The sequence below is a fragment of the Canis lupus genome, chromosome 32, assembly GCF_048164855.1.
Source record: "Canis lupus baileyi chromosome 32, mCanLup2.hap1, whole genome shotgun sequence".
Lineage (NCBI taxonomy): Eukaryota > Metazoa > Chordata > Mammalia > Carnivora > Canidae > Canis > Canis lupus.
Genome location: NC_132869.1, coordinates 4,540,674 through 5,641,171, shown reverse-complemented (window position 1 = coordinate 5,641,171; position 1,100,498 = coordinate 4,540,674). Strand labels below are relative to the sequence as shown.

General features: G+C 41.9%; 5 protein-coding genes, 2 long non-coding RNA genes and 1 pseudogene across 47 annotated transcripts; 3 read left to right on the top strand and 5 right to left on the bottom strand.

Annotated features, from left to right (window-relative positions):
• Positions 1-28,799: 28,799 nt before the first annotated feature.
• On the top strand, positions 28,800-41,063 carry GREM1 (gremlin 1, DAN family BMP antagonist). 3 transcript variants are annotated; one of them, XM_072808334.1, is made up of 3 exons: positions 28,816-28,955; positions 35,266-35,315; positions 37,145-41,063. In XM_072808334.1, the coding sequence occupies exon 3, from the start codon at positions 37,146-37,148 to the stop codon at positions 37,698-37,700; it is 555 nt and encodes a 184-aa protein (XP_072664435.1). In that variant the 5' UTR covers positions 28,816-28,955; positions 35,266-35,315; position 37,145; the 3' UTR covers positions 37,701-41,063. The 3 variants fall into 3 exon arrangements, with proteins under 3 accessions (XP_072664434.1, XP_072664435.1, XP_072664436.1); XM_072808333.1 differs by lacking the exon at positions 35,266-35,315 and having other exon boundaries at positions 28,800-28,955; XM_072808335.1 differs by lacking the exons at positions 28,816-28,955; positions 35,266-35,315 and adding an exon at positions 35,345-35,367.
• Positions 41,064-45,378: 4,315 nt separating this feature from the next.
• FMN1 (formin 1) lies at positions 45,379-479,242 on the bottom strand. Of its 35 annotated transcripts, none has more exons than XR_012022361.1 (23): positions 479,116-479,242; positions 478,506-478,628; positions 444,556-446,556; positions 369,514-369,692; positions 340,944-341,061; positions 297,048-297,109; positions 257,713-258,476; positions 252,947-253,097; positions 220,625-220,712; positions 204,944-205,005; positions 202,933-203,021; positions 196,125-196,254; positions 194,518-194,664; positions 193,361-193,420; positions 187,041-187,161; positions 158,332-158,424; positions 104,754-104,805; positions 99,614-99,763; positions 78,398-78,482; positions 66,800-67,012; positions 62,531-62,677; positions 61,353-61,454; positions 46,094-46,231 (listed from the first exon to the last, which is right to left on the bottom strand). XR_012022361.1 is itself a non-coding variant. In XM_072808312.1 (22 exons), the coding sequence occupies exons 4-22, from the start codon at positions 446,423-446,425 to the stop codon at positions 46,055-46,057; spliced, it is 4,611 nt and encodes a 1,536-aa protein (XP_072664413.1). In that variant the 5' UTR covers positions 446,426-446,556; positions 473,571-473,801; positions 478,506-478,628; positions 479,116-479,242; the 3' UTR covers positions 45,388-46,054. The 35 variants fall into 35 exon arrangements, 24 of the variants coding, with proteins under 24 accessions (XP_072664415.1, XP_072664418.1, XP_072664413.1 ...); XR_012022362.1 differs by lacking the exons at positions 46,094-46,231; positions 61,353-61,454 and adding exons at positions 64,074-64,110; positions 65,553-65,684; XR_012022363.1 differs by lacking the exons at positions 46,094-46,231; positions 61,353-61,454 and adding exons at positions 64,074-64,110; positions 65,553-65,684 and having other exon boundaries at positions 66,800-66,926.
• Positions 218,015-320,736, top strand: LOC140622677 (uncharacterized). 2 transcript variants are annotated; one of them, XR_012022373.1, is made up of 6 exons: positions 218,015-218,142; positions 218,257-218,441; positions 277,598-277,671; positions 294,125-294,239; positions 311,019-311,162; positions 315,358-320,736. It is a non-coding gene; the product is annotated as an uncharacterized lncRNA (long non-coding RNA). The 2 variants fall into 2 exon arrangements; XR_012022372.1 differs by having other exon boundaries at positions 315,286-320,736.
• Positions 219,810-219,928, bottom strand: LOC140623418 (U4 spliceosomal RNA; annotated as a pseudogene).
• Positions 479,243-486,863: 7,621 nt separating the features above from the next.
• LOC140622891 (transmembrane and coiled-coil domain-containing protein 5B-like) lies at positions 486,864-520,322 on the bottom strand. Of its 4 annotated transcripts, none has more exons than XM_072808659.1 (12): positions 520,177-520,322; positions 519,323-519,367; positions 518,462-518,611; positions 518,039-518,156; positions 517,670-517,720; positions 517,094-517,162; positions 515,715-515,771; positions 515,164-515,223; positions 514,539-514,603; positions 513,892-513,967; positions 513,612-513,655; positions 486,864-487,076 (listed from the first exon to the last, which is right to left on the bottom strand). In XM_072808659.1, the coding sequence occupies exons 2-12, from the start codon at positions 519,355-519,357 to the stop codon at positions 486,902-486,904; spliced, it is 900 nt and encodes a 299-aa protein (XP_072664760.1). In that variant the 5' UTR covers positions 519,358-519,367; positions 520,177-520,322; the 3' UTR covers positions 486,864-486,901. The 4 variants fall into 4 exon arrangements, with proteins under 4 accessions (XP_072664760.1, XP_072664759.1, XP_072664762.1 ...); XM_072808658.1 differs by lacking the exon at positions 486,864-487,076 and adding an exon at positions 511,622-512,014; XM_072808661.1 differs by lacking the exon at positions 486,864-487,076 and adding an exon at positions 511,622-512,014 and having other exon boundaries at positions 518,462-518,634; positions 520,177-520,290.
• A 48,056-nt stretch (positions 520,323-568,378) lies between these two features.
• RYR3 (ryanodine receptor 3) lies at positions 568,379-1,068,897 on the top strand. The gene is made up of 103 exons (XM_072808654.1): positions 568,379-568,524; positions 717,784-717,903; positions 758,566-758,673; positions 786,253-786,327; positions 788,824-788,902; positions 792,238-792,350; positions 793,255-793,354; positions 796,049-796,142; positions 800,943-801,017; positions 803,847-804,003; positions 813,994-814,167; positions 817,939-818,060; positions 828,501-828,669; positions 830,015-830,150; positions 832,178-832,273; positions 834,024-834,142; positions 841,469-841,602; positions 843,392-843,633; positions 851,659-851,851; positions 862,799-863,015; positions 868,073-868,177; positions 869,696-869,799; positions 870,066-870,149; positions 872,028-872,187; positions 873,540-873,687; positions 874,541-874,746; positions 875,334-875,508; positions 883,008-883,216; positions 884,781-884,956; positions 885,963-885,999; positions 887,470-887,633; positions 890,245-890,410; positions 896,982-897,068; positions 897,483-897,709; positions 899,333-900,128; positions 902,572-902,772; positions 907,749-907,851; positions 909,179-909,316; positions 925,809-926,082; positions 927,654-927,768; positions 929,402-929,531; positions 930,661-930,764; positions 934,371-934,506; positions 942,057-942,237; positions 943,422-943,527; positions 946,012-946,132; positions 957,801-957,970; positions 960,335-960,555; positions 963,290-963,380; positions 965,065-965,205; positions 966,741-966,904; positions 969,104-969,182; positions 972,841-972,930; positions 973,940-974,086; positions 974,294-974,356; positions 975,749-975,824; positions 975,953-976,076; positions 978,721-978,836; positions 979,384-979,451; positions 980,393-980,514; positions 984,045-984,094; positions 984,501-984,561; positions 986,494-986,732; positions 988,155-988,236; positions 995,972-996,102; positions 1,001,531-1,001,851; positions 1,004,192-1,004,432; positions 1,011,399-1,011,486; positions 1,011,587-1,011,679; positions 1,019,264-1,019,434; positions 1,019,687-1,019,746; positions 1,021,363-1,021,494; positions 1,022,018-1,022,130; positions 1,024,905-1,025,001; positions 1,026,633-1,026,739; positions 1,027,726-1,027,777; positions 1,028,723-1,028,779; positions 1,029,696-1,029,795; positions 1,029,955-1,030,034; positions 1,031,476-1,031,552; positions 1,034,131-1,034,204; positions 1,034,450-1,034,467; positions 1,034,903-1,034,983; positions 1,035,459-1,035,547; positions 1,036,510-1,036,638; positions 1,039,625-1,039,729; positions 1,041,401-1,041,482; positions 1,042,135-1,043,465; positions 1,045,884-1,045,942; positions 1,046,999-1,047,170; positions 1,048,208-1,048,294; positions 1,049,567-1,049,767; positions 1,053,122-1,053,252; positions 1,057,871-1,057,913; positions 1,058,375-1,058,502; positions 1,058,914-1,058,974; positions 1,059,282-1,059,428; positions 1,062,468-1,062,602; positions 1,063,452-1,063,608; positions 1,064,545-1,064,609; positions 1,064,882-1,064,982; positions 1,067,032-1,067,083; positions 1,067,947-1,068,897. The coding sequence occupies exons 1-103, from the start codon at positions 568,474-568,476 to the stop codon at positions 1,068,040-1,068,042; spliced, it is 14,595 nt and encodes a 4,864-aa protein (XP_072664755.1). The 5' UTR covers positions 568,379-568,473; the 3' UTR covers positions 1,068,043-1,068,897.
• LOC140622894 (uncharacterized) lies at positions 858,117-861,571 on the bottom strand. Its single transcript, XR_012022564.1, has 3 exons — positions 861,083-861,571; positions 860,172-860,839; positions 858,117-858,373 (listed from the first exon to the last, which is right to left on the bottom strand). It is a non-coding gene; the product is annotated as an uncharacterized lncRNA (long non-coding RNA).
• Positions 1,068,898-1,069,012: 115 nt separating the features above from the next.
• Positions 1,069,013-1,082,999, bottom strand: AVEN (apoptosis and caspase activation inhibitor). Its single transcript, XM_072808663.1, has 6 exons — positions 1,082,969-1,082,999; positions 1,075,968-1,076,038; positions 1,073,304-1,073,399; positions 1,070,690-1,070,815; positions 1,070,281-1,070,605; positions 1,069,013-1,069,479 (listed from the first exon to the last, which is right to left on the bottom strand). The coding sequence occupies exons 1-6, from the start codon at positions 1,082,997-1,082,999 to the stop codon at positions 1,069,364-1,069,366; spliced, it is 765 nt and encodes a 254-aa protein (XP_072664764.1). The 3' UTR covers positions 1,069,013-1,069,363.
• Between the last annotated feature and the right edge of the window lie 17,499 nt (positions 1,083,000-1,100,498).

Below are 1,100,498 nucleotides of genomic sequence, written 5' to 3'. Positions count from 1 at the left end.
GCTGGGCGCTGTGGGTGCATCAGTGACTCAGGTTGACACCACCAAGGTCGTAGGGCAGCAGAGCCCATAGTCTGGGTCACAGAGCATCTCCTTGTGGGCACCGAGGAGGTTGGTCAGCTCCACACTGCTTTGAAAGTGTGGAGCAGCAGATGCAGGTGCGCTCCCCTGCCTGTTTCTGAAAAGGGGTGCAGTTTTCATTCAGCCTCGTCCTTTCAAGTCAGAAAGTCAATTCAGTGGAATGCTAGCAGGATTCAGGGCACCGGTGAGATTATTTCCGTGTCCTTTACCGCTCTTCACTGTAAGGAAGTGGCCTCGATGTCCTGGTCTATGGAAGGGAGGCCGCAGTGAGAAGGCACTGAGGGAGGAAGATGGATAGTCTTGGTTTGAATTTAGTGACTGCACATGAAGTCTAAACGTCAGTGACTCATCTAATAGAAACAGACTGACCGTCTTTAGCTAACACGTGAGTCCGTTGTTATCATTTGTAAAAATCGAGAAAGGCACTGGTACCTTTTTCATAGCAGGAGACATTTTTTCTAGAGAGCTTCTGTGGGCAGTGTGCCCACATTTCACAGCATGACATCGGAAGCGCCGTGGCCACCGGATCCCCCAAGATGTTTCCCTGTGTCCTGGAGCCGTACGAGCTGGGGGGCTTCCCCGAGGAAGCTTGTGTTTTGTTGGCATCTAGTTACTTTTCATATCAGTTTTAGCTCTCAAAGAAAACCAAAAGATATCTCTTTTTCTGAGACTGGACAGAAGGAAGGCAAGGGGGCTAAAAGCAGATGTTTTGAGTCATGGAGAAGGAAGCACAGGTGATGCAGGAGGAGGTGAGGTCACTGTGCCCCTGTTGGGCTTGTCTGCCCTCAGATGCACTCTCTGCTCTGTCGTTCTAGGAATGGCAGGCTGGGTTTCCAAGGCTCTCTTGTCAGCTGAGCTCTCTGCTCACATTTCATGTGAGGTCACAGAGGAAAGTAGAAGGTGAGAGAAGGGGAAGCAGCACGGTGTTGTGCATCCTCTCCTAGTAGCTGCATCTTCTCTGAGGGCCTGTCTCCTCTAGGTGAGCATGGCCTCTGGCCTCCAGCCATGTTGCCTCCTCCCCTGGTCCCTGCAACATAAGGAGGCCATGGCTTCTGCCTTATTGTTAACCCCTGGGTTATTTAACCCACTCCTATATAGCTTCCTGGCTCTTCCACCACCTGGGCAACCAGTTTTCTATATTAAATTCCTTCTGTTTGAAATCTTTAGAGTATTTTCTGTTTTCCTGATTGGACTTTGCCTGATAGAGCCATCATCGGAAGAATCAAGAATTAAGTACTGTTAGAGTCATCATCAGAAGAATCAAGAATTAAGTACTGTGAAAAAAATTTAGAGTGACCAATACGGGGAACAGATAGGATGGTGCTTCTCAATCTTTCATGTGACTATGATTCACATATTGTTAAAAATGCACACTCTGAGAGGCCTTAGATTTTTTATTTCTTATAAGTTTCTAGGTGATGCTGATGCTGGTCCAAAAACAAAATCGGAGTAGCACAGAAATAGGGGAGTAGGAATGGAAGTGGGTGAACTGCACCAGGAGATCAACTCAACTTAGTCTGAATTTGTGAAGGCCCTGTCAGCATGGCCACTCTCAGTGACTTCCGAAGAAAAGCAGAGAGGGCAGATAAGAGAGTGAGCCCCACAGTAGAACACCAACAAGTCAAAAATCCTAAATGCCCAGAGAAGGCAACCCTGAGATGCCCCGTTATAGATGTGAGACTTTGTGATGGGTTGGGCTGAGACCAATGATTTGAGAAGTCAGAAAAATGTAGGAAATGATGTGGATGAAAATAAAGTCAAGGAGTTGGCAGTTAGGGGGGAAGCTGAGTTTGGATCCTTGACAAAGGAAAATTTTCACGTGCAATAAATGATGTCTCCATTGGGACAACTACAAAAAATAGAACTGAATGGAGCTAAAGACCAATGGACTTCAAGAAGCAGAAAAGCCATGAGGTCAGGGAACAAAAGACAGAATCATCAATGTGAGAGGTCAAGTCTTCAAGTTAGAGGGGAAGGTCAAGTACCAAGGTTCTGTACAAAATCAAAGCTGCACCATAAGTTTGTAGAGTGCAGGGTTAACCCAAGGGCCAGAATATTCTGATACTAACTGGAAATCTGAGCGCCTAAGCATAGATGTTTTTTTTCTTCTTCTTCTTCTTACAAAGTTCTAGATGCTCAAAGGGATCTGTGACCCTCAAAAGGTTAGAAATCACTGTCAAGACTATCTGTTGGCAAATTGAAATTAAATAAAATATTTTTAGAAATTAAAAAAAAAAAGATACCACTGTCAAGAGTAGCAGCATGAGCCACGTTGGCAGTCACTGAAGAATATAAAAGTTTGTCACGCAGGGCCTGTGAGAAAGAAGACAGAATAACTTCTCTCATGTAGATTTCAAAAGGAGATCCTCGTGCTCAATCATTATCAAGGGGCTCTATGACAGCGGGTGAAAAACCAAGGAGTTAATGCCTAATGGCTAGATCAGGCCCAGAGCACCAGAATTCACTGGTAAATCTGATCAAAAAGGGGTGGATATTATGTGCCTCCTTGTATGATTAATAAGAAGTAATATCAACAAAATATCCTTGACGGGAGGAGGGGCAAGACGGCGGAAGAGTAGGGTCCCCAGGTCACCTGTCCCCACCAAATTACCTAGATAACCTTCAAATCATCCTGAAAATCTACGAATTCGGCCTGAGATTTAAAGAGAGACCAACTGGAACGCTACAGTGAGAGGAGTTCACGCTTCTATCAGGTAGGAAGACGGGGAAAAAGAAATAAAGGAACAAAGGCCTCCAAGGGGGAGGGGCCCGCGAGGAGCCGGGCTGAGGCCGGGGCGAGTGTCCCCAGGACAGGAGAGCCCCGTCCCGGAGACGCAGGAGCTGCACCGACCTTCCCGGGGGAAAGGGGCTCGCGGGGAGGTGGAGCAGGACCCGGGAGGGCGGGGATGCCCTCGGGCTCCCGGGACACTAACAGACACCTGCGCCCCGGGAGATGCGCCGAGCTCCCTAAGGGCTGCAGCGCGCACGGCGGGACCCGGAGCAGCTCAGGGGGGCTCGGGGCGGCTCCACGGAGGGGGCTGCGGGGCGGGAGCGCGAATCCAACAGTGCAGGCTCCGGAGCACAGGGCGCCGGGACACAGCCCAGGATCCGGCCTCCCCCGGGACAGGCAGAGGCCGGGAGGGCCCAGGACAACGAGGACGCTCCTGCCCCGAGCTGAGCAGATCAGCGGCCCCGCCCCGGAGCCTCCAGGCCCTGCACACGGAGAGCTCCGTGGTTACTGCGGGGGCTGACTCCAGGGCTGCAGAGCTGGCCCCGCCACTGCGGTTGTTCCTCCTGGGGCCTCACTGGGTGAACAACCCCCACTGAGCCCTGCACCAGGCAGGGGCTGAGCAGCTCCCCCAAGTGCTAACACCTGAAAATCAGCACAACAGGCCCCTCCCCCAGAAGACCAGCTAGACGGACCAGTTCCACGGGAAGTCAAGGGACTTAGAGTATACAGAATCAGAAGATACTCCCCCATGGTTTTTTTTTTGTTTTTTTTTTTTTGGCTTTTTGATTTGTTTGCTTCCCCCCACCCCCTTTTTTCCCTTTCTTTCTTGTTCTTTCTCTTTTTCTTCTTTTTTCTTTTTTTCTTCCTTTGTTCTTTTTTCTTTTTCTCTTTTCTTTCCTTCTTTCTCTCCTCTCTTTTTCTCCTTTTCCCAATACAACTTCTTTTTGGCCACTCTGCACTGAGCAAAATGACTAGAAGGAAAACCTCACCTCAAAAGAGAATCAGAAACAGTCCTCTCTCCCACAGAGTTACAAAATCTGGATTACAATTCAGTGTCAGAAAGCCAATTCAGAAGCACTATTATACAGCTACTGGGGACTCTAGAAAAAAGCATAAAGGACTCGAGAGACTTCATGACTGCAGAATTTAGATCCAATCGGGAAGAAATTAAAAATCAATTGAATGAGATGCAATCCAAACTAGAAGTCATAACGAGGAGGGTTAACAAGGTGGAAGAATGAGTGAGTGACATAGAAGACAAGTTGATGGCAAAGAGGGAAACTGAGGAAAAAAGATACAAACAATTAAAAGACCATGAGGATAGATTAAGGGAAATAAGCGACGGCCTGAGGAAAAAAAACCTACGTTTAATTGGGGTTCCCGAGGGCGCCGAAAGGGCCAGAGGGCCAGAATATGCATTTGAACAAATCATAGCTGAAAACTTTCCTAATCTGGGAAGGGAAACAGGCATTCAGATCCAGGAAATAAAGAGATCCCCCCCTAAAATCAATAAAAACCGTTCAACACCTCGACATTTCATAGTGAAGCTTGCAAATTCCAAAGATAAAGAGAAGATCCTTAAAGCAGCAAGAGACAAGAAATCCCTGACTTTTATGGGGAGGAGTATTAGGGTAACAGCAGACCTCTCCACAGACACCTGGCAGGCCAGAAAGGGCTGGCAGGATATATTCAGGGTCCTAAATGACAAGAACATGCAGCCAAGAATACTTTATCCAGCAAGGCTCTCATTCAAAATGGAAGGAGAGATAAAGAGCTTCCAAGACAGGCAGGAACTGAAAGAATATGTGACCTCCAAACCAGCTCTGCAAGAAATTTTAAGGGGGACTCTTAAAATTCCCCTTTAAGAAGAAGTTCAGTGCAACAATCCACAAGAACAAGGACTGAAGAGATATCATGGTGACACTAAACTCATATCTCTCAATAGTAACTCTGAACGTGAACGGGCTTAATGACCCCATCAAAAGGCGCAGGATAAAAAAGCAGGACCCATCTACTTGCTGTCTACAACAGACTCATTTTAGACAGAAGGACACCTACAGCCTGAAAATAAAAGGTTGGAGAACCATTTACCATTCAAATGGTCCTCAAAAGAAAGCAGGGGTAGCCATCCTTATATCAGATAAACTAAAATTTACCCCGAAGACTGTAGTGAGAGATGAAGAGGGACACTATATCATACTTAAAGGATCTATCCAACAAGAGGACTTAACAATCCTCAATATTTATGCCCCAAATGTGGGAGCTCCCAAATATTTAAATCAATTAATAACCAAAGTGAAGAAGTACTTAGATAATAATACACTTATACTTGGTGACTTCAATCTAGCTCTTTCTATACTAGACAGAAAGCACAACATCTCCAAAGAAACGAAAGCTTTAAATGATACACTGGACCAGATGGATTTCACAGATATCTACAGAACTTTACGTCCAAACTCAACTGAATACACATTCTTCCAAGTGCACATGGAACTTTCTCCAGAATAGACCACATACTGGGTCACAAATAGGGTCTGAACCGATACCAAAAGATTGGGATCATCCCCTGCATATACTCAGACCATAATGCCTTGAAATTAGAACTAAATCACAACAAGACGTTTGGAAGGACCTCAAACACGTGGAGGTTAAGGACCATCCTGCTAATAGATGAAAGGGTCAACCAGGAAATTAATAAAAAGATTCATGGAAACTAATGAGAATGAAGATACAACTGTTCAAAATCTTTGGGATGCAGCAAAAGCAGTCCTGAGGGGGAAATACATCGCAATACAAGCATCCATTCAAAAACTGGAAAGAACTCAAATACAAAAGCTAACCTTACACATAAAGAGCTAGAGAAAAAACAGCAAATAGATCCTACACCCAGAAGAAGAAGAGAGTTAATTCGAGCAGAACTCAATAAAATCGAGACCAGAAGAACTGTGGAACAGATCAACAGAACCAGGAGTTGGTTCTTTGAAAGAATTAATAAGATAGATAAACCATTAGCCAACCTTATTAAAAAGAAGAGAGAGAAGACTCAAATTAATAAAATCATGAATGAGAAAGGAGAGATCACTACCAACACCAAGGAAATACAAACGATTTTAAAAACATATTATAAACAGCTATACGCCAATAAATTAGGCAATCTAGAAGAAATGGACGCATTCCTGGAAAGCCACACACTACCAAAACTGGAACAGGAAGAAATAGAAAACCTGAACAGGCCAATAACCAGGGAGGAAATTGAAGCAGTCATCAAAAACCTCCCAAGAAACAAAAGTCCAGGGCCACATGGTTTCCCAGAGGAATTCTATCAAACGTTTAAAGAAGAAACCATACCTATTCTACTAAAGCTGTTTGGAAAGATAGAAAGAGATGGAGTACTTCCAGATTCGTTCTATGAGGCCAGCATCACCTTAATTCCAAAACCAGACAAAGACCCCACCATAAAGGAGAATTACAGACCAATATCCCTGATGAACATGGATGCAAAAATTCTCAACAAGATACTGGCCAATAGGATCCAACAGTACATTAAGAAAATTATTCACCATGACCAAGTAGGATTTGTCCCCGGGACACAAGGCTGGTTCAACATTCGTAAAACAATCAATGTGATTCATCATATCAGCAAGAGAAAACCCAAGAACCATATGATCCTCTCATTAGATGCAGAGAAAGCATTTGACAAAATACAGCATCCATTCCTGATCAAAACTCTTCAGAGTGTAGGGATAGAGGGAACATTCCTCAGCATCTTAAAAGCCATCTACGAAAAGCCCACAGCAAATATCATTCTCAATGAGGAAGTACTGGGAGCCTTTCCCCTAAGATCAGCAACAAGACAGGGATGTCCACTCTCACCACTGCTATTCAACATAGTACTAGAAGTCCTAGCCTCAGTAATCAGACAACAAAAAAGACATTAAAGACATTCAAATTGGCAAAGAAGAAGTCAAACACTCCCTCTTCACTGATGACATGATACTCTACATAGAAAACCCAAAAGTCCCCACCCCAAGATTGCTAGAACTCATACAGCAATTTGGTAGTGTGGCAGGATACAAAATCAATGCCCAGAAATCAGTGGCATTTCTATACACTAACAATGAGACTGAAGAACGAGAAATTAAGGAGTCAATCCCATTTACAATTGTACCCAAAAGCATAAGATACCTAGGAATAAACCTAACCAAAGATGTAAAGGTTCTATACCCTAAAAACTACAGAACACTTCTGAAAGAAATTGAGGAAGACACAAAGAGATGGAAAAATATTCCATGCTCATGGATTGGCAGAATTAATATTGTGAAAATGTCAATGTTACTCAGGGCAATTGACACGTTTAATGCACTCCCTATCAAAATACCATGGACTTTCTTCAGAGAGTTAGAACAAATTATTTAAAGATTTGTGTGGAATCAGAAAAGACTCTGAATAGCCAGGGGAATTTTACAAAAGAAAACCATATCTGGGGGCATCACAATGCCAGATTTCAGGTTGTACTACAAAGCTGTGATCATCAAGACAGTGTGGTACTGGCACAAAAAGAGACACATAGATCCATGGAACAGAATAGTGAACCCATAAGTGGACCCTGAACATTATGGTCAACTAATATTCGATGAAGGAGGAAAGACTATCCACTGGAAGAAAGACAGTCTCTTCAATACGTGGTGCTGGGAAAATTGGACATCCACGTGCAGAAGAATGAAACTAGACCACTGTCTTGCACCATACACAAAGATAAACTCAAAATGGACGAAAGATCTAAATGTGAGACCAGATTCCACCAAAATCCTAGAGGAGAACACAGACAACACCCTTTTTGAACTCAGCCACAGTAACTTCTTGCAAGATACATCCACGAAGGCAAAAGAAACAAAAGCAAAAATGAACTATTGGGATTTCATCAAGATAAGAAGCTTTTGCACAGCAAAGGATACAGTCAACAAAACTCAAAGACAACCTACAGAATGGGAGAACATATTTGCAAATGACGTATCAGATAAAGGGCTAGTTTCCAAGATCTATAAAGAACTTATTAAACTCAACAGCAAAGAAACAAACAATCCAGTCATGAAATGGGCAAAAGACATGAAGAGAAATCTCACAGAGGAAGACATAGACATGGCCAACATGCACATGAGAAAATGCTCTGCATCACTTGCCATCAGGGAAACACAAATCCAAACCACAATGAGATCCCACCTCACACCAGTGAGAATGGGGAAAACTAACAAGGCAGGAAACCACAAATGTTGGAGATGATGTGGAGAAAAGGGAACCCTCTTACACTGTTGGTGGGAATGTGAACTGGTGCAGCCACTCTGGAAAACTGTGTGGAGGTTCCTCAAAGAGTTAAAAATAGACCTGCCCTACGACCCAGCAATTGCACTGCTGGGGATTTACCCCAAAGATTCAGATGCAATGAAACGCCGGGACACCTGCACCCCAATGTTTCTAGCAGCAATGTCCACAATAGCCAAACTGTGGAAGGAGCCTCGGTGTCCATCGACAGATGAATGGATAAAGAAGATGTGGTCTATGTATACAATGGAATATTCCTCAACCATTAGAAACGACAAATACCCACCATATGCTTCAACGTGGATGGAACTGGAGGGTATTATGCTGAGTGAAGTAAGTCAATCGGAGAAGGACAAACATTATATGTTCTCATTCATTTGGGGAATAAAATAATAGTGAAAGGGAATATAAGGGAAGGGAGAAGAAATGTGTGGGAAATATCAGAAAGGGAGACAGAACATAAAGTCTCCTAACTCTGGGAAACGAACTAGGGGTGGTGGAAGGGGAGGAGGGCGGGGGGTGAGGGTGAATGGGTGACGGGCACTGAGGGGGGCACTTGACGGGATGATCACTGGGTGTTATTCTGTATGTTGGTAAATTGAACACCAATAAAAAATAAATTTATTAAAAAAAAAAACAAAATATCCTTGACGTAACAATTTAACATGAACCTCTGGATTTAACTCCCTGCCAATAGCAAGCACAGGGTGTAGAGAAACATGTTAAATACACAACTGAGAAGCAATCACCAAAATCTAGAATGGGGAGGCTATAGGCTTTTTCAATGAATAAATGACAGAAATTGAAACAAAAAGGCAGGGGGTACTATTACAGATTTTAAAAGACTTAAGAGACACAACAAACCAAATACAGTGTATAAGTCTTATTTGTATCCTCAAATCAAATTAAAAAGATATCAAGGAGACAATTGACTAGTGATGGGCTGGATATTTGGGGTTATTTAAGGGTTACATGGTGTTATGGCTATTTTTTTTAAAGAGCTCTTACTTCTTGGGGATACATTCTGAATTATTTATTGATGAAATGCTAAGCTGTCTTGGAGTTCCTTTAAAACTGTGGGGATCCCTGGGTGGCTCAGCGGTTTAGCACCTGCCTTTGGCCCGGGGCACGGTCCTGGAGTCCCGGGATCGAGTCCCACGTCAGGCTCCCGGAGTGGAGCCTGCTTCTCCTTCCTCCTGTGTCTCTCTGCCTCTCTCTCTCTCTCTCTCTCTCTCTCTCTCTCTCTCTGTGTGTGTGTGTGTGTGTGTCTATCGTGAATAAATAAATAAATCTTTAAAAAAAATAAAATAAAATAACCCATTGGTAGTGATGGCAGAGGGCTTTTGGAGGTATAAATCTATCAAGATTGGCCATAAATTGATCACTATTGGAGCTGGTTCATGGTACATGGGGTTTCGTTGTACTTCTATCTCTATATTTGTGATCATTTTGAAAGTTTCTACAATACAATCACAATTAAGGGTTTAAAAGTAATAGTGGATTATGTACGGAAAGCCTTGACCTAGAAATAACAACATAGCACAAGGTATAAAGCTTTACTGGATAAGGCGATGCAAAAGGTGAAGAACCAAAAAGGAAGATTAATGAAGAGAATTTCCCCGGAGATTCTGTGTAGGGACATAGCAGAGGGTTCCACAGAAGAAAAGATCTGGTGTTGGTAATGGTTTAGGGGTCCGAGTCCCTAGGAGGAGAAGGGATTCTCATAGAAGGAGGAAGGTGACTTGAAACAGTCAAGAAGTGAGACCATCACCAGGCTAACAGACTCTAAGGGGCCATTTCTTTCTGGGGGAGTGTGGGTGCATGTACAGAAGAAACCAATTTTCCTGGGAGCTGGGAGGATCACTAACTCACCTCCCGGGTCTACCAGTTTTTTTGCAGAGATCCCCCCAAGGATCTTTCAAAACAGGAAGGTGGTTTATATTTCTTCCCACCAGCTACTCCCAACACACATACAGAGAGAATTAAAGAAGACTAAAGGAAGAAGAAAAAAGAACACTTAACACGGTGGCCAGAATGTAAGGCACAGGCTCCAGCAGCATCAGCCAGTAATCCTGATTGGACTCCTGGCGGTGGGCACAGCCAGGTGGAGGTCCTGGGGAGCAGAGAACATGGCATGAGGAGGACATGTAGCCTCAGCACTGGAGGAGTTCATAGAACATTCTAGAAGAGAATTGCCTCTATTTTTGCTGCTGGGAAAGAGAGAGAGGACCTTTCCTATTTACTCGGACACAAAAGGCAGCAGAACCACCCTTTCCACCTCCCCCTTCTTTTGAAACCTTTCAGAGACAGGAGGGTCACTGAGAAATGTCTCAGATAACAGCCGTAGCCAGAGGCACGCCCCCCTCCCCACCCCACCCTCCACCCCCCACCTCCGGAGGCCAGAAGTCTAGACTCCATTCTGTGTCTGCCACAGCCCAAGGGGCCACCGCCCTGCCCTGGCCCAGAGGCACAAGGGAGCCAAGAAGACAAACATTTATTTAAAATAGCAAATGTCAGATTGGTTGCTAGAGGAAGCCGGGCCTCCTGGGGGTACTATGGGCAGGTGGGGTGGCAGGGCAGGGCATGGTGAGCCCCTGTCGGTGCTGCTTGGCTGCGGGGCATGTGCGGAAAAGAAAGGGAAAGTAGCAGGGAGTGTGGGTTGAAAATGGTTGAGAAGCACTGTTCTTGGGGTTCTTCACGCAATGACTTGTAGAAAATGCTAATGTAGGTAGAACATAAGTGGGGGGTGGGGGCGGGGGCGGGAAGGAGCACTGCTGTGGGGAGATGGGAAGCCAGTGTTGGTGCAGAGCTGCACCTCTGGCCAAAGGGGGTGGTACATAAAGGCGAGGGAAGCAGGGGGTGGACAGGACATTGCAGCAGCTCCAGCTCAGAGGTTACTGGTGAAACCTGGCCTTGCCTAATGTCTAGACATTTACCTAGTGAGATGGGGGACTCAGGCCCCAGGACGGCTGCCATGGGTCTCCAGAAGTGGGCTGTGAAGTTAGAACATGCTGGATTCCCAGTCACAGATGCTTTCTGGAGTACAATGCATTTCCAGGAGCATGTGGAACTGGTATGTGCCTCGCGGCCAGCCTCTCCCTCACCCTCCCTCCAAGGACCACTCAAAATCAGGTGAGATCTAGGCATGCCCTCTCTCGGAAAGAGCATTTCTGCACATACAAGTACAGGATACCTGAGATTCTTTCTGAGGTTGTGTGATTCATTCACAAATACCTCACACGTCATGACCATGCTGGGTGGAGAGACAAAAACGACTTACCAGCCCAAGGAACCCACAACAGAGAGATCCTGTAGGGTAGCAGGAGGCATGGCAGAATCTGTATAATAGGAGGAGCCACAAAAGGGGCCGTTTACCCAGAATGGGTGAGGAAAGGAAGCCAGAAGGTCACACCCAAGCTGAGTCTTAACGGAGTTTTTCAAAGCCAGGAGGGAGAATGGAAGACGGAATTCTTCAGGCAAAGGAATGCAAGCGTGTGCAGAACTATAGACAGTAGCACATGAAGGGGGTTCAATCCGGTGGTAGCATAAGGGGAGCAGGTAGGGCAGAGCCAGGAGACACGCCTGCTGACAGAGGCAGATGCCACGTCATGAGAGCCATGTGGGCAACACTTGAAGGTGAGGACTTTATCCGGAAGGATGGGAGTCCCAAGAGGACTTGATAGGGGGTGGGGGCCTTACCACATTCATATTTTAGAAAGATCATGAGGAGCAGTGTGCGGATAAGGCCAAAGGCTGTACCCGTCTGTAATCTAGACAAAGAATACAAGGGGGAGAGCAAGGAAACTAGAAATACTGAAATTTCAGGGCACAGAGAAATTCTAGGTCTTAGGAGCCCTGGAAGCTATTTGTAGAGCTAGGCAGACCCGACATGGGGTGGGTGCGCCGTCTCTTCGTTAGCGTATTTAATCCTAGTTCGGGGAGAGTATGAACCCCAGCGTCATGAGTAGATATTGTTCCCCGTAGGTTTCACCTAGATAGAGAGTCAGGTGAGGAGGCACCGCCCGCCCCAGGTCAGGTAGTGCGGACTCTCCTATGGCTCACTCTGTGCTCCTGTGAGACCTCACACCTACTTCCAGACAGTCTCCGTATCAGGCCGTAACACGAGGACTTAATATCTACGCAGAAGGAGTTTTATATACATGGTTCACGTAATCCTCCATCCTCACATCTTCTCCATAAAGCATTTGAGGCCAAGTGGTTATGTGGCATAAGCAAGATGCTAGTCTGTATTCACTTATGTATCTGCCTCACTCTACTGGGTCTACTGGGTGATAAGCTCCTTAAGGCCGTGGATTGTGCCTCAGTTTTCTTCCTTTCCTGGTACTTTGCTTATCACCTGACAAAGGCAGTAACTGCTGAATGAATGAATTATGTGGGATGTTTTGTTTTGTTTTTTTTTTTCACATACAACACGATTTCATTTATATGAAGTGTTGAGAATAGACAAATCCATATAAGAGAAAGCAGATTGGTGGTTGTTGAGGCCTGGCACAGAATACGTAGAGAATGAAAAGTGCTTAATGAGTATGGTTTCATTAGGGGATGATGAAAATGTTTTAGCACTAGATAGAGGTGGTGCATATGCAACACTGTGAATGTATTCAATGCCACCCGATTTGATGATTTTTAAAAAAATTCTAAATTTAAATTCAATTAATTAACATATAATGTATTATTAGTTTCAGAGATAGAGTTCAGTGACTCATCCATCTTATATAATGCCCGGTGCTCATCCCATCACGCGTCCTCCTTAATGCCCATCACCAGTTACCCCATCTCCTCCAGCAGCCATCACTTTGTTTCCTATAATTAACAGTCTCTCATGCCTTGTCTCCCTCTCTGATTTTGTCTTATTTTATTTTATCCTCTTCCCCTGTTGTCCTCTGTTTGTTTCTTAAACTCCACATATGAGTGAGATCATAGGATAATTCTTTCTCTGATGGACCTATTTTACTCAGCATAATACCCTCTACTTCTATTCATGTCATTGCAAATGGCAAGATTTCATTTTTTTGATGGCTGAGTAGTAGTCCATTATAGATATATAGCTTCTTTATCCATTCATCTATTGATGGATGAACTCTGTGAGATGTTTTAAAGAAGTCGTAAAAGGTTGATTACCTGGACTACATATAAAGAAGGCAGGGTGGTATTATTACCTCTTACTTTGGTAGGGTTGACAGATTGACCAAGTTGTGTACAAGCCTCAAGTCCTTTTAAAACCAGCCAATAGAACTTCTCGCTTCTTTCCTGAGTCACAATCTCAAGGCAGCAGTTAAGAAATGTCAGGGCACAGAATTCTAGCCAAATATCTCAATTTGCTGCACTCCAAGGAATACTGTGCATGACATATTTATGAGCAAACTGGACCAGACTCTGTAGTGGTCCTGCTTACCTTGAGGGTGAATCTGTGGGCGGGCTCCGTGCTGGGTTACACCACAGGCTCTCACCTGCCAGTGAGCCTCTGACCATGGGAATATCTGGGAACCATGTAGGGAGTACACAGGGCACATGCTGCCTTGAATGATATCAAGGGCTCTGGCAGCAGCTTTGGGAATTAGAACAAGAGACTTTGGGAAATGTTGGCCAGTCGATGGGGAGCTTGCCTAGAGCCCTGAGGAGGAGTCAGTGAAGGAAGTCCGCTCCATCCCTCCTCGAAAGAAGGTCTGGGACATTCACAAGATCCCCCGAAAGCCAGACCTATTGGAGGAGGCATGTGTCTTGTAAAAGTAACATTCCCCGAAGCCTGAGTTTTACCAACAGCCTAAACATGGCAAGATTTGAGGTGCTGGCTTTTTACATACTTAACTTCCTGTTTCTAAAGGGAAAGAGAGACTCTACCAAGACTTTGTGGCTGTCAGGCTGTTCTCTACAAACAGTCTGGTGACTTCATTGTGAGTGAATCAGAAACATATGGATCAAATTTCCTTCTAAAATACACTTCGGTTTGGCAATAAAATGAAAATGTGTACAAATATAGCAGATTTTGGTGGCCACCAGCCCTGCAAGAGGGAGGTGGCCCAAATGATCATAACTGCTGAGAGAAAACTTGATGGCTAATGAGCACAGAAAAAACCATGGTGAAAACTGGCAAAGGATTTGGAGACGGCACACCTTGGTTTCCGAAGCTTGTAAGAAAGACAGACTGTTTACAAAGATTCTAGTAGAACTATGTCCTTGAATTTGGAGTCGAAATACTGACTTATAAGTTATAAAGAAAGACCCTTTTAGGAAAAGAGGTGCTACAGACTGGAACGGGACAGACCTGGGGGCTCATCTTACCAGACTGAACGTTCCATTGCTGAATGAATTTAATAATACGGCAGGAGAACTTGTTGATAAGCAGAAACCAACAGAAGCCAAAAGCATAGACACAGGCACAATAAAAATGTTTGTGGTAGCTCTTAGCAGAGGCAACTGGACCCACGAAGAGTGAGAAACATCTTAATGAGACCAAGTTGGCAATTACAGAGATTTAGCCACAAGCAGGGCATCATATGAATTTTTCATCTTTTAGCATCACTTTCCTTAGTAGGACTCATTGTAATGTCATTCATTTATTCTTTCAGCAGTAACTTAACCAAGGATCTATCCTAGGTGCCAAATACTGAGCCATGCTCTGGGATTCGGAAGTCTTGTTCAAAGATGTACAAGATACAGATTCTTCCCTCATGCAGTTTGTAGCAAAATACAGAATTAATTTTTAACTGTTTGTGTGCAAATCACAATGTCCTTGATCCTGTACCATCACAGTTTAGTAGAGTAGTTAGGCTCAAAAACTTTGCAATTGTTTCGTATTTGATCTTGGGTTCTGCAATCTACAAGGTGTGTGACTTTGAGTAAGTTATTTCATCTCACTGAATTTAATTTATTTTAAAAAATATGTTATTTATTTATTCATGACATACAGAGAGAGAAGTAGAGACACAGGCAGAGGCAGAAGCAGGCTCCCTGTGGGGAGCCCGATGTGGGACTCGATCCCAGATCATGCCCTGAGCCAAAGACAGATGCTAAAACGCTGAGCCCCCTACGAGTTCCATCTCACTGAATTTTAGTTCTTCCATTTAGCAACTGGAGAAAGGCAATCCCTCCCACATCAGACTGATGTGAGGATGAATTCCGGGCCACATAGCACCTGTATTTAACCTTGATCTGGATGCCAAATTCAGAATTAGTCAGATTTCAGTGCAAGAAACACATGCGTTGGGCAGCCCTGGTGGCTCAGCGGTTTAGCGCAGCCTACAGCCCAGGGCGTGATCCTGGAGACCCAGATCCATCCCACGTCGGGCTCCCTGCATGGAGCCTGCTTCTCCGCCTCTCTCTCTCTCTCTCTCTCTCTCTGTCTCTCTGTCTCTCTGTGTCTCTCATGAATAAATAAATAAAATCTTAAAAAAAAAAAAAAAAAGAAACACATGCGTTACTCCACATGGTCCAGTTCAAAGTGATGTAATGCAAGAAACTGGGTGCTTACAAAAGGATTTGAAGATGTGGAGGAGCAAGAGGCAGGGATCCACAGCTGGGCCTCAGTGGTCAGCAACACAGCTGGAACTCAGAGATGGGGGAGTGTTGGCTAATGTCACTGCTATGATCAATTGATATATGACAACCCCAAAGCCATGGTCTTGACACAGGAATGCTGAATTCGCCTGCAGCCACTGCCTCTCGTAGCAGATACCTCAGCAGACAAATAGTTTCTCTCGTCTTCCATCTTCAAGATCATGTGGGAGTGTGTATCTATTTGGTGTTTTATTTTCTTGGAGAATCCTAGATGCCAGGGAATCAACTAATGTCATTTTTTTAGCTCTCTAGCCCCTGTAACACAAAAAGGAACATAGTGGTTGATAGAAATACGTATTGTGTGGCAGCTGACTATATGCAACACTTAAAGTACTTTTCATAGTATTCACATATGATAAGGTCTTAAATGTTAACTATGATTATAATAGACACAAAAATCTATGCCCCAAAAGAGATCTACGCCAGCATTAAAAAACTATTATTCTGAGAAGTGAAGATAGTACATATCATATTTTCCTTCTCCCCTTTGTCTAAATTATTTAATCAGGAAATCAGTATGTTCCATAAAGGAATGACTGAAGCCCAGGTAAACTGAATGCTCGGTCAAAGGTCTAGCCCAGATGTTCTCATCTCTGTTCATTAAGTCAGCATTTCATAATAGCCCCTAGGGAGCAAGTGTGGCCAAATAGTAGACAGTAGAATTCCAGTGATTACTCTCTTTAAAAAAAAAAAAAAAGGAAACCAACCTTCTTATTTGATGCAATAAAGTATGTTATAAAGAAAATGAGTAACTGTAGCAAGGTTGTAAATAAAACTCAAGCTCTATCATTAGTATTGACATGGTAATCACTTTTCCCCCTGGTGGACAATGGCATAAAAAAAAAAAAAGGTAGAGATGGAAGTTTTTCTTTTTCATTTTTTCACTATGCTTTCTTTGGCTTTTTGTTGTTGTTACTTTTTGAATTGTATTGTTAGCTGTTGGTCTCGAACGGCTTTTGGAAGCTTTCAGATTGGATGATGCTTGAGATGAAGCTATTTCAGAGTGTCTGATGAGGACCAATGCATCATATTGAGAGGGCACCGGTTATTCAATGATGTCAAATTACTTTGCAAGTAGTCAATCATATCCCAGACATCTCAGAGAGGTTGACAAAGGAGGGGGGTGGTTATTTTCACTGTAACAGATGAACTTCGAGAGTGAAAGGGGCCAGTGGATGAGCCAGAACGACAATGGGCAGATGCCCAACAGTTTATTCCTCCCCACTCCCCACCAATAACCCATGAGAAATTTTCCAAATCACTTTTTACATATGCCTTGACTGTTGATTCATCAAAGATGTCTTCAATGGATTCACAACTCAAACCACATTGCGTTTTTTTTTTTTAAATAAAAAGGACTGAAAATGTGAATATAATATTTCTTCTATTTTTGCAAATGGATGTGTTCAATGTAAAGCACTGTCAGCAGCTAATACGGTTGTTGATGTGCTCAGATCAACTGGGTACACAAGCAGAACTGTAACATACCCACGTGAAATATGATCAAATGCTTTCACATGCAGTTTGCCTTCTTCCTCCACTTCTTAACAGAAAGAGCTTTTTTGGATACATTTTGTCAACAACGAACAGAGTAAACAGCTTTTTCAAGAGACCAGAGTGTTTTCCTTCTGATTCAGGGTGGATGCCTACATGAGTATTTCCTTTTAAGTTAAAGCATTTTACATTTTACAAATTCTTTCTATCAATTTACATACTTTTTATCACCACTCTGTTTAATAAGTAACTTTTCTTACCGAAAGTTCATTTCACTGTGTCCCAACCTTTCTGTGATGCTTGGAGAAAAGAAGGAGAGTGCATTTAAAAACACTTTCGTTTATGATGGATGAAACCACAAACTTTTTGTGATGTTAACCCGCTCACAGAAAGAGAATCTGAACTTCAGAGTATTTTGTGTTTGGAGAGAAGGCACACCAAGGAGAATGGGCTCATTTCAAGTCAATATACTATAGGAAGGAAAAGATCAAGGAAGAGCTGCTCTTAAAACTGTCAAAATATGAGAATTTGATGGGAAGAAAGAAGGAAAACAGAGCAGTTGGAAATGCAAAGATGAAAGAGTTGGATCCAGACATGTCTATGTAATTTCCCAGAAATGGAAACTGCACTGGCAATTTGGAAAGAGATACCAAGAAACAATATGCATTAAATGTTGAGCATGTCTTGTAGCAATGAACTTGGAAGGCTCATAGAACACATGGCATGATGGTCTTATGATTCATCTACATATGGCCTTATGCTTGGTGACAGACAAAGGGGAAACCAAGTTCCATAAGGAATTAAACACTGAAGAGGAAGCTAAACATGATTTCAGCAAACGACTCTGGGAAGCTTCTAAGTCACCAGTGGAGTATTAACTAGCTCAGTCTATGAAATACACATAGGGATAGATCGCATGTGTAATTTCATTTAATTCTACATCAAGTCTACTCAATACATATCATTTCTTCTTGTTTCCCTAATGGCCCAAGAGTTTACTTGTCTCAAGTTGCTTAGGTAGCTGGTGGTTGGGTTTAGGTGCAAATAGAACTCTCCCTCCCCCAGTAATCCCCCATCTGACAGAATCATCTCAAGCATTTTGTAAAAAATACAGATTCTTGGGCTCCAGCCCAGAAATTTGGATTCAGTAGTCTAGAGCAAGCTCTGAGGATCAAATATTTTTTAAGTTCTTCCAGTGACTCTGATACATCACTGTCTAGGGGAAAACAATGGCCACAGTTGCAAACAGGTAGCATGAGAACAGTTGAGGATGAGGGGTCGGGAGGAAAGGGGGTGGAATAGAGGAGCAGGGATATGCCCTGCCGTGTGGCCAGCCTGCACAACTACCCCAGCCACGGGGAGCCTCTGAAAATCCTCCTCCATCTGAAGAACTTGCTTTGGCATCACCTGCATTTATGTCTAAGACCCCAGACATTCCTAGTCAGCCCACCTCCTCCCAGATGGTTCTCAGATACTCCTGTGGTTTGAAACTGTGCCTTCAGAAGCCACAGCGACCATGATAAAATGCTGTTGCCTCACCGTGTAACCCCCAAGATGAATTATGATGAGATATTCAGGTCCCCATCGATAAATGGCAAAACAACAACGAAACAAAACAGGCATTCGAAACTATGGATGCCTTGACTATGTACTTGGCTAGTTATGTGAGCCTGTTTCAAAAAATGAAACAGTAAACAGTAAATTCAGTAGCAAAATGTGCATCAATCCTGCCCATATTGCACAAATGTTCTTTCTTTTATTCAAAATCGCCCTTATCTTTGGTGCTCTATCACATCAGGCAGAGAAAAGGAAAATATCTGCCTACAATAAGTCTTTGAGATCTCCCAGAAACACACGGGGAATAGCGTATTCTTAGTTTCGAACCAAACTTTATCATGATATTTGTTGGTTTGTTTGCTTGCTCAAATTGAAATTCAATTTGCCAGCATATCGTGTAACACCCAGCGCTCATCACGTCACATACCATGGTGTGTGTAGCAGACTGGACACAGTCACATCTGGCAAGGCCATGAAACTCATTCCCATCTCTGGGGTCTCTGGGATGTCGCCTCACCATTGGCCTTACAAGAGAAGAGACTAGGCCATGCAGCAGCAGTTCCCGGAGTGGAGGAGTCTGTGCCATTGTTGCTGGCTGTTCCTCAAGAGGGGGCACGCACAGGGCACGGGGGTGCGCTCTCTGATTTCACAGCAAAACTAAAGACAACGGTTCTGTTGGAGGACTCGGATCCAGGGCCACGCCGTACTCATTTTTCCAGTGAGTTCCAGTCAAAGGAATGGGAAGCAGAGACAAGGAAAGTGGGCGGTAGAGCAAGGCTTATGACACGAAGGAGGAGGAGAGCGACTCTGCATTTTTATCACCTCACTCAGCATGTTTGTGAGCATCTACAGTGTTCCAAGCACCCGGCCAGGGGCCCTGGGGGCCAGTGCACCGGGCCCAGGTGCTTCTTGCCCCCTGGAACTTGCAGGTGTGTGGGGAAGCCAACGGACACACCGAATAATTTCAAAGTTTTGTAAGAGCTAGAGAGAAAGGATTTTCAGGGAGGGAAGGGCATGACCTGCAGTGTGAGCTAAGGAGCTCAGTCCGGCGCCAGGTGCTCAGTCAGTTGAGCATCTGCCTTCAGCTCAGGTCATGATCTTGGGGCCCTGGGATGGAGCTCGGCCTCGGGGCCCCCTGCTCAGGGGGGATCCTGCTTCTCCTCACCTTCTGCCTGTCACTCTGCCTACTTGCGCTCTCTCTCTTTGTCAAGTAAATAAATAAAATCTTAAAAAAAGAAAACAAAAGAAAAGAAATTCGGTCCACGAGCCATGCACCGGAACAGTGAGGGGTAACCGCAGCCGCCCTGGAGAGACACGCGGGGTCCGGCCGAGGGCGGCGGGGAGGGCAGGAGGCAGCTCCACGGGCGGCGGGACGAGCAGGACCTTCGTTTTCCGCGAGATGCTTCCGGGCCGGGCGGGCGGGCGGGGAAGCGCTGGCATCGGCGCTCGCAGTGCCCTGGCCCTGAGGAGGACCCGTCTGAGACGAAGCACACGGGAGACAGAAGCAGCAGGAGGAGAGGAGGAAGCCGAGGAAGCCGACGGCCGGAGACGGCACAGGAAGTCCCAAGCGGCGGGCGCGGCGGGAGCCCAGGCCCCCCAGGCCCCCCAGGCCCCCCAGGCCCCCCGACCCCCCGGGGGGTGCGCAGCTCGGCAGGGGCAGCGGACGTCCCGTGAAAGCAGACCCTCTCTTGGCAATTCCGGGACCCGGCGGCAAGGTGCCGTCCCCTAGGCTGTGACACGGCGCTCCTGGACTACTACGCGACTCAAACAGATGCTCGGGGGATCCCGGCCGGCGCCGCGGTGCAGCGCTGCCCTCCGCCGGGGTCGTGGTCCCGGAGCGCCCGGATCGAGCCCCGCGTCGGGCTCCTTGCATGCAGCCTGCTTCTCCCTCTGCCTGCGTCTCTCTGGTGAATAAATAAATGAAGTATTTTTTTAAAAAAATAGATGCTCAGAACTACAGAGCTGGGATCCCTGGGTGGCGCAGCGGTTTGGCGCCTGCCTTTGGCCCAGGGCGCGATCCTGGAGACCCGGGATCGAATCCCACGTCGGGCTCCCGGTGCATGGAGCCTGCTTCTCCCTCTGCCTGTGTCTCTGCCTCTCTCTCTCTGTGACTATCATAAATTAAAAAAAAAAAAAAAAAAAAAAAAAAAAAAAAAAAAAAAGAACTACAGAGCTGAAGCTTAGATACCTACTAAGGGAAGCTAAGACTTCTGAAAGACTGTCTTTCTTAATTGAGAGAATTGCTGCCTTCCCTTCCCTTCTCATCCCCTGCCTTCCTCCCCTCCCTCCCTTCCTTTCCTTCCTTCCTTTCCTTTCCTTCCTTCCTTCCTTCCTTCCTTCCTTCCTTCCTTCCTTCAGGAGCTCAGGCTACTGTCCAGAAATTTTGGCCAGATGGGCTTTTTGAGGTTGCTGGTGCTGAGACGTGGCCACAGATTTGTGTAGGGGAAGTACATCCTAATCTACCTGCTGACGTTCACAGATTGCTCTGCTGAGCAGAGTAGCTGCTGCAAGAATTGTTATGACTTATTTTCAGAAAGATTTTTTTTTCCATTTGGCTCTTTGTCACTACAACTGAGAACCATGCTTTACAGTTTTTAAGAGCTGTGCTCAGCCCTGCACATCCCTACACCCAGGTAGGCCTGTGGCAGACAGGCACACACCCAGGTGACACCCTGAGATGCCCTCAGAGCTCAGACTGACGGGGTGAGCAACCCTCAGGAAAGCCCTGCTGCACCTGAGTGACCCCTGGGAAACCATCTGGAAGCCAGCCTCTGGAGGCACACTGCTATCCTGGCCGGTCCAAACCATGTCCTTCGTGTTTTTCTTTTTCTTGTCACACAGGTGCATAGAAATACGAATCACACACAAGGCTACTGAGTCTCTGGAAATGTTTCCCCCTTGCGGCTGAGGCCTTCGGTGTAGGGGGCAATGTAGCTCAACACTCATGCTGGAGACGTATTCACATCCTGGAGGGGAGTATCGGGGAGTGTCTGTTACCACTGGCTTCTTCAGCCTCTGACCCTCTTTCCAAAAGCACATCTGTCAAGAGAGCGTGTTTCAAATGCTGGATGTCTATGAAGCTCTTTACAAACATTAACAGGCGAATGGTTGGTTTAGAGGAAGTGCTGATGTATTGCTCTGACGTAAGCAGGGAGGGCCCACGGTATACATTTTTTGTCTTTCTTTTAGGGAGAAATGAGAAATTATATTCCAGATGATCCAGCCTTTTATGCTAGGATGGAGGGGTGTGACGAAGGAACCGGGATTTTTAAAAAGATTTAAATTTGGAACTTTTGTGAGGTGCATGCAAATTGGCATGTGGGCTCATGTTGATCTTTAGAAAGGAAGGCAAGTCTGGAGTTTACTTTCCACCTTCAGATTCATGCTTCTCTGCTTTGAGCAGACCCCACAGTACCAAACTTCTTTATGAGCTCCTAATTATAAAAAATAGAGTGTCCCTAATAACAATGATAGTGGAAGTAAGTCAGCGTCTGTCCAAAAAACCCAAGAAGACAGGCCGTATCTGAGTTTTCAATGGCCACGTGTTAGAAGTCTTTATAAATAAAGTCATATGGAATCCACACTCATATTTCTTCTGTATGTCCATATATTACACAAGCAAATGTATTGACAATGTCAGCTATTGAATTATTTAAATCACTTGGCATCTCATGTGCTTTTTCTGTGGGGTGATCATGGTGTTTGAATATCAGTTCTAACACAGCCTATGACATAGCTTTTAACTACATCGTGGCCATGTAGCAGGGGAGTGAAGCAGGCATCGCTGGCCATGAACCCCTCTTGTGCCTTATACAGCTGTGTGCTTTTGAGACAGTGACATGACCCCCCAGACATCAGTTTCCTCACCTTTAAAAAAGCACAAATAATAATAGTACCTTCATAGGACTGGTGTGAGGGTTAAGTTAGATAATGTAGGGAGGCAAAGCCTAGTGTTTCGTACATAGTAAGTAGTTAATAAAAGCCAACTTTAAGACACATTTGTGCATATACTTCATACGGCTGGAAGGAAATCTATATGTATATATATGGATCGTATGTGTGTCATATACGCATAAATGTGGTTATTTGGGGGTTATGGGATTATAGGAGATTTTAATTTTCTCTCTATTTTTCAAGTTTTCTAGGAGGAGTTTATCATATATTTATAATGTCATAAAATCCTTTTGAAAAAAAGATTCTATTTATTTATTCATGAGAGACCCAGAGAAAGAGGCAGAGATACACAGGCAGAGTGTATCAGGAGCCTGATGCAGGACTCCATCCCAGGACCCCGGGATCATGACGCTCAAAGCTGAGCCACCCAGGTGCCCCAACGTCATAAAATCTTTTTAAAAGACACCAGGCAGGGCAAGTGACTTATTAGTACAGTTATGGCAAGAGCAAAATCACATGTAAGCTTCTTTGCCTTAAAAAAAAGGACAAAAAAGTGAAAAGGTAAACCATACCATGTGGCTCCTACTGAATAGCACAGATCTCAAGGGAACAAAAGCTGGAAACGAGTTGAATAAAGCTAAAAGGAAAAGAAGGGGCAGGGCAGCCAAAGACAATGAGGTAAAACCTAGAGGCCTTCAGTTTACTAAGCCTTTCCAGCAGATCTTCTCCAAGGCACTGGCATTTTAAAAGTGCAGCAGAATGAGCCTTTCTTGGAAAGCGTACCTTAAAAGATTCAGAAAATGAAGAGCCACAGCCTTGTTCAAGCGCTAAGGAAAAGCAGGGAATCAACAACAGATTAAAGTCCCTTTCGATTTTTTTTTCTAGGAGCCAAGTGGCATCGAAGCGCTGAAAACAAATAGAAACTTTGCAGCCCTGCTGCCTAAGGTGGGCGCCGCTTTCAGCAGGTCCCTTATATGTGGGCACCGGGTCCGTGAATGTTTGCTGCGAAACCCGCGTTCGCCGTGCTGCGCTCGCAGGGCTCTGCCAGCGGCCTCGGGTGGGAAGCTGCACGGCCGGCTCCTCCCCGCTCCCCCCGGGGTCTGCTGCTGCCCCATCACAGGCTGCGAACGGTGACCTGCGCCAGAGCGGGTCTGGTGAGCAGGCCACGGAGCCAGGGGGGCTGCTGCTCCGCCTGTGCCCCTCTCTGGGGTGCCCACACCATCCGCGGAGAAGAGAGAAGTTGCTGGGCCCTTTACCGGAGGGGATCTCCCTCTTCCCACCCCCTTCCCTCCCTTCCTCCCTGCAGTCCTCCATCCGCTCCCCCCCTCCTCACCTCCCTCCCTCTCCATCCCTTAGGGGCCATCCAGTGCTTAACGCCCCGTGGATGTAGACTCCTAAGGCCTGACCCACGCTGATACTACATTTTCACTCTTTTTGTTTTTAGCTCCTAATTACACTCTAGTATCCACGTAGTCGCTCCTGTTTATGAAGTGTTTCTTATGTGTCTGGCATTTTCACGGAGGTTATTTTACTTAATTCCATCTTCTACCCAGAGGTAGGTATTATACAGATGATTGAGTGTAGGCTCAGAGGGTTTAAGTATCTAACCCAGGGGTGGCGCAGCGGTTTAGCGCCTGCCTTTGGCCCAGGCCGTGATCCTGGAAACCTGGGATCGAATCCCACGTTGGGCTCCCGGTGCATGGAGCCTGCTTCTCCCTCTGCCTCTCTCTCTGCGTGACTATCATAAAAAATAAAAATTAGAAAAAAAAATGTCTAACCCAGGGACACTCATTTCCTACGAAGGAGTCAGAAATTTATTTATTATTATTATTATTTTGCCTCTAAGTTCAGTGCTTTTTCTGCTGGGCCTACATATTGACTGCAAAGGACCACATCCATACTTTTATGTTTTTTGCCTTTTCCTTTTTTTTTAATTTGTAAATTTGTTTGTTTTTGTTTTTTGCCTTTTTCATACTACACTACACATATAGTGTACACTATAAATATTTGTATGGAATTAGGTCCCAATTGTATTAAAATGGTCTGCGCAATTTATTCTTTCATGTGCTTGTACTTGGCGGCATTGTTCAGAATTTTCACGTGTACACATTGTTCACATACTGGAAACTGGTCAATGTTTTACTGCTTATGTGCAGACGGCAAGGTGCATAGCCAGGAGCTGACATATAAACATCAGTAGGGATTTGTATGTATTCTGAAAGCATGCTTACTTTGCTTGGAGCTGATTACAGAGGACACACAGGAGAGAAAGATCCTCAGTGTCCAAGTAAGGATCAAGATTACTCTTGAAATCATGATAGAATGGCCAGATTTTTTTTTTTTTAGTTTTGAGAAATTAAAAAAAATTCTAAAATGCCAAAAAAAAGGTAATCTGACACATACCCATGTACCCATCACCCAGAAATGAAAATTGTCAACATCTTGTCGTACTAGTTCCAAGATTTTTAAGATGAAATTTAGAAAGCATTATAAAGTTGAAATCTCTTTTGCTTCCCTCTCCAATCCAACCTCCTCTCTCACTGCACTCTGGTAGGCACCATCAAAGTCTAGGTTGCAATCTATCTTTCGTATAGTTACGTGGACGATTCATACCATTATTTTGCGTTTACTATAAAATATGCATAGGGTGTCATACTGCTTGCACCATTTTGCAACTTGCTTTGACCCCTTGAGAACATCACTGTGTTTTTGAGCTCCGTGTTGAAATATAGAAATCTAGTCCATTCCTTTAAGTAGCTGTATAGCATTTTTTATATGAGCAAAATAATTGTTTATGCCTTCTCCCACTTCAGTTCATGGACTCTAAGATCGTTAGAAATGATACTGCAGTGGAAGTGCTCACACAATTCTAGTCCTCACACGTGTACTCAAGTCCTGTAAGGTATCTACCTAAGTAGAATGGCTGAATGGTACACGAGGGGCATGCTGAATTTTATCACAATTTGGCAAATTACTCTCTGAAGTAGTTGTACCAATACACTCTCACTACCAGTGCACTTAAGTGCCTGCTTCCCCATACCCTTTTCCATGCTGGATGCTGGCAGACTTTAATGTTTGCCAATCTGTGAGCTAAGCAAGGGCATCTTTTTATTTAGGTTTTCATTTTCCCAATTTACTAGTATAATCTAGTGCCTTTTCATGCTTATTGGCCATTCAGATTTCTTCCTTTGTGAAGTGTTCAGGCATGTGCTTTGCCAACTGCTATTGGGTGATTTGGGGAGTTTTTTTCTTATTAACATAAAAGAGAAATCTGTTCTGGATACCAATCATTTAGCTGTTATTTGGCCATTGCAAATATATTTTTCTTTGTCCATTGTCAAGTTCATCATCACATATTTTTTTTTCCTTTAGGAAGGGCATACAAGGTCATTCCAAATGGGTGAAGGGCATTTTTTTCTTCTTTAACCCAATGCAAGATGCCATACTTAGTCTCTGCAATTAGCTGAACAATTTTCTGCAGATTTGAGCAAAACTTCCCTACAAAGGCCTTCAAGGTTCTTCCCCAAATCTGAAGAGTAAACCCCTCTTAGCATTTTGGGAGTTAGATGGAGACAAACTGTTACAGCTAGGTGAGCAAAACAAGAGAAATAGATTCTCCATTAATATACCAGTAGCTGAACAGAACCCACCCTTCTCAAAATGGCCTCAAAGTAATTTGAAAGGAGTTTCTGTAAGTGAACTTATCACTTAGTGATCACTGTTTAGGCATCTCAGATTGAAAATTTTAACTTTGACTCCATGGAGTCCTTCTACTTTTCCCCCATCTTACTAAGAGCAGGTTTCAATTATGTAATTATGGTTAAAGAGGCCTGAATAGTTTTTACTCTTATGCCTTCACCCTGATTGGATAATGGTTTGCAATGACTGGTTGAGAGCTGTGGAAACACAAATATAGGCCAAAAGCTTGGCTATCTATGTAAATATTTACAAATATGCTCAACTATAATCTCTGTGAGGTGAGGGCCCATGTTTACCATATTCACAATGGTTACAGCCTCAGTGTTCAACTGGGATGCTAATCCTAGTTCGTGGGCATGTGCAGAACATTCCCAGTTCACAGCTCTTTGTTGAATCCTAAATCTGTTTTAGGCACTCTGTATTCTATGAGCTTGGTGTAATCTGAGTGACCACTTCAGACAAAGTCCCCGCCCTCATGAAGGGTCCATTGTAGTGGCAGGAGAGAGGAGTGACACTAAAGAGAAGTGAAATGGGATAGAGTTGTGGAGTGGTGGGGTAGGGGCAGGAGAGTCTCTGTTACAGAGACTGTGGTCTGCGAAGCCTCTCTAGGAGGGGTCCCAGTGAATTCAACAACATTTACTAGACAGAGAAAGAAGCAGTCACAGAGGTAGATTAAGATATAGCAAGCCACAGAGTCAGGGCTCCAGAACAGTTACTTCCAATTCAAAAAGTAAGCTCAGACTATGCATTTTCATTTGGGGCAGTTTATATGAGTTTTTTTTTTTTTTTTTTGGTGGGGGGGGGTAGTGAAACATTGATTTTAAAATAGAAGGGACTAATAATGCACTTTAAAATATGCTCTTTTCTTTGGGGGGGAATAGTTTGTACCCAGAGAGAACAACTGGCTTCTACAGATTGGTGGTGGGCTAATGGTCTAAGCATTTTGTGTATTTCTGACCAGTCTGTCTCCTACAGCTCACTCCACCAGGGTCCATCTTTAAGCCCTGCTGAGTGTTCTCATTCTGCAAGCAACTACAAACTACAGCTCGTGGGAGGATTTAACAAAAAATGATTGGAAACCAAATCTAAAGTGCAGCACAGAGTTTATGGGCAGAAACTGCAGATTGCACAAACGAAACATTCCCGTGATGAAGATTTTCTAGATACTGATTTAATGCAGACTTCCTCCTTGTTCCCTTTATTTTGAAAAAATGGTTTCAAGTTCTTAAGAGTATCTAGTAGGTGTTGAGTGTTTCTTGCGGCCTCCCCACAATGACTGTCTAAAGAGAAAAAAATCAAGCTATTCTGGGTTTTGTTTTCTTAGCCAAATGCTTCAATCAAGACTGTTTAAGAAGTACCTTTTGTTGGGTTTCATTGTTTTGTTTCTTTTGCTTTAGTCAGTACAGGCACCTTCAAATTTCCTCCTGTAACCATTCCCCCCCCCCCCCAGGTCATCATCCGACCTGGCTGGTGGGCCGGTCTGCGGGTCTCGCAGCAGGGGGGATTTTTGCTCGGGCTCTAACTTCGACACAGCATTTGCGGCTTCGTTGAGGAACCAATTTTCAAGTTAAAGAACAGATGAGAGTGTTCGCTCATCTTTCGAGAAATATTTAGGCGCTTAGTCCGTTTGTCACTGCCCTCTGGGTGCTCAGTAGTAAGCACAGAACGCGGCGCCGGTTCTTCCATCCTGGTGTTCGCCTGGTCCTCGCCCGCCGGTTTCTGTCCCCGGTGCGCGTCCCGAGCGCGCCCCGCAGGGCCCCGGCCGCACAGCCATTGTTCTCTCCCGCTTAAAGACGGCTCGCGAGGCCCCTCGTAGGGCTGTCTCCCCTCGCTCGCTCCCCTCCGTTCCCTCGAGAGACCCGGCGGCGGCCGGCGAGAGGCGGGTGTCGGGTCGGAGCCAGGCCCTGCGGCGGCCGGCGGGCCCGCGGGGGTCAGCGCCCTCGAAGCCCCCCGAGCCGCGCGGCCGCCCAGCCGGAGCATCCCGCCGCGGGCAGCGGGCAGCGGGCGGCGGGCGGCGGGCGGCGGGCGGCGGGCGGCGGGCGGCGGGCTCCGCCGGGACCCGGCCCCCTGGGTGCGGCCGCCGCGACCGAGCGCGCTGCGGGGCCGACGCAGGCCAAGCGGGGCTGCGGCGAGAGCAGCCCAGCCCGGGGCGGAGGAGGGACGAGGGGCCGGGGGCCGGGGGGATTTCCTTCCGCGCTTCCCCCTCCAACGGGAGCGGAAAATGTGATTTGCTGTGCATTCCAGGCGCGGTTCCCTGGGGTGACCTCTCCCAGCCGGCCCGGGCGGGGGAGCAGACAAAGAGGCGAGGCGAGGCGGGCGCAGAGGGGTCCCCGCGGGAGGCAGGAGGGGTGCGGGGGCGGGGGCAGTACCGGGAAAGGGGGCGGATAGCGGGTCCGGCCGCGGCGGCGGCGCCTGGCCAATGGAGAGGCGCGGCCCCGGGCGCCCAGCTCGGCCGCCGGCATTTAAACCCGAGACGGCGCGATGCCCGGCACTCGGTGCGCCCTCCGCGGACCCGGCCCCCCTCTCCGTCCGGCTGACCCCGCGCCTCGCCGGGGCGGCTCCGGCCGCGGTCGCATCAGGCCCCAGGGATCCGCCGGACTGACAGGTGAGTGCCGAGGCGCCCGTCCGAGGGAGGAAGAGCAGAGAGGGATGGGGGGGCGCAGGGGTCCCCGGGTCCCAGCCAGACTCCCACGTCCCGCTCGGTGCAGACGCGCGGTAGCGCTCCAGGCCCCTCCAGGCGCAGGGACGGCGGCCCCGCTTCCCGGGGTGATGGTGCAGGAGAACCGAGGGGCCTTCCCGCCGTCGTGGCTGCCGTGAGCTCTCCCCGCGCCGTCCGCAAGGGAAGCCTGGGGAGGAGGATGCCAGGAACGGGAGCCTCGGCCCCGCATCCCTTTCCCGCTCCCTGGGCCTTGCTAACGCGCTCTGGGTGCGCTGCCAGCCTCGGCCGCACCTCCAAGGCGCGGAGCCCCGGTGGGCGCCGCGGGAGCCGAGGGGTCGCGAGCGGGAGCGCGGGGAGCAGCCGGGACCTGCGACCCCCCGACCCCGGCGCCAGCCGCGCTGAGCGGGTGCCGGAGTCTGGAGCGGGGCGCCGGGGCTCGCGACGCGGGCGGGCTCCCGTCGGCGTCCGAGCCGTGATCCTGCGCTGCGCCGGAGGACCCCGAGTCGGCCGCGGGCCCACCGGCCGGTCCGCAAGGGGAGACGGAGCCCCTCGGGCGCCAACGGGGCCGCGGCGGCGGGGCGCGGCGGGAGCCCGAGCGGCGGGTGACGGGTGGGCCCCGGAGTCGGGCGAGCCCGCGGGGCGCCCCGCGCCCGCCCCCGCCCCGCGCCCGCCCGGCCCCCGCCCCGCGCCCTCCCGGCCGGTGCGCACCCGCGGGCGCTCGGTGCGCTCTTCCGGACGTCGGTCGCCGCACACGCGCCTCGGCCGCGCCGCCGGGCTCCGGGGCCCTCTCCCCGGGGGCTCCTTAACTTGCGTCCCAGCGCGCCCCTCGCCCGCGCGGCCCGCGCTGCTCCGCTCGGTGCTGCTGACGCCGTCGCAGGGCCGGGCCGGGCCGGGCCGGGCGGAGGGGCTGTCACCTGGGCGGCCGAGCCGTCCGTACACTTCGGGGCTGGGAAAAGGAACGCGCCACGGCTCTGGCTTGGCCTTGCCCTCGGATCCCGGCCCCCCCCCGGGGGCACCCCTGCCCGGAGCTCCCCGCAGTGGGCCCTGGGGACAGCCCCCTCCCCGGGGGGACGTGGCGGGGCACACAGGAGGTGCCAGTCGTTCCCGCGCCCAGAGCTGGCCCGGATGGGTCCCCGGGCCGATCCCGCTGCGCCTCCTCCTGCGGCGACTCTGAATCCCAGCCTTTTACACAGGCAGCCTCAACCTTAGGGGCTAAAATCTCTCCTTAAATGACACAAGGGTCGAGGGGCGACCACTGGTAGGTAATTGGATCTCCTGTTGGAAAAAGCAGATTTGAGCGCTGTGCGCGTGTGTTTATGTTCCCCTTTGAGAACTGGTGCCAGGACGCGGGATGATTAAAACGATCTATTGTGTTGAGTGGGTCACGGGGATTTAAGCGGTCCCGGGGCCCCCAGAGTGGTGGCTTCCTTTAGGCTGTACACACAACTTAAATAAATAGCAGAGAAGAGGTTGAGATATCCCCCAGCCCAGGGTGAAGAGTCTTCTTTCACCCCAAAGTGTCCCAGTCCCCAAACCTTGCTTTCCTTTTTTCTTTTCTTTCCTTTGCTCTTCTCTTCTTTCTTTTTTCTCTTTTTTGGAAGGGCGGGGGCGGGGGGCGGGGCTGGGATCTTTAAGAGATGGACATTGCAAAGCAACAAGGGAAAGATATTAAAACTACAGCCTCATCTCCTCCCTGGCACACCCAAATCAACAACAGTAGGTGATTTGATTGCTATCAATGGATAAATTGAAGTCTCCAATTGAAGTATTAACTAATTATTGAGGGGTTCTTTAGAACCGGGGTTGCTCTGTATGTGTTTAACCCTCAGGTCATTGGAATTAAAGTCTTTTATAAACTTTGTAATGTTACAGATTTCCTATTTCCTATTTTCTTTTTAAAAGTCCATTTTGACTGAGATGTTTTTGGTAACCCACAATCTATAGGAAATCCTAGTTTGCTAACAGTTTTTATGTGAATGATTACACAAAGAACAGTAGAAACCTACTACGTCCCCACATCTTTAAATAAGAGCTGCCTGCCTTCTTAACATTAAATATTACAAGTGAGGGGTCACCTGGGTGGCTCAGTGGTTGAGCGTCTGCCTTCAGCTCAGGGCATGATCCTGGGTCCTTGGATTGAGTCCCCATCTGGTTCCCCCCCCACCCCCCCCCACCCCGCATGGAGCCTGCTTCTCCCTCTGCCTGTGTCTCTGCCTCTCTCTGTGTGTCTCTCATGAACAAATAAATAAAATCTTAAAAAAATATATTACAAGTCAAAAAAGGCCAAGAAATTGTATGCCATGGACCCCTTTCTGAAGAAATACTCATCAACAGCAAAGCTGTGGAGCATGTCCTAGGATAGAGAGTTAAGGACTAATGGGAAAACCTAATGCTTTTATGTAAAGAAAAGTTGGGGGACAGACAGCGAGGTAACTGTAGCATCCAACTGAAAGGCTCTGATCAGGCAAGTGTTACCAGCCCATGTCTTACATCTGCAAGGAATTTTCTTTAGTTTTAACATATGCTCCTAGAAATGCAAAGTACAACAGTAATTCCTGGAACGACAGGAGTTTTTTCTCTTCACACGTGAACATGAAGATACAAACTAGATAATTATTTGACTTACAATATTCTTCAAATTGTATTGCATTAGAAACAAGTTCATGTGTCCCTCTGTAAGTACTGTGCCAAGTATCCACTGAACAGTGGGTAAAGACACTGTTTGGGGACTACGTAGAACTGGTCTCAAACCCTGACTCTCCAGCTGCGAAGCTGTCTGACCTCGGGCAGATTCCTCACTTTTCTTACTCTCGATTCCCTGATTGATAAGAGGAGGACAATATTATTGTTATATCGTGAAAAAGAAATTATAAAATATGGTCTGAATGTAGCACAATGCCATGCATGCTAAGGATTCAAAAATAAAGATCACTCTTAGTATTAGTGGTGGTATTGGGAGAAGGCAGTAACATTATATGGCACCAGATATATATTACAAGGTGGTTCTGAAATTAAATCCCAAATTCCACACACCTAGGGACTAGCACGCATCTTGCATTACAATCCGGAACCTACAGATTGACTCCCAGTGGTGCCACTTGGTGAATATTTACTACTTTCTAACTTGTTTCTTGTTGACCTAAAAAATTGTGTGCATTCACTTCAACAAAACAAATTTCCTGAGAGCATATTGCTCCTGAGATACTTAATTACCTGGTGGTCCCTGTATGTGAGGTGGGCAGCCAGCCTGATTTAGCTTGAATGGTCTTCTGAATAGGGAGGTTGTAACTAGGGTCTTGTGACTCATACAGGATGATACTTTATTCTTTACTAGTTTGCCAGCAAGTCATTCTTCTTATCTTCTTGATTCAGCTTGTCTGGAAAAAAAAATCGACCCAGTATATTCTTATGAAATTCTCCTTAACTTCTAAAGGCAATCTTTTTAAAAATCAAAGATCAAATTAAAAATAACCTTTCCCTTCTCAAAGATTTAGTCCCAAGAAAAAGGAAGAGATTATTCTGAAATCTGGCTTGAGTTTAAAGCATTTGCTGTCACTTTCATTATCTTCTTCTACTGGGAAAATAATTTGATGTCATGCCTGTTAAACATCTTTCTAAAACTTAATTCTTCAGGACAAGTCGATCAGAGATGTTCAGGCATAGGCCTCTGGCTCGCTGACCATTGTCAATTCACCGTAATTCCCACTCAGCACTCCGTTTAACTGATTATGAGCAGGTTGGTTAGCTAAAATGAAAAATACAGCAAGAAGAGGGCCAAGAGGAGTTGGCCTAAACTTTCCCAAGATGTTGAGGATATTGGACACAGGTCACCCAGAGCATTTTTATTTCTGATTCCTTAGAGTTAGATGATTGTGCTCTTTTGGGCCTTGTGAAGATTGGAATAAATCACCATGATCTCTATAGAACAGAGGTGGCTGATGTGGCTTAGCCGGAGTACACACGTTTTCTCTTGATCACTAAGGAAAACCCGAAGGAAAGCATCCAGTAGAGAAGAACTGCTTGAGAATATCTGTGTACTCTGGGACAAGTGGATTGGAGGGGAGGACAGTCATCAAGGGAAAAAAGGTAGGAGTGAGTGGATTTTGCTGATGGAAAACAATTGCAGAGAAAGCTCACCACAAAAATACGATCACGTTTCTTGGAGAAGCACACCTGCATTATGGTGAAGTTGAGGCAGGGTTTGAAAAGAAGATGCTGTTTGCAGTGAGTACATAGGGAGGTCTTTGTGGGTGTCTTGATGCACTCTGGTCCCACAAAATGCAGCTCAAGTTTAATGCTGTGATTGGGTCATTTTATGAATGCAAATCACCAAAAATGTTGACAGCTCTTACACGTGGGAATAATTCATAGGAACCCAAGGCTTGATTAGCATTTGGATTGGTTTTTTTATAACGAGGCATTCTGGGAGGTGTTGATAAGGAAAAGAACTGTCCTCCAGCAATTTACATCTTTGTGATTTCCTCCGTGCTTATGACATTTACAAAGTGCAAATTATTTTTCAAGAGCAAAAGCAGTCCCTTTTCCCTCCCTGAGTAATCCCCACCAGTCTGTGGTGTGTGTGGGTGGAGGTTGGGTGATTGACCGCAGTGACTTGACACAGCCCTGGTTCTAGTGCCAGTCCAGTTCCAAACCTTCTAACTTACTCACATGGAATATGCAGAGTCCTTCTGAGACCGCTGTCCTTTAACTAAGGTCTGTGTTGAGATTCCTGACATTGGTTTCTACTTTTCTCCAAATAACTAGTTGCAAGGTTTAAAAATTCGAAAGCCTCACAATAAACACTAAAGATGTTATAAAAACCTACTTTGAAAAAGTAGGTTTTTTTAAAAAAAAAAAAAGAAAAACCATTTTATAATATTTTCCCCACCTAATAAATCTTACTTTGCAAAAAGTGTGCTTTTCTTTTTTTTTTTAAATGTACTTTTCTTAAAAAAAAAAAAAAAAGAAAAAGAAAAAAAGAAAATAGCCTGTTGTTCTAGACCCCTTTGGCTTATGGCATTCACTTGCTCCCATAGGAACAAGAAGTCTGTCCAAATTAAAACTGAAAACCACAGTTGACTAATTTTGAATGTACTACATGCTTTATTGTTGGTTTCTGCCAAAGTAATTTCAGTGGCTTCAATTAGAAAATAAAGCCTGCAGCATTCTGCATGGGACCAGGTAAAAAGTAGTGGATATCTTAAGTGTTCCTAAAAAAAAAAAAGAAAGAAAGAAAAAAAAGAAAGACCAGTATCAAGGTGCTCCCTAGGTTAGGAGTTTGCTGTACTGCAAGTCAGCAATCACGAAGATTGAATTAGGCTCAGCTGTTTACTGGCACACATGAGGGATTTTAAAATGAAAACGGATTTTAAAATCAACGTTAAAATCCCTAACAAGTGTTTGTTTAACAAAAGAGCACCTACTCTGTGCCAGGCACTGAGATTAAGGTGATGAATAAGTCCTCCTGACTCTCAGACTAGGTATCTGTTTGATGATGGATGTGAAAATGCCAGGAAGGAAAAGTTGAGCATAAAAGAGTCCTGTGTTGGTCTGGAGAAAGGAAATTGCATTTTTTGGACAGATGTTTGTGGGAGGGGATGGCTTTATGACGCGAACTGTCATATGCAGACAGTGTACATTCCCAGTCAGCTTCAGATTGGCCTCTGTGATGTTGGGCTCTGAGGGTCTTGCTCTGGGAGGGCTGCATTGTCCCTGGGGCCATTTTTAGGAGGGATGAGGGAAGACTGTGGGTGTAGGCCTAGGGTTGTCTCATGTGCTCCTCTTTGAAATGGGCAGAGACTGGATTTTAGTTTAGATCTTGGTCCCCAGTTGAATAAATAGCAGAAGCTTGTAAAAGCTTCTCAAAGTCGAATACATTTGCCTAAGAGACTGAACTGTCATGGCTCAAGTTATCCTGGTCTCTGGAGAAAATCAGCACTGTTTTATAACTGGACGTTTCTCATGAGCGATTTTTTAAAAAGACAAAACAAGGAAATTAATTTTTTTTGTTGTTGAGGCAAAAAGGGCTCTGTTTAAAGAACAGGGATGTTGTAACATAAACTGACAGAAGCCAGGGAGTCCATAGTCAAAAGCACGGGAGCTAAATGTCACATTATCAGTTCCAAACTTAAACTTGCCCAAAAGGCAAGTTTAGGCTAATGTCGGAGGAATGGTGCCATTTAAGGGTATTTTAAAATTAATCTTTAATTATCTTCATTTGACATTATCCTTAGGGTTGCATGGTCTTTACTTACAGGGACTGCTGCTTAGAGAATGTAGATGCTACACTGCCTTGGTCTCTGAAAGGTAACTGCTTTAGCTAATCATGCCAACGTGTACGCTTCCTCGGGGGATCGTGGTAAGGTCACTATTAAATTGCACTTCGTGGTTATTCTATGTAATGCTGGTGTACAGAGGAGAGCAGGGGAATGGGTGCTCCCAGCTGTGCCCTTATGTTGGGAACCATGGTGGGCACGGGGGGCAAAGGGGGTGGGCTCAGAGCTCACCGGGCCTCAGGGTACAGCTGGGGAGTAGCAAGGGGAGTGGAAGCCTCAAGATTCAGGTCACATTTGGTATGATGGCCTGAGAGGGAGGCTGTGAATTTGAAGCTGCTCTCTTGGAAAAGAAAATCCTTCCACATCCGAATAACTGTCTCTGTGTTCCAAGGCTGCAAGCGCTGCAGGCCTGGCTACTCAAAGCCTGTTAGAAAAGCAGACCTACTGAATCAGAATCTGCATTTTAACAATACCCCCAGGTGATGGCCTGCTCTTTGAGGTTTGGGAGAGTTTCACTAGCAAGGTGCTTGCACTAGCCTTTTAAAAAATATCCTGGTGCTTCTCCTCTTTGTCCTCTATGTGCTGTACCTTCGCTCATCGCTCTGCCTGTAGACTAGGTCTCCTTTCTCTGATTTACAGTCCTCACTCCCATTTTTTTTTTTCTCTCCCCATCTTTGCTTTCCTGTTTGTTTGGTCACTTTTCCCTCCACCTCCCCCAGTTATCTGGGGGATTTTTTTTGCCGTTGTTCATTGCCTTTCTGATCCATGTCTAACTCCAGGCCTGTCCACAATAATTCACTATAATTCATTTACTCAATGTGTCCATAGCATTTATTAATATAAATATTTGCACATACATGTTTTCTTATGCCACTTTCTACCTTCTAGATTTTACCCATGCGCATGTGCACCCACACACATGAATGACATATGTCACCATTTAAAAGTAGAAAAATGTACCTCATGATATAATGGATGATATAATAAATATCTGTGTGATCTTTGTGGTAAGGGAATTTGTTCTGTCCGCCGTGCTGCTGCACATTTGGTCAGTTCTCAGACTGCTCCTGTTTGTACATCAGATTTGATGTGAGCAACCTGTCCGGGGAGATAAAGCATGTGTACCTGTGCTTCCAAGAAGCCATTTATTGAGACGTGAAGTGATTTTCTCCAGGTCAGGTAGCAGGTTGTCGCCCTAGGACTTGGAGTCCGTCTGGGACTTGCAATCCATCTGGGCTCTGCATCCAGTGTTGTTTCTGCTGAGTGCTCCTCCTGGGTCAGCTGCTTCCCAGTCCCCTCCTGGGGTTCCCTTGCAGCAAACAAACTTCCCCTAAGCATCCAACCAACCGAACAAGGCACCACCCAGGAAGCGCTCAGGCTTGCTGGGGAGAAAAAAAGAAAAAAGAAAAAGAGTGGAAGCCTTTTGTGGCTGATGAAGCCTGGACAGGAAAGCTGCTTGTCTTGCTGTAAAACAAAATAGAAAACTGGTTTCCCCAGGGAGGCGCAAAGGTAATTTGGCATAAAACAAGACCAAATGCAATGAAGTGACCATGCTATAGAGCCAGGCGTGATGGGTGTCAGCAGCCAGGAAGGAATTCCAGGGGGTGAACATGCTGTGGAGAGACAGGCCCCCGTTGAGCTCTTGCCTTATTCACTGGTGACCCTGGGCCAGCTACGTCATTGTGGCTTGATGGCTTGGCAGATGACAAGACTAATAATACCTGATCTCTCAAGATCTGGTGAGGAGGAAATGAAATATTTTCCAGGAAGTGTTTACCATGTGCCTGAGAAGGCGTTAGCTACTCTTACTGTTCTCACTGACTTGTCCATCCTTGTCCTCTCTGTGCTTCCCTCCACTAGCATGAGCCGCACGGCCTACACTGTGGGAGCCCTGCTTCTCCTCCTGGGGACCCTGCTGCCCACTGCCGAAGGGAAAAAGAAGGGGTCCCAAGGTGCCATCCCCCCGCCAGACAAGGCCCAGCACAATGACTCGGAGCAGACTCAGTCTCCCCAGCAGCCGGGCTCCAGGAACCGGGGGCGCGGCCAGGGGCGCGGCACGGCTATGCCTGGCGAGGAGGTGCTGGAGTCCAGCCAGGAGGCCCTGCATGTGACCGAGCGCAAGTACCTGAAGCGAGACTGGTGCAAAACCCAGCCGCTCAAGCAGACCATCCACGAGGAAGGCTGCAACAGCCGCACCATCATCAACCGCTTCTGCTATGGCCAGTGCAACTCCTTCTACATCCCCAGGCACATCCGGAAGGAGGAAGGCTCCTTTCAGTCCTGCTCCTTCTGCAAGCCCAAGAAATTCACCACCATGATGGTCACGCTCAACTGCCCTGAGCTGCAGCCGCCCACCAAGAAGAAGAGGGTCACACGCGTCAAGCAGTGTCGATGCATATCCATCGATCTGGATTAAGCCGGGCACAGCCAGCCTGTCCTAGGGATGCAGCCCCGGGTGGCCTGAGCCAGACCTAAGCGACCTGATCCCTACTCGGCTTAAACCTACAGGCAAGAAGAACAACCAGCTGCCGTGTGACCGGAGCCTGCTAGTGCATAGTTTGTGTGCATGCGTGTGCGTGGTGTTTGGGGGTTTGCAGACGCTGTGGAGGGCACTTCCTATCATGTAGACACATCCGCTTCCCTGGGACGGCAGGGAAAGCCGGGGGTGGGGGGTGGGGGGAGGAGTGGGGCCGGCGGACGGGCACCGGGGCTCCCCTGGGACCAGAGGCCCCCCCCACCCCCAAACGAATGCTGGTGGAAGAGGCTACTCTGGGGCGAGGGACCTGTCTTCAGCCGCATGACACTGGAGAAGGTCTTCGTTCCTCTCTGCCGCCCTCCCTTCCCCAGCCCACCCCTTAGGATCTCGGCGACTCTTCCAATTCCCTACCTGCCAGGGACACTAACTCCGCTCAGGGGACCATAGATGGTCACCCTTTCTGGCTTTGGGAAGGTCCTCCCACCCGGGGAGGCCGGCGCGGGGGAGGTCGAGCAGTGGGAGGCGCAGTCTTGCGGGGCCGCCCCAAAACACAGCACAGCCGGGCTTCCCCACGGCTTCCTGGTTTCCTCGATGTTTATTGGAAACCAAGCAAATGGACGAGAGATGGAGGCGCCCAACAGTCATCACCCGGCTGTCCCCGTGATCTGCTGAACTTGGCTGCCCCCAAGAGCAAACTTCGAACATAAATATTGACCACTCCTATTTCCGGAACCAAGTGAGTGAGCTAGACCAAGGAGACCCCCCAGCTCCACACCTCCCGGGGGACATAGATGAAGCTCAGAGCCCCCTGTGCCCGCTGGGGAGGGAGGAAGCGAGCACCTCATAAGGGGTCCTGGTCTCTTTCCTCTTGCCTGGATGTGATCACCGCTTTGCCAGTTATTTCCGTGTGATGCTTCTGAGAGCCACAAACCTGTCCTACAGAGACTGTGGCTCTGCCCAGTGCACCTGGCAGGGAAGAATCCGGCTAAGGTGGGAGCGCCTGGAGCCTGCTCCATGTGAGCTACCAATGTATCCTGGGCCTTTTTGTTTTAGCCACTGGTAGGAGATAGAGCTGGAGAGCCAAGGAGAATAAAGAAATAAAGGAAACTGCCTCTGATGAAGGAGTAGTTTAATGCCTGGGAAGAGTTGAAAGGGATGCATCCTCCCCTTCTTCCTTTGCCTCCTCAGGGTCTAATGGGAAACCCTAGTTAAGAAATCAGAGCATTTGGAAAAGAACCAGCCAAACAAGCATTTTTGTGCATTCGCTGTCTCTCTACTGGCAGTGGGATTCACGTTGCCAGTCAGAACCTACCGGTGGACCCCCTCCTCTAATTAAACTCCAGCTCCTGGCAACCCCTGCTTAGGATTTATCTAGAGCAGGGTCGGTGGACTTTATTGCATTTTGGATTTGGCTAATCTGTTCTCTTTAAGCTTGAGGTTTTCTGTGTGAACCCATTCCCACACCTAAAACACTTTTTTGTTTTGTTTCGTTTTGTTTTTTGCCTTGTGCCTTCTCATCCTCACTAGGCAAGTTGTGTGATATGGGAAACACTCACCATTGACTAGCATTTTAGTTGCCCATCAAGGCTCCAGCCTTGCACTATAGAGGCTATTTGTATCTCATTTTTATTCTTTTGGTGCGGCGCTCTCCCGTCTAATGACCAAGCCAGAACCATGCTTTGAGGCAGAAGTTACCTTGGACGCCCAAACTACTGGGTCAAATTTTGAAACTTCTAAACTCACTACTGATGATTCCACCCTAGGCAAACTTGTCCAAACACATGGTCTGTGTATTTCGTATACACTGTATGCCCCTGCCCTAAATTTTTCTATCATCCACATCCTCCAACAATAAAATGCAGAATGGATTTAATTAAGCACACAAATACTAAGCCAGAATTTTGAGGGTGGGGAAGAGGAAAAGAAAGGGGAAGGAGCTGAATATGTAAAGCCACACTAGAGAGGAAAAATGACATTTAGAACCAGAGACACTGAATTTCTCTTGTTGTTTTAACTCTGCCACAAGCATGCAGTTTTGTTAAAAAGAGATGACTTAAGTTGGCAGCAGTAATCTTCTTTTAGTAGCTCATACCACAGTCTTGCATGTAAGTTGGATTTGGCTTAAGTAAAGAGAATTTCCTCAAAATTAACTTCGCTGGGTTAATCAGCAGCATAACTATCCTGGAAAAGTACCCAGCGCTAGCCAGAGAGGGAAACGTCTGCTTTTCTTACTGTGCCTGTATTAAGACTAGCGAAGTGTGGTGTGTCTTACAGCATTTATTGAAAGTGCCACATCTATTACATATTGTATTGGAGTCTTCGATGAAGAAATATGTTTTTTTCATTACTACAGTAGAAATTTTTAATGGAAAGATATCGGTGATCTCAATCTTTCCTATTAAAATGATGCCAAACACCAAATATGAATTTTATGATGTACACTTTGTGCTTGGCATTAAAAGAGAAAAACACACATCCTACAAGTCTGTAACTTGTTTTTTTTTGTTGTTGTTGTTGTTAAAAATGTACATGAAAAATCTGGAGGAAAAGATAATTTCCACTGTGTGGAATGTGAATAGTTAAACAAAAAGTTATGGTTATTTAATGTAATTATTAATTCAAATCCTTTGGTCACTGTGATTTTGAGCATTTTTTTCTCCTTTATTTGACTTCCTCTGAGTTGAGCAAAGAAGAAACTGGCACAGTATATGTTGTTGGATGCTTTTTATCAGGTCAGAGGGAAACAATAAGATCTTGACACATCTGAACATGTGTTAGGGAGTCAGGACCTGAACTTTTTTTTCTTTTAATTGAATGTTCCTTAAAGGTTAACATTTCTGAAGCAATATTAAGAAAGATTTTAAATGTTATTTTGGAAGACTTTTGATGTGTGTATACAAATAGCAGAAAATAATGAATAGTTCACAAGTCCTTTTAAGGAGAAAATCTAAAATGAAAAGTGTATGTACAGAACCTATATAAATGACCAGTTAATGCTTAAGCGTGGAAGTAGTCCTATTGATTTGTCATTCTCAAGATATTTAATATCAACTGCATTATGTATTATGTGTGCTTTAATCACGTAAAAACAACAGAGGATTATATAGACTATGATTGAGTTACTTTGCTATGTATGAGGATGAGGGGGATTTAATAGCCTCATAAAAGTTGATTTGGTTTAAAGCAAAGTTTTATGAATCTGTAACTAGAATTTGATTTTAATCCCAATTATGTTCCATATAACCTTTTCCAAAGAGCAACCTTTCCCAAAGAGCAACCAATAAATTGAAACTCTTCTCTGTGCCCATGTGTGTGTTTAACTGGTAGTGTTCACAGGGTAGGGTGGAACAGGATTCACTTGTCATGGGAAGGGAGCTAGAAAAGAGATAAATAGATTTCTTGTATCACAAAGGGAATTTATTTCTTCCAACTAGACCTTTAGGATTTCAGTAGGACACCTCAGGCAATTAGAGGTGAGGGAAAGTCACTGTGTAATGGAAAGTACCAGCCTCTAACCCAGAGCTAGAAAAAAAGAGCTGGAAAGGGTTTTGTGAACCTTTCAGGCATGGAAGAGTTGTCATGCAGAAATGATGATACCTCTATTTAGAAGTGTTCAAGGGAAAAATGGAAGAAAGATTTGGGGCTCACTAGAAGGGAGATAATAATGAGAGTGATTCATCAACACAATGAGCTGGCTTTGAGATGGTGAACTCTCTGTGCTTAGAAGTATGAAAACACATGCTAGAACTCATTACATAGGGGTGTGAGGTAAAGCAAGTTACTGTCTTGGTTTTGCAGTTGAACTAGCAGATTTCTGAGGTCTCTTCCTACTTGGACGAACAATACAGGATTTCTACTAGGTATCTGTGCTCTGACAATGGTGATGAAAATACCAGCAATTATGTCTGGAGTGCTTAGGCCAGACTCTGTGCTAAAGATTTTATTTGAATTGTTTCCAACAATCTTCGTATATTGTACGTATACCATTATTATCGCTGCTAGGGGTAGTGAACTCATATGGTTTCACTGCAACACTTATGCACTTAAGCACTATGCAAAATTGTGATATTTTCAACTTATATCAGTTACTCTTTTAAGGACAGAACACAATACTCTAAAGATAGATCCAACTCTTGATTATTCACATTTAATGACTGGTTACCCTGGGGTTGTAGTTGGCATCACCAGGTGCCGTAGCTCTAAAGCATTTAAAGCCTCTTTGCCACCTCTCTTTTTGTTATGGCTTCCTTGGACTTGGAGGGGAAATATGACAGCACGTTCCAAGGAGACAGTGTCCTCAGAGAAGCCATACCTGCATCTAGGAGGCAACGTCTGAACAGGGTAGTGGGACTGGATACAGAAAGGCATTCTAGGTTTAAAAAAAAAAAAAAAAGTACATGGTAGGATATCAGCAAAACTGTTGAAGCGAGGAGCTCTGAAAATTCTCCATCAATCCAATGACAAATTGGCAAAAATAACCAGAACCAACTTTTTAGAACTCTGAAAATTAACTAAGGGCTTGCAGCAGTCTGGGGAGCATTTATTCTAGAAAAAGGCTGAATCTCTGTAGGAACAGCAAATACTGTGATATTGTAACTTGCCCTGTTCTCATCATCCTTCTTCAGTTCCATAGAAGACTGAAAAACCAACAGCCTGCAGTGGCAGTGAAAACCAGCAGTCTAGCAACCCTGGGGGGTGAGTGGGGTAGAATGGGATTGGAGTTCCTTCAAAGCCAAATACGAAGAGAACAGTCATTATTTGACTTGTCTGTCAGACCCTGGAGACACCACTTGCAAGGCTATCTTTATTTGACCTGATTGGAAGCTGCCCAATGTGAAAAGCCTTGTTGAAAACAATTGATTATTTTTTGTGGTTGCTTGAGGTAGAGGATAGCAGCTTGGCAGCAAAAGGCTGAACACAGGGGAATGAGATTTCCTTGGGGCTTTGAAAAGTTCCTACATAGTCCTGGATATCTAAAAGACCAATGCTTGCATAGGGCTGTGGACATGCCCGGGGCTCTCTACATGCTCAGGAAGAATCTGACAGGACTGTAAACTCTTACCTCAGGCTGATCATCACGGCACAAGGAGGAAGTGAAGGCTAAGGCCCAGTTGTCAATTGCCTGTCTGAGTATGGAAGGTGTGCCCCCAACATTTATCAGAACCCCCTGGCAAAGATTGAGAGACTTATTGGTTCCAAGTGTTACAGGAAATCACTGTTCAAATATTAGCTGACGACTAAACTAACCAAGCAGAGACTTCAGTGGCAACACACAACACAAAATACAAACCTCACTGAATTAATTCATAAAAGTCACTGCTAAACAAAGAGACAAACAACAACCAGCAACAACAGATCCCATGAAGTGGGAGAGAGACTTATTTCAAGACTTATCACATTATATTACTTCAAACTATTTTTATTTTCAGATGATATGATCTTGTATGTAGAAATCCTAAGGAATCCACTAAAGAAGTATTAGAGCTATCTTAGTCCATTCAGGCTACTATAATGAAATACCACAGTTTATGAAAAAAACTGGTAGCTTATTAAAAAAAAAAAAAACAATCATTCCTCATAGTTTGGAGGCTGGAAGTCTGAGATCAGGTTGCCAGCATGGTCAGGTGAAGGCAGGCTTCTGGGTCCCAGACTTCTTGTATGTATCCTGACCCAGTGAAAGGGGCTAGAGATTCTCCGGAACCTCTTTTATAAGGCACCAATCCTTTTCATGAGGGTTCCATCCTCATGACTTAAGGACATCCCAAAGGGCCCTCCTCCAATACCAATCGTGTTAGAAGTTAGGATTTCAACATGAATTTTGGGGTGGACACAATCTTTCAGACCACAGCAAGAGCTTAATAAATGAGTATATTAAGATTGCAGGAGGCAAGGTCAATATGCACAAATTAATTGTATTTTATACATTAGCAATGAGAAAACCTGAAAATGAAATGAAACCAATTCCTTTGTTTAGCATCAAAAGGAGGAATAAATATAGGAACAAATTTAACAGAGTGCAAGACTTGTATATTGGAAACAATAAGACATTGTTTAAAGCAATTAAAGAAAACCAAAATAAATGGAAAGACTTCTGTGTTCATGGATTAGAATTCTTTTTTTTTTTAAACAATTTTATTTATTCATGAGTGACACAGAGAAAGAGAGGCAGAGACATAGGCAGAGGGAGAAGCAGGCTCCATGCAGGGAGCCTGATGTAGGACTCGATCCCAGGACCCCAGGATCACACCCTGGGCCGAAGGGAGGCACCCAACCGCTGAGCCATCCAGGCATCCCCATGGATTAGAATTCTATTGTAGATTCAGTACAATCCTTATCAAAATCCCAACTGGCTTCTTTGCGGAAATGGATAAGCTGATCCTAAATTTTTTTTTAAGATTTTATTTATTCATGAGAGACACAGAGAGAGGAGAGAGGAGAGGTAGAGACAACAGGCAGAGGGAGAAGCAGGCTCCATGCAGGGAGGCTGATGTGGGACTCCATCCCGGGTCTTCAGGAGCAGTCCCTGGGCGGAAGACGGAACTAAACCTCTGAGCCGCCCAGGCTGCTCGATGATCCTAAAATTTATATGAAAATGCAAGGGACCCAAAACGGCTGAAACCATCTTGAAAAAGAAGAACAAAGTTGAAGGACTGACACCTCCTGATTTCAAAACTTACACCAAAGAATTGTTCTAGGGCAAATACCCTTATAACTACCATTAGATTAAGAAATATATATTTTTTCTAACCTTTGCAGAAGCTCTCCTATGTCCCATCTCAGTTTTAATCCTTTCTCATGCCACAGTTAATAATGACACCCTCAACTTTTATAGTAATTTCTTCCTTCCATATCTTGATAGTTTCATCACCAAAGTGTGCATCCCTAACTCTATATGGTTGCAAACTGCTTAAGAGGGAACAGATAAAGGCCTGAAGTAAGGCAGCTCTAGCCCTCCTCCTATGAGCTTGATGGGGATTACCAAGTAGAGGATTACCAGAGTCCATTTCCTCCTATGGCACCAACAAATTTAGCGGGCAGAGGTTAAAATCATTGGCTATTTCAAAGTATTTTAGATAATTATTCTTATTGTCACTGTTCCCTGTTAGCATAAAAATCAAGGCTTCGATACTGATGCTCACAAAACAATTCTACTGTCTTCTATGTTTATAGCTGAAACCACTTTCTCTATCATGTGTATTTGTCATTAAACAATGTAGCAAGAGTCCATTAGAAATGAGCTTCATGACCTTTCAGAAATTCCATTCCATTCCACAAGTGTCAATACTGACATTTTGAATGTAGAAGTTTATTATTATACCACAGTGACAGCAGAGGTTATATTTGGGATGGCTTTTAAGTAGATATCTATTATTTTTTACTTCCTACATCTCTTCTCCTTAAAACTTTTTTTTTTTTTGGACCTACCCTTCCCTCATTCCTTGTGGTGTCAATAAGGTTTCTTATCACTGTATGTTTTTATTCCCTCTGTAGGCATAGGGATGACATTTGACCATATTGGAAAATAAGAATAGTCATTCAACTTGGCCACCATGGTTGGTTTTTCAAATGGTCTTTAAACCCAAACTGAGTCTATAAGAATCTTCCTTCAGATTTGCATACAGAGGCCGGGAGAAACAAGATTTTTCCCCCTCCTCTGGGATCATAAGCCTGTAGATAAAAATCTGCTGATGGCCATCTTTCTTCCCAGGTATATGGATGAAACTGTCTGAAGAATGAGGTCTCTACACACAGAAAAACAGAGCCAAAAGATGGACCGGGTATCTTAATGAAAGAATTTTTTTACTGAATTGAAGTATGACAAAGTCAGGCCAACCTATGAATCATCTTGTATTTGCTAGAGATTGCTCTGTAACAAATTATGTCAAAGCTCAGTAGCCTAAAACAACAAATATTTATTATCTGACGTTTTCTTTATATATATTTTATTGAAGTTCGATTTGCCAACATATAGTATAACACCCAGTACTCATCCTGCCAAGTGTATCTGACTTTTTCTGGTAGGGATCTGGGAATGACTCAGCTGGGTGGTTCTCTCTCTCAGGAGTTTGCAGGCAAGGTGTCAGCGGAGGTTTCAGACCCCTAATGACTTCACAGGCTGGAGAACCTACTTCCAACATGGTTCACTCACGTGGCTGGCGGCTGGCGGTCTTAGCTCCTCACAACTGGCTTTCTCCAGAGTAAGTAAATCAAGAAAGAGCAACGAAGAAGTTGTGGTACCTTTCATGACTTAGTCTTCAAAGCCACAGACCTTTACTTTTGCTCTATCTTATTTGTCAAAAGAAGTCACTGAGTTTGCCTACATTCAAGAGAAAACTGCAGCCCAGCTGCCCAAGATCCCAATGACTCCCACCCCATGCTTGACAGACGTTATGAATTCCTATGAATGGTTGCTGGCTCAGGTTGGTTACTTCTGCAGGCAGGTCTAGTGTGATGGATCTGCTCATTGGAACCTAGGGCAAATTATAAACATTAACTTCATGAATGTTTGGGAAGTGCAACTGTTTAGCTTTCTTTTTTTTTTTTTTTTAAATTTTTATTTATTTATGATAGTCACAGAGAGAGAAAGAGAGGCAGAGACACAGGCAGAGAGAAGCAGGCTCCATGTACCGGGAGCCCGATGTGGGATTCGATCCCGGGTCTCCAGGATCGTGCCCTAGGCCAAAGGCAGGCGCCAAACCGCTGCGCCACCCAGGGATCCCTCTGTGCTCTACAGTATAGGAGACAATCCAGGAGGATACTGGAATAGGTACTGAGAGGGCAAGATGCCACATTGAAGTAACTCATGGATACAAGGGTGAAAGAAAACAGTGTTCAAAGGCTTATGATGAAAAACATCAGCTCTTGTCCCAGCTCTTCTACTTGACTCCTTCAGTCTCATTTCTGAGAGTCAACCATTGAAAATGGCTGTTTCTTCTGCCATTGCATCCATCTTTCTACTTACTTAAATTTTATTTATTTATTCATGAGAGACACAGAGAGAGAGGCAGAGATACAGGCAGAGGGAGAAGCAGCCTCTCTATGGGGAGCCTGATGTGGGACTGGATCCCGGGACCCTGGGATCATGCCCTGTGCCAAAGGCAGACACTCAACCACTGAGCCACCCAGGCGTCCCCATCTTTCTATTTCTTACTTTTAATTTTATATATTGTTTGCTAACATTGTGTTATGGTAAAGAAGACAGTGAGTTCATCCTCCGTTTCACTCATTCTATGCTATAAAATTTGTGCTGCAAATTTTGCTTACATCAATCATCATACACTGTTATGATCATCAATTACTATTGACTGCTGAATTTGGGTTTGCTTTGTTCAGTTGATCTTGGAGTTAGCCATTTGATCTTTTTTCATTCATTTGATTTTCTTAAAAAATATATTCAAATATATACATGTACACCCACACACAAACACACACACACACACACACACACACACACACACTTATCCCTATTTACATGATGTCTTAAGGAATTCCCCCAAGTATTCTATTTCCTGCGTTCATATCTTTGCATGATACCCTTCTCTGTAGTGTGGCTAGGACCTGGAAATTGCTTCTCATAAGTGGAATGTGACACAGGGGACAGGATCACATGATCATAATGTGAATGTGATCACATGAAAGCGTAGCTCCCACCTTGCCAGGGTCTGTTTTTCTCTCTCCATTGCTGGCTTTGAAGAAGCAAGCTGCCAGGAATCTATAGCTGCGAGGAAATGATTTTTGGAAACAACTTGAAGGAGCTGAGAATTGGATCTTTTTTCACTCTAGCCTCTGGTGAGAACCCAGTCCTGGGTGACACATTGATTATTGCCTTGTGGGATCATGAGTAGAGGACCCAGCTAAGCTGTGCCTGGACGCCTGACTGTGAGATAATAAATGTGTGTTGTTTTAAGCCACTAAGTTTGTGGTAGTCTGTTTTACAACATATATCTTCCCAGGAATTTTAAATTTAGGCAGTCAGGTTTGTTGTTTTTTCTAAAGAGTTTCTGTCATTCCTTCTGGTGTTTTTTTTAAATAATGTTCTGGGTGGCTGGCTCAGTTGGTGGAGCATGTGGCTCTCGATCTCGAGGTCATGAGTTTGAGCCCCACGTTGTATGCAGAGCCTATTTAAAAAAATAAAATAATATCCTGTTCTTGTTTCATGGATCCTTTTTTAAAAGATTTTATTTATTTATTCATGAGAGACACACACAGAGAGAGAGAGAGAGAGAGAGGCAGAGACATAGGCAGAGGGAGAAGCAGGCTCCATGCTGGGAGCCTGACGTGGGACTCGATCCCCAGTGTCCAGGATCACGCCCCAGGCTGAAGGCCACGCTAAACCGCTGGGCCACCGGGGCTGCCCCCCCCCCGTTTTTTTTTTGTCAGTCCTCCCCACCCCCATTCTCTATATTGTCTCTCGCTCTCGTAGGTATGGATGTGTGTATTAACGTCTGGCTTTCCTAAGATGTTGGTGATTCTTAGTGGTATATTTCATTTGAGCTCTAATAAGCCAATTGAGAAGATCTGTGTTTGGGAAAGTTATTAAGCTGGAATCCTTCACTGCAAGCTAATCTGGTGGTGAGGCAACCTTTTAATTGGGGGAATTCCCAAATGTCAATATTTGATGATCTTTTCTCTGGAGCGATTAAGTTTCCCAAGAGAAGAATCCACTATACATTTTTTGGGGGAAGCTGCTAGCCTTCTATGAGGGTGAAAAAAAAAAAAGGCTGGGTGAGCTCTTTGTTCAGTATGAAGACTTTTATTTATTAGCTCCATGTCTCATCTCTGTCTTTAGACTGGTTGTCCTGAAATTCAAAGATTTCTGGGTTTAATTAACTAATTCCTTCCTTCCTTCCTTCCTTCCTTCCTTCCTTCCTTCCTTCCTTCCTTCCTTCCTTCCTTCCTTCCTCCCTCCCTCCCTCCCTCCCTCCCTCCCTTCCTTCCTTCCTTCCTTCCTTCCTTTCTTTCTTCTTTCTCTCTAGAAATACTTTTCTTTTTAATCAGCTATTGATGGTGTGATAAACTAAATTTAAGTGGCACCTAATTTAAATTTTAAAATAGTTCATCGAAGGATAATCTACAACACAATATGTTAAGTCTAGTTTTCAAAACTTTGGGTTTAATTTTTCAAAAGAATTAATGTTTTTCAGTGGTCAAGTTAGGTTAGATAAGGTTATAGTTCCCTGGTGTAATTTGGTGTTCTAGTTGTCTATTGCATGAGAAACCATTCCAAAACTAAGTAGCTTAATCTTTTTTAAGATTTTATTTATTTATTCATGAGAGGGAGAGAGAGAGAGAGAGAGAGAGAGAGAGAGAGAGGCAGAGACACAGGCAGAGGGAGAAGCAGGCTCCATGCAGGGAGCCCGATGGGGGACTCGATCCCCGGTGTCCAGGATCACCCCCTGGGATGAAGGCGGCGCTAAACCACTGAGCCACCTGGGCTGCCCAAGTAGCTTAATTTACTATTATTATTATTATCTATCATGGTTCTGTGAGCTGACTGAACTCAGCTGAGTGGTTCTTACTTGGGTAGAGGTTTCTCATGCTGGCGCAGTCAGATAGCACCTGGAGCTGGGATCACTGGAAGCTCAACAGGGAGAAATGCCCCAAATGACTGACTCACGAGGCTGGTAATTGATGCCACAGCTGGAAGCTGAGCTTCAGTCTCTTCACGTGTCTTAAGCTTCTGAGTATGGTGGTTGGGTTTCAAAAGCAAGTGTTCCAAGAAAAAGAAGGTAAATTCTCCCAATTTCTTTGGGCTGGCCCTGGAAACCTACACAGTGTCACTTCCACCGTATTCAATTGGTCAAAGCAGTCTAGACCTGCCCAGACCAAGAAGGAGATATCCCCACCTCTTGAGAGAAATGTCAGATAATATGTGGCCATCTTTAAGCCACCACAAAGGACCTCACAGGCTGGGAGAAAGGATAGGAGTGTTCAGCTGTTCTGTGTACAAACTTGGACTCAGTCTCCTTCAGATCAGCTCTGCGGCTCCCGGTGACACCCATCTTTTCCCACACCTTACCTCTGAGCCTTAGGATTTTGAAGTCAGTTTGAAGTTACTAGCACACAGTCAAATTCACTGTCCCCTGTCTGCCTTCCATGTCCTAAAAAATTTACAGAAACCACTCAATTTCTATTGTCTCTTTTTCTTATTCTTTGTCCTCGTACGTTCATACCTTTTAAATTCTTTGCCTTTTAGTGGAGTTCTACAAGAAGGAAACAATAAATTCATGTGGTGTGTTTATCAGAGCCCAACACAAATTTATACCCATTGTTACTTGATAACAAGTTGATTTTTTAGATTGCTTTAAAATGGAAAAATGTACCCTTTTGCAGACATTGTTTTATTTGATCCTCATTAATTTTGAGAGAAAGGCAGGACATATTTAAATGATTCCCATTTTGGAGGAATGAAATCAGAAGCAAAATGATTTACATGATATTGCATGAGTAGTTTTCTTTTAAATCCTGTAGAGAAATGTGGAATTAAGTCTAAAGGTAACAAGGACAAGCCAAAGAAAACAAAACTTGCCCTACTTTTTGAGGTAGAGAATGCAGTGCATAGAGTTCAGAAAAACTAGCATTGGAGCAGCCAATTCAGAATCTGGGCTTTAAAAATACATACATACATACATACATAAAAAATAAATAAATAAATAGATAAATAAATAAATAAATAAATAAATAAATAAAGCGAGCAGTTGTGGTCAGGTGGGTCAGGAACCTGTTTAGTAACAAATGAGGAACACTGATGATCTAGCTCAGCTTCCTACTTAAGGCCACACTGCTCCTTCTGTTCACTTGATCCACATGCTAGGACGTGAGAATTTTTTCCCACATCCCTTTGCAGAAGCCCATTTTGGCTGTTCTATGGTAGTGACTCTGTTTCAAAGAGGAAGAACTTATAATGTCTGCCAGGCATTCTACAAAGGAAATATAAGTCATCAGATAGTAGGATCTGGATCTGTGCCAGGATAACTCGACTCTTCTTGTAGAAGGTGCCATGGGATGGAAGAAGTGGGTCCCCTCAGTTTTATGTCTTGTCTGAAATATGATAACCATGCTAATAAATTTAGTGCCACACTCTTTACAGTGTGCTCATCCGACCCCTAGAATAAGGCAATAAACCGTAATAAGGTCCACGATGCTTTCAATTATTAGACATTCATTTCTGCTCTACATTTTTCCTTTTCTGCCAAAGTTTGGCTTTATTGATGTGCTTTCTGGAGGCATGGGAGAGGGCAGGGGTAGAAAGAAAGGTCTACTTTTCAGAAATCTGAGAAAAGTTATATGTCTATCAAAGTAAAACCTCGGCTCCCTAATGGGGGAAGACATAACATTTTTGTCATTGTATCCACAATAAATACATAGACCTGTCATAATGAACAAAGCCTGTTTGGAGGCACTCCTGGGTCCTTTCAGAGTTGTAGGCTAGTTTATGTTCTCAACAACATAATTAAGAGAAGCATTAAGTCTTTCTTTTAGTGGGTAGTAGTTAGGATATGCATAGCCCCACCTCTCAGGTGGTTTTGACAGCCAGAAGGCATCCAGAAAAGTTTATGGGATATGCCAGTGAGCCCCAGAGAGAGGGGCTGTGTTTGTAAAGGAAAAACAAGAAAAAGAATAGACGTTGGTGTAAAAGAAGATAATGGTATTTAGTTTTCTTTTCCTGATACTTAACACTGAAAATGCACCTTTCCAGGTGTTCATAGCATGGCTGGAAGGGTTAGAAGGTTCTTCCTTGTTAGTCTCTCCCCTCTATATTTTACAAAACATTTCAATTCTTCACTTTCTTTTCAGACACGCTGTCAGAACTGGAATCTAGACTTATAGCAAAATTTCACTTCTGAGGCTCACCCAGGATTCAAAGCAAACTGGGCATTACTCGCAAAACATAATTAAGGCCAGTAATTCCACTCCTGGGTATTTACCCAAAGAAAACAAAAACACTAATTCAAAAAGATCCATGCACCCCTATGTTTATTGCGGCCTTATTTACAAATATAGTCAAAATATGAAAGCCACCCAAGGGTCCATCGATATGGTCAATGGATAAAGATGTGGTTATAATTACAATGGAATATCTCTCAGCCATAAAAAAAAAAAAAGAATAAAGTCTTGCTACTTGCAACAATATGGATGGGCCTACAGGATATTACGCTGAGTGAAATGAGAAACACAATATCATATGATTTCACTTACACGTGGAATCTAAAAAACAGAACAATGAAGAAACAAACAAAAAACAGAAACGGACTCATAAATACAGAAAACTGGTGGTTGCTGGAGGAGGGGATGAGGATAGGAGAGAAATAGGTGAAGGGGATTAAGAGGCACAGACTTCTAGTTATAAAATAAATAGGTCATGGAGATGAAAAGAACGTTGAGGGAATATAGTCAATAATATTGTAATCATGCTGCATGGTGACACATGGTGACTACGTTCATCGTGGTGAGTACTGTATAATGTTCAGAATTGCTGAGTCACTGTGTTGTACACCTGAGACTGATATAACATTTATGTCAACTAATGTGTCAGAAAAAATGGAATTGAAGAGCCATTGATGTTGATGAGATGCTACATCAAAAAATCTTAATTCCAATTCCCTCCAGAAACTGAAGACCCTCAAATATCCTTTACTCTGAGATGCTGTTATGTACAAAAATTAAAATTTCCCCACTCATTCTTACCTCTCACCAAAGATTCTTTGTATTTTGAATGAGAGTCTTTCATCAGCAACAAAATGGCATTCTTAGTGAAATACAAAGTAAGATTATGGAAGAGAATCATGTCTCTTGGAGAAGATTATCAAGCTAGGATCATGCTAAATCTCTTGGAGATTTTCTAACACTTGGTTGGCAGAGACCCTTTCTCCTGAAAGATGGGGTAGGTGAGAATGGGTGAGAAGAGAAGGCTTAGGTGATAAGACAGAAAAGTTTCGTTTGTTTTGCAAGTTTTCAGAAGGCTCTTAACGCAGGGAGGAATCTAGAGTCGGTAAAAGAAAATTGTGGTGGAACAGAAATACACGAGTGGGGCTGAGCAATGTCAAGTAATTTCTGGGGATCCCTCATTGTCCGTCATTTTGGAACCTTCCCCGTTTTATTGGAAAGCGAGTGAACCACATCAGTAATTGAAGAATGCCGCCGGGAGCTGTATGTGACGTCCCTCAACACAATTCATGCTGCCGTTTTCTGCATTCCTCTCTAGACCTTTGGGGGTGAGAACCTGCTAAGGAAAGAGAGAGGTGTGTGGAGACACCGAGTTACTGGAAGGTGTTTTTAAATGTGGAGCTTCCTTCTTTGTTCCCCTCTGAAACGCTCTGAAAACCAAAACAAGCCACACCAAAACCATATCCTGTGCTTGTGCTACTTGCTCCCGAGAACCAATGAAATCGGAGCTACACACTGACCAAAGACCTCCTGGTTTGGGCCTGTAATGGTGTATTCATGGCCCGTCAATTGCTGTACTTCCCTCATCTGGGCTACGAGGGAGATCTTATCCACATAATGTAGAACTGGCTCATGTACAGAATTTGTACAGACACTAAGTAAATTGCTAGACAAAGAGCACAATTGGGCCTTCTTTCAAAGCCATTATTATGAAAAATTTGTAGTAAGACAAGTCTACGCTTTTATAACCAAAATGGAGGAAAAGCAGCACAGAAGTTTTCGACTAACTGTCCTGTGACTCAGCTCCAAACTGTGATTTGGGCCAAACAGATTCAAATAGTCACATATGGATGAGCATCCTCGATTATGAAGCTGGGTTCGCAAATCAGAAAGTTCTGGCTTTGGAGGTGGGGGTAGAGAAGAGTGGTGACAACCTGGCTACGGCTTTGAGCTCTCCAAGGCCTCACACAGGACCAGAGGCCTGGGGTAGAGCTCCTGAGTACATGTTTATATGATCCTGTGGAGCTTGTTTTATTTCAAAAGTATGGGGAAGTCTGATGGATTCACCTACCATGTATGGTTCGCTGGGAGCTAAAAAAGCCTTATTCTCTGGACCCCAAAATTGAGAGAGTGGATGAATCTAGTGATTGCAATGTAGGTAACGTGATCTGCCTTTTGCAGCAAGCCAGAAGCCAGATGTCCCCTCCCCTTTGATCTGAATAACACTTTAGGCTGCAGACAATAAGATTGGTTTTAAATTTATTGTCTCTTTGATTTCTGCATCCTAATGCTTTTTAAATCCTTTACACAAGACAGGGCTATATATAGGCAACCGGGGAAGCTCAATGGAGGCCAAAAAAATGCCAGTAGCTTTTTGAGAAGTGCTGGGCAGAGGCTCGTGTACGTTTTTCTCCAGGAAACAAAGACAATTCAGGGGCAACAGCTTTTCCACTTCTAGTTGTTTTGCTCCAAAATGAGGTTTTCCATCCCTGGGCCTGGCCGGATTTACACGTGCACATTGAGGAAAGCGTCAAAGCAGAAAAACCCGGTTAAACGCAGGAACCGACATCAGAGTCTTCCTTGTCCACACCCTGTCTGGTCTGGCCTTCGCCCGGTCCGCCTTCTTCCCGCCCTTGACCACGGTCCTGTTACCGGTGGAGGCGCAACGTCCGAGGCCGACCTCACCCGCGGGAAGAGCGAAAGGGCCCTGGGCTGTGTCCTGCGGTTGGCGCGGAGGGAACCGGGGCTCGAATCCTGCGCAGCCGCCCCGGGACGTCGGCCGGCCTGGCAGGGAAGGGGTTCAAGTCCCCGGGTGTCTTCACTGTGCGCCCGTGACCTCGGGGGCCCTGGCCCCTTCCCGCCTCCCTCTGGATCAGGAGAACCCGGCCGGGTCACTCGGGGGGGGCGGGGGGGGCAGGGTCTTCGGAGGCAGCATCTGGCCGAGCCGGTCCCCTCCGGGGGCGGGGGGCGGGGGGCGCAGCCCTGTGGGCACTTCCCGCGGAGGCGGCGGGGCCGACGGCGAAGGCTCCCTGCGGGGAGCCTGATGTGGGACTCGATCCCAGGGACCCTGGGATCACACCCTGAGCCAAAGGCAGCCACTCAAACACTGAGCCACCCAGGGGCCCTAAAGATCTCTTTTCTTTACCATGCTTTAACATACATATACAAAAAAAAAAAAAAATACACAGTTAAGGTGATTGAATTATTGGAAAACTAAGACTGTTACATGGCCAGCACCTTGGAGGCCTTTCGTATGCCCTCCCTGGGGTGGCCTCATGGGCGTGCTTAGGATCCCATGCTTAGGAGGGCTCCACATTTGTTTTAATGTTGTTCTGTCACTGTTTTGAAGTTCTTGACAACCTGTGAAGAGGAGACCCTATATTTTAGTTTTGTACTGGGCCTATCAATTATGCAGTCGTGCCCTCCAACTTATTTTTTGATGGTCCCTTCTCTTTATTGTTTCATCACCTCAGTTTGCATATATAAACGTGATGGTTTATTTCACTCGTTTTGGAACTTTATATAAGTGGAAGCACACAGCATATTATTCTATGTGCAAGGTTTTTTCAGTCTTGTTTGTGACTTATCCACACAGTTATTTGTAGCTCTCATTCAGTCTCACTGCTACATAATATTCTAATGTGCAAATATGTGTCACGATTTACCTGTTCCACTCTTGAAGAAAATGTGAGTTGTTTCCCATCTTGATGGCTACGAATAAGGGTGCCACAGACACTGCTGGGTGTGCATCTTTGTGCAAAGGCGCATGCATTTCTACACTTGATCTTAGCCCAAAGGCCAGGACGCGATAAAAAGTGGAGGCACTTCTGTGGAGCATTTGCTTACCTAAGAGTGAAATTGCTAGGTCCTAAAGTGTGTGTTCGCTCAGCTGTAGCAGGTAACGAGAAACTTTTTCTAAAGTAGCTGTCTCAATTTACGTTATCTCCAACTGCATAAGAGAGTTTCCTTGCTTTGCATGCTGACCAACACTGGGTAGTGGCCGTCTTTTTAATTTTAGCCGTTCTGGTGGGTATATTAAATCACCGTGATATCTCATAATTTTAATTTGGACTCCCCTGACCCAGTAATGAGACTGAGCAACTTTTTAAAATGTACTGGCCACCTGAGTATCCTCTTCTGTCCTCTTCTGTCTGGTTTCTTGTTGATTTTTAAATTGTACTATTTGGGGTCTTTTCATATGAATTTATAGGGATTTTTTAATTTTTTAAGAAAATATTTTTATTTATTTGAAAGAGTTAGAGCGACAGCGAGAGAGGCGGGGGGGGGGGCATGAGCTGGGGAGGGGGCGAGGGGCAGAGGGAGCGGGAGAAGCAGACTCCCCACGAAGGAGGGAGCCCAACGCAGGGCTCCATCCCAGGACCTGCAGACCATGACTCGAGCTGCAGACAGACGCCCAGCCGACTGAGCCACCCAGGTGCCCCTGTAGGAGTTCTTTATATACACGAACAAGAATCCTTTGTCAAAAACACATATTGCATATATCTTTTATCAGACTGTGCCTTAAAGATATTTTTGTTTGATGAAGAGAAGCTCTTAGTTTTAATGTAGTAAAATCTATCAATCATTAGTTTGGTGATTCTTTGTGTATTGTTTAAAAATCTTCCCCTTTTCCAAATCACAAAGATAGTCTTATAAAAGCCTGATTCCTTAGCTTTTCATATTTAGATCTGCAAAGCACCTGGACTCATACTGGTGTATAATATCAGCAAAGAGGCGGAGTTTTATTTTTCCTGTATAAACATCCCATTATGTAAGCACCTCTTCTTGCAAACGTCCTTTCCTTACTTCTCTGGGGTGCCGCAGAGTTGTGTCCTAGATCACGTGTTCGTATAAGAGTCAGTGCTGGGGGCTCTCTTGTCTATTCATTTGTCTGCCTATCCTTGCACTAAACCACACTGCTATCATGTTGATAGTTTCAAAAAATGCTTTTGATATCCTGTAGAACACTTAAAAATTTTTTTTTACCTTATTCCCCTTTTCAAAAGTGTGTTGGCTCTTCTTGACTCTTGGCCTTTACATTCAAATACTAGAATCAGCTTGTCAGGTTTCACAGTGAGATCTGTTGGGATTTTAGATGGGATTGCACTGAATCTATTTATCAGTGAGGAGTGAATTAACACCCTGAAATACTCAGTGCATAAATATGCTTATGTATTTCTCTATTTGAGGTCTTTACCCATAATAGTGATTTATAATCTCTTGTGTGGATGTTGTGCACATATTTTGCTATATTTGTTCTTTGGTACTTGGTATTTTGCAAAATTTTAAAAAGTGTGTGTGTGTGTGTGTGTGTATCAACAAGTTTTATATAAAATATGCCTTGTGTTGTGTCCAACAGCTCTTTTATATATTTATCAATTCTAATAATTTGCCTACAGGTTATTTTAGATCACATATGTATAGAATGGTATCTGTAAATAGTAAGTTTTATATATTCCTTTCTAATTCCTACAGTTTTTACATTTTTATGAAAGATTTATCTATTTATTTGAGAAAGAGAGAAAGCAGAGTGGGGGAAGAGGCAGGGGGAGAGGAAAAGGGAAAATTAAGCAGACTTGGGACTGAGTGTGGAGCGGGGTAGGGATAGGGAGGTGAGATGGAGGTGGAGGGTGGTGCTCGATCTCACCACCTGGAGACCATGACCTGAGCTGAAACCAAGAGTCAGAAGCTTAACTAACTGTGCCATCCAGGCGCCTCAGCAATTTTTACATTTTTATGTAAAAAAATAAATTTCTTACATGAATGCACTGCTTAGCGCTTTTATCCAGTATAAACCTGATTGGTGATGGTAGTAGCATTTTTATCTTGTTCTCAATTTCAGAGGAAAAGCATTTTACTGTTTTATCATTATGTATAGTGCTTGCTTAGGTGTACACACACACACACACACACACACACACACATCTTTATCAGATTTAGGAAGTTCTATTGTATTCTAGTTAAAAGTGTTATCTTTTTTCCATTATTAATATATGCATTTCATATTTAATATGTGCATTTCAGCAAATGAGATGATCATTTTTCTCTATTCTGCTACTGTGATTGATTAAATTGCTTGATTATCCAATATTAAATAGTCAAAACATTCTTGGAATAACAAACCTAATTTCGTCATGGTATATTATCCTTTGTACATTAGTTGAATTCAGGTTGCTAATATTTTGTTTAGGGCTTTTAGATCTAGGGTTCTGACTGAGTTAACCTATACTTTTCCATTATTATATGTCTTCATTAGATCAAATTCATTTGGTCATCTACCTTTTTATTCCCTGTTAGAGCATGTAATATCAGTGTTTTCTCCTTAAATTATTGATCAATTTTGCTGCTGAAGGCAGTGGTTTAGAGTTTCAATTATGTCCAATTTCTTTAATATTTTAATAATATTCAGATATTCTGTTTCTTGTTTGTTAGTTTTGGCTACTTGGATATTTTTTCATTTTTTTAAAAAAAGATTGTATTTATTTATTCATGAGAGACACACAGAGAGAGAGGCAGGCACAGGCAGAGGGAGAAGCAGGCTCCATGCAGGGAGCCCAGTGCAGGACTCAATCCCGGAACCCCAGGATCACGCCCTGAGCCGAAGGCTCAACTGCTGAGCCACCCAGGTGCCCCTGAGTTTTTTCATTTTATCAAGGTTTTATTTTTTTTTCAAGGTTTTAAAATATATCAGTAGATAGTTTTTAAATAATAAATAATATTATCTTTTTACCTTCTCCAGCCTCTGTAGTGAGGTTCCTTCTCTTGTTTTTTATATTAATTATTTGTCTCTCTCTCTCTGTCTCTGATTTGAGTCAGCCTTGTCAAAGTTTTAAGAAGTTTGTTAGACTTTTTAAATAATCATCTTCCGGCTTTGCTAATCCAATTTTAATTTTTCTCTCCCTTTTATGTTCTTTTGGTTTTATTCATCATTATTTTTCTAATTTCTTGAGATGGATATTAACTCATTAGGACTTACTCATCTTTCCCGTTTATGAATTTAAGTTTATAGCTTTCCTTTTAAACACTGATTTTGCTACATTCCACAAGTTTCTTCATGAATATTATCATTCAGCTCAAAATATTTTCTAAATTTTATTGTGATTTCTTTTTACCCACTAGATATTTTAGAAGTGAATTTCTTAATTTCCATAAACATATACATTTTCCAGATTAAAAAAGTTTCTTTTTTTTTTTAGTTTAATTGCATTATTTTCACAGAGCATATTCAATGGATTCAATTCCTTTAAATTTGTTGAGACTTGCTTTATGGCCCAACACATGATAAAGTTTTGAAAATGCTTTGTACCTGTTTAAAGAGTTGTTGGGTGCTGTGTTCTAATATACATCAATTAGGTCTATTTCTTTTTAAAAAAGTATGTTATTTATTTATTCATGAGAGACACAGAGACACAGGCAGAGGGAGAAGCAGGCTCCCTGCAGGGAGCCCGATGTGGGACTCGATTCTGGGACTCCAGGATCACGACCTGAGCCAAAGGCAGATGTTCAACCGCTGAGCCACCCAGGTCTCCCCAATTAGGTCTATTTCTTAATCATGCCATTCAAATCTCTGTTTTCTTCTGTGTGTTCTATCAGTTATTCCCACAATGTTTGTGAATCTATTTCTCTGTATGGTACCCTTTTTCCTTGAAATATTCTGAGGCTATATCATGAGGGGAATAAGCTTTCAAATTGTTTTATTATTATTATTTTTTTTTTTTGTAGGTTATGCCTTTTCTCTTTGGGGAGTGTCCCTGTGAATCCACAGTAATGCTTTTTGCCTTAAAGTGTCTTTTAAATGATGTTAACATACTCATACCGATCTTAGGGCATGGCTTCTAGTAACAAATTCCCTTTTGTGTGTTGTTTGAATACTGAACAACCCGTGTCCTATCTCTGGGGATTCTTTGTTTCATTTGAGCAATCAGCTGTCAATTTGCTATTTTAGATGATGAAACTGTATACTTTTCCATCCTTTCCCTTTCATCCACTTTGGATCCTTATATTTTTTTTGTCAGTAGCTAAAAGACTGTTTTTCCCCCCTCAAATTCTCAGAATTTGCCTTTTATTTGGGGTTCATTTACTTGCTATGTAATGGCTGAATTACTCAGGTGAGTTTAAATTTACCATTATACTATAATGACCCTTTAATTTTAATATCTTTTTTCTCTGGATGGTTTTATTTTTGCCTTTCTTAAGTTTAGTTATGGTGTGTCTAGGAGGGAATTGCTTTTCATTTACACTGTAGCAGTTTCTTACTATTTCTTGAATCTGTTGATTCATGTCTGTCTTTAGTTTTGGAAAACTGTCATTAACTGTGCTATTGTTTTATGACCTTTGATCTCACCAGGTCATTGACTTTTCTTCCCTTCTCTTCAGTGTTTCATGTGTCTGAATTTCATTTTGGATATTTTCTTCTGATGTGTCTCTCAGTTTTCCAATTCTCTGTTAAATTATTTCTAATGTGCTGTGACACGCATCCATCCATTGCATTATTAATTGGGATTATTGTATACTTCATTTCTAGAATTTTTCTTTCTCTCAAATCTACTCTGTAATTTTTTGTGATTTTCATTTCTTTGCCGAAATTTCCAATTTTTAATTTTTACTCCTTGAACATAGTAAGCCCATAGTTCTAATATTTGGAGCCTATTTGCTTTTATTGAGCATTGCCACTACTGATTCTCATTCATGACTGTTGGCTTTTCATATGCTTGTTTGTCTTTGATTGTGTGACATTTTACTGGAAAAACTGGTTTGTTTGTTTCTACAGATCTAGAATATTATATTCCCCCAGAAATAATGTGTGTATGTTTCCAGAAATTTTTTCTGTTGTTTCTAAGAGCCCTAGCAAGGTGATACCACCTTATCTTGGCTCTACTTACATTTCAAGCTGGATAATTCTTTATTGTGGGGATGTCCTATGCCTTACAGGATGTTTAATAGTCTCTCAGACTCTTCCTACTAGATATCAAGAGTACCTCTTCCCAGTTCTGATAATTAAAAAATGTCTTCAGATATTGTCAAATGCCTGTTGGTACTTGAGAACCCGTCTTAACCTCTTATTCAGTAATTTTTACTTTGCAAGGATTTTTCCAGTCTTTCAAAGGAATTAAAAAAATGATGTTAAAAAAATGATCTTGTTTTTCTAGTTGTCTACAGTAAAAACTAGATCCAAAATCTGACAGAGAGACATATATGTATACACATTCCTGCTGTTTGTGACAGCAGGAGAACATCCTGTCATATCCTATGACTTATCTGCAACTATGGATGTAGGGATTCTATCTAAACTGCCTGCCTCTCACATGGGCCATTCTGCCACTTGGTAGAGGCTTTCTCTTTTCCTTTGCCATGCCAGGGTTATTTTTGCTATTAAGACATTCTTCAAGACAAATGTCTAGTGAACAATCTTCAACTTTAAACTTCAGTGGCCCAAGCTCAAATATTAATATGTACCGACTGCAAGTGCTCTTCCATTTTTTATTCATGGTGTGTTTCCTGCTTGGTATATTGTATGAGATTAGGGGCGATTTCTAGAATAGCTACTCACAGAGAAATCAGGGGTCCTAAAAATCATCTAGTCCAAACAGTTGTGGAAATTGAAGTGTAGTAGTTTGTATAAATAATACATTGTCACGGAATAACTGGAACTGAAAAGAAAAAAGCCACCTCTAAATGAATAAGAGCCAGAGTGAACCAACTCACATGCAAACCAGGTAATAAAGTGACAAGGCTTGGATTGAGGATATTGACAACACTTTCCCATTGTGACCAAGAGGGGATGATCCCAAGCAATACTGACTGTTCCTATATGAGAGAAAGAAATGACATTTATTGTTTTATGTTAGGAATTTCTGCATTATTTCTTTTTTACCCTTGACAACCTTATGGAATCTACTTAAGATCTTTTTTTAATCTCCATTTTTAATGAGGAATCAGTGGTTTAGTGTGCTGTAATTTGCTTCAAATCACCAGGATAATAAGTGGCCAAACTGGGATATTAGATTGGCTCTACCCTCTAAGTCTGTAACTTTTTTTTCTTATATTTTGCTATAACCTCTAAGTCTGTAACTTTTTTTCTTATATTTTGCTATTCCTACAGTTCTCTTAGGGTCATGACTTTTCTTTTTAGGGCATGTATTTAAAATGTATATTTCAGAAGCCCATATTTCTCTAAGTTACCATTGAGTCTTAGGTGGGAATCCAGTGAGAAGAAGGACTCATATCAGAAAGGTACTCTTTGGAGAGCTGTGAGGTGGCCACCAGGAGACCCTGGTGGGTCTTACCTGTCACACAAAACCAGAAGTAGAGGCTAAAGAATATAAGTGCCTAATTTTTTAGATTTGCACCCTTTCTCTTCTTCTTAGCTCCACTTTTTTCTTCTGTGGAATAAATCCCCCTAAGTGCAATAGTTTCTCAAAGATGGCCAAACCATTCTGGTATTAGGATCTAGGAAGGAAATCTTGGAAGATAAGGCAAGGTATTGGACAATTTGGTAACTCTTGATGTTTTCTAGAACTTGGAGGATGAGGGAGGGTATGTTCTTTCTTGAAGGAATTTTCTACTTCTAGTTCTGGCCAGCATGAGAACACTGAGAACTATCTAATCATTTGTGATTCCTTCACTAGCAATAAAATACTCTTCCAACAGGAGGATTTAATTTCAGCAGCAAATAACTTCAAAATGACTCTAAATGAGGTCCAAATGGGTCTCAATTTGGCCTCAAATCAAGCAATGGACATGCCACAATATTGGTAGAAGGCTCTGGGAAGTTCTAGCACTACACGAATGTTTAAACATTCTTTTTGTTGATAAGATATTGTTTTACCTTGTCAGATATATTTCCAGATTGATTATGAGGTTAGTTCAGGATAATTACTCACAGGTAGATTAGGTGGGTGCTTCTTTTCCTCTCACTGCATTCCTCATTTGGTTCTCACCAATTCCTACTCATTTTTGCATGGTGTTATACTCTACTTCATCTCATCCACAGAAAGAAGAAAATTCTGGAAGTTGCATATTAGCTGTTCCTTAAATGATACACACACACACAGCCCCATTCTGTTAGTTTCTTTGGCTTTTACAAAGTGTTGGTAGCTTCAATACTCTTGTGCTAGATATTTGATAAAAACTACACTAAGATTTGGAAAGGTAGTATTTTGTGAAAAAGAAGGATCTTGTTAGAAGGACAATGTTTTTGACATCTCAAAAGTAAGATTGTAAGACCACCAATGTGTTGAGGTCTATCTATCTATCCCCATATTCCCTGGATCAGCTAATTTTATTTCTGTGATCTTAGAAATAAAATAGTGGCTGAGAGTGTTTCTTTGGAGTATCTGAATTTTGGTTTCTCCCCTTACCAATTGCATGGGAAAGCTATCAACTTACCTAAGCATTGCATAAAAGTTTTCTTATTTGCAAAATGGGGATAGTAGTAATCTTTACCTCATATTAATTATGAGGATTGAGCAAATAATGCATATACAATGCTTCATGTAGCACCTGGCCTATAGAAAGCTCTTAATACATACATACTTTAAAAAATCATGGTAAAATATATATAGTTTATGATTTTAACCACTTTTAAGTGTACAGTTTTATACATTAAATACATTCACATTTTTTTTTATGATAGTCACACACACACACACACACACACACACACACACAGAGAGGCAGAGACATAGGCAGAGGGAGAAGCAGGCTCCATGCACCAGGAGCCCGATGTGGGATTTGATCCCGGGTCTCCAGGATCACGCCCTGAGCCAAAGGCAGGCGCCAAACCGCTGCGCCACCCAGGGATCCCCTACATTCACATTGCTATGTGACCATCATCACCATTCATCTCCAGAATGTTTCCAGCTTCCCAAACTAAAACTCCATACCCATTAAACAACTCCATTCCTTCTTCCCTCTAGCTCCTGGAAACCATCATTCTACTTTCTTCTTTCTCTCTCTCTCTCTCTCTTTTTTTTTTTTTGACAATTTATTTATTTGACAGAGAGAGAGAGAGAGAGAGAGAGAGAGAGAAACACATAGGAGGAGCAACAGAGGGAGATGGAGAAGCAGACTCTCTGCTAAGCAGAGAGCCTGATGTGGGGCTGCATCCCAGGACCCCAGGATCATGACCTAAGCTGAAGGCAGCCATGGAACCAACCCACGTGCCCTCATCATTCTGTTTTCTACCTCTATGAATTTGACTTGGATATTAATTTCTTGTAAAATGAAATCAAACAACATTTGTTCTTTTGTGACTGGGTTATTTCATTGAGTGTCATGTCTTCTAGGCTCATACAAGTTGTAGCATGGGTCAGAATTTCCTTCCTGTTTAGGCTGAATAATATTCCACTGTATTAATACCTACACAGTATTGTAATAGTCAAAGTTTTATTCCAGCCACCAAAAAATATGATTTGATTTACTTACTTCCAAGACACAGCTTCAGTGGGGATCAGCATCACTCCTAGCCATGACAAAAAAATGCAGGCTTATGACTGAGGAGTCAAATTTTAAGGTTACCTTTGAGTTCTTTTCCCCATTAGTGTTTATAAAGTCTCAGTTTGGACATATCTCACTTTCTTCAAGACAAGTATTTCTGTGCTCAGATATGCAGGTAAAGGGAAGGTTTGGGGAAAAGAGAAGGGAAGACTCTGAAAAAGAAATCTGATGTTTAGTTTTTGAACAAAAATAGGAATGAGAAAAGGAAGAGGAAGACCAGATAGAAAGAATAGGGCAAGCTACTTGGACAGATTATTCAAAGGTGGTTGTACCAATAGATATCCCATATCACATTCTCTTTTTACAATATGGTGTTCACATTCCTTTATCAAGAGGTGGAGTCTAAAAAAAGACGTGGAGTCCAATTTCCTTCCCCTGCAACCTGGGCAGAATTCTATAAATGCCTCAACCAGTAGACTATCATGAAGGTGACTGGATGTGTCTTCTGGGCTTTGGCATTATATGTTTTGCCTTAGCTCCCTCAAGCCGCCCTGTAGAGAGATGCTGAGTCTCCCAGCCTAGAGCCAGCACCAACCTGCCAGTCGAGTGAGTGTAAGTTCCAGCCCCACTCAAGCCTTCCAGTTTTCAGAGGACTGAGGACCCAACAGACATAGTCCTACAATCTTATGAGACTCTGAAGTAAGAACTGCCCAGTTGAGCTCTTTCCAAACTAACAAAAACCATGAAAAAGAAGTGATCATTCTTGATTTAATCCACTGTTTGGGAGCCTTTTTAATGCACCAGTTGATAAATAATATAGTTATCTTCTCTCACTGTTCATTATCATACAATGATTTGCATGAAGTAGATCTACTTTGAGAGGACTTAAAAGGCATCCAAAGCAACAGTGCAGGCCAACTGTCAAGTCTTTTATTTCCATGAATACATCACAGGCAGATAAAAGTGGGCAGCTAGAGTCTGATGTGGAATATTTAGCCTCAGAAATTTATGGCCTGTTAGTTGGACCATCAGCATACATGGACTACTTCAAGAATAGGCCAAAATATATATATACCTCTAAATTTATCAGTAATCCCTCAGCAAGGGAGAGTAAATTTTGATTAAACCAGAATGGAGATTCTTCCTAAGATGGACTGATATTTTTCCTAGGTTCCTTGATACTCAGGCTTCTGTCTTTTGCTAGGTGTTCTAATTCAGAACACAACTTTAAAAATTAAAAAAATATATTTTAGAGAGAGAGTGAGCAGGGGGAGGGGCAGAAGGAGAGGGGGAGAGAGAGAGAGAGCATCTCAAGCAGACTCCCTGCTGAGCATGGGCCCTTCCCTCCCGCAACATGAGGCTCCATCTCACAACCCTGAGATCATCACCTGAGCTGAGTTGGACACCTAACTGACTGAGACACTCAAGTCCCCCTGAAATGTCACTTTAATAATGGTTTCTACAAACCTGTAGGAGAATTTAGAGCCTTTCCTTCAAACAGCAGTTCTAGAATATTTCTCCATAATGGTGTATAGGTATCTCCCACTTTCTGAAAGTTCATTATTTCCCTTTAGTACTTGTTTTTGCTTCAGAAGAAATCTGAAGAAGAATTTTGCTTTTATAAAAAAAAAAAGGCAGAAAGCAAAAATGGCATGCACAATTGTTTCACAGTGAGCCTTATAGAGGCAACATGCATTCAAGCAGCAGAATGGCCCCTACGAGTTCCTTCCCCAGACCTATACTCAGCATCTCAGCATCAAGACATTACGGCTTTGAACAGTGTCTGTGAACATCTGTGCTTTATCTTGATTTATTTTGTGTATCAGTTAGTAAGATGTGTCCTGAGGTATCAGAAAAATTTAAGAGAGGTTATTTCTGGGGTCTGGGAATGCTTAAATAATTTTCCGTATAAATTAAAGGTAATTGCTTCTTCACATTATGCCATTTTGGCTATGAAAAGTTTCACAAGCACACTCTTACTGTCAGATTGCAGGGGAGGGGAGACCTGCATATTGGAGAATAGTTTAACATGATGAAAGAGTTAAGCAGTGGGAAAGGCTTTGGCCTTAGGGTCAAGAGATTTGGATTCTAGTCTTATGTGTTCACTAATACTAACTGTAGTTTTCAACAAGTCCCTTGGACTTCAGTTTGTTTTACTCTGTGAAATAGGAGATTTCATCTGATGTTTGAAGATTTTTGCAGCTCCATGACTCTATGATTTAGAAATTTCCCAGTGATGAAATGTCTCCGCAGTTAGTAGCTGTGTCTGTTCATTAAATGTATCTGCATAAATTGGGACATATTTCAGGAAACTTCTAGAACTTAACAGTGCATAGCATTCAGGAACACTGAGTAAATAAATTTTAAAAAACACAAGCACACTTTTATTTAAATGGAAGAGTGTTTTGCTGAAAGTCCGTTCTTGTTCATAAATATTTGCATGTGTCATATCATTGCTTGAAAAGAATTTTGTACCTTGTGCTTAGTGCTAGAACACAATACAGTTTCATTTCTGTTCTGTTTCCCAGTTTGAAGTCACCAATACTTATGGTTCTGCCTGTATGCCCCCACTTTGGGCAATTTATCTTCAGGCAGTATTGTTTTTGTCAGCCTAGCTGAGCCAATGCCTGGCTGGTTGGCCTCCAGCACCTAGCCAGATTGTCCGCTGTTGGTGGGATGGAAGAGGGAGAAGGAAGGAAACAGGATGGACTTACCATTACCCAGCTCTTGCAACTCAGTAATAACACTGTGCTTGAGCAGCAATGAATGTCACAGATGACTGGCATCCTCCACAGGAAAGCACTGTTGGGAGACTGTCCTGAGTGTCTCCTGAAAACAAATCTGCAGCACACACCGGCAGACATGAAACCAAGATTTATTAAAATATTCTCATCATATTTACAATTGGAAGCCATGAATGCAGTTCTCTGAAAATTGCAAAAAATAGAGTTCTCTTAAAACAAATTAACAGAGGTATCAACAGATTAGGATAAATATAATCTATCACAGAGCTAGAATTCTTTGAATAGACAATCTACATTTTCTAACCAATATATATTATATACAAAAATACACTTGATGTGGTGACCAAATAGTGTCAAGGAGGAAAAAAATATATATATAGACACACACATTTCATTATGTACAAGTCAATATTGGTTCCTTCACCTTTTTTAAAAATAAATACTTCATTTGGTTGCAAATGACATTTACAAATCCAACTAATGAGCATTTCTCAGCTTTGACAAAATTAAATATGCAAATTAGAAACATATATTTTTAAAAATTTAAAGGGAAAAAAATACCTGAATCCAATGAGCTTATATTAAAAAATGTCCAAGAGCATGTAATGTAAGGTTTCATGTCTGTAAAGTGCCTTCTCATTTCTCAAACTGTCTTCGTTATTGCTTAAAATCCTTTAATATTACAGATTGATCTAATGTTTAACAGAAAAGCCAAGATTTTTCCAGGGCCAAAAATTAACTACTTAGGAACATGCTTACACTTTTTTTTAAAGCACTTTCAAGAGTGTATCAGTTACTGTTGATCTGAAAATAACCGCAAATTGTCAACATCCTGATCCAGATTCGTGTAGATGTTTGGATCATGAGTAGTAGTAAGAATGGGGTGGCAATAAAAAGCCTGTGATTCAAACTATTTGCACAGAATTAAATCAATTTCTTCAGCAGTGCAAAAAAGTTACTTCAGATTCAAAAATTTAGTCTTATGCATCGTAGATGGTGAGAACCTGGACTGATTTCTAATTTATCAAACTCCCTAATTAGGCAGTTTTAAAGTACAATCTAAGAGAAATTGAAAAGCACTAGAACCCTCCCTTCAACCTTCTTAAAGGAGAATAAAATGAAAAAGAAATGCATTTTCCATCTCTTTTATGGATTTTTCCCTCTTTGCCTAAGTGATGAGGTGATGCTGACATTAACAGGAGGCAGTCACAGCACTGTGTCTCACTTGGTGACAGCAAAGTGCCTCGGTCCAAAGGGCTGAGGAATGGCGCTTCATGCTGCGTGGGGGGAAGAGCTAAGAAAGGCTAGGTCCTAGAGAAACTAGAAAGATAAAGTGAGCGAAAAAGCTGTGGGCTGTAAAGGAAGGGGAGGCCAAAGAGCAAGTATTAAAGCAAGAAAAGTGAAATGAAGTTAGCTGCCAAAATGACTTTGGGACAGGCACAGAGAAAACAGGAAGGCGCATGCACACTCCGCCCCATGGGAACGAATCTGAAAGGTAATGGAATAATTTCAGCAAGCACAGGCCAGTCTCACCAGGGTACCTGCTTTCCCAGCACGTTGTCAGGCATGGACCGATACCAGAAACTGAACACTCCTGTTTGCCTAATACAGATTCCTGGAGCCCATGATAGAAGACGGCAAAAACCACCAGGCCCATAACAGTGCATTATACCAGCAAAGCATTGCACCCCGGCCGTGTTCAAATTTTCCTTCTCTCCGTCTCATGCTGTACTCCCACAATCCATTGCTTACCATCTCCCAAGGCCGTAGGGAGATGTAACTGTGTGGATCAAATGCATCAAATGCTTGCTTTTAGGAAGCAGCGTCTGGGGTCCAGGGTGTCACTGAGAAAATTAAACCCTAACTGACTTGAAGTAACTTAACTTGTTAGGCCTGATTCCTATTAGGATGCTGACTGATTTCACTTAGGTTCTGGGCATACAGCTCAGGGCTGAATTTCCAGGCCAAAGTATGATCCCTTAAATCAAAATCCAGGGGCACCCTGCTTCCCACGCTAGTCTGAATTAAAACTCAATGAGAGGAAAAAACTATGATGAATCAATGACATGTTTTCTCTAAACAATTATTCAATTTCAAATTTTGTAAGTTTCTGCCATTTTAGGAGTATTTTAGATTCCTTCTCAAAAGGGAAGTCTTTTTTTTTTTTAATGCTTATTGTCTTTGAAGATTATATATTTTGCTAACAGTAGGGTCATATTATGTGTGTCTTGAGAAATTGAAGAATTATAAAATTAATGATTTGGTATAGACCTATCCTTTTGGTGGACCCCAAAATCCTATGTATGGCACTCTGGACAGACAGAAGAAGTGCACTACTTTCCTCTCATTTACAGATTTGTTTCCAAAGGAAATGGATGTCTTTGGAGGATTATACAGAATGCGGTTCTGGTGGGGCTGAAACCACCATCTTTAGGCCTTGGTGGCCAGATAGAAAAAAGTAAGACTATAGCTAGGGATAAGTTGCCAAAAACAAAGCGGGGGGGGGGGGGGGAGCTACTTAAAGTTTGCTCAAACCTACTTAAGATGTAAAGATTTTGAATCTCTTTCTAGTCTCTTATTGGAGAGTAGTACAATTTTTGTAAGCTATATACCCATTTTTATGCTTCTCATAGAAACTTAGAATTCAAAATCTGCCCCAAGAGTTCCCAGAGAGTTGATCATTCCTGTTTATTGTCCACACTGTGGGGAGGTAGAGAGTAATTTCCCTGTACACTCAGATGTCTATGGGACTAGCCTTTCATTTTGGAAGGATGGCCCAGATGAATAAACAAAAACACATTTGTTTCATGAGACAAAGAATAGAAGCAAGCTCTGGAAGAGAACAATGATGAAAGGAAGCACAATTTTGCCAAAGATGTTGACAAACCACAGTGAATACATGCCTAAGAATGAATCCATGCTAGGTATAAGATGGGGGCTCCCAAAATAGTGAGAAATATTCATTCTCTCAGAAGACCTCCTTAAAGTTTCAAAGACAGAAAGCCCCTTGGTGTCTGCACAGGTAAAATTTAGGGAAATGCTCAGCCAACAAAATAGCCTAAATATAGTAGAAGTTGTTTATTCCATGGAGAAGAACGCCAAATTCTTGGGAGGTGAATTTCTGCTGGAAACTATGGGCTCATTTGCATCTTCCTAGCCCAATGCTCTCAAATTTCACACAAACCATAAAAAAATAGCTCCCAGAAGTATTTGGATTAGCTTTTAGAAAAGGAGGCAGACTGGGGTTTCTTAGTACACTTAAGACAAGATTAAAAAACAGAAAATCATATGACCATATAGATGGAATGCAGAGGGATAAATTAATGGCTTTAGCTACCACTTTCCTATAAAAAAATGATATTAACTTGGTCTTCCCCAGATCATGGAATGCAGGCAAAGTTCATGAACAAGTACTTCATAGATGTATATACAATAAAGTCCAGAGTTCATTTGAGCTCCTGACTGAAGTGAACCATCATACCAGAGAAGAATGAAAACAAAAAGGTGTTTTTTGTGTGTGTTACTGGTTATCACTGGGCTGGGCTGGTTGAGAGTGGGGGGAAGTGAACCCAGGAAGCTCTACTTGAGGACAGCTGCACAAGGGCTTTGTGAGAGTAGTTAGCTAGCTGCCATTTTAATATCTTCACAGTTCCAATTAAATTGTCAAGTACATGAACTTCCACATCCTAGGTGCATATCACAGCGTTGATTAAGAGTCTTGGCATGAATATGGCTACCGAACTGGCTTCAACCCTGCATGTTAAAATGCTCTTGAATTCACTACTTCCCAGCAAAGAATCCATTTGGGAGAGTTTGGGAGATTGCCGACTCCTTGGAAGGGGAAATAAAGAATTGTGAAACTAGCATTCAGTACTCTAAGAAGGTGTCAACAACTGATGGGTGTGCAGAAATGCCACAAAATGGGCCTCTCGCTCACATACAGCTATGAGTAACAAGAGCCTAGCGATGCCTGGATTTAATTGCTAACGGGGTTATAAATACTGTGATGTGAGTCTGCAGCCACCACCACGCTGAGGCCAATCTCTGAAGGTGCTTTTCTTTAAGTGACTTTTGCACCAATAATAGAGAAGATTCCAAGCAGCTGGATTGTTTTTCTCTATAGCCAGAAGACGGAAACATATTCAACACATGACTTGCATTTTGGCAAGGCTAAAAACGATTCAAACTTTGCAAATGTTAAATACTATTATTTTGGCAACATAGCCTTCTCTTGTGTTGCTGATTTCTTCATGATGACAAAGTAGCTGACATGAATGAAAGTTCATTTCTTCATTCAGTCCACTTTCTTGAGCTGAATTATTCCTAAAGGTACAATAGGTGAAATGTAGTTCTGACGGCCTTCCAGATGTTCTGCACATTTATCAACTGCTCTTAAGAGAACCCAGAGTAAGGATGGCGGAATGGTCTGGCCACTTCTTCCACAATATCACACCACTTCTCCATATATGTGGCTTTTAAAAAAAAGTACACTATTCAGGGAAATCCTTGACTCTTTCAAATCCACACTCTAAAAATTTCCTGTTTGAGGCTAAAGTCTCAAATGGGCCACAGACAGCTCTTACTTTGTCCATACTCATCAGCTCTCACGGCTGTTCCAATCTTTCTGTGCTCAGGATTTCCATAACTTTGGATTTCACAGTATGTCCACATTTGGTGTGGTTTAGAAACTAATAAACTAATTTGTGAAATACCAAATCTACTGATGTTTTTTTCTTTCCCTTCTAGCTTTTGGTCACTTTTTTTTTTCCTGATTAGAACAGGCACAATGAAAGAAAATCATGCATGAATCTAACTATTTTATAAAATGATATATTTGATATTTGGATCAGATATTTTTTGGGGAAAAAAAGCTATGCATTTTGGACTTCTTTCTTCTTGACACAGAAAGCTCCAACTTGGTTTTTATCTTTATTTGGGGAGGGGAGAATACCACAAAATAAGCCTGATGTAGGAGGTCAGGGAATGAAGAAGTTTCCCTGTTAAGGTTATAGTTTGGTTACTGGAAAAGAACCCATAGGTCTGCACTACTGATTCCCCTCGATACTCAGACCAGGCACTGTCTTAGGCTCTACTGTGGCAGGCAATGTTGTGTGCAATGATCTGTGGCCATGATGTCAGGCAAGAGAGAAACAGAAACAGAAATGAGAAAATGTAACATTCAAGAAAGCAAGAATATCATTAAAATGAAAATACCCCCACTGCACACAAAAAATCTACAGAGAGATGTACAGTCCCAAGCCAACAGGCTAATCTTTACCAAAAATAACACGACTCTTCCGCTACATCCAATCTTGGTCCTTGAATGAACCATGGCAATGACTTGCACATTTTGCAGGAGGTTTCCAATCCCCCACCAGAGTTTTACTCCTTCCTTCAGTTTTTCCAGCTTCTCCACCAGCAGCATATGAAGTGTTTCTTTAGGAAATGCCTTTCTTTATGGTTCTTAGGAAAAAGAGAGGTGCCTAAAGTGGGCCCAGTAGCTTACTGGGGGGCAAGAGGGGACACAAGACTAGCACCCAGTCTGACAATTGATTCCTCAACCACACCACTAGTTTGTTTTGGCTAGGTCATTTAAAGATGTACTCACACAGCTGGGTTTCCTTATTCTACTTCCCAGGTTTCAGAAATTGTTTTTCCATTACTCCTAGATACTTGTGGGGGGGCATTTGAAGAGACATGTCAACTCAAAGATTCAAAAGGCAGCAGGACCATCATCATCATGATCATCTATTTCTGTTTGGCCACACTTTTCTCTTTCTGTGACTCCTTCCCACCCCCACTGTTAAGCTAATTTTTGTGTTAAAACCACATATCACACCATCTTCTAACCTGATCTTTGACACCTCACAGGCCTGATGCTTTTTACCTAACATGTTTATATCATGCTTTAGTGTCATGTATGATAACTTGTATGCTTGATGACGATTGCAGGTTACTCATGCAAGAATCCAAATTGCTATCCAACTAACTATGCTTCAGGAATGACTCTTGGCTAGAAGAGATGATGTTGCTTCTACGTCAAGGTTTTTCAGAGTCTGGTTAGTAAAGGTGGGTGTGAGTGTCTTGTTAAACACAGAGTAGCAATACTGGCCACTCTACCTCTAGTTTGGGGAGGGCTGTTCTTAGAAGAGCTACTCAAACCCTGCTTGGCTAACATGCTCAAGCTGCTTAAGTGGTACACTTACTTCCTCTCCATGACAAGTTTGGAGAAACCTGTTGCATTTAACATAAACTCAATTGCATTTTAGAGGGATTTTTTTCAAGGGGCCCCAGGTTGTTTTAGATGGCCCACCTTGAACAAACTCTTGTGAACTTCTACTGAGCTTGACTTGTGTTAGAAATAAAGGCTGTGCCAACACTGCAGTAAATGTATGAACTTGGGAGGCAGCACTGAGATACACATTGCAGGATCCAAGTTGGGTAAGAACAATGGAGATTCCACCCTAGTGTCTTAATACACTAATTTACTATATTTGACTAGTCGGATAAAATTACCATGTTTCCCCAATAGAGCAGGCAAAGTATAGTCTTTGGAAACAGGTATTTTACTGCCAATTTCTAGTCTGTCCATGTGGATGGAATCCTATGTGGGCTGCATTTGTCTAACTTTCACACTAAACATTTCCATTCATTCTTCAGCACTGGTTCCCTGAGAGCATGCATATTCTTGCAGGCCATAGTGACAGCCCTGTTTACTGTCAGTGATTTTCTTGGGAGTATCCTTCTTAAAGACCTGAAGTGGACCAGGGATCCCCCTGAAACCACCTGCTGCTCTCACCCATCAAGTCTGTGGGGACCAATGAGGATTTCAACACATGTTGATTTCACTGAGCTCAAAGTTGATCCCCAAGGAATAGGCAAGACAGGCACTTTTCTCCCACATGATAATACAAGAAGGAATGTCACAGAGCAAGGACTGTCACAGAGCACAGGATGGCTGTAAGTGGAATTTGTTTTAAATTGATGAATTTCTTCGGTTTTCTTCATACTTAGGTGGAAATGAAGACAAATAACATAAGAAAACAGTATGGAAAGCTTCTTGCTCCTGAGCAACTTCCTTTAGTGATGTCAGTTCTTTACCAGCTTTTTTGTTTTGCTTGTCTCATCTCTTACGTTGAATGGGAAAAGAAGAACCCAACTATGCTACCATATTCCTTTATTTTGAATTATTAGAGAAGGTGGTTAGCACCTGGACAAATATGGCTTCTGAGATTTGATTTGATCCTGATTATATTATATTAGGATACAGTTCTGCTTTAATTAGCTGACTCTATTAGGGGTTCCCTGAGGGGGCTAATAATTGGCAGGCAGTCCTGGGTGGACACTCAGGCACCTGGTGAATTGAGAGGTTCTGGGAAGAGGCTGGGGTTAGGGGCAAGGCCACACATGGAAGCCCAATCAGGAAGGGTTTTAAGGTTCTTATACACCTCTAGACTGTTGTCCACCAACTCAAGGAGAAGGTTTGGACCTCTTTCCCTTCAAGGCAAAAATGGATAGTCTTTGATTCTCTTCTCAATTCACCCCCAGTCCGCTCTCTTTTCCTTTCACAAGACAGATTTGAAGAGAGACAGCTTCAGGAAAAAAGTGTCAGGGGAAAAGTCCATGATGGTTTCCCTTGTGATTCAAGGGGCAGTGGTCATATGGGCTCCCAGGATCAGAAAAAGCTGTCTATGAGTGATATTTCACTCAAAGCTTAATATTAATGTAATAACCTTTTCATTTTGACATAAAGAACTTTTTTATGCTCTTAATTTTTTCAATGTTTAAGACTTTTGCTTCACCTTAGGTCACAGGCCTATCAGTCAAGGTCACGATGAAAGGCTACCAGTAGCATTTGCTCTCCTGTTTGGAAACTGCCTCCTGAAGGTGGTGGGAGGTGTACGGATGTGCACAGTCCCAGAACACAATGCAGGGCGTGGCTGCATGCCAACACAGCCTTACCCATTCATAAACAGTCTGAAATGTGAAATGTGCTGTTACTGGGTCACCTGCCCAAGCAGGTACTTTGACCTCCAGAACTGTGGTGGCTTGGGTATCACTGTTTCTCCAGGGGTTAGGGTGCAGAATTTTGCCAGGCAAAGAAACCACAATGAACTTGCATAAAAACAAAGAAATAGGTCTTGCTCACTGGTTGATGTCAACTTCCTGTCTAGTAATTTCTTCTTCAGGATGAATTTATGGCTATTTAGTTCCCTCTCCACCCATGTATAATTCCATCTCCATCCTTTCCATAATATGAACAACAACAAGGACAACAAAATAACTCTTTCTCTCATTTGGAAAATAAATAGTCTAGGATGGCTTAAAATATAGTTTTGGTAAGTTTCAACATTTTTGATGAGAAAGATGCTTTAGGATATCACCGCAACAGGATCAAAATTAAGATCAATAGTCACACCGCAGGGCATAAAGACCAAGGCTTGAACTCTCTCAAGGCAACTGTCATAGAAGATCCTTCTTTTCTTCTGTCAAAAGTTTATATATATCAAGCTTGTATTAGAAAGCTTCAAATCTCCACTTTTAAAACCATTTGGAAAATCTTGGTATTTCTTCTGGTCTTGTAATGGAGTGACTTTGGACCTCTATAAGAAACAATAATCAAATATTCCTGCAATGTTCTCTTAAACAGTTTCTCATTGTTCCTGTGCCTTAACAAGGGACTCCCTTAAGGCATGGGGTGCTCCCTGCAATGACCTCAGAAGAGATGAGCAAAACAAACATTTGGTGATATATCTTTCAAGAACTTTCTGCAGCACTAATGTTGCAAAGGACCATGCAAGAAAATGCATCTTGCTGCCGTCATTCTCACATAGCTCTGTGTTAGTTAGTGGTCACGCTGGCTTCTTTCTGACGCAGTCTTTCTTTCTGTTGTTTGAGGAAAAAAATAGGAGTTTATTATCATTCTTTTTTCTAAATTTTCATATTCCCAAATTTTGATAGATTTTTCAAAGTTTTGAGATGATGAATAGAGTTGTACTCAACTCTACAATGATGAATAGAGCTGTACTCAATGCCCTAGAAATGCGAGTAATTCTATCCTTTCCTGAAATCCTGTTACCTGCTCCTCTCACCCTTACTTTTCAAAAGCAAACAACGAGTAACCAGCTAATCAATCAATGATACCCATCTAAAAGAATGACCTTTAACATGCTAGGCTGGTCTGCTCTCTTCCTCTGTGACAAAGAGCCTAACTTTCCAGCATTGCTCAAAGACTCCTCCTACCCCCGTGTTGTCTTTTTTTTTTTTTTTTTTAAGTTTTATTTATTTATTCATGAGAGACACAGAGAGAGAGAGAGGCAGAGACATAGGCAGAGAGAGAAGCAGGCTCCCTACAGGGAGCCTGATGTGGGACTTGATCCTGGGATTCGATCCTGGGACTCCAGGATCATGCCCTGGGCCAAAGGCAGGCATTTAACCACTGAGCCGCCCAGGCGTCCCCCATGTTCAGTCTATTAATGGAATTAGGGAACACTTAAGAAATAGTTTCTAGGGAGACTAGATAGAAAAAAAAATCAGTTTCCCACTTGAATGCAACTGCATACAGCTAGGTTGGTGGACCTGAACAAAGGCTATGTGAAATGGAAGAGGAGCAGATTTAATTCATGCAGCGTGGAGGAAACTCCCAACTTGCCATGGATGTTCTTCTCTGCTCTCCCTGAGCTTCCTGCCCAGGGACAGCCTTCTGAAGAGGAAGGACATGAAAGTCTGCTGGCAAGATACAAATACAGACAAGAAAATGAAAAACAGAAACATGGACCCTCACTGTTGCTAGGACTTTTGAGAAATAAAATATTAAGCCTATTGTGGATGGGTGTGTCTACTCTTTGGGTGGGCAAATAGAAGTCTATGAAAGAAATGGAAGAGGTATATTCCTTTGCACAGAGAGGCCCCTTGTGAACAGATAAATCCTCAGCTGCCTAAGACATATGAGATGTGGTGCACCGAACTACTAACTGGGCCTATATATAAACTCAAGCGGGTGATTTTTAAGCACCTATCCTAAGTTTCGATGACATCTCTGACTTGGGAGGTTGAATTAGGAATCCGTTTATGAGCTCTTCCCAAATCCCCACTCAAATAAACAACAAAAGAAACAACCCTAACGAGTTGAGGATCACAACTGGGAGCTAGCTCACAGTGGAGGCCACCTATAAAAAAAAAAAAAATGCCACAGTAAAGCCACTGTTTCTCCTTTGTCTCCAGGGCTCCATTCATTCTGTGCCCCTGGAAGTAAGGTTTGGCTGTGATAGTTAGGCTAGAGGCTCAAATTAGAGGGCTGGGGACAGGGGGATGGGCTGACCAAGGAGGAAGATGAAAGTTAGGATTGAACCCACTGCCACTGAAAATGCTACAAGTAAATGTAAGAAATACACCATCAAAGAGGCACAGGGGATGTGTCCATTTGGGTAGGAGCTATGTCCACCAACTGTGGCTTTCTCTGCTCAAGCCATATGACCCTGGCTTCTCCATCTCTCACTCAACATTCATTTAGCTGCTGATGGGGCTTCTAGGATGAGAGACACCATAACCAACCAACAGAAAAAAAAACTCACTTCACAACTTAAACCTCACTTAGATGGTCAAAAAGTTTAAAAGAATCTGTCAAATGGTACTTAGAACTCAAAAGGATAAAAAGTAAGTAGCTGTGGGATACTAGAGCACAGGGGAGGTAGGGTCTGAAAATCAAAGTGAGGAGAGTGATACTCCCACTTACCACTCATTGCTATTCTCCAGGCAGGGCCAACTAATGCTGCCTAAATTCATAATAACAAGAAAAACAGCTAACATTTTTAAGCTCTTATTATATGCCAGCCACTTCATATGTCTGTTTCCTCAAAATAATCCTAAAGCAAAGGTAGTATTACTTCTCTTTTCCAAAATGAAGCAAAGTAATTTCAGTAAGGTTTTACAACTAGTAAGCAGCTGAGCTGGGATTTGAACCCCAACACCTTGGGTTCCTAACCATTTAGCTATTCCAACGATGGTCTCTAACTACCGTAGAGGTCAAGCTTCATTGGAAACCTTTCTGAATGAGACCATGGAGGACAATTCTCCCTCCCACTCCCACCTGGGAAGACAGACTAACCTCCAGGTTTCTAGCCCATGGAGAGATGTCAGGGGACCAAGAGTCTGGGCCTGGTTTCTGCTATTCACTTGTGAAATGATCCTAGGTTGGCTGTATCTTTTTGCATCTTGGTTTTCCCAATTATCTAAAGAGTATCATCTCTACCCCTTTCTTAAATGCTCAAACATGTCAGAAAAAGGCACTTTGAGAAAAGGGGATGACCTGGGGTGTGAAAGGGTGTGGCATGGCAAGTGACTACATTTGCTTGATCAGGAAATGATGTTTGTTGGGTCTGCTGGGAGAATACTGGAAGTTATGTTTTGTTCCTCACTCCCTTCTTACCTATGCTACTCTGGGATGGGAACTGAGAATCTGGATACTACTCATTCTTTTGGGTTTTATCCTTTAAATTCAGACACACTCCTAGATGCACCCCAGTTATAAGGAAAACTCTTGAGGTTATGTTGAAACATGCGTCTCACCAGACTAGCCGTGGGATTGATTTTCTTTGTCTCCACTTTCTTCTCTGATGTCAGCTTGCTCACTGATTCCTGAGCCATTTTCAATCTGAAAATCAATCGAAACAGGGAGTGGGAGGGGGAAGGAGCAGGAGAGAGGGGAAAAAAAAAGTAAGAGGTTAGGTTAAACAGGTATCCAAATGCTTTTAAATGAATCAATTGGCAGTCTGGAGATCTAAGGAATGGGTTCTCAAGTCTTTCATGATCAAATACGAACTCTAATCAGGTGCGAAGGGATGTTTCTAGGTTATCAAAACTGAATTTCCTTCACTGGCTGAGAGGCTCATTTAGGTGACTTCAGTGACCAATGCAGGAGCTTCTTCTGATCTATGGAATGCTAGGTGCACCTAACTGACTCTCAGTGAACACTTCAAGGCACTCTGGCTTGGGATCCATTCAGCAGATAATACATAGCCAATTTTGAAAACTGCAGTTTTGAGGAAACATGAAAACTACAAATTCTAAAATATACTGATTCATGCCAAGTGAAAAGGCAACCTACAAGATGGAAGAAAATATCTGTAAATCATATATCTAGTAAGGGACTTGTATTCAGAATATATGAAGAACTCTTATAATTCAAATAAAAAGACAAACTGCCCACTGAGAAAATAGGCCAAAGATGACATACAAAGGGCTGATAAGCCTATGAATAGACACTCAACATCATTAGTTACCAGGGCAATGCTGATCAAAGCCCCAAGATAACACTGCATATCTACTAGGATTCTAGAATTAAAAAGAAAGATAGTAATAAGTGTCATAGGTACAGATGTAGATAAAATTGGAATCCTCATACATTGCTGATGGGATTCTAAAATGGTGTAGTCACTTTGGCAGTTTCAAAAATGTTAAGCATAGTTATCATATGACCCAGCAATATATCTATATCTATATCTACAGGTTAGGTATGTATGTATGTATGTATGTGTGTGTGTGTGTGTATATATATATATGAATGAAAATATATGTTCATACAAAAATTTTCATATAAATGTTTATGGCAACATTATTCATAATTGCCTAGTACAAATAGCCAAAAGGATAAACAAAAAGTGGTTTACCCACAGTGGAATAGTTCTGGGCCATGAAAAAGAATGAAGTGATGGTACATGCTATAGCATGGAAGAGCCTCAAAAATCTACATATCATATGATTCCATTTGTATGAAATGTCCAGAATAGGCAAATCTACCAAGATTGAAACTAGATGAGCAACCTGGGGCTGGGCTGGGGGAGAGGAGGGAAGGGAATGCCTGCTAATGGGTAAAAGAGTTTCTCCTAGAATTAAGTAGTGATGGTGGCACATCCTGGTGAATATGCTAAAAACCACTAGACTGCACACTTTAAAAAGGTGAACTTCATAGTACATGAATTATGTCATCATATTTGCACATTCAATAGTTAGACTGAGGCTATCTCAATAGTTAGACTGAGGCTATCTCTAGTGCAGCTTCAGGTGCAGTGCAATTACCCACTTACTTCTTCACTTAGCTAATTTTACACAATTTACTTAAAACATATGCTTATTAGTAATTCAATCTCCCTGCCTACAAGCACAAGTAAGTCATGATGAATTCAACGTGCTAACTTGTGCATCAGAAAAGAAATAAGAATGAGACAAAGATGAATAATGGTTGATATAACCTAAGATATACATCTTCAGAGCTGCCAGGATACAGGTCTAAGTGTATACACCACTGACTATTTCTACACATTTCCATTTGCAGCAATAACTATGACTATGCCCACACAAGAAGAGAATCATCCAAAGGATCAAACCCTTGGGTGACCAGGTACATTGTCAATGAGCAGTCATATTTTGAAAGGAATCTTTTTTTTCTAAACAGTTCTCAACAGCAGGCTTAAAATATTGGTAAACCATGTTGTAAACAGATATGCTGTCATTCAGGCTTTGTTGTTCTATTTACAGAGCACAGGGAGAGTAGATATAGCATAGTTCTTACAGGTCCTAGGATTTTCAGAATGGTAAGTGAACATTGGCTTCAGCTTCAAGTCACCAGGGGCATTAGCCCCTAACAAAAGAGTCAGTTTCTCCTTTGAAGCCAGGCACTGACTTTTCCTCTGAAGCTATGACAGTCTTAGATAGCATGATTTTCCAACAGAAGACTGTTTTATCTACACTGAAAATTTGGCGTTTAGTTTAGCCACCTTTATTAATGATCTTAGCTGGCTCTTTTGGGTGACTTGCTATAGCTCCATATCAGCACTCACTGCTTCACCTTGTACTTCCATGTTACTCGTAGTGATTCTCAATCAACTAGAGCTGGGGTTAGCAAAGGTTTTCTGCAATGGGCCAAATAGTAAATATTCTAAATGTCTTTTTTGTAGGACAAGATATTTTTTCTTTAATATCTGAATTGCAGTGATATCACAGACAATTCCAAGATGGATCATTTGGGCTATACAAGCTATATATTTAAGATATATAAATGTCATCAAGTTGTTGATGGTAAGGGTATATTGTCTTAAAAATATAGTCCATCCAGTTTTAAAGTTGATCTATAAAAGGGAAAATAATGTAGATCAGTTAGATCTTTTTCCAATAGCTGAAAGATTGGGAATGGGATTTTTTTTTCAAAGATTTAATTTATTTATTCATGAGAGATACTCAGAGAGAGAGGCAGAGACATAAGCAGAGGGAGAAGCAGGCTCCCCACAAGGACCTGCCAGGATGTCACATCCTGAGCCTAAGGCAGACAGACACTCAACTGCTGAGCCACCCAGGCGTCCCAGGAATGGGAATTAATACTGATTTCCTATAATTTTTTCCTAAGTATTTTTTTGTTATTTATTAGATATAGTTGAAGCACAATGGTACATGAATTTCAGGTGTACAACAGTGCTTCAATATCTCTATGTATGGACACATATACTGTACAGAGTATACATCATGCTGTACTCCCAGCAAGTGTAGCTACCATCCGTCATCAGAGGATGCTATCGCAAAGCATATATATATTCCTGATGCTGTGCCTTTTATTCCGATAACCTATTCACTTCATAATTGGAAGTCTATCTCCTACACCCATTCACCCATTTTGTCCATCCCCCCATTCCTTCTCCCCTTTTGGGTATCTGATCTCTGCGGTTACTCAATTCTGCTGTTGAGGTGTGGAAGGAATTATAAAAACAAAACAAAACAAAAAAACATGAATCAAGAGCAGTGCAATGCTGTGTTCTAACAAACTTCATTTACAAAAACTGGTAGTGAGCTAAATTTGGCTCACAGGCCAAAGTTTGCTAATCCTTGAACTACTGTATAGGATTCAAAGTCCCCACACTGGCAATCAAAGGTCCCCCTGTTCTAAACTTTGCTTACTTATCTAGCTTACATTTTCTTTTCTTTTTTAAAGATTTTATTTATTTATTTATCCATGAGAGACACAGAGAACAGGCAGAAGGAGAAGCAGGCTCCCTGCGGGGAGCCTGATGCAGGACTTGATCCCAGGACCCCGGGATCACACCCTGAGCCAAAGGCAGACGCTCAACCACTGAGCCCCCCAGATACCCCTAGCTTATGTTTTTAGACATGCATCTGGTTTGATATTGTCCTTGGACAAATTACTTAACCCTTGGAGTCTCAACTGTTTGAAAGGGGGAATAATACCACACCTACTTAACACCACTGCTGTGAACAGTACAGAACATATTGTGTATGATTACTTATCAAATATCCCTTCCCTTCCCCTCACTCATGTGCTCCTGTCGCAGGCAAACAACTTGCTGCTCCTTGCACCAAGGCTTTTCTCATCTCGGCATGTTGCCCTCGATGACTTTCTCACTCATTTTCATGAGTTTAGAGTCTTCCCATTATTCAGCTCTTGGCTTAAGTGCCAAAGGCATGAAAGCTTCCTTCATCTCTCTTAGCCAGAAGTAACTGCTATTTTCTCAAGTGAAAGAGCACTTTGCATCTCTCTTCAGGCACTTAGGGCTTTTCATTTTAGGACTATCTAGATGTCTGATTTCCCTTAAGCCACGGGAACCACTTGAGGACAATGATAATGCCTTGTGCATATCTGGGTTTCCTCCCCTTCCTACATCAAGCGCTGTGCCATAAACAAGTCAGTTGTTAGCAAATACCTAACGTGACAAATGAATGATATGCATTGGTAGTGCCCCCTCTCCCACTTTCAACAAGTCTAAATGTTTAGTAAATACCCAGAATTACAGAATAATTAGCCTTTACATTTATCTTGGGGTGGGGGTGGGGGTGTAAAAATGTTGAAAAATCTAGTTCTGCTTACTGATTAGCTGATTGACTCCTGAATAAGCAAAAAGAAAGGGTGTTCAAGGCCACCCAAATGTGCTAAATATTTATACATGTCAACTTATGTATACATTCCAGGATTCCTAAAAGTATCCACGTGACATTGCCCAAAAGAAGACTAAGGCTTAGAGAGCTTAATAAAACTTTTTTTGAGTCTGGACTTTACTTCTCTCACTTAGGAGGTAAGAACTTTGCTGCCTTAGCTAAAGAGAACTGATTAGATAGTTGGTAGCCACATACCTGCTCACTCACTGTGTGTGCTCAACACCCACACCCCTGCTCTATTGTGTATGGACTTATTTTTGGTTCTAGCCTAGATGTTGGTTATTGTTGTTTCTGGTCTAAATATTTACTCTAGAAAAATCACAGTTGCTCATGATTACTCATAGGCAAATACCTAGGCTTGATTTCGAAGTTCCACGGCACCACCCCACCACCAAAATAAAAACAAAAAACAAACAAACAAACAAACAAAAAAAACAAAAAACAAACCTGAAATAAGGAGAAAATACAAGTAAGTTTAGAGAAAGAAAATAACTATTCTCAACTCATAAATGCCTCAGTAAAATGGACTATTAAAACTCCTACCTAAGTCATCAGAGAGGGAGAAAAACCATGAGACTCTTAACTAAAGGAAATAAACTCAGAGTTGCTGGAGGGGAGGGGTGTGGAGGGGATGGGATAATTGAGTGATAGGCATTAAGGAGGGCACGTGATGTGGTGAGCACTGGGTGTTATACACAAATGATAAATGATTAAACACTACATCTGAAACTAATGATGTACTCTATGTTGGCTAATTGAATTTAAATAAAATATTAAAAAAATAAAACCTCTATCTTTTCTTCTTTCTCATTACAAAGAAGCCCTTGAGAGTTATTAAAGATCCTGGTAAATTTCAAATGCTGCCAAAAAATACTTGAGGAAAAATGCAAGTATGAGATGGGACTGGGACATGTGTCTTCTGATGCTCCTGCTTAGTCCTTATGCTATAGATGTGATCTGCAACCTTGGTTTCATATTAGAACTATCTGGGGAGGGGATCTGCTTCTGCTTAGAACGTAGAAGTGTCATACAACATCATTGCCTCCTAGCACTGACAAGAGATGGATAATCTACAACATTATACTTCTAATTCTTCTTCACCTTCTTCTTCTTTTTAACCCATCAGAGATCTAGGGTCACAAGGCAGCTATGTGAACTGCAATAAAGAGTGGCATGCCTTTCCATTCACTGCCTTGGGTTCCCCACTATTGCAAACTCCTTTTCTGGGAGAGTTTAAAACTGAGATACGTGGGGGTCTCTATAGGCTGGTTTATATGCCCACAGCGAAATCAGACCAAGTCAGAACCCAGCGATCCATAAGACTGAAGGAGGACAATGTCTTTATTTTTTTGATATCTAGCATTTCATTGGTTCATAGAATACAAGGCAGAAAATATTGAAATTATCATGAAGTGTAGAATGCGAGAAGTGCTTTTATTTTGTGACCATCGGAATTGAGCACATCTGCCAATCAAGAGCCAAGTGCAATATCTTGGAGGTGGGGTAGTTAGACTGTTCAGGGTGTTTTATATTCCTGGTCACTATGGGAAAACCAATACTTCAGAGCAATGTTTTCAAATTGTCTTCCAAAGAGCCTTAGCATTCAGCAAAGGTGCCTCAGGGAGAGGAGGAAGGGTTAGGGGATCCTCTAGATCCCAACATCTGCAACTCTGCTTCAGCTAGAAAAACTTCATTTTTTTCTGTTTTGTATATTGGAGTTTCGTGTATGCCTTCAATGGGACAAAAAGAGCTCTGTCTAAAAAAGTTGGAAAATTCCAGTGTATGGGCTTCAACGGAACCCATCAAAATCTCTGGTGGGTGGCGGGGCAGGGGAAGAAAAAAAAAAACACCTTTGTCTCCAGGAGAATGAGAGCCAATAGAAGTCTTCTTCCTAAAGAACTGTCCAGGGACATCTCGGAGCTGGACAACAGAGTAAGAGGACAATGCCTCTTATAAGGATGATTCTTGTGATAGCCAGATGCCAGATACCAGATTCCAGCTTTGGGGCTCTAATAAAATATCAACTCTTTAAAAATCAAAACATGGCCAGTTCTAGCACTCTCCCCTGCTTGTTACCTTCCAGACATGTTCTAAGGTGGTGAGATCAACAGTAACTGACAAATACAGACAAGAACTGTGGAGAAAGATCCAGATGAGCTAAACTGTGGGGAAGCATAAGAGCCCACTGGGCCACCCACTCACTTCTCTCTCATACACTCAGGAGTTATCTCACATTTCATTATGGTTCTTTTTTTTTTTTTTTTTTTTTTAAGATCTTGCTTGGAATTTTGCTTGATCCTCCTGATTTCAGTTCTATTCTGCTCTCCAATTTAGATTTGTGTTCTTTTAATTTTTAATAACCCTAAAATGAAAATGAAATGGATCCATCTGATTACACTCTGCCTAATGTTCCTCCCAGTTTAATTCTGTGACTGCAATTAATGTTCTATTGTTTTGTTTGGGGTATTTGTATGTGTGTGTATGTTTTAAATCATCTGCTCTTTCCCTTTTTCTTTCTTTCCCATTCCAAATAACTGAATTGTAATAAGACTGTCAACTTATCATCTTTTGAATAAAAAGTATGAGGTTAGGAGTGTGTGTGTATATATAAATATATGTGTGTGTATGTGTATGTATATATACACATACATATATACATATATACACATACTTTTCTTTTTATTTGAAAGATGATTTTATTATCGGGATGCCTGGGTGGCTCAGCGGTTGAGCATCTGCCTTTGGCTTAGGTCATCCAGTCCCACATCGGGCTCCCTGCATAGAGCCTGCTTCTACCTCTGCCTATGTCTCTGCCTCTCTCTCTGTGTCTCTCATGAATGAATTCTTTTAAAAAAGAGATAATTTTATTATCTTATTTTTCAGTTTCAAGTGTAGAATTTAGTGATTTGTCACCTACATACAACACCCAGTGCTCATCATAAGTGCCCTCTGTAATCCCTATCACCCATTTAACCCATTTCTCCTCTCACCTCCCCTCTGGTAACCATCAGTTTGTTCTCTATAGTTAAGGGTCTGTTTCTTGATTTGCCTCTCTTTTTTCACCTCATGTTCATTTGTTTTGTTTCTTAAATTCCACATAGAAGTGAAATCATGTGGTATTTGTCTTTCTCTGGCCAACTTATTTCGCTTAGCATAATACTCTCCAGCTCGATCAACGTTGCAAATGGTAAGATTTCATTCTTTTTTTTTTTCTTTTATTTTGGCTGAGTAATAGTCCACATCTTTATCTATTCATCAGTTGTTGGACACTTGGGCTCTTTCCATGGTCTGGCTATTGTTGATAATTCTGCTATAAACATCGGGTTGAGATATACTTCAAATCAGCATTTTTGTTTCCTTTGGGTAAATACCTAGTAGTGCAATTGATGGATTGTAGGATACTTTTCTTTTTTAACTTTTTGAGGACCTTCCATACTGTTCTCCAGAGTGTCTGAACCAGTTTGCATTCCCATCAGCAATAGTGTAGAAGGGTTCCCCTTTCTCCTCACCCTCACTGATACTTGCTGTTTCCTGTGTTGTTAATTTTAGCTACTCTGATAGGTGTGAAGTGATATCTCATTATAGTTTTGATTTTTATTTCCCTGATGAGTGACATTGAGCATCTTTCCATCTGTCTATTAGCCATCTGTAGGTCTTCTTAGGGAAAATATCTATTCATATCTTCTGCCCTTTTTTTAAACTGGATTATTTGTTTTTTTGGGGTAGGTCATATTTTTAACTAAAAAAGTCATGCAAGCAATTAATTGGTATCTCAATATAATTGATCTCATAATGGTTCAGGTTGTGGTGTATACTCTAAACAATGGGGTTAATTTTCGTGTTTAAAAATGAATAAATGTTGGGGTGCCTGGGTGGCACAGTTGGTTAAGCATCCAATTCTTGATTTTAGCTCAGGTCATGATCTCAGGGTTGTGGGATTGAGCCCTGCATTGGGCTTCATGCTCATTGTGCAGTCTGCTTGAGTCTCTCTCTCCTTCCTCTGCTCCTCCCACTCATGCTCTTTCTCTCTCTCAAACAAATAAATCTTTAAAAAATGAGTAAATGTTCTGGAAAAGCAAAACTATAGAGACAGTAAAGGCTCAGTGGTTGCCAGGGGTGGGGAGGGGGAAGGATGAAGAGATGGAACATAGAAGATTTTTAGGGCAGTGAAAATACTCTGTATGATATAATGATGGATATGTCATTATACAGTTATCCAAATCCATAGAAAGTAAACCAACGGTGGACCCAATAGTAAACAATGGACTCTGGGTAATTATAATGTGTAAATGCAGATTCATCAGTTGTAAAAAATGGACCCTCTAATGAGGAACACTGATAATGGGAGAGGCTGTATATGTGTGGATGCAGGGAGATGTGCGAAATCTCTGCACTTCCACTTTTGCTGTGAACCTAAAAGTCTTCTAAAAAATAAAGGCTTTAAAAAATTGATGACTTTGCTTAAATACAGGTTAAAATTTACATGATTTGACTGTTATCACTGATTTCTTTTGGATTACAATGGGAAATCTTTAGTTAAAAAAAAACTGATTAAAAGGAAAGTGTCATTCTGATGAGTGATGTTGATTATGGGGGACTATGTATGGCTGGGGAGGAACAAAGGGCATACGGAAAATCTCTGTACATCTCTCAATTTTGCTGTAAATCTAAAACTATGCTAAAAATATAAAGTCTTTTAGAAAATGAAGACAAAAGAGTAAATAAATGGCCCCCACAAAATATCATTCTGTTTTAAATATGTATTGGTGATAGTTAGAAGTTCTCTTAAATGACAGTGACCAATTCATATCAGCAAATCAAAATATATAATCTAGTAATATCACCAGGGCATAGTCAATAAGTCACTTGCTTTTGAAGTATAGATAATAGGACCAAGCAAGTGACTTCAGGGGTATGGAAGCAGAGTTTCTGCCTATAGTGCCAGGAGCTTCAAAGAGGAAGCTCTGTTAGCTATCCTGTACTGTGGGACCCAAAACACCAATTATAACATGACCAGACCAAGCATGCACCTTCACTGAATACATTCAAAGGCAATAGCATTAGAAACATTGGTAGATAAAGGCAAAGAAAAAAAAAAAAAAAAGCATTGCAGGGAATACAGTTCATGAAATTCAAGTTGGTAAAAGCACAAAATCTGACCAGCTGTAATGTGAACCTGTTCAAGAAAGACCTAATATCACTCATCACTAGAGACAGAAGGTCAAAATAGTCCAGAAAGGTAACAAGGCATGTTCCATGCACCAATGTATATAGAAATGGGCCTCTGAATCAGCATAGCATAGGGAACACTCAAGTTGAGTTCCCAAAATGCAGGATTAATAAAAGCTGAAGGTCCAAACTATTATCTCACTAGACTTGTCTGAAAATTTAAGGCCATGTGAACCAGACTCTATCATATTTAAGAACTCTTCATTCTGGTGGCTATCCTGAAATACACGGAAGGACATGATCAATGAAGGAACGTGAGAAAAACATGCCTTTTTCAATGGCCTAGTATATTCTGGCCTAGGGCCCTCTGAATGGTGGATAAAATTTTGTGGGATGGAGAAGGTAGGTGTTGGCAACTACTGACGATCACACTTATAAGATAAATAACTTGCCAGTCTGGCTACCCAATGTGGGTTGGTTTTTCCAATCATCATTAGGAACAGCTTTTTCTATAACCAAGTGATGATATTTTTATGGTCTCTCTTCAGGAGAAAAAGTCAGGGAAAGGGTGTAAGAAGGGACAAAGATGAAATACCAACTGGCTGTATACTCCTGTGCCATGATCTCCTTGTCTTGAACAAAGCAGCATCAGGCCAAGGAACAAAGAATACTACATGGTCTTTGAGGGAGGTGTGGAAATGGCTTTGTTGCTTAAGAAAGCCAATACCACATAACTTATGGCACTTTGGATGGAGAAGGCAACATCCTGGTATTTTCCTCATAAGGATTCCCTGCAGGATAGTCAGCATTAACATCACAGGGGTTGTTTTTAATGTGCTTATAGAAGGACACAGCTATCCTATCAGGCTAGCCTTCCAGTCAGTGCCTAATAGCCTAATAGCATCAGAAGTCAGGCTCTGTGTACTCTGTGGAGTTTGTGCAAGTCTTTTGATATTCTGATATTCCTCAAGTCTCTAAAAAAGTACTGTCCTCACATGGTTTCTCAACAACCTGGGGGAAAGGGGCTAATGTCCAGCTTTGGTTCTCAATAAGTAAGTGTAATCGTGGAGACCTGCCAGGGGCTGTGGAAAGCTCGCTCTCATTTCTTGCCACTTTGACAATACTCCCTTACTAGGTATTACTGAATTCTTGGTATAATTATCACACATGGATAATATTTATGAAAGTCAATGAAATAAGTAGTCACTCTTCACTCTTGAAGTAAAAAACAAACAACACCAAGACCAAACTCATTAACTCGTCAGTGCAAAGGGAAATTTCTTCCTCACCGCAGCAGCTGATGAAAACACTATTGACTAGTGTATGTGGAATGCTTCCAAAGGGTAAGAAAATAAAACTCAGAGAAGAAAGCAATAGACGGTAGGAAATAATGGGTAACCCCAAAATCATTTATCTCAGGGAGGCCAACACACTTTTCTATGCCCATTCTTTCTTCAGAGTCTGACCTTTGACCCTGACTATCCCTTCACCCCCAGGCTCCTCAGGTCAGTCTTACCAGTGGCCGTGGTAAGACAGACCAGCCGGAAAGTAGTACAGGTCTTTGACTCAAAAGACTGAGCTCCTTACATATTAGAATTTAGTCTCTAAAAGTTATCCTATGATAAATTAGCCCATCAGTTCTCCTTCCTAAGTTTGACAATTTTTCCCTACCTCATTCCTAAGATATTTTTTACTTACAATGAAGGAAGTCCTCTTAGAGACTGCATTTCACCAGCTACAGAATCAGCCACTTCAGTGTTTGTGGGCTATCACTTGTAGTACCCAAACATACTCTGACTTCAAATGATTAATTGAAGAACAAAGGCTGCTTCCGTTTGCAGAGCTTCTCCCCCAGGCCACAGGGGAGTGGAAGTGTGTGTGTGGGGGGGTCTCTGGACTTGCCCTGGAATGCATGAGCAGTTAAAGCCCATCACTCTGCACTTGGTCGAGGAAGCACCCTGAGCCACCCCAGCAATGTAGGTGCAGAGTGAAAGGTAACAGCACTGTGTTTCCTTGTTCAGGGAGGGGCATTTGGGAGACAGCTTGCAAATCAAAGCCAACTCTGTGTCATAAATCTGCAAGTTTAATTGCAATGCACAGTTAGTCTTTGGAAGACCTTTCCAATCCTGATAATGAAGACATGCAGGTGCTTGTAGATGCCAACTCCCCTGCTTTTGGTTTTGGAACCTATACTACCAACCAAATCTCACCAAAAACTAGAACTGATTGGAGCCTGTTTGCACCAGTGGCTGAAATAAAAAGGGTGACGAAACGGGAAGATTGTGTGCAGCAGGTAGCTGTTCTGGCGCTCCTCAAATCATCCTAGCCAGGCAGGCCCCCTATTCCATCTATTCTATGCCCAAGGCAAGAGCTGTCAGGAGTCCCATGGATAAGCAATTTAGATAGATTCTAGCTGAATGAAGGAGATTTACTGTGGGTTTCCATTGCTGTCTGCCAAGCCAGGGAAAAAGAGTGCAGACAGATGCTCTCTCAGGTTCTTATTAGAGCTCCAAAAGGTTGGAGGCTTGGCACAACCATGAACCCCAAGGATCTTCACTTCCTTGTTTTTTCCAGCTTTTTTTTTTTTTTAAAGATAAATTGAAAGTAATATAGTCAAGAACAGAGAAGGTGATTGTCTTACCCCATTAACTAATCTTTCTTGTTCTGAACATATCTATCCTCTTTAACAAAGCTACTAAGATTTGAGATGCTTGGGCAAAAGCAACCCATCTGGTATATATATTTGGGGCATTCTATTACCAAAATCCAAATAAATAAGATATCTCATCTACCAATAGCAGACAGCAAATCCTGTAATCAATTTCAACATGGCAAAGAAAACACAGGGATTGCTTATTTGTTTAATGGATATTAGTTGAGCACCTACTATGTATAAGGAAATACAAGGTGCTAGAGAGAAAAAAAAGAAGCCTGAGACATTGCCCTTGTCTTCTAGGGCTCACAATTTATTTAAGGGAGAAAGTATCTATAAATGAATGAAAAAGAAGTCACTAATGCCAAAATTGAAGGGATGGTGACCCTCCCCCCCGGCCCAGAGTTGTAGAAAAAAGATAACTCAGAGATTGGGGAATACTTCATGAAGGAGGCAACATGCAATCCGTAGATCAAATCCTTTCAGAATAGGGTCTCATAACTTGCACAGCATTAAAGATGTAATAGGTATTTTAAGAGTACGTGTTTAAATGAAGCTGATTATGTGCTATGAATCTGCATTATGGGAATGCAAAGTGCACATACATGAGAGGCAGAGGTGGACTGAGTACCCAGAGGACACACAGAAAAGATGGCACTTTAGGCTGGCCCCAGAAATCATGCTATGTGATTCCTTCAAAATGGTCAATGAGACTGAAGTCCAGGCCTTTGTCATGCTCCTTCTGAGAATGTCCTTATCCCTTTCCTCTCTAAGCAGCTTAATTCATCTGCTCTGTCAAAGCCCAGCTCATTTTCTACCTAAAATCACAGGATTTCAGGCTTGGAATATACCTTCAAGATCATCTAAGTCTAGCAGTTTCTGAACTTGGCTGAACATAGTAAAAATCAACATAGAACCCAATAAGGGAGCAGTCCTTCTCTCTCCCTCTTCCAAAGCTCACTGCATATATTTATGTAAGGGATGACATTGATTGGGGCAACCAAATAGAGAATGGGTTTCTGCTCTGCTCTCATTCTGGGGAGCTCCCTAAAACTGTAGATTGCTGGGCTCCACCCCACTGGGATTCTGATGTAGTATATCTATTTGCTTTTTTACAAAGTTCTCCAGGTGATTTGAAGGACCTAGCAGATTTAGGACAGCGGATCTGCAACATTCTTCCACTGGCTTCTGAATCCCCTCTACAAATTTCTGCTCAGTGTGGTCCTGACATCTTCCTAAAGTCCTCCCTAATTTCCACATTTCTCTGGCATCACTTCCTCCCCCAAATTCTTACACCATCCCAAATCTTCAATGCTCACTTACTATCACATTGTACTATGTTGTAAAGTCCCTTCTATGTCAATAAACAATTATTAGGCTCTGTGCTGGAGAATGTACCAAAGAATACATACAAGCAATGGGTTTATGGTCTAGAAGTGGGAAAAGACACAGAAACTGCTAAAGTAACAAGTTGGAATGAATTAAATTCTAAATGATGTTAAAAAACAAAAACAAAACAAAACAGGGTAAGAGATGAGAGGAAGTGGTAGTTTTTCTACTGAGAGACATTTCAGAAGCTTTCTAGAAAGGCTGGTTTTGGAGGTAGCCCTTAACAAATGACTAAATTTTTAAACCAAGAGGAAATAACTGGGGACAATACAGTGTAAAGAAATTATCCAATGAGAACACAAGGCAAGAATGTGCACATATGAGGAACAGTCAATCATCAGGGTGGGTACGCAGGAAATGAGGTTGGAAGGTGAATTAAGAACAAGTTGCTGAAGGCTCATGCTCTAGTATTAAAGAGAATATGGCATACCTGAAAGAGCTCAAGCTTGGGGCACCCAAGTGGCTCAAAATCATACAACTCTTGATTTTGGCTCAGGTCATGATTTCAGGGTGGTGAGATTGAGCCCCATGTCAAGCTGTGCCCTTAGCAGAGAGTCTGAGATTCTCTCCCTCTGCCACTGCCCCTCCCTCCTGCTCTCTCTTTCTAAAATCAATCAATCAATCAATCTTTTTTTTTTTTTTTAAAAAGAGCACAAGCTTTAGGATCAAAGAGGACCTCCATCTTTCATCCCCATTCTGTTGCTTTCTAGTATAACTGTGATGCTGGCAATTAATTCTCTCTCTTCTGTGCTTCTGTACAGAATAGAAATACGCCCTCTTCTCAAGGTTGTTGTAAGGACACAATGAGTTTATGAATATCAATGCCTATCATGGCCAATTCTCTTACCTTTAATTTGTCAGTAATAGAAAACCATAGGATCTGTTTAAAGAAATATATATGATCTAACTTCTATTTTAGGAAGAGAATTGGACATAATATTAAGGGACATTAGGGAGGAAACAGGAAACACATAGAAGAGAAGGGTGTTCCAATAGTCTAGGTGAGACCTGAGATCCTGAACGGGGGCAGAGCCACTGTGAAAACAAGGTACAGAAGAATAACCACTGAGGAGGCAAAACCAAGAGGTCAGCAATAGGTGGAAAATGATCTCATGGAGTGAGGATGATTCAGGCTTGCAGCCTGCCTTCAGCTGCTAGGAGGATAGTGAGAGAGGCAAAGGATTGGGAACCCAAGAAGAGCAGGCCTCAGGTACGAGAAGGGACTTACTGAATTGCAGATGAAGGCTGAGCATCCTGTGGGAATGGTTAGTGTTCAGCAGGAGATTTCGGTCCAGGACAGGGAACACAGGGCTTGGTTCTGGGACAGAAGATGTAGGAGGGGTTGGCAGAGCTAGGAGAGGAAGGTATGAAACTAGTTGGGGCTAGCTGGGGAGAGGGGATCAAGCAGAAAAGAGGAACACTGACATCTGGATCTTGGGAAAGGTTTGCTCTTGAGGAAGAAAAGAAAATGAGGAGCTAATGAAAGAGATGGAGGAGGAGTGGTTGCCTTCAAAGATTTTTATGCAAAAGGAAAATAAATTTTCCTTATTCAAGCAACAGTGGTTTTGTCCTTTGCTATGGGAGCTGAGGCTTTATCCCTATTGATATAGGAAAAAGTGAACATGTGCCAACAAGTAAAAAAAAAGTAAGAAAATGAACAAAACCTTTTCCTTTAATTAGCTATAGGGGAAAAGAAAGAAATGAAATTATAGTTTTCTAGAGGGCAGAGGGTCAAAAGAGTGTTTTCATTTTTTTTCAAATCAATGCTCCCATACTTGTTACCATTTCTAAGTCTACCACCCTCCTCCTCTCCTTATTCATGGAATGTTCTGCAGAAATAGTTTTAAATTTACCACTTGGGAAATAAGCAGCTTTTATTCTTCATGGTTACGACAGTTCTGTTTATAAGTCAGCTCACTGGAACATTTACTATTTGTGTATTTGTACAGAACTATCTTCAAATATGACTTAGAAAAATTCAAAATTTTGCCAGTTTATTAGGGGGTGATTATTTGTATTATTAAAGAAGTCCTTCAAAATATGAAGCTTCTTAGCAGGTAAGTGTACATAAACCATCTGACCATACAACAGAGGGCTAGGGAAGAGAAAGTTAACTTGTTACAAGTTACTACTGTAACGACTATGCATGTCAGTAGGAAAGCATAATTCTATAAATAAAAATTTTAGGTTATGGAACTTTTTCCAGGAAAAACTATCATATAAAGAGAAGAATTTCTGCAACATCTATGCTGAGACCAATGGCTCCTTTGTGGGCTGAGGGACGGCCTCTCTAAGTTTCCAACTCCTAGGCCTAAAGTGACCTGAGCAGCAGAGCGCTGTGAGGACAGCTTTTGGGATAAGCCCACAACAGCTCTGAACCATCTGCTGTTAAGAGTATGGCAATTGCATAATTAACCATAATAGCTGCAAGTAATATACTTAGGACAGAAACCCTGTTGGTATTCAGCTGAACTAAAAATTAGAAAGTGATCACCCATTCCCTCATAGTGTAAATTATAGCTATGTGTATAATGAGATTTATTTGCATTTTTCATAAAATTCACCAAACTCCTTATTCACTCATTACTTACCGATTATGTGTTTTTTTAAACAGCACTTTTAAAGTTTGCTTTGGCTCAGAGCGAATTATTTGCCAAGAGTTTATTCCTGTAGTCATGAATCCCCCGAGGCTTCTTTACCTTTTGCAAATTCATAGCTCTTTTTGTGGGTCATAGTGGTTTGTGGCTCCTGTGTGTGCATGTGTGGGGAACAGTCTTAAGATATTCTAAGTAGTAAAACATTTCATAAGAAAGGGTCCTATATCCCAGAGTAACTAAAAAGAAAAAATAAAAAGAAAAATCAGAAAATGAGTAGAGAGTAGTCAATAAAAGTAGCAAAAATTAGGTTACCTCCTTGTAATGATGCATATACTTGGATAATCTGTTGATTTACTAGGTGGAAGAAATATGTGCTAAAAAATTCATTGAGCGTTTGGATATCAGGAGGCACAAACACAAAAGTCCATGAAAAGGTAAAATGAGGCAAAGCTGCCTCTGAGAGTAAAAATTTTGATGAACGTAATAATCCACCAAATGCAATGTTAGATACACATGAGCAGAGGAAAACATTTTTCTGTGCACACTTTTTAAAAATATGGTGTCTCCCAGACCAATATTACTATTGTAGGGGAAGAGCTCAGGGCACGAGGCAAGTTGGCTACGTACATTTGCCAACCAAGAGGGCAAGGAAAATTCTCCCTGCCCCCAAATCTCTCCCCAGCTCACCCCCACACCTTGGCTAGAAATGTCTTCCAGTACAGTCCCTAATGAGCTGAAGGGCAAGGGTGGGAGGCATTTTCTCGGAAATGGAACACATTGTTTCTCAGAATATTAGACAAGTAGTTTCTAGATTCATTAGAGATTTCTAGCTAGAAGAGAGCATCCCAATATGTATATTTAACAAATGTGACAATTGTGTCCCTCAGACAAAAAGCAACTGGCCCAAGATCACATAGCAAATTATTGGCGTAAAAATGCTGATTTTCTTTTTTTTTTTTTTTTTTTAAAGATTTTATTTATTTATTCATGATAGTCACACAGAGAGAGAGAGAGAGGCAGAGACATAGGCAGAGGGAGAAGCAGGCTCCATGCAGGGAGCCCGACGTGGGATTCGATCCCGGGTCTCCAGGATCGCGCCCTGGGCCAAAGGCAGGCGCCAAACCGCTGCGCCACCCAGGGATCCCCTGATTTTCAATGCTCTATCTAGGGCTCTTTTTTGCACTACTGAGCACTGCCTGTAATCAGAAGGGGTAAAAGAGGGGCCTGGTACACTTTACTGCAGGGATAAGTTCCAGAATTTGGGACAGCATGAGGACTGGGTGGGCCACCAACTGAAGGCCTAGGGAGTGGGGCATTCTGGATTTGTGCCTGGATGAAAAAGAAGTTGCTAATTTGCCTAATATTGGTTTAAATGACAACGACAATCTAATGACATTACTATACCATCATATAGTAGTTTGCTCTTCTATTGATCTACTTATCTGCAGATAAGTCATATCCCTAGTGAAATATTATGTCTCCTGTACTCAAAAACAGAATTGTATCCTGACACAAACTTGATGGTACCATTTATTATTTGCTTACAAGGTACAGAAACATCCAGTGTTTCTGTACAGTCATTTGTGTGTTTCGATATTATTCTGGGTTTTATGAAGGGCAATCCTGTTATGAAGCTGCATCCATTTCGATTTTGCATCAAGCTAATGTATATCGATGGAAACCACATTAAACAGAACAAGAGTAAATATTCTCCACCCCCAAGAACTGATTACAAGTTGGCCTAAAGTGGTCATCAACATTTCATTTGGAAGTGAATTTACACCTTCGAAAATATTATTATTTCTGCTTAATTCATCTCAATGATTTTTGGGATTTTAATTGGCCTTTAAATATATTTAAAAATCAAACAGGTGGTTTTCTTTTGATGGAATTCCAAACTATAGGTTTTTTTCCCCCTAATAATTGTAAGCTGTCAGGTTTTCATTTTGGTTTTGAATTTCCTTTTGAAGATGTCTTTGTATTATGTGATGTTACCTCCTGATATTTAGTCTTATTGGGATTTCTTGGAAAAGTGTAATAAAAAAATAATAATATTGACCATGATTTCAAGACAAAGCGATCATGCTGTTTCCCATGTAATTCTACTAGAAGAATTCAAGTTAATTTGCTTATTTTAGCATAATGATACATGTGATTCCAACAATTTAAAAGCTAAAATCCTTAGCAGGTAGAGATGAAAAAAAAATCCTCACATCACAAGAAAACACTGGATATGAATCCGTTTGTATAACCAGATGAACAGTCATATATATAATGTGCTAACATTTCTTAACAAATAGATTTCTGTAAACAAATTGCTTCCAAAAATATTTTATGAGCTGTCACTAACTTCAGAGATGTTTTTCTAGGTTGGCAACCTTGGTGATCCATCTTGCAAAAGGATGGCTGGAATGGAGAGACCCCTGCAATCGCTAAATGGGGAGGACTGAGAAGGGTCCTGTGAAGTCATGACCCTTGGAAGGTGTTGGTTTACAGAGTGTGAAGCAGGCAATTCACCAGCTGCACCCAGGAAGCAGTGCTGGACATGCGGTGGCCAGGAGGGAAAGGAACTTTGAGGACGGGTGGATCCCCCCTGCCACTTCAGACTCACAGTGAATTTGCTCTAACTTCTGTGATGGGGGGAAACTCCTTAATTTGGACTACAGTTCAATATTTCAACAGTTCAATATTTCAAATTTTTTTCAAAAAAAATTTTTTTTCATTCATTCAGTCCAAAAACATTTATTAAGCTTTGAGCACCAAAGCAGATATTCACCAGTTTAGGACGACTTTGTCATGGACTAGCTGGCCATGGTGCTCAGTAGCATCTGGAGGCAGGAGAGAGCCAAGTAGACAGGGGTCTCAGCTCCCTCCTCCACAGTCCTGGGGCTGTAAGGCCCACTCATGTCCATCTTCACCCACCCTGGGCAGCATGCATTAAGCAGAATCCTGTCAGCTTTCCTCTTCTCATCCAGATTATGAAAATAAAAAGCGATTAATTACTCTCTCTCTCCCTTTTTTTTTTTGACCATTTTTTTAGGGCTCCACTATAAAGACAAATTAGCTAAGGATTATGCTCAAAATCTTTTTTTTAAAAATAGATTCTATTTACTTATTTGAGAGAGAGTGAGAGAGCAGGAGCAGAAGGAGAGGAAGAAGCAGGCTCCCCGCAGAGCAGGGAGCCCATTGGCAGGACTCGATCCCAGCACCCTGGGATCATGACCTGAACTGAGGGCAGATGTTTAACCACTGAGCCCCCCATGTGTCCGAATTCCGTTCAAAATCTGAGGCACAAGATCCTAAGTACAGGCTGTCCATTCAGCACACGCTGCTGGATTGTGTGGCTGTCAGGTGTGGGTTCGGAGAGCTGCCTGGAGCGCTGCCCCCCATGACAGGGCCAGGAACTTGGTCCTGCCACTTTCCTACGGGGCTAACAGAGCAGCATCTGTTTCATAGGAGCATAGGTTAGCTGCAAAGGCCAAATAAGCAACTGTGGGGCAAGACCAAGAAGTCGGGTGCCAAGAATTTTAGGGTTTTTTTTCCCCTCCACATTAATAATCTATTTTCTCACCAATGTCACAACTATTTCTTTGCTTCCCTTTGTCTATATAATAGATATACTCACTTTAATCCCCAGGTTTTCAAAGAAGTCATGGTGGAGAGAGATGCTGATAAGCATTTTTAAAGGTCTTTGCCTCAGAAAGAAAGCAGTCTTTTGAAAAAGTTCTCTGAGAAAATATTTAGAGTCAGTAATACAGAGTCAAAAATCTCTAAACCCTGATCCCTTTAAAAATAGCTTTGTATGGCAAAACATATTAGTGATTGTACGTGTGTGTGTGTGCGTGTGTGTGTATAGATATATTATGTACATGTCTCTTCTCTGATTACAAAGAAAAAAATACTCAGTTATGGAATTCCAGGTCTCAATGTTTAAGTGAGATATGGATGCTGTAATTAGATAAACGATTTCCCTTAATTTGTAGAAATCTTTGCCTCCTCCTACTCCACTTTGTTTTTTTTTAAATATTTATTTATTTATTTATCCATTCATTCATTCATTCATTCGAGACAGAGAGAGAGTCAGAGACACAGGCAGAGGGAGAAGCAGGCTCCATTCAGGGAGCCTGATGTGGGACCTGATCCTGGGTCTCCAGGATCAAGCCCTGGGCCGAAGGCAGGCGCCAAACCACTGAGCCACCCAGGGATCCCCTCCTACTCCACTTTGAATGACACTCTCATGCATCTGTTCCGCAGCAGTAGTATATATAGCAAGACTTTCTGAAGTTTAAATGCAGGACACCGTTCGTAGCATGGTGGCAACGTGACCACAACAGTGGTCAAGTAAAAATGCTTTTTTTTTCTTTCTGATAAGCAGGGCCCAATTTAGTCTCTTTCTAAGCAGAATGAACACGCACACACACACACACACACACACACACACTCTTTCCCTCTCTCTCTTCCTATATTCAGAGTCGAGATTTTCCTTCTACCACCAGCTAATAAACTCAGGAGGCTGCAATGAGGCTGAGCGGCAAGCAGTTTGATGTCCTCAGCAGGATACGAGGAGTCAGAAGTGGCGCTGTAAATCCAGAGCGGGGCTTCAGCGCTGTGTTAAGTGTGGCCTGAGTCTCAGAGATTTCCTTTTGATGCAAGTTCAGTATATTAATGGGAAAAGCATTCACTTTTATTTGTCTGTAGTGTCTACAACACTAAGGCGGCCTCATTTAGCCTCGGCCCAAGTGAAAATACACAGTGAAGCAATCTGTTGCAAATTAGCGCTGCTCCCCTTTCATTTACTGGCTTGTAATTGGAAGGGGTGAAGAACATGTAACTTAGCAGACCACGGGAGCTATCTGCTAGTGTGGATAGCACACCTCCCTGGATCTCCCCAGATCTCCCCGGGAGCCCCCCGGCAGGAGTCTTTCCTCAATGTCCACTTGATCTGAAAGAAAATACGGCTGCGTGTGAAATATGCTCCCTTGGTGAGGCAGTTCCTTGCCTCCTGAACAGGTACTGATGCCTCTGCTGGAACCTTACCTTTCTTTAGATAGAGCTTTACTCTCCCGCTTCCAGATGGTCTTGAAGTCACTGCAGAACTCGTACCACACCATAAACACATAGTTGGGTGTGATCTCCTTCTCACCAGACTTTGGCTTCATCCCAAAATATCCTACTGTTGTTTCAAAACTGCAACAGGTAGGGGGAAAAAAACAAATCAGAGTGAGGTAGGGAGTGAGAAACTGTCCACACCCTCAGAGTGGGGATGCTGGGGGCATTTTTCCCATATTCATTCTCTAAGACAGGAGCCCAGAGTCATAGTGACTGTGGCTTATCCCAAGCCTCATAAACCTTATTTGCTTGAGCCGATTCGCCAAGAAATTCAACCTGACACTCCTGGCCACATTTTATGTGTATGAAAATGATCATGTCCAATGCCAGGGGGGTATGCCAGTAAAGCGCTGTATTTGTTCTCCACCTCAAATCCACATCATTTACCAGCTCTTCATTTTGTGTGTCATGATTGCGTGAGCATGTAAGGATGACATACTGATTCTGCAGCGGTAGCAGTGGTCAGTTAGGCGGCCCACGGGGAAGAGATTAATCTGTTGAGTGCTTCCTAGAAAAATCAAGGAGCTATTCTATCCTTATTCTGGCATCTGCTGGCTTTGTAATCTTGGGTCAATCACTCAGCACCAGACTCCATTTTCTCAAGGGTGAAGTAAGACTTAGAATATATGATCTCTAAGAAGGTTACAGCTTAAGGCTTGATATGATACAAGAATGCAAACCACCGATGTATCAAAGGAGATAGAACTGAAGGCAGGGCCAGGTTTGGATGAAAAACCGTCTTTGATCTTGGAAAGATGATCTCTAATCGGTCAGAAAAGGGTCTGGGTTTCCCAAAGCTGATTCTCAGCCATCACTCCGAATCCCCTGACCTACCCCTCAGAAGCTCATTGCACACCAGACTCATTGCACACCGGGCCTCCCAGGCAGCCCTTCTTGGAGGCACTAGCTTTGTAGCAATTTATAGCTCTGCACTTAGTCTCCCGCCCCCAACCTCCACCCACCCAAAGCCTCACAAGCTCATTTGCCATGAGCAAGAACACTTAAATAAATGGTCCCCTTCTTCTAGGGTGTTGGAAACTAATCAAAGCAGGAATGGCTGGCTAGGTTTACTACGCGGTGCTCTATCATCTGTTCAGACACAGTGTGTTTTTTGTGGCCATCCTGAATACTGAGTTTCTAATGGAGCTCTCTTCAATGGTAATTGTAAAATCCTGAAGCCCCGTTACTATTATGGAGAATACTTTCATCTCGTTCTCAGTTATTGGGCAATATGTATCTCATAAGATTTTATCACATTTCACAGATGAACTGTTAATTGATTCCATGGCTATGATTAGGTGAGATCCAAGCTGGAGCTGCAGCTCTGAGTCCCATAAATTCTTTGTGCTTCTGTAAATAATAAATCTGTTTTTAATGCAAATTAAAACTACTGGCCAGGGAATTTTGGCTCCCAGTTATTAAAAGACTGGAAGTGCATAAGTGGAGAAAGGCAATAACTGCAGTAATTTCTTAAGGGACTCTTTTATAATTCCAAACATACATAATTTGGAACAAAACCAGGAATGGAAGAAAGTCGCAATGCCCACTTCCCTGCCAGAGGTGACTCTTAACTCCGTGGCAGTCAAAACGCTGATACAACCAAATATATGCTCGATAGCATATACTTTTATTTCATTCAAAATGAAAATTATATTGACTGTGGAATGGAAATATGCAAGTAGAGAGTTAGTAGAGAGTTATGTGACCTCTAGGAACAGGACGTGAATTTCTTATAGAGTCATGGAGCTTTAGAACTGGAAGGGATGTATAGGAGAACTTTTCTGATGCTCTCAATTTAGAGATGAGAAAACAGAGAGCTGGAAAGATTAAATGACTTTATTCGTTGGCAGAGTTGGGCCTACCACCTGAGATCCCCGATTCTAAGTGAAGTGCTTTTCCCACTCCACCCTTCTGTTGCTCATGCTCACTGACACAGGCATCTAAAAAAAGACCCTCTTCTCTCTCTTTTTTTTCCATTTCTACTTTAGACACAGCTGCCCTCCTGGCATCACCCCCCAGCAAGGCATATCATCATTGTTTTTTCTCTTCTTTATGGTCACCTTTGATACAGAAGCATATTTCTTTGTGCATTAATAGAAAAGAGAAAGTCTTTCCCTCTTAGTATTCAGAGGAGAAAATTATTTTCCAGCAGAATATAGTGAAGAGTACAGAAATCCCAGTCACTGTGCCTCATGGATCATCCCAGCACCCCTGGCAGTATCTGGAGTTCAAGATGCTGCCAATACTAGTATTATTTCACAGAATGCAAGTGTTGTTTGGTGGGTTATCATGGAGCTTCTGAAAAGCATGTCATCATTCTAGAGACCTCATTTTTCCCAGCCTAAACTGGAGCTAACCATGTACCTTCATCACCTCTCACTCTGGGGGTTTGTGAGGTCTGGCTTGCTAACCCTCCAAGGGGGCAGAAACTAAAGGAAATACTGAATTTTAGCACTTTTCTCCCGCTCCCCCCCCCCCCCCGATGTGTTTTAGAAACTAAGAAAGCAAGTGAACCTCCTCAGAAGAACTGGAGCAAACAAATTCCCAGGGGATGGCCTGGCTTTGGCACTCTGCAACTTTGACAAAGAGGAAGTTGCTCTGAGGATATGCCTCTTTTGACTTCAGAGTTATCCCTTTGTTCAAGAAAAAGCTAAAGGCTCGAATATGAACCTATGACCACCTACTGGACTACTGTCCTCCTGAAACTATTGCTATTTAACAGCCAGGATAATCTTTTCCAATGGACAATGCAGTCATTCAAGATGTCTATTTGCCAGCAGACAACTCTAAAACAGCTTTCAACTGTGGAAAGACTGATTTCTAATCATACATTACATTTCGTAAACTTCTTGACTTCACTCTGTTCCTTCTTTTTCTCTCTGCTCTAATTCCTTATCTGAGTCCTATCTTTTTAATTCGGCTACATATTTTGAAAGCACAGATGACGATGATATCAAAGCGCCCATGGCAACGTGAGCTCTTTTACAGTGTTGAGACGCCAAAGCGGAACACATTTACTTACTGTTTTACATGCATGCCTGTAGAAACTGCTGAGGAAAAGCAAACATGCCTTGGCCTCAGAGCAAATGGTTTCTCTTGAGAATAAAACAGAAAAATTTACTAAATCTCACACGAATATTGCAACACTGACCACCAGCCTCCTTAAAGAGTGCAAGCAAACAACTGTGGTTACTACATTAAAGATGGGATCTAACGTATTTCATGTATGACGTGAAAGCTATACTACCTTCATCACAAAGTCACGGAAAACGCTGACAACTAAAATTTATGACTCCCCTCAGCATAGCTAATGCACAGCAGCAGCTTCGGCCCCTCTGAGGTGGGCCCCCTTTTCTTGAAGCAAGAATTTCTTTTTTTTTTTTTTTTTTAAGATTTTATTTATTTATCCCCAAGAGACACAGAGAAAGAGGCAGAGACACAGGCAGAGGGAGCAGCAGGCTCCCCAAGAGGAGCCCGATATGGGACTCAATCCCAGGACCCCAGGATCACGCCCTGAGCCAAAGGCAGACACTCAACCAGAGCCAACCAGGTGCCTCCTGAAGCAAGAATCTTGAAGAAATATTAGATATTTGACATCCACCCCGGAAACCAAATTTCTGTTTGGCCTGACACCAATGTACCCTTGTTGATGGCCTCTTCTGAACATGCTGTTTTCTGCAACACAGAGATATTCATTTTACACATGGAGGAAAGGAAAACTTAATAGAGGGTTAAGTCCAATCAAGGGGCCAGAAATCTAAAAACATAGTCATGTCATTGCTTTGGGGGTTTCAAAGATGATCATGCTTGCGTGATAGTCATGACTCAAGAACATGGCTGCGTTTAGCAAAATGCAGGATTGGCCTTCACGTCCCTTTCATCTGCATTTTAATTTGACTGGCAGTTGGAAGTGGGGCAAGATGTTGGCGCCTGTCGAGGCAGAGACGACAGCACTGTCCGTAGGCTCTCAGAACTCTTGGAAATTGTGGCTAGGCAGGAGGAAACGGTTTGTTTCTAGAGTTTGTTCATTTGCACCTAATGAACTCCTCTCTTCATGCATTTGTAAAGCTCATTTTCCTTGTAGGCTATTTCCTCTGCCTACTGCTCGTTTAATTTTCTAGTACTTTTAGAATCGGCACCAGCAAAATCTATCTTGGATCTTTGTGCTGAAAATGAGAATGGCTCAATATATTCTCACTCATCCCTTTTTAAGAGGGAGGCATAGCCAAGCTGACTAATCTGGTCAGGTGGCAAAACCAAAAATCTCTGCCAGGGACCAGAGCCACTGATTACTGGGTGAAGTGGGTGGTTCCTTTCTGCTGTCAGTTAAGAGCAAGAAGAGCAAAGAGGAGGCCTGGAGTAGGTGAAGGGTAGAACAGAAGACTTCTGAGGTCTCTCCCAATTTCTGAGGCACTTTTCATAGTTGGAGGTCAGTCCCTCCTCCCCACTTGCCCCATGTCTATAGAATCCTCTCAGATCTGAGGAAAGACGTAATAAGTTGCTTAGGTGTTTGGAATAATTGGTTTACTCTTGTTGTAAGGCTAAAAAGGATCACATTGTTCCTTACTTCCATAAAGTGGTTCAGGATCAGAGAAATGGAGGAGATGCAGACAGTGCCATGACGCAATGCACGTCAATCACTTCTGACTGCTTCTGTACTCTTTGAGGAGAAATATTTCCAAGTCTTGAGCTCCCTATGAATCTTGATTGCTCAAGGATATATAGTCTCAAAAAATGGGGCCAAAAGAATGGCTCATAAGACACCATGCTAAGTAAAATAAGCCAGTCATAAAATGAAAAATGCTATCTTGATTCCACTTACATGAGGTATTTAGTGTAGTCAAAGTCACAGAGATGGGAAGTAGAATAATGGTTTCCAGGAGCCGGGGTGGGAGAACAAGACAGGGGAGTTATGATTTAATGGGTACAGAGTTCCATTTGGAGATGAGTGAGTTCTGAAGATAGACAATGGTGATGGCTTTCTGGTATGACTGCACTTAAACATAACAATAATAAAAAGGGACAGCTAGCCCCCCAAAAAGACTAAGGCCAACTCAGAGCCACTTACCTTTTCTGTGCATTCTCCAAGTGACTTTCTTCCATTTTATGCTCTTTTTTGGCTGTGAAAGAGAAATTATTATTATTATTGTTATTTAAAGATTATTTATTTATTCATGATAGACACACACACAGAGAGAGAGAGAGAGAGAGAGAGAGAGGCAGAGACACAGGCAGAGGGAGAAGCAGGCTCCATGCCAGGAGCCCGATGCAGGACTCAATCCTGGGACTCCAGGATCGTGCCCTGGGCCAAAGGCAGGCGCTAAACCACTGAGCCACCCAGGGATCCCCCAGAAATTATTATTAAAACAGTATTCTCTTCCACCATATCTTTTGTGTAATCTTCTACTCTATTACACTCATGTATTATCAAAATAATTCTGAATTCAGGGATTGGCAGCCCCTACCACATGTCCTGGAGATAGTTCTCAAATGGTTACATCTACCACCCTTGCTTTCATGGGAATAGCTGTGGCTAATGGGGGTCATATAATTTAGTGTTCTCAGTGGGACACTTCTGAGAATGAAAGAAGGTGACAGCTAATAATACACCTGGACAATAACATAAATTGGAACAATCCTGACCAGATTGGTCACGTAGTCACCCCAGCTACAGCTGGCCTCTTTGGGAGCTTTGGTGCGTACTTGGCACTCTCCCCACTTCTCCCCAAACATCAGAAACCCAGTACCATTTATAGCAGTTCTGCTCAGATTCCAACAAATTCACTGGAACACTTGCACATACTGTCTCTACACCCAGAGGCTCCTTTGGAGGTCTGGGGAAGCCTATGGTCTCCTTTTTCAGAATACTATCTTTAAATGCTTTGAAAAAAAAATATTTAAGACTACTAAGGAAATCCATGTAACTCTGAATTTATAGATTAAGAACCAGTGTTCCTTAGGAACTATTTATTTAGGAGGTTTCGTTTTTGGGTGGTGGCTTTACATATCTCTCTAATCAGAAAATGTTTTATATATGAAAATAAAACTTATTCATTTTAAAAATGTTTAGAAAAATAGTTAAATCATTTTCTATGTAAGTCTTGAGGCTCCTTTCATTTAAGGCTACAGTGATATAAAATGAACAGGAAAAGACAATCAGTCATATCTATTAGGGGCTCTGATGTTCATGAAAGATACTTCGTGAAAGATATTAAAGGATTTTAAAATAGCACTATTTTATTAAGCTTAGCTCTGCCATGTACTACCTGTGTGACTGTGGTCAACTCATGACCAACTGCAGTTATTGACTCATCTGTCCTATAAGAATAGCCCCAGTGACTACCTCATACAGCTATTATAGAGATTGAATGATTGACAACACATCAAGTGCTTGTCATGTAATACATGATCAACCAATAAATGACATGAAAGGTATTATCAGTACCTTATCATCATTATTTTAAAATGTCAATTTTATCAAGTTACACCCTGCTCAAAACCTTCCAAATCTGGTCATCACTCTTGATATAACCTCTAACATCTTCACAATGTCCCATTAGGCCTCGCAGGTCTGCTTGCTGGCTCCTCTGTGATGTCACTTTCTCTTTTCCCAGGCTCATTCCTTTTCAGTCTCTCTGCCAGTTTGGTGATGCTTGAGCACACTGAGCATGCGCACTGGGTGAGGGGGATGGGAGGGTCCTTTGCACTTGCTGCCTCTCTGCCCTGGGACATTTTGCCCAACAGTCTTTGCATGACTGGCCCCCTTACTGTATTCAGGTCTCAGTAATACTCTCTGACTTCACTAAGTAAAAACCACCCCTTTCTGCACATCCCTGTCCCCTCCCCCAACTCTCTCAACCTCTGCACCTTACCTTTTCCCTGCCCAGCCTCTATCTGCCTGGCAGATAATTTGTTTTCTCAAGCATTCATTATATGACAATTGAATGTAAGCTCAAGGAGAGAAGCAACTTTATCTAGGTTGTTTTCTGCTGAGCCTTAAACATGGTAGGAGTGCCTATATATTAAATAGCTTATTTTAGCTGAAAACTGCATATATTGGACAAATATCCCTTAAAAAGAAAGATACTAGATTCCCTAAACATAGCACTTGATACTCAGAATACAAACATAGACTAAACAAGAATGTCAGGCTAATGTTGTATACCTTAAAGTCCAGCAAATGTTAGTGAACAAAAATGACTTTTTTAAAAAAAAGATTTTATTTATTTATTCATGAGAGAGAGAGAGAGACAGAGACAGAGACAGAGACACAGGCAGACTGAGAAGCAGGCTCCATGCAGGGAGCTCGATGTGGGACTCAATCCTGGGACTCCAAGATCACGACCTGGGCCAAAGGCAGGCACTAAACCGCTGAGCCACCGGGATCCCCGACTTTTTTAAATATTAAAATGATTCTGCTTTGATAACTATGCCATCTTTTTTTTTTTTTAATTTTTTTTTTAATTTATTTATGATAGTCACAGAGAGAGAGAGAGAGAGAGAGAGGCAGAGACACAGGCAGAGGGAGAAGCAGGCTCCATGCACCGGGAGCCCGATGTGGGATTCGATCCCGGGTCTCCAGGATCGCGCCCTGGGCCAAAGGCAGGCGCCAAACCGCTGCGCCACCCAGGGATCCCTAACTATGCCATCTTAGGTAAGATCATAGTTATGGTCATCTTTTGCAGTATGATTTCTCCCCATCCTCCTAGTAGGAGTCTCTGTGAATTAGTCTCATTCTTAGCCAGTCAGACACAGTAAGTGACTTTTGTCTCTCCTAAACTACCGAGTCCTCCAAAATGTGAGACAAACAAGTAGTTTGTTCTTAGCCAGTGGTTCTTAACTATGTGCATGGCCAAACACAAGGGAAAATTCCTTTGAGGCCTGAGTGATCTTCCTGGAGCACCTCTGCTGTTCTCTGTCACCAGGTGGTTTCTAACTGGCTACTTCCAGGCCATAAGTAGATCGTAGCCCAGCTGTCTTTGCATATAAATTCACTGACAACAGATACCCTTTCTACATGGAATAAAGCGTTCAATAAGATTTTCGAATAGCTCTCTAAATGTGGTTATTTGGAAAAAAACTAGCATGCAAAATGTAAAAAGAAGGGTTTCCAAGAGGCCCAATGCATATTGCAGAACTTCTGAGGGTCTGGGGGCAAGGAAAGAACCTTTGGGAAAATGAGAAGAACCTAGAGACCTTGATTTTTTCTAAGCAAGGAGCCTGTGTATAGACAGAAAAGGCAGCCACTTCCATGGTGTGATCTGGAAGCTCTATCAGCCTAAAAGATTTCTCCCGGCAAAATATGTGACATTTCCAACCATGTCATTATACACTTTAAGTCTTTGAAGTGCTCTAAGCATAACAAAAACACATTACTTGGAAAGAAAATGTTTAAAGACTGGAGTCACAAATTCAAATCCTAGTATCACCAGCCACTAAGGCAACTGTAGGCCAAGTATAAGAATCCTAATATTCTAAAACTCTATCCCTTGCTTCTCAACATTGGGACCAACAGTCTCAGTATAGGGAAGCTGACAGGCTGTGGTAGGAAAATGGGAAGGCCTACCCCATGTAGGGGAGGGAAAGCATTTGCCATTGTTATCAGATCTTCCTCCTTTTTCAGAGAAGCTAAGATTTTTAAATGGATGTTCTCAACTGAAAAACATTTTTTTCCAGATGTTCTATAGGACAAAGAGAACATTTCTGTTGACCATATCAGGTTCTGCAAGCTCTGACTTAAGCAATTAGTATTAACAGACATAATGACATAGGTGGGTTTGTTCTTCTGTTCCATGTACCAGACCCTATTCTGGGTGCTTGGGATACCCCAGTGGAGAAAACAAAGGTCCCCACAGAACTTTCATTCCAGTTGGGGAAGACAGACAATTAAACTGGAGAGAAAAAGATCCAGTGTAAATAATTTTTGGTAATGCATAGCAACAAAAATTTCCAGAGCACGGCTTGTTGCCTATAGGAGATTACTATGGATTACTGAATTAGGGTGCCAGGCCCCCACAGCATGCTACAGAGGTACCAGGCACCCAAAAGGGAGACAATGTCTAAACTGAAGATGACAAGTGTCACGTGTAAATTGTCTTTACCCTACAGCTTTGACTAGCAGTGGCCCTGAATGTATGATGGGATTTACTTAGTCTTCTATTCTACAAAACCCCATGGACATTAGTATTTAGGCGGTTGTTGTTGTTGTTGTTGTTCTTCTTCTTCTTCTTTAGATTTTATTTATTTGAGAGAGTGCAAGCGAACACTAGTGGGGAGAGGGGCAGAAGGAGAAGTAGACTCCCTACTGAGCAGGGAGCCTGACACAGGGCTCAATCCCAGGATCCTGGGATCATGCCTTGAGCCAAGGGCAGACACTTAACCAACTGAGCCACCCAGGTGCTCCAGGTGCTTCCTTTTTAGCTTACATTGTATATGGGTATGGTGGGGGCTGGGTAGGCTTCTTAGAAGAGTAAATTTGGATGAGTTGTCAGAGACTGACATGGCACCAAAGGAAGTAAAAGGAGAAAATAACAGGCATCCCCAGCCTTGCCCTCTTCTCTTTCTGGCACAAGAGGCTGTCTCATTGTCTGCAATGAGTTAAATACAATGGTTTTCCAAATCTGAGTTGTAAAGTAGTTGCTTAGGATGATGACCTGACAGTCTCACTTTTTCAGATAGTAAAAGCAATCAGGAAAACAAATCAGAGTACTAAAAGTGAGAAGCTTCTCTCAACATCAATTCTGTCTTCCAAACGTCTTTATTAAGACGTGGACACACTGTGTCACATAGTGTGGACACACTGTGATGATGGTGAACTTCTGGATGTCCTTGGAGAAAGGTGAGTGGCAAGTGTGCTCAGTGACCTACCTACACATACTATAATTTCTCTGTAATTGGTAGAACTGTGTTGCTTTTCTTGAGCTTCAACTTTCTCCATTAAAGAACAATGTTTATTTTTCATAATTCTATGTCGCAGGCAGAAAGCAACATGCCTTCTATGGAAGATATTTATTCGTTTAAGAGGTATTTATGTGGATTTTATTTAATGCAGCCTTTCTGAATAAAGACCATTTGCTTTTGTGTAAAGCTTTAATACCTTGGAATATTGTTTCCTAGTTCATTTGATCACCATTGTCTCATTAGTTATCAAAAAGACACCCCATAATAACCAGTGTGAAATTCCTTAGTACTGTGGCCTACCGAGTGAGGCAGAACTCAGGATGGATAATTCCAACTTTTAAGCCCATCTCTGCCACGTAAGTGTCAGGATAAGTCTCACATTTTGGTTTCCATCTCTGCAAAATGAAGATGATAATGTCTATGTGCATGGAAATATGAAGACTACATGAAGAGGGGCCAATGCTTGCTTGCATCAGAATCTCTTGAGTTGGCCTCTGGTGGCCCCATGTCATGTTGAGACTGCTGGGGGTTCAAGCTTCCAGTGGGATGGCAATTCCAACAAAATTATATGCAAGTGTAGCATAGTGGAAAGAACTTGGGCTTTGTGTTGGGCAGGCCTGAGTTGACTTTGTGCTCTGTCACTTATTAACTGAAAGACCTTGGGGAAGTCACTTAACTAACTCCTCTGAGCCTTACCATTACGTTAGAATGATAAGATCTATCCTGCAAGCTGGTTGTGACCCTTGGAGCTACTGAACATGAGAGATCAACATAGTGACTAACGTGCCCTAAGAACTCAAAATTGACAGCCATTTATTATTTGATCGGCTAGAAGCAAACTCTAGTAGTCATTATTCCACCTGTCTGATTTTGGAATGAGTAATACAAAATTTCAAATTTCCTTTCTTAAGAATGTCTACAATCACCCTCAGTATAGGATAGTTTTGCATGTGATCATTTTCGAGTCAGATCAGGTGTCCTCTGCTCTGATCCTCACTGTTCTCCCATTTCACTTCCAAAACCGATGTCTTTACCATGGCACCTAAGGCTTGTCTCTAGGAGGGTGGTTTCTATGTTGGACCTAAAGTCATTATATTTGCTGTTTAAGCCCATTTTATTTTATTTAAGCCTCAGGAAAAAGACAGAAACTGATTGATAATTTTGAAAATTTACCCGGGAGTCAAGGGGGTAGGTATGAGGAGCTTATGATTTTTTTTTCCCACTTCATCATTATTGAATTATCAATCTTTGACCTGATGAACTGAATCACCTCTCATATACTCAGGGAAAGACAATGACGTAGGGATCTACTTCAAAAAGGTAGTTTTCTGAGAGCAAAGCCTCCTGCTCTAAGCTCTCGGCTCTGTGATCTATAATGGGTTCCTTGCATGACATAGGAAACCCAGTTCTCCGCATTGCAGCTGAATTGCCAACCTAAATGGCAAACTGGATTACGCCGCTGCTGTGCTTATGTGTTCAGGAGCTTCCTCTCTATCCAGGATGAGGTACACTCACATTACACAGTAAGCCCTTAAACAGCCTGGCTCCTGTTACTTCCTGCTACATGTGCCATGCTCCTGTCAAGGGGACTCCTCACTGTTCTTGTCACCCAACCTGTTTTCTTGCACCTTTCTTCTTGGGGACCACTGTTTCTTCTGCTTTGCATTCCTCCTCCTTCTTGTCTTCTCCTCCCAAACAGCCTCACTGGAAACATCTTTTCTTCCTTCAAAAGCCAAGCTTTAACATTATATCTTTCATGAAGACCTCTACCCATGCCTTTCCTTCACTGAGTGGTGAGCTGCTCTTTCTGTACAGTTCCACGCTGTGTTCACATATGTGGGGGCACAGTATGGACATCATTTACTGGCAGTCTGCTTTTCCTACTAGACTTGGTGCTTCTTGAGGGCAGCAACCAAAATCTACTTCTTTTTTTAAACTTATTTTATAGGGTTTATTTATTTGAGAGAGAGAGAGAAAGAGAAAGAGAGCATAAAAGGAGAGGGAGAAGCTGACTCCCTGCTGAGCAGAGAGCCTGATTTGGGGCTTGATCCCAGGATCCTGAGGTCATGACCTGAATTAAAGGCAGATGCTTAACCAACTGAGTCACCCAGGTGCCCCCTAAAAATCTATTTCATAAAGGAATTTCAAAATCTGTGTGCCTCAACTTTAACAAACTAGTAAGTACTCCTCTTATTTGACAGGTGAATGAAGTGACAGGAAGGGACCCACACTAGCAGATCATAGTCCCTGCTCATTACCTCCCTACTGGGGGATCAGAGCCCATTTCCTCCCACAGCAATTTCTGATCTTTGCTTTCTTTTTTCAACAAATTAGAAGGGAGTCCAATAGAATCACACAGCAAGAGAGAATGGATTTCCATCCAGATCTTATTTAGAATCATAGATCATGGATACAAAAAACATTGATCCTTGAGTTTGTCTGTATCAGACTGCAATTTTTAAAAGTATTATGAGAAATATAATGTTTTTATAAACAAGATGACACTTCCAGAAAATATTTGGACTATGAATACTTGCCAACTAAATGTACCGAAATTTTCAAGGTTTTATCCTCAAGAGGGTGATATTCATGCACTGAAAGTGGCCAAAGAAGGACATCACTTTTCAAAGAAAGTGGAGGTTTTATGCCAAACATAATTAAGTCATATTTATGGATACCCATCTGGGAGGTAGTAAAGTGTGGAATGAGGGCAAGGGATAAAGGTTGGAATATCTTCCCAGTATTCTTTACACAGTCTATTACACTTTAATATACCATGGTTTATGGACCTGACATGGTTGGTATAAACCAACAGGACACACAGTAAAGAAGCTGTTTTTATTACAGCTCTACAAATAGAGGAGCCAGGTGATGCTAACAAGGAAACAAAAGGACTGTACTGCACTTCGCGTGCTATCCATCTGATGTGAACATGGCAGTCATTTTTCATTTCTCAGGAAATCACCCTGTCGTGCACTTTCCAGGAGAAAAAAATGCTTTCACCAATGGAGCCAACAGCACACTGACACTGGAAAGAGGGATGACTTTTTAACATTTGCAGAGGGAAAATATTTGTAGGTGGAACCACTGAGTTACAGTGAGAGGAGTATCTTATATTTACATTTTTCCTCCTGATATGCTTGCCCATGAAGGATGCTACCCTCTTATCTAAACTTCTTGTTTTATTGACTTTTCCTGGTTGTGGTTAAAGTAGAAGGATGATTATTTCTGGTCTGCCATAGATTTTACATTTGTAAATAACTAGTTGGATGGTAAAGTTGAAGAGCATAAGGGGCCATCTGTGAGAATTTCTGTGTAAATTGGTATGAGGCTGGGTGAAGATATGCTATCAAGGTTCCTAGTATATGGCTATAATTTGATTTCCAGGTCACCTAAGGCTAAAGTGAAATAGACAACTCAGGCTTTTGATGAAAGTACTAAGCAAAAGATGCTGTATCAAAAGACTTTGAAGAGGCTTTTAGAGTCATAAAATCAAAGGAACCCAGATACAAGGAGTCTTAAAAGTCATTTAGTCCAACCCTTGGGCCGATGTTTGAGCTGGGATCCTCCTATGTTCAGACTTTCCAGATCTCATCTTTTTCATCATATTTATCTGCCATTTTCAGTTGCCTTTATAATTGAACTGAACTAAATATTTTTATGGGCATCAAAGAAAAACTAAATACTAGTATCACCTAACTTGGGCACCTGGGGCTTTTCTCAGCCAAGGTTCTTCCTCTGAGCTGCAGAATATGGAAGGTGATTTGATCAACTATTCTCTCAGTCTTCTCCACCTCATATATACATAAGTAGCACCATTCTAGATATGTCAGTTCATAACACATAATGATGGCCTTCAGGCCATAGGGCTCAATTCTTTCATATATGGTTGAAAACACGAAGTTCTGATGCAATCAAGCTTACAAATAACATGATTATATGTCATTTACATTTTTATATTTCAAAACCCAGGCATAATATTCAAATGCCTCATAAAATATCTTACTGGTATAAAAATTTGAATTAGAAAAATCTCCCTGGTTCTACAATGAAAAGAATCTATGATTCTTTTATATTCTGGGATGATTGTAGTAATTACTTGTGAGATCATAATAGAATTTTTTCTTTTTTAAAGATTTTATTCATTCATGAGAGACACACACGCAGAGAGAGAGAGAGAGAGAGAGAGGTGCAGAGACACAGGCAGAGAGAGAAGCAGGTTCCATGCAGCGAGCCCGATGTGGGACTCGATCTCAGGTCCCCAGGATCAGGTCCCGGGCTGAGGGCGGCACTAAACTGCAGAGCCACCAGGGCTGTCCTAATTCTTTTTTTTAAGATTTTATTTATTTATCCATGAGAGACACACAGGGAGAGGCAGAGACACAGGCTGAGGGAGGAGCAGGCTCCATGCAGGGAGCCCAATGTGGGACTCAAACCCACGACTCCAGGATCACACCCTGAGCCAAAGGCAGACGCTCACCACTGAGCCAGCCAGGTATCCCAAGAGATCATAATACAATTCTAAGTCCTCATCAGATTAAGCATCTGGTTTGTTCTCTATAATAATTATTACAAAAGCAAATATTTTGTCCATTTGTAATTCTAGAAGGTAATCAGAGTGCAATTGGGTCTAAATGAAATAAATATATCTATAGTTTACAACTCATCCCACTGTAAAAGCTTTACAACTTCTTTTTCTCTAATATAGCTTTATCTTAGATGAGACTTTTGCCCTCACAGTTAAGTTTTTAGCCACTCACAATTTATTTATTTATTTTTTTTTTTTTTTTAAATTTTTTTTAATTTTATTTATTTATGATAGTCACATAGAGAGAGAGAGAGAGAGGCAGAGACATAGGCAGAGGGAGAAGCAGGCTCCATGCACCGGGAGCCCGACGTGGGATTCGATCCGGGGTCTCCAGGATCGCGCCCTGGGCCAAAGGCAGGCGCCAAACCGCTGCGCCACCCAGGGACCCCGCCACTCACAATTTAGACACAACACTCAGCCTTTAGACTGTATGAAGAATTCTGCTCAATCTTCTTAAAGGCAACCATTTATTTAGCTTTTAATAGTCTACGATCTTTTCCCCTCTGCTTCTGTATAGTCTAGTGAAGTCCTTCAATTCTGTACAACAACCTGTACACAGCAATTTTTTTCGGCATCAAGGTGATACGGATGCAATAACTTGAGAAAGTTTGTAAGACAATATAATCTGTAACCTAGTCCAACAATTTAATGTTATAGAAATGAGAAAGTGAACACCCAGGTTGATGAAATGACTTTCTTGTATCCAGGTCTCTTGATTCATAACCCAGTATAGTTTCCAATGCCCCCTACTGCTTCCCAACAGGCTATATTTTTCTCTAGAATTCTCAAATGTTTAGGTGATATCTTGAAGCTGCACTATACCACACATTTTTCATAGGAGTATATACATCAGAGAGAAAGTGCCAAGATGGAATTTCAGCTTTCATTCCAAATTTCCTGACTCTTGATGCTTTAAAACAGACCATGGAGGTAAAATTTTAGAATGATCCAGTGAGAGGCTCATTAGCATTAATGGGAGTCAGGTGGCTGCATTCTCGAACAGGGCCTGAAATTCTCCATATTATCTCATCTTGTAGGCCCATATATACCTTTAACTTATCAGCATTAATAGAAGTGACACCTCTTTTGAAAAAATGCTTTTATTTGAAGTTATTTTTTCACAAATACTTCTAAACAAATATAAATTATAATTTTCACTTAGAGAATACACCTAACTCCTGTTTCCTGTAGTGTCTACCCTGTCTCTCTGCCATCTCATTCCCAGGAGGGAGGCTCATCCCTACCATAATACTTTAGAATTTTTTCAAGGGTTATGTGGGATAGTGAATTCTCTGGTCTCATCATTCAAGGAAAAGACACCAAATGAAAGAAACATCATTTAGGAAATCTTAGGAATTGCAAAGAAGTTGGATTTATAAAAGGGTTGCCCCCATTTTGCTTCATCAAGAAGCTTGAGGACATTTCAATGACAATGGGGTTCAGAGTCACAAGGCTCTAAATAACCATTTGGTGATATGAAGTGCAGGTATTTTAACACTGGAAGTTCTCCTTTCCCAAACAACCTGTTGTATTTTGATATTAGCACCAGTCTAAAGGTATATAATTTCTGGAAGGCATGGGCTATGCTTTTTAAAAAGTTTGTATTCAAAATGCTTAGCACTTGAGACTATAAACCTAGTGTTTATAAATAAGTAATTTGTTGCTTCATTGATTGGTGAGAATGACTACAAAAGCAGCTGCTAGTTTGAATTTGTAAGCAAGTTCATGAGCAAAGTCGTAACAGGCTCTGTGCTCATTTTCCTCTTTGATTTAAAGTAGTGCTCTTCAAAAGCAACGGCCTCATTTTTAAAAAAAGTTTCATAGCATTTTAGCACTTGATTTTCAACAGATACTCCTTTAAGCACTGCACTAACAAATGGAAAAAAATTGGCACCAACTGGCATCTTTGGGTTTCCTATAACTGCCTCTGATGCCTATCTCTGTTACTTAGAGTCATCATTTGATTCTTCATATCTCAACCTATCTGTAAACTGGATAAAATGAAGACTTACAGCTGAGAACTAGCTAGAAGAAACCTAAGAAATTCCCAGCGTAAACCTCTCCTATAGTTTATAAGTGAGTGAAGTTAAATAATAGGGGACTGAATAAATATTGGATTTTATGATAATAGAACAGTGTACTGAACTATGATCTCTTCAGCCCACCAGTCACAGCTAATGGGATCTGAGGGGCAGTCAGTCCACTGGCTGATCAGTTGGTGAAGCAGTTTAACACACTTGACTGGAATAATCAGGCTGATGGTCGTGGTGGCAATGATGATTATGATGATGAAGAAGATGAACATTCATTGAGCACTCAGTATGTCAGATAATGTGCTCAGGGATTTACATAGATAATTTAATCATTCCAACTCATAGCAGAGGAGTTCTACATTGTGGATAATAGTGGAAGCAAAACTTCAAATTGCTCCATTACTTTCCAGCTATTGGCCGTGGGCAAGTGGTTTAACTTGGATAACAATGAGTTTTCTAATCTATAAATGGAGGTAATGATAGGACTTATATTAGACAGTTGTTATCATAATTATATGAGATGTTTGTAAGGTGCTCAGCCATCACACTTGGCACATTAACTCAGTAAACATCAATTATTGCAATCATTACCACCACTCCACAACAATTCCTAGTTGTCCAGTGACATTTGCCTGCTTGGGCACCCACCGTCTTGAGTAATTGAGCATCCTATTCTTCCTTTAATAATGTATCTATCCCTACAATAAACTCCCCAAGACCTGAAGCAAATGTACTACATCCAAATATCCCACAAATCAGGTTTTCAAAGGATATCATAGAGAAATGCTACAACAGTTATAAGTGATAAAATTCAGAATACAGTGCAGCAAATATGGTGTGAATGGAAATTATGTTAAAATATTTATCACAGAAATAAATTATATATTCATTAAAAATACCAGAAAGTAATATACCAAAATATCATAGTTGCTATTTCTGTCTCTCTGGTTGATAGGCATTTTGTTTTTCACATGCCTTTAATTGCTTTTTGAAGAATTAGTATCATTTAATATAACCAGAAAAAGAAATACTGATGGTATTTGGAAGCAGCAGTGGAGCACGCTGAAAGTCAGTGACCTGCCTAAGGTCATATAACTAGTTTGGGGGCAAAAAGGAACTTGTCCCCTTACTCGGTATAGTTTTCATTACATCACATTGTTATTCTTTACATGTTCCTGCTTAAAAACTATAAAACTGCCATATAATCATAGGCTAGAAAATTAGAGAAGTCATTAACTGGGAAAATAAGCATTCAGGTGAATAAGTTAAATTTAAAGGCTGGTCACCTACAATAAAGTCCTAAAGCTCTTTATTTATACCTTACACATACATACTCACAAATGTAAAATTTACAATTTCTATCTGGTAACCATCCCACATATTTTTATGAATTGTCTAGAAATATGTACAATATAAAAATGATTTTAATCAATTTTAAAGATGAAAACTCAGATAAAAGCCATTAATGCATGATCAGAGAGTTTAACAGATTAAGATTGATTTTAACCAATCAAAAATGAAGAGAAAAAAAAGTCATACTCATATATCAGATAAAATATTACATGGCACCTACCTATAGCTTTACAAAGGAGATTTCCTCTGCATCTAGATCTATTTATACGAAACCACTTACATCTTTGTAGCATAAGACATTTGTTAAATAATTGAAGCTCTCCCTTTGGAAAAATTAGTATTCAGATATTTAATCATGAAAAGAAATGGACCACTAGAATTTCCATAAGTAATCATAGAATGCTCATTGCTATCTTTAAACTGGTCTTCTTTTAGAGCCCTGGCAAAAGCTAAGTGCCCTTGGGAAACCAGGTTTTTAGAGTGATTGAAAAACTGAAAAAATTTGAACAATCCTGATATCTGTTATTGCTTTGACTTTCAAAATAACTACCTAATTTTCTTTCTTATGGTCAAGAATTTGTCATAGCTGGGGATTTAAATTGGTCCGCTGGAAATGGTACCAAAGAATTACCCTAACTTCAATAGCTGTGATGCTACAAAGAATCTTAGGTGCAGGGAAGGTAGTGATAGTGCATTTCTCAGGAGATATGTCCAAGAAAGAAAAGTACTGGGAGAATGAGGATTCCCAAAGAAGACACTGTAGAAGATATTTTTCCACATTGAAGCACATTTAATTTGCTCCGTTAGAAGTTATGCAGAAGGGCTATTAGCACAAGTGATCATTATCGGAGTCAGTAAAAAGAGACAAAGAAATGAGGTTTGGTTTTAAAACTGACCACACAGCTTAGAAGTCTGCTGGGGTAAATATACTGTTGGTGAGCTTAATAAAATTTGAGGTGGCACCTCTGGAGTCACCTTTCAACAATAATTGTCATCCTCCTTTTCCTCTCCTTTTAATGAATTTTTATAATTTCCCCCAGATTTTAAAATAACTCATTGTAGAACATACAGATATATGAGGGGAAAATATGAAAAAAAAACCCCATAGACATAGTGCAGAAGGCTTTCTTATGTAATGCTTTTGCTAATATTTTGATTCATTTCCATAAATGTAGGTGTATATTTATAATCACAAAGCCATTTGTGCTGTTTTAGATAGTTGAGGTCATACTGAATATATCATTCAGTTTCTTGTTTTTTTCATTTAATCTGTCAAAGCATAGGTCAATTTTTAAAGAATACTTTTTAAAAAAAGATTATTTATTTATTCATGAGAGACAGAGAGAGAGAGGCAGGGACACAGGAAGAGGGAGAAGCAGGCTCCACGCAGGGAGCCTGACGTGGGACTCAATCCCAGGTCTTCAGGACCATGCCGCAGGCTCAAGGCGGCGCTAAACCGCTGAGCCACCAGGGCTGCCCTAAATGAATACTTTTAAAGATCTTTTATCATTTAGTTGGTAATGTCCGAAAGTAATTGAAAAACAAGCCTTTCTTTCATTGAATGAAGCCTATTCAAATAAAATAATTTTCTGGAAACCCAAGAAAGCCCCATTTCAAAATAATTTTCTGACAACATTTCTTCAATAAGATCTTGTAGGAAAAAAATGGTTATGAAGGACTATTAAAATATGATCAAATATAATTAAAGCAGGGTTTTATCTTTTGATTCAACTCAGAAATAATCTGTTGCTTTACCCTTCAATCTTCTGCTTTCCGTAGCTTAGAAGAGGCATGTTTTAGATGGCCCCAAGCATTAAAATCATGTCTTATGCTGCAAAATAAGTTAAAATTTCTTTCCGCAATGCTTAAACCTAATAAGTCTGTTCTATATTTGGAAAACACAAGATAAAGAAAATATTCTTAACAGGAAAAAATACTGAGGGTCAGTATACTTTGAAGCAAGTGTGAGGTCTCTGAATATATAAGATACACACACACACACACCCTCAGTAGGAAATAGATCTCCCTTAGAATTTGAGAGAGGAGGAAACGTTCAAATATTAGGTAAATTGGAGAAGCGCCATGCCACTGTCTCCTTTAGGCAGGAACCTGAAGCTAATTGTGCAAATGGCATAAAGCTGATTTCAGAAAAAAAAAAAAAAAAGGAAAGCTCCTGAAACCAGAGGCTTGAAATGTTTTACTGGAGAAAAACCATAGCATTACCTCCTCCTGTGGGATGATAACAATGATTTATGAAGCTGAAGTCATTTCTTGTGATTGCGCTTCGGGGAGATTGGTTTCACATGATCTGCAAAGCCAGGCAATGCAAGGCGAAGAACCGGCCCACATGTTCCACTCAGGCTGGGATCTGCCCTCTTCAAGGGGATTCCAGAGCTCCACGGAGGGGGGGAAAGCTGTTGCTTTCTGCTCCATGAACCACCTTCTCCCCTCTCACAAGCTCATTAGGTGTACACACGGCTCTCTTATTCTCTCTCCTTTTAAAAGTATTGCTAGTCCTGCATTGTAAATGCACAGCAGGATAGTAGCAAAGCCGAGATTAATTCCCCATGGATTTATATGGCTCGTTCTCACCCACGATGACTTGCACCATTTCAAAGGTGCTTATGCTGCTGTTTTTATGGCTGGTCACTAACTTTATTCTGGCATATGGCTGTTGGCGCCATGACACGGAGTGAACAGTTTATACCTGAATTAAAGTGGATATTTGACAGTTTCTGTCAGAAAGTTCAGAGCAAAGAATCTGTGGGACAAGATTTATTGCATATTTTATAGGGGATACATCTGTTTCTTTGCTAGCTTTGGTCCTTCCCTTAAAAAAATTTAAAGAAGTTTCCTACAGAAGTATAATGACTGACAGGGAAAAAAAAAGAAAGCCAAAGCAGAAGAAAAATATGGCCAAAAGTTGGGTATTTAGAACTTAGTTTTAAAAAACAAACCAAAAAAAAATAAACAAAATACACTTCTCATTCTGAAGAGGAAAAATGACTCAAGAGTCACGAATAAAAGCTCAGTGAAACAATGCGGTTATCATTGGCAATTATTTTATGGCTGGCTTAATGCCACTCATATAATAAAGCTAAAAATTTAAGTGCATAACCTACCATTTTCTGCAGACCTGAAACAGGACTGGAAAGAATAATCTGCCTTTGATGTACTTTTTAAGATTTCACCATCCCAAATGGTGAGGTAAGTAAGCCCAACCACATCAGCATTAAACAGAAAAAAATTATAGATATTTAGACATTTAAAATCGATATGCCTCAAGATAAACACAGAAAATTTCCAACCCAAATCCATCAAGACAATGTGAAGGGTGCTTATAAACATCTCCATCTAAAAATTTCTTGTCCTGTAGCACATGAGCACCATCGTGGAGATTCATAATTACTTGGGCTCAACCTGGAACCTGAATGACAGATAAGACAAGCTATTTTTTTTTTTTTTTTTTTTTTTTTGGTGACAGCTATGGGAGAGCCTTTGATTCTGAATATTGCAAAACTGAAAATAAAACATTTACTCTTAAAGAGTTTTAATTACTTTAGGTTATAGGCATTCTTTTTGTAAAACTATTAAGAATTACAGGTAAAGCTCCTTTGTTGGTGGCCTTCTGCACCCCATCCTCTGCCTCCCCCAACATACATCCTCATCCTCCCCCAAGACCCAACGACTGTTACTGGTTTGAAGTATGTCCTTCCAGAACTTCTCCCAAGTGTCCCTGTGCAAATGTGCAAGGTTTTTCTAAGTCAGACATGTGGAAGTACACTTGCTTGCTCATCAAGGATGTAAAGCTTTAATTTTAGTCAAGATTATCAAGTAATCCTCCATGGTGAGAGTAACATTTTATATTCTTCACAGCCAATAACCGATAAGACCGAACTATAATTTTTGCTAATCACATAGATTTTGGTACAAATCTCTACTGCCTACAGTGCAGATATCTTTCTATGGTTTTGCTTATCTTTTGACTTAGTTTACAATATCTTTCATTCACAAATTTAATCTTCATATATAGACATATGCATACATATATATTTTTTCTCTTTTGCCTTTTGTCTTTTTATATGTAGGTCATTAATCATTTGGCATTGTGTGGGGTAGAACACTTTTTTGGGGGGAATGGATCAGCACTATTCAAATAGCATTGATGTCCTAAAAGATAATCAGAGTATGCAAATAATGGCAGTTTTACCTTGTCCTCTGTCACATTTTTTTTAAAAGATTTATTTATTTATCATGACCTGAGCGAAAGGCAAATACTCAACCACTGAGCCACCCAGGCACCCTGGCTTAGAATATTTTCAATAAACCCCTCTTTGTAGCTTAATATAGCAGGGTCAATTTCCATTGTTTACCATTAAAAAAAAAACCCGGGATCCCTGGGTGGCGCAGCGGTTTGGCGCCTGCCTTTGGCCCAGGGCGCGATCCTGGAGACCCAGGATCGAATCCCACGTCAGGCTCCCGGTGCATGGAGCCTGCTTCTCCCTCTGCCTGTGTCTCTGCCTCTCTCTCTCTCTCTCTCTGTGACTATCATAAATAAATAAAATTAAAAAAAAAAAAAAACCCAATTGATACTTTCAGGTATAACAGCAATTCCTGAATTAGAAATTAAAATTAAATTTAGTGCTTGCAAGAGGCACTACAGTATTATGGCTACACATTGTCAGTAGCAAATCTGCACATATAGGCCAGCATTCCACTGTCTTCAGCTTCTAGATTGTGTGGCTCTGTCACATTTAAAACATGTTATTTCTTTTCCCTTCATGCTGCCTTGGCTAGGGCTTTCCATCTCTCGGTAAAGTTGACCCATTCCTGCTTATTGTGAGTACAGATGTATTTGGATATATTTCCATCATATTTATTTTTTCACTTTTATTCACCAGGTTTTCTAGCTCTTTCCTGTTCCCCCTTTCCTGACTTTTGTTGGATTCACCAATTGCCTTTGGTCATTTTTCTGTACTGGTTTGAAAATGAAAATTCTAACTTTCTCAATGGTGAATACATTTAAGTTTCAACACCCATAACACAAACATCTTCAATTCTAAGAGTATCTAGAGTTAATTATAGCTCTACACTCTTAACTCTGAGCAACATAAGAATGGCTTGCTTCTCCCTTCCTCCTGGCCAAATCTCAGGACCACATTCTATGCCACATTCTGTGTTGCTATCATCTGCAGCTTTACTTCCAGATTACCAAAAAGAATTTATGACTAATATTTATGCATCATTTTATGAATGTATTTATTCATCACGCATTTTGCCACTCCACTTCCTCCTGGATTCATTTTCTCATTGAAGGAGTACAACCTCAAGAGAGGATTTATGAGTAATCAACTTCCTAGGCTCAAAAGAATTTACTTTTCCCTTTTATTTTCATGATGGTTTGGCTAAATGTAGAATTCCAGCTTGAAAAATATTTTTCTTCAGAATTTTCCATTTCATGCTCCATTGTTTTCTTACACCCAGTGTTGTTGCTGAGAAATTTGTTACATCGCTCTCAGAATTTTTCCAAATCCTTCTTTCTCAAATTTGATAATAAAGAGTTAAGAGTATGTACACATGTACATTTATCATTTGGTGCTTGAGGAGCTCTTTCAATAAAATATGCAATGTCTTTCTCTTCATTTCTAGGAAGTCATCTTATATGGTTTAAGTATTTCTTCCTCTCTTGTACTAAATAGATGTTGGATTAAATAGATTGAATTTCTAAACCACTTTTTATATCTTCTCATTTCTCCATGCTTTCCATATATTTCTCTCTTTATACTATATTCTAGAAGATTCCCTTGATCTATCTTTGAATTCACTACTTTGTCTCAGTGATGTCTATTTTACTACTCTGTGTAATTACTGATTTTTTAAAGAAAAATTTATCAACCAAAATTTTCATTTCTATGTTTTCTCCTGGATCCTTTCATATGGAGTGGTGGGTGGCCTGTGGTAATTATCTGAGATTATAAAACATATTTTCTGAAGACTTGCTCTGCCTACAAGTGTATTTTCTCAAGTGTAAGCTCTGCTTGTTGAGTTTGTCAACTTTCCTCAATTATGGATCCCAGATAGTAAGCCAGTCTTTGTAGTTGAATCTCACCATTAGGTACGCAAGTGGGATATTATTCTAGTTGTTTGGGGAAACATAGAGGAGGGTCAGAATATTTCATGAGGCAGGGTACTCCGTCATATCCCAAGACAGCATTAGCTACCCAAGAAGCTTCTGGGGCCTCTCCCACCCAGAAGCCCCTTTCATGGCCCTGTCTTAGAAACAGATACTTTTCTATTATAGTTGTAAACTCCAGGGTGTGGTCATAGGTGCTGCCTCTGCAAAATTAGACTCCCCCAAGTGTTGTAATTCTAAAGAGCTGCTTAAATTTCAAAATTCAAAGTTTTGCATTTCTCTCCCCACAGATTTATGATGATAAGATAGATCATGCAGGTTTTCCTAGATTTTAAAACCAAACACAAAACCTAAGTAGCAATCTCACTATTACTATCACAAAGTAATGATGTGGGGATATAAAAAAATTCGTATTAACCACTTGAACATGAAGATCTATTTTAAAGCAGCTATGTGGAAACAAAGCCACCCAGATGGCACACAGAAGTCTAGCCATAAAGATGGTACAGAATGTTTTACAGGTAACTTTCACATTTTCAGAGTTTTATTCACAGATCGGGCTTCTCTGAACTTACAAGAGAGAGGCACAGTGCCTGGAACATGCTACTGCAAAAATAGTGGAAGGCCATGTTAGAGCTGTGTGCCCCTGCTAGAAGCCATGTGCTATGGTTTTTATAGTTCTATAAAATGGCATCTGTGAATAAATAAGATTTTATTTAAGTGCTAGAAGCCACACACAGTTGGAGAACAAGGGCTTGGGGATGGCAACACATGCCATCACCAGCAGATACCATATTGCAGTCATGGGGAGGGCTGGGTGTAGGAGTATGAGCAGGAGTAAGGAAGAAATTTTTTATTTCCTGTGTCACTTTATTAATGATTATATTAAATAAATGTAAACATAATTTGAGAAGGGACATCTCCCATCTCCTTCATGTCATGAAAGGCAAGTCTACTTGGGCGGGACCTGGAATTCTACAGTGATTTGCAGAGGCTCAGATTCTTACGTAGTTTCATTACTTCCAATGTATCAGACACTACTGATGCATTGGTTACATGTAGGCAATGCTTTACAGTTTTTCACACATTTTCAGAAACGGTGTTTTTATTACTGTTATCATGAAAAACAAAGTACTTATCAGTGGCAAGCCAGGCAATATTGTCCATGTTTGATACTGGTTGATATCTCAAACATCCTCTCGCACTCTGAAGATATTCAGCTCCCTTAGGCTCTTCTCATTTCTGTCTTTATATAATCAGCTAGACACAGGCTACCATTCTTCTGCTGATGAATCTCATGTTTATACTGTCAAACTCCATTCTCAACAACCAGATTTCCATTTCTCTTGGTCTGTGGGACACCATGACATGAAAAACTGTCCAGCAATTCAAATTATCCCTGAGTCCCCCACCATAATACAAACATTTTCCTTCCATAGCCTTTTTTGGTTTGTTTTAAATTTTATTTAAATTCTAGTTAGTTAACATGTAGTGCAATCACGGTTTCGGGAGTAGAATTGAGTGATTCATCACTTACATACGACACTCAGTGCTCATCACAAGTGCCCTCCTTAATGCCCATCACCCATCAAGACTTTCATAATTTCCACAATGCCGCAACATCACCAGTCACTAAGATGATCAAAACCTGGAAATTATTTTTGGTGCCTCCCTTTGCTTCAACGCCAGAGTCAAAGTCATTACCGAATCCCTGTCTTTACTTCCAAAATACACCACATTTTTCTATCTCAATTTCCATCACTCTGGCCCAAAGTGCTATTGTTTTTCACCCGAGTTACTTTAATAACTTATACTTTTGCCCACTTCCATTTATTTTCTACATAGCAATCAGAATGAACTTTTAAAACATAAATGCAGTCTATTACTTCCATTTTACAAACTCTTCTAAGGCTTCCCACTGAATATTGAATGATGTAGAAATCCCTTTTCATGGCTTTTCATCAGTCCCCATGGCACTAGCCCATTCTGGTTTCTCAGTATGCCAAGCTCTCACTCACCTCAGGTCTGTCACCCATTGATATCCTTTTTGCTTGTGGTGTTTTTCTTCCTACATTTCCCACGACTAGATCCTGTCCTGGCTTAAATGTCAGCATGGAACAGTGTCCTTCCCACTCTTTTAAAGCAGTTTTCTTAAAGCTCTGCTCCATACCAAACCTAAACATCCCCTAATTTATAATACACAATAATTACAATATAATATACACTGGGCTAGTTATTTGCTTTTTTATTTTTCTTCTTAATTATAAGTTTATCTATTCTGTTTATGACTATATAAACTGCCTGGCACAGAACCTGACACACAATAGGCACTCAACATCAGTTGAATGGATTTTCTCTACTATTCTATGCATGTTAATTGACCTACTGTAGTCACATCTGTTTAGGATTGGCTCTCCAGCCTAGGCTGTGAGATCTTTAAGCCAGGGAACTGTCTCTTGCTTTTGCTTGGCACAATAGCCAACACTTGGGCCTATACATAATGAATGAATGGTTATGATTAGCCACTCAGTAATTTTTTCTCAAATTGTATTAGATCTGACACACAAAATCAACTTGGGAGATGTTATTTAGAGTAAGTAGTCTTGAGAGGTTAAAAAAAAGTAATAATCAGAGGTCAAGGAAAGCATGGATAAGGTCTGCTTGGTTAACAAAACTTGAATGATGGAAACAAGCTTGACATAGTAGTCAGAAATAACTCCAAGAGAGACCCAAGGGAGCTGATTCTCTCTTTGGATATCTAAATCTATCACTGATGTAGCAGTGTGAACTCTGGAAAAGGAGCATCTCTCAGAGTATCCTTTCCCTCATATATCAAATATGTAAAGAGGGCCTGATGTTTGCTTCTTTCACAATAATATTGGAAGAACAAATGAGGTGGTATAATGTCAAATGCCCACTGGAGAAAAGGCACTCTATGAATGGAAAACTCTCTGCAGACCCTGCTTACTGCAGTTTGAGAAGCTATATGCCAATGGCGAAGTTGTTGCACAAGACTGAAGTTGAATTCCTAGGAAAAAATGTTTCCCTGATATTAAGAAAAAGAAAAACAGACCAACAGGGAATGCTCAGAAACTGATAAAAAGAAAATCAGGTGGTAGGAAGATTTAGAGAAAAGAGAGAAAAACAGAATTGAAGGATTCTAGGGAAGGATATGCCAATTTCATAAGAAATAGGGAAGCAGTTAGAGAAACAAGGGTGGTTTCCCTTGACATCCTTCCTAATCCACTGTGGAGTCCGGTCTGAGTTTGGTCCAAGACTGGACTGCTTTGTTCCATGTCTAACTCATGCCCAACACAGGAGTTTATTTTTTTTGTAGGAACCAAGAGAGATCTACCTTATAATAGAATACTAGGTGTTATCTCATAGAATAGTTTCTCTAAAATGTTTCAGGTAGTTTTCAGATAGCAACAAAGTTGTGGAAACACTATTCTGTATGCCCTTCCCAGGTTTCCTTGTGTTGGCTCTTTCCAGAGTTAATCATTCTTATCTCTTTCAACTACCCCTCTGAATAAACAAGTTAGGAAAACACAAACGTCTCCCTATGACCAATGCCCTCACCCTGTCCTGAAACTACATAAAGCTATACGGGAATTAAAAGAGAGACTGAAGGGATGGCATTTCCCTAAGGCTTGTTGCCATATCTCCATTAAGATTCTGGGGTATGTGTTTATTTTTATGACTCTCTTTTGTGAATAGATGGCGTGAGACAGAAGTCCTAATTCCAGGGTTCATTTTACTGTGGCCTATAGTCAGACTTTCCAAGAAGAAATATGGAAAATTATGGTCCAAGCAGCGTTACTGTCCATCGAGGGGCCAAGGAGAATCCTGGACCTCATCCACCCAGCTGCTTAAAGTATCATTTATGAGCAGCAAAACAATTGTTTTGGGGTCTCAGAAGCATTATTTTGAGCTGAGTTTGTGGCATTAAGGCCCAGCTAATTATAATGATCTGATTTTACATCACTTTCACATATGAATGATTGCCACTGCATTATTTAAATGGAAGAAAAGAATGCTTGAGGAATCTTGTCCTTCTAGATGGAAAGCACAATGTGTAAGGAAGTAGAGTTGGTTATAATTCTTGCCCTACTTCATAACAAAGTCATTTCATGTTATTGTCTTGTTTAGCTTTCCAAAGTTCCAATGAAGAAGATATAAAGATTACTAGCTCTTCTTTCTAGTAGAGCTCCAGATAGATGTAACTGGCTTAATGATGGAAAGGAGAAGGCATATTGAATAAAGAAAAATATGGTCTACTCATGCAATGGAAAAATCTGCAGCAATCAAAAGAATTAGATCCATACGTATCAATATGGATAGGTTTCAAAGAGTCTTGAAGTGAAAAACTGGGATGCACAATGGTAAATCTAGTAGGATCCATGCTTTCTATTATACTTTTATTGCCTTCCTAAAGTCTGGATTTCTGATTCTTAATTTGGTAAATTTTGATCACTAAATGCCATCCAAGAGGCATTTCAATTCTCTAAATTAATAGCACTAATAAAAAAGGTGATGCCTTATATATATATTTTTTTAATCATTTAGAATTTTCTTTCCTCACTGGGTTTTTATAACAGTGAACAGAGTTAAGTCTGGCTCTAAGATCTAACAATTTGGAAACTAGCTCTGCATAAATCTACAGAATTCTGCCAAGGATGATCTGAAGAAGCTACCCATCTCTGCTGAGAATGAAAGATAAATATTCATGGTTACAATGGTGTCATGATTCTTAGCTAAAGGAGGGAGTTAGGTGTACCACTTGGTTCATGCTCCATCATCAGCGAACCACAAAATTTTAGTAGTCTAATAAAATGATTGGGGAGAGAAAGCACACTCTCTCTGCAGTCTCTCTGACTACTAGGAATATTGGAACAATAAACACTTTAATAGTTTCAGTGTCTTTTATTTAAACATTTCAGGATTCCTCCCTACGCTACTGTATGGCATTTCCAATGAATAGGGAGACAGAGAAGTAAAATATAGTATTTCTTGGGAGATGACCTAAGGCAAATCTGCTGGCACCTTTATACATGTGCTCCATGTCAAATGCATTGTCACCCCTTAGAGGAAAGGCCCTGGTAGATGACAAGCATGCTAATAATTGCTTTCTTGTAGCAAGAGCTAGCTGGTTGCAAACTCCAGATACAAACTGTAAGAACACAGAAGTAGGACAGGAAAACTCCAGGCAAATTGAAGACAACTTCCTACTCTGCTTCCTCAAGGTCTACTCTAAGTTAACATTGATGTAACTAACTAAATATCTGAGAACAAACATTTTTTATGCAATATCTAGTCTAAGATGAGGCAACAGTCAATGAGACTCATCAAGTCTTCCCACTAAGTTAAAAACAGACACCTGGGCAAAAGTCCAGTCAACCTATGGGTCTTCTGGGTGAGGGACCAAGAAGACTGGATAAGCCACTTTCTACTTTCCAGTTGCTAGTGTTTCCAGCTGGTACAGGTCCCAGGAGAGGGGAGTCTGGAAAAGATTTTCTTTTTGAGGTTTTCTAAGAATAAAAAATTTCTTCCAACTTATACTTTCATCAAAATTAAGGACTGCATACATGGCTGCTGGGGTAGAAGGGCAAGAATGAAATCATCAGCCCATGCCTTCCTTTGAGGCCAGTTTCCCAGGATTAGTTCTCTTGCACATGAGCTGAAGGCACATGGATTCCATCACTTTCTAAGATAACTTATTCAGTGTTGTTATGGGCTGGATCTATTGTTTCAGCTTACAAAAGCAGTAAGGATCTTCAGACTCCAGCCAATTCATGGAAATCACCCTTTCATCTGGGTAAAGACTAGGATCCATGAGCGATGAAAATAGTTAACACTCCTCTGGTGCCGGCATATAAAACCAGGTTCTACATCTAGATACAACTCCCCCAGGTCTGAGACCTTGGTGGTAGAAGGAAGAAGAGATTTAGGTCAATATGTCTGTAGAAATGAAGGTGGGGGGGGGGTCCCACATCTCTTTTATGAGACAAAGAAGAGTCCCACATCTCTTTTATGGGACAAAGTTAAAGGGTACTGAATCCAAATTCTGTACTTATGGAGATACCTTGTGCTGACCAAAGAGAAATAACTAGATAAGGATTACTTTTATCTGCAATTCATTTTAGTGTTTCCTTTCCAATTAGACAAGTGAAGGGAGCTTTTGCATTTTTCTAGGTGACACAGGATGCCACACTCAGATTATCCAAAATTTGGGAGAATCTGGAAGGCTGAAGACTTGGCTCCAAAGTTATTAGACACAGACCATATAATAAATGATAAGGTATACAAAAACCTCATAATCCTTGCATCTGACTCACTACTGGTCATTAGAAAAAGATAGATTAAAAAAAAAAATCACCCTGGCTTTGTGTTCATTGCTGAAAGTAGATGCTCCTGGCTCAGTATCTTCCATTCTGCTTAAGTTTGTTGTTTTCTTCTCCTGATCACATTTTTGACCTTGTTTTTCTGGTTAGATAGGTAGGAGGTATTTTTAGATCTTGTTTTCAAGATCTTCTAAAATTTCACTTTCATCTTTAAAGGCACTCCATTCCATTTATGATTCGAATGAGGAAGAACACCTCTAAATGCTCCCTTCCTTTTTTGGACAAATTCAATCTGTATTTCCTGAGCACCCACAGCATGCTAAGTGCTGGGTTCTATGATGATCAAAATAGACACTTGCTATCTTTTATTAGCTAAGTAATTTCTCAAATATTTAAAAATTTTTAAAATGCTTGAAAAGTGACAGAAGGAAACAATGACAACTGCATTAATAACAACAGAGAGAACATCATTCCCACAGGGGTGTATACGTCTAAGGAAAGTCCTTCTCCAAGGAGTGGCTTCTACCATCTAAATACTCCTCCTTTTGATCCTCTCTATGTATCCCCCCACTCCAGCCCAAGCCACCTGAATCCCACCCTGAATTCTTAACTTATCCTCATTGAAGTCTTTCTTTGACATCAGACAGAACTTGTTTGAGTTCAGTTTCCACATTTGCTAAATGGAAGTAACAAGAGGGCTTTCTCAAGGGTTTTTTTTTTTTTAAGATTTTATTTATTTATTCATGAAAGAAAGACAGAGAGAAAGGCAGAGACAAAGGCAGAGGGAGAAGCAGGCTCCTTGAGGGAAGCCTGATACAGGACTTGATCCCAGGACCCCGGTATCATGACCTGAGCCAAAGGCAGATGCTCAACCACTGAGCCACCCAGGTGCCCCTCCTCAAGGGCTTTTTAAATGAGAACTGAATGAGACTATGCTTAACCTCAGGCTCAGAGTGTTAAATAAATGCTACCTAATACTATTTTTATTATTCTTAATAATAAATCATAAATATAGAAGCTTGGGAAGTCCTATACAGGAAGTGGGACCTGAGGACAGTTTTGAGGGTGTGTGTGTTACCTTGGCTAGAAAAAGGAAAGTAGAGCTAGGACCCCAGGCTCATGCTGAAACTTCTACTTCGTCAATGTGAGCAAGAGCCTAGGCAGGGCTGGGGAGGGGGGAAGAGTGGCAGGTGATGGGATGGGGGTGTTTGCGTGTTGAGGGGTGTGGCAGGGGTCAGGGAGTCAATAATGGGACTCACTAGACTGGGGAAAAAATCATTAGTGGGAGCAGTAAGCTTGGGCAACTGGAATAAAGACCACGAATATAACCTCTCAGAGAGTGACGCATATAATCCACTCATGCAAATAATCCCCCAAGAATGTAGCATTCTTTTTAGGAACTTCTGATTCCCAGAGCGAAGAAGGCGGGGAGGTAGAGAAAGAATGCTTGTTCCTGGTGTCAGTAAATAGAATCTTCTAGCAAGGAAGTACATTGAATATAGTTGCAAGAGAAGTTCAACGCTCTTGAAATGCTCTAGTTGGGAAAAACTAAGCACCAGGGATTTCCATGGCCAATATGAATTTTTGCAACTCTTGAAAAATCATCATTCCTGAGGGAGTTAAGGCTCTGTTGAAAAGCTTTTCTGTTCCATAGGTTAGCAACAGGCTACCAATACAGAGTTCTGGAGACTACTTAGGATTTAAAACACAAACTCAGCTTTTGCATGTTTTTAAAACATCCCTTTAACTATGGGTTGTCTAAAAATAGCTATGCCCCAAAGAGTTTATTTCCAACATTTGACATGATTGCATTTTGCAGCCATTTGTTATATAAATAATGGTAGCAGACAAGAAATATGAAAAAACATTGCCCCTTCTCAAAGCCCAATGGATTTAATGCTTTTGTTAACTCTGGATTCCAAATCTGAGGGTTGTTTGTCTGCGGTGTGTAAAATAAAATACTCTATGCCTGCCTCAGCTTTTCTTCTGATGTAGCAGCAATTTGCAAAGGAACTATTGTTCTTCTAAGGCTCCCCTGACTTTTCTTCACTGACAACTATACATCGAGGTGGAGAGGAGTTTCAGTGTGGTGGCTGCTGAGATATTGTGAAGATTTTCAGAGCAAAGGGAATTGCTTTTTGAGATGATGACTCAAGCAGTGTTTCAAACTGCTGGTTTATTCAAGGCTTGACAATATGTAGGGCATTTTCTGGGGCTCTTATTTCTTCATCTCTCAGCTCTGATCCAGGATTATCTGAATAGAGTCCACTGTGTGTGTGTGTGTGTGGTGTGTGTGTGTGTGTGTGTGTGTGTGTGTGTGTGTGTGTGTAAGGCAGGAGATAGGACAATTTCTTATGCTTAGAGTGGTCAACAAGGGAAAAGCAAGGGCTGGACTGTTTTGCCTTAATTCTGTTTTTCTTCTAGAACATTATCTTCCCCTTCTCCATTTTACTATCCCTCCTCCCTCCTCTCCCCTACCCCCCATCATATATTGAATGTTTATTGTATGCTATCTTTCTAACTTCCTCATCTCTAATGGTCGTACTTTAAGATGTGGTTCTTCTAATGGCTACTGCCTCTTCTAAAGCAATCCCACTCTGTAATTCTTCACTTAGAGTCTAAGTAGGAAAGACATAGTGAAGGGAAAGAAAAGGATTTTGGTCCTGAGTTAGTGAAGCTGATGGGGAGCTAAGGCTTGGGTTATGGGAATAGCTTTTGAAACAATGGTTGTTTTGTAAGGGTCTTAACTGGAGAAGTAGGATGTATGCCATACTGGTGAGGGAGAAGACCCACAGAAAGCCAGTCTTTAAAGCCAAGGGCAGAGGAAGTGAGCCTTCTGACCAAGCTCATCCAATAGGCCCAAAATTAGCCCACAGAAGCGATGGAGCAATAGCCTAGGGAATGGTTTGCCAGCCATATCACTGACTCTAAAGTGTAATGGACTTGGCAACGTGCTGAACTGACTGCCCCAACCCCTTAAACTCCTAGCGAGTAATCTTAGATTTTAATTTTAATCTTTAATGACCTAACTCGAGTTCAAGATCAACCTCTGATATCCATAGGGATAAGGACTGTGGGCATCTCATTTAATTAAATAGTGGATTTTCTTATCCCATTCTTACTTTGTCAGACTCCTTCATAAGCTCAAATTTTATACTAAGAGGCAGATACCTTTCACTCCATTGAGGGATTTTGAGAGTGATAGCCCCCTATAATCTCTACTCTGACCTTTCTCATTTTTTCCTGGTTCTTGGAAATTCCTGAGATTTATTTCCACCCCATTTAGTTCTATTTGAGACCAGGCTCAACATGTCTGTCTTTCCAGATTCTGCTGAAAACCAAATCAAACCCTTGAATGGTAAACTGCTCTTAAAAAAAAAAAAAAAAAGAAAAAAAAAGATTTTATTTATTTATTTGGGGGGGTCACTAGGGGGTGAGGGGCAGAGAAGGAAGGAGAGGGATAAGCAGACTGCACACTGAGCACGGACCCCAATGCAGGGTTCCATTTTACAATCCTGAAATCATGAAGTGAGCTGAAATCAAGAATCGGCCACTTAACCCACTGAGCCACTCAGGTGCCCCTGAACTGCTCTTCTTAAGCTTCTTGTTCCCTCAGAAAAATTAGAAAAATTATATTTGTACCATGTCAACACGGTCTTGAGCCTAGCTCAGGATCCCTTGTTCCCTGACCAACAAGCTGATGAGACTGCCCAGCTCATTTGAGTCAATCTCCTCCTCTCACACAGCTTCTGGAATTGGGCTTTGGTAGTGGCAAACTGAGGAACTGAAACTTTAATCATAGACAGATATGTTTCTCACTCTATGTTAACTCGGTTTAAGGTCCCTTGCCCTTTCTTTTTAGGCTGCCTCAAAGAGAAAAAAAAATGGAGACACAAAACACAAACAAAGATAGAAGCCAAAGGCCCAAGAAAGACTCTTATACCCCAAACAAAGAAACCAAATGGCCATTGCCGAGGCTCCACTTGGCTGGTTGCTCCTCTACCCCAAATGTGGCTGAAACTCACCTCCCTGCTGGCCTCTCTCGTTTCCACTGTTATTACAAATTTCAGCCATTTTCTTCCCTCCAAGAAAAGACAGCATTATGAAAAGTGAGCAGATAAAGGTAATCTAGGTATTACTTTTCTCTGAACACTCTTTCATCTTTTTCTTATTCCCGTTCATCCTGAAAATGGAACCATTCTTCAAAGGGGAGCCCTTTGCCAATTCTGATGACCTTGGTTAATTCTAGAGCAGGTGCTCCACAGTCATTGCATAGAAGGCAGAGGCTTTCCTTCATCCAAGCCCTTCACAATGCTAACATCTTCATACCAAAACTTGGCACTGTGGCTTCGGGGCGTTCTCAGAGGGATGGCAATACCTTCGTTACAGTTTGTGAATTTGAATTATGTAGGGCTGGTTTGGAAGCAGAGTGCCATCTGGGAGTACAGTCCCTCTCTTCCTAAAAGTCCTTAGCTGCTGGAGAACCCAAGAGGATGGGCTGGAGGAGAGGGCAGAGGGAAGAAGGCAGGCATGTCACCCAGCCTGCCAGGGCTGCACGTCTGGTCCTGACCATATACTCACAGATATTCCCATATAAGGGATAGCAAATCAATCAGACATAATAAATGTGGACCGACTTTAAATATAAGGCATCCCCTATTTTAGTCAATTTTTTTCTAAATATTTTCCTTAAAAAATGAACCTAGAGTTATTTTCCTATTCCAAACTAGAATATCATTTGCCTTCCCAGCCCAGACCACCCACCAAGTTTCTACCACTGGAAGATGGAAAGCACTAGATATGCTGTGAGGAAGCCTGCTCTATCCTCCCAATTTCCAAACCAAAGACACTTGCAGATGCAGACATATTTTTCCCCCCATGGTCTAAGTTGCAACTTTAAACAGCTTGGCAGCTTTTTCATCCTGGACTGCGATTTCCATTATGTGAGGATTCACAAGGGTTTTGTTTTCAAGTAGAGGTCATGGGTTATTCCATGGGCGTCCTCTCTCAACCCCCTTGAATCGATAACCTTCCCTCCCTGAGTGTGACCCTGATGCTTGCATAAGCTTGGGACACAGACAAGGAGTCATCCCAGGAAATGTCTGTCTGATGCACAGGTGGAGGGGGTTTAGGGAAGATGGGATACCTTGTGAACTGATGAAGAAAAAAACCAACAGAGCTTTTCATGTGCCACCCTGCTTGCTGCTCCTCATTTTACTTTGATTTAGGAGTGTAGTAATTAGTAATGTTCACATCCCTGCTTCATTGGTTCATATTTATTGTAATTTATGGCAATGATAATTCATATTCTTTTTAAAGATTTTATTTATTTATTTATTTATTCATTCATTCATTCATTCATTCATTCATTCACGAGAGACACACAGAGAGAGGCAGAGACACAGGCAGAAGGAGAAGCAGGCTCTCTGCAGGGAGCCCAATGTGGGACTCGATCCCAGGATCCTGGGATCATGCCCTGAGCCAAAGGCAGATGCTCAACCACTGGGACACCCAGGCGTCCCATGGTAATTCATATTCACTCAACTTTACTTTAGTGACTTCTTCTCATTCCTTTGGTTTCAATATTGCATATAAATGCCCCAATGCTCTCTCCCCAGAGCCAATCCCTTCATATTTTCTACCTAAACTGGATATATTTCACAAACTCTGCACTTAATGAATGCCAAACTGTGCCCCTCACTTGGTGAAGATAACACACTCATTGTTTGAGTCTGTGTCTTGCTCAGTTTCTTCATCCTACACTTAATTGAGAAGAAAGTCTCAGGCTTTTATGCACCTCAGAAATCCTGACAATGAGGGCCAAAGGGCTTCCCTTAAGCAACATGAGGAAAATAAGAACTGTGTGGGCCCTGTTGTGACAGGGCGTTTTAGGGGCTAGGTGAGTAATGACAGGGTATAGCTGGTGTCCATGGGCTATGTTCCAGAACATTCCTTGCTTTTCCAATCCTTCTCCTAAGCCCCTCCTAATTGTGCACTCACCTAATGGAATCAAAATGGTAGCTCTGTTTTTCCAGGCTTGGTGATAGTGTAACAGTAGTCAAATGCTTTATCATTGTAAAAAGTATGTGTTGAGATGGGCAAACTTGGGTCTGAGATCCAGATACCTGGTAAATGAAGGTACAACAGGCATGGCTATGACTATTAAAGAAAGATGTGATTTGGACACCACCTCTTGGAGCCACTTGCAGTACTGCCCTGTGGCAAGTTTGTCACTCCATGGTTACTTTTGATCGCTGGATTCCATTTTCTTCATGCATGGTTTGGCTTTTGTTGCCTTTTGATACTCAGCCTCTCCAGCCTCTTTACATAAGAGTTAATATCATCTCCTTGGAACTTTCTTCCCTTAGCTGGAGTGCTGTGTACTCTCAGGGCTTCTCCTATTTCTTCCAATTATTTTTTTCCCTCTGTCTATCTCTATGGCATATTACTGCCCAACACCATCCCTGCCCCGCCCAATTCTCTCCATCACTTGCTTTTTCCTCTACGTTCTTTCCATTTTTCAATTTCTTTACAGTTTCACCAATCGCTGCTTTGTGGCAACCTCCCAGCTATGAGTGCTAGACTCAAATAGCCATCCTTCTGCTGGACACATCATTCAGGTGTACACCCTGCATGTTCTACGGTGAAGTCTAGGTCTTCAGTACATGTTCATCTTGCATGTTTACTTCCTGTAGGGGCACTCCATTCTTTTCATCACTTAAGCTGTGAGTCTCACCATCCTAAATTTTCACTCTCCCACTTCCAGTAATTCAGATTTATCCACCAACAATATTCAGTGTGCATCCATTATGTGCTGGGCCACAGGGATAGAGAAGTGAACACAACTTAAATGGTCTCTGGCTTCACAGAGCTTATATTCTATCAGCTGCTTAAATTCTGGAGACCTGGCCTAGGTAATGTCATCCATATTTAACTTGTATCTTTTCCCATAAAATGCCCCCTAGTTCAGATCCTTATCGCTTTTCCCTTTTGTTATTGCATGGCTTCGTAAATGGTCACCTCTAGTCACTGTCCCTCTGTCTCCAGTTCACTGTATATATTGCAGCCAGTATCACCTTTTTATTTCACAGCTCTTATCACATCACTTTCATGCTCAAATTCTCAACCCAGTATGAAATGGAGCACTCAGGCGGCATTTACAGGGGATAGAACTTTGGTGGATGGAAGACTCCTGATCAATCCAGGTACAGCCTATCATTTTTAAATGTTTAGTCTTTGGAAGTATATCTGTATGATTACCAATCATCTCTGCCAACTGATTCAGTCTCCACTGTCTCTTTATATCTCCATCTGGCTCATACTCTCCCCAAAGTGATTTTGTAGGATCACCTCCCACTTCTATTAGCACCCTCTCCTCTCCAACTCCCATTAGTACTTTCTTTGGGTTTAGTACTGGCTGGTCAGAAATCTAACCTACGATAAGACAGGCCTGCCTAGTCAGAGTGGTCAGGAGCATGGTTAGAATTATCTGGCCTAGTTGATCTCTCCTGGGCAACTGGGACATTATATGTATAACATTCAACCTACAATGGATATATTCACTATAACTGTATGTGCTCCATGGAGTCAATTCAATTCCTTTGGAATATTCTTCACATTCCATACATCAATGCTTAGCTCATAACCTACATTCTTTTCCTTACCCCTGAGCTACATGGTGGCTTTTATGCATATCCTTGACAGAACCTCTTCTGTTCATTAATTTAAAAAATATTGGTAGCATGCTTATCTGTAAGCAGTGAGGAGACCAGAACCTCAGACCTCAAGAAATATACTTCTTATGGGAGCAGAGAGAAAGCAATGAATATGTGAAATTTCAAATGGAGATTAAGTGCTATGAAGCTATTATAAAGCAGAGAAATGATAAGAGACAATAGCAGAGACTGAGGAGGTGTTATTTTATCAGGGTGTTCTCTTTGATATTGGAGCACGGCCAGAATGAAGTGAAGGAGCAGGCCATGCAGATATCTGCAGAAAGTGCACTGTGACCAGAGGAAGGGCCAACACACTTCCCACAGCAGAAGTATGCTGGCCCAACTCAGAGATTGGTAGGAAGGCTACAGGTGCCAGAGCTGAGAGGTGTTATTCTGTATGTTGTCAAACTGAACACCAATAAAAAATAAATTTATTATTAAAAAAAAAAGAAAAAGAAAAAGGCAAGGAGTGATAAAAATTGAGAACAGTGAGGTGGTGGGAGTCAGATCACACAGTGCCTTGTCAGTTCAGGAAAGACCTTGAGTCTCATGGTGAATGAAATGGAAAGTCTCTGGAGGGTTTTAAGAAAACGAGTGACCTAATCTTACATTAACTTCCTGCAAGGTTGGAAGAAGGAAGGCCACTTGGAATCTATTACAATAGTCCAGGTAAGAAATGATGATGGCGTAAACCATTGTAGTAGGAGGGGAAGTGGAAAGGGTTTATCAGGTTCTGGTTATATGTTGAAGGAAGAGCTGATGGCCTGGTTGTGCAGTGAGAGATAAAACAGATATAAGTTTCTACAATCTCTGGCCTGAGCATCTTGAAGCAAGGGAGTTCCATTTGCTGGAGAGAAGCACTCATGTGAGGATGATGAGGGCAAAGTGGGTAAATCGAAGTCTGGTTTTGGACCCCAAGTTCAGATCCAGCCAAGTGAAGACATTGAACCAGCAGCTGGATGTACAAATCTGGAATGCAGGGGAGAGGTAGGGGCTAGAGATATAAATCTGGGAGTCATCAGACTATATATAGATGGCTATCTAAAGCTTTGATGGGATCACACCTGGTAAGTGAACAGAGCCAGAAAGGGAGAAATCCATGGGCTGAGTTCTGAAGCCCCTCAAAGTGTAGAAATCAGGAAGGTGAGGAACCAGTATAGAAGACATCATGGGGTATCCGTGAAGCAGAAAGAGGACAAAACAGAAAGCTGGCCTAAGGCAAAGAGAAGGAATCTCCTCAAGGATGGGTTAATCAACTCCACCAAAGGCTGCTGAAAGGTGGGGTGAGATTTGTGTCAAAGCGGTGGGGTCCTTGAGGCTAGAATTCATATCTGATGCGTCATTAGTTCTCAGGGCCTCACATACACCAGATAGACCATAAACACTGAAGAAATGCCTGATAAAGAACAGTTGTGATTGGACGCAGCAAGCATGGTGTACTCCATCAGCAGATGCCTGTCCTGGGGCAAAACAAGGAAGAGATGACCGCTTTTACACATGTTCCACTGAAAGGATCCCTGAGTGCTCTTGCCTCATCTATGGGGCTCGACCTGGAGACACTCCCCATCTGTAGAACTTCAAAGGCTGTTGGAGGTGGAGCGGGAGGGCTGGGGAGGGAATGACTGCACAGAGGAACATGTTGAGGAAGAAGACAGAAACACCAGAGTGGTCGGGATGACGCTGCGTGAACACAGTGATGCAGGAATGAGAGAGAATCTGGAGATTGTGTCACGAGAAATTAAACACATGACAGGGTAGGGAAGCAGAGAGAAAAGAGAAAGCTGCAAGAGAAGGCAGAGAAAAGTGAGGTAAGCGGGAAAAGAAAATTAAAAGCAGAAGGAGACAAAGAAAAAACCTGAGTTGGTGATGCCAGGTCTGGAGAAAGAATACAAGGAACACAATGCTGAGGGATGGTGCTGGGCCTGGCCCGGGGCCCCGGAGACTGGGGTCTGATTTCCACAGGCCTCCGACAAAAGATAAATGGTCCATTCAGGGGAGCCCTCCACAAAGCCTCTGGGTGTCTGAATCCAAGATGAAACACACTGGCCAGGGTGAAAGGCTCAAGTAAACACCGACCACAAGGGCCCTGGGGTGACAAGCAACCTGTCTGTGGGTTTGCCAAGGCCATGGGCAGCCGAGCAGTCCGGGAGGCTGCAGCGTCTCCCTGGTTTGCAGCCTGTGTGTACAACACATGTGGCCATTTCAAGGGGAGAAGGGGGAGAAACCCAACTGCGTTTAACTGGGTGACCTCTCTTGTCAGCATTTGGCTAATTAAGGAAAGATATCACCTACAGATCTCTAGGTCTCGGTCCTATTTCCTGCTCGTTAAGAAATGGTTTAATGAGAAAAAAAGAAATCAAGGAAACAGAATTGAAATTATTTTCTTTTCCCCAAATGCACTGAGTGGCAGTGATTGCTTTGCCAAAAATGCTTGAACAATAGGATCCTGACACGAAGACTGAAATCTAAACAGCATGAAGAAATCTTGAAGGCCAAGCAGGCCCCATTATCTCATGCTTGCACGACTACAGTCCAAAAGATGAGTGATGATTCTCCGTTTGTGCAAGCGGGGTGGTGGGCCAAGGCCCTGACAGAGCCACTAATTGCCCATCTGCTTGTTTACACAGACCAGGGATGGTGGCCGGACAAACAGCTCATTTCCCTTGAAACTGGACCAAACCCGGGGGAGCCTGTCCTATGTGACACAGGAGGAGCTGTCACAGCTCTCCTGGGAACATGATTCCAGATCAAAGCTGGCAACCAGCGAGCTGAACAAAGACAGGTCTGCGTGGCTGGCTCTCCCTAGGTAGTGACAGGTCTGCCACCTGCCCTGTCTCCCCCCACACCGCCACGCTCCCAGGTCAGGTAGTTTTAAGATATTCAGATCCAAGAATCAACCAGAGAGTGTCACCACCAAGTGGACACCAAGGCTTTCACAGGTAGGTTTGATGCCCCCAGTGAGCCTCTCCACCTTTTCAGACCTTGAGGGGCAGGTAGCATGTGTTACGCCACGTAACTGTTTGCCATTGTGGTGTTCTTCTCGTCCCCTCAACTAGCCTGGGAGCCACTTGAGGACAGGAACCAGAAGCCCCTGGATCCCACAGCAGGACAACTTCCTTGTGAAGAGCCATTAGCCAGAAAATGCCTATGCTTGTTAATCATGATTAGCAACTCCTAACATGACATGGTGTTTGTTTTTTTACATCAGAAGACAGGTTTTCTTGAGACAAGAAAACCAAGAAAACCAGACCTCTTGGTTATACCACCAGCTAACTACACAAATTAGTAATGTCTGGCTCCTATCAGACTCCTGGAAAGAAGACGGAGAAGACTGTCTTAAGGACCTATTTCTCCTCAAAATGAGAATGGCCTTAAAAAAATCTAGGGGCACCTGGGTGGCTCAATGGTTGAGCATCTGTCTTCGGCTCAGGGCATGATCCCGGGGATCGAGTCCCACATTCGGCTCCCTGCATGGAGCCTGCTTCTCCCTCTGCCTATGGTCTCTCTGCATCTCTCATGGATAAATAAATAAAATCTTAAAAAAAATCTATCTCTGACTGCTCATACATAGTTGACTGCTAATGTGTAGCAATACGGCCATGAAGTAGGAATTGTCCAGAACTTACCATAGGTATACTGAAGACTATACTTATTAAAATTTTTTATTTATTTTTTAAAAGATTTTTTTAAAGCTAAACTGCTGAGCCACCCAGGCTGCCCACTATATATTTTTTTAAATATTTATTTATTTATTTGAGAGAGAGAGCATGAGCAGGGGGAGGGGGAGGGGACGAGGGAGAAGCAGACTCCCCACTGAGCAGGGAGTCTGCTTCTCCCATGCAGGGCTTGATCCCAGGACCCTGAGATCATGACCTGAGCCAAAGGCAGATGCCTAACCAACTGAGCCACCCAGGTACCCCTGAAGATGGCATACTTAAAAGGAGGGAGGCCTACATTAGTAAGTCAACCCAGCAATTTCAGATTTGGCCCTGTGAGCATTTAGAATACCACATATTAGAAACTTAATAAACTCATGTTGAATATACCTAAGAAGGGACCAATCCTCCCAAAGGGGAGGAGGAATCCAGCCCTGGAATCCCCATTGATGGGTCTGTGGGCCTGAGTTCTGTGAGCCAAGCTCAGCATTCCCACCTTAGTCCCACCATGCACCCATGGCCTCAGCTTTCTGCTTATCACTGCTGTGTCCCAGGCCTTAGTGAGCATCCATGTGGCTCAGACTCTACCGTTGGAGTGGTTGTGTCAGTGGCAGGGCAGAGAAAAGCCAGAAGAAGAAGAGATATCTTTTTTCTGGAAAGGGCTGTGAATAGGTCACCTTTAGGATTCTTGTATTCTCAGAAGGAGCTACGACACTATTTGAATACCTAGCTGGTGATAGCTCTATTTTTCCCAGATCAGTAGTATAAGACTGGGAACATGCGGTATCAGCACACTAAAAATACTGCTAGGGAGATAACAGCATGGTTCAAAATACTACCAAGGAGTTAATCTCCACAGACAACTGCATGCAAGTGACTAAAACCATTCCACGTGACACACAGAGCAGGTTATGTGAGAGGCATTTTAGATGCTGTGGGATCCCACTGCAGGCAGAGTACAGGGATCCCACGGATCGGTTCTATCATTAGGCAGTGCAGCAGAGGTGACTGCTTGAGGGAGACACAGTCCTCCGGGCAGTGGAGCAACCTTTGGGGTGACTAGGATAGCCACCTAAGAGGGAGGCAGAAAGTGTGAGAATGGTACAAGCACAGGGAGAAGTTGTGCTCGAGAATCTGCATGTCTCTCTCATTCATACGGAGCAGTAAGTGGACTGTGCTTTCGGACAGCTGGAGTCCTGGAAAGAGGATGCACACAACTGGTTAATTCTGCAATAGTGTGAGAAAGAGTTGTTTAAAGAAGAAAAGAGGACGTCCTCACTCCACCCTCTTACTCTCTGGAAGATACACACAGACGAGTGTCACACAGTACAAAAGGTTTGTATTACACTGAAACTGTTGCTCAAAATGGGACTTACACATAGGAACAAAATTTAAAAACAAACAAACCACCACCATTTATCACAGTTTATCCAGCCAGTGGTTTTCTTGATCCCTTTGGCTATTACTTTAGATATTTTTGCTTGGAATTTGTTTTTTTTCCTCTTTCCTGACAGCTCATTGATCTTGGTTGCGTTTGGATTATCATAGTTTGCGAGAAACAATCTAGGCTACTTTTCTAGCTTATTCTTTCTTAGATGCTTCTTGGATGGTGTCCATTTAATATTTTTGGGAAATCTGTCTGTCTCTCTGTCTTCTGTCTCTCTATAGATATACACATGGTATTTTAATCTCAGAGTATATGTAGTATGCCCCTGGAGTAGAGGTTACATAAATCCAAGGAAACAATGCCATTATTTTAAATTAAGATAGGCAGAGTTTTCAAATTGATCCATGTGGAAGATGTAATCAAAACTTCAGAACTTTAATATAAATTCCAAATTAAAAAAAATTCCAAATTTTGGGTTAAAAAATTTTTTTAAGAGCAGCCCAGGTAGCTCAGAGGTTTAGCACTGCCTTCAGCCCAGGGCATGATCCTGGAGACCCAGGATCAAGTCCCACGTCGGGCTCCCTGCATGGGGCCTGCTTCTCCCTCTGCCTGTGTTTCTGCCTCTCTTTCTCTCTCTGTGTCTCTCATGAATAAATAAATAAAATTTTTTTAAAAGTTTAAAATTTTTTAAAGATTTTATTTATTTATTTGAGAGAGAGAGAGAGAGAGTAAGCAAGCGAGATAACAAGAGCAGGGGGTGTGGCAGAGGGAGGGGGAGAAGCAGATACTCTGCTGAGCAGGGAGCCTGACACGGGGCTTAATCCCAGGACCCTGGGATCATGACCTAAGCCAAAGGCAGATGCTTAACTGACTGAGCCACCCAGGAGCCCTTCTAGTTTCTCATCTACATTTTCAGGAGCAGAAAATTTGTATATAAACTAGTAAATGAAAAAAAATATTATTTCAGTGTGATTTAGAAGTGGCTCTTATCTATACATTGTATTAGCCACTCTCTTGCTTCCCTAACAGAAAGCATTTTAAAACCAAAGACAACTGACAGAATGGGAGAAGATGTTTGCCAAATGACATATCAGATAAAGGGCTAGTATCCCAAACCTATAAAGAACTTATCAAACTCAACACCCAAAGAACAAATAATCCAATCAAGACATGGGCAGAGGACATGAACAGACATTTCTCCAAAGAAGACATCCAGATGGCCAACAGACACATGAAAAAAGTGCTCTACATCACTTGGCACCAGGGAAATACAAATCAAAACCACAATGAGATCCTACCTCACAAGGGTCAGAATGGCTACAATTAACAAGTCAGGAAACAACAGATATTGGCAAGGGTGCGGAGAAAGGGGAACCCTCTTACATTATTGGTGGGAATGCAGGTTGGGACAGCCACTTTGGAGCATGGAGTTCCTCAAAAAGTTGGAAATAGAGCTATCCTATGACCCAGCAATTATACTACTGGGTATTTACCTCAAAGATACAGATGTAGTGATCCAAAGGGGCACCTGCGCCCCAATGTTCATAGCAGCAATGTCCACAATAGCCACACTATGGAAAGAGCCCAGATGTCCATCAACTGATGAATGGATAAAGAAGATGTGGTGTAATATATATATATATATATATATATATATATATATATATATATATATATATATATATTACTCAGTATGTACTACTCAGCCATCAAAAAAAAAATTGAAATCTTGGCATGTGCAACAATGAGGATGGAACTAGAGGGTATTATGTTAAGTGAAATAAGTCAATCAGAGAAAGACAATTATTACACTACTTACGAGGCTGTTTATTTCTTCCCATGTAGCAACTCAAAGAAATAAGTTTCTTTTAGACGGTACAGAGGAGAATGACAAAACCTTATTCCCGGGAAACACCATCTATCCTGAAGAAATTACAAGGACCAGAGCAAACACACCTATAGTTTGCTATTGATCTGACCCCTAAAGACAACAGTGATGCCTTTTCCTCAGGCAAGCACTAGTGGTCAGCTTTGCACATCCTGATAGACAGACTAAGTCAAATAAAAGCCAGAATCTACTACTGAAGGGTCTAAATATCAAGGGCCATGAAACTAAAGAACAATCAATTAAACAAAGTAGTAGCTTGCCTCCAGGATGGCCAGCATCAATTCTTTCCTTCCTTGGATATAAGCATTGTTCTCCACTGAGAAGTGGAGTCTATAGCTCTACTCCTTAAAACTGGGTTGGCTTGTAACTTCTTTGACTAAAAGTGACACAACGTCTTATCCCTAGACTTTAAAAGGATTGGTAGTTTCTGCTTCTCTTCATTCAAAACATTTTCCCTGGAAAGAGCTAGCCACTATGTAAGTAAGTCTAACTACCCGGAGACCACCATGATGAAGAAGCCCAAGCCATGTGGAGAGGTTGCATGGATTCAGATGTCCAGCCAATCCTCACCTGTGCCATCCATCCCAGCCCAGGATCCAGACATGTGCATGAAAAAGTCATCAGATGATTCCAAAACCAGCCACCTTCTGATGTCAACCTCATGGAAACTCAGGACAAGAACCACTCAGTTCAGTCTAGACAACCCACAGAGTTGTGGGAGATAGTAATACATTGTCGATCTAAGCTGCCAAATTCTGAAGTGGTTGGTTGTATTGCAAGAGACAGCCAGAATACATCCACAGATTTCTAATGCCAACAGCCTATAATCTCCACTAGCAAATATAAATTCCAGGGGCAAAGTTGTGTTCATCTTGCTCACCCCATATCAATAGCAAGTAGCACAGTGCCTAGAACATAATAAGACCTGAATTAAATTGATGTTTAATGAACATTTTGAACAGCTTATATCTGTGCTAGTATGGTAAAAGAAGGACCCATGATCAACAAAGTATCTTAGATGAAACTAAATCTGACTTGGCTCAAGAAATAAAAATCACGGCAAAGCACAAGGGAATGTAAGGAGAGGGTAAAGGGAAGGCAGAGAATATTTATACATATGATTAAGCTGGATATTGTACTGGATGGCTGATGTATGGTAGGTGATTTGATTTTCATAGTAACTTTATAGTACTGGTGTTAGCATCTGTCTTTGAGATGAGAGAACTCAGCCGTGTTTGGATAAAAATAAGTTTCCTGAGAATAGTTAGAGAAGAGATGTGAACTCAGGTTTGTATAATTCTAAAGCCAGCCCTCTTTACACTACAGTCTCCCAGGAGATTATAATAGAAACAGTAAGAAAACAATTTGAAAGAGATACAAAACCCATCCCTTGAATCTTACCCAAGACTATTGAGCTCCATTAGTTGCTGGCAACAAGTTGGACCTATTTCACCACATGGAGCTCAGACCAATTACAATTAATGCCACAGCCATGAGTACAAACTGGGAGCCAATGCCAAGGGAAGCTTAAGTTTAAGAAAGCAGATGATCACACACATATATCATGTCAGCAATGAGGCCTAATCATAGAATCATGAAACCTAAGAGAAGATTTTAGGGGAAAAGTAGTGCCTTCCTGGGAAGAAGAGCAATTCAGATCTTTAAGGGATTCCTATATTATCTATTTGAATACATTCCACTTCCCTAGAATGATTACAGTTACTCCACATTTCATTTATTTCAGCAAGGAAATGGGATGGTGAGATGAGCTTAGTAGGCAGATGGTTTGTTTATTTCAATGAATAATAGAATGTCAACAAGTTGGTAGATGCTAGGGGGAGGTGGGAAATGGTAAATAACAAAGGTTCTGGTGCCAGACTCAGACATGGAGACAGGATGTGCCATTAAGGAGCAGCACTTCAGGAAGCTAAGCATTTAAGGTTTTGTTAACTTTGTGTAAGGACACGAATTGACATGGCATATTTCCTATAGTGGAAGAAACCATAGTTTATCCCCGTTGATCCACTCAAATGCACATATCTAATTTTCAGAAGAAAAACAGTAGAAACCAATCAAAAATATAAAAGCTGGTGGAGAGAGGTAGATAGCTTTCTTCTTGATTCAAAAGATTCATAAAAGGATTAAAAAAATTTAATGATCATATTCTTTAGCCTCAGTTGACAACCTTTCAAAGTCTCATAATTCTCCCCTCTGCTATAAAACAGAGTTTGAATGTTCCAGTAATTAACAGTTATCAGAGATAAGGTCGTTTACTCTGGTGGTGTTTACTGTTATCCTCAATCTTTTAGCCACTGAGACGGGCACTTGATTCTGTGGGTCTCAAGGATCGTGTGTTTGCAGTGCAACTCGGTGGCCACTAGGTGGTAATATTGTTGATTGGGGGTAGCCATGATGGGAGATCCATGAGGCAGGCCATCTTTCATGGAATTATGTAAATACTTTCCATCAATAAGATATAACTTTGGAAATCACAATTACACTTTAAAAATACTGTAATGGTGAAATGACACACTCCTGTAGAAAACCACTGTTTTTTTATTACTTTTAGAGGAGATGGACAAGATGAACATGATTTTCCTGCTAGTATTTACAACTTTTCATTGGAATTATCTATTATTTGCCATTTGAATTTGGAATGACAGCTATTCACACCACTGAGAAAGTAACATTTTGTGATTGACTTTCTGGGCTCTCCTCTTGGAACCACCTGATAAGACTGTGATAAAACAATTGAATATGTAACAGTAGCAGCAGATGCTAACAGAGTGCCTGGTTCTGTGCTAAATGCTCCCTGCAAATGATCTCATTCCATCCTGGGCTTCTACTAGTGCTGCCACAGTTCTTCTACAGCAAAACTGACTCAGCAGAAGAAACAGATCTGCATATTTTGAAGGAATGAAGAAATCTTTCCAGAGTTGTGCATTATCTGTAAAATCATGTATTATGTGATCTGTATTCTGCAAAACAACTCCCAGAAGGCAGTATAGGCGTCAAATTCTTCCAGCATAAAGAAGACAATAACTAAGTACTTTCAAAGAGAAGTCATGTGATGGCAACTGCAATCAATCACTGATTAAAACCTTGCTGATAGTTGTCAAGAATCCAGAGAGGAAGTGGTGGCGATGCCAACAATTACATGAAGCAATTTATCATGAAAACAACTATTATGCAAGAATGCAGAGCTCAATACTGATTCCATAAAATACTTAACTATTTGTCACCACAATTCTTTCTGAAGCACAGATGACAATTCTTGTTGCTGCTGGGGAAGGTAGAATGAGGGCTTCTATTAGGACTCCTGGAACAAGAGTGCCTGCGGGGAGGGGTGAGCTACTGCCAGCAAGTCTGCTCCTTAGATGGTGAGAGAAAATAGTTATTTCTAGTTACCCACACGGGCCTTGGGACACAGGGAAAAAAAGTGATTTTCCAAGTTATTAGGATGGCAGAGTACCAACATTGGGACTGAGATCACATTGACCTTGAGTAAGTTGCTGAAATCCTCATAGTTTCCTTACCTGGAAAGTTAGTAACAATAAAATTAGCTTCAAAGAACTGAATATTAAGCGAAGCACTGTGCTTCAAACTGTTGAAGTCAAGAAGCATCCTCCCAACTCCCTGTCTGAACTGAAAAATTGAGGGAAAATTTCAGACAATTGGTATTTCTCATAGAAGGCAGGTAGGATAGTAATTATGCTCTAAAAATAACATACTGTATTAATGCTCTATAGTCATATGATGTGGTCCCATTTAATTTTCATTTTTTTAAGTTCTTTTTTTTTAAAGATTTTATACATTATTCATGAGAGACAGACAGAGAGAGAGAGAGAGAGAGAGAGAGGCAGAGACACAGGCAGAGGGAGAAGCAGACTGTGCAGGAAGCTCAATGTGGGACTCGATCCCAGGACCCCAGAATCACGCCCTGAGCCAAAGGCAGATGCTCAAACATTGAGTCACCCAGGCGTCCCTATTTAATTTTCATAATGATGCTACACAATGGACATTTTATAGATAAGAAGAAAAAGGCTCAGAGAAATTTACAAAACTGTCCAAAGTCATACAGGAAAGTTAAATGGTAAAGCTGGGATTCAGAGAGAGGTCTTCTAATTTCATGCACGATGCTCTTTCTGTTATATTCAGAAAACCTAAAAAACCCTTTTTCATCAAATGGTGTACATACAGTCATGATCAGAGGATTAAATATTGTGATTATAGCTTAATAGCATGAATAAAACTTCAGAAGTTACTAAAACCCTGCTTCTAGAGAACACAACTGAGTCCACCCTTGGTTTTTCCAAAACAAGCCAATGAAATATGTAAAGGGAATTCACAAGTGGGCCTGAAGTTCTACACTTAGAAAGAGAGTGGCTCACTTGGCTTCATGACCTTCTTCTACCTGGGAATGTTTCTACTGATCAAAAAGAGGTTATTGTCATCTCAAAGGATCTTGGATTCTGTCGTGATGAAGGGATTACATCAACACCAGCAAAACCAGCAGTAGGTGGGCACTAGTAATACTTTAATACTTAGACGGTTAAAGGCCTTACTCAAAGTTAGAAAAGTCAATTTAAGGTATAGCCCCTGTTCCACTAACACAGCTTGGTCATGTAAGTTTGGAGCTGTTGCAATGGGCACATGTGTATGCATGTCTGTCTAAATACCTGCTGCTCCAGAGAAGACCCATTAAGAGTTAATAATACTTATCCTACTCTTTTCTCCAAACCAAACCACCACCACCTCTTCCACTTGCATGTAGTTCTGAGACACTGCTTAAAAACAGCAGATAAAGCCTTTCTTTCAAAAATTACAGGTAAGGCTTAAAATACATACATCCATTGGGGAGGTCAGATCCTGAAAATCCTCTTAAGATATAAACGAATGATGCTGGTGCTACCCTGTGGTTAGGTTTAAAAGCTGGCCTGTGTCAGGGTAATCTGAAATGCAAATCCCTATACTCTCACCCTGTATGTTCAAGAAACAGTTCATTGAAAGACCTAACATACTGGGGCACCTGGGTGGCTCAGTGGTTGAGCCTCTGCCTTTGGCTCAGGTCGTGATCCTGGGGTCCTGGAATCGAGTCCCACGTGGGGCTCCCCACAGGGAGCCTGCTTCTCCCTCTGCCTGTGTCTCTGCCTCTCTCTGTGTCTCTCACGAATGAATGAATGAATGAACGAATAAATAAGTAAATAAATAAATAAAATCTTTTAATAAAAAAGATTTCAAAGAGGCCTCTTCAAGGACATTTCAGTTAGAGCATCATAAGAGTGTGACTGAACCATGAGCAAAATGAGTGATGGCAGTCTAAGTCCAGAAGAAAGAACTTGAGGGACTTTAGTGTGTGTGCATGTGTCTGTGCTGGGAGGACTCCATTGTCCAGAGCTGCTGTGGGAGGATGTTGAGGAGGAGACTGTGAGGCATGTGCATATGTAACTTTATTAGATGCTGCTAAATAGACCTCATGAAGGGAAGGAAGGAAAATACAAACAGAGCCTGAAATTTCCTTCTGAGTGGTCCAGTCCAGCCCTCAGTGGAGGGAAAGAGTCACTGAATAAGACCACTTCATTTCTAATTCCTCAGAAATTGAACAGGAAGGGCTAGATTCAGCAGACTAAGGGATCTCAACGGGTACCACAATGGGAAAATCTGAAAAGGAAGCAGTCTTTTTTTTTTTTTTCAAAGACTTCATTCATGAGAGTCAGAGAGAGAGAGAGAGAGAGGCAGAGACACAGGCAGAGGGAGAAGCAGTTGCTCTGTGGGGAGCCCCATGTGGGACTTGATCTCAGGACCCCAGGATCACCCCTGAGCCAAAGGCAGACCGCTGAGCCACCCCGGTGCCCAGGGAAGCAGTCTTAAAGACAAAACGTAAGTGCAAAGTACCATAGAAAGTTGTTTGTTTTAAGAAATTAGTTGTTTGATATTTTGAAGATGTACACATTGATTAAAAGATTTATGAAAAGCCTCCATGCCACTTCTGAACCCCGTCCATCCATTTCCTATCCACTATATAATGAACTTGTCTGGGCATTTTCAGGGGTAATATTCTAACTATTTAACAACAGCCTGGATACCAGCTAAACAGGACAACTTGCATGGTTGATACTATTGCCAGATTAATTTATTATTTGTCCTTGGAGATTTTTTGTTAAGTAGCATTCATTTTTCTTTTTCTTCTTTAGATATAATGGTAATATACCTCCTCTTCTGACCCTTGTTTTCCACTTAACATATACCTTAGAGAGTTTTCCTGTCTATACATAAAGACATTTCTCATTTTTTTTAAGCAGATGCTAGGTATTCCACCGTCTGGAAGTACCATAATTTGACCATTTCATTACTCATGGTCATTGAAGATGTCACCAATCTTTTGCCATTACAAACAATGTCTCAATAGGTAGCATGGTACAGAAATCACTTTGCATGTGTAAGATCTGAGGGTTTGGGCCTAGAAGTAGAACTGACAAGTCAGAAGGCATGTGCACATGGAGCTTTATTAGATACTGCTAAATAGATCTCCACATGGATCACAACAATTTATACTTTCACAAGCAATAGAGGACAGAGGTTTACTGTACTGTGCTGCCAAGGGGAGTCTGTTATCAAACTTCTGTGACTTTGCCAGTCTTATAAATGAAAAATGGAATTCCAATGTAATTTCTTTTGGACTTCTTTTATTTTGAGGGCAATATCTTCTCATATGTTTGAAGAGCAGTTTTTGTCACTTTTCATATTATTTGCCTTTGTATTGAATGTTGGTCTCATTTCTTAACATTGTCTCATAGCTCTTATGTATTAGGTACACTGATTTTCTATGATATTCAGTTTTTCAGTTGAGAAACTGAGGCTGACACAGATTAATTTTTATTATAATAAGGAAGTATATGGTACTTAATGTTTTATTGAGCTTGAAATGAAGAATAGATTGAATTTTATCAAGTGCCTTTTTTAGCATGTAAAGAGATGATCATACGTGTTTTCTTATTAGAGTTATTAACAGTGATGATTTATGTTAATAGACTTCTCAATATCCTATCATCTTCACATTGTGGGAATAAGCTCCCTTTGGTCATGAAATGTGCTGTTATATTTAAAAATTTTAAACTGTGGTGAGATTGATCTGTAGTTTTCCTTCTTCTGGGGGTGGGTGGGTATAATCTTTTCCAGGTATTTATATCAGTATTATACACACACAGAACTAATTTAGACATTTTTCTTCTTGTGAAATTTTCATTGGAGAGAAAGGAAAAGTAAAAGAGAATTAGATTTTTTGGAAAGACAGCTTACTGGATGTTTGGCCAAAAAAGAAAAATTGAGTAAATTAAATATACAAAGGTGAGGGGTGAGTATGGAGGGAGAGAACAGAGAAAGAGAGGGAGGAAGCAGAGAGAAGCTAATGTTGGGATGAGCAGAATGGTGCTCTTTGTAGAAATTTATGGGAAGGAAAAAAAACCAAAATAAACTGATTCAAACTAACCTTTTCAGAAAACACTCTACTTAATATTTGATAAAATAGTAGCTCCACTTTCCAAAGATTATTGCTGTGTTACTTTGGTAACTCATAAATCACAACAGACTCTCTTAATTTGACCATTGATGTTATTTGGAGCCATCCCTGGTCCTTTTTTGAAAGTGAAGTGTACAAGAAGATGGTTTGTTCTACAGAGAGTGCACATTCTCCCGGTTACACCATCCAGATCATTGGTCCTTCCTGTTCTCTATAAAAAGCCTGAATATGCTAGGGGTTGAAGAGATTAGTCTATAGTTTGAGTTTCAGTTAGGGACCTTGTCAATCTAAACTAAGTATTTATTAAGAAGGGATTATATGCATATTTGTGACATAGAAGGATGTTTTGATATCCAGGAGGTTTGACCACAGATGTGTGTTGTAGACCAAAAGTGCATCTCACCAAATTCTGGCATGATTTACCAGTTCTGAAAGAATTTAAACAGAAAACTCACAGAGTAAAAATCAAACAGCTTCCAGGCCCTTTATAAGAACCAGGCTGTTTGTTCATTAATTCCACAAATAATTATTAACACCTATCATGAGCTACACTGAGCCTCCATTCTGCTGGGATGACAAAGTGAATAGGACCAGATAGTCTCAGCCATCATGGGGTATTCAGCTTTTTAGGTAATCCTTTTTGTATTCAGTGCAGGAAATCAGAGTTGTTTTGTTTGTTTTTTAGTTTTGTAAAATTTATCTATTTACTTTTTACCAGAAAAGTTTCTTGACATAAAGAATACCTCTAATCTCAGCTGGTCAAAGAACCTCGGAAGATAATTTGAGACACTAGGACTAACATGGCTCATTCAGATTCATTTTGATTTGGTTCCACTCATGGATGCCAGCTAAAACTAATGCAGAATGAGATCAGGCCAAGTGTGGGAGAGTGCTGGTATTAGCATCAGTTTAGGTTCCAGCCCTCCCTGCCAAAGCTATAAATACAAATGACCAATTTAACAGCATGCAAAGACCACCTACAAGATCTATACCCAGGATCTAATCAGTTGCTCTGCGCCTTCTTTCAATTACAGGATCCCTGCCATGTTTATGGGGACCTTTAATGTGAGCATCACATTTTTGAAGGCCATATCATTATGACTACGTTAGATCTGAGGGTGGGAAAACATGAGCTCAAGTAATGCTCTCACAGTTACTCTGCGCTGTGCTGTAAATTGGCAGCAACAGAGCCTACTGTGGAAAAGAAAAATCATGTAAGGAAAAAGGCTTAGATACCATGGATTGCAACTCTGAAGGATGGAGGCATTAAAATTACTTTCTATTCTGCATAGGAAATGAAATTAGTTAAGAACAAGTACCACAATTTTGTCAAGTAATGCTATTTAAGGGCATTTTGAGAAGGGAAGAATGATACAAAGACAAACACATCATCCCCCCTTGAGTGTGGCAACAGGATATGATTTACAAAAGAAAAATTAAATCATCATGGTTGTTAGAAGAACTGAATTGCAGCTCATATAAAAATTAGACTATGAATCAACTGAGTCACCAAACACATATGTGACTTCTCAGGAATAGAGCACTCCATTGCTTAAGACTTTATGAGTGATAAGAATTCTAATAGAAAACTGGCTTTCCTGCCAAATACTCAAATATTATGAAAGTATGGAAGTATCTTTTCTCAACTATAGTTATTATATCCTGTGATTAGAAACTCTACTACTACTGCGAGTTCTCGTTTTACACCCTTTCTTTGGGCTTTCTCATTCATTTCTGTGACTTGAACTTCTACCCTCTATGATAGTCTCATGAACCCAATATTCTCTACCAGGATGTCTCATATGTAGGTCAATTATTACATTGTTTTCCATCCCAAATCTGGTTCTCCTCATCAGTATCAAGCCAGTTATCCACACAAGAAAACTCCTGTTTCTGTACTTCGATTGGGTTATCTCGTCCTATAATTCCTAAAAGCTTTATAAATGTGTCCCTTCGTTATTTTTCTGCGATTGCTTTTGTTCTTACCATCATTTGCCTGGACCACTGTAGAATAACTCAATATACTGCCTCTCTTTTACTATTTCAACTCTTCATATTACTCTTGGTTATAATGTATTTGTCTCTTTTTTTTTTTTAAGTATTTTTTATTTTTTAGAAGGTTTTATTTATTTATTTGAGAAAGAGAAAGAAAAAGTGCAAACACAAGCGGGGGAACCAGAGAGGGAGAGGGAGAAACAGGCTCCCTACTGAGCAGGAAGCCCCATGTGGGCTGGATCCCAGGACCCTGAGATCATGACCTGAGCTGAAGGCAGATGCCTAACTGACTGAGCCTCCCAGGAGCCCCTAATGTAGTTCTTAACCACAAAAAGCAAAGGGATTCCATGCACCATAACAAAACAAATGCAATGTGACCATGTCACTCCCATACACACTACTTTTCAGAGGCTCCCAGTTGCCTATAAGACAAAGTTCAGATCGTTTAGCAAGTCATATAGTGACTCTCCTCCCCTTTTTGGTATTGTGTTCTTCCCATATGCCCTGTGATCTAGCCACACCAAGTCTCTTGCCATTCTCCAAATACTTCATGTCTTTTATCCTGAGATTTGCAGTGTTTTCCTCTGCCTGGAATGCCCCTAACCTGTCTGCTGAGAATTCCTAATCTGCAATGTCCTCGTCCACACAACAGGTTGATAATAGTGCTGATTCCAGAGGGTTGTCATGAGGACTAAACAAGAAAGATCTTCTCCCCAGAGTGTCTGGGGGTACAGCAGTACACTGCAAATGTGAGCTACCATCCACTGATCTGCTGTCACTGCCATCATTATCAGTATCTTGGCATTAATTTTTTTTTTTTTTTGTCAAAACTGAATAAAAACATCTCCTTTGTTGAAAATCTTCCCTGAGTTACCTGGAAGTGTTAGGCACTCCCCTCCTTGATTCTATATGCCTCATTATGGTAGCATATTATATCAACTTCCAATTTGATGGGATTTTCATATTTTAGCACCTGCTTTTGGGGGGTGCATCTTATGATCTATGACATATTGTGGCTTAATTGCCAGCAATTTTTCTTTCTTAGTAGTACTTGTAATAATGATGTTTCTTACAATGAATGGCATATTTAGATGAGATACTATACTTAAAACTGTATAATTGCCATAAAAATTTGATTATCCAAGGGAGATAGTGCATATTTATGGTGGAAGGAAAATCCTTTCCTCAGTAAGACATCTACATAAAAAAGATACTACTGTTTAGAGTTCCATAGCAGCCAAGAGACATTCCATTTGTATATTCTGCAAAATGGCAAACCCCCACCCATCAAACCACAGAGGAACAGCTTGATGAAGTGGTATCCACCCCTACCTGTTAGCCGAACAACAGCCAGGACCAGAGCAAAAGTGGGGAGGGCTAGCTCCAGAAATTCCATTCCAGTAACCTAGGCTTTAAGCTGAGCAAGAACATGAAGAGGGGAGTGTAGGAATGGAATGAGATGAGAATGAGTGGAGAAAAGGAATGAGATAAGAAAGGCCAAGCGACCATGTGTCTAGACTAATATTGCTAATAGAAATAAATGGTGAGCTGCCATTTTAAATTTTCTAGTAGCCATACTTAAAAACTAAAAGAAACAGGTAAATTAATAATAATACCTTATTTTATTTTATTCATTTTTTTTAAAGACTTTATTTATTTATTCATGAGAGACACAGAGAGAGAGAGAGAAAGAGAGAGGCAGAGACACAGAGGAGAAGCAGGCTCCATGCGGGAAGCCTGATGTGGAACTCCATCCCCAGTCCGCAGGATCACTCCCTGGGCCGAAGGCAGGCACCAAACTGCTGAGCCACCCAGGGATCCCCAATAATACTTTATTTTAAAACCTAATATATTCAATATATCATTTTATTGCATAATCAATATTAAAAAGTCAGAAATATTTTGTGTTTTTTCACACCTAGTCTTCAAAATCTGCTGTGTGTTTTACACTTAGAGTACATCTCATATTGGATCAGCCACATTTCAACTGCTCAATAGCATCATGTGGCTACTGCCTGCCATTTATATTGGACAGTACAATTCTAGACTGATTTTTTACCAACTCAGTTAAGTAATAAGATGATGGTAACAGGCTATTTCAATAGTGGCTCTTTCCACCACACAATATTAGGAATGTCTAAGCTTCCAATAATATTACATTTTATTTTTATATTTTAAAGTTCTGTGTAAGTGATAGCTTTCCTTTAAATTCTTTTTGTGCTTTGCTTTAGCTGTTTTTGTTTGAAGCATGAGTTGAGGTTATTTCTAACGTCCTTTCCCATCTTTCACTAGGTTGGTTCAGGGAGAACTGACTCCTTTATTCAGTTGGAGATCTTTTCCCAGTGAGACAGTCCCTGAGAAGGAAGAAGGAGTGCCTGAGATATAGCAGTCTCTTGAATAAACACCGTTCCTTTTTTTTTTTTTTTTTTTAAATTTAAGTAGGCTCCATGGAGAGCTCCAACATGGGGCTTGAACTCACAACCCTGAGAGTAAGTCGTGCTCCACTGACTGAGCCAGCCAGGCACCCCTGAATAAACATCTTTGAAGATACACTGAATGGTGACCTAAGCTGGACAACATAAGTTCTCAATCTGCACTGCATACTGGAATCACCTGGGAAGCAAATCAATAATGCTAATGCCTGGTCACACCCCTGGAGATGCTGATAGGAAGTCTGGAGTTTGGCCTGGATATCAAATGCTTAAAAAGATCTCCCCCAGTGGATTCTAGTGTACAGCAAGGATTGAGAATCACTGCTGTAGGGTATTTCTAGAAGATTTTACTGCGGCCACACCCTCGCTGACATAAGGTCCAGTTTGCCTCAACTCGGTTTCCTCTTTCAGAACAGACCAGAAGTTTCTTGAGAAACCTAACAGAGAAGCAAACACGTAACCCCAAACAGTGATTTGCAAATTCCTTTTTGCAAGGCACTGAAGATTTTCAAGGTTCTAAATCTATTTGTACTTCTTCTTTTTCCAACAACAACAACCAAAATTAAGATTCACTACATAAGTTTGAAGATGCTAGCTGGTTTATTTTTTATTTTTTATCTTTTATTTCTTGCTAGCTGGTTTAAAGAGAAAGGAGGATAAAGCCATTATAGTACACAGGCTGATAAAACCTACCTATATACAGTGCAGAACTATCCAGATATAGAACAATAACAAAAATTAAAACAGAATCTAAGCACATATGAACTTAATTTCAAGTTAATTCTACAAATGCCAAAAGCAGAAATTATTGATTGGGGGTCAGCAAAAGGAAATCCTTCCTGCTTTTTCTTCAGGCCATTTAGGTTATATTTATCTGGCATAATCCTGAAGCAAATACATCTATTTTGATAAATCACATATACAGCACACCTAATTTTAGTCACATAACACATAAAGGTAAGTAGTATCACTGCTCTTAAGATGGCATTTTATCTGATGACATTGCTTCCATCATATATGAGGTTCAGCAGTAAAGAGAGGACTCCTGACTTCTGCTTCAACACAAACAAGCCATCATTAAGGATGAGGGGGGCAGTGATCTCTGCACCAAAGGAACAGCTGGAATGGAGTTCCTCTGACTCATGGACTGAGAATTTTCCTGCCAATTCCCAAGGTGGTTTGGCCATACTTTATGGATTCCCCCTGCTGAAATGGTCTTTTGTTGATGATGAGATATTATGTGGCCTTATTAATAAGTAGAAAGAGCATGTTAATACATCTCCAAAGGTTCCTACATGTATTTCCTCTGACCTCCTAGCAAAGACAAAAGCTCCCTCTAACTACCTTATGCTTTTTTTATTGATATAATTGACATATAACATATTAGTTTCAGATGTACAACACAACCATTTATGTGTATATTGCAAAATGATCATCACAAGAAGTCTAGTTAATATCCATCACCACATATGGTTACAACATTTTTTTCTTATGATGCAAACTTTTAAGATCTACTCTCTTCTCAACTTTCAAATATACAATACAGTATTATTAACTGTAGTCACCATGCTGTACAATACATTCCCATGATTTATTTATTTTATAACTGCAAGTTCATGCCCCACACTTATTTTTGTTTTACATAGTAAGCTGGAATGGCGGATATTTCAGAGTTTCATGTATGCACACCTGATGCAGTTCCCTACCTTTCTGGAAGAACTCTTCTAGTTTGTCCTTGAAAGGCTGGAGATACTCCTTTGGTGATTCCTTGCATACTATGATCATTTGTTTCTCACTTGCTGTGAAGAAAAGTTTGGAATTAGATTTCCTTAAGAATATGTTATTTGTGGAGCTTGTGCTCTGTGCTATGTTCTTCGGTATTAATTGCGCGAAATCCTTATCAGTCACTGTCAAAATTCCGGGGGAAAAAAAAACAGAAACAACACAACAGACAAAAAAGGTTAGCTCATTCCATACCTTTCTTCAGGAACAAAGAAATATACCACCTTTGACTTTCATTTTAGAGTTGCAGAAAGACCTCTAACTTGGGAAAGGAAAAGTAGTAGGTTTTTGGGTTCTCAAAAATGAAGAGGCAAAAACTACTGAATTCCTAGCGATTTAAAGGCCCTGATCCTCTTTGGATTCATACTTCAGAAACAGAGCTTGAATAGATTTTGCAGAAATTTCTAGGCATCCCACATCCCAGCAGGAGGAGCAAGCCTAATTCAGGTAGGACTGCATCTCTCTCTTCACACTTCCCATTCACCCAGCCTTCCCACGAATACTCCCCTAACACATGTGAAATTGTTTTACATGTGATTTACCTCAGATAGAATTTCTAATATATAATATGTCACTTATAATAGATTGGTTTTATGACAACCATGCCCCCTCAAATCAGATAGTTCTGATTTGGTAATACGGAAACCATCCTAACCCAAAGTTCACCAACACAGTGGGAATGGCTGGAAGTATCATTTACTGAGATGGGGAATAGTGGAAAGTATGATCTTTTTGCTGCCTTAAGAGAGGAGATCAAGGGTGAACTCTGAGGCTTGTTACAACTTCTTTGGTCCGTGTGAATTACAAGGCAAAATCGTTCACTAAAACCAAAGTACGGAAGATACAAGACAAGATAAAACCATGAATGGGTGCTCTTTGCTAACTAAATTCAAACTCTAGGTCCTTTCCATTATGGAAAGGCCATTTAGGTTATTTCTACCTTTCAGCTCTACTTCCCACATATATTTGACCAACCAAACCAAAATTCTGCAATGTCTCCAAATTACATCAGCCAACATTCCCAGTTCTACATCTGCATGTGGTTCTCTGCCCATTCTGTTTGCCTCTCATCCATACTTACCAGCATTTGACAAAGTCCCACTCATCCTAAAAAGTCTCTTTGACATGCTTCCACCACCACAAAGCCCTTTCCAATCCAAAGTTTTTGCATTCTTCAAATATCTCTAGTACCTTCTGTATAGTATTTGTTTTATTTTTTTAAGTTTATTTATTCATGATAGACACAGAGAGAGAAAGAGGCAGAGACATAGGCAGAGGGAGAAGCAGGCTCCATGCAGGGAGCCCGACGTGGGATTCAATTCCAGGTCTCCAGGATCACGCCCCAGGCCGAAGGCAGGCGCTAAACCACTGAGCCACCTACGGATCCCCCTCTGTATAGTATTTATGTTTTACCTTTTATTATATTAATCTGTGCACTCATATTAATCCCTGTGAAGTCTTCATCCAGGTTTCATTTACTTGTCTCCAAACTTCTCCAGAGAGCTCCATGCATATCTGGCCAAACTATATGATTTCCTCATCTAAACTACATTCTTATGTGAAGGAAGGTTAAAAAAATTTAGCAGTGTTGGCCCAGACTCAGAGTGGGCTTTCTGGGAGTCTAGTGTGACCTCCACCTCTTTTCCCTCTCTCCTCCCTTTCTAGGAGAGGTCTGCTAAGGGTCCCAGTCTCTACTCTGTAAACACTGTGATTGTTCCAAGCTGATTTGAAAGGGCTCAGTCTCTTCCAAAGACTTCTCAAGACATCTATTACTTAATGGTGTAAGGCACAAGCAAAGCAGCAAAGGTGATCCTGCAGATTGGGTCGTTCTGCCTCTGCCTCTAGCAGGAGATTGATTAGAAACACTTTAAAGATGTTCTGCTTTCAAGAATTGGCATTTTTCAATGAACTTTCATGGTCACGTGAACTTTTCTGATGATATCCAGCTATGATTCTGAGAACACAGGCAGCCATATTTTTTAAAAAGCTGGAATTTCTTATAAATTGGGAAAATCTTTTAAATTCTTTCTTGAATATAGTAGCTTTTACTATATTCAAATTCCAACAATTCCATTTTTAGAGAACTGTTCTTCACAAACACAAATAATATATGGTAAAGGCATGCCCATACTTTGGTAATAGGACATAATTAAACCTAGGAAAATAATTTCTTGAAAGTCGCTTTTCCCTAGCCAAAGCAAAGCCAAAGGCAGAGGTTGTTTTCCCAAAACCAAAAGCAAAACCTCTACTTCTACCTGAATTAAAAAGATTGATCATTGTGGCTCTCTCTTCATCCTGGTTGTGGTGACAGGGCCCACAGGGTCCATCAAACAGCTGAGATTTTGTGAGGTCATGGAGTGGTGTGGTAAAGGGATTGTGGTGGAATCAAGTCCCATCCAGGCTTGGGTGGGATGTGGCTTGTTTCTCTCTGCAAAACGGGGACACTCCCCCCTTAACTGATGTGATATCAGAATCAAGTGAGATAATGCACATAAAATGGTTTGCACAATGGCTGGCACTGGCAAGAGGCCTCAAAAAGATTATTTGTTATTTTTGTGGTTTAGTAAAATTGGCCAGAAAACACGCCACAACTAGGATGGCAAGGGAGTCATGGCTGAGAATCAGTGACTACAAATGCAGCACACCATATTTAGGGAAACATCCTTCCCATGCAAATCTCCTGTTTAAAACACAGGGGTGATATTTTCTGTTCTCCTGCTGAAGTCCTACCACCCACTGTCAGGATTCACTGAAGAAACTGCCAAGAAAGATGAAGCAGGTATGAAGCAAGAGCCCTACATGTCTGAGCCTCACGGTTCTGAAATCAGAAATGAAGCCAGCGTGCATGGGAGCAGCATCTCTGCTGTGCTCAGAGGGTCTCACTGCACCCCGAGAGGCCTGGCCTCCCATGTGGCCTGTTAGAACGAAACTTCTTTACGTGATCAGAGCAGATGGCTGCCCTCTGACCGACCCTCTGACAGTCTCAGGCCAGTGGCATGTCCAGTGGCCAGGCAAGCTCACCCACTCCCACTCATTCACTTGGCTTATCCGAGGTGCTTTCTGGCAGACAAATGGGAGACCTGAAGATGAATTAATGATGACACCAGAGACTGACCATGAACAAAGAACAGAGGTCACTGACAGATCCACAAATGTCTTTTATAGTCCAGCCAGAGGGGGCGTATTCAATATCCCTAGACCACCAAGGTCGCCTGGGACACAGTCTGTGCCAGGAGTTCCAATGTTTAAAGCCAAAGTCGCCCTACATTTCTCTTGTTCGTTATCTATTACACTTTTGGCAAAAGTAAAAATATATTGATTCCTGAAGTTAGCTACTAAATGGTGATTGTGAGAAAGATTAAATATTGAAAACCAGAACATAATGGAATAACAGATACTAAATTGAGAGAGTTATTTTAACTCATTGAAAAGTTAAGTGCTTGTGAAGCATTTTAGGGAAAGATATGGACTTGAAAGTTTTAAAATTTCAGATATTAGACTGTTAAGGTCATAGGTGATTCTCTCTCTCTCTCTCTCTCTCTTTTTGTTACCTAAGAATAAGGAATAAGGTTTGATGGAGCCACTTAAAAAGCCTGGGTAGGTTACAAGAATATAGAGGCCTGGCCCAGGTACAACTAATCAAACCAAAGACATGTTTAATTGCTCAAATGTACACGGGCATCTTCTAGAACATGAAGCATGTTCCTCTGAGTTGAAGGACCTGTGGGTTTAGTGGAATCAGAATACATTTTTAGAAGAAAGGAGAGATTTATCTAGACTCTGCTTTTTTTAGTCTAGAATCCTCTCTTCTCTGCTTACCTAATTCCTACCTCACCCCCTCTAGGGCTCTGTGCCAGTTCTACATTTCCCTCAGTTTTACAAGATGCCCATGCTTTCCAAAAGCTGCAAGCTTCAAGGACCATTATGGAGGATTGTCGTAGAAACATACAGAGCTATGACTTAAGCAAATTTTTATTTATTTATTTAAAGATTTTTATTTATTGATTCATGAGAGACACAGAGAGAGAGAGAGAGAGAGAGAGAGAGAAAGAGAGAGAGAGAGAGGCAGAGGGAGAAGCAGGCTCCATGCAGCGAGCCTGATGCAGGACTCGATCCCAGGATTCTAGGATCACGCCCTAAGCTGAAGGCAGGCACTTTAACTGCTGAGCCACCCAGGTATCCCTTAAGCAAATTTTTAATTTTATCAATGGGGTTTACCTGAGAGATACAAATCAGAGTTAGATATAAAGGGCATAGAATGCCGGGTTGAGGAGTTTCTCCTCAAGGAATTCACTCAACAAATACACCAGTTCATCCAATATCCCCGTGTGTGCCAACTCTGTGCCACAATGTGTACTTGGTACCTGAGGATCTATCAGTGAAAAAACAAAACAAAACAAAACAAAACAAACAAACAAAAAAAACCAGAGTAAAATCTCTGCCCTCAAACATTGTAGCAAATAGGTCACCAACAACATCTTGTCCATGGGTAGGGCACAGGGTAATTTCTGTTTCTAGTAATTTGAACTGCATGCAAACAATGTGACTCATTATCTTCCACATTAATATCCTGTACTCTAGAGTCTCTGTTTAGTAATACCAGGGCAGTATAGTGTCCTTCCCTAGTGCTTCCCCTGTGAAACACACACACATAGAAAGACAAAGCTTTTAGTTTTCTACCTCCAAACACACTTTTATTAAAAGAAACTAAAAGCAAATTCAGAAATCAAAATCACAACATTAGCACAATAAATGTATGCAGATCTTTTTCATGATCTTGGCCTTGAACTGAATGGCTAGCGAATGACACAACATCCAATGTGTTAAAATAGTAAAATAAAACCAGCCTTTTGCCAGCTAAAATTGAGGGATTTATATGAAAGGGAAAAATTATATATAACACTGATAAAATATTGGGATGCCTGGGTGGCTCAGCGGTTAAGTGCCTGTGTTGGCCCGGGGCATGATCCTGGGGTCCCAGGATTGAGTCCCATATCGGGCTCCCTGATGGAGCCTGCTTCTCCCTCTGCCTGTCTCTCTCTCTCTCTCTCTCTCTCTCTCTCTCTCTCTCTCTCTGTGTCTCATGAATAAGTAAATAAGATCTTAAAAAAAATAAAACTGATAAAATATTAAGAATTTTAAAACTCTGGCTATTAAAGTAGGCCCAAAAGACAGTGTACTATTTTGTGGTTATTTTTTGCACTTTTTTTTTTTTTTAAGGCTACATGAAGGAAGACGAAGGCTTCAAGTTGATTTAAGTCAAACACAAATGATAAAAGCTTGAAATAAAAAATGCCTATTTCATGTTCCTGAGCTCTGATGCTAAATATGGGAGAGCATTTTAAGGCTAAGCATGGTGAGTGGTAAGTGGTATCAGAGAAAATCCTGGGGTGGGAGAAGTAGAAAATCTTTTTTTTTTTTTTTTTTTTTTTTTGAGAAGTAGAAAATCTAATCTAGAAGAGACCTAGACCTACTCCACAGGGGGCTGCTAGACACATTTTGCTAAATCTTCTCCCTACAGCCAAATTTCTGGGTTTGAATCAGACAACTGTGCATTAATGACCCCAGTGTGGACAACCTGTAGATATGTAATCAAAGGTGTTTACCTTTGATTCTTTACCCTTAGTTTGGGAATCCAGTTGATGTAACTATTATGCCTAAATCATTCCTTTTAGTGACTGTATTCATCCAAAGGAAAAAAGTCTGTATCCAGAGTGATCAAAAAATTTGGCTGAGCAACTGAGTAGTAGGAGTAAAACCATAGGCCTTATATGCATGGTACCTGGGTCAGAATGTTACTTCAGAACAATGTAGATCACAGACAGACTGACACACACCAGCACTGCTTTGTGCCTGTACATATACAGGGTGTAGGCCTTAAAAGCCGATTAGAACATTATGTTGAGTGAAGGAAGCCCATCACAAAGAACTACATATTGTATAATTCCATTTATAGGAGATGTCCACAATAAGCAAATCAGAGGAGCCACAAAGTAGATCACAGTTGCCTAGGGCCGGGAGAGGAAAGGATGGAGAGGCTGAGGGGGTGATGAGGTTTCTTTTTGGAGTAATGAAAACTTTCTAAAATTGTGGTAATGGATGCGTGACTCTGTGAATACACCCAAAAATCATTAGTTTTTACATTTTAAATGGATGAATTAGGTAGAATGTGATTACATCTCATAAAGGCAATTCTAAAAAAAAGCTAATTAGAAACTGAGTCTTAAGCTGGAACAATAATGAGCAGATAAGTGAAGAATATCCTATTTGTGCCTTTTTTTTTGCATGTAGTGATTTTTCAATTCTTAGATGTGACTATGTCTTCATTTCAACAGTTATCTTTATTAAACTGAAGTAGGAGATGAGTTTGAACTATAACCCGTATTTGAGAAATCAAACACACTAGTCTTTAAAAGGTACCAATAGGGATCCCTGGGTGGTGCAGCGGTTTAGCGCCTGCCTTTGGCCCAGGGTGCGATCCTGGAGACCTGGGATCGAATCCCACGTCGGGCTCCCGGTGCATGGAGCCTGCTTCTCCCTCTGCCTATGTCTCTCTCTCTCTCTCTCTGTGTGTGACTATCATTAAAAAAAAAATTAATTAATTAAAAAAAAAGGTACCAATAAACATTATCAAAATAAAAGACCCATTAAATAAATAGAGTCAAGACAAATCTAGCAAGATACTTAAAGAATCTGCTAACTTAAAAAAATTCAAACAAAAGCTTCAGTATTTTCTTGTGGTATAATGCTTATGTATATTAATCTATCTGTAGTATCTACACACATACCAACAAACAAAACTTCAAAAAATTGTCTTCCTTGAACTACTCTTAATCTAAAGGTACATTTATTTCTTCATTTTCCATACCCTTTATCAAGTGGGAAAGTTATTTAATACTTCTAAGTTTCTTGATGTATAAAGTTTCATAAGGACGAAACAAAATGTACACGAAAAACCCTTTGCATATTGAGCAGTAAAATGCCACCAGCAATATTCTTTACCCGTTTGAAATATTCAAACACTGCTAAGGCCAGTAAGATAACATACTGTATGCAGCTTTACCCTTTGCATTTCCAGTAACAAGGGAAAAATAACAACCACCCTACAAACTCTTTGAATTAAGTTGACATTCCTAGTATTTGTTTAGTAAATAGATATTATGTTATAAATACCCTAATCCTTTTCACAGCCAAATTATCTTTTAAAGATTGCTTAGGCTCACTTTTTCTATTTCTTATTCACTGAACACTTCCAGACCCATTGAAATTCATTTCATCCCAAGTATAACACTGAGAAAATGCTCTGAAGTCCCCAAGGAACCCATCCTACGCACAGTGCCCTCTTAATTTTCTTTTTTTTTAATATTTTATTTATTCATTAAAGACACAGAGGAGAGAGAGGCAGAGACACAAGCAGAGGGAGAAGCAGGCTCCATGCAGGGAGCCCGATGTGGGACTCGATCCCGGGACTCCAGGATCACACCCTGGGCCAAAGGCAGGCGCTAAACCACTGAGCCACTCAAGGATTCCCTTAATTTTCTTTTTAATCTCATTTTAGTTCATAGCCCAGCAGGATTCCACTTCGTTGAACAAATTTCTGCCCTTCCTAAAACACTTTTCCCCTAGCCCTGTGCCCCTGCTCCTGGATTTCCGTCTACCTCTGACCATGCTATCTTCTTTGCCATCTCATTCTTCTATATCCAACCACTAAACATAAAAGTTCTCTACCATTTCTTTTTCTCTCATGCTATGCTCTCTACCTCTGGAAAATCTCATGCAGGTGCAGGTAAACACTGCAGTAACCATCACCAGGACAACGACTCTCCCAAGGTGACAAGTCTAGACCATCATTTCAACTCCAAAAGAGCTCTTGAATCCATCACCTGCCACCAGGCTGCCTGAGTACCTTCTTACCTGGTCTTTCCACATGTACCCTTGCTTTCTTCTGATTTTTTCCCCACAGTGAAGTCAGTGCCCTTTATAAAATATACATCTGATTATACCAATCCCTTGCTTAAACCTGCCAGCGGCTTCCATTACTCCTAGAGATTGGTCTTTCCAAGGCCCTGCATGGGCTGGCTCCTGCTTACTTCCCCAGGCTCACTCTACTGTCCTGGCCACACTCTGTGCTCTAGCCACATGGCCCTCTCCCAGTTCCTCAAACATGATCACTTCCCTCGCACCATCAGTGTGTTCCTTCGCCAGTGACATTCTTCTTTACCTCTAGTGCCTCTAGTACCTCTAGTGGTTAGTTACTGTTCTGATCTCAGCTCAAAGGTCATTTCATCAGTATTTCTTTTCAACCCCTCACTCTATACTAATGAGGTGTGTTACAGTCTTAAGCACTGTATACTTCTTTGTAATTATTATTTTCATGGTTGGCCATCTCTTATTAGGGAGAGTGTATTTTGCATACTATTCTATCCCCAGCATGTATGATAATGTCTAGCCCACATGAAGAAATTCAATGAGTATTTGCTAAATAAATGAATAAACTACCAGATGAGTAAAGGGAGGTCTTATACACATGCAGTACAGATCTCAGTACCTAGATAGCACTTGGTTTCAGTATCACACGTACATTCACAGACATATATACACACAGGTACGTGAAAAATATATCTCTTTATATGTGTATGCATAATCCATGTAAATGCTTGTAGGGGTAGAGAAAGCACAAGTGGACTGGATATCATGCCATTTTCATTCACATTCATTCATTTAGATATGAGATACAGGTTTTTTTCAATCGCAAAAGTTAAATTCAGAGTTTTTAGACAGGACATAGTCATTATTGGAAACAAAAAATCTTTGATTAATTCTTGGGGTCAAGCACCCCACCATCCCCAGATGAGGGCTTCAGGGAAATGGGTGCTGTCTTCTATAACAGAATGAAAAGAGTCTGGGTCTCTTTCAGAAGGAGAGATGGAACAGAGAAAGGAGAGCAAGAGAGGAGTACATGAATGGTGATATCTGGCCCCTGGGACACCCCTATAGTTTCAATAAAGCCTCCTGAACTCACAGTGGTTGCTGTGAGCATGTGCTATGAATACTAAAGCAGGGGCTGAGCTTTATGCCGAGTTTGGACCTCACACAGAACAAAGACCCTTTACAAGGGGGTAGAGGTGCCCCCCATGCACCTCTCCAATCCTCTCGTCAAATCTTATAGATAGCTTTGTTTTTCTACAGAGATGAGATTTTGGAGTAAATTGTTCTTAGATCACAGGAGACAAGGTGGTTTCTAGCCCTACTGTGCATATACATGGGTTATGCAAATATCACGCATTCAAAATACCGAGTATCTGCAACAGGCTATTGTGTTAAATGTTGAAGGGCAAACTATTTAACCAGACCTATTGGTCATCTCTCCTCTAAAAATGGTCATAAGAATCTAGAAACAGAGACAAACAATGAAATCAACAAATTGTAATACACTGCAGTGTCATGGGACACTGCGTAGGGGCTTCCAACTCAGACTAGGGTTGGGAAGTGGTGGCCAGAGAAAGTTCTCCAAAATAGATAACTTATGAGTTCAATTGCAAAGGTCAGGAGGAGTTAGCTAGCCAGCCAAGGAGAATGAAGGAAGAGGGAAGTAGTTTCTGAAAGAGGAAATATGATGAGTAAAAGTAAAGCATGATGGGAATGCATGTCTTATGGGATAAATTAAGTGGTAATAGTACGCCTGGACCTCAGGGACATACTGCTGTTCTTTTTCCCAGCTCTTTAGTGTCCTGTGGCTAGATTTTGATTCAAAGGAACTGGACTAATGGAATTGGATTCAAAGGAGCTGGAGCCACTCAGGGAAAAGGAGGTCACAAAGTGCCATAGAAGTAAGAGGCTTGTCATTTTAAGTAAGATGGTAAGGAAAAGTCTCACTGTGAAGATATTTGGCTAGAGACTTGGCCAGAGTAAGGGAGAGAGCCATGAGCCAGTTTGAGGGCAGTCAAGGGTGTTATTTAAGACATGTTAAGTATGAGATGTCAATTAGATACTCATATTATGTATAAAAGTTTAGGCTGCATGGCTGGGATAGAAAAATGTAGCCAGAGAAGGGGCTGTAGGACAAACCCTGGGCGCACACAGGCAGTGGAGGAGAGGCCAGCAAAGGATGGAGATGAGCAGCTGGATAAAGTAGGTGTATGGAGTCACATGATCTGAGAGGAACCCGGCACTGCAAGAAAAAAAGAGCAGTCAGCTCTGTGCAATACTGTTGAAAGGTCAAGTAGAAAGAGAAATGACTACTGATTCTAGCAACATAGAGGTCTCTGGTCGTCTCAAAAGCAGTTTCAGAGTCTGGAGGATGGAAGAAGGAAGCCGAATTAGGGAAGGGGGAGGTAGGTAGAGGCAGATTTCTATAGCCACTCATTTAAGAAATTCAGCTAGAGAAAATATGGAAAAATGAAGAAAATCTTTCCATCCAAGAAGATATTATCTAGAGCTACTCTGATCAAGAATGGGTGCTCCTTTCCCCAGAGGAATGCTGTGTAAAAATAAACCCACCAGGAAGCTTGAGCCCAGGGGAATCCCATGATGCTGATTCACTTCACAGAGGGAGGCTGCCCAAGATCACATTCACCTTAATGTCCCATGATCATGAGTATTCTCCATGAAAAAATTTAAGCAGAAGTGACAGGGCCAAGTGAGGACATGCCAACATGCTTTAGGACTTTTGGAAAGACTTGCAAAACTGGGCCGCTGACCACAGCCTCTGCACGGAATTGTCTGAAGCACTATTCAAAAGTCCCTCCTGTCAAACATCACAGCTGAGTCAGAATTTGCACTGTGATGATTATGTGGTTATAGATGCAGCCTGGGTCTGAGAGACATTAGTATGAAAGATATTCATTAATCACCCACCCATGACTAGGTCTAAATATAGATGGATTGGGCATGACTTGATTTATAGGGTGTTAATCGATCCATCCATTTATTTAAAAATATCCCTCCCCAAGGTTCCCATGAACATCAGAAGCTTAGACTGAAGATACCAACTCCAGAAGATCTCTTCAGACATGCATATATGTTAGTTAAAAAAAGAAAACACCATCGAAGAAGAATTCATTAACACCTTAGTGTAAATTTATTTCTCAGACTGGATTGAAAAGGCTAGGGATTTCAAGCAATAGACAGGGAAGCTGTGTTATAATAGAAGGAAAAGGCACATCAGTGAGGCTCTGATCTCCAAGTAGACTGTATTAACAGGCAGCCTTAGGCAGGCAGTCCCAAACACAAAGTTCCTGGGCATCTCAAGGACAAGGGAATGCATCTTGAGGAGAAGGACAGCAAGTCCCTTCTAAAAAATATTATGAAGGTAACACACATGAAGAAACATGAAAAATATTTACTCTCCCGAAAAAATAGTAGTAGTATGCCTTATTCTCACAGAAATTATGTTCTCAGTCAAGCCCTCAAATCAGGGAAATGGTTTCCCCATAGAAATGCTTAAGTTAGGGATGCCTGGGTGGCTCAGCTGATTGAACATCTGCCTTTGGCTCAGGTCATGACCCCGGAGTCCTGGGATCAAGTCCTGCATCTGGCTCCCTGCAGGGAACCTGCTTCTCCCTCTGCCTTTGTCTCTGCCTCTCTGTGTCTCTCATGAATAAATAAAATCTTTGGAAAAAAATGCTTAAGTTAAAAAGAACATCTCCTGGAGCCAAAATGCTTAGTACATGGTAGTTTTTACTAAAATTAAGTGACAGATTCTTTCATACATAGACTCTTGAAGGCAACAGGACTGCCTTGTAGAATTTAAGGAAATCAGTGAGGGGAAGAGGTAACAATGCTGCTCTTAGGACTATTTCCTTCCAGCAGGTCAATAGCTGGCTACAAGGAGACTAGTGATTAAGATACATAAACCCCATTAGCAAAAAGACAACCTGTTTCCACATGGCTCCACCAGGACAGCTGGAAGCCTTCCATAAGTGTCTCTGACCCCTGGGCCCACGTTCTCTTTTCAGCTTCTACTGTTTAGTCACATTAACCGTAATTTCCTACTCTGGAGAGTGTTTACATCTAGATAAACCATGAAGAAATTAAAATAAAAAAAAAAACAGAAGAAGAAAATGGAAAGGCATAAGGAGAAGAAAGAAAAGGATGGAAAGTTATTTTAAAACACACAACCTAAACTGGTGGTTGGATTTTGGTATCTATTCTTGGCTACAGGAATCACTGGCAAGGCATGAAGCTGGCAACTACCACTAATCAGTTTGCCACTGTTTTCAGATTTAATGCGATATTTGGCTCAGGCATTTAAAAAAAAAATCCCTATTCCAGCTAAAATATTTACACAGTCCTATGTGTCTCACTTAATGCCTGTTAAGCAATCATCTTTTAAAACTCCACAGACACTTGTAAATCTGTCGGGAGAATTGTGGCCTATAAACAAGGCTTCATATAAAGAGGGCTGTGCTGTCAGTTCACTAAGAGTTGGGACTTCTCAGAATATGTCTGAAAATGAAGCTAAAATTCAGAAATAGTTTAGAGCTATTTCTTGGGTGACAAAACGGCCAACGGACTGGCTGGCGGGCTGCTGTTAGTGGCGTTCCCGGGAAGCCTGCAGACACGGCCCTCAGCTAGTTAAAGTCTCGCTCCCCTGTAAACCTGTCACTGATCCTACCTCGCTGTTGAGTGACAGTGGCCCAGGGAAAGTGACTGGTCCAGTTAGAGAAGGCAGGGTAGGGAAGGCGAGCTGGGGAGGCCCGCCAGGCCAGGGGAGGCTGTCGTTGGGTTCTGTGGGTGCGTGGGATGCGTCAGGAGGGAGGGAGGCTTTTAGAGGAGAGGAGAAATGTAGGGCAGTGCTGAAGTGGGGGGGGGAGGCGATGGCTGAAATAATGACACAGAGGCAGTAGTCCCCCCTTACCCCCCTAGCGGAGAGGCTGGGCATAGCAGACTCCGATATGCCTATGGAACTCCCTAGGGTCTTCATCAGTCCTGAGGTCATGGGAAGGCGAGGGGGACCCCTGGTAAGCTACATCCCACTGGTCCGCGGAGCCCCGGAAATCTGTCCCTGGCTTCCAGATGAGTCAGGTACTTGTGACAGGACTTGGTTCACTTGTTCAGTTACTCCCATTAGATTAGCTGCCTCTTTACTTTCACTCCGTGTCACTGACTTCAGCACATTGTTGACTGTGATTCACAATGACCTGGATCACAGCTTTAGGAAAGACAATACGGGAAATGTATATAAACCAGCTTAGAAGCTTGGCTCCAGCTTAAATCATCCAATTTGAGGGCAGGGGTCTGGTTAGGGGAAGGATGTGTCCTGGATCTAGTCCCCCAAACTTGAGGTAGCAAATACTTGTAGATTCCTCTTCATGCTCCTACGATCAGGAAGGGGCTTTGCAAATATTTGTGCATCTGTGGATGAGCCGGAGGGCAAACTTGGCTCACCTTCACCCCTGTCCTACTGACAGCAAGTTTTAATCACTGTTCTTAGGGACAGATTCCTGTCCTTGAGAGAAATCAGAAGACTAAGTAGGGATGAACTTCCCCCCTAGAAAATGAGGGTGACACTTGCTCTTAGAATGTGTTTATAAATGACTTGATATTTCAGTTAGTTTATTTAAAATTAGCAGCTAACTCAGGGCTTTGAATAAATATTTGCTAGACAAATGAACTGACTGAGAAGATCAAACAAGGCCCTCATATTTTGGAGGGTTTTTTTTTTAATACCTGAAAATTTGATAGTGTTTTTATTATTTTTTTATTTATTTATTTAATTTATTTATGATAGTCACAGAGAGAGAGAGAGAGACAGAGGCAGAGACACAGGCAGAGGGAGAAGCAGGCTCCATGCACTGGGAGCCCGATGTGGGATTCAATCCTGGGTCTCCAGGATCGCACCCTGGGCCAAAGGCAGGCGCTAAACCGTTGCGCCACCCAGGGATCCCTGATAGTGTTTTTAAAGTTCATCAAAATAGTCAAGAAAAACAGTATAAAAACAATAGTCAAATTAGCAGTTTTAGCACATTAGCCATTATGGATTTCCATGAGCTTTATTCTTTTTTTAAGTTTTGGCACAGAAGAAGTTACTGGGTTAATGGTACCTGGTCATCCACAGAGAGTTGGACATGTTGCTGTTCATCTCTGTACCTGATAATTCCTTGAAAATTATACCAAGTTCTCAACTTGTATGACTGATAACAAATGGCTCTTAATGGCCAAAGGTGTCTTAGACCTTAGTCTGCCCTATATGTTTCATTTTATTCCTCACAAGAATTCTATGAGCTCAGTCCTTATGCTTTTTGGTAGGTAAGGGTGAGTAAAATTTCACAGATCTTAAGTGGGTGAGTCAGAATCTGAACCCAAGGATGTCAGACCTGCTGGCCTTGTGCTATACAGCCTCTGACCCCAACCACCCACAGGGGTGTTGTAGGAACAATGTGGAATACCCATGAAAGTGCTCTGCAAAAGGTAAGGAACAAAGGCAACAAAAGCTGAAAATCACCCAGTGCCACCCAGTGGGACCCCTTCATTTTACACGGAGAAACAGAAGGCTGAGGAGGTTAGCTGGAGGTCATGTGATTAAGTGGCACAGAGGAGACCCAGAGCAGGGCCCAGAGCTCTCAGGCAGGTCACTGGTCTCTCCACAGGTACCTAAAGAGTAAAGTCACAGTCCACGACTTCTATCCATCCGTAGACCTGTTCTGAGGCCAAGAAATCTAGGAAGAAATCTGGAAGAGATAAGGACATTGGCAAAAACTCCAATCTCCTTTGCTAGGGCTGAAGAGGTCTCCCTCTGACCTCACTCATTTCACTGTCTGACATGAAAAGAATCCACTTGTGGACTGTGAATCTTCCAGGGTCCAAGATACACAATTTACTTAGGCAGGAAAATATTTTGATATTCACAAACCCACCCACAAATCTATTTCTGTGAAGAAATGTGTTGACCCGACACAAGTTTATGGTAACATAGCGTGAGCTCTGGCTCAGTAATTGAAAGATCCAAGTTCTCTGCTGGCCATTCGGCTTTTTATCTTGGAGACCCACATTCTCTGCTTCGTAGGCCTGCCCTAAGCATGTCAGAGGATGAAGTTACATCCACAAGTAGGGTACCACCATGACAACTGCATCACTACCTTTTTCTTTTTACAAATGGGAATGTGAAAGGCACTTCCTTCATAAAGTTGCCAAATAAATGCTACTTTCTACTTATCCTGCCCCATTCCCACAGCATGCTGAAAGCTTGCAGCTGAAAGGCCACACTCTATGACTGTGAAAAAGCATTATTTCTGTAAATTTAAGTAGAAGCAGCTAAAATATTGTTGTCAAATATAGGTGGGAGAGAACAGTAGAGGCTAGGGAGACATGGCAACTCAGGGCAACTTGGTACTCAGGTTTGGGTCCTGGAACAGAAGGAGGACATTAATGGAAAACTGGTGAAGTCCAGAGAGATACGAAACTTTAGTTAATTGAAATGTGTCAGTGCCATTTCTTAGTTTCGATGAATACATCCCAAAAACGTGAGATATTGTCAAAATAACATCAGCACTGGGGAAAATGGATAAGGGGTATATGAGTATTCTCTATACTATCCTTGCAACTTTTCTGTAAACCTAAAGTTATTCCAAACTAAACATAAAAAGTTCATTTTGAAAAAAGTGTGGGAATGATGCTATATTTAACTGGTTTTACGTTAAAGATTAAGGGACCCAAGTATGATTTTCTATGATTCTTGAATTGGGCCAACTTTTCTCATTAACTGACCACACTGGCTAAGGGGTCTACTCTATACTGATGATGTCTAGGTGGTCTCAATGCCAGAATTTTTGAGGCATGGATTAATTCCAGAGCAGATTTTTGCCATTTAGAAAGAGAATACCTGAGATCTAAACTTGGTATAATTTTGCAGTTAACTTTTATATCCTATATCCTGTACATGGCCAGAATTCCAGGGATTCTTAGATGTTCAATGAACAAAGTCTAGGGCAGAGACCAGTAACTCTCACTGAGTAAAGAGAACTGTTGAAGACACTGGAATAGCATAGTAAGGATCATCTTAGAAATTCAGAGTTGAAATTCACTTTCAAAATCATCTAGCACAACTCCCCTTCCTAATGTCATCTATCCTACGCAGCTATTGTAACACCGTTTCTGATCGGAAGTGGGTACAACACCCACTACCTCTCATGGCCATGAGTTCTCCCTTTGTACAATTTTATAATATATCTCCCTAAGGTTTCTACCTATTTGTATCCGATTGACATCTTCGCCCATAAGGAAATAATCTAATTTTCCATTAATAGCAAGGTCAGCAATTACCAGAAGTTGAGTCTTTTCTACCACTTATTAATTGGCTCACTCATCCACTTAACTCTGTGGCAGGTATTGATTGACACCGTAGATATAAACACTGAAGAGGTCATTAGATTTCTGCCCTCAAGGAGCAGGGGAGGAGGGAAGGTAGGGAGATATTTACAAATAAATAGGAAACCATAGCACTATCCAAACAGGGAGTCCTGATGCAGAGCTCACTGTTCACAGAGCTGCTATAGTCTGGGTGACTGGGGAAGCCTGGAGGTATGGGAATATCTAAAATCAGGACATTCGAGGCAGAATGAATAGCTGCTGCAAAGGTCCCAAAACATAAACAAGCTTATTGGGTTGGAACACAAAGTCCTGTGAGGCTGGAGCAGGTGGGGTGGCATGAGAAGTGACAGCAAAGGTAGCAGAGGTCCAACCATATAGAAACTTGTAAGGCATAGATGCAGGTTTTCAGGTTGGATTTTATTCCAAGAGCCACGAATATGAAACAAGGTGGCCTGACTTGTCTGATGAGCAGAGACTGAATTAAAGAGAGGGCATGCGTGGGAGCATGGGCCCTGGTGAGGGAAGGTGCTGCTTGGATGAGAAACGTGCTGGGGATGCAGAGGGCATTGAACAGACTCAAGGCTTGTCTTGGGGAAAGACTGAACCAGATTTGCTCTGGGACTGGATATCAGAAATGAGAGCATAAAGGGAGTCAGGGAAAAGTATTATTCATTTTGCTGATATTTTGTGTTGGGACTCCTTCATATGGCTCAGGGCTCTCCTTCAAACAACCCGCGAGGCAGGCATGGCAACTGCCTTTCTCCACGAGGGCACAGAGACACGAAGGGATGACAGGACATGTCAAGGGTCACAGAGCTTGCGGAGCAAGGATCCGAACTCAGGGCCCGTGACTCAGACCATTCCATGACAGTAGCTTTTCAGTGTTTTATACTTCTTGTCAGAGAAAAGTAAAACAAAATCATTTCTATTCATTGTGTTGATTTATAATAAAAGGTTGAAGTAGAGGGAGAGCTAAGAGGAGGACACTGGTGGGACATAACTCATCCTTCCCACCTAGAGATGTCACAACCTTGGCTTCAAAGGAAAACACAAGTCTCTTTTCCATTAATTAAATGAATGAATCAGGTTTCAGTTTCCGTATCCTCTCTCCTTTCTGTACGACTTGTCTTTGAAGGCATCCCATTTGGGAAATGGGTGACCTTTACCCACCACAACGCACTTAATTCAATGCTTTGCATCAAAAGTCACCACGCTGATCAACATTTTACACCCACTGCCTTTCTGAAATACTTACTACAAACCCAGTCCCTCATGTCTGTTTTGTTGAAATCACTTTACGAAAATAAATCATATCAAAGTTTTTTTTTATTGTTTCTAAAACTTTGCTTGCAAAACTAAATATTTTTAACACCATGGCAACATTGTCAGGACTCTGGCTAATGTATCCATCCCCATACCGGAGTCTGGGCTTAGCAAACTACTGCCTTGGACAAATGGGCCGCGAAGGTGGAAAGAGCTAATAAATTAGGCATGGTCAATAATCATTCAAGTCACGTCTTCTGGAGCTTCTTTCAAGGTGACGAATTAGCCACGCAGCCCTGATGGCTGATTCCCCTTGCTCCCTCCCAGGGCACACAGTGCACTTCAAGCAAACTGTGAATCCCATGGCTTCTGAATGAGTTTGGATAAAACCTCCCATGCCTCCCCTAGTACTTCCTCAGACATCTGCTCCTCTGACACCTCCAGTATCCTGGAGTTGGGTAGGAGAAGATGATCAGCTGCAGGGTTTCCATGGAGGTTCACGGAGCTTCAGGGATCCATCAGAGTTGCATGGCTGGTAAGACGCAGAACTGAATTTTTAAGATTGATTTTAAGTTAATTTCTTGAATCCCAAGCTAGGATGCCACAGAGATTTAAGTGTCACTTACAAATGCTTCAGTCTGTGGCTGTTGCCATGTTGGTATATTCATCAGAGCTATACCTGCACATAGTTAAAAGAACACATGTAGCCTTGTGTGTTGCAGGAAAAACAGGTTCCCATTTCCACCCACAATTGTCACCCCGTCCTTCCCTCCCCGGAGGCAGCCACTTGTGCGAATTTGACCTGATTACTTCAGCACTTAATTGCACGTCTCCAACAACTTCCTATCGGCACTCTTGTAGTTTTTTCTTTATGCAGCCCCGCACCCACCAAACGTGAGCCCCTCCCAGTATAGCATGACTATGGTTTGACCACACGAGCATCCCACCTTAACACCACTATGACTTTGCAAAAACCAGCTCCCAGTCCCAGCTGATTTATAAATTCTAATTTGCCTTTCCTCAACGTCCCCCTCAAGCTCCCTCACTCTCACCCTTGTAATACTTTTCTGTTTTCCTCTGTTTTCCATGTGCTTATCACTAAATGAACTCCAAATTGTCGCTAGTTGTGTAACTCTGGTCAACACATTCCAGATACATCAGATACGTGCATTGCACGTCCCTCAAGGATCTTCTCCATGATTCTGTTGACCTAATCCGATCTGAAATGTTTGCTCTCTCTGCCTGGCTGTCATCCAAGGCTGTGTATCCTGGCTTAGCTCTTCACCTGTCTTCTCCATTGGATCTGTAATTTCCTGTCTTCCTATTTCATGATAGAGCACATTCTCTAGTAGCATCCTAAGGATGGTTGCTTGGGAGATAAATTTTTTGATGACTTACATGTTTGAAAATAATTTCCATTTGCCTTCATATTTGATTGATACTTTGGTGAATATACAATTCTGGATTGGAAATAATTTTCCTTCAGAATTCTGATCCGTTTTTAGCTTCTGGTGTTGCTATTGAAAAGTCTGAAGCCATTCTGCTTCCTGATTCTGGGTGATTTCTTTCCATATCTCACTCCTCACCCCCGCCCCTTCTAAAAGCATAGAAGCTTTTCTTTTTGTCTTGAGTATTCTGAAATTTTCTAACAATGGTATGGATCTACTTTATTCCATTGTGCTGGAATCTCTTTGGGCCTTTTATTTTTTTTTAATATTTTATTTATTTGAGAGAAAGAGTAAGCATGAGTGGAGGACAGGGGTAGAGGCCAAGGGAGAAGCAGTCTCCCCCCTCAATAGGGAGCCCCATGCAGTGCTTGATCCCAGGACCCCAAGAACATGACCTGAGCCAAAGGCAGATGCTTAACCAAATGAGCCACCCAGATGCCCCTCTTTGGGCCTTTTAAAATTAGGACCTTGTGTCCATCATTTTGGGAAATTTTCTTGAATGATTTTGTTGATTTACTTATGTATGACTATGTATGAATGTTTATATATGTATACATATTAATTTACATATGAATTTGCGGTATGTATGAATCATGTGGTTAAAAATTGGGTTGTTTCTCACTTTTCTCCACTCCTGGATTAGAATTCCACTTTCTTGTTTGGCAAATTCATTTACTACTTCTTTCTTTCTTTTTCTTTCTTCTTTCTTTTCTTTTCTTTCTTTTCTTTCTTTCTTTCTTTCTTTCTTTCTTTCTTTCTTTCTTTCTTTCTTTCTTTCCTTCCTTCCTTCCTTCCTTCCTTCCTTCCTTCCTTCCTTCCTTCCTTCTTTCTTTCTTTCTTTCTTTCTTTCTTTCTTTCTTTCTTTCTTTCTTTCTTTCTTTCCATTTATTTAGGTTACCTCTACCATCTTTTTAAATTTTAATTTAAATTGAATTAACATATAGTGTATTATTAGTTTCAGAGGTAGAGTGCAGTGATTCATCAGTTGTACATAAAACCCAGTGCGCATTACATCACCCAGTTACCCCATTCCCCTACTCGTCTTCCCTCCATCAGGCCTCAGTATGTTTCCTAGGATTAAGAGTCTCTTATGGTTTGTCTCCCTCTCTGATTTTGTCTTGTTTTTGTCTATTTCTTGAGCTTCTGAAATTTTGCCGTTATGGTTTTCTCTTTCATTCTGTGCCCTTCACTTCATGCTTTCAAAGAATTCCCTTTACTATTTTTTAATACAATTTTCAAGAGGAGGGATGCCTGGGTGGCTCAGCATTGAGCATCTGCCTTTGGCTCAGGGCATGATCCTGGAGTCCTGGGATAGAGTCCTACAGCAGGCTCCCTGTAGGGAGCCTGCTTCTCCCTCTGCTTGTCTCTCTGCCTCTCTCTCATGAATAAATAAATAAAATCTTAAAAAAATTTTTTTTTCAAGAGGAACTGAAATCCTACATGAGTGTTCAATCCAAATCAAGGTTCAACTGGCCATCTTTTCCCAGAGGCTGTCCCAAAGTTTTCCAAAGTCTTTATATTTCTCCCCTCACCAAAGTCATACTGCTTATGGACCATGCTCATTGAGTAAATAAAGAAAAGACTCATGGGCACCTGGGTGGCTCAGTCAATTGGGTGTCTGGCTCTTGATTTCAGCTCAGGTCATCATCTCAGGGTCGTGACATGGATCCCCATGTCAGGATCTGTGCTGGGTGTGGATCCTGCTTAAGATTTTTTCTCTCCCTCTCCTTCTGCTCCTCCCCAGCCCCCTCTCTCTCACCCTTCCCTCTCTAAAAAAAACCAAAAACAAAACCAAAAAAGAATATTCATTCTCATGGTGAGATCTAGTTTTCTTTTCTTTCTCTCTTAAAGAATACTTACACTCTTGGGGAGAGAAAGCTACTTGATAGAAGTCATTTATCCTGCACAGTCAGGGCTGGTCCTGAGCAGAGAAGCAACAGTCTGCTCTGCTGTGTGACTTGACAAGTCCAGGAAGTTTCCTTTAATTTCTTATCTATGCCAAAACCACATTACATGTAATTTCCACAAATGAAGAGATAACAAAGGAGTCAAAACCATGCAGGTTGCCTTAAGCAGCCATGTAGTCCTCTGTGTCATCTGGCTACCCACATCAGACCAGTGGACCCTCCTTCTGAGTCATAAAGGAATATACAACATAGGCTAGGTGATTTTGAGAGAGACCAAGACAGAGACAGCATTAGAGACACCAAAAGATATGGAGCGAGGGGGAGATCCCTGGGTGGCCCAGGGCGCGATCCTGGAGACCCTGGATCGAGTCCCACGTCGGGCTCTCTGTATGATGCCTGCTTCTCCCTCTGCCTCTCTCTCTCTCTGTGTCTCTATGAATAAATAAATAAAATCCTTAAAAAAATAATAAATAAAATAAAATACTTAAAAAAAAAAAAAAAAGATATGGAGCGAGGGGATCCCTGGGTGGCTCAGCCGTTTGGCGCCTGCCTTCGGCCCAGGGCATGATCCTGGAGATCCGGGATCGAGTCTCGCATTGGGCTTTCTGCATGGAGCCTGCATCTCCCTCTGCCTGTGTCTTTGCCTCTCTCTCTCTCTCTGTCTCTCATGAATAATTAAAATCTTAAAAAAAATTTTTAAAAATGGAGGGAGAGGTGCTAGGATTACAACAGATTTGCTCGGTAGTTATCAATAGAGACCAAAAAAGCCTAAAGTCAATCCAACAGTTACCTGTAATCCCTTTAGAAGATGAATGAGGGAAATAAGTGGGGCTTACTCTTCAGGCTTTCTCATTCTTGATCATATTGTTAGTGCCTGAGGGGTGGGCCTATGAACAGTAGAAAAATAAAGAAAGCATGGTGCAGAGGGTATGAGCTTTATAATCAGATAAACCTGCCTCTGATCTCAACTTCATCATTAGTAGCAAAGTTGCTTCAGCTTCCTTACTGTCAAAATGCAGGCAGTCCTTATTTGGAAGTAGTTTTAAGAAACAGAAATGATGTAAGCAAATCCATAGGTATTTAGTTAGTGCTCATTAAATGGCAAGCACGGTCATTAGTGACGGTGGAAATGGATATGCACTGCACCCTGGAACATACTTACCATGCCTGGGTCCATGACCATCTTTGAAGGGAGAATTTTATCCCTGGGGTTGTTTAGAATTGCCAGTACGTAACAGTATATATCCAACTGGCTAAATGACTGCCCCTGTATCAGTCTCTGCCTAGGGCCATGAGAAACCAATGTAAAAACATTCCCATTGCCTGCTTTTATATGTGGAGGTATGCGGTTCCTTCCCCAACTCCTTTTCTTTTAGCTCATTATACTGGTATTGACTGTATACCTCTAAATAACATGAGTATTAATTTTGGGGTGGGCCTTCAACAGGGATTGGAGCTAAACAAATGAATTCAATCTGTCTTCTTTATCTGGAAAACACATTGACTATCATTTGGGAAATCTACAAACAACAACAAAAACACCCTACAACAAAAAGCCCCTCTCCCTCTTGAACTTTTATTTTCATGTATGTATGAATTAATATTCTCCTGTACTTTATATCTGGAGGTAGAATGTTCAGGTCCTAGTGTTATACAATACAGATGTGCAAAATCAAGATGGCCCTGAGCTAATGTGGTCCCTCCATCAGAATAAGGCCACTGGGAATGAAGATGCTTAAGGTGGTGGCAGCTGTATTTTAAAGTTAGTTTGGAAATATTACTACTATTCAAGCTTAGAATAAAGATTTTTAACAGTTGTTGAATGCCTGGACTATGCATTTTATGCAGAGTCTCATTCAGAGAAAGTTTTAAAAAGTTAACATTTTAGGATAAATATTTATAGGATAAACATTTATAGAGTGATAACAGATATCAAAAAGTCAACAGACGCTCTTTCTTAAACTGTTATATTCCTAAATATATCTAAATGGTACAGAAGAAAGGACATGTTCAAATACATATTCTTAAATACTTAGGGAGAAGGACATCATGAAAATGATCTTAAAACACACACACACGCACACACACACATACACACACACACACTTGCATCTCAGCCAACATTCTCAAACAAGTTTGAATATCTTACACTGAGAGCTAACTGCCAATTACATTTTCCCAATTTATATATAGAATAGCAAGGCTAATAATGCATCATTTTCAAGCAAGACTTAGCATACTGCCTACATTTAAGGCAGGAGATACTAAGTAACTACTGCTAGTTAATAAGAGTGATTTAATTTTGTTCCTAAACTTTTGAGAACATGCTGACTTCTCAACACCTATCTGAAGAGCTCCTGTCTCATTTTCCTTTTTTTTCTTTTTAAAAACTTATTTGAGAGAGAGAGCGATAGAGCGAGAGAGTGAGCATGAGCAGGGTGAGGGTCAGAGGGAGAAGCAGAATCCCCGCTGAGCAGGGAGCCTGATGTGGGACTTGATCCCGGGACGTCAGGATACGTCCTGCCTGTCCAAAGGGAGACGCTCAACCGACTGAGCCCCCCAGGCACCCCTGTCTCAGTTTTCAACAACCAAAAATTAATTCAGCTTTCCTACTTTCATAACCACAATGAACTTTTCATAAGAAAATACTATCATAGGATCCTATCAAATCAATAAGGATTTAAGGTTGGTGATGCCAGAGCAATTCTGAATGACACCAATGTTCCTAATTTTGGCTTTCAGGCATCAAGACACCAGAGAGGATTTGGCCCATTCTATTTGTTCCAAGGAGAACAAATTAATTGGGGACAGTGTTGCCAGGATAACTAAGGCCATACTAAAGGGTGTAGGTCATAATTGTTCATTGCAGCTCCTCCTATTGTGGTTGTCCTAGAATGACCCCATGAACCAACAATAGTGATCTTTATATTAAAAATTTGATAGTAATATTAACATCCCTTCTTTTTTTAAAAAAGATTTTATTTATTTATTCATGAGAGACAAAGAGAGGAAGAGGCAGAGACACTGACAGAGGGAGAAGCAGGCTCCATGCAGGGAGCTGATGTGGGACTTGATCCCAGGACTCTGGGATCATAGCCTGAGCCAAAGGCAGATGTTCAACCACTGAGCCACTAGGCTTCCCTAACATGCCTTCTTAAACTGTATCTCACAGACTGCGTGCTCTGCAACACATTACTAAGTATTCAGTGAAGGAATACTGAAGAAAAACCAGTTTTAGGTTGGGAAATGCTTTAAACAGAATTAAACCATTATGTTTTGTTTTTTCACCTCAGGATTTCACAGAGTCTTTGTATCAGCTCATGTGTACTGTGAATCCCTAGGACATGATTTTAGTATAGAGCATTTCTAGGCTTGTTTGATTATGGACTCTTTCTTCAGAGAGCACCAATTCACATTTTATGCAATACTGGTGAATGCCACTACTTGAGAAATTGTACATCTTATGGCCTCAGCACCGGGGTGTGTGTGCACGTGTAGGTGTGTATGTGTCTGGTTTAAGTGGCACAATCAGGAAGGATACATCGCACAGTGCATTTCTTCTTATTGCTTCTCTAACAAATTATCACAAACTTAAGTGGCTTAAAACAGTACAAACGTATCACCTTATAGCTCTCTGTGTTAGAAGTCTAATGTGTGCCTACTGGGCTGCAATCAAGGTGTGTTGACAGGGCTGTGTTCCCTTCTGGGGGCTCTTGGGAAGGATCTGCTCCTTGCCTTTTCCAGTATTGGAGGCTTCCCACATTCCTCCACCATCTTCAAAGCCTGCAATACTGCATCTCTCTGATCATTCTACTGTACTATTTCCCGCTGGCCGCAGACAAGGAAAATTCTCAGTGTTTAAAGATTCATTTTAAAGATCCACGTGATTAGATTAGGTCCACTTGGATAGTCCAAGATAATCTCCCCAACGCAACATCGGCAAAATTCCCTTTTGCCATGTAAGGTAATATATTTCAGGGATTAGGGTCTGGACATTTTCGGGAGCCATTATTCTGCCTACCACATACGGGTTGGTAAAAATACCTTGGGAGTTCTGGCCAGCAAACAAGGCCAAAGAACAAGAAAGATAGCAACCACTCCTATCATTTTTCCCCCTAATTATTACTTATCACAGTATCAGGGAAGTTAAAATTATTGTGTCGTTTGGGGATATGGAAGAGTAAAGAAAACATGGAACATGTTCCCAAGCACCAAGAATCTGGTTCTGTTTCCACAAGGTAGAAAAGAGACCACAAGTGCTCTGGAGGTCAGATGTTCCACAAACGTATCCAGCAGGCTGCTCAGTGATATGGGCATGATTCTACAAGGTGCGCATTTTCCAGGAAAAGGTACATATCCCTAATCAGTTTTACCAAAGTTTTCTTTACTAACAGACCATGCATTTGTTACCTCCTCTGACGCAGGCTCTGTAATTGTCCCATTTGGCTGGTCAGAAAATGAATCTTCTTTATGGTTCTGTTACCTGACAAGACCTTGCTTCCACTGAACCAGTAAAACGTACATAATCTGGTTCCAGAGCCAAAATTCTTAATCCAGAGCACAGTAATGTTGTCTGTTCACTTTTGTGTGTGTATGTATCTATTCATTTTTATGTCCCATCTTTCTCATACGTCTTCCCTCTCCCATCTGAACCCAAAGTAAATTCTTTCCTGTCTCCCTCTGGTCTGAGGGCCTACACATGTCTCTGAGAGCACATGTGTGCAGATGCACACACTCAGTGACCCTCCTTTTGTCACAGGTACCTTCATGAGGCTTTCTGCCTTGAATACATGACTTTCCATTTTGATCTGTGATGAGATATGGAGATCTCTGTGTCCCAGGTAGGATGCATCACAAGCACACACCTTAGAGTCCTATGTGGCTTCAAAAGGTGGCTCGGTCATCACTTGTAACTTGGCAAGTAATGTGAGCACCACGAACTTTGGGTTCCTCGTGCTGGAAGAGATTGAGAACAATATCTGCTTCCCAGGGTCATTGGAAAGATTAAGAGATGATTATGCAAAGCATCTGATATATGATAATTGCATAATAGACTGTAGCTGATACGATTATCAACTACCTATGTAAGCGTGCTCTCCAGAGCTCTTGTTTCTGTGAAAGATGCTCAATGGCAATGTCCATTTGTAGCAGTGAAATTTGCACAACCAACAACTCTAGTGTAACTCATACCCTTTTGCTAAGGTGTGCTTCAAACCTGTTTTCTTCTGAAGGACTGTGCCTGCCTGGAGAAATGGGGCCTGAGATGTCTTGAAATTTGCTAATCACATCTGGTTTAGCTTTAGACATTTTCTGGGGTTTTGCCAGCAGCCACGACATTTTAATGGCTACAATAAACCTCAAAGCCTCATCAAATCTTTGTGTATGTGTGAAAATTATGTCCTCTTCAATTAAACATTCAATCTAGGCTCACACCAAGGCCTTATGGAAAAGGACGATGAAACGGACCGCCACGACTCTGGCCATCTTGCCAGATGGCATTTAGGAGAAAAAGAAATTCATTAGAGAACCAATGGTCTGTATTTTCTTTAAATATTTACTAGGTACCTTTCATGTGTGAAAAACACTGGCATCTCTAAAGATTAGCAGGGCATTTTTGTTTAAATATCCAATGTGTATGCAGGGGCGGGTGGGGAGTTCCACTCCTCTTTGCCTTGTGGTACCTTGTGTCTTTTGGTGAAGCTCGGTACAGAGGAGAAAAACAACCAAGGCAATGTTTGGTTTTCCATCATTTTAAAGAGGGTCCTCCAGTTTCAGAACTTCTTGTGGTTCCTTAAAATGGACTAAGGAAATGTATCAGTTGAGTAGTAAGAGGTGTGCAAAGGCACCTGGGATCTCCTTGCAGAAAATAAGATCCACCAAAGGGGGGAGCCTTTGTGGGAACACCTGCCTATTCCCTGTCCTCCCAGTTTACTCTTTGCATTTATTTATTCATGAGAGACACAGAGAGAGGCAGAGACACAGGCAGAGGGAGAAGTAGGCTCCCGGCAGGGAGCCCCGTGGGGACTTGATCTCAAGACCCTGGGATCACGACCTGAGCCACCCAGGTGTCATCCAATTCACTCTTCTCATCCCTTTATTATTAATCAATCACCAAACACTTGCAGATGTCAAAGGAGGCGGCCTAGCCAGGATGCACAGAAAAGCCAGCCCTTCTAAGGAAGGCAGAAGAGGAATGATCATGTATACATCAGGTTTCTGCTCAAAAAACTACACAAGAGAGGGCCAGGAGCCAGGAGGCTAGAGGGGCTGTGTGTTCAGGGGCAGCCATGGGGTGAACAAGCAAGGCTCTTCTCAGCTATGGCTAAGCTTGTAGCCAGACGGAGGACTGGCCTGGGCCCCAGTTCTGCCACTGGAGAGCCACAGAAGAAACCATCCCAGTATGGCTTGCCCTGTTGAACTATGACAAGAACCAAGTGCCTCATCTTAGACAAGGATAAAACTGTCAGGTTTTTAGGAGAGGGAAAAGAATGACCAGAAGTTCATATATCGCATTCCGAAATGAAGCAGCCACTTGGTCAAACACACACTTTCAACCACATCAGCGGGTGGAAAAAAAAAATCCACATGTTACTTTAAAAATAATTCACAAGGTCGATATATTCTATTCCCTTGTAATCACTCCCAGTTAAGCAAGTTTTATGCCCAAAGTAAAACTAAGCGGCCCTCCCTGCCACCAGGAGCTCTGTCCCACGTCCCTTCCATCTCCAGGCAGCTCTTCATCTGAGACTTGGGTTTCTGAGCTCTCTTGCACAATAAACATTTTTAAAATGTTTATTTTATGTCTTGATGTAAAAATATTCCTGGTTCAAGCTCTTCATTTCCTCAAGCTCGCCTTTTGGCACTCTGTGCTCCATTTCCACATTAACACGCTCCCTAAATCCTCCATGGAGCTCTTCAACTGGAGTTATACAAGCTCCAATGCAAGTATTTATATACTTGGATAAAGAGATGTCTCCACAGTGAAAACACAAGACTCTAGCAATGCCAAAGGAACATTCCTGCTCAGGAGGGACATATTTTCACCTTTTAAAAAAAGCCAAAAAGGACTCTCAGCATTACACTGTGGACAATTAAAAATGTAAATTAAACTAAAACAGAATGCTAACTACGGGTCCTGCCATTTTTATTAGATTCCTATACAGAAACTGAATAAACAGAGATGTGTGCATGCACATGTGTGATGCGTATAAGGCAGTGTAGTAAGCTAGCCTAGAAACCACATGAGCTCTAATCAGATGGACCTGATCAGAGCCCAGGAAATGTGCCTCTTGCTGGCTTGCAAACATAACTTCTCTAAACCTCATTTTTCTCATCTGCAAAATGGAGTCGGTATAGTTTCTGCTTATTAGGGTCATTGTAATAATATGAGACGATAGTAAGCATTCAATAAAAAGGTTGCTGCTTTTATCATGAAGATGACATCTATTATATGTTAGAAAATGTAGATGTAAAAGCTGTAGACATAAGAAGCACAAATTAACACTAATAAAAGAAAGGGCTATGCAAACCCAGTGCCTCCAAATAGCGCCTAAAAGATGGAAAGTTTCATGAGGGCCATGGTGCACCATAACTGAACTCTGCAGCAATTCCACCCTGTGAACCAGACATCAATGATCCTCTTCAATCATTTAAAAAAATAAAATATCTTAGCTATTATCATAATAACAGAAGAGTTCCTGTTACCTTCTAGTTGTCTCTTGAGTTTTCTCAAATCTTTTATGAGGTCTTCAAACTTGACTTGGGAAGCCAGAAAGAAATCTTGTGGTTCGGGCAGAGGGAAAACACTCTTTTCTGTTCCTGCTTCCTAAAAGACAATGGTTAACAAAAGTACATTATACTTTCCGATTGTCATTTTCAATTGAAATTCCGAAACATCTTTTATTGGATGTGCAAATAAGAATCAGAGAAACACTCCTCTGCTGTTCCTAAATTTGGACTGGTTACTCAGAAATGCTTTTGTGTCTTCTACAGTATCATTTTGATCTTATTGATACTGAGGTTGGCTCTGGCTCTGGCATGGGTCTTGTTCTATTTTGTTTCATGAGTCAAAGAGAAAATTGTCAGGTATGTCCTGATCTTGGACGCCCTACTCCCATGGAAAAAGACATGGGAGGGACACATGAAAGTACTTAAATTCAAAGTCCCTATTCGAGTTTCACATGGCAGCAATTAGATAACTTATCCGTGAGGTATGGCAATGGGTGTGAACTGGAAGGTGCTGGACAAGACAGCACCGCAATGGGAGAAACAGTCACGCTGCCTTATGCTGTTCCCTACCTTTTGCTGTAGCTTAAAGCTCAGAGGTGTGTGTGTGTGTGTGTGTGTGTGTGTGTGAGATATCAAATTCTTCACATATTTATAAAGATTTGTCAAATCTTGTTTGGCTTATCTTGGATACTTGCTGAGGGCATGGTTGGCCATAGTTTTTGACAAGCTCCCCAACTCTACCTCGTAGAGGATCTAAGCTGGGAAATAAGCTTCAGACACATGGAAAGAAAGCTGGGCCTCAAATACATCTTTTCCAGTCCCATCTGCTTTCTCCCTGAGGTTGTTTAATGTAAGCTCTGAATCTTGCATATCTCAGGCAGTCTTCAGCCCTTCCTCTCTCCACACAGGCTACTCTGCCAGCTTTCCTTCACATTCCATTTCTCTTACTGCCATTAGGACTAACTCCAAACTCTGAAACTGCTTTATAAGGCACTTTATGATCTGGCCTCTGTCTATGCCCTCAGCCGTCTTCTACCTTCCCCTATCTCAACCTCCCTCCCCTTAACATCCATAAAATGACAGCACTGGCCACATTCTCTTATGTCTGGACTTTTGTCTATAAAGCCATCCCTTTCTAACTCTTCTACACAAAGTCTTCATGCCTTCTTGTTCATATCATTCTTCAAGTCTTAAGACAGATAGCACTTCCTCCAAGATCACCTCTCACCTCCCAGCATGTGGGTGTTTCCAAGAGTCCTTAGGGTGTACCATTATCACAGCACTTATCAACATCATTTTCAACATTGCCACATTAGCTTATGTGTGTCCTCTGGTAGACTATAAACACTGTGATGGCAGTAATTGTGTTTTATTCTTGGTAGTGCATACAACATCTGGCCTCTCAAACTTTGTTTGGCACCCTTACATATAGCCTGTAAAAGGTTGTTCTGAAAAGTGTGTACCCTTTAGCAGGAGACAACTAACTTACTGTCATATTTTCTTGCGGTTTCAGGAATTCTCTGGACCTGTCCCCTTCCTTTAAGATCATTAGCTTCACTTGAGATGCTAAGAAAGGTGGTTTTCCTTGTTTTACTGAAATATCTTACATGATCAGTGTACTTTGTCCCCCTATCTCCCTAAAATTATTTTGCTCCTTTCAAAATAATGGAAGCAGTACTGTAGTCTGAGTGCCAGGATGGAAATCATCTAAGATGCTTGCCACAAAACTCCATGGCAATCTACATTGGAAACTCATGTATATTATCTCTTCCTATTTTCCAAAGCTTTATCATATTCAGTCCTGGCTTCAGGGGTTTTTGTTTTGTTTTGTTTTAAGCTAGAAAATGAGAAAGTGCTGCTGAGCAAATCAGCCTGGTAGTAGCTCTTGAAAAAGCTGCTCAATTAGAGTTCAAAAGACATGGCTGGAGATGAAATTCTGTAAACTTCACAGACTTAGACTTGGACCAAAAACCAGCATGAGTGGAAGGAGGCTTGGAGCAGGATTCACCTTTATTCAGCTAATTGCTCATCACCACTAACCACAAAAATCATCACTTATGCTCCTACGGGGAGGGGATAGCTTAATAAATCACATAATTCTATACTCTTGCTGAGTGAAATGGATTTTTGCACAGTGAAAACCGGGAGAGCCGCACACAAATGTTGACTTCTGAATTTTCCCCAAACTGGGCCATCCCATATTTGAAACTACTCTTACTGTGAGATTTTGCTCTGAAGTCAATTCTACTGCATTCAGCTCTCCTCATGAATCACACTTCACTGGCAAATTTCAGCCCTCCAACATAATGCATCTGACTTGGTTGAGACAGACACTACAAAGTAATTCTACTTATGCTAGATGAGAAAGGGTACTTCTCAAGATTCTTCAGGATAATTCCTCTGTTACATTGGTACCTGCTGTCAGAACTTCATTTATTTGCATACTGCCAGAGCTTCAACATGCCTGCCCTATTCTACCAGAAAAAAAGCTCTCACCACTTTGCACCTAGTTATCTACAGATGCTACTCATTGCCCTCTTGTAGATATTTGCAGTAGATTCAACCCAGTAAGTATTTGTCAGACCCTAAATTACAAACAACAATGAGCTCTGGACCTCAAGGAGCAATGCCAAGCTAACAGGCAATTGCTCATTGGTATCTACATGCAGGGCAGAGTAAGACGTATCACAACAGAGGTTCAACCCAAGTGTTCCCAGGCTTTAAAGGGGAAAAGATGAGGAAGTAAACAAAGGGTCCATGGAAGAAGGGCCATGTAAGATTGCACTAGTTTTTATTTGATCTTCTTTCCCATTTACAAAGATGACTCATGTTCGTTATGTCTAACTGAAAGACAGAAGAAAGTAAAAATCTCTTCCAATCCTACCACACAGAGATAATCAAACATTTATATATATGGCTGATATACCAGGTTTTTCTGTGCATTTATGCATCTTTATTCTACATTATTATCAAATTATATTCTATATTAAACGTATGTTTGTATTATAAAAGCAGATCAAGAGTATTTTCTAATGCCACTACATTTTCTCCTATATACTTCTCATGGCAGTGTATTATTCCATTTTATAACTCTAGCATAATTTTTTGACCTTAGTCTCTAGCTTTGGCCATCTACCAAAAACTTTGCTATACTTTTTTATTACAAATGATTATAAGTAAAATAGTGATACATGTCCTTATTTATTTCCTTAGGATAAAAATTTCTAGGAAGATCATATGTATTTCTAGGGCTTCTGATATAGAAAGGTTAAAGTTTTGCTAACTCATACTGCACATTTGCATGAATGAGGAAAAAGTGTCCCCTATAAGTAGGCACAGCTCCCTGGGGAGACAGCTTGACAAATACATGGCAACTTTATATGGAATTTTTTAAAGGCACCCTTTATAGAATGCAATTTGGTGAGTCAAGGGCAGTCAAGATATGGGTCCCATATACCTAGAGATATTAAACAAAAAATAACTCAGCCATTCATGATAGAATTGAGAAAGGTTTGATCCATTTAGATTGCTAGCTCTATATTCCTAGTTGGCAATTTAAATCTTCTGTTTCTTTTTGTCGTTGCTGTTTGGGTAAATTGCCTGCAGTCTCTTATGGGTTTGTTTTGTTTTGTTTTGTTTTTTAAATGAAAGGAGACCAGTTGTCCTTTCCATGTTGATTCTTAAAAGTGTGTTACCTAATATGTTGCAAATATATATGTTGCTACTGGGAGCTTTTCCCAAAAGGCCTTTTGATTTATTATTTCAAGAGAGTATTAATAAGACAAAACAAAAGATCAATAGAAAGGCTAGTGACAAGGATAGTTCCAGTTAGAGATAACATCGGATTGAAAACCTAAGTGTGAGAAAACATAGAGTGTATTTGGAAAACACTGGGTCTTGAGTTGGATCACAGAGAGTGTGTAGGGGGAAAGTAATAAAAGCATGGTTGTAAAAGACTGGAGTTAAATTAGGTAGAGTTGGGAATCCCTGGGTGGCTCAGTGGTTTAGTGCCTGCCTTCGGCCCGGGGTGTGAGCCTGGAGTCCTGGGATCGAGTCCCATGTCAGGCTCCCTGCATGGAGCCTGCTTCTCCCTCTGCCTGTGTCTCTGCCTCTCTCTCTGTGTCTCTCATGAATAAAAAAATAAAATCTTAAAAAAAAATTAGGTAGAGTTTTAAGTTGCTTGCAAATGAGGAGCCCTTTCTGTTTTTGAGTAAATAAGTGATATAATATGACCAGAACTATAAAAACTGGTCAGGCCTTGGGTGTGGGATGGACTGGAGTGGGAATGAAGGCTATGGTGGGGAGACGGGCTGGAAAACAACAGGAATACTTCAAGTGAGTTACCTTAATGCCTGGATAAGTGGGTCCTTTCTCTTTTCTTTTTGATAAGTCTGGCTAGGGGTTATCTTGTTAATTCTCTCAAAGAACCCGTTCCTAGTTTTGTTGACCTGTTCTACTGTTCTTTTGGTTTCTATTTCATTGATTTCTCCTCTAATCCTTTTTATTTCTTTTCTCCTGCTGGTTTAGGCTTTATTTGCTGTTCTTCCTCCAGCTCCTTCAGGTGTAAGGTTAGGTCGTGTATTTGAGACTTTTCTTGTTTCTTGAGAAAGGCTTATATTGCTATAAACTTCCCTCTTAGGACCAACTTTGCTGCATCCCAAAGGTTCTAAACTACTGTGTTTTCATTTTCATTTGCTTCCATGAATTTTTAAAACTCTTCTTTGATTACCTGGTTGACCCATTCATTCTTTGGTAGGATGTTCTTTAACCTCCATGCATTTGTGTTCCTTCCAAATTTTCTCTTGTGAGTTCAAGTTTTAAAGCATTGTGATCTGAGAATATGCAGGGAATGATCTCAATCTTTTGATATCAGTTGAGACCTGATTTGTAACCCAGTATGTGATCTATTTTGGAGAAAATTCCATGTGCACTTGAGAAGAATGTGTGTTCTATTGCTTTAGGATTAAATGCTCTGAAAATTATCATATTTCACTCATGTGGAATTTCAGAAACAAAACAGAGGATCAGAGGGAAGGTTGGGGAAAAATAAAATAAGATGAAAATAGAGACAGAGATAAACCATAAAAGAATCTCAACTCTAGGAAACAAACTAAGGGTTGCTGTAGGGGAGGAGTTAGGGGATGGGGTAATGGGTGATGGGCATTAAAGGAAGCATGTGATGTAATGAGCACTGGGTGTTACATGCATCTGATGAATCCCTGAACTCTACCTCTGAAACTAATAATACATGATATGTTCATTAACTGAATTTAAATAAAATAAATTATTGAAAAGAAGCCTGGATAAGTGGGGCATAGGGATGGAAAATAGGGAAGAAACATGAGAAACAATTTAGTTGAAGGACAGAGAGGAACCAAAGAGGAGGACAAGTTTCATGCCTGAATGACTAAATGATAATCTCCTCAGTAGAAACAGGAGAAGTTTAAGGGGGGTGGGAGATGATTTACTATAGATACACTGAGAAGGGTTAGATGAGGAGGGGAGGAGACAAGACAGTAGATTTTATCAGTACCTAGCTTGTCTTCTGGGTGGAATTATAGGTCTTTTGAAAACAAGGCCCTGGAATCTACTTTTTTTCCCTTGGTGCCTCAGAAAAACTATGCTCATGTGGCAAGCTAAGCAGGACAACGTTTTCCTGAGACTTTCCCCCTTCATATTGATTGCTGCATTTCCCAACACCACACAACAGTGCCTCTTTCTTCTCAAAGTTAGGACTCCTTGTTCTCAATTTAATGAGAAGGAATAAAACATAGAAAACTGTGCTCAGGTGGATTCCCACTGAAAAATTTTTTTCTAATTGCAAATGTAATCTAAGCAGAGAGGATGGATTTCAAATTCCACTTCTTTAACTTGTTCACAGATGAACATTACTGATAAGGTATTGGGTATTACTGCCTTTTCATTTCCTAAATTTTGGTCTGCAGCCCAGAACTAGTTTCAGACACAACCAATTACTGAACGGATATAGATTTCACGGAGACACTCACGATGTGGTGGCACCCAGATAATCAGGGGTCTCTCTAAAACTGTGTTATATTAGCAGGTTAAGAGTCAGTGGTTTGAGAGGTACTGAATAATGCTTCTCTTTACAAGAGTCAACTAAACTTTCTTGGCTTCAGTGTTCCCATCTGTAAACCAAGGAGCCTGGATAGTTCTCAAATTCTGTGTTGGACTTGAAATTCATCCATCCATCCATCATCCAACTTCTGAATGCCAACAACGTGTAAGAGTTGGAACCCCATTAGTGTAGTTTTCCATATAATGGCATTTCTTACCTGATCATAGTAACGCAGGTAATATTTCACGACATAGTCCACCAGATTAATCCCATTATCCTAGGGTTAAAAGAGAAACTTAAATGAAAATCATTCACATGAGACTACCATGTTATGTAGTTGAGTACTGAAATCTCAGTTTGAGACCCTAATACTTTTAATTCGTGATACCTGGTCCTACTTCTGTTTGTGATTGGCAAGATTTCCCCTCTCTTCTTTTTCTCATCAATTTTTTTTAATGGCATCTATACAAAGAAATGACACTTGCTATTCTTTGTTGGGGGGGAAAACCCAAACAGATAATCCATAAGACCTCTGAGGTGATTGCTAAAATAAACAAATACACAGAATGGCTCATTATTTTCTGGCATAAAGCCAAGACAGGAGGGAGTAGGGGAGTGCCAAAGGGAACCAGGGACTAGAACAGAAAACCATCCCTCCCTTCCCACCTTTCAAAAAAAAAATGTGTGTTCTTAATGGCTTGAAAAACAATCAGGACAGCTTAAAAGGAACGCCATGCCACTTTATGACCCTAGGAGGCCGGGGGCAAGCAGGCCCTCCCACAAGGCAGCCTTTGTGTCTTGTTCACATGGGTCTAATTCTAATTTGCCTGTGTGTTGGCCCTCCCTTCACTCCCCCTGCTCCCCATGGGACGCCTAGATATGGGCTGGTTGTTTCTAAAGAGGGAGCTCTGCAGGGGTGTGGAGCCAAATGATAATCAGCCTCTGAGAGTTTGACAGTAGACCCCAGCCCGATTGTTGTGGGCAAAAGAATAATTCAAATGCTCAGCTCAACTGGTGATTCAACATTGCTCCCTACTCAGGAATGAGTAAATTACAAGTAGCTGACACTAAATTCCAACAGAATCAAGCCTTGTGCTCTGATGGATACTGTGCGCTGTTTTCTTCTCTCATTACAGTTCAACATCCAATTGTTTTCTTTTAGGTCAAACCAATATTGGAGGTTTTGTCATCTCAGTAAGATTAAACATGAAAAACCTATCTTTATTCAAACATCAAAAGGAAGCAAAGAAAAAAATGTATTGTTAGCAGGAGAAAGGAGATGAAGGGAGCAACCAAGATTTTTTTTTTTTTTAATTAACGATATAGAAGGAATATAATGGCAAGTTATGGAATCTAATTATGAAAAATAAATACCCGACTTTTGACGTCCTTGAGTTTGGGCAGAATTTCTAAGCTATATCCATCTGCTTGTCCCCGAGTCCTATTTCCTCCATTCATATAATTTCCAAAAGCCAGAATGAGAGCTAAAATATCCTTCACACTCTTCATGTGCAGCAAACCCTGTGACAGCAAACACCAATTATTACAGAGCTGAACTTCAAAGGCACCTATGTTCATTCAACAACAGAAATTTACTGAGTACTCATCAGGCTGTTTGGTGGCATGGTGCTAGCTGGATTGGCAGCTGGTGAAATGGAAAATACACTTTATTAAGACATAAGAGTCTGAAAAAAAACATATTAATCAGTCATCGTTTTCTATCCTTTTGATGAATTATGAACTGTGCATGTGTCTACGTTGCAGATTAGATATTTACATTTTTGCTTCAGCCAGTTTTATTTTTTAAATACTTAAAAATATTTGTGAATTGCAAAAAGAGAGTTGTTATAGTCAGACTTTTACAGTTGGTGATTTCTAAGCAGAGAGGATTGGTTTAATATCATTTGAGGGTTTGTTTTTGGACAATGTTTCTATATAAACAGTACAGTTATATGTAGGATAGGTTTAATAGCAACTCTATTCTTCTTTATCCCTGGGTATAATCCTCAGAGGTGAACCACAATAATAGTATTTTAAGCATATGTTTATTACTTGCGATATGTCCATTAACTTGAACAATTTCAATCTGTGTAGGGTTTTCTTCACTTCCTTGTCCCATTTATTCCTCTTCTTTTTCTTCTCAAAGTGCAATTTTTAAAAAATTGATACTCCCCCACTCCCCGCTTCTTTACAGTTTTAGTTGACTTTATATTCTTTTATTTTAGGGTAAAGAATGAAAGGCAAATGCAGCTCTAGGCCAACCTCTCTTCCTGCCCTTTAGGGTGTTATTAGAGGGTGTATATTATACCTGGGAAGTATTTATACTTTCTTTATTGAAATCTTTTATACTTTGGAAGGAAAAGAATCACGTCTTCAGGTAAAAACTAAATATTGTAGTATGTGTGGAGAGGATTATCATGTTCTTAAGGACATGGGTTATCGTGAGAAAAAACAAATATTAAAATTTACAAGGAATTACCAGTGTGGTAAAGCCCACAAAAACGTATTTGTTTGCCACTCATTATCATAATAATTTATTTCGCTTACCAAGTCTCTAGAATCTTTTTATTTCACTATGGAGACACATTTCAGATGATCAGGTGAATGGGTCTAACACAAAATCTCTGGCAATCCAGTTAGATGAGTAGCAAGCAAACTACGCTATTTAGGTTAGTTTTACATGGCCAGTATGTACCTGAGAAGGTATCTGGAATACCTAAGAAGATGGCTATAGAAGAGTCATTTTTTATTCCTTCTCCCCATCAGTCTGCATCTGACTTTCCTCCTCTCTTCCTCATTCATTCACCTGCATGCACACACATACTCACACTGGAGATAATCATCATAACTCTACTTAAAAAAAAAACACATAATCTTAAATCCAAAAGTTTTCTACAAAAGAATTCCAGTTGATTCTTCCACTCCCTATTTCCTCCTTTACTAGAGTAAAACTAGCCTCTTAAATCAGACAGCAAACATACCTTGGAAGCTCCTGTGACGATCTCTACCTTTCGGTGCAAGGAGGTGATACTCTCAGAAAAGACAGATCTGAAGATTATGCACTGAGCCCGTTCAGCAAAATTCGGGATCTGGGCTAACTCGTGTAAAAATCTGCAAAAATTAATAATGAATCACCTCGCTTCACATGCAATCACAAAGAGAGAGAGAGAAAAAAAAAAGACAGCTGAAAAAGATTCACCATGAGAGCATTCCTTACTTGATGATGTCAATTTAGCAATTCTAAAATATCTCTGACAGGCACACCTGAGGTACTCCAAGGGTCTGTGTTCTATTGTTGACAATAAAGACATTTTTTAAAAAAAATGGGTTTCTATGATGGTATATAAATGTACGGTGTATAAGGTGCTTGAGGAACAGAAAGTTAATGCAATTATACTGAACCACCATGAATCATCTCCTGCTGTGCAAACAGAAGATCAAACCCAAATAAAAAGCATTACCTTGAGCACATGAAAATAAATACATAATGAACTCCCTTTATAACGCAGCACTCTTTAAGGGTCTATTTCACACAGGCAAAGTCAAATGAAGGCTGGAGGCAGATGTCTAGAGAAATGACAAAATGTCTCTTCCTAAAGTGAGATTACTTCTATTCCTTTTCCCTGAATTAGACAATAGTCTACAGAGACCCTATTCTACAGATATTTGCTTGCTTTTCCTCATCAGCTTACCTATGAAGACAGAGTTCATAGCTCAGTGAGTGGAACAAAGCAGGCACTCATTAAGTGGACATCAATCTTAAAAATTATGGTGAGACATTTTAAAAGCTGAAGGTGAGTACTAATCTACACACAGAAGCTCACTGTCTGAGCAGCTGGGCACTGGTGCCCTTTGCAAAAATAAGTTGGAAGAGCTACGCACTCTTCAGGCCAACTACCAGAAGAGGAGGCATAAACTAAAATGGGCGGAGAGAGTTGGTCATGAATTCAGAGGAGAGAATCCACTAACACCTATTAAATTCATTTTGGGGCTGAAATGATGATTAACTGATATTTCTGAAAGTCTTGGTCAATGCCTAACATCATTACTTTGACATTTTGCGATCTCACACCAAGAATGCTTTTCCATAGGAGCAAAGCTGATTCCTTCTTTTTTCCATACCCAAGGCAGTTTCCTTAACTTATACTTGGTACCTCTTTTACTTTGCTTTTTTTTTTTTTTAATTTTTATTTATTTATGATAGTCACAGAGAGAGAGAGAGAGAGAGAGAGAGAGAGGCAGAGACACAGGCAGAGGGAGAAGCAGGCTCCATGCACCGGGAGCCCGACATGGGATTCGATCCCGGGTCTCCAGGATCGCGCCCTGGGCCAAAGGCAGGCGCCAAACCGCTGCGCCACCCAGGGATCCCTACTTTGCTTTTTTTAAGGGAGACTTGTATTTTAATAAGATTCTAATTATTAGCTTTTTAAAAAATGTATCCTACATTCAGGATCCAAGTCATAATCTTTTTTTTTTTCTTTCTTTTTCTTCTTCTTTTTTTAAGTAAGCTCTATGAGATCAAGAGTTGCCTGCCTTGACTCTGAGCCAGCCAGGTGCCCCTTTATTCAGTTTTCTTTTAATGATACTGAGATGAAGCAAGGAATGCCCATATAAATAAACATACCTTTGTTTTAAAGTTCTGTATTTCTCATTATTATGAAAGCCATGTGATGAGATGTAAAAGCAGAAACCCATAGGTACTCTGAATTGGGACAAGATGAAAAATTATACCTTATATGTAAATTGTTTCTTACAGATAAGGTTTCAACCACTGATTCACTTGTGACCCAAATCAGGGGTATCACCAGCTTTCACAAATATAAGCAGTGAAAAGCTTGTGGGACTGGTGGCATCTGGTCCTGAGGGGTACGTTGGGAAGTTTTACTTATTCAGATAATGCCAAGAGCTACCTCCAGTGTCATGCCCTGCCTTTCTCCTCTTCCTGCAGTAACCACCAGACACTCTTCCCCAAAAAGGACCCAGATCTGCAGAGTACATGAATTTTCTAGTTTAAATAAACACACAGAGAAAGTGAAGCCTTTATGGAGAGCGTGTGAGAGAAGATTCAGATCGACACCTCAGCTCATCAACAAGAACATAGGTGAAAAGGATGAAATGCTAGATGAATAATTACTTATAACTAGTCTCAAGAAAAGGAGGTTTGGGGCCAATATAAGGAGACATGCCCATTGGCTCACCGACATAATATTACCCAGAAAAGAGTGAAGAACAATCACAAGGTTCTTCAGGATAAAGCTTTATTGGGATTAGGAACTGGATGAGGAAGTTTCTCAAAGAGCCTGAAAGATCCAGAGCTCTACACATGAAGAAGGGTCTGAAATACATATCCAGAGTTAGAGGGCGAAGGGAAGTTCAAGAATACTACACTACTTTTGGATAGATCTGTAGGAATAGGTCAGTGAAAACTAATACCAGAGCGTGAGTCACCAAGAATGTTAGTCAATTTTTTAGACACGTATGAAGCATTTATGGTGTGTCAGGCACCAGGCTAAGACCTGAGAATAGAATTTAACTTACACACAGCTCCTTGTTGATAACCTGAAAAATAAATCACCAATTACCGTAGAGTGTGGGAAGTATTATCAACAATGGGGGCTTATGATAGCCATGTGCAGGGCATCCGGATCAGAGCCCTAGATGGACAATGTCAGCCACGGTTCCTTGGATCCCTCTGGTGCTTGTGCCAGATACATATGAGCAACTGTCAGGGAAGGCGCAGGCAGGATGAATGCAGGGGAAGATAACTAGAAGTCAGATGATAAAACAGGGCTTTGTATTCTAAAATAAAGGGTTTAAACTTTTCCTGAACGAATGAAGGGTTTTAAGCAGAGAAGTGATACTTTGGGCTTTTTGTCCTAAAGACGAGCATGGCAGTGGCTCAGCTGATTGGTTGGAGGGGGCAGCAGAGTAGAGGCTGGAAGACTTTCTGGATGGCAGTTGCAGAGTTCTAGGAGGGTGGGCCAGGGGTGAGTGGAGAGAGGCCAGCGCATGAGAGCTACTCCGGCGGCAGGAACCAGAGTAACTGACCAACCCCAGGGATGCTGAGAAGCATTCAGAATGACTTGCAGGTTTTTGGCTTGGACACCTGATAGAATGTGAGGATAAGAATTACTGGAGACATAAATTTGGAAAAACTATGATTTTATGTGACTTTGTGTCCCAAAATAGCCAGGCAAAGGTTTGAGTTAGAGTAGCATAGCACCTTTCTCATTTATCTGGAATAGTACCTGAGGTACAACTAACCTCAAAGGCAAACTTCTGTCTGATAAATATCTTATTCACCTCAGCTGCACTTTATACTCTATCCATGAGGGCAGGGACAAGAACTCTTCCACAAATCCCCAAGTATAGGTCTTGGATGTTGGGCCTTGGTACCTATGAATAGGTCTAGATTGATTTTTCTTTTGGACTAGTGTACCTTTATAACCTAGGGCCAGTTATAAAGAGGACTAAACAACCACAAAGAAGCCACAAACTGGGGAATCTTCTCATTCTTTCCCAGTGTAGCCTTATTTTCCCAGGAAGGGCTGCAACTCTGTCTGTAGGAGAAAAGATCTGCACGTGACGTGGTGTGGGATCCCCATCCACAGCATCGACTAAGCTGACAGGTGAAATGATGCAATTTGGCCCATTGTTTTCACATTTAGTTTATCATCCCCTTAACACCCAAATGGTCCCATATCAGGTGTGTGTGAACAAGGGCCGTGTACACAGCACAATGTATACTGTTCTTCCACAAAGGGTACACTAACAGAGTCTTGTCTCACCAAGTCAATGTGTTTTCTTTGTGAGGTCCCTGAGGCAAGTGGGGACTCCAGTGGAACATCTCGATAGGCTGCACCTGGTATCCTCAATCTAGGCCATGAAAAGCATGTGTTTGACCTAATCAAACCCAATAGAGTCTCATCTCACCTCACCACCATCCTAAAGCAGAATGCAAAGAGTTCAGGGCCATCCTTGAAGGGAATGGCTCTCAGGCAGCTTGGGCCCAAGCAGATGACTACTGTGTGGGAAATGGCATTCTAAATCTGGCACTGGGCTGCAAGAAGGCTGATAAGGTGAATGATGAGACCACCCTTTCCATGCTATGATTTATAGGACTCAGCATCACAAGGATCTTAGGAAATCGCAATGTTGAAACTACAAATGATTCATATTTTCCAGTATGTAAAACATGCTTATAGTCAACTAACTTGGAGCCAGCCGATGGCAAGTGAGTTGCCAGGAAATCAGACTCTGGCTAAAATCAAGCAAATGCTGCACTATGCAGGAGGTCAAGAGCAAAGGTGAAATTCACTCAGGCTTGAAGCCCTAACCTCTGTCCACCTTACCTACCAGCAACTGAATCTGAGCACATCACCCCACCAGGACAACATGACAGTCCTCTTGCTGTCAGTGATAGCTTAGCATCTTTGGGAAGCCTCACTGCTGTGACTATTCACAAACTTTGAAAATGCTCTCTTATCCAAATCATCAGTAGAGAAAGCAGGAATCATAAGTTACCTCTTAATGACCTGCCACCATTATTCTGTTTCCTGGCAATTAATTTTAAAACATAATGCTAGAATGACATTACCCTAAAAGGAAAAGGGGAACACTTATAGTGGCAGAAACCCACTCTTCATTTCACTGGGTCAGCCACTCCCAGAGCATGGAGCAGGAGTTGGCAAATTATAGCCCACAGGCCAAAATCAGCTTGTCACTCGGGTTTATATGGCCCACCAGCTGAGAATGGTTTTTATATTTTTAAGTGGTTGAAAAAGAATCAATGGAAAGATCATGTTTTATGACATCTACACAAATAGTATAACATTCAATTTCAGTGTCCCTAAATAAAATTCTACTGATACACAGTCGTGCCCATTTGTTTATGTATTGTCTATGGTTGCTTTTGCACTACAACAGATTTAAGTACCTCCAACAAAGCCTAAAATACTATTTGATCCCTTACATGAAAAGTGTGCAAACTCCAGGCTTAGAGATCATTGCTCAATGTAGCATAGTTGGGACTACCCAAATGCTTGATGTGTCCTTTTGTCCCTGTTAAGGACTGAATGTTTGTGCTCCCCCAAAACTTATATGTTGAAATCCTAACCCTTAATGTGATGGGTTAAGGAGGTAGGGCCTCTGGGAGGTAATTAAGTCATGAGTGTTGACCCATCATTAGTGAAATTAGTGCCCTTAGGAGAAGAGAGACGAGAGCTTGTTTCCTTCTCTTTGCTTTCTGCCACGGGAGGATACCGAGAGAAGTTGGCAGTCTGCATGCTGGAAGAGGGTTCTCACCAAAACCCAACCGTAATGGTACCCCAAACTCAGACTTCAATCTCCAGAACAATGAGATAAATTTCTGTTGTTTATAAGTCACCCAGTTTAGGATATTTTGTTATAGCAGCGCAAGCAGACTAGGATAGTCTTCAAAAACTCCCTATGGCCTTGTCAGTGTCTAAATATCCCATTATTAGGCACTTCACATTCAGTCGTTAGCATCTTAGTGGGAATTGATTTATTATTTTAGGAAACATGACTTGGGAGTGGATCACAGGACAGGGGCAGGAACTGGCAGGGAGGGTAGCTCAAATCAGTGGACCAGAAGGGCATTAGAACTTCATTTGCACTGATTCACAATATCCCTAGGCTTCATGAACTAAGTTGGGGCAGAGTTGGGGTGGAGTGGGGAGTGGTTCCTGGATTCTGCCCCATGTGAGAACAATTCATCTAAGGTTCTCAAAATTATCATGAAAGCTTGCCAATAACTGGGCAAACCTAGAAATCCCCACCCACTCATTTAGAGATATTTTCCTGGACCTAAATGCCCAGGCAATCCAAGGGGAGTGGGGTATTCTAGTGGATCCAAGGGCAAGCCATGAAAGTTTCAAAACAAGACACAGGAACTTCGATGTCTCTGGAGCCCACTTGTTACCCTAAACATAATTCTTAGTTTCTACTTTGTTTTCTATCCCCTGCCTCATCTCCACGTTGTGGGGAGTGGCCTGACCTGGACATGAATGGAAACACTTGAGGTGGTAACAGGCAAAGGATCCCTGTGTTCACTCTGGGCTCATTTCACATTCTCAGTTCTGGGCCATGAAAAGGTAGGTAGGGTCCCAGGGCTGCAGGGTTCCATACACTTATCTGTGGCTTGCAGACCCCAAGAGCCCAGCCAAGGTGAGAGTCACTCAGTTCCTCATTAGAGGGCTAGGCTTTCAAAGGCTGTGGTGCGACAGCTCAAACCATAGAGAAACAACTCTAGACCCTGAACAGAAAAACAAGCACATGTACAGAGGATGAAAAGGTCACCTGTCATTTGGACAGAGCAGGTGGAGGGATCTGGGGGAAAGCTGGCACGTTCGGGCTACGTTTTCCAGATACAACACTTAGGAAAATCCATTTGAATCCTATGACTCTAACCTCATCTTTTTAACTTCATCAGCAGAACCCTAATCAGAGCAATGACTTCTTCCTTCCTCAGTTACTCTTTTGGCCAGAATGTTTAGTCTAGGAGGAATTAACAAGCTGCTAGAACAAGAAAGGGGAATCATGAGGGGTGGGGGAAGGGGTTGAGACATATTAGATCCAGCAGCATAAATCTCCCGGCTGCTTTTCCCGGCAATCAGGTCATTCTGCTGCACGCAATAGGTCATGGGAATGGTGGTGCTAGGACTTAGCTCACTGCACAGTTTAGGTGCAATTACTCAGAGTTGGGCGGCCAGAGGACAGAGATTGCACTTGTCCTTTTGGTCTACAAGAAAAGTGTTCAAGGGTCCTTACTGCTCAGGTTTATCCAGCAACTTCAATTCTTCTTCCTTGGATGTCTCGTAATACTTCCTTATTTTAACCAGTTCGTCCTCTTGGGCTCTCTGCGTTGAAATAGATATCAAACAAAGCACACAACAAATGAACAGTGAGAACTAGCTAGAGCAACTGTGTCTCAAAGTGTGGTCTCTGGACCAGCAGCGCTGGCATCACCTGTTTCTAGTTAGAAATGCAAACAATTGGCCCTACCCCAGGCATAAGAAGCCCCAAGGGTGGGGCCCAGCAAGCCTTCTGAGTGATTCTGATGCACGCTAACATTTGAGAACCACTGACTAAAGCAAATGGTCATAACGAGCGACTGTAGGTGGATAGAGAAGTCAGGACATTTGAATCCCGTCTTTTCCCATGGAAACAAGTATCAGCCAGTTGTCCTTATCATTTATTTCCTGACCCTTAGAACAGTCCTCCTAACTTACGTAGGCTCCTGACTTTTGAATTTCTATTCTCAACCTTCTCTTTTTCTGAGTTTTGTGAACGCTCATCTGTACTGCTTATTTTGGCATTTAGTTATGTATTTTCTCAATTTATCCAACAATTTCAGTTGCATGCAGGTTTCCTCTACTGTGAGCTAACAAGTGCTGCCCATGTGCAGAGTCCTGAGCTCATGGTAACAACAAAGGCAATCTAGAAGGCACTTTGCTTTTTACAAAATCCATCAATATCAATTACTGTATCTTTGTTTTTCAGATGATTCTATCAAACTTGTACTAAGGACTGGAAAAAGGGCCTGACTCAGAACCTCTCTTTCTCCCATGATACCACGCTGTCCTCCAGGTACTCAACAAATGCACTGTCAGCTCCCAGAGGCCTGGTATTTGTGCACTTTCTTGTCTATTAACAAAAGCCTTACTGATGAAATGGGAGAAGTTACCACCGAATTGTACTAAACAGCTCCTGATATGTATAAAGGATGTGAAAATGTGTAGGGAACTGGCAATCCCAGAAGGCTGGATTATCATACTCTCGAAATTTTCATTAAGGGACTTAAGGTCCCAGGGGACATAGCACTGAAATGAATAATTTTTTTTTTTTTTTGAGCTCGGCGACCAGGGCACACTATTAGGGTTCCAGGCAACTTCTGGGGAAATACCACTGCTTCAGTAAAGAGAATCTGGTTCACTCTATTTTCAAATCCTAACAGAGTCAATGAATCAGGAATGTTAACAACCATGGAAATTCTGATTCTCCTGTGTCATCTTCTCAAGAGGGTCTGCCAATTTGCTGGTTATTCCACACATAACCCAAACTTAAAGACCTCGTATGTGTATAGTGCTGTTTATTTTCAAAATATATTGCTACTGCTACCCATATCGAATTCTGTTTTAATACAAATATCAGATAGAGACCTTTATAATCCCCATTGCACTGACAATCAAACAGGCTTAAGGAATTTGGCTCAAAGTCACTCAGAAGTCAATAGTAGAGTGGGATCTCAAATCTAAAATTGTCTGACTCTAAATCCAAAGCTCACACCCACCATCTTATACTCCTTCTCACATTCAATGTCATTAGTGCATCTAATCTAAAAGTAATCATCCAAGGTGGTATTAGTATTCTCATTCCTCAGAGGAAGACACTGCTGTACACCACAGGAAACTGGTAGTTTAACTTCACTTGCTGTGACAATAAGGTGCAGGGCTGGGTTCCATGGCATGGAAGGGGTCTCTACCTTGAACCACCCTCCCAGGCAGGTGTGCAAAGAGATCTGCTAACCCAGATACCACAGTGGGGTTGGGAACTAGTGCTTTCTTTCATATATGCTCTCATTTGAGCATACGTTTACAGAAACTGCCTTTCTCTCTCCCTTGCTATGTCAAAATCTTTACTGCAAAAGAACATGAATGACTTAGTGATGGGGGGGCAGAAGGAGTCACATATAACCATTTTTTAGATTCAACGTTTTTTAAATTAGTGAAGAAGATATGAAAACCTGAAAACTCTGCCTCTGCATGTCTTCGATACTCACATTTTCATATAAGGCTGCCAGGGTCTCCAGATCAACCACAGAGTCGTCCACGTTGAAAATGGCTGCCATGTACCCAAAAAGGAAGAGGAAGAACAAGATAAAAGGTTTGATTAGACTCCCCCACACTGGCATGCTAGCCACACTCCACGTCTAGCTTCCAGGCAATGTAACACTGCACTTTCTTATACAAGTTGCGTCTTTCCACATCTTCTTGCTGCTTTTATTTTTGTGCCAGGGGGGCTCCGATGAAAGAAACCAAAATGGCTCCTATCGCTAGCCAAGCCGTGGCCCTGCCTGGTTTAATTCCTCAAGTTCCGTGTCCTCTCTGCAGTTTAATTTAGGCTCCACAGGAGAAGTGTTTGTGCTTTAAAATGAAATCAGTTTGTAGGTTTGAAGCACAATTTTAAATCTTTCTTCCCGGCTGGTAATTGAAGAGATTTAGTACCTAATGCACCAGAACTGACTCTTGCCCATTACTAGGAAGAGAGAAAAAAAGACAATGTTGGCAAATTAAATGAATTCAGGCATGTGATTTTAGGCACCTTTCCATGGCCACTGCAAACATCTTGTTTGGATTAAAAAGACAAGAAAAAGCAATAATTGCATCAATGGCAAATTAAGATTATGGAAACCTCCCATGAGTTAGTCTTAAGGCAAGTTGTCATTCCCATGGTTTTATTAGGATTCTACTTGTTGTTCTATATCTTTAAGTCACTTAACTGCTAACATATATGCTTATGATTTCATCTAGAGAGATTCCTTCCCATATATGCTGGGTACAAACACTGAAATTGTAAAGCCTTAATGGATTTGGCAATCAAAGTGTTTGAAATAGGCAGCTCCACATCTTTAAATAATTATTCAAAACTAATAAGGTTTGTTCTCTCAACCCCACCTCCCTTCTCTGACTTTACATTGTGAAATTAACCAGCACGCTAGTAAATTTTCTCCATGGCAGGCTAATTAATTTTATTAAACCAACCAGTGATATTTAGAATGCCTTAAAATTTTGCTTTGTCAACCATTATTCCATTCATTGGCATTACACCATGATTTTTGGAGAAGGTAGGGATCAAGGTAAAGGGCAGGTTCCTTTCAAATTGTTTTGCATCTTCTGTAGCTGAATCATATATGAACCCCCTTATACAATTTTAATAAAGTTAATGAACTGAGCTAAGATCACATAACTTCACAGAACACCAAAAAACGTACTTAAAATTCCTTCGCAGGCCACCTTCTCTAACTTAGGGTTAATCAACAAGCTATTCTTAGATATGGGAGAGTGGGGAAAGAAGAGGTTAACATGTTAGTGAAAAAGTCAGCTCAGATTCCACTAAGACAAAAGAAAACCACACTTCTAAAAAGCCTAATCTGAAACCACAAAATTAAAATGTAGTTTGAGGAAAGAATGGAAGAATTTACCCTCCCAGGATGGTTATTTTGTGTGTGGAGATCATATGAATTCAGTAATTCATTAGAAAGACCATGAATTTCTGCCTGTTTGGTGCTTTAAAAAAATAACTAGGAACAAGGCCTAATTTATGTAAATTCCAACCTTCTCCTACAAAAATTGGCCAACGGGAATGCAATAAGAAAAGCTAAAATTCTACAGTCTATCAGAGAAGTTCTCTGCTAAATTAATCCTACATTGTAGGTATACTCTATGAATTGCAAGCTTAGATATAACCAAGTGATCTTAACTAATGACAAAGAGAATGACCTATGGGTTGTTTTTCTGGTGAGTAAACATTTGGTTTTTAAAAGTTAATCAGTCTAGGTCCCAGATATGCAGTTTGACAGGTTGTATCATCAGTCAATTCTTCTCCAGTGTGCTAGGCAGCAGCAAGAAAACATCTGGAGGATGGGCCTGGAGAATAAGCATGGGCTCTGGAGACATTTATTCATTCATTCACCCACCCATGAATAAATATTTGTTGAATGTGTATTAAGTTCTAGAAACTGTTCTAAAATGCTGTGATTATATAAATCAAAAGTGTGTAAGAGGTTCAAAACACTTGATCTCATGAATTTTTTTTAAAGATTTTGTTTATTTATTCACGAGAGACAAGAGAGAGGCAGAGACACAGGCAGAGGGCGAAGCAGGCTCCCTGCGGGGAGCCCAATGTGGGACTCGATCCCAAGACCCCAGGATCCCTAAGCCAAAGGCGGATGCTCCACCACTGAGCCACCCAGACATTCTGATCTCATAAAATTTATTCTCTAGCTGAAGGGATACAAAATAAATAACTTATTTCAGATAACAATACACTGTGAAGAAAGTAGAGAAATGAGCAGCATGACACAGGATGGTCAATGAAGGCTTCTTTGAGGAGGCAACATGTAAGCTAAGAGCTGAAGAGGTCAGTTCTGTAAAATGTTCGGGAGAACTTTCTAGGGAAAGGTAACTTCAAAATGAAGTTTCTTTTTCTGAGGAAGGAACAAGCTTAAGGTACAGAAAGAGACCAAGATGACTGTCATGGAAGGAGCAAAATTTATTCCCTATGTGATCCTAACAGGTTAAAGTGTCGAAGCTCAGCACATCCATCAAATGAGTCTACTATCATATGCTGAAGAGACGAAATGAGGGAATATGTATGCTTGGCATAGCACCTAGATAGAGCCTGGTATGAACTCAGAATGGTTCCAATGAACGATGATGAGTAGGATTTTAAGTACACACATGGTTAATGCGTTTTAATGCTTGTTAATGCCTTATCTCCTTTAACATCTGGAAAGAATTAGAGAAAGCAGACTACAACTATGGAGTAGTTTATGTTATAAATGAAACTTTCCAGAATTCATGAGTGTTTCAGATAGGAAACCCTGCTCGAAATTCAACTTCAGGAAGCATTATTAACAGTCAAGGTATATGCACACATAGTTGTAATTACAAAAAATAATGCCTCAGAGGTCTTCAGAGAAATCCGAGGTACTTTGGGATCTATTCAGAACATCAACCTCATTTGCATCTCCAATTTCCATCTTTCCCACCAATCTACTGTACGTCATACCACCACCATTATTTTTTTAAAACCATGTGTCTCAACATTGTACTTTGATGTTGACAATATCCCATATGTCTTTCCTTTAAGTATCAGGTAAGGTCCATCCAGGTAAGCCTGATGTTGAAGCCCATTCCTTTCCTGGACCCAAGCTATGCTTCCAATTTCATCTCCTACCACTTCCACTTTTCTCCCAGGTACCCTGTGCTCCAGCCACTGGGGGCAACATACTGTGGCTTCCTCCCTCCTTACAGCTCTTCCCCAAATGCCTAGGGGATTGGTTTCCTGCTCTGGAAGGAACCCTTTGAACTTCAGATCCTTAAGTCCTTGCTCTGTACCTCTTCCATGGCCCTAACACAAGTATTTTACACAGAGGAAGAGAGTCTCATAAAGAACTTGTGTTACTACGTGTACCAGAAGAGTTTCCCTCCTCTGCTGGGAATGCAGAAGGCCTGTAGCCAGGGGTTATTTCTATGCATTTTGTTAACCCCTGCACCCAGCATAGCACCTGGGGTGCTACAAGGATAAACGTGTGTGGATGGGATAGAGCCTGTAGGAATCTCCCAAAATGAGTCCTTCTGTTGAGTATCAGGAAAAGTTTCTTTCTTTTCTTTTCTTTCTTTCTCCTTCCTTCCTTCCTTCCTTCCTTCCTTCCTTCCTTCCTTCCTTTCTTTCTTTCTCTTTCTTTCTTTCTTTCTTTCTTTCTTTCTTTCTTTCTTTCTTCTTTCTTTCTTTCTTTCTTTCTTTCTTTCTTTCTTTCTTTCTTTCTTTCTTTCTTTCTTTCTTTCTTTCTTTCTTTCTTTCTTTCTTTCTTTCTTTCTTTCTTTCTTTCTTTCTTTCTTTCTTAATAAAGATTCATTTATCTATCCATGAGAGACACAGAGAGAGGGGCAGAGACACAGACTGAGGGAGAAGCAGGCTCCATGCAGGGAGCCCAATGTGGGACTCGATCTCAGGACCCGGGGTCATGCCCTGAGCTAAAGGCAGACCCTCAACCACTGAGTCACCCAGGTGTCCCTCAGGAAAAGTTTCTTGAAAAAGAAAACAGAAACTTTAAAAAAGGATACAATTTGGCAGATGAAAATGCTTATGGGGAATATATCTGAATTAGGGTAATTTGCTCACCCCTATTAATCCCCGGTTAAAAAAAAAAAATCAAAGTTTAATCAGCTGAGTTGCATTATCATGCTCTCATCCACATACTCAGTATAGATACACTGCGTGCCTGAATAGTCCATACCAAAAAACAATTAAGTTTCACAAGTAAATTTTCTTGTTTTCAAGGAAAGAATAATTTTTACCTCCAGAAATGTTTTAAACAGCAGTATCGCCTTATGTAAATAGGCTACAAGTAAAAATTCAACAGTTATATTGCTTCAGGCAGACACATGAAACTCTCATTTAAAGCCACATTCGTTCCAAGCAAGGACTATCTGTAAATTTATAACAAGTGCCAGTGAACACCTACTAGAAGGATGTGAGACATGTCAAGTGGAAGAAGCAGATGCAGACGGGCTCATGGTAGGCGCAGGCAATGGCAGGTAGTTCAAACCTGGCTTGAAGAGAGCATTAATTCCAATCTGGAGCACACTGGGTGCAATTCTGAATGCCACAAGGAAGGGCCTGTAATGCCCTCCACATGTAGCAGGGAGGCACTGAGCAGCTACCAGCAGTGGTGTGAGCTGAGCAGGGTTATATTCCACAGGACATGTCAACATTTGGAAAAACTGGCTTAGAACCTATTCCAATGAACAAAAGGTAGCAAATACCATGGATGGAAGGCATGGAACTGGGGGGCAGGACACATCAGAACACAATGGAGTGGCATCACTAACTTGCTACGGGACTGAGGAAACAGACATAAGACCACCCGAGGCTTTGCCACTAGATTTGGAGGAAGAGCTTTGGACAGAAGTAGGCAGAGGGGCCTACGGGCTGGATATGATCTTACCCCAGGGGCCAGGAGCAGGAATGGGAGAGAGGAAGACTACTGGAGAAGGAAGGATTAGATAGACTAATTGGGGGTCAATACCAAGTAGTCCATTAAGGCTTTCCTTTTTCCATGGAAGGATCTTAAAGACACAAGGAAAAAAGGGAAATAAAATTCAGAGGTGGAAGAAGCATTATGAAGAGACATCCTGGTTGAGTCCAGGAGCTTCAGGAAATCATTTCTATTATCTCTCTTCTACAGAGTAGCCAAGCAAGGTTAGGTGACTGGCCAAGAGTCTACAGAGTGAAAAGGCACAGGTACTGGGACTCCTGGGAGGGTGGTTCTGCATGCAGATGATTCTGCTTCCTGGTCACCAAAACCAGTCTGAGTTCCTACATAGGGCTGGAATCAACACCTGGTGATTCTGCTCCCCAAACTCTGGCATGGCGTACTAGGGAACCAGTTCTCGAAGGCATTTATTGTCAAACTCAAAAGCATTGCATGAATCCATTTAATTAGGTAACTGGTGGTTACAATACAAAAAGAGAGCAGTCATTGATTAAGTTACTTTTGGAGTGGCCCAGGATCACTTAGCTCCCTCCTTTTTATATTTTAAAAAACCTACTCTTTCTTGCTCTGACACACACGGACATCCCCTTTATCTTAAGTCCGATTAGCGAATGCCAGCCTACACGCTTCCACGGTGTGCCTCACAGGCCTGATGCAGTCGTTCCAGGCCAGTGTAGCTTTTGTTCCCATCTGTACAGGGCTCATTATACCGACACTCCTGCAGATGGTGTCAGAAAGGTGAAGTGTCAAACCCACAAAGGGGCGACCCCAACAACTCCCTGCTACCGCAATATCAATCATGCTTGGTGGTTTTTACTTTTATCTTCCTCTTCCCTTAGTTGTTCTCTGCTCGCACTGTCAGTTTGGTTAGACTATTTCACCTACACCTCACAATATGTCGAGAGGAAATAGACACACGCTGTGAAAAGCTGGTAATTTTATTGGGTTCCTTTACCTTTAAAAATCTGTTACTTGGTCAAGTCTGGTTTCTGGGCTCCTTTTTTTGCAGGGAAATTGAGGCAAACATTTTTATGTGGTCCTCTGGTGCCTGCTCTGTGCTCCAAGAATTACGTACATGCAGATCATTAGAGTAGTGCTGGGCCCATTAAGATATAATAACCGTCAGCGGGGACACAAAGCAGATCAGTGTCGCAGAGTCCAACTCCCAGGCGCACATAAAACCGCACGCCCGCGGCGGGCTTAGGCTCAGGGGCAGGGCTCACGCCATCCTAAGTTCCCGCCGCTTGGGGCAGCTTGTCAGGAGGGGATGCTCTCGGCCCCCAGCCACTAACCCTGAACGCCTGTCACTGGTCGGTCCCCAAGCACACGTACCTTTGCCAACTAGACAAAAAATGCCTGCGCTTGCCACCTGAGGGGCTTCTAATTGGTAAAAAAAAAACCAGCAGTTACTTAAAGGAGCTGTTTCTTTTTTGACTGACCTCTGGGCAGGAAACACGTGGAAGCCTGAGGCAGGAAAGGCCCACTCTGTGGGGTCTGTGAGAGGAGCCAGGGTGAACCTGGCTGCCCCAGTGTGGAAGGTGTGGGGCTGCAGTGGCCTACTGCATGGTGGCTGTTGTTGACTCGAGAAATCACCTCTCCGCAGCCTGGTGATGCCTCCTTGTATCTCCTTCAACTACTCGTTGAACATACTGCACCAAGTGGGTATTTAACAACTGCTTGCAAATGAGCTAGATTTATTCTCAGCCCGTGAAAGCAAAGATTAAGAGGGTGACTTGACTCTATTAATAGAGATTATTTTCTTAACAATGTTAACTTCCCAGTGGCCAACATAAAACGTGGCTGTTTTGCCCAAGTTACTGATATTCTTAGGGCTTGATACATATTCAACTTGTGGGGGAAAGAGAATGAGATGGGTACCATATCAAAGGCAGCTTTGGGACTTTAGAGCTCCCAGGTAACCTAACCCCTCAAAAGTCCCACAAACCTCCCATCCTGATCCCTACCAAGGAAAATGGCAAGGATGTGGGTCATGGAATGAGGCAGTGATGAATCCGAGTGCTGAGGAAAGGCACAACAGGAATATCTCCCCACCTTGTAACAAGGAGGCCATCATGTAAAGACCAAATTCATGACAAAGCTGGGTGAGAGCTGAGAAGGAAGAGGCCTGGCGAAGAGAGGTGTGGAGTAGGGGAGAACCTGCCTCCATTGAGAGCTCTGTTGCTAGGTCTCTTTGCCACCATCAAGATGCCTTACTGGTCCCTACCCGCCACTCCATCTGTCCCTCGTCTAGGGACAGACGGATATAGGGATGCACAAGGCCTAGCTCTATGCGTCTATCCTAATGAAGTGCCAAGGGCACCAACTATGAAAGCAGCTTCAAGTAATCTGTCTACTATACCAGAGGGTGAGTATAGTAGGCAGGCCTTGCTGGGGATACACACTTAATTAATAGCTGCATTTATTGGGCCCTCCCTGTGTTGTTCTAAGTGTTTCATATTTAATTGTATGATGTGGGTGCTATTGCGCTCCCTAGTTTTATAGATGATGAAACTAAGGCATAAAGTCACACAGCTTGATTTCTCAGGCTCAGTTCTATAATCAACACTTGGTCTTAGCCAAAAGGCCAAGAAGTGATTCAGTTCTATAATCAAATTTAATGAACTATGATTGTACTTTTTTTTCAAAGATTTATTTATTTATTCAGGGGGTGGGGAGGGAGAGCACAGATATGTGTGGGGAGTGGGGGCAGGGAGAAAACCTCAAGCAGCCTCCTTGCTGAGTGCAGAGCCTGATGCATGGGGCTCCATCCCAAGACCCATGAGATCATGACCTGAGCTGAAACCAAGAGTCAGGCGCTCAACCAAATGAGCCACCCAGGCGCCCGATTGCACTTCTTTATCCGTTGTGTTAGGCTATAAATAATCACCCCACCTAAAATCCTCACCATCTTAAAAAAACAAAAAAGTCAGCAAACCAACTACCCACAACAGCCTCTATTGACACTTGTTTTTAAATGGCATTACGTGCTCTTTACATTAATCAGCAGCCTCCTAGTGGGAACCATATGTAGCCCATACAACAAAAGCTTCAGTTGTGTATTATACACATCCACAACCTCACCATTATCTATCACTGATACTTAATTCTAATATGCTATCTCAATATACATAATAAAACAATCTCAATTTTAATCTTTGTCAACTATTTGCAGTCATTCAAAATAATCAGTATTGCAGTTAAAATCAAAGCAAAAAGAATTTTTTTTTTAATTTTATTCATTTATTTGGGACAGAGAGAAAGTGAGAGGTGGAGCATGAGTACAGGGGGAGTGGCAGGCATTGGGAAAAGCAGACTCCCCACTGAGCAGGGGGCCAGATGCAGGGCTTCAACCCAGGACTCTGGGATCATGACAAGGGCCGAAGACAGACACTCAACCGAATGAGCCACCCAGGTGCACTGCCAAAAGAATTTCTAAAAAATAGAAATATGGAACCTGAAAAGGCATTGTCTTAAAGGAAAATAAAAATATAAAAAAGATAAACTCTAGACTAACATAAAGTTCTTTCTTGAAAAGATATTAATAAGTATGATTTTATACGGCATGCCGGAACAGACTAAAGAGGGAGGCAAAAGCACAAAGAATGAAGAAATGCAAACAAACAAAAGTTGCCTCCGGACCCATAAAGAATAAGAACTACCTGGGGACTATATTTACAGTCTTCCCTGTGTTACCTAATGCCTGCCCGTGTGGCATGTTAGCTGGTACAGACCTTAATTTGGGCTTTGATGGAAGCACGAGGCTGGCCGGGAGGTGGGAGAAATGACAATCCCAAAGGGGACACTTAACCTATTTCATCTCTTCCGAACACTCACAATCGCTCAAACTTATAAAGCCAAACCAACTCCCAATTCTCACCCATGTTTGGGCATGCCTCGAGGTGCCCACGGTGTCATTTTATAGGTGCAATTAAAATTGTCTATGGTTCAAACCTCAAAGAAAGGCATAGGCAGGGAACTGACAAAACCTCTCCTCCTTCATCCCCTCTCTTCTCTGTAGGGCAGGGGAATGAGAAACAGTTTGGCTTAAGCCGCTTCTGTTCTTCCATTAGTTCTGGTTCTTTTAAGCCAAAATTGCATTCCGGCAGATTGGATGGTCTCAGCTAGTTGCCTTAGGGAAAGTACAAAGAACTGCCCACCCTCTACTTTCTGGACTGAGCTCTGTGAGCCAAGGAATGTACAGCGGTTTAGAAAGAGGTGGGTGGGAGCCCTGCCTCTCAGGTGTCTTAAGACTTGGCAGGAGGAGGAAAAAAAGGTGGGAAAGCGAAGGGAGGAAGTATCAAAGCTATTGTTTCCATTCACAGAGAGATGTTTTTAAAAATTAAGCTCTTTCAATATTTAATAGGTTGGCAGATCCTGGCACCTTTATCCAGTATGTCAGCAGGTCAGGAGCATATAAGCACTTTGGTGGGCAAACCCTTACATGGTATCCTCACTCCTTCTTTTACTTTCAACATACTGTGATTTTTTTTTGGGGGGGGGGGTGCAATTAAATGAAGTTTTATAATTCTAAAATCTTTTTTTTTTTTTAACTAAACTAATCTAGACAAAAGAAATAAGTTGGCTTCAAAAGATTCTGGCAGAGAAACCCCAGAAGATGATCTATCAACAATAAGAAAATGACAGAGCAGACACTTGGACTGCCAGTAAGTTCTCCACCAGCTTGGGAATGAGTTAAGAAGCAAGAACAGTTGAATCAGATTTGTCAGACACTGGCCTCCATACAATAGAATTTATCATGGGAATATGTGAAATGTGGATTTAGATACACTGCCGTTAGTAATGCGTTTCACCCTGTTTACATATTGAGCCTTGAGATTTTAGCCAGTGAGAACCCAGAGCCATCAAAATCAGAATTAGCAAGACCTTTACAAATGATATTAATCTCACTTCAATTCATATTTTGCCATGTGTTTTACAATGTGAATATTAGTTCTGTCACATGCTTACATGACATACATGTTTCAGAGAACACAGCATGAGAAGCATATCCTGAAACGTTTTACTGGCAGGGGTGCACAATACAAATTTTGGAGACCACCTGTCTTTAGTGGAGGGTCTTCCAGGCTAGAATTAGAACGCTCCTCAGGGAAATCCTAGACAATTCATGGTGGATTTCAGATGCCTGGTAAGACGTACTCTGTTTTAGACACCTGTCATAATCCTGGACAGAGATTTCTAGAAATAACGGAGCAAAGTCCAGTGAGCATTCTCAGATCTGGGTTTTAGACTCCTGGCACGTAACTAACTGGCATCCTTTTCACATTTTGACTTGAGACTCCCAAACAGAAAGATAAGTCTTTGATGCAACCAAACTCCCAAACCAAGATTCTGGGCTGGTAGGAAGTAAACTGAAAAATGTTTTATTTTGATGTTAGATTAAATATTATAAATACAAATTCTGAGTGTACGGGAAATTCCAAATGAATGCCAGGAGGTTTCTGGCACCTAGTCTGTTGCAAGGCATACAGAGGTTTATGTCAAGAACAGTCAACAGCAATTTTCCATCTCCCCTGGGAAAAGAATGAGAGGAAATCACTAACATGGAATGAAAACACTAATTTGCAATCATGTAGTCAGTCACTGTGTCCAAGGATGCCAAAATGCTTTTAAATACAAGTCATCCAGTTTAGCAGATGGAAAGCCAGCAAGAAGTAAATCACTGATTCAGAATCTCTCCTGGACCAAACACAAGTGCTGTGGGGATTATGGTGAGTCTCCTGAAACCATTCTTCCCCCACAACCACGGCCCTGTCTTTAGTCATGTGGTGCTTCACACTTTAGTCTGTTTAGGGACATGGCTTTCTCCTACATGATATCCAACACCATTTTGGGTAGAAAGAAACAGATGGGATGCTCACGTTTTTGGAGATGTTCTATCTCCAGCACAGCCTCATCTACTTCGCATCGGGCTAGACTCTTCAGATGCTCATTGAACATGTAAGTTGCAATGTCTCCAGTCATTTCAGACTCACATCATCTAAAAACAGAATTGATTTTCCTGCTTCTACCTATGCTTTTCTTCCTGTATTTCCAGTGTAAAATGTTTTGGTGCCATTCTATACATTCTTGTTGAAGCCAGAAATCCAAGGTGCATATAAGATGACCTCTCCATCACTGCTTGCCTCTGATGTGGCTAAATGGAGCAATTTTCTCTCCAAATAGCCCTTGTATGTGGTCTCCTCTATATTTCTATAGACACAGCCTTAGTTTTGGCCATCACCACTTATTATCTCAATCATCACAATCCCTAACAGGTTTATCTACTTAGTATGATTTCTGTTTTTCCATTCAACAGATACTTGAAGATCATTGCCCCAGGTGCCAGGCCCCATGCAAGTGCTAGGGACACATCACTGAACAATCTCCCTCTTGGAACTTATATTCTGGTGGTGGATGTACATGAAAACATTAGTAGAAGAACAAATGAAATATTGAATGCAGGGTGGAACATAAGAGAATTAACTTAGCTTAAGTTTGGGAGGGTCTCTGAGGCATCCTATGTGCTAAAAACCTAAGAAAGAAGAGAAGCTAGCTATAGAGGGGTGGAAAAGCCTTTCAAACAGAGGGAATGTGCAATGCTGCTCCTTCAAAAAGTGTTATGCCTTCAAAGACACAGAAAAAGAAAAGAACTTTGATTCTTAAGGAATCAAAGAGGACTGCTATGGTTAGCATGCAGTGAGATGGGAAACAAAAACCACCAAGGAAAGTAGCAGGTACCGGCTGGGGCCAGAGCACACAAGACCTTTGGAGGCCATTCTTCCATAGCCTGAGAGGTATTCCGTACTCAGACTTAGGTCACAGCACTGATACTCATAAATTCTCTCACCCTATTACTCATGGGGTAATGTCCAAATTTCATGTGATGATATTCAGGGCCCTTCCAGCCCCATCCCCGAAAACAGCCCACATTCACATGTGATCTATATATTGGGGTAGGGCCTCCTCACATGCCTTCTGTTCTCAGCTGGAAAAACTCCTCTGTGTGGGGGGACCATTGTTTCATCCTTTAAGACTTCACAGGAGAGGTCAAGATACTACTTCCTGTTATTTCAGAGACAGCTCTCTTGTCCTTGTAGGCTGCTTTATGTACCCCCTCTCCCCCACCATCCTGTGCACTCCTGAGAGTGTCAGAGAGTCTGGAGCTTACATGCGGTGGTGGTCATGGTGCCTGATACAGAACGAGCATTCAATCCATATTTACTGAGGGAGGGAAGGCAGGAAGGAAGTTTTGTCTCAATGCACTCACTAGAGAGCAATAGATGACATTCTGATTCCATCTATTCTAAGGTTTAGTCTATTTTTTTAATCAAATTAAATTTCTCAAAAAAAAAAAAAAACAAGTGGCCTTTATAAGTGATACATTACCTCAATTAGTTGTAAACAAGGCTTAATTATCAGAGAAATTCTTAGGAAAAAAACTGTAACATGACATAAAGGAACCAGCTTGCTATCTGTAAGACCTGGATGTACAGAGCTTCCAAAATTCTACTTCTTGAATATACATTATAGGCAGTGTCTAGTGGACAACAGAAAAGTGACCGCCTTTCCCAGTGAGGAAGACAAGGTTGCCTTTTAAGAGTTGAACCAGGAAAAAGCAGATTATCCAGCTCTGGGAAATGAGTATGAACCGACATACCCAAAACTATTATCAAGGTGACCACACTGTCGTCCCAGCAAGGATGAAAAAAATAAAGCATACACAAATATACACTGAGAGAAGAGACAAGTGATATGGACTCAACGATGAACAGATGTGATAAATATTTTCATCATGACAGAGGAAAAATCTTTTCCTGAAGTGAATATGCTCATTTTTTTGGTTTATACATCAGCTCCTTGTGAGTTTGGGAAATATAAGTTAGTGTGTCTGTCTTTGTGCACTGACAAAGGCAAATGTATGGCCAAAGGCTGGAGAACAGTCTCTGGACTGTGGTCATTTCACCAGGGCCGATGTGCTGTGTGACCTTGCCTGGCTGCCAGCTGGCTGGCCCCCGATCAGACCTCACTGCAGCCTCTCTCATGTTAAAACACGCTTTCTGGGCCAACATCAGCACAGGGAGTCCTTTCATCACGATGACAACACAAGGCCAAGTGCATTCCATTCACGACCAGACACAGACTCAGAACGAAATGTAACTGACACAGCTTGGGCTCCTGAGTGACCTTCAGATGCCAGTGTCAGTCAAATGATTCTAAAGAAAAATTAAGCTCGGGTTTTATTCATCTGGAATGCATTACTAAATGAAGACATGGAATAGAGGTGATTTTTTTTTTTTTTTTTTTTTTTTTAGAATGTAAGAGCCAACTCTATGATGGGGAATGGAGGTCCTTGAAACAGGAGGAAGAACTAAAATGGTGCCCACAAGTCCTACAGATCTGTGATGCTACAACTGGTATTTCCAATGCTGACACTAAGTCTGCTCCTGCTTCATGTAAGTGTGTTCTTGTCAAGAGTAGAGTCTTGGAGAAGGTACAGGTAAGCTAATCTCTTATCTAACTCACAATGAGCACTCACTCCAATGAGACTCCATGGGAAAGTTTATAGTCTAGAGTTGGAAACTGAAACACCATGTGGCTGGAATGTCTGTCATTATATAGCAACCTGATACACTACAGCACCATGCCTAAGAAGAACTGAATCGAGCCTAAGGTGCTGCTGCCATTAAGAAGACTCATTTCCATGGTGCCATACAGCATGGTGATGAAACCCAGCATGTTTGGTTTTCAACAAGCTTAGGAAGAGTACTGTTATTTAGGATAAGACTCTGCCACTAGGTCTGGAGAATTGCTTTCCAAACCCAGACTACCTCAAAAAAGCTTGTCTTTGACAAAAGATCATACATTTTCCTACTGATTTATCTGTTTATTTTTTTCCCATTTTTCCCCTTTGATGGGGCATCACAGTTTCCTGGTTTGAATTTACCAGAAACTCAATTCTTCTAGAATATCCGGCCCCTATAATCGCTAAAGAATCCTCATCTCATTTTGATGGTGGCCCTGATTCAAATCCCCTCCTGCAACATTTTCTGAGTTTATTATCCCCCCCTTATGCATTTGCTTCTACTTAATTAAGCTTAAGTATTACAAATAGCTTGTTTACATACCCTGTGACCATCATCTACTTCAGAATATTTTTAGTTTTACGTGGAACTTTTGATGTTTGCAATAAAGCAAACATTTTAAATCTTAATAATAAAGCTCCTTTGAGAGAAGTAGCGTGTGTTCCTCAAGTGTCTTTTGGTTCAGGACCTCTGGAAGTCTTCTGCTGTGTACCTGGGTAAAACAACCCAGAAGCAACACAAAGTAAACCTGAAGGGCAATGTGGTTTGAGAGTATCTCCTCTGTCAAACCCACACTAAACTCAGCTGAAACTATCTATGGGAGATCCTATGACCACTCAGAAAAGATTATTGATGACATGTCCAAATAAAGATTTACATTTAATTGATTACTGAGAAAGGGAAGTATTGTTTTCATGCAAGTCACAGATTTCAAAAAGGTACAATAGTGTTTGGTCTATTTTTTCTAGAGACTAAGAAAAACGTATATAAGTAAAATGTCTTTTTTTTTAAATGTTGTATTTCAAATTAAGCCAAAAGAGGACCAAGTTAAAATAGCATCACTTGAAAAAAAAGAAGGGATTAAGAAACAATGACATAATCAGGTAGATGAAGAAGCAAAGTGTTTCACCATAGAAGTATTCCAGCTAATGGAGAAGAAATGATAGAGTTAGTGTATCACTATTTTGCAAACTTCTAATGAAATAATGAATCTAGGCAAAGATCTTTAGTGCCCACTAACAACATAAAGAAACAAATAGATATTATGTATTTCTTGATATAATATGAAACAGCATTTATGAAACATTCTTCCCCTACTCGGATCAAGTCTGTAGTTTTCAATTAGCAATAATCATGCCATGGATAAGCCTCATTGGCTACAATAATGCCACTGCACAGAGCTGAAGGATCAAGTCTGTAGATCAATCTAACACTTTACAGGAACCACAGAGGACAGAAAAACATAATAAGTGAAAATATGGCAATGCAATCAGAAAATCTACAATGTGGGGAAACTTCATAGGATAAATGACCTGGTTTAAAAAAACAAAAACAAAAACAAAAACAAAAACAAAACAAAAACTAATTACAAAGGAAAAAAAATTATAAAGGAAAAAAGTGAGATATGGTGCAGAAACTTCTAGATTAAAAGAAAATGAGAGATACACAGGAAAGACAACGCACAAAAGTTGTTTAAACCCACATTCAAACTAATAATGAACAAATGGATGAATTAGTGAGTATACAGCTGGGGAAATTAGAACTACATATAGGATGAGAACTGAGAAATCACTGTAAATGTTTTTAAATGCATGACAACTGCACTAGAATTATGCTTGAAAAAGCATCCTTAACTTTTTATCAGTGTTCTGACATTTTAACAGGTGAATTATAAAATGTCTAGGATTTGCTTTATAACACCCTAGCTGGGGAGGGAAGGTACTTCAGATGGAACAAGAGTGAGCTGGTGGTTTTGTAGCTGGGTATTGGGTACATGGGATTTACTATGGCATTCTAATCATTTATATGCTTGAAACTTTTCACAATAAAATGTTGAAAAATTTTAAAGTTGGAAAAAAAAGCGATGGAGGAGACTTACCCTGCTGGATATCCTTCATTTCTAAATGCAAACTAGATATCAAGATTCCCACAGTTTGAGATCGTTTTCCATCCAATAACTTGATGATCTGGAATTTAAAAATAAAATTAACACAAGCTCAAATGACCATGAACTCTTTCAGAAGTATACCAAAAATATTGACTTTTAGATACTTTGATGAACTAAACTGATGCAACAGCCACTCTATTTTAACAAGACTTTAATTTGAAAGTGACTTACCTACAACTATAGACATTTTAGAAAAGAGAGGGAAAACACCAGCCCAAACTCTCTCCATCTAATCTAAGAACTAAAATCTTTATGATACTGTATTCCAATCTTTTTATTGAAACACTTATAAACTGTAACTGCAACATATGTATAATTGTATATACAATGTTTCCACTTATCATTGGATAACATTCCCACATTGTTACTTCTGAGGTCACTTCAGAGCCTCCAATCTTCTTGGCTGTGTCATCTGCCCAGTGGTTTAAGGAAAAGATCAGTGTGATCTCAACTCAGCTGTCTACCAGTGATGCGGCCTTGGAAAAGTGATTTCATGTGTAGGAAAAGTTCAACTTCTTCATCAAGGAGTAGGGCTGGCTATATTTATTTTGCACATTTATTCTAAAAATTACATGGGGTAATATATGTAGAGCACTCATATAGTATATTCTTAACATAGATTATTTAAGTAAAACTTCCCTGTCTTAGGGAGTTGACTTGCTTCATATTTGTGCTATTTTTAATATAAACAATACAATACTTTGTACATTAAACCTTAATTTTAAATTGCTTAGAATTGTTCTTTTATAATAATAATATAGGTATATTAAAACTTTACAAAAAAAATAAAATAAAACTTTACAGTCTTCTTATAAACTCCAAATGCCTTTTTGCCAATTATGGAGAGAGAGCTCTACACAGTTTTAGTCTCTCTAAACCTAGTAAGCCAAATCAGTTCCTTCTAATACATCACACAGTGGCCACTAAGGGGGGGGGGGGGGTTGGAAACAATCTTTTGTCTCATGTGACACAACTACAAAAATCGATAGGGAATGCACACAAAACCTGAAGTTTTTTTTAATGTACTTTGTGGGGTAAAATACAAATTAAACTCAATTGCTATGCTTCCCCTTCCACCTAGGTATTTATAAGCTTACATTTAAAATATAGTGAAGACACAGCCAGTAAGAAACATCTATATTTATATTGGCACTAAACTAGCTGAATCACATGCTAGTTAAACAATAAGGAATAATGAGTTTGTTCCAAGATTGTCTAATTATCAATCTATCATATCAGTCAACCCTGAATCAGTTATTGCCAGTCCTTTATCTTTCCTTTCCCTGCTCAGAATGGCTACTTTTATATAACTGTTAGACCTAAAATATAGTAAATATCAAGTTTTCATCAAAATAAAAGGAATTCTGGGTGCCTGGGTGGCTCAGTGGTTGAGCATCTACCGTTGGCTCAGGGCGTGATCCTGGGGTTCTGGGATCGAGTTCCCCATTGGGCTCCCTGCATGGAGCCTGCTTCCCCCTCCTCCTGTGTCTCTGCCTCTCTCTCTATATATCTCTCATGAATAAATAAATAAGATCCTTAAAAAAAAGATAAAAGGAGTTCTGATTTTTTAGTTCAATGTGTTTAATAATTTCAACATTAGTCTTAGAGAAAGATTCTTGGGGGATAAAGAATTTCAAGAGTTTTTAAAAGAAATAAGAAGGTAGGTACTTAGTCTTTTACTTTTTTTTTTATATGAAAGCAAAACCAAAAGAAAAAGAGATTATATATAATCAAATATTTTCTTTAAAAATGCAATTTCTGGCTTTTTCTTAGACTGAAAACACTAATTTTAAAGTGAAATGATTTTTAAAAGTCCAGTACAAAATTAAGAAAAACCACATAAGTTTTATGTAAGTATTCAGCCATGAATTCATTCATTCAACAAATACCTGCTGTGAATCTTTTACGTGCCTGGCACAGCTTTGGACTCTAAGGATACAGAGGTAATCCAGACAGATTGAGTCCTTGCTTGCCCTTGTAAAGTCTGGAGAGCTTAGTTATCTAAGACAGTCACTTTGGTTTTGTTTTGCTTTCTCAAGATTGCCTTGGCTATTTGAGGTCTTTTGTGGTTTCATATACACTTTAGGATTATTTGTTCTATTTCTTTGAAAAAAAATGACATTGGAATTTTTATAGGGATTCCACTGAACCTATAGATTGCTTTGGGCAGTATGGACATTTTGACAATATTCATTCTTCCAATCCATAAACACAGAATACCTTTCCATTTAATTGTCTTAAATTTAATTGTCAGGGTCTTAAACTTTTCAGTGTATAGGTCTGTCACCTCGTTTAAATTTATTCCTAGATACTTTATTCTTTTCAATATGATTATAAATGAGTTTATTTTCTAAATTTCTGGGATTATTCACTGCTAGTATATGGAAATGCAACAGATTTTTGTATATTTATTTTATACCTTGAAATTTTACTGAATTCGTTTATTAGTTCTACTGGTTTTGGGAATAGAGTCTTTAGTCTATATATAAATTAAGGTTATTTGCAAATAACCTTCTTCCTTCTTCCTTTCCAATCTGGATGCATTTTATTTCTTTTCTTTGCCTAAGTCCTCTGGCTAGTTCTTCCCAGTATTGTGTTGAATAAAAGCGGTAAGAGAGGGAGGACATCCTTTCCTGATCCTGATTCAGCCTTGAGTATGCTGTTAGCTGTGGGCTTGTCATATATGGCCTCTATTATGTTGAGGTATGTTCCTTCTCTACCCACTTTATTGATATTGAACTATTCTTGCAGGCCTGGAATAAATCCCACTTGATCATGATGTATGATCCTTTTGATATATCATTGAGTTTGGTTTGCTAAAATTTTGTCAAGGATTTTTGCATCTATGTTTATCAAAGATATTGATTGAGCTGTGGTTTTCTTTCTTTGGTGGTACCCATGTCTGGTTTTAGTATCAGGGTAATGCTGGATTTGTAAAATGAGTTTGGAAGCATTCCTTCCTCTAGTTTTTTGGAAGAGTTTGAGAAGGATGCAGTTTAGATCTTCTTTGAATGTTCGGTAGAATTCATAGTGGTGCCATACGGTCTTGGCTTTTGTTTGTTGGCAGGTTTTTTATTACTCATTTAATCTCCTTACTAGTAATCAGTCTGTTTAGATTTACTATGATTCAGTCATAGGAGACTGGGTTTCTAGTGATTTATCCATTTTATCTAGAATGTCCAACTTATTGGCATGTAGTCATTCAAAGTAATCTGTTATATTCCTTTGTATTTATGTCTTATCAATTGTAACTTCTTTTTCACTTCTAATTTTACTTATTTGAGCCTTTCCTCTATTTTTCTCAGTGAGTCTAGCTAAAGATTTGTCAATTTTATTTATCTTTTCAAAGAACCAGCCCTTAATTTCCTTGATCTTGTCTTTTTAATCTCTATTTCATTTATTTCTACTCTGGTCTTTGTTATTTTGTTCTTCCTACTAAATTTGGGCTACATTTGTTCTTTTTCTAGTTCCTTCAGGTATGAATTTTGATTATTTAAGATTTTTCTTGTTTCTTGCAGTAGGCCTATATCTTCATGAACTTCCCCCTTAGAACCACTTTTGCTGCATCTCATCGATTTTAGCATGTTATATTCCTATTTTCATTTGCCTCTAGGTATTCTTTTATTTCTCCCTTGATTTCTTTGCTGACCTACTGGTTATTCAGTAGCATATTGTTTAATCTTCACTTATTTGTGATTTTTTTCCACTTTTCTTCTCGTAATTGATTTCTAGCTTCATACTGTTGTAGTCACAAAAAAATGCTTGACATGATTTCAACCTTCTTAAATCTATTGAGACTTGTTTTATGGCCTAACATGGTCTGCTTTGGTAATGTTCCATATGTACTTGAAAAAATTATATATTTTTATTGTTTTTGGAAGGAATTTTCTGTGTATATCTGTTAATTCCATCTGGTTTAATGTGTCATTTAAAGCCAATGTTACCTTATTCCAGCAATTCTACTAAAAGGTATTTATCTGAAGAAAACAAATACACTAATTTGAAAAGATATATACATCCCATTTTCATTGCAGCATTATTTATAATGGCCAAGATACGGAAACAACCTAAGTGTCCATTGATGGATGTGCAAGTGAAGAAGATGTGGTATATATACAAAGGAATACTACTCCTCCATAAAAAAGAATGAAATCCTGCCATATGCAACAACATGGATGAACTTTGGGGGTATTATGCTAAGTGAAATAAGCTAGACAGAAAAAAGACAAATACCATAGAATTCACTTATATGTGGAATCTAAAAAAACAAAACAAAATTCGCAGATACAGAGAACAGAAGGGTATTCACTGGAGTGGAGGAAGGTTGGGGGCAGACAAAAATGGATGAAGGGTGTAAAGAGATATAAACTTTGAATTATAAAATAAGTAACCCATAGTAATGTAATGTCCAATACGGTGACTGTAGTCAATAATGCTACAGTACATATTTGAAAATTTTGAAGAGAGCAAATCCTGTAAGTTCTCATCACAAGAAAAAAAGTTTTGTAGGTTGTTTGTATGGTGATGGTAACTACATTTATTGTGGCAGTCATTTTGCAATGTGTACAAATACTGAATCATTATGTTGTGCATTGAAAATGAATGTTGTATATCAATTATACCTCCAAAAAAATCACTTTGTTAAAATTGCTTTAAAGAACCAAACAGGCAAATAAAACATCACTTGAACTAATTGAAAAGAAAATTCAAAAGAAGAAAGGCTTTGGGAATTGACTAGATTCATTCTTAAATGTCCAGGATAGTGACTGATTAAACCTTCATCACAGGGGATGCCTGGGTGGCTCAGCGGTTAAGTGCCCCCTTTAGGCCCAGGGCATGATTCTGGAGTCCAGGATTGGGTCCCACATCGGCCTCCCCACAGGGAGCCTGCTTCTCCCTCTGCCTGTGTCTCTACCTCTCTCCGTGTCTCTCATGAATAAATAAATAAAATCTTAAAAAACAAAAAACAAACCCTTCATCATGGCATACACACTGACATCGTGGACAGGCATAGAAATCAAATTTATGATGAGATCACAAATGGGTAGCAACAATTTCTTCAAACAAACACCCACCAAGCTACTTAGGTACAGTTCTGAAAACCATGAGTAGTAACACATTCTACCTACAGGAAAGACAAAGTTTAAATGCAAGTTCTTCTAATAGCTAATTAAAAGAAGGCAAGAGAACAATCAGAAGGGAATTGAGAGAGAGGGGAAAAGATTGAGACTAAGATTATCTGTCACTGGGAAAAACAAGCATATATATCTCTGCAGTGTTCATCCAGGCTGAATTATGGAAAGGATGTCACCACAATCAGCCATCCTCGTATTTTGTCTAATGGCTTGACATGGCAAGTGTCTGAAAAGAGTGTTATTACTCTTAAGCTGGACTAAAACCTTAAGAGTTGTATGAAATGTAGTGCTTCCTCCCCAAAGGGGAGCATTTGTCAGAGCAATTGTATTCTCCTCCCTATTTGTACCAAATTCCTTACCTCTGACTAGACCTTTAAAAATAGACCTCTAAGTTTCCATGTAATCTCTCTTCAATTGTGGAATAATACAAGGTTTCTCAAAAACAGCCCAAATGTGGTAGGAGCACAATGGACACTGAATGTATGTATGTCTTAAGACCTCTTAGTTTGCTTGTTTCTTTCCTTCCTTCCTTCCCTCCTTCCTTCCCTCCCTACCTTCTAGATTGGAAGGCTTAATGATAATAATAAAAGAACATGAAATCTACTCTATTAATGAATTTTTAAATGTTCAGTAGAGCATTATTAACTGTAACACATTGTTGTACAGCAGGTTTCAACAATTTTTTCATACTAAATGATGGAGACTCTATAGACAGCTACTGCCCATATTTCCTTCTTCCTCCAGCCCCTAGACGTTTTCTGCTTCTACTTTCTATGAGCTTCTTCTATGAGCTTCTATGAGCTTCTACTTCTATGAGCTTGACTACTTTAGATGCCTCATATAAGTGGAATCATGCAGTAGTTTTCCTTCTGAGACTGGGCTGATTTCACTTGGCATCATTTTCTCAAAGTTCATTCATATTGTAGCATGTGATATAATTTCCTTAAGGCTGGATAATATGCTTACACATACAAACACACACACACTCACACACAAATCACATTGTCTTTGTCCATTCATCTATTGATGGGCATTTAGGTTACTTCCACTTCTTGGCTATTGTGAATACTGCTTCAGTGAACATGGGAGCGCAATTATCCCCTTGACATTCTGTTTTCAATTCTTCTGGATAAATACCCAGAAGTGAGGCTGCTGGGTCATGTGGTAGTTGTATTTTTTTTTTTAAGGAACCTCCATACTGTTTTTTACAGTAGCGGTACCATTTTACATTCCCATCAATAATGCACAGGAGTTCCAATTTTTCCACATATTATCGAACACTTGTTCTTTTCTTAATTTTTCCTTTTTGAAAAATTATAGCTATTCTAACAGATGTAAGATGATACCTCACTGTGGTGTCGATTTGCATTTCCTGATTAGTGATGTTGAACATCTTTTCATACACCTTTGACCATTTGTAGGTCTTCTTTGGAGAAATGTCTCTATTTTTAAGTCCTTTGCCCATTTTCCTTTTTTTTTTTTTTGCATTTATTTATTTATTTATTTTTATAAATTTATTTTTTATTGGTGTTCAATTTGCCAACATATAGAATAACACCCAGTGCTCATCCCATCAAGTGCCCCGCTCAGTGCCCGTCACCCAATCACCCCCACCCCCCGCCCACCTCCCTTTCTACCACCCCTAGTTAGTTCGTTTCCCAGAGTTAGGAGTTTCTCATGTTCTGTCTTCCCTTCTGATATTTCCCACTCATTTTTTATCCTTTCCCCTTTATTTCCTTTCACTATTTTTTTTTTTAGGTATACAATGCAGATTTATTTAGAATGAAAAAAGGAACCATAATAAATTACAAATCTAAAGAGGTAACAAATACCCAAATATTACAGAACTCAGAAAATATTGTTTTTATTCTTATTTTTTATTTTATTTTTTTATTTTTTGCCAAATACTCTGCCAAATATTTTATTTTATTTCATTATTTTTTTTAATTTATTTTTTATTGGTGTTCAATTTACCAACATACAGAATAACCCCCAGTGCCCGTCACCCATTCACTCCCACCCCCCGCCCTCCTCCCCTTCTACCACCCCTAGTTCGTTTCCCAGAGTTAGGAGTCTTTACGTTCTGTCTCCCTTTCTGATATTTCCCACACATTTCTTCTCCCTTCCCTTATATTCCCTTTCACTATTATTTATATTCCCAAATGAATGAGAACATATAATGTTTGTCCTTCTCCGATTGACTTACTTCACTCAGCATAATACCCTCCAGTTCCATCCACGTTGAAGCAAATGGTGGGTATTTGTCGTTTCTAATGGCTGAGTAATATTCCATTGTATACATAAACCACATCTTTTTTATCCATTCATCTTTTGATGGACACCGAGGCTCCTTCCACAGTTTGCCCATTGCTGCTAGAAAACATTGGGGTGCAGGTGTCCCTGCGTTTCATTGCATTTGTATCTTTGGGGTAAATCCCCAACAGTGCAATTGCTGGGTCGTAGGGCAGGTCTGTTTTTAACTCTTTGAGGAACCTCCACACAGTTTTCCAGAGTGGCTGCACCAGTTCACATTCCCACCAACAGTGTAAGAGGGTTCCCTTTTCTCCGCATCCTCTCCAACATTTGTGGTTTCCTGCCTTGTTAATTTTCCCCCTTCTCACTGGTGTGAGGTGGGATCTCATTGTGGTTTGGATTTGTATTTCCCTGATGGCAAGTGATGCAGAGCATTTTCTCATGTGCATGTTGGCCATGTCTATGTCTTCCTCTGTGAGATTTCTGTTCATGTCTTTTGCCCATTTCATGACTGGATTGTTTGTTTCTTTGCTGTTGAGTTTAAGAAGTTCTTTACAGATCTTGGAAACTAGCCCTTTATCTGATACGTCATTTGCAAATATCTTCTCCCATTCTGTAGGTTGTCTTTTAGTTTTGTTGACTGTATCCTTTGCTGTGCAAAAGCTTTCACTATTTATATTCCTCAAATGAATGAGACCATGTAATGTTTGTCCTTCTCCGATTGACTTATTTCACTCAGCATAATACCCTCCAGTTCCATCCACGTCAAAGCAAATGGTGGGTATTTGTCATTTCTAATGGCTAATATTCCATTGTATACATAAACCACATCTTCTTTATCCATTCATCTTTCGATGGACACCGAGGCTCCTTCCACAGTTTGGCTATTGTGGACATTGCTGCTATAAACATTGGGGTACAGATGCATTTCACTGCATCTGTATCTTTGGGGTAAATCCCCAACAGTGCAATTGCTGGGTCGTAGGGCAGGTCTATTTTTAACTCTTTGAGGAACCTCCACACAGTTTTCCAGAGTGGCTGCACCAGTTCACATTCCCACCAATAGTGTAAGAGGGTTCCCCTTTCTCCACATCCTCTCCAACATTTGTGGTTTCCTGCCTTGTTAATTTTCTTAATTTTCCCCATTCTCACTGGTGTGAGGTGGTATCTCATTGTGGTTTTGATTTGTATTTCCCTGATTCTTTGCCCATTTTTCAATCAGGTTTCTCTTTTGTTGAGTTGTAGGCATTCCTTATATGCTTTGGGACATTAATGCCTCATCAGATATATGGCTTGCAAATATTTTCTCCCATTCCATAGGTTGTCCTTTCACTCTGCTGTTTCCTCTATTATGCAGAAGCTTTTCAGTTTGATGTAGTCCCACTTACCTAATTTTGCTTTTGTTGCCTGTGCTTTGGTGTCATATCCAGGAAATAATTTTAAGACCAATGTTATGAAGCTTTCTTCCCTATATTTTCTTCTAGGAATTTTATAGTTTCATATTTTTTAAAATAAAAGGTATTAATTTATTCATGAGAGACACAGAGAGAGAGGAAGACACAGGCAGAGGGAGAAGCAGGCTCCCTGTGGGGAGCCGGATTTGGGACTCAATCCCAGGACCCCGGGATCACGACCTGAGTCAAAGGCAGATGCTCAACTACTGAGCCACCTAGGTGCCCCATAGTCTCAGATCTTACATTTAAGTCTTTAATCCATTTTGAGTTGGTTTCTGTTTATGCTGTAAGACAAAGGTCAAATTTCATTCTTTTGCTTGTGGATATGCAGGTTTTATTGAGGAGGAGCCTATCCTTTCCCTGTTTTGTAGTTTTGGCACCCTCATTGAAGATCATTTGACCATAATTGTATGGGTTTATTTTTGGGCTCTCTATTCTTTTCCATTGGTCTCTATGCTTGTTTTGATAGTAATACCATACTGTTTTGAATACCATAGCTTGTAATAAGTTTGGAAGTTAGGAAGTGGGGGACAATATCAAACAAATGACAAGGAGAAAATAAAGTAAAGATAGGGCTAAGAAAAAGAACAGAATATATGTTTTAAAAAATCCTTAAGTCCAATATGTAAAATGATTAAGGGGAAGCACATGGAAGAATACATAATCAACAGACCAAGTGAGAGTTCAGGTGATTAAAAAGGCTGACCCAAGACTTCAGCATATATTCCGATCTTTCTGAAACCGGTTAAAAGATTGGGCTGTGCAAGATGTGAGGAGACGGTGTCAGCAAGAGGGAAGAAGGGGAAAAAAGAGAGGTGCTCTGTGGGTTCTCCGGTCATATTTTAGAAGCTTCTGCCCAACTCTTGGCCAATGTGGTCACAGGAACACAGATTGGGACAGGCAAAGTTTCCTTTGTTTAACACACATGTTAAATGACTCCTGTTTGCCAGGTACTGAGCTTGGGACTAAAGACTAGTATAAACTTTGGTCTTTGGAGAGTTGTCAAGTTTAGAGAAATATTTGTTATTTTTTTCTATTTTCTTTTTGTGAGTTCATTATTTTTAATTACAAAAGCAACAAATGCTTAACTGTAATGAAAACTACAAACTATAAAGAATGTAAAAAAGTAAAAGGTGAAATATTCTCTCATCTCCCAGTTCCACTGCCAAGTTACCACCCCCAGTAATGGGGGTTCGTCTCCTTCCAGATCTAAACATGTGTGCATGGCCACATATGTATAGGCATATGTGTAGGATTTTAGCTTTATAAAAATGACAAGCAATACACTTTGTTCTGCAACTTTTCCCCCTTGTTCTGTGTAATTCTTTTTCTTTTCTAAATATATTACTGATACCTTCCATGTCAGTGTAGACAGGACCAATTTAAGTATGGTACATAATTTAAGTATTCCTCTATTGATGGACATTTAGAAATTCTCCAAAATTTGTCTATTATTAACAATGCTGTAAAGAGCAGCCCTGCAGATAGCCACTTGAGCTTATATTTCTATAGAAGAGATTTACAGAAGTTGTTCAAACAATACATCCATTTTTAGTTTTGATAGATATTGCCAAATTGTTTCTAATAGATGCTATCAATTTACTCTCCTGACAAATATTGGAGAGTGACTGTTTTCCTAGTCCTTCACCCTTTTGGGTATGATCAGTTTAAAAATTTTTGGCCAATATGATAAGTAAAATGTTTTTTCACTCTTCTACATTTCTAATGATTTAATAGTAAGGTTAAACATTTGGTTATTGGTAACATGTTCTTGTGGATTGTCTTTGTATCCTTTTTACTATGTTTTCCAATTACTAGATCTATTAGGCTGGTACACAGCAAAGAAATTTAAATAAGGACATGTCTGAATAGCAAAAAGAAAGAGATTTACACAGAGATTGCCGTGGTAAGGAGGCATTTTCTAAGGGAAGAAGAGAGAGAAGAATTACCTTTTATTGTGCCCCCCAGTGATGCACTAGGTATTATGCTAGCTCTGCACACAAGGCAATCCAAATGGACAGTTGTGAATTAGAGGCAGTGAGCATCAGGATACACTAAACTTTTATTCCTTTAGTGGCTCCCTATGGATTTCTAGAGAGAATGACACTTCACATTCAAGAGGCTTATAAAGTAAGTGTAGTCTCCTCATTGCTAGGGCACTGAAGCAAGGGACACAAAAATAGAAGAATACATTGTTCTGATAACCCAATACTTTTGTTGTTCTTTTGATATTTGTGATCGAATCTCACAACTTCTTACCCAGATACACACCTGTTATCAGAGGCATTTGCCTTCATTGCAGAGTAGCTAGGAAGAAAATATCAAGGAGGGAAGAAGATGGGAGTAAAGAAAACTGATGGAGAAAATAAAGAGAAGAAAGGAGAACAAAGATTGAGAACATGATAAAAGGTTGAAAAAAAAAAAGATGATCACCTAGTTATCAACCTATAATTATTACATTGTTTTTCAAATAACTTTTTAGAATCGTGCTAAAATTTCAAATAACTAGATCAATTTGTGTAGAACCCTCTATTAACTGAAAATTCCCCTTGCTTTTCTTTCATTACATTACATGCATTCTTAGTAAGGCGACCTCTAGATAAAGTGAACTTCAAAAATTCTTCTCTGAAGAGAAAGAACACATGACAAAAATATAAACTATTATTGGATATTTATTCTCTCCCATCCACTAGCTTCTCTAAGATATCCTAGGCTTGGAAGGAATCAAACCTAATCATCTACACATTCCATATCTACATTACTGAACAGTGTGAACTGGTGATCATAGGATTATCTGGAACATTTTTAGAACCGTAATGTTCCTGAGATTGTCAGATATTTAATCGTCTGTCCTTTTTATAGTAGGAGATTTAACTGACACATTTAAAAAAATAGCCACAGGATTTAAAATACAAAAGTTCTATCAAAACATTTATTAATTAAACAATTTAATTAATCAACACCAACCCATTATTTAAGCCTACTAGTTGTTATTATTCTGTGCCATTTTAACACTTTTTGGAAGTTGGCCCAAGCCAAAGGTTCCCAACAATGTTACAATGTAAGTAGAAATAGAAATACGACTAAGAACTATAGCTATAAATACAATGGTCCTTCTCGCTTTTAACTTTAGCATGCTGAGCAGCCACAGGCTCTTGGCCAGCTATGAAAAGTCATCAGCATCAAAGTCTGGCAACTAGTTGTTAAGAGAAAAGTCAGGAGACCAGCCTTCTATTTCTAGAACTTCCCTGACTCATCCTTACACCAATACTGAAATGTAGTCAGTCAATTCAACAAAATTCACAATATGCGAACTCCTATGTTGGTATACTACCACAAAGGGTGTATATATACACACACACACATACACACACACACACATATATATGTTCAGTGGGAGTTCAAAGACTAGTGTAAAGGGGAAACTCATATAAATAAGTCTGATACAAAGGAGTTACTAATAGGGATCAGTGAATATAAAGAGATTCTAATTGTCCTTCCTCTATAATCTCCCGTATATGAGCCAGGACTCACTGAAAATGGGGGTTTTGAAGGAGATGGCTGTTTGGGACACAATCTTCCCCTGGGTAGCCTAAGAGCACTTCCCAAAGTTATATTCAGTGTCCCTTTCCTGAAACAAAAATCCAGGTCTCATGCTCAGAAAACTACCCCATGAAGGAGATTTGAAAGATGATAAGCTCAGCAGACCATGAGCCCCCAAATGCCATGATAGCTCATGTTCTGCTTAGACATATAGAAGGGGGCTCTTTCCATCTTGCATAACCAATGGGGTAAAGGTTCTTCTAGGCATTAGAACTAATAAGCAGCCAGGACTTTCAGACTGCAGAAGACCTTGAAGCCAGGCCACCATATTTGATTGTTGGACATTGGTAGGCTTCCTGATTTTATCGATCCATAGCTTCATAATGTGAATGTCAAACAAATGTTTTTCCATGTTTATGTGGAACCAGTCGGTGGAATTATCCCTTGAAGTTTCTGATGTGACTTCCTCCCCATGTAGATTCTTAGGGAAAAAAGTGGCCATGCCATGCTGTTCAAGAAAGATACTTCAGAGAATATTTATGAGATGGTATAAGTACCATAAAAGTTTGCTCATTCAGTGCATACACTAGTTGAAATGGGTTTTGGGATCGTTTACCATTAGCATTGAAGAAACTTGCAAATGTTGTAGACAATACTTTACCTTCTGCCTTTGGGTAGGCTCAGAAATTAAAGATGGACCTGACTTTACAAGGGAGAGTTCATTCTTTTAGAGATTATTAAGGTTACCTTCATACAACGTACGCATATTTATAGTCATCTTATATCATCAAATAAATAAAACACAGTGTACCTCAGCTAATTGTGAAAATGGCCTAAACTTTTCATCCTATTCCTATTCTGTGACTACTCTCAATGCCTATTTTTCATTTTTCTTTGTCCTCACGTGCATATTACTTGATTTGTCATAAAGCTCATTTTCTAGTATTAAGTAACTTTTGGCACCAAGGAGTTTCACTTAATGTCTGATTCAAATTCCTCATGCTTCCATTTCAAATAATCTTTTCCTGTGCTCAGGGAAGGCAGATAATAGCTAGTCTCATCATCCTCTACACAAAGCTCCTTCATAAACTTTATGACTGTCATTTGTTATTTTTTTAAACAAGAGATGCTTTCTACCACATCTTTAAAAATCAGGTTTTGAGAAACGTCAGCAAGCTCTCAGTTTATCTTGGTCCTATCTGGAGTCAGCTGAACTTGGCAGCACACAGCTTTCTCCGAGGTATAATTACAGTCTGGAGGAGAATGCAATTTGTGCAGCATTCCACTGACCTACAAGCTGACCTTGTGCAGGGGCAAATTCACAGGTTGCGTTAAACCCTATTAGACATGCCTAGTTTAAGGCAAAGCTTTTCCAGACCCCCGCCTCATGCTGGATTAGGGCATATCACACATGCGTACTATTACATTGCCTAAGGAGCTCTTGCAATGCCTTCCAGAGAGGGGATAGGCAGGCCGACATCCCACACTGCCTAATCCTGCACCTTGAGCTAGTGTATCCAAATGATTATTATTTCTTACATATGTGATTTTTAGAAGAACCTGCCTCTTTGAATAAGAATTAAGACAGAAACGGGCAGATTTGCTACATTGGAAAAACCACACCCTGACTACTCAGCTAGAAAAGTCTTGCCAGACAGACTGAGAAAGAACTCCTGCCAGGCCCAGCGGGATTTTTCACATCTACATAAAATCCACATATATCTTCAGCTTTCTGCCTGTGCTTGGCAGATGTGGCCAGAAGTAAAAATAAAAATAAATGGTCTGAATAGACCACAAATACTGGAAGCCTACTTGGCCAAGTGAGTTCAGCACAGCTACAAAATTAAGAGAATTATGGAAGCCTTCTTCTTCCAGGGAGCCTTCCCTGTCTGGAAATGAAGACGATGGATTTCTACACCTCTATCTTCACTAGATATTGAACACATTCAAACCTATATCAGATCAGGTAGGTACTCTGTTCTTTGGTTTAGTCCTCACATTTGAAATTTGTCAGTTTCAGTCACAGGATTTCCATCTCCAGTGAAGTTGGTTTTATCATAGAACAGGCACCACGTCTAGTTAAATACAGCCATATATGTTGTTACCAATAAATATCTCCTGGGCACTTTAGGCAAATAAAAGCATGTGAAAGTTGCTGTCTTTTCTGTCTGAATTACCCTCTCCTTCACCAAAAACAAATAAATAAAAGATCCACATATATAGGCAGATATCTACTTACATGACAGGGATATATTTCAATTATCCATGTGCAGGTCACGTTTGACTCTATAGAACCAATGAGTGAGTGGTTTGCCTCTCAAGGAAATTGAAGATAGTTTAAAATACACAGAAATGAGACCATCTGCCTCTCCAAAGCAAAATTCTAAAAAAAAAAAAATCCCATTATTTCTATTTTTGTGCCTTCAGACTGGTGATCTTTGGCTTAGGCTTCATATCAATACTCCCTGAATGCCACTACTTGGCAAAACCACAGACATTAAAAAGCTGGTTTAAAGCACATGCACTACTAATGAGAAATCAGGTTATCTCGTCAACAGTTATCCCTTGAATTTGTAAGCCACTGGCTGCCAAAGGGATCCAGGGACTTTCATAATGACTGCTGCATTTATCTTGAAGACATTCTTGTGGACTAATTTGGTAGGCGGATAGAATCCTACAGTAGAGACAGAAATTGACGAACCTATCCTACAGGCTACAATCTCTAAGAGTCAAGCTGATAACCTACACTGGATACATCGAAATCATAAATAAGTGTGGACCCCAAACTGGCTGGATTGGGGAGCAGCATCTTCTAGGGACAAGATATGGTACAACAGGGAAACCTTGGGTTTAGTGCTCTCCTACTGACCTGTCACCTGTTCGCAACCCCATCCTTGCCAAATTGCAAATTCTTATTTTATAATTAATAGAAATCTAATTTGGAAGCTAGAATGAGAATTTCCCAAGGGAATTCTAAGAGGTGATATAAGATAACACAAGGTCATGAAGCACAATAGCCTATGGATGCAGGCCTTATATACAAAATTTTTTAAATTCATGGGATGAAACAATTGACACAATTACACTTCATAGGTGTGGCTATTCTTGTGCCCTCCATGCCATTTCTAATGTGGCAGTGACTGGAGATGGGACAGGTAAGTAATTCCTCCTCCCAGTCAATGCCAGAAACGAGGGCCAGCTAGAGGGGAACGGCAAGACTAGAGTCAGCAGTCATCTTGCTGTCTCTCCTCAGGGAGAGTGAGCACTTCTTTGGAAACATGCAATTGTTTCTTGGCAGGTGCCCAGGAAAATAAATGCTGACTCAGGTTCCTTGTCCCTTTCTCCTGTGTTCCCTCCCCTGCCACTCTTTGGCATCACAGCCAGAGGAGTCAGTTGGCTGGCTCCATGGTGCCATATTATGAAGTGTCACCTGACTTGCTACAAACAAGCCCTCACTTCTGATGGGTCAGTATGGCCAGGTATGCTTCTGGGTAGTGGCCTCCATCAACTGGCCTGATGATGCCATTAAAATAAGCTTTCCACACATAGCCTGATTATCTGTCCCACTAAATGTTTCAAGGAAAACTAAGCTTCACTGTTCTGTCAGACTGCTAGGTCTGAATCTCTTCCATGGCCTTATTTTTGGGGACACATAAAATTGCTCAGATGAAGTTTACTTTAAGGATTTAGGCTCTTCACCAAGAAATGTGAAAAGGCGAATTGTCATCCTGTCTTGCATCTGAGAACATATTTGGCAACCCATGCCCTTACTGAGAGACAGAAAAGCCCTTTTATTGGTTTTCAGACCAGTGAATTCTGCTCAGAAAGCAAATGGAGAGAAGATCACAGCAGGTGAAGGCTGAGGCTGAGACAGGGGTGGGGGTGGGGTACCATGGGGCGGAGGGGGGTGGGAATATGGGCAGGAGATAATCCTGATGGTCTGGGAATTTTTGTGCCAATATGAAATCATATGCATTTTCCCACTGATCAGAGACTTAGGAGAGAAAATGACCAGGAGACATCAGTGTATTCATTTCCCCAACTTCAAGCGGGACCAAAGTACCATCACACAAAGGTAGAGGTGAGAAATGTCATCCTATTATTTCAGAGAGCTCAAAGCCTCTTCAAGAGTGCTTGGCTGTAACGGGCATGAAACAATTCTAAACTACTGACAGCTGACCTGGTGAGAAGCAGTTGGACAGAGGGCTACGTGGCAGAAAGAAAATGAAAAAGAAAACAGAAGACTATGAAAAGATCCAACCCCTAGTAAGATATAAAACAAAACCAAAACAAAACACAACACAGGCCCAACTGTCCAAGACTCTGCTTTTTAAACTGATGGTGTGAATGCTAAGCTACAGTGGTCCAAGAGTGAGAGGAAAGAGGGATTCTCTTTGGGACAAATGTTAATAACTTCAGGATAACCCACAAATATTCAATTCATGGCTTCAGGTGGCCTCCAACCATCAGGGCTCAAACTCTCCTAAGGCCAGGAGCTTATTCCACATATATAACTTAACCTTTAACGCTGTATGGAGAATTTATTTACTCTCTGTTTTAGGAGGGATGGGAGTAGAGTGGTTCACCATCCAAGATATAACAGAGGCATCAAGCTTTACATCAGGTTTTACTGTTGTTTTAAATTTCCATATTATAATTCTACTGTAAAATCCCATCCCAACAAGCAATGTACCTGGCTATCAAAATGAGTAGTGTAAATGTTCTTTCTCCTCCCCTCTCTCCTCACTGGATCCAGCACTGAGGACAACAGTGAAAGCTTTTGTTCAGTTATTCCTAAATTGGGATTCCATGGGATCGGGATCCTATATACTTCTACAAACTGTAGGAAAAGCCTGTGGTTGTCCATAGAAAGCTGTCGTATAAGGCAATTAAAAATTTGTGGGATATCCTCTAGAAGTTTAGTGTGCATGTGAATTACCAGGGACCTCATTAAAAAAAAAAAAAAAAAACAGATTCTCATTCACTAGGAATGAGATAGGACCTATTTTGGATTGAACTGCATTCCTCCTACAAAAGATATGTTGAAGTGTGAATCTCCAATAGCTCAGATTGATGTGATTTGGAAATGGGGCCAGGTGTAATTAATAAAGATGAGGTCATAGTGGAGTCAGATGGGCCCCTAATCCAATGTGGCTGGTATCCGCAAAGGAAAATGGCCATGGGAGACACAGAGACAAAGAGGGAGAATGCCAAGTAATGAGAAAGGCAGAGAATGGAATTGCACTGCTGTATGCCAAGGGATGGCAGACATGGCCAGCCAACCACCAACAGATGGGATGTGGTGAAGGAGGATTCCCCTACTGGTTCCATGGAGAGGATGGCTCTTTCCAATACCTCGATTTCAGACTCCCAGCCTCCAGAACTATGAGACAATAAATTTGTTGTTTTTAGTCACCCAGTGTGTTAAGGCAGGCCTAGGAAACTAACACAGGGGCTGAGGGCCTTCTATTTCTAGTAAGCTACCAGGTAATGCTTATGCTGCTACTTCACACGTCACACTTTGCAAAGTCAGGTGACCTCAAATAAATATCCTGTTTGGTCACTCTTACTGGCGCTTAGCACAGTGACATATACATGTACGTATATGTATATATACATAGGTTTATACATATGTATAAACGTAGGTTTATAAGATCCCTGATTCCCAGAGGTTCTTTCCTGACTGACCAGCTGGAAATGTGCCCCTGTCTCTAGCAGTCTCCAAAAGCTATATGTCCAGTCAAGGACGACTGCTTTCTTACGTAAGGGCCAACTCTGGGAATGCAGATAGCCATGCTGGTCTCCTAAGGATTCTAAAAAAACAAAGTTTGTAAGACTTTGGACTTGCTGACTTATCCGTATTTCTCATTTAATTCTAAGACATTCAGTCTCCTATATATCCTTGGTGACTCAAATAAGGCTTTTTCTCTCCAAAGCTTAGAATGTTAGGCTTTTGAAAAGAACACATGCTAATAATTACTCCAAGCTGGGTAGTGATGATGGGCAACAGAAATCTTATTATCTTCAATGTCATTTGAGGTCTTTGATATGATAATCACTGCATTCAAGATATCAGAAATGATGGATGGCCTTTGATTCAGGGTGCACTGCGATGCAAATTACCTGGCTCTTTCCCACTCCTGCTCAGATGGTGGAGAGCTAGTGAAAGTGGGCACTTCTAGTTTCAGGGCCTCAAGCCACCAGGAGGCAAAATCAGTGGCAAAACTCAAAAGAGTTTCAAAGTCCCTTCTTTAAGGGAGCCTGGGGCTACTTTAGTTTTCCCTTTTATGGACACACTTCACCTAGGACAACCCTGTGCATGGTCTTAATGTGCAGCCATTGCTGAAATGTACAGCTATTTACAACCTAAGTCCTTCTACTCTGTTAACCTTCTGGGCAACAGCAGTAGACATAAGAGCCACTGCTTCCAGTAGGCTGACTGAGTTCCTTCAATAAACATGCCATAAGGATTCCAGGAAATTCTAGCAAGGAAGGAAAGATGAAAGAGCAAGGTGTATAGGTACCTTAAAACTGCTATAACATGCTGTCAGGGCTTACAGTATGGAACCCAGCACCTCTCTCCGAGTCAGTGATTAGTCTTCATCATTGTCCTCGCACTCACAGTGCAGCCACCAGGGAAAGCGAGCACATGCTATATGCTATCCTGCAGGTCGCCACGTGGACGGAATAACACAGTGATCCAAAATATTTACTTACTGTTATCCCTGAAGAATAAGCCCCTACCTGAGTCCTGACTACAGTCATCAGTGTATGTACCCTGAGGTTCTTGTAGGAATGAATCACCTCCTGATAGCAGGCAAGTGCAAAAAGCACACAGTAGGTGATTTGCCCAGAGTCACCAGCCACCTGACTACTAGGCCTGTGCACTCACCCTTGAAATACATCTCATTCCTGCAAGGCAATAGCCTCTAAAACGTGAAAATCAAAATGCGTATGAGTTTTAGGGTAGCAAAGGAAAGGTCTTTTGCTTCCTTTTCTCCTCTAAAACCAACCCCGAATTGTGGGACTGAATATCAAAACCAAAACCTGTCTTCAGTGAAACTAGGAGGCCCCCTGCAATTATCAAAACAGAAAATGTGAAGGCAGAAGTCGTTAAAAGAGTAGCAAATTCCACAGCATGGTAGAAGGACAAACCTGGTTGTCTGCAGGGGAAGGGAGAACCTCGGACATGCACAAATTAGAGGGGGATCATGTGCTCGCGGAGGCAATGATGAGGTGGGGAGCCAAAAATAAGGGGATAATTTAAAAGTGGTATACAGTGCAAGTAGATGCCAGATGTATAATCTCACCTGTGTTCATAAAGAAATTCCATCTGAAAAAACATATCAGTCTAAAAGCAAAGACAAGGGGCTCCTGGGTGGCTACGTGGGTTAAGCACCTGCCTTCAGCTCAGGTCATGATCCAAAAGGGAGCCCACATCAGGCTCCCTGCTCAGCAGGGAGTCTGCTTCTCCCTCTGCCCGTTCCCCTACAACTCCATATTATCTCTCTCTCTCTCTCTCAAATAAATAAATAAAATATTTTAGAAATAAGATAAATAAAATAAATAAAATAAAATAAAATAAAATAAAATAAAATAAAATAAAATAAAATAAAATAAAAGACAAACTCCCAACTGAAGTGTCTGGTCTGCAACTGTTTGCTCCACCATGGGATCCACCACTGGGCAAATCTTGTCCATTTCTACTGAGCTTCCATCCAGATTTATCACACCTCAGTCTCATATGTGCAATAGCAGCCAAAGATCACCAACTATTTGAAGACTCCTTTAACATGCAATACAGATGTGAGAACCAAAAAAATATTAAAAAGGAACTTGGAAGCTGGAACAGTAGGAAAGAAGTAAGCAAAAGACATATGTAAAGAAACTATAATTTATGAACTTAAGAAGTTAATTAAAAAATGTAAAATGAACTTTGAAATACAAAAATCTTTGTCTATCAAAATAGGAAGTCCATAGTGCTAAGAAAGTGAGAACTACTAACACCTTTGGAAGCACTCTAACTTACCTAAATCTTCCCCAAAGGACCCACTCTTCTGATTTTATGTTTATTATTGCCTTGCTTTTATTTTTTATTATAAATAATTTTATCACAAATGTAGGATTCCATAAACTTTATAGACTTTCACAATTTTGACCTTCAAGTCAATGGAATTATCCATGACTTTTGTCACTGAACATCTCACTTAAAAATCATCGATGTGGATAAGCTAACTCATTTTCAAAGCTGTATAGAATTCTATTCTGTGCCCTAACCTCAGTCTACTCATCTACTCTGGTGATAGTGTCATTTTCATATTTTTGCTATTATAAACAAAGCCTTTACAAACATTCTCATAGGAATCTTCTGGTACAAATGTGTAGAAGTTTGAACAGAGGGTGTACATGTTCACATGAACCAGGTAAAGCCAATGTGCTTTCCAAGTGCATGCAACACTTGACTTCCCAATTATCACACTGAGAATTCCTACCATTCCACATCCCTCTGAAATTTCACGGTTCTACTATTAATTTTTGCCAAGCTGGTGGGTATAAAATGAGATCTCTGCATTTCCTAGTTGCTGACTTGTTGATTATCTCTTCACATGTTTATTGACCATTCCAGGACAAGCCTTTTCATGTCTTTAGCCTATTTTCCTAGTAGAAGGTGATCAACTGATTACTGATCAGTAAAAATTCTATATATATTTTGGAGAGTAATTCTTCAGTTATATATGTTATGAATGTTTTCCCTAAGCTTGCAGCTTATCTTTTCATATTTTTGGGCTATCTTTTGATGAACAGGAGTTTTTTATTTTAGTGCACATATTTCTTATTTGATTTATACTTTTTGTGTCTTTTCCATGTGAGGTTAAATCATAGGCTCCTATATTCTTTTTAAAAACTATTAACTTTTTCCTTTCATGTACTTGATGCATCTGGAATTGATTTTTATTCATGATATGAGGGAGGGATCTATTTTCTTTCCTTTGGGATATATATATATATATAATTTTTACAATATTTCTTAATAGTCAATTTTACCCACTGAACTGAGATACCACATTTATCATATATTGATTTTTGCTTCTGAACCCTCAACTCTATTAATCTTTGTTTAGTTTTCTGTGCCAATTATTACCATACCATAACTACCTTATTTTTCTTGATATGAGATAGAATAAGTATCCTGATTTTTCTTTTTCAGATTTTTTTTTTCTTTTTCTGAGTTTTATGTTTCTTATTCTCTTACTTAAGGAAAAATAGTTTTGCTACAGATACATATATGATTCTATAAAATTCCTTGGATTTTCATGTGTTTAACTTCAGGCCAGTGGAATTATTTTATTGTGACTTTTTTACTAAACATCACAATTAAGGTTGTGTTTGTCACATTATTTTTTGAACCTCTGCTCTTTGACACAAATTTTTAGAATAAGCTTGTCAAACTCCAAATAATCCTATTTAGGTTTTGATTGGAATTACTTTGAAACTAGATATCAATTTGGGGTTAACTGACATCTTTATAATACTGGTTTTCCTATTCATAAAGAGAATATCTCTGCTTTCATTTAGGTCTACTTTAATGCTTTCAATACAGTAATTTTTATTCATTGCTGGATTCAATTAGCCAATCTGCTATTTAGGATCTTCACATCTATATTAGAGAAATTAGCCTGTAACGTTTCTTTACTTCCTGTCCTTGTCTGATATTGCTAGCAAGGCTATATACCCGCTTTGAGTGTAACATCATTTTCTAGTCTCTAAAGCATTTTGTGTAAGAAGGAACTGTTTGATGTAATCAAACCATCTGGTACTCTGTGGGGAGATTTTAAATTACTGATCCAATTTCCTTAATATTTATAGGCATTCGGGCGTTCTGTTTCTTCTGGATTCTGATTTGTTAATTCATATTTTTCTAGGAAGTTGTTTATTTCATGTTCTTTAATTAGCAAAAGCTTGTTCATGGTATTCCCTTATATCTTATACATTTCTATTACATCTTGTAGTTATATTCACTTTTACTTTCCTAGTATTTTTATATATGTTTGTTCTGCTCAATCCTGCCAAAAGTGTGTCAATTTATTGTTTTCAAAGAACAAATCTTTAACTTTACTGATCTTTTGTACTGTTTTAAAAGTTTTTAAAATTCCCATTCTCATTTTTAAAAACTTGGTTGAAGCATATGAAATTGTAAATATTTGATCCCATTTGACCTAAAAAATGGCTTTTCTTGTCATTTAACCTAATATTTTTTCTAATTTCTTTGGCTTTATTTTTTAGCTATTAATTTTGAAAGCTAAATTATTTTTTACCTTTTTCTTTCCTAATATAAACACTTATAATCATACATTTCCAGGAGTCTTGATAACCAATATTTTTATTTTCTGAGTTAAATGTGTTTTTTGAGTCCCATTATAACTTCTTTCTTGATCCATAAATTATTTACAGGTATTAATGTAAAATTTAAAAGGCAAGGAGGTTTTTGTTATTAGCATATTTAAGTTCTCTTTCTATTTATTTATAATTTCAGTTTGATCAGAGGATGTGGTCTGTATGAAAAACACTTGAAATTTATTGATATTAGCAGGACATTTTCATTTTCTTAAGCCTTTTAATACTGCTTAACTCTTTTTCTTTTCTTTTCTTTTTTTTTTTTTTTTTTAAAGAGAGGGAGAAAAAGAGAAGGGAGGAGGGAAAGATGGAGGGAGGGAGGGAGGGGGAGAGAGAGAATCTTAAGCAGGCTCCATGCCTGGCATGGAGCCCAATGCGGGGCTCAGTCTCACAACCCTGAGATCACAATCTGAGCTGAAGAGTTGGCTGTTTCACTGACTAAGCCACCCAGGTGCCCCATAATACTGCTTATGTCTTAAAATTACATCCATGTATAATGCTGATGAAAATTAAAGTATAATAGCTATTCAGTCTATTTTTTTTATGGAAACCAACCTAAAATATCATACTTTAAATTCCATCATCACCTAAATCAGCCATTCTAGACATGCTTATATTTATTTGTAGCTTAACATGTTCTAAAAGGATTCATGCAGGCCACCTATGTCCCTGCCAACAGCTGGCACACTTAAAACTGTACTGCAAACATGGATTACCAAGCTAAATAAAAATAGTACTAGAAAATAGAGGCAAATTTTCTCACCTTTTTGTTCTATTACATTGTTTTCTCTTGGCACACCTTGAGGACATTCACCTCTGAGCATCCAATTTAAATTCATTAAAAAAAATCACATTGTCCTGTCCCAGTGGGACACACACAGAAAGGACAGAGTAAAAGTGACCTCCTATAGCTCTCTAGGGGCTCAGACGCCATCACTGAATGAGAAATGGCAACTCTGCTCGAGTCCCCTCTGAAGTAGGTACTATTATTATTCTCACCTTATAGAGGAGGAAATTGTACAGAGGAGCCTTAGAAGGATGAAGAGCCTTTCCCCATGGATACAGTGATGAGTCAGAAAGAAACCCATGTTGAACCACTACACTACCCCCTTCTGTCCTGACTAGTTGTGACTTTCGGTGTACTGGGTGTGCTGAAACAGCCAGTCAGAGGCCTAGAGCTCAGGCCTCCATGACAGCCTTGCCACTGGCTTCTTGGTGAGTGACTCTGGGGCAAACCCCAAGATCTCAGGTGACAGGACTCACAGACAAGCACAGGGACTTTGTACCTATCTCCTTCCACATGTACCTTCAAACTCAGAGGCTTACCCCTTCCTCTGGTGGCAAATGAATGGCTGCATCCTACAGGGCTGAGTTATGTGGATATCGGCGCACCCCAAGAGGATATGTAATACAAAACAAAGACATCACATGGTCCAGTTTCTCCAAGGTCTAACTAAATCAGGCTAAACATTGTATACTTTAGACATTTTGCTGCTACATTCTGAATCAATTCTTCTCTAAGCAACCATCTCAATGTCTCATTTTTTCCATTAGTAACATAATTATAGTACAGAATGAACTATCTATAATGAGCCCCAGCTCAAGTTATGTGGCTTTCAGTTGGCTACATTTTAAATAATTCTTTGTTAATTAATGCACCTTATCCCAGTGTTGTAAGTACCATTTATGTTCCTAAGTTGGACAGGGAAGAAGAGAACCACGCCCAGAGTGTAGCATCCAAAATCCTCAAAATCAATATAAATGCAATAACCATTTGAAAGCAAAGTTTAAAAGTTAGTTTTTGTGCTTGCTGTAAACTAAGGAAGTTGTACAAGAGTCTACAAGAAAGTAAAAAGTGATGTGATAATTAGGTCATGAATTAACCCCCTGGTTCTTGCAGCTCTAAATTATTTTTAAAGACCCCCTTCTCACCTCCTAGGATATTTTGCACATGCAAAATGCCTAATTGACTAATAAGGCACCTAGCATAAAAGGTAATTAATGAAAATGAAAACACTAAAACTCAGGTTATTTAGTAACCAGAGCCTGGAGCCAGATCCCAATTAAACCACTCCTGGGTGGAGGAAGGGATCAGAATGCCCAATAGGTTCCATCTGGCTGCTTCGGTGGGTCAATCTAGAGCCTCATGTTCTTCTCAAATTAGCCTTTCCACCCTCTCCTTTCCATCACAATGAGAAGCTAGGACAGTCCCCCTCACACTGGACTGGAGGGCTCCTGGTCTCTCCCACTCACATGTAAGGGGCTTGGCAGCTAAGCAATCCAGCTGGAAGCAAGCATGATTCACTAGCTCTTCTCAGCCCAATCCCTTTTGTCATTCATTCCACTGGAGGGGCCCCTAACCTTCCAGTCTCATTTGTACCCCACCCAGGAGATCTGATAATGGTCCTGGCAGAGCTGGGGCTTTTCTTAACTTCTGGCAGGGGCCTCGCTGACCCATAACATGGCTCTACACATGATTTCTTCTCATACTGTCTTTGTAAATTGACCATGGCTAACCTTGCTGCCCTAATCAGATCAATCAGAATAACATTTCTTTAGCTGCTGCATGCTGGCAGCCTCCTTCCCTGGCTGAGCCGTGACTCAGAGTCAGGCTCAGAAGGCGAAGGCGGGTTTTGGAGTTGCCAGTGGTCTCAGGTTTCCTTTGCTTTTATCACAGTTGGTGAGCTTTGTAAGGCCCGTGTTTACAGCCATGCAAATTAGCCTCAGCTGGAGAGAAATCAGGTCAGGCCTAACCAAAATCAAGCTCTGGGCCAAAAGGTATTTTATCAACAATTGGAAGTGTGGCCATAGTCGTGGGGTCAAGCTAGACTGTCTTGAAAAACACATGGGCAGCTCTGTCTGGTATAACCTGAACTCTGGGCTGGCCCCTGGATCCCGGACACTCTGAAAGAGGAGGGAGGGAGGATGGTGGAGGGCCAAACCAGCCTGGGGGGTGGGGGGCTGGCCAGGCTGACTAGTGGCAGATGTGGCCAAATGCATTTTCTATTGAGTGGAGACAAGTGTGAGGAGGGAACACCACATCTTTGAGGGGAAAAACCTGAAGCAGAAGGCTGGCGTGCATTATATCCCATGCTACTCACCAAGGAAGCACAGTCCAAATGTGCAGGTTCTTTCTGCTCCCACACTTGTACACACTTGGTTTCAAGATGTGTGTGTGCGTGAAGGTGTCCACACAGATATGATCTGATATTCGGCATCTGGAAAGCATCTTTAAAAACATGCACTTTGGATGCCATGACCATTACAGAGACTCGGGCCAGAAATGTGACGTGACTGGACACACACACAGCACCTGCTAACTACTTACCTCGAAGACAAGACCTCTGGTGCCTTTCCATTGCAATTTTCCCCATCAAATTCCCAGTCCTTCAACACCCCGGTACACAAAGAAACTTAGTTTATTTTAAGAGAATTCTCCAGTTCATTTATGTCTCTTAAATTGGGGGTTATTGACAACTATTCCCTGAGCTCCCACATATCTATGACTTCCACAACATGGAGTGATGGTATCAAGTGGCTTGATCTAGCAGATGGTGCCTGGGGGCTGAGTGCTAAGATGCTGGTTCACATGTAAGCCCTCATCTGTCTTCTCTCTAGTAAGTTAAAGGAAAGTTGGTGTATCTTGAGTGCCTCTATTTTCAAGGTGGAAGTAACAATGGATCGTTGTAATTCATCTAAAGTTTGTGTCTTTAAACAGATGAGAATGGAGACCTAGAGAATTTCAGGAACTTGCCCAAGATTCAACAGTTGGCTAAGGTCAGAGCCAGACATAGAAACCAGGCCTAATGACACCAAAGCCAGTGCTTCATTCACTAAACGATGACCAAGGAATACAGGTCAGCCTTCTCCAAGTGAACTTCAAGTCAGTACTTGTAGTTAAAGTGAGACCATCAAACCCAAGTAATTAAGAGACAAGCTCTGGGGTGGTTGTTAGATCCATTTCCTTACCACTAAAAAGCTGTGCGAGGCTGGAAAAGTTATATAACCCCTCTAGGCTAACAATCCCTCATCTGCGAAATGGGAATAATAGCAGTAACCCTCTTCTTGGGTTCTTGTGACAATGAGATAAGTTAATATGTGCCAAACACTCAACCAAAATCATGTACTATTATCGCTGTTGAAATCCTTGTCATCTTCACTTGAAATACATTACATAAATGCAAGGTTAATTAAGACTTATTTCTGTCCACATTAAGCATGTACCTGTGTGAGCACATGACTGTCATGTATACTGAAGATGTGTGCACTTTGCAAAGCATTTACTAGTTCAGTTGAGAAAGTACCCAGCGACCTGATTTTGTGACTTAAATGCACCTGTACGATTTTTACCTATTCTTGTTATAGCCTCACATACTTTTAGCTCAGAAGTGGAGGCCAGGGGACTCACTATATTGGCACTCATCACTGTCTAGCTCCAGTCCATGTCATAAGTCTTAGAAAAGGGCCTGAATTCAGCATAAATAAAAAAAGAGGTCCAGAAAAATATAGGCAAAAATTCAAAACTTTCTTCAACCAGGTGGAAGGATGCTTTTTAAAAATATAAATATTTGGAATGATTTTCTCTTAGCCTATCTTGTTATATCTAATCAGATTTTTTTTTTACAATTTTATTTGTTTATTCATGAGACACACACAAAGAGAGGCAGAGACACAGGCAGAGGGAGAAGCAGGCTCCCTGTCGGGAGGGAACCCAGGATCACGCCCTGAGCCAAAGGCAGACGCTCAACCACTGAGCCACCCAGGTGGCCTGATTTTTTTGTTTTTTAAAACAAAATCTATATTTGAATATATCTTCACTCTTTTTTTTAAACTCCCCTCCCTTTAGATATGGAAGATTTAAAGAGCTCTGTGTGTGTGCACGCGTGCAAGCATGTTGTGAAGGTGATTCCAGGATCAGTTACATAGGGGCTAATCCTAACAGAGCACGCATTTTTATACTGTGATCATTCATGCTAATAAGCACTGGAACTACGTCAAATAATAATTTCTATTCTACTAATACCTACAAGCCTTCTTACTACACACTTGGCTCCTGATACTTTGTGGGGATAACGTGCTCTCATGGTCCACAATGAAGAGACTTAACAAGACTTAACAAGGAGGTCACTGAGGGGCAGTTAACTCTTGTGTGGCTCCCCTTCTCCCTGCTCAAAGCAGTGCCTCTAGCCTAGTGTCTGGGCATTCTAAGGAGCCCTCTTGTGGCTGGGGACGTAATGAGCATCCTCATGACAAGGCCAGGGGCTGGAGTCCGCAGGGTTACTGCTCAACAGCCAACAGAGAAATATAGCTGGGCTCCAAAAATAATATTCAGATTTAACATTCTGAAAGAATCATTGATCTCAATAATCGACAAGCTCTAGCCACTTTTTTTTTTTAAATAAGCAAATAAAGTCAAAATACAACTTAACTTTTTGGGCCACCTTATTTCCAAATAAAACTTGCAAGGCACAACTTTTGTAAACTGGTGCCAGTCATGGAGTAGATGCTCTCATTTGCTTTCAGTAGCTCTGGCCAGTCAGGGGCCTTTAAGCTGAAGAACAGGAAAGCCCTTATCATTCCAGAATCTGGACACAGCGCTAGTGACCTCAAGGTCATATATGTTGGTGCCATCAACATATGGGCAAGTTATTTCACTCATTTCTACAGATGATAACCTCTAACCTCACTGCTCATTTTTCAAACACATGAGAAATATAAAGCAAATCATCCCCGCTTCTGGGAGAAAAAAATAAAGCACATACCTTACTAAGTCAGCCCAGAGAAATCATTTCTGTATACAAAAGCTGAAGTTATATAAACTTAGCAGGCAACAGGTATGAAAACCCTATAGATTTATGTTCAGGCTTCCAAACAACGTTCTCGTTCTACCCTTCTCCCCTCCCTGCTAAACTGAGACACCAAGTCTGGGATTTGAGAATTACAGCTGTGATCCTGGCCAAAGTGACCAAATTACAACTGAAGGCACTTGGCTCCAGGAAGTTTCAATAGACTTGTGTCTGCTGAAGCACTGCAACCCCTCCCCAGCGGTCCCTGTCCCCACCCCCACCCAGAGTGCTCAGGGAGTAGTCTTCATCTTATTAATTCTTAGGAAATATCTATTAAAAAGGCAAAGGGAGGGGAATTATTTTATGTATCTTTACAGAGGAGGGAACAAGCACAGAGATTATTTATAATTCAAAGTGAGATCTTGGCATCTCAAGAGAGGAAAAATAGTGACAGGTCATGCTGATTTTTCTGAAAGTTGTAGGGTGGGCTTGGAAAGCAAGTGGAAAGTTTATCAGAGCAGCCACTTCTTTGACAGGTACCGGGAGAAAGACTCTCAGACGATGAAGACACATTCCTAGCTCCTGTCAAGGTGACCTACCTTTCCCTAGGAACAAATGTAACCCAGAGGCTATAGAAGTATGGGCATATTGACAGTGGAAACTCTGTTTTACAGGGCAAAAGACTATATACATCAGTGTAAGATGAACTACCTACCAGATGTCTGCATGTGTCATTAAGAGAAGTTGTAGAATTCTATAAATCCTGAAAAACAGGAATGGTCTAGAGATCACCATTTGCAGATTTTTCCAGAAATGGACATACTAATATTTTAAGACTCCTCAATGACCTCGGGAAACAATGATGTTCAAGAATTTCTTCATAAAACATTCTCATTGGTTCACAGACTAAGACTATTAATACATAGTCTTAGGAAGCACTTAAAGTACTTTCATAACCATGATTTCATTTTATCCCCATAACAAACCTGTAAAGGGTTGATATTCCCCATTTCATAGAAAAGGGATCTGTGTGGGAAAGTGAAACGACGTGTTCTGAGGTTATCAGGGACCAAAAAAAATATATAGGAGACAGTACTGAGTGTTGGTGGTGCCAACAGGAGCTGATGTTTTCAGCTCTGGTTCTCAATTTGGAGACTGCTATATTTGCAGTGTCAGAATGGTTTGGTGTCACAAATGAGGATGGCACATGCCCAAGTATGGGATACAAATCTAAGTATTACAGCTGGTATTTAGAATGGTTGATACATGCAAAGGAAAACTGCTCTAAATCTAAATATCATGTTGTTGGAGTTATACCTAAAGCATCCTTTTATTCAAAGATTTAGGTTCCTACCGGAAGACTGAATCTGAAAAAAAAAATACCTCGGGATACTTTTCCTATACTTTTACAGTATAGGAAATATTTTGGATTTGCACAAGTGTAGCTGTATTTTGTTGGTGATTTTGTTAATTACCCCTCTCATTTATAAACATTGGCTCAGTTATCCCAATAAAATCTGTGACCATCATTCACATGGCAAATCCATGTTTAAATTAAGGGGAATTGAAGACACATCCTGAGGCTCTTGTACATCCTCTCCAGTGTCTGTTGTCACCAACACTTTCCTGATTACCGGTGTGCAAACCAAGAAGTCATGTCTTCTTTCTAGGTCTCAGTTTCTCACGTGCCAAATGAGGGCACTGAATTCACTGATTGGTAAGGTTCCTTCTAATCCTCAGATGATAAGATATTATAGAACAGGATCCCTGGCTCAGCCTAAGAATATATGTAACTTCTTACTGATAACCACTGCCGGTGACAGGAACTTCAAATGCAATTATAGAAGATGAAATAGAAACTAGTGTCTTGAGTCCAGCAGAAGCTTAGACAGTTCTGACAGCTGCTTCTGAAGTAGGAATGTCGAGTGGGCCGAGGAATGAAGACTAGCTCTGCTTAGGAGGTATTCCCATGTAGGTCTCAAAGTTGGCTGAGCCCCCACGACCAAGATTCAGAATGTTTGACTTCTAAATCTCTAACATACACTCCACTCCGATCATTAGAAATGAGACCCAATTGGCCAGGGTTCATCCTGGTCACCTTGTGTGGGAATCATTCTGAGGTTAGGCTGAAGAAGTTGGGCCTCTGATGCTGAAACTCCTCAGCTGTTCAAAACCTCTGCAATTTACTTTCACTTTCATTTTAAGAGAAACAACAACAACAAAAAAATCTGACTCTTGGAAGAGACCAAGGCATCCATCTCAATGTGTGAAATGTGACCAGGGGCACAGAGGGCAGGCTCAGAGTTTTCTGGCATTGGTTCAGCTCGGGTTTTTTTCTTTTTCTTTTCTTTCCTTAAAAATTTTATTTATTCGCTCATGAGTCACAGAGAGAGAGGGAGAGACACAGGCAGAGGGAAAAGCAAGCTCCCTGCAGGGAGCCTGATGTGGGACTCGATCCTAGGACCCTGGGATCATGCCCTGAGCTGAAGGCAGGTGCTCAACCGCTGAGCTACCCAGGTGCCCTGTTTTTTTCCATTTTTCCCCCTAAAACTAAAATCCCAGCTTTAGCATAGGCCATAAGCTCACTGAATACACCCACCAGGCTCAAGACCATCAAGCCTAACAGATCTACAGGTTTGCCTCCACTTGAAGAGAGATATGGAGGCATACCTCATTTAATAACTACTTAGAATAATAATATGAGTAGTCATTATCTCAGGTTATAGTGAGGGGATGGAGGCAAAAGAGGAAGGACTCTGACCTAGGTTGCACAGCCCAAGCAGTGCATGGCTCAGGCTGCCATTGAACTTCACATCTGGGTGACTGCTCTGGGAACCTTGAACTTGCTCTCTGATATATAGCTGGTGGCCTTTGACTTCAAGTCCTCATGTCTTTGCTCAGAAGTCAGCTTCTCCGTGAGGACTATTCTGAACACTCCACTTAAAACTGAAGCCCTCCTCCCGCCCCTTCACCCTGCCCCTGCCAAAATTCATCTTCCTTACCCTCTCTATCGCATAGTTTAATGTTTTGTTTCTAACATTGATTTTTAATGTAAGTATCACATGGCAAAGGTCTTTGGGGTTTCCTCATCAAACAATCCCAGATGCTCATACTATACTATTCAATAAAACTTTTTATAATGACAATCTTAAAAAAAAAATCTGTGCTATATGGTAGCTACTAGCCACAAAAACAAAACTGAAAAAGTGGCAAGTGCCACTAAAGGACTGAATTTTTAGTTTTATCTAATTGTATAAATTAAATGTAAACAGCCACGTGTGACTAATAGTTACCATCCTGAATCACATGGGCCTAAAATAAAATCAAGCATAAATACACTCCCAGTAAATATTTGTTAAATGAATGGATTTATAAATAAGTTAATGAGTAAAACATATTTTCCATATAATATACGGCCTACTTCCACTGATTGCAAGTTAAATTTTATATTTTTTCAATAGAATTATTAGCTGAAAAGAGTTTAGATTAAATTAAGAAAAGTTTGAAAATTCAGACATGACTGAAAGTACAAGCACAGATTTCTCAAATTATTGACTCCCTATTGTCATCAGTGACTTAAAACCTTCCAAAACATTTCTGGAAAACAGAATGATAGCAAACCAGCAGCGCATAATGAATTCCCACATACAACAAAAAAAGAGAATGATTACTAGAGTCACTCAATACCTTTTTGACCTTGTTCTTTTTCTCATAAGTCTCTGACAGAGGCTTTTTCTTCTGCTGAGTTGTGTCTTTGGAGAATAAATACTCAAATTCACTAGTATCCTGAATATCAGGTTCTTCTAAGGAATCCCATAAGGTTGGTGTAGCATTTTGGCTTAAAAGAGAAAAATGACAAGGTAAACATTAACCTCAGAACAGAATATCATGAAATTTCTTATTCATTTTATAACTCACTTAAGATATATATATTTATATATATATACAATATATATTTATTTGTATTTCCTTCTAGCAAAACTTGATGAAAAGCTTTTCATGTTACACTTTTTAATGTCAAAATATACTCTAGAACATCAAAGCCGACACCCATTTCCACAAATGAATGATCATCGCATACAATCAAAGAGAGAGAGAGAGATCTAGAGAGATCATATGGGACCAGAAACCCTGGGATTCACAGGATGGAGGCCATGTAAGCTGTTCCTCCCTCAGTCTGTGGTGTTTCTTTCCATCATGGGTAAAAATGAGCATCATATAAATGCTGAAAAGATAACCAATTCTGAGATATTAATGGGATAATTCTTTTAAAAAATTCTTAAAAAGAATAAAATTCTTCACCTTCGACTAAAGTAAAGATTTATTCTCTCTTTGGACTCTTTCTAGTTTTTCTAAAAATGGTTTTTAGGGATCCCTGGGTGGTGCAGCAATTTAGCATCTGTCTTTGGCCCAGGGCACGATCCTGGAGACCCGGGATTGAGTCCCACGTCGGGCTCCCGGTGCATGGAGCCTGCTTCCCCCTCTGCCTGTGTCTCTGCCTCTCTCTCTCATTCTGTGTGACTATCATAAATAAATAAAAAAAATTTAAAAAAAAGGTTTAAAAAAATGGTTTTTAGGATTAGCTCAGGTTAACTTAGGGCAGGACCCATAATTTGTGAACAGACTGAGCTCATTTAAAAATACTTGATTTAATAACTTTTCCCCACCAACAGTTATATTCAACAATGAAAATGAACCAAAAAACTTCATTGTACCAGGCCCACAGAGATTTCAACTAATGCAGCCATGGGGAGGCTGTATTTTTTGTTTCTGTTTTTTGTTTTTGTCTTAGAAAAACAAGGGCACCCTAGTTTTGAAACAAAGAAAGAGAAGATATGGAGAATCAGGTACAAAAGAACAGCCTCTGAGACCACACTTGAAAGGGTTTCCTTCAGAACACATTTTCCCCCAAGTGTCTGCTTTCTTATCTTATTTTCAAACCCATAGACAGAATACCCGTAGACAGAAAAAAATAATGTTTCATTCACACATGTATTGTTTTGTAAATATATGTATATATTATGATCCATAATGTCTATAAGTAACTACCCCTTGTTTTAATATGTATTTTCTCTGTCACTGAAAACTAAAAGAACTATTATTATATGGAGCGGCCCACAAAATTTTTTGATGCTAAAAGGTGATTTTCTTTTTTTTTTTTAAGATTTTATTTATTTATTCATGAGAGACAAACAGAGAGGCAGAGACATAGACAGAGGGAGAAGCAGGCTCCCTGTGGGAAGTCTGATGTGGGATTTGATTCCAAGACTCTAGGATCACACCCTAAGCTAAAGACAGATGCTCAACCACTGAGTCACCCAGGCATCCCTAAAAGGTAATTTTCACATTCAGCACTGTTGGGAAGATGGACTTCTCGGATTTCTGTGTTCACCTTTTGCTATATGGCTGCCTTTCCCATGAAATAGGGACATTTTGGCGTGTTCAGATTCACTTCTCTACACTTTTTAAATAATATAATAATTGAGCCATTTAAGAGTATATGTGTGACATGTATAACACAGGACAGTATAATGAATACCTATAAAATCATCACCCAAGATCTAGAAGACTTCCAATGAAGTACATGCAACCATGTGTTCCTGCCCCAGCCACCCACCTCTACCACTCATTTAACTTCCATTTGAGATGCAAACATCATTAATGTTTAAGTGCTTATCTCAGCAGCACTTAGAAAAGGGGCTCTTGATGACAGAAAAGATGGCAGGGAATTCTGAAGCATGCAGCCTGTTAAGGGTTACTGGTCTGCCCCTCATGAAGGTTCTGGAAAGCTGAGGAGAGGGTATATAGAGGGAGGTGGTGTGATGCATAAGGGAAATTCGATTGTTCAGACCCATCCATCCCCCACCCTCCAACCCTGCACCTGTACTGCTTGGCCTCAGCTCCAAGGACTCTGAGCTCACACTAGTAGGGCTAGTGCTACAACCCACTCCTATTCTAGAGTAAGTAGGCTTTGGCAGGTTGAGCCCTTCCTTCATCACCATGTATTACATCTGATAACGAATAAAAGAATTTTGGAATACTACTTCTCAGTGAGTTGGGGACAGCTAGCATTTGGTGGGTTGGTACCAAGGACTCAATCACTATCGACCATCTCATCTATTATAATGGCCAACTTCCTCTCTCACGACTGAATGTTGAAATCTAGCTCACAAGAAAAGGAAGGTAGAAGAAGGAAGGAAGAAAGACTAGAGGGGAGAAATGGTGGGAGAAGGAGGGAGAAGTGGAAGAAAGAGGAAAGATAAAGGAAAAATAGATATTAGGAAGTCAAAAAAGTAGATAGGCGAGGATTTCTTTTTCTTTAAATAATTCTTCCCTATTCTAGAAGCCAGAAAATAGAAACCAAAGAATGCAAAGGAGAAGTTAAAAATCAGCTCATGTCAGTAGTGAAAAGCCATCTAATTGGATGAGAGGCAGTGAATACATAATAGAGAAAAATCATATTTTACTCCTGGCTCCCCAGAAGACCAAGTACAAAATTTATCATGCATATATTATATACAAAGTGCTCACCTTTCTGGTTATACAAAACACTAAAAGCCCATTTCCTCTCTTTTTGATAAATACACCTCAAATAATTTTAGTTTTGTACATAAATCAATACTATACAGAATCTCTACAGCCTTTTCATGTAAAAGAAGTATCCATGCTCTGAGGGTGCAAAACAATCTTGAGGGACCCACGATAGGAGAGGCTAAATGGCTAAATGTGTGGAGCAGCAGGCAGTGGCCACGTTGCAGTCTTCACGTGGGGAAGTCAGTATATTCATCTCCTTTTCATTTCGCTCAAAGCTGAACTTATAGTGAAACTAGTAAGAGCTTGAGTATGTCATTGTTTTCTTTCTCAAAATGGCCAATGACATAAAGAGGGAAAAACATAATGATTTTCTCCAGCTTGACTCTGTCCCTTCTTGGCCAGTGGGCAAAGGGCCTGTATCTCCCAGCAGTTCTGTTCTACCACTGCTCTGGTGGAGGATGTTGGCTGCTGCTGAAGTCTTGAGGGGAATGGAGTGGGGGCAGGCTAGTAAGACATAGGTGTGGAACACTTACACGTACTGTCAGGACATACCACCCGAGGGCACACAGGTGGGACTCATCACCCTGGAATGTTGGTACATTAATTCAAGAGCACTAATAAGGGAATACAGCTCCAAATAAATATTCTGGGAAACTATTTCTTAGGAAATGTCAACTGAGTCCTGAACGGGACAAAAAGGAATACTAGTATTGCAGCTAATCATTAGGAGCTATTTCAAGATCTTTTCTCTCTCTCTCTCTTTTAAACCATTCATTTGGGAAATAACAAAGTATCAGCATTTTTTTTTTAAAGTATCAGGATTTTCCACACATAAACCCTTGGTCCTTATTTCATGGCTAGAGGAAAGAGGCCAATATGAAGCACATAATCAACGAGGTTCATCATATGCTTAGTTTGAAGGTAATCCCCACTCCTCCTATAGTGGTTTCCAGTTGCTTTATAATTGTAAATTTCATGTTATTTTTCATATCCTGTCTTCCACATACAAAATGTTATATAAATTGAAAGATTCACCACCACACGTTGATTTGAGGAATAAGCTAAAAAATTTACTTTTAAAAATGTGTTCCCTATTTGCTGTTCTTCGCAAACAAATGGACTTCAAATCTAGAGATTGTGAAAAAGCAACCCAACATCTCTCTCATTGTCCTCTTGACAGACTGAAATGAGGCAGAAGAAATTAGATTCAAATATATTTGAATGGAAGTTTCCAACCAACCTATCTTGCTGCCTTACAGACTCAGCTTAACAAGCTCTACAAATGTTAGGTGTGCTATATCAGCACTTTCACTGAAGGGCAACAAGGCATAAGATGTGAGGGCATGTAGCAGTTAGGGGAATGAGAGTTCAAGCAGAGATTTTTCTATTGTTTGACTCAATCCTGACCTAAAGAGCTAATGATTCAGCTATGCCTGGCTCTTCTAATAAAACCCGAAAAATGACACTTACCTGTTAAATGTCCAGATCATAAGGTTGAGGATCCCATCTAAAGACAAGACAGATATTCTAAAAATCTTCAGTGAACCTAAGTATAGGTTCAGGCTCAATGTCTTTATGATTACTTGCTAGCTGTAGCGATGTTGGAGAAGGCTCTAACCTAGACCACCGCTCTTCTCTAACAAGAGTCTGTAAAATGGAACCTTTATCTTACAGAAGGATCTGACATTGTAGACACTGTTTCTTCCAGCAAGAGTCTGTAATAAATACAGACAAGACCTGGTAGAGGCACACATTCTCCCCCTAAACATTCGAACCTTGTTTATCCAAGGTATTCACTGTACTGTATCTGAGAATGAATGCTACAGTACACAGATATCCAACTGGTAAGAATAAAATGTCACTTGTGCAAAATCCTGGGAATTCACAATCTGAGAAGGGGCCAGAGGACTGAGGCTTACCTTTTATCACTTATTTGTATTCTAGTCCAGTACAAAGGCTTCATGGGGCAGCTTGGCTCAATGGCTGGCTTCCGAGGACACTGGCTAGAAGGGCCAACTCCGAAGAAAAGTCCAGGAGGAGGTGGGGGTGCAAGTCCTGGAGGTGTGGGAGCAGGAGGAGGCCCCCCACTGTTGAGCAGAGTAGAGGAATTAGGAAGCGGTGGTGGAGGAGGAGGCAGAGGAGGCCCAGCACTTGGCGGCAGTGGAAGGGGTGGAGGGGGTGGCGGTCCAGCACTCACAGGTGGTGCTGGAGGTACTGGTAGCAAAGGTTCAAGTCCAGGGGGGAGGGGAGGGGGAGGAGGGGGAGGGATGACTGCTGGTAGGGGTGGTGCAGGAGGGGGAGGTGATGTCTTTTGCTGACTTGGTGAAATGCATTCCACAGCCTGAAGTGGTACATGGATGTCTTTGTTGTCATTTGGGGGAGAAAGCTGACTTAAAGAGGAGATATTCAGCTTTTTGGGTATTATCTGGTTATTTCTGATTGTCTTGCCTTCACCTTCACAGGGTTTGAGAAAAGTCTCTCTGTCTGTCTGGATGCACACATTTCTGTAGGTCTTTGGAGGATGATCATCGTCAGTGGAGATACACGCATCTCTCATCTCTTCACATCCTCCTCGCCGTCGGTGTTCTAACTCCTGTTTGAGATTTTCAATGGTTTCTTCTAGTCTTGCTGTAACCACGGCATGCTCCCCTCGGATATGAAATGCCTGAAGTTCAAACTGAGCCTGTAGAGACAGCAGTGAGGAAGAAAGTAAAAGAATTTATAAAAAAACAAATATCAGAAATAAAAACTTCAAAGCTATCCCTGGGCCACCATAGCACAGCCCACATCAACACAGGGAAAGACAGAGATATTCTTTAGAGGATTTAACAGGCTATAAATTTCACCTTATGAATTTGCTGGGGGAATAATTACCATAGATTAAGGCTTAAAGCAAAACTGCCCCCCTAAGAACTTGCACCGAGTTTTAATATCAAATGCAAAACAAAGTGTTCATAACAATATGCACATGCTTGAATATATCTTTCACTACTTTTGGCTTGGAAAAAGAAAAAAAAATGGAGATACTAGCCAGAAGGCTATCCTCATAGTCTCCTTACCTCTTCTATTGGGTTTCTGGGCCAACACAGCAGAAACAAAAGGTGTGAGAAGAAGCTATCACACGTGTAATTTCTAGAGGTTTCCACATCAAAGCTGTTTCTGATCAGTATTTGGGTCTACTTCATAATCTTTCATAATATGGTAATAAATAAGCAATACAAATGCACAGAAAATGGGAACATTAAGGTTTGCTCTTTTTCTCTTCCACATACCCAGTATTTTAAACTATATTTTATAAGACATTGACCTTTTTTCTATCTCAATTTTTTATTTGAATTCTAATTAGTTAACATATAGTGTAATATTGGTTTCTGGAGTAGAACTTCATGATTCCTCACTTACATAAAACCTCCAGCACTCATCACAACAAGTGCCCTCCTTAATACTCATCACCCATTCAGTTCATTCTCTGCCTACCTCCCTCCATCAACCCTCAGTACCCTCAGTTTGTTCTTCATAGAGTCTCTTATGGTTTGCTTTTCTTTTTTTCCCCTTCCTCTATGTTCATCTGTTTTGTTTTTTAGATTCCACATATAAGGGAAATCATATGGTATTTGTCTTTCCCTGACTGACTTATTTCACTCAGCATAACACCCTCTAGCTCCATCCATGCCATTGTAAATGGCAAGATTTCATTCTTTCTGATGGTGGAGCAATATTCTGTTATATGTGTGTGTATACACACACACACACACACACACACACACACACCACTTCTTCCTTATCCACTCATCAGTCAGTGGCCATTTGGGCTCTTTCTATAATTTGGCTATTGTTGATAATGTTTTTTTTATAAACATCAGGGCACATGTGTCCCTTCAAATCAGTATTTTTGTGTCCTTTGGGTAAATATATAGTAGTATGATTCCCGGGTCATAGGGTAGTTCTAACTTTTTGAGGAACCTCCAAATTTTCTCCAGAGTGGCTACACCAGTTTGCATTCCCACCAACCGTGTAAGAACATCCCCCTTTCTCTGCATCCTTGCCAATATGTTGTTTCCTGTGTTAATTTTAGCCATTCTGACAGGTGTGAGATGGTATCTCATTGTGGTTTTGTTTTTGTATTTGTTTTGTATTTCCCTGACGGCAAGTGATGTTGAACATGTGTCTATTGGCTATCTGGATGTCTTCTTTGGAAGAATGTCTGCATATCTTCAGCCCATTTCTTAATTGGATTATTTATTTCCTGAGTGTTTGAGAAGTTTTTTATAGATTTTGGATACTAACCCTTTATCAGATATGTCATTTGCAAATATCTTCTACCATTTCATAGGTTGTCTTTTAGTCTTATTCATGGTTTCCATTGCTGTGCAGAAGCCTTTTTTCTTGATGAAGTTCCAATAGTTCATTTTGCTTTTGTTTCCCTTGGGTCCAGAGACATGACTAGTAAGAAATTGCTATGGCTGAGGTCAAAGAGGTTACCTGCCTGTGTTTTCCTCTAGGATTTTGATGAATTTGTGTCTCACATTTAGGTCTTTCATCCATTTTGGATTTTTTTTATCTATATGGTGTAAAACAGTGGTCCAGTTTTCCCATCACCATTTGTTAAAGAGACTTTTTTTCCATTGGGTAGTCTTTCCTGCTTTGTCAAACATTAGTTGACCATAAAGTTGTGGGTCTATTTCTGGGTTTTCTATTCTGTTCCAATGATCTATGTGTCTGTTTTTTGTGCCAGTTCCATACTATCTTGATGCCTACAGCTTTGTAACAGAGCTTGAAGTCTAGAATTGTGATGCCTCCCAGCTTTGCTTTTCAAGATTGCTTTGGCTATTCAGGGCCTTTGTGGTTCCATACAAATTTTAACATTGTTTGTTCTAGCTCTGTGAAAAATGCGGGTGATATTTTGTTAGGGATTGCATTCAATGTGTAGATTACTTTGGGTAGTATAGACATTTTAACAATTTATGTTCTTGCAATCCATGAGCATGGAATGTTTCCCATGTCTTTGTGTCCTCTTCAATTTCTTTTATTAGTGTTGTGTAGTTTTCAGAGTATAGATCATTTACCTCTTTGGTTAGGTTTACTTCTAGATATCTTAAAATTTTTGGTGCAGTTGTAAATGGGAAGGACATTCACCTTTTTAAACACTTATCTTTTCAGGTATTTCAATGCCTTGAGAGTCTATGGTTTTACACTTATTAGCACAGAGCTGACATGCTCTCGATCATTAACTAGTCTGTTTCCTCGGCTTCAAAGCCTTTAGCCTACTATGATTAAATGGGAAGCAGTCAAATTTATGGTGTTATTAGGGTTTCTAGAATCCAGTTTCATGGTAATTAAAAATTCCTGATGACCTTATTTAATTTCTGCCTTTCTCGTCAGATTATACATTCCATGAGATACAATCAGGGAGGCTACCTGCCTTCACCTCTGTATCCTAGCAGCTAGCATGACAAGTACATAATACTGAAGAGATGGATAGATAAAAACCACTGCAACAGTTCTATCCAGTCATTGTCCTATGGGCCTTCCTGATGGCTAACCAAACTCTTCACTATAATTTCAGCCCCCAAATGTCTAGAACGCCAAAGTGTATACAAGAGCAGATCCTTTTTGCATAGGAAAGGTAGAGAATATTTGTAATGACCTCATCAGAGAAGGTAAAGACATGTGAAAATTCTCCACATTAAGACAAATTTTTTATACTAATTTTATACTATAGAAAGCTGTATTTATACTAGTCTTTTCCCCTTATGAACCAACTCCCAAATAACTGTGGTCAGAAGAGCCAGAGTCAAGGTTTTTCTAAAGTTGATTTTTTTTTTTCATCTGTGAACACAGATGATGTGTTCATCTGATGCAACTCTGAAAAAAACAGGAGAAATCTAGACACCATCTATTTCTTGTACAGCAAGTTAGGCACCTGAGCTCTAGATTCATACTTCCTGGTTTGCAGCCCAGCTTAGCCATTTGGTAGCTTTATAACCTTATACAGGGAACTTTGTGTCTTCAAGCCTGAGTTTCCCCAAGTGTAAAGTGAAGATGATCATGTGCCATTTCAAGGGTTTTTAGAAAGGTATATGACATCTGAATAAATGTTACTATCATTTAGTAACATTTACTAATGTTACTGTTGCTAATGCTAATAGAAGAAAAGACTAACAGATTTTCAATGATTCTTTCACATTTCCAAATAATGCCACCTTTGTGGAATGATGGGCACAAGACCAGGAAAAGCTTTGTCAAGTCTGGATAAACAAGACATTTCAAATATAAAAGTTTGCCCAGTCTTTCCAGAGTTCAACTACCAAGTGCCTGGAAGTAATTTCAAACTTCATTCAACTATGTGATCAAGATTATCTGTGTTTCAACGACCTGCCCATCGCCATCTGTTCCCCACTCCCCTGCCCACCTCTATCTACAGCCTGCCTTGATGACCACAGAATCCCTCACCAACATGACAGTTTCATTACAGTGACTGATTCTTTTCTGCCACAAACTAACTCTTGCCTGTTGTTCCCAACTAACCTTCTTCCAAGAAATTTGAGACAAATAGCAATGATAAACTAATAACTTTCTTCAATTTTCAATTTCTTAATATGAAAAAGTTGCAAAGACACGTTCCACTGAGAAACATTCCCTCAATCACATGACTGACCTGCATCTACAGCAAACACCTTGGTCCTGCCCCACCCCCTCTCAACCAATGGTCTTCTGAAGCCACTGGAGCTGATATATGGACCTACACACTGTTTTGGTGACTATAGCGCATTTGCTTAGTTCAGTGGGGTAGAGCGCAAATCAGGCAGATTATTTGACCTCTCTGGACCCCCATTAGTACCATGGGGATATTAACAGATTCCACCTCACAAGACAGCTAAGAAGTAAATGAGTCGATAAACATAAAACAGTATATAAAGGAGTATTTGGAACACAGTAGGTGCCACATCAATTTGCCATCATTATTACTGTTTCTTTGCTGCCTGACAGATCCCAGAGGCCAGTGGCCACACCATCTTGCTTTCAGCTCTCCGCAGGCTCCTCACACCATGTTCTATCCATCTAAAGCAAAAATAGGGCAGCCCCAGTGGCACAGCGGTTTAGTGGTGCCTGCAGCCCAGGGCGTGATCCTGGAGACCCGGGATCGAGTCCCACATCAGGCTCCCTGTGTGGAGCCTGCTTCTCCCTCTGCCTTGTCTCTGCCTCTCTGTGTCTCCATGAATAAATAAATAAAATCTTTTAAAAAAATAAAGCAAAAACAAAGATACCTCTTTTTTTTGAAGGGGTGATGGGGAGGGGCAGAGGGAGAGGGAGAATCATCAAGCAGACTCCCCGCTGAGCAAGAGCCCCACACGGGGCTTGATCTCAGGACCCTTAAATCATGACCTGAGCTGAAATCAAGAGTCGGATGCTTAACCGACTGAGCCACCTAGGCACCCCTAAAGATATCTTCTTTAATCCGTTCTATCTGTTGCCCTTTCTCATTGTCTCTTCTTCACAGCGGAATTTTTGGTGAAAAAAGCATACAACTCTTGCTTCATCTATTTTCTCATCCATTCCCCTTTAATCCAATTACAACTGGCTTCTGCCCCCTGTCCCTCACCCCCAACTCTTTGAAATCCTGTGATTTGAGTCTTATATTTGGTCAGCACTTTGCAGTTATCTTGTCCTCTAGGCTGTATTGTTAGAGTTGACTATTGTCCATGCCTTGAGATTTTCCCTGCTTCCCTGAACCCTATATACTTTCTCTACCCACCCCCACTTTCCTCCCATTCCTCAGCTCTCTCCAGTCAGTCTGGAGACTCCTCTCCCTCCATTCATCCCTTAAATGTTGTTCCCCAGACATCTGGCTTGCCATTTTACCCTTATCACACAATCTTTCTAGACCATCTTGCATGCTTATATGGTAAGCAATAATTACTTACTAGACAATATTACTTCCAAAGTGGTACCTTAAACTCATAATTCCAACTATTCTCTTGACAGGTCTACCTGCACCTCAAATTCAACATGTATGAACTCATCATGAACTCATCATTGCCAAACCTCAATTTGTTCCTCCTCTGAAATTCCTTCTTGCAGTTAATGGCATCATCATCTTCCCAGTCATCACATTCAGAAACCTGGATGTCCTACTGGATTTCTTGTTTTCTCTCTCTCATTCCCATCATATGGTTTATCAACCAACCTCACTGATTTCTCTGATTCATTTCCTTCCTTTCATCCCAACTGCCTCAACTTTTCACTGGGTCCTCTTTCTCTGGACAAAGGAAAGAGCCACCTAACTAATCTTCCTGACCACAGTTTAGCCATACTGGTTCCAGGAGAATTTTTTTTAATAAGTAAAGATTTCTATTCCTTAATATCTCCTTAATAATTGGCCATTGGGATGCCTGGGTGGCTCAGCGGTTGAGCATTTGCCTTCGGCCCAGGGTGTCATCCTGGAGTCCCGGGATCGAGTCCCACGTCTGGCTCCCTGCAGGGAGCCTGCATCTCCCTCTGCCTGTGTCTCTGCCTCTCTCTCTCCTCTCTCTGCATCTCTCATGAGGAAATAAATAAATTAAATATTTAAAAAAAATAATAATTGGCCATTACTTACAGACTGACACCAAAACTTCTTAGCCTGGACCTAATGAAGTCTCCTCTGATCTATTTTCTGTCAACTTTCTTCACTTTTGGCTCCTACCTCTTCCCCAGATATGCCCTGGACACCATTCTTGCATAGCATCTTGCCTCTCCCAGGACCATGTTCTTTTATGCATCTGGGCCCTTGCAAACACTGTTTTCTCTCAACTCCCCTCCTCGCCCACAGACCCAAAGTAAGGGGGACAGATCACTAAGCATAGATTTCATGAGTGGCTTCCTCACAATCTGTATCCACTGATATGAAGAATTCCCAAATAAGAAAGAATACCGAGTTCCATGTACTCCATTCCAATATGTTGGGATTATAATAAGAAAGCCTCTGACCACTTAAATTCAAATGGCCCAAACAGACAACTTATCTTTGCCCTTCCCAGTTTACAACCCCTTCTGATATTGTCTTGATTGTGGCTCAGGAGGACAGCATGGCAGAGTAATTCAAAATGATTAAAGTAGGAAGTACCTCATTCACTCTGCATCTGTCCACATCCTAGAAAAATTATTTCAAGTTGCACCTAGCTATAATAATGAAGCATCTCAAGTCCACACATACTATGTGAATTGAGGCTTTGGCAAAGCTAGTTTTTAACCCTGTTTTCCACTCGACTTCTTGTTAAGCGCCCCTTTGCACATCCACTTTGCACATGGAAACCTCTCCTTTACCTAGAGCCACAGCTAGAAGGACTGCTAGTGATTTGGTGAATCACTGAGTAGAACTTTTTGTCAGGTAATCATGTACTCCTTCCTGGACATTGTTTGCCTAAGGTCATAGGAGTACTTATGAAATGTCAAGCCTTATTTCCTTATAGCCAAAGCTACAGATGATGTTGGGTCAAGAGAACATAATCCTTTTGAATCCTGGTGACTCTCCTTTCAGTCTCCTTTACTTTCATATTGAACATGATACTCATACACAGGAGACAAGATAGTTATGAACCTTCCATTTATTCCTAGTTAAATGATCTTTGGATCATATGAAGCACTAGGAGTTTCCCTCTCCCTGCCCCCTCCCTGTTACAAATTTGTTCTTTCTACATTCATCCCAATATATCATTTGAAAGGAGACAGGTGCTAACGTTTGACACCTTTCCAGGATTCCTCAGTTTTATTTACCAGATGCCATCCATGTTTTACTCACCTTCTTCTACTCATAACTTGAATTGCTTCTACTGCCTTCATTTTTAATTGTACCCTCTTCCCACTTGCAATAGCCTAGTGATCTATATCTGTCTCCTTCTAAGAAAGATTCAAATTCACAATCCTTATGAGAACAACCCCAATTAAACCATTATGTTTTAATTTTCCTTTTCTTTACTGGCTTTACTTATATCTATTTAATGTCATGCTTCTCAGCCTGCTCCCCCTTAGAAACACCTAGAGAGCTCTGTAAAAGATACTTATGAGCAGGACCATCCTCAGAGATCTGAGATGGTATCCTTGCACTGATATCCTTAAAGCTTGCCAAGGGATTCCAAAGGGCATCCAGAGTTGAAATCAATAGCAACTGTCCTTCATCGTCACTCTGCTCCAAGCACAGCCGAGACAGCATGATGCTACAATATCAGTGCATTCTTTTTAGCAATGACTTACCTGTGGGTCATTTCAGAACTGCCAAACAAAGACGTGCTATTTGAAAAAGCCCCTTCCTGATTCTGATATGTCCCTCTAAGGGGACTACCCCTTCATTACCTATATTGAAAATAGTTATTCTTGACAGCAGGTAAGTCTACATTCTTTCCAAAATACCTCATGGCTCTTTAAAACCTGGCCTCTGCTAACTTTTCCAGATATTTCCCTATACTTTCCCTTGTGCCACGCCGTTACAGAATCAAGCATACATTCAAATCTCACATTTTTATGCTTTTGCACATGCTTTTTGCACTACTTAAAAACACCTTTTCTCTCCATTTTCACCTAGCAAAATCCCCAAAGGAAAATTCAGTCAAGTTCAGCTGAATCTTCTGGCTTAAACTTTTCTTGACTTCTCTTGACGAAAGTTTTTCTTTGACTTTGTCGCCAAAGAACTTGCTAGGTTCACATAACATTATAGCCATTTATGCTTATCTCTTTGTAAATCTAAAAGCGCCAGGCAGTTGGGGACCATGCCTTATTCATGTTTGAACATTGCACATTGCTTGGCTAGCTAGTGATCCATAAATGCTTATGGAATTGAATTATTTCCTTAGTTTTAAATATTCAGATTTCTTTGTGCCTCTGTATTACCCACACAACTAGACTTGCAGCTTCAGAAAAATTTTAAAACAGAATCACATGTAGTACTTCCTCTTTGACGGTCCCAAGCACAACATAAACTATGAGATTTCATAGTCGTATTGCCTACAAAATTCAAATAAAAGATCCAGGGTTGTTTTTTTCTTTTTTAGAGTGTGGGTATTTCTAAAAGTTGACATTCATTTTAATTTTAACAACTCAAAATACTGTAGATTAGTGTACTTTCCACAACAGTCTTAAAGGCTGATCCCAGAAGTATAATAAACTATCCAGTAGAACTGAACCACATTTGTGATTTTAATCTGATTAGGGACTGGACTCTAGGTAACTCCCCCAGCCTCCTCAGGGGCTGGTCCTTCCTTCCCCTTACCAAATCCTCACTATTTTTTAATATCCTTCACATTACCAACTACTCAGAGATATCATTGAAGGAACACACTGTACTGAAACCCAAGCAACAGAGGGAGTCTTTTGCTTCTCTGGTCCCCACAAACAAGGCTGTCAAAAAGAACGTGGAAAAGTGCCTGCTAATGAAAGACATCATGATGGTGCCAAACAATGTGGAAAAATCATCTGTTAGCATTCTGTTGTTATGAACAATCTCTCCCAGTGATGCTGCCAGGGCCAGTAAAAAATCAGGTTATCTACTATACAACTCGAGTAAGTCAGCCTTTTCCAGGGACTCTCCCAAATTCTACATTCGAGGCTGGGGAAAGTTAGAATATTCCCCGGGACTGCACAGAAGCACAACTGAAGCTTCACCACTTCGGAGAAGTAGAGTCTGAGCAGCCAGAAGGAAAGAAAACAGGGCTCAAGAGCATCAAGTGCCTCAAAGGGATGGAATTGGGGCCTTACAGAGTGCTCAGGTGAGGTGAGAAGACAGTGACTGTATGGCTTTGGATGTGCGCACCCTGGCTTTTCTATTTTGTTTTTGAAGGCTGCACAATGGCAGTTAGGGTTCCTGACAAGTGTCTCATGACACTTATTACTATAAAAACCAGTCTCTATTAACAACAACAACAAAAAAATGGCATCGGGCTTGACAAAATTCCCAAAAGCTAACAAAAGCTGGTTTTAATGAACTATTATCAATAATTTTTTTTTATTCTTATAAGAAATAAATCACATCATGTTATAACTAAGAGGCCATCTCAAGGACACTCAAAAACATGAGGCACATCTGATACATCAACGTAATTAGAACTTGCTAGGAGGAATAAATAAATAAACTGGGCAGGAAAAGGAGTAAAGAGCAATCAAAAGATAAAATGGCACTTAAGTTGACTTGGGAGTAAAACCCATTCTATGCAAAGCTGTAGAATACAAAGTTAAATTGCGCATGTAAAAATGGTGCTATCTCCAGTAATCGTCTACCATGCTGCTGCTCAGTCAAGATAGTGAGAGAAAAGAAACCAACATAAAGTAAGTGTGCTAGACGCCATGCCAGATGCCTTAATTTAATCCTTGCAACTCTGCAAGGCAGACAGTCTGGGGGATGTGTTAACTTCTGTAAGACCCCATATCTGGAAAATGGTGACAAAGAAACTTAAATCTGGTTGATAGTAAATTCACACTTCTTCCACTTTACCATTTTGAATTGACAGAAGCTAAAATAATAGTATTTCATAATAATGTTTAAAACTGAAAAACAGCTAACACACAATGTTAGTTTCAGGTATACAACCCAGTAATTCAACCACACTATATGTTCTACAGTGCTCACCACAGATGTTTAGCTACCACCTGTCACCAGACAATGCTTATTACAATACCATTGACTATATTCTCTATCCTGTTCCTTTCATCCTTCTGACTTCTTTATTCCATTACCAGAAGCCTGTACCTCCCACTCCCCTTCACCCATTTCATCCATCCCCCCCCAAACCCTTCCCATCTGGTAACCATAAGTTTGTTCTCTGTACTTATAGGTCTGTTTGGTTTTTTGTTTTTTTAGATTAGACATGTAAGTATCACTACATAGTATGGGTCTTTCTCTGACTTTTTTCACTTGGCACAATACCCTCTAGGTCCATCCATGTTGTCACAAATATCAAGGTCCAGTTATTTTTTAATGACTCAGTAATAGTTCATTGTGTACCATGTCTTCTTTTCTTTAAGATTTATTTATTTATTCATGAGAGACAGAGAGAGGGGCAGAGACGTAGGCAGAGGGAGCAGCAGGCTCTTTGCAGGAGTCCCATGCAGAACTCAATCCCAGATCCTGGGATCATGACCTGAGCCAAAGGCAGACGCTCAACCGCTGAGCCATCCAGGTGTCCCTGTACCACGTCTTCTTTATCCATTCATCTATTGATGGATACTTGGGTCGCTTCCATATCTCATTTAAATAATGTTGCAATAAACAGAGGAGCATATATATCTTTTCAAATTAGTGTTTTCTCTTATATTACTATTTTTAATTTTCTGAGGAAACTCCATGTATTTTCCTATACTGGTTGTACCAATTTACATCCCTGCCATCAATGCACAGGGTTTCTTTTTGTCCACATCCTCACCAACACTTGTTGTTTCTTGTCTTTTTGATTCTAGTCATTCTGACTGGTGTGAGGTGATAGCTCATTATTGTTTTGATTTGCATCTCCCTGATGTTGAGCAACTTTTCATCTGTCTGTTGGCTAGTTGCATGTCTTCTTTGGGAAAATGTCTATTCAGGTCCTCTGCCCATTTTTAAGTCAGATTATTTGGGGGTTTTTGGTGTTGAGTTGTATAAGTTCTTTATGTATTTTTTATATTAACCCTTATTTTATACATCATTTGGAAATATCTTCTCTCATTCAGCGTGTTGCCTTTTCTTTTTATTGACAGTTTCCTTCACCATGCAGAAGATTTTAATTTTAGAGTAGTCCCAATAATGTAGTTTTGCTTTTGTTCCCCTTGCCTGAGGAGTCATATCTAGAAAAGTGTTGCTAAAGCCAATGTCCAAGACATTATTGCCTATGTTTTCTTTAAGAAGCTTTATAGTTTCATTGTCTTACATTAGATCTTTAATTCATTTTTAGTTTTTTTTTTTTTTTTTTGTATTTGGTATAAGAAACTGGTCCATGATAATTATTGAGTAACAACATTACATACTACCTATGGCTTACAATGCATTTGTATTACATTAATGTTTATAATTATGCCAATGACCTCTGACAAGGCTGGTACTGTAACCGTTTTCCAGTTGAAAAAGGGTATAGAGACAGTAAGTAAACTGCCAATGAGATAAACTCAAATTTAGACCTTTTTGCTTTAGATTTTTTCACCTTATCCCAGATCCTCAGTTATTAATAATCCTTCCCATTTAAAATTCTCAAATTGGAATGCCAACACAAAAATAGAGATTTTTTTTTTGACAAAAGATGCTTTCTCAAAAATATTTAAAATATTTGCCCTCTATTCTTCTGGAAAAGAACTGAGTTTTTCTGTTTTTTTTCTGGAATTTCTATTCTGGAATAGATCTGAAGTTTTTTGGTTCCTAGGAAAGAGGAGAAGAAAGCACTGGCTGAGGGTCAAAAGATCTGGATTCTACTCCTGGTTATCTCAGTCATTAGCTACTTGTACTTCCAAATTTTTTTTACTTCCTGTCATCCTCATTTTATTAATATCTAAAATGAGAGATGTAAAATACTTAGTAAGTTTTCCTTTAGTTCTAAAATGCTAATAATTTTCACACCCAAGACTTTATCATATCTCTTTCCCTCAAAACTTCCTAGAATAAAGCATGAGAAAGACTTAAAGCACAATATTATCTAAGCCATATAGGGTCCCAACTCTCATTATTAATGCAAATGTACACATGAGGTCAAACAGACTCATTTAGGTGCTCTGAAAACACACTAGTGGCTCAATTTGCTGTTTCGATGAGGTCATGCTTTATTTTTGCAATCTTAGGTTACTCTGAGGATTCAGGAATATACTTCAAAAATAAACAAATATAACCATGGATCATCATCCAAGGAAATAGTGGGGAAGGAAAACAAAAAAAAGTTTTGAAATCTGGACTGAGGTTCCTACCTGGGAAACAAAACAAAACAAAACTTAATTGTACCCAGAGTGCTCTTGTGGAATAAAAGAAAAAAAAATCATTACTCACAGGGGATTCTGGTAACATTTTATTTCTAACTTATTAACATCACAAAATGTAGGGTAAGTCACAGAATGGATATACCTTGGGATATCCACGAAAATGATTTTCAGACTTCATTTTCACAAAAATTAAATCTAAATTTAATGAGCAAACCCAAGACTGCACGTTTTTGGGCAACGAGCCAAGACACTAACTCCTCTATTAAGAGAGAGGACTTGGAATTTTATGTTGTATTATTATCACCACTGGAACTACAGCCAGTCCAATAAGGTATGTACGACCCATTGAAGAGTACACGTGAGCTTAGAAGCAACAGATGGTAAATACTGATCCTCAATGTGGCGACAAACTGAGGTTCCTCAAGTAAGTATAGCAATTACTTTACTGTTTCCTTCTCAACTCATGAACTGTCTATGAAGGGACACCATTTTATGGCCAATGTCAACCTGTCCCATAGTATCATTTTGGAAACTATAAAGTGGATTCCTCAATTACGTTTGCCACACCTACTACCCAACCTTATATATTTTTTTTTTCCTTGAAGTGAGAAGTGATAGTAGGTCACTTAAATAGTGTTATCAAATGGGAGCAAGTGAGGGGGGGCTAGCTGTTGAGTTCTGTCTGGTACTAAAAGTAAAGGTGACACTTATGCATAAACTCTGGGATTAACGATTAGAAAAAAGTTTCCACATCTTTTCCAAAGCATAGTTCTCTGATAGCAAGGAAGAGATCAGGGCATGATTGTGACAAATATCTACTTATGGACTTAAACTTCATAGTGGTAATATATGAACCAGACAGACTGTATCTCACTTTTACCAAAGTCTGACTACCATCTAATATTCAAATAAGCTTTAATGAGCATCTATAATGCATCAGATCTTGTGAAAAAAGTCAGAGAAATGACATTAATTAAGAAACAATCCATGCTTTGAGACATTCTGGCTGAGAAGAAATATTTGTGAGTTATTCCCAATTTTTAAGACAGCTGAGCTGTATGGATTTTACATTATTATTATTGACACATAACATTTTCCTTGAGAACTAAAAAAAACCAAGGACCATAGTTGATTTGTCCAGCAAAGATATCCCAGGTTATTCATGTTGCTTTTACTACACAAGAACAGGCCACTCCGGGCCTAAACACTTAAAACTAACCTCTCGGAATATATTTTCAATGAGTAAGCCGGAGGATTTGGCTTCCTACCTTAACATTTTGAATAAATGACCAATGATGTGTGCCTAGGCCACAACCACCTTCTCCTTGCCACTTCGAGTCTTCCTAGGGATTAGTCACTTGATAAATCTGCCATTGAATGGATTTAAAATTATAGGCTAATCGACAAGGAAAACAAACAAGAGGGTTTACATGTTTTTCATTAAGATCTGGGCTCTGGCCTAGGACATGTCCTCTAAGGAAGCTAGGAAGGGAAAGGTCTTAAATTTCCAAAAATTGCTCACCCCAGCCAAAAGGCACACTCATTATACAAGATATAAATTGAGATGCCAGAAAAGGGCTCACAAAATTAGGGATAGTCTTCGTTCTCTAAGTAATAGACCCAAGGAGAAATATTTTCTACTATAATTGGAGAGACTGGGTCAGGTAATGGAAAAAACACTAAAATAGCGGTCAGAGTGCCTGGATTTAGTTCAGCATAAGATTGCTGTAGAACCTCAAATTCCCATCTTATCTCTGGCTATTGTCTTCATCTGTAAAATAATCAGGTTAGAAAAAGATCAGAAGGCTTACAAACCAGGTATCTTGGGATCCATGGAGGTATCTAAGCAGTTCTGCAAACACTTAGTTATAATGCTATTTTAAAAGGATATTTAACCTAAGAACAAGATTAGCCTTTAAGAAAGACATAAAGTTATATGAAAAAAAATATACCCATTTCAATACTAATGGCACATCTAGTACTAAGGTATTTGGCTTTGTTTACGTTTTTCCGGCAATCTGGAATACAAAGTTTTCCCTGACATATTTCAGGATCTGTTTGGATGTTTTGAAGACAAATTTCATTGATTAGGAAAGTTGTAACTCTACACTGGTCTCTCTTTTAAAATTCAAGCTTGCACTTATACATGCAGGTATATCGCTACAGCAGAGTTAACATATTTAATTAAGCAGAGCCAAGGCTCAGGTTCATCAGCTCTGTGCAGGCTCCTACATTGGCAAACCAGTCTGTTGTTTGATAAAAAGCAAAAGAATGAGCAGAAAAACAGGCGATTCTGGCACTTATTTTCATAATTGATGCTTTTAGACAGAGTGATGTGAATGATTAAAAATAACTGCAGCCATTTTTAATTGTCACTAATTCAACTGTAAAAATTCCCTGCAATTCATATTTCAATCTTAGGTATTGTTTTAACTGAATGCAACCTTAGGATTCTAAGGGAAATTTTTTAAATTGCTCCCATTTTTAACTATATATTTTATAAAATGTGATTTTTTTGTGATTTTATTTTAGTAAAATAAAAAAAGTAATTGGATGCTATGGTTAATATAAGACTCAAAACTTAAAACTCCTAAATTCAAGTTTGTGTTTATCAAAAAAGCATCTTCATGAAAACATGTAAGAGTACCTTTATGATCCTGGATTAGACAGAGTTTTTTTTTTTAATTGAAGTATAATTAACATGCAGTGTTATATTAGTTTCATATGTATAATACAGAAATTCAACAATTCTATACATTACTCAGTGCTCGACATAGTAAATGTACTCTTAACGAGGTCTTAAATATGCCATCAAAAGCAAAATCCACCACAAAAATTGGTAAATTGGAATTTTTCAAAAGTCCAATTTTTGCAAGGCAGTGTTAAAATAAAACATAAGCCTCAGACTGGGAGAAAATTTTCTGCAAATTACGTATCTGACAAAGACTTGTACCTAGAATGTAAAAAAACTTTCAAAACAAAAATTAAATTAAGGAGGACACATGATGAGATGGGCACTGGGTGTTATATTATATACTGGCAAATTGAATTTAAATAAAATTTAAAAAGAAATTAAAAAAAATAACCTCCTCCTTCCAGGATGGAAGGATTCAAACAGATTCAAATAGCACATGAAAGAAGATACATGAATAACATTTATGCACACAAAAAAGATGCTCAACATCCCTTATCTAAACCACAATGAGATACCACTACATATTTATTGAAAGGAAGGGAGAGAGAGGAAGGAAAACTGACGTATCTGACAATATCATGGACTAGTGAGGATATGAAGCAACTAGGACTCTCCTAGGTGACCAATGGGAACGTAAAATGGCACCCCCACTTTAGAAAACAATTTCCCTGTTCCTTATAAAGCTAAATACACACTTTTTCCATGTTATCCAACAATACCACTTCTAAGTATTTGCCCAAGCGAAATGAGACATCTTAAAATGAAAATCCATATACATATGTTTTTAGCAGCTATATTAATAGTCACTCATGATTATTCTTGTGGGTCAACTTGACTGGGCCACTGGGTGCCCAGTAATTTGGCCAAACATTTTTCAAACTGTTCTTTGAGGGTGTTTTTAAATGAGATTAACATCTGAATCAATCAGTAGACTAAAGCAGACTGAGTAAAGCAGGTTGCTTTCCCTAATGGGGATGGTACTCACCATCCATTCAAGTTTAAGGCCTGAATAGAACAAACTCCTCCTAACTTCCTTTGAACTGAGACTTTAGCCTCTTCCTGCCTTGGAATGGAATCATCAACACTGGCTCTTCCTTGGATCCCAAGCCTGTTGGTCTTCAGGCTGAAGTATGGCACCCATTCTCCGGGTCTCCAACATGTCAACTCACCTTGGAGATATTGGGACTTGTCAGGTTCCATAACTGCATGAGTCATTCCTGAAAATAAATCTTTCTCTATATACACATATACACTCAATTATTTTAGTTTAGTTTAGTTTAGTTTATTATTTTATTTATTTTCTTGTGGAGAACCCTAGCACTTTGCCAAAATTGGAAGCCACCCAAATGTTCTTCAATAGGGAAAGGATAAACAAATGGTGGTACATGCACAAAGTAAAATCTACTCAGAAATAAAAAGGAATGGAATACTCTTAGGTCCAACAATATGGATGAACCTCAAAAGTGTTAAGAAAAGAAGCTGGGGGATGCCTGGGTGGCTCAGTGGTTAAGCATCTGCCTTCAGCCCAGGGTGTGATCCTGGAGTCCCGGATGGAGTCCCGCATTGGGCTCCCTGCATGAAGCCTGCTTCTCTCTCTGCCTATGTCTCTGCCTCTCTTCTCTCTCTCTGTCTCTCATGAATAAATAAAAAAAATCTTAAAAAAAAAAAAAAGGAAAGAAGCTGGACTCAAAAGGCCACATACTATATGACTCCATTCATATCAAAATCTGGGAAAGTCAAGGCTATAGGACAGAAAAAGCAGAAATGGTTGCCAAGGGCTTGAGGTCAGGAGAGAGGATGTTTTCCAAGGCACACAGAAAAATTTTCTGTGGTGATGGAATGTTCTATGTCTTCATTGTGGTTATGGTAACATGACTGCATGGTTTTGTCAAAACTTGTACACTATAAAGGGTGATTTTTAGTGTGTTTAAAAGAATCTCAAATTTAAAAAGCATCTTACAGATTGACATTATAATAATATGTACACATTTGTATAAATTTAAAACTGTAAAATAAATACATACTAATAAAATGCCACCTATCAGTTGGGCTTCCAAGCAACTTTGTTGTGTTTGAGAAGACATTACTACAGACACAGAGTAAAATGAGTCCCAAAAACATCTAAAGAAGTCCCTAGAACAAAGGTCTAACTTCCCTAACATAAAAGTTTAACCTTTCTCATCAATGCTATAGCATTTTCACACTTGTGGCCCAGGTTCTGGAACTTTCTCTGTCTAGGTCAGGGCTCAGATGGGGTTAGTGGTGACCATCTAAGACAGTACCACTACATTCAGCATCATTCTCATATCAACTGCTATGTGACAACACATCCAGGGAGCAAGCAACGTCTATTAAGAGCTCAGAGATTGGGAAGGATGTTACATTGCCTTTAACACTGTGATGTCTCATTACTTCCCCTCTGTCAGTCTCTTTCCTATCACATTATTTATGACAAGTCTGATTTTCTCATTGTAATTGATCATGAAGTGTTTTCAAGGATACCAGTTCCTACTTCTCTGCTTCGGTAAGTAAAAAGACCTAACAACGTCTTCTATTCTTAGGTCAACATGAAGAATTTTCTCTATTAATGTTTTTTTCTAATGTTACCTCCAAGGAAGGATCAGGGCATTAGGAAAGTGTGCTTTGGGTTTGCAATAGGTTGATAGGTGGTGTCTCTGTGACTAGAGGGAAAAAACCAAAACGATAAAAATGGTCTATTCCACAGGACTATTAGAGCAGCTTCCTCTTTTATTCACAGGATCTCCAAGACATAAGGGGCCTATGATCCCATCAGTGTTATAGGCTGGCAAATTCTATTCTGTAAAACAAGGATCACATTTTCTCTCTTGCTTCCCAATATACTTTTCATGGAAGGTGAAAGAATCTCAGAATAATGTACCCAGGAGAAATCAAGAATAACTGACTGAAAAATACTCCAGAGTTTATTTAATATTGGATACAATTAATATGTATATGCCTGCTTAGATGGTGACCTTAGAGAAACAGATGAACATAACGCAGTTAAATAAAAGTCAACCTTATTTTCTAAATTAAAGGCCTTAAGTAGGATCCAAATACCCTGAGCATGAACATTCAAATGCACTAGAATTGTATCATTTAACAAAAAGCTAGGATATCGCTATGTACAAGACACAATGTTTATGTCAAAGTTCTTCTCAAGCAATATTTTGCATATTCATTGACACATATCTCTCTTGCCTTTTTACCTCTACCTAAAAAGTGCTTGAGTCCTTCTTCTCAAATGTGCCCCCTTCTCACAAATAAGAGAACATGTGCCTTAACTCTACCCCATCCTCAAGAAAAAAAATCTCCCGTTATGTTCATTGACAAGTGTTGCTCTAAAAGATTTGCAGTTGTCAGCTGTATTTGCATTTTTACCATATTCTTTGTGTACTTTCTCAAAATCCAGTCTCAGTCACCACCATTTTACTGAAAAGGCTCATGAAAAACCACTGTTAATGGCTTCCTGAATTACTCCATTTGGTGGATTTTTCCTCCATCTCTTTTGGGGCTCTGCAGCTGAACTTAAGAGTACAACACCCAGGTCCTCTTCCTACCGTGCAATCACTCTACCTACTGCTACCTTCCCTTCCTCCTTCCATCTTCCAAGTACCTCAATTACATTAAGTTAAGAGGACAAATGTTTTCATCTCCCCTTTTCACTGATGTAGTCCTAGAGCCACGAGTAGTGTCTGTCCTGCCAGGAACTACTCTCAGGGGTGCCCATGCAATACCTTTTACAAATATGATGAAAGCTCCCTGACTTGTATGATTACTGCTATTATCTCTTAACTAGGTCCTGATAAGTGCATTGCTGATGTGAGACTGTGTTCTTTCCAACAAGCCTCATGAAATTCCTAAGTCCAAAGTTTTAGGTCCATCTCCATCCAGACCTGATTAACTCTGTCTCATTCAGTGGACATCCAAACTGAGTTACTTTATAATAAGCACAGGACCTACATGGGGGTCAACAAATTGACCCCAAATTAGTCAAAATTAACATTCTACACCAAAAATGTTAATAATGCCATTGTTTTGAATACACACTTTTATTGGTATGCGTTTTTATAGTTCCAAACATCTTTACACCTTAAAATCATTAAGTGATTAAGTGAAGTCATAAATATGAGTTATCTCATGTGTATTCAAATGTTGTGACTTATTTTCCAATCTTCCTTCACCAGGATAGACACCAAAGTGATGGGGTCATAGAAATGCCTTGATTGACAAGAAGTCTTGAAACAGCACCTGTGACGATGTGAGTGACTGGTTTATTCTTCAAGGTGGCTAGGCTCTTTCTGAGTTTCTGTATACAAGCAATCAAGTTTACTAAACATCTCCAGCTACAGATCGATCTACCTAGGAAGGGGCAGAAATATTTCTAGAGCCGTGCTTGCTTCATTTGGGATCCTTGTAATTGAGGTTGACAGGAAACAAGTGACAAAGCACATCTGTAATACCTATTCTTGAAAACAGAGAGACCTAGAATAATGGTCAGGGAATTCTAAAAGTTCACAGAGAAGGTCCCCTGACTAGGGGGCATCAATACACATCATTTTTAGAAACAGTTTTGGCAAAGTATTACACTGATTAATTTGAGCTCACAAAGATCTGATGTAATATTTAAAAACAGATCTCTTCTTTGTGTAAACATGGATTAAGAAAAATGTAAATCCCCCATGTAGGTTTATTTTTTTATAAGAATATTAATTATATATTTATAAATCTAGGGTGCTGAATGCCTTTAACAGTTATGATAATAAATGGAATTTGGTAGAACATTTATTCCAATTACTAGATGTTTAACGATACTTGGAACATCAAGATGCATGTGAAATTATACTCAAGTATGAGGCACACAATAACTTGGAAAAGATCAGATCTCATTTTGACTTGTTTTCTCTTGGAATATAGACAAACCACATTCTTGTTTTCCTCCTGCACTACCCCCCTTATCCCCACCAAACTTAGATTAAACTATATTACTTTTGATTGATAGTCATCTCCATAATTTGTGCTTTTTGAAAGGATAATTGTTACAAGAATTACATTTTTCAGTTTTCCAGGAATTACACGATATGAATTTAAATCAGAATTCTTATTTCCTAAGTGATCAAACACTGAACATAATTCATGAAATGTTTTCAAAATAAATGTTTAACTGTTCTGTGCAAAGCTTAAATGTCACATCAAATTTAGTTTGACAGGGGGCTGAAATGGCTATAATTTTCTCTCCACCAATTTTTCTATTTTAGACATTACAGCTACACGTATTAATAATGTGAAAAGGTAGGGGCACTATTACTTGAACACTCATACATAATTTCTTCACAAGTCATTCAAAAGTTAATAACTAAATACACAGGTTAAGGATGACACAGGACCAGCTATATCATGTCTATCAAACCCCATGACTGCTGTAGTGTTTTATACCAACAACATGCCACTATCTCATGGAATGTGTTTGTCAGCTACAAGAGCTTGATCCTGCCAGTTTTATGCCATGCACCCTTCATGAGAACATGAACTGGCTCCATTCTAAATAACTACAAACTACTTACACTTAAATATTTAGATTACTAGGAATCTCAATGTTGGACCATCACCTTCCCCTCACCACACATTGGAGCAATAGAAAGCTTTCTGACTACATGCCGTTGAATACAGTATTAATACACATATGAAACAGATTAGAATGGTGGAGGTGTTTGGAAGAAAGGAATTTTGATTTTTATAAAGATGGACATGAAGATCATTCTTCTTGGTCCAAATTTACTACATGAAAACATTCCACAGTCTCAAATATGGTTGCCAAATATAAAAGCAAATCACTTCTCAATCACTTTCTTTTACTTTCCTTTATATGCTTTTCATATTTTCGTATCAACATAACAACAGGTAAGAATAAAAGTATAGAATTAAACCCAAATAAGATGTACCTGTGAGGAAAGCACCTAACAGTCCAGTATTCAAAGTTGGAGCTTATAAAGAAGGAAACATTTGTCTGTTTCTGGATATAATTGGTTTTATAAAAGCTACTTTTTAGGGGGTTTGCTATGCAAAATCTTCCAGCAACATTCACATCTCCTCAGTACTGGTTTTGAAAAATAATCTTTTGTTGGGCATTTGGGTGGCTCGGTCGGTTAAGCATATCTGTCTTTGACTCAGGTCATGATCCTAGGGTCCTGGGATTGAGTCCCACATTGGGCTCCCTGCTCAGCAGGGAGTTTGCTTCTCCCTCTCCTTCTGCCCCTCCCCCACTGCTCGCATTCTCTCTCATGCTCTCTCAAATAAATTTTTTAAAAATTTTTTAAAAAATTTATTTATGATAGTTACACAGAGAGAGAGAGAGAGAGAGGCAGAGACATAGGCAGAGGGAGGAGCAGGCTCCATACACCAGGAGCCCGACGTGGGATTCAATCCCGGGTCTCCAGGATTGCGCCCTGGGCCAAAGGCAGGGGCCAAAGGCAGGCGCCAAACCGCTGCGCCACCCAGGGATCCCGTAAATAAATACTTTTTAAATAAATAAAATTTGAAATAAACATTTTCTTATGGCAGAAACCTTTTCTTTGGTTGCAGGTTAGAGGGAAAAAATGTAAAATAATTCCAAGAGATACTCCTGATAGCTGGCAGCCTCTGCCTCTCCCCCTCCTTTTTTAGAAGATAATTAGGTTGCTAATGAGCAAGAAGTGAGTGATGCTGTAGGAGTCCAATGTTTGAATCTAAGTGACAACAGAGTTACTTTGGCCACTGATCCCTATCTCACAAGTCTAGAAAATCTCCTATGAAAATTATAAATGAATCTCTCAAGCTCTATTTATAAATCCTGGGTACAATTTGAAATCTGCAGAGACAAAAAGAGAGGAAAGGAGGGGGGAAAAAGTATTAGACAACCTTCTGACCTCAGAAAGGTGATGGCAGGCAAAAAGTTGAAATTGAATGAGATATTTGGAAGAGGTTGCCTTATTTTCCTCCAATTGACTTGTCCATTCTTAAAAGAATTATGTTTAATTTTGTTGGTGTGTTCAAAGATTTTGGTTTTTTTTTTTTAAGATTTTATTTATATATTCCTGAGAGACACAGAGAGAGAGGCAGAGACACAGGCAGAGGGAGAAGCAGGCTCACTGCGGGGAGCCCGATGCGGAACTCGATCCCAGGACCCCAGGATCACGCCCTGAGCCGAAGGCAGACCTCAACCACTGAGCCACCCAGGCATCCCCAAAATTTTGGTTTTAAACATGTTCTGTTACACCTTTGCATACTCTCAGTATGCAATGAGAGCCACCATCCACCACTACTAATGACCACACATTCACCGTAATTTGTTTCAACGTGCAACATCTAATAAATGTGCATCTAAGATGATGAGAAACAGAGAGTATTCTCCCAGTAGAAAACCATAAGTTGTCAAAATTATGTTTTGAAAACGTTCCAAGAACATAGTTTTCCTAGTATAATTCTCCCATGTCTCTAAATGTGAAAAATACTGCCTGCAAAATCACTTTAGTTTAAATCTAGTTCCACTATGGAGGAAGAAAAAGGGAAAACCAATCAGCGGTTAATTTATGCACTAATGCATGTATTACTGTGATAGAAGATTCATCTGTTTGCTATTTATTGAAGGTTTATGTCAATCTTATGTTCGGCACAGAAGGTAAAGGAGAGACAATATCTCTGCTTTCAAGATTGTAAGATGAGAAAAAGTCTTATTAAATGCCTGGGTCAGGTATAAAGAGCCAAGGGGTTGAGCAGGGAGCCCTGGGAAATCAAGAGATGGTTTCATATATGATGAGGAGCCCTTCCTGGGCTGCAAAGGATTGGCAAAGGTGGAATGGCAGATTGTGAATAATCCAAGTAAAAGAAGGCAGAGTGATGGGAAAGCATATGAAAATAGTGGAATAAAGGACTAGTTAGAAGTTTGAGTATGATTTTAAAAGGTCTGAAATACCACACACTAAGAACTTTGAACTCGATAAAGAATAGTGAACCACTAAAGGTGGGAAAGACAGAGAAACAACAATCTCTAAGTAATTTATAACATGTCTTGAATATAGGCAATATCTAAGGGCCTAAATTAGAAGAAGAGCCTAAACAGAAGCTGAGTGCCAAGGAACAAGTATATGTAAGAGACTATGGAGCTAAAATGATCCTAATTTAGCAATCCACAAGATACAGAAGCTAAGCGTGAAGTTGCCAAAGATGGCTGAGATTTTGTACCTGGACTCTTACTCTTAGGAGAACAGTGGAACCTTAAATATATAGGGCAGCCCCCCAAAAGACTGTTTTATGCTGTGTTTGTATTGGGTGGGGGAAAAGTCAGAAGGAGACAAGTAGACGAGTCTTTTCAATCCTGGGATTGTAAGAATTGATGCACTGGCTTCAGAAATTTTAAATTTTGAGATACTGAAACCAGTTCCCAGGGCAGATTTTCCAGCAAAAAAACGAGAACTTTTCCTGGAGCTGGAACTCAGGGAAACATTTGAATGCAAACAAATAGCTCTAAAAAAGACTTTACATACAGATAGCAGTCAATGAAATATTTTTTTTAAAAAAAATGTTATTTATTCATGAGAGACACAGAAAGAGAGGCAGAGACATAGGCAGAGGGAGTCCCCCCACCCCCCCACCTGCGATGTGGAACTTGATCCCAAGACTCCAGAATGACAACCTGAGCCAAAGGCAGATGCTCAACCATTGAGCCACCAATGTGCCCCAGCCAATAAAATCTTTAAGAGACAACTCATGGAAGGTCAGGTAACTAAAGGCTACCTTTCTCAGGGTCACATTTGGGGGATGCTGTGGAGGCAGGGCTGGGGGGAAGCAAAGAAGATGGAGAAGCATACTCAAAGGAGGAGGAAAAATGAGAATGCAGTGTCCTAGAGGTCAAGGGAGGAGATCCGAGAAGGACCTCAACACTGACACTCGATTTAGAATCCAAGCCAATGAAGACCAATAGGGGACCAACAGCAGGAGATAATTACTTCATCTGTGGTCTTAGCCATTTCTTTTCGTACGTATGGAGGCCAAAGTTTAAAACGAGGCAATGAAACAAAGGTGTGCATAGTCTAGAGATGAAGGCACACATTCTTTTTTATTTTCTGCTTGTCTTCTATGCCCTTTCCCTTTTCCCCTAAAGCTAATTCAAATTCCTGGGTTTCTGATTGCACCCTTTCCTGTGTTCTCCAGGAACGTTTCCTTAATTTGCTCCTCTCTGGCTGGCTCTCCCCTTTACCTACTCAGGTCTCCTATTGAAAATGCACAACTACTCAGGCTGGTTCTATGCATAATCTATGCCTAGTGCATATCCGTTCTTCTCATTGCATAGCAACTTCACAAACATTAGCCTAGGTAATCTGAATCCTACCTGTGGTAAGGTAGGATCCCCATTTTGTAGACTGTCCCAAACCACAATCATGGAGGTATCCACTAAGACTCAAGACTGGATCTTCTGTCAAGCCTCATGTTCTTTCTCCTATGCAGAGCTGTCTCCAGATATGTGTCAAGATGTCGGCAGTAGACTCTGTTTCTGTCTAAACATTACGAAGTACCTGGCTTGCTGTCAGAGACCAAACGTTAAATGGCTGAAATAGCTTGATAGATTGTGTGAAAATTTTATGGTCCTTCTGTCAGACACCATAATTTACTATCACATAATACACAGAAGAATCAAAAGAAACCATCCCACAAGGGCAAACAATGTGGAGGCGGTGGCCCTTTGACACTCTAAGGCCACAGGCATTATATGGATCCAATAAGAAAGCTGCTTCTACGAGTGAGAAAACAACCTCTTGATCTTGCAAAATGTTTTTGGACACCTAAAGGCTCTTTTATTACTGAGGCTGATTAAAATGAAAAGCTTAAACGACTAAAATGTTCTTTTTGATGAGTTTTTGCCATGAACCTTGGACCCTGTAGTCCAGTGGGATTGGAGTCCTTTGATCCTAGGCACTCACATAAATTCAGAGTCATAAAACAACATTGGATTTGATTTTACTAGTGTGGCTGATGTTGCCAGATTTGTAATGCAATCTTGTTTTCTCCCCTCCTCAGTTTTTGGGCCCATCCACCTTTATTTTATAGCCAAAGGAAAGGAGTTTCCATTTGTCTTTGGCAATCAAGCTCCAAGAGTGAGCCACTACTCTAGAATGCCGGAATTCCGGAGAAAAATAATGATACTGTATTATATTCATCAACATCAGAAGAAAAAAAAAAAACACATCAGAAGAATCACTGTTATTTTAGGTGCTGAAAATAAAATATCAAAAAGCCCATTTTCCGGATGAAAATACTTACAGATTTTCACTACTTAGGAGTTAGAGGATAATGTGGCTGAGAACTATATGACAAGTCTGAAGTAGGAAGAATATCAGATTTAGTGTTCATAAATTTCTAGCAAGACTAACTGAAAATTAATTTAAAAAAAATAAAAAGATCCCCAGGTTATCTATTAATGAGTGGCAGACCCCATCTTAGCTTTCAAACCTCATTTACCTAAAAAAACCCCAAACCGCCCCCGCAAAAACAAAACAAAACAAAACAAAACAAAACAAAACCTGCTATCTATGGAAGAAGTAAAAGAAATATTCAGTGAGACATTTAACAAAAGATATGCCATAAATAAAACTTATATGTTTAATTCACTTCCATTCCCAATCTTTTAATGATTTTCCATTTAATCCCCTTTTAATGATCTGTACCACAATATTCCTATAACTTCTAATTCCAGAAATGAAGGTTTTACTATAAAAGGTCTGAGGGAAGACAAGCACAAATACTTTTACAGAGACCAAGTGATCAATAGTGGGTCACAACTGTTCATTTTTTTATGGAGTAAAACAGTAGTTTGGACTCAGAAAGATCAATGACATACTTAGCCTTTTCACTAGAGCAGGGAATACTAATTTTAGGTTGGATAAACAGTTTACAGTATTTTTTTATGGCTTGCCTGAAGGCTGGGAAATTGTTCACCAGAATAATTCTGTAAAATAACATGGGGCACAAGGGTCACGATAGGTCTAATTCGAATTTGAAAAGAGTTACCAGAGAATACAGTGTCACTATCCAGTGGGCAATGCCTCATGATACTGTCAGTTATAGTTTCTCAATCCCTGCCTGAGGCTCCAGTGAACATTTCAAAGTGTTCCAGCCAGAAGAATATAATTCTGACACACATTCACCACCTTGCGTTTGTGAATATATTAGATTAAGCATAAATGAACTTGCCATTTTATAAGTCAAAATAGGCCAAATGTCAGCAATTTCATATGGTTCAACTTATAAACCTCAACCAAGTTTGAAAAAATTTTTGTGTTTTATCAATTAATACTTTAAATTATGTGCATTATATTTCTTTGCAGCAGATATGACTCATGCCATATTCTTATTAATAAACTGTATCAGATACCCACAACAGCTTCCAGAGTATAAAAAATTGTCATCTATTTGTAGAGAAGAGTGATTGCCTTGGTGTTATGCATACATACAGTAATGATGAGGGAAGGGTATGCAGATACCAAGAAACAGTGTCCTCCTTTCATGCTTGAAAGCATAGCATTATTGTCAGCACTCTCTTCCCCCTATTATTTACTTATTCAAAAAATATTTGTTGTGTACTTACAATGTTCAAGTAGGGGTCTAGGTACCCAATGGAGAATCAAGCTGTGCAAACATTCACAGGGAAGCCACAATGGCAGTGTCATCAGCTCCAGCTTTAGCAGAAGCAACCATCAGCACTGGAGAGAAGGTTCACGATTCTTGCCAGAGCACGTGAGTTCTCTCTCTCGCCCCAACCTACGCCAAGCCAGTATTACCTCCTACCTCTAGGCTAGCAACAGTTGCCAACTGTCCTCTCCACTTGCACTCTAGCTTCCCTACTATCTACCCTCTACAACAGCAGCCTAAGAGGGAGGCAGGTCTTTTGAAAATGCCAATCTTTTCATATCTCACACTTCTCTGCTCAGAATTAGATTCCCAGTGTTCTGAGGATGAAATTGGAAAACCTTAAGGACCAAGAAGGCCCTTCCAGATTATGGTTTCTTGCCCTCCTCTATGGCAGTGCTTTTCAAACCATGGCCCATGATCCATTCATGGGATGAAAATCAATTTATGCTTTCCCATCAGCATTTTTTTTTAAATATAAGAGAGTTAAATATATCAGAAGAAGTTCACCTGAAATTAGTTCTGTTTAATAGAACTCTTATTTCTCACAAATATGTAATCTAGGTTTCGATGTGAAATCCATTGCTTATTCCAAGATGCAATTTAAAAATTTTGCAAGCCACTACTCCAGACCTTCATCCTCAACCTTTATCTTCTGTCCAGTCATACTGGCCTCCTCATAGTCCTTCAAACCAGCCAAGCTCCTCCTCACCCTTCAGGCCTCTGCTTAAATGGCACTTCCTAAAGGAATACTTCCGTGACTTCAAAGCTAAATTACATCCTATCATAGCAACCTATACTGTATTTCGCTCCACTGTAATATTATACTTCCTGAGTGATTATTTTTATCAAGATCTTTCTCTTTGACTGGACTACAAGCTCCCAGAGGGCAGGAACCATGTCTATTCTGTTCCTTCTTCCAGCATCTAGCACAGCACCTGACACCCAGTAGGCACTTAATATCTAGTGAATGATAGAATTCTAATTCTCTCCTAATGTTTCCACTTGATGAAACATAGATGATCACTTTCATAAGGCACTGTTTTCTGGTGTCTCTTTTTCTTTTGTCATATAGAATGTGCATACACATGTATGGTCATCAACACATCACATATTGCTTCTTAACTACGTTGAGCCTTATGCCTATGAGTATAGACCTATACGTACATATCTGTGCATGTTGTTCTGAGAATGAAATTAAGAGCAGTTTTATTCTTCATGTGTTTAAAGCAAAGTTCTGAACTGGAAAGCTGCTTCAATACAAAGAAAATCTACTTGGAGCTTTATTAAGAGAAAAAGGGTCAAGCTGACCTCTGGTGGTAAGAATGGGGAATGGCTTCTAAAATAATTGTAAAATACCCAGATTATCTGTCACACAAACCCATATATCCATGGTATATACCCTTCTTTAAATTATGCAAATTATATGTATTTGCAACAGATAGGAGTCATACCATACAAAATACCAGAATGAAATACAGATAAGTGTATTACAGAGACACAGTAGCTTCCAGAAACAGAAAAAACGACTGCCACTTATTTATGGTAATCAGAAAATCGGAGACTTGATAATTCTCTTAGTTGAGATCTAGGATCTGAAATTCTCAAATTATGCTAAAAGTAGATAATATTTTTAAAAGTAGATGTTAACACTCATATAGTCTTTGATTAGTCTCTAGGTAATACTAGGTACTTATTTTAGGCTCTGTTGCTATTTGACTTTTATGGCATAAATTCTGTTTTTCTAACTAGATAGTAAATCCTCTGAGTAAAGAATTTATGTGAGGATTAAATAATCCAAAAGATGTGCTAAGTAGAGTGTCTGGCATATACTAATCCAGTAATATAGTAAATGTTAGCTGCTATTGTTATCATTATTGAATGATGTTTTATGTCTGGCACACCTCTTAGGTTTGAGAGGCACTCAATTGGTATTTGATCATAAAAAGCAGAATTACATATATGAAATTATATTTTAGGAAGTGCTTATCTTTATAGCAAAAACAATTTGAAATGCGACATCTTGCCTCGGTACCCCCCAAATCTATGTTGTAACTGTTGGGATGATTTTACATATTTAGAGGTTTATTTGACAAAATCACAGCAGCAACAATAGTTCCACTAATAGGAGGTAATGGAAATGAGAGCATCACACTTCTATGACAAAAATATGAAAAGCAATGCTCTTTGGACCATTAGATATAACACTAATTACAGAATGTTTTTTATTTTATATAGGTACAGAGTCTATAATGAAAGAACTTTACCACCAAAAAATAAACTTCAACAGCCACTGACTTAAACTAAACATGCTGGTCATCAGAAAAATTACAATAGTTATAATTTATGGGCTACCTACTACTACATGCCATTGTACCTCCAATCCCATACGTGACTACCACAGTACTTACCCTCAGCACACACATCAACCAAGTTATAATATCATCATCACCTCTTTCTAATGATAAAATGAAGCTCAGAAAGGCTTAAGTAATTTGTTCAAGACAACACATACAGTATATAGTAATGCTAGGATTCAAACTCAAGGAAGAATCCACATCTGGGTTTTTATACAACTGTATTGCCTGGAATTAAGTTGAATTTCATCCAACAAATGGTTAGTTGACTTCACTATACAGATTCATTCTTCAGCAAGTTCTGTTTCTAAGGCAGTGCCTGGGGAACAGGGGAAGTGCTTGGGGAACAGGGGACACTACACAGCAGGGCACCACAAGACCTCTTCTTCTTAGGGCCATTGTCCTCAAGAGCAGGAGACAAAGATGACTTTTCTAACACAGAGAAACAGGCATAGAGACTTAGATAAAATGAGAAGACAGAGAAATGTACCCCAAATGAAAGAACAGGACAAGTCCAGGGGCAGAGATCTAAGCAAAATAGGTACAAGTAACATGCCCTGCCCAATGGAGTATTTAAAGTAGTGATCATAAGGATACTCACTGGACTTGAGAAAAGAGTGGAAGACATGCATGAGATCCTTAATGACACAGAGATAAGGAATAACATAGCATAGATAAAGGGCTTAATAAACTAAATGAGAAACATACTTAATGGAATGAATAGCCGGCTGGAAGAAGCAGAGGAACAAATTAATGACCCAGAAGAAAGAGTAATGGAAAGTAATTAAGCTGAATGAAAGAAAGAAAAAGAATTATGCATAATGGGAATAGACTTAGGGAACTCAGTAGCTCCATCAAATGTAATAACATTCGAATTTCAGGAGTCCCAGGAAAAGAAGAGAGAGAAAATGGAGAAGAAATTTATTTGAAGACATATTAGCTGAAAACTTCCCTATTCTGGGGAAAGAAACAAATATCCAGATCCAGAAGTCACAGAAAACCCCCAGCAAAATCAACAAAAGCAGATCCAGACCAAGACCTATTGACCTATTGTAATTAAAATGGCAAAGTATAGTGATAAAGAAAAAAAAAAAAAACAACTAAAAAGCAGCAAGACAAAAGAAGACAGTAGCATGCAAGGGAAACCCTACAAGGCAAGTAGGAGATTTTTCAGCAGAAACTTTACAAGCCGGAAGAGAGTGACATGATCTATTCAAAGTGCTAACTGGGAAAAATCTGTAACCAGGAATACTCTATCTAACATTCAGAATAGAAGGAGAGATAAAGAGTTTCCTAGACAAACAAGCACTAACAGAGTTCATGACCACTAACCACCACTGTGAGAGATATCAAAGGGGATTCTTTGTAGAAAGGAGAGACCAAAAATGACAGTATGGAGGTAGGAAACACAAAAGCAGTTAACAATGAATGTGTCTGTAAGATATCAGTCAAGAACACTCACAAAATAAAATGATGTAAAACATGACAACATATACCTAAAACGTGAGGAGGAGAGGACTAAAGAATGGGTTCAAATTTAAAGAACAATCAACTTAATATAGACTGCTTTATGCAAAAGTGGTTATATACAAATCCAAAGGTAACCATATATCCAAAGCCGCTAATAAGTAGGCAAAGAATAAAGAGAAAGAAATCCAAATATGTCACTAAGCAAATCAGTTGAACCATGAAATAAAGACAAGAAAGGATCAGAGAAAAATCTTCAGAAACAACCACAAAACAAATAATAATATCACAATAAATACATATCAATTATTACTTCGAATGTAAATGGACTAAATGCTCCAATAAAAAGATATAGGGTGACAGAACAGATTAAAAAACAAACAAACCAAGACCCATCTATAATACTGCCTACATGAGTCTCATTTTAGACTTAAGGCACCTGTAGACTAAAAGTGAGGGGATGGAGAAACATCTATCATGCAAGTGGATGTCAAAAAAAAAAGCAAGATTAGCAATACTTATTATTGGACGAAATAGACTTTAAAATAAAGACTGTAATAAGAGACGAAGAAGGGCACTATGTAATCATACAAGGGACAATCCAATAAGAAGATCTAATGATTGTTAATATTTATGCACCCAACATAGGAACACTCAAATATATAAAACAGTTAATAACAAACATAAAGAAAATAATTGATAATAATACAATAATAAAGAGAGACTTTAATACCTCACATCAATGGACAGATCATCTAAACAGAAAAATCAACAAGAAAACAACAGCTTCAATTGACACACTGGACTAGATGGGTTTAACAGATACATTCAAAACATTCCATTCTAAAACATCAGAATACACATTTTTTTTCAATTGTATGTGGAACATTCTCGGAATAGGTCACATATTAGGCCACAAACAAGCCCCCACAAATTTAATAAGATCAAAGTCATATCATGCTTCTTTTCTGACCACAATGCTGTGAAACTAGAAGTCGACCACAAGAAAAAATCTGCAAAGAGGATTATGGAGGTTAAATAACACCCCACTAAACGATGAATGGGTCAAGCAGGAAATGAAAGAAATCAAAAAGTACATGGAAACAAATGAAAAGACAATGGTCTAAAACCTCTGTGTTGTAGCAAAAAGTGGTTCACAGGAAGTTTATAGTAATACAAGCCCACCTTAAGAAGCAAGAAAAATCTCAAGAAACGATCTAACCTTATACCTAAAGGATCTGCAAAAGAACAACAAACAAAAGCTAAAGGCAGCAGAAGGAAGGAAATAATAAAGGTTAGCACAGAAATAAATGACATAGAAACTGAAAAAACAATATAACAGATCAATGAAAACAGGAGCTGGTTCTTAAAAAAAGAAAAATCAATAAAATTGATAAACCTCTAGCCAGACTTATCAAGGAAAAAAGAGAAAGGACTCAAATAAATAAAATCACAAATGAGAGAAGAGAAATAACAAACAACACCACAGAAATACAAACAATTATAAGAGAATATTATGAAAAACTATCCTCCAACAAATTGGGACAACCTAGAAGAAACAGATAAATTCCTGGAAACATATAACCTCCCAAAACTGGAACCTGAAGAAACAGAAAAGTCGAACAGACCAATAACTAGCAAAAGAATTGAATCAGTAATCAAAAAAACTCCGAACAAACAAAACTCCAGGACCAGATGTAGCTTTGCAGGGAAAATCAACCAAACATTTAAAGAGTTAATACCTATTCTTCCCAAACCATTCCAAAAAATAGAAAAGAAAAGAAACCTTCCAAATTCATCTTACGAGGCCAGCATTACCTTGAAACCAAAACCATATAAAGACACCACTAAAAAAGAGAACCACCGGCCAATATCCCTGATGAACACAGATATGATATCTGTGGTCTTCCAGGGAGCCAACAGCCTAAGAAGCATCTCAACCCCAGTAAACCAACAAATCCACTGAATGCATAACATTGTATTCTATACCCACAATGAAACAATGAATTAAAATATTTTTCAACATTTTAAATTTTGCCTTCTCTTTAGACATCTTGGTAATTAATTATACTAACAGCAACACTTATGGGAATACTACGAGGGTTTAATGAAATCATCATTTTTCATAATTGTGAAGGTTTTGTTTATCCCTCTACAAATGACTCCCTCTTCCTCACAGTATTCTCCAGGAACTAACAGATTTAAATGTATTGTGTTGATAACCAAGAATATAACAAATGGAAAGGGCTCAGTATTTATGTTTCTTTATAAGTTTAGCTGTATCAGCTCATATGTAGCTTATAATCAATTCTGTGTCAACAGCATGTGTAAAATGAGAAAGGGATCTGTGGGGTGGATTGAAGAGAGAAAAGGAAGTCTACAAGTTTTGTTTAATGGAAGCCAACATACCATTTGGTTCTCTTGGGGACAACAAGGTACAACGTAAGTTAATTTCTAGTTTGGCATCTGTCCCTGGATCATTTCACAGTGGGAGTTACCATATTAGCAATGTGACTGCATTGCACAATGAGCAGGTGCCTGCCAGAGGCCATCAGTCAGTCAAGTTTCCCCTCACTTATGGACTATCCATGTGATGAATGGGGGAAATGAGAAAGGTTCCTGTGAGGGAAATGTCACTGCTGGCTAGTTCTTTCTTCTGTCCTACAATGCGAAAAACATTACTTAAAAAGAGATAAAACGGTGTTATTTCCATGGCACCTACTTCCAAGTTGCTCAAAGTGCTGATCAAAAACAACATTCTTAAATTATCCAGAGCTCCTCAAAAGCCAGGCGGAGGGCATGCAGCACATTCACACACTCCAACTTTCAAAAGTGAAGAAGCAGAGAGCCAAAGAAGCCGGGGCCATCCCATGCTCATGCTTCCCTCCTGTCATAAAGAACTGGCCCGCTTGTAAAAGTTTCATTTATCATTTTAAGAGCTGCATCCTTCACTGAGTCAGGCATCTAAGAAAGCACTAGGAAGCGAGCATGCAGAGCATTACTGAAACATGAACACACTGCCCCCAAAGAGATGGGCAGAACTGAGAAGAAAGCCCATGTTAGAGAGGGGAACCTCCAAAAGAGTGTAAAAGATAAAAAAGGGCATGTGTGTAAATAGCGGGGATTTACAGATTCTGAGTTAGATAACCCCAAGTCTGAAAGGGCAAGGTTATGGATAAACTGAATTTTTTTTCCCAAGTATGGTGGGACAAATAATAAAATTCAAAGGCATTGGGGGCGCCTGGGTGGCTCAGTGGTTGAGCATCTGCCTTTGGCTCATGGCATGATCCTGGGGTCCTGGGATCAAGTCCTGCCTCAGGCTCCCTGCAGGGAGCCTGCTTCTCCCTCTCCCTCTGCCTATGTCTCTGCCTCTCTCTCTGTGTCTCTCATGAATATAAAAAGTTTTAAAAAATAAGTAAATAAAATAAATAAATAAAATTTTATAAATAAATAAAATTCAAAGGCACTATTAGAGATTATATGGCCTGGTCCCTCGTTTTAGATATTAGGAAACTGAGCTGAAAGCCCTGCCAAAGTTCACATTATTCATCATCCCAAACTTAAGACCACAATCCAGACCTTCTGATTCTGGATCTAATGTTCTTTCCAGTAATGCTTCACTGATTAATGTAAAGGGTATCAGTTTCAGAGTCAGACAGGTCTAGGTAAATTCAAATTCAGGTTCCTCCACTGACTAGTCTGGGAGCCTCGTGTTTTATCAAGTGTAAAATGGTGACAAATCTATTACTTAGCTTATATTTCTACATTTATGCTTTATAATACTAATGTTAAGTACCTAGAACAAAGGTTGGTGCAAAGTAGGGATAAGATTAAATTTAGGTACTATTATTTTTCAGTTATAGGTTGTTAGATAAGATATGTTTACGTACCATCTATGTGGCCAAGCACTTTGCTAGGTACTTTCAGAGAGAGTAAAAAAAATTCATTTTTCTCTCCAAGATGCTTACCACCAGCAGATTAATAAATAGGACTTTGACAGTATAAAAAAATGTAACAAAACCATTTGAAGACTTTAACTTGAACTTAAGGAGTGGATTATACGTTGAGAAAACATTATATGAATAAACACAGAACAGTATTCAAAAAAACTTTGATCCTAGGAATCTCAAGGAAGTAACTCTTTATTTGTAGCATGGGAGATTAGTTTTACCATGTGCCTTAAAAGGGCCGGTCTGAAATACATTTCATTTCCACCCAATAGTCATGAACTTGTACAATGGTAACTCCAGGCAAACACTTCTCAGATAAGTGAGAACCTGGAAAGGGAAGGTACTGTCTTTTCAAAAATGAAGTCTGCAATACAGAACTATCCAAAAATGAAAAATGAGCCAGATGATGCTGAGTATCATAAAGGGATCATAAACCTTCAAAGTAGAGTTTGCTAAATGAAGGGCACACTTGAACAAAATTGCAAGATTTCTGTGGCTACATCATAAATGACAATGTAGTGAAGTCAAAAAATGTCTGATCTGCTACCACTCTCCTACTGGAGATCTGAGTCGGCCAAGTGCTCTCAATTTATGTAGATGGTGTGTAAATTCATTCCAAGCATAAATAAATCTTTGCTGTAGAATATAAGGAGAATATGCATGTAAGTTGCTATATATTTCAAAAAGCCAGTTCTAGGACAAAGCCTGAGGACTAAGTGCTTTAGTAGTGCACAGAGCTCCATACATCTTAACTGCAAAGCATGCATGAGATTACAAACTCCAAACACCTCCCACTTACTAGCCTTGGGACTCTGGATTAGAAAGGTCAACCTCCAATCAAATTACGTTAGGTGGTAAGGTTTCCATTTTGCTAAGGGGGAAACTGAATAATTAAGTGACTTCTCTACAAATCTATACTCAAAAACAATAGACAGCTGGAGTGCCTGGTTGGGGCAGTTGGTTGAGCGACCAACTCCTGATTTTGGCTCAAGTCCTGATGTCAGTGTTATAGGACTGAATTCCATGTCAGGCTCTGTCCTCAGCAGATAGTCTGCTGGAGACTCTCTCCCTCTCCTCTGCTCCTCCGGCTCTCCCCCACAAATAATTTTTTTTTTAAATAGCTGATTTTAGGTTCTCTGTTTATTAAATCATGCCATTTATTTAAAGTCTGTAGAAACAAACTAAAAAAACTAAAGTGATACATATCAATTCTCGTATATAGTGGTGGAATGCGTCAATTTTCCTGTATATGTTAAGTATGAAATCATTTTTATTCTAGAAAGGTATGCTGAAGAAGTCCTGAAGCACATCTGACATTCTTGACCTGTAAGTGGAGAAAGGAAACCTAATAAGGGCTGCTGACGGAAATCACGTATAAGGAAATGAACATCGAGGTACCAGCTCTGTCACTCACTGTGTTCTACTAGTCCTGTCACAACAGATGTGGTTGTTTCTTTGTGTAATAAAACAAGTGAGGATGGTGTTCAACGAACACACACAAGCACAGTCAGGCTGGGTCACTGTCTGTTTTGTGAACTACCTCTGTTCTGACTTAGTATTGCTGCCCATCTAGTTATTTTCAACTGCCAGAGAATGGGGGTTAATTAAAGCAGAAAGGAGCCAAGTAGATGAAATGGCCCAGCGTGGGGACAGTGGCAAACTGGAGAACATATACCTCAGTTGAAATAAACACCTGCTTCCTCAATCCCAGCTGGTTGAAGTCAAACAAAAATAAGCCCACTGTTGCTAGGTTTTCTCATGTTTTTTTTAGAAGCAGCTAGAAACTCCTCCATATTTTAAAATATGTATTCCTAATTCAACCTTTAAAATGCTGTGCTGGCCCAAAAACCTTTCTTCAGGTCAGGTCAGGGATAGGAGTTCTCAGGTTCCTATTGAAGGTTGTCAGTCGATGATTGCTGGAATAGTCCCAAACTACAGGCAAGTGAATAGACTGGGTACACTGCCCCCATCCTGATGGCTATAGTGTGTCATGGCCGCAGGATTTCAGCAATTTTGTATGAATTGTAAATATGGTACCTAAAGAATTTAAGTTTACTAATAGCATCCAGGGAACAGATCATTCTTTCCCAAAGAAAACTTAAGGTAAATTAGGAACATTTTTTAGCCTTTTTTATTGTCAATCATATCTCAATTTAACTCTTATTTTGAACTGGAGATCATGATCCCAATATAATCCTTCCCTTTCCATTTACTTTTCTCTTTTCCTTCTCCAACCTTCCCTTAGTTTGAGATGTAAGATAATAGGACTCTTGTGGAAATGACACAAGATAATGTATGTAGTATACATAGAACAATGCCCAGCACAAAGTAAGAACTCAAACAGTAAGAGCCTGCTGATAACTGTGAAAATTATTTAGCTATCAAAGCCCTCATAAGGCTGGTCTGAAACCTCGGGAAGCCAGTGTTAACTTACGACCTAGCTGTTCACAAACTTCTGCTCACAGAATCACTTCTGTGCCTACCCTCTTTAGCAGTCTGTTTCTTAAATTGATCCCCATTTCACTTCCTTTGAGACAGCTGAGACTCTTTTCACACCAAAACAAAGAAGAGACGTCTCTGTAGAGCATTTTGTAACAAAGGAGCTAAGAGCCACCACCTCTCTTCCCCCCCCAGGAGACAAAGGTACTTCCCCCCCCCCTTTTTTTTTTGCTTGTTTCTTTTTTTTTTTTTTTAAACATTTTTTTTATTTATTTATGATAGTCATACAGAGAGAGAGAGAGGCAGAGACACAACAGGCAGAGGGAGAAGCAGGCTCCATGCACCGGGAGCCCGACGTGGGATTCGATCCCGGGTCTCCAGGATCGCGCCCTGGGCCAAAGGCAGGCGCCAAACCGCTGCGCCACCCAGGGATCCCCTGCTTGTTTGTTTCTTTGTGAAATGGACTCATTCTTCCCTCCAAACTGCTTAAGACAAGCTGAATTTATGCACCAAATGACCTATTTAATAACCTTTCTTTGCTATTTGCAATGGCTTTATCTATAATCCAATACAGTGTCTCAGTTATTTTAAAAAGCACATTACCACTTATTGGAAACAAGAATATTCGATCTACAAATTCATTAAATTAGCAAGTAATGAGTTAGCACTGAATAAACACCAAGTTTTATTTAAATTTTGCTATTGTCCCTTAAGGCATGGGTCAATCCAACCATCAGTAAACTAGAATCAGTGCCCGATTCAATATTTAGTTATTTGAAATTAAAACCCTACAACTTCCTGTTATAGGCACTGCAAACAAAGACCAAACATTAAGGGAATGACAATTAGATAGTGGAAGGAATAAATAATCCCTCAGTCTTTCTGAGATCAAGTCAGCAATCTCCAAGCACCCCTTAGGGATAGAGAATGGATGGCTCAGCACAACTCTGGCTCCTATGACATCCTATTGCAAGGATGTCCTGAGATGGATGGATACAAAAACATGAATGGGAATAAGCCAAACAAAATAGTTTACAGTGCGCATAGGGAAAACAGATTTTTTTAATAAATTTATTTTTTGGGATCCCTGGGTGGCGCAGCGGTTTGGCGCCTGCCTTTGGCCCAGGGCGCGATCCTAGAGACCCAGGATCGAATCCCACGTCGGGCTCCCGGTGCATGGAGCCTGCTTCTCCCTCTGCCTGTGTCTCTGCCTCTCTCTCTCTCTCTCTCTCTCTCTCTGTGACTATCATAAATAAATAAAAACTAAAAAAAAAATAAAAATAAAAAATAAATTTATTTTTTTATTGGTGTTCAATTTGTCAACATACAGAATAACACCCAGTGCTCATCCCGTCAAGTGCCCACCTCAGTACCCGCCACTCAGTCACCCCCACCCCCCGCCCACCTCCCCTTCCACCACCCCTAGTTCGGGAAAACAGATTTTTAAAGACTTCCTACAAACAGTAAAAGTCTAAATATCTTGTTTCCTGCTTTACAAATAAAACCGATATTTTCTCTAAGCATATCCCTTTCCCACTCAAATGCACTTGTGGCATTTCTTAGAAATAGGAATTGAATTACATTAAAAATGGAGTTCAAGTCTTCCCTTCCCATGATAAATGCAGGCAGGGCCCACTGGCAGGTACCAGCTGCAGATGCCGTCTAGGTAAATATGGCAACAAAAGGGGAGTATTTACTTTGGCCCATGAGAAAACGAAGCATCAGTCTCATATAACCGGTTCAGTAGAATCAAAGAGATATACCTGTAGGTTTTCAATTTCTTCTTTGTGTTCCCTCTTCAAGTGTAAAATAGCAGCTTGATATTCTGTAAGATCACAAAAGAAGGCAATTACAAAGAAGCACACAAAATTATGCACAAAATGCAAGTGAGAATCTCCAAGATGCCAGAGTCCCTCCTACAAGTAAACTAAGTAAATAAACGCCACAGCTGGACATTAACCTGACAAGAGATGTTGAAAAATGGGACAAGATAGGACAAGTAGCTCAGGATAGAAGGGAAATTTCCTTCCATTTGGCAAATTCTGAATTATGAGAGGCCCCAAGTTAAGCAGATAGGACAGGGTTAAAAAAGAAAAAAAATAAAACGCCATGATGAGTGTTCCAGATAAAGACTGGGTCAGGTGTTTGTCTTTAAGGAGGAGCTGGAAGCTCAGGCGGCACTGAGAATACAGACGAGTTAAGAGCAGACACACATTGGGGGATGCCTGGGTGGCTCAGCGGTTGACTGCCTTTGGCTCAGAGCAGGATCCTGGGTCAGGGGATGGGGTCCGCATTGGGCTCCCCATGGGGAGCCTGCTTCTCCCTCTGCCTCTCTGTGTCTCATGAATACATAAATAAAAAAATTTTTTAAAAAAGCAGACACACAGGAAACAAAACTTTGTATGTAAGATCAGAGAACTCTATTTTTAACTGCTTAAAAAAAAAAAAATCTCCATTTGAATGCAAGGCTAATAAGCAAGCACCCAGGGCTGATTTTAATCTTTAGATCACTTCAGAAAGTCAAGACCATTTGTCATTTGGACGAGATAATCTAGGGTGCCTTGAAGTTGAAAGGAGGACAAAAATAAATTTTGATCCAATTTTAGCCTGAGTCTAATAACCTTGATTCCAACAAAAAAATTCCAAGTGTATACAAGAACTCCAGCCAACAACCAAAACTACCAGCCCGCTGGCTAAGCATGAAGCAGCTTGGACAACTTTATTTCCAGCAAGAGGACTAAGTATGCGGGGTCACAGAACTATACAGACTGGAGGACCACAAAGCAAAATGCTATGGAAAAACATTTTTGTAGGATAAGTTGTTTTCTTAACAATGTGTTTGGGGTTATGAGTATGAGTACTAAAGAAGTAGTTAGATGTTGTTTAAAAAATATATAAAAGGACAGACTATTTCTTCAAGTGGATTTCAGAAATCAGGCATGAAAACTCAGGTGTCAAACCAAAAATGGATGAGGGAAATCATTGGTAAAGCCATAACAGGACAGGAGTATTGCTGTTATTATAAATGGTCACACTGCTGCTCTTACAGGGAATGTGTCGTACTGAGCTGTGAATCTGTCAGCAAGTTCTGTGAATTTTACATCCAAACTACACCTTGAATCAAACCCCACACTCATCAATCACCACTATGGTCTAAGCCACCATAGTCTTCTCCTGGACCTCTGTAATATCCTAGAAAGATCAACTGCTTTGACTCTCACTACCACCACCTTAACCCATTCTCCTCACAGCAGTCTGAATGATCTAGTAAAGGCATGAACCAGATTATGTCTCATCCCCAGCTTTTCAATGCACTTAGAGTGAAATCCTAACTCCTTACTGCAGCACATAGCGTCGTCCTTCATGACCTGGCTCCCACATACCTCTCCCTGTCTTTGCCTTGTTCATTACAGACCAGGCACTCTGACTTTCTTGAACTTGTCAAGTTTTTCTACCACAAAATCTTTACAATACTGGAGATAATGATAACAGACTGTATTTACTGAGCATTTACTGTATATCAGGCATTATCTAAGTATTTCATATATATATTGACTCATTTTTCCTCCTACAATAACCCTATGATGTAGGTACATTACCCCCATTAATGATGAAGAAATCAATGCATTAAGAAATTAAGCAGCTTTCTTATTCAAAAAAGATGGATAAATTGCAGAGCTAGGAAATACACGTAATTGAAGGGTGAATGTATAAACAAATTGTGGTATATCTATAGAATGGAATACTGCTCAGCAATACTAAGGAATTACTATTGATACATACATCAACATAAATCAACCTCAAAGACATTATGCAGAGTGAAAAAGTCTCAGAGGGCTAAGTATTGTTTACGTCCATTCATATGACATTCTGGAAAAGAAAGTTATAGGGATAAAAACAGATCAGAGCATCAGTGGGCAGAGGTGGGAAGGAGGGGGGCTAGAATTTGACTAAAAAGGAATGGCACACAAAGGAATTTTGGGGGTGAAACCTTTCTTAATAACCTTTCTTAATCCTGATTACCATGCTGGCTACATGAATTCACACATGAGTTAAAATTCATAAAACTGTGTATCAAAAAGAAGAAGTTCATTCAATAATGTGTTAATTTTTTTTAAGATTTTATTTATTTATTCATGAGAAACAGAGATAGAGAGAGAGAGAGAGGCAGAGACACAGGCAGAGGGAGAAGCAGGCTCCATGCATGGAGTCTGACGTGGGACTCGATCCTGAGTCTGCAGGATCACGCCCTCGGCTGAAGGCGGTGCTAAACCGCTGAGCCACCCAGGCTGCCCCCATAGTGTGTTAATTTTTTAAAAAAATCAACAAATATTTTACTTTTAAATGTTTTCTCTAGGAGACTCCATAACTCATGAAGACCTGTTACTACTATTTCTATTCATTATTTTCCTAAGATACTAGCAGATGCAATAGGATAAGAAAAAAAGAAAACGTGGGTGCACACACACACACACACACACACACACACACATGCATTTACATATAAAAAATAAAGGAAAAAATTAAGCTATTATTATGATCATATATTTAGAAAAATCCAAGACTGCCTGCAGATAACATGTTAGAATTAATATATGAGTTTAGTAGATTTGCTAAATATAAAATAAGTATACAAAATCCTGATACCAGCAAGTTTCACACAGAAAACCTGGGGCACCGGGGTGGCTCAGTGGTTGAGCATCTGCCTTTGGCTCAGGTCATGATCCCGGGGTCCTGGAATTGAGTCCTGCCTCAGGCTCCCTGGAGGAAGCCTGCTTCTCCCTCTGCCTTGTCTCTGCCTCTCTCTGTGTGTCTCTTATGAAGGAATAAAATCTTAAAAAAAAAAAAAAAAAAAAAAAAAAAGGAAAACCTAACATTCACAGTACCTCTAAAAATACAAAGTACTTAGAAAAACCTCATTAATTTGTAAGACCTCATGAGAAAACAAAAACATCATATTGAAATATACTGCCAAGACACAGAGAGTGAGCAAGCTATGTTTTTAATAAGACTCAATTTGTAAAGTTGTTAATTTTCCCAAGTTGATTTATTGATTCAGTGCAATGCTGTTAAACATTTCTAAGGGTTTGCGTTTTTTTTTTTGAATAAAGAGTTCATTCTAAAACATATACCGAAGCACAGATATGCAAAAAAACAATAAGAGCCAAGAAACTCTTGAAAATACAAAAATAAGACAACTTGCCTTACACTCTGATAAGAATTATTTTTATCACAACATAATTAAAGTAGCACAGTGTTGAAAGAGGGCTCATCGATAACAGAACAGACTATAGGGCTCAGAAAGACATGGTGAATTCATGGTCACTTTACAAGACAGAAGTATCATGGAAGACCTTTGTTTACACTAAGAATGTTCTTTCTAATAATTATTGGTTAGGAAAAGTGGATATGCCTATGGAAAAACAAAAATTGGATCCCAATTTAATATCTGATAATAACCAATTTTAAGGTGATTAAAACTTAAACTGTAAAAAACAAAACTACAAATGTTTAATAAGACAATACAACAGAATATTTTTATAATTTCAGGTCACAAAAAAACTTAAGATTCAAAAAGCATTACATATAAAGGAAAGAAAATTTGACTACATTAAAATTAAGAACTTCATTTCACCAAAATACATCATAGAGGGAAAAGACAAGGCCACAGATTGGGAAAATACACTTAAATAATCAAAAATCATGTGTGTGTGTGTGTGTGTGTGCACACGCATGTGCATTATTTCCTACAAAACTACAAAAAAATGAAAAATGGGTGAAAAAATGCCAACAGGCACCTAAAAAGACAACATGCTAATACAGATATATTCAAAGGTACTCATCCTCATTAGTAATCAGGAATACTGGAAGGCTGACAAAACTTGAATACTCACATAATCGTGGCAAGAGTACAAACTGGTACAATCACTATGAAAAATGCTTGGTATTTTTCTAATAAAGTTGCAGCTACTCATACCTCCCTACTCAACAATCTGCATCCTGGCTACACATCAATGGAAAAATTACCTATAAAAGGAAAGCAAATAATAGTAACAAAAGTCAGGATAATGGTGGGATCCAGGAAAAGACAAAGTGAGTCGGGTTATGATTGAGCAAGGTGGCATCACATGAGGGGGTCAATGAAAAATTATTCTTTAACCTCTATGTGTTTTATGTCATTTTCTGTATGTATACCTAACATTAAAATGTAAGGAAAAAAAGCATAATCAAAACTCAATTCCAGGCCTTTACAAAATTGGCAAATTGTAGCTAAGCCAACCTTCTTACAAAACTGATGCTCCTTGGAAATAACATATACATTCTAAATAGAAATTACACAGAATATATTTGAAATTATTCATTTTGTGTAAATTGTACCTGTAAGGGTGTGACAGATATAGTTATGACTAATTTAGAGATTGATGGAGACTATCGCAAAGCTAACACCCAGCAAATCATGACTCATCCCTTCTTCAAATATTTTTTAATATTTCCCAGTGTAACAAGTGGCAAAGAACACATCCCCATTGCTGAGAAGGAATGCTCATGCCATGGATTTACAAGAGAATATAAAAGTTACAGAATAATGAGTCTAGGCAAGACTGGTGGTTTCCAAACATGACTAGTTAGTGGCAGTCCCCTCCTCTACATTTTCTAAGTTTGCAGATGCAAAGGTAGAGCCCTTCTTTCTCGGACGTGAGGGTAGTGAGGCAGAAATCTCAATTCAAGACTAAGGATGTTTTTGTTTGTTAAAAAGAGAATTTCACCCTGGTCTCCAGTAGCTCTGGGACTACCACATGAAAAAGAGAAATCAAGATTTTGAGTTTCAGGGCTTGAGAAGGGCAGACCACTTGGAGGCTACATTAGCCCCAAAGGAAATTAACAAATAAATTCAATTAACCCAGCCCACAAGAAAGAAGCTCGAAGAATATTTTTATGAAAATAATATATTATATGAAAAGACAGAAATAGGAAAAAGGATCCTGACCGGCAGGATTCAACGTTTTGGGGAAAAATATTTAAGAACTTACCTCCATTTAAAAAAAAAAAAAAATTCTTTCTAGTCAAGTACTTAATCTAATTTGAATGGATCCCTTTTGTAGCACAAACCTTCTTTTTTTTTTTTTTTTCAATCAGCTCACAACAACAAAACAGGCTTTCTGCCGAGTATCATGAGAGTATGCATCTTCCAATTCACCAAGAGCAGAATTGAAGGTGATCTCACTAACATAGGGAGGCATGTAGTCACCAAAACTAGAGTTCCACTCAGTTTCCCTTAATTATAAATGGGTACAAGTAACACTGAGTGCTATTTTTCAGTAACTGTTCTAAGCACTTGAGACAGATAATTAATATATGACATCTTCACATCACACTCACAAGGTGGGTTTACAGATAAGGAAACTGAGGTACACAGTTTGAACACCTTTCCCCAACTCAAATGCTAGTAAGTGCCGGCAAGGTCCTTCTGGCCCACAAGCCTGTGATTTTTGCCCTGTGGAGTTGTTCGTTTGCTACTACTGTTCTTCTTATAGTTGGGTAAGCTTCAGGTACAACCAATGCTCAAAGTTCCCAGGCATTTAAAGGTTGCTGGCTTCACCCAATCACTAGAATCACTAGTGGACTTGATAAATCCTTTCTGTAACTTTTTAAAAGGGGCCTAGGGCATTTTTAACCCCAGGGAGGTTTGACGAGTCCAGGGTTAACATGAACAGTGTGAGTTACAATGGCTGGTCCCATCAAGTTATGTGATTATGATTCATCTATTTTCTCTATTGGGACTTTCAGAACTATGGCCACCAGTTTGTGGTTGTATCTGGTTTTCACTTATATGCTCTTACATGTATCCAAACCCTTCCCCTACACAGATACACACACATCCCATTGGAAGAAATGGATCATGCATACAGTTGGAGAATTAGAGAATTAGAGAATTCCTGATTCCCTAATGGATGAGAACTGTGGCTCTCTTCCTGCTCATGCATTCTAATTTGCACTGCCTTCACCTTTCATTGGCTTGACCCATTGCCTCACATTGCTACACACAGGTTAAAGCACATACCTTCAGTCTTAAAGGCAAAGGATCCTTTCTCTGAATTTATACCTGGAGAATATTCAGTCAGAGTTTCCAAAGCTTTGCATGCACAATATGAGGTCTTTTTTTTTTTTTTTTTGGCTAATAGACAGCTGAACTTTAACAGGTGAATATTTATTTTAATATATGTTAGGAAAAAAATCAAAATAGCACATTAAGCCCACAACTTCATGAATATTACTGTTATAAGATAGTGTTGGCCAAAGTTTAGTCTCTGGAACTAAAGATCACTGGGAACTTCTCAGAAATGCTAATTCTCAGGCCCACCCCAGACTCAATAAAAACTCAGAGGATGCTCTAACAAGGCTCCCAAGTGGTCATGATGCATTCTATAGTTTGAGAACCACTGCCTCTGAAGATAGGTTACTTTTACTCACACAGAAAGTCCTACACAGTACAAAAAAGGTTAAAATTTTTAAAGTAGTAAAAATGTATAAATATATGCTCCAAGTCACAGAGCTGGTACACAAGAGATGTCATTTGGGAATTACTGAGGGATGAATTCAAACAAAGTTACCCAAGAACAAATGCAGAAACTTTCTCCAACTATCCCTAACATTAATAAAAATGGTGCTGGATCATCAAAGGTAAAATCACAGACAACTTACTTCAATACCTAAGAATAAAATAAAATTTGAGCTTTCATATTTATATGCTCAGGAGGGCAAAGCATTTGGCCTGTTCTTGGTACACGGTAGGTCTTCTAGATTTGTTTCCCTCGCCATGGGAGGGAAACATGCATAAACAATGCATGTAGTTGTACAGGTCAGGGCAGGGATCGCTGCTTTGGTATCTGTTAGAAACAATCGAGGAAGATTAAAGTCAGTGGAGTCCAGAGAAAAAAATGGAGTATAATCCAAGTCAACAGCTGCCAGCAGGTCCATCACCTGAAATAAATATCAATATAACACCTCTTTATCAGTGGACCTGCAACAATAACAGTGGAAGTGTATAATAAGGAGCCCAAATTTTTTTTTTTTTTTTTTGATGCCAGACTGCTAATAATACCTCTCCCTCGTCCCCTTTGCCTCACATCTGGACAATCTAAATAACGAGCCTTTGACATAAGCAGGGAATTAGAACCACACAAGCTACTGCCCGTAAGTGGGGATCCTCAGCCCAGCTCTATCCCCTAAACACTGTAAAATCCCAAACCAGTCTCCTTCCTTTCAAGGCCTTTTCTGGCCTGCTCTCCCCAGAAGTCTCATTATTTTAGTAAGTGAACGTTTTCCTACCCTCTTTTGTGTGTGGTATATGTGTGGAGTCATCAATCTTAGCATCTGAATCAAATTTGGATAGAGATTCATCCTGTCTCCTCAAAAAGGATGAGGTCATGTAGAAGTTATACGAATCATCAGTGAAAGTAGCCATTATGTTGTTCTAGATAGGTATAAAAAGGAGATGACTAGTTTCCATTATCAGAAAAATACATGATTGGACAAGAGCTGGAAGACATCCCGCGAGGTTAGGAATTTATCTTTCAATCTCTCTCTGTGGTTAAGGACATTTAGGATTTTTTCAGGCAGAAATATAAAAATGCCAGTATTCATAGACTGGGAGATTATCCCAACTCTTGAAGCCTAGGAGTTTCTCTCTAAGCCTGGTAGCTCTTTCATTCATGTGTTTAGTGTCTCCACAAGCCAGGCACTGTCGAGGCAGTGGGTGGGTGTAAGAAAGGGAACAGCACACATTTCCAGCCTGAAAGACTTCTCTTTTCTTTTTTTTTTTTTTTTTAATTTTTTATTTATTATTTATGATAGTCACAAAGAGAGAGAGAGAGAGAGAGGCAGAGACACAGGCAGAGGGAGAAGCAGGCTCCATGCACCGGGAGCCCGATGTGGGATTCGATCCCGGGTCTCCAGGATCGCGCCCTGGGCCAAAGGCAGGCGCTAAACCGCTGCGCCACCCAGGGATCCCCAAGACTTCTCTTTTCAATTGTCTTAGAAGCTTTTCGCACTTACACTGAAGTATTAACACATGAAGCTTTTGTTTTCTTAAAAGATTTTATTCCATTCACTTGTTTGATACACAGCTGTCAAAGCCTGGAACATTGCTCAGCAGGTACTCATGCACTCATGCCTGCCCTTTCTGCTTGGGATACAGAGTATCTCCAAAAGCCCCAGGAGATACTCTCTTAGGGGAGAGTGAACTGACATGATGGGAAAGAGACCATTTAAATTTGCTTGCACCCAGTTTGGCCTGCCTCCTTCACTCCCACTCTTTCACAAAAGAACATACCCCAGGTGACCACTCCTCAGTCTGCCTGGGGCCCACAGCACAGACCTATGCCCTCACCATAGTCAGTGGCCACATCCAGTCTGTGCACAGCGTGCAACAGCCCAGCCTGCCTCGGTTGAACCACAGATGACTTCTGCAAATAAATGCTTGAGATTGAAAACTACTAGGTTTCAGTACAGCCTGTTACACAGCATTATTGCAGTCGTAGTTGATAAACGTGCTAAGTGTCCAGCTAAGCTTACTATGTGGAGACTCAGACCACTTTAGAGGCTTTCAATAACTGGAACGGACAGAAAAGGGCTTAGGGAAGAGGATAAACTGAAGGGAAGCGGGCGATGATTAAGGTATGTGTATCCTTTAAATACTTAGCAGTTGAGTCTGTATGTCCCAAGGTGATGGTATAAGATAGGTACAAAGGTCAGCAAATTCATGGCTATATGTCTTGACTTTACCCAGATGCCCCAGGCACGTATTCAGGGCCAGGCCCCATTAGACAGCTTACCACCGGGACATCCATTCAATGAAATTCCAGCTCCCGGTGCGGGATAACTCACCTTTCCCTGTGGTTTTCTTCTGAAACCCCTATTTTCTGTTAAAGGAGAGATACTAAACAGCTTTGAACCCCAGGAACATAACAAGCTCCCTACAACTTATATTTCCCTTTCTATTCATGTAGCATGTCAAAGCCAGGAAGCAAATCTAGAGAGGCACACACTTGTCAGAATAAAATCCAGGCCACGGCTGAAAGTACCCCATGACTGCCATTAGGTGGCAGTCACAATACTTCATATTTAAACTTGAAATTCAGCCACCAGGACACAGGGTTCTGCAGGGGTGGGCACGTGGGGACTGAGGAGGGTGGACCAGAGTGTGAAATGAACGCTTTCCTTTACTATGAAAGATGGACTAGTGTGGACATGGTAACTAGATGAGAAAAACTGGGGGACGCCTGGTTGGTTCAGCAGTTGAGGGTCTGCCTTTGGCTCAGGGCATGATCCCAGGTCCTGGGATTGAGTCCTGTATTGGGCTCCCAGCAGGGAGCCTGCTTCTCCTTCTGCCTGTGTGTGTGTGTGTGTGTGTGTGTGTGTGTGTGTGTCTGGGTCTCTCATGAATAAATAAATAAAATCTTTAAAAAAAAAAAAAAAAAAAGAAGGAAAAAGAAAAACTAGAACAAGTAAGGGATATTTCTGACCAGGTTTCCAAAAAGTTAAGGGACCCAACAGACCTCCAGTTGTTATAGGTTCACCTTTTTCAGTCTCTCCCAAACCTGCATGACAAGGAAATCTAAAATACAAAGCAAGAAAGTTAGAAGTCACAGATGAGAACCAAAATAGAGTAACATCCTGGAGAAACAGAATTGGAAAAGAACAGCCAAGCAGTACTTTGGACCCGAAGTGCTTGGCCCCGGTTCCAGAGGAGGACAGGATGGCCTGGAGTCAGGTTTCTGTAGAGCAACAGGGGCTGAGAGGGCCCCCGGGGAGGGGCGGGGTAGAAAATGGAGGGGAGCAAGCTTGCTGCTTAGAAAAAGGGAGAGGGGTGCCTAGGTGGTGCAGTGGGTTAAGCGTTGGACTCCTGGTTTCTGCTTGGGTCCTGATCTCAGGGCGGTGAAATCAAGCCCCACCTTGGGCTCTGTACTCCGCATGGAGTCTGCTTGGGATTCTCTCTCTTCTTCTCCCTCTGGCCCTCCCTACCATGCTCACTTGCTCTCTCTCTCTCTCTCTCAAATAAATACATCTTAAAAAAGAAAAAGTGAGAAAGGAGGAGTAGGGTAGCTAAAGGGAAGATAGAAGAATCTGCTGTCAACTGCTATCTGGAGGCTTGAACTGGAGGATACAGACAGGGATGAAGACCAGACTCCAAACCGTGCCCACTCCTGTCCCCAGTGACTAAATCTGCAATACCCATATCACCATCTTGGCCTGGGAACCCCAAACACCAATGGAAGACCAACTTCTGGTCTGGGGACCTTGCAAGGACCAGCTAAGACAATTGCAAAATAGACAAGCATAAAGGTGGAGGGATAACTTATTTTCTTTTTGTCTTTTTTTTTTTTTTCTTTTAAAGCAACCTATAAATAGGGAGCCTGCAAACCAAGCTGCCAGCACATGTGAAGAAAGCTAAATGTCAACATAGGCAACAAAACCAAATATTGAAACACAAAATCCCACAATAAGTATTAAAGTTTTAAATATTAAATATATATTTAAATATTAAATATAATCCCACGAGTTTTAAATATTAAACATGTTACAAGTATTCTTGTCATGCTTAGAATCTTCACCAACATAAAAACAACCATTATGAACAATGACAGTAACAGCACACCATGGATTAAAAAAGAATAGTAGGTAACTAAAGAATTCATAAATATTACGAATGTAAAGTATACTCATTGAAATTAAAAGTTGAAAAGCTAGGTAAGCTGGCACAATCAAGGAAGTAATTTGTGAATAAAAACACGATAATTAATGAAAAACACAGCACAGAAAAGACAAGGATAATAAAAAAGTCATAATTGAGGAACTCTGCCATTGGTACACAGACAACAAAATATACCATATAAAATAGGAAATAAAGACTGTAAATAGAGCCACTCACATAAGGAAACTGAATGTATATCAAAACTTGTGGAGAAAGGGTAGATTATTTCTTAATCCAAATATAAGAAGTATTCATACTTCAAACCATACAGAAGAATCAATTCCAGTGGATTAAAAATCTAAATGTGAAAAGCATAAGGGGGAAAAAAAACACCTTGGAAGGACATTAGAGTATCTTGATGAAATTGGGGTTTAAAAAAAGATTTTTTAACAAGAGGGAAATCTATTTTTAAATTGAGTTGCATTAAAATTACCAAAATGATGTATATTAAGTTGCTAGAAAGTGATACACTATATACATAGATAAAACATTTGCAAAGCATATAACTGATAAAAGATTAGCATATAGAACAAGCAGATACCATAAAGAAATAAAAGAAGCAACGAATAAAAAAAAATAAGCAAACAGACAGTCAATTCATGGAAGAAGAGCTCCAAATATCTAATAAGCCTATAAAAGAACAAACTCTCTTGGCTTCAAAACAACACAAATTAAAACCACAATGGGATATTATGTCACACACATCAGACTGGGAATGGTTAAAAAGTCTGCTAATACCAACTGCTGGTAAGAAAGAAGAATGAGAATTCACACATTATTGATGAGAGCATTAATTGCTACAGCCTCTCTAAAGATCATTTTGTCAATATTAAATTTACAGGTATACACCAATAAAACCAAAAACGCTACTTCAAATTTACTCCTGATGAAGCATTCACATATGAGCACAAATGTTAAAAAAAAAAAAAAAAGAACATTTACTAGAAGCATTGTTCCTAACCATGAAAAGTGGGAATAAATTTAAATTTGTATCACCAAAACAGCTAAGAAAATATCGAGTGATATATTCAAAGTGATACTATGCAGATATTAAAATGAATGAACCAGGGCTCCTGGGTGGCTCAGGGTCCTGGGATCAAGCCCACAGCAGCTCCCTGTTGAGCGGAGAGTCTGCTTTTCTCTCTCCCTCTGCAGCTCCCCTTGCTTGTGCTCTCTCTCAAATAAATAAATAAAATCTTTTTAAAAATAATTTAAAAAATAAAAATAAAATAAATGACCTAGAGCTATACATACTGACACAGATTATCTAACAAATAATTCTGAGAGAAAAAGTCACCAAAAAATACACATAGGAGGATGCCTTTTTTAAAGACTTTTAAAACACATAACCATTTTATATATTGTTTGGGGATTGTATACCTATGTATAAAGAAGTACACGGGATTAACAAACAATTTCACCTAAGGGGATGGTAAAGGGCATACAAAATGCTTCGAATGCATTTGTAATGTTTTATTTCTTAAGTTAGGTGGTAGGTATAATCATGACCTTGAATGCAACTAACACCTTACTCTTAAAATATATAAAGCAAAAACTGACAGAAATAAGTAAAATAGGGGACTAGCAATACCCCTCCATCATAAATTACTAAATCAAGCAAATAAAAACACTGACTGATACAATTAATAACCCTGATCATATATAACCCAGAACCCAACAAATCAACAATACACATCCTTTTTAGGCACATATATTTGCAAAAACTGATGATTCATATTGAAAATCTCTTTAAAAATTTCAAAGTGAATACTATTATACAGACCATGTTTTTGTTTTTGTTTTTGTTTTAAGATTTTATTTATTTATTCATGAGACACACAGAGAGGCAGAGACACAAGCAGAGGGAGAAGCAGGCTCCATGCAGGGAGCCCGATGTGGGACTCGATCCCAAGACCCCGGGATCACACCTTGAACCAAAGGCAGACCCTCAACCACTGAGCCACCCAGGCGTCCCCCATGTTCTCTTTTTATAATGCAATTAAAAACAGAAAAAGGACAGACTAAAAATAACAAAAATTAGCAAAGCTAGTTCAGTGATGTGTGAAAATAAACCATGCAACTATGCAGAGTTTATTCTAAGAATGCAAGAATTACATGTCATCTGAAAATTTATCAGTGACATCTACCACAATATACTAAAGGAGAAAAACCATTACTTCAAAATCTCAAAACAATACAGAATGACACAGAAAAATATCTTAATAAAGTTCAACATTCATTCTTGATTTTAAAAAGAAGAAAAGCCAACTTTCCATTAACAGAAGGGAGTCGAATTCATGATATCTATCAAGAACTTTCAGCAAACTTCAAATGTAATAGGAAACTTCAGGAAGCAAGATTGAGAATGCCCACTGTTGCCCTTATTTTCCTATATTATGCCAGAGGTCTGGGACAAGGCAGGAAGAAATAACACGTAAGAATTAGGAAGAGACAAAACTAGTGTCATTTACAATAATATGATCATCAAAATTTATACATTAATACTGTTTGTACAGGGTTTAGAAAACCCACACTGCACATTGCCTAGGAACACACAGGCTGCCTGGGAATGGCGCCTCCTACAGTTCTGCGTTGGGGCGGCTCCCACACCAACTTTGGGAACTCTGGGGAGGTGGGCAGAGAAAATGGATTAAAGGAGGATTGTGACACGGGCCTCAACCCTGGCTTTTAAAAGTCTGAAGAAATTATGGCAAAATGTTTACATACAGGTGGTATACATATACTATATATTTTTTGCTATTTTTCTACAAGTTTGAAATGATTCAGGATTCGGGACTGTCTTCTATATATAATAACGGCTATCTCCAAAATTTCACAGTATAGACTATGTGCACGTAAGACTGGGTTTAGCTTTATAATCAAGTGAGAAAAATTGCCCACCTCAAACAGAATTAATATATACAGTACTAGTAAGAAACACCCACATTCTCTCCCTCCCTCCCCACCCCACCCTTTTCAGGTGGCACATATAAGCATTAGTTGACTCGATGGAAAACTTTGGAAGAAGTTCCAGCTTGTGCCTCGACTCAACTGACAGAGCCCTTTATTTAAGACCAACAAAACGAACCTCAGGAGAGGAAGGTGAAGGTCAGTCTCTGGAGAGGTAAGTGAAAGCTAGCCAGTTTTAACTTGATTGAGAGTGGAATTTTCTAGTAAACCAGGCCAGACAAGTACCCAGGAGGCCAGGCCACATGCCCAGGTTTCTAAGGGAGACAGGACTCTTGCATCTCCCAAATGGTGGAAAAGTACTCAAATACAACATACTGCACCTGCCACAGGGCTTACTGGCTGGAAGTAGGTCACAACTAACATTGCTTCTACCATTCAGAATTTAAGTGCAGATTGTGTGTGTGCGTGTGTGGTTCTTTTCAAACCTATGTCTCTTAGTCCTAATACCAAAGATGGGAAAACCTATCAGACATATAGGAAGACAGCAGAGTAAGACTGTGGGTTGCACAGCTGAGTAGCAGCTTCTACATATTCCATGCAGGAATATGGTGAGAGGCAAGGTCACATGGAGGAGATCCAGCCCAGAAGAACTGCACAGTGCTCTGGCTCTCCATCCAGCCAACATCTCCAGAGTTGCCAGATTTAGAAAATAAAAATACAGGATACTTGGTCAAATGTGAACTTTAGATAAATAAGAGATAACTGTTTTAGTGTGTCTCATGTCATACTTAAGACCTATTTATACTAAGTAATTATTCATTGTTTATCTGAAGTTCACATTTTAACTGGACAACCTATATTTTATCTGGCAATCCCACTTTTGGATCTCTAAGAATTCTTAGTGGGAACTGTATTCAAAGGGCTGAGAATGTATAAATATTGGAAGAATGTGTATACCCAAGGATGGCAACTGGCATGCCAGCCTTTTCACCAGCCAGAAACACTGGTTCTAGACATTTCAGTTTAACACGTTTTTTAAAAAATCTTCTGGATGCTGTTTAGTTTCACAATACTTTCAGTTTTGTTTTTCCCCAAGTAATCTGATCCTTTCGGATAATTTCTCACCAAGTTATGATGAAGTAAATTATCAAGTTTTCCAAGTGAACAAACAATAACATATTAACTAAAACAAAGATATGCACACACACAATACACAAATCACCCACTTTCCCTTCTTGTAGAAACTTCAGAATACCACTGACAACGTATAAAGAGAAGTCTACACTGATTCACAGGCAAAATACAGTCACTACTCAGAGGTTGCAACACACTTTGGAAAATCAGTCATGTGCAGCTGACCACCTCTGATCTTGCTGCATTGTTACCAGAGTAAAAAAATCAATAGAGATGAACTGGAGATACAACCAGCTTACTTGGGAAGGCCAACCAATTTAATGCCCTTAGTCAGAGATTCTCAGCTGTGGCAACGTAATAGAATCACCCAATACGTAGCTGGTTTAAAAACTACTTCGCATAGATCCCAGCCCAGAGACAGAGGTAATTGATATGAGATGCTTGTTGGGCACTGGGATTGACAGCACTCCAAGTGATTCTGACATACGGCCAAGCTCGAGAACTATAGCATCCGTGGGTTTATCCCCAAACAATGATGTCTGATGAGGCTAGAAAGTGACACATACATCTTGACTCTAAAAAGTATGCTCCTCTGCTGGCTGCTACATCCAAGCTCTCCTCTATCCAAGCTAATGAGGCCATGAAAGCTAATTCTGCATTGATCCAAAAGCTATTATACAGGAACTGGGTTCTTCCTTGATGTACTATAGTTCCCCTGAAATTCTAGCATCCAGAAATAATGCTCAAATGTTGGGAATACATAGAAGGGATGGCAGATGGGGAAAAAATAAGCATAAAAAAGGCAAGAGCTTTTAGGCAATTCCACTTAAGTGGTAAATCCCAAGGTAACCTGCCAGATTATCATTTAGAAATGCACCATCTGGGCAGCATGAGAAGGGATCAGCTCATTTCATAGCCATGCTTAGCTCAGTCTGGCAACAAAGCTCCTAGGGCTGCGATGCCAACAGAGCCCTACCTACTCCAGAATAGGACCTGGTCAAGAAACACATCTTTCTTCTGCAAAGCCCCCACCCAGTCTAAGATTCAAGTTCAAGTCTTTTTTTTTTTTTTTAATATTTTATTTATTTATTTATTTATTTATTTATTTATTTATTTATTTGAGAGAGAGAGAATGCACAGGCATGCGAGCTGGGGGAGGAGCAGAAGGGGGAAGGAATCTCAAGCAGACTTGCACTGAGCATGGAGCCCCACACCGGGCTCATCTCATGACCCTGAGATAATAAACCCAGGTGAAACCAAGAGTCAGAGGCTTACCCGACTGAGCCACCCAGGCTCCCCAAGGCCAAGTCTTGATTAACTATTATAGAAACAAGGCACTTCTTGAGTTTCTCCTCCTTCCTATGGTTAGAATGATAGGTCAAACCATAAGAAGTAATTTTCACAATTCAAAAATAATAATAGAGAAAAAGGATAAATTTGCCATCACAAAAGGTAACAGGTCTTCTTAGTTTTTATGACATGTGAGAATTCTTATGTTTTACCTAACGAAATGATATTATCATAATCTTTCTGCAAATTCAAGCTAGTTTTAAAAGCCATACAAAGGGATGCCTGGGTGGCTCAGTGGTTGAGCATCTGCCTTTGGCCCAGGTTCTGGGTTCTGGGATGGATCCTAGAGTTCTGGGATGGAGTCCCACATCAAGCACCCCGTGGGGAGCCTGCTTCTATCTCTGCCTATGTCTCTGCCTCTGTGTCTCTCATGAATAAATAAATAAAATCTTTAAAAAAAAAAGCCACACAAAACTTAAATCATAAAATCAGACTCTTAAAGGTGGTCACCAGAAGTCACCTAGGCTAACCCTCTCTACTGTACTTTGTAGGCAAAGTACATAGGGAAAAACTAATAGCCAAATAAAATCTCAATCAGCAGGCAAAAACACATTATTTGACTTGAGGGGGGGTAGTCACATGGCTGTTCAGAACACAGGTTTCCTGATTACTTCTAATATGTTTTCTACCATATTTTGAAGCCTCATTATGGCTTTGAAATGAGGTCATAGGTTCATAATAAACGGAGAGTAAAAGAACTAGGGGTCTTGAAGGAAGTGGAAAATATTTGAAGCAGCAGGTGCTGCGAAGAGCATAGGCCAGGAACGTATATCAGAGCTCCTGGACAGTGTGGGAAGAAACAAATATTTGGATCTCTCCAGGGCTGGGATTTTGTCAAATGCATGTTACTAAAGGTGATAAGGTAATGAAATCAAGGACAACACCAAGAATCTGGCTGAACAGAGAGAATCTTAGTGCCCTAGGAAGGAGTGAAGGCAGGAGATGCCAACAGGCATGAAGAAAGATGTTTGGAGCCAAGCCTGTGTGGAAGAGAAGGGATCTATGTTTTTGGAGAACTGGAAGGGGAAAGCTGGAATAACAGAAGGTGGTGGACAGAAATGGGGATGTTATCATTCAATTTCAAAATTAAAGCTCTCTTGAATAAAAGTAAGGTCCAGAACATCGAGTATAGCTGGCTGCACTGGCAAAGAATACCACTGTAAGGATGGAGAGGCTGGTATTGAAAATGGGTTGTCCACGTGGTCATAAAAGCAAAGTAGAGGGTCTAACCTGGGGGGTCAAGAGTGGAGCATAACAAGAAAAGTAGCCTTAAAAGTCACATAATACAAAAAAATTAAAAAATAAAAATAAATTTTAAAAGTCACATAATACATCCCAGAAGCCCCAATGGACCAAAAGATCATGTGACTCTTTATGCGCTGATATTCTGACTTATTTGAATTTTTGTTTTGCTTTTAAGAGCTCTCACAGTACAAGGATAAGGAACTTGCAATAAAAATATCCCTGTGGGTTTAGTGGAATCATTAGGTTCTGGTTGTGATTATAAACCAAATAAATGATGCTTTATATAGCATTTTCTATTACTAACCCATGTCTAATGATTTACTAATACACATTTCCTCAAACACAAGACACGCATTGATTCTAAGATCCATCAGTATTTAAGTACCACCAAGAAAGAAGAAAATGCTACCAATAATAAATGTAAAATGTCATCAACGGTAAAACACAACATAATTACAGAACTGGAAAATGTGTATCATACATTAGGTGAAATATATTTTTAACTCAATCTTCACAAAAGTTTTATGCAAGAGGTATTGTTATTATTACCCCATATTATAGATAAAGAAACCAAGTCGCAGATTAAGTACTTGTCCATATTCACTTAGGTAATAAGGAATACAGCCAGGATTTGAACCCAAAAAGCCTGGTGACAGAATTCACTCTTAACCCTATGCCAGCTCAATAGTCATTGAAGAGGACAAAAAACAGCATGGTATGCCAACCTAAGCTTTCGGCCATCACCACCAGAAGGAGCCAGCATCATGGAGTATCTGCTACGGGTCGAGCCTGAGGACATGGACTTCCTCAGAGAGGATTCATATTCCACAGAGCACATCTGACTCATACCCAGTCCTCTCCAGGAGATCCACCCTAATTAGTGGTTTCTTGAAACCCACTGCTCATGGCACCAACTAGTCAGCACCAACTCATCTCCACACGTCCACAGGTTTTTCCCCATGGCCATTACAGTGTCCATCTTTAGCGACATTTATTCTTCTCCTCTTCCAACAGTCATTATGTGCTTCATTTCATGAAGGTGATTCCTGGAGCCACATTCATGGCTATCCCTAATAGAGAAGCCAGAGCTGCATGAGCCCCCACATGCATCCAGCCAACCAGCCTCTGCCGGCTCCATTCCCTTGGCTCTCACAACCAATAAGTTGGAGACCAGGCTCAGGAATCCATGCATTCTCTTTGCAGCTCATGGCCCCAGTAACTGTGGGAACAGATGTCATGGAAATACAAAGTCAGATCGCTGTTTCCATGTCTTATAAACGTATCAGCAAGTGTTCAATCTTGCCAGTAATCAAAGAAATAGTAACAAAGATTAAGATACCATCTTTGTTCAATTGAAAAACACCTTTAAATCATGAAACCTAATGTTGTCTAAAAAGCAATCAATAGAGTCCTAAGGTAATGACCTCATCATTATCAGCAAAAAGATTACTGCTGCCAGAACTATTGTTAGCATCAACATTTACTATCTTCTATGAACCAGGCAACGTGCTAAGCATTTTATCCTACTTTTTCTAATCCTTAGAGGCAGATAGTATAATATCCCATTTTGTAGGATGGGAGGTCACCGCTTCAGAAAAAGAAATGGGTACTACCATTTGGAAGGTCAATCTGGCAATAGATACCATTATGATTGAGAGAGCAGACTCTAGATCCAGAAGGCCTGGTTTGAATTCTAGCTCTGCCACTCATGAGCAGTAGAACCTGGGTCAAATTATTTTACCTCCTGTGTCCTTTGTTTCCTCATCTGTAAAAGGGGATAATGATATTTCCTCCTTGACAAGGTTATTATGAAGATGGGAATTAATGTTTGCACAGTGCTTAGAGCAGTGCCTGGCACACAGGTATGTATTTTTAGCTGTTTTCACAATTCCTATTATTTCATCTTTACTCTTAATGGCTAACTTTGCTTCCTGCTTCACTGAAAAAACTGAAGCTGCTACAAGAACTCCACATCCTCCCACCCAGCATAGCAGCATAGATACCCACATTCTCTGCTCAGATTACTAGAGAGGCTTTTCCATGCTCCTGTCAAAGCCAGCCTCTCTGCTAGTACACAAGATCTCTACCCTACTCATATGCTCAAAGAGATGACTCCAGCAGCTCTTCCCTCATCCTACACCAAATTTCCCCTTTCTACTGGAACTCTCTCCTTAGCATATAAAAATGCTATTATTTGTCCCATCCTAGTCAGGAAAAAATGAAAGCTTTCTTTTAATTCTGTGTGCCCCCTCAGCTATTCCCCCAACTTTGTTCCTTTTGCAATGAAACTTCTAAAAAAATTTCCTATATAACTGTCTCCAACTGTCATTTTCACTTCAAGCCACTCCAATTTAAACTTTCACCCCCTCCCCCACCAGTACTCTCCAATATCCTCTGTTTTTAAATTCAGTGGCCAATTCCCAGTCTTTACTTGCTCTACCATTTGGCACATTACGTCTCTCCTTGATAGGTCTTTTTACACTTAGCATGCAGGACTCCAGATCTATTGGTTTTCCTCCTACCTCACTGGACTCCCCTTCTCCATTTACTTTGCAGATTCCTTCTCCTTGTCTCAATCTCTTCCTGTTGGAGTTCCCGTGGGTCACTCCTCGTTCCCCTTTTCCATCTACACTCAAGCATCTCATTCAACCTGAGTTTTAAACACCAATATGTGCAAATAACTCCCAATGTATATCCACAGCTTACAAACCCTTTTCCCCAACTCCACACACAAAGCCAAATGCCTGCTAACACTTCCTTGTGTATGTCAAATCAACATCCTAAGTTTCACATCAGAAACAATGACAGAAAGAAAGGAAGGAAGGAAGGAAGGAAGGAAGGAAGGAAGGAAGGAAGGAAGGAAGGAAGGAAGGAAGGAAGGAAGAAAGAAAGAAAGAAAGAAAGAAAGAAAGAAAGAAAGAAAGAAAGAAAGACTTGATATTCCCTCTACACCCAGTCTTCTCCCCCAGTCCATGTCAATTTGATCCTTCCATTGCTCAAGTCAAAAATCCTGACATCATCCCTGTTTTTCCTCACATCCAATTTATCACTAAATCCTGATGGTTCTATCTCCAAAATCAATCCAGAATCCAATTACTTTTTATTGCATCCACTGCTAACAACTGTAGTCCAAGCTACCATCTCCTGAACAAGTACAATCTCTTGTCTGAATCACCATTATAACCCCGTAACTGCAACCCTGGGTCTACCTGCTGCCTCACTGGAGGTGAACACAGCAGCCAAAGAGTGAGCTTTTGCAAACAAACGTTACTCATGTCCTGCCCTGCTCAAAATTCTCTACCAGCTCCCCATTCCATTCTCAGCACAGACGTCGGTGTCAAACAATGTCCTACACGGGCCAACAGTGTTGCACACCAGGGATTCCTTAATCTTTTTGTGCATGTGCCATAGACCCCTTTGGCAGTTGGCAGTCTATGGACCCTTTCTCAGATACAACAGATCATAAAGGAAACCAACTGAATTGTCAAAATATTTTTAATTGTAACACAGGAACAGATGCATTCCTTTATTAGGTCACTAAATAATAAGATCGAGTGGCAGGCCTAACTACTAACATAATTCTGATGTGACGTGGTGATGAACAAAACCATATTTTATGATAGCAACAGCTATAATATAACATGACACTATCTGTGATTTCTATTTCTGACAAGGTCACAAAGGTTTTTGGCCTACGTTTGTGGTTGAAAGAAATGTTTGATTTCAGTTAGATGTTATTATTAAAGATAAAAATGACATTTTTTTTTATCCAAGTTAATAAACCCCTGAAAATTCTATCCTAGACCCCTCAAAGGTCCTTAGATCCCAGGCTAAGAATCTCTCCTTCTGGCTAGTGGATTAACTGCTCCAGTTAAACAGACCATACCATGCCCATCCCATACTTAGGAGTCATCACACTGGCCATTCCCTCTCCGGGCATTCCTTTATCTCTTTCTCTTGCCTTGTATCTTTGCTCAAAGGTTGTCTTCTCAATGAGTCCCACCCTAACCACTCTATCTAAAACTGCAACAAACCCTACTACCACAGTCCCATTGCTTCTTATCTAGCTTTCCCCCCCTCCCGCACCATTTATCACCATCTAATATGCTATATAATTTATTTACCATAGTTCTTTATTATCTGTATTCACTATTCCCACCCGTCACCCCCATGTAAACTTCTTGAGGGCAGGAATCTTTTTTCTGTTTTGATTCATAGATGTAACTCAAATGTCTAGCACATAATAGCAGGCGTGTAGGAAGCATTCAAGCAACACCACCAAACAATTTCATTTGAAATGCTTCATTTGAATGTCTATTAAGTTAAATACTTTGCAATTTAAGAAACCAATGTTAAGAGATTTTATCCATTCATTATCACTGTATATTCCATACTCCTTTCTTTCTATTCATTCCAAAGTGAATCCCCATTTCTTAGAAATGTTCCTTTATCTTGAAGGGAGACAGCATGCTATGAACTGACATGTCTGTCAGTTCAATAGCACAAAATATTGGTTCTGTAGCCAACTGCCAAGGCTCAAGTATTGGCTCCTCTCTTTACTAGTTTTGCAAAGCCCAAGAAAAGTATATAACTTTAACAAGCTACAATAGTCTCATCAGTAAAATAAGGATAATTATCTACTACACTGCATTAAAATAAACATTAAAATCGAATTATTTAATCCATGTACATTTAGTCATTTCTGTATGTCTCAGGAGATGTAAAAATTCATTACTATTATCAATAAAATACGGAAATACTAATACAAGAGTAGAGTACCCTTTTGTACCATTTATGAGTGCCTCATATTCCCTCCCTCAAATTATCAAGGCAATAGAAGCATGCTTATATTTAGTATTAGAATTTAGGAAACAAAGGAAAATCCACCCGTCTAAAGCAACCACTGTTCACATTTTGCTATATTTCCTTCTGTTCTTTGTCCTATATATCTTATCAAGGTTGTAACCACATTTTTTTAATGACTTTGAACTTTGCAGTAACTGATTTATTTTATTCCTGATCTATAGTACAATTAAGAAATATAGTAAGACAGGCACTGCACTCGTTTCTTGCTGACCTCTCAGAGACCAGTCTTAGAGTTCTGGAAGATTATTAGCTCATACCCCAGACAACAGAAGCTGGATGGTTCTCCAGGGGCAGCACAACAGGATAGAATCTCTTAGTTCAGGTAGAGACAGCCACGTTCCCGCTCTCCTTCCAACACACCGCAGCTGATCTGAGTGTGAGTGAGCTTCCTCTCAGAGTCTATAAAGACCAGCTGACTCCACAGGTGCAGGGTAGCAGGGGAGGGGAGCAGGTTCTCTGAGCAGGGCTTGTTGGTGAGGAAAGTGTCCTTCATAACCTTAGTTTCCAGTTATAGCCACTAAAAACCAGGCAATAACCACAAGGAAAGACAAATACCACTGACACGTTCTGTAGAAATGAATGCACCACTTTCACTTGGCACTCAGAATTAAATAAATGTCAGCTGTTATCAGGTATATTGTCATTCCTGGATCAGATCCCATAGTCTATAGTTTTAACTCAGTCACAGGTGATTCAGAGGCAGTATTTTTCAAAGTGTAAATGAGAACAGGGCTCTTCAAACTCTTTTTTTGCTCATGCACCCACTAAAATTTTTCCCCAAAAAATAGCATACTCCTCATACACTTTGAAATTGAAATCTGAAGTTTTTCATTATAAGTTTAAACATTTACAAAGGACAGATTCTGAGGGGTTTGTCAATACTGATACCTTAAAAATAAAGCCACTACACTTTTAAATGTATCTAATGGAATGCAATAACACCATGACTTGCCATTCAGCATTATCTGTTTTAAAAGGCTGTGAACAAACTTTGCTTTAACATTTAGAAATGCTGGGTGGCTCAGCAGTTGGGTGTCTGCCTTCGGCTCAGGTTGTGATCCGGGGTTCTGGGATTGAGTCCCACATCAGGCTTCCTGCAGGGATCCTGCTTCTCCCTCTTCCTATGTCTCTGTGTCTCTCAAGAATAAATAAATAAAATCTTTTTTAAAAATTCAGAAATTTTACATGGTTCTTTTTCATCATTCGAAACATTTCAGTTTTTTCCAGAACTTATCCCAAAGTCATATAGTTTTATGTTTAAATGTCCATTATCTTTCACCTTCATAATTTCTATAGAATACAAATACAAAAATAATTCGATTTTTAAAAGTTTTCCAGGATCACAGAATTTTAGCTCCCGGTTTCCTACTGGACTGAGGTATCAAAATTTTTTATTAACACCCAGTACATGAAAACCTATTCGTGTGATTATTAAACATTAAAATTTAATTGGAAATATATTTACTCTCTTCCTGGAATGAATGAATAGAATGGATTTTTTTTTTTTTTTTGATGTTCTAACAAGGAAGCCTTCCCAGATACTACTATTTGCAATTATCTTTTGATACCCTGGAGGTTTTTATACTTGAGGAAGGTACAGCAAGATTTAGAATAGGTGAGACTTATGCACTTATGCCTTTAATAAATTGGGTGAATGGCTCGTTTAAATTAAGAGTACTCGGGCAGCCCAAGTGGCTCAGTGGTTTAGCGCCGCCTTCAGCCCAAGGCGTGATCCTGGAGACCTGGGATCGAGTCCTGCATGGAGCCTGTTTCTCCCTCTGCCTGTGTCTCTGCCTCTCTCTCTCTCTCTCTCTCTCTCTCTCTCGTGTGTGTGTGTGTGTGTGTGTGTGTGTGTGTGTCTCGTGAATAAATAAATAAAATCTTTAAAAAAAATTAAGAGTACTCATGAAAGCTGAGAATCTGGAAAGTAATTTGCTCAAAATTATCTATCCCCCACTCTATTCCTTTGAAGGTTTTTCTATGCCCCCCAGTTTGAAGACTGCTGATCCAAATTGCCTGGGTATCTTGTGAAAAAGGCAGATTCATGGGCCTACTCTAGATATCTGAATTAGCAGGCTCCCCAGTTGTTCCTTGTACCCCCTCCACCTACACACACACTCAAGATTGAGAAAGACTTAATTGGGGGATAAAACAAACACAAAATGTTAAACAATATTAAGATTTGAAAACGCAACAATAAAAGACCTATCATGAGCAGTACCTAGCGACCAAGGAATTCAGAAGGCTCTAGAGAGAGTGGGAGTCAAAGGTTGTCTAAAGGAAGCAAGGCTGGGACTGGGGGTCAGGGTGGGATGGGTAGAATTTGAAAGATAAAAAGGCAGAGGTAAACAGTTAACCAACTTCAAAAGATATGCTATTGATCTTCTTGACAAAGAAGGAGCAGTTAATGTCTTCAGAAAGTGAGTGGCTCATTATGGAGACCCTCATGGTATGGCAGTGGGTTATTTTGTCTCAGTGTTGCAATCATGACAATTACTTAATGTTTAAAATAGAAATAGACTGTTGAGAATATTAACTGAGGTAAATTATGCAACTAATTTTATGTGAGTTTCAGGCAAGTTGGCCTAGAGCTGAACATATTTTATCCACAAACTGGATAGTCTATAAACATAGTATTTAATAATACATATCACTATTAAATCCCACAGTCATTCAGGCTGGGAAAAGATTTTAATTCATATTTTCTCATTTTATTCTTTTTAATAGCCCTGGAAATAGGCTTAGCAAGAGGTATAAGTCATCACCTAAAATGAAACCAAAAGTATAAACTGACTTTTATTAACTCTGATTTCATAATCAGTATCATAAATAAAGAATTTTTTCAATGTATCCATTCACAAGAAGATAGAAATCTATCTTTATCATCCATCCTCTGGAGACTACAAAGAACTCCAAACTCATCTTCCTACGTCCCCAAGCACCCACTCACTTCCATCCTATTCCATAATCATCCTCAATACCTCTAGAGCAATCTTACAACTCATATTTGGACCTGTTATTCCCCTGCCTAAAATCTTTTAATGGCTCCCCCAAAGATATGGCTTAATGCTTTTGCATATCATTTCCTGTGTCTTCTCTATTGATCATAATAAACTACTTGCAGTTCTTCAAACAAACCCTGCTCTGTCTTTCCTTTATATGTTTGGTCTACATTGCCTCTACCTGACTTATCCAGCTTACTGTCTTCCAAATCTGCCCAGAAGGCCCACCCTAATTACTCTAGATAGGACTGACTGTACTTTTCTATGTGGTCTACTATAAACGTTAAAAATACATTATATATATATATATATATGTGTGTGTGTGGGTGTGTGTGTATATATACATAATATTGTACGTACATAATGTGTGTATTATCTTACCAAGGAGTATATGTAAATGTTTTGTTGTACTTCTTTTTTTACATATCACCTCTGCCACCGTACTCTGTCACCTACCTACTGCCCCTCTACTAAAAGAGGAAAGGAAAAAAAGGCATGAGTTGATTGAGTGCAAGGATCTTGTCTTATTCATCTTTATATTCTAATCACTCATCACACTTACTAGTTCATAGTAGATGCTCAGTAAACATTTGTTAAATAAACATTTTTATTTGTAATTGTGCAACTAATAACATCAATGGATTCAACACCAACACTAATAATGTGCTAGATGTTACTAAATAACAGAGATAATCTAGGAGCATCACTAACTCTGATGTCACAGGCATTTACCTATACTTTCTAAGATTACAACACAAGATACAATATGTGTTCTAAGTCAAGAGAACCACCTAGGAATCATCCTAGCCATGCCATGTAGCTCAACACACAATAGCAGCTTTTTTCAAAGTTCTTTTCTACTTATCTTGATTGGTGGTACACTGAAGAAGAAATCTTAATATTTAGGAAAAGATAGTATCAGAATAAAACAAGGAAGATTATCTGAAAACTAATTGGTTGTCATTTCTACTTTAACAAATCTAGAGCTTTGCTGTAGTCATCATATACTTTGCTACTTAAAATATTGGAAATGTCCTCCGTTAGTTTTCTTTATCATGAATTCACAGAATTCATTATTTTTGGCTAAGACTTTTCCTTATTTAAAATAACCAGAAAATCAACAAATCAAATTCAGTATTTCATCATGATGAAATAGGACTAGCCCAAGAATATTGAAATAGTTCCACACTAACAAACTTAAAATGTAATCACTAGATAATCAGAATAAAGAAAATTACATAGGTCAAATGGTCATTTCAATAAATATATCCTTGAATTTAATATAGCAAATTCAAATTACTTTGCGATATTACCACAGAAACCCTGATCTATAAAGAATGTTCCTTAACTTGATAAAAGTTGTTGACCAAAAATCTGTGACCAACATAATGCTTAACTGTAAACATTAGAAGGAAGCCTATAAAATCAGAAATAACACAACAATGTCTCCTATTCACTACTTTTCCAGCTTTGTTTTGGAGGTAAATAAGCAGTAGAAAAGGACTAGAAAAAAGAAAGGTACAATTTGTGTTTTATTTTTTTACTGCTAAAAACTTGATTGAAAACGGGCAGAGGATTTGAATAGACATTTCCCCAAAGCAGATATACAAGTGACCAGTAGGCACATGAAGACTCCAATGCAAATTAAAACTACTGTGAGATACTATTTCACATGGATCAGAGCAGCTACTATTAAAAAAATAAACAAGAAACTCAGAACATAGCAAGTGTTGGCAAGACTCTGGAGAAACCAGAATGCTTGTGCACTGTTGGAAGGAATGTAGAACAATGCAACAGCTGGGGAAAACAGTATGGAGGTGCCACAAAAAATAACAGAATTACCATATGATCCAACAATCCCACTTCTAGGTATAGGCCCAAAAAGAACTGAAAACAGGATCTCATGGAGATATCTGTACAGTCATGTTCATAGCAGCATCATTCACAATAGCCAAAAAAGTAGAAGCAACCAATATCCCATCAATGGATGGATGATCAACAAAATGCAGTATATGCATAGAATGGAATACTATTCAGCCTTAAAAAGGAAACTCTGATACATGTTACAGCATGAATGAACCTTGAGGACATTATGCTAAAATAAGCTAGACACAAAAAACAAGTACTGTATGGTTGCACTTACATGGGGTACATAGAGTAGTCAAATTCATAGAAATGGAAAATAGGATGGTGCTTGCCAGAGTGAGGGAAAGGGGGAAATGAGGAGTTCTGTTATGGGTATAGTTTCAGTTTTGCAAGATGAAAAAGATCCACTGTGCAATATGAATATACTTAACATCATTGAACTGTACTTAAAAATGGTCAATGCCTACTCATTTTATTATGTAAACCATTATATGTTACACATATAAAATATGAATAAACGCTTCTGAATGAATAAAATAATAAAAAAATTTTAACAGCCAAGATGGAAACAGAAATTGTCATAATTTATCTACAAAAAAAAAAAAAATCCAAGTCTCTCAACTGAAAGACTAGTAGAACCAATACAATTACAAAAAGTTAAAATTAGAAACATGGAAATCACTTGCTATATCAACAAAACCAAACTTAAAACATAATGAGAAATGGATCCCATTTACAATCAAATACGCAGAAATTTAAATGTGCATAAGCTCTAAGAAAACTGTACACTTTACTAAAGAACATAAAAGAAATCCTGAACAGGATCAAGAGATAAATTATGTTTCTGAATAGGAGGACTCAGTATTATTAGGCCCCCCTAATATTGATCTACATTTTAATATAATTAAGCATAATAATATGAAATTCCACTGGGATCATTTCATAGATCTTGAGAAGCTGACTTTCCAGTTCACATTCAACAGTGTATATACACAACTACCCAAACAAAATTTAGATGGAAAAAAAAAAATTAAGGTGATTTGAATTGCCAGACAACTAAATAAATTTAAAACTACATCAACTGCAAAGACATAAAAATTGGCACAAGGCCTAGATAAACAAAACAGAAATATTAAAGGATCTAGAAACAGGTTGGCAGATAGAAAGGAATTTACATATGTGAGAGATGGCACTCCACATCAGCAGAGCAGTAACTATTAAATGGTATCGGAGCAAGTAGTTAACAACCTAGAAGAAACAAAACTAAGAGCAGCTTACTTTGCTTTGGTTTTACAACTTGCCAGGCATTGTGCTAAGGTCTTTAAATGCATTAGTTCATTGACTACTGAACAACTTAAAACACACACACACGCGTGCACACACACACACACACACACACACACACAGAAGGAAACTACATCAATTAGCTTGCCCAATAATTTGCCCAGTAAAGGTAGTTAACTTGCCTCAATAATTGCTGAAGCCTAAAATTAAACCCCATGACATTAGATTCCACAGCCCAAACTCCCTAATTATTACAGCACATGGCCAGGCTTGACACATCCTTATCTATACTGCACACAAAAACTGACTCTAGATTGGAAAAAAAAAATCCAAACATATGGGTGCGTTAGCTAAAGTATACAAGTACAATAAAGGATATTGTTACAGTTTAAGTTAGGGAAATCTTCCTTAAAAGGAACCACCACCAACAAATCCAGAAAAGACAGGACTATGACTACATAAAACAACATTTCCACGTAATGAAAGACAGAAGGCAAACAACACGGCAAGCTGGAAACTATGACTGCAATACATACAACAGTCAAGAGATTGGGGCAGCCCCGGTAGCTCAGCGGTTTAGCGCCGCCTTCAGTCCAGGGCCTGATCCCGGAGACCCGGGATCGAGTCCCACGTTGGGCTCCCTGCATGGAGCCTGCTTCTCCCTCTGTGTGTGTCTGTGTCTCTCATGAATAAATAAATAAAATCTTTTTTAAAAAGTCAAGAGATTAATTCCCTTAGTATATAAAAAACTGTTTCAAAACAGTAAGAGTAAAGACTAATGACCCAATTTACAAAAGGGAAAAGGGCAGAAAGGAAGTCACAAGAGATAAAATGAAAAGATGTCCAACCATTCTAGTATTAGAGGAATGCAAATTAAAGACAATACAATGCACTTTCAACATCATGTTGGCAAAAATTCAATGAATATTAGTAAAGGGTGAATAATGGCCAGTCTTGCTTAAGTTTAGTATTAATTGATTCAATATTTTAAGAGAGCAATTGTGCTATAAATACCAGTGGTTAAAAGGGGCAAGGGCTCTAACACAGAAATTCTGCTTCTAAACTATCAAAGTACTTATAGATATGCACAACATAGATGCAAGCATGCTTTCATGAAATTGTGTAGAATGTTAAAAAACTTTAATAAGAAGATCAATATGAGAATGGTTCAATACGTTACAGTTACTATTTTATTGACTACTCTGTAGGCATTTCAAAAAATGAGGTAGAAGGGAAATGCTCTGTATGTATTGTCATGGAAAGATCTCCATTTTTTTTAAAAGATTTTATTTATTTATTCATGAAAGACACACAGATAGAAAGGCGGAGACACAGGCAGAGGGAGAAGCAGGCTCCTGCGGGGAGCCCGATATGGGATTCGATCCCAGGACTCTGGGATCTGAGCCAAAGGCAGATGCTCAGCCATGGAGCCACCCAGACTCCCAGATCTCCTTATTTTTCCAAAATAAAAACAGCCATGTGGTAGCAGGTGTGCAAGATACATAGTTGAATACAAGGTCAATGAGAGAGAGATTCTAACAAAAAAGTCAGAAAATGGAATTTAAAAAAAAAAAACATAGGCTTAATTCCATCAAAAATTTGAGAATACTTAGGAATAAATTTGAGTTTAAAGGAAATTGTGTAAGACCTTTACAAATAAAACGATAACAGTGAGAGAAATTAGAGAAGACTATATTCAAGTAATTATTTCATTATGTAAAGATATTTATGGAATTAAAAACATAGTATTATCAGGATGCCAATGTCATCAAAACCATGCCAAATTTGATAAAAATTCTAAAACGCATACGGACATACAAAGACCTGAGAATAACCAAGGTAAGAGGCCACTAGCAGATCACGGCTTATTACAAATTTATAGTTATTAACACAGGGTTAAACTCTTACAAGGTTAGATAAGCTTAGAGAATGGTAGAACAGAATGGAGAATTGGTGTGGTCAGGGGAAGGTGGTTTTTTTTTTTTTTTTTTTTTTTTTAGGAAAAACTTCAAGATAATTTGGGTATGTGAAAAACAAACTTGACACCCCCACACACACACTTCAACTCCGACACAAAAGTTAATTCCATGAATATCGGAGGTCTAAATGAAGAGCACTAATGCCTTTCTAAGATAACTGAAGAGAATATTTTCATGATGGAGTTAAGATAAAAATTACTTGAAAGTGGCTCAAAATGCCTAACCATAAGGACAAGACAGTACTAAAACTGAGAATTTCTATTCATCAAAGGGCTCCATTAAGGAGGAGAAAAGGTGGAAGAAAACATGTCCAACACAATTAACCAAAGGACTCATATGCAGCATATAAAAAGAACTTCTTTACAATATAATAAAAGATAGACAATCTCTTAAAGTCAGACGAGTGACTTGAATAGTGAACCTGAATACCCAATGAGCCAAAAAGCATATCAAAGAATACTTGATCAGGAAACACGAATTAAAAACAGAATGGCTTGGGCGCCTTTGGCTCAGGTCATGAGCCTGGAGTCCTGGGATGAGTCCTGCATGGGGCTCCCCACAGGGAGCCTGCTTCTTCCTCTGCCTGTGTCTCTGTCTCTCTCTCTCTGTGTCTCTCATGAATAAATAAATAAAATCTTAAAAAAAAAAAAACACACACATAAAAAACAGCATGGCTCAAATTAAAAAGACCAACCACACCTAATGTTGGCAAAGGTATGAAGCAACCAGAACTGTGATGTACCGATGACTGGAGTGGAAATTATTAACATCATGAAAACAAATATAAGAAAGTAATATTGGAAAGCTTTAAAAATGAAGAATCCAATCAAAAAGAAAAATTACTGAGAATAAGGTGATATTATTCTAGAACAGGGCCCCTATGAGTCTCTAAGTAAGGCTATATGTAAATATAGCTCTGGGAATGATTGAGGAGAGCATTCGGTTATAGAAAATTTTTTAAATTAGTTTTATAAAGGTATAATAATATAATGTTCAACTTTAAGTATACAGTTTAGTTTTGACAAGTGAATCCCAGGGTTCAACCTCACAATCAGCTATGTCCCCCCAGAATGTCCCCTTACATCCCTGTCCAGTCAATTCATCTACTCTAGCCACAGACAACCACCGATCTGGTTTTTGTCACTATTGGTTAGTTTTGTTTATCCTAGTAAATTTGATGAATGGAAATGGACCGTATGAACTCCTGTGTGTCTGGCTACCTTTGCTCAGCATAAGGGTCTGGAGATTGAGCCATGCTATTGAGTGTATCAGTGGTGATTGCTGAGAAGTATTCTATTACCTACTGTATGTACACAGTTTGTTTACCCTTTTACCTGATGATGGACATGTGGGTTTGTTCCATGGCCATCATGAACAAACCTGCTACATTTGTGGAAGAAAAAAAAAATTGCTATCATCACTTTGGAAGACTTTTAGTATCATCTCCTAACATTAAATACAGACATGCCTTGTGACCAACAGTTCCACTCCCAAGAATATACCTAAGAGAGATTGTTCCTATGTGCCCCCAAAAGACCTATACAACAAAGTTTACAGCAACATAATCGTAACAGCCCAAACCTGGGGACCACACCACTGTCCACCATCACTACAATGAATAAATTATGATATATTCACACAATGAAATACTATATAACTGAATTATAGGTACACACGACAATGTGTCCAGTTTTCCCAAGTGTAATGTTGAGGGAAAGGAGCCAGACACAAAACAAGTCAGTTTAAGTGAAGGTCAAAAGCAGGTGAAATTAATCTATAATGTCAGAAATCAGGATAGTAGTTTCCTCTGAAGGAGGGTTCATTGTGGTTTACTGGAAGGGGGCAAGCTGGGGGGTTTTTGGAGGTAGGTAACGTACTATTTCCTGATTTGCATGTTCACTTTGTTTACAACTCAGAGCCATACACTTGAAATTTGATCTTTTTTCCACATGTATATTATACTTCAATAAAAACTGGCCTTAAAAGAGCGCATATACAGGATACAAAATCAATGCCCAGAAATCAGTGGCATTTCTATACACTAACAATGAGACTGAAGAAAGAGAAATTAAGGAGTCAATCCCATTTACAATTGCACCCAAAAGCATAAGATACCTAGGAATGAACCTCACCAAAGAGGTAAAGGATCTATACCCTAAAAACTACAGAACACTTCTGAAAGAAATTGAGGAAGACACAAAGAGATGGAAAGATATTCCATGCTCATGGATTGGAAGAATTAATATTGTGAAAATGTCAATGTTACTCAGGCCAATTTACACATTTAATGTAATCCCTATCAAAATACTATGGACTTTCTTCAGAGAGTTGGAAAAAAATCATCTGAAGATCTGTGTGGAATCAGAAAAGACCCCGAATAGCCAGGGGAATATTGAAAGAGAAAACCATAGCTGAGGGCATCACAATGCCAGATTTCAGGTTGTACTACAAAGCTGTGATCATCAAGACAGTGTGGTACTGGCGCAAAAACAGACACATAGATCAATGGAACAGAACAGAGAATCCAGAAGTGGACCCTCAACTTTATGGTCAACTAATATTTGACAAAGCAGGAAAGACTATCCACTGGAAGAAAGACAGTCTCTTCAATACATGGTGCTGGGAAAATTGGACATCCACATGCAGAAGAATGAGAAACTAGACCATTCTCTTACACCAGACACAAAGATAAACTCAAAATGGATGAAATTTCTAAATGTGGGACAAGATTCCATCAAAATCCTAGAGGAGGACATAGGCAACACCCTTTTTGAAATTGGCCACAGCAACTTCTTGCAATATACATCCATGAAGGAAAGGGAAACAAAAGCAAAAATGAATTATTGGGACTTCATCAAGATAAGAAGCTTCTGCACAGCAAAAGAAACAGTCAACAAAACTAAAAGACAACCTACAGAATGGGAGAACATATTTGCAAATGACCTATCAGATAAAGGGCTAGTTTCCAAGATCTATAAAGAACTTATTAAACTCAACAGCAAAGAAACAAACAATCCAATCCTGAAATGGGCAAAAGACATGAATAGAAATCTCACAGAGGAAGACACAGACGTGGCCAACATGCACATGAGAAAATGCTCCGCATCACTGGCCATCAGGGAAATACAAATCAAAACCACAATGAGATACCACCTCACACCAGTGAGAAAGGGGAAAATTAACAAGACAGGAAACCACAAATGTTGGAGAGGATGTGGAGAAAGGGGAATCCTCTTGCACTGTTGGTGGGAATGTGAACTGGTGCAGCCACTCTGGAAAACTGTGTGGAGGTTCCTCAAAGAGTTAAAACTAGACCTGCCCTACGACCCAGCAATTGCACTGCTGGGGATTTACCCCAAAGATACAGATGCAGTGAAACGCCGGAACACCTGCACCCCAATTTTTATAGCAGCAGTGTCCACAATAGCCAAACTGTGGAAGGAGCCTCGGTGTCCATCGAAAGATGAATGGATAAAGAAGATGTGGTTTATGTATACAATGGAATATTACTCAGCCACTAGAAACGACAAATACCCACTATTTGCTTCGACATGGAGGGACCTGGAGGGTATTATGCTGAGTGAAATAAATCAATCGGAAAAGGGAAAACATTACATGGTCTCGTTCATTTGGGGAGTATAAAAAATAGTGAAAGGGAATAAAGGGAAAGGAGAGAAAATGAGTGAAAATATCAGTGAGGGAGACAAAACATGAGAGACACCTAACTCTGGAAAATGAACAAGGGGTAGTGGAAGGGGAAGTGGGTGGGGGTTTGGGGTGACTGGGTGATGGGCACTGAGGGGGGCACTTGGCAGGATGAGCACTGAGTGTTATGCTATATATTGGCAAATTGAACTCCAATAAAAAATAAAATAAAAATAAAATAAAAGAGCCCATATATAAAGTTCAATAGCACCACAATGATCTCAATTTATCTGTACAATAGCTATTTACAATTATCATCACCATCCTCACTTGTATGAGGATAGCAACTGGTCACAGCTACTACAAGGCAGAGAGCCAAGCTCCATGCTCAAGTCCGCGTGATGCACAAACTCATGGCACCGTCAGCAAAGGTTTATTTCCAAACTTAGGACTGTCCTCAAGAATTCCCTGGTCAGTTTCTGAGTTCACTTTTCTCATGAGATGTTCTCACTCTCTTATCCAGTGTCTCCCTTTATCTGGAGGGAAACACTCAAGAGTTTAAACATTGAAGGCTCGTGTTTTAGTTATTTCTCTGAGAGACAGTAATTTGGTCTCTCTGCACAGCGGGAAAAGTTTTACAGTTTTGTGGCTGCCTTGTCTTCGCTGAGCTCGGTGATGGCTGTGAGAGGAGGACAAGAGGAAGGAACCAAACGGGCTGCAGACGGAAAGGTATGGTGGCGAGCTAGAGGGGAGGATGCTGAGGTAGGGCCTGGAGGGGCTGCTTGGTGAAAGAACCAGAGGAAGAACACTTGACAGCTGCAAATAGATGGAGATTTGAGAAAGAGAAGAAAAAGGAACCACCTGGATTGGTTTTTAAGGAAGAAGAAAAATATGCAGAGGCATATGTAAAGATGTGTCATAGGATATGGTACAAACTTAATTCTCATCTTCCCAAAAGAAGCCTCGAAGGAGATTTGAGTCCTTGTTTTCTCTGTGACACAATAAAACTACTGATACATACAACCATTAAAATAAAAATGTTTTTTTCAAGTAGCTCCTAAAATTAAACACATGTATACATACTGTGTACATTAGCACATAAACTGTGGCCCAACAATGAGCTCCACTTGAACTCTGCAAGAATCTGCAAACCAGAGCATTTTTTTTTTTTTTTATTTGTGATAGTCACAGAGAGAGAGAGAGAGAATGAGGCAGAGACACAGGCAGAGGGAGAAACAGGCTCCATGCACCGGGAGCCCGACGTGGGATTCGATCCCGGGTCTCCAGGATCGCGCCCTGGGCCAAAGGCAGGCGCCAAACCGCTGCGCCACCCAGGGATCCCACCAGAGCATTTTTTAAAGCATTTTTATTTGCTTTGAATAGCTTCTGTGAGCCTTGGCAGCATTAAAAATAATATTAAACCTCCTCTTTTTAGGCATCAAAAAGGCAACATGAAATGATCCAGTCAATTTTTGTGGCTATGAGCTGGTAGGGTACACCTACAACCTCCTTTATTATTCAGATTGACTCACTCAGGTCCCATCTTTTTTTGGTTTTGTTTTTTTAAATAACCATCATAATTCTTAAGTGCTCCTGGTCCCCATGTGTTTTTTCCCCCCATGTTTTTTGTTTGTTTGTTTGTTTGTTTGTTTGTTGGATCTTTAAATGTCAGTACATTGGCAGGAGAAAAAAAAATTCATCACTCTCCAGCCCCTCCCTGACTTGAAGCAGCCATTCGTCTCTTCCCATTGTAATTCCAGCTCTTATTAATTATGTGTATCTTTCAGGAAGTCATAACCTCTTTGGCTCTCATGCGGAAAATGAATACAATGAACTAAATGATTTCTAAAGTGTTTGCAGCTCTCAGTTTTCAATATTGTATAATTTGGGGTTCTATATTTTAATCTCTTGTTCTCTTGTTTCTACTCCCCCCACCAAGCTAAAGTCCGGGAACACAACATGAAATTCCCAAGACCCTGGTCCACATTTTGGAATTCCCATTGCTTCTGCTTTGTATCAAACTTTTGCTCTCATTTGTGTTGGAAGAATCTATCTCCCTCCCCATGGCTCCCAGCTATATAGCAAGTAGAAGCCCAGCACACATTCTAATCACCTCTCATTCCCTAATATACTCTATTTTCTTTTTTTTCTTTTTTTTTTTATACTCTATTTTCTATAGCCACAAAATGCAAGACTTTTCTGCTTTGCAGTCTGTACAGCTTCCAATTTTCTGGACTATCACCATAACTCCATCCAAATGATGGTGACATGTCACAAAGGCCTATAAAATACACAATGAATAAACCTATTGCCTAGGTCGTGAAAGAAGACACCTGGGATCATTTATCTAGATTCAGGACATTAAAGGAAAATATATTCATAGCTAATGCAGCCTGTCAGCTATGAATGGAGAAGTTTTTTAAAGTACAGCAGGCCAATAAAATAATATATATATAGCTCTTTCTGGTAAGCAAGGATGTCTGACTCACCAGGAAGCATAGCAAACAGCTCTATCCTATATAACCAAGGGAACCAAAATTAGAAACAAACCAGAAAGTAGGCAGATATTTATTAAGTTGAAGGATGGGTTATTTCCCTATCTGAACCAAAATACTTTAAAGAGGGATGTTCCTGAGCTACTCCAAGATGGTATGAGTAAGCCCTAAGAAATGCCACATGCGTTGACAGCTTGCTCACTCGCAATACCATAATGGCACGCTAGGTTGGTTCTCTCTCTTCTACTAAAGCTGCGGTGCTCACTCTCAGCAGGGCAGTCCATATGCCATCCCCCAGCCCCAGGGCAGGAGCTGCAGCCAGTGGAGAGAAGAGTTTTCCAGATGTATATTGGAAGAGAAACCAGAAGGGCATAGTTCATCTTGTTTCAGAAAAAAATAAGTGCTCTTTTCTTCTGGGTATTTTCTCCTTCCATGGGTAATTAAGTCACTGCCAGTTTCCCAAATACTACCACTTTAATGCACAATACCATTTTAATGTAAAACTCACAAATATTAACTTCATTTCCTCTCAGGAGGCTAACGCACACACCATGATAATATGTTTTTACATTTCTTAATAAATAATTAGATATTTCGGGTCATCCTTCATAACATAAAATAGGAGATGAGCAGGAAAGGAAGCCCAGCTCTGGGCTGAGCTTCTACATCAAAGGTTCTTCATCTAAACCTGGGCAGGTGGGGGAGACGGGGAGGGGGCAGGGGGCAAGTCCAGGGATAAAGAGAGTCTATACGCAAAATTAACTGCAGTGTCTTCTTCCATGGCTTTCTATCTTTGTTAGATTTTTAAAGAAACCTCAGAATATTCACAATCACTAACCAGAGTGAAATAGAGGTAAAGTTCCCCTGGTATCAGCCGGTCAGTCAATTCAAAATGCAGCCTTCACTCAGTCCAGCCATGGCCTCAGAGCTGGTATTACTTGAACCACTAGATTCTCAGGAATGCATTTGACTTTTAGGAAAAATGAAATCACGAGATGCATATAATATTTTTTTAAATAATATGCCTAGGAATATATTTAGAAAAAAATCAGGCAATATTTTTTACTGAGTCAAAAAAAGAAAATTTGAATAGTTTGAGAAGATGTGTTCTTCTCAATAGAACACATAGAATAGGGGATCCCTGGGCGGCGCAGCAGTTTAGCGCCTGCCTTTGGCCCAGGGCGCGATCCTGGAGACCCGGGATCGAATCCCACGTCAGGCTCCCGGTGCACGGAGCCTGCTTCTCCCTCTGCCTGTGTCTCTGCCTCTCTCTCTCACTGTGTGCCTATCATAAAAAAAAAAAAAAAAAAAAAAAACACATAGAATAGAAATACTAAGCATTTTCAAGATCTCCATTCTCATTTCTACCTTCACATTAATTCATAAGTTAATGCAATTCCAGTAAAAATCCTAAATGGATCCTTTTGAAACCAGGGCAAACTAATGTTTTCTGGAAGAATAAGCAAGCCAAAAACATTTTTTTTTAATTGCATAAAAACGAACAGATTCTGAAATGCTGGAATTATTAAGACACCCATACAAAATATAAACACAAAGACAACAGAAAGCCCTGAACAGTCCCAAACTTAGCATAGAGAGTAACTATGCTAGAAGCCTGTTGTTAAATTAGCACCTTGGGGGAGGGGAAAGTGATCTTAGATCTCTTTTTTTTTTTTTTTTAAACTTTTTTTAATTTTTATTTATTTATGATAGTCACAGAGAGAGAAAGAGAGAGAGGCAGAGACATAGGCAGAGGGAGAAGCAGGCTCCATGCACCGGGAGCCCGACGTGGGATTCGATCTCAGGTCTCCAGGATCGCGCCCTGGGCCAAAGGCAGGCGCTAAACCGCTGCGCCACCCAGGGATCCCTGATCTTAGATCTCTGCCTCAAGCTATGCACCAAAACAAATTTTTGATATAAAATAGAAAGAAAGAAAAGTTAGAAAAAAAAAAAATCACTTGACCAATTTGAAGACATAGGTGATCTGATTAAGAGAGGTCTTCTTAAGCCAAAAAAGAAAAGTTACACATTAAAATGAAAATAGACTTGACTATACACAAATATTTAAAATGTTTTCACATTGGACAAGTTAAAAGCAAATGGTAAAGATGGAAACATTTTTCCAATGTTTGAAAAGTACTGTCTTCACACTGAATATATTTATGTAAAAAATTAACTGTGGCAATTAATATACATTGAAAGCATTAAGGCATATACTTTCATTTGGCAATTCTAGCACAAGAAATTTACCATAATTAAACATTTATGAACAAAAATATTTATAGAATTGTTATTTCCATATTACTTATACCTTAAAAAACTAAAGGTCTATAAATATAGCCAGGGTTAAAATGTAGTCAATAAAGAATAGAGTCACATTTTCAAGTGTGAAAAGCAGCCTTTATAAGATGATCAAAAAAATTTTGTAAGTATTCAATTCACATTGGCCTTTCACAATTCAAAATGTTGGCAATGGCTTCCCTACGAAACAGAATTATAGAAAGTTCCTTTTGATTTGTGATATTTCTGGTTATTTCCAAAATGTATTATTCTACTTAGTAATATATGGAAACATTTAAAACTTAGAGAAAATCAGTAAACAAACTCTCTACACGAAGATAAAGAAGGTACTCACAGAGCAAGGCTCTGAATGATGGGCATCATATTTTCTAAGAATCGATCAAAGCAGAAGACATAATCCTCCCATAGGATAAAAAAGAGAGCTTTCTCTTCATGCTATTGTATTAGAACCCTGTGTGGTCAGGTGTGATGGAGATAAATGTGCGCCAATTCTCCATGTAGACTGGGGAGATTTAGGAACTTCTCTAACCTGGAATCTGCTGGAAGTATAAAGGTGCTGGGTATCCTATATGTGCTGCTACAGATCCACACTTCCCCCTTCCGTGCCCTATTCTAGGGCCTGCAGTCCTAAGGAATGACATAAGATGGCTGAGTCCTCAGATTTGTCTTTGGACTTGGCCCATGGGAACGATGGCAGGAGACGAGACAAGACAAAGAAGAGACTCAAGCTATTTATTTAACAGATCCTTTCCAGTCAAGACACCATGGATCAGCTGTATCCCTCTACTCAAGGCCACAGCTCCTGCTGGGCAGCCCTAGCCATACCACTCAGCCTCCCTCTGAAATTCTGGGTTTCCCCAGGGGCTTCTCCTACCCTTGACTCCTCCAAGTCTAGGGTTTTAAAAGTTTCTATTAGTAGTGCCAGATGCTACTCCAGCTCTTAGTGCTTTTCCTAAATGCTACCCCTACCTTTATAAAGAGTTTCTAACAAACTCTTGATCAAATCATCCAGTTTGAGTTGGGTCTCCTGATTCTTGGCAGAACCCTGGTTGATAAACGTAATTCTCCAAAAATAAATAAATAAAATAAGGCTAAGTGCATTTACACTTCACAAACCAAAAAAAAAAAAAAAAAAAAAAAGTGACATGCTATGGCTTAGAAAAATTCATTCTTGTTTGAGATAAAAATAAGTTTAACCCTATATTAATGTTATGATTCAATGATTCTATGATACCAAGGTCCTTGTGCTTTCCAGTTTTTTTGTTTGTTTTGTTTTTTAAGTCTTTGGGCAAGTTACGAACCCTTATATAACCTCACCACGCACAGAATAGTATATTAGAAGAGAAACAGCAGGGAGAGAACAGTAGTTATCTATTTCTCACGAGAGAAACTGCTTTGGCCACATCAAATATAAAGGTAGACATTTTTCTTAGGTAGCCCCTTGTATGTTTTACAACACACCTTTTCATATTGCTCTGATTGAGTTTTACTTTGCCCCAAGCTTCAAAAGCTAATTAAGTTTACTGAATCCAGATATTGCAGCATAGTAAAGTGGTATGGACTCAACAGAAGTTGATGAACCATTTAAGGATCTGAAGAGCCCACTGAAAGAGATTCCTCCTAAAAAACAAGATCATCCCACATCCTGTTTCAAGAGCCAACTCCTTACCCAAAGAAAGAAAGACAATTCTAAGAAGAATATGACGTCTGTCGAGATGCCTGGGTGGCTCAGTGGTTAAGCGTCTGCCTTTGGCTCAGGTCGTGATCCCAGGGTCCTGGGATCTCCCCTGCAGGGAGCCCACTTCTCCCTCTGCCTGTGTCTCTGCCTCTCTGTGTCTTTCATGAATAAATAATAAAACCTTTGAAAAAAAAAAAAAAGATTATGGGGTCTGTCGATCAGAATGTCTCAATTCCAAGTGCCAGGAACAGGGCACGGGGGTGTGTGGGGAGTGCTCTCTCCACTCCAAATTATTGTGAGGCATCCCAAACACAAAGAATTGCAGAGATAATACTGTAAGAAAGCACAGCATGGGAGATGGGAGAAAACAATGCACTTTCATTTGAGCAGAGCAATTCAGGAACAGTGAGTTAAAACAGGAGCCCCTCACTGAGTTGAAGAGGTCAACTCCAGCACCAGTGGCAAGGCTCTTACATAATGGCTCTGATGGGTGCCGGTGATTCTTTTAGCTGGCACATCACCAAGGTTCCAAGAGCTCATACTTTGGTAGTAGAAGTGTCCTTGATGGTGAGTGCAGTGTTATCAGAAAGGCATTGGAGGCTCTGGTGGGCCAAAAGCTTTATCTGCCAAGGGAGATAGTTACAGTGTCAGCAGCTACAGATGATGCTGGTGGTTTTAGAAGTGGCAGAGAGCCTTCTTAGCAATGGACAGCAACAACAGTGGTCAGCTACCCTCATACGGCTAAGAGAACTCCAGAAGCCATAGTCTAAAGGGACAAGTTTTCGGATATCTGCTTTCTTTTTATCCTTGAACAAAAGGTGAGTTTACAGTATTAGGTGATCTCTTAAGCCCTCAGGAAAAAAAAAAAAAAAGCCATTGAATAACAAACACTGTATAAAGGAAAATCTAAGCAATGGCAAGTCTAAAGTGGCTGAGGGCAGCACAAGGACAATGTGGGACTCGTGATGAAAAACACATTCTTTTTCCCAGCTCTGCCAAGGACTGGGCTTAAATGTTGATAGCAGAGAAGTTCAACAATACACTTAAAATAGGAATGCTAGATTCTTGTATACCCCAGGAAAAATAAAGAACACTGAAGATATAAAAGCACAAGACTTCAAACACCTTGAAATATCTTGAATCTAATTTCACTGTTTCTTTGCACTCTGCGGAGTGGCAAATTTTGTATGTTTCCCTAAAGGCAAGGAGGGAAACCAGTGGAAATACCACAAAATGCTTTAAATAACAAACCAAAAGTTTTCTCAACAGCAGTTTAAGAAAATCACAGGGAAAATGTTAACTTTCTCAAAATTAGCAACTTTGATAATTAGCAATAAATGATAAGGGAACCCTCCGCTGATATCAAGTAATAGGGTAACAATAGGTTTACTGCAGGCATGGGGTATCTTATGTGACACCCACCAAAAGGACATCAGAATAGGGAGCACCTAGAAGGCTCTGAGGGAGCTGAGAACCAGACCTGGGAGGATGGTAAGGAAGTACTGTCACTCATTGGGAACTGGCTGGGGACTTGGATGCCTTCTTCAGACAACAGCCAGCCCTCTCAGTCACTATGCTATCATAGTTCATCCAGCAGCACTGTTGTTATCTGTCTTTCCCTTCCCCATCTTATCCCAGACCTTAGAAAGCTCTGAGAATACATAGCATGACAAGCAAAGACTGGGAAAGCCACTGATGAGGTCAACTACCTCATCTCGGGTATTCCTCTGAGCTTCTGGAAATGGACTAAGGAATCTCTGTAAAGGTGTAAATGCCCCCAAAATATTACCTGAAGTGGGTTGAAAAACCATTTTTGACAGTTAGTTAACTTCTCTACTCAGCAAATGCTCATCATGACAAGGAAGACTACCATGATCTATTGGTAGGAACAAGACTTAGCTCACAAATACAAACCAGGAATAAGAACTCACAGTGTTCTGGTTTTGTATTAAAGCAAACTTCAGAACTTTTAATCGTTCAAACTGTGACAGATCATAAGAACTTGATAGGTGGTTCAATGATTGCAACTGCAAGCACTCCAATTTTGGAAAAATCAGCTGTGGGTAAGAACACTGGAACAGCAATACATATTTTTTTCACTAAGGCTATGATACTTTCCATTCTGTAAGTCAAGCACTGCAGAAAAAAATGCTGTGAAGTAGTAGGTGTCTTGGGACGGTCAAAAGTCTGCAATCGTGTAAACAGAGGCTGAGAGCCATCAGGTTGTACATCTGAAGATTCATTTGCCAATTCAACATGCATCTGTGTTCTCAAACACTGAAGTAACTGACCATACTGCAGAAAACCCACATATTACTAAACCAGCCCAAATTTGATCCATTTATGTCTACCAGCGAATAGGAACGGAAAACATTTTTCTATAAATGGTTAGGCCAATCTTCAAGGACACCCATACCCCAAGACAACCAGCAACATACAAGGCTGCATAGGTAATCTTCAAATATCAGGAGGAAAACAGGTTTCACCGGAACTGCATAAACACATATATTCATTTCAGATATACCATGCTCTTTTTTTTTTTTTTTAATTTCGTGTGAACATTTCAGTTAGAGTAAAAAATCTTGATGCCCATTCCATTTTAATATATTCAAGCAAAGCTCCTGGGAAGGTTTCCAGAGAGTTAGATTGCTCTAAAATTGGCCATGCATTAAATAAAGCTTTGTCTACAAAAGGCCAAAGAGTAACCGATACAGGCTCTGTACATTCACTCAGCACAAGGTTCCCGTAGCTCGAAAGCATTCTCAGAGACAGACAACAAATCAGATCGCAGCTCTGGAGAATCATTCTCTGCCTCTTCCAGCAGCCCTGCCAGCTCACAACAGGACAAGAGCCCACCACCTGCTTCCTGAGGAATGTGTAATCCACCTCCTCTGTTCCCCAAAGGTCCTCCTACTTTACACACGGGCTGCCCTTCATTCATTCCACAGCCTTCACCTTTCATCTCTAAGAGATTCATTAATGATAACTGCGCAAAGGTTCTCTTGAACAGCACCACAAAAAAGAAAAGCCTTCAGCCTTACATTTTGCAGTGAAACACACACTCAAATCTGGAGAGTACCGAGCCAGCCACTAAAAGCCACTGCAGCAAAGGATTCTTTTCCATGGGTACCTGGCTTCTTTTCACATTACCTGCTTCGGTGTACTTCAATCCCACTTTTTCTTCTGTGTCCTTTGTCTTTGGGGGTGGCCAGACAGCTTGGAGTCTGCCTGGAGTCCTATCGTCCTGCTCAGTGGGGCTGTGGTCAGGCTGTTGAAAAAGTAGGTAAAGGAAAGAGTATATTACATGAAATGTGGCCAGGGCGAATTAATCCCTGAAACATGCTAACCCTAATTCTAAAATTAATTTTCATGGCCAGTTGCCCAGTGCACTCATTCACTGTAATTGAAACATTGCACTACAGAGTGACCCTTTACCACAAAGGTAAAGTAATCAGTAAGGGTGGAAAAAACAACAATATAAAACAAAACAAAACCCCCTGAAGGCCAAGTATGATACAATTAATAGATGATGCTTATAACTTTTTCTTTTTTAATCACAAACTCTGAGCTGAAGATACAGATATAAATGTTCTATAATCAGGTATGTTTATAGGAATGATTATACATGGGTCTCAAACAACTCCAGGGTTATTTATAATATAAAGACTAGTTTTGCATTTTCCATGAACATCAGCTGTAGGTCAAGATACATTTCTCTAAGCACTCGACACTGCTGATTTTTTTCTTTCCTTTAAGTAAATGATATAGCCTTCATATTGAAGCCATTTTCATAGGGGTTGATTTTTACAACTAGGAGAATGCTAGATTGTGTTTAATTTTCAACTACATTCTAAGAATGTTTCCAAAAGATTTTTAAATTTTTAACACCTTAAATGATCAACTACACAAGAGGGAATGATAACTATATGCTGAGATTATACTAAAATTCTACTGTTCTTATGAATGTTTAAGATCTACTGGCAGGTTGTTTGCTAGTCTTTGTAAGTGACCTGAATTGATTTTCTTACTAGTAACACTAATTCACTAATGAGGTGGTTACCATGTGCCAACTTCACTTACTCTACAACTCCTGTGTAGGTAAGGGTGATGATTTTCTTCATCTTGTAGATGAGAGGATGGAGGCTCAGAGGTGATCGAGGTCAACCCAGTCAGTAAATGGCAGAGTTAGAATTAAAACCAGGTCTTGTTCCAAACCCGGTGATCAGGATGCCTTATAACCAACATGGAACATTTTTATCATGTCACAAACTCATATTTTGCCAAATGACAGGCTTTCAAAGTTAAAACGGAGTTTCTGCAGAGTTATAATTAAGAGGTAAGGGAATGTGGACTATATCTCCCCATTGCATTGCTTCCTTGTGTTGCTTAATTTTTCACAAGAACATCTACTATGAGGGGCGCCTGGGTGGCTCAGCTGGTTAAGGGTCTGCCTTCAGCTCAGGTCATGATCCCACGGTCCTGGGATCAAGCCCCACATTGGACTCCCTGCTCAGCGGGCAGCCTGCTTCTCCCTCTCTACCGCTGGTATTCTCTCATGTTCTCTCTTTCTCTCAAATAAATAAAATGTTTAAAAAAAAAAAAATCTATCAGTGTTTAAACTCAGCGACAGCTTCCCCTTTCTACCCACACATCATTCTGTATATCCCTCTTAGAACACTCCAGAAAAATACAAGGAAGAAAAAAGTCGCTCGCTTGACTCCTCACAGGGACGATTTGATCCTAATCCTCTTTCACCTACAAGACACTCGCTAACAATAGGTCACTGGGATTCACTTTGACAGGAAACCTGAAAAAGCAATACGGCAGCATTGCACATTGCGACAAAATACGTAACCCAATTCTACATACGCTTTTGGACTCGGGGGGACCATCCCCTGGCCTTGACCTGGATCTTTCAAACACAGCTCTGAGAGACTCCTTCTCATGCTTCATCTTGCGCTTGAGAGCCTCCAGCTCTGAGGTGTCAGCTGTGGGCCCCTTTTTGGGGGGACGAACAAATATGGCTTTGAAGGCCTCCAGGGCTGTCTCTGGAGGCTTGGGCTTCACCTCTCCCCCCTGGCTTTGGACTCCGGTGGGGCCGCCCTGGCTCTCCTGGGCAGCACTGCAGCCCACCTCGTCCTTCCTGGGCGGCTCAGGGTCCTCTGCCTTGGGCACGTCGAGGACGAACAGCTGGGAGAGCTGCTCCAGGAGCGTGCGCGCGGCCCTGGGCTCCCCGGCGGGCTCCCCGGCGGGCTCCCCCGCGGGCTCCCCGGCCTTCCCCGCCTGAGGCCCCGCCTGCGCTAGGGACTTGTGAACGGGCTGCGTCAGCTTGAGCCAGGCCAAGTCCGCATCCTTCGGTCTGGCCTCGGGGATGGTCTCCCCGGGCCCCGCCGCAGCCCCCCTCCTGAGCACGCGCAGCCCGCTGAAGAAGGCCGGGAGCTGGAGCGGCCTCTCTCCCGGGGCTGCCTGCGCCGGCGAGGCGTGCTGGGGGCCGCCGGCGGGCACGGCCGGGTCGCTGGGCGCGGGGAGGACGGGGCCCCGGGGACCCCCGGCGCGTCCGCTGCGGGGGCTGCGCCCCGTCCGAGGGCCCCCGGCGCCGGGCTCCGGGCCGCCGCCCGGGCCACACGCAGTCCTTCGAGGACCGTCGGCGCGGGGCTCGGCCGCGGCCGCCTCCGCAGCGGGGCCGGGCTCCCCGCAGGCTCGTGGCCCTCCCCCGGGCTCCGGGGAAGGCTCCGGGGCGAGGCCGGGGGCCCGGGGCTGGCGGCCGTCGCTGCCCCCTTCCGGCCGCCGCCCGCCGCCGTCGTCCGAGTCGGAGTCGCTGGTGGTGCTCACGAGGGTCCCTCGAACCAAGGTGGCGCCGTCTCCGTTCACACTCGGGGCGCCGAGCGGCAGCCGCTGCGGGGCGGGGGGCGCCGTCCCTGCGTCCGCTCGGCCCTGACCTCCCTGCGACCCCGGCCCCGCGTCGGCCCCCGCGGTCCTGCCGTCGGGGCCCAGGTCGGGCGGCCCCCGGGCCTCAGCCGGCGGCGACCCGGAGCCGGAGCCGGAGCCGGAGCCCGAGCCGGAGCCCGAGCCCGAGCCCGAGCCCGAGCCCGAGCCCGAGCCCGAGCCGCCGCGGGGGCCCCCGAGCGGAGGCCCCGGCGCCCCCGCGAAGCTGTGCAGCGCCCTCAGGGCGGCGTCCTCCTGGCCGGGCCTCGCAGACTGCGGCGTCCTCGCGGAGCCCAGCAGAGCTCGCGGAGGGAACTTGCTCGGGGCCCACGGCGCCGCCTCAGGCCTGGCTTCGGCTTCCCCGGGCTCCGCGACGGCCCCGCCGCCCCGCGGGGGCTCGGCGGCGCGCTCCATGTCCGTCGGGCTCCGCGGGTCCTTCCGGTGCGTGCGGGGACGGCGGGGACGGCGGGGACGGCGGGGACGGCGGGGACGGCGCGGCGGGAGGGGGCCCGGACGGCGCGGGCCGCACCCCCGCTGCACGCGCACCGGGGAGCCCGCCCTCTGGGACTTCCGCGTTTATTTCTGCGGACAAAAGGGGTTTTGTCGCGCGGAAAGTCATCCCGGCCCAGGACCGCGCTGCGGGCCCCGCCCCGGTGCCTCCCGGGGGCCCGCGACTTCCTCCCGGTGAGCGCCGGAGACTCGGGCAGGGGCGGCGGCGGCGGCGGGCGGACCCTGCGGGCGGACCCAGCGGGCCCTGGGCCCCCGCGCGCCGGCACCCCCGGGACTCAGCGGGGAGCAGCACAAGAGGCCGGACAGGCTGGTGAGGACCCCCTTCTGCCGTCTGAAGGTCGGCGGGCAGCCGACCCCGTCCAGGCCGGACCCAGCGGCACACCCAGAGGCAGCTGCTCACAAAGCCCAGAGCAAAGAGATAAAAGAAAGAGATGACCTCAAAATGCCCAGAACTCTCAAAGGCAGTAATTTACTGCTCTTGAAGCTTTTTTTTTTTTTTTTTTTTTAATCCTTTCTTCCGCTTCCCTGCAGGTTTCATCTGGAATGCAGATTTTGGCTGCTGGGGCCAGAGAAGGAAAAAAAAAAAAAAAACCAACACAACTGGTTTCAGATTACTGCTGTTTTCGCCCTGCCCCAGTGTCTCCCTGCTCGGCAAACAGGTACTCAGGCAAGCACGCCCACCACGCCCAGGGGCCACCAGCCTTAGGCTGCCAGAGTATACAGCGGGCGGCAGGAACGATCACCCTCCACGCACTCTGTGCCAACCTTGGGCTTCTGCTCCCCTGGCTCTGACTTCCTGGTTCCCTCAGGAGTCCTGGTGGCTGAAGGGCACCCCTCTCTGCTTCAGTTATCCAACCAACTAAGTGAAACCTGGCATGATACGAGGTAGCACCCAACCTGCCTTGTAGAGCAAAGCAAATTCAGCAAAGGTCCCCACAAAGCCACATTCCCCTAAAGGGCGAAACATCTGAAAGGTCTCTGTCAGGTTTTGATCACGGACCCAATTTGCCTAAAGCAAGAACAGGACAGACAAAATCAGCACCAAACATCAGCTCAAGGTAGTTTCCAGCACTCTGGTTATGTACTGGGAACCCGGCAACCAAGAACGTGCAAGAGCTGCAGCTCTGTTTGCTAGCTGCACAGCTGCCTCTTGGGCCGGTTCCTGCCCTGCTGAAGGTCTCGGGGTGTCAGCAGGCATTTAGTAAGCACCTGGGATGGACAAGTAAGTTACGGTGCAGCTCAGGACAAACTGCCTTAAAACTAATCACTTGGCTCTCAGAGTGTTAACACAACAGAATTGAGTGTTAAACACAACAGCAATTTATTCTGCAAAACAGAAGCAGTAGCCACGAGCAGAGCAAAGCAACAGCCTGGCTTGATCTGCATCGGAGAACGGCTGTGAATATCATGCTGATGACTTGAATCACATCCCCCCAAAGGTATTAATACTGAGAATTCTGATTGCAACACTTTTCCAGCAATGCATTCAAAAAGAAGTCCTTGCACCAAAAGGGTACACATATAATATCCCACCAACCCCTACGGGAAAATGAAGACCTCACTTCCTGATCCCTGATTGGACCTTGTGTCTAAATGGAGACCTGCGCCTGACGCTAGGTTTGGGATTATTAACTAGGGCACACTTAACCAAAAGGCCACCACGGCACAAAACTCCACCGGCACCACTTAAGCCTTAGAACAGCTTCCTGTCCAGAGGAAATGCCTATAGATAAAAATCAGACTTCTGATTCTTCAAGCCTGAGGAAAAAAGGAATCACCCCCACCAGATCATAAGATCAGGGTTCTTAAGAACTACATAGACCACCCAACACAGGACTGTGGGGAAGAGACATGACACCTACTTGGTGTTGTCCTTTATAACTGAAATGAGGCTCTGTTTTCTCAGACCTAACTAATTATTGATTTCCAGATAAGTTTCTGAGCTGGCTTGTGTACTTGTCCCAGACAAGACATGCAATCTTCTAGACTCAAACACAGTAAGAGGCCCTCCCCATTCAACTCTCCTTCATTTATGAAGCGTAACTCTATTACAAAAAATGTGTTCCTACAACCACCATTATTAAGCACCAACTATGTCTGAGGCTCTGGGGATATAGAAATGAAGAAAACCCTAGCCTTCCAAGTTCATGAAACATTGAGTCTAATAGGGGAAATCAGCTAAGAAAGAGGTGACGTTGGGATCCCTGGGTGGCGCGGCGGTTTGGCGCCTGCCTTTGGCCCAGGGCGCGATCCTGGAGACCCGAGATCGAATCCCACATCGGGCTCCCGGTGCATGGAGCCTGCTTCTCCCTCTGCCTGTGTCTCTGCCTCTCTCTCTCTCTGTGTGACTATCATAAATAAAATAAAAATGAAAAAAAAAAAAAAGAAAGAGGTGACGTCATATTCTTATACTGTAGGTATTTTACACCCCACACTGTCTGAATAACAACAGGTAGACATAAAACAGTTCTGAATGAAAGCGAGCAGGGACTGTCTAAATAGGAAGATGAGTAAGAAAGAGCAGCCTGGTAATCCAAATAGGTCTTTGAAGATTGTCTCTCAGACCATGAGAAATGTTACTATTGCTGGTCATTTAAGGAACTGAAAAGTGTTTGACTGTAATGTTCAAATAAGAAGCCTGTAATCATAATCATAATTTTTAATCATTCCATTTTATGTGTACTTATGTATTTATTTGATTTTTTCCATTTAAATTCAATTTGCCAACATATAGTATTACACCCAGTGCTCGTCCCTGTCAAGTGCCCTCCTCAGTGCCTGTCACTCAGTCACCCCATCCCCTGCCCACCTCCCCTTCCACAATCCTTTGTTTCCCAGTTAGGAGTCTCTCATGGTTTTCCCCCTCTCTAATTTTTCCCACTCAGTTCCCCTCCTTTCTCCTATAATCCCTTTCACTATTTCTTATATTCTCTGTATGAGTGAAACCATGTAATGATTGTCCTCCGATTGACTTACTTCACTCAGCATGATACCCTCCAGATCCTCATCCATTATTTCACCCAGCCTCCAACCCACCTTCCCTCTGGTTACCATAACTTTGTTCTTTAGAGCTAAGTTTGTTAGCTCTTTCTTAGTTTATATGTCTGTCTCTTTTTCCTTTGCTAGTTTGTTTCTTAAATACCAGGTGAGTGAAATCATATGGTATTTGTCTTTCTCTAACAGACTTATTTCACCTAGTACTATGCTCTCTTGCTCTACCCATGTTGTTGCAAATGGCAAGATTTTATGCTTTTCTATGGCTGAAAATATTCTGTTGTATGTATACACAGCACTTCTTCTTTATCATGGACATTTGGGCTGCTTCCATATCTTGGCTATTGTAAATAATGCTGCAATAATCATTGGGGTGCATATATCCCTTTTAGTGTTTTTGTATTGTGGGGGGGGGGGGGAATACCCAGTATTGCGATTTCTGAATTGTAGGATAGCTCTATTTTTAACTTTTTGGAGAACCTCCACACTGTTTTCCAAAATGACTACACCAGTTTGCATTTCCACCAACAGTGCAAGAGGCTTTCTTTTTCTCCACATCTTCCTCAACACTTGTTTCTTGTGTTACTGATTTTGGCCGTTTCGATAGGTGTGAGGTGATATCTCACTGTGGTTTTGATTGGCATTTCCCTGTTGATGAGTGATGTTGAGCATCTTTTTGTGTGCCTGTTCGCCAGCTGGATGTCTTCTTTGGAAAAATGCTTGTTCATGTCTTCTGCCCATCTCTAACTGGATTATTATTGCTTTTTGGGTATTGGATTGTATTGGCTCTTTATGTATTTTGGATAGCAACTCTTTATTGGATATGGCATTTGCAAATATCTTCTAACATTCAGTAGGTTGTCATTTAGTTTTGTTGATTGTTTCACTGTGCAGAATTGTTTTATTTTGACATAGTCCCAATAGCTTATTTTTGCTTTTATTTTCCTTGCCTCAGGAGACATATCTAGAAACATGCTGACCAACACAGAGACATTACTGCCTGTGCTCTTTTCTAGAATTTTTAAGAAGCCTACAAATTTGATCTTACTTGATTGGTCTTGAAAAATGAGTCTATTTAATGCTTTAACATTTTCAGGAGGAAAAATAATCACTTCACCTGGACATCATTTATCTCAGTGTCTTATTCTGTGATGCATACTTATTAATACCTACTACACAGGGATCCCTGGGTGGCGCAGCGGTTTGGCGCCTGCCTTTGGCCCAGGGCGCGATCCTGGAGACCTGGGATCGAATCCCACGTCGGGCTCCCGGTGCATGGAGCCTGCTTCTCCCTCCGCCTGTGTCTCTGCCTCTCTCTCTCTGTGTGTGTGTGTGACTATCATAAATAAATAAAAATTAAAAAAAAAATACCTACTACACAAAACCAGTAAGAGCCAAGACTTTCTCCTTTACAACCTCCCCTGAATCTCTTTTGTTCTGTATGGGTCAAAGGCAGGCCACCCTCCATGGGCCACTCTGGCATGAAGATTATTTTGTTTTGAAGGCAATTGAGGCTTTGCAGGCTCAAGAGAAGCTTTTGCCCCTCCCTTAAGTACACAGAAGAATCCATATTGGGGATTTTCCCCAGAAGAATGGTTATTACCAGAGATAAATTTTATCAGAGTGACTCATCTATATTGTAGGACAAACATCTAGTTACCAAACATCTGTTCCTATTGCCCTGTGAATTGTGTTCCTTTCCTTTAAACTCCCAGACCTCCACCCCCGTCTCCTTAGTTTAGGATAACATATATACCTAATTTTGCCTATCTTTGGAACTTCCATGTCTTTCTGGATTCTCTGTATGTATGAAATTAAATTTTATTTTCTCCTGTTAATATGCCTCCTATTTGATTTTTAGTCCAGGTAGAAGGGGACAGGAAACTCAGGCTCCTTGACACTTCTAACCTCAAGACCCTTAAACCCTGTAGCTACACCTATGCAAGAGGCCAGATTAAAGTGATTCACCTTAGACAACTAAGTCAAAACAGCATTTGACCCATGTGATGTTCTTTGTAATTATACATTTAAAACAATCGGTAGAGGAGGAGGGGCAAGATGGCAGAAGAGTAGGGTCCCAAAATCACCTGTCTCCACCAAATTACCTAGATGACCTTCAAATCGTCCTGAAAATCTACGAATTCGGCCTGAGATTTAAAGAGAGAACAGCTGGAACGCTACAGTGAGAAGAGTTCGCGCTTCTATCAAGGTAGGAAGACGGGGAAAAAGAAATAAAGACACAAAAGGCCTCCAAGGGGGAGGGGCCCGCGAGGAGCCGGGCTGAGGCCGGGGCGAGTGTCCCCAGGACAGGAGAGCCCCGTCCCGGAGACGCAGGAGCTGCACCGACCTTCCCGGGCGGAAAGGGGCTCGCGGGGAAGTGGAGCAGGACCCAGGAGGGCGGGGATGCCCTCGGGCTCCCGGGACACTAACAGACACCTGCGCCCCGGGAGATGCGCCGAGCTCCCTAAGGGCTGCAGCGCGCACGGCGGGACCCGGAGCAGCTCGGGGGGCTCGGGGGCGGCTCCGCGGAGGGGGCTGCGGGGCGGGAGCAGCTCGGAGGGCTCGGGGGCGGCTCCGCCGAGGGGGCTGCGGGGCGGGAGCGCGAATCCAACAGCGCAGGCTCCGGAGCACGGGGCTCCGGGACACACCCAGGATCCGGCCTCCCCCGGGACAGGCAGAGGCCGGGAGGGCCCAGGACAGCGAGGACGCTCCTGCCCCGAGCTGAGCAGATCAGCGGCCCCGCCCGGAGCCTCCAGGCCCTGCACACGGAGAGCTCCGTGGTTACTGCGGGGGCTGACTCCAGGGCTGCAGAGCTGGCCCCGCCACTGCGGTTGTTCCTCCTGGGGCCTCACGGGGTAAACAACCCCCACTGAGCCCTGCACCAGGCAGGGGCTGAGCAGCTCCCCCAAGTGCTAACACCTGAAAATCAGCACAACAGGCCCCTCCCCCAGAAGACCAGCTAGACAGACCAGTTCCAGGGAAGTTAAGGGACTTAAAGTACACAGAATCAGAAGATACTACCCCGTTTTTTTTCTTTGTTTGTTTCTTTGTTTTTGTTTTTGTTTTATGGGGTTTTTTTTTTTTTTTTTTTTTGGCTTCTTGATTTCTGTCTGCTTCCCCCACCCTTTTCTTTTTCCTTTCATTTTCTTTCTCTTTTTCTTCTTTTTTTCTTTTTTCTTTTTCTCTTTTCTTTCCTTCTTTCTCTCCTCTCTTTTTTCCTTTTCCCAATACAACTTGTTTTTGGCCACTCTGCACTGAGCAAAATGACTAGAAGGAAAACCTCACCTCAAAAGAAAGAATCAGAAACAGTCCTCTCTCCCACAGAGTTACAAAATCTGGATTACAATTCAATGTCAGAAAGCCAATTCAGAAGCACTATTATGCAGCTACTGGTGGCTCTAGAAAAAAGCATAAAGGACTCAAGAGACTTCATGACTGCAGAATTTAGATCCAATAGGGAAGAAATTAAAAATCAATTGAATGAGATGAAAAATCCAAACTAGAAGTCCTAACGACCAGGGTTAACGAGGTGGAAGAACGGGTGAGTGACATAGAAGACAAGTTGATGGCAAAGAGGGAAACTGAGGAAAAAAGAGACAGACAATTAAAAGACCAGGAAGACAGATTAAGGGAAATAAACGACAGCCTGAGGAAGAAAAACCTATGTGTAATTGGGGTTCCCGAGGGCGCCGAAACGGACAAAGGGCCAGAATATGTATTTGAACAAATCATAGCTGAAAACTATCCTAATCTGAGAAGGGAAACAGGCATTCAATCCAAGAAATAAAGAGATCCCCCCCCTAAAATCAATAAAAACCGTTCAACACCTCGACATTTAATAGTTAACCTTGCAAATTCCAAAGATAAAGAGAAGATCCTTAAAGCAGCAAGAGACAAGAAATCCCTGACTTTTATGGGGAGGAGTATTAGGGTAACAGCAGACCTCTCCACAGAGACCTGGCAGGCCAGAAAGGGGTGGCAGGATATATTCAGAGTCCTAAATGAGAAGAACATGCAACCAAGAATACTTTATCCAGCAAGGCTCTCATTCAAAATGGAAGGAGAGATAAAGAGCTTCCAAGACAGGCAGGAACTGAAAGAGTATGTGACCTCCAAACCAGCTCTGCAAGAAATTTTAAGGGGGACACTTAAAATTCCCCTTTAAGAAGAAGTTCAGTGGAACAATCGACGAAAACAAGGACTGAATAGATATCATGGTGACACTAAACTCATACCTTTCAATAGTAACTCTGAACGTGAACGGGCTTAATCACCCCATCAAAAGGCGCAGGGTTTCAGACTGGATAAAAAAGCAGGACCCATCTATTTGCTGTCTACAAGAGACTCATTTTAGACAGAAGGACACCTACAGCCAAAAAATAAAAGGTTGGAGAACCATTTACCATTCAAATGGTCCTCAAAAGAAAGCAGGGGTAGCCATCCTTATATCAGATAAACTAAAATTTACCCTGAAGACTGTAGTGAGAGATGAAGCAAAGGATCTATCCAAACAGAGTACTTAACAATCCTCAATATATATGCCCCGAATATGGGAGCTGCCAAATATATCAATCAATTAATAACCAGTGTTAAGACATACTTAGATAATAATACACTTATACTTGGTGACTTCAATCTAGCACTTTCTACACTCGATAGGTCTTCTCAACACAACATCTCCAAAGAAACAAGAGCTTTAAATGATACACTGGACCAGATGGATTTCACAGATATCTACAGAACTTTACGTCCAAACTCAACTGAATACACATTCTTCCAAGTGCACATGGAACTTTCTCCAGAATAGACCACATACTGGGTCACAAATCAGGTCTGAACCAATACCAAAAGATTCGGATCGTCCCCTGCATATTCTCAGACCATAATGCCTTTAAATTAGAACTAAATCACAACAAGAAGTTTGGAAGGACCTCAAACACGTGGAGGTTAAGGACCATCCTGCTAAAAGATGAAAGGGTCAACCAGGAAATTAAGGAAGAATTAAAATATTCATGGAAACTAATGAGAATGAAGATACAACCGTTCAAAATCTTTGGGATGCAGCAAAAGCAGTCCTGAGGGGGAAATACATCGCAATACAAGCATCCATTCAAAAACTGGAAAGAACTCAAATACAAAAGCTAACCTTACACATAAAGGAGCTAGAGAAAAAACAGCAAATAGATCCTACACCCAGCAGAAGAAGAGAGTTAATTAAGATTTGAGCAGAACTCAACAAAATCGAGACCAGAAGAACTGTGGAACAGATCAACAGAACCAGGAGTTGGTTCTTTGAAAGAATTAATAAGATAGATAAACCATTAGCCAACCTTATTAAAAAGAAGAGAGAGAAGACTCAAATTAATAAAATCATGAATGAGAAAGGAGAGATCACTACCAACAGCAAGGAAATACAAACGATTTTAAAAACATATTATGAATAGCTATATGCCAATAAATCAGGCAATCTAGAAGAAATGGACGCATTTCTGGAAAGCCAGAAACTACCAAAACTGGAACAGGAAGAAATAGAAAACCTGAAGAGGCCAATAACCAGGGAGGAAATTGAAGCAGTCATCAAAAACCTCCCAAGACACAAAAGTCCAGGGCCAGATGGCTTCTCAGGGGAATTCTATCAAATGTTTAAAGAAGAAACCATACCTATTCTACTAAAGCTGTTTGGAAAGATAGAAAGAGATGGAGTACTTCCAAATTCGTTCTATGAGGCCAGCATCACCTTAATTCCAAACCAGACAAAGACCCCACCAAAAAGGAGAATTACAGACCAATATCCCTGGTGAACATGGATGCAAAAATTCTCAACAAGATACTAGCCAATAGGATCCAACAGTACATTAAGAAAATTATTCACCATGACCAAGTAGGATTTATCCCCGGGACACAAGGCTGGTTCAACACTCGTAAAACAATCAATGTGATTCATCATATCAGCAAGAGAAAAACCAAGAACCATATGATCCTCTCATTAGATGCAGAGAAAGCATTTGACAAAATACAGCATCCATTCCTGATCAAAACTCTTCAGAGTGTAGGGATAGAGGGAACATTCCTCAGCATCTTAAAAGCCATCTACGAAAAGCCCACAGCCAATATCATTCTCAATGGGGAAGCACTGGGAGCCTTTCCCCTAAGATCAGGAACAAGACAGGGATGTCCACTCTCACCACTGCTATTCAACATAGTACTGGAAGTCCTAACCTCAGTAATCAGACAACAAAAAGACATTAAAGGCATTCAAATTGGCAAAGAAGAAGTCAAACTCTCCCTCTTTGCCGATGACATGATACTCTACATAGAAAACCCCAAAGCCTCCACCCCAAGATTGCTAGAACTCATACAGCAATTTGGTAGCGTGGCAGGATACAAAATCAATGCCCGGAAATCAGTGGCATTTCTATACACTAACAATGAGACTGAAAAAGAGAAATTAAGGAGTCAATCCCACTTACAATTGCACCCAAAAGCATAAGATACCTAGGAATAAACCTAAACAAAGAGCTAAAGGATCTATACCCTAAAAACTACAGAACACTTCTGATAGAAATTGAGGAAGACACAAAGAGATGGAAAAATATTCCATGCTCATGGATTGGAAGAATTAATATTGTGAAAATGTCAATGTTACCCAGGGCAATTTACACGTTTAATGCAATCTCTATCAAAATACCATGGACTTTCTTCAGAGAGTTAGAACAAATTATTTTAAGATTTGTGTGGAATCAGAAAAGACCCCGAATAGCCAGGGGAAGTTTACAAAAGAAAACCATATCTGGGGGCATCACAATGCCAGATTTCAGGTTGTACTACAAAGCTGTGGTCATCAAGACAGTGTGGTACTGGCACAAAAACAGACACATAGTTCAGTGGAACAGAATAGAGAATCCATAAGTGGACCCTGAACTTTATGGTCAACTAATATTCGATAAAGGAGGAAAGACTATCCATTGGAAGAAAGACAGTCTCTTCAATAAATGGTGCTGGGAAAATTGGACATCCACATGCAGAAGGATGAAACTAGACCACTCTCTTGCACCATACACAAAGATAAACTCAAAATGGATGAAAGATCTAAATGTGAGACAAGATTCCATCAAAATCCTAGAGGAGAACACAGGCAACACCCTTTTGGAACTCGGCCACAGTAACTTCTTGCAAGATACATCCACGAAGGCAAAAGAAACAAAAGCAAAAATAAATTATTGGGACTTCATCAAGATAAGAAGCTTATGCACAGCAAAGGATACAGTCAACAAAACTAAAAGACAACCTACAGAATGGGAGAACATATTTGCAAATGACCTATCAGATAAAGGGCTAGTTTCCAAGATCTATAAAGAACTTATTAAACTCAACAGCAAAGAAACAAACAATCCAATCATGAAATGGGCAAAAGACATGAAGAGAAATCTCACAGAGGAAGACATAGACATGGCCAACAAGCACATGAGAAGATGCTCCGCATCACTTGCCATCAGGGAAATACAAACCAAAACCACAATGAGATACCACCTCACACCAGTGAGAATGGGGAAAATTAACAAGGCAGGAAACCACAAATGCTGGAGAGGATGCGGAGAAAAGGGAACCCTCTTACACTGTTGGTGGGAATGTGAACTGGTACAGCCACTCTGGAAAACTGTGTGGAGGTTCCTCAAAGAGTTAAAAACAGACCTGCCCTACGACCCAGCAATTGCACTGTTGGGGATTTACCCCCAAAGATTCAGATGCAATGAAACGCCGGGACACCTGCACCCCGATGTTTCTAGCAGCAATGTCCACAATAGCCAAACTGTGGAAGGAGCCTCGGTGTCCATCGACAGATGAATGGATAAAGAAGATGTGGTTTATGTATACAATGGAATATTACTCAGCCATTAGAAACGACAAATACCCACCATTTGCTTCAACGTGGATGAGACTGGAGGGTATTTGCTGAGTGAAATAAGTCAATCGGAGAAGGACAAAAATTATATGTTCTCATTCACTTGGGGAATATAAATAATAGTGAAAGGGAATATAAGGGAAGGGAGAAGAAATGGGCAGGAAATATCAGAAAGGGAGACAGAACATAAAGACTCCTAACTTGGGAAACAAACTAGGGGTGATGGAAGGGGAGGAGAGTGGGGGGTGGGGGTGAATGGGTGATGGGCACTGAGTGGGGCACTTGATGGGATGAGCACTGGGTGTTATTCTGTATGTTGGCAAATTGAACACCAATAAAAATAAATTTATTATTTAAAAAAATAAAATAAAAAAATAAAACAATTGGTACCCAGGGGCACCTGGGTGGCTCAGTCATTTAAGCATCTATCTGCCTCCAGCTCAGGTCATATCCCCAGTGTTTTGGGATTGGGGCTCCCTGCTGAGTGGGGAGTCCGCTTCTCCCTCACCTTGCCCCCCCCCAATCCCTCAGCTGCTCACTCTTATGTACTCTGGCCCTCTTGCTCTCTCTCTCAAACAAATAAATAAAATCTTAAAAAAAAGTGATACCCAACTACTTGAAAGTGAACACATATTTGAGTGTAGAATTTACTTGTAGTGAATTCTCCATGTTTCTCCCATCTCACCATCCTCTCAGACTGAGGCTGAGGGCAACTATACCTCATGATAATAAAATCAGTCTAACAAACTGATACCCAGTGAAATAAGCCTAAAAGAGTGCAACAAAAGAGGCACATCACCGGAGGGCAGTCAGTAGAACCCAGCTTCTTGGATCTCATAAAAAGGAATGAGCATTAAAAAGCATTTTTAAAGTCAATTTGCAGAAATTGGACATTGCCTAAAAGAAAAAAATCTCCTAAAGTCCTCCTAACCTCTACTCTTCGAAGCCGTACCCCACATCATTCAGTTTAGATAATTCCTCCCTCCCCCCACATTCTCATAAGACCTCAGAAAGGCAAGGGAAAAGTGAGGCAAGTGAGATTAGTTTCATGGTGTTAGGCTACATGATTCTCCTCCTGTTTCTTTTACCCAACTTATTTCAAGTTCTGGGTCTGCTTTTAATGACTAATTGCTTCCAGCTTCTAAAGTGGTTCAACTAGCTTCATGTGAGGATTGCTTGAGAAAAGTAGAAAGGAGTTAAAATTACTAAGATTAAGAATGTAGAAACAATTTCTGTGGAAGAGAAGTTTAGACCAGTGGACTGGGGAGAGTAAGTAAGTAAGCAATGGATAAAGATGTGAGTGGGATAATGAATGGAGATAGGTTTTTGGGTTTAGAAAGGGTGTTTTAGTAAATGAAGTCTGATATGAATGGTGAGATCTGAGGAAATTATGACATCACAAGCACTAAAAAAAAAAAAGACTTGTTAAATAAACAATATCCTTTGAAAGGAGTTTAGGATTCTGAAAGAATGTACGTAGAATCAAATTGCTGGGAAGCTGAATGGGATTTCAGAAATATTAGAAATCAACTATTTCAACATTCTTGTTTTAAAGATGAAGCCACTTGAAGTCAAGAGAAGCTAAAGAATTGGTACCAGTTCATACTTCTCAGGTGCAGCAACAAGATGGGAAACAGGTATCCTAACTCCTGTGCACCTGCCATCTCCCTACTGCCCCTGGCCTGTGAGCTTAGCTTCTTCCTAAGAAGCATCCTCCTTAGGTTTTCCACATTTTCAAAATGGAATCATAAGGCCAAATAAAAGACAAAGCCAGAGACGACCTTAAACTTTTTTTTTTTTTCTTTTTTGACTTTAAACTTCTCTATATCAGCTTTGTGACATCTTCCCTGCCTTCTTGGTACAGCTTCCCTCTGCCCACTAACACAACACCCACACCAGCCCCTCTAGGTCAGCCTATGAGAAGCTGGCAACTCCTTTTAACTAATTGTTTAAAAAAAAAAAAAAAGGTGGGGTACCTGGGTGGCTCAGTGGTTGAGCATCTGTCTTTGACTCAGGGCATGATCCCGGAGTCCTGGAATTGAGTCCTACATCAGACTTCCTGCAAGGAGCCTGCTTCTCCCTCTGCCTGTGTCTCTGCCTCTCTCTGTGTGTGTCTCTCATGAATAAATAAATAAAATCTTTAATAAACAAATAAACAACAGTCTCCCCTATTACAAGGGCAGGTCTCAGGGATGAAGGCTTTTTTCTACTGAGAGGTCTTAGTGTAACGTGTTGCTAAGCCTGGTTCCATTGAGCAGTATTAAATCTTGAGGGGAAATGAGTCGAATGTTGGTAACAGACTAGAAGACTCTGAGAGTCTAACAGAGAGACAAGGGCAGACTTGTGAGGATGAAAGCAAATAAGAGATTTCATCTTCTATGTGATCTTTCAAAGAGCAGGAGCCAGAGCAGTGTGCACAGTTAAGATCCTGGCCTTGGGTCTTGGGCTCACATCCTACTCTGCTCCTTCCAGAAACTTGACCTTGGGAGCAACCTATGCCTCAGCTTCCTCACCCGGATTAGGAGCATTAAGTGAACTAATATATTTGGCACTCTCATCAATGTCTGGCATATAGTAGGTGCTACATGGTCATGATATATTTTTTTTTTAATTTATTTATGATAGTCACACAGAGAGAGAGAGAGAGAGGCAGAGACACAGGCAGAGGGAGAAGCAGGCTCCATGCACCCGGAGCCCGAGGTGGGATTCGATCCCGGGTCTCCAGGATTGCACCCTGGGCCAAAGGCAGGCGCTAAACCGCTGTGCCACCCAGGGGTCCCTATATTTTCATAGCAAATCAACAACTTTCCTAAAGCAATCAATCAACATTTAAGAGATTTTTTTTTTAACCTTGTCAACATAAAACAAGTATTTACAGAGAAGCTGACAGCCCAAGCAGGAAGCCGCCCCTCCCAATTCCTTCGACATACCTACTTGGGCAGAGTAGGCATTTGGTTTGAACAGGATCATTTGCTATAGAAAGACCTAATATGGGCAGCCCCAGTGGCGCAGCGGTTTAGTGCTGCCTGCAGCCTAGGGCGTGATCCTGGAGACCCTGGATCAAGTCCCGCGTCTGGCTCCCTGCATGGAGCCTGCTTCTCCCTCTGCCTGTGCCTCTGCCTCTCTCTCTCTCTCTGTGTCTCTATGAATAAATTAAAAAATCTTAAAAAAAAAAAAAAGACCTAATCTATATAACACCTACCCATGCCAAGAGTGAATAGAGCATCAAAGGAAACTCTTTCAAGGGATCCCTTTGGGTGTTTCAGGGCCAAGACTCTCCACAGATTGTTTTGTCCATCTGTATCACCTAAAGGGAGTAAATGACTTTAAAATTCTCCCAGATGGGGATCCCTGGGCGGCGCAGTGGTTTGGCGCCTGCCTTTGGCCCAGGGTGTGATCCTGGAGACCCGAGATCAAGTCCCACGCCGGGCTCCCGGTGCATGGAGCCTGCTTCTCCCTCTGCCTCTCTCTCTCTCTCTCCTCTCTCTCTCTCTCTCTGTGACTATCATAAATAAATAAAAATTAAAAAAAAAAAAAAAAAAAAGGGATCCCTGGGTGGCGCAGGGGTTTGGCGCCTGCCTTTGGCCCAGGGCGCGATCCTGGAGACCCGGGATCGGATCCCACATCGGGCTCCCGGTGCATGGAGCCTGCTTCTCCCTCTGCCTGTGTCTCTGCCTCTCTCTCTTTCTCTCTGTGACTATCATAAATAAATAAATATTTAAAAAAAATAAAAAAATAAAATAAAAATATAAAATAAAATTCTCCCAGATGCCACTGTAGGACGTTCTTTATTACTTTTCCTCTGCTCCAAAATGATTTTTTTTAAAGATTTATTTATTTGAGAGAGAGAGAGAGAGAACACACATGTCTGCATGTGATTTAGGGGAGGTGAAGAAGGAGAGAATCCCAAGCAGGCTCCCTGCTGAGCGTATAACTCTACCTAGGGCTGGATCTCAAGACCCTGAAAGCCTGACCGGAGCTGAAAAGAGTTCAATGCTTAACCAACTGAGCCATTCAGGTGCCCCTCCAAGATGAGTTTTAAGCCAACTCAATTATTTAAAAAAATAAAATAAAAATCCATGAATTAGGATTTTCTCAAGAAAATCCTTTTCTCAAGAGTCTGTTGACACATGCTGCCACTGAATGTGCTGAGGACAGAAAGAAAACAAAGATTATGAGCCCTGATTTGACCAATAGTTATTCTTTTAAATTAATACAATTTAGTCATGTTAAGAGAAAAATACAGAAACAAATGTAAAAAAAAAAAAGAAAGAAAGAAAGAAAGAAAGAAAGAAAGAAAGAAAGAAAGAAAGAAAGAAAGGTAAATGCATTAAAATTACAAAGAAGAAAGGTAGGCACTGTCATAGCTATGATCCTATTCTTGAACACAGTTAAAGAGAGGTCAGAGAGGAGGGGGCAAGAGCTATAGCTTTGAAATGGGACATATTTGGGTTCAATATGAAATATTACTTTTTGGTCGCATATGAGTTGTGTCAAGTAGGCAAGTTCCTTAACTTACAATTATAAAATGGGAAAAATAACATTTAACTCATAGACTGTTCTAAGAATTAAATATGCTAATATTCCTAACCAGTGCTTCCTTGATCACCAAAGACACTCATTAAATAGGAGCTATCATTGTGGAGTGCCATTAGTTGCAGGGGTCAGTGGGTGAGAGAATCACATTTCCATTGTTTTGAAATATATTCACTCTTGCCTCCCCTTTGTATATCATTTTGATTTGAGATTTAAACAAAAGTATACATAGCGCTACTGCCACTGTCAACACTTTAAAAAGTACCATGAAATATTCTGAAGGAATGTTTTAACCAAGGTCATTTACTTTCTATAGGTGGAGAGGGGAGTTCATGATATGTGTTATACACAGGGCATTTATGGAGTAGCTGCAATTCTTAAAGCAATTCAGAAATAATGATAATAATAACTCAAGATGGCTTCATTAATGTCTATAAAAATCAAAAGGCAAGAGAAAAATAACTAGGCCATTCCACTGAAACCTCATGTTAACATAAGAGTACCCTCGACATTCTCTAGTCAAAGATGACTGTCTTTAAAATTCTGAATAGGTCATGTGGGATTGTCATTTTAACCACAGATGTCCGCGTGTATCCTGGAGAGAAAAGGAGAATGCTTTTCGGAAATACACACATGGAACATAGGTGATACATGTAGAATCGAGACCAAGGTTTAAAGAGACCATGTGACACAACACTCGGTCCAATGAGTACATACAGAGCTGCAGTTTTTAAGACAGAAAAAGCAGGCTGAAAAAGTGAAACTCATTCAAATGGGGCAAAAAAGCAAGTATCTGAATTTTAGGGAAACCAAATCACCCCAAAATACCTCAGCAGCAATAGACCAAGGTATTTAAAATAAAACCCCTAGGCAAATTTCTCACTATTTTTATAAAATTCAGTTCTATTCTATGTTCTCCCAGGTTATAAAAGCATAATACATGGGCCTGGGGGGCTCAGTAGGTTAAGTGTCTGCCTGTGGCTCAGGTCATGATCTTGGGATCCTGGAATGGAGCCCCTCATCCTTGCTCAGGTTCCATCTCTGTGGGAAGCCTGCTTCTCCCTCTGCGCCCCCACCCCCTGCTTATACTCTCTGTCTCAAATAAATAAATAAAATCTTTTAAAAAAACGCATAATGAGAAGTTTTCTCTGTACACTCTCAAGAGTCCAAATTTTATATGCATAGCTATTATGGTGTCTATAGGAATAGACAAAGAGGAAATAAGGACAGTAAGTGTTATCAAGATCAAAGAAAAGTGAATTTCACAGTTCCATTAAACATTAACCTGGCTCAATGGGTAAGCCAAGTTCTTTTCATTTTATAAAGAAATACGAGTCATTACTAGATGTATCATTATCCTGCAGTACATACAGAGGACAGGTGGATGTTAAGGGAAGTGTGGAAAATGGCTTAGGAACTGAACTTGGGGATCCCTGAGTCGCTCAGTGGTTTAGCGTCTGCCTTCGGCCCAGGACATGATCCTGGAGTCCCGGGATGGAGTCTCACCTCAGACTCCCTGCATGCAGTCTGCTTCTCCCTCTGCCTGTGTCTCTGCCTCTCTCTCTGTGTCTCTCATGAATAAATAAATAAAATTAAAAAAAAAAAAGAACTGAACTTGATAATGGGCATAAATGAAGATTTCTATTTATTTTTTTTTAATTTTTATTTATTTATGATAGTTACAGAGAGAAAGAGAGGCAGAGACACAGGCAGAGGGAGAAGCAGGCTCCATGCACCGGGAGCCCGACGTGGGATTCGATCCCGGGTCTCCAGGATCGTGCCCTGGGCCAAAGGCAGGCGCCAAACCGCTGCGCCACTCAGGGATCCCGAAGATTTCTATTTAAATACAGTAACCTTCCACACCAATTTCAAAATTAGAACTAATTTGAGAGATAAACTGGTTAAATTTCACAGGGCTTAGGAGTAAAATCAGATAACCCCTTTTCAGCTGCTTTGTCATGATTTAAGGTGATAGTGTTTATAAGAAAAAAAAAGGTGATTTTCCAGTTCAATCTAAAATTCATCACTTTTTACCTCTTCTCTTTACCTGGATCATTTCTTGATCATTTATCCCATAGCCAATAGTCACATGTTCTCTGTCTTGCCCTTTCTCTGTCTTTCTTGCTCTTTCTCTCTTTCACACACACATACACTTGCACATATGTACTCACAGATACAAATAAACATGCTTCTTCAGGAAACAAATGACTCTGGTTTTCTGAATTCACTTCACTAGCAAATACAGGCCCATTGTCATGGATATGTTACTGATTTGGGCAAGTCAATCTGGGGCCTTTAGCTTGGAGTGGCTCTCACTGGCTTCCAAGAAAACAAGACCAGGACGTGGCCTTCTCCATGGACTGCAAAGGCACCCTGCATTCTTTGTTGTTGAACCTAAATAATGCTCTGGAGTTTGCTATTTAGAGTGAGGTGGAAGGAATGACATCATCTCATGTTCTTGTCAGTACTTCCCCTTTAATTTTAGAGACCAACGTCTTCAAGGCCAAGGCATCCAGTCTGCCACATTAGCAGCTGCAAAATCTTCAGTAGACTGAGTTCTGTGGGGTGATTTTGACTTCAGTTCTAGTTATCTAATTCTGAGCCTGGTTCTCACTCCTCACTGGGAGCTAATTTATATCCATTAAATGACTTTCTTTGTTTCTTAAGTTGAAAACAAAACAACAAACAAACAGCCAAAGTAGTAGAGAAGTAGAGGAGCTTAACATTTAAGCTGTTAGGTTTAGGCTTACAGACATGGGTTCAAATCCTTCCTCTTGACTTGGCTGAACCTTTCTTCCTATTGTATGATAGGTATAATAATACCTCAAAGGAATTGGTACCAGGCATTTAAGAGGAGATCAATACAGGAATTGGTGCCAGGCATTTAAGAGGAGATCAATACAGGAATTGGTGCCAGGCATTTAAGAGGTGATCAATACAGGAAAGTGTCTGTTACTTGTTTAAACACTTGAGGTGGGCTGTGGCCTTGGTAATTATATCCTTCCATTCTTGAGATGCAATTACTTGGGAGCTGATATTGTATCCTCCCCAGCCGGTGACCCCAATTTAGGAGCGAGAATTCATGGCCACACAGGTGAGAAGGTGATTGAGATGATCATTGAAGTCTAAAATCAAGAGTTAAGTTTTTGTGTTTTCAAAGCCAGTGTGCAAAAGCCTGCTCTCAGAATTCATGCAGCCAATATACAACCCGGATGACTGCTTACCTTTTCTTGCTTTTCATAGCTTTTTTTCAATCTCAGGCCACACTTCTTTTATTTTTTATTTTATTATTTTTTTATATTTTACTTATTTATTCATGAGAGACACAGAGAGAGGCAGACACAGGCAGAGGGAGAAGCAGACTCCTCACAGGGATCCCGATGTGGGACTCAATCCCTGAACGGGGATCATGCCCTAAGCCAAAGGCAGACGCTCAATCTCTGAGCTACCCAGGCATCCCACCACACTTCTTTTAGTGTCTTTTCTACCCCAGCCTTGTCCTGTGTTTATAGACATCTTATAAACCGTACCCCACAGTGAAAATTCCTCTCAGATGGAATTTTCAAGAGATGGCACTTGTAAGAGTGAAGCCATACTTGCTCTCTAGTCTGTCCAAAGTCAGTTGCCTTTGACACATCTCATTTGAGGTGTACCAGAAACTGAGGAATGTGGCTAATGATAGCTCCTATTTGGGTGGATTTAAGATACTGCTCTTTGAAGCTCACTTTGTAATGTTCATATTCTACATGTGCACTCTGGGGTGACCAAGGGTTCTTATATAGAGATGCTACCCCAGGACAATTCACACATTTGGTGCATTTGGACACTGTGCCCAAAATTGATACCTATGTTTGTGAGATTTAGTAAATAAAATACAGGACAACCAACTAAATTTGCATTTCAGACAACAAATATTTTTTTTCACTATAAGTATGTCCTATGCAATATTTAGCAACCTTCCAACCTAGATGTGGAACTGACTGTGCATTGAGTTTATAGTCTTTCAGGAGTTTTATAGATCAACCAGATTGGCCCACAGTATTTGAGTAGGACTAGAAGATAATCACTCCAACAGCTTTCCACACAGCAGCCTGGCTGACATTCAGCCAACTGATGCTAACCCTAACAAGTGGCACTGGTTGCTTAAACATTGAAATACACACGGGTTGGAAAAGAGATGGTGCCCTGGGGCTCCAAGAGTCTACCCTACAGCAGCCTTACCTCCTGCCATTCCCCAATGGAACCTCTGTATCTTCTCACTATTCATTACCTAAAAATGAATATGGTGCATGCCAATATGGATGGATCTAGAGGGTGTTGTGCTAAATGAGATAAGATAAAGACAAATGCCTTCTGTTCTCACATACATGTGGAACCTCCCCCCCCCCAAAAAAAAAAAAACACCTCACAGAAACAGAGGACAGATTGGAGGTCACCAGAGGCAGGAAATGGGGAATAAGGGAAAAGGGTGAAGGTGGAGGAAATGGGTGAGGTGGTCAAAAGGTACAGGCTTTCAGTTATAAGACTGATAAATTCTGGTGATAACATACAGCATGGTGACTAGAGTTAACCATATTGTGTTGCATATTTATTTATTTTTTTTTAATTTTTATTTATTGATGATAGTCACACAGAGAGAGAGAGAGAGAGAGAGGCAGAGACACAGGCAGAGGGAGAAGCAGGCTCCATGCACCGGGAGCCCGACGTGGGATTCGATCCCGGGTCTCCAGGATCGCGCCCTGGGCCAAAGGTAGGCGCCAAACCGCTGCGCCACCCAGAGATCCCTATGTTGCATATTTAAAAGCTGCAAGGGGAGTAGATCTTAAAGTTTTCCTCACAAGAAAAAATATGCGTAATTTTGTGAGGGGATAGATGTTAACTAAATTTGTTACAGTAATCATTTCATAATATATTCACACATCAAATCATTAGGCTGTACACTTGAAACTTATACAATATTATAGGTCAAGATACCTCGAGGAGGGAAGGATAGCGCTGGAAGTACAGAAAGTTGCATGAGCCTTCAAATAGAGCCAGAAGATAAATTTTGGTCTTGCGATCAGAGTTGTGACATGGGGACAGAGATTTCACATTGAGAATATTAAGATCTATTGGTTTTCATTAAATAATTCCCACTCCCCATATATTAACATTGCTCGGGTGAGCAATGTTATATCCCATGATATAATCAGAAACTTTAACATTATAGTATTTTGTTTCATCAGTTCCTGTTCCTCTCCATTGTGTCAAAACACACTTGATAAAGAAACTGACAGTAAACAAGTGCCCACAGTCCCCTAGCTGGTCAGTGGTTGAGCTGAGAGTGAAAGTGAAGGAGATCTCCACCTCTTGGTCTAGAGCAGATGTTGGCAAACTGCAAATCTGGCCCATGGCCTGTTTCTGAATGACTCATAAACTAAGAGTGATCTTTACATTTTACATGGTGCGGGTGTGTGTGTGTGGGGGGGCGGAATCAAAAGATATATATTTCTTGATATGTGAAAACTAGATAAAATTCTAATTTCAGCATCTGTAAACTTTTACTGGAGCAGAAGCTCACTCATTCATGTATGTATTCTCTATGGCTGTTTTTATCATCAGAGTAGTTACAACAGAGACTAATGGGCCCTAACATCTAAAATATTTCCTTTCTGGTTCTATATATATTAAAAAAAAAACCCACAAAATTTATGTATAGCTAAATAATTTTTTTTAAGATTTTATTTATTTATTCATGAGAGACACACAGAGAGCAGAGACATAGGCAGGGAAGAAGCAGGCTCCATGCAGGGAGCCCAATGTGGGACTTGATCCCGGGACTCCAGGATCATGCCCTGGGCTGAAGACAGGTGTTAAACTCCTGAGCCACTCAGGGATCCCCCCAAAATAAGATAATTTAATAGCAGTCCTAGCCCTAATGCCAGTGGCCATTCTAATTTCTGGGTGTCAAACTCCCATCAACTCTTAAATGTTTTAGCTATCACCCCTGCATACTAATGAGAAGCAGGGTAACTATAGAAAAAGGGTGAGGAAGGTACCTTCCTGATATTGATGCAGCAAATCAGGTCCAGAACTGAAAATGAAAACAGAGCAGTCTTGTCTAACATTTAAAACTGATCAAAATATCATACAGCAATACATGCCTCCCTGATTTTTTTTTTAATTTTTTATTTATTTATGATAGTCACAGAGAGAGAGAGAGAGAGAGAGAGGCAGAGACACAGGCAGAGGGAGAAGCAGGCTCCATGCACTGGGAGCCCGATGTGGGATTCGATCCCGGGTCTCCAGGATCGCGCCCTAGGCCGAAGGCAGGCGCCAAACCGCTGCGCCACCTAGGGATCCCTGCCTCCCTGATTTTACTATTCAAAGACCCCCCCGCCCCCAAGAGGAAAGACCTCCTTGCAAGCTGGAGTGGTGATCAAAACTTTTACTAAATGAGTAGAAGCCTTTCAAATGGACATCATGCTTATAATATCAATATTTAAAACAGAGGAGTTAAATTGTACTGTCTGAAGAGGGCAGAGGACTTGGAGGTGAGGAACCTTAGGGCCCAAGGTGTAAAAACCACAGATGTAGGAAATAATCTAAGGAAACTATCCCAGGGATGCCTGGATGGCTCAGTAGTTGAATGTCTGCCTTTCACTAAGGTCATGATCCTGGGGTCCTGGGATCAAGTCCCAAATCGGGCTCTCTGCAGGGAGCCTGGTTCTCCTTCGGCCTGTGTCTCTGCCTCTCTGTGTCTCTCATGAATCAATAAATAAAATCTTAAAAAAAAATAAAGAAACTATGCCAATTTTTAAAAAGTATAACTTGGTATGGAAAACTAAGAAATATAAATATTTATATATTTTATAATATATTTGTGATTATTTTATAAATATAATTTACACACACCATATAAAACATAATACACAAATATTATAAATATATAAATATATAAACCATTAAAGTCTGGTTCAGGAAATAGACCTTTTTAATGCAGTGATACGTATCAAAAGCCTAAATATATTCATAGTTAATAATCCCAAGTTTATCTTAAGGAAATAGTCCAAAATATTGGGGGAGGAAGAGGAGTATAGGAAAAATTATATGTTTGGTAGTTTCCAAATTGTGGACTATGCCAAAATTGAAAACAATGTCACATCAAATAATGAGGAATGATTTAAAATATTTTTGAGATGCAATGTCATAGAATATTACACATTCATTTAAAACACACCTAGAAAGAATATGTAACAATATGGGCAAGCAATGTAAGAATAACTGGTAAAGGAAAAAAAAAAGGAGGAAACATATAAAACCTATGTTTATATGTTAAAACAAGTCCTCATTTAAAATAAGTCAGACATAGTGGAAAATACCTTTTTCCAAAAAATTTTCCAAAAAATTCCAGTAATTTTCCAAAAAATTATTGGAATATATTCCAAAAAATTATTGGAATATATTATATTTCCAAAATATTTTGGAAAATATTTTCCAAAATATATATATAATAATAAATTATTATTCTTTCTTTCTTGACAAAGAAAATGTATCAAATTTTCACAGTTGTCCTTGGCTGCTGAAAGTTATTTCTTTTCTTTCAATTTTATTACATATTTCAAATTTCTAAAAGGACTGCGTATGATTTTTATAACTGAAAAAAGAAAAAATAAGAAATAATTTCATTCACAGGGGAGAAGGAAAACCAGAAATACATAGTTTAGTCAATGTGTTAAAAAAAAAAAAGCACATAAACGTAATTTTTTTAAAATACAGAAGTAAAAGAAAGTAGTCTTTCAAAATCCATTTCAGGGGCACCTGGCTGGCTCAGTCAGAGGAGCATCTGACTCTTGGTCTCAGGGTCATGAATTCCAGCCCCACACTGGGTGAAGAGATTATATAAATAAATATAAGCTTTAAAAAAAACAAAAACAAAAAAAACCCAAAATCCACTTCAACACTTTCAGACCCCAAGCCTCCCATTGCAGCAAACACAGCTTAAAGTAATCTGACCAATAGATGTCACTGTTACACTTCTTTCATTGACCACATCTTGAGATGCGTGACCTAACTTTGGAAGTAGAAGGCCAAAATCAAAAATATTACAAATTTCCATTTCACTTCACAAAGGGTTGTAGATTTTCATCTTTCAGCTTCATTCCAAACCTCCTTTTACAATAACTGGGATTTTGCATGCTTTTCTAAAATAACAATGCTAATATGGTTATGAAAAGGGCCAAAGTTCCTCTGCCCTTGGGTTGTTTGAGAAAATATCCAGTCACATGAACGAACATTACAGATCTAACCCACATTTATCAAACACATACTTCTGGGCCTGAAAGTAATGAGTTGGAAGGTATCAAAAGGAATCAAGGACATAAGATTGCCAATGGGCTTTAAAGTTAATGGAGAAAGAAAGAAAGAAAGAAAGAAAGAAAGAAAGAAAGAAAGAAAGAAAGAAAGAAAGAAAGAAAGAAAGAAAGAAAGAAAGAAAGAAAGAAAGAAAGAAAGAAAGAAAGAAAAGAAGGAAGGAAGAAAGAAAGAAAGAAAGAGAGAGAGAGAGAGAGAGAGAGAGAGAGGGAGGGAGGGAGGGAGGGAGGGAGGAAGGAAGGAAGGAAGGAAGGAAGGAAGGAAGGAAGGAAGGAAGGAAGAAAGAAAGAAAGAAAGAAAGAAAGAAAGAAAGAAAGAAAGAAAGAAGAAAGAAAGAAAGAAAGAAAGAAAGAAAGAAAGAAAGAAAGAAAGAAAGAAGAAAGAAAGAAAGAAAAGAAGGAAGGAAGGAAGGAAGGAAAGAAAGAAAGAAAGAAAGAAAGAAAGAAAGAAAGAAAGAAAGAAAGAAAGAAAGAAAGAAAAAAGGAAGGAAGGTAGGAAGGAAGGAAGGAAGGAAGGAAGGAAGGAAGGAAGGAAGAAAGAAAGAAAGAAAGAAAGAAAGAAAGAAAGAAAAGAAAAGAGAGAGAGGAAAGAAGAAAGAAAAGAAAGAAAGAGAAAGAAAGAAAGAAAGAAAGAAAGAAAGAAAGAAAGAAAGAAAGAAAGAAAGAAAGAAAGAAGAAAGAAAGAAAGAGAGAAAATCCTTCTTGGATACCTAATGCTCATCCTCATCTCTGAAAAGAAACTGAGAGATGTGGTGGTGACAATGACAATCTATCAGGCCATCTACAATGCAGAAGCAGCTAAAACCCAGCCTACTGTTTTGTCTAGTGTAGCTGATGGTTCTATGTCAATACAGGGATGAATGAGAAGGGAGAGGGCGGAGTCATCTTGTATTTGCAGATGTCCCACCCACCTGTTCACCTGTTATTTGAGCCCCTGGAGAGAAAGACAGGTTTAGGAATGTGTGAGAAAGATAGGCTATTTAGATTGTTCTGGAGATGGGATGTCTGGGTGGCTCAGCTTTTTCAGTGTCTGCCTTTGGCTCAGGGTGTGATCCTGGAGTCCCAGGATCAAGTCCCACATTGGGCTCCTTGCATAGGAGCCTGCTTTTCTCTCTGCCTTTCATGAATAAATAAAGTCTTAAAAAAAAAAAAAAAAAGATTGCTCTGGAGGATGTTCTCAAACGTATGTTCTCAACTTTTTAGAAAAATGATATTAAGAGGTGAGAAGCAGCAAACATGTCCTCTCACAATGAGGTTTAGGCAGTAAAACGGATGTGGGGAAAGCACTCTGAAAACATTTAGGTAAATTGTAGACACAGTCACATTCTAGCACACAAATTTCAGGCCACGGAGGTGCATCTGTATTCTGCAACCGACTGATTTTTAGACAATGACCCACACACAAAATGCAGCTTCAGCAGTTTTACGAACACAGTTTACATTAAGTACATCTCTGTTGACTGCAAAGAATCATAGCTCAAGCATAAAGATTTCTACTTACATGGAGATCCAAGTACAATTCACTTTTGTTTGGCTTCTCTCTCTCCTCGTGGAGCAGAAATGGACAGGCTGGCCCTGCTCTATAGCCCAGGAACCATGCACTTCCATCCCTGCTGGGAAGGTCTCTGGTTGCTGTCTGCTCATTGAAACAATCCCGGGACAAACCCTCAGAGGAGATGCCTAGACAAAAACAGGGAAGACCATCAGTGATGTGGTGGCTAGAAGAACACTAACCCAGCCATATCTGGGGACTCCTACGTGGGCCATTTCATACTGCCTCCTACATTCCTTCCTAGGTTGCACTTTTAGAGGATGCTTTCTCCCAAAAGTGCTTGTCTTGATTACTCTTTCTGGATCACGCTAACAAAGAATTTAAAATATTTGCCCTCATACCCAATTTAAAAAGAGAAGTCTATTAGCCATACTCTATGTTCACTACCCTTGCTTACCAATGCAGGCTATACAGACCATTCTCTTTCAGAACAGAAGTCAGGAGGCCTGAGTTGCTGGATTCACTACTAAAAGGTGTTACCTGAGTCATTCACTAGTCACTAGCTTGTGTGTTCTTCTGGAGCAGGAGCTGCATCATGGTCATCTTCATTTCTGGGGATTATCATGCATGCATGAACTACTGGGGACTCACTTTTCTCATCTCTGGAAGGGGGTATTGATGCTAGTTTTTAGCTATACTATGTTGGGATGATAATAGTCGAGGATGTGCCAGGCATTGTTCTCAGCCTTGCTCCTCAGTTTCTAAGATGACTCTATAGGCAGGCATTATCAGTGCTCCCACTTCAAATGGGGGAACTGAAGCACAATGAAATTAAGCAATTTGCTTCAGAACAAGAAATGGGAAAGCCAGGAATTGAACCCAGGCAGTTAAACACCAGAGCCCCTGCTCTTAATAACTAGATTATGTAGTCTCTGCCCAGCATTCTTGACATGGCAATACACCTTGTACAACAAAAGGACTTCATGGTCAAATAAATGTGAGAGGCTGCATGCCATATCCCGCAGAGCCACAGTTCATGTTCGTGTATTAAAGACTTTGAAACGCCCGTTAGTAAAGAAGCATAACTCTAATAGTGTTTTCCTAACTTATTTGACCACAGAATCCATTAAAAGGATACCCATTAAACATGCTGGAAGCCACTAGTGTTCCACTGCAATGTAGTTTGGAAATTACTAGATTAGATCACCTCTAAAGTCCCATACAGCTCTCAAGTCCGGAAGTCTCTTTTAATTCCTGGTAAACAATCTTGGCAAAATATTAAGTGACCAGCCAGAAGGGTTTAGGCTCAGTATCCTCTGCAGTAGAGATCACTGTTGAATATATGCTAGAGCATTTATCACACCGAAGCCTTGTAATAGTGTTTCTTTGAGAGTGGCCCAAAGCCAGCCAACGACTTTGGCCATACTGAAAACCTGACATACCAGGTGATTTGAGCTGATGAGAAGTTAGCTAGCAAAAGGAAAGTGGGCTAACATGCTTCTCCTTCAGATTAGAGTAGGATTTTCGAAGAGAGAAAATTTGAAAACAGCCAAGGCTTTGCTTTTTGTTTGCTTGTTTGGTTGGTTGGTTTCCAATCACACTTCAGGGTGAAAAGTGATACAGGTCACGGCATCGCCACAGTTGCCCCCTGACAGGCTGTTTGTTGACAGAACACTTTTCTGTAGCCACTGAGAAAATGAGGATCCAAGACCTCAGGCATCTCCTCTGCAGACCTGGGATATCTGGAAAGTCATAACCGGGCTCTTCCCTCATTTCAGCCAGATGTCCTACAGTGAGGGCCTTTTTATTCACCTGGCCTCACCCCTGCCTTATACTCTTTACTACCTACTCTCTCCAGACAGACTGCCTCGTGGGCTTTTGCTCAGGGCCTCACTGCAGAGTGTGACCGCTCCTGCTCAGAAGACACAGAAAAGGGCTCCTGCCTAAAGAGACCATGGAGAGGAGAGGAACGCCCTGCTAAGCATGTGCCCTCTATCCTCACAGTGACCCTGAGAGGAAAGTCATCCCGGCTGTACTTTAACAGATGGAGAGATGAAAGCTCTGCCTCTGGTTAACTTCCAATTATTGGTCTCATCTCCCTCCTTGAATACTACTGTTTATATCTGGCAAGAAAGAGGAAATCAACCTTTTTAGATGTGTGTGGGACCCTCACTATGCTCCCTCATCTTCAGAAATGTGTTAATTACTAATCCCATCCCCTCTTTCCAAATCCCTCTACTTTTCATCTTGATTTTGGGAGAGCTGCTGACTTTGGGTAAAGTTTCCCCAGATTAATACAACACAAAACGTAATATGTCGATCACAAACAACATGATGTACAACATCTAAGGCAAGACATCTATACCATCAGAGGCACATTGTCTGGTGACTGGACGTTCGTCATTTAGGTATAAAAGAGTGAGAAATGCCCATAATAACCAGGGTCTGGTGTCCCTGGATGAGATGCAGGTGCATGCACAAACACACTCACACACCCTGCAGAGGCTATCTGACACTTCACTGATAAGGTGTACAGTGCAATCCAATTCACTCTTTATGCAGAGGAAAGACAACATCAAGTTTAGGCACAGACAAAGAAAAGCAACTTCATTTTGGAGATAGTTTTCAATTGAAAGGCTAATTTTTAACATCTAATATTTAACCAGACAATATCCCTATGAAGGAAGGAAATGCACAAGGTACAACGGTGACATGTAAACATTTCGGTAAAGATCATTAGGACAGGAATGGGCCAAGGTGCAAATGACAAATTCACCAGTAGAAAGGACACAACAGATTTACAAAATAAGTCTTTGAATGGAGAGTTTTAATATAATCAATGCAAGTTTTTTGAACAGTTGAAAATAAAGCAAATGTCCATGTTGATTAACATAGGTAGTGGCCACACTATTCTCTTCAAATGAATAAATTTTAATAAAGAGAAAAAAAATTACCTGAAATTAGGTAAGTATGTTTTGTCAAATGGGCAAATGTCATCTAATTTTATGACACCAATAGATTTTGAAGGGTTATATTTTCATTGAACATTTTGCAAAAAGCTTAGCACAGTCTCCTCAACTCAATCATGTCTTTCCCTTCCATGTGCATATTTTAAGTCCATTTTCCACTCCATATTTATTGGTTATTTTGTTTCTCAAAGACATTTCAATAGCTTGATGAAACACACATGCACATGGGGTTAATGCTACAACTGACCACTGTTTAATACAACATATAGCACAGACACAGTACAGGCAGGGCAGCTTACCTGGAGACCACTTTGAAAGTGTGTGCTTTTTCCCAACCATTCAAGTGATGAGCTGCACTTCCTGGTGCTAACCTATAACATCAGACTGGGGTTTTGCTGTCAATTATCAATACAACAGAACAGAAAAGAAAGGTAATAAGCCATTTCAAACTGGAAGCAGTTTATTCCAAAACAGAATCAGTGTCCCTTCCTGATGATGATGACTATTGTTTCCATTGCTTCACTGCCTCCCTGAATTCTGAGTATGCACCCAAGGCCTCTTCCAGTTGCGTCTGTAGCTCCTCCCACTGGCATAGATGTGTATTTCCCCCGGTCCATGGATGTTGGATCTGGCCTTGTGACTTGCGTTAGCCAACTGAATGTGGGCAATGTGACAGGATGCTGATTCCGAGCCCAGACCTTAGGAGGCATTTTGTGGTTTTCCCCCTGCTTTGTGTTTCTGCCATCACCATGTGACAAGCATGTGCTAGGAAGCCCAAATGAGACACACAGAGAAGATCCAAACACAGTTCCGCTGCAGAATGAACCCAGATCAGATCAAGTGAATGACAGCCAACCAACTCGTCAGACAGTGAATGAAAACAATAAATATTTGCTGTGAGCCTTTGAGATTTGAGGCTATTCAAAATAGCTCCCTAATAGACTATCATCTCTCCCCACCAGAAGCACCATCTCTATTAAAAACTTTGAACCATTTCAGCTGAAAGGGCTTAAGGGCTATTAATATACATTTGTAAAAATAATTCCTCCTAAAAAAATGATTTGATATATCAGGTTTTGGAAAATAATAAAAAACTCATGGCATATCCATGTCCTCATTCATACCAAGATTCACACTCAAACTATTTCATTAGAAAAATTAACTTTATTTAGCAGGCATTGTCTTTAATTATCTAAGGAACATATATAAATGCATAAATACATTTATACATGTGTATGAAACATACATATATAAAACATGTCTAAATCCACTTCTAAAGAGAAGTTTGCAAACATACCATATAATCAAATCTGGACAAAAGTCCCTAAGGAACAAAATTACAGTGCCTTTCAGCCTTCCTCCTTCAATTTTCCTGTCACACTGAGCCCTCACTTGACAGCAGTGATGAAGTAGTTATGCTTTCAAAAGGAGAAAGGGGGGAAAAAAACCCTTAGCCTGAGACTCTCTTGAATTTTTTTCCTCCTGTGCTGTAATTCCCAGGGCCATCCATCATATTGACTTAAAATAAATCCAAAGAGGTGCAGTTTTCTCAACCATGAATATCAGAACTGATATGTAAAGGTAGACGGGTTGTCTTCCATTATGTTATTCAAACATGTACTTACAAGCAAAAGACAGCAATCTAGATGTGCAGCTAATGGGAAGTGACATTGTTAAGTACTTGTAAAGAGGCTGTGTGCTTATGTGTAATTATTCATGCCTTTATCCAGGGAGACAGAGCTTTGGTGAAAGTATAGTCTCATGGCTGGTATCTGTCAATTTGAGATCACCACTTGCCAATCCCACTGCCCCCATTTTCATTCCTTGTGATGTTGAATGATACAGTGTCCTAAGCAGATAGGTAGCTTTAATTCTAAGAATTCACCTTATCCATCCACTCCAGTCTCTAACTCCTGGCAAGAAGTCCATGGAAGGAAAACTTATGGGCAAGGACAGGCAGGTGGAGGTGGAAGGTGTACAAGGGCAGGACAAGGCTATGGGGTAGACCAGGAAGTAGGAAGGAATCCATATCCATCCAACCAATGCAATGTTCGAATTTCTTAAGTTATGTTTATAGTCAAATGACATGAAATCAAATTTAGAATTAGAAGGGATCTTGTACGTCTCTTATCTGCTCATTTTATACCTGATGAAACTGAAACCAAGAAGTTTGTGGTATCTCCAACATACCCACCTGATGGCAAAGGCAGACTAAAATCCAGGTTCCAGGGAAATCTTTTATGTTATTTAGAGAACAGCATTATTGCCAATCCATGGATGAGAGAACACTGAGGTCTGATAAAAAGTAAATGTGAATGTTTTCACAGGTGGGATCAATTCCTGACTATGACTTTTACTAGTTGTTTGAAACTAGTGGAGTTAATAAACCTTTCTGAATCTTTATTTCCTCATTAATAAAATAAAAATAACTATGGGCACCCAGGTGGCCCAGGCAGTTAAGCGTCTGCCTTTGGCTCAGGTCACGGTCTCAGGGTCCTCGGATGGAGCCCCTCATCAGGGCTCCCTGCTCAGCAAGGAGTCTGCTTCTCTCCCTCCCTAGCCCTCCTCCCCCCCATTGGTGTGTGTGTTCTCTCTTTCTCAAATAAATAAATAAATAAAATCTTTTTTAAAAAAAAGAAAAGAATAAGAAAATGCCTGCTAGTGAGCAGTATTCAAAATTGTTTCCTTCCAGGAAACTTTACTTGGGCCAGGGGTGACAGATTGACGGGGGATGCAGACAAATCCCGGTTTTAAATAAAGAAAAGAAGCCTGTACACAATGAGGCCATACTAAACATCACATACCCATATTAAGGACTATTTCTTTGTCTAGGAAGATAAAGGGAAGAAAAATTAAGCTAATAAGAATTCATGGTAGCACTCCACTGCAGCAGATCCCAAATCTGCTTAAGTCCTAAAAATAGAATTCACATCATCAAATGCAATAGCTCCAAGTAAGTAAGTGGCTGATCATCCTCCAAAAGAGCAACTCCTCAGGGCATTTCCTTAGAAATGACATCCAATGACATATCTTCCCTAAAGTTCAAACACTTGAGCCTTGGGCCATGAATGAAACTATTTATAGGCAAAGATTTAAATGAAATAGCATTTTAAGGAGGTACATAAATATATGTATATTTCTATGATTATTATTATACTAACTTCTCTCCATGATCTTTTCCTGCAAGGGATACAGATGTCAAGTGAGAGACAAATATTGCTTAAGTCAGGAAACTCATTTGTGGCTATAGTTATCCTGAATATTTTAACACCTGGAAAACAGGGGTGTGTTTTAAAGTAGCACAAATGATGCTGAGTCACTCTGCTTTAGAACGGAGGGAAGGTAGGAGAAGATGCTTCTAAGTAAGGTTTGGTGCAGAAAAGATTAAGAGAAAATCACATTTGGAAGGTTGTAGGATTCCCTGAGACATAAAAACCTCTGTCCATTTTCAGATAGTAAATGCTGAGGAAATTAGATGTTGGTACTTCAAATGCCTGTTTCAAAAAATCCTGGTATATTTGATGTTAAGGAAGATACTTGCTCATTAACAAAAAATATTACTGAAGTGAAGAACAAGAATACAGAATGCATTTCTTATCATATTCATTCTAAATAAATTTGAATCACATTTTTCCACTTTATATCACATTGTTTCAGTTATTATGGGAATAGCTATACCAATGGGGAATCCAACTCTTGAAGAGATATGACATAGCTACTAATTGTCTTAATAGCTAAGGAGGTATAGTAAAGAAAAAAACTATAAAATACTAAGGCTTGGATTATAAAATATATGATGAGTTTTTTTTCATCTTTTTCCAAAAGGAAGGGATCTTAAGAGAGACACAAAACATGAATATGCATAACAAGATTGAGACAAAGAAAAAAAGGTGGCACATATGTCAATATTAAGGGTAAACATTTAAGAGATTAAGAACACAATATGACTTTGAGTGTCCTGGCAAACAAAGCAGTTCTATTATCAAAAGGAGGAGGGGTGAGGCAGTGAAGGGTTAGAGTCTTGGTTTCTGCTCAGGCCAGTGATCTCCGTGTTGAGGGGTGGAGCCCCATGTAGACTCCCCACTAGAATCCCTCAGCCTCAGCTCCAGCCCTGCTCAACTCCCAATAGGTCTGTCCCTGTCTCTCTGCTCCTCCCCCATGCTCTCTCTCTTTCTCTGGAATAAATAAATCCCTTTTAAAAAAGGAGGAAATGGGGCACCTCGTGGCTCAGCAGTTGACCATCTGCCTTCGGCTCAGGTCATGATCTTGGGGTCCTGGGATCGAGTCCCGCGTCGGGCTCCCTGCATGGAGCCTGCTTCTCCCTCTGCCTGTGTCTCTGCCTCTCTTTCTCTGTGTCTCTCATGAATAAATAAATAAAATCTTTAAAAAATAAAAAAAGGAGGGGAAACATACATATTCTTCAGGGCTGATCACGATTTTTCTGATGTTAAATTATGAGAGAGATTGGTATATAATACAGTCAATTCCCATGTTGGACTTAGCTCCATCCAGGCTGTTTTGACCAACAGTTGATTTCACAGAGCTAGTGATGCTGATCTAGTTGTCTACAAATAGCCTCTGTCCTTTGAACCAGAGAGGTTTGGAAATTATCTTGACTACCCAGTGATGTGAAAGTAAAGTGAAGAGTTCTTCAGCAGCACGACTAAGTAGTGGCTGCCCTGAAACAGATTCTTAAACGGCCTGCTTTGCCAAGTGTTTCAGGGACTAGAGCTTTTCTACCTTCCTTCTTCCAACGACCATCATTACTAAAGAGCAGGCCTGCACTTGATCCCAACAATCTTAGCCGAGGCCTAATTTATCACTCCCTCTTTCCTCACAAATCTATTTTCTTAGGGGTGAGTTATGTCCTTCATATGGGACATTTACTATGTGTCACATGCTTTATATACATTATGTGTTATTGAGAATCTTCACAATAATCCTGCAAGGTTGGTATAAAGTAATCACATTCTAAGGATGAGAAAAGTAATGAAACAGAGAAGATAACTTTACCCAGGATCAAACAGTATGTAGGAGAAAGGGTCCTGAACCCAGAGCCCAGAATTAACCACCTACCATAAATAATTAAAAACTAAACAAAATATAGTAAACAACTATTTTTAAATGTTTGATAGTAAGCAGTGCAGTTCAATAATCCTTAAAAGAGGTACAACAAATGAAGTGAGCCTCATAATTGCTTGGGCTTACAGTTGAAGAGATGATTTCTAGACTAAAAATAATTAATACGGCCCAATGACCTATTGGGAAATATCAAGCAGTCTAACATATATAAAATTAGAAGCAGAGAAGTGGAAAAATATTTAAAGAAATAATGGCTAAAAAGGAGAGACAGAAGAAAATTTTTAAAGAAATACTGGCTGAGGGGAGGGACAAGACGGCGGAAGAGTACGGTCCCCAGGTCACCTGTCCCCACCAAATTACCTAGATAACCTTCAAATCATCCTGAAAATCTACCAATTCGGCCTGAGATTTAAAGAGAGACCAACTGGAACGCTACAGTGAGAGGAGTTCGCGCTTCTATCAAGGTAGGAAGACGGGGGAAAAGAAATAAAGAATCAAAAGGCCTCCAAGGGGGAGGGGCCCGCGAGGAGCCGGGCTGAGGCCGGGGCGAGTGTCCCCAGGACAGGAGAGCCCCGTCCCGGAGACGCAGGAGCTGCACCGACCTTCCCGGGGGAAAGGGGCTCGCGGGGAGGTGGAGCAGGACCCAGGAGGGCGAGGATGCCCTCGGGCTCCCGGGGACACTAACAGACACCTGCGCCCCGGGAGAGTGCGCCGAGCTCCCTAAGGGCTGCAGCGCGCACGGGGGACCCGGAGCAGCTCGGGGGGGGCTCGGGCGGCGGCTCCGCGGAGGGGGGGCTGCGGGGCTGTAGGGATAGAGGGAACATTCCTCGACATCTTAAAAGCCATCTACGAAAAGATCGCAGCCAATATCACTCTCAATGGGGAAGCACTGGGAGCCTTTCCCCTAAGATCAGGAACAAGACAGGGATGTCCACTCTCACCACTGCTATTCAACAGAGCACTGGAAGTCCTAGCCTCAGCAATCAGACAACAAAAAGACATTAAAGGCATTCAAATTGGCAAAGAAGAAGTCAAACTCTCCCTCTTTGCCGATGACATGATACTCTACATAGAAAACCCAAAAGCCTCCACCCCAAGATTGCTAGAACTCATACAGCAATTTGGTAGTGTGGCAGGATACAAAATCAATGCCCGGAAATCAATGGCATTTCTATACACTAACAATGAGACTGAAAAAGAGAAATTAAGGAGTCAATCCCACTTACAATTGCACCCAAAAGCATAAGATACCTAGGAATAAACCTAAACAAAGAGCTAAAGGATCTATACCCTAAAAACTACAGAACACTTCTGAAAGAAATTGAGGAAGACACAAAGAGATGGAAAAATATTCCATGCTCATGGATTGGAAGAATTAATATTGTGAACATGTCAATGTTACCCAGGGCAATTTACACATTTAATGCAATCTCTATCAAAATACCATGGACTTTCTTCAGAGAGTTAGAACAAATTATTTTAAGATTTGTGTGGAATCAGAAAAGACCCCGAATAGCCAGGGGAATTTTACAAAAGAAAACCATATCTGGGGGCATCACAATGCCAGATTTCAGGTTGTACTACAAAGCTGTGGTCATCAAGACAGTGTGGTACTGGCACAAAAACAGACACATAGATCAATGGAACAGAATAGAGAACCCATAAGTGGACCCTGAACTTTATGGTCAACTAATATTCGATAAAGGAGGAAAGACTATCCATTGGAAGAAAGACAGTCTCTTCAATAAATGGTGCTGGGAAAATTGGACATCCACATGCAGAAGAATGAAACTAGACCACTCTCTTTCACCATACACAAAGATAAACTCAAAATGGATGAAAGATCTAAATGTGAGACAAGATTCCATCAAAATCCTAGAGGAGAACACAGGCAACACCCTTTTGGAACTCGGCCACAGTAACTTCTTGCAAGATACATCCACGAAGGCAAAAGAAACAAAAGCAAAAATGAACTATTGGGACTCCATCAAGATAAGAAGCTTTTGCACAGCAAAGGATACAGTCAACAAAACTAAAAGACAACCTACAGAATGGGAGAACATATTTGCAAATGACCTATCAGATAAAGGGCTAGTTTCCAGATCCATAAAGAACTTATTAAACTCAACAGCAAAGAAACAAACAATCCAATCATGAAATGGGCAAAAGACATGAACAGAAATCTCACAGAGGAAGACATAGACATGGCCAACATGCACATGAGAAAATGCTCTGCATCACTTGCCATCAGGGAAATACTAATCAAAACCACAATGAGATCCCACCTCACACCAGTGAGAATGGGGAAAATTAACAAGGCAGGAAACCACAAATGTTGGAGAGGATGCGGAGAAAAGGGAACCGTCTTACACTGTTGGTGGGAATGTGAACTGGTGCAGCCACTCTGGAAAAATGTGTGGAGGTTCCTCAAAGAGTTAAGAATAGACCTGCCCTACGACCCAGCAATTGCACTGTTGGGGATTTACCCCAAAGATAAAGATGCAATGAAACGCCGGGACACCTGCACCCCGATGTTTCTAGCAGCAATGTCCACAATAGCCAAACTGTGGAAGGAGCCTCGGTGTCCATGGAAAGATGAATGGATAAAGAAGATGTGGTTTATGTACACAATGGAATATTCCTCAGCCATTAGAAACGACAAATCCCCACCATTTGCTTCAACGTGGATGGAACTGGAGGGTATTATGCTGAGTGAAGTAAGTCAATCGGAGAAGGACAAACATTGTATGTTCTCATTCATTTGGGGAATATAAATAATAGTGAAAGGGAATATAAGGGAAGGGAGAAGAAATGTGTGGGAAATCTCAGAAAGGGAGACAGAACATAAAGACTCCTAACTCTGGGAAACGAACTAGGGGTGGTGGAAGGGGAGGAGGGCGGGGTGTGGGGGTGAATGCGTGATGGGCGCTGGGGGGCACCTGACGGGATGAGCACTGGGTGTTAATCTGTATGTTGGTAAATTGAACACCAATAAAAAGAAATTTATTATAAAAAAAAGAAATACTGGCTGAAATTCTCCAAATTTAACAAAAAGTATAAACCCACAGATCAAAGAAGCTCTATGAACCTTAAGGAGGATAAACATAAAGGAAACTATAAAAATAAAGTTGTAAAAAGCCAGTGATAAGAAGAATATTATAAAAGCAGCCAAGAAAAGAATATTATATATGAAACCAAACAAAAGAATAATTAAGGACTTCTTGGCTGAACATGCATGCTGGAAGGCAATGAATGACAACTTTAAAATACTGAAAGATAAGGGATTAAAAGTGTCAACCTAGAACCTGACATGCAGTAAAAATATCTTCCAAACTGAAAGGAAAACAAAGATTTTTCAGACAATTAAAAGCCAGACAATTCATCTTCAGCTGACTTAAGACCACAGGAAATGTCAAAAAATTGTTAATGTTTTTTTTCTGGCAAAAGGAAAAAAATCGGAAGAGGGGCACCTGGGTGGCTCAGTTGATTGAGGGTCCAACTCTTGGTTTCAGCTCACATCATGATTCAGGGTCATGAGAATGAGCCTGCACTCAGCAAGGAGTCTGCTTAAGACTCTTTCTCCCTCTCTCCCTCCCCCTGACTCTCTCTCTAAAATGAATAAATAAATCTTTAAAAAAAAATCAGAAGAAAATTTGGAAAATACCAAAAATTATAAACATGTAAGTTAATACACAGGACATTTTCCTCATTATTGAAGTTATTTAAAAATATAATTAACTGAAATAAAAATAATGTATTGTGTGGTTTATAACATATGGACATAAGAGATGCTAATAACAACAATTGCAGCACATTCAAGAAGCAGAAATGGAAATGTTCTGTTTTAAGAGTCAGAAATTTGTGTGAAGCAGTATAATTTAAAATAGACTGTGATAAATTAAATTTGCATATTAGAGTTATTGGTTTTTAAAAATGCTATCTCCAATGGTAGATATAACATGGAATCCTAGAAAGCACTCTAGCTAAAAGAAGATAGAAAATTATGTAAAAAGGAAGAAAAACAAATGGAAAGTGGATTAAAACTCAACTATACTGATAGTTACATTAAATATAAATCACCTAAACACTCCAATTTAAAGTCAGGGTTTATCAGACTGGGTAAAAAAGTAAGGCTCAATTATACATCATCTCCAAGAAACTCATTTTAAATATAAAATTATAAATAAGGTACAGTAGAAGGATGGAAAAAGCTATATATACAAATGCTAATTACAGAAAGATTGAGTGGCTATATTAATATCAGGAGAAATAAACTTTGAAATGAGATATGTTACCAGGAATAAAGAGAGAAGCTTCATAATGATAAGGAGTCAATTTATCAGAGAGAAAGAGCAATCCTAAACTTCCTAAACTACCTAAACTACCTAAAATCCTAAACTACCAGTTTGTATCTGGTAACAGAACTTCAAAATACATAAGCAAAGCTATCAGAACTGGTCTGAGATATCTATCATCTATCTATCTATCTTCACAATTATATTTGGAGATTTCAATACTCCTGTCTTAGTAGTCAACAGATCAAGTTGATAGAAAATCAGTAGGAATATAGAAGAACTAAACAACATTGCTACCAATTTTACCTAATTGATATTTATAAGATACACTACCCAATAACTACAGAATACATATTCTTTCAAGTGCATATGGAATTTATCAAAATCATCAACATACTGTACCATTAATAAATCTGAAAATATCAACATCATAAAAATATGTTACACTGATAAATGGAATTAAATTCAGATATAATAAGTGGAACTACCTGGAAAATTCCAAATATTTGGAATTTCTAATTTCCAAATGTTAGACACCGCATTTGAAGAATAACTTCATAGGTCAAAAAAAAAAGTCACAGGGGAAATTAGAAAACATCTGAGATGTAGCAAAAGTGGTGATCAGAGGAAAATTTATAGTCTTACTTACTTAGTGATGGCCGCTCTTCCATGCTGGTCAACATCTTAACATTTATTCCCTGAACTAGGGCATATCAGGCACTGTTGATGCATGGTCAATTCACAGAAAACAGAGGATTCGGTAACCATTTTCTTCTTGAAAACTAAATGCTAATGTCTTAACTTTTTTTTTAATTAATTTATTTATTTTTATTATTATTTTTTATTGGAGTTCAATTTGCCAACATATAGCATAACACCCAGTGCTCATCCCACCAAGTGCCCCCCTCAGTGCCCATCACCCAGTCACCCCAAACCCCCACCCACTTCCCCTTCCACTACCCCTTGTTCATTTTCTAGAATTAGGTGTCTCTCGTGTTTTGTCACCCTCACTGATATTTTCACTCATTTTCTCTCCTTTCCCTTTATTCCCTTTCACTAATTTTTATATTCCCCAAATGAATGAGACCATATAATGTTTTCCCTTTTCTGATTGACTTATTTCACTCAGCATAATACCGTCCAGGTCCCTCCACGTCGAAGCAAATAGTGAGTATTTCTCGTTTCTAATGGCTAATATTCCATTGTATACATAAACCACATCTTCTTTATCCATTCATCTTTCGATGGACACCGAGACTCCTTCCACAGTTTGGCTATTGTGGACGTTGCTACAAACGACCTTAATGTCTTAGCTTTTGCTGCTCCACTAGGCCTCCTCTGGGAGGCGATCCTCCCAGATCACCTTTATATTAAATCTCAAATCTGAGATCCTCTGACAAGCACTCAGAGCTTCCAGGCAACTTTTTAGTCCCCAGAACTTAAGCATGTACAACCAACAATCACAAGACAGCTGAGAACATCTAACATAAAAACCAAGAAAGTAGAGAGCAAAAAGAAGAAAGAGATCTTGTCACTCCACACCTACTGGATTGAGACTTCAGTGGTGGCTACTTTTTTCAGCAACCCTATCTTTTGCTACCTAACCCTCTTCCATGCTCCAATTCTTACCAGCTTCCTATAATACTCTTCACCCACCTTTTCCCTCTTCAGGCCTAGGGCTGGTAAATGGCTTTTTGTTGTCGCTAGCTTCTAGGAACCTTACAAACCCAAGCTGGTTTTCTTAATTGGTCTGGACATAATCTCTTCATTAAGTTATTCTCAGTTTAAACCCTTCTGAATGTACCAACTATTTTCTGCCAGGACTCTGACTGATAGAGTCATTGGCATCAGGAATGGTGTTTATTTCCTACCCTGTAGCATGCTTGAGTATTACTAAAGCATCTAGGGTGCTTGCTTACTTGACGCTTGCCATGCCCAGTTAGAATAATAGCAGCGATGTAATGGGCCAGTGTAATCTTTTAAGAGAAATCAAAATAATTAGACTCCTTTCAGATTATATTATGATAGAGAAAAGGTAAATTGTCATGGTCCTAAAGTCAGACAATGATGGCATACTGCTGTCTCTTACAGATGAAGATGAATTGATTGGCATGAAAATAAAGCATTTTTTAAATCAATAAATGCATATTAGCTCCCAGAGGCTATGCTGATAACACTCAGTAAGGATACCATGTCTGAAACAGCACTTCTAAATTGCATCCCATGTAATAAAATTTATAAGAATCCAGTTATTCTCTGAAAGCCATCTGTTTCCTCACTAGCCAAAAGAGAATTTAAATGGGAGCATGGTATAAATCACCACCCCTACGTCTTTCAAATCTTCTATCATGGCACAGATCTCTGCAATTACCCCAAGAATGTAGCATATGTTTTCAACTAGTAGAAAAAATATTGTGTCGTTCCTCTCAGAACACACAAGTCTGGAAACCAAAGGTAGATTAGCCCCTTACAATATTATACTTAATAAATCATTTGCATAATTTTTGCTTCTTATCCTGGCAACCTTGGGCTTGCTGGGTTTGGATCCTAGTGACCCACGGAGCAATGCTTCTACTAGGGAATGTAGTCATGATTTTCTTAGGAAGCTCAGAGTGCAATTTGGCCATTTTAGGTTCTCATACATTAGAGATACATGTATTTGATTTCAGTGCCTAACAAAACGAATGTCTTCCATAGAATATTTTGAATTGGACCTAGAGTACTAAATGCCTATAGTACAAAAACATCTTTAAAAACCCAGTGGTAAAAAAAAAAAAGATAAAAAAAAATAAAAACCCAGTGGTAAATGTAAAGTTACATATTTTGAAAAATATTAAGGAACAAATAGTACAGAGATGAATGTCCATGTTAATAGTACAGAATGAATGTCCATGTTAATATTGAAACAATACAAGGAAGCTACTGTGAAACAAATACTTTCTAAGATTCCTGGTAAAAGAGTAAATTGGAATACATCTCTGCAGAACTATTTGGGAATATATACCTGACACAGAGGTTGATGGTTATGGCTCAAAGGCCAAATACAGCACACAGGCCATTTTTGTATACCCTGTGAGCTAAGAATGGGTTTTGCATTTCTTTCATTTTTAAAGGAAAGGAAGGAGAAGGAGGGGCTGGGAGTGAGAATAAGAGAGGAGGAGAAAGAAAAGCAGCGACAGAGCCCTTCTGGCCTGCAAAGTCAAAAATATTTACTATCGGTCTCTTTACACAAAAATTTTGCTGACTTCCATTCTAAAAGGTTACACATGTTCTATCCTTTAACCAATAATGGTTTGTGTGCATCTGTCCTGGTAGAAAAATAATTTTGTTAATCAAGATCTATTACAAAGTGATATTAGGGGTGCCTGGGTGACTAACTGGGTTAAGAATCCAACTCTTGATTTTGGCTCAGGTCACAATCCTGCAGTCATGAGATGAGCCTCACATCAGGCTCCATGCTTAGTGTGGAGTCAATTTGAGAGTCTCTTCCTCTCCATTTGCCCTTTCCCTTGCTCATGCTCTCTCTCTCTCTCTCTCTCTCTCTCTCTCTCTAAAATAATTAGGTGAATATTTAAAAAAAAAGGGGATAAGATGTCTATCAAAGTACAACTTATGAAAGTAAAAGGTGAGAAACTCAATGCCATAAATACCGCATAGATCCTTACTATTAACATTATTTCCCTTGGTTTGGTGCTGAATTAGACACCATGGACAGCCAAAAGGAAGAATGGCACAGGACTCCCATTTCTCCAGAGGGTTCGCTTTTAAGTTCAAATGGATGGTTCATACTTTACTGTATTCATTTTGAAATATTTTCGTTGTTTTTCATTCACCCTTCAAACTATAATATGCCCCCAAACAAAACAAAAAACAACAATAAAAAACCTAAGCCACCAAAATGATTTTCATATTTTCACACAGAATATTAGAAGAGTCGGGATCTTTCCATAATGCTTTGTTCAGCTAAATCACAATATTTTATTTTCCTTTATACGGTGAATTTACTTGGTGAAACATAAAATTAACTCTAATCATCTTCAATTTGGTGACTTATTTTTCCATTTTATCAAAATCTGGAAATTGCCTTCTTTCCTGAGGGGATTGCTATTATCTCAAATGTGATTATGCTATGTCCAGGGACTACTGTTTTATCAGAAAACACAGCTCTAATTTAAAATGCACGTCAGTAGAAAAATCAATTTACTAAAAGAAAATTAACTTCATAGGCAAATCTTTCAGGAAAGCAACTGATCCAAAAGTGAACTAAATCTATACTAAGAGTAGAACTGAATTCATTATATGTTTTTCAGTCAAGAAGAACTTATCACTATATTCCAGTTCATGATAAACATTCTCCGGAATGATTCCACTAAACAAATAATAGAATAGGAACTTTTTTTTTCTTTCTAAGAAATTATAAATAATCACAAGACTGTCAATAATGGCTTCCAAAGAGTGAGGAAGACTGATTGAATTATATTGCACTAACAAGTATTTCAGGGGTAATATTTTTCCTGTGGGTTTACATTTTGTTTACCTACATAGAAGTGGACTTCCTTGCCAAATTTTCACAATTTGTCATTTAAAATAATAGTATGAGCCACTGCAGTGACTTGCCACTGATGAATGGAGGCACAAAATAATTTATTTTCTCTTACTTTATTTGAAATGACAGTCCTAGCTATCAGTGAGAGGGATATAGAAAATTCCTAGGGAAAGCCACAACCACTCTAGTACAAGGTTAGGGGAGAAAGACATTTGAGTGGATTCAGCACAATTGAAACAGGAGATACACCCAAGATGGCTCCAGCCATTCAGAATGAAAGGAAATAAAAACATATTTAATAGGGAAACTGGTAACATACATCAATCTATTCCTGCAGTAATTAATTCCAGATAGTTTAATTCTAAAATAATTTCACAATTTGCAATGGAATCAAGGATAGTATAAATTAACTGAAAAGAGAAAATAGTAAAGGAAAAAAATGGATAATTGAAGATAAATTAGGAAAGATGCTACTTGGTTGGAGGGATTTGAAGCTGTTTTTCTTGTAGCTTTTTTTTTTTTAATTTCTATTTTCTTTTAAGATGTTATTTATTTGAGAGAGAGAGAGAGAGCACCAGTTGGGGGAAAGGCAGAGGGAGGAGAAGCAGGCTCCCTACTTAGCAGGGAGCCCAACGAGGGGCTTAATCCCCAGACTCCCAAGATCATGACCTGAGCTGAAGGCAGATGCTTAACCAACTGAGCCACCCAGGCACCCCTCATTTCTATTTTCAAAACATTGCCAATTTGAATCTTACTATTTGCACCATTAAAAAAAAAAAGGCAAGAAGAATGTTGAAATCCCATTGTGAAGGCTTCCATGATGAGCAGAAGTTAGACTGACCCTCTCCGTGGGTTCTAAGAGATGGTGGAGGCAGGATTTTGTAAGCTGGGGAGCTGTCTTCAAACATCAAGTACATGCTCTGACCTGAGGACCAGTAAAGGATAGTTTCCCACTTCCTGGATACTGGGGACCAAAAACTGAAAGGTTAACATTAAACATTTTTATTATGATTCTAATGACTATAGGCCAGATGCTGTGGGAGCTCTGGATATTTCATTGTCAAATGGAGATATGCTCCCACTGGGGAGGTGTGGGAGGCAGAGGTCACCCCCAGAATTAGAAAGAGAGACTTTCTCTGGGCCATTTTGACCTCCTCAAACCAGGAAGAGGCAAAAAAATGGGGGGCGGGGTTATGATTAATAGGTAGCATACTTTATCCTATTAAAGGGAAACAGAATCACTGGGGATTCACTGAGATATAAGAGGAGTCTGAGGACAGGTTAGCAGAAGACTCTCATGATGTTACCTAATCTGGACTGTTGAGGATTCAGACCTCTCAAAAGTAAAGGTTTGTCCCTGCCCTCCCCTCCTCCCCATGAAAACCTCAAAGCAGCTAAAATGCTGGCTAAAGGCAAGAATAACTTGAAATGAGTAATGAATGGGAGAAAGCACAGTTTATGGCCTCGCAATTAGGTGGATAAACAGGGAGTCTTACCTGACCTTATATTTTCTTACATAATATTGGGATATCTAGAGATTGACAAATTACTTTTCTGTTTTCTCTTTCAATGGATACTATTTACTTTCTCTTCTTTTTCTTCCAGTCATTTAGTTTACATCAGTGCATCATAAACACAAAAAGGCCAAGCAATGAGAATACCAAACTTCTCATTTGGCATTGCCTCGGTGGCTTAAAACAAAAGGGTGGGGGGCAGCTTTGTTTGACCTGCACTTAATTTTGGAAAAATGTCTAAATCTCATTATCTGAATCTATCAGCCTTCAAAGGAATCTAGAATTGTGCTCACTTCGGCAGCACATATACAAAGGCATTTAGAATCTTACAGGAGCATCCTCAGATCCTCCATCTTACCAAATCCAGTGGCTAAGTCTCAGGCCTTGTCCCATGAAACCTTGCAGTAGTATCAGGCACAGTTGAACACACTTTTAGTTTCCTTGCCATTCCTTTCTAGAAACCACTTCCTCAACACTCTCCAACTCTTCCTCCTACTTCACTGCTCATTCCTCAGTCACCTCAGTGGCTTCTCATCTTCCCTATTTCTAAATCAAGGTTCTTAACCTTGGTACTGCTGACACTGTGGCTAGATGATTCTCCATTGTGGAAAGATGTTCTGTTAGTGGCATCTCTGGCCTCTACTCACTCCTTACTGGGAGCACCTCTTCCTCCTCACCAGCCAGTTGTGACAACTAAAAAATGTCTCCAGACATTGCTATATGTTACCTAGCTGAGAACCAGGGCTCTAGATGTTTCAGCCCTTCAAAAATCTGTCCTGTGCCCCCTTCTCCTCTCCATCTTCACTTACTTCCTTGGTCATCTTATTCAATCTCAAAGTTTGGGGGGTTTTTTTGAAGATTTTATTTATTTATTCATGAGAGACACAGAGAGAGGCAGAGACATAGGCAGAGGAAGGAGAGGCAGGCTCTATGCAGGGAGCCCTATGCGGGACTCGATCCCGTAACTCCAGGACCACATCCTGAGCCAAAGGCAGATGCTCAACCACTGAGCCACCCAGGTGTCCCAATCTCAAAGTTTTAAATACCACCTAAATTCTAGTGACTTCTACATTAATCCATCCACCCGGACCTCTTTCCCATCTCACACAGGCACTGGCTGCTCAGTACATGGCTGTTAGGCATCCTAAACTCTTCGATTTCCCCCCATCCTTGCCCCTTCCTCAGTCTTTCATCAATATTCACTCTGTTTCTAAGATTAGAAACCTTGGGTCCTCTCCTTCTCTAGCATTCCACATACACTTTATAAATAAGACCTGTGTGCTCTACCACCAAATAGTATCCCAAATCTGACCATTTGGCATACTGCTAGCTCCAAGTCTGAGACACTATCTACTCTCATCTGACAAACTGAAATAATCCCCCAGCTCTTCTCCCTTCTTCCACCCCTATCTCCTATAGATGCATGGGATCTTGTAAAAATCTCACAATGTTCCTCAGATCAAAATCCTGCTAAGCTTTCCATCCCAGTTAAGAAAAAATAAATAAATAAAATAAAATAAAAAAAAAACACGGCAATTCCTGGCCTTAAAAAAAAGGCTAATCACCTAATCTGACTCTGACCCCATCTACCTCTTTCTCCACCTCCTACCTTCTCCCTTATTCCATGCATTCCTGCCACCTCAACTTTCTTGCTGTTCTGTGAATAAAACAACGTCACTCCAGCTTCTGGTGTTTACATTGGTGTTTCCTGTGCTAGAATTCTGTCTCTCCAATTATCACATGACTGATTTCTTGGCATCCTCATCAATGTAACAAAAAAAACCCAGAAGAGATATGAAACTCCATCAGATAACTAAATAGTTGCTGCTTTCGTAGAAGTTTTTGAGAGGAGGGAAAAACCACATAGAGCTAAAATATATGCTGAAACCATTAGTAAGGGTGAATCATCTATGTTTCCCTTAATTCCCACAAGTAGAGAAGGGAGATAATGGCATACAAGAAGAAAGGAAATGACTTCAAAGATCTGTTTATAAGAGAATGAGATTATCTTTCTTTGCTCTTCAAGAAGAGCTTGAATGATGAAATTATGAGATTACCACTTGGAAGACACTTGAAGAGTCTCTGTCATTAATAAAACATTACTTTTATTTTCAAATTTCCTAACTCTGCTATTGAATGATTAAGCAAAGACAGGCCTGAAGATACTGAAGATAGAAAAAGAAAAAAAAAAGGTGAAAGGATAAAAAAGATCTCTATATAACAAAACCTTCCCAACCATCCAAATTCCTCTCCCCACTCTTTATGAAAGGTCAACTGACAGCACTTGGCTCCTGACATGTAACTATATCCTGTGTTCCTCTTTTGATGTCCTCACTGAGAGGGATTTAACTGCCCTTTCTTTGATCCATTAGATGGTCACTTCAAAGAGACCCCAAAGAAACAGCATTTGCCCAAAGAACTCCCCTGTCTTAGTAAATCCAGGCAAAACCCAAAAAGCAATTCATTCTAAATTTCACACATTATTGTCTTTCGCCCCTGTGAGTGACCTCAGCCTACAATATTGATTACCACTCTGCTTCCCAATATGAATCCTTCAATCAATCCTCTCCCAGAAAAGGGGAACAGAGTTATCTAGTCTAATGCCCCAAGACCTATGATTTGCCCAAGAAGAAACCAAACAACCTAGCAAACTTGTCATAACTTTAAATCATTCACAATCCATTTCCTATCCAAAAGTCAAAGATGGAAAGATCCACAGTCCATCTAGAGTATGCTTCAAGACTTTACTGGATAAAGATGGGTTCTTAGTTTAAAAGCCAAAGTACTTAAGCATCTTATTAAATTAACAAACATCTCTTGACTACTCTAACATGTAAATCAGATTTGTGAGGTCCCTGTGAATGATGACATACAAGTCCATGATAGTTTCTATAATTTTTCTAAGACTTTAGTGGATAAATGGGCAAAGGGAAAATAAGATAAATCACCATACCAGTGAGTATGAAGAAATGTTCAACATCACTAGTCATGAGAGATGCAAGTCAAAAGAGCAATAAAATACAACATTTCCCCCATCAAATCAGAAAGATTAAACCTTAAGAACATGCAACGTTGGTAAAAGAGCAGGAAAACAGGCACTCCACTCTAAAAAAGCTAGACAGCACCTATCATGTTTACTAAGTTAGTCACATCGTACCTGGACATGGTAAGTTCCCACTAAATATTTGCTGAATAAATTTAAAAAATCAGTGCATGGATACTGTGCTGATGAGTGTATGCCAAATAAAATTTAGAGGAATAATTTCATAGCATTGAAATACAAATAGTAGTTACACTTTTAACACTTTCTTCTTCTAAGAATCCACTATAAAGGAACAGACTATGCAAAAATGTTTGTTAATTATTAAAACACTGAAAAATCACAAACAAGCCAAGTGTCCAAAATTAGGTAAATAATAGTAATGGGTGGATAGTTCTCTGGACAGAATAGTTCACAATAATTAAAATAAGATTTATAAAATGTTTGAAGATATGGGAAAAGGTTTAACCTGTTAAGTCAAAAATTATGTATTTACATGAATATAAAGATTTTATTTAAGCATAGTAAAAAAAATTGACCATAAATATATATTTTAATAGTAAGTTTTCCATGGGTAATGATAATAGACAGTTTTGTTTTCTTCTATCTTTATAAATCTCTCTATATGTTTCCATAATGGCCATAAAATACTTTTGTAATTAAAAAAAGGTAAAATTCTGTATTAATAGAATAGAAAGTTTACCTTCTGAGGAGGGGTTTTCTGTCACACACCCTAAATAACATCAATAAGGTATGACTACTATCTGTCTTTGTATAGCACCTACAATAATAATTATTCAGAGTAAATGAGATAATACACATGAATAAGTGCTAGGTAATTATAAACTGCTATTCAAATGTTAGTTTTAAATTTTTTATGCTATGTCATTTCTTACTTTATATTTATTTCTGATGTCATACTTCCCTCCTATTCCATGAACTGTTTCATTTCTGTGTTTTCTATGGTGCTTTGCATATGCCTTCTACAAATTACACTGATTTTTTAATGTATGTTGCAAAAGGCCTCTCATCCTATACAAGTAATTTAAAATATGAAAAGACTTCAAAGGACCCTGAGAAATGCAAACCAAAACACAATGAAGTATCACTTCATATCCACTAAGATGGCAAAATCAAAAAGGTGGATAATAATAAATGTTGACAAGGATGTGGAGAAACTGGAATTCTTACACATTGCCGGTAGGGATGTAAAATGGTACAACGGGTTTTGGAAAACAACCTAGTGTTTCCTCAAAAGGCTAAATATAGAATGATAATATGACCCAGCAGTTCCACTCCTAGGTATGTACCCAAGAGAAATGAAAACACATGTCCACATCAAAACTTGTACATAAACATACATTGTAGCATTATCCGTAATAGCCAAAAGGTAGAGACAACCCAGATCTCCATCTACTTATGAATAGATTAACCAAAAGTGCTATATGTGTATGGTGGAATATTTTTTGGCAATAAAAAGGATAAATCTTGAAGACATTCTGCTAAGTAAAAGAAACCAGTTACAGATACCATCTATTGATGATTCTATTTTAACGGAAATGTCCAGACAGGCAAATCGACAGAGGCAGAAGGTAACTTAGTGTTTACCTAGGGCTGGAGAGAACTGAGAAATGGTGAGTGACTGCTAATGAGAGTTGTGTTTTTAAGGAGGATAATGAAATGTTCAAAAATTGATTGTGGTGATAGTTGCACATCTCTGTGAATTTAGCAAAAACCATTGAATTATACATTTTAAATGGGTGAATTGTATGGCATATGTATTGCATCTCCATAAAGCTGTTCTGCTCTTTTTTTAAAGACCCTGTGAGTTAACCATTTCATGTAAGTTGGTAGTATTATATATTGGTGTCATTTTTTGGGAAGAACAGCACAGACAAAATATTCACATATCTTTATTTCTTATATTTCTACAAATTTAAATAAATTATTTTTTTAAGATTTTAGTTTATTTATTTGAGGAGGAGCATAAGCGGGGCAGGAAGGTTGGAGGGCAGAGGGAGAAAGAGAAGCAGACTCACTGCTTAGCATGGAGCCCAAGACCCCGAGATCATGACCTGAGTTGAAGGCAGATGCTTAATTGAGTCATCCAGGTGCCTCCTAAAGAAATTATTTAAAAGAGACAAAAAACTAGGTGTTTAAAGATGCCAACCACAGTACTTTCTATTAGTTTCAACTTGGAAACAATTTAAATGTCTAACAATGGATTTAACATTTTGATTCATCTACATGACAGAAGATAATCATCCATTAAAATCATAAAACTGTAGTTAGTAAGCTTATAGAGAAATATAAAAAGTTTCAAAAAATCATAGGTAGGTAAGGAAGTATATAAAGTATAAAATAAATGACCTTAGTCATTTAAAACACCTATCTCTAAGAAAAGAACTGACGTGGTTGGATTGTGGAAGATTTTTATTGTCATCTTTTTGTTTTCTGTAGCAGTTTTCTTATATGATCCTTTTAATTTAAAAAAATTGAATTTGTTACTGCTCCATTAAACAAGTAGTAAGCACAGCAATCCAATAAAATGAAAAGGTTCCCTGGAGATGCCTAAAGGAAGAACACTGGGTACATGTGGGGAAGAACTTCAGGCACCGGTCTTAATTTAAACTCCATCACAAAAAAACACTGATGATATCAGAGGCAACAAGGTGGTCACCAAAACTCCAGGTCAGTAAGTGACTGGCAGGTTTTTCTCCCAGTACTGGTCAAGTACATGGTAACCAGCAACCATTGCTGCTCAGTCTATACAAGCTGAAGATATTGTCCTTGTTCTAGAACTCATACCCAAAAGTTAAGTAATCACATTATCTTTAATTAATACTTAAGTAATAGGAGTATATAGACAGATGCCAAGAGTGTGGTTTTCTAGGAAGTGATGTGACAAGGGCAAGAAATGAAAGACCATTCAGAGCAGAGATCTGAGGGTTCCAGCTACTGTGTTCACACTGTCAGAAAGGCTCAGCTTCCACGTTACAGCTGCCCTCAGCAGTGTGGGTGGTCAAGGAATGAGTCAAAGGGAGAGTGGTGCTAATACAACCCTCCAATTTATTAGGTACTTTGACAAGAGAGAGTGTGTCTTTTTTCACAGTGCCTCTGCATATACAGGGGATGAAGAGACAAAATCCTTACAAGTAAAGTAGAATCAAAATGTCTAATACCCTCAAGACCTACGTACCTCTAAATACATTACATCTCAAAAGCAATGGTGTAACTCGGATGCCTTGCTCCAGAGCTTGACCTGTGTACTATGTCATCATTTGTTAATGGATCACTTACTTTCTGACATAGGGTTCCCTGAAGGGACAGCAGGCTCCTTGACATGGATTCAATCAAGTTCCATGTAGGAGTTAAGCAAAATTAGTATAGTAGAAAGTTTGAATCCTGTAATGTTTTCAACTATCCAAGTCCCTTAACCTTTAAATTAGTAGTTAATAAAAATGAAGCAAAACTGTGAAGCTGGTGAAATTTAAGATCCCTCCAATTTACCCATTAAAAAGTTTATCGTTTAATACTCATTCAAAAAGGTACATGAACCTCTATGTTCACGGCAGCATTATTTACAACAGCCAAGATAAGGAAGCAGTCTAACTTTCCACTGAAAGTGGAATGGATAAAGATGTGGTACACACAGTAGAATAAAACTCAGTCATGAGTTTTATTTTGTCATCTATAGCAACATGGATGGACCTAGAGGGTATCATGCTAAGTGTAATAAGGCAGACAAAAAAAGGCAAATACCTTATGATTTCATTTTTATGTGAAATCTAAAAAACAAAACAAATGAACAAACCCACAAACAACTAAACAACAACAATAAAGAAAGAAAAGAAAAGAAACAGACTCATAAATACAAAGAACAAACATGGCTGCCAGAGAAAAGTGGGATGGGAGATAAGTGTGAATGGGCTTAAGAGGTACAGATTTCTAGTTATAAAATAATTCATAGGGATCAGAAGTACAGCATAGGGACTATAATCAATAATCTTGTAATAACTTTGTATGGTGACAGGTGCTAACTACATCGATTATGGTGAGCACTTGTAATGTTCATAATCGTCAAATCACTATGTTGTGTACTAAAACTAACACAATACTACATGTCACCTCTATTTCAATTATTAAAAATTTATAAATAGGGACACTTGGGTGGCTGAGTGGTTGAGCATTTGCCTTTGGCTCAGGATGTGATCCCGAAGTCCTGGGAGCCTGCTTCTCCCTCTGCCTGTGTCTCTGCCTCTCTCTCTGTGTCTCTCATGAATAAATAAATAAAATCTTTTTTAAAATCTATAAATAAAAATGTTCTCAAGTTAAAAATATTTTTATTCTTCATTATTAAGTCAGAATTTTCTTACATTGAGGATTTAGAAGATATTTATGAGTAGAAGAAGAAACAGTCAGCCAAAGCCCCCATATTCAGGGATGAATACTATGTACTTTTGTTCTAGTCTTTCTTTTGTGACACAATTTCTGTTGTCATACTCCAGTCGATACCTGGGCTCCTGCAAAAAAATGGAAAAATCACCCTACATCAATACACTGAGGTCCCTTCCTCTACAGCCCACCTCATACCCCAAGTTCAATAGCGCCACTGTCTCCATTCTGTTACCCTTCTTCCCCTCCTAGACAGGATAGGATAATACCACCCCCCAACCACAAACACAGATTTACTGTCCTGCTCTGACCACTGCGGATGTGATTTCGGATGCTCCCTGTCAGAGCGGGTCCCACGGCCAGGGCAGTTCCTCCAGCCCTGATTCCTCCCAGACCATCCCCTTCTAGTTCAGGTCCCTGATGTAGCACCATATTTCAAAGAGAACTTGCTGTAATAATAAAACCCTGACCAAAAACTGCTTCTACTGTCCCTTTAATTATTCTCCTTACACTTTCACCCACAAGTGTGGCCCAACGGGTAAGCAGCCAGGGTCTGCTCCTTAGTCCAGGAATGGCTCAGGTCCCACAAGTCCAAGTCCAGGTCAAGCTCCTCCCATGTGAGCTCTCCTCAGATGGTCTCCTAAACTGGTTTCCTACCTCTTTTCTACCTTCCTGCTCTTTACATAGTTTTGTTCAGAATGTCAGCCTGGCTTCCCTCTGAAACTGCTCTGCCCTGGGCAGTCTGTAGTGATGCTCTGCAGATGATGATAGGAGGCTCCACACCCTCTGCCCAGTCCATCCCTGGTGGGTATTCCCTCTGTGAGCCCCTGCTTGTCCTAGGAGGAAGAATTAAGCAGCTCAGGACTCTAAGCAAAGTATTTTAAGAATCTGGTTGTTTTTTTTTAAAGATCTTATTTATTTATCCATGAAAGACAGAGAGAGGCAGAGACAGAGGCAGAGGGAGAAGCAGGCTCCCTGCAGGGAGCCTGATGTGGGACTGGATCCCGGGACTCCCAGGATCACGCCCTGAGCTGAAGGCAGACGCTCAACCCCTGAGCCACCCAGGTGCCCCATATCCTAAGAGTCTTAACTGCGGGGCAGTGATAGAAGAAGAAATAATTGGACTCTCACTTTCTGAACTTAAATATAAATACACAGAAAGAAAAATCTGAATGTTTGCCAAGAAATTTTCACAAAGGAGTTGAACATGCAATGTGCAATGACTAGATTTCTAGAAGCCCGTCTCTGTCACATCTGTGCCTTTTCTGGAACAAGTCACTGTTGGTTCAACCATTTGACTCATCCAGCTGCTTGTTTGTGTACACCACAAGAATACCACGCAAACGTGAGCGTCTCCTTGCCTCATAACCAAAGCACTTAAGATTTCCTTCCCCTGCCACATGATCAACAGTGCTCTTTTCTTCGGCACAGCCAGTAAAGAAAAAGGAATGGTTGCTACCATGTTTCACTTGAGCTAGAAAGTCTGTATTTCTCATTGCCTGGATGCATGAATGTATGCCCCAAATGCCCACAAAGCACCATAATTAAAAGAAAGAAAACAATCCTACTTTAAAAGATGATAAATGTAAGATCTTCGACTTCTAGAAATTATTTCATTTTTCTCCCTTATTTCACCTCTCCACGTTTGACTGGAAAGATGTAAACATCTCCATAGTTAATGTTCAGCCACCCACTGAAAAGTTTAGGGCTCAGGTCACCAAACATACCTTAGAAAGTATGTGACCTGTGCTCATCTTAAATTCAATGCATGATCAGTGTATTGATTTAACAAGTAATATTTACACTGTCATCAAAACTTCATTTAGCCATTTAATCAAAATACTGATTAAGCACCTAGTGTGCCAAGCACTGAATCATGTAAGACAAAGATAACCAAAAGAAGCCTTTGAGGAGTCCAGCATTCCAGAGGGAAAATGAAAAAGTAAATAAATTTCTTGTTAGTGTACAATAAAGGAGAGGAATAAGGAGCACAAGTACCTAAGGCAGTCCCAAGGGGAGTGGTTGGGATTGGCATTGGGGTCTGGGATGGGATACTTCACAGGATAAATAATACTTGATACCAGAAGAATGAATAAGAGTTCAAATCAGAAGAGACATGTATGCATAAAAGAACATGTGTGCTCAACAGATGGCACGTGTTTCCATATGACTAGAACGAGGGCTGCTTATGGAAGAGTCAGGCAAGGGCCAGGCGGTTAAGGACGTGCATACAGCCTTGCTAAGGAGGCTGGATTTCATCCTCAAGTCACAGAAATATTTTGATCAGAGAGAGACTTGATGTCTTGCCAGCCCTCCCTACCACCTCCTCGACCCTGCCTTTTATTTTTATTTTATTTTTTTTTTAATTTTTATTTATGATAGTCACACACACAGAGAGAGAGAGAGAGAGAGGCAGAGACACAGGCAGAGGGAGAAGCAGGCTCCATGCACCGGGAGCCCGACGTGGGATTCGATCCCGGGTCTCCAGGATCGCGCCCTGGGCCAAAGGCAGGCGCCAAACCGCTGCGCCACCCAGGGATCCCTCGACCCTGCCTTTTAAATGCAAATGATTCTCCCACTAAGCCAGGAAGCAGAAGCATAGAATACCTGAAATACTGCTGTGGCCTGAACCTACAACTGCTTACCAGTTTTTCCTGCACCTATTGTTCTCTCTTATTCTTTGCCTCTCTAATCCCTAAATTATCCTCAGTTTTCATACTGCTGCTTCTGGCCATGTTTTTAGTTACCACTTAGGAGGTCCCTTCCCGCATTGCTGCTTGGTTCTTTACTCTTTGTGATCTAGTGATTTTTTTTTTTTTTTTTTTTAAGTAGGCTTAATATCCAGCACAGGGCTTGAACTCACAACTCTGAGATCAAGACCTGAGCTGAAATCAGGAGTCAGGCACTTAACCAACTGAGCCACCCAGGCACTCGGGCGCCCCACAGCTGATGATTTTATAGACTTAACTCAGGTTACAATGGCCCTCTACCAGCAGATTCGTTTGCATTGCTCTTCATTTCCACTAGATCCTCTCACACACCTGCTTGCAATAATAGTAACACTAAATTTCTCAGGTGGCTCTGGGCTGTGTGTTCATTTTCTTAAAGACAAATATAGGAAGACATAGGAAGACTAGAGATCTAATCATAAAAAAGGCATCCCAAATTTTAGCAATGTCCCTGATGTTTGGTTAGACCCATGATCTTCCTTAGCTCTAGTCCTTGAATTCCCATCTTACAGGAAAAAAACAAAAACAATGGAGACCTAGGTTAACTTTTTTACTGGAGTTCACTTACAGAGTCTGTAAGCCAAATTTTCCATCTGTTTGGAAAAACCCTCTAGCTATTTCAAAGTATCCTTGGCTCACATTAATTCTTGTTTCACCCAAGGGAAAAACATGGGAAAATCTAGATGTGCATTCAACCTCCCACAATTAAATTACTTCTGCTCACTCTTTGGCACTCCATTCCAAACTCTCCCAGCAAAACTGCCCATGATAAAGCAGTTGTAGAAGGGAAATTCATACTGAAGTCTAAACATGGTTATAAGCTGCAAAGATAAATAATACCAGATACGATTTTTTTTTCTCACGAAAGATACACAACAGTGGGAAATGTATAGGCCTTGGAGAGTCAGAAGTGTTACTCTACACATCCATTTGAGCAGGTTCTTTGTCATAAAGTAGAGATTCCCCAAGAGTTTTGTGAGAATTGAAATATATGAAACATTTAAGGTACTTTATATAGCACTCAATAAATGGTTGTTAATCTTTTATGACCACCAATATTATTGCTATTACTATCACAATCAATGAAATATGGAGCTAAAGTCAATGACCCACTTTAAACTGAGCTAATGGATGATCCTGCAGACACTGAGAAATATTCTACTTGAAATAAAGTTAGTCTCAGATCCAGGCATGTCACTTAGATATCAAGAGGAAAGGGTAAGTATAGCATGAGGAAAAAATAAAAGGTCTAGTTTGGGGAACATTCCAGTAGTCAAAGAGGACAAGTCTAAAAAAAAAAAAAAAAAAAAAAAAAAAGAGGACAAGTCTTTACTAGTAGAGTTTCTGGATGACTACTGCAGGAAAAACTGTTGTTTTTGTTAAAAATTTTTATTTATTTATTCATGAGAGACACAGAGAGAGAGAGAGAGAGAGGAGCAGGCTCCATGCAGGACTCGATCCCCAGTCTCCAGGATCACGCCCTGGGCTGAAGGCAGCACTAAACTGCTGAGCCACCCAGACTGCCCAAAATCTGTTTTAACTATTGAGTGTTGGCAAAGAACTTACTCCCCTCTACCATCTCTAAGCACTCCCCAACCCCCACTCCAAAAAGCAGAATGAAAACACATCCAGGTGCCACTGCTAGAAGCTATACGCCCTCAGATTCTGGCAATAACAACAAACATGTTTGTAATTTCCTGCCATAAAGAAGACAATGTAGAAATCCTGCATCTTTGTGAGAGTAATTTAAAATTTGAAAGTTACAGAAACCATAGGTGCATTTTGATAACTGGCATTTTGAGAAATACAGGTGCAGTGAGATTTACAAGGTACATTCATTTCTTAGAGTATTCTTACTTAACTAGGGTATGCTACTGAACAGCTTCTCCCCCACGAAAATTATTTAATCTTGACATCTGCTGTTGGAAGATCTCAACTATGGATTGAACTCAATGTTTGTTCCTTGCTCCTCAATAAATTTGTTGAGCCCACCTCAGAATAAAAACAGATACAAAAAACTAATAGATATACAGAACAAGAAATTAAAGTTAAAAAATGTTCTGCTGTGATTCCAGTAAGTAAACAACATTAATTTCTGATATGTGCTTCACCTACACCTACTAAGGAGATAGTTATCATATTGCAAACTGCATTTTTGTACCATTTTGATGAGACAGAAAGGGCACACTACTTTATCTCCTTAAAGGAAGAACCACTATAGCAAACAATGGTTGTAAAACATACTGAGGGCCATATAACAAATTAGTGGTTGACTATAAAGAAAAAAATTCAGACTTACCCTGTACTCAAATGCCTCTTCTTTATCTAGGCTAAGTTACTGGTGATGGGATGGGTAGTAGGGAAAGGGAATAATACCCTCCTCTATGTTCCTAGAAAGAAAATCTTTGTTTCCTCAAATCGAAATAATGATATGATGTGTTGTGAATTTGGACAGACTTTTTCTGATTCTGATTTTTGTCATAAAATGAAATTATATGAATTCTGAGCAAATGTGAATACATGCTCATGTGTCTCCTTAATGCTTTTAAATCTCAAAACATAGCTTACAAACTTAAAATTATTTGACTCCTTGCCCAATTCCTTCATGGGAAACTTTAGCTTCTTCTGTTTTAATTACAAGTTCCCACTAAGCAATTAAAACTTAAGGAATTCTCTTATTTGCTTTATTAATGACTTTCACCACAGTTTAATATCCAGTCTTTTTGGAACCATTGATTATACCCTCTGCAAACAAAGAGATTCTCAAAGGCATACTAAGAAGTCCATCTAAAAGTTTAGGACAAACTAGAAAAAGAAAGATTACAGCTTCAAATGAGCACCAGCAAATAGAAAGAAATGAGAGAGTAAAAAAATGTCAATGTCTCCTTTAAGGCTGTAATTAATTTATCTTACATAACTTATTCTCCTAGGTAATTTATCTAATATGAATATAAAGTTAGAAGGTGTTTACCTCCTTGCCACAAAAACTTCTTTTTTAAAAAGATTTATTTATTTATTTGAGAGAGGAAGAGAGAGAGAGAGAGTGCACGAGCAGAGGGAGGGGCAAAGGGAGAGAAGGTGGTGGGGAGCAGACTCTCTGCTGAGTAGGGAGCCCAACATGAGAGGCTCCATCCCAAGACCCTGAGATCATGACCTGAGCCAAAACGAAGAGTCCAAGAGTCAGGCTTAACTAACTGAGCCACCCAGGTGCCCCACAATAACTTGTTTAATAGGAATGAGGGACAGTTCTTATAAGAAAGAAGAAGCCATAAATTGTTCTCTCTAGCATCCCAGTAATGTCCATATTATATATTAAATGCAAAGAATATTATTTAAATAATATCCCTACTAACAGTTAAACACAACACATTTTTACCTACTTTGACTACTTTGACTAATATTTCTTGATATTAATAATAGCATTTTATTACATCAACCTATCTCTGAAGAACTATAACGAAACTGTATTTTGAAAGTACGATTAGTCACACTCATACTCCAAAGTCCTTATGATGAAAATCTCTTTAATGAAGATTATTCTTAAGCCTTCCTTTACAAAAAAAAATGAATAAATACACTAATCCTTAGGGTTTTTTCAACTTAATTGAATGAATATATTAATATTAGATGGTATAATTTTTAAAATTTGAGATCAGCAGCCCTGCAACTTATAATTGGAAGACACCTGAACAAACCCATCATTTGTCAAAAAATGACCTTTCACCAAGAATTTTACTTCCATGGTTCAGCCTTAGAAAACCAGCAAAAGGATGCAAGCATGGGCTTTGGCTTTCAAGCTTACCTTCCTCTGGGGCTATTGACCTCCTGTGTCGGCACTTCCAAATCTTGGGAACTGAAATTGGCTGCCCGTGTCTGGGGTTATAGTAGTAGTAGGCACCCATGGTGCCAAAGGGTGGGGAGCCTGCGGCAAACATGGTGGATTCTCAGGACAGCTTGAGAAGAAGGAACGTGTCAAGGATGTATTTCCCTGGCTCCATCACAGGAGCCAACTGGTACAGTGCCACCTGGGAAGAGACTCCACCACACATTAATGAGTCAACCTTCCGTATGCACAGTGGGCCAGACAGGTTTCACCACTTTACAATCATATGAATGATAAAACTTTTGAAAAAAATACACAGTATTCTTTAAGAGCTTCTTTTCATTGTCTTCTTTCAGAGACTAGGGAAAGTGATCGCTTTGCTTTTCAAAAGATGTTTTCAGTTAAATACAGAAACTTAAAATTTTTTTAATTTTAATTTTTTGAATCATCTCTCAAAATCAAATCCTCCCATTCTAAAAACTAATGATTCTATTATATCTATCTTCAAAATGTGTTAGGGATTTTATTTCCAGATTTTGAAAGCCAATTTCCTTCCTTGTCCCTATAAAATGATCTCCATCACTACATTCAGTCTCAGAAGTAAACTCGGACTATGAAAAAACCACTGTATAATTATCTTAATGAGACTTTGTGTTTATGTTACATCTTTTATCTAAAGAGCTCAAAGCATTTTGCTAGCATGATCTTATTAAGCCTCATAACAACCCACTCAAGAATGTGATGGTAGGGCTTATACTATCAATTTTAATAGGTGGGGAAACTAAGAGATTAGTGATTATATGACTCAATTTGAGGTCACAATGCTAGCTGAAGGCACAGTTTGATTCAGGACTCTGAACTCTCTTTCCAAGGACATACCCAATTGACCAACAGAGAACTTCATATTGAAATGAGAATTTGTTTTCAACTCCTCAGGAAAAAAAAAAAAATCTGGTTTTTATCCTAATGCTTTATAAAACATAAAAATAAGGCAAGTAAAAATTATTTTATGTTCTCAAATTATGGCACATATGCTGAAGACAGCAGATGTGCTAACTGCAGTCATCACTTTATCTTCTTCCTTATCCTTTCCAAAGACCACCACTATCTAACCATCAATGGATCAGGCCAGGCAGTGCTCACACTGTCCATACAGAATGGCTAGCCAGTGTACTTTTTCTGTGCACCAAGAGGAAAGAGATTTTCATTGCTGGCAATCCTAGACATGTTCATTGTAAGATATTCAAACAATATGGAGTTGTACAATGCAAAAGTGAAAAGATCTCACATTAGCACCTCCTGAGGTGACCCCGTTAGATGTAGAAATGGATGAATACACACATGTAGTGATACCAGACAATATTTTGCAGCTTATTCTGATTCCCTTTTCCTTTTCCAATATTTTTTGGTCAATGCTCCTTGTCAGTTCATTTATATTAACAGCAATTTCTCTTATGAACTGCAGTAAATATTCTTGTATGTTTGGCTTTAAGAGTTTTTAAACATTTCTTTTGGATCTACTTCTATCTTTTAAAAAAAATTATTTGAAAGAGAGAGCATAAACAGAAGGAGAGGGAGAAGCAGACTCATCACTGAGCAGGGAGCCTGACTTCAGGGATCAGTCCTGGAACCCTTAGATCACAACCTGAGCTGACGGCAGACTCTTAACCAACTGAGCCACTCGGGTGCCCTTGGATATACATACATTTCCTGCTTTCAAGGAGCTGACAGTATAGTCAGAACCACAGACAAAGAAAATTAAAAATGAAGAATAATACTCTGGAAGTGCAGGAAAGCGTTCCTGGAGACTTCTATAGTTAATTATACAGAGAAACAAACAGAAAAAAAAATAAAAAAATAAGATAAATAAAATAAAAACCCACCTTGCTGGCAGAATGAATTGCAATGCTTTTTTTCATGCGACACCTAAAAGGTTTTGAAAATCTTCACCAAAAAAAGAAAATAAGCTGAGAAGACTTATTCTTAATCATTCTTGTCATATTCCAATTCTATTTGTTTCTATCCCAATTTAAAATGTTATGTTTGCTAAATTCAAGTAACCAAGTAACTGTACTCTTCCATAAGAAAGTTTTTTTTAAAAAAAAATCCAGTTATTTATTAAGAATTTTCTTCCAAAAAGTACATGCCATAGTGGGAAGGGAAGGTAGTTCAGAATAGGTTGTATATTCATTTTAGATAGTGCACATTAGTCATTCTTTAAATGCTATCCCACAGCACGTTTCATGTATGCCTTATAGGCATCCTGATTGTATAAAACACAGCATGATAAATAGTCAGGATACATCCTGACATCACCTTCTAAATAGTTCCACTCAATAATCCACCAATATTAGAATCTAACAGTCACTGATGACATACAATGTGAGAAAGAGAAACCTTAATGTCTGTGTCCAATCCTTAAGTGCTGAATTAACTCATGCAGGCCTGTCCCACAAGAAGTATGCCCCTCTAAAGAGTAGAAAATTAGGGTCTTTGTCCTGATTGCTGCCATCATCTTGCTACGTAATCTGAAAGGAGAAGGAACTTCCTATATCTTACTTACTATATGTGGGGATGGTAGAAGGTTGACATAGTACAGGTTATCCAATCTTACTAAGGGACACTAAAATTTATTTAGCATATGCTACGTGCCAGACATGAACTAAAAGCTTTACAGATGTTGCTCAAAACATCCAGTTATATAGTTACCATTAATGTCACTTACAAGTGAAAAGATAGGCCAAGAGAGGTTAAACAATCCGCCCTTGCTTGCACAACTCAATGGGTTTAGACCATAGCCTTTCCACTAAGACTCAAATTTTGGAATCATCTAGGATACCTCTCTTTCTCTTAATGCCAGATGGTTAAGCTGTGTGGGTCTATTTGGACAATGTTTTTCATATCTATCCTTTTCTTTCTATCAACTTCAATCATCACCAACTGACTTTCCTTTTTCTAGTCTCTTGCCACCCTTTATGCGACTACTGTCTGGTTAATCTTCCTGCATCATTGCTAGGATCATATCACTCCTCTGCTCAAAAGTCTTCCATGGCTATTTTTGTGGTCTATTACATTAGGTAAACAGTCTTTCTGGCATTCAAACCTGGCATTCAAGGCCCCCTACAACCTAATAGTATACACATTTAATTCAATCCAAATTCCTTAAATGAATACATGACATAAAACTAATGCTGTGTGTGGCAAGTATTCCGCAAAGTTATGTCATAGCATATTAAGTGTTGATCATGTCTTCAAGAGATAAATAATAAGATCTAGAATCTGTCTATCCCAGAAGTAAAAAAAAATAAATCTAACATACCTGGGCAGGAGATGTGGTGAAGGTTGTTGGTCAAGCAAAGGTAGCTATTTAATGGGATATGTGCTTTGACACAGACTTAGATATCCAAGAGAGAAACATCCCTTCCATGACTCTCTATCCCAATATCAACATACTTCTTCCTCCATTTGGCCTTCTGGCCCCACTGAAGAAATGTGGTTAGAACTCTCTTTGTTGAAAGTGACAGAAATCCAGCTAACCTGCCTTAAGAACATGGAATTTATTAGCTCATACAACCCAAAAGTCCAAGGCATGGGCATGGCTGGATGTAGGTACTCAAGTGATATAAAGAATCTCTCTACATCTTTCAGCTTTCTTTCCCCTTGTGGAGTCAAAGTGATCTAGTACAGCTTCAGAATTATGCCCTTCTAGCTTTTGTAATCATAGCTACTAAGAAAGTGTCCCAACTGTTCTAGCGAAAGACCCAGGAACCACTCTCCACAGAATAACTTGGAAATGTGGTCACCAAGTGGTGATGTGATGTGAAATCCCATTGTCCAGTCCTAGATCACATGACTACTTCTAGATCCAGGAGATCAGCCTCATCCTTATCACAAGTAAGAAAGTGAGAGGTGGTTACTCAAAGGCAAAATAGGGTACTATTGCCAGATAAAGGACAATTAATTCCATGTGGTTTGAAAAAGCATTGAAGCCCACTGTTAAGAAGTTCTGATATATAGAAATAAGATGGGGGTAGTCAGTGGGGTGCCAGGTGGTTCAGTGGGTTAAGCCTCTGACTCTTGATTTTGGCTCAGGTCATGGCCTCAGGGTGAGATCAAGCCCCTTGCTGTTGGGCTCTGTGCTCAGTGGAGCATCTGCTGGGCAAGGGTTGGATAGAGAGGAAGCAGGAGGACACCGTGGGCAAGTGGCCCGACAGAGCAGCACAGGGTGCTCAGAAAAAATGTAGAGCCTTGAGACCCAGAGTTTGGCAGAGAAGCAAAGTGCAAGATGAAGCTACAAAGGAAGCTGGGCACAGACGGTAGAGAGTAGTGCCTATAATGTCTAATATTTTTTCAAGACAGGCCAACTCTACATCTCTTCTGACCTGCAGGGTATTTATATGATCTGTAGTCAATGTTATCATATATCAGCCTCCAAAACTCACTGAGAAAGTCCCACAAATTTAGCTGAGGATTCTTACACTTGTGCTTCTCCTGCAGTAGGCCAGAGAGAGAAAGACAAGAGGGAGGGAATAGGTTGAAGAAAGAGAGCTGCAAGTTCTGGCAGCATGCCCAGACTGGAGACAGCATAGCAGACAGGAAGACAGGGCAAAAAAAAAAAAAACAAAAAAAAAAAACCCAGCAGTGTAGGTTGCAAGTTAGAGCAGAAACCAGAGAAGGAGAGGAAGACAAAATTACTAGAACCACCAATCTGCAGGGCTATGAAACCTGAACTCTCCTAGATGCGCCTTCCCGGTGACTCCTTTGGCTCTGAAATTTTGGGAAGAAAAACTGATACCCATAAATAACTGTGGCCATGTAACTGCAAAGTAGGATAAATGCTTTTTTGATTAAAGGGCAGAGTGGCTTTTCTGACCAAGAAAGACTATGGCTGGCTGACTGCAAAGAGGATACATGCACAGTTACATACACAAGTCAGAGGAAAGCACAAGGTGCATGCTGCAAAAAGACACGCTGAGCATTAGGAGCTGGGTGGGGAGAGGCAGAGTCCTGCCCATTAGGAGCAAGGAGGAGATTGCCCCTCTCACCTTCCCTTGAGCAGTAAGGGGGTGAGGCTAGACCTGTTTTCCTTTATGGCTGTAATCTCAAAATAAATCAAATGGTTGGCTAGCTCATCCTTACCTAACCACAGATATCCACTAATTTTCAGTTATGCCATGGTTAATACTTCTCTGGGTTCAACTTGGATCCTAAGACCTTCCTACCAACTCAATTCTGCTTTCAGCTCAGGTCATGATGCTGGGGGTCCTGGGATCAAGCCCTGCATTGGGCTCCCTGCTCAGTGGAGAGTCTGCTTCTCCCTCTGAGCCCCTCTCCCCCCCACTTCCTGCTTGTGCTCTCTGTGCTTTCTCAAATAAGTAAATAGATAATCTTAAAAAAAAAGAAAGAAAGAAAGCCAAATGTGCAAGTGTCCTAAAAAGCTACTCAAGCAGCATAATATTTGAAATGAAAATATTTTCAACCCAGCTCCATTCCAACCAAAGCCTCCTTCTCATCTATTTGACCAAAAATAGAGCCAGTCCCACTCCCCACCCCCGGAAGTAAAACTTCCTCCTCAGAGGCTATCCCCAGCCCAAGCTGTGACTTCAGAAAGGTTTTGTGGTAGTGGTGTTGATGCAGACAGCGATGCCACAGCCACTAGCAGGGTCTGTGGAGAAGTAGGTGCAACAAATCCAAGGCCCTATCCCTAGGTCTCCCTGAAGGGCAACAAGGAGCTGTGCACTGAGGGATCCCATGCCTCTGCTCATTCTAGACGAGAGTTTGGAGACAGAAGGGGAAAAGGCAGCAACAGGACACGAGGCAGACAGAGACAATGGGAGGCAGAGATGGAGGTCTTGGCAGAATGCCCAGCCATGGAGGCAGGTCTGCAGACAGGAAGAAAAGACAGTAAGTGAGATGTAGGCTGCGGGCTTGTTGGAACAGAAACCAGGAATAAGGCAGGAATAAGGCAGAGGAGAGCACAGTGATGGGATGAGCAGAGAGGCCTGTCTGAAGCAGGATGGGGAAACCGGGAAAGCAAGCACCCGGACCTGAAAAAGGAGAGTAAAGAGCAGATTTGTAAACGACCAAGGAACATAATTCCTAACACCCTCAGAGAAAGGCAATCAGAAGCCGATCAGCTGAAAATTTGGCCATGACCATTGCTTAGATAAAAGCAGCAATGAGGGCTCTAATTCCTGAAGGATCCTAAAGATTCACTGGCCTCTATCTGTGCTCTCACAGCTCACCATTTGTTGGTCAGTGAAATTACTCTTTCCAAATCCTAACGGGAGAATTTACATTCCCAGGACGTTTCAAGGCCCAGGCATAAGGTACCTCACAGAAGGTATCGTGGTCATTACCCTGAGACATCATATTTTATGTAAAGACAATTTTCAAGCTCAAGTAACCCAACTCCCAGTGAGAAAAGCAGTTAGGCAACACCAGAACACAATTAGCTACCAGAATTTTGGAGCAAGAAGTGAAATCGTTCAGTGAAATCTGGAAATTCTAGGCTATTAACAAATGTCTTAAATATAAAAAATCTGTCTTTTTTTTTAACAAGAAAAGATTAGTAAATAGCTAATCTTAACTCAGCTGAAATAAATCTAATCTTAACTGAGCTAAAATAAATCTGAGGCTGGACTAGCAGTGTGCCCAAATAACCAAGGGAGATTTTAGAGCTTTGTCAATACCTGAGCCCTCTCTTATTACAAAAGTGAAATATTTCCTATTTCTAACATACCTTTGAAATGACAGGTTGAACTGGCATTTTCTGATGTCTACTTCATGGCATGCATTATATTAGACACCCCCATATGCATGACCTCACCCAGTGTCACAACCACCTACTGCAGTAGGTGTTATTATCCCAGTTTGACAGACGAGGAGACTGATGTCAGGGGTGGCCATGCAGTTGGGCACTGGCAGAGCCAAGGTACGGGCCCAGAGCTTTGACTCCCAGTCTGGTGCATTCTGTAAGATACCAGACTGTCTTTGTTATTCAGACCTCTGGCTGGAAAGGAGTGGACGGATATCCCAAAGGTAGGATGCGAGAATGTAAATATCTTCTTATTCATCTACAAGCACATCAAATACTTCACAATCAAAATATGTAAAGAGTAATGTAATGGACGGAATTGTGTTCCTCTAAAATCCATATGTTGAAGCCCTAACCCCCAGTACCTCAGAATATGACTGCATGCGGAGATAGGGCCTTTAAAAAAAGTTCTTAAGTTTATTTTTTTAAGTTTATTTATTTGCTTGTTTATTTAAGTCATCTCTACACCCAACGTGGAGTGCAAACTCATGACCCTGAGATGAAGAGTCGCATGCTCTTCCAACTGAGCCAGCCGGGCACCCCAAGATGCAATTCAGTTTAAATGAGGCCGTTTGGATGGGCCCTTATCTATCTGGTTGATATTTTTACATAGAGGGATTAAGACACACCATGGGTATACGAGTGCAGAGAGAGGCGACGGTATGAAAAGGCAACAAGAGGGCAGCCATCCGAGCTGAGAAGAGAAGGCACAGAGGAGGTGCTGGCACCTTGATCATAGACTTCCTGTCTCCAGAACTGTGAGAGAAATCAATATCTGCTGTTTAGGCTGTGCAGGCTGTGGTAATTCCTTATAGTCACCTGAGCAGCCTAATACAAGTCCTGACAGACTAATACAAGGTGCCAAGTACTACACTGAGTGCAAGAATGTTACAGTAAGTCAGACAGGGCCTCTTTTCTCAAGAGTTTGCAGTCTTGTAGAAGAGATTTGGAAGCAAAAAAGCAATTAGAATATGGCACGGTAAGTGCTGCAAAAAGGTAAGTGCAGAGCACTATGGGGCACACAAGAAGAAAAGACTGCAGGGAGCTCGATGTGGGGCTCGATCCCAGGACCCTGAGATCAAGACCTGAGTCAAAGGCAGACAGACACTTAACCAACTGAGCGACCCAGGCATCCCAGGCAGTTTTTATTTAGTTGTTTTAAAAATAATTCAAAGCAAATAAGTTTGCTTCCAAGGGTTTCTGTAATGATAGGTATATGTAAATTTTCCATAATGAAATATATTAGTTGTTTTAAAAATAATTCAAAGCAAATAAGTTTGCTTCCAAGGGTTTCTGTAATGATAGGTATATGTAAAATTTCCATAATGAAATATATAAGAATATATGTCATGTCAAATGAATTTTTTCTAAAAGAGAAGAAGATATTTATTCTAGAAGGCTTAGAAAGTTATCTGATTCTTTCTACCATGCTGTCGTTCTTCCAGTATTTGCAATGACGGTTGGTCGAAAAGAGCAAACAAGATATCTGTAAAAATAGTATAAATTATAAAGAAGTTGTAATTTGATGAGGATGAAGATGGTTACTGTTTTTATGGACTTATATGGTGCTCTCTCTGAACAAATCAATGTTGTTGAAGATGGAAATAGGTTTTGAAAAATCTCTAATCACAACTGACCTTCAGTATATTTGTTCACCATGGGTCACATTCAGGTTGGCTCCTATGGGGCAGGGATCACATCACCGTATATTCCATGTGATTTCTCATAGATTGTGAACAGAATACACAAGGGCAAGTCCTCACCTCAAGAGGTATCCTTCACGCACACATCTATCAGCATGAGTTTTATAGAGGCAGACGCTAATATCACTACAGGCAACTGCCTGGGTGGCCACTGGGTCAGGGCATCAGGGAATTGATGAAGGTGGCAGCCAAGAGCATAGAAAAGTAGGGGAAATGCAGTCAACACTTACTAGAAATAGGCCCTCTGGGGGTCCTCCATCTCAAGTTACAGAAATGCCTCACCCGCCACTAAGTGTTGCTTAAATAATATGTGAGAAAAGTTCTTTCAGATCGTGGGAGAAAGATACAGATTAAATGAAGCCTGTTATCAAGGCTGCCTAGACCTGCCTAGACCCTCTCTATAAGAATGGAAAAAAAAAAAAAAAAAAGAATGGAAATAAAGACATCCAGGTCCTAGGAAGAGCCCTGGAATGCCCTATGCCACCCAGGGCAATCCTTCAGACCAGTTAGCAAGGGATCAGAAATAATATTTTCCACAGCTGGGTCAGAAGGAAGTCAAGGATTTTCTTTTTCTTCTTTTCTTCATCTCCACCGTCAACTCTCTAACTCCCAAGCTGGCTCCTCCTTCTCGCTCTTGCTATCCCTCCCCCCTTTCCTGGCTGTATATGCTTGTCTCAATTCCAATGGTCCAAAATATGACCAGCTGGATATTTTCAATAAAGCAGCACTTCTCCAAAATTATTCTAAGAGCTTCCATTTCTCTGGCTGAGACTATAACAAAGTTTTCCTCCCTGTGCTTACATGCTTTACAGAAGAAATGGGTATTTCATTTTTTCTTGGGATTATCTTGTGACCCACTGTAGCCTGTGACCTTAACTGGAGATGAAAGAGTCAGCTGATCTTTCCCAGACCTCAGTACATGGCTTCAGGCTTCGTGCATGCAGAAGCCACCTGAGAGCAGCAGGGTGCCAACGGGAGATGTTATAGTTCTTCCTAATGGAGCTCACTTTATGCCACTTGGAGAAGGAGCCCTCGCCCAGGACTGGCATGACATCGTGCTATATTACACCCAGGCTACTTACCACACCTAAGAGCAGAGGATAAAACTACAGGAACATCCAAACCAGCAGCTTCCTAGCCAATCATCCCTCTTGGCACAGCATCAACCTATAAAGAGTGGCTGGGGCCCCCGGTGATCTGTCTCCTAGGAATACTTTCAATTTCCCTTGCTAATTCCAAGCAGCCCAGCCACCTCAGCTCTTCCACCACCACCTCCAGCTCCTCCCACATGATATCTTGTCCAGACTTGCATCTCTTTCACTACACTCTCTATATTTAAAAACAACAACAACAAAACAACAACAAAAAACCTGGAGGAGGATGGGGGGGCGGGGGGGTGGGGTGGTCTGTGAGCACACAACTCCCTCTACTGGACAAAACACAAAGAAACACACCCGTCTGGGAAAGAACCACAGAATTCTTCGTCTGCAACACGGAATTCATGGGCCTCACTTGACAGTACAGGAGAAAGCTGAGCCTAGTGACAGTCAACAGTCACAAAGCAAACTGGAGGCAGAGCACCACGTCCCTTTGCCTCCCGTGTTAGGTGCCGTCATCATGCAGAACTACTTGCACACTTCACAAGCACAACTCTAAAGAGGATTATGCAACTGAATTCATAGGAGCCCTTAAGTTCCGAGTTAAAACACTCTCCAAGGCACAGCCATTGATGGAGAAGCACATTGTTAGTTGAAAGAGCCTCAGATGGGGAGTCAGAGCACCTGGCCTCTAGACTCAGTTCCAGCACTTACCAACCTCTGAGTGTGGGCAACACACTAAGACTCTCTAGGCTTCTCTGTGATCACATAAAGTGAAAGACTCAGAACAGATGATTTCTAAGGGGGCCCGCCTCTCACTATGTGGACCCATGAAGTCTACAATTGCAAACGAGTTGGCGAAAGAACACACACAGGATCACAGCTTTGTGGAGGAAAGTGCATCGCCCAGAATGCTGGAGACCTTGTCCTCATCCTGGCTCTGGTACCAACTAGCTACTTGACCTTAGACAAGTGCCTTCCTCTCCCTGGAACTCTGTGCTAGGAATACAGATGAAGCTAGATGATCTTCTTATTAGGAAGATTATACCTTCTCTATCCCTAATTTTCTATAATTATGAGTAATAATAACTGAGTATTGATGCCTTCTTCAAAGGATCCTAAAACCACAGAGGCATGTTCACACATCTTTGAGGCAAAGAAGGGAGCCCATTAACCTTTCCATGTGTTTTACGATAAATAAAACTAAGGGTACATACACCAGACAATTTGCTTGGGTTCAGAAGAACACAGGTAGATTGTGTTTACTTCCAATCTATGCAGCAGACAAGACAATAGTTCAAGGGGCTACCACCAAACCACAAAGCTTTGTGAACTATACAACAAAACAGCCAGGAAACCACTGCTTTCTATGGAATAATAAGTTGACCGAATGAACTATCAAGTTTGATCATTAATTCCACTAATTTTAAATGGAGTTATAGGAATTGACATAAAGCTTAAAAGAAGCAAACCAAACAATGGCAAGGTTGTTTCCTAATGGCCCAAGGATGGCTCTGGAAGCAGCATAGATGGGGATCACTGAGCTGATAGGTCCAGCCTACCTCCTCCCAAACTACCCAGTAAATGACAATCTATATTTAAAAAGTGTGCTTGCCATGAAAAACACTGTTTCAAAACAAGTTCTCCAGTTGCATCATGACCCCACCTTGTACCTGGCTGTCTGGATTTGCTGCAGACATTAGGAAAATAGCAGTGGATAGTGACAGCTTCACAACCAACTGTTGGGCTGTCAGCCACAAGGTTAAATGCAAAGGCACTGAAAGGAAACAGAAAACTATGACCCTGGGAGAGTTGATTAATCTTTCTTGGCTTTTCTTTGAAAAAAAAATCTTTAAAAAAATGCATCTGAGCCACAGTGTTTTGCAGTTAAAACAAAGCCTACATTTGAAACACTTTGTTTGTTGATTTTCTCCCTTCAGATTACCTTCCAATGCCTCTCCTTCTTCCTTGGTTCCCCAGGGAAATTTTGTGAAAGTATTAAAATTCAAATGATGTGCTGTTTGATCCACACACAACAAAACCAAGAAGCATGCAAGATGTTAAACCACTGTTTGGGGCCCTGGTCCCAGAAGTCGGTCTACATATTTTTCTTCAAAAGGCAGTGTAATATGTTGAGAGCCTTTGGAATCTCACCCCCTCTCTTTTGTAAAGATATGTCCCTGAAAATAAAAAGAAGACTGATTTTTAAATGTTGGTACCAACTGAACAACAGTGGGAAGATCTCAAAATAAGATAAGCCAGAGCACAGAATAACCCAGTTAGAGAAGAGAATGTCTGCTCTGTCCATCTGCCTTCCCTAGCGCTTCTTCTTGCTGGCACCAAGTAGGAAAGATCCCTTTCGCACCTGACATAAGTATGCACTGTCCTTCTGAAATGTGAGAAAAGCAACCCCCTGAAGATTAAGGAGGCCTCTTGGCAGGAGAAAAGCTGGAAAAACCAAAAGCCTAGCAGGCAAGGCCTATGGTAAGAAGTGACTCTCTCCATGGGGTGCTAGTGCAATAGTTAGGTCACTTCCTCAAGGTTATGCAAGATTATTAAAATATATTACTTAAGGGGCACCTGAGTGGTTCAGTTGGTTAAGCATCTGCCCTCAGCCCAGGTCACCATCCCAGGGTCCTGGGACCGTGTCCCACACTGGGTTCTCTCTTTAGTGGGGATCCTGCTCTATGTGAGCACTCTTGCTCTCTCTCTCAAATAAATAAAATCTTTAAAAATATATATTACTTAAGACTGGATGGAATATCATTGGGCATTATATATCAATACTAAGATTCCGATTCTTTGGACCATAAAACTATGGGACAGACTCTGGCGGCTGTCTCTGACCTGCTTTCAGCTTTGTTTCTTCCCATCACACATGTGCCTGGCTAACATAGTATAGAACTTACAGATGACTTGATATTTTGGTCCTCACCTCTCTAGAATGGGATTGGTTTTTTTTTTTTTTTTTGTCTGTCACTGCTGCGACCACTATCCACTATACCTAGAACAGTATTGAATACATGACAAGTGCTCAATAAATACTGCTGAATGAAGGATTTCTGAGTGCCTTGCAGATAAAAAACAAAATGATCATAATGCCTGCTGTGCTTATGGTCACCACACAGAGAGAGGTCATGGCCACAGAGCACATGGCAATGTGGTAAAACAGGAAGGATAGGTGGTTCTTCAAAGTCTTCTGCCTGCTATTTTCCTAGTGAGTCACCCTCTTTGCCTCTTAGCTCCATCCTTAGTTGAGTGGAACTGGACTCTGCCTCAAGGACAGAACTGATTGGAATCACACACAAGGGCACCTGGGGGGCTCAGTGGTTAAGCATCTTCCTTCAGCTCAGGTCATGATCCTGGGGTCCTGGGATAGAGTCCTGCATCAGGCTTCCCTCGGGGAACCTGCTTCTCTCTCAGCCTATGTCTCTGCCTCTTTCTCTGTGTCTGTCATGAATAAATAAATAAGATCTTTAAGCAAGCAAGCAAACAAAAAGGAATCACACACAAAGGTAATAGTCTTGAAAAGGTTTACATCTCTGGCAAGAACATGAAAATTACACATTTATGCACATACACTACAGACCCACAGAAATAAAGACAGAAGCACAAGCATAAACACAGATGAGTGTGATTGGGCACAATTTCAAACAGGAACAGTCCTGGAGGTCTTTGAAATGACGTGACCACAGGTTGTGGGGCAATGGGGGGGCTCCTGATCCCTTCCCCCACTTCCCGTCTCTGGAATTCCACATTCTAGTGTTCCCACATGAGCAGCCATGTCAAGGATGCAGCCTTGAGAGAGAGAGAGCACTGTGTTATTCAGACAACCCGAATGGTACCCATGATGAAGCCCAGTTAAGGGCTCTATATAAACTTCTAAGATTCAGGTGGGTAGGCGTGTAGACCTCCCTGTCTTGTGGCTACGGAAGACAAGCCTGGTACATAAGTTCATTTGCTTATTAAACCTGTCACCTACCAATCGGGAGTGGCCTTCTGTACAGGATCCAGATTCAGATTTCACCCAGGGAACTCTCCCAGGTTTCAAACCAACAAGGCGAAAGTACCAGATAGTTTTTAAACTCCTGCTTCCTAATTTTAAACCATGATATTTCAGGATGAAAGCATCTAACCAAGGGATTTCCTTGTTGAACAAGGTTATACTCTTGAAAACAGAGCAAGGATCATGTTGAAGGCTCCATAGTGTTTTGGATCCAAAATTAGTTCAGATCATACAACCCTATCAAAAGAATGTTTGTTCTTAAATTCTTATCATCTGTTTTAATAAATGTATTTTATGTGTGATGTTGAATGCAATTCCCTCAAATCCTTTCTGGAAAAAGGTAGGACATAAACCCAATAAATAATTTTTTAAAAAGACAAATAAAATAAAATAAAATAAAATAAAATAAAATAAAATAAAACTAAAAAAAGACAGACAGAAATATATCCACCCACCTCATGGGGATTTTTGTGAGGATCTAATAATAATGCATATAGAAGTTCTATATAAGCAACACTATGTATACACAGATATCATTGCAGTTGGTGGTTCTTTTTGCAAATATTTAAAAAATTGAGGTATGGTTGATATACAATATTATATTAGTTTCAGCTAAATAACATAGTGATTCAACATTTGTAAATATTGTGTGATGGTCGTCACAGTAAGCCTAGTTACCACTGTCACCACACAAAATTAATACAATATTATTGACTATATTCCCTATGCTAATACATTATATCTCCATGACTTATTTTATAATAAGTGTGTTTTATAAAAACTTGTACTATAAAAACTCTTAGTTTGGGGTGTCTAGGTGGCTCAGTTGGTTGAGCATCTGCCTTTACCTCAGGTCATGATCCCAGGGTCCTGGGATCAAGTCCCGTGTTTGGCTCCCTGCTCAGTCTGCTTCTCCCTTTACTCCTACCCCAGTTCATGCTCTCTCTCTCAGATAAATAAATAAAAATCTTTAAAAAACCTCTTAGTTTGTACTTCTCGATCCCCTTTACCCATGTTGCCCCAATCAAACCCCTTCTCCTCCATCTATTATTCTCCATGTCTATGAGCCTGTTTTTTATTTTGTTTATTCATTTTGTTTTTTTAGATTCCACATATAGGTGAGGTCATGTGGTATTTGCCTTTCTCTGTCTAGATTATTTTACTTAGCATAAACCTTGAAGGTTCACCCATGTTGTTGCAAACAGCAGCATTTCCTTCTTTATGGCTGAGCTATATTCCATTCTGTATATATACCACATCTTCATCCAATTATCTATCAGTAGACATTTAGATTGTTTCCATATTTTTGCTGTGTAAACAATGCTGCAATAAATATAGGAGTATACATATCTTTTTGAATTAGTGTTTTTGTATTCTTTGGATATATACCTAGAAGTGGAATTGCTGGATCATATGGTAGTTCTTTTTTAGATTTTGACATACCTCTACATTCCCACCAGTAGTGCCTGAGGGTTTCTTTTCCCTACGCCCTTGCCAATCCCTATTATTTCTTGTCTTTTTGATACTAGCCATTCTAATAGGTATGAGGTGATATCTCACTGTGGTTTTGATTTGCATTGCCTTGATGATTAGTGAGGCTGAGCATCTTTTCACTGGCCTGTCTTCTTTGGAAAAATTTCTATTTAGATCTTCTCCCCATTTTTTTAACCAAATTGTTTGGGGGTTTTTGGTATTGAGTTGTATGAGCTCTTCTATATTTTAGAAATTAACCCTTTATCGGGTATATGATTTGCAAATATCTTCACATTCAGTAGGTTGCCTTTCTTTTTTTTTAAAGATTTATTTATTCATGAGAGACAAAGAGAGAGGCAGAGACACAGGCAGAAGGAGACACAGGCAGAAGGACTCAATCCCAGGACCCCAGGATCACGACCTGAGCCAAAACAGATGTTCAACCAATGAGCTACCCAGGTGCCCCCAGTAGGTTGCCTTTTTGTTTTATAGATGGTTTCTTTCACTGTGCAGAAGCTTTTTAGGTTGACGTAGTCCCATTTGTTAATTTTTTGCTTTTGTTTTCCTTACCTTTGAAGTCAGATTAAAAAAAATATCACTAAGACTAATGTCAAGGAGCTTACCAGCTATATTTTCATGGTTTGTAAATCTGATATTCAAGGCTTTAATTCATTTTGAGTTAATTTTTGTATATAGTATAAGATAGTGGTCCAGTTTTTCTGGTACCATTTATTGAAGAGACTGACCTTTCTCCATTGTACATTCTTGGTTCCTTTGTCATTAATTAATTGACCATATATGTGTGGGTTTATTTCTTTCTGGCCTTTCTACTCTGTTCCATTGATCTATATATCTGTTTTTATGCCAATATCATACTGTTTTGAATACTATAAATCTGTAGTACAATTTGATTAGGGAGCATGATATCTCCAACTTTGTTCTTCTTTCTCAAGATTGTTTTGGTTATTTGGGATATTTTGTGTTCCATATAAATTTTAGAATTATTTGTTCTACCTCTGTGAAAAATGCTATTGGAATTTTGATAGGAATTGCACTGAATTTGTAGACTGCTTTATGGAGTATGGACATTTTACCAATGTTAATTCTTTCAATCCATAAGCATGGAACATCTTTCCATTTATCTGTGTCTTCTTCAATTTCTTTAATTAATGTCTTACAGTTTTCAGTTATAGTTCTTCTACCTCTTTGGTTAAATTTATTCCCAGATATTCTTTTTTTTTTTATGCAACAGGAGTTTAATCCTAAGAAAACATGAAGTGTATAACGTATACCATGTTATAATCTTATTGCAAAGGGATAATGTAGCCAATGACCTAGTCAGATATGGTTTATTTTTTTTGTATACTTTTTTATTGGAGTTCAATTTGCCACCATATAATATAACACCCAGTGCTCATCCCATCAAGTGCCCCCCTCAGTGCCCATCACCCAGTCACCCCGTCACCCCGCCCACCTCCCCTTCCACTACCCCTTGTTCGTATTCCCAGATATTCTTTTTGATGCAGTTGTGAATAGGATTTCTTTTTCTTAAGTTTTATTTATTTAAGTAATTTCTATACCCTATGTGGGGTTTGAATTCACAACCTCTAGCTCAAGTGTCACATGCTCTTTGCCTGAGCCAGCCAGGTGCCCCAGAGTATTTTCTTAATTTCTCATTCTGATAGTTTGCTATTAGTGCATAGAAATGCAACAGTATATATGAACTTTGTATCCTGAAACTTTACTGAAATCATTTATTAATTCTAACAGTTACTGGTAGAATCTTTAGGGTTTTCTATGTATAATATCATGTCATCTTCAAATTATGACAGTTTTATTTCTTCCTTCTCCAATTTGGATGACTTCATTTCTTTTTTTATCTAATTGCTGGGCTAGGACTTCTAATATTATATAGAATAAAAGCGGGGAGAGTGTGGGCATCTTTGTCTTGTTCCTGATTTTTACAGGAAAAGCTTTTAGCTCTTCACCATTGAGGATAATATTAGCTGGGTTTGTCATATATAGTTCTTGATTACTGATGAAGTCTCCTTGCTGGACACTGATCTATTCAGGTTTTTTTTTTTTTTTCTTCATGATTCAGTCTTGGAAGATTTTAAGTTTCTAGGAATTTATCCATTTCTTCTAGGTTATTCAATTTGTTCATGTATAATTGTTCGTTGTGGTCTCTTATTCCTTGTATTTCTGTAGTATTAGCTGTAATTTCTTTTTCATTTCTGATTTTATTTATTTAAGCCTTCTCTTTCTTGGTGCATTTAGCTAAATATTTGTCCATTTTGTTTATGTTTTCAGAGAACCAGCTCTTAGTATCACTAATCTTCTCTTTTGTCTTTTTAGTCTCTATTTCATTTATATGCACTCTGACCTTCATTATTTCATTCCTTCTAATAACTTTAGCTTTCACTTGTTCTTCTTTTTCCAGTTCCTTTAGGCATAAATTGCTTAAGATTTCTCTTATTTCTTGAAGTTTGCCTGTAATCTTACAAACCTCCCTCTTAGAACCACTTTTGCCATGGCCCATAGATTTTGGTATGCTGTAATTCTGTTTTCATTTATTTCCAGGTAGTTTTTAAAATTTCTCCTTTGATTTGTTCAAAGGAGATAATCTATGTAGTCGTAACATGTTGTTTAATCTCCACATATTTGTAGTTTTTTGAGTTGTTCTTATAATTGATTTCTACTTTCATACCATCGTGGTCAGAAAAGATGCTTGATATGAATTCAATTTTCTTGAATTTGTTGAGACTTGTTTTGTGGCCTAACATATGATCCATTTTTGGAGAATGTTTCATGTACCCTTGAGAAGAATGTGTATTCTGCTGTTTTAGGATGGAATGTTCTGTATAAATATAATAAGTCCATCTGGTCTAATGTGTCATTTAAGAGCAATGTTTCCTTATTGATTTTCTGTCTGGATAATCTATTCATTGACGCAAATGGTGCAGTTGGTAGTTATTATCCACAGCTTCTTTAGCTAATGCTACCCTTGCCTTCCCCTCTTCCTTGTTGCAGTGAGACCCTTCACTATTGCTACACCACTCTGCACCTACACCACTCTACTTCATTTGCCTCTTATAGCTAAGAGGTAGAGACATGCAAGGTAGGAGTTTTAGAGGCATCTGGAATTCTCTTATTTCTCTGCCTACTTTGAATGAGAAGGGTAATTATGTACTTCTAAGAAGAAAAAAGAAACTTATATGATTCTGAACTAATGTAGTCCCCAAAGAGCAAGTATGACTTGAGTGATCAGGAAAACCTCCACTGAATGAGCCCAAGGGAGAATATTTAATGGTATCACCAAGGAAGTACCCTGGTGTCCTTATTTTTTCCTAAGAGGAGATTATAATTTTTGTTCATATTCCACTCAAGAAATTAATCTTCCTACTATAAGTAAACAATATATTTCTTTTCAACATGCTATGTGAAATGTTTGCTTGTGTCTTCATACTGGGGAACTGACCTCTCTATGTACGTGTTTATGGGCCTTGAGCTACTAGGGGAGCCCCTAGAACTGTAGCTTCCTAAAGTGCTCTGTACCATGTGGCCTGCTCAGCAGATTGCCCTACTTCTCGGGAACCTGGTTTTTATTCTGTTCCCCTCACCGATGAAAGAAGGTACAGTAATGAAGTGCAGAGATGAGGGACAATAGTTGAAGTGGGTCATACCTAGGTTCAACACTAGGTTCTGCCACTGTGTTGCTGAGTGACCTGGCAACCTCACTTCTCTGACTTTCTGCTCTTCATCTCTAAAATGGAGAGAATAACTATTGTATAGATAGTGGTTTGAATGAAACTATTACTATACACTATTTATCAATTGTTCAATTCATGCCCAGTACATAGTGCTCAATTAACAACTGCCATTGTGGCTACTGGTTTCTTTTTTGAGCCAATGTCCATAGGCATAACCTGTTTGCTATGGTGCCGGCAGGGCCAAAGTGAATACAGGAAAATGAAAGGAATGGAGGAACATGAGAAGAGAAAGTAAGCAAATGCCAACACTGGGAAAAGCCATCCAGGAACTGCTCTGTCAGTGGGAACACTATCACTGACTGTCTGCACTTGTGGGAATGAGATTTCCATCAGGTAATCTGAAGAGCAATAGGTTGAAGATGCATCACCAACTCCTGGCTGCCGGACTCTGCAGATATTGTTCCTTATCCCCACTGGCCTCCTCCTGTTTCATTTTCCTTCCCTCTTGCCAATGCCATGTGTCGCCTGTGCACACATCATGTTCCTATGTTCCCACCATACTCTCCTTAGCCATCCCCACCCCAAGAACAACCTGGTATGTCCCTCAGAGCCTTCCCTAGGAGATACAGCCTTCCCTGTGTTTAACCTCTCAAGGTGAACACACAGAAGCTTGAGTTAGTCAAGCCATTCCGCATTTTCAGGATTTACTAGATAACCTGATTCCACCTACCACTAAGGATACCGTTTCTGTCTATTAAACTTGATACACAGTTTTGATTATTCTAATAAAGTGGATTCTTGAAATATGAGAGTTATGAATTAGGGCTTCCAAACCCACTCAGTTTATACCATTATGCTATGTCTCTCTGTTTAGGAGGAGGTGGTGGCCTTGGCGGTGGTGGAGGCCAGAGAAGCAGCTCAGGGCAAATGCCAGGAGCAACAGGTCCCAAAATCTACCCAGGCTTTCACCATCTCTGATGTAACCTAAAAGTCACCTCATATTTCAAGTCCCTGGAGATCCTCTCCATGCAATTTCATACCTTATTTACTGTCAGAGGGTGATGTGCCTGGGCCTCAGTCATCTCAGAGAATGTTGCTGTTCTCTGGGATGAGAATTGGATGTAAAGCTAGAGAAGGAGAGAGAAACAGAGATAGAAATAGAATGAGAAAGAGGGAGAGGGAGACAAAGGGGAGAGAGAGAGAGTGAGGGGGAAGCCATGCTCGAGAGAACACCCTACCACAGATCATACTCCAGACTTGAGAAATGCTGCTGAGGAGCCTGACAACTCACCTGAATGCTCAGGGTATCAAGGATAGCAGCCTAGAAAGAACCTTCACAACATACCACATATCGAAGCTCCTTTACCTCACAGATAAGGATGAGCTTCCTGGGAAACCGACTTATCAAGAGAACCCATTAGTGGCAAAGCAAAAACTAAAACACAGTTTGCTGGGGCAAGATGGAAGTTTTTATAAAATTTATTTATTTTTTATTTTTTAAAAAAGATTTTGTTTATTTATTCATGAGAGAGAGAGAGAGAGAGAGAGGCAGAGACACAGGCAGAGGGAGAAGCAAGCTCCCTGTGGGGAGCCCGATGTGGGACTCTATCCCAGGACCCCGGGATCACGACCTGAGCCAAAGGCAAATGCTCAACCCTTGAGCCACCCAGGAGCCCCAGTTTTTATAAAATTTAAAATCAAGTTTTTGTTTGTTTTCTCTGAGAAGGATGTCTCCTGTGTGTGTGTGTGTGTGTGTGTGTGTGTGTAAGGTTTCCCCCCTAAATTTCTAAGTAATATTTCTAAATTACAGAGAGAGAACCATATAATGCAGCCACATAAATGCATTACCCCAGAAAAACAACTACCAGGATTTTGCCACACTTACTTCATGAAATTCCTACCTTTATTTTAACTTAAGAATTGTGAAAGCATTCCCAGACTTTATATCATTTCATCCCCACATACCCTAGTATGTATCTCTTTTAAAATATGGATATGTTCTTACATCAATGATTCTCTTATTTTTGCTGGGTCCCACTCCCAGAGCTTCTTATTCAGTAAGTTTGGGGTGGGGCTGAGAATTTCCATTACTAATATATTGCCAGGTGATGTTAGAAATGCTAGTCAAGAGCACGCATTTAGAATGACTTCCTTACATACTCATGATACCATTTTCATACCTAACAAATTTCACAAATAATTGCTCAGTATTATCAAATATCTAGTCCGTATTCAATTTTCCTGATTGTCACAAAAATGTCTTTTTATATAGATGGCTTATTTTAGTCATATTTCAAACAAAGTCCACCCATTAAATTTGGTTGCTAGGTTTCTTATATTTCTTTTACATATTTGCTAGACCAATCAGTCTCCTCTCCCCACACCCCCAATCTGTCTCTTTTGTTTACTGGCTTATAAACTTCAAAGTTGCTAAGAGACCAGATCTTAATTGTTCTCACCACAAAAGAAGAAATTATAATTACATGATGTGGTAAAGGTGTTAGCAAATGCCTACGTGGTAATCATACAGCAATATATAAATGGATCAAATCAACACACTATATCTTAAACTCACACAATATTATTTGCCAATTGTATTTCAATCTTAAAAACACACAGTACGGTTCCATGTACTGACCTATCTGTTTGCTTGCTCACGGTGTTGCTTACATTGTCCCTCTGGCTTCCATATTTCCTGTGAGCTGCAAGTTAGCCCTGGATATTCGATTCCCTGTAGGTTCAGTTTTCCCACAAGAAGATGGGCTGTGTGGTAACACCAAGGTTTAAATATTAAACTCAGATCTGGGACACAAGTTTTCATATGGTTGGAACACACATTTAAAAATATTACCTTACTTATTTTTAAACCATTTTAAAGCAATCTATGCCTTTTCTACTGAAGCATACAATCTTTAATTAAAATTCATGGATCCTTTTTTTTCCCTGAAGAAATCAGATTCCTCAAAAAGCCACACACATGGGACCCAGTTCTTGCTCACACTAGTCAGTTCACACACTCAACCCACGTATAATAAAACCCCACATAAGCTAACATTTATATCACAAAACGTCTGCAACCTGATGACGAAAATGGTTTCGTTTCTAAACAACTAAGGCTGTTATTTGTAGCAACTGCTATCTTGAAATCCACCTCTCAGCTTCTTGGATCCCAGCAGAAAAGTCCTCTAGCACACACCAAACAGGAGGAGCCTGCCTCTCAAACAAGCTCTCAAACAATTCCCTAAGTGGGCAGGGTGCTGTTCAGATGGTACCCACGAGCTGAAGGGAAACAAAACAAGCTGTTTGGGGGTGAAACGAGATCGAATAGATAAAAGTGACAAGAATGAGACAGCAAGGAGAATTCTTACCAAGAATAAACTCCAATTCCTAAAATCTTTTTTTTTTCAATTCCTAAAATCTAAAGATGCATGGATGGTATTTAAGTTATTTTGGTAGATTAGACTTTATTTTTTTTTTTTATAAATTTTTTTTTTTAATTTTTATTTATTTATGATAGTCACAGAGAGAGAGAGAGGCAGAGACACAGGCAGAGGGAGAAGCAGGCTCCATGCACCAGGAGCCCGACGTGGGATTCGATCCTGGGTCTCCAGGATCGCGCCCTGGGCCAAAGGCAGGCGCCAAACCGCTGCGCCACCCAGGGATCCCGGTAGATTAGACTTTAATCAAAGTGGTTTACATTGAAAAAATGACCTTCTCAGTCATAAAAGAGCACTTACCTAATTGAACAATTTTTTTTTTAACTCAAAGGATAAATACCCAGAAGCCAGACTGTACGGTCCCAGAGCCATCCTTCAGCAAATCCCATTTGCTTACCTATACGTGCACAGGCACCAGATATTGGGAAAGGCCTGGATTCTACGGGGTGAAATGAAATCCCATGCAATTAGCCTAGCACAGGTGGGGATGCTGTAACAAATAATAAATCCCCATGTCTCATTCACTCTCTGTTATGAACTTTATTATTGGCTATTCTAGGAATCTATGACCCGGGAAGGGAGAAGAGAAGAGCTGGATTCTGGCAGTCAGTGGGTTAATGATGAATAGATTCTTCTAATTTCTTCTCCTATTGAATTGGAGGAACAGGAGAGCATGAGAGGACAAACGTAAGCAGAGATCATGTAAACAGAACATTTTCACATCTTAAAAAAATAACTTCAAAAAATAAAAATAAAAATAACTTCAAGTTGAAATAATCAACTCTGAGCAGCAGTGAGGCACTGATCAAAAACTTAACTTTAGATGAGGATTTTCAAAGGCAGGAATGAAATGCTTCAGCAATGCAAAGTCATATTTGTTGAACCACTAAATAGTACTTCTGGAGAAAATTTATTTTGTTATTAGAAGTTTTTAATATTCTTATACTCTTTAAAAAAAAACTGCTGGTACCTGTATAATGCATAACACATCTGGTTAGAAATAATCCTTGCAAAAGCAGTATTCTGTAAGAGTTACTGTTTATTGACTTGTCCTGGGCATCAAAATATTGTTTACAAAAATTAGGTATGGCCTTTTAATCTGTTAGAACATGACCTAGGTCAGGGGCTATTCTTTTAAATTACAACTTCATGCTGACAATAAAATATTTAATTAACATTGAAGTACTATATGCAATTCAGTGCACACTAATCTAAGCATAAATACATGCAATAAGTTATAAATGATAATACGGTGAGTTTTGATAGAAAGTTCTAGATCCTCTTTATGAAGAGCCAGTTGAAAACCCATTGTCAGTATGTCTATGAGAACAGTGTCAGTTGAGGTCAAGTCTGGTATGCAATCTTCTTCATTTATTGCTCATGTACCATGAACATCCCTTTCTTGGTCTCATGCAGCCTTCACTGATTTTTGCTGCTCCTTTATATCAGAAACATTAAGAATATGGGCAGAAAATTATCATTTTTTTGCTTATGAAATTGATTAAAATTCCTTTTAAGTATCAAATCTTTATCATGAGAATTTGGAAGGAGGTTTGCTCCCTCCCATATCATCTATATAATGTTCACTACTGAATTTGTTTATGCCAGTTAGGTGCTGGGAATGAAAAAGAACCTTCTACTAAAGAAATTCACAATCTACTGATTCCAGCTTGTAGAGAATCTACCCGTTGGTCTTTTCTGAACACTTTATGCAAATCCAGCAACCTGTTTGTAATGCTATTTCTATAGAGGAGGGCAGTAGGTAAAGGAAGAAGAGGAATTTGTTGTGGAATCAGAAACATACACTCCTATCTTCACTGGCACATCAAATTCTGACCTACTTTCACTAGTAGTTGTGTTACCAAATGACTATCACAGCCGTTAACTCAAAAGAACAAACAGGTGAATCCTGTTGTGCTGCTGGGGCCAACTGCTCCATCTCGGACACCAGAGGGGGGCTGGCTGCACAAATGTAGAGCATGGCTTCTAACTGTGTGTCCAACATTGTTGCAACAGATACACTCATCACAAAAGAAGGCAATAACTCAAGGGAGGAGGGTTTGGAAAAGAGAAAGGGAGAGATTTTTTTTCAAGTGCAGGCAGCCATGGGAAGTGACAGGCTCAAGCCTTAACAGCTGACTTCTTCACTTGTAAGATAAACATCTTATAAATCTAGCTATAAAACTAGATGTCTATCTATCTTCTATCTAGAAGTTCTAGAAGTTCAGTGGGTACATGCAAGAGAGCAGGCAGAAAATACATGATCATGGGTGGGGAAAGGGGACTGGTATATATTCAGCTCATGATCATGGGCAGGAAAAGGGACATATGGGAAGTGGTCTTCTAGGCATTCTGTTGCTATCAGGGCTTTTCTGGCCTACAGTTGGAATGTTCTGGTCATTGCAAAATGTTTTAGTAAATGCCTCAAGAAAAATGCAATAGGAAAAAAGCACAATGGGTTTTAGCTAGAGCATGAGTTAAGCGGTGTTGTCTATTCCTTTTTTTTTTTTTTAAGATTTATTTCCCCATTTGAGAGAGAGAGAGAGAAAAGAGAGAGAGAGAGGAGGGGCATTGGGAGAGAGAGAGAGAGAGAGAGACAATCCAAGCAGACTCCCTGCTGAGTACGAAGCCCAAGATTGGGCTCTATCCTATGACCCTGAGACTATGACCTGAGCCAAATCAAGAGTTAGACACTCAATTAACTGAGCCACTCAGGCAGCTCTGTCTTGTCTATTGCTGGTTTTAACTGTTGGGGTCTATAGTTGAGTTAGAGGGCTCATGGACACTTGCAGGTATATTTAGTGCACCCTAATGGCATGACTGCATACAGGGTGCCCGACACAGTGTTTGGCATCTTATTCACTCTTCATAAGGATCCTAGGATGTACATTGTATTATTCACATTGGAGATAAGAGAAACCTGAGGTTAAGAGAAGTTCTGTGACTTGCATCAGCCCATAGCAACAGAGTTCAGATTTAAACAGAAGTATGACTACCTGTGTTCTTCCATGATGCCCCCTTCAAACCTTACATCCATTCAATCAATGACAGAGAAGCCACATAACTAAATTGATTTAGCTTCAATAAATCATAGTCTTACCAAGTAAGTGAAGGACAGAAAACACACATATGGAGATGAATGAGTAAGATTCCTGGGAACCTTTCAGAAAAACAAGACAGCATTTTAGTCATAGATTACTTTTCAAAAAAAAAAAAAAGAAGAAGAAGAAAACCTTCTTTGTTAACCTTCAAGCATCAGTTAACGTTGCAAGACCAGTAAAACGTGGGTGAATCCTGTTATTACAATCACAGAATCAGAATATTTAGAAGAAAAAGATCCTCAAAGATTTATTGTCCTCAGCTTTATTCTAAGTTATTCATGTCACCAACGAGAAAATAGAAGTCCAGAGATATTACTAATTTCAATGATCACATAAGATTCTTACACTTAGAATCTTTATCATAATTTGCTTAATTAATAAGCAAGTAAGTTTTTAATCTCTTTTTCAAATCTTTACTTCTCATTCCATATTCATCATGAGCCCAAATAGTTATACGGGTCCAGAATGGAGTTGCTCTCTCCCCTTGAGTTTAGGTGCTAATGAAAGCTAATTATTAGTGGTACAAAGGCCAACAGGCAGTTCTTACTGGGGAAATTTCAAGGGCTTCAAAGCGAATATCTAAGTAGCTATCATTAACTCACAGTCCTTGAAAATCCAAGTTTCTTGTTACCTTCAAATTGGTAGTGGGCACTGTATATGGAGAAAAGGAAAGAACCAAAGCTGAACGCAGGAGATCTGGACTATCCTATCACTAAACAGTTATGATGTATCAGATGGAACCTTACTTACATTACCCGTACCACGAAGGCACTAGGCCAAAGATCTCTCCTAGCTTTAATATTTAATAATCACTCTAGGAGATGACAAATGCCAACCAGATCACGTACTCTCATCTGGAGTTTGTAGAACTGCTGCTGGCTTTTAAAAAAGAGATTAGAAATTTTTCAAATGCCTTGAGAGTGTAGGTTCCTAAAGACAGATTTCCTGAGGGGGAAATTTTACTTTTTTAAATATGTCAACGTATTTTATCTCTCTCGGCAAAGTATACTTCTTTCATTTTGTCAGGATTAAAAATAAATCCTGATGGTACCACGAGGTAGCAATAGACTGGAAGAAAAACAGTGAATAACCAAAAAAAACCCAAAAAACAAAAAAACAAAAAACAAAAAACATTTATTTTGTCCCTATGCAACTTTCCACCTATGATAAAAAGAACCAACTTTCTGCATATCCTCTAATTAAATGGCAGGTGAGAACCACATTTAACCATATGCTCCCCTGCAGGTGATGAGTAATTAAAAACTCTTTTTAAAGGTGGCATTTATCTTGAACTAATTTTAGAGGATGCACCAAAAAGTAAACAAAGAACCACTGCAGAACACTTGACTTTCCGTACTTCTGTTTAGAAGGGGTCGGATCCTAAGGGGAAGCCACTGGGGCCAGGAACTGGTTCATTCACCCATCCAATATGTATTTACTAGTTAAATGCCAGGCACTATGATAAATGCCAGAAGCACTCAGATAAACATCATTCCTGCCATACAAGGGCTCATCATCTAATTAGTGTCAGACTCACATGTCAGCAAAAATTAAAACAATGCCCAGTGTTTTAAAATGAAAGAAGTGCAAAGTGCTATATGGGATATATAAGGGGAAAATCTTAACTCTGAACACAAAGACAAGGAGAGCTTTATGGAAAAGATGGCTTTGCTCTAGGTCTTGACAGATGAGAAGGACACATGGAAATCACATATGCAAAGGCACAGAAGCAGCAAAAGGAAGGAAAAAAAGGAAAGGTACCATAAAAAATTTTTAAAATAATTTCTCCAATCTGATGTATATGAATTAGGATCTTATTTTCATTGTCATTTTCCTAATTGCTTGTGAGGCTGAACATATTTTCATATACTCATTCATCAGTTAGACTTTCTCTTAAGCAATTGACTATTTATCTTCCTTTATGACAAGATTCCTTATCTATTTTCAATGCTAATTCTGTGTTAGTCATAAGTGCTGCATGTATCCTTCCCAGATTTCTCTATTATTTTTTTTAAATGATATCATTTGTCATAGTCAAGTGATTTTATCTCAATTTAATTTAAATTCTATGTTATTTTAATATAGACAAAATTCACCAATCTTCTTCATGGCTTCTGCTTTTAAGAAACCCTCTCCTAATTCTTGCATATCTTCTACTAAAAGTCATAAAGTTTTGCTTTTCATAGTTCAATTCTAAATCCACGTGAAATAGATTTTGCACATGAGGTAGCTCTGACTTTCTTTTCTCTTTCCATGTGGGTAATCGATTGTCCCAGCATCATTTATTGAATCACGTGTTCTTTCCCAGCCTTTGTAGTGTCAGTTGTTGCAGGTAGAATTCCCGCACAGAGACAGAGCAGAAAATCCCACGGAGAAGGTTTAGTAGGGTGTGCTTTCTAGAACTCTGAGAGAGTGAGGGAGGTCAGACTAGGCAGGAGATGCAGCCGCAGCAGAGGCCTCAGCTGATCACACAAAGGGTTTTGAAGCTGGGATGGTCTTTTAAGTTGTCCTGCACAAGGCAACAGAATGGGGCTTTTGTACCCTCACACCCAGACCAGGCACTGGGTGGGGCTGCTCCTGAGGAATGAGCAGATACCCTGGCAAGGCAGCTCCCTTGCATAAAAGGTCAGGCCTGGGGAGCGGCTCAGTGGTGAGCCACCAGCCAGCCATACTCCCAGCAGCTAAGAAAACGAGTCTGGATCCAGATACGGACATCTGGGTGGCACACAAAGCTCCCACTACATAGCCCCTGTCATATGCCCTGTTCTTAATTTTATTGACTACTCTTCCTTTGGACTCTTTTTCCTATGATATAATTTCCAGATAGGTTTCCTTTCTGTCCCCCGCATATAATGCAATTTGTCAATGAGCCTTCTTCAAATACATACCTATAACGGACCAAAAACTCCGGATTTGCCAGATTACATGTAGTACAGTGATGCATTTTCTCCCTTGATATGAGTATCTATTACTGAAGTAGCTTAGCTTTCTGTTTGAATCAGCCACATGATCAGCCACTAGCTCAGAATCAATATGTTGTCAACTAAAGCTGAAACAGAAATCTTTTGTGTTCCTTACTTGTAGGTGGATATTTTAATCTAAATGCAGGATGTTTTCTTTTTTTTTTTTTTTAATTTTTATTTATTTATGATAGTCACAGAGAGAGAGAGAGAGAGAGAGAGAGAGAGAGGCAGAGACACAGGCAGAGGGAGAAGCAGGCTCCATGCACCAGGAGCCCGACGTGGGATTCGATCCCGGGTCTCCAGGATCGCGCCCTGGGCCAAAGGCAGGCGCTAAACCGCTGCGCCACCCAGGGATCCCCTGCAGGATGTTTTCAGTATCCTCTTGACTTTAATCTTGTTATATTTAGCTTAGGAAGAATTTAACAGGCTTTAGTTTTGTCACTTAAACACCTCTTTCCACTGCAGTTTTTCTCTGAAGTTGCCAACGAGATATTGAAAAGAAAAGATCTGAAGAGGACAGAGGCAGCAATGAGTCTTGTGACATGCCACTGATACCTTTCCACATTTCCACACAAGCCCATTAATCAACTGTTCACCTGGTTGCAGACCTGGCATGTTTTTTTTTAAAGATAGTATTTATTTATTTATTTATTTATTTATTTATTTATTTATTTATTTATTTGAAAGAGAGAGAGAGACGGCAGAGTGAGAGAGAGAGAGAGCATGAGCTGGGGGTAGTGGCAGAAGGAGAAGAAGAAGCAGGCGCCCCACTGAGCAGAGAGCTCAACGTGGGGCTTGATCCCAGCACCCTGGGATCATGACCTGAGCTGAAGGCAGACACTTCACCAACTGAGACACCCATGGCCACCCAGTGGTCCCTGGCATGTTTTAATACAGTGGTTGTCTTCTTAATTGCCTGGGAAAGGAATCTTCAAGTAATCCTTGACTTTGTTTTCTCTCTTAACTGAAAACCCAATCAGATTCATCGAGCTTTGAGTCCACGGTGATTTGGAATCTATCTCTTGTTACCACTAATACCAACATCATTACAGACTGTTTGATTCTTACCTCTGTTTTCAATTGATCATGTTCTCACTATTGCCAAACCTACTTGCCTTGAAATACAAAATTAATAAAGTTGTGACCCTTTGTGGTTCCCCGCCTTTAAGAGGTGACGGTAAAGAGTGTCCCTGAGGAATGAGAGCATAAATGCAGCCTCCCAGGGTGTAGTGGTGCAGAGAATGTCCACTTAGCCTTGGACCTCTTTGGCATAGACTCTATTAGGCTCAGTAAGGATAATTCACAACTGAGAGTTCTTTGTGAGGCTCCCATTTGTAATCATTATAAGAGTATTCTTATTAACCCATTGTTAAGCGTAAGAGTTGGAGAAGTGGTATCTTAATCCACACACATAGCTAGTGATGGGCAATAGTGGGAATGAATTTGGGTTTCCTAATGTCAAGGCAGGGACTTCTTCTCCAATCTAGCTCAACTAAATGGCTGTGTAAAGAATGGTCTGTTTCACATGAAAAGGAAAAAAAAAGCCTCGAAAAGCAGGTGAGTTCTGAAAGGGCAGGCTCCATATCTCTGAAAGGAATACTGCCCAAAGGACCTTAAGAAGTGATTTTTGGGGTGCCTAGGTGGCACAGTCAGTTAAGCATTGGATTCTTGGTTTCAGTTCAGGTCATAATCTCAGAACTGTGGGATCCAGTCCTGTGGGCTCCACTATGAGTGTGGACTCTGCTTGGGATTCTCTCTCTCCCTTCGCCCTTCCCCCATAAATAAATAAATAAATAAATAAATAAATAAATAAATAAATAAATAAATAAATAAAAATATGCTTTTTCTCCAATAATACAGAGGCTAACATTCAACAACTTCTGCAGCGAAGAGGCAAATGCTTCCTTGCCTCAGGCTCTTTGTGAGATTAGTCATACATTATTATATGCTTTTCCAAGACACTTGTTCTCAAAGGAATTAGAAAGATTATGACAAAATAGAAGTACTGCTCTTTAGAATAAAGCTGCAGATGTGTGATTGTAATATCTTAATTACTTAGTACATGAGATCCTGTAACTCTACCAGTATTTGCTGAGAACATAAAACTGGCTGTAAAAGCTATATCCTAAAAGCTTAATGGACACTTAGATACAACTTGGAGAAGTAGTCTCTTGGAGCACATGGCAGCAGTAGGCACTTGGCAGGCATAGATATTTGAAGACATGTGTATTGAGGCCAGAATGATTAGTATTATGATTAATGGTAAAAAAAAAAAATTTAAGTTGTGATCACAGCAACAAATGTCAGACAGGGAGTACTCAAAAATAGCATTCCACTTTCTTGTACTAAAGCAAATCACAAGAATTGGTTGGCAGGAGGCTAACAAGCAAATTTTAAAACTTGTTCATGTTTACAAGCATATAGATCCCTAAATCTGATATGTTCTGTAATACTCAAAATCATTACAAAAATGGCTAAGTGGAAATTCAATTATTTCTTACAGGATTATCCATCTAGATCATTTCCCTCTAATAAAACATTTGCATTTAAAAGGTTTTGAATTCATTTAACATAGCTATACATTAGTATAATTGTTTATGTTTTCAATCTTGGTTTCCATGAAAGTGGTTAAGCACAGACAGTCATCCCCTACCCTCAGAATTTCTGATTCAGCAGAATAGGGAGATGGGGCCTGAGAAACAGTATTTTAACAAGTCTCCAGTTGTGGCTAATAATGTTGCTTGTCCAGGGGCCACACTTTGAAAACCACTGATCTGTACCATACTGACCTTCTCAGTGGTTCCTACAATCACATATCATTGGGTCATTGGTGAATCTTTGTGCACAACAAATAAAAATTCATTCAACAATTAGTTATTAAGCCAGCATTACATAAGATATGCTGAAACTATATCAGATATAATGCCATATATGAGAGATACAAAGATGAATACAGCTTAGTATCTGCATCCATGGACTTTATATTCTAGACAGACTTGTAAACAAATAGTCATGAGGCAATGTAATAAACAGCATGTGTAAAGCTCCCTGAGAGTAGAATGAAAGTATTTATACCACAATGAGGGGAATCAGAAGGCTTTATGATAATGGAGATAACACTTAGGACTTTTGAAAAAACTGTTTATTTTGAAATAATTTTAGATTTACAGAAAAGTTAAAAAATGGAGTTCCCTATATACCCTAACCTCAGCTTCCCAACATTATGCAGATATTGACATTTTCCATACACAAGGTTAGAATAGATTTTGAAGGGAGCATAGAAATTTATCAGGGTATTCCATGTAGAGTCATAATTTATTAGTAAAACTATTGAGACAGGATATACTGTAATAATATCTAAATATTTTTGGAGATTAAGTGCTAGACATTGTGCCAAGCCCACTAAGCATATCACTTATTACTTACAAAAACCCATAAGTGGTTAATATACTACCTATATGGATATTACTATCACTCCCCTTTTGATGAGGAAATTGAGGCAGGTGCCAATCTTCTAGTAGGTAGCAGAGCTGGGATTTGACAATAAAATGTTCAACTTTGGCACACACACTGTTAACCAATATAGCATAATCCAGAAATGGAGAAGTCTATTGTGTATACAGATTATGTTACATTAGGGAAAGTTGTAGGGACAGGCTTCTGATAGTGGAAGCAGAAGACAAGACCAGAAATGGAATAGAAAATGCCAGACAATGGAAGGATACTGTGGTAGTCAGAATTCTAAAATAGTCTCCTAGGATGAGCAGGGGGTGGAGGGGAATAAAATAAAATAAAATAAAATAAAATAAAATAAAATAAAATAAAATAAAATAAGTCTCCTAGATTTCTGTCCCCTGGGGGATATGCCTAGAATAATTCCCTCTCCTTGGGTAAGGAGAGCAGACCCTGATGAAGATGACGGCACATCACCTCTGTCACTCAGTTAATTACACAAAGGCAAAGGAGTTTTGAAGGTGTAATTAAGGTCTCTGATGTTACCATACTGCTGGCACTGGTTAGGGGACTCAAACTCATTCCCTTATCCATGTCTGCCTACTCCTTTCCTGGCCTTGACTTCTCCTTTTACCCTTAGAACCCTGTCCCATAGCCCATTCTTTAAGGATCCTGCTCTGCTAGGTAATAACAGGAGCTTTATGAGCAAATTAGTATGACTTAATCTGTGCATAGCTTTTAGAAATCAAACACATAGCCTCAACTTATACTGGTATTATACACAACTATTCTAGCAATAGTCCTTTCTTCCGCACAAAGGCAAACAGCAAATGGGCCATGCAGAAACCCCTGATTCACAGTCTAGAAAAGTTAGAAGCACCCGCTAGGCCTTCTATTTCACCAGTGTGTTAGGTCATAAAGTGTACATCGGTGCAGATAGGCTTTGCTTTATCCATGCATAATGTAACATGGTTAATTTGTGACCAGCAAAGTATCTGAAATGGTAAACCACTTCTGGTTTCCATTTCAAATTTGATCAACTTGACTACCCCTCAGTGACTGGCTTTGACAATAAAGTTAAGTCTCATTTTAAAATTTAAAAAAGGACTGTTCTGGTAAAAAACAAACAAACAAACAAACAAAAAACCAATCATGTTGTAAAGTTATTCCAATTAAAAGAACAGTTTCTTTGTTCACAAAAAACACTTGGCTTTAAGGACCCATGTTTCATTTAACCTCATTTCTGTCCTCTGGGTACATTCAAATTCCTAAACCTATGCAGAGGTTAATAGTTTTAAGGTTGCTTTAAAAATAAAGCATCATCTATCAAAATATGATAGTAATCGCATAATGTGGCATAAAACCGTTTTCATTTTGCTTTATATAAGACAAAGGGAAAAATCTGTCCATTACCAGTTTGCAAACCATATTTTCCTCATCATGCATTCATTCAACAAAAACTTTCACTGGACACATGCCAAGTGTCAGTTACTGAACCTGATTCCAGGCAAATAACAATGAATGTGACACTATTCCTCTGTTTGAGGAGGCCTCTTTTTTTAAAATAAAAATAAGGATGCTTCTGAATCAGTTCTGCTGTGTTCTGTCACCAGGAAAAACAAGTTCCAATGAGGATGATGAGACACCAAGAGCTCACCTGGGACAAACCCATTTCACTCTGCTGTATAGCATACCATTTAAAGGAACATCTAACCATTCTGTGTAACTACTTCTATGTCAATCTGTCACTCCCAGTCATTGCCTTGTCACCTGTAAGTTGGAGGGTTATTTTTAATTAAAGTGAACAACCACAAGAATTTAGTTAGGCTGATACATATTGACTACTTTGGGACATAGTATTCAAGAAACTGCAAATCATCCATCCCAATTGTAAGATAGGACTCTATATCTAAAAAGCTTCATGGGAACTCAAGACTGACACACCAAACAATTAGAGAATATTATTTTAAAAGAAATATAAATATAATAAAATATATTACAAGGATATTAAAATTTTAAGAATTCAAATTATTATTATAATACTAACATAAAAAGATACAAATAATGGAGATCCAAAAAGGACAAAAAAAAATGATATGGAAATCAGGAAAGACAAGATAACTATTAGCTATAGAAGCTAAAAAAGCCTTCTAAAGGGAAGATAGGATGTCAGGTGGTTCAGAAATAAGTGGTAGGAAGAAAGGGACCTTTGTTTTTCTTTTCATTTGCTGTATCATTCTTTAATTTATGATTTCATATTGGAATGACATTAATATCAGAAATGCAATTCTGATATCTTTGTTAACTAATTTAAAAATAAAACTCCCCTGATTAAATTCAAAAGCTACCGGGTGAACCCATAGGAGGCTAGACTCCATGGAAAGTACATCAGAGGGATCATATACAATCTGGTGACACCCTCAAGTTTTCAAAAATTAGGTGGAAAATCCAAAGTTAACCCACACAAAACAATAAGAGACCATTAAGATATAAGTGACTTAGAAGTGACTGAAAAAATCAGAAGGAACTAAAAAAACAAGCAAATATGAAGCTTTAATTGAGAGCAAATCATGAAATCTACAAAAAATAACTAGCTGTGAATTACTATTTATAGCCTCACTTCATCACTGGAAAACACCAAAAAGAGTTGATTATTAAAATGATTTCTGCTGGGGGACCTGGGTGGCTTAGTCAGGTAGGTGTCTGCCTTCAGCTCAGCTCATGATCCCACATGGGGGCGGGGGTGTCCTTGCTCATCAGGGAGTCTGCTTTTCCCCTCTGCCTCTTCCCCTCTCCCTGCTCATGCTCTCTCTCTCTCTCTCTCTCTCAAATAAATAAATAAAATCCTTTAAAAAATAAATAAATAAAGTCATTTCTGACTGAGCCAACAATGACTATAATTATAATAAGCTACTATTTTCTAATATTTTATGAAGTATTTTCATTCTTAAAACAACCCTATGGTTGGATATTATTCCTTCTAGTAAATGCTGTCAGGGGAATAACAACAGTGTGCAAAATCAGTATTTCTCTGGCTCTACCAGTTTTGGTCCTCCCCTCCCCTCAATCCCCACCCCTACCAATTTCTCCTAATCATCCTAGGAATCACATGTGCTCACGGATGCAGTCCTACCATCACCACTGCTCTCCCCTCCTGTCTGGCTGCTGCAGGTACCTCTTGACACCGCTAGAATTGTCACCAGGACTACAGTAGTTAATGCGCCAGATATGCTGCCCAAGGCACTACTGCCTACATCTCCCACTTCTCCATTGCTCCTTAAGAACAAGGTAAAATCTGGTTCATTCCACCAGAATGTTTCCTGTCTTGCCGTGCTCCAACAACACCTGGAGTAGCGACTCTTCATCCACAAGCTTGGTACACTCTATTAATGCAGACTCTTGCCTTCAATAGCTTAAGAACATTTTAGTAAAATTTATCTTTAAATTTTCACACTGCTTTTTGGTTCAGTTCTCTCTCCCTATGACCCAGGTATGAGTCCAGAGGATTCTGGAGGACAGCAGGGATTCTGGAGGACATACTTATGCTATTCTCACTGTTGTCCCTCCCCTCCCTGAGGCTGGTACCTTTCATGTGCCTCAAATCCTGCTTTCCTTAGCATGAGCTCTGCCCTATGACCATCCTCTGAGCCCTCAAGCAAATGCCTCTTAACATCTCTAACCATTAGATGGTTAGCTCTAACCATCTAATTATCCAGACGTGCCTAGACCTATGTCTGAATCCTAAGGAGACTATGCTAACACTCAAGCTGCACATGTTATTCGCTCCCTCCACAATTCCTCTGGGCTAACCTGGAAACCAACAGCTTTGATCAACCGCAAAATTATTTTTGGGTTCTCCCTCCAAATGCAAAATTCAACCTCAAAACTTTAACTTGGATTTGAAACAAATAAGCAAAAAATCTATATCACGACATTTTTGGGAAAATATGTGACACCTGGATGACCCAGCTTACTGCCTTAGCATGGATAAAATTGTGTTAAATGAATCACGAGAATCTAAAGCTCAATGTCTAAAGCCCCCACTCACTTGTTTAGCATGAAGTCCAGTCTTTTCTCAGGCTCTTCCTCCCCAATTCTGCCCTCCAGGGGTCCCACAAGATTTCTGTGCTCAGGGGCCTAGCTGTCTTTGACACCCTCTGCTCTGTTGCTCTATCATTCTTTGCCCTTGAATTTCTAACAACCTCTCCTAGATACTGAAGCTGGCTCAGTAAGAATGTCCCTGCCTCTCTTGACCAGCTCCTCCATGCTACAAGACTATCAGGCTTCTGATGACAAAGTTATTCCTTTCCTTCATGCCAGAGCCCCTTTCCCCCTAGTGTCTAGGGGCACTTGCAGGAAGATGAGGAAACATCTGTGCACAGACTTTTGGCCCAGACTTATACTCTCATGTTACTTCTTCCACTATCCATTTTTCCTCCCTATTGTTCAATAGCCTTTAAGGACCCCACAGTACCTCTATATCCTATAGATGTCTGAATCTCAATTCTAACCCAGTCCATGTTCTTTCCTATAAGGCTCTGGGCCATATAGAAAGTGTCTGGTTCAACATACTGGAATAATCCATGACTGTGAAAAAAGTTCCTAGGGCCTTCTGTTAAGAGTCAAGAAATTCTGTAACATGCCCCAGCAGGAGCTTGAGCTACCTGAGCACACAGAAAAACTCTAGCGGTATGCTATGGCCTAATACCACAGCCCGGGGGCCCCCCAAATTGACTAAGTAATATGGTTTAAGAACTATCTAACAGGAGTTACTGTCCTTATAAGTGGTCAGAAAGTAGGTAAAGTAAAATAGACATCAGCAATCATTTCCCTGTTGAGAGTTATCAAGAGGAAGAAAGTAGGCCCAGGGGATAGCCACTGTTTTCAAAAAGCAACCTCTCCCAGAAGAGTTCACGAGGAATAAAACAGAACATACACCTTCAAAAGCAGTACTTTGCTTTATCAATTTGATAAAATGCTTTTGATATGATTACCATATTAAAAGTTCATTTTTTTAATGCTCCAATCAATAATGCTATGAGGCAGAATGGTTGAGGTATGTGAAGAAACATGTTTATCTATTTATTTAAAAAATTATTTTCTCTTTTAGACGTTTTTAGCAGCTATTACTTGTAATCACAATGTTAATTCTGAAAAAAAAAAAAGCAATGTTAATTCTGTTATTTCTATATATCTTTAGAACTACTTTAGAGGGATTTGTGTGGCCCACGCCTGCAGATTGCTACCCTCGCTTTAAGTCTTGTACTCTGAATCCAAGAATAGAAAAGAACAAGTGAAAAACAATTCAATAGAAGGTGCAATCCCCAAAATACAACTGGATATTGATCTGGGAAAAAAATTCACATACATAGAGCTGGCTCGGGGATTTTAAAACATCAGATCTTGGTCATGGTCCTGGCTTTTGAAACGTATTGTCTTTTGAAAAACAGAATTTGAATAAGAGAAACATTCATTGTCTATTCTACATGGAATTTGACTTTGAAATACAAATCATTTATTGGTAGAGAATCTAATTCATATTTCACATGCTAATTAGCTATTCTTAATTTGCAGTGATTGAGAAAGATATTTTTAAATTCTTCTGTTTTTCACAAAAAGCAACTGAACACAATGTGATATCAATCACAGTTAAATATAAGAGTTTTGTTTTTAAAAACCAGATAACTTTCTCTAAATCCCTGGAGTAAAAACTGTATCACAAGATCTTCCAATTCTTTTACTTCCTCTATTTTTTGAACTTTTAACAATAAAAGAGACAGTCAACCTACTTAAATTTAGAAGTATAATGGTCCTATGACAAGAAATAAAATGTGCAATTATCATTTATTATCAAGGTAACCACTGTTTTGTAGCATCCACCATACATTCTTCTTTACCTTGTTGTCCATTTAAAATACCATTCTGTCTTCCCACATTTCTTGGTCTTCCCCTATCTGCACCATCTTGTCTTCCATTTGTCCCTCCAGATCCACTCTCTACCTTTCTCCACTCTGTCCTGAAAGTCTGACCTTGCAGACCACATCGACCAACTCCCTTACACTCTGTCTTGTGGTTGGTTCAGTTAGAGGTTTCCAGGCAGAAGATCAAAGGAGAGAGAGGCCAGGATCATCATTCCTACAGCTTGGGCTGTGTGCTGGGTGCCTCTACAACAGGCCACTCCTGCTGCTATGTGGTCAGTCCTCTCTGTTACGCTCCCCTGTCTGGGTTCCAGTTACCACTGCTTCCCTTGCTCTAAGGCCTAGAGGTTTCTATTCCCTATTAGGACCTTGTCTATCAAGAGCCTTTATAAAGCTCCTTCTTCTCTCTTGGTTTCTAGATAATGCTCTATCCTCCCCAAATCTTCCCTGCCTAACTAGTTCTCCGTGGGCACTGCTTTCCCAGCTCTCTAAAAAACTGCATTTCCCTGCTTAACAATGCAGGCTCAGAGCTGAGTTTCTCACTCCTTTAAAGGACATGGGGTAGGGAGGGGGTGTGGGGAACAGAGAAGTGTGATTTTGCTGTAACCCCACCACACACACTAACTTGCCTGCTCTAGGTGCGTTTGTTTTTTATTTAAAAAATAGTTAAAATCACTCATTAAAAGAGGGTGGGAATATGGATGAAATAGGTGAAGGGGATTAAGAGACACAAACTTCCAGTGATAAAATAAATAAGCATGAGGATAAAAAGTACAACATAGGGGATACGGTCAATAATACTGTAATAATGTTGTATGGCAGTAGATGGTAACTATGCTTGTCCTGGTGAGCAGTGTGTAATGTCTAGAATTGTCGAATCACTCTGTTGTACACCTGAAACTAATAATCATATCAACTATACTTCAATAAATAAAGGATAACCATTTTTAAAAAGTAGTTAAATCACTCTTAAAAATCATATAAGTGACACATTTACTGAGACCAGTGACATAATGTAAAAATATATAAAGAAAAGAAGTTAATGCCCTTCCCCAATACTTCTGGATCCTTCCCCTTCACCTCATTCCCCACCTTCATCCTGTTTTGTTTCCAGAAAAATAACGTGAACAGGCTGGTCAGTCTTTTTCTACACCTGTCTCCATGATATTCAAGCCCATAGCAAACATATATTAACTCATATATGGAGAGAGGTGATACTTGTCTTCACAAAAACTGCAAGCATGCTATACATCACCTTGCCACTTGCCAGGTTAAGACCTAGTTCAAAACTTTGAACAGCCTCATAATATCATACAGTAGAAATGTACTATAATTTAACCATTTCTCTACTCAGGGACATTCAAAAAATTTCAACTATTTTTTGCCACTATAAACAAGCAATGCTACACTAAAATACCCTTATGCATATATGATCACTCATGCATCTATTTTTGTAAACTAAACTTCAAAAAGTACACTTGCTAAGTCAAAGTTACATATGGTTTCAAGCATCAGCCCCCTTACTTTCTTAAAAGTATACAGTAATGTATTTCTTAATTCTTACATTTGTTTTATATGGGTATGATATGGTATATGCAATTTTTGAATCTCTTAATATGAATTATAGATAACTTTCTATGTATTCTACACTTCCTGTAGTAATCTTAAATAGTTGCATATGTCCTCTAACATTATGAAGCCTCTTTAAATTTTTATGGGACTTGTATCAAACCTCAGTATTACTGTAGGAAGAATTTATATCCACTTCCTGTAATATATGCTCAGAGAGATAAAAGTTTTGACAGTAGCATTAGATATTTAAAAATCTATTGCAAGTGTGAGTCTCAGCTCTTAAGCAGTTGATGCAAACTATGTCTTTTGATGGGGCTTACAATTGATCAAGTGACTCATATGTGAAGAAGAACTATGCCTGGGGCATCTGCTTTCACCACTGCCTCAGTGACTTCAATCAGAGGACAAAGATCATGAGATTGCTGAGGAGCACACACAAACACTGGGCATTTTCCTAAGTGTAATGAGCCAAATTCTTCTGGCATTAAAAGGGTCTATTTCAGATCAAAGGTAAAAAGAAAGCCATCAAAACAGAAAAGAATCTCCGCCCTCAAGGACACCACAGTGCAATTTAGCACCACTGGAGTCCCTCAAGGTCTGAGAAAATACCACCTTACACAAAGGCTTGGGAATATTCTGCAGTAGTTTCCATCGCCAAATAAAATACTACAAAACCAATTCCAAAGGGAGAGGAGGGAGAGCGTGGTGTGTGTGGTGTGTGTGTGGGGGTGGGGGAGACATGGTCAAGAGAAGACAAATCTGACCACCATTCACTGTTAGTATATTCTCTACTTGATCATATGACCACCAGACAAGACATTCCTATGTGTAGCCCTTGGAATGAAGAGTTAAGAAAATTTCAAAGCCAATAGGAGGTAGACAAATAGTCTCTGCGATGCCTTTATGCTATTTCCTGTGTGGATGGCAATATTGGCTTTAACTCTTGGTCCTGTGGGAAGGAGAAGTGGATTTCACTCTTTCCTGGGAATTGCTACATGCCCATAACACTAAAGAGTCTTCCAACTGGAAACAGATCTGATTACTTTGCCAGACTTAATCTCTTACTTGAGCAGTTAACGAGAGCTTTCAATAATCTTAATCACATCACTTCAGTGAAATACCTAGATGTTATTTCCACAGGAAATAAATGTCCACAGACCATAAACTCAACCTGGTTAATAGTTAACATGGGAGACAGGTGGGAGTTGGATTCAGATAAAGGGCCACTGTGCAGTGATAGTCAATGAGTTATGTCCCCTTTACTCCCTCTACCTGCCATCAGGGCTGCTAGGACTCTCTGAAGCTTCTGATGGGAAGGTGTGAAAAGGGAAATGAAGTGAAAGACAGGCAGCCAGAAGCAGGAAAATTCTCCCATACTTATGGATCCACCAGTGGCAGGAAGTCACTGAAGGATCCAGAACATGAAGGGCACTCGTGGCCACGGAAAAGGGGAATTAAGAGAAGAACACAGGAACATAAGATATAAATCAAAGACCCACTATGTTGAAGAACTCCCTCCCTTCATGCTTTTCAGAGAGACAGTGATGAAAGGCATATTTGGATGTCCTAGAGGAAGGTCCCAGCAAAAGGGATGTCACCCACACCAGAAGCAAAAGTCTCTCCCATCCATTCCTATTCTCCTTTCTGACTCCTTCTTTGATACGGTTAGAAGCACACTGTGATGATTCTAAGCCTGGCTCCTGAAAGGGCTGTGGAGGGCTGGGGCCAAAGGAAGGGGAATTGTTCTGAGCAATTGTGTGCAGAGGCCAAGGGAAAGCATGACCACCCACAGAACTTACCACTCGGTGGGCTCATGATCCGTCACTGTAGAAACTGAGTGTCCTCTGCACCTGCCTTGATCCAGGTACAATGGAGCTGTCATGATATTTTTTATATAAGAAAAGGGCAACAAAATAAAAAGATAATTCTAAACCAGGATAAAAACATTTACTGAAGCTCAATGTATCTAACACCCAGTTTCTGAATGAGGGACACACACAATCCTAGAATGTGGTGTGGTTTCTAAAAGAGAACCTTCAGAGGTGAAGCAACTATTCCACACCCGAGCCTCCAGAAGTCTCTCCCTTCCCAAGTATTTCCAAGGCCCCGGCATTCAGAGGGAGAAGGGGTTTTCATCACCACGGTTCTATGATACATGATAACAAAATCTATAATTCTATGACTTTCCTGGTGAAGCAGATTGGTTATACCACGACGGTAGCAAGTCTTATCAAACGAAGATCAACATATTGCAAAAATAAGATTGAAAGCATTTACCACATTTTTAAAGAACCACACCTGGATCAATGATTAGAGAAATGTTTAAAAATGTCAAGAGTCGAACAGAAAACTATTGAAATTCCTCTTTCCTAGATAGATATTTTTTATCTCAAAAATTGTATGTGATGTTTTCTCTAACCTTTAAGAGACCACATATCATATTATGACCCATTCCCCAGACAAAGCATTGACTACATGCTGTGGGAGGAAACCCCCCCTCCCCAAAAAGAATCCATCCTCTGCACAGCAACATACAAAACCCTGAGCCCTAGGCACATTGGCCTGGAAAATGTAAGGAATACCGGAGTAGTACCTTTTATATACTGTCTTTTTTTGGTCCTATAGAACCCTTAAAATCATTTTCATGTAAAATTTCATATCACATTAAACATATAGGCCAAATTAGCTCTTTTGCACCCATAAGTAAAACATAAGAGTAAAATATACCATAAGTATAACAGAATAAACATTACTTCATGTTCATTTGGGGAAAAAAAGCCCCCCAAAAAAGAAAGAAAAAACAAAAAAAAAGAAAGAAAATCTGAACCAAGTTCCTTCAAGTGAGAGTGAATTTATCCCTCTTCTAGTAAAAAAAAAGAAAGTTCTTGTCATGAAGTAATGACGCTTATAAAAGTGATTATTAAAAACCAGAAAGGAAAAACCTCCAATAACAGAGATGAGCAAAGACTCATGGGCTTTTGCTCTTCTGCTTAGAGAACCCCAACCAACCCAAGCTCCCACAGCAGCATGAACAGCAGAATTTAGGTCAAGGGGCCAATTATCCATTGTTAGCATCAAAGGCACAGACAAGTCGCTACTTCTTTCTGCTCATTCCTGTTTCCTCTGAGAGTCCTGAGTCCTGCAACCACGGAAGCAGGCTTAGAGCATGCCAAGGTAACATGTTTTTAAAAGACATTTACAAAGCACTGCTTCTGAAAGCAACCACCCCCCTGAACCTGTAAGTCAGCACTGTCCTCACCATCTGCACACTCCCCTATACCATTCCCGGTCTTCTTACTACCAAGTGAAATAACTGGCCTAGGAATTTAAGTTCATTGTTAAGCAGCCAGTGTCTCAATAGCACAAGCGATAACTGGTAGATGCAAAGTGGCTAAGCCAGGGACTTACCTGAAGGGGACTGGTACTGAGGCCGGCCTGAGGTCTTTCCGGGCCCCGAGCTCTTTTCCAAAGGTTCCCCAGGCACCAACTGAGGTTGTCCTGCTCTGAAGGAGGGCGAGCTGGTTCCTTTGGTCTCCGTGACCTTTGCAGAGAATGGTGGCTCCAAAGTGTCAGCACAGGAGGACCCAGAGAAAGTACTGCTCTTTGGGCCAAGAGCGTCATTAGGAGCCACTTCCCACTCAGCAGGCTGTGGAGGGAGCTGGGGGACTCTGTGATGCTGCTGAGGGCCAGGGAGCCTTGGAGACAGAGGCGAGGGAACAGGTGACATCCGCCAGTGTGTGCCCCACTGGGAGGATGAATTATTCAGGAGCATGCTGAGCGGTGCCAGTGCTGGGGGGGATGGCCTCTGCTCACTGCCTCTGGGCTGCGACCAGTCAGGGCCTCTGCTGCAGGGAAGGTCCAGAAATAAGGTTTTGTGACCCCTGAGAGGTGGCTCAGCCTTCCTGTTGCTTCTGGCTTCTGGGAGGGTGTGGGTGGCTGGTGTGCTCGGGGGGAAGCCCAGCCTTTTCCCCTCGGCGGCTTCATCTAACTTCTCACTGTCTATCACCTTCAGCAGGACCTTGTTCACAGGCCCCTCGGCACTGGCTGGAGTACCTGGAGTACGTTCCAGGGCCGACAGCTGCACTGCCCGGTCCCCTTGCTGCTCCCTGCCTTGCCACCTGGAACCATGAGTGCCACCCTCGACTCCTGGGAGGGTGAGCCAGTCTGCTCTGGGCACAAACTCCACTTGGGCCGCCGGGCAAACAGCAATGCTTTCCTCACCCTCAGGATGCATTTTAACTACTCTCTGCACCTGAGTGGACAGATCCTGGACTTTGGCCACAACTTTGGAAATAGACTTCTTCCTGCATGTATGCCCAGTGGACTTCTCCCTCCGGTCCTTCCCTGCCTTCAGGTGCTTCTCAGTGTCTTCCTGACTTTCAAGCAAACCTGCTTCCTGGTGCTCCAGCCTGTGAGGATCCCTGTCCGGCACTGCAGCACCATCATCTCCCGGCTCTGCGGAGCTGCAGGCAGGGGGCCGTCCTCCTCTTCCAAGCCTGGGGTCCTCCGATGCCTTCCTGAAGCTCCCAAAGCCACGGCTGGTACCCAGCGTCCCGGGGATCTCTGGGAAGTAGCTCTCTCTCCACCGTAGGGAAGAAGTAAATGCCCCACTCGGGAGCAAATTGCCTTTCTCCTCTACAAGCCAAAGGTTAGGCCTTGTTCGAGAAAGAGGAAGGGATTTGCTGGAACCCGTCTGGTCCTTCCCCATCTGAAGAACCAACGGCTGGCCCCCACGCCCTTTTCTTCTGGTCCTCTTGTGTGGAAGCACCTCAGAGCCCCCTCTCCTTCCCCCGAACCTCCGCGGTTTTCTGTTCCCATGGGCATTCCTCTTATTGAGACAGCCCACGGGGGGCTCCCCTGGCCAGTCACCACCACTCTGGAAACAGTCATCTCCAGGGGCCAGGCTCACGGACAGCTCCAGCAGCTTCCCCTCCTGGTTCCCCATCGTGATCCCCAGGATGTGGTCTGAGCTCAGCAGATTGGCCAGAAGTCTCTCCCTCTCTGCTGTGAGTTTGTACAGCTCGGTTAAAATGTCTTTTGTGGGAGTTTGCTTGAAAAATATGTCGCCTGGATGTTCATTTGGCTGCAGGCTGAGGCCGATGACGTCTGACCCCTCCCTGACTTGGTAGCAGTTATGAAACCCTTTATTGGATCTGTCTAGAGTTACAGTGCCCTTGTATGAAAATCCTCTGACTTCCCCCCTCGGAAGATAAAAGCTGATGTAGCAGACTTCAGTAATGGGCTTGTGCAATTGGAGGGTGCAGTGAGTACCTTCCATTATGCCTACCTAATTATTCATGCCTTGGAGATGCTGGTCTGTGGTCAGGCTTTCCGGGCTCCGGTGGTGGGGCATGTGATGGTGGCTAGGCAGGGAAAGCAGCTGACAGTCATCTCCAGCAACAAGACCGCCTGGTAGAAAAACAGGGGAAGAAAGCAGCTTGTCTAACGGAGTGCATAAACCACATACCAGCACAAATGAAAGTGTAGCCATGACTTATCCTCCCTCTCTGGCTGATCTCAACCAGCTCAACTCACACCAACCAGAGGCTGACTCCAACCTCTTCCCCATTCCCATCCTACCCTTTACCAGAGCTTTTCTATAGCTAAGAGATGGGAGACTGCTCCATTTTAGCCCCAAGACAAAAGCTCCTTTCCCCCTCACAAGGGAACTCACTCTATACCCTAAGAGCAGGTCTGCCAATTTCTCTGGGCTTCAGTTTATGTTTTTCTATGAAATACATCCTCCCCCCAAAAAAAATCCTGAGGAAAGGGGACCTTGAGATCCTTAGAAGCCACTGTCATTTTAGTAACTCGTGTTTGGAATATTACTTTGCAAAAATGAGTGAAGCTTTTGTACTCTCCAAAAAGCACCCTCTAAGATTTGAGATTAATTATCTTTTTAACTTAAAGCAGTGTGGGAAAAGGTATTAGGCCACAGATTTGGAGACTTTTCTGAATACAACTCATATTTCAAAAGTACTAAAAGTGAAAATTTTAAGTTTGAAATTTAAATAAATAATTTAGGACCCTTAATCAAGTTTTTTTTTTTTTTTTCTCTCCCCTACTTCTTGCCTATTTAAGGCCAAATGGAATGGCAGACAAAAAGCAAGTATCTATAAGCCACTGCTGGCCCTGTGTGGATTTTCCAAATCTTTACCAATGAAGCAGCTGAAATGTCACATAAGCAGTGAATGTGGCTGTGTTTCTCAACTAAGATTTGAGGAATCTCAGGAATGTCTTTGTGGCTAACATCCCCATCTCCCCTCCTTGACCAAGCATGGAGCTTAGAATTCTATATTACCACACTTTTTTCTTAAATGAAAGCATTTCCATGCCTAAAAGAAAATTCCCTTGGGAAGGGTAACACAATACCATTTACTAACCGTTGATATCTTTAGTGAATTATTTTCCTCAGGTATTTTATAACTTTCTACAAAATAAAAAGCTGCATAAAAGTACATCTTGAGTGGCAGGAGAGAGAAAGGAGGACGAGTTTTGTAACAGAAACTCCTTGAGGAAGACAGATAAAAGTTGATAAAAACAAAGGTTAAAAAAAAAATACATACATCTGCTGGTCAACCCACAAGTGCTAGGAGGACTCAGAGTACTCAGAGAAAATGAAAATGGAACACCATTTTAACGCACTAAAAGAAAAGATATGTTAGCCCAGAATTTTATATCCAGTGAAAATATTCTTCAAAAGTGATGGTGAAATAGTCATTCTCAGATGAAGAAAGAGAATCAGTTGCCAGTAGACTTGCTTTAAAAGATTTGTTAAAGGAAGGTTTTTAGAAAGAATGAAAAAAGAAACCAATAACATCAAGAATGAAGAAAAAGCAACCAAAATGGTAATGGTAATATCTGTGTAAACACACTATTATTCCTCTCTTGAGTTCTTTAAAAGATATCTGACAGTTGAAAACAAAACAAAGAAAACCAAGATGGTTTGGCGGTGTTGCAATGTATGTACATAAAATATACAGGACAGCTGCAACATTAAGGGGGTGTGAAAAGAGACCTATATGGTGGTATAGTACAACAGCAATTTAATTCTGGCTACACTGTAAAGAGTAAGGCATGCATATTTAATCCCTACAGCAACCACTAAAAGATATAATGAAAAATACAATGGATATATTAAAGTGGAAGAATTTTTTAAAATTCAAATAACTCAAAAGAAAACAAGAAAGAGGAAATGTAAGAGAGGAACCAAAAATTGAGGTAACAAACACAAGTAAATGATAAAATGATAAATCTAAAGCTAAACACACCAATAATTACATTAAATGTAAGTGGTCCACACATATCATTAAAAGACAAAGATTGTCAGATGTGTATAATATACAGTTAAAGTCACTGGCTTGGATGAGGTTACTTAAGAAGAGTTCACAGACCAGAAAAAGCAAAGGTTGTAGAACAGAGTACTGGGAACAGAGATTTAAGGGATAAATGGAGGGAAAAGAAACTTTAAATGAGGCTGAACAAGAATGTGCAGTAAGCTAATTTTCCATATTTTGTAGCTAAAGAAATTAAGATTCTGTAATATAACTTCTTTCTATGCTTTTATTATAGGTCTGTAAACCCTAGGGTCTAACATCTTTCAATTAGTGTTGCCTCATCTATCATCTCTTCTTAAATACCTGTTGCATTTTCTCTCTGTTGCTATGTTTTCTTTTTGCAGAAGACTAGTATAAAAAGAGTGAAAGTTGTAACCCTGGTATTGTACCATGTTGAAGATCTTTCAACTAGGGATCAAGTGATAGAGTGTAGAAGATACAAGGAATGACCTTGGGGTTGTAGATCTCAACATTGGCCATGTAGTTTGTGGCAGGGTACAGAGCAAAAATAAGTTCCTACCAATTATAAAAGAAAAGTATCCCATTCTTGGAATTCTAAAATGTTCTTTAAAAGTTGCAAAGTTTTACCTTGATTTCAAAACACTTCTACCACATTGTGGCAGGCCAAATCTAGGTGCAAAAGGGCTTCTTCATGCCATGTGTTCATAATTTCTGAGTATTTTCTAATGCTCATTTAGCAAGTAAGGAAGATATTCCTAATATCTCTGTCTCTAGGCCTTATCATTTAACAAAAAGTTCAAGCAAAAGACATCTGCAATGAAAGGTAGGGACTGAGAAATGAATTCCTTTAATTATAAAGTGGAGTTGCTTGAAAAGAACAAGTTTCTCCTCTGAATGTATAAGAGCACAGGTATTGATACCTTAGTGGCACAAAGATAACTAACTTGCCTGAATTTAGCATCCACAGTGCATCTTAGAGGAAATTTATGGAGGAATAAAAAAGATTACTTCATATTTTCTGGTCCTATGATGAGTTTTAGAATTAGCTTTGCTATAATTTTGAACATCCAAAGCCCAAATAATTTAAGATAGATTAAAGAATATAAGCAAATATTTTTTCACTCTTATTTCCCCAATCTCTCCTATAGTTTGAAATTATTTTTATCAAAATTGTTATGTACACCCTCCACTATCATGAGTAAATATTTATAGAGCTGCCTCTGGAGCATAAAAGAACCATCCACACTTTTTCTCAATTTCTCTCTCTCTCTCTCAACCAAAGAAAAGACTCTCAGGATTCAACCATCAGCCTAGCATCTCTGCCAGTGTCTGTTTCTAGATAAAGTCCTCCTATATATTTTCCTCTTCCCTTTGTGAAATGAGAAATTTAATCTCTAAGTTTCTAATTCACTAACTTAAAATATTAGTTGGTGACACTTGCTAGCTAGCCAAGGAACTACAAAACCCCTCCTCTTTGAAGGAGAAAATTGTATGCCCTGAGTAAAGGAATGTCAACCTCAGCACTCCAGTGGGCACCATGTCAAAGGCAGGCTTCTGAGCAAGCCAAACCCTTTCTTCAACAAGCCATTAGCAAGTCAGAGTGCAGTGCTGAATCATCATGCATACTTTCCATCTGAAAAACCAGAGGGGAAAAAAACTACAAGTCTTGGAAGAAAGAAAGCAAAATAACAAGGAAAGCAATACTGAGTGGGGTTAAATACACCAGCATTATAATTCCATGCTGAGTTCACAGGACTATTTCAAGCAGCATTGCCTCATTCTGCTTTGACTAAAATCCGGCAGCTCTGCAGGCTCCACACACTAAATTATACATCTTACTTTGGCCTGCAAAGTAACCTTTTCTGGTTACGCTCAGTGTAAAAGCACTTTGTTTCTTGGGGAATCTTCGTGTCTTCCATTTCCTTTGGCAAACTCCAGGTTAACAGTCTCTCCAAGACAACACTGCTGTGGTGATTTCTTCCGTTTTTCCAATAAGTACATGATTTCACTCTGCCCAAAATGGAAATATCTGTTGTACCTCATCATAATGGAAAATTATTGCCTTTTTAGTAGATATTATTCAATGCTTGTGGCATATTTCACCAATGCCCAAAATTAGATCCAAGAACTAGCTGCAGTCATACTGTCTGCTTACTGTCAGTTTCTTAATTGATTCTGGCCCTAAAAGGCCAATGCAAAGCTTTATTTGGTTAGTGATTGGCAAAGCAATGCCCTATGACTCCATCTGAGCCTAATACTAATACAATAGATTATCTATAAGTTCCACTATTAAACTGGAAGTTGCCTTTTGTCCATTCAGATTCAGGCTCTCCCTTTCTATATGCTATTCTAAACACCAGGAGACTGACTGAACAAGCTCCCGGGCACTCTGGCTTTACTGGGTTTAGGTGTTCAGAAATACTATCAGATGATGGGAGAGGAGAATGGAAGAAGGTTCATATTTATTTCCTGGCTCCCTCCCTCCTAGGCTATGATTCTGTAGTAGGTATGTCCTCTAATGAAGACCACAGTTTCTCTCGGGTAGCCTTCTTCCAGGTATAGCTACTTTCTCTGCATATGAGTTGTAACTTCCTCCCATTGCTTACCTAGGCCTATGTAGCTTTGAATTCTGCCTCTTGTGTGTAATTTTGAAGAAGTTAGTACCACCTTAGCTCTTTCCCACCCATCCTAGGATGGAATGCAGTGCAACTGTTCTTCAAATAGAAGATATAAAAACAAAGGTAGGTCTGCAATAGCTTTCTAGCTCTTTTCCCCCAGAGGTATTTTTTCTCAGAGAATCTACACACTGTGATAGTAGGAGAATAGAAGCAATAGCTAAATTTTTGCAATACAAAGCAGAAAGCAACTCATTCTACAAGACATCAAAAAATAGATTAGAGGAGGTTAAAGAAAGGAGAGACACATCATTCTTGTAGGATCAGAAAATCCTTCAAAAAGAAGAAAGCATTTGAAATAGCTCCACACTAAAGGATAAGATTTTGACAGGTGTGATTTTAAAAAGGGAATTCCAGGAGGAGAGGCATTATACAAGACCAGGAAATTTGTTAACATGTACAAAGGGAAGCAATACTCTCTTTGCTTGTTTTTTTAGATACATGTTAGGAGAGATAAGTCAAGAAAGGGTGATAGTACATTGTAAAAATATTTGAATCCAAGTTGGTGGGAAATTAATGCTAACTTCATAAACAAATGGGAAGCCATGGATGGGTTTTATCAGAGATGTTTGTTCAGTACTAAATTTAAGGAAGATGAACTTAGCAATAATGTCAGAACAGAATGGAGTGGAAAGAGATCAGACAGAGAGTCAAGAATGAGGAGCTCTGGTAAACATCAAATCCTATAAAGAGGGTGAAAAAGAAACAAATTAGAAGACGAAATTACAGGCAGAGTTTTAGATAGTGATTTTAGAAGACTAAGAGGATACCAAATTACATTCCAAAGAATAAGAAAGAGGCTGATGGTTAAATAAATACATTTCTAGCCATAGTCATAGATGGTTAACAGAGGTTAAGAAAAAGGCCTCCTTTTTGTGTTTGTTTATTGACCCTTAAACCACCCCACTCAGATACCTGGTTAAGCTATAAGGTATGAGTGCTGAAGATTCTCCCAAAGATCTGAAAGAATCCTTTCCTCACCTCTCTGTACCTCTTCAAAGGCTCAGATATAAAGGTAAACAAATACCAGCTTTCCATGTGATCTTCATGAGAATATAGCATACCGAGATCTTCACCACATCTCTGGCTTATGTTACTATCTGGCTTAAATCATCATCTGTGGGACACATATGAGTATACTGAGGAAATAAACTAGGCAAGTTTATAGCCATACAGGCCTACCTTGAGAAACAATACAAATCTCAAATAAAGAAACTAAACTTACACCTAAAGAGCTAGAAAAATAAGAACAAATAAAACCCCAAACTAGGAGAAGGAAGGAAACAATAAAGATTAGAGCAGAAATAAATGATACAGGAACTAAAAAAAACCAATAAAACAGATCAATGAAGCCAGGAACTAGTTATTTGAAAAGGTGGACAAAACTGATAAATCTCCAGCCAGACTCATAAAGAGAGAGAGAGAGAGGCAGAGAGAGAAAAGGACAAAATCAAACAAAAACACAAATGAAAGAGGAGAAATAATAACCAACACCACAGAAATACAAATAATTTTAAGAGAATATTATGAAAAAGTATATGCTGACAAATTGGACAACCTAGAAGAAATGGATAAATTCCTAGAAACATATAACCTACCAAAACTGAAGCAGGAAGAGAGAGAAAATTTGAACAAATGAATTACAGCAAGGAAATTGAATCAGTAATCAAATAACTCCCAACAAACAAGAATCCAGGACCAGATGGCTTCACAGGCAAATTATACCAAACATTTTTTTTAAGATTTTATTTACTTATTCATGAGAGACACAGAGAGAAAGAGAGGCAGAGACACAGGCAGAGGGAGAAGCAGGCTCCATGCAGGGAGCCCAATGTGGGACTCAATCCCGAGTCTCCAGGATCATGTCCTGGGCTAAAGGTGGTGCTAAACAGCTGAGCCACCCAGGCTGCCCTATACCAAACATTTAAAGGTGAGTTAATATCTATTCTTCTCAAACTGCTCCAAAAAATGGAGGAGGAAGGAAAACTTCCAAATTCATTCTATAGAGCCAGCATTACCCTGGTACCAAAACCAGATAAAGACACCACTGAAAAAGAACTGAAGGCCAATATCCCTACTGAACATAGATGGAAAAATCCTCAACAAAATACACAGGTAAACCAACTTCAACAATACATCAAAAAAAAAAAAATCATTCACCATGATCAAGTGGGATTTATTCCTAGGGTACAAGGATGGTCCAATATTCACAGATCAATGTGATATACCAACCACATCAGTAAGAAAAGGGTGAGAACCATATGATCTTTTCAATAGACATAGAAAAAGCATTTGACAAAACACAATGCCCATTCATGATAAAAACTCTCAATAAAGGAGCTGTAGGGAACATACCTCAACATAATAAAGGTCACATATGAAAAACCCACAGCTAACATCTTCAATGAGGAAAAAAAGAGAGCTTTCCTTCTAAGGTCAAGAACAAGACAAGGACGTCCACTCTCACCACTTTTCTTCAACATAGTACTGGAAGTCCCAGCCACAACAATCAGACAACAAAAGGAAATAAGAGACATCCAAATTTCCAAATTGGTAAAGAAGAAGTAAAACTTTCACTCTCTGCAGATGATGACATTATATATAGAAAAGCCCAGAAGATTCCACCAAAAAGCTGCTAGAACTGATAAATGAATCCAGTGAAATCACAGGATACAAAATCAATGTACAGAAGTCTGTTCTACACACCAATAATGAAGCAGCAGAAAGAGAAATTAAGTCCCATTTACAATTACACCAAGAATAATAAGATAGCTAGGAATAAACCTAACCAAAGAGGTGAAAGCCATGTAGTCTAAAAACTATAAAGCATGGATGAAAGCAATGGAAGAGCACACAAAGAAATGGAACGACATTCCATGCTCATGGATTGGAAGAACAAATATTGTTAAAATGTTTATAGTACCCAAATCAATCTACACATTTAATGTAATTCCTATCAAAATAGCAATAGCATTTTTCACAGAACTAGAACGAACAATCCTAAAATTTGTATGGAATCACAAAAGACCCTGAATATCTAAAGTGATCTTGAGAAAGAAAACAAACTGGAGGCATTTCAATCTCAGACTTCAAGTTATGTTACAAAGCTGTAGTAACCAAAACAGCATTGTGTTGGCACAAAAATAGACACATAGATCAATGGAACCGAAGAGAGAGCCCAGAAATAAACCCATCATTCTATGGCCAATTAATCTTCGACAAAGGAGGCAAAAATATGCAATGGAAAAAGGACAATCTCAATCAATCAATCAATCAATCGATCAATTAATCAATGTTTGCCACAGAGCACAGGCTTCAAGGAGGAAGGGAGGAACACAGGGACTTAGAAAAAAAACTACTCTGTCATCTCTCTCTTATCCGCTCCAGCTCTTCTATTGAAAGAAAACCCATTTTAACTGTCTCGTATTATGTGTTTTCATTTTATAAGATGGCCCAGATATTTTCATGCATCATAATAATATAACAGGTGTACAAACCTTTCATGAGGGAAGTTGTGTGGCTTAAAGTTCTATTTGAGCCCTACAATCACTCTGTGAGGCCATCGTGACAGATGTTGTCATTGTCAGTGCGCACACAGTGAGGCTACAGGAGACCGGAAAGTTTCAGGTGACTTGCCCCTGATCTTAAAATAGTGAGCAGTATAAATGGGACTCAAACCCAGATTTCTGGACTCTCAGTTTGGTGTTCTTTCTACTACCCCACTATATCTGACAGTTGTTTTTTTCAAATGAATAAGAAGACTAAAGAAAAAATGCCATAACAACATGTACAGTTGGATAGAACTTTAAATGCAATGTGGTACTATATAGAGTGAAGCAAAGTCACACCTTAGTAAAAGTCTCTTAAATATGATTTTTAGAAGATTTCTATACCTGATTAAATATTCGGGTTTAAATATTCAGGATTCCAGGTTAAATAAACATGGGACTATAATTTTTAGGCAATGGTTCTGTAAGGTATGTCTGCTTCCTCTTTGCTTGGCTGTTCATGTTGAGGGAGACTATGGTGTTAGGTATTCACAAACCCACTTTTACACCATGGGGATGGTAAGAAGGTCTTATTCGTCTTAATTGAGTCTTAGTTCATAAAATCTGCCATAAATGTCAGTAATTTTGAGATTTTTTTCCACAATACCAGTAACCCTAAATACAGTGATATTTCAACACAATCTCCCAAGAAAAGGATAGACTAGCTCAGCACTGAGTTCCAATCCAGTGTTCATGTCTGTTTCAGCACAGGTAGCTAGAATCACTACTGTTGTCTGGCAAGCTCCTTTTCCTTAGCTAACCAATGAAGAGGCAGGAAGTTAACAATCTGGGGACAGGCAGTCAAAATCCAAAAAAAATTTAAAGACAGTGGTGTGCTAATAAAATAGATGGATTCATACTTGTTTGAGAAGGAGGAAGAAGGAGAATGGGAACAGGAGGAGGAGGTGGACATTGGCCGATATGTAATTAGTTCTTAATCAGTACTAGACCCTAGGCTAAGTGCTTTCTGTGCCCCCAATCATTGATTCTCATTGTCCTATGAGACACATACTAGTAATTTTTCCCATCTTACCCATGAGAACCATATCAGCTTAGAGAGGTTGAGTAGCTTGCCCAAAGTCACAAAGCTATTAAGTCACAGAACTGAAATTTGAATCCAAGTCTGTCTTAAAAGTCTTGCATATAGAAGCTATAAAACACTGCATTCCCTAAAACTTTAGGGAGAGATCATGAATCCTTCATGGAAGACTCTCAAGAGACCTCTAAGACCTCTATGTAAAGATTGTTATTATTTTTTAAGATTTTATTTATTAATTTGGGAGAAGAGAGACAGAGAACACAAGCAGGGGGAGCAGCAGGCAGAAGGAGAGGGAGAAGCAGATTCTCTATAGAGCAGAGAGCACTACGCAGCGTTCGATTCCAGGACTCTGGGATCACGACCTGAGCCAAAGGCAGAGATGCCCAGCCAGCTGAGCCACTCAGGTGCCCCTACATAAGGATTATTTACCTTTTCTTCAATAAGAGATGGTTAACATATTGTGGGCATTAAGAAAGCAGCATCATAATCTGGGTGCCCCTCAACCAGAATATAAAATATCATCTGACAGGAAAGAAAAAGAAGATATAATGCTTGCAAATTCCTGCTAGGAATTCCCCTTTGTCCTAGAAGAACACTAGTGCTCATGCCTTAATATTTCTGCTAGGGCCCAAAGAAAGAGTTGTCCCACAAATGCCCCAGAGGAGATAAGAAAGGTTAAAATCGGACATTAGCATTAAATTTGCCTCAAGTTAAGTAAGAATTATGATTGAATGTCGTAAGTTCTCACTTCAGGAGATGGAATAAAGTGTCACCACCCCCCACCCCTCCCACCCCTGCCTTTGAGGCAGTCCCCCTTGTGATCAGGACCTTGGCTGTGGGTGTGGACCCTTGGGACTCTGTTTGCTAAACCTTTAAACCAATTCCACTTTTGACAGAAGGCTGGAAGCTGTAAAGAGAATATCTAAACATCTATCTAGTCTCCATCTTTTGACATCTTAATTTAAAAGAAAGTCTCAGCCATAGAGGATGATTATTGTATCCCTAATTTTAGCAGGTTTTAAGACATAGACCCTTTATACCATAGTGGCTACAGTCAGACTCAAAGCAAAGGAAACAGTACCATCTTCAGCTTGATATACATCTTCCTTTAATAAACTGAGCTGCCTTGAGAATTCCCCATATAACTGCCACTTACGATTTCACTACTTTATGCAATAATATCGTGTCGACAATTCCTACAGTTTGATATGTCAACTGAAGATGTCTAACAATTCTTTTATACCATTTACCATTTACATACAGCATTTCCAGATGATTCCACAAGTTCATCCTCAATGACCTATTAACTGATCTCAACTAAAAGGCAAAGTCATAAAAAGGCTATTATTGTATCAGAAACAAAAAAAATTGCAGCTATCCATATGGCAAGCTTGGAAAGTATAAAGGTGAAGGTAAGTATATGCATTTATGAAACTGATGGAAAAGCCAAAGTTTTTAGTTACACATGGTTGCCCTGGATCACTTGTTCTGGCAGCCTCATGTCGTTTCTAGAACTCTCTTATGTTTCTAGGATTCAAAACACATTTTAAAAATGCTTTTGAAAAACATAAAACAATTTAATAAAAACATTTCAGAATTTGAGATTGCTAAAAGTGCTAGGTAGACAGAAGAAAAAATAGGCACAGTAAAAAATTGAAAATGAATTTTGAGGCAGATGGCTGTTGTTCTGATTCCTAAAGTAAAGAATAGGTAGGTCTCTTAATCTTAAAAGCACAAAGGGAACCCCTCTGGGAACAAAAGGACTCTAAGCACAATTCTGGTATCAGGGAAATTTTACATTGCCTGTGGCAAATTTAAAGAGAGTTTGAAATAAAAGCAAATAAATACTAAGTTCAGTAAATGGATCTGTGATGATAGAATGCAGAATAATAAGGAAACTATGGTCTGGGTTCCCATAATTTTTTTTTATACAGGCTTTTATGAAAAGTTGGAATTGGCACAAATTTCTGTCTCACAAATAGCAAACTAAATCTGTGACTCAGATGAGGCCACTAGGGAACACACTATCAAGTACACTTGTCATCAGATTAAGTAACATTGTTCCCTAAGGTGAACTTGTAGTACATGATATATCAAATTTCCAGTTGGGAGGAAACTGAGTGATTAAGAGATCAGCACACACAACACAATTCTCCTTCCCCTTCCTCTCTTCTTCTTTCTTCTTCTTTTAAGAGAGAGAGATGGAGGGAGGGGCAGAGGGAGAGCAAGAGAGAATCTCAAGCAGGCTCTATACCCAGCACACAGCCCAATGCAGGGTTCGACCTCACAACCCTGATGTCATGACCTGAGCTGAAATCAAGAGTTGGACTCTTAACTGACTAAGCTGCCCATGTGATCCCCCAAGAAAATCCTTCTTAAAGGGCCTGACATCATCAGAAGAAATATGGTTTGGTTGTGTTTGGAGCCTAGTTGAGCCAAAAAAATCTACAGCATACAAATCATTCTTGTAAAGAGAATGTTTTGAAATATTAAATATTTCAGTAAATAACAACATTTTATAATAAAAATAATTTCAAGGCATGTAAATTTAACCATTGGCTCTTGGAATTTAATTATTCAAGAAGGAAAAATGATCCATGGGGTTTTCTTAAATCTTGATGTTGGGAGACAGGATACAACATTTCCCCATTCCTTCTCTTCAGTCTCAATTGCTTTGCCAGAACTAAAATATTAGTAATCTAGCCATAACCACAGCTAGTTATTCTTCAATCCTAAAATGTATGAAAAAGGTATATATAATGAATACTTTCACAAATGGAATCAGAAATGTGTTTATACAACAATCACATTAGATTAGAATCACAATAATTCTAATTATTAAGAAATAATTCAGGAGGTATGAGGATGAGCTTAGCAGAGATATTTCTAATAATAGAGCAAAATCATATAACACACAGAAAAATGATAAAGCAGCTGAAGTAACGTTAATCTTAAGCTGTCATACAGCAGAGTGATCCACCTGATTCCAGCCAGGAAAGCCAGTCCCCTCTTTATGAAACTGATGGGCAAAGAGCTTCTTATAGGGGTAGATATACAGGGAGTCATTTGGAGGGTTAGAGAAATACTAAAAAGGAAGGATACATATTTAGCTAGGAAAATCTAGAGAGGAGCAGAAGCTGGGGTAGGGGACAGGAAGAGAGAGAGATGGAGACAATGGAGCAAAAGGGATAATATCTGACCCAGAGAGAGCAAAAAAGATAGATTTCTTTGTGTTCATAAGACTTTACAAGATTATGAAACCGAGCAACTCTTGCTTCAGGGCCTGGATTTGAAAAAGCATGGCCAAGACTGGAAAAGAGGCCATTCTTCCCCAGGCACCATCTCCTTTAGTGCTCTAAAAAATCAAAAAGGCCTATGACAGAAGCCTGCTGTGCCCAGCAGGGTGTCATTTTAATGGAGGGCACCAGCAGCAGAAGCAGGAAAGGTGCAGTGAGGATGAGGCTGGAGGATGGTATGACTGGTTGGATTGCTGAGCAGATGCCACACTCCAGGACATAACTGGAGTGGCAGCCTTCAGAAGTGGATGAAGTCCCATGTGAAAATGAAAAAAACTTAAGATTCACCACAGTAAGGTATTCTTGTCAATATGGCCTCACTGGAACAAATAAACAAGTGATTGCTGAATTCTTAAGTTTATGCAAGGTGAAGAAGCAAGTGACACAGAAAAGGACAAGAAAGAAACTCAGTGATAAATATGTCTCTCATCCCAAAGAAGGAAAAATCAAACTCCTCCAAACAGAATGGATTTCTTTGGAAGGCTGGCTATAGTTGGACATTTTTAAATGCATGTTGACAATTATTCGATAGATTTTTGAGAAAATCAAACCATTATCCATCCAGTTCCACAGACTTATCAGCCCTCCTTAAAACCTGCCCACTCTCAGATTCCAATCCATTACCAGGTTCCTTGACCTGGTTAGGGATTTGAATGGATTGGCCTTGGGGACCACTTCCATCTTGAGGTGGTATTATTATTTTTTTTTTTTGTATATATTATGGTATATGCTCTTCTTGGAAAAGCAAAGATTCTTTGCTCTTTTAAGCTCTTCTGCATAATATCTCACATCATTAAACTTTCATTTAAAAACCCAGTAGATTCCAACAATCATTAACATGATTTTGATTTGGTTACTTAGACCATTTAATCCCACAACACCCAGAATTTGGTCTACTGATAGTTAAAAGATCAGTCAGGTGTAGCTAGGCCAACAGTAGCCACTAGATTCTTGGGAGCACAAGATCAAATGAGCACATATCATATAGTTTTTTACTTTCCCAATTTCCATGCTGTGTCAATGTTACCAATGACAGGACTGAAAGTAGGATTGCCTTTCCCATATTTGGGCTTATAGACTAGTTGGGCATCAGAAGTATTCCACATTACATACTTTGGGGTTTCCAAAAGCAAAGGGTCATGATTCAATTGCATCATGATTTGTTTCAAAAGCTGGATGCTGACCCATGGGTCTAAATGGGGAGCCTGTGACACCGAGGAGAACTTTCAGATGGAGAGAATTAGTTTTACCATGTTTGTTTTAATTATTATTAATTTTATTTATTTATTTTTATTTAATAAAATATTTATTTATTAATTTATTATTTATTTATTATTTTATAAATAAAATAAATTTTATTATTTTATTTATTTAATAAAATTTTATTTAATATTTATTTTTATTTAATAAAAATTTTATTTAATAAAATTTTATTTTATTTATAAATAAATATTTATTTTATTTAATAAAATAAATTTTATTATTTATTTATTTATTTTTATTTTATAAAAATAAATTTTATTTAATATTTTATTTAATAAATAATATTTATTTAATATTTTATTTTTATTATTTTTATTTATTTATTTTATTTAATAAAACTAGATTCCTTTCAGAGAACGGAACTATTCTTAAAGACTTATGGTCTCAATCATTGGTAATTCCTGCAGAAGTTCTAGGGAGGGGAAATGACATTCTGGAAGAAAACACCCTCTGTCTCCTAATGTCTTACCATCTATTTTTTTCCTGCCATTACTTCTCTTTTATAAGAAATTCAGGAAGGCAGGAAGCCCCTATTTTTCCATATACCTTCTGCTTCCTTTTGTTTTGAAACGAAGAACTGAGTCCTCAAGAGCCAAGCTTGGACTACTTCACACAGTGCTGGCTATATATTTGCTGGTCAGGGGACCCAAAAACAAAAGCTAGTTATGGCCCCAGTGATGTACAGGTTTAGTACACATCAAAGCAGAGAAACCCTGAAAATACCTATCTTAGAGATGCCTGGGTGACTCAGTGGTTGAGCATCTACCTTTGGCTCAGGGCATGATCCCAGAGTCCTGGGATCAAGTCCCACATCAGGCTTCCTGCATGGAGCCTGCTTCTCTCTCTGCTTATCTCTCTCTCTCTCTCTCTCTCTCTCTGTGAGTTTCTCATGAATAAACAAATAAAATCTTTTAAAAAAAAATCCTACCCCATCTTTACCCCCACAAACACTTGGCAGTGCCCTCTCATGGATGTCAAAAGCATCAAGAAAGTCTCATCCATATACCATCCCCCTCAAATGAGAGGTTCAGTCTTGGTTGGAATATTTACTTTGTGTCAGAATTGAGCTGAGGCTACAATGCCATGAAACTGCACAATGCCTTATGCTTTCTGAAGGAATCTCACACACATAATCTTATCTAAACAGATCTGAAGATTGTAGAAGATCAGCATGCAAGACACAGAAGATTTTGCTGAGGGAAGTTTGAGAGAAATACCTGGTTGGAGTACTACCAAAGCATATGGCACATTTTTCATTTAAAAACCGTTCCTAGGTGGCTCAGTCAATTAAGCATCCAACTCTTGGCTTCAGCTCAGGTTATGATCTCATGGTTGTGAGACTGAGCCCCTTGTCAGCCTCCACAGTGGGTATGGAGCCTGCTTAAGATTCTTTCTCCCTCTCCCTCTGCCACTGCTGCTCACTCACTCTCTCTTTGCCTCTCTACATAAAAAAAATAAATCTTTTTAAAAAACCATTCCATTTATTTTTTTAAAAAGATTATTTATTTATTCATGATAGAGAGAGAGAGAAAGAGAGAAAGGCAGAGACAAGCAGAGGGAGTAGCAGGCTCCATGCAGGAGCCCAATGTGGGACTCGATCCCGGGACTCCAGGATCGTGTCCTGGGCCAAAGGCAGGCACTAAACCACTGAGCCACCCAGGGATCCCCCAAACCATTCCATTTAAAAACCCAACCGTCTGTCAGACATTTTTGTCTGCATTACTCTAGGTGGATCATTTGTCTTTGGCATCTCCAATAGGCTTCTTTGTGCTTCCCTTCCTCTTGTAATGCATTCTCTTTCCTGTCCTTCAAAAAATTCACTTTCAAAATATGACTGGATATAAGTCATTTAGCTTCTGGCTACATATGTTAGCCATCCCAGGAGTATTTTCACTTTCACAGTTACTCTGCTGAAGGAAATGATAAGTTATGGAGACAATTTAGGGTATTCAAACTTCACTTAAATAGGAGAAGTATCGGTAGGGTCAGAGGTCTTCCTAGCACTGACAAAATCCTAATGCTTCTGTCTGTAGCTAACACATGACTTACGAGAACCAAGAGTGTTTCTAAGTAGTCTATGTCATTAAATATTTCAGGTAATTACTATTGTTTATGATTACTCACCATATACTGGGTACTCTCCCTAGGGCTTTACCTGTTTCAACATATTCATTTTCATATGCACATACACACACACAAAAATCTATGAGGTAGGTACTACAAGTATCCCCATTCTACCATAAGGAAACTGAGGTACAGAGAGGGTAAGTAACTTGCCTGGGGTCTCACAACTACTAAGCAACCAAGCTGGGATTTGAACCCAGATGGTCTGTCTCCAGAATCCTGACTCTGAAAATCCCCTACAGGACTGTCCAAGAATACTGAGTCTCATTCAGAAGATGGGCTTACTTATTTACTAATCCCTCTTCCTTAGGTCAAAGAATATGGAGCACTCACCCTTTGGTGCCACTGGTCCGGGTCTGAGCAGTATTCCCATGAGATGGTTTCCCCCCCCAGGCAGCGCAGACCGAGGGAAACACAATGAATTCAGAGTGAGAAGGCTTGGACTCCAGTCCAACTCCACCAATCACTAATAGTAATCATTCTCAAGCCACTCACTCCCTCTGTACCTCAGTGTCCTCAACCATGAGATAATTTTTGATTCTCCCTATTTACATGCAATTCCACAATCCCTCCTGCAGAGAAATGGAGCCCACTCTCCAAATTCCTTTTCTAGGTTGACACTGAATTCAGGGCACACACATGTGGGATCAGAACCCAAACTCCTGAAGCCAAAGGACATCATGGGGCAGAGAGGGGTGGAAGCAGGCAAAGAAAATGGCATAAGAAACTCAGAAGTAGGGAGACAAAACCAAACTTTCATCAGTCATACAAGAAGTAGAAGGAAAGCAAGTGAAGTGTTGAAAACAAGTAACACTGAATGTAAAATTAGTATGAGTGAAAAAGAAATGCATTAATAGGGTTTATTATTTCCACCTCTATTATAAAAGAAAATTCATTATTAGCTTACATGAGACCCAGGGGACAGTGATCTCTCCACCCTGGATTTATCTAAAGCCTTTTCTCCCTTTGATCCAAATCCTTTATTTGGAACCCAGCTTTGGTACTTTAATCACTTCCCCCTAGCACATGCTCAAGGCAAAAATCTTCAACTCAAGGCCCTTCGCAGACTCTTATCAGTCTAGACCAGTCTATGATGTCTCCATGTCCTTCTCTAGTCTCAAATCTATTTAGCCTTGTCTGTCAGAATATTTGACTCCATCCTAATTGGGGCCTATAATCTCAGTTTTCAGATGTGCCTGGGCTCCATGCCTTATAGTCTTGAGGGCCGGAGGGTCCCTCCCTCCTACCTCTTAGCAAAGCTTTAGGAACTACACTGCCTAGGTTCTAATCCCAGCTCCTCCACGTAGCACAGTAACGTGAGATGGCTGTGTATTCTCTATGTGCCTCAACTTCTCATGCCTCACATATAGGCAATAATGATACCTGATAGACCTATACATAGTACATATATACACAGGGGCTCTATCGGTAATTAGTATTCCGTGTTTCAGATCCATATTGTCCAGGAAAAGAATCTTAGGACACCTTGTCTCCTACCGCCAATTAACCTTGTGTGATATATTTTTCTGACTTGATAAAAAGCTCCCTAGGGGGAGGAACTATCATAATCATCATCTTTGTATTCCCTATAGTACATGTCTCCAAGATGGAAGATATTCAGCAAATCGTGCACTGAAGTACCATTATCTGAAGATATAAACCCGACCTGTGTCTCTGCCTAAAAATTCAAAGGCATTATTACTTGTAGTCAGCATTAATGTTTAATGATGGTTTGAGTTTACCTTCTAGTAAACACACAATTAAAGTAGACAAAAAGTCATTATCAGAAAAAATAACTGGCTTTCTCTCATTAAAATATGTATCAAGAAGAGAAAAATTTGAAAAATACAAAAAGTCAGATTAGGGAGTAAATGGCTAGACAAATACCAAAATTTCCATTACAGATCAGATGAAAGTGATAGTAGGGAACATGAAAGGTGAAGAAAAGAGATGTTTTTAAATAATTCAAGATACTAAACAAGGGGGAAAATGGACCTCTGAAACTTTGAACAATCCCCAAGAGGAAAATGAAAGATGTGATTCCAAGATTTCACCATCAACCAAATAAATATATATGTTTTTGTTTTCCAAAGCTTTGAACACAGCAGAATTTTGATGACTTAGTCTCTGGCTAGCTTCAGGTGTCTGATCAAATGATCAGCCTCATAAAAAGTCTTCCTTGGTGACTCAATCTGAAAGACTGCCCATGTTCAAAATGTCACTCTCTAGCCCTTCCCCGAACTTGTTACATGCCACTATATATATATCCCAGAGTCCCAGGATCGAGTCCCGCATCGGGCTCCTTGCAGGGAATCTGCTTCTCCCCCTGCCTTTGTCTCTGCCTCTCTCTCCATGTCTCTCATGAATAAATAAATACAAACTTAAAATAAAAAACCAAGCTTCGTAAGACTGGAAGGCAGCTAAAAGCATGGAAGGGAGACCAAGGCTGGGACCAGGATAGTGGGGGTGAAGAGACTGCAAAGGACCCCAGGTCCAGGGTGGGACTTGGCAGTGAGCACAAGTACACAGCACGGCAATGACTGAGTCCACCTTCTTACCTACATCAACCTTCACTTGGGCAGGCTCCGGGCTCTGAGATGTCAAAAACATGATGCCACCAGGCCTGTGTAGAAAAAATAATCCAGGCTTACCCGAAGCAACTGCACATTAAAGTGTGTGCATGTGTGTGCGTGTGTGTTTCTGTGTTGTCTGTATATTTGGACACGCCGATTCTAAGAGGCTTTCAGTAAAAGATAGTCATGATGCTGATCCTCTTGCTTCTGACGTGAGTTGAGGGACGAGAAGACCCTGCACCTAAGACAGCTGTAACATGTCACCTGAATGACTGCAGGGTACAGGATGACCAGCTGTGTCAGCTTGCCCACAACTGAGGGGTTGCCAGGAAGCAGCCTTCTAGTGCTGCCCCAAACCAGTACTGGTTAGCCACCCTACCACATCAGTGCCCTCTGAACTGCTCTGTGTTCCCTCACCTGCTGTTCACACCGCACCCAGAGTGATCTTTTCAAAACGAGAATCTGACCTGACCCCCTCCACAGCCAGTCACACAGTCCAAACCATCCCATGGTTCTCACGCTCTTAAAACAGATTTTAGCCCCTAACCTGTCCTGAAAGGCCCTGTGGACCTGAGCCTCCACCTCGTCCTCCAGCCTCCTTTCATACTGTTGCCACAATTACATGTGTCCGCAGCTCACGTGCAGGCTGCCCCCGCCACCACAGAGGCTCCACACACACTGTCCCCTCTGCACAGAGGTGACTCCCACCCTTCTTCGCGTGGTTCACCATCATTTCTTCAGAGGAGTCGTTCCTGACTGCCCTCTTCTGAGCCTTCCCAGGGCGGTGGCCACTGTGGCCAGTGCCCACCCTGTCCTCCCAGCAGGAAAGCACACCCCAGGAGCTATTCACACAAACACCTGTGCCTTTCTACCCACTGGCTTTGCGTGTTCCCAGGAGACCCCTCTCTAAACATAGGCTGGTCCTGGAGGAGGCAGGAGCAGTGGACAGGAGCCACATCACATAGGTTTTGGGGCCATGATACAGAATCCAAATTTTATTCTAAGTCCAAGGGGAAGCTCTTTGGAGGTTTCAGGCTGGGCAGAGACATGATCTTTCAACGGTCACTCAGAGGGCACCTGGGGGACTCAGTGGTTGTGCATCTGCCTTTGGCTCAGGGCCTGATCCCAGGGTCCTGGGATCGAGTCCCACATCGGGCTCCCTGCATGGAGCCTGCTTCTCTCTCTGCCTGTGTCTCTGCCTCTGGGTGTGTGTCTCTCATGAATGAATAAAAAAAATCCTTAAAACAAAAAACAAAAACTCCCTACAAAGGTCACTGAGGCTGCTGTATGGAAACTAGACAATGAGAGGGCAGGCATGGAAGCAGAGAGAGAGCAGGCCCAGATGGGAGGTGAATGCAGTAGGAAGGAGTCATTGTGGAAGTAGCTGTTCATAGCACAACAGCCAGAGCCTTCAAGCCGCCAGGTCAGCTTCAGAACAGCAGCTCACCTGAGAAGACCCTCTGAAGCCTGCTTCATTTGAGGTGGTTCTTAGGAGAGGGTGAAAAATCTGTGTGTGTGTGTGTGTGTGTGTGTGTGTGTGTGTGAGAGAGAGAGAGAGAGAGAGAGAGAAGTAGGGATAAACATAGGGAACATACTAGATCCACAGTTTATCTGTCATACTAACATGTCATGATGGGGAGGCAATTAGGGAGAAGTCTAAAGGAGAGAGGGGGAAAAAAGTTGAAGAACACTGTTCTAGAGCATCAGACAGACTGCAGGCTCCCTCTCAGGACCATCAGGTGCTCTTCAGCTGGCCTGGGACGGCCCTGGCCTCCTGGACCAATAGTCCTAAAGCTGCCCTGTCACCTTACGTTTCCTTGGAGCCATACAGACACTGACTAATTCACCTTCTCAGTGGGAAGATGGTCTAGTAAGATATGATGGTCTATTTACAAGTCGGCCTTTGGAAACACAGGTACTCCTGTTTGAACACTCCAGAGACTTGCGAGCAAGGGAAGGAAGGTCTGGGAGTGAATTAGGGTAATGCAAATACGGTGTGTCTCAGAGAGATTGTCAGTCCTATGATTCATGTTTCTCTTTCTGCCAAGACTCCATCTACCCCTCACCTGGTGAATTCCTGGGCTTCTAGCAGAGTCCAAGCACAAGTGTCTCCTCCCCTAAAAATCCAGGGGACATGATGATTCTTTCCTTTGAGCCTTCAGAGCACCTTGCAAAAATAAGTAATGTCTATTCTTCCTTGAACACTTGTGGCAGGCATCACGCTGTCCATGTTACCCGAGTTACTTCACTTAATCCTCCGTTAGTCCCATTTCATAGATAGGAACTGAGCTCAGAGAAGGAGCTCGTTCAATGTCAGCAAAAAGACCCTAGAGTGGAGATGCCACCCCAACCAGCCCTTCAGCCTCTAGATTGTACATACACCACTGTATTATCGCTTGTGTCCTATAAGCTGTAGTTCATGTGCCTCTTTCCTCCGTTGCTTCCAACATAAATTTATGACACAGGCCACGTGTCACAAATAAAGAATGAACTTTACCGTGAAATCCTGTTGCATTAACTGGAATATTATTTGCTGAGACTCAGTTTCCTCAACTGTAAAACAGAGACAAGGAATGCCTACCTAATAGGTTTGTTGTCAAGAAAAAATTAGATATGACTTTTAATGCACTTACCACAGTATCTGGCTCATAAAGACCCCTTAATTAAAGTGCTGATTGAGGGCCTGTGAAATACCCAGACTTATGATGGACACAGGGGAGAAGGAAATAATAAAACAGTTCTCATGGAGCTAGCACACTAGGAATTTAATGTATTTGGGTTGCCCTCACTTCCTGAGGGCAGGGATTACAGGTGATGTGACACTCAGTTTTTAGAGCTCAGCAATATCCAGAGCCAAATAGGCACCCAACAATTTTTTAGTGATGAATAATAGTGGTTTACACAGTTTTAGATCCTAAATATTGGAGATCATGAACAATTGTGTCAAGTTAGTGGGTTATCATTTATCAAAATAACTGAAAGTAAAGCACAAATATATCACGCCCAGAGCTGTATGCATTCAGTTCATCCAAGCATGCAGCTACCACTAAAGGACTCTCAAAATAAATACACATAGCAAAAAGGGATACTATAACCTGAACAATGTAAAAATAATAAAACATCTAATAATATTCAGGAGGTGGGAAGAAAAAACAGGGAGAAAGTTTCAAAACTGTTAATCTTTGAAAAAAAAGAAGTCAACTGATACTTTCTGAAGAAGAAAGTTCATAAAAACAGCAATATAATTAATGAGTGACTACAGCTTCTTAATACTTGTCATGATACTTTAGCCATAAAGAGACATTTTAAAAGAAATAACATATCTTGAAATGAGGTACATTTATTTGACATTTGACTATTCTTTAGTTTCAATTCAGTTTTTTAATTGCTTAAAAAAAATTTAATTTGTTTTTATTTAAATTTAATTATTTTAAATTTATTTATAAATAGCATCTCTATTTATTTTTATAAAAATATTTCTACCCATCCAGATAGACAGATACATAGGTGTAGACAGATGTCTGAAATGATGTTATCTAAGGTTAATAGTGGGAACTGTAGTTTTCGAGATGATTTTTTTTTTAATTCCCATCTTTGTGATTTTTTAAAAAAAGCTAATTTATTTACTTGAGAGAGAGAAAACACAAAGGGAGAGGGAGCCCATTGCAGGGCTGGATCCTAAGACCATGACCTGAGCCAAACACAGACACTTAACCAACTGAGCCACCTAGGCGCCCCAACATATGTGATTTTTTTTTTCATATGTGATTTTTTTAAGTGTTTTTCCCAAAAGTAGAGGGAATATAGAATACAAAATATGAGTGGGAATATGGATCATTATTATTTCATTCTTTGTACCTTTACATATTTTTCACATTTCCAAAAATGATTTTTAAAATGGCTTTACCTCAGATTCTACATTTATAATTATGTTTCTTTCCTTTTAAGTCAGACTCTAAAATAAATAGAAAATATGTTTTTTACTTAACGTTGCTCATGGTATCCTTACAAGGACTTGAGAACCTAATTTGCAAAGCAGAAAAGACTGGATTCTTTTGAATGCTTTTTATTAAGGTAATAACAAACAGAGAACTAATGAATGGTTAAATGTTTGTTTGCATTATTTACGGTTTTTACAACAAGAATGAGAGATTATGAAAGAGACTATGAAAATCTTCATGTTGAACTATGGTCTGATGGATTCTTTAAGACCGGGATTTCAGGGACACCTGCGGGGCTCAGTGGTTGAGCGTCTGCCTTAGGCTCAGGGCATGACCCCGGGGTCCTGGGATGAGTCCCACATCGGGCTCCCCCCAGTGAACCTGCCTCTCCCTCTGCCTGTGTCTCTGCCTCTCTCTGTGTGTCTCCCATGAATAAATAAATAAAATCTTAAAAAAAAAAAAAAAAAAAAAGACCGGGATTTCAAACTAAATGGCTTTCCATTTAGTTTAAACTAATGCCAGCACATGTTTAAGACATGATCATTGAATGTCAACATCTGCTTGCTGTGATAAATGACAAACTTGCTTAATCCAGTTCTTACCCTCTACTATGGTTACATAGTTATAAAAAAAGGGACTAGCTGCTGTGAGATGTCTTGGGGAGTGGTGGATAAAACATCTGAGCTACCTGTTTAGGTCTCACAGGAGGTGCCATGGTCACATCATTTTCATTTATAAAAGTTTGGGGAAAGAGCGGGATTCTGATTTCCTCCATAAAATAGCTCAAGAAATCTATTTACTTTCATGTAGCCTCGAAATTTAGGGCTAATAGGATTTGGCATTTCCTGGGTTTTGCATGCTTCCACTAATATTACAGACGGTTTCTTTTCAATTCAGTGAACCACCTGGATGTGAAACGTTTAATCACTGTGAATAACAATTTAGAGAATAGAAAATAAATTTTTGTTTCTCTTTGTGAAAATGTCTTCTCCCAATGATAAGTTATAGCCTATGGTTTGGGGATTGTTGGTTTTTGTTTTTGTTTTTTTTCACATAAAGGAAGGGAAATGTTATAAAACAATATTTGTGAAATGCTTTAACTCCTATTGCATTCTGTCAAGATGTGGGTTGGAATTTTTCTAGCCTTGGAGTTGACAAAATTCATAGGGAAAATGATGGAATCTTAGATTTAAAGAAATAGATTTAAAAAAAAAAACTTTGAAATTATCAATTCCATCCCGATTCTGGATTGTCTCTTTCACTATAACCTTTGTGAATGGCCATCCAGTCTCAACTGGAACTCTTAAATGGCAAGTTGTTCTCCAGACCACAAGGAAACTTCATGGCTTTCAGACAACTCTAAGTGTAAAAAAATAAAAATTTAAAAATTCCCTTAATCTCAGCTAAAACCCATTTTCATTGATGCCTTCCCACTGGTGCTTGTCCTTACATGCAGAGCTTGTAAACCCCAAATTCCCTCCTGTCCAACAGCCTTTTCAAGACCTGAGCTTCTCATCCTAAGCACCTCCTTCCCCCATCTCTTCAGAAGCCCTCAGATGGAAGCACTTCCATTCTCAAAAACCCTGCACCTCATCTGACTGTTCATGAGTGTGTCAACACCTTACTAAAAAGCAGTGCCCACAGTTAAACAAAAGTGTCTCCAAAAAAAATGCCAAAAGTTGTTCTAGGATTGTAAATACAATTCTTGCAATGGTCACTTTAAATCCTTAGATGAACACCTCTTAAAGAACTAGATTCTATCTTACTATCTCTTGCCCTATCTTGAGTTTGTTTCCTCTTCACCAAAACTGCCTTTGCAGTCTTGAAGACCATTCTTGAATTACTTTTGGTTGCAAGCACCTGAAACTGATTTGGGCTCCCTTAAGGAAAATAGAGGCATATCCAATTTCATGAAATTCATGGATTACTGATTTCAAGAAATCAGAATAAGGGTAGGAAATCCAAGAGCCTTTCAATGGCTACTGGGACAGACCACCAAGGCCATCCCCCTGGAGTACTTCTCTAACTGTGACCTAACTCCACTGATTCTTAGTCACTACCATCCTTCAGTCCTAAACTCTCATTCTTGGGGAAGGGAATCCAACGGGCCCAGCTTGGGTCCGATTTCTATCCCTGGTTTCAGGAACCATGACCAGGAACATGGTCTAATGCATATGGAGCCCAAACTTAGATATGGGGTCATTTTCAGAGAAAGGAAAATAGTCATGAATCAGATAGATCCAAAATCATTGTATTTCTAAGAAAGGAATGTTCAAAGATCATTAATCTGTTTCTTTTTTATTTCTCCTTGTGTTTTTCCCTTTTGCTTGACTCCCCCATAAGGCAGATATCAGAATTGGTGTTTATTGCATCAGGAGAGGTGAAAGGCAAGGGTTTGAAAAAGAGAAATAGCCTGAGAGTATTTCTGGATTTTGTTTTCCGAAATCCCAAACACTTAGAAGGTCGCAGGGAATTTCTGGAAGGAAGTAATAAGAAGGAATGAAATGTATGGACATGAAGAACCTTGTAGCAACCTAGAGCATTATCTCCCTCTGGCCATTGGAAAAGGAAGGAGGGAGGCTTATAAACCTAGGAAGAGGGAGGAGCAGACCTTGCTTCCTGGGTTGTCCCCAGGGAGACCTCACATACACCCCAAGCTGTGTGTGGGACATCTAGGCATCCATGACCTGGACACCCGCAGCTGAGCAAGTTACAGAAGCAGCAACATGGCACTAGAGTATAACCTGTGCAATCAGACACTTCAATGACCAGAGGGTCCCCTCTGCCAGCACTGATGCAAGGTGCCAGCCCCCTGGAGCTTGATACACCTCTGGGGAAAGGTATGAGCCCAAGAAGGGCTGAGGGAAAGTCTTCTACCTTTCCAGAAGGAAGAGGCTTGAAACTAGAAAGAATATGATCAGAAAAAAAGTTGAGATGAGATACTTTCTATATACCTATGTTCATAGATGGAGATTCTCACCTGCCACAGTTGCAGGGAAAGATGGGAGCAAAATAAGAACAAAGGATTTCTGCTTCCTCTCCTTCTGTGAATCTGACCTCATCCTTTTCAAGTAGTGGAATTTGTACATCACATCCTGCTTATAATATTAATAGCCCTCCTTTATAGAACTGACTTATTTTTTTTTCTACTCCTCTTATTTATGACCTTAGTTTTCCTGATGCTATTCCCCTGGGTCCAGGCCATACCTCTCTTACAGTGTAGTAGTCTTAGACTATATGTCTCTTCTCCCTTCTTCTGTGTATTTCGTCCTTGTTTGGTGTAGTATGAGCACAAGATCACCCTGCAACCATTTTGGAGCCTCCTGCCACCTTTCCCTTTTGCTTTGTCCTTTGCCCAATTTGTGATTATGATACCAAAATTGTGTTTTATCTTTTTAAAATTTTTTATTTTAGTAAGAACACTTCACATGAGATCTATCCTCTTAGCAAGGTAAGTGTATGATACAGTCCTGCTGACCACAGATACAGAATTTTGTTGTTCTTCTTAACAAATTCTGAATCTAGCTAATAGTGTGCTTGTTTGGCAGCTATTAATATGTTTTAATTAAAAGTGGAAAAGGAATAAAAATTTTAAAAGACCAAGGCCCAAAGCTGAGAATTGACTGTCCTTTCATTTTGGTAGCTGGCAGGACTGTGACTTCCTGAAGAGAAGTTCAATGATGTAATAAACAAAGCCCAGGGAGTCGGGTGACCTGGATCTATTCTTGGCTATGCCACTGACCGTGAGTGACCTTGGGCAAGTCACTTTATTATCTACCCATCTCAGTTTTCTCCACTGTACAACTAAAAGAAAATATCTTGTCACCTACCTAGAGAATAATTTGGGCATAAGAACTATAGAGTAAGAAATAAGGTAATGCCTGAGAAAACAGTGTGGTTTGTTGCATTTTGTTTAGTTTCCAATCTGCCACAGTTTCCCTTACAACACCAGGATATCAGGGAGTTTCGTGATTATTTCTTCAAAAAATCACAAAAATTAGAATTGATCTATGTTTTCATAGCTTAGAAGAAATCAGGGCCAGCTTAAAACAAATCAGAAAGTGACTTTAACCCAGGGCAATACCCCCTACACATGGTAGGTTCTATTCATATTTATTTCAATAGGGATTAGGTGGGTGGGAAAGAAGCCAGTTGGTCTCCCGTAGGGAGAGGGTAGAGGAAGCCATGGTAGAAACAGAGATAAAAGGAGATGAGGACACTGGCAAATGGGGACAGGACAGATGCCAATTCCATGGATGAATTCCATTTTCTGCAGACCTGTGGGCTTTAAAAAATTATTTGCAAAGCTTTCCAAATATGAGTTAGGCCTAGAAAATTTTCTAAAGTGGCTGTCTTTATCTAAAAAGGGAAAGAGTAATCATGTTAATGCCTAAAAAAAGCAACTCTTGCTTTTCACTAAATCCATACCCAGAATACTGTGCTATATTTATGGTTTATACTGCTTTGAAAGTTTAACAAATTTCAAAGCCAGGAATGTTCTCTGTGGCTTACTAGGGCAGACAGAAGGTGGAATGCAAGCCCAACAGGTAGAATAAATACTACTCAGATTCCATTTAGAGCCATACCTTTAAGCAGGCATATTAACCTCTCAGAGCCCTGAATTGCTCATCTATACAAGAGATAAAATACTACTCCAGTTACTCACTGCACAGTGATCATCCACAGATGATGCCATGCTTCCAGAGAATTTCATTGGAACTTCATTTATGCAAATGACAAGGTCTGGGAAACTTTATGGTTTCTCAAAATTACCACAGTGAGTAGATCACCAGAGGGAGCTTCTCTTCATAAGTGGACAGGTTCCCCTTCTTTCTGAAACATCTGTATTTTTCCTTCCATGCTTCATAGGGGAAATCACTGCAGAAAGTCTCCAAGCCTGCATGACAGTGGACATATAGGCAACAACAGCAACCATACTGCTGTGCTGAGTGGATTATTAAATATTGGTCCTCAGGTCATCTCCGTTCCCTATTGCTTCTTTCATAGAGACATGCACTGGAACACCACCACCTTCACAGTAGCAACATCCTGGTGCTTCCCGCCCTACCCTTTAGCCTTATCTACCTGCCCAGACCACCTTCTGGCTGCAAGCTACTTGCCCATTAATGCCCTCTGATCCTGATGACCAACATGAATATTAAGAACTCTTGCCTGTCCAACCTTTGATGCTGCATAAGGTCACTCAGAGGGTTCACTGCAAACATTTAACTGCAAACCAGAGGGATCCCTGGGTGGCTCAGTGGTTTAGCACCGTCTTCGGCCCAGGGCGTGATCCTGGAGTCCCAGGATCGAGTCCCACGTCAGGCTCCCTGCATGGAGTCTGCTTCTCCCTCTGCCTGTGTCTCTGCCTCTCTGTGTGTCTCTCATGAATAAATAAATAAAACCTTAAGAAAAAAAAAACTGCAAACCAGAAAATTCATCAGACTGCCACTGCCTCCCTAACCCTGCCATTTAAGGATGCTGTAAGCCCAACATTTAGAAATCTTAAGAGCCAACTATTCTCTGGGTTCAAAAATTGGGTTTACAGTTTGTTCTAACCATGAGAAATGGTTTTTGTCTCCATAGAAATGCCCCCTACTAAATGCCTGACTGCTTATACCATATAGAGGCCATAGAGATGGCTGAGCTAGGCACCTTATTTCCACCTATACTGCTGTCTCCTGAAATAACTGTTTACCCGGACTGACCTATTCCCAGGACCACGACACTGATTTAATGAAATGGTGCAATGCATTTAAATTTGTCTTTTTCTGCTTTCTCATCCTTGTTCCTTTCCCCTCTCTCCCTTTCTCTCCTTATCCTCTCCCCTTTATAGATCTCTTACCCTGAATATCTGTGATGTTGTCTATGAACTTGGCTTTTGATACATGAAACTTCTTGGGAAAAAAGGAAGTTCCAAAGGGCAGAATGAGGGATATCAGAATATGTTACCCCTATGCCTTTTTGGCATATGTATTAGTATGAGCTAACGGCTATTGAGAGCCAGGAAGATACAGTAAAAGCTATAAAAAGGAAAGTGCACAAGCTTTCCTTGTGTAAAATGTGCATTATAAGGGAAATTTCCACTTGTAAAAGGTGTCTCCTTCTCCCATGCCAGGAAGAGAAGAATTCTTAATAACTCTTATTAATGGAGAAGGCATGGACTTAAATCTGCATAATAAACTTTACTAAGCAATTCTTGTTTAGCTATAATTTTCTTGGGCACCTTCCCATAACTTGCCTCCCCCAAACTCCTTTTCTTTGGCCTAATATGTTATTTAAGCCCATGTTCTCACCACCTCTGGAGGTACTCACATCTGGGTACTCCCATGTACCTGCTAATACACTGTGGTTTTCTCTTGTTAAAAACGAAAGTCCTGCCTACCATAGCCTGTGACTCAGAAGACCAACGCAAGAAAGTGTTTAATTTGAAAAATGTTGGTCTTTAATAAGGATCTATGACACTTCAGAAAGGAGAAATTGGTATAGCCCTAATGAGCTATGGGATACAATATGGATCAGTTTTGCTTAAGATAAGGAAACAGATGAATTGGCTTAAAAAAAAAAAAAAAAAAAAAAACACAGGATCAAAAACACCTACCCAGTAGCCCACTTCCTGCAGAGGTGAATTACAGAGGTCATTTCAAGGTAATGGTAAGGTGAGGTAAGCCCAAAGAGAAGACCAACTCCTCCCTCTCCCCCAGCCCCATACATATACTATGGGATCATATCCTCAAAGCCTAAAGAAATATAGGAATACACATTATTCAGGAGCATGTTTTATGTAGCCAGAGAACTCAAAAAACATAAGTGGGAGTGAATGGTCCATTTTCTAGAGCTTTGCTTTTATATGTTGACAAGGTAAAGAGGTTCAGAGGTTCATAGCCTTCCCACTTTAGTAATTATTATGTTACAGGGCACACAGGTGACTGCTTTGTCAGCATTTCTGCTCAGATGCTAAACACAGGGATGTTTAAATTCCCTCACAAGGGCAGCCTGTTGGTGCAAGTTCATATTTACTCCATGAGGATATAGTTCCCATGGTTTAGCATCTCTACAAGATCAAGCAAATCAGATTAATGGCTGTAACTCTGTCAACACACAGGCTGGGACCTGCTGAGAATAAAGCTGATTTTTTAACACAGAGACTCTGTGCCTCTAAAAATAATGGCTCTTGTTAAAACAAAGTCCCAGCAAGAGAGTATGAGTAACCCCCAAACATGATTTACCAAGACTGGAATCACTGTATATTATTATCTCTGGTGAGTTTTCACAATTACACAAGTGAAGTTTTCATTAAAGAAAACATTAAAGGTAAAATCATCTAGAACACACTAATGCCTAGGATCACATGCTCTGAGCCCAAAGCTTTAACCTAAAACTCAACTTGGAGTCACCATATATAAGGTAGGAGAGAAAGATTTCTGAATCCTCATTATCACATTAAGCTCCAGGCTGCTCCCCTTCCTCTTCCTTTGGGGATGACTCCACCAATTTTATGTGGAGAGACAGAAGAAGACCAGAAATGAGATCCACACCCAGACAATAATAGGACTCACAGAACCCATTCCCTTCGCCTATACAGTGATTCAAGGCAGGGGTTAGCCTGTGACCAAGTACTGATCAATCGCAGTTTTTCCCTGGGATTCACTGTGGAGCTACAGGAGACAGAAGCCTCCCTTGGCTTACGGAGCTAGATGGATGCGAATCGAGAGTCTAAGAAGACAGTGAGAGGACAAGGTCTGTGATGGAAAATAAGGCAGCTAAGAAAGAGAAAGAGAAGCTATAAAAGACAGAAATGAAAGAGATGGAGACAAAGAGACTGAGATCAAGCTGGCAAACCAGAAAAGCTTCTCAATCTCAGGGCCAGCTTCCTCGTAAAGGAATTACAGTGTGGTCATGGCCTGGTCATATTAGTCAAAAATGCTTATTTTTGCGTATGACCATTTTGCATCCCTTATGACGAAAAGGGTCCTCACCGATACAATTGACAGTATCCTCTAAATTTCAAAGTACCCCCAAATAGCTGATAAGACTGGTGACCTCTCTTTCTAAATGAGAAAATTGAATCACATAAATAATGCTTGCTGTTTTCCACACTGGCAAAAAGAAATATATTATTCTTAGAGAAGAAAAATATTGTAAAACACAAGTTCTTCCATGCTGGAAAGTTAGATTTTCTTCAATTCTCAGGGATATTTGAAAAAAGGCAGTTTTACTTCTCCTGGGCAGAAGCCAGTGCATTCACTAGTGATTCTGTAAAAAGCACAATTTACCAAGTCAGAGCACTGAACAGCCAAGGAGAAAGGAGCAGCCCAGCACAGGCCCAGAGACTTGGAAACCTCTGAAGCTGCATTTTTAATGCATCTTAAAAGAGCTTGCTAAGCATTTGTGCCACCAGGTGAGAGAAATGTCTCTCCAAACACGAATGGCTTCATTCATTCCCCCCTCCAAGATGGAGTCCTATGAGGAACCCGAAGACTCCCATCCCCCATTAGCTTCAGTGTTAAGACCTAGGAGGGATGAGAAAGACAATGGGAGGGCAGAATGCACATTTAGCCTTTATTATCCTGGTTGGCAAGTTATCAAGGGCCCCACTTACTTGTACCAGGAACTACTGAGCATTTAACTATATTATCTCTTTAATCTTTACAACTTCCCCCCATGAGACAGGTAATATTATCCCCATTTTACAAATAAGAAACTAAAGTTCAAGAGAGTAAATGACTTGCCATAATCACTCAGCTAGTAAGTGGTTCATCCAGGATTTGAATTCATGTGACAGGTTTATGGGTTTAACCACTAGGATATACTGTCTCCCAACTTTTACCCATTGTTTCCCTCCAGTGAGGCCACCGCTCCTTAGTCCCTGCAGTATATCTAAAAGCACTGAATTCACTGGTCCTACTACTGGGCTATAACCACAGTTGAGAAAAAGGAGACTAATGGTTTTATAGGTCTGGCCAAGACCTGAAACCTCGAAACACTTTTAAAGCAGTATCTGCCACAATGACATGTAGTATGCAACACTCAGTTGTACTGTTTTCCCCTCCTGAAAAAGGGTTAATGAATCTGAAATTCAAGGGATCTTGTAGTAAGCCCTAGGAACGGCTAAGCAATGGCTGCTGAATCCCAATCCAGTGCTCATAAAATGCTACCTGCCATAGACAATACAGCATACTTCTCCCTCCCAGGAACTTAGATGCCCCCAGCGTGGCATGGCACACGATGGAAGCCACTGTGGAAGAAAGTCGGATGCTAAACTGATTCACCTGGTCTGGACATTCCCCACTCCGTCACTGTAGCACCCATACTGCACAGTCCTGGATCACAGGTCCTGGACACTGCATTCAGCTCATCAGAGTGTATGTGACCATCAATGTCAAACTCTCCCAGTCAGCCAACAGCAGTGTGGATGATTAAAGTAAGGGGTTTTCTGTGGCAATCTCAACTGCAAAGAGGGATAAGGAAACTCTCCCCACTCACACCCCACTCCCAGCTACTTGGCCATGAGTTAAATGAGGACTTGGCTCTGTCTGGCACTGGGGGTGGGGGTGGGGGGCAAAGGCACTGCTTGTTATTTGGGGGAGTTAGCACTTACATGCCTGAATAGAGTCTGCCTTTGCAGAACTTGAAGAGCTCTGATGGAGGAAGAGAAATGGTGATGGTGATGGTCGTGATGAAGATGTTGATGAAAGAAGGAAGCGGTGATGGGGAATGTCACCTATAAATATAAGCACAAAGCAGCAACAGAGATCCTTCTAGTCATTGCCAATCACCATCATGAAGCAGCCTCCGTTCCCAAAACAGCCACACTAAGGTATCCCCCCTGTGAACGAGACACGTCTAGCTTCGACATGAAGCGCTGCATCCCTCCCTTCTCCACCCGCCGTGCCACCCTTGCTGTGCCAAGCTGGGAAGGAGACTGCACTGGCAAGTCATGGGCACGGGGACCTGCGACTTAACGACAGTTCTGTAGTGAGGAGCGTTAGGGCGACCCGGGAAGCCCCAGTAACGCACTTCGGAACCGCTGGGTTCGGGGGGCTTGAGGAACAGAAGCCAAAGGGGAAGAAGGCAAGGTAACGGGGCGAAACAGGTTCGAAGCCTCTTTCCGAGAGCCCTGAGGCCCCGAGAGGCGGAGCAGGCAGCCTGCGGTCGGGAGGGAGAAGAGGCGCAGCAGGCGCCAGCAGGACAGACGAGGCTCTCTTTACCTGACCGAGCGCCGCCGCCAGCCGCAGCGGCCGCAGCGAGGATGCTGCGCGGGAGTCCAGAGCCAGAGCCCCGATCCGCCGCGGCGCCAGCCTTCAGCGAGGCCCCGCCCCGCCCCAGGCCCCGCCCCCGGCCCGCCCCCGGCCCCGCCCCCGGCCCCGCCCCGCCCCGCCCCCAGCACGCGCCGGCCCCGCAGGCTGTTTGGGGGAGGCGAGCCTTCATCTGAGCGGCAGGGCTGAGGACCAATGGAAACGTGCAGCGGCGCCGGGAGCGGGCCGACGGCAAGGGACGGCGCCCAATCAGCTGCCGAGCCGCGGGGCTCGGCCGGGGCGCGGAGAGGTTAGTGGGCAACTCGGGCCTGCGCCCTGGCTCTGAGGCTGCGTTCGTTAGGCTGGGACAGGAGCGGGCGGCCGGGACCACAGCGCCTCCCATCCCCCCACTCGGCTCTGCGCCCCCGGGTCACCGGCCCCCAGACCCCCCTGAGCGCTTGCCCTGGACTGGTTCGACGCGATGCGGGGAGGGAGCTGGTCTGTTCCTGCGACTCCCGAGGTTCCCACGCCTCGGAGACCCCGCAGGGCTGCGCCGCTCCAGGGGTCGGGCCAGCGCCCCCTGCCCCGCACCCCCAGCCTCACCACCGCGGTAACAAGTGCTTAAGGGAGCAAAGGAGGAAAACCTAAGAAACAGAATCCACGTGTAAATCCAAGCCCTTATGTTAGTCTCCCCCACGTTCCAACGCTGCCTGCAGGTAACTCTTTAACCAGACTCACTGGCAGATAAATTACTCTGACCACTTGTAGTTAAGAGCTGAACGTTTGAGCAAAAAAATCAAGTATGACCTACCTTGACCAGGAGAACTGAATGTGGACGTCAAGAGGGTGCGCCTGGGAGTGGCTCCCTGCTTGCTGGGAAACCATGGTTCAAGACCTGGTTGCCACGGTTTCTTTGCTGGTGAGTCAGTGTACACTTTATGCCAAGGTAAACTATTTTACCCCCAAGTAAGTGTCTACTGGGATGAACTGCCTCCAAACCTTCCATAAGAGGATTTGAGGTCTTAATGATACGGTGATTTGGTATGTGATTTGAGTGGCATTTCCAGCTGTTCCAAGTAGGCAGACAAGAAAGGGCATTGCCTTTAATCTGCTCCCTGATAAGTGCAAATTTTATCCATTCATTACTTAGAAATCTACCCTGAGTAGATACTAGCTTCAAATAATAAATAACCATGGGAAAAATAGGAAGATATTTTTACGTGATTTCTTTCCCTCAGTTTTTTTTTTCTAGGTACTTATGGGTACTTATGCTTATGGGCTTATGGGTACTCTGATTTATCCCTACTTATAATATTACCCAAAATACTGGTAGGCACTTTATATGTAGTTATTCAATATGCACATTTACCTTGTGTATATTCCACCTTATTGGTTAGAAAATAGAGGTGCAGAGAGGTCAAGTAGTTGTCCCAGAGTCCCATAATTAAGAGCAGAGTCAATACTCGGTCAGTACTTCTGTTTAAAGCCCATCATCATCAATTAAAAGAATAACAAGAAGCAATAACACAACTCTTTAAGTTTTGTTTTTCACCTGAGGAACTATCCTAGAGGGATCTGGTTTCCCAGGATACTGACTTCAAAAGCACTTCTAAGAGTGAAGCATCGCTTCTGCAATGTGTTAGGAGCAACTGCAAGCAACTGCTCATTCAGGGGAGTTGTGATTTGATATTGATGGAAGTAAATAAATTTTTCCAGGACATGAGTCTGACTAGTTTTTAATTGGTATAGGAATCTTTTAAAGTAAACCAACAAAATAAAATCCTGGCCATAAGAGCTTAGTCCTAGAGAAAGAAAAAAGGATAATAACCCAAAATAGCTCTCTGAAGAGATTGATAAATCCTATACGGACCTTTATTCAAACCTGGAAATATGTACTCATTCCAAGGTAGGGAGGGAGGAATATGTAGGAGATGGTTTAAAGGGGAAGGAGAAGAAGAAAAGTATTTTCTCAAAGAGGTTGTTTATAAAGGCAAAATATAAATAAGCTAAAGGTTGCAGACCAACACAAAGGTGTACACTAACAGGTTAATGGTATCGGCATTTAGCATTGCATGTGTTCTGCATTTAATAAATACTTACTAAGGGACTAATATATGCTGGTTGCTGTACTAGACTCTGAGGATGTTCATTTCAATAAAATCCATTTCCTGACCTCGATGAAGCATAGCTAGTTGAGTATACAATTTTGGATCAGGCTTGAAGAGATCATGTTATAAACATAATTGCTAGTTTTCACAGCTACCCAGCATGGTCTGTATTATCCCCATTTCACAGATGAGGAAACTGAGACTAGAAAGAATACTAACTCACTTAGTTTACACAGGTAGGTAAAAATCTTAGTCCCAAATCCTTCTAACTCAGAAGCCCCTGTTTTTGCAGTACACCAGGCTGCTTCCCTACAGGAAGAAGCTATTATCTCTTGTAATCTAAACAGAAATGCATCCGTCTCTAAAATATATAATGCGATGCCTGTGAATTTCAAAATACTGCATTCAGTCCATTTGCTTATCAAAGTACCCTACTTTTTAAATGGAACCAAGAAAATATAAAAGACAGTTCCTGGCATCGACTGTGGTTTACCTTTTCACCCTCGCACTGCCTTGCATATATGTAAGTGATTTGCTTTGGTTAATTGAATCTCTGTCCTTCCCTGAGGTGGGTAATTTCAACGTGTGACCTAGAAAATCAGAAGATGTATTTTAAGTGAAGCAGAGAAACCAGGCACAGAAGAAGAAGAAGAAGAAAAAAAAAACAGAAACATTTGGTAGTTCCATTTGGAAGGACTCCAATCCAGGCAGGAAAAAGAAATAGGATGTGGCAGGTGGCATCGTCTGTGGCAGCAGAGTCCCACCTTCCCATTATATGACCAGTCAGAAGTGAGGAATTTCTTTTACCCAAGAACTGATGCCAGGAAACAGCATTCTGTAGAACCCATGTGTGGATGTCAGGGAGACATCGGTTGGAGTTAAAATGGGGACTGGAGCCTCAAAGTAAATTCTGGGAGTGAGCATTCCCCAGAGAATGGACTTTGCTCTCCTACAGAGATGGACAATACCCTGCCAGGATGTGACAACATAAAAAATAATTCTAGAAAGGGCCCAACATTTCATCACACTAACTAGTTACGTTGTCCCCAGCCCAACTGTGTTATCTGTCATGGGCACAGGATGACAATGCTGTCCCAGAACGCCTGCCACAGGGCCACTACTATTAATGTTCTTTCTTCCTACTGAGCTAAATGTATACACACAGCATTTCTCCAGGGTAGATTTTATATTTATTTCAACCCCAAAACAGCCAATCTATGGGAGAGAAACACTGTTCATAGGAGGCAATTCAACATGAAACCAATGATCACATCCCTCTGAAATGCAGGACACTGGGAGCAAACCTAATCTCCAAGATGTTTCCACCTCATTTGCCCTCAGCTGTGTAATCAGCTTTTCATCTCAATGCCAGATAAATGCAACTTGCCTGCTGCCACATTTGTCCTAATATAGATTCTAGTCTATCAATTAATAGCTCAAATTTCACCCACAAATTTCTTGAAAATACTTAATGGTGAAATTCTGATCTCTGCAGCATATCCAGGGATCTGAGACACAGAAAAACGAGGCTTTGTGCTGTGACTTTGTCACTTATGTGGGCTTACAGCCTGAGAAAAGATAAATCAGGCAGTGGAGCATTCAGAAATTAAATAACAGTAGAAAATATTCAAGCCACCAGAGTGACACTTCTTCAGATTGAGAGGGCTCAGGCTCTTCTGATGCACGTCCTTATTTATTCTCCAACTCACTCCAAGAAGGTTTTGAAATGACAGATTTTCCTTGTAACATTGCTATGTGTAGGTGAACGTTGTGGAGGCTGGTAAAATGTTTGCAGACTGACAAGATTTTTTTTAACTTGCCTACAGAAGTATTAAAAATATCTTAAATGCCACCCGAAGCGCCATATGGAGGAATTACTCTCTCTTAGCTACAACCATACCTGCACTTATATTGTTAGTTTATAGGAAGAAAACAAGTACTGGAGTCTCATGCTGAAACCTTTCAATCATTCATTAATTCCCTGAAGAGGCTTAGGTTTGACTCAACAGGCAAAGTCACAATGACTACAGTACTTGTGAATGTAGGGGAATGGAGCAGTGATGTGTGAGGGTTTCACGCCAAGAGATAGCAACTCAGACGCTACAGCAGAATTCGCACTCAGAAAAATCCCACTGTCTTGTGATTAGCAGGCAAAGCAGGATCCGTCTGAAACTTTGTCAAAAGGGTCCTTTTTCTGAGTCATGAAGGCCACCAGGCTATAGCCCCTGAGGGCAGGAAGGAGATGATTAGCAGGAGTCCAACACCTGCTTTGTGGCCAATAACCTAAAGGTGATCTGTAGGGAAGAGTTACCCTGAGGCAGTTTCAGACAATGCAGCCTAATGATGCCCCAAGGCATAAGCTGGCCTTGGAAGGCAGCAGTCAGAAGAAGCAGTGCCTCAAAGGAAAGGAAAAGCTTTTTTTCTTTTTTATGATTTTATTATAAGGGCATCACATGATCATTGTAAAATGAAAAAGACAAGCACGGAGGAGAAAATGAAAATCGACTATAATCTCACCATTCATTTATTTAATCAGCAAGTATTTCTTGAGCCTCTTCTAAACACCAGACTTCTTCTTAGGCAGTGGAGATGGAAAAGAGAACACAAACCTGCCCTCTTGGAGCTTATAGTGCACAAAGGGAGACAGATGAATAAAATAATTGCACAGAGGAGAATATCATGATTTATGAGGCTGACTGCTACGTGGAAAGGAAAACAGAGTATAAGGGAACCTGTCCAGACTGAGGGGCTGGGCGCAGAGGAGTAGTGGTCCAAGAAGACTTCCTGAGGAAGTGACCCTTAAACTGAGAGCTGAGAGATGAGCAGGAATTGAGTAATCAGAAGAGGGATGAAGAAAGACCAAATTAATGAGTCAGAAAAAATGACATTGCATGAGTTCCCTGACAGATGGTAACATGGGGTACAGTGAAGAAACAGGAGGAATCAGCATGACTGGACTCAGAGCTGGAAGGAGAGTGTGGAACAGGAGACTGGAGAGGCAGGCAGGAGGGCCAGATTGCACAGAGCATTGGTGACCGCCACACGAATATTTCATTTACGTATACTTGTGCATAGATGTGTATATATATGTGCAACATGTGTATACGTGAGTTGTGTGTGTACACACATGTGTAAGCGCATAGATTAATAGTCATTACCATCAAACCGCCACATTTCCCTCCAGAAAGTATGCACCGTTTTGTACGATTGCACTAAATGTCAATGTCACTTCATATTCAACCACATTCATTATTTTTTTTTAAACTTCAGCGTTTGATTAGCAAAAAAAGTATATATATATATTTTTTAAATTTTTATTTATTTATGATAGTCAGAGAGAGAGAGGCAGAGACACAGGCAGAGGGAGAAGCAGGCTCCATGCACCGGGAGCCCGATGTGGGATTCGATCCCGGGTCTCCAGGATCGCGCCCTGGGCCAAAGGCAGGCACCAAACCGCTGCGCCACCCAGGGATCCCAAAAAGTATACTTTTTAAGTTTTCATTTAACAGCAAACACGTATTTTTCACTTGCTTCACAGAAAGCAGGACTGTCTTCTTGATGAAATAAGTACAATACTGTTAATGTCACCCCAGGTACCGACTATTCCCTTGTTCCTCATCCTCCAGCTATGGCATTAAAATGTGACAGCAATCCCTCAAATTTGTGTGAGCCATTGGTCTTGGTTTAAATTAATGCATGAGATGAATTTCCTCCTGGCCAATCACATAGAACAGCCCCAAGGGACAGATAGAAGTCAGCCAAGACTCGTTGAAAAGAGAGAAAAAGAGTCAGGTCTGGGCTTGATGGGAAATGAGCCAGTTTGAAGGCAGGAAGGAATAGTGGGATCCAAAGCAAGCACCTCACAAGGAGGCTTCATGCCAAGACGAAAGGGATGACCAGTGGGAGAGTGGGGCAGCAGAGAGGAACATCTGAACCCAGGTTGGACAACTTTACCATGCAGCCTCGGGAGGGCTGTGTTCATTTGCATGCATCATCTACAAAAACTCACTGGCCTCCCTTTTGTCCTCAAGCCCTCCTGCACAAACAGGTCTTGACCTCAGAATATCAGGACGATGACAGGGTGTGTGAGGGCTGCAAGAGCATGTGCATAAGTCACATGTGGCATAGACCGCATCCCTTGAGATTGAAATTTGCGTCTCCGGGGAGGCCTGAGAAGGGGTGGGAATGGGGCAGAGAAGTCTACCCATTTCCACCCACTGATACACCAGGATCTTGACAGTAACAGTAAAGGCAGAGTGCAGGGAGCTCAATGCAACAACACCAGAATAGTTTCACGTGCGAACTTTGTGAAACCAATGAATCAAGAAAGATTGAAAGCACACCACTCCTTGAATTCTACATACCTTTTAAGATATAATTGTGCTGTAAACTACAAATACAATAACGTGTGTTGCCTAGTAAATTTCCAGTTCCAGCAAACCAAAGAGGCTGGGGCAGCTAAAATACAATCTCTCTTCTGGGCGATGCTGGATTCCTCTTGTTTTGTCTGGCCCTTGTCCCCTAAATGAGCTCCTATGGGTCTCAGTTCTATATTTAACGGCATATCCAAGTCCAGCTTCGTGGGTGTGGAACCTGGGCAGTTACTTCAGGCCCTAAGGGTAGAAGATCCCACATTTTGTTTAATGTTCTCCTGTCACTGTCTTGAAATTCTTAGTAACTTTTATTTTTTTATTATTTTTTAAAGCTTTTATTTATTTATTCATGAGATACACAAAGATAGAGGCAGAAACACAGGCAGAGGGAGAAGCAGGCTCCCTGCAGGGAGCCTGATGTAGGACTTGATCCCAGGACCCCTGGATCATGTCCTGAGCCAAAGGCAGACACTCAACCACTGAGCCATCCAGGCGTCCCTCTTAGTAACTTTTAAACAAGAACTTGATTCTCATTTTGCACTGGGTCCCACAAATCTTGTAGCTGATCCTATTCATATCCTGTTCACAAGACTCTCATTTCCAATATTGAAATGTTTTAGGGACACCTGGGTGGCTCAGTGAGTTCAGCATCTGCCTTCAGCTCAGGTCATGGTCTCAGGGTCTTGTGATTGAGCCCCAGGTCAGGCTCTCTGCCCTGTGGGGGACCTGCTTCTCCCTCTGCCTGCCACCCCCCTGCTTGTGCGCTCGCTTGCTCTCTCTCTCTCTCTCCCTCCCTCTTTTTCACTCTGTCAAATATATATATATATATATATATGTATATATATATATATATTTCTTTTATATATAAAGAAATGTTTTAGAGATTTCACAGTATAATATTATTTTGGTCAGGAGAATATGTTCGAAACAAGACAGACCAGGGTTCACACCACTTAGTTCTGACACTTCCTGACAGTGTGGTTTTTGAGATACAGAATCTCTCTAAATTTCAGTTTCTTCATCTGTGCCCACTTCTGAGTTTGATTTTTTTCTGGCTTTTAAAAATTTAAATGTGGCAAAGCACTTAGCTCTCTGTTGGGCACAATGCATGAAAATACATACCATCAGTATGTGATTATACTGTACACATTGACTTTTATTGAATGTCTTTGGCTATTTAAGTGAAGACTTTGCTTCTTCTCTCCAATAGAATCAGCAAAATATTTGCCACTAATTACCATAGTAACAGCTAGACCGTATGGTCCTTCAGAATGCCATCTATCTGTCTCTGTCTCCATAAGCTACACATGTCATCTGGTCAGTGATTGCTGAGTTAGTTCGCATTGCCTTCTTCTCATACAACCTTCTGCATCTTCTTTTGTGGTCATGGGAGGGTTGGTGGTAGTTCTTATTCTGCAACTTTAGGCAGAAAGAGTAACTCCCGGATCTGGATCTGGATAAAAAAAAAAAAGGACTCTAAACTCCCAAATCACCCCTCACCACCTTCACACACACCCCATGACAGTTTCCATGTAGCACTATCAAGCATTGGCCCTACCCGTAGCAGTGAGGCAGCATTACTTGTCACCACTCCATACCCCTGAACATAAAAGCTCAGACATAGAAGCTTCATTTGAAAAACACACATGGGTGTGTGCATGCATGCATACACACAAGTAAATGGACAAATGTTGATCAAACTAGAGACAAAAACGAACAGCCAGTGTCTTAGAGGCAAGAAGTACACTGATGTCTGCAACTCACACTGAAATGCATAGAAATTAAGATGGACTGGTGGATGGCAGAGGGACAGATAGATGGATAAATATGTGATAAAGCAAATAAGCTAAATGTTTCCTGTGGAAACTGGCTGGTGAGTATATGAGTATTTGTTGTATAATTCTTTCTTTTCTATACATTTAAAAATTTTTATAAAATGTTGTCGAGGGAAATCTAGTCTGCTGAAAATCCAGAAATGCAATAAAATCCAGATTTTTGTCTCTCTAGAAATCTGAATTCTGGCAATAGTGAATGTACATGCCAACAAGTGGTTGGGGCTAGATAGCAGGGGCCTTTGAAGGAGTATGAGACCACTAGGTCTCCACATCCTTATTGTCTCCTGTTGTATTGCCCTATGTGATCCTTGAGTCACTCATTTAGGTTTCCTGCCTGACTCTCACAGACATTTGAGTTGCAACCCCTGTTGTAAATATGTGTGTGTCAGTGGACTGATCATGGAATGATTCGCTCTCTAAAAGCATTCTTCCCAAATTCCTTATCTGGGGTAATTTTTACATGAGGTTTTTAAGGTTTTTCTTCAGCAGATCTATAAATCTATAATTATATGTACATGAAAAATATTGTGCCTGTGTCACCTTGTTCATTATCCTGGAAAGATAGCCCACAGCTTTTTTTTTTTTTTTTCCTTAAGTAGGCTCCACACCCAGTATGGAGCCCAATGTGGGGCTTGAACTCACAACCCTGAGATTGAGATCGAGATCTGAGCTGAGCTAAGAGTCAGATGCTTAACCTACTAGCCACCCAGGCACTCCACTCATGGCTTTTTATTATGTTCTCAAAGAGGTCAATGACTCCATTAAGAACAACATAAGTTAAGGAGCAATACTAACCTATTTTAAAGTATTCAAATTTCTAAAATTCCATATAACCAATCAGGTACACTGTTAGCTTGGGACCCATGTTATCCTGAAAGATAAGATACCTGTGTACCTCTTCCTGAACCAGAACCACTCAGGGATCTGTGTGTGTAAGGGCAAGTAAGTAAGTAAGTGAATGTGTCACTGAAGATGAGGGACCAGCACAGAGTTCCCAAATGCTCTCAGCATTGAAGGTTTACTTCATGTGTGTACATAAGGGCTGGTGATCTCCTGGAAGCTCTGCATCTTATATGTACAGAACTCCAATAGAACAAAGTGATTTGGTGAATTATATCTTGGATGCTACAGGTTTCAACACTGTCTCCCTCTCCACTTAAGTCCTGTCTCTAAGAATGGCCAATAGTATCCTGCTTCTCTTCAACACTTGACCCCAGGATTTGTATAGATAGTGACAGTTTATTATTCTAAGGCAGTGCTTGCTCACTTATCTTTCCTTCCCTTCAAGACTGTGAGAAGAGATATTGGTTGAATACAGTTAACCTTTCATCTTTATAGGTAATAATTTTCCACCAGTTTGTCTGACTATTCCACGATTCTGAGTGAACACAAACACAAGTTAGAAATGGATTTAACTCAGGGCACCGGGGTGGCTCAGCTGGTTAAGTGGCTGCCTTTGGCTCAGGTCATGATCTCAGGGTTCTGGGATGGAGCCCCGCATTGGGCTCCCTGCTCAGCAGACAGTCTGCTGCTCCCTCTCCCTCTGCTGCTCCCCCTGCTTGTGCTCACTTTCTCTCTCTCTTTCTCTTGCTCTGTGTCAAATAAATAAAATAAAATGTTAAAAAAAAAGAAATGGATTTAATTCAACAAATATGTGCTGTGAGCCTACCATGTTTCATGCAATGGTCTAGTCTCTGGGGCTAAGCAAATATGACTCAGTCCCTACATTCAAGGAATATTTTTTTATGTACACTATTGACTCAGAACCCAGAAAAGCCTTTAAGATTATTTTAGAAACCAAGATTTTTCCCTGGGAGTTCTCATACAGATTAGGAAAACATAATTGGGATTATGCCTTTCAGAACTCTTCTTAATCTCTTTTCTCCAAGGTTGACCACACTGAATTTGATGTCCAGAATATCCCTCTCAGTCAGCAAGGTGTTCAGGCAGCTGTGATAATTCGTTTCTCTGACCCTGGGCTTGGTAAGTGTGGGTATGTGGGGAAGGGCAAGGCACTGAACAAGGGCCCTGTCCAGGGGCAAAGCAAACATAAGAGCCAAGTAGAGGTCTCCTAGGGGCAACAGTCAAAGGTCCTGGGCAGGAAGGTAGAAAGTGGTAAGGAATCAACAGCAGGATGTAAAGAAGAGGTACCTGGAGGGAGGGCTAAGTAGAAATCTAGAGAGATTCTGTTAGGTCCTTCAGAAGCTTTTCATAGGGAAAAGGGAACTGTTAGGATTTGTGGCACATTTACATTAGATCTCTTACAGAGACAATTCTCTATTGACCCCTCAGTCAATCAGTAATATTTGCCATCTCTTTATTTCTGAGGTATGAGTGCTTTAACATTAATTATATCATTAATCTTCATCAACTCTTTAAAACTCAGAGAGAGAAATCTGAGATAAGGCCACAAAACTAAGACAAGAGCAGAGGTCTTTCATTCTAAGATCGGGGCTCGATCCACCATATGCCACAGCTACCTTCAAACAAGTACTAACATGTTGGGCCAAGGTTCTTTGGATTTTTGTTTTCAGTGCTAACCCTGCTTCTTAGGGGCCAGAATACACATTAAAGTCCTTCCAGATTGCTCTCTTCTGGATTGTGCATACTGCTTTAGTGACTCAATTTCACCTCAGATAACCCACTTCACTCAACAGACACCACTCCTACTTACTAGATTTTTGGATGGATTTCACAACAGGCCTTCCTCAGGACAAGCTGTTCGGTTAAGTTTTTCTCATTTAACACAAAAGCACAAAAGCACCTAATGCCTAGATACTGGAACCATGTAAGGTGTGAGGATGCTCCTAGCCAGAAAGAAGACAATGCTAACTACTAAGCTGGAACGTATGATTCTCTGTGGAAAAGGGAAAACAGGAGCAAGAGCAAGGCACACCTAATGGGAATCTGATTCTCCTGCCCATCAACACTTGTTACAGAGCAGGGCACTGCCACTTTGAAGCCAGCAGGTGGCTTCCCTTTCCATTGCACCTGGAGTGTGTTCTTGTGATCTCCACAAGCCAGCTGTTTTATTAAATATGATTAAACAAAAATGATGTGGCACCATCTCTATTATGCCTCAAAGGATTAAAACAAAACAAGTTGACCCCTGGAGTGGAATTAAGACTAAGGTGACCAGACGTCTCTGCTAGTCATGATTTATTATCTTCAGTGGTCTCCTTGTCTGGCATCTGTGCTGGCAGGGAGACTTTTTGGCTCCTGGCCAGGGAGCACATGAATTGAATAACCCTATCTCTTTTTTTTAAGATTTTATTTATTTATTCATGAGAGACCCAGAGAGAGAGGCAGAGACACAGGCAGAGGGAGAAGCAGACTCCATAAGGGGAGCCCCATGTGGGACTTGATCCCGGGACTCCACGGTCACGGCCTGAGCCGAAGGCAGACGATCAACTGCTGAGCCACCCAGGTGCCCCTTGAATAACCTTATCTTAAACAATTCTAGAATATGAGAGGAAGAGAAAAGATTAATTCGTAAGAAAATAGTCTTCACCCTTTCCTTAGGGACTTGAATAACATTGGTTTAAGGAAGCTTTCTGCAATTCGTTTATCCTGATGAGTTAAACTATATAGAACAAGGATAGAAACCTAAGACACTCCCTTGATATAAAAATATTTACATCCAAGAAAACAGGAGAGATGGATAGGAAGCTCCTTGTTTTGTTTCTTTATTTTTTTTTTTCAATAATTTCCCTCACTAAGCTAATTGGTTTCTCTTAGGCAAATTAAAGAGATTTAGCTAATGTAAAAAAGAGTTCTTAAAATCTTGAAACAAATGGCATTTACATAATGTTAGTAGCAGGCTGAAATTTCCTAAAATTAAACCTCTTTTATATGTATATAGATATGAAAGCCCACCATTGAACTTTTACCAGTAGGCAGAAGTTTTTATTTTAATTTTTAAAATTTGTTTTTTTTTTTTTTTAGATTTTATTTTTAAATAATCTCCACATCCAACCTGGGGCTCTCACTCATATTCCCAAGACCTAGAGTTCATGTGCTCTATTGACTGAGCCAGCCAGGCACCCCCAAAAGATTTCATTTTGACAGTTAGGATCACTCCATCTTCCTCTCCCTTTATCCTCATAATAATGTCTAAGGAAAGATGCTGCATTTTTGAACTCTCAGGAACCTGGGATCTGCCTAGAGATAAACATGGTAAAGGCAAACCTCTAGCCCTAAGGCCTAGGGCCTTTGACCACACCAACAGTCTGTGTCCCAGCTTAGGTAGCAAACCCAGTTGAAATATAAATCAGGTATCCCATATCCTTCACAAACAAGATCCTGGAGATGGCCCCAACTGGCTAATCTGAAATAAAATTACTTAGGCCAGAGTGAGAAACTTAGGTCAACAGTTGTGCCACAATTTGACTTAACTGAGTGGAGCTAGGCTCAATTCTGTGTCATTTTTGTGCTTAGTTTTCTTTTTTTGAAAAATGGCTTTTCAATTGTAGTTAAAAAGAAAGACCCTGAGTGACTTCAGATCAGTAATTATGGATTATACTAAGGCATAGACCCTGAACATTTGTTTAAGATGGAGGGAGCATTAGGGACAGACAATCTTATGATGTCAACAAAAGCATTTCAACCACTACCCTCCAGAACCAATATTCTCATCCAGAGAGCCTGAGAAAATGGCCCCTCAATTAAGATTAATATCAGAGCACATAAAGGATAATGGCTTCATTGAATATTCAATTATAAGGAAACTCCTCTCTGGTTGAGAACGCCTTCTCAACCTCATAAAGATGTTGACATTATAGAGTAAAAGATAAGAAAAAGTACAGATTAGACCAATTTATAAAAGCAGAGTGGAAAGGATCCCTATCATACTGTGAAGTTGGAGAGGAATCCAAGAAAAAGGAGCTGGTAGTTGGCTTTTTTTTTTTTTTAATTTATTTTTTATTGGTGTTCAATTTACCAACATACAGAATAACCCCCAGTGCCCGTCACGCATTCACCCCTACCCCCCGCCCTCCTCCCCTTCTACCACCCCTAGTTCGTTTCCCAGTTAGGAGTCTTTACGTTCTGTCTCCCTTTCTGATATTTCCCACACATTTCTTCTCCCTTCCCTTATATTCCCTTTCACTATTATTTATATTCCCCAAATGAATGAGACCATATAATGTTTGTCCTTCTCCGATTGACTTACTTCACTCAGCATAATACCCTCCAGTTCCATCCACGTTGAAGCAAATGGTGGGTATTTGTCATTTCTAATGGCTGAGTAACATTCCATTGTATACATAAACCACATCTTTTTTATCCACCCATCTTTCGATGGACACCGAGGCTCCTTCCACAGCTTGGCTATTGTGGACATTGCTGCTATAAACGTCGGGGTGCAGGTGTCCCGGCATTTCATTGCATTTGTATCTTTGGGGTAAATCCCCAACAGTGCAATTGCTGGGTCGTAGGGCAGGTCTATTTTTAACTCTTTGAGGAACCTCCACACAGTTTTCCAGAGTGGCTGCACCAGTTCACATTCCCACCAACAGTGTAAGACGGTTCCCTTTTCTCCGCATCCTCTCCAACATTTGTGGCTTCCTGCCTTGTTAATTTGCCCCATTCTCACTGGTGTGAGGTGGTATCTCATTGTGGTTTTGATTTGTATTTCCCTGATGGCAAGTGATGCAGAGCATTTTCTCATGTGCATGTTGGCCATGTCTATGTCTTCCTCTGTGAGATTTCTGTTCATGTCTTTTGCCCATTTCATGATTGGATTGTTTGTTTCTTCGGTGTTGAATTTAATAAGTTCTTTATAGATCTTGGACTAGCCCTTTATCTGATACGTCATTTGCAAATATTTTCTCCCATTCTGTAGGTTGTCTTTTAGTTTTGTTGACTGTATCCTTTGCTGTACAAAAGCTTCTTATCTTGATGGAGTCCCAATAATTCATTTTTGCTTTTGTTTCTTTTGCCTTCGTGGATGTATCTTGTAAGAAGTTACTGTGGCTGAGTTCAAAAAGGGTGTTGCCTGTGTTCTCCTCTAGGATTTTGATGGAATCTTGTCTCACATTTAGATCTTTCATCCATTTTGAGTTTATCTTTGTGTATGGTGAAAGAGAGTGGTCTAGTTTCATTCTTCTGCATGTGGATGTCCAATTTTCCCAGCACCATTTATTGAAGAGACTGTCTTTTATTCAGTGGATAGTCTTTCCTGCTTTGTCAAATATTAGTTGACCATAAAGTTCAGGGGCTTTAAAAGTGTTGTGTTTTTATAAGGCCTTTAAATAAGATCATAAATCATAAAAGAGCTTATTTTTAGTTGTCTGGGGAAGTCATTTTGTCCATTCCCTTGACTTTGGAATCATTATGGAAAGTTTTTTTTCCAGTTTTATATATCCAGTTGTCTCCCTTTGAAAATACGTGAGGATTTACCTTCTTAACCACATTTGTAGTTCTTTCTCTGCTCCTCACACTTACTCATTGTGTTTTCATAAATGTGGCTATATTTTGGTTTACTTGAGCCATTTCATCCTGTGTTCTACTGTCAGCAAGCCCTCTTGCTCAGTTATAGACCCCCAGAATTAAAACCAGGAGTAGAAAAGACTGCTTAACTCATGCTCTTAAACCCATTGTGCTCATGTCTTACTATCTTGAGGCCTTGACAAAGATGTTTTACAAAGACCAGAACATTCCCACCCCCAGACCAGAAAAGCAAGAAAATGCCTAGAGGACCACATCCCATATATCCCCTTCCCTGCCCATGATCATGAGCTGAACACATACCAACCCCCGACCTGTGATCACACACTTCCTGTCTACTCACTTGCACATACCCCTTGAACCACTCCTGTAACACTCTGGATGTCTATCTTGCTAGTGGAGAAGTCAGTTGTTAAAGCTTGAGCATGCCACCTCCCCCATCTGCTGGCACTGGAAATAAATTTCTCCCTTTCTCTTTTCTAAACCCTCATCTGTTGAGTTATTGGCTTCTCTTGCAATGAGTTTACCTGAGTTTGTTTAGCAACAGTGTTGGCACACCCAGTCAGGAACTATGCTCTCGATTTTTCCAGCCCCCTTGGGGTTTCTGGGATGGAGTAGTTGGCCTTGGCAGTGCCAGGACTCAACCGCTCATTTCCTGAGCTAGCAGCCATGATAGATCATTTGGTAACACTACTTTCATATTTCATACTTATGCAGTATTTAAAAGAATAACTTTAACAAATTTATTCAAAGACTTCTAGTTCCTATTTTCTTTGCATCTTATCTATAAATAAGTCAAACGTTCTAGAATTTTCATTTTGCTGGAGCTTAATATCCAGTCTCTTATTGCTAGTGAGATATCTATGTCCCTTACTCTAGATCTTTGACTCCTCCATTTACCTTCCTGGAATTTTAACTAGGATTCAACTAAATCATGCATGAATCATGATCATTGAGTTGTGGCTAACATTTGTTGAGAACCCACTATCTACCATACACTATACTTGTTGGAAGAGGCAATCTTCAAGGCAGTCAGCTCTGTACATGCCTGTGTGTTTTTGCTAAGAATATAAGGCTCTGACCCCTTCTTTAACCAGGCCATTTCAGAGTTGTGTTAGTAGCAAGTAACCTTGAGATGTGAGGCCAGTGTCCCCCTGGACAAAAAGCAAGCTTGCTTCTGCTTGCAAGAAAGTGATAAATCCCCAAACTTAGTGTTTCTCTCTTGTAATTCAACCTAATGTGTGTGCAAGGTTTATCACAGGCCTTGTGTTGCCCCCATGAGACGGGGGACATAGAAAACCAGTGCAAATGAGCATGGGGCTCATTTGTCAACTGCTTTAACTGTGAGTCCTAAAGTTCTTTATTTCTGGCTCAGGAGTCCTTGTCTTTTGCCAGCATCCTGTGGCTAACTAGTAGAGTAAAATTAGAGACCAGCCTGCAGAGTCCTTACAAAGTTTAGTATGTTGACTATCACATTTCATCCTCACAAAATCCCAATGAAATCTCTATCTCCCACTTTTCTGATTATCACATTGTCCTTTATCACTAAGTCTGGATCCCACTGTCAGTTCTCTTGTCAGTACCTCTACTCCTTATACTTTCTCTGCAACCACCAGGTAAAAGCCACAAAGCCAAACCAATCCCAGTTAACCTTCTCTACACCTATGCTGTTGAGAGCAGTCCCTTCATCTGTAGTTAGTGAGATTCACAACCCACAGCCTCAGCTGAGCCCTCTATGACCTCTCTTTGCTTGTTCCTTGTAGCTTCACCTCCCATTTGCTTCAGAGGCCAAACTTCACTGTTTCCTCAAAGTGTCTCCTCTATCTTCTTGACTTTAGTGTCCTATTTCACAGAAAGCATAGAATTTCCAGGAAGGTAGCTCCATCAGCTCCCCTACACACAGACCCTTAATAGTGTGTTTATGAACATGGTACCCAAGACCTCTTCCATTAAAAACCCAAACTATTCAAGTCAAATGTATCCCCCAACCCATGCCTGTGATGGTCTCTGTTCATCCGCTAGCAGTCCAATTATGCTTGAATTCCCTTCAGCCATAAACATTCTTGAGTGTCTAGCCAGTAAATAAAAACCTTTCCTTAGGACTCCTCCAGGATGCTGCACACCTGAAACCAATGTAACATTGTGTGTCAGCTATACTTCAATTAAAATAAAAAGACTCCTCTAGGATCTCTTCCTCTATTTATCTCCTTTCCACAGCCAACATTACTCTTCCCCACCTCCACTCCTCCTCTGGGCTTCCCATCCACTGTATCACAGCAGTTAGGAAGATCTCCTAACTTCCCAGTCCAGTGGATCACTTTCTTCTCCACACAACTGAGTCAGAAACAAAAGCTTACCAGAACCAGGGAAGAGCAGGGCTGGTTAGTTCTGTCCTGGTTAAGGGACAGCCTCGTGCAGGTAACCTCTCAGGGAGTAGCCATGAGAATCAATACACTGTTCTCACTTTCCTCTCTCCTCACCTGATATAGGTACTCCACATTGGTTGGTTCTACTTAAAAACAGGGGAAATGCAAAAATGTTAAGTTTTTGTTTCATCGAGTTTCCTATAACATCAACGATTACCTAAATGTGACAGAGTAATCAGTCCCCAGGTCACTGGCACTCTTTTGCATTCAGGGAGTGGGTGTGGGAGATTGCAGCAGAGTCAGGGAAGACCTGACTCTACTGATGCAGTTCCTACAAGCCACCCTCCAGAGCAGGTAGGAATGGGTGATGGTTGTCTGAGAGGACAGTACAACCAGGCACAGCACACTATCTGAGATGATCTTCACAGTAGTTTTTCAAATCTTCAGTAAACAACCTAAATTCTTGTCTTGAGGACAAGAGAAGGTGGCATATATGCCAATCAAAGCATGGCACAGGGATCCCTGGGTGGCGCAGCGGTTTAGCGCCTGCCTTTGGCCCGGGGCGCGATCCTGGAGACCCGGGATTGAATCCCATGTCGGGCTCCCGGTGCATGGAGCTTGCTTCTCCCTCTGCCTGTGTCTCTGCCTCTCTCTCTCTCTCTCTGTGTGTGTGACTATCATAAATAAATTTAAAAAAATTAAAAAAAACATGGCACAGAACCTAAAATTACAATGAAATAGCTTTAGATTTCTTCCATGAACACAGGCAAAAGCACCACTTAAATTTTAAGATGCTTTCAAACCATGCAATAGCAGTGTTATTCTTAAATGATCATAAGATACCAAGGCTAACTCTGGTAGGAGTTTACATTTGAAGAGGCTAGTGAATTAATAGATTACTTATAATAAATGACTATCACATGGGATTTGTTGGATAGTTTGCTATGAAGAATAGAGAAAGATCTTCTTTTTGGCTTGAGATTAACTTACTTGAGTCATTTGGGGATACTTTGAGATAGTTTCATTGTGTGCTTGTGTAGTGTATTGGGTAGTGTATTGATAGCATTGAAATCACCATTTTAATTTTCTTAAAAACTTAGATATTTATCTTAAAGTGTAAGAATAAAATATTCCTTGGCTCCATGACTTCCCTTGGCTGTACTCTGATTTCATCATTTGGCAACCCCTTTGCCCATTTGGTGTCTGGCAAGGACAGACACCAAATGTAGGAGTAGAAAGGACCTTGAGATTACTGAGTTTGACCCCAAGATTTTACAGATGAAGCTAAGATCCAGAGATGCCACAAGAATCACACAAGGCCAAGCAGCAGCTATTAAGAGAGGTTAAGCAAGAATTCAAGTTCCAGTAATAATAATGATGCTGCTGTCATTACTACGTCTCCAACTTTGCATGGGGCCACTCAAAATGTATAGCAAATCTTCCCTTAAATGCTGATGCATTGCCCAGAGGCTCATTCAGCTGGAAGCATCGTAGAGAGGCGGCCTCATTCATGTCTAGTTTTGTATAAGTGCATAACTTAAACTTAGGGAACTTAGGTGACTGCCATGGAAATTTATTTTATGAAAATAATGCTGTGATTGTGTTATATCTGGAGGCCATTTTAAATCTCTCTGCAGATATTCAAGGAGATTTCTAAGAATTACAATTTATCATCTAAGTGAATTACATTCTTATTTCTAAAAGAGGGACACTTACTGGACTTTAAAAACATCAGATTAGGATCACTAAAGATACATCTACTTCCAAAATAAACACGTATTCACTCAGATTTTAGTGACACCCCCACCCCCCAACTAAGAGAGAAGGAACTAGCTCTGTATTAATTATGTCGATTTTCCCATTTAGACTATTTGGAGAAAAATGATAGAAAAAAATTGTGTGTCCAAGTCCTCCAAGAAGCAGACACTAAGATGTGATTAAAGATGCAAAAATGATATGTGATGTGTCTATGAGAGAAAATGGGTAGGGAGCCAGAAAAGTCTGGGAGAACAATCAGACTATGATGCCAGTTTGACCATAAATAAAGGAAAAGGGGAAGGAAAGTTGGGTGAAGGGATCGAAGACTGCCAGGCAGCCCAAGAGAGGTTCTGCAAGGACATCCAGAGTCCTGCAACCAAGCTTGGCCATCATAATAGTCCTGTCTCCAGGAATAGATTTGCCTTAGTATCCCTCTTACGTGCAGGGAAAGGGGATAGAGTATGGAAATCCCTTCAGAGCTTGACTCCTTGATTTATTAAGTTCCCTTAACTAAGTCCTTTGAGGCACATTCTCAAGGCCTCCACAAATTTCTCCTCCTTTGACTTTATAGTATCTTAGGAAGTGTTAGCTCTTGGTTCCAGTCATTTTACTGGCTTTCTCCTATAGATACATCATGAATAGAAGAATATGAATTCTAATTCCATAATTTCCACTGAACCTTCTGGAATTAAGTTTTTCCACATATAATGTTGAGTTTCCTCACTGGTCTATTTTTTTTTAATTACTATAAAACACAATTGAAAGAACTTTGTAGAAAAATGTGTAAGAATGGATGGTGTTAGAGAAATTGTCACACTTATATTTTTGTGTATTTGGTGAGTTAAAAGGGAGTATTAAGATAATATTGTCCTTCATGTCTTGAGAGCTGGGCCTGGCCTGGTATTTGCTCACAGCCTCAAACTCTAGGAGCAGAGAATCATGGGAATGGTTAGAAAGAACACGGTCTGTACTTCTGGAACACTTCACACGTCCATACTTCTGCCCACTGTTCCCAAGTGTTAATTCCAGTTCTCTTTGTAATAGAAGCCTTGTCAAAAGGCTGTTAGAGCCTCTTATCTAGACTCCTGCTGTTCTTGTGCCATACTCCTCTGTTCTAGGATGGTCTTTCCCCCATATTGGAGTACTTACCACTAATTGCAGAATATGTGCATGCTCGTATGCAGTCAGTCATGTTTAAATTTGAAATCTAGAATCCTCATCTGTATTTAGACAGTTACTTTCTTTCAGTTGTTCTCTGTTAGATGCCTGTTGCCAATTTTTTTGTCACTAGGGAAATGTGTTGCAAATGGATATAAGCCGATTTAGTCATGCGAACTCTCTTAGGTTCTTTATAGCAACAGCAACAACAAAAATAGTAGTCACAAAATGTTGGAGGTGGCCATGGATTAGCAATCCTCAATGGCTAGAAACAAAACAAATTTGGAATCAGCTCTTGAGTTCCATGCATAAAAGTTTCAGCCTTCATACCTCATTGGATTCTTATACTCCTTGTTCACATGTGAATAGGGAGTAGATTAAAAATATTTTAGCCATTCTACAAAATTTCATGCCCTTAATTTCACCAGTAAGAGCCAGCTTCCTAACTTTCAAACATATTAACTAACCATTAATTTTGTAGATAAAACTCATTTTGAAATTCATTTTATTACCCAAGCTTCTGATATTGATTAATAGGTAAGAGAAGTGCATTAAATTGTTGCCTTTAGAGTATAGGCTTTCTGATTCAAGGCTCCCTGACTCTCAAGGCCAGTTGCATTCCTGTTTGGAATTCGGGCTAAATAAAGCTGGGCTTACAGCTTAACCTAATCTATACAGACACATAATATCACACTCCCTGTGCTGAAGTAGCTCAAGGACATTTACAAACACTATAATCAGATGGTTTCTCTTTCTCTTTATGGGCTCCTAGGGCTCTTCTTTCTGTCAGCACCTCTGCCTGCTGCAGGGATGTGAGCTGGCCCTTAATATAATCCAGCTGTTGACAATAAATGCCTCTCCTCCCTGGCCACCCCATCTCCCATCTTTCTCTTCCTCCCAGGACCACTCTAAGCAAAGCCAGGGATTTCCACCTCAAGGCCTTTGCCCCTTGCTCTTCTCTCTTCTCAGAGTGCTTTTCCTTTGGCTCCTTGACTGACTAGCCGTGTCTCATCCTTCAGTTCTCAATTCGAATGTCACCCCCACAGAGCAACCTTTCCAGTGTAGCCCATCTAATTCAGTGGACCCTTCTTTCCTGTTACTTTTTATGACATCACCCAGAGTTTTTCCTATGTATCATCTTTAATACCTGTTTTGTTGTTGTTGTCTTGTTAATAGTTTGTTGTTCTGTTTCTTATTCATTGTCTTGTTTTATTTTAGGGTCAAGATATCAGGCACTGCCTCGTTTACCACTGTTTCCTTGGTAACTAGAGTAGTCCTTGCCCATAGTAGATGTTCATTAAACATTTACTGCAAGAACATATGTGGCCTCACCACTGGGCAAGGGAGATGGACTGTCTGATCCTTCTCACGTAACACTATTAAACACTTCGGCTTACTGGGACCAGAGTTCTTCTATTTATTCATTGCGTGTCACAAAGGCATATTTGGGGTCTTCAAAAAAACAACTATTCCTTTGCATATTACCAGATCCTTCAATCTTCAGTCCTAATACCATCCCTTCCCTGCCTGCCTGTGAGTAGGATTGCCCAACCTAGTATGCTGTGGCTTGTGCAGGTCTTGCTCCAATCAGTAGGTTTTTGTGTCAGTTACAGACTCTGAGCTTCAAGTTCATCCTTTTTGCTAGCTCTGTGAAAATGGATCATGGCTCCTCAAATATTTTCCTTTGCCAGTTGGCCAAGTGTTAAGTTTTGTTGAGAGGACACTGGAGAGACATTTCAGGAGGAAAGGATTTAGCATCCTGGTTCCTGTTTGCCATGCACAGATTCACTAGACCTGACTAACCTTGTAGAATGTCTGTTTATCCAAGGCTGTAGACAGGAGGCACTGGGTAACTATTATAGTAGAATAGCACTGAGTTCCTAGTCTTAAACCCCTCTCACAAGAATTCAGTACCCAATAGGACTGTCTTGCCAGGGTGACCTTGTACCAAATTATTTGCTGACAAAGTTTTTTTTAACTCAACAAAATCTACTGATGTTGTGGCAGGGAATTATGTACTCCTGCTTCTTCTAAAAATCTCTCTATTTGTAAATAGCTCTAAGAAGCACAGTTCATTAAAAGGAATCTATTAAAAGCCCCTATGCCATAAGTCTTCCAGTAGACACTACACAAGAAAATAAGATAAATCAGAGCTAAAGCTCTTCATCAAAAGTAGAACAATTATAAGTAGCATAAAAAAATTATAAGTAGCATAGCAAGTACAAAGTGAAATATTGCATCTGTGAACAGATGAATGGATAAGCAAAATGCGGTGTAAACTTATGAAATATTATTCATCCTTAAAAAGGAATAAATGAACCTAAAGATGTTATGCTAATAAAATAAGCCAGACGCAAAAGGACATGTATTATTCCACTTACATGAAGTATCTAGAGTAGTCAAATTCATAGAGACAAAAAGTAGAATGATGGTTGTCAGAGGCCAAGGGGAGGAGAGGGTGGGGAAATTATTTGTTTAATGAGTACAGAGTTTCAGTTGGGGAAGATGAAAGAGTTCTGGAGATGAATAGGGTTGACGGTTGCACAACACTGAATATATTTAATGCCACTGAATTATATACTTAAAAATGGTTAAAATAGTAAACTTTATGTTATATACATTTTACTGCAATAAAAAATTCAAAAATGACATCTTCCAAAGTGAATACCTAAATAAGCATCTTGCCCTGACCCCTTCTACTTACAACACACACATATCCCACCCTGCCCGAATCTTATAGATTTTGTGCACATCATCCTTTCTGCTTTGAAAAAAAGCACAAAATAGCTCCATAACTCCAGAACTGTGTTATTTTACTTAATAGGTAGATTATCCACATGCTTTAAGGCAGTGTTGTCCAATAGCAATAGAATGTGAGTCACATATGTAATTTTAAATCTTTAGAAACCACATTAAAAAGAAAGCAAAACTAACTTAATACTATCTTATTTAATCCAATGAACCAAAATATTATCACTCAATGTGTAATCAATATAGAAAATTCCTAGAGAGATACTTAACTTCCTTTTATTGGCATTTTACCCTATTTCCCACCTCCTTTTGGACTAAGCATGTGTGGCTAGTGGCTGTTGTACTGGACAGTGAAGCTTTAAGAGCTCCAAAGAGGATTTTTTTAAAAATAAAATGTGTTTTAGAAAAATAATAAAATAAAATGTGTTTTAAAAAATTTAACACTTGATTTTTTCACAAAGCAATGTAGGAGTCATCACATGGAAGACTGTATTTCATTTAATTAGATTGTGATTTTTTTTTTTTTAATTAGAACTAGAAATGGTGTGTTGTTGACACATAGTTTAACTTTTTTCCCCCTAGTGGCACTTAATATAGTGGCATCTAATAATCAGTAATATTTTAGATTCTTTTTTTTTTAAGATTTATTTATTTATTTTCAGGGGAGTAAGTGAGGGGCAGAGGGAGGGGGAGACTCTTAGGCAGACTCTGCACTGAGTATGGAACCCCAGCTCAGGGCTAGATCTCACGATCCTGAAATCATGACCTGTGCCAAAACCAAGGGTCAGAGTTAACTAAATACTCAGGTACCTCATGACATTTTAGATGCTAAGAAATACCAGTCTTAACCCTCAGGTTCTTTGGTTCTTTCTCCATAAAAGGAGCAATAAAAGGCTTACAGAACAGCATTGTTGCAAAGATTAAGTAAGATGATGTGTGTAAAATATTTAGCAGCTTTTAGAGGCTGCATACATTTCTTGGCTCATGACCCTCTTCCATCTTCCATTGCTTTGACCTCTGCTTCTGTCTATATATCTCCTCCAGCTGGCTCTCTTTCTTTCCTCCTTCACTTGTAAAAACCCTTGCAATTACACTGGGCCCACTCAGAAAATACAGGGTAATCTCTCCATCTCAAGATCCTTAATCACATCTGCAGCCTCCTATGAGGTACATAGTTACAGGTTCCAGAGATTAGGATATGGATATCTTGGTGGAGCTATTATTCTTCCTCCCACATCTGGAAAGGGGCAAGTTGCTCTTTTATCCTGATCTCTATACTCTTTCCATGGAATACAAAGGACCCAACGTGTAAAGAGGCTTTTAAAAAAAAAAAAAAAAATCAAGGGAAGGGAGGTGAGAGCAAATGTAAACCCAAAGATTGGGAAATTTGCCAAAACAGCTATAAATATGAAGAAGGAACCATCAGAATAGATGTTTCTTCATACTGAAGTGAACTCTCTTTTTACATAAAAATGTCCCTGCCTCTTCTCACTTATTTTTCCAATTTGGAAATAAGCTGTCCTTACCACTCTTATCTTTGCATAAGGAGTCTGGAGATTACTCTAAACACTTTTTTTTTTTTTTAATTTATGATAGTCACAGAGAGAGAGAGAGGCAGAGACACAGGCAGAAGGAGAAGCAGGCTCCATGCACCGGGAGCCCGATGTGGGATTCGATCCTGGGTCTCCAGGATCGCACCCTGGGCCAAAGGCAGGCGCCAAACCGCTGCGCCACCCAGGGATCCTACTCTAAACACTTTTAAAACAGCAGTTCTCAACCTTGGCTGGATATTGGAATCACCTGCAATGGAGAGTTGGTGGGAACAGGGGCTTTTCAAAAATATCAATGCCCCTAAATGAAATCAAGCTGGGGTTGGGGCCCAGGCACCAAGATCCTTAAATATCCCCAGGTGATTCTAATGTATTACTAAGGTTGAGATTCACTGGTGTAAGGAAATGACTGGCTTCTTCCTCAGGCCCAACAAATGTTCTTTTTCTTGTTCTTTCCTTTACTAAATAATGTTTCACTTTGGTTTGTATATTTCTGGGAATCAGTGGCCTTGAGTTAAAAGAATTTAGGAAGTTACTCCTAGGAGGGCGGTGGAGGAAGTCATTGAGAGGACATGACCACGGGATGACCTGTGAGCACTGGGCAATTGGTGGCTCCTCACCCCCTGCCCTGTCCTCGAAATGTGTTTTCCATCCACTTTCCCTACACTAGAAGCTGCATCAAGGCCATAGATTTGAGAGAGCATGTGTTGTTGAGATCATCTGGATGGTATACTTCACAGAACCTAGTTAAGGTCTTTGCATAAACTTTTAAGATTCTGGCCAGCAGCTGCAGAGATCTATTCATTTTGCAGCCACTCAAGACAAGCATCATACCTAAGTTCCTTGCTTATTAAACCTGACACCTACCCATCTGGAGTGGCCTGCCTCTTTCTTTGCCTTTGCCTTGTATGGAGGCCCCTAGGCAAACCCGTAGAGGGCCCTCAGGATTATCTGGTATGTTTTTCTCCCTCCAATCCCATCAGTATCTAATCCATTGGAGACACAAGTTTATTGAATCCATTTTGAGTTTTTCTTGCATACCAAATGTAAGTGAACAATTAATAATGTCTCTTGAACAGTTAGTAATCAAGTAAGCTGCTGTTAAGATTTCCTCTGCTGGGAGAATTTTCTTTCAAAATTCAAAGATTGATATAACTCTGTCCTATTCCTGGGCAGTCTAGTCTATTTAAAAGCCTGGGGGAGTTTTTGGGTTATCATTCTTCACCTCCTTTCAGTTAGGAAGCTCTTCCTCCTCCGCCTTCATGCATTGAAATCCTATCTCTTTGTCAATGTTTATATCAAATGTCACCTCCCCCATTAGCTCTTTCCCATTCTTGATGTAATCTTTCTTTCTTTTTCTTTTTGAGCTTCCTTGGCACTCTGTAACCCCTTCTTTGTACTTCATTCTTTTTAGCATTACAGTTACTGAGTATTTTCTTTTTTTCCTTGCTAATAGGTTATACACTCTTTCAAGGTTGAAATTACATGATAACATATACAATTCCATTGTGTCTGTTTTCCCCAGCACAGTAGTGCAGATAGGAGGGACATTAAAATTTGGTGAACTGAAATTTTTTCTTGTAAGGTTGGTCAGTGGTGATCTTCTTAGTTGGCAAATCGTTGTGCCAAAGATGGGTTTCCCATTCCCAGGAAGTCACTGGCATTTCAGGCTCTAGGCTAACGTTGACTCATCAGTTTCCTACACCAGAGATTACACCATGCCTAGAGAGGCAGGTGGAGCTTTCAGCTCCTGATCTCAGATGTACCTCTCATCTGAGACTGCAATGCTGATATGGTTTTGCTTAGAGTGCAAATATAGATCCAGGTCAAACAGGCCTGGAAGGTAGAAAATCTACTAAACACCTATATTTGCAGCAGGAAGATTCTAGCAAAAGGATGGATCCATAGCCAGGAAATCCATCCTCTTTCCCATCAGACCCTCTTGGACATTCCCCTTCTGTCACACTGCCCTTTGCTTCACTGCCCTACTTGATCCACCCCATCTCACCAGCCCTAAATTGTCATTCTCCTCATAACTACCAAAAATCACTGTTTTTTCATTTTTCTGTGACTTAGCTCAGTGGGACTGAGAAATTCAGGACTTCCCCCCACCCAGGATCTCTCTCTTTTTTTTTTTTTTTTTTGAAGATTTTATTTATTTATTCATGAGAGACATACACATACAGAGGCAGAGACATAGGCAGAGGGAGAGGAAGGCTCCCTGTGGGAAGCCTGATGTGGGAATCTATTTCAGGATCACTACCTGAGCCAAAGGTAGATGCTTAATCACTGAGCCACCCAGGTGCCCCAAAATTCAGCACCTAAAAAGCTTCCAGTTAGACCCAGGCTTCACCAACCTGCCACAAACCTCCCAGAAGAAAAATAAATCCCCCCTAAAAACTACAGAACACTTCTGAAAGAAATTGAGGAAGACACAAAGAGATGGAAAAAATATTCCACGCTCATGGATTGGAAGAATTAATATTGTGAAAATGTCTATGCTACCCAGGGCAATTTACACATTTAATGCAATACCTATCAAAATAGCATGGACTTTCTTCAAAGAGTTGGAACGAATCATCTTAAGATTTGTGTGGAATCAGAAAAAAAACCCAAATAGCCAAGGGAATATTAAAAAAGAAAACCATAGCTGCGGGCATCACAATGCCAGATTTCAGGTTGTACTACAAAGCTGTGGTCATCAAGACAGTGTGGTACTGGTGCAAAAACAGACACATAGATCAATGCACAGACTGCTGGCAAAGGGTAGACAGTTCCACACCAGGGCAGCTTTGCCAGCTGAGAGCCGCAAGGAGAGCAGCAGGGAAGCCTTCCAACTGCTCAAGCAAGTGGAGGAAGTAGCGCCTGCCCATTCATGGTCTCTGCCACAGAGACAGCAGATTTGAGCTTGGGGACTGTGAAGCCTTTCAGGATTCAAACTCACTGAACTCCCAGAGCAGCCAACTGATATTGTTCTTTCAAGCTGGCACCCACAGATAGGGAGTGATGACCATGGCATCAAGGCAAGGGTTTCGAGATATGGAGTGTGGGAAAAAGATCCACCACGAACATTTCAACTGGGCTTTGTAAAGGAGCAACCTGCAGGGGACAATGGCACCCCTGGGATGGGTTGGATTCCCCCTGAGTCCAATTTTGTAATACTAACAGCTGTTACATGAGAGTGACATGGCTATGTGTGAGAACTAAAGCTTTTATATGGGCTCCTCAAGAGCCACTCCAGGCAAAGCTGCTGTTGTTGGAGTCATCATTCTAATAATTACTTCAGGTTCCCTATTATGTCCTCAATTCAATACTCTCACCCACCTGCAGGTGACAGTGGCTTTAATATTTCTTTCAGCACCCCCCCCATAAAATCCAATTCTCCCACCCTGTATTCATACTAAGGTATGAATGGCCCATAATACCTTAATAAAGCATTACTCAAGGCATTTTAAAATTTTAATCATTTAACTAGAGATATAATTGAGCTCCAAAGTAAAATTTAACACAGTGACTAGAATGATAGATATTGGGTCTCTATAGTAACTTTAAACAAATCATAGAGGAGAGAGGAAAATAAGTACCTGATTACAATGATGGATTCAATAGTTCTGCTAACTAGCAGACTAGTATTGGATCTGGAGATGATTACAAAGGTCTTTATTACATCTGAGACATGAAAGACAAGTGTCCTAGGTGAGTTAAGACATGGCCGGTGAGCCCTGTTTCTGCCCTTTGCTAACTGGATAATCCCAGGCAATTCACTAAACTATGAAATGGAGACCATATGGAAGTATCTAGCACAGTGTCTGCAATACAGTAGATAATCAATAAATGTGCTATTGATAGTTCTAGGCCCCAATTAAGCCAGCATTTATACTTCAGAGAAGTTTTGGAGTTACCTGTAACTTTGATGTTGAGTTTGGAATCTACTACAAAATCAAGAGTCATTGAGAGCATGGTTTATTGCTTATTTCTTGAACTATTCCCCCTTTCTTCTCCTCTGCCTTCCAGTACATTGATTGAGCAGTGCCTAGCACATACTAGGAGCTCAATTAATGTTTGTTGAACTAAGCCTTTACACCAGACTTCCTTACTCATTCTTAAGAAATACTGTTTTTTTCTCAAGATATAAGAATTACAGGAGCATCACCCACCCAGACTCTTGACAAGGAGAAGTGATGGAAGTACTTCCAGTTTGCAGACGGTTCTTCTGGGAAGCAGGAGAGGCCAGGAAAGGGTTAAGATTGATCCCTGGGAGGGTTGAAGCCTGACAAGCTTGGAGGTTACTGAGGGCTGAGAGCTGTTTCTCACTCACGCAGAGACTTGAGTGGAGGAATTCATAGAATCAAAGAAATATAAGTATGAATGATCTTAGAAAGCACCCAGAAATCGACCTCAGACCCAGGAAGGATGTGTGGCTTGTATAAAACCAGACAAGTAACAAAAAAGCCGGGTCCAGGGTCCAAGGCTTGACACCTTATTCAGTGATTTTTCTCAAGACAACACTGGAGTTGGTTTAAAAAAAAAAAAAAGTGCATTTTTTAAATTTATTTTTTATTTTTTATTATTATTTTTTTTTTTTTAAGAGAGCATTTCCAAAACTCTGTTTGGAACAGGAGAAATGAAATACATCACTCCTTAGGGCATGGGGTATAATGTTAACTGATAAGGGTCCTATTTCACATCAGCCTTCTCTATCAAGGAAATTGATCTTTTGCATGACAAAAAGGATAGTCTGAGTTTTAAGATAGGTGAGAAGATATAAGGAGAGTATCTAATCCATTTAATTGAATTCAAGCCTCCAGACCCGAAGAAATTCCATTTCAAAATACTAAAAGAACTTGAGGCTGTTATAACAGGCTCCTGAGGGAGAGAATGATTAGCCACCTTAAAGGAAGGGTTAACCAGCTGCCTGGAGTTAACAATTATTACAAGGCCAGAGGCAATTTCACACCCAAGCCTCCCTGTCCAGCAGTTTCTACTCTACCAGGTGACTCTGGCATCTAAACAGACTAGTTTAATCCTTCATACAATCAAGGTTTTGAATGATTGCAATGAAGCAACCAAAGCAACAAAATGAAATTTAATAGAGCACATGGTAGATCCTGCATTTAGTATTATCTTTCAATCTGCACAAATACAAAGCAGAGGAGATGTACAGTAAAAATAATTCATGTTCAAAAGGTCAAGGATCTTGACTGAAGGGCGCCTTGGTCAAGCGACTGAATCTTTTTTTTTTTTTCAAGCGACTGAATCTTGGTATTGGCTCAGGTCATGATCTCTGGGTCATGGGATCGAGCCCCAGGTCAGGTTCCCAAAGCTCATCAGAGTCTACTTAAGATGCTCTTTCTCTATCCTTCTGTCTCCCCCTAACCCCTATGCTCACTCTCTCTCTCTCTCTCTCTCTCTCTCAAAATAAATCAATCTTTAAAAAAAAAAGGATCGTGGTTGACTCCAAGTATACGTCTTTGATACAGCTGCCAAAGTGGCTAAAGAACTCTTGGGAAGCATTAATTGTTCAGAATAAAGGAGACTTAACTCTGGGAAACAAACTAGGGGTGGTGGAAGGGGAGGTGGGCGGGGGGGGTGGGGGTGACTGGGTGGCTGGCACTGTGGTGGGCACTTGACGGGATGAGCACTGGGTGTTATTCTGTATGTTGACAAATTGAACACCAATAAAAAATAAATTCATTTAAAAAAAGAATAAAGGAGACTTGAACTACTGTACTTTGTCAATCAGAACTCATCTGCAGTATCCTGTTCAATTCAGTAGGTGTCCAGGGAAAGGTAAAGAAGATAATACAATTCTAGAAGCCATGTCATATGACAACTTGAAGGACTGACAAATATTCATTTGGAGAACAGAAGACTGTTCAGTTTTAGTGACTTAAATATGACAGAAGCCGTTATTTTACTGTGTGGCTTTATAAGACAGAACTAAGATTAACTACTAGATAAAGGCAAACTTTTATGTCATATAAGGAAAGGAATGGAAACTCATATTGGTTGAATACCCACCATGTGCCTTTTGCTGTGTTGAGTGCTTTGTATTATTTTGTTAAAATCTTTCAGAAATGGGTGGATTTTTGGGGGGTGGTAAGATTCCCGTTGCTGGCAGTCAGATGTCCAGCTCAGCACTGCTCATGTATGGCAGCAGTGACCTCTCTTCTGCGTCTCAGACTTGGGAACCATCCAGGCCCCTCTGGAGCCAGTGTCCTGCTTAAAAGCAGACTCTGGGTGGCAGAAAAGACCATTTGTGCTTTTGCAACGTGGATTTCCAGTATAGCTTCAAGGTTCCAAGTCCCCACTGGATTGCTGACTGCAAGTATTGGGCTACTGTGTCCTTATTTTCCTAAGCTCCTATTTCTTAGCCAGTCTTGAATGTTGGGTTGCTCCCACGTCTACCTAAGATGTGTCTGTGGGAAGGGCTGGGCACTAGAGCAGAACCTGGAAGTTCCATCAACTTCTGAGGTTTGCATGTCTGGAGATGGCACAGAAAGTAATACTCTGGATATAAGTTTCTTGGCCAATTGCAGCCATTTTCTTCACATATACCTATAGTCTTAGAATCACTCCAATGCTGAAACCCTTCAGCCTAAGGAATGCTTCTGGCCAGTGAACAGTATCAGCCAAGATCCTGGCAGGAACCAGAATTCAACTTGGAGGATTCCACTGAAGAGTTTAGTGAGGGGACCATCATAAAGGTGTATGATCATGGGATCAGCAGAACTTCACATGCACCAGGCACATTCCAATGTCAAGGCTGTGTACCTGCTATCTCCCCATCAGCTACACCACCACCTCCCTGCCCCCCCCAAAGCTCTCCACCATCCACGTGGCTTCCTCATCTCATTCAGGTCTTGGCTATAACACTACCTTCTCAAATGAGCATTGTAGCTTCCGCTCCTCATCCCCTTCCTTCTCCCCAACCTAACTTTTTATAGCATCTAATATCATCTGATATTTCTCTATTTTAATAATTTATTATTTACCTCTATCACCAGAATGTGGGCAGAGAGTTTTGTGTGTTTTGTTCAATCCCAGTGCCTGAAACAGTAACTACCCGGTCCAAGAAAGAGTCTCAATAAGTATATGTTGAATTGATAAATACTAATTGTACTTATTAGAGCTCACAGAGGGAATCACCCAAAAGTGGCAACTGATCCATCCTTTGCTTCAGCTGGCTGATCAAACTCCTGCCCTTTTAGAGGAGGCCGGCTGTAGTGAAAGAGCTTTTATATGGCCAGGAGAGGGTGCTGTGGATCAGTTTTTCATTTTTTTTGGAGTCCTGAGACCCTTAACCCTCTCCTCCCTGAACCCCCAAAGAAAAGGTAGGACAGGGTTGTGTCTACAGCCAAAGCAAACATACAGTGCGTCTCTGCCATGAAATGCAGTTAAAACCTGTTAAAATCTGTGTCAAGAATGGTGTTGAAAGGACAGAAGATCATCAGAAAGCAAGAGTCTGAGGAATGTACAGGAGGAAGGAGATGCCAAAAGTACAAGGAGCATTTGCAAGAAGACAAGTAGAGCAGTCTCAGGTCCTGCAGGATATCGGAGGAGACAATATGGGAGAGATGGCATTTGAATTAGGATTTGAATGATAGATCGGTGCAAAATTGTGTTTTGCTGATTTTACACTACATTTTACTTGTCATTTCAATTTTAGGGTAATTTTCTTGTCAGTTGAGAATGAGTAACCATCAGTGTACATGAAAAAAAAAACCAGGTCAGCTTTTCAGGACATCTCACCCCCATAATACATAGTGAAATATAAAAATAAAAGAGCTTTAGGAAGGACAATGTGTTGTTAAAATATTTAATGAAAGCAAGTCTTATACCCACCTCATGATTCCTCAGTTGAACAGCCTTTGTGCCCACCCCAGAGGAAGTGGAGAATGTTACAAATGAAGAGATAATTTTTTTTTCCCCTCTACTGTGTTTTCAGTATGGAGCAGAGAGTGGAAGTATTGGGAAGCTTTTCTTTTCTTTTCTTTTTTCTTTTCTTTTCTTTTCTTTGCTTTGCTTTTCTTTGCTTTTCTTTGCTTTTCTTTTCGGTTTTCTTTTCTTAAAACAGGTGGAAACTGAGAATGTCTAATGAGGCCCCAGGACTCACAGACCAACACAGTGAACTCTGGTCAAACATATTCTTTATTTAAAAGAGAGCCACTACAAAGGGAAAAGCAAGGGAAGAGAATGAAATGAAGAGGTCAGATGTCCAAGTCAAGGCTCCCACTTCCTTCTTGGTCCATCCTGGACTCAGGGCTATAGCCATGTCCCCCCTTTCTCCACTGGGTACAGCGTGGAGCCCCTCATGTCACTTTAGCCTAATGGGGTAGAACTTCTTCTACCTCTAGAGTGAGGAAGGGAAATAAGACCTCCCTCAGCCTCTTCAAGGTGTCCCTGGTCATTACCATGGGTAGGGCATCCACAAGAAGGTCTGGATTTATGTACTGCAGGTGGAAAAGTACATAGCCCAGCAGCCTAACGAAGATCATGACCATGAAGACAAGACACCTGAAATGTCTGCAAAGAGACATTCTTGGTTAGCCTAGGGGAGAGAGAACAGCCCAGGACCCAGCTTTGGGGGTGACACTCACACTCATAAATAACTGAATTGCTTTCTTCAGGGCAAAACTGATGGAGAATAAAGACACAAAGGATGAGGGGAGGGGATAAGGAATAACAGAAAAAGATCCATGGAATGGTTAGAAACTGCATATGGCTTTCCTGACATGTAAGCCCTCTGACAGAATAGATGTCTCCATAGAAAAAGTTGGAGGTGCAAAAGGAGATTTTCCAGGTAATACTTATGTGGCAGGCCTTTTGGAGGTTGCCAGAAAATGTTCAGGACTATGAGTCTATGAGTCTCATGACCAGTAGCCTTCCTTGGGTTTACTATAGGAAGCCATTCTAGAATTTGAAATAAGATTGGGACATTTCTGACATTAATGTCCAAGCAAAATCATTAGGATAGGTTTTTTCCTAAACATCAAGTGTCAAAAGAGACCAAGTTAAACAATAAAAGATGTGCGTGCATGTGTGTGTGTGCGTGTTTTCTTGTGTGCCTCAAGAAAATTTCACACTGAAATCTTGTCTAAGGCCTTCAGTCTTCAACTATATTAAAATGTCATAAATTGAAGCTCTTCGTTAAAGGGCCACATGGAGCATTTCAGAGTTAGTCTGCTTGTTTCACAGAGAGTTCAGGTGATTTTTGTTTTCTAAAATTTTACAGCCGGGCAGCCTCGGTGGCGCATCGGATTAGCGCCACCTGCAGCCTGGGGTGTGATCATGGAGACCCTAAATCGAGTCCCACCTCAGGCTTCCTGTATGGAGTCTGCTTCTCCCTCTGCCTGTGTCTCTGCCCCTCTCTCTCTCTATCTCTATGAATAAATAAAATCTTAAAAAATAAAATAAAATAAAATAAAATAAAATAAAATAAAATAAATAAAATAAATAAAATAAATAAAATAAATAAAATAAATAAAATAAATAAAATAAATAAAATAAATAAAATAATAAAATTTTACAGCCACCTGGGTGACTTAGTTGGTTAAGCATCTGTCTTCAGCTCAGATCATGATCCCAGGGTCCTGGGATGGAGCCCCAAGTCCCCAAGTTAGGCTCCCTGCTCAGCAGGGAGCCTGCTTCTCCCTCTCCCTCTGCCCCCCTTCCCCTCTACCCCTCCGTGCTTTTTCTCTTTCTTTTTCTTAAATAAATAAATAAAATATTTTTAAAAAATTTACAGCCTATAGTAAAAGAACTAAAAGAATGAGTGCACCCTGAACTGTCTTTCCAACAAAGAGTATAGCAGAGATTACCAGGTTCAGGATCTGAAAAATAGAAAGGAGCAAACCAAGAACCATAAAAATGGAAATGCAAAGTAAAATGCAACCTGCAGCCTTCATCTTGAACAAATAGCTATTTTTTCCAGCCACCAAGTTCTGCTTAACTCTGATGCTGGGGAAAGAAGGAAGGAAAGGTTGGGAAAAATCTGGGGCTGCCTGATAGTTTCTTGTTGGTGGGTATATTTATCCTTATTCCTTATGTCCTTACCAAGTCACTCACTTTTATAGAGCAAATGTAACCTAGACTAGATAAAAGCCAAGATTCTACCACTTACCTGTACCAAAAGATTCTCTTCTGTTTCTTAATGATGGTCTTCTCCTATGAGAAGCAAGAAAAGCCACAGATGTGCCTGTCCATGCGGTCACAGACAGTGTAGCAGGGTGGCTAAGAGCCACTGGGGTAGCTGCCATAGGGTATGGAACAAGGCACTGATCTTCATTATGTCCTAACTCTAGGTTTATTAAAAAGGGGAGGGGAATGCAAGGAGCAGAAAGAGAAAAGCCAGGGGAGGGATGGATGAAAGAAAACTCAAACATGGGACAAGGAAAACTTACCATGTTGCTTTGGATGGTCTCTACCAGAATTGAACCAGGTTTCACTATTTGGGAAGAGTTGTTCTGGGCTTTGAATCTGGGTGAAAAAGATCAGATCCAAGAAATATATAACTCATCTGAGGAGCTGATGAAAGGTGCTTTTCTAAGCCATGCAACATCTATGATTTATATCCTGGATTCTTGATAATGCTCAGTGTTTAACATTCAAAACTTATAATGGCTCAACATACAGAGAAACTAGCAAAGTGTGGTCCATTCTTAAGGGAAAAGACAATCAATGAAGAATAACCCTGATGTTGGGCTGAAACTGCAGAAAGTCTTACAAATATATAGTCACTTGACTTATAAAACAAGGCACCACTGAAAATGCATGTTCTCTTAAATAAATGGTGCTTGGTCAATTGGCTCTACACAGAAAAATCATTATCTTGATCTCTACCTCACACAATAGAAGAAAAACAAATTCCAGATGAATGCAAATCTAAGTGTAAAAGGTAAAATAATAAAAAAAAATTAGGGTAAAGCATAGGAAAATAATTTTATGACCTAAAGTCTAAGAAAATAAAGCTGGTCTGAGAAGCTTTGTCCCCCCCCAAGATGTCCCAGGAACTGCAGTCCCATTGGGGACATCATTTTACCAAACTTACACTTCTTTTTCAAGAAGCAGCACCTCTTTTTCCTTTTCCATCTGCCTCAGAATTTCCTGGTATTTCTTCCCATGGAAAAAAAAATTGTTAGAATGAAGAATTTCCCCATATTTCATTTCAATGTCATTGATGATTCTCCTAAAGTTATCCCTAATAGTCTAAATGGTGCATGCATGAGTGTGCACACATGAGTAGGGAAATGTTCTAATAAAAATTGAGAAATACTGGGACTAGGTGAATATACATGAAAAGAAAAAAAAAAAAGAGTTCCTTCTTTGAATTCTGCTTGTATTCAAATCCCAGCTCTGATGCTTACAATTGTGTTCCCAGAGCACATTACCTAACTCCCCCAAACCCCAGTGTCCTTGATTATAACAATAACATCCCCATAGTTTTATTGGACAAATTAATGGAGAAAAATACTATATGTTGAGAGCTTAAAAACAATGTATGTGCCAGTGCCTGGCACAAAGTAAATCCTTAACATACGTCTGTTTTGTTGTTATTGCTGTTGTACAAAAGGCATTTTGCCCAGTGGCAGATTTTAGCCTAATGAGAAACCAAAGAACCCCTGGATTTGGAGAAATTCCACCTCTACTCTGACTTGCACCTGTAGGCAGCATACCTTTATGTAGTGGGCCTGGTCCTCACAGAGCTGATGCAAAGATTGGTAGTCACTCTCTATCTAGAAAGAAAAGAAAATTAACAAATCTCATCAGAACCAAGCCTAGGCTGCTCCTGGGGACCCTAACTGGTGCATTGGACATTTCACTGATAACCTAGCAACTTCTTACTTTAAAGTCAAACAAGCACATCACAGAGCAGTGATCTAATCATTCATGGACATGGTATAATTTTAAGCAAAACAAAAATTGTTGGCTCAGGTTGTTGTATGCCTGTCAGGGGAAACAGCAGTAGAGGTATCAGTGCACTTAGGCTTGGGATTCAATGATAGTATTTTGAATAGTAGAGATAAAAGGGTGTTTAAGAAATGGTGAAACCACTACTTCTAATATAAGTTTTCTTTCCCTTCACCTGCATGTGAATCAGAAATTCATCCACCAGATTCTTGCTCCTCCCCATCCTGTGCCCCAAGCTGTCCTGTTTCTAAGACCTTTGGTGTTCTCTGCCATTTATATCCTGGACAGACCTTCCATGAGGAGAAACTGCCTCTACCTTGAACAGCTCCTTCTCTTGCTTTGTGCAGGATTCTGTTGACTTTTGTAGTCTCACCTGGAAGACAGCCGAAAGTGAATAGCATTGTCTTGTGGAAAGTAAATGGGTAGTGATCACCCTCTCTCCAGACCAGCAAAGAAACATGATAAAAATAGCTACCCTATATTGAGGGATTGAAGACACATTGTAATAATCTGGGGTGGGTATTATCATTAGCTCTATTTGTTAGATGAGAAGACAAAGGCAAGAAGTTAAGTGCTTAACTTTGAAAGTCACACAGTGGCAGAGCTGACCTTTGTGCCCTGGTCATCTGACTGCCCAGTCTCTGGGCCTTACCATCCTCCTTCCTCTAGCCCAACTGACCAAAGCTCATGGGCCTCTTTCTCCCTCTTATATTCCATAAGGTGTACTCACACACCCTCTGAATCACAGAGCAAAAAAGAAATCTCATGCCTCCCTTTCAGAGAAAAAAAAAAAAAAGGAATAATAGGGCTCTGGCATGGTAGGCTCAGCCAAATTGCCACATTCACCATGTAAATCTGCAGAAAGGTTCCCAATAGGGTATCTGTCTGTCCTCTGTTGGGCATCTAGTTCATTCATTCATTCATTCATTCATTTATTCATGCATTCATTCAACAAATATTGAGTATCTACTATATGCCAAGCACTGTTTTTAGGCACTGGAGAAATAGGAGTGAACATAGATTAAAAACTCTTGCCCTCATTGGGCTTACCTTCTAATAGAAGAAAAAAAATAAACTAAATTTCAAAAATAAACTTTTTGGGGGGAATCCCTGGGTGGCTCAGTGGTTTAGTGCCTGCCTTCGGCCCAGGGTATGATCCTGGAATCCCGGGATTGAGTCCTGCATCAGGCTCCCTGCATGGAGCCTGCTTCTCCCTCTGCCGGTGTCTCTGCCTCTCTCTCTCTGTCTTACATGAATAAATAAAATCTTTAAAAAAACAAAACTTTTTTGGACCATAAGGCATGGGTTGGAAAATGAGATAAGATTACTGACATATCTCTGTATAATTACAGAAGTTAGTATTCTCATCCTACTTGAATATCTGTATTGTGTGTCATTCAGACCCTAAGCTTCTTGGCAGGCCCTCATGTGCTTCAGCACGTGTGTTCTAGTGACTGATGGGTGTTGAGGTCTCTGGAGCAATCCCCTCAACTTTGATGGCATTGAAGTTACCTCTGCAGTTACGTGACTGATCATGTCCTGAATGTCACATGGGCCATGAGGTAAAAGACACTGGCTCACTCTGATAAGCTCACAGACATACCTAGCTTGGGAGAGTCCTTTGAAAGCAGTTCCTCCCCAGACCTAGACTTGACACATCTCCCAGAAAATCTCAAGGTTTGCTTTTCTGCTCACCTTCAGTTCTGCCAACATCTGCTTTAGGGTTTCTTTATCAAGGCCATCATTCTTACGTCTCCTTGAAATCTGAAATACCACCCCCAAAAACATGAACTGAGTGGGTCCACACAGACATAAAAAGCTGGGCTAGACTTTGGGGTCTCAGGGCTATGGAATGATGATTAATTAACCTAGATCCCAGATAGAGTGTCTCCTTCTTGCTTATGGGAGCTGCCTAAATCCAGGGTGGCTGGTTAGACCTTTTTTGTTCCCATAGGCCATGAAAACAACTATACAAGGAGCAAGGAGGAAGAGGGGGAAGAGACAAGAGGACAGAACAGTTGGGGGAGGGAGGGAAAAGTCTTTTCTCCTATAGTCCCTTAGTTCTCTCATCAAATCTGTAATGCCAGGGAACAAGTGGGGGTGTTAATCAGAGTTTGTCCTAAGAGATTGAGTAGGCAGCAGAGGAGAGGGAGCACACACATTTAGCTGGTTGCTCCTTCTTGGGTCTTTCTGACTAGAGAGTTCAGGGGTTCATACTATTCTGTCAAGATTCCTAAGAAGTGAACCTCCTTCAAGGGTGGCCCTCTTTACCTTCTTCTGAAGCTCCACCACATTCCTGCTTAGAATCTTGTTACTTTTTTCCTGTGGAAAGGAAGAGGTAAAGGGGATAAACTGCTCTGCTTTTGTACTTTCCCCCTCCCTGGGTGTCTAAAATATGGTCTGGGGATAATGTATGGAGGGGGGGAGGGGAGTGGGGAGTACACTCTGGCCCCACACAGAGGATCTGGGAAGAGAGCCCAGGCCTAGGAAACCCCATGCCAAATGCTTCATTCTCAGAGCTTTCTCCTCTGATTTCTCCAGACATAGCAATGATCATGGATGCTAATCCCCTGAGGAGGAGAGCAGCAGCTGACTGCAAGCCAAATGCATCACATGGTCCTTTTCTAGACACCTTCTTACCAACTTTGCTGTCTCTGATTCCAGGTTCCTCAAGATTTCCTCCTTCTCAGATGTGATATGGTTCAACTCCTCCCTCTCATTGGCTCGTCCTAGTGACAGGGCAATCTCTCCTTCCAGACTGCAAAATACAGACACCTAGATGTGGATCAGTCATAAGGAAGCTGCCAGGAACCCAGTTTAGAAAGCCAAGGTCTCAGGGAGCCAGATCGACTCTCAAACACAGTGGCAAATACAACATCAGCCTAATGTGGGAATTTAATGCAAAATCGATACATAAAGCTTCTGGGGGCATCACAGTTCATGCTTCAGTATTTAACACACCAAGATTTATCAACAAAAAAAGGAAACCTTCCTCCCACCTTCTCTTTATTTTAAAGACCATTCAGTTGAGAAGCCCTTTCCTCTCCAGCTGCAAAGCCTGACCTTTGAATAGCTTCTTCTTTCTCTTGAATTTTTCTGAGAAGAGTTTGATTTGCATCATCCAGTCTTTGCAGGTCCTTTTCAAGGTCTGAGTTCAGGTAGTCAAGATTTTGTTTGGTGACTTCTAATTTCGGTATTTCCATCATCGCTTGTCTATAGGAAAATCATCTTTCTTACTAAACTCGGGACAGGAAAACAGAGGAGCCCTAAGATTTCCCCTGGTAATCTCATTCATCCTCCCATCTTCTGCTATTACTCTAAGTAGCCTTATGTTGTAATTTTCCATGAGAAATTGATTTCTACAGTGTTTTGCATAGAATAAATTCCTGGAGTCAAGTCACATTTTAATTTTAAATATTATAAGTGGAACCCATTAAAACACGTTTTACAAAGCAGAAGAATATTTTTCATATGAATAATTATGCTCCAACTTACTTATTTTTTAAAATTTTATATGGAACATGCAGAATCCAAGTTATACCTTTAAAGCATTTAAAGATTTGTGAGGGTGAAGGGATTTCTTCAATTCCCTTTTGTTACAGTCCTGAGGAATTTATGCTGCATATTTTCTATCCCAGTCAAGTAGGCACACAGGCTAGGTAGGGGGCAGGGGTGGAAGTGGATCTTTTCTCCAAATAAGATTGACTTGCTTTTTGAGGCATTAGCGGTTTCTGAAAAAACTCCACCATTATTAATATGAAGAGGTCCAAAGACCTGAAACTACAGTCTTTTCTCCCCTTGAAGGCTGCTGGGCCTGAGGAGATAATGTTCTACATAATGGAGGTTCTCTTCCTTGCTGGATTGGGGCACATCCTTCCCATAGCAGCTCCTCTACTGAACTTTTTTATCATCCTCATTACTTACGCATCATCCAGTGGGTCTGGTCCAACTATGTCCATTGTAGGTCTCCTAAAATGTCAACACACATTTATTATGGAAACGTAGCCCCTAATGTCTAACCTAGTAACATTGCCCCACACTGACCAGGCAAGACAGAGCCAAGAAGAAACACATGCCTCCTGAACCCTCCTGCTTTTTAGGACCAATTGCAATGTTTTACTAAATTCCAGTAACCCAGATTGTGTTTTAACTTAAGATTGTGTGTGTGAGTGAATCCCACTGGAGTTCAGAGATCTTTTTGTTTTCACATTTTGGCTACCTTTCCCTTTCCTGGCCTGCATATTTCTGGTCACAGGTAAAGTGCTAGGGGTGCTCAAACTGATGTCTATTAGCAAATGCACTCAGTTTACTTCTTACCCAGATCTCCAGGGAAACTTAGGGAAAAACATAGTGAAGAGCCAGAGGGTGCCATAAAGCTGCCAGCCTGATTTCTAGGTCTATTGCCATCCAAGTTCTAAGAAGCCCTGGATGTTAGAGGCTGAGTTGATTTCGAAATAGCAGCAAAAAACAACAGGGTGGGCAGCAGGATACATCTACCAGCAGGGACTCTCAGAGATGGTGTCTCCTAACAACACTGCCCCAATACTAAATAAAGTTCAGGATGGAAACCAACCCAAGAAAAGTAGAGTTCCAAACGACCCTCTCCTTTCATGTTCCATTTTCTATTCTCTTTCCTCTGAAGCTTTTTGGCTTTAATTCTCTCTTTAATTCCTTCTCTCACCTTCTTCCCTTTTCATTACTCCCCTGCATTTTTCTCTTTTTCCTACTCTTTTTACACACAAGGTATGCCAGCCTTTGATGATGCCCTCTGAACTCACCCTTCTCTTCCCAACTGAGATTTCTTCAGTTCCCACTGAGATTTCCAACTGATTGTCAGAACTTTCAGAAAAGGTATCTCCTTGCTGATTGAATTCTCCACATATCACCAAACCTGTCCTCTCCAGTGGGGTGGGGCAGCATGTCATAGTGGGTAGAGGTGAGGTGGTGGCAACAATTCCACGTCACCCCTGTAGGCAGCATGGGAGCAGAGTTCAGAACTTCAGGGTAGTTTAAACCTCTTCCTACACAGCAATGACATCTATACAACTCATTTTTTTTTTAAGATTTTATTTATTTACTCATTAGAGACACAGAGAGAGAGAGAGAGGCAGAGACACAGGCAGAAGCTTCCTGAGGAGAGCTTGATGTGGGACTTGATCCCTGAACCCCAGGATCATGCCCTGAGATGAAGGCAGAGCCCAACCACTGAGCCATCCAGACATCCCTATACAACACATTTCTTGACACAACATAAATCCCTTCTGAAATGGCAGTCAGCTCTGTGGAACCCATTTCTTTATTTACCCAAAGACTGAGGCCTAGTGGCAGTTGAGATCACTCTGGTTTCTCTTCCTTCTTTGACTACTTGTGATATGTGTGCAGGCTGCTGCACCCAAATCCAAATTATGCATTTCTCTTGAAGGCATCCAAGAGCCATGAAGTAGGAATGTCTAAGAGCAGGCTAGGAGGAATCGAGGATGTCTTATCTATGAGCCAAACAAGCCCTCACTTTCACCAAGTTGGATTCTTGGAGCTATAAAACAAGCTCCTTTATTTTACTTGAACCAGCATTGTCAAGACACTGGGAAGGAAAGGTCTGATGTTTTAAAGATGGAGCATATAGAAGTGCAACAGGAAGAAGGAAAGAGGAGTGGTAGGTCCAGAAACCTGATTCTACTGCCTTCTCCTTCAAAAGTCCTCCTATTCTGAGGCCTTAAGTTACTGGAGCACTAGATGGGACTTCATATGCCAGTCTTAGCTCTGCTAAGCATTCTAGATTCTCTGAGAAGATGAGGCAGTATACAGACCTGGAGAGATACCAGTGAAGGTGTGTACTTGGAGCTCAGATCTGTCCATTGCTGTCCATTATATTCAATGCACTCTCCCAAGGGGTATATGTAGCCTTTCCCAGCAGAATTGTCCTAATCTCAAGTCCCTGGAAAGGTCTTACGGAACATGCCACTGTCTCTCCAAGAAAATATCTCTCCCACACAATAATATCTGTCATAATTGTATCCATCCTTCTTAGCTCAGTTCAAATACTGCTGCTTCTACACCTTCTCAGATAACATGCCTGCAATCCCAGGAGAATGAATCCCTCCAACCTCTGTTGTCCTTTTTTGGTATTTTATGTTGTTTTTTGGAATGTGCACACATTGGTTTTTACTCCACAATTGGGCTATTAACCCCTTGAGAGAGTGTGTTTTAATGGAAGCCATTTTGATTTCCTTCCCCAGTTCTGGCACCATTTACACAGAATTCAATGGGCATGGTGCCCCCTGGAATTGTTCAAGAAGGGGGTGGCTTTTGGGGTGGCCTGGGTGGCTCAGCGGTTTAGTGCTGCCTTCAGCCCAGGGCCTGATCCTGGAGACCCGGGATTGAGTCCCACATCAGGCTCCCTCTGCCTGTGTCTCTGCCTCTCTCTCTCTCTCTCTCTCTCTCTGTGTGTGTGTATGTCATTAATAAATAATTTTTTTTTTTTAAAGAAGGGGGTGGCTTTGAAAATGGAGAGTGGAAATAGGCTGCGTAGGGACAGATAGCATCTGAGTGTCCTTCCATCCTGGCACTTCATACTTGTTACCTTGGGCAAGTTACTTAATCTCTCCGAGCTCAGGTCTTCTGACCTATGAGATGATCATTATTCCTACTTCACAAAGTCATGGTAGAGATTTAATGAAATTATATATGCAAAGCTCTTAACACAGCTTGTAGCACACAGAAGCACTTAATTCTCATCCATTCTCAAACACAGTACATGCTCTACTCTTCTGTCTTATATTACCTTTTTTTTCCCCTTAAGGATTTTATTTATTTATTCATGAGAGACAGACAAAGAGAGAGAGAGAGAGAGAGGCAGAGACACAGGCAGAGGGAGAAGCAGGCTCCATGCAGGGAGCCCGATGTGGGACTTGATCCTGGATCTCCAGGATCAGGCCCTGGGCTGAAGGCAGTGCTAAACCACTGAGCCACCCAGGCTGCCCCTTATATTACCTTTTGCACTAGCATTATGCTGAATGTTTTTAGAATAAGTGAATGAATAAATGACTCTTTCCACTGCTTTTATCTAGAACTGGTATTATCCTCCCTTTCCTTCTTACACTTGAGAGGCTCTCACCCCGATTAGTACACTGTCAATAGCAGTACAGTGCACCATAGCAGAATTCTCAGCAGAGGGCCACGACCCCCACGGGGTTATCAGGGATGCAATCTGAAAGCTCCTGCCAAATGTCCCAGAGGAGGAGTTACCTCTGCTTGAGTATCACTGATGAAGAACGTATTCTCTATGCCAAGCTGCCTCTCTCTTTTCCTTAAAGACACTGCACAAATTCACCCTTTCCATGAACTCTTTCATGATGAACTCTCCTTAGCTTATTGCCCCAAGTAGACAATGTATACTTTGGAAATTACCATGTTTTCCTCTTTGCTTTGACACCAGGAAGCCAAGACACCACCACAAAACCCCAATTTTTGTGACTGTGCTGGACACTGTGGCCTCTGTATCTTTCCCTTAGTCCTATTTTCCTATTCATTTTTCATGTGGTTCTGATTTTTAACTTGTTTTCCACTATTCTATATTAAATATATAGTTCCATATGATTCAGACATAGGTAAATGTAAACATGGACATAGTTAGAGGTATAAATAATAGCAAATAGATAAAGACCTGGGAGGGGGGTAGTGTGTTTGGGTGTCATTGGGTAAAAACATTGGCTATAGAATCAGACCAAACTGACATTGAATAAGCTGCTCCACCACTTCTCAGATGTGAAGTCTTTGACAAGTTATTCTATCCCTTAGACTTAGACTCTAGGTTTCTAGTTAGTAAAGTGTATTTGGGTCATCGTATAGCATATAAGATACTTTGAAAGTGTGAGTTCCCATAGATAAAAACTTTTTTCTTCCTCACCCCTAAATACAAACTCTGAAGAGTATGAACCATGTGTTCTTTTTCCGTGGTTTATCTGCATACAATATATAACCTGTGGATGTGAAGCGCTCATGTGAATACATACTGAAATACTTTCTTTCTTAATACAGTTCCATTTATGTTATCCTAGCAGATAGGAAGAATAATATCATGTGTATTAAGGCAACAAAGGCTTTTTGACACCTCTGTTTTTAAAATAAGTCTAAACATAATAGCTAATTGGATTTCCTATGGCCCTCCTTACACCTAGCACTTACACTTGTGATGACTCACTTGGGAGCTCTAAACTTCAACAGCTTAGGAAAACAAAGATTTGATGGCTCCTATTTACTGTTTTGAGTTCTGATTTTTATTCTCAACAGCTTAGTTTTGTTGAGAACAGCTCCTGTTTTGTTCCAGTACATGAGACTATAGAGGAAGCCTGTGCTAATTTGCATGGCTACATAATTCAGTTTTAACCTTTTTGTTAGAAATCCCACAAGTCAGAAGGGTTTGTGTCATTATGCTATTTTAGTTCTCTACAAATATCACATCATGGCAAGACAGTTGTTGCACTGTCAGGAATTAACTCTGTTTTCTAATTAAGAAGAATTAGTTTTCAGTCAGTGGATTTTATACCCAGAAGAAGATCAAAAATTTGATTTAGTATGTGTTTTAAGACCTTATATTCCTTGCTTTCCATACAAATATGTAAAAAAATAATCTTTTGAGATTTAGAAGAGATCTACTTATTTTGCATTTTGTTTAACTTTTCATAACATTAAGTCTAAGTTGTCAATCAAAACTAATAGAATATGATGGGATGAGCACTGGGTGTTATTCTGTATGTTGGTAAATTGAACACCAATAAAAAATAAATTTATTATAAAAAAAACTAATAGAATAAAATAAAAATTCCCTATATCATCAGAGGGAGTTGTTTAGAAGGTTAACAGTGGAATTGTACAGTTGTTAATCAAAGTTTGTAATACCAGGATGGAAATAATAATGAATGGGATCCTCACCAAAAAAGAAAAATATCCATCTAATCAATTCATCATGATAAAATAACTTTTCTCATGATATTCTTAATATCTAGGAGGGATCTACCTCCTAAGAATTCTGGATTATTTTTAGGACACTAGGTCATTCAAGATAAATATAATGACGACAACAGATTCCTGAAAACTCTAAAATCTGGTTTCTACTCTGTAATGCAACCTATAATAGAGTGTATTGAAAATTTTGCTGGTGTTATGCCTTTCATATTAGATTGATTCATTGAAAAAAAATTAAAAATTCAGTTAGATAATGCAGTAACAAGATTTTTTAACAACGAAATACTTTATGTATAAGCAATGATGTTATACGCTGGTAGTGGGATGTAAATTGGCATAATAACCATGGAAAGCAATTTAGAGAAAACATTCACTCTGGCTAAACCACTTTTGGAAAACTGTAAATGGCAAGGTAAAACATGCACCTATTCTACTAGCCAGCAATTTCACTATACGACATACTCTAAAAAAAAATTCTTGCACATAAACCCTGGGAGAGAATGTACAATAATTTTTACACAGCACTGTCAGTAATAGCAAAGCACAGAAAACAACCCAAATCTACCTGTACATCAACAGTAGAGAAATAAGTTGTGATATCTAGCAGAAGAAATAATTTACTATTATTCTCAGTAACATGGTTAGATCCCCTAAACATAATACTGACCAAAAGAGGCAGAATGTATGCATTCTAAGTTGAGATATAAAAAGTTCAAGGTAGATTAAATGGAACAATATATTTTAGAGTTTGTATGTAGGGAATTGATCTCTTAAGAGGAGCAAGGGAATAGTTTTCACAAAATTCCCGATAGAATATTTTGGAGGAGAAAGGGACAAGATCAGGAGAGGATACAGGAGACTTTTGTGGTTTTTGCTTTCTGGCCTGAGTACGTGAGTGTTGGTTAATTGTGATTCCTTAAATGCTCCACATGTGTTTTTACACTATGCTTCTGCTCTACTTGACAATCAAACATGCAGAGGAAAGGCAGCTGGGTTTGGGTTCTTGATGTCCAAGATTCCAATACCTCCGGAGGCTGTTCAGGATGTAGAATTCACAGTTGACAGCTGAAAGAAAGAGGAATAGCCCTTCCACAAAAGGCAATCCCCAAACAGACATTTTTCCCTTAGCCCAAATCTAATGCAGGCCTATTGACACAATCACTGGGTTTGACAAAGTGGGAGGGGAGTGGCAGGCATGGCTTTAAGTGGAAGGAGGAAGGGGCCCATTTCTAGTGTAGGGGACTTGGTTCTGAGGCTCAGAATCTGCAAACTGCCAGTGAGGGAGCTTATATGGGTCATGGACATGTTAGGTCAGACCCACAGGGGTTTATGATTTTTTAGTTGCCAGCAACCGTAAAACAGGAGATTTTCTGTGAAAATCTTGAATATCAGTTCCTCATAAAAGATCAAATGTGATAGCATTGGATCCATGTTTGGACCGAATTCACTCTCCAGCTCAGCACTGTGCCCATCAAGTCCTGTTGGCTTACAGTCAGGTTGCCCATTAAATCAACCCAGCTCTGGAGGTCATGGGACACCTGCCTGTGGGTTGTCACATGCCCTGCAGCCACAGTGAAGGCCTCTGGGGGCGAGGGGGGGGGGGACCTAGAAGGGAGGGGCTGGGCTCGCGAGGCCTGGCTGCCCCTCAGGCTCACAGCCATCTGGACCCTGAGGATGTCAGTAGGGTGAGGACCAACCGCTGACACTTCTCTCCCGCTTTCTCTGGATGACAGAAGCTCAGGATCCTGGTATAACATGGGGGAGCCTGGAGTGCGAGGGGAGAAAGCCACAGAAATCAGTTGATACTGGGCATCTCATTGCTCTTGAAAAGGTGAGCTCAGAAACAGATTTAACTTGATTAAGAAAAGGAAATGTCTTTTTTTTTGCGTTTTGATTCTAGTGAAAACATTCATTCCTGCCTTTTTTTCCTTTTTTTTTCTTTTTTTAAAATTTAAATTCAATTGCCAACATATAGTACATCATTAGTTTCAGATGTAGTTTTCAGTAATTCATCAGTGGCGTATAACACACAGTGTTCATCACATCTGTGCCCTCCTTAAGGCCTGTCACCCAGTTACCCCATCTCCTCACCTTTTATGTGGTGTTTCACAGCTATTGACTTCGATGGGAATGAAAAAAAATTATATAAATACGTCCAGCCTCTTTCTCTTCTCCCATTCAAAACAGTGACTCTTGCATTTGCTAATTCTTTTTCTCACTCTTCCTCACCTTTCCTTTCTTTCCCCATACTAGCCCCTGCGCTTGCAGGTTCCAGGGCAGAATCAGAAATGGGCCAAGAAACAGCTCAAAGGACAGGGCAGCGGGGCCGGCGGGGGTGGGAGTGGTATGAGAGAAAGTAAACCAAACTGAGCTTCTTAAAAAACATCTGGGAGAGAGGAGAAGAGGAAAAATGGCTGAGGGATTGGGAAGGAGGCCAGGAAGCATCAAACGGGTGAGTCAGTTCAGCCAGGGAGGGACCTGGGTAAGCCAGAACATTGTGGAGAAGAGAAAGGCCAAGGGTAACCAGTGGCAGGGGTTGCTTGTCATCGAATAAGTAGTATGCCTGTCATATTTAAAATTTTTAATATTTGTGACACGATGAGATTGGAGTTGCTATTGGGTAGTTATGGGGGCAGGGGGTACTGTTTGAAATCTTCTTTGAACCAGACGCTAGTCCTTAGAGGGAAAAGGACAACAAGGATCTAGGACTCTAGGTTACCCTGTAGTGGGAACTCTAGAGTGAAGGGGGAACTTCAGTTAGGAGGGAGAGGCTTGTCTAGGTTTAGACTTGGGCAGATGAAGGAGCAGATGGCAATGGAATTGACAAGACTTGGGCAAAAGTCTGAATCCAAAAGGGGTCTGCAAGGATGCTCATTTCTGTACTGTGGGTAGGAGTGAGAGGCTCTCCTGGTTGGGAAAGCACTCAGATGAATGCAAGGGAAATGGCTCACGGGGTTGCTGCCAAGATCACTGAAAAGTCCTCACTATTTTAGAGAGGTTATTTGATGAAATATTTTCCATTTATTTGCCTAACCTGATCATGCCTCACTGCTGATTGGTGGGGATTTATTTATTTGTGATAAAAACAAGTGTTGATTTTTATGATTGCCATAATGTTGATCAAGCCACTCTAAGTATTGGAATTCAAATATATTCAAATTAAACTCATTTAAATTCAATGCATATTTGCACAATGTCTATTGTTTCTATAGTAGTTGAATTTTGCCATTGTGCCAACATTGTTCTTTGTAGCATTTTTCCTGGATCCAGGATCTCATCCAGGATGGCACACTGCATTTAACTGTGATAGTCCTACATGAAACAATTTTGCCGTCTTTTGTCTTTTATGACATCAGCATTCTGAAAAGTATAAGCCAGTTGTTGCATAGAATGTTCCTCACAGTAGATAATATATACTCTACATATAATCTTAAAGCTAAGAAAGATACAGAGAGAGAATCTTAGTGCTCAAGGGACCTGTGAAATTATTCCCACAATGCTTAATTATAAAATAAACTAGTCTACAAGCTAACTTAAAATTAATGTTAAAAGAGTATTTCAGACATTACATTTTCATTAGGCAGTTGGTATGTACAGAATGGTTTGGTGGAGGACATCTGGGTGGCTCAGCGGTTTAGTGCCTGCCTTTGGCCCAGGGCATGATCCTGGAGTCCCTAGACCGAGTCCCACATCGGGCTGTCTACATGGAGCCTGCTTCTCCCTCTGCCTATGTCTCTCTCTCTCTCTGTCCCTCATGAATAAATAAATAAAATATTTTATATATAAAAAAAGAATGGTTTGGTGGGCGCTGAAGTATATTCAAAAGTTTCCATGAAAGAATCAGGAGCCTGAAGGCTGGTACAATGTGGATAGAGAGAACACAGGATGTCAAGTACCTTATGAACAGGATACCTCTCAGGGGAAAATTATATTTTCCAAAGATGACCATAATAGTAGCTCTTTCTGGGATCTGGCCACCCCTTTATCAAGTGAGGAGTCCAAGTGTCCTCTTCCTTGAATTTGGCTGAACTTGTTACTCTTTCTTTAAATGGAAGCAGTGAAGGTGACACTGAGTGGTTTCCTACACTAGGATAGGAAAAGCCACAAAGTTCTGCCTAGTTCCTTGGAATTCAGCCACCATGCTTTGAGGAAGCCCAAGCATCCCATGGAAAGAAATCAGTGTTGACTCAGGCCCCTATGCCTGACTGAGCTCCTTAGCAATAGCCATTACCAACTTTCTGGCTATATGAGCAAGAAATCTTGAAGGTAAGTCCTATCCCCAAATGGAACAACCCTAGTTAGCACTACAGAAAACAAAATAGCTTCTCCCACTGGGCCCAGCCCAAGTTGTAGGTTTGTGTGGAAAAAATACATGTATATATGTAACTGTTTGAAGCATCTAAGTTTGAGGCGTAGTTTGTAGTTATATAGCTGTTGATAATCGGAATACTGTCTATCAGTTGCCCCATGAGGAAGAAGCAAGAAACTAGGAGTGAGGGGCTCAGAATCCTTTTAGATAAAAAACCAAAACAGTGTTGAAGTTCATAGATACTACAACTGAAAGGACCCAATCAGAAGAAGCTAAATGGAAGTCTCTTTACATGTGCTGGATGAACTTCATAAGCCAGAAAGAACAGTCACACTTTCTAGCTTTAAAAAGGTTCTAGCATTAAAAAGTTCATTGTAGGCTCCAAGTATGACTCCAAAAATTGCTGGATCATCCCTCAACTTCCTGTACTCCATCCTAGTCCTTTCCAGGGAGGACCATTTCCCATCTTTGTCCTGCTTCTCTGCTTTATAGTAATAGTCTTCCCAACTACTCCCTGCCTCACCCTGAGGGCTTAACTTGAGGCAATTGAAACAGGGACCTTTGAAAAGTGAAATGCTGCAGGAGCTTCAACAGTATTGACCCAAAGTCAACAAAGGCATTCATAGCCATTGTACTTAAGACCAACCCAACTCCACAAGAGCCACTGCACCAAGAAACTATATCCTGAGTCTATCTCAGGAAAATAAGAGCTACTATATGATAAAGACTTCCCAAACTCGGGTTAGGATTTTCTCCCATAGGTTGATAGCAGTCCCTTGACAGCCATAGAAAGAGCCTTCAATCTTGTCTAAAATTTGCTAGCAACTCTTTTCTCAAGTACATCTAGGGTGTAGTTGGAAGACTTAATTGCAACTGATAAACTGTAATTAGGGTTTTATGCTTTCCCTAGAGTTTAGGGCCAACAGCTACAGAATCTTATTAGAAATTTAATTAATGTATTTATATTACATTTTTATTCACTAGCGGGGAAACCAGAACAGTGATGAAAGGATTTTTATAGGAATGGAAAAAAGTTAGGTAAATTACCATTTTTTAAGCTTCATTACAATGGAAAAATACTTTTAACGCAATCTTGTTCAGTTGAATGAGTAAAAATTCTTCTCTGGGGCAGCCCAGGTGGCTCAGCGGATTAGCGCCGCCTTCAGCCCAGGGCCTGATCCTGGAGATCCAGGTTCGAGTCCCATGTCCAGCTCCTTGCATGGAGCCTGCTTCTCCCTCTGCCTGTGTCTCTGCCTCTCTCTCTCTCTCTCTCTCTCTCTCTGTGTGTGTGTGTGTGTGTGTCTCGTGAATAAATAAATAAAATCTTAAAAAAAATTATTCTCTGCATTTTTTTCTAAAATTGCCTTTCTTCTTCCTAGGTTTAAAACAAATTAAGACTCAAAAAAGATATCCCAGCTTCCAGTGAAATCAGTCATCATGGATTGGGAAAGATAATCTCGATTATAAAGGTCGAATGGAACAAGGATTATCATGGCCAAGAGACAACATTAATGTCTGGTTACTTAAAGGAGGAAAAAATATCTCACAAATTTTGTCCATTCTATTATAATAGACATTATTATACTAAAATCTATCTCCGTCAATCTACTAAAACAACTAAAATTCCACAAATAAAGATTTATTAGTTTTCAGTAAGCCTTTTTTGCATTTAGGATCAATCTGTTAAAATATTATTATTTCTGGAGAGAGTACTATATCACTTATGATCAGTTATTAAAGCTTTATCTTAGAGTTTTTGAAATAAAGAATTGTTGCCTTGGAAAGCTGTAACAAATGTCCTGGGTGAAGGATGATGGCAGCACAGATACATTTTGATGTGAAAAGGAGTTTAATCGTTTTTCAGGAAAGCTGGTATTTATGAGATGAAATAGATACATAGTTGAAGTTGAAGTGCAATCTTCCATTATTTTCCAGGGTAGACCTTCATCTTTGGTAATAGAAGCAGGGTAAACCAGATTATAATTTTGTAATAATTAGTGAGCTTAACATAATGAAACTTCACCCCTTCCACATCTTCCCGCTCTATCTGAAAGTCTGTCTATACTTCTTTTTCTGGCAAACATCTAGTCTTATCTCAAGGTTTAGCTTCTCTGTCAAGCTTTCTACAGAGTAATCAATTACCCCATCTTCAGTCTTATAGCATTTTGTATATACCGCCTTATAAATGTATAACCCCTAATAGTACATGAGCTCCTAGAATTTTTGACAGTGCCTAAACAGAAGAGTGTCTAAAGGTTAAGAGTAAAAGAATCATCGCAACTGTAATTTCTGTGCAATGGGAGAATTATTTTCCTATTCAAATGCAACCCATATGTTATTTTTCCTACAGGGGCTTCAGGAACATTCAGAATAGAGACAGATAGAAAGCATCAGCAATATGCAAATCGAGAAATTATTCCTAGTTAATGAGTATATGTTGGCAAGCATTTTTGCTAAACTTAACAAAGCAAATCTAAGAAATAAAATTGATGGGGACCCTGTTATATAACATCTGACCTATGCATTTGCAAATCAAAAGACAGAATCTCCGAAATTGGCAAACAAGTGCCTTGATACAAGGAAGTAGCTGGTTAAGCCGACTAGCATGGAGCAAGAATAGCTCTCAATAGAATCTGAGTGAGGAAAAAAAGAGTCCAGAGCTAAAGAGGAATAATTTACTAATTTGTAGTAAGGATAGATTGAAAATTAATCCCCAAACACCATGAAAAGCATTTTAACTTTATCTCTTTACTAATCAACTACTAAACCATACTTAAATGAATGGTAAACTATTGTTCTTGTTAATCAGTATAAGTTCAGGCAGTTTCAATCTTTATTTTTACAAAATTAATTTTTCATAAAATTAGAAATAGGGGTGCCCGGGTGACTCAGTAAGCATCCAACTCTTGATTTGGGTTCAGACCATAATCTCAGGGTTGTGAGATGGATCAAGCTCCCTGCTGGGTGTGGAGCCTGCTTAAGATTTTCTCTCCTTCCCTTCACCCCTATCCCTTCTCTAAAAAAATAATAATAATAATAACCTCTCAAGTATTATCATATGGTTTAATAGTTGAAAGAAAAAATCTGTAAGGAAAAATGTTTGCTTGGTGGACTTGTTCTGAACACCAGAATATTGATTATCTTTGCAATTTTAAATAGGTTGAATTGACTTAGATAGCAACCTGACCCAAAGGCAGATGCTCAACCACTGGAGCCACCCAGGTGCCCCTTTTTTTGCCTTTTCTTTTGCTTGTGTCTTTCCATCAGTATATGAACCAAACAATTGATGTGAGTGCTGTCTTTTTTTTTAATAGTGACTTTAAGAGAGATGGATCTAAATGGTGTGAGCTAAATTCTGAAATACTATTTCCTTACTTCCAATTTATGTTGAAATCCAGAAAATAGATGGTAATGAAGAGAAAGGACATGGATTTTCAGTTCATGCAAAGGAGCATTCTTCTGTGGAGGTACTTCAGGTCAAGTTGGCATACCTTATTTATAAAAATTAAAATTCTGTATATCTAGACCAAAGTGAGCCATAAAAAACCTTTTTCAAACCAAATTTAGATTGATTTGGGTCGACATCTCAAAACTAGAACCTAAATGGGGGCACTTAGTCTCAGATTTTAGTTAGACTGCTTTTAGCTGTGAAGTACTACTATCTTTCTTCATGTATCCTTCCCAAACCAGAAAAGCATATATTTCCTTTTCTGATAAAGACATATGCCAAAGTCATAAGTCCTACTTGAAAGGGGGAAGATGGTAGAAAAATTATTTTAATTAATGCTTGGCAGATATGCATGGTTACATGTGTTTTTTATTAAAGTATTTGGAACTAGACTGAGTGTTCACAATCAGTAGTTGTCACCATTTGTATTGACACATTAAGATAAGACTGTAACTTTGGGATCAAGGAAAAGTAATGAATAGAGACAAAAAAGAAAACACTTTTATTAATTGGTAAATTGAGTTGTACACAGAAACCTCCTCAAATTCGAGTCTGAGAGGTGGTTCATGCAAACCTGATCGCCAAAATGCTAAATACTTCAGTTCTCTTCGCCTTGATTAAAATAGCTTCTTTCATTTTTTTTCAAAAGGTACCAGTCTCTAATGTCCATATTTGTCATTTTTATGCAATGCTTTTGGGCAGTGATGCCAATTAATTAAACATCTCTTGAGGTAGAACCAGAAGTATTGCTACCATATGGGAAGGGCCCAGAATTGGCCCGTTAGGTGTAGATGGAAATCCTACCTCCTGCCACACCATCTGACCAGCAGAGAGAGGGTTGGGTCAGATTTTAATTATACCACTGTGTTACTTTAGACTCTTTTTATTACATGGAATGAAGCCTCCACTACTGAGTTAGGAAGACTAAGGCAAATCATAAGGATACACAGAAATCAACCCTTAAAGTTCTTTGGAATCTGAGAGGAGTCTCTCGGGACACGGCCCTTGCTTTTACTCAGCTGGTGAGGGCTACCTCTCTCCAGGTGTGGCATTACCCGGCATACCTATTTCATCAGACCATCCATTGTATGAGGGAGACTAGTTCTACCAGTCTGCATAGGGCTCTTGTGCGGATTAATGAATTAATGAAAGCACTTAGAGCAGGATTGCACTGCTTTAATCTATCCCTTCTTCCTCTCTCCTCAGTGTGTTTTCCTTTCTATAAACCTCCCACACTTCCTGCCATCCTCACTCTCAGCTGGGGACTCTGAATCCAAAAGCAATCAGGAGAGAATATCCATGCACTCCTACCACCACCTCAACTCAGTAGCCAGCATCTGTGCCTCCCTTCCTGGTACCGAGGACCTCTGTGTGTGCCTTCCCCTCTCTCCTACACAAGAGTACCACACTGGGATCGTTTCTCATCCTTTCCTGGATCATTTCTCTAATGCATCACGCCCGTTGGCATACAAACTGTAATTCCTCCTACCATGAAAAAGTGAAAAGGCCCTCTCTTGACTCCACATCCCCCTCCTCCAGCTACTACTCCATTTATCTTTTTCCCTTTAGAGCAAGACTTGAGAAAGGATAGTCTATTGTGTTTTCAGTTCCTCTTCTCCCTTACTATCTTGAAACCATTCCCATTAAGCTTCTATCCCCCCCCAGCTCTCCACCCAAGCTGCTGTCAACAGTTGTCTCAGTGCCAAACCCTCTCCCATTGCCTAGGTGCAGGATTGGGCACAGTTGACCCCTCTCTCCTCCTTCACCTTGGCATCCCGCTGCTGGGCCTGCTTTGCCCCCAAGGGTTCTCATGATCAGTTTCAAGAGCAGGCTTTCCTTCACTTCCCAGATCTCTAAGTAGTGAAGTGACTCAGGGGTGGAGTTTGGCCTTTTTCCTGCTCTCCCTCCTTTCTCCTTAGGTGAGCACCTTCCATCTTAGACACTGGCACTTCTCAAATGTATGCGGGCAGGCCTGTTCTCTCCATGTTTGTATCCAGTAGACAGCTCAGACTTCATATATCCAAACTGAACTCCCAATCTTCCTCCATTACCTGCCTCTCCCACAGTCTTCCTTGCCACAGGAAATGGTGACTTTATTCAGAATATGTCTCTCTTTTATTTCCCACCACCAGAGGCTTCCCATTTCACCAGAGAGTAAAAACTACAGTCATTAGAGTGGCCTATAAAAAAGGGCCCAGCACAACTGGCCCAACCCTCTACCCGCTATCCTCTGATGTCATCTCCTCCACCCTCCTTCTTACTCCAGCACACTGATCCAGCCATTGTGGCTGCTCAGGGCCTTGGCACTTGCTACTTGCTCTGCCCAGAATGGTCCCCTCCACAAAGATATCCAGAGAGCTCACTCCCTGACCTTCCTGTGGGACTTATTCAAATGACACCTTCAGCCAAGAGGACTTCCTGGCCATTGTATTTAAAATCCTACTCTCCTCTAGGCTGGCCCCCTTTCCTACCTTGATAATTTTCCATAGTACGTATCACCATTTAGAGACTAGTAATTTTACTTGTTTAAAAAAATTGTTTGTCTCCACATAAGAATGAAAGTGTCATAAGAGCAAGTATTTTGCTTGTTCACTTTTATGTCTCCAGTGTGTAGAAAAGTGCTCGGAGCAAATTAGGCATTCAAATATTCCAACAGTGATTGATATAGGTAAATGATCCATAAGTACCAGCAGCCATTATCACCTTGCTCTCAACTGACCAGCTCTGCTACCCTGAGCAGGGGGCAGCTCATGATGAAATTTCCCTTACAAGAGAACATGGGCTAATAAGCAAACTCACAGAGTGTTTGCCACTGTGATCTTGTAGAGCACACTTTGGGCTGCTCAAACTGCTGTTGTCCTATTTAGCATGTCTAAATTCCTTCCCAAGAAAGTGCTCAACCGTGTGCTCTGCTTTCCTTCTCCACCCTGTCCCCAGTTCCTTCCCTGGAGCGGGACCTATGCCTGGTTGAGGAGGGGAGGAGGGCCGATGAGCTCAGAAAAGATAAGAACAATTGATGAAGATGGGACAATCTAGAAGAATCCCCTGGATAGAAGTTTTAATTTTGTCTTTTGCTTGCATGAATTTTCTTTTTTTTTAATATTTTATTTATTTATTCATGAGAGACACAGAGAGAGAGAGAGAGAGAGAGAGAGAGAGGCAGAGACATAGGCAGAGGGAGAAGCAGGCTCCATGTAGGGAGCCTGATGTGGGACTTGATCCCCGGTCTCCAGGATCACACCCTGGGCTGAAGACGGCACTAAACTGCGGAGCCACCCAGGCTGCCCTGCATGAATTTCCTATATGAAGCAAATAGAAGGAAAAAGGTTGAAATTCTTTTATATAAATGAGAAAGAAAAGTTAGATTCTTACATTAGCAGTGTGTCTCCAAAATGTGCAGTGTAGAAAGTGCCCTCTTCCCCCAGGAGTGGGACCTGCTGACCTTATCCCCAGAGAGGGGCTGAGATGAATCCATCAGCATCAGTGGGCATTAGGTTTACTTGATCAGTTCCACTTGCTCTAATGACATGATTACCAAGCAATATTCTGATGATAATTTCAGCACCCCAGGAAAACTGCCCATAGGGAGAGGGTCCATGAGCATCCATCTTCCTGATACTTACATTTTCTTCATTAAAAATTAATATATTAGCTTTCTGGATTTGGTTTTGAAGATGATGAAATTTTTTTCAGATCTTAGCAGAGAATGACCTACCCTTAAAGTCATCCCATTCAGAAATCCTATTTCAGACTGGCTACTGTGTTTGTCCTCATGTGTCCTTGGGTAGACACTGGTCCTGTGTCCCACCTGGTAGTGAGAACTGGATCTAAATTTCATTTAACAACTGAAACCAATTACTGGGGTTCCTGTAGAAAATCAAATATTTTGTTGAAAGTATGGCAGGAAATAGAAGGAAGTCTCCATTGAAAGAAGCCAGCATGCCTTGTAATAACAGTGAAGTAACTAAATCTCACTTCGGTGGATGGCTGCATGTTAAACATTTATTCCATGCCTGAAGCTGCAAATTTTAATCTTCTGCTGGGAGAGTGAATGATATGATTTATGCCTGGCAATGCCTCTACAACTGCATTTGCATAAAACCCTCCTGAGGAGCTTATTTAAATTGGAATCCCAGTTCTTACTCTGAGACTCTGTATTTTGAGTATCCACAGAGAAGGGTCCTAAGGGGACCTTGCTTGGTTCTCTGCCCTTCCCCTTGCTCTGCTCTCCTCAGTACATTTCTGTTCTTTTTACCATGTGATCTCTGGCCTGTTTGTCCTGCAGCTTCCCCCAAACTCCAAGAGGCTGTACCTGTTACATCTTCTTCAGGCTACCTACCTAAGATCAGGCTACCAACTTAGGCCCAGACTTACTCCTCAGAGCCCATGGTTTGTGCTCATCCCAGCTCTCCTCTGAGGCCCCTGCCAGAATGAGAATAATGGTTGGGAGCCGCTGAAAAAGGCACCCATATTTGCTTTCAGAGTCTAAGAAAGAAATAATGGCCTGAGAATCTGCATTTTAAGATAAGAACCCCAGGAGGTTATGATACAGTGTTTGAGGAGAGAGAGGGGAGGTCTTTGGATCATATTCTTAGGAACATTTTTAAAGGTAGTGTGAGCAGGGCTGCCTGAGTGGCTCAATCAGTTAAGCATCTGACTCCTGATTTTGGCTCAGGTCATGATGGTGGTGGAATTGACCCCTGTGCCTATAGTGCTCATGCTCAGCGACAAGTCTCCTCAAGATCCTCTTCCTCTCCCTTTGTCCCTCCACCCATTGCTCATGTGTGTGCACATGCTCCCTCTCTCTCAAATAAATAAATAAATCTTAAAAAAATCAAATTTAAAAATTAAAGAAAGGATAGACTACAACAAAAAAGAATAGATCAGAGTACATCACAGGAAATTCAATGTTTTTCTTATTAAGGGTTGCAGTTAAAAAAATAAAAAGGTAAGACCCTGGTTTAAAACATAGACTCAGAGGGTCACCTGGGTGGCTCAGTGGTTGAGTGTCTGCCTTTGGCTCAGGGCATGATAAATAAATAAATAAAAGATAGACTCAGAAATCAGCATGGACATTCATCATCAAATTCTGATTTTTGCCTTCCAAACTTAAAAAGTAGATGGTCCTTCCCTTTCTTATCACCATACACTCTCTTGGATATCTCAAGTTCAGTGTGTGGCTATGCTGATTTTGATTTTGGGTCTCTCCCATTGCAATTCCCCAACAAACATGCCCTTCTTTATTTTCTAGGTTTAATTTGATATTTAATTAGACAAGGTTACAGACACACATACCCCATGCTCATTTAAATAATATTTATTCATAGGTTATCTTGTAGCATTTTCAATTTAATTCATTAATGTAACAGTGGAGAGAAATAAAAATCTGTGGGACTACCTTTAACTAACTGTTCATTAAATTCTTCAGAAAGGATTTATACGTGATCAAAAGGCCTGGATAACCTGCATTTCTTATCTTGGCAATGGTGTGCAGAGGAGGAGAGAGAATGGGCAGTGTACTCTGTCTCACTAAGTAGCTAGTATGATGACCTCTCACCCCTGAGTGTCCCCATTCATTCCCTACTATTGAGTGTGGCAATTAAATGTATATATAAATTATATATTATATAATAATACTAATATACAATGACATAATTTTATCTAGACACATAGGTATAATTGACTTATTGTTTTTTGTTTTAAATCCAATACTTCTGGGCCTCCTGCCTTTAAGCAACCTTGAGGTTCATTGTACCACACAAGGAAAAGATTAATACTGCAAAAAATAATAAAATAAGCCATTTGAACTTCAAATCTGGGGTTTTTTGCTTAAGTAATTTAGTAAGTTTGAAAATATTAAAAGCAAAGGTTTATGGAGATAGAGAAGGGATCTCTAAGTTCCACAGTGCCCTTCTTTGACCGATCAATGGCTGGTGGTCTCCATCTTAGATGGGGAAGGCCTGTGAGATAAGACAGAGAAGTGACCAGCCTGAATGTTTCAACACCTTCTTCAGGTTTGGGAAAGGAAAAAAGGAATCAAGGTCAGAGGCATTTTCTTCTCCTCTGGAGCCCCAAACCTTGAGAAAGTGGGAGTGTGAGAACATTGTTCAGCACTGAGGCATCCTCAATCCTGTGGCTTAGGTTTGCTTCCCAGGGAGAAGCCTGGAAGAGGCTTCTGGCTTCTTGGGGAGCCGTGCCCCACTGCTTGGCTCTATACCCACCAGGCAGCAGAGCAGTGGGGCAGAGCAAGCTGAGTATAGTCAGGTAAGCATGAGACAGTGTCCAGGGCTCCCCACTGGCCCCACCATGCCTACAGAGGTGCCCACATGCCCTGCTGAAGGGAGGGGAGGTGATGGAAGGACCAGGGCACCAGCAGGATGAAGAGATCCCAGGTGAGGGGTCTTCATGAAAGGCCTAGGACCACAGACTCCAGGAATGGATGCCAGGACGTGACTTGAGAGGGCCGTATGGGATGGGCCATCCACAGTGACTATCAGGTAATGGTGCAGACCGACAAACCATGCCATAGGAGAAACTAGCAAGCCTCCAGAGGACATCTACTGCAGGAACCCGGTAAGATGCCTCACACACCTCTTAGGAAGGAGGAGAGGTGTAGAAAATCACCCTGGAAGGCTGAGAATTCACTGAGAGAGACTGGGTCATCTGAAATGCATGATCTATGCCAGCCATCACATCTTCTTTATCCTTTCATCTGTCAAAGGACACCAAGGTTCTTTCCATAGTTTGAGCCTTGGCATTTTCTACCCTGGTAAATATTTAACAGCGAAATCATTTCATCCTATCACCAACCAGCATCCGTCAAACTGGTAAGGAGAAATCAAAACTTGAAGCTAAATTGGGCCAGGCCAGTGGAAGTTAAGAGGAGACAGCTTTGTGATATGAATCCAGACAAGGAAGCAGACACTCTTTTGGCTCAATAAGCTTCAAAAGTTAAGTGGAAGAATAGCTCCCACACAGCGAGATGCCTTTTTCTTTATTTTTAAAAGACTATGATATTGAAAGAACCATAAGAAACATGTCAAGCAGCCTGGGGTCTGATCTCAGTGGAGTTCCTCCCCTGCCCTACCCTTAGAACCAAATGCTCCTCCCTCTCTCTACTTAGCACTAGAAGCTTCAGTGGGTCCAGTGGTATGATGCTAAGAGCTGGAAAGTTTCAGAAGAGGTTAAGGGAACCCTCCTCCAAGAATACATCCAAGATAACAAGGGATAGGAAGAAACTAATCATCCATTGCTGGAGCCAGAAAGAATGAGAGAGGGGTAGTGAGTATTTGCTGTTTATTCCAAAGCACAATTTTATTGGAGGTAGTTTATCTTTGTAATTCTGTCACCATTGCCAGCATTTGGCTAGTAGTAGCCTGGTGACCAAATTCTGGGAATGCAACTTGAGAGAGTCTGCTGGAGGCTTTTGGGAAAACACAGGAAGAAATTGTCTCACTTCCTCAGGACATTGTTATGTCTGCATGTCACTCTTGGGGCTACCTCAGCCTTCTTTACCAGTCTGAGAATTAAGACAACACTAATGATAACAGACCAAAGAGACAGGATGAAACCAGGGCCCTAGTTGTTGAACCACTGAGACAAGACTGAAGCCTCTGGAATTCTAGTTGTTGAAGATGGTACATTTCCTTATTGTATCTTCCTAAGAAGTTAGGAAAGAAAAGAAGGTGCAGAAGAGTGATTCACTGAGGGGTGTTATTCTATTCGTAGAAACGATGAATACCCACCATTTGCTTCAACGTGGATAGAACTGGAGGATATTATGCTGAGTGAAGTAAGTCAATCGGAGAAGGACAAACATCATATGGCTTCACTCATACAGGGAATATAAGAAACAGTGCAGAGGATCATAGGGGACAGGAGGGGAAACACAATGGAAAGTAATCAGAGATGGGGACAAACCATGACAGACTCTTAACTATGGGAAAGAACTGAGGGTCATGGGACAGAGGGTGGGTGGGAGGACGGGATAACTGGGTGACAGGCATTAAGGAGGGCCTGTGATATGATGAGCACTGGGTGCGATACATAACTGATGAATTATTGAACTCTACATCTGAAATTAACAGTGCACTATATGTTGACTAATTGAATTTAAATTAAAAAAAAAAAAAAGCCAAGGCTTAAACAATGGGCAAGAAAGAAGTGGGGCTCTGTGCAAGTGAGGACTACAGAGCTTAGCTCAGCTCAGGAAAGAGGAGACCCTGCAATCAGTGCAATTCCTAAATGACAGGCTGGGGTGGGGGGCTTGCCGGAGTTCTCATTGGTGGTTGAACCCCAGGAATCTGGAATAGAATAGAATCTGGAAATGATTTGCATTTTATTTGCAAAGAGTACAGTTCACTTTATAGCCACAAATCTCCAATTTGGTCAGCAATGGTCAACTATCATTTTAATTCCAATGACACAGGTACAAAATATTAGCCCTATGAGAAGGTACATGTATTAATGTAATGACCAAAGAAATTTTTCACAAAGAATTGTCTTTTCCAGCTAATAATGTAAAACCTGTACTTTATTGAAAAAAATTGTAAAATACAAAAACACACCAAGAATAAAATAGCAGTAATGTCAGTGCCACCAGTGCTAATAATTCAATGTGTAAAATTTCCCTAAATACATACCTACTCCCCCACAAAACATATTTGTGTGTTATGTGCATTGAGAACACACTACATACTGTTTTATAAATAAATTGTTTTTCACTTAAAAGCATATCATGAGCTTTTCCCATTTCATTAAGTATTTCTCTAAACATGTACTTTTTTTACCTCAATAACTCTCAGATGAACACATTATGTTGGGGGAGAACTGCAGGGAGCACTGAAGGGACTATCGGAGACCCTCTTGGTCACCTTACTTGCTTACAGATGAGGACATGTGACCCTGGGCAGATTCTACGATGTGGGTTAAGTACACACAGCAATTAGTGAAAAAAAAAAACAGACTAGAGCCTAGACTCGTAGGCTTCTAGTTTCCATTCTAACAGACTGTTAGGCCCAACACCTCTCAGCTTCTCAAATTTTCTGAAATTTTATACAAAATTGGAACCACTTACCTGCAGTCAGCAATGGTTGTAGGCCATTTTGTTTGCCCAAAAAAATGTCCTGTGATTGGGGATCTGAAAGAGGATCCCTCTTCACAAGCTTTTCTTTGTAGGAGGCTTTTGGCCCAGTTTTGTTTCCTAGTCCCTCTGGGGGTCGCTGTGACTCCTGTGTGCATACAGGCCCCTTTTTGCCAGGCTGCATGCACTGTCTTTATCCCTCTTTCTCCCCCAGGCCTGTCCTGCCATCCACCAGCTAGATGGGAAGTACCACCACATATGCAAATCGCCCTCCTGTGACCGGGAACATGAGTGAGAAAGACACTGTCGGAGAGCCCAAGATGGAGTCTGCGGCCTGAAGCCTTGACCTCACCTTTAAGGGCTGCCAACCATCTGACTTAAGGTAGCTCATTGTTCTTCCTGTCAGAATAATACATGATATTTTCATTTGGTTATTGTGGTCATAATGCAGATTCCCTGCTACAGATAGCTACCTGATGGGAGCATTGGTCATGTAACAAATACATATGCCAGGCACAAAGAAACCAGTGGTGCACAAGACAGACATAGCACCTCCCTTCCTGGAGCTCGAGCCAGTGATTGAGGATGGCTGTGTCTAAATCGTCATAAAGGCCCTGCATGACAGAAATGGGTGGAGGCTGCTGTGACAGCATCGAGGCTTGGGGGGAGACGCTAAAACCAAACTGGGGAAGAGGAGACAGTGAGGGAGAGCCGCCCAGAGGACAGTTTCTAGGCTGAGATTGGAAGGACTAGAAGGAGTTGGCCAAAGAAGAAAGCATAGGTTGGAGGTGTAGGGGAACTAGGACAGTGGAAAACACTACATGTACAAACTCATGAAAGTTGATAATAAGGGGCGCCCAGGGGGCTCAGGGGATGAGTGTCTGCCTTTGACTCAGGACGTGACCCCGGGGTCCTGGAAGCAAGTCCTGCATCCAGCTCCCTGCAGGGAGCCTGCTTCTCTCTCTGCCTGTATCTTTGCCTCTATCTCTGTGTCTCTCATGAATGAATACATAAATCTTAAAAAAAAAAAGAAAGAAAGAGAAAGAAAGAAAGAAAGAAAGAAAGAAAGAAAGAAAGAAAGAAAGAAAGAAAGTTGATAATAAGCCCAAGTTTCCTGTGCTTAATGAAACCACAGAGTACTGCTTTCATGTTTGCAGATGTTTACAGCAGCCCACTGCTGTCCCCACCCTCTTACACCCTGATGGGAAACATGGAGTTCTTGTCACGTAGCAGGCATTCAACTGAACAGAATTTCACTTTTGATATGTTTTGCTGATGACATTCCTAATAAGTTTGGCTGTACGTCAACAATTAGACACCACTAATTTGAGAGCTTTTTTAAATCGAGGTCTATTTGACAAGTTAGTTTCAGGTGTACAACGTACGGTTTCAATATTTGTACATATTATGAAATGATCATCACAATGCATCTAGTTAACATCCATCACCGCATAATTTTTTAATTAATTACTTTTAAGATCTTTTTAGCAACTTTCAAATATAAAACATAGTATTATTAACTATAGTCACCATGCTGAGCATTAAACCTCTATGACTTATTTTATAATTGGAAGTTTCTATCTTTTACTGTCTTCACCGATCTCTTCCACCCCACCACCCACCACAGGCAAGCATCAGTCTCTTCTCTGTGTCTGTGAGCTATGGTGTTTGTCTGTCTTTCTTTCTCTCTTTTCTTCTTTTAAGATTTTACTTATTTATTTTAGAGAGGGAGTGTGAGCAGGGGGTGGGGGAATGGGGTAGAGGGAAAGAATCTCAAGCAGACTTCCTGTTGAGCCCAGAGCCCAGTGCAGGGCTCAATCTCATGGCCCTGAGATCATGACCTGAGCTGAAATCAAGAGTCAGATGCTTAACCCAATGAGCCACCCAGGTGCTGCTCTTTCTTTCTTTCTTTTTTTTTTTTTCTTAAAGATTTTAAGTAATCTCTACACCCAGTGTAGGGTCTGAACTCACAACCCCAAGATTAAGAGTCACAGGCTTGGGGCACCTGGGTGGCTCAGTCAGTTAATTGTCTGCCTTTGGCTCAGGTTGTGATCCCAGGGTCCTAGGATGGAATCCTGCATCTGGCTCCCTGCTCAGCAGGGAGGCTACTTTTCCCTCTTTCTCTGCCTGTCACACCCCCTGTGCTCTCTCCTTCTCTCTCTTTCTCTCTTTCTGTCAAATAAATAAATAAAATCTTAAAAAAAAAAGTCCCAGGCTCCACCAAGATCTTGCTCCAGCAAGATGCCTCTGTTTTTGTTTCCTTTTAATTTCACATATAAGTGAAATCATATGATATTTCCCTTTCTCTTATTTTTTAGCATAATGCTCTTGAGGTCCAGCCATTTTGCTACAAGTGGCAATATTTCCTTTTTTATGACTGAATAATTCCATTATATATATATATATATATATATATATATATGCCACATTTTTATCCATTCATGCTTTGATGGACACGTAGGCTGTTCTTTTTCTTGGCTATTGTAAACAATGCTGCAATAACTATGGGGGTGCATCTATATTTTTAAGTAACTGCTATTGTTTTATTCATATAAATATCCAGAAGTGGCATTGTAGTTCTATTTTTAATTTTCTAAGGAACCTCCATACTATTTTCAATAGTGGCTGAACCAATTTACATCCTCACCAATAGTGCACAAGGGTTCTCTTTTCTCCTCATACTCATTAACACTTGTTATCTCTAATCTTTTTTATACTAGCCATTCTAATGGGGGTAAGGTGATATCTTGTGGTTTTGATCTGCATTTTCTGGGTGATTAGTGATGTTGAGCACCTCTTTGTTTATCTGTAGGAACCTTTTTTCATAAAACAATCCTATTCAGGAGGTACTGGGGTGGCTCAGTCAGTTAAGCATCCGGTCTTAGTTAAGCATTGGTCTCGGCTCAGGTCTTGATCTTGCAGTCATGGGATCGAGCCCCACACCAGGCTCTATGCTCAGCATGGAGTCAGCTTCAGATTCTCTTTCCCTCTCCCTCTTGCTCACTCTCTCTCATGAATAAATGAAATATTTTTAAGAAACCAATTATATTCAGATAGATAACTGCAGATTTAAAAGAAAATTCCAGCAATTACTTTGACCTACTATAATACTGAAATGTCCCATGCCTACAGGGATACCTGCCACCATGCTTTTTGTTTTTTCTTATATCTTCTTTAATAGGCTTTTGTCTCCTCTCTTCCCATCAACATGTCAGCTGTTCCTTCTCACTGTTGGTGTGTCTGCATTCAGCACTCCCTTTTGCCTCCCTCCAATCAGGCGTGTTCTTGCAAACTATATATCCATATTTATTGAAAGCACATGCAAAAAAACAAAAAAAAAAAAAAGAAAGCACATGCAATATAAAAGCATACAGTTTTTGAATGAGGAACTGTCTCCTGAATAATGGATTTCTACTCTTGGGCATGAACTATGGGAACATTTATGATTTTCACTATTCCACATCATATTTCATTCCTTTTCAGTTGTGTTATAAAGAAGACAGCTTTATAAATAACTGGGTTTTACATAGTAAGAAACTTTGTGTTCTGAATACAGCCCACCTTGTGTCTGTTTCTTACTCTGTGGGCCTATAAACACCAGTATGGATGCAAATACCAGGGTATAGCTACTATGGGTCAGAGTTATAGGTAGGGTGCCCAGGATCCATATGATCCATGGAGGAAAGGTAGTTTATAGGGGTAGGCCAGAGAGACCAGAAAAGCCAGAGTTCAGTTCAGAAGGAGGTTTCATAAGACACAACAGGTGAGTGAAAAGCTGCAAACCAAACAGACAAGAGCTTGGTGATTTGTCTCTTTTTGTTGTGGTTATGCTGTGTAACAAACAACCTCAAAACACAGTCATTATAACAATAAAGCTCTATTTCTCTATCATGTCTCTTGGGCCAACTGTGGCTCTGCTTGGTTTGGCTGGGCTTGGTTGGGTTTGTCTAGACTCAGGTCCAGGGTTTGTGTCCACATGGAACAAGCTGAAAGAGCAGCCATTATCTAAGACATGTGGTTCTGGCAGAGGACAAGAGGACAAGAGGACAAGAAGAGAAATAGACATGTGCGATGCCTCTGCTTAGAACTACACATGCCTTTTCCTCTGCATGGCCCTGTCCAGAGTCAGTGAGCGGGGAAGTCCACTTGGTAAACAAGTGTGGAAAGGACGAATTATAAACAAATAATACTTTCTACCATAATAGTTGATAAGAGAAGAAACTTCTTGGGAAAAGCAAAGGGGATGAATGCTTAAAATTTCAGGATATGAAAATATGGACAAGAGGGCACCAGGAAGCTCTGGTCACATGTGTGGCTGGATAATGACACAGAGCTGAACAGGACTCCAGGCTTAACGAGAAGCCCGGGAGTCAGAGTGGGTAAGGCAGCCCAGCCTGGAGCATGCACTCTTCCAAAAGCCAGTCTCACCACTATGGTGAGATTTTTAGCTTTGCTTGCTTTTTACCTTTTATCATTCAGCATTCTCTTGTCTTCGTTGGGGACCAATGCAATTCTTTTCTGGCTGGTTGCACAAATAAAAATTTACCAGCTGGGCCACAATTAAACTTAATTAGGTACTTCGATGACAACAAAAAATGTTCACCTGACCCATTATGTGTTCAACAATTCAAGTCTCAGTCCATGCTTCTCCATGTATGCTTTCTTCCTGAAATTATAGTCTTTCTTTTGAAATCTCATAGGTAATTCTCTACCATGATCATTAAGCAAACATTTCCAGCTGTGAACATGATCCCATTCTCTTTGGCACTTTGACTTGAAAACTCCAAATAGTCTGAGCTCCTATATCATACCTACTGAGTTGTCAAATATAGGAACCTTTACCTATAGAATGCCTCTCGCTTCCTTCTCCTGTCTATTCGTGTCCTCACCTGGCATTTATCACCTCTTACCTGTATAATTGCACTAGACCCTTGAGAGTCTCCTAAGCAATTATAACACTATATATACTCCATCACTACGTTATGAGTTTTATTTTTTCTTTTAACTTTTATTTTGACATAATTTTAGATCTATAGAAAAGTTGCAGGAAAAGTACAATAAATTTCAGAATAACTTTCCCCTGGATTCCCCAAATACTAACATCTAATCACATTTTCTGTTTCATTCTCTCTATATTAATAGGTTGGAACATACATACATACCTGCACACTATATGTATATGCAGTGGTATATACATTATGTACACGGACATGTACGCGTGTATATATCTATATCTCTGAAGCATTTGACAGTTCAGATATATTTCCTTTTACTTCTAGATGCTTCAGTGTTCATTTTCCCAGAAGAAGAACATTCTCAAACATAATCATGATACAATTAATTATCAAAAACTGGAATTACAGGGCAGCCCGGGTGGTTCAGCGGTTTAGCACCGCCTTCAGCCCAGGGTGTGATCCTGGAGACCCAGGATCGAGTCGCTCGTCAGGCTCCCTGCATGGAGCCTGCCTCTCCCTCTGCCTGTGTCTCTGCCTCTCTCTCTCTCTCTCTCTCTCTCTCTCTCTGTGTCTCTCATGAATAAATAAATAAAATCTTTTAAAAAAAACTGGAATTACAGTGACACAATATTATCTTCTAATGTACGGATCTTATTCAGATTTTTGCTAATAATCCTAATATGCCCCTAGAGCCAAAAACAAAAAACAAAACCCCAAATCACCTGTTGCAGTCCGTTGTCATGTTTATTTAGTTTGCTTTGGAATAATTTCTCTGTTGATCTTTCATGGCAGTAATACTTTAAAGCATACAGGCCAAGTTATTTTATAGAGTACCCCTCACTAGAAGTTTGATGCTTTCTCACTATTAACATCACTCTTAAAAAAAAAAAAAATCACTCTTTTTAGAGCTCCACTGTAGTCAGGAAAATACCTTTAGTTACTACCCATTACATCCCCAGCAATTTCATAGTATTTGGCTTCAAAGATCTGACTCTTTCTCTCTCCAATCTATCTTTTTATACCCCAGCCAGACTGGGCTACATAGTCCAACATCATCTCCCACTGTTCTTAAAATGTTCCTTCATACTGGATCATTCTCTCCATCCCTATCCCGCCAGCTGATAACGTACTCTTCATTTTTTTCAAGAATGAATGCATATGTCACCTGAAACTGTCTATATTTTCTCCCCAGTCATGGAGCCACTCTCTCCCTTTATTGGACTCCATTTGGCTCTGTTTGGAGTTTTATGTTATCCTCAGCAAAATTAGGATGGATTACGAAACACAAGTCTATGAGCACTTAGATGAAAAAAAATGGAAAGGAAGCAGCAGTCACTGGAAGTCAGCTTCCCACAATGAGGGCCAGCTATATCAGCATAATCTCATTCCTTTTTGTGATAAGGTTGTAAGACTGAAGACTCGAGGAAAAAATAGAGGCATTCCCAACTGAGCAAGGCATGTGACCAAATTTTATAGTGTGAACTAGGTGTAGAAATATGAGCTGCTTATTACTATCGACATGCAGATTCCTGGTCTCTGGAGCTCTCCTCTCCCTAAATATTGGGCCATTGATCCCCCAACAGCAGGTTCAGCTTTACTCAGAGGCTATCAGGGGATCTAGTCTGAATCATACTTGTGGCCTGTCCAGCTCTGTATCTGCTACATTTCTAGTCTGCTTTCTTCCTTCTGAAACCAAGTCCCCATGAAGCATCCATATTCTGGTTACTAGGTCCAGTTCTTACTGGCTTTCTATGCTCTTACTGGCTTTCTATGTTCTTTTCTATGCTCTTGTATTACATTCTTGTTCCTTTATTTAACCCTGGGACCATGTATTGATCTTACTGTATCTTTCCCTGGGAATTCAAGTCTTGCTCATGAGCACTAGCAGGTGGCGTTTCACCGGATCATAGATTATTTTCCTGCTGATAAATGTCCCCCTAGATTTCCAAATATCTGTCCTATTGCTCTGCCCCACTCATCTTTTGGAATAAGACCATTACATTATGTAATTCTCATTTTCTGCCATTCCCACTTGATTACTTGTTTATTATCTGTTGCCATAATTTCCAGATACTGGCTGCTACCTGTTGGACTGGGTCCCCACCAGCATTGACATGTGGATTTGATTTCTGATGCCAAGTCTTCCCTGTGGTGGGTGTGCTTTTATATCTGGATCCTTTCCAAGTTATCCTAACCTGCCATTCCCGCCTATAAATAGTCATCCTAGCTCTCATTACTGTAGAGTGTTAGCTAATTAAACAACCATATGTGTGGGCTTTTGATTGCTGGATCAATGTCAATTTGGCAAGAGACCTCAAGAGAATACTGAAGGGCTTTGGACTTGGTGTTACACTACCCAACCTTTTATTTTTTCTCAATCAAGGACTAGGAAGAAGGGAGAGAAAGAATGTTCATCAAATTTTCCAATGATCTGTAGCCTGGGGAAACACTGAATACAAACCTTTGATACTTTAAAAATATTCTAAGATTAAGAGGGCAAAACAGGGCAGCAGGTGGCTCAGCAGATTAGCACCGCCTTCAGCCCAGAGTATGATCCTGGAGACCCGGGATCGAGTCCCCCGTCGGGCTCCCTGCATGGAGCCTGCTTCTCCCTCTGCTTTGTGTCTCTGCCTCTCTTTCTCTCTGTGTCTCTCACGAATAAATAAATAAAATCTTTTAAAAAAAAAAAGAGGGCAAAACAAATAATAAAAATATTAAAAATTGATAAATGTAAAGACCTTAATTTAGGTACTAACCATAATTTCTGAAGTACAGGAAAGGAAAAATCTGACTTACAGTGATCTATATTTGACTGTCAGCAGCACAGAACTACAAGTAGCTCCTTTTTATATGAGCTTCTTCTCATCCTCTGTGCCTTCACTTGACTTTTCTCTTGCATCTTAGAAAGTCCTTCCCGGATCCCTGGGTGGCGCAGCGGTTTGGCGCCTGCCTTTGGCCCAGGGCGCGATCCTGGAGACCCGGGATCGAATCCCACGTCGGGCTCCTGGTGCATGGAGCCTGCTTCTCCCTCTGCCTGTGTCTCTGCCTCTCTCTCTCTCTGTGAATATCATAAATAAATAAAAATTAAAAAAAAAATAAATAAATAGAAAGTCCTTCCCCATTCCTTCCATCTGCTCAACTCCTCTGCATCCTATGAGGCAAGTGCCTCTCCCAGAGCTCTTGCTCCTCTTCAGTGGCCTTATGTAGTCTCCATCATCATACTAACCACATTATGTAGGAGGTATATGGCCTATATCTATCTCCCAAAGAAGGCTGTGAGAACTCTGAGATATAGACATAGGTCTTCTTCATCTTTTGTAGCTAGCATGATGCATCATGAATGTTGAGTAAATGAAGATGCTAGAAAAGACTTTGTCCTTTTAACAATTTCCTTTTCTTTTGGGGGCTCACCCCTGGAAGAACTAAAATTGCTTTGAGTTATCTTTCTGGATTCCACCTCTGAAATCTGCTTTTTTTATCCTCTGTTCCTTATTGAAGCCATTTCACTATGGATGTTGATTTTTTTCTTAACTTCCTTCTTAGATGTTAAATTTCTAAATTCCCCTTGTGTTCTGGCCTGCCCTCATCCAGGAATCTCTTTTTGATTTTCTCCTCAAACCCAGAACAGGAGCCAACCCTGTTTACTCCTCTGTTCACATGCCCAGATTCCCTCTAAAGACTCTGCAAGTGCAAGAAATATTTCCCTAACTAGCCCTCCCATCTCCCTCTCTTCCCACCACCACAGACCGTACTTCCCCTGGTTAGGATGATGGCCAGAGCAGCAAGATCTAGAGCTTCAGTTGACTTCAAGTATAATGCAAGCCTTCAGTGTGCCATAGATGCCATAAAAGCACATACTTTTGTATAATTCATTAGAAGTATAACAAATATCATGAGATAAAGTGGCCTTCTTCCACTCCTGAGATCCAGTTTGGGCATTACATATAAGAACAATACAAATACAATCCAAAGAGGGCAAACCAGAATGCAGAGATTTTCAGTCCCTCTCTAGAAAAACCGACAACCTAGGGGAAGATGTTTGTAATATATTACAAACATCTTCCCCTAGGTTTCTTTCTATATATATAATGTAAATACACATTGTAAGGATCTTAATATTCTTTATATATTATAGTATATATATACCAAAGTAAATACAGTATAATATATATACTAAGTATTAAGAGAAAACTAAATATTCTATTGAGTATTTATATACTATGAGAGAAGTTGGGCTGCATAATTTTCAAGATCTCTTTACTTTCTGAAATTCTAATCCCATGAATTCCCAAAGCACCTATTTCAGCCTATTTTCTATATTTATAAATGTAGTTGTCTGATTGGCCCTACTATATTGCAAACTACTTGCATACAAGGATATTATATATCTTTTTTTTTTTTTAAGATTTTATTTATTTATTCATGAGAGACACAGGCAGAGGGAGAAGCAGGCTCCATGCAGGGAGCCAGACTTGGGACTCTATCCCGGGGCCTCCAGGATCACACCCTGGGCTGAAGGCGGAGGCAAACCGCTAAGCCACCTGGGCTGCCTCTATTATATATCTTATTCACCTTTGCTACCCTTATGCAGTACATACATAATGTACAGATTTGCTCAATAAATATCTGATGAATAAGTGAATCGATAGATGGATGGATGGATGAATTAATCAAAAACCATGATGACTCTTTAAGGACTTTTTCTGTAATCTTGAGAAATCCTTTGATTTTTTTTCCCACCTAATTAATAAAATGGACATTAACAATCCTACCAGTTTTCACTGCTAGAGGAAATAGCTAACGTATGAATTTTAAGACACTGGAAACACAAAAATGTTAGGCAAAAACACAGTAAGAGTACTCCATCAATAATCTTTGTGCCTGTCTCAAATCTTATTAAAATTTGACTTTTTCCTCCAAATTCTAGAGGTTTATAGTAGACATTTAAGGTTCAGATGCATTTTTGTCATAGAGATTAATTTTTTTCACTATGCTATATACTTTTTAAGAAATCTTTATAGGGCCATTAAACCTTTTTTGTGGCATGGGTCAGAATATATTAACTGAATAATATAGCTTTGGTTATATTACCTAAATTCAATGAGATAAATGAAAAATACATACTTCATTAATTATCAATGACAATAGAAACAGCATAAACATATACTTACTAAGGGTAAAAGCAAGAGATCGTTCGATTTTTTAAGATTGATATGAATTTGTGGCTGCCATGGACATCTGTTGAGTTATTTGCCCCTCCCCCATCCTATTCACCCTATTCACGGCTCCAATTATATAGACCTGTCCTGTGTGAGTCCTGACCGAAGCTGGATTCATCACAGCCTCTTCCTCCAATATTTGAGCTTGAAGATTAACTGTCAGGCTTTCTCCTCATCACTATGCCCATAACATGTCAACTTCAATGCTTACTTCTGCCATATTTTCCAGTGTCTTCTATACAACCAGAGGAAAATCTCCTTGTGCATGCACTATTTTTATAATTGTCTTTATAATGTATATGTATATATTATTGGGTCTGTGCTGGAGAGAATTAATATTGAGTTAATATTAATTTGGTTAATATTTGGGTTGCAGGGGGATCCCTGGGTGGCTCGGCGGTTTCGCGCCTGCCTTTGGCTCAGGGCGCGATCCTGGAGTCCCGGGATCGAGTCCCACGTCGGGCTCCCGGCATGGAGCCTGCTTCTCCTTCTGCCTGTGTCTCTGCCTCTCTCTCTTTCTGTCTATCATAAATAAATAAAAATAAATCTTTTAAAAAAAAATATTTGGGTTGCAGGTGATATTGGAAGTAGTTTAAGAAAAATAATAGGAAATTTGTTTTTAAGACTACTGGAGGAGGGCAGCCCCGGTGGCGCAGTGGTTTAGCGCTGCCTGCAGCCTGGGGTGTGATCCTGGAGACCTGGGATCGAATCCCACCTCGGGCTCTCTGCATGGAGCTTGCTTCTTCCTCTGCCTGTGTCTCTGCATCTCTCTCTCTCTGTGTCTCTCATGAATAAAAAAATAAAATTAAAAAAAAAAAGACTACTGGAGGAAATCTAAAAACACACAGCTAGATAATGATAGTATCAAGATTAGAATCATGTTTGATGATTAATCTTGTTGCTTGGACAATTATTGAAATTCAGTTATTAATTTTTTTCTTATCTTTCAGATATTTTCAATGGTTGTTGGCCCTTTTTTTCCCTTTTTCAGTTTGAGTAGGTTTATGAAGGTTGTCATGGCTGAGAATGTATCTTTATAAATCAGAATGTGTTATTTGCCATCAACAGGGAAAGCTTATTTAGCAGATATTTGATTAAGCTCAGTAACCCAGCATCCCTACTAAAGACACCTCTTTTGATACAATAGAGCAACAAATAGTCCTTAAGTTCTTCAAGGTCCCAAATTGCTTTCTGAACTCTTCATAAGAAATTAAACAGGAACTATAATTAGGTGTTTGTGGGGTTTTTTGTTCTGTAAAAGTTGTGAGTTTGTGCTTGCTCTCTATGTGAAAGTGCTGAATACCAGAGCACTCAACCCCATTCAAGAGGTAATGGAGGAGACATGTGCTGTATGAAAAGCTAGTTTAGCTCTGTGCCACCAGAGGACGCCCTAACCTAATTGTGTAGAGGTGTGAATTAGAATCTGGAGTGAGTTCCAAACTGTTGAGAGCATATACTTAGAAAAAGAACATATACTTAGAAAATTAAAACAAGCGTGCCCACAATCTACTACTTTTTCCTGTTCATAATTCCTTCTTTCTAAAAATCCTATTTCATTCATAATGAATGAACTTGTAAAGTTCATAATGAACTTTACAAATAAAGTTACAAACTTTCATTTGTAACTTGATGTTATTATTTCTCGCCTTGGTTATTCTTAATCTCTGCTCTTGCCTCACCGCTCTTTGAGGTAATAATGGAAGTGTTTCTTTAGGCCAAAAGATTATGGAGAAAATGACGCACTACAGTATTTGGCACTCTAGCTTGAAATTGAAAGGTGGCCCAGTGCCACTCCTAATACACAAGGGCCACTCATCTTTTAAAGACTTACTGAGGAAAACAAATAAATAAATAAAGACTTACTGAGATGCACGCCTGGCTGGTTCGGTCAGTAGTAAAGCATGCGACTCTTGATCTCAGGGTTGTGAGTTAAGCCCCATGTTGGGTACAGATCTTACTTAAAAAACAAAGATTCGCTGAGGCATGAGTTCCACTAGCTTCCCTGTTTTCCTCCCACGATTATTACAGCAAGAGTTGTCATGGTGTTACCCAAATTCCTAACAGGCAAGCAGAAATCCATTTCCTCCTTCTCTGTCTGCTAGTAACAGACATACCCTGTTAAACAAAAAAGTTCTGTTTTACTCTTTCCTTGGCCTTTCACTCTCCTGGTGAAATCATCTGCATTTTTTTTTTTTTAATTCTTGCAGACCTTACATGGCATTGCCACTTTCAACTTTTCTACTTTTTTGGCACCATCTTCTAGAATAAGTGGATCGGTCCATGTCATTTTCAGCACCCTCTTGTCTCAACTGACTGCATTAGTTCAGCTCTTGTGGTGCCAAGCACATCACTGGTGAAGTGGCAGGTGTTTTCTTGTTTACCTTGGTTTTAATTCAAGCACATGCCAGAGCCAGCCATTCAGTCTAAATTCATACTGCTCTCTATTCCTCTGCGGCACATGAAAGCAGTCCCCGGGCCTTCTTCAGACAAACAGCCTATCACTGCCCGAAATAAGCCCCTTGATTCTCAGATGCAGCCACTGGACAAGTCACAGTCCTCTTCCTGCTGAAAGATCTTTTTGGGGCCTGCGGCTGACACAGCCCCCCTTGCGGGGGCCTGAGATGGGGGAGCCTTTAAAGTGAGGTGGCTCCTGTCCTCACTCAGTGCACATCGCTCACAGCATTCATTCCTAATAATATCTTATGAAGACAATCTTTCCTGGGAAGCAAATCAGGCGGCTGCTCCAATCCATGTGATGGGCTTCCGAGCCATGTGTCACACTGCAAATATGTACGCATTAAGGGCTATGTTTTCCTGGCTCAGCCCCGAAAACCAACTCTACCCCAAGACTTAGTCAGCAGCCTAAGGACCCGCGGCAAGCAGACATGCTGCCCGCTCAACCTCATGAGCTTCTATACACTAACTTCTTGCTCCAGCAAGAGAAGCCCTGCTCAAACACAGATAGGACTGGCTGGCGTGAAGGGGATTGTTGCAAACTCACACACAGCAGCTCCAAGTGGAAGCCCGTTTTCTTTAGTAAACGAGTGGTTGTCCTCCCCTTCCTCCTTTTCCTCCACCTTTGGGCTTTTGCTGAGAATGACAAAGAAGCAAGACAAGATCTGTTTTTTTCCTTTCCCATTCTCAGCAAGGACTGTGGGAAACAATAGGCCTCCTTAGCGCTTAGCATATTAAATATTAACTACCAAATAAAAACAGAAAGTCCATTTCCCAGCCCTGCTACTCTGCCTAACACAAAGAAATATTAGATGACAATAGTAGTACTTAACGTTTTTTCCAGTCTTTCGCTGTGCCAGGCACTGATGCTAAGAACTTGCTGTACCTTACTTACATCATTTAATTTTCACCGCCATCATTTCAGGTCATATTACTATTATTCTCATTATACAGATAGGGAAATTGGGACTAATAGAGTATAAGAATTTTTTCTCCAGGTCTCACAGTCTGTAAGGTAAGCTTTGACTCAGCACTTGTAACCATACTCTAATCTGGACTTAAAAACTCTACTTGAATAGAGCATGTGTATCAGTCATATATCATGGGTTTTGTTTTTTTTTTTAGATTTTATTTATTTACTCATAAGAGACACATAGAGAGAGAGGAAGCAGGGGGAGAAACAGGCTCCTCACAGGGATCCCCAGACTCCAGGATCACGCCCTGAGCTGAAGTCAGACACTCAACCACTGAGCCACCCAGGTGTTGCTACATCATGGTTTCTATATCACCAGTCACTAACTGATCATTTATCTAAGATCCCATGCCATAAAATTGCTATCATGTCCTGCCTGTTTCTCTAACCAAAGGAAAGCATCAGAACCGCCTGGATGTGGTGACTCCATAGACAAGTAAGAAAAGGCTCCAGTCTCCAGGCTGAGGAAGGGGATCTCCCAAACTGGCTTGGATTTTAGCCCTTAAGATTGACATTATGCTTCTTGAGCTGTATGGCAGAGATCTCCTTATTCTAAATTAATACTTTTTGTATTAATTGAATTGAAGATTAATAAAAATCAGTCCTTGTATTTTATTTTATTTTATATTATTTATTTTTTTAGGACAAAATGTTTTCAGAGTTTATTGTAAATAAAGCATTTGCTTTTTTTTAATAAATTAATTTTTTATTGGTGTTCAATTTACCAACATACAGAATAACACCCAGTGCTCATCCCGTCAAGTGCCCCTCCCCCCCAGTGCCCGTCACCCATTCTCCCCCACCCCCCGCCCTCCTCCCCTTCCACCACCCCTAGTTCGTTTCCCAGAGTTAGGAGTCTTTATGTTCTGTCTCCCTTTCTGATATTTCCCAAACATTTCTTCTCCCTTCCCTTCTATTCCCTTTCACTATTATTTATATTCCCCAAATGAATGAGAACATATAATGTTTGTCCTCCGATTGACTTATTTCACTCAGCATAATACCCTCCAGTTCCATCCACGTTGAAGCAAATGGTGGGTATTTGTCATTTCTAATGGCTGAGGAATATTCCACTGTATACCTAAACCACATCTTCTTTATCCATTCATCTTTCGTTGGACATCGAGGCTCCTTCCACAGTTTGGCTATTGTGGCCATTGCTGCTATAATCATCGGGGTGCAGGTGTCCCGACGTTTCATTGCATCTGCATCTTTGGGGTAAATCCCCAGCAGTGCAATTGCTGGGTCGTAGGGCAGGTCTATTTTTAACTCTTTGAGGAACCTCCACACAGTTTTCCAGAGTGGCTGCACCAGTTCACATTCCCACCAACAGTGTAAGACGGTTCCCTTTTCTCCGCATCCTCTCCAACATTTGTGGTTTCCTGCCTTGTTAATTTGCCCCATTCTCACTGGTGTGAGGTGGTATCTCATTGTGGTTTTGATTTGTATTTCCCTGATGGCAAGTGATGCAGAGCATTTTCTCATGTGCGTGTTGGCCATGTCTATGTCTTCCTCTGTGAGATTTCTCTTCATGTCTTTTGCCCATTTCAGGATTGGATTGTTTGTTTCTTTGGTGTTGAGTTTAATAAGTTCTTTATAGATCTTGGAAACTAGCCCTTTATCTGATAGGTCATTTGCAAATATCTTCTCCCATTCTGTAGGTTGTCTTTGAGTTTTGTTGACTGTATCCTTTGCTGTGCAAAAGCTTCTTATCTTGATGAAGTCCCAATAGTTCATTTTTGCTTTTGTTTCTTTTGCCTTCGTGGATGTATCTTGCAAGAAGTTACTGTGGCCGAGTTCTTATACTCTTTGTTGAGATAGATCTGGTCCTTCTGAATTTAACCAGGGGAAAAATGTGTGACCCTTCTTCTCTCTTGGTCAAGGCCTTGGGCTCTGTATCAGGCTGTGTGGGAGGCATCCTTTAAGATGGACCCCAAGGATCCTGCCCTCTGCATTCACAGCTTCTGTATTATGCACTCTTCAGTGTGGATTGGCTCAGTGAATCACTTCTAAAGAATAGAATATGGTAGTGATGGGTTGTCCCTTCTGCAATTAGTGATTTCCATTTTGGCAGCATTTTTGATATCTTTCTCTCTTCATGTTTACTTGCTCTAATGAAGCAAGCTATCATGTTGTAAGCTTCCCTGTGAAGAAGCTCATGTGCAAGGAACTGGAGCAGCTTCTGTCCAATAGTCAGAGAGGAGCTGAAGCCTGTCTGACAACCCACAAAGAACTGAATCCTGTCAATAAACATGTGAGAGATGTTGGAAATAGATCCTTCCCTCGTATGAGCAGCCTTGCTTACATGTTGAATGCAGCCTGTGAGAGATCTGGAATTCAGAAGACCCAGCTAAGCCAACTTCAGATTCCTGATCTGAATCTGAACTGTGAGATAATACTGTTTTAAGTCACTAAGTTTTGGGGGTAATTTGTTACACAGTAGTAGATAACTAATATAGACTGCCTGAATTTAAATCCTACCATATATTTACTATGTGACCTTGGGCAAATAACTTGAATTTTATGCCTCAGCTAACTGATTTGTAAAATATAGACAATAATCTGCAGAGGACTACTCGAAGACTAAATGATTTAATCTTACGAGCACCTAATAGTGCCTAGCACACAGTGAATGCACAGGAAATGTTAGCCTGCTGCTGCTATTGCTACTCTTACTGTCATCATCATCATCATCATTAAAAGTTTAGGGAAGAAAAAAAAAGTTTTGTTTTGTTTTGTTTTTTTTTGAAAAAAAAAAAAAAAGTTTAGAGAAGGATCACTGTGTATATTCTTCTAGAGGAACGCGCAGTGTCACCAGCAGGCAATTAAGACTAATTGCTGTCCCTTGGTAGTTGGCCTTAAATTTTCAACGTTAACTTCCCAAGCTCCTGCTGGCTTCAAGCAGTTCTAAATTTGGAGTGGCAGGGGATCCCTGGGTGGCTCAGCGGTTTAGTACCCGCCCAGGGCATTAGTACCTGCCCAGGGCATTATCCTGGAGAGCCAGGATCAAGTCCCACATCCGGGCTCCCTGCATGGAGCCTGCTTCTCCCTCTGTCTGTATCTCTGCCCCCTCCCCCTCTGTGTGTGTGTGTCTCGTGAATAAATAAATAAAATCTTTAAAAAAATAAATTAATTAAATAAAATAAATTTGGAGTGGCATGTCCACAGACACAGGTGGTCCCAGAGAGCCTAGTGCCTCGCTGAGCCCAGAATATCCTAAAAGATTTCTGAAGTATTAGGGAAATATCTTCCACAACCTTCTTCTCATACTTGATTCCTTTCATCATGATGTGATTTTACCTAAGGATCTTCAGCACCTGGTCATGGAGTCACTGCTGAAAAATGGAAAACACCTGTGGCTTCAGGGATTGGTGAGCCATCACTTACAAAGAATCCTGAGCAAAGGCTGCATCTGCTGTGATCTACTCCAGAATCTTGAAGAACCTTTTGCTCTAGAGACACTGTGGGGATGGGAGGAGCGGGGAGTCTGCAAAAGGAAAGACCAAAATTAAAGGTCAGTATTGATCATCTCCCGTTTTTGATATGTAAATGAAAGATAACATTTTACCTTCTCTGCCTTTCTAAGCTGTCTTGTTGGGAATGAATGAACAAATGAGTGAGTGAGTGAATCTTTAACACATCTGGTATAGTGAAGGGAAGCTTCAAGTAATGAGTAGTTTTTTTTTTTTTTTAAAGATTCATTTATTTATTTTATGATAGACATAGTGAGAGAGAGAGAGAGAGAGGCAGAGACACAGGAGGAGGGAGAAATAGGCTCCATGCCGGGAGCCCGACAGGGGACTCGATCCCGGGACTCCAGGATAGCGCCCTGGGCCAAAGGCAGGCGCCAAACCACTGAGCCACCCAGGGATCCCCGAGTAGTTTTGATTAAAAAACAACAGCAGCAACTGCCAAAAGGTAACAGATGGAATGATAAGTACTGAACAAGCCTTGCAATTTTGCAGAAGCAGGGTTGAACTCAGATCTCAAGGAATTCTTCCACTCTAGAGATCCAAGAATGCCACAAATGTACCATCTGTTGACCAAGGTAAGAAAGCTGACTCTCAAATGAATTTCAATCTCTTTCCTTTCGTCCCATCTCAGTTTGTTTCCCATAAGCTCGTAGCAGCTGCTGGGATAGATGTAGCCTTAGAAGGAGTCCCCATAGCTGTGTTGATGCTAAGGGAGACTAAACATCCTATAACTATAAGGGCTTTGGATCAATCTGCAAGATCTAATTTGATGATCCCAAATTTAAAGTAATTAAGAGATCTTTTTCTTTGCTTGCTTGAACTGTAGGCATCAAAGCATAGTGATTTGGTCTGGCTTTTGAAATCAGATACACTGAGGTGCCACCCCAAGTTTAGTGGTGGGACTTTAGGGAGATTCCTTAACCCTTACCTCTCAATCTCCTCCTCTATAAAATGGCAACCTAAATGCCTACCTCACAGAGTTGTTAATCACTATTATTATGGTATTGGAGACAATGTTTAAAATGGAAGGTAAAAATAAATAAATAAATAAAACGGAAGGTCAGTGGTGTAGTTGAGATAGAGATTGAAAGCTGTAAAAAAAAAAAAAAAAAAAAAAAAAAAGGAAAGCTGTACCTGCCTGGGAGTGGTGGTTTGGGGACAAGGGCCTCACCACTAGCAAAAAGCACTTTGCAATTGCAAGATAATTGAGGGATTGTGTTAAGCAGTGATCCCAGTTCCCAGGCCTTCAATATTGACAGCCAGGATCTAGAGCAGGGGAACTCTTGGATTCAATCAATGTATTGCTACCTCCTGGAAATTTTACCATCACTGTGTTCTTCTCATTGAAAACTAATCATCCTATAGGATCCTATAGGCTTAGTTTAATCCTAATTAATCCAATCATTGGAGCCTATTCTGATTGCTCCAGCCAATTGCAATCTCACCTCTCCAGATAATTCTGCCCCAATTCACTGGACACTTGGTAAGTCCTAACTGTACAGCTTACCTTACTGTACTATGCTTATAGTTTGTCTCTAAAACAAAGTTGCAGTTCCTCGAGGATAGAAGGGGAGTTTTACCTTCTTTCAATCATTCCCAGTAGTAAGTAGGCCATGAGCGGTGACCCACAAACTATTCTGTGGATCTCTGAGATTCCATAGAGTTGATTTAGGTACATCACCTGGGATGAGGAAAATTGGGCTCCCAGTGCCAAATCCTGGGCCCCAAAACCCCTCTCCCTCCCATCAGCTTTAGCCAGAAGAGCCCTGGGCTTTCATAGGTTTTGCCTTTGGACTTCAGTGATGATGATGATGATAGAATATTTACTGAGCATAGACAGTCCTCCCAAACTCCTTGGGCCCTACCATTGTAGGGTACTTGCCAGCCCAGTTTCCAACTGCCTGAGGGCTTTCTCTGGCAGCTGGAGCAAGTGGAAATAACCAGAGGAGTCACATGCCTGACAGTTTTCAACCACTGACTGACTAGAGATAGTATGTAAATTCCTGTGAATACCCCAGCTTCCTTAGCCTTCTGGGGGGTGACTCCGAGGTGGGTGTTCCTCACGGACTCCCAGAGTTCCCTGATGAGATTAGGCTCCACATTCTCACAGTGACTGGCTTGATGACTTAACCCTTGCTGACTTGCTTCCCCTTCCCTGTGTCACTTCAGCATTACAATTATTTTCTGGGATCATCTTCCAAATCCTTGTTTTAGGGTCTGCTTTTGGGGAAACCAGACAGTAGTAACTCAGCTTCTGTTCATTACCAATCATTATTCTAAAAGCTTTACAGATATTGACTATTTCAATTCTCCTGCTCCCAATTAACTTTTTTTCATTTTGTTTTCATCTTTCATATAAGGAAATTGAGGCAAAGAAAGGTTAATTGTATTAACTGAGCTTACAAAGTTAATATGTGTTGGGGGCAGGACTGGAAGCATAGATTTCCCTGATGAAGAAACTGAAATTTATTGATCCAAGTAGATATGTTGCCATTGGATAAGAATCACAGTTGCCTTCCTTGGCAAAGCTCATTTTCTCTCATTGACTCCTGAATCCTGCCTTTGCTTTTAAATGTTCTAAGTGTGGATAGCTTAGAGGTGAATAGTGGAGATATTACTTGTTGCTTACGTGCCAAACTCAGTTTGGAGGGAAAAGTGTGTGTCCTCATGTTTTGATAGAGTGGCACTCATTGTTTCTGCTAGTTCCCTTGCCAGTGTCTGGTTCTAGGGATTGTTCCTCCATGGATGTGTGGAAGCTGAGAAAATTAAGGCCATTCCACCTTAAGTTCAGCGTTAGCACAAGTACAGCCATCCCAGGCTCCTTGAATAATAGCTGAACTTTACCTTACTTCAGTTACAGGAAAAAAACAGCTTACAGCTTAATGCCCTAGAAAGCCCCATAATTAGAATGAGAACAGAGCTTAATGCCCTTGAAAGCCCCATATCAGAATGTAAACAGAACTTTAGAAATTCCTCCCCCCCTTCTGGAGGTCCCCTAGACCAGCCCATAAAACTAAGCTGGAACCCACCTCGGGGTCCAAGTCCCTGCTCCGCTGTGTCAGGTATACTTGGACCCAAGCTCGAGCTTGTAAATAAACCTTGCATCGGTGTCGGCTCCTTGGTGGTTTCTGGGATACGTAATCTTGGGCACAACAGGATGGTGGTACCCATAACAGAAAGAGAGAGAGAGACAGACAAACAGACAGACATTGGGAAGAAGAAGAAGCCAGTCAGTGTGGAGAAGTGGGCTTAGTAGAGAAGGTCCTCAACACACTGTTTAAATGTATAATAAATGTTTAGTTAGGAATCTTTATGAGTGACCTCAATTTTAACTTTCTGGGTTTGTTTGTTGTTATTAGTTTTAAAGACTAGTGATAATCCCTCAGGGAACAAGTAAGTTCTCCAGTTTATCACTAGAGAATCTCCTTACATGTATTGTTGTAAATAATTCGACCATAGCACTTAACATCACAACTTTATAAAAGACAGCATAATTGTATTTGATGATTAAGAAGACACTCCAGGATCTTGCTGTACCTCTGGGCCATTACCCTGAATTCCATTACGAAGAAAATAAATACTAGATGAGGAGCCAGGAGTTCTGGGCTCTGGTCCCAGCTTTCATTAATTTAGTTCACCTCAGAGAGCCTCAGTTTCCTCATCTTAAAGTGAGGAGGTTCACTTTATTGGTAATTCCCAAACCAGTGCTGATCTCTGATGATGTTTTCATTTCCTTTGCAGTGAAGGAAGGAGGGAGGGAGGGGAGAGAGAAAGACAGAGAGAGAGAGAAATGATGGAGTGACTTATTTAAAGTTGAATTTGTTTATTTTTAATTCTAAGACTTGTCCTTCTCAGGGGCTCCTGGGTGGCTCAGCAGTTAAGCGTCCAACCCTTGATTTCAGCTCATGTCACGATCTCAGTGTTGTGAGCCTGAGCCCCTTGTCACTGGGCTCTGCATTTGGGTGGCCTGTCTGCAGGAGACTCTCTCCCCCTCTTCCTCTGTATGCGCCACCTCCAAAAGACTTCTCCTTTTCTACTGTTATGTTAAAATGGCCTTTCTTTAATAAAACAATGGTCATAGGCATTAGCAGTTGGATTTTTAACATGCTTAAACAGCAACGTAAAAAACTGGCAACCTCCTGGTACTGCTGAAAATTTTCTCTAGGTTTTACTGGTCCAAGGACTCACTGGACTTGAATGCTTATGTCCTCTTTAAATTCTAGATTGAACGTGGTGTGTAGAATTTAAAACATCTGACTTTTATTTGGATCTCGGATGAAAGTAACAGATCACCCAGCAGCACTGCTCTTAATAGAGTTTGGGAGCGTCCAGTCATACTTGTCAGCCACTGTGATATGATGCATAGGTATTTCAAAAGTAGAACTCATGTGCCAGGACCCTGGAGCTCTGAATGCCAACAGAAAATTGTGCATCCTTGTCATGTCATGAGAAAGATGCTGTGCTTTAATTCCTTGAATCACTTTAAAGGACATTTCACCAGCTCAGAGATGCTGGAAATTAGATCTGCTCCAAAGAGCCTGTAGAGATAAAATGAACCCAGGGTAGGTCATAGAAACGTACTCTAGAACCAGAAGAAAGAGTATTCATCTACATTTTTACCTACTGCAATGTGGGTCTCACCCTGGCACCTGAAGTAAATGACACTCCATTCATTAATTAAGATTCAATAAATGAATCTCCATTCATTTCCTTCCCACTGTACACCCACCTATTTCGGCAGCAACTATTAAAACGGTAGTGGGTCAGAGCAAATTGTTGCTGGCAGCAGCTTCAATAAATCTGTGCCACTGAACTGCAGGAGAAATTAAAATGCAGAAATTAGAATCAAAGGCATTGAGTTTAGTGTGAGACTTATCTGATTAAGTATAGTTTCATAAAGCACTAGATCTCAATTTCATAATGCCCTAGGGAAAACCTGAGGCAGGTAGGCACCGACAACGATTTACCTTCCAGAAGAAGGCATGAATTTCAATATACCATAGCAACAGAATACATTTCTCATTAAAGAAGCAGACATGATACAGCTCAGAATAAAGCTCCCTGGGAAACAAACACCAAAAAGTGGTATTGGTGTTAATGGTGTTCCATTAACTTGCAATGAATGCATGAGACAGGCCTAGAATGTTTTGCTTATTGGGGCAGGAAATTGTTTCCTAAAATGAGAGGCACTGTGTCTTTTTTGACGGGTGGGGGAGGAAAGGCCTCAGGAAAAGTCAAATGAGCAAGGAACTTTTAGAGAAGCAGGAATTGTTGGCAGACCTGAGGAGCAGGCTTTGGAGACCAATACCCTGGAGGGGGAGGGAAGGGGACCCATCTTCAGGAGCTACCTCAGGATTTTATGCTGAGCACTTTTACAAGACACTCTGCTAAGCATTTTCTAATCACTAAATCATTCAATTCTTAAAATAACTTGGCGAAGTAGGTATTTTCACCCCCATTTTTCAGAAGATGAAATAGGTTCTGAGAGTTGAAATCACTTGCTCAGGGGCATATAATCCCTAAATTGTAGAGTCTTATCCAGGACCCAGATCCTCAGCTTATTTTATGTCAAAGTCTATGCGATACAATGGCCAGAGGACTAGCTGAAGTAACGTTAAACAGAGTTGACCTGGAGGTAAATGGAAATGAACTATTCCAGGAGAGGATCTGCCTCCCAAGCTTCTGCAGGTGTGCCCACCTTGCCTCCACCTCCACGACAACTCAGAAGCTGCCCCCTCTTTGGGCGGTTTTGTTTCAGGATGCTTTCACCAGCATGGCTTATTCACTTTGACCTTATTATGTAATCTTCCAATCTTTAGGTGCCAGGGGAAGAAAGGGACATTTCTGTGTGTCTGGCTGCAGGAAGCGTCCATAACTGTGGATCCTTGCTGTGTTAAGCAGATGAAATGTCTGTGACTTTTATAAAAGCTCAAACAGATAACTTCAGGAAAAGAAAAAACGTTTTCCTGCACCCGTGCCCTCCCTAATGAAGAAAGGATTTTGAGCCAAGGCTTTTTTGGTGTGGCTTCCATTTCTCTGGATCAGAGAAATACATCAATTTAGTAGTTTATTGCAAAGATCTTGGGAACTAATGACTAATCATTTCTTCACATTAAAAAAAAAAGACTTCTGTAAGTGGGTATGCCATCCTTCCTATTAGCACCAAATCAAAAGCAGGTGTCCTTTTAGGAATTATTTCTGTTCATGAGCTTAACTGGTGACAATACCTTTTCACTCTATCGCCAGTAACAGTTTTACAATGTAAACACTTGAAGGAAAGGTACAGAAAGGTGGGTTTTTACCTTTGCTCATGGAAAAATAAATGAATCTTCAGTCGCTATATGGATAGTACTTCTGGATATGGTAATGCGTAAAAAAAAAAAAAAAAAAAAAAAGATGGCAGCTAGTGGGATCACCTCCCTCACCTGGACAGTCATTCCATCTTTGCTTTTTATACTTCCCTTAAGTGGAGCCCAAGTCAATGCAGACCAAAGCCATGAAAGCAATTAGCTGAAGAAATGTATTTTCAGCAAATAGATGCCTGCTGTCCTCAGGAGGTAAGGCCAAAATGGATACTGAAGACAGATTCAATGTTGTGTACAGTTTAATATGTCTCCAACAATATGGGCGAAGGTTATCTCCACATCTGTGGTCTCTAAGCGTGGTAGATCTCAGTGAGTCCCCAGGCTTGGGCCTGCATTCTGTATGGCTAAACCCACCAAGATTTGAGGCTCTTGGCCAGAGTGAAGGGGCCAGGGTCTTGGGTTACCAAACAGAGTGAAGCTAACTAGCCCTCCTGGAATTGAATCCACAACCCTGGCCTCATTAACACCACATGGATGATTGGCCTCTGGGAGAAAGCAGAGCAAATGACATGCTGAATTAGGTGACCATGGTCACATTAGTATTTTTAAGCTGTAACAGTCTTGCTGGTAAAGGACATATAAGAAGCCTTGTTATGTGAGAAAATCCTCAGGACCAAATACTCCATTTGAGAATCTGCCCGGGTGGGGGTGGGGGTGTGTGGAGATAGAATTTTATTTCAATAATCAGCCTTCAGATTTTGTTAAGCCTTTGACAAATTATATATGTAAAAGGTAAGGACATGCTGAAAAGATAAAAATGAAGAACTTCTAGTTTGGCCCCATAGGCATACGGTTGTTATTATGTGCTTCTAGCTATTGTTGATATTTGCTGCATAGCACCCCAACATTTAAATGCTGCTGGTCGGCAGGGCTGGCTTTGAACAACTCGAGCATCGTCTAAGTATGTTATTGCTCTGTGGGCACCTCACTGAAGGTGATGGTGGATGGCTACTAATGGCTGATGGCTTTCTCTATCAGAGAAAGGATTTAAAACCTGGGAGGCTTGTTTTGTTTTTCCTATTAGACTATAGTAGCTGCTATACCCTCTAAAACCTAGGTCCAAGTCCTTGGCCGTCTACAAAGAATACTGGGTTTAGGGAGAGACTTAATTTAAAATGCAGGACATGGAGGAGCAAACCTGATATGTGGAGGACGTAGATAGGGTGGTGGAGAGGGGCATATGAATCGGACCTGCTGTCCTAGAAGCAAGGTAATGTAGTGTAAAAAGTACTGAAATGCATTAGTCTTGGAGTCAGGCAATCCAGTTTGGGTTGCTAGCTCTCCCACTAACCAGATGTATAAATTTAGGCAAGTAATTCGATCTTAGTTTATTCTGTCCTAGATTTGTTGGGAGAACTAATAACAAAACAAACGTCAAAGCGTAGTGTCTAAAATCTACCTACCTACCTACCTACCTACCTTCCTACCTACTTGTCCTACTTTCCTTTCTTCCCACTTTTTCAGCTATCCCTGAGGTCAAGGACTTTGGCTGACATAGTCCATCTTCTATCTGTTGACCTGGACGAATTGAACTCTAAAGTGGTGAAATAATTTGAGCACCTAACTACAGCATCATTATTGATGAATTTTGGGGACATTTTAGAGAATGAAGGAGGATTTCACATAGAAGTGAATGTCTACATTTCTCCCTACTTTAAGGTGAAACCATAACTATAGGCTGAGCTGCAGAATAAAGCCTAGACTGGGTAATTAAAAAGCCCACGTTTGAGCACACTAGAGATGCAAGAATCACCAGGAACCCAAGTAGATCCAAGTATAATGGTGTTATATGCTCCTTTTCCACCTCCTTTTCATGGTGGAGTTATTTGACTGATAAAACAAATAGTATCCTACTTCGTGGACTTTGATTTCAGGAAAGTATGTGAAAAAGTCTTTTGTAGTCTCTTCAAGAACAAGAAATTTGGGCTGCAAAAGACTATACTTAGGAAGGTTCTTTACCTATTAAATAATCATAAACAAAAGTATAAAATTAACCCAAGAAGGGGCCCAGGGGTATGCCAAAGGTATGCCACATCATAGTTTAGTGATAACTAACACTTTGGATGGCATAATACAGATCCAAAAATATCTTATATTTTTAAAAGGTGGTCCTTAAGTACTTAGACATGAGAAAAATGGCAAAGACTTGACTTTAGTGGTTCACGTTGGAGAGAAGAAAAAAAAAAAACAATCCTAGAAATTCTAGTTAAATGTAAAACTAATAGGTACCACTGCTTCAAAGCCAATCCATTCTTAGGCAGCATACACAGGACTGTCCAAAACCAGGGAGGACTGCACTGCAATTTAGGAGGAATAAGACAAACTGGAATGCTAATAACAAAGCCGTTACCTTTAGTGATATAGGCTCTGAAAACTATGCAACAGGTAATGGTGAGGGCAAGAGGATCTTTAACCAGAAGAAAGGAAGCATGTGTGGTGGTCACGTGAGTGTGGTGGGTGCCGTCTGATATACAAAGTCCACAGTGTGCAGATGAGGTTCAGAGGAGGCACTAGGGCCAAGGTGCAGCTCTAGAGAAAGCAGTTTGGGTACAATATAAGAAAAACATTATTTTTCTTAACATTTCTGACGTCTGGTAGAAAATGTGGGACTAGAACTCAAGAAAGGTCTGGTCTTTAAGGCAGAGCCAAGGGAGAGCCCATCCACACAGCAGCTATAAAATTGGTTAGGGTCTCAGGTGTCCTCTGTTACCTTCAGCTCAGAATTGTCACCCATACGTCTTCTGGATTCCTCTTCATCATGGGTCTACATCTCTTTCTAGTGCCCCGTTCTTTGAAGTTCTTTGAATCCTTCTCTTGCCCTGGAGCTTCCTGGCCGGCAGACAGAAGGTGGCACCCTGTACCCTCAGCTTTAGCAGGGACCAATCCTACAGCTCTGAACCCTGGAAAACCACCCGAGGCTGGGTGGGGTGTCAGCAGCCCAAGGACCTGGAAGGGGTCCCACTGTATCTACTTCTCTATCCCTTTTGGAGTCCGCGGGCCGCACCCTAAAGTTTCGATGATGGGTCGGCAGAAACGAAGCGTCCTGATGCCACCTGGCCTCTGCGTGTCGAATGGCACGGGGAGCCCCAGAAGGGGCTTGCGTACTCCGTCGGGCAACAGTGGACTATCGAGGGGGTTAGTAAATGCACTCATTAGATCTGAAGAGGGGAAGGGGCTCTTTTAAGGTGAGGAAAGGGCTCTCCAGGGAGTTGCGAACTTTGTTATGAACGGACAGTCACCGCCCACCTTCACTGCACCGATTCTCCGTCCGTCCGTCGCTTTAGAGCACAGGCTCGCCCTCTCCGGCTCCCTCGGGGTGGGTCCCAGCAAGGCCCCGGGGCGCGCCCAGCACTGCCCCGAAACCACCACGCGGCGGCCCCGAGGGGGCTCGGCACCTGGCCTTTGCTGGGGAGTCGGAGCAGGGTGGGGGCGCCCGGTCGCCGCCGCAGAGGCGCGGGGCTGGAGGCGCGGCGGGGCGCGGCGGGGCGCGGGGGAGGCCCCACTGCACCCTCCCGGCTGCGCCGCCCCCGCCCCCGCCCCCGCCCGCTCGGCGCCTGGCGCTGCGCTGTCGCCGGGCCCGGGCCGCCGCGCACTAGCCGGGGCGCGAGGCGAGCGGGTGGGCGGGCGGCGTGGCTGGCGCCGGCGCTCTGCAGTGCGGGGGAGGGTGGCCCAGCTCGCGGGCGGGCGGGCGGCCGGGGGCGGCTCGGCGCTGCTGAGGCTGAGCCGGGAGCCGGAGGAGCCGGAGGAGCCGGAGGAGCCGGGAGGCGGCGGCGGGAGCGCGCAGCGGCGGCCGGGGGCGCGGGGCGCGGGGCCCCGCCGACGCCTCGGAAGCCATGGCCGAAGGGGCAGAAGGAGGCGAGGACGAGATCCAGTTCCTGCGGACTGTGAGTCTCCGCGGCGCGGGAGGGGCGGCGGGCGGCGGGCGGCGGGCGGGGGGCGCAGCGCCGAGCGGGGCGCGGGGCGGCGGGGCTGCGTGGGAAGGGGCACCTCCTCGTGCCTGGCCCTTCCCCCCAACGCCGCCCCCAGCCAGGCCCCCAGGCAACTTGCTACTCGGTCAGAAGCCTGCGGCGCCCAAACTTGCAGCCAGGGCTGGCTCGCGGTGGCCCGGACCCGCAGGATCACAGGTGGAGGCTCCCGCCGCGGAGTCGCGCGCTCCCACCCCGGCGCCCCGGCGCCCCGCCGCGCCCCGCCGCCTCCGAGGTGGCCCCTGCCCAGGGCCCTCCGGAAGGGACCCGCCGGCCGGGCGCGGGAGCGGAGCCCAGGGCGAGAAGCGGGCGCTGGCGCTCGACCCCGGCCCGGCCCGGGATGGCGCGGGAGACGGTCCGCCCGCGCCCCCCGCGCCGAGCCCCGAGCCCCGGGCCCCGAGCCCCGAGCCCCGAGCCCCGAGCCGCCGGCCGCCGCGGGAGCGGGAGCGGGAGCGGGAGCGGGGCCCCGAGCGCCTGCCCCGAGCCCGCAGGACGGGGAAACCCCGGTCGGCGGCTCCGCGTCACTCAGGTCCCCTTCCTGGCACCGGAGGGCGCTACTCCGCCCCAGACTCCAGGGGAAGTGGCGGGGGGCGGGGGCGGGGGCGGGGGCGGGGATGTGCCGGAGCCACATCAACTTTGCCCCCCAGCAGTTCCTGGGAAGGCGTCCTGGAGGCGTGGGGGACACCCGGGGGCGTCCCAGCTCCAGTTTCAGCCAGGTGACCTTGAGCAGTCGCCTGATCCGCCCTTCCTAGCCTCAGTTTCCTCTCTGTGAAATGGAGAAGCTCTAACCGACGTTTCAGGGTGATAAGGATTAAATGAGATAGTGGGTGTCACAATGTTTTGTAAACTGTAAATTGCTCCGTAAGTGTTAGATCATTTTATATGCGCGGCCTAGCGCCCCGGAATTATAATGAGATTCTGGCCCTCTCTCCTTCGCTTTAGGTACCCGCTGTGCCCCGTCCCCTCCCCTTCTCCCAGACTCTTGACTTTCTCTTCCAGACGTGGTTCCGCTGTCAGGGCTGGGGCTTGGGTCTCATTTAGGAGGTACAGAGGATCCCAGTGCCCTTCTGATATACTCCTCTGATATTCCACAATTATCCGTGCCTTCACCCTGGACCCAGACACCCTCCTCATTTCTCACCCTGCACTCAGCGGTCCAGCTTCACACCTGCCACTCCTCATGCCCTCAGGTTGTAAAGCTGCCCATTCTCCCAAAGCCCTGTGGAATCCCTAAGCTTTCCTTCCAACAGGTGTCCTTGCCATTGGAAGGGTGGCACCTCAGGTGCTCTCTGCCTTGTGCCCTTCTCAATCAGTTGTCCCTTTTGCTTATAAGTAATGATCTTCCAAGCATCACCGACTGAAGAAATCAGTCAATTCTGAGAGGTTGGGTGGGTGTGAACTAGACGATTCAGAGGGTTGAGGTGAAAGCCTGGTGGTTTTCTTGAGAGCCACCACCCCTTGTGTTTCTCTTGGCTTCTGTGGTCACCTTCCCTGGCTCTTCCTCTTCCATCAGGCAGTGTAAGTGTTTTTGGTATCCTTGTAACCAAGGCTTAATGTACAGCAGTGGTTCTGAAATGCTTTATGTTATGGGTGTCCCGTCCCAGAGATTAGAGTAGTTGGGCTTTCCTTAAAAGCCCATCCATGGCCCCCTGCAGGGTTCAAGGACCCAGGCTAGGAACCTCTGTTGCAGAGGTACTGCATATCAGCTATGGCTTCCAGGGACTTGGGGGCAATTATTATTGCTCCTAGTAATCACCTGGAATGTTTTCTAGGCGGGTTCTTTAGTAACTTGGCAAACATCTTCATCTGTGGTTTTATTGGGGAGACAATAGGTGGTGAAACGGAGGCACAGGAAATCAAGTCACTTGGCTGTAGTTGCCCAGCAAGTTGCTGATGATTGTCATTACGTAATGTTGACTTAAATGCCCATGGTGACCCAGTGTGGAGCACTTTGCCACAGGCTGTGGTCCTCGGGATACACTGTCATGGGCACTGCTGCTTTCTGACCCATGACACTATCTCTCGATATCCAGGAATTAGGCACAATTATTTCTGCAAACCCAGTCACCATAAATTTTGATTTGCACAGAATTTTGACTTTATCTTGCTGCTTTTAGGGGAAGTTAGGAATCACAGGGCTGTGCTCAGAGTGGGGTTTTCTCACCTTTGAAAATGCCTGGATTTGAGAAGCTTTTGCACTTTGAACTCCCCCTCCCCCCCCCCCCCCCCACACACACACGTTAGGGCCTCTTGCTTCTCCCAGAACAATATCTTTTAAAGCATTTTGGCCACATGTCAGTCATATAATGCCTCCTCGCCTTCACATTTGTCCTGGACTGGAAGGTGGTTGATATTTGATGATGGAAAAGAACTTTATCTTTGCAACTGAGAACTTTAACAGATTGCCATTCTAGACAATAGAGGCTTTTAAACCTACTTAAAAAAAAAAAAAAAAAAAAACTGACCAAAGAATAACATTGCATTGAGGATCCTTGTCAAGTTGTTGGTGGTTACAGTATCCTGTTTATTATGATAGTAACAAAAATAAAAGGAGCTGGAACTATCTGTGACACAAAATGGGCCAGGCTTGCTGCAGTAATCACAATAGGTGTGTGTCCCTGGGCTTCAGACACTTGCCGGGAGGTGGGTCATGTTGGGTGCGTCCTCCCATATGTTTGAAGCCCATTCTCTCCTCAGTGGGGGCCGTCCCCACCCAAGGGGTTCGGAAGTGCAGGTGCATCGTGTCGACCAAATGCCCTTGTACCCCAGACCTTCAAATGGCTGTGTAAGACTACATATCCTCTCTGGCCTTCTCCAATCACTGGCAGTCATTTAAGTCAATGAGAGAGAGAGAGAGTCAGCCAGAGAGCCTAAGAATTTTCTTTAAGCAGGAAAATCTTCCCTCCCACTGCTGCTGGCAGTGGCATCATCCTGCCTTCCGAGTGATCTTGCTGACGTCATCAGTGACACTGACGTGGCTCTGAAGCTGCTCAGAAGCAGATACACCTGCCAGCCACTCATCTGGAAGCAAGAAGTTACAGTGACAGGAGTGGTAGTGACCCCATTGCCAGGCGGTCGGAGCAGCTGGCACCCGTTAGGCTCTGAGAGGGCAGGGGAGTAGCTGTCTTCTCCGCTTCCCCACCCCGGACTTCTTTCTCCGGAGCTAGGGGGTCCATTGAAAAAGGAAAGGAAGGAAGAAAGACCTCCAAACCTCAGCTTATCATTTGACAAAAAAAATACCACAGCCTTATCCTTGCTAGCCCCCTCTCCACCATAAAGTTAACTGTGACAACTCAAAGTGAGGTAGAGGTTCGTTTCTATTAGTTTTAATTAAAGATTGCTCACAGATGCCTAATCCAGCCATCCATGTGGAGAGTTGTCCTCAGTCTAAATTTGGCACTCTGGAGGGACAAGAGGAGGTGCTTGGGCTTAGGATCAGGACTGCTCCCCTGGTCCCGGTTCCTCCCTACAGGGTGACCAGGACAGATCCCTGAAGTTGTGCTGTGGCCCTCCTGTGAGCCCACACGCCTCCAGAGCACGTTGTCCCAGGGTGAGAGGACAGTGAACCTGCACTTGGTGGTTTATAGATCCCCGCCGGCTTCTCCCCTCAGCAGACTCCATTCACATACTAACAGCCGCAGGAAGCCACTGGCTTGCTTTGCGTCGTCTTTTCTCCAGAAAGGAGGTAGACTGAGTGATTTAGGCCTTCAAGCAGAGCATCTCAGGAGGACAGGGGCAGTCCTGGGAGGGGGTGCGAGAATGCAGACCCGGATACCCAGGCCCCTGTCGGTGCTGAGCTGTGCTCTCCTGCTGAACTAGGGTCGATGTTTAAAATGATGGAAGTCAGAATGTGCCAGCACGATGGGCTGGCATCACTTGCCAACTTGTCAGTGTCCTTTCCCTTGGCTCTGGAGTACTGATCTCAGTAAGGAACTGTCACAGAAGAGCTGGACACTCAGCAGCCCTCCTTCCTGGGGAAATTCTGTGGGGGGCTGTGTAAAGGAAGCCAAGTGCTTCTCCCAAAGAAATGAACTTGGGTCAGAGGGGCCGCATCTGCGTGAGGGGCTGCCCCGGGCTCTTGAGGCCCTGACTGCCGCGGAGGGGGGGTGTCCTGAGGGAGTTGAGGCTACTGAGCTCCAGGATCACAAGGCGATAGTGACTGGAACTTAGAATACTTGGAACACGCTGTGGCCCCGTGTAAGGGGAGTGAGATCAAGAACAGGTGTGCAGGTGGAGAAGGTGTACGTCTGAGGTCTGTGCATATTTTGTCTTCAGCTGATTTGACCATTAAGCAGGATGAGGACCCTTCCATGAGATACAGTTTTAAACAATTCTTCATGCCTTTCCCCGTATTGATTTAAAGGGAAAACAGATCTATATCCCAGGCTCCTTAGGATTGATGTGAGGAGAAGAATATTGAAAAAGGGTGGGAGGAGTTTATCTGGAAAGCAAAAGACTCCGGTAGTTACTTTCAAAGGATTTGTATTACAATAGATCTTATTATGTCTCTCTGTGTTTATTTGCCTCTTCTGCTTGCTTGGTGATCCTTTGTTTTGCTCCTTCCTGGGAAGGATTTTTTTATTTCATAATGTGGGTTTTCCTTTACTATATAAAGAATTTCCAGTGTAGAAGCCACTGACTCCATCATTTTCTAATTGGCTTGAAATCCTTTTGAATGATTCTTACCAATGTCAGGTATAGGCTGGGAAGGTCCCGTGAAACCAGTATGTAAGCTCATTTTCCACGATCCCTCATCCATATAAACCCTTCTATATTAGCTTGGTCTTTAAGCTACCCTTGATACAAGATTTATCCAGTAGGAGTGAAATGTAATAAAAAATTTTTTTTAAAAAATTCAACTCAGACGCAGGAATTCTTCATTTCAGCCCTGGCTCACTGTGACCTTGAATGAGTCACTTAAGAAAATTGAGGTTTCATTTCCCCCACTGTATGAAGGTGGAATCTGCTTTCATGGCTCCACAGAAGTGTAATGAAAGACAGCAGTAACTCCAGCAGTACCCCGAGTGGGAGACAAGGGTGTGTTTGGTAGGGTAGTATCACTGTTTCCCTTGTGTGGGATGTCTGCCTACTAGTGATCCAGCTCTTGTTGCTCCCTGCCCAAGGTTCTTACACTGTCTCTGGTGTCGGTCCAGTCCCAGTGTTGGGAAATTACTTGACTAAAGCGAACACCAACTCATCTCAAGTTACTCAACTAAAAAACTTGACTGAGAAGGCAAGTTGCTGGGTGTAGGAGCCTTCAAAGGGCCAGGCGGGACCCCAGGATTGCAGCCACCAAATAGAATAGAGACTTTTCATCTCCTCAGAAGATTAGCAGGGCTACTATATCCCATAGGACCCCCTTTACTTCCTGAATCCCATGTCTCTTGCTTTTCCAGCTACCCCCCTGTTTCTTCCCTCCCACTGCCTCTAGGAGCCCATTCTTCCTTTTCCTCCAGGGCATTGGGACCAGCTTTGCAATAAAGCCAGCTCTGCTTTTCCTCCCAGGGATTTTGCTACCTCGGTCTGCATCTGTCTGGAGACTCAGGGCTTTTGCAGAGTTCCTTTGAGTCGCACCTGGATGAAGCAGATGCTTTTGTGGTGGGAAGGCAGCCAATGCTGAGGCTGCAGGCACCGCTTCTCCCCAGAGGCTGCGTCGGGTCTTCTGGGCTTCGGGCTGGTGTCCCCGCAGCCATCCTCTTGTTCAGAAGCCACTGGGGTATTTTCGGGACAAAGACATTTCCAGCTACCGCAGTTTCCTTTGCTTTGGTGTGTTTTGCCGTCATAGCACCTCTTTCAGGTCAGAGAGAGGGAGGAAGAAGTGCCAGCACCCTGGTCCTGATCCTGCTACTGGGAGGAGCCTTGGGAGGTGCCAGGATTATTTTTCACCCTCCTTCTGTCCTTTCTGATTCCTGATTGTTAGAAAACAAAGTTCAGATGGGCTCTGAGCCTGATGATGCAGTATTCAAGAATAAAAGCTGTGCTGTCTCCTCACCCATGCTTCTTGCCCCATCTAGCCCAGAGCACGTTGCTGACCTACGGGAGCACAGCGGGCTGTTGTCCCTTTAGGTGGGACACAGCCCTGTGGGAAGGAGGTGGTGAGACACAAGCCCTCCCCGTTTCTTCCTTTCCCCTCTACCTCATTTGGGCAGTGAATGCCCTTATTGAGCTCAGGTCTCCCCCTGCCCCACACAGGCTTGCCTACTTGAGGAGGCTGAGACCTCCTTTACTGGATTTGACACCCAAGAAGAAGGAAAGCAAACATTTTATCTTAAAATCAGACTACAGAGAGCTTCAGAAATTTCACTCCACATGAACCATCCCCTCTGGGGTGACAGCTGCTTGCTGCTGCTTTACTTCAGGAGTGCAAAAGAGGCAGGACAGGATACAGAACTGCTGCTGCCTGTGCAGAATCTCGCAGGCCATCAACAGCTTTTCCACTGAGTTCAGTTTGTGTGTGGTTTTATGCTACAGGAGCCAACCAGTGTGAAGAGCGAGGTGGCACAGCTTTGAACCAAGTGTAAATTTTCACTCGAAAATCTGGGTTGGTTGTGGGTGTACAGAAAGCCATTTTTCTTATTCTGCCTTTGAAATAAGGCATAGACTTAAGAACTTCCCTCTATCAAAATGCGGAAATGCAACATTGTTAGCTCAGCGGGTACCCATTAATGATGATCTTCGGCTGAGCAGAGCCGGTTCCTGAAGGAATAGGAATTGGACTGGTGAAGGATGAGAGCATTTGGGAACATTGTGGGGAGCGCCAAGCCTGAGTGATCATGCCCAGGATCTTGGGAAACCCTGAGCAGCAGGGGGAGCATCGGGGCACAGAAGTTGAGTTCTCTCATCTCGGTCTACTTAAGACCTTTGATTAGAGGAGAGGAAGCCTTGAACTATGTGGGAGAAAGTGGCCAACCTCATTTCAAGCATTGGAAGGAGTACTGTTTGCAGCCAGGACTAGTGCTGATACATACTCTGTTTTACATGGTTCAGAATCAGGAGCAACAGTTAGAATAAGAAAGTCTCAGATTTTTATAACTTAGGGCAGGGTAACTCTGTGTCAAAGTAAGAGCTAAGGTGCTGCCTTCCTGAAGTAGAAAAGTGTTCAAGTGACAAAAGTCCATTATTGGTTATCATGTTTATTGATAGGTTGCTCATCATTATCACAAGCAAATGCCCCAGCATTCCTGATACCAGCATAGAGCAATTTCTACTGAAACAAACAAAAAAAGGGCAGGGTGGGGAGAGAATGCCAGGGAGAGCTGCCTGTCTCTCACCAGAGCAAATAGGAGAGGCTCTTACTGGAAGGTACATGCTTCTCAGCAGACCAGTGGTGGGGCCTCGCATTTACTCTCTGATAATTTCACAGTTGAGTTCTCTAATGGGCCTGAGCAGAGAGAGCAAGTCAGTGGGACTACAGGAAGAAATGGAAAGTTCTCCATCAGTGGCACATAAATGTCCACGCTGTAAGAGGTATTGATTGGGACTGGCTGCGCTCTATGCCATGGACCAGATCCAGACTGTAAATCATCCTAGAGCAGTACAAGAGATCCAGGGGGCCACAACTCTACGTTAAACCAAATGCTGAATCCAAAAGGTCAAGTCAAAACAGGGCAGCCACTCCTGGATCAGTGTGGGCCCCTCATGAGCCCTTCCATCTGTCCATGATCATCATCGTCGGTCATCAGGACACATAGCTGTTGTTCTGAACTATAGCAGTGATCTACCCCCAAGTCAACCAACCCCTCTTCTATCTAGACTGGCCAGAAAAGGGGAGTCCAAGAGTGAACCATAGTGATGTCTTGAACAGATCTCATTTCTTTCCAAACAGGATTTTGAGATGAAAAAACGTAACAGAGAACATACGAGCCAAGTAGGTAAACTCAGAGCTAAAGCACTTGCTCTATTTGGTGGGATTTCTATCACCAGGTATCTTTAGGATTGTCTGCCCTTCCCTGGGCTTTAATTCCTGCATTTATAGAAACGTAGTAATAATGACGATATCTCAGGGATGCTTTGAAAATAGTAGTGAAGAGACTCCAGGTGTCCTCCAGGAGAATTAGGTTTGTATACATGGAGGCAGTAGCTTGGAATAAAAGTTGTTTTGTTGCCCAATTACATAAAGAGGTTCCTGTCAACCTAAAGCATGAGCCATAGATTCTAAACTCCAGAAATACAGGGGCTTTAAATTCAATCTTCTCTGAATCTCCAGGCACCACAGGGCTCACAAACTTGAACACTTTGGTGGCCAGGCAGGTAACTAGATGTGTGAATTGGGCTTTATCTGCAAAGAAAGGTGGGCCTGGTATACACATTCAAATAAAAAATCCTTAAACACTTCCAGCCAAGCAAAACACCTTTGCAGCAGGACAGTGAGCTGCCTGCCAGTTTCCAGCCATGGATGAACCCTCACATTTTAAGTGCATAAGCTGCTTAGAATGCATGAATATTTTTACGAGAAGGATTAGGCTCATAATATACATCAAGGTCCTTGGATGAAAATGTCAACATAAAAGACAGTGTATCATTTATCACAGTATATGAGAGACAGATTGGCAGGCAGACAAATTAACAGGCTTAATAAATGAGGGACTTGATCATAAAAATGAATCAGATTGTACTAGCCTTTAAAAACCCTTTCAAATTGTCATACAGATACAGATATCATTAAACTGAAATAAGCAGGGTGTCCATTCAGCATCTGTTGACCAACTACTCTATCACTGGCCCTGATCAAGTGACTGGTGGTTACACAGATGAATAAGACATTTTAACATTCAGTGCTTCCAAGGGCTGATGGTCAAGAGGGGGCTCAGTCTTGTTTTGAGGTGGCAAGGTTATCAGTCATGTCAGATGAATTTGTAACATTTAATTTGACTTTTCCATACCTCCATGGTACAAAAAGTAATTATTTGATTTATTTATGGATTGATTTGGGAGAGAAAGAGTGTATGAGTGGGCAGGTGGGTGGGGAGGGCCAGAGGGAGAGGGAGAAGCAGGCTCCCCAATGAACAGGGAGCCCAAGGTGGGGCTCCGTCCCAGGACTCCAGGATCATGATCCAAGCCAAGGGTAGACACCTAACTGACCGAGCCACCCAGGCGCCACAAAAAAAGTAGTTCTTATTGGGATACGTGACCTTGGGGCAGTTTCTTCACTTCTGTGCCTATTTCCTCATGTGTTAAATCTGAGTGTCTGCCTTAGATGGTTATAGTGAGGATTCAGCATCTGTGTCAGGTGCTTGGAAGAGTGCCCGACATATAGTAAGTCCTCAATAAATATTAGCTACTAATACAGTTTCAATAAATAGCATAAACATGGACGTTAGGCACACTGGGTACGCTAAATGTCATTGCATATTTATTTTCTCATTGAAAAGTACAAAAGGACAATGCCCTGTGATTATTCCATGTTCTTGATTCCTGGCATTCTTCTTAACTATGATGTGACCAGGCCTTGTGATTGGAAATGAACCTGGAATGGTCATGGCCGCGGGAGCACAGATAGATGGGTCAGTTCTTAAGCGTCTCCTTTGTAAAGCCTCTTGATTCAAATACTCACTGACTTTTCCCCTAGCAATTTTTGATTACCTGTGTCAATGGATGAGCAACGCAATTCGGAGAATCCTAAACACAGACAACGTGTCCTTGGTTTGGGGAGAGTTCTCTTTCAACCTATGTTTTAAATATAGAAATGTGCCTTTCTGGGAATGCACTGTGTTTTCAGCAACACAAGGTCATCCTACTGTAAGGATCTGGCTATGTACTCTCTTGATTCCTATTCGTGACTAAGGATGCAAGGCGTGCACCTAAAGTAAAGCTTGGTTCTTGTTACATGGTTTAGTGACCTTTCCTCTGGGGGTCCTGTTATGGGCAGTGGTTCAAGCCTCTGATTCTTACCCTACCTCTCAATCCAATGTTATTCCCATCTTTCTCCTCTCTTCTTTCCATGGAATTAAATTGGATACTGTTGGCCACGTAATCTGTATTGACAATTGTCCTGTCCCTGGATGAGAGTAGCTGTTTACTTAGTTAAAATACTGTGCTCCTTGACCAGTGACAGGTGTATAGGAAGTCTAGGCACATGGGCTAACTAATGGCGCCTTGGTTTTGATAGGTTATTATCACCCTAGTTTGGCTCTTTATTTTCACTCAGAAAGCAGGTCCTAACAACAGAAAGCTTAATTGGGCTAAGCAGTTGGGAAATTTAACTAAAAGAATTAAAGCAAGATTCCCCCAAATAATAGAGAATGGTTGGGCTTTTGATTTCCTTAAAGTAAGGAGGTGATTTCTCTTGGTGTTTAACTTGGTGTTTCAGTAGCAATACATTTCACTTTTTAAGTTGTGAATGGAAACTAAACTATATGAATGATCTATTTCATATACTCCAGCCTCAGTTTTTTAATCTGTAGCATGGTAAAAATCATAACAAATTCTCAGGGAGGGGTCAGGATGAAATGACCAGACTCCAAGATTCCCCAGAGCGAGGCCATATTCTATCACTATTAGCCGCCTCTTTTCCCTGACATCCGAAAATGTGTGGTTCTTGAGGATGTCTTCAGAAAGCATACTTTCTAAAGTATAAAATGCTGCAAGATGTACACATGCATATTAGAAGCTGGGCAACAGTGAAGTCTGATTACATATGCAGAGAGCTCATCATTATAATCAAATAAATTTAAGATCGAAGTTATTCTGACTTATTCTTGTACATAAATATTATTTTACTGGTTCCTAATTAGACGTAATTGTACAAATCACAGAAATGACTATAATTAGTATAAATTTTGCCTAGCCAAACCAATCTTTTTTTTAAAAAAAAAAGTGAAAAATTAAAAAACAATTGAATAGCATTGTTCTCTCTTCTTATTGGCCTTGAACTTGATGGTTTCTCTGGTACCATGTGCCATTTCCAGCTCACTGTTACTACCATTGCCATCAGCATCAACCCCATTACCACCTGGAGTGTCTGCTAAGAGAGTGGTTAAGAGCTCAGAATAAGACCATGGTGTGAATTCTAGATTTGTCATTTCTAAGCTATGAGACCCTGACAGTTTCTTCACCTCTAAAATAGAGGTATTAATAGCTTCTTACGTGGCTGTTGAAATAATTAATTATGGTGATGTTTGTAGAACTGTAGTAAGCACAATACCTACTTCATACTGTGTGCATTTTCTCTTCTGTGCAAAATTCTGTGATATGACGTAATACATATTTTAAGGTCAGTCTTACTGCCCAGTGGCCGGGGCCTCCCTCTGCTGGGGTCCTAGCATCCATGTTCAGCCTGTGCTTCTGCAAGCTACCTGGGGTCCTGCAGCAGCTGCTCTTTCATGATACGGGAACCGTTTTGGAGGTAGAAGATGTACTTAAAACTGTTTATTTACTACAATTTCTAACTCAATTAATTTGGGGGAAACATCTAAATAGCTCTTCCACTTGCTTTTTAGAAGCCTTAGCCAAATGAAAACCTGTGGGTGTGCATGTGTTTGCACTTGATTTTCTGAACACATGAAGGTTGCAGTCCCAAGTTGTGTTCTTAGCGAAAGGCAGGAGCCTGTGCCTGATTCCCAGCTGTTTGGTAGATGATGACAAATATGTTGACTGAGCCTCAGGGTTTGCTCTGGTCTCCGGCTGTGCTAAGTACACATCACTTATGTTCATGACGAGGGCTTTAGAATACACATAGGAAGGCACTCATCTCACAAAGCAAAGAGGCTCCCAGATCTAGTCTAAGCTCCTGAAATCAAATGAAAATTCAAAAGCAGGTTTATTTGGGTTTTGGAGTAAAAGAGATTTAGGATTAATGTCTCTCTAGCCCATAGGTTAAGTATAATATGTCACTGGGGAGAATATGATCCCTTTGTTCCAGACATCTCTCTCATGTGTGATAAGGTACATGGAACTCATGGCATCGAGGATACTGCTTTAGATTGACATTATCTCCAAGGCAGGGGGTGGGGAAGGGGATTTAGATGTTGCTACACCTGCTCCTGGATGATCAGATTATCAAGGAATAAAACCTTGATCTGGGAGTACAGCATTTGAGGTTGAAAGATAAGGAATGGTCACTAGGGCATTGTCAAGTTCAGTTCTACAACAGGTTACTTTGAATCCCCTAAAGAAATAGGGGAGAGAGGGAGGATACATTAAAAAAAAAGAAGGCGGGGCAGCCTCGGTGGCGCAGCGGTTTAGTGCCGCCTGCAGCCCTGGATGTGATCCTGGAGACCCTGGATCAAGTCCCACGTCGGACCCTCTGCGTGGAGCCTGCTTCTCCCTCTGCCTGTGTCTCTGCCTCTCTTTCTCTCTCTCTGTGTCTCTATGAATAAATAAATAAATATTAAAAAAAAAAAAAAGAAGGCGGTACATATGGGGTGCCTGGGTGGCTCAGTCGTTTAAGTGCTTGACTCTTGATTTTGGCCCAGGTCATGATCTCAGGGTTGAGATTGAGCCCACATCAGGCTTCTGTGCTGTGTGTGGAGTCTCTTGGGATTCTGTTTCTCCCTCTACCCCTCTTCCCACCCTCCACCTACCACTTGTGTTTTCTCTAAAAATAAAAGATAAAGATAAGGAGCAAAGAGACCAAGCATTACTAATTTCGTAAGTTTTACCCCAGTCTTATTTTGTAGATGCCAATATCTTAGATGGAACTCAATATTTTCCATTAGTAGAGGAGAGATTCTAATGATTGGTGACACTGACCCAACAACATCATGGAATCATCCAGGCTGGGGGTATGGGGACTGACGTCTCAGTTTCTGACTTCAGTCGCTTGTATGGAGTCAGCTTGTAAAAACCAAGAAGTGAGGATGGCTCTGCCTGACTCTCAAGACTAAACATACACATGGGACGTTTCCAGGTCCTTATGGAAAGAGAAAGCAGATATGGGACAATTTCATACCAGTGAAGCGCATGTGTGTTCTGTATGTCATTGATGCCAGTTTGAAGACTATTGATATTTTTGTGGTTTTTGTGTTTCTAGATGTTTGTAAAGGGATGCTTACTTGAGAAACAAAAGGTTATTTTGATGTTGGTCTTAGAAAAGATTTTTGTGTGCTTTTAACAGTTTTAATCTGTTCCGGATACAAGCTAATAACTACAAGCATGTGCCCCTTTATTTCCATGAGATTCTTGAGTGCTATCAACAGCACATACAAGCCTCTTCTACTGGCATGTGAATATGAAGATTTAGAACAAAACTGGGTCATTATTAATATCTACAGATGAAAGGAAGACATTTTATTACTAGCTCAAATTTCTGGATTATTCAAGATTGATTTTTGTTTTGCATTATACTTTACCACTTTCATGTTGCTCGGCTTGTTTTTACTTTTAGATTTTTCCTACTTCTTCGTAGCCCTAATTCCTCCTTTAGAACCTCCTTTTGGACCTTATTTGGAGATTTCCTTCTGTAGGTCCTGAATAGGACTGTAATGAAGTTCCTCTTTCTTTCTTGTATAAGTCTGTTGAGGATGATTTTTTGTGGTGTTTTTCAGTGTCTGAAACCTGAGCTAAATTAGAGCTAATGCCCTTCTAAAAGAATCATGGGATATTTATAGCTAGCTAAAGACCCATGACAATCATCTTTTAATTTTTGTGTTAGGAAACTGAGATCCTATGTGTTATCCATTCATTCCTTTATCCACTGGGCATTGTTGAGCACTTAACTGTGAAAGACACATGCTAGGGACCGAAGGACATTTAAAGGTGAGCAAAATACACAATTCTATTCTCAAGGATCTTCAAGCGTGGCAGGGGAATTTGACATCTAGAGAATTGACAGTGGAGTATGACAAAGAATGTGTTAAATAAAGGTAAAAGTTACACACTTTTGAAGGGATAATTTTGACTAGTCAAGGAAAATTTGAAAATGGGGAGCACTTGAACTGGATGGATTCTATAAGGTGTTGGTAGATGGAAAATGGAGTTAAAAGTGCATTTCAGATACAAGGATCATCATGAAGTAAATAAAACCCAGGGTGTGAGAATCTGAGATGTTCTCAAGGAACTATAAAGACTGGAGCATATGGGTTACATGGGACAGACTATTGGGAGCTGAGAGTGGAAAACTATCTTGGGAGCAAATCAGATGATCTGGCCTTTTTTTCTTTCAATAATAGAGAACTAGCTAACATAAATACAATTCATTCTAAAAATTTCCAAAGGCGATGCTTATGTTAATTTAGTACAACAAGGTTTTGGTAGAGTAGAATATATAGATACAGATTATGTAAGGGTGCTTTTTATATTGTTTTTTTCAATTCACAGTTATATATCTGATGCTGTAGAATCTTGTTGGCCCTTTAAGAGGACAAACATGATCACTTGAGCAACTACATTTGTCCAGACTGGACTCCAGACAGGGAACTGGCCTTGCTCCGGAATGGAAGTCAAGAAGGGTGTCATGTTGCACCTAAATGCTTCTTCATGGAGAAACACTCTGTAGCTACAAAAGGTGATTGACTTTGGCTCAGGACAAGGGGTTTTACGTGGCAGAAGAAGCAGTATAGGTACTTCCAGAACGTCTACAAAACAGAAACTAATAAGCACTGAAGGGTTGTAGCTGAATTAAAGGCTTTATGAAGCACTGGCTGTTAAGTCTCAGTGGTGTCCCTCCTACCTCAGACTGTTGAACTTTGGTCCCTGCAGCCCTGCCAGAGGCAGGGTGGGACACAGGAGCCCTGTCAAGGCCAGTGGTAGAGTAGATTCTACAGACCTTACTACCCTGGCTCTTGCCCTTTTATGACTGACCAGTTTGTCACATCTAATACTGAAGAAAAGTAGAAGATCAGAATTGAAATCAATACATTCAGATTATTTATTTAGAATTTTAGTGAGGAATAAAAGTTTAGTGAGGAATATGACTGCTGAATAATTGATAATTATTGTTGCCTGGACTAAATAATCAGGCACTTGATCATATTGTGCAAACTTTATGGTTTCTTAGGATTCTAATCAGTGCTCATTCATGAACACAGTGACTCAGTGATTTCTTGAGTGAGTGATTTTTTTTTTTATTGTTTCTGCAAGTCCTCATTACTTAGACTAGTTATTCAGCATACCCAAATGACATGTTCTTACCTAGTTACTTAGAACGAGGGACTTCACATTCACAAATTTTAAGTTCCATTCTGAATTAGACAGTTGAACATCTAATGGGACTGATTCTTTTTCCATAAAGTTTAAAAGGTGTAATATGATTAAGTCAGAGATTTGGGGATTTTGTTGCTGTTTCTGGTGTATGCCCAATGGGCAGCATAGCACAGCCCATATTCAGCATATTCAGCATGTGCTGAATAAACATTTATAGAACAACCTAATAAAGCAAAATGAATAAAATGGGAGGAAATATAAGTTTGTTTGAAATCTGATACCTCGTGTTTTAACTAAACTCTACTTCTAGTGTCCACCTCTATAGTATCATTGGATTCTTCTTTGTGGGGTATCATCAGAGCTCTGCCCATAAACACCCTTATCTTTCTAGAGTGCTTCATCTGTCTCTTTTTTTTTTTTTTTTAATTTTTATTTACTTATGATAGGCGCACAGTGAGAGAGAGAGAGGCAGAGACACAGGCAGAGGGAGAAGCAGGCTCCATGCACCAGGAGCCCGACGTGGGATTCGATCCTGGGTCTCCAGGATCGCGCCCTGGGCCAAAGGCAGGCGCTAAACCGCTGCGCCACCCAGGGATCCCCTTCATCTGTCTCTTTTTGAACTTACTATTGTTCACTTGTAAATCCGTTTAGTGAAGAGGGCCATCCATCATTTACTCTTTCTGCCACCTGGTCCTCAGTTATCCCTTCTTGGAAACCTTCCTTCAGGTCTCAGGTCCTATGCTTCACTTTCAGAGGAGCCCTCTCGCTCACTAATCTACATGGGGTCATTAAAGTGAATGCCCCAGGTAACACTTTCTTTGTTTCCATCGAGGGCTTTCTTATAGTTTTGGGGACATTGCATATATGCTGTGATGGGTACACATAGCATGTTTTAGTTAAAACTGAGCTTTCCTAGATGTTATAGAGGTGTGATTGCTGTCTTGTACTTTGGCTCATGGATCTATTGTTGCCATTCCAGTGTATGAATCACTTCACAGCTTTTTATTTTATTTTATTTTATTTTATTTTATTTTTTAAAGATTTATTTATTCATAAGAGACAGAGAGAGAGAGAGAGAGAGAGAGGCAGAGACACAGGCAGAGAGAAAAGCAGGCTCCATTCCGGGAGCCCGATGTGGGACTAGATCCCTGGACTCCAGGATCATGCCCTGAGCCAAAGGCAGGTGCTAAACCACTGAGCCACCCAGGCGTCCCTTCACAGCTTTTTAATAACCCCAAATCTGGCATCCATTCAATTACATGTAGGGGCGCCTGGGTGGCTTAGTCAGTTAAGTGTCTGCCTTTGGCTCAGGTCTGGTCTCAGGGTCCGGGATCGAGCCCCACATTGGATTGATTCCCTGCTCAGTGGGGAGCCTGCTTCTCTCTCTTCTCCCTACTTGTGTTCTTCTCTCTCCCTCTCTCCCCTCTCTCTCAAATAAATAAAATAAAAATCTTTAAAGAAAAAAAAACCTCTGAATACATCTAAGCCTGTTAGACTACTTTCTTTCCCTCTTCCTTCTCAGGCCTCCCTATTCTCTTTTCCTTCATCCCTTGCTCACTAATTTTACATTTTTTTCCTCTCTCTCTCCCTCATTTTCAGCTTCTCCCTCTCCTCATTTCTAGCATTCTCTTTTTCTGGTCTTTTCTCTGGAATTATCTGGAATAATCATGTAGGCCAGCAGGGCTCCAGTGAAAGGTAACACAAGTTTAGGGCCATAGAAATTGTTCCTTGCATTGGCTTTTTGTACTTGCCACCAAATCTGGTCAAGCAGTTCAGGGACTGTCTCCTGCTTCCACTTCTTCACCATACCCATTCCCTCTTCCTGACTTAGAGACTTCTGGAGGATGTGTCAAGCTCATAGGATGGTGAATTTTTTTTCTCTATGGGTAAGAGTGATTATGTAGATCTAGGCTAGATTTCCATGAGTGGGTCAGCATCAAATATTTAACTTCATCCTCTAAGAAACTAAAATTTTCATGTCCCCAGGGAAGTCACTTACTGAGGGACATGAGTGATGCTAATAAAAGTTCCAAGAGATTTATATAAAAACTAGAAAGTTAGGCTTCAAATTTACCAGGAGAATATACTTGGTTCAAACCATTATGTATGTAGGGTTTTAAAACCCATTAAGCTGCTTGATGAGTGAAGAATTGATGGTGACAGAAGGAAATTGATGTTTCTGAAAGGACATTTGCATCAGGCTCTTTTGTTTTAGTTTGTGGAGAAGTATTCCACTTTGGTGCATTTTGGTCAGAAGTGGAACTTGTATTGTGTATAAGAAGCTGGAGCCACACTAGTAAATGCTTAATCTCAATATTCTCAATATTCCTTAACATCAAAATTACATTACAACATGATCTGTTTTTTACAACTTGACAAATGGTAGTTTATTTTTTTTATACTGATCTTCTGCCCATTAGATCGGTTCTTTTTTTTTTTTTTTTTTGAGTTGTATGGATTCTTTACATATTTTAGATATTAGCCCTTTATCAGATATGTGATTTACAAATATTTTCTCTCCTTCTGTAGGTTGCCTTTCCATTTTGTTGATGAGTTCCTTTGCTGTGTGGGAGCATTTTAGTTTGATGTAATCCTGCTTGTTTACTTTTGCTTTTATTGTTTTTACTTTTGTGTCAGATTCAGAAAATCATTGCCAAGACTTATGTAAAGTAGCTTACTGTGTATGTTTTCTTCTATGAGATATATGGCTTAAGGTATTATGTTCAAGTTGTTAAGCCATTTTGAGTTAATTTTTTGTGTATAGTATAAGAAAGGGGTCCAATTTCATTCTTTTGCAGGTGGTTGTCCAGTTTTTCCAACACCATTTGTTGAAGGCTGCCCTTTCCCCATTATATATTCTTGGCTCCTTTGTCCTAAATTAACTGAATATCTATATCTATATCTATATCTATATCTATATCTATATCTATCTACATATAGTACTATAATTTATATATTTATAGTACTATAGTTCAAAATATTTGTACATTATTCTTTGTACTATAGTTTGCAATCAGAAAGCATGATGCCTCCAGTTTTGTTCCTCTTTCTCAAGATTGCTTTGGCTGTTCAGGATCTTTTCTGGCACCATTGTGTTTTAATATGTCTCCTTGGGTTTTGGCTTTATTTTGGGTAGAGGAGGGTATGTTTGAGGATTTAATGCATTCAGATTTTCCAGTCCTCTGTAAATGAAGAGACCTCACCTCCTTTCTAGGTAGCTGTTCTCCCCGAGGCAGAGCACTTAAGTGACAGAGACTTTTGAACTTTTGTGAGAAGAGTTGAGATAACTTATTTTAAAGGTTGTTCAAGGTTTTCAGCCTCTTTATCCTACTGCATTTTTTTTTAATACATTGGAGTTAACTTTTTTTCCTAGCTAGATATACTTTGGAAACTTTGGAGGAATAATCTTTTAAGATTGATTCATTCTCTTTCAAATAGTAACTTTAAAATGTTCTTGAAACTAATGGAACATTATGTGTCAACTATACTCAATAAAATAAAATATTTACTGAAAACACATAAACATGTGAAATATTCTTTTTTTTTTAAAAAGATTTTATGTATTTATTCATGAGACACACACACACACACACACACACACACACACACAGAAAGAGAGAGGCAGAGACACAGGCAGAGGGAGAAGCAGGCTCCATGCAGGAAGCCTGACGTGGGACTCGATCCTGGGTCTCCAGGATCAGGCCCTGGGCTGAAGGTGGCGCTAAACCGCCGAGCCACAGGGGCTGCCCCAAAATATTCTTGATACCTGGGATTTTCGGGTACATTCACAGTGTTAAGGCAAAATAACCTGTCCTTAAATTCATTCCACCTATTATCTTATAGCTGTTTCAGTTTGCTGATGTTCTTATAAAGTACATCACTAGCTAATTCCACAATTAGGAAGATGTACTGAAGCATAGTCTGGTTTAATTAAGTAATTTTTGGTAGCAAATTAGAAATAGATTCTTAACTAGAAAATAAAATAGACTCTTAATAGTTTAACTATTTGGTGGCAAATTAGAAAACAGACCCTTAGTTCCCTTGATTCACCTAGTGATAATACTTCTAGCAATTTTTTGGTATGACAAAAAATATATGCAGACAATATATATTTATACATGAAATATAATAATTATGTGATTTTAAAATAAATGCTTACTAAAATAATTCTGTTGTGACAAAAAATATATGCAGTATATATTTATATGTTAAGTGCTAAAAACAAGATATCCAGTGAAATGATCTTCCAGGAGTGAAGACTAAATAAAAACCTTTACAGACAAAACAAATCTAAGAAAGTTTGCCACCAATAGGACTTAACTAATGTATAGCCATACATTAAAAAGAATAAAAATTATTCCAGAAGGAGGGTCTGAGGAAAAGGAGGAAATGGTAAGAAAAACAAACTAAAACTAAAACTAAAATGGTAAACAACTCTCTATTAAAGAGTAACATTATGTTTTGGAGTTAAAAATTGATATATGACCAAAATTTTGAACAATAGTAGCATATAAATCAGGAAGGAGGTAATTGAGGATAAATAAATTATCCTTTTATTATCTTAGGATGGTAAAGGTATTCATTTTAGACTTTCAGTTAAATATGCAAGTTAAAATTTCTAATTTAGAAATTAGCCAGTAAATAAAGGAAAGAAAACCTCTGTAAAAGAAGAAGAAAATGTAGTGGGGGAAATCAGTCAATCTAAAAGAAGACAAAATCAGAAATATAAAATCAGATGCTCAAAGTAATCCAGATATAGTGATGATTACAATAGATTAAGTGGACTTACCATCCAGTTAAAGTCAAAGATTCTAAGTGGATACCTAAACAAAAACTCAAATATATACAGTTTACAAGATATGCAATTTGGACATAGAAAAAGTTTAAAAATATTATTGGAAATGAATAGGGACACAGCTATCTTCATATGAGACATTAGCTCACTTGGTAGTTATAAAAGGTTTAATTGGCATATATCTGAAAAGATAAAGCAAAAATGGTCAGTTTACAGGAGAAACTGATAAATCTACCCTTTAGTGGAAAACTTTAACATTATTCTCAATAATTCATTGATTAAGCAATTAGTAAGGATCTAAAAAATTTGAAAGATACAAGTAATGAGATACTACATCCAACAACTACAGAACACATAATATTTTCAGACACATTTAAAAATTTAAAAAGTGATCCTATAACTAGCTAGGAAGAAAAATTTCTAAAAATTCTAGAAAATCAGTATCATACAAATCTACTCCCTTATCACAGAACAATTTAGATTGGAAATCAGTTGCCAAAAAACATGGTTTGAAGTTTAAGGAACACACATTGTAAATGATCCACGAATCAAGGAAATCATACCAGATATGAGAAAACACTAAGGTCAGAAGAGTTAGAAAAATATAATAGCAAGATTCATGTGATATAACTCAAGCAATACTTAGAGAAAAATTTCTAGCCTTAAAGTAGAGATTCACAAACTTTCTTTCTTTTTTTTTTAATTGGAGTTCAGTTTGCCAACATATAGCATAACACCCAGTGCTCATCCCGCCAAGTGTCCCCCTCAGCGCCCATCACCCAGTCACCCCAACCCCCCCGTCCAACCTCTCCTTCCACTACCCCTTGTTCGTTTCTCAGAGTTAGGTGTCTCTCATGACAAACTTTCTCTATAAAGGAACAGATAGTAAAATACCACTATTTACCATCACAACACTGGTGTAACGATTCAGCTTTGCTCTTGTAGCACAAAAGCAGCCATGGACAATATGAAAATGAATGGGTGCAACTGTGCCCTAATAAAACTTTATTTACAAAACCAGTCAGTGGGCCAGTTTTGGCTCACCACTCTTAGTTTGCTGACCTCTGCCTTAATGACCCATATTAGAAAAAGAGGATGGTTGGAATAAATGGCTAATCATCTAACTTAATAACTACAAAACAAAAAAGCAGAATAAACCTAGCAAAAGGAAGAGGAAGGAAATGGTAAAGACAAGAGCAGAAATAAATTAAAAGAAAGATTCCATAAAACAATGCCAAAATCTGTTTATTTTAAAGGACTGCTTTAGGGGCACCTGGGTGGCTCACTCTGTTAAGCATCTGCCTTTTGCTCAGGTCACGATCTCGGGGTCCTGGGATGGAGCCCCACATCGGGCTCCCTGCTCAGCAGGGAACCTGCTTCTCCCTCTCCCTCTGCCCCTCTCTCCCCGCCCGTGCTGTGCTTTCTCTCATATTCTCTCTCTCTCTCAAATAAATAAATCTTAAAAAAAAATAAAAGACTGCTTTAGTCCAGGTGCTCTGGAAAGCAGCACCTTAAGTAAAGACTAAGGTCTTTTTTACTTGGGAGGTACAAGCCCAGCACCATGAGAGTGAGATAAGAAGAGTAGCAAAGCCTCAGTGAACTGTCAGAGAGCACAGCGTGTTGCCTGTCAGCACATGCATTCAGCAGTCTTCCAAGTTTGACAGAGGAGGGATGATGCAGCGTAAGTGGGCCATATGCCAGAGCCAGAGGGAGAACCTGGTCAAGAGAATTTAAGAATGCACATAAAGTGTGTCACACAGACTAATAAGGCTTCTCAAAATCTGGAAAGACTGTTGTAAAAAAGAAGAGAAGACGTGAGTAAACAATATGAAGAATATCACTGTTCAATCTGATGCAGTGGAGATTTAAAAGATAAGATCTTATCAACCACTTTGTGCAGATAATTTTGAAAACTCAGGTGGTAGGTCAAATTCTTAACAGTATAAATTATCAAAATTGATTCAAGAAAATTGGATTGCTTCTGTAAACTATTAAATGAAAGGAATTGGTATATTAAAAAATATTTTGGGGCACCTGGGTGGCTCAGTTGGGTAAGTGTCAACTCTTGGTTTTGGCTCAGATCATGACCTCATGGGTCTTGAGATGAGTCCCCTGTTGGGCTCCACATTTAGCAGGGAGTCTGCTGGAAGATTCTCTCCCTCTGCCCCTACCCCCAACTCGCATTTGCTCTCCCTCTCTTTCTAAAATAAATAAATCTTAAAAACATACGTTTCTTCCAAAAACCCAGGGTTTGGGTAATTTCTGTAGGCAAATTCTACAACTACAGAAAATCAAACAACTGAATATTCTAATCTTGCAAAGCCTTTAAAAAGAGCATAAAGAGAAGAAACACTCGCAAATTAATATATGAGGCCAGTGCAACCTTTCCCTCAGAATCAATCGAAGAGTATTTAAGAAAGGAAAGTGACCAGGTTCGCTTTTCGATATAGATGCACAACCTTAAAATATCAGGCTGAATTCATCAGTACACAAAAAAGTCAATACATCATGACTGTCCATCGGTACAGCCACTTTGGAGAACAAGCTGGGCATTGCCCGTTAGCATGGGGCAGCAGAATGTACACAGAGCCTGGGGGGCAGTACCTCCCCTAGGTACAGCCTCTAAACTCATGCATGAGACTTGGGGGTTCAAGCATGGTCCTAATAGTGAGCAACTGGAATCAACCCACTGACAATGGAATGGAAAAAGTGTGCTTACCCTGTAGATTCATGTACATTTATAGATAGCAGTGGAACGACTTAGCCAGTTACCTGCAACAGTGTGGGCAAATGCTGTGAACATAAGGTGAAAAAAAACAAGTCCTTGAAAACTACAACATTTGGTTTCTCTCAATAACAAGCAAAACTAAACAATATATTATCTATGGTCACACACTATAAAGGACAGCAAGGGATTGGAAATCCTGCGGGGTAAGGATGGCTGCTGCCCTGGGCAGATGGAGGAGGGCAGGTCGGGGGAGAGGGCTCCCTTCCTAAGATTAACAATATTCTGTTTCAGGGGCGCCTGGGTGGCTCTGTTGGTTCAGCGGCCAACACTTGCTTTCACTCAGGTCCTGATCTCGGGGTCCTGGGCTGGAGTCCCGCATCACCCTGCTGCATGCTCCGCAGGGGGTCGGCCTCACCCTTCTCTCTCTCCCTCTCCCTGCCCCTCCTCCCACTCTCTCGTGCTCTCTCTCTCATCAATACATCTTTTAAAAAATATTCATTTCTATATTGGTAGGGGGAAGGTGAGGGTTATCATCATCTTTAGTGACATTTCACACACACACAGATGAAAATAGGCATTTTCTAGAAGGCATTAGGATTTCTGCATGCTGGGATCCAGAGAGGGCAAGGAGCAGGCTAGTTCTCCAGAGGGGCGTGCTGCTGGTCAGTCTGTAGAGCTGCTGGGGTCTGGCCAATGGCCAGGCTGGAAGGGCAGGTAAACTGAGGAAGAGCCTCAGCTGACATTTATGTTTTGAAGGGGAGACTTATGACCATGCTTTGGAGTGGATATCTTGCGAGTCAGGCCAGTGACCAGAGGACCACTTGCCGGCCTGCAGGGTTAGTGCAGCTGAGAGACAATGACTTTGCCACGAAAGTACTGGCAGCAAGGTAGAGAAGAGACAGAGGACTTGAGGGTGACCTCGGGGGCACAAGGGACAAGACTGGCTTCTGCCTGATGGATATGGGAGATCAGGGAACAAGAGAAAGTCAAAAGGCACCTCCGGGATTTCAGGCCACATAATCCGAGAAATAAGAGTGTCATTACCTGAGCCACGAGCCCCAGAGGAGAGTTTTTGTGCCTCATGGAGAAGAGAGAAGAAGGTGACAAGTTGAGCCTGACATGTGTATAAGGCCCTTTTTTTTCTGGAGTTGGCCTGTCCAAAGGGTGTTTAGTCACTGCCCTTCCTAGACACCCACCCCAGTACCATCTCCTGCTTCTTCTGGAAGGACAAACAGCGCTTAACCCTGTGTTATTCTGTCTTCCTTAGCATCTGCCAATGTAGCGGCCCCTTTGAACCTTATCATGAAGGGCCACAGCTCCCACGTGACCACAGCAAAAATGTCACTCAGGTTGCAGCCCCGGAGAACTTACGTCCTGGGCAGTGTCCGTGCATGATGTCTAGGGCTCGAGCTGACGGGACGGCCATCCTAGAGATTCATTTGTTTCCTTAGGTATTGGAGGCTTGTTTCAGAATTCCAAAATCACTTAATTAAGATAAAATATTCCTGTCCTGAGAATCACAAGATGTGTATTGGTGTGCCAGAGCTGTGAAATACCCCGGGCTGGGTGGCTTAAAGAGCAGATATTTATTTCTCACGGTTCTGGAGACGAGAAGGCCAAGAGCAGGGTGTTACCTGCTTTGATTTCTGTGACGCCTCTCTCCTTGGTTTGCAGGTGGCCATCGTCTTGCTGTGTCCTCACATACCTCCCTTTTGTGTGCACACATTGCTGGTGTGTCTTCCTCTTCTTATAAGGATGCTAGTCCTGTTGGGTTAGGGTCCCACCCTTATGATCTTATTTAAACTTAATGATCTTTTTAAGGCTCTGTCTCCAAACACAGTCACGTTGGGAGTTTGGGCTTCAGCCTATGAATTTGAAGGGAGGAAATAACTTAGCCCATGACCCTGAGCTCTAATCATGGATGAGAGATATGAGTGTAGGTGAGTGGCTTTTCCAGCACTCCTGCCTGTAGTTGTTTACTGAAAATGAAGCTGTAAGGACAAGAACAACGGTCTGCAAAAACTCACCTCTGTGGGTTTTTGAAGCAGATGCTGAGTCCCATCCTCAGACTTTCTGATTCAGAGGACTGGGGTGAGTGAGACTTGGCATTCAGACAGGTTTCTAGGTGCTGCCACTGGTGTAGGGACCACACTTTGAGAACCATTGGAAAAGCATGATGTGTTCAGTCCTTTTAGCATTTACATTCCATGGTGGTTCTGTGATACCACCTTACAGCCTCCCTCTGTAGCCTCCAAGACTGGAGGTCCTTGTCTGAACCACACAGCCTGGAAATTGATGTGGGTGGCTGTTTACTCAACTCTAAGCATGATACATCAGTAGTACCAATGTAGATGCATAGGAGGGAATTCACTTAGCACATGGAGGGGATGTCTGTAGTCATTAAAGCTCACTTCTCTCATGAAACCCCTGTTGAAAAGACTGATATTCGAAGCCCAAGCATGCTGAAAGGACTCCAGTGATGAACTACACTTCCTCAATGTGGTATCCACAGTCCGTAGGGGGGCAAAAACCCTATCATACCTGCCACTGCTTTCTGTCCAAAAAGGATTTTAAAAAATCAAAACATTAGAACTCTTAAAAAAAAAAGATGAATTCTTTGAGAGAGAGCATATGTTCGAGCATGGGGAGGTGGGGAGGGCGGGGGTGGGTGAGTGGAGCAAAGGGAGAGAGGGAGAGAGTCCCAAGCTGAATGTGTGCTAAGCCCAGAGCCTGGCGAGGGGCTCCATCTCAAGATCTTGAGATCCACAACCTGAGCTGAAACCAAGACTCAGATACTTAACCAACTGAGCCACCCAGGCGCCCCTAGAGCTTTTAACTACAGGGAACAAACTGATGGTCACCAGGGAGGAGGTGGGAGGGAGGATGGGTGACATAGATGATGGGGATTAAGGAGGACACTGTGATGAGCACCGGGTCTTGTATGGAAGTGTTGGATTATCATATTCTACATCTGAAACTAATTACACTGTATGTTAACTACCTGAAATTTAAAATCTAAAAAAAAAAAAAAAAAAAAAAAAAAAAGACTTTAGAGCTCAAAGAGATTGTAAGTCATTTCTAGAGCAGAGTCATACTTTTTCAGATGAGGAAACTGAGGTCCCAGGATGACCTATCCAAAGCCACACAACAAATTAGTGGCAGGGCTGGAAGCAGAATTTAGGTCTAATGACTCACCTGGCCAGTGCAGGTGCTCCATACCTGTTTAGCATGATAAACAATCGATTCAGCAGAAGAAGCCAGAGAATCAGCATGGGAGCCGAAGGGCAGGATTCTCGTTTGCCAGTGGAGCAGCAGGTCCTGCCCCGCGGCTGCTCGGTGGATTACTTCAGCAGTTAGGAAGGTCAGCATATGCTACATAAGTGGTCCTGCCGAGAGCTTTCCCCCATTTCAGGCCCTTGCTGCCTGCAAGTTTCTCTAGTTTGAGGTTTAGAAAATTAACAGTTTGTTGCACAACCTGAAAAACTCCGTTTTTCTGAGTTGGGGGAAAAATACAAAATTATGAATGTTGCGCTTATAAAGGAAATTCTTTTGCCTGTTTTAAGTTGAGACACGTTCGTTCCTCCCAGCTGAATGGGGGCTTAGCATCCATTTCTTATACTAAGATCTCAGCCCTCAAGGCAACTCACCTTCACATATCTGATGAGTTGAGAGCCACTGACTAAAGATTGAAAACCTAACAGGTGGAATTTCCATAACCTGCAGTAGTTTAACAAGTCACTTCTAAGGAGAACAGGTCTCTAGTTTCATGCACACCGTATCACCGGTGATCTTTTTTTTTTTCTATTTTTTTTTAATTTTTTAAATTTTTTATTGGTGTTCAATTTACTAACATACAGAATAACCCTCAGTGCCCGTCACCCATTCACTAAACTCAAAATGGATGAAAGATCTAAATGTGAGACAAGATTCCATCAAAATCCTAGAGGAGAACACAGGCAACACCCTTTTTGAACTCAGCCACAGTAACTTCTTGCAAGATACATCCACGAAGGCAAAAGAAACAAAAGCAAAAATGAACTATTGGGACTTCATCAAGATAAGAAGCTTTTGCACAGCAAAGGATACAGTCAACAAAACTCAAAGACAACCTACAGAATGGGAGAAGATATTTGCAAATGACGTGTCAGATAAAGGGCTAGGTTCCAAGATCTATAAAGAACTTTTTAAACTCAACAGCAAAGAAACAAACAATCCAATCATGAAATGGGCAAAAGACATGAACAGAAATCTCACAGAGGAAGACATAGACATGGCCAACAAGCACATGAGAAAATGCTCCGCATCACATCAGGGAAATACAAATCAAAACCACGATGAGATCCCACCTCACACCAGTGAGAATGGGGCAAATTAACAAGGCAGGAAACCACAAATGCTGGAGAGGATGCGGAGAAAAGGGAACCCTCTTACCCTGTTGGTGGGAATGTGAACTGGTGCAGCCACTCTGGAAAACTGTGTGGAGGTTCCTCAAAGAGTTAAAAATTCACCGGTGATCTTATTTACTGGAGTTAAAGGCAATTTATATCAGTCGGTTTCCTCTTTCAGAGCATTCCTTTGCTGGAATTCAAAATCAGAAGCAAAGGTGCTTGTCTTCAGAATTGTATGATTTTTATTTTATTTTTTTTACATATTTGTTCCAGCCACCTGAGTTTATGCCTCAGATTCTGGTTCACCTTGCTATTGTAATCACACTGGAAATTTCACGACCATGTTCTGGGACTTAACCTCCAAATCATTTCTAAAGGAAACAGGCATTTCTTGTTGATATTAACTCACAGCCCAGAGGTTCTGTTCAAACTCTGTTTTCTAGGCCCCTCCTCGTAGGTAATATTGGAGGACAAATTGCTGTCTGTGACAGGATACCTAGATACAGTCTGTCATCTCATGGGATTCTGAAGGGGGAGAAGTAAATATAAGGCTTTGAACAAAACAGAGTGGATCGTTTTTAATGCCTGCAGTTAATTAAGATAGACATGAACATCTACAACAATGCTCTTTTTGATCATTGAAATGGGAATTGGAATCAGGGAGCTTGATTTTCTTATCTTCTCACCACCAAAAAGCAGCCACGAGCTAATCTATGGAGCTGTTTTTGCTAGGAGTACAGTAGGAGTACCTGCAGCATCCTCACGGTTTAGATAAAGAGGATCTGTTTCCACAGGCCCCCTGAGAGTTATGAGTTCCTTAAAAGCATGGGGGTGGCTCTTTGCACCCCCCCCAAGCTCCCAGCTTCCCTCACCTGCCCTTTGCTGTCAGATGCAAAACTGTCAGATGCAAAATAAAAAACCTTTATCCTTATTCATTTTCTCTTTTACAGCCTAACAAACGCCCCTGCTTTGTGTTTCTCTTTGTACCATCTCCTTTGTGGTACCTCCAGCTGAATCACACAGGAGGATTTATTTTGGGTGTTTTGTCACTATTTTGTGCTTCCCTCAACCCCTCATTTGACTTTCCAGATGCTCTGGCTTCACCATCTTTTGAATTTTCCAGTCCTTTCCATCTTCAGAGTGATTTGTGATCATGCTTGCCTATTTTTCACTGTCTCAGAGAAAGAGATTGTTCCTATCTAGGGGGAAAGCATTTCTTTTCCTGCAATACTATTTCCTATCTGCACATCTTGATATTTTTAAAATAGTTTGCCATACATTCTTATACTCAGAATTGTTTGATTCCATTTTTCAGATGCAGTAAGTTAAGAAGAAAGTGGGAGGTGATCCTTTCCAGGAATGGAAGCAGGCTTTTGCTTTAGTCTCTGATTCTGTGGCCCAGTTACAGACAGCTTGACTACTTAGTGATTTAGAAAGATGTCTTGGGCATTGGCAGTTTTCCTCTGTAGTAGTCATTTTTTTTTTTTAAGATTTACTTATTTATTAGAGAGACAGACAGAGAGAGCAGAGAGAGAGAGCATGAGAGGCGGGACATAGGGAGAAGGAGAGAAGCAGACCACTGAATGTGGAGCCTGATGTGGGGCTCGATCCCATGACCCCGAGATCATGATCTGATTTGAAATCAAGAGTCGGATCCTCAACTGACTGAGCCACCCAGGTATCCCTGTGCTAGGAATTCTTGATCTCTCTAGCTTTGGAGCAGTGATTAGTAGAATGGAGAAAGGTTAAGATCTCCAAAGATGGCAGCTTCTAGCAATCTTATTTGAAGATCCAGAAAATTCTCTCCCAGAGGAGAAGTCCTGAAATGCTGTTGCAAGCTTAAGTTCGAAAATGTACATTCACTTGCTGCAGTTTTTGTTTTTGCTGTTTGCCAAGCAGTATTATTACAGAGTAATGAGAAGCTACCTGTCTGTGTGAGTCAGGGAATGAAAACTCTTTGCTCTCACTGAAGATGAGGCTTCCATCCATCATGTAACCCTGCACTGAGAAAGGAAACTCCTCTGTTGACTTCACTGAACAGCTCGTACCTATGACCAAAATCTGCCTATTGGTTGGACAGATGTGTTTTGGTAACATTGACTTATGTAATTAAGAAATGACTTATGTCATTTCTTCCCAGAAAATATTTCTCAGTATTGACTACTTGACAGTTTAAGGCTAAAATTAGGAAAATAGACCCAACCATCATTGTATCCACACAGGCAAGTGTATCCCAATAAAGCTTTCAGTTCATTTGCTTGTTTTATGTATTCTTAGCAGACAAAATAGTTTTTTTTTTTTTTTCCAAAACAGGTTTTGGAATCAGCCAGTTCATACAGGAAAATAAATGTGTTTATTTTCTTAGGGAGGGTGTTTTTTCTTTTTTAGGTGGTTCTTAAGACTACTGCCTTCAAAGTGTTTCTTAAATATTTTCACTTGGCTCTAACTTTGAAGAGTGGTTCTGGGTGAAAAAACCCTCTTTTTTTTTTTTTTTTTTTTTTTAAGATTTATTTATTTGAGAGAGAAAGAGCAAGCAGGGGAGGAGGGGCCGAGGGAGCAGGAGAGAGAGTCTCAAGCAGACACCTCACTGAGTGCAGAGCCCGCCAACGGGCTCTATTTCATGACCCTGAGATCATGACCTGAGCCTGAGCCGAAATCAAGACTTGGATGCTTAACTTGGACTGAGCCACCCAGGTGCCTCTGGGTGAAGAAAACTCTGGATGAATATAAAAATATAAACATTTTGAAGATGGTTTCTTTTGGGTTAAAAGATCTACTTTCAGTTCATTCTATTTTTAGTGGCATTATTAAATCTGTAGCCACTAGAAAGCTGAAGTGGGGTGGAAGAACATATGACTTGATATATAAAATAAGAGACCAAAATATCAGAGTCCTATTTACTAAGTATAATTGAAAAGCCCTGGGCTTAGGCACAAATACACATACTGGATGGGAGAAGTCTTGCTGCTGTAGCTGATTTTCAGAATTTTATTGCTGCAATCTACCATCCTGTTCCTCCCCACATTTTGCTGGTAGGAAAGAGGAGTTCGAAGATGTAAAAGGATTCTCCCAAATTTGCACAGCTAGTAAATATCCTAGCCAGAAACAGGACTCATGTTTCTTGGTTTTGAATCCATTGCTTTTTTAAAGGTCAGTATGAAGCAACTGTGTGATGTAATGGCCAAAATGTGTGATGCCAATTCAGGTAACAGGAGAATAAAGCAGATTGTTGTAACCTACCTACTAGGGACGCCTGGGTGGCTCAGCAGTTGAGTGTCTGCCTCAGCTCAGGGCATGACCCCAGGGTCCTGGGATCAAGTCCCACATCCAGCTCCCTGCTTGGAGCCTGCTTCTCCCTCTGTCTCTGCCTCTCTGTCAATGTCTTTCATGAGTAAATTAATGAAATCTTTAAAAAAACAAAATCAAAACCTACCTAATAACGAAAATCAATTCAATTCACACATTCAATGAATATCAATTGAGTAGCCACCATATGACATGCATTATTGTTAGGCACAGCATTAAAATGGCTACTTTGGAAATTCATTGAGTGGCTATATTTTTAAGTGACATTTAGAATTTCTTTTGGACATGTCAAAAAACTGAAGACTATGATGGTTGTCATGAGGTGGTGTGGTCTCTGTGTCCAATTAGGCCCTGCATCACCAGTGAGGGGTGGGGGGTTGGATTCAGAAGAGCATGAATGGAGGGTTGAGTGAGATGTCTCTAAGGTTCCTTATAGCTCAGAAGTCCTATGGTTCTTGGAAAAGTAAATGTTTTCATGACACTGTTAGATATGGATTGAGCACAGGGGAAGGTAGTGTGTAACCTAAGTCAATCATGGGGCTAAAGAGAGAGTCTCGGACTTCATTTTCTGTTGTGCATGGGCCCAGGCTGGGTCCTGGAAACACTTGAAGGGAGAGGGAACACAGCTCAGCCCTGTACTGTCAGCAACTCATTGCCTCAAGCTGCATGATATTCAAGAGGAAATATACAGACACTTTTTAATATCAAAATTTTTTTAAATTACAAAATTAATATACTCTGTTTATAAAAGTCTAAACATTATAAAAAATATCTACACAGGAGAGTAAAAATCCTTTATCACACCAGCCCTCTATAGAGCAATTTGGAGTGCATTTCTCCAGAGAGTTTCCTCTGAATATGTTTACATATGACATTTCTTAATAAAAATCAAATTATGCTATAGTTGCAACTTTTTAAACTTAGATATTTTTCTATGTTAGTATATTTATTTTAAAAAGGCTATATAAAAAAAAAAAGGCTATATATTGGGCAGCCCGGGTGGCTCAGCGGTTTAGCACTGCCTTCAGCCTGGGGTGTGATCCTGGAGACCCAGGATCGAGTCCCATGTCAGGCTCCCTGCATGGAACCTGCTTCTCCCTCTCCCTCTCCCTCTCCCTCTCCCTCTCCCTCTCCCTCTCTCTCTCTCTCTCCCTCTCTCTCTCATGAATAAATAAATAAAATCTTTTTTTAAAAAAAAGGCTATATAGCATTCTATTGAAAGAGTATATCATAATTTTAAACCATTACTTTTTTTTCTATTTCTAAAGCAATGCTATACCTATCCCTAAAAGATACTGACCTTTCTGTTAAGATGAAGGTGACAGGTGATTCTTGGAATATGAGATAAAAAACTGATGGTGTGTGCATATGTGTGTGTGTGTGTGTGTGTGTGTGTGTGTTAGGATGAGAGAGACGTCACTGATGGAGAATTGGTCATAAAACATATTGAAAAAAGAGAGATTAGGGGCATCTGCATGACTCAGTAGGTTGAACGTCCAACTCTTGATTTTGGCTGAGGTCACAATCTCAGGGTCCTGGGATCAAGCCCCATGTCGGGCTCCATCATGCTCAATGGGGAGTCAGCTCCAGATTCTCTCTCCCCCTCTCCCTCAACCAATGGGGTTGCTCCCCCAACCAATGCTTTTTTTCCTCCCACCAACGCTTACACATCTCTCTCTCAAATAAATAAACTCTTTTAAAAAAGGGAGAGTATAATTTCTCTTAAGACAACATTATGACATTCTATTGTTCATATGTATTGACTTCAGTGGTTTCAAAGCACTGCTAGTGAAATGAAGGACAAATATCCTCTTCTCATTATTTACCTGAATCTTCATATGAAACTTGCAGCAAAAGTGTGGCAGTAACCTATGGACCATAAGACCAAGAACCCCAGAACCATTTGCAGGGGAGTCCAGTGTTTTATACTTGGCTTCACCTCTCAATTTGAACAGCTTGTAACCAGGGAAATATTTCAAATATCTATAGCCACACATAAAAATCTACTTGCTTTTAACTGCTTTGAGGTCCAGAACTCTTCACAATGCCTTGTTTGGGGTCGCATATTGCTGTAATTAGAAATCCTGTAGACATCAGAAAAACTGGTAAGTGAGGTTCTCCTACTACCTTCTCTTTGTAGGACAGAAAGAGCAAGAGGCAGCCAACATAATTGTGTTGCTTTGTTTGTAAAGGCGCTGAAAAATAACACATCAGAACATACATTAGTGTTGTTGCTTTTTTTATTAGTAAGCTTTATTTTTTTTTATTTTTTTATTTTTTATTTTTAGTAAGCTTTATTTTTTAGAAGAGTTTTAGAATTACAAAACAAATTGAGCATATAGTACAGGGCTCCCATGTTGACTCCCTCTCCTGGCCACAGTTTTCCCTTTTATTAACATCTTACATTAGTGGGGCCCATTTGTTACAGTTAATAAACTGATATTGGTACATTATTAACCAATGTCCATAGTTGATTCACATTTTCTTGGTTTTAAACTGATATCCTCTTTCTGTGCCAGGGTTCCTTCTAGGGTCCCACATTAAATGTGGTTGTTATGTTTCCTTAGGCTACACTAGGCTGTGACAGTTTCTCAGACTTACTTGTTTTTTTTATGACTTTGACAACTTTGAAGAGTACTCATCAGCTTTGCTATAGAATGTCCTTCTGTTGGAATTTGGCTGATGTTTTTCTCGTGATAAGGCTGGGGTTCTGGGTTCTGGGGAGGAAAATCCCAGAGGCAAAGTAACATTTTCATCACATTATATCCCAGGTAGATACTATCAGTGTGATTTATGACTCTTGGTACTGACCTTGATTAGCTGGCTGATGGAATGTTTACCAGGTTTTTCCACAATAAACTTGCTTTCTACCTACACCCCACCCCCACTTTACACACTGTCCTCTTTGGAGGGAAGCCACTACACACAGCCTACACTGTGTTGGGGGAGGAGGGCTTATGTCCTACCTCCTTGAAGGTCGAATAGCTACATAAACTATTTGGAAGTCTTCTGCATGAGAGACTTGTCTCTTCTCCCTACTTATTAATTTATTCATTTATTTAAGACAGTATGGAATCATGGATATTTATACTTTGGATTATAATCTAATATTGCCTCATTTTGTTGCTCATATTGTTCCAGCTTTGGCCACTGGGGGCTCTTTCAGTTGGCTACTGTATCCCTTTGACATGTTTTTCTAGCACCTTCTTATTTCATGGCACTAGGAGGTACTCCAAACTCATCTTGTATATTCCTTGCCCTAGTCCTGAAATCAGCCATTTCTCCTTTTATTAGAGCATGGTCTTAGAAACCAAGATCTAGGTGGTGGTTTTTTGCTACTGGCATTTTGCTTATTTCAGGTCCTTTTTACTGACAGAGCAAAAAAAACATATGTGTGTATACTAACCTTTGAATGTTCATAAATCTATATTCCATATCTAGCAACCTATGTTTATATTAAGTTAAACATGAGTACTTATTGATGTCTCCAAATCCATTACCACTTGGATCTTTCTAGGGTCTCCCCCTTGCTTTTCTGTACATTTCACTCCCACAGTGAGAAACCACCACCCATGGACTTAATGGTTCAGTTCCAGGCTACGTCCAGGCTTCAGTCCACTATATTGTAGAATTGGAACTGTTAACTCATACCTTACGTAACTGAATCAACCTAATGTGGGCAACGATCAAGTGGAGTACAGTGCTATGTGCAGTTCATTTTGGTTTTAGTCTGACAGACTTCATTCATTTTCAAGTTATACAATTGAGCATCTTTTTCTCACTCCCTTCAGTGAGGTTGTTTCATACATTTTGTAGGACAGTTAGATTCTCTTGTCATTGTTGTCAGTCTTTCTTGAGTTTTCTGATCTCCTAAATGATTTTTTTTAAGGTGTGTGCACTAAGGTTCACTTTTGGGGTTGTGAATTTCGGTGGGTTTTGACAGATGCATAGTGTCATATGGCCGCCATAATAGTACCATACAGCATAGGTTCATCACACTAAAAATGTCCTGTGCTTTTTCCTCTTCTCCTCCCTCTGAACTGCTGCCAGTCACTGATCTTCTCACTATGTCTATAGTTTTTCCTTTTCCAGAATGTTATATGGTTAGAATCACAAGGTAGATAGCGTTTTCATACTGGCTTCTCTCACATAGTGGTATGCACCTAATATTCTTTGATTGCTTGTTTCTTTTTTCACTGAAGAATAGTCCATTGGATGGATAAATCAGTTTGTTTATCCACTCAGCTATTGAAGGACATCTTGGTTGCTTCCAGTTTTGGCACTTATGACTAACATTGCTCTAAGTAATATTCATGTGCAGGGTTTTGTGTAGACATAAAGTTTCGACTCTATTGGGTAAATACCTAAGAGTGTGAATACTGGATTATATGGTAAGACAATGTTTACTTTGTAGGAAGCTGCCAGACTGTCTTCCAAAGTGGCCATACCATTTTGCATTCCCAGCAGCAATGAATGAGAATTCCTGTGTCTTAGCATCCATGCCAGCATTTGGTGTCTCAGTTTTCTGGACTTAGCCATCCTGATAGGTGTATGGTGACATCTCATTATTGTTTTGATTTGAAATTCTTAAAGACAAATGATGTTGGGCATCTTTTCATATGCTTTTTGCCATCTGTATATCTTCTTTGGATGACTGTTCAGATTTTTAATCCATATTTAATAGGGCTGTTCTTTTATTATTGAGTTTTTAGAGTTCTTTTCATATTTTGGATATGGTCTTTTACCAGATGTGTATTTTGCAAATATTTTCTCCCATCCTGTGGCTTGTATTTTCATCTTAATGGTGTCTTTTATGTGTTGTTAATTTTATCACCATTTTCTTTACTCTCAATGAGTAACTTCAGGGTTGAAGCCTTCTGGTGGTAGACAAGATCAGTTGTTCTGATACAGCCAATAATTTTTTCCCCCTTCCTACTTTGATAACTGTTGGTCTAGATTCTCACTGCTGGGCACCACACTTTGGAGCCTCCCCTTGTTGACTTAACTAGATTGAAGCAGTGGGGAGGTAGGTGTATAAAATCCTTGGAGATTTGGGGCTTAGTTCTGGCTCTTCTTATTACCAGTGGTGTGGTTTTAAGAATGTAGTGCTACTGTGTTCCTCTGTGCCTCAGTTACTTTGGCTCTGATACTCTTTAATAATGCATGGAATATTATTCATAAGCAAAAGCTTTAGCTTCAAACTATTTGATTACTCTCACTGAGTTCAAAGTTGGCTACTATAATTAGCTTTTAAAGCGGAAGCCTTTTCCCAATTCTGTTCACTCATGGTGGTGATTTAGAGAGTCAATGGGAAAGCAGTAACTGGACTTTTTCTAGAAAAAATATATAAGCAATTCCAGATGTCTTAACATCAGGAATTTGTGGGCCTGTTTGCTATTCTCTTAGTATATTATATTTTCTGTACTTGAAATTGAAATTTGAAATCTTCCCTAGACCTAACATGAGCTCTTCTTTTGAAAGCGCTTTCCCCAAAATGGGGAATCTACTATACAAGGTCTTCTTCTGGTGTTTGTTATATCAAGTGGAAGGATTTAGAACAGCAAAATCCAGAGTTGTTTCACCTTCTTCACTCCCCTAAGCTATATGAATGTATTTTTTATTTAGTTTGAATTTCAGTGAGAACAGCCTAAGTTAGCTGTGGGGAAATAGTAATGTAGAACCAAGTCTGATTTTTGCCTTGGTAAGATATCTACGTTATTCTGTTTGCCAAGGGAAACAACAGAAAGATTTTAAGGATGATATTGATGTAATTTGATCCTTTTTTTTTGAAAAGATTATTCTCCATGGTGTGTACAGAAGAGATTTTAGGGGGAGAAGAGTGGAAACAGGGAAATGTTATTGGGGAGTTATTGATAGGCAATGCTAGAAAATAGCTTGAACAAGGTGATAGCAGTGGAGTTGGAGAGAAGGCATCAGATTTGAAGCATATTTGGGAGGTAGAGCTAAGTGGACATGCTGGTAGATTGAATCTGATTGGGAGGATAAGACAAGGAACCACACTGGTGTGCCCAAGACTGTCTCTATTTTAGAATGGGTCAGGCTGGCAGGAGATTTCCCACTCTTTAAAATCAGGGATTGGATCCACATATCATGAAGGTTCTTCTTAGCTCTAAAGTTCAATATTGCTGTGATTGTGTGCTGTGGAGCAATTTCCCCCCAATTAATGGAAGGTCTAATGGCAATCTTGGTGTTTTTTCTACCAGGACCAGAGCAGGCACCTCAGAAGAAGGCATCCTCTAAAAGAATAAGACATCTCCTTCTTATAATGTCTATGTGGAGATTTCTTTCCCAGTCGGGGAGATTTTTAGCGCCTATAAAATAAATAATTTTCTGACTATAGCCTTGGGAAATGGAAAACTGTAACTCCTCCTTTTGAAAGGCCTTTGAAGAGTAGATTGAATACCCATTCATCGGCAGGCCTCCAGAGTCCAAGGAATCGTTAATATGACCTCCTGAGGTCACTTTTATGACTCTGGCAAACGGTTTGATTTCTATAACAAAAGGAGTTGGCAATTATAAAACTTAATGAGTGTTTATTATCATTACCCAAGATAAATATTTAAAATCCAGTTTTCTCAGATACAGGTGGCATCAAGAAGAATGTCTTTGAGATGCATTTGACCTTGCAGCTGTTAAATTCAGCCTCTCTGCAGCACCTGCCAAGCAAGCATGTGCAAAGGAACCATGTAGTAAGATGCCCATTTGTTAACATTACTATCCACTCAGTTCTAATTCTCTCTTTGGAATCAGGTCTGCCCCTCCCCACCTCTGGTAGAGCATTGCCTCCTATTTGCTTTTCTTTCTGCAAACGGCACACATTAAGTGCAAACATTTTGACTAATGCCACATATAAAGCCTTGAACCTACCCATGGGGAAATATCAAGAGTCTTTTCAAATCCTGTAAATGAGAGCATTTTTACAGAAAAGAAAACCTGCTAAGTGTCAAGTATCACTTCATAATTCAGCTCTTGACTTATTATTCAAGAATGCCAGGCCTTTCATCTGCTTTGCAAACCGCTCTGGAATTGATGCAATCAGCTTTCTGTGCATGGCAGGAAATTGTGATACAGAGGGGTGAGGAGGGGTGTAGGGAGTAGTTTCCCTCTAACTCTCACACATGCTCTATAAAATAAGGAAATCTTTCTTCTAGGGAGTTGTTTTATGAAGGCTTCTCTGGCAGCATACCCTTTCCTGTGGTCCCTAAGTTCCTTGACAACTCACAAGTATAGTAAGTAGGACTTCATTGTCCAGCCTATGCCAGAACCACTCCTCAACAGCATTCACCATGCACCCCGACAGCCACAATCGTGCGATTTGCTGCTTTGGGCAGGTTTGTTATCCTTATATCTTCCACATGAAGCATGACGTTGGGGAAGATTGTGTTTTCAATATTTAATTGTGAAAGTTACTAACTAGCAACCATTTAATGGCAAGAAGAATAAAGCTCATGCTTATAATAATAGCTAATATTTGTTTAACATCACACAGGATCTCCCTGAGCAGCTTCCTACCGGTTCTGGGAGGTATATATTATTATACCTATTGAATAGATGAGGAAACTGAGATTCAGAAACTTCAGGGTGTTTGTTCAGAACTTGAAGGTGAGCAGGCTCACATTGCTGATAAGCATTGCTACTGCAGTGGGTATCATAGGACAATTAAAGTAATGATGTTTATGTTCAGGCTTCTCTTCTGGCGTATTTCCTCATGGGATTGTAAGAACTAACCTTTAATGCAGTTAGGGAACATCCAGAGGCCTCTCAGGCTGGTTGTGCTCCCCCTGCAGCTGGCCCCAGGCAGACTCTTATCACCAGAGCTGTCGGGAGGAGGTGGCTGCCTCCCACCCCTGGTCTTCTGGTCTGAGCAGCGCTGACGCCAGTGATAGTCCTCTGAATGCGGAGGAGGAGAGCTTGCTATCTCCCAGCGCCTGCACTGTCCAGGTTCCTGCTACGTCACTTAGCTCAGCTATTGTACTTTCTCTCCATTTTTTTCTTTAAAATCCTCCATTTATTCAGAAATGGTTACTAAGTGTCTACTCCATGCAGGACCCTATTGTAGGTACCATGAAGAAAACAAAAGAGTAAGACCTTCAGGTAGGATATTTAGATGAAGATGCCCAGCAGGTGGATAACAGAGTTGTATTGGTATTGGGGAGATAGATAAGGACAAGTTTAGATTTCTGAGTTATGCATTTAATGAGCTCTGATGAAGTTAAGTGAAGCAACACAGTTTATCAGAAAGAGCCTGGAGTTTGAAGGGAGAAGGCCTGTTTTAGATTCTCATTTCTGCCTCCTACATAAGATGCTTGGCCTCTGGCAATCGATAATAACCTCAGCTAAACCCAAGAAACTTTATCTCTTAAAGCAGAATAACTATCTTCCTACTTCACAGTATTGTCACGAGGATAGCAGTGAAGTATTCTGACATGCTTCTTAATGTGCTATCAAAATCTCAGTTGTTATTGCTTTTACCCTTCTAAACAAGGGAGAGAAACAAAAGTAGGTGGAGGTAGATCTGTGTGGAATTGACCCCCTGGTTACTGGCTGCCACTTTGGAGATAGGCTTAGAAGTTTGCATTGGAATTTGTGGATCTTTACTATGGACAAATGCAGTGACACAGATGCAAGAAACAAATGATAGTTCCAAACATCTCAAAATTGGGGCAACTGGGTGGCTCACTCAGTTAAATGTCTGATATTCGATTTCAGTTCAGGTAATGATCTTAGGGTGGTGGGATCCAGCCCTGCATTGGACTCAGCACTCAGTGGGGCGCCTGCTTGAGATTCTCTTTCTCTCCCTCTGCCCCTCTTCCCATCTCTCCCTCTCTCAAATAAATAAACAAATCTTTTTTTTTAAAGAACATATCAAAATAAGTAAAGTTATATATAAATAAAGGTTAAGTTGCTTATTCTGAATCGTGCCTTTTTCCTCAGTAAAATGGAAATGATCGTATACACATCATATTTTTATTCTGAGGATTAAATGAGATTTAAAAAATATACACCAAGCTCCTCACCATAGTTTTTGCCACAGAATAACATGTAAGAAGGTGGTCCAATGACTACTGAGAAACAGCCTAGTATGGCTACTCAAGTTTTCTACCCTCTTCCCTCTCTTCTGTAGGTAGATGGTTTATTCTAATAGTAGTAGGCACACAGCATCCAGTACATGGTAGGTGTTATTAACAGTAAGTTGTATAATGAGTTAGTGGTGGAGTTGAAGCCATAGAAGCTAAATATTTAGACAAATGAGACCAAGTGGGAATATTCTGTCTGCTTTTTTCCCCCATTAGTCAGGACCAGTTGTCTAGACTGATGAGATGTGAGGGCCTGCTTCTCAGTGTTCAGATATTCAGCAGAGCTGGAGACAAAAGCTAGAAAAGACACATGGACCTGGAATTGCCATAGCTGAACTATTTATAGGTAATTCTGAGAAGTGGAAGCAAAAATCCGGTGAATTTACTACCCCATCTTATGTGGGGAAAAGAAGATATCAATTTATTTCATTCACTTGAAAAAAATACAGACCTACCTTAGAGATATTATAGGTTCTGTTCCAGACAACCATGTAAAGCAAATATTGCCATAAAGTGCATATTGTAATAAAATGAGTCAAATAAATGTTTTGGTTTTCTGGTGCATATAAAAGTTATATTTATACTATAGTCTATTAAGTGTCCAATAGCATTATGTCTAAAATAATAATGTAAGTTAATTAAAAATAATTTATTGCTAAAAAATGCTAACCATCACTTGTGCTTTCAGTAGGTCATAATCTTTTTTGCTGGTGACAGGTCTTGCGTTGATGTTGACGGCTGTTGAGGGATCAGGGTGATGGTTGCTGAAGGTTGGGGTGGCTGTGGCAATTTCTTACAGTAAGAATAAAATTTGCCCCAGTGACTCTTCCTTTCATGAAGGATTTCTCTCTAGCATGCAGTGCTGTTTGGTAACATTTTACCCATAGTACAACTTCTTCCAAAATTGGATTCCACCCTCCCAAACCCTGCTGCTGCTTTATCATCTAAATCCTTTATTGTCATTTCAGTGATTTTCACAGCATCTTCACCAGGAGTAGATTCCATCTCAAGAAATCACCTCCTTTGCTCATCTATAAGAAGCACCTCTTTATCCATTCAAGTTCTATTATGAGATTGCAGCAATTCACTCACGTCTTAAGGCTCTACTTCTAATTACAGGTCTCTCGCTATTTCCACCTCATCTCCAGTTACTTCTTTCACTGAAATCTTAAACCCCTGAAAGTCCCCCATGAGGGTTGGAATCAACTTCTTCCAAACTGCTGTTAATCTTAGTATTTGATCTCTTCCCATGAATCACTATGTTCTTAATAGGATCTAGGATGGTGAACTTTCCAGAAGGTTTTCAACTTACTTTGCCCAGATGCATCAGAGGACTCTATGGCAGCTATAGACTTATGAAATGTATTTGTTAAATAACAACACTTGAAGTTGAAATTACATCCCGATCCAGGGCTGTAGAATGGATGTTGGTGTCAGCAGGCATGAAAACAACATTCATCTCATTGTACATCACCATCAGAGCTCTTGGGTTAGTAGATGCATTGTCAACGAGCAGTAACATTTTGAAAGGGGTTTTTGTTTCTGAGCAGTAGATATCAACTATGTGTTTAAAATATTCAGTAAACCATGCTGTAAACAGATGTGTTATCATCCAGGCTTTATTGTTCCATTTACAGAGCACAGGGAGAGTAGATTTAGCATAATTTTTAAGAGTCCTAGGATTTTCAGAATAGTCAATGAACATTGGCTTGAACTTGAAGTCACCAGCTGCATCAGCCCCTAACAAGAAAATCTGTCCTTTGAAGCTTTGAAGCCAGGCACTGACTTCTCCTCTCTAGTTATGAGAGTCCTCAATAGCATCTTCTTTTTGTTGTTTGGTGTAGACATCCTCACAATTTTAGCTGGCTCTTCTGGATAACTTGCAGCAGCTTCTCCATCAGCACTTGCTGTTCCATCTTGCACTTTTGCGTTATGGAGATGGTTTCTTTCCTGAAACCTCATGAGCCAATCTCTGCTGGCTTCAAGATTTTCTTCTGTAGTTTCCTCACCGCCCCCCCTCAACCTTCACAGAATTGAGGAGAGTGAGGGCCTTTCTCTGGATTAGGCTTTGGCTGAAGGGAATGGCTTGATCTGCTATCCAGACCACTAAAACTCTCCTCATATCAGTGGTGTTTTGCCTTCTTGTCATTTCTGAGTTCACCGGAGGAGCACTTATAATTTCCTTTAAGAACTTTTCCTTTGCTTTCACAGCTTGGCTAACTGTTTGGCACAAGAGGCCTCACTTTTTGTCTGTCTTGGCTTTTGACATGCCTTCCTCACCAAGATTAATCATTTCTAGCTTTAGATTTAAAGTGAGAGAGATGTGACTTTCTTTTCACTTGACTATTTAGAGGCCATTGTAGGGTTATTAGTTGTCTGAATTTCAGTATTGTTGTCTCAGGAAGTAGGGAGGCCCAAAGAGAGGACGAGAGGTAAAGGAAGGCCAGTCGATGGAGAGTTAGGTTTGTAGTCTTATGTGGGCATGGTTTGTGGTGTCCAGAACAATTATAGTAGTAACATCAAAGATCATTGATCACAGATCGCCTTAATAAATGTAATAATAATGACAAAATTTAGAATACTATGAGAATCACCAAAATGTGACAGAGACACAAAGTGAGCAAATGCTGTTGGAAAAGTGGTATTGATAGACTTGCTTGACACAGAGTTGACACAAACCTTCAATTTGGGGGAAAAAAAATCCCACAATATCTGCAAAATTCAGTAAAGTGAAGCATAAGAAAACAAGGTATGCCTGCATAACCAAAATTAATATTGAATTTACAGGCTCATAGATTCATTTACTTGAATGAGCATCATAGTTAGGTTGTCAAACAACCAAAGCTGTTAACTCCAAAACAATAATTAGAATGATAGATTGTTAGAAGTCACAGTTCATCAAAAATAATTTATAAAAGCTGTTGTTGTAAGTTTATATCACGAGTCTTGTGTTGTCATTATAAAAGAAGCACTAGGATCTTTCAGGGGAGCTTACTATTAAACAAATCTGAGAATTTTTTTTTGTTAAATCTGGTAATCGATGATTTCTGAAATTTAAATGTATCCAATAGGCTGCTGGACTTAAACGGAATAAATGATTACAAACTCAGTAATCTGTAAACCTAATCTGCTTTTGTTTTTGTTTTGACAGGGAGAGGAGGGGTGGGAGGAATCTAGCTCTACCTAACCCATCCAGATTTCTAAACTTGCTGCATTTTTGCCTTTTATGTTATTTTATAATGTCTCCTTAAAACGAGCACTAATCTTATAAGTATGCCAGAAAATTTAGAATTCATTTATGAGTATTTTAACAAGTAATCTCTCCTTTCACTATCTTTTCATTACTATTTTAAAACAAACGTGTAGTGTTCTCCACATCCCCACTCCCACCTGTCACCAGTGAACCAGATCATGTTTTGGGTCACTGAGATGAGAAGTATCCACACAAATGGCAAACTTGTGTGGGACCAGAGGGGACACTTCCCTAGAGAGAGGGCCGTGTCCACGCCCTTTCAATGCCAGTGCAGCCAGTGCCTGATATTTGAGACTGCCAGGGGCAAAAGACTGCGTGGCTGCCATCTCCCTTAGCAACAGCATCAGGAGACTCTTTGCCTCTGAATACTTCCTTTTTTGCTGGCAGATTAAAGTAATGGAAAGAGGATGGAGTCCAGTTGGGTCTAGATCCTGGCTGAATGACTATCAGCGATTTAGGAAGCTGCTCTGAGCTCTGCTTTCTTCCTTGGTACAATGCAGGTGATCATGCCAAGCACATGGACATGTCCAGGTTAACCACAGTGGGTGGAGCTAGCGGCCCCCGGAAGGTGCGGAGTGGGGTGCAGGGCCCTCCAGGGGCTGTGGTGCTGCTCCCCACCCGTGATCTCCGTCTCTGGCAGCGGCAGGAGGACAGGCCCCGAGTTTCTCCCAGGGCCAACTCTCTCTGCCTCTATGTGGTTTCTTTAAAATTTGACAGTGTGTGTAGCTGAGCCGTGAAGCTAGGGCTTCAGACAAGGTTGGGGCGCAGCAAAGTCGGTCCCCGTGCTAAGGGGAAGAGAGGCTCCACAGCAGGCGGCTGGGCCCCTCCAGCCTGGAATGGAGCCGCGGTCTCCGTGCCGCCCCGAGGAAGGAATCTGCACGCGACATTTTACTTCGTCTCTGTCGTGACTGCTGAAGGGCAGGGGCACGTGGGGAGGAAAGAGTTGTTGTGACTTTGATACGTTTTGCGTCTGTCACAGCCCCCAGCCCCTTAGCAGTGATTAAACTCGTGAAGAGGAGACGCACTTCCATCCCTTTGGTCGGGAAAGGGAGCGCTTGCTCCTCCCGGGGGAGGGGGGGGGGCCTGCCGCAGCCCCCAGCACGTCCCCATCGCCTTAGCGTGCTCTAAGTACTGCTTATGCTAAGCATGACGATTCCCGATGTTTAGGACACTCGCCGTGTTTTCAGGTACTTACAGTGTACAAGGGACTCGTCAGTGTTTCCTCAGAGCCGCGCTGTGCAGTCGATGCTCTTTTCTCCCCAGATCGCGTGGTCGCCTTCTTCCGCCCGCACCAGCAGCACCACCACGTCCCTGCCGCTTCCATAGGGCAGTGCCCGAGCTCCCGGTGAGCTCCTGCGTGGGACGCTCGTCATGTCCCGGCTCTTCTGCACACAGCAACCAGCTTGACGCTTTTATTTATTTGACTTATTTTATTTATTTATTTGACTTTCTGTTTATTTATTTATTTATTTTTAAGATGTTATTCATTTATCCACGAGAGACACACACAGAGAGGCAGAGACACAGGCAGAGGGAGAAGCAGGCTCCCTGCAGGGATCCCGATGCAGGACTCGATCCCAGGACCCCGGGATCATGGGATCACGCCCTGAGCCGAAGGCAGATGCTCAACCACTGAGCCACCCAGGTGTCCCTACTTAACTTTTTAAAAGATTCATTTATTTATTTCAGTAAGAGAGCACACACAAGCCAGTGAGCAAGCACACACGGGGCTGGGGCAAAGGGAGAGGGGGAGAGAGAGAAACCCAGGAAGACTCCCCGCTGAGCATGGAGCTGGACGCAGGGCTTCATCCCAAGACCCCGAGGTCAGACCTGAGCGGAAACCAAGAGTCGTACACTTGTCGGACTGCCACCCAGGTGCCCCCAGCTTGGTGCTTTTAAAACATAAATCAGATCATATCAAATTATTTTCCTTTCAAAGAAGATGAAATAACAACAGCAAACAAAAGCATCCACTCACTCTCCAGCACACCTTACTCTGAATTCCTGGCACAGTCTCCAAAGCCCCTATGGGAGCAGGTCTTCAGTCTTCCCCTCTCAACCTTGCTCACCTGGCTTCAGCCAAAGAACCTCCCCAGACACAGCTCTCAACCATCTCAACACAGCTCTGCCTCAGGGCCTTTGCACTTCTCCTGTTCAGGTACTTGGGATGCTCTTCCCCAGATGTCCCTCCGCCCCCACTCCCTTTTTTCCTCTTCCTCCTCCTCCTCTCCTTCTCTGTCTCTATCTCATGTCACTGAAGTCTCTGCTCAAATGTCTCTTCAGAGAGACTTTCTCTGACCCTATATCTAGAATAGCATCTCTGTCCCTCTCTATCCCTTTACCCGCCTTTATTTTGCTCATGATGTACATGACAGTGAAGGGAATCTATTTTTATTGAGTAAGTGTCTTCTCTCTTTGGAAAGTGAGCTCAGTGAGGGCAGAGACTTTGTTTTGTTCTTTATTGTATCTCAGCCCCTACAACGAGGTCTGGCACATGGCAGTGCTAGAGGTGAATGAGTTCCACCGAGAGGTTAGTCAAATACAATAAAGAGTACCCGCTTAGGGTCACCTGGGTGGCTCAGTGGGTTAAGCATCTGCCTGCGGCTCAGGTCATGATCTCAGGGTCGGGGGTCGAGCCCCAAGTTGGGCTCCCTGCTCAGCAGGGAGCCTGCTTCTCCCTCTACCTCTGCCCCTGCTCATGCTCGTGCTCTCTCTCTCTCTGTGCCTCTCAGAGAAATAAATAAATAAATAAATATCTTTTTTAAAAAGTACCCATTTAAATGGACAGTTTGATGATGGATGTACGTGGGCTGTGGACAGTCATTGGCTCTGATGAATAAAGCTGTTTCGAACACTGACATACGAGTCTTCTTGAGGATATACATTTTCACTTCCCTCCTGTAAATATCTAGGAGTGGTTTCACATATATTTGAATGAATTTTACAAATGGGAATTGGAACCTTAGAGGAGACACATGACCTCCCTAAGAATGCACAGTCAGTAAGTGGTAAAGCTGGGGTTTGCACATGTTTGGTTCAACTCCTGAGTTATGAGTCTATCCTTGAAGGCTTCTATTGACCAAGGTAGCTAAGGAGTCTCATCTATGCCTCAGCGTGGCCAGCTCTCTGCTCTTGGAGACAGAACAGTAGAATAGATGGGGTCGAGCAGGGCTGGAACCCACTTTCCCCCTTGATTCCCTTCTCTCTTTCCTTCCTGCTTCTTTCCCCAGTTTCTCCTCTGAGTATAGGGCAATAGTAACTGTATTGAGGGAAAAGCTGCTGCAGAGCACCTGTTCTGATTGGAGGACATGACATGCTCCCTGTTGGTTGGAGGCTTCTTAGCCCACATTGCTCATGAACTTGGTTGCAGGTTGTCAGTTTGGGCTGGTGCAGCTTTGTTACTGTACCTTCCATGTATGTGGTGAGAAACAGACACTAGATCTGAGTTCTCCTATTGGTAAAGAAGCCTTTTTTTCCCTCACTGGGACTCTCCACCGAGTGCTTGCTAAACATGGAACATAGAAATACTAGAGAGGCTAGAATCTCTCAGCAAGCTACAGCCTAATTGGAAGGGGGATGAGCAAATACACACTAACAAAGTTTTTGCAAAAACATTGCAGGAATGAAACTACCTGCCCACACATGGCTCCCGCCATTCTGGTGGTGTGGGACTTACTTGGTGGTATCAATAGGCTAGACTTCAGAGAAGAGAGTGAGGAAGAATAAATATTAGGAATGTTCAGCATTACACCTTCTGAAGAAGAGTGGAGCCAGAATGGGGAAAGGTAACACCCCTCCCCCCCCAAAAAAACCCTGCAAAGATGCTGGTGCTCTGGCCTCAGGCAGCAGCATAAATGTAAAATGCCAGTAAATGTAAAATGTAACATGCAGCATGAAAGACTTGCTTCACTGTGAAGTCAGCATTTCTCTAGCCTTTGGGGAACTCTTTTGTTTTTGTTTTTCCCTTCTGGGGGAGGAGTGGGTTGGCCAATGGTCCCCAGTTCCTAATACATGAGCAATAATCATGTGGTATATTAAAAACACAGATTTCTAAAACATACCCCCAGTGATTTGGAGCTGGTCAGTCCGAGATGGGGCCCAGGAATCTGTGTTTTAGCATTTCCCAGATGATTGAAGCTTAGAAAGCATGAGGATGCTTAAGCCAGCATCCTCTTGTGAGCAGTGTTCAGTGGAAGCCATGGAGGAAACTAAGTGACTGGGAGCCAGCTGAGGCCCTTTGGTTCTCTGTGTGGAGCCACCTGGCCATTGGCTGTCTCTTCACAGCCAGGCCTGACCTTCTCTGGACCATCTTCATGGCACTCCAAGGGAGGTGAACCCAAGAGGTTAATGTTGTGTTACTTATAGCCAATTACTCCTGCCTTTTGAAGTGTGTCGCCTTTCATTTTTTGTACCGAATGCTCCAGAACTCTTAGAAATTTATAAGAAGTCCTTTTGGCTTGTGTTATAGGATTTATTCTTTGGTACTTTTGTCTCATGGTGTTCCAAAATGAACAGCTTGGTGTTTCCCTTCTCTTCTACATCGTAGGGTTGTTGGAGGGATTAAATGAGATAATGCCTATAAAGCATTGCAAACAGGGCCTGGCATACATAACTGCTTAAGAAACGTTAGTTGTCATCATCATTATTACTATCATCATCATTTTATCAGTGTAAGCCTGCACATTTGTATAAATGCATACATATGTCTCAATCCTGTGTTCAAATCCATATGGTTTCCAGTGTTCATCTTAATGGAGTCTAACTCTTAGCCTGGCAGCCAAGGCTGGCCTCAGCCTTCCCAGTCTATCTTAGTTCTCTCTTTCACCCATATAGTGTTTTAACTGAGTTGAATTTCTCAGCATTCCTCCCATGCTTCTCCATGTGTCTTCTTACACTGGACTTCCTGCCCTCCCTGAAACATCACACACCATGACCATCCTGTAGTGTCCAAGACCAGACACTAAAATCATCCCCTCCCCTTGAATTCCCCCAGCCTTTCTGGTCAGTATTAATATTTTCTTCCTGTGAAATATTAGGTTGTTACCTATATAGTTTATCTCACTTCCCTTGTGCCATCTACACTTTCTACCTTGTGACAGAATCAGAGGATGAAGGCCATGGCTTTAGGACAAGGCATTAATTGGCTACTTCTTTATGTCCTCACCCTGTCTTAATGGCCCCTCCCCAACACAATGATCCACATATGGTGGCCTCTCTGGGCACATTGGCTGAATGAATGAGTAAAAATATATTGAGCATTGCAAGGGTGCAGCGTTTATCATTCAGCCTGAGGCAGCAGGGAGAAACTGAGCAGCTAATAGAGCAACTGTTGTCCTTGTTCGCCTCTTCATCTGCTGCAGACAGGCTAGCTTAGCCAGGGTGGCCCCTGCTCCCAGATTTCTCTTATTCTCGCTCCCTTATTCCAATTAAAATGTCTGGGTTCTCTGTTAGATTGTTGGTTTGCTAACATTTGATAACTAATTACTGTGAATGTGCTAAAGGTTGATAATAGCTCGAGACCGCTCTCTTGCATTTTAACCAGTACAGATTTCCAATGAAAATGTTTAAAGGAATTACTGAATATATCACTTTTTGTCAATTTGCATTTTCTAAATCATGAGATGTTAGCTTAAAAATTACTATTACATGTTGAGTCTAAGAAACTCTTGCTAAAAGAGGGGTTATTACACTTAAAAGCTCTGCACTGTGCTGTCCAGTTTGGTAGTTCAATAGCTGCATGTGGCTGTCTCAATTTAGGAATGAAAATTCCTAAATAACTAATTTAAATTTAAAACCTAATACTGGATCCAGTCATTGGGAAAAATTCTAAAGTGTGTTTGGAACAACTCAGATATAAGAATCTTACTTTTTCAACTGTAAATTTTGTGAAATCTAAATACACATCATGTATTTCTGATGAAAATGTAGCATCTGAATTGAAGTGTGTGGGAACTGTACACCAGATTTCAAATAACCAGTATAAAAATGTGTAATATCTCACAGTAACTTATCATATTGATTGTATGCTGAAATGATACTATTTTGGACATATTTGGTTAGATAAAATGCCATTGAAATTAATTTCACCTGTCTCTTTCTACCATTTTTATTATGGCTACTAGAAAATTTACATGTGTGGTTCCTGTTATGTTTTGGTTGGACACTGCAGGACTAAACCATGTCTCTCAGTGGTGAATTGATGCTACTCAGTATAAACCTGTTCCCTCTCCTTAATTCTCTGTATTTCATACAGCAAAGGGGATGTATGATTACCTGAAAACAGTGATTAAGCAAAATTAATGCCTTCTGTGCATAAGTCATAAGCACATCTTTGCAGGATCTCTGCTTTTCCCATCTGTATCGTTCCTCTAAGTCCTCATTTTAACCAGTCATAAGCATATCTTTGCAGGATCTCTGCTTTTCCCATCTGTATCGTTCTTCTAAATCCTCATTTTAACCAGATCCTGATTTTTGTTAGTGACTTCTGAAACCACAGGCATAAGACTAGGTAGGAGAAATAGCAAGATAGCATAGCCTTGGAAGGCTTCAAATATTTGGGCTTGTATAGACAGACTCATTCGTTTGAAAAACAGAGTGCCAAACAAAGTGTTGATGTACTTTGCCATAAAATTCATCTCTGAGATGAATTTTAGTCACGAGGTAGACAGAATTCTATCCAATAAGGAAGACCCAGATTGATGAGCTGGACAAGAATGCCTTCTAGAAGAAGGTGGTTCTATTCTTAAGAGTTCATTAGAACAAAATTAAAGAAGCCTACGCACAGGGACCCTAGACTTGAGCAAGGCAGGCTACAGAAAGGTCAGAAAAAGTCGGGGCACCTGGGTGGCTCACAGCTGGTTAGGCTATACTGCCTTTGGCTCAGGTCATGATCCAGGGGTCCTGGGATGGAGCCCCACATCAGGCCCCTTGCTTAGTGGGGAGCCTGATTCTCCTCCCTCTGCTCTTCTCTTTGCTCATACTTTCTCTCTCACTCATAAATAGATACAATTTTTAAAAAAGGAAGGTTGATTTGTGAAAATTAGAAAAAGTTATCAGTGATAATTAGGAGCCAGTTGATGTTTTCCCAAAATAAGTCATCTCAGAGAAATTGATTTTTCTTATTTTTTAAATATTTGGATAGTATTTTACATATATACCTACAGTTCTTGAGGCATTTACTAAGGTCACATATGAAAGTGTTGGCAAGAAGACTGGGAGATATACAATGAATGATACCAGAATTGTGTTTATAGCTAATGCCCATAAATAAAGGATATGAGTCCAGTAGTGCAAACAATGAATGAATGAATTAGGAAAAGTTTGATCATTGAATTAGGTAAAGTTTTAAAAAGCACACCTTTCAACTTGTAGATGTCATGAAACTTTCAGGAGTAGCTAATATATTGGATGGCAAAACCAAAACAAACCAAAACAAACAAACAAAAAAACCTTGACAGCTGGAAGTAATGGTCCTCATCTGGGAAGACATATTTAAATAGGAACTAATGTGGGGTCTTGCACTTAGTTTCAACAGCCTTAAGAGAACCAGCAGCAGTAGGACATGTGAGCAAGACTTAGGGGTTTTAAGTTGACCGTGAGCTCAGTATGAGTCAACATCATGGTGTGTCTGAAGAAGAGCTAATGTGAACTTTGGCTCCACTGAGATAGACACAAAGGCAGGGGTTTCTAGGAAAATGACTGATGTTGAACAGCTTTGAATACTGTGAGCTATAAGAAACCATGGGACCCAGGGGAGCCTGGAGCCTCGTGACACATAGTAGATGGCGTGAAAGACTCAAATATGGGAGAAATTGGCTACATCAGAGAGTTGCTGTACATGGCCCAGATGGAGAACACTAGGACCAGCTGGTAGAAAAGGAGGGGATGGATTTGAGTCCCAAGAAAGGAAGCATTTTTCTCAAAGATTTTATTTGAGAGAGAGAGAGTACGTGTGCCCCCCAAGAGTGGGGTGGGTGGAGGGGCAGAGGGAAAGGAAGAAGCAGGCTGTCCACTGAGCAGGGGGCTCAGTGTGGGCCTAGATTAGGGATCCCAGGACAAAGACCTGAGCTGAGAAGGCAGATGCTTAACTGACTGAGCCACCCTGGTGCCCCAGGAAGCATTTTTCTAACAGCTAAGACGGAATATCATAGGAGGAAACAAGCCACCTATCTCTGGAGGGATGCGAGGGGTTCTGGATGACAATGGCTATTTCTGACATCAGAAAAGTCCTTCTAGCACTGGGATTGTAACATTTATTCTTTCATGCATTTAAATGCTACTGACAGCATTGCAGATGACTTCAGAGCTGTGAAAAATAAGTAACAAACATGATTGTTATTTTTGTAAGTAAATTATTTTCAGCACCCAGAGGCTATAATACCTCCTTGTGGTGATGATCGTCATCATATTGCAAAAACATGCAGTTTGTTACCAGATGTTAAATTCTGTCACATTGCATTTCTGAATAAAGTTCAGAAAGTATAAAGAAAATGAATAACCGTGAAAGAACCTTGTCTTTATCCGTCATGGAAACCTTGTCTTTATCCCCTTTGAATTCTCCCTTTTCTGATTGTCTTCCTTTTTTTCCCCTTTGTACCTCCCCATCCCTGCCCTTTTTTCCCCCTGGATAATTTTCTTTGGACTCTATTGTCACTTTCAGACCTTTTAGATACAGCTGATTTAATGTTTTAAATTTATTTATTTTGACCTCAAAGGTTACACTTTTTTTTTAAGTGTAAGGTGTGCAACATGAGTTTGATACACACGTATACTGCAAAACAACTACCACAATAAGGTCAATGAACACCTCCATTTCCTCACATAATTGCCATTTCTTTGTGTGTGTGGTGATAACATTTAAGATCCACTCTGGAGGCACCTGGGTGGCTCCATGGTTGAGCGTCTGCCTTTGGCTCAGGGCATGATCCCGGGGTCCTGGGATCAAGTCCCACATCAGGCTCGCTGCAGGGAGCTTGCTTCTCCCTCTGCTTGTGTCTCTGCCTCTCCTGGGTGTCTCTCATGAGTAAATAAATAAAACCTTTAAAAAAAGATCTACTATGTTAACAGCTTTTGAGTATATGATACAGTATTGTTAACCACAGTATGTGCTGCACATTAGATCCCCAGAACTTACTCATCTTACTTACAGCTAGCTGGAGGTTTATACTCTTTGGCTCAAATCTCCCCATTTTCCCCACCTCCTAGCCCTTGGTAGCCACTATTCTATCTATTTGTATAAGTTTTGCTTTTTTAGATTCCACATATTAGTGAAGTTCATATATATGTATATATACACCACATTTTGTTTTATCCATTCGTCCATTGGTTGACATTTAGGTTGTTACCATGTCTTGGCTGTAGTGAAAAATGCTGCAGTGAACATGGGGTTGCAGATATCTCTTTGAGATGGACACTTGGGCTGCTTCCATAGTTTGGCTATTGTAAATAATGCTGCTATAAACATAGGGATGCATATATCCCCTCAAATTAGTGTTTTTGTATTTTGGGGGTAAATACCCTGTAGTGCAAATACTGGATTATAGGGTGGTTCTATCTTTAACTTTTTAAATAAGATGTATTTATTTGAGAGAGAGAGAGAGAGAGAGAGCACATAAGCATGCACATTAATGGGGTTGGAGGGGCAGAGGGAAAGAGAATCTCAAGCAGACTCCTTGCTGAGCCTGGAGCCCAACATGGGGCTCCATCTCACAATCCTGAGATTATGACCCGGGATTATGACCTGATTGTGACCTGAGCCAAAACCAAGAGTTGGATACTCAACTGACCGAGCCACCCAGGCACCCCTATCTATAAGTTCTTGAGGAACCTCCATACTGTTTTCCACAGTGGCTGCACCAGTTTGCATTCTCATCATCAAGGCAAGAGGATTTCCCTTCTCCACATCCTCACCAATACTTGTTGTTTCTTGTCTTTTTGGTAATAGCCATTCTGACAGATGGGACGTGATATCTCATCGTGGTTTTGATTTGTATTTCCTTGCTGTTGAGTGATGTTAAGTACCTTTTCATGTTCCTGTTGGTTGTGTGTTTGTCTTTGGAAAAATGCCTATTCAAATTTTAAAAAATGTCCATTTTTAACCATATTATTCTTATTACTTTGCTATTGAATTGAATGAATTTCTTATATATTTTGGATATTAACTTATTAACAGGCAGACGACTTATGAATATTTTCTCCAGTCCATAGGTTTCCTTTTGTTGATTGTGTCATTTGCTGTACAGAAGCTTTTTAGTTTGATGTCATCCCATTTGTTGATTTTTACTTTTGTTGCTTGTGTTTTTGGTGTCATATCCAAAGATTATTGCCAAGATCAATATCAAGGAAACTTTTCCCTATGTTTTCCTCTAGTAGTTTTATAGTTTTGAGCCTTACATTTAAATCTTTTAATCCATTTCAAGTTAATTCTTATTAGTGGTATAAAATAGGGGCCCAATTACATTCTTTTGCCTGGTGCTGGGAAAACTGGATATTTAGTTTTGCATTCTTTTTCACACTTTTGTCCATGTATTGAAGAGACTATGCTTTCTCCTACTGAGTGCTTTCTCTCCTATAGGTCCTTTTCCAAATACTAGTTGATTGTATATACATGGTTTTTTCACCTGTGATCTTGATTATATTCCATTGGTCTATACGTCAGTTCTTATACCGGTGCTATACTATTTTGATTACTATAACTTTGTAGTATAATTTGAAATCAAGAATTGTGTTGCCTCCAGATCTGTTCTTCTTTCTCAGTATTGTTTTAGCTATTCAGGTCTTTTGTGGCTCTATAGGAATTTTGGGATTACTTTGATGTGAGAAATGCCATTAAAGTTTTGGTAGGGATTGCATTGAATCTATAGATGGCTTTTGGCTATGGATATTTTAACAATATTAATTCTTCTGATCCACAAACACAAATATCTTTTCATTTACCTGTGTCTTTGTGAATGCCTTTCATCATCGTCTTGTAATTTTCAGTGTACAGCTCTTTCACCTCCTTGGTTAAATTTATTCCTAGGAACTTTATTATTTTTGATGGTGTTGTGATGGGGCTGTTTTCTTTACCTCTTTTTCAGATAGCTCGTTGTTAGTGTATAGTAATGCACATGACTTTTGCATATTGATTTTGTATCCTACAACTCTACTGAATTCAATGATTAGTTCTAACAGTTTTTTGGTAGAGTCTTTATGATTTGGTTTATATAAAATCATATCATCTGCAGAGACAGTTTTACTTCTTCCTTTCCATCTCAAATGCCTTGCATTTCTTTTTCTTGTCTAATTGCTCTGGATAGGACTTCTAATACTATGTTGAATACAAGTGATGAAAACGGGCATTCTTGTCTTGTTCCTGATCTCAGCAGGAAAGCTTTCAAACTGTTACCAATTGAGTTTGATGTTAGCTGTGGATTTATGATATATGGCCTTTATTATGTTGGGGTACATTCTTTTATATCCAATTTTTGGAGACTTTTAATCATGAAAGGATGTTGAATTTTATCAAGTGCTTTTTTGGCATCTATTGAGATAATAATGTTTTTATTTTTTATTCCATTAATGTGGTATGTCACATTATGGATTTATGTATGTTGAATTTTCCTTGCATCCTAGGGATAAATACCACTTGATCATGGCATATGATCCTTTTAATGTATTATTAAATTTGAGTTTGTATTTTGCTGAAAATTTTTATATCTATATTCATCCAGGATATTGGCCTATAGTTTTCTTGCTCTTACCTGGCTTTAATATCAGTATAATGCTAGCCTTGTAAAATGAGTTTGGGACTGCTCTACCTCTTTAATTTTTTTAAGAGTTTGCTGGAGTCCTTGCGTAGGCAGGTCTGGTGTCTGGGCCAGGAGGTAGGGCCTGGTGCTTAGGTCCATGGGGTCAAGCCTGGAGACTGTGATCACTGGGGTGTGGCTGGCATTTGAGTTTGTGAGGATAAGCCTGGGACCTGAATCTGCATAGGCAGACCTGAATCCTGAGGGTCTAGAGTCTGGTTATATACTGGGCAGGCCAGGAGTCTGGTTTCCTAGGAGCTGCCCTGGAGGTTGGGTCTGTGGGACTAGTCTGGTACTAGAGCAGATGGGGAGACTGAGTCCATGGAATCTGCCTGGAGTCTATCTCTATGGGGGATATCTGGCAGTGGCCTTGGGCTATAGTGGTCAGTCTGGCACTGGGCCCATTTGGAAGCCCAGGTGCCCACTTGGAGCCTGGGTTTGCAGGAGCTGATTGGGAACCTGGAGCCTTAGGAGCCACCCATGAGATCAGGCCAGTGCTGGGATGTATGGGGGCCTAGGTTCAAGGAATATACTAGGAACCATTTTGGGTCTCAAGAGTCAGCTTGGCAGTGGGGTGGGCCAGGGCTGGGGTCTGCAGTGAAATCAGGAACCTATTTCACTCTTCCTCCACAGAGAAGGTGATCCTCTCAGAGGTGGGCTTCCCAGACGTGGAAGGAAGGATGTTGGGTGTAATGTGGCTATCTTTTCCTACCTTGCTCAGTGTATTCTTTCTTATTTCTATGCTTCATCCAAGTGCTGGAAGTCTTCACCTGGAATCCTTAGATCTTGTGAAGGTAATTTTGTGCTTGGATAATTGCTCAAATTAATGTTTCAGAGTTGGGAAAGACATTAGAAATGCCTATACCAACATTTTTTCTGATATTACCTTGGTTGATTTCATTTAAATGGTGGGCAAGGGATCCCTGGGTGGTGCAGCGGTTTAGCGCCTGCCTTTGGCCCAGGGCGTGATCCTGGAAACCCAGGATCGAATCCCACGTCGGGCTCCCGGTGCATGGAGCCTGCTTCTCCCTCTGCCTTTGTCTCTGCCTCTCTCTCATTCTCTCTCTCTCTCTGTGTGACTATCATAAATAAATAAAAAAATAATAAAAAAAAATAAATTCTTAAAAAAAAATGGTGGGCAAGTCTGAATTACTAAAAATTCTGAACAGGACATTCTATAGCAAACACAGGTCTTACAGTCATAAGAACATGTATGCAGAATAACCCTGTGGTGAGAAGAAAGAAAAAATGAGGCCTAGAATCCTACATAGGCTCTGGCTGCATGAGGACCATCTCTAATGAGCACAATTATTGGTTTGGTACTAAGGTTATCAGTAAAGGGATTTGCTCTTAACAAGTTAAACAATGCCTGCATACACTGTGATTTTATTTTATTTTATTTTATTTTATTTTATGATTTTATTTATTAATTTGAGAGGGGAGGAGCTAGCATAAGCAGGGGGAGGAGGAGAGGGAAGAGCAGAGGGAGAGGGAGACAAGCAGGTCTCTGTTGAGCAGAGAGCCTAACGTGAAGCTCCATCCCAGGACCCTGAGATCGTGACCAGAGCCAAAGTCAGATGCTTACCTGACTGAGCCACCTAGGAGCCCCACACTGTGATTTTAAAACAAAACAGCCCTTTTCTCGTATGTGAGTACAATATTATAAATCTCTGACTGCTTCTGTGTCTCTGACACTGTACCCAGTAATGCTGTTGGCGTATCCGAGGACAACATAGTCCTCTCAGGTCCTAGACTCTGTTATGTTGCAGAAGCCCAGGGATCACCAGTTCAGCCTCACCATTTTGCAGATGTGAAAGTCGAGGCTGCCAGATGCCTGGCTTACATAGCTGCATACTCCTCTGCAGTTAGTGATCTTCAGCATCAGAAGCTCTCCTTCACTTTGCTTATTTTCCATAATGGACGTGGACATATTGTTACATCATGCAATTTGTGCTGGTGTAGGTGGCAAAGGGGACGGATGCTTTGCTCTGTGCCAGATAAGACTTTATATGCACAAATTGCATGATGTCATTTAATCCTTAAACTGAGCTCTAGTTATATTCACATTTTGTGATTCCGCCAGTAAATTGCAGAAGAAACCCCTTGACCTTTGCTCACGCTGCCTAATCATCCCCTTTGGAGATTTGGCCTTGCTACCAATTCACAAAGGTAAATCACAAAAAGATGTGGGGACTCTGCATAAAGAACCAACTTCTACTGCATTTGAATCACCTCGGCTCATCCAAATATATAAGTCGGTCTAGATTCTGGGTCACAGGCTGGTTCTACAGCTTGAGAATGGGAACTCCTTGCTGCGAACTCTCCCTCCTGTCTTTTCTCCCAGGCTGCTCTGCACCTTCTAGCCCAGCGCCAGCACCTGTCCCCCATCGCCAGCACATGTCCCCCCAGTGCCAGCACCTGTCCTCCCCATGCCAGTGCCTCTGCTCCCAGTGCCAGCACCTGTGCTTCCAGCATCAGTGCCCTGTCCCCCCAGCGCCAGCACCTGCCCCCCTAGCACTAGCACCTGTCCCCTTCAGTGACAGCTCCTGTCCTCCCCACGCCAGCACCTGTTCCCCCCCAGTGCTAGCACCTCTGCTTCCAGCACCAGCACCTGTGCTTCCAGCATCAGTGGCCCCTGTCCTCCCAGCGCCAGCACCTGTCCCCCCAGCACCAGCACATGTCCTCCTGGCGCCAGCATCTGTCCCCTACAGCGCCAGCACCCGTGCTTCCAGCATCAGTGGCCCCTGTCCTCCCTGTGCCAGCACCTGTCCCCCCAGCGCCAGCAGCCCCTGTTCTCCCAGGGAGCAGCCCTGTGCCCTCGGTGGCCCCTATGGCTGCTCCGTGTAGCCCACATCTGCTGCCTGCTTGGCTTCTGGGGTTTTTCCAGGGCCATCTAGCTGGGACTATAGGAAGTGGGGACATGACTCCATGTGCCTCCTGAGCCCAGGTCAGGGCTGTCCAACTCAGAGATCGCATTCAATATTAAATGGCTGCACCATCCCAGAGGTACAGTGCTCCGGGGACACATGCTCCATTGTGGCCATGGTGATATCTCGGCCCCCACGTGGACAGCAGCCACGGGACGCCTCCATCTGGTGGTGGGTCTGGTGCCTGGAGACCTGACACACAGGCCTTATGGCCCAGACTCGCAGCAAGGTCCAGAAGCATGCAGTCTGACAGGGTGCGGGGTCCTGAAAGCCTCGCCTTCCTCGGCCCACCTGCTTCTAGTCATCTCGGGGACATTTCCCCACGGCTTTAGCTGGGGGCCAGACTGAGCTCTTGCTCTCCACCAGCGAGGTTGGAAGGGCCCTTCATGGGGCAGCCACTTTCTGTCAAGGCTTACCATGTGTTGCTCTGTGCCGATGGTACTTTACACATTGTGATGGTAAAATCATTTAATCTTTAAAATAATTCTGTAATCCCCAGCTTGCACAGAAGGAACTGGACCAGTGAAAACATTCAGCCACTTGTCAAAGGACGTGGCCAACCCAGGCAGGCTGGCTGCAGAACCAAGTCCTAACCCCTGTGCCTGCTGTCCCAGGATAGACTTTGTCACCTCCTCCTCCCCAGCATACCCCTGACATTCTAGGTGAACCCAGCTACTCTCGTCCATTAGTCCTCCTAGCACTCCTTTACCTGGGGCTGGCATTCAGTTCTTGCCCTTGGATACCCTTGATTCTCTCCCCGTTTGTTAAAATCTACTCACCATCCATGGCTGAGCTTACGTGCTGCCCCACCCTTCTTCCTCCAGCTGTAATACTCTTCCTACCTCTGTGCTCAGGAGCACTTTTCTCATAGAGTCCTACGTGTTACCTTCATGGCCAGCATCACTTCATGATCCCTTATCTGCCGGCTTGCCTGCCTGCCTATCATCTATCCATCTCTCCATTGATCATCTGTTGATTATCTTTCCACCTGTCGTTGTCGTCATCATCATCCTCATCTCTCTGTGTTGCTTAGGTGTCTCTCTCTGGCCCAGTCTGTAAAGGTGAGGGGGAGGCATCCTGTTTCTTTTTCCTGTCACTGGATCCTCAACACCCATAAGACAGCTTGGACTCAAGTATTTTTTTTTAATAAACGAGTAAATCAATGAATAGATGTTTGTACCTTTCCCTTAGTAGCTGTCACATTCTGCCATTTGTGTTAGCTCTCTTTGTGAAGCGTGTCTCTGCCAGACTTGATCATAAACCCACTGGGGTCTAAGGCTTAGAGCATGGACAGTATCATCTTCATGCCGCACCCACCCCACACCTCATAGCGTGCCTCACACGTAGACAGTGGGTGTGAATGCAGGTTGGTTCCTTTGAGCTGAAGGGGCCCCCGGGCACTTTCAGCCGTCACGCTGCCATGTATTTGAATATTTCAAACAGTGCCTGAAAATGCATCTTTTTCCCCCTTGTCAGAACCTTGGTACCATGGCAACCAAATTGGTTTGACTTGGAGTGTGTCTTAGGAGCTGAAGGCTTTTCCTTCTACCTGCTGCTATAAAAACCACGCACTGAGACACTTTCCAAAAATGGCTATTGTTTCCATCTGAGCAGACTTCAGTGGGTAGACCCTTTCACTCTACACCCGCGACATGGCTTCCAACTGGTCTCTCCACCTCCATCTCTCTCATCTGAGGCCTGTAATTATGATGTCAGAAAACTGACAGTGATCACTCCCTCAGTGCTCTCATTGGCTCAGAATGCTGAAGTCCAGAACCGTCGTGGCAGGTGTGCCGGGAAAAGCAGCTGGCAAACCAGGCTGCTTGCAGATAGGACACAGCCAGCCGTCAAGAGTGGGCTCTGTTCTTGGCCGTGGTGCTCATCTGTCACTCAGGTGATCACCATTATGGCCTAGAGGCAAAATAAACTTATTGGAGTTGTTGTGGGTGCCCGGTTTTTCATTTTCCAGCGGGACATTTTATGGGACTTGCCGTACCAGGATGTTGGCAGCGTTGGCACAAGATAAGCAAGGCTGTGAGCCAGGAGGGAGAAAGTCAAGTAAAGTGAGTCAAATAAAGTGTCCAGAGGAGCCAGAGGGAAATCTGGAACCAGGGCAACTTTAGAAAGGCGGGGGAGGCTGACCACAGACCATGGAAATGGAGATAACTCATAACGAGATTAGGAGCTGGGAGAGAGAGTACTTTGCCACGCTGTCTACCAGCTGCATCCTCAGGAAAGGCCCCAGAATACAAGCGCTGAAAGGCAGGGGTTTGGTTTGGTTTTGTCTCCTATTTGGTCCCTAGCTCCAAGAACAGTTCCTGACATGTGGAAGGGCACTCAGTAAATATTTGACCAATGAACAAATGAATCCAGAACAGTTATCTTTTATTTATTTGTTTGTTTTTCTTTTATTTAATATTATTTTGTGACTTATTTTGGCCCAAATGATCACACATACTCTCCCATGTGTGACAGGACCCCGGGGACACATAGAGCTGGGCGCTAGCTAGTTGACATCTAGCAGGAGGACTCTTTTTTTTTTTTTTCTGGGAACCAGTGACTGATTCAATCAGGGCAGCACAAAGCCAGAAACACAGCAAGTCCTGATGCCTCAGGGGCTGTGACCAGCGCCACCTGGACTCTAGATGGCCGCCAGTGAGTCTGCCACCTGCAGAGAGGTGGGGAGCTGGCAGGGGGCCAGTGAGTTGAGCCAGCACGATGGCTGGCTCTCTGCAGCCCTCCTGAGCAGCAGCAGCTTGATTATTGGGCATTTCTGCCAGGAAGCTGACACCCGGAGGGCTTTAGCGGAAGCTAGCTCACCCTAGCCAACCAGATGTCGGCCTTCTCAAATTTGCTCTGCCAAGGACAGCTGACACCTGTTGATGTACTCTGTGTGCCAGGCTCTGTGTTCACCGCTCCACTCAAGTGGGTCCACGCGGTCTTCACGGTGATGCAGTGAAGGGGCACTGTTGCCGTCCCCGGTCTGAAGACATCACTGCTCGCTCATGAAGCTTGGTTAGCTCTCTACTGCCCACAGTTGGAACAGCTCGAAGGTCCTCCCTTACCTTCCATGGTGGTGTCTGCTGCCGCTCCCTAGACCCTGGCAGATCCAGGAGGTACCTCAAATGCATCCTTTCATTCTCTTCATCACTAGGCCTACGCTAGCCTCCCCCCCCCCCCCCCCCCCCAGCAAGGCCCTCTCCTTTTGGTCTCTTCTCGTGATTTAAAGCTCTGCTGTTTCAACTCCTCACTGACCTTCTTGACCATTCCAGTCCATGTTAAATTGTGCCTTCTCCACGATCATAAGAATTTTAACTTAGCACCTTGGGGACCCGTGCATGAGTCACTGTCTCTGTGTTTATATTGGCACGCAACCTGGATTATGCATCCTTTGCAGGAGGAACACTGTCTTGGTCTGCTTGGGCAGCCATAACAGAATGCCACAAATTGAGTGGCTTTAAAAATAGATGTTTCTTTCTCACAGTTCTGGAGTCTAAAAGTTGAGATCAGGGTGCCAGCACGGTTGGTTTCCAGTGAGAGCCCTCCTTCTGGCTTGCAGACAGCCATCTTATGGCTGTGTCCTCACATGATGGCAGAGGATGGGGAGACAAGGGAGAAAGAGACAGAGCTCTTGGTGTCTCTGCTCATAAGGGCTCACACCCCATCATGAGAGCCCCACCCTCACAACCACATCTAAACCTACTTGTCCCTCCAGAGTCCCACCTCTTAATACCATCACACAGGGCGTTTAGGACTTCAGCATGAATTTGGGGGGGTGCATCGCTGTCAAGAGCGGACCCTACCTCTCACTTCTCATGTGTCTCTCTGCCCTCACTCCCACCGGGGAGTGAACGATGCCCCATTCACAGCAGTCAGTTTCCCCACAGTGGTGGATTTGTGCTGATCAGGTAGGTCCTCTCCATCCTGGTCTCTCTTGACTTCACCAGTAAGCATCTGCAGGTGGCTGACCGAGGAGTCCTGTTCCCTCACTTCTGTCTTGGGACACATCTCTGTGTGGTGTCCTTTATCTCTGCTGGTTTCACTTCCTTTTTCTATAATCTCTGTGTAAAAGCCAGAGGAGATCCAGAGCACATGACATGTTTATTCCTGGTCCACTTACCAGATGATAGACTTTCAGCAAGTGATTGACCCTCTTTGAACTTCATTTCTGTGTCTGGAAAATGTACTTTGTGTCCATTTCGTAAGGTGCTGCAAAGGCCAACTGAAATGCAGCAAAGGTTCTGGTGTAGGAAATGACCCACCTTTTTTTTTTTTTTTTTTAAGGAAAAATAACAGCATTGGTGGCACACCACTGAGCGGAGTCTCAATATTTGTTTCTAGGCATTTGTCAGATGCAGGTGCAACAGCTGCTCCATGTTTTGTTTTGTTTTGGACCAGGATGGGTTTCCAGGAGCCAACTCGCTTTTTATAGTCTTACGTGTTTTAAGTTACATGGAATCTTATTAAAAGGCATCACGATGCTCCGTTCTGCTGCAGACCCACGACAGTTAAATTGCATGCCCTTGAATAGGTGCAAAATGATTAAACGGAGGGCTGCCAGAGGCGGTGACGTGGGTTAGAGAAAGGCAGGGCACTGATTTTTCTCTTGGCTCTGTGAAGGGGTGGTTGGGCTTGGGATTGGCACAGAGATTGGGGGGGAAGGGAGCAGACTGTGTTCTCCCGGACAGCACAGCCCACCCCGGGAGCGTGGGGCGCTACCTCCACAGCAAAGGGCCCTCACTCAGAGCAGGGTGCGTCCTGATGGGCCCCAACAGCTTAATTTATAAGCATCTTAAATGGTTTGTGGGGCTGAAAACAAAATATCCTTTAAAAATAGCTAAGTGTTCTGACATAACCACCTTTAGGGTACAATACGCATCTCAGGGGGACTGAGCAAACAGCAAGGGATTTGGTGCTCCCTGCTTCCGACTCACAGCACCAATGGATTAAGACCTGACACGTGCCCCTTCCCCAACAGTTGCCAGTATTTATGGTATTTTGTAAAAGTCCAAGGCAGATCAAATAGAAGTTAAAAGCATTTTTAAAAATATGACGAGACAGGAAAAGACAGAAACTGTAAAACGTAATTAAAATTTACAGATAATTCAAGAAAAGAAATCTTCTTTTAAATTGATGGCTTAAACCACCTTCCTCACAATTCCTTGAATCAGAGATTTTGTCAGAAGACAAACTTGGCTGGTATGATCTGTTATCTTTATATTTTCTTTGTTAAGTCTCCAGTGGAGCGGCTGATCAATAGTGAAGTGTTGAAAAGAGAGGCAGCTAGAGGGAAAAAGATAAGAAAAAGAAAATAAAAGGGGCAAAAAAGAAAAAGGTTGATTTCAGATCCTGGATCCTCGGTATCTGAATAACTGGGTATCAGCCGTGGTTACCTGCGCAGCTGATGTGTAACTAGTTCTGAGCTCACCCCTCGCTCAGTGGCTTCCACGGCACCTCCCCGTCTCCATATATCGTGTGTGTATTATATCACACGCAGCCACATCCATCCTTTATCAGTCATGGTCAATGCCATCGGTCTTCTTTGCTTTGAGCAGCTCCTAATAAAGAGAAACGGGAAACGTGTACATGTAACGGCATCAAGGAAGATTTCTCAACACACCCAGATCAAACACGCCCCTTTGGGGTAGTTGGAAGATGTATCTGACGGCCTGAATTGAATTTTACTGGGATTAAAAAAAAAAAAAATCAACAGCAACTGTGTGCTCCGAATGGTAATGAAATGGAAATGGTATAATTGAGAGCACGTGAAGTATATTGCACTAAGCAGTCAATGAAGAGAAATGTAATTGTGATAGCATGTGTTTGGGGCATTTTGGAAGTCTCCCAGAGCCCTCCAGAACGTTCAGCAGCTGCAGTGTGTGTTCCATGAAAATGACCCGAGGTGGGCTTTACCCAGCCTCAATCCGAGCTTGCAATTTGGTGCCACTTGTTTCTAAATAAAACAAAAACAAAAACAAAAAACCAACCTTTTTATTTTTAAAAACTATCTTGAATATTTATTATAATTATCACATTAAAAGCACAGCTTTTTTTTTTTTTTTTTTTGGTTCAAGGAAGAATATTTGATTAAATATGTGTCAAAAGCAAATAGTGCCTTGTGGAGAGGATCCAGCCTTTGGAATTGGAGTTGGATTTAGCTCCTAGGTTTTTCGCTTATTGGCTCTATGAATACGGATGTTACAACATTTCTGTTTTCTTGTCTGTAACATGTGGATAATACGTACCTTTAAGGGATCGTTCTGCTGTTAAGTGAGATGATGTATATGCTATGGACTGAATATATGTGTTCACACAGGGTTCCTGTGCCCAAACTTCCAGTATGGGTGGTATTAGGAGGTGGAGCCTTTGGGAGGTGATTAGGTCAAATGGGATTGGTGCGCTTGTAAAAGATTGCAGGTCGCAGCGCCGCACGACCTCCCTGTTCCTTCCGTCCTGTGGGGTTACAGCGGGAAGAGGGCTGTCCGAACCGGGACGTGACCCTCCCGCCGGGCGCTGCACCTGTCGGCATCTTCATCTTGGACTTCCCAACCCCCAGAGCTGTGCGGGGTAGCTTCTAATTGTTTATTAGCCCCCCGGCTGATGTTACCCTGTTGTAGCATCCCGAACAGAGGCACTTAGCAAAGGGCAGTTATCGGCATCGCTGCCCTTGGTGCTATGATGTCCTCCTGGTCTGCGGGCGGGAGGGAGGTCGATTCCACAGTTGGCCAAATAGTGAGATGGGGAGTCTATGACGAAGTGAGCTCTCGAAGAACCTTGAACCTCCCTAAAGGAGGGAAATTCAGCCAGATAAAATGCAGGAGAGCATGGAGGGAGAGGAGCTGAGTTCCAGGGCAAGCCAGATAGGAAAGTTTCAAGGCTTGAAACTTGCACACCAGAGTTGTGTTAAGACCCACTCTCTAGGGCAGCCCGGGTGGCTCAGCTGTTTAGCGCTGCCTTTAGCCCAGGGTGTGATCCTGGAGGCGTGGGGTCGAGTCCCATGTCAGGCTCCCTGCATGGAGCCTGCTTCTCCCTCTGCCTGTGTCTCTGCCTCTCTCTCTCTCTCTCTCTCTCTGTCTCCCTCTCCTCTCTGTGTATTCTCATGAATAAATTAAAAAAAAATCTTAAAAAAAAAACACTCTCTAAATCCACTGCGGTGGGACTGGCCACGATGCAGAGTCCTGCACACGTGTTGGCATGAGAGAGCAAGCTCTGTCTCACATGCAAGACCAGTGTTCTTTTTCGTTGAAATAGTCTTCATAAAGTGAAACGCATGGAGCTTTGGTGTATAGTTTGATGCATTTTGATAATTGCACGTACCGGTGTAATGACCCAGTCCCAGTGGGCCATAAAACACTTCTATCAACCCAGAAAAGTCACTTTTGTCATTTTGGGGGAGATTTCCTCCTCCCCACCCCAGAGAGGACAACTTTCTAATTTCTAATACCAGTATTTTACCAGATCTGGTGTTTCATACAAATAAAATCCTACCACATGTACTTCTCCTTTGGCTCAACCTGATGTTTTTGAGATCATTTATGGCATTGGGTATATCAGTAATTTGTTGCTTTTAATTGCCGAGTAGTATTCTTTGTATGATTCCCAATTTGTTCATTCTCTGGCCGTCTGGGTTTCTGTTTTGGGGCTGTCACGAATACGTCTACTGCATTTGTGACTCAGTCTTTTTGGGAGCGTGTATTTCATTTCCCGTGGGATAACCCTTCAGAGGTGCCCCAAATGGAGGGAAAGGGGCCGGTCATCACTAGTCTCTGGGTAACCGCTGCCTCTGGGAGCAGAATGTAACTGTGAGGCCGATCTTTTTCACCGAGGGGAAACACCTGGGGAGAGACTCAGCTGTGAGCCATAATAGTCAGCATCTGTGGTTGGAGGAATGGAGGTCGTGGTCTAATGTAGGGAACCTGGGTGGCGTACCACAGCACTCACTGTCCCTATCAATTCTCTCCTACTCCAGTGTCCTGTTTTCTGCTAGAAGTTTTGTGGTTCTTTTATATTTATGTCTGATTCATCTCAGATTTATTTTTGTATATAGAGTGAGTTAGGACTTGAAGTTCTTTTCGTGCTCTCTTTTTTAAACATATAAGCAGTTCTAGCAGCATTTGTTGAAAAGACTTTCCCTACTGAATATCTTAGTGCCTTTGTTGAAAATCAATTGACCACATATGTGCAGGTCTATTTTTGGACTCTATTCTGCTTCATTGATCTATTTATCTTTACATGAGGCAGTGTTTTGAAAGAAATCTGGCAGAAACAGCATTACAGTTTTTGATCAAGAAGGTAATTTGGTTGCCTGGGGAAGCAAGGAAAGCAGCATGGCGCATGCAGGCTCATTTAGGCAGATGTTGACAATAAAGGGCCCTAGTAATTAAACCCTGATGTGAATTGCATGGTATATGCTCAGAATTGGTGGGGCAATGCCATAGGTAAAAACCAATCTTGAAACCTTGGTAGCTTAATCCCATAAAAGTTTTTCTCCCTCATGTTACCACCTGGTGTGAATTGAGTAGGGCTTCTGAGCAGCTCTTCTCTAAGCAAAGACTGGGACACCTGAGTTGTTTCCGTCGTAACCACTATGCTGTCTGGAACTTACACCTTCCAAGGCTCCATGGACAGGGAAGAGAAAGCTGGGAGGATTGCACAGGGCGCTTAAGTGAGCCTAGATGTGCTCACATCATTTCCATGCCTAATGGTCCACACCTCATCACATGACCCAACCTAATTGCAAGGAAGGCTGAGAAATGTAGTGTTAGGTCCACATAGACCTTTTTCCCGCCCCAGGTGAACCTGGCCAGTGAAGACATGGGGCTGGTAGAGTTTGATAATTGTCATTGTGGGAGGCTTTGTAGCAGAGCTACATGCATGCGTGCTCTAGAGCTAGATTCCTCTAGGTTCCAGCCCATCCCTACCTCTTCCTACATGAGTGACCTTAAGCATGTCACATGCATTACTGGACACCTCAGGTTCTTTATCTGTAAAATGTGATGGACAATAATACTTAAGGGGTTGCCATGAGAATTTGAAGACTTAGTATACGCATAGCCTAGCATATCGTATGCATATAGCTTAGCATAGTGCTTGGTATAGCATAAGCATTTAATAAATTGTGGTTATTATCATGTACATTCCTAGAGGCCTGTAGGCATTACCTGGAAGGGTTTGGATCCGGAACCAGTCTAGCTCAGCTTCTTCACACTTCGTTCAGTACTTTGCTCCACTAATCCTAGGAACTCTTGGAAGGACCAGAATATCAGGACTGCAACAGCTCTGTGCCCCCTCTGCTGATCTCTGAGCCTCACACTGCTTTATACTCATAAGTGTTATTTCCTGAGGGAAATGTCAAGTAGTCAGAGGCCATACACAGAATTTTTAAAGGATTTCTAGTTTCAAGTCTTGTAGCTATTTTGAGATTTTCCTCCTCCTCTTTGACAGAGGCTAATGTGGTTGGTGATCGCTGGATTGCAGTGACAGCTGAGGAAACCCGTTGTGTAAATGAGAAGCAAATGAGGAGGGAAGACCTAATGTTTCTTCATGGAATAAACTAGAAAGGTGTTTTGTAACTATTTGTTTGGCTTGCCATCGGTTAGTATTAGAAAGTAGATTGAAAATATTTTAATTACATCTAATCCAAGTGAAAATCTTGTCCTGGTTGCTATAAAGGTTCTTTTTTCTTCCAAGTCACTGTGGATAAACTGCCTCCCCCCCTCCCCCCACCAGATGTCCATCTCTCCACACCTATGTAAGTTGGAGATGGTAAGAGACAGCAAATTCTAAGTCTTCTGGTCAGGAGAATAATGAGAACAAGCATTTCTGCTACTGCTTGGTAATCACATAAAACTAGAGAAATGCCTGCCCATGTCCTTGTAAAACATGATGGTTTTCAAGAATTTGAAAGATTGCTTCTATAATATTCTGAAATGAAAATGGAAGTGACACTTGACTGTACATGACTAGTCATGTGCCTATTCCTTATTACAGCCTGGAAGGAATGGAATTGAAGGGCCATGCTGGGGGTATTGGACAGAATGACACTAAAATCTGGTGTGATGTTTATTTAAAAAAAAGACTTGTTATTTGGATAGCAAAGTCCACTTGACTTTGACTTGAACTGTCCTACTGTCCTCGACTTCATCACTCTTCAGTTTGCTATTCACCCAATGGAATTTATAAATCAAGAAGACTGGGATTGAAGTGGCAGTCATTGAATTCTGCTCTGATTTACATATTGGTGACTTCTGCCCCTAAAAACCTTATGCAAGGGGCTCCCAGCACCCCAGGCAGTCTTGGTCAGAGTGTATGCTCTTGTAGGCAAGAGACAAAACTTGAGATGGGAGTACTTGAGTGCCTATCACTCGCTCCAGGGAAATCCTCATGGGATTCTATTTTTAAGGCATTTTCTGGCAGGGAACATTTAACTTTGACTTCTAAAGTTCTTTTAGTCATGGGAAGGCTGAGTTAGAGAAGGCTGAGGGATTAACTAGGGTAATAAGCACTCTAGAATTTTCTGGGGAGAGGGCTAAAAAATAGCAAATTCCACATGTTGTACATATTATCAGAATGCTGGGAGACAACTCTTGTTACTTGGCCTTCATTCATTTTACACGATGGGCCAGCCACATTCGTATGCATTGTCAAGCCATACCCTGTGTAGTGTTTCACAGCTGGTACGGGCTGCATGGTATTCCTCTGGCAAACATTCCTTTGGAGCCTCTGAAGTAGCACATGTATACTTAAGCCCAGTCTTAGAGAGTTCCAAAATTGTCTTTAGCCTAAAGCTCTCTCCAGTTCTGTTGATCTTAGCTTCAGGTCGATGAACTTTATAGCCAGCTACTCACTAGGGCCAGTATTTAGGAAGAAGTGGTTTATTCGTAGTTTATCAAATCTGTGCTTTCCCCATGATTTTGAATCTTAGGATTTATGTCTGAGCCTCCTCACTTTATAAGGATCAATTATCTCCTAAATTGTTCCCAGCCTTCAGTTTCTTTCTTCAGCCTTCAGTTTATCAGACCAACTTTCTAAAACCTTGTGAATCTTGGAAGTGTTTCCTGTACACGGATCAACCTAGGTTCTCTACTGCCCAGTTGGAGTCCAGCTTCCTCCGCTACCACGGGCAGTGAGTGGCTCTGCCAACATTTCCAATGCTTTCCTATTAATCTTAAATATTGGAGATACCAGTGATCTGAGAGATGCCCAAGGCCCATGTGTTATGGATCTAGGAGGCAGATGTATGGTAGTGATGTGATTTGGTCAGTGTTACACTGGCAATTAGCACCCAGAACCCCTGGAATAGAACCTCCATGAAGTCAGATTTTTGTTTACTATTTTGTCACCAGTGCCTAGGACAGCCTGAGATTCAATAAATATTGATTGAACTAGTTTATGAAGGAGCCAGGCCTAGACCACCAGTCACCATAATCTCTGTCCAGCCCTCCATACTTCTCCCTCTGCTCCTTTGCCAACCTCAGCCACCCCAGCCGAATTGTCCTCCAGATGTTTGCTGATAGCATTCTTTCTGCTCTGACTGTTCTTTTGGTGTCATTCCTTCTTCAGGGCTCAGTGCAGTCCTACCATTCCTCAAAATCCTTCTTGACAGCCCCAGACCTCAGCTTCTCTTGGCCAGTTGGCCTCCTGGAGTATCTGCAGTGTTCACAGATCACTTAACCCAGACTGCTGTGTGTTGATGTTTGTCTCCCATGAGCACATTCTACTGCTTGCACACTTTGGCACCCTCTGTCCTGCAGAAGCTCTTTTTATTGGCAAGCATGACCATGCCTGGGAATGTCCTTCTCCATGATTTTCATTCAGGCTCTTATATGGGCCTCCCCTCATTTTCTTTTCACAGCTCTATCATTTTGCTTTGTTATAGGCCTATCTTCATCCATCTCCTGTCTTGAGTGCTGGGGCAGTGGTAGGTATAATGATTATTTTCAGAATGCATGGAGAATGATATAGCACAGGAATCCAATGAGTTCAGAAGGAGAAGGAGGGGCATCAAAATTAAAGAATAAAATTTGAGTACCTTTAAAAGATTGGTGGGAGTTGGCCAGGCAAAGTAGGGCAGAGAGGACATTAAGGCAGATGTAACTTAGCAGGATAGTGTTTTTGTAAACTACAAGTAGCTTGGTATGGCCAGAAGGAAGACTGCATATGGGGAAGTGGAGAAGATGAAGCAAAGTATGTAGGCAGCAGCCAGTTTCCAAGGAACTTGTCTGCTGAAGTGTTTGAACTTGTTTTTGCATTCATTGCAATTTTGTTTGAGAGTAAAAGACTAAAACACAATATAGATCTTGCAGAAAGGTGCTAATTAAATTATGGTTTATACTTTCAACTGAATACCATGCAAAAGAAGTAGGTCTATATATGTTTACAGGATATAATCTTCAACATAAGTTGAAAACTGTAAAATTAGATGCGCGTGTGTGTGTATGTATATATACATACACACACAAAAGTTTTGTGATACATAAGAAACTATTAGGAAGTCTCAGGGTCTAGGATGAGTGAAAAACTAATACCTCATTGTATATTCTTTGGTAATATTTAAAAATTTAAGTTTGCATCTGTATCACCTTGACTTAAAAAAAAAAAATCTTACTTAAAACATGAGCGGATTGTTAAACCTAGAACCACTTGCCACCCCTGAAAGGTTTTCAGTAAGGAGGTGATGTGATCACTTATCAAAAAAGATCATAGAACCATAGTGGGAAAAGGAGATGAAAAAAGTACCTGATGGGGGCAGAGGGATCAAATGGTGGTTGGAAAATACTGCAGCAATCTCGGGAGAAGTGATGCGGATGCAGCAATGGGGTCAAGATCAAGTGAGATGGAAAAGTGAAATATGAGCATGTCAGAGACTCTAGGACATGCATATGAAGAGCAGGGAGGAGGAGTATAGCTGGGCTGCCAGATTTGTATTGTAGAAACTGGCTGGCTGGTGTTGCTGTCACTCACGAGGGAACCTAGGAAGAGGACCAAAAAAAGGATGCAATTTTGAGATCTGTCTCAGTTTTGAGATATGTCACATTTGAAGTACTTCTGTTAGGCAACTAGGAGGACCTTGTCTTTGACTAGGAGGACCGATGGTCCTTTTGGAGTCTTCTAAAGATTGCCCTCTGGATTTCACACCCAATAACATGGGTTAACATGCAGCATTTTCATGGATCCGACCGTGTCTAAGTATTGCCTTTCAAACTCTGTGGATCTACCTAAGCCTCTAGTTGTGTGACCACATAGCAGGAAAACCAAAGCAGCTTTTGCGCGGTGCCCCTGTTTGGAGAAGTTTTAGCTCCTAGGTCTTGAAGCTGGGGTGCCCTTGACAATTTTGCCATTGTCCATGTGTGAGAGAGAGTTTTTGGACCCAGACTGAAGAATGATGGCTTGGCTGCTTATATTCTTTTTTAAACCTCAGAATGCTCATTAACCTTGATCATCTGCCCTTCTAGGGTAAAGCGAGGGAAGGGGCCATTAGTATACTAGATAATGCAGCCTGGGGAATCAGGGTGGGTTTTGTCTGAAATATGTGAATAAGTTCTTTGATCATTTGTATTTAAGTTTTGTGGACACAAATTAAGAACTTTGCTTTTGTCATTTTGACTAATGATTTTCTAAAGATTGGAGGAGTGTGTAATTTCCAGTAAGCATTTAAAGGATAAGGGGAACTATGGAAGAAATAGTAAAACATGACTGGAATACATTAGCCTTGATGTTTTCCTTCCACACTTAGATGATCCCCACAGAAAGGAGAAAGCTATACTGTTTCTTGAGAAATCTGATGTAAAAACTAGCTGCTCAGCTGTTTCCTTATTTCCCTTCCTTTTCCTCTGTGTTAAGGGTTTTTTATTTTCTGGATCTGTACAACACTTGCCATTTTACTCGCAGAAGTGAGCTACTACATGATTAGTTAATAAGTGTTTATTGATTACTTCTGGGCCTCTTGGCAGAATTGACTTAGAGCCAGGTGCTATCCCTTTGTGCTCAATGGTAATTTTTTTTGTTGTTGTTTCCTTGAAGATGGAGGAATATGTTCTCCTTGCTAACAACAGCGACAGTGGAAATATATATTTTTTATTCCTATAAATGCCAGCACACTTAGGCTTGGCTGCTTGTTTTTAGCTGAAGGATGTAGCTGCCTCTACTACTGCTTTTGCATATACAGGGCAGAGACCTTGATGTGAAAAAGTGCTGACCTGTTTTCCTACATCCAAAAACAAAACCACAGAGTGAGTTTAAAATTTGAATGGCAAAGCGAAATACTTCTGTCATCACTTATTTGGGGGTAGAAATGACTTGCCTTTGCATGAAGAATTTTCAGGAAATGTGGTGACAGGGCACCTGAGTGGCACAGTCAGTTAAGCATCCAACTCTTGCTTTCAGCTCAGATCTCTGATGGTGAGATTGAGCCCTACAATGGGGCTCTGTGCTGGGAGTGCAGCTAGCTTAAGCTTCTCTCCCTCTGCCCTTCCTCTTCTCTTAAAAAAAAAAAAAAGTGACACCAATGTTCTGTTTTCTTTAAAAATGTCTACTTTTGTAAAATAAAGCAATGCATTTCTTTAGGAAAAGAAAATTTATGGATTTAAGACTGAAACCCTTAGAAGAATCTTTTTACCTTCTGTTAATTTTTCTAAGTTAGTAGCATTTCATTTTATTCATATAGCCTAAAATTCTTTCCCTTGCTACACCACCCGACTTTGATGCTCTATATCTTTCTAGAAGGTATGAATGAAGAATCTGAATACGTAAGTTCTAAGCAGTTGCCGCGACTCCTTGGCTTTTCATTCCTTGATGTCTCCATTCTCTCATAATTACAAGCATTTCTGAATACAGAACGCCTTATAAGGTGTCAGAAACCCCATTCTCTTGGAGAGAATGTTTTTATGAATTCACAAGACTAATACTGTATGCCAAATTGATAATATTGTCAGGCACTAGTATACTCCAGTCTAATTGGAGCCCTACTAGCATGGGCTGAAATACTAGTTACTAGAAACATGATGGGCTGGGTGGATCCCCATGCTTCTGCTGCAGTTCCCTGTCAGGTTTTTGCTGTTGTTAATATCTCCTAATCATCTTAAATAGTACAGCCCAGTATTATTAGGTATATTCCTGGAGCTGTACAACCATATCCAGAAAGTTTTCATCATGCACAACTGAAACTCTACACCCATTAAACAAAAATCCTCATTTCTTCCTCCCCTCAGCCTCTGGCAATTAACATTCTACTTTGTTTCTATGAATTCAATTCTTCTATTTATATAAGTGGAATCCAATAGTATATGTCTTTGTGATTAGCTTATTTCGCTTGAGTAATGCATCAAGATTCATTCATGTTGTAGCATGTGTCAGAATCTTCCTTTAAGATCAAATAATCAGGCAGCCCAGGTGGCTCAGCGGTTTAGCGCCTGCCTTCAGCCCAGGGCCTGATCCTAGAGACCCAGGATTGAGTCCCACATTGGGCTCCCTGCATGGAGCCTGCTTCTCCCTCTGCCTGTGTCTCTGCCTCTCTCTCTCTCTCTCTCTGTGTCTCATTAATAAACAAAATCTTTCAAAAATAAATAATCGAATAATCTATTTTGTGTGTATATATGTATATGTTATATGTATTATATATATTGTTATTGTGAATACTGCTGCTATGAACATGAATGTACAGATAACTCTTCAAGACCCTCCTTTCGTTCTTTTGGGTATATATCCAGAAATAGAATGGTTGGACCACAAGATAACTAATTTTTGAGGAATCGCATACCGTTTTTCATGGCAGTTGCACCATTTTACATTCCTACCAGTAGTTCAGAAGCATTTCAGTTTCTCTGTATTTTTGCTCATACTTGCCATTTTCCTATTTGTTTGTTGATAGTAGCCATGCTGAAAGATATGAAGTAACTAAGCTTTTTGGGTTAATTCTTAAATGAGTAAACAAGGATAGCCAGATATTTGAAGAAAGTCTAAAGAAAAAAAGATGAATAGAGAGGAAAAATGGCTGCACAGAAAACAAAAATAAGTCCAAGAACAAGAGTAGGTGTTTGTTTTTTAAATGATTCTCAGAACCATGTCAATAGATGGTGCATCCATAAAACAAGATGCTTTAAAAAAGAAACTACAAAACATTTAAAATGATTTGAAACTAAGGAAAAAATACTTAAAGTGTTGAAAATAATGGTGAGGTGATTTCTTACAAAGTAGAACAAAGGAATACAAATGAATGTAATGAAAAATGAGAGAAGTCCTAGAGGATAAATCCAGAATAATCAGAAAGAACAGAGAGAAGAGAAAAAGACCAAATATTTTAAGAAAATTTCCTAAAATTGGAGGGCCGGATAAAAGGACTCACTAAAAGTCCAGCACAAATGAATAAAACATGATTACAGAGAAAATAACACTGTTTGAGAATTCTGAATACCTGGAATAGAGGGAAGTTTTTACGAGCCTCTTAAGGAAGAAAACAACAAAACATAAAAGCAGGCCACCCACAAAGGAACAAGAATCCTAGCAACAAGAGATGTTAATACTTTAATAGAGTAAAATTTCAAGGTTTTGAGTGAAAATTATTTTCAATTTAGATTTCTCTGTTCAACAAAACTATCAGGCAAGTGTAAATGTAGAATGCAGATCTTTTCAGATATATTTAAACAGGAAGAAAAAAAGTAGAATCTAGGAAATATCAACTTCAACCCAAGGGTGTAATAGACTCCTGGGATGGCACTTAGGTTGCTCCCACTGACTGGGAGCAATTAGTCCTTATTGGAGTAGGAGAAAATACTGCTTTAGGGAGGGAGGTATCTGAGTAGGGATAATTAGAGGAAAGATTCCACAGATATGACTTCTTTAGATTCTTTAGACAAAAAAAGAGTGTGATACAGGAAAACATTGTAAGAAAACAAAGACAACTAGAAAAAAGCCATACAGAAATATAATCACACTGTATCATTTCACTGAGAGTGAACAGAGTCCTCATTACATAATTTTTTTTAACTTTTAGAATTATAGACAAAGCATGGAGGACAGTAGTAGCTACAGAACCTCATGTGAAAGGTATCAATCTGACACAGAACAACAGAAGTTCAGAATCTGAAGTTGGGGAGGATAAAGGTACTAGAACTCTTCATTCTCAGAATAGGAATACTTAAAGTATCTTCTGTAGTAGATGCACAAGAGTGGAGAGACAAGTAAGGTGTCTAATTAAAAAGAGAAAACAATAAAGAATCTAAAGTACTTGGGGCACCTGGGTGGCTCAGTGGGTTAAGAGTCTGCCTTTGGCTTAGGTCATGATTCCTGGGTCTTGGAATTGGCACAGGCGTCTGCTTCTTCCTCTCCCTCTGCCCCTTGCCCCTGTTTGTGCTCTCTCTCTGTCTCTCTCAAAAAGGTGAATAAAACCTTTTAAAGAAAATCCAAAAATACTTAATTACTTTATTAAGTATTTTAAGTATATTTTATCTATTGATAATATCTAAAATTAGAACCAATGTGTTATTTAGCGAAGTGGAGACAATCAGAAAAATTTAAAACAAACATTTAAATAAAAGTGGGTGCTATTGAGGAATAAAAACAGCTGGGATATGGTAAGGCAGAGGGCTGTATCATTTCATTATAACTCCTTGACTATTTGATTTTAAACAATGCATAGATGAGGTTTAAAATTAATAGTTTTTAATAGACCTATTAAAACTACCCTGATATAGCAAATAATTGAATGAAATAATGACATCTATAGGGAAACATGAAAAATATGTCATATGTTGAAAAACCTATGGAACAATAGGATTATAACTTGATAAAATATACATAGTCTAAACAGTGATATACAGGTAAAATATTTTGTGTGAAATTGTGAATGATTCTTTTTGTACAATTTTATTTACATTGATTTTTTTTCAAAGATATGGTTTGGTATTTATGGGTTATTATATGCAGCTGTTTTACTTTTCAGGAATATTTATAAAAATGTAATGTGACAGTGAATTATAGGAGAAAACAGCATCCTATAAATATGAGGCTAAGAAAGGTCACTTTCTCTATGAAAGAGTTACAATGAAGAGAGCCATTTATCTAGGATTTGCTGATCAGTTTCCAGTTTCTCTCATTTCGGATATGTAAATTATTGCTGAAAACAGTTTGTGGTAAATGGATTTTTATGTCACTGGATGAATTGGCTTCATTGCTGGAAATCTGTACTCCAAGCAGAGGCTGTTAGGAGACCAAAGAGATCTTAGTTTCTACTGTGCTTTTCCAATGAAAACCATCATTAAGTATAGCTGCTATGTATTGTCTGTTGGAGACTTAACAGAAGTTTTTTGGTGGGCCTGTCTTCCAGCTGGACTAGACTGGCTTCAGTTTGCAATTACGTCTCAAGTTTATCTGAGCTACCTAACACTGACTTTTCCAAACCATTCAAGGGATCAAGGGTCTACAGAAGAGAATTCCCATAAAACTTCCTACTAGGCTGCTTATCTTTGTTGATCTTATGATAGTGAAATAAAAGAGAATTTAGTCTGTTCATCTTCACAACTTCTCATATCCAGGGAGGTGGTAGGTGTTGAGAAAAGAATTAAATAGCAGACCCCAGGCCTTCTTTAGAAGGATCAGCTTGCAAGCCTGGCCTGTGGCTGGCACTTGGAATTGGCACTTGTCCCATTCTCTAAGAGGTAAGGGCGGTCCTAGACTGTTTGCAATAACAATGCAATTATACTGAGCACTTGCTTGCTTTGGGGAATGTACAGGTGTGGTATGTGCTAGGCAGTGGTGCCCATGTGACCCACCCCAGTAAAAACCTTAGGTACAGAATCTCTCTTGGGATCCCTGGGAAGCAACACTACACGTGTTGTGACTCTTAGTTACTGGAGAAAGGAGCACACTCACGTGTGTCCCCTCTGAAGAGGAAGAAGCATGAGGAGGCCCGGCATTGATTTCTCTGCATCTTTCTCCTTTATGATCCAACTGTGTATTCTTACTATGTGGCTGTAGTAAATCCTGGAGCAGAGTACAGCTCTATGCTGAGTCCCCTGAATCCTTCTAGTGCATCTCCCAGAATGGAGTGAGGGTGTGGGTGATCTTTCCAACCAGTGAATCAGTAGGAACTAGATTAATTACACCCCTCTTCTCTCATCTCTCCTTAACCACCTGTGTCTCTTCCCCACCACAAGATCGAAGATTTAAGAGTAGTTCTCAAACACAGAACTCTCCTAAGAAAGTACTAGAAGTCCAATCATTCTAAACTGGTATGTCTCCACTGAGGGTTCCCTTTTCATGCAGCAAATTAATTTGACTTTCAAATAATGTTAAGATTTCCTGTTTCTAGCTGCAGCTCAAAAGTAACCAAATTTTTGAGGGCTGGACCAAACAGATAGAATTGATAATTTGTTAGAGGAGTTAAATAAGAGTGTGGTGTTTTTTGTTTTTGTTTTTGTTTTTGTTTTTTTTAACTCCCAAATGAAATTAAATAGTTCTTTCAGTTTCCTGGAGCCCTTTGTCCAGTTGGTTTACAAGGGATTGGAAGAGGGAGCCAGGCTCCCTGACAGGGCTCCAGCCGTGTTTATTTTCTCTCTGTAGTGCTTTTTAAACCTCAAGGCTTTCATAAATGCTGTTGCTGCTGCCTGGGACATTGTTGCAACCACTCTTTACTTAGCTCACTCTTACCCTTTAGCCTTTGGCTAAAAGTTGCTCCCTAAGGAAACTCTTCTCCCAGACATAGATCTCATTCTACACTCTGTGTTCTGTATGTTGTCTTCATAGCATCCATCAATTAAATTCTAACTTGTTTGATGTTCGTCTCCTCTGTTAGACTATAAATTCAATAAGGAAAGGGATGGTGTCTGCCTTGTTAACTGTTGCAGCTCTAGAACCTAGCACAGGGCCAGGCTCGGGGGGGGGGGGGGAGGGGAAGAAAAAAAAACCCCAAACCCCAACGCCTCTCTGTTGAATAAAGAAATGAAGACACTCCATCTTGGCGCAACGGTGAACCTTTTTGGTCTCATTGCACCTGTCACTGTCTTAGGTTGGACTGCCCCATGAGTATATCTTGAGATAAGGTTGGGATGCAAGTCCTTTCTTTGGACAGTGATCTCAGGAAGTGTTGGCAGGGGGTGGGGAAACCAGAAATGGGAAGGAAGTTAACCCAGGGAGGGTGCATAGCAGGTCACCCCTGGGTAACTGGGACTCCATCCTGCATAGGGGCTTGCATACCACCTAGAACAGGACTTGGCATCACTGTTCTAAGAGGTGAGGAATTGGATATTTATCCACTAAATTCCCTTGTCTTGTTTGAGGGCTACTCTCTGACACTTCAGATCTTTTCCATTTAAGGCCCATGGGGTGGGGTGGGGTGTGGGTCCTGTAGCTAGAGAAGCTTCTTAGGCAAAGAACAGGAAATATTTGTAGCAGCAAGACCTTGGCCTCTACTGGAATGGTGTCGTGGGGACGTGAGTGGGCCGCCAGCAGCATCTGCTAGCATCAGAAACCTAACCGGATGAAATGCTGTAAATTGCATAGGTATGTAGCTGTGGCAGTAGGAAAACTTGTGTCTAGAGCAGGGAAACCGAAAACAGGTTCTTGGGAGGCCCCTGGGCGAGTGGCTGGGACCCCTTCACCTCTGTCACCGGGAACCAGCTCTGACTGAGGGGGGATGCTGAGGGCATTTGTCTGTGTGTTGTCTTGTAATTGCTTAAATGGCATCAGGTAAGGATTCTGCTGGGTGGATACTAGCAGGTGGAATCCAGTACCTTCCCTGACCTAAGCGAGGAACTGCCAACACTCTGGGAATGAAAGAAAACTGGAGTATTGCATCCTAATTGGTACTTGTTTTCAGAAGTTTAGCATCGATGTCAAGTGAAGTTTTTCCATACCCGCCAACCTTCCCCTCAGTGTGGGTTTTATTTCCGTGGCAGTGTTGTTCTAGAGACCACAGGAACCATGATGGGAACCTGCATAATGCACGTCCAAATGCAGCATTCTTTAAGCTATTTCTTGGCAGAAGGGAACACAAATTGAAAACGGGGAGTAAAGAGGAAGAGTCTGTTGCATATAGGGAGGAGAGCAGTCATGTATTCCGAGAACCTAGTCCTGTGTCCATTCAAACCCATTACGGTTGGGGGACAGGATGGGAAATTAACAGGGGGGTTGAGCGGTAGGACTCAGGATTAGGAATTCTCCATTATATTTTAGGGGTGGCACGTTCCCAGTTTGGCCATGCTCAGGGCCTCCGTTGGATGCTGCTGCTGGATGATAAGCTTGAATTCCAAACCAGGCAAACTCAGTCTTGGATCCTTGGACCTCACAGAGTGGCTTTTCCCGTTGGCTTTCCTGACCTATCCCAGGGAAGGAAAACGAGCAGCTGTAGGGCAAGGGTTGTGTGGCAGACATGATGTTAGGAGTTGAGCAGAGTACCTCCTAGATGATAGATGTTGCAATGCCCTTTGCAGGTGAGGAAACTGAGACCCAAAGAAATGAAGCACTTTTCTCGAATCCAGCTAGATACTGAGTGACAGGGTCAGACCCCTGTCTGGTTCTGAAATCTGTGTTGCGCTGCTTCCTATAGCACAGGTTACCTCTACTTTGCTGTGACCTTAGGAGATCAGCGGAGGTATTGTTACCCTCATTTTCTACCTTGCGGAATGTGGACAACCACACATTGACCACTGCATGGCAGCATCCACTTCCTGGAGCAAGGTAGCCCTCTGTGGGAGCAGGGTGCTGGCCCTGCGATGGGCTGAGGAGGTGGACAAGGAAGAAGGGCATTACAGGGTGCAGGCTCTTCTGTTATTGGGAGGTTGCTGGCCTGGGGTTGGCTTTTTTGAGGTCCCCAGTCTTGCCAGCCCAACATTCTGATCTTTTTGTTATAATTCAGATCTGGCTGCTTCCTGCTGATATAGGGGCATCATGGGGCATGTTGGAGGTGGGCAGGTGAACGTAGGGGTGTAAAAGGAGTTGATTGACTGACACCCGAGGCATTTCGCAAATTCGTTCCTGGATGAATCAGAGAATGCAAGGGGCTCCCATTAATAGTATGCCAATAATTAGGAGTGGGCTTAGAAAGGGGAGGAGCCATGTGGTTAGTGGGGTCTGCCACCATTGGGATGTAGTTGGGCCACCGGGGTGATACCGGTTTTGGAAGAGACTCACAAACTTTGGCGAGGGTGTGGAGATTGGTCTTGACTACACCTGTTTCATTGATGTGGTAGCAGCATTCTTCATTGAGGAACAAGCAAGTTTATCCTTTTTTGGCTGTAAGAAAGTCCAAAGCAGTTGGTTCTGAAGAGCCACCTGGGCCACCAAGGTTATTTGGCATTGTAGGGAGGCCAGACTCTGCCAAGGCCTCAATGGCCATTTGAAGCTTCTCAGATAGGTCCCTGGAGAAATCTATAGAATGGATTAAGGTCCCCCGTACCCAACCCTGTGGCCACCAGGGTTGAGGCCAGGGAGACTAGTGGGAGAAAGATTACCCTTTTTTGTTTATTCTGGAGGAGGGCCGGTAAGGAGGGCTAGTTCTGCCTGACTATAGATAGTTAATCGTGGAACTTGGGAGACAGGCAGACAAAGGAGGGAGGCAGAGGTATTAAGAGATTTAGATAGGGTGCCATTCCACCAAAAGAAACCGCCGATGAGGGGAGTGATGAGAGGTAACATTTGACAGGGTGGCGTTGCAGAGGGAAGAGTTAGGGGTGGAATAACAGGGAATTGGTGGTTGAGAGGGTGGGTGAATAAGGAAATGTCATGGAGAGAGGGAGAAGGTCCAGAGGTGTGGGTGTGAGGGTGGTGCAGTTAAATGGATTACAGAGGAGAACGGCCACCAGGAGGGCTTTGCCCAAGGCGGCACAGATAAAGCAGTGGGACAGATTGCCCATGCCAGAAAGGCTGGCGAGGGAAGTGCTTTGTTGGATAAGTTTTATCCAGGAGAAGGGGTTTTGGTCGCGAGTTGGATTAGCCTGTAGTAGGTGGATTTGGAGAAGTTACTCCTGTGCATGTATGGTGTGAGTTTGGTTACTTAGGGTGGTTTGGAGAAGTTAAAAGGGGGGTTAAAGACCTAATAAAGGCAAAACCTAGAAACTGGTTTTTCTGGGCAGGCAAAGAGAAAACAACTCTATAGATTTTCTTATCAAGTGCAGACCAACAAATCTTAGAAGACTTTTGAACAGAAGGTAGACTTTCAGTCTTATACCCTTGTACTTTAAAATCCATTCACTTCGATCTTAGTCTGTCCTGACCAAACCTAAAATTCCTTTCCAAGGATTTCCCTTCACAAACCTTCTGCACCTTCCTTTGCATTCAGAATTTGTACCAAGCCATTTTTTCCCCAGTCTCATTTAGGGCAAAATTGCTTTCTTTTACCTTGAACAAAAATATATTCCCATTCCTTACATTTTTCTTCACATCTCCTGCTTTTCTGCATACAGAGTTGCTTCCTTTATTGCCATCAGTCTTAATTATATTTAGCAGACTTTTTCACTCTTAGAAACCTTAGTCTCCAGTGAAAACTGAGTAACCGATAAGTACAAACCATGTTCACCAATAGATTCGAATATTCTTAGTTCCTTTGCAATCAGAAGTCAAAAGCACAAACTGATGTCCATCAATCAATGTTTCAGCACTTTATCTTGTTTGGAAAAGACCTAGATGTCCAATGAATTTAATCCCATTTATCATCCAAGCATAACTTTAAGCTTTCAGGTTACCAAAGACTTTGAAAGGTATCTTCACAATTACCATAAAAACTTGGAAACAGACAACTATCATTTTAGCCATTTTTCTTAACAAATTGCAAAGAGATAACAGAGCTTTTATGACCTTCAGTAAACTTCAACAGAATAAAAGTTTCAGGCTTAGTAGTGATAATTTTCAAGACCTATCTTGTTAAACCAACAAATTTAGTTTAAGTACCTACTATGTCCCACCTGGATCCACTTAGTCAATCAATTTGTTCCCATTGTCAATTTTTACCCGAGACACTGGTGGGGGAATCTGGAGTGGGCAGTGTTAAGTAATTGGTGGTCTTCTTGCTCCTGGATGGTGAGGGGAGAAGGAGCCGCTGTGCCTGAGGCACCAGAGGATGGCCTAGAAGCCAGCTATGCAGGCCCTACTAGGGCGCAGCAGAAACAGGAGGAGGGGGAGGGAGAGGGGGAGGCGAAGAGGGGAGGTGCTGCCAGAAGGCAGAGAAAGGGTTCCTGGTTCTAGAGCTCATCAGCTCCGACAGAGGAGCAGACACCATGTTTTCCCGCCAACAAGGGGGGAAGAGAGGAGGGCAGAACAGAGTAGGTTGCCCCCGTGTCCAACAGGAAAGAGATGGACTTCCCTGCTACCTGGAGCAGGACCCTGGGCTCGGCCTGGGTGAGGGGTGTCCAAGTCTGGGCCCCATCAGTCATCGTCCAATCCGAGTAGTTGGAAGGCTGGACTTGCCAGCTCAGGGTTTCCTCCGCGTGGAGGTGCTGAAGATCCTCCGAGACCTGGGCAGTTGGATTTCCAGTGGCCCATCATTCGACATTGAGGGCATGGCCATGTTGGCTCCTTGGCATTGGGACATTGATGGGCCCAGCGTCCCTCGGTTCCGCATTTGAAGCAAGCCCCAAGCAGGGTACAGTTGGTTCCTCCTTTCTGTGGGCTCCCAGAGTCTGCCGGCTGCAGGGCTGCCACCAAGGCTAGGGTTTGGAGTTGGACCTTCTGCTGGAGTCTAGCCTGCCTCTTAAGTTCAGCCGCTTCCTCTCGGGTGTTAAAGACCTTAAATGCCATTTTCACCAGGTTGAGAATGGGAGTTTGAGGACCCTCCTTGGCCTTATTTTTTACGGATATGGGGTGGCGGGGGTGGGGGGGACTGAGAGATGAAATGGGTCACCAAGACAGTAGCCCTGGCGGGTGAGGCAGGCTCCAGGCAAGTGTACTGGATGACAGCCTCAGTGAGCCTATTAAGGAAAACTGCAGGTTTTCATCTGGGTTCTGCATTATTTCCCCGAGTTTGTCATAGTTGATGGCCCTGTGAGAGGCTGCCCACATGCCAACGATGAGACAGTGGCCATGCGGTCGCGGTGCTGGTGGCCCTCCTGGCCAGCCTGATCATCCCATCCGGGATCCACGGTGGGAACTGCCTGAGCACCAACCGCAGAGTGGCATCGGCCTTATGGACTCGGGCTGCAGCCTGAATATACTCCCTCTCCTCCAGTGTAAGGGTTGTGGTCTGGACAACATGCAAATCATGCCAAGTCAAGTCATATGCCTGGGCCAAATATTGGAATTCCTTGATATATTTTCCCAGGTTAGCAGAGTAAGAGCCCAGCCACTTTTTAATTTGGGAAAGGTCCTGGAGCGAGAAAGGAGCGTGGACCCGAACAACCCCTTCAGCTTTGGCCACCTCTTACAGGGGGCAGACCAGGTCAGGGGAGAGGAGACCTTGTGGGATCTGGTGCACATGGAGATTAGAGGGGAGGTAGGGGGTGAAGGTTGAAGAAATGGGTAAAGAGGTGTGTGGTTGGGAGGCAGGAGGAGAAGGAGAGGGGACAGGGAGTTCCAGATAGGGAGCAGGGAGGGCTGGCATCCCCAAGTAGGTGGACAGGCCAAGGTCTCAGGAGACTCCAAGGGAGGGGAAGGGAGAAAGGATTTGGGGGCTTTTGGAGCTGAAGGAATAGGTGGGAGGAGGGAGGGAGGGTGGGAGGGAGTGCCGCCCACGCCAAAAGGACCTGAGTGGTAGAGCAGTGGGAGCAGAGGTGTGGAGGCCAAGAAAAATTAAGGCCATCCCACCTAAAGTTTAGCATTAGCACAAGTACGGCCATCTTAGGCCCCTGTGAATAAGAGATGAACTTTACGGGAAAAACTGCAGAATGTCCTCCATGTCCTTGGCAGAGAATCCCATATCAGAAAGACAACAGAGCCCACCCAGTGGTAGAAAGTCCCATCTTAGAATGAGAACAGAGCTTGATATCCTTGAAAGCCCCATATCAGAATGTAAACAGAACTTGAGAAATTCCTCCACCCCTTCTGAAAATCCTCTAGACCAGCCCATAAAAAACCCAGCTGTAACCCACTTCGGGGTCCAAGTTTCTGCTCCACTGTGTGGGGTATACTTGGACCCAAGCTCGAGCTTGCTAATAAACCCTCGTGTGCTTGCATCGGTGTCGGCTCCTTGGTGGTTTCTCGGATTCGCAATCTTGGGCACAACATAGGGAGGTACGAGAGCAGAGGTCCAAGAAAGCCTACACGTCTGGGACCTTGGTCCACTTGCCTTTGTGTCTAGAGATTGTCCGGGTCTGTGAGAATTTGGTAGTCAAAAGTACCATCAGGGGGCCATTGAGACTGATTGTCTAGGCAATATTGGGGCCAGGCCACCATACAGTAATGAAAGAGGCGGTGCCTTTTCAGGTCCTGGAAAGGCCCAGAGTTTTGAAATTGGCCAGTAGACAACCCAATGGAGTTTCAGGGTCCAATTTGGGTTGGGTAGTTCCCATGATTCCCGCCGGGTAACCCAGAGGCTGAAAACAGGCGTCCCGTTTGCAGCTCAGGGTCACAGACAGAAACGGAGGTCACTGTGAGGATGAGGGTGTCTCCCGATCCCCAAGGACCAGCGGAGCCACCCGGTGGCTCGGTGGAGGTGCCTGGCGCGGCTGCAGCTTCAGGCAGGACCGCCCGGATGGAGGCAGGGAATCAGGGGAACTTCCCCGGGGTTTCCAGGTACTGGGTTCAGTTGAGGTCCTGGTGATGAGAGGAGAGAAGCTCCCCACCAGCGTGGGGCCTCGATCTCCTGGGTTTCAGCACCAAATGTCAGGTTTATTTCAATTGGTAGTGAAATGGAATAGAGAGGCCAGGCAAAAGTTGGTCGAAACAGGCTTTTAATGGGACATGAGGTTCTGCGGCCTGCAGGGGAGGGAGAGGGGGAAGTCGGAGGCCGGGGAAGTCGCACCCAGGCAAACCGCAGGGGGGTCTATAAAGTTCTCAGCGGGGAAGATGGGGGCAGGGCGGCATTCTGATTAGGGCAAGGGTTACAGGTCTTGTAAACTAAGTTAGGGTAGGAGGGAAAGGTGTTAGTGGGAAGATGCGGGAGGGGCAGCAAGGTGGTGTTATTGGGTGGTTGCTGGCCTGGGATTGGCCGTTTTGAGGTCCCTAGGCTCGCCAGCCCAACACTTAGAAGAATCTGAGATTTCATCAAGCCTATCAATATTGAAAGACTCAGATATTCATTTCTTGTGTGTGTATGTATATATATTCATATACTAGGGATGTTAATATTTAATATTTATCAGGCATATATGTTTACTGGATAAGATCTGTTGACACAGAGTATTAATTCATCTCTGATTGCTCAGAACACCTGACATCCAACAATAGTAAAAATGTCAGCATTTCTCAGTATAGTCTTCAGAGTTAGCTTCATGGCTTTCAGCATCTGTCCTAGAGTTTAGATTTGCTTATTTTCACAAACTCAAATATTTTACTAATGTAAAGATACTGACTCTAAGTTTAAAAAACGAAAAAGCATCATCACAAAGTCATTCAATTGGCAGCCTACGCACAGTTTTATTTTTTATTTTATTTTTTAAAAGATTTTTTTTTTTTTATTCATGAGAGATAGAGGCAGAGATACAGGCAGAGGAAAAAGTAGGCTTCATGCAGGGAGCCCGACATGGGACTCCATCCGGGGTCTCCGGGATCATGCCCTGGGCTGAAGGTGGTGCTAAACCGCTGAGCCACCCGGGCTACCCCTACGCACAGTTTTAAAGTAAATACCAACATAAATAGTTAAGACATGCTAAAAAGCTCGTTCATTAGTTACTGGGTTTCAAACCTCTTTATAGAGTTCTGGTTCAGAGACCGTCTTTTAGATTCCTCATGTCCAAATCAGCCATCCTGGCCAGTCATTCATTTCTATACTGCTGCACAATTAAAGACATAATCAAAGATAAAGCACCAGAGTAAAAGGCCACTAAATAACTCTGTCTCTTGTCATTAATGGTGAACATGGTCACTCATGGCATGGATGCAGCTGAGGCCAGCACTGCCCACCCATATCCATCTGTGGTAGGCTCACTGACTGCCCGCATCTCTGCAGCTGACACCATGGTCAACCTAATTAGTCTCAGCCCTATCAGGCATATGATTTTATAACAACAAACAGCACCAAATCCTATCAAATTTGTGTTTTGTCATGTCTTGATATCTCATCTTCTGAGTAGTAATATGTACTTCTGTTTAACATATAAAGTTCAGGCTAGCATTAACAAAGACAACAGCCTATCTATATTTCAACATAAATCAGGCACTAAGGTAGACATCTGGATTAAGCTGGTGAATACAAGAGGTTTCCCCAAGGCAGACTGTAAAGCTACATGACAAGTATGATAAACACCATGCAGCTGGTTAACACTTTTCACGTATTTGATACAACTGGCTTGTGAAAGCCTCCCATGTACCTTCAATATTTTGGGAATGAAAATCAAATTAGGAACTAAATTCCATTTTCATTTACTAATCCTACCATTTCAGTGGTGCTATTCATTGCCCTTACTCATCTATAAAATACAAACTGAAATAGTCTCCTTGTTCTATTAGGATAACACTTGTGAATCAATCAACCACCAAGTATGAATTTATTAGTGTCTTATTATTTCTTTCCTGATATTCTGTACAGAAGTATCTATGATCAAGGAAATATTTTTGAAATTTGACATTTAAACTAATTTCTAATTTCTATTCCCCTTTTCTGAAACCAGTGTATCCTTAAATATCTTTAACTGTTTATGCAGGCTATTTTTATACATATTTTGCTCCTCCATCCATTTCTTTATAATAATCATGGGGAAGAACTTGTTCTTTCTCTATCAGGATATACTTGGGCCTTGCCTTATTTTAAAAGGGTATTGTTAAAGTTAATATTCTCTTAGAAAATTTGGAAAACACAAAGGACAGAAAAAATAAAATAGATCACTAGATGCCTCCACCCAGAGATAATCACGGTTAACATTCTGGTAGATAAACTTTAAATTATTTGGACAGATTTGAGAAAGGGGAAGAGAAATCACAATAATTAGCAACAAGGTGGTATCAAATATAATATTTGTCATCCATATAATAAATTGTCAGAGTGGGACACAAATTTTAAGATGTACCCTCATGTCAAAATGTTAAACAATAGAAAATAGATCTTAACCCTTTGGAGTTCTCAGCAACCACTGTTTGGAGCAGGGTAGCCTGTGTTACCTGCAGGTGGGTCACCTGTCCTCCAGTTTACAATGGTCCCCAGCAATCCCAGTCTCTTACACTGGCCTGTCTCACTCCTGCACCATCCTGACCTAGAGGAGAGGAGTTGAGGGCTTGGCTTGCAGAGGTTGTAACAATGTGCCACCACTTCAGAGAGCAGGTGAATTGACTCCCAGGTGGGCAGAGGCCAGAGGAAGGCCCTAGAGATGAAACCCCAACAGTCCCCGCTGAGCAGGGCTGGGCCATGCCACTCAGGGGGCCGGCCACAGAACATGAGGGGCTCCACCCCTCACCCACGTGGCTATTTTCTGACTTCCAATCTGGGGGAGTGCAGTCCCTGGAAGGCCCACGCAGGCCACTTTATGGGAGGTGTGCTGCTCTGGGCCAGAGTAAGTCTAGCTTCCAGAATTGTTCAAGGAGATCAGCAACAGAGTAGGAGAGGGCTTCAGACAACACCTGTGTCCCCTCAGGGGCCGTGAAAAGTCAAATCCTCAGCATCTGAGGCCCTGGCTGAAGACAGAGGCAGACCGAATCTCCGTTTCTGTCACTCAGGCCAGACATCCACAGGGGACAGGCCCAGCGGGGCAGCTACAAACTCTCCCCCCACCCCCACCCTGCCCCATACGCGCCAGGTCGCAGCCGGCAGCACCTTCTGGGTGGGCCACAGCCATGTGGGCTCCGCATGGGGCAGCCCAGGGGGACACCGAAGATCTCTGGCACACGCGGGGGCCCAGCGGCAGAGGTAGGGCTTAGCAGAGCACGGCCTGGGTCACGGGCCACCTGCCAGTCCCAGCGCCCACAGCCACCACCTCCGTCCCACGGCTGCTGCAAAAATAGCTTCCCTGCATTAGAAGCACCTCCCCACAGTCCGTCCACTGCTTGAGAAGGGGCTCCAGCCAGATCCTCGGGTTTGTGGCAAATATGGGAAGTCACACCTGAATATGGGCACAGCTATGAAAGTAAATGCTGGTTTCTCCCAATTGGAACTTGAAGCCATCTGCTTTGTGCATTTGAGCAAAATTTGTTTCCCCTCTAAGAAGTACCTTGATACCACAATCCTTGGAGAACACACATCTTCTAGTCCAGTGGTTCTCAAACTCTGGGGAGTGTGTAAAATCCCGATGCCAAAGCACACCACATACTGTACCAGTGATACCAATATGGAGACCCAGACAATAGTAATTTTTTAGATACCTCCTGACTAGTGGCACACCACATACCAGTCTGGCTCAACTTCCCTTTCAAATTCCAAAATTATTTCCATTAATCTCCCTGTACTGGCTTTCAAAATCAATTTCTCTCCCTCTTGTTCTTGTCCTAACTGGTTGCTATGTTATTTGGAAATTAGCTTGACTTGGAAAAAACCATCTCAGAAGCACATCTCTGGTTGGTAGAAGCCCCAGAGATTCAAAGATGAGCTTCTCTATACAGCATCACTTCAGAATCAAATTAGTTTGTGGCATCAGCCAAGGATCTCATGCAATGAAGAAAAGAATTCTTCCAATAAAAATCACAGTTCTCTTCACAGGATAACACCCCAAAGAGACACTACAGAGAAAAATCAGCTCCACAGCCAAAGTGACAACCTGTGACTCAACACAATGGGGGGGGGGGGGGCGGAAACGACAAGGTATCTCCCATCCCCCATCCTGCCTGAGGCCTAACAACAAAGGCTCTATACCCTGGACCCGCCACATTGCACGGCAGGCAGGGTGAAAGGTAAAACGAGTTGTTTCTTACTGAGCATCAGACCCAGAGGACCATGTGTTCTGACGTTTGGATTCTCCTAGGTCTTTCCTGGAAAATATCTCCGGCAACGCCCCTCCCCCATCTTCCCACCAACGCCTTGCTGCCCTACCCTAACTTAGTTTACATGACCTGTAACCCTGGCCCTAATCGGAATGCCACCCTGCCCCCATCTTCCCGCCTGGGAACTCTATAGACCCCCCTGCGGTTTGCCTGGGCGCGACTTCCCCGGCCTGCTACTTCCCCCTCTCCCTCCCCTGCAGGCCGCAGAACCTCATGTCCCATTAAAAGCCTGTTTCGACCAACTTTTGCCTGGCCTCTCTAATCCATTTCACTACCGGATTAAACCTGACACTAGGTCAAATTGTAAATTTCACTGTAGAATAGTAATTCTGTGACAAAACTCTCGGTGAACACTGTATGATGTTTTGATCTAAATTAATGGTCTTTTAGAAAACAAAAATCCTTTTTCTTAATGAAGTAAATAGTTAAAATTTTGTATCCCATTAGCTTCAAAGCTAATAATTATATTCCAGTATTTCTGTGTATCCATGACATACACCTCTTAACTTAAATTGTTTAAGTGGAAACTATCTGTGCATAATCAAGTCCATTGTTTCTCTAATTTCTTCAAAATATCTTTACCTTTCATTGGATTTGGCTAAGTTTGTTCTTTAAATAAATTTTGGATGGTTTCCAAATTTAAAGCCAGGAGAGAGACTCTTAGGCAGCCATAATTTTAGAGGAGTTGTAAAAAATAAAAGCAATTGCCAAACAGCATATGGAATATCTTGTCAACTCAGAGATAAACAGTTGTTTTGATGGGTCTTTCTCCCTTATTATAGCAGACCACATGATTCTATTTTTTTTTTTTTTTAACAAGTGTTTTTGCCTTTCCATTTCACGGGTGATGTGGTAGTAAAACAATGGTTAGCTTGCAACTGGAGTGGTGCCTTTTATTAGTAAAATTATGACAGAATGTAAAACCAGAATATTGCTTGCACTATTGCTCTTCGGATATTCCGTTGACTATAAATGATGAAACATTGGTGATCTTTAAAGGGAAAAATCTCACTGAACATTTCCGTGCTCATTTAGTCTTCACAACAATTCTAAATGGTAAATAGTTATCTTTTCTTAACCAACTAAAAAAAAAAATGGGCCTCAAGCTGCAAAGTAACTTGGCCAAGGTCACACAGATGGGGGTGGCTGTTATCTGAAACTATGTGTATCTGGTCTCAAAGCTCAGGTTCCTTGGCTACACCCTTCTCTTCAACCAGCTGGTTATTCATGGCACAGCTATTGTCATTGAAATAGTTAATTAGCACAATCAACATACCAACAAAATGCAAACCTACTTATGATTTAAATGAAGAATGACTATTTCCTACTGTTACTTTTAAATGTCAGAAATAGAAAACATTAGGCTTCAGTCACTGTTAAAAGTCACAAGTCAAATTATCGGAAAAACAAAAGCATTAACTACTGTAACAGAAGTCTTAATGCAAATGGAAAATAATTAAAAGTTCATAATAAATCCATAACCGATGTATAAACGAGACTGAGACTAGTTTGATTTTTGAAAGCTGTAGACTTCTTTTTTCTAGATAGAGTATATATCTTTACATAAAATCTTTGTTTAAAACTTAGTTTTCTATGGGTTTGTTTTGGTTTTTTTTTTGGGTCTATAAGAGACATCAAGTATCCTAGGAGCTATCTCCTAGGAAAACTTGGAAACACAATGAAAGGAGCATGAATTTTTAAGTCAAGTGACCTGAGTTAAGTCCTGGGTCTGCCACCAGCTAGCTATGTGATCTTGGGCCAGTGGCAACCTTTCCACATGCCTGGTTGTCTCATTTGGAAGACCACAACAGGAATACTTCTAGGTTGCTTTGGAAGCCCCAATGAGATTGTTTTTATGGATATATTGTGAATATATAGTGTTCTCTGAATCAATCGTTTTCCTTTTGCATGTTTGACCAAAAAACAAACAAACACAAAAATCAAACCTTTTGGTTATATGGGTGGGTATTTTTAGGCTGGAAGGTAGCTCAGCAATCTGAGCAAGCAGCAATAGCTGGTTTTCATTCTTTAAGGCCATGGTCCTGGCATCAGAGACAGAGGCTCTAAACCATTCTCCTGATACATGAAGTATGTGCTTTGGTTTAACTGGGTAATATGTGACCTTATAAACTGTCTTGTCTCCACTCTCCAGGGATGTTCCCTAGGCCTTTTTGCTGAGTTATTTGGCTAAGATTGTAGACCAAAGAGAAGATTCTAGGACCATGGGAGGTTTATCTTGGTTTTCACCATAGAAATAGATAGGGTGGAGCAAATCTGGAGAAACATGCAATCTCTGCTGTGCAGGTATAATTTAGCATGTATAATATGTCAAATAGACAGTTTCTGTGGTAGAAAGTATAGTGGTCAGTTCATTCTATTGTGTAAGGCCTTTAAGTAGTAATGATGTATATTCATGATGTTCATTCAGTTGCAAGCACCAGAAATCCAACTCCTATAGGTTTGCGAAGAGGGAAACTTATTTGCTAAAGTAACTGAATAGTCCAGTTGACAGAATTCCCTTTAGTCCCAGTTGACCTGAGGATTTAGCTGATGTTATCAGGACTGTGCTTTCCTTGGTTGGCTGTGCTTTCCTCTACTGCATAGTTAGGTAGGCTTTTTCTTTGGGGGCAAAGAGGCCCACAAGTGACTCTCGGCCCGGCATCTTTACCACTTTACCACATAGCATCTTTACCACTGCATATCCTAGAGAAAAGAATGTGTCTCCCACTTCTCTAGTATTCATATTCTGAATACCAACTCTTTTGGCCTTGCTTAGGTCATGTGCCCACCCTTGAGCTAAGCAGTGTACGTAGAAGGATGTGTCAGTCTGGCAGTCCAGCCTAAGTTACTGGCTCACCTCTGTGACTGGAAAGGCGGTCCAATGATAGTAGGACATTGGGATGGAAAAAACATCAGTGACTCACCAGAGCACATTCTGTGTTTTGTCATGGATACATGGAAATAGTAATCCCATTGGATGCCAAAGAAATGCTTTCTTATTACTACCTTCTTTGACTGGATAGGTGATAGGGGAGGAATGAGTTTCAAAGAGTGGATCAGTTGGTGACAGGCCATCTCCCCTTGTCTAGACTATGGGACCTTGGGATGTTCCAGCTCCTTCTCAGGAATCCTGTTTTCCTCACCTCTAGCATCACCCGGCTTCCATAAAATCTCTGTGATCTGTTCATATCAGCCTGACCATGAAAGTGTTGAGCAAATGCAATTTAATTGCCTCTCAAGAATATTGACACTGGAGATTTTTTTCAAAGATAGGCTTTTAAGAGTCAAGGAATAAAAAATTACCATGAAAATAATGGGCAGAGGTTTTCTCTATGGGGGTCGGGCAGCCCTGCTCTGGAAATCCTCAAAATAACACAGTGTAGGAAGCCACCTCATTTGCTGCACACTATAGTCTCCAGCTCTGAGTTCGAAGGAATCAATTTAACACAGCTGAAAGAAAGCTCACTGTCAGATGAAGGCACTCCAGTTCGAATGGGCCAGTCCATTGATGACTTCAACAGATGTTTACTGACTTCGAACAATGTATCCAGTTCAAGTCTAGGTTCCGAGGTTACATCAATGGACAAAGCAAAGTTCTTGCCCTACTGAATATTCTAGGACAAGAGAGAGAGTGATAATAAATAAGCCAGTAAATAGGTCAGAAGAGAAGTGGAATAGAGAAATGTGAATGGGCTGCCTATGAGGTAAAGACAAGCCTCAGTGGACAAAGAGCTGCTAGAAGAGAGAGAGAGTGAGCCATAGAAATACCTACAGAGAGATTTCAAGGCAGAAGGAACAAGATGGACATGGTCCTGAGCTGGGTAGTGCTGGGTATGACAGGAACAGCAGATTTGGTAGTGGGCCTTAGAGGCCACCCTGGGGACCTTGGCTTGTATGTACTCTGTGGGAGATGGGAAGACCCTGGAGAGGTACATGCCGTTTCACCCGCTATGAAAACTTGAGTGCAGTAGCTTTGTGTCATTAGATGGAGTTGGGTAGGACTCACGTAGCTTCATGGTAGCTAGAGAAACCTTTATCCGTGGCAGTGGGAGAGAGTGAGTAAAATACAAATGCTGGAGTCCATCGAAAGCAGGAGCTTAACATCGGAAGAAAGACCTGTACTCCTCATGTGGCCACTGGACTTCAGACTAATTCTGCAGTTTACGTGATCCCCATCCGAGCAGTGCCTGCAGGGTGTGTATTCTTTCCCTTCTCCTTTCACTCACAAGAGTCAAATCTGGTAGCATTATTCTGTGTAGCGTTGCCTGGGAGTAGAATTGTCAGATTTAGGAAAGGGAAAAAAGAGGAGGGGAAATCAATCCTTTTGAATTTCAAATAGAAACCAAATAGTTTTTAAGTCTACCCCAGATGCTGTATACCGTCCTATATTCTATCTGGCAAGCCTGCTAAGCAGAACATAAACTTTAATCTTTCACATATGAACCTCAGTTGAAGCTTCTGTAGAATGAAGAATAGAATGAAGATAACAGAGTTATCTATGCCTGGAACAGTGCTCCTCGGAAGTTGAACAGAAATCCACTCCCTGCATGTATATCCAGATGGGGGGTTAAAAACAAAACAAAACAAAACCAACCAACCTGAACATCACTTTTTCATCATGCAACTGTGGTTCACTTTTTGGTGACTAACCAGTGGCCTTTCTGTCTGCCAGCACTGACAAGTGGAGAATTCCCAGTTATCCAGTTGACCTGGCCAGTGCCCCCAGGTACCTGCATTCTACTTAGAAATACAGGGCAGGCCTTCCTGGTCAGGACACACAGCAGCTTCCCCTCTGTGGGCAGCCCTCTCTTTTCTGGCACTCTGTTCTATGAACTGTCCCTCCATGGTCTTTCCAGGCTCCCTCTGTGTCTTTCCTGCCACTCCCCCACACACCACTGCTGCAGGCAGAAACCTGGGACAGCTGTGTGGCTCACCTTCCTTCATTAACAGTCATCCTTGGTCTTGAAAACCTTTGTTTCATACACAGTATTTTGTCTGTTGTTGTTGTTACTATTTCATATGGAAGGGTAAATCTGATTTTTTCTTTCATCCTGGCCAGAGGTGAGTGGACAAGAGACAGTATCCTAGGAGTTTCTTGCTCCTGGAATTTTAGCTATGGCTGAAAACTAGTTGAATTAAGAGCTGCTTCTGGGAGGGAGTCAAGAATTCATCTTGTAGACTGAAAAAGCTTAGATTGGAGGATTATAACCTCAGAGACTGCTGAAAGAAGCAGGGCCCAATGATCCTGGGATTCAGATCATGTCCCTGCTGCTTAGTCCAAAGTAGTTATAAACCCCCAAAATAAAGAGGTCAGGTTAAAAGAGATTCTCTTTCCTCTTTTTTTTTTTTTCCTTGTTTGACTTTTTCATTTGACTCTGAACATGGAAAAATTGTACATCCCACTGCATAAACATGATATGGGGCTCTGTGTACAGTGGTAAATGACATGAGAGGGACTGGCTCCTATAATGCAGTCACCTGGAAAATGTGCATCATGGACCCGATTACTCAGATGTTTGGGCCTGACCTGCCAGGTCATCAGACTTGGTGGCATTATGGCTCCTCATGTAGTTTTAAATAACTGGATGTGATGCTTTGCTTCTTCAGAACACTTGAGAGGCTCAGTGCTTCCTGGTTTGGAATTATCTGAGATGAACTGAAATTAAATTATTCACCACATATCAAAATGTTGAAAATTATGTTACAAGTTTAGACAAACTTTTTGTCACTAAAGTTCATCCTCCTTATTCAAACACAAGACCAGCCATCCATAATGGGTTCAAGAGGGAAAGCTTGTCAGATGAAGAAAGCCAAGTACTCAGAAAGCAATGAGCAGTCTGTGTACTCGGCTGCCTTATTTTTCATCTAATTGTCGGAGCGAATTGAAATTGAGATGTAAACATCTCACAGAGAAGTTCTCCACTGTGAATTCTTCAACTTCAGAGTGAGGAGTGGGTATGGGCACTACACAGCATGGCAGTGGGTGGAGGCCCAGCGGGATACCATTGCCACTGTCTGTCCCTGGCTTACAAGCTGGTTCCCTGTGGGTGCCTCACTTCTCAACGCCCTGTGCCAGGTTTTTTCTTGCTTTGGCTGTTAGAAAGTCTGCTTCTCTGGGCTGAAATGGCCTAGCTGAGCCCCTGAGAAAAGTTTGGAGTTAAGAAAACTAAGCTTAATATACTGTCATTGTGCCTACATACTGCCTAGCCGTCACCTTAGCGTCTTTGAGGTATTAAGTGATGCAGGCAAATGTGCTTCCTGCCTTTAAGAATTTAAAGCAGATGTTTGTAATTACAAGTATCCAAGCATATCTAAGCAAACAAATCTGTACATTCTATTCAAATGTACATAGAGAAGTTGATGCGACCACATGGGGACATGAGCAGGAATAATAGAGAAAATATTGGTCTATGTAGGATGATATATGCAGGATCATTCCCTGGGCATGCTAGGTCTTCAAAATTATTATTTTCTAGTTATTTACCAATTGGGCAGACCTGCCAAAATCCAAATCACATCAACTGTACCTCAAGAGTTGGTTTGCCCCCACACACAGATCATGAGGGCATCAGTGGTCTTGTGCTTTCTGAGAGGCTGTGTCTTCATTAGAAAAGACCTGATTTTGTGTAGGTCTCTTCCCTTTGGTTATATGGCAAGGATTTTTCCATCGCCTTGGCAATAGGCATTGAGAAATAGGGAGAGAACTATCAGAGGCTTTGCAAATGTCTGATCTGTCCTATCTTTGGCCTGTTTTCTGTAGTAATCAGTTCCATGAAGACATTTTAGGGCCAAATTAAACCCTGAGAAAGAATTTGTCACAGTTGTCTGTCAAGAAATCTCATATTACTGTGAATGTTATATCAAATTTATGTTTCCTATGTGTCAGCTACACCTGCTGTTGCCATTCACTGGGCTCCTTAGTGGATAGTCTCTGAGTTACTTAGAATAGCCACTTAGGCAGATAGGTTATAAATATGATCATTGACATGAAATAGACTCCATTCCTTTTCAGACACAGTTATGGGCTGGTAGTAGCTTCTGTGAAGGAATAAAGTTTTTCCATTTACCAGCCCCTTTGGCTGAGGTTGGGAAAGCCATGGGTTATTCTGAGCACTGACTTGCTGATGACCTCTTCTAAGTGCCAAAGGTATATTCCCAAGTTGGATCTGGTCTTTGATGCTTCTCCTTCAAGGGGACTGAGCTGACAGCAGAACCCTTGGCTATTTTTAAGGCTTTGGGAGAGGCAGCAGGTGATGGTATGTGGATTTTCATCAAATTACTTTATTATTACCAGTAAGATCATTTGCAGCCACCCCAACCAGCTGTCCATGTTTGTTGGCAGAGGTTTCCCTGCCCTCCAGAGAAAGGAGAGGAAAGCCTTCAAGGCCTATCCCAAGAGGATAGGACTCATGGCTTTTCCTGCACTCCGGGGGTTGCATGGGTTTGGTAGTGTCTCTGAAAGCTGAGCAGTGTGGCTAAATCCAGCTCCTGCTCCACAGATGCATTTTCAGAACTGTCCTCCGGCTTGCCTGTTTCACACCCTCCCACTTTGGCAGCTTCCTGTTTGCAAACAGATTTGCTTGTTAAATGGAGAAAACCAAGTTTGTATGCATTTGTGTCAGGAAAAGGAGGAGGAAAGCCAGTCTTCCTGGAGGAAGGCAGCTGGGGTTGTCTTGATCAGGAGAACAGGATTCTGTTCAAGAAAAGAAGATTCCATAGGCTGGTTTCTCCATCTTTTAATCGCTGTGCTCTTTTGAGGATGGGAATGGTGTGCCCATCTCTGGGCCTGAAAGACAAATATACCAACGTGATAATTCTGATATTTCAATAGCAGAAAAATTTCACATTCAATTTTTCAATATATGTATATATATGTATGTAAGTGTGTGTGTGTGTGTGTGCGCGCGCATTTTGGAGGAAAAAGTGAGGCATTCTCACAACCTCTTGAATGCTGACATTTGTACTTTAGGAGGGGTCTGGCTTTGTGCCCTTTAAGAAAAATAAGGTACCTTGCATTTCCCAGGAAACTTGGCTAAAACACATTTGGATTGTCTAATATCTCCTCTCACTGATTTAGATGATTCTCAAAAGATTTATGTCTTGGGCAAGAGTTCATCATGTTTTAGCAACCTTCCCCAAGGATGAACATTAGATACTATAGCAGGTGTGATTTCCAAAAGGACATGAAAGAACTTTGAAACCGGAGGAGAGAACTGTTAATTCTTGGTGGAGGAGCTACGCTATTTGATAGATGAGCTAGTCTTCTATTAAAAATAATTCTCACAATGCAGTATGTTAAGTGCTGTAATAGAGAAGCTTACAGATGCTTTAGGAGCACGAAAGATGCAAAGGCAGGGATGACTATTTAAGCCAGGGAGTGGAGAAGGCATTTGGACTGGACTTTGAAGGAAAAGTAGAGATAGAGCAGGTGGAGAAAATGGAAGACCATATTCTAGTATTGAGAAAAGCATAAAGGAAGACCGCAAGACACAAAAGAGCTGGACAATGTGGGCTCTAGCTAGAGTTGAATGTGGCCAGAGGTGGGAGCAAGAACAGAAAGATGATTCTGGAAAGATAGTTGGGGGAATCTGGACTTCATCCTATAGGATATGGCCTATAGAATAAGCTAGCCTATAGGGGATACTTCATGGAAGAGTTTTGAACAGATGATGATGTCAGATTTCTGTTTTAAAACAACTGGCTTTGGAGGCAGTATAATTTGCCCGGAAATGGAAAGGCTAAAACTCCAGGAAAATCAGGATGAGGATATTGTCAAAAGATATGAGAGCCTTAACTTCCAACACTGGGAGTTAGTGGTAAGACAAGGTGCCACATTCACCAAGTATCTAGATGGTATAGAAAACAGAATTGAAGTTGAGTTGCTTTGGGGAATTGGGGCAATCTGCTTGCATGGTGAGGGCAGAAGCCTGAATGCTATGAATTAGGGAGTGAATGAAAGTAAAGAAGAGGCAGCTGTAAGGATAGAGGGCTATTTATTTCCAGTGGCTTGAAAGCACAGGAAAAGACAGAAAGGTGAGTAGCCTTTCTGGTAGAGGAGGACATGGGGGTGGGGCACAGCCATCTGCTGTGTGTGTTTCATAGTGAGGAAGCTTAAGCTGATGGTGAGGAGGAGGGGAGGACCAAGTAGAAAGAGAGCAAGGAGAGAGAATAAGAGCAAGGAGGTAATTAGTAGGAGAGGGTTCCTGAGGAGCCTTGGGGGTGGGCTTGGGACGCCATAGCTGGGTGAAGAAAAGAAGTCAAATTTGAAAAAGCCACTGTGGAAAGATTGAGGTTGCCAATCTTCTTTTCTATCTCTTGGTAACAGAGGCACAGCAGACTTTAAATTCTTCAACTTGCAACACGCATGTTAGAATGTCTGTCGTGTTTCCACTGGCCATCAACTTTCCTAGATTGGATGGTGAATCCATTTCAAGTAGGAAAGTTGATTTGGGCCATTGGAGGTGGGCTCTGTGCCACAGAGCAATCAGCTGGATGTTGGAATCTGCCATCTGTAATTATGAATATTGAGCTCCTATACTTCCCATTTTTAAAAAATCAATGTGCTTTCCTTTGGACTTTGGTTTGAAAATATTTAAGGAAATTAAAGTATTCTGATGGTGAAGCACTCTGTCAAACTTCATGGACATAGTACCTTTACCTAAGAGTGAATGGTACATAGTACTATTCAACAGGTAAAATGCACTGTCTGGCTTGATTTTCTTGATTTCTGAAAGTTAGGCATTAGAACTGGTTATTGCTAAGACTCCTTTTAATTTTAGAATTGTGGTGGTGTGATTCTAAGTTGAATTGGTGTCCACTTGATCAACAAGATGTGAGACAAGGAAAAAGTGAAACAGTGTGACCTCCTTGGTGAAGAAGCTGGTGTCGACAGACTACATACGTAGAAAGTCTCCGTGTCACTACTAGGCATCTGCAGCACAAGGACGTTTTGCCTGCATAAACAGTGATATTTTAGCTCAGAATATATGCCAAGCACACTTGAGAACTTTCGTATTTTGCAGCTGAAGTACAACACAGCTGGCCTCCTAAATGATTGAAAGTCTTCCTCTACACCAGCAAAATCAAAACTAAAGGATTGTTATGGTGCCTCTAAGAGAACGGAGAAGCAACCTATAATTATGAATTTATCAGACAATAGGTGACTTTCCACAGCAATCCTTAATGTATTACCCTAATCACACTTTCTCCTTTGGAGAATCCAGCCCTATTTTCAGGAATTTGAGTAGCATGGAGGATGGAAGAGGAGAAATGGATGTGTTGCTCATCTGTGGAGGCTGAAGTAAAAAAAAATGTAATGGGTTTCCTCCTTACCTGCATCTGAGCAACCAAGAGATATTAGAATTAGAGAGAAGAAGATGGGTGTTCAGCAGGTGACCAGGGCATCTCAAGCTCAGGGCCATGTGCATATGTCCCCACAGAGCTTCATTCATTCCTCTGTGTAACGGTACTTATATTGGTGTTTAGGTTGGGTTCATACTTTTCTATTGACCTAGAATAGCAAGGCAGATCTGCTGGATTTATTGTGGGTCATTCTTTTCAGAGTCATGGTACCTTCACATCTCTTGTTATTGCAACATAATAAGGTGGGCCTATTGTTCTCCTATGGCTCATAAGGAAGTTAAAACACAAGTCCATTTCAGTAAAGGAAGTCAGGGTTGGGTTGAGTGCTAGGATCCAGGACTCTAAATGTACATACAGGATGTTCCTGTCCTTTAGGAAGAAAAAAGATTAAATTTAAAAAATCAAACTGATGTTTGAGCCATTTGCCTAGTTTTTTAACCTACCTTATAAGAAAGGAATCTGTTTGCTTCTGATAAGGCCCCATGATGAAGTATGCCCAGTGCTCACCATTGGCAAAATGGAATCCCACCATCTTAAGGCCTGTATGTTGCAAATGGTAAGCTGTCATTCTAGGGGCATTTTGAAGCACCTGTATTGTTCCAGCCGGAAGGCTGGAGATGGTTGATACCAGTTGAACAACATGGTGAATGACAGGTATGACCCCTGTCGTCACAGTTTGCTGTTGAGTGGGTGACAGGAGAAAGTAAAGGGAAGATTCAAATTATAAGAGAAATGTTATGATCACAGCTGTATGAGATGTCATGGAACAAAAGGGGAGCCACTAATTTCCTTTTGTGCGTAGGGCATAGGGCTTGGTTAGAATCGTCTTGAAAAGACACCTTGGGGTGCCTGGGTGGCTCCGTGGTTGACCATCTGCCTTTGGCACAGGCCGTAATCCTGGGGTTCTGGAATCGAGTCCCACGTCAGGCCCCCCCCACGGGGAGCCTGTTTCTCCCTCTGCCTGTGTCTCTGCCTCTCTCTTTGTGTGTCTCATGAATAAATAAATTAAATCTTAAGAAAAGATGGCCCTCAATGGGTTAGCCAGGGCAAAAAAGGCCAACGGGTTGGGGAGGTGGAGAGGGGGCCCCGCAGGTGCTGTTTGTTCTGTGCAGAACATAGGCCTGGCAGTAAGCAAGATCCTGGCGAACTGGAGGAGGAGACGTGTGAAAGCCGATGTTTGAGTGAGCATGGTTCCCAGGGAGGCCAGGGCAAGGCAGAGGCCAGGGAGGGCCAGGCCATGTCAGGCACGTGGAAGGGCTCATGCCTCTGGGGGTCTCTTTGAGCTGTTCTGCATCCATCACTGTGGGTCTAACAATAGGATGAAAGGAGTTGAAACAAGAGGCAGGGAGACCAACTTGGAGTTAGTTTGCATTCCAGACTAAAACTCAAGGCCTGGCCTCGGAGAATGGCAATAGGGGTGGAAGTAGTCTGGAAACCTGGATGTTTTTGGAAAGTGTTAGAGGAGCTTGGTCATGAGTGGGATGTGGAGAAGGAGGCAAAGAAAGGGAGGCTTCTAGGATGATGTCTGAGATTCTGTGCTGAGAGACAGGTAGGTAAGTATGAGAGGACACTAGAGAAGGCCGCTTTGAGAGGTGACAAGAGACGACACACTTCAAGTTCTCTGTAAGAAATTAACAGAGAGGCTGAGGGGCCAGGTGATGTGGGGATCAAAAGCCCGAGGTGCAGAAGATCTAGGCCGGAGATGAGGGTCAGAGCCCTCTGCTGAGGAAGCCAAGCCTTTGAATTGAGGGCTGAGGTTCCCTGGCCACACAGGGCAGTGGAGCCCGTGGAGGACCTAGGGGACGAGGAAGGCGAGAGGGGGCAGGGCACACAGGGGAAACTGACCAGGAGCTTCAGGACTGGTCACCTAGAACAATTGCATCAGATCCCACTCCTGTGAAATGGCCAGCGTAGGCCCAAGGACAGAAGACCAGGCAGTGGCTGCTGATGGCCCGGCGTGTCCCTCATTTGATGAAGCTGTTGTGAAACTAGATGGTGGTAACTGTGGCAGTTTCTGTGAACATACTGAAGACTGCAGGGTTGTCTACTTCCCAAAGTGGCTGGTATGGCATGGGAATTACTGCTCAGTAAAGCTGCCCTGTCCTGTTAAAAGGAAAAAAAGAAGTCAATAAATGCAGCCCCGTAACTGCAGGAAGGCCAGGCCAGGCGGTGCCGTAGATGGGCATGGGCCCGAGAAACCCCTCGGTGGTTGGGCCCGTGTAGCCAGGGGCGGCCGGTGCCTGCAACTGTGTGCTGCCGATTCAGGATCTTAAAAACAGACTTATGCAAGAAGGACTTCTCATTTTGAAGCCAGGAGGCCATGAAAAGTGTCTTCCTTGGTACAAGAAGCACAGCGGCCAAACTGTGGAAGAACTTAGAGGCCTGCGGAGGCTTTGAAGTCCCGTCACTTTTCATACTGAGCTTGAGAGAATCGTGTTACCTTTATTTTTTATTTAACTACAGAATAAACAAGAACCCATTCTGGCAAAAATGGCAATTTAAAACCTTTTAAGTCAAAAGACATTTGTTTGTTCTTTCCCATTGCTTCTGTGGGCTTGACCTCAGCCTGAAGGCTCTCTGGGACACCGCTAAGTCACACATGCATTTTTCTGTTTTGTTTTTGTTTTCCAAGTCACCAGAGCTCTCCAGGGAGCTAACAAGGATAAGTTAAAAATGGAAAGGACCCAGGAAAAATACAGTCCAGCCGGTAGTGAGAGCAGGTACCCAGGCAGCAGATTTGGGAGAACCAGGCTCATGAATCAATCTTAGTAAAGTATAAGCTTCTGGCCCTTATGTTTGTAAGGACTGGTTCTTAGTAGTACTTTTTTTTTTTTTTTTTTGAGGGACCAACTTTGTAAATATAAAGGGTTTGTACACATGTATTACAACTGGGGACAGAGGCTCGGAGGAATGACGAGCAATCCCAGTCTTACTCATGGGAGTAAGGTGGGGAGCCCGAGTTGAAACCAAGGGCTTGAGACCTCCCGTAGGCCTCACCATCTTGTGTTTCTGAAGAGTCCAGCCTTCGGGTGTGAGTGATGGGCAGCATCTGAATGAGGACTTACAAGCTGGACTCACTGAGGGCATACAGGAACCTTACGACCAGCCAAGCCATGTCCTTCTGAAATGAGCATGTTAAAAGCCAACTTGGAGTTAGTTTGGTTGGATGAAATGTGGTGTGACCTTTATGTAAACTTCTCAGCGATGCCGCTGGGGACCTGGTCCTGGCAGAGCCCAGCTCGTTTCTTCTTGGAATGCCTCTGAAGACCAGCAAGGTGCCTGCTGTGTGTGGTGTCAGGTCATACCTTCGTGGGAGAAGACCGAGAATGCCAGTCCTTTCCACATGCTTGGCAGAGGCCTAGGCTGTCTTAATGAAGCCATAGCCTAGGCTCCACCTTGGCTTATTGATAATAAGATGCTCCAAGGTAGCAGAAGGGCGAGATTTTGATATTCATGCCAAATTCTCCGTTCTTCAGTGGATCCAGCATTTCTGGGAAGCATAGTCTTGTTAACAGGACTAGAGTAGCACAGGGAAGTAGAAATTCACCAAATACATCTTGAGTAGTGATTCCTATCTAATCAGGTCAGGGGCTAGTAAGTAGACTCCAATGTACAAGTGGTCAAAAGTTTACTTTAAAGCTAGCTGCTAAGGATATGGAATGAGTTTTCCAAAAGAAATAATGATATAAATGGAAATCGTAGATAATAAAAATTGAATAGGTCTGGAATTGGCTAACTGATGAAAGGGGGAAATCTAGGGAATATACCAACCAGACAGCCTCTTGGAGGGGAGGAAGGAAGGAGGTGACTGGGAAGAGGTCTTACTTCATATAACCCCCATTCCAGCCATAAGGAGGTAAGTCTGGACAGTATCATTCCTAATGTTGGAATTCAGTCCTAAAGGGCCAAATGCTCCCTTTTAATTATGCTCATGTGGGGCTGATGAGGCCCTAATCATGCTGAACAAACTCCTGGGAGTTTATTAATCAGTATCAGTTTGCAAATTTTTTTTTTTTTTTTAAAGAAACCTATCTTTCTTAGTGACAGGAAATACTCCATATTTATATCATATCCGTTGGTTAGGTAGAGCTTTAGAGTAACCCAATTATCACATCTATTTGGAAGCAGAACACAAAATGTAGTAGATTGAGCACCCGGTGGCTCAGTAGGTTGTGTCTGCCTTTGGCTCAGGTCATGATCCTGGGGTCAGTGGGGGAGTCTGCTTCTCCCTCTGCCCCTACCCCTGATTGTGATCTCTCTCTCTCTCAAATAAAATCTTTAAAAAATTTTGTATTTTAAAGGAGTTATTTAGTCACATAAAATGTGGGAGGTCTTCTGCTTGGAAACAGGCATATTTAGTGACAAAAGTAATCAGATTACCCCCTTGGGGTTAGTAGTGTTAGATGGTTACTAACATTATTTTTCACTTTTAGATTTTGTTTCTCTTCATTGTAATGCAACTTTAGTGCATATTTATAATAAGACAATTCTATTTCACTGGAGCACATTTTCAATAAATTGATTTTCAGTTACTTTCTCAGAAAATTTCCCCAGGTTCCAAGTGGTGTGGATTTTTGATAGTCCCTCAGGTGTGGGTAGTCCTTTCCTGCCCTCCTGGCTTTGTTTTATGTTTTACATAATACATGATATTCATGCTGAAATTTGGTGTCCACTGAAGGACTCTGGAGAAGATCCAATGGGTGACTGCACCTTAGAGTTTGGGAGATCAGAGTCTTTACTCCCAAGCAAAGTGCTGAGCTGTCTTGCCCATTTATTAAGACACCACTTATGGAATACCAGTCTCTGTTGAGAACAACAAAACGGCATATTTCTGTCTTCAACAGAACAATCATCTAGAGTATAGACAAGCAAATAAGCAATTAGAATATTATAATTGCCATTGCATAGAGTTAGCTAAGTAATGAACCATGAGTAAAGGACCTCAGAAGTCTGGGGGCGGCTTCATGGAACTGAAATTTGTTGAGAGATTGATTAGACATTTGCTAGATGATGAAAGGTAGATTGGAGGAGTGAGCCCTTTCTAAGCACATGGAACAGCATGGGAAAACAGGAATGAGAATGTCTTGGGGCTGAAGAAGAAAGTTCTAGAAAGCATCAAGAATGTGGGAGATGAGCTTGACTTGGACAGATAAGTAGGAGCCAGATCAGGAAAGACCTTGTATCCTCTGTAAAATAATTTAAATACTAGCCTGTAGGTGGTAGGAAGCCACTGAATTATTTGGAATAGCACACTTCGGAGGCTTCTAGTTCTAGGTTCATTTGTATATATTGTCATTCTTACCTAGGATGGGAGTTAATTTTGACTTATCTATAGATAAGAAAGGTTGCATTTATTCCCTCTGGCAATAGTTAAGGCAGCACTGTACATTGGTGCCACCTTCACCCTATCCCCCACTTTTGGGGGTAAATTGTTTATTGTGGTTTTATATATGTGTGTATGTATATAAATCATAGAATTTACCATTTTAACTATTTTTAAGTATACAATTCTGTGGATTAAGTGCCTTTACAATGTTGTATAACCATTCCCACTTTCTATTTTCAAAATTCTTTTGCTATCTCAAATAGAAATTCTATAACCATTAAGCAAAAACTTTCCCCCTTCCCCATCCTCTAGTAAACCACTTCCTGTGTCTATGAATTTGCCTTTTATAGATATCTCACACCAGTGAAATTGAACAGTCTTTGTCCTATTGTGTATGGCTGATTTCTTTTTTCTTTTTTTTTTTTTTTAAGATTTTATTTGTGAGAGCACGAGCTGGGTGGAGGGGCAGGGGTAGAGGGAGGAGCAGACTCCTTTCTGAGCAGGGAGCCAGATGGATGAATGGATGGATGGATGGATGGATGGATGGATAGATTGGATGTGGGACTCAATCCCAGGACTCTGGGGTCATGACCTGAGCTGAAGACAGACGCTTAACCTACTGAGCCCCCCAGGCAGCCCTGTGTGTGGCTAATTTCTCCTAGCAGAATTCATCCAAGCCTGCTGAAAGCACGTATCAGTGTTGGGTGGTAGCATGTATCAGAACTTTATTCCTTTTTATAACTGAGTGATACTCTGTTGTGTTCCCTTCTGTGTCACATCCACCCATTTATCTGCTGAGATAGACACTTGGCCCGTGTCTACCTTTTGGCTATCGTGAATAGTGAAGTGAACACTGGCCTTATTTATTTGAATCTCTGCTTTCAGTTCTTCTGATTATATACCTAGGAGTGGAATTATTGGGTCATGTGATAATCCTCTGTTTAACATTTTGAGGAACACAAACTCGTTTTATGAGGCCAACATCGCACCTTAATTCCAAAACCAGACAAAGACTCCACCAAAAAGGAGAATTATAGACCAATATCCCTGATGAACACAGATGCAAAAATTCTCAACAAGATACTAGCCAACAGGATCCAACAGTACATTAAGAAGATTATTCATCAAGACCAAGTGGGATTTATCCCCGGGATGCAAGGTTGGTTCAACACTCGTAAAGCAATCAACGTGATAGATCATATCAACAAGAGAAAAATCAAGAACCATATGATCCTCTCAATAGATGCAGAGGAAGCATTTGACAAAATACAGCATCCATTCCTGATCAAAACTCTTCAGAGTGTAGGGATAGAGGGAACATTCCTCAGCATCTTAAAAGCCATCTACGAAAAGCGCACAGCAAATATCATTCTCCATGGGCAAACACTGGGAGCCTTTCTCCTAAGGTCAGGAACATGACAGGGATGTCCACTTCTATTCAACATAGTACTAGAAGTGCTATTCTCAGCAATCAGGCAACAAAAAGAAATAAAAGCCATTCAAATTGGCAAAGAAGAAGTCAAACTCTCCCTCTTTGCAGATGACATGATACTGTGCATAGAAAACCCAAAAGACTCCACCCCAAGATTGCTAGAACTCCTACAGGAACTCAGCAGTGTGGCAGGATACAAAATCAATGCCCGGAAATCAGTGGCATTTCTATACACAAACAAGAGACTGAAGAAAGAGAAATTAAGGAGTCCATCCCATTTACAATTGCACCTAAAAGCATAAGATACCTAGGAATAAACTTAACCAAAGAGGTAAAGGATCTATACCCTAAAACTACAGAACACTTCTGAAAGAAATTGAGGAAGACACAAAGAGATGGAAAGATTCTATGCTCATGGATTGGAATAATTAATATTGTGAAAATGTCTATGCTACTCAGGGCAATTTACACATTTAATGCAATCCCTATCAAAATACCATGGACTTTCTTCAGAGAGTTGGAACAAATCATCTTAAGATTTGTGTGGAACCAGAAAAGACCCCGAATAGCCAGGGGAATATTGAAAAAGAAAACCAGAGCCGGGGGCATCACAATGCCGGATTTCAGGTTGTACTACAAAGCTGTGATCATCAAGACAGTGTGGTACTGACACAAAAACAGACATATGTGTCTGTCAATGGAACAGAATAGATCAATGGAACAGAATAGAGAACCCAGAAATGGGCCCTCAACTCTATGGTCAACTAATAGTCAACAAAGCAGGAAAGACTATCCACTGGAAAAAGGACAGTCTCTTCAATAAATGGTGCTGGGAAAATTGGACAGCCATGTGCAGAAGAATGAAACTAGACCATTCTCTTACACCATACACAAAGATACACTCAAAATGAATAAAAGATCTAAATGTGAGACAAGAATACATCAAAATCCAAGAGGAGAACCCAGGCAACACCCTTTTTGAACTTGGCCACAGCAACTTCTTGCAAGATATATCTATGATGGCAAGATATATCACAAAAGCAAAAGTGAATTATTGGGACTTAATCCAGATAAAAAGCTTCTGCACAGCAAAAGAAAGTCAACAAAACTAAAAGACAACCTACAGAATGGGAGAGGATATTTGCAAATGACGTATCAGATAAAGGGCTAGTATCCAAGATCTATAAAGAACTTATTAAACTCAACACCCAGAAACAAACAATCCAATCCTGAAATGGACAAAAGACATGAAGAGAAATCTCACAGAGGAAGACAGACATGGCCAACATGCACATGAGAAAATGCTCTGCATCACTTGCCATCAGGGAAATACAATTCAAAGCCACAATGAGATCCTACCTCACACCAGTGGGAATGGTGAAAATTAAAAAGACAGGAAACAACAAATGTTGGAGAGGATGTGGAGAAAGGGGAATCCTCTTACACTATTGGTGGGAATGTGAACTGGTGCAGCCACTCTGGAAAACTGTGCGGAGGTTCCTCAAAGAGTTAAAAATAGACCTGCCCTACGACCCAGCAATTGCACTGCTGGGGATTTACCCCAAAGATACAGATGTAGTGAAAGACTGAGACACCTGCACCCCAATGTTTATAGCAGCAGTGTCCACAATAGCCAAACTGTGGAAGGAGCCTCGGTGTCCATTGACCGATGAATGAATAAAGAAGATGTGGTCTATACATACAATGGAATATTCCTCAGCCATTAGAAATGACAAATACTCACCATTTGCTTCAACGTGGATAGAACTGGAGGGTATTATGCTGAGTGAAGTAAGTCAACCCGAGAAGGACAGACATTATATGGTCTCATTCATTTGGGGACTATAAAAAATAGTAAAAGGGAATAAAAGGGGAAAGGAGAGAAAATGAGTAGGAAATATCAGTGAGGGAGACAACATGAGAGACTCCTGATTCTGGGAAACACAAGGGGTATTAGAAGGGGAGGTTGGTGGGGGGATGGGATGACTGGGTGACGGACACTGAGGGGGGCACTTGATGGGATGAGCACGGGTGTTATGCTATATGTTGGCAAATCGAACTCCAATTAAAAAATACAAAAAAAAAATACTTGTGCCCTAGTTTCTTCATGTTCTTGCTAACACTATTTTCCTTTTGTTGTTGTTGGTTTAGTATTCTGGCCATCCTTGTGGGTGTGAAGTAGAATCATATGGTGGTTTTATGCACACTACTTTTGGGATATGCAGAGGTGTTTTCTAGAGCATAATACGAAACATTGAAGACCCTTTTGCTCATGAAGCTGCTTGAAGAAAGAATTTGGTTTTGCCATAGAAAATGTTTGATTGTAGATTTGTATTTCCACATTGTCTTTTTTTTTTCTTTGTTCCACGTTGTCTTGTAGTTGGAGCATTCCTTCTAATTTTTTAAAGTAAGCAAATCCTTGGCTCTGCAATACTGTTTAATGCATTCAGAATCCGTTTACCGAAAGTACAGTTCCTATCTCATTGCAGCACGCTAGGCAAGTCCCGCTTTCCTTGCCCTGGTTCAGACCCTCCCTGTCTCCGGGGTAGGTGAGGACAGTTGCTGTGATCTCTTCTCCTTCCACTTCTCAGAGCACACACATTGAGATCAGACCCTGTTCTGAGTCCCAGCATGCCACTGGGTGTAGCTGTGACATCTCAGACAAGTCATGTCATCTCACTAAACGCTGTGTCCATATCCATGAAATAGTGCATACCTGACTGGCTTGTTGTAAGATGATGTGTGTCGGGCCCTTAGTACATTGTGTGGTGCATAGAGCATACTCAGTGGTTGTTAGCTTGGGCTCCTATTACTCAGCCTACAGGCTTACCTTTCTTAAAACTGGATTATGGAAGTCTTCTGCTTGAACCACTTTGTATTTTTTAACTTTATCGAAACAAAGTTCAATGGTTTGGCAGTCCCTACAAAGCCCTGTACAGTGTAGGTTACTAGCTTTATCTGCTGCCTCACCCCTTTTCCTTGGCTTACCTGAGCCACCAGCCAGTATGGACCAGACACATTCACGTGAACGGCTTCATGCCTGCTCCTTCCCTCTGCCTGATTGAGCCTCATATAAGGACCTCGTCCATGACTTCTAAGCCTATAGGAAGATCCCTTTCCTATGAAGCCCTGCCTCGCATTCCCGGCTGGGTCATGGTCCCTCAACTCTGTTACAGTGATTGTCACAAGAGTGACAATCTGTTGGTCTCCTTCTTCTTATTTATCTCATTAGCACATCCTGTTTATATCATGCATGCTGTGGGGGCTCAATTAAGATGTGAACAGGGAATTTCTTTACCTACATAAGTCATCTACAGAAACCAGCCCTGCTTGACATGGTTGGTCAGGATCGTGAGTAGAATTTCTGCATCTTAAAACTTCCCTTTCTTTTCATGTGGTCATATAGTCTTCAAAAAAGACTCCTTAAAGGTGAATCACCCGTGATTCTTATTTGCTGCTATTGGTCTTGACAATGGTTTATTTATTCAACAACTCTATTGAATTTCCAGTTTCTGTAAGTCACTTAATAGTTCCTGCAAGGGAGATTGAGCATTGCCTAAGATGTTTCTGTTAATGAGGCTTCTCAAGATAAATATTCTTGCTTCTCCTGTGGCTTTGAGGAATGTAAACTCCAGGAGAAGGAATTGTGGTCTCTATCCTGGAAAGGCCTTGGGAATTGTGATTCTTCATAGCATCACTTTATTTCCAAAATAACTCCTCCTTGGTTGACAGATGGGGCCACTTGTAGTCCTGAGTCAGCTCCTGAATTTCTGGTGAAATCTGAAACTAGAGAGACAAGAGAAGTTCTGCTGCTTGCAAAGAAATCAAGAGGAAGACACAATAGGAAGCAGTTCAGAAGTAAACCCTCCACAAAATAACCCTTTGCTGTCTACAGTCTACAAAGAACTTTTGGACTCTGGTCTGAAGTTCTACTAAGTTGAGACATACAATGTTTTCATTTTTTTATCTTTAAAGAAAGCGTGTTGATATGTTCCTTCATTGTTTATAACCTGCCTCCCCATCTCTCTGATTATATAATGACAGCCACAAATTCAGTAGCATTCTTATGAAAGGGGGAAGAAGTGTGAGCCAGGAGAAAAGTTAAAGCCGAAAGCTTAGGCTAAGCATTCTTTTTAAAATTAGACATAAAACTTTGTTCTGAGCTTTGTGAGAGTTAAGGCCAAAGAAGATAATAAAGTAATGGGAACTGAATGAACAGTTGGGAATACTATGATTTCAAACCTTTGAAATTACTTGGTTGAAAATTTCTTTGTTTTTATGAAAATGTGGCAATTGCAGGCATCCACTGTAAAGCTTAAATGTTTCAGGTTTGCTTTGAGGTTAGAGATGATGTTGGATACAGCCTTGGAAGTGAGGATGAGCTTTTGTTCCTGAGTTTGAAAGCTAGCAGGCTCCAAGCACTATTTCATGTTTTTTAGTCATTAAAAATGTTGTCCCTGGAGGTGGCACCTTGCCATCCTCTCAGTGTTAAGGGTGCAATTTTTGTGCTACATGCAGCTTTGTAGGTACAAAAACTACACAAGAGTTGCGGGGTTTATTAAATACTTTTACATGCACCTCATTGCATTCAACCCTCCCAATAAGCCTCTGCTGTCTCTTTATCATTCATGATAAACAAGGATAAAACTGAGACTCCTAGAAATTGAGTAAATTAGCAGCTGAGTGGTGGCAGAACCAGGATTGGAAACCAAGTCCTGGGATTCTCAAGTATCATTTTTTTTTTTTAACTCAGTCATGTTCAACAATTATTTGCTGGGTTCCATGGCTAGATAGTGCCTCTGATGGATGCAGGAGTCCAGAGGAGAATATGCAGCAAATTTCTGAACTGAGTGTGTTAAGTATATGATTATGAGTCAATAGGTATTCATTATAAGAGTACAGTAGTATCAAAACTTGATATTCTACTTTTTCTCAAATTTAGCCCAAATTTTATCTCATTTGATAGAGCTGATGTTGTGAAATATTTCTGATTAGAGATTTTAAAAGATTCAACTGTGATGATTAGTAGTTAGCAATAGAGAACTCTGCTCATAACTACAATCTTGTGTTTGAGTGTTTTCTTCTGTGTGTATTTATGACTCGTATTCTTTCTTCCTTGAAAAATATATTTTGGGGCAATGACTTAAAAATGTTTATTTTCTGAAACTGGGTATTGCATGGCAGTGGGTCGCTGAAAGTTTATTCATGGCTCTCTGAAATGGATACTTAGCCATCTAATGCAGAGCTCCCTTCACAGCCCCAAATGGGACCAGCCAGCAATCTAGGGCATCACAATAAAAGCTAGAGGTGGGAAGGGAGCAGGTCCAGATTCACTAATCTAAAACATGAAGCTGGAGTCTGACATTAAAGAAATCTCATGGCTGCATATCCCTTCCCCTTGTTCTGCTTAGACAGTCATTCTGAGTAGGAACTCTGATCCAAGTAGGTCTCAAGTAGACGAGAACGCTGTCTTGGTGAAAACTTTCCGAAGTCCCCTGTCCTTCCAGCCAGATATCTCTTCCACACCTCCTCTGCCTTGTCTGCCTCAACCATCAGGCATAATAACTTGCCACCTATTGTCCATTAATTTTGTACAGCTAGCTCCTTGAGGGAAAGGTTCATGTCTTTGATTTGCGGTAGTAGAAGGCCATCCTGATACTTGTGAATAACCTGGGATTTCTAGGTAAGCCTATTATTGTTCATCATACAGGTAGAATCATGGTATATTTCCTTCTTTCCCCATATCTATCTCCATCTCTTGGTGGCCTTAGAGTGAATAAGTTGATTGCATAACAGATGATATTTAGCCTGTGAGCCCTTGGGGGCTATCTCTGGTTGAACAAGCTCTGCTCCAAGAAAGATCTTACTTTCTTTCCCTTCGTTTCCTTTAGGAAAATTGTGTTTGTGTGTGTAGATATTTAGATATGTACTTTGAAGATTTTAATCATCCTTTCCTCAATATCTTGGATAAACAAAATCTTCTGTTGAATAAGCAACAAAAATGGAATATCTCAAATCTATGTGTCTAGTCTTCCTACATCCATTTTATGGCAAAATAGAATGCTCACATGGAAGCAAAATCTTTATCTAAATTTATGCAGGGGTTTTTCTTTCCCCTCTTTGAGAGAAAAATGAGCAGGAAAACTTCAGATCTGTTCCATTTCTAAGCTCATTGGGTTTCTTATTTTCTAGCATTCACCCAATCAGACCAAATTAAGTCAATTTTTTTCTGTGACTTGCTTTTTAAAAGCATGAGTGATAATGAGTTGTAGTTTAAAGGCAAAAGCCTAATAAAAATGTCAAGAGTTTAATTTGATTTTGTAGCATACCATGTTAGGTTTTTCACTGAAGTTTTTTTTTTTTAAATTGTAATATAATCAACATATATTACTTTCAGGTATAACATGAGTATGTGTATACTGTGTAAATCTAGTTAATATCCATTGCCACACATAGTTAGAAATTTTTTCTCTTATAACTTTTAAGAATTACTTCCAGCAACTTTCAATGAATACAGTACAGTATCATCTATAGTTAGAGTGCTGTACATCACATCCCATGACTTTTTTTAACTGTACTTTTGTACCTTTTGACCACCTTTACTCATTTTGCCCACACTCCTACAACATCAATCTGTTCTTTTTTATCTGAGTAGTTTCTTTTTAAAGGTGCCACATATAAGTGAGATCATACAATATTTTTCTCTCTGACTTATTTCAATTAGCATAATACTCTAAAAGTCTATGCATATTGTTGCAACTGGCAAGATTTCCTTTTTTTAAGGCTAAGTACTATTCCATGGTATATACAGCACCTTTTCTTTATTCATCCATTGATGCTTAGGTTGCTTCCATGTCTTGGCTGTTAAAAATAATACTGTAGTGAACTTGGGGGTGCAGATATATTCTCAAATTAGTGTATTTGTTGCCTTTGGATAAATATCCAGAATAAGGAATAGCTGGATCATATGGCGGTTCTAGTTTTAAGTTTTTGAGGAACATCCGTACTGCTTTCTATAGTGACTGCACCAATTTACATTCCCACCAACAGGGCACAGGGGTTCTCTTTTCTCAACATCCTCGCCAACACTTTTTATCTTTTGTCTTTTTGATAATAGCCATTTTAACAGGTGTGAGGCACTATCTCATTGTGGTTTTGATTTGCATTTCCTGGATGATGAATGATGTTGAGCACCTTTTCATGAACCAGTTGACTATATGTCATGTTTGGAAAAACGTCTATGTAGGTCCTCTGCCCATTTTATCACTTGGCTTATTTGGGGGTTTTGCTATTGAGTTGTCTGAGTTTTGTTTATATATTTTGTATATTGAACCCCTTCTTGAATATATGATTTGCAAATATTTTCTCCCATTCAGTAGTTGATCTTTTCATTTTGTTAATGTTGTCTTTGCTGTGCAGAAGTGTTTTAGGTTAATATAGTTCCTCTTATGTGTGTGTTTTTTTTTTAATTCTGTTTTTGCTTTCGTTAGATACAAAAAATCACCAAGATAGATGACAAGAAGCTTAGCTCTTGGGGTACCTGGATGGCTCAGTTGGTTAAGCATCTGACTCTTCATTTTGGCTCAGGTTGTGATCTCAGGGTTGTGGCATTGAGCCTCATATCAGGCTCCACGCTCAGTGGGGAGTCTACTTGTCCCTTTCTCTCTGTTCCTCCCTGGCTTATGCGTTTGCTTGCTCTCTCTGTCAATTGAAATTTTTTTACTTTTTAATTATTTTTTAAAAAGATTTTATTTATTTATTCATGAGAAACACAGAGAGAGAGAGAGAGAGGCAGAGACACGGGCAGAGGGAGAAGTAGGCTCCATGGAGGGAGCCCGATGTGGGCCTTGATCTTTCTCCAGGATCATACCCTAGGCTGAAGACAGGCACTAAACTGCTGAGCCACCCAGGTCGCCCCACAAAAAAATTTTTTTTTAAAGAAACTTACCACCTATCTTTTCTTCTAGGAGTTTGATTTCATGTCTTACATGCAAGTCTTTAATTAATTTTAGGTTGGTTTTTGTGTATGGTATGAGATGTCTAATTTCATACATTTGCATATGGATGACCACTTTTCCTAGCACCATTTATTGAAGAGACTGTTCCTTCCCCCATTGTATATTCTTGGCTTTTTAGCCATAAATTAATTGAGCGTGTATGCATGAGTTTATTTCTGGACTATTCTTCTCCACTGATCTTTTTTTTAATGCCCATACCCTGCTGATTACTATAGCTTTGTAATGTAGTTTGAAGTCAGGGAACATGGTACCTCTGGTTTTGTTCTTCTTTCTCAGGATTGCTCTAGCTATTCAAGGTCTTTTGCACTTCTGTATAAATTTTAAGATTATTTCTGTGAAAATGCCATTGAAATTTTGAGCATTGCATTGAATCTGTAGATTGCCTTGATAGTATGGACATTTTAACAATATTCTTCTAATCGGCTGAGTACCGTATATCTTTTATTTGTGTTGTCTTCAATATCTTAGACTTTTCAGTGTACAGATCTCTCACTTTCTTGGTGAAATTCATATGTGTTCTTTTTGATGTAATTGTAAAGGCATTTTAATTTGTTTCTCATAGTTCATTATCTGTATAGATATGTAACTGACTTTGTATATTTTATTTCCTGCAACTTTATTGAATACATTTGTTCTGATAGTTTTTTGGTGAAGTCTTGAGGGTGTCCTATGTATAATATCATGTCATCTGCAAGTAGTAATATTTCCACTTCTTTCCTTTCTCATCTGGATGTCTTTTATTTCTTTTTCTTGCATAATTTCTCTGGCTAAAACCTCCAGTACTGTGTTGAATAAAAGTGGAAAGAGTGGGCATCCTTGCCTAATTCCTGCTCTTAAAAGAGATTTCAGCTTTTGACTATTGAGTATGATGTTGGGTGTGGGTTTGTCATATATGCTTTTATTATGTTGAGAGACCTTTCCTCTGTACCCACGTTTTTGAGAGTTTTTATCATGAATGGTTGTTAAATCTTGTCAAATGCTTTTTCAGCATTAATGGAGATGATTGATTTTTATCCTTCATTTTGTTAATGCTGTGTATCACATTGATTAATTTGCAGATATTAAACCATCCTCACATTTTGGAATAAATCCCACTCCATCATGATCTTTTTAACATATGCAATTTGTTAATATTTTGTTGAGAATTTCTGCATCTGTGTTCATCAGGAATATTGGCCTGTAATTTTCTTGCAGTGCTTTGTTTGGTTTTGGTATTAGGGTAATGCTGGCTTTATATAATGAATTTGGAAATGTCTTTACTCTTCTATTTTTTTGGAAAAGATTGAGAAGAATTGGCATTAATTCTTTGAGTGGTAGAATTCACCAGGGAAGGGACGCCTGGGTGGCTCAGCGGTTGAGTGTCTGCCTTCAGCCCAGGGTATGATCCTGGGGACCCAGGATCGAGTCCCACATCGGGCTCCCTGCATGGAGCCTACTTCTTCCTCCCTCCCCTTTAAAAAAAAAAAAAGAAAAAAAGAAAGAAAAGAAAAAGAATTTACCAGGGAAGCCTTTTGGGCTAAAGTTTAAAAAAAAAAAAAACAAAAAAAAACCCTGAGGTCATGGGGTCTCCTACCTTTGTGTGATTTGAATGTCTGGTGATTTTTTTTTATCCTTTAAGCTAGACTAACCTTGACATTCTTTATTATTGAAGCCTGAGAATTTTAAGACCAGCACGTCTACAAGAATCTCAACACTTTGTTTAGGGATGGGACATTGAAGGAATTTCTCTTCTCCCACTCTGATCCTTGTTTTCTAACATTCCCCGAGATAATTGTTGAAATAGGTGATGTAGGAGGCCTACGAGGCTAATCTTTCAGTGTGTAAGTGTTTCTAAGAAATATCACCAGGGAACCCAGAGAAGTAATAATTTTATTTATGCTCAGTTATTATGGGTTGATGTGGAAATTTGCAAGGAAGCAAGAAAACATTTTTTTTTTCCATCCCAGGGAGTATACCACCTTAGTGAAGTATAGGAAGTGCTAAGGGTTGTCATGTAGCTCAAAGAGATTTAAATTTTTTCTTATAAACTACCTTCCTTACAATAATAAATCTAGCCTCTTTGGGGAAATGTTTAAAAATCTGAGGTAATAAATCACAGGATGTGGTGCTACATGATTCCTCTTTCTTCCTCTTAGCTTCTGGGAGGCCAACCCAGATGATCAGATTTGAGTTTTTAATGGTGATGTCCAATTACTGGTTAAGCTGTGCCATTGATGTCACTAATGTTTTCATGCTTTAATGCTTTAATGAAGCTCTTGAAAGAAAAGAATTACTCCTCAGAACTGTGAATGCTTTCCCAACACTCTTCTGCATCCCCTTTCAAAACACTATTTTACGGGACTTCTTCCTTTGTGCATTTTGCTTAAATTGAAAACTTTTTTGAGGATGCATAACAAAATTTAAAAAAATCCAATGAATAATTTAGAAAGCTACTTATTGACTGGGTTGCTCTGACAGTTGGCTTTTGGAAGGGCAGAATTCTGTTAAATATTGCATGACATAAATAAGATGTTTTTGCAAAAGATGGTTCATTATTAGGATTTCTTTCAGGAAATAGAAATAGCAGCAATGAGATGAAGACATTTCTAGGTCTTTCTACAATACCTTCCACCAGTTCTTTGTAGCATACAGGGCTTCCTGGCTGGTGGAAAGCTGGTATGAGGTGAGAGGGGTATGTGGGCAAATAAGTGAGATTTCCTGCCAGCATCAGGAAAAACAAAGAAGGAGAAGGTATAGATTTGTTTTGAGAGCTGCACCTGCTAGAAAGCTCATCGGTTGCTGGCAGCCTAAGAAGACAGCATAAACTACTTTCTTACCTCTTTATTTTCTTAAACCCATCTTCCCTATTCCTGCCTAGAAAAACGATTAAACTCAGAAACCAGAAAAGAGTAGGTCAGAGTGAACTGTCTTAAATAAAAATGTTGACAATGCCACAAGTTAGGTAGGAATGTGAATTAACTGGGCCTCTCACACATAGCTAGTAGGACTGAATTGCTACACTCTTTTGGAAGGTGAGTTGGAAGTTTCTATCCAACCAAGCATTTCTACTTGAGTGTAACTCATGGGAGGTAGGCAGCATAGGAGTGTTCATTACCAAATAACAGAAGTATTTTCATGCCATGGGGGGCTATGAAGCAGGGGAATGAGCTAGATCTGTTCCAGCTCAACACAGAAGAATCTCCAAGATGCACTTAGTCTTTGTGTATGGGGTAGGGGTGGGGGGGGGGAGTTGACATATATATGCCTTTTATGAGCTACTACTTAATTTGTTGCCGCATTTACACAGAATCACACATAGATATAAGTGTATGTATGTGTATAGGTGTATCTGAAAGGAAGCAAACCAATATATTTTTTTTAACTTCTTGGAAGAGCGAGCAGACAGGAATGGAGAAGGACTTAGCCTTTTTGGAAATGCCAAAGAGACTTAAATAAGTATGTGTTCACGTATTACTGACCTAATTTGAAGCTTAGAACAAAAAGCACTGCCCCTTTTGTGGTGGGACTGGGAAGTTGATGGGGCCAGGGCTGGGGAGGTTTCTGCAACATCAGGGGTATGTCAACATACTTTAGGGTAACAAACAACCTGCCTTATTGGGCATAGGAGTTCTTTGTACTGCTAAATCACTGAGTTACCCTCACTCATACTGCTTGCCCTTGCCTTCAGATCTGGCTTCTTGTAAAATGCTAATGTAACAGCTGGCTCTGGTTTAACTCCTAGATGCCTCACAAATATTAATTCCGCAGTTTCAGATGAGAAAAAGTTCATGTTCTCTTCATGGCTGAGTGAGTCTTTTAGAGAAAGCCAAGATGACTGTCACAAGGAGGTGCTTGTGAGGATCATAAAAATTGTAGGTGCTGATGTAAAAAGATGACTGGAACAGCAGGAAAAAAGCCCAGTGTTGCTCTTAAAGGAAGAACAGCTTGATATCTTGGGAGCACAAGATATTATTGAACTACATAAACGTAGTTTTCAAAACAATACACCTACATTGAACCTGCCGGCCCTCTTCCTGTAACTGTATCCTCTATTGGAGGAAAATGGCTGTTCCGAGCCTTTTTGTTCCCTCTGGAAAGCTCCCTGTCACTTAAGATTCTCAGTCCTGAGCTTTGCAGCAGTCCTTCAGTTAAGTCGGATTTTCAGGTGACTATGGAAGTAGTTTTGCGATAGTCAACTATCTCACCTGGCAGTTTTTCACCATGCAAACCACTTATGTATTACTAGATGTGAAGCTCTTTGTAGTCCTGATAATTCTGCTTTGAATTCACTAGTTTTTCAGTGTCTAGCTTATATCAAGTGAGAATAGAAAAATCAATAGAATCCCAACTCTTTGGCCTAAATTAATCCGGTTTTATAACCTGGGAAATAATGCTCATTGTTTGCTGCATCAAATTAGTTTATTAATCAGCCTTTTCATTTGGTTTGTCCATTGCCCCAAACCCATATTGACGTTTTTCTTCATTAGTCTTGGACATATGCAAACATTGTGGAAGAAGAGGAACTGGGACCTTCTAAGTCCTTGCTATCTGCTGTATAGATAGGAGCTTCATGTTTTATATACTCAGGTATGTGTATTCTGTTAGTGTGTACTGAGCCTGGAACTATCCTCTGGGATTGGACCCAGGAGGCACCCCCTGCCCCCGCAACACACAGGGTGCTCAGCTTGCTGTTTTCCAGAGGACATCCATTATTATAGAAGAGCATCCTTATGCGTGTGTGTGTGTTTTTAAAGATATAAGTATCAAAGATCAAGCATGTCCTCTCAAACCCTTTATTCCATTATTAGTTAATGAGCATGCATTTGAAGCTATTTTTATCATTTATCATTTTACCTAATATATACAAGTATCTAAAGCTATTTTTATCATTTATCATTTTACCTAATATATACAAGTGCCCAAAACTTGTCAGGTACAGTGTGCTGGACATAAAAGATGTAAAAGAAGTGATGGTACTCTTAAAGAGTTTGAGGACATCAGGAAAGACTGGTATGCAGTGTTTTAAGTATATATAAGTATATTAAGTATAAGAAATATATGTAGTGGTTTAAGTATGAGCAGAGGTAAAAAAGATAAAAAGTTATCTTTATATATTCTGTAACATCTTTTGGAATAATTTTCAGATGATTATATAAAAATCCTCATATTTAAAAAATGAATATGTGTGAAAAGCAGCAAACTTCATTGCTGAGTACGTTTAAGGCTTTTGATGTATGTTGGTTTCCCCTTCTCTCAGGCTTTCAGATGTCTCATTCACACCCCTGGAGAAATTGATATATTTCATCACATTTCTTTTGAAATCTCATCCTCCAGAAGGGCAAACTCTTGTATTTTATTGTGGACAGAACCTCATCCCCTTAATCACTATACTTAATCTTTGTGAATCTTCTCCAGATGGATTATATTTAACTGCACATAATGTACTAAATGCAGAAGCACTCTTGTTGTCCAAAATCATTGAATAATACTTTGTGCCTTTTCTGATGACGGTTGACATCTTATTGGCCTTTTTTCTAGGCCATGGCATCCTGGGTCAGTGTCTTTAAAAACACCGTGTTGTCATCAAGTCCTCTTTTCTAAGCTGTGCTCGAGAAGCAGCTCATCAGACAGCTGGTAGAATATGAATCATTTCTTCAGTAGAAATATTGTCTTGTGCTTGCCAATGGTGATATTCACGCTTGTTTGTTGTCTGCCAGCCATAGCTTCAGAAGATTGTTCTGCAAATCACCTCCAGTGTATTGGTAGTTGTGGTGCTTATAGCTCATTGTAGCTGTAGGAGCTTGGTGTCATCTGCACATTTAAAGATGTCAAAGTATACCTCAAAAGGTGTTAGGACTCAGTTGAATCAACTTATTCCTCCCCATATTTCCATGTTTCTAAAACTCTATCTCCTCTGATAACAGAAGAGCATTGACCAATTTCATGGCAAGGTTTTTGAGGATAGAATTTGATGTGGAACCTTGGCAATTTTACAAAACATTTTATTCATATAAAAATACATAGTAGTATCCTGTAAGGTACAAAAATGAAACACAATAAACATATGTATTTACTCTTCACCCAAAGCAACAAGACATTATCAGTAACTGTGTGTCCCTCCCTAATTGTATTTCTCTCCCTTCTCCCTAGTGTTAACTTCTGACCAAAATACTATCCTTCTCTTGCTTCTCTTTAGAGTTCGCTACATATATCTCTAAATACTAAAAAGTATTTCTTTTTAAAAAGTTATATGTAAATGGTATCATATTGTATATATTCCTCTGGAATTTTTTTGTGTTAACATTCATTTATGTCGATATATATATATGTGTGTGTATATATATTCATGTGAGTTTCATTTATGTGTACATATGTGTGTATATACATATATGTCAGTTAATTTTTCAGCTGTTCTTTGGTATTCCAATGCATACTTTTATCACAATGCATTCTGTCAGTAGAGAGTTTTGGATTGTTCACTCATATTAAGCTGTACTACTATAAACATTCTTATACATGGGTGAGAATTTCTACAAGTTTTATACTTAGAAGTGAGATTGATGGGTCAGATGAGCTGTGTGCATCTTCATATCCTATAATGCCATTTGTATTTTAGAGTGGTGCTTATACCAGTTTACATCTGCAGCATCAGTGTCTAAATCTCCTTGTTCTATGTCCTTGCTATACTGATTTTTTTAGATATTTTCTGCAAATATGATATGGTAAAATTGTGTGGCATTGTGCCCTTACTGTTTATTACCATTGAAGTTGGGCATCTTTTTCATATATGTATATGTATGTGTGTATATATGTATATGTGTGTATATATATGTATACATATATGAAAAGGATGCCCAACTTCATACATATGTGTGTGTGTGTGTGTGTGTGTGTGTATAATCAGACATCTGTGTTCCATTTTCTTGAGATGGAGATGCCTGCTCATGGATTTTTCCTATTTTTATACTGGGTTACTTTGTTTTTAATTTGTAAGATTTCTTAGAGTGTATTATCATTGTTAAGCTGTTAGTTATGTTACAAGGATCTCCCATTTTTTTTGGCTTACATTTTTATTTTATCTTTTAATGAAACTGTATTTTTAAAATTTTAATGTAATCTTATGTATTAACCTTTTAAGATGTATGATTTTTTGTTTTTTTATGTAAGTGATCCTTATCTACATGGTGGTATCTACATTAAGGGATTCCAGTTACAGAATGAATAAGTCACAGGAATAGAAGCACAGCATAAAGGATATACAGTCAATGGTATTGTAATAGCATTATATGATGACAAATGGAAGCTACAATTGGGATGTGCATAACATAACGTATAAACTTGTTGGATCACTGTGTTGTATACCTGAAACTAATAGAACATTGTGTGTCAACTATACTCAAAAATTGTTTTGAACTTTAAGAAAATATTTAATTCACTGGAATTGCTGTTGTTGAGTTGTGAAGTGAGGAATCTAGTTTTATTGTTTGTTCATGTGGTTTACCATGTGGCTTGGCATCACTGATGGATTGACTTTAATTATTTTTTTGAAGCTTGATTTGCCAACATATAGTATAACATCCAGTGCTCATCCCATCAAGTGCCCTTCTCAGTTCCCAGTTGATTAACTCACACATAAATACAATCTTGATATTGACAGAGGTCAAAGTTTTATCTGACTATAAGGCATAAACTATGTTACTACAGTGACTTGTTAAATGGGGTTTACTTATCTCATCTAGTAAGCAGTCTGGGGAAAGAGTTGCTCTGGCTGGCACCGCAGTTCAAAAGCATCATCAAGGGCATGGACTGCTTTTACATTACAACTCTGCCTTCCTTAACATTTTCCTTGTGTTTACAAGAGGGCTGCTGCACCTCCAGGCATTTATATCTATGTTCAAGTCAGGAAGAATAGGGGAAACTGTAAAGGGCACAGACATGATCTTTGCAATTCATTCCCTTTTAATTTTTAGGAAGAGAAATTTTCTCTGGTGACTTATGCCTAAATCTTACTGTATAAAACTGTTAACATATGCCACCCTTAGCTAAAAGGAGGTGAAGGCTTAGAGTGAGTAGCTTCCACTGCAGATGAAAGCTAGAGGGAACGGGGCTGAAATAAGCATTGAGTAAGCCAATTAACGGTATCTGCTGCAGTGATCTGTTCCTGAACGATCCTTTTCCATGGGTCTAGATGCTATTCTTGGACCCAGCACCACTTATTAGAACTTCAAGAATATTTTTCTGTGATAGGGCAAGTCTTCCTCCCTTAATTCCTATTATTCTTCTTTCAAATGTCTTAGCCATTTTTCTTTTATCTTCCAAAAGTAATTTTTTGAATTATCAAGTTAAACACATACATGCTTATTTTTATTGTATTGTGCTGGCCTTATAGATTAATTTGAGGATATTGACTTTTTTACAGTCTTTTTTTTTTTTTAAATCTTTTTATTATGGTCCATTTATTAAGGTCATCTTTAATGTCTGTAAAGGTTAGGATTTTCTCCTGCAATTGATAGATTTAAAAACATAAAGAATGGAATCAATAGCACATTGCCCTTTATGTCAGAGAAATATACACCCATGCACATGAAACTGTAGCCTACATTTTACAAGGACTCCTACAACAAAAGGATAGAAATCAACCACATGAGAGGTTCTTTCTGTAGGTGCTGTAGAATTGAAGTTGGAATGCAAGTGAACAGGCCAAGTGTTGATTTATTATGGGTTGAGAGGTGAAACTCAAAGTTCAATACTTAAAAAAAAAAAAAAAATCCCTTAGTCGTTGGTTGTTATCTTTCCTTTTATGCCTCTACCACTTGCTATTCTATTTTCTTTTATTTATTTAAATATTATTTTTCAGACTTTCTTTTGTTATCCTGTATAGCTGGGTTATAGAAATGTTTTACTTTTTTGGATGTTGATCTTAGAACTAGCTACCTTGTGAAGCTCTTAGTATTTTTCTTGTTTTTGGATTCATGTATTTCTGTGCAAGGAGTTATATAGACTGCAAGTAATGACAATTTTTTTAGAGGTTTTAATTTAAATTCCAGTTAACATACAGCACAATACTAGTTTCAGGTGTATGATACAGTGATTCATCACTTATATACAACACCCGGTGCTCATCACAACAAGTGCCCTCCTTAATCCCCGTCAGCTATTTTACCCATCCCCACCTCCCACCTCCTCCCTGGTGACTATCAACTTGTTCTCTGTAGTTAAGAGTCTGTTTCTTGGCTTGCCTCTATCTCTTTCTCTCTCTTTTTTTCCACGAGCAACCAGACTTTTCACCGGCTTGTTCTTGTGGTGGTAACAATGATTTTTCAAGTCTCTTGCCCTTGTGTAGCAGTGGCAGCACAGCTGACTGGTTTCTGTCATTATCGAGCACTTTTTGCTCAGCCAGCCACATCTTCAGGGTCACTTCAGTGATGAGGATCTGCCATCATTCTAAGCAGGCTGTGAACAAAGCTGAGTGCTATGGATTAAATTTATAGCACTCTTCACCAAATTTATGTATTGCAATCCTGTTACAGTTAGGGTTAAAAATACATAGACGAAATTGCACACCATTTTATTCTGTTTGCCATATTGTTCATTCCAGCTTCCTGACCATCCATTCCAGCAACATTAATGAATGTCATTTTGACCAAAAACCCATTTGTAGGGATCGTCTTTGTATAAAAGATAATATTTTAGCTGATATTTCTGTAGCACTTAAAAATTTCTAGGAATTATCCTGAGTACTTTAAATATATCAGATGATTTAATCTGCACAACAACCTGATGAGTGGGTGCTATTACTTATCCACATTTCTTAAATTTTTTTTTTTATTTTTTATTCATGATAGTCACACAGAGAGATAGAGAGAACGGGGCTGAAATAAGCATTACCCAGCAGAGACATAGGCAGAGGGAGAAGCAGGCTCTGGTGAAGCATGCACCGGGAGCCTGACGTGGGATTCGATCCCGGGTCTCCAGGATCACGCCCTGGGCCAAAGGCAGGCGCTAAACCGCTGCGCCACCCAGGGATCCCCTTATCCACATTTCTTAGGTGACTTAACTGAAGCAAAGGGAGATAAGCAATTATCCCATGTTCACATAGGTGAGTACAAAATGGAAACTCAAACTCACATGTTTCAGTTCCTGCGCCCATGTTCTCAACCAACTCTTGAGCAAATAAACTGATATATTCTCAAAACTCTGTAATTATAGAATTAAACTTATAAAATGCTCTTGCTATAGAAGTTCATTGTTTAAAGACTTCTGCTATTACACAACATATCCAAAGAAACAAGAGCCTTAAATATACACTGGACTAGATGAATTTCACAGATGTTTACAGAACTTTACATCCAAACGCAACTGAATACACATTCTCCTCAAGTGCACATGGAACTTTCTCCCGAATAGACCACATACTGGGTCACAAATCAGGTCTCAACCCATACCAAAAGATCGGTTGGGATTGTCCCCTGCATATTTTCAGACCATAATGCTTTAAAACTAGAACTAAATCACAAGAAGAAATTTGGAAGAAATTCAAACAGGCGGAGGTTAAAGATCATCCTGCTAAAAGATGAAAGGGTCAACCAGGAAATTAGAGAAGAATTAAAAAGATTCATGGAAACTAATGAAAATGAAGATACAAATGAAGATAGAAAGAGATGGAATACTTCCATGTCTTTTGAAAGAGTTTGGAAGAGTTTGGAATGATGGAATACTTCCAAACTCATTCTATGAGGCCAGCATCACCTTAATTCTAAAACCAAAGACCCCACCAAAAAGGAGAATTATAGACCAATATCCGTGATGAACACAGATGCAAAAATTCTCATCAGGATACTAGCCGACAGGATCCAACAGTACATTAAGAAGATTATTCATCATGACCAAGTGGGATTTATCCCCGGGATGCAAGGTTGGTTCAACACTCGTAAAGCAATCAACGTGATAGATCATATCAACAAGAGAAAAATCAAGAACCATATGATCCTCTCAATAGATGCAGAGGAAGCATTTGACAAAATACAGCATCCATTCCTGATCAAAACTCTTCAGAGTGTAGGGATAGAGGGAACATTCCTCAGCATCTTAAAAGCCATCTACGAAAAGCGCACAGCAAATATCATTCTCCATGGGCAAACACTGGGAGCCTTTCTCCTAAGGTCAGGAACATGACAGGGATGTCCACTTCTATTCAACATAGTACTAGAAGTGCTATTCTCAGCAATCAGGCAACAAAAAGAAATAAAAGCCATTCAAATTGGCAAAGAAGAAGTCAAACTCTCCCTCTTTGCAGATGACATGATACTGTGCATAGAAAACCCAAAAGACTCCACCCCAAGATTGCTAGAACTCCTACAGGAACTCAGCAGTGTGGCAGGATACAAAATCAATGCCCGGAAATCAGTGGCATTTCTATACACGAACAATGAGACTGAAGAAAGAGAAATTAAGGAGTCAATCCCATTTACAATTGCACCCAAAAGCATAAGATACCTAGGAATAAACTTAACCAAAGAGGTAAAGGATCTATACCCTAAAACTACAGAACACTTCTGAAAGAAATTGAGGAAGACACAAAGAGATGGAAAGATTCTATGCTCATGGATTGGAATAATTAATATTGTGAAAATGTCTATGCTACTCAGGGCAATTTACACATTTAATGCAATCCCTATCAAAATACCATGGACTTTCTTCAGAGAGTTGGAACAAATCATCTTAAGATTTGTGTGGAACCAGAAAAGACCCCGAATAGCCAGGGGAATATTGAAAAAGAAAACCAGAGCCGGGGGCATCACAATGCCGGATTTCAGGTTGTACTACAAAGCTGTGGTCATCAAGACAGTGTGGTACTGGCACAAAAACAGACATATGTGTCTGTCAATGGAACAGAATAGAGAACCCAGAAATGGGCCCTCAACTCTATGATCAACTAATATTCAACAAAGCAGGAAAGACTATCTACTGGAAAAAGGACAGTCTCTTCAATAAATGGTGCTGGGAAAATTGGACAGCCACGTCCAGAAGAATGAAACTAGACCACTCTCTTTCACCATATACAAAGATACACTCAAAATGAATGAAAGATCTAAATGTGAGACAAAAATACATCAAAATCCGAGAGGAGAACATAGGCAACACCCTTTTTGAACCTGGCCACAGCAACTTCTTGCAAGATACATCCACGAAGGCAAAAGAAACAAAAGCAAAAATGAACTATTGGGACTTCATCAAGATAAGAAGCTTTTGCACAGCAAAGGGTACAGTCAACAAAACTCAAAGACAACCTACAGAATGGGAGAAGATATTTGCAAATGACGTATCAGATAAAGGGCTAGTTTCCAAGATCTATAAAGAACTTATTAAACTCAACACCCAAGAAACAAACAATCCAGTCCTGAAATGAGCAAAAGACATGAACAGAAATTTCAAGAGGAAGACATAGACATGGCCAACAAGCACATGAGAAAATGCTCCGCATCACTTGCCGTCAGGGAAATACAAATCAAAGCCACAATGAGATCCTACCTCACACCAGTGGGAATGGTGAAAATTAAAAAGACAGGAAACAACAAAGGTTGGAGAGGATGTGGAGAAAGGGGAACCCTCCTGCACTGTTGGTGGGAATGGGAACTGGTGCAGCCACTCTGGAAAACTGTGTGGAGGTTCCTCAAAGAGTTAAAAATAGACCTGCCCTACGACCCAGCAATTGCACTGTTGGGGATTTACCCCAAAGATACAGAGGCAATGAAACGCCGGGACACCTGCACCCCGATGTTTATAGCAACAATGTCCACAATAGCCAAACTGTGGAAGGAGCCTTGGTGTCCACTGACAGATGAATGGATAAAGAAGATGTGGTCTATGTATACAATGGAATATTCCTCAGCCATTAGAAACAACAAATACCCATCATTTGCTTCGATGTGGATGGAAATGCAGGGTATTATGCTGAGTGAAATAAGTCAGATAAAGACAAATATTATATGGTCTCATTTATTTGGAGAATATAAAAAATAGTGAAAGGGAATAAAGGGGAAAGAAGAGAAAATGAGGAGGAAATATCAGTGAAGGAGACAGAACATGAGAGACTCCTAACTCTGGAAACAAACAAGGGGTAGTGGAAAGGGAGTTGGGCAGGGGGATGGGGTGACTGGGTGATGGGCCCTGAGGAGGGCACTTGATGGGATGAGCAAGGGTGATATCCTGTTTGTTGGTAAATTGAACTCCAATTTAAAAAAAAAGACTTCTGCTTTTAATTGAGTGCTCTGCTTTTTACCTTTGGGTTTTTAATTCTGCTTTATTTCTGCAGGTATCCTTAGGACCTGAATGCTCTGAACATGCAATACCTATTCTAGATCCTTACATGGTCACCACACTTGATTACACAAGGCCTCTTGCTAGAGACTAAATTACCATTTCCTTGAGAGTTGGAGAGAACAGAAGAAAAGAGAAATTAATTATACAGGAATGAAGTAGTTTTCAGACCTATCACTGGAATATTCAAATTAATTTTTAGTTCACTTCTTGGATTATATATAGTAATTTCCAAATTTCATTGTTTTCTCCCACTCTGTTGGGTCTTAGGCTACTGATAGTAGGATGGAACCAGAAAGAGGTTAATGCCAGAAGCCAGGTTAGTGTTAGTGAAGCTTACTCAGTGTGTCCTAACCAGATGGAAAGTTTTAAGAATTTTCAACTTGGTATTTCATGTCCCTTATGTTTATACTTGGAAGTGGACCATAGAGTAAGCAATATAATAGGTTACCTTAGTTTTTTTTTTTTTTTTAATCAAAGAGAAGAAAATGTAGCTGAAAGAGGTTTGTTGAAAGCAATATTCAGCCAAGCAGTTGGTATTTTCCGCCATGAATTACATTGTTTCATGTCCTTTCAATTTTATTTTCTCTGGGACCGATTTAGCAGTTTTCATGCAACTCACCTTTGAACATTTGTGTTGAATTTTGGGAGTTTATTTTGCTTAAAATATTTAAATGTATTTAATACGTTCTTCTAAAACATTTTTTTTACATTTCAAAGAAGAATTAGATTTGAGGATTTCAGTGTGAAACGGTTTTCTGTGATGCTTCTGGCCGAACTAAATAGGGAAGTGAGTTTGCAAAGAAAATATATTTAGTAATAGCAATGCTGGTAAGAAAGACAATTAGCACCGTAGGTTACAACCACCTGGCTATATCAGCAGATTGCACATGGCTTGGAAATGTCATAATTTCTTTCTTTTCCTCAAGCAAGTAAATTTTAGACAGAAGTTTTAACATAGCAATACTCCATTTATCTGGAGGTCACATATCCAGTATCTGTGGATATTTAAAATACAACAGTTGATCATCTAATAATAAGCAAAGGCCTTTGAACAGCCAAAATAGAGGTCACAAAGCCAAAACACTAAGTTCGTATATTAATTCATTGAAAAAGCCATAATCAAAGTGTATTTGTTGTTTAGTCAAAATTGTCCTGATTCTTTTGGTAAGTAGACTTTCCGGACCACAGCACATTAGAAGGTGGGAGAGAGAAGAGAATTACAAACTGTGTAAATAAAAGCAAAATGTTGGGCAGCCTGGGTGGCCCAGTGGTTTAGCCCCGCCTTCGGCCCAGGGCCTGATCCTGGAGACCTGGGATTGAGTCCCATGTCAGCCTCCCTCCCTGGAGCCTGCTTCTCCCTCTGCCTCTGTGTCTTTCATGAATAAATAAATAAAATCTTTAAAACAAGTTTTTTTTTTAAGCAAAATATTTCCAGTGGATAGCTAAAAAATGAACCAAACCCTGGAAGTTAGAAAAATTCAAAGGGTGATGTCCCTGAGCTGTTAAGATTAAAATTAAAATGTGTTAATACCAGACACATTAAGGGCACAAGAAAATGATTTAACTTGATTACGATGAGCCTACGTTATTAACTGCCAAATTATGTTCAGTATAGGCTGCCTAATAAAGCAAAAGTTTATAATTCATTTAAAAAGATACCAACCCATTTTTTTCCGAGAAATTAAAGACCAGCTCCTGATGATGTGACAGTATCACATCAGCAGTGTGGCTTACCTACCATGGAAAGAAGGTGTTGGTGGTGTTTACAGGAGTCTGCTGTCAGGTCCGTTATTGTTTTGTTTTGTTTTTTTAATATTTTATTTATTCATGAGAGATAGAGACACAGGCAGAGAGAAGCAGGCCCCACTCAGGGAGCCCAACTTGGGACTCCAACCGGGGTCTCCAGGATCACGCCCTTGGCCGAAGGCGGTGCTAAATCGCTGAGCCCCCCGGGCCGCCCAGGTCCCTTATTGTTTAAGACCCCGGCTCTGGAATTGATGGAGCAGACACGAAACAAACGTGCCCAAGTCGCTCATTCGTTCAGGAACCCCCTGGACGTGCCTCATGCGTCTGCACCCAGCAGCGGGACGCTCTATGTTACATTTTCTTAAGATTTTTTTTTTTTTCTGCCTTCATACGGCTCCTGCGATCATCTGGTGATTCCAGCCGCTGTGTGGACGGTTCAGCTCGGGTTCCCTGTCCGACGCCTGAGGGTCTGTTCCCTCCTGACCCGGGGCGGTTACTGGCAGGGCAGGCGCAGGTGCCAGGGCAGGGGTCATTGCGAGAGGCCCCCGTGCCTGAAAGGAACCTCGAGGGGTTTGTGGTCACCAGTTTTTGAAACTGAGTTTTTAGCCTGGAGAACCAAGTTGAGACAATAATCAAATTATGGGGGGATTTTTGCTCTGTTTTGTGGGCTGTTACGGGGTCTGTGCTCAAAGCTGAGAGCAGGAGGCTGGTGCAGACTCGGGGGACGTTCGTGGCTGGGCCTGTGAGCCGGAAGCTTCCTTAGCGGACTCCGGATGACGCTGACCCGCAACTTCACTTGCTTTGTGAAAATCGGATTTTTAGGTTTATTTCGTGCATTGCCGTTTCAGAGCCCGCAGGAAAACGCCTCCTTGTGCGACGTTCAGTGTTAAGCCGCAGTCCTGGCTCAGCCCTGCCCGCGGAGCTCCCGTGGCCACGGGGCAGCCACACCGGAGGGCACGGCGAGGGGTACTGGCCCGGGGGCTCCGAACGCCTGGCCCGGCTGAGGGAGACCCAGGGCGAGGGCGTTGGCACCGCGGGGGGGGGGGGGGGGGCTGCTGCGGGAGGGCGGGGTGGGGGGGGGAACTGCGGGGGGGCGGCGCGGGGGGGGCTGCTGCGGGAGGGCGGGGGGGGGGGAACTGCGGGGGGGCGGCGCGGGGGGGGCTGCTGCGGGAGGGCGGGGGGGGGGAACTGCGGGGGGGCGGCGCGGGGGGGGCTGCTGCGGGAGGGCGGGGGGGGGGAACTGCGGAGGGGGGCTGCTGCGGGAGGGCGGGGTAGGGGCGCCGCAGGAGGGCCCGGGGAGCTGCGGGGGGGGGGGGGCTGCTGCGGGAGGGCGGGGTGGGGGGGAACTGCGGGGGGGGGCTGCTGCGGGAGGGCGGGGGGGGGAACTGCGGGGGGGCGGCGCGGGGGGGGCTGCTGCGGGAGGGCGGGGGGGGGGAACTGCGGAGGGGGGCTGCTGCGGGAGGGCGGGGTAGGGGCGCCGCAGGAGGGCCCGGGGAGCTGCGGGGGGGGGGGCTGCTGCGGGAGGGCGGGGTGGGGGGGAACTGCGGGGGGGGGGCTGCTGCGGGAGGGCGGGGTAGGGGCGCCGCAGCAGGGCCCCGGGGAGCTGCGGGGTGGGGGTGGGGCTGCTGCGGGAGGGCGGGGTGGGGGGGGGAACTGCGGGGGGGCGGCGCGGGGGGGGGGGCTGCTGCGGGAGGGCGGGGTAGGGGCGCCGCAGCAGGGCCCGGGGAGCTGCGGGGTGGGGGTGGGGCTGCTGCGGGGGGGCGGCGAGGGGGGCTGCTGCCGGAGGGCGGGGTGGGGGGGCTGACGTTTTCAATCATGAAAGTGGCCAAAGGCCAGTTCGAGCGGGTCACAAGGAGAGGCCGGCGGTCGGGTGGAGGTAGAGGTGATGGGCGCAGGGCGTTTGGTTCATCCCTGGATACCTGGCCGCTGAGAGGCGTCCAGCGGGGGCGGGGCTGGTCTGTCCGTGTTGAAGAGAGTCCGCTTGAGGGTCGGAGCGGTCAGCGGGGGCTGCAGAGCAGAAGGGGGGGCGCAGCGGACGGTGAGGCTGCGGGGCCGGTGCGGGGCCCGTGCGGTGCGGAAGTGGCCGTGACGGGAGGGCTGAGGGGAGGGGTGGAACCACGAATGAGTCTTGGGTAGGGGGATTAGGAGTCCACTGAGGATGAGCACCAAGTAACGTGGGGGAGGTGCGGAATGCTTAATTTTTCATTTTGTACTGGGACATTGGATTTGTACATTTTATAGCCAAAGAAAGTTGGTGTAATTTTTGTGCTTCACAAATAACAGGAGAAAGTGTTTTAAGTTCCGTAATGAGGATGAGCCTTGAGCTTCTGAAGGTTCTGGAACCCTGAGACACCTTACTTGGGAAGTGTTGTAGACTTCTCTTAAGCTGGTACATGGACTCTGAGGAGTGGCTTCAGTGTTGTCCAGAGTAGAGTTCTGAAGATGAGCCAATTTTTTAATAGTCCCATCCCTAATTATTTCCTGAGTGAGAACTTTCCAGAATGGGAACTAAGAATCTCTTTTTCCATGATCTGGAGGGAAAAAAAAATGCCTTTAATTTCTTTTGGCCTCACTTCTATTTTCCTGACTTTCTTGTTCAAATTAGTGTTCTAATGAGGACCAGGCAAAAGAGATTAGGGTTGAAGATTTTTTTAAGTTGAAGAAAACTCTGGCATTTCTCTCCCAGCTATGGAAGCTTTATGATAAACAACATCACTTGATATGGATGAAAATTGGTGTTTGTTACAGCAGCCTCAGCAAAACTAACACAAAGGACTCAGACCAAGTGGCTTAAAGTTACCTTCCCATGGTTTGGAGGCTGAGAGTCTGAGATCAAAATGTCAGTAGGGGTGGTTTCTTCTGCAGTCTCTCTCCTTGACTTGTAGATGATGGTCTTCATCTAGCGCTTATCTGCGCCCTAATCTCTTCTTCTGAGGACACCGTCATATTAGACTGGGGGCCAACCTAAGGATTGTATTCCACTGATCACTTTGAGGGTTCTATCTCAAAATACAGTCACATTCTACGGTACTGTGAGCCAGGACTTCAACACGTGAATTTGGGGGGACACAATTAAGCTCACACAATATTTCAATCTTATTAAAGTTCCTCCCCCCTATAAAACTCATTCTAATGTAGAAGCTTCCAGCCTTTCTTTTATTACCTTAGTAGTGTTAACTATTGTTGACTCCCCTCTACCACCATGCCCTCCCCTCCCCTGCACGGGTGCACACATCTCCTGGTGCATCCCATGTCTTGCCCTCCCTCTAATCACCTCCCACACAGCATCAGAGGGATCTGACACCCAGAGATCAGTTATTTTCCTATTTGACATCCTTCCATGGTTTTCTGTTTTCTAGAAGATCAAATCTAAACTCCTTGGAATGGTCTTTTAGGTTCTAAACCCCCACTTACTTTTCCGTATTCCTCCCAGATTTGCCTCCTAAGTGTCAATCCTGAAGCATCAATCCTTCTCAAAGGCATCAGACTCTGCACATGCCTCTGCACCAGGAGCACTCTCCCTTCCCTCACACACTTTGAGAAAACAAGTTGTGCGGTGCCTTCACAGCTGGGCTTAGCTGTCTTTTCTTCTCTGTCTCTGACCAACTCAGTCCATTACAAATGCTTTAATGCACCTTATTGTACCTCCTACCTTGCACCACAGTTCTTTACTTCCATCCCTCATTTTGACTAGATTGAGGGAAATGAGGTCAAGAACTGGGTTTAACTTGATACCACAGTGTTTAGCCTAGCATGTGGTAAGTGCTTAACAAGATGAAATATGTATAGGTATTGATATTAGCTTGGAGACCGCTTACATTTCACATAGTGTCAATAAAGGTAATCTGTTCATTGCTTGGCACTTGGTATTCATTACTTTAAATTCCCATATTCTCATTAGCTTCACACAGAGAACCCCCGGGCTTCATCCAAGCAGTAGCCATTAGTGTGACTAGGTGATGATGATGGAAACAGGTACAAATGCAGAACAACTGGAACTGAACATCCTGCCGTAGGTCAGATGTACTCTGCCTATTTACAGAGGGCTTTCCTCTGAGCAATTTTGGGCTCTCAGACTCTTCAAGAGGTCAGAGTTATATTTTGCAGAGCTCCCTGGTCAGTGCAGACAATCTATATGTGTCCCTTCATGGATAAGATATTCTCGTAGGACACTAGGGTGGCTGAGCATCTGCTTTCGGCTCAGGCCATGATTCCGGGGTCCCAGGATCAAGTTCCACATCAGTCTCCCCCCAAGGAGCCTTCTGCTCCCTCTATGTCTCTGCTTCTCTCTGTGTCTCTCTCATGAATAAATAAATTAAAATCTTAAAAGATATTCTTATAAAGCTGCATTGTATAGTATGGTAGCTATTTAAATTTAAATTAACTAAAATAAAATTTAAAAATTGAATTCCTCAGGCTAAACACATTTCAAGTACTCAATAGCCACACGCAGCTAATGGTTACCATATTGAACAGCACAGATCCTAGAACACTATCATCATCAGAGAACGTTCCATTCTTCAGTATTGCTCTAAAGCTTAGATCACAACTTCCTGTTGGTTATTACTTCAGTAGATAACAATTATTAGAAGTCCCACTTAGTATGCTCTCACCATGAGGTATACTCTCTGTAAAATCCTCACTTTATGTGGAAGCAGAGGCTCAGTGAATTCAGTTATTTGCCCTAGATCCCCAAATTAGAAAGAATCAAAGGTGGGATAATAAATATATATATATATTTAGAAATGACTAATTTAATTTGTAGAAAATGCTCTGCACATAGTTTCAACTTGGGTATCTTCAATGGAAAAGCTAGTGCTGTGAGGAGGTGATATCGCCTACTCTGGTGGTTTCAGGCTGCTGCTGCCCATCTTCTCTTGGTTCCCAGTGCCTGGAGGTGGTGGAGTCTTCCACTGAGGGATTCCTTGACTCTGGGCAGCTCAGCTCCTCTCCCAGAAGCAGCTGCTAACCATGGGAGAATGTGGAGACTGTTTTCTATCCTGACATCTGTCTCAGAGGGAAAGATTTGAATTTCATGATTGCGTTTTGTTCTTCCTCCTTTTCCAGACTGAGTCGTGTTTAATGGGGACGAAGAACAGGTAAGACTCTGTAGCAGACCCTTCCCTCTGAGGTAACCTGATAGACTGTTGAAAATATGTGCTGGTTGGGCAAGAAAAGAACCTTGAAAGACTTAAGGCCAATTTTTAATTCATATTTTTATGTGACTTATAAAACATCCTGACCAGGGGAGGCTATCGTAGACTTTCTGGAGAAATAGATGAATATTTTTGAAGAAGGAAACAAAGAAAAAAGCATAGCAAGTGAGACTCGAAGGTGGCTGAACGCTAATGAAATAGGTATTTACATAAAATACCAGCCCTGGATAGTGTTTCCACAGACAATGACAAAGTAATGAGGGATCTCTTCCTGCTGGAGCAAAGGTGACGTTTACCCAGAGATCAATTTTTTTATTATTATTATTATTACTGTATTCAGTGTAGTTGGGCTGCTAAAGAAGAACAAAGAAGGGAAAGGAACCAAGGTCTTGGGAAGCTGATTCTAGGCTTCATTAGTTGATACAGGTGATAGAACTTTTCTCCTAGATCCAGAGCCTGACACCACATGGCTTTCTCCTGGTTGCCCATCCAGTTGATTGCCCGTGGCCGCCTGGAGTTTAGGGAGAGATTACAGTGAAGGATGAGCCAGACCTTCCAGAGGCCAAGTGAGCGAAGTGGTGGCGCAGATGTCAGGTAATTGTGACTCAAGGGCCTGATGAGAATGTGCTGAAGAGTGTTCTGGTGCTCAGCTCAGAACTCCTGATTCAGAGTAATGAGTTATCTGTGGATGTATAATAAAGTACCCCGAACTTCATGGTTTCAAACCTTTATGATCTTTCAGTTTCTGTGGGTCAAGAATCTGGATGCAGCTTAACTGAGTCCTCTGGTTTGGGGGTCTCTCACAGGCTGAATCAAGGGGTCACTAGGAGCTGTAGTCATTTCAGGGTTGGACTGGGGGAGGATCTACTTCCAAGCTGACTCACCTGGCTATCAGCTGCCTCTGGTCCTTGTTGGCTCTTGGCCACAGAGAGCTGTGCCTGCCTGCATGGATCTCCCTGTGGAGCAGCTGGCAGTCCCCCAAAAGAGCAAGAGAGGGTGCATAACATGGAAGCCCCAGGCTTTTTGTAACCTAGTCTTGGAAGTGACATCACACTGTTTTTTGCTGTATTCTTTTTTTTAAATTTTATTTTAGAGAGAGAGAGTGTGGAAGCACAAGTGGGGGTAGGGACCAAAGGAAAGGGAGAGCCCAACTGTGTGCTTGACCTGAGCTGAAAGCAAGTCAGACCCTTAACTGACTGAGCCACCCAGGTGCCCCTGTTTTTTTTATTGTAATCTTCTCATGAAGAGGAAGCCACCTGGCCTAGCCACTATCGGGAACAGGTGGGGGTCATACAAGGGTGTGGGTCACTAGAGGCCATTGAGGATGTGGTCTGTAGCATATTGTAGCATGGAGGAGGAAGGAAAGAAGGTTATTGAATGTGTTACAGAAGCGCATTTGTTTTCTTGGTAATATATTTTAAAATGTAGCAGTGCTATGTATAGTCCACATGTGTAAAAATAACTCCAATGCCGTAATGAAACCTGGAAGAACTCTGACAGTTCCTGATGTTTCATCAGATTGTGTTTTGTGGTAACGCTGAGAGCATCGAAGTTTTGACCATGTGTGTAGGAGTAGGTCCGTGACTTTGGAGCACAGATCTCTTTGCTCCAAAGACCAGGTGGCCGTGCTGGTGTGAAAGGTCAGCATTCAGCCAGAGGGAAGCGTAAAGTCCTGGGAGGAGAGAGACGAAAGGCAATTTCGGAGATGGAGCAGATTCTGAATGAGGCGGGAGACCATACAAAGGGAAGTTTAATCCTATTTTGAATTTTTGCTTTTGGGCAGCTCTGCCCACCCGTACTCAAGAGTAAACTATCCCCATTAGTGTTTTTCCTCCCCTCTGTCCACTTTGGTGCCCAAAACGTTGAGCCCCAGCAAGAGGATGAGGCTGCAGTGATGAGCCAGTTCTGTGGACCCCTTAGCAGGAACACTCTTCAAATAGAAGAATGCGGGGGGTGTCACTGGCCCTGCCTCCCGCCCAAGTAGAGGTTAGTGAATTCAGGTGTCTGATAAAGAATCTGAGAGTCTGAGGTGACCTCTGTATAAGGAACACATCCTGCTGAATTCGTTCTTAAGCCTTTTGGCCGTACTTGATTTGGAAAAACGAGAGCCTGATCGTGAGTTTATAATGCACGATTGATTCCTCAGGGTGGGTCAGGGGCACAGACTGGACGCCAATAAGCCCGAGCTGTGTTCGCTGTGGCTGTGCAGGCAACCAAGGCACTCTGCCTCCTGCTCTCATCTCAGGCTGCCCCATGTCACATGTTTGTGCCGAGCAGTGGACAGAGCCCAGAGTGCTGGGGACGAACCTTTTGGAGCAGAGGGACATTGTCTGTTACTAGACCTGCACTCGGGCTCCCTGGTCTTTGTTTGAACACAGTGTCCACTTATGAACTGTGTATGTAGCCTTTATACAGGCCGCTGAGCCTGCAGGATCCTTTTCTGCAGAAGCACGCAGTCGTGGCTCCCTGATTTTCCCATCAAGCAGGCTGTGGGCATGCCCAGTTTGCATGCATGTGTAGATGCCAGGAAGGAAAAGGACCCCAGAACACGTGGTCTGAACCCCAGGAAGCAGCGGTGTTCTGTGTCTCCTCCAGTTGCTTCTTACCACTCCAAGGTAGGAAGCCTACTTAGTGACTTTCCAGATTGCAAGTTCCGGTGCCTAGTCCCATTCCCTCTGGGGTTTACAAGTGATCTTCAAAAGAAGCAGAAATAGGATGCCCTGTGGCCCTCACTGGAGACATATTGAGGCAACTGAAACAACCCAGCACTGGCAGAGGCAAAGTGAAGATGAGGTGACCCTTCCCTCAATCCATTCCAGCAGACCTGACTCCTCATTTTGTCTCTACCACTGCTGCATGGCTATGGGTAAACGACCTATGCTGTGAGCCTTATTACTTTCCCATCTGTGATATGCATAGGAGTTTATTGTCAGTATGGAATGAAGCGCCGAGCATACAACTGGTACATAATAGGTAATCAGTAAGTGGGAGTGTATTTTGCTTTCCCCAGCAGATAGTAATGGCTGGCAGTCAGTCCTGCACCCTATTCTCCTCTCTCTCCCTCCCCACTCCCATATACCTTTCAGAGTACTTCCCATTTGCCTAGTAGAGGCTCAAGTATATAAACTGAATGGAAGAGAGTGCCTACTGGCTGCATAGCTCTGTCACAAATTGTCAAGATGGAGGTGCCTATGTGGCTCAGTCAGTTAGGCATCTGACTCTTGATTTTGGCTCAGATCATGATCTTGGGGTCGTGGGATTGAGCCCCACATCAGGAACTGTGCTCAGTGTAGAGTCTGCTTAAGATTCTCTCCCCCCCCCCCCCGCCCTTCCTGTACTCGCTTGCTCTCTCTAAATTAAAACCTTTAAAATAAAAAAAGTTGTTAGGAAAGAGGAACCCAAATTAAAAAATGAAAATACTAGAGAAAAATGCACTCACTGCACATTGGATTAGTTGAGGTGGACAAGTAGGTCACATTAACTCCAGGATTATTAATGTGTCCGTGGCATCTGCAGTGGCCTGCCAGAATTTGGCCAGTTGGAAGAGAGTCCAGAAGGTCTAGAAGCCAGAGGTCAAGTCTAGAGAGGATCTTGGCAGTGACACAGCAAGGCTGTTAGGGCTCCATGCAAATTGGGAGGCTAAGAAACAAAGGTTGAGTTTGGGGGTCATCAGTATTTGTTACGATCGTACTATTGCATGGTTTATAGAATGCATTGGCTTGCATGATTGTCACTTCTCACAGTAATTTCGAACTTGGACTTTGTTAACTTCATTGCGTAAATAAGGCTCATAAAAGTAAGGATTTTATGCAAAGCCATGCCACCAGCAAGGAATCTAATCGGTACTCAGACTGGGACTTTGGAATTTCATTTTGGTGCTGCTCCTGTGAAATTGTCATCACAGACTTCATCAAGTTGTCCAGGTCACTGGAGGTCAGAGTGATGGACAAGAAAGGGCCTCTTTATCCCAGCAACCAGCTAGAACTTGAGAGAGGGCAGGACTTTGTGGGCCAGTACCTGTTGATTCACCTATTTCCTGGTGGGTGTTAGAACTGGTTTCAAAGAATGGAAAAGATCCAGCCTTTATGTGGAGTAAGTAGGCAAGCTTGCTTGTGCGGTATGGGTTGGGGCAGAAGGTCAGTGGTACATGTTGTTTCCTGTGGTTTGGGCCAGTCTTCATGAGTACCCAGAGTGTTGACTGTTTCTTTGAAGGACAGAAACAAAAGATATTCTTCTTTTGACCAACACCTTCCAAAGTAGGACTGGTAGTGTGGGTTTGGGTTAGTAATCTATGGGGATTTTATATCGTTTGGGTTTAAAGTAGTGTCTTGTTTTGTCAAAAAAGCAACTGACACCTCCCTACTCCTCACCGAGTCAGCTCATCTTCTCTTTCTAAATCATGTTCTAACTTTGGAGACACCAGTGATAAATTTGTGAAGATCAAACTAATTCTATTGTGATAAGCAGACATAGGCAACTGAATGTTGATTATTCTTTGTTTTTAAGATTATATTTTAATTCAGTTTGCCAACATATAACACCCAGTGCTCATCTGATCATGTGCCCTCCTTAATGCCTGTCACCCAGCTACCTCATCCCCCCAACCCATCTCCCCTTCTGAAACCCTTTTGTTTCCCAGAGTTAGGAATGTTTCATGGTTTGTCTTCCTCTCTAATTCTTCCCCTCTTCATAAATGTTGTTGGGAAAATTGAACAGCCACATGCAGATTGAAACTGGACCATTCTCTTATACCATACATGAGGTTGATTATTCTCAAAGGGTTTCTTAAATAAAATAATGGTATTTTGTTAAGAATTATGGTTATCTAGTGAATGTAATTGCAAGTACTATTTCAGAGGTTTTATATTTACTAACTCATTTAACCTCAAGCAATGCATAAAGAAATTATTACTATTCCCATTTCACAAGCAAAAAAAAAAAAATCGAGGCACAAAGTTAATAAAATTTGTCAAAGACCACATAGCTAGATTCATACACAAGATTCCAACCCAGCCCATCTGATTTTAGGGCTTTGGTACTCATTACCACTCTGCTGTAATGGATTTATATGAAAATTGAAAGAGCAGAATCAATCAATGCACAAGACAGACTTTAAAAAAGTCTTAATGCTTTAACCATAATTACATAAGAACCCACAGCAATAGGTTAGTGCCAATAGAGGTTTTATCTCTCCAGATGTGTAACTTGTCAGATAAAATGTCCATTGTAGCAAAGCCAATAGTACTCTCACTCTTTCCTCTTCCCCTTCTTCGAAGACTCCAGTGAGATTTGCTGCTATTGAGATTTTCTTCTTAGGGGCAGTGACTTGAATTGTGGGTTATAGTTTCAAACAGAATATAGTAAAGGAACAAGTTCTTTTTCTAAGCTCTAAATAGACTAAGACTTTTAATAAAACATCCATTCGTTGACTTGAACAGATTTGAGAAGGTTAAGTGTCCTCTTAAAGCAAGATTTGCAGAAAAATAAGCCTTTAATTACTATCTAGAAGGCTTTTAGGCATTATTTTTTTTTAATTTTTTTTTAAAGATTTATTTATTTGTGATGGACATAGAGAGAGAGGCAGAGACAAAGGAGGAGGAAGAAGCAGGCTCCATGCCGGGAGCCTGACGTGGGACGTGGGACTTGATCCTGGGACTCCAGGATCGCGCCCTGGGCCAAAGGCAGGCGCCAAACCCTTGAGCCACCCAGGGATCCCCCGCTTTTAGGCATTCTTTATCCATTTAGCTCTGATCCTTGTCCAGATGTGGCTGATTCCATGAACTCTTTCCAGCTTTACTAGTGGTTACCTTAGCCATTTGGGGGCTTTTATACATTGCTCCTCTAGGCCAATCTCACCATGAGAAGTCTGACATTGCATGTGGTAGAAAGAAAGAACATCTGCTTCCATGATTACCTGAGTGAGAAAGATTTCTATAGCTATTGTCCATAAAGTGGGACATAGAACAACTCTGTAGGTTTTATGCAAAAAGGACCAACTAGTATAGTATAAAGTGTGGCAATTTAGCTTCCCTAAAAAATGTGTGTCTGTATGCAGATGTTTACTATGCCATTATGCCACAGACCCTGTTGTACTTGGAAAATGAGCAGGTGCCATTGCCTTGTCTTTGTATTTCTACAATAGTCAACACACAGGGTTTAGTTCATGACCTTTTTAATGGGAAGAAAAAGAAATGAAGATGTTGTTTCTGAAGGATGTATTAGCCTCAGAGGGGCAAACATGGTGAACTCATAAACAAAAGAACCCACATTGCCCAGTGAATGAGAAGAATCAGTTGGAGAAGAACAGTGAGTTCCTTTCCACTAGATCCCTTTTGAGGGAAGGGACCTAATTCATTTTGCATTAGGAGTTTCTGGGTTCTTGTCAGGCTGAGACCTGGGGTTGAATTTGTCAAATGCCCAAAATCAAAGCAGGCATAATGGGAATTTGACTTAAGGCCAGCCAGAGGACATCTCCCTGGTCTGTTCCTTCTTTCTGAGGTGTGGGGGGGAGGTCATTTGACAAAGTTCTATGAAGATTTTGGAGTACTGAAAAACATAGATTTGTATCAAGGAGCTTCCAGTAAAGATAAGACTTGAACAATAAGAAACAAGAAGTTAGACTGTGGGGATCCCTGGGTGGCGCAGCGGTTTGGCGCCTGCCTTTGGCCCAGGGCGCGATCCTGGAGACCCGGGATCGAATCCCACATCAGGCTCCCGGTGCATGGAGCCTGCTTCTCCCTCTGCCTGTGTCTCTGCCTCTCTCTCTCTCTCTCTCTCTGTGACCATCATAAATAAATAAAAAAAAAAAAAAAAAAAAAAAGTTAGACTGTTGCTGAGAACCCTCAAATTATCCAGAGAAGACAGTAGAGGCACTTGCTTATAAGAAATTAAGGGGTGCCTGGTGGCTCAGTTGGTTAAGCATCTGCCTTGGGCTCAGATCATGATCTCAGGGTCCTGGGATGGAGCCCCACTAAGGAGGGAGCTTGCTTCTCCCTCTCCTCTGTCCCCAATCATGTTCGTTCTCTCTCTCTCTCTCAAATCTTTAAAAAAAAAAAAAAAAAAAAAAGCTTAAAAGACGTTAAGCCAGCCTGTTACTTCATTGTAAAGTTGGCCCCCCCTCTTTCCTCCTGCTTTCTCACCCATAGGCCTGGCTTAACAAATAAAAGCTAGAAAACTGAGTACACTGCTGTTAACATGCTGAGTTTAACTTAAGACCTTGTGCCAGCTGAGCTCAGCCATCCACTCGTGAGGCACTAACTGGGCCCCTCCTTTGTTTCAGGGCTTTGTTCTAGGCACACAGATGAATCAGACATAGTCATCATCCTTGGGAATCTTATAACCAGCTGGGGGAAGCAGACAAAACTACATTTAGGGTACAAGCTAATAAATGCAGTACTGGAAGTAGGCACGGAATACCCTGGAAGCACAGTGGGGCTGGGGGGAGTTTTGCAGATGACATGTATGATAAGTCTTAGAAAATGAGGAGCGTTATACAGACAGGCTCTGTAGGCCAAGTGAAGGTTCAGGGGTGAGCAGAAAGCACGGCCTCTCAGCAGGTAGCTCCAACGTTCCGGTGATGGTTTATGGGGAAAGAGGGACAGAGGCTGTGGAGAATAGGGCAGGAGCCAGATAAGGAGGGTGGGAAGACAGGACTTCAGTTGGGAGCCTGGTGCCTTAGAAGCTAAAAGAGATCATTTCCAGAAGAATGAAGAGATTTATAGTATCCATTGCCACACAGATTTAAAAAATCAAGGTCAGAAAATGTTCCTCAGATATGACAAGTAGGTGGTTTCTGGTGACCTAAAGTGAAAGCAGTTGGCTGCAGGAGCAGAGAAAATGTCACATGTCATCGATAAAACATAGGAGCCCTTGTCACACTGTCATAGGGACAGACCCCAAGAATCCTGGATATTGGTTCTAGAGAAAAGTAATAGGCAAAGCTATTTACCTTGGTAAGGAGCAGCAGAAATGCTTTACTGCTTCTTTATTTGCACATAATGCCATGCTAAACAGAGTAGAGGGAAAATTAAACACAGTTTATGCATTCATGGAGCTCAGCTCTTTAGTGCACAAGTATTGAGACTCTAACGTTGGGTAAATTGATCAAAAATAATCTTTTTTTAAATGGCTATTTCCATAGAGTGTGTTCTTACAGACTTCTAATCACAAGACACTTTCAACAGCCCAGAGAAGACGGTCCTGTATTGTTTGTAAAGAAGCTGTGCACCAATCTTGATAATTGATGGTTGTGGTTAACCCTCATGAGTTCTTTCTCCGAGTTCATGTCGGTCTCTTCTGCTGTATTTTTGGGCTAGCTAGTCTCATTCTGACCTCAGTGGCTAACAGATGGTTGACATCTTGCATTATCAGTCCTCCTATTCGCAGATGAATAATACATTTCCTTTCTGCTCGGAACTCCCCAGGCTCCACAAGTCCGATAAGGCCTAAAGAATTGACCATACAGAATATAATCCTCGTTAATGGACAGACTGTTGGTAGACAGAGCCGGCAAGCATGCGGCAGAGGAAATTTTTAATCAGAAATAGAAGTATGCAAAATAGTATTACATCTTTTAATTGGTTTTCATGGCTTTTTTTTTTTTTTTTGGTGCTTTACATGTGAATTTCTACTTTGATAAGGATAGAGGCTTGAATGTCTGTCTTGATGTTTGTGTGGAAGAATTCCCAAGAGGTTTGGATTCAGTGACTCCTGAAGTGCTTTCTCTTTAAATTTCCTGGGATCCCATGTCGATCATTTTTCCTTCACTTATCTTGGTTTAGAGGTATATTTGCAAAGGAGAAGCTGAAATGGCAGTGCAGAAAGATTGAGATCATGAACACTTGATTAGAATTTTATTGGTAGAGATGGATGCTGCTTTTGGCTTTGGCTGGTATGATCTGCTCTGTATGGGGTTTTTTTTGGGGGGGAGGGGTTTGTTTTTGTTATTTGTTTGGTTTAGAGAACATGTGCTTGAGTGAGGTGGGAGGGTGCAAGGGAGAGAATTCTAAGTAGACTGCACACCTAGCATGGAGCCCAGTGTGGGGCTTAATGTCATGACTCTGAAATCATGACCTGTGTAGAAATCAAGAGTCAGATGCTTAACCTGTTGAGCCGCCCATGCACCTCTGCTCTGTACTGTTTTAGCCAAGGCTGACTCAGCTCATCAGAGCCACAATTAGTTGCACCTGTAGAATAAAATGGAGGCCTTTCTGTACCCTTATCTGCTTTATATGAAAGGAATGGATATTGATGCTTCATTCTGACCTGACTCAGGGCTTACACTCTAAAGTGATAAAAGGAACACTCTCAATCCCTGAAATGATAAATGTTGCATAGTAACTCCGATTTTGCTTGTGTTCAACACATGGAGAGCTCCTCTGGTTGGTTGCTTGTGTTCAACACATGGAGAGCTCCTCTGGTTGGTTTGCTTGTGTTCAACACATGGTTCACTCCTCTGGTTGTTCTCTCTGGCATTTTGTTGTTGATTTGGTCACTTTCCGGTATTGTATGGCCATGTGAGGGGGCTGGGAGTTATCTATTTTTATTAGCACTATCACCACAGGTCTTAAAGTCAGGGAGATGTGAGTTCAGACCTCTTACTAAAGTCAGTCTCTTGGGGGAGACTATTGGGTGTCATGGTGAATAGGACACGCTCCTGATTCAGATAGTTCTAAGGTTCAAGGTCAGAATCTATTATTTACATGCTGTGTGGTGCTAGGCAAATTAATTAACCTCTGCACTTCAACCTCTATATCTACAGATAGAAAGGATGTTAGTATCTACCTTATAGGACGGTCGTGAGACCAGAACTGAGATGCTGTGACATGGTGGCACATAATAACTGTTCATTAAATACTTCTTTATTAAAACTGATTCCTCTGCTGGCTTCATTCTTAAAATGATTGTGTTGTTAACGTTAAACAACCTAGGGGGAAATCTCATAGTGTGTCTGGTATGGAATGAATAGTTGGTATCAATAATAATGAAGTAACAACAAAAACTTCTGAAATGGACGTCAAAGCCTCATTATTATTGCTCATTCTCCACTTTTTTATGTCAACATCTGTTCTGAGATTATTCAGTTCTGACTCATCAGTGAAAAGTGACCTTTTCTGCAGTAATTAATGTCACATGGGTGAGAGTAGACAAATCTCTTCTTAAAATCTGATTCCGTCGCCATCAGTCAGCATGCTCTTACCAAACACAGTCTGTTCCCAGCTTGGATGGGGAAGCAGTTTTCTGCACTGAGTTTATAATTAACTAGGAATTGTAAGGTAAAAAAACACATGCATTCAATAAATTTTAACTGTATATTTTGTATATTGTATATGGTGTATATTGTGCACAAGGCACGATGCTAATGAATATCCTGATAGGTATAAACATGAACCAGATGTGGATCCTGCCTTCAAGGGCTGCAAAACAAGCTGAAAGGGCTGGGAGAGAATGTGGACACAGACAGCCTCACCACCATGAGACTGTAGGCAAGTTAATGAACTGCGCTGTGCGGGAGCTCCTCACTTGTCAAGTGCAGGTGACAATAGTACCTATACTGTCATGTTGGGGTGAAGCTTAGCAGGGTTATTATAAGGCACAGTGCTCGTCATGAGATCAGTAAATGTTAGCCATTTCAAAATATATAGTTGGGATAAGGCATGCATGTAAATAAACATAATGCCAAAGTGTGGTGATATTGCTATGGAAATTTGGATAGAGGAGAGATTACGTAGAATTCATAAAGGAATGTGGTATTTGAGCTAAGCTTGGAAGGATAATACATGCACACAGAAAAAGAGGGAAAATCAGGGCGGCTTTAGAATCAGTATGAGTAGGAGTGTGAAGGTAGACAAGACGAAGGAGTTATTACAGGGAAGTTAGAGTTACAGGGAAGAAGTTAAGGTAAAAGGTCAGAGAGTGAAGGTCTTCGTATGCTGGTTCAAGGACTTTGTCCATGTGGACAGTGGAGAGAGGCCATTATGGGTTTTCAACAGAAAAATGGTAAGGTCAGAGGTGTGCTCTGGTAATAGACCACAGGAAGAATGTTCTGAGTATCATAATAGTTTGTCTTGGTCTCTAGACCTCCAGTCTGTCCTTTTTCTGGTCTGCCATAGGACGGGTGGGAGAGAAGTCTCAGAGACAGGATATGTTGATGTCTGGGCCTGGGCTGCCAAGAGGTTGGATGTGTCATTAACACACATGGAACATAAAAGGATAAGTAGACTGAAAAGTGCCTTTGGGTACACTGGGACACGCTGGTCTGTGGTACGTATGGATAAAGTCAAGAATAAGTTGGGGTTGGGAACCTTACAGTGCTACCAGGTTGGAGGTACAGATGGTCCAACAACTCCTCTGAATAAAACTAGAAACCTGAAGAATGGATGAGATTGCTAAAGGGAGATGACAAAGGACCACTTTTGGGTGACCTTTTAGATGCAGGGAGAGCAGGAGAAATTGAACATGGAAAGGATCCATTGGAAAGGCAGAGAACAAGGAGAACAGAGTTGAATAAAGGGACAGAAGAGTTGGGATCCCTGGGTGGCGCAGCGGTTTGGCGCCTGCCTTTGGCCCAGGGCATGATCCTGGAGACCCGGGATCGAATCCCATGTCGGGCTCCCTGCATGGAGCCTGCTTCTCCCTCTGTCTGTGTCTCTGCCTCTCCGTCTCTCTCTGTGTGACTATCATGAATAAATAAATAAAGTCTTTTAAAAAAAAAAAGGACAGAAGAGTTTCAAGAAGGAGTGTTTTAGGGAGGCTGGACGAAAGACTTATCTGGGAGATGGGAAGGCAATAGGAATGGAGGAGAAGTGAGGCTGGAGGCAGAGGGAAGAACTCACTTCCAGAGGAATGGGCAGAGACCTTTTGACGTATTTCTGTAGAAATCAGGAAATGTTTACGTGATCTTTGGTATTATTTCCTGGGAACCTAAGACCTGTGTACCCTTCATCCTTAAGGGCAGAGACTAGGTCTAAAAAGTCTTTCCATTACTGATTATGATGCTCTCTGACCTAGCACTTTGTCTTTTGTCTTATAGCTGGGGGGAGGTGGTGATTTGATGTTGACTGAGTCAGATCTGCTGAGTCCTACAAAAAGGGGAAAGTTCCTATGGTCTTATTCCAGTGAAAGCAGAGTTAAAACAAGCTGAAAATGTACTATTGAAAAAAAAATCCCATAAATTGATGGAACAAAACTCCAGAGTTGTGTTACTTTCTCTATGAAAAAATCCTTCCCTTCCAGGAAGAGGCGGCCAGCGCCCTCTGGGAACTGGAAGTCCTGGTGAAGGAGAGTGGGAACATGGAATGTAAGAAAGCAAGAAAGAGAAGATTGGGTTCACAGAGCAAGATAGTCTGGTTCCAGATTTATAACAGGAATTGTTCTAGGTTTTGACAAGGAATGTTCACCATCATGTGTTACTAAAACTGTGTAGTAATTAGGTCAAGGTGTTTGTTTTGAAGAGACTGTCCACATGAACCTTGAAGTTAGTTGAGATGAAGCTCAAGTGGCAGGAAGGAAGCCAGATCTTGGCTTACATGACCTGGTGTGCTCTGTGGTATCTGTCCTGGCAGGATGCTTTGTCATTGGATGGTAGTCAACAAATGTGTACTGGATTCGCACAAAAATGATCAGGCTTTCTGATTGTCATTAAGAGTCAGATAAATGGTGGGAGAACTAAGTAGGATGTGGGTACATTGCCCAGGAAGATGTGGAGATTGACAATCACGTACCTCAAGGTAGAGGAATTTGGTACATGAGCAGAAAAGTGATTATCCAAACTTGGCATTGAGGATTGGGGGAGAGTGCTGGAGCTCCTGGGGAGGAGGATTGCAAGATGTGGAAGAATTTGCAGCCTCCAATCCCAGGGAGCTCCTTAGAAATGGCACTCCCTGAAAATAGTCAGATTTGATTTAAAGCAAAGGGACAAAGAAGAGAGGTAATGGGAAGAGAACATGCATCAGTCAAGAAATGAGTGACCTAGGGAGGGCCAGTGACTGGAGGTGCTTGTGTTCTGGGTCAAACCAAGTGAGAGGCCTAAGGAGATGGTTGACTTGTGGTTCTGAACGGAACTTTGGTGCAAAGATTACAGTGTCACGTGCTCAAGGGCTCGAGATGTTGGTCTGTTGAAGATGTGCGGGGGGCGGTTGGTGCTGTCTAGAGTGAAGACAGGTCCAGGCTGCCACTCCAGATGTTGTCTGCAGCCAGGTCAGCACTGGGCATACGGTGCCAGACAGCACTGGAAAAAAGAGGAAAGCATTTGAAGAACAGGAAACTTGCCTCAGAGTCCTACACCCATTTGCGTGTCACCCAGAGAGTTTGTGCTGGGCTGCCCTTCGGCAGACAGCTGTTGGGCCACGGCAGGTTCCTTGATCGCGTTAGCTGTTGGGCAGCCTAGGTTATGAAGGTGCGAGTTACAGGACAAGGAGGCAGCCAGTGCAAGGTCAAGCCAAGGTGGTTTGGGTACCTTGGAGTGGAACGGGCATGGGAAATGGGATCATGGAGAGAGGTGTCTTCAACTCAAACTGAGGAGAAAATTTTGTCAACCTTCACCCACTCATGAAAAGTCTGGTCCATAACACACTCCTGTGATTTCCAAATACCTGTTTTTTTTTTTTTTTATTTTTTTTTAAATTTTTATTTATTTATGATAGTCACAGAGAGAGAGAGAGAGAGAGAGGGGGAGGCAGAGACACAGGCAGAGGGAGAAGCAGGCTCCATGCACCGGGAGCCCGATGTGGGATTCGATCCCGGGTCACCAGGATCGCGCCCTGGGCCAAAGGCAGGCGCCAAACCGCTGCGCCACCCAGGGATCCCTTTTTTTTTTTTGCTGGTGAATCATGCATAGGTGGGGGGGATACCTAAGTATTTCTCAGTAGGGGGTCCTCTTGACAATTTGGACAGAAAAATTATGTTTCGAAGACTGTCTCTTTTGGCACAGAGCACTTAACTCCCATGACCCATTGCAATTCATGTAGTGCCCCTGAGTCATTTGCCCAACCTAAGAGTACTCCCTTGTTGCCTGTGCCCTCCAGGAGGATGTGGTCACCTCTGGGCACCAGAGAATCTGGGGCAGACGCCACCTGGGGGGAAGTTTCATTCTCTCCAGAGATTTCATGGAACCCACATTTTGAGACTAGGGCTATTCTGCAGTTTTATTCTGTCTCAACCCAAAGAAGACCATGAATTGGGACTTCACTATACGCAGAGGCTTTTGAATTTATTACCGACTTGATTTTAATAATGAATGGTGACATTTCAGTGCCAGTGAAAGTGTGGGGCTTTCCCCCCTCCTCAGTCATCTTTTCATGGGCCTGTGATTTGGAGTCTTCTCATGTTTTCCTATACCCTGACCAATCTCGGGGTACCAGCAGACATCCTTTTTAAGGCTCTCTTACTATTGAATCTTGTTTATCTTCCCATCACGGGGAGGATGTTATTTTTTCCATATGCCTAGACACATGGCAGCCCCCTTTCAGGAAAAAACATTTGTTTCATCTTCGGGTCCAATACCCTGGGATGCACAGTAGCCCCAGGAGACGTGGGGCGGAGACACGAGCAAGGGAACAGTTGCTCAGGAAGAAGCCCCACCTGGCTCTCCTCTCCTCACTCCTTTAACTCAGCCACACCTGTAGGTAGACCTGCTGGATGCCCGAAGCCCAAGGTGAAAGTTAACATGGTGAGGAGGGGGACGTAGACGGGGGAAGAGCGGTCTGGAGTGGAGGGCCTGCTAAGGGGAGTGCTGTCCTCTGAGCCTCAGGCAGGGGTGAGCAAGAGGTGAGCATTGGTGTCAGTAGTGGTTGGCCTCGTTTCTGGACCATTAATGAGAGGAATGCTGTTCAGCCAAGGTCTCTGAAATTTCCGGAGGGTTGCTTCTGATGACGCATAGGGGAGAGGATCCCCCTCCTGACGAGTTCAGGGCGGCTTCTCCTTCCAACCTGAGTCTTCCAGGCTCCTTCTCAGCCTGCCTTTCACATCTTTCCAGGACCCATTTCCCACACACTCCCCAGCTTCCTTCCGGAGCCCCTGGCAAACGGGTCACCCACTATATCCGCCCCCACCCCCACAACGTGGCTCTTGCCTCCCCCGGGCCTCACCCAAGGTGGACTCTCCCTCCAGGGGTCCCCGGTTGCCTGGTCTCTGCTGGCGTGTCTGTTGCTGCAGCTGCAGCTCACCGTTCCCCTCGTGTACCTGGACATCGCTTAGATTTACGTTCCCGTCTGCTCACCTCTTGAGACGCTCTGCCCACCCGGCTTGTGTGTGGTCCTGCACCTCCGAAACCAGGCCAGGCCCCCGCTGCCTGGGGCTGTGGCCCACAAGTGCCTCGCACCTCAGCCTGCCCCCTCCCCCGGGGTTCCCAGCTCCACCCAGGCTGCCCTCTCCTGTGCCAGGGTCAGACGGGTGTGCCCCTCGGGTGGCTGCTGATGCGGCAGCACGGTGCCTGGGGCCCTGGTTCCAAGGAGCCCCTGGCGCTCACGCATGTGTGTTCTGCCGGCAGGAAGATGAGGTGGTTCTCCAGTGCATCGCAAACGTCCACAAGGAGCAACGGAAGTTCTGCCTGGCGGCCGAGGGACTTGGGAACCGCCTGTGCTTCTTGGAACCCACGTCAGAAGCCAAGGTGAGCCCTGCCCGCCCTCAGCACTCGCCTCCCAAGCTGTCAGGGGCAGGAGGGGATGGGGAAGGTGAGGGCCAAGACGGACAGGTTTGCTTTTTGGAGTGGAAACTATGACTCTGCAGCCCGGGAGCCCGGGAGCCCCTGCAGCTGGGACCCAGATCCGTGGAGAACTGGCGGTGCCCGGTTGGCCTGTGTCACCAGGGATGCCTCCCAGTCACTGTCAGCCCTTCCAGGAGAGGTCTTTCTCCTGTTCCCAGAACACCTTTTTATGTTAATTCCTAGAGGTCTGAATGCATGTTCTTTACTCTCAGCCTCAGTGCAGGGTCCAGCAGGTGCTTGCCCCAGGCACACTGCCCTTCCCCTTCCTGCTCACTGTGACCCAGGGGCAGGAAGCAGCGGCTGCTCTGGCCCCCACCTGCCTGGCGACATCTAATGTCCTGTCTCTTCAGCTAAGCTTTCCAATCGTCTGTGCTTTTCATGATGCGTATGTCAAGGGGCTCCGTGTGCATCACATGACCGCAGCACTTTGCAGTCCTGGCCAGACCTTTACATCAGTCAAGGTCCTGCAGAGAACAGAGCCAGTGGCATCTCTCTCTCTGTCTCAATACATGGATAGATGGGTTAGGGGGATAGATGGATATGGATTGAAGATACTTCTGCTGGCAAGGCTGGAGTCTGTACTCAGATCAACAGGGTAAAAACTCAGGCAGAGGTTAATGTTGTCTTGAGGCAGAATATTTTTTCTTCAGGAAACCTCAGTTTGTTTGTTTGTTTAAAGGCCTTCAACAGATGAGGTGAGGCCCACCCACATTACCGATGGTCACTTCTACTTAAAGTCAACTGATTATAGATGTTAATCACCTCTATCAAATACCTTCACATCAAAACCTGGATGGGATTCTGATTAAATAACAGAGGACTATAGTCTAGCAGTGTTGATGTAACACTGACCATCCCACCCTCCAAACTCAGTTGTCTCAGAGAACCCTTTTTTTATATATTAATACCCTTTATTATTTTCCTTTTAATAAAATAATTTTTATTGGTGTTCAATTTACCAACATACAGAATAACACCCAGTGCTCATCCCGTCAAGTGTCCCCCTCAGTGCCCGCCACCCACTCACCCCCACCCCCGCCCTCCTCCCCTTCCACCACCCCCAGTTCGTTTCCCAGAGTTAGGAGTCTTTACGTTCTGTCTCCCTTTCTGATATTTCCCACACATTTCTTCTCCCTTCCCTTCTATTCCCTTTCACTATTATTGATATTCCCCAAATGAATGAGACCATATATAATGTTTGTCCTTCTCCGATTGACTTACTTCACTCAGCATAATACCCTCCAGTCCCATCCACGTTGAAGCAAATGGTGGGTATTTGTCGTTTCTAATGGCTGAGGAATATTCCATTGTATACATAAACCACATCTTCTTTATCCATTCATCTGTCGATGGACACCGAGGCTCCTTCCACAGTTTGGCTATTGTGGACACTGCTGCTATAATCATCGGGGTGCAGGTGTCCCGGCGTTTCACTGCATCTGAATCTTTGGGGTAAATCCCCAACAGTACAATTGCTGGGTCGTAGGGCAGGTCTGTTTTTAACTCTTTGAGGAACCTCCACACAGTTTTCCAGAGTGGCTGTACAAGCTCACATTCCCACCAACAGTGAAGAGGGTTCCCCTTTCTCCACATCCTCTCCAACATTTGTGGTTTCCTGCCTTGTTAATTTTCCCCATTCTCACTGGTGTGAGGTGGGATCTCATTGTGGTTTTGATTTGAATTTCCCTGATGGCAAGTGATGCAGAGCATTTTCTCATGTGCTTGTTGGCCATGTCTATGTCTTCCTCTGTGAGATTTCTCTTCATGTCTTTTGCCCATTTCATGATTGGATTGTTTGTTTCTTTGGTGTTGAGTTTAAGAAGTTCTTTATAGATCTTGGAAACTAGCCCTTTATCTGATACGTCATTTGCAAATATCTTCTCCCATTCTGTAGGTTGTCTTTGAGTTTTGTTGACTGTATCCTTTGCTGTGCAAAAGCTTCTTATCTTGATGGAGTCCCAATAGTTCATTTTTGCTTTTGTTTCCTTTTGCCTTCGTGGATGTATCTTGCAAGAAGTTACTGTGGCCGAGTTCCAAAAGGGTGTTGCCTGTGTTCTCCTCTAGGATTTTTATGGAATCTTGTCTCACATTTAGATCTTTCATCCATTTTGAGTTTATCTTTGTGTCTGGTGCAAGAGAGTGGTCTAGTTTCATCCTTCTGCATGTGGATGTCCAATTTTCCCAGCACCATTTATTGAAGAGACTGTCTTTCTTCCAGTGGATAGTCTTTCCTCCTTTATCGAATATTAGTTGGCCATAAAGTTGAGGGTCCACTTATGGGTTCTCTATTCTGTTCCATTGATCTATGTGTCTGTTTTTGTGCCAGTACCACACTGTCTTGATGACCACAGCTTTGTAGTACAACCTGAAATCTGGCATTGTGACGCCCCCAGCTATGGTTTTCTTTTTTTAAAATTCCCCTGGCTATTCGGGGTCTTTTCTGATTCCACACAAATGTTAAAATAATTTGTTCTAACTCTCTGAAGAAAGTCCATGGTATTTTGATAAGGATTGCATTAAACGTGTACATTGCCCTGGGTAACATTGACATGTTCACAATATTAATTCTTCCAATCCATGAGCATGGAATATTTTTCCATCTCTTTGTGTCTTCCTCCATTTCTTTCAGAAGTGTTCTATAGTTTTTAGGGTATAGATCCTTTACCTCTTTGGTGAGGTTTATTCCTAGGTATCTTATGCTTTTGGGTGCAATTGTAAGTGGGATTGACTCCTTAATTTCTCTTTTTCAGTCTCATTGTTAGTGTAGAGAAATGCCACTGATTTCCGGGCATTGATTTTGTATCCTGCCACGCTACCAAATTGCTGTATGAGTTCTAGCAATCTTGGGGTGGAGGCTTTTGGGTTTTCTATGTAGAGTATCATGTCATCGGCGAAGAGGGAGAGTTTGACTTCTTCTTTGCCAATTTGAATGCCTTTAATGTCTTTTTCTTGTCTGATTGCTGAGGCTAGGACTTCTAGTACTATGTTGAATAGCAGTGGTGAGAGTGGACATCCCTGTCTTGTTCCTGATCTTAGGGGAAAGGCTCCCAGTGCTTCCCCATTGAGAATGATATTTGCTGTGGGCTTTTCGTAGATGGCTTTTAAGATGTTGAGGAATGTTCCCTCTATCCCTACACTCTGAAGAGTTTTGATCAGGAATGGATGCTGTATTTTGTCAAATGCTTTCTCTGCATCTAAAGAGAGGATCATATGGTTCTTGGTTTTTCTCTTGCTGATATGATGAATCACATTGATTGTTTTACGAGTATTGAACCAGCCTTGTGTCCCGGAGACAAATCCTACTTGGTCGTGGTGAATAATTTTCTTAATGTGCTGTTGGATCCTATTGACTAGTATCTTGTTAAGAATTTTTGCATCCATGTTCATCAGGGATATTGGTCTCTAATTCTCCTTTTTGGTGGGGTCTTTGTCTGGTTTTGGAATTAGGGTGATGCTGGCCTCATAGAATGAATTTGGAAGTACTCCATCTCTTTCTATCTTTCCAAACAGCTTTAGTAGAATAGGTATGATTACTTCTTTAAACGTTTGATAAAATTCCCCAGGGAAGCCATCTGGCCCTGGACTTTTGTGTCTTGGGAGGTTTTTGATGACTGCTTCAATTTCCTCCCTGGTTATTGGCCTGTTCAGGTTTTCTATTTCTTCCTGTTCCAGTTTTGGTAGTTTGTGGCTTTCCAGGAATGCGTCCGTTTCTTCTAGATTGCCTAATTTACTGGCGTATAGCTGTTCATAATATGTTTCTAAAATCGTTTGTATTTCCTTGGTATTGGTAGTGATCTCTCCTTTCTCATTCATGATTTTATTAATTTGAGTCTTCTCTCTCTTCTTTTTAATAAGGCTGGCTAATGGTTTATCTATCTTATTAATTCTTTCAAAGAACCAACTCCTGGTTCTGTTGATCTGTTCCACAGTTCTTCTGGTCTCGATTTGGTTGAGTTCTGCTCGAACCTTAATTAACTCTCTTCTTCTGCTGGGTGTAAAATCTGTCTGCTGTTTTTTCTCTAGCTCCTTTATGTGTAAGGTTAGCTTTTGTATTTGAGTTCTTTCCATTTTTTGAATGGATGCTTGTATTGCGATGTATTTCCCCCTCAGGACTGCTTTTGCTGCATCCCAAAGATTTTGAACGGGTGTATCTTCATTCTCATTAGTTTCCATGAATCTTTTTATTAATTTCCTGGTTGACCCTTTCATCTTTTAGCAGGATGGTCCTTAACCTCCACGTGTTTGAGGTCCTTCCAAACTTCTTGTTGTGATTTAGTTCTAATTTCAAGGCATTATGGTCTGAGAATATGCAGGGGACGATCCCAATCTTTTGGTATCGGTTCAGACCCGATTTGTGACCCAGTATGTGGTCTATTCTGGAGAAAGTTCCATGTGCACTTGAGAAGAATGTGTATTCGGTTGAGTTTGGATGTAAAGTTCTGTAGATATCTGTGAAATCCATTTGGTCCAGTGTATCATTTAAAGCTCTCGTTTCTTTGGAGATGTTGTGCTTAGAATAACTATCAAGTATACAATGGGCTAGATTGAAGTCACCAAGTATAAGATAATTATTATCTAAGTATTTCTTCACTTTGGTTATTAATTGGTTTAAATATTTGGCAGCACCCACATTTGGGGCATATATATTGAGGATCGTTAAGTCCTCTTGTTGGATAGATCCTTTAAGTGTGATGTGTCCCTCTTCATCTCTCACTACAGTCTTCGGGGTAAATTTTAGTTTATCTGATATAAGGATGGCTACCCCTGCTTTCTTTTGAGGACCATTTGAATGGTAAATGGTTCTCCAAACTTTTATTTTCAGGCTGTAGGTGTCCTTCTGTCTAAAATGTGTCTCCTGTAGACAGCAAATAGATGGGTCCTGCTTTTTAATCCAGTCTGAAACCCTGCGCCTTTTGATGGGGTCATTAAGCCCGTTCACGTTCAGAGTTACTATCGACAGATATGAGTTTAGTGTCATCATGATATCTATTCAGTCCTTGTTTTTGTCGATTGTTCCACTGAACTTCTTAAATGGGAATTTTAAGAGTCCCCCTTTAAATTTCTTGCAGAGCTGGTTTGGAGGTCACATATTCTTTCAGTTGCTGCCTGTCTTGGAAGCTCTTTATCTCTCCTTCCATTCTGAATGAGAGCCTCGCTGGATAAAGTATTCTTGGTTGCATGTTCTTCTCATTTAGGACCCTGAATATATCCTGCCAGCCCTTTCTGGCCTGCCAGGTGTCTGTGGAGAGGTCTGCTGTTACCCTAATACTCCTCCCCATAAAAGTCAGGGCTTTCTTGTCTCTTGCTGCTTTAAGGATCTTCTCTTTGTCTTTGGAATTTGCAAGCTTCACTATTAAATGTCGAGGTGTTGAATGGTTTTTATTGATTTTAGGGGGGGATCTCTCTATTTCCTGGATCTGAATGCCTGCTTCCCTTCCCAGATTAGGAAAGTTTTCAGCTAGGATTTGTTCAAGTACATATTCTGGCCCTCTGTCTCTTTCGGCGCCCTCGGGAACCCCAATTAAACGTAGGTTTCTCTTCCTCAGGCCGTCGTTTATTTCCCTTAATCTGTCTTCATGGTCTTTTAATTGTCTGTCTCATTTTTCCTCAGTTTCCCTCTTTGCCTTGAACTTGTCTTCTATGTCACTAACCCATTCTTCCACCTCATTAACCCTGGTCGTTAGGACTTCTAGTTTGGATTGCATCTCATTCAATTGATTTTTAATTTCTGCCTGATTGGATCTAAATTCTGCAGTCATGAAGTCTCTCGAGTCCTTTATGCTTTTTTCTAGAGCCACCAGTAGCTTTGTAATAGTGCTTCTGAATTGGCTTTGTGACATTGAATTGTAATCCAGATTTTGTAACTCTGTGGGAGAGAGGACTGTTTCTGATTCTTTCTTTTGAGGTGAAGTTTTCCTTCTAGTCATTTTGCTCAGTGCAGAGTGGCCAAAAACAAGTTGTATTAGGAAAAGGAGAAAAAGAGAGAGAGAGTAGGAAAGAAAAGAGAAAAAGAAAAAAGAAAAAAGGAAAAAAAAAGGAAAAATGAGAAGAAAAAGAGAAAGAAAAAGAAAGAAAGGGGAAAAAAGGGTGGGGGAAGCAAACAGAAATCAAAAAGAAAAGAAAAAAGAAAAAACCACGGGGGAGTATCTCCTGATTCTGTGTACTTTAAGTCCCTTGACTTCCCCTGGAACTTGTCAGTCTAGCTGCTCTTCTGGGGGAGGGGCCTGTTGTGCTGATTCTCTGGTGTTAGCACTTGGGGGAGCTGCTCAGCCCCTGCCTGGTGCAGGGCTCAGTGGGGGTTGTTCACTCCGTGAGGGCCCAGGAGGAACAACCGCAGTGGCGGGGCCAGCTCTGGAGCCCTGGAGTCAGCCCCCGCAGTAACCACGGAGCTCTCGGTCTGCAGGGCCTGGAGGCTCCGGGCGGGGCCGCTGATCTGCTCAGCTCGGGGCAGGAGCGTCCTCGCTGTCCTGGGCCCTCCCGGCCTCTGCCTGTCCCGGGGGAGGCCGGATCCTGGGTGTGTCCCGGCGCCCTGTGCTCCGGGGCCTGAGCTGGTGGAGTCGCGCTCCCGCCCCGCAGCCCCTTCCAAGGAGCCGCCCCCGAGCCCCCCCGAGCTGCTCCCGCCCCGCAGCCCCCTCCGCGGAGCCGCCCCGAGCCCCTCCGAGCTGCTCCCGCCCCGCAGCCCCCTCCGCGGAGCCGCCCCGAGCCCCTCCGAGCTGCTCCCGCCCCGCAGCCCCCTCCGCGGAGCCGTCCCCGAGCCCCCCCGAGCTGCTCCCGCCCCGCAGCCCCCTCCGCGGAGCCGTCCCCGAGCCCCCCCGAGCTGTTCCCGCCCCGCAGCCCCCTCCGCGGAGCCGCCCCCGAGCCCCCCGAGCTGCTCCCCCCGCAGCCCCCTCCGCGGAGCCGCCCCCGAGCCCCCCGAGCTGCTCCGGGTCCCCCGTGCGCGCTGCAGCCCTTAGGGAGCTCGGCGCATCTCCGGGGCGCAGGTGTCTGTTAGTGTCCCCGGGAGCCCGAGGGCATCCCCGCCCTCCCGGGTCCTGCTCCACCTCCCCGCGAGCCCCTTTCCCCCGGGAAGGTCGGTGCAGCTCCTGCGTCTCCGGGACGGGGCTCTCCTGTCCTGGGGACACTCGCCCCGGCCTCAGCCCGGCTCCTCGCGGGCCCCTCCCCCTTGGAGGCCTTTTGTTTCTTTCTTTTTCCCCCGTCTTCCTCCCTTGATAGAAGCAGGAACTCTTCTCACTCTAGCATTCCAGCTGGTCTCTCTTTAAATCTCAGGCTGAATTTGTAGATTTTCAGGATGATTTGAAGGTTTTCTAGGTAGTTGGGTGGGGACAGGTGACTTGGGGACCCTACTCTTCCACCATCTTGCCCGTCCTCCCCAGAACCCTTTTTCTTTAAGGCAGAACACGGTCACTATGTTTTCTAGTAGGCCCCCCTTGGACGTGTAGTTTCTCCACAGGAACCTGCACAACACAGACACATGCGTATTATGACCAGATCCTAGAACACCACGTGTGCCCCATGATGGCCATATCCACCAGAAGCCCCTGTCCTCTCCATTTCTTTTTTGCCCTCCCATGAAAGTCACTGATTCCTGAGTACAAGTGTCCATCTGTGACACGTATGGCCAGTGCCAGTAGGACAAATCCCATTAAAATAAGTGACAAAGGGATCCCTGGGTGGCGCAGTGGTTTAGCGCCTGCATTTGGCCCAGGGCGCGATCCTGGAGACCTGGAATCGAGTCCCATGTCAGGCTCCCGGTGCGTGGGGCCTGCTTCTCCCTCTGCCTTTGTCTCTGCCTCTCTGTCTCTCTCTCTCTGTGACTATCATAAATAAATAAAAATTAAAAAAAAACATTTAAAAAAAATAAAATAAAATAAAATAAGTGACAAGGACAGTGGCACCCGGGTGGCTCAGTCGGTTAAGCATCCGACTCTTGATTTCAGCTCAGGTTATGATCGCAGGGTCCCGGAGTCAAGCCGCACATTGGGCTGTGAGCTCAGCAGGGACTCCACTTGAGATATTCTTTCTCTCTCTCTCTCTCTCACTCTGCCCCCCTCTCTCTTTCTCATAATAAATAAATAGCCCTTAAAAAATAAATGGCAAAGAGAAAAGGAAGATTTTTTTTTTTCTCTTTTTAAAGGTCTTAGACTTGATTTCCCTGGGTTCTTTTTCATTTGCTGTTGCCCTAGCTAGCCATTTTTCTTTTCATTCCCAGCAGTCTGGGATGATAGGAAGATCACTAGGTTAAAAGTCAAGAAGTTAATTCTCAACCACAAGCTACTCATGTGACTATGAGCAAATCATTCAAACTTGTTTTTGGTTTTCTTATCTGCCAGATGAGGTATGGCCTCGTGCAGTGGAAAGAGCATTGACTTAAACTGGGAACCAGTGGTACCTTTTTCTGGTCCTCTACTGAGTGGGACATGGGGCAGTGGCTTAGGGCACCAACTCTGGAGCAGACTGTCAGAGTTGGAATCCTGTCTCTTACCACTCTCCAGCTAAGCCAGGATCTTGGCCAAGGTACTCCACTCTTCTCAGCTTAGTTTCCTCATCTGCTTAATGGGAATTTAATAGTAACTACCCGAAAAGGTTGTTATTAGGATTAAATGAGTTAATACTTATGTGAAGTGGCTCGCACATTGTAAATTCCGTATAACCATTGAGTACTATGATTTCATCTTATCTAAACCAGATGAAAAACAACTATATATCCTAACCTGAGAATACTTTGTATCAATATCCCATGAATAAAAATAACCCATACCACACTTAAATGCATCTGAGGATGAGAAAATATCCTTCCTAACACTCACTTGACTAAGTGTTCTTATTTTTTTAAGAGAGAGAAAGAAACAGATTGACAGAGTGAGCAGGGTGGGGGAAGGGGCAGAGGGAAAGAGAGAGAGAATCCTAAGCAGACTCCCCGCTGAGCACAGAGCCTGATGCAGGGCTCCATCTCACGACCCTGAGATCACAACCTGAGCCAAAATCAAGTTGAATGCTTAACCACCTGAGTCCCTCAGGCATCCCTAAGTGTTCTTATTTTAATTTTTCATTTTAAATTTACAACGAAGTAATAAGACTGAAAAAGGATGTAATAGATCAAATTTTATCATCTTGTCACAACTGTTTTCATTTCTTTTCAATTCAGTCTTTGCCCACATGCACCTATATGTTTTCAAAGTTGTACTCAGAGTGGATATATAGGCATTCTGCTGGGTTTTTTTCTTTGACATTTTAGCCTGTTCCATCATGCTATGTTGTCTTCATGGTTATTAAGAACAAACAAACAAAAAACCATGTGGTTTTGCTAGTTTACTTTTGCTTCTTAGAGTAAATGTCCAGGAGAAAAATGACTGGTATGAAGAGCATGATCAGTATTCAGCTGCTTTCCCCAAAGGATATACCAGTTGTCACAGTTGACACGCCTACTATCTGTGACATGAGCATGTGTCTCGTTTATATATAGTATGAGGAAATGGCACCATGAGTGTTTCTCAAAAATAAGTAAATAAATAAAAATTAAAAGAAAGAAAGAAACAGCTAAATTCATGGGAATGATAGAAAGTTCTCAAAACCTCCCATCACCATTCCAGGGACCCACCTGTTAGCCTCCATTTGCTGAGGCTTCAGTCTCTCATGCTGCCAGCTGCAACTATGCACACACTGATTCTGGCCTGTCCCCTCCCTTGCCACTGAATATTTCCCCTCATTCCCTGCCATCAAATTTCATAAGCACCTGTGCCATTCTTAGGTTCTTGGCGGCTAGCATAAGTCATGCAATGAAATAAGACAGTGTGTTATTTCGTTAACTGGAGGCACACGCCTCCAACACCCCTCTTGGCACTGGCCGCAAAGCCACCCGTGATCTTGGTGTTCCTAGTCAAGGGTGTTTCAAGCTAATTGAGACTCAGAGATATAGAACTGAGATAAAGTCTAAGGAAAAGACTGAGAAAGAAGAGATGAGATGAGGTTCTCAAAAGATATTCCTACTGTACAGGCCCTCAGAAAGGGAGGTCACATGGAAGCAGGGAGTGAGAAGGTAGGAGAACGAGAAGCAAAGGTATGCCAACACTTGCTGTCGACACGGAGACTGTGTGATGCTCTGGAGGGCTCTCGTGACTTCCTGTGGGCCATGGCCCACTCTCCTTTGAAGGTCTTCTGTAACTGCAGATGTCAGCAGATAGAAGCATTGTTTCTTAGCTTCCCTTTCAACAATGCACTGACCCCGAATTTTTTTTTAATGTACATTCTTTTTTTTTTTTTTTTTAAAGATTTTATCTATTTATTCATGAGAGAGGGAGAGAGGCAGAGACACAGGCAGAGGGAGAAGCAGGATCCATGCGGGGAGCCTGAAGTGGGACTCGATCCAGGGTCTCCAGGATCACGCCCTGGGCTGAAGGTAGCGCTAAACCACTGAGCCACCTGGGCTGCCCCAGACCCAGAAATTAAAAAGTGTCTTGTTTTATAAGAAAGACTTCAGAACTACAACCAGAGACCAGGAAACATGGAAAGGAAATGCTGCTGCCTTATTTTATCAATAATAGCAAATACTTTTTTTTTTTTTTTGGTCATTTTTCAGTGGAAATCTTGTTCCCAGGAATTTACTACTTTTCCTCTGGCCCATATTATCTCATCTACTTTGTATCTTTGTATTTACAGTACTAGCTGGGGAAGGGGATGCAGACGGTTCTTAACTTGGTTTAACATAATATAGAAACTCCCGAGACTCTCTTAGACTGCTTGGGACTAGGCTGCACAGCAGGACAGGAACCACTGATTGCCCACTGGAAAGGGTCAGGTACACCTGTGGGAATCCTTGCTTCTGAGTCCCCCAACCCAGATGACAGACAGCTCAGATGCAAAGGGGAGAGGTCCACACTGGGTGGGTATGAAAGTTAACATGACTTATAAGCCTCATGTACCTCGGGAGCCAGAGTTTCTTGTAACAACCCCACAGGCATAGCTTTTTGGGGGCCCCCTAAGGGAAACCTCCCCCCAGCTCTAAGAGTCTTATACTTGGGCAATTACAGAGATATGGCTTCCAACATGAGGTATCTGTGTCTTCCCAGTGTAGACTCGGGGCCAGTCAGGGATTGTCTTCACTGTAAGCAGTGTTCCCTAGTAACGTGATTCACGTGTCAGTTTTACCAGGCTGTCCTAAGAACAAAACTAGACAGTTAATGGAAGGTCCCGTTCTTGTGCAGAAGGAGAAAAGGATTTCGTAAGCCTCGTCCCACAGAAATCATTGTTGATGGTAGTCATGTAACTACTGTGGCCTCATCTGATGTGTCTGGAACTAACCCCAGCACCTTTCCAAATCCTCACTTCCTCCATCCTTAATGATAGATCATCAGAAAGTAAGAAGAGGAGTCTGGATGGGAACTTCTTGAAGATCAGTTTTAACAGACCAAGGCTGGTTTGTTTCACTGATTTTAATGAGGAAAAAACAGAAATTGGTGAAGTGAAACGACTTTCCCTTGAGCCCTCTGAAAGCCAGCGGCATGTCTGAGATCTCCGTTCCCCTGTTGGGGAATGCTTACTGATTGTGATGTGTTCAAAAGGAAAAATTCAAATTCAAGTCCCATTTCCAAACTGAAAATCTCTAGGGGAAATTGTAGTCCTGTTGTCTTCCACCTCCTCTTTGGAAAATGACAGGTAGTCTACTGTGGTTTCTGAGAAGTTGGGTAGGCTCTAAAGTCCCAGGACTAAACATCTGTGATTGTGCAGATGACATTATGTAGATAGCATAAATCAAGAGAGAATTTTAGGCTAAAAATAACTTATTTTCTATTATTTTTATTATCGTTAGTTCAGAATAGATTTACTGTTTACTTCTAGGTTTTCTAAAAACCTAATAAGTCTGTGCAAATTTGCAGAGAAAAGAGGCTCAGCCTGAGGTCGGATGCTTTTCTTTGAACTTCTGATTGATATTTTAGAGTGTAGTATTCCCTATGAACTCACGATCTTAGGAAATGCCAACCTACTATAAAACTTATTTTAGGGGATCCCTGGGTGGCGCAGCGGTTTGGCGCCTGCCTTTGGCTTACGGCACGATCCTGGAGACCCGGGATCGAATCCCACATCGGGCTCCCAGTGCATGGAGCCTGCTTCTCCCTCTGCCTATGTCTCTGCTTCTCTCTCTCTTTCTCTCTCTGTGACTATCATAAATAAATAAAAAATAAAAATTAAAAAAAAATAAATAATAAAACATATTAAAAAAAAAACTCCCTTGAAAGAGAGAATGATATGTGGAAAATGTGAGCCCTTTTGTATGCTTGTTTTAATTTATGAGGCATCCTGTGCTACATGGCATGTTCCAATGGTGGGTGCTTATATGCTCTCATCTAATTTTTATAGCCCTGTGGAGCAAATGTTGATCTCACTTGTGGGGAAGAGGATGCAAAAGTTTAGACGAAATTAAGTAAATTCCTGAAGATGATTCACTCCAAACGTGAATAATTCCATAGTACTCAATAATAAAGAGTATCATGGATCCAACTTAAGGATAAAGAAGCCATATTTCTCCATGTGTTTAGATTTTAAGATTACCTGGGCAGATCTCCATACCCCCTCCCACAACCTTCCTGCATCTGCCCTCTGAATGCCTGACATTCCAAAGTTAGAAATATGTATTTTGCTTACATCAAATAGAAACTATTAAAATGCAAATGTTCTGAGAGAGCACATGAAGCAATGTTCAATTTTTATAGCTAATTTTTTTTTTAGTATAAATGACATAATCAAACACTTTCTTGAAACTAAGTCTATACAGAGGAATAAGGCAGATTACTAAGTGCCTCTCTGTTGTATTAGGATATAAGGCATAGAGATTCTGTGAATGTGAGATCAAACATCTACTGCATTGTGTATTAGGATAGTTAACCTGTCTTGACACCTCCCCTCCACCAGTCTGTGAGCCCTGAAGTAAAAACGCGGTTGGGAAACATGGCAGTGGACCATGGGGCAAGACTGTGAGCTGGCAATTCAAGATCCATTGCCAAATAGCCGTCTGACCATGGTTCCAATGACTCTACCTCTTTCTGCCTCAGTTTCCTTGACTTGAAAACTGTATCCATATTATGGATTATTTTGAAGATTCAGTTACATGGGTCCCTAATTGTAAAGTGCTTATAACAGTACCTGACACACACTAAAGTGCTTTTTTTTTTTTTTTTTTTTTTTTTTCCCAAAGTGCTTTTTAAGCAGTAGCTTTTATGATCCCAAGTATGGAGTTAGACGCACATTAGGTCCTCAGGAACCACTGCTTGATAAGTTACCCACATGCTAAATTAGTGATATTAGTTAAATATTTTAATCAGTTAAATATTTTACTTTTAAAATTTTAATTCTAGTATAGTTAACACATAGTGTTGTATTAGTTTTAGGTGCACAATATAGTGAGTCAACAACTCCTTGCCCATCATGATAAGTCTACTCTTATTCCCCTCCACCTATTTCATGCATCCGCCACCTACCTCCCCTCTGGTGACCATCAATTTGTTCTCTAGAGTTAAGAGTCTGGCTTTTTGGTTTGTTTCTTTTCTTTTGTTTCTCACATCCCACATATGAGTGAAACCATATGGTATTGGTCTTTCTCTGACTTATTTTGCTTAGCATTATACTCTCTAGCTCTGTCCATGCCACTGTAAATGGTAAGATTTCATTCTTTCTTATGGCTGAGTAATATTCCTTTGTGGATATACACCACATTTTCCTTATCTGTTTATCTGTTGATGGATACTTGGATTGCTTCCATGATACAGTTATAGTAAATAATGCTGCAATAAATATAGGTTTGTATATATCTTTTCAAATTAGTGTTTTCAATTTTTTGAGGAGCCTCCATACTCCTCCCCAGTGGCTGCACCAATTTACATGCCTACCATCAGCAGTGTGTGTAAGTGTTCCTATTTCTCCACATCCTCACCAACACGTTTCTTTGTTTTTTATTTTAGTCACTCTGAGAGGTGTGATGTGATATCTCATTATGGTTTTGATTTACAGTTCCCTGATGATGGGTGATGTTGAGCATCCTTTCCTGTGTCTCTTGGCCATCTGGATGTTTTTGGAGGAATGTCTGTGTCTTCTACCCATTTTATTTTTTAGTAGGCTCCCATGCTCGGTGTGGAGACCAACACAGGACTTGAACCCATGACCCTGAGATCGAGTCAGGTTGCTTAACTGACTGAGCCATCCAGGTGCCCCTCTTCTGCCCATTTTTAAATTGGATTATTGGTTTTTTGTTTTTTTGTTTTTTGTTTTTTTTGGTGTTCAGTTGTGGAAGTTCTTTATTTTTAGATGCCAGCCTTTTATCAGATATGTCATTTGCAACTATCTTCTCCCATTCGGTAGTTGTCTTTTAAGTTTTGTTGATTATTTCCTTTGTGTGCAGAAGCTTTTTATTTTGATTTAGTTCCAATTGTTTGTTTTTGCTTTTGTTTCTCTTGCCACAGGAGGCATCTCTAGAAAAATGTTTCAATGGCCAATGTCAGAGAAGTTATTGCCTATGTTCTCTTTTAGGATTTTTATGGCTTCAGGTCTCCCATTTAGGTCTTTAATCCATTTTAAGTTTCTTTTTGTGTATAGTGTGAAAATATGTATTTTAAAGGCCTGGATTTGAGCATCAGCGGGACAGTTATGACCTTTAAAGTAAGATACTAACAAGAATCAGAGTAAGTTAGATGAAAAGGATTAAGAAATGAGTGAATAGTTTTTAAAAAAAATGAGTCAATCAGTGGGTTGTACCTCTTTATTATTATTGATTTCTAATTTAATTCTGATATAACCAAAACCGTGCTCTGTAGATTTCAATTCTTGGCAATTTATTGAGACTGTTTTATTGCCTAACATGCTATCTTGCTTAATATTCCATGTGTTCTACTTTTAAAAAGTGGGTCTTTTTAAGTTGTTGGATAGTGTTTTATGAATGTTAAGATGGTTGGTTGTGGTGTTCAAATCTTCTCTTCTTACTGAGTTGAATTTATATCAATTGTTGAGATAGTGGTATTTTTTTAAAAAGATTTTATTTATTTATTCATGAGAGACATGGAGAGAGGCAGAGACACAGACAGAGGGAGAAGCAGGCTCCCTGTGGGGAACCCAATGCGGGACTTAATCCCGGGACCTCTGGGATCACGACCTGAGCCAAAGGCAGATGCTCAACCACTGAGCCTGCCTAGGTGCCTACCCCTTCTGGAAATAGAGGTATTAAAAACTTTAAGGATTTGTCTATATCTCCCTTTAGTACTCAGTTTTGTTTCATGTATTTTAAAGCTCTCTCTCTCTTTTTTTTAAAGATTTTATTTATTTATTTATTTGAGAGATACAGAGATAGAGCACAAGTGGGAAGGAGAGGGAGAAGCAGGTTCCCCATGGAGCAGGGAACCTGATGCAGGGCTTAATCCTAGGACCCTGGGATCATGACCTGAGCTGAATGCAGATGCCCAACCGACTGAGCCACCCAGGCGCCCCTAAAGCTCTCTCCTTAGGTGTGTGTATGTTTATAGATATAGATGCTTTTATATATATATATCTATGTGTATCTATCTATACATATGCTTTTTATTTTCTTGATGAATTAATCTTTTCTCATTACCGAATGCTCCTTGATCTTACTGTATACTTTGATATTAACACAGCCGTAAATTTTCTATGCTTACTATCTTGTGGTATATCTTTTCCTTTTTGTTGTCAACTTGTTTATCCTTATATCTTTATATTTAAGGCATGTCCTTCATGCCTCCTCCCGCTTTTTACAATGTCTGCTGTTTTATTGGAGTATTAAGTCTACTTAACTTTACTGTAATAGTTGGTACTGTTAGGTTTTAGTCTACCATCTTACTATTTGTTTTTTTGTTTATTTCCTATGGTTTTTATTCTCCCATTTATCCTTTTATGCCTTTTTTGGGCTAAATCAAGTATGTTTTAGTATTTTGTTTTGTCTCCTCTGTTGGCTTTTTATCTCTACTTCTGTGTATTGTTTCTTAGTCATTACTTTTAGTGATTACAGTATAAATACCTAATTTCTCAGTCTCTCTTGAGTAGTATGATACCACTTTCTTTTTATCCTTTGTGCTATTATTGTCACATTTTATTTTTACAAGTTACATAACATGCAATACTTTTTTTTTCTTTCAAAGAGTCAGTTGTCTCTTAAGGAAATTAAGAAAAAGAAAAAATCCTCTTTTATAATACTCATGTATTTACCATTTCCAGTGCTCTGTATTCTGTCCTCTAGATCCAAACTCCCGTCTGGTAGCATTTTCCTTAAGCCTGAAGAATGTCCTTCAGCATTTCTTGTAGTGCAGGTGTACTGATGACAAACACTCCAGCTTCTGTTTCACTGACCATGTCTTTATTTTTCCCTATTTTTGAAGGATATAAAATCCTTGTTTTTCCCCCTATATCATTTTAAATATGGTATTTTACCATCTTTTGGTCTCCTCTTTTTAAAATGAAAAGTGAGCTATCATTCTTATGATTCCTCTGTATGTAGTAAGTCTTTTTTTGCTGGCAGGTATTAAGAATTTTCTTTATCTTTGATTTTAAGCATGTTGAATTCATAAGTACTGTAAGACATCCAAGAAGAAATCTTGATAGACATCTGAATACATAAAACAGAAGTTCAGCAGAGAAGTTGGGATTAATCTCTTCAAAGATTCAGGACATTTTGTTTTTCAGTTTGAACGATGACATTTGAGGGTGGTTTTCTTTACATCTGTCTTGCCTCGGTTTTGCTGGGCTTCACGAATCTTTTGATGCTTGTTGTTTTATTTGTTTTTAACCAAGTTTGGAAACTTGAGAGCCATTACTTCTTAATATATTTTTTTCTGCCACATTTGCTCTTTCTGGAATTCCATTTACTTATATATTAAACTGTTTGATGTTGTTCCATAGGTCACTAAAATGGCTTACTTTTTTCTTTACTATTTTTCTCTCTGTGCTTCAATTTGAATAATTCCTGCTGGCTTGCTTTTATGTTAGCTGATACTTTATACTATTTTTTTATGGTGAAAAAATTTATATTTAGATTTATAGCCGGCTGGACTCAGTTTAGATGATCCCAATTTTGTTGGCAACATCCAAAGCATCATAGTCAGGAGCCAGTCGAACATATGCTTTCTTCTCTCCATCAGGCCTGATCAAGGTGTTGACCTTGGCCACATCAATGTCATAGAGCTTCTTCACAGCCTGTTTGATCTGGTGCTTGTTGGCCTTGACCTCCACAATGAACACAAGTGTGTTGTTTTCTTCTATTTTCTTCATGGCTCACTCAGTAGTTAGGGGGAACTTGATGATGGCATAGTGATCAAGCTTGTTTCTCCTGGGGGCCCTCTCTGGAGGATATCTGGGCTGCTTTGGGTCGTCGGAATGTAGGTGACGTGCAGATCTTTTTTTTTGTGACTGTGCAAGCCTTTCAGCACCGCTTCCTTAGCTTTCAAAGGCTTTGCTTCGGCATCGGCTTTGGGAGGGGCAGGGGCTTCTTTCTTTGCCTTTGGCGCCATCTTTGAGAAAGGGCAATACTTTTTACTTAATATAAATGTGCCATTAACTCCCTCCAGTGAATTTTTTCCAGTTATGTATTTTTAAATTCAGACATTTCCATTAGTTCATTTCTGAGGTTTTACATAGTAACCTTGAAGTCTCTTTTGACATTATTCCTATCTTTTTCTATAAATTTATTAACATAATTATAATAGTTCTTTTAAATATTTTACTGTTAATGCCAGTATCTGGATTGTCTGTGGGTTTACCACTAACTGAGCTTTCTCTTGATTTTGAGTCACATTTTCCTATTTCTTTTGATATCTAGTAATTGTATACTAAAGATCGTAAGTGGTATTTTGTAGTTCTCATTTATTATCTTCCCCTGAAGAGTTTTGCATTTGATTCTAGCAGGCAGTTAAATTATTGGTAGACCTTCTTGATTTTTATGGAAGCTTAGTCTATTTTGGTTTTGATTTTATTCCTAGACTATAGTCCTTGGTCTTCTGAGTTTTAATGAAAATCCTAAGTGTTTCCTTCTAATAGCAAGAGTTGAACACCAAATTCTGACACTCTAAAATTGGGTACCTGCTGAAATCTTCACTCATTTTTAGTGGTCTAGCTGTAGCCCTCCCTTAGATACTTGAAATAACTGCCCTGCACGGTTCAGTTGTCCAAAACATTTGAGGGACATTTGTGTATTGATTTTTGGGTTTTCATCTGTGGTGGTTCTGTTCTTCCCAGAGTGCTCCTTTTCAATTTCCTGATATTCTGACAGCCCAGAGTCAGGTCTCTGGTTTCTCCATCAGGCCTGATCAAAGTGTTGACCTTGGCCACATCAATGTCAGTGTGTCAATAGTAGCTTTTTTCCTGAGGTTTATCCTCCATGAACCCCATGAACAGGGGAAGTATAATTGAATATAGATTCAAGGGAAAATTTAATTGAATATAGATATCACTTATTGGACTTCCCATCTTTCAAGAGTTCTGTTCCTTCCAGCTTTAGGTTGTTCTCCAGTGCCTGCAAACCGTTTTTTGTTTTTTGTTTTTTTTTAATTTTTGTTAAGAATTTATAATAGTTATTGTCAAGAGAATTATTCTGGTCTAAGCTTCTCCATTTTTACCCAAATCAGAACTTCATCAGTGAGTGTTTACTACTCTCTGAAGCAGTTGAATGTTAAAAGGAAGAAGAGGGGCACCTGGGTGGTTCAGTCAGTTAAGCCTCCAACTCTTGATTTTGGCTCAGGTCATGGTCTCAGGGTTGTGAGATTGAGCCCTGTGTCAGGCTCTGCACTGGGTGTGGAGTCTGCTTACGATTCTCTCTCTCCCTCTCCGCCCCCCCAAAAAAAATAAGGAAGAAGAGAAAATAGTGTTTTTTTTTTAAATAAAAAATTAAAAATTTTTAATTTTTAAAAATAAAAAGATTTTACTTTTATTTATTCATGAGAGACACAGAGTGAGAGAGAGAGAGAGGCAGAGACACGGGCAGAGGGAGAAGCAGGCTCCACGCAGGGAGCCCGACATGGGACTTGATCCCGGGTTTCCAGGATCACGCCCTGGGCTGTAGGCGGCAGCGCTAAACCGCTGCGCCACTGGGGCTGCCCAAAAAATAGTGTTAAAGCAGAATCTAGGTTATAGTGCTGTGTCCACAGTGAGAAACACAAGAATGTTTCCAGGCAAAGAAGGAGGAGGCTCTAGAGAAGGAGAGATTGAGGTTGCAAAGAATGGAGAACTAAGAGATGGCACTATTATTGAGGGGACTAAACTGAGTGCAGCTTTGGCATATGCAAAAGAAAAGGGAGAAGATGAGGGGATTTTGAAGTAGCAAGGATAGGAGCTGAATGTGAACAGGGGTTTGTTGTCAGAGGAGAACATGAACTTGTGAAAGCTATATGGATTCCTCATATTAAAGGAGGAAGTGTAGATTGCAATTGAATTGAAATCAGGTATGGCTAACAATGCATAGGATGGCTAAAGAATGAAGGTAGGAGGGGATCCCTGGGTGGCTTAGTAGTTTAGTGCCTGCCTTCGGCCCAGGGCGTGATCCTGGAGTCTCGGGATGGAGTCCCATGTCAGGCTCCCTGCATGGAGCCTGCTTCTCTCTCTGCTTGTGTCTCTGCCTCTCTCTCTCTCTCTCTCTGTCTCTCTCTCTGTCTCTCATGAATAAATAAATAAAAATTTTAAAAAATACTTTCTTAAAAAAAAAAAAAGAATAAAGATAGGAATCATCAAGTGTGACTCCAGATGTATAGGCTTCTGCCCATAAAGGGCATTTTATCAGTGAAAGGAATTTATTTGGAAAGGAGTAAGTTAGGACAGAGGGTGGTGGTGGAGCTTATGCACTGAGGTTTTGACATGTGGAATTCAAAAGGCCAGTAAGAGACGCAAGAAAAAAATTGATAGGCATCTGGACATATGGATTAGGAGTTCAGAAGATAGGTTAAGAAATATTGGCTTATCAGCGGTTTAGCACTTGCCTTCAGCCCAGGGCATGATCCTGGAGACCTGGGATCGAGTCCCACTTCGGGCTCTCTGCATGGAGCCTGCTTCTCCCTCTGCCTGTGTCTCTGCCTCTCTCCCTCTGTGTCTCTCATGAATAAATAAAATCTTAAAAAAAAAAATATTGGAAGGCTAGTAAACCCAGCTATGAGAGTGAGTGGCAAATAATGGGTTAAGATACAAGAAGGCCTGGAAACTTTCAATATTTTAAAATGAGTGGAGGAAGAGTAGCATCACAGAGAATGAGAAGGAGCATCCTGAGAGCTCAAGGAAACACAGGCATGTGTGGTGTCATAGAAAGCAAAGGCAGAGATCAAGAAAGGGGCATAATCAGTAAGGTAGAATGCCACTTGGAGGTAATAAAAGGTCAGGTAATAAAAGGTGTAATGTGTCCATGAGATGTACTGACTTGGAGGCCAGCAGCAATCTTGGTGAGAGTTCTTCTCAATGAGGGGATGGGGTAGAAGCCAATTTATTTATTTTTTCAGAAGCCAATTTAGAGGAAGTGAAGAGTAAGAAATAAATAAGGCAAAGGCAACCCATGCAGATCATCTCTAAAAGAGAGAGAGCGATGGCTGGAGAAGGTTTGGAGGATGGAGGGACTTCTGTACTGGGAAAGACATAAGCGTGTTTAAGAGCTTATGGGAAGGTGCTGGAGGAGGAGGACAAGGAGAAAAGAGGAGATGCAGGAGAGGGAATGGATGGGTTAGTGTGAAAATTGCTGGTATAATGGAAAGGGCTGGTGTTAAGAACAGACGAGGAACTGACTTTCAAGGAAAGGAGGAACTTCTATGCCCTTGAATAGGAAGGAGGATGGCAAGGATGAGAGTAGATGGGTAGGTTCTGTCCATTTGGAGAGAGAAGAGTATAAGATTGCTAAGCAGGGTGTGGGCCCAGCATTGAGGTCTACTTGAGGTTGGTGACCATGAATTTTTAGTGCTGTCAATTTTCTGACTGTGTCCCCTTCAGTCCCAGCACAGGCATGAAGACAGTAGATGGTTAATTCAGCCAGGGTCAAAACATTGCTGGTGAGTGTGATCAGTGACAGGGGGGCAAGAGAGTCTGGGACTCTGGCCAATGAAATCTTAGAATTTAAGTTGAATGATAGCAAAGAGAAATAAGTGATAAAAACAGCAATGAGAGCAGTTGAGTGTGTAAGCAAGCAAGCTGGAAGATGAGTGGATGGTGAGACGGTGGGCTGTGTCAGAGGTTTCAGAGTGCAGTGGTTTGGTTGAAGACATGATTTTAGCCTATGACCATGAGAGAGGGTGGCTGAGCTGGAGTACAGACGAGCATTGGTAAGGAGGAAGCAAAGTGCATGAGACGTTGTAATAGGTGATGGATATTCACAGAATGCATTGACTTCCTATGGCTGCTGTAGCAAACAACCACACAATAAGTGGCTTAAGATAATGGAGCTTATTCCCTTATAGTTCTGGAGGCTAGAATCTGAACTCAAGGTTTTGGCAGTGTTATGCTACCTTGGAAGCCCCTGTAGGGGGATCCCTCCTTGCCCATTCCAGTATCTGGTGGCCCCATGTGTCCTGTGGTTTATAACGGTGTAACCTTAATTTCTGCCTTCATCTTCACATGGTGTTTTCCTCTCATTATAAGGACATTAGTCACATTGGATTTGATGACATCTTCTAAGGTCCTATTTCCAAATATGGTCATATTCACAAGTGCTGGGTGTTAGGTCTTCATATATTCTGGGAGGGCACAATTCAACATAAATAACATTGTGAATGTTGGAGTCCCCAGCAGTAGGAATAAAAAGGAGCTGGAGATTTCAGTGAAGGGCAGGTCCAGGAAATACACAAATAGTAATGAGGGAGGGAGTGGAGGATGATGTTACCAGGAGTAGGCAACTTAAAGAAGAGGAGCTAACTTGTAGAAGAGTAATGATCTGGAGATGATCCTGGTGGGACAAGGATATAGAACCCACCTCCTGAACTTCAGCAACATGAGGTGTGAGAGAATGAGCAGCCTATAGTTGGGAGGTCCCCTCGGGAAGCAAGGTCCTTGGGGAGGAGCTGGGTCTGCCCAGCTGGTCTTCAGTGAGAAGGCAGAGGGTGAATGATAGAACATGTTGATCATGGCATAGGTGTTCTAGAAGGGGCAAGAGGCCAAGTGAGGAGATGGGAAGGTGAGAGCATTAAGGAAAGGACCCTACAGAAGAGAAAAAATCATACGGCAGAGAATTTACACAGCAGCAGTTGTCCAAGAAAACATCTTCTAGAGGATGGTGGCCATGCGGTGGCACGAGGACACGAAGGCCAGTCATTCTGTTAGACAAGACATTCCTTTTCTATTCGCTGCCACAGCACCTGTTTGCATGTTGAGTGTTTGCTGCCCATGTGTGCAGACGAACAGAAATGGCTGGGAGTATTCTGGATAGGTGTGCCCGCATGGTGAGCTGGCCCTCTGGGGGCCCTGGGGCCAGGGCAGGCTGTCTGCATCGAGCAGGTGCTCTGTAGCAGGTCATCGTTCAGGTTGGGCTGGGCGCTGTTATCACTTTGTGCAGGGAGGAGAGGAAAGGTCCTATCGGCCTACATGTGAATTCACCAGCTCCGAGGGGTAGAGTACGATTCCAGCCATGCTTAGGTTCTGAAAAACACAGCTCCAGTTCTTTTCCATTAACAGCGAAACTATTTTCTTTCAAGAAGTTTTATTCTTATTTCTCCATCCACACTGAGCCTCACACTCTGCTGTTTCTGATTGCCGGGAGAGGAGAAGGTAAACAGGCAAATAGCATAAAGATCAAGTTTAACATATGTCAGGTTTGCTTTTTTTTTTTTTTTTTAAGATTTTATTTGGGAGAGAAAGAGAGTATGAGTGGGGTGAGGGAAAGGCAGAGGGAGAGGGAGAAGCAGGCTCCCCACTGAGCAGGAAGCCCGATGTGGGGTTCGATCCCAGGACCTGGAGATCACAATCTGAGCTGAAGGCAGATACTCAACCGCTGAGCCACCCAGGTACCCCTCCATATGTCAGGTTTTTTGATGCATTTGTCATTTGCTGGATCTAAGAACCTTGTTTGTTTGTTTGTTTTTATTCTTTAAAATATTTTATTTATTTATTCATGAGAGACACAGAGAGAGAGAGAGGCAGAGACACAGGCAGAAGGTGAAGCAGGCTCCATGCAGGGAACCCAACGTGGGACTCGATCCTGGTTCTCCAGGATCACACCCTGGGCCAAAGGTGGTGCTAAACTGCTGAGCCACCAGGGCTGCCCAAGAACCCAGTTTAAAGAAAAAAAAAAAGGTTCAATCTTTTAACCCTGAGATCTTTCCTCATCTATATTGTCCGCCTTCCTACTTGAGTTATTAATACTTTAGTGATGACTTATCTGCTTGAGGCAATACTGGTCCCCTCTTTTTATTTAAAGACAGTCTGTACCTTAGTGGTGGGAATCTTCACAAAGAATTTATTTAGTGTGTAAAGTGGCACCATGGCTCTGCTGTTCATTTGTCATTTACTTGTTCACAGCAGACAAATGGCCCCAGGTGAATTATGAGTAGGTCGTATTCATACCCGGGCTCCTCTGCAGTATTTAGTACTTTGGTCTTCAGACCTAATAGCTGCTATTTTGGTTCCAATTAGCAGTATTTTTTTTCTTCCTCCATCAACTCCTGAACTTACTAATTGTATCACAAAGACTTGCCATTTTTTTACCCTGTGATTACCTTCTTTTTCATTTGTGGCTTTTAATGGGAGAAACATGACGGGTTGCATTTGCGTTAAAATTTGAATCTTGGGCAGCCCGGGTGGCTCAGTGGTTTAGCTCCACCTTCAGCCCAGAGTGTTATCCTGGAGTCCCGGGATCGAGTCCCATGTCGGGCTCCCTGCAAGGCACCTGCTTCTCCCTCTGCCTGTGTCTGTGCCTCTCTCTGTGTCTCATGAATAAATAAATAAAATCTTAAAAAAAAAATTGAATCCTAAGGAAACAAGCCATGTCCTATGCATCTTTTTTATTACTCATGGGTATTTTAAAAGGGGGGGGATGAACTTAAGTCATGATTATGGCCTTCTGTATAATCTTTTGAGGTTGTGTGCATATTCATAATTCACAGATCAAACCATTTCTAAAGAACACAGGACAGTGACTTGAGAGAACTGGGTTTGTTCTCCCTCTGGCTTGTTGTAAAATGTTACACAAGATAACCCCTTGGGTCTGATGGTGACTGTCCTATGAGGAGAGTTTGGTAAAGGAACTGTTTCTAATGGTTTTAGAGGTTAAGATTTCCAGATGTTTAAGTAGACAACTTCTCCTTTTCAAGCAGTTCATTCAATAGTTTTATTCCTTAAAGTTTTTTGTTTTTTTGTTTTTTAAGATTTAGTTATTTGGGGAAGCCCAGGTGGCTCAGCGGTTTAGCACCACCTTCAGTCCAAGGCCTGATCCTGGAGACCCGGGATCGAGTCCCACGTCGGGCTCCCTGCATGCGGCCTGCTTCTCCCTCTGCCTGTGTCTCTGCCACACTCTCTCTCTCTTTCTCTTTGTCTCTCGTCTCTCATAAATAAATAAATAAATAAATAAATAAATAAATAAATAAATAAATAAAATCTTTTAAAAAAAGATTTAGTTATTTATTTGATGGGGGGGGGGGGGGCAGGCATGCACGAGTGGCAGGAGGAGTACAGGGAGAGATTCTCCAAGCCTGGAGCCCAGTGTGGAGGGTCCATCTCACAACTCATGAGGTCATGACCTGAGCCAAAACCAAGAGTCAGAGGCTTAACCTATGGAGCCATCCAGGCGCCGCTAAAGTTTCATTCTTTTTTATAGTGACCTAAACAAACTACATGCACTCAAAAATTTAATGAATCCTTTGTAAACAGTATTTTCTTTTCCATTTCCTGACATGCAGCAAATAGGTGCTTTTAAATAATTCCAACACATTAGAGGATTAATTTGTTATTGTTCACAGACATTGTATTTCAGGGAACAAAGAGTTCCTAATGCTATCATCCCAGAATTTAGCTGCTTTCTCTCTCTTAGGACATTTGCAAATAATTTTCCTCCCATTTCACTTAAACTCAACTGAGCCTTATCCAAAGCCTTTAGAAGATGCAAACAGCTGGTGCAAGACTGTTTGTGTAAGCCTCTCTCAAACAGTTGTTTCTTAGCTGTGGAGTGGTTGACAGAATTAAAAACCCCTTCCCCTAATGATCCATGGCACTATTGGAGCACTTTCATCAAGGACTTTTGCCTGAAGTCCTTGAGCACTTCACTATATGTCCCAAGATATTTCTACTACAGAACAGAAAAGATTGTCATCTTTTTGGGCATGGTTCAGGCACACTGCTGCCTCAGGGCACAGAGGGTGAAATAATTGATCTCCCATCCACCTCTTCCATCCCAGAAGCAGTCCCTTGAGACTTGAAATTTTAATTGTTACCATGATAAGCTTCGGTATCTGAGTTGAGACCATTTCACTTCTTTTACTTAAAGATGAGGAGAGTTTTTAGAAACTAAGGCATGCTCTGAGACCGAGTCAACAAAGAAGCCATAGTGTTCTCATTCAGCAGAAGCTCTAGTAAACAGCTAGAGAGAATACTCTTGGTGGAAAATGAAGCCAAGAAAGAGGACTTTTGGGCATTCATGAGAAAGTTTCCAGAGCCTCCTCTGATCACCATTCAAGTTGAAACATAAATGCTGTGTTTTTGCTCATTACCTGGTTTCCCAAGTGAAGTGATGGGGGCTGGGTCCGTTAAGCATCGGCCTGCCTTCGGCTCCAGTCATGATCCTGGGGTCCTGGGATGGAGCCCTGCAGCTATGCCTTGTTCTGCGGGGAGTCTCCTTCTCCCCTCTGCCTCTCCCTCTACTGGTGTGCTTGCACTAGTGCGCTCTACCCCCCTCTCTCCTTCTCTCTCAAATAAATAAATAAAATCTTAAAAAAAAAAAAAAAGTCTGACTAACATGTAGGGGTTTTGGCACAGAGCTTGTCTGGAAGGGCAGTGCTTCTCAAACTCGAGCAAGCATATTCTTCCTTCCCCAGCCTTGTATTGGGTGGGGTCAGGAATCTTTTTTTTTTTTTTTTTTTTTAACTTCTGTATGATTCTTGTGCAAGTGGTCCTCAGACCACGCTTTCAGAAATTGTTGCGGGGCTGAATTCGCAGTCATCAGCCCTCGACACCTGTTCCCTCGTTTGACTACGTGATGGTACAGTAGCTAGCCTGCTGAGGTACACAGACGTCCTCGTGAAATGGAGCAAAGCTACGCCCTTGACTTCGTTAGCATCCCATTCACACTTACCTGCAGCCTGCCACGGAGCATCCCAATTGCTAGAGTAACAAACCAACTTGCTGCTTTCACAAGATGTACAAGTTTAGTAGGACGCCAAACACGGCTTCCATCTCCCTCTTATTCACGGCGAGCATTGGGACAAATGCCCCTGGGGAGCAAGCGGGTAATTTGGAGCATTTGTCTCCGTAGGATCTTAGCAGGCTTTGCTTAGGTCACCGTGAGCAAGGACTCGGCTTTTTGGGGTGTGCCATCACGCCGCCAGTTTCCATCACTGTGCTCATCCGCTCGCTGGGGGGTGGGGCAGGCGGCTCAGGCGGGTAAGCATCTGGCTCTGCACTTCTGCTCAGGTCGTGAGATCCAATCCTGAGCCTGGCTCCACACTGGGCTGGAGCCTCCTTAAGGCTCTCTCTCTCTCCCTTAACCTCTGCCCCTCCCTGCTCTAAAAAAACCCATTCCATCCTGGAGGTGACTCCTGGTTGTCCAGGAGGGGAGGGACAGGAAATGCCACAGTCTGTCCTGCAGCATCTGTCTGCCAGCCTCAGTAGCCGGGGTCGGCTTCCCCGCAGGGCTGAGACAAAGGGAACGCTAGTGGTGGCCCAGGACGTAGGTTTCCTGGCCAGCTTCAAGGATGCTGAGCGATGGGTTGGGTTCAGGTAGGAAGAGACTAAGTCTCCTCATGGTTTCCTTATGTTGATCGGGAGCTGGTTTATGCCCTGAATGAAAGGGATCCGTGATCTCAACGAAGGAAGCTTTGGAGAGAATGGAATATAACTGATCTTCGCAGATGACTGTCCAACTCCTTACTTAGAATGTTTCCTGGTGAGGAGACATTATTGAAGCTCTAACCTGAGGAGGTCATATGCCTCTCCGCTCCCACTCCAGGGAAGCAGTGATGATTATTATCCCTGTGACTTATTCCATAACTAGACGGCTGCATCTCCCACTCTCCTTTCTGTCTATCCCTCGACACCCACCCCCATCCCCTGCTCTGGAAACCGGTAGTTCATTCTCTGTATTTATGGGTCTAGTTTTTTGTTCATTTGGTTTTAGATTCAACGTATAAGTGAAATCATATGGTTTTTGTCTTTCTCTGCCTTATTTCTCTTAGTATAATACCTTTAGGTCCATCCATGCTGCAAATGGCAAGATCTCACTCTTTTTTTTATGGCTGAGTAATTGTGTGTGTGTGTGTGTGTGTGTGTGTATTACATCTTTATCCACTCATCTATAGATGGCACTTGGGTTGCTTGCATATCTTAACTATTGTAAATAAGCTACAACAAACATAGGCACCTGTATCTTTTCAAATTAGTGTATTTGTTTTCTTTGGGTAAATACCCAGTAGTGGAATTGCTAGATCATATGGTAGTTCTGTTTTTAATTTTTTCAGGAACCTCCATATTATTTTCCATGGTAGCTGCACCAGTTTATATTCCCACCCACAGTGTGTTAGAGTCCCTTGTTCTTCACATCCTCACCAACACTTGTCAGAAAAGCCAGATTCAAAAAGATAACACGTTTAAGGCGACACCTCATTGTGGTTTTCGATTTGGATTTCCCGTAATGTTGAACGTTGTTTCATGAGTCTTCTGGCCATCTGTCTGTCTTCTTTGGAAAAAATTTCTATTCACATTTTCTGCCAGTTTTTTAATCATATTTTTTTTTCTTTGATGTTGAGTTGTAAACTCTTTTTGTGTGTTTTGGATATTAACTTTTTACTGGATATATCATTTGCAAATATATTCTCCCATTCAATAGGTTCCCTTTGTGTTTTGTTGTTTCTTTGCTGTGCAAGAGCTTTTTATTTTGGTATAGTTCCCAGAGTTTTTTATTCTGTTTTTTCAAACAGTGCTTATTGTAAGCGATTTCAGCTCCTGCAGCTGCTGACTGATGATGCTGACTCCCTGATGTATGTACATGTTTTAAAAGATCCGTGGTGAGCACTACATGCCCCCTTGCAAATGGGGGCACATCATACTGATCCTTGCATATAGTACTAATCTTTGTAAATCTAAGCATCTAGTGGTAGTAGTTTAGCTCAGACACTATGAGACAGTTTGAATGGATGGGGTCTAGTTCTTTATAAAGGTATGAAAATGCTTTTTCCATATTGGCGAGGGATATTTATGACTGTTATTTACCATCACAAAGGCTTTTTTATAACTGCAAATCTTATGAACATTTGTCCATATAGTCCTGCCAAAATATTTTTTCAATCTAGAACTTAGTTTACAGTGATAGGCTTATTTCTATCAAAGCGAAAACTCCATGTGTGGGCAAAAATAAAAACTGCATTTCCACATTGGAATTTGGATTCAATCTGGGAGTGGGAAGGAGGCATTGGGGAACGAAAAATTCAAACCATTTGGAAGCCAAGCTGTTGTCTTCTTCGTCACCATGAGCTCTGCGCCCACCTGAGATCCTGAGCCCTCCAGCGTGGCAGAGCTGGTGCTGCAGTGAAGGCAGGACCCTGAAGACATGAGTGATGCTGATGAGCAGTGTACCATGGAGAACAGCACTGCCTCTGAGCACCCAACATCTCTCTCCTGTCTGTCAGCCTGCAGTGCCAGCCCAGCATTTGTTCTGCTCTCGGTGGTGCCTCATAAGGCTTTCTTCAACCATCCCCTTCCTGTGCTGTGATGAAATAGCCACAAGACACACATTCTGTCCTGCTGCTGCTGACTGCCTCTGCCTTGGTGACAGAGAGCAGCCTCCCCAGGGTTTCTAGATTCTTTAATGCCCAGATCACCACTCAAAAGGGAGGAGCGAACAAGTGAACTAGAAGGGATACATGGGCAGTCCGATGCTGGTCCATGTTCTTCCACCAACACTAAGGCAAATCAAGCTTGAGACTAACATGCACGTTAGGTTGAGACTAGACTGCTATCAGCCCCCTTGCTTCGGCTTTTACCTCATCCCTTGGTATTTCTTTTTTTTTTTTTTAATTTTTAAAATTTTTTAAAAATTTATAGTCACAGAGAGAGAGGGAGAGAGAGAGAGAGAGAGAGAGGCAGAGACACAGGCAGAGGGAGAAGCGGGCTCCACGCACCGGGAGCCCGATGTGGGATTCGATCCCGGGTCTCCAGGATCGCGCCCTGGGCCAAAGGCAGGCGCCAAACCGCTGTGCCACCCAGGGATCCCATCCCTTGGTATTTCTGCCTCTTGCACCTTGTTCTACCTCCATCACCCTGTGCCCTGTGCCCCTCCTCTGGCTGACATCTGCGCCCCTGCCACCTCCATGGAACATGGGACATGCATCCTGCTTCCACCACCTTGCTCCCCTGCTGCCTGCCCTCTTTCCTGAGCGCTGCTGTCTTTCCAATCCACAAGCTCTTCAGAGTAATAGCTGCAGCTTTTTCTTGGTCACTCCCATTGGAAACTAGGGATTTTAGGATCTTGTTACTTACCCGCAGGGTTTACTGTGTTATCTCTGCCACTCGTGAAGCTAGGGTTTAATTCATGGCCATCATTTTTAAGGACCATATAAAAGAGTCATTATTTTGGTTATCTCAGCCCTGAAATACCAGGTATATTTTGCTGCTCCACTACTCGGTGCGTTTTTGTTTGTTTGTTTGTTTGTATTTACAGATGCATGGGTTGCAAGTTTTCACCTTTTGGCATCTTTCTTACGTAACATGCTGACCATGCTGGGCAGAGGGGAAACTTGGCTCTATCAAGAATCAAACCAGCCATCCAGCCTGGCACTCATGCTTCCTCCCAGCAGGCAGTTTTACAAGCCAGCTGCCCAGCGTTTTGTCCCTTTTTCCTTATTTTAAAGAACACCAGTTTCACAGTACTCATTTTTGCCAAGCTCTTAGTAATACTCTTCCTCACTGTGCCAGAAACACTGATGCTAGGCAGAAAATAGGTGTCCAGGATGCCTGGATGTTACTTTTTGGTTTGGGCCATTTCGGGCAAGATTCTAAAAACAATAGTCCTATGGATTTCAAACTATTGGGTTACTCACCTGAAAGAGAATTTTATATTTTGATGAATTGAACTCTTTACGGAAGGATCTAGAGTGAGAATTGGCTACTCACCAGGATCCTGCATTTACTTGTTTGGTCTGATTATTCTGCAATGTCTCTCAAATTAGGGTCAGACACCTCCTGCTTCAGAGTCACCTGGGATATTCTTTTAAAGGACCGACCTGGAGCCAGGGTCCCAGGAATCTGAAATGTCAGCAGGCTTACCCAGGGGATTCTTGGGCCCATCATATTTCTCCATTAATTCTTCCAGATGGAGCTTTTTTTGTGTTAGCTCTTGCGAGAAATCTGAGGATCATCAAAAAGATAATTGACATTATAGGTATTGCTCTCACTTGAATTAATAAGCTTTCTCCCTAGGAGAGGCTAGACTGTGATGGGTCTGCTGGTCAGTTAAACAGCCAATATCTGGGTATTTCACAGATGGGGAACAGTGATTTTGGGTGTTTTTAGTTCTTCCTCACTTTTAATATTTTATTTTATTTTTTTAAATTTCTTATTTATTTATGATAGTCACAGAGAGAGAGAGAGAGAGAGGCAGAGACACAGGCAGAGGGAGAAGCAGGCTCTATGCGCCAGGAGCCCGACATGGGATTCGATCCCGGGTCTCCAGGATCGTGCCCTGGGCCAAAGGCAGGCGCCAAACCACTGCGCCACCCAGGGATCCCTCTTCCTCACTTTTAATTGACATTTCTCAAGGAGGCTTTTGTCAAAGGCAAGGACTTTTGTCTTGCAATTTAGATTTCCTGCTTCTAGGTGGCAGTGGCACCTTCCTTGCATAGAAAGTTTCATTGACACTGTTGATGATGACTTGGTCAGTTGAGCATCCAGCTCTTGGTTTCAGCTCAGATCATGATCTCAGGATCTGGGATCAAGCCTCACATTGGGCTTTGTGCTCAGCGGGGGTCCCTGGCTCACTCGTTCTTTCTTTGCCCCTCCCCCCACTTGTGCAGTCTCTCTCTCTCTCTCTCTCTAAAATAAAATTAATTAATCAAAAAAAAAACAACCAAAAATGTTTTAGCAAGTGTTAAGTAAATATTTAGATTCCTAGAAGGTTCCTTTTTTTTTAAAATATCAATACCTTTTAATAACTTGATAAACTTCCTCCTTTTCCTTGAACGTGGTCAACTTATTCCATGCCTTTCCTTGCTCTTGTCTTATAGTAAACTGCAGACCAGCATAGCATCAGGTGCTGCCATTGCTTGCCCATGGCTGTGAATGCTTCTGCTTAGTAAGTCTCCTTGGGCTGCAGCAGTGACTTTCCACAGCTTTCAGTTCTTCCTGGGCAAATCCCTCATCCCTGCAGCAAAGATGCACCTAGGGATACCTGGGTGGCTCAGTCAGTTAAGCGTCCAAATCTTGATTTTGACTCAGGTCATGATCTCAGCGTCCTAAGATTGAGCTTCCCACTGGACATGGAACTGCTTGAAATTCTCCCTCTGCCCTCCACCCCTCCTCACACATATCTACAGACCGGTGGATGCTGAGAGTTGTCACATTCCTATAATTGATTCCTCAGGCATCTATCAGAAGGGACCTTCTTCACTTCTTTTCAGAGGTAACTACCTCTTCCTCCTCTTCATCCTAAAAAGAATGTTTTCCAGCCATATGTTTAGATTTTGTGAGGGGCACCAGGTTGGCTCAGTCAGAAGAGCATATGGCTCTTGATCTTGGGGTTGTAGGTCTGAGCCCCATGTTGGGTATAGAGATAACTTAAACAAAACTTTAAAATATGTGTGTACCTCACCACTTTCATATAATGGCTTTTGTTGGCAAAAATGTAAGCAAAAATTGGAACTCAACTATAATGAATAGTATCTGTATATATTTTCAGAAAGATTCTCCATCCTTTATCATAGCATAATATCAAAACATAAAAAATTAAGCAAGTTTTGGGGTGCCTGGTGGCTCAGTCAACTAAGCATCTGCCTTGGGCTCGGGTCATGATCCCAGAGTCCTGGGATCAAGTTATGCATCCCGCTCCCTCTTAGTGGGGGACTCTGCTTCGGCCTTTGCCACTCCCCTCCATTTGTGCTCTCTCTGACTCTCTGTCTCTCAGATAAAATCTTTGAAAACATCGTTGTTATACATTTTAAAATTTTGTTTCATGATAACTTCTCTTAAATACAGATAGGAAAAGTCTCTGTTCTCAAAATTTTTACAATCTGGGTATGTACATTCTTAAAATCTATACATGTATACCCTTGGTGGAAACCTGTCCCATCATGCCCAGAGTTGAATACTTTTTGGAAGAGAGCACTTATATGGTAAGTCAGTCTCAGATTTTAGGACTGCATATGATTTTGCCTGCCAGGAACATCTGGATTCTGATTATCTCACTAACTGAAGTTGTAGTCTTTGCATTCTCAGTGGCCGTTCCAAAATAGAGAACTTTCTCTGAGTCAAGAATCTAATATGAAGCCCTTAACTTTTTATTAAAGTGTAAGAGTTTAGAGGAGACAGCCTAGTGGTTAGAATTCTGCAAGCTTGGTATAGGGACAGGACCTTCTCTTCAGGAGTACTGACACATGAACAGTCAGAATATTAAGTTTGAAATTCAGGATCTAAGTGCCATTTCCAGTATGCGATCGTGGGAAAGCTTTTTCAGCCTTTGAGTCTGTTTTCTCATCTGTAAAATGGCTATCATATCTTTCCTAAGGGTTGGGGTTAAATGGGAGTATTTATAAATAATTCAGCACAATACCTGGTAAAATTATAGAGATAAGCAAATATATTTAAGATGTATTTAGGGGTTCTATTCTTGTTTCTCCACTTGCCTATGTAAGTTTTACCAAATTCCTTTGTATCTCAGTTGATTTGCCTTGGAAAGGGTTGTAGAATCATCTTCTATTTTTACAGAAATCTGGAAACTAGGCAACATCTTCAGATTTAAACATTCACTATATAATTTTATTCATTATAATCCATCAAAAACTTAGAGGTGACAAAGATAGGCTTAAAAAGTACTTAACTGTGTAAATACTTAAAACCTGGCTGGGACAAGAGGTGGGTATTAGTTTAGTTAATGACTTGTTCTGCCTTTGAAGTATAAACACAATGCAAATAATTATGTATTCTTAATAAGAGAAGAAATCCACAAATGAGCTAATGTTTACTGTAGATGGATGAGATCATATCTGTGGAGTGCTTAAATCACCTGAATTTCAAGCTACACATGCCATCTCTGGCCATCCTGATGCTCTCTCATGGAGGATTGGTCTTATCCAATTCTACTCAGATATGCCAACTGGAATATCTTATGGAGGAGAAATTAGGTTTCTGTGCCAGAAGACTTGGGAAGCCTTCTCATCTATGGTCTTTGAGTTAGGATTATATCAAGCCATCATAGGGTAATGGTTATCAATCTTTTTTTTTAGGTGGTGTGGTGAAATGGAACAAATGGTGCATTTAGAAGCCAGGCCACTGGGGACTGAGTCCATCTTTGCCTGTTAGCACATGGAGTGCTCCTGGAGAAATAGACTCTCATTGTGTACACAGTTTGAAATCTAGAGCCATGAGATTAAACACCAGCCATATTTATTCATGGACTGGACTATCTCAGGCAGCATAAATAGAGCATGAAGGGAGCAATTGAGATACTGTCCTCATTAATAAAATTCAGAAGGTTTGAGGCTTCTGAATAGAGATGTCCTATTGTCAAGGGGCTTGTCAAGGACCTCAACTTTGCCCCAAGTTTTGCTTCTGTCTTGTGGTTCTCCTGTTTGATTACCCTTATTACCATCCCACTGGCCATACTGAGGCACCTTGCTTTAATGTTTTGGCTCACTTGTAGACCAAAATTCTTTCCTGAAATTATGTAATGCAACCAAAAAAAAGGCCAGAGCTTCAAAAATATTTTTTGTTAGACACTAAGGGATAACACAAGAAAAATTAAAATGGAAGTTCAAATATATTCCAACATTCTAGCTTAAAGTTTTTGATTCTTGTGCAGTTAATGTGCTTACTCTTCCTGTCTCTATTTACACGGAAGCCCAGAAGAAAGAAACACCTGACCAAGTTCCTTATTTCTTACCTTCAGTTCTGTCATTGGTTGGATGCTTCTGGAACATCTGCCCAAGAACATCCCACTGGCTACGTTGGCTCTTAATAATGTAGATCAAAGAATGTGAGATTCACTTCTCCCAGCAACCTCAGCTCTGCCTACTTAGTTTTGGCCTCTGTTCTCACAGTCACTGCTGCTCCCCAGATGACTGACACTAGAAATGACCTCACCTTGCAGGTTAGGCTCTGCAGCCTACCCACTTCAGTAGGGCTGAGTCCATGTAAATCCATCAGCACATAAGTATGATACAGTGTCAATCACATGCATCCAGCTGCTCAGTCCTGGGACTGGAATGGGAAGTGTAGATAGAAAAATTAGTAAACGGGATTTGTTCTCTACTTTCTCCTTCCTTTGCTTACTCCCTTACTGATTGATGACACTTGCAAGCGCTTGACCTTTTTCTTTGGGGAGTTGGGTGAAAAAGCAAAGGAATGTCAGGACAGATGTTCTATTAAGCTCATAACTTAAAAATGATGCTTCAACTAACGGAATTTTAAACAGAAGGGAAGAAGACACGATAAAATGGAAAGAAGAATTCCCCCCATCTTGTTCATTCATTAAACAAAAATTTGAGTTGTTTTTATGTGCCAGGAACTTCTTATTCACATAAATCTTTTTGAAGCCAACCTCCAACCTGGGCTGGGCTTTTTCCTAATCACAACATTGCTGAGAGGGCTCTGTGTCCTACAGGGCATGTAACTCAGACCCCTCAACTTAGCATTGAATATTCTATTTTGCACTGTTTTATAAAGTCTCCTGTACAGGAGATGTCTCTTCAGGTAGGTTAAAAATTCCTTAAAGGACAGAAACCATACCTTATTTTTCTTTTGTCCCCACACAGCAGCTAGTGCAGTACTGACTGTGTATTGCTGTGCTCTCTAAATCCTGGCTGACTTCTTAATGGACTTGGGAAAGGCAAGTGAGGTTAATTGGGCTAATTATGGAGACTGGGTCTCCAGGAATACTCCTATTATGGAGAAGAATATGTGTCATCTTCTCAGATTCCCACTCTTTTCTCAGTTAAGCCTCCCTCTGCTGACATCTGTGGGGATACCCATACAGTCACAGAGACCTCCACTCTCCCATCATTATTCTGTTGGCCCAAATGGGAGGCTCTAGTAAACAATTTGCCAAGCATAACTACAATCTCTATGGTCCTTCTGATATTTGGTATGACTATTCTTGTTGAACCCCAGCCTTTTGTACTCTTTCCCATCCTGTAGAAACACCAGCCATCTTCTCCTCCATCTACATCCAACTAATTGCCAGGTCTTAGCTCTCCTACCTTCTCAAGATTTTTCAAATCCATTCTCTTATCTCCATCTTTAGCACCATTTCTTTAATTCATGCTATTGTCACCTCATAACCAGTACATGGCAACAACCTGCTGTTTGTTTCTCTGCTTTGGTCTAACTTCCTTCAGAGTGGGCCTGCCATGATCTTTCAAAGATGCAAATTTTATTAGATTAATTCCTGCATAACTTCCTTTAGTGACATTCTATTGCTCTGAAGATAAAGTCAAAACTCCTTGACAAGGGGACTCAAGACTCTCTCCGTCTGATGCCTACTTTTTCCTCAGCCTTGCTTCTCAACTCCCTTTGCTTGCTTCCCTTCTGCTTTCTTCACCATCTCCCTCATCTGTCTCCCCTCCCCATCTTTCTGCCCAGCCAGGTTCAGTTCTGTGTGCTTCCTCACTTTCTTATTCACCCTGGGCCTTTTGAAATATATTTTGGAGGGGATCCCTGGGTGGCTCAGCAGTTTAGTGCCTGCCTTTGGCCCAGGGCACGATCCTGGAGTCCTGGGATCGAGTCCCGCATCGGGCTCCCGGCATGGAGCCTGTTTCTCCCTCCTCCTGTGTCTCTGCCTCTTTCTCTCTCTCTCTCTGTCTATCATAAATAAATAAATAAATAAATAAATAAATAAATAAATAAATAAATAAATAAATATTAAAAAAAAGAAATATATTTTGGAAATTGTCTGTTTGCTTTCCTGACACTCTACTTAACCATCCAACCTTAAAGGGTGGGGGCAATTGCCTTATCCTTATGCACAGTAAGAATTTCAAAAATACTAGATCTATATAAATGAATATATAAGTGATTTATTGATGTTTTTATTCCACTGCTCTGTGATAATATCTGATATTTGTTTCTATGTATCAGACCCTATCTTAAGGTCTTTAAACATAAAAACTGTCTACTCTGAGAAATAGATGATATCGTATCTCTATTTTACAGATAAGGAAACTGAGATAGAGGACACTAAGTTACCTACTTATCCTCATTCAACTAATAACCCATTCAACTCATTCAACCTCATTGAACAGATATAGGACCTCAGGCAGTCCTATGCTAGAGTATTCACACTTAATATACCCTCTATTGCTTTTAATTCAAAGTTATTGATACACAGAGTCCTGGCTGTGTGAGAACCAGATAGATTAATGAAGTGGAAGGAGACCCATTGCAATGAAAGAAAAGGGGCCTTTTGAATCATAAGAGGTTTGAGGAAGGGCCCAGCCAGGCAGGTGAGTGCTCAGTACAATTTATTTGCATCCACAGTCACCATCACCACATACTCTCAGATATTCTAGAACACAGAGTCCACTCAGAAAGACTGGAGTACTTGCTGTTCTTTGTACTGGGGATACCAAAAGTAGAATGACACAGATTTTTCAAGATACCCACAATCTAGTGAGACAGACTGCACTGCATGAAGAATTAGATAACCAGAACAGAGTGTGGGAAACAGTGTAGTAGAAAGATGACAGCCCCCCCCCCCCCCGCCCCCTGCTTTAAATGACTCCCGTTTTCTTCCTCCAAAAGCTTGGCTAATACAAGCTAGCACAGTGCTGAGTGCATATTGCAAGGTACTAGGTGGAAAAAATGCTATGTGAATGTGATAACAAGAGTAGCAGATTCCCACCATCTTGCTTTTGGTAAACCTCAAAAAAACTTTCAGTGCAGTGAGGAAAATGTTACATAGACTTACGAAACATGTAGAGTCCACAGGCCTTCCTTTCTACTACTTTCACCTAGTTCCGGGCTTTCTCAGGGCCCTGGAATCTCAAGGTTTTCTGTAGGACATTTGGGAATGTAGTGCTTCTCTAGGCAGAGGACAGAGCTGGGGAGAGAGATGAAGAGCTATTTCAGAACAGATGTCAACAGAGTCCTTCTCTCTGTGCTGAGAATCTGTAAACACATGTGGCATGCCTGCCAGGCAGAGTGACTGAGGCACAGGCTCCAGAGCCCAGAGACAATGAGCTGACCTCCTGGGGGACTCTCACACTGCAAGCAAATTAGCTTTGATGGACAAGTGGCCTTTGCTCATTCTTGAAGAACATGGAGGTGGGTGGGAGCTCAGGCTGGTGTGAAGGATGGCAGCTGGTGTAGCAGGTCAGGTGGCTCTGTGTGCGCTCTGTACTCCATTTATGTCACAAGTTACTACTTGCGTTTTGTTTCTTTCCAGATACTCCTGTTGCCCTGTCTTCTCCCTTGCCACTGCCTACATGTCCTTCTGTGTGCTGTTCGACTGGTGGACCTCACCCCTAAGCACAGGCTCTAGGCAGGGACTGCACTCTAGAAGTGGAAAAATTCAGCTGTAAGGAGACTGTGTAGAACAGTACAGGTCTAGTGCTCTCCTTTGTGATGCTTTCTCCCTGCGCCCACTATCTCCCACTCAAATGTGCCCATTTGCACCAGTAATTAAGTCATGACCACCATGGGACTTTTAGTATCTGGAGGGAAAAGAATAATATAATTGGAGCATATCTAGTGTCTGTATTATGGGTAGGTCCTACATCAGGATGGATGATGGCAGTGCTGGCAGAGGAGTGTTCCTGTCTCCTGTCCAAGTAAACCAAACATGGGGAAAAAAGAAAAGTGATGTAGAATCACACAGTCTCATGCCAGGACAGGATCTCTAGCACTTAGGCCTGTGAATAATTACATCTAAAGGAGAATGGACTAAGCAGGGATCTTATAAAAGTGGGTGTGGATGTTGAAATCACTCAGTTGATTAGCAAAAAGTATCCTTTAGAGTACCAACTCTAATTGTAGACATTCCTGAATAGAAAATCTCCAAATCACTTGTTTTAGTAAAGTGGAAGAGGAAGAAACACTCAAACCCTGACTCTTGCTTCCTATTCTGTTGACATGAGATCCAGGTAGACTAAAAAGTGGTGGGAAAGAACCTCTGTAAAAGTTTCTGCAATGGCATCGTTTTTGGGGAAACAGAGTTAGAAGACATATGTTTATGGCATAAGGCCTTTAGGGAAATGTATTATCATATTGTATGCTACTTATAATGATGCCATGTGTACTCTAGAAACATTTTCTGGATGTGACACTCTGCCCTGCATTAACATCTGTTTGCTCACTCACATCCCATATAAATGAGGTAATTACCTACAGCAAGAACAGACTTTGAAAACAAAGCAAGAAATATATAAAAAACTGTTGTCTCTTGATTATAGTTTCTCCTGTAGTCATTTTCATAAAAAGAACTGGGCAATTGTGTGTCATACTAGAATTTTAGGAAGACTTTTTTTGGGGATTTCGGACCATGGTCACCCTGAGTAGAAATATACGTAGTAGAAGAGTCCTCAAAATTGAAGTGGCCTATAGGCTTACCCATTCTTGGCTTGAGGATCTGAAAACTTTAATAAAGGGAAATAGTAGGTCCAGCAAGTAGAACATCATTTTATTTGAGGGCATTGAGGTTAGGGGAGAATGAAGAATGTAAAAAACACTTCAAAATTAAAGGAACTGAAAGATTACCAATTTATTATCTTAGCAATGAAAATGTTGAAGTCAGTGATTATCTGTGCCTTAGCAGGCTTGCTTTAGCTTTTATTTTTTTAAAAATATTTTATTTATTGAGAGGCAGAGAGATAGAGAGCACAAGTGGGGAGAGAAGCAGAGGGAAAGAGAGAAGTAGATTCCCTGCTAGGCAGGGAGGCCGATGCGGGGCTCAATCCCAGGACCCTGGGATCATGACCTGAGGTGAAGGGAGATGCTTAACTGAATAAGCCACCCCATATCCCTTTCTTTAGCTTTTTAAATTGGAGCTCTATGGAAACAGCTTTACCTGTCTCAGAGTATTAGACATAGCTGTTGGTGACTTCTGGACCTCGTTCCTCATTCCTGTTATTCTCCTGGTATCTGTGTGCTCCAGTATCCTGTAGGAAACAGAGGCTTAGTATGCAAGGGAAACTATTCCCAAGGGAAATAGTGTGTCATGAAACTAGACTATAATGTCCTATGGAGCAATGATGTTGTGTGTCACTATCAAGCACTGTGTTTTATATAAATGTAATACTTAAATATTTGCAGGTTGAAAATATTCTAGTTGTGAAAATATCTTTATTATTTCCATCAGTGGCAGGAACAGTATAAGTTGAGTGGGACTTTGGAGACTGTCTGCCTGGATTTGAATCCAATTCTGACAAATAGAAGCCATGACCTTAGGCAGATGGCCTAACTTCTCTATGCCTTAGTTTTGCTGGCTGTAAACTGGAATGTTAATAATTCCTATCTTACAGGGTGGTCGTGAGGATTAAGGGAGTTAATATGGTCAAAGCACTTAGAACAGTGCTTGGCACAGAGAATGTACTCAGTGAGCAGTAGCTATTACTGGTCAGTATGGAGCAAAGGCTGTCTTTAACTGTTGTTGAGAAATGTGCCAGAACGACCATGAATATGATATCACCTGAGCACATAGTAGAGTGATTGTCCTAGGGGTCATCAATTCCTATAGTTTTGGATATTCCTTTGTTCAGACCTATCTTTGTGTAGCTCTAAATTCTCTCTGTCACCCCTTTTTATGCTGCAGTTTCCAGGTTTTTCTTAAGTAAATAGACTCCCTGTCATGGTCACTATTGTCCAGAGCTGCATTGTGGTCTGTCCGTTGCCCTCTTACAAATTATTGTGGATGAGGTCCCAGTGTCTTTCTTCCTTTGGTACTGCTTAGGCATTAGTGTGGATCAGTGTACCTTTCCCTTCTTCAACACGGCTGTGTGTGTGCACTTCTCCTCTACATACCACAAGCCACACTTAGGTTGCTCCTGACACCTTGGTCACTGTGTCCTTGCAAATTAGGGATTTTCTTCTTTGCATCCTTTAGAATCCAGCTTGAAACCCATCCTACCTTGAATAAGGAGAAATCTACCTTCTACATTCCTGCTCATTCATCCATCCACCTATCACTGATTCATAGGCTCTTTGCCCTTGAGGTTGTTCTTGTTTGGTCCCCAGCTGGTGTGAGCAGGTATCCTCATTCTGGTTTTATTTCCACAGTACGTTCCTCCAGATCTCTGTGTCTGCAATTTTGTGCTGGAACAGTCCCTCTCTGTGAGAGCCCTGCAGGAGATGCTTGCCAACACAGGTGAAAATGGTGGTGAAGGGGTAAGTACCTGATTCACATTCCTGGTGGGTATTGGGACGCAGCACAGCCTGGAAGTGCATGCTTCATTTCATTCCTCCAGTTCCAAACCAGGAAACCTTCAGATCCTTGAGCTGATCCACCTAGAGATACTAAATCTTTCTGTGTTTAACTCTTAATGTTGAGCAGCCTTAATTCTGAGTCCGTTGATTAATCAGCTTCCACCAGAAAATGGAAGAGATCACCATTGATGCTGCATGAGCAGGGCATAGGACATTGAATCTACTCCCCCTTCCCTAACCTGTAACTCACCAGGAAATGTGAGGAGGGTGTTGAGAGGGAGGATGCCAGTTAGGCAGTTATTTTTCTTGGAAAAAATTCATCGGAGATTTATGACTGCCCACAATGAAGTATAACTAGGTTATTAGCAGTTTGGTGAGGATTTCTGGTAGAATTCAGTCTTTGACTCCCAGGGCTCCATGATTTCACTCATGATGAGAAAATATAGAGTGGTCTTGAGTTTCTATTGTTAGTAGAATGGTCCTAAGTATTAAACTGAGGGGTTATGCTCCATACCTCTCATGTCAGAATGGCTTTAATCATAGACTTTGGACTTATTTTGACTCTTTCTTTCCCAAATGACCTACATCTATTTATATCCATGTATTATCAGCTATTTTAATTCTGTGACCTGAATATCTCAAATCCAAATCTCTGTCTCTATCTCCCCTAGATATTGCTCTAGATGGCTAGACTCTGTCTTCTATATTATAGCAGGAGCTTAACTGCTTTGATTTCTCCTATACTTATCCACCCTCACCACCATTTTTTTATTCTATTCTATTATTATGTTTTTTCCAAAATACAGATCTAATCATTATACTTACCTGTTTTAAAACCCTTTGTCTTCCCATTACCTTGAGAAAAATTCCAAATTCCTAAGCTAGACATAAAACCCTTCAGGATTTATGAGCCCAGTCACTCACCACTTTCCCCCAGGCACTCCGTGTCCCAGTCATTCCGAATTCTTTTGACCTCCTCAAATATGACAGTGCTCTCTTGCCTCTGATCATGTGTGTCAGCTCTTCCCTTCATTTAGAACAGCTTCCCTGTTCCCTCTCTTCCCCTGTGTAATGGGAACTTCCCTCTACTGCTCATTCAAGGAGCCAGTTTCAGTAGTGGATCCACTGAGAAGTCTTTGTTGAGCCCACAAGTCTGGGATAGGTGCCCCTGCAGAGCAACAGTCAGTAAATAGTTCTCCTCTTTCTGTACTGTAATTGCAAGTCTGATTTCCTGCATCTAATACTGGGGAGTAAACTGCATGTAGGTAGAACAATTTGTAGTACGTAGCACAATTTATTCTCACTTGACTCCAATGAACTCATAAATAATAAAGAAATGTTTCAGGGATCCCTGGATGGCTCAGCAGTTTAGCACCTGCCTTGGGCCCGGGGCATGATCCTGGAGTCCTGGGATCAAGTCCCGCATCGGGCTCCCTGTGTGTAGCCTACTTCTCCCTCTGCTTTTCTTTCTCTGTGTCTCTCATGAATAAATAAATAAAATAAAAAAAAAAAAAGAAAAAAGAAAGAAATGTTTCATTTATGGTAGAAGAAATGATGACCAAGGACTCAAGGGAACCAGTACATGTAGGTCATCTTCCAGCTCGTAGTGTGATCTTACACAAGAATTATCTCTTGGGCCCATTGTATTCTCACCTATATAATTAGAATGTTTCATTAGTTTTCTAGGATCCTTAACACCAGTGTTTATAATTCTTTGCTCTTTTGGTTTAAAATAATATGCTTTTGTCAGCCACCTCAGAATAGCTTTGTTTTGTACTGGAGAGCGTTAACACAGTTGAGTCTTTGTTTTTTGCATGTTCACTGAAGTCTGTGTCACTTCCCTCTTGCATTGACCTTAGTACCAACGCTTTCCTCTATAGGCATATATCTTTCAGCTCAGTGGAACAAATCTATTTTTAATTCCTGATTCTTTTTCCAAAATCAGCAACTCCTCATGTATAGACCTCTTTGGTGAGGGGGAGCTGATTGATTTGGAATATTAGCACTTTAAGTTTCAAACAAGATCAGCTAGACTCTGCCAACTTATGGCCCAATGACAGAAATTGGGAAGATAGAGAGAAGCAATGTTAACTGGAGAATTATCCCTTAGGCAGTCTCTTATCCTGTTTTGTTCGAAAAGTGTATTTAAAAGGGCTTCTTTTTCATTAAGCTTGTGTGTTTCAAGAAGTTCTGTACATGACAAAGTAAATTCAGAAATTCTGGTTATAATTCTCGCTTTTCTTAATTGCCATGCACTTAAATGATAGTCTTAACTTGGTTTGTCTTAAAGAATAAATAGCAATTCATTTTCCAAAAATAATGTAGATATCAACTTGATAAGAATGAATACTTAATTTTGGAACATACAAATAAGACCTACCTTAAATACCAGCCCTGTTGTAGAATTTTACTCAATATAATTATGTATTTCAGGGGCCATCTTTAATTTGCCCTATTTAAAAACCAGTATGTTAAATCTTTCTGGGTGATTCATTCTTTTTAAAAACTTGAGTCCACAATAAAGGATCCATGACATTTTTATTAAATATTCATTGGATAACAATAATCACCAGGTTGGGTCAGACTCTGAAATTTCCCATATATGTTGTGTTGACTTTTTGTGCTATTTTACCAGACAAAGAGAATATAATAGTTCTCATCTTGACACATTTGCTATCATCATCATCATTATCATCACTGACCAGCCATCTTAGAGTTAGAAGGAAGGGACTTGGAAGGAGAGCTGGAATACTGATAGGAAAGGGAACTCTTTTGAAATTATTAAGACGTTATTTGTTGCTAGTTGTATGAACTAGTCACCTGGCTAACAGCATTCCAAGAGGCTATGTAACCCTCTTGGAATGCTCTCACAATTCCATCCGGGCTCTGGATCTTTATTATGAGAAATAATATTTTAATATAACCTCTTAAGTCTGATTGTTTTACTTTCTTGAAGTGATTTCTGTGCACATTTACCATTAGTACTTAATTTAATTTTAGACGATATTCAGCAGGGAAGAAAAAAGGGGGGTGGGAGGAAGTGAGTTAACATGACAGACTATAATGATTCTCTGGGAAGCCTGGGGATGTTTGAGTGGGATGATGTTTCCTTTCTTTGCCAGTCCATTCTGTTTGGAAATAGGCATTTACTGCTTTTAAATAGATATTACTTTCACTAATGATTATGACTGCCACCAAATGGGATGCTTTGAAGAGTGTAATTTTTCCTTCTAGCCATAAATTGTTCCTCGTGTGGTGTGTCTGTTCACTGCTGTGCAGCAACTGAACATGTTTAAAAATGACTTTGGTTGTTTGTTTATTCATTTGATCATGTGCAGAAGTATTTTTGCAAGGATTTACAATTCTACAGCACTTCCCCTTGCCAAAAAAGAAAACAAAGGTGTCCAGCTTTGTTTAACAACAAGAGTTTCTTATTGAATCATCCTCAGCTATAGCGAGTAGCCTTTCAGCTTTATGTTGAAAAGGAGAAAAAATGAGGCAGAGAACATGCGGTGCCCCCCACAGTCCACCCTAGCTGAATTCATCTTTGGGTCAACTTGACTCTGATTAAATCCTGTCTGATTTTATTCTGGAGAAAATCACCAAGAGAGAGATATTTGACATTGTGGCCAATTAAATGGCTGGAGTTGGAAGTAAAACCCCTGCATACAAATATTAAAATATTTTCACATTTTTGTTTGATCAGGCCTACAGTATGTGAAATACCCAGCCACTTTCAGCAGGACATGGCACTAAACGAGATGTCACCATTGACCTCTGAGCCCTCAGTCCCACCGTCCCTTACAAATGACTTTGATAGAGGGCAAGCAGCATTGGTAGTGAAAAGAGCTGTCTTTAGAGCCAGATGTGTTTTCCCTCCAGGCTATGTGTATCAAGTGACCTTTGGGGCAAATTATTTTTCCTTTCTGTACCCTACTTTCCAGATCTTAAAAATGCAACCTACCTCATAGTATTGGGTGAAAATTCAATGATTGCAATCTTTACAAGTGCAGAAAATATATACTGGTTCCTCTTCATCTCTGCCCTACTCCCTCCTTTCACATTCAGATACCTCACAGGAAGAAGGCCACACTACATGACCGGGTGCACAGAACTCCACAGAACAAGTGGGTTTTGACGTGAATGGACATCATGTTTCTAAAAGTGAAAGGCCTTGATTAACACAATTACCAGCTGCACTCCTCCTGATAAGGGCTCTGGTTTTCTCTAAAACTTGACTTAATCATTGTTAGACTTCTACCACTTAAAAAAAAAAAAACCCACACACAAACATAAAATGCATTAATGTTATTGCCATATTAATGTTATACTTTAGATAAGACAAAACACATAACATCATGAATGCATAAAATCATGCTTTGCTTTAGGTGCTGTATTTAGTCTAGAATGCTCATACACAATTAGCCTTTTAACCTTGACTGGGAAGTGTGACCTGGAAAGATAATATTTCTAGAAGGACTTTTCTCACAGGTATCCTCACTGGGATGTAGTTCTTTAATTTCCCATAATGCTTATGTGATAGTCCTAGTAACCCTAAAAGGAGCATCAGGTTGCTTTCATTTGCCCTGTCTCTAGAGTGGGACTACTACATGCAACACAGCTGCTAGAGAAATGTACAAATGTGGTATACATGGTTGACATGTCTGAGTGATGAGCCTGTGCCTTCTGAGAATCTAGGGGTTGTCTCCTGGCACTGTGTGACCTTATAATGGGCAGTGACACTTAATCTTACATTACACTGTCTTTGTGTAAAGGTCGTTAAAGTACATTTATGAGATACTTAGCTTGTGGTCAAGTTTAGGACGTTCATCCATTTTATAAAGTCACAGAAAGATAATATCATTTAAAAAGAATCTGTGAAAGATAAACATCTACCCTGAGATTGTTAGGTAATGAACGAATCAAAACAGGTGCTGATGAGGAGAGTTAGAAGCCCCTCAACTAAAGTTTGAACTTTAACTGTGCCCAGACTTAGAGATCTTGTATGAATTCATCTAGAATGAAGAACACCAAGAGGATTCTTACCTCTTGGTAAGGAATCCTTGACCCTGGGTTCCCACCATTTCTATATTGTAGAAGGGATATCCCATCATCCAGATTTAGCCTCTCAATCTGAGGTTTTTGCCTTTCTTTAATAGTTGCCAGAAAAGAACCAGAATGAGAATTGATTTTGGTATCTGTATGGAAAGGGAACAAGACTGATGGAGGAACTATGTACACAGTTCTAAATAAACGTCATCCCGATTGACATTTTTTTAAAGACTACGTTTTTTTTAAAGATTTTATTTATTCATGAGAGGTAGAGACACAGGCAGAGGGAGAAGCAGGCTCCCTGCAGGGACCCCAATGCAGGACTCAATCTCAGATCCCGGGATCACACTCGGAGCCAAAGGCAGACGCCCAACTGCTGAGCCACTCAGGCGTTCCAAAACTACATTTAAGAGAAATTATTTAATAAATAAAATCTAACACTAAGCATTAATTACACCTTTAGAAGGGTGCATAAGATTTCCTTTGGAGAAAACTACAAAGTCCCTTCTGCAGGTATTATGATCTGAGTCCTAGGACCTGCCTGTATGTGCCCTAAAGCCAGAGCAGGCAGGATACATCAAAATGGCCCCATTAGGCATTCAAATCTGAACTTTCTTTGCACTAATCTGTAAAAGCCACTGTCTCAGGCTCCCTGAGCCCCTCTTCAATGCCCACACCTGGGAGTCCACTGCCGCCACAGTTCCAGTGCCTGTGAGGTGGCTCATCTTGGGGAAGTTCCTCCCCCTGCCTACTGCCTAACTAGAGTAGGATGCCTTGGCACTAATTTCTACTTAACTTGCCCCTGCTTTTTCTTTTGAAGTGGAGAAAAATAACTTTCTGATTTGGGTTCTTCCCTTTCTATTATAACTTACAGCTGGTTGTCCATCCCTGCTACAAAAATAATATTTTTGTATTTAAAAAATAATTAAACCTATTTGATGAAATAGTTCTTACATGTGAAAAAGAGCTTGGGGAAGGTTATATGTCAAAAACTACTCTTTAAAAATTTGTCCTGTGTATGGAACTGGAGGGTATTATGCTGAGTGAAATAAGTCAATCAGAGAAGGACAAACATTATATGTTCTCATTCATTTGGGGAATATAAATAATAGTGAAAGGGAATATAAGGGAAGGGAGAAGAAATGTGTGGGAAATATCAGAAAGGGAGACAGAACGTAAAGACTGCTAACTCTGGGAAACGAACTAGGGGTGGCAGAAGGGGAGGAGGGTGAGGGTGAATGGGTGACGGGCACTGAGGGGGGCACTTGACAGGATGAGCACTGGGTGTTATTCTGTATGTTGGCAAATTGAACACCAATAAAAAATAAATTTATTATTAAAAAAAATAAAAAATAAAATAAAAATCTGTCCTGTGTTAGAGTTCACTCAGGGTGGAGGTAGCCTGTTGGAGGGATGAACCTGAGAGACAGGTGAACCACCTGTACAGTACTGGCGTTGCCAACTGGAAATTCGATTGTGCCAAATCTCCGAATTCCTCTGGGCTTTCGTCTCACCCTCTCTAAATACTGACAGCATTTAGATGCAAAAGAGCTTTCTCTCCTCTCTGAAGGTCCCCGTGCACCAAGTGAAAAAGGAAAAGGATTGCTTCCTTACTTCCTCTGGTGTGTCCCGTTGACTGTAGCCTATCACTGATTAGCTGTGGAAACAGTAGCCTGTTTGTGTTACCACTGTTCCCGAGACCCTGGCTCCCATAATTTTAGGTAGAGTCGAATCGATGTGTTATTCTCTTTCTACCTTGGTGTGGACCCAGAATTTTCCAAACTCTTAGATGGCAACCGTAAAGTATGAAGCGATGACTTTATAATTTTTTTGAGACCTGAATCCTCTACAAATTTTCCTGTGGAAGAATATGGGAGGTATTCTGTACCTTTGACAGAACTTCTTTCTTCGAAGAGCCAGACATCGTTTTTAGAAATTATTATTTAATTTTTAAATTAATTATAGTTAAAATTTAATAAATTTAAATTTAATAAAATTAATTTTTTTTTAAAATTTAATTTTCAGAAATTAATAATTTCTGAAAGGCCTCCAAACTAAGGTTTTAATATATTTTTTTCACAGACCAAATTATCATTAAACATATATCCTCTTTCTTCCTCCCTTCTTTTCCCCTTTTTACAGTTCTCTCACATTATGCCATAATTTTAGGATTTTATGCTAATACAATGGATTTTTATGTTTCTCTGATAAGCTGATACTTATGAAAATGTATCCAAAATAATTCATAATTCATTTTTGAGCTGGCCATTTGATAACCTATCCAATTAAAATATGCAATCTGGAAGACCTTAGCTTATGGTAAGAAAGTACCTCTTTGGCTTAAAAAAATCAAAATGATTGTTTGTAATATTTCTAAGAAAAAGGAAATTCCAAATTTGCCTGACATGGGTACTGACCATTTTCTTTGGGTGGATTTTCTTATATAAATGTAATTATGAAAAAGTCCTGTGCACTTAGACTATAGCATGCTGCTTGCTGTTTCTTGATGACATCAGCACTATACTGGGGGAAAACAAGTAAAAGCAAACTTCTACATCTAATACCACTGCTAACATCCAGCTGAAATCACCACACACTCACCAGGTGGGAAATCAACCCCCCACCCGTTTATTCTCCTGGGTTGTGTTTTGGTTTGGTTTTGTTTTTTTCCCCCTATAGCAAGCATCCAAAGATTCCTCAAATTACTTGAAAGCTTTTGGCAAGACCTGCATCCACTAAAATATCCATTTACTGTCTTGTTTTTGATTTTGCTAGCTCAGTGACCTATCGGAATGGGTATGTTATTCACTTTTTTAATATACATGTACTGTGCATGGACAACTGACTTTAGCTTATTTGTAATGAACTGGGCTTCTCATGTGTGAGTGTTGAGGGCAACTTCCATCCTTTGTGCCTCCCCAATTAAAAACACAGCCCTGCACCACACACTTCAAATCTCATGGAATTAGACGTGGCTGCACATTTCAAATTTCATTGCCAGGCGGCTTGTTAAACTGCTGCTCTGCAATTAGAGAATGGCTTGCCTGTGGAGTAATTTTTCCCCCCTTTAAGATATTGAAAGTGGTCTTTTGAGTCTTTTTTTTATTCTGCATGTTGTCTGGATGGCCTGTGGCCGTAGGTTTGAACTTGGTCAAATGACACAAGTGTGCAGCCTTGCCTTCATGCCAGCTCGCTGCTCAGTGCCTCCACCCTCTCCTAGTGCCATCATGCGATTCCAGCTCTCCTGTAGGGCTGGAATTCATCATACAAATGAAGAAAGCTAGTTAGCCTTCCTTCCTCATCCAACATCCCCAAAACAAACCAGCAGAAAAATGAAATGTTCCTTTCAACGATTGAGAATAACCCCCATTAAGGTTAACTAGCTTTTTACATTTCTGCATACCCCACTAGAAGCATTTTCCAGTGAAAGAACCCATAGGATGAATTTTTAAAGCTCCTGATGATCCAGTCCTCCTCCCCCTTCCTGAATACAGAGCTTCAGCTTTAGTGGAATTGCCTTTTCTTTGGAGGAACTTTTTTCATTCTGAGTTGAGGGGGGAGGGGTTCGTTTATAGTGGATATGGCTTTGTGATTCTGGTGTTTTACAAATGTGATAACATTTAGCCTTGCTAATGTTACACAAACCCTGGAGTTCTTTCCTTTCTCTTGCTCTCTCTTGACCTTTAGCACTCTGTTAGTCTAGTCTTGTCCTAATGACCTCCATCATTTTAGAAAGCTTGAGCTTCTTCCCTATGGCTGGGCTAAAAGCCGTTCCTTGTGCTGTGTTTTGTTTTTTACATTTTAATTGCAAAAAAAAACCCCAATCATTTTTGCTAAAGTTTCTTAGAGAAATGAGAGGGATTGGGGCATCTAAGCTTTCTCTTGCCCATGCTGTGTTCAGTAAATAGTTGCATTTTTAGGGGTGAGGGTGTATTGATGAGAGTTTTGCTGAATTTCTAAAAAGTAACTGTTTAGTTGGGGGGCACAGGGGCAGAGATGGGTTGTAAAAATGGATTTTGGCAGAATATTTGGGAATGTGTTGTAATTCTAAATTATAAGATATTTGAATTTAGTGGACTCTTTTGTGTTAAAAACTCTTGCTTACCTTTGAAAATGAAGCACATTTGGAATTCAAGAAATCCTGGGAGAATAGAAACCTTTCAGTTTATTTATTAGGATTTTCCTTTGATCACATAATTTACTACTTAACAGCTACCAGTGTTTAAATTATATATTTGTAGGGAGAACTGAATGACCTAGAAAAAAACTCCAACTTCTTTCCATCTCATGAAAGTACCTGTGTGGATATTCTGGTGAACAACAATTAACTTAGTACCAAGAAATCCTGATCTCAACTGGCATTTCAATCCTCCGTGGAGTAAAAACCCTGTGGCTAGCACCCCAACCCCATGATCACTACTGTTTGGTTTTAGAACGGAAGAACCTGGACTTTTGACCAAGTGGGAAAGAAAGTAAGAAAGAATAAGAACAAGAAGATTAAGGGGAGGGGCCCTTGGGGTAAGAGACCTCATGCTCTGCAAAGGGGACTGGAATAGCATAACGATTCTGTTTTTAACTGTACTCCCTGTGCCGGTCCTTAGGCTGGTGCTGAGTGGGAGAGAGGGAGGGGCGGGCGTGTTGCTCTGGTGGGAGGGGGTATAGCACCTGCTGGAGGCCATGCTGGGAGTTCCGACCTGTGTGCGCCACTCTGGCCCACGTTGTGTCCATCTGTCAGCAAAATGTGGCCTCTGACCTACATTAGCGGCTCTTAGACATCTTCAGACACTATCCTGGGACCCGCGTCTGCAGTAGGAATCAGGATTTGAGAGTAACCAGGAAATTAATTACAATGTAGGAATTGTTTCAATTAAACTAACTTCATGAATGGAAAGATTTACCTTTTAATTTTTTTTCCTTAAAAGATTTATTTGAGAGAGCAAGTGCACCTGTGTGTACGTGAGCAGGGGCAGGGGCAGAGGCGGGGGGAGGGGGGGGCGGGGAGAATCCCAAGCAGACTCCCTGCTGAGCGCAGTCCTTGCGGGGCTCAGTCTCTCCACCGGTTGAGACTTGAGACTTGAGACCTGAACCGAAACCAAGAGTCAGACGCTCAGCCAACTGAACCCCCAGGTGCCTCTACCTTTTTAAAAATTTTCTATGTTTATATCTTTTTGATAGTTTTTATAGTGTAATGGTTATCCAGTTGGTTTATTTATTGGCTTATTTATTTATGGAAATTATAGTGATAGTGTAGGTGACAGCTTTCTTCTTTATATTTAAAAAAAAAAAATGCCCTTACTGGGCAAAACATAAAATTAGCAACCATGTTGATTATCACTTGGCTCCTGGTGTCGCAACTGCAGCAGCTTTGGACTTTGCAGCCCGTAAAGCCAATTCTTACAGAACTCCCTGTTCTAAGAGTTCACCCAGCACTGGACATATGTTTTTACTTAAAAGCTGTTGCTTTACAGACGTTTGATTGTGATGAACCCCAGAGAGTTGGCACCCTCGTTGGTTGCCATTCCTCACCTCATCCTTGGTGGGTTACTCCAGGTCTTACCTGTGTCACTAGGGGGAGGCATTCAGTGTTTCTGGGCACCAACCATGCATCCTTTGTCATCATCGAGAGAAAAGAGGAGGGGGCAGGTTAGTAGAAAGGTCCTGGTCCCGCGTCCTTAATGGCAGGCACTCAAGGCTGGGCTCTCTGCCCCCATTCCTCTGTTGCTCGTCTGCCTTTGTGAGGTGGAAGGTGGGAGGCAGGGGAGGGAGGTGGTGTCCTACACAGTGAACTAAAAGCTGTTCCCATGTCACTGTGGCCTGTGCCAGACATGTTTTTGCTGAAGAACAGCCTTCGGGGATGGGCTTGGGGAGGTGCCAACTCTTCCGTGTTCCCCCCAAGTCCTGCTCTCCGGGTAGGACCAGTGGGACCCGTGAGGGAAATTCATGGCAAAGATTATTCCTGAAAATACCTGTGCTCATGTCTTTGGTGAGATATGAGAAACGTAAGTTGAATGTAATACTTAAAAAAAAAACAAACCTGGAAAATAACTATTTTATCTACACATTAAGTTGACGGTTCTTACGGATTTCCAGAACTATTGCTGGAGTATGGAAGTCTTCAAATGTCTCCTCAGTGGGTGCAGGTAAGGGAACCACAATTGCTGAGGCACCTTGAGTCAGCCAAGCAGAGATTTGTGGCACTGACTCTCCCCAACCTGATGTGGCACTCCCTGTTTGCAGCTCAAGTACAGCTACAGAGGAGACAGGAACAGGCGTTTTGCCCCTGTTAGTCTACAGAACTGGCTCCCCATGAGAGGACCCTGGCTACTTTACATCCTGCCCTCATGGGGTTTTCCCATGCCAGTTGTTTGCAAAGCCATATCCAATTTTAGGATTTATGCACATTTTGGAAATAACGACCTGACGTGGTATAATATCTCAAACTCCTATTCTTTTCCTTCAGCCTTGAAGTGGATCCAATAGCATGTTTCTAGAGATTTCCAATAATGGGGACAAGGGAGGGTGAATTTAACAAGGTGCATTTCAGTATCTCTTGCTCTGCTCAGGGTTGTCAATTTTGTGGTGGTGTTGATGGCCTGTTCTACTCCCACACCCCACCCAGGCCTTCCCACCGCCCACCCCCCAGGGTGGTACAGAGGGCCTGGGGGCAAGTCTAAATAGCAGAAACCACAATTCTCTGACCTCAAGCAATTGAACTGGGTTACCAGGAGGATGAACAACTGCAGTTTCCCTGCCTCATATTCCTTCCTGGCAGCCACTTGGACGTGTGAAGCAATAGTGATATAAAAATCCATGATTTATTAGCTGTGCTGTCATTCAGTGAGAGAGACGGTAGGACGGCAGTATTCCCAAGGCCTCTCAGAATGTAGCCTCAGATTGACCTATTTATATGGAACTCAACTCTACTTCCTAGTCTTTTTTTTTCCTTATTTATTCATGAGAGACACACAGAGAGGCAGAGAACACAAGCAGAGGGGGAAGCAGGCTCCCTGCGGGGAGCCCAGTGCAGGACTCAATTCCAGGACCCCAGGATCACACACTGAGCCAAAGGCAGATGCTCAACCCCTCAGCCCCCAGGCGTCCCTCTGCTTTCTAGTCTTATAAACTCAGTCTTTACCTAGAGCACAGATCTCCCCCAAACTCCTTGTTGTATCTTTCCCCAGGTGGAGCTACCTAGGACATGGTTGCTTCACCTCTAACATTCTTTGCTTCATTTGCTGTTTTTTATTAGATTGAGCTGTTCCCACAGCAACCAGGAGCAGTTAAGTTCCTCTGTTGAATTCTGGTCCTGACAGGTCCAGTTCCAACTGATCTTGTTTCACCTCATTTTTGTGCTTACAGGAATGCAAAAAAACTCCTCAGATCTGCCAGTCCTTTTCCCCCATTTGTCCCTAAGCACTCGTTAACTTGTATATTTTTAATGGTATTTATTTATTAACTTCATTTTAATTTTGTTAATGGACCTTGGTATCTTTCTTTCTTGTGGATAACAGACATCATGTGACATTTACCCACTTTTGCATTTGTCTTTCCCACCGTATCCCTCGTATAAGAGGAATCTCTTTGTATCTTTCCTTTTTTATTTATTTTCCCCTATAGTAACCTACTAAAATATTCCAACAGAAGAAAAACAGTTTAATTTCTTGCATGAAACCATGTTAAGAAGCTCCAACCTCTTCTGAAGAGTGATGTCACAACTGCTTATCATGAGAAGTGTGCCAAAACAATCAGGACACTTCCATGTTTGACATTTACCTATGTTTTATCCAGTAATAGCTACTTTGATTTATCTTCAGGTTCTAGCACAGAACACGGGTATGTCTAGCCCCAAATGATGCTGTTTTTAAGAAACATGCCTGTGTTTAGCCCTCTAAACCAAAAGACTTTCGTATCTGTAAGATCTACTCTAAATGCACTCACTTGATCTGGGAAGGGAGTCTTGGGCTGAATCCACCTTTTCCTCTCACATCCCAGTGGGTTCCAGTGCAGGGGCAGGCTGAGACAACACCCTACTTGCAATGTCCCCCAACCTCCTCGAAGCTAGGGCCACCTGGCTTCAGAAAATCTAGCCCATGAGACCTTGCCCACCTTTCTGTCCCAGATGGAACCCCTACAGTGTTTTCAGACTGGATTTTTTTTTTAAAGGTAATCCCCATGGTAGTTCATCAGTAAGGGATCGGTAAGGGATTTCTGTTAACAAATCAGTGGCAAGAGCCAAACACATAGCCAGAGTCCTCCCGCCTCCTAAACAGCCTCTATTCTGTGTCCTTGTTTTATAATCTAGTGATTGAGGAATGACCTCAATATAGGATGATCATCATTTGAACTGAGATGACTTGAAAATGATTGGAAACCTAACCTTTTGGTGACCTTTCCCACCCTGTGTCACCCCATTCCTTGCTTTAGCATTATCTTAGTAAACTCATGTCTCTGTCCACATACCCTGCGTATTCCAAAACACAGTCACCATTTTCTCTCTGATGCCCAGATGCCTTCTCTGGAGCAAAGGGAGTGGTGATAGCCTTCTGAAAATCACTGCTGATGTCTTTGAGAGCATCCTTGCCTCAGTGTGGCAACAAGGCTGCTCAGACCCATCTTAAGTCTTCTGTCACAAATGTGAACTTGGACGACTCTGGTTCCATTTCATGGAGAATAAGTCAGAGACCAAACTCTCACATTAGGGATGCATAGTCCATGCATATTGTGGAGGAGATATCAGCAAGATACCAAAGGCGGGATTACTTCAAACACTTTAGTGATACTTTATTTTTATGAAGAACATAAAGATAACAATGACTTACCTAATTCCAGTTTCAGTTTTTCAGTTTTTCCTGCCTTATATGAGTCCTTATTAAACTTTTTTTTTCTCTTTGAGGTAACAGATTTCCCATGGTCTGTAGCTATATTGTACCATGCCATGCTTTTTCCATTTATTCAAAAAGCACTTTTGAAATACCTACTGTATGTCATTTCCATTTTCTGGTTACAGGCACCATTTTCTAGCATGTTAAGGAAGCTCTTCCTTGATTCTTCAAGTTGCATAAGCAGTTACAGATGAATATTGATTAGCAGGTAGTAGTAGGGTACCAGGAAAGTTTATAGCTGCCTTGGCTAAAGGCAGTCCATTTGTCCCTCTGACCTTCCCTCTTGCTTGGGATTGACTCTCTTAGATAACCTGTTGGCTTTTTCTGGCTTCTGAGGGGGTGGGGAATCATTAATCAGCAGCAGTCTTTCCCAAAGTAATAAGGAAAGCAGCTACGATGTGTGTGTGTGTGTGTGTGTGTGTGTGTGTGTGTGTGTTTAAGTTCTGTTGAGATAAATGGACATTGACATACAGCACTGTGTGAGTTTAAGGTACGCAGCATAATGACTTGATGTATATATACGGTATCATTACTACAGTGAGTTTAGTTAATATCTGCCATCTCATATAGTTACAAAAAATTTTTTGGCTTTGTGATGAGAACTTTTAGGATTTACTCTCTTAGATACTTTCAAGTGTACCATACAGCAGTGTTACCTAGAGTCATGATGCTGTATGTGACATCCTCAGATCTGATTTATCACGTAACTGAAAGTCTGTCCCTTTGCCCACCTTTACCTAATTACCACTTCTGATAACCACAGATCTGATCTGTTTTTCTATGAGTTTGCCTCTTTTTAGATTCTATATAAAGTGATACTATACAGTTTTGTCTTTGTCTAATTGCCCTCCCTCAAGGTCCACCTATGTTGTCACAAATGGCAGGATTTCCTTCTTTTTGTGACTGAATAGTAAACACCACAACTCCTTGATCCATTCATCTGTCAATGACACTTAGGTTGTTTTCATGTCTGGACTATTGTAAATAATGTTGTGGTGAACGTGCAGGTGCAGATATTTCTTCAACATAGTAATTTCATTTATTTTGGTTAGATACCTAGACGTGGCATTGCTGAATCATGCAATGGTTTTATTTTGAATTTTTTGAGGAGCTTCCACAGTGGGTGTACCAACTTACATTCCTACCCATAGTACACAAGTGTTTCCTTTTCTCCATACCCTCGCTAGCATTTGTTATTCCTTGGAGTTTGTTTGTGGGGTGTGTTTGGTGGGGGGAGGGGGGTGGAGGGGGATGATAGCCATTCTGACAGGTGTGAGGTGACATCTTATTGTGGTTTTAATTTGCATTTTCCTGATTATGATGTCAAACACCTTTTCATCTATCTGTTGGCCATTTTCATGTTGTCTTTGGAAAGATGCCTAATTGGGTCCTTTGCTTATTTTTTAATTAGATTATTTAAGGTTTTTTTGCTATTGAGTTGTCTGAGTTCTTTATACGTTTTGGATATTAATTCCTTATCAGTTACATGATTTACTAATATTTTCTCCATTCTTTAGGTTACCTTTTCACTTTGTTGTTGATTGTGTCTTCTGCTGTGCAAATTTTTAGTTTGATGTAGTCCCGCTTATTTTTTATTTTGCTGCTTGGGCTTTAGGTGTCATATCAAAAAAAATCCACCGACAGGACCTATGGCAAAGAGTTTCCCTTATGTTTTCTTCTAGGAGTTTTTATGGTTTCAGGTTTTACATTTAAGTCTTTAATCCATTTTGAGTTTATTTTAGTGAGTGTTGTAAGACAGAGGTCCAGTTTTGTTCTTTTACATTTAAATATCTACTTTTTCCAACATCATTTATTGAACAGACTGTGTTTTCTCCATCAAGTATGCTTGGCTCCTTGACAAGTATTAGTTGACTGTGTATGTGTGAGTTTATTTCTGAGCTTTCAATTCTGTTCCTTTGGCCTATGTATATCTGTTTTTATGCCAGTACTGTACTGTTTTGATTACTTTGTCTTTATAATAAAGCTTAAAATCATGAAGTGTTGTGCCCACTGCTTTGTTCTCTAGCAGCATTGCTTTAGCTATATAGGGTCTTTGTGGTTCCATATAAATTTTAGGTGTTTTTTTCCTACTTCTGTGAATAATGCATTGGAATCTTGATAGGGATTGCATTGACTCTATAGATGACTTCAGGTTGTAGAGACATTTTCAACATATTCTTCCAGTCCATGAACACAGGATACCTTTACATCTGTCTGTATCATCTTTGGTTTCTTGTGTCAATGTCTTATACTTCTCAGTGTAAAGAACTTTCTACCTCCTTGGTTAAATTTATTCCTATTTTTATTATTTTTGGTACTATTGTACCAAAATGAGACCTTTTTCTTTATTTTTCAGACAATTCATTGTTTGTAATATTATTTTCAGCACCAAGTCACCACATTACATTGATGGTAACTACCAACCCCACTGGGAAATGATTGATTGGTTTTCCTCCAGCCATCAAAGGAGGCAAATGTCAGCCCAACTGAAGTTTAGTTTTATTTTTTTGGTTCAGATTGTGAACCGTATTCCATGTTTCTGAGCTGCTCCCCTTGTCCTCTCACAGATCACTGTTGCTAATTTTAATATCTCTCCTTTTCCCTTGCCCAACAAAGCTGCTCTTGCAGCTCAAGGAAAGTTGGGTTTTTACTGCCATTCTTAGTAGGTTATCCTTCCAGTGTCAGTGTGATGAATTTACTCTCTGGACAATGGGGAGAAAAACAGATCTGATGGTTCTTGCTCTATCTGTTTCCTGGCTTCCATTCACAGATCAACAGAGAAGAATTCTTTTTAAAAAACAAACAAAAAAACACTTTTATTTTTCTCTTCGACAGAGAGCTAATTGATGACTAGGATACTTAGACCTAAGCTAGATCTCTGCAAGGTGGGCTTTTGAAAGCCATGTAGATATCACTGCTCGAGTGTTGAATGATTCAGAGCATCTTTCAGACACACCAACCTTGCAGACATGGAAAAGTAAAACATCACAAATTATAAAAATTTTAAATTGTAAAATCATAAATTGTGAACATTGTCAATAAGAATGCAAAATGTTGAAGTGCACCCTTTGGGTCAGGGGACCCATAAAGCACAGAAGCCAGAGTGAAAACAGAGCAGAGGTGACTGACTAGGGGGAAGAATGACCCAGCAGTAAGAGAAGAAAAGAAAAAGACCTTTCTACTCACCTGTTCTGTTCTTTGCCTTAAACTCTGTTTTTTCCCAGGCCTGGTGGAGTCCAGGCTAGTGGGGATGAAAGGCTAGAATATGGATGAGGAAGTTCAGGGAGAGTGGCACTGATTTTTGCAACATGGTGAAGAGAGGCGGTCTAGGGGTGGCAGTGGTGGGACTCACCACACATATGTTGCAGTGGGGGTTTTTGTCTTTCCACCTATCACAGAGTTGGCAGCAATACTCAGAGAAGCACAGAAAGTCAGTTTTTAGTTTGACCAAAGCTATCAAGGACAAGGGGGAGCAACCATATTTGTTCTTTGCTTTAGTGGGGTTCTGGAGAAATGCTAAAAAGAAAATCAGTCACAGACCCAGAAGGACAGTTCTGAGAACAGAGAAGTACTCACTGACTGTAAATATCCTATAAATTACTTGGATGAAGGCTCCACTGTGGCTGAGGAGTCCCAGAGGGGTGATTATCAAGACTGGCTGTACATCAAAGCCACCTGAGAGCACAGCCCCCTGCACTCATTCTCATTCTCAAATGAGAATCTTAAGGAATGGCCCAGTCTTTTTGTGCTTTTGGGGTTTTGTTTGTTTCACTTGCTATGTTTTCATTTTTAATGTTTTACTGGTGATTCTAATAGTTAGCTGGGTTGAAGATTATTTGTCTGGAATCAGTCCATAAGATTTTAAAAGGTTTGTGCTCTTGTTCTCAGAGCAGAACAAATTGAAGGTATTAGGGGCACCTGTCTTCCTATCCTTACACAGGCCATATACACACGGAACTCTTAGGAATCAGCTTCTCCACCCAAGACCACTTCATATACTTCAAGGAAAGTGTGTGTGTGTGTGTGTGTGTGTGTGTGTGTGTGTGTTTTGCTCAGATATATGGCCCTGGGCATATTGTATGGATATAGAGAGAACAGGATGAATTGGTCTCTGTCCAGCAAGACCATAATTGGGGCTGGTACAGGAAATGAAAAGACATTCACAAGAGAGAAAAAAATAGGTTAAGGAGTACAGGAGAAAGAAAGGAAGGAGGATCAAAGATCAAAATAGAATTGATTTCATTTTCAGCCTCTTAGCCCACATGGGTAAAAGTGTTTGCACACAGTAGGATTCAATGGCGGTTTTATGATACAAAAACTTACTCCTATTTTATTATCCATAAAATGAACAGGTTTTTTTTCTTAGAGAAATAGATTAGATATAGTGTTTGATTTTTCATGTCAAGGTAATCTAACCTTTCAGATGTTAAACGCTTGGTAGAAAATATTCAGGGTACGTTAGCTGGGATGAAAGGCCATGATTGGGCAGAGAGCTTAGTCTTGACCCTGTGTGGCCATGGGTCCTCCGTTTCATCAGAGGTCAGAGGAGTGATGAGCATGGGTGGTTCAAATAAAAACCAGAGCAGGGACTGGAAAACAAATCTGACAGTTGGGGTTCTTTTATGTAAAGAATGAAGTTGATAATGTCAGATTCTTAGAAGTCTGTTAGTCTTCTATGGGACAAAGGGGGAAATATGAGTTCAAAGGAAAAAAGATAGTTGCTTCACCTCTTTCCAAAGTATACTTGCCATCAATCTAAATGTCATTACTACCCTGACAAATATCTCCTGTCAATTTGTTCTCTTAAAAGATACCATAAAAAGAAACATGTGTTAGAGCTGCCATTCTGGCTGTCAGGTTTCCCTGGGAAATCTATGTTCAAAGAAAAGCACAGATGTATCTAGAATGACCCTCTGCTGAATTTGGAGGCATCCCAACAGCCAGTTCTTTCCCCTCCATGGAAAATGCTTATCCTCCTGTTTCAGACACATGTGTTTGTGAAATGCTGGCCCTGGTGGGAACCTCACAAAGCAATTGGATTTTTTCCCCAAACTGCATGGATTGGAGAGAGGGGAGAGGAAATGATTGTACACGTCTACATAGATTCTCATGGATCAAAAACTTATTTTTAGAGACTTGAAAGGAGAGATTCCTCAGTTGTCTTCAGCTAGGTGTTCAGAGTTTAAGTCTGCACCAGGCAAGGACTCTTTTCTTTCATGGGTTTCAGTGCTCACAGGAAGAAGAAATTTTGGGTCACCGCAGAAGCTTCTCTGCAATCCCCAGCTCACCTGAGCCATCTTTCGGATTTTATTTACTAAAACCCATGTGAGATTTGGGCCACATCAGTGTAGGAGGGGCTTTTTCCTGGAACAGCATACCTCCCTGCTGTGCAGCTTCTAGCTATAGATGATGCTCATGACCCAGAACTTAGTTTCTCAAATCAGGCTGCGGCCTTTCATCTTTTTGTACTGAAATACTTCCACGTGGCTGGGAAAGTTATGACCTGAACAAAAATGAGATTGCCAGAGGCTTCCCACCCAGGACAAATAATTTGAGGTGCTTTTAAGAGGGCAGGTTGGCTGAATGGAATGAATTCTAGACTGTGGGAATGGTAAATTCAGCATTGGTGGTAGGTGTTGGGGATGGAGTGTTGGTTTTGATTATCCTCCCTACTTAAAAAATGAAATAACGGAGAATAGCCTGTTTTTAGGCATAGCTCTTGGAGGGTTCTGTTCTTCAGGCCTGTGATGTGAGATGAAGAGAGGGGAAAACACTGAGAGTATGGGAGATGGGGTTCCCTAGAGTCCCACCTCCCTGCTTACCTTGCTGCAAGAGCACTTAGCAGAAGAGCAGTGACTGCCATAGGCTTTCAGCCAGCCGTTTCTCTTGGGGGTCCTGTTGCACCTCACAGCTTCTGACACGCGGGCCTGTTTTTTCAAAGGCAGCTGAGGAGACTGCCATGGTCACTGAACTTGGGAAAGTGGGGCTGTCAGATGGTACCCTCTTCCTCCTCTTTCCTAAACTTCATTAAACTTCTATTTCATTATTTCCATTTTTAACAATATCCCAAGAGGCCCCCAAACAATCCCAAGAATTTGGCTTCCTTTCAAGTACATTTAAGTTGAAGGATTGCACTGCCCTGGTTGAGTTGCCCCAGACTCACTTGAAGGATTTCTTACAGGGCAAACCCCTTCAAGGGATTCTGTCCTGAACATGTGGCTTTCTGTAGCCACTGGTCTGGGCTCCCTATGTATTTTAGATCCATATTAACCATCCCAATCCAAATGGAAAATCAATGTGTCAAATTAAAAGAAATGGTCCCTTGTGCTTCTGTAGTGTCTTTGTATGCCAAGAGGGAGAAGCCCAGGAAAAGCTAGATTTGGCAGTTACCCAGCAGAGAGTAGAGTATCTGATCCACAATAGGCGGTCAAGAAAAGTGTTTGGTGGCCTTCATGGGCTCTTCAGGATGTCACACATAGTAAGGGAATTTAGATGACTAGAAAAACCAAGTGTCTAGGAACAAGGATGGGATCTAAGGTGAAGGATCCTCAAAGTGCAGTTGGAAGAACCAGCATGTTGAGGATTCAAGCAGGAGTGAATTTCTATGGCAAGAGATTTTCTTCCTCTGGAGTCTGGAGCTAGGCCCGAGGGAACTAGGAGGGGGTTAGAGGGTCTTGGAAAAAGGTTGACTCCCTGGGTTTCCACTTAATACTTGCCATCAGGAAAGAGCTAGACCCTGGATCAATGCCAAAAGGAAGGCATGCTGCTGTGCTTTGCCATCAGCCCTTCAGGCAGGGAAAGGCATTTACTGAGGAATCTGGCAAGCCAATGATACCCTTAAGCAGTGCAGTTTTAACAAATATACAAAACACTTTTAGGGCACCCCACTTCTCCAAACACATGCAACAGCGGTTGCCCGCAACACACATGAATTTTTTTTATTTAAACTATGTGATGGTAGTGTTAAAATTTTGGAAAAGTCTCCAATGCTTCTGTAACCAACCAATGGCTATTTCATTTTTATACATTTCCTTACCGTTCTTGCATATACCTAACAGCTGAAGGCATCTTGCATTCTGGTCGCCTCGGTTGTCGTCTTTAATGGCTGCAGGATACAACATCCTGAGAAAGCCCATGATGTACTAGATAACAGTTTTCTGTTGGATATTTAGGCCCTTGCCAGATGTTTCATTTGCCTTCGTTCTAATGCTCTTATCACAACAGTGTGTGTACTTTTTTGCTTTTCTTGAACTAGTTCTGGAAGTGGAACGACTATAGCACAGGTCATGGACCTCTCTATGGCTTCTTTATACGTTACCACATTGCCATGTCAGGAGGCTGTACTCAGCGTCACCTTGGACAGGATCACACCAGCTAAATTGCAGCTCTGGCACCATTGTTTTTTTCCCTTTTTTTTTTTCCGCAAATTTGGTCGATGTAAATGTTGTATAAGAATTGCCTTAGTTGTCATTCCTTTCATTACTAGAAGAGATAAAATCCCATCCATGTGTTTTAATCTTATTCCTGATAGGAATCATTTATTCATATCCTTTGCCTCTTTCTTTACTTGAGGCTTTAGTATTTTTTTTACATCTGGACAAGATGTTTACCCATGTGTCACAGTGACACAAAGTATTCTGCAAGTCATTAAATGTTGTTTCCAGGGTTCTGAAGTTTGGTGATCTTGGTACAATCTTATCTGTTTTTTGTGTCCTTTGAGTGCATCTGTTACTTCAAAGCATAGATAAGTAGTAGGTCTGTAAAAGAATGTGGACCATTCTATTACATATCAGTTGTTCTAGAATTTAATTTTAAAATGAAATATTTAATTCTGTTTTCCATCCAGAATCTTTTATATTTCCTGTGGATCTTCCTCAATGCTTTTATAGCAATTTTGTTAGCTTCCAAAATACCCTATTGGAATATTCATTTAAACTGTGTTAAATCTGTAAGTTAAATTTAGAATAATAGAATTTAAAAATATTGGTATTCTTATTCTGTAATGAAGTATACCTTTCTATTCCACCAAATCAAATTATATATTATAGAATAAAGGCTTGTGGTTTCATTCTGAGGGTTTGACTCATCTAAGTCAATTCCTAAAACTTGAATTTTTTTTTTAACAGTCATGAATAGAATCTTTGGGTATGCTTTCTAACTAAAAATATTGAGTTACCTGCTTTTGTTCATACTGTTAGGTGTTACTGGGTTTTGTTTGTTTGTTTGTTGCACTTACATGGCATCATTATTGGTTGTCACTTGTATTGAAGGAAATGCAGTTGTCCTAGGCAATATAAAGGGCCTCTCCCATGCTCAGGGAATATTGCTCTGTGACCTTCTAGAAAGGCTTTCTTTTTTTTCTTTGATAGCCTGAAAGAGTAGGACAGAAGTGTGGTAGGGAAGGAAAGGGAAATGAAAGTATGCACAGCCACATCCAATAAGTGATTTCATGCTCTTCACGCTCTCCCCAGAAGGGGGCCCCTGAAGCCTTTCGTGGGTTATGTTACCTCCACCAAAGAGCTCTCCCTGAGTCTGGGACCCCCAAAGAGGAACTGGGGTTCCAGGTTATAAAGGAAGGTAGCTTAGAGATCTCATAGTCTTGAAATTCCTACTTGTGTCTGGGGAAAAGCACCGTTACCCAGTGTTGGTTGCCATCTCAGGTTTACCTCCCTGGGAGGCACTGTCTTCTGGTAACTAACCATCACATGGAAAGTCCGTGGTGGAATTAACTTTAACGTTACAGGCAAGATGATCGAATTAAGAAGCTAGAGGAACATTTTTTCCTCTGGACATGGCATCAGGGTGCTTTTGCCAGCCTAGCTGTGCCTACCCTGTCTGGGAGGTGGCACCAAACAAGGTCCTCCTGCTCCTGATGACAGTGGAGGTCACTTGCGGCAACACAGGACTGCCATCCCGAAGAGGCCGCGCCGTCCTGGGGCCTGGGGTCCCCTATCACCGGGACCGCGCAGTGCTCTGTATAGCAGATCACATCTTTCCCGGCATATTATTCCATTATTGAAGTCAAATTGCGGAAAGAGTTAGTAGAACGTGTAGTTTGACCCGGGCTCAAATCCAAGCTCACTGCCTACAAGCCGATGATGGGGAAGTTTCTCTTTTTTCCATCCGTAGAAGGGAAATAAAAGAACCACTTTGTGTGATTATTATTTATCCATTCGGGAAAGATGCGCACGGGTGCCTCCTCCTTGCCAGGCACCGATAAAGGTGGTGCTGACATGGCAGGGGACACCACAGACTCCTGAAGCTTACATCCTTGGGAGTGGCAGAGGATGGGTACGTATCAAAAATAACATGGATTCACATCAGCTAATAACAAATATCTCAAGAAATGATATAGCAGCAAACTGTGATGGAGCAAGGGTGGTTTTTCTTTTAGAAGGGGTGATCAGAGAATGCTCCTCTAGTGAGATTTGGGAGCTCGGAACTGAATGCTGGGCAGAGATCTTGAGGATGCAGGAGGAAGAGCATTCTGGGTGGGGGGAGCCTGTGTGTCAAAGCCCTGTGGCAGGAGGGAGCCTTGCAGCCTGAATTAGAGGGAGGCCTGGGAGGCCGAACAGAGGTGGGGTGGGGGAGCGCACCGGTGGTAGGTGACACCTTCGGAGGGAAGGGCACCCACCCCAGGACAGTGGGGCCCAGCAGCCGGGTCCAGTGGCCATCTCCAGGTAGGGGCTTGCTCTAAGAAAGAACAGTTTTAAAGTCTTGAAAAAGCTGTCTGGAATTAAAAAAAAAAAAAAAGACCATATGAAGGAGACCACGCGTATCCCAGAAACCCTAAAATACTGTCTGGCCTCTTGCAGAGAGAGATTGCCGGGTCCTGAAGCCGGGTCTCAGAGGCCACGGTGAGGGCCTCGCCAAGCCGGGTGACAGCGGGGCAAGCCCAACTAGAAAGCCCTTCCGTGTGGCTGGCCGCTGTGACAGGGTGGCTACAGCTGCCATGCGGGTCCCACCACAATAGGGCGTGGGGAGCGGGGATGCCACCGGTGGCAGGGGGCCACTGAACCCCTGGGGGCAGGATGTATTCCAGAGATGGCACAGAGGTGCTCCGGCTCGACTGTGGGGCATGGCGGAGGGAGAGGGAGGGAAGGATGACACCAAGGTTTGTGGTCCATCTTCCCATGTTGTCATGGAAACTGAAAGAACCATCAGTTCTGTGCCGAGGGTTTGACACCTCTAGCTCTTCCACATTGTGCACTCAGGGTCATCTGCCAAACGTATGTTAAAAGACACGCCTTTAAAAAAGAACCTGCTTTAGGGACCCTGGGGGGTTCTGTGGTTGAGTGTCTGCCTTCAGCTCAGGCGATGACCCCAGCCGGGATCCTGGGATCGAGTCCCGCATCAGGCTCCCTGCATGGAGCCTGCTTCTCCCCCTGCCTGTGTGTCTGCCTCTCTCTCTCTCTCTCATAAATAAATAAAATCTGAAAGAAAAGAACCTGCTTCAGTAAGAAAAATCAAACCGACCAAACCTACAGCAGGGTCCCGTTCACTGGGAGCAGCCCGTTGTGCCCCTTTGTAACCAGACTGCCCTGCGCTTGTGCCCTGACTTTTCCCCAGACGTTCCCTCCCATTTCATCCGCCCTCAGCGCCAGTTGTGAAAACTCAGTGGGAAAGAAAAGAAAAGAAAAGAAAAGAAAAGAAAAGAAAAGAAAAGAAAAGAAAACTCCGCGAGTCCCCATGTGCACTTCGTGCTCTCCAGCTCCAGGCCTTTGCTCCTGTGGGCTCCTCTCTCCTACCATCATTGGTCCTCAACCCTCCCACCTGTCAGGATAACAACCTTATCCATAAAGCTGTTCCTCAACACTTTCCTGGCCTATCCCAATGCTCTTTACCTCTTTTAACAGGAAGATGGTCTCCTATTTGTAGCAAGGTTGTTGTTGTTTTATACATAAGTCTTTGTAGACCAGACTACCAGGAGGGAGACACAGCATATGGTTAGATCCCGACTGTGCACTTGGAGCCTGTGTGACTTTGTGCACATTATGTGACGTCTTTGAGCCTCCATGTGCATTGCTGTTAAACGGAGAGAACTACTGTAGATACGTCACAGCACTAACCACAAGTATAAGACGAGATCGTTCGCATAGAGCACTTTGCCTAGTTTGGTGCCTGCTGTATGCTCGGTGCTCACTGAATCTCAGCTGTAGCAATTCACCTTCCTCTAGGAGCAGAGGAGGTAGCTCCCTGTCCTGCTGCCCTGCTTACTTTGTACACTGGTTTTGTACACAGTAGGTGAATGAATACAATACAGAAACGAGAGAGAGATGAGCTCGGTTCTGGAGTTAACTGGAAGTCTGCTTCCCCTCCTCCCGCCCAACCTCCACATCCCTCTTTGAACTTCAAATTCCTCACATTATAAATGGAGGGAATCATTCCCACTTAGTAGAGCCATGAGGATGAGTTGTAAAGTCACCTAAAGCACCTCTGTGTGGTATGTGCCCAGAAGAGCTCCCCAGGATGGTCATCACCGAAGCTTCTGCAGAGAAAGCTCCTTACTCTTCCAGGCACTGATGTCGCATCATCCCTGAGGCAGTGGCTCCCGAGGTGTCATCACTGGGCCAGCAACATTGGAGTCCTGTGCCCTGGAGTTTGACAGAAATGCCAGTTCCCAGGCTCCTCCCGAGCCCAGTGAAGCAAGTGCTACAGAGCCAGGTCCAGGGCTTTTGCTCTAGCCCGCGGGTGTGCCACCAGCACAGAGGCACTGCCCTAGTGGAGGGAAGAGGCAGGATGTGAAGCCTCTCGGGTTCTGCAGGGTTCTGCACCCCGCTGTCCCATTCAGTCCCAGTGGGGCACCTGCACGTAGCCTCTCTACTTTTCTGTCGGCACCATGACAAAGGACATGAGAGCCAGGAGACGGTTGCAGCGGTGCCAGAGAAGAGGAGGGGCACGAGCTCTCCTGTGCCACCTTGTGTGGCCAGCAACGCTTGACTCCTTTTAAGATTACTCGCTGCGTTGATGGGCACAAAGGCGAGGGTGTGACCCATGTTTCACGCTGGGACAGATGAGATGCAGGCCTGGTCTGGGAGTACACACCCGCACCTAGGCTGTCGTGCGCTGCCAGTTAACTTAGGATATCGCAGATGTGCAGGGAAAATAATCAGACTGACGCTGTAAAAGTCACTCGGTCTGGCTAATTTTAACATAGCTGTTGACATGTTTGTAAATACAGCAGCTGAAGTCAGATCGAATGATTTCAAGAAATGCAGAAAGGGGACAAAGAACATTTAACTCCTGCATCCTATTGAAGTCTCAGGAGCTCTTGAATATCTCCATCGCTGGGAGGAAAGTACAGCCACATTGATAAACGGTTATCAGCTTTTTAAAAAACATGACACCAAGTCTATCACTTTTCCTTTCTTTAGGCTCCTGGTATGACGTGAAAAATGATCTCTTTGACAAGGCAATTTTTTAAATCTAAATAGAGTTGAAATAAAATTACCCTAGGCCTTGTTATTCAGACCTGTGCCTTCTCTCCACACCGGCTTTCCCCTTCGTCGCTCATTGTTCCGAGGGACAGAGGGCGGTGGGCAGGTGCAGGAGAGAAGCAGCAGCTCAGGCCAGCCCCTGGGGCCGCTGGTCTGCAGATTGAAATAAAATGAGGTACCTAACAGGTGCCCTTGGCGTATAGAGGGAATTGTTAGAATTTCTATGATTGATTTTTCTTCTCAGACTTTGGATGCTTTTTGTGCATATTTAGGGATGGAGGCTCCTGTGCTTAAATATTTTTTTTTTTTTCCTAAGAGGGCTGTGCGATCAATACCGTGTGACCGTCTCTGAGGGAAGGGTAGCAGGATAGAAAGAGATTCAGGTAGAAATTGAAAAAGTCGATGCCAAAAAATGCTGTGATTTCTTGTAGATCTCAGTTTTCCCGTATTACTAACTGGGGGGCAGCTACAATAGGTAACAGCCTCCTACTGTGCGCTGTTCAGTTCCGATGGTGACAGTGTGCAGACTGAGGGAGAGAGGGACAGATACGGTGGCTTTCTGTCAGGCCGCCCCTCCTGGTTGGGCCTGCCACCCGGTGAACAGCCAGGGTGGGGCTGCCTGAGGAGGCAGAGAAGGGGCCGGGATGGGCCCCCAACACCGCTTAGGAGTCTGCAGGGGCCTCACCGGTTGCCCTTTGAGAGTCCTGGGTTCTGAGCTGGAAGGTGAAACCCGGGTAGGTGGGAGCCGTGTAAGTGATGGGGCAGGAGGCCGAGCATCTTGAGGGAACAGACCGCAGGGAACAGGCTGTGACCGTGGGCCCCCACCCCCGGGCTGCTTTCTGTCACTAGGCTAGAGTCCTGTCACATTTGTTTCTCTCTCTCACTCTGAACGCTTCTGAGAAGTTTCAAAGGAAGGTAAGCGGCACCTGCGGCATCTGGGGGTGTCCCAGACGCAGTGTGGCCCCACAGCCCGCTCCCGAGGATGCTGCATGGCTGTAGTCACGAGTCTCCCCACGCCCCTAGGCTGGCCACTCGCTTCTCGAATGAATTCTTTGGGAGCTTTGCAGTGGTCTTTCCCTTGTGGCCTGTCCTCCCTAGGGCCCGCCCTGCTTTGCTGTCAGAGGGGCCACGCGCGGCCCGGCTGACAGCGTGCCCGTCCCTCCCCGCAGGCGGCCCAAGGCGGGGGCCACCGGACGCTGCTGCACGGCCACGCGGTCCTCCTGCGGCACTCCTTCAGCGGCATGGTAAGCCCCTGGGCCCGCGCGGGCGGGGACGGGAGGCGGCGGGAAGCGGGAAGCGGGAAGCCAGCCAGTGGCCAGGTTACGGGAACAGCCGGGTCACTTGGAATGTGAACCATCAGAACACATGGGCTTCCCATTTCTTTCACACGATTGCACTCTTGTATTCGCTTAACGTCTGACCGTCTTCCTCTCCACCCCGTGTCTCTTGTTTTTAATTTAACTAAACCTGAGCCTACCAAGGACAGTGCCTTGACATCCTAGATGCTCAACAAATACTTGTTGAATTGATGAAGAAATAAACCATGAAATAGCTGATTTCCTGAGCCTACAAGGATAACCAGGATAGGGGAGAAAAAATCAAACAAGATTTTTGTGAAATGTCAACTCTTTTACTAGCTATAGGAAATGGGATGGTATCCACTGCTGCTAGGCCTGGGATATAACTAGAAGGTATCCTGTTAATCCAGAGGCAGTAGGAAGATAAGGAACCAGGGCAGTCACAGAAAGCTCATCAGGCTTAAGTAATTAGGGTTCTAGAACCAAAATGGGGATAACCCAATGCAAGTTGAGGAAAATTGTTCAAGTTTTAGGCCAGTACAATTTGTGAAAATACAGATGCTGTAGATCTTTGGCAGGATGTAGTAAGGAGAATATCGTGATCCCAATCAAGCCTAAGACGTGCCAGCTCTCATCATGTTTGCTCCTGTCCCTGCATCTGTCATCGTCACTTGCTCTCAGTGTGAGGAAGGCTTGTCGTCTTTGTCTGGCCCTAGTGGAAAATGTTACATTAATTCAAGACTTCATCTTCACACGTTTACACCTGCAGCATGCTGCAAAGTTCATCTCGAAGCTTGAACTGTCACATTTGCAACTGGAGCAGCAGCTTCCTCTTAAATAATTTATTTATTGCAGCTTTTTTTTTTCCTTAGAACTGGTAAGAAGTTGACCTTTTCAGCCTGAACATTCATCTGTTGTAGTCTTTCATGGCAAAGGACACAGAACAAATGTGACCAAATGGAAGGTTACTGGAGCGGGAGATAGGGGCGTTTAGAAAGTGGGAAACTTTGTATCCTGATGTCTAGAATTGAGAAGTGATTGTGTATTTTTCAGAACCCAGTGCTTATCCATGAAGTAAATCAACCCTTAATACTTCTTTTCTCCTATCTAAATAGACCTAAACGAAACTTCAAACGGCACACTTATGCATTTGAAAACTCAGGCTAACAGCATGGTAGAGAGCTGAAGGATTATGTTATTTAATATTAGATTTACTGTCCCCCGTCTCCCAAAAATCCAACTCATGCTTAACATAAACTCTATACTAGGTAGTTCTTTCTAGGAGCAGCTCTGAGACTGAATCTGGTGAAATATGACTTTGGACAATGCAATGATTTTCCATTTTCCTGTTGCAGAGAAGTAAAAGTAGAATTCAGAAAGTACATTCTAAGTGCTTATCTACCAGCCAGTCTAATTCCAAAACCAGCCACTGTGCCTGTCAGTAAAGGAGGCAAGGAACAGGCCATGGGTTTTTTCCTCCCCCCCCATTATAAATTATTTTAAATATCATTGTTAAGTTTTACATGCACATGTATTTTTTTTTATGCACATGTATTTTTATAATTAGGGGGCAAAAAAAAAAAAAAAGCCTAGACACTGAGAAGTTCTGAAGCTCATAGGAAGTTTGGAAAACAAAATAAATATAAGTGAGAGAAGTCATCATGGTCCTTCCCACTGTCCAAAGACAACTTCAGTTATCAGTTTGGTGTAATTCCTTTTAGCCTAGTGGCCAGGCATTTAAATTTTGCATACCTATTACCTGTGCAGATGTGCTATGTTGTGTATGTTCCATGCTGTGACACACTCTTGATAAACTCTTAATGGCAACTTATTTCATAAAATGAAATGCCAACATTTATCAGCCTTTCCATTATTATTGGTTGTATATATTCCATTTATCTTGTCTCCAATTTAAAAGTCCCTTGGGGGATCCCTGGGTGGCGCAGGGGTTTGGCGCCTGCCTTTGGCCCAGGGCGCGATCCTGGAGACCCGGGATCGAATCCCACATCGGGCTCCCGGTGCATGGAGCCTGCTTCTCCCTCTGCCTGTGTCTCTGCCTCTCTCTTTCTCTCTGTGACTACCATAAATAAATAAACATTTAAAAAAAAAATAAAATAAAAAAAATAAAAAAAATAAAAGTCCCTTGGTATCTTTGAACTAAAGCATATTATTAAATATGCCAAGATACTAATTTCAAACTTATTTTTGTAGCATATAGTCCTAGAAGTTAAATCCCTGGGTCATCAGATAAGAACATCTTTGAGATTTTAAATATACTATAAAGGTATATTTCAAAGGTGTCATATACCACTAAATACAATGAATAAGTCCTTTATTCAATAGCTCAGTGTCGCAATTGACAACTGGAAACCAACTAGTGAATGAGGTGCCAGGACCTGATGGAAGCATGTGACTTCACTAGCATCTGTTTTTGTTTCACAGTATCTAACTTGTTTGACCACATCAAGATCCCAGACAGATAAACTTGCCTTTGATGTAGGTCTACGGGAACATGCTACAGGTAAGTCCACATTCCCAGTTCTCCTGCTAACAGGGGGTCTCGGGCGAAGGGCTTAAGGATACTGAGTATGTTCTTCATTTGGGATTCCAAGCCAACCAACCAGTGAGGTCAAGAGAGAGGTCTAGTAAAATTTAGGAGAATAAGAAACAATGTGTGATAGAGACATAGGAACTATGAGTGAAGGAGAACATAATGCTTTCACTGCAGTCATATACTTCGGGAAATGTTGGCTTTATTGCAGTTTATTTTGAGTTCAGTCAAAAATATTGACAGTTAGGAGGTGGATCCTAAGAAAGATGGTGACCAGGATGATGCAGGTTCTCCCTGGAAACCAGAAACGAAGAACAGAGACCAATATAACTACATATACTTAAGTTATGATACCAAAGGAAGGTCTGACTTGCTGTGGTCACTGCATAGACCCATGGAGCAATGAATAGAAGTTGAAAGGAGGCATAGTTCCCCTCAATGAAGAAAACCACTTTGTAATATCTGCAGTTATCCAACAGAGTAACAGCTGGTCTTGGGGTGTTGGGTGCTCTCTGTGGCTGGGACTATTCATAGGTAATCTGACCATCCATCAAGAGCAATGTATATGGAATTTGTGCTCCATTTACAGGTTAAGCTACATGTCAATCAAGATTCTTGGTTGCAAATGGCAGAAACTAATTCAGGTTCACTCAAGCAGAATGAGAATTTACTGGGAGACCGTTGGGTAGAACCTGTTTAAAGTAGAAACCCAGGCAGCCCAGATGGCTCAGCGGTATAGCGCCGCCTTCAGCCCAGGGTGTGATCCTGGAGACCCGGGATTGAGTCCCACATGAGGCTCCTTGCGTGGAGCCAGCTTCTCCCTCTGCCTGTGTTTCTGCCTCTCCCTCTGTGTCTCTCATGAATAAATAAAATCTTTAAAAAAATAGTAAAGTAGAAACCCAAGGCTTGGAAAATGGACAGTAACAAATAGAGTCTAGAGAAGAGAAAACATCCTAGATCACACTACAGGAAGAGTCTAAATTGAGTACAGTCTTTAATATCATGACATTTCTCCCAAATAGGAGGGGAGATGCCATTGTTGGCTAGTCAAAGGACAAAAGTCCATGCCATTGTCACAAAACTGTGTCAGTTCATAAGGGAATGACCCAAATTGACTGATTTTCCAGATATCTAGAGGAAAAAAAAATGAAGAGTTTAAACCAGGTGCACCTGCCGTCTCGGTATTACACACAGGGGTGTCTGAGAATTCCCGAGGAAAACCTCTATCTCTCTACTTCTCATTTTTGTACAGAGTAGGAGAGTGGGCCTGCCTCTGCCCATTGTATTTTTTCCCTTAAAATAAGATTATATTTGCATTTGAAATGAGGTTGCTTTGCTTTTAGCTAAAGTGTTATTCTTAAAATATAATTTCCTTTAAGGTGTTGTCAACTTTTGCTAACAATTACAAAATGTGTGAAGAGGCACAGTCACTGATTATAAGTTGGCCTCTAAATATAAACCAGCTGTCAGTCTTAGAGCATATAACCAGAAAAGTCCTGTATGTCCATTCTTTTTACATTGATAAAATGACTTTAGACTTTTTGAGAAAAGGGAAAAAAAATTGTTTGCTTTATTTTCTAGAACTCCATCTTTGTTCCAAGTCTCCCGAGAATGGACCCTGGTGTGGGTCTGTCTTCACTGCGCTAGGGAATCTGTGGGCCTTTTCGATCTGAATGCTTGTCTTCCAGCTTTGGGAAAAGTTCAATACTATTTCTTTGCTAATTCCTGACTTTGTTTTCTTGGTTCATGCTTTCTGGAAATCCTCTAGATTGGTTTTCTAATTTTCTCTTCACTCCTATTTTTAATCCATTTCTATTCATTCTTTTGGGGAGACATTTTTTCAACTTGATCCTATAACCCTTTTGTTTCTTTCTCTCTCTTTCAGAATCAAAGAATTTTTCTCCCAAGGGATCATTCATGGAACTTTCATTGCTACTTTATGAATGTAATTTTTTCTTACCTCTCTGAGATTATTAAATATATGACTTTTAAAAAGTTTTCTTTGGCTCTCCATAATCTTTGCTCTCTCTCTTTCACCACTGTTTTGTTCTTTGGCTGTCCATAATCTTTGCAACTCTCTTTCCCCACTGTTATGTTCTTGCCATTCAAGTTAGTGACTTGGCTCAGATGTTGGGCAATCCTTGGTTGCCATTCATGTTTAGATCAAGGCAGTAGAAGCTGACCAGACACCCTGAGTGTGTGTGACTGTGGCTTGCCATCTGTTAAGCCTTACTTTTGGCTAATCTGGCATGGACTAGGCATCTCACTGGAGATGCCAACACAGCAGTAGGTTTTATCTTGGGTAGCTTGGCTTCTCTAAAGAGGAATCCTTAAATTTGAGGGGAGGGGAGATTTGGCAACCCAGCTAGTGTGTGAGGAATGGAGGCAGAGGGGAACGGAGCTGGGGTTTTACTAATCAGGGCATAGAACTCTAATGATTCTCTATTTTTAGCAATACTTTTCACTTTCTTGTTTGACAGCGCTTGGTATTACAAAACCAGAACTTTGATGGTTGGTCATTCCGTCGATTTAACTCCTAATCTTCTGGAGGGTAGTAGAGGAGGAGGACTCAGCTGGCTGTGCAGGGAACAGAAAAAGGATACCAGGAGATAAAAGTTCCTAAATAGCTTTTAGTCAATTCTATTTTCAACTCCATCTTCCACTGCTACCTTTATAAGTAACTTACCTCTAGTTCCAGAGACTTTCTGGGAAAGATGTAGAGGGATGGCTTTATTTCTTGCGATCAACTTTTCCTCCATTTTCTTACTTTTGTAAAGAATTGGGTTTTAGCTTTCTCTTCACTAAAAGCATCTATCTGCTTTCCTTTTTCCAAATTGTCCATTCTCTTCTTTGGTATCAACTTTTCACCTGCTGTCCTGGTCTTTGTAGATTTAGGCCTTTTGAAAATCTCTGATTTTTTAGTAGAATCACTCTTGATTTAGTAGAGTTTCATGGAAAGCATGGCAGAGATAAAAGTGTGTAAGTAGTCAGTAGACCAGTGAAGTCAATTCTTAAAGATTTCTAGTGCCTGTGAAGAATGCATGTTTCTATATGTATTAAAAATACTCAAAGGCTTCGATAGTTTCTGGCCTCCAATACTCTCTTCCAAACACTCTTTCTGTCACTCGAGAAAACAAAAGTGATAGACATAGTCAAGTGGCTATGGGGCTAGAGATTGAAGCCTGGAGCAGTATATGTGTGTGCAAATGCTCTTAATGGATTGTTACCAGAAGAAAGGAGAACAGGGACAGAATTAGGGGCTGGATTCCATGAAACAATGACTAATTCAAGGAGCATTTATGTAGGAGAAGCCTGTTGGTGGACCATACATCCCGCTTCCAAACAGAGATCCGAGGGAGAGAAAGTTCGAATTGGTGATGACCTCATCCTTGTCAGCGTGTCCTCTGAAAGATACCTTGTAAGTACCTCCTAACAGTCATCTTTTCATTTTCAGAATATTTTCTTTTAGGAACTAATGGCCAAAGTGAACTGAGCTACAATAGGTTGGGTGGGATAAGAATCCTTTGCACAGTATACTGGAGAGGTAGGTGGTTAGTTCTCTCCCCTGCCCATGTTATCATGGGGCTGGAACTTAACTGTTAGTTGTCCTTTCAGATTAAGGCATTGTGCTCAGCAACCCTGCTAAAGTGCCACAGGCACTTCCTAAGAAAATCAGTTATACGTTAGCTACCTTTAACCACAAATTTCTCACATGGCTTTCAGCTCTTATCCAGTAAAGAACAAGCCAAAAAGAACGGGATAGAGGAAAATAAGCTTATGTTGGAAAAATGGAGAATTTAAAATGTTTTGGTGAGTGGGATATCACAAGGGTTGAAAGGTGCAGGTGAGATTTTGCACCTGGGGATTGGGTGCTGGGTGTCACTGACATCAAGCCCTCAGGTGTCCAAATATCAGAGGAGCGTCAGAGATAAGATAAGCTTTCAATCTTCTCAGCACCAATCCTGTGGGCAGATTTCACTTTGCCTAGGCCAAAAGTTGGGAGTCATTTTTGCCATTTGTGAATTCCCTTCTCCTAACAAGAGGAGACATTTTGTGACTTCCTGTTGAATTAGGGATCCAGCTAAGGGGATGAAGTCAACACTTGTCTGCCACTTCTGTAGCTGAAACGTCCTCCTCCCTGAATAAAGTGTCCCACTTTGAAGCTGCTTCTAGATGGGGTAGAGCAGCCTCCCACAGGCTATGTGGAAAGAGTCTGAGGACAGTGAGACTCTTTAATTCAATCCTTGAGATTCTAGGTAAGCTGCTTCTGTCAGGACTGGCCTGGTGATTTAAAGCATGTCTCATTTCTGTTTCTGCTGCAGCATCTCTCAGTATCAAATGGGAACATACAAGTGGACGCCTCTTTTATGCAAACACTCTGGAATGTACACCCTACGTGCTCAGGAAGTAGCATTGAAGAAGGTGTGCTCTTTTACATGCATTCAGCCCTCAGCCTTCCAGTCTGTCTTGAGCTGTATATATTGACATTTTCTGCTGCTTCCCAGCTCCTGCCTAATGTCTTGCTACACAGCTAGCATTATTTTAGTTCACCAGAATGTCATTCTCTGATGTGGGGGTGGCTTATTTTCTGCCCTGATTTCTGATTATGTGGGGGTGTTCCTGACAATACCTTTTAATCCTTTAGAGCCCACCATTGCTTTAGTGCTATATGCATGCAGGATTTGGATAGACACTCCCTCTCCCACTGACTTTTCATTTTCATTTATGATTACTCATTATAAGTGTATAGGCCTCAGCAACTTCAGCCTTACAGGAGCTTATTTTTCAAGAGGTCGATGCTGTTGCTATTTCTCCCCAGTGCATCTCTCTGTACAGGTGGAAGAAGGAGTCTCTTCATGTGTTTACCTGTATTTATGGAGGGCCATTTAATAATAAAATTTTCTCAGTATTTTATTTTTCCCATAGAAATAAGATCATCAAAGTTTGTTCAACATATCCTATTTCTTGAAGCCAGGCAGAGTCAACGCACCTTTCAAGTTATAGAACAAATATACTGGCCTTACCTTACTCATGGGTAAAGTCACAGCTGAGCAGAATAATCAAATGCCATTGACCAATAGGTTAACCATATTATATTCTAGCACTTTACAGCAAGATCAGAATTTTTAAAAATACGTATACTGGGGCTTTAACCAGATTTTTAATCCTGAGCCCACTCATTTCAAACTAGGAAAGACATTCTACAAGATGTTTGAAAATAGAGGGAAAACGAAAGGTGTCAAGGCACTGCCCCAGTTTCAGAAGGCATCAGAACAAAGCTGAATAGTCAAGACATGACAGATTTTTAACTCTTTCAGCAACTTGTGGAAGGCTTTTAAAAGGCAGGCTATGTTTAGCCCTCTTCTTTTACATGAAAACTAATCCACCACCTTGAGTCTGTTGTCATTCCCTTTCTATCAGGAATCAAGAAGCTCTGGGTTTCAATCTTCCCCAAGGAAGGTTTGAATGAATCTTCTCCGTGTTAAATTTTTTATTTTCACGGTAGGAATAAAATTATTTCTCAGTTTCAACAGATGACTTGTGGAGATTAATTTAGAAGTGTTTGCAAATCATGTCAAAAAGGTTCTTATCGAAGTGGTGAGTGCCTGGGTAGCTCATCACTGGAGTCATCTGGACGGGCAGAAACTGCCCTCTCAGCATCCTCTGGTGAGATGCCCACTTCAGCCATGAGAGCATAAGTGATCCTCATCATGACCCTTCTTTCCTGAATATTGCCCTGATAGAGTTCAATTAGGAAGAGCTGTGATATACCAGCACTTGGCGGTTTTCTCTGTGTGAATAGAATATTGATTGGAAGAGGCTGAGGACTGCAAACAGTGGATCCAAGTGGGGGCATGGCCTCATCAACCTGAGATGACAGAGTTTAATCAAGAGCATGATCATGGAAGGTTTTAATTTTTCTAAATAAATTGCCTGTTAAGAAATCCCCTACAGTATATCCTGAATTATTTTAAAGCAAAAAAAAAGGATACAACTGGAACTATTAGTAAGGTAGAGGAAAATTGGGAAAAGATTTCTGAATATTTGAGCGGAGTTTAAGAAGAACTTACCTCACTGGGTTTCAAAAAAAAAAAAAGAACTCGGAATATCACACTGTCCTTGTACAAGATGCACTGATAAACAACCCTTTCTCCTCTGGCATGATTTCTCATTCTTACTGTTAATTCAACATCCAGAATAGTTTGGTAGCCCCTAAAGTGATCTAATTGTGTGATTTTTTTTTTAAAGTCCTGATGCAGGCATGAGCATCTTAAGTCCATATGTCTCCTGAGAACAGACTAGTCTAGAGAATTTTTTATTCAAAGTGATAACAAATTCCATTTGTTTGTATAAGGTAAATTTCAGACTGGTGTCCCTCTCCTAGTATGTTAAGGCTCAGAACTTATTTGAAGACAAAAGGGGTTTTCATGTCCTTGAAGCTCACTGTTTCCCATACACCTCGGAACTCCATGGCTGTTGAGATTCCTTATGCTGAAAGCTAAGTGCTTATTGATAGAGGCTCATTCACTGTGGGATTGTGGAATGACCTTTCGCCTCCCTTCAGTGCTGTGGGATGAGCATCCAGGTTTGATCTGTGTCTGTTACCTGCATTCAAAAGCTAACTTCTCCTAAGACAGCTCTTAATAACAGTTTGCTGTCCTTCCCAGTATCCTCTTTCTTTATTGTGACTGCAATTTGGTTGGGATTTTGTCACAAAATATATCCATCAAGACTGTAAGAACCTATCTAAGAATTTTATGCTGGATGTATTTTCATTCCCAAGCAACTGGAAAATCCTTATCTTCCTCACAGTAGCCATGTCATTTTCCTTTTAATAATAGGAGTTGATACTATTTTCACCCTACGTTTTGATTTTGATTTTGGATTTGTCATCTCTGAAATCCTATTTAGCTTTCTATGTTAGAATTGTTTTGACTTCTTCTCTTTTCTTCCTGAGGCCAGAATTGGTGGAATCTGTCATTTTCCAAATGCTTCTTTCTTGGTGTTTTCCATAACTGACTCAGACCTGCACGAATTTATTTACCCTTTTTAAACATGGTGTTCTCATCACTAAGCTTCCCATAAATTCATAGTAGAATATAATTCTCTCACTAGGATACCTACTTGGTGGGCACGTGGTACGTCTCTTCCATGGTCATGATGAGTGTTTGACGATACCATCTACAGACCAGAATGATTCCCAGCACAGGTAAGCCAATAGCTTCCTCCTCTTCCTAGACATCTTGGGTGACTCAGACTAAGAGTTTGCATTTGGCTGTGGCCACAGATAAATTCTGTAAACATAGGTCAATGGATGGACCGCCCTCCAGTCACAGGATCAGTTTGTCAAACATGAGTGGCAGCGCCCAGGAGCTTGCTGGCAGGAATACCTGAATAGCACGTTGCTTCTTGGGCAAGCAGTTCTGTAATGCTCGCTGGTACCTTTGTTTTCCTTGATTGCTCCTCTGTCTAAGGCATTTCTGGTAGCATTTACTGTAGATTGAAGCACCCATTCTGTGATAAAGATCAGGTTAGGCTCCTCATTCTAGTGAGTTTGTACACTTACACAAATTATTCACCAGACTCTTCAAAGGCAGATCTCTCTTCTTCCCCTCTTACATGATAAGTCATTTAGGTGGAGTTTGGTGATCTCGTTTTGTTTATTACTAGATAGGATTAGAGAAACCAAGTGTCAGTATCCAAGGAGCTGGGTTTAGCAGGGACAGTGCCAAGGGCAACATTTAGAGGATACTTCTGAGGGTCATGCTTTCTGTGGCCCTCTGCTTGACTCCTCAATGAGTGCTTTTCAAAAATTCAAAACCAGGAGATGGAAGATACTAATCCAGATCTTAAACTCATATTGAAGGGTCCCTTGGTAGTCTGTTTATCATCAAAGGAACAGAGCATAAAAAAGCTTGACCCCTGTGGCTAATAGAAATGTGACAAATAGTTTTTAAAAAATTGGATTCCAATTAGGCTGAATTTGTGACAGCGATGGGTGTGATCTCCTAGATGTAATACATTCTTTGTTTTTGTGTATTGCCTAGGGGAACCTTGTTAACTGCATGTCCTTAACTTCATTAGAAACATGGGATCACATCCTCACAACTAAGCATCAAGGTCAGGCTCCTGGCACAGGTCACCTGCTGGCTGCTTTCAGATGGCAGCCGAGGAGCCATGTGGCTGACTCTCCACTCAGGCAGGGCCTGGTCGTTATCTGATAAACTAAAAAGACCCTCAGGAGCAGAGCACTGTGCTTGAACGTGTTAATGTGCATCTTAGACACCAGGCATTGGTACTATGTATCCCTCTTGTTCTGAGTCTCTTCCTACTTGTTTTGTCCTCTGAATATCTCTCCATGGGAGCCAGATGTGACCTAGGGCAGCACAGATCTGTGGCAAGTGCCTGATTAATTAACTCAGTGCCTCTCTGGCACTGGTCCAGTTCACTGACAGCTAACTCTAAAGTAGGGCATTAGGCTGACTTGGTTTCCCTTGAATTAAGGATTCCCCACCCTAAATAATGTCAATTGTGATCCTATTCAATTGTGATTTTTCTTTTCCTTTTCTTTTAAACAGTAAAATTATGCAATAGGCCACATAATGTCTCTTTAATATCTTATTGTGCATTTAGGGGAAGATTTGCAGGTAGATAAAGACCTGAAGTTCTGTGAGCTTTGCACTGTGAGTAGCACTCTAAGATGGAATACATTTGAACACACCAGTTCTTTCTTCCCATTCCAGTTCTTCTTTAAAGGGCAGGAATTTGGGGAAAAAATGCAATGATAATCTTGTGTATGATCGCTGAACTGCCTGCTCCGCACATCCACCTCCTTCCCCCCCTCCCCCATGCACACCTGTCATTAAACTTAGAACCAAATTAGAAACATCCTGGGCAGAAACTCTGCTTGAAGAAGCTTGTCATTTGGTGGTCATTCCTGTTGAATACTCGAACAAGAGCCTGAGTAAGAGGAAAGACTTCACAAATATTTGAAAGGAGGTGCTAGAGAGAAACAGATGGAGAGGAATTCCCCAAATGAGCACCCTAAAGCGGGCATGCATGCCATCATTGAAATAAGACAAAGGTGACCTTCCCTTGGTGGAGGATTCTGCAGGATCTCATTTCTATTTTAGGGGAAAAAAATTCACAGATAAAAAGGCCTCATTCCTTTCCTTTATAAGGAAGCATAAAGGAGTTGAGACTTTGTAAGAAGCATGAAGGGGTGAGTAAGCAGCTATTCATTATACTGGAAGCTGAATTTTTGTTACATCAGCTGGTCTCTCAATCAAAAGAGGATGCTTTGGCATTGGCCATCTAGGTGAGCTGAGTGATAAGCCTCCTCATTGTCTTGGGTCATCAGGTAAATCCTCAGAACTGGCCAGTGTGGCCAGGAATACTGCAATCTGGGGGAACACAGAAGAATAGGAAAGCACACCCTAAAAGATGTTAGCAGCCCTTAAGACATGCAGGTGATACCATAGGGAGGGGGCTGACTTTCCAGAGGAAATCATTCCTTATTCCTTCTAAAGCCTAAAATCCAGGCTGAGTAGAGAGGTCAACAGTCCCAGCATGCAAACCTGAAAGCAGCAATCTAGCATCCTGAGCTCTGGCTTTGTCAAGCACCCTAGGGTACATCACTTAACCTCTCGGAGCCACGGCTAAGCTGTCAGCCCAGCTTTCAAAGCACCTCAGTTCACCACCCACTCTACTCCTCTCCTCGGATGATTGTTTTTAGAGAACGGGAACAGGTTGTTTCAACCTCTGTAACCCTATAGGATTTAATGGAGCAAACCGCCCACATTTCCCAGGTGGGAGGGACCAACCTGTGAGAATTCTCCAGATGTCAGAGGGAGAGAGTTCTGCAGTCCTGTGACCTAGGGTGAGCTGTTCACCCTCTTCACCTGAGAGGCCCTTCCGGTTCTCACTGAGTAAGAAGTGTGAGTGAAAACCTCAGCCAGGTTGAGTGACTAGGAGGTCAGCGCCATGTCATTACGGTTTGAGATCTGGCACAGAGACACCTGGGCACTTAGAGCTCTCAAGTCACACAGGGTTTCTTTCTCCACATGTATTGCTTATTTCCTGATCACACATACATTTGAGAAAGGTTTAGAATGTGTTCTATGATCCCCATCACCCAGAGGTGGCCACTATTAACGTAATGTTTCATTGTGTTTCTGTGCCAGGTGATATGTTTTTCTATGCATGATATAAACAACTGAATTTAAACACAATGTGGATAAATTCACACTACACGGTATTTTTTTTTTTTTTTACATCTGCGAACATGTTTGTGCACATCAAAAAACACAGGAACTTCTCACAACCATTCTGTGACCTAAGTGCTGAAATTAGGCTAATTTTACAGATGACAAAGCCAAGTATAGAAATATGAAGGTTCTTGACAAGGTCACACAGCTAACAGACTCAGGTTCAGGTCTGCCTGACTCCCAAGCTGGTATTTTTAACCAACTCATGATTATGGTACTTCTTCAGATAAAAAATAAGGATTACATATTTTCTCCTCACCTCTATTGATTACCTATTGTCTCTACCTGAGGTAGAGAAGGTCAAGCTTCCTCTGAGGCTAGAGTGACTCAGTTGTGGTAAACACTAGTCTTCTGTAGTAGGAGTCTAAGTGAGTGAAATCAGTGAAATTAAATGCAGTTGAGTAATCAGTCTTGCTCTAAGGTCACAAGATTCTCACAAAGAGTCTGGATTCCATATACCGGGTAACGTGGGACCTCTCTTCATGAGATATACTCTTCAAGAAGGATCATTCACATATATAGGTAGGTCACGGGGCACCTGGGTGGCTCAGTGGTTGAGTGTCTTCGGCTCAGGTTGTGATCCTGGGTTCCTGGGATTGAGTCCCACAACAGGCTCCTCACAGGGAGCCTGCTTTTCCCTCTGCCTGTGTCTCTGCCTCTCTCTGTGTGTCTCATGAATAAATAAGTAAAATCTTTTAAAAAATTATATATGTATATATATGTATATGCATGTATATAGCTAGACCAGTCCCTATCATATGGATTGAAAAAGAGTTTACTAAACATCAGATAAACATCAGGCAAACCTGAATCAAGGGACATATTACAGAATACTGACCACTACTCCTCAAAATTGTCAGTCATGGAAAACAAGGGAAGTCTAAGAACAGACCAGATCAAACCAGGGAAGCAGGACAGCCAAATGCATTGTGGTATTCCTGGATTGGATCCTGGAAGAAAAAGAAAAATACTAATGGAAAAATTGCTGAAATCCAAGTAAAGCCTTGAATTTAGCTGGCAGTGACATACCAGTGCTGGTTTCTTAGTTTTGATAAGTGTGTCATGTATGTCTTCTGTGTGGCATAAGAACATTAGGGGATACCAAGTGAAAGTATGTGGCTCTTTGTACTGTCTTTGACTCTTCTTTGTAAACCTAAAATTATTCCAAAATAAACATTTTATTTAAAAATACATGAAAAGTTTATCCTTCATGCGGGAACGGAGACAACAGTGATAGTTATGACTGTTATAGCAGCGGAGCACGAAGCTTTATTCCAAACTTCCTGGAGTATGGAAATGAACTCATACTGTACTGCATGCATGTTTTAAAAGTACAGATACTTTAAAAAAATACATAAACATTTTTAAGAGATGTAAAACTCCTTTAAGGAGCTTAACCTAACAGAATTGGAGCATCTGCTCTGATGGTAGGGGATTAGGCTGTTTTGATTCCCGGTGTGGAAATGGAAATCATCCTTTTTGTTCTACCTCTGATGGTCCATGAGTGCCCGTGATCTGTATGTGGTGAGCATTTCCCTCCCCATTAGTGCCTTTTCTTCCTCCTCAATATTGAGCCTGGGAGTGGGAGACTGCACATCTCTTTGATTCTTGCTCTCTGTTTTGCGGACTCCGTGAGGGTTTAGAAAAGCAGCAAGGGCCCAACAGCCTCTGTGGGGAGCTGTGCCTCCCTAGTGCTGATCAATGTGGTGCTCAGAGGAGTTAATCTCCAACTCTGCTTACAGGAGGATATTCTATGAAGCTGGGGGAGCTGGGACGCGAGCCAGATCTCTGTGGAGAGTGGAACCCCTTCGGATAAGGTAATGGAGGGCCAGGGTGCTGCTCCTTCTAAGATCATCTTATTATCCTATACTGTCCACTTCCTTAAATATTTCACTTATTCTACATCACCTGGCAAACTCTCAAAAGTTCCGTGGCAGAGGTAAGTGCTGGAATTTTCTTGACTTTCTTTTTAAACAACAGCAATGCACACAAGTGTGCACACGTGAGCATGCGCGCGCGCGCGCGCGCGCGCGCGCACACACACACACACACACACACACGGGTTGGGTGGGGTATCTTTAAGACTTCTCTTTTGATTCTGAAACTGGAAGGCTTTCTTGCCCTGAACCCAGCCCCCAGCTCCTGGCTCCTTTGTGGTGGCCAGTCTATAAGGGGCAAGCTTGGCCATGTCTGATGAAAGCCACCAAGCTGCTTCTCCCATTTGTGTTCTTAAACAGATTCTCTGAAACCAGCTAATGTCCCTTTTCTCAGTAGTTTTGTTGACTCCAGTGGAATGTTAGCTTTAAATGACAGACTAGTGGGTGTAATGACTCGAGATAGAGAATATTAAAGCCTCATTGGAAGGTAGCTATGAGGGAAACCTTATTTACTGGACTTGTCAGGAGTCATAGTGTATCCGGGTGGAGGAAACAGGAGGCTGAGCTGTGTGCGTGAGTGAAAACACGTGATCTCCAAACATCAGACTACAAGGGGGCATCCAGTAAGCTCTGGGTCATCATTTTTCTGAGAGGGATTGCACATCAGGCTAGAGCTAAACTAACCCCTTGGGATAACGGAGGAGGACCAGCTGTTCGCTTTTCCTTCTCTGCCCTTCCTGTCAGCTCTCGCCTCAGTCTCTCTCTCTGAACATATGTTCACAGTAAATGTCTCTGGTGAGGGTGTATGTATGCCCCCAAGGTGGTCCTCAAGATAGCCTATCATAGATCAGAAGAAAACGCTAGAACTTGCACACACACATAGATGCATTTACATTTTCTGCTGACAAACTCTTTGGAAATTACTGGTTTAAAGAATAGGGGTATTAAGGAGCACCTACTTGGTACCTGGGCTAGAGCATCTCTATTCTCTTTCCAGCCCTGTTAAAATGCTTGCCCTGTCATCCTCTTGTTCTCAGGATGTTAAGCCTTGCTTAATGGACTTTTTTAAAAAGTCAAATTGGTATGTATATATAATTCCAGTTATGGTTGCTTATTTCCCCAGAGACCTAGCCATGAGATTTTTTTCTAACTTAAAATACAATGAGTTACAAATTATTCAGTAGATAATTTCTCCCTTAACTCTTACTGTAACTTGTGTTGAATACCAACATTAAGATGTAGGACCATCAAAAGGTTGCCACTCAACATGAGGTCTCCATTATCTAAATCATCTTGCGTTGCTTTACATTCTTTCCACAGAATGTATCACACTCTAATACAAAAATACACAGACACACACACACGCACACAAGCTTCTTTATTATCTGCCTCTCCCTGCCATGTGTAAGTTGCATAAATATTTCTACCATTTCCCTTGAAGATAGGCTTCTTTGTGGTAGTAAAATGTTTGAGTTGAGATAGCACAGTAGGGATGGCTTTGCTTTTCCAGAAACGAGTTTCCCTTGGAAGGTATTCTTTTTGGGGTTTTGTTTTGTTTTGTTGTCTTTTAATTTCAAGAAACTTCAGTGGAGTGAAGGAAAAATTGGAAGCTTGGGATTCTGGTTACATTAAATCGCTGACTTATCCCAGGATCATCTTCCTTACTGGTGTTTGGTTTTTTTTTTTTTCCTTTTATTTTTATTGGAGTATAAATAACATACAGCGTTATATTAGCTTCAGGTGTATAATATGATTCAACAAGTCTATACGTTATTCAGTATTCATTAAGATAAGTGTACACTTAATCCCCTTTATTTTACCCATCCCCCATCCACCTCCTCTCCAACCAACCACCTGTTGTTCTCTGCATTTAAGAGTCTTTTTTTTTTCGTCTTTTTTGTTCATTTGTTTTGCTTCTTAAATTTCACATATGAGGGGCAGCCCGGGTGGCTCAGCAGTTTAACGCCACCTTCAGCCCAGGGCTTGATCCTGGAGACCCAGATCAAGTCTCACATCAGGTTCCCTGCATGGAGCCTGCTTCTCCCTCTGCCTGTCTCTGCCTCTCTCTCTCTCTTTCTCTGTGTCTCTCATTGATAAATAAATAAAATCTTAAAAAGATTTAAATTTCACATATGAAATCATAAGGTATTTGTTTTTCTCTGACTTATTTCATTTAACATTATACCCCCTAGATCCATCCATGGCAAGATCTCATTCTTTTTTGATAGCTAAATAGTAGCCTGGTGTGTGTGTGTGTGTGTGTGTGTGTGTGTGTAGATCAGAAGAACATACTAGAAATACCTACACCCATATCTTTTTAATCCATTCATCTGTGGTTGGATGCTTAGGTTGCTTTCATATCTTGGCTATTGTAGATAATGCAGTAAACTTAGAGGTGCATTTATCTCTTTGACTTGGTATTTTTATATTCTTTGGGTAAATGCCCAGTAGTAGTATTTACTGGATCATAGGATAGTTCTGTTTTTAGTTTTTTGTGGAACCTCCATACTGTTTTCCACAGTGGCTGCACCAGTTTGCATTCCCACCCACAGGGCATGAGGGTGCCTCCTTGTTGATGTTAAGAGAAGCCACAAGAGAAGTACCATGCTGAGTTGTCAGGAGACCTGAAATCCTAGAGCAAGCCCGGAGGCTAGTATCTTGTCCCTTAGGGAAAAACCACAGAGGGATTATCAGTCTGCTGGCATACAGTAGAAAGCCCAGGATAAACACTGAAGTAGACTGAGTTTCTTGTCTGTTTTCTCTGGACAGTTGGAGTGGCAGTAACATCAGATGGGGCCAGGCTTTCCGACTCCGGCATCTCACGACAGGCCACTACCTGGCCTTGACAGAGGACCAAGGCCTTATACTGCAGGACCGGGCAAAGTCGGACACCAAGTCCACAGCCTTCTCTTTCCGGGCTTCCAAGGTAAAGTGTGAGGAAGTGAACTTTGACCTCATTTAAAAAATGAAAGCTCTGAAACCGCCAGGCAAAACTGTGCCTCAGAGAAAGTGGGACTACAAGAGATGGAATTGGAAATTAGACACTGTTGTTCAGAGGTTAATAAAAGATGATGTTCTTGTTTAGTATATTCTAAGTTTTTTTTAACACTTGTAAGCATATGCTTCAGTCCTATAAGACAACAAAAACGTGGAGGCATGAGTTCAGTGCTACAATGTGTTTGAATCAAGGAAGCGGTTTCTTCCAGAAAAATGCAGAGAAGGCAAATTCTGAACATGACCTCATCTTGCAGTTATTTATATTATACAAAGTCACCGGTACCGTCCTCATCCATTCCCTAGGTTGTCTTTTCTCTCCACTTCTCTTAGCTCTCACCCGTTCATTCCCAGCCTTGGTTAAAAGCGGGCCATGCAGTAGTTTGGTTAAACCACAAACATGTAGCTTTGCTTTTTGATGTATATATAGACAACTGGTAGGGGTTTTGTTTTTGTTTTTTTAAGATTTTATTTATTTGACAGAAAACAAGAGCACAAGCAGGAGGAGTGGCAGGGAGAGGAGGAGAAGCCAACTCCTTGCTGAGCAGGGAACCCAGTACAAGACACAATCCCAGGACCCTGGGATCATGATCTGAGCCAAAGGCAAATGGTTATCAGGCTGAGCCACCCAGGCACCCTAGACAACTGTTGTTGTTGTTTTTTTTGTTTTTTTTGTTTTTTTTTTTTTAAGACTCCTATGTTTAATGTCCAGTCAGGCTTTAAAAACTCTGCATAACTCAGAGCACAAAAGGCCTATTGCTTATCTCCCCAAGTCCCCTCATTTCTACGCACATGGAGGCAAGCAGCTGATGGCTGAGAGTCATCAAGGTACCATGGTGACAGCCAGCATAGCAGAGCTGGTTGTAAAAGTCACCCATGAGTCACATTGTCCTATGCACTTGGCAATGTTGTTACATTTCATCGGAGTCACTATGTTAGAGGATTTAAATAACTCCCAGTGCAGCAGTATTCAGCCCAGCTCTGTTCATTTCAACATGGAAGGAACTGAAATTAAAATGACCTAGGCTCCACGGCAGGCCAAGATATGGCTGTGTTCACCCAGGAAATCAGGGCTTTCTTAGGATAATGGTGTGGGTGGAGCATCTGGCATCTTAGATTGCGAAGCTGCACAAATGTATGGAGAAAGTATGGAGCAAGAATGTATGGAAAATACATCACTCTGCCATATGTAATCCAAAGAGCTCTTGGGAAAAGAATGCTAGGAATGCCTTGATCACTCTGGGGCTCCAGGTATATATGTTTACCTTGCTGGTGCAGACTCTCCTCCTAAAGGGCACACCCCAGGGTGCTAGCCCTTACTGGGAAGCAGTGAGGTTTCCCAGCAGAAAGAGACTTTGGGCTCTATTTTTCCACAGTGTGTGGGTATTGAGTCATCTTGCTAGCTAGCTCTTGCCTATTACAGGTGTTACATGATGGAGCAGATGGCAGAGAGTCGCCTGAGATACCGTTTCAGGATCTGGGTGGTGGGTGGTGGCACAGGGATTGGGGGGACTCAGCAGGAAGGCTGAGGGAGGAGATCCTGTGTCCTTTGTGCCTTTGTTCCTAGGGTTAATGGGGGTGTTCACCTGATTCTCTCTGAATGTTGGAGCATCTAGAAAACAGAGAGACTTTCTGGTGAAGCACTTCTGGGGCTCATGTGATCAGGGAAGCACTGGGTTAGCTAGGCTGTGAGTCACTTGGCACCAATGGGCTTCCTGCTCTGTGTTCCTGTGTGGCTGCGTTAGTCTGGGACTGCATGGTCCTAAGTGTGGGGCCAAGCAGCTGCAGGTGCGTATTAATATCATTAGCAGGCTGCCCTTATGAGGAAGTGGCAGGTACCATGTAAATCTTATACACACAAACAGGGACAGGGGTGTGACGGAGCCTTCAGGGGAGGTGGGTGGCACTAATGCACTACAGTCATTGGTCTAGCCTGGCTCAGATGGAATCAAACCAAGTTCTTTAAGCAAGTATGTGAGGCATGTAGCTAGTAAGCAGAATTGTCTTGGTCGATCTTTATCCCTCTCCTTCAGCAGGGCAATCCAAGTCCAACTGGAGGTCTGGGATGTATAGTTGCCTCTGAACTACAGCATCACACCTTATTTCTTTAGTCTGAGGATGGCTTCTGGGTCACCTAAATCTGGCCTTGACTCCCATCTACTCTCTGTGAAACCTTGAATATAGTCCTTAATCTGGTTGCCCCTTATTTGAAATCTGTCATAAGAGGCAAAGATCTGACCTCTGCCTTTCTTTCCATCCTATCTATGTCACTTGGTCACAGTTGCCTTGAGCTCTGGCTTACTAAATATTTATCAGCCCTTGAACATGTTCTTTTTTTTTTTTTTCCTCATTGCTAAACCTATACCTAGAATACCTTTTACCCTTCCTATACATCCCCACTCATGAACTCCTTTTCGTCCCTCCAGACAATTGTCAGATGCCCTTTATAGGAGGAGGGCTCCTCCATGGTCCTCCAAGAGGCCCCTGTTCATGCTTCCGTAATAGCCATCACTCACTGGACTGGGAGCCCCTAGATAGCAAGGACCACACAGGCCCCCCCTTGTTGTACCCCAGCACCTGGCACAGTATGTAACATGTGATAAGTATGGAAATTGCTCAAGAGATACACGAATGTGGTCACACATTAAAATAACCTCAAATCCATTTCATTTTAACCCCCATCATTTTCAGAGAAGTATCCTGTCACCATTGCGTAATCATTTTGGATCCTAATACCCTCCCTATCAACATTCTAGGAGATGGATTCATTATTTTGAACATCTAAGTCAAATATATATGAACCTGATTTCGCATCATTTTCCCATTGTCTTGACACTGCAAGGCCATTCACCAAGAGTTGTCAGATAATGTGATTTAGTATTGCCATGCCAGAGTAAATATTATCTGTTTAGATGTCATGTCTCCACATCACTTCAGAGTGCTGAATTGCCTTCAGGGAAGAATGAATTAGTAATGTTATATCAAGCCTTAGCACATGTAGCCATTTATTTTATAGCTATTTTTAATGACTATACCATAAGTCTTCAATGGTTCAGATAGGATCTCAAAGTTTGCCTATTTTGCATAAGGATGTAGGGCTACCATTGTTCCCAATTAGAGGAAATTTTTCCTCGGTGTATAAAAACATGACATTCAATTGAGTCAGCAATTATCAAATATCTAGTATGTGCTAAGCACTGTGTTCTTGGCCAAACATGACTTCCCTGTCTTTTAAAAACTGTGCACTGCTCTCACTGCTGTGCACGGAAGGCATCTTTGTAGACTGGCCTCATGTGCCCTTTAACCTTAGCAGCTCCTGGCAGCTGGAATCAAGATGGCAGCAGGGCTCGTGGGACATCCCTTAGGAAAACATTGACTCTGTGCTTGCTTGCTCTGCTTCTTCACGGAGTTCTCAGCTGGGGATGGAGAAGGGTACAGAGGAAATAGGGAAAAGGGAAAGGAGAAAACATTTACCTTGAGATTCAAACATCTAGAGACAACAGTTGTATTTCATTTCAAATAAACTATATTTTTCATCGTTTTATCTTCCAAATTTTTATTTAAATTCTAGTTGGTTAATGTATAGTGTAATACTGGTTTCACAAGTAGAATTTAGTGATTCATCACTTACATATAACATCCGGTGCTCATCATAACAAATGCTTCCTTAATATCCATCAGCCATCTAATGCATCCCCCACCCACCCCCCTCCATCAACCCTGTTTGTTCTCTGTTGTTAAGAATCTGTGATTTGCCTCCCCCCTCTCCTTTTCTTTTTTTGCCCTTCCCACACATTCATCTGTTTTGTCCTAAATGCCACATGTGAGTGAAATTATATGGTATTTGTCTTTCTCTAACTTATTCCACTTGGCACAACACGCTCTAGCTCCACCCACATCACTGCAAATGGCAAGATTTCATTCTTTTTGCTGGCTGAGCAATAATCCACTGTATATTTATACCACCTCTTTTTTACCCATTCATCAGTCGATGGACACCTGGACTCTTGCTATGTTTGGCTATTGTTGATAATGCTGCTATAAACATTGGGGTGCAGGTGCCCCTTTGAGTCTGTATGTTTGTATCCTTTGTGTAAATACCTAGTAGTACAATTACTGGATCTTAGGGTAGTTCTATTTTTTAACTTTCTGAGGAACCTCTGTACTGTTTTCCGGAGTGGTTATACCAGTTTACATTCCCTCCAACAGTGTAAGAGGTTTCCCTTTATTCCACAGCCTCATCAACCCCTGTTATTTCCTGTGTTATTAATTTTAGCTATTCTGACCGTCTACACAGCATTTTAAAATTTTAAATCAATTATTCTTAAGTCTTTATTGTTCAAAGTGGACCAAATAGAGAAGTAGTCAAGGATAACCCTGGGCTTTGAAGTAGAAGAAACCTGAATGAGAACCCTGGCCCTGCTATTTACTTTAATGTCTCTTTTTTCTAAAAAATGGGAGTGAAGAAGTATGTGTTAAAGGGTTGTTGTGAGGATTCAGTGAGACCAGAGATGCCCTGAGAGTGTGTCTCCTTATCCATGAAATGGCAGTCGCGCTTCCTCTCTTAGACGGATGCTGTAGGAATTGAAGGAGAAAGATGGAGGAAAGAGCCCACTGGAGAAGCGTGCCTTCCCTAATGCAGATGAGTCTGGTCCCCCAGCACGAATGAGCAGCAGAAAGCTTTCGTGTCTCCCCACCCCACCAGGATCCTAGAAATGTCCTGCAGTGTGTGATTTCTTTAAGACCATTCTAAGACCTCATACTCTAGATTAGAAATTTAGAAAAGAACTATATTTGTGGAGAAGTGAACCCAGTGGTTATTTCTCAAGGGTTCTCCAGAGACACCTAAGAAGGGGCAGACAAACCAGGGCTTTCTTGATGGCTTATCAGCAGCCATGAATGGGTCTTACCTTCCCATGTCTAACTTTCCCCTGAAACATTTTTGGGTTCTTAAGTCTGTTGGAAGGGTACTTTGTTGTCCTCTGTGAACACGGGCAGTTTCAGTGTGTCAAATGACAAATTTCAGTCTAATTAATAAATGTTAATTAGGAGACCCTCCATTCCAGATATGCTAGATGCTGAAGTCATAGCTTAAAAATCACCTGCCTCTAGCCTTGCTTCTTCTCAATCTGTAATTCACAATGCTGCTGGAACAATTCTAAGATGCAACCCTATGTTATCCCTCTGCTTTTAATATTCTCAGTGGCTTGCCAACACTAGCTTTTCCCAAGAGGTGTTCCAAAAAATAATCTTATGAATTTTTTTTAAAGAAATTTGGCTGTACTCGCTGCATTATGCAGAGTTCAACAGGTTTTTTTTTTTCTGTTGTTTGCTTTTTATTGTAGGACTCCCAACAACCTATATTATATAAGCCCTAATGTTCCCTTTGACTCCAGAAGAAGATAAAGAACTTGTTCAAAGTCTTCTTGTCCCAGAGAAAGTATGTTAATATTGCAAATTTGAAAAACATATGTATAGTGCAAAGTCCAGATTCCTTGTTGTTCAAGTTCCTTCCCAGACCTGAACCTCTCTCCTTGCCACACTACACCCATCTTATTAGAATGCAGTCCTCTTTCTTCTTTCCCACTTCTGACTCCTAGCCAAGCTCACATCAAGTGTCAGTCTTATATAAAATCATCCCTAACTCTTAGGCACAATGAATTCTCTCTCCCCCAAACTCCTGTTGTACCTTGAATATAGACCCTGCTATCACTATTGCTTTGTATGTAGAACTTCTAAATTTTTTATGAGCCCAGAGCCATTTTTTTCATAGACTAATGACATATGTTTTCAATCTTTCAACCTCTTCTTCTAATAGCCTTTAAACAACTGAAACATTAGTACAATTAATGTTTAACTGTGCTAATGATGACCAATCAAAAAATTATGTTCAAATGACAGTCTTTGGAACTACCCTGAATTTGGATTCTGTTCCATTATTTAGTTACAGAACTTTGAGCAAATTACTCAAATCTGCAAGCCTCAGGTTTGTCATCTATAGAGTAAGAGAAATGAAAATAAACCATTAAAAGGTTTAGAGAAAATGTTCTTAAAGTGTCATGCATAATACATATCACTTTGTGGGTCCTTGGTAAATTCATTGATGGTGTTGCTATTATAGAGTACTTAGCAAAATACTTTGCTCTAAGTAGGCACTAGACAAACACTAGTTGTAGTTCCCTTCCTTGTCCTAGAAATCGTAAATCATTCTGGAGAGCAGCAACTTAATCATCTAAAACAGATATTTATTTGACACTTGTGATGTGGTCATGACCATCTCCTAAGTAAGTTTTCCATGGAGACAGGAGATGATGATGGTGATTACCCTTCAATACCAAGTATCGTATTCCTTTTTAGAATTGGCTCATCATCTAACATAGGAAGGGTTGATGGAAATAAACAAATTGATGCCCACAGACCAACAAAACAAAAGCAAATTATTTGCAACCTATTTTAAGCAAAGACAAGCAAATCCCAGTCTTACCCTTGGAGAATATTCAATCTAGTAGGGGACAAGAAGCATGCCAGCAAAGGAATCATATCACAAAGGATGGTAAAGAGCCTTGAGAGAGGAGAAGGAAAATGCCACAAGATCAGAGAAAATGCAGACCTGGGTCTGGGTAGGGTTTGATGGATGAAATGTAAAGATGCAGAGAAGAAATAGGGGATTTCCAAGTAGAATGTGTAATATCGGTAAAGGCCCGGAGGAAGGGAACCTTGATATAGCAAAGGAACATAGTCCAATTTGGTTAAAGCATATGGTATATATGAATTTTAGAAATGAAAAATGTGTCTTTTAGGAATTGGGGAGTTAATAGAAGGGAGTCATTGGATTAGCCCTGTCATTTAGGAAGAGTCCATTTCTAGTAGTGGAGTACGTGCATATGGTGCCATATACACTTGAACACAGGGAGGGAAGCGTTTATTCATGCTCAAGTCAGAAGCTTACCAACCTGCTATCAGCTGAATCAGGCTTCTCCATATGGTCCACTCTCATTTCCTTAGTAGATCCTTGGTGGTGTTTAAGTTTGGGTTGAGTTGGCTTTAGTGTCGGTTTGTCTCCATGTCTTAATTTCTCCTGGTGTTGCTCCTGTTTTTCTCTTTAATTAGAAGTGCCACTGCAGGGCAGCCCAGGTGGCTCAGCGGTTTAGCACCGCCTTCAGCCCAGGGCCTGATCCTGGAGACCCGGGATCAAGTAAGGCTCCTACATGGAGCCTGCTTCTCTCTCTGCCACTCTCTTGCTCGCTCTCTCAATCTCTCTCTCTGTCTCTCATTAATAAATAAATAAAGTCTTAAAAAAGAAAAAGTGCCACTGCAGTGACCAACATAGAACTTTGGGGGTGCCTGCTGTTTTGTAAAAGCAAAGACATCAAGAAACGCCCCATTCTATAAACAGTAATGATCTATTTATTTCAGGCACTAGAAAAATAGATCCTAGTATTTCTCTTGTTTTAGCAAAGTCATATTTAAATAAACAAAATTGAGAAAATGAAGTGAATATAGTCATTGACAATTTGGGAACATGCACTATTTTAACTGTGAGCTCTTGGCAATCAGTGTAATTATTCATATTTAACAGTTGTAATGTGTATTCTTATGCTGCATTGTTAGTGGTTTAGAGAACAGGCTGGAGAGGAGAACTTTGGCATATATTAAGTCCTGTTACCAGCTTAAGTGTCTTCAGAACTAAGGATATTTTTGAAATGAACACTTGTGAATTGTTTTGAGAAATGAATGCAGTCTTGACCACCTGCCTATAAAGAAGTCCCAATATATAAAATTCTATTTCCCATTGGCTTTTGTCTTAAAATCAAAGATAAGTTCCTTTAGAAATGTTCATTTTGAGAAATATCATATTTAAAAATCCAGTCAGTGTTTCAACACACATTTAAAATAAGAATTTTCGGATCCCTTGGTGGCTCAGCGGTTTAGTGCCTGCCTTTGGCCCAGGGCACGATCCTGGAGTCCCAGGATCGAGTCCCTCATCGGGCTCCCGGCATGGGGCCTGCTTCTCCCTCTGCCTGTGTCTCTGCCTCTCTCAATCTCTCCATGTCTATCATGAATATATAAATAAATAAATCTTTAAAAATAAATAAATAAATAAGAATTTTCTTGTAAAGTATTAACATTGCTCAAGATGATCCTGTAAATGTGCACAAAATAATTAACTTTGCTATTTTGAAGGTTTGGAGGAAAAGAAATCAGAACTGAAATGAAAAATATATTTGAGGGACGCCTGGGTGGCTCAGTGGTTGAGCATCTGCCTTTGGCTCAGGGCATGTTCCTGGAGTCCCAAGATTGAGTCCCACATCATGCTTCCCGCATGGAGCCTGCATCTCCCTCTGCTTGTGTCTCTGCTTCTTTCTGTGTCTTTCATAAATAAATAAATAAAATCTTATTTAAAAAAAGAAAAATAAAAAAAAGAAAAGAAAAAAGAAAAATATATTTGAAAGAGAAAATTATATATATATACATATGTACGTATGCACATATATGTGTATATATGTATATACATACATATGTTTATTACGTGATTGAAAGGCCCTGGATTCTCTGAATCAGGAAACCAAAAGTAATTGAAATCTGGCCATGCCCTTGATTCTTTTGTAGCATGGCAAAAGGAGAATGTCCTTAAATGAACACATTTATGGTCTGATGTGTTAAGTACTCAGTGAAGGAATGAGTGTGCTGGGGTAGTACAGCAGGAGAGATTACTCTGCCCTCACAGAGAAGGTGGCCTCTGAACTGGGTGTGGAAGGTTGAGTAGGAGTTTAGAGCAGTGTGGAAGAACATGGTCTCTAGAGCTGGACTTCCTGGTTAAAATCTTAGCTCTTTCACTAGTTCTTAAGCGACCTCAGGCAAATTTCTCATCTCTCTATATCTTCATTTTTTCTCTGAGAAACTGGGATAGTATTTCAGCTACACACAAAGCTGTTTTGAAAAGTTGACACATGTAAAGAACTTAGAACGCTGCCTTGCCCATGGTAAGAGTTCAGTACGTGTGCTGCTGTTGCTCTATCATCAGGAGAGTAAAATGGTCAAAAGCAGAGGAAACAGCATGCTACATTTTTTATTCTGTAAAAAATTCAAAATGCTGTCTAGCTAATAGCACTTACAAATGAGCAACTTAATGCAAGATGTAGAGAAGAAATGGAAGTGGAGTAAAAAAATTCAGAGGCCCTGATTAATGAGGAGGGGACAGGTTACTGTGCACCCCAGGTTGGCATCCTGACTCACTCTGTGCCAAGCACCTCAGCCTCTCCCCAAGTGGACACCCCACACGCAAAGTAACTCCTTTTTACATCCTGGAGGAAAGGTGTAGCAAAACAGTAGCCATTGAAGAATGAAAACCACTGATTTCAGCACACACCTGAGGAGGCCGTGAAAGAAAGGTACACTGATTACCCCATTACATCTGTGGGACAGTGACCCTTACCTGATCCATGGGTTGGCTTTTTCTGCCGATTCCTGTAAAAGGCATTTATATGATGTTAACAGACACATTTTTAGCCTTGAGTCAGAGAATTTGTATCAGATAAGCTTTAAAATTACAGAAGATACAACTTGAGAAATAAGGTAATTGCCCAGTAAAGTGTTGATTATTATTAAGGGGCCTAAGTGAGGATGAGGAAAATAGAAAATATAATGGATACATATCAGAATTAAAAAGAAATCCTACCAGCTGCCTCCCTTCCCCATGGATTTAAGCAATTATTAAAGTGGCTGAACCTTGGAATCCATTACTTTACAGTTAACAGCAGATAAGGGAAACAAGTCTTTCCGAAATCCTGGTTTGGACGGGCACGTCATGAAGATTTTGGTAATGGGCTCTGTGGCTTACAAATTCTGCATAAGTGATTTGTTGTGTATATTGCATTTCTATTTAATCAGACATGCCTGTGTTTCATTTTCTGTGAAATAGGAAATCAAGGAGAAATTGGATTCCAGTCACAAACGAGATATAGAAGGCATGGGTGTTCCAGAAATCAAGTATGGAGATTCCATCTGCTTTGTCCAGCATATGGCCAGTGGTCTGTGGGTGACCTACAAAGCACAAGATGCCAAGAACCCCCGCCTTGGACCTCTGAAGAGAAAGGTGGGAGTCAGGAAGTGTGCCCAGAACTGTTTTATACTGAACTAGAAGCAACTAGGCAAGAAAAGTGATTATGAGAACCAGGCGAACATGATGTAGATTTACTTCTTACTATTTTTGCTATTCTGTAGAATTACTCTGTGACAGATTGTACTGCCTAATTAGTTGTTTTGACCCAGTATTCAGTACAAAAAAAAAGTTAAATACATGGCAAATCTGTGAGGAGGGGGTAGCGTTCAACACACTTTAAAATGTGAAGTGGCATACCGTTGGATTATTCACACCATTGCCTCTTTATTTAAGTGGATAATCGAGTTACTGTGTGATTTTCATAATATAGAGACTAAATAGAATTGCTACGGAGAAAATGCAGATTGCATGACAAGCCCACAGGAACCAACATGCAGAAAGAGGAGATACCGTGCATTGATGCTGTATCTACAGAGAGTATACTCCGAGTTGAGGTCCGTCACTGCAGCGGAGGTGCAGTGAGAAACTGGCTTGGATACACACAATGTCTTTTCACCATAAAGTTGCTGTAATAGAGTTTCTTTTGGCAGGAATCAGAAAATAGATGCCAGGGGCATGGTTTTTCTTGGAAAAACTCTACCAGTACCAGTATGGTAGTCAAGGCAGCCTAGAATGGGGTTCTAGAAGCCATTGTACACTGTAGCTTGGTTTATCAGCCTACTATGAAAGTGATAGAAAGTACTAGCTATTAGTAAGAATGGATGTTGGGAGCAAACAATAAGGCAATGTCTTACTTTTGTATAAAGTAAAACATACCAGGAAAGTATCCAGAAATGGGAAACTAAAATTGTGAAGAGTAGAGAGAAAATAAATAACAAGCTACACTGACTAGATTAGATGAACCCAATCCTTTCCTCTATAGGCAATAATCAAAACTGGATAAAATACCAAACAAACAAAAAACGCATTGAAAACTTCGACAACCAGGGCATCATTGACAAGGTCATTTTAGTGTGTCTCCTCCCATCCAGAGTTAGAGCCAAGATCCACAAATTTCACCTCATTAAATGTCATTATTACCTTCAAAACTATGAAAAACTGTGACACTCTAGATGATATTATTGTACTCTACAGAGGATTTAATTTTCTTTTGATATGCCAGTAGGATAGATGGGTTTTGGGCATCTATCTTCAGGTTGCCCTTATTTCCAGGAGTAGTTCATACTCCTGGAGTAGAGCCCCTTTGGGATTTAATCCCATCTTTGGGATTTAACTGAAAGCCTATTAAATTTTCAAGGGCTGTTTCAACCTGAGGGACCTTAAACCCTAACCTTGGCCTCCCTAGGACTCTCATGCTCTTGACATTGCTGCATTGCTCTCCACCAGAGAAGCATTGTAGGCTTTCTGTTTGCTATCCTGGCTTCACAGCCCACTCGTGGTCAGCTTAAGGGGAAATTGCATAGAATTTCTGGTTCATGTTTCTACAGTTTCCTCTGCTCAAGAACCTAAGCCCCATTAGTCCCGGAAACGCTGGCTGACCTTATCTCTCATCTGTCTCTCCAGCCCAATGAAGCAAACACAAAACTTTATTCCTTGGTGCTGTAACTCAGTAAATATGCTCAGGGGCAAGTGGAGACCAAGTTGTGGCTCACGTAGTACACTCACATTCTAGCTGGGATCTTTACCATTCCTGTCCTGGGAGCCCTGGTTTTTTAAGCCTTCACATGCTTTTGGTTTTGGTGTGTTTGTTTTTTTGGTATTTTATCCAGTTTCGATCATTGTTTATAGATGAAGGGATTGGGTTTATCTAATGTAGTCAGTGTAGCTTGTTATTTATTTTCTCTCTACTCTTCATAATTGTAGTTTCCCATTTCCCTGCCTTTCTCTTCCAGGACCATAGTCTGTATATTCATTTAACAACTGCAATGTACATGTGAATTTGGTAGGTCCTTTTGGAAACCCTAAATGATGTCATGATGTCTGGCCCCTGACAGGGCTGCCCTGCTCTATTTTGTGAGGAGCAGGTTAAGTTTCTTTCTAAAAATAAAAAGGATTTTCAAATCTATATTAAGGATTTTATAAAACAAAACAGGAACCTAGAAAAACCAATGGAAAATAAACACCGTGAAAAACCTAATGGTAGCTCACTTTAAAGGAAGCATCTTCTTTCCCATTCCCATCTTGGGATTCTGCTGTTTTCTCTTAAATTATGGAAATCCTCCAAAAGAAAAAGAAGTGGGCTGCAGTGATCAATAGGGCACATAATAACAGTGTTCTAACAGCTGCATTCCCCCCATTTGTCATTACTTCGTGTTTGGCTGACCAGTTTGAATGTGTTATCTGAACAAGCAAAATCTAAGGATTTTGGTCTTTAGGGACCCAAACACTGGGACTGAGGCCAAAGTAAACCTAGTGGCAATGTTCAGTGCACCGTTGTTAAACAGTTGCTGAGAAGTTCTGACACAATGGTTCTGAAACAGCTGGTGAATCCAATACGAGGAGTGTCCTTGGCTAACACTTAAGCTACAACATGCAGATGGGGTACAAGGCCTTTTGTCAAAACTGAATATAAACTTTTGCAAGCCAGTATTCTACTTCCTTTATGAATTCATTATATTAGGACACAATTTCAGAAGAATAAGTAGTAAGAGATTTTTATGTGGAAAGGAAAAGAAGTTTCTTCGAGCTAAAATCCAGAAAGACCAGAAACCCTTTTTCTAAACATATTTGCTGGAGCTACATGTTTTATGTCATTGATTCCCACCCAACACCCCAGGACCTACAGATGGTCTCTCTTCACTTAACTCACCTCAAGAGAGAATCCTATCAGGAACTTGAATAGGGATTTAACTCTGACTTAAACTAGATTCAAGCCATCCCAGTTAATATCCACATGCACTTGACCCTTTCAAGGGGGAAAAAAAAAAAAAAAAAAAAAACTGACCTCCGTATCCAAAGCAGCTAGCCCTACTGAAAAATTGTATCTTGATGTCACTTTGTGATCAGTATGCATTCTTAGCTTTTAAATGACTGATTTGAGATCAGTAATATACTACCCTTTAATAACACATTCACTGAGGAGCTCCTAGATTCTGGGAAACATGCTACGTAATTTATATGTAAATCATTTAATCCTCCAAACGACCCTACAATTCCATTTGATGGTGAAGGTGAAGCAAAGAGAAGTTAAGAAACTTGCTTGAGATCACACAGCTGGGAAGTCACAGAGTAGGACTAGAACTCACATCAACTACTACCGGTGCCTTCCAAGGCCCTCCTTAGCTTCCATAAGAAGTAAATTACTACACTGAGCTGCTTCCTCAGTTCTACGGTCGACAGTAGCTGTCCTTTAGGAGAGGAATCCAAGCCTGATCCCAGTGGAGGGTTTTTCTTTAACTTGCTTTTTTCCCTCAATTTATCTCTAGAGGTAAAAGGCTCTAAACAAAGTGACTTTTCCCATTTCCAAGGGTAAAGTTTTGCATTCATTTCAAAAGAAAAATCTGTTATATGTTTTTACCTTTTCAAATTGGCCATCTAAGCCTAAGGAATTTACTGTAACTCATACCATGGAGGCACATAAAATTTTACCTTCATCAAAGCACTGTGTCTCAGGAATGATTCGTATGTCAGTAGTAAGGAGTATGGGCGAAATAACTTTGTTAATGTCCCATTTTCAAGCAGACGCAGGGAAACACAGTTGGGGAGAAGGAATACGAGGGATGAGGGAAATACTGCAAGAAATGTTGATTGTCCAGCTATGGAGTAACGTGTAACTGGGCCTGGTGTCCTTTGCTCTGTGGGTAGGTCATTCTCCATCAGGAAGGCCACATGGATGATGGGTTAACACTGCAGAGATGCCAACGTGAGGAGTCCCAGGCTGCTCGGATCATCCGGAACACGACCGCCTTATTCAGCCAGTTTGTAAGGTACAGAGCCTCCTTCCCTTTATCTGTTAGTTTCTACTCTGCAGCCATCCAATACCACCTACCCACCCCCTTTTAATACCGTAAGTTTTCAGGAAATTATGAAAAACCGGCAAAGAGTTTTACCACAGAGAAGCTTGAGACTGAATCTTATTTCTCAGTAAATGACCTCCTACCAGCTTCACCCTTTGCCCAACAAGTGCTGAAGCCCCATTGGGGCTCAGTTTGATGTCATCAAATACCCAAGATCTCCTCCCAAAAATTAAGTGAACAGTGCCTGAAGCACTTTAAGTCCCCTTTGTACTAGTATGTGAAGAGGGGAGAACTGGATCTATACCCTTTGTGCTATTTTGTGCTCTTTAGAAAAGCTTTCTACATCATTCAGAATGGTTGCTATGGTTTTGATCCAAGTGGATTTGTTTTAAAAGCCTTGGGTGACCCACCTATGGCTGGGACTTAAATGGGAAAAGTAACTGAACTGCCTGCTTGGATCATAATCCCCTCAATGCCTAAATAATGCTGCCAAAGCAGAACCCGGTGGATTGTGTTCACCAATTACCATGAGAGATGGATTCTGTTGTAAACAGTGCAGTGTTCCAAGCCATCCTTCTTTTGTAGGAAAATATCTCTAAAGCCAGGGGGCTTAAATTGTGTGTGTGAATTTGCATGAAATGAGAAACGTTTTTTAGACCTTTACTTTTCCTGTTGGAATACTGTGATCTAAGCAATGTGTTAGCTAGGGTATAGGCTAAGTTGCTGTTGCAGTTCCAGATACATTTATTTCTCTTCTTAGTAAAAGTATAGGGTAGGCAAGGTCAGGCTGCTGAGGCTCAGGTTCCTTCTATCTTGCTGCTCTGAGATCTACAGTTTCTTAAAGGGTGTCTGTTGGCCATCACAGCAGCATCACCTGGGAACCTGTTAAAAATGCACATCCTCAGGCTTCACCTCAGACCTAATCAGACATCTGGGAAGTAAGACTGCAGGAAATTGTGTTTTGATAGGTGCTCCAGTTGATACTGAAGCATGTGAAAATTGACAAACCATTGTCCTGGAATAGAGGTCTTACCTTGGGCCATATGTTAGACTCATATGGAGAGCTTTCAACACCCTGATGCCTAAATGGCATCTCATACCAATTGCATTAGAATTTCTGTGGTTGAGGAGGTGCCTGGGTGGCTCAGTTGATTAAGCATCCACTCTTGATTTCAGCTCAGGTCATGATCCTCAGGGTTGTGAGACTGGAGCTCAATGTGGAGTCTGCTTGAGATTCTTTCCCTCTGCACTCCCACCCCTGCTGTCACTCATACGTGCTCTCTCTCTCTCTCTCTTTCAAATAAATAAACCTTAAAAAAAGCTTTAAAAAAGAGATCTCTAGAATCCCTGTGGTAGGATTCAAACATCAGGTTTTAATTAAACCTCCCCAGGGGATTCTAATATTCAACTCACTGACACCACTGTATGTTTTCTTCATCTATATAATCAAAAGTAGCTTGTACTAGCACCATTTCTCAGGTCTTTACTGGAGAAACAAACAAAAAAATGGTGGGTAGGGGGCTGGGTTGATACAGGGAAGAAATAGGAAGTGATAGAAGGTAAGCAATTTTTTTTTTAAAGATATGACCTAGAAGTAGGTCACATGTTCTTGTACTCTATTAGCTACAACCAATCACATGACTACACCTAGCTGCAGAGATTGAGAGCTATAACCTCTGATTGGTATGCTGTGTTCCCAGTACCACTGAGGGCGTCCCATTACCAAAACAGAGAAAAGAGAAAGGAAAGTAGACAATGAGGTGTTACTACCACAGAATGGAACCAAGGCCTGTGAGTCAGCCATTCCACTGGCTTCCTGTGATCCCTAAACAAAGTACTTCCTCCTTTCTATGTCACATGATGTCCAGACCTGCTCCCCTTCTTCAGAGAAAGCATATTAGAATAAATAGCTTCGTATATGAAGAAAAGATAGCTATGTGCAAACATGAATTTTTCATGAAGTCTGGACTATTGCCAGAACCATTACCCTAGAGGTTGGATAGCTTTATTTATTTGCCTCTCAGTTCTCTAAAACCTTGCCCATGTGTCTTACTTAAAAGTCAGTGGTCCCTGCTTCATACATATACAAAAATTAATTCAAAGTGGATCAAAGACCTCATTGTAAGGCCTAAAACTTTAAAAACCAGGAGAAGGAAACATAGGCTTATATTTTTATGATGTTGGCTTAGGCAATGGTCTCTTCAATATGACACCAAAAACAGAAGCAACAAAAAGCATATAAACTGGACTTGATCGGGCAGCCTGGGTGGCTCAGCATTTTAGCGCCACCTTCAGCCCAGAGCGTGATCTTGGAGACCCGGGATCAAGTGCCATGTCAGGCTCCCTGCATGGAGCCTGCTTCTACCTCTGCCTGTGTCTCTGCCTCTCTGTGTCTCTCATGAAAAAATAAATAAAATATTTTAATAAACAAACTGGACTAGATAAAAATTAAAAACTTTTTTTTACCACAAAGGCACCATCAAGAAATTTAAAAAAAAAAAAACTACATAATGGGAAAGAATATTTCAGGTCATATATCTGATAAGGGACTTGTATCTAGAATAAAGAGTTCTTACAACTCAACCTTAAAAAGACATATGGACCAATTTACAAAATGGGCAAAGATCTGAATAGACATTTCTCCAAATATACTCAAATAGCCAATAAGCATATGAAAAGATGGTCAATGCCATTAGCCATGAGGAAAATGCAAATCTAAACTACAGTGAGGGAACACTGTACTCCCACTAGGATGGCTATAATTAAAAAGACTTAAGAAGTGTGAGACAGGATGTGAAGAAATTGGAACCCTCATACACTGTTGGTGGGAATGTAAAATGTTGCGGCCATTTTGGAATACCACCTGGAAATTCCTCAAAAAGTCAAACATAGTGTTACCATATGACCCAACAGTTTCACTCCTAGGTTATATACCTAAAAGATATGAATCAGGTCTATTCAAAAACTTGTGTACAAATGTTCAAAATGGCATTCTTCATAATAGCCAAAATGTGGTAACAACCCGAATGACCAGCTGATGATTACTAAAATGTGCCATATTCATACAATGGAGTATTACTTGTCCATAAAAAGGAATGAAATACTGATATGTGCTGTTTATGGTATGATTCTACTTATATTAAATATCCAGAATAAGTTGTTCTATAGAGACAATATGTAGATCAGTGGTTGCCTAGAGCTACAGTGGTTGTAGTGGGCAGGGGGAGTGACTGCTAATGGGTATGCGATTTTGATGGAAGCTGATGAAAAAGTTCTAAAATTAATTGAGGCGATGGTTACAAAACTATGAATATACTCAAAACCATTAAGCCACTGAATCGTACCCTTTAAATAGATGATTGTGTAATATGTGAATTATATTTTAATAAAGCTATTACTTTAGAAAGTCAGTGGGAGTTACGTACCTGACAGTAGGAAAATCATTTTTAAACAGCTTTATTGGGTTATAATTTACATATTGTAGAATTCTTCCTTTTTAAGTGTGGAACTCAGTGAATTTTAATAAGTTTACCGAGCTGTGCAACCATCACCATAATTCACTTTTAAAACATTTCTATCACCCAAAAAGATTCCTTATGCCTATGGCAGTATATATTAGTTTCCACCCCCAGCCTTAGGCAACCAATCATCTGGCTTTGGTCCCAATTTAATACATTTATAAGTTAATTTATACAATATATTGCCTTTCGATCCTGTCCTTTTCCCTTTGCATAACATTTTTGAGGTTCATCCCCCATGTAATGGGGTTCTGTTCCTTTATATTGCAGAAGAGTGTGTGTATGAATATCTCATGTACACATACACAGATGTATATATATATAATTGTATATATGTGTGTGTGTGCACATGTGCTTATAGAGAGAGATCTGTCTAGAGAGAGAGATAAGTATAGATACAACTCACATTCTGTTTGTCAGTAGAGGAACCACGGGCTTTTTCTATTTTTGCTTTTTATCAGTATTGGTTCCATAATATTTGTGTAAAAATCTCTGGATATGTATTTTTCAATTTGTCTTGGATAAATACCAGAAAGTGGGATTGCAAAGTCATACGTAATTTGTTTAACATTTTTATATTTTTATGATAAAATATACAAAGCATAGCATTTACCATTTTAACCATTTTTAAGTGTACTATTTAATGATGTTAACTAAATTCAGATTTACCACTGCCCATCTCCAGAAATTTTACATCTTTTCAAACAGAAATTCCATACCCATTAACCAATAACTCCTCATTCTTCTCCACCTCCACCCCAGCCCCTGATAAATATTATTCAACCTTTCTATGAATTTGACTAATTTAACTGGAATCATATAAAATTTGTCTTTTTGCGCCTTGCTTAGTTCACTTAACAAGGTCTTCAAGGCTCACTTATATTGTAGCATGTGTCATAATTTCATTTCTTTCTAAGGTTGAGTAACCTTACAGTGTATATAAGTACCACATTTTGTTTATCCACTCATCCACCACTGGACATTTAGGTATGCTTAATTTTTTAAGAAACTGAAAACCTGCTTTCCAAAGAAGATATGCCATTTTGCATTCCACTCAGAAATACATAAAGTTCTAATTTCTCCACATCCCTATTGTCTGACTTTTGATTGTAGACACACTAGTGGTTATGAAGTGGTATGCTGTTATGGTTTGAATTTGCATTTCCAAAATGACTAATGATTTTGAACATCTTTTCATGTGCTTATTAGCTATTCATATATCTTCTTTAGTCAAATGTAATCAAGGCTTTTGCCTGGTTGGGTTTTTTTTGTTGTTTTTTTTTTTTAGTTGGATGGTTTGTCTTCACACTGAAGTTTAACAGTTCTTTGTATCTTCCGGTTGCAAGTTTTTTATTGATTTGCAGATATTTTCTCTAAGTTCATGGCTCTTCTCATTTCCTTAATGATGTATTTTGAAGCACAGAAGTTTTCATTTTGGTGAAGTCTAATTTAATATAACTTTTGTTTCTGGATTGTGCCTTCGAGTGTCCTAGGAACTCTTGCCCAACACAGAGTCACCCAGACTTTCTCCTGTGTTTCTTCTGAAAGTTGTAGAATTCAAACTCTTGCATTGGGTCTGTGATCCATGTTGAATCAATTTTTGGATATGGTCTAATAATTGAAATTTTTTTTAATGGATCATATAGATACCTCACTGTTCCAGCACGATTTGTGGGAAGGCTGTCCTTTTCCCCATCACATTGCCCTGACACCTCTGTCAAAAGTCAAGTGACCATAAATTTAAGGGTTTATTTCTGGACCCTCAATTCTATTCCACCAGCTTATCTACCTGTCATTATACCAAACAACACTGTCCTGATGAACATAACTTTGTAAGTATTGTTATCAGATAGAGTGAATCCTCTAGTTTTGTACTTTTTCTCAATTATTTTGGCTTTTCTAGGTCCTTTGAATTCCCATATAAATTTTAGGGTGAATTTGTCAATTTTTGCAAAACAGCCTGCCAGGATATTGATAGAGAATGCATGAACCTTTAGATCAATTTGGGGGGAGAACTTTTATCTTATTATACTGAAACTTCTAATTCATGAATATGTAATATCTCTGCATTTATTTACTCTTTTTGAATTCCTTTCAGCAAGATATTACAGTTTCAGGGTTTAAGTCTTAGGCTTCTTCTGTAAAATCGATTCCTAAGTATTTTTGATGCCACTACAAATGGAATTGTTTTCTTAATTTCTTTTCAGATTGTTCACTGCATACATAATGCTGAAGGAATAGAAATTGAGCTTTTTAAATATCAATCATTTATCCTGTGATTTAACCAAAAATTTTTATTCTAGTGGATTGTTGTTGTTATTGTTTTTTTTTTGTTTTTTTGGTTTTTTTTTTGTTTTTTTGTTTTTTTGTTTTTTTTTTGGTGTAGATTCTTTATGTACATACAGGATCATATCATCTGTGAATAAACAAAGTTTTTTTTTTTTTTACCTTTCCTATATGGATGCCTTTTCTTCTCTGCCCCCCTCAGTGATTTCAGTGGCTAGAACATCCACTATAATGAGAAATCAAAGTGGAAAGAACAGACACCCTTGTCTTGTTCCTGATCTTAGTGGGAAAATATTCCTTCTTGGGTTATAAAAATGATGTTCACTCTAGGGTTTTTATAGTTGCCCTTTATTGGGTTGAGTAAGAGGTTTCTTTTATCTTGAATGTGTTAGATTTTGGCAAATTCTTTTTCTTTGTCTTTTGAGATCATCATATGATTTTGCCCTTTATTGACATAGTTACATTAGAAGACATTACATTAACTGAGAAATAGGGTGTTTAATCTCTCACCATTCGGTTGAATTACCTGTTTCTTCTTCAGTTCTCTCAACTTTTGTTTCATTTATTTTTGGTGTCTGTTGTTGGGTGGCTATATGTTCCTAATAAATCTATCTTCCTGATAAACCGACTATTTTATAATTAGAAAATGTTTCCCTTTTTTCCCTATGAACATTTTTTTATCTTCAAGTCTATTTTGTAGAGCCACTCCAGAGGTCTCACATGGCAGATTATGGTTACTGTTGGCATGGTATAAGTTCTTCACTCCTTTTATTTACAACCTGTTTGTGTCCTTGGATCTATACACTGTTTCCTATAGAGAGCATACATTGAATCTTTTATTCTAAAGAAGATTCTGATAGTCTCCTCCTTTTATTGGTGCATGTAATCCATTTATGGATAATGTAATTATTGTTGGATTTATGTCTGCCATGTTGCTATCTGATTTTTATATATCTCATGTTCTTTTTGTTTCTTCCTCTTTTATTGCCTTGTTTCTTGTTAGATATTTTCTAGTCTACCATTTTAATTCCTTTGCTGAGATATTTGGTTGTTTTTTTTTTTTTCACTACTTTTTTGAGTTATATTCTTAGTGGTTGCTCTGGGAAACTCGGTATGTATTTAACTTGTGACTCTACCTCAAATTAATACTAACTTAACAAGTAAAGCAATTTTGCTCCGATATTCTATTCTCACCTTCCTCCTTCTGATAATATTGCCATGCATATTATATCCTCCTTTGTTAAAATCCCGGCAATACAGTTTTATAATTATTTTCTTTTTCCATTTGGGTTTTTAAAATATAATCACAAAAGAGAAATGAATATATTTATACCATATTTTATATTTACCTACATAATTACCAGTATTCTTCATTCCTACATGTGGATTCTGGTTATATCTGGCATCATTTTCTGTCAGCCCAAAGGACTTCCCTTAGTATTTCTTGTCAGGCATACCTGCTTGCCTTATAAGTATTTCTTACAAGTGTTTATCCTGGATTTTGCTTTCTGCTTGCACAAAACCTCACATTCAGCCAGAGATGAGTGGATAGTTAGGTTCCTCTCCAGTCCTTCCTGCATGTGTGTGGCCTACCTTATGGTCTGCCCCACCTTATTAAAATTTCTTTGTTCTTTGTTCTAAAGCTGGAGGAAGGCATGAGAACAGCTTTATGCTGAAACACCATGGACTCCTACTGTTTTTACCAAGGCTCATTACAAAAAAATTTTTTGAAAAAAATTATTTCTCAGTTTATTGTATGCCTTTGGTCAGTTTCCAGAGTCCTAAAACAATTGTTCTTGATGGTTTTGCCCAATTCTATCATTATTTTGTGGGAGAGAGGGTTTCCTGAGCTCCTTACTCAGCTGTTCAGGATGTTCCCCCATCAGTGAGGGAGTTCTTGATTCTCCAAGCCACAAGATGTTTTAGAAGAAAGGAGGACTATTGAAAAATAAACCTGTGCAGCATGGATGTGGGCTGCAAAATCCATAGTAGAAGTTTACAAGAGCTGGGAAGTGAAGGCTAAAAGAAAAATAATTTATAAGTAGATTCTCATCTCCTATCTTTCTTGAGGAGCCACAGAACATGCTGTGTACAATGGAAACCAGAAGGAGGGGGTTGGCCTTCTGGGAAAGCAAATTAAAGTTAAATGAATAGGGAAGGAAAAAGAAAGAACAATGAAGAAGAAAGATTAAAGTTTGCTTGTGCTGTCTCATTGTCCTCTGGTCAGTTGCTGGGAGCTGTCCAATAGGACACATGAATGATGTGGGAGGTGAGGGAGTCTGAGAAATCCTGCTGACGAGTAGATACTCTCCAGCTGTCTTGAGTTTAACCTTAGGACGGAAACAATGCATAAATAATTGTGTTATGGTAATAGTATGGTAAATATTCAGAATCCCCTGAGATCTTACTTGAACTAAATAAAAGAAGTCCTTGCAAAGATCTGAGAACATAGTGGGGCAGTGGCTGAAGGTAGGGAATGAGAAAAGGCTGAGATGAGCTGGGTACCGTTGTAGTTAGTTTTGAATCGAGACGCCATCCTGTTCCTATCTTGGGTACATCTGGGTCTCTTCCTCAAGGTTTTAGGGAGACTGAGAGCATCATCAAGCCATTCAGAGGTCATGTCTATTTCTCCACTGTCCCCATTGCCAGGCCGGTGGGCAGAATGTGTTCTGTTTGAGGAAAGGAAGGATCTGCCTTAGTCCAGTGGAAAACTCTTATATTGAGGTGTCTTGAAGGAACAAGATGAAGCAATCTAACCCTGAGAACCCACAGAACAAAATGAGACCTAGAAGGGCCCTGGCCATAATATACTGTACCTTTCCTATTTCCTAGGTGGAAAATTAAGCACATGTGGCTTAGAGGTACTCCATTGCAATTCATGGCAATGATTATAACTTGAATTTGCAACCTCCTGCGTGGTTGCCCTTTCAAACTACAAAAATGCTAACAAACCTCTTTTATCTTTTCATCTTTTTTTTTTTTTTTTTAAATCACACAAACACTCTTAACTGGTGTCATTGTTTCTAAAAAACTCAAAATGTTAAAAGTTGAGGCAGAGGGGACTCTAATTAGATCAGACTTAGGGAAACTGTATTCATTTTTTTTTTTTTTTTCACTTGAATCTAGAATCAGGAAGTCATTCTTGCCTGGGTTTTGTATTTCCAAACCTTCCCCTCATGTTCTCACAGCATTCTCTTTCCCAGTCTTTGTATCCTATAATATCTTGGATAGTCATTGGTGAGCATTTCTGGAGCATGGACCAGAACATTTCCTCCGTAGGCCAGAGCACATACTGGTGGGAAGGAGCTCCTTGCCTGGAGTCCACTGGTGTTCTGTCCTCATTGCATGGACTTGGCATTCTTGCAGACAAAATTGGAATTGTTACTTCATAACATGAGTGTTCTTAAGGCTTGTTAAGCCTTTGCTTTAGGCCTAGATAAGTCTTTTCTTAGCATGTATCCAGGTTAATATATAACCAAATACACTATAAACACAGAGGAGAATTCCTTAGAAATTGACCCAAGGAAAAACCCTCACATTATTTATACATTCAACCAATTCTTAGCCCCCTGGGCCAGTGATGCAGATTCACAGGGGCTGGGTCCATTTACCCCTTTCCTCCTCTTAGTTTTTGCTCCCCAGAAGGCTCACCAGCATACTCATCAAGGGGATGGGAAAATGAAGGCTCGTTTTGCCATCTGTGGAGGTTTGTGATGTCTCTGTATTGATAGGATTTAATTACAAGACTTTTTGAAAAATTAGTCAGAGGAACAGAAACACACATTGAGGATAGAAGGACCACAACATAGAGAGCAAGAGAGATAGAGGGGGATATGAAAACAGAGAGGAAGAGAAATGGGGAAGATTGCTGAGACAGAGGAGGAAGGGCACACAGGAAGTCAGGAGGAGACATTCCTCTTCCCAGCGGAAGAGGGAGCTGGGGTGTACACGCACACACAGAAAACCTTTAAGAGAAAAACACATGCAAAGGCATGAAAAACATGGGAGATAAAGGAAGAGAGAAAATGGAAATACAGGGGGAGGGAGAGACCCTGGGCTAGAAACCCATCCAACCTTATGTTTAACCTGTTCCAAGAGGCACCTGTGAAAGTTTGAAAGAATATGAGTTAGTTAATTTTTTTTAAGATTTTATTTATTTATTCATGAGAGACACAGAGAAAGAGAGGCAGAGACACAGGCAGAGGGAGAAGCAGGCTCCCTGCGGGGAGCCCAATGTGGGACTTGATCCCAGGACCCCAGGGTCATGCCTTGAGCCGAAGGTAGATGCTCCCCCACTGAGCCACCCAAGTGTCTCATGTTAATAAGTTTATTATTTTAAAAAATGCTCTTATTTAAAAATGAAAAAGTACGGCAGACAGCAGGGGTCATTTCTCTTTGTGAAATGTCTTTAAAATCGAATCCAACATTTCTTTCTGTGGCTCTGTTGGCTGGCAGACATCAGTGTATGGTCAGTCACTCAACGGGTGCTGAGGGAAGCAGTGACTGTGCCCGGTGGGGGGGCAGGTAGGAACCCGGATCTGGTGGGTGCTTGTCGGGGTCCCTGCCAAAGGCCCAGGTCTGATCCGTGTCTGTCTTGTGTTTTCAGTGGAAACAATCGCACAGCTGCCCCCATCGCTCTGCCCATAGAAGAGGTCCTGCAGACCTTACAGGACTTGATTGCCTACTTTCAGCCCCCAGAGGAGGAGATGCAGCATGAAGACAAGCAGAACAAGCTCCGCTCACTCAAGAACAGACAGAACCTTTTTAAGGAAGAAGTAAGTCTAAAATATCAAAAATTGAGATTCTCTCTGTGAGAGGATCAATAGATAAATTCCCAGAGCTAAAATATCCCTATGATTACAAATCAGCTTTGTCTCCTGCATGTGCATATTTACAAAAGAACAAGGAAGAAAGGAAGCTGGGAAGGAAAGGATTATTTGGAAGCTGACCATCCTTGTCCAGCACATGTGGTCACACTACCAGGATACACTGGCACTCGAACCAAACTGCATTTGAAAGCATCACTGCCACGGTGCACCTGTAGGTCCCAAATCTATTCTCAGTAAATCTCAACAATTAAAGCATGGCTTTGGCTGTGATTCCCAAATTTTACAAGATGTTAGAACTACCTAGGAAACCTGTTTGAAAAATATAAATGCTCAGGTTCTACCATATCAGAAATCACTAAAGACCTTAGTTTTGAAAGATAACAAATAAAGCCAGGTCTTGCTTAAAACCTGAGTGTCTGCGGCACTAGAGGTGAAATCTGAATGCAAGGAAGAACTAACCTGGGACTCTGGAGGCCTGGGCTTAAGTTCTGGCTCTATCTCTGGCTCGGTGTGATCTTAGAAACGTCACATGCCTTCTTTGAACTCAGACATGGTGATTTGGCAGTAACAGGCCATGGGCACAGTCCTGCAGTGTCCCCATTCCTGGGACAGGGCTTGTCCCATGGGCGTTTCCCAAGTTAGTGGCATGTAGACCTGTCCCTGCTCTGTCTCCTGACCATGCAGACTGACCCTGGGGACATTATGCCTGGAAGGCTACTGAAACTACATCCCCTTAAGAACAGCTAGACACAGATGTTTTCTCTGGGAGGCATAGTATTGTAATTTAGAAGAAAAGCAGTTAAGACCCACTTTGGTTTTATTGCCTTTAAATCCTACCCTTTTGACAGGGGAGAGGGAGGGCACAGGCATGGTTGTCTTGTGCATCCGAATGAAATGTCTTGAACTAACTTGAGATTTAACAGTAAAATAGGGACTGCATCAAGGGCAGTTTCTGGGTGAGTCAGAATCCTGTCACACCAGACACAGAGGAAGCTTTTGTGAGACTCATTCATGCTCCCTCTTCCGATAACGTCCTTCGAGTGAGTCAGACACATGGGGGCATACCCACTATCCCACCCCGCACTCAGTGGATGCTCCTTAATGTCTCTGGGGCATAAGAATGTATATTTGTTTTGAAGAAGAAAAGCAAAACCCAAACTGGCACTGGGAAGGTCTGTTTGCACATTAGCGTGATCAGCTTTAAAAAGTGACTGACGGAGAGGGGAAAGGATAAAAGGATCCTGCTTTCTTCTTCGGGAGCTCTCACTTTTTCCCCAACTCTCCTTCACAGGGAATGTTGGCCCTTGTGTTAAACTGCATCGATCGCTTGAATATCTATAACAGCGTAGCACACTTTGCGGGGATTGCAAGGGAGGAGAGTGGCACGGCTTGGAAAGAGATCCTGAACCTTCTGTACAAACTGCTGGGTAAGTACACACGCAGCCTCTCCCTAGGAAGATTTCCAAGGGGGTGGGGGTCTCAACAGGATGGCTGATGGTCATCCAGCCTCCCTCCTTGGAGCCTTTTGTTGACCTTTTGGGTCTCACGCAGCCACTTATTCTGTTAGCCAGCAGCTCATTATGCTTTCCACACTTCAGGCAAGAAGGCAGTGGCGAGTGGACGCAGGTGGTGATCCATTTTGCTAAAACTACCCATAAAACCCTCAACAGTCACTTGCTCTCTCTGAGCCTTGTTCCCTCTTCTTTAAAACAAGGGCACAAGACTAGAATGTGTTTGCAGCGCCATCCATGTTTAGACTGGGACACCTGCCCGTGAAGGTGGTCACTGTTTTCAGCTCTGCAACTTTTACTGACCACTTATTGGGTGGTCGTGATTCCTACTGGAGTGGCCTGCTCATTATTTCATTTTGGTGGGGGGTGGGGAGATAAAGGCAGGGAGTCAGGAAGGTCCGGCACCCAGCCTTTCTTCTCACAATGCAGAGTGGGGGGTGATGTCTCAGGGCCTGCGGTAACCAGCACCACCACACTGGCCCCCACCACCAAGCTGTGGGAGGAAGGCCTCAGAAGGTGGTGTTGGCCTGTGTGAAAATGTGGCCACTGGTGGTTGCCCAGATGTGTTGATGAAACAGCGTTTTGAGGTTTTGCTCTGAAGTATATGTCCCATTAGAGCAACTCCATAGAAAGTTGAGTGGGCCAGACAGGAGCCAGGGATGGCATATTGGACCCATTCTCGATGTCAGGGGTCATGTGGATTGCACCATTCTGTATGACCTTGTAAAATCCCTTTCAATTCTAATACTTTTTAATGGTAGGACTCAAAGTCAGCAGGAATTTTTACAATAGTTGTCAATAGTTACTGAGCTTTTTGTGCCAAACAGTGGAAAATCTCCTTTTGATCCACAGAAGAACACTTTGAGGTATAGGTGCTGCTACCCATGTAGTCATAAATCAGAAGAAACTGATGCTCAGAAATGTCATAACCTACCTAAGGCCACACATGTAGTAAATGCTGGAACTGTAGTGTAAGGCCCATGGATCCCCTGCACCCTGTGCTTAACCTTTTTGCTGCAGCTGACCTGGAAATTGGATGGAATTCCACCTTCCTCTAAAGTCCTTTTCCTATCCAGATATCTTTCAAGCATCCATAAAACCTATCTTTGAAAACCAGCCGCATGACGAGAAGCTTGGGGCCACTTTACGTGGATTTGTTGCAGAGGCCGGGCCTGTGGAGGAAAGGTTGCTTGTTCGAGCTCGGTGAAAACCTGAGAGCATATTCCATCCCTCCCTTAGCAATGTCGTCTCCCAGTGGGTCTCAAGCAGGAGCAGGCATCAGATTCATCAGGAGGGCTGGTTAAAACAGCAATGCTGGGTCCCATCCCCACAGTTTCTGATTCTGGGACAAGGCCAGAGAATTTGCATTTCTAACAAGCTCTCAGGTGACACATTCCAGTCCTGGAACCACACTTTGGGAACCATTGTCATCTGCTGATATGTTTTAGGTATTTTAGAGGTTCACATTTCCCTATTATCTGCCTGTTACTTGAACCAAACTTTCCAGCTGTTTTCACTGGGATGCATCCCTTAAACCCTGAAAAATAGCAAATCTCTATGTAGGTTTGAGAAAAACAGTGTAAAGAATGGAATTCTTAAACCAGTAGCCAGAGATTTTTTTGCCTATCGCTATGTGAAATAGTTTTGAGTTTGTGTGCCTGTTGTCTCTTTCGCCTACTTCATAGAGGCAGGGCATCTGCTGCCCTGTTACCATCACATAGGCAGCTGTTTGGTACATGGTTTCTTTGGACTACTTGAGTGAATGGTAGATTTTTACTCTTCCAGATTTAGAAATGATGGTATCAAAGCACTTGGAAGGGGAAGGTTGTTACACTCAGTTCCTTTTAGTTGCGAAACAGGCACAGTATGTGACAGCTTCCCAAGGTCTTATGCCCATCCTCATGTCCTGTAACCTACATGTTCAATCATGTCCTTCTTTGCAGCTGCTCTCATTCGTGGAAACAGAAACAACTGCGCCCAGTTCTCTAATAACCTTGATTGGCTCATCAGCAAATTGGACAGACTAGAATCTTCCTCAGGTAAGCATTGACCGGAAACAACTGCAGAAGGTAAAGGGTTTTTTTCTTTCTATTAAAGAAGGGAAGGAGGGAAGAAGGGAGGAAAGAAGTAGTTGAATCTTCGAATAATTCTGTTTTCCATGGAGTTGTAAACAACCCTCAAATAATGACCCCAACAAGAAGAGGTCCTGAATCTTCCTGGCACCGCTATGGCTTTTTTTTTAACAACGCTAACCCAGACTTCGACGATTTCCTTTTCTGTTTTACTTTTCACTTTTGTGTGTTCATCCCCATGCCCTGGGTCCTCTAATTACTTCCCCCCACCCCGGATCCTGGTCTCCTACCTGCTCTCTGTACTCTTTTTCTCTGGGTTTCTAAATTCTCTCTGGACATGCTTCTCCTGACTGTTTTGGTTAGAAGCAGAATGAAGGGTGACCATTGGATAGGAGGATGTGCTGGTCCTCCTGCCCCACCTCAATCACCCTTGACATCATATCTATAACCCTTCTTGATGACTCACAGGGAATTTGAGCCAGACAGTGATTATCACAGGTAAGTGGCTACAGGGAGGCTCAGCAGTTGTCTTCCTCAGAGATGAATGAGCATGACAGATGCGGGCTCCTCTCTGGGATGCTTGAAAGGTTTGATGCTTTTTTCATTGTGTAGAGATGGCTGGAGCTTGGACAGGTGGACCAAAGGAAGGCTCTCTGAAGGACCATCCACCTATACATGTGTCTTCCCAAGCCTCTACTTTCTTCAGGCCTGTGGGCCAGATTACAACTCATAGTAATATATAAAAGCCTCAAGAAACACAGAATCAAGGAGAATTTTCTTGATAAAACCAATAAAGATATTGGCCAACTGCTTCCCTTCTATTTGCATCATAGTATGTTATCCTTTAGGTGCCAGCTACAGGGGCACCAGCTAGTTTTTCTTAAGCCTTCACTTAATACAGAAAACCATGCAGCATGCTGAGAGAAGGGGCAAAGACAGTCTTTATTTAGTGAGTGTATAGTTTGCTTGATACACAAATGCATCTAAAATGGGAATAATTTCTGGGATGGTTCCTAGAAAAATTCTTATTCGAGGAACATTCCAAATATTTTCTAAATTTCTCAAAGGACCGTTAGAATTTGTAGTAAACTGGGCATCTACTTTTTCCTGTATTTTTAAATTAAGTATTGCTTGGCCTGACAAAATTAAGAATTCCATTTTATAGCTGCTTCTCTATACTTTTCTTTTTAATTGAAGTATAACTGACGTACAGTATTGTATTAGTTTCAGGTGTACAACATAGCAAGTCAACAATTCCAGACATTCTTCTGTGCTCATCAAGAGAAGTGTACCTCCCCATCCCCTCAGCCCCCACCAACCTCCCCATCCGTATCCCCCCTCTTTTTTTCTTTGTTTTGTTTCTTCCATTCCACAGAGGAGTGAAATCATATGGTGTTTGTCTTTCTCTGAATTATTTCATTTGCTGTGTATCTATATTTTGACATCAAAAAATCCATGTCTGTCCAGGAAGGCAGGAGGTGTGGTCAGTGCTAATAAAACTCCCCTCTGTGTTACAGACGAGTTAGGCCCAGAGGCTCCTGAAGTCTACCAGAGATGGCTGCAGTCTCTCTTCTGGCCAGAAATATTTAATAGATTCAAAGAATTGATAATATTCTGTCCCGTCAGGATGGTCTTTTCACTCATAACTTAGATTTCTAAATTATGGTCAGTTCTGCAGGTTATTTCATAGCAGGTGATTTTTGTGACACTCATGCAGGTATTTTGGAAGTTTTGCACTGCATCTTGATTGAAAGCCCAGAAGCCTTAAATCTGATAGCAGAGGGCCACATCAAGTCCATCATCTCCCTGTTGGATAAGCATGGGCGGAATCACAAGGTGGGTGTCAGAAGAACCCAAACAGTCATGGGCTTGACCTGGCTTTTCCCTCCCCACTGCTTCATAACCAGTGTGTGTTGCTGAGACCATGTTGACTGGTTGCTTTCTTGGCTTTGATATGAGAGGGTAGAAAAAATCTTTGGGAAACTGAGGCTCTGAAAGACCCTAAGCCAGACTGTCACACTGGGTCTTGTGTGTTTTCTATTTCCTCCAGCTTCCCAACCCAGCTCATTGTCTTCAGCCTTCAGCATGTAGCCGCCAGGAGGGGTCAAGGCCCAGGGAAATGACGGGGGAGTGTGGAGGGTAGTGGGCACTGGGCTGGGGTCTGGCCGAGGCCAATGGCAGGACTGGCCTCCACCCTCGTGTCCAGGAACTCAGTAGTGAACCACTAATATCAAGCAGTATAAAGAAGATACACAAATACCAGATAAAAATAGCATAGAAACCTTGGCAACTGGCCTGTAATTAAATGAAATCAGATTTACCCTGAGAGAAACCAAGTGAAATAAGTGACTCTGCATGAGCAAGCACAAGGCCTGACACTGCCAGTCCTTTTCTTTGACCCCAAACAGCTGTGTGATGTGGGGCCTCAGTTATATTGTCTGCACAATGGAGATCATGCCACTTCATTTACTAAGGCGGAAAGCGCTATCGATTTTTTGAGGCACCTTAGAGTTCTGCATCTCTAATTTTGTGGAATTCTGTGTCTAAGACAGAACAATCTGTGGGGAAAGTCTATTAAAGTACGGTTTTTCCTGACCCTTCAGCATGTGCCTGGCAGATGGGGGGCTACTGCACTGAATGATCAGTGAAAAGGGGGGTACTCTAAGGCTGAGGGGAGTGTGTTTCAAGAGCAGATGAAGTGAGGGGCAGCAGCCGTGCTTGCACAGAGTGGAGAAGAGACCACCTGGTCAATGGCCCTATCATTGGGGGGCACTGCTCATTTGAGACACATCTCGGTGGGTCCAGGAGAACAAGCCTCTGCAGTGTTGCTTAGGTGTGTCTTCCTTAGGAAGCAGAAAAGCCATAGTCCTTAGCATCTGTGAAGCTGCTTGGCAAGGAATGGAAAGAAATATATGCAGGGCCTGTGACTGCTTTCCCAAAGGTGGTGAATCAAAAGGCATGGGGCTCGGCGTCAGGCCAGCATGAGCACCAACATGTTCTCTCCTGTCTGCGAAGATCAATAAGAGTAACTGATAAGCACCCAAGTACCACGGGTCTGAGCCATGAGCTACATGCAGATGTCAGGAGGAGCTCTCTGACCATAGAAAAGCTACTCTTGTCTCATCTCCTGGGTCTGCTTTATTATCATACCACAGATCACGCTGGGTGGGTGACCAGCTTTGTCATGGCTTCTTTCAGCCAGAAGCTGCAAAGCATTTAATGGGTGTCACTCGGTGGCAAGCCGATTGCTGCTCTGCCTCTTCCAGAGCTGGGAAATCTGAGGCTGACTGAGCGAGGGACTTTGTGACAAATCAGTACCTGGTCTGACACGTTACCTGAGTGGACGAGCAGAGCAGTCTTTAGTCTTCTAGAGCCAGGCCCTGTCTGAGAGATTCTGGCAATGTTGTGAAAGTTCAGGAGAGATGTTCTTCATGCATAAATGCCTCCTCAAGGGATGCCTGGATGGCTCAGCAGTGGAGCGTCTGCCTTCAGCTCAGGTTGTGACCCCGGGATCCCGGAATCAAGTCCCGCATCAGGCTCCCTGCAGGAAGCCTGCTTCTCCCTCTGCCTGTGTTTCTGCCTTTCTCTCTGTGTCTTATGAATAAATAAATAAAACCTTTAGAAAAATAAATTTAAAAATAAAAATAAGAGCCTCCTCAAGGATATATCCCTTTTTTGCCTTTTGATAGATTTTTGGATGAAGGTTGTCTTGCCATGAATTCAGGCCTTCCCTTAGAAGTTACCTGAGTGGGTAACTTTTCTTTTCGAAGAGAGATCCGTGTCACCTCATCACCAGGGGCTATTTGTGGTAGCTTTGTAAACAAGGTGAAGGCCAGGCTTCTGTTGTAACGTTTTCTCTTTACGTGGAAAATCCCAGCGTGGTGTTCTGCTATCCTGGCTGCTCCTTTTTGTCAGTCCTGGGTTTTTGAGTGTCTCTGATCTGTTCACTTAGCTTTCCATGAAGACGGTGCCTGAGAATATATAGAATTTTAGTCCCACCAGGCACCTCACGGCTCTTCATACAGTGGCAGCAATAATGATGACAATGACAATAGCTTACATTTATTTTGCATTTGATAGATGCCAGGTACCATCCTTCATGTTGACCTGCATGTTCCTTTGTTCTCTGTATGACCCCTTGAGGTAGCATTGTTACTTCCACCTGACAGGGGCAGAAGCAAATCTGGCACATGAGCCCTGTGACGTGAAGCCATTTGCCAGAGGCCACACAGCTAATTCATGACAGATTAGGACCAGACTTTGGTGGGTCTCCTACTCACCAAAGTTAAATGTTCTTTCCAGTGTTTCTCAGAACTGTGGTTGGTGAATATGTTCTTTGGGATCCACATGTTCTGTGAGAATATTTTTAATTGTGTGTTCTTATTCTTATAGTTCTCTAAATACAGAAGTGTGCCATGAAGAATTCATAATTAGAAGGCATTTTTATACAAGTCAGTGTTTCTGAGACTGGAGTGTGAAGGCCCCTATGGGCCCAATCCAGGGTCTTTGGGGTCGTGACATTTTTCTTCTCAAAAAGTTTGTACATCTCATGGGTTTGAGGAACCCCTTTCTGTATAATTCCAACTCCAATCACAGATTGGGAACAAGGAGTGTATACAGTAGTGGTCATTATTGTGCATTCTCTTCACTAAGATTTTTCCCTTGTTATACGTCTGTCCCTGCCACGGAAAGCACTGCCACTCATCTAAAGCATGATCAAATTAAGGTCAGAAAGGTTGAGGGAGGGACACCTGGGTGGCTTCATGGTTAAGAGTCTGCCTTTGGCTCAGGGCATGACCCCAGGGTCCTGGGATGGAGTTCCCACATCGGACTGCTTCTCCCTCTGTCTAGGTCTCTGCCTCTCTCTGCGTGTCTCTCATGAATAAATAAATAAAATCTTTTTAAAAGGGAAAGAACACAACCTCTGGAGTGAAACGGACAGGAATGGGTACGCCGGCAACATGCCATCCCCTCAGTGTACTCTGCCCCTCAACCTCTTAATGACTTTGTCTTGCCCATTCCTCCCTATCTCCTCACTTCTTAGTTTTTGAGGACCCATCAAAATTCTGTCTGTCCTTCAATACTTTGTTCAAATGCCACTCCTTCCATTAGGCTTTTTCTGATTCCAGTTGAACATGGTCTCCTCATTGCAAATCTTACACACGTAGCACACCATTCCTCAGTGGTTCACATAGATCTCCCTCACAGATTCTGAGTTCCTTCAGGGCAAGGACCAACTCCTATCCCCCACAATGCCAAGCTCATATGTTACACATGGCAGGCATTTCATACAGGGTTGTGGAAGGTGTGATACATGAATAAAAGGAAGGAACCCAGAATCCGTTCCCATCTCACCTTGGCTGGAAGCTCACCCATGTGTACAGGCCTTGTCTTATCCAACAGATGGCTTATTGATGGCAAGAAACACACTATATTAGTAGCATTGATTTTTATTGTTTGGTAAAAAGAACGATTGTTGGACATTGTAAGTTACCTTCTAATTCTCCCACAGAGGAGGCATCTCATAATAAAAATGAAATATGCCCTTTTCACTTGCCCCCAAAACTCTCTTACTTCAGATCTCGTCAATGTTGTCACAGATAAACTTTTTTTATTCTTGTAAGGATTTGGAGCCACCTGTGAGAAAACTATATGGTAAAATAGTAACATCATTGGTCCTGAGAAAGTATAAATCAGAATTGAAGGTTTAGCCTGAGTTGGGGTGAGGATAGAACATAGGTAGGCAAACCATCAACCTCTTCACAATTGCTAAATCATCTCTGAGCTCCCAGGCAGCCAAGGCAATACAGAGGTGTTTCCAGCCACCCAGTGCACATTGACAGCAAGAAAAAAATCTGTTCCTCAGGGGCTCCAAAATCCTCATTTTTCAAAGATGGGACTTGATTCTTTAAAAATCACGAAGTACAGTTAGTGTTTTTACAGCATTTACATACAGTAAGTGAATTTTAGCAGGGAGCTGTTTTTATAGATAAAAAAGCTGAAGGACAAAATGCAATAGCCAGGTGATGTTTCCATGGATATACAATAGGTATTTATTTATTTATTTATTTATTTTTTTTTTTTTTATTTATTTATGATAGGCACACAGTGAGAGAGAGAGGCAGAGACACAGGCAGAGGGAGAAGCAGGCTCCATGCACCGGGAGCCCGACGTGGGATTCGATCCTGGGTCTCCAGGATCGTGCCCTAGGCCAAAGGCAGGCGCCAAACCACTGCGCCACCCAGGGATCCCACAATAGGTATTTATTTTTAAAGGAAAATTCCCACATAAGCCTGTGTTTGGGGTAGAGCCTAGCAGAGACGAAAAAAACTGAGAGGCTCTTGAATGAACTGTGGTGTCAGTAATGAAAATGATCACAACCAGAAGCAAGTGGCCTCCACAAGGTGAACCTAGGAAATCCTGAAGTTGAGCCAGCGTATAAATTAGAGAAGTCTGACTCCTAGACCAACAACCCCAAATTCTCATAGGGAGGATTTATTTTTGCTCACACCACAGCCCCAGACCCATCCGTGGGAGGGCTCCAGTCTACACGGTTGTTCAGGAGATACGGGTTCCTTCCGTGGAGTGGCTCTAGCATCCTCTAGAGCAGAGCTTAGGGGAAGGCAATGTGCTTGCCCACTGTGTTCAAGTGAAAGCCCTCAGCTGGTGAGTCTGGCAGGGGTGGGGTGCAGGGGGCACTCCTAGGTGATGCCAGGGCTTCGGATCACACCTGTAATAAGGAGACCCAGAGCTTTGTAATCTCTCCATGGGGCTCTACGTCCAGCTAGAAAGGGTGTGAGTACAAGAAAGACCAGGCTTAAAAGCTGGATAGGTCATGTCCCCTTACTTTCCAGTGCCCACAACTCAGTCACATGACCCCACATAGCTGCAAAGGAGGCTAGGAAATGTAGTCCCTGTGGGCTCAGGACTAGAAGGAAATGGCACTTGGCAGCTGCAAGCAGGACCTGCTGCAGCTGGCCCCCTGTCCCAGAGGTCGCTAAGGTTCCCCCCACTCCCAGCAGAGGTACAGATGATCTCTAGACTCAATGCTTGTGCATCCCCTGTGGTCGACTCGCCTTGTCTACACTTCCTCCATCTTTAGGGGAACCCATTTAAACTTTACTAGAAAAAGAAGTTTGACCCGATCCCCCCCTTTTACCCTAAGAAATGCCTTCCACAACGAAGCCTAAACAACGTCAGCCCTGTTGCTTTATGGCATCGTTTATTTATAGGTGAGACAGTGTTTGGCTGGTGCTTCTCACAGAGCCATTTTTCTCCTTGCTGTTCAGTGGTGTGGGGATGAAGCTTTGCTCTCCGCCCGGTGTGACAGCCAGGCTCCCACAGCCTTCACTCCAAGGCAGGATGGATGAAAATATGTGATAGGCTGGATGATAAGTATTTAATTTCCTGGCCATCTATGGCTCTTTTCTTAGAATGAGAAATTATCCTCCGGATTTCCAGTTCCATGGTCAATATGTTTTGCTGGGTGGCAGCGTGAGAGTTCTCTGTTAAACCGCCTTTGGGATTCTTTCCTAATTGTCCCACAAATGCGCTTTGTATATATCTGGAACAGAACTGACATCCAGGGAGTCAGGTAGAAAATTGGTTTGTAGTAATTACAGATACTAATGCCAACAACCTGAGGCCATCCAACCTCACTAAGCGCTGAGTCTTCGTGGCCACTTTGAAAGACTGGCATGCAACAGCCAAGACCGAGCCTGTCATGTTCCTCCCTGTAGTAGGAAGAGCGGTGCCCAGCCCAGCACAGTTTGCTCTGTCGGTACAGGAACACTGACTCGATGCAAGAGGATGCAGCACAAGGAGACAGGGTGGGCACAAGGCCAGGGGCTCTTCCCATTGCTGACATAGCTGGAAAACAGGCACAGAAGTGGCTTGGTAGCTGGTCTCTCACCCACAGGGGCCACTTGGGCTCTCACAGGGCTGTCCTCACTCTAGGAGGGAGAAGTGGAACAGGTGGAAGGCGACTGAATACCGGTTTGCTGGAATAGAAGGGTATCTTGGTGAATTTTAATGACAACACAGGAGGAGACCCTAGAACTGAAATTTGCCCTGCTAAGCTCTCTACTGATCCACGTGAGGTTCCCAAGCCTGCTACATGACCTCGGCCAAAGGGGAACCTGAGTGCTATTACAGAACAGACGTGCAACTGAGGAAATTTTAAAAGTCTAATTGACTTTATTAATTGATTCACAAATTGGGCAGCATCCCTTCTAGTAGTAGAGGGGAGGTCCCAGGGGCCACAGAAAAGGAAAGGTTTATAAAAGCAGAGAGGGAGTGGGTGGAAAAGGGTGATGGGCACTGAGGGGGCCACTTGACGGGATGAGCACTGGGTGTTATACTACATGTTGGCAAATCAAACTCCAATGGAAAAAAATGTATATATATAAAAGGAAAAGGGAATTATTAGCAAAGAATCCATTGTCTTAGGGAAGGTCCCCCCACTAAGGGAAACAGGAGGGCTCTGGCAGTGGATGTCCTGGTGCTGAGCAGACTTCCATGTTGACTAGTTAGAGCTACATTCATTAGGTTAGGTATTAAGTCTTGGCTTCTGACGGGACCTTAACCTAAGGGACGCCTTTGGATTCTGTGGTTTTCTTTTCAACAGTGCCTTTTGTCCTTTCATGAAAAGCCGTATGAGCACGCCAACTGGTCTTAGCGCAGAGGACTCCCAAGGCTGGGTGGAGTGCAGACTTAGGCTTGAAGCCAGTGAAGGACCTTCTAGCACTTGCCCCCACTGACGCACATCTCCAAGAGGCTGTCATGCCAGGATTTCATACAGATGCCTTGCCTCAGCCTAGTCCCTGGGATATACAGCCTGTCTTTGGAGCTCGTACTCCCACCTGTTTTAGCAGAACAAGGATCATAGATGACATGCGTAGTTTGGAGGAAAGGGGCTAAGATGAAGGCAGAGAGGCTGGAAGGAATCCAGCTTCATTTTTCTAAGGCCCGGCAGGCTTCAGCATGGCTCACGGGTGCCTGGTTGGGGAGGCACGGCAGCCTTCACTCAGAATGGGTTCTCCCACTTGTCCCCAGGTGCCCTACTTCCCAAGGCTTGCTTTCTCTATGTGCCTTGGCAGTCAGGTCCTGCCCACTGTGCCCTCCTGGTGGTCCTAAGGTTTGGTGGGCTGTATCCTGCTGCAGGTTCTGGATGTGCTGTGCTCCCTCTGTCTCTGCAATGGGGTCGCAGTCAGAGCCAACCAGAATCTGATTTGTGACAACTTGCTGCCCCGGAGAAACCTGCTCCTGCAGACACGGCTGATTAATGATGTGACAAGGTAAGGCCCCAACCATCATTCTGAAACGCCAATCTTCTTTCCAGACAGGAAAGGAAGAGGGCCAATCTGACCTCCAGTGCTGCCCATCCATCATGTCTGTGGTGAAGTCAGCACATGAGAGGAGACTGGACAAACATGTACTTTTTAAGGGCCTTGTACTCCAACCCCTTCCAAGTTTGAAAGATTTGACCTGAAGGGTCTGCCATGTTTCATGTTATACCTTAATATGGATCTTATACCTTCTTTATAACATAGTCATTTTATTTTAACATATCACCTATTTTTTTCTTAAAATCTTTTAATAGAATGGATTTCCCATGTTGATGGCATGATTTCTCAAATCCTCTGGCTTGTGGCCATTTTCCTGAGAGTTACCTGTGAAGGCCAGGCTGGAGAGCATGGGCTCACAGAGTCCTAGCCTGCTGGGAGTCATGTGAACTCACTGAACTCAAATCAGGCAGGCCTGAGGTTCTTTAGCAATTTCCTACCTGGGCCTGTTCCCTAATCTACAAGGTGAGGAAAGAACTTCTCTGAAGTGTAGGGTAGACCTGAGCCATCCACACGGACTTCCTTTTGGTACCAGTCTGGTTTTCCCTTGCCCACCCAAAAGGGGTCACAGCCTTCACAGTGGACATCTGAGAATAGCATTCCAACCAGAAAAACTCTAAATGGTTTGTCCCGAGCTTTTAACCCTTGTGCTCAATACATTAAATCCTCCAGCCCTTAACAAAGTTGGCAAAGGGGGACTTCTGTTCCCCTCTCCCTTTTTTTTGCCATCTTAAGTTGAATTTTATTTTTTTCAGCTCTATTTATTGAGGTATAATTGACAAAATTGTAGGATATTTAAAGTGTAAAATATGATGATTTAATATATATGTATATATTATAATACATATTCACAATATATATATATACATTGTGAAAGGATCTGCCCCATAAGTTCATTAACACATCCTTCACCTCACATACTTACCTTTTTTGTGTACATGAGAGCATTTAAGTTCTACTCTCTTGGCAAATTTCAATTATGCAATAGTGTTATCAACTATAGTTACCATGTTATACAGTTGGTCCTCGGACCTTATGCATCTTATAGCTGAAAGTCTGTACTTTCTTACTAACCTCTCTTTATTCCATCCCCTCCTCAACCTTCAACAACCACTTTACTACTCTCTGTTTCTGGGAGTTTGATTTTTTTTTTTTTAATTTCACATAAGTAGTTCCATGCAGCATTTGTCCTTCTCTGGTTCCTTCCTTCCTTCCTTCTGTCCTTCCTTTCTCTCTCTTTTTCCCTCTCTTCCTCCCTTTCTTTTTTGTCTCCCTTATTTCTAACAGTGATTTCTTAATGCTTTCAAGAGGTCATTCCTAGTAATGCTTAGGTGACAGAGTTGCTGGTGTGAGAATAGGGGTGCTTGGACCAACTCCCCAGAGATGAAACTTGAGTTATTTCTTCTACTTACAGAATGAAACAAGGGTCTGTAGTTACACAGCTCTGTGACATTTTCAGTGTCTTTTACCTATGCTTGACACTCAGCAAATGTTGGTTGCCTTGAATGGAATAAGGAGACATTCTTTATATTTTTAAATAGAATTAATGTCCTGACACCTCCCAGTGAGAACTTGATCAAGTGTTAGAGGCTCTAAGCTTTTTCTACTTTAGAATATAAAAACCATAAACTTTCTCTTGCCTTCAGCTGACAGTGCATCCTGTGATCCTGTTCAACTTGCTCTTGGGTTTTCTCAGTGCTTGGGAGTCTGTAGATGCCACCTGTGTCATGTTTAATTTCAGCATTCGGCCCAACATCTTCCTGGGAGTTGCTGAGGGCTCTGCACAGTACAAGAAGTGGTACTTCGAGCTAATCATCGACCAGGTGGACCCTTTCCTAACAGCTGAGCCCACACACCTGCGGGTGGGCTGGGCCTCTTCCTCAGGCTATGCTCCGTACCCTGGCGGAGGAGAAGGGTGGGGAGGCAATGGTGTTGGCGATGACCTGTACTCCTATGGCTTTGATGGACTTCACCTTTGGTCAGGTGAGTACCTTGCCAAGGCTTCGGCCCCTTTCCTCTTACTGAGGGTGATCAAGGTTCGATTGTTCAAGCTGCCATGTTCATTTTCTGTTGAAATGATACAGACGCAAGAGTCTCACCTAGTGAGATAGGTGGGAAGAACATCAGGCCTGAAAGGAGACTGTCCTGCTTTTAAACCATGACTCTGGTACTTCCAGCTGGGGGATCTAGTGTGGAGCATCTAACGGTTCTCAAGCTCAGTGTCTACAATCATTATTGCATGGATATTCAGGACTATATAGTCAAACAGGGAAAGAGACTCAACATTTATTTACTGGGCAGTGAGCTGCATACCTTTTGCACATTATTTTTCCTCATTTGTACGATGATCCCTTAATGTAGATAATACTGATCTCATATTACGTATGTGGAAACAGCATAAGATATTTAAGTGATGTATTCAACGTCACATTGAGAGGGATCTAGATCTGACTATACAAGTCCATCATGTCATTGCAGCATGTTGCTTCTTGATATGCTTTATAAAATGTCTGGACCTGTGCCCCACGTGTTGTAAATGCCACTTAAAAAAAATTCAAAGCTTCATTTTTAAAAATACACTAATGCTTTTTCCCCATGCATGTCCATGGCCTATGCCTGGCAGAATGGCTTAGCTTCTGCCTGGATGAAAATGGAGGGACTAAGTTGTAGGCTTTCACTCAGAACCAGAGCCCTACCTGTTCTGTTGTCCACAGAGTGTCATATCTGTATCTTTTGCAAAACTGCAGTTGGAGTCATCGTGTCCCTTATAGAAATCCCTTATGTAAGCATGCCTCTTACATAAGAAACCATGACATATATTCTTCCCCAAACCCAGTATGAGGAAAAAATTTGTCTCTACTACACAAACCTATATATTTTCTTTTGTAACTAAGAAGTAGATAACCCATCACATTTTCCTTCATCCCTCAGCTTTCAGGTGAAAACCATCACTTGGGTTCTGATTCTGTTTCTTGCAGTTGGTCTATATTTTCAGTTGCTCCATATTGGTTATTCAGAAGGTTTTTTTGTGCTGTTGTACATTCAGTAAAAACATTTAAAAACTTCTGGGAATGGTATCAACTTATTTATTTATATATTTATTTATCCTGGATCATTTGCGGGAAGAAGAAAAAAAATCTCTGTCCATGTTTTGTATGTCCTGGGGGACAGCATGGTGCAGACAAAAGCAGATACAAAATGGTAGGATGATGGGTTAGAGTGAAGTAAAAGCTTTGTCTTGTTGATCTCTTATCCTCCCAACTTACCCTTTCTTGGTTCCATCTTTGTGGGGGAATGGAGCCTTTCTTGGTTCATGGAGTCACTGTGTCTGGCTGTATGGTAGTGGTAGTAGACTGTAGTGTAGGTTATCAGCAGATCTGTGAAGGTTCTCAGAGTCTTTGGGGAAGTGATTTGAAAAGAAAGAGTTCTGGGATGCCTGGGTGGCTCAGCGGTTGAGCATCTGCTTTCAGCTCAGGTCATGATCCTGGGGTCCTGGGATTGAGTCCCACATTGGGCTCCTTGTGAGGAGCCTCCTTCTCCCTCTTTGTCTCTGCTTCTCTCTGTGTCTTTCATGAATAAATAAATAAAATCTTAAAAAAAAAAAGAAAAGAGTTCTTAGGCTTGCACACATCTACATCTTCTGAGTTTGGTAGGGTCGAATCTGTGAGGGAGTGAATGGGATTGAGAAAAATCATTCCCCTGCTGCCTGCTGCTCATCTCCTGCCATCTTGTCACAATAACCCAAGCTACACTTGAAGAGAACTCTGCCTGGGGATTGGTTAAGGAAATATGAAGGACACCTAGACTATGGGATGGAGCAGATTGGACCTTGTTTTTTTTTTTTTTTTTTTTAAATTTTTATTTATTTATGATAGTCACAGAGAGAGAGAGAGAGAGAGAGGCAGAGACATAGGCAGAGGGAGAAGCAGGCTCCATGCACCGGGAGCCTGACGTGGGATTCGATCCGGGGTCTCCAGGATCGCGCCCTGGGCCAAAGGCAGGCGCCAAACCGCTGCGCCACCCAGGGATCCCAGATTGGACCTTGTTTTAAAGAGAAACCATTCTCAAAGGAAAAATTTTACTCAGTCCTTCCTAGATTTTGTAGCACTGCATGGGACACCTAGTGGATCCCTTCACGAAATTTTGCATAATGAATACATCAGTGAGTCAGAAGACAGAGAACCCAGTGCATCCAGAGAAGACTACTGTTTGCATTTAAGAATCTGAATATCCATCTAGTTGTGTATCATTCCAGGAGTGGGCAGCACTCCTATCATCCCTCTTGTCTCTCCAGAAGACCAGGAAGCCGGAGGTGCCGAGCCCATACCAGTCATCACAAGCAGTAGCCCTTCTAATTGGTGATAGGGGAAATGGGTTGGTGCTCAGTGCTTTAGATGCTGCTAGTGGCTCTCTGAACATTACCTGCACTTAGTAATATAATGCCGTATGAGTGCGTTCAAAGAACTTCAGCTCCTCTGTCCTCAGTGTCTGATGAGACGTGGAGAAACCATGTCTGCAAGACTTACACCTCTCATGATCATTAAAGCACAAAGCTTCCTTGGGTCCGGCATCATTCTGAATTCCCCAGCCCACCCATGGGGAACATCTATTTGGTAGAAGGCACTGCAGGTAAATATGCCAACATGTGCTTCAGCTGAAGAAATAAGGTCTCTGCTAATGACTCCCACCAGGACAGCATTGAATTTCAGACTATCTCATGAAAGGATAATTGTGGGATGAAGAAATGAAATGGTGCTTTGGTGTCCTGCAGGAGGGAGTGGAGAGTGACGAGGGAGATTTACTGGGAACTCATCATGACAGTTTCTCTCCGTTTCCTTAAGATGTAAATGCCTAGGGCCGCTGACTTTAAACTTATCTGTATGTGGAAATTAAACTACTGCCTTGAACCGATCTTTAACATACTTCTAAAAGTGCAATAGATATTGTCATCCTTGGAGGGAATTATAGTGCTACTATCACGTTGTCACTGGAAAGAGTCAAGAAGAAACAGCATGGCTTTGGAGCTGTGCCTGGGTTTGAACTCCCAGTTCTTCTGTTTCCTGACTTTTGACATTGAGCAAATTACTTAACCTCCAGAGACTTGGCTTCTTCAAATAAAATGAAGAGGCACTGGGGGTTATTCTGTATGTTAGTAAATTGAACACCAATAAAAAATAAATTTAAAAAAATAAATAAATAAAATGAAGAGGAGGGCAGCCCTGGTAATGCAGCAGTTTAGCGCCACCTGCAGCCTGGAGTGTGATCCTGGAGACCCGGGATCGAGTCCCACATCAGGCTCCCTGCATGGAGCCTGCTTCTCCCTCTGCCTGTGTCTCTGCCTCTCTCTCTCTCTCTCTCTCTCTGTCTCTATGAATAAATAAATAAAAAATCTTAAAATGAAGAGGATACAGGCTCTTATGAAATTTAAATGAGGTGGGACCCATGGGTGGCTCAGTCGGTTAAGAGTCCAACTCTCGATTTTGGCTCAGGTCACGATCTAAGGGTTGTGAGATGGAGCCCTGTATCAGGTTCGTGCGGAGCCTGTTTGAAACCCTCTCTCCCCTCTTCCTGTCCTCCTCCCCCCACTGGCACTCTCGTTCTCTGTCTCTAAAATAAAATAAATTTTAAAAATAAAGTATTTTCTTAAAAAATGTCTAAATAAATAAATGAAGGAAGGAACATGAAGTTCTAGGCATGTGTTAGATACCTAGTAAATATAAAGTCCCATCCCTTATTGTCTATGGACCCCCCTGTAATCATAAAAACAATAGCCAGAGTTGTGTGTCCCTCCCTGGAGACCATGAGAGCAGCCCCATCCTAAGGGAACACCGGAGGCCAATGCTGAATGGGAAATGAAGTTTCAAGCAACATCCTAGGATTATAAATGAGCTTTTCTCTGTGTAAGGAAAAGGCCATCTTAATAGGTCTTTAGCCACTGAAGCCCATGAAGTCACTTTCAAGCATCAGCTATAGAAATAACTCCCTTCTCAATCCTGCTAGCCCACCCTCCAGGCTCCTTAATCTGCTCGGCTGCTAGGAGGTTCCTTTCAGAGGACTGGCCCTTTCTTGTCCTGACATTACTTTCCCTCTCCTGACAGAGCCTTCACGTAGCCTCTCAGGACTGCCAGTGGGATGAACTCAGCCCCTCAGCAGCATCTAGTATGTTCCTGGGTAGGGAGGGCAGTTTCACAGGAGGAAACTGAGAGCCACCTTTCCCTTTAATAATTCTCTTCCTTGCAGGATTGGAATAAGCAGAGGAATTTCCCATCCCAAGTGATAAGTGCTGCAGGAAATGAATGGAGTAAAATTGCATTTCTTGAATTATTATGACTTCTGACTTTTTAAACTTTTAGATCATTTAGCTCCACAGTCGAATTTGTTTGAGAGGGTCTTTGTCTCCCTGCTGAAACAAGTCCTGGGGTTCGTCTCTCAAGACACAGGCCACCATGACTCAGACCTTTCTAGCCCTGGTGCTATATGGCGAGGAGCCTGAGTGGCTGTGGAACACCAGCATTTTTCCGTGTTTGGTGTTTGGATCCTCCCTCCTTCCAAATGCCTAAGTGTTTGTGTTTTACATTAGAGTGCCAAACTCTGCAGTGCCTGAGGCAGTGGAAATGCTGACCATCAGTGTTTCCATTTGCCTACATTACTCATCAGAAGAGGCTAAATCCTGAAGTAATATATCCTTGGGTTAATTTGAAGATGTGCAGCATATGATAAAGTGGGTTTTTCCTTTATCTTCAAATGCTGGTATGGAATGGCCTTTCTGAGCTTCCTGGGACCTCTAGGTAGGCCCCGGCTTCTGAGTGAGGGGCAGGTTCTTCAGACAGGGAGAGGCCGCAGGACTCCCCAGCTGTTTCAGTGGGTGGTCACTAGGATTACGGAATTCTTCTGTCTTGAAAAGTAGTTGAGAAGGCTTACGCTCTACCACTACTTTGCGTCCCTTCCTCAGAAGGTCAGCCACATTAAACATATTGGAAAGTGATTATTTTGGAGCACTGTCTTCAATAAAGGGACTTACTGATTTTAATAACTCAGTACAGCGACTTTTTCTTATTTTTTTAAAAGATTTATTTATTTATTCATGAGGCCGGGGAGAGAGACAGAGACACAGGCAGAGGGAGAAGCAGGCTCCCTATGGGGAGCCCGATGTGGGACTCGATCCCAGAACCCTGGGATCACAACCTGAGCCGAAGGCAAACACTCACCCGCTGAACCACCCAGGGGCCCCCATGCATATGTTTTAAAAATAGGCTCAAACCCTGATTTTGTTTTTTGTGTTGATCATTTTACTGTTGTAGCAGCATCTTCTACTTGGTCCCCATTCTCTTAGAATAAAGCAGTTTCGGAAAAGGCAGTGACGTTTACCACAAGGATATGAGTGTTTAGTTGTGGTGGTGGTTTTCCACCAAAAAAGGATACCAGACAGGAGAAATTCTCCTAGCTGCCATTCCTCGGGAAGGCACTTGGCAAAGATGGCATATTAAAGGCTAAATAAAGCTTGGAAGCCAGCTCCTGATGACATCAAAGCCCTGCTATAGATGAAGAGGATCCCTCCTGAAAGCTGCTCTGAACCTTTACTGGCCCAGGCTCAGGCCAGCACAGACGCCAACAGCACAGTCTGAGTGGGTGGGAAGGGAGGGCACTAGCATGGAAATTCAACGCTGTCACTTTGTCCCAGTTTATATGAGACTCAGAACAGTAATGGCCTCCTGATTTGTATTTTTATCCAGCAAAGATCTGAATACCTTTAACATTAGTTGACCAACTGAGCATTTCACTTACTTCGTGGTTTTCTCAAATTCGCAGAAATTCTTGGACGTTTTTCAAACGACTACAGTGATAACAAGCAAAAGTTAAACTAAAGGAAAAAGAAGCATTCAAAGCAGGAAAGATTGGTTTTTAATGGGAAAATAGGAAATACTGAGAATGAGGCCAATGTAGCAAGATTTGTTGAGTTTTATTTAGTGTCCTCCATTAAGGAAGAAAAGATGTGTGGGGGATACCTACACTCTGAAAAAGGAACCACAAGTACTCAGACTCCTCAAATAGAGAAGCTGGAAAGGTATCCAACCTATGTGCTCTTCAAGTTTGGCTTAGATTCCTTTGTTTTAAACTAACTTGTTCCTCATTCTCAGGAATGAAGCAAGATATGAAGTTACAAAAGCCAAGTCCAAGGCCGTCCCAGGCCAGCGTGCATTGCATACATCATTATGTGTCACTGCACCAGTGTGGTGCAAAGAGTCCAAGTTGTATGTTAGGTCCAGCTTTGTTTCCCCTACTGCATCTCCTCCTCAGGCCCCCACCAGTCCCTACCTTCCTACGGTATCAAACCCTGGCCGTTCGGTGGGTTATGTCATACATTCCCTTTGTATAAACCATTCCTTCCATCTGGAATACTGTTATTGATCTAGTGGACCTTTGATCCTTTCAATCTTGTCCCATGCTCCTAGGCCAACTTGGCAAACCTTCTATCTTAGAAAACATTATCTTGTGAACATCTTTGTTCCAAAAATTACATGGAATTGTAATTCTTTTTTTTTTTTTTAATGTTTATTTCCCCCACTAGATTATGGATCTCTTGGGGACAGGAACTGGATCTTCTGTCTTTGATACCCAACCCCACACACAGTATCTGGCACCATGTAGAGTCTCATTAATGTTTGCTGAAAGGTGGGAAGAAATATGAGATGGTTTTGTCACTTGGCTACAACAACCAAAAAGGGATACCTAATATTTTTATTTAGGAGAGTATAGTAGTTTCACTAGTTTAATATCACCTCTTGTTTTAGAATGTACCACTAGAATAGCAGTAACCCCTGGAAACATTAAATGATTCTAAGCTGAGATTAGAGATATCATATAGCATAGTTATGTACACGAAATTTGTAAACAACTCACGTACCCATCATAAGAGGGTTTTTAATGACCTTATGGCATATTATGAAGCCATTAACATGCAGTTTTTAATTAATATTCCATTATATAATCAGATATATGTGATGGGATAAGTAGAAAAAACAGGTCATAAAACCCTGCAATATCCTAGTTTGGATGAAAAGTGTATATGTGTGTATGAAAGTAGAAGCATTTTTTTATTGAGTTACATTGTTTCCTTATTTATATTTTTAATTTTTCTATATGTATGATGAACATTTGTAATGGAGATGTATTAATTCTGTAGTTAAAAAAATAAGATTTTTATAAATTTTTTTTTGCCTAAAACTCCATTTTAATACCTCCCTTCTGCTTCTCCACTGCCCTCTTGCCAATAGAATCATAAACTTGGTAGAGGGATGTGTGAGGGACTTACAATTGTTTACTTTCAGAACTTCCAGAATGAGATGCTATGACACAGAAATACTGAGGGGTGATCTTCTCATGACTCTAAGGTCAGGAAGTGACAGATCATCTTATGAAAGAGATATGCAGTAACCAGCAACAAAACCCACCCACACAGTATAGTGGACCAAGATTTTCCCTGCTCGTATGAACTATTAGAATTCTTTAAAACAAGTAAGCAACCTATGCTGCACAGTTTAACGGCTGGATGACCTTGCTTTTACTCGCTTTGATGGCTCCTGCATCCAGTGTTAAAGTGGCCCTATCTCTAAGAGGAGATAGAAGACAGCATGGTCATAGACATGGTCGTAGACCGCGCACGCACACGCATACCCCAGGACCCACACCCAAGAAAGTGATTTGTCCATTATTTCAGACACCACCAGGCCAGATTCTGAGCACATGTTGAGGGGGTTGAATTCATGTTTGTTCTCATTGCTGGCAGCATTAGGGTGTCCTCTGAGACTCCTCTTGTCTCAGGCTGCCTACTCACAAGCTCCAGAAGTCATTTCTCGTTGCTCACCTCACGGGGAAAGCCAAGTTGTGTTTCCAACACAGTAGCATATGTAGACCTCCTGTGTGCCATGATACCTCCCCACCTCCCCTAGGGGGCCTACGAGCACCTTCTTCAGAGTCCCAAATGCCTTCTTGTTCTTTGCTCACCAGGCCGCATACCCAGAGCCGTAGCCTCCATCAACCAGCACCTCCTGAGATCAGACGACGTGGTGAGCTGTTGCCTTGACCTCGGAGTGCCCAGCATCTCTTTCCGCATCAACGGGCAACCTGTGCAGGGGATGTTTGAGAACTTCAACACAGATGGGCTCTTCTTCCCTGTGGTGAGCTTCTCTGCAGGTGTCAAGTAAGTGATGGCTGTGATTTCATGAAGAGTAGCTGTTAGCCCACCTCCCCACCTCTCCTGTGAGCAGGGAAGCATGGTACTGTCTCTCAGGACTTCCATGCCATGAGCAACTTCCCTGCATACCCCCCTCCCCAAATAATAGTGAAAGCAGGAGAGCAATCCAGCATCACTAACTCAGTAGATACTTGCTGAATACATACCTACTGCCAAGGGTTTTATCATGTACTCATATAGTAAGATAAGATCTATGTGGAACCTTGCTTTAATAATTATTTAAAAATTAAATGCTCAGTATTAAAAATTTGAAAGATACAGTTATAAATACGACAATATTATCCATGATCCCAACATTTAACTCTAATGTCTGCTGATACTTTGGTGTATTTTCAAGCCTTTTATTCTACACAAATATGGGGCTTTTTTAATGGACATCACACTGAATATGAAGTTTTATGTCTTGATTATTTTTCATTTAATGATACATTAATGAGCCTTTTCCTGAGTCATTAAGTATCCTCTTTAAACAATTTTTATAGCCATATAATATCCTTTTATCTGGATGTCCCATAATATAGACATTACTTTGTTGTTAGACTTTCATGCTGATTCCATTTTTATCTTTATGGACATCCTTGAGCATAACTCTGTCTGCATTTCTGTTAAGATCCTCCTAAAAGTAGGTCAAAAGTTATTAAAATCTAAACTTATAATTACATAGCCAAGTAGATTTTCAGGAAGATTGTATGGAACAGTTCAGAAATCATGATCAACAATTTTGAAATCTCAAAAGCTCTGAAACAGTAAGTTTCTTTATAAATCATTTCACTACAGACTCTGACCTGAATTCATTTTGTGGTAAAACTGTCATCAACAGAAATGTTGAGGCTGCTGCTAGTCTTCCATTTATTCCATTTCTTATGAATATTTACATATTTAATTGTAGAAATACTACTGTGTTCAATTACGGGATATAGCCCCTCACTTGGCTGGAGGTTCTATTTAATACATACTATGTATACTTTCGTTTTTAAAATCTAAAGAACTATGAAGTCTGAAACACAACTCCTAAATTTTCAGGTAAAGGATTTGTGCCTGTAATATAACTTAAAGCAATGAATGGGAATACCCAACCAATTGGATGTTCATTAACTTTTGTTATTGGTTATTTTTAATCTTTGCCAATTTGAGAAAATTATAACTTAAGTTTTAATTTTCTATTTATTTGATTACCAGTGTCATTAAGCATTTTTCATGCTTATTATTCTCACATATTATCTCAGCCCAATATTTTTATTTTGTGTTCTCTGCCTTTCTGGTATTAATTTTGGGGGCTTTTTTTATGTTAAGACTATTTAAGGTACTGCTTATTGGTTTCAAATATTTTTCCCAGTTTGTGATTTACACTTTCACACTTAGTTTTATTTTTCTCTTGTTTTTTTTGTCTTTCCCTTTTACAAAAATAATGCAAGTCAAGGAAACACCAAGAACCCAAAATTGTACCACCCAGAGATAACTGTATTACCTTTTAATTTATCCATATCAATATTTTTACATTAGATTGGATTTATACTATACAAGCTATTTTTCTCCATACTATTGCTAAATATTGTGTTCATTGCTCTGCCCCTTCCCTTGTACCAGTTAGATGCTACATTAATTATTTTCATCTGACTATATGTTTTAATGTCTATAAGACAAGACCCCATTATAAGTCTTCTTCTCCAAGATTTCCATAGTCATTTTCATTTCCTGTTAAAGTGATCCTAGTTAACTGAGTGGGAAATCAGAGTCAACACAGTTAGAATCACATTGCGTGGGTGACAAATCGCCTGGGTGGCTCAGTGGTTGAGCATCTGTCTACCTTTGGCTCAGGTCATGATCTCGGGGTCCTGGGTTCGAGACCTGCATGGGACTCCCAACAGGGAGCCTGCTTCTCTGCCCCTCTCTCTGTGTTTCTCATGAATAAATAAAATTTAAAAAGAAAATAAGAATCACACTAGTTTCTAGGGAAGCCATTGGAAAAGGCCGTGAGAGAAGGGGTGTAGAGAACAGATGCCTGGAGCTCGGGCCATAAAGAAACCATCTCAGAGCTCTGAGCATCTCAGGGATGGATTTCCCAAGTGACAGCACCATGATAGGCCTCAGCACATCAGGTAGACTGATAAACCAAGACATGTTCATCTATCTTCCAACAGAGGAATTATCCTTTGGAAATGATATTCAGCCTTTGGCATTTGACACAAATAGGCAAATATACATAGTATAAGCTAATGTGTATTTGCAAACATACAGAGTAACACAGTGTACAGATGCATGTACATATTTATAAACCTATTCATGTAGATGGATTCAATATATTTAAATTAAATATTACCATTGTTTGAGATTCTTGTAACAAAGGGAAGACCACCATAGCAAAACCTTACTAGGGCTGCAAATCTACTCATCACTGTTTCAAGCCAGAGAGTCTTGTATCAGCCCCAGGGACTGTATTCTAGATTGCAAGTTCTTTACCCGTGTTCCTCTCTGCTGAGGATATTCCCATTAGAATTTCATTCCAATTCTCCCATTTTAAGTGTTACATCCTTAAAAGGCATGTAGAAAACAAAGAGCATCATTGAAAGAGACTCTGTAAGTACAAAGAGGAGTGATTGAAACAGAGACCCTCTTATAGTTGGGGGGAACCAGCATATGCCCCATTGTGCCTCTTCTCCACTTGATTCCCGAGGAGGAAAGAGAATGAGTAGAAACTGAAATATGAGTCAATACGATGTAATAGCATTTGGGTCATCCACCTGTTGACTCAGTACCTTCTTTGGAGAAACAAGGTCACTCTGAGCAATCCATTCCCAGGACCCTGCTTCCCCGCTTAGCTAATGGCCTTAGTCACCCAGCATCACTGCCTTTCCCTTCTTTGTTGGTTTTGACCGTATCCCACTCACTGGGTCCCACGTCTTTTCAAAGCAGGTACACCTGCTTCTTAAGCATCTCATCTGAGAGAAGTGCTTGGCTAGAAGTCTTATCTCTGGAGAAAAGGATTTTTTTTATCCTGCTACCTAATGGACTTTTCTGAGTCCATACAACAATCTTGTATGTGGTATAATGATTTTTTAAGTTTGTGAATTTATTTTTTTGTGAGGACTTATTGAAATCTCTTGGCAAAGAACTGCAGTTAGCAGGTGAAGAAATAGGCAACTCAGATGCATCCATGTGCAGAAGATGCTTCTAGCATCTCTTGTCCAGGTCAGCAGAGCATGCAGCCTTCTCATTGCACAGGAAAAAGAGAAGCAAAGTTCCAAGATAAGAAAAAGTAGTTGTCTAACCCATTTATAAGGCACAAATGGTGGGAGAATTTAGAAACTGAAGAGTCCAGATGTGTTGACCTGGAAAGTTTATACCTTAGCTATGAGAGATTCTGGCTTAGAGCACCTGAACAAGTGGTAAGCTAAAAAAATGATGCCAGGAGGCTTGATGTCTCTCATTTTCAGGAAAATGTCACCTCTGGCATGTTCCTGTCTTTGCTTCTCAGAACATGGTATGATCTGAGGAGAGATGGAATTGATTGCACATTTGGGAAACACATTTATCCAAGTCCTTCACCTCGGTCATCCTCAGTGCTGGTCTCATGTTGGAGAGTAGCCAATTGATTTATTTTTATTTGTGAGCAAATGGGATCAATATTACCAATAATTACTCTTACATCAACTGGTACACTCTAATCTGGTGCTGAAACCCAGAAGTTTCCCTCTATACTACTTGAGTTCAGTTGTACAGAAAGCTAGAGAGAGAAACTAGGATATTAACTCCAAGTTAATTAAAGTATCTTATTGAAAATAAATGTTTAATAACACAGTTGATCAGGTGACCAAGTCCTCTGATCATTGGTCCTGTGCCAAGATCCACTGTGAGTGGTTAAGGTAAGGAAGGCAGAGCAGAAATGCTGAGGCGCTGAGCTCCCAGGTAGTTCAGTTGGTTAAGCATCCCTGCTCTTGATTTCCCCTCAGGTCACTATTTCAGGGTCATGAGATTGAGCTCCACATGGGGCTCCATGCTCAGCAGGGAGTCTGAGAGTCTCTCTCCCTCTACCCATCCCCCACCACTCATGCTGCTTGTAAGTGAGCGCTCTCTCTCTCTCTCTCTCTCTCTCTCTCAAAAAAAAAAAAAAAGTGCTGAGGCCCTCTTAAAGCATTAAGCATCCTTAAATACATTAAGGATTACACTGTTCCCAAAAATGTAAATTTGAAAGCTAAAAGAACAAAACTTTATTTTTTCATATACAAAATAATAATACAATCAAAAATAAATTTTTGTTTTCACCCCATATAGTAGAATACCTGCCTAATTCTATAGCGTCTCTCCTAGCAAGATGCAAGGTTATGCCTGTGTAGGAAGAGAGTCTTCTCCCATCATACAAGCATTCAGCATTGTTTCTCATATTTATTTTCAACTTCCATGTGGCTTTTAAGCTACATTTCTCTTTTACAGCCCCATTTCCTCCTATTGAATGGTCTTTGCTGAGGTCACAGGCTTGAATTTGTGACCCCAAGATTATTTTTATCACCACAAACTATGTTGTTAATAATCCCCGATTAAGGTGTCCCTGCCAGGACTCATGGAAGAGCAAAAATCTTTTTCAATTAGATTTACCCACAGTGAAGTCCAAGGAAATGTGAGTAATTACTAACAAAATCCACAAATCAATATGTACTCTCTCTTCCATTATGAATGTGCCTCCTTAGTTTTCTTTTTAGTGTGGTTTGTTTGTGGATACTCTTCATGCAGTAGGCCCTCAATGTAACAACACTGGTTATAGAACGGAATTTGGGATGAGGCATGTCTGCTTTGGAGACCACCCAAAAGGTTGAGTTACTTAAATGCCAACAAGCCCTTATTAAAAGGTATTCTCACCCTGTGAGATGGCATCATGGCACGAACCACATGGAGACCATTACACAGAAGACACAGTATATGGTGAATTTGGGGTGATCCTTTTCATTTTGCAGAAAATTGATGAGCTAATTGCTGTAGTAGAATATATTTTATAGCTATAGTTAAACTCCCCATGGATCTATTTAACTGTCCCACATAACTCTTTTACCAGCCCTTTCTAATTTATAAGAACAACAATATCCAATTTGTGGTTGCTGTTTGTTTTCTGTTGGTTTCCACCAGACTTGGCTAAAATTCAGGTAACCAGCGGCTTCGCTATTTCCAGCTTACTGTGGTCAATGCTGTGGAAATTATTGCTGAGATAAATATACCTCTGTGGAGAATATGGTGAGCACTGGCTGGATTGCCCTGGGCTTTCATCAAACACTGGCCAGGAAGAAATAGAATTGTGGGAATGCATCGCTCACTTGTTCTCCCATCTTAGCAATAGGGACTGAAGATGCAATTATGAATCATGACTTATGAGTTGAATTCAGGTCAGCCAAAACGTTTTCATTCTTTCTCCTCTCAACCACAGCCTGTACCCTCTTCTTCTCTGGAACACCTTGCCCACTCTCTGAGAGAGATTCACTAGCAGATGAGAGGAAAGGAGATGTCCAGTAAGACAGACTCAAGTCATGTCACACGTTTGCTAGCAAGCTATGGATAAGGAGACTGAGTCATCCTCCTTGAGCATGAAAAAGCCTTGTCTTGATTTTTGCTATATTTTTATTTCAGGGGTCAGTCTTTCAAATCCAGGGACTTGCACTAGGAAGTCTCATCTCTTCTGCCATTGGCAAGCCACAATGCCTGAATCTCAAGGGACTAAAATGAAAATGCTAGCAGGGATTTTTCAGTACCATTTGCTCTGTTTTCAAAATCAGCCAAGAATATAAAAAATTCCTGCACATATCTCCAAACTTCACTACTCCCAGGAGACGATTACTGGAGCTATTGCTCATCTCTGAGGTGGAGGTATCTAAGGTCTAAGGACAGTCACTTACTGTAATCACTTTAAGAAAAAAAAAAAAAAAAAAAAACCTTGGAGAGCTGATGGAATGTCTTGAGTTATAGGAAGAACTCCCAAAGATAGGTAACAGGTACTTCAGTGGAAGAGATTAAATTGATTAATGAAATTGATTTTATTTTATTTTTATTTTTTTGTATATTTTTATTGGAGTTCGATTTGCTAATATATAGCATAATACCCAGTGCTCATCCTGTCAAGTGCCACCTGAAATTGATTTTAAAATCCATTAATGTAGAGAAAAACGCAAGGCTCAAGAAGAACTAATTTTTAAAAATATATATATTTTATTTATTTATTCATGAGAGACACAGAGAGAGAGAAGCAGAGACACAGGCAGAGAGAGAAGCAGGCTCCATGCAGGGAGCCCGACGTGGGACTCAATCCCGGGTCTCCAGGATCCTGCCCCGGGCTGAAGGCGGCGCTAAACTGCTGGGCCATCAGGGCTGCCCAAGAAGAACTAATTTTAATGAACTCAATTCTTCAATTATCTTTTTATTTTAAGTTTAATATTTTCTGTAAGGCCGGGAGATTCTGTGGAACCTGAGGAACAGGAAAGAATGCACCTGGAGAAGAGAGATTTACATTCTAATTGAAATTTCTCACGAGTAGGGCAAAAGATTTAAATGATAAACATTAAGTGCCAAGTACCAGCTTTATGGCAAGGAGACTAGGTATCTGTAACTCTGTTGTTTTTCTTGCTACCCCTTCAAATTCACACTCCGGACAAGTCCTCAGGCCAGCTCTGTAGCCTTTATGACTCCTTGTAAGAATGACAACCATCTTGTTGGTAACGTAAAAGTGCCACTTATTTGGCTATAAAAAACTCAGATTTGTATGCAGTTGATGTAAGGCCTTCACATCAAGGTGTGAGGCCTTCCCCACTTTGGCCTGCAGTCCAAGGTCCCGCTCCTCCCTGGTCAGCCCGCTCCGCTCAGGCCCTCTGGGAGTCCGGGGAGCGGCCTGTGGGGCTGAGGGGCACAGCGCCTGTGCCCCTGGCGCAGCTGCCACTGGCAGCATGCCATTGTATCAGGACATGTGGCAGTTATACAGTTGCTGCCACCTTTCCCTTGTCATTTCCTCAGAGCCTTAGGCCGGGAGCATCTCACCGCTATTCTTTCTGCGCAGGCTTGGCCACTTGTGCTGGCTACCCCCATCTGGCTCACCTCAAGGCCTACTCTGTATTGCCCTGCCTTGCGCACGGGCCTCCCGCTCCCCCCAGTCCCTAGGTTTCTGATCTCTGCTCAGTCAGTTGCCTTTCTGGCCATAATTCCTTTCGAGATGGCTGACAGCTGCTTCATTTGTGGCATCTGTCTGGCCTTCCAGGAACAGAGTCCTTGACCCTGTCCTGAGCAGAAGGGCAGCTCTTTGTCTTGAGGTCCTTGTCCCTCCATCTCCTTCTCTGTTGCTATCACCAGGCAGACATGTCCCCCACTAAGTTCCAGGGGATGTTTGCAAGCTTCTGAGTAGTTCTTAAGCACTCATCGTTTGACTTCAGATAGGAGACTACTCCCTTCCCTTTCTCCCTGATAGTTCTCTCCAAATGCCTTCTTTTCCTTTCTTACTGAGGTGGAGGTATGTGATGGGCTACGGCCACGTTGGCATCATAATTTTTTGAGGGACCCTCAAGTAGATCCAGCATCTTCAGGATGTGCAAATATTGGCATCCTCTGGCTTATCTGCTTGTGAGACCTCTGCTAAAACTCTAAGACAGAGGTGGACTCCCAGTTTGTCATCTTCAAATAATTAAAATGAATTTCAGATGTTTCTTTTGATTATTCCCTTAAAGCCTATATTTTATCACTAGTTACTTCCTTTGACTTGGTCAGTCTGGATCTCCTGGAGAGAGTTGTTAGGAGGACCACCAATATTAGTGGTGGTTTGTTGGAGCCCTTCCCAGAAACTCTGGGCAGTGAAGGGAAGGAGTAACAGATGGTAGCTGTGCCTGGCACCAGCTCTTGTCCAGTTCTACCTGCTGGGGGACAGAGCTTCTGTCTGGCAGGTCTTTCTTCTGCTCACTGAGGCCTAGTGCAATGATATTTGGAGACCAATGCTTCAGTGAGCAGTAAACACTGATTTCTAGCTATGTAAATTTTTCATTTTACAGTTTTTGTGGCCATTGGAGGAGTTGAGATGAAGATTTATAACCAAATTATCATTCTCTCTTTAATAACTGAATATGAAAACAGAAATCATGGTTTTCCCTATGTGCTGTGTGGAATTCCAGCTTTCTTGATTTGCTCTCTATCCAGAAGATGACAGCAGATTTTAAAATGTAAGGGAAATTTTAAGACTAAACAGAACTGGCAAGACACCTCATGAATAATTAAGCCCAGCTAGAAGGCCTCATAAGAAATCATTTACCTGTTCTTGGAACCTGTACACTCGTGAGTAACAAAGAATACGCTTGCTGTACAAGCTCCTGGGCATTCAGCTCCTCACAGAATGGATGCTTAAGGAGAAGAGAGGAAAAACAAAAACAACCATCCCACACTCTTCTTTTGCTCAAAAAGCTCTAGTTCTGTCCCACGGTTACAACATGTCAGTAACACAATCTGCTGCGCTGCGGCTGAATCGGGAAGTTCTCAACCAATAATTTCAAGGCTTAGTCATTATTTCCTGAAGGTTCACTAAATTAGTAACATCGAAGGCTAATGACTCAACTTTGTTTTAATGTCATTGTTCATATTCTTAAAACACATAGACCATGCCCCCTTACATAACATTTGATGTGGGAACATTCACAAGGGACTCTTGAGGTTCTAATTCTATGTCATTGTTTAGTACTTTAGAATGGGAAGTGGGAGGTTCTTATGATTTCTATAATTTTAAAACAGCATTTGGTAGAATGCTGTTTGGATAAAAGATTTGTTTGTATTGAGAAGGAAAAAAAAAGAACTTAATGTCTCCCACTTAGAGTTTTATTTTTCCAGTTTCATAATTAGGCTACTTCCACAATCAGTTATTCCGCCAACACGGTGATGCTCTTGTGAGGCTGCCCTAGCAGAACGTTCCAGTAGAAGGAAGTGAGGCTGGTGGAGGAGAGTGTTACTGTGAGAGCTTTGCCAGGTCCTACCCCTCCTCCCTGTGCCTCAGCCCCCTGTGTGTGCACATCCACCACCCTAGCCCACCCCACCCCATCAGCAGCTCCTAACTATCCTTGTGAAACTAAACTGGGATCCAGTGACTACTTCCCACCATGTCCATCCTCACATGGGTTCAACCTATCCCTACCTCCCACTGGGACTAGTTTGGTGTCCGGGACCTCCAAATACCTGCTCATTGGGCTGCCCCTCTGTCAACATGGACCAGCTAGAAGAGTCCTGTATCTCTTCTCCTTTAGATCTTTCAGAGGCTTCTGACCTGGAATACGATCTCATCATCTTGCCATGGCTCACAGACTCTGCCTGACCTAGCACTGCGCCCTCCTACTTCCTGTTCTGTCCCTCAGGCTCTCCACCCAAACTCTGTCCTGCCTCCGGGCCTTGGCACATGTTCCTCTCCCAGATTTTAAACTCCTTAGCTCTTCTCTATCCCGCAGGGTTAATGCCGGTCTCCTCAGAGAGGCCTTCCTGGACTCCAGTCAAGGAGCCACCCTCTTTCCTGAGTTAGTTCACATCACCACCTTTAGTCCTTCCTCGGTATCTCCCAATCAGTAATCATGACTGTTTCTCTGGTTGGATGCCTGCTGTGTGACACCAGGGACGCTGGAGGCCTTGTTGCTGAGTCTCCAGGGCAGAGAAGAGCACTAGCACGTCCTATGCCTTCAGTAACTCATTGCTAAGCAGAGGGAGGGGGAGGGCATGAGTGCTGAGCACATTTGCTCTGTGTACGTATTGATTTTTTCCTGTGTGAAATTAGTCTTGACCCTACAGGGCTACATATCTTTTCCTGTAAACTGTGGTCCTATTTCCTCATCAAATTAATGTGTTTGCAGTTGATTTGCAAAAGCTCTATTTCTTGTTACAAACCTAGGAGAATATGAAGTATCATTTGGAAGTGGTTCACTTTGGTTCTGTCCTCCTTGCAAGGGGAGGTTTGAGGCGTAACCATGACCCTAACCTAACCCACAGAGATGAGGCTAAAATTGAGCCAGGATGCTTAATTAACATATTGGAAGGCTTCAGTGTACTGGAAGGCAGTGGCTGCCATCACTATGCTCCCCTGAGTGCTTGCCCCCATCCTGGGAGGTCTCTCCAGACACTGCAGGAGGGGACCAGAGTGTCAGGCCTGGATGCCAGCAGGGGGTGGTGCCCCTGAGAAAGGCACTGGTACCACATTGAGCAAACGTGTGGTGCCCATTTTGCTTCCTAAGCTATTGCCATCTGCTGATGCTTCTCCAGAGTCACCCCCATAGGGCTGCCTCGGGGAACTGCAGCCTCTGCACTGTATAGCTTCAAATAATATCACCTGGCATGTATATCATTGGTGTTTAATATTCTGGTATTACTTCATCTTTTGCTTGCTTCTGAAAGTTAGGGATAGGAAGAATTTTTTCCTATTTCCCCCAAATAGTTATGCTATGTTTACTTTAATTGATGTATAAGTAATGTCCCTCGGGTAAAAAGACTTGAAATCCTCATGCTGTAATTTCAACATGATCTTTTCAGAGAATAATATCATTATCATCATCATCATCATTAGTTACTCTTTTCAGCACTCTAGTAATAATATCTGCAATGATGATTTGTCTACTAGAGTAAGGAAAAATATGATTTTTAAAGCCTAGTGATATTCATGTATAAATTTTTAAGAATTTAGCTGACATGGTTCAACTGAAGATCACACCCGGATAGTTCTTTCCACTGCTTTATTTCACACTTTTGAATATTTGCTGTACTGTATCTAAATTCAGATGGTGGGAATCTGCACTTCCCACCAAAATAACGTGGGTGTGGGATGGGGGGCTTATCTTGAACGTTCACTTTCTTGAACTGGGATTTCTTTTTTTTTTTTAACCTCTCTCTTCCTGGTCTCTCCAAATGCCACAGAGTGCGTTTCCTGATGGGTGGACGTCATGGCGAATTTAAGTTCCTGCCTCCATCTGGCTACGCACCTTGCTATGAAGCCTTACTTCCGAAAGAAAAGATGAGACTGGAGCCTGTCAAAGAATATAAACGTGACGCTGAAGGAGTCAGAGATCTGCTGGGTACCACCCAGTCCCTCTCTCAAGCCTCTTTCATCCCATGTCCCATAGACACCAGTCAGGTAGGTTCAAGCTGCCAACAGGTAAACCACATAGACGAAGCAATAGGGCTAAATCCTTCTCTCTGTGTGGTGTTGGAGCCATTCCTATCGTATACTGTGTATCATGTAGTTGTCATGTAGTGTGAATAACTGTGTTCCTTGTGTTTCCACCATGTACTTAGATTGAGGTCTTTAAGGATTTCTCAATCAGAGAACATGTTGATCACTTGCTATATGCAAGGTTCTATGAAGTGCAGGCACAAATATGCAATATTCTTTGTGAATTCACAACCAAGTTGAAGAGGTAAAAGCAAATGTATTATTTTTTTAAGTCTGAATGTAATATATGCAAAATGAACTGTAGCACAAATAAGTGCTAGAGGCGCCTGCTACACTAGAATAGTTCTAGAAGTCTAGTTAGAGAGGATAGAATCCAACCAGGGCTTTTAATAAGCTTAAATGGGGAGGGGCATCCAGGGTTAAGTAATAGGAATGGAGTCAGTAAGGATCTAGAAGTAGTGACAGGTGGATAACCACCCTGTGATCCAGCAATCTCACTACTAGGCATTTGCCCAAAGAATACAAAAATACTAATTCAAAGAGAGACATGTAGCATGTCTGTTTCTAACAGCATTATCTACAGTAGCTGAATTATGGAAACAGCCCAAGTGTCCATTGGTTGATGGATAAAAAAGAAGGGTGTGTGTGTGTGTGTGTGTGTGTGTGTGTGTATGTATGTATGTAATGGAATATTACTCAGCAATAAAAAGAATGAAACCTTGACATTTGCAACAACATAGATGGAGTATTATGCTAGAGTATTATGCTAAGCAAAATAAGAGAATGACAAATATCACATGATCTCATTCATATGTAGAATTTAAGAAACAAATGAGCAAAGGGGAAAAAAGAGAGGCAAACCAAGAAGCAGACTCTTAACTCTAGAGAACAAATGGATGGTCACCAAAGGGGAGGTGGATAGGGGGTGGGGGAGATAGGTAATGGGGATGAAGAGTACACCTGCCATGACCAGCACCATACATAAAATTGCTGAGTCCCTATATGTACACCTGGAATTAATATTACACTGTATGTTAACTATACTGGAATTTAAATAAAAACTTTTTAAAAAGTAGATATGATAATAAATACTCTGATGTGGCTAGATGCTTGGAGGAGGGAGAGCATGTAGGTGAAGAGATGGAAATAAAACTAAAAGAAACGGGATTGTATATAGGAGGAAAGTGCTGATAAATGGACATTTCTTTCCCTTCCCAGGGTCTCTGTTTTGAGAGCGATACCCTCACATGCTTATGACAAGGGGTGTAAATAGCAGCTTTCAGTATTTCCTCCACACCAGTGCTCCTCAAGTCACTATTCTAAATGTTAGAGAAAATCAGTGACTAAGGGCCTTGTCTCTGAGGCACGTCAAATTAATAGTTTGTAGGAATATAGCTCTTTTGACCTGTAGAAGGTCTCCAGCATGTTACTGCCCCGTGATAGTCATGTGACCCTATTGCATTCAGTTCCGCGAGCATATTGCTGAATTTGCTTCCTACCTCCTGCAGCTAATTATCGTGAATTCGCTTAGAATGGAAAAGCAGCATTGCCCTGCCTGCTTCACGGACCCTGGTGCAGCACCTTGAAAGAAGTTGGCATTAAGAAGGTTGATAGGAAACTGGGGAGGCATTGTTGAGCCAGAGACAATCCTGGGAATCAGATCCTCTGGTTCATGTATATCCTAGACAGGAAGCTCAAGGGCCAAAAAACTAAACCAGTTTCCACATGGACGCAAGGCCACAAAGTGCCCAAGTCGGGGGAAAGCATGAGCCTGATACCTACTCCTCTGTACCATCCCTCACTAATCAGAAACGAGGGTTAGGATAGGCCTTCTAGAAGTGGGCCTCAAGAAAATGAGGGGAACTTTTGATGAAGGAGGGAAGGCAGGCTTGACCAAAGAGTGGGAAGAGCACCTAAACCTGCAGAACTGAAGACTGGAAAATCCAAGATCGCAGAGAAATCAACAAGCCAGAAAAACCTTTGAGGTCTGGACCCAAAGTCGAATCTGTGGTGGACCCTGGAACTAGGGAGCTGTCCCCAGGGAATCGAATGATAGGGAAGTTCTTGTTGGAAAGGTGCAGTTTATTTTGGATGATGCCTTCTAATTTTTTAGTGTCTACCATTCTCTGAAATTATTGTCAGAGGAGAAGTTAAACATGTTAAACATGTCAATTCCATCCTCCCCCAAGCACAGTAACCAATTTGCAGATGAAGTATTGCTGGCTGGATCCAGCAATACGTAGGCACTTCCCATTCTCAGGGCTTGAAGGACCCCAGCCCCTAGCTACGCACTGGGAAGGAGGAGCCCAGCCCCAGATACCCCACAGCAGTTAGCAAGCCAGTGTACTCTGCCCTAGGCAGTCACTGATTGAGGTCACTGAAATTATGGTTAGGGGCTCTTCATGGAGGACTCTTTAGCATATTTTCTCCTTTTAGTGAAGCATGTGGTTCCTCCTACATGCAAATCCTCTAATTTGTGATCACTTAAGAAGCACTTAGTTTAAAAATTACCTTGGTTGGGGCACCTGGGTGGTTCGGTAAGTTAAGTGCTGCCTTCAGCTCAGGTCATGGTCAGGGTCCTGCGATCGAGGACCCATCAGGCTCCCTGCTCAGCAGGGAGTGTGCTTCTTCCTCTGGCTCTCCCTGTCATGCTCACTTGCAGGCACACTGTCTCCCATGCTCTCGCTCTATCTCAAATCTTTAAAAAAATTATCTTTACCAATAACACCCAGATACAGTTATAATTTGTTTGCTAATAATTTTCCCATTTTGCTCTTTACTGAAACGTCATGCCACTTACTAACTTTGACTCTTAAGTGATTAGATTAAGTTGATTTTTTTTAATGTCCCTAATTGAAGGGCAGATAGTGATTATAACACATAGTTTAAATACATTGCTGTTTTTCTCCATGATCTCCTTATATACCTCACTGAACCTCACTGACTTGATATGCCTTTTTTTCTTTTTTCTTTTTTGAAAAAAAAAGTCTCCGGGAGCTACCCCCTTCAAAAAAAAAAAAAAATCAGGATTTCTGTATTAGTGGAAGCACTAATAACCTTTGTAATAGAGTGAGAAATACAGGGACCAGGCAGGTGATGCAGAAATGAAGTAGGTCAAGTGCACAGGCCCTCCAGCTGAGAGTTGCTAGGCAAAAGTGTGGATCCGGTGTTAGTGATCTTCCAAGGAATCAAAACAAACTAGAAATCTAGATTTTCTATATAGAATCTCCCATTTCCTTAAAGTTGTCAATGAATAAACATAAGAATAATTATTATTGTTATTATTGCAGTAGCAGTAGTAGTAAATTTTTTTAAAATAGGATTAAGGAAAGGAGGAGCAACTTGAGCCCCCAGGGTGTGACCTCTATGGGAGAGATACCAGCAGAGTGCCCGGGAAACACAGAGAAACTGTCCCTGAAGGTAATTGGGGAAGATTTCTCTTAGGAAAGTTGAGCTAAATTTGAGCTGAATTTAGAAGGATGGATATTGAAAGTGTTTGGATTAAAACCAGAGCTGGACAGCAGTGAAAGCAGTAAGAGCAGATTTCACTTAGGAGCTAAGTAAACAGGGGAAGAAGAACTCCTGCATAGAACCGGGCTCAGTTCAGAAGACAACAAGAATAAGTAGGGATTTAGAGCCCAGGAGAGCAAGTTGGGGAGGTGAGGGGAGTCACTGAAAGGGAAATTATGAAGAGAAGTGTTTGGGGTTGGGATGGATTCTTGCTAAATTGACCTCACAGGATTCTATCTGAAGGCAGGACAGAGTGATCTGATATCACCTGGAGGATCATGGGGGTGGAGGAAATTTGATCAGACACAGAGGTAGGCAGAGGAGTGATCAGATATCAAGGGTGGTGGATTCTCACCAAACTGATTTAGCAGGATCCTTTCTACAACTGGGGTCTTGGGAACAAGGCCCAAGGATAGAACCTAGCTGAAAAAGGGCTCAGAAGTTCCCATCTAGAGCCTGGTCTAGGAGACCATCCTTGTCATCTGCTCTATGGTATAGAGGGGTGTTATGTGTGTGTGTGTGTGTGTATGTATTATGTGTATCGGGGGATTAGTAAGGGTGAAGTTGCAAGTGCAAAGACACAGAACTGTGACAAGTGTGATCTTTTGTGAGAATTTCAAGAAGGTTGGAAAGAATGTGTTTGGGAGGACCATGGTGGAAGAACTGAAGGAGGACACTATATACTTGGTTAACATCTAGTTTTGTGTCTTAGGAGTTCAAGAGACACTTGGAAACACCCAAGAGAGTGCTTTGATGTGATTTTGTTGTAGACGCATCACTCTGGGCACAGTGTGGAGAGTAGATTGGTAGGGAGTTGAGACCAACTGTGAGGCTCTTGCCATGATCCAAGGAGAAGATAATGAGGTTGAGTGATTAGTAGAGGAGGCCCTTCAGAAAGATGCTTCGAAAATCAACATGATCAATTCTGTGATTGATTTGATGGTAGTGGATGGTGGAAGGGCAAGTAATGCCAAGAAGGAAGATACCAGGTTGACTTCAGGCTTGAAGCAACGGTGGGCCGTTCAATAAAAAGTAAAAGTAAAAACAGGAAGAGAAAAGTTTCTGAAGGAAAGAAATGAATTCAGTTTTGAATAGCATGTTGGGTTTATTTTGGTGAGAAAATCCTGCAGGCAGTTGGAATTGTAGGTCTGAATATAAGTAGAGACCGTGGCTGGTGAGATCTCCCAAGGAAAGAGCATGGACGGAGGGTAGGTCCCGGGAAGCATTCACATGTGAAGAATACACAGCACAAGTATCTACAAAGGAGCCTGAGGAGAGATGGGCAAAGAGGAAACCCAGAGAGGAAGGAGTTTCTGGAAGCATCTGGGTCAAACTGGATGGATTGGCTATCAGCCCTTCCTCGAGAGAAGGCACCCCTGGAAGCAGCCCCTCCTGGGGGATGTGTAGTGAATTCAACTGTGGCACCTTATCCATATAGGTTTTTAGGATAGATTTCAATACAATAATTCTTATACTGCTGATTTCATACTTGTTCCTTTTCCTTTTAGGTGGTTTTGCCACCTCACCTAGAAAAGATCCGAGACAGACTGGCTGAAAACATCCACGAGCTTTGGGGAATGAATAAAATAGAGCTTGGCTGGACTTTTGGCAAGGTTTGTGTTCCAGTGGCCAGGCTGGGACAGAGGGATGAATGGGTTACCTGGGAGGGTTCTTGAAAGACTCCAGTGAGTGAGGGAACCACATGAGCCCAAACTCTCTCCTCCTTACTGCCTCCTGGATAGCTATTCCTCCAAGCCTTGCTCCGTGGTCTAAGTGTGGTCAAGGGTGCTGCGGAGGCACCTCCCCTCTCACTTGGAAATGGTTTCCTTTATTCGGGGAAGATAGAGCACAGTGGCTCCTCAGCACCTCCTTCAGACGCTCACTTCTCCTTTCCCCTTCAGGAAGAGCTGTCCTCTCCACATGAGAGGCAAAAAGGCTGATTCATTGTTTTGAATCAGAATTTGTTTGAAACAGTTTTCAGATGATCACTAAGATTAATAGACGCTCTGAGGAGGTTACAGAATCTCTCGCACTAGAAAGCATTTTTCAAAAAGGATGTAAATTGACTTTGTTCTGTGATTTGTATAAAGTCACATCTGAAAGCACAAGGATAGGCGAGTTGTAGAGCTTCCTGTGACCCTGACACCCTCAAATTATGCACATTCCAGCTTAGTTACTGAAAGAGGCCCTGCACTCTAACACTTTCTGTTTTGATAGAGCTACCGTAAAAGATTCGCCTTCTATGTGACCGCCTCTATGCCTTCATGATGCCATAGACCTCTCCTTTGGGGAACTACTCACAACTGCAATATAGCATTTATTATTATGATTATTTTATTACTGGTCTCTACCCCATTCTTTATGGGCCTGGGACTGTCCCAGCTCACCATTGAACTCCTCATGCCTGAATCAATAATGACCACAGAGCAGACACTTGACAAATGTTTGTTGAGTGAATGCATTAATTAATTAATGTCTGGATGTGTACGGTCCAATACAATAGTCATGAGCCACAAGAGACTACTGAGCACTAGAAATGTAACTAGTCTGAATTGAAATGTGCTGCAATTATACAATACACTGGATTTTGAAGACCTGCTATGCAAAACTAATATAGAATGTCTCAAATTATTTTATACTCATGGCTTGTTAAAATGAAAATATTTCATATATGGGTTAAATGAAATGCATTAAAATGAATTGCACCTGTTTATTTTTGTGCTTCTCATGTGGCTACTAGAAAATTTGAAATTACAAATGTGGTCTTTGGACACATTCCATAGTACCTTTATGTCCTGAAAGAATGCTACCCCACAGTAGCATTGTGGTTTCATGAATTTGGGACAGGCAGGCACATGGCCACCATGTGGAAAGTTCTCTGCGAGAGTATGTTCTGAATGCAGACACTTGAGTAGAAACAAATCCACAGAGCACAAATCACTGGCAACTTGGGGTCTGTGTGTATCTTTTACTAGAGGGGTGATCCTCAGTTTGCCTATCAGCAAATAACTGTCTTTGTTGTGCCTGATACAGATTGCCTGGGCCATGTTTCAAAATGTGTGCTTTCTGCTTTCCAGGGCAGTGCCAGTTGCCAAAACTTAAATTATATTTGTCCTTATGTTGTCACCTAGATACGGGATGACAATAAAAGACAACACCCCTGTCTTGTGGAGTTTTCAAAGCTGCCTGAAACTGAGAAGAATTATAACCTACAAATGTCAACTGAAACCTTAAAGTGAGTGTTTAATTGAAGTGAATGTGGAATAAACACTGAGTGGGTGATTTAATTCCTTAGAACTATACTGCAAAGGTATATCTCTTGCCTTGAAAACATGATGCATTCTGATAAATGAGCGGGGGTGGTGATTATTCATGCCACAGAAGGATTTAGCAGAGTAAGTAACACGTCCACCATTGTTACTTATCAACTCAGATGCAGGTTAGGGTCTTTGCTGTCCTGTATCAAGTTGACCTTTGTCCTCTCCCTCTGTCACATTGCAGAACCCTCCTGGCCCTTGGGTGCCACATCGCTCATATTAATCCAGCTGCTGAGGAGGACCTCAAGAAGGTCAAATTGCCCAAAAAGTAAGTGATTTTTTTTCAAGACTTATTTATTTAATCATGAGAAGAGAGAGAGAGAGAGAGAGAGAGAGAGAGAGAGAGGCAGAGATACAGGCAGAGGGAGAAGCAGGCTCCGTGCAGGGAGCCCAACGTGGGACTCGATCCTGGGTCTCCAGGATCACACCCTGGGCTGAAGGCGGCAGTAAACCACTGAGCCACCTGGGCTGCCCCAATTGATTTTTTTAATGATCGAAGATTTTCATGCTTCAGTCTGAGTTTTTTTTTTTTTTTAACTGGGACGATAGGAGGCCCCTGCACAAAGGCAGGTGATGGTCCCAGATACTTGCTAGCCTCAGTCGAGGATGGTCCTTCCAGTTAAATCCCACACAGAGGTCTGCTGAAGTACAAGTGTCTCTAGGCTTTCCCTCTTTTTGCTCCTTCAGCTAGGACCTGTGCTACTATTGTTAGCTCCAAGCCAGGAGATGTGGCACTCAGATGGGTACACAGCCTTTGGTCTATAAGAATAGCAGTTGCCATAGGAGCATGAAAAATGGTCAGTAGCCATAGCAAAGATTTACTCCTCCAGCGTTGGGCCAGCCTGGTAAGTCCTCGGTGGAAATGATTGTCTCAGCCCCTAAACCTGCCTGCACCCTATTCTCCCTGTCACCTGTACATTCGTGGAGAGGCACATGTTCTCACACACTCAGGTGCACACTCAACTGGCACATCAACTGGCTCGCTCACTTGCTGACCCCCCCACGCACCAACCTTGGGTACACGCGCATTCACATACAGGCATGGCAATTACTTACGAGCCAAGGCAGTGCCAGCTTTAATCAAATGCTTATCTTCCTCTTCTTCCCTGTTAAACTCCCAAGCTGCCAAGTGCCACTCTCAGAGGCAACTCCAGATGCTGAGAGCGGCATGTCCAAGAAGTAGCAGGTAGGAGGGCAAACTGCTGACCAGGCTGCTGGGGTCAGTGCTCAGCAGTCAACATATGTTGTTGCCCACGTGGGGGCTGTTGGGGATGCCCAAGATCCGACATCCCAAGAAGATGGATGATAGGCAGTGTTTAATGCCTGCAGCAGACCCTGCATCTTATGCTGCTTGGCAGTTCCTGTGTAGTGAGAGCCCTGGTCTGCAAGCCATCATGTTCAGGTTCTGGCTCTCATCTGGGCACTCCTTGGCCCTGGGTCCATGGGTGCCTCCAGGTACACATTCCCACATAGCTATGATCGGCTACTTGCCTGAGAGGCACTCCGCAGTGTGGTCATCTCCATTCATGCAGTGTATCTATCCGGGCTCATACTCAGCTTTGTCCCATCTTCACATTATCTGTCAAATTATCTACCCAATTACAGACATTTGAGGCTGTGGCTCCCGAGCTGAACAGGTGAAGGTCACCTCAAGCTCACAGATTCTCTGACGTGGTGGTGATTTTCTTTTTGCACCCAAAATAAAGGTTTAACTTTCTGAGACTGAATGCTCATTCTCTACTGACTTATAAGAAACCATTTGGCTCAAGGTCCTGTCCTTGCCATGCTGCTGGTTGGAATCTTTTCTGTTCTTTGTTTTTGTTTTTTTCTTTTCTGTTTTTGAAGTGAGTTGGAGGAGCTGTACGTAATTCCACAGCACCTAAATGTGCCCCTCATTTGTCAGGCACACAAATAGTTTTCTTAGAAATAAAGCTGGACGGCACTGACCATCCACTTTGTCCAACAGTCAGGAGGTGGATTAGGGGTTTCATCTAAGGACTTGAAAGAGAGCTGAGCTATCCATTCTGCCAGGAAGTAGAACCTGAGATGGTAGCCTAATTTTTTATGGTATTCTTACCATGTGCTAAGATCTGGAATGTGAGAGTCGTAGAGATCTGTTCAAAAATATATATATTTTTACTTATAGCTATATGATGTCCAACGGCTATAAACCAGCCCCTTTGGACTTGTCTGATGTGAAGCTGTTACCGCCTCAAGAAATTTTAGTAGATAAGCTTGCAGAAAACGCACATAACGTTTGGGCCAAAGACAGAATAAAGCAAGGATGGACCTATGGCATCCAACAGGTAAGAAGTACTGGATCAAGTGTGCTGGAAAAGCTAGGAGATGTGGTAATCCATCAAAATTCCATTTTGCATTTTGCTTTGGTGGGTATTTGATTGGAAGATGGAAGCTGCCCTTGCACCCCTTGCACTCTATCCCTCATGCTTCAGCGCACTCGTTATTTATAGAATCTGGGGATTGCATGGAATTTGTAATGGTCACATTGACATTAACTCTAGGCATAATTCCAATTTTGCAGAAGTGGATTGGCTTACCTTTCCTTTGTTAGTTGGTTCACTGGCAATCATGTTTCCTTGTGTGTGCCCACTGGCTGCATCTTTCCTTGTTCCTTGTCTTGCTGTTTGCATTCCAGAGAGCTAAGCTTTCATGCCACTCTCCAAGGCCAGGGGAAGTCTTCTACAAGTCAACATTATAGTTCAGCAGTGTTTCTGGGATGGTCCCAGGTACCTACCACTGAAGATGAAAATGAGAGGGACAAACCAGCCTTCCAGGAAGCCTGTACCCCTTACTTTAGCCCATTGGGCCAGGATTCCTGGGCAGTTCTTGGCTTGCACAGGAGACCGCCAAGACCAGGGCTCAGCAAGGAATTAGGTGGAGTTTAGAACCAACCCATCTCTCCTCAAAATATTTCCTCATCTCCTTAAGTGCCTGAGGAAGTTCAGGGATAGTTGTGTGTACCCATGTTTGTTCATGCCTGAGCCTCTAACTCTGCCCATGTCTGGAAACCAAGAAGACCACAACTATGGAAACCATGGTGGGAAGGGGGATTCAGAACAGCATGTCAGGCATATTCCTTGATGATGACTCACCACTGAGGTCATCACCATTGTTTTCTTACTCCTCCCCAGGGAACTGAGGAGGACTCTAATACAAGTGAGTGCATACTACAATGAAATGGACTCACTGTGGCTCTGCCACCTTTTCTGATGTGAACACAGATGTTTCTCTACATTGTTTCTCTGTTAAAAGACTGTTGTGAGGTGACTGTAACAATTGAAATCATGGCATGATCTTCCACAGGGGAATAGTTACGTAAATCCTCATCTGCCTTGCCTCAGGAATAGAGGTTTCTAACCAATTTCATGACACTTCACTTTATTCACAGGCTGGCATTATTAAAATGTGTTTTTTAATGCTAGGTTTGAACATTAGCAAAAACTCTCCATTTGTATTCATTTAATCCTGAAGAGGACTTGTAAATGAGTATATTGCTAAATATCAAGACGCTGGGGGGAAGAGCTGGTAGGCTGCTATGAGGAAGCCAGGATTGTAGCTGGGAATATGTAAGTGGGACAAGCCTTTTGTAAAGATGAAATGTATTTCCTCAGAACCTCTTTTCTCTGGTTTCACATAGGATTTGAAGAACAAAAGAAATCCCCGGCTGGTGCCATATGCATTACTGGATGAGCGTACCAAGAAGTCCAACAGGGACAGCCTTCGTGAAGCTGTTCGCACGTTTATTGGTTATGGCTATAACATTGAGCCATCTGACCAAGAACTAGGTAACGAGTTGAGATTGTTTATTCTGGTCCCAGTTGACTAAATCAGTCCTCTTCTGCAGAAATGCTGACTGAATAAATCTGACATGTACTATTAGAAATGATATTGGTACCAAAGACCACTAAAGTAAATGGTGTATTTTAACAAGTGAGGGGAGGAGGGAGGAAAACCATGTTTAAACTCTATGATAAGTTTCTGTGGTGAGCACTTCTGTGCCCCAGTCCCATGAGGAATAAGTGATCCTCTGACATAACTGAGCTTTTTGGGATATTTGGTCATAAATCCAAGTTACCTCTTCTTTATCAAACATGTGAATATCAGCTTACTTTGGGTCCAGGGTGTCTTATCTCTAAATTCAGTTCTAGCACTGATGAAAAAATCACCAGGCCATAATTGATGAACATGTCATTGTTATCCCATACCCAAGGAGAACTATAGGCAAATTAGGGCAGTATTACAAGTGATTAAGAGGGTAGATTTGGCATAAGACAGACCCGGGTTCAAATCCCTACTCCAGTTTACTGGCTCTGTGACCTTGAACAAGTAAACCTTTCTGAGCCTTAATTTTTTCATCTGTAAAGACAGTATTACTGACCTCATAGGGTTGTTACTAGATATAGTAGTTTCTAAAGGATCTACTGCAAAGTAATCGCTCAGTGAATGTTCGCTTATATTCTGATTATGATATGGTGATAATGGTGATTCTTATATTATGAACAAAATACCATGTTGGGTAGTGGGAGGACTTTGTCAGTCTTTGTTGTGAAATTCTTTTGAGGAATGCTACCTAATTATTAAAGGCCTGTGTTCTCTATTTACCTCCTGCACCCTCTGCTCTTTTCCTTTTCACAACAGCTGACCCAGCTGTGGAGAAAGTCAGCATAGACAAGATTCGATTTTTCCGGGTAGAGCGGTCTTACGCAGTAAGATCTGGAAAGTGGTATTTTGAGTTTGAGGTGGTGACAGGAGGAGACATGCGCGTCGGCTGGGCCAGGCCAGGCTGTCGGCCTGACATTGAGCTGGGGGCCGATGACCAAGCCTTTGTGTTTGAAGGCAGCAGGGTAAGTCTGGATAGTGTCCACATGTCCTCAGTCCTCAGTCCATGTTTCCCTTCTCCAGACATTTCCCTGAAATTGGAAGTACTAAATGTCTGGATCGCTAGCTTCAAAGTGAGTTGCCACCACCATTGCTAATTTAGATCATTGAATGGTTATTGCTAGTGATTATTGTTTTGTTCTTTGCTCTGATAAAGGGAGGGCTATGTGTCCCCATCCTTTATATAAGCTCCATATCTACCCTGTACTTGAGCCCATTGCCTCCATTCCAGAGGAGGTTCACAGAACAGACTGTAGCCAGTTTGTAAGGAAATCTTACCACTTTGTTCCAGAGGGAGTTTGCTTGCTGTTATAGCTGACTAGGTGTTAGGAGACTCTGGCTACTTTTTCTGATGAGCCTCTGTAAGTTGGTTTCATTTATTTGTAAGATAGTTCATTCCTTCCTGTGAATTGTCCCTGCTAGAGAGATGAGTACCTTGTAGAAATCAGGTACCAGTACCAGTTAGGAGAAATTCCTCATGCAGTCATTTATTCAACTGCATGGGGCTTTTAGGACCTCTAGTTATCTAAGCTCTTGGGGCCTTGTTTCCTAGGGCCAGCGTTGGCATCAAGGCAGTGGGTATTTTGGACGTACATGGCAGCCAGGAGATGTGGTTGGATGTATGATTAACCTGGATGATGCTTCAATGATCTTCACACTGAATGGGGAGCTGCTGATCACCAACAAAGGCTCTGAACTTGCCTTCGCTGATTATGAGATTGAGAATGGTAAATCTGCCACCTTCCCCACCCTCATTCCAGCTCTATGAGTTGAGGGAAAACCCAAGGAGAGCTGGGTGAATTCATCTACCTCCTTATTTAGGATGAACCATCTTTTGCATATTTGAAGCCCTGATGGTGAAGACTAGCCCATGTACTATCATTTTTGAAAAGTCAAGACAAATAATGGTGATGGTTGGTACGTGCAGCATAAATATAAGTTCTGAACTTCCAGATAGATTAAGAAGCTCTCCTCTGATTCCCTTACGCTGTGCCTTGGTGTATTACAGTTTCCCAGTATTACAGAAGAAATGCTAATTGTATCCGGACTTACACCTCTGGGAGAATAGAAAAGTCAGTGAATTAAAGAATTATCCTTTTATTCTCATTTGAAATGTCAGTTTGCATGTTTGTGTAATTGAACTTGATGCTTTGATGAAAACCATTGAAACAAAAGTTCGACTTAGCTGTTCCTTGAATGAAATATAATTTATTTTGAAATTCAAACATGCTATGAAACCCAAGTACAGTTGTACTCATTAAAGGTCCTGAATAGACAGACGGCAGTCAAGGCAGTGCCTTCAGCTACACAAAGGAGCAGTCAGCGCTTCTCATTTCCTGTATGCGTAACTACGTTATGTCCAAACGTGGTTGGCCGCATATAGGAGAAGGAGCACTGGCCTGTGAGTCAGCTGACTCGCTCCTGATAAGCTTTGTGGCTCCTAGACAGCCTTGGCTTGACCTCTCTGGGCTTCACTTTCTTCATCTATACCAGAAAATTGGAAGACAGACCATATAAGTTCAATGGCAATGACTTAATACCTACTGTATGCACACCCCTATTTTGATGCTGTGCCATTCTCTTTTTAATTATAGATGATGATGAGGTGAAGTAGTTAAGAAGGCAAGAGGCTGCTCTGGGTCAGGTGACCTGGGCTTTCCCCTAGCTACTGCCCTCTCCATCTGTGACATCTTGGGTTGACTTTATTTAACATCTTCTCCCCCTCTGTAAATGAGGAGGGCTCCTGTTAGCTCTAGATTTCTGAAACCCTATAAGATGAAACTACTTTCACCTATAAAGATAAAACTACATAGCAAGAGCAGCAGAAATATGTGTAACTGTGTGTATAATAACATGAATATTCTTTATTTAGAGAGTTTTTTACTTTATAATAATGACTTTCATGCTTTTTATGGACACCTATTATCTGTACCTGAACATACTTGAAGAGAACTTTAAAGGTTTTCAAAGACCCACACATATGGGGAAATAGAAAGGTTGCAAGTCACCATCTTTTCCTAGAAAGACAAGATGACTAAAGCCAGATGGGGTAATATTTGAATGCCTTCTGTAAAGGTTTAAAATCAAGGATTTAAAGAATTAATCCTTGTTGCAGACACCTGTGGGAAACATGTTGCCAGCAGAATGACTTCTATGCCGTCCAGAGGCAAAGCAGAGGAAATGTGTATGTAGGTAGGAGGATAGTGTAGCAAAGCCACCTAACACTGCTCTTAGGAAACTGTCATCTGCTGAGTACCCACCACATGCATTGTTCCTCTCTTGAGGCCAGGAGGAAAAGGAAGAACTAGAAGATTTAGGCTCATCCCCAAGGAAAGTAGCTCCCAAGGAAAGTAGGAAGATTTAGGCTCATCCCCAAGGAAAGAATCTTCTAGTTCTTCCTTTTCCTCCTGGCCTCAAGAGTAAGGTAAAAAGAGTCCAAAGATCGGGGACCTTCTCCTGGCTCTACCGTCTATGAACCAGGGGGGGTTACAGGAGGTTACTTATCTCTGAGGTAAGGAAGAGATAAGAATCTTGTCTGTTGTGCAGAATTATGAGAACTTGGTAAAGTCCAAAGCCTTGCTGCTCAAAGTGTGGTCCACTTGTGAGAAATGCAGGATCTCAGGCCCCCATGCTAGACCTAGTGAGCCCCAAACTGCTGACACCACTCCAGTGGTCTGCATGCACATTAAAGCATGAGAAGCAGTGGTTCGAAGTATATATTAATGCAAACAACAGCAGTGGTCAGGGGGTCATTTTCTTGTTTTAAAATACAAGAAATACATTTAAAATACAAGAAATACATTTTCTTCTTTTAAAATACATAACCCATAAATATGCAAAGATAACTCCTAACACAAAGGAGCAGGTTAGAAGTGACAAATGACGAATACAGAATGGAAATTCTATGAATATAGGCTTGGAACTGAATGTGAAAGAGAGAATCTGAGAGGTCCACCTCTAAGGAGCAAGGTATTCCCCTCTAGAGATCTAACTACAGTAATAATTATAGTATATGAGTAGTATGAGTAATAGTGTGGACTTGGGGAAATTCAGGAAAGGGCAGAAGAGTTTGGAAGACTTTTGTATGGAATTTATGGAAGACAAAGCTGTTAAGATTAGAGAAGGTGCAGGTGACAGCCTCGAATACCAGGACTCAGTCTTTTCATTCAAGAAATTTGTGTTGTCTAACTTGGGCCAAGCACCCTTGGACTTCACTCCCCAAGGCATGGGTTTGAGCAGAGGAACACTATCAAGAAGAGGGATGTTTTACAATAACCCTGCTTTTTGAGGATCATCTGTGTTGTAATGAAAGAAATGCCTCCTAGACCTTTTGTGTACAGGGATGCTGTCTGACCTTCAGAATAACAAAGTGTATTATTAGTGAGCTGTTTTATAATAGAATTGTGCCATATTTCATTAAATATTATGCTGTAATATTGTGTTGCACTTTAATAATACAGAGACGAGATAGTGAGATAGTTGGAAGTCCCTTTCCGTTCTCTGGTGGATCAGGAGTCTGTAGAAGGACACTTGAGAGGAAGTAGGCATGCCACTCTTTGATGACAACAGTCCTGTAGCATCTCTCTGCTCTCTGCTCTCTCATAGTGTCTCTCTGGTAGAAAGAGGAAGCAGTCCTTGCCTTGAGCTGTTATGAGAAAGCATCTGTTGAAAATAGAGCATTTTATATGTGGTAGCCCCCCAGAAAACAGAATCTCCTATGTGCGTTTCTTCTGGTTGCCAGCATGCCTTGATTTGGACCATTGCCCTAGTAGGAGTTGTGCTGATGGGAAGTTTCTAGTCCTTTGAGGGAAGGAGTGGGGACAGGCATTCCAACTCATGGCTGTTTTCTTCTGAGTTATTTATAAATTGTTATCTCTATCCTCTTCTTTTTTTTTTTTAAAGATTTTATTTATTTATGCATGAGAGACACAGAGAGAAAGAGGCAGAGGGAGAAGCAGGCTCCATGCAGGGAGTCCGATGTGGGACTTGTTCCCGGGATTCCAGGATCACGCCCTGGGCCGAAGGCAGGCGTTAAAACCGCTGAGCCACCCAGGGATCCCATCTCTATCCTCTTCTGCATCGTAGTTGATAGACTCTTACCTGCCTCATCAGTAGTGTTCTAATCCTTGTTCCTTCCTCTGATCCCTGGCTGGGACCATTACAGCTCTCGATGTTGTCACCTAATAGCATCTGGAAGCTCAGAGGCTTCCCTGGTGAAACGTTTGCTACTATTCTTCCCTTTCCTTCTACTTTATCAGAAGATAAAATTCTGAACATCCTGTTAGACTTCCTACGTGATGTCTGAGCAAGGCTTTCCTGCCTGTGTCCCGTGCCAGGTCTCTGCCAGGCACTCCTCTGAGACACACACTGCTCCACTGCAGCTTTGGGGTCTGCAGGGACGACCTCGCAGCTTGTCCCCTCAGTGGCTTGTCAGGATTGAACAGATCCCCAGTTCTGCTGGCAGCTTTTCTGTAGGTGGCAGGAGATCGTACCTGGGGGAGGTGTCACTGCCATCTGCGTGCAAACCACACTGCAGCCGCCCCGGGGTCCCCTGGCTCTCCCTCCAGGTGAGTGTGATGGTTCAGAAAGTGGCTAGAGCAGGGGAACGTAGTCCCTCATTTCCCATGTTTGCTGTAAGGCTTGGGACAACCTCCATGCTGTCCCTAAATTCTATCTCCCTGAGGCTTAGCGAGAAAGGAGAGCAAATGGGGAACACACGTGCTACTGGGGTGAGACTCTCAGAAATGCCTGGGAAATGTCCTGGCTGCTCATCTAAACACTGCTCTCCAAGACCTCAGTTTTTCCTTTACTGGTAGTGAGTTGCTCTCGTGTCTTTCCGCAGCTTGAAAGGGATTAACAAAAGGTCCATGGTTTAGATTTTCTTGGGAACCAAGTTGTTTTTTTTTCCCCCAAGCTCCCAAATTATTAAAGATGGCCCCCGGACTATCCCTCTTCCTAACCACAGAACTAGTAAGGGGGCCTTGTGATAGAAAAGTTAACAGAACCTGGAGTCTTCTGTAGGATTTAAATGCCTGTGTTCTTGTCAGTGCTCTCCTGAACAAGAACTCTGTGCACATCTTGGTTCAAGATAATGTCATCTGTAAATTTTCTTTTCACACCTCTTTGAAAATGTCAGCATATTGAGGCTCCTGGGTGGCGCTGTCAGTTGAGTATCCAACTCTTGGTTTTAGCTCAGGTTGTGATCTCAGGGTTGTGGGGTTGAGCCCCATGTCAAGCTCCATGCTCAGCATGGAGTCCACTGGGGATTCTCTCTCATTCTTCCTCTGCCCCTCCTACTTGTGTGCGTGCGCTCTCTCTCTCTCTCTCTTTCAAATCAATAAATGGATTTTTAAAAAAAAAAAAAAAAAAAAAGCACATTGCATCTTTTAGGCTGCATAGAGGGAGGGGCATTTCTTTCCCCTTTATTTTTTGGCCTCTTCTCCAGTGTCCTTTGAAGCTAGGGGCTAAGTTGTGTTATGAGAGCCACTACTCATGCTAATACCACATGGCCTTACCAAATGGGTCTTCTTATCCAGATTTACTTCAGGAGGGCATGTGGCCACTTAAGAGGTAGCCCTTTTCATCTGAGGGGCCTTCAGCACTTCAAGGTTGTGGGTCTCCAGCTGCTTTATCTGGAGGCAACTGGTCAATGACATAACACTTAGGAAAAGTGAAGAAAAAGTCACAAAGCAAGTCATTGTAGATAAGGCTTAGTTCCCATTGCTTTCTCTGGACCACCTCCCTGGCAGTGTTCTGCATGTACTGGCTCTGCATGCTTACCAGGTGACAGGCCTGGAGCCAGCTCTCCAGGCTGCTAAGGCTCCATTTCCTGTACTGTAAAATGGGCCTAGTGGGTAACTCTGCACAGCATGAAGCCCAGTGCCCAACACCTAGAAAGTACCCAATACCTATTAGCTGTTGTGGTTTCATCATCGGTGTCCCCCTTTCCCCATCAGGCAGAGTCAGAACATTACATGAGATGTTAATGCTGCAAGAAAGAAAGATCATCACGAGAGCCTCTCAGCCAGGTGATGGGAGCTGATTCGGTGTACCCAGGTACCAAGTGTTCTTCCCTGGGGGAAAGCACTGGCACCTCATGAGGATTTATCTTTGCTCCTGGTGCTCTCCTGGTTCTCTCTTTTCTGATCCAGGCCTTTACAGAGGCTGTCCCAGATGTGCCCACTCGGTCCCAGGAGATGTCCCAAGTCTCTCCCCTGCTGCTGTCACGTCCACGACGACTGTGGCCACGCCTTCTCTCAGACTCTGTTCGGCTGCCCCAGTAGAGACAGCCACTGTCGTGCAGGGATGGCACAGGACCCGGTAACACATCCAGTCCCCTGCCCTGGGACATGACTGCTGTTTAAATTATCCGCTGGAACATTCAGCCCTTCTCTTGCACAATGACTGGCAGCTGGTCTACGAGTCACAGTGTGTAGGGTCTTGTCCCCTCTTGTTACGTGCCCTTCTCATGACTTTGGTCAGGTCCATTAGCTCCTCAGGTCTTTAGTTCTGTCCTCAGTAAAGTGCCGTCTCCTTTGCTGGTAGCTTAGGAATGAGGAGGATCTGAGGTCCCTCAGAAGAAAGGCTTCCCGCCAACATGACCTGCCTTCCTCTGCGTGTGCCTCAGAGCACTGCTGGGTCTGTGACCAGGAAGTCACTCATGTGACTCAAGTCATTCAGAGGTCCTCCCCTCAGTCTCTTCCCTCCCGGGCTTCCCTAGTGTGTGTGCACCCCACCTCCCCAGCTGATAGAGAAGAAGAGAGGGGGCACCAGCTTTCCTAAGACGGCCTTTCTCTGCTCACATCAGGGTGAGGCTGCTTTGTGATCATGGCCTCAAGGTAAGACTAGATGGTGGCAGTTCTCTGGGCTGTGTTAGCCCCGTTAGCAGAGACCAAACGTGGCCTCGGGAGCGGTGGTATTTCACAGCAGGGCTTTCACACCTCACCAACTCCCTGTTTGTAGAAGCTCCTCAGGATCAGGATGCTTTTCTTCCTTCACATCTTCCCCAGTGCAGGATGGAGCCCTTTGTCCCAAGGGGGACCCAAGAAATGTCGCTAAGAAGCAATGCTCATTCCACACACAACCAGACTTCCAGGGGTCCCTTAGGGATCTAACCTGTCCCACCTGCCTTCCTGACGGCCAGACTACCAGTGTGCAACCCGTCCTCTGCATCCCTGGGCGCAGACTCTGTATAAACATCACCCTCATTCTGCTAACATTGCATTAAAGCTCTTGCATTTGAAATGATCACAGATGGCATCAAGTAGTGTCCTGAGTGAGTGGGACTCGATCCCAGGACTCCAGGATCATACTCTGGGCTGAAGGTGGCGCTAAACCACAGAGCCACCGGGGCTGCCCCAACACCAGTTTTCTTTGTGGGGGCTCCTCAGCCCCTGGCCTCAGTGCTCCTGCACCCTCCTGTGATAATTAGTGCTCTCCTAGCCCTGCGGATTTGTGGGTCTATGATTATGATTTACAAATATCCCACAAACAAGAACAGCAAACAATTGGAACCTTGGCTCTGGAATATTCTGCGTGGCAGTTTTCTAATATGATAAGATGCAGGCAGAAGCTTGGAAAGAGATTGTAATGGTAGGAGGGGAGGTTAGAAACATCCCTGAAGCTCCTACAGGGAGACCTAGCCTCCTGCTTGGATGGGGAGCAAACAGCAGGCTCAGGGCACAGCCACTTGTAAACAGTATTTTGTAAACCAGCAGCATCAGTGTTAGCCTCTAAACCCTCCCAGAATCCCACTCAAAAGGGAGAGAACCACTCATTTCACTGGGGCAGATGCTGAGACATGAGGCTATTTTGTTTGTGCCAAGTCCTTCTTTAGGCTTCTTGGGTTGTTTTGTTCTTGGCAGTGTTTAAAATTTCCCAGGGCCAAATGTCAATTTTCACAAAAGCGTAGACAAGGACTTTTATTTATCCACTTACTGGTCTTTTCCAGCTGACATTTCTTTACACCTCTTATGAATAATCTTGGTTGGATGATCGTTTCTCTCCCAAATCATCTCCAACCAAATTCAGTTATGCTCCCTGTGCACCATGGCAGCCAGAGTCCCTTTGACCTCCTGTTGGGTCTGTGCACCAGGAGGAAAGATAAGGGCTGGTGTCCTGCCTTTCCTCCTAGACTCAGAGCCGTTGGGAAGCAAAGGCCTGACTTCCTCACAGCTCCCAGGGATGGTCCTGTGGGCTGAGGCAGGCTCTTTTGCACACTCCTCAGGCTTTGTGCCCATCTGCTCCCTGGGACTGTCTCAGATCGGCCGCATGAATCTCGGGATGGATGCCAGCACCTTCAAGTTTTATACCATGTGTGGCCTTCAAGAGGGCTTTGAGCCTTTTGCTGTCAACATGAACCGCGATGTTGCAATGTGGTTCAGCAAGCGCCTCCCGACGTTTGTCAACGTGCCAAAGGATCATCCACATATAGAGGTAACATTACATGTCGTGAGTGGCCCTGGCAGAGCAGGTGACCAAGCCATTAAGCTCCTGCTAATGCTCCTGTCAACAGGCAGCTGCTTACCTAGCCAGGCCCTGGCTGCCTCCCCGCTGCCTCTTCGCTGGCCCTCAGGGCTGTAATCCTGGGGCAGCTCAGTGGCACCTTGCAGATAGCACTCACTTTGCAGACACATCCTTGCAGTTGGGTCCCCAAGCCTTTGAGCCACTCTTTCATCCAGGTGTCCCTGTATTGCTGTGGCCATATGAGTACAGTATCCAAAGGCCTTAAGCATTTTTCTGAGAAAGTTCAGTACCTATAGTCCAGATGATATGCCCCAGATGTAGTTCCATGCTCCTAACATGAAGTCTTTTAGGTCCTATTTATTTGTGCTGAGTTACTTCCAGCATTTTAAGGTGACATGTAGTAGTTATGGTACCCTCACCCTGTAGGAAGGGGCCAGGAGGGGCCAGAGATAACAGGAGCCTGATGTGGGTGCTGGCTCCATGTCTCCTGGCCCCCATGGAAACCCACCATGGCTTTATCATGCGGGGTACGGGGGGTGAGGGGATAATGGGAAGTCAAACCAGCTCCACTGAGGCATGAGATGCCGTGGTTGCTCCCACCTGACTATAACTTCCCTTCACTCCCCATCCACTGTAGATCCAGCAAGCATCACCTCCTAATCCTCCCCTTTTCCCTACAATCTTAAGTACTAGAGACTTTTATTTCTGTGACTCTTACCTGATCGGCACTTTGGAAAGCTGGCTCATAAACTTTTAGAGGTAATAAACCCCTCTGACAAACCAGTGGAATCTGGAGACCCTGTTGGAAAGATACACAAACCACACAAAAATACGCAAGCATGCTTAGACATGCCGCGACAGGAGCTGCTCTCTAGTTGCGGGGCGGCGCTTAGACCCCAGGAAAGCTGTTATTGTTTTGAGTCTTAGTTTACTCCCTCTGCACCCTCTCCCCGCCCCCCCCCCCCCACGTACACACACATTTTGAAGACCCAGTTTTGCTCTCTCCTCCCCCAAGCCCGTCCCTTGCAGCGCTGTGCCCTGGCCCTGGGAACTTCCCACTGTCTCCAGGTGCCTCGGCACCTAGGCTGCGCTTGGGGTGCGGCTGGGAGATGCACCAGGTGGGAGGTGACCCCTCCCAGGGAACTGCGATGTTTCTCCTGCAGCTTTGGGCTTTCTACTGTCTTTCTCCTTACGTAGTCTCTGGCCCACCGACAAGGGAAATCTCTGGAAACGTTTTCTTCTTTAGCCCCTTGACCTGAAAGTCACCCTCGGCAGATGGCACCCTAACCCCCCACTCCCCACCCGTTACAGCGGTTCTCACACTTGATCTGACAGAAGAGCCACCGGGCACGTTCTTAAATCTGTAGTTTCCATAGCCAGAGGCGACTGTGCTATTGTAATGGTGAGAGTAATGGTTTGGTGAGCGCAGGTGACAAGGTTTGGGCTCACAGAAGCGCTGACAGAAGGACGTCACTGAGGGCAGGTGGGCCGGGTCGGCCCGCAGGCGAGTCGGTGAGGACGTGTGCTGTTCCAGGTGGTGAGGGTGGACGGCACCGTGGACAGCCCCCCCTGCCTCAAGGTGACCCACAGGACGTTCGGCGCGCAGAGCGGCGGCGCCAGCATGGTCTACTGCCGCCTGAGCATGCCCGTCGAGTGCCACTCCTCGTTCAGCCACGGCCCCTGTCCGGACGGCGACGCGGTCCACAAGAGGTGAGCGCCGGGCCTCCCGCGCCCCCAGCGGCTCGTGGCACGTGTGACGACTGCCCCCCGCCCGTCCGCCTCCATGTCTGGCTCCCCCAGACCACAGCCCGAGCTCACGGGGAGAACGTGCGTGTCTACACGCGTGCCCGCGCACGCTCGTGAGTGCTCGTGCAATGTGTACCCGGGGGCCCGTCACCCCACAGGGGGTCACGTCTAGTGGGAATGTTTCTGCTCTTCTCGAGCCCACTGGGTCCTCCACCTCCTTGCAGTCTCCAGGGCGTCTGTTCTGGAGCCCAAGGAAGACAAGTGCCTGAGAGGGCACAACCGTCGTTGCCTTTGTGGGAAACTAAAAGCCTCCAGGGGACACACTGCCTCCCTGTGCGACTGTGGCCACGGTCCAGGTCGGCAGCTGCGCGACTGATGACTGCTGTGACCTCTTCCTGACACGGAACGTGTTCTTTGTGGTCGTCTTTCCTTTAACGTCTCCTTCTGATTGCCGGCGTGTGTCTGCCCACTGGAGCTGTGTCGGCTGGGCCTCCCCCTGACCCTCGCACTCTGGGCAGTGTTAAACAGGCACGGCTGCAGGAAAGAATAGGACGGTGCTTTGGTTTCCTTTTTGTATGTTGGATTTGCCAACATACAGTATGACACTCAGTGCTCAGCCCGTCCAGCGCCCCCCTCAGTGCCCGTCCCCCCACCACCCACCTCCCCTTCCCCCAGGAAAGGATGGTGCACTTAGAGCCATGTAGCTCAGCCTTCCCTACCACCCCCACCCCAAGCTCTGACCCAGTGTCTGGGCTGACAGAGTTGGAAGTCACAGCCTTGGCTTGTGGTAGCAGGTTACAGATGCCCAGGCCCCAGGACCAGCTGGGATCACTCATGTACGGGAAATAGTTTTGCAAGCTTGCTTTCATTATTAAAGGGAGAGCAATTGCCTGTCAGAGTTGTGAAATTCTCTATACAGTTGAGTAACTAAAAGGTGGATTCTCTTCCTCCCACCCCGCCCCCACTCCAGGAAACAGATGCAAGAAATACTCTCTCCTACAACAACGGTAAGTAAATGTGTTCAATTACTGTTTTAATTATTTGATTCTTTGTTGTGCCTGATAATACGCCCCTTACAGCAGAGATCTGTCTAGAGATCCCGTGTAATTGCCAATTACCCTATCCCTTAATATCCACCTTGATGCTTCCAGAATGCATCTCTGACATTTCTCAAATGGGAGAAGAAAGACAGTTACTTCGTACACAGCAGAGGCTCCACTTGAAGCTCCCGATTGGGCATCACTGTGCACTTGTGCCCCTTGGCCCCAGGGACCAGCACTGCCTTTCTGATTGAAATGAGCATGTTGGGGGGCAGGGGGCTCTTTCATTTCATCCTTTTGTTTGTTCTTTTATATAAACTTCTGAATCAACTCTCCCATCTCTCCAAGCTGCGCTAGGAATAATGTCGAAAGCAATCAAGTGAAAAGCAGGAGCAGAGAACAGTCCAGATGATGGAAGCTGATTTTGGTCCCCTTTCTAAAGTGATACAATAGTCAGAAAGCAACACTCACTAATGTCTGTCTTTGCACGTCCTGACCCCCCCCCCAAAAAAAATTTTTCTTTGGAAGAAATGCATGTCACCCCTTCTGTAAAGTTATCCTGCCATGACAGATTATCCATCATCAGGGATGAGACTGTGGCTGCAGCACGTCATGCGTGTACTACGTGCAGGGCACGGCGCTAGGAGCCTGGTGTCCCCTCGCCCACACCATCCCCACGGCCACCCCATAAGGCAGACAATACCATGCACTGTGAAGCACAGGACAAGTGAGGTGCCCCAGGACGCACAATTAATAGATGCCGGTGGCAAGATTCCAGCCCCAGTCTGGCCAGCTGACCCTTTTATCTGCTCATCAACAAGATACAACAGGCTAGCAGTAAGGGACTTCGTTACGAATAGATGTGCTCAGTTTCATAAGGAGGATGAGGAAGCTGCCCCTTAGCCCAGTGTCTCAGCTCTTGGCACAGGTAGTGGTGGCACAACCACCACGGTTCTCAGCAGTGTCTGGCCTCCAGCCTGATGACCACACGAAGCACCTCTGGCCGCCATGGGGGCTTTTTCTTTCTCAGCATCTTTTTCAAGACTTTCAGAACAGCAGTGACAAGTACTTTGCACCGCCCTATAGAAGTGGGAGGTGTCGCAGGGTCATCAGCTATTCTGTCTCCCAGGGCTTGGGCTCGGGCTCTGTGCCAGCCGTTCTGGACGGCAGCCCCCTGATTTCATGGGCAACACCTCTGGGCCAAGGGTGGTAGATAAAGTGCTCAATTGTCTCAGTTCCAAAACACCAAGAAAAGGGAAACACAGGGAAGCCTGATGCTCTGGTCAGCCCCATCCTAAGTCTGGAGTGCAGTACAGTTCAGCTCTAGAGCAACATGTGCTTTTTAAGAAAAGAGGGCCCTGTGGGCCTTGCATTGGGGTCTGTCAGACCTGCCCCCCAACTGGGGGCCACTCACCCCACCCCATGCTCTCTCCCCAGCAGTGCTACTATGCAATCCGCATCTTTGCTGGACAGGACCCCTCCTGCGTCTGGGTCGGTTGGGTCACTCCAGACTATCACTTACACAGTGAGAAGTTTGACCTGAATAAGAACTGTACAGTGACTGTGACTCTAGGGGATGAGCGAGGCCGAGTCCATGAAAGGTAAGGGGGCTCCCGAGGGATGGGGCTGGCCATCAGACTCCTCTCTCCCACCACCCAGCTGTCATCTTTCCCCTTCTGCCCAACACCCTGAAAGAAGGAAACACCTCAATGTCTATGAGGAAGGAGATGGGAAGCACAGGCCTCAAATCCTCTGCCAAACAGGGAGTACTGTGGCAGATGTGGGATTAGTGAGGATAGAGGGCAGTTTCATCCCAAGTATACAACATGACGTGGGAATGGGAGCCACAGATGGACACTTAGGAGTGTGTGCTCCCTCATAGACTCCTCTCTGTGAGTGCTGTGTAAGCCCCAATCTCCACAACGTCTAAACAAGACAGAGAAAAACCCCTAGGTGCTTGAAAGAAGCCAATTCAGAAGACATAAAAAGATGCGCCACATCGTGTAGTAACCAATCAACTCAGAGCTCCTCATGCTAAGGATGTGAAGTGTCTGAAAGCATTAAGGAACATAAGATACAGCAAATGCCTGAATAAAGACCACAGATAGAGATTAGGGATCTTTGAGAAAGCACGTTTTAGGTACACGCATGCCTTCCCACTGTCCACTGAGTCTGGGAGTATCGGGGTTGGGGATTGCCACCAGACAAAGAGTCTCTGGCCAGCAGTGCCCCAGAGGTGACCAGGGACACCATGCCTTGAGTCCACCCAAGTGGGATTTTATTAATAGAGTCTTTCCTCAAATGGACATGTCTGGAGGTGTAGTAAACTGTTTCTCTAGCCGACCTTTAGCCCTACAAAGCCAGGAATGTTTTGTAGCCAGTGTTCTTTAGGTGCTACTAGCTCACCAGAGACTGGTGGCCAGAGAGGTCACATATAATCGCCATGTCTTGCAGGACCACTGTGGGGTAGGTGATTAACAGCCAACTCTGGAAGCAAACTGCCTGGGTTTTAGACTGGGTTCCAGAACTTAACAGAGGTGTCTTGACTTTGGACCACTTAGCCTTCCTGGGCTTCAGTTTACTCATCTATAAAATGAGGATGATTGTTCCATGCTCATAGAATGATATTAAGATTAAATGAGATAATACCTAGAAAAATGCCTACAACAATGCCTTGACCCCTTACTCTTATTACCACTACTGGATGTGGATCATGTTACAGAACCCAGAAGATATGCTGCAAACAATATCCAGTGTCTTTTTGGCTTGGGAAGGAAAGCATGTGAAAGTGGTCAAAAGACTGCTCTTCAGCCAGAAGAACAGAAGGCAGACATGTCCATCCCAGCTTGGTTTATTGCTCGAGTTTGCTGGCTGTGCCACGCCAGACAGATTACTTGATTTACCTGCGCCTCAGTGACCACATTTATTTTGAAAGCTGACATGTTAGCACTAGAACAAGACCCAGTAGACAGTAGGCACTCAGTAATTCTTAGTTCCTATCTTGCATAATAAGGAATAAGTATGGAATCAATTTTCAGATGTTTTGAGGCATTTCAAATTTGGGCCCTTTAAAATATGACCAAAGTGTGACATGTCACATTCCCACAGCTTCAATACATTAGTAGTTGAATCCTACAGTAGGCATCAATGTACTTAGCAGTCTCATCACTGAAAGGCAGTAATAGCATGGCTACTGTTGAGCCTTTATGGAAATCCTGCCCTGGCTATCACTCTTTGGGGGCCAGTTGGCACGGGCCTGGCCCAAGGGGCATTCACACTGAGAAACCAGCCAACTGGTGCCCCAAAGGGGAAGGTAGGAGAGGAAGGGAACAAATGCTTATAAAGGAAATTTTTGGTCTCAAGGGGGAAATTATATACTTCTAGAGCTTGAAAGAACCTTGGAGAATTCTAATCAAACCTTTAACTTTCCAAGGTCATCCTGACCTCAGGATGTTGAAAGGAGCTGCATTAAAGCATCAGCTATAGAGTCACTGTCTTGTGTAGCCTGAGAAAAAGCACATTGATGGTACTCCAGAAAACTGGTTCCTCAAGCAGTGTGCACCAGGACTGAGCTTAAGAGGAGACCAGATTGTCCGTCTCTCGCCCACAGTCATGGTGACGGGCTCTGAGAATCACGTCTGCCACTGTACCACCTCTCCAAAGCCCACCCAGGATTTTAAATCTTTCATTTGAGGAGACAGGCTTTCAAGCCTTCATGGCTTTTTGGCTATTAGTCTTGGCTTTCAAATATAGATGCCTGTGAATGTGCCATCCCAAGGAATGTGGGCCGGGGTTTCAAGTATGTTACACCTTCTTCCTTCACACCGCAGATTTTTGTTTCTGCCGTCTACACCAAATCCCTATATAAATCTGCCTCTGGTGGCCACCCTCTCTATTCCCGTCTCTGAGATGGGAGTCCCACCATCCCCATGATCTCTTTCAAAAAGGTGCATTGACATTGATCCAGGAAACCATTACCAAAACAGTATGTTCTTTGGACCAAAGTATCCTGATAGATTGCCACATCTCTGAATTGAGTGATCATGCCTGAGAAAATTGGGTTGAAGCTGAATGAATTTATTTAAGGAAAAAAGTTATTGGGGGCCGACTGGAAGGCTTCCTTGGAAGATTTCTGGGGCATTTCATTCCTGGCCCTTCATGGCACACTGTCCCAGTCCAGATTTTGTGCCTCTTCCTCTCTTTGGCTTCTAGTGTAAAGCGCAGCAACTGCTACATGGTCTGGTGTGGGGATATTGTGGCCACTTCCCAAAGATCAAGTCGGAGCAACGTGGACCTGGAGATCGGCTGCCTTGTGGATCTGGCGATGGGCATGTTGTCTTTCTCCGCCAATGGGAGAGAACTTGGCACCTGCTACCAGGTAAGGGGGGGCTCTGGGTCTCAGACAGCAACATCCCCAGCTTGCGTGTCTATGGCTCTGCTCCTCCTCCTCTGCATTCAGCATCCTTACCATAGCGTGTGGGGTTGATGAGCCACAGCGTTTGCAAGCAATCCGGGAAGAGAAATAAGAACAAAATGACTTCATTTTTTACAGAGGGAAAAATAGGAGAAACTATCATTATTTATTGGTTGACTAGATACCCTGGTCATCTTTCCAGAAGATAAGAAGGCTTTTCTTTGGTGATGGTCTCTGAAAGGTTCTCCATTTATTCAATGAACATTTCTCATGTGTCTTTTATGTTACCTGCGCTATACAAGATGCAAAGTCTAAAACGTAAGCAGAGATACTCCTTGCTTTAAGAAACTTAGAAGCTCAAAGCATAGACTCGTAAAAAATGACTAATTTACCAGGCTGTATTCCTTTTGCAAAAAGGTGATTCTCTTATGCATTCCTTGCAGGATCCTTTAAAAACACATTCATATAAATGATGTGTTTCTCTATTTTATTGACTATGAACTCTGATAAAACTACTCAGGAAATCTATCAACTGCACACCTGTATGTTTACCCATCATTAACCACAAGCAGCTTTATCTCTTTTAAGTAGGATTTTCATCCTTGATGGCTAGGTAAACTTGGGAAATGTTATTTATTATATCCTCTTTCACATTGGCAATAAACATTAGTACAGGGCAACTTTAAAAAATACTTTAGAAAGAAACCCAAACATTTCTAACCAAGCATTTCTCATATTGCTTAGCCAAGGTAAGTTTTTTTGTTCGTTTGTTTTTTGTTTTTAACAATAGTAGTTTTCAGTAAGTCTGGAGTTGGACAAAGCATATCTGGAAAAGGCTGAAATAAGGAATTGAATTTCTTTTTTAAAAATTGTATGTATTATTCATGAGAGATACAGAGAGAGGCAGAGACGCAGGTGGAGGGAGAAGCAGGCTCCCTGCGAGGGAGCCTGATGTAGGACTTGATCCCAGAACCCTGAGGTCATGCCCTGAGCCAAAGGCATCACTCAATCACTGAGCCACCCAGGTGTCCCAGGAATTAAATTTGTAGATTAAACTTTCTTGATACTCCATGGGTAGAATAGAGGGTATGGAGAGTGTCATCTGGGTTCAGAGAAGGAGCTTACCTCCATCAAGCTCGGTCAGGGAAATGGTCCTTACAGAGAGACCTTGATTTAGAAGCAAAACAGGAATTCCTCCATCTGAGCAAGGAAGGGAGTATACTAAAGTTGAAGGGGTGGTATGGGAGACATCCTCATGGCGACAGGGAAGATTTGCCCATGGTGGGCAGCCTAATAGGGGCCTCTTCAGTTAGTGGTGAGAAATTCATGCGGAAAGATAAGGAGATAGTGATGGGAATTGAAGAGCTCTTGAAGGTTTCTGACCAGGACAGTGACATGCAGCGTTTAAGGAAGCCCAGCTAACTACAGCAGATAAAGAAACATCCCACTACTGTGGAAATGGATTAAAAAAAAAAAAAAAAAAAAAAAAAGATCCTACACTCAGCCCCCCATTGCAGCCTCTTGGTAGCTGTTTGGCCTGTGGTTGGAGAGGTGGCATCTAGAAGGGGGAGGTAAAGCAGCCGCTCCAAATCTGAATTGTTCAGTGCCTGAGAACAGACGGAGCAGACCCCTCCTGGGGCCCGGGGTCATTGTGGTGGCATGCAGGCAGCCGCCACCTCTCCAGCACCTCCCATAGCACATACCAGTCTGTGTGCCTCCCCATTGTCTCAAGGGGACAGTGGGAGCATCGCTGACACCCCCCAGCAGACTGGCCCAGCAGCTAGGGCCCAACTGGCTGTTCTCAGGAAGAGGCCTTTGCAAAACCAGGCTTTGGGGCAGAAAGTCAAGTATTATTCTTCTGGTGCTTTCTCATGATTCCACCACCACCCCCTGCACCCCAAGCCCCTGAGGGGGAAAAAAAAAAAATATATATATATATATATATATATATATATATATATATATATATATATATTCCTGCCGTCCTTCAGAATCCATTAGCTTTTTCCCATTAACTCCTGGAATGAGTTTGACTGGAGGGCTCTCCCAGAGCTGCACAGAGCTACAAAGCACCTAATAACTCTGAAGGCTGGCTGGCGTCGGAGGTCCCCATGAAAACAAATAAATAAGCCAGGCTTGGCCTTGGCAGCTGCAGAGACTTGCCTGCACCAGGGAAGAGCTTGTGCCATTGAGGAGACAGGCCCCCTGCTCCAGCCTGTGCCTCCTGAGAGACATCCCCCCGCCCCGCTCTAGCCTGTACTTCCAGAGGCCCCCCTGCTCTGGCCTGTGCCTCCTGAGTGGCCCCCCGTGCTCCGGCCTCTGCGCTCTGAGAGACCTCCCTCCTCTGGCCTGCATGTCCTGCCATCTCTGTCGGTGGCCCCAGGCCCTGCACCCCCCAACCGGGATGCCTGGTGGAGAATGGGATGGTGCCAGGTCCCTACAGGGATCCTTGGGAGGCCCACTCCGCCCCCACAGCCGGCAGCGCTTCCAGTGCCCTGGCAGCAGGATGATTGTCATTCTGCAGCTGTGGCCATTTTCATTTTTTAATTATCTCCAGAGGAGTCAGGGCAGCAATACTTCCACACTGGCTTGCTGCTCAGGAAGGACCAGGAACCAAAATAATGAGAGGAGGACTGGCTCAGACAGCGTTCCTAGACAACATTCCCCCCCACCCGCCCCCACTGTGAAAGGCCACCCTGCAATTGGAAAGCCTTTTCCTGTCGCAATGTCATCATGGGAGAAATGAGAAAGAAAATGTGTGTTCAAGAGCCGCTCCTCGGTAACTGCCACCCCAACCACACTGCTCCGAGAACAGAGCCAGCTACAATACTCAGATTTCCCAGGGGTTGAGCCTGCGATTCAGGCCAGTCCCAATGCCCTGACCTTCACACATGACCAGAAATAGAACGTCCATTGTTGCAGGAACCAAAGAGCTCAGCCAGTGAGAAGAGGTATGTCACATAGGAAAGGAAAAGAGCCCAGGTGCTGCCTGGCGCCTCAGACCCAGGCTTGCTGCTCACAGCAGACTGGGGCTCCGTACTCTGAACGGCTGCTCCTTGAGCGCAGAGGAGGCTGGGTCTCTTGTCTGTCGCTATTGCTGGTCCTGGACCGGGACCCGGCACCCAGGAGGTGCTCACTACCTTTTTGTTGTCCAACTGACCAACATGGCTGGGAACCTGCTCTTTTAGTTTTTTGCTTCTTAACATGGTGCCCATAAAATTAGCAGCTAAAAAACCAAGACATTTGGGGCACCTGAGTGGCTCAGTGGTTGACTGTCTGCCTGTGGCTCAGGGTGTGATCCCCAGGTCCTGGGATCAAGTCCTGCATCAGGCTCCCCTTAGGGACTCAGGCATACTCTGCCTGTGTCTCTCATGAATAAATACATAAAATCTTTTTTAAAAAAATGAAAACATAAAACCCAAAACATTATTTCCCAGTCCTGTAGGTTTGGGTTCTCTGCTCACGTGCTCACAAAACCAGAATCAAGGCGTCAGCTGGGCCCAGTCGCCTGTCTCTGGAGGCTCTGGGGGGAATGTGCTCCAGGCTCCTTCAGGTTGCTGTCAGGACCCAGTGTGGTGGTAGGCTGAGGTTTGAGGTCTGTTCTTCCTTGCCAGTCTTTTTCCTTTCCTTTCCTTACCTCTCTGCTCCCCAAGGGCCCACATTCCTTCTCAGGGCCCCTTCCATCTTCAAAGCCAACAAGAGCATGTCCTATTCTTCTCATGCTTCAGTCTCTCCCACTTTGCCTTCTGGCCCTAAGAAGAGAAAACCTTGCTTTTTAAGGGTTCATGTGATTAGATTAGGGCCTCAAGGATAATCTCTCTGTTTTAAGATCAGAGAGGTCCTATCTCTGTTTTGAGGTCACCTTACTTACATCTGCAGAATCCCTTTGCCATGTAATGTACACAGTCACAAGAGTAACCCCATGGGTGAGGAAGGCCACCTAGGATTCTGCTCTCCCAGTTGCCATTTTTATCCCCATATACACCCATCTTCTTCACAAGAAGAAAACTTGTGTTTTCTTCTTTCTTGAGTGGTTGAAGATAAATCTCCATTATTCATCATGATGGGAGCATACTCTCCACGGTAGACATGAACCTATCCCAGGCATCCGGAATGCTTTGAAAGCTCCTCCTCTTTGAAGTGGAGTTTGAGGAAGGCCCTGGCATTTGGCTGAGTGGTTTATGAAATTTGCAGGGACCATTCCCGAAAGATCTGAAAACATAACCACGTTCTTCAGCCTATAGGTCCCAGTGTGACTCCGTTCAGCATAGAAAACCTTTGGGCCTCATGCATTTATCTGTCCCTGCGGGCTCAGATTCATGGGCTTCTTGCTGGTCCACATGAAGTCTCTCAGCCACCAGACCTCTCTTCACTGAAGGTCAAAGTGATTTGAGTGTGGCAAGTTGTTCTAGATTGTTCTAGATGTCACACGTCAGATATCTGAGAAATCTGAGGGCCAGCCCAGGGATGTATCTGATCAAAATTTCCCATTTGTGTCTTTCTGTGCTGCAAATTCAGGACCTGGCACAAAGCAGATATATAATAGGTAGTAAATATTTGTTAAATGTCCTTTACAAAGCTTATTTCAGACATCGCCAGGTAGTTCTAGCAGTTCCATCCCCACATTTTGGCTTTACGGGCATTTATCCCTTCACATGGTCCATGGATACCTGAAGCATTAGGCATAAACCACATGTTTACACTTAGTTTGTGAGCCCCTGCAGTGTACCAGGACGGATCCCTGGGTACTGGGTGCAAGTCCAGTCTAACCAGTCTGACCTGTTTCATCATGGGCAAGTGATAGTACAGACCATGTAGTCTTGTAAGTCACTTACAGCCATAAAGATGGGTGTTTTTATAAATCTTATGTCTAAATACATTGAAGAAATTTATTATTAAAAGGAAGCCTGTAACCAAATGTTATGACAAAAAGAAAACCTCTGTATTCATTTTCTATTACTGTATAATGAATTGCTATGGATGTAGTGACTCAAAACAGCATACATTCTTTTCTAGAGCTCAAGGCTGCATTCTTTTCCAGAGCTCAAGGTCCTTTTTCTGAGCTCATGTCGTCACTGGCAGAATTCAGTTGCTTACATTTGTAGGTTGGAGGCTCCATTTCTTGATGGCTGCAACCAGGGGCATTCTTAGTCCCATGAGATCCCCTGAAATTTCCCTCTCATGGCCTTTCACAGGCTGTTACAACAGGTCACTTCCTTCTCCAAAGCAAAGCAGAGAACTTTCTCTGTTGCATCTCGACTGAGATGCAATCTTAAGTAATGTAGCCAAACCAAGGGAGTAACAATCCTACCCCTTTGCCATATTCTATTTGCTAGAAACAAGACACAGGCTCTAGGGGAGGGAACTGTACAAGAGAATGATTCACTGAGAGCCGACTTAGGGTATATCCATGATGCTCACCATCCCCCAACTCCAAGAGAATTGCAAGAACTTCCTAATGTCCAAATTTACTTAAAGGCAAAGGACTTTGGTAAAATTAAAATCCCTTTTCTTCTTACACGGTCTTTCTAATCTGATTAAAAACCCTGTATCAAAGTGGGCAAGTGGTAAGTGGAGTCCCTGCTGTCATTAATAAATCCACACTTCATCTAAGTGGCAGCTAGAAGACAGACAGTGAATCCCACACTGTTTAATGTAAGAACTGGAATCAGAAAGAGTGAGAAGGGGGTGGTGAGAAGTCCAGAGGAACCAAGTGAAAAGAGGTTTTAAGAAAAGGAGACAGACACTGGAAGTAGCCTCTTTATGTTATTCCAGGGAAGCACCTGCTGATCAGTTCTCAACTGGGGGTGTTTTTCTATGGGCATTTGGCAATCTTCAGAGACTTTTCTAGTTGTCATGACTATGGTGGGGGTAGAGAGTACTACTGACATCTTCTGGGGAGAGGCCAGGGATGCTGCTAGATATCCTACAATACACAGGACAGCCCCTACAAAAAAAGAGTTACACAACCATAAATGTCAGTAATGGTAAGGTTGAGAAGGCCTGCTGTAATATGCCCATTGGGCTTGCCTGGTCAACATCCCTGTGCCTTCAGAAATAATATTGAAGCCCTTGCACTACCCTCAGTGATCACCTTCTGTGGGCAGGAGTGATGAATGATGGCGTTCCCTCTGAACCAGGTGTCTCCACACTCTATGAAGAGCCAGGCCATCACGTTGTTCCCTGACCAATAGCGGCCACCACCTTTGGTGGCACATTAGTAGGTCCCCGTGTGTGACAAATACCCTGAGTGCTGGAGGAAATTGTTAGCTGCAGTTAACAGAGAAAATGAAAGAACATGAGATTATTCAAGCCCAAGTAGGAGGAGAGAGAGAGTGAATGAGGCAGAGGGCAGTGACAGTCACTACCAAGAGGCACCAAATCTCAGAATTTCTGAGCAGTGGAAAGGATGCGCCAGCTAGGTGTTCTCTCTCAGCTAAGGTTAGAATGAGGGTGTTGATTCAAACAACCAACGACTTAGCCATCTGTGGTTTTATAATTCTGAGCAAACCTCTCCATTTGTCTTGGTTTCCAGGTGGAGCCCAATACCAAAGTGTTTCCAGCAGTCTTCCTGCAGCCCACGAGCACCTCCTTGTTTCAGTTTGAACTTGGGAAGCTGAAGGTATTGATCTGCCCCCTTGTCCAATGGTTATGATAAAAGAAGGCAACATTGACCACTAGGGGAAAAACACGAGGCCTCAGAAAACAAGGGACACCCTCCCCATACACTGCCCACTGATCTCCCCACCACCACCACCCCAGCTCCCAAACTTACCTATGAAATTCATATGACAGAAGGTAGGTTCTCATTTTCCTTTCTCCCACTTCTACTGGGTACTGAAGGAAGTAATCACTGCTAATAGAATCCACTATGCAAGGTCTTAGGCCAGTAAAGCTTCAAAGGCTCAGGATTCATTTGTCTCCTTAGTTTATACTAACCTTACTGGTCATCATGGGCCAAGTTGCATTACCTAGCAACCGAGCACCTCCTGAGAGCACATGTGTTTCCTTCTCGATGCCTTTCCACCTGCTCCAGAACGCGATGCCCCTGTCGGCGGCCATATTTAAGAGTGAAGAGAAGAACCCAGTTCCACAGTGTCCCCCTCGGCTGGACGTCCAAACCATCCAGCCCGTGCTCTGGAGCCGCATGCCCAGCAGCTTCCTGAAGGTGGAGACAGAGCGGGTGAGCGAGCGCCATGGCTGGGTGGTGCAGTGCCTGGAGCCCCTGCAGATGATGGCGCTCCACATCCCAGAGGAGAACAGGTAGTGGAGGGGGGCCCACAGTGGAGGGGGCAGGCCTGGCAGGAGCAAGGAAAGGGAAAGAGCAGCATCCTCATTGGCCGAAGGCCCTGCTCAGTCCACTGACTTTTCAAAACCTCAGTGTCTCTTTCTTTTCTTCAACTTCCATTATTCACTGAGAAATCACAGGATAGGGACGCCTGATGGCTCAGTGGTTGAGGGTCTGCCTTCGGCTCAGGTCGTGATCCCAGGGTCCTGGCAGGTCCTCAAGGGGAGTCTGCTTCTCCCTCTGCCTGTATCTCTGCCCCTCTGTGTGTGTCTCTCATGAATAAATAAATAAAATCTTAAAAAAGAAAGAAATCGCAGGATATTCTCCCCAATATGCCTGCCCCAGGGCCTTCCCTGTAGCTCCAAGTGCCTGCAGTCAAGATCATTTCCATCCCTTTAATTAAAAACTCCAGTGTGATCCTGAAACATATGTTCTTATTGACAAGAATGGGGAAAATGAAACAGGCCTAGCTTGCTTAGAGGACAAGAATGGGCTCCTGAGCAGCTCCTGTTAAGAGGTACTCTTGGATTGTAGCCTAGGTTCGATCTCAGCACTCTCTTTCTGACCTTGTGGTCTTGGGTAAATTGCTCATGTAACTTACTTCGACTTCCTTCTGATATAAATAAAATAACCACCCAAAGGATTGCATGGAGAAACAAATGACATTGTGTTGGTAGAATCTAGTAGAGTTTCCGTATGTAGTAAGAATTAAATAATTTTATTGTTAACATATTATCACCCCTCGATCTGTTGGAATAAAAACAAAGTAATGGGCTATGACACCTCTCCAGCTCCCCTTTAGGTATTCAACTGGGTCACGGACAGTGGTGGGACAAAGTAGTGGGGGGGTGGGGAGCGGGGCAGGAGCCAGAAAAAATAGGAGTCCAGCCAAGTAAGCCAATTGCAGAGGATCCTCAGATCCATGATGAAGAGCAAGGCAAAACAGAAAACCTAAGCAGGAAGCAGAGTGTGCCCTGGGCCCCCACAGATGAGGGAGGAACACGCAGACTTCTCATAGGCTAGTGAAGTGAGGAAGGAGCAAGTGAATTGATTATGCTACCTGAATTCAGGGTGGAAAGTGTTGTTTGCTCTGGGCAAGAGTGCAGGCGTGTTTGTTTTCAGGGGAGGGAAAGCCTGGATGAAGGTAGATTGGAAATGATGCAGATTGACAAGGGGCTTTGGCTTCCTCTTCTGACCTACATCTCTTACCTCAGAAAGCAGGAGACCTCCTAACACCGACAGATGAGAGGACCAAGTCACTTCTCTGACATACCTCAGTGTTTTCCAGTCCCCTTCCAGTTGGGAGGTTTTCCTTAATAGGGAGGACTTTCATATTTGGGAAACCATGTCTTCAAGTCTTTGACACTTTTGAGATTCTAGCAGGTAGAGCAGGAAGATTATCAGGAACTGCGATATGGACCAGGAATGAGAGAGGAATCACCTGTGAGGGCAAGCTGGGATAGAGACCCTTCCATCTCTCTATCCCATGTGCCCTCACAGAGACGGGTACCATCCCAGGGGATTCAGGGAAAAGCACTGCGCCGAACCCTGCCGTGCTCCCCTTCCCGTGCAGTGGTTGACTGCTTGTGTGCCCACAGGTGTGTGGATGTTCTAGAGCTCTGCGAGCAGGAGGACCTGATGCACTTCCATTACCACACGCTGCGCCTCTACAGTGCCGTGTGCGCCCTGGGAAACAGCCGAGTGGCCTACGCCCTGTGTGGCCACGTGGACCTGTCCCAGCTCTTCTATGCCATAGACAACAAGTACCTCCCTGGCCTCCTCCGCTCCGGTTTCTATGACCTGCTCATCAGCATCCACCTGGCCCATGCTAAGGAGAGGAAGCTAATGATGAAGAATGAGTACATCATTCCCATCACCAGCACCACCAGGAAAATCCGCCTGTACCCAGATGAGTCCAAGAGGCACGGGCTACCCGGAGTGGGCCTCAGAACATGCCTCAGGCCAGGATTCAGGTTCTCCACCCCTTGCTTTGTTGTGACTGGCGAGGAGCACCAGAAGCAGAGCCCTGAGATCCCCTTGGAGATTCTCAAGACAAAGGCACTGAGCATGCTGACGGAGGCAGTGCAGCACAGCGGGGCTCATATCCGGGACCCCGTCGGCGGGTCTGTAGAGTTCCAATTTGTGCCTGTGCTGAAACTCATCGGGACCCTGCTGGTCATGGGGGTGTTTGATGATGATGACGTCCGGCAGATCCTCCTCCTGATTGATTCCTCTGTGTTTGGGGAGCATGGTGCAGAGACAGAGGATGGCACAGAGAAGGAAGAGGTGACCCAGGTGGAGGAGAAGGCAGTGGAGGCTGGGGAAAAGGCCAGCAAGGAGGCTCCGGTCAAGGGCTTGTTGCAGACCCGACTGCCAGAGTCCGTCAAGCTTCAGGTAACTCAGGGCAGCAAAGTTCCTGCCCTTGAGAAGACTTGGGGAGGGTTACAGTGCAGCCTGCAGGTAAGACTAGGATTCAGCGCACAATCTAAATCTGGACTAGAGCAGAGACTCGGAGAGACAGTGTTTGCTGGTCGTGCGAATTTCTGACATGCATTGTACTCCCCAGGTCAAACAAAAAATACCCTTACTAATAAGGCATGTGCTTTATTTTATTTTTTTTTAAGATTTATGTATTTGAGAGAGAGTAAGCTAGCATTGGGGGGGAAGGGTAAAGGGAAAGGGAGTAAGAAACCCAAGTAGACTCCATGTTGAGTGTGGAGCCTGACTCAGGGTCAGTCCCAGGACTCTGAGATCACAACCTGAACCAAAACCAAGAGTCAGACGCTCAACTGACTGTGCCACCCATGTGTCCCAAGGCATGTACTTTAGAAATGTTTGTATGGAACTAGTGATGGATTGGCCCTGATCTTATGTCTTTCCCTTTGGGACTGAATGGCTCCTTTGTGAGACTCCATCTGGAGAGGAGGGAGGAGCCGTTGGCTCTGGAACAGACCAGAGGAACTGGCTCATAGGGTGGCCACACTCCTCACCTGCTCTCATTCGTTGCCAGGTTCTGATTACCAAGCCTTTGTAGACCTGTTGCACTGGCATTCAAATCAATGGCCCTCTGAGCTGAGGAGAAGACTCATGCTAACTTAGAGCTGCCCCCTTGCCATCACCTAGGAGACCTCAGCATTTCCTAAGCGTGGTCTTATCAGATGTAAGCTAGCATCAGTGATGCATAGAAGATGATAACTTTTGTCTTCTGGGCACTGAGAAAAGAGAAATGAAAGTGAACAGAGCAGAACTGTCTGTTCCACAGAGTCAGCCTGGCTCAGGCATCCCTCAGCCACTTACTAGCTGTATAAGCTTGCCAAGTCAATAACTTACCAAGGCCTTAGCTTTACAGTTTATAAAATCTGGATGATAGTATAATACAACATAGTACTCAAATTTATCATCACAAAATGGAATATGAAACGTATTTTATCATAAAATAAAATGTATTATAATAAAATAATCTTCAAATGAAGCTCTCCTAGCCAATGTGATGGGATTGGTAGGCAGCCAGTTAATCAAAATGTTGCATGTAGAGGAGAAACAACACATTTTACATATATACCTTCAACAGTTTTATTAACATGTGCTCTTCTGATGTGGACCCAAGACCTCTTGTTTAATGTGAGTCCCTGACCAGCATGTAGATGCCTCTCTTTTGTGTAAATGATACTTGTCATGCACAGTTTGATGTGCATGATGGCCAGTTTGGGGACCCAAGTTTGGACTGTGGATTTAGAGGTTATTGGAAAGCAACCTGAGCATAGAATACTTCTATATTTTAATGATTTCCTCCCAAAATTTTGTAGTTGTCTTACACCCAACTTTTAGTATTTTTTGTAAAAATGATGCCTTGGGGTGCCTGGGTGACACTAGGTAATCAGTTAAGCATCACACTTTTGGTTTCAGCTCAGGTCATGACCTCAGGGTCGTGAGATTGAGCCCCACATTGGGTACCATATTCAGCATGGAGTCTGCTTGAGATTCTCTCTCCCTCTGCCTCTGCTCCTCCCCCCATACACTCTCTGTCTCTTTATCTAAAATAAATAAATAAATATTTTTTAAAAAATTTGCCTTTTACAGATGTTTCCTAGTCATTCAGCTTGGTTTTCCTATTTCATGGCACACGTTACTTGTAATTAAATGTTATAACTAGAATCACAAGCATGATGGGCATATGCTCTGGGTCCTGGTTCACCTGGCAGAGTGGAGATGGGTTAATAGAACTTCTGCTTTAATAAAAATATCAGGAACACAGAGGATTAAAGAAGAAAGTATGGCAAGTGCCTGGTACAGAGTCTGGCAAATAGTCCACACTAAGTTATGGCTGTTGTCTTTCCTTATCAGTAGAAGTTCGAATAGTGTTAAGATTAGTAATAGTAGATAGTCTAAAAGAACGAATGACAGAAAGTGCCAACAAAGAAAAAGAAAGAAAGATGAAGAGGGGAACAGAAGTCTTTAGTTCCCTTCATCCAGAGCCAGAAGATGTCTGGAAGGACCCAGAGCTCACCTGTGCAATTCAGTTGTGGTTTCTACCTGGAGGGTAGAGCCATTGAAGAACTCTCTTAGAAATTCTGCTCTCCCTCTCTACAGGCAGGTTTAGTCTGTCTTTGGGGAGCTCATTTTCCTGTTGTCCTCCTGACCTGCAGATAAAGAGTTGGTGTCTGGATTCAGGCAGACTTGGATTCAAGTAATGGCTCTATGGTTACTGTGGACACTGGGCAAGTCGCTTAGAATGCCTGAATCTCAGTGCTACCCTCTGTAAAATGGGGATGCTAGCTGCTTCACCAGTGTGTACAAAGTATTGTCAAATTAACATAAACACACGCTTCTGTCGCAGATGTGCGAGCTCCTCAGCTACCTCTGCGACTGTGAGCTACAGCATCGAGTGGAAGCCATTGTGGCGTTCGGCGACATTTACGTCTCCAAACTCCAGGCAAATCAGAAGTTCCGCTACAATGAGCTCATGCAGGCCTTGAACATGTCTGCAGCCCTGACTGCCCGGAAGACCAGGGAGTTCCGCTCACCTCCACAGGAGCAGGTAAGAAGCTCTTCTTGAGCCTCCTTACCATTCCTCTGGAAGAACCTGAACCTCACAGAGTAGGGCACATGCAACCTCCATATGCCTGCAGGGGCTGTGAGAGCTGTGGGTGATTAAATGACCCAGCACAAGGCCAGGAGACAGGCCTAATCTTATGCTAGTGGCAACAGGAGCATCTACTAGTTATCTTAGATGGGGATAAAAATCCATCCAAAAGTTCACATGGGCATTGCTTCCTCCCCTCCCTTCCTCACTTTTACCTGTTCCCTAAAACTGAGCCAGAGACCAACTCACTGTCAGGATCCAGCGTTCACACCAACGAGGAGCTACCATTAGAAGAATGTCTGTCCAGTCTTTGCAGAGCTCACTACTTTCTAACAGAGATCCACAGAGCACGGTCAACATTTCCCAATTTCTGAGAATAGATGAACAGTCTCTCTCATCTGAGTGTTCTACACTCCTTGCCCCAGGATCAAGACCCTCATAAAGCTGCCCAGCCCCCAGAAGCTAGGAGAACAGGCCTGGGCAAGTGAAGTCCCTTCTGTGAGGTCTTGTCATTCCTTGCAGAACCCCACCCTGCAGTCAGCCTTGCCTAGATGGGAAGGCCACTTGGAGAAGACTGAGAATCCTGGTGAGTGACTTGCAGATGAGAGCAGGAGTAGTTTGTGTTTGCCCTACTGCTCAGCTGTTCACGTATATTCTGTGGGCTGTGTGGCACCAGCTCCCTAAATATTCAAAACAGAAGAGCTTTCAGTGAAGAAATACGTTTTCAGCATCTGAAACCAGATCTTTGGATCTTATCTATATTTAATAAGCAGCCTATCCAAAAATTGTTATCAGTATAATTACCACCATTTGATATTAATGATACAACTTGGTCCAATTACTTTCCTAAGCTGTTTTGTAGAACATAGATATTTATATTGGCGTAAAAATGAACTGCATATTTTGGCTTTTAAAAAATTCACTTGAATGATCCTGGCCTTGAAAAGAGTAGGCAAAGCTTATCATCTCTTTGCTGGAGGCAAAATGCGAAAACCCTTTCAAGTCAAGGGAGGAGGTAATTCGCACCAAGATGAGGGAAGTGCAGTGAGCCTGAATTTCTCTGCAAGGTTTACAAATGTCAGGCTGCTTTTAGACTGGCAACAGGTGTGAACATTTCCCATTTCGTTGGGCAAATGCTGACTCATTTTTGTGAATAACAGGATAGGAGACTGATGTGGTGCCTGGCTCCTGCTCTGGCTCCCCCATCACTTGCTATGTGGTCTTGGGCAATTGCCTTTCTGCGTCTCAGTGTTTCCAGCTGCAGCATGAGGATGTCTTCATCTCCTTGTCTCCCTTCTTGTGAGGATCCCATGAGATAATGCATTTAGGTTGCTCAGCAGGATACCTGACATATAGTAAACATTCTGTATGTGCTATGATCAGCTTCAGCGTTAGAGGTATTTGCATTTGCCTCTTGCCATGTTCTTTGACCTTTTGCCAGCAACTCACTTCTTCCAGTGGGTAGTTTATGTATGTCTCCCAAAGTATCTGCTTAACCCCCCAGCTAGGACTGCATTGTCCATCTAACACTGTCCTCACAGACACAGTTTATAATCCTGGCTCCTGGAAGGGCCACACTGGCTCCCACCTCTCTTTTTCCCCACTACCTCTTTGCCTTCTCTTCTGCTGTCCCCAGGGCCTTCCATCACTTCCTCCTTTAGTCTTCCCAGTAACCTAGTGGGCAATCATTTCAGACTTGTGTCAGACATCTGTAATTTGAAAGATTCTTCACTCACTGTGTAAAACCAGGGATTCTTGAGCAGACCTCAGAATTACCAGAAAGGCTTAATAAAACAGATTTCTGACTCCCCTGCTCTGGGGCTTCTAATTCAGTAGCTCTAGTGAGAGGCCCAAGAATTTACATTTTTAGCAAGTTTCTAGGTGATATTGATGCTGCTGGTCTAGGAATGAAATGAAAGAAGGGACACTCATTGCTATCAAATTCAGCTGTCCCACCCACCACCCCTCTCAGTATTCATTTCTAGAAGAAACCTACCAGTCGAGCTTTCTAAATAATTCAGAATTGAATGTCAACAAAGGAGAATTTAGATCAACTTCAGGAGATCCAGTGCAAAATCACTTGGAAGATTGGATTGGTAAGAATTAGAATTTCAAAATAGTAATATGATTCTCTCATCCTTCTGTAATCTTTGAGGAAAAAAATAAAGGTTTTCAGCCTATATCTATGTAGCATAGAGAGATGAAAAAGACATATCTTGGGAGATGTTACCAAGTACAAAAGTAGGCAAAATTAAGATCAGTCCAGTGGTTGTTGGCAAATCAGCCAGGCATAGTCAGTAAACCTTTGACTTTAAAAAGGTCCTCATTAATGGGTATGCCCTGTGCAGCAGAAAATTCAGCTCACTCCCCGTTTGGTTTTCTGCCCTACAGGCTGGTGGGTCACTGCTTCCTAAGTGTTCCAAGGAAAAAGATCTTTCAGCAGAGAAATTAATTTTCTGACCCTGAAGTTAGATCCTCAGATCTCGTTTTAATTTAATAAACAACCTATCAATATATGTTGATATAGTTACCATATTTTAACAACCACAAAAAGTACTTCTCTAAACTGTTTTATGAATATTATTTTATTAACAACCATACTTCTCCCTACTGCCAAAAAACTGTTTGTGGTAGAAGCTTTAAAGAAGGAATAAAGGATCCTTTATTCCTTATTAGGAAAGGATCTTCCTAATAACATTAAATATTGTTTTTTGTGGCAAAGAAAAGAGATTGTAAAGTTTTTAACCTAGAAGTCCTAAACAAAAGGAGGAAACGCCTTTGCCTAGTGTTTGGGTTACCCTACGTGAGGCAGCAAAATGGACAACATCACATCTAGCTATCGTGTCAATCTCTCTAGATAGTCACTGACGTGGGGTTGTGGGTCTTTGGGAAGAATTGAGACATCCCTGAATCTGAGCAGGAAGTGAATGACTTCATTTGTACCAACTTGTCATTGATCTCTGATAGCATTTCTTTAATTATTGATTTAGGCAGCAAAGCAAATACCTGACTTTTCCAGCAACAGAAATTGCCTGTTTTGTTTTGTTTTGTTTTTTAATATCGGTTGAAAAACCAATATAGTGGTTGTCCTACATTGAAATATCAATTTGCATTCATCACTACTTCCAGATGACAGTGGATATGAGACCTGCTAATAGATCTTTTTCTCTAATGAGTTAATAAGCAAGTACATTTGTTACTGTGTCACGGGTTTCTTTTTTATGGTCTTGATAACTAGATTTCAGTATAATTGTTTCTCTAAGTAATATGCTGTATTTTATGATACATATTCAAAATACAAATCTGAGAAGTAATTAAGGTGTTTCAATAGACTGTCAGAGTCATCCAAGGCATCAAACAGTTAGGAATCCCTAAGATGGTTTAACTACATGTTAAAACCTATATGTCAATTTAAAAAATCCTGTAAATAAAGTTAAAAGTTCACTAAAATCCAGGAAATATATTTGGAGTATATGCTACCAAGAGTGAATAGTCTAAGGATGTGCAAAATACCTGTGAATTTTTAAGAAGAAAATTACTCAACAGAAAAATGGAGGAAGAACATGAATAGGAAATTTATAAAATAAGATTGCCTGGGTGGCTCTGTTGGTTAAGTGTCAAGTGTCTCACTCTTGATCTCAGCACAGGTCATGATTTCACAGTTGTGACTTCAAGCTCCATGTTGGGCTCCATATTGGGCGTGGAGCCTTCCTAAAATAAAAAATAAATAAAAAAATAAAGAAAGAAAGATAAGAAAGAAAAATGGCCCTTAAGTGTGGAAAAACAAAATTCAACCTCACCAATTAAATGCAAATTAAAGCAACAGGGATATGACATTTTTCATCCATTAAATTGGAAAATATTTGAAAATGTGTTAACTTTCATTACTGTAATGAAAGTTGTATAAAGTTGGTAATGCAGATTGTTGTAAGCTTTCTGGAGCTTACAGTGATTTGGCAAGTCATTTCAAAAGCCATTAAAATGTGCAAACCTTTTGATCTAGTCATTTCTGTTCTAGGAGTTTATCCTTAAAAAATGATAAGAGATGTGAAAAAAAATTATGCAAAAGGAAATTCAGACAAACTTTATAAGGACAAAAAATGGAAACAATTGGAATATATCTTAACAGATCATTAATTTTACATCCGCTTTTTCATTAGTTGCTATTGATCCGTATGATAAAATGGACTGTACCTATTAAAAACCAGTAAAATAAGAAAATGCTCAAGATAAATTGTTAAGTGGAAAAACAGAAATGTTTAGAGTATGCTCTCCATCTGCATACATAAAGACAGGGAGATATTATATTAGATAAATATAGTTATCTTTGTGTGGTGGGATCAAAGTAAATTTTCTTTGGGTATTTCCAAATTTTGTACAATTAATAAATTACCATTATAATCAGAAAAAGGAGGAAAGCTGCTTTTAAATGTTGGCCATCTTTTTTTTTTTTTTTTAAGATTTTATTTACTCTTGAGAGACAAGAGAGAGGCCGAGACACAGGCAGAAGGAGAAGCCTGATGCAGGGCTCAATCCCAAGACCCCGGGATCACGGCCCAAGCCAAAGGCAGACACTCAACCACTGAGCCACCCAGGCGTCCCAAATGTTGGCCTTTATAAAAGAATTTGAGTTGAATAAAATTTGCAAAGAATGTTAAGTGTCTAAGCAGGATCTGAGTTTTTTTTTTTAAGACTTTATTTATTTGAGAGAGAGACATAGACTGCATGAGCCAGAGGAAGGGGTAGAGGGGAGGGGCAGAGGGAGAGGGACAAGCAGGCTCCCCACTGAGCAGGGAGCCCAACTAGGGTTTCGATCCCAGACCCCTGATCTGAAGGCAGACACAACCAACTGAGCCATCCAGGCATGCCGGATCGGAGTTCTTTTCACCAACACTGAGAACCAACTACCTATTCTTCTTTGTCCCTCAAAGATCAACATGCTTCTTAACTTTCAACTGGGAGAGAATTGCCCCTGCCCAGAGGAGATCCGGGAGGAGCTATATGACTTCCATGAGGACCTTCTCATTCACTGTGGTGAGCTTCTGTGATGAGAGCTTTATCAAAGACAAGTCTGTTCCTGATTCCCTCATTAGCAGCTAGTGGGGGTTGGGAAGAAAGTTTTCTATTTAAAAGTGCAGTTGACCTTTGAACAACATGGGTTTGAGCTACAGGGGTCCACTTAGGATGTGGAATTCTGTTTCCATAGATAGAGTATAGCACCATACATTTTTTTTTCTCCTCCTTATGATTTCCTTAATAACATTTTCTTTTCTCCAGCTTGCTTGATTATAAGAATACTGTACATATAAAATACATATAATTTTTTAAAAGATTTTACTTATTTGAGAGCTAGAGAGAGGGAGAGAGAGAAACCATGAGCAGGGGTGGGGAGGGGCAGAAGGAAAGGGAGCAGCAGACGCCCCACTGAGCAGAGAGCCCAATGAATACATATGACATTTAAAAATATGTGTTAGTTGACTATTAATTGTCACCAGTAAGGCTTCCCATCAAGAGCATGATATTTATAGTTAAGTTTTGGAGGGTCAGGGTTATATGTGAATTTTCCACTGTGCAAGTGGGTAGCACCCCAACCTTTGCATCGTTCAAGGGTTAACTGTACAATACTAATTGCTCAAGAAATGATTTCTGCCCAAACTACTTGGATCAGAGAAGCTGTAGGAAATAATTCTAGTGTAATCATATAATGGAAACTTTCTCCGAAAAAAAGATAAAAATAAATAAAAATAAAAAAAGAAACTTCCTCCAAGAAGAAATTTTGTGAGATAGAAGAAAGTGAACGAGTTTTCTATAGAAGGAAAATAACAAATGCTTCTGTAAACCTCACCCACTTTGCTTAGACAGGTGGACTCTGCTCCCAGCTGAACCAAGATTCTGATCCCCTTTGCTTCATAGATTGTACAGTGATATAAATCTAGTAACTTATGCCCTGAAGAATTCTAAGCCAGCAGTCCTTACTCTGATGCATAGCTGCTGATTTTAAATGGTTCTCAGCATTTGTGTTGCTTGTGCAAGGATGGATTGACTAATATATAAATAATAGATGGTCTTTTCACTTGAAATGATTCAATATTAAGTCTTTCTTCCTAGGTACTCTAGAGCCCTTTTGAGACATGGGTTAGAAAAAGTTAAGTGTGGAGTTTGAAATTACTCCATGTCCTTGCATACCAGAAATCATCTTTAAAAAAAAAAACAAAACTAGTAGATATATAATTATGGGGAGCTGCCTGTAGTATCTTTAGAAGGTTCCAGAAGGGTGGGAAGCATAGACTTTATGTTCTTTCAATCATATGGTGGTGTCATGTACTGTTTGAGGTTTTTGCTCTGTTCTGTGACTTGCTAGGAGTTCCACTGGAGGAGGAGGAAGAAGAGGAGGAGGACACCTCCTGGACTGGGAAACTCCGTGCCTTGGTGTATAAAATCAAAGGCCCTCCCAAGCCTGAGAAGAAACAGCCGATAGAAGAGGAGGAGAGATACCCTAGTAAGTGGCCATGCCTTTCAATCACAGTGCTCTTCTATGACCTGATGAAGGGAACTGGCTCTTTGACAGATACTTGGAAATGGACTCTCTAAGCTTCCAAGGAGGCATCTGGGTGTTCTTTCAGAATTGATGGTAGTGGTTGTGTATTTGGGGCTATGCTTCTCTGATTTAAGGAACCTACTTTCAGAGTCTTCTGAAACCTGAGGGATCTATTACCTTGGGTCTGCTCTTGTCCGTCTTGCTAAAAATGCCTATAAACATATTTCTGTTCTTTAAGATTTCCATTGTCTTCTTCCTTTAGCCATTGTCATTTCTGTCACCTCTGCTTGTGGTTCCTTAGCGTTTCAAATTGCCTCAGTGAGAAAATAAAATGATGACACAGGGGAGTAAAGGAAATAGGACATGGGTTTTGAAGGGTCATTTTTGGGATTGGCTATGATTTTCATAACAGCATCCTAGAGGACTTAGACCTTCAATTTTTCAACAACACCAAACCTTGTCCAAATTCATTTCTCTAAGCCTTATAATAGACATGACTCTATTGTTAAAAAATATCATAATTTGTTCTGTAGGGCAGTTTACTGCCTACAAACTATTAACATTTCAAGACAAGTGTGTGAGTATTATATATAATCAGTAGGCTCTTTAGTACCAAATTTTGCAAATATTTCATTTGTCTAAAGAAGGAACTTCCGAGGTTTAACACAGATGCCTTTTATCTTGTTTCCTATTCCTATCCATTTTAGAACATGCTTTCAAATCATAGAATAGAGCAATAGACTGTCAAGCTATGATTGGTTTGTCTGAAAACACTACTTTGGGGTTCATACATCTTACTGCCCTTTATATTGACCTTCCTTCCATCTTTGTCAGAATATCTCTGAAGGGAAAGAATCCTCACGATTTCTCAGCACAAGTTATGAAGTCTCTGGAAAAGGGTGGTGTGGGTACGTGGCAGCAGTTGCACTGGCAACTCTTGATCAGGCTATCCATCACCACAGAAAGGGTAGGTCTTTGATGAGAACATGCCAGCAGGATTCTGAGGGCAAAAAAGTGAGTTTAGATTCCCTTTGTGGTCATTGCCAAAGCAGAACTAAAAATAGCCTGAGCTGACCCGTATTACCTGCTGAGAGTCTATTTTGAAAGTGGATGCTTCTTCCTAACATAATATGTTATGTTACGGTCCCACAAGGTGACCCTTTCATGGTAGGTAAATGGAGTCAGGTGAAATCACTTGGCTGTGTGAAGTCTCTGTAACTCTAAGAATGGCATCCAGGCTCCAAAGATTGCAGTCTTCAGCACTACCACTTCAGGCCTCAGGAAGAAAGACCATGTTCTGTTCTGATAGAATGTACAAACAAGGCCGCTTAAGTATGAGACTCTGTGTCTCCACCTCATGCCGCTTCTCTCCCAGAAGGAGAATTATGAGACGTTCAAGCTTTGTGTTATTAGTGTCCTATCTGGATTTCCAGAAACAGAAATGAAGGTGGTAAAGTATGTCTGGTTGTCAGCAAATGGATTCAGACACATAAAGCCCCTCACTCAGGGCTGACAAATGAAGAGAAACTCTTGGGAATGGTTTCACTCCATACTCCCCAAATTGCTTTTAACCAATGGGATGGAAGCCATGTTTCTGAATACTTAGCCAGTTGCAATATAAGGCTAAAATATTTTAAAATATTAGTAGCTTTGTCCATGTGATTACTTATCTAATTTTTCTTCCCTTATGTGAGGTAAAATATTAAAAGTGCAGATAATAACATGGGATATTGAATTGACAGCTCCCCAAATACTTCACATGCATCAGTTTGCTACTGGTGGGTTTTTTTCACTCCTCTACTATATAGTTGATGAAAATAGGACTCTGAAGAATTAAGGGATACTTGCTCATTTATTCTTTCTACCACTGCCTGGTTCCAGAAGAATTTCTGGGTGACTGAATGTCACTAGCCCAAGGTAACCAGGATGATTAAGGCTGTGGCTTGTTGCACATTTTCTGACTCTGGTTCCATGTTCTTTCCATTGTCCAGGAAAGCCCCTGACCTAGCTATTACACACAGAATGGCTTTTTAAAAGCATCATCTTTTTAATCAGTCTTAGTCCACCTGTGAGGTAGCTCACAACTGTGACTCACTGTTACATGTAGGAAATCTAAATGCAACAGAAGTCAAAGTTCTAACCTGCCAGAGTCGACCAAGCCAGAGATCTGCACTCAGAGTTTTCAGGGTAGGTGGGACAGTTGGTGTTGACCAGATGATCTGCAGGAAAATGTCAGCTTTTCTAGGTAAAAGGAATCCACCAGTGTCCCAAACCTCACGAGAATCCTGTTAGCTGGCCCAGGGTTACTGGGATCTGCCTAAACTAACGCTAAGCCATACTGTCAAAAACTGTTACAATCCTATCAAAACATCGTATGGTAATGAAGAGGTAAAGAAGATCCAGCAGTAGCAGCCCGCCATACTACGTCACGTTTCTTTGGCATATCCCGATCCAGAAAATTCCTAAGAAAGCCTATTGCCTGTTAGTTCTAAGCCAAGGCTTCTCATACACTGCAGTTTAAGCACGGTTTCTAAAAAAAATAATAATTTTTAAAAAAAGCACGGTTTCTGTGAACGTAAATCTGTGGCCACTAAGTTATTCCCCCAGAAGAGACGAACCAGCTATTTCCGCTAAATTCTGAAATTAACCAAATGAAGATCACCTGTCACTTCACAGATCAAAGTTGGTGCGTTCCTGACCCCTGTCACTCAGCGAACACTCTCCCCACGGAGGTTTTTCCATCATCCTCTCCCTGCAAAGAAAGCTGCCACTTGTGTCTGCTCTTGTCCCATCACCAAAAATCTCTCCCACCTAAATGCTGCAGCTTGTTGAGTGCTAAGGAGGGGAAAGGCCTACTGGTCACCAGAGAAATAAGTCTAGAGCCCAACACAAATACACGCAAAATGAGGCAACTTGGTGGTAGGTCCACCTCTGGCACTCAGGCAATATTTGTAAGCCTCTTCAGATTCTCTCCAAACAGCCTCTCCCCATGATGCACATGCACAGACACCTCCTCCACGAAGCCTTCCTTTCAACCTCTTCCTCTGTCTTTCTACCCCTGCCATTTCATGGCATTTCTAAAGGGCACGTATGACCTTACATGGAGTATCTGTGTCCCTGTTTTCTTTGCTAGGTCTTTGTGCTTGGACCATATCTTCCCTGCTTCCATATCTAACTCATTGCCACAAATCTTTCCGACCTCCAGTGTAGGTTAGTCTCGAGAGGCTCATAAAGCTGAAGAAAATGAGGATCTTCTAAACAATGGAGGAAACAGGTGTGAACAGGTAACTAATATAATCATGAGTTTGGATATGCTGTAATAAAGGTACAGGTAAAATACAGTAGGCAGCCAGATGAGGAGTTGGGCAGGTGTCCATAAATAAAGTAGATAAGCAGGTAAAATAAGAAGAGAAAGACATTTTTGATGAGAAGAGCTGCTTTGACAAAGCACCCCCAATCAGAAAAGTTTAGGTCATATGCCAGGAGTGGCAACCAGATGACATGGGTTGGGGAAGAATCGAGGGGTAGGGTCGTGGTAGGATAGAGTGGCTTGGAAATCCAGTCATTAAATATATTCAGTCTTAGAGGGACATGCCAGTTGCCACCATGTATTTTATACTACTTGGCCTTACAGTTGCAGGGTGGGAGGGGTTAACATTTACCTGGTACCCTGTGGGTCCTGAGCACTTCTGTATTACCTCAGGTAATCCTCGCAATATGCAGTACATAAAGTACTTGATTTTATTCCTCTTTTATAGTTGAAGAAACTGAAGTAAAGACAGATTAACTTTATAGGGTCACATAGTAGTGGCATAAGCAGTCAGACCTTTGTCCTCCTGAGTCTAGTCACCATCCCTATTAGTTATATAGTATCTTGGCTCACCCGCCTGCCAGCCAGTGGCTGTGAAAGGTTCTTGAGGACTGAATCATTCATTCACTCAATACTAGTGAGGTAGTTATGAGCATAGGGCTCTAGACTTAGGCCACTTGGTCTTAAATTCTTTCTCTGCCACCTATTATCTGTGAGATTGAGCATGTGACAACTTCTCTGTACCGCAGTTTTCTCATCTGTAAAACAGGCATAGCGCTAATACCTCACTTGGTTGACATGAGGATTAAATTAGTTAAAAATTTGAAGTGCTTCTAAGTGTGCCTGGCACAGAGTATGCAGTTTTTTTGGCTTTTAGAATGTTTGCTAATCACCTGATGTATCTCAGGCACTGTATAAGGCACCAGTCAGATCTGCCTTAGCCAGACAGCAATCCAGAGGATTGCCATGCAAGAGTGGGGATGTGGAGGCCCACTGGGATGTCGCTGCAACACTCCAGATGAGCACTTCCAAGGCCTCAAATAAGTCTGGGGTAGAGGCAGGATCGTGGCCCCAAGGGTGTGCACGTCCTAATCCCAGGAAACTATGAATAGGTTAAGTGGCAAAGGAAAATTCAAGGTGCAGGTGCGATTAAGGTTGTTCATGAGCTGGCCTTCGAATAGGGAGGTGTGGATTACTGGCCTAGAGGTGAACTGCGCACCACGCACTGTGCCAGGTGCTTAAGGTCACTTCCTCTGATTCTGTCCTCCCTGCCGGCGACTAGGCCCAGCGCCAGCCAGGTTCCCACTTTGCCGCCAGCAGCCGAGAAAGCAGCAAAATGGTTTGGATGCGGTTCCGTAGGAAGCTGGGAGGAGGCCCAGCCCAGGGTCGTGTTCCGCAGGCGGGGCCAGGTTCCCTCAGGGCGCCCAGAGGCCAGGGCCTGGGGTGGGGGCCGGTGGGAGGGGCAGACACCGCCCGCATGCAGGCCTGGTTCGCTTGTGTCCGGTGTGTTCTCGTAGGGCGGGCGCACATGGGGCACACGTAGGGGCCGAAACGAAGTCCCTTCCCAGCTGGATGAAGCCCGGCCCACGTGTGCCCCCTCGGCCCTCCCTGCCTCGAGCGGCGGGGCGCGGGCGGGGCGCGGGCGGGGCGCGGGCGGGGCGCGGGGGCTCGGCGGGGCGCGGGCGGGGCGCGGGCGGGGCGCGGGCGGGGCGCGGGCGGGGCGCGGGGGCTCGGCGGGGACGCCGCCTCGGGGGACGTCAGGGCGGAGAAGCGCGTTGGCCCCGGCCCCGGCCCCGGCCCCGGCCCCGCCTTCCCGGAGACCCGCTGCGGCTGGCGCGGAGGCGGCTGGCGGCGGCGCCCTGCGGGCTCCCGGGCTCCGGCGGCTGCGGAGCGCCTGCCCCGACGAGGCACCGGCCCGGGCGGCAGCGGGCTGGGCCGGGCCCTCCTTACCCCGCGGCGCCGTGTGCGCGGGGCGGACGCGGGCAGCTCCTGGCGCACAGCGGCCGCCGCAGTCGCGGTGGGCAGGAGGAGGGCCTGGAGGGGCACCAGGGTACGCGTCCAAAGCCAACTGTGGAGCTGGGACAGTAGGCGCGGGGCGCGGCGGTGGTCCCGGGAGCGCAGGACGGGCCTGTACCACGGCCCCCCCGCCCCCCATGGGGCCCTAGGACAGCGGTAAACAGCAGCCTCAAGAGCAGTGCTCCAGAGAGCCTGGTGATCTGGGCCTTCAGGACCCCAGTGACATCCTCGTTCCTCTAAAAGGAAGAACAAGTGGTGCCTCCTGCACCCTGCGGCCTGGCACCAGGAAAGCAAAAAGAAATTAGCCTGAGGAACTTTCCAAATCTCCTGAGTCAGTGGGTTTACCTTCCTCCCTGACCTCCACTGATCAAGAGCAGGCATCATGGCCACTTGGTGGAGCCCACCATACTGTTGGCCCAGAGGATGCTCAAAGACCCGGTGCAGAGAGTGGAAGACCTTCCTGTTAACTCTCACCACCAAATCAAGAAGCAGCTATTGTGCCATCTGACCCCAACAGGGGAAGGGTCCCTTATCTGTCAGCAATCAGGACAGTCATCAAAAAAGCCATCAAGTCACCCCTGCCCATCTCTCCCACGTGAATGTTGAGTGGCGCGGGGTGATATCTTGACAGTGGTCCCACACTGTGGTCAGCGACCACTAGATTTTAAGATTTTGTTTCAAAAATCTGATTTTTCAAGATTTTCTTTGATCTCCAGTTTTACTATTAGTAAAAGCAACCTGGGTAGTAGCAATCTGGGTGGATAGGGCTAGTGGGCATTACAAGGTGGGGGGGGGGAATTCATGGAGCTCACTACTTTAACCTGGTGAAGCATAGATGTTCATTTGCTAACTGAATAAATTGGTACAACCCTTTCCAGAGCTCCACAGGTCGGGTAGATACGGAATTCTAGAGTGTTAGGCCATCGCATCTTGGTAGAAGATGATAGAGACCCGGAGAGGGAAAGCAACTTGGCCAAGGTCACACAACGGAAACAAAGCAGTCAGCACTCTTGTCACCCCATTGTCCTTATGTTCATCTCCTTCAACATGAATTTTATTTTGCTAACTTGATTTTATTAGTGGAAAAAAATCAAGACTCTGGAAATGTAGAATTATTTTCCTAGCTCAGGGCCAGCTAGAAAAAGAGCCAAAGCTTCGTGATTTTCAGGGTTTATTTCTGAATCTGCTTTATTGTTTAAGACAGCATCCACACAGGATAATATAAATTTAAAGCATTAATAAGGATAACTTTTTCAGGATTTTGTGAAGTGGAAGAAAGTAAGCAAGTCTCAGCTGGAAAAGTAGATGAGTTTAGATTCCAGCAGATAAGGTTTGAGTCCCAACTCTACCATTTACTAATTATGATGTTAGGCCAGTTTCTTAACCTCCACATGTTTCAGTTTCCTGATCTATAAAAGGGGATAATGATATTCCTACCCATGGGGGCAGGGAGTCTAAGGATTCAATAAAATAGTGCTCAGTTTAATATTCCAGTACCTAGAAGTTTGTATACCTTCCAGCTTCTAAAATGAATATACAAAGTATAGGTCAGAAGAACTTTATCTCCACCTTTATCATTTCAGATGCTTTCAGAAAAAAAGAACAGAAAATCCAACTCAGATAGAGTGAGCCAATAAAAGACTTCACTGACGGGCATACCTGGCATTAGAGATGGAGCCAGCCACTGGGTTGAGCTGATCCCACAGCTGTGCTCAGTCTCCCCAGTCATCCACATTCTAGCTTTGCCTTCAGGCTGATGGCAGGATGGTGGCTGCAGTTCTAGGCCTCACATCTACATGCTACAGTTTCCAAGGGAAAAGTTCTCCTGCCCTGGTATTCAAGACAAGGATCCTGAGATCACCTTTGATTGAAGAACTTGGTCATAGGCCAACTCGTGAATTGTTGAAGATGACCTAGAAAATAAACTGTGCTGGTTGACTTATATCAGCAGAGCCGACCTGCGAAGTGGGGTTGGGTCGGTTTTCATGGGCCATAAGACACAGGCAGATATCGATACAAAATCAGTTCTGTTAGGAAGGAAGAAACAGCCAATGGATTTTTTTTTTAAGCCAATGGATTCTTGATATGCAGTTAGGAATGTTCCTCATGCCCTGATGGCTATCATCTTTAGCTCCTATTACTCAATGGTTACTGTTAAAATGTCAGCAGTTCTAGCTCTCTATGTCCAGAGGGAAGTACAGGCCAAAAAGCTGTGTTATGGGAACTAGCAAACAGGCTCTCTGCACTCTGGGTACACTATCCAAGGGGCCACAGCAGTTGTGCATTTGGTGCTTCCCGCATTTAATATTGTTCTGGTTTTGACACAAGCTCTGGGCCAGATCCTACCAGACATCAGAGTGTCAGCAGCCCTGTCACTCCAGTTGCCTCAACAAAAACTTAGAACTGGACGTCTTGGAGGATCTGTGAACTCTCCCATAGCAGCTTGCTAGCAGGGCCTCTCCAGTTTCACCCGCAGCCTCGAGTATCCTAAACTGGGGCTCTTCTACCTGTGATAGCATATTAGTTTTCTGTCGATGCTGCAACAAATTACCATAAACTTAGTGCCTTCAAACAATACAAATCGATTATCCCCCAGCTCTGGAGGTCACAAGTCTAAAACGGGTTTAGTAGTCTTGCCTTCCTTCTGGAGGCTCTAGGGGAGAACCCGTTTCTTGCATTTGCCAGGTTCCAAAGGCCTCCTGCATTCTGTGACTAGTAGCTCCTTCCAGGAATGGTACCGGTCCCACCTCTGCTTCTGTCAACACATCTCCTTCTCAGACTCTGACCTTCCTACTTCCCTCTTAGAAGAAGCCTTAGGATTATCTTGAGCTCATCTGGATAATTCAGGATAATCTCCCCATCTCAAGATCCTTAATTTAATCATAAAGGCAGAGTGCCTTTTGCTATATAAGGTAACATGTTCACAGGTTCTAAAAATTGGGAGGAGGAGAAGGGGGGTCATTATTCAGCCCACCACAGGGAGGAAGAAAGCAGAGGTCAAAACAACCGATTATTTATACTTGGAAATGATCAACCATTTGTTAATGCCTCCAGAGCATTGATAGCCTACGACAAGCTGACTTTTTAATCACCTAGAATTTAAAAATAAGTGTACATAATTTAGATGCACATAATTATTTTTCTTTTCCCATTGTAAATCTGAGCATTATAAATTGCTTTCTAAGTTTAACCTAAGTACAGTGCAGTTTTGTTTGCTCTGTTTGTCAGTGTAATTGAAAGACTTTTTCTTCCAAAACTAACCCAAATATAGGAGCACACTCACAGAACTTTAACACCAGCATTGGTTGGGAATCTGTAAGCTTCAGGGACTTGGTTTGCCAGTGGCCAACATTTGCTCTTTGGTATTAACTTGTATTTTGGTGCACGATGGCCACTTGGACTGTAATCTAAATGTAGGGATGAAAAGGAAAAATTCTTTCCAGACCCCAGCAGCCTAAAACTGTAAACCCGCACCATGAGAAGAGATGGCTTTTTTCTTATTTCGGTCACCATTGCAAAGCTGGTAATTTGACCATTTGGAAAAGAGTTTTACCAAGTATAGGGGGTCACTTTGGAGAACTTTCTTGTAAGAGTCACAGAACGTAGGCTTGGGGTCTGAGATCAGTAGCAGGTTACAAAATGACAAGTGGAAGGAAGTAAATAACTCAACAATGAACAATACCTGAGCCCACAAACCCATGTACTAAGGCTAACTGTAAGGACACTTCTAGCGCTCTCTTCTCATCTGTGATGTCTGGCTACTCCAGAAATCAAGTAGTGAAGTAGCTATTTTTCTTTTACAGTAGCTTTCAGGGATCATGTTTCCTTACACAAGACAGTACCTTAAAAATACTTTCTTTCTGAGTTAGCCTAAACAATTACTTAAAACGCAGTTTCTAGATCATGCGTTTGATATATTGCCTAAATGTGACTATCCCTAATTACACTAATTGCAAAAGTGCAGCAAGTTCAAACGTTAATAATAATTTCCTAAATGAAGCCATTTGTAATTATCAAGGGAACCACGTGTACATGACTGGCTTCACTAAGACATTGTGTTCTTTGATTCCTTTTTCATCAGAAAACAAATGCTTGATCACACATCTTTTTGCTTTTTGAAACAAAACACTATAGTGTGGGTGCCTTGGGTGGCTCAGTTATTGAGTGTCTACTTTTGACTCAGGGCGTGACCCTGGGGTCTTGGGATGGAGTCCCACATCAGGCTCCCTACAGAGAGCCTGCTTCTCCCTCTGCCTGTGTCTCTGCCTCTCTCTGTGTGTCTCTCATGAATAAATAAATAAAATCTTAAAAAAACACAAACCAACACTACAGCTTTTTAAAAACCTCACAAGCTACACCATCTAGTGCACTTGACAGGATCTTCTTGAAACAGGCAAATCAGTGGATGGAAATCCTAGAACTGTGGCAAGGACTGAAAACAAGTTTATCATGTGTGGTGGGGGATATGAGTGGGGTTATGAGACACGTGTGCATGTATGTGGGGGGGGGTCACAGGGAGTAAAACAAGGCCATATATTACAGCCAACTATAGAGTTAACCTCTCCACCCCACCCTGCCTTTCTCCTGGAGTCTTTCTCCCTCCAGAGTCATGTTTCTTATGCACAGTAAAGTGTCTTTTTGGTCATTAAAGGGCAGCATTTCCAAAGAGGAACTTAGAAAAGCAGCAGAACTGAAATCAGTATTTAGCTGTAACTGCTCTTAATCTATGGTTATGAAAGAGGTTCAAATGTATCTCAAGAATTGACTCCCTTTGCTGTTTGAAAATCCTACCAAATTTGTCAGCATTCCACCAGTGATACCAGAGAAACGTAAAAGTATTTACTACTACAGGGACTGCCTGTGTGAATCAGCTCTTGAAAGAATATGGCCTTCCAAGTAGCCAGAAACAAAGAAAGGTGTCTTTCCCATCAGGCCATTTCATCCATCCCCAGGAGGGCCCCTCTTAACTTCATGAGACAGCTGCTTTTTCCCTGCTTCTTTCGTCTCTGTACAATATGGACCTCTTCAAGAAATATCAAGAGCTTTAGATGGAGGACCCATTGGGAAAATATGTAAGGCTAGAAGATCTGATCATTTCTCTAATTTCTTTTGAATTTCTGTATTACTAGAGAAGTTGTACCTTCTTGTGAATTATTTCCTAAATGTCTTGGATAGCACGGTTTTACCAGTTATCTTATATTTGCTTTCTCATTAAATGCCTCACGGGTGTGTATTTCGTTTCCCCAGCTAAGCTACGACAGATAATCATTGTGTCTTGAAATAGCTTCACAACGACTACTGACCTCAGCGCTAACCATTCAATTAGTTAGCTCAGTTCAGGGTAGACAGAACTGGAGCTAACTCAGCTACTCAGATGAGGATAGTAGGAACTTATGAATGACATTTGTCCAGGGGCCTGGATACATGGTGACTGCAAAACAAAGCCTCCTGTAGGCAACAGCCCTGGTTTCCAGCATTAATAGCATCACTGCTGAAGGATCAGCTACTGTGGGACAGAATTGAGTGCCTCCCTCTCTGTGCCCACTTCTCTGTGTGCCCAATTTCACTGGCTGCAAGCAGGCCCAACAAAGCCATTCAGCCTAGGGGTGAAAGCCACCTGCCCCCCTCTTTGCTCTGAAGGTGACTGAGCTTGTACCCAAATTGATATAAAGAGGAAAGCACCTAGAGCCCTCTAGTGTGGCAGGGAGTCCCCCTGGGTGATGAGGGAACAGTGGCTGGGGTCCTTCCTGGCAGCCAGGATCCATTTTCAAAATAATGCTTCTTTAATCCTCATTTTATTTCTCAGTGTAAGATGTCTTACTCATCTTACACTCTCGCTTTTAGTCTACCTTCCATTCAGAAACACACACAGACAGGTTCCTAAGCTGTAGCCTTCCAAGTTCAGATGTCCGCGACCTGATTGGAATCACACAGCCTCATGGAACAGGGTTCCATCTTAGGGGGAGGGAAAGCTTTGCTTCCTGGTCATGGCCATCACCTCAGCCTTTATACCCTTTTGTATAAATCAGCGCTTCTCAGACCTTTTGGTCTCAAGACCCCTTTTGCCCTCTTAAAAATAATCAAAGACCTCCAAAAACTTTAGCTTATGTGGAATATATCAATATTACTGAATTAGAATTTAAAACTGAGAAATTTTTAAAATATTGAATTCATTTAAAAATAACAAACCGGGATCCCTGGGTGGCGCAGTGGTTTGGCGCCTGCCTTTGGCCCAGGGCGCGATCCTGGAGACCCGGGATCGAATCCCACGTCAGGCTCCCGGTGCATGGAGCCTGCTTCTCCCTCTGCCTGTGTCTCTGCCTCTCTCTCTCTCACTGTTGCCTATCATAAATAAATAAGAAACTTAAAAATATATATATAAAAATAACAAACCCCATTATGTTATATGAATGATATACTTCTACTTCTGTGAGAAGTGACTAAATTTTTCAAAACAAAGCAAAAATAATGAGATGAGTGACATTGTTTTGCATTTTTATGAATTTCAAATGCCTGGCTTAATAGAAAGTAGCTGGGTTCTTCTAAAAAATAGGAAGGAAACTGGTCTCAAAGAGATACATAGTTGGAAAGGGGGAGAGTGTTTTTATAACCTCTTCAGGTAATTATGCTTTTTCTTCTTTGATACTATATCAAAACTCAACCAGTAGTAGGTTTTCAAAAGTTCATTGCCAGGTAGCATCTGAAACCACATTAAGGAATTTTTGTACCTGGTTATATAAAAACTCATTGGTCTGTCTTCCATTTGAATGGGTCTTTTTAAAAATTTTTTATTGGAGTTTGATTTGCCAGCATACAGTATAACACCCAGTGCTCATCCCGTCAAGTCCCCCCCTCAGTGCCCATCACCCAGTTACCCCAATCCCTCACCCACCTCCCCTGCCACTACCCTTGTTTGTTTCCCAGAGTCAGGAGTCTCTCATGGTTTGTCTGCCTCTCTGATTTTTCCCACTCAGTTCCCCTCCTTTCCCTTATAATCCCTTTCACTATTTTATTCCCCATATGAGCGAAACCATGTGATGATTGTCCTTCAACTGACTTACTTCATTCACTCAGCATAATACCCTCCAGTTCCATACACGTCGAACCAAATGGTGGGTATAGTCATTTCTAATGGCTGAGTAATATTCCATTGTATGTATAGACCACATCTTCTTTATCCATTCATCTGTCGATGGACACCGAGGCTCCTTCCACAGTTTGGCTATTGTGGACATTGCTGCTATGAACATTGGGGTACAGGTGTCCCAGCGTTTCACTGCATCTGTATCTTTAGGGTAAATCCCCAGCCATGCCTCCCTCTCTGTGCCCAGCAATTGCTGGGTCGTAGGGTAGCTCTATTTTTAACTCTTTGAGGAACCTCCACACAGTTTTCCAGAGTGGCTGCACCAGTTCCCATTCCCACCAACAGTACAACAGTGTTCCCCTTTCTTGAATGTTCTCGTAACATAAGGCTTTGGTCATTGGGAAAGTGTTGGCTCACCAATTAATGCAGCACTTCCAAATGTTGACATATTTCATTGTAAAATATTTTAGAAATCGCACTTGTTAACATCAACAATTTAATCAGAAAGTCTTTAAGTACTGGGAAGCTGTCAAACTCACTGTGGCCGATAAACATTTTCTAAAATTCTAATTTTTCACTTGAAAGCTCAAGTTATATTATTGGCAACAGATACTATCCGTTGTTTTCCTTGAAGTGAAGAGCTTGCTTCTTTCATTTATAAGAACATGTCTGTCATTCACCCAAGTCTGATGAAGCAGCCTGGCTTGTCTGTGTTCTTTTAACTAAAAATAGCATCCATGAAATGAGCAGCCAGTGTAGCACACGACTCCAGCCAGCATTTCTCACAAAATCCTCTGTCCTCCCATTTGCAGCAGAAGTGTTGTAGGCATACTTCCCTCTTTATCCCATATAAGATTAGAAAGAGGCATACTCAAGAGTTTATTACTAATAAAATTAATTATTTTTATATTTCATGTGGGACATTCTTATGTGAAACTGGGCACCTTGGGGATACAGTGGTACATTTGGTGTTTTGTTCTACTACCTAATTCACTCTGAGGCACCGCCAGTTTCACCCACATGTGTCTACACCATCAGGCCAGCTGTTGACACAGTGAAAAAGGCAAAGAACAATTTAGGATTATTATGGAGACATGTTTGGCCTCACAAACCACCTAAAGGACCTGGGATCCCTAAGGGTCTGGGAACCACACTTTTACAACTCCTGGTATAGACAGTAGAATAGTTAACCTTTTTAAGCTCATAATATGTGCCAGACGTGGTTATATGCATTAATTATTTTAATCCTCAGCTGTACAGGTATATAGAGAGCCTACCACATTCCAGAAAACATATTATTTTTTAAACCTCTGGACCCTGGTAAATTTATGCCACCCTGCTGCTGTTTCGTGGGGGCTAATTAAAATTTGAGGAATTTTCAAAAGCATTGCTGCCACGGGTGTGAAGCACCGTTTTCTCAGTCTCAGGGGTGTTCAGAGCATTAGAAATTCATTGATTCAGCCTAGGTTTGCTGGGTGGGTGCTAGGTCTAAGTGTATGTCAGGCCACAAAATACACTGTGCTTTCAGAGCTCTTGGGAATATTTCCTCCCCTGCCATCTCTCCCCAGTCTTCTTTCTTTTCACAGTTATTCTCTCTCTCAGTTTCTGGACCTCCATCTCGAATTTTGAGACCCTGTCCTATGAGAAAGGCCTCAAATGCCATCCCTTCCACAGAATGACATCTGTCCATCTATAACACCACCCTGACTCTTGCTTTTTTTGTCAGGGTCTTAGGGCCATGTTTTCTTTTTACCTGAGCTTCCACTTGATGACCCACACATAATTGTTTCTCCCATTCCCTCACACTTACTGGAAGGCTGGCCTGGACAGAGAACTCTGGTGCTTCCTGCTCCCCTTTCTCAGGGAAAGGAAGGGCTGTCTCCTTTCACATGTGCCTTCTCAAGACGTGTTTTGCTGTGAGTGTTCCCTTCTCTATAAATGCTGATTTGGATTATGACATCAGTGTGTGGCTAAGAGCTCACCCAAATCCTGAACTAATCTGAAAGCCAGGTCAAGGGAAAACTAATATTTAGGTGGTTTCCTTATGTCTCTGTAAACTCCCTGTTGGTGAGAGGATGGTCCTTGAGCTGGCTGACAGTTCTGGTTGTTTCTTTTCATCTGTTGCAGGAACTGTGATGTGTTATTATCTTGGCAGAGAACTTGGTTGTTAGTGGAGAAAACCATCGTTCTTTCAGGTCATGACATAGGCCTCGAGGGATTGTACGTATAGAACTAGAAAACTTAACAGTGGGTCTGGGAGTGTCTGTTGTATGGTTTTGTCATACTTTCATTCCTCACCATGCCTGTGAACTGGGAGAAATAGGAGCTCTTACACTTTGTCAGTGAGGAAACAGGTTCCTGACAGGAGCCCAGCCTGGCCCAACAATAACAGATTTTGCCCCAAAGGATGGAGACACTACGTAACCTAACAGTCAGCAATCTCTGCTTGGCGAGGTCTCTTAGGAACATCTTCTGACATTGCCTCTCCCTTCTCTGGGGACTCTTTTGTAAGTTTTGCAGCCTCCTCCCCCACCAATCTGAACCTATGGCACCCACAGGATTGATAGACCCAGCAGTAAGTCACATTCATCTTTTCCTTCCAGATCTCCTTGAAGCTTTGGTAACCAAGTTCTATTTTCATATCCTTGTGATGAGCCAAGAGTGTATGTAGAGCAGAAATCTGCCACATATGAAATGGAGCTAGAGAACTAGACTACTGGGGTTGGCACCGGCTACCAGACGCATCCATCTGTGCCTAGTCCCCATCTCTTCACTGATGCCCTGAGTGACCGTCATTGTCCTCTAAGCTTGGCCTTTATCTCCAGGTCTGGATTAAGGATCTTGGGTCTACCATACCTTGTGGGAGTGTGATAGGCAGAGGCCAGACTTGGAGGCAGTTGTGATTTACAAGCAGCATTCCTCACGCCTACAGTGGCATTTTATGGAAGTGTGTGTTTGAGAGACATGGGGAGGGGTGAGCAGCACCCTCCCAGCCATTCTAGTGAGCCCGCTTTTACCCTGTCCTCCACCTGAGACCTGCCTCCCCTCCTGACCGTCCTCCCACACCAATGCCAGTCGGCACTTTACAGAAGCCACTTGGTCCAAACTCCAAAGGCCCCGTAGCTGATTGCATCCCACTTCGGTGACCTCTCCTCTACAGTGTGGCCAGTAGTATTTCTGTGCACCCAGCATAAGCCCCAATAACGTCTGCATTCAAAACCATCCTGGCTTTTCTGCTGATGCTTGTGAAAGTGGTCATGATGCAGTGTTAGCTGACCCCTGCCAAAGATCAAGGCAACACAGTCAGTTCAGTGGGGATGATGTCCAGCAGTCCCAGTGCAGAGTCTGCAGAGTCTGCAGACCTAATAGAACGTTCTCCATCCACGTCACTCTGTCTCCTAACATAGTTTTATGTGTATGTCATCCAAAATATCTCCTAGAATTCCTGAGTCAGTGGCATGGCTTATCCAGTTCATGGTACGTGATATATATAAAGTACTTGGAGAACAGTATCCATGGTAGAGAAAATCCAGTGCTTACTATCACTTGACTCTAGAGGGCCAGTGACCAGTGCCACCTTCTCATGCCTTTGCCCCCACCCTGACCCCAAATAATTACTACCTACTCTGTCCCGTGGCGCTTGCACATTTTAGTATTGATTATACTGTGTCATCAAATATAGACAAAATTGTTTTATAAAATCAAGTGAAAATGTAAAGAACTGGTTTGTGAGCAGCCTGAAGACAAGGACAGGTGTCTTACTTGGTCTTCTATCTCCAGTATCGGTTCAAATGTCATTTAGTCAAAATAAACTATTTTGTACCCTCAGTTCAAAACTGTGATATTCTTTCCTTGTAGTGTGGCCCACATCTATGTGCTGTGATGATGTTTCACTTCTCTGCATGCCATATTCCACCCTCAGGAAAAGAATGCTTTACCCCTGACCACTGATGTTGTGTCATTTTCAAGTGGGGTGGCTGAGGCACACAGCTCTTCCTGAGCCATGCCAGCCACAGTACTGGTCCTCCCTCTTGTCCTTCCAGCAACCTTGAAGGAGCTCATCTCACAGACCATGATCCGCTGGGCCCAAGAGGACCAGATCCAGGATGCGGAGTTGGTCCGGATGATGTTCACCCTCCTGCAGAGGCAGTACGACAGCATTGGGGAGCTGCTGCAAGCCCTGCGGAAGACCTATACCATCAGTCAGGCCTCCGTGAGCGATACCATCAATCTGCTGGCTGCCCTGGGCCAGATCCGCTGCCTCCTCAGTGTCAGGATGGGCAAGGAAGAGGAGCTGCTCATGATCAATGGGCTGGGGTAGGTCATTCTCAGTTCCTTGCAAGTCCCTCAGAAGAGCTTCAGGCAGGAAAACTGGTTTACCTTGTTATGTAGATGTTCCAGAATCCAATCATATGAAATCCCTGTGTGCTGCCAGCCTGATTTCACTCCTCAGGGGGTAAGTTCTTGGTGGATCAGTCACCTTTGATAACCTGTGAGACCAGACTGCAGGCTACGGGGCTGAAGGGACATTGCCAGAAGTAGTAGAAAGGAGTCTTAGGGAAAAGCAGTTATTTGGTTCATATCTGAAGAAAAGAGCCCCAGGAAGGCAATGAAAAAAAATTCAGAGGAAGGGACCATGTGTTCAACTCAACAAGAAGAGAAATGTTTTGAGCTTTTGACTGGAATTCTTCTGAGACTTCCCTCTGAGAAACTGTCAGCTGATCCCTCCCTTTGCTCCGGACTCACCCAGAGAGTCATTTTTGTCAGTTCTGAAAGACACCTTTCCCTATTACAACAGTGCACAGCTCTCCCTGAGAAGCTGTGCTGTCAAAAAGATAGCATCCTAGACATCAGAAAGATTCCCTTTAATTAGATGGTGTATTCCATTTTGTGGATGAGAAAACCAAAGCCCAAAGACGTGAGCTGACCACCCCACAGTGTTACCTGATTACAGGCGAGAACTGGGACTGTGACCTTGCTGCTCCATGTTCCATCCCACCACCCTGGAGCACCACCTGAGCAAGGCCCAGAAGAGGGACTTTGAGGAGCCTTGGGCTGAGGCGGGGGGGATGCACCCATTCCTCAAATTCATTTCCAAGGAAGAATCATGTACTGGAAATGAAGAGACTTTTATGGGAAAAGAAAACTGCAGAATTAGCTTCTCCCCCAGCCTTTGCAGTAGACACAGCAGCAATAAAATCTTGTGGTATCTCCTCTTAACAGTTGCCACCACCCAGGGAAGAGGGTACAGGCAGAGTAACCACCCTGTGAGGGCTTACACAGCCACATCACATGCTGCTTTTGCATTTGAATTTGCCTGCAGCTTTATTATGTGTGAATTTATGTTGAATGATTTCAGAATATAATTTTTTATATTTCATTGTTAATTGCACTGGTTTTTGAGGACTGCTGTCCCAAAATATCACAGGTACCTAATATACAATTGCCTTTAAGAAAAGGATACAGCCCTATCATTAGGAAAAATGAAGTAGAGAATTAGCTATAAGAACTAGAAATGGGCAAAAAAAAAAAAAAAAAAATAGAAGACCCTGAATACATGGAGGAAGAGAAGTCCAGTAATTCGGGCTGTCTCAAAACTATTATAAACACAAAGATAAAGGGACAACTGTGTAATGTGTCATTAGAAGGAAATGTCTTGAAGAAAGAAAGAACGTCATAGAAATAAAAGAGCATAAAATACTCCTATTGTCTGTAAAAAGGCACTCCGCATATATCCCGAATGCCTAGTGCCTTCTTAGAACCTTTCAGTCTGTCACGTTTGCATTCCTTAACCCTGATGTGTCTGTGCATTTGTGTGTCCTCACCCCTGAAGTTTCACAGCACTCATCTAAGCAAGCACTAAAGTCTGTGTCTGATCCTTACCGTAGAGACATTATGAACAATAAGGTGTTTTACCAGCACCCCAACCTCATGAGAGTCCTTGGCATGCACGAGACGGTGATGGAGGTGATGGTGAACGTGTTGGGTGCAGAGAAGTCCCAGGTAATGCTCCAAGGAGAACCTAGCCCTCAGGAACCAGGAACTTGGCCCCTGGGCAGGGGCATGTGAGGGCTTGCTGACAGCCACATGGCTGGCCTCTGTTGCCTCAGTTCTCCTTCCCAGGGAGAGGGAGGGATGCCCATAAAGCCAGGAAACAGCCAAGGGACGGGACAGTGCTGCTGAATGGAATCCAGCCAGCATAAGAGCTCTGGTTCCTGAAGCTTAGAGCTTTTCCCACTCGTTCCACCAGGGCTGTTCACCTGCTAGGTTTACTTCCCATACCCTTCAGCCCTGCGCCTTCCAAGATGGAATTCCTCCGGGTTGCACTGAACAGCCTGGTATATTTTGTGCTGGGTCAGGAAAACACTGCTCTAAGGGGGAGCAGGATCTTAATAATGATGCTGGCAGCTCAGGCGTCCGTGTGTTTCCTCTGCACGCACCAAGCTCCCAAGGATATTGGCTTTCCTTGCCAGACCCCCGTAACAAGCCCACTATCAGGGGATCTCCCTGGGCACTTATCCTAACTTGTGTGAGGTCCTCCTCAGAGTTAGGGCCTGAGGCAGGAGATAAGAAGATGTTTTCCAGTTTTGGAAAGTCCAGAGTACCAGTGTCCTAGGAATGAAGGATTTGCAAAGTGGTTCCACCAGTATTGACAGGTGGATGGAACAGAAGCCAAGCTCACATTCCTTCTCACTTGCTTCCTTCATGTCCCTGGAGACAGTGGTCTCCCTGCAGAAGAGCCCTGAGCAAATGTCCGTGTGCCTCAGCAAGCAGGTAGTGTGTGACTTTCAGAGCCTTACTTTCGAGAGCACCACAGCCCCATAATTCTAAAGGGGAAATCAAGGGCTTTCTAGGATCCAGAGCAAGGTTAACACAGACACCATTTATTGAGCATCATTGGATCAAAATTAAGACGTGGCCAGGCTCTAGAGATGCTGATTACTTTGTTAAGGAGAGAAGCCAAGTGCAATCAGCAGTAACGTAAGATGGCATCTCAGTGCTAAATATTATGAATCGGGTTACAAGTGCTACAGGAGCCCACTGGAGAGCAGTCATCAAGAACGGAGGTAATCAGGGGAGAAAACACAAGTCACTGGGGGAAGGCTCGACCATGTGAGAGGGCAGTGCGCAGCAGGCTCCCACAGCTCTAGGGGCCTGCCTTTACCCAGAGGGCTCCGGTTTGATATGAGACTGGGCATTATTTGTCTCGACCACTCATCTCCCTTTCTGAACTTTCTCATCAGAGTTTACCACTCTGATGAGTGTCCACTCCCTTCCCAGATGAAAGCAGTGTTCTGATGGAGGGTCATGCAATTTCACGTGACATCAGAGGCTGTCTGGGACTCTTGTTTGACCTCTTTTTTGTTTGGAAGAGAGATCTTCCAGGAACTATAATTAGCTCTCAATATTTTTGGAAGCCTCTTCTCAGGTGTCCACTCTCTGTCTTGGAATAAGTGAATAAGTCTTAGAAAACACTGGAAGTAAGGAGAAAGTTCATTTTCCAAACTCTTCAGAGCTTACACCAGTATGGACAGGTAGAAGTCAATTGACTGTACACCCTAAGACTTTAAAGTCAGACTTTTCAGAAAGGATTTGATAGATTCTTTTCCTTGACACTTCCTCCTTCTTCCTACAGATTGCTTTTCCAAAAATGGTTGCTAGCTGCTGCCGCTTCCTTTGCTATTTCTGTCGAATCAGCCGGCAAAATCAGAAGGCCATGTTTGAGCATCTAAGTTACCTGCTGGAGAATAGCAGTGTTGGCTTAGGTATGTCATGTTATCCCTTCCACAGTTGGGCTTGGAGATGACGCTCCCTCTGCTGACCACTTAGGAGGTAAAGGTAAAGAAACTACGTACCTGCTAAGGTATTTTTAAATATAAGAAGAAATTTGCCTGATCTAAAAATAAATGAAATAACCATGTGATGTCTCTGCCGTCCAGCCTAAATGGTGATATTGCTACCAACCAGAACTGGTGACAGATTTGTGTTGGCATAGTCACCAGCTTTACCTTGTCTTCCTTGGAACCAGTGGCTCATGGCTTAGAATATCCTGCCTGAGATTGTCGATGTAGTCAGGGGACACAGCTTCCCCCACCCCAGCCCACTCTGCTGACTGGCGAGCTAATGAGGCCGAGGTTGGAGATCCAACCCCCTTCTTGGCAGGCTAGCTTGTGGGCTGCACACGTGTCCCATCAGCTGACCAGCCAGTGCTCTCCTAGGCTGCAAGATGGATTGGCCAAGAGCAACTGTGGACAAACAGTGTAAATCCATCAGCACCACCAGAAAAGCAACACAGTGCATATGCCTTACTCACTGTCCTGGATGAAAACCAAATAAGTTTGTGAAATTCACTCAAACACACATACACACACATGAAATCTGAAATCTCAGGGTGTTCTGATGCATCCTCAGACTCCCAACCTCTTGGAAAGAAGTTTTTCTGAATTCTAGACTAAGAACTAAACAAAGGGAAATCAAAGACAACATTGGTGACCTGATGTAGCTATATGAGCTACTGATGTCTGAGGCTATCTTTAAATTCTAGGTGGTGACCCTAGAAATGGCCAAGTCATTTGAGCTTAGTTGGCTAAGTGACATCACTACCTTTTCAGCGATCACTGAAGTGGGGCCCCCAAGAAGCACCATGTTACAAAAGTACTTGAAAATACATGATCCCGGCTAATTCTGTCAACTGACATTGTAACTTAGTCCATATTCACAATCAGTAATGAGTGTGGGGAAAAGCATAACAGAGCCTGTCTTAAGCTGGGCTGGTGGTCCCCTCAGAACAGTGATGGGACCCAGGCTTACTGTTTGCTGCCCTCTGTGGGCTGTGAGTGGGCACTGCAACCCCAGCGCGGCACTAAACGTGTGCCCCCATCCTTCCTTCCTCAGCATCCCCTTCAATGAGAGGATCTACCCCACTGGATGTGGCAGCTTCCTCTGTGATGGACAACAACGAGTTAGCGCTGGGCTTGGAGGAACCAGATCTTGAGAAGGTAACTGGCCCTGGGGAGGCACTGCACTTACTCTGTCTTACCTGTAGCACAGCCAAGCCAAGGAAAGGCAGACTAGAGACTGGGTCTCCACCAGAACTTCTTCAATGCTCCATGAAAATGTGGTAACAAGTGAGCAAATGGCAACAGTAGGATACTTAGGATCAGAGCATCTCCTATGGGCAGGGGGAGCCAACTTCATAGTCATGGATATCTGGATATCTGTGTTGCTTATACATGGAGGCCCAGCCTCCCTGGTCTACAGAGTACACTACCAGAGACCTGTGGATCCTAACAAAGTTCTATGTCATCAAATTTTTAAGTTCAGATACTAAAGAAAGAAACACAACAGAAAACCGTGTAATCAGTACATGGGTGAAGAAGGCCCACACATCCAGTGCGTGTACAAATAAGGCAGAACTGAGCCACCACCTGGAGATTTTGAAACATGCTCCCATTGGTGGTGATGATTGGAGGCTGATCCACCTGCATCTTTCCCCATTCATTTTGGGGCTGCGTTCTTGGCTGGGTGGCTGCCAGAATTGACCATGCACTCCCTCAGTATGAAGAAGACTGAGGTGGTAAAGGCTAGGGGGAGAGTTAAGGGGTCACCCACGGAACAGTGGGCCTGGAGGTGCATGCGAGAGGAGCCACTCACCCTGACCAGGGGACCAGGAAGGTCACCCAGTAGAGTGATGAACTGAGGGAAGAGTAGAAGCCAAGCAGCCACAGCACTGAGAAGAGTGTGCCAGGAACATTTGAGCTTCAATGAGGAGAGCATGGTGTGCTTGAGAAGTGGGAAAGTGGCTGTGAAGGATCATGGGGTACTTGAGTGGGGAGCACCTGGGGAGTGAGGAGGGATGGTAGGGAATTGGGCTTGATGCTTGATGTTACCATACTTAATATACCATCCAATGATAGAAGTTCATACTCCTACATGATCGGTGTGGGCCCAGTTGCACTGTGAATTCACTCATGTGACCATGACCCTCAGAACATGCCTTTTTTGTTACTGCTCCCTGTTATAGGAGGGGAAACTGAGGCACAGAAAGGTTAGCTGATGTGCTCAGTGCCATGGGGTTGGTAAGCATCAGAGCCAGGATCCAACAGAGTCTGGCTCCAGAGGCCATGCTCTTACCTGTTCTATTTTAGGACCTCTCTGTAGAGCCAAGAGCAATGGAAACCGTCAGAGGGTTTTAAGCAGAAAAGCAAAACAACATGACTTGTATTTTAGAAAATACATCCTGCTTTCAACAAGAAGAACTGGTTGGATCAGAAACAAGACCCACCCCCTCCCAATCACACCCAGACTCATATGTCCTGCCACCCAGCAGTACACTGTGTGATAGCTTTCCCACAAATGCTGTGGACACTCTCAGTCTGCTTCTAGTGAGATGGACTTCAGCCAAACTCTGCTCCGCATACATTGAACTGCAATTAGGGAGTCTGTATTTGGGAGCGCCTGGGTGGCTCAGTCACATAAATGTCTGACTCTTGATTTCAGCTCAGGTCGTGATCCTCAGGGTCATGAGATCCAGCCCTGTATCAGGCCCTGCGTTGAGTGTGGAGCCTGCTTAAGATTCTCTCTCCCTCCCTCCACCCCCACACCCTGCCACTCACACACACATGCCCTCTCTCAAACAAACAACTCAGTGTTTAGTTGGTGAGATACCTGATGCCTGCATTTTTTAAAAGTGGCTAATGGTTCTCTTATAACAAGATAGTGCCACCTGGTTCAGCACCCAGTGCCCATCCTCAGCTGCAGTTCAGCTTTTGAAATGACCATGTTTGACAAAGACTCTAAGCCTCCTTTGGAAGATGCAAGATAGGATCATGAGAGGCAGGGAGGCTGGATAAAGGGGAGAAATGGGGACTTAGGGAGATCTGTAAAGGGGCAGGATGAGGTCTGCAGCCCCATTCTCAGGTGGTTCCAGTGGCTCAGCACAGTGTTAGAGACTTTTTTCAGCCCTGTGTCAGGAAATCACCCACATGTGGTTCCTATGAGAGAAGGGAACGACAGGTAAATGTTGCAGTTCTTCCTTTCCATTGATCACAACAGAAATTAGGCCCCTTATGATTGAACAACCACCACCCTCCACGCACACATACAGGCGGGTGCTTATTTCAGTGGCCAGTGCAATGTCCTGCACCTGTAAGCTTGAAAACACTGCCTAATTCCTGCCTTTATTGCTGTTTTCTTAACATTTTAAAGGCTAAATCAAGTCTGAGCTCCAAGCAGAATAGTATCCTTCCTGGTTTAGGAAGGAAAAGGTGCAATCATTGTTTTTCATGAGTTATGACTTAGAGTCATTATTCTCACAAAATGGCTTCAGGTATTTGACATCAGCAAATACATGATGCACTTGAAAACCATTTTTTCACCATCTGCTATGTGCCAGGCTCTGGGATTCAAAAATGAAAGATACTGTTCCAGACTTTGAGGATTCTGCAGCACAGTGGACTCTTCCCTTCTTGTACACATAAAATATCAAAGGCTAACTCAGAATAACAACTGCATTTCAAGCCAGGATCTCATTTCCAGGTTTTTTTTAGCTGACACCTTCTAAAAAGTAGGCAAGTTCTAAACTATTCTACAAGATCACAGGGCTGAGATTTGGTGACCTGGAAACAAACAGAACACTACCAATCCCATCCCCTTGACTGGCTATGGCCTCTCACTCACTATCCCAACCTTAACATCTTGGCTTTTGACTTGAAACAATGATTGTTAATATAGAACTTAGGTAGCAATCCCTGATTTGTCAAATGCCCACTTGAGTCAACTAGCGACTGAATATTTTGGTCTTGAAATACCATGGCCAAATAAACATGGCCCACCTGGACCATTATCTCCCCAGATGCCTGTGTTTATATATTTTTTTAAAGATTTATTCATTAACTTTTAGAGAGCATGCAGGTGAGTATGCACATGAGTTGGGGGAAGGGCAGAGGGAAGGAGAGAATCCCAAGCAGACTCCCCACTGAGCAAGGAGCCCAATACGGGGCTCGATCTCATGATCCTGAGATCATGACCTGAGCTGAAATCAAGAGTCGGACGCTTAACTTACTGAGCCACTGAGGTGCCCCATTGAGGCAGTGTTTATTTTTATTTTTTTTTAAAGAGTTTTATTTATCCATTCATGAGAGGCACAGAGAGAGAGAGAGAAGCAGAGACACAGGCAGAGGGAGAAGCAGGCTCCATGCAGGGAGCCCAACCTGGAACTGGATCCTGGGTCTCCACGATCACGCCCTGAGCTGAAGGCGGCGCTAAACCGCTAAACCGCTGGGCCACTGGGGCTGCCCTGAGGCTGTGTTTAAAAGGCAGTTCCCTCTTGCCAGAACTGGAAAAACCAAGGAACTTATTTCTCATGGAGTATTCCTGCATATCAGTAATAATCAGTCCTGTTGGTTACTTCGAAACAATAAACTGAAAGTTCTGGTTTCAGACCTGCTGAATTATTAACTTCAAAGTTTGGTGCTCTTTCTGGCTTCTAGGAGAATGAAAGCCCTTCTGTTCCCAAATTTTTATAAGCCTTGCAGCTATCTTGTTAAAAAAAAAAAAAAAAAAAAAAAAAACATAGACACTTACTTTTGTACTGTTGTTGGCAGGTGGTAACCTACTTGGCAGGCTGTGGCCTGCAGAGCTGCCCCATGCTTCTAGCCAAAGGATACCCTGATGTCGGCTGGAACCCCATTGAAGGGGAACGTTACCTGTCCTTCTTGAGGTTTGCCGTCTTTGTGAACAGTGAGTCCCAAATTTTTCATGCTTTTCAGATCTAAGATAGCATACACCTGGGTACATGTGAGGAAAGAGAGGGCCTTTGCATTTCTTCCTGTCTATAGGTGGCAGCTGGCAAAACAGTCTCAGGGAGAATCAGGCCAGAGAAGGATCAAGAATAGCATCCAATGGACAGAGTACTGAGCTCTAGTTCCAGATCCAGCAAGAAAATCAAGGCAGAGCCTGGGGCTTTTCACTACTTTGTACCTCTTATCTCAGTAAAAGAAGGGATTATTGATATCTTCATCTCACCTATTTCACAAATTTAAATTCAGATGTGCCTTCAGATCTTTAGAGTCTTGGATGGATGGATACATGCATGCGTAAAATTAAGAATAACTAGATAACTAGACAAGGTAACTAAACTCCCAGGAGAGAAGTATTTCTGTGACAACTCTAAATACTATTTTTCTTAACACAAATTACTTCCCATTTGTAATGGATTCCAAGTCTACAAAAATTCTTTAGTTGCCCAAGTATAATACATAGAATATTGTGTAAAATTAAGTGGTCTGCTTTCTTAGAAATGTATCCTGTGTCCCAAGATTTTGTTCCCATGCTCATTCACTTATATTCACATGAGCATTATGATCCTTCTCCCTTCTCCCAGATTGGAGTTCCAGGCAGAGTAATCCAGCTTGGCTACTTAAATGATTGCAAAAAGATATGCAACTCATGAGCAGTCATGCCAAATGTTCCAAGTGTAAGAGTTTATCTCAAAGTATGTTGCCACAATGTAGTCATTGTATTCCAGTGTACTCTTCTTGTCTGACTTCATCCCTGTCCCACCTGCTTAGTTTCCTCTACTGTAATATACTCTACTCTTAATATTGGAATGATTTCCATCATCCTGGTTTTCCTCCTTTTCTTCCTGGGTCTTATCCCGCCTGGTCTTATCCTTGATTACCTATCTCCTGCAGCACTCACTGTGTACCCTTCAGTGTCCCTATTTGTCTGTCACCAAGCATTGCTGAATTCCATTTTCTTTGAGGCCAGTGTCAGCATACCCTCTAAAAATCTGCTCCACATTCTATCCAAATGACTGCATGTCCAGAATTAATTGAGAGTCATTGTGGTAATAGGGAAATTTCTAAATGGTTTTTGAGGATTCATAAATCTCCCCTAAATTATCTAAGTAGACTATATGACACAAACCAAATCAAGCCAGGACTAACTTCTTCATTCATCTTGGCCACCTCCATAAGATCAAGAGCTTTATGAGTCATTTCAGTGGGGCTGTCTATATAGGTTATGAAGGCTAAGGAATCCACTAACTATGCCCCCATCGAAATTGCCCAAATTCCAATACTTGCTTATGCTGGTTACATATGACCATACTGAACTGAACTCTAGACCAAAATGTGTAGTCTGATCCCTTTGCTTTTAGGTTGTTTTGTGCCTTTTTCACATACTCTCTATCGTGCAATTTCATAAAGCAACAAACTAGCAAATTAGCCCATCAGTAGGAAAATATGTACATTTTAATGTTTTTAAAGATTTGTAAGAGAGAGAGCATGACTGAGGCGGGGGGGGGGGGCGCAGAGGGAAAGAGAATCTCAAGTGGACCGTGTGCTAAACAAAGAGCCTGATGCAGGGCTCAGAGATTCCAGGACCCTGAGATCATGACCTGAACCAAAGCCAAGAGTTGGATGCTCAACCAGCTGCATCACCCAAGCACCCCAGTATACATTAAAATGTATATTGTGTCTCTGTAATACAAAGGCCACATTTGGTTTTGGCAAAAGACAAATAGCTTCTGCTTCCCCAAAACTTATCATCTAGTAAGGGCAGTAGACATGAACAGACATCACTATAATAAGTAGAGTAAGGAGGGGACAGAATGTTGTAGGATTCCTGAGGGGAAACTAATATCCCATTGAGAATTTCAGAATAGCCCTCATGGGGGAGGTGATATTAGAAATTACCTGCAAATGGTCACATTTTCAGGTGCATAGATGCTGGAAAGGTGATCCAGCTGGAGAGCCCCTTGAGCAGTCGCCTCAAGACTAATTCATGCTGTGCTCAGGAAATAGAGTGATCTGTTGGTCTGGAGGATAGACAGATGGATAACAGTGGCAAGAGATGAAGTTTAAAGGGTAGGTAGGCAACTATACCAGAGAGAACCTAAATGCTAGGCTGAAAAGTTTTCATGTCTAAAAGATGATTAAAAGGGACTTCCCAGCTAATCTTGGGGCCTCTACTCAGCAGTGAAAGATAAAGGTGTTCTAGGTGATCATGGTAGGTGGTCAGAGTGGTCATGATGGGTAATGGTAGGTGGTGGCAGGTGGCAATAATGGATGATGGTGGGGTGGTGATAGTGGGTAGTGGTTAGTGATGATATCGATGAGGGGATAGGATGATTGAGTAGTGGTCATAGCAGGTTTAGGGGTGACTGAGGGTAGGTAGTGGTTAGTGGTGAGAGATGCAGTGGTAGTTGTGGGTAGTGATGAGTGATGATGGGGTGGTCATAGTGGGTGATGATGAGATGTGATGGGTGGTGGATTGTCATAGTGGGATGTAGAGTGACTATGGTGGGTGGTAGTGAGTAAGGATGGTGGTGGTGATGATAGCAACTAACACATATTGAGCACTTACTATGTGCCAGGCACTATTCAAAGCACCTTTGGACATATTAACTCACATAATATAAAAATCCAATGAGATAGGTCAGTTATCCTCCTCAATTTACAGAGAAAGACCCAGTTGCATAGAGGGATTAAGTACCTTTCCCAGAATCACACAGCTAGTAGGATGTAAAGCCAGGATTTGAACTGGAGTAGTTTGGCCCCACAGGCCAAACATTACTCACACCATTATGCAGTATTGTCTTGGTAGTAGTCTTTCTAATGAATGAACAAAAAGAAACAGCATTTTCCTTTTAGCTGTTCAAAAATTGCAGGATTATTTAATTACTATCTGATGTGAATGTTTTTTTTTTTAATTTAAAGCCAAATCAAAAGTTCTTGCTAAAAAATAATAGAATAGGAAAATTCTTTCTAACATTATTTTACTAATCTCTCTTAATGTTTGTATTAAATCTTTTTAAACAAGATTTGTCTTTAAAAGAACTTCTTAAAGTATATAATTTTCTCCACTTTTTTTTAGCTTGCTCAGAAGCCTTGGGTTGTTTTACTCTGGGAGTAATGAAGCTGAGAAGCTTCTATTTACCCAGCAGTTGTAAACTTTATAACCAGTCTAACACAGATGTGTCTGGATGTCTGATTAATCCCTTCCTAATATAGATTCCAAGAAGGAATATTTCTTACCAATTCACAAGAAAAAGGAAAAAGTTATTCCCTGCTTCCTTTGAGTCCTCGGAGTATTTTAGTGATATCTTCCCCAGGCTATAAACTTAATTGTGAGGAACACAATATTCCTAGCTTTGCTGAATCTGTTTTCCTAGGCAGATGTGCCATCAGTGGCCATAACTTGGGTATCCATTATGTGACATGCAAAGTGTATATGACAGACTGTGGGATGCGATAAGAGACATGCTCTAAAAGCCCTGAAGTCATAAATCAAAGCAGGAAACAGAGGAAACCTAAGTAGAATTATGAAACACATACATGTAATTACTAAAAACTCTATAACCTACCACACCTATCTACATGGTGACACACATGACTACTGGCATGCCAAAAATGACAGTGCTTATCAGAACCCAGTGAGTGAACCTAAGTATACCTCCGGAAAAAGGTAAATGTTGAATAATGTCTTGAAGAAACTAATGGACACAGTTGAACAGAGTAGTGTGGTAAAAACATACTGATTGGCCCTTGATCTAGGGGACATGAATCTTTTTAGGATATATTAATTTGATCTCAGTAAAGCAAGAAAAAAAATTCTAGGGTCAAAAGCACAAAGTAGCACAGTACCTTTTAAGGGCACAGAGGTATAGATGCTTACAAGAATCAGAAAAGAGTCAAAGGATGTAATAGCCACTCTTAAGTGTGATATTAGTACTGAAGACTAAGGATGGTTAGGATTAAAATGAGACATTGTTCTTATTCTCTAATTTATAATATAGCTACAAAGATCCAGCAAACTTTTGAAAAATTGACCAACAGTAAAAGATTTAAATAAGTTTAAGACAGTTATAAACAACATCACAATGTTGTACTCAGGAGACACTTCAGGCAGTCTTGGTGAGAGAAGATGGAATATGAAGTATAATTGAATTATGGTTAGTGGGGCTTAAGTACCTAATGTCTGAGCTACACCTTCTCACCAATTATAAGGCTTGGGAAATATCTTCTACCCCATCTTTCTCATTCTTCCAGTGGACCTTCTTAAATCTCTATGCCTAAGAAGGAGAAGGGAATTGGTCATTGGGGTCAGGATGGGCTTATAATGACAAAGACAAGGAAATGTGACTCCATCCGTAAAAACTCAAACTAAAACTATAAAAGCCCAGAGATGGTCAAAACAACACAAGTAATAGAAAACAGATGATTCAAATAAAGAAGCCAATGGTGAATGAATGCTCAAAGCACCAAAGTGAAGAAGTCTGACTGGGCTGAAAAGCTATGTGACCCTGTTATTTTCATGCCAATTAAACTCTTCAGCATTTCTCCTCCACCAATGCCTGTGGGATCTCAGCAGTGGTCATGGTTGAGCATTTTGGCATGGAGCCCAAATGTGCTGAATCCATACATACGTGGATTCTTTATCAATCATTTTAATGATAATGGTAAATGAAGCTTGGTACTACATACTCTTGTGGATTTTAACTGAAATAAGAAAGCAGGACAAAAGCTGTTTCATCATTATTCCCACAAGGTGACAGTATTATATAAGGTCCTGATACTCATCACAAATTGATTTTCATCAACTCAGTAAGAAGTCTCCTATTTACGAGGTGGTTTCTATTCTATCAGAGCATACCTCAAATCTGACTTCAGCTGGTGAAGATCATGGCTGACCCACAAGTGTTTCCATCCTGAGAACTGAAAGAATCACAGTATGATATTTAAATAAGCTTGAATATTAAGATTGGAGGGTTTTGTCCATTTTTGACACTTAAAATTTCCAAGTTTTAGCTTCAAGCTTTAAGTCTTAGAGGCCAACAACACTTGAAAGTAGTGAACTGTGAATTATATCTGTGGCTAAGATTATTTGCTCTCAAACATGGTGATTCTCTTGGTGCTTTTTAAATCAAGTGTAAATGCTAGGTTTGACTAGTGGTTGACTAATAGGACAGCATGGCCCTAGGGCTTAGCATCATCATTTTATCTTCTACAGATTGCATAACATTACTCAACCTCTCTTCGGTGTCTGTCCTTCATTGATTCTTTCCACCATATCATCACTGTGATCATTTTACCCTTTTAGCATCTCCTGAGAATTTTCTTCATGTGGATTCTGGTTTAATAAAAACAAATTCTGTTCTATATATTAGATGAAACTTGGAGAAGAGCTTCTTTATAAAAATTTTAAAGGATTGAGCAAAGAGTGAATGCAAGCCAATGGGCTGTTTGAATTCAGTGGAATGAAAACTTTTCTGAATCTAGTTACACAGTTCTAAAACTTACATGATGTATATTTATAATCTTGAATTTTATCTGCAATGCAGGCATTTGGGTGATAAAAAAGATATCAGCAGGCCAAGCTCTAGGCCAGCTACAGCAATGATGTAGGGCAGGCTCTCCAGAGCTGTGAGTCACATCAAGTGTGTTCAGGGGTGAGTTCATGTAAGAGCTGAGTACAAGCTAATTTCAAGCACTGGAACAGCAGGCCCAGCCCCTCTGATTCTCTGGACATGATGAGAGAAACTTCTGCATATGGGAGTAGACTAATAGCCTCACTCTAAAAAACTACAAGATGCCTGAGTATCTCAATAGGGCAAGCAAGACCCAGTGAGATTAAGCAGCATGCATGATTACGTAGTGATTTCCTAAAAAGCTAGAGAAGCCAGGGTTTCTGGGTTTCCATTCCATGCTCTAATCACAGCACGTTGAAGTTTATTCATAAAAGTTTTCATTAAACAGAGCTTAACTCCTGTGATAGTATTAAAACATCTTTTTAAAAATATCTATTAAAAGAATATAAATTCTTTTGTGCATCTCCCTCCAAACGATGGAGGCTGACTTGTCTTCCTTTGAGCGTGAGCTGGACTCAGTGAGTCACTTCTAATGACTAGGATATAGCAGAAGTGAAAGTGTGCAACAAGGTTGTAAAAGGCATTGTAGCTTCCACCTGATTCTCTCGGATCATTTGCTCTGTGGGAAGCCAGCTGGCATGTGGTGAGGATACTCCAGCAGCCCCATGGAGAGGTCACATGGTGAGGAACAGAAGCCTCCTGCCAACAGCTTGTGTGTGTGCACGCGCGTGCACGCACGCACAGATGCACATGGCCATGCCCAGTCAAGCCTCCACAGGACTGCAGTGCTGGCCAACATTTTGACTATATCTTCATGGGAGGTCCCTGGCCACTGAACACCTCGCCTAGTCACTCCCAAATTCCTGGTCTACAGAAACTACAAGATAACAAATAGCTATTGTTTTAGCCTACTAATATATTAAATCATTTTATGTAAGAATAACAAATTAATGCAACAATGTATCAAGATGCAGCCTCTGTTATAGAGCTCAATCCTCCAAGAATATCTGATCTTGTAGAAAAAAAAAATTTTATCGACTTTTACCCAGTACACAAGATCAAAAAAGTCTTTTCTCAGAGTCTTAGCCCAGGGATAAATTCTCAACACAAAATAAGATTTCATCTGAGACAGAAAATGTTTCATGAAGTTGTTTGAACAAGCTTTAAAACCGCTTTCAGTGACAAGTGTTCTCCGAGAGGTACTGGCTACCGCTCCCTAACGGTTCCAGTTCCACTGCTTAATCACAGCTTTAGGAAATGAGCCATGTCTTCATGGTCCATGTTCTTCCAAAGAGAAGTACCAGCAGAATACTATTCTCCAACCTTCAGCTTTCCAGAGAGATACTTCAGAATAACCAAGTAGATTATCTGGATAATTTCAGAAATGCCCTGATGTACATCCACACAAACTTGGTTGTTCTGAGGTACCCTTAAGACTCTGAGAATGCCATTCAGGGGCTAACATGTCATTTCCTCGGGTGTTAATTGAGGCACATCAGCTTGAGTTACCATTTTACCCATTGTCAGGGAAGGAAGAAGATATGCTTTAGCAGCCCCTCATGGAGTTAATAAAGATGTCAAGTTCTTTGTCCCCTAAGTCACTTGTGACTGAATCAGTAATCTGTGGAAGACTCAGTAGCGAATTTCTTGCTTTCTGAGGATCTAAATGTAGTGAAATAATCACAGCACAAAATCCTAAACTTCAAAGTAGGATTCTGTCCTAATAATGGTTCATCTTATACTTCAAAAAAGCAGATCTGGACCTAATTTATCTAAGCTTATTTTTCTCTCTACCAGTATCACCTCCTAATTTTATGAATGACTGATAAGCTCAACCCAATACTCTTTCCCCAACCTCATCAGCTAGAAATAAACTGTTGTCTTTTCCAATGAAGGGAAATAATGCCCTTTTCCTTAGGTGAAAGTGTGGAAGAAAATGCTAGTGTCGTGGTCAAGCTGCTCATCAGACGCCCAGAGTGCTTCGGGCCAGCCCTGCGAGGTGAAGGAGGAAACGGCCTATTGGCAGCTATGCAGGGCGCCATTAAGATCTCTGAGAACCCGGCTCTCGACCTCCCCTCTCAGGGATACAAGAGAGAAGTGTAAGTCTTGTGGCATTAATATAGTTGGTGAGCTCACAAAGAGTGTCAGTACCTGGATTGTGAAGGAGGTGTCAACAACATCCCCCACCCATCCATCCCCCTGTGGGGAAAATACAGGTTCTTTATAGTTAACACATTTTAAATCACTTGGTTAAGCACATTGCCATCTTGACTCTCTCAATAAACCCAGTGATCAGGATCACCTTCACCCCCTTGTATTTCTCCTATTTCCCTCCTGTTCCAAAAGGCAGATCAAGACATCTGCAAGGTTTTCAGCTGCCACCCCACCTCCCTTACAGCATCACTATGGGAGGCTGGACCAACCAAGGTTACAGCCATGGTCTCACTCCAGCCCATTCCTATTAGGATTTAAACCTCAGTGCCTCATCTCTTACCTCACTTTTAAAAAGAGGTAGTGCCTTCCACTTTCCCTTCTGAAAGTGTTTTGATTTGATTCCTTAGGTTAAAAAGAAAGAGCTGCAGAGTAATGTGAAAAATCACAGCATCAACTACCCCAGTATTGAAAGGCTCAGGATATACTTGGTGAATTGGTAGATTGTCTTGTCCTTGTACAATGTGACCAGCTCCCTTTCCTTTATCATGGCCTCTAGATTAGACCCCAGAATCTAGAGAATGGGAACAACCTAACAGGGGTAATTCCCTAGCCAGTTGGGGTTATTTTGTCTATTTGTTCTGGAAGGTGATCTGGTAAAACTAGAAAGAACCCAAAACACAAGCTGCCCTACCTTCCTCATGTAGCATGAGGAAAAACCAAGGCTGGGGTCCTATAGCTTGTTCACAATGGAACCAAGCATGGACTGACCCTCTTTGAGTCCTCATCCAATATGCTTTCCATGGACATTCGAGAAGGAGAATAGAATGAGTGGTTGGTAGGAGCTTCAGGGATCACTGTGCCATTCCATAGGTATGTATGTTCCACAGGATCAGCTCATGTCAGTACTTGGTCCTTATAATTCAGGGCAACCTATGAATTCCACAAATACTTGGGTCCTTTGAACTTACTGAGTAAAACCACCTTGTTGGTAGAGAAGGCGCCCAGGGTGAAGGTTGCGTGATGCTCAGGATGAGCAGAGGGTTTCTGTGTCAAGCAGCTCGTGTCTACTAACGTGGCCACACCTGCCATGCTTCCTCACACCTCCCCCATGTTGGTTCTCTCTCCACAGCATGGAGGACAGTGAGGATGAAGAGATCGTGCACATGGGCAACGCAATTATGTCCTTTTATTCAGCTCTTATAGATCTCCTGGGTCGTTGTGCTCCTGAAATGCATGTGAGTTCCCAGAGGGCAGGTTCGAGGGGCTTGAGTGAGGAGCCCTGTAGACCTCCTGAATGGAATTTCTTCTTCAGTCTCTGGCATTGGTTCACACACCTCCCTCTCAGGTCCTTTCCACTAACCTCAAAAGTCATTTCCATTTCTCGTAGTTGATTCTGCCACCTTCTAAAGGAAAGACTCCCGGGCAAGTACCTGTGTTGTGGGGTTCCTCAGTGGCGCTATTTGGGCACATCACCCACATAGTATGTTTCAGAAACCTCTAAAAACTAGGTTTCTGTATCCCTCGATAGGGTTAGAATGAACAGCTTGATTCTTGACTCTGGTCAGTGGGCTACTCCACATGGAAAATCCTCTTTTCTCAGTGCCCTCGGCGTGAGGCACCAGAAAGGTGGTCTCTTCTGTGGTTTACGTTTGATTATTTCCCGGAGAGAAACTTTGCGGGCATCTGGAAAAAGAGGTCTCTGTTTTTATGGGACACCTTCTCAAGCTTCCAGGTTTGACCTCAAAAGTTGTGTTTTTCCTCTTCCTTTTTTCACCTCTGCTCAAGACAGGGAGAGAGTGACCTTATTGCACGGAAGGACTCACATCATAAGTGAGGGAGGACGTGTTTTTTTTTTTTTTTATGCCAAAATAGAAAAGATTAAAACATTTTTCATGTAAAAATGTACTTGATCATTCTGTAAAAGAGTTGTTTGGTTTGCACACTTGAGGCTCTGCTGCCTGCCTGCCTTCTCCCCTCTGCTCTTCTCACTGCATCTGCACTAGTCCAGGGTCTCCCCCAAAAGTGCTTGCAGCATAGATCGGGTTGATATAAGCAGTGGTACCTGGTGTTGATGAGACTGTGCATTTGGTCATGGACAAGTTCATGGTGGGTATGTCGTATTTTTAAAAATACTAACAAAAGATAGAACCTGCTAAAATAGTAGCTTTCAAACTTTTTGATCAAAAATTATTTTATCTATAATAAAAGCTATTTTATTATAGAATAAGTTCCAGTGAAACCTAACATACGTATATTCCCAAAGCAAAATTTATCCTAACTACAGACACTGCACTCTAATACCTGCTATTCCATACTAATCTACTTCATGCTTTTTAATGCAAATCACAACCCACTAATTTGATTTTACACCCACTAATCAGTCACAACCTGTGGGATAGGATACTGTGCTAAAGCATCCACTCTTATCTTTCTTCCAGTATGTCATGGGCTTGCCTAAAACACCATCTAGCCCATTTGCAAATCCATGTCCAAGTGTTTAAGGAGACTATTCCAACATGGAAGAATCTAGGTTAAAAAGTACTGTGGACTAAATCTTGATAAGGGAGCCTGACCAGAATTTTTAACTGAAGACTCTGGTTCCTAGTATGTGATAAACCAGCCTTATCCACATAGGCCCACCCCTCCATTTCTATGCCTTTAAATAAATAAAGGAAGCCTGAAAGAGAGTGAGAGAAATACTAGGGTGTTCTGCAGTCTTGGGGCAGAATGGGGCAGGTGGCAGCTCCCCGTCCACCTGTCATTACTTCAGAAGCAAGCTACACAGTTGGCTTGTTCTCAGGAAGACACCAACCATCATGGGAGAGCTAAGCCCTCAGAGCCCCATCTAAGAAGGAGTTCCTGTCTGCCTGCCCCTCTGCTTTAACACTTTCTCAAGCACCCGTCCTTTGGGCCCCTACTCTGTAAGTGGTGGTGGGAGGGTAGACGCCACCATCACTGACGGCCTCCCCTTTAACCACAGGAATGAGAGGTGACACACGGGATGAGCGCACAGGCATTTTCCCCTGCAGCCTCTGAGAGCCATATCCCAGCATACCATCCAGCTGACCAGGGCACATTCTATCCTGAATCCATGACGGTTCAGTTCTCGGCCGAGAGCCCATGTCCAGAAGCATGCACACCACCCCCCACTTTCAGGAGGATGTAACCTATACACACCAGTTGGCCTATTCATGTGTACCTCAGGTTATCCATCTTAGGATAACTCCACTGAGATGCTCACATCCTCTATGACATTCTCTAAATTCCTCTTGTCCGTCCACAGCCCCAACATTAATCAGACTTTTAGGAAACAAAATTCATCAGCCATTTCTATATTTCACTGAATTTCAAAGTCTAGACGTCACAGCATCAACACTTCTGCTATGGCTACTGAGGGCTCCTATATCCCAGTGATGCTCACAGTCCCCAGCAGCCCCCACATGTACCACAGAGACTTGCACCATCACCACATGGCTGTTGTGATTACACAAAGGAATCAAGTGACCTCCTTGGTCAGTTATTCCTTCAGTAGCACCTCTTCTAGAAAATCAAGAAAACGCTCCCTTCTCTCCCCCATGCCCACAAGTGTTGGTGGCAGTTAGGGAAGTATAGAAGCATACCTACACCTTAAGGACGCTTTCCCTGCCAGACATTTGGAGGTGGGGTGGGGAGGGGGTGTGGGAACTTCCTTAATCTCATTCTCCAACCCTGCATTGCAGCTTATCCAGACGGGAAAGGGGGAAGCCATCCGGATCAGGTCAATCCTGCGCTCCCTGGTCCCCACCGAGGACCTGGTTGGGATCATCAGCATCCCCTTAAAGCTGCCCTCTCTGAACAAAGGTAAGAGAAGCAGCTGAAGTCTGAGTCCTGCCGGTCTCCCAGGGGGCCACTTGTTCAGGGTCAGGATTGTCTACCACTGTGGTAGGTGGTCTGTCCTTCCCGGCTCCTACTTTCAGGGCATTGGGGAGGGTCTGGCTCTTTTTCTGGCAGTGAAGAGTTCTCCTGGCTCCAGCTGGCTGCTCTCTCCTCTGCTCCCCTGTATCCGAGACTCCTGTACCCTCCACCAGGCAGATACAGCCATTCTAAAGCTCACACTCCTCTGAGCACCCTAACTTTCTGGAATGAGGCTGCTGGAATGGGGCAAATGAAAGTTCTCATCTCAATCCTCCTCCTCCTTTGCTTCAGTGTCCCCAGATTATGCAGCCAGGTGTGGCAGCGGATGGACAAGGTCTGCTTAGGATGGACAAGGCCTGCTTAAGTTCCCTTCTGCCAGAGTCCCATGGACCTCATGGCCATGGATATGAAGAGTTTTCTCCCTGTGCCAGTTGGATGATTGATTTGGCATCATTCAGTGTTAGCTTTGCAAAATGTATACTTTCCCAAAAGCATTCAGTTTCTCCAGTTCCCTCCACTGCGCTATCCAGGTAGTTTCTTCCTGGAAGATGGAGGAATTAAAAAGATAACATGACTCAGACTATTTTAGTGTTTCCCAAACTGGCATTCGAAGGAACATTTTTGTAGAAAATACTAATTGATGTGTATGTGTTAAGAAATTTGGAGTCAAATAAGTTTAAGGTGCACAGTGATGATTTCATGCATATATACATACTACAAATGTTTACTGCAATAAATTTAATTAACACATCCTTGGCCTTATGTAATTACCTTTTTTGTTGTTATATTGAGAACATATAAGTTCTACTTTCACAGCAACTTTTCAAGGATACAATTCAGTATTCTTAACTGTGGTCACCATGTGTATGTTAGGTCCCCGGACTTAATTATTTTATAATTAAAAGTTTGTACCCTTTCACCAGCATCTGCCCATTGCCCCCATGTCCCCCAACCCCTGATAACCAGCAGTCTACTCTATGCTTCTATAATTTCAGTGTTTTTAAAGTATACATATGAGTGAGACCATACAGTATTTGTCTTCCTCTGACTTATGTCACTTAGCATAATGTTCTCAAGGTCCATCCATATAATTGCAAATGGCAAGATTACCTTCCCTCTTATGGCTGAATAATATTCCTCTGTGTGTGAGAATGTGTGTGTGTGTTCATTCACATTGTTTATCCATTCATCCATCAGCAGACAATCAGATTGTGTCCATGTCTTAGCTATTGTGAACAATGCCACAGTGAACATATGAATGTGGGTATCTCTTTGAGATGGTGATCTCATTTCCTTGGGGGTATATACCCAGAAGAATTGCTGGATCATATGGCAGTTCTAGTTCTTATTTTTGGGGGGCGTCTTCATACTGTTTTCCCTAGCACCTGCACCAATTTATGTTCCCACCAGCAGTGGATTCCCTTTTCTCTACATCTTTGCCAGTATCTGCTATTCCTTGTCTTTTTGATAGTAGCCATTCTGACAGGTGTGAGGTGGTATGTCATTGTAGTTTTGATTTGCATCTCCCTGATGATGAGTGGTGTTGAGCATCTTTTCATGTGTCTGTTGGCTGTCTGGTTATCTTCTTTGGAGAAACATCTGGATGTCTTCTGCTAATTTTTAATTGGATTATTTGGGGTCTTTTGAGTTGTATGAGTTCCTTATATATTTTGGATTTAGCTCCTTGGCATATACATGGTTTGCAGATATTTTTTCCCATTCTATAGGTTTTGGGATGACCTGTTAGCTTCATGAACTTAAATGTCAGAGATTTCTTTGGTTTTGAAAAGTTCTTAACAATAGTTTAAAAAGCTTTCTACTTCTTCTCCCTCTCTTCTCCTTGTGGGACTCCAGTGATATGTGGATTGTTTCTCTTAATGGTGTACCATTAATTCCATAGGCTTTCTTCATCCATTTTCATTCTTTTTTTTCTTTTTGTTCCTCTTGCCTGGATAATGTCAAATGATCTTTCTTTAAGCTCAATGATCCTTCTGCTCAGTCCAGTGGTGTTGACGTGCTCTAAACAATGAATTCTTTCATTCAGTCATTGTATTCTTCAGCTGCAAAATTTGTGTTTGTTTTTTATGTTTCCTACCTCATTTTCTTGTATTTTCCTGATTTCGTTTCATTGTTTTCCTGTGTTTTCTTGTAGCTCCCTGAGCATCTGGAGAATAATTATTTTGAATTCTTTGTCAGGTAATTCGTGTATCTCCATTTCTTTGGCATCAATTACTAGGTTACTGTGTACCTTTTGTGGTATCTTGTTTCCCTTCTCTTTTGTATACCTATAGCCTCACAGAGATACACACTGGAAGAAGCAGTCACATCTTCCATACTTAATGGACTGATTTTGGTAAGGAAAGACCTTCACCTGCAGGTGAGGGCATGTTGGAGTGTGCTGTGACCCCAGGTCTAGTGGGACAGGACACTAAGTACAGGGGTGTGTGTGTTGGCTTTGGGTCTGGGGGTGAGGGGACATGATGTTTTGGCAGCTCAGGCCACTGGGGTCCACCACTTTGATAATTATGTGGTCCTTGGCAAGTACTACTGGGAATCACCAGTAGCAAGGACTGTTGGGGTCCTCAGTTGTAAGTCCACATTCTAGCCACTAGGAATGAGGTCAACCAGTGCTGGTAGCTTGAGCTTGTGGTGTATACATACTCCACTGGAGGGACCAGCTGCAGGTGCCTGTAGTGGCATAGGCCCATTACAGACACAAATAGAGTAGCCAGAGCCAGGATCAGCAGCAAGTATCAGGGTGAACTGTATGGGCACACTAGCACTTACACAGACCCTGGCTATTGATGTGTATACCCGTGGCTGCAGGGTCTCACCATAAGTGTCCAGCATTGGAAGCCAGTGACAAGATTCAGGCCAATGGGATGCAAGTTCATAGTTGTAGGTACTAGCTGCAAATGAGCCCAGCAGTGCAGGCCACTGACCGGAGGCAAGGCCAGAGTTGGGCCTACAAGCAGCGGGGTCCCACATGTCGGCATGCACCCCCATAGCTTGCAGGATGTCACTACGGGAGTGCACATGGCAATAGAGGCCAGTGATGGAAGTCTTCCCAAGGGCACACACATTGGTGGGCATCAGCTGTAAGGGTCTAGGCTGGCATCCTACACTCACACAGCTGCAGAGCCCAGGACTGCCTGCCAGTGCAGATCCTGGGTTCTGGCAAGGAGGGAATGGGGAGTGGAAAGTGACCCAGGTGGCTGGGCATTTGCAAACACAAAACCTGGGAAGGCTGCCAGGGTTTCACAGTGGATATGCTGGATGTTAGTGTCTTACATGGCGAGAGCTGCTGGGGTCCCCTGCTGGGTAGGTCACTAAGAACCAGGGGGTTCCCACTGCATGGTTGATACTGGTAGCTCTTGCCCTTCTTTCTTGTTCTGAGACATCTCCACTTCACTCGTTCCTAGGTGGGGTGAGACTGAAGGATGTCCTGTATGTAGTGCCCCAAAAGGCTGGAGGAGGTGACTATTCAGTCATTCCCCTTTCCTTGTGAAGAGAACTCTTTCTAGCTGAGGAGCTCCTGCTTGGCACTGAACAGTGCCAGTCTGGGATGATGCCAGCAAAATGTGTCCTTATATTCTAATGCAGCTCTTCTGAGTTTTTTCTCTACTGTGTTGTTCAAGTTTTTCATGTAGACTCCTGACCGCTCCCAGTGGTGTTTTTGTTCCTGGATAGCTGTCTAATTGTTGATCTTTGTGGCAGGCAAAGACTGGGGTCTCTTGCTCCTTGATCTTGGTGACATCCGTCTCGAAGAACTTTTATTATGAAGAACATTAAGATTATGGAGTCTTTGAAAAAACATGATTTTTTAAAGATTTTATTTATATATTTGAGAAAGAGAGCACAAGCAGGGGGAGTAGCAGAGGGAGAAGCAGGCTCCCCACTGAGCAGGGAGCCCCTACATGGGGCTCCATCCCAGGATCCTGGGATCATGATCTGAGCCAAAGGCAGATGCTCAACTGACTGAGCCACCCAGGCGCCTCCAAAAACATGATAAAATAAATGTTGTACTTAGTATTTCCCAAACTTTTTGAACACAAAACACTAGTATCCTATAAAAATAATGTTCCTCAGGGCGGGGTGCCTAGGTGGCTTAGTTGGTTGCATGTCAGACTCTTGATTTCAGCCCAGGTCTTGATTTCAGGTTTGTGAGTTCAAGCTCTGAAGTAGGACCTACTTAAGTGAATGAATGAGTGAATAAAATTAAAAAGGTTTTTTTTTTTAAAGTAACGTTCCTCAGAACACAAGAGTGTGGATGAGAGATTAATTCAGTCTCCGCCATTCAGATCTACCTTCCCCTGGTGCCCAGTAAAGGAGAGGCGGGCAGCATCTTGGGAGGGTCCCTTCCCTCCTGGTGCTGCCAGCGCCCTGCACTGAACCCCGGGCTGAACAAGGCTCTCAGCTGGATGGCACTAAACTTTTGCGGCTCTCACGGTAACTTATGAAGTTCAGTATGTAAATGTGCCCTGACTTAGCTTGATCACGTAGGGGCTCTTTTTCCTAGTTTTTGATGTGAACAAAACATTAGGAAGAAGACTGTTTTTCTTTTGTATCCTCTTTTAAACTCCTGTCCTTATTCTCCAAGTCAAGGAGTTTTTATTTTCTTCATGGTGTTCCTCACTTAATCTTTGAACTTTTTTATCAAAATAAGATTAGAATTGCTGGATGATCTGTTCTCAATTTCACCTAATCAAATAATAGTTTCCAAATACTAAGAGGACATTTCATCAGTTTTGTGCTATTTACGATGTCATGGCTACAGAAAAGACACATTCTCATATTTAATCTACCTTACATTTTCTCCCTTCCTTTCTTTTTTATTTTTTTAATTTATTTTTTATTGGTGTTCAATTTACTAACATACAGAATAACCCCCAGTGCTGTCACCCATTCACTCCCACCCCCCGCCCTCCTCCCCTTCTACCACCCCTAGTTCATTTCCCAGAGTTAGCAGTCTTTACGTTCTGTCTCCCTTTCTGATATTTCCCACACATTTCTTCTCCCAACCCTTATATTCCCTTTCACTATTATCTATATTCCCCAAATGAATGAGAACATATAATGTTTGTCCTTCTCCGACTGACTTACTTCACTCAGCATAATACCCTCCAGTTCCATCCACGTTGAAGCAAATGGTGGGTATTTGTCATTTCTAATAGCTGAGTAATATTCCATTGTATACATAAACCACATCTTCTTTATCCATTCATCTTTCGTTGGACACCGAGGCTCCTTCCACAGTTTGGCTATCGTGGCCATTGCTGCTAGAAACATCGGGGTGCAGGTGTCCCGGTGTTTCATTGCATCTGTATCTTTGGGGTAAATCCCCAACAGTGCAATTGCTGGGTCGTAGGGCAGGTCTATTTTTAACTCTTTGAGGAACCTCCACACAGTTTTCCAGAGTGGCTGCACCATTTCACATTCCCACCAACAGTGTAAGAGGGTTCCCTTTTCTCCGCATCCTCTCCAACATTTGTGGTTTCCTGCCTTGTTAATTTTCCCCATTCTCACTGGTGTGAGGTGGGATCTCATTGTGGTTTTGATTTGTATTTCCCTGATGGCAAGTGATGCAGAGCATTTTCTCATGTGCTTGTTGGCCATGACTATGTCTTCCTCTGTGAGATTTCTCTTCATGTCTTTTGCCCATTTCATGATTGGATTGTTTGTTTCTTTGGTGTTGAGTTTAATAAGTTCTTTATAGATCTTGGAAACTAGCCCTTTATCTGATATGTCATTTGCAAATATCTTCTCCCATTCTGTAGGTTGTCTTTGAGTTTTGTTGACTGTATCCTTTGCTGTGCAAAAGCTTCTTATCTTGATGAAGTCCCAATAGTTCATTTTTGCTTTTGTTTCTTTTGCCTTCGTGGATGTATCTTGCAAGAAGTTACTGTGGCCGAGTTCAAAAAGGGTGTTGCCTGTGTTCTTCTCTAGGATTTTGATGGAATCTTGTCTCACATTTAGATCTTTCATCCATTTTGAGTTTATCTTTGTGTATGGTGCAAGAGAGTGGTCTAGTTTCATTCTTCTGCATGTGGATGTCCAATTTTCCCAGCACCATGTATTGAAGAGACTGTCTTTCTTCCAATGGATAGTCTTTCCTCCTTTATCGAATATTAGTTGACCATAAAGTTCAGGGTCCACTTCTGGATTCTCTATTCTGTTCCACTGATCTATGTGTCTGTTTTTGTGCCAGTACCACACTGTCTTGATGACCACAGCTTTGTAGTACAACCTGAAATCTGGCATTGTGATGCCCCCATATATGGTTTTCTTTTTTAAAATTCCCCTGGCTATTCGTGGTCTTTTCTGATTCCACACAAATCTTAAAATAATTTGTTCTAACTCTCTGAAGAAAGTCCATGGTATTTTGATAGGGATTGCATTAAACGTGTACATTGCCCTGGGTAACATTGACATTTTCACAATATTAATTCTGCCAATCCATGAGCATGGAATATTTTTCCATCTCTTTGTGTCTTCCTCAACTTCTTTCAGAAGTGTTCTATAGTTTTGAGGGTATAGATCCTTTACATCTTTGGTTAGGTTTATTCCTAGGTATCTTATGCTTTTGGGTGCAATTGTAAATGGGATTGACTCCTTAATTTCTCTTTCTTCAGTCTCAGTGTTAGTGTATAGAAATGCCACTGATTTCCGGGCATTGATTTTGTATCCTGCCACGCTACCGAATTGCTGTATGAGTTCTAGCAATCTTGGGGTGGAGACTTTTGGGTTTTCTATGTAGAGTATCATGTCATCGGCGAAGAGGGAGAGTTTGACTTCTTCTTTGCCAATTTGAATGTCTTTAATGTCTTTTGTTGTCTGATTGCTGAGGCTAGGACTTCCAGTACTATGTTGAACAGCAGTGGTGAGAGTGGACATCCCTGTCTTGTTCCTGATCTTAGGGGAAAGGCTCCCAGTGCTTCCCCATTGAGAATGATATTTGCTGTGGGCTTTTCATAGATGGCTTTTAAGATGTCGAGGAATGCTCCCTCTATCCCTACACTCTGAAGAGTTTTGATCAGAAATGGATGCTGTATTTTGTCAAATGCTTTCTCTGCATCTAATGAGAGGATCATATGGTTCTTGGTTTTTCTCTTGCTGATATGATGAATCACATTGATTGTTTTACGGGTGTTGAACCAGCCTTGTGTCCCAGGGATAAATCCTACTTGGTCATGGTGAATAATTTTCTTAATGTACTGTTGGATCCTATTGGCCAGTATCTTGTTGAGAATTTTTGCATCCATGTTCGTCAGGGATATTGGTCTGTAATTCTCCTTTTTGGTGGGGTCTTTGTCTGGTTTTGGAATTAAGGTGATGCTGGCCTCATAGAACGAATTTGGAAGTACTCCATCTCTTTCTATCTTTCCAAACAGCTTTAGGAGAATAGGTATGGTTTCTTCTTTAAACGTTTGATAGAATTCCCCTGAGAAGCCATCTGGCCCTGGCTCTTGTGTCTTGGGAGGTTTTTAATGACTGCTTCAATTTCCTCCCTGGTTATTGGCCTGTTAAGGTTTTCTATTTCTTCCTGTTCCAGTTTTGGTAGTTTGTGGCTTTCCAGGAATGCATCCATTTCTCCTAGATTGCCTAATTTATTGGCGTGTAGCTGTTCATAATATGTTTTTAAAATCGTTTGTATTTCCTTGGTGTTGGTAGTGATCTCTCCTTTCTCATTCATGATTTTATTAATTTGAGTCTTCTCTCTCTTCTTTTTAATAAGGCTGGCTAATGGTTTATCTATCTTATTAATTCTTTCAAAGAACCAACTCCTGGTTCTGTTGATCTGTTCCACAGTTCTTCTGGTCGCGATTTCGTTGAGTTCTGCTCGAATCTTTATTAACTCCCTTCTTCTCTTGGGTGTAGGATCTATCTGCTGTTTTTTCCCTAGCTCCTTTATGTGTAAGGTTAGCTTTTGTATTTGAGTTCTTTCCAGTTTTTGAATGGATGCTTGTATTGCGATGTATTTCCCCCTTAGGACTGCTTTTGCTGCATCCCAAAGATTTTGGATGGTTATCTTCATTCTCATTAGTTTCCATGAATCTTTTTAATTCTTCCTTAATTTGCTGGTTGACCCTTTCATCTTTTAGCAGGATGGTCCTTAACCTCCACGTGTTTGAGGTCCTTCCAAACTTCTTGTTGTGATTTAGTTCTAATTTCAAGGCATTATGGTCTGAGAATATGCAGGGGACGATCCCAATCTTTTGGTATCGGTTCAGACCCAATTTGTGACCCAATATGTGGTCTATTCTGGAGAAAGTTCCATGTGCACTTGAGAAGAATGTGTATTCAGTTGAGTTTGGATGTAAAGTTCTGTAGATATCTGTGAAATCCATCCGGTCCAGTGTATCATTTAAAGCTCTCATTTCTTTGGAGATGTTGTGCTTAGAAGACCTATCGAGTATAGAAAGAGCTAGATTGAAGTCACCAAGTATAAGTGTATTATTATCTAAGTATTTCTTCACTTTGCTTAATAATTGATTTATATATTTGGCAGCTCCCACATTGGGGGCATATATATTGAGGATTGTTAAGTCCTCTTGTTGAATAGATCCTTTAAGTATGATATAGTGTCCCTCTTCATCTCTCACTACAGTCTTTGGGGTAAATTTTAGTTTATCTGATATAAGGATGGCTACCCCTGCTTTCTTTTGAGGACCATTCGAATGGTAAATGGTTCTCCAACCTTTTATTTTCAGGCTGTAGGTGTCCTTCTGTCTAAGATGAGTCTCTTGTAGACAGCAAATAGATGGGTCCTGCTTTTTAATCCAGTCTGAAACCCTGCGCCTTTTGATGGGGTCATTAAGCCCGTTCACATTCAGAGTTACTATTGAGAGATATGAATTTAGTGTCATCATGATAACTATTCAGTCCTTGTTTTTGTGGAATGTTCCACTGAACTTCTTCTTAAAGGGGAATTTTAAGAGTCCCCCTTAAAATTTCTTGCAGAGCTGGTTTGGAGGTCACATATTCTTTTAGTTGCTGCCTGTCTTGGAAGCTCTTTATCTCTCCTTCCATTTTGAATGAGAGCCTTGCTGGATAAAGTATTCTTGGTTGCATGTTCTTCTCATTTAGGACCCTGAATATATCCTGCCAGCCCTTTCTGGCCTGCCAGGTCTCTGTGGAGAGGTCTGCTGTTACCCTAATACTCCTCCCCATAAAAGTCAGGGATTTCTTGTCTCTTGCTGCTTTAAGGATCTTCTCTTTATCTTTGGAATTTGCAAGCTTCACTATTAAATGTTGAGATGTTGAACAGTTTTTATTGATTTTTGGGGGGGATCTCTCTATTTCCTGGATCTGAATGCCTGTTTCCCTTCCCAGATTAGGAAAGTTTTCAGCTAGGATTTGTTCAAATACATATTCTGGCCCTCTGTCCCTTTCGGCACCCTCGGGAACACCAATTAAACGTAGGTTTTTCTTCCTCAGGCTGTTGTTTATTTCCCTTAATCTATCTTCATGGTCTTTTAATTGTTTGTCTCTTTTTTCCTCAGTTTCCCTCTTTGCTATCAACTTGTCTTCTATGTCACTCACTCGTTCTTCCACCTCGTTAACCCTCGTCGTTAGGACTTCTAGTTTGGTTTGCATGTCATTCAATTGATTTTTAATTTCTGCCTGATTAGCTCTAAATTCTGCAGTCATGAAGTCTCTTGAGTCCTTTATGCTTTTTTCTAGAGCCACCAGTAGCTGTATAATAGTGCTTCTGAATTGGCTTTGTGACATTGAATTGTAATCCAGATTTTGTAACTCTGTGGGAGAGAGGACTGTTTCTGATTCTTTCTTTTGAGATGAGGTTTTCCTTCTCGTCATTTTGCTCAGTGCAGAGTGGCCAAAAGCAAGTTGTATTGGGAAAAGGAGAAAAAGAGAGGAGAGAAAGAAGGAAAGAAAAGAGAAAGAGAAAAAAAAAAGGAAGAAAAAAAAAGAAAATAAAAGAAGAAGAAAAAGAGAAAGAAAAAGAAAGAAAGGAGAAAAAAGGGGGGGTGGGGGAAGGAAACAAATCAAAAAGCAAAGCAAAACAAAACAAAACAAAAAAAGAACCACGGGGGAGTATCTTCTGATTCTGTGTACTTTAAGTCCCTTGGCTTCCCCTGGAAGTTGTCAGTCAGTCTAGTTGGTCTTCTGGGGGAGGGGCCTGTTGTGCTGATTTTCAGGTGTTAGCACTTGGGGGAGCTGCTCTGCCCCTGCCTGGTGCAGGGCTCAGTGGGGGTTGTTCACCCCGTGAGGCCCCAGGAGGAACAACCGCAGTGGCGGGGCCAGCTCTGGAGCCCTGGAGTCAGCTCCCGCAGGAACTCCGGAGCTCTCGGTCTGCAGGGCCTGGAGTCTCCGGGCGGGGCCGCTGATCTGCTCAGCTCGGGGCAGGAGCGTCCTTGCTGTCCTGGGCCCTCCCGGCCTCTGCCTGTCCCGGGGGAGGCCGGATCCTGGGCTGTGTCCCGGCGCCCTGTGCTCCGGGGCCTGCGCTGTTGGATTCGCGCTCCCGCCCCGCAGCCCCCTCCGCGGAGCCGCCCCCGAGCCCCCCGAGCTGCTCCCCCCCGCAGCCCCCTCCGCGGAGCCGCCCCCGAGCCCCCCCGAGCTGCTCCCGCCCCGCAGCCCCCTCCGCGGAGCCGCCCCCGAGCCCCCCCCGAGCTGCTCCGGGTCCCGCCGTGCGCGCTGCAGCCCTTAGGGAGCTCGGCGCATCTCCCGGGGCGCAGGTGTCTGTTAGTGTCCCCGGGAGCCCGAGGGCATCCCCGCCCTCCTGGGTCCTGCTCCACCTCCCCGCGAGCCCCTTTCCCCCGGGAAGGTCGGTGCAGCTCCTGCTCCTCCGGGACGGGGCTCTCCTGTCCTGGGGACACTCGCCCCGGCCTCAGCCCGGCTCCTCGCGGGCCCCTCCCCCTTGGAGGCCTTTTGTGTCTTTATTTCTTTTTCCCCGTCTTCCTACCTTGATAGAAGCGCGAACTCTTCTCACTGTAGCATTCCAGCTGGTCTCTCTTTAATTCTCAGGTCGAATTCATAGATTTTCAGGATAATTTGAAGGTTTTCTAGGTAATTTGGTGGAGACAGGTGATTTGGGGACCCTACTCTTCCGCCGTCTTGCCCCTCCCATCTCTCCCTTCCTTTCTTGTGTCTTCAATCAACAAAGCAAAAACTCAAGCCTCAATTCCTGGCATTTGCCCATTTCTGTGGTGCAAGTCCTCTCAAGGACTTCTGGTCCTGTGGTCCATTTCAAGATATCAATATGTGTCACTAAGACGTGGGTTTGGAAAAAGAACACACATAGCACACCATCATATTGTATTTCCAACATGCAAGTAAAATAGATGTGAATAACTTTGAGTATAGTTTATAGTAATATCATTAGGAGGTGATTAGTTTTGAATACTTGTCACCTTTCTATGTATAATTTAATTGTAAATTTTAGTTCTTACAAAACTATTGTATATCTAATAACTGACTCAAAAAAATTCCTGAAATGTAAACAACCAGCTTTTCCAAGCCAGTATCAGCTGGCTCCAGCACAATGTTGTATTCCTATTGCTTATCGGGAGAACAAGGCATAGACATGCTCCATGTTGCCTTTGAGTCTGCGGAGATAGAAGAGGGGATGTGACGTTCTCTGTGTGTCTTTCAGATGGGTCCATCAGCGAGCCAGATATGGCAGCCAACTTCTGCCCTGACCACAAGGCTCCCATGGTGCTGTTCTTGGATCGTGTTTATGGCATTAAGGATCAGACTTTTCTGCTCCACTTGCTAGAGGTTGGATTTTTACCCGACTTAAGAGCTTCTGCCTCTCTAGATACAGTAAGTGGCTAAAATAGAAAAAACAGTTTTCCCATCATGGTACAATAGTAACATTGGATTTCAAAGTGAATATTTCCTATCTACTTACTGATTACATGTTAGCAGGCTGTTTTAAAGGGTGAAAGAACAGAAGCATCAGGAAATGGAAGATCTTAATTTGTGCTGGAGACTTAAATGTAGGTAAACTTTACTTCAAATATTCAATCCAGGTTCCACTGTTGCAAGTTTCTCAACCTTGGTACCATCTCTTGTGGGGGTGTATCCTGTGCATTTAAGATATTTAGCACCATCCTTGGCCTTTACCCATCAGATACCAGTAGAATCACCTATGAAACCAATTCTAGATATTACCAAATGTCCTCTAGGGGACAAAATCTTCCTCAGTTGAGAACCAGGGCTTATTGCTTATGAAAAGGCTAGTTGGAAGCCTTATAGGCTGGAAATACTCTCCCCACTCTCCTTCCTTAAAGGTTCTTGCACTGGCTATCAGGAAAGATAGCATCAAGTCAAGCAATTTTGGTGTATTGGGCATGACAAGGTCAAGACCAGAGACCAATGGCAAACCCAAGTTCGAAAGTCAAGGGTGAAGTAGAGTAATATGGCATCAATAGACATCGAGACAGGAGGCCTCAGGAGTTATAAAGTATAGGTATATGATGTCCCAAGTTAGGAACAGTGCACCAGGAGTCCTGGGTTCAAGGAGAAAAGAACAATTCGATTAGCCTAAGTCTAAAGACATCTTGCCAGTGTAGGGCTGCTTTCAGCCAGGTGAAGCAGGTCTTCTTGATCAATCTCAAAGTCTCTCAAAGGCTCCACCTAGTGTCCAACAGAGATAGAAGTCTGAGCTCTGGGACAGGTGGTCAGCTAGCCAGCACCCTTAACCAGGATGAGTTCTATTTGAATGAGTTACTCACAAATGTATGGAATCACCCAGCAATGGGAAACAGTGCAACCCCCAATCTGAATGGGAGCCCTGTTCCTATCTGTGGCATGGTGATAAGAAATGGCATATCTATGAAAGTGTTAGGAACATATGGTCCTTTTGGATAATTAAAATAATGTTTCCACAGCTACTTTTGCTTTGAATTTTTCTATAAATTCCTTGATTTAAAAAATTGTAATTATTTTTAACTTGTGGGACACTCCCAAGGTTCCTGATCAGAGCTTTTTTTTATATGTAGATCAAATAAACAGCAAATGCTATTCTACCATTTGGTGTTCAAATTGCATGCTTCCCTAAGCACCATCTGCAGCAAAAGAAGTTAAACATTCATTCCTCAGTCTATGCATTTTCATGCATGCTCTTTTGAAAACTTTTAAACCACTGGAATGAAAGCTCTGTCCTTCCCACGTTGTAACAACTTTGTCAAAATGATAAATGTGAAAGATTTGCTCTTTGTTTGATTGCTGAATCTTCTCGAAGACAAACTTTTGATAATTCATAGGAATACCCAGAAATGTGTACGGTTCAAGACAGTTTATCACATCGTATGTTACAGAAAATGTGTTACAGATCTAACGGCTGTGATAATCATAGGGTGTAATGAGATTTCATCTTTGTGGATCTCAAGGTTTCTTTTGAAGTTCTTCGCTTTTCCAAGATGGTAGCTAAGAATACTTTGATTATGTGTCACTGAAGGGGCCTTGCTTATATCTCGCCTGGCTAAATGAATGAGAAAGAACACTGTGAGTGACAATTACAGCAGAGTTTTAGAGCAGGTCCTAAGTTTCTATCACGTACCCTTTTCCCATGCAAAGTTAGTTTCCCTTTAGTGACTTCCACCCTCATGCTATCTATCAGACCGTGAATGGTTCACATTGCTCATAAATTAAGTGATGGGGTCAGAACTCCACTTTCTATCTGTAAACCTATCACAAAACCTGTGGTTGGATGGCTTGCTTAGCCAATAAGCACTAATCTCAAAATCACAAGAGGACAACTTGTGAGTCTCCCCAAGGTGAGAAAAGAGAGCTCAAACAGAATAATAATACAGTGGCTTTGGCAGCTGGGCTTTGCAAACATGAAGAATGTGGGGTTGGATGGGTCATCAGCTGGTTTCAGTGGGTTTTAGGATCCCTCTTTGAGGCAGATGGCTATGCATCATTTGGAAGGAGTTGGGGCCAGCCCGCCTTTGCTTTCTTTCTGTTTTTTTTTTTTTCTTTTAACCAGACTTTTTATTTTCTCATTTAAAATGCACAAGAGAAGTAGGTCCACTGACAAGGTAGAAAGTTGTTCACTCAGTTGCCTTGAAACCCTGTCGTGTGTGAGCTTTCCTACCTGCTAGATGGGAGCTCCGTACCCAGGGTAAGCTCTGCTCTGTCTTTCCCAGGGGGGTTAACTGGTGTTTCGACCCCCTTTCGTAGGTTTCCCTAAGCACCACGGAGGCTGCGCTTGCACTCAATAGGTATTTGTGTTCTGCTGTGCTCCCGCTCCTCACAAGATGCGCCCCGCTCTTTGCCGGAACAGAACACTACACTTCTTTGATCGATTCTACACTACAGACAATATATAGGCTTTCCAAGGGACGGTCCCTCACCAAAGCTCAGAGGGACACCATAGAAGAATGTTTGCTTGCTATTTGCAAGTGAGTACTCCCCACCCATGTTTTTCACCTCCATGTATGCTTCCCTGTCAGCTGCATTTAATTGTGTGATTGAAACTGGTAAATCCGGTCTGAGGAAGCTTCCAGGCCTTAGCCATACAGCAGCCCTTTCTCAGTCATCTCCTTTTAGGATATGCTGGGTCCCCCTCCTCCCATTGCCACAAGCTTTCTGATCACCTCCTCCTTGAGTTCATCTCTCACTTATGGAGAAATGGGGGACACACAGCTCAGGCTCTTGCCCTGAGGGTTCGTGGAACAAAAGATGAGACTGTCTTTCAGGCAAGTAGTCAGTGTTCAGATTAAGAACTAATGTTTTGATTCCCAAGTTAGAGCCAGAAGCAAGCTCTTCCTCTACTAAATAAGTGGATCTTTACACAGAGACCAGCTCTGAGAGTATGAATCAAAGCAGCCCACCCCTAAGCCTCAAAGACCTGGGACAAAGGTAAGAAGGAATCTCCAGTCCCAGTGGGGAGTTAAGGGCAGTAGTTCTCACCACTGTGGAGAGGTATCAGAGCAACCCAGGACAAAGTCATCCCAAGAAACTTGGATGTCATCCTAAGAAACATCCCTTAGGAAACTACGTTAAGTCTGACAGGGTCAAAGGAAGAAGGGCTCTTCCCATAGTATATCTCAGCAGCATGGTCCAGACCCTGATCTGCTGTCCAAAGAGTGTTTTCCATCAGAATCCCATAAGGAGCTACAAAATAAATACCCCAGTGTCCTGGCCATCCCTCAAGGGCCCAAAATCAAACCTTTAGTGAGGAGACCCAGGCCTCTCACTTGAAGCTCTGCAGGTGCCTCTTTAATGCAGCCAAGGTTGAGCACCACTGCCCTAGAATGTTCTGGAGATAGGACCAGCAGGCATCCCCTGTAGCAGCCAGCTGGATGTGGTCCTGATTCTTGTTGAATGAGTTGTCTCCTAATCACATGAGAGAGGGCTATGTATTGGAGGGCTAGGGCTACCTGGAAAAAAAAGCAAGCAATAATTATAATTAATAATTGATTTTATGTTATAATTACAAGATTGAGAGACAAGGCCATTTACTTGCTATATGTTTCACTTTTTACTCCCAAGGCTTTTTATCACAAGACTGGCTCTTGGAAAAGTTGTCAGATGAGTTCTGTTGTCCATCTCCATTCACATCTGTCCTCCTCATAGGCACCTCCAAGGCTTTCTTTCCTAGCATTCCAGCATTTAATATCAGAGCCATTAACCTGGCCTCCACGGCCCCTTACCCATGTGTGGATGGATTTCGGGGGTTTTGCTAACTATGTGTATATGTACAGGTACTCTTCTGGGCAGAGAATTTGGAGGTGCCACTGGGTGTTTAAAAGGCCTGACAATGCACAACTAAAAACAATGTTGCTTATCTCTCCTTTCTCTCTCTCAGAATTTACTTGCATCAACTACCAAGGCTGTGACCTCTTTGATAATTTGATAAATTGTTCTCCAATTAGTTACTGCATTTGCCAGTTAAAGGAGTTTTTTTGAGGAGAGAACCTTAACCTAAAGAAATGATTTCAATAGTGAGGATTTTGGAATAGTAACTCAGAGGGCCTTAAATTCCCTTCCAATCACACCAGTAGGTGGCCTCAGATTCCACCTATGTACTGGTCAACTCCAGCCTCATCCTTTGCAAAGTTCAAGGGACAGTTAGCCCTTAGAGACAGTTGTAAAATCAACTGTCCCTTCTTTCTATTATACTCTTTGCACCTAATCATTGACTGTATTTTGAGTGTGCATAGGCCCTATAACACCTTGTCATTTGGTAATGAGGCTTTACCTTAGGTATCTCAATTCGTTAGCCACACATTCCTCTTTCTATATTTTAACTTATACAGTCGACCCTTGAATAACACAGGTTTGAAATGTGCGGGTCCATTTGTACATGAATTTTTTTCAATAATTACAGTACTATAAATGTATTTTCTTTATGATTTTTGTTAACATTTTCTTGAGCTTCTTTTATTGTAAGAACACAGTATATAGTAACACAAAATATATGTTAATCAGTTGTTTATGTTATTGGTAAGGCTTCCAGTCAATAGTGGGCTATTAGTAAAGTCTTGAAAGGAGTCAAGAGTCATGTGCATTTTTTTTTTTAAGTTTTGTTTATTTGAGAGCAAGAGTGTGGAGGGAAGGGCATAGGAAGAGAGGGAATCTCAAGCAAATTCCCACTGAGTTCGGAGTCCAAAAGGGGGCTCGATCTCACAACCCTGAGATCATGACCTGAGCCAGAATCAAGAGTCGGACGCTTAGCCAACTGAGCCACCTAGGTGCCCCTTAAAGTTATACATGGATTTTGACTGGGTAGGAGAGGGATCAGCACCCCTAACTGCCCTGTTGTTCAAGAGTCAACTGTACTCACTTTTTTTTTTTTTTTTAAGATTTTATTCATTTATTTGACCGAGCACAAGCAGGGGTATGTCAGGCAGAGGGAGAAGCAGGCTCCCCACTGAGCAGAGAGCCTGACACAGGGCTCGATCCCAGGACCCTGGGATCATGACCGAGTCGAAGGCAGACACTCAACCAACTGAGGCACCCAGGGGCCCCTATACTCACTGTGATTACCCAAGATCTTATTTTAGGAGCTAAGTGTTTGGTGGCTTAGCTCCAGTATATGGTTATGGATGAGTGTTTCTTTTTTCATTCTTTCTTCCTTCAGTATTTTCTTTCTTACTGTTTAACTCTCTGTGTTTTTATTTCACACTGCAGTCACTTGAGGCCTTCCATGTTACAGCAACTCTTGCGACGTCTGGTTTTTGATGTGCCGCAGCTCAACGAATACTGCAAAATGCCTCTTAAGGTGAACCTCCTTGCTGTTACAGAAATACTGTCCCCAGCACAGAAACTTGCCTGGCAAAATGTGAGGTCTTCACAACTGGGGGAATAAAATACACATTAAATGGGCTTTACTTTTGTAAGCTGAGGGCTAACAAGATACAACCCACCATATCAAACCCCTTTTTGAGTCTAGGTTGCAGAGAGTAGATCATTAACTCCTCCAATTTTCTTTGTGATCATGGTATCTCCCCTGCCAGGTAAGTATCCTCCAATTTTCTTTAATTGCTTTCCACTGACTACATGTTATTTAGCAGAAGTTAATGAGGGGGACTTGAATTTTGCACTTTCATGCCTTAATTGGGTTTTCAGAATGTTTTCAATCTCAAAACACTGTCTTTGATTATTCATTTGATTATTCATTCAAATACAGAACCTAAATTGTCCTTTTTCTATTCTGTACTGTTTTGTGCCTTCTTTTTCTATCACAGACCCTCTGTTTTGTTTTTTTACTCTTGTCTCTATTGTCCTTTATCAATGGAAAGTATAGCCACAGAGCTATTTGCAGTCTCCTTCATGATTTTCTCATAAATTACAAAAGTTTTATCACTAGCAAAGGGAGCATCTGGGCCTGGGTGGGAGGGCACACAGTCAACTGCTCCCCACCCCACCCAGGAACAATGATTTTTATCTTTTACCTGTAAGGTACCTGTCATATTTGCATATTCATTGTGTCGGAAATGGCCAGCCACACCTGAAAATTCTGTGTGGTGATGTAACAGAACTTTTCCTTCTTTTCAGAAATAGTCTAAGAAGGATGCCAAGATGCACTTTACTGGAATAAATAGAATTCCCAGAATCCTTTAGTTCAGTCCTCCATCTCCATGCCCTGGAGAAAACAGCTGGCATGTTGTCAGAGACTCCACTTCCCTCCAAGGGTTTGTTCTCTCTAATCTTAATCCCAATAAGTATTCTAGCTGAAAACCATGATTTTCACAGTTCAGCTTGGCATGCTTCTTCAGCAGGCCTGTACGGTCAGCTGGATTCTGGGTCCTGAGGAAAAAGCATCAATAGTACTCAGTAAACTCACTTTTAGGTCTTAGGCTCTTAGGATTTTTCTTAGAGCGGATCCCAACTGCTGGGATGGGATCGTGGGCGTGGTACGTCTGCCCTCTACTGGCCGCATGCCAAACGGTTGTAATGTGGCTGGGCTATCAGAAGGCTGGAGAGAAAAGCAGGGAAAGCCATGAGCAGTAATCACTGTAGAGAAAACCTTCAGACCCACAACATGCTCCCCATCACTCCCACATCAGCATCACTCAGCATCTTCTAGATTTATAAACAAATAGCTCAGAAGAAGTTCTTCCCACCTTCGAGTGCCCAGAATGTTACACAGCAAGGATTTTCAGAGGGTAGTATTTTCTCAGTTGAGATAGAAGCAGTTCTTCTCCATTTCCCGACTGCTGGGAGCACATTACAAGGCCCTGGAATTAACCAGGTGGATTCAGCTCAGGATAAAACTTTTTAGGCAGGCGAGCAGGCCATTCCCAGTGGTGCCCAGGGGCCTCTCCATAGATCACCCAGCTGTTCTAGCTGCTGGTTTCACTCTCATATGGGCTGTCTGCTGTTCTGCTCTCCCCTACGTGTTGTGGATGCCTGTGGATCTTCTCTACCCCACTCACTGGTGCAATCTGGCTCCAACCTCCCAGCTTCTGATGAATCACTATGAACAGTGCTGGAAGTACTACTGCCTGCCTTCAGGATGGGGGAGCTATGGTCTAGCTGTGGAAGAAGAACTGCACCTGACCGAGAAGCTCTTCTGGGGGATTTTTGACTCTCTCTCCCATAAGGTAATGACAGTACCTCCTGAACAAGGAGGGAAGACCTTAATAACCAGTGAATGAATAATCAATGCCTATGAATAATAACAGCTATTAGCCTTTGACACGTGCTAGGGAAGTGCCAGTTACTTCACAAGCATATTACACCAACCATAGCCCCAAGGCTCTAAAATAGGAACGATGCTAACTGTCATTTCACAGGTGAGGAAAAGCCTCAACAGCTGGATAACCTGCCAGATTCACAAAGCTAACACATGGGAAAAAAACTTAGTAAATTATAAAAATATTTCTGAATTTCGGTCTCGATGGCTTATCTGTACCCCCAATCCTTTCCTCCTGACCCTGTGTGGCCCCTGTTAGCCAGCCTTTACCAAGTTGAGATGTAGAGGAGAAACTCCCAACTGCTGCTCTGATGTTGAGATGGGGGGTTTTCGGAAGACCACTTGCCATTCTGAGGAAGGTTCTTAGCAGCCACTCACTTGAGGAGGAGGTTGGTAAAAGCTGAAGGCCTCTGAACCATAAGCCTCTATCCAGGCTGACTCAAGTACAGTTCAAACCTCTACACTTGCCTCCACTCCCCTTAACACAGTTTATTCAGATTTCTGAGGTCGTCAATTTTAAAGGTAGGAAATGAATAGATCTGGTCTTACTGAAGTCTGAAGCCTGTGTAGAGCTCCAGTTGGTGTTCACCTGCACTTAAACCGTCTTGATTCAAGTGCTCCTTTGTTCTGGTGTGAGTAGATCAAAAGCTGTTCCTAACCCCATGTTATTTAACTGAAATCTCTTCTGGGCCCCATTCAAGAAAGAACGGATATGATATTGAGCCGTCTGCTGATGGTAAGACCAGACCAGCTAGTGAGGGGGCTGGCAGGGCCGCTCCTGCCCAATCCACTGACATGGTGGGTCAGTTTCTATAACCATCTATGGCGGACAAGTTTAGAGACCACTGTAACCCTCAGATGGTCTTGCAATGTGATGGGATGAGCACTGGGTGTTACACTATATGTTGGCAAATTGAACTTCAATAAAAACAAAAACAAGAAAGTCTTGCAGTGAACTATTTGGAAGAGGATGATCTAAACTTTGATTTAAAGTTTTTGAATTGAGGGGTAGCCTGAGTGGCTCCATCGTTTAGCACTACCTTCAGCCCAGGGTGTGATCCTGGGGACCCAGGATCAAGTCCCATGTCAGGCTCCCTGCATGGAGCCTGCTTCTCCCTCTGCCTGTGTCTCTGCCTCTCTCTCTCTCTCTCTCTCTCTGTTTCTCATGAATAAATAAATAAAATCTTAAAAAAAAATAAAAGAGAGACAGAGATTTTTCAACTCAGAGCAAATGGTGACTTGAGGGCTTTACAGGTTGTCATTTCATCCTCTAAGGATCGCTCAGTTTCCACCAGAAAGTATAAGGATTTACATGTTCCACATTTGAGTTAACTTAGACAAATGCAAGCATGTGATTTTTTCTGCCTAATCAGATGAATGTTTCTGCATGGGTAGCCCTGGTTCTGACCTCTGTACTAACATGGCCTTTGTCTTTCCTCACAGAAGTATGACCCAGACCTTTTCCGAATGGCCCTTCCTTGTCTCAGTGCTATCGCTGGGGCCCTGCCACCGGATTACTTAGATACCAGAATCTCGGCCATGTTGGAGAAACAGATCTCAGTGGATGCAGATGGCAACTTTGACCCCAAACCCATCAACACCACGAAGTGAGTCCAGAATCATCTCTAAGCTGGTCCTGTGTTTTGCCCAGTGGCCAGTGTTTCTCTTTCAGAAGGTGGCAAGAAATGTACACTTGCCTTCCTTTCCTCCTTCCAACACTGCTGATTGTTTCCCTTGACACTACAAGTCACGCCAGACTGCATTTTGTCCTCAACTTCTGAAAGTTTAGTTCATCTATATCTGATTATATACTGTATTATTAAATTCTGTGCTTTTTTTTGGGGAGGGGGGAGTTGGTTTATTTATTACAAGAGATAAATGCTCTCCACAAGTAAATGTTGCCTGAGGCATTGCAAGAACTGCCCTGATAAATGATGCAATTAATTTATTAATGAGTTTTTTGACAAAATCTTCATTCTTTGTGAATTAGACCTCTATAGTTCTAATAGCATCATACATCAGAACAACTCTATAAATAACACTCAGCTGAACTCCAGTAAGACCACAGGGTGTGATGACACAATGGTATGGGGTCCTTCTCTGAAAGACTGGACCCACTCTTTGCCATGCTGGAATTTTGCTGGAATTTTGGAATATCCTTATAATAGTGTCTGTTACTTCCTCTTCCTGGTTCTCCAACATTCCACCCTGGTGATGATTAGGCTCCAGATAAAATATTGAGCAACATAGGCTCAATTTTGTCTTGTGGTGGTTCTTACCTAGTTATGATGATGTGTTGTGGGTCATATAGCCTTCATCTCTAGGTACATTTTAAATGAAGAACTCTAAAATGCTGTAGACTGGGCAGCCCCGGTGGCACAGCGGTTTAACGCCGCCTGCAGCCCAGGGCATGGTCCTAGAGACCCTGGATCGATCCCACGTCAGGCTCTCTGCATGGAGCCTGCTTCTCCCTCTGCCTGTGTCTCTGCCTCTCTCTCTGTGTGTGTGTCTCTATGAATAAATAAATAAAATCGTTTTTAAAAAAATAAATAAATAAAATAAAATGCTGTAGACTGAGCAGTGCAAGCAAGGCCTCATGTAGGAGCCCCCTCGGACTTGAGTTTTGTGGCAGTAGTTCTTATAGGAGACGCATAGCTTGAGCCATTCCTAGGGGCTGTCAGCTTTGATAATGTATAAAATTTATCTTTGGGGAAATTAAGTACACGTTCCATTAGATGGAGCCTTGAGCTGAGTGGATAATAGGAAACAGAATAGAACCAACTGTAAAGAAGAGGTAAGGGGCATGGTAAACCACCAAGCCAGGGCCTGAGAGAAGGCAGGTATGGACTTTGGAGAACCTCACCCTGTGAAAATGTAAATGTGCTGAAGGTCGACAGAAGTTGCCTTCATCAACGCTCTGAGACTCTATATACTAGTCATTGCTTGCTGTTGATGGGTACGGCTCCATGCTGTTTTGAGAATCCTGATTTCTTTACTTATACCTCTGGCATCAGTCTGGTTCCTCGCGTAATATGAGTTACGAGAGCTATGAGCAGAAAAGTACCTTATTGCAAGGATACAGGCTTATTATCAAAACCTAGTGTGAAGCTGACAACCCAGTCCTCAGGAAGGACAGGAAGCAAGGCCGAGTGACCAAATGAATAGCCCTCGGGTAGTATCCGCATGGGATGAGTCCATTCACTACCTTAGTCCCAAACAACCCAAGACTCCAATTCCACGGAGAGTGAGTGTGATTGACCTGGTCAGATGCCCATTCTTGGTGCTTGTTCCCATAAGACTATGGCATGTGAGACTTGTTCCTCAAAGTAAAATGGAAGCACTTTGGCTACCTGAGGGGACAGAGGCTGCCAGGCTAACAGAAACAGTGTCTGCCCTCCTAACCACATCTGTTATTTAAGCATGAGTCCCTGCATCCAGAAAGGTAAATGACCACCACTCTTTGGTAACGTGTGGTCCTCTCTCTACCCATTTCCAGCATTTGCAGATTGGAGCGGTAAGGGGACAGGCAGTGTCCTTGCATAAAGGAATTCTCACTGTGTCACCCAAACAGGTCTGGCCCAGGAGCCAGGGGCACCTGGAGCAGCAGAGGCTCTTGCAGTGACATTCTCTGATTGGACAGGGCATGTGTCTATGAGCCAGCATGGACACGCCGCACCTCTGTGCAGGAAGGTCACTGTCAGGCATCTGACTCCTGACTACTGATTGCTAGTTCTGGCCATCTCTGCAGGACATCCAGCTCAAGCACTCGGGGAGGTTGTAATGTTTCTTTTTTTCTCATTTCACAGTTTCTCCTTGCCTGAAAAATGGGAATACATCGTCACCAAGTATGCTGAGCATTCACATGATAAATGGGCCTGTGACAAGGTAGGGATTATCATCCAACTGACAATTGTCAGGGTGGGGGAAAAACCAACCCAACAGCATTAAAGGGTCCAATCCTAGAAATCTGCCTGATTTGTCTAAGTGACAGACCAGCTGTGCCAAGAGCATTCATTATTTCTGAGCAGCAATTTCCCAGGGTTGGTGGAGGTCAGAGAGATAGGCGGCAGCAATGGTTGGTGCTGCTTTTTGTATTTCTCAAGAAGATGATTGATTCTGGGAGTGTTAACTCCTTTCTAAACATTGCATTTTCTGGAGTTTGCACGAAGCACATGCTTGCGTGGTTTTGACGTAAAGAGATAATGCGGGGCAGGAGGCTTTCATTTAATTCTTTCTTTGAATGTAGCCTTGGAAAGGGGGAAATAAAACTAAAAGCCTTGCCCTTGCATTTTGCCAGCAAACTGAATTTTATCCCAGCGAGGGTACACGTCTTCCTATGGCAGGCAGCAGAACTTCCAGACACTCCCTTATTAATAAGCCTGTCCATCTGGTGTTTAAAATTCCTCACCACATGAGGTCAGACTGCTTAATGAGTTTAATTGCTCTGTCAGCCCTTTAATGCTGGCAGGCAAAGTAGGAGGAATGTGCCAGAGACATACAGGATTCCTGTGGGCAGCTGGTTAAGGATGGGGCCCATTGCTCAGCTGCAGCCTACACCATGTAGCAGTGAACCCCCCACCCCCACCCTGCAAAGCCACAGAAAACCACCTCCAAGCCACAGGCCCTGGAGAGGGGACACCTTGACCACTGGCTCAGCCTCTGTATTGATCTGGGATCTGCTTTTATTTTTTGATCAGTGTCTCTTTGGGACTGCTGATAACCACAATCCTCATAACTGTAGAGTGGGCTCATACCTAGAGCAAGGGTTGGCAGACTTTTTCTGTAAAGGGACAGATAGTAAACACTTTTGGCCTTGTGGGCTAGGCAGTCTCTATTGCAACCACTTGTCTCTGCTGTTGCAACACAAAAGTAGCCAGAGGTGACACATAAATGTAAGAGTGTGCCAGTGTTCTGATAAAACTGTATTTATAAAGCACGGTTGGATGGACTCATTAAAGGGCTCCAGTTTGCTGACCCTTGCTCTAGAAGAAACAATATGCCCATTTGGCCAGCCTCTGACTTAGGGGAAGGGGACACATCCATGAATGGAGCAAGATCCAGTCTCTCACTAAGCCCTATGGATTTTACCTCCTTAGTCCATCTTGAATTGGTGTAGGTCTCTCTGTCTATGTCATGGCTTCAGTCCCAGCTACAGTCATCCCTCACCCAGATGATGGTGATAACATCCTGACTGGTCTGCCCATGTGCATTTTGTCTGTTCTGTTCTTTACGCTGCTGGCAAGTGCTGGTTTCAGTAAGCAGAATGAGTCACATTCTACCGCTGTTTGCCAGACCAGCCCTTCTCCTTGTTACAATGCTTTCATAGCTTCTAACCATTTTTAATACAAAGGCCAAAATCCTAAACATGGCCCGACAGCAGATACTACCTCATCTGGCCTCTGCTGCTGTCTCCAACCTCATCTCTCCCTCTGCCTCTGCCCTCCAGCCATAACCCCTTCTTTTAGTGTCTCTGTCTCTCTGTCTCTCTCTTTCTCTTTGTCTCTGTCACTCACACACATACACACACACACTCTACATGAGCCTGAAACCTTTCTTACTCTGAGTCAGGTCCCCATCTGCATCTACACACATGCAAACACCAGTCACCAATTAATTCATCCTTTAAATATCCATCCCAGTGTGAATTCCTAGGACACCTCTTTCCCAGAAGTCTTAGATACTTAGCGCCAATGGTGGCCTGAACTAAAACCCTGGCAGGAAAGCTAGGGAGAGGTAAACAAATGAGCAGGTCTTCTTAGTGTTTTATAGCAGTTTTATATATTTATAATAATTACATGATGATACTAGTTATCAACTATACCTTTCCTCGTGTGGTATTTGGTTAATCTCTCTCTCCTCCACTAGACTTTAAGCTTCACATTTGTAAGAAAACATGCTTGCTCACCATTGCCTAGTGGGCATTGATTATCTAACAAAGGAAAGCCTATTTTCCCCTGCCCACAAAAAGTTCACAGTCTTGTGGGGTGAACAAAATAAGCCTGCCATTATACAGGCTGTTCAATGCTGCAGTGGGTTAGAGTACACAACCCATGAGATAAGTCCTTGCATCAATAGTACGGGTTCAGGAATGCTTGCTTGAGTTGGTGCCATCTATACTATGTGATAAGGGATGGGTAGTTGTTCAGGTCCAGGTCTATGGGAGCAGCAGATGTGAGCAGAGAAGTAAAGAGAGAGTCTGATGGCTCTGGAGAACCATAGTTCAATATGGTGGGATCACAGAGTGGAGCAGAGGAAGAAGGGTGAGAAATGAGTCTAGAAAATTCCAGCAAGATCCCACTCTAGCTTTAGAGGCCACAAAGAGTTTGGGTTTTACCATGATGACAGCTGGGAGTCAGAAAATCTCAAAGCTGTAGAGTACCCTGATCTGGTTGATTTTATAAATATCACCTGACAGTGGTATAGAAAATGAAGTCCATGGAGAGATGGTATGACTCGATGCAGGGAGATCCCATGGGAGCATTTGCAGTAATCTAGGTGAGAGCCGATGGTGGCCTGAACTAAAACCCTGGCAGGAAAGCTAGGGAGAGGTAGACAAATGAGCAGGTCTGGGAAGCTGAACACAGGTGAGAGGGTGCAGAGAAGGGGCTGTCAAGGAAGACTCCCACACATCTGGCATGGAAAGTGAGCATGAGCCAATACTGCTGGCTGAAATGCAGGGAACCCAGGAAGAGGGACCCCTTAGAGGAGTAAAATGCTAGGCTCTGCTTCAGGCATGTGAGGACATACCTGTGGACACCCAAATAGAGCCTAAATAAATTTGGAAATTAGGAAAGAGATCTGGGCTGGAATATGGACTTGAGTTCAGTCTACCTATGGACTGTGGGCCTGGGTTACATATACCAGGGAGGATGTGCCCTAAAAAGGTACAGAAGCTTGAGAAACAGACACATTAACAAGTGGGCAGAGGCAGAGATTGAGAAAGATCAGCCCGGAGTCTTTGGGCTGTGAGGTTATGGCAATCAGGCTCATACATACTTCTGTATCTACAGTGCCTGGGACAGAGAGATGCCTACCATAGTAGGCATTCAATTGATGTTTGCTGAATGAATTTTGAAATTCTTAAGCTTCCATGACTGTAGGAGATGTGCACTGCTACAATTCTGCTCTAGGGTTGGTGGGCACACAGTGCAAATCAAGTCAGCCCACTCCAGGCAGTGGGAAGCAAGACCAGTCCTCATGTGCCTTTGGCCTTAACTTCTGTCCCTGCCTGTGGACATGACACACTGGCCTGAGAAGCATTGTTCTCAGGTCTTTTGAAACCTCCTTCTGTCTGAAACACAAGCGAGTAAGCAGCGAGGACAGCAGCTGGAACAAGAAGAAATAAGGGAGCAGAGTTCAAAATTCAGAGGGCAAAGAGCTTGATGGCCTGAAAGGATCAATTAGACATTTTGTAGGGGGTAGTTTTCAAACTCTGCCACATCTCATTATTCCATTTGTTCAGTGACAACAGAAGCTGGGATTTGGGTCATAGAGTGGGGCTCTTTGGATGCCAAGGATATTTGAACTGAGAACATTTCTACAGAGTCAGAATGGATGGAAGTACGGAATTTCCCTGGATGAAAACGTGAAGACCCATCCACTCATAAGGCCTTTTAAGACATTAACAGAAAAGGTAAGAAACTTGCCTCTGGTAGCACTGAGTGGCCATGCTGATTTTCCTTCCTTAGGAATTATATCAGATGGTCATGGGAGCTCAGGGCTCAGCTCATCCTCAGGTTTAAGTAAACTCTTCAGGAGCGCACCAGGGGGCAAGAGCCCCAGGACCAGTTTCCAAGAGCCTAGCTTCATGTTCTGTCTCTTTGGCTCTGAGAACCCACTGGATGGAAAAGCAATGTTCAGCATTTGGATGCTGAGCCAAAATACATTCATAGTTCACTTGCAACAGGACCAGGAAGGGGTTTTGCTGGACTGTTGACAGGGGGAACCTGGGGTTGGGGAATTTCCTAGAGAAAATTCAGATAGAAATGGCTTCCAGTCTCAACAAAGGGAATAGAGAGGAGGGTGCCTAGGGAAATACGGACAGGTCTTTTGGAGTTGTTGCTGCTGCTGCTGTTGTTGTTGTTGTTGTTATTATTATTATTATTATTATTATTATTATTATTATGAAATTTGGTTCAGCTTAACTCCAAATTCCTATTTTGGAATCAATAAGAGTTCTTTTAAGCTGTGGAATATGTGTCATATGTAAAGGACAGCATGCATATCACTGGATGTATGTTGGCCATCTGTAAAGTTGTGTGTAGCTCAAGAGAATTTTAAACCTAAGAAGTTGTACTTTCAAAGCTGAGAGGAGAATTTTGTGCCAATCATTTATACAAGTCCCATCTTAGCTAATAGAACGTGAGGGGTCATTCTCCTATTCTTTCTCCTCTTTATCCACAAACTGGATAATGTCTGGTACATTCCCTCCAAAGGCAGGAGACTGTGGGGTCTTGTACTTGAAAACATCAAAAAGACTGACCTGTTTCAGGTGAGATGATGCAGAGGGCATCTTGACCTTGTGAGAGGAAGCTGGAGTCAGTTGCACCCCTGTGCTCTGTGAGGGCCAACTCCACAGGGAGTCAGGCCGTTGGAGTAGGGGGCATGCTCTGCACATGTCTTCTGCTCGGATTTTCTTCCAGGAGAAGGAGATTTACCGCTGGCCTGCCAGAGAGTCTCTGAAAACCATGCTGGCTGTGGGCTGGTCTGTGGAGAGGACCAAAGAGGGAGAGGCCCTGGCTCAACAGCGGGAAAATGAGAAACTTCGGAGCGTGTCCCAGGCTAGCCAGGTATGACCACATGCCTGAGGCCAATACTGGGCCAGTAAGAGTCCCCAGAGAACCTAGGAAAACTCTCCCTGGGGCGTCAGGGGTGAGGACCACCAACGGTGAACCCTGAGGACCTGTCAAGAGTACACCTCTGGCCACCAAAGTCAGGACACCCATAAAAGCAAGGAAGATCGTGGCAAACCCACTGACTCTGTCTTGCTTTCCTAGGGCAACAGCTACAGCCCTGCCCCCCTGGATCTCTCCAACGTGGTGCTTTCCAGAGAGCTCCAGGTAAGTGTTGGTATTTCCACAACAGCATATCTTGCTTCCTTAACTCCCCTAAGTGCAGGGGCCTATTATCCTCCAAAGAGGTTTGGTTTTGTTTTGTTTTTTAAAGAGGTTGAGGAACGGGGAGAAGAATGCCTAAAACATATCACCACTGAAAGATCAGAATTGAAGAAAGTCGGGATCCCTGGGTGGCGCAGCGGTTTGGCGCCTGCCTTTGGCCCAGGGCGCGATCCTGGAGACCCAGGATCGAATTCCACGTCGGGCTCCCGGTGCATGGAGCCTGCTTCTCCCTCTGCCTGTGTCTCTGCCTCTCTCTCTCTCTCTCTCTCTCTCTCTGTGTGTGACTATCATAAATAAATAAAAATTAAAAAAAAAAAAGAATTGAAGAAAGTCACACTAGGCAGGGGCCCCAGGGCAAGTCTCAGAAGAATAAACCAGTTTTTTAAGAAGGCCAGGCTTTCCACATGTTCCAGGGATGTCATAACAGGTGACGCCTCAATAAAAGGAGGAGAAAACAGCAAATGACTCTGTCAACACACAGAATGAACAACTAGGAGAAAACTAATAAGGGCTAGGAGGAAACCTGAGGTGAGGTCTCTGGGTAGGGTGGGGGTACTTCCCTTATCCCAGGCATGTAGTGCCAGCCAGCACATAAGGATGCTTGTGGGGCCCACCGTGGGTTCACTCGGGTGCCCCATGATGGTGCAGAATTTAGGGGCACAGAACCCAGAGGATGAAGTGTGAAGCTAGAGGCTACTTCCTACCACCCCCAACCCCCACCCCCAAGCCCCTCCCATCACCCAGGCCCGTCCCATGCTCATCCATGGCCAGTTACTCCTCTGTCCATCAGACCAACCCTTTGGACCTTAGAGAAGGTTTCTTTCCAACACCCACCTTTCATTCCAGGTCGCTGCTTTATGCCCTTATAAAAGATTAATTCTAATTGAGGAATCTTATTTGCAGTCATTTTCTCCAAAGTGTGATTATTCTTTAGTTTACTCAGCTAGAGGCCTTTGGGGCTCCTAGATCTTTGCTGGACTCCCACTTCCATCCCCCTGTCTCAGGCCAGGGATAAAATACTGAACTCCTTTGACAAACTAAGTGCCACCAGAACGTGGTTTCAAATGGAAATGCGTGTTTATCATAAATGCCTCAAACTACCAGGATCATATGTTACAAGGGAAGGACAGAATTTGAAATTGTTTTCTGTGTGCATGGGACACTATAAAACTAACAAGGTGCATAAGCACAGACTAATCAATGACGGGAGATGCTCAACGATGTGCCCTTCGCATCGGGTGGTGCCTGGTTCCCGAGGCTGCCTGAAATAGCCAGCAGAGGGGAACCACTCTTCTTTGCTTGTTGTCTGACTGTTGTCTCCTTGGTGGGACCCAGGGGATGGTGGAAGTCGTGGCTGAAAACTATCACAACATCTGGGCCAAGAAGAAGAAGCTGGAACTGGAGAGCAAAGGTGAGCCAGGTTCATGTACCCCCTGCAGAAGGAGAGCGGGGAGGGGGGGGTGGGGGGGCAGGTATGTTTTCCAGAGGTGCCAAGGAAGGGCCAGATGTGCTGTCCCTCTGTCCCTCTGCTGACCCCAGGTGGCGGCAGTCACCCTCTGTTGGTGCCATATGACACCTTGACAGCCAAGGAGAAGTTCAGGGACCGGGAGAAGGCACAGGACCTGTTTAAATTCCTCCAAGTGAACGGCATCTTGGTTTCTAGGTAAGTCTTCTTCCCGGCGATGTTAGAGGACAGGGGAGGGTTTATGGGCAGGACCTCTCCCTCTCCAGGTGTGTATCCACCTGCCTGCAAAATGGAGGAGAAGGAGGATAGTGGTTAGGATTTTGAAATAAGAAGACTTTTATTTGGGAGCATGACACTGTCTTTTTCGACCCAAACAGGACCAGTCAATATCAGTTTTTAAAAACCAGTGATAGTAAAGAGTCATGGCAGATTATACACACACACCTTAAATATTTAGTTTTAAATTGAAACATATAAACACGCATTCATTCACAAATCTTGGGCTGTAAGCCCTAAGACATTGTCTTCATATGTTGTTTTAGCGACTGCAGTTGTAGACCATATCCATAGAGCGGCCTCAAAGCCTGGGGGCTCGGGCTTCTTTACAGCACATACAGAGCCATGGGGTGCAGGATTCTTCTAGATGTTTTCCCAGCTTCCTCTCCTGTCTTTTACGTACCTCGTACCTGATTGAGAAGCTTCGTATTTGGAAACGCAAGCTCAGGCCTCTGTAACACATGCAACTGAGCTCCTCTTCTCACTTTAATGGTTGTTTTATAGGATATGTAATCCAATTACATAGTAGCAATAGTACACGTAACTGACATGAATAGTTTTTGAAGAAAGAACTGATATTTTTGAAGGCACAATTCCACCGAGGAGATGCAATACGTCAAGATTTCCTGAGACTTTTTTTTTTTTATCTCAAACTTTTTGGTCAGAATTATCTAAATGAGTGTTGCTGCATTGTCTTAGCTGCTTACGTCTTACAGGTAGAACCTGTTTTCTCACTGGTATAAGGTAGGTGGTGGGCTGTGCTCCGTGGTTCATGCTCGAAGAGTGAAAAACAAGCAGTGTTCTTATTCTGAGATAGCCGTTCCTCCTAAAAGAAATGTTTGCTGAGCCAGCTGCTGTTTCTTCTTTTAGTTTCCTACAGAATTTTGCCATTGAATTGGCAATAAATAAATAAATAAATAATAAAAACCTATACAAATATTTCTGTTGTAGCTCATATGAAAAAATAACAAAACTTATTTGCCATATTGTCGAGCAGGAAAGGTCAGACAGCAGGAGACCGCCTCTGGGGAAGCATTTGAGAAATATTCCCTCCGTCGCTTTAATCCTGTCCTTGGCACCCAGAGGAACGTGTACTGTGATTTGCTGATAAATAACTTACTCCCAGAAATGAAAATTCTTCTTTACCATGACTAAAAAGGAAATCAAAGAAATAAGGGGAGACAGGGAAAAGATTGTTGAGTTCAGCAAACATATCCTGTGACACGTTTGCCGTGTGCCAGGCCCAGTGGAGGGCACTTGGGCATGCAGACGGGGGTGGGGGGTGAGAGTCCCATCAGCAAGGACACCTTGTACCAGCCCACTGCCCAGGCCTCCCACCTGCTCTACCCTCCGCCCCCATCTCCCTGGTGCTGGAGCCAGAATCCTTGATCCTCTTTTTCCCCCAACCCACATCTGACAGTCCTTCAGGAAGTCCTGGTGGCTCTACCTTTAAAAGATACTCAGAATCTGGCCGCTCTTACCCATTCCATGCCATCACCATCATTCCTGAGCCAGCCTCTGAGCCGGCTTCCCTGCTTCAACCCCACCCCCACCCCCTCACCATGGTCAGTTTGAGACCTAGACCTTTATAATGTAAGTCATCTCCCTGTTCAGAACTTCCAAGAGCTTCCCATCTCAGAGCAAAAGCAGAATTCCAAGGATGGCCCATGGGGCCCTCGTGCTTTTCTGACTGCCCATTCACTTCCATCCCTACCATGCCAGCATCTGCCATATCCCTTCAACTCAGCATGCATGCTCCTGCCTCAGGACCTTTGCACCCCACTCCATGTGCCTGAAAAATCCTTTCCCCAGATGTCCATGTGGCTCACCTCCTCACCTCCTTCAGGCCTTTACTCCAATGTTCCCTCCCAGCAAAACCAGCACAGATTGCTTGCCCCCGCTCCTTTAGGCACTCTTAGGCCTTTTCATACTGCTTTGATTTTTTTCTTTTTTTCACAAAGCTAAGTAGCTGCTAGCATTCCACATAATTTATGCTTTGTTTTATGTATTATCTGTGTCTATTTACAGCTAGTATATATGTTCCATAGACGCAGAGATTTTGTTTGCCTCTCTGATTTATCTCCAGCTTGAAATTGTTTGAACGAATTGTTTGAGATAAAGATATTTTGAGGGATCCCTGGGTGGCGCAGCGGTTTGGCGCCTGCCTTTGGCCCAGGGGCCATCCTGGAGACCCGGGATCGAATCCCACGTCGGGCTCCCGGTGCATGGAGCCTGCTTCTCCCTCTGCCTGTGTCTCTGCCTCTCTCTCTCTCTCTCTCTCTCTCTCTCTCTCTGTGTGTGTGTGTGTGACTATCATAAATAAATAAAAAAATTTAAAAAAAAAGATATTTTGAAAAATCCTTTCAGACATTATTCTAGCACAGGTGTTATGTGCTCACAAAGGCAGGTTCCATGTGTGAGGGGATATCAGTCAGATGACAAACCAGGTCACTAAACCCGAAAAACCATTAACATTTGGAAAGTAAAATCAACACAGAATTGCTGATGCTCCAACGTCACATAGTCACCTCTGTTTCTTCCTGGGATTTACCCATTTCCAACCTAGAGGTATGAAGGATATGGAGCTGGATGCCTCCTCCATGGAAAAGAGGTTTGCCTATAAATTTTTGAAGAAGATCCTGAAATATGTTGATTCTGCCCAAGAGTTTATTGCCCATTTGGGTAAGTATCACTGTGACATATCCCCCCAAATGTGTGCTTCCCTTAACATTCCGTATTCTCAGAAAGAATGTGGTATTTCTCTATCAGGGGATGATGCTTTCCTACTCTCGCTGTTAGTGATTCATTTAGATGTCATATGGTTTCTGGGGGGGAAGTGGTGGCTGTGATTTTGTCCCCCTCTTTAAAAAAATCTGTTTCATCCTTGGTTTCAGGGATTATTTGAGCCGTTTGTCATTTTTCATTCAACTCATCCTATGTTAACTTTTCCATTGTTTTGCTTTGTGGCTGTGGGCATATGACTCAACCTCTGAAGCTGCTTTCTCATCAGTAAAATGGAGGAAAGGACAGTGAAATAGCTGAGAGAATTGACAGGAAAAATAACTAGCACAGTTACGAAGTCCTTTGTAAAAATAGAAGATACTCTATAAAAATCAAATGGCCTTTCCATGGCCCTTGGGAGAGTCACTCTGTTTCTAAAATGCTGGGACTGTTTTTGTTTTTGTTTCCTTTAACTGTGGCCAACTCTGTGTTACTTTTATCTTGGTAGAAGCCATTATCAGCAGTGGGAAAACTGAAAAGTCTCCCCATGACCAGGAGATCAAATTCTTTGCCAAAGTAAGTGATTCCCTGCATTTAAACAAGTTATTTTCTTCCTAGAATCTGTACAGTTTAGGGTCCAGGTTAAGCTCATCTCACGAAGATATCCAAAGCTCCAGTGGCTTTGATGAGGTGGGCATGTGTCTCTCTGTTTTGAGGCAGTCCAGAGGCAGGTAGGTGGACTGAGGAGGCAGGCAGGCCGTTTGCTCCACACCATCCCCCAGGGACTCAGGTATTTGTTCTCCTGGCACTTCACCATCTCCTGAAGCGTGATGCGTGTCGGTGCAGTCCAGATGGGCTCACCTGTACCACACCAATGGGAAAGGGGAGAAGAGGAAAGGAGGACAAGCCTCTTCTCTCTTAAAATTCTATCCCAGTGGCTAAAACTCCATCATTTGGCTCTACGTCACTGCCAGGCAGTCTGGGTAATGTGTTCTCTTGCTGGGCAACTCCCTGCCCAGCTAAAAGTACGGGTTTCTACTGCTAAGAGAAAGAAGGAAGGAATCTGAGTACCTGAGCGGGCTCTGCCATAGAACCCTGCTCACAGGACTGAATGCATGTGAGGCCTTGGGGTAATTGTGCCTGAGAAGCAGGACAGAATGCTCAAATCTGGTAGTGCTAGGCCAGGCCCAGGTGTTCCTGCTGGGGGCCGTGCCCAAAAGGCCGTGCCTGAGTACAGGTGTACCACCGACTCTCCTGAGGATGCTGACTCAGCCGTACACATACTTCTCGGGCCTCTCTGTCAGGAGCCTCTCCAGTTCCATATCCCCAAGACCTCTGGTTTGAGATGTACAAGAGGAAAATGTGTTGGAAACTTGCAATTCACCAGGTAGAATTTCCTAAAAATCTCAGGACCTATATTCAGGGACGTTTTGCTCCCTGAAAATGAACTTTTTCAAAAGAATCAAAGGAGGGGCTTTGGTTAGCTTCCTAGAAGTTAATTTATGGTGGATTTCCAGGTTCTCCTACCGCTCGTTGACCAGTACTTCACCAATCACCGCCTCTACTTCCTGTCATCCCCTCTGAAGCCCCTTAGCAGCAGCGGCTATGCCTCTCATAAGGAGAAAGAAATGGTGGCCAGGTGAGTCAACACAAGAGAAGGTCAGGGTGGCAATGTGCTTTATATAAAACCCCAGGATCCTGGAAACTGGATGGTGAGTCTTCCGGAGAAATGAACTGTGGCCTGATGGCTGGTCACACAGAGGTCGTGGCTGTCAAAGTAATTATATTCATACTCATCTGCGTATTATTTTGGCAACCAAGAGAAGCGCACTGTTTGGAGGGATCACTAGGGCTTGGAAAAAACTTGTATACTTGGATCAACTTTTATCCTGAAATAACATTTAGAAAAAGGCAAAGTCAATCCCAAAGGTTGGACAGGCAAACACACAACATTGAGAAGAAGCAGATTAATGCTGTTTTCAATCCCATTCTTATCAGGCTTTTTTAAGTTTAAATTTGTTTTAAAGAATCTGATCTTACAAGTCCTATTGTGGATGATCTGATAGTCGATATCCAGAGCAACACAATTCAATTTAAACTCCTAATAGGAAGAAAAGTGTTGGTCAGAAGCACCAACCTGTGTTCTCATCACAGTGGGTATAGCATGTGGACACCTCAAGAGAGAGGAAAGCAAGGATGCTTTCCTCATATGCTTTATGATCAGGCTAGAAGATGGAGTTCACTATGCCTCCAGTCTTGTCTGTATTTGATTTACAATAACAGGGAAAGTTAGACTCTTTTTTGTTTGTTTGTTTGTTTGTTTGTTTTGAGTTAGGCTTGTAAATAACAAAGAGTTAAGAACTATAGTGGAAGCAATCCGCTATTCCTCTAGCAGCCATTGGTGGCGGACGGCATACGGTGCACTTTGTAAAGGCCCACCCGCTGAGTATCACCATCCTTGTGAGGATAGTCAGCCTTAACACTTAACTAATGTTTCTTAAGCACAAAGCTAAGCAGTGAGCTGCTTTTCCTCCTAACACAAGTGCACAAGAACCTTACACATCGTTGCTAAACACCACCGTGCTCTAGGGACTGCCTGTGTATTCTCTCCATTTTGCAGATGAGAACACTGAGGTTCATGCCAGTGCCTAACGTGACCCAGGTAGTACATTAGGGCGAGAGCGAAAGTCCTCTCTATCCACATGGAGTGCCATTTTTTTCTGCGGTCATAACTTAATCTCGTTAAGAGAAGGGAGGAGGAACGTATGCTATCAAAATGAGATACAATTAGCATCAATCACCAAAGATTTCCTAGACGTTTTTTCAGGATGCGCTGGTCTGTAAGAAGTTTGGGAAATGAGGGGCAAAGTGAGATATTCAGATAATCCGAAGGAGGGCAAGTGTGTCTGTCTTCTTCATCTATTTTTGTTAGCTTGTTAATTCATGGAAATGTAACATTTGTTCAGCCAGGCGCCGTTTGTCAGGGCAGGGATACAACCTGGATCTCATCAGCCTTGCAGATTAGCCTTCAGATCCGTTGGGGTGCTCACTGCCCTCCCAAAGAGGCAGTAGTGTCGGCACCAAATGTGTTCACACTTCCAGACCCTCTCACCTGCATCCTTCCCCCTCTGCCCTGCCTCTTCTGCATCTGGGGCCATTCACCAGCGCCACCACACTCTCCCCCCCTGTGGTCCCTTTAATGTCTCACTTGCAGATTCCGAGACAGGGAAACACCTGGAAACTCTGGCCTCTCTCAATGCTGGGCTGAGGACAGTGTTTCTACTTAAATTATGGGCCCCATGGGGGACAAGAAAGGGCCTTTTAAAACTTCAGGTGCCGGCCTTGGCCCACCTGTGTAATTGCTTCTGACAGTGAGCAGAGCCAGTTAGTATTAGTATCCAATAACTCAAGCCATCTGCTTTGGTCAGGAAAACGTTGCTTTGTATTTATCCAGAGCAGGTGTCCACTTGGAAGCATTTCACTAGAAATATCTGCATTGATCAGCCCCTAATTCTAAAAACTAAGGTTCTTGTGATTACTGTCTACTTAGAGATGAGAAATGAGAAAACCAACACCAAGAGCAGCTAAGTGGCTTCACCACAATAGCCCAGCTCGTCACAGCAGAGCCAGGGGCTCACGTCCCTCTAGGCTGTCTCTCTCCCCCAAGTCCATGATTTTTTTTTTTAAATCAAATACATAAGGTCTTTAAAAAGTGGACACAATGGGAAGAACAAAGAAGCAATCCCTATTTCATTTCACACTAGCTGGCTGTCAAATCTCTGTTAAACTTATTCCAAGTTCTCTGAAGCTCTAGGCCAAGGTTTCCAGCTTATTCCCACTGCAGAAATAAACTACTACCCACAGGGGACTTTAGCTACAGGATTGTCCAGTAGACAGCTCAGACTTGGGGCGTTAATTGAAAACCACATTAAGGTGAGCAAGTTTAGTGTTGTTTTTTTTTTTAAGTTTTTACTTAGATTACAGTCAGTTAATGTACTGCAGTATTATATGAATTTTAGGTGACAGTATCGTGATTCAAAACTTCAGTACATAATGGTGAGCAAGTTTTCATCTCTACCAACACTCAGGGTATATTTTTTCTCCATTTGTGATGTTGCCGAAAAGACTTCTGCCCCATGGGGGTCAGGAAGCCCATGACAGGCTACAAGTGAGGGCTTGGGAGGGACTTCAGCTCAGTCTCACCTTGGGAAGCCCTTGCCCCATAGCAAGTGTTTCTAGTGTAGCGCCCCCTTGGTGTTCTCCCAGGAAGGACTGTTTCCAGAAGGGGTTGCAAAGTTCTTGCCTACCTAGGCCTGTGTCAAATAGTGTCAGGGTTCTGAGCAGCCTCCTCCAAAGAGCCAATGGCAGGACAGGTCAAGTTGCAGCCGTAGTGAGTAAGGGTCCATCAGTGGCATGTTCCAGAACATTTTTTATAAACTGCATAAGGCTCTCTACTGGACACCATGAAAGCAGAATGTTAAGATACAGCTGGACCTCCAAGGGGCTCCAGGGTGGACAAGATGGGTGAAAGCTTGGGGTAGAGTCAAAAAGCACAAAAGCATGGTAGATGGGCTTCCCTAGCTTCCAGGGAGGGGCATAGCCAAGACAGCAACTCAGGCCCACAGACTGGTAGGAAATGACAGAGAAAAGCAGTTTCCCAAAATGTTTTTGTTCCACACAGTGTCCCCTATCCCTGTTAATTTTCTTCTGTTCCCACCTGCCTGCCCGTCCCCCACCTAAAGCCTCACACACCCAGGGAAGGCTGCAAAGGGGTTTGCAGTCCATTCCAACAGTGGAAAAGAGCATTCCTGTCCAAATCCTCATTGATTCCCAAATGTCATATGGCAGGATGTTTCTGCACATCGTACTCTATAGCAGGCGATGGGTTGTGATAACCTGGTCACTGCAAAGTACCATAGTTGCAAAAGGATTCTTTTCTGTGAGGACGGGGCTGCCTCCAAGGTACCCTCATGATTCTCCAACAAGACAGTGGGAAGCACACGTTATCATAGTGTGGTCCAGAGGAGTCTTTGAGAGGAACACAGTACATTTTCCTAAAGGTCCATTCTGTGCTCTCTGTTTTAAAGCAGGGGTGGGCAGGGGGCAGGAGGGGACAAATCAGCCCTCAGATTTCTGAGCCCTTCCTACTCCCTTTCTTTTCTGGTGCAGCCTCTTCTGCAAACTCGCTGCTCTTGTTCGACACAGGATTTCCCTCTTTGGTGAGTGAAGAGAGGTATTGCTGAAAGCCTCACTCCTCCCTGTTACTCTCCTTTACTTGCATTTTGCCTTTATGTCTGGTGCCTGCAGCCAACCTGAGCCTTAGGATGGAGGTGTCACCTAAATTTGCCATAGAAAATTGGTCTGAAAGTATGATAAATGACCTCTCTACCCCCTTAACAACTCAAATTTTCCACACCGATGAATGCTTGAAGCTCTGCCTCTAACATCCATCAAATGGCAGATGTGTCAGGCCAGAGATAAATGCATTGTCCTGGCACATAGGTCTGGCACCTTGTATGTTGGTGGTTAATTATACCAGGCTGCAGTTTGTGCATATTGAGAAGATTGCATTTAAAAGATAGACTGAATGGTCTGAGGAGTCACCAGTGGTATTTTTGGTTCTAGGGAGCGATTCTACAACAATGGTGAGCTGTCTTCACATCTTAGCTCAGACACTTGACACAAGGTAAGTCCCGTTTTTTTCCAGTAGCTTCTCGAGACTCCCTTTCTGGCCCTCTGTTCTCACTTACCGTACAGAAAAGATGTGTCACTGCTCTGTAGTAGCTGGGGAAGGAGGGGAGGCAAGGAGGAGATGAATCTTAGCCTGATATTAGCACTCTCCATCTCTCAGTTCACATGATGGAGGGCCACTCTCATGGCATGTACTGCACACTAAAAGCTGAGCATTTGATCAATTCTTGTCTTCTCTTCCTAAGAAATTCATCTTTTGCAAGATAAAATATGTAATATAGCAAAGTACCCCTTTGTACCTTATTGCCCACAAAAAAAGGAAGAGCTGCCCGATGGGTGGCAAGGCCATGAGCATCCTGGGAGAGGGGAACCGTAACCCTCTGAATCCAAAGCAGCCAAGGATGGGAGATGCAGGGACATGTGATAAAAAGATCAGAGACAAAGACACATTTGAACCCACAGCCTGAGGGTCTTGCAGGAAAGACAGCTGAAAGGGAAAGAAGTCTTAACAGATGCATGTGTAAGTTCTGGAAATACAAACATAAATGATCTCATGAGAAAGAGCGGTAGTGGCAAGGACAGACAGGGAGCTTTCTTTAACACACTCATCAAGTAGAGCCCCTCGTAAAAGCTGGGAGGAGGACACACTTCCCAAAATGGTATGCAGGAGACGGAGACCAACTAGAGTGGCCACAAGATGGAAATCTACTACAAACTAAGAATGGTCACCAAAAAAAATGTGGATAATTAAAGGGAACTGTAGGGGTCTAAACCCCTAGAACAAGAACCAAATACAGTGAATATTAGGACAGCACAAATCCGTAGGATCAGGCCACAGGACCCCAGGAGCCTCAAATCCCTTGTAGCTGGGATAAGGAATCTTTATTCCCAGAAGCACATGAGCTGCCTTGGGAGAGAGTTCCTTGTGGGTTTTTTTTGTTTTTTTGTTTTTTTGTTTTTTTTTGTTTGTTTTTTGTTTTTTAATGCAGTTCAGTGTGTTTGATCGTTGTTCCTGATGAAACCCAAGACTAGAAAGTTACAAAGATAGCTCATGACTCCTTACAGGCTAGGAGCAAGCCTCACTGACTTCATGTCTTTGTTTTTATTTTTCTGGTTGGTTGGATAATTATCCTGAAAATGCTGTAGATAAAAAGCATCTGTCCTCGAAGCAAGCCTGTCATGATCTTGTGATTAAGATGTCGAAATATGGATAGTTGACTTTGTAAGCTTTGTTCCAAATCTAAGTTTTAGAAACTAGTTTTGAGGGAAGGCCTCAGACACCCAGAGCCAATCTCCATTCCCACAGGCCCATTTCTAGAGGTCTTAGTTCCTCTCCCCGCCCCCACCCTCCCACCCCCTGCAGTGGTTCTAATGAAGCTGTTTTTAAGGGGACTTTCTGTCTCTCCTCCCTTCCCTTCTCCAAGCTAGGGTATGCCTGCAAGCCAATAGAAATCTAAGCCTCAGTTAACTTCTTTGCTCTAAGAGGTCCTGTGTCATGGGAGAGCTAATATTTCTAGCTACTCCTGATGAAAGTAGCTCATCCCATAGTGAACTCTAAGGAAAGCACCTCTCCTTCATTTTAATTAGGTGTTTAAGAGGAAGGTGGCCCCTGTGTTGAGGGACACTGTATTGAGAACAGATGACTCAAGCCAGGCTTCATTCTAAACCGTCCTTTACATTTCCTGAATAACCGAGCACCATTTCCCTCCAGCAGAGAACACCATCCTGTTGTTAGCCCCTTTGGGACCATGAGATCTGGGTGGCTCCTTGGCTGCTAACTGTTCTCTCCCCCTCTCCTGACCCCATGTCATCAGTTGAACGGAGTGTCAAATGTCTGCCGAGGTTAAACAGCAAGTCACCAGTTTCAAGCAGGGGTTGGCCAGAGGTTTGGATTATGCTTCTGGTTTTAAACATGGTTTGCTTACAGGACTGTCATGAAGTCAGGCTCAGAGCTGGTGAAGGCTGGGTTACGAGCATTCTTTGAAAATGCTGCAGAAGACTTAGAGAAGACTTCAGAAAATCTGAAGCTCGGGAAGTTTACCCATTCCAGAACACAGATTAAAGGCGTGTCTCAAAATATTAACTATACCACGGTGGCTCTGCTCCCCATCCTGACATCCATCTTTGAGCATGTTGCTCAGCATCAGTTCGGGGTGGATTTACTCTGTGAGTCCTATTACTGTCTATCTTGGATTTATGTGTGCCTGGCCCCAGATAAGAGGTGTGTGACTCATTCATTTGAGCTGACCTTGAAAGTAGAACAGAGAGATAATTATTCCATACTACTTTCTCCTTAGGTTTGAAGTAATGAATGAAGTAATAAATATGTAGAGGAGCAGAAATCCTCCAATTTGAGTATATAATATTTCATCTTTTCCCACTACTATTCAGGACTAGAATTTTCCACCCACTGGCTTAGCTGTCAGCCATTGTGTTTCCACTTAATTTGAGAAGGTTATCTGACTAATCCAGCAGGGGATATAGGTTTGCTCCCAGGGTTTTTCAATACCAATTTTCCTGTTAAGAAGCCCTAATTTATTCATTGGATACCAGGAGGAAAGGGAAGCTGCTAACATTTCATTATCTGAGCCTTCAGAAAAAGACCATAGTCAGTTGGTTTTATTTCGGTTTGGTTTAGTACCACATATAGCCCCTAATGCAAATATTCCACCACCAAGCTCGGTTTCACACTTTAAATGTTGGCGTGATTTGATTCAATTTAACCAATTGTCGATAGCTGAGGCATGACTTCTATATCCCTGAACAATTGAAAATCAGTTATTTCCACAGAGGAGGGCAGAGGGATGGGGGAACATCCAAACTCATTATTTCATGTCATGGAAAGAATGCCCTTCCCTCGTTGAAAAAGTAAAGATTAAATTAGTTCTCATTGTGTGAAATCAGTCCCTGCCTTACTATGAGTCCCAGATATTGAAGGGCCATGTAGCCTATGGATTAAATTCTGTGATTTCCTAAGTGGAACATGCCCTTCCTTCAGGAAACGTGGCAAAATCATGATACAATTGAATTGTGTTTTGAAAAACGTCCATCAGAGCACTTGGGACAGGTGGACCTGAGAAATTTTGGTCTATCTCTAAAGAGGTAGGAACATTCTACATACCTTCCTAGAAATTCACAAAAGACTCATTCAAATTTCAGATTACTTACATTCTTCCTTTTAAAGGAAGGAAATATTACTATTACTATGCAAAAAATTGAACTACAATGTCTCCCTCTTTAGGAAAAAAAAAAATCCCATATGGATCTCATAGGTCAAATGATTTCTTTCCCTGAGAAGCAATGCGATTCACATCAACAACCTGCAGAGGCACGAGATGGCTCCATGGAGGGTGTTCTCCTGGCAGTGGGTTCTCCCCCAGTTGGGTGACTAGCATCTGCATAGAAAGGAACTGTATGGTGTGTTGGGGGCAGGGGCCAGGGCGGAGTGCACATGCATGCACTGCCTCTAGCTCTTGGATGATGGATGATGCCAGCATGTTCTTTCTGTTGGTAGACCCTTGCCTTGTGCCAGAGGTGAAGAGTTGGGATTGAAGCATGGTAATAACTGCTCTGTTTTGTTCTTTTCAGTAGGTGATGTGCAAATTTCATGCTACCACATACTGTGCAGCCTCTACTCCCTTGGGACTGGAAAGAATATCTATGTTGAAAGGTAATTAGTGAACAAAAGAGGTTTACACATTCAAGACTTGGAAAAATATTACTTACAATCTTTTTTTCTTTTAAGTTTTTATTTATTTATTCATGAGAGATACAAAGAGAGAGAGGCAGAGACACAGGCAGAGGGAGAAGCAGGCTCCAGGCAGGAAGCCCAACGTGGGACTCAATCCGGGTCTCCAGGATAACGCCCTGGGCTGAAGGCAGTGCTAAACTGCTGAGCCACCTGGGCTGCCCACAGTCTTTAAATACTTAACAATATCTTTTCAATACAGCAAAATCAAAATGCTCACTGAAATGTGATGGTGATTTTTGAGTCTCTGTCATTAAATATTTATGGCAAATCAAGAAATGTAGTGAAGCTGTTGAGATTTATGGGTTTCTATGGAGATATGTAAAAATAAAAAAAAAAAAATAGCACAGGCCCAGATTGGTGATACTTGGCTCAGGCCAAGTCACCAAAATGGGGCTTAATACCTAACCTAATTGCAGTTTTGTTTTAGATTTTATCTATTTATTTGAGAGAGAGAGACAGAGACAGAGAAAGAGTCCATAAGATGTTGCCAGATTCATAAATCTTCCATGAGATCTTAGAAGGAGACAATGAGATCTTCAGGCTTACTCAATTGAATTTTGTTTTTTAACAGATAGCTGGTAAATGTATGTGACTGGAGAAACAATACCACATAGCCAAGCTAAATCATGTGCTAGTGACCAAAAACCACCGAAGAAATGTCTGTTTCTTCATAGTCACAGCTTTCAGAGTTCCTGTGGTTAAAGCTTGCAGAAAAGCTCAGGGGACATGAGGCTGTTACTTGAGTGTTTAATGAGTTTCTATGTGATACAAACCTGGACATTTACCCTTCTCAATTGTCAGATTAGCTATAGTTTTAAACAAGTGCACATTTTGGTAGCAGAAATCCTGTTCAGAAATCTTAAATCTGAACAAGCTGATCCAGTTCCTAAGGGAAACGACTGTTAACTATTTGGAGTATGTCATTCCAGATGTTTTTTCTGCACCTCTACGTCCATACACATGTGAGAGCATAATATCCATATTGCTTTGCAACTTTGTCCTGTTGGGTGAAGCTAAAAACGGAATTTATCATTCAACTCCCATTTTTAAATTTATTATTTAGTTAAAATAATAATTTTCTTTCTACCTTAAAAAGGAAAGCAAATTTGGTGCACTTCTATTCCTAGCTACTTCCTATCCTTTCTACCTTTCCTTTTCTGCTATGTAATTTCTTTTTTTTTTTTTTTAAGATTTTATTTATTCATGAGAGACAGAGAGAGAGAGAGGCAGAGACACAGGCAGAGGGAGAAGCAGGCTCCATGCAGGGGGCATGACATGGGACTCGATCCTGGATCCCCAGGATCAGGCCCTGGGCCAAAGGCAGTGCTAAACCGCTGAGCCACCAGGGCTGCCCTGCTATGTAATTTCTTATAACAGGGGCACCTGGGTGGCTCAGTCAGTTAAGCATCCAACTCTTGATTTCGACTCAGGTTGTGATCTCAGGGTGGTAAGACTGAGTCCTGCATTGGGCTCTGCACTGGGTGTGGAGCCTGCTAAAGATTCTCTCTCCCTCTCCCTCTGCCCTTCCTCCCAGCTCCCCCTACTCCCACTCACTCATACTCATGCATGTGTGCACATGTGCACACACTTTTCCTCTAAAAAAATAATAGTAATAATAATTTCTTATAACATTTATATTCTATTCTAGGACAAATATTCCCAAGTTGTTTACCTTAGTTTATATTTTAATAACTCATCAAATAGCCAATCCTTTTGTTTGTTTGTTTGTTTGTTTTAAGATGTTATTTATTTATTCATGAGAGACAGAGAAGGAGAGGCAGAGACACAGGCAGAGGGAGAAGCAGGCTCCCTGCAGGGAGCCCAACGTGGGACTCGATCCCGGGTCTCCAGGGCCACGCCCTGGGCCAAAGGCGGCACTAAACTGCTGAGCCACCTGGGCTGCCCCTAGCCAATCCTTTTGAACCATGACTTTCCCATTCCTAATTTTTTGTTTCAATTTGTCTCTTGGCTGGCCAGACTTATCATTAAATACTTGTTTCTTTACCTCTTGACTCTATGAACAATTTCTTTAAGTATTTAAAGACTGTGGGCAGCCCACAGTATAAACTCCTTGGGTCATATTTTTCCCGCCTCAGAAGCATATACTCTTTGCTTCTTTGTGTCCTGACAATGTGCCCTGGGCCAGGTGATTTACTGACTTACACATGACTTTGCAGTGGGAGGGGAGAAGCTGGCTGTTCATTGGATTCTTTCTTTGGTCTTGAAGCTCATTAAGTTCCTATAATATGTTCCAAGATGTGCTTATTCTATGTCAGTCCCCTCGGCTTCTCAGAACTTAGTATGTCCCCTCACAGTTCAGAATTGAGTCTCCCATTATTTACAATCTTTCACCGTATTATGTGATTGTTGGGGTTTTTTCCCTAGCTGTTATTCAGGGAGAGATTGTATTTGCTGGCTTTTCCTTAATCTTCCACACTTCTCATTTTCTCCCAAGTAACTTTTAGCTAGGTGCTCTCTCCTGTTTGGTGTTTGTAAGGGATTTCTCGAACTCTCTCCATGTTCTTGACTCTTTTTATTTTCTGTGAATGTATAGAAAAGAATTTTTCTGTATTTTTTCTGGATAATTCTTCCTCTGTACCATGTTTCCCAACTGTTTCTAGGTCATTAGCTACATTGCTAGTTCTCAAGAATGGAAAGGAGCATCTGTGCATGTGTGTGTGTATGTGTGTGTGTTTGTGTGTGTGTGTGTGTGTTGAAGGAGTGTATGGGGAAGGAACATCATCCAGCTTCAAATCTGACAAACTGGCTCAGGACCTTCTCTACCCACAGTGCCTTTAGCTCTAGGGTACATCTACCTCTAGCCTTTTGTACCTCCCCCCAAAAAAGAAAGCAAGTGGCCCAGGTGAGAGATGACAGGTAAAATTTTTAGTGCATCCCAAAGACCTATACAAAGGCTTTTGTATAGTCATTTAAAGTAGGTTTATTCCATCTGGTAGAAGACGGGTCAGCAGCTACAGGACAGGTTTCCTCTCACTTTCCCTCTCTTCCAGTGGCTTCTCCAGGCTTGGAGTCCAGGTCACAGGAATGGCAGGTGGCATGTATACTTCTTCCCTACTCTGTCCTGCCTGTCTCTCTGCAAGGTGAACCTGATCCTTCATCCCCAGCAGGTCCCTCAGGGCCTGCTTCCCACGCTTCATCCTCATTGTTTCAAACCGAAGTTCATATTCTGGGCTCCTCATAGTCCCCATGTTTACTTCCAGAGATTTCTACACTCTGCTGTTAGTCCAGAAAGTATGTTTTGGTTTCAGCGTTCCCACTTGTGATCCATACTTTGTGGCTTGACATTACCACACATTTTCCAATTTCAGCACAGATCCAAATGTCTTCCCAATTTTTTTTTCCCCACTTCTTGTGCACTTTACAGAAGAAACTTCAGTCAAACACACCATTTGTCTACCACCAAAGTTTCCTTGGCTAATGAATGCCTGCAGTGTTGCAAGGGAACCACTAAATATTTGGTTTCCAGCTACAGCTTGAGTGTGCATTGTGGATGAGTGAGGTTCCAGACACCTCAATGAGAGTGTTGACTGTAAGGAGATGAAAGGGGCATTGAAACAGAATAGAGACATTTCTTTTAGAATATGTTGAATTGAGACAACACTGAGGTTACTGACAAGTAGAGTTTTCAACAAATTCTCAGCAAAGGGTCAAGGCTCTTATACATTTAATCATAGAGACTACTTGCCTTCTTTTATGTAGAGATACTTTAATCACAGAGCGTGTGAGAGGGGTTAACGGTCAAGAAACGAAACCTGGAAATTGATTTAAGCATCAAACCTTCATTTTATTTCAAATGAAAACTGTGGTTTTTCCCTTTTACACCTTTGAGATATTTATTCCTTCCTGTCCTGCCTCCTTTGACCAGTTGTTTCTGACTAAACACTGCATACATACCTTCCCTAAACCTCTGAAATGAGTCTTGCTGCTCTAGAGCCATGGCGTACCTTTCTGCCCCCTTGGGGCATATTATTTCCTCTCCTCAGCATCCTTTGGAATATACACGAAGGAACTCTCAAGATTGCAAAGCACCAGAGATGTGCAAGGCATGATTCTTATTACTGTAATGACTTTCACTCTGCCTGGATCCCTAACAGTAGACATTTGAGAAGCTAGGTCTCGATCCATGGAAATAAAATCAAGAGATGGACAATCTCTGCAACTTACCAAGTTAGAAAATAACAAAAATTGAAACACAAATTGCTCTCTCTTCAATCTGTCACCATTGACCAAGTTTTACTATGTGAGAACTACTCTACTAGGCAGTGAGAACTGAAGGGGAGAGAGAAAGAGAGCGCCACATCCAGTGAACAAACTCTTCCAGTAGATCTTTGGTTGCTCAGGAGCTGTTTCAGTAGTCCTCGTTCTGCTTGGTCCATACCTGCACTGCCACCTTGGGGAGCGCTAAGGTCCAGAGAGGCATTCTAACAGCAGGCCTTTGCTCAGTCCCTCTTGGGGCAGGGGGTGGGGGGCCAAGGTCATGAGCAGACTTCTGGGCTTTACTTTTACAGAACTTTTCACAGCTAAACCAGGAGAACTGATTGATGTTTATCCCTATTGGCTACATGACTAATTAGCATTGCTGTGAGCCCTAGACTAGAAAATGCCCTGTTGGGAGCTTGTTGAGACTCAGAGTTGCCAGTAATTAACATCAGAGAGCACAGGGAATGCATATCCCCAAGGCAACACAACACCGGAAAACTGTCTTTTGCCCCGCGGGTTGTTGCTTTTGTATCAGAGTAATTTTCTAGAAATCCACTTTCGTGAGATCAGGACTTTAATTGATGAGAGAAAGAAAAGAGAAGTCTGGGTCCAGTTATCAGCCAGACAACTCAGAACCAGCTGTTTCCAAGATTCATCTTGCTGGGCCAAGTAGAGTTTGCACTCAGATTCAACATTCCCCCCTTGTCATCCTGGTTTTCACCCAGATTTTCTTTCATCCATGTTCTCCCTGTGGTATTTCTTTCACCTTCATGGCTTATCTCTTTCCCTTTTCCTCCTGGAAAGGCAAGACTGAGGAAATAGAGTATTTCTCCCCAGGGCCACTGTGCTTGGTAGAAAAAGTGAGGCTTGCTCAGAAGTGAAGCCATGTTGCAGAAGGTCCCCAAAGAGAAGCCCAGGTCTCACTCCCTTGCCTTCTGACAGAGATACAGCCTGCGGCTGGGGCGGGGCAACATGACGACACAGGACACAGAGGACCTGTTCTGTCTGAGGGCTGCAGCCCTGCCTCCAAAGCAGACCTGGATGGGGGGCTCTCACAGTCACACCTCCAGCAAAAGGATAAAGCTGTGTCATCACCCGAGAAGTGATTGCCTGACTGAGGACTTTCTTGCTTACTGGGGGCAGATTTTAAAGTTATCTGCTCACACACTTCACAGCAAGGCGAGCTGTCAGCTAGTCCCGTAAAAGCTGAGCTCAGAAGATAGAAGATAAGGATTAAAACCACATGTATTCATTTTCCTTTAAATTAATCAAAAAGTGACTTTTTTCATAAGTCTGGTAACATGATGGAAGATGGGATGGAGGGAGCAGATTCCAAGACAGCTTTCTACTCACCCGTCCTGTGAGGCCTCCACCCTCCTCCCTCTGTCCAGCAGATTCCTCTTGCCTCTCAGCCATTCTTAGACCCTCAGGCCTGCCCCTTGCAGGTTCTGCTGCTACCCAGCCAGCCAGCCATGACAAGTTATCTTTTTCAGGGCCAACTAAGATCACATTTTTAAGCCAATTCAAGTGTGCCTCTTTCTCTGCTATAATGAAGTTGCAAGTTGATCCTAATCCTTATAATTAGACCATAAATATATATTATTTTATCACATTGCTAAAGGGTTCTAAGGAGGAAGGATTTTTGCTATCTAGAAGAAGAAGGCTAATGTTCAGACAATGTGGCTTACTCCTAGGTGGGCAGTGGCTCTCCTAGCCACCCTCCACCCCATAGTAAACGCTTGTCATACACATCCAGAGGCCCTACACTTTTGGCATTCTGGCTTCTTAGAGCTGTTGGAGTTGTTGGCTGTTATCACAGTGAAGGGCAACTAACACAGCCTTCAGTTCAGGTATTGGTGGGAGTTGAAGGGAACCCTGAGGGCTAATTGCCTCTCTATTCCCACAGAGCTACGGTAGGGCTATAAGAATTTGCTCCGGACTCCAAGTGCATCCTCTCTCTAGCTGGCAGTTTGCCCAATGATGGATCTATAACATCCCCCACAATGTAGCCTGACACCCTCAGTTCCCAGGGATTCTGCAATGGGCTTCACAGACACAGCATCAGCACTTACTCTGATTGGCCAGACACAAGGGAAGACTAACGAGATATGTTTGAACACTTTGAGCCCCATCCACTTCTTACTTATAGACCTATCATCTGCACTAATTACATTTGTACCACAGTCTAACAGAGGACTCATAGTACTCAGTTAAAGAAATTTTGGGAACTGACCTCACGTGTGTGACTCACAAACTAGGCATGTGGTCTGACGGTGACTGAATGCCAGGAATTGACCAAAAAAGAAATATCTATGGTGGAAAAACAGATGGCTCTGGTATCTTGTTTATCAGAAAGCAACAGATGTCAGCACCCATATAGGACCCTTCAAGCCAGTGCTGTCACTAGCAGAAAGGGTCTGCTGAGCTAACCAGTACAAGTCCAAGACTAAGCCCAGGTCCAGGAGGGGGAGGACTATCTCTGTATCAGCTCTGCTTTGACCAACCAGTGACTCGTTCCCATTACTTACGTTTGCTGACTTGGTTGGCAGGCAAGAAAGTACAAGGTCTTTCAGTTGGAAAACTAGAAAACCAAACAAGGAATCCTAAACATTTTGTTCTTGCTTGGTTGCTCATTTCACAAAAAGACTTGAGACTCAGCTTTATACATGATGGACACTCAAATATTTGTGTAGAATATTTGGGAGAAGTAACAGGTCTTTCTTCTAAATTGAGCAATGTGAAGCCTGTTGTTTCTTTTGCAAGGCAGGTCTTTTATTTTGTGTCTTATTGGTACTTTTGGCCCATTATCTACCATTCCCACTGGCAGACAACAGCTCCATCCAAAGCAGGGAATACACACAGATTATACAGATTTCAAAACATTTTGAGAACAGAGAGAGGATCAAATTCAATTTGGATGACAGCAAAATATGCTTTCAGAAATGCTGGAAGAGAAGAACAAAGCTACATAGTGTATTACTGTATTGCCATAACCAGTTAAGAACCAGGATCCAGGGACACCTGGGTGGCTCAGCAGTTAAGCCACTGCCTTTGGCTCAGGGCATGATCCTGGAGGCCTGGGATTGAGTTCCACATGGGGCTCCCTGCATGGAGCCTCCTTCTCCCTCTGCCTGTGTCTCTGCCTCTCTGGGTCTCTCATGAATTTAAATAAATAAAATCTTAAAAAAAAAAAAGAAAAAAAGAACCAGGATCCAGGTGGTAAGACCATTGAACGAACACCTTTCATCAGTGTCCAGAGAAAGATGGGGGAGAGAGAAGTGCTTGTAATCTTGCTGAGCCCAGGATCCAGGGATGTCCAGTGGAGTAATCTGAGGGGAGATGGCCTGAGACATCTTGGGGAAGCGCTTCTGGCTTCCATCCATGGGGCCAGGCTGTGGTAGCACCACTTCTAAATGGACTTCTTTGTTTCCAGGCAACGTCCTGCCCTTGGAGAATGTCTGGCCTCACTGGCAGCTGCCATACCAGTAGCATTCCTGGAACCCACCCTTAACCGCTACAATCCACTCTCAGTCTTCAACACCAGAACCCCCAGGGAGAGGTCTAGTAAGTATCTTCCCTCAGAGGTCTTCAACCCGTGTGTTGAGAAGAGAGCAGCCAGGAAGGAAAGACACCCAGGCAGGGAACAGCAGCCTTGAAGGACTTTTGGTTTATGTAGTCTCAGAGGGGCCAGGAGATCAAAGCTAGGATCCATGTTGCATGTCTCCATTTTACTGGAAAAAGGGACATGGGCAGGTACCTTGTTATCACCGGACTTTGGCTTCCTCTTCTGTACAGTGATACAGTATGGTTGACTTCTAAATCCCTTCCCTCCTAAAGCCTTAGGCTCTCTAGTCTGCCCTGGATCTCAAGCCCCCTTCTGTGCCTGGCCCACAAAGATAGGAGACTCAAAATGCAGCCCACGGATTGAGGCTCATAGACAGACCATTTAAAGCTAAGGAAAGGAATAGGGGTCTGGGGATTCAAAAGGAGAAGGCAATTCACAGACAGGTGAGAAGCAGAAACACTTGGTAAACGCTTGCCCTGCCCTGCGGATGAATCTCTCAGATGAAAAAGTCATCTCCCGTAAATAGCTCACTTCTTGGTGCAGGCCCCCTTTCTAATGTAAATTTCCTTTATAAAATTTAGACTTCTCTTCGACAAGGGTAACTTATTTGTTTTCAGAGCTTCTCCTATGTTTGTAGGTTCTTAAAAATAATCAGCCCAAAATAATCCTTATGCCAAAGAGGCATATCTTTAACTGGCACATTCTGCTTCAACTCAACTGCAGGGGCAGAGTTGATTCATGGTAGCAAAGACCATCTGGCCTGCAGTGTCTATTTACTATCTGGCCCTTTATAGAAAAAAGTTTTCTAGAGTACTCTAGAACTGGAATCCAAGGCAGGTTATACATCTGCTCCAAGGGAAATGGAAGGGAGAGTCCTCCTTTAGGGAGGAATTGTGACTCTACTGGAAGTCAATGGAATATAGAGCAGAGGAATTTGAATAAAGCTTGGACTCCAGTTAGAAAAAATTACTGTGACTTGATGGAACATCAAAAAACTACCACACTATCAGCCTAATCAATATTAAAGAAGAAAAAACCATAATAAACTATTTCAAATCAGGACCTATCTTATTCAGAACCAATGCTTTCTGAAAATAACAATGGACCGTCACAGTAGATGACTAGACTGTGTGGCAGTTCCATTTAGTTCAAGCCCCCTTTTCAAACTGCTGTGAGATCCTGAGAGAGTTCTAAGAGCTAGAACTCTATTCATATCACGTTCTTTTGTCATCCTCTTCTTTTCAGGTAAGAATGCAGAGTGCTAAGCCACAGCTTTATTCCCACTTGCTTCTCGTTGCTTCAGATAAAGAAGTGCATCACGCCCAGAAATGATGACCAGAACAATTTAGACAAGGACACTTAGCAAAGTTCTGGTCCTGAGCTAGGATAAATACAGTGGAGACTAGTGTCAGAGTTAGTCAAGAGAGAGACATTGCCCAGATGCTTCAGCCTGCCAAAGTCTCATGTGATTTCTCTAGATTAATGTTCCACCCCGTCAGCCTCACATCACCCTTTCTTCCCTTTCTTGGACTAGCAGAAATATGTCTCTAACCTTGTTTGTCTCCACCCTTTCCTGATACTGAATGAGTCATATCTTGCAGCTAACATGGGAGCTGAGCAACTGAGCAGGCTCTGGTTTAGAAAGGGCTGTGACATCTGTAGCCATATGCCAGCCCAGATGTTGCTCCGCAGCTCCAAAGGGACATGGACTCAGTCATGACAGTGCTAGATATTTATCCATTTGTTCTGCTCCAACTGTGATTCAGGAAACCCTGTATCTCTGACCATTATGTAGAGCTTGGGTAAGTGGGCCTCCTCTGCCCTTGAGTTCATAGACATATGGAAGCAGGCAAAATGAGAACTTGACAAAGATGAGGGAAATCATGGATAAGTTTTGAGAAGGAAGGGAATTACTCTGTCCTATTGTTCTTCTCAAGGGCTATTGGAAATATGTTCCTTCTTATTTTATATATATTACCTTTATTTAACAAGACATACCGATAAATGAAAAATAAATATCAACCATTGCATATTCCACAGGGAAGAAAAGAGAGAAAGATGTGATTTAGAGATGACAGTTTTTCATCCATCAGTGGCACACTGATGATGATGAGCCCACATTTGTCATTATTCAGTTAATCAGCAGAGGGAATGCTGACCATGTGTGTGGCTCTTGAAAAGTAGAGTGTACATGAATATATGTTCTGAGATAATCGGGTTTGCCTGGAGCTAGAGAATGATGGATGGCTTAATGGACTCTAAGAAGGGTAGACTTCATTCATTATACAAAGTGAGTGACCTCAGGGACCAAGGTGGGGGAGGGATGTATAGGGTGACAAATGATGTGAGCCTTCAATTTAGAAGAATAATATGAGCTGATATATCAAGGCTTCAGGCAATTGGACATCTCTATTAATTGACAGTTCATGTTTTGCCAGCAGTTACCCATATTAATGACTCTTCTGTACTGTAAGACCCTGGAGCATTTTCTGATTCATCCAGAAACTAAGATATGCCTAGAAAAGGCTTAATACAGGTATCTTCCAGGTATTCAAAATTAGATAAACCTTTGGTTATGTGTGTCAGTGGTCTGTTAATCAGATTATTAAACAAGATACCCTGGTCACCAGCCAGGCTGGTCCAGAGAAAGCAGGAGGTCCACTTCCCATGTCAGTGGCCTGCCTACACAAAGAGGTAGTACTCCCTGATGCTGCCTTCTTGGGGAAGGGCAGCTTGGTGAAGAAAATCTGACTTTAGAATCTTACTTGGTGGTTCTCAAACTCTAGCGTACATCAGCATCATGTGGAAGGCTTATCAAGACAGATTGCTGAGTCTACCCCTAGAGTTTCTAACTCAGTAGACCTGGATTCAGAAGGTCTGAACAAGTTTCCAGGTGATGTTGCCACTGTTGGTGGGAGAACCCCACGTTGGGAACCACTAATGTAGAAGATGAAAAGACTGTGTATTCTAATGATAACTCCAACAGCCTTGGGTCTGATTCTAACAGGACCTAGCCGAGGCTATGTTTCATGTACATAACTCAGCAACATTCATTCTGTGGATTTATTATGTGGTATTTGAAGTATGAAACACCATCTGAATCACAAATGTTTCTTTCACTCAAAGACCAATTACATATAAATAACTTTTAAAGGTCATCATAATGATTCCAGTGCAGCACCCTCAAGCAGCTCTTTTCTTAGGGGGAATAAATGTCCTTGGTGATGTATTGTCTGTATGACATTTAAACACACACACACACACCTGAGTGCTTTATTGAGAATTTTACAGCAAACAGTTGTAAACTTAAGTTGTATCTATGGCAGTTGCCACTGTTCTATGTGCAGTTTCAAGATAGAAGGCTTGACTTATCTGTCTTTAACTTCTTGTATGTATAAAATGGTTTTGTTTGGAAGGGTCCTGCAGACCCCCATGTTGATGTCACCCCTGATGGTTGCTCTACTGCAGGATCCAGGCCAGACATTCTCTGCACATAACCAACATTGGCAATAAACCATGTCGATGTGTAATTCCCTTCCCATGTAAATCACAAGAGTTTCACATTCTTTAGCTTTCATGCTACTAACCCTTTTGAATTGTCTGGATTTTTTTTTTTTAAGATTTATTTCTTTATTTAGGAGAGAGAACATGAGCACAGGTGCGGGGAGAGGCAGAGGGAGGGAAAGAGGGAGATTCTCAAGCACACTGCCACTGAACACAGAGCCTGATGTGGAGCCTGATTCCGGGACCCTGAGATCATGACCTGAGCCAAAATCAAGAGTCAAAGGCTTAATGGACTGAGCCATCCAGGCACCCCTTAAATTGTCTGGATTCTAAAGGATATTGGCCCCCTTGTGACTTTCAAGGAAGAGAGCTCTTTAGCCACAGTGATAGCAGCAGAAAGTCATCGTTAGGCAAAGAGTGTTCGGCCGCATGGGGCCTGCTCCGTAGCAGGGAGGCCCCTACATATCCATTGCATGCTGCTTGTTTCAGCTGCACGTTCGTTGTCTCCAAGACAGCCAGCATTGCCCTGCATCTCTGCTCCAGGAAGTACAATAAAAGAAGAAATCAGAACGGTTCCTTTCAACTGACCGATATTCCTACAGGCTGCAGAACTGGCTGTGACCTCTCTTAGTCATTAAGCCTTCCATTCCTATGTACCTAAAATCTAGAGAAGGGAGACTTCCAGCCAGCAGTAATCCCAATGGCAAAGGGCCTGCAGGTATAGCTTCATTCACAGAAGATATAATTTTATTTGAAGGCCTCTTTGTCCTTTGAAATTTGTGAGAACTTGGCATTTTTCTCCAAATATCAAAAATAAATCTCAAGTCATCTAGTGGAACTGACGTTCCAGAAAAGCGTTCCACCTTATCCTGTGGCTTCTCAGATTCCCTAGGCCCCTGTGGTGCTTGCTGCCTTGGCCCTGGTGTGGGAGGTTTAGCCTGCAGGTGGAATCCACATGTGATCCATGTCCCAGGATCCATGTCCCAGGACCAGGTGGACCCGACCCAGGCAGGTGGGTTGGTGGTTAGAGGAGACAGAGCTTTGGGCTGGTACCTCTTTCAGAGCCTTGTTATCTTCTTACCTACCAGGCCCCTCAGGCTGCTTCTAGTGTCTTCTGTCTTGTCTTGTCCTTCCACTTCACTAGAACAGGACGGCTAGCCACTGATGTTGCCGTTTGTGATGCTGATATCCGACAGCCTTCCCTGGTTTCATGTTGACCTCTGTCTGTTGCTGCATCGTCCTGTCTGTCTGTATTCAGTGAAGTGACCACAGTCTTCAGTGCGAGGAAGAGAAGGGGCTTACTCTTCTTCACAAACAAAGAGGTTTATGTGAGTGACAGGAGGCCTTGGCACAGGTCACCTCATTAGGAACTTCGGTTGTAAATGCAGAAATTAACACAAATACAGGCGTTCCACCCCCCCAACCCCGCCAAATTTCAACCAGATGGAAAGGCATGTTGTCTCTGGTCCAGCTGAAGGAATATTTGCTGAGAGGGGTTCCTTTTCTTTTCTAAACAGTACTGAGATCCAGGTAGCTGAACTAACCACAGATTAGTTGCTTTTCTCCATGTAGTGTTGCCTTTTCTGCCAAGCATCCAGTAAGGCAGAGAGGGGGAAGCCAGAGACTGGCTTCACCTAAGAGAAGTCCCTCAGCTGTCTCTGTTATGCTCCTTTGACCTTATGTTGAAGTATTTTTAACCTGAGTATGGCTTCAGGAAGCCAACCCAACCTTTGGAAGCTGTCATCTTTACACAAACACCTGGATGACAGAAGCTGCCCCACATTGAGTGCTCTCTCATCTAAGGCTCGAGGATGGTTACTTAAGGTTGGAAGAGCACAGGAAGGTGGGAACAGACAGAGAAGGTTCCATTATTTGTGCCTGTGAATTACTGTCCCTGTATTCTTTCTGCACCCTCTTGGTCAGTTCTGGGGATGCCGGACACAGTGGAAGAGATGTGCCCCGACCTCCCTCAGCTGGAAGGCCTGATGAAGGAAATCAGCGACCTGGCCGAGTCAGGGGCCCGATACACGGAGATGCCCCACGTCATCGAGGTGATCTTACCCATGCTCTGCAACTACCTGTCCTACTGGTGGGAGCGGGGGCCTGAGCACCTGCCCCCCAGCACAGGCCCCTGGTGCACCAGGGTCACCTCTGAACACCTCAGTGTCATCCTGGGAAACATTCTAAAAATCATCAACAACAATCTGGGCATCGATGAGGCATCCTGGATGAAGCGCATTGCAGGTACCACAAATGCCTCTTCTCCCCGGCCCCCCAACCCCAGGACCAGGATACCTGCATTCTATTAACTAGTCTCCCTTCCCCTTTCTGGTAGTTCCCAGTAAAAAGCTATTCCCCTGGAGAGCTTCCTGGAGTAAATGCTCCTGTGGCTCCCCAAATAATCCAGGTACCTCAAATCTCCAGAAGCCCTTCTCCATACACTCTGCCTGACTTGGATCTTCATGGCTTTATTTGCTTTTGGCACTTAAGAATCCCATTTGATTAAAAAAAAAAATCTCATTTGCTCTCACAGTGATGACTGTATTTTCCCAGTAAGTGCTCCTGTGTGTTTGGTTCATATATAAATCTCACTCCCATGTGGGCTGTACTGGAAGTTGCTAGCGTTTGTATTTCATGTTATGCTTTCTAAGACACTCCCAAATTTAGGTTCACAACAGCATCACTTTGGGTTTTGGGGATTTTGTTTCTATATTCCTCTAGAACTCCTTGCATGCAGTTGGCTCTTAATGAATTTTGTTACCCTATTTTCTATTCCTGAAGCAACCTCAAAAAAAGGGAAAGGCTTGGAAAATGAATAACCAGATTTCCCACAGTCGGGAACCCGTGAATATTTAGTGTCTTCTGTGTCAAAGCAGAGTTTGAGGAGACAGAAGCCAAGGCAAAGTCCTTGCTTTTGACCAACCAGCAGCGTGGCGGCTCCACAGTAGCAGTTTCACCCACGTCACTTCCTGGACCAGAAAACACAGTGGCTGGGCCAAAGGGAGCTATTAGCCCAACCCTAGATATTTATCTTCCTAGATAAATGAGGAGGTATCCCTTGGCAAGACCAGGGAAGAAAAGTTTCTGCCCTCTTCCCGTCTCTGAAATGAACTGAGATCAGAATTATAAATATTCTAGGTGCTCATAGCTACTCAATAGTGAAGACCTCATGAGCATACGAGTAAATAAAGTTGATGTTCCCTTTTTACCTATTTAGCCCAAGAATATTGCCAACCCCAAGGCCATTTGTTGAGAAGCTCAACTTGTAATTCATAAGGGATTCTAGGAAGGAAGAAGGTGGAAGGATGGGCTCCCTCAGCTCTCTGGAGAGATGCAGAGAGGACAACTGCCAGGAAAACTGGCAAGCCAACTCACTCTGTTACTCCCCAGGGGTCTCCAGATCTCGGGGACCACTTCATTGCCAGTGCCAAAACAAGTTGATTTTAAGTTGTAAGCCCAACTCACCCACACCTGGAATAGCCATTCTTATTCTGAGTCCAGAGCAGAGGTACAACTGGGGGCAGGGTGGGTGGGAGTGGTGAACTCTCCTAGCCTGAGTTGTGGCTTCTGGGTTCATGCATCTCAGCAGGAGGCTGCCTTCACTTCCTCCCTTTACAACAGTCTTTGCTGTGAAAGTGAAAAAAATAAGGCAGTGGGATTTAAAAGAAAAAGTGCCAGAATATAGGCTATTTCCAACTGGAATGCCCCAAGCTAAAAAGACTTTGAAATGCACAAAACATACATGGCATGTATTGGCAGTGGTTAATGGCTCTTGCTAATTTTATTTAACTTAATTGTTTTATAATTACTCTGATTCTGATATTTATTATCAAGCAGACCAAGAGGATATTCCATTAAAGAACAGAGTGAGATGTGTAGGTTTTACCTTTCTCTTTAGGAGGGCCAGAATCACAGCCCCAGATTCCACCAATGACTTGTGTCTGCTCTTTGACTTCTGGTGACCTCCTCAGCCTCTGTCTCAGCTCATGATAGCCAGTGACAGTTTATCTGTCTTCCACAGGGCCCCAGGCAGTGAGTTAGCAGTTCTCAAGTACTGGGGACTGAGAACTGTGGTTGGGTTCATGTATTATTTTTATTTTTTTTGGGGGGGGGTCATGTATTTTTAACAACAGATTTTTCTATAAAATAACCAGAAAGCATAGTACTGAGTGCCTATTCTTGGCTCAGCATAGTGCTGGTTATTAGGCAGGGAAAGGCTCTATCCCAGGAATTTATAATCTAGCTGGTGAGCCCACACTAGGATGAACATACTAAAACTGTGTGGTGAGGAGCTAAGAGTGTGGCCAATGCCAGGCATGCATGAGGAGTTCTAGGGTGACAGGGGCTCCCTATGGCCTGGACCAGCAGAATGGGAGTAGAGACCTTACCTTCTCCGTGGCTCCCTGCCCTCACTGTGTCTTTGTGAGGGGGAAGCGCCTAGTGGACCGTGAAAGAAGGGAATAGGGCGATGGCTGTCCTGAGTCAGTGGGTTGTTGCAGCCTCACCTTTCAGGATTACTTCTTTCCTTTGATCAATTATCCTAGTGTGTGAAATGAGGTGGAGGCTTTTTGTTTGCAAACGCAGTGTACGCCCAGCCAATCATCAGCAAAGCACGGCCAGACCTGCTGAAGAGCCACTTCATCCCAACTCTGGAGAAGCTGAAGAAAAAGGCTGTCAAGACTGTGCAGGAGGAGGAGCAGCTGAAAGCCGACACCAAAGGAGACACCCAAGAGGCGGAGCTCCTCATCTTGGACGAGTTTGCAGTCCTCTGCAGAGACCTCTATGCCTTCTACCCCATGCTGATTCGCTACGTGGACAACAACAGGTATGGGGAGGGGGGGGGCAGCCTTCCACAGGATGAAAAGTTGGTGTTGGGTTGTGTTATAGGCGAGAGTGTGAGGTCACAGCTGCCACCACAAGCCACTCCTGCCCATCCAAAAAAGAATCCCCCACGTAGCACCTCCGGAAAGCGCTTTCCTTGGACAGTGATTCTATTTGGCCCATGATGTGGCCGCTCCATCCATCAACACATGCTACCGGAGGTCAGAGGGAGTGGGTCAGGCAGGGGCAGCAGTGACCTACTTCTTCCCCTCTCCACAGAGTTCTGTCACATATTCATTCAGCAGCTATTACTGTGTGTCAGGCACTGTTCCAGGCATTGGGGGGGAGGGAGGGAGGCATGAACAAAATAAAGATGTCTGGTCTAAAAATCTTGTTGTGGCAGGGTAGTGGGGCACATGGACAGTAAACCAAATAAGAACTTAAATACCTACTGCTCTACTTTCCTGATGTAAGTCAATTATGCAAAGCAGGGTGAAGAGAATGAGGAATGCCAGGGTGGGGTAGGGTCGCAGCTTTAAACAGAATGTTAGCTAAGAAGGCAGTAGTTGAGCAAAGACCTGAAATAGGTGAAGTGGGGAATCATGCAGGTCTGGGAAGAGGTTTATTCCCAGGAAGAAGGACCGTGTGGAGTCAGCCCTGAGGAAGGAGTGGGTTGGGGTGCTTAGGGGATTATAAGAAGGCCGGTGTGGCTAAAGAAGAATGAGGAGGCAGCAGAATGGTGGGAGATGTCAAGAAAGCAACATGGGGCCGAGTGAGCCATGTGAAGACTCTGGCTTTTATTCCGAGTGAGATGAGAAGTTAGTGGAGGCTTTGAGCTACTCTGTGATGTGATCCAGGTTGCTTTTTGAATGCTGTGGTGAGGCATGGAGGCAAATAAGGGGTGAGGAGACCAGTTGGAGGGTTCACAATGATCCCATCAAGAGCTGATGGGGATCCCTAGAGACAGAGCCAACGGGAGATTTCCAGGGTCTAGGGGGAGGAGGGATGAGGAAGCACCTGCTAAATGGGCCTGAGGTTTCCTTTTGGAGTCATAAACATATTTGGAAACTAGACAGTGATAGCGACTGCCTGGCCTGGTGAATGGACTAAATGTCACTAACAGCAAATTTTATATGTGTTTTATCACAATAAAAAAAAAAAAAGAGTTTGATGGCTGAGGCCAGGGTGGTAGCAAAGAAGAGAAGATGCCAGGTGCTGGGTCTGTTTTTAAGGTAGAGCCTTTAGGACTTCCTGATTGGGAATGAGAGAAGAGAAAAGGGTCCAGGGTGATTCTGAGTAAATGGAAGGATGAAGTCTCCAGCAACTGAGTTGGGGGAAGATTGTGGGTGCACATGTTTTTTAGGGGAAGATCTGGAAATCTCTTTTGGACATGTTAAGCTTGGGTTGCCTATTCAATATAAAAATGAAAATGTTGAGTGGGTAGTTGAATATGTGAGTCCAGAGTTCGGGAGAAGGTTCTGGTGTAGACATGGGAGTTTGGAGTCAGGAGCATGCTGGAGAACCATGAGACTGGATGAGAGAAAGGATTGAGAAGAGAGAGGAGTCCAAGAACAAAAAACCAAGCCCTTGTGCTCACCAGCATCAAGAGGTCAGACAGAAGACGAGGAACCAGGGGATGAGGCTGAGCGGGAACGAGCAATGAGACAGGAGGGAAAGTGACAGAATGTTGTGTCCTGGGTGCCCACTTCACAAGGCATAGCCAGGAAGAAAGATTGATGAAAAGGTTATCAGTGATCTCGAGGAGAACAGTTTCAATGTAACAATGAGAAAAGGCAGCCTCTTTGCAATGAGTTGGAAGAGAAAGGGTGAAAAAGGCCTGGATACAGCATGCAGACCACATGTTCAAGGAGTTTTACCACAAAGGGGAACAGAGAAATAGGATGCTAACCAGAGGCAGAAGTAGTGTCAAGAGAAGAGTCTTTAGGATGGGAGACATGTCGGCTTGTTTCTTTGTTAATGGGAATGACCTAGTTAGAGAAGAGGAGATTTACCATATAGGAGTGAGGGAGATAATTTCTAAAGCAATGTTCTCTGAGCAGGCAACAGGTCAGCACTGGATAGTTTATCCCCAACAACAAGGAGGAGGAAAGGGAGTCTGGGTCCTAAAGCTGGTAGACACTCACATACTCACACACACACACACACACACACACACACTATGTCCAGGGATCTGGGGGAGTCCTTTTCTGGTTGCTTCCATTTTCTCACTGATGTAGGAAGCAAGATAATCAGCTGAGAAAAAGGATGGGGAGAAGGTGCTTGGAGGTTTGAGGAGTAAAGAGAAGCTATGGGGCAGTAGCCAGGGGGAGGGGGAAAGGAGGTGGGCTGAGTGGTGACCGGGCAGCATTAGGGGCTGCCCTTGAGATCCATGGTCATGGATCCAAAGTGAAACTCATCACCAAGTTGTCTTCTTCTCTAGCCAGTTCACCCCCAAGTCCATGCTCAAAGTAGAGAAAGAGTTGGATTAAACCAAAGTTGGGGTTTTGTAAAGTGAGTATGACAAAGAAAAATAGGTGAGGAAGTTGAGGGCGTGTGTAAGAGGATAATTGTAAAGACTGACCATAGAATTTAAGCTGGTTGTTGAGGAAGGTGAGGACATGGGGGGCTAACATCTATGAATAGGCAGGGGAACAGGATTATTGGTCCTAGTGGGGAGCAAGGACCAAATAGGTATTTTTATTATACCATACCCTCTTCAACTTCAAAGGCCTAATGTATAAAGTGGAAAAAGTTTAAAATAGTAGACCTAAGGATCCAGGAATATTTGGGGCAGTATTGCTAACTTTTGAGTAGTAGGCCATTCTGTCATGGACAGGAAATAGGTCTGGATACTCCCATTTTTGCGTTTATTTTGTAAGGCAAATTGTGCTTACTATTTAAAATAATCAACTACTTTCATTATAAATAATGAAAATAAATTTATTTGAAAGTAAATACTTTATAGTAGATAATATCTCTTTCCTATCTAGGAGACTTGACCCTCTCAAAAGAAACCCTGCTGTAAGGATCATTGTTTGCGTCATTTCCAATAACGTAATTATATTAGCAGTTAGAGAGGGGATTTGTCAGGGTTTGAGGTGAAAACAAAAATGAAAGCAGAGTAAGGTTGCTCCTAGAATAGCTCTTTAATTGCATTTGTCACTATTGACGATCAAGACTCAAGATAGAATGTGTTCTACTAATACAGTGCTTGACAGTTGCTAAAAATGGCAATGTCAGAGAGTCTTTGAGATCATCATTAATTCATTCATCCCCTTTTCAACCTGCTCTTCCTTGAACACCAGAGAATGTCATGGCCACCCAAGCCCAACCTAGTAATACTTCCATCTTATGTGTATGCCTTTACCTTCTTGGGTACTTTCTTCACCAAAAGAATTGCTGGCTTGGAACTATGGGACTGTAAAGTTGGCAAGAAAATTAGTGGTCACTTTACTTACCTGTAACCGGATGAGCAAACACCTCTTCCTTGCTCCTGGCAGTGCATTTCTGCCTCTTGTTATCCACCACGCTTGCCAACAGCAGCGGCAGACTTGCCATGAGTGCCTCCCATTCTAGTTTCAGACAGTCCTAACAGTCCTGAGCTCGGATGGGTGGCTTCTGTCCATCAGCTCTGACTTTGCTCTTTAGATCCTCACAAAACTATTCCAATCTCTCCTGTGGCAGCTCTTTAATTATTGAAGAGAGCCATCTTGTCCTGTCCTCCTCCCTGTTCTTCCACGTCCTGTTAACCCTTTGTACCCCCTTCAGCCCAGTCATGGCACTGTTTCAGGTTCCTTTGCCCTCTGGAACACTGTTCTGAACAGAAGCTTCTATTGGTCCATTTTCAGCCCAGCATTGACCCAGAATGAGCAAGAAATCCAGGGGTAGTGTGGTCAGAGCTGAGCAGGTCAGCTCTCCATCTTCTCATGTTAAATGGATCTCTCCGCATGAGACAACAGCTTTTCAGCCTCCTTCCTGACAGCCAGGAACACTCAGATCACAGAAATGAACAGCTTTAAATGGTATGGTCTGGGGTGCAAACCCATCTCTCGGGCTGCTGAAGGGAATCGGAGCACATGCTCTGCAGTGACTGCCGCGGGCTGTGTCCTCTGCGAGAAGCTTGGAACCGGTTGAGATAAGCTCTTAACTCTAACTCAGACAACCTGACCATTAAGGTAGGAATCTGGCTTTCCTTTCTTTCAAAGCCTGATAACTGGCTTTCCTTTCTTTGAAAACCTGATAACTTGTCATTTCAAAAATGAAATCTAACTCTCTACTCTTGCAGTCATCCAGGATTTTATTTGTGCATTTCTTGTTTTCTGCTAATATGCTCAGTGATTGCATCCACTAACGTTGCTTCAGCCATCCACCTCCCTGCAGATCATTATCTCTACACCCAATCTTCTTGCTCACCTACAGCCTTGCCTTTTCCGACTGTCTTTTGGCATCATACAGTCTTGGTGATAAAAGAGACCCAAATATCCTCCCAAAGGATCAAGTGGCTGGATACTGAGAGAGATCTGGGTTCTGGGAGTCGGAGAACAGGCAGGAGACGAGCCCGGCTGCATCATGGGGGCAGAAAAGATATGGGCAAATAGGAGAGGTGAGGTCAGGATCTTCTGTTCACCTGCAAATATCAGAGAGGTGTGAGTTTGTGTGCCTGGGGAAATATGGGGTGAGGTATCCTTCATTCATACCTACCACTCTGAACCTGAAGAAAGAACCTCACTAGAAATAAGAGGCAAAAATACGCCTCCTAGAAGAAAAAGGGTATTGAAAACAAAATTCATTCACTGAACTCTGCGTTCCTGTGGAAGGCAAAGGGATCAGAATCTCCTTCCATCTTCTGTGAGGAAATGTTCACCTCACTTGTTGTTTTCAGAGCTCCTGCTGCTCACACACCCTGTGCTGTACTTTTCCTTGGCTGGAGAGGTGACCCCTCACCTCTTCCCACTCAGGGCACAGTGCAAACTTACAAAGCTCACTTAAACCAAAATACTGAGGAATGAATAGCTGGCAGTTCTGACAAAACTTGATACTTGATCCTGAAAAATCAACATGAATGGAATAAGAAAGCATTGCCAATCTCAAGCCTCAAGTTTGGATTGCATTTGGCTGCTGATAATGGATACCTGATTGTAGTGGCTTAAAGAAACTAGAAGATAAATCTCACAAAGTCCAGAGATACTCAATCCAGAGCCAGTGCGATTGCTCCTCATTAAAGAGCCTCATTCCTCTGTCTTTCCATTCTAAACACTGGCTTCTGTCCTTGAAGTTACCTAATGGTACAGTGTGCCAATTATAGTCTGAGCCAGGGGATCCCTGGGTGGCGCAGCAGTTTGGTGCCTGTCTTTGGCCCAGGGCGCGATCCTGGAGACCCGGGATCGAGTCCCACGTCGGGCTCCCGGTGCATGGAGCCTGCTTCTCCCTCTGCCTGTGTCTCTGCCTCTCTCTCTCTGTGACTATCATAAATAAATAAAAAATTAAAAAAAAATAAGAAATATAGTCTGAGCCATCATATTTTCATTCTGGGCAGGAGGTATGAGAGCAACAGGGGGAAGGCAAAGGGCATCTTCTGCTATCTGATCCCCTTTTAGAGAGCCTTTCCAGAAGGTCCATCCAACAACTTCACTTCCATCTCATTGATCAGAACTTAGTTACATGGCTATCCCTCAAGGGAGGCTGGGTCATGTGGTCTGCAGCAGACATAATGCATCCTGGATAAAATGGACTTTTGTTCCTAAGGAAGAAGAGGAGGATGAGTATGGGGTAGACAACCTGCAGCATCTGCCATGTAAAGGAGAGGCTAGTTGAGGTAGAACACAAGAAACATAAGCATGTCCTTGAGGCTAGAACTCAAGGCAATAAGGAATGGAGGAGACAAGAGAGGGGTCCAAAGGTGGCCTTGGCCTCATGAGTCTTCCCCTTTCCTCCTTAGCCCGGTGCTCTCCACGAATGAGCAGAAGGTGCAGGTTGCCCAGGACAATTCAGTGTGGTGTCCCAAGGCTTATGGAACTGGCTTTTGATAGCTGTTACCCTGCATGCACCAAGGGACGATGGATTTTTCAGACCATTCATGAGAACTAAAGTTTTCTTTAACCTAAGAATGAAAGATGATTTAACTTCTACTGTGTTACTTTACACAGATATTTGAAAATGGCACCTCACCTAGCCCTTTCAAAATACAGTTTGATCCAATATGTAAGATACTTAGAGGCAAGACTACTTTTAGGAAATGACTGAATTCTACTGCAATTTAGCCTCCTTGCTGCCACTGTGAAATTCTTAACCTGGTCTGGATTTTAATTTAAAAAAAAGAAAGAAAAGTGAGTCATGCTATTTATAGGGAATTTCTAAACCATTTCAGAGGGCATAAGAAATGTTTGGTCTCTGCCCATATACTTAGAACAATGGTGAAAAATGTATTGTCTTCCAAATTTCATTCATAAAACTGGCTTTGAGAGGAAAAGATGTGAGGCCTGAACTGTTTTTAGAGTGCTCCATATTTCAGAAGCTACAATGACAACTGTCTTGACAAGTGTCAGTGACAAGATTAGATGTCATACTAACGGAGGCTTTTCTAGTCTTGCTAACCTCATGGCTTAGAGAAGGCCTGTCCCAAAACAGAATGTATAACCACAATCACCTCATCTGTTTAAAAAAGAAAAAAACAAAAACAACCTTTGACAAATTTGAAATGTTGTTTGCTAAAATCTATTGCAAAGATAATCCTTGAACCCTCTGGTAAAATGGAAAATGAGTATTGTAGGCCCTTCAAAAATATCTACAATTACACACCTACAAGCACATAAGGAGTACACAGATATCTATTCTATCTGAATATTACCTTCGTGTGAGAATGTAGTTTTATCTGGATAAGTGTGCATACCCAATGTTGGTTTAATTTTTAGTGTGACTATTTTAATCATTACTGAATTTTATATGCATATTTATTTACTTTTAACCTTAGATCTAACTGGCTCAAAAGTCCCAATGCTGATTCTGACCAGCTCTTCCGCATGGTGGCTGAGGTCTTCATCCTGTGGTGCAAATCTCACGTAAGGAATATGTGGGCCCTGGATTTAGAGATGGCTGTGAAAGGTACAGACCTCCAAAAACATTCTTGTAATGTTAGCTTTTTTATATCCCCCGACTTAGAACTTCAAGAGGGAAGAGCAAAATTTTGTGATTCAGAATGAAATTAATAATTTGGCATTTTTAACTGGAGACAGCAAAAGCAAGATGTCAAAAGTAAGTCCATTGAAATCATTTCCACAGACTCTTCGATCTTGACCTAAATTATGTATCTTGGATGGATGAAGGGATTAGCTCCATACTGCATTTAGGTCAAACCACGAAAACCAACAGTCTCTACTATTGTTTCTTTGAGAATGAGCCAGAAGAAACTGCTCTCAAATAAGCATGGTCATCACATTTTCTGAATAAATAGCTGTTTGTATGTCAAAAAGTTTAAGTTTCAAGACTTGCCTAAGGCATTCGAGAGGTTCCCCAAACCAAAACTGCTGTTAGTTTGAAAATAAAACTACTTCTGGTACAGTGAAGCTGCAAAACTACACACACCTAGAGCCACCTTTTGCTTAGCTATGAGGAAATTACCTTGCTTTGAAGACTTCACTAGCACATGTTCTTAAAGTAAGCTTGTTTTCCTCCTATCTGGACCATCCAGTAGCTATTTGATTTCAGTTGTGCTGACCTCTTAATGCCTTGTTTATTTTCCATGTGGGTTGCATTCAGAAACTCAAACGTCTGTCATTCCCGCAGGAAATGTTTAAAAGAGGACATAGGGGATCCCTGGGTGGCGCAGCGGTTTAGCGCCTGCCTTTGGCCCAGGGCACGATCCTGGAGTCCCGGGATCAAGTCCCACGTCAGGCTCCCAGCATGGAGCCTGCTTCTCCCTCTGCCTCTCTCTCTCTCTCTCTCTCTCTCTCTCTGTCTATCATGAATAAATAAATCTTTAAATAAATAAATCTTTAAATAAATCAATCAATCAATCAATCAATAAATAAATAAATAAATAAATAAATAAGGACATAACAGATACCTGTCTGAGAAGAAGAGTAACTTACAGGGAGGGGCGTAGCAGGAATACAGGAGGGGGCCCTGGCCTCCCAGCTCCTCTTGAGTCAGCTCTGCACAGGGCAGCTTTGGAGTGTAAAGAGGTCTCAGATACACTTCAGCAGGTGCCCATAAATACATACAAGACTGACTTAAATGTGATGTTTTATTACCAGCTGTTATGGCTTACTCTTGACTGTTTTCGTGAGAGGTGTGCCTCAGTGAGGGTTGACTCCATATGTTGTCAAGTATAAGTGATATAATGCCTGAGATGTGCGTCTCTCTCATTGCTGGCACAGTGCTGCCTTTGAGGAACATGAAGGTGGAGTGTGCATGGGGACCCCTCAGGAGTGAAAGTCAGTTCTGGAAAGATGATAGTCAATGGTTGGTAGCAAAACCTTTAGAGCATCTTTCCAAATAACCGTTTGAGATGAAGACCTATGTACGTGAAACTGCAGACAAGGAGCTGGTATAACAACCAAAAATGAAAACTTCACCACATGTGCGTAGCTCTAGTTAGCTGCCACCACCCTGAACTTTCCACCCCTTCTGTCTTTTAGCTATGTTCACACTAACCCTTCTTCCAGCATCCAAAAGTTGACTCTTAGTTGAGAATCTTATATACACTGCTTAATAAAGTTTGACATATAAAATTGTGCACATACAAAGGAAAGCGATCAGAAGTATATATTCGTATTCAAGAGTAGTCTTTGCTGCAGAGGAACCTAACTTAAAGTGGATCCCTTTGTGCTTTAGGTAATTTTATTTTATTTTCCAAAATTTATTTTGCATTTAACTTCTGGCAAACAATCTGCTGCTCACGTGAGATATACAAAGATAAGATCTTGCAAAAAAAAAAAAAAAAGATCTTTCAGACTCCAGATCCTTGGGTATTTATCTTAAGTATCCCTCCGAAGGGTCGTCTTCTTACAGCCATTGTTGGCTCTTCTTTGGCTCCATCCACCTACAGAAATTCAATAAATCCCAGAGAGATTTCCTGCTGCCTTCACCTTGGGGTGGAGCCCCTGGCTCTGGGCTGAACCAGCTAGTATCCATTGTTACTGTCAGCGGATGGCAGCAAAGCAATGGAAATGACTCTGACATAAGCATGATGAGCAGAAATGGGAAAGACATCTCAGTGCCCTGGTGATGAGTGGCTACTTAGGGTCCTTAGGTTTACACTTGGAAAGAGATGAGGTGACGGAGGATGACATTTCAAAACTAACCTACTAACAAACTAACTGGAAATTCTGTTCATTCGCATTGCTGAGTGAGGAAAAGGGTATGTTTGTCCGAGGATGGTCATATTCAGAATCTGTGCATCTTCCCTGTTGGTAAGGTTTGTCTGCAGGAGAAAACACTTTTGTTTCATTCCCAGTGACCTTGTGTCCTAGTTTTTCCTAAGTTACATGGAAAAGCGTCAATCCTACAGTCTTGAGAATGTGAGGATGGGCCCCAGATGTTAAATGATATTTGCCTTGCTCCTCAGAGAAACAGGTATTCATTCCTATTGATCCTGTGGCCTCAGTTGAGATACAAAGTATAGTAGCAAATAGGACTAGAGACTGAAAGGAAGCTATATCCTACCCTTGGCCCAGCCATTGAGTGAAGATATAGCCATCCATCATTCATTTAACTCCTCCGGGCCCCAATTTACCAATCTGTAGAATGGGCTTGAGCTTACTACCTGACTCCTCCCAGTTCTACTCGGATGCTATGTTTAAAAGTCAGTTTTGAGGGACACCTGGGCAGCTCAGCAGTTGAGCATCTGCCTTTGGCCCAGGGCGTGATCCTTGGGATCTGGGATCGAGTTCCACATCAGGCTCCTTGCAAGGGAGTCTGCTTCTCCCTCAGCCTGTGTCACTGCCTCTCTTTCTCTCTCTGTCTCTCATGAATAAATAAATAAAATCTTTTTCAAAATAATAATAAATAAATGAATAAATAAATAAATAAATTAATTAAAAAGTCAGTTTCGAACTACATCTCTAGGATAGAGATAAATGCAGCACATTCTTTCAGATGGAGGCCCCTTTACCCTGCCTCCAGTACGTAGCAACTCATAGCCCTCTCTGGTATGTTATAGAGGTAGAGCTACATATGAGACAATGGAGAGGAGGTATTCTTACCCTCAGTTGAGTCCTCATAACCTTTTCCTCCCTAAAATTAGATGCTCTCTCTACTGCCTAATCAGAATGGTCACTTGTGCTTGCTTTTATCTCCACTCTTACCTGGACTCTGGTGTTGTATAAATGAAGTTGGTCTCAGTGCATATGGCAGTAGCTGCAGAGACCTGTGTACTGGAATGCTGCATGCCTATACACACTGCACACGCCATTGCAGATGGAGAGGGAGGCAGAAACAAAATAATACAGTGGGCCACGCTATTTATACTTTGATGAACTGAAGACCAGTTCACAGATGTGTTATTTTTCTGGCAATGAAAGCAGGTATTTTTGGAGAGTTCATTGTATATTTTCTTTATATAACACCGGTTTGCAAATATATGTCAAGCTAAATGTAACTAAGCTGAGCAAGTGTTTTTTATTTTCTTTTGTTTTTAAACTTGTTTTGTTTTCTGGAAAAAATGTCAGCAGCTTCCTCGGAAGGTAATGGTAAGTTAGAACGTGTTTAGCCCAAGAAATGCCAGTCTCTTAACCAAGATTATGAGTAAAAATAGAGTTGTAAGGCAGGAGGTATCAGAGCTCCTTGTTGTTGAAAGCCTCTCCACCCTGTGAGTGTGATTTCAGTGTATTGAAAAAGGAGAAGGAAGATTTTCGAGGCTGATATTTTCAAGGGTACTCAGACCTACATGTGGGAGTTCGCTTCTTACACCCATCTCCCCAGTTGCTCACTCTCCTCTCTCTCATCCCCTCTACCACCCATCTTTGTCACTCTGTTTATATTCCTCTTGCTCTGACAATTGTGCAGCTCCCATACTCTCCCCTCCTCCCTACCTTTCCCCTTCTCCATCTCTCTCCATGTCTCTATCTCCCTCTCTCCCCCTTCCCCTCCCACTCTTCCCTTCTCTATCCTTCCCTCCTGCACCCTTCCCTCCTTTGCTTTCTCTCTTTCTGTTGCTTTCTCATTCTCAGACTGGCTTCTGGAAATTCACGTTTCTCACTAATCTAATGTTGGGTTTACTTGTCTTCACCTCACTTACCCTTTTAGTGGGGATAAGAACTTCAATGGTGCAGGCTTGCCTGCTTTTAGAAGCCTCTCCCTGTGCTGTCTCAGTGCAACACACCATCCACCATGTGTCCTTAAATTTCCTTTCCCACAAGAGTCTATGTTTTGTCCTTACATTCACACATAAAATCATCTGTTTGATCATAAACTACTGTTGATAATGTGTAGGGAAATGGAAAGATTTTGATGGTCTAGGAATTAATAAATTTCTCTTTGGAAAGTATAAAATTTTAAAGTAAAAAGAAAATATTTCCAGCATTGTGAGTATTAGAGAAATCCAAGGAGTTAACCCATCTTAGCAATATGTGAAGAAAAGAAAAGAATGGAACCTCTAGCATGAAAGAGGCTGTGACCTAAGATTTATTTAAAGATCACAGCACCAGAGGGAAAGATGCTCCATGCTTTGGGCAGTGGGCCAATCCTGAATTACCCTGGATATTCCTAGGGTACTTTTTTTTAGCAAACCTCTTTTTAGTGGAAGCGCACATTGCCCCTTAGCTCTGTTCTTCCTTCTCTTTTCACAACCACAGATCTGCTGGAGGTGATAATGTGGTGGGTGGAAGGAGGAAAGAAAGTTTTGGGGTTTTTGGTTACGTGACAGATTGTCTACAGCCCACCCAGGTGAAAAGAGGGAGGTGGGAGGGGAAAGGCTCTAGATGTAAAGGGTTGGTGTGTGCAGCCAAACCTGAAGCCCACCTGGGTCTGAGCAGCACATTCTCAGGGAGGCCAGTCTTGCCTTGGGGGTGGAGGTATATTGTTTGGTTTGGGTGTAAGTCCTTTTGGCCAAATTAACTTCCATCCTAACCTCTCACTCACTCTTCATGCCATGCTCAACTGGCTTCCAGAACTGTTGAATTTCTGTTGTGGTGGCTGAGAAATGGGATCTAAGAAGCTATGACTAACATGTGCTACTTTGTGCCTTGGACCTCTGCTTTTACTGACTCTTCTTGTTTCTTTTCTTTTGTCTTCCCACACAGGCCATGCAAGTAAAGGTACAGGTCAAATGCATGACGTGTCTTTTCTGTCCTAGTATTAGAGGTGCCAGGCTCTGGCCACCCTCTGCACTGTGCTCACCATGGGGGTGGTACAGAACGGATCTTCCCACCTGGAGGTCCCCCTCAGGCCTGCTCCAGGGAAGACACCTGCCCGTCAAAGAGTGAATGTAGGCCTACCCACCCTTGGAATGGGGAAGCCAGGAAAGCCAGTCAAGCCTCACCCTAACTGAGGTCTCCTTGCTATCTCTGCTCTCTTCCCCAGCTGTCCACTCTGCAGCCAGCACACTGACAGAGATAGGGATGCCGACAGGGCCTGAGAGCCCAGGAGGCTCACTTCTTCCTCTGCTGTACCACATAGGGTCAGGATCCTATGTGGGTCCATGGTCCCAGTCCTTTTACACTGTATCTCTGCCTCTTGTGCAAGATTCCCATGATTCAAAGAGTTTTCCAAGGATTAACCTTCAGAATTTGAAATCAGGTGACCATGTGTTTTTGCAAAAAAATAAAAACCATGCATATGGTGGAATAAACCCTAGGACAGCTTTCTAGTGACCCATACAGATTATAAGTTGGAAGTATTTCTCTCAATTCATTAATGTGGTGTGCTACCCTAAGTTATGTGGCAGAGAAAGGGAGATGTGCAGGAACCAGATCACATGCAGCTCTCAGTTAGAAGAGGGAAATGAAGCCATGGCCATGTCAGCTTGGATCTGGATGTTGACTGACCCAGATGCTTACCTGCTGTGTGACCTTGGGAAAATCACCTATCTTCCCTGAGCATCATGTTCTCATTTATATAACAGCCTTAGTTTTGTATCAAGAGTTAACTGGGAGGATTAGAAGTGCTTTATTTAAGTGGTAGGTACATCAGAGTCACATTACATATGCAGCATTTATAATAAGAACATGAGATTGGCCAAATAAAATAGAATGAGCAAGAAATTATTTGAATTCTGTATCAAATCTACAGAGTTACATTTTACTATTTACTTGATACCATTCACCTTTTACATTTATATGTACAGGGCACATCAGAGCTTATGTATGCAAAATGGGGTTCTAGCCTTTATGGATGATTTTCAAGGGTAATGTGGACCAAAAAGGAGTTTTACTTTAGGCACAACCTTTTTAATTTTATGCCTGATGGTGGAATATGTAAGGAACCTCGCAAGCAACTCAGTAAATGAGAGAATTCTCCAGGGTGTTCAAGGGAAGCAGCTTCCACTTTCCACTGTGTTCTAGAACACAGGAAGCCGCCTTCTGTAAGCCTCATTTCCTAACCCCTGCACATGTTCCTCACAGCCCCTCCCACCACTGGCCTGGCCTGGCCTGCTATTTTGGAGCACTGGGCACAAGGTTCCCCACAACCAGCCTGGGGTTTACCAGCCTGGAGCTCCACTGCGGTGGCTGTGATGTCACCCCCTGAAGGCACAGTTGCCACAAGCTGGGTGAAAGAAATCACATCCATTTTAAGAGTGTCCATTAATGATTCCGAACCTCTTTCACACTTTAAAAGTCAAGTCATTTAAAGAGAGAGGTCCCAAGGCGGTGTTAATTCCCGCCCTCCTCTCCTCCCAGAAAACCAGGGCCTCAGAAGAGGAGTTCTGTCCCTGGTCTTACACGACCACTCCAGTAGTGGCATCTGGCCTCCTTCACTCCCAGGGCCCAGTGTCCTTGTCCCCATAAACCAACCACAGCACCACCCCCTTGTTCCTGCAGACACTCCTCAAGCAGCTCACAGAGCAGAGCTCCGTGGAGCCCCATTTCTCTCCCTCACAGTCCCCACCTTGGTTCCGTGCTCCTGGCATCTAGCTGGGGCCCCGGGAGGGCAGCGTGCTCCTCAGAGCTGACTCCACACCAACCCAGCCAACCCAGGGCCTGTCCCTGAGGGCCCACCCACGTGGCTGTGGCCGGGACACTGAGAGTTCTCGGTTGGGTGGCTCAGTCCAGTGCCTCGAAGCCCCTCAGAAGCCTGCTCCACCGGAGGGCCTCACTGTGAGGGTGGGGGTTCCGCGGGGGGCAGGCATGCCCTCACAGACTTGGAGAGTTCTGCTTTCCGCAGCGTTCCCACAACTTTCTCCAACCAGGTACCAACGTGGACCCCTTCTGGGTCTTCCCTTTCCCTGTAGGGTGTTTGCTGCCTGGAGGTGGAGGTTGGGGGGCTGTGGTGCTCCAAAACCCCGGCTTCCACCCTGACCCCAGAGCCGTGGTCCTGCCCTACATGCTCCTGCACCTGTTCGCTGACACCTCGGCATCAGGATTCCCCAGTCTTTCCTGGGGCCATTTTACCAGTTATCACATCATTCTTTTTGTAAAACAACAGCACCACCAGTTTATCTGTTCATTTGGCCCAAAACAAGGCAGCCAAGACTGTAGGTGTTGGTACTGTGGGTGCTTGCACAGTCCTGTGGGTGTGCGCACAAGGGCAGGGTGTGGTCCAGCAGGTCCGTGGGGCGGCCCCGGGGTCCCTCACACAGTGGGTGCACTGTGCTGGGAGATGTGGCAGGCCGCCTGCAAGGGGACGCTGGTCCCGTCGGAATCTCTGAGCCCCTCTGTTTGCCCCTGCCTGCTCCCCCAGTCTGGAGGCCAGGACCAGGAACGGAGGAAGACCAAGCGGAGGGGAGACTTGTATTCCATCCAGACCTCTCTCATCGTGGCCGCGCTCAAGAAGATGCTGCCCATTGGTTTGAATATGTGCACGCCGGGCGATCAGGAGCTGATCTCCCTTGCCAAGGCCCGCTACGGCGCTGTGAGTCCCAGGTCCTATGGCAGTGGTGGGGTGCTCCAGCCGCAGGGTCAACCGGGGGAAGCACAGCCTCCTCTCCTCATCTCTAGAGCTGCCTGGAGAGCATGTGCCCCTTGTACATATGTGTAATTTTTCTTTTGTTCTTATAATGAAGATCCCAGTGAAACTGCCAAGCACTGTCCACCCTTTCCCCGGCCCTGCAGTACATTTCCCCCAGGGACCTCTAGGAATAATATTTAGCATCTCTTTCCATAGAGGGACACGGATGAAGAGGTGAAGGAACATCTGCGGAACAACTTGCACCTGCAGGAAAAGGTGAGGTGGTGGGAGGAGAGCTCAAGAAGGCGTCCCTTGGGCTGTAGGGTGCCACCCCTCTGATTAGTTTACTGATGCTCTCTTTAATGTGTTCTAAAAACTGGCTCCAAATACAGGTGTTTAGTTGGTAGGATTAGTTCTCTGCCTTTAATCTTCGCTTTTGTTTGGGGGGCATGGGTGGAGGGGGGGAGAGTTTTTGCCCTTAATTTTTTTTCTTTCCTTTACTGTGACAAAGAGGGTGCAAACGCATTTAATGAGGTATTGTCTTCCTACCTACCACTGTGTGAACATCCAGCTCCTGCAGGGGGTTACATTAGGTCTCAAATTGACTTACTGTGAACCTTGTTAAATAAGGAAATGGACACCTGGGGGAATTTTAGCACATCCTGACAAAGTAGCTCTGTGGAGTTGGTATAAACCAAAAACAAACAAACTTTGATTTTAAAGGCTATTTGAGATTCTTTTTTCCAGGCCTGTGAATCTGAACAACCCTTTTCCTCAAATATATTATGCCCTAGATGGAAGATTAAGCTGACACAAACCACCACTTCTTTCCATCCCAAACATATGGAGATAGCAGAGAAAATATACTACAAAAAAGGCAGTAAAAATAAATCCCAAGTGCCAGAATAAAGAAGACACTCTAAATCACAGGAATGAGAAGAAGTTGACACAATTGGGAAAACTTGTTGAGCTTTCTAAACCAGATATGTTTCTTAGAGGCTGAGGTTTTTAATAACCTTAAAGGAAAAGGAGTGTGGGACCTAACTATCCATGCTCTGCACAGATGTAAAGCAAAAAACTAATATAAAATTAGCCTTAAACCAATAAAACCTATAAATCCCCTGCAGAGACAACCATAAAACTACTTGGAGACTCTCTACCTCTTAGAATATGGACTGACATGCCAATAAATAAAACTCTTGAAGCCAAAGTCATGCTTACAAAAAAAAAAAAAAAACCTGAAAGAAAATCTACCACCATTAGAGAGTCGGAAAATGCAACAAAGGGAAGAATTTAAGCCTAAGAAACTGCAGAAGGAAATTAAAAAATAAGTGTGATTGAAATACTTAAAGAGCTAAGCATAGCAATAGTATCCATAAAGCAAGACTTGGACTTTTTTTTTAAGTGTTCTCTGTTCCCAATGTGGGGCTCAAACTTACAACCCCAAGATCAAGAGTTGCATACTCCACCAACTGAGCCCAGCAGGTGCCTCTGGATAGTGTTTTTTAAAAAGAGAATGAATATGGAATTGATCAAGAGCCATATAGTGATTACAAAAATTAAAAGAATTAATCAAAATTAAAAATCAATTTGTAGACTAAAAAAATAAGCTAGGTGCAGCTGAAAAGAGAATCTATGAATTGGAAGATCACTTTCAGGAAGTTAGAATGAGGTACAGAGAGAAAGGGATGGACATATGACAAGAGTTAAGAGATGCGGACTAGAATGAGAATTTTCTATATAGATCTATAATGTTTCACTGAAGTTAATAGAGAAAACAAGAAAGAAGCAGTGAAACAAGAGTCTCAATTCCTCTGAAACCACATGAGCAAAAGCTTTTTAAGTTAAAGGAGAACAGGGATTGCTCACCTTGTGTGTGCTTTATTTTTCAGTCTGATGACCCAGCAGTAAAGTGGCAGCTGAACCTCTACAAAGATGTTTTAAAGAGTGAAGAACCGTTCAATCCAGAAAAGACTGTAGAACGTGTACAGAGAATTTCAGCAGCTGTCTTCCACCTGGAGCAGGTAAGGAGCATCTACCCTGAGGACCGAGGAAACAAACCATGCTGGCAAATATAAAGTCTCTCTCCACACTCAGCTCTTAGTTAGGAGTGTTCTCATAAGACCCCCAAAAAAAGGGGAAAAAAAAAAAAACAAAAAAGGAAGAACAATCATCCGAGCTCACTCCCAGATGTCATCTTCATGCCTCATATAGCAGACTCCTCAATTCTTTCCCCTTCGAGGTTTTTTGTTCTGTTTTGTTTTGATTTCTTTTTTGGTTACAAATTTTTGCTTTTAGATCAAATGACCCCATTCAAATCCCCTACCAGTTGTAAAACTGCTCTTAAGTAATAAACATCCAAAAGCAGTTGGGAGGAGGAAGAAAACCTCAGACCTCCACAGGCCAAATCATTTGCTGCTGGGACATTTTGCTGACTATAGTTGAGAAATCGAAATTCTTCCAGGGTTGAGATGTCTGGCCTGCAGGCGACTACCTCCTGCCACCCAGTTAGCCTAGTGTGCACCTACCTGTGTGATTTCTGTTCAGGTGGAACAGCCTTTGAGATCCAAGAAGGCGGTCTGGCACAAACTGTTGTCAAAGCAGCGGAAACGGGCAGTGGTGGCCTGTTTCAGGATGGCCCCTCTCTATAACCTGCCCAGGCAAGTATTCTGTCCTTTTCTTCTGGCATGGGAGCCAGTGATGGGAATTGAGGTATCCTCCCAGAGCTGTGCTAGCATGGACACTCATGATCTGAGGGGTAGAAACCAGAGTCCTCCATACATGGTGCCATCACAGTCTGCATATAGTATAATGGCCTGCTAAGGCAGTCCAGGTAAGCAAAAAACTAAAAATGGCTATGATTCCCTAGTGACCCCTGCCTGCTTTAGCTCATTATCTTACACCCTCAAGTAGGCTCAGTAAGCATATGGAAGCTCTTAGTTTTACAGAGGTGGGGTCCTTTGTGAGGATGTAGAGGAACCCTGGAGAAAGAGCTCTTTCTAAAAAGCTTTACCCCAAATGGTATTTCTATGATGAGATACTTGAATGGCCCCCAAATAACTAGGTGTCCTCAGCAGGTCAGGAAGTATAACTCGAGAATCCTTGAGCACAGTGTATTTACATTCAAGATGAAGAAAGGGCCCTGGCTAGAGATGTCCTAAGAGGCCAGTGATGGGCACATTGCCTTATCTGCATGGTTAGTCTACACTCTGCAGTCAGAAATATGTGAAGGCTTTTCTGGAATGTGCTGTATTAAAATAGGGCAGAGTATCCATGCAGATTGGGCAAATGTTGACCACTGAGACTTGCCTCAGTGTCACTGGTGATGTGGCAGCTCTCCTGTCCTCAGGTTGATTGCAGGGTCTGCAAGATTGGACCTGAGATCAGTAAACAGAACTGCAAATTGAGTATCAGTCTCTGCTTTCTCAACTTGCAAATTAGCATGAACCATCCTCACCTGGTCAGGAAAATTAAACTGAGTCGGAAAAGTATCTTGAGAATCCTACGTAAAGAAATGTTTCCTTGGAATACCAGATAAAAGACTTGCCTCTGCGTGACACTGGCTTCATCAGATTGTGCTTCGTGGCCACCGTTTGTCCAGAGTGCCTTTCACCCTGTGCTGGGCCAGCTGGCCAATGGAGCTTTCCCCATAGGGTCTTTGAGGAGAGTGGAGAGTCATGGCCTGGGAGACACATACCTGCTTCTACAGGCCTCTTGAGAAAACAGGAGAGTGTCTTTGGAAGAGGATGAGGTACCATAAAATCAAGTGAATTCAAGAATAAAAAGCCAAAAAATGAAGACAAATAGTCATCATGGCTATGGAGACCACTGACATCCTGGCAACCAATTAGAGTTCACAACCCCGTAGAGAAAGCAGAAGTACACAGGATTTTTATCTGTTTCCTGGAGTGGTGACACTCCAAAAAGAATTTCCTTTCTTTTCGGGTAGAGATTCAGGCCTGATGTGCTAATCGAAACTCCAGAAGGGCTCAGCCCTAAGCACATCTCCAGGGCCAACAGGGCAAAAATTACATCTCGCCAAAGAAGCTTTTTTTTTTTTTTTTTTTCCTAAATTTGTTCAAAACACTAGGACCACCCTCTCCTATTTTGGTTACTCCTTTAGCAGTTCTGCCCCTGGATGGGCAACAGTAAGCTGAGGGATTCATCATGTGTTTGATGAAGTGCGGCCTGCCCCATCCCTAGGTTTCCCCCTAGTATGGAGGAGCACAGGTAGAGTTTCTAACAACAATAATAAAAGCTAAGAAGCTGATGGTAAAAATCACTCCTTTCTCCATCTTGTCATAATTGAAACTGCATGGAGTTGTCCATATTAAAGGGCTAGAGGGGTTTATTTGATTATGTGGGAACTATTTCTCTGATGTTAGTTTTTAAAAGACAACCTGTGTGCTTTTCTCCAGACACAAAATTAATAATTTCTTCCTGAGCACCTTTCAACGGGTTTGGCTGGAAAAGGTTAATGAAAAAACTCAGTATAACAGGCTAATACCCATTTTAATGGTAATGTAACCTGTGGAGAGACCTGCTCATTTTCTGCACACTCCTCCCTCCTTGACCATGATTTAACATTACCATAAAAACACAAATTTGTACAATTTTTAAAAAGTACTCTGATTGGTCAGAATTGGAAGAAGGATGGCAATGGTTGGGCTCTACCAGAAACCATAGCCAGGTCTGGATAACTCTGGTGTTGACCTGCATCATCCTTTTTTCTCTTTCCTGCCTCACCACGATCCTCATATTTGGTAATAAATTAATTGCTACTCAGTGTCATCCTCCCAGGAGTTAGTCCTGGCTTATCGAGACTGAGTGGCTCTTGGCAGTTAATCAGTGTTCCCAGGTATGGGGGCCACAACCAGAATCCATGAGGCTCACAGGAGTTATGGGGCAGCACACCTGAGTCTCACCTCCCTAAGGAAGAGCCGGGTACCTTGGAGATAGAGTTCCTTGGAGACCCTCTACAGGACCCACGGTCTGCTGCTTTTAGCAGGGCTGAGACTAAACCACTCACTGTCAGCACGACTTAGGTGGGATTACCTGGACAGAAGGGATAACCACACTGCCATAGTAAGCAAATACTTCGGGACTGTTTCTTGGCCCAATAAATTATTTCTAGTTAGAGGAGAAAGGTAGGAGAGACCCCTTGTGAGCAGAATAGGATTACAATTACTATCGGGTCTCCTACTAAGCATCATTATTTCACTCCAAAGGTGTTCTAGACATTCACCAACTGGCAAGTTAGAGGGTTCTGGTTTCCTTGAAACAAATGTCTCTGGTGTACTGCTGGCTCCTCTGACCAATGAGAGGACAAGAATTGTACAAAAGTCTGTCCTGCTTACTAACTGTTAACCACCCAGACTAAAGCAAGGTGTCCCCACGGATCCCTGTTGACCTCACTCTCAACCCTTCCGCTCAGGCACCGCTCCATTAACCTCTTCCTCCATGGCTATCAGAGATTTTGGATAGAAACAGAGGAGTATTCCTTTGAAGAGAAACTAGTACAGGATTTGGCTGTAAGTACTGACTCAGCTGGAAGCAGACGTGGGTGTGAGTGAAACTGACTTTTGTATTCGTGCGTGTGTGTGTGTGTGTTGCAACAGTTAAACATTCACAAAGAACTGGGCACATCAATTTGGAAAGAACTAACTGTAGAAATTACCAGAGGAGGCCCTGATAATAGTCGTAAGAGGTAGAGGATGACTTTCCCCTGGAGGTGCTAGTACTGTTATCATCCTCCTCCTCATCACTAACAACTAATATTTCTTGGGATGCGCAGCCATGCAATGGAAGTTCATGCTAAGTTAAGTTTTGAGCACCGTCGGTTGCAGGAGGCACCCCCTCCCCCACCCCAGCCGTAACCAAGACTCTGCATTTCCAGTCAGTAGCTCTGCTTTAGGGAAGGCGTGTCTGAGTCCCCTTCCCGTACCCCACGTTTCTGGGTCTGGCCCTTCAGAAAATTCATCATGCCCTGTCTCTAACAGACTTCATGCTTTGAAACTACTTAAGACGACACGCAAGGGAGAAAAGCTTGTTGCAGAAGCACTGCAGAGCCTCATTGTGGTGCAGACAGAAAATAAGCCCTCTTCTCCTTTGGCCAAGCCACGGTTTTGTTTCTTGTTTTGTTTCTTTAATCCTACTTATCTCTCCCATTTATTTTTTCTCTTATCCCTTACTCTCTCTGATACTCTTGCTCTGTGTTTCTCAGTCTTTCTCCTGTTTCTCTTTCCATCTCCCTCTGTTTCTTTTCCTTCTCCCCTCTTTTTTGCTTTTGACCCTTTATTCCTTACATTTGTCTTTGTTCTTTTCCTACACTCCCATCAGTGAGAGTGACAGTTCCTTGATTTTACCAGTTTCTTGATTAGTGTGAAGTTGACAGCATCCTTTTGGCCTCCACTTCTGAACCATTCACGCAGCCTATGTAGTTCTCACCAATTTCCTAAGTATGGTACACCCTGCAGGCTCTGCCGCTGCTAGAGACTCACATTTACCTCTTGCATCAGGTGCTATTTCCTTTTCTATAAAAGGAGATTGGGAAAAGACTTAATAATAAGAGGAGACACTGCAAGGCTTGCCGCTCCAGGATGGCATCTCTCAGGAACAATAAGGTTTCTAGAATCAACAGTGAAGTTAAGAAAGAAATGTCTAGATGGGTTGAGTCTAGAATAGCGTCAGGTCTCAAATGGCCCCAGTGCTCTATCACCCTCCCCTCCCCACCCCACCGTCCACCCCATATTTCCAGCCCAGCTCTCCAAGAGAAATTTCAGGTGTGGCTAAGAGATCCAGCCTCTCGGGGGGCTCTCCAGGGCTTCCCTCCTGAACTCAGGTGCCCAGGACTTGCATGAGAGTTCTGCTGACGGGGGTCTGCAGCTCCTCCCCTGTGGCCAGGCTATTGCTTTTCCTTTCATCTCATTTGAACCTGAAATGGCAATGTTTCTCTGATTGGCTGAGAACAATATATATTTATGTCCCAAACCTTGCATCCTTGGGGCTTCTTGTCCTGAAATAAACACATGACATAGTGGTTTCTCTTTGTGCTTTTATCTGATGCACTCTGTACCTTGCGCTTTACCTTCTTTGTTCGCATGCGTTTTTGTGGCATGTGCTGCAATCCATGCCTAAAACCTGTCTGCCTTAATTTGTGTAGAAATCCCCCAAGGAGGAAGAGGAGGAGGAGGAGGAGACAGAAAAGCAACCAGACCCACTTCATCAGATTATTCTCCATTTTAGCCGCAATGCTCTCACGGAGAGGAGGTCAGCACCACCGGAGCTCCCTGCTTCTGCTCTGCACCAGGCACAGCTCTGCCAGCCCCACACCACCGTCTCACAGATGGCAGTGCCCAGAAAGGGGATGCAAGATTTGAGCAGCCCTCCTTGCTGTCCTATCATTGGCCATCAAGAAACATCTAGGGAAAATATATAAGCCACAGTCCCCTCATCATCATGCCAGACACGGAGGCTGAAGATGATTAGCCTGAAACTGTAGCCTTCGGCTCTGAATTCTGTCAGCCAGTACTGAGCCACATTTTTGGGGCCGTTTCTAAGAATCAGCGCAGGAGAAGGGTTTTAGTTTTGTTTTGTTTTAGGATTTTATTTATTTATGAGAGACACAGAAAGAGAGGCAGAGACAGTGAGAAACAGGCTCCCTGCAGGAGCCTGACATGGAACTCAATTCTGGGACCCAGGATCACGCCCTGAGCTGAAGGCAGGCGCTCAACCACTGAACCACCCTGGCATCCCTGGGAGAAGGGGTTTTCTTTCTTTCTTTCTTTCTTTCTTTCTTTCTTTCTTTCTTTCTTTCTTTCTTTCTTTCTTTCTTTCTTTCTTTCTTTCTTTCTTTCTTTCTTCTTTCTTTCTTTCTTTCTTTCTTCTTTCTTTCTTTCTTTCTTTCTTTCTTTCTTTCTTTCTTTCTTTTTTTTGTATATATTTTTTATTGGAGTTCGATATGCCAACATATAGCATAACACCCAGTGCTCAGCCCGTCAAGTGCCCCCCTCAGTGCCCGTCACCCAGTCACCCCATCCCCCCCACCTCCCTTTCCACCACCCCTTGTTTGTTTCCCAGAGTCAGGAGTCTCTCATGTTCTGTCACCCTCACTGATATTTCCCACTCATTTTTCTCTTGAGAAAGGGTTTTCTAATGAATTCATTAGTGCATATAACTTAAGATCTCTATGGCTCTTAGTCTTTTCTGCTGGGTCCAAAAAGTAGCCTGCTAAATATGTACTCCATTCTTTCCAGCAAATTGGAAGACGACCCCTTGTACACATCCTATTCCAGCATGATGGCCAAGGTACACCTGAGTTTCTGCCTGTTGTCTCAGTATTCCTGCCTTCACCTTTACCTCTGCAGACACATGGAAATGGTTGTTTTGAACAGCAGCCCACAAGACTCGGTCAGAACATGGGCTCCAGGCACTGCACAGTTCGCGTGCCACGGGGGTGACATTAGCAAGCCATTCTACCATCCTCGTAAGGAAACCTTAAAGCTTTGCAGGAACAGTGGGTCCAGTGGCTTGTTCACATGGGAGTTCCAGGCCAACCACATGGAGTCCAGGCATACACATTATCCTTGCATTTTCAGCCCACACTGAGAGTGCCTCCAAAAGTTCAAACGTATCTGCAGGTAAAGGAAGTTCATCACATTTGGAAACAGGCTTTAGCAACTGGAATGAGATTCAGTGCTCTAGTAGAGGCAGAGGCCATTCTTCCTACATGACAGGGAAGGACGGCCACCTCTGGAATGCCGAGTGGTAGGGACACTGCTCCTTCTCGAATGGGAACCCTTCATGGAAGGCAGAGAAGGAAAATGTTGGGGTACAGGAGCACCTGTTCCTTTACATGCGGTACCTAGAGTCACATCCTAGGTATCTCCAGTCTTCTTGCCAAATGCCTGGTTTTTGCTTAGAAAGGAACAGCTCCCTGTACTCCTAGCTCCATTTATACCAGAACTCTACTAGGTTAGAAGAGTTCAGGTCTGTGGTTAAACCAGATAGGTTCCTGTTGACTGTGTGAGCTCGGTGCTCCCATCTCTCATCTCTGAACACCTTAGTAACTGCAAAGAAAACGTTTTGAGTAGAATGTTGCCCTGCAGTGGTCACAGTGTTCTTAGTTTCACCAAGGACTGAAGTCCCAACATGCCTGTCAGTTACATGCTGTCCCCTGCCTTTGCACAGCAGGACAGCCTTGTCTATTAGACTCACATTCATTTGTCTCTTTTCCCTGCTCCATGGATCTAGAGTTGTCAGAGCGGGGAGGATGAAGAAGAGGAGGAAGACAAGGAAAAAACATTTGAAGTAAGTTTTTACTAAGATTGAAGATAGGGCCATGCTCCAAAGCCAAAGACAACCAGCATGCCTTCAGAAGTGGGTGCTGACATTGACCATGTGGCTCACCTGCCACATGTATGTGGTGGCAAATACACAGGGCCGCATGCACGAAGCACACCCATTAGATGTGGTTCTACTGCCTGTTTTCCAGCCTAATGAAAGGTATCAGGAAGCCATTCAGTCAGCAAACCCCCCTTATGGGTTTGGGCTTCTGGGAAATTTTGCTCTCTTACCCAATGTAGTAACAGAGACCAGAGAAGGACAAATTCAAACATCCAGAGATGAAAACTCAAAGCAATGGAGACACCAGGATGGTTTTTGCACTACTATTCTGTAAATGTCAGGGACACTGAATCTCCCAAGATAAAGCCATATGAGTTTACTTTTACGCTCTTTATGGACAAAGTATACAACAATAAAAGTAAATTAACATAATTACAGTTCTGGAAGGCCTTAACTTTCTAGTATTCCATATATTGTAGAGTCTCTGTTAATGGTGATCTGAGCATTCTAAATAAGTGGTTGTTTCCTACGTTCAGGCAGATAGGCTTTAGTTGACTCCCAGCAAGCGGAATGACAGAACATTGAAAACAAACACTTAAACCTAGGATCACTTCCTATAATTATGATATTACCGGGGAATGAGCTATGTTTCCTACCAGTGCACAAAAGTGGAAACTTCAACATCAAAACATGAGTGAATTGTGGATGGACAATTTTGGAAAGCAGAGGTAGTGTCTGGAAATAAACTTCAGAAGTCTTCTTTATCCAAAATTACATGTGTTGCCTTCCTTAGACAAGTAAAGATTCTCTCAGCTTACCTTAGCAGGGTAAATTACCTGAGAAGAAACTAATCTTTCCCTACTTGATTTTTTTTTTCCAGGAGAAAGAAATGGAAAAGCAGAAAACTCTCTATCAACAAGCACGGCTGCATGAGCGTGGAGCTGCAGAGATGGTCCTTCAGATGATAAGTGCCAGCAAAGGTGATTCCAAGATTTTGTGGATAGGCCCCTAGGCCCCTGTTGCTGCCACAGATAGCATGCTGTGACACGAAGTCATTATTAAAGAGTCCTGATAAAGCCCCGTAGACGCGATTTACCCTCTGTTTCCTTGGTGACTCAATCGACTCTTCACCGTGGCAGGTGAGATGAGCCCCATGGTGGTTGAGACTCTGAAGCTGGGGATCGCCATTCTGAATGGTGGCAACGCTGGTGTACAACAGGTACTGGGGACTCGTAGTGGGTGGTGCAGACTTCTCAGGGTATTGCCATTTCGACAGCCCTCATGTTTTGGGGAAGAGGTGTCAGCTCTGCTACAGAGAGGGCCACTCAGCATCACCTTTGCTGGTGTTTGTCCTCTGTGGCCAGTTATATCAGAATAGCTGGGAACATAGATAAAACCAGAGCTAAGAGCTGACAGATAAATGTGTGCTTGGTAAAGAGGGTTTACCCAGGGTTCAAAGCAAAAAAACACTTAAGTTTTTCATCATCAGAGATTTTTTGGACAGTTTCTAAGCCTTAGATTTGTATTTTAATCATTTTACATGTTAGCTGCCTCGCCATGAGCAAGGAGCCCCGTTGGTTAATGGAGTGCCTAACCCCACACATCTGTTGTTTGTTCATTCATTTGCTTATTCGTTCGGTCATAGTTTTATGATTGCTGACTATCCACTAAGTCAGGCTCTGTTCTGGGATGGAGGGTGTAGCAGTAAATTCTGTAGCTCAAAACCCCTGCCACTATGCATGCAGTGAGACAACACACAGCAGCATAGTGTGGGGCTCCGGGAACATGGAATCCATTCAGCAGTCTGAATCTAAACTGGCTGCAAGATGCAGGAATATTCTAGTGTTTCCAGGGCACTCCAGGCTCTGGCTGAAAACATCTGTGTGTACAGGAAAGTGACATTTCAAAGATTCTTGGCATTTGTGAGGATTATATCACAGAGCCTGTGAGAATCTCCAAATTTATAACTATCATTATCACATATCATTTGTCCCAGCCTTTAATTCATCCCAAACAAATTTCTCACAAAAGAACTACCATTTTCTGAGACACCTTTTACTTTCTGTTCCCTACCATGACCACCAGGTCCTTGTAGGACCTTTTTTTTTTTTTTTAACATTTTTATGATGTCAGACAAAGTCCCTGCCTTCTCAGTAACAAAAGAACAGAGAAAACAAAGTCTGATTATGAAAGATACTCTCTGCTAAGCTTGTGACTGGCTGAGCTCCTTGTTCCAGTGCACCAAAGTCAGCACCAGTTCTTCAGACTGGACTTCAGCACCATTTTACTAGATCTGTGTCCTGGTGCTTGGTTCCAAATGGGAGAAACTTCAAACAGTAAATCTATGAATGTCAATGATCTACTGTACTACCCTAGAAGAAATACCAGTGGACCTCTATAAAATAAAATATTCCAAAAAATACATAAATAAAATAGAATATCCACCTGAGGAGATTCTGGTTCCAGAAGAGGGTGGGGCTCAGGCACACGGAAGGTTTAAATCCACAGGTGATTCTAATGCATATCCAAGTTTACAGACCACCACCCTGGATATGAATCCATGTGACTAGGACTTGACATGTCTCCATTAAAATTGGGAGGGTCAGTGCTTGTGGCATAATTTACATTGATTTTCCTTTTAAAATGTGTCTCCCTTATAGAAAATGCTAGATTACCTAAAGGAGAAAAAGGATGCTGGATTCTTTCAAAGCCTGTCTGGTCTTATGCAGTCTTGCAGGTAAATATGGGAAAACCACCTATAGGATTTTTTTTCCTCTTTAGAAGAAAGTGGAATGGGGTGGAAGGGGGGAACTACAAAATAAGCTTATCATTCATGGAATTGTTGAGGAAGGACTTACCTGCTTTAGAAAGCTAAGAGGATGGGTATGATGGTATTACCTCCTTTTTTTGGCATGTTGTTTTCCTCAGAGCTGAGCTCCTAAAATATATGCTCATAAAAGTCAAACCAGAAAAGAATGGAAAGAAGAAGACTACCTCATTATGACTCGAGGCCATGTTTTCATTAGACCCGTTAGACACTTTGTTAATTGTTATCCTTAACAGTTCTTTGGGCCAAAATAAGTATTTGGTTGGTACAGATTTTGACACATCCATTTCAACAGAAGTGCATCCTAACATGGGAACATTTTCTCATAGCCTAAAAAACAAAACATTAAACTTTCCACTTTTATTATCATGTGTGCAAGCCTCCCCTCATGGCTGACCCCCTGACAGATGAACAGTCCATAACCAGAAGTTGTAAGGTTACCATGCTCACTCATTTTGGAAACAAGCCAGCAATCTAAGTGTCAGCTTATTCTCTAAGATTCATATGTATTTTGAATAGTCGGTAACTTGTTCTGAAAGAAATCGGTTATAATTATCTAGCTAATTTGCCTCTAATATTCTTAAAAATAGGGCATTAGGTTTTCCACTTAAAAATTTGCAGGATAGACATACTTTGTTTTGATGGACTTCATAATTTTGCTAACCTTATTTGATGGAGTAATATTGTATGTACCCCAAGGTTACCAGGAGCGTATTTGAGCTGCAATAGAATCCCTTACTCTGGGCTCCATTCTCCCCGCACCAACAATTTGTTTATTACCTCTCTCAGGAAAAGAAAATGTAATATTGCTAGGCCTGACTCACAGAGGGTAAAATAGTCCATTTGGACTCAGAATGGCAAAACTCAAGTCAGTTCACTTCCATATTGCCCATGAAATTCTCAATTAAATTTCTGAGTGTTCCCTTAATCTGTAATACTTCATATTACTAAACTCATTTATAATGATGGCTTAGAGGGACGGGTGACATACCTTTAGAGGCCAAGTGAGAACTAACAAGTTTTAAGATATTTTAAGGATTTTTGTTGATTATGAAAATAATACAGATTAGAAAACTATTGAAACATTAGAGAAATAAAAACATCTGAAATGAGTGCTTTGGGAGGGAGTAAGGGTCAGAAATGTCTGTTCCACAGATAGTCTCCTGAATCAGAACTGCTGCTTTGAAGCAGCTCTGTCCAAATGTCCTGTACCTCTGCTATCTTCCCTTGACAGCAAAGCTAAAATAGAAGAATGGTTTTGGGTTATTGAGAGAACCTTTTTACAGCAGGATCTGGGGAAAACCAACAGTATGGCAATAGGAGTTTTCACTGTTTTCTCTTTAAACTTTTTTTAAGACTTTCTTTATTCATGAAAGACAGAGAGAGAGGCAGAGACATAGGCAGAGGGAGAAGCAGACCCCTCACAGGGAGCCCAATGGTGGGACTCGATCCCAGGACCCCAGGATCACGACATGACCCAAAGGCAGACGCTCAACCGCTGAGCCCCCCAGGCGTCCCTCTCTTTAGAATTTAAGTTGCAGAAAATATGTGGCTCCCTAATAGGAAAAAGAAATGCTGTTTTTTTTCCATAACGTCTTTCCAATCCAATGATCATTCCCTTTGCCCAGTGGTAAAGGGAATACAGAGTTTCACGGAATCTTAATGGATTCAGCCATAAGCTGCCCTAACAGCTGCATTTTTGTGAGACTTTATGTCATGTTCTATGAAGCCTTTGAGATTGGAGAAAGTGAGTCTGTTAGAGAAATGGAATGAGCCCCAACCTGAAATAATAGGCTTATCCATTTTCCTCATTATCAAGATCTCTGGTTGTACCAGGGGCTCCTGGCTAAGTAGGATTTGGTGGTGGCCGTGACTGGAAAATTTGGAGGAAGTGGGGACCAAAAAAAGAAGGCTAACTTGTTACAGATTCAGAAATACCTAGGGACACCATTGCCTCCAGAAGGCTTAATCATAGCTCTTGTGGGCTTCTGAGTGACACAGGAATTCTAAAAGGATGTGGCCCTTTGAAATCTGAAATTTGTAGCCCTTTCATCAGTATTCATGTAAACAGTAAAAACTATAATTCCTTCTAAGTCGCAGAGAAAATAGGTTTAAAAAAAGGTGGGAGGTGAAAATTAGTGCAGTTTAAACTTTCTTTTGGGAAATCTTCAAAACAGATTATTCCTTCTTTATTTGGGACATCTTTCTAAATCACCGTGCAGAAGAAAGGACTCAAGTTCGACAAACAAGGACAGTCTTAAGTTTTTCTGAGCCCTCCGCATGCATGCCTGTGAGCTCTAGCAGCCTTGGACAGCACTCCTGACACAAATGCAGGGAACTACTAGACTTTCAACCGCCCTGTATAGTGTTAGCACCTTTATTATAACACAAGGACAAGATATTCTCAGTCAATAGGTATAGTGACATTAGAAATCCATTTTCTTGGCATGCATAGGCCTGAACCTTGTTTTCTCTGGTCTCTTGCAAGTGTCCTTGATTTGAATGCCTTTGAGAGGCAGAATAAAGCTGAAGGCCTGGGGATGGTTACTGAGGAAGGAACACGTAAGTCACTAACACATGTGAAGGCTGTTCTCTTCCTGATTACCATAATTAACTCTTCCTGGTTAGAGCCCCTGCTCGGTGCCTCTTAATTTGCAAGGACTTGCTCAATTTCAGCAAAATAGTCCCATTAGTAGCTTTGATAAAGGCTGGATGTGTTCACCATGTCAGCCTTGACTAAAAACAGTTTATTGTGGTTTTTATGGGTTTTCTTACTTTGCATTCTTCTGTTTTTCTCTTATCACCAGTCATTGTTCGAGAGCGTGGTAAGTTTGAGTTTCTGACCAGAGTTGTCTACTATGTGTGTGTGAGTGAGTCCTAAGGGACTTATTTAATTGCCGCAGCACAGGCACATTTTTTAGGTTTGGTAGTTGCATGTGAAGCTTAACTCAGCAGTTTGATGCCTAATTAAAGAAATGCCTTCTCTCTGTAAAGCATGGATTATGGACCATGAGCCACTACTGCCATTAGCCAAGCTGTTTTCCTTACAAATGCATCCGGAGGCTCGATATTTTAGCTTTGTTGGTCATTATGTTCTGTAGCCTCAGTTTCAGGCCAATCAGCTTTTTCCTCACTCACTGAAAGTTCCCTTTCCGAACAGTTCTGACAATAAGCCCTTTGTCATTTTTACAGTCGTTTGCCTTGGAAAGTGTTCTGGGTTGAGAAGCCAAACAAATGCTCACCAATATTCTGTTTTCAAGGTGAAAAAGTACTCCAGAATGATGAGTTTACACGAGACCTCTTTAGATTCCTGCAGTTACTTTGTGAAGGACATAACAGTGGTAAGTGGAACAGATTGATTTTTCAAAGGAAAACAACATTCAGGTGCCAAATTATGATTCAGCTCAGGATGCCACATTTAATTCAACCAGCTGCTAACTCAAAGACAACAGTTAATCTATTCCTCAATAAAAAAAAAAAATTTTTTTTAACTCTATGGAAAAAGAACTTGAACTTCAGGGCTGATGTTATTTAGTGCCACCCAGGCTAAGTTGCTGCAAGAATCTTCAGATGGTGAATGTAAATACCCACCCCTTTCTGTCAAGTCCCTCGGGGCTCATTAAGTCCACTTTCTGGCATCACCAGGATGAGCGGGCTCAGGGCAGAGCTCTGTCCTACAGGACCTGCCAGGACCCGAACAGGGTGCTCTTGTAAGGCTTTTCATATAGTAGATCTCTCCTGAGTTTAGCCAAGAGGGCTTGCTCAGCTCCCTAGGCATGATAAGAACAGGCTTTGACTCAGCCCTGGTGTTCTTAGACTTTCAGAACTTCCTACGGACTCAGATGGGCAATACCACCACTGTAAACGTCATCATCAGTACCGTGGACTACCTCCTACGTCTACAGGTCAGTGGGTCTCAGACGATGGCATGGCTTACATACATTTCCAGAAGCTATAGACAGTTGCAAGGGATCAAGGGAGGCCCAGAATACAGTCGAGCCCCAATAAGAAAGGTGTTATAATCTATGTCCACATACTTATGGGAAGTCAAATGCCTAAAGATGTGTATTTGAAGACTGAAATGGGGGAGTGGTTAAATATCAAATCATCTAGTATAAAATGCTGGTTTACCTCAGTTTTGCCAATGAAAACCTCCCATCAGTGCCCAAGAGCTATGTTACATGAATGAAAACAGATTTTTCACCAGGAAAAAGAAGTCCAGAAGGTGGTAGGAGCAAAATGAGTCTACAAGTTCTTAGTACTTGAGAAGCCTCTCAGTTTAACTGTTGGAAGGAAAATCCAAATGATACCAGGAAAATCTACATAAAACATAAAAAAAAGATACTCTCTTCTCTCTGCTAACTGTTCATCCGGGTTCTGCCACTTACCAGTTATAACCTGGACCAAATCTATTTAACCTCCCTGTGTTCTGATTCCCTCATCTGTCGAATGGATAGCGCCTCATAGGGTGGTAGTAAAGATGCAGAGATTTAACATATGCAATGAGTAAGAACGCCACCTGGCCTTTGACAGTGTGAGGTAGCTGTTGTGTTGCTACTCTTATGCCAATTATTTGGATGAGTAGCATTATTACCTTTAATATATATTTTTCATTGTGAATAAGTTGTCCTGCATCATAGTCACCCATGTCCAGCTGAACACCATCCTCTCTCCTGTCGTTCCTTCTTAAAGAAGCATATCCACTTAAAGATGGTAAGGATTAGATATCTCTGTGCTTTATCCTATGTTTCTGTCATAACAAAGAGGTCATAGACGTGTAGGATTCTCTTGTACTCTTCCTGAACATTGGGTTTAGCTTCACTGACTGAAGTTTAAGAAATACTAAACTCTACTTGTTTGTTCTTAGGAGTCAATCAGTGATTTCTACTGGTATTATTCAGGGAAGGACATCATTGATGAATCTGGACAGCACAATTTTTCCAAAGCTCTGGCAGTCACGAAGCAGATTTTCAATTCTCTTACAGAATACATCCAGGTATGTGCTACAGAGTAGATGCTTGAAAACAGAACATTTTTAACATTCCCATATTATATATCACCCTAGAATATTTGGACACATAAATATGAATTGTACATCCAGCCCTAGCACTAACAATATTTATCTACAAATAGGAACCAAGCATATTAAGAGTACTTACTACACACTATGAGAAGCTGTAGTTTATGGTCCTGTAACCAATTCATAGCATTGTCACACTCTGTTTGCATTTATCTAGTTACATTTTCCTTTCCCTTCTAGATTGAAAATTTTTTGTGGGCAGAATTTCAGTCTAAAATTCTTCCATTTCTAGCACTTGCAATATATCATAGGTATTCAGTATGCATGGGGAGTAGAGTGGAGAAATAATTGATAGAATGAAGGAATAAAGGGATAAATGATGTTATCTTGAGTCTCAAGATTAGGAATTTATAAGATCCTATAATTTGTCAGAAATTAACTCTATGGAAAAGGTAACTGGAGCAGCACATAAACTATTTCCAGTTGAATATTTAGATCTTGCGGCATTCTTTCTCAGTTTACAATAGTCTCTGGTCATTGCCTAAGGTGCTCTAATGATTGTGAAAAGGAATAGAGCATGTACTCAGGCATAATTTGCTATGAAATCAGTAGCCCTATCACAGTCCTCTGGGGTATAGTATGAGATTTTTAAAAACCATCTAATGAGCCAACTGGCACACTCCAATCATATTTACTTATTAAACACAAAACTAAGACTATCAACTTGAAGGGAGAGAACAATCCTTGTTTTACTGGATCCTAAGAACGTAGAGAGAGAACCATAGAAACAGGTGACTAATCTGAAGTGTCACAGAATGTGAAATACCTGTGAAGGTCATTGAACAGATTTGACAAGCATTTGATTTGCGCCCTGTGGAAGCCATCCTAATCTTCAGAATTTCCCTTGGAGCACTTAACCCAAAAGTAAAAAAGCAGCTTATTTTTGGTAAATGTGAGTTTCTTGCAACAACTGGCTTTGTTCTAAAAAGGATCTAGAGGATTCCAGGGATCAGACACCAAATGTACATGAACAGTGATTTTTTTAAAAAATATTTATTTATTTGAGAAAGAGCACAAGCAGGGGTGGGGGCAGAGGCAGAGGGAGAAGCAGACTCCCTGCTGAGCAGGGAGCCCCAACATGTGGCTCAATCCTGGGACCCTGAGATCATGACCTGAGCTGAAGGCAGATGCTAACTGACTGAGCCACCCAGGCACCCCTCAAACAGTGATTTTTTTAAACAAGCATACATGGTTTAGGGAGGCAGGTAATACTTCTCATGATGCTCGCTTCCCTGGGAATTTTGCCAAGCCTTTTCTAGAACTTGAGATGGTATCCATGTTCTTTTGGAAATTTCGTATTGAAGAGTGATTTGGAGATGAGTTAAAGGGTAGAAACAAATAAAAGGAAGAGCTAAGAACAGAATGTGACAGGAATCTAACGGTATAAAAAATATACAAAACAGTCTCACCTAAGGGGTGGGGAATAAAGTGCTGACCTCAGAAATCTTGGGAATGAATATAGATGGTAAGACCAAAGGCAAAAGGAACTGTGCATAAGCACTTCAATTGCTAAAGTTTTTCCCATGGGGATACATGTTACTGAGTCTGCAACTGTTCTACACATATAATGGACATGAGCAGTTACTAATGGCAGGAGCCAGGTTTCTCACTGTTGAATGGTTACAGACAAGCAAGAGGTAGCTAGATAGTCCAGGTAGAAATGCATTAGAAACACATTAGAATTAGGATAAGAATTAGGACGCTAAACTCATGTTTGACTTGATATTGATGCAGATACTCACATATGGAAACATTTCTAGATATATTGTATACACATGGGTCAGTATAACACACACATATCCACTGCTGTGTCAGCTGAGAGTGCCTAAAAGTAATGATATCACAGTAGCAACAAGCACAGCTAGTACCAGATCTTGGTTTCTAATACCATTCCAATGAGAGAACAAGGCTTCTTAGAGAAAGGACTGGTCCTAGTGCTGGGGCAGGAAATACATAAGGATGATCCTGGAGAATCCTATAGTGCAAGGAAATGCAGGCAGAGGGGAGGAGCGTGCAGGGAGGGAAAGATAATGGGCATATGTCCAAGGGACACAGGGGCCAACTGAAAGAGCCCCCTGGGGGCCAAAACTGGAAAAAATTGAGTGACAAAATAGAGTAGTGATGGATTATAACCCAAAGCATAAAATGAATATATGGATTCCATATTAATGTAAATAAATGATTAAACATACAAGAAAGAATAGACAAATCTCCCATGTAGAAGAATTCCAAATGATTTCTTTTTTTTTAAATGTTGATTCAATGTGTAAAAATAGGAAAAGTTATTAACATGGAAAATGAAAATTGGTAATGAAGTCATCCCTCTATGTTTGGCTTTCTGAAAAGATATAGATGATATTAAACATAAAGTTGAGGTTAATGATAAGAAAATCGCAAGGTAGTTGAACATTAGGAATATTCACTTTTTTTGCTTGATTAGATAGCCATGGGATCATAGCATTTCATGTGTAGTTTCACCTGAAAACACTAGGGCCTGCTTTTCATACTGTGGAAGCCTAGAGTTCCTTGGAACCCTTCTTAGACCAAGGTGGAGGTGAGAGTGGGCAGGAGTGCCCTTCTGTCCTGCTGAACCAGAGCATTTGACTCTCAAAGAATGTTCTTCATTGTGGTATTTTATTTAAAGAATGTATTCTGAAGCTAAAAGAATCGATCTCTGAAAAATCACTGCACTGCCAAATTCTGGTGGTCCTTCCTAGTTAAAGTTTCCTACGATGGGGGGGCAAGAAGTAATACCCTGGGAAAATAGTGAGCCACAAAATAATAGGTGACTTTCGGAAGGAGCTATCTGCTAATATAAGCAAGTGTCCTGTATGCTTACAAGGGCAAGATTCAGAGCAGCTTATGATGTTTCAGTAAAATAAGGATGCCCTCCTCTCCATAGGGCCCTTGCATTGGGAACCAACAAAGCCTGGCTCACAGCAGGCTGTGGGACGCGGTGGTCGGCTTCCTCCATGTATTTGCTAACATGCAGATGAAACTCTCTCAGGTACTGTGGCCCTTCCCTGCTGTGTCATCGGTGTGAACTGCTAAATCACTGCCCCCCCCCCTTGGTACTCCCCCCGTGTAGATGTGGCTGCTTGATCAAATGGCTGGAAAAGCAATGCAGATTAGGTCTCACTTTTAAACCTGGAGGCCTCAAGGGGCGATAGAAATGAATACCTGCAGGGGTGTCCCAGACAGGCTTTTGCATGGATGCAGCTTCCTTCCTTGTGTCCCACCAACCTCCCCTTTACATAATTGCCTTAGCATTTGCTTTTTATGATGCTAGATCCTTTTTGCTTCCTTGTCACTGTTTTGTCAATTTATGACAATCTATCAGCCCCTTCTGGGTCTGTCACATGTCTGCATGTCTCTGTAACTCATATATCCCTCCTCTCTCACCTTGGCTTCCCTTCCCTCCCTATCTCTGCCTTTCCTTCTCACTCCCCATCTCTCTGGCAAGATGAATCAGAATCACTCAGAACATTTATTATGAACACATAAATGGAGGGGATGTAGTTGTCGATTGCCTCTCTCCATGGCAACACATGAGGGAGAACTTTCAGGATGTGTTTCAGGCTGATTAGAGTAACATTTACAGCATTAATTTAAGTGATGTGTATCTAAAATGTTCAAGGCTGTCACATCTGCCTCCTCTCTTCTGGAATGTGCTATTTAACCCTTTCATTTTTCCCCTTTTGACTCTGGCCTTATGGGAGGAGAGAGTTCTTGGGAGCACTGCTAATCTGGCAGTAATACATCCAGTCCTATGTCAGCCCAGCCTAGGGCAGTGTAGTGTAGAGAGGCTCTGGAGACAGGAGCCTGGCTCTGCTGCCTCTCCGCTGGTGACTTTCAGGGAGTCACTTCCCCTTCCTGGTTTTTGGTTCCACTGTCTGTGAACTATGGGGAATTAGAGTAAATGATCTGAGGTCTCTTCTAGCTCTTCTATCCTACACTTCTGTGATGTTGTTTATATAGCTAGGACCCACACCAAAGGGGGGCGATCCCTCTGAAAGTTGAGAGACTCGACAAAGAACCGTATTTTTGAGAGGGAAACTGTACAAGAAGTGTGACCCAGAATGCATTTTGTAATCTCACTCTCACATTGCCCACCTCAGATCTTCCAAGGATTGTTTTCCTTCTGTAGAGTTGAAAACAGAGAGCTAATTTGGCAATGCTGAAATGAAAATCATCCAGAGGAGTAGCCTCAATTATGTCATTTTAAGGGACCAGTGGCACCCAGATCACCACCAACTAGAATCAGGAGACTAAATTAACCCAAAAAGAAAGGAGAACCCACTTCGAGATTGCAGCCTTGACATCTTAATTGGGTTGCAGCACTATTCCCCAAAAGCTCACCTAGTAATTCTCCAGTATAAAAAACAACATGAACTAAGAGAAATACCTAACGGCTCTTTGGTGGATTGGGTCGTTCAGTAGTTTTGGACAAGTGATACATCTGCCACATTGTACTAATAGAAGAGAAACTAAAGGAGCTCTGTTAGATGAGCCCTGCTGCAGTGAGCCCCCCTGATGCTACCAACAGCAGATAAGACATCCACATTCACAATGCACATAGCCTTCACCTCATCTTTCCAGAGCAGGCTCTTCTTGCTCACTGCCCTATACTTTGCTGAGGGATCAGATAGCTCAGGGGTATCTCCTGTTTCTGTTCTAGGATTCCAGTCAGATCGAGCTGCTGAAGGAACTCTTGGATCTCCTTCAGGACATGGTGGTGATGCTTCTGTCCCTCCTGGAAGGTTGGGCTGTTTGGTATAACTAGGCATTCACACAACTGTAATTGGTCTGAGCACTAACCATACTAATCATGCAGATTATCCTTCTGGCAGGTTGTTGATGCCATATGACATTGGTTAGAAAGCCAAATTTTCAGAAGCAAAAAATGAGTGAGGGGCACATGGTCTGATGGACAAAGCCTGAAACCAACTCATTTTATATTAATAGGAAAGCCAGAATGAACTGGGGAAAACCTCCAAGCTTTGCTCTTCCCTATCCTCTCCCTCTCCCCACTGCTTTTCAGTACATCTGGCTGCCAGTGTGTATGCCAGCCATCTAGTTGGGCACCCTCCTAGGTCTAAGGGGATAAGAGGGGCACCACTTATCCCTATGTGCCCCCAATAATCTGATAATAAAACCAATTCCCAGGCCCCAGTCCAGATAAGAGGCACTGGTGTGGCCATCTCCTCCTTCTCTTTGTTCCTTTCCCCCTTGGCTCCTAGTGGTGTAGTCTTTATGGCTTGCTGTTCCCTCCTACCCATTTCCAAACCATCACGGTCAGGAAAGAGCCGACTGATTGGGCACACAAGTTTTCTAAAAATAGCTACCTGACCAGTTACATGATGAATTGGGTTTATTTATATATTTGTATGTCTTTTTTAACCTGCCTCACAGGGAATGTGGTAAATGGAACTATTGGCAAGCAGATGGTTGACACACTGGTAGAATCATCTACCAATGTAGAAATGATCTTGAAATTCTTTGACATGTTCTTGAAACTTAAAGACCTCACCAGCTCAGACACCTTCAAAGAATATGACCCAGATGGTAAAGGGATTATCTCCAAAAAAGAGTTCCAGAAGGCCATGGAAGGGCAAAAACAGTACACACAGTCAGAGATTGACTTTCTCCTTTCATGTGCAGAAGCTGATGAGAATGATATGTTTAATTACATTGATTTTGTAGACCGGTTCCATGAGCCGGCCAAGGACATAGGGTTTAATGTGGCAGTGTTACTGACGAATCTCTCCGAACATATGCCAAATGATTCTCGCCTGAAGTGTCTGTTGGACCCAGCAGAAAGTGTACTAAATTACTTTGAACCCTACCTGGGACGTATTGAGATCATGGGAGGGGCCAAGAAAATTGAGCGCGTTTATTTTGAAATCAGTGAATCCAGTCGAACTCAATGGGAGAAGCCCCAAGTGAAGGAATCTAAGCGGCAGTTCATCTTTGATGTGGTCAATGAAGGTGGAGAGCAAGAAAAGATGGAACTGTTTGTGAACTTCTGTGAGGATACCATTTTTGAAATGCAGTTAGCATCTCAGATCTCTGAATCTGACTCAGCTGACAGACCCGAAGAAGAGGAGGAAGAAGATGAAGATTCATCTTATATGTTAGAAATTGAGGGTGAGGAGGAGGACAGCAAGTCTCTCGAGTCTGCCTCTGCATTTGCCATGGCCTGTGCCTCAGTGAAGAGAAATGTTGCCAACTTTCTGAAGAAGGCAACCCTGAAGAACCTCAGGAAGCAGTACAGGAAGGTGAAAAAGATGACTGTGAAGGAGCTGGTGAAGGTGTTTTTCTCTTTCTTCTGGATGTTGTTTCTGGAGCTGTTCCGGTTGTTCTTCGCCATATTGGGAGGAATCTTTCAGATCCTCTGGAACACAGTGTTTGGAGGGGGCCTAGTGGAAGGGGCAAAGAACATCAGAGTGACCAAGATCCTGGGTGATATGCCTGACCCAACCCAATTTGGTATCCATGATGATGCCATGGATTCTGAGAGGGCAGAGGTGACTGAGCCAGGTATTACACCTGAATTGATTCACTTCGTGAAGGCTGAAAAGGGAGACACAGATATCATGTCAGATCTCTTTGGATTCCACCCAAAGAAAGAAGGTGGCTTAAAGCATGGGCCTGAAGTGGGTTTGGGTGACCTCTCTGAGATTATTGGCAAGGATGAGCCACCTACACTAGAGAGTACTGTACAGAAGAAAAGAAAAGCACAGGTAAGCATGAGTTGTTTCTGTCCTCTTTCCTTTATGCCCAGAAATAGATCTGTAGTCGTTTCTGACCCCAGTTCCCTAGGAGCCAGCATCCTGTTAGGTACCAGCTCTTCTATATTCTGATCTTAGGATTCCAGCTTTGCTGTGTCTGGGAAGAGTGACACTCAGATGGTTGTCTCAAGGTCTAATTGTTGAGTGGTCTTCACTTTACATTGTAGAGGTCAAACCTGATGGTCTTCCACAGCCTCAGTAGAAGGTTGGTTCTCATGGGATGCAGGTTCATCCAGTGAATGGAAAGCATCAAAAACCAAGCAGAGGTTTCCTACACCATCCAAATTAGAGTGTTCCTATAAAACCTTTTGTAAGCTGAAATGTCATAAAGCAAAGAAGTAAAAATCCTTTTCGGATGCCTTTCAGGTAGCACAAACAGGTACTGATGAAGGTCTCTCATAAAAGTCAAGTGGCATAAAACAAACTTTCAGATAGTGGGAGACCTTTCTTTTGAGATGATACTTCTGCAGTGTCCCAAATGGTCCAGATGATATCATAGGATTTAGCACAGCCTCATGCTTGGAACATTTTCATTCTTAAGATACACCCACTCTCCAACTGGACTTTGAGTCAGTTGACTAGATTAAGGGAATAATAGTAATTCAGAACCCCTTGGTCATGGAAAGTTCTGGGTGTTCCCCTCCATTGCAGCATCCAACTCACAGCATCATCCTAGGATTAAAAAGAATGTGGAAAGGGATCCCTGGGTGGCGCAGTGGTTTGGCACCTGCCTTTGGCCCAGGGCGCGATCCTGGAGACCCGGGATCGAATCCCACATCAGGCTCCCCGTGCATGGAGCCTGCTTCTCCCTCTGCCTGTGTCTCTGCCTCTCTCTCTCTCTGTGTGACTATCATAAATAAAAAAAATAAAAAGAGGGATCCCTGGGTGGCGCAGCGGTTTGGCGCCTGCCTTTGGCCCAGGGCGCAATCCTGGAGACCCGGGATCGAATCCCACATCGGGCTCCCAGTGCATGGAGCCTGCTTCTCCCTCTGCCTATGTCTCTGCCTCTCTCTCTCTCTCTCTCTCTCTGTGACTATCATAAAACTAAAAAAAAAAAAAAAAAAGAAATAAAAAATTAAAAAAAAATTAAAAGGATGTGGAGAGAAGTGTGAAGACTTCAGAGCCCAAAGACTAATTTTATTCATTTCATTAATATTTATTGAAGATTATTAATACATGCTTCCCACTGTTTGGGACTCTGAGAAGACAGTGGTGAGAAGTGCATTGTCCCTGTAATTTAGTGGGGAAAAAAATACATATTGCAGAAGTCAGTGCAAGCATGAAGAATGTTAGGAAGGAAGAATGCCAGGTAAAGAAAATATATAGGAGAGAACTCTCACCTAATTTTGGAGAGTCAGGGATGGAAGCATCAGAACTATAGGACTCCTTGCAATATGAATTTATTTACTCTGTTTTGCTCCCTGATGTAGCCCCAGGTCTTAGACAGAGTTTGATACATGATAGGGACTCATTCAAGGCCTTTTACATATCAGGCTGTGCTCTATCTATGGGAATACACTGGTTAACAAGAGAGAAAACATTTTTGCTTTAATAGATCTTAACTTCTAGTGGAAGAAGACAACAAATCAATAAGATAATTACCATCTGTGACCCATGCTGAAAGAAATGAACAAGGTCATGTGTTACAAAGAGAATACAGGCCCTACTATGGGATAGGATGGTTAGGAGACCTCTGAAAAGGTGTCATCTGACCCAAGTCCTAAAGGATGGCAGGCACAGGAAAGACCAGGGCAGTCATATTCCAGAGAGAGGAGTGGCTTGTGCAAAGATCTTGGTGCAGGGAAGGATTTGGAATGTGCTAGAAAAGAAAATGAGGTCTGGGAATTTGGGTATAGGAGGTAATGAGATGAGGATGGAGAGAAAGGCCATGATCACCTAGACCTTATAGACCTCGCTGAGGAACTTGAATTTTATTCTAAGTGCAATGATCATCCATCAGAGGGATGCGGGGTAGTGCTTAAGAGTATTGAAGACAAGGCAGGAATTCTGTGTGATGAAAGCAGATTCTAGATTGGACCTAGTGTATCTGTGTCCCATCTCTCTCTGACCCAGTGGGGCAGTAGGACCAGTGCCGTGGGGTCCTAGCACAAGTCTTCTCTTGGAGTTGAATATTAGCAGGGAAACTGAGTTTTTAAGTTTGAAACCTTTGTGCTGGCATTTCTCCAGAGTAGCTTGATCTGTTGTGGGATACTTACATCCCATGATCCTGAGGAAAGCAGAGGCATCCTGAAGGGAGAAAGCCATGGGGACATGTGACCAAGGACATGAAAATGGCCAATGCTATATGTGGCTCATGACCATGATCTCTTTAACTTGAGGAAAACTTAACTGATTGTTATTTTTGTCCAGGCAGCAGAGATGAAAGCAGCACATGATGCAGAAGGAAAAGTGGAACCCGAGAAAATGGAGTAAGTTCTTGGTAGCTTCAACTCCCTGCAGTGCTACGGCAGATAGTTCTTAATAGCATCTACTATTCTATTGCTGTGGTAAATAGAAATTTTGGTTTCTGTTAACACAAACAGATATTATGCAAGTCCCAGAAATACTTCTTTCTGCCCCAGCTATACAGTAAACACATTCTATTAATCACAGTAACTTTGTCATTGCACTAGTAGATCAGAATATCACTGTCTGGCCAAACGAATTTTTTTTTAAGATTTTATTTATTTATTCATGAGAGACACAGAGTGAGAGAGGCAGAGACATAGGCCCCGGGATCACGCCCTGAGCCAAAGGCAGATGCTCAACCACTGAGCCACCCAGGAGCCCCTGGCCAAACGAATTCTTGAACACAGTTGGCAGCTTCATACAATGGTAGTGGTAGTGATATCTAATGTATTGAATACATATGACATGTCAGGGTCTGTGCTAAGGTCTTTTTTTTTCCCCTCGAGAAAGTGTGTGCAAGTGGAGGGGGAGGGGAAGTAGGAGAGGGAGAGGAAAAGAATCTCAAGCAGACTCCCCACTGAGCTTGGAGCATGACATGGGGCTCCATCATATGACCCTGAGATCATGACCTGAGCTGAAATCAAGAGTTGGATGCTTAACCGACTGAGCCACTCAGGAGGCCTAGTGTGCCAGGATCTTTTATATAGTATCCCACTTGATTCCTAGCACAAGCTTAGAAGAATAGGTACTACTACTAATTCCAACAGTCTTAAAAAGTAAAGGACAAAAAAAAAAGTAAAGGACAACTTTTCCAAAGGGAAAAAAGTTGCTCAGCTACATATCAGAAGAGGATTACAAACTTATTTACAACTGACACCTCCCTGTGACTGTGGCTCATCAAAGTGGCATCATCGCTCATTAAATCCCAAGGTGACATCGAGGCACTGTGGGGAAATGCAGACTTGAAGTTCCCACCCTCGAGGAATAATTACAAGATTTCTTTTTAATCTAGTCTCCTTATCGGGGCCAGGCCTCCAGCTGCCCTTCTACACTGAATGGGTTTCTCATTCCTACAGCCTAGAAGATGGGGAGAAGGAGGATATGGCCAAAGAGGAAGAACAGGCCGAGGCCCCGTGGGCAGAAGTGACAAAGAAGAAGAAGCCACGGCGGGGCCAGAAAGTCGAGAAGCCTGAAGCCTTCATGGCTAATTTCTTCAAAGGGCTGGAAATCTATCAGACCAAGTTACTGGTAAGCACTCCAGCCTTGGCCCCACTCCTGGCATAGACCTCAGACCATGGCCACATTCTGTTTCATTGTTGATCCTCTTTCTCTCCTCTTCTCCTTCACCTGTCTGTTCCTTTCGTGTTGGAGGAAAAGGAAAAGAGGGTAACCTGGGGAAGGCCAAGCACTCCTACCCTGCTACCCAGCCCTGCATGTGCTCTCTGCAGGGCAGGAGGGTGCAGATAACCCATTCTATCTGGTCCTTTATGTGTGTCATGTGCATACTTGGCCAATCATAGTCCAAAGGTCAGAAGTAATTGGATCATTTGGGATACAAAAAGAATATGCTTGTGTTAGGTTCTCTTATTACTCCTCAGAAGTTTTTTTATCCCACATGCATCCTACCAGAGCTTGTGATGTCCTTCCTCTGACATACTGCCCACTGAGAACAGTTGCTTATGGCCAGGAGGACACCTTCCCCAACACCATTGGTGAGAGCCCCCTCCACAGACAGCTTGAGAGTTTTCCCCAAGCAGCTACCATTTCAGTCCTCAAGGGCTGGTTTATCTGGAGAAGGTGGCAGTGGGAATGCTCCCCCCTGAGAGGGCAGAGGCAGAGGCTCCGTGACTTACAAGGGACAAGACTCTAAGCCAAAGACTGGCCACCTCCAGTGTGGGAGCTACAGGGCTTTTCTGGGGGCCTCAAGTACTCATAATTTCCAAATAGACTACATTCTATGTAGAACACACACACACACACACACACACACACACACGAGCACCTTCACAACAGCATTTGAATCCTCTGCTGGGGACATGTTTAGGCATTTTGTTCCCTGAGGGGTAACTCAGAGCAAGTTTCCTTTGAGCATCATTCTCAGCAATTCTTTTTTAAATCAACATCTCACATCTCAGTTCCACCCGAAATAAGTCCAGATTCTCTTAGAAGAATGGTTACCAAGAGTAGGGATACATTTCTAACTAGAAAAGTTCTTTGGTTTGAGGAAAGGAAGGTCTCTTTCCCTTCCAAAACTATTCTACTTGTGCCTGTCCTTTCCTTTTCAGCATTACCTGGCCAGGAATTTCTACAACCTGAGGTTCCTCGCTCTGTTTGTCGCCTTCGCTATCAACTTCATTCTGCTCTTTTACAAGGTGATACCACATTCAGGAGCTATTTGCTAAATATCTATATACTTTTTTAAAAAAATCATAATAGAAATTATGCTGTTAACTAGAGCAAAAACTCTAATATCTAAGGAAGTTTCTAATACATTGGCTTCTATAAGGATACGGTCTTTAGCGGCATGAAGAATGGAGACACTGCTGGCCAGGGAAGCCAGTAAGGGCACTATTTCCATAGTTCAGGCTTTCTCATGATTACTGCATAAACTCTCCAAATATGTGTTGGGTGCTTACTATATGGGCACTATATTGGGCACTCTGGTATATTTCAAAATGAATAATAAGTGTAGTTCTTTCCTTAAAGGATAAGTCAACAGAAAGTCATTGTCATTGGCCTAGATGTTAGAGCCATTATGAAGGAAGAATTAATAGTAGCTAGGTTTTGGAAGTGAGACAAGAGGGACTAATCAGGATAATTAAAGACTTTGAACATTGGTAAGTGAGTCTCATAGATTGTGGGCACCAAATAAATGTTAGTGGAATGAATTAATGAATGATAGGTCCTGGATTCTCGACATAGTCTTTAACTGGCTATTCTAACTTTTGCCTCTTTCCCTTTCTATCTAAAACCACCAATCTAAAAAATAAAAAAATAATAAATAAAACCACCAATCTAGTTTTTATAAAACATGCTTTTACCTACACCCACCTGCCACTGGGTTGAACTAGTAATGGCTTTCTGTTGTCTGTAGACGAAAAATGGAAGTCTATAGAGGGGTATGGCAAAGCTTGATTTTTAGCTTATGGTTGACGTGGCTGCAGACAGTCATAGAGGTGAAGAGAGCCAGCAGGAATGGGGCTGCAGGAGGAAAGCCTCACAGGTGTAGATTTGGAGGCCATCTGTGTAAGAATGGCAGTTCAAAGGTGTCTAAAAGGGAATGGAAAATGACAAGTGTGTGTGTGCATGTGCACATGTGCATGTTTGTGTCCCGGCCTCCTCCCAGGGCACAGCGTTTCAGAAATCACCTCCTGTGGCATAGGGATTACAGTATATGTAGTGCAGCTTTCCTAACTTTGACATTTTTTGCTTTGTTTCAAGAGGCCATCTCTGTGTCTTAAAAATTTTGTTTGTAGTTATTAGAGATACTGCAGATTCCTAGTAATAAGTTATATAAACCTCACTCACTCAGCACGTACTGCTGCATCACTACTATGGGTGCAACATATGCTAGAAATCTAAAAAATAGGAGAGAGCCCAGTGGCAGAGACTCCTTTTAAAAGACAGTGTGTGTCTTGGGCCAGGTTACTGAAGAACCTCTAGAAGAAGAGACAGAGGACATTGCAAATCTGTGGAATTCCTTTAATGATGAAGAAGAAGAAGAAGCGATGGTGTTCTTTGTTCTGCAGGAGAGCACTGGGTATATGGCACCGACGTTGCGGGCTTTGGCCATTATCCACACCATCATCTCTTTGGTCTGTGTGGTGGGCTATTACTGCCTGAAGGTGAGTTGCGGGCCACTCTGAATCTAGTATCACTCCTCAGGGAATTTTGAGCCCAGCCAGGCCATTGTTCTCCGGAACTTTTTGCCCACAGACTGAAGTCATGGAATGGTGCCATTGCCATCACCAGGGAGCAGGTTAGAACTGCAGAATCTTGCCACATCCTGAGTCTTTTAAACCAAAATCTACAACTCTGCATGCCTCCCAGGTGATCTGTATTCACAGTAGTTTGAGAAGCCTTGCTCTGGGAGTCCCTTTTCAGGCACTTCCTGTTGAGGTTCATAGGATTAATAATCGCCAGGCTAAGTCACACATAGAGCTAGTAATGAGAACTGCTTCTGATCTTTGAACTTAGGTTGGAATTATTATTAAAATGCTTTTCTGGCAGCCTGGGTGGCTCAGCAGCTTAGCGACACCTTCAGCCCAGGGCGTGATCCTGGAGACCTGGGATGGAATCTCACATCAGACTCCCTGCATGCAGCCTGCTTCTCCCTCTGCCTGTGTCTCTACCTCTCTCTGTGTGTCTCTCATGAATAAATAAAATCTTTTTTAAAAAATGCTTTTCACCTTCCAAAATTTATTAGGTTTCAACTATTCAGGATATTAGAAGAAAACTTGCTGGTGGATTACTGTTTCAGTTATCTCGTGCTATATAACAAACTGCCCCTAAAACTTAGTGGCTTACAATAAGAGTCATTTTGACTCTCTGATCCCATGGGTTGACTGGGCACATTTGAGCAGTTCCTCTGCTCCATGTGAAGGCAGCTGTGTCAGCAATTGTCTGCTCGCTGGGCTGGCTTATCCACGATGGCACACCCTCATGCCTGGCACAGTGACAAGGGAAGAGCTGGAAGGCTGGGCTCAGCTGGGGCATCTGGGCCTCTTTCTCCAAGGGGCAGGGCATCCCTCTTTCCACGGGCCTCTCCATGTGTTCTCACCAGCAAGGGAGCTGGACTTCTTGTATATGATGGTGGCCTGGGGTCTCCAAGAGGAGGACAGAAGTGGAAGCTGCTGGCCCTTCTTAAGGCTTAGGCCTAGAACTGGCACAGTGTCATTTTTACTGCCTTTTATTGGTGGCAGAAAGTTACAGGGTCAGCTCAGATTCATTGCACAGGAGGTGAGGGGGAGCCACACAGGGAATGAATACCAGCAGACATGGTTCACTGGGGCCATCTTCAGACACTACTATGGTTATATGAATCTTTGTTTATTCCTGTGAGTCGTTCTATTCTATTTTTTGGTGTTCTAAGTCCAGTTCTGTTGCTGCTATACCACATCTTTTTCCTCATTACATTTTTTTCTTAAGTGGGAAGTCTCCTTGGCCATAGATCAAACGATCTTCTCCCTGGGAAGAGTCCAAAACATATATTCCTATCCTTCTAGTCCTCACTACCCCCAGTGAACTATAATATCATGCAGGAAATCCAGCTATCCCCCTGGGGAGACCGTGTGCCCTAACCCACACCAAAGACTCCTTTGTCATAATGAAAGCACAGATTCTGGAGCCAGGCTGCCTGGGTGGGACTCAGTTTTACCACTAACCTCACCATTCCTCTGATTCCTCATCTGTAAAAATGAGCATTATAATAATACTACCAACTCCTAAAAGTGTCTGAGGCTGTTAAATTAACAGGTATAAAAGGACTCAGAACACCAAACATAGTAACCGTGAGAGCATGTTACTGGTTTACTGTATGGTTTAGCATCCCAGGGCTCAGCTTATTAGATTTGATGCACATATACTAGGGACCTAGAGAAAACAAAAGGTAAACACTACCTAGGGAATAAAGATGTGCCGATCCTACTTACAAGGGTTTGCAAACCCTTAGAAGACTGAAGGGGGCGTGCTTCAAGTTCCAGAGATGAGTACTGCCCTAAACCTTGGTATTATTATTATTATTCAGAGTCCTCTGAGAAGACAGCAGATGTTAGTCAGTGTAGCTTTACCTTTGCCTTCCCTCCCACATCATCCATCATCTAGCAGCCATCATTGATTCTTCACAGTGTGCAAATGCCTATTAATAGCCTTTGCCACCTTCCTGTCCTTAGTCTTTTATCTCCTTGGTGGTGTTTTGTCACTTTAAAGAAGAAAAAGGGCACTGGGTGTTACATGCAACTGATTAATTATTGAACACTACACCTGAAACTAATGATGTACTGTATGTTGGCTAATTGAATTCGAATTAAAAAAAAGGACAAGAAGTAACTCTTTACAAATCGTGATCTAAATTTTGTCTCTTTTTTCTTGGAAATAAAGAAATAGTGTGGGGCTTATGGATATCAAAAGCTTTGAGAAAGAGTTATTGGAAGAAATCATCTGGAGACCAAGGCCTGAGGGATGTTGCCAAGTAACCAGTAGCTTTCCAGCCGAATGACAGGCTCCAGCTCTGTCCGTATTAGGCTTTCCTGGCTAGAGGAGCCTTGGCTACTATTCATTTCCAGGGATTTCGGTAGTCTCCTTTGACCTCACTGACTCTGTCCCTTACTTGAAGTATATGTGATGATGGTTGGAGCAAGTAGATACTTACCCCTCCTTTTCTGTGTACTTTTTTGGTGGTAGGTCATCATAGCCATGACACCATCTCTAGCCTAGAATGACAGTTAAAACTGTAAGAGAATGGGGAGTGATAGTCGGGAACCAGTAAGTGGTCATTCTCAAGAAGAAAAGTTCAATACCAGAAGACTATACAGAGCCTAGTGAACCCTCTCCTCCTAGCAAGCAAACCACGTTTCACCAACCAAGCATCAATACCATGAGATGGAGATGACTGTAGCCACTGAAGGGGGCTGGAACATGCCATGGTATTCGTGTGGCTGACCAATCCATTCCAGAATAATTCATTTTCTTTCTAAGTCTTGGATCAACTCTAGCCTAAGAGTCCTAGGGGACCTAACTCATTTGGCCTAGGTACTGGTCTAAATATGGCCTTCTTTCCAGGATGGGTCAAGGAGTCCAGTTTGTATTATATCAGCTATTTAATCCAAGGCTTGAAGGTGGCCCAAATGAAACCAGATTTTTGGAGGGAGGCGAATTAGCCAAAGGAGTAAGAAGAGATTTGACTTTAGATCCACAACTAGGAACCCTAAGAATCCTACTACAAAGAGATTACTGCCCCAGGGGCACTTGGCTGGCTCAGTCGGAGGAGATGTGACTCTTGATCTCCGCGTCTTCAGTTCAAGCTCTGGGTTAGGTATAGAGATTATTTTTTTAAATAATTAAGTATATGATATAATAAAAACATAAAAAGAGAGAGATTACTGCCCTGAAGTTGGAAATGCTAATTGGTGGGAATGCTTGGGAGAGGGTGCTATAATCAGAAAACCTTCTCTGAGCAACTAGTGTCTTCCCACTCCTAGGTCCCTCTGGTGGTATTCAAAAGGGAAAAAGAAATTGCCAGGAAGCTGGAGTTCGATGGCCTGTACATCACTGAACAGCCATCTGAAGATGACATCAAGGGGCAGTGGGACCGCCTGGTAATCAACACACCGTAAGTGTCCCCTCACCTCCATCCCAAAAAGGAAAAAGAAGAGTCTATACCATAAATAGAATGACATGTTCTTAACCAGCCTTGCAGGCTGATTAGTATAAACCTTTTTTTGGTTTCTAGGACTTATTTTCTCTGCTGCCTTCCTAGTGAAATAGCCTGTTGCCCCTCAAACACTTGTGTGTATCTCTGTGCATATAATGGGGGATCAAGGATATTGTCAGGGAGTGTTGAGCATATGGAATTAAGACCAGATGGCCCAGTACAGTATGACTTCGTTTTCCATGTTCGAGTCATACACAATTGTTTCCCTTGCCCGGGGGTTCTGAGATTATCTGATCATCTTCTCTAGAGCTCCCATACGGCACAGCAGTTTGATGACCTCTGAAGTCTTCTCCAACAAGTACCCTGGTTGGTAATAGACTCCTTCCACTGTCACTTGGTAGGCAGTTCAAATAGGACCATCTGGGTGTGGGTGCTACCACCTGTGGTGCTAAGCCTACTTTGTTGGTAGCATGTGTATGATCAGGACCATGGTGGGAAAGAGCACTGATGCAATGGCCAGAGGTGGGACAGCAGGTCAGCTCCATTGCTTAGTTGTCTGTGAAAGGGGCAAGGTAATGCAGCCCTTTGAGCCTCGATTTCCTCTTCATTAATAGATGCATGAGAATACTGTCAGGTAGTGAAATGGAATAGAGAGGCCAAGCAAAAGTTGGTCAAAACAGGCTTTTAATGGGACGCACTCCCGGGCAAGGTTCCACAGCCCACAGGGGAGGGAGAGAGTGGGGAAGTCACCAGCTGTCACGCCCCGGGAAACCGTGGGGGGGTTTAAAAAGAATTTTTGGCGGGAAGATGGGGGTAGGGCGGCATTCCAATTAGGGTAAGGGTCTGTAACTAAGGGCAAGGTCTTGTAAGCTAAGTTAGGGTAGGGTGGCAAGGTGGCATGGCGGGAAGATGGGGGTGGGGTGGCAAGGCGGCATTATTGGGAGGTTGCTGGCCTGCGGTCGGCCGTTTTGAGGTTCCCAGTCTCTCCAGCCCAACAAATACCACCTCCCAAAGTCTGGGAGATCAATGAGTGTGTGCAGTGCCTGGCACAGGGTAGACATCAAGCAGTTCGTCATTCCCTTTCTCTACTTGTTCACAAAATGGCCATCACCATTAGCGAAGGCAATGTCAGTGTGTTCACAACTGGGAAAATGAGAGTTTTGAGATAAATTAATATGCTGAAAGAGGAGAGATACAGGGCTGGATATGTAAACAGAGATGACTGTGTTGAAACTCTTAGTTGTGCCAATCAAAATGTGCACATCTGCAAATAACAATCCTGACTCCTGGGGGAAGAAAATTTCTTTTATTTTTTTAAGATGTTTATTTATTTATTCATAACAGACACAGAGAGAGAGGCAGAGACACAGGCAGAGGGAGAAGCAGGCTCCATGCAGGGAGCCCGATGTGGGACTCGATCCCGGGACTCCAGGATCACACCCTGGGCTGAAGGCGGTGCTAAACCGCTGAGTGACTGGGGCTGCCCAAGAAAATTGCTCTTTATTCAAAGACAGGCAGACTGAGGGAGGCAGCTCTATAAAGGCACAACTGGGGTCTTTAAAATAGTTTCTAGAAAGGGAAGACTCTTCTCTTAGGGGAAAAAAGAAAAAAGGGAGTATGCAAATCAAAAGCCTGTCCCTCTGCAGGTCCTTGCCAATCCACACAAATAAGGAAAACTAAAGTCGTTTCTGACCCTATGTCATCACATCACAGAAATTTTGGATACTATTAAATAATGCAATTCTTTGGCTAGCTTTCTACAATTATCAGTAATACTCATGTCTGTGAAAGAGGATATATGCCCTCCTTCCCAGTAAAAAGGCGGTTTAGTTGCTAAAAATCTAAGTATCTAAGGAATTAATGAGAAGTACACTAAAACATTCCAATGAGGATAGTTGCTATTTTTTTTTGAAGTGGCTTAAATGTCCATGAACTCCATGAACACAGAAGTACATAAATAGCTGTTTTAAAATTATTACATGGGTGAATCTTTTTTTTCCCACAATCATGGCATCATAGTACATGGAGTGCTTTGCAGTAACCTACTTTTTACAGTTAACTATCAAAGAGAGCTATCTTTTTTATTTTATTTTTATATTGTTAAACACACATGTTAAGGAAATATAAAATGTGTATTTTAAAGTAGTTCATAATAATGAACTACACAATTTTACAAATGGAATAGTTACTCATAGCTTTCAAGTCCTGGACATCCTCCCTGATCATGATGTTCCCAAGCCCCACTTAACTATTCTCCTGGCTTTAGCAATATTCAACCTTTCCTTAGTATAGTTTAACACTCAGGCATGTTCCCCAGAAGCATTCTTTCATGTTGACTGTTTTTGAACTTTATGTAAATGGAATTATGCTATATGCGTTAATTATACGGTCATACTTTTGTTCAACACTGCATCTGGAACCTGCCCATGTTGATGTGTATGGCCATAGTTGGATCATCCTCAAAACTGCAGCATATTTTCCATTATATAAGTATTTATCATGTACATATCATGTTGTTATCCATTTTCCTGACAATGGATATTTCAACTGTTTCTAGTTTCTGGCTCTTTCAAACAGTGGGACAATGAACACTTTTATACCTGATGTTCCAATAAGAGAGTTTCTCTAGAGTAGAGACCAGGGAAGGAATTTGCTGAATAGTAGGATACGCAAATGTTTGTCTTGATTTACATTCCAACCATCACTGTATGAGAGTTCCTGCTTCCCTGCCTCTTGGTCAAACTTGTTAAGATACTGAGATAATTTTGCTAATTCCGTAGATGTGTAGTAGCATCTCACCGTGCACCTCCTTCATTTCTAAAGAGGTTGAGCATCTTGTATTATTTTTTGACCACATACACAGGTAATGTTTATGCATTTCCCTTCTGGAGGTTCTGTTGTCTACCTCATGGTCTAAGGAATATTACCAAGTAAAATTATGTTTTCTACCTTCAAGGAGCTCCCATCCCTAGTCAGGGGACAAGGTTAAGATCGTCTGTGAAATGGTCTTGCTTGCAGCCTTCAGTCAGTGGCCCTGAGGCATCACTTACAGAATTTTCTACTTAGGACAAAGTGTGATCAAGGCTGAGCTGTATGTTATGGACCATTTGTATAAAGGATTGAAGAGAAAGGAGATTTTAATGTGGATAGAAGAAGCCAGGATTGTTTTTTTTTTTTTTTTCTAATTTACTTTGTTTGGGTTCTGAAACTAATACATGTAGAAAAATGTACAAAGAAGAAATTCAAAATAATCCTTTCTATGCCTCCAGATAAAATCTATTACCAGTTTACTCTGTAAACTCAGCATTTGTTTTTGCTTTTAAGTGGCATTTGGATGATTGAAACAAAGAAATTGCTTTAGCTTCCCCCCCTACACTGTCCCCACAGGAAAAAAAGAAAAGCTTGTCTGTTGGGGGAGAGGTGGCATTTGCTGGGGGTTATTCTTCGGAGAGGTCCATGAGTAGAGGGAGGTCCTCCCTTCCTTATCCCCAGCGTGGGTGGTCTTTGTAGAATAGGAGACTGTTGTGTACCAGAGCCGAGAATGGACACAAGGTAAACAGAACTGAGAATGCGCACACCAAGGGCCAGTCTAGACGATCTAGACTCACAAGGAACTCTCCCAGGAAAGGTCAATCACTGTGAAATGGAGAGAGAGAGAGCAAGTACGCAAGGTGGGGAGGGACAGAGGGGAGAAAGAATCTCAAGCAGGCCCCACACCTAGCACAGAGCCCACTTGGTGCTCCATCTCATGACCCTGAGGACATGACCTGAGCCAAAATCAAAAGTCATATGCTGAACTGACTGAGCCACCAGGTGCCCCAGGAGAAAAACATCGTAAATGATTTTTGCCAAGCTACCTGGAAGTGACAGTTCCTCCCTGGGCCTTAACAATCACAAACTATTTGCAGTGGAGCTGATGGAAGTTACCAGGCTAAGGAAAGAAATTCCCCTGAAGGACTGGGGACAGGATGGTAAAGGGAGCCACCTCCAGAAGATGGAAGGATCTAATTCCCTGAGAAGAGCAGACCCCACAGGAGCTACTTAGGGATGGAGAATAGAGGGGAAGAGCACTCTGGTTTTTCTGGAGAAAAACTCCACAGACACGAACCAAAGGTGATTCCCATTCCAGAAACATCATCAAGTGAGGGACCTTGTCTACACTTCCCACCACTATATCACTATCACCTACCCCAGGTACTCAGTGAACCAAGAGCTGTGTACTCAGTGAACGAAGCTTGAATGCATGTGTTTTCCCACAGGGTTTTGTTCTAGTTATACTGGGATCAAGAAACATGTATGCACCTGTTTCTGTCTAGCCTGCCCTCACAGTTCCTGGCTCTTTACCATAATCTTGAGGTCGAAGATGCAGGGTGGCTCTCCAGGTGTTTCAGAAGTCACCACAGAGAGGCAGAATCACAGATGAGTTAGATGTGTGGTGCCTCTGAGCTTCAATCAGTCTGAATTCTGAATGAGCAGGACAAAGCCCAAAGCGATCCTGGATTCAGACACAGATCGCACAGCTTCTTGATGTGTCAGCCTTGATGTTAAGGACTCCCCTTTTCATTTTCCTTTTCAGATCTTTCCCTAATAACTACTGGGACAAGTTTGTCAAGAGAAAGGTATGCCTTGTCAGTGGAAGGCAGGGGGTGTTTTCCATGGCCACCAAAGAAATGTCGTGTGTTTTTTTTTTAAGTTCTACATATACAAACACAAATATGTTTGCTGTTGCTTTTATGATGGTATCTTGAAAAGAGTAAGTCACAGAAGGGCTTCTGTATGAACGTATGTAGGTTTTGGCTCCTTCTTGTACTCATCTGCCCTAAACAGCTTAACACAATCACTGCTTTGTACGTACTGGTTTTCTTCTCCCCTCCAAAAGATACCAGCTTGAGATGTGGTTTTCACTTTGTCTTTTCCACTTCTGTTTTCTCCCAGGGCTTATTTTTTTTTCCTCTTTATTTTCCTGTTGCATTTTGAATCATGTGTTCATCAACCCCTTGAAAAGGCCAGAGCATTAACAAAGCTCTGGAGACCATGCTGTGGTGCGTGGCCCGAGCTCACCCTGTCATCCTCTCTCCAGGTGATCAACAAGTATGGAGATCTCTACGGAGCAGAACGCATTGCGGAACTCCTAGGTTTGGACAAAAATGCCCTTGATTTCAGCCCAGTCGAAGAGAACAAAGCAGAGGCGGCCTCTCTTGTGTCATGGTACAGAGCTTAGGAGTTCAAACCCAAAGTCTGCCCAAGCGGATCCTTTGCTTTTCCAGCCCTCTTCAGTGTGCCAGAGCGGAGAACTACAGCACGCCTGTGCACTCTCAGGCCCTGGTGTGGCTCCGGTGTTTTTCTAGGTTCTAACATATTGGGAGAACACCACCTCAAAGCAATGTAAAGACCTACCAGCTTTCAGGCCTGTTAGAGCAGAAAGACAAAGACTTATTAAAATTTCAGGGTGTGTGATTCTACCATTCTCGGTCCCACGGGGAACACATACAACTTGATAAAGCTCAGAGCTGTGTTCAGCTTATTAAACCTGAAAGAAAACACTTAACTTTTCCCCTTATTAAACACTTACCTAAAGTCTGACATTTATAAGCTTTAAAATTATTTGCTCCCCTTTAGGCTGAGCTCCATTGACATGAAGTACCATATCTGGAAACTGGGAGTTGTTTTCACCGACAACGTGAGTATGGCTTCGGGAGATACAAGGTTCTGTGCCACGGGGTCGGGGAGGTCATCGGCCGCCATAGGGCAACAATGTAGGGAGGGTGTCAAGAGGACTCCATGCTCACTTATCAGAGACGGGAGGCCTTCGCGGCGCGGAGGGGGATCAGTTAGTGTACTGTGGATGGGCTCTCACATGGCAACCCTTAGACCAGTCATGGTACCTTAGCACGTCCGTATCCAGACCACAGCTGGTTTCATGGGCCCATCACAAGGCACAAAGGCCTGAAAGGTTGTTCAACTGCCTCTGCTTCCTTTCTCCACAGTCGTTTCTCTACCTTGCCTGGTACACAACCATGTCAGTCCTGGGCCACTACAACAACTTCTTTTTTGCTGCTCATCTGCTGGACATCGCAATGGGCTTCAAGACGCTGAGGACTATTCTGTCATCTGTAACTCACAATGGCAAACAGGTACTGGGGTTTCCACTGGGCAGAAGAGGAGAGGCCTAGATGTGGATAGGAGGAAAAAGCCAACAACGGGGAGGACCCTAGTATGTGACGGGAAGGTGTACGTCATGGCGTATAGTACACCTTTCTTGGCCAAATGTGAAAATATTGACTGTCATTGCAAAATTGCAGCCCTCACTTAAGAGATGTAGGACCTTGTTTTGGAAACACTGAACATTTAGATCAATCAGGAGAAAGGGGAAGGGAAGGAGGTGATGGACATAACAGGGTCACCCTGGAGACCTTTTCAGGTTTACCCTTCCCTCCATGAATCTGATCTGTTCCCTGGAGGCTGGGTAACTAGGCTCCCCAAGGACTTCTGATACATGCTTCTACGTGACGTAGACATATATATACACACATACTCACCTACACACGTACGTGTCTGTGTCTGTCAATATAGATATGGCTATTTCCAGCCTCCTCAATATCCAGTCTGTTTTCTACATTGTTGTCAGGGTCAATCCCTTGATTAAAAATCCTCAAATGGCTCCTTTTGTCAACAAATTCAAACTCCTTAGCATTTCATTCCTCATTACATGCAACTTTATAAATGAGACAGTGGGAACCACTCCTAGAACCAGAGAGTAGCATGATGGTTACCAGGTGATGGGGCCCAGGGGTCGTGTTAGAGTACAAACGTTCAGCTATAAGACAAATAAATTCTGAGTATCTAATGTAAAGCATGGTGCTTATAAAAGTACTGTATCATATACTTGAAGTTTGCTAAGACAGTAGATCTGAAGTGTTTCCACACACGCACCCTACACACGGTAGTTGTAACTGTGTGAGGTGACAGATATGTTAATTAACATTAGCATATTGTGGTACCCTTTATATATAGCGGGTGGTATTGTCATAGTATTGTATGGTGACAGACGGTAGCCACACATCTGTGGAGCACGGCACAATGTACAGAGAGGCCACATCACTGTGCTGTACACCTGAAACTGGCATAAGATTGTCAAGTATACTCACAAAAATTTCTAAAAGATCAAAGGTGCTAGATCATCAGGTATGAGGATCATGAGGATCATCTCTTTCTTCTAGGTTTTTGGTAATGGCAACAGTCAATGTTTCTTGTTTGGTTGGTGATAAAAAGAATGGAGAAAAGCTAGAGATAAAGCTTGGCTGCCACACACAAGTTGCTGAAGTTTGGGGAGGCAGTAACAGAATCTGTGATCTAGATGTTTGCCTCGAGTGTTGAATGCTTCCCTTTAGGTTCCTTATAGGTTCCTGGGAGAAAGGCCATTGTGTGTTTTTACATGTGCACTGTGGGAAGTTTGACCCTATAAAAGCAACATTTCCCCCAGGGTGATCTGTGCAACACCAGGGCTACCACACGTTCTCGTAGAATTATTTCCTTCCCCTTTACTCAGATGTTGAAACGGGTTTTTATTGATGTGGCTTGATGGCGTCACACAAAACTGTACCTGAAATGGAAACTTTAGACCATGAATTTCCTATATGGGCTTGCTGAAAATCTAGAAAAAATACATGCCCAGCTCATGCCAGGTACTGTGACGGGCTCACAACTACCTCATAAGGTAGCTGTGATGCTCCCTTGACAGGTAAGAGAACTGAAGCTCAGAGAGGCCAAGTGTCTCACCCAAGACACACAGCCACTAAGTGGAAGGACTAGCCCATTTCTTCTTTGGTGCAAAGCCCAGGTTCTTTCTGTTTCTAAAACCAACTGCATTCTGTGCGGTCTGCTGTCTGAGGTTTGGGAAGTTGCTATTCATCATTCAGAGAAGCCTTTTTTTTTTTTTTTTTAAGATTTTATTTATTTATTCATGAGAGGCAGAGAGAGAGAGACAGAGACAGAGAGGCAGAGACACAGGCAGAGGGCAAAGCAGGCTCCATGCAGGGAGCCCGACGTGGGACTCAATCCCGGGTCTCCAGGATCACGCTCTGGGCCGAAGGCAGCACTAAACCGCTGCACCACCCGGGCTGCCCCAGAGAAGCCTTTGAATACGTTTCTGGTGGTATTTATCTTCATCCTCATGCCTCTGCCCCTTTTGTGTGGCACCTTGACAGTGGAGAGCAAAAGGTCTCTTCATTCTGACTGTGATCTCGGAAGCCCCGGCTCACCCCCAGTCCCTCCTATGGATCAGATAAGTAGGTCCCACAGGGTCCTCATTCATAGTACTTCCTAGAACCGGGAAACGAGCATGCCCTGTGACCCTGCAAAGGTTCTAGGCAGGCTTCTTAATCATGAAAAATGTCGCTTTGCTAAACCATCTTAGATGATTCCTACAGCAACTTCAAAGCTGTGACAATTATCCACTCGTGGTTCTTTATGAAAACATGTAAGGGGCCTCCTCCGTCCAAAGAAGCTTTGAACTCTTTAGAAGCAGCATTAGAGTAGAAGCCATATCGTGAAGCTTCCACTCACTGCTGTCCCTGCCAAAAAAGCAAGAGACCCTTCCTCTTCCCAGCACTGTCACTGTGCAGTCCTTAAATCCCTCCTTAGGTTGCTGAGGCCCAATCCCCAATCCCAGCACATGTCTGCTAGGGCCACCACCCAGAATGGCAGGCTGCTAGCTTTGTTTCCTCTCGGTTCTGCAGGCCAGGGGTCTAGGATCAAGGTGGGGGTAGACTTCGTTTCCTAGGAAGCCCCCTCTTGCTTTTTCACTTGCTCTCCCCTCAGTGCCTGTGGCTCCTGGTGTCTGTGTCTGTCCCAATCCCTCTCAGAAGGACTCCACCTAGGCTGGAGAGGGGGCAGTTCTGTCATTGCAGTTTACCTCTTTAAAGGCCTGATTTCCAGATTCGCTCACATTCTGGGATGCTGGAGGCTATGAATGTGGGGGGATAGAGAATTTAGCCCACCCCCCATCCCTGTCTTATCCCCCTAGCCCCGTGATGTCCACCTGCAGTAGGACAGCCTTTGCTGCCACCCCTTCCTCTGTCCCCTTCCCACCACACCTTTCTTGTTCACTTGGGGTCTCCCGAGAAGCTCTCGGGGTGGACCCACCTCCTCCCCCTTCTCCCTCCTGCTGCCAGCTGGTCCTGACCGTGGGTCTCCTGGCTGTGGTGGTCTACCTCTACACCGTGGTGGCCTTCAACTTCTTTCGCAAGTTCTACAACAAGAGTGAAGATGATGATGAGCCGGACATGAAGTGTGACGACATGATGACGGTGAGAGCCCACCGCCAGCGCGGACCAGACATTAGAGTGGAAGTGCCCAGGCAGACGGACAGATAGATGGACGAGAGGAGGAGCGGGGGGCTGTAGGTGTCCTGGGCCTAGCAGGTCTTGGCCACCTCCACAGGTGTCCAGGATGCTGCTACCTTGGCCTGGATGTCAATGGACCTGCACCGAAGTTGCTTGGGAGTCCAGCTTCAGTTCTGTGTCTCGGAGAGCTGGGCCGGGTCCCAGGGATCAGGGGCTCCATGTGTTCCAACCAGCCCCGGGGCGGTTCTCGCAAAAAGACCACTATGGTCGGGGAGGGGGGGACCAGCCGCTAGAAGGGGGGCACCCACACCTCAAGATGTTCATGGTGACGGGCTGCAGGGACACCGCGTGCCAGGCGCCCTGGTCCATGGTCAGCTCTCCAGGCAGTAAGAACAGGTGGAGGCGGTCCTGCTGCCCTCCCGTCAGGCGCCCCCGCAGGCCCCACATGCGTCGCCTTGCTGCCCCAGCCTCCCACGTCACTGCCTGTGCCCGCTGTAGGGCCAGCACCCCCCTAGGTTCCCCCCCCCCACCCCAGCCAGGCCCTCAACCTCCTGGGAGGCACCAGCAGCCTCGGGGCAGTTGGACTTCTGCACCCCCCAGGCATCCCCCTGCGGACCTCAAATCGTTCACCCCTTTCCTCTCCCTTTAATGAGGGAAGAATATCTGCTATAGGCCGAGTGTGACAAGGCTTTCACCTGCGATGGGGGGCGTGGGGGACGGCAGGAGCCGCGGGGCTGAAAGGTCCGCTGACTGGCAGGCTAAAAACAACACCCTGCGACTTTCCCCAAAACTGCCATTCTTGCCGTTCCCCAGTGTTACCTGTTCCACATGTACGTGGGAGTGCGAGCCGGGGGCGGCATCGGTGACGAAATTGAAGACCCCGCCGGTGACCCCTACGAAATGTACCGCATTGTCTTCGACATCACGTTCTTCTTCTTTGTCATCGTCATCCTGCTGGCCATCATTCAAGGTGGGCTGCCGCTCGTGGGAGGTACGAGCAGGGCGTACGCCTGGTTCCCTACCCTCTGGGCCTGGGCCTGTGAGTGGAGGTTCACACTCGTCGGACTCGCTTATTCAGCAGAAACCTACTGAGCATCTGCCGTGCGAGCGTGAGCCACACGCAGCCGTACCCAGGAACTCACACCAGGAACCTGTGAATCCAAGTGGGGGTCCAGCCCAGCTCCTGTCCCCCCGCCCCGAGGTGCTGGTGTGCTCCTCCCTCAGCTCCCCGGTGCCTCCCGTGGCAGGTCTTGTCCTGCAGCCTCGGCTCCTGCCCTCATTTTCTCCCAGACCCTGTGGTGACGAAGGAGCGGAGAGGGGAGTCCTGAGAGCGAGCCAGCGTTCCCTGGGGGGAGGGGTGCTGATATTCTAGTCACTAGGTTGTCAGGAATGAAGAACGGTGATGACTTTAGTTTGCGTCATGCCACTAACTGTGCTCGGTCCTTCAGAGCCAAGTCGGGGGAGCAATGGGATGGAAACAAGAGAGCAAAGACACGTAGACACGAGTACAGCAGCAGACCAAGGGAAGGTGCACACCCAGGACCTGCCGGTGCTGCGGTGGCCCTCGGAGATAGGGGCGGAGGAGAGACTAACCGCATAGGCATCCCGGTACCCATCAGTGCCTATGGCGCTGCCAGGAAGACTGAGCCACAGGCTGCGTGGGGGCGACCAGGTGGTCAGGGCGGGCGGGCCAGTGTAGACCGCCGCACAAAGGTGGGGTGAGGGGGAGCACAGACGCGGGCCAGCATGTGCCACTCGAGAACTTGCTTTGTCTGACTGTGCTTTACAGGTTGAGCCCGATGGTCACTTTCTTGCAAACACCGTGGCCTCTGCTGCTGAGCCTCTGCCCCGAGCCAGCCTGCAGCTCCCTGAGGTGCTTTACCTGTCTCTGTATTTAAAATACCAGGTCTCATCATCGACGCCTTTGGAGAGCTGAGAGACCAGCAGGAACAAGTGCGCGAGGACATGGAGGTAACGCTGGACTGGCCCCAGCTGTGTGTGCCTTGCGGCCATGGGTCTAGAATCCTTGGGCCTGCTCCCACCTGGTGCTGCTCCGCTGCACCCTCCCCGCACCCCCCCCCCACTCCGCTCGGCTGGCAGCGGCTCCGTGGCACCGGGGGGATGACTAACGCCAGAGCACTGGAGACCGAGTCTGCACGGTCCCCCGTCGGGAGACTGCGGCCCCTCCCCTCCCGCCAGGTAGCACGTGCTGACGCTCCTGCTGCCTCTCTCCTTCGCCGTAGACTAAGTGCTTCATCTGCGGGATTGGCAACGACTACTTTGACACGACTCCTCATGGCTTCGAGACACACACCTTACAGGAGCACAACTTGGCCAACTATCTGTGAGTGCCCTCGCTCCACAGGGGCCGGGGCGGGGACAGAATGAACTAAAGGGCGATGCCCCCTGCGCACCTCCAGGCCCCATTTCCGCCTCTTTCCCCAAGTAGAGTTGAGTGGGGACACCTCGAGGACGTCCCCCCCCACCCGGCCCACGTTCTGACCGATGTGTGCGGGGGGCTTTCCAGGCTCCTAGCAAAGGACAGCCTCCGCCGGGGACGGGACCCCAAGCCTCCGTCTCTCCTTCTCTACTGAACTTTCCCCATCACCGCTCGAGTGTTGGTTTTTAACCCTAACCCAAGAACAAAGCCTACAGCCCCACTTTTACTTCCAGCTACTGCCCCGCTACTTTCTGCCCTTCCAGTGAAGCTCAGAGTGTCTGGGCTCACAGTCCTCCATCTTTCTCTTCCTGGTCCCCTCTGAACCCATTCCAGACGGGCCCTCCCCCGCCTCCCACCCCCACCACATTTGCTCCTGTCACAGTGGTCAGTGACCTGCATGGTGCTGGATCCTGTGGTTCACCTGCAGGCCTCACCCTGCCTGTCCTCTCCGGGGAACATGCAAGTGCCAGGAGGGCTGGGTAGTGGGGATGTGGGTATTTCATGCTGCTCTATCCTAGCACTTGGCATAGTGGTTGGCCCCCAGAAGGTGCTAATAAGTATTTCACTTGTTCTGAATAAAGCTTTCCCTCAGGAATAAGATTTTCAGAGCCTATTATGTGCCATGGACTGCGTATGAAGCTCGTAACTGAAATAGAGACTACCTGGCAATTCAGATTCTCTACGTGATCATTTTCAAGAAAAGAAAAGCTCCCCTCTGGGTCTGCATTTTACTGTTTAGGAAAAACTGATCTTTAGGATGGAACAGGCTTAGCCTTTGGGAAAGGTGTTGTTATCAAAGGGAAGGAGCAAAGACCTAGCTCTTTGCTAGAATAGGAGTTTAAGGAAAAAAAAAAAAAAACCTTTACCCTTTCTCAAGTCAGGAGGATTCATCATTGTTAATTCTCATGAAGAGAATTTTCATGTTCATGGAGGTGATCAGGATGGATGTCCTTCTATAAATGGTGAGCACTTGGCCATTCATCAGGACCTTGGAGCAGAGAAACGTGAAAGGGTGCTGTAATGCTGTCCCCCTTCTACATCCTCCCATCGCACTAGATATTATAGTAGTCTTCCTCTGGCTCTGTGTACCTCTCGCAGCCTGCTTGAGGAGAGAGGACCCATCTCATTCATGTCTGAAACCCCCTAAAAATGGTGCTTTGTCAAATAAATATGCTAGGAGATAATGTCCTCCATGCCTGAGTCTCAAGGGAAAAAGGAGGACGGAACCAAATCTGTTTACGGCCTCTGAAGCTATACATCTAAGGGGACTCTGAGAGAATCTGAAATCTGGGGCTCAGGTTCTCTCCACCCTCAGTCTCACAGTCCAATCTTTGAGAGGATCTCTGAGGTCATGCAGTGTGAGCTGATAGACCAGCCCAGGCCCCAAGGAACCTGGGTATACCAGATGGACAGACTCAAACCTTAGCTCCACCATGGTCAGAATGTGTGAACTGCACTGGCATTTCTCAGATGGCCATAATACAAACCAAACTCTATTTCTGAAGAGAACTTAATGAGGTTAAATACTTTTTACCTTTTTTCATGATATATCTTTGAGACACACAATTTCAGTTCTACATTTACCTATTATTAATCATACAGTAAGAGTTTTGGTGACCATTTTAGTGTTTAAAAAAAAATCCTAGAGAAAGAACATGCAAGCTGGGGTGGGGGTGGGGAGAGGGAATGTTAAGCAGTGCAGAGCCCCACACGGGGCTCGATCCCGTAACCCTGAGTTCATGACTGGAGCCCAAATTGAGTCAGACACTCAACTGACTGAGCCATCCAGGTGCCCCTGTTAAGGATTTTTTAGAAAGGTAGCCAAAACGCTTCCTCCAAAGGGCTCTCAGCTCAAGGTTTAGGAATGGTAAAAAGAACTTCTCCTCACAAAAAGACTAACCAAAGTAAAATTGTCTTTGTCTCACTTATTGTACCTTTTTCCCCTTGTTTCAGGTTCTTCCTGATGTATCTGATTAATAAAGATGAAACGGAACACACGGGTCAGGTGAGGAACCAAGTGGCTTAAGAATCATACCCTGCATTAAGAGTTTCCCTTTCAGAAGTCTTGAGACTCAACAGAGCATAGGGTGTCTGTGGTAGACACATGACTTCGTTAGTCTCCAACGTACATTTTCCCCTACATTATTCCACCATCTCTTTGTGACTTACTTAAGAAGCCAATGTCCTAAGGCAACTCCAATCTGTTCCTAAAGACTTTCTGGTTATCCTTCCCAACTAACACTGACATTTTCTAAACCCCTGTGGTTACTGCTTCAGAGTAGAATAGCTGGAGGTGGGGAGAACATTACAGAGAAAAAGGACAAGGAGAAGCTGAGAGGGTGGCTCTAACAGAGAGTAAGATGGTGTGAGGACAGCCTGAGAAAGAGAACCACCGCACACAGTGACCCAGACTGTGGCAGTGTGGGTAATGAGTGAAAGTATATGTCAAGAGGGATTCTGTGACTGAGAACCAAGGGAAGAAAAGGTAGGTTATCAAATATTCAAACATCCTCAGATTTGTAGGAAAACTTCACAGCTCGGACACTGGAGAGGCAACTGGTTCTAGATTTCCCTTCAGTTCTCCAGGCATCTGGCCAAGCTAGCACTCACTGTCCCCTTCTTGTGCCACCTTCTGCCTTCTAACAATTACAGATGACATAGACTCAGCCCATTGCTGGATCATTGCATTGTGTTCAGTGTTTTGAGTTTTGGTGGGGCGGGGGAGGGAGAGGGGAGAGGAACAGAGCCAGCAAGAGGTGCAAATTGGGCCCCATCACCATTCTCCTGGGAGACCTTGCAGAGGAAAACCACCTGGGTTTGAGCTGACTGTGGTCCAAAAAGAAATGCCCTTTGTTCCCATTATTTCAGGAATCTTATGTCTGGAAGATGTACCAAGAAAGGTGTTGGGATTTCTTCCCAGCTGGTGACTGCTTTCGGAAACAGTATGAAGATCAGCTTGGATAAATTGGAATGAAAGAACTCTACAATTCTGGACAGTCAGCTTCCAGTGAAATAAATCTTTTATAGTTGTGCAAAATATTTGAAATGTGAAATATCCTAAATGCCTCCCTTACAAGAAAGTGTTTGTTACAAATATGTGCTATTTTGGAATTGATTTGGCTTTTTGTGCCTAATGGACCTAGCCCTGGGGGAGGTGACCTCTCAAACTGTTAAAAGATGGCAAAGAATCAAGGAAACTGTGGTTGAGAATACCTTCAAGTTTTTCAGTTGTAATGGCACTAGTTTGTTGCCACGGTGTCCTTGAGGAAAGGGCCACAAGGATGAAATCTTCAACGCACAATACCTGAAATTTTACACACTTGAACGTCACCTGACAGAATCACTAGTGACTCATGGTCTGAACTACAACTAATCATTTTAACTGCAGTCAATTATTTCCCAAGGTACGTGCTAGTGAATGTATTCAGAATCAGCTTGAAAAACTTTAAGCAGTTAAAGAACTAGAAAAACCAACCAACCCTTTGTTGACACTGAAATATCAAGTGCCTTAAAATCTCTTTAGATCTAGCTATGCAAATTTTTTATGTTTATGTTCCAGACGGACAGTTCCATTCATTAGTTGTGTTGAACTTCCGTCTTTATGAAACTGCACTTGAAGGTCATTCATATATTGTTTTTCAGTAACAGCTTGTCAACTGCTGTTATTAGAAGTACTGTACTGAAAAATCAGAAAAATTTCAATCTTATGCCAACCTGAGTACTGCTTTATGGTCCCCTTGTAAGTAGTGGAGCTGCTGTGTTTAGGTGAACTCCTTACATCAAAGGAAGTGCCCACTGCAATAAAGTAATACACACCAATCCATAGCGTCGGCCTCTTATAATGTGACCCTTTTCCCAGCAATTCCAGGATGGCTATAGAATCATCCAGAGGAGGTACAAGACCAAGAGCCTAAACCTCCAAGAAAGAAAGCAATTCTGTAGACCAGCGTTGGTTTATTTGGGCCAAATGCATGCCTTGTTTCTTGTTTCTAGTCTAGCAGCGGCACTGCTCAGCTGTAAACACTGCAAGGAAGGAGGCTGCCCTCAAGCAATCTAGCAGATCACTAAGCCAGAGAACAAATGCCACAAGTCTCTTAAATGTATAGTTTTGGATGTTGTGGAATGTAGAGGCAGGCCTTCACTGCGGCAAAGGTGGTGGGACACATGGGCTTGGAGCATGCTCAGAACCAGCTATTCTGGAAGGACAGCCTTGGGCCCACCCTGACTGGACAAGGCAACCAAAATCTGCTTCAGGCACTTTTTTTTCCCATTTTTCTTTTTTACGTTATGAAATCATACTGTCCAACCAGTCTTCAAGCTCTTCCTCAGTAACGGGTTTTGATGTACTTGGTTGCTCAGATTGCACATTCTTTTCGTCTGTCACAGATGGTTCTGCGGGACCTGGGGAAATGGAAGCCAAGTTAACAATTTCATGTCAGTCCCTTACTGGGGGCCCAGGCTGCCCTGGGGGGAGGGGGTGTTCCCGGACAGAATGCAGCTCTAGTTAGTGCTTTGCTTACAATAAGGGGGAACGTTCTAGCATTGCTCCTACTCCTTTAGCAGGTAGGATAATATCTGAACAGATTAATAAATGGGGTAGAGACCTGCTCTTCTGTTCATGCTCAAGGTGACTTTCATAGTTCACTGGTCTTCTAAAAAGACCCAACAGCTCAGTTTTCTGTTTACTCTTGTAGCAATCCTGGGAAGTCTTTAAAGGCTCTCACAAATGCAGTATGCGGGTGGAGCAGGCACCCTCGGCCTCCCCTTGGAGGGGCCACTTTCTCACAGAACACACACAAAGGAGGAAGTGCTCTTTTGTACAAAAATAAGATGGAAATAGCAAGTCTGGAGAGTTGGGTAACTGTCCTGTTGAGACAGTTGATTGAAAGGTCTGCTGCTGCACAGCCGAAGGCTACCAGGGTCTTAATGCCTTTTTAGGCACACATTCCAGCTGCAGCCTGGGTTTACTATTGCAGTCAGGCAGGTGGAGGCTCTGGAAGCCTGGCAGACGTAGCGAGAGTAATGGTGTCAGAAAGGTCGGCTCAGAGGAAGTGGGGATGTGAGCGTAGAAACAGATGTCCGTGGACACCACCAGATCCGTGTCAGACACTGATGCAGACGTGTGTGGGCACAATGCAGGTGGGGCTGTTTGCACAAAAACAAGAAGATGGATGGGAGGGGCAGGTAAACCAGAAGCCATACCTTGTCCTTCCTGGGCCATGTCTCTGTCTTTCTCAGATTCTAACCCAGGCGTCAGGTCCGGTAGGATGCTCTCCCCGTCTCTTACAGGTGCGTCTAGACTAAGCAGCAGATCTAATTCTTCCTCCAAGTGGTCTGCTGCCGACGGCAGTGGGGCAGTGGGTTTCTGGGGACCCCCCGAGGGGGCAGGGCAGCAGGCGGCAGGTTTCAGCTCAGAGACGGACCCCTTTCCGCCAGGACCCAAGGGCCCTTTTAACTGCATCCCCAGTCCCTTGGCTTCATCGTTCCTCTTTGGTTTCATCTGAGGAAGCTCTAAAGGAAGGGCGGTCTGAAAGAGAACCATGATAATGGAGTTAAGAACCTGAGTCTCACCATGGGGATTCCTGGGGGGGCTCAGTGGTTTAGCACCTGCCTTGGGCTCAGGTCGTGACCCCGGGGTCCTGGAGCTGAGTCCCACATCAGGCTCCCCGCAGGAAGCCTGCTTCTCCCTCTGGCTGTGTCTCTGCCCCTCTCTGTGTCTCTCGTGAATAAATAAAATCTTTAAAAAACAAAAAACAAAAAAACCAGAGTCTCGCCATAGCTGCTTAGGCAGAAACAGAAGCGAAGGAAGCCATACATTGTGGGATAAGACATTCAACTCAAACAGGAAGTTCACAAAGGGCCCCCCCAGCTCAGCCCTGCCCACGCGGGGGAGGTGGGGACCCCAGGGGCCGCAGCAGTGCCGGGGGGTCAGAGTTCCCGCCCTAACCCTGTGGAGTGGCAGCAGCAGGGTCTCCTCAGATGTCTGCAGATGCCCAGTGTGCGAGGAGTCACACCTGTTAAGAGGCCCCAAGGCGCAGCAGCAAACCCCATCTGTTCACCGTCCAGAAACGTACGAGTGGTGATGGTGAAGGATGGGTTGGTCAACAATGACTCTAGGTAACATTTGAATCAAAAACGCCAGACACACACACACACACAATTTGATTAGTTTTGCCTGGTTTGGGACTTTGTATAGCTGTAACCTTCACTAGGAGGGGTCTGGATGCTGGTCTCCGGGGGAGGGACAGGGCGGCTTCTGGAGTGCGGCCGGTATTCTGAGCCTCCAGCTGGAGGCTGAGTCCATGGTCACAATTCTGCATGCACTTTCCTGTCATGGTTTAACAAAAGCTGCCCCCCAGGTGACTGCAGCGTCTGGCTGAGGCTGAGCAGGTCGGCTGTGGAGGGAGGCCTGGGGTGACCAGCACGGGGGGAGCCCAGCCACCCCGCTGGAGGGCACTGTCCACTGACACATCCTGAGCACATCCAGTGTGCTGACGACTTTTAGAACAGGATGGCTTCGCACATCAGTTTTCATCCATCGCTGCCCATGTGCAACACGAAGCTGGCATGTGCCAAGGACCACATCCTATTCCTGGAGTCATTCTGTTGTCCCGGACCTAGGGTCTGGCATTGTTTTTAACTCCCAGGTGATGCTAACATGCAAACACCATTTGGAATAACGGCTCTATATCATGGGGGGAAGCAGGAGGTTCAAAACTATTTAAGCCAGGTTTCCAAAGTTACTGAAATTAATTGACACCGCTATCTTGAGGCCTGCCCCGGACAGGAGCCCCTCGCAGTCACAGGCTCACAGTACTTCCTTTGCTCCCCGAGAGAGGCCCCTCCTCTTGGTGTTTCCTGGTGTCTTATGCTAACACTTCCCCATTCCGCGGGCCCCCCTGCAGCTGGCAGGACCTGGAATCTCAACCACTAAGAAACACCCTCTCCCCCAAGCCCCCCAGACATCCCTAAAGCTCTGTGGCGATTCCATCAGAGGCAAATGCCACCCCGTCTACTTCTGTGCCTTCCCTTAACTGTCCCCCAGTGCTGAATTCCACTTGCTCCCCTAAACTGGGGGCCAGTTAGTGCCATGGACATGACAGGTTGGGGGGCAACCAATTCATGCATCTGCTCAACTTTCACACCACATTCAGCTGCAGAATGAAGGCAACCGTTGGAGTCACTGGGACTCAGTTTACACGCAAGACTGCTCAGGGTTTCACTTTTTAAAAAACAACGTAGTTGAGCCACAGTTACATTTTGGAGTCCCTGTAGTACAACCCACTGTGCCTCTTCCTCTCTCAGCTCACCAATCAGTTGCTATCTTACACCAGCATCTTCCAAATTTATGCTTCCAGCCATTAATTCTGAACCTATAGCCAACTACTGTTTCCCACTGATACCTCAGAGGCACACACCCAATAATGTGCAGGCCTCGCCCTTCCTGACACGACCCCGTCGCTGAGCTGCACAGGCTGGAAAGCCGAGGACAAGTCTCACTTGCTCGCTCCCCATTCCTAGCACTTACCAAGCCTCACAGACTTCCCTTCTGAAGCACCTCCCAGCAAAGGCCAGTCCTCTGCCCTCTCCACCCTCCTTGCCCGCGGCCCCCTATGCCCCGGGCCTCCGCAGCCTCCTGCTTTCCCTCCCTGCCCTCACCCTGCGATGCAGATCATCACTCACCGCAGTGTCAGGACACTGGGCCGGGGCACTCCAAATCCCACCCCCATGTGTTTACCCTCGGGATCTCAGACAACCTCCCCCTTGGTCCGGAATGCCCTTCCTAGCCACCAGCTTCCTAGCCCCGCCTCGTCGTCATATGTGCTGGCGGCACACGACACTGGTCCTTCATGGGACTGAGCATGGCTGGATGACCTCATCAGTATAGTTCCCAACAGATGAAGCCCCATGGGATCGAGACCCATGCCTGTGGGATCCATGCTGGATGTAAGCCTGGCACATAAATTTTTGAGTAAAATACCAGCCAGACTTTATAGTTTTCATTCAATTCCATTACATTTGATCCTTCAAAATGTTTCAAATGTAAAAACAAAAGAACGGAAAACTCTAAAAATTATTTCATTCTCCCTTAAAACTTTGAAAATGCGACCTTGACACAAGAGCCTCAGCCTTATGAAAGGAGAAGCTGACTATGAGACGTCCTGCAGGGTGACGTCCTTCACTCCTGTGTCCCTGCAGCTGGCAGACACTGTCGGGGTTTTTACCTGGACCAACTCGGCAGCAACATTGAGCCGGAGAGAGAGAGGCAGTTCTTGAAGGGCTCGGACCAGTGACTCGCAGTCCACATAAAACGCTGAATTCTATTGATGAAAAATCATATAAATATATCAGGTGATGATTACAAAGGGCCTGTTGGGGATAAAAGAGCAGATGACGACAGCAGTGAACACAGCATCCCCTGAAAGTGAGTCACAGATCACACGTGACAGGGCTGCCATTTCTATCATCCCTGCATCAGGATCAGCAAATCCCAAGCCACGTTCTGGAGCCAGAGGTCACACTGAGAGCAGGAACAGGGCAGTCCTCACCCCACACCAACATTGCACAGCAGCCTAGAAACTAAGGATGCTTCTGGAATGACTGGCAGATTGAGAGAAAAAGAAGCATTTCATGGAATCTACGTGATTCCAGAGCGATCACTCCAGAGGGCGGCCTTGGAGTGGAGGGGAGAGCCGGGGACGCAGTGTGGCGGGGCTCTGGGCACAGCCGCCAGGCTGGGACTACACCTCTACCCGCCCCAGACAGCACAGCACACCCCGCCCATGGGCTGCTGGCTTCCCTGGATCCCTCTCCTTGTTCGTGGAAGTCGAGGCCTGCCCCCGCGATGACCTCCCAAGTTGACAGTATCTGAGGGAACGTTCCAGGTTACTTCGAGGCTTAAGGACAGTCCAGTGGCTGCCTTCCAGCGCGCCGGCCACCCAAGAGAAAGAACAAGCCAAGAGTTGCTTATAATGGCCTCACATTAGAGGGAAGCACCGCTGAGCACCCGTCTACACAGGCCCCACAGGCCCCACTAGAAACACAGCTTATTGTAAATCACTGGCTTCGAGTACGAAGGAAAGCTGGGGGTCACCTGCTCGGGTCTGGGTTCTGCCACAGGAACATTGGGATCATCTCGGGGAGACCGGCCTGCAATGAGTGCAGGCAGTGACCCAGAGGAGGGAACCCACGGTCCGCCCCCCACCCCAGCAGGGCAGGAGGGTAGAGGGAAGCAGTGTGGCTTCCAGCAGCCCTTCCGAAATGCTCCCCAGTGTGGCCAGATGCAGTGTGGACAGCACCTGAGGGGGCCCCGGCCCTGGAACAAAGGAACTCACTTCTCAAAAAGCGCAGTGTACTCAAGGAGCGGGGCAGAGGGCGGCAGAGCCCTGCAGGGAGCGAGACGTTCAGCACACATGGCCTCTCTTACCAGCACGCTGCGTCTTGGGGCTGTGACCAGACCCGCGTGGCCGTGTCTGCATTTTCAAGTTTGTAGAAACTCTCAACCTGATAGAAGGGGTGATCCTAAATGCTTAACCTATGGGTGTGTCACCACTTGACATCCTGAATCATGCCTCCCCACCGCCTGGGTAACCACGCACACACGGTGAGGACCTGGTCTCTGCCTTGCCTGCGCACCATTCACCTGCACCCCCCCCCCCAGCTCCCCAGACAGAAGGACCCTGGGGCGTGCTGGGGTCTGGCTGCAAGTGTCCAACTTCCTCTGCCCTCTTTTGCATCATGTGCAAGGTACATGCTCCACAACTAAAGGAGGCAGGTGTATGCACAAGGATACAGGGAACAGCCAGCCTGTGCCTCTGAGCCATGTCCTGAATGATGGACATCTGGCTGTATCTGCTTCTGGAATGTGTGTTGTCGTCGTCCCCCCCCACCCCGGTCTCTAACTCCTGCCCATCATCCAAGGCCCAGCAGACACTGTGTGGCCTCCAGGCTGCCATCAAGTTTCGTCAAACCACCAGGTGGAGTTGCCGGGGTCCTGGAGCCTAGAACCTGACATCAAATGCCACTTTGGAAGAAGACTCCTTCGCTCAGGACCAGTCTTTCCCCTAAACGGCTAAAGCAGAAAGTCTAACATATAAAATGCGCTGAGGAGAAAAGCTTCTAATAGTCAAGTGTGAATTTTAAAGTAGGCTTAATTGGAATAATAACAATTCACTTTTTGGCTAGGTCATAAAATAACTGGGAGGTTCCTTTTTGCCTGGAGAGTCTCGTCCCCATATGTACCTGGCCAACCCTGGTGGTCTCTCACAACTGGAGCATGCAGCCTCACTGTACTGATGCCTTCTCTCCTACATGCTCTGAGGCCAGCAGCAGAAGCCAGCCTTGGTGGTTAGAACAAAGCCCCACCACCCTAGTCTTGAGGTCAATGTGCACAGAACCTTGGTCAATGTGCACAGAACCTAGTCTGGGTACTGAAAATCTGTCCCCTCTGTCCAGGAACCTTATTACTTCCTAGATTCTAAGTCTCAGTGTCCATGTAAAGGCACACTAATTGGTGAGAAAAGAACCTGCTAGCAAGCCCACTTTGCAGCTAAAGAAAAAAATAGCCTTCAATCAGATCATTATACTTTCCAAAATTCTTGTCATCTTTTTCTTTCTCAAGTAAGCAAAAACAGAACCTTGTGAGGAGGTAAGTGGGTCATGAACCAGTTTTGATGGGGAATTGATGAATTTAGTTTGGGATGTGTCCTGCCCACACATCAACTTAAAATATTCAAAGTCAACTTGCCTTCTCTCTGCCCCATTAATGGCCTTGCCAACTCACCGGGCCACCAAGCTAGGAAGCTTAGCACCACTGCACACCTTTCTTCTACCATAAAGGTCTTCAGCCTTGAGAAGAGCCAATCCACATTCAAGACAAACCATCTTACCTGTTTTGGACCTGACACTTCACCATCCCACTCTTTCTCTTCAACAAACCGGAACTGTGAGAATGAGTCCCCTAGGGATAGAAAAAAATAATATTTTATGCTGAAGCCAAAGGAAAACACTCTGTTCTCTAAATTTTCCCTTTGGAATAAAAGTGCCATTTCTGAAGAGCTAACTGTCCTGAATTCGGGGATAGCATTCAATAGAGGTTCCTGGCTTCCCCTGCCATACACAGCAATCTGGGCATGATGGGCACCTGAAAATACTGTTGGAACCTGAATTCACAGTTTCACACCATTCTCAGTAAGCCACCATCTACGTGCTTCTGGGGAGAGAACTAAACCAGCCTGCAGACATGGCCATCGACTCATATTTAGCACATTTTCATCTCATCTGCTTAATGTATGCAAGGAAATGGATATTTATGATTTGGGGAGTGGGCACAGCTGAAAAGGCAGAAGAGAACTGAAGGAAAGCAGTTCTAGGCTGACCCACAATATGACAGACTGAAACCATCTCTCTCTTTTAAAAGATTTATTTCTTCATGAGAGACACACAGAGAAAGGCAGAGACACAGGCAGAGGGAGAAACAGGCTCCCTGTGGGTAACTCGATGTGGGACCAATCCTGGGACTCCAGGATCATGCCCTGAGCTGAAGGCAGATGCTCAACCCCTGAGCCACCAAGGGGCCCCTTAAACTATCTCTTTGAGGTAAGATTATCAACCTTATCGATCACCCCAAAAGTCACCTGGTTAGAATGTCAAATGACAAATAAAACTCCAAGAATGGGCATGAGATTAGTTCATGTGAATCGTGGTGCACTCAGCTCTTGGAATAAAGGAAAACCAAAAAACAAGATCAGCATAAACAAAGCATGAAGGATGATTCTGGATAGCAAGCTTTGACACAGACTTATTTTGTAAATGCATACTTATTTGGTTATTTGTCTAAAGAACACCTAAATTTATAAGTGAAGGATTATTTCTCATTTCCCTGCCTAGCTTCAGGATCACCAAAATGTGGTCCCAATAACCCATTTACTTCCTACTTCTTCAGACTTTCTGCTTGAGTCAGCCTATCACATTCCAGAAATACTTCCTATTCCATCCTAGCCTCTTTCTGTTTTAATCCTTCCCTTTTGACTGGAAGACCCACACACAGCTACCCATTCATATTGTATTTAGACTCCAAGATTCAGGTTCAGGGCCACTTCCTCCTTTGTGATACCTCTCAGGTGGTTTAACCATAGAATCCATTCTTCTAAATTAAAAGAGGGAAAAAGAAGTGAAGAATTCACAATTAAAGAGACAAAGATAAAATAAGAATCTATACCACCCCCTTGTTTCCAAAACACAGGGATCACAATATGAACATTTAACAAGATCAAATTCAAGGCAAAAAGAACCAAGAACACTATCAGGAGAAGAGGTAAAGTTAATACTTAGTCATTGGCGAATAAATATGATCCCTCAAAAATTATGACATAAAGGATCTGAATAATATAATTAACAAGGTCTTATGTGTGACTACAGATATATAAGTATAAACATGCGTGTGTTTATTGTGATTATATCTGTGTATTTTCTTTATAAATATCTGTGCAACATTAGTTTTTAAAAAGAGCTAAAAAAAAAAAAAACTATAAAAGGCCACAAAAAACTCAGTAAATCCTAAAATGTAGCAGTCCTACAAACCATATTTGCTGGTGATAAACATTCATAGCACATAAAAGCAAAGGATTAATTGCTCTTACATACAAAAAGCTTCTACAAATCAACAATGAAAATAAAACCACCAATAAGAAGAGGAAAAGGAGTGAAAATAAGAAATACCATTCTCATATGTATATACATATGAAATAAATAATATGAGTAAATTAAAAATCAATCTGGTAGATTTTTAAAACTTGGCCAAATACCTGAATGCCTTATTCAGTGTTATTTTTGGCATTCCTGAATTTTTTTTAAGTAGGCTCCATGCCCAGTGTTGAGCCCAACATGGGGCTTGAACTCACAACACTGAAAACAAGACCTGAGTTGAGATCAGGAGTTGGACGTTTAACCTACTGAGCCACCTAGGCACCCCTATGGCATTCCTGAACGTATACATTACAAAGGATGCTATGACTGCAGAGATTACTATAATATATAATCAGCACATAACAGTAACACAAACAAGGCATGCTACATGTACTGATGTTTAATATTTGAATATTCACTTTCAAATACAGATTAGATTCCAACAATGGCTAAATAGCTTGTTGCAAACCAATCCTCTTGCTGAGAACAACTTATGAACACTAGGCAAGAAGAGCTACCAAAGGAGAACATGAGTGAGAAAAGTCCCAGAAAGAAGCTAAGGAGGTAATAAATCTAACATTTAGATTTGCTTTTCTCTTTGAGACACTTGTTCATTCCCAAAGGTAGCATCAAGAAACTGAAGATCTGAGCATACAGTAACCACCTACAAGGCTGTGAAGATACTGAGAGCTTTCGCTAGCTTTATGGCTAGGGTGGACAAAAGTCACTGTTCAGGGCCCATGGATGAGGATGAGTTTTGGAAAGTCAAGGCTCTCAGATGGGATCCCTCATGACTACATCTTAGAGGTGGGGACAAGGAACAAGCCAGTCCTCACACTGAGGCAGAGCTATAAGTCCCAACCTCTGATTCTGTCTACGAGAAGCCAAAGTAAATCCTTTTTGGAGGAAAATAACATTATTTATAGCCTAAAGTTATCTCTACTATTTTTTATAACCGGTGTCCAAAATTCATTAAAAATCATCAGGCTTGGGCAGTCCGGGTGGGTTAGTGGTTTAGCGCCGCCTTCAGCCCAGGGTATGATTCTGGAGACCCGGGATTGAGTCTCACGTCAGGCTCCGTGCATGGAGCCTGCTTCTCCCTCTGCCTGTGTCTCTGCTTCTCTTTCTGTGTCTCTCATGAATAAATAAAATCTTTAAAAAAAATCATCAGGCTTATCAGGAGAAGAGACCAAAGTAACAGAAAACTATGAGAGAGGGGAGCTAGGGGAAAGCCTAGAAAAAGACCCACAGAGATTAAGATTTTAGAGTTACCAGATATGGCTTTTGTAATTGAGCAATGTAAAAATTTCAATAATAGGAAAATCTCTAAAATCACAATGACATCCACAAAGTCATCTTTGATTCAGACAAAATACACACATAAAACATACAAAGCAGAAAACGGTTGCAAAAAAATGGTATACCAAAAACATGCTTTGCTTAAAATTGAACTTCAAAACACATTTTTAAAATTCTAATAAATAAATCATATAGAGGCCAACTTTGAAAACTAAGCTTGTTAACATTTTAGACTACTAAAGAATGCCAACATCTCTAATCCTGTCACTGAAGAAGAAGAGCATTCACAGTTGTCCAAATGATGAAGCCTAGCATCAAGAGTGCTTCTGGAAAACGTTACCAAAGTTCTTCTTTCCAAAATAACATGCACAATAACAACGGTGCTCCTCCTCTATCCTGTGCATCACACACTTGAACACCCAGACCTCCTTTAAATACAACAGCACAGTCCATTAGCAATGCATTCAACCCTGCTCCTGCTTTATTCTCTTGCTGAAAGAGTTCCTCGTTTCTCACAGTAGCATGGTGCATCCACAAGAAGTATAGAATGGAAACCAGAGACCAGTGACAGCTAACTGTGGCTGACAATGGACCAAACATGGTGAAGGATGTCTTAGGGGTCACAAGCTTTTAAAGATTGGGTCACATTCACCTGCTGTGTTCAGAAAGTAATTATGGCACAGTGGATAGAACAGAACTAGAAAGTATAAAAGGAGTACTGTACTTTCTTCCTTCTTCTTCTTCTGCCAAAGACTAATTTCATGAGTTACAAGAGGTTGTGGAACTGCCTTGTATATTTACACAATAACTGCCAACAAGACGGAGGAAGAGTCAGTTCCTGTTACACAGGCTGTGTGGAAAACAGCAGCCACCAAAATCCCGTAATATTCTACTTTGCAGGGCAGCCCTGGTGGCGCAGAGGTTTAGCGCCGCCTGCAGCCCGGGGTGTGATCCTGGAGGCCCGGGATCGAGTCCCACATCGGGCTTTCTGCATGGAGCCTGCTTCTCCCTCTGCCTGTGTCTCTGCCTCTCTCTTGCGCTCTCTCTGAATGAATAAATAAATAAACCTAAAAAAAAAAATTAAAAAAAAATTCTACTTTGCAGATAAGAATACCAAAATAGCAGGCCTGCTAAATCCAATGACTGCTATTAAGAATGTAATTATTCACTGGAATTTGCTAAATAAGGGGAGAGGGGCAAATTTAAACAAAACTGCTATATTTTGAGAGTTCACGTTTTTCTTACATATAAAGTCTCATATCATTCTATTCCAGAAACAACGCTGAAGTTGGTGTGTGTGAATGATGAAAGTCATGATACAAGTGATACTGAAACATTCTGTTACATCTTAAAAGTCGACATTATTGCCACAATTTTAGAGTCAAAATTAAAGATAGAATTTTTTTCAATCCTCTAATTGTGTGAAGCAGCAAAAACATTAAAAGTTAGATATATGTGTTGGCAGCAATCTTAAGTATGCTTCTGAAAATATTTAGAAAGTATGTTTCAAGCAGTGCACAATGCTTCAATTTCTCGGTTTCCTTCAATGAAATTCATGATCATCACACAAATCTCCAAGGCCAGTGGTTAATGAGGAGAGAAATCTTCACCTAGTCTATAACCTAGTTATTATTGGAAAGGACAAGGTAAATTGCCAAGGGACAACATTACTATCAGCAGTACTGTACTCTGTGTAGTATAATATAGCAACTGCAGGATCAATCTAACAGCAGTCAGTGGGGTAAAAGGAGAATCTATATATTGTCAAAATTAAATCTACTACAGATTTTTATTAAAAAATTTCGTTTTGTTGAAATTTCACAGTTTTTTGGTATTCCAGACATCCATTCTATGAACTGATACTTAGCTTTAGTTTCAAGCTACATATGACTTAAGACATGACCATTTGGCCAAAATGTGTATTTGGCATGCCTCCAATATTCAATTAGTGACATTCTAGAAGGAATTTTAAAAATAAGGTAGCTTATGTAAATACAGCATGGTGACTGTAGTAAATAATACTGTATTGCATAATTGAAAGTTGCTAAGCGTAGCTCTTCTATCATAACAGATGTTAAGTATATGTGTGGTGATCATTTTACAATATATACAAATATTGGATCATTATGTCATACACCTGAAACTAATATAGTGTTATAGTCAATTATACCTCAATTAAAAAAAATAAGGTAGCTTTATTATCTATACTGACATGGAAAAGATTATCTCAACCGTTACGTGTTGAAAAAATCAAGTTTTAGTGCAAATAAGATATATATATGTATATATGTGCATACACATATATACACTTACTATATACACATATATGTGTGTATATATCACACACATATACTGTATATATAGTATAGTATAGTTTATAGTATATATATATAGCATAGTATATATAGTATAGTATATAGTATATATACTATATACACACACATATATGTGTGTATATATCACAAGGATACTAATATATGCAAAGATATAAACTGAGACAATTATATACCTATTTTAAGAATTTCTCAGAGGGTGGGATTGAAGGAGACTTCCTTTCTGCATAATACATTTTCTAGTTGAATTTTCCTTTATAAACAAGTGCATATTACTTTTGGAGCCTAGCCAGAAAGAAGTAAGGAAAGCTAGGAAAAAAGCTGAAATTTCCTGAAGGCAAGGACCTTCTCATAGTGAATTTAAGGCAAAACATGCACAGATCTCATAGGCTGGAACCATAGATATCATTCATTCTAACCCTCACTTGATAGAACAGTAGAGAACCTCAGGTCTAGAGAGGCTCAGTGACCTGACCAAGGCCATGTGGCCAGTTAATGGCTAGTCACCAAGACCTCTTGACACCTACCATTTATTATTATACCTATAACTAATAAAGTTATTTCCACTAGGCTTCTTGGCTATCTCGTTCCCTTGAACAAAATATTTATGACATCTGATATACTAATATTTGGCACACTGACATATTTGAAAATAGGGAAACCCAAACTCAAAAATAAAGAATTCTTCATTTTAGGAATTAATTCAGGGGTTCCTTTAAATAACTACAATATGGCTTCTAAAAATAAAACTATGTTTTGTAGAACTCTAAGTACTCTGTTAATGATGGTGTTGGAGAAATAAAGGTGATATATCAAGTCCATCACTGTATTTATAATACCCAGGATTCTCACTCCGCCTAACTTCTCAAATTGGTCTAACGCAGGTCTTAGAATCAATGATGAAGTGGACACTACACTTGTTAGAATTCTACAGCACCAATATGCTTTCAAAAAACTTACCATCTAGTCCTTGATAACAAAGCTTTGAATTATCAGCTTACCCTTTCAGCCCACCAGCAAAAAAAAAAAAAAAAGAAAAGAAAAAGAAAGTACTTAATATAATCATAAAGCTCTCCAATGGAAGTTTCAGGTGGAATTACAAGGAACAACCGTTATATGGGCAAAGAGAACCTGCTAAAACTTCCAGTTTCGACAATACACATCAGGTGTACATGAAGAGCGAGTGTGAAAGATAGAAGATGTGCCCAAGCCTAATAACACCCCTTGAAGTAATTCTGTAGTGGCAATTCCCTTAAATGACATCTGTCCTAGGTATCTGGAGCTTTTTCTCATAAAATTGGCCCAGACATCTGTGGTGCATCCTTTCAGAAACTAACTCTAGAAAGCAAGAGGAATGGATCGCTAGTTCTGGATGAATACTTCATCTTGAGCTCCATTTTCCTGGCTCTCCTTTATTTGCCCCACAGCCTTTACAATATGCCCTCAAACCAGGATACATGTCTCTGCAAACCACAGATGAACTTCACAGGCTGACAAGTTCACAAATCTTCACAGAAAGAGAATATTTCTCAATAGTCACCATGATGGCTGCTATAAAAAATGAAATGTACCTTTTTTCTCTCTGAGTTTCTCTATTCTCATCTATGAGAGAGGACATATTTGGAAGTTAAGGTGGATCCTAGGTCCACAGAGTGACTCAGCTCAAACCAAAGATGACCTATATAGTTCAGCTCTATATAGGACATAAAAAAATCTTTGCAGGATCCCTGGGTGGCGCAGCAGTTTGGCGCCTGCCTTTGGCCCAGGGTGCGATCCTGGAGACCCCGGATCGAATCCCATGTCGGGCTCCCGGTGCATGGAGCCTGCTTCTCCCTCTGCCTATGTCTCTGCCTCTCTCTCTCTCTCTGTGTGTGTGACTATCATAAAATAAATAAAAATTTTTAAAAAAATTTTAAAAATTTAAAAAAAATCTTTGCTACCCAATTTCTAGCTCCCATGGATGAACATTTCTACATGTAGACATCAAGCACTTCGACATTTACCCTAAGACAAAGCAACGGCTAACACTTTGTCTTTGTCAGGAAGATTATCCAAACCACTAAAGTGATTAATAAAAAATTAGGTTGAGCCAAAAGAATGAGAAGAAAAATCTCTCCTGCTCAACAGTGACCTATAATTAGCTTTCTCACCAGATGTGGGGCCCCAAAAGCCCCTGAGCATCAAATATCCACATTGAGCACTACATAATAAGATGTGCCTATCTTTCCAATGCCCCTAAAAAGTGGCTTCCCCAACTGCATGGGTTATGTTGAAGGAAAAGCCAAATACACTCGAGTACCATAAGAGGGTTCTAAGCTTTATGAGAGAAGGATGATGCTGACATTCTGGAATTTAGAATATAGCTGTTCCCCCCCACCCCAAAATAGGTGAGTATTCTGTGTTAACCCTGTACTATTGTGGACAATCTAGTAAAACTTCTCAGATCAATTATTTTCTGAATCAAGGCCAACAGCAAATCCTGGCACAGAATTCCAAGATGAGAGTAAATGATTACATGTGGCAGAATAAAGAAGAGAAGGACCAATCCTCAAATGGTCAATGGAATCATGAGATGTTAGAACTGACCTGTAGTAAAATAGCATATCCATTACAATTAGGTCTGGCTGTAACAAAGACCTGAGAATTTATGTCTTAAGCAATATTAGAAGTTATATTTTGTCAACTAAATGAAGTCGAGACTTAGGCAGTCAAAGGCTGGTATGGTGGCCCAGGCTCCTTCCAGGTCATTGCTCTGCAATTCCTATCAAGGCCCTTCTTGTCATGCTCCAAGATGATGACCAGAGCTCCTGCGATCCCATCAAAATTCCAGACAGCAAAATGGAAGAAGACTTGAAGGGGCAAAAAGCATGCATCATCTGTCTGGTATGTTTTCCCAGAAACTACCATAGGACTTTTCCATTTATTTCTCTTTGGGTCATAAGAGTATCTTATTATCAAGCTACAAGGAATGCAGGATAATTAATTTCTTCCCAGGTGGCCATGTGCCCAGTTAAGAATCAGGGGTTTGAAAGGAAATAGAATAAATGAATGAGGTGGGGAAGCAAATATTGATGCTTGAATAACATGGTTTTGAACTGCGCAGATTCACTCATATGCAAATTTTTTTGATAAATACAACACCATAAACGTATTTTCTCTTATGATTTTCTTAACATTTTTTCTCTAGTTTACTGTATAGTAAGTAATGTATATTATACATTTAACACACTAAATATGTATTAATCAATGGTTTATGTCATCAGTAAGGTTTCTAGTCAACAGTAGCCTATTAGTAGTTAAGTTTGGGAGGAAATCAAAAGTTACACAGGAATCTTCAACTGCATGGGGGGCTGGCACCCCTAACCCTGTGTTGTCCCAAGAGTCAACTATACTCTCTCTGAGAAATTACCAGAAGGTCCTACTCAAGGGTAGTTAGTAAGGGCAAGTTTCTAATGTAGTGTTTGTGCTCACTTTAATGTGAGTTGTCTCCAATCGTTTTTAATGAAATACATGTACCTCCAAACTTCTCAAATTATAGTTAAAATTAACTTTAGAAAATTAAAAAAAAAAAAAAAGAAAATACATGCCTTTTCAACTTTTCCTCCAATTCTGAGAGGAGGTGTTAGATAAATTTCTAGTTTCCAGCATAATACAAGAACTTTTCACCAAAATAAATACAAGACATGCATACTGTTTACTACCTTTCTCAGGGAAAATGGGAATATGTGAAGTTAAACAACAATAACTTTAGGAGTAACCATTAATTTAGTAATTTTTTTCATTGTTTCATATATTTTTCAGCCCAATTATGTGCCAAACACTATTGGGTGCTAATAATATAAATAGATAAGACACACTCGCTGCTGTCCTTGCTCTTGAATTCTGAGCTAAACAAATCAAGAGGGGACTACAAGATAGAGAAAAACATAAAATTTAAAGTAAATGTATTTTTTTAAGATATTATTTATTTATTCATGAAAGACACAGAGAGAGGCAGAGACAGAGGCAGAGACAGAGGCAGAGAGAAGCAGGCTCCATGCAGGGAGCCCCATGTGGGACTCGATCCTGGGTCTCCAAGATCATGCCCTGGGCCAAAGGCAGGCGCCAAACAGCTGAGCCACCCACGTGTCCCATAAAGGAAATTTAAATTCCTTCCCCAAATCTTTAGAAGAGTTTGCACTCTCCCTTTCTTGTTTTACACATATAAACACATAATGTTATGCTCATGGTGTTGATTTACTTAAAAAAGATTCAGTACTTATCTGTACTTTATTTACAGCCTGACACCCAAAAGTTGGTGCAAACCATCACACAAAGTTTCCAGGTCAATTGCCTGAAGTAGACTGTCCTCTAAGACATCAACAATCTTACAATGACACACAATTCACTTCCCAGATGAGGAAGGAAAGCTAGACCAATGCCAAACTATCATTATCTACAAAAATAGCCTCACATCTGTAGAATGATGCTCAGATTCAACACACATACACACACACACACACACGCACACATACACCCCAGTATAGCAATACAGAAAAATGCACAATCCCACTAGTACAGTGATACTTTCCCTTCCAAAGATCACTTTGAAACTTGGTGATGTAGTCTCACAACAGAGTTAAACTTTGCTTAATTTCATGGTCTTCCACTGTTCTTTATTATTTCATTTTCTTGTCTACACTAAGTACTTTTTTGAACGTCAATCTACTCTAATTATTACTTATGTCTCTCAAACAGTATTTTCTACCTTAATCTGCTCAATTTTTCTTTTTGCAATTAAAAGTTCTCCACAAGGTTAATGTTAAATAACTAAGTCTCCAAACACTGTAATCCCCTGATGAAACAGATGGTTCAAAGCATACCTTCCAGAGGATACTGTGGGGGTTGTTGGGGAAAATGTCTGAACAACTTTCTATCAAGAATACGAAATTGCTTTCAATTTTTTTTTTTACCTGCTGAATGTATGCCAGAGTCTCATAAATTAAGAAGTCTTACCTGTTGCTTTATCTTTGACTTGTCTGATTACCTTACTGTACTGTGTTCATTGAAACCATTTCTCTGATACTAATTGGTATCTTTTATAAAATCCAGACTCACACCTTTAACTGCTGACAGCAATTTTTCCAGCTTCTACTCTCGTTTGTAAGATTCTATATGGCCTCTTTTTAAAATCACATAAGGATTTTCCTAATAGAATTCATTTCTCATAAACACAATAGTCTCTATAAAAATCTCCAACTGAGCAGCTCTTAGGAACCACTAGTAATACCCAGGCTAAAGAGAAGAAATCTTGAGCCAACTACTTTGAGGTCAACTCAGAACCTGTGAAAGTTAGTTTTAGCTTCTCCTTCCTCTTGGTTTTCTTTTTTAAATTTTCTTAATTCTGGTTTTGAGGAATCCCTGGACTGAGTTTGGTAGGGCAGCATGAGAAGCAACACGAGCAGAAGCCTCCAGATAGAAGGAAGTTTGGCCATTCAAGGAGCAGAAGGAATGCCAGTATGGTTGACGTGTAGTAAACAGTAAAGAGGGAAGATGTGACCAAAGAAAAGTTGGGTCACATTCTTCACGTGACAACATTTTCAACCAGTTTCACTGCTCAACACTGTATTCCACAATAATAACCAGGCTTAGCAAAACTCAGTCCTACTCATCTGTTAAATACATTTTGCATGAGTATACAAACACGTACTAACTCTCAAGTAACAGATATCCTTAAACTTTTTACAGATTAAATGAGACAACACAAAACAGTAAAACAAAATTTTTTTAAATAGCAGGGCCAAATTGTCACCTTCAAAACACAGAATGGAAGATACAAAAGTTCTCTTTGTCTGCATAGGGTAACAGCTCATTTTAGTTAACACTGCCATGGCTATATGCCATCTCTCTAAGCCACGCTTGAGGACCTAGAACCCAAACGTGAAATTAAGGAATTTGGGAAGCCATCTTGACTGGTAATAAGCTCAGGAGAAAATTTTGTAGGAACTCTACGAAATGGATGGGCATGGACAAATCTCCATTCCTACAAACGTGCCACTTCTAATTAATATCAGGAGTTGCTAATCTGAAGAGTGACAGAACTCCAAATAGTCAGTGACAGGAGAAGAATTATGGTGAAACAGAATAAAACTGAGGAGAAGTACACACGTCACCTAATAACATGGTAGATCCCTGTCACCCGTTCCAGGTTAGCAGGGAGGGTGCTCAGCCCTTGGCTCCCTGTTCTGACTCAGTTGCCCATAGATTCTGACCCTGGCATCTGGCATAGGCTACTGAACCCTGTCTCCTAGACTTTAGCTATTTAAGACCACAGTTATTTTGAACAGAACCTTTCTGGAAGCAGTCCCTAAATATGAACCTTGGCCTAGGTTTTGATCACATTTATTCCCAACATTCCCAGGCCAGCCATTTTATTTTGGTATCCATTTCACAGTTATTTTTTCACATAGATGTTAGCATTTATTTTTTTAAAGATTTACTTGAGAGAGAGAGAAAGAGAGAGAATGTACATGAGCAGGGGAGAGGGGCAGAAAGAGACGGAGAGAATCTCAAGCAGACTCCACACTGAATGCAGAGTCCAATTGCAGGGCTTAATCCCAGGACCCTGAGAGTCAGATGCCTAACTGACTTAGGGACCCAGGTGCCCCCGTTAGTATTTATTTTGAAGATAGCTTAGGAGTATTCAACACTTAAATGCTGCATAGTGAAGCAGAAATATGCAAACAGCATGTTCAGAAGGCTTAGTATTTGCTATTACTGAACACATTTTGATGGGCACTTTTTGGATCCTAGAATTATTTATATAAATGATAAATAGGCTTTTATTGGAAAGTCACAAGTTGCCTTGTATTTGGTAGATCTGTTTAAGGCTGTCAGTAGTGAGGATGTTGATTCTCATTATTTACAGCTATCTTACAGTATACTTGGCTTTCTTAAAATTTCTATTCTACATCTAGAAGACAGAGTGCTGAGTTAAAAATATATATATATCTGGGGGCGCCTGGGTGGCTCAGTTGGTTAAACGTCTGCCTTTGGCTCAGGTCACTATCCAGGGGTCCTGGGATCGAGTCCCAAGTCAGGCTTCCTGCTCAGTGGGGAGTCTACTCTCTCTTCCTCTCCCTCTGCTCCCCACTGGTCCCCTGCTGTTGCCCTTTCTCTCACACTCTCTCAAATAAATAAAATCTTTTTTAAAAATCTGATATACAAAAACTTCAAAATTTTAAGACAAAGTAACTTAATAAATTGAATAACTTATGGATAATACCAAAGGATTCATGAGTTCAAATACAGGTATTCCTCACTTTCCAAAGTTCATACTATGCCACTTCACATTTTCAAAAGACCTAGGCTAGTATGGTAATAGTTTTTTTTTTCCCCCTGCAAAGGCAAAAATCCTCTTCTGATTTCTTTCAGTTAGTAAAAACAGGTACTAATACAGGTCATTCAGAAAAGTGAAATGGCGAAAGAAAGAAAGAAAGAAAGAAAGAAAGAAAGAAAGAAAGAAAGAAAGAAAGAAAGAAAAGAAAGAAAAGAAAGAAAGAAAGAAAGAAAGAAAGAAAGAAAGAAAGAAAGAAAGAAAGAAAGAAGAAGAAAGAAAGAAAGAAAGAAAGAAAGAAAGAAAGAAAGAAAGAAAGAAAGAGAAGAAAGAAAAAGAGAAAAAAAAGAGAAAGAAAGAAAGAAAGAAAGAAAAGAAGAAAGAAAGAAAGAGAAAAGAAAGAAAGAAAGAAAGAAAGAAAGAAAGAAAGAAAGAAAGAAAGTAAAAGAAAGAAAGAAAGAAAAAGAAAGAAAGAGAGAGAGAGAGGAAGGAAGGAAGGTGAAATGGCATAAAGCAAAACTTTAAGTACTTCAAGCCATTTTGGCTTATGAGAGCTTTCATTGGAACACTACACTTTCGGATAGCAGGGGAAACCTGTACTGGAATCCCTTGACATACTTAAAATGTGATTGAATTTCCAAAAGCTTTACTTAAGACTTTTCAGAATCTATTGTTAAATGGTAGGAACATCAATCAATTATCTATAAAGAAACACCTGTTGTTTGGATGCTCTCAAATATTTTCAGTTTGATGATAATTTGTGTTGTATAGTCCAAACAGTTTGCTTTTCATGTGTATTTTCAAAAGTAGCAACAGTTTTTTAATGTTTCAAAGCTCAAAGTAGAATTTGTATAAGTGAACTATCAGAGGAATGTCTCTAAATCACTGGTATCTCTCTCATGTTTTAGAAGGAGAATAAGGGTAATAAACATTGGGTTTGTTTTTGCTTTCTTAAAGGAAGAATTAATCATCTTCTACATCTTCTTACTACAACTGTATGAGAAACTTTGGCTAAGCAGGGTAACAGTGGAATCTGCTTACCAAATTCCATTTGACAAGTTTTAGCAATCATTTTGACATAATTAATCAGCTTTGCTCCATTTCATGTTTACTGTGTTTCCAGAAGATGCCATCGGGCAGAATTCAAGAAGTTAAGGGCCTAATTTATTTTAAGCACTCATCTGGTCTGGAGCTTTCCTGGTATTAGCCAGACAACATGCCTTGTTTTTATTTATTTATTTTTTTTTGTATCTACCTCTAAAGTATAAGGTCTCTTGTTAACAATAACAACAACATTACCAAATGTCAAATGGCAGTAGTTAAATAATAAATTAATACTATGGGGGATCCCTGGGTGGCGCAGTGGTTTGGCGCCTGCCTTTGGCCCAGGGTGCGATCCTGGAGTCCCAAGATCGAGTCCCACGTCGGGCTCCCGGCATGGAGCCTGCTTCTCCCTCTTCCTGTGTCTCTGCCTTTCTCTCTCTCTGTGTCTATCATAAATAAATAAATAAATCTTTAAAAAAAATAAATTAATACTATCAAATATGCAGATATTTAAATACCTCCATAAAATGGTTGGGTTTCTCTAGTGGCATGGGGTGAGAAAGCAGCAAGGAAATTGGTTTTATAGGTGGTGTATTCAAATCATGATCCAAATAAATTCCCCACAATGTCTCTTAAATATCTTTGGCATTTATAATTTATTTGTTGAGGAAACCAGATCATTTGACCTGTCAGGGTTTTGGGGGGTTCTTTTGTTTTGTTTTTGTTTTACTTCTTGGAGTTTACTGATTTGTACACTCATGTTATCTAATCTGTTCTTTTATTCCTAATATTTCCTATAACTGGTAGTTAGAACTAGAGGCTTGATCAGATTGAAATTCAGGTTTTTGGAAGGATGCTTTTAACATCAGAAAAATAATTACAATTTATCTTTTTAATTTCTTTAAGATCTTATTTATTTATTTGAGAGAGAGCAGAATGATGGGGGAGAGGGGGCAGAGGGAGAAGCAGAATCCCCATTAAGCAGGGGGCCTGATGTGGGGCTTGATTCCAGGACTCAGGATCATGCCAAAGGCAGATGCTTAACTGACTGAGCCACCCAGATGCCCCAGGAAATTAATTGAAATTTAAAAGGACAGAATCCAATTTTGGATAAAGGTATAATGTCAGCTTTTCAGGTTAGCTGAACAGGAGGAAGTATCCCAGACCTATTTTTGCCTGAAATTTTTAGGAAATTAGATTCTAAAATTGCTCATCAATAACATCACTTAGTAGTGAAATTAAACAAGTCATAACAGAGGAAAGTTTTTAAAAAGTTATTGATAATGCACAACTGTATTGTCAATGACATCATATAAAATCCAAGATGTTAATCGGCAAATTTTATTCAGATGAGAACAGGTTAGACCATAATCAACCAAGGAAATGCTCGTATACTTGTATCCAGTTTTTTTATTTGGGTTTTTTTTTTTTTTTTTTTTTTTACAGATTTTATTTATTTGAGAGAGAGAGAACGTGAGCACAAGCAGAGAGAGGGGCAGGAGAGGGAGAACCAGATTCCCCGATGAACAGGGAGCCTGATGCAGGACTCTGATCCCAGGACCCCAGGATCATCACCTGAGCCAAAGGCAGACACTTAACCAACTGAGCCACCCAGCTGCCCCTACTTGTATCCAGTTTTGAACCCATTTTGTTTTCTGAGGAAAAAAGGCAGCAAGTAAAAGAAGAGAGTCACTCTCCCTGCCACTTTGCCATCTCTGTGATTCTGAGATGGAATACAAAGAGAAGCAGATTATGCCCAAGATTAACCCAGAACTCTGTTCTAGGAAAATTCAAAAAGTAGTGCAAAATTAGAGATTTCTGAAGGGAGAATTATAACACTCTGGGCTGGATGCTTTGCAGGGCTTTATGGAATGACTCTCGTCCCTGCAGAGTTCACACACTGAAGGAAAAGAAAGGGTTCATGCATCTACCACAGTGGATCTCCCACCCCAATACATACACCACCCCAAAGTCTATAGGTTTGGTCCTTTCATTAATTTTCTTTGCTGATTATGGCAAATGGACAGGCTTCTTTTGTCTCATTAGTGCAGGGCTTCCAGCACTAAGGGAAGGGAATCTAACCCCTTTCTGTTGCCCCACAGGCCTATCTATGTCCAATGAACTATACTTATGTTCTCAAGTTAAATTTTAGTAAATGATACATATTAGGCTATGTATATATCTATAACTATCATTGTGAGGATATAATATTGCTAAAATGGTCTTTATGTCAGAATTGTAATTGAATTGTAAAGTCCTATTTTGTTATAAAATTTCAATTTGGGGGATCCCTAGGTGGCGCAGCGGTTTGGCGCCTGCCTTTGGCCCAGGGCGCGATCCTGGAGACCCGGGATCGAATCCCACGTCGGGCTTCCGGTGCATGGAGCCTGCTTCTCCCTCTGCCTGTGTCTCTGCCTCTCTCTCTTTCTCTCTCTGTGACTATCATAAATAAATAAAAAAAAAAATTAAAAAAAAAAAAAAATTTCAATTTGTATCACCCCTTTTCAGAGATGTTAAGATTTTCTCTTTTCCAGTGGTGAATGAGAAAAAAAAATAGCTATTTGAAATGTCAATGTTTCCAAGCCCATTCTATACTTAAAGCTGCTCAGATGTAATAAATGCTGGCACTGTTTTCCTTTGGTTTCTTTTGGGAGAGGTCCATCCTGCCGCCAAATGAGAAGTAGATTTTTTTTTTAACAGTTATATGTGACATTTAAAAGCTGATAATCCTATTTATAGATGGTAGTTTTTCAAGGTCTCTAGAGAAATCTTGGATTATACAGTTTACATATTTTTTGAAACTTTAAAATTTTTTTCATAACTTGTTTAATACATGATTAACTTTTCCCATTCCTTGGTTTGGTTGCTGGGCCTGTGACCTCCTAATGGCATTACAGATCATAAAAGACTGGCTTCACAGTGCAACACACTTCAGCAGTGAATGAATAATCATAAACTACATCAAATTATATACTAGCCACCTACATAAAGAAAAAAAAAAATCACACTGGAATGGACACCAGAATAAAATGGCAGAGACAGCATCGCGCAGAGAGTCATTAATGTAAGGGAGAGATCTTACATTTAGACTTCCTAAAGTTCTCAGAGCAGCTCCACTAATCAAGGACTATGAACCACAATGTGTGTGTGGCATGAAAGGCCAGAGGACTTTAAACAAGTAAGATCCAAGATGACTTCTTGGCTCTGACCCAAAGCCCAGAGCTCACTCTCCACTGGTCCTGCCACCCAGTGCCCAGGTGGGACTCCACAGAGGTCAGAGTAGACGGACAGCCTGGGAAAGGGCTGTCATCAACACTGCTAGACCAAGTGACTGGTTATATTTTTTTAAAAAATTTATCTGGGTCAAGAATGTTAGATTCAATTATCATATAACCCTGGTGACAAAGGGTGCCAACCCTGGTGACAAAGGGTATACAGGTAACTAGACATCATGGCTATAAAAGGAAATTCATCAACCATACTTTTGAGACTTCCTCATAGAACGAATTTGGAAGTACTCCATCTCTTTCTATCTTTCCGAACAGCTTTAGGAGAATAGGTATGGTTTCTTCTTTAAACGTTTGATAAAATTCCCCTGGGAAGCCATCTGAGACTTCAAGATACATTTCTTATTTTATAAAGTTCTAATGAAACAGCAAAGGATTACCTGACAGATTTCAAGGACACTATTCTGTGTCAGTGAATACTCAATGGCACTTACAAAAGTGAACAAATATGATTGAGGGTGCCAGGGAAAAATTGAGATGAGCCTGAAGGATGCCAGGTCAGATCCTCAGACCTAACTTTCAAAGAGAGAGAGAGAGAGAGAGAGAGAGAGAGGAAGAGAGAGGAAAGAAGTGGCCACTGCAACAAAACTGGGGGTTTTAATTCAGGAGATTTATTTTGGTAAATCAAAGTATAACACACTGTGCTTGTATAGCCTGATTAAATGATCAGGCTTTGATGTCAGACTGAGTTTGAATCCTGGTCCCACTATTTAGTGGCTGTTGGTCTTTAAGAAAGTGGCTTGAACTCTCTAGGCCTCCACTTTCTTTCTGTCAAATGGGGAGAATAAGAGTTACTTGCTTCTCAGGGTTATGAGAGGTAAACAAGCTGTGCACATGAATTGCTATAACATAGCCACTGGCAAGTAGCAAATGCTTAGTGATAGTTATTGTAAATCTAATCACCGAACAGTAAGTAGAAACTATGATGCTACTCCATCCTAAGATGTTCTGTGCCCCAAAAGACAAGTCATGCCAAGGCTCTCCCAAAAATGTCACTTAATTCATCTAGAACTCAAACTAAGCTCCTGTACCAATTTTGGAAAATATCATAGCAAGGAAAAAAAAAAAAAAAACTTGTGCCATAGGACCACAAGAATTAAATGAAACTGAAAGGGTGACTGCTAAATAATTGTGATTGTTTGAAAGCTCACATTTGCTTTCTACTGTAATACATTTTTACTGTGATCTTGAATGACTGCACAAAAAGGTTAAGGTTAGAAATCCTACCTGATTAATTAATTGCTTTTAAAAACCAATCATCTATTGCCAATCATCAAGTGTTGAGCCTAAATTAGAGGGACTATGAAAAGAACTGACATTATTCTAAATGCCTTCAAAGTGCAGAGTTTGATAGTAAACAAAAACAACCTCATTATAAATTGTTCTTTTACCATGATAAAAACAAATACTAAATATTAAATTTATTTATTAAAAATAATTCTATACCACATATCCCTACATAATTTATCATCATCACAAAAAATTATTTGGATTAAGAAGGAAAATACTAATTTCAAAATTCACCTATCAATGTATCAGATTGGTTCCAATGACCAAATCAACCTCATGGTCACCTTGTTCATCTGCATAAGTCACTAATATTAATATAACCAAATATGCTTCACAATTGTGTGTTTTTTTTTTAACGGTGCCTAATCATTTGGCTCAGATTTACAGGAGGGAAAATCCACATAGTATAAGGTAACTAAATCTGAATCTAGTTTCCTTCTTACTTAGATAATAATTGAATTGATACATAAGAAAACTAAAATATGGGCACCTAGGTGGTTCAGTGGTTGAGCGTCTGCCTTCGGCTCAGGGTGTGATCCCAGGGTCTGGGATGGAGTCCCACATGGGGCTCCCTGCAGGGAGCCTACTTCTCCCTGTGCCTGTGTCTCTACCTCTCCCTCTCTGTGTCCCTCATGAATAAATAAATAAAATCTTTTTTTTTAAATAAGAAAACTAAAATATCTTCTGAAATAACATCTAATCTTCCTTTAATAGGAAAGCATTTTTTAAAAGGTGAGAATATTTTAATTATCTCTGTTCATTTCCAAGCTACCACTTTCTAAATTATAATATCAAGAAATTTAAATCAGCTAAGGGAATCTACCTGAAAAACTATAGAAATTCAGTAGAAGATTGATTTACAAGATAAATGGGAGAAAAGATTAATAACGTTTCCCACATACTATCAATAAACAACTAGCTAATGGTGGGGCAAAAGTAAAAGAACACCTACAAATGTCAAGACCTATATGAAGAAAATTCTAAAGCTGTAAAGAAGGATTCTTGTTTATCCATTTAACAAAAACATACTAAGAACTAGACTGTATTAAGTGTCTAAAGTATAACAGAGGATAGTGGTGCCCTCGAGTTCACAGTTACATAAATAAGCAATTATAGAACATACATTTATGGACATAATGTCTTAAGGGAACATGGTGTATATGTGTTTGAGGGGTCAGGGATTATTAATTTAGGCTGGACACTGTCAGGTGAAGGTTCCTAGACAAGGTGATGCCTCACCAGAAAGATGACAAAGAGTTGGCCAGGCAAAAAGCCAGGAGATTGTAATTCAAGGCAGAGCCAAAATCAAAAAGTGAGAAAATGCTGGAATTATGGGTACCTGCATGCAGTTTCATGTTACTAGAGCATACAATTTGAGGGTGGAGTCATGAAAGAAAGAAAAGGTATAAATGGAAAAATAACAGTCCTGGATGAAATCTTACAACTATAGAGAAGTCAATTCTCTTTTAAATATTTATATTCAAAGCAATTCTAATCAAAATCCCAATTGTGGGTAAAGGGAGAATTTGTTAACTATTCTCTTATTTCATCTGCAAGAATAAATGCTTAAGAACAAGACTTTGCTGAAATTTTTTAAATAGAAAGAAAGAATGAATCTTACGAACCAAATCAAAATACTAGACTCTGAGGTTACAGTCATTAAACAGTACAGTCCTGACAGAGGAATAGGAAAATAGAGTACAACGATTTGTTGTTCTCATCATAAATGTCAGCTCCATTGCATACAAAGTTATATTAATGGAAATGTACACTAGAAAAGTCTTTTTAAAAAAATAGGGCAGTACCTATCAAAACTGACTAAAGTAAATCTACTTTTAGAAATCAATGAATGTATGTGAGCATTACTTATAAAAATGAAAAACCAGAATCATCCTAAATATCCATTAGAATAGCGGAATAACTCACAGCATATTCCTAACATAGCACCGCACAGCCATTAAAAAGAATGAGACAGGCCTGCATAACTAACACAGAAGAACGTTTGTGATGCATTGATGAGCCAAAAGAGCAAGTTAGGCAACACCGTTGCACCAGGGGTCCCCAAGACAACTTTCAGATTCAGTAATTTGCAAGAAGGACCTCATAGGAGGTGGCTACGATTTATTACAGCAAAAGAGCATGAATCAAAATGACTAGGGAAAAGGTAGCAGCAAGTCCAGAAGTACAAGTTCCCGAGGGTCCTCTCCCAATGGAGTCCCACAAGATATGCTTAATTCCTCCAGCGATGAGATATGACAATGCATGTAAAATACTGCCTACCAGGGAAGGTTCATTAAAGACTAGGAACCAGGGGATCCCTGGGTGGCTTAGCGGTTTGGCGCCTGCCTTGGCCCAGGGCACTCTTCTGGAGTCCCGGGATAGAGTCCCAGGTCGGGCTCCCGGCATGGAGCCCGCTTCTCCCTCCTCCTGTGTCTCTGCCTCTCTCTCTCTGTCTATCATAAATAAATAAATAAATCTTAAAAAAAAAAAAAAAAAAAGAAAAAGAAAAAAGACTGGGAACCAGAGTTCTTACCAGGGACTGATCACATAAGTACTCTACCTAGCCTGTTCCAAAATTCCAGATACACAAAAGCAGGGCAGGTGTCCAACATAAACTATATTGTCCATAAAACAATCTAGATATGGTGAGTCACTCCAACCAGCTCTGGGAATGATGAGAATCCTCCCAAGAATCCTCTGAGTTCCCAGACACCAGCCAAGAACCAACCTTGCAAGCAGGCCTTTCTTTGGATAAACGGTCTCAAGCCTGCTGTGACCATGAAGGGTAAAAACAAGCCATATAATGGGAAGATCTATTTAGAGTTGGGACAACTAGGTTCTAGTTTCATCTTAGACAACTCCAATTTCTCAGCTGTCAAACTCATTCTTTCTCTCATACACTGGCTCAACATTCATTGATCACCTCATAGAATCCCAGATGTGAGTTATACATACAGTGGTGAATAAAGCAAAATCCCTGCTCTCTTGGAGCTTGCATTTTATACACACAAGATAAATACGTAATGTGTCACGTGGCGGTAAGTGCTGTGAAGAACAAAGCATGATGAGAAGAGCTGGGTCTGGGAAGGAAGGGGAGGCATGATTGGCATTTATTATAGAGTTGTCAGGGAGGCCTCTCTGATGGGTGACATTCTGCATGGGCCAGAAAGGAACAAAGGAGGGAGCTTGCAGATTCCCAGAGGAAAAGCATCCCAAAAGGAGGGGAAAACATACGAAGGCCATGAGAGGATACTTCTTCACACACCTGAGCAACAGCAGAGTAGCTAAAACCATGGAGATTTACCTTTTTTCACAGGATTGTTTGAGGACCTAAAATCAATGTGTAAATGTACTTTAAAAGCCACTCTGGCATTTTTATTAAATACCATCTCAGGGAATTTATTATCTATAGAAAATACTTTTGGAGTTCTTTTTTCCTATTCTGGTAACTCAAGTAAGATGTACTTTTTTTTTTTTTTTTTAATTTATTGAGAGAAAGAGAGCATGGTGGGGGAGGGGCAGAGGGAGAGAAAAACTCAAGCAGGCTCCACACTGAGCCTGGAGCCAGACACAGGGCTCGATCCCATGACCATGGCCCTGAGATCACCGCCTGAGCCAAAACCAACAGTAAGACACTCAACTGCCTGTGCCACCCAGGCACCCCAAGACACACTCTTACAGATATTCAAGAGATCCTTTTATATATACTTGAAAATACACCTTTTGGCAAATAATTAGTGACTGTTTTATATTTCAAACATTTTCCAGATTTCTAAATAAAAATATCAAGAGTATATTTTATGAACAAAACTATAAAAATGGGCATCTTTTGACTGTTGCCCTACAAAGACTTCAGATAATATTAAGCTCCCGCTATCCAAATAATGATAGCCTTTTAATCTAAGTATAATGAAACCATTTGTAACTAATACCAAGATCATTTCTGTTAGTATCCAGATTTCTGACGTGTATAGCCCTCTCCATTTTTAGCTTATGAAGTCTGTTTTGTTGTTTTTATACACATTGTGAAATGAGCTGAAAACTCTAAAGTAGTATTAGGCTCACTAAGAAGGTCATGTTGTCCCTCAGATTTGCTCTCTCACATACCGATCAATGTAAATGTTAAATCATCTATCTCTACCTGTTCCTCATCCCATTCAACCCAAAGGGTATGAATGAATTTCTGCATGGAAAAAAAAAATCAGCATCCAGCATGTTTTCTGATCCCATTACATTTTCTTTACTTTTATTTTCAAAAAACACTAAAGTATTATTCTACAGAGCTATGATTTAAATGGACAAATGATATGCAGAGTAATTTGAATTTTACAAGTTTTCTATTTTGCTTTCCTGTCAAAGTTAAAGCAAATATGTGCACACTGTGGTTTTAATCTTTGGGTCATGTCCTTTGAGGCTGACAAAGCAGCTGTGGTTCCTTTTCTCCCCACACACGTGTATAGAGAATGTGGCATACAATTTGGCCAGGGGTGGCGGGGCGGGGGAAGGCTGGTCACAAAGCCTGGTTTTGAAAGTGGTGCACAAATGTGTTCTCCTCATAGTGTGGCGGCATGGCAAGGTGGCTACTGACTCAGTGTTTGGCGCAGAAAACCACTCTGCCACAAGGTATCAGCCCAAGTTCCCTTCGCAGTGCGCCACACTGATCCTACTCTGGTGCTGGTAAGGCATCACTGACAGCACCTAGGTTCTTGTTCCTTGATACTGCAAGTTTTTCCTACTTCTTGAGAGGGGAAGAAAGGGGGTAATAGAAATTATTTGTTCAGCAGTTTTCCTGAGGCACACAGTAATCTGACCTTTGTGGGGGATCCATGCCACCTTGCTCCACAGAAAGCCAAAATCATTTCTGAATTTCACAGACAACTTCACTAAAGTAATTATCTCAAGTGTACATGTCGGAGCCAGTTCTTTTCACCATCACATACTTCTGGGACGAGTGCAGTGTCTGGCACACAGTAGGCAGGAAATTTGTATTTGCTGTATGGATAATGCGTAAGTCTATGCATTCAAGAATAAATAAGCAAATGAGCAAATACATAAATCAGAGAATAAACCAGCAAACAAATGTAAGTGGTCTAGGGCACACAGAGGGGGTAGAAGATAGATAAAAGCATTAAACGTGTTATTTTCATGAAGCTTGCCAAGAACATAGGGAAGAAACAAAATTCAGAAAGGCATGTGCCCTCAGAACTTCATAGTCAATCACAGACCTTAACTAAGAACAGGTGAGAAGGAGAAGACACAGAGACCACAAATTGGACTTTCTCTTACACTGCCCTCAAAACTGGAGAAAAATTAAAAGAAACTTTCTCGGGGGGTGGGAGTGAATGGGTGACGGGCACTGGGGGTTATTCTGTATGTTAGTAAATTGAACACCAATAAAAAAAATATATATATATATATATAAAAAAAAAAAAAAAGAAACTTTCTCAAACAGATCTCAAAATGGAGAGATCTCAAAATGACAATATTCTAACAATTAGCACCATCCAAGGCAAGTACATGGTGCAAGCTTATGAGGTGATGAGCTACAAACATGATTACTGAAAGGGAAAAAAACTCCTACAGCAACTACTTTTTGACAAGAGCACCAAGAACACACAATGGAGAAAGGATAGTCCCTTCGGAAAATGATGTTGGGAAAATTGGGCAACTAGGTGCAAAAAAAACAAAAAACAAAACAAAACAAAACAAAAAAAAGGGGGGGGGGAAGGAAGGAAAAGAGAAACTGGAACCTTATCTTATACCACTCACAAAAATTAACTTGAAAATGAGTCAAAGACTTAAATGTAAGACCAGAAACCATACAACTGCTAGAAGAAAACAAAGGAGAGGGGACACCACGGTGGCTCAGAGGTTGAGCATCTGCCTTGGGCTCAGGTTGTGATCCCAGGGTCCTGGGATCAAATCCCACATCAAGCTCCCCACAGGGAGTCTGCTTCCCCCTCTGCCTAGGTCCCTGTCTCTCACATGAATAAATAAATAAAATCTTTTAAAAAATAAAAAAGAAAGAAAAGAAAACAAGGGGTTAATATCTAAAACTTATTTTTTAAAAATCCATACAACTCAATAGCTAAAAAGTAAATAATTCCATTTAAAATGCGCAAAGAACATGCGCATATGCATCTTTCCAAAGAAGATAGGCAAATA

What these genes read in the sequence shown, in the direction of transcription:
- GREM1 (XM_072808333.1), top strand. Translation starts at nt 37,146, where the DNA reads ATGAGCCGCACGGCCTACACTGTGGGAGCCCTGCTTCTCCTCCTGGGG.
- FMN1 (XM_072808312.1), bottom strand. Translation starts at nt 446,425, where the DNA reads ATGGAAGGTACTCACTGCACCCTCCAATTGCACAAGCCCATTACTGAA. An exon ending in AAAGCTCTATCTAAAGAAAG is followed by an intron (nt 78,483 to 99,613) that starts GTAAGGTTCCAG and finishes ATTGATTTTCAG; the next exon opens with ATTGAAAATGGCTCAGGAAT. An exon ending in GTTGCAAGAGCTGGGTAATG is followed by an intron (nt 46,232 to 66,799) that starts GTAAGTCCATCC and finishes AATTTGCCCTAG; the next exon opens with GTTCCAATGAGCAGATCCAT.
- LOC140622891 (XM_072808658.1), bottom strand. Translation starts at nt 519,357, where the DNA reads ATGGACATAGTTGGACCAGACCCACTGGATGATGC. An exon ending in AATCAGAGACAGCAAAGTTG is followed by an intron (nt 517,721 to 518,038) that starts GTAAGAAGGTGT and finishes TCCTTTCCACAG; the next exon opens with GAAAAAAGTAACAAGATTCT. An exon ending in AGATGTTGGCAGAACTGAAG is followed by an intron (nt 515,772 to 517,093) that starts GTGAGCAGAAAA and finishes GCTGTCTTCCAG; the next exon opens with GTGAGACTACAAAAGTCAAC.
- RYR3 (XM_072808654.1), top strand. Translation starts at nt 568,474, where the DNA reads ATGGCCGAAGGGGCAGAAGGAGGCGAGGACGAGATCCAGTTCCTGCGG. An exon ending in AGATCCAGTTCCTGCGGACT is followed by an intron (nt 568,525 to 717,783) that starts GTGAGTCTCCGC and finishes TTCTGCCGGCAG; the next exon opens with GAAGATGAGGTGGTTCTCCA. An exon ending in AACCCCCAGGGAGAGGTCTA is followed by an intron (nt 996,103 to 1,001,530) that starts GTAAGTATCTTC and finishes CCTCTTGGTCAG; the next exon opens with TTCTGGGGATGCCGGACACA.
- AVEN (XM_072808663.1), bottom strand. Translation starts at nt 1,082,999, where the DNA reads ATGAGAATAGAGAAACTCAGAGAGAAAAAAG. An exon ending in GGTCACGACCTGAGCCCAAG is followed by an intron (nt 1,070,606 to 1,070,689) that starts GCAGGTGCTAAA and finishes GTTCTCTTTCAG; the next exon opens with ACCGCCCTTCCTTTAGAGCT. An exon ending in CATGGCCCAGGAAGGACAAG is followed by an intron (nt 1,069,480 to 1,070,280) that starts GTATGGCTTCTG and finishes CCATTTCCCCAG; the next exon opens with GTCCCGCAGAACCATCTGTG.